This window comes from Gopherus evgoodei, chromosome 3 (assembly GCF_007399415.2).
Source record: "Gopherus evgoodei ecotype Sinaloan lineage chromosome 3, rGopEvg1_v1.p, whole genome shotgun sequence".
Classification (NCBI taxonomy): domain Eukaryota; kingdom Metazoa; phylum Chordata; order Testudines; family Testudinidae; genus Gopherus; species Gopherus evgoodei.
Window position 1 is genome coordinate 22,263,462 of NC_044324.1, and position 1,068,408 is coordinate 23,331,869.

Here is a 1,068,408-nt window from a genome sequence, read left to right on the forward strand (position 1 = left end):
ATTAGAAGATTCAAAACTTTTCCATTGAACTCTGATTTCAACAACAAAAATGGCAAATTCCATTTTTGGCAAAATTTTCCCCAAACCAACACTTTTACTAAGAACTGTTTTTGAAAATAGAAAATTTTAATGAAAAATTATTTTAAACTGAGAAACAGCTTCTCTGTTATTTCCTGGAAATTTCTATGAAATTGGGAGAGAAAAAAACAATCAAAAACAACCAACCCTCAATTAAAAATAAAATCCTTAAAATAAATAATAATTTAAAAATTGCATTTTTCTACCAGCTCTAATAAAAATATCAAATTGACCACAAACTGTGAGCTTCATTCAGAAAGATAACAGGCCAGATCATCAGGTTTCATTGTGGTTTTTAAGGTCAGGCTTTACAAAGCCCTGACTGGGATGATTTAGTTGGGGTTGGTCCTGCTCTGAGCAGGGGGTTGGACTAGATGCCCTCCTGAAGTCCCTTCTAACCCCGATATTCTATGATCAGCTGGTGTAAACTGGCATAGCTCTGCCAGAAGTGAAAGTAAGCCAGTACGGTGTACCAGCAAGAGCCAGTACACTATGCCAGACCGCACCGGCTTCCACCACAGCGAGCAGCCCAGAGCCCTTTGAATCCCTCCTGTGGCTCCTGAGGCTGGGATTTAAAGGTCTCAGAGCTCCCACAGCTGTGGGCAGCCCAGAGCCCTTTAAATCCCGCCCGTGACTCCGGCGGCCAGGTTGGGGCTGGGATTTAAAGCTCAGCCCCGGGGGCTCCCAGCCACCTCTGCAGCTGGGAGCCCCGGGTTGATTTAAAGGCCCTGGGGCTCCCAGCCACAGCCGGTGCCCCAGGGCCTTTAAATCTTGAGTGGCACCGCTTCTTCTGGATGAAGCCATGCCTCTTCTGGATGAGGCCATGCCCCCCTCAGGACTCCAGCAGTATTGGAAAGTCCTGTAAGTTACTTTCACCCCATAGCTCTGCTCAGTTCATTTGCACCAGCTGAGGATCTGACCGAGGACCAGTATCCTGCAGATATCTCCCCTCTGGGGGTGCCCAGAGCTAAGGCTCTTTCCACTTCCCACCCTCCCTTGTTAATATTTCATGTTGTCACAGTTGACAAACTCTCAGGACAGCATCCCCCTGCCCTCTTTCCCATAAGCATGTCACAGGTTTGAACCAGAGCACTGCAGATACCACTGCATGTGTTACTTTGTGGTTTGCCTTATCTGAGCTCAGCTGCTAAGAAGTTTAAAGTTTGATTAGTCTGTGGATGGGAGTTGTCCAGATTAAGTCAAGAATGCTGCCAGAAGTGTCTGTCTTCCTGCCCTATGAGCCAGAACTGACTGTGTTGGAGAGGAAGCTGTTGTTTGAGAAGGACTTGGCTTCAGTGTACTCATCACCACATGTGAAGCCAAAGTGCTCACAGAGAATTCAATCTGCTGTCAGTTTCATGAGAGAACATCTTTAGTTCTCTTAAGTTAAAGAGAAAAGGAAATATTCAAAAAATATTCTCCCTTCTCACATGTGTCTCTCTAGGGTTGTGCTAGCCCCAGTGAGGAGAACGGCCTTCTACTTTATCCAGAGCTATCAGAGTAACTCCTTTAGCTGCAGTTAGATGGGCTAGTACTTTTGAAGCTGAAGCCCCAAGGTTCAATCCCTACTGATCACCATGGCATTTAGGTGCATAAGGTCATGTGATTTCTGGTCTGGAGGAATTTAAATAATCCATTGTTATTGTGTTTTAATTGGTGAGTTTGAAGGTCCTGGTAATTAAAGTACCTCTTTAAAAAAAAACTTACTTTAGGAATAACATATCCATTAAGTCTGACATCCTCAGTAGTCTCATGAGGCAAGCTCATTGGCAGGATATTAGCAAACCTCTGAATTTCATGGATGACTGCGTCCGTATACGGCATTTGTGTCCAATGTTCATAACGAAGCTGGGCAGATCCTATAACTCTTTCGATCTCTTCATGCACTTTTTCTGAACAATTAAAAGAGAGTGAAAGCAGGTGCTCAGATACTATGGTGGTGGGAACTCCTATGAGAAACTAGACACAGAGAAGAAAACATACACCTGACACCTGCTAAACAATATAATCCAAACCCTTTAGGACACAAACATCTTGTTTCTAAAATGCTGCTGCTGACAACCTTAGTTACCAAGGCTGAAATGGAAGAAGGCTCAGACGGGTAATTTGGGAGCAGAGGTAAGCGTGCCTCTTCTAGTTGTGAATAGTAGTAACCTACTGAGTGCAGAGAAGGTACTGTCTCAGTGCAAAGGGTAGGGCCTTTGCTTTTAGGGATCGACCCTGTGAGGTGCTAAACATCCTCAGATTCTGCTGATTAATGAGAGTTGAGTGTGCTCCACATCTGCTTTGATCAGGCTCTTGAGGTTTACAATACACTGTGGTCCCTTCCATCCTTACTGCAGTCCAGGATTTAGGGAGACCCTGTGTGGGGACATGAGGCAGCAAAGAGTGATTTAGTCCGAGGGAAAACTGCAGGGCCCTCTCTGAGTCCAGCAGCCTCAATAAAAAATTCCCTTTACTTTCATGACAGCTGAGTCTGTTTTCTCCCTAGTGTGAGGGATGACATCATGCCAGAGGTCTTGTATTTGAACATGGGCGAGGACTGTGGTGTCTGTATGTGTGTGAATCATAGAAGCATAGAATATCAGGGTTGGAAGGGATCTCAGGAGGTCATCTAGTCCAACCCTCTGCTCAAAGCAGGACCAATTCCCTACTAAATCAACCCAGCCAGGGCTTTGTCAAGCCTGACCTTAAAAACCTCTAAGGAAGGAGATTCCATCACCTCCCTAGGTAACCCATTCCAGTGCTTCACCACCCTCCTAGTGAAAACATTTTTCCTAATATCCAACCTAAACCTCCTTCAACTTGAGACCATTACTCCTTGTTCTGTCATCTACTACCACAAAGAACAGTCTAGACCCATCCTCTTTGGAACCCCCTTTCAGGTAGTTGAAAGCAGCTATCAAATCCCCTTTCATTCTTCTCTTCTGCAGACTAAACAATTCCAGTTCCCTCAACCTTTCCTCATAAATCATGTGCTCCAGCCTCCTAATCATTTTTGTTGCCCTCCACTGGACTCTTTCCAATTTTTCCACCTCTTTCATGCAGTGTGGGGCCCAAAACTGGACACAGTACTCCAGATGAGGCCTCACCAATGTCGAATGATCATGTCCCTCGATATGCTGGCAATGCCCCTACTTATACAGCCCAAAATGCCATTAGCCTTCCTGGCAACAAGGGCTCACTGTCAACTCATATCCAGTTTCTCATCCACTGTAACCCCCAGGTCATTTTCTGCAGAACTGCTTCCTAGCTATTCAGTCCCTAGTCTGTAACAGTGAATGAGATTATTCCATCCTAAGTGCAGGACTCTGCACTTGTCCTTTTTTAACCTCATTAGGTTTCTTTTGGCCCAATCCTCTAATTTGTCTAGGTCCCTCTGTATCCTATCCCTACCCTCCAGCCTATCCACCACTCCTCCCAGTTTAGTGTCATCTGCAAACTTGCTGAGGGTGCAATTCACGCCATCCTGCAGATCATTAATGAAGATACTGAACAAAACCAGTCTCAGGACTGACCCTTGGGGCACTCTGCTTGAAACCAGCTGCCAACTAGACAAGGAGCCGTTGATCACTACCCGTTGAGCCTGACGATCGAGCCAGCTTTCTACCCACCTTATAGTCCATTCATCCAGCCCATACTTCTTTAACTTGCTGGCAAGACGTGGACATAGCTTGTCCAAAAGCACACTCAGTACATATAGAGTAGAGCAAAAGAAATGATGAGTAGTCAAAAGGTTCAGAAATCTTACTCTGAATGGCTGGATATTTCATCATAAGCAAAAGGCCCCAGCGGAGTGTGGTGGAAGTTGTTTCCATCCCAGCTGTGAACAGATTACTCACAAGGCTTTGCAAATTCTCATTTTTGAAATGAGTATTGGGATTAGATTTTTCCTGCAAGTACAAAACTCCCAGTGAATGTTTAAAGAATATTGGCAATCAGGGAAAATCTGCATTAGCCACACACACATACACACATTCCCCTCTTCCCTAGCCCATCGGTACCTCCTGCTGCCTGATGAGAAAGGCATCAATGAAACTTCTCTGGTCATTGGGATCTAATTGCTTCAGGTGTTCGATGAAAGTCTGCTGAGTAAAGGAGTACAGTTCTTCCAGATTCTTAAAGACTGTCTTGTGATTTCCTGGTAGGAACCCAAGGGCAGGAAACATATTGAACAGCTAAAGGAAGGGAATAGCACAGTTAGCCAAAGGGAATGCAGATTATAATGGTTAAGGAATCATTCATGATCAATATGTGGCTTTACAGTAACATATATTGAGATGATAAACATGGCCTTGTAAATAATAGAGCCCATTTCTATAAGCCTTCCACATGCAGAACTCCCACTGGGGTCAATGAAACAACTCTTGGAACTCTTCTTCTTCTTCATATGGCTGTTGAAGATGTAGGGCAACAACTATAATTTTACATTCAGATGGTTAAGCTAGCTAGACTGCTGGGGTGTGTCTATAACCTTTTTACTCTAACACTTTATGGTGTCGCTGCCACTGGTGCTGTTGTGCTGATGATAGCAATGGTCGAGAGCTTGTGTAGGCCAGTCACCGGCCTTTTAGCAGCTATGTCTCACACTTAGGGCACAAGCCAGTCAACTAACTGATGGTGGTGAGGATTATGGGCAGAATTTTCCATGGACAGGTTATTTGCTGTAGGCAGGTTATTCCACCATTGCTCGTCATAAGGGTTTCTTGCTTGTTCCTCTGGAGCATCTGGCGCTGCTTCCTTTAGAAACATTAAAGCTGCTCAGCAAGTTTTAGATGAAATGGTTTAATCAGAAAAATCCCAATTCACTGAAACTAGAATGTTTCAAAGATGCAGGTTCTTTTGATGACGTTTTCAACAGGAAAGGTTTCACAGCTCCAGGTTGGAATTTTTTGCCAAGTTTCAAGGGAATTGGGGGAGCGGGGATAAACAATTCCCCAGAATAGCCAATAGCCCGGTGTTTTGGGCATTCATGCAGGATATGAGAGAGACAGGTTCAAATGTCTGCTTTGCCTGAATCTCCCACACCCAAGTTGAGTGTTCTAATGAACGTGCTATTGGCTAATCTGTGATTAGGATCTTTCTTTTGGAAATATTTTGAAATCCCAAAAATGGACATGAAATAAAGCAGACTAACTAATATTACCGTAACCATGGGACTCCCAGAAAGCCGGACACTTTCATTAATTAAATGGATAAGCCTGAGAAATTTTGGATCCTCATAATCAAACCTGTGTCCGAGCATTATCGACACAATGACATTGGAAACGGCAGCATTCATCATTTTCATGGTGTCAAAGGAGCTTCCTGAAAAGCATTAAATGGCAACATTCATCATTTTGTTGGTATCCAACGGGTTTTGTACTGGAAACCATTGAAATAACAGACCTCCTCTTCCCCCTTTGGGATGACTTGCATGCCTTGGGGCAATAGGAAGGAGCAATCTCTGGGCTTCTTTAAGCAGAGGTCCTGCTGGTGGACAGAGAAGGAAAGCTCATTACACCTTTCCCTTATGTCAGATCCTCAGGTCAATCTTCCCTGAGAGTCAGTCTGAGATTTGCCTCAGTGAGGAACTGGCCCATTATTATTAGACTAATCCCCCCAGCACCTTCCCCTCCTGCCCCTTCACACAGCCACCAATGTGCTCCATTGGTTCAGGCTCCTCCCCTAAGTTCTGGTTAGTAAGAATAAAAGGCAAAAGAGCCATGACTGAGTTAATTTCCAAGTGAGATGACTCCATGAGGGTGGGAGAAAGGGGGCTTCACAGGTCCAGATGTGGTTAAGGACTTTGAACGATTACCAGTGTTACACTACGAAACTCAACACGTGCTTACCTTTGTGGGATTCAAAATCCTTTATCAGATAATCACATTCTTCCAGGATTTTGTTCTCAATGGTCCTCCTGCCCATACCAAAATCCCGTAAGGTTGTGAGAGTGAACCTTCTCATCACTTTCCAGTTTTCACCATGAGCAAAAATAATACCTGAAGTGCAAGAGAACCCCCCACAAAAGAAACAAAACAAACCTCCAAGTAAATGTATTTTAACAGGGACAATATCATTCCTTAGTTTGAATATGAGCAGCTAGCCTCAACTAAACATAAACTTCCATAACGCTCAGCCTCCCAAATGCCAAAGGTTACATTTTCAGAGCAGACCACAGCAAATAATTATTAATCATGCACAAAAAGTAACTTGATTATGCCCAAATACATTTGCTAGTCTCGAAGGTGCCACAAGGATAGCTCGTTGTTTTTACCTAATACTGAGTTACACATCTAAGCTGCCTGACTCCAGGAGAGGGGTTTCTGCTTGTGGATTGTTAGCAGAGCCACATGTCTCCCTGCCGCCCACACTTAGGACCCTATCTCAGTGAGGGGGCTGGGCTTAGAACGCACCCTTCACATCAGCATCTCCCATTGGCCTATTTAGGCAGTTCTCTCCCTAGCATGCTGGCTTTTGTGAATCAGTTGTTAGGTGCCTAGTTCTTCCCATTCATTGTATAGGGACCCGACATGCCTGACTCAGGCTTTGTGGATTGCAGTGCTGTTCTTGTGATTTTCTAGGTGACTAAGAGTTAGGTGTTGTTGCATTCTGTTTGCAACACCTAAGATGGTGGCAAGTGAGGATGGCAGCTGCAAGTAGGGAGCATTTGGGGCCACATAGGAAGAAGGGGGGAGTGAGGAGGGTACTCAGCCACCAAGGAAGATATTGGGTGAAGCTTAGAGGTGGCGTGATCAGTGCAAGGTTATCAGGGAAGCCTGGAGCAGGAGCTGGCCTGTTAAGAAGAGAAAGCAGGTTCTGGGAGGATGCTGGGAAAGCCAGGACAAAGGAGGTGAATTCAGAGAGGAAGTCTTGAATGGGGAGTTATCATAGGAGATTTACAGGCAGCAGCCTCAGCTGGTTAGTCAGAGAAAATTGCTGTGTTCTTGCAAACCTGTTGAGTCATGCAACTCTACAAAACTCAGGCACTCTGTTGCCTCCGGAGTTATTGAAAAAGAAAGTACGTTTGTTTAGCGTACACATTCTGCAGTGCTGGCAGGCAGTAGTGGGTACACCTAATTTCTTTTTCTTTGAGTTTTATTGGAACTGCTATAACTTGCCTGGGTTTTGTGCAGTGTTTCCACCTGATGTTTCCAAAGAGTATGAGATGTTTGCCGAGTCTTCCATCTCCTTTATATTCACCTCAGATTTGGTTTTGATACCTGACATTACATTGACTATGTCTCTATCTTTCACTCAAAGACAGGGAGGGACTTACTCCATGTATTTAATAATGCCCCTATGTCTATCTCCTGTAACATTTATGTATCGAGTCCCCAATGGTCTTATCTTTGGCAGCAACAAAACTGCCGCATGGAAGTATACAAATGATAATGTATGCTCTCCATACTATTCCGATTTCTCAGCCCTGCAGAACAGATCCCTGACAAAAGAAGAATATTTCCAATGGTCAGTTTTGTCATTTGGTCAGAGAGAAAAGAAATCTCACCATTTCCTCTTGCAATTTTTTCAAATATTGGGATTCTGGGCCTTTCTGCAAACGCATCTGCCTGGTTCACAAGAGCCTCCTTCACCATCTTGTATCCTGACAGCACCACCATATTCTTGGGTCCCATATGAATGCTGAAGACTGGGCCATATTTCTCAGAAAGCTTAAATATAGGGAGGGGCGAAAAAAGCATTATACGTTTCCATGCTACTGTTATAGCAAGTGTTGGGGTTCAATTTGATTTTAAAATATACAAGCTAGAGCTATGTCTTTTTCTTCTGCCTGCAAATATCACTGATTGAGCAAGTGCCAGTTCAGCATCAGGACAAGAGACAGTAAGACACACTGCTGCTCTCCTGCTGCTGTTTATTTTGTTTGGAAAAAGCATTGTAAGGGTTTCAGTTTTGCTACAATGTGGCCACAGAGCTTAAGAATGTTGAGTACATATAGTGTGTCCAATGCCCACTGAAACAATCTTTAATGTACCCTCACAGCCCCCTGTGAGGTAGGAAGGTGCTATCAGCCCATTTTACAGGCAGGGAACTGAGGTACCCTCAGTGTGACTTGCCCAAGGTCACACAGGAAGTCTTTGGCAGAGCAGGGAATTGAAGACAAGTCTCCAAGTCCTACTTATTGAAACATGGGACCAGGCTTTGCACTAATGTCTATGACAAACTGACTATGTAAATGCATTAGTTTTGTAACCCTGTTTAAAAAAAAAAAAGAACAGGCTCTACAAATGACACTGCTTGGCTCCTTTGGAATTCTGTAAAGGATTACCTATATCCACTTCTACCTGCATACAGCAATTACAGAAGAAATAATGGGCTACATAATATCAGTTAACAGAATATACTGAACGGTAGAGCTGAACAAGAACTTATTTCCTTTTCACACACACAAATTTGACAAAAATTATTTTTATTGACATTTTTCAGAATTTCATTAAACATTATTTTGTTTTTGTTTTGATCAAAGATTGAACAATAAATTATTTTAAGACCAACTTTACTGAGCATAGTTCTCACCTTGTAAATTTATTTCAAGGTCAAAGTGAATCAGTGTTTTTTCTGTAGATGGGCTTCTGACTGTTGACTTTATGAATAGCGCCAAATATATGCTCCGTGTTATGCAGACAAATAAGAATACACAGTGCTGTCCCCGAATAGCTGACAATCTATGGCTCCAATCTTGCTTTGAAAGCTACTTGGGCAGAGCCTTCTGTCTACATGGACTCTCATTATTATTATTTATCATCAGTGTTACCGTAGCATCTAGGAGCCCCAGTCAGGGACCAGGACTCCATTGTGCTAGATGTTGTACAAACACAGAACATAACAATAGACCTTGCTTCAAGGGCCATAAAATCTACGTACCATTGGCCTCTGCATGACTGCACAGGCATAGGGGTCTGTGCTAGCAGATCCTGCTGGAGGATAAGGCTCAAATAGACAATGAAGGATGGAGCATTGGATACAGCAAAAGGCAAGTGATGAGATGTGACCATATCAGTCTATCTAATATAAGCTCTTCAGCACAGGGGCGGTCTCTGAAGAATGGCCATACTGGGACAGACCAATGCTCCAGCTATCCCAATGTCCTGTCTTCTAACAGTGGGCAGTGCCAGATGCTTCAGAGGGAATGAACATTCCTGGGCTATTTTGAGTGATCCTGCCCTGGTCATCCAGTCCCATATTCTGACAGTTGGAGGTTTTGGAACACCCAGACCATAGGGTTGCATCCCTGACCATCTTGGCTAATAGTCACTGATGGACCTATCCTCCATGAACTTATCTAATTCTTTTTTGAAGCTGGTTATACTTTTGGTCTTCCAGCTACTGGATCTCATTATGCTTTTGTCGGCTAGCTTCAGGGACCCCCTATTGTCAGATACCTACCTCCTAAACTATCAAGTCACCTCTTAACTTTCCCTTGGTGAAACAGACCAACCTTCCTTGGTCTCACCTTTTATGATGTGTTTTCCAGACCTCTAGTCATTTCTGTTGCTCTTTATTGAACTCGGTTCCATTTGTCAGCAGGGAACCACAGTGGGTCGGATGTGGGCTAGAGGAAGCAGCAGGGGCATGGGATGATGGAGGGATGAATGCAGGGCCATGAAGGCAGTAGGGTAGGGGCGAGGAAGGTGAGTGGTGAACCCTGCAGCTGCATGGCTGCAGCAGAGTGGTCAGTGCCAGATGCTTCAGAGGGAATGAACACTGGCACCCGCTGCAATGCGGCATGGGGTCAGTGCCCGAGGAGAGAGCCCGGAGCAGGGGCAGGAGTTGCATGGCTAGGGCTGGGGCATTTCCTGGACCAGGGAGCAAAAACTGCACAGCCGGGCCCAGGGATCGGTGCTCATGGCCAGAACCAGGATCTTTGGCAAGAGCTGCACAGCTGGGGCCAGAGGCTGGAGTCTGAGGCCAGTGCCCACTGTGATGCAGCCAGATCCCAGACCTGGGTGCTGGAGCTGGGGGCCACATGGCCAGAGCTGGGGCTCAGTGCCCGCCACCACTATGCCAAAACCAGCACTCGCTGCCATGCAACTGGGGCTGAGGATTGTTGCCTAGGGCCAGCGTCTGCTGGAGCCCAGGGTCAGTGCTTGCTGACACACAGCCAGGGCCAGGAATCTGTGCCAGGGGTCAGAAGCCAGGGCTGGGGGTTGGAATGTGCATCTAGGGACTGGTGCCAAGGCCAGCAGCCACCACCACGGTTTGGGGTTGGAACCCAGGGCTGGAGTTGGTGCCAGCGGCCAGAGCCCAGAGATGGGAGCAGAAGCTGGGAGTTGGCACCTGAAGCACTATGGCTGGAGCCCCGCTTTGCACAGCCAGGCTCCCCAAGTCCTGCTGCTGGAGCTCACCTCCCAACCAGCCCAGGGCTAAAACCCCCATAGATAGAGAAGAGAACTCACCTTCCTCCTGCAGCGTTGTCCCCCTCCCACCACCATCTCCAGGGCTGTGCCAATGCTTTGCCATCTCCCACTCCCCCATCACCACCTAGGAGGCTGTCAAGGCCACAGGAAAACCTCCTCGTGGCTGCTTGAGAAACACTGGATTAGTCTTTACCCGCAGGGCATGGAGAGACTCTTCAGAGACCACTTCAGCTCAGTGTCTGAAAGTGCCCAAAAGCTATAGGGAACTTACACAGCACCTCTGCGTCAGGCAGGAGGACCCCAGAGGGGCTTATCCCCAGCCATGCCCCACACGCTCCTGCTGCAGGCAGGGGGTCCCATGGAGCAGGGCTCCATGGCAGGCAGGATAAATGCACCCTTGGCATAGTCCCTTCATGTCCACCACCACCCTCGGTTTGGCCTGTACTGCAAGTATTGTTAATTATCATCACTAATGAACGTTTCTGTCCCATTCTCTCAGTGATCTGTGACAGGCTTGGCAGTGCTGCTTTAAGATATGTTAAGTGAAGCCCAGCAGAGATCAAAGTTCTAGATAGGCCTGATAAACATACATACAAATCAAACATTGGATTAGTTTTCCCCCCTGGGCATTTACACAGCACCCCTGTGTGAGGCAGAACCCTTGGGGTGCTCATCCCCAGCCAGGCCAACCTGCTCTTGCTGCAGGTATGGGGCTTACATGGGGCAGGGCTCCATGGCAGGCAGGATAAGTGCACTCCCTGCATGGTTCCTTCATGTCCACCCCCACTCCTCAGCCCGGGTTCGGCCTGTACTACAAGTATTGTTAATTATTATCATTAATGAATGTTTCTGCCACATTCTCTCAGTGACCTGCGACAGGCTTGTGCAGCGCTGCTTTAAGATATGTGGAGCAAAGTCCAGCACAGATCAAAGTTCTAGATAAACATTCATACAATTCCAGACTGAAGGGCCCAATCCCAGATAGGCTGAAGTCAATGGTAAGTCAGTGATCAGTCCCTCACTGACTAGCTAACTCTTAAGCAGGGCCGGTGCAACCATTTAGGCAACCTAGGCGGTCACCTAGGGCACTAGGATTTGGGGGGCAGCATTTTCTTCGGTAACGACCGTGGTGGCCGGATCTTCGGCCACCCCGGTTGCCGCCAGCATTTAGGCGGAGGGAGCTGAGGCAGGGGAGAGTGGAGAGGGCTGCCTGCGTCAAGTGGGGGGGGGGGCGGCTCAGGGCAGAGGTGGAGCAGAGGTGAGCTGCTTCACTTCTCACACCTCCCAGGCTTGTGGCACCAATCAGCTTAGGCACCGCAAGCCTGGGAGGCAGAAGAAGTGAAGCAGTGATGGCGTGCTCGGGGTGGAGGAGGAGCAGGGGTGAGCTGGGGCGGGGGAGGTGCTTCAGGGCCGAGGGTGGGGGGTGGGGAAGCTGCTGTAGGTGGGTAGCCTCAGAGCAGAGGGGGGGAGCTGCCGTGGGAGGGGGGCTCAGGGTGGGGGCTCAGGGACAGGGGAGGGCACAAGGTGGAAGTTTCGCCTAGGGCGCGAAACATCCTTGCACCAGCCCTGCTCTTCAGATGAGCTACCCTCGCTTTGTCTGCATTAAGAGTTTCCCCTCGCAGTGCACACTGCTTCTAAAAATGGGGACTCCTGCATTTTACCTAGCTTGCATTGTTCCATCTGCCATTTACAACAATGAGATCAAGTACAACCTGCCCAGTCCATCGCATTTGAAAGTGTTACCTTAAGCAAAGTTCGGTAAGGTCTCTTCAGGTTTAGCTGGTGTAGATTTCCAAGGATGGGTAAAGGTCGTGGTCCTGGGGGGAAATTCAGGCAGGCTCTCTTATTCCAGCCCTTTTTCACAAATAGAATAGAAACAGAAGTTACCACAAATAGCAGCAGTATGACAATTGGATCTGCCAGTGCCATTTTTGAGGATTGATATTGAGCTAGGGAGAAATTTTCCAAACAAAATATATGGTAAACATGCAGCCTAATCCAGCTGTCTCCACAAACTGAGTGATCAGCTTTGTTTAAAATGTCTGTTCACAACATGTTATTTCCACTCCCTATCCCATGATGCCTAGTTTAACCCCATTGTTGCCAGTGAAAAATCATTCATTATGAAAACATTATCTACATCTATGAAAACATTATCTATCCTTTGAAAAGTACTGGGGATGGAATGGCTGGACATCCTGGTTTACTGGGGTTATCCTGGTTCTAGTGAAATTGGGGCTTGAGCAGAACACCAGGACATTTTTCATGGCATGTCTCATGCAAACCTGGTCATATGTCACCTCAGTTCCTGCTGGCTGCCACTTGACTATCATCCATGGCCACAGGAACTGTGCACACATCACCCTTGATGAAAGATAGTGACCATAGGGAGTGGCGAGATATGTGGGATGATGTTGTGACCACACTCTCAGTTTAGATGAGAAATGATACTTGCTCTAGAGTTGCCACCAGCTAAGGAAAAAACTTAAGGAACTTGTGTCCCACTAACGGTTTAAGAAAAATTGGCTAATTTGTGTATTGGAAAATAATTTGCATACAGTCAGAAACTTCAGCTTTAAAAGCATGTGGGTATGGATTTAATATTGGTGGAGGCATCAGCCTGTTTCATCCTTGTGGGGGTGAGCTGTGCTCTCTCACCCCGCTCTGCCCCTTCCTTTTCATCCTATTCACCCTTTTGTGGCCACTTCGCGTTCACCCCTGTGAGGTGGCCATAGTCGCTGAGCTGGAAAGCTGGGAGCAGCTGGGAGAAGAGAACAGAGAACATTTTTTAAAGGATGTTTCAAAATTGGAGAGGGCGCAAGAAGAAGCCACAAAATTTATTCAAGGGCTGGAGAAATGTTAATCGACACAAGAAAGGCATAATAAGTACCCCTGGCTGGAAGCCAGATCTAGACAAATTCAAATGAGAACTAATGGTGGTTCAAATAAACTAGAGGCTAAACCAAACCATGTAACTGTGACTCTTTGATAAGGATCCTATGCGTGACAAAATGGAAACTAACAGTGATTTAATTGTGAAATCCCTAAATAAGGCATATGGGCATGTGTAGTTGAGAATCTGTGGTCCTGTTTTACCTCAAATGCTTTGGTTGCTAAGTAACTCAAATTAACCAACTCAATTGTAAATGCTAATCTAGATACTGCACAAATGTTTATTCCAGCATACATGCGCTTGAGGTTTGGTCAAAGGCCCCATACAAAGTGGGAAGCATGGAAGAAGGCAACAAGGTGAGAAGTGGAGAAAAAACCAAATGGGAGAGCAACATGGCATTCTTGACAGATCAAAGATTCGAGATGCAACAACAAACAAGATGAAAACTAGGGTGGAGCCATGCAGGATGTTGAAGGATAATATCTGGGGTCAGACTCTCTGTTGGTGTATGTGGGCACAGCTCCATTGAAATAAATCGTTTGCACCAAAAGCGGATCACCCAAAAATGTGTGTGCTGGAATACAGCTATGTGGATCTGCTTAATGCACAACCTTACACTCATTTCACTAATGGTGTGATGTTGCACCGATTTAGCTAAACTAGTGCAACTTTCTGAATAGGCATTCTACATCAATTTAAACCAAGTTTACAAATAAATAATACAAATGGAGAGGGAGAATGGTTCAGTGGCTAGGGTGATAGCCGGAGGCCTGGGAGACCGCTCCACAACAAACTTCCTGTGTAATCTTGGGCACGTCCTGTAGCTTTTCTGTGGTTCAATTCCACATCTATAATATGGGGATAATAGCACTGCCCTACCTCACAGAGGGGTTGTGAAGATAAATACACTAAAAAGATTGCAAGGTACTCAGATACTAGAGTAATGGCCACATAAGTACCAGTGTGCGTGGGTGCAGGTGCCATGCCCCCTCCTAGATTGCTCGGTCACATGGTGCAGCCAGGCCCCCTCCCTTCAGAGTAGCTGAGCCAGGGAGCTGTGCCATGGAAGGAGAGGTAGAGGCAGGAGAAACAGCTGGGAGCTGCTCAAAGGGGCTGCTTTAACTCTGTGGAGAGACAAAGTAAGTTGGGAGCTGCACTGAGCAGCCACTGCTTTCTCATAGGAAGGATGGGGTCTGCTTTCCATAAGAGGGAGGGCTGCCTGGGGGGTGGGGAGGAGGCATGATATGAGCTGTTCCTGGGTTGTGCCCTCCCCCACTGCCAGCAGGCACAGTTCATCTATGCTTGCAGTGGTGTTAAGTGCTGATCATGAGTTGAATCAAACAAGCTGGTGTTGGTGTCACTAGGCATAACCCTAGGTAACTCGGGAGGGTGGAAGATCATTAAGTCCAGGAATTCCTGACTAGAAAGGACATTAAGATTTGACCCTGGTGAAGAAACAAAGAATAATACACTGGCGGGAGGACATTTGTGGGACCCATGCTTGGGAATGTGGTATTGATTGGATTTTGGGGTTTATTCTACAGGGCTGTGCCCTGTGTTCTGGATAAATCCCTCAGTATATATTGCTCTCTCTAACTGGATTTTAAATAACAAGTATCCGAAGAGTTTATTCTGCCACTAGAAATTTTACCCCTATTGAAAACCATTCCAGTGACTAGTAATGTAACCCCCTCCTATGCTTTTAATGTTAATGCCTTTTGAAAGTACCTGAAAATAGTTTAATAACAGATGTAATATAGTACTACACCAAGGAAAGATGGTATTGAATATAACTGAGGCTGGGAAGGCATTGTAGTGGGATCTAGTATGTTTAGGAATTTGGGATTTCCTGAATGACCAGCTGATGGCCATTTGGAGTGATCTTGAGTACCAGACTTGGCCCACTGCCCTTACAGATGCATCAGGAATACCATCTGATCTGTGATCATGGAGACATATGTGGACACTTCCTGGGTGGAAGTGTGGCTTCACAGGGCGGGGTGTGCGCCCTTATAGGGGATGAATGCTGTACTTATGTCCCAGAAAACCCACAGGATATTAACAAGCACATCCTGTCAGCCAAACAGGCTTTTGAACAGTGGAAGGCCTAAAAAGGAGAATCCACTATTTCTGATTCCCTCTGGGACTGGCTACCCAGCCTAGGGGGATTAGGGGGAGGCATTGTTCGCCTCCTGATCACTGGTGTGGTGTTGTGTATCATTACTCTCCTTTTGTTTGCTGGCTTAAAGCACTCCTACATAGAATTTGTACCTCCCGTTCCCCAGGAAATCCCGCTATACTCCCTCATTAATGACCCCAGCTCCCTAGAGCTTAATCGCTTTTTGTCCTCAAAGTATGAGAAAACTCAGCCAAAAGTTTGTTGAGTATCCTCAAAGCAGGGAGTTGTTGGTGTCACTAGGCATAACTCTAGGTAACTCGGGAGGGTGGAAGATCACGAGTGCCGATGAAGCCCTCCTGCTCAGGCCTCAATGAACCAATGTTCCTCCATGTTAAACACTTTGTGTAACCTAGTGTAACCTAATGTACTAATAGCTGCAAAAAACTGGGATATAAAAGGAGGAAACCGCTTGTGCTAGGTGTGCTTGATTTGAGGCGTCAGTCTCCCTGTACCGCTTTGAGATCTCAAATAAACTTGGTTTGCTTCTCCACCCTGGTGTGTTTATTGGCGCGGCACACCGGGCGACGGACCCACCCCCCTGCTGTTGCTTGGCCTCGGGCACTTTGTGCCGGCAACACTGGTGTCTACGCTGGCCAGTTGGGGACAGCAGACCTGGTATTCAGTGGCTAAGGAGCTGGACACCACAGAGAAACACGGCAAAGGACTGGGGTGCACCTACTGGTAACGTGCAAGGCAAAGTGAGGGCTGCATAGCCCAGCGGAGAGTGCTTAGGTAGCTAACAGAAAGAAGGGCTCAGGGAGCTGGCACCCAGTTAAGTACAGACAAGTCTCTTTCTCATGGGAGGTGGGGGCAGGGCCGTCCCTAGCCATAGGCAGAACAGGCAGCCGCCTGGGGCACCACTACGTCTGAGGGCACCACTCTGCTGGGAGCCTGGACAGATGGGAAGCAGTGGAGCATGTAAGAGCAGGGCTGCTCGGTCCTAGAGAGAACCAAATGCAGCACAGTCTGAGGGAGGGGATTGGCTGCTGGGGTCTCTGGGAAGGGATGGGGGAAAGAACTCACCTGTAGGGTGACCAGCTGTCCTGATTTTATAGGGACAGTCCCAATTTTTGGGTCTTTTTCTTATATAGGCTCCTATTCCCCCCACCCGTGCCCACTGGTGTGTGATCGGACCTGAGGGTTTGCTGCTGCTGTTGCCACTCTGCACCCCAAAAGGTGGATTTGGGGGTCCTGCAGTTTTCCACCAATCTCCTCCTGTACTGCAGCTGTTGGACCAGCAGGCTGGGGTATGAGCCAAGCATGAAAGCAGTGCTGTGCTACCATTTAGACTGTCATTTAACAAATTTGTATGCCAAAAATGCTTCCTAACAATCCTGAATTGAATTTCAATATATATATATTTTTAAATCAATATCTTGGCCAAAAAACAAACATTAAGTTGTTGACAATTATTAGTGACAAGTTTGGTATGGGGAAGGGAGTGGGCCCATTTACATCAGAGAAAAAAAATGTTGACAACTTTCCTATAGCCCTGTTACTGCTAAATAGAGCCCTCCAACAACTGTAATACGCTCATCTCCTTACTAGTGTATAGAGCAGGGGTCGGCAACCTAAGACACACGTACCTAGGGTGACCAGATGTCCCAATTTTACCGGGACTCTCCCGATATTTGCTTGTCCCACGTCCCGACCAATGTTACGTTGGGACACTGGACAAACATGCAAAGACTCCTGAGCCCAGAAGGGCTCGTGCCCGCCCCGACTCGCTCCCTCCTTCCCCCATTGGATCCCTCCCCAAATCCCCACCCCCTCACTGCCCCATTGGATCCCTCCCCAAATCCCCGCCCCCTCCGTCCCCCATTGGATCCCTCCCCAAATCCCAGCCTCTTGCCAAGCATGCCATGCGCAGGAGACGCAAGGGAGCGCGGAGCTGGGGTGAGTGTGAGTCCAGCCTGGCCCTGAGCAGGCAGGACTCGGGGGCGGTACCTGGAGGGAGAGTAGCTGGGCGGCCTGCAGGGCCAGGTGGCAGCTGTTCTCCCCACCTGGGCAGCGGGACTCGGGAGCAGCCGCTGCTGCAGCTCCCACTGCCGCGGGGGAGGAAGTGGCCAAGCACATGGCGCTTGGCGGCTTTGGCGCCTGGGACCGAACTCCCCGCACCCGGGCCTGCTGCGGGGACACAGCAGCGTGCACGCTGTGCCCAGCCGCTAGCCAGTCGCGGCTGGGCTGGCTGCCCAGCTGGTGCAATCACACGGCAGAGGCATCGGCAGCCCAGCCCCGTTTGTTCCCCTGTGGGACCTGAGCGGGATGAGGGGGCTGGGGCCTGCTGCCCCCAAGCCGGGGTCGCCCGCAGCAGGCCCAGAGTCGGGGTATTCGTGGGCACCAGAGCCACAGCCGCCGAGCTTGACCAGCAGCCGCTTCCTCCCCCCGCGGCAGTGGAAGCTGTAGCAGCGGTTGCTCCCGAGTCCTGCTGCCCAAGTGAGGAGAACAGCTGCCGCCTGGCCCCGCAGGCCGCCCCCTACTCTCCCTCCAGGTACCGCGCCCGAGTCCTGCCTGCTCGGGGCCAGGCAAGACTCACACTCACCCCGGCCTGCACGCTCCCGAGTCTCACGGGCCTACCTCCAGCGCTTGCGGAGGGAGGAGGAATCGGCCGTGGGGGATTTTTTTTTTTTTGTTGCTCTGCCACCATTTTTTTCCCCTCTGCCCCTGCCCCGCCTCACCCTCACGTCCCAATATTTGACCTGGGTGATCTGGTCACCCTACACGTGCCAAAGGTAGCACACAAGCTGATTTTTGATGGCACGCACCAGCAGGCTGAGCCGCTCAGCCCACCGCTGCTCTGGGGTTCCAGCTGGCCCATTGCCACCCAGGGTCTCGGCCACTGGCCCCACTCAGCTCTCGCTGCTGGCCTGGGGACCCCCCAAGGAAACCCAGGCTGGCAGCGGGCTGAGCGAGCTGGTGGCTGAGACCCCGGCTGAGCCACTCAACCCACTGTCGGCCTGGGGTTCCATTCACTCAGCTGGCAGGTGGGCTGAGCGGGACTAATTTCAACAAAATAGGAAAACAAGAGCAACTAATGACAGAGTGCAAGAACCTAGAGCAGTGGTACCCAACCTTTTTCATCTGGCAGGCACCAGACGAAGGACCATGGCAGTGGGACGAGCATTCGGCAGCATTTCAGTAGTGACGCCTCTGGATGATGCTGCTTATCGGCGGCAAGCGGTGTCATCCAGAGGCATTGCCACCAAAATGGTGCAGAATTTCAGTGGCATTTTGGTGGATGCTCGTCCGCCGGCCAGTACACAGGTGCACTGAAAGGCCCCTGTGGGCGCCATGGCACCCATAGGTACCGTGTTGGGGACCTCTGACCTAGAGAGTCTCCTGAAGCACGGTGATCATTTTGATTTAAATGGACTTGAACTATATGAAGAATTGAGTACACTGTCATCAATGTTGCCACTTACAAAATCAATGATGGACATTGTACAGTTTACTTATACCAGCAAACTGGTTGACATATATCCTAATGTGTACATTGCCAGTCATATTCTACTGACAATTCCTGTAACAGTGGCATCAGGAAAACGGAGTTTCTCAAAACTAAAGCTCATTAAAAACTATCTCCGCTCTACAATGAATCAGGAACACTTGATTGGTCTTGCTATTCTTGCGATCTAACAAGACACCACTTTGTCTTTGTCATACGATGACATTATTACTGATTTTGCAGCCCAAAAAGCCAGAAAGATTGCTTTTAATTAAAAACAAATCCTTGTTTCAATACCTCTTCATATAAATTTCCAATAAAATGTTGACAAAAAAAAAATCATTATTTGCATCATTCTGTCAAATCAGAATTTTTCTATAGTGCTACTTTAGTGCTAGTCCATCAGCATTACAGTGTGCTTAAGTAAGTTAAATTGATTTTAATAACATGCATGTGGCAAGTTTTCCAATAGTGTAAGCTTATGTTTGTGTTGCTAAGAGCAAGACAGGCACAGGGGCACCAGTTTAATAATCCACTCTAGGGCACCATAAATCCTAAGGACGGCCCTGGGGGGGGGAGGGTAATAAGATGACACACATTGCTGTGAACCCCACAAATCATCACAGGGGACATGGGGAACATGGAACCCCTGGCGAGAGGCGGATTAGGGAACCCTGGTAGGGAGGGAGGGGGTATGGGGAATATGGGTGGTAAACGGGGGAATCAGGGCACACACAGAGCCCTTGCCATGAGGGTGAAGAATGCGGGACCCTGGAATTGGGGAAGGGGGGCAAGCCCCTGGCATGAAGGGAAGGTGGGAATAGGGGGATTTGGGAATGGGGTACACAGTATTCATAGTATGGAGAAAGAAAGAATGGAAGGCGTAGATGAGAATGGGGGTGCACACAGACCCTTTGCCCTGGGGAGAGAGTGGAGTACTCTGGAAAGGGGGGAGTGGGGCATGGGGGGCACACAACCTCTCTTGTAGAGAGATTAAGAGAAGCTGGTTAGGTGAAGAGGGGCACACAGAGCCCTGGCCATGGAGGGGAATGGAGGGAATTAGGAGATGGGGTGCACACTGAGCCACTGTGGCAGGAGGAGAGAATGGGGTACCGTGGTATGGGAGGAGGGGGAACTGAGATATACAGAACCTCTAGCATGGGGAAGGTTGTGGGGAATTGCAGGCAGTCCCTGACAAAGAAGGGCATGGGTGGGTGCACAGAAGGAGATTGTGTGGGGGATGGAGAGATAGCAGGAGCCCCATCCATCGGCGGCCCTGCCGATCAGCTCCTTCCTCTCCCTCCCAGCTACTCCCGTCCACTGGTGATCAGCAGTTCAGCAGTGTGCAGGAGGCTCTTGGGGGAGGGGGTGGAGCAAGGGCGTGGCGTGCTTGGGGGAGAGTGCAGTATGGGGCAGGAAGAGGTGGGGCAGCAGCAGTAAGAGTCAGAGTGGGGGTGGAGTGTGGGGAAAGGCATGGAGTGGGGACAGGGCCTGGGACGGAGCATGGTTCAAGGACCCCAGAGAAAACAGAAAGTTGGCGCCTCTCTCAGGGGCAGCCCTGGAGTGCAGAGGTTCTTTTTGTTACTGAATGTCAGCACCTCACCTTCCTCCGGAGCAGGCTCCTCACTTCTCCTATGACCCTGCCACCGAGTTGGAAATCACCAATGCACGGGGTAATAACAGCTGAAGATGCAGGGTCAGAATCTGTGGAGATAGCAACATTCAGGGGATTTCGGTGCAGGGGACATTTGACCGTGTGTTCTGCAGCAGTCGATGCTGTTTCAGCTCCCTCTCCGGTGGACATTGCCTCTTCATTGCACAGCAATGTGTGATATTGCAAATGGCCAAGTTCTGGGTTAGGCACGGAGGCTCCTCTGAGGTTGTACAATGTAACAGACAATAAAAGACTCTAGTCCCAGTTACACCCGTGCAACCTTGCTAATGTCATTGGAGTCAATGGGGTTGCCCATTGGTGTAACTGCGGCTAGGATGGGGTCCTAAAAAATCATGGACCAAACCACAGGCAAAGGTCAGTGCACGGCAGCGTACCAGGGAGAGTCTGCAGAGGGAGGGTTGAAGATACACGAGTAAGGGTTAGTCTACACCACAACGGCTTTGCTGATACAGCTATACCGGTGTAACTATACCAGCAAAGCCCTGTAGTGGAGACACAGCATATGCTGGCAAAATTAGTGGCGGCCGAGCCGGGCGGTGGGAACTCGGAGGCACCCTTTAAATCCCGGCCCCGGCCTGCAGCTCCGGCGGCCGGGATGGGTTTGGTATTTAAAGGGCTCCTCCGAGCTCCCCACCACGACAGGGAGCCTGGAGGAGCCCTTTAAATCCCACCCGCAGCTTTGGCGAATGGGCTGGGGCCAGCATTTAACAGGACTGGAGCTCCAGATAAAAAGCCCAGTTCTGTTTTTCACGCTGCTGAAATTGCAGAAGAATTTTTGCAGAATCAAAGTGATGAAAGATATAAACCCCTGGGAAAGAATAATCACTATTCACTCCAGTTTAAAAGGAAGGAAGGGTTTAAAAATAAATCTAACCCCAACTCGGATGATAAAAAAAAAAAAAAAAAAGCTCATGGAAGCCCAGAATAGAAAAACTCATATTGTAAGGGAAGACAAGTGTACATCATTTGTGTGGTACACCTGGACACATCAAACTAGAGTGTCCAAATGTAAATAATAAACCAGCAAATCCAGTAAATGCTAATCCAGTTATGTCAAACACACAGGCAAACCAGAGCCCAGTGCTGCCACCTTATGTGCAAATGCTATTACTGTTGTCTCTGAAGGACTTAACCTTAAAACTCATATTAAAGCTAAATAGGAGGCCCCCGTGCAGAGCTGGGAGGACTGGGGGGTGGAGGAGATGCCAGGGCTCCTTTCCCGCCACCCTTTGGTGGTAGGGGGCACACGCAGGGTCATTTCCTGCTGGCTAAGGGCACTGTCTGTCTCAGCCTGGGCCTGGGCCTGGCCATGCAATGAATTTGGGGTGCTTGGCCCCGAAAGCTGGGGCGAGGTGTTCACCGCACACCCACCCCGTCCCCAAGGCAGGAGAGAATGAATGTCCCACCAGGCCTGGGAAGGGAGGCAGGAGCCTTGCGGTGGCTGCATGTGCCATCACTGAGTGCGCCTACTTGGTAGAGCAGAGCACTTGAGCAGGTTGGGGCAGCCCCTCAGTTGGGTGTGTTGGGGGGAAGGGGCCCCTTATCCCCCCTCCAGCAGTTAGTGGATCCAGTGCAGCAAATGGCATTTGGGAAGGTAGAGAGCCTAAAGCAATGGAAAAACCTCCGCCACCCCAGGGTGGTGCTGGCCTAGCCTAGCGTCTGTCCCAGCAAGATGCTTGGTCCTTAGAAAGAAAATATTTGCCAGAGAGCAGGTGAAAGGCAGGTTTTGAAAAGACTTTGGGGAAAGAAGAGCCCAAGAGGAAGAGATGAGGCTTAAAGGGATGTAGGCAGTGAAGAACACAGCGAGAGAGAACCACGGCTGTAGTGAGAGGAAAAGAGAGCACAGGAGCAAGCCCCCAAGGAAGTGTGAAAAGAAGGTGGCGACACAAAACAAGCCAAAAAGCCACAGCGAAAGGAGCAGCGAAGCCTAAAGCACAGTAGGTAAAGTACTACAAACGCCCCCCTCCAACACTGCCATATCTGTTATTGACCAATCGCCAGGGGAGAGCGTGAAGGCAGTTCCCCACTACCACAAATTATGAGGTTGAGTTTCCCACATTTGGGGAAATCACAGGGATCAGCACACCCACAGTGCAATGGATGAGCCTCATCTGGGGAAAACCACCTTCATGAACATGGTATCTCCCTACCAGGTATGTATGAGCTCCTACCACCCAGCCAACACCCACCCTCGCTTGCCCCACATTTTTAAACCACGGTGCGGCCCCCACTGCCAAGAGCTGCCCCACCACAGCCCCCGCAGGGCTGTCCTTAGGATTTGTGGTGCCCTAGGCGGGATTATTAAACTGGTGCTCCTGTGCCTGTCTTGCTCTTAGCAACACAAACATAAGCTTACACTATTGGAAAACTTGCCACATGCATGTTATTAAAATCAATTTAACTTACTTAAGCACACTGTAATGCTGATGGACTAGCACTAAAGTAGCACTATAGAAAAAAATCTGATTTGACAGAATGATGCAAATAATATGATTTTTTAAATTTGTCAACATTTTATTGGAAATTTATACAAAGAGGTATTGAAACAAGGATTTGTTTTTAATTAAAAGCAATCTTTCTGGCTTTTTGGGCTGCAAAATCAGTAATAATGTCATTGTATGACAAAGACAAAGTGATGTCTTGTATGATTGCAAGAATAGCAAGACCAATCAAGTGTTCCTGACTCATTGTAGAGCGGAGATAGTTGTTAATGAGCTTTAGTTTTGAGAAACTCTGTTCTCCTGATGCCACTGTTACAGGAATTGTCAGTAGAATACGAGTGGCAATGTACACATTAGGATATATGTCAATGTTTGCTGGTATGAGTAAACTGTACAATGTTCATCACTGATTTTGTAAGTGGCAACATTGATGACAGTGTACTAAATTCTTCATACAGTTCAAGTCCATTTAAATCAAAATGATCACCGTGCCTCAGGAGGCTCTCTAGGTCAGTGGTCCACAACGCGGTGCTGTGGGTGCCATGGCGCCCACAGGGGCCTCTCAGTGCACCTGCGTACTGGCCGGCAGACAAGCATCCGCAGAAACGCCACCGAAATTCGGCACCATTTCGGTGGCGACGCCTCTAGATGACACCGCTTGCCGCCGATAAGTGGCATCATCCAGAGGTGTCGCTGCTGAAATGCTGCCAAATGCTCGTCCACTGCCATGGCCCTTCGTCTGGCGCCCGCCAGACGAAAAAGGTTGGGTACCACTGCTCTAGGTTCTTGCACTCTGTCATTAGTTGCTCTTGCTATCCTATTTCGTTGAAATTAGTCCCGCTCAGCCCACCTGCCAGCTGAGTAAATGGAACCCCAGGCCGACAGTGGGTTGAGTGGCTCAGCCGAGGTCTCAGCCACCAGCTTGCTCAGCCCGCTGCCAGCCTGGGTTTCCTTGGGGGGTCCCCAGGCCAGCAGCGAGTACTGAGTGGGGCCAGCGGCCGAGACCCCAGGTGGCAATGGGGCAGCAGCCGGAACCCCAGAGCAGCGGTGGGCTGAGCGACTCAGCCTGCCGCTGCGTGCCATCAAAAATCAGCTCGTGTGCTACCTTTGGCACGTGTAGGGTGACCAGATCACCCAGGTCAAATATTGGGACGTGGGGGTGAGGTGGGGCAGGGGCAGAGGGGAAAATAATGGCGGCAGAGCAAAAAAAAAAAAAAAAAATCCCCCACCCCCGATTCCTCCTCCCTCCGCAAGCGCTGGAGGGAGGCCCGTGAGACTCGGGAGCGTGCAGGCCGGGGTGAGTGTGAGTCTGGCCTGGCCCCGAGCAGGCAGGACTCGGGCGCGGTACCTGGAGGGAGAGTAGGCGGCAGCCTGCGGGGCCAGGCGGCGGCTGTTCTCCTCACTTGGGCAGCAGGACTCGGGAGCAGCCGCTGCTACAGCTCCCACTGCCTCGGGGGGAGGAAGCGGCTGATGGTCAAGCTCGGCGGTTGCGGCTCTGGCGCCCACGAACCCCCCGACTCCGGGCCTGCTGCGCGCGCCAAGCCCCTGGCTAGTCGCGTCTGGGCTGGCTGCCCAGCTGGTGCAGTCCCGCGGGCGGCCGCGGGCGGCCCCGGCCCCCTCATCCCGCTCGGGTCCCGCTGGGGAACGAACGGGGCTGGGCTGCCGAATCCTCCGCCGCGGGATTGCACCAGCTGGGCAGCCAGCCCAGCCGCGACTGGCCAGGGGCTGGGGGCAGCGTGCGCGCTGCTAGGTCCCCGCAGCAGGCCCGGGTGCGGGGAGTTCGGTCCCAGGCGCCAAAGCCGCAGCCACTGAGCGCCACGTGCTTGGCCACTTCCTCCCCTCGCGGCAGTGGGAGCTGCAGCAGCGGCTGCTCCCGAGTCCCGATGCCCAATTGGGGAGAACAGCCGCCGCCTGGCCCCGCAGGCCACCCAGCTACTCTCCCTCCAGGTACAGCCCCCGAGTCCTGTCTGCTCGGGGCCAGGCTGGACTCACACTCACCCCGGCCCCGCGCTCCCCTACGTCGCCTGCGCATGGCATGCTTGGCAAGCGGCGGGGATTTGGGGAGGGATCCAATGGGGCAGTGAGGGGGCAGGGATTTGGGGAGGGATCCAATGGGGGAAGGAGGGGGCAGAGTCGGGATGGGGAAGGGCACGAGCCCTTCCGGGCTCAGGAGTTTTTGAATGTTTGTTCAGTGTCCCGATGTATCATTGGTTGGGACGCAGGACAAACAAGCAAATAGGGAGAGTCCCGATAAAACCAGGACGTCTGGTCACCCTAGGCATGTATGCTGTAGGTTGCCGACCCCTGCTCTATAGACTAGTAAGGAGATGAGCATATTAGAGTTGTTGGAGGGCTCTATTTAGCAGTAACAGGGCTATAGGAAAGTTAGTCAACAGTTTTTGTTTCTCTGATGTAAATGGGCCCACTCCCTTCCCCATACCAAACTTGTCACAAATAATTGCCAACAACTTAATTGGTTTTTGGCCAAGATATTGATTTTTAAAAAATATATATATATTGAAATGAATTCAGGATTGTTAGCAAGCATTTTTGGCAAACAAATTTGTTAAATGACAATCTAAATGGTAACACAGCACTGCTTTCATGCTTGGCTCATCCCCCAACCTGCTGGTCCAACAGCTGCAGTACAGGAGGAGATTGGTGGAAAACTGCAGGACCCCCAAATCCACCTTTTGGGGTGCAGAGTGGCAACAGCAGCAGCAAATCCTCAGGTCCGATCACACACCAATGGCACAGGGGTGGGGGGGAATAGGAGCCTATATAAGAAAAAGACCCAAAAATTGGGACTGTCCCTATAAAATCAGGACATCTGGTCACCCTACAGGTGAGTTCTTTCCCCCATCCCTTCTCAGAGACCCCAGCAGCCAATCCCCTCCCTCAGACTGTGCTGCATTTGGTTCTCTCTAGGACCCAGCTGCCCTGCTCCACTGCTTCCCATCTGTCCAGGCTCCCAGCAGAGTGGTGCCCCCAGACCTAGTGGTGCCCTAGGCAGCTGCCTGTTCTGCCTATGGCTAGGGACGGCCCTGGGCCCCCGCGTCCCCTCCTTTCTCCACGCCGAGCTCCTTCTGCCAAATTCGGGCCCTGCTGTGCAGCCTGCCTCTGCTCCCACAATGCTCTGCTCGCACACAGATCTGAATACGTGCTCACGGGGCTCCGCCCCTCCAGTCGGGCCCCACCCCCTGCGTGCCCGGACCAGGCGCTCTCCCCTGGCCAGGCCCAGCTCTTCAGCGCTATGGGGGACTTACCACGGGGGGTCGAGCCAGGGCAGCGGGGAGATCTCAGCGTGGCCGGGGACCCCTGCCCCCCTCTGGCAGTCATGAAGGGGCAGCTCCTCAGCCCCCAACAGCATTTGGGGGTCACCTGGGGGGCATGACCCGGACCCCAGTGCTGTCCCCACTACCCGCCCTACAGGAACGTGCCCCGCAGCCTGGGTGGGCCTGGCACCCAAAGGGTTACAGCTGCTGGGGGTGGCACAGGTTTGAATCCCCCCTCTCCCCAGGGGCAGCACCCATCACTCACTACCCTCCCGCATGAGGATAGGCTGGGAGAGGGTTACTCTCCAACTCAGCTCCCCCACCTCCCAGTACCCTCAGCCTGGGTATGTGGACAGCCCCCACCCCACCCCACCCCAGGCCTGAGCTGGCTCCAGGGGGCACGAGTGAGGGAAGGGGCTCCGAGCAGCAGCTGGCTCCTACCTGGTGCCAGGCGCGGCTAATCGCTGGCAGAGCAGCGGCTGGCTCCTCCTTGGGCCCAAGGAATCCCAGCTGGTGGGGGGTTGGGGTGGGAGGAGCTCCCTTTGTCCCCAGGCATCTTCCCACCCGGGCAGAGGGTTTGGGGGCAGGTGCCGGAGGCAGCAGGTTTCCCCGACCCTGCCCAGCTCTGCCTCAGGCTAGACCCAGCCCCAGCCTGGTTTCTATGATGCCATAAAGGGACTGGCGCCGGTTTCACCTCCCACACACACCCCAACCAGGCTAGGCAGTTTGTCTCCTGTCTCTGGCTCCTTCACCTTCTTCCCAAGGCCTCAGACCTGCAAATCCCAGCAGCCCTAGTCATAATACTAGTCTCTGGAGCCTTCTAGAAAGCTGGTTCGTCAGACTTCCTGCAGTAGAGTGACTGATTCTGGCCTGCAGCTTCTTTTTATATGGGCTGTCTGGGCCCTGATTGACTGGTCCAGCCACCACCCTAATTGGCTGTAGCCAGTGCCCTATTGACTGTTTCCTTGCAGCCCTCCAGTCTGTTGGGATCCTGGAGGTGGGCAGGAAGAAAGGACTACTACTAAAGGACCTCCCCCAGCCTAAGGAGAGGATCCACAAGGTCCGGGATCTCAATTAAGTATGGGGGATAACTAAAGATATAACAGGGATGGGAGTGAGGTCACAGGGCTAAACGAAGGGAACCGGACAGAGATACCGAGCAGAGAACCCCAGACAGCACCTACTGCTCCTCTAAGGCATCAAAGGAGCCAGCAGACACTGCCCAGAGGAACTCTACCCGGATGCATGAGACCAGGGAAGAGCGGAAGTAGGTCCCACAGTCACAGAGCACCCCCTCATCCACCATTCTCTTCCTACTGGTGTAAATGGCTACTTTGGCTAGTGCCAGGAGGTTGACAAGGAGGTCTCACGACTTAGTGGGGCCACAATAGGATATGCCAAGATGAACAAGTGTGGGGAGAAGTGCAGCCAAAACCTCAGCAGGAGGTTCTGGAGGAGCCAGAATAAGGGCTGCAACCTGGCGCACTCCAGGTATACGTGTGCCAGGGTCTCCTTCATGCCGCGAAGGGGCAGGTGTCAGGCATGGGGGTGAACCATGCCAAGAACGTGCCCATGCTCACAGCCCCACGAAGGAGCCACCAACTGATATGCCCGGCGGGCCTCGGGACCAGTGTGGAGCATAGGCTGGCCCACCGGGGTGCCTCACCCTCCAGAGGCATTGCAGCCCTCCAGGGTGAGTTTTAACCCCATCAGAGCCAGTGTAACGCAGACATCCGGTCACAGTGCTCATTTCTGCTGCTGACAAAACCTTCTGAAACAGATCAGTTTTTTAAAAAATCTTCTTAATTTGACCCACCCAGAGAAGAAAGTGTCTCCCCTACACTGGATTTCCGGGTCCCACACATAGAGCAACTCTATGCAGACTTTTAATCCCTCACGGCTCATAGATGCGAGTTAATTATCCCTATTTTCCTTATTAAAGAGACCAGTAGCCTGTAGACAGGTGGACAAGTGGTTCCAAAACAGTGTTCGGTATCAAGTGAACTCTGTCTTCCAGGTGCTAATTTAGTAGAAGCACTTTGTCATTGTGTCAAGTATCAGAGGGTAGCCGTGTTAGCCTGGATCTGTAAGAGCAGCAAAGAATCCTGTGGCACCTTATAGACTAACAGACTTTTTGGAGCATGAGCTTTCGTGGGTGAATACCCACTTCCTCAGATGCATGACATGCATCTGAGGAAGTGGGTATTCACCCATGAAAGCTCATGCTCCAAAACGTCTGTTAGTCTATAAGGTGCCACAGGATTCTTTGCTGCTTTGTCATTGTGATAAATTGGGGGGGGGGGGAACAGCTCCCTTTTATGGACACACAGCCAGTCAGTAGCTATAGAATTCTCCTTAGCAGCTATTAAGAGAAGCTTAACCTGAGTTGATACCTGACCAGGGGAACCAATAGGGAAATGGTACCCTTTCAAATTGGAAAAACTGCTAGATGTGGTGATTTTTTTTTGTCTCTCAGCTGGAGAGAGGGGAAGGCAGCAAGTTGTAATCTTTAAGCCAAGTATGGGAACTCATCAGCATCATACCTAGAAACTCCTCATTTGGAACCCCAGATATGTTAGTACAGGAAAAGTTAAGACAGATGCCATTAAGAACCTTTTTGGTTGTTTTGGTTTGTGGATTCCCCTGTGCTAACCCCAGGTGCTTTTGTTTTGCTTGTAACTTTTAAGATGAATCCCAAGAAAATTATTTTTGGTGTTTAATCCCTAAAGCCTGAGTTTTCAGATGTGTTTCTACCTTTTTAAATAAAATTTACTTTTTTTTTTTCTCTAAAGAATCCTTTGATTCTAAAATCCTTAAGACAAGGGGTTGGTCTGTGCTCCCATTGCTAAGGCAACTGGTTGGTATTTTATTCTCAAGCCTCCCCAGGAAAGGGGGTGAAGAGGCTTGGGGGGATATTTTGGAGGGATAGGGATTCCAAGTGACCCTCCCCTGAATATTTGTGAAAATCACTTGGTGGTGGCAGCAATATCTGTCCAAGGCAGAAGACTGTGCCTTGGAAGAGTTTTAACCTAAGCTTGTAGAAAATAAGCTTGAGGGTGGTCTTTCATGAGGGTCCCCATATTTCCAAAACGAAAGATTTCCTGGGAATTAATGAAATAAGAGGTGAGTGTAGAACTCTGAGATTTGCACCATAAGCTTTTCTTATCCCTGCCCATCTCCCAGCATAAACCTAACACACTACTGAACCAGATGCAAGTGCCTTTGTTATGCTGTGGACTAAGAGTGTAAGGCAGGCCTGCACAACATACGGCCTGCGGGCCGCATGCGGCCCGTGGAGGCTCACTGTGCGGCCCACGGGGAGATTCTAAATCCCGCACACACGGCGCTCTACAGGCAGTCCAGAGGCCTTTAAATCTCAGCTGTGGCCAGGAATCAAAGGGCTCTGGGCTGCCCGCAGCTACGCGGAGCCCAGAGCCCTTTAAATCCCAGCTGCGGACGGGATTCAAAGGGCTCTGGGCTGCCCGCAGCAGCGGGGAGCCCTGAGCCCTTTAAATCTCAGCCGTGGCCGCGATTCAAAGGGCTCTGGGCTGCCCGCAGAGATTCCCGGCCGCGGCTGAGATTTAAAGGGCTCAGGGCTCCCTGCCACCGCGGGCAGCCCAGAGCCCTTTGAATCCTGGCTGTGGCTGAGATTTACAGAGCTCAGGGCTCCCCGCCGCTGCAGGCAGCCCAGAGCCCTTTGAATCCTGGCCGTGGCTGAGATTTACAGGGTTCAGGGCTCCCCGCCACTGCAGGCAGCCCAGAGCCCTTTGAATCCCGGCCATGGCTGGGATTTAAAGGGCTCAGGGCTCCCCGCCGCTGCGGGCACCCCAGAGCCCTTTGAATCCCGGCTGCGGCTCCAGCGGATGGGCTGGGGCTGGGATTTAAAGGGCTCGGGCTCCCCTCAGCGGCAGGAGCTCTGGGCCCTTTAAATCCCTGCACCAGCCCCGCAAAGCTCTGGGTTCCCACAACCGCTGGAGCCCTGGGCCCTTTAATTTGCCCCTGAGGGCTCCCAGCCACCTCTTCAGCCTGGAGCCGCTGGTTGATTTAAAATCAAGTATCACCTTCCCACCCTCAACCTTCCTTTTTGGCCCACAGCTGTTTTGGTGGGGCGGCGCTGGGAAAGGAGGGTTTGTTTCTGCAGGGCTGGGCGGCGCTGGGGTGGAGTGTTTCCACGGGGCTGGGAGGTGCTGGGGGAGGTGTTTCTGCAGGGCCGGGGGGTTTCGGCCCTCAGCTGTTTTCTTTGGAATAATGTGGCCCTCGCCGCTTTATGAGTTGTGCAGGCCTGGTGTAAGGAATACTGTCCAGCTGATCAAATGAAATGTTGATCCTTTAACTTCAGGTTACCATATAGGTGTTTTGATTTATATTTAAAAATAGATCTAATTTTCTTGAAAAGGGGGTAGTTATTGTGGCTTAGCAACTATTCTTTAAATAAAATATCTATTACATCATTCAACTTCAAATAGGATTTCATTTTCTCTTTAGAGTGAATGTTGAGTCCATAAAGGGACTATAGTCATATCTCTGGCATGACAGGCCTAATATAATGAAACAATGCTAATTTTCCAAAAGAAAAGAAAAGAAATCCAGACCTTTCAATGCAATATTAGAGCTAGTGGAATCTGCTGCTTGTCACTCAGTTCTCTGAACCACAAATAAGTGTTTGAAAATGGAAAATAACAGCCATAATCCAGTTTATTAATAGATAATGTATACACTATTTAAAAGTGCTCCTTTTCTGGATGAGCTAGGTTTTATATGTCTGGTCTTTACACCAGTGAAAAAGCAGCATGTCACTAATGTCCCACTGGGCAACAATCAATATATTGTGCCAATATCTGGCTAATAAACGATTGACTAATAGACACTTGGTGATTGCAGAAGGCAAGTCTTTAGAAGCAAAAAATATTGTCACAGGATCAACACCTGCTGGACCATGAAATAAAGCCTGCCTCAGCATAACTTCGTGTACGGATTCCTCAAAGGGAGTCCACCTTCTCATAGGCCTGTTCAAGGAGGGTCAACATGTTCTTCATCTCAGCTGAGTGCTGGATGGTGCTTAGGTCCTTCAGAATACCTTTCTGGTCTTGGATTTTCAGAATCTCCTCCTGCAGATGGAAGAAAGGAAGGAAAATGGAGAATGGGTGATAGAAATACAAGACATATCCATTTCACTTAAGGCATGTCTACAGGGAGCAACACTGCGCACTACGGGAGCGCGTTTCAGACATTACCCCCCCTCTCCCAGTGCGCGTTGCTGCTATGTGTAGACAAGTCATTAAGAGTCCAGGAGAAATTCCATCCAATAAGACTTTATTTCCAGTGCAGTTCCAGCTGTCAACAAGGTGACATAAGGATAGTGATCCTTAACACTTGGATGGAAATATCTCACAAGGGACCATTTAATAAACTTCTCTCTGTGGTCAGGGATAGGCAAACAGTTCTTATTCAGAGTATTTTACAGACTGTTCAAACACAAACACATTGCTCTGCCCAGGAGAGGGGAAATGCAGACAGTTCCTGCTAGAAAGGGCAATGTGGTTTCTGTTGTCTCCTCCTAATTGTCTGGAAGGTCTCTGAAAACATGGTGCCCTGTCCCTGCTCACCTGCAGAATGGGTGCTGTCAGGCTGTGCTTTGGGAGTTCTGGAAGACTGAGGACTCCTGTATCATTTTTCTGGAACAGCTAGAGAAGCAACAAAAATGAAATGTGATCACAGGTGCAAACAGATTATTTACGGCCACCATCCTCCTAATTTCTTAGTCCTGAAAAACAGAAATCCTGATGTTTAGAAATCCTTGAAAATGCACACACCTAATGCCCGGTGTGTCTCTCCTACACAAGGCCCTCTGCTGAGAGATCATGTACTGGTTGGTTCCAGAAACATGCCCTCCTGGGATCAATGTAGCAAATCTTGTTATAAGATACCTTCTTAGCCTTGTTCTCAGCTTCCTCTAACCGGTTCCTGAGAGTCTGTATTTTGTCCTGCAGGCTCTGAATATTCTCGTCTGTGTTCTCAGCAGTTTGCACAACTGTGGTTATTTCTTCCTGGGTTAAAATGAAAAGAACAGAACAAATACATTTAAAAATGGTTTATATGCAAAACATTGTGGTAGAGTCCCACCCAAACTGTCCCATCTTTAACTTTCCTGACAAACACGGATGCTCAAGAAAGAACCAAAGAACAAGAAATCAATAGAATTAAAGGACTGAAGTCTCGTCTATCACCTGACAGCATTTGTATGAAGAAATGAAACAACTCATTTATGACATGGCCATTGATCTCTGTCTATGAACAAGAAGCTTGGTGTAATGAGGCCGTGTGTCCCCCCGCCACCCCAGAGAGGGACAAGCCCTTCCGGACACCGGAGTGGGTGGAGCTAGGAAGCTCTAAGCCTGCCCCTCAGAGGGTCAGGCGGTGCCCTGGAAGTACAAAGGATCGACCTCAGAACTCACTGGAGAGACAGGCACCAGGGAGGTCAGCTGCCTCGAGCCTGGCCCGTGACTGGGACGCCCCTGCAGTCCTAGGTGCACCCAAGGACTGGCCTGACCTGCCCCACGCCCGCTACCAGGAGGAGTTGCTGGATCTGCCTCTCACCAACTACCCCAAGGAACCCATGGCGCTGGACCCCCCAGGGGACACCACCGTGACCCAGGTACCACTGGTGGGGGGCTGGAAGTAGCCCAGGGGCAGCTGAGCCTAGTCTGGCTGCAACACTGCCAGAGCCCATGTCAGTGTGTTGTGATCAGGATCCCCACTGACACAGCACTGGGTCTTCTGCTGCTGCTAGGGCCCCGGGCTGGGACCCAGTGGAGTGGGAGGGTCTGTGTCCCCCCGCCATCCAACTTGCGGGTGGCAGTCTCTCCCTCTCCCAGATCCCTTGGAGGCCTGGGCTCATTGCTACTGTTTGCATTGCTACTGCTCAACCCTGCCTGAGAGCCTGACGCATTGTTGACCGGCCCTGACCGCTGGCTACTGTTTGCATTGCTATTACTCAGCCCCTGCCTGAGCGCCAGACTCATTGTTGCCCCATCCTGACCCAGGGCTTGGACTTATTGCTACTGTTTTTGTTACTATTGCTCAGCCCCTGCCTGAGGGCCTGAGCGTCTGACTCACTGTTGCCTTCCCTGACCCAGGGCCTGGACATATTGTACTTATTTCGGTTGCTGCAAGGGCCACCGAAGGAGACTCCCGTGGCCAGACTAATTCCCCCCAGGACATCAACAGCGTATAGTGAGGCGGTGTGGCTCCCCGCTGCCCCAGCGAGGCACGAGCCCCAGCTAACCTCTTTACACTTGGATTCAGTTCAGGCATGGAATTAAAACTCCAGTCCCGCCTTCTCTCAGTCCCACAGCTGCTCTTCTGTTAGCAACAGCTTGACTGGATGAGACAAATAAGCCAGATTAAGCTCCTGTTAAAATACCATGATGAAAGCATCTATGTGAACTCTTCCAGGGGAACCAGAGAGGAAGACAAATGCTCTGAGAAGTTGAAAATGATATTTTAAATAATATTTGTGTAATAGAATGTCAGGTTCTACGCAGAGATGTTGAGTTCTTTTGCTGACTCAATGACAGACAGACCAGGTGGCTCCTATTATCTCCAGTTCAGAAGGAGGTTATTTCTGCCTCAGAAAGAAACTCAAAGGGGGAAAATCCCTCTGAACAGCCAGTTCAGGGTTATGTTTTGATGTTGCCACTTGAGTAAATCACAAGAACAAAACCCTGGAAAGGGGAAGTTTGAAGCAGATAAAGTGTGAGAGGCAAAGGCACGGACTGGCACCTACTTACATTGTAATTTTTCTTCACTGTCCATTCTCTTGTCTTTGTCCTTCCCAGAACATGTCCTAGTGGATTTCTTCCACAAAATAAGAAAGGATGCCTCTTGTTCCCTGCTACCCGCAGGCAGGAACAGCAGAGGCAGAAATGTGGATAACAAAATATTGTTTCAGCATCTTCAGTACTTCCTTGTCTGCCAGCAAGTTTGGTGGGATTTTGTTTTAAAACTGAACACAATGATTCTTCATGGTAGGTGGCCTTAGACAGCACTTCCTGACTAACTTTCCATCAAGCACAGAGCCCTGCCTCCTTCCTGCTCTGTGGCAGATGGGCTAAAGATAGTGATTTGCTTATCTGTGGAAGTGTCCCATTAGATACAGATTTTTCCCTGGAACATTAGAATATGAAATGATAATTCATAGCTAAGAAACAAAGAGGAAGCAGGGGCAGATTTTAAGGTCACCAGTTTGAGAGTCATAGTGGTCACTACCACTATGGAGTTTCACGGGGAGAGGGGCAACACTATACAACACACTATAAATTCTGTCAACTCCTCATTACACCGTCCACTGCCTCTCAGTCTCCAGAGAAAAACAGCATGAAATCTCACTGTCTAATAGAACACTTGTGTGAAGACCTTGAAAAGATGAGGGATCTGGGTTACTGATCAGTAGATTAGCGATCACCACCACAGAATCCAATTATGTGCCAAATTCACCCCCACCCCAGCAAGAAACAGGCAATGTGGTGACTTGTATGTTTGTGTTATCCCAAACTACCATAATAAGGGGAACTGCACATCAGAGAGCTGCTCAAATATTAGTGGAGAACCACAGAAATGTAGAGCTGGAAGGGGGGTCATTCAGTCCATCCCCAGTGCTGAGGCAGAACCAAATACGCCTAGACCATCTCTGACAGGTTTCTTGTTCTTAAAAACCTCCAACAACGGAGATTCCAAAACTTCTCTTAGAAATCTATTCAAGTGCTTAACTACAATCATAGTTGGAAAATCTTTCTTAATAGCTAACTTAAATCTCCCTTGCTACAGATTAAACCAATTACTTCTTGTCCTGTCTTCAGTAGACATGGAGAACTGATCACTGTCCTCTTCAGAACAGCCATTAACATATTTGAAGACTTATCAAGTCCTCCTGTCAGTCTTATTTTCTGAAAACTAAACATATCCAGTTATTTTAACCTTTCCTCATATGTCAAGTATCAGGAGGTAGCTGTGCCACCAGACTCCTTGTTGTTCTCAATAGGTCAGGTTTTCTAAACCTGTTATCATCTTTGCTCTGAACTGTCTCCAATTTGTTCACATCTTTCCTGAAGTGTGGCACCCAGAACTGGACACAGTACTCCAGCTGAGCCCTCACCAGTGCTGAGTAGAGCAGGATAATTACCTCCCATGCCTTACAAACAACACTCTGTGATGGGGTATACCAGGCCCTTTGAGGCCCGCTGCTGAAGGTCTAATGATCCTAACCATACCCCACCACAGGAAAAGGTGCAGTGAAAGCCATGTTCTCCAGGCCTGCCTAGAAAAGCTGCACGGAAGCAGCCAATCAGAGTTCTGCAGGCTTAGTTAAAAGGAGTTACTGGGCCTGAGCAGGTCAGTTGCTGGCTGGAACCAGATGTGTGAAGGAGGACTGGAAGGCTGTGAAGTTCCACAGGTAAAGAGGCTTGAGAGAGACCCTGCATAAGCAGGGATAGGAGTGTGAAGCTCTCCATGCAGAAGCCTGGGAGAAAAAATCATGGCTAAACCGGGGCAGAGATTGTTACAAGCTCTCCAGGAAAAGAGGCCTGGGAGAAGACCATGAGAAATTAGGGCAGAGACTGAGAAATTTTGCAGGGAAGGAGGTCTGGAAGAAAAAGGGAAGAGAAAGGTGATGAGACCAGGTGGGAGGCAGCCCAGGAAATCCAGCAGCAATTATTAAAGGGATGCAGTACACAGCTCCAGCAGCAACTATTAAAAGGATGCAGTACACTCACCTTATAGTATTTTCATATAAACCACATTTCCCTAGTTTGCTTATGAGACTGTCATGTGGCATAGTGTTAAATTCCTTACTAAAATTAAGTTATCACATCTATAGCTTCCCCCTGTACCTCCATCCACTTGTAACCCTGTCAAAAACAGTTGGTTTAGCATGATTTATTCTTTACAAATCCATGCTGGCTATTCTTTATAACCATATTATTGTCTCGGTCAAGGGGCGGCAACCCTTCAGAAGCGGTGTGCAGAGTCTTCATTTATTCACTCTAATTTAAGGTTTCGTGTGCTGGTAATACATATTAATGTTTTTAGAAGGTCTCTTTCTATAAGTCTATATTAAATAACTAAACTATTGTTGTATGTAAACAAGGTTTTCAAAATGTTTAAGAAGCTTCATTTAAAATTTAAATTAAAATGCTGATCTTATGCCGCCAGCCTGCTCAGCTTGCTGCCAGCCTGGGGTTCTGTTTACCTAGGCCGGCAGCAGGCTGAGCGGGGCCTGCGGCCGGGACGCCACCTGGCAAGGGGCTGGCAGCTGGGACCCCAGGCCTGGTAGGGGTGGTTCAGGGGTCAGGGCAGAGGCCTAGAGGTGTGTTGGTGGGTTCAGGGCAGAAGGCTGGGTGTGTGGGGAGGGTTTAGGGGTCAGGGCTGGGGGATGTGGAGGTGCAGGGCAGAAGGCTGAGAGTGTACGGGGGTTCAGGGGTCAGGGTAGAGGGCTGGGCGTGTCGGGCAGAAGGCTGGGTGTGTGGGGGGGTTCAGGGGTCAGGGCAGAGAGCTGGGGTGTGTGTGGGGTGCAGGGCAGAAGGCTGTGGGGGGGTTCAGGGGTCAGGGAAGAGGGCTGGGGTGTGGGGGGATGCAGGGCAGAAGGCTGGGTGTGAGGGTCAAGGGTCAGGGCAGAGGGCTGAAGGTGTGTGGAGGTGAAGGCTGGGTGTGGGGGGGGGTTCAGGGGTCAAGGCAGGGGTGTGGGGGGGTGTAGGACAGGAGACTGCGTGTGTGGGGGGGATTCGGGGTCAGGCCAGAGGGCTGGGGGGGGTGCAGGGCAGAAGGCTTGGGGTTTGGGGGGTTGTTCAGGGGTCAGGGCAGAGGGCTGGGATGCTCCCAGCTCCCTGCCCTGAGCAGCTCATGATAGGGGGCTGGAAGGGATATGCTCTGTTCCACCAACTTCCCCAAGGCCCTGTCCCTACCTCTTCTCTGCCTCCTCTACAGAGCAGCGAGCATGCTGCCACTCTTCCCCTTCTTCCTTACAAGGGCTATCAGCTGATCGGCGCAGGGAAGGAGAGGAGGAGGGGCAGGAAAGCAGCACACTGGGGAAAGAAGGGGGGAAGCTTTGCTGCCGCAGGACCAAGCTTCTGCCTCCTGCCCCCGCAAGGGAGAGTGATGGGCTGGTGGGCTGAGTGGGGCTGAGGGCCAGGACCACGGCAGGCAGCAGTGTGCCACTCAAAATAGGCTTGTGTGCCGTGTTTGGCATGCATTCCGTAGGTTGCAGACCCCTGGTCTAGGTGCTACAAACTGATTCATTAATCATTTGTTTCAGTATCTTTGCAAGTACTGAAGTTATGCTGACTGGTCTATAATTCCCCGGATTGTCTTTGTTCCCCTTTGTACTGTGATGCACATCAGAATTTTTTTTTTTTTAATGAAGTGCCTGATAAAAGAGGTGAATAAGACCAGGATTGAGTGAACCTGGACTGAATTTCTTCCTCATCCCAGAAGACACTAGTCTCTCCAGTGCACAATTGGGATCCTTCGATGCAGCAGTGTGAATTGAAGCTCTGGAATGAGAGAACAGGAACACCTGAAGTTCCCCTCCCCTCCCCTCCCTTCTATTGAAAGGTTAGAATCTACTGGGGAGCAGAACAAGGATTTATACATATTCTCTATTCCTATCCCATACCCCCTTTGCCCCCATGTCTCCCTTACCTGCAGTAGTGCCATAGCCTCTTCATTGGATGAGAGATTCTGTTTCTCTGCCACCTTAAGACTCAGCACATTTTTCAGGTTGCTTAGCTTCCCAGTAGGCACCTTCAGGGTCTTGTAATGTCTCAGAAGCCTTGATTTTATTTAAAAAAACAAACAAACAAACAGCATCACATGTTTGTTCCTGAAAAAACAAGGTGACCCACTAAAGACCTGCTTAGGGAGAAGACATGTTCACCATATACTCCCAGAGCTGCTCTCACTGAGGTAAAGGGCCCAGAGTGTTAAAGCAAAAAGGGAGAGTGGGCTGAAATTCTCTTTCAAGAGTGGTGTGATTTAGATGCCTGAGCACAGAACTAGGAGCTAGCTACTCCAGAGGTCTTATCTTGGCTATGACCATGTTGTCTGCTATGGTCTCACTTAATCCCTCTGGCTAAATTTGGCAACTGTAAGGTTAAGTAGGTTAGTACTACTCTCAGGTCTTTGTTAAGATCAATTTTTGTGAAGTGCTGAGGAAGTGCTTAGTGTTATTATTTATAGAGCCCTGCAAATCCACAGATATCCACTTTATATCCGAGGATGCAGTTGTGGTGTTTACCATCTTTGCAGATCGGATGCGGATCAAGATTTTGTATCCATGCAGGGCTCTAACAGTGAGATAAGGTGCTGATGCGGATACATATAAAAGGTGGAGTGCAGATCGGATATAAATTAATTATTGCAGATGCTGATTGGATGCGGATGCAAATTTTTGTATCTGCGTAGGGCTCTAATTATTTAAACCACAGAAGATCAGTTATGACGCGTTATTTGATTTTTCGCTGAGGATTCTGATGCTTAAAACAAGTATTGGTAATGGTTCATCCTTTAGTTTTGCTAATGCTTTCTGTCTTTGTTCAGTCATCTTTTTACCATCTACTAAAGCCAAGGCTCTTTTCTGAGGGGAGAGAGGGGGAAGAGAGGAGAAGGAACTGGAATTGCTCATAAATGTCCTTATCTTTTTAAGACTGGATTATTACAAGTGTTTGCTGCAGTAATGTCTAATTATAAAAGTTCAGGATGGAACTCATACCCAGTGCTACAGCCCATATTCTTACAAGCACTGACCTATGTCAATAAATTATTTCCATCGTAAAATATTTACATTGGCTCTCAGTAAATACAACTTGAATGTGTTGTAGTATTTGCTTACATAAAAACAACTAAATAGCCTTGGATTTAAGACAAACATTATAACCCGTTAGTTACTGGAGGTCAGAATCAGTATCCTTTTTAATTGTTCTTGATATAATATAAAGGTACTATGAGCTAGGGCTATGTTGTGGCTACGCTCCTGGATATGAAACTTCTAAGTACTATCTGCGCTGTTCTGATCATTTCATCATTTAAAAATAAAACTAAGTGCTTATGTGCAGCACTTTCTGTTTCCCAATTTGGACCTTTTCATTGGAGTAACTTTATAGAGTGTCCTGTACCTTTGTTAAAAATATTATATAGATACATGTCGGAGCAAGAGCTTTATGGCTGTTTTCAAAAGTGGCCATTAATTTTGGAGATGCCTTGATTTTTGGATGTCCAGTGTGAAGTAACTTGGTCTGATGTTCAGAAATGCTGAGCTCCCACAACTCCCCCTGAAGTTAATCAGAGCTGCGTGCACTCAGCACCTCCAGAAATCAGGTCACGTTGTCTCAAGTTGGTATTGGCCTATGGCAGTAGCTTGTAATCGCCACTTCAAAGGAGGACAAAGTTTTCACAGTATAACTGGTTACCTGAGCAATGAAGTACAAAAAGGCTGCACCTTATGCCCAACACATGAGATTACCCTTCTCCATGCATGCTATTAATGGTCACAGCTCTTAAGAACCTGAGCTCATGTCACAAAATGATGGTGGCTCTAAATTGCCAAATTCAATATCTCACTTTCTAATACGATTCTAGAGCATACAGTTCATTCCAGCAGCTCTCAGGAATGCTGCCTGAGTGCCTGTTGCCTCTATAAGAGGTTAAAGGGAGGCTCTGCCATTTTGAACGAATCTTGATCATTCACTTCAGCAGATATGCTCTTGAGGTTTCCCTTTCTTGATCATTCAGCAGCTTCCCTCTGATTTCCTGAAGATGACAACTCCCAGAAGTGAAGGAACATTTCTAGAAATATATTACAAAGTCACTGAGAGCTCTTGGGTCTCTTCGCCATACCACTCATTACCTTTCCTTCAGAAGGTTCAGGTGCTTTTGAATGTCATCTTTTTCTTGTACTGATTTACTCAGAATGGATCTAGAAGAAGGAAAAAGCAAAGTGTTAATTTCTATCACAGAACCTATAAGTAGAAGGAACTTCCTGGAATGGGATTATATGATCAGCAATGTCACACAAGACATGACTGTCTGGCAGAGCTTCCATGAAATAATATTGCTGAACTGCAAACGCAGCTGGTTATGCTGTCATTTTCCCTGGGTATGACTTTATTTTTTCACTATCTATTAAATGTCAAGGCCTCTTTCTACCCTAGGCTGAGAACACCTTCCAAATCTCATCCCATGCTTTCCAAATGAAGAGTTCCAGTGCCAGATGGACCTGATGTCATGTGCTACAATGTTTAGAATTCTCAATAACTGATTAGTTGCTTGGACACTTTCAGAATGATATTTTTTTTAACTAGCTATTACATTAAGCATCCTAATTACTTGAGGAAACAGAATAAGATTCTTGGTCTTATGTGTCTGAAGCCTTAGCTGAGGTATGGGATGTGGTGGTGCTTGATACTTGCAATATTACTGAATCCATCACGCCTCCCAGGTGGTTGATGCTGCTGTCTGGGAGTAGCTGCCAGGCTGCTGTTTTGCCAGGGGACAACTTCACTTTTTTTGTGCTCCAAAAACCTGTTTTTGTTGGTACCAGAAAGAGACAGAGAAGGAGAAACAGTCAAGATGTGACCTATTGGACTTGGATAGAAAACTTTATGGTAGATCAGTTACTTCTCTGACCCCTCAAATGACTGAGCTCGAGAGCAGATTTTCTGCCCCAAAGAAACAGCATCTCAGACCTGTTCACACTGTCAGTAGTAGTTATTTGTAAAGCACTGACAGCATGTTTGGTGTAAAACACACACAAGATATGTGGTCCCTGCCCTAAGAAGCTGCCATTCTATTGTGGTTTCCTCCCAACATAATTGATAAAGCTGGTGAAAGGATTGAGAAGTAAGCCCATGAGTAGCCATTTTGGCTACTGGTCCATAAAACGTCCCCCTCCCCAGTGACACTTGAGCTAGTGACATTAGGCACTGCTATATGACTGACTCAAGTTCAATATCCAGCCCTGATTTCTAAACGGATGGATGCAGAAGCGGTTGGAAGTGCTGCAGAGATGGCATGTTCTATTCGAGAAGGGAATGTTTTCTGTCACCTAGCAGTGACTTCTGCAGACTGATTAAGGTGCAGTTTTAAAGGTTCTAAAGGGAATACTATCCCATTTAGATGGTAAACTCATGAGTAAGGCTACAATTTAGTCACGGGTATTTTTAGTAAAAGTCATGGACAAGTCACAGGAAATAAACAAAAATTCACAGCCCGTGATCTGTCCATGACTTATACTAAAAATACTAGTGATTAAATATGGGGGGGGAGGGGAAACACTGCTGGGGAGGTGCCTGGGGCCAGCAGCTCCAGCTGTTGGGGGCTACGGACTGTGGATGCTCCGGCTAGCCACCTGCCTGGGGGCTGTGGCTGCTCCAGCGTGGCCCCAGGGCCAGCCACACTGGCACCTGCAGAAGTCATGGAGGTCACAGAAAGTCACAGAATCAGTGACTTCTGTGACAGACATGGAGCCCTACTTTGGAGGGCAGGGACCATGTCTACTTATTTGTATATTAAGCACCATGTACACAATAATCCAGTAGCCATCAAGAGATCAGGAGCAAGTTAAAACGAGGACCCTTGTGGTTCTGATAGACACACACAGACCCCACCGCAAGCACTAAATAGAAAAGAAACATACTATTTGAAGGTAAAATCATATATTTTCATAAGACATAGAAATGTGTCTTGGCTAAGGTTATACAGAGGATAATTTATTTTTTGTCATGCACAGAAAAAAATTGAGGCCTATTTGCAATCATATTTTGATAAAACTTATGAGTTATTTCCTGTTCTCAGTGTTGCTTCAGAATATGGATTAATGGTGAAGCACTAAAATATTGATCAGATACAGACATGTGGAGAAAATACGGAAATTTGTACCTTCAAGGGACTGCTCCCCCTGTCGCTTCTCTCTCTTCTTGGCTGGCTGTGTGACCTGGTAAAAAGGAAAATTTACACCAGAGAAAGAAAGTTGAGGAATGCCTGTACACATTTATGACGTTTGACTTACGACGAATGGAACTTATGATGCTTCTGAATTGACATCCTGATTTGACTTACGACAATTAGTTTCGACTTTATAACACTTAGTCCCACAATGGAGTGGATTGCGATTCCGAGTTACGTTTCGACTTGCGATGCAATTTTCAGGAACCAATTGTGTCGTAAATCTGAGGACTGCCTGTAAATGTTTTCTGATGCATGGGACCATCCACTTGCTTCCAAGGACCCACTTTGTAATAAGGACTGAGAAACTATTTGAATACATGAAAACGGCCTTTTGCTATCGGTTGCCTCTCCTATAGTAAAGGCTTGTTTTCTGCCTTGTGCAGACATAGTCATCCAGCACACATTCTCAAATAAGAGCACATCTCACACAAGTTCTGCAGGCTTCTTTCAGTCTTAAAACAGGAGGAAACAACTCATAACCAGACCTCTTTAGCTCTCACATTACAGAAACAAGTCTGCGGATGGGAAAATGTATCGGTTTATTTCTCCTAATCTCTTTTCAACAACATGGGACCATGCTGCTCATAAGGCTGGTTGTGACAAGGAGCATCTTTCAGACAGAAAGCTGTCCGCGTCAATCTTGTGCCCTGCAGATCATGAGCCAGAAGTGATCCACCTTCTCCAAGGAATGACTGAGCTAAGATTTTATTGCTCTGATCGTGTAGTCACTAATTACTTCTATAATACATTCCTTTAATAGATGAATAGCCAGTTCTGTTTTGTTAAGCTATGGGACTACGCTGCCCCGTCCAGACCCATCACATAAAATTCAGATATCTATATCCTACAGGCCCTGAGGATTTTCTCATGTCCTTTCCAGTCAGTCTGTGTGCTGCTCAAGTTAACTAAATATTCAAAGAAAAGCTCTCCTCCCCACACACGTTAGTAGAAAGACGACATATTCTCTCTCCCCACTTCAGTAATTTTATTTCTTTGGGCTGATTAGTCTGAAATTTAATCACCTCTTTCTCTTGTCCCAGTTTTTGTCCTCCATCCGCTTTTTTGCTGGAAGGTTCTGGGTGCTGCTGTGACTTGCTCTTCTTTTGTGCAGCTCCTTCTCTGACAGACTTCCATGCCTTAGGGGGATGAGCCCGGTGATGTTTCATGACCTTTAAAGCAGTGGGGAGAGAAGTAGAATCAACAGAGATAGAGATGTATAATCCATAAAGAAGTGCAGAACTCATACAGCTATTGAACAGGAAGGCTGTGTTAAATACAGCATTACCTTTTGTGTATTTGAGTGCTTTGCTCCCTTGGTAAATGTCTCCACTTGCTGCCTGATAGACAAGCCATGGGATATTCTACATGCACCCACACACACCCTTGCCCCCGATTACTCCCCAGACCCATTTGTTTGTTATATGATCATAAACATCAATGTCATGCCTGCTATAGGGACTATTTACATTACATCCTCCTCACACCACTTCTCCTACGCAGCTCCTACTGTGACACAGGGGATGATGCAACTTTGCCATGGCTTCTGGCAGCAACTGTCATGACATAGGAGGCAATGTCATTATGCTGAGCCTTGTGGCAGTGATTGTCATGACATCATGGACAATTAGATCCTTGCAGGGGGGACTCTAATAACTTCACAGAGATCATGTCATTGCACTTTCTCGCAGCAGCTACTGTCATGACATATGGAAACGATGTTCTTACAGTGGTGATAGCCATGGCATGGGAGAAGATTGCTGTGCTGGGTTTCCTGCAGTGACTGTCATGACATAAGGGACTGTCGTGCTAGTAGGTAGGACTAATCCAGGGGTTCTCAAACTGGGGGTCGAGACCCCTCAAGGGCTCGTGAGGTTATTACATGGGGGGTCGCCAGGGCCGTCCTTAGCCATAGGCAAAACAGGCAGCCACCTAGGGCACCACTAGGTCTGGGGGCACCGCTCTGCTGGGAGTCTGGACAGAGGGAAAGCAGCGGAGCACGTAAGAGCAGGCTAGAACGAGATGAATGCAGCACAGTCTGAGGGACAGGACTGGCTGCTGGGGTCTCTGGGAAGGGGTGGGGGAAGGAACTCACCTGTAGGGTACCAGATGTCCCGATTTTATAGGGACAGTCCCAATTTTTGGGTCTTTTTCTTATATAGGCTCCTATTTCCCCCCCCAACCCCCATCCCGGTTTTTCACACTTGCTGTCAGGTCACCCTAGGTGGTAGTAATTGGTACCTATATAAGACAAAGCCCCAAATATTAGGACTAGCCCTATAAAATCAGGATATCTGGATCTGGTCACCCTAGCTGGGAAGCATGTCTCTCCCTCGGACTGGCAGTGATCCATCTCATCCGGGGGGAGCTGCATAGGGCAGGGGGAGCTGCTGTGGCTTCATGGGTGCCCCGTCCCTGAGATCAGATGCTGTGCTAACTTCATCATGGTCAGTTGGGCTGGCGGTGGTGCCCACTGGCATGTGATCAGACCTGAGGGTTTGCTGCTGCTGTTGCCACTCTGCACCCCAAGAGGTGGATTTTGGGGTCCTGCACTTTTCCACCTATCTCCTACTCTACTGCAGTTGTTGGACCAGCAGGCTGGGGGGTGAGCCAAGCATGAAAGCAGTACTGTGTTTCCATTCAGACTGTCATTTAACAAATTTGGTCCCCAAAAATGCTTGCTAACAATCCTGAATTCAATTTCAGTATCTTTTTTTAAAAAATCAATATCTTAGCCAAAAACAGAAAATTAAGTTGACAATTATTTGTGACAAGTTTGGTATGGGGAAGGGAGTGGGCCAGTTTTCATCAGACAAACAAAAAATGTTGACTGACTTTCCTATAGCCCTGTTACTGCTAAACAGAAACCTCCAAGAACTGTAATATGCTCATCTCCTTACTAATGTGTAGAGAAGGGGTCAGCAACCTACGGCACATGTGCCAAAGATGGCACGCAAGCTGATTTTTGATGGCACGCAGAGGCAGGCTGAACCCACCACTGCTCTGGGGTTCTGGCGGCTGCCCCATTGCCACCCAGGGTCCTGGCCACTGGCCCCACTCAGCCTCCACTACGGGCCTAGGGACACCCAAGGAACCCCAGGCTGGCAGCGGGCTGAGAAGGCCGGCGGCTGAGACCCTGGCTGAGCCACTCAACCTCCTGTCGGCCTGGGGTTCCATTCACTCAGCTGGTAGCGGGCTGAGCAGGACTAAATTCAAGGAAATAGGAAAACAAGAGCAACTAATGACAGAATGCAAGAACCTAGCGCAGTGGTCCCCAACCTTTTTCGTCTGGCGCCCACCAGACAAAGGACCGTGGCAGTGGATGAGCATCCGCCAAAATGCCGACGAAATTCGGCGGCATTTCAGCAGCGACACCTCTGGATGATGCTGCTTATCGGCAGCAAGCGGAGTCATCCAGAGGCATCGCCGCCGAAATGCCGCTGAATTTTGCTGGCATTTGAGCAGATGCTTGTTCGCCAGCCAGTACACAGGTGCACTGAGAGGCCCCTGCGGGCGCCATGGCACCCACGGGCACCGCGTTGGGGACCCCTGACCTAGAAAGCCTCCTGAAGCACGGCTATCATTTTGATTTAAATGGACTTGAACTGTTTGAAGAATTGAGTATACTGTCATCCGTGTTGCCACATGCAAAATCGATGATGGACATTATACAGTTTACTCATACCACCAAACTTGTTGACATATATCCTAATGTGTACATTGCCAGTCGTATTCTACTGACAATTCCTGTAACAGTGGCATCAGGAGAACGGAGTTTCTCAAAACTAAAGCTCATTAAAAACTATCTCCGCTCTAAGGAGTCAGGAACACTTAAATGGTCCTGCTATTCTTGCAATCGAACAAGACATCACTTTGTCTTTGTCATACAATGACATTATTACTGATTTTGCACCCAAAAAAGCCAGAAAGATTGCTTTTAATTAAAAACAAATCCTTGTTTCAATACCTCTTCATATAAATTTCCAACAAAATGTTGACAAATTAAAAAAATTATATTATTTGCATCATTCTGTCAAATCAGAATGTTTTCTATAGTGCTACTTCTTTAGTGCTAGTCCATCAGCATTACAGTGTGCTTAACTACGCTAAGCTGGTTTTAATAACATGCATGTGGCAAGTTTTCCAATAGTGTAAGCTTAGGTTTGTGTTGCTAAGAGCAAGACAGGCACAGGGGCACCAGTTTAATAATCTCGCCTAGGGCACCATAAATCCCAAGGATCGCCCTGGCGGTCGCGAGCTGTCAGCCTCCACCCCAAACCCTGCTTTGCCTCCAGCATTTATTACGATGTTAAATATATACAAAAGCGTTTTAATGTATAGGGGGGGTTGCACTCAGAGGCTTGCTATGTGAAAGGGGTCACCAGTTCTAAAGTCTGAGATCCCCTGGACTAATCTGAGTGACTGGGGCCTCCTTTGGGTGGGCTGATAGGCAGAGCCATACCCATACTATCTGTGACTGGAGGGACTCCCTAGTTATACGAGACCACATTTCCCAGCATGCATTGCCACCCTTGGTCATAGGACGCTAACAGAGGTGGGCACATTGCCTGCCGGGAGATGTAGTCTTAGCCACCTGAACGCCCCTTCTCGCCTCATAGCTACCTGATGCCGTCGCGTTGACCAACCCCCGCCCTTCCCCCGAAAAGTCCCATCGTGCGCCCCGTCTCAGCCCCTCCGCGACTCACCGGTCCTCCTCAACCGCCCCACCGCCAGCCCAGGTGCCCGGCGCGACGCCGGCGAGCCGCTAGAGACAACGTTCCCGCGCTGCTGCGCGCATGCGCACACCGACGCCAAGCCAGCGTCCCTCCCAGTGCACAGGCGCGCGCGCCTGCGTGCTCGCGTTTGTCTGGGACTGACTCGCACCAGGACCAGGAGTGGGGGGTAAGGGCCTGTCCACTGGGGAGCGGGCCCCGGCCGTGAAATCCCCTCCCCCATCTCTATTCCCTTCCGCGCCGCGCCTCAGGGGGTCCCCGGCCGAAGGCTGTTGTCGCCCCCACCCCCGGGACTGCCCGCGAGGCCAGACGCGCCCTTCGCCTTAACCGTCCCGCGCGGGGCAGGACCCCGGAGCCCCTCCCTAGCCTCGCCACGGCTCTCCGGGGCTGCGGCGCCCGTGCCAAGGCAGCGGACGCGCCCGCTAACCCACCCCAGCCCTTTCCGTGGGATCCGCCTCAGGCCTGGCACCGCCAGCGCCTTCGCCGCCGCCGCTCCCCGATCTTGGTGGTTCGGGCTGGAGATGGGGAACACCCAGGGGTGGAATTTGGGCAGCTGAGTCTTGGAGGAATAGAGCGCCCGGGTTACGTTTAACAGGCCAATTAAGTTTTCTTCGGGTTCCTATACCACCTTCATTGTATTCCCTTTATAGCGCTCTGAGGCGGAGTGTTTCTTTGCAAATGGTTAAAGCAGGGGAGTGGGTTCCATCCTTCATTGCTGGCCGTGACTTGCTGCTCTTGGAATTTAGGCAAACCACTTAACTGCAGTGTGACTCAGTTTCTCCATCTGAGCTCTTCCCGTGAAAGACAATATGGCACTGCAAAGTATTCATTTATATACTTTCAGTTTTTCAGCTCTTCTCACGCTGGTGACCCACACGGGAAGACATGTTGAGGGCCAAGGGTGGGCTTCTGCGCCTCTGGCCACACCACTCCAAGATCATGTGGCGCTCCCTGCACCGGCAGCCTCTGCATCCAGAGTGGGCTGCTATGGCTAAAAAGCAGCTGAAGGGCAAGAATCCAGAGGAATTGATCTGGCATACCCCAGAAGGAATTGCCATCAAGCCTTTGTACTCCAGAAGGGACACAGAAGGCATTGCTGAGGAGCTGCCAGGAGTGAAACCTTTCACTCGGGGACCCTATCCCACTATGTATACTTACAGGCCATGGACTATCCGCCAATATGCTGGTTTCAGTACAGTGGAGGAGAGCAACAAGTTCTACAAGGACAACATCAAGGGTAAAGCAAACATTTACCTTTCTGTCTCTGCCTGTGTAAAGGCAGCAACCTGGATGCATTTCAGGTTCAGCCTAGCAAGGATAGTGCAGATATTGTGGAACAATTTAGCCTCGTGTCATGTCCCTATAGGGGACAAATTTGCTGTGGAAAACCTGCTAGTTTTTTTGTCAGTTTTAGTTAAACTTTTAATACTAGTTCATCCTGGCACTCTAGATTTAAATATTATACTGTGCATTTAAAATATATTTACATTGGGGATGTCAATTCTGTTTTAAAAGTTAACTGTTTAAACTATTAATATTTCATTTAAATGGTTAACGGATCCAGCCAGTGGGGCTGGGGCTGATCCAGCCCGCCAGCCTGGGGGCTAACGGTTAAGACGGGTTAACCGGTAAGACTAATGCCAGTTAACCGGTTAACATTTTACATCCCTAATTTACATGTTAGGAATACTTGATGGCTTAGCTCAGAGCATAGTAGGCAAGCCAATTTCCCAGAGATGACATTTTCAGGTTTTTGAGAGCAGGTTTTCCAATATTTCGTCAGTGTTAAATTTCCTTACAAATCTCTTCTATACAACGAAATAATATACTATTATAACAATCTGGATGTCAGAAGTAATTCAGCCACTGCTGAAATGAGCTGCCTGGGGTCATTCCATCCCATCTGTTTTCTTGCCAGCAATACAACCCAAAACATTTATGAAGGGAAGGGCAGTATAATTTTATCAGTCAAAACAATAGTGAAAGCCCCATTAACTAAAAAGTTCCAAATACAGAGTATTTGTTTCACAAATTATTCTTCAGATAGGCTTTTTTGTGTAAATGTTGTCCTCAAACCATAGTTTTATCACAGAGCAAGAATGCTACAAATATATTTTTATACAAATGTTTAAGTGGGAGTCTGACCTAGTGATTGGCAAATGAATTTTTCAGTCAGGGTTTTTGGTATTCCTGGGTCTGCCATTGGCTTGCTGTGTGAGTTTGTCATGTCACATGTTTTCTTCATTGAATGGGTATATTAATACCTAACCAGAATGTTTAATCTTGCTAAATTATTTGGAAACACTTGGTGAAAAGCTCTGTATAATTGCACTGCATGGTGTTTGTCATGGTATAATCCCCCACTCTGAATCTTAGCGTCCAAAAGATGGGGTACCAGCATGAATTTCTCTAAGCTCAATTACCAGCTTAGTACTTGTAGTGCTGCCACCAACCAGGAATTCCAGTGCCTGGTACACTCTGGTCCCCACAAAACCTTGCCCGGGGACCCCCAAGACCCAGTCCCTCTGGATCTTAACACACAGAAAGTAAACCCTTTCCCTCACCGTTGCCTCTCCCGGGCTTCCCCTCCTTGGGTTACCCTGGAAGATTACTGTGATTCAAACTCCTTGAAACTTAAAACAGAGGAAAATTCACCTTCCCCCCTCCTTTTCTCTCCCCCTCCCAGACTCTCCCTGAGAGAGAAAGTAATCCTATCACAGAGAGAAAATTAACCTTTCTCTCCCCCTTCCCTCCTTTCTCCCCACCAATTCCCTGGGGGATCCAGACCCAGTCCCCTAGGGTCTCACCAGAACAAAAGAAAAATCAGGTTCTTAAACAAGAAAAGCTTTTAATTAAAGAAAGAAAAGACAGTAAAAATTATCTTTGTAAATTTAAGATGGAATATGTTACAGGGTCTTTCAGCTATAGACACTGGGAATACCCTCCCAGCCTAAGTATACAAGTACAAATTAAAATCCTTTCAGCCAAATACACATTTGAACTCTTCCCAGCCAAATACACATCTGCAAATAAAGAAAACAAACGTAAGCCCTAACTCACCTTATCTACCTAGTGCTCACTATTCTGAACTTATAAGAGCCTGTATCGCAGAGATCGGAGAGAAACCTGGTTGCACGTCTGGTCCCTCTGAGCCCTCAGAGTGAACAACAACCAAAATCTAACAGCACACACAAAAACTTACCTCCCTCAAGATTTGAAAGTATCCTGTCCCCTGATTGGTCCTCTGGTCAGGTGACAGCCAGGCTCACTGATCTTGTTAACCCTTTACAGGCAAAAGAGATATGAAGTACTTCTGTTCTATTAACTCTTACTTATCTGTTTATGACAGTGGTGGAATGATGATACTCTCAAACTAGCAACAATCCCGAAATTCTTGGATGTTTCTGCAAACATGATCAGCAGTGAAAGAAGTTTACATCAAATTTCTATCATTATGCTTCAGAAATAACATTCCCCTGAGATGAATTGAAGGCAGTTTATATGTCTCTGAAAACTAATGTTGAATCTCCTACACAAAGTGCAAATACAGGAGGAAAAGGAATCCTCCTTCAAACTTAGTGCTTTGACATGTAGAGGTTATATATCCACTTCACTGCCACTAGGAAGTTCATGGGTTTTAGTAGTAGCTGGTATGTGGAGAATGTAAGATTCTGGATCCAAATGGCAGTTTATATACTGGCCGCTCCATGATACTGCCTATGTAACACCATTTAATTCCCCATTCATAAATTCTACAGCCAGAAGAGACCACTGCGATTATCTAGGCTGACCTCCTACATAAGACACATGGCATGGTGCACCACTACAGAGCTTGTTTCTGCTCCCCAGTGGAACCATGGCAGCTCCACTGTGTTTCAGGCCTTTTATTCCCTATTTGGGAATAAAGCCCTGAAAGCTATGTTTTCATTCTCTGACCGCAGACTCAGAGCTGCATTGAAAACAAGATTATCTTTAGCATAGTAAGAGTTAGAAGCTTTTGAATGAAAGTTTAAATTCCACAGAAACTAATAGACCTCCAGAGAAGTTTGAAAATAGCCTGTGACACCACAGATTGGATCAGTTGGGACCCTAACTACGTAAAATAAAGTTAATTGCAATTCCTAAAGCAAACCTGTTTTACTGTTTGTTTTCATGAACCTAGCTGGCCAGCAAGGATTGTCAGTTGCCTTTGATCTGGCAACCCACCGTGGCTATGATTCAGACAATCCACGAGTCCGTGGTGATGTTGGAATGGCTGGAGTTGCCATTGATACGGTGGAAGACACCAAGATCCTTTTTGATGGAATTCCTTTAGAAAAAATGTCAGTTTCCATGACAATGAATGGTGCAGTAATTCCTATCTTGGCCACATTCATCGTAACTGGGGAAGAACAAGGGGTACCTCAAGCCAAGCTTACTGGGACAATCCAGAATGATATACTCAAGGAGTTCATGGTCCGAAATACATACATTTTCCCTCCAGAACCATCGATGAGGATCATTGCTGACATCTTCCAGTACACATCAAAGGTATTCTTTATTTTAATTCACTTCTGTTATATTATTTATGCAGTGCTCAAATGTGCACAAGACACTTTACAGAACAAAGAGCAAGATACCATGGCAGCTAGTAACAAACAATGCAGGATGGGAAGTACAAGGGTTACAATAATATCATATATCAATGGGTTATATATATCTTGATCATTTGGGGAAAATTATAGATTAATCACTATCTGTGGACAGCAAGGAAGAAGTGGGATTTTGGAAGGATGTGCATTGTGCACAGGAAAAACTTGACAAATAGGGAGGGATTGGGAGGCTGGTTTTTTTGCGTAGAGGTCAGCATGGAAGAAGACAAAGGTAGAAGACAAGGGAAGGCTGGGTCAGAGTGCTGCAGAATCTTGAATAGAAGGAAAGGTTTGATTTTTGAAATGCAGGACAAAGGGGAGCCAGTAGAGGGATTAAAGAGAGTGGTTTTAATGATGGCTGAAGAAGACTCTTTGGCTGTATCATTTTAGACAAATTTAAGGGGGACAGTGTGACCATCAAGGAGACCAGAGGATGAGGTTTTAGTAATTGTCGTGGGAGATAATTAAAGCTCAAACAACTAATTAGCCGTTAGGGCAGAAAAGTAGAAACAAACTGGCTACATTAAGGAGGAAAAGCAACAGAATATCAAGGTGATGAGTAGCCTATAAATGTCTAAGTAGAAGATATGGCCAGAAACAAGTTTGCTTTTGATTTGTAATTTACAATGAATGAGGTTGTCTTTAAGCGTTATGGGCTGGATTTATAAAAGGACTTAGACACCAGCCTGCCACTACAGCTACCTGAATCCCAGAATCAGTCCCTGCTGGGATTCACACAGGCCCTGCTCAGCTGTTCCTGAGCCCTGTAGGCACTTAAACTTGTGAAGCAGCTTAGTTTTGCAGTAAATGTTCCCTAGGTACCTGTTGTCTGCCAGTGCTGTTCCATGCCAGTGAGCTGGATTTGTAATCCCCAAAGTGATCATGAAGTAGGAGAACAAAGGCATTCCTCAACCTATTTTGCCTTCCGGCCTGATCCAGTAAGCATGCTCAGAATTCATTTACCAGATCGGTCCCCTACAGACAAGCTTACATAAAATGGCAATGGGGTGAGGGGGAGTGGGACCTCCCTCATAATGTTTAGCTCAGTCATTAGGGTACTCACCTGGGATGTGGCAGACCCCTGGTTCAAGTCCCTCCTCCACCTGGTTCAAGTGGGAAAATGAATTTGAACAGGATCTGCCGCCTTTCTGGTGAGTGCTTAGCCAAATGTTGGAGCTGTTCCACTGTGGCTCAATAATGAAAGAATGGTAGGGCCGAAGAGAGAGCAAGGATGGGAATGATTCTGTAGTATGGTGGTTAGAGCACTCAACATCATCGTGCCTACGTTTCTTTGTAAATCTAGCCCTAATAGCACAATTACATGATTTTGCCCTCCCGGCATTATTGCTTTTTTGTTTACACAGCATATGCCAAAATTTAATTCCATTTCAATCAGTGGATACCATATGCAGGAGGCAGGAGCTGATGCCATATTGGAATTAGCTTATACTGTAGCTGATGGATTGGAGTACTGCAGAACTGGAATCCAAGCTGGCCTTACCATTGATGAATTTGCACCAAGGTAAGTAAAACAAGCTCACAAGGACTTAGCTGACTTTTGGAAAATGAATAGAAACTTTAGGTTTTAATTTCATGCTTGGACTCTGACATTCCAAACTGTACTAGTAGCAAAGGTAATATCCATATCACAGGCTGATTTTTTAACTAGCATAAGATTGCAGTGGCAAGGAGTGAGATCTGGTACGACAGACACTTAGGTTTAATCAACAGGTATTGCAGCCTTCTGGTGTTTTTTCACATTGGAGTTTTATTTATGCCTCCTTATATTTAACCAACAAAACACTGTATGAAATGTTCTGAAAAATGCTGTTAATATCACAAGAGAATTCACATAACTGAAAACATGCCTAGGTATCAGTTTTCTTTAGTAGTAATAATTTGTATTGGCTCCAAGGATTTTGTTCAAATCTAGATGCTGTCGGATTGACAGCAGAATCACAAGTCCTGAACATAACTGCCAATTATGAGAAGTTACAAATAGAGATGGTGCTGTAGACCAACCAGTCTGTATCCTGACTGGTATCCAATATTAATATAACACTTGAGATTAAGCAAAAGGCCTAGAAGAAGCATATTCAATGTGTGCTTGTAACCATTAATTCTAGTGGGAGTTAAACTCTCACTGAATTGGGGAATGGACTCTGAAACCTTTGGATAGGAGACCCTGCATGATGAATGAACTCACAGATCAGGTCTCATGACATTTCAGCTCACTGTATCTTTTGTGTAAAATAAATTCCCCAGTCCTCACATTTATATATTTAGACGGGTTTTCTTTTTGTGTGAAAGTTGCCATATTGGTATCTCGTGAAAATTAACACCTTCATCCACTGACAGACACAGCAACTGTGTAAACTTCCCTTCGTTGCCCTGTCAGAGTGCCTCAAACCTGATTCAAAGAGAGCACTTTTAGGGTCGAGAGGGTAACTGTCTTTATGCCAGTTGCACAAAGTCATCCTTGATACTTGTGAAACTTTCATGACGGTGCATTGTATTTAAAGACTTTCTTTTCTCTAAAAATCCTTACAAGCATTAAGTCTCTGTGCCACCCTGTGAAGTAGCTAATTACTATTTATCTTGTTACACATGGGGAAACTGAGGCAGAGAGCTTTTCTCAAGGTCGCATAATGAGTAAGTGATAGAGAAATGGATTGAACCCTGGAGAGTGAATTCCTAGTCTCCTGCCTTAGCCACCAGATTGTAGGGGTAATTTATGGAATGGAGATTTGTCTAGTAGGCACCTGGACTGAGTCCACCATTTCATTTTACATAGGCTGTCCACTGGAAACAACTGCTCTCTATAGGTAGAGGTGGATTAGAATCTTCAACATATTGTGTAATTAAAAAGCTTTCTATCCCATTACCAGTCCATGAGTCAGCCAAGCCCCAATTCATCCAGTTTACTTTGGGGTAACAGTCTGTGTACCATGGAGCCTGCTGGAAGAATTATTGGTGAGGATATTGATAGGTATTCTAGAAACTTGGTAGAACGGTGATCATCAATGGGACACAGTAATGCCAGGGTACAAAATATGTAGGAGTGACATAGTAGGTTGTGCTCTTGGGGGAGTGGCACTACATGTGAGAGAGAGAAGAGTCAAATATAGCAAAAATCTTAAATGAAACAAACTAGACCTTAGAATCTCTGGAAAGAAATTCCATGCTTGAATAATAATATATCAGTAGGAATATATTACCGACCAATTGACTAGGATAGTGATAGTGACTGTGAAATGCTCAAGGAGATTAGGCTACAAAAATAGAAAACTCAGTAATAGTGGGGAATTTCAACTATTATCATATTGACTGAGAACTTGTCCCCTCCGGACAGGATGCAGAGAGAGAATTTCTGGACACCATAAATGACTGCTTCTTGGAGCAGCTACTCTTGGAACCCACCAGGGAAGAGGCAATTCTTGATTTAGTCGTAAGTGGTGCACATGATCTGGTCCAAGAAGTGAATATAGCTGAATTGCTTGGTAATAGCAACCATAATGTAATTAAATTTAACGACCTTGTGGGGAGGGAAATACCAAAGAAGCATCCACAATAACTTCAAAAAGGGGCACTACACACAAATGAGGAAGCTTGTTAAGTGGAATTAAAAGGAACAGTCCCAAGAGTGAAATGTCTGCAAACTGCTTGTAAATTGTTTAAAAACACCGTAAAAGAGGCTCAAATTAAATGTATAACCCAATTAAAAAAAAGACCAAAAAAAATGCCACCATGGCTAAATAGAGTAAAAGAGGTGGTTAGAGACAAAGACATCATTTAAAAATTAGAAGTCAGATCCTATTGAGGCAATTAGAAAGGAGCATAAACTCTGCCAAGTCAAATGTAAAAGTATAATTAGGCAACCCAAAAAAGAATTTGAAGAGCAACTGGCAAAAGACTCAAAAATTAATAGCAAAACAATTAAGTACATCAGAAGCAGCAAGCTTGCCAGATAATCAGTGGTGCTACTGGACGATTAGGGTGCTAAAGGAGCGTTAAGGAAGACAAGGCCATTATGAAAGAGCTAACGGAATATTTTTCATCGGTTTTCACTGCAGAGGATGCGAGGGTGATTCCCACACCTGATCCATTCTATTTAGGTGATAAATCTGAGCAACTGTGCCAAATGGAAGTGTCAATAAAGGAAATTTTGGAACAAATTGATAAATTAAACAGTAAATTAAACAGATGCTGGTCCTCGAGGCTGCTGGTCCTCCTTCATATAATGGAGAATTTTGGGAACTATATTGCTCATTATCCTATACAATTAAAGTCCTGGACATGTGCTCTTGTTGCAGACTGTCTTTCTTCTGGGGAATTGGTATGAACTTCTACATGGAAATAGCTAAGCTAAGAGCTGGTCGACGGCTTTGGGCACAATTAATAGAGAAAATGTTTCAGCCCAAGGACCCCAAATCTCTTCTTCTGAGAGCTCATTGTCAGACCTCAGGATGGTCCCTTACTGAGCAGGTTGGATTTTGAATTTTAAATGATTTTCTTCAAATATGATCTTCTTAGGAGTAAATCTGTTCTGCTGATTCATGCGTACTAATATAGTAAAAGCTTTTTTATTTGGCATGCTGGGGAAATAGGGGGTGCCAGAAAGTGAAAAATGTCAGTTAACTAAGAGGGAGGGAATTTGGGTGTGGGAGGTGGTGTGGGGTGCCGGATCCAGAAAGCGTTCATCTCAGGCTGCTCCCCAGAAACAGTGACCTGTCGCTGCTGTTCCTAGTTGGAGGCGCAGCAGGCAGCTGTGCCCGCTGCCTTGGCCCCCAGGTGCCGCCCCCACAGCTCCCATTGGCTGCAGTTCTCGGCCAATGGGAGCTGCGGAGCCAGCACTCGGGGCAGGGTGGGGGCAGTGCACAGAGCTGCCTAGCCATGTCTCTGCCTAGGAACAAAAGGGACAGGCCACTGCTTAGGGGGGCTGCCTGAGGTGAGTGCCTCCTCCCCCACAGGTCTGGCACCCTCTCCCATGCCCTAACCCCCTTCCCTGAGCCCCCTCCCACTCACAAGCTCCCTCCCAGAGTCCTCGCCGCATTCCCACACCACCTGCCACACTCTGAAGCCCTCGTGGCCATTACTTCCCCTAGGAGCAGCAGAGACATGCTGCTTCTGGGGAGCCACACGGAGCCGGATAGGGGGCCTGCCAGCCCCACACCAACCAAACTGTAAACTGAACTTTCTATGAAGATTAGAAATGCCGGTTTATAGAGCTTTCCAGTTCGTACAGGTCTGGATAACACAGCTTTTACAATATGCCTCCTGTCTGATGCTTTTTTGAGACAAGGAGATTAGCAAATCTAATAGCTTTGTGGCTCTATGATTTCCTCATTTACATGCTGCCCAGGATGCCTTTGTGACTAAGAAGAGATCAGAATAAAACATTTCTCATTTAAAAATCTGGATTTCTTTCATCTGGAAATGTTTTGTATCTAATATATTCATATCCATACTTTGCTTATCAGAAATTTAAGGGGCAGCTCAACAAAATATGCTGATTCAGCTGGTATATGATATGATATATACCTATCTCACAGAGCTGGAAAGGACCCTGAACGGTCATCAAATCCAGTCCCCTGCCTTCACTAGCAGGACGAAGTACTGATTTTGCCCCAGATCCTTAAGTGGCCCGCTCAAGGATTGAACTCACAACCCTGGGTTTTGTAGGACAACGCTCAAACCACTGAGCTATGATGAAGTCCTGCAAAAATATGAGACACCTCAAATGAATTCAGAACTTAATTCAGCTCCAGCCACAGGTTGGACTAGTAGCAAGTGCATACAGTGGTGACTGATGTACCCTACTGGTTAGATAGAATAGAAGCTATTGTTTGAACATTGGCCAAGTGTTACTAGAATGTAGATTTACAAACCCTTCCCACAGCCTGTTCTGCCCAGTAATATGCATGTTTGTGAATGGGCAGAATATAAGGGCTTTGTCTAAACAAAACTTGCACAAGTATATACTAGATAAACCAGTTCCCAGTTGACTTGAGCTAAACCAAAATAAGTAATTCATACACAACCTTTTTGCACTGGTTTAACTATATCTTTTTTTTTTTTAACTACTTAAACTTTCTTGTATGAATGAGCCTGAAGAGACGTTCAGCTGCCCTGAATATGGCCATGTATGTGTCACATTTGTTATGTAAGAGAAATGTACAGACTTCCTCCTGGGACAGATGATGTGTGAAAATAAGTGCCCTAATGAGCAAATAAATTAATCCTAATTTCACCCCTAAAGTGTACTTTTTTTTTTCTGGGCTTTGCATCTTGGCATCGTCCCTTAATTATTTGTTTAGTCTTTCCAGTCTCATATGCTAAAGAGAGGAAAATCCTTCTGTACAAAATTAGAATTCATTTTTTGTAGTTTTGTCTAAATCTAATCACTCTTACCAGACCCTCAGATAACCTCAGTATGTATATTATCTGTGGAGAAGTAGAGCTGTGCCCGATTTTTAAATGAATTCTGTATTTGGAGCTTGATAAACTATGAACTGAAAAATGTTATTTTTATTAATTCTATACTATTTATATAATGTTAATTTTTATTTGCATTCATCATACTAATATGATCATTCTATGGCAGATAATTCAACACAATCTTTTCAAAATCCTGTTGCTGTCACTTTTCCAAATGAAAAAGTAACGTAGCCTTTTTTGTGATATGCATAAATGTATTCTCCATCTAAATTATTGCTCTAAACAAAATGAAAAAGTGATATTTAGATTTAAAAACTTTCAACAGGTTCAAAAGCAATCAAAGAAAACAGTAAGGGGTAGTGTGTAGAGCAAAGAACTGGGGCAGGGGGTGGAATTCGTTAGATTCTTTTCCCAACTCTTGGTGTATGACCTTGGACAAATCATTTATTTTTCTGTAAAATAAGTATAATAGAGAGGCTTTATTAACTGACTTAAAGCAGTGGCTTTTTTAGGCCCTCTGATGAAAGCTGCTGTATAAATCCAAACAGTAAATCCACCTAGAAATGTGAAATCAGAAACAGGTTTGTCAGACAAATGATCAGACATAATGAGGTGCCATGAGGGATTAGAAGAATTTTGTTTTATTTACTTGGCCCGTTAAGTGGCTGATGCCTTTATAATTTGGTTATGTTTGTTTGTGGCTCCTCATCTTCATCTTTCAGTAGAAGGATCCTTATATGTACCAACTTGATTTCATTCATATTACTGCTCTTTTCTTTTTCTAACTTGGCTGGTTTTTGTATAATATAAATTTTTATGATCCAATTATAGCAAAAACCTAACACTTTTTTCAATGCATTTGTTTGAGGATGAAATAACCACCTCAGTTACATGGCAGCCACTTCATGCCTCAGAGATTTCCTTTTGCTTTTTAGGATCCCTACAACAATGTTATCCGTACTGCAATAGAAGCAATGGCAGCAGTGTTTGGAGGTACTCAGTCTTTGCATACAAATTCATTTGATGAAGCCTTGGGTTTGCCTACAGTGAAAAGTGCTCGCATTGCTCGGAATACCCAGATTATTATACAGGAGGAGTCTGGCATTCCTAAAGTGGCAGATCCATGGGGGGGTTCCTACTTGATGGAATCCCTTACCAACGATGTCTGTGAGGCCGCTTTAAAGGTCAGTTGTGCTGTGGGGGGGTTTAATTACAGGGGCACTGATTGTTTTAAGAAATGCCTTTTAAGTAGCTATTTGGTATGAGAGTAGATTCTTCAAAGGTAACAGTGTATTGCATTTATTTTTAAGTTCCCTACCATTAAAGTCCAAATCCAGCAAAGCACGTTACACATGAGTAGAGCTTTAAACATGAGTAGTCCCATTGAAGTCAATAGGACTACTCACTGCCTAAAGTTACAGATGTATTTAAGTGGTTTCATAGAATCACAGGACTGTGAGGGACATGTAGTCCAGTCCCCTGCATTCATGGCAGGGCTAAGTATTTTCATTCTAGATCATTCATGACAGGTGTTTGTCTAACCTGCTCTTAAAAATTTCCAAGGATGGTAATTCCACAACCTCCCTAGGCAATTTATTCCAGTGATTTACCACCCTGACAGGAAGTTTTTCCTGATGTCCAACCTAAACCTCTCTTGCTTCAATTTAAGCCCATTGCTTCTTGTCCTATCCTCCAAGGTTAAGAAGAACAATTCTTCTCCCTCCTCCTTGCAACAACCTTTTATGTACTTGAAAACTGCTATCACGTCCTCTCTTAGTCTTCTCTTTTCCAGACTAAACAAACCCAGTTTTTTCAATCTTCCCTCATGGGTCATGTTTTCTAGACCTTTAATCATTTTTGTCAGTCTTCTCTGGACTTTCTCTAATTTGTCCACATCTTTCCTGGAATGTGGTGCCCAGAACTGGACATAATACTCCAGTTAAGACCTAATCAGCACGGAGCAGAGCAGAAGAATTACTTCTCATGTCTTACTTATAACACTCCTGCTAAAATAGGATTTTGCTAAGTTAAGGCCTAGGAGAATACAGTACATATTTGCAATTAAACGCATTCTAAAGGAAAATATTTCCACACTGGACAAATGAACCAGACCTGTTAAGTCTGGAGACTTCTGATTTTTGGTGCCCTCTGATAGGATCGTGATTGGGTGCTGACATCTCCCAGGGAAACTCAATTGGAAATGGAGGTGAGATGTTCCACCCGTGTGCACATCTAAGCTTCTACATTCTCAACTAAGATGCTGCAATCTATAGATTACAGCAATCTACCTGAGACTGTAAGGATTAGAACGGTTTGTGATTATAGCATCTCTTTCCCCTCCCCACACACTTCCTGTCAAAAGACCTCAGGGGGGTGTATTGTGGAAGAGCGTCTTAAACACCCTGTGTGTAACAGGTGGGAGGTTTACAGAGTGGCTATGGGAAGAGGAGCAGCCAGGCACAGTCAGCAACAATAGCAGAGCAGGACTTGAAGATAGCATGATACAAATAACCATCATCCTAGCATGGACATGAGTAGCTTTACTTGCATAGGTAGTTCTGCTAATGTCATTGGGACTACTTACATGAATAAAGTTATATTTTAACCATTTGCAAGTTTGAGGCTTTAGGCCTTAATTCTGCAGCTGTCTCCATGAGTGGATCATGGGATCCGTACAGAGTCCTATTAAAGTTAGTATGACTCGGTGTAGGTGCGGATGTCTGCCCAAGAGGAGTTAATTGCAGGATGTGGGACTCGAATTGTATACCATTCAAGAGCGGAGGTGAAGGAGCAGGAAACCTGTTTCTTACTGACTTTGTAAAAGACCATGCATTAATACACTGTTTTTTCTTTCTGTGTGTAAAGTAAGAAAGCTAAATTATACAAATATAGGTAGATAGAAAATAGGTTTTTAATGTAAAGCATGAGACTTTTAGGTAATTGTACTAATAAGGATTTAGATAATACTGATAGTAAAAAGTGGGTTTCATGAATCTTGCTACTAACCATTCTCTTAATTTGTTCTGGTTACCTTTCTTAGCTTATTAATGAGATTGAAGAAATGGGTGGAATGGCCAAAGCTGTAGCTGAGGGAATTCCCAAACTCCGGATTGAAGAATGTGCTGCCCGAAGACAAGCCAGGATCGATTCTGGTAAGGGCAGGAAGTGGGGGAGAGAGAGAACTTAACTCCAGAGGTACACCATTTTAAAATGTTACATTTTTGTTTGGAGATCTGAGCTTTAAACAGGGTTTTAATTAATTTTCACTTCTTAGACTAGGCATAATGGTTAAATATCAGTGAAAACTTCCTGAGAAGGGTCTATTAGTCTGTGAAATAGTCTCCCACAGGAAGTGGTGGAAGCCAGATTGCTTGACATATTTAAAACTAGGTTATACAAAACTTTAGACTACATGGTGAAGGAATATCCTACAATGATTAGCAATGAACTTGCCTGAGTTCTGTAATAGTGTATCTTCAGATCATAGCTATTGAGTAAAAATATAACCATCAGCAGATGCCATTAATGAATGTGCTTGGCAAAATTTCTATCTGAGTCCTGAGCAACTCTTGTTCTCTTATAACAATGGCCAAGCTTCCATTGACTTGGGTTGAAGTAAGATCCAGCTCTTTGGTGTATGTCTAACCTCTTGATCTTATTTCAAATATATATATAAAAAAGAAAAGATACAGAAACTACCAAATAAAGGAGCTTTATTATATGACCGCTTGTATTTAGAAAGTACATTTAAAGGAGCTCTTTAATTCAAAGTAGTAAGGAACAACAAACAGGAGTTCTGTGTCTTTTTTTCCTCCCAAGGTGAATTTATTTTTAAATGGTGGTTATATTCCTTTAGTCAATGTGAGGCAGTTAATGTTAATAGACTTTGGAAACACAACCTGTTATAAAACTCCAGTCAGCTAAAAATAGAATGTTTAATTTAACGTTCTTTTAGAATGTTAAATTGTTTGGTCATACATTGTAGTTTTTGAGGAAACTGACTGAGAGTTAAAGGTTCTTCATATTATTTGTCAAGGACTAGGACTCTGATTTAGAGATGAAAGTTTCCACACCCATCATACTTAGCCATCCAGTGCTCCCATCCTTTTTCCGATTTTGAAAAATCATATGTGTCTATGTACTAAAATTGGTCAAAGTCTTCATAAGTGCACAAGTTTTGCAGGCAAAATCTAGCATCCTTCTATAGAGATTTTTAAGGTCAGGCTTGACAAAACCCTGGCTGGGATTATTTAGTTGGGGATTGGTCCTGCTTTGAGCAGGGGGTTGGGCTAGACCTCCTGGAGGTCCCTTCCAACCCTGATAGTCTTTGATTCTATGATCTTATGGACCCCAGAAAGTGTTCACATGCAGTGTGAGCTACAGTCTGAGAACTTCTGCTCAGTAGTAATTTAAGATGTATATAGAACAGGAGTGGCCAAAATGGCTCGCAAGCCACATGGCGGCTCTTTTACCATTAAAATGTGGCTTGCAGAGCCCCTCCTTCCCCTCCCCCCCATTCCACCTACCAGACTGGAGCAGGGGGGAGGGTGCCTCGGCTCTCGAACTTCTGAAGACTGTCCTGTGCGGCTTGGAGGGTCAGTAAGTTTGACCACCCCTGATATAGAAGTTGGCAACATCATCCGAAGGATGTGGTGAACTTGTGACCTTGCATTGCCACACATTACTTGCAAATACCAATTTAAATTAATAGCATCATAGAAATGTAGTGCTGGAAGGGACCTCAAGAGGTCATCTAGTGCATTTCCCCATATTGAGGCAGACCAAGACCATCTCCGACAGACAAATGTTTGTCTAGCCCAGGGGCGGGCAAACTTTTTGGCCCGAGGGCTACATCGGGGAATAGAAATTGAATGCTTACAAAACTGGGGTTGGGGTGAGGGATGGGGGTGAGGACTCGGGTGGGGCTGGGGATGAGGAGTTTGGGGTGTAGGAGAGTGCTCTGGGCTAGGACCAAGTGGTTCGGAGGGCGGGAGGGGGATCAGGACTGGGGCATGGGTGCGAGAAGGGTGCAGGTTCCAGCTAGGATGTGGGCTGTGGGGTGGGGCTGGGAATGAGAGGTTTGGGGTGCAGGAGGGAAACAGTGGCATGTCCCTTTTCCGGCTCCTATGTGAAGACGTGGCCAGGCAGCTCTGCACACTGCCTCTATCCACAGGCACGGCCCCTACAGCTCCCATTGGCGCATGTAGGAGCGGTCCCTGGCCGGTGCACCAGAGCAGGGCCAAGCTGCTTGATGCAGCCCCGACCCAGCACCCTGGCTGGAGTGCCAGAGTGGGATGTGGCTCGCAGGCTGGCTTAAAACTGCTCGTGGGCCGTAGTTTGCCCACCTCTGGTCTAATCTGTTCTTAAACACCTCCAATATCTCCACAAACCCAGCTAAGCTGCTCAGTGCTTAACTGTCCTTTATAGTTAGAAAGATTTTCCCAACAGCTAAATCCTAAATCTTGCTGCAAGCTAAGATTGCTTCTTGTCTTACTTCAGTGGACTTGAAGAAAAATGGATTACCGTCCTCTTTACAACAACCTTTACCTCTGAAGACTGTTACCAGATGCCCCTTCAATCTTCTCTTTTTTTAGATTAAACATGCCCAGTTCTTTCAATCTTTCCTCCTCATTTTTTGCTCTCCATTTTGTTGTTGAACTCTCTCCACTTTGTTCTAACCTTTTTTAAAGTGTGGTGCCCAAAACTGGACCTTGTACTCCAGCTAGGGTCTCACCAGTGTTGAGTAGAGTAAAACAGTTATCTCCCATGTCTTACATACGATCCCCTGTCATTAAAAATAGTTAGTGAAGCAAGTAGATATGATTTTGACTGCACATAGATTTAAGAAAGAACATGCCATTTTTACATGTCACTTTTCAGCATAAAAAACAAAGTCAAATATTCTTACATTTGATCATCTCTTCATAATAAAGTGTGACAAGTGTAAACTTAAAACTTTTCTTGAGAGAGAAGTTTTAAATGCTTTGGAAGGTGGGACTGCCTGAAAAACATAGTATTGCATTTAAAACAATCACTTATCTAACTATATAAAATACTGCAACCTTTCCAAAAGCTCAGCAGTTTTGAAAATAGTCTAAATTCTTGACCTTTGTATGGGAAATCAACAGGTTCTGAAGTAATTGTTGGAGTAAACAAGTACCAGTTAGAAAAAGAAGAGACGGTTGAAGTTTTGGCTATTGATAACAGTTCTGTCCGAGCCAAGCAGATTGAGAAGCTTGAAAAGGTAGGTGGTACTTTTTTGAAAATGCAAATTCTTGTTGTATTTTAAGTAGTTCTGTGTTAAATTTTCTTCATGAGTTTTCTATTTGCCAAAAAAAATGCATTTTTAAGAGCACCAGAACTGTTCTTGAATTCAGCAATTTAGAGACCGTCTGTAGCTCTTCAATTTCTCCCCTGAGGCTGATTCCTGAAATCTAGATTTTTTGCATTTTGCTTGTTGTTGTTGTTCTCATTTAGTTAGATTAAACAAAAATTAAACTGCATTTAAATTAAACCATGGCTCTTTCCAGCAAGAAGGAAACAATGTACAGTAATGGATTTTTGAGCCTTTTGCCATTGGATTCTTGGGTTCAAATCCTCCCTCAGGCACACAAAAATTAGTTTAGTCTGATCGTGATCTCTGCTGGATATTCGTCAAAATGACAAAAGAAAAAATTCAGCTTGGTATAATTAGTAGTCTCCGCACCGAGGAGTAGATGTTTTGCAGGTGACCAGTGAAGTGCATGGAGACTGAATTGTGGGAAAACCTACAAATAGTGCAAGCAGGTTATGTTTGTCCAGCTCCATTATTAATCAAGCATTTTAACAAAGCTTTACCTAGATTGTAAGCTCTCTGGGGAAGGGACCTACTTTTTGTGGTGTGTATACAGCACTTAGCACAATGGGGTTTTGAGACAATAGTTCAATACAAACACTAACAAAGGTTTAAGGAAAATGTGCTGGACCTCGTGAGAGTGTAAAGACCAAGTAAAATAAATTTAAAATAAATAACATGGGCCTGATCCAAACCCCATGGACGTCAGAGAAAAGTCTCCTATTTCTGAATATTTTTCTCCCCCTCACTTTTTGGGCTATTCAGCATATTATTCTAAAGGTAGTGATGCTTTCTTAATCTTGTTTCTTACTCTTATCTGTGGAACATTTTCAAAGTGTGCCAGCCTTAACTCTTTATAATTTTAACTTTCTGTTCCTTTTATTGTTTTACTTTAGACATTTAGAGCAAATTTTTCATTAAGCTTCCTTTGTATCAATCTTATCTAGTAGAGCATAAGTTTACACATACACACACCTGCGTAGTTATTCACATTGTAGTCAGACAAAGGTTCTGCCCATGGAAAACTTTTTGTAAGCGCTTCTAAGGAGATCCCCCTAAAAATGTGACTCTGAATATTTGGCCAAGATTTTCTTAAGTGAGTGCCTAATGTTAGGCTCCTAAGTCCGCAGAGAGGCATCTACAGATGTAGCCAGATTTTTCAGAAATGCTGAGAACCCAGGCAGGCTCCCTTTGTCTATATTTATATGTGCCTACATATGTACTTAGGAGCCTAGCTTGATGTACCTGATAATGCACATCTTTTGCCTTAACAGAATTTGTTTAATACTTACACATTACAAAATAACCCAAAACAGTAAATCTCTGACACCAACAGGAGAAAAATCTAGAAAATGTAGAACTACGTTTAACATAGCCTCAAAGTGGTATTGTGGCAAGGAGAGGAAGGGCAGGCAGAAAGCATAATTAATTATATTTTGTCCCCCTCTTCGAAATATCTGACTTCTGTTGATCTGTGCTGGGTAACCTTTATAGTTATTGCATAATAAGGGACTACTCAAAAGTGAGTGTACTATTGTTTCTCTTGGAAGTTTTCATGTTACAGCACCTATCAGGGGTTGAAAATTATGCTACTCTGAGATTTATCTATTGTATTCATGCCTGGAATAGTGCCAGAAACACCATTTTGCTTTTGTTGATGTAGGATCCAATATTTCATGGAATGCGGGGATCAGAAGCAAATGTTGTGATATATAACATGTATGTGAAAGCTGGAGTGTCAAGCTATAATACAGTTGTCATAAACAGATAGCTAAGGGTTAATGTCTCTTTCACCTGAAACACCTGACCAGAGAACCAATCAGGAAACCGGATTTTTTCAACTTTGGGTGGAGGGAATTGTGTGTCTGAGTCTTTTTGTTTCCGTCTGCCTGCTGTCTCTGAGCTTTAGAGAAGTAGTTCTATTTTCTAGTCTTCTGTTTCTAAGTGTAAGGACAAAGAGATCAGATAGTAAGTTCTATGGTTTCTTTTCTTTGGTATTTGCATGAATATAAGTGCTGGAGTGCTTTGATTTGTATTCTTTTTGAATAAGGCTGTTTATTCAATATTCTTTTAAGCAATTGACCCTGTGTTGTATCATCTTAATACAGAGAGAACATTTGTATTTTTTCTTTCTTTTTTATATAAAGCTTTCTTTTAAGACCTGTTGGAGTTTTTCTTTACTTCAGGGAAATTGAGTCTGTACTCACCAGGGAATTGGTGGGAGGAAGAAATCAGGGGGAAGAGCTGTGGGTCGGATTGCTAGCCTGATTTTGCATTCATTTCTGACTGAGATAATTAGGAAGACATTGGGTGTTTTTAAACCGTATTGTCAGTGCCTAAATACAAAAGTGATAGCACCTGGGAAATACCTGAGTCAGAGAGAGATGTTCTTACCATGTTGCCTTCCACTCACTTGCATTCCATCATTACTGTGGTATCTCTCCCTAACATTAGAGCTAGGAATCATTGCTTCGAATCATCTTGGGATCGCCGCTTTCAGATGACACCACTAAAAGCCTTATTCTCTAGCTGCTTTATAGTACAGTATATTTAAAATCACATTAAAAATACTGTTGCAAAGTTACTGAGTCGGCTTACTTGTATAAGTAAATACTTTCAGAACCAGAAGATGTTTCCAAGTACTGGTCTTGCAACCTTCAACATACTGACCTTCAACATAGTGATGATAGCTGTATTCGTATTTGATTCCAATACAGGCATCTTCGACCAGGGAACCTTACCAGGGTCATATTGGAATTCCTGATTGCCTTATAGTTGCTTACTTAAACTGAGGATTTTTCTCTCCTTCATCTAAGGTAAAAGCTAGCAGAAATGAAGCAGTAGCCCAGCAGTGTCTCACTGCTCTAACAGAATGTGCTGCCACAGGTCAAGGCAACCTATTGGCACTGGCAGTGGAAGCAGCACGTGCAAGGTAAGGTAATAAAAGTTGGAAAACGTAACTGATGTTAAAAGTTGACTGTTTCCCTTCATTTCTTTCAACTTTTCCAGTAATTCTTGGATACGTAGGTTGCCATATTTAATATGTCACAGATCGATACACCCTTTCAGCTTTTAAATAGGATACATATTTTTTTAATGCAAGAAAATATCCTTGACCATGAAGGCATGTGTTTCAGAGGTCCAGATGGGCATTACCCTTGATTGTGGTTTGGTGGTGTTAGCCAAATACAAATACTTTTTCAGTCTCTTAAAAATATATTTAATTTATTTTCAAGGACAATATTGGGAATAAAATTTGCCCTAAAATGTTGCTGTTCGCACAGATTCTGTTTACGGCACAAGCTCTTATCAGTTTCAGACTATGAATAGGTTTCTTTGATGTACTGCTCTGCTGCTTTACAGGTCAGCGAGCCTGAAAAGTGTCTGAGATGTGAAAAGGGATGGAGAAAAAAAAATCTTATCACGCTCTTTTTTTCCCTTCTTCCCTGCACCACAAATTGGTGTGAAAACATTTCTGACTAATGTAGAAAACTTGTATCTACTTCAATCAAAAGAACTCTCTGTCTTTGTCTCCAGTAGTAAAGCATCTCCCGTAGTCCTGAGACACAGTCACCATTATCATCTAAGCCACCTTAACAATAGTTCAGGCTTTGTCTACACTGCAATTAAAAACCCACCACACTGAGCCTCAGCCTGAGTCAGCTGACTGAAAATAACAGTGCACACATTCACGCTCGGGCTGGAGCCCAGGTTCTAAAACACTCCCCCCTCATGGGGTCTCAAAGCCCAGGCTTCAGCCCAAGCCTAAAGGTCTACACTGCAGTAGTATAGCCCAGCAGCCCAGGCATCTCATGAGCCCAGGGCTGTCGCTGCCGTGCTGCAAATCTTTTGTTACAGTGTAGACATACCATTAGTTGCTATTTCAAACTGAGTTTTGGTCTTTGACTGTCTCCCTTTTGTCCTCTGCATGTGCTTGTGGAGGTTTGTAATGCAGTCACAGTGCCAAAAAAACAACAAAATGAAAATGCCCCTTCATAATGTGGATGGGTCAAAAATAAGCAAACCAAACTTAATTGCCTATCTACATCCTTAGAGCAGATCTGTAGCCTTCCATCTTCACTCTGATTCTGCCACTACTTCATCTGCAACAACCACATGTGCAACAGATCTCCTTTCAAAAGAGGAGAGCTTGTCCCAACTCTCTCTGGAGCATGTCATCACCATTCTTGGAGTTGGAGACATCACTGGAAGGTAATATTGGCCCTCACAAGAGTTAATGTCGTCGTCGTCATAATAATTCCCCAATTAGTTCTCTGTATCTCTATTATGACCTACAGTTTTCTTGTCCTTAAGCACTGTGCTGTTGAACAGAACTGCACTGACTTGTATGGAATGTGGACAGATGTTTACTGGAAAGTAGGTTGATTATCGATCTCTTATTAATCTATGACTCTATTTAATGCCTGTGCAGAAGAATATTTTGGAATGTTACATCTGATAGATACTGCTAGTGAACATATCACTATAGAGCCTTACTTTTGGTTTAAAAACCTTGCATGTGTGGGTCCCCTGCCTTTTGAGAGGTTATGGAAAGGAACCCTTGAGCAATTAAGGATCATCTAGAGGCATTAGGTACACTGCAAGACCCTTCCAATAAACAGCAATCAGTGTCCAACAGAGTCACATCCTGCTCCTATTAACCAATGAGGCTCTGGACACAAGGGCCAGTTTAACGTTTAAACTAACAGAGCAATAGATTGTTGGAATGCAGAGGAAGTGAGAACCCAGCTACCTCCACTCCCAGGAGCAGCAGGGAAAGGATCACCCCTGCAGAGATGGGCAGAGGAGGAGGGAGGAAAATGCCAGCCCCTGACCCTGGCAGAAGCAGCAGATTAGATTCTAAACAGTTTGGAACCCGTTGAAATGAAACATGTTATAAATATAGGCCAGTACGATGCAAATATCAGTCGCAATCATTGTCAAAGAAACCTGAATTTCTAAAACAGAGTTTGAAATGACTTTGCTTCCCTCTTCCTCCATTTTGCTAATTTTCTAGTAGTTATTTGATATGAGTGTAGTGCAATAAATGGGGATGAATAATGCATATTGACATTTTCTTGTTGACCTTTATAAACATGGCATATTGATTCTGTGAAATGAACAAAATGATTTAAATAGTCAGTGACAGCTGATGGAAAATTATCTCTGGGATTTCAGTTCTTGGATGGGCTTTAGGTGAGCCTACATATTTGTCCAAATTACCTTTCAACATTCAGATTAAATTTGACAGAGATGTGGGATGATTTGACTCCTAGGGGAATTTAAAATTGTGAAGGTAGAAAATAAAATGAATATTGAATATTGCATTTAAATCGGAGTAATCAAAACTAAATGGATTTTAGTTACAAAGTAATGGAAAATTCTGTAAAAACTGAGATTTGTAGTGTGAAATTTAAAAATAGTTTGAAAATAACTAACTAGACCTACTAGGAATAGGTTTTGTTGCTCAAACCATAACACAACAGTAGTTTTTAATTCAACAGTGTAAGACTGAGTGGAGGTTCCACCTGCTTGACGGTAGGATTGGAACCCATGTTCGTTATAACAGTGTCTGGTGTTGTTCAGGTCATTTGATTCTCCCCACATTACGAATTGGGCCCTCACAATTGGAGGTTGATCACAACCTGCTCCGACTTTATAATGAGGACATTGGTTACTTCCATCTATCTTCTCTGAGATCAGATATAGTTTCTCTCAGAAGTATGTATTAGTAAATACACAGTTAGTAGAAGTCCAAAGTCAAGTAAAGATTTCTTAAGTATAATCAGATGTTATTGGTAAACTACAGTAACAGAGAAAAGAATAGTATAAAGGTAGTGACAAAAACTGCTTTAAACTATAGCTAAAGATATTGATATAGAAGCTATACCCATATGTTAGAGTATTGAAAATATTATCTATGGGTACGTATATACTATCTGCTGGATTGTCGGGTAGTGTTCAGTGTATCGGGGATCGATTTATCGCATCTCGTCTGGACACAATAAATTGATCCATGAATCGATGCCCGTACTCTACCTCGGCAGGAGGAGTAAGCGGCGTCGACGGGGGAGCCGCATTAGTCGACTTTCTGCTGTGAGGATGGCCAGGTAAGCCGAACTAAGATATTTTGACTTCAGCTACATGAATAGCATAGCTGAAGTTGCATATCTTAGTTCGAACCACACCGCTAGTGTAGCCCATGCCTATGGCTCTGCAAAAAAATTAATCTGTCTGCCCCACAGTTCAAAGGTTGGCTTAGTTCTGTATCCTAGAGAGGTGTGAAACATGTCCCAGAACAACGTGTTGATCATCCCCATTTAGTTTACAGGGCGTATACTTTTGTTCTCCTAAAGAACAGCTTTATATTTCAGGATCTGATGACAACACTTGATAAGACCAGTGTCAAATGATTACATTTCTCTTCCAACTCTGAAATGTACAAATGTGAGGCCATTGTCTCTTCATGTACCTCTTTAGTACGGAATTAATTATTCCCCATCTTCCTTCTTATCTTTGAAAAGGTTCTTTGTAAATGCTCATTCTTTCTTCCAGTCACTCTTGAATACACCAGCTTCTTACTTGCTGTGGGTTAATATTTTCTTTTCTGGAGCTAACAGATCTAAACTTATGCAGTACTTCATTATCATACAGAAGGAGAAAGACACTTTACATATGGTATGACTCAGGATATAGAAACTTACCAATTTAAATATTAAATCTACAAGACCAGTTATTTAAATGAACTGATATCAGACCAGCTAGATGTAGTCTATCACATGTCCTTAATCACACTTTCTCCAGATATAACAAATCTAGTTTACAATAATCTTGTTCCTTTGTGATTTCACCAATCTACTTCAGTTTTCCATGCATCTTACTCAGAAGCCATGACGCCCAGGTTTCTATCTGTTACACTCAGTTCTGCTTTAAGCCAATTATTCAGCTATTTAAGAATGACAGTCTAATGGTAAATTGTTCTGTTAGTGCATTCAGAAAGAAATCCTGATTAGCTGGTATCCTAGCTCTTCCTTTCATATTGAAATTTACTCCTACACTTACTTATTTTGAAAATTCAGCTGTTTAAAAACAATTCTGTTTATATCCATTGGCCTCACAGAGTTTGATCAGAAATGCACACCTAAATTTGAGGTGAATGGGCTTCCAAGCAATCACAAATACTTAATCTATAGTATCCATCAGCACATATGTGAAATTGACTTGGAGGTTCCATTGTGTTTTATGTTGTCTCTAATGCCTCAGAGAAAATAACTGCTCCTGATCAGACACAGGGACCTGTTCATTAATTTAATAGTAATTTTCAGTTTTATAGCACCTTTTAGGATTGCAAAATGCTATACAGGCATTAACAGCCTGATATATAGAGAGGTGCATACTGACTTCTCTCATTAATTTCAATAAGAACTGTTGGTGCTCAGGCCCTCTGAAAATCAAGCTGTCAGTTTTATTTCGCTGATGACGTAAAATAGATGTAATGTTTCTGAAAGGTAAACTGCATTATTGAAAAATTAAGTGACTTGTCCAAAGTTATGCGATGAGTCAGCAACCAATCCAAAAACAGAACTTAGATCTGTAGAGCCAGACATTGTCTCAGTAGATTTCAGGCTGACCTAAATGTATTTTAGAATACAAATTATCAATGTTTTCACTTCTCTTTAAAAGCACTCTCTTGGCCGATGGCTGATAGTGGCATAACACCTTTCTTTCCTCTCAAGAAAGCTGTGAGGTTAGAAGAAAATCCATTTAGTAACATTTATCTTCAGATTCCTGGCTCCATTTTACAGCAAGGTGCATCTTCCATGTAAGTGTGTGCTTGAATTATGTTTCTTGTTCTTTTGATTATAGAATCATAGGAATGGAAGGGACCTTGAGAGGTCATGTAGTCCAGTCCCCTGCACTCATGGCAGGACTAAGTATTATCTAGACCATCCCTGACGGTTTTATCTAACCTGCTCTTAAAAATCTCCAGTGATGGACAGTCGACAACCTCCCTAGGCAATTTATTCTAATGCTTAACCACCCTGACAATTAGGAAGTTTTTCCTAATGTCCAGCTTAAACCTCCCTTGCTTTAAGCCCATTGCTTCTTGTCCTATCCTCAGAGCTTAAGAAGAACAGTTCTTCTCCCTCCTCCGTGTTACAGCCTTTTATGTACTTGAAAACTGCTATCACATCCCCTCTTTGTCTTCTCTTTTTTGGACTAAACAAACCCAGTTTTTTCAATCTTCCCTCATAGGTCGTGGTTTCTAGACCTTTAATCATTTTTGTTGCTCTTCTATGGACTTTCTCCAATTTGTCCACATCTTTCCTTAAATGAGGTCTAATCAGTGTGGAGTAGAGCGAAAGAATTACTTCTCGTGTCTTGCTTACAACACTCCTGCTAATACAGCCCAGAATGATGTTCACTTCTTTTGCAACAGTGTTACACTCTTGACTTTCATTTAGCTTGTGGTCCACTATGAGCCCCAGAACCCTTTCCGCAGTACTCCTTCCTAGGCAGTCATTCCCCATTTTGTATGTGTGCAACTGATTGTTCTTTCCTAAATGGAGTTCTTTGCGTTTGTCCTTATTGAATTTCATCCTATTTACTTCAGACCATTTCTCCAGTTTGTACAGATCGTTTTGAATTTTAATCCTATCCTCCAAAGCACTTGCAACCCCTCCCAGGTTGGTATCATCCGCAGACTTTACAAGTGTACTCTCTATGCCATTATCTAAATCACTGATGAAGATATTGAACAGAACTGGACCCAGAACTGATCCCTGCAGGACCCCACTCATTATGTCCTTCCAGCATGATTGGGAACCACTGATAACTACTCTTTGGGAATGTTTTTTCAACCAGTTATGCACCCACTTTATAGTAGCTCCATCTAGGTTGCATTTCCCTAGTTTGTTTATGAGAAGGTAATGTGAGACAGTATCAAAAGCTTTACTAAAATCAAGATATACCACGTCTGCCGCTTCCTCCTGTTGGAGAAAAACTTAGTTCTCACTTATTTGTTTGGGTACAGCAAAGTCAGCTACTTTATTCTGTTTAGCAGCTACAGCAGGGAGAGTGTGCACTAGGACATAGGGTCTCCCCTTCCTAGACAGGTCTCTCAACAGGTAAACAATTACAGCAGCATTTATATTTTTGATACAGACAATAATAAGCAACAGCTGCGTTTTGTTTATACATAGGTCATCCTGATATCTTGTTTTTCTCACTTAAGAGACTCCAGTCTACATTTCGTATTATCTACACAAGGTTGAAACAAATTCTCACACAATCCTCACTTCTACAAATCTCGCATTATTAGGGTTACTGTTAGCCTAACTCTTGCTAACGGAGACTGTCATGCATTAAGATCCCCTACAAATCCCTGTCAGTTCTTTCTCTACTTCCACACCCCTTATCCACAAGGCTTGTTACCCTGTCAAAGAAAGCTATCAGGTTGAGGTTGGTTTGACACGATTTCTTCTTAACAAATCCATGCTGACTGTTACTTATCACCTCATTATGTTCAAGATGTTTGCAAATTGATTGCTTAATTATTTGCTCCATTATATTTCTGGTTACAGAAGTTAAGCTGATTGGTCTGTAATTCCCTGGATTCTCCTTATTTCCCTTTTTATAGATGGGCACTGTATTTTCCAGTCTTCTGGAATCTCTTCCGTCTTCCATGACTTTTCAAAGATAATTGTTAATGGCTCAGATATCTTCTCTATCAGCTCCTTGAGTATTCTAGGATGCATTTCATCAGGCCCGGTGACCTGAAGACCTCTAACTTGTCTAATTTTTAACTTGTTCTTTTCCTATTTTAGCCTCTGATCCTACCTCATTTTCACTGGCATTCACTGTGTTAGTTGTCCAATTGCCACCTACCTTCTTGATGAAAACCAAAACAAAGTAGTCATTAAACACCTCAGCCATTTCCACATTTTCTGTTATTCATCCCCCCTCCCCCCACCAAGTACAGGCATACCCTGTCCTTTGTCTTCCTCTTGCTTTTAATGTATTTCTAGAATGTTTTCTTGTTACTCTTTGTGTCTCTAGCTCAGGGATGGGCAAACCTTTTGGCCTGAGGGCCGCATCTGGGTATTGAAATTGTATGGTGGGCCATGAATGCCCAATGGGGTAGGGGGAGTCTATGGGATGTAGCATGGGGGGGTTGGGGTCTATAAGGGATGTTACCAAAGTGGGGGGGGGAAGGGATGCTGCAGGGGCAGTACCGGGGACTCCTAGGGGGCCTGTCAGCAGTGACAACAAGGTGGTTATACCAGGCACTACCGCAGCACCCTAGCTGAGATAGGTCCAGCCCTGGGTGATCTCGAGGATGGGGCCATAGGAAACTGGGAAGGGATTGGGTGCACTGCTGTATGGGGCAGGGGGGACTGGCACATAAGGGCGGGGTTTTGATCCTGGAAACAGCGCAGTGAAGTCGTGCCTGCGCCGTGTGGTTATGCATGCCTGAAGATGGTGCTCATCAAGGGAATTGTGAGTCGGGGGCTGGGAAGCGCCCCTGATCCAACTCCCCGGCGGGAGCTCAAGGGCCGGATGAAAATGTCTGATGGGCCGAAAGCGGCCCGTGGGCCATCTACTCTAGCTAGTTTGATCTCATTTTGTGCCTTGCCCTTTCTAATTTTGTCCAGACATACTTGTGTTGTTTGTTTATATTCATCCTTTGTAATTTGACCTAGTTTCCACTTTTTGTAAGATTCTTTTTTGAATTTTAGATCATTGAAAATCTCCTGGTTAAGTGAACCTATGGGTTATAACAGCACAAAGAGAAACAGTTTAGACAGTTTTGACTTTCTTACAGTGTATTTTAAAGTTTTAGGTGGGTTATAAATAGGCTATGTAATTCACAAAAATAAGAATAGCCTTGTTTTCAGAGTAAACATACTTTCAGAAGTCCCAATTAAGCCCTTGAAAAAATTGTCCAAAATGCATAAAGGTCCTGAGTCACTTAGGCCCTTTTGAAAGGTTTGCCTGCAGTATCCATAAGATAAAAGACGTGCACCTTGGCTAACATGAAAACGTATGCTTAACTGGGATTAGTTAGCTGCCTACTGAAGCCAGGCTTTTCCCATGACCAGCTGATAGTGCTGAATATGGTTTGTCACTCTTGATAATAACAGCAAAGTTGTGGCCAGTTCATGGTAAGTAAGGTTTTGTTCCAACTTGGTGTAATTTTCTAGTGAAGACAGGCCAATAAAGGGTGATAAAGCTCTGTCCAGAAGGGCAGCTCAGGTCCTACACAAGTCCTATTTATGTCCACAAAGTAGGACTTGTGACCGTTTATAGTAGAGTTGAATTTGGGCCTGTGGCATTCAGTAGTTACCATTTATAACCACATGGCTAAGTCTACCAAATATACAACAGATGAGTTAAAAGTAACGTGGGAAGGACGGAGCAAAAGATAGTCAAGGATTTGCTGGAGGCAAGAGGTCTACATGAGATTTACTGTAGGATTCCTGTGAATACACCAGAAAGTCATCTTCAGGACCTGTTGGATACCAGGCATAGGGCTGGGATTAAAGATAATACCCATTAGAGCTTTGGCCACCTCTGGCCATCTCTGCCTATCTCCTAGTAAAAGCATATGGAGAAATTACAGCTGTCTAAACTGCTATTAAGCAGTGATATCCAGATTGTCCTCTGACATTTTTTGTTTTAAGACTTCGAGGGTATTTACTCTTTAACTAGGTCACAAAAACAATTTTGAGTAAGAGCATTCCTCATTGCTAAATGTAATAGTACAAAAAGTGCAAGTTCCAAAGGATTAAATGTGATTAACTACAGCCAAATGGTATCTATGTATTGGTGAATTGAGAAAAGATTACAGCACAGATGGCAGAAAGAAAGTGTAATTGAATGGGGGATTGTCTTTATTTTTGCGTGTATAATTAATGTGCTTTGGAAACGTTCTTGATGTCTGTTTTGTACTTTGACTAAGTTTGCAACAAGTCATGTGCATTTCTTTGTGTGTGTGTGTCTTATTTCCCTCCATCTTTTATCATTTTCAGGGCATACTAATGTCTGCCACTGAATATATTATTGAAATACACAATTGTTAGCTTGCTCACTTGCCTACTTCACACCATTATGCAGTCCTGTGTTCAGTCTTTGTCCTAGCAGGGTCAGAAAGCATTGCTGAGGTAGTGGTTATAGCTAAGCTGTTTAACTTCTAAAGAGGAGCTTCTTTCTCTTGTTAATTAGCTTGTTTCCTTCTGTCAATCCCTTGCTATTGATTTCTGTGCCATGATAATTTGGGCACAGGATTGTCCTGTCACCACAGGTTCAGTACTATAAATTTGGGAAACTAATTTCTCACAGAAAGGTGGAATCCAATAGATACTAGATTGTAAGCCCTTGGGGCTAGAACTGTCCTTTATTATGTTTATACTGCACCTAGCACAATGGGACCCAGCTTTATTGTGGCTTTTAGATGCTGCAGCAAATATAAATGTTGCTGTCAATAATATAGAAAAACTAACAATAGCATTGCTCTGTACCAGCACTGTGTGTCTGAATTGTCCTCGTACAAAGCAAAGCAGCTGTTGACTGAGAAATCAGAAGATTTGGAAAAACAAGAAGGAAAGTATGATGGAAAAGATGCACAATTGTGGAGACTGAAGGAGAAACAGAGTAAAATAGAAAGCATCGGAGGGTTGCATGTTTGAACAGCTCTTCCTGTGGCTTACATCTCAATTGAGCAATATCTAGGAGAAAGTGTATAGGAGAGTAAAATATACAGCTGGTGAAAGTCAGAGTAGCCAAGTAAGATATAGTACAGGGAAAATATCAGAGCACATTAGGTGTAACATATTTTATTCAGACCTCAGAATGTTCTTTCCTCAGATGGACACTAGTGACTGACTGCAGTGAAGGCTTTTTTTTATTCCAGTCCACTTTTGTGTCTGTTCTTCAATATTTCTCATGCAGTTTATTTTAGGATTTGCGTCTGATGCTATTTTACAAGGAAGCCTCTTGGTGCTGGGTAGGACAAGAATTCCTGTACTAGCACAAATACATTAGTGATCGTATAAAAAGAAATCCCCACTCCATGCATTTGAGTTATCTCGATAAAGGGTTTTGATCTGTGACCATTCTAGTTGCATGTCACTGGGATGCACAGTTCTTAGTCAAGTCTTCTCATCAGTAGATCAGAAATTTATTTCCAAAGTACTACTGCATATTCTATTACTGTATGGTGCTAACGAAATGATAATTTCCAGAATTGGTAGAGTAAAAGGGAAAGAGTCGTTTGTTTTAATTTGCTCTTCTGACTAATCATCAGGCTGTTGCTGGGGATTTCTGCATTGTTTTGATTTCAGTCTCCTAATGATACTAGCCTTTTAACTCTGTGTATTTTAGATGTACAGTTGGAGAAATAACCGAGGCAATGAAGAAGGTGTTTGGGGAGCACAGAGCCAGTGACCGAATGGTGAGCGGAGCTTACCGCCAGGAGTTTGGGGAGAGTGATGAAATTCTTCATGCCATCAATAGGTGAGAGTTTGCTGCTGGCTCAGAAAGAGGGAATGGCCTCATAGTTAATGTTTGACATCTGTGTTGCATGTGTGATCCTCTGGAATCACTAGGTGGTGTGGGCTATGTAATGAGCAAGCATGTCGTGAAGGCTCCATAATAGTGGACTCTGAGCATATTTGCAGAACAATGCAGGAACTTCTATTTATGACTAAACATAAAAAACAGATTTTATAGGTTGTCCTTGCAGCTACATTCACTCTCAATAATGTCTATAATGTTATAGGACCAGATTCTGCCTTTGGATACTTTCATGCAACTTTAGTTGAACTCAGTGGGAGCTGCATATTCGTGTCACCAAGAGCAGAATTGCACGCGTTTTTGAGAAACAGATACCATTTGTCTCGTTTGCCAGTTTCTGACTTTGTTGCTGGCATCTTAGGTGAGGTGACTGAGGTGCTCGATTAGGTGTTTCGGTAATATGAATTGATGATCTTCACTCTTAACTGCTGTAGATCCGGCACTTTACCTTAAGAGTTGCGAGATTCCTAAAAAGGAAACTCCTGATTGAGTCATGCTGGTGATCTCCAGCATGACTTCAAAGTATTATCGCTGCTGGATGGAAGCATCTCTTTTTAAAGGCAAAAAAACAAAAAAAAGCACTAATTTACATGTAGTGTCGTGTTTTTCAATGAATGTTCTAAAGAAGATGTGGTTACACTTTTTCCATACCTTCTTATGTATCTTGCCTACTGCTCATCTTTTCTGTACATGAACAACATGAGTATTATACATCTGTCACAGTTACAGGCATAGGGGCACCTCTGTCCCGTTTATGGACTCTGAGTGCATGATACCTGTCCCGGGGTGGAATTTTACAATTCTCCCACTCTGAGAGCAAGCCCTGGACTACAGCACCCTGTGTATCCACCGTGCTTACCCTGCAGGTCTTAGTTCAAGCTCCTGAAGTTCTTCCCTGGGATATTCAGTGTCCAGGGACAAAGCAGCCTTCTTAAAACCAAAGTCATTGTTTTGCAGAAGGAACAGAGCATTAGCGAAGGCAGGATTTTAAAACAACAGGCAATCTACCCGCATGTCTATCTTACCTAAACTGTTACGAATCCCATGATGGTAACCGAGGCAGGCTTAACTTCTTCAGAAACCCCAGCGGGTGCCTGTGTCTCAGCCTGGTTCCCTTGAGCAAATACCCCCTTCTCTTGAGAGAGAGTATTCCTTTGGAAACCTGATTGAGTTTTTTTGCTCTCCTGTGTTCCTGGCCTTTTCCTGTTCTGTCATTGTCTCTTAACAACAGTCAAGTGATTGATGATGGATGTCTTATCTTGAACCATTCTTTCCCCCCTGCTTGTTTTTGTCCAAGGAGCCCGCACTTAAACTAAACCAATATATTCATGCAGTAAATAGCCTAAAAAACAGCCGTATTTGTAATTTTTTACAGAGCAGCTCTAAATCTGTCACACCATTATTAGTGGAAATAATATGATTCCCATTTAACATAATTGGAGCAGAGTAAAAGGATTAGCATCCTTAGGCTTTAGAGACTGCAGTGGTAATAGATGGACAAAGTCATGTTTATAGGCCACTTCACTTGTAATATCTAGGACTGAGGTCTATATTGTGTGTATGGTTCTCAGGCACTTTTGAAGTCAACGAAACTACTCGTGCTTAAACTTAGACATGCTTTATACATCAGTGCCCCAAATAGTACAAGATTTTTGCTTCATTAAGAGCAACAAAGCAGAGGTGGGAATGAAAAACAAATCTGCAAAGTAAGCAACATTTTATTACTCAAAGCACTTTATAAAGGGAACCTGTCATTGTCCATTCAAAGTGAAATACTAAAATGGTGAGCATGCTGCATGAACCAACCACGAGTTGGTTGCTAGTGTAGCTTATGGTGCAGAAGTTGCCACTAGTAGCGTGTCTTTTTCAGACTCTTAATGAATGACAGTGACTTAGAAGGATAAAATGTATTTTTTAAATAGAGTAAACAAGTTCTTGGAGCGTGAAGGGCGCAGACCTCGTCTTCTTGTTGCCAAGATGGGTCAAGATGGCCATGATAGAGGAGCTAAGGTTATCGCTACAGGATTTGCAGACATTGGCTTTGATGTGGACATAGGACCACTCTTCCAGGTATCATTTGATTGAACCTGTCCCTTAAAATGTATTTTGAATGCAGCTTTTGTCCCTGCAGTTCTTGTTCAGCGGTCACTTTAGCACTAATTGCTGCTTGCTGTTTAATTTCTCTCTTTAGACACCCCGTGAAGTGGCCCAGCAGGCTGTAGATGCTGATGTGCATTGTGTGGGTGTGAGCACATTAGCTGCAGGTCATAAAACTCTTGTTCCTGAGCTCATCAAAGAGCTGAACGCACTTGGCCGTCCTGACATTCTTGTCATGTGTGGAGGTGTCATCCCCCCTCAGGTATTGCTCAGTATCTGTTTCCAGAACAAATATACCTTACAGTTATAAGAACACTCAGTTTCAGCCTGCCCTGTTGTTTTGGCTATTTGCTATGCACTCTTAACATCATAGGGGAGTTACAATGCTGAAGCCTTTCCTACACAATAGTCAGTTAGGGTCAGTTTCAGGTTTCATGCTAGTCACAGAAAGAGGTTGCTGATGTCAATTTTCATGCACATTAAGCCCTGGGTTGTCATACATAACTGTTCTGGCTTAACTTGCAAAGCTTCTGTCAGGATAAAGCATTAAGCTGCTTTTGTTCAGAAAAAAACTAGCAGCATGAGGTTGTTCTCATATGGACTTTTCAATTGTTTCCCAATTTATAAAAATTATAATTATTCAGTTCAGCACTGAAAGCTGTTGCACTTTGTAAATCAGGCAACTCGGCTTACTGTATATTTGATATATTCTCTCAACTCAGTTCTGCTCAGAAAAAATAAAGGTTCACCACAATTACACATACCAAATACAGGTGTTAAATGAACTGTGTATGGTAGTTTCCATTTTCCATGATTGATTCATGTAGGAGCAGATGCTGCTGTACTGCCAAGTGCAAATGTTTCCACTAGATGGGTCTATTCTTTAGTTCTCCTAAGCAGCAGTACTTCACTCATATATAAGCCAGAAGCCATGGTGGAGGAGCAAGGGTCTCTTTCCAAAACTGTGTGTACTACAAGTAGAAGCAGGAATGATGTATTCAGCCTGTTACTTCAAGAGTAGAGGGGAATCTTCAGAGTAATAATAATATTATTTATAGTGCCTTTCTCCCCAAAGGATTGCAAAGCACTTTGCAGATTAAAGGCCAGATCCTGCCTTAGAATACGTTATTATTTGAATTGTGTGTAGCACCTAGGAACCCCAATCAGAGACCAGGACCCCATTGTGTGAGGCACTGAACTAACACAGATACACAGCCCATAGTCTTAGTGGCTCTCTCAACTTATCCTCTCTTGGGAGGGTTGGTGTTGGCCATCCCTCCACTCCACCAGTGCTCCCAAGCTTGTTCACCATTTTTCAGATTTCCACACAATCACTTCCATGCCTTCTGCCGCAAAGCCCTCTAATGCCTGGTATAACCTGCCTGAGCTCCTCTAAGCCCCTTTCCTGTTCTAAGGGCCTCTTCTGTGCTGCCTGGAATGAATCAAGTTGCCCAGTATATAAATTACATATTGTTGTTCTTTCCCCTGATTTCTCTCACTCCTTTGTTATTAGATTGTGAACTCGTTGGAGTGTAAGGACTGTGCTCAAGCATTTGGGAAACTCTGAACATAGATTGGGTGCTACCACAGAAGATTAATGATAATTATTTAATAATAATTAAATGCAGCCAGCTCTTGGGTGAAACATAGCTTCTGTTAACCTTACACAGCTACACCACACACCAGTTTAGATGGAAAAGTGAGAGAATATCAGAGCTGCTTTCTGTGTCCCCTTGAAAATGTCAGGGAATCTGACGTTAAATTGACAGAACCCTTACAGTGAAATTGTTCAGAATTTATTTTGTATGTTTGAGCTTTTATTCTGCTATTGCTTCCTGTTTCTGGGAACAGTTGCAAGCCTTCAATCTTAGTGCTCCTTAGAGAATTACTCATAGATGCTGCAAGGCAATGAGTCTCAAACTTTTGTACTGGCGACCCCTTTCACATAGAGAACCTCTGAGTGCAACCCCTCCTTATAAATTAAAAACCCTTTATATGTTTAACACCATTATAAATGCTGGAAGCAAAGTGTGGCTTGGGGTGGAGGCTGACAGCTCGTGACCCCCCATGTAAGAACCTAGTGACCCCCTGAGGGGTCCCAACCCCCACTTAGAGAACCCCTGCTGTAAGGGTATAGTTCATGTTCCAATATTTAACTATTTAAATCTCTCTCTGAACAGGATTATGATTTCCTCTATGACTCTGGTGTCTCCAGTGTTTTTGGTCCTGGGACTCGGATTCCAAAGGCAGCTGAACAGGTGCTTGACGATATTGAAAAGTGCCTGGATAAGAGGCAGCAATCTATGTAACACTTAAAAATCATGCCACAAAATCAGCCGTATAATAACCATGTACAGAACACGATCAGTCATCAGCTAGGAAGAGCCAGCCACGTAGCTTTGGTTACAATGCTTGGTGCCTTGTGTGCTTTCTAAGAAAGCTGTAATTTCTCAGTCATGTTCTATCTGTGAGGAATATTTCACCTGACTGTGTATATAAAAATTATCTCTAAAAGTACAAGGGAGTTCAGTAAAATTATTCAGATTGTTTCAAGAATTTAGTTAAATAAAATATCCATTCTAATATTTTGGATTGTGATTGGTTGATTTTACTACACCACCCTAATTGGTCTGTTTTACATGTATTGTTTTGTTTGTTTTTTTGTCATATATTTGGATGTTAATGCAGTAAAGTCTAAGGAGCAAATCTTTGTCTGATTTTCCTTTAGTTGGAACAGTATAAGAAAATAAACTGAAAACACAGGCACTGTAGTATGTGGCTGTGTCGTAAGGAGCAGATCCCACACTGCCTCCTTTAGGGGCATGGAAACACCTAAATGCAGCAGAGAACCAGTGCAGTCCCATGGTGCTTAGGGAGGCCAGAGTGGAGATGGGGTTGCACAGCTGTGCTCCAGCCTCCAGTTCCACCCTCCACTCCACAAACCGATGCCAACCTCAGTGTCCTTTCAGTTCTCCCATACATTTCTGGGTACTTTTTTTCAGTGTTGCCCTGCCTTCCCCATGCTATCCTGTGAAGTCACCACCCCCTTCTCCTCAGTCAGATCTCTCCTCAAACCTCACTTCTGTCTCCTCTGCAAGAAGGGAGTTAATTTGAGAATATTTTAAAAGTTTACAAATGAATGTTGACTTCATACAGCGTTAAAACTTCACTACGCAGAAGGAAAATGCTGCTTTTAAGCATCTTAATTTAAATGAAACAAGCGCAGAAACAGTTTCCTGACCTTGTCAAATCCTTTTTTAAAAGTTTCCCTTCATTTTGTGTTTTTTAGTCATTTACATCTAACACAGCACTATACTATGTTTGTTTTGGTTTTCTGTCTCTGCTGCTGCCTGATCACATACTTCTAATTTCAAATGAGGTGTGTGGTTGACGGGTCAGGTTCTAACTCTGGGTTCGTAACTAGTATTGTAAAATCATTGAAGATTAGAGTTGGAAGAGACCTCAGGAGGTCATTTAGTCCAACTCCCTGCTCAACGCAGGACCAACCCCAACTAAATCATCCCAGCTGGGGATTTGTCAAACCAGGTCTTAAAAACCTCTAAGGATGGAGAATCCACCACCTTCCTAGGTAACCCATTTCAGTGCTTCACCACCCTCCTAGTGAAATAGTGTTTCTTAATATCCAACCTAGACCTCGCTCCCTGTGACTAGAGACCATTGCTCCTTGTTCTGTCATCTGCCACCACTGAGAACAGCCTAGCTCTATCCTCTTTGGACCCCCCTTCAGGTAGCTGAAGGCTGCTATCAAATCCGCCCTCACTCTTCTTTTCCGCAGACTAAACAAGTCCAGTTCCCTCAGCTTCTTCTCATAAGTCATGTGCCCCAGCCCCCTAATAATTTTTGTTGCCCTCCACTGGACTCTCTCCACTTTGTCCTTTCTGTAGCGGGGAGCCCAAAACTGGACACAGCACTCCAGATGTGGCCTCACCAGTGCCGAATAGAGGGGAATAATCACTTCCCTTGATCTGCTGGCAATATTCCTACTAATGCAGCCCAATATGCTGTTAGCCTTCTTGCCAACAAGGTCACATTGTTGACTCAGCAAGCTTTTCATCCACTGTAATCCCCAGGTCCTTTCCTGCAGAACTGCTGCTTAGTCAGTTCCCAGCCTGTAGCAGTGCATGGGATTCTTCCATCCTAAGGGCAGGACACTGCATTTGTGCTTGTTGAACCTCATCAGATTTCTTTTGGCCCAATCCTCCAAATTTGTCTCGGTCACTCTGGGCCCTCTCCATATCCTCCAGCCTATCTACCTCCCCCTGAGCTTAGTGTCGTCTGCGAATTTGCTGAGGGTGCAATTGATCCCATCATCCACATAATGAAGATGTTGAACAAAACCAGCCCCCTAGACCGACCTCTAGGGCACTCCGCTTTATACCAGCTGCCAACTAGACATCAAGCCATTGTTCGCTACCCATTGAGCCCGATGATTTAGCCAGCTTTCTATCCACCTTACGGTCCATTCATTCAATCCATGCTTTTTTAACTTGCTGGCAAGAATACTGTGAGAGACTGTATCAAAAGCTTTTGATAAAGTTAAGGTATATCACGTCCATTGCTTTCCCAGTGTCCACAGAGCCAGTTATCTCATCAGGTTGGTCACGCATGACTTGCCCTTGGAAATCCATGTTGACTGTTCCTGATCACCTTCCTCTCCTCCAGGTGCTTCAAAATGGATTCCTTGAGGACCTGCTCCATGATTTTTCCAGTGACTGAGGTGACGCTGACTGGTCTGTAGTTCCCCAGATTCTCATTCTTCCCTTTTTTAAAGATGGGCACTATATTTGCCTTTTTCCAATCGTCTGAGACCCCCCAGTCGCCACAAGTTTTCAGTGATAATGGCCAGTGGCTCTGCAATCACATCAGCCAACTCCCTCAGCACCCCGGATGCGTTAGATCTAGCCCCATGAACTTGTGCATGTCCACCTTTTCTAAATAGTCCTTAACCTGTTCTTTCATTACAAAGGGCTGATCACCACTTCCCCATACTGTGCTGCCCAGTGCAGCAGTCTGGGAGCTGACCTTTGTGAAGACCAAGGCAAAAAAAGCATTGAGTACTTCAGCTCTTTCCACATCATCTGTGTCTAGGCTGTCTCCCCCATTCAGTAAGGGTTCCACACTCCCTGACCACCTTCTTGTTGCTAACATACTTGTAGAAACCCTTCTTGTAACCCTTCACATTCCTTGCTAGCTGCAACTCCAATTGTGCTTTGGCCTTCTTGGTTGCACCCCTGCATCCTCCAGCAATATCTTTATACTCCTCCCTCGTCCTTCTGTCCAAGTTTCCACTTCTTGTAAGCCTCCTTTTTGTGTTTAAGCTCACCGAAGATTTCTCTGTTAAGCCAAGCTGGTTGCCTGCCATATTTGCTATTCTTTCTGTACATCTGGATAGTTTGTTCCTTTGCCCACAATAAGGCTTCTTTAAAATACAGCCAGCTCTCCTGGACTCCTTTCCCCCTCACATTAGCCTCCCAGGGAATCCTACCCATCAGTTCCCTGAGGGACTCAAAGTCTGCTTTTCTGAAGTCCAGGGTCCATATTCTGCTGCTCTCCTTTCTTCCTTTTGTCAATATCCTGAACTCAACCATCTCATGGTCACTGCTGCCCGGGTACCACCCACTTCAACTTCCCCTACCACTTCTTCCCTATTTGTGAGCAGCAGGTCAAGAGGAGCAAGGCCCCTAGTTGGTTCCTCCAGCACTGTAACCAGGAAGTTGTCCCTAGTATTCTCCAAAAACTTCCTGGATTGTCTGTGTACTGCTGTATTGCTCTCCCGGCAGATGTCAGGGTGATTTGAAGTCCCCCATGAGGACCTGGTTCATCCTGGCCAGTGCCAAGGCTCCACCATGCCAAGCTGCTGTAGAATCTGTCTTGGCTTTGTCTCTTTGTCAGTCCCAAGTGAGAGCTGCTGTGTTTCAGGCCTGATCTACACTAGAGTTATGTAAATGTAAGGGGTGGCAGGGCTCCCAGGGAACTCCAACTGTCAGTGCCCCACAATTCCCCACCCCATGCCCTGTGCTTTGGGGGACCTCATGGGCGAGCAGGGTGAGGTGAATGGGGAGGGGAGTGGCAGATGGGGGTGCGAGGAGCCCCCCTACCAGAACCACGCTCTCCCCCCAGCCCCTGCCGATCAGTGCCTCTCCCTCCCTCCCAGTGCCTGCCATGCGTCAGGAAATGCTGTGGGTGATGGGAGAGGAGTGAGGGTGCAGTGCGCTCAAGGGAGGGGCGTGGAACTGGGCGGGGAAGAGGTGGGATGGGAGTAGGAAGAGGAGGAGGCGGGGCTGGGGTGGGGCCAGGGCAGGGGGAGCACCCCTTTGGCAAATAGATGCTGAGTTTCTGATGTTCTGGCCCCTCACCTCCCTAGGGATGGCCCTTCCCACACAGTTAAGTTGGTGGAGGCGCTCCTGGTAAGGATAGACACCGCCAACAGAGGGCATAGTGTGGATGTGGACCACTGCAGTAATTATTGCGTTGGCTGTACGTCAACAATTCAGTCATGTAGACTTGCCCTCTGTGATAAGAACTGGGCTCACAGCCTCCTGTCACGTTCTGGTCCATTTTCCTCCTGCTGAGTTCCCTTGTTCAGAGGGTCCCATTGTGTTAATTATGCAGCCATTGAGGGTCCCTTTGTCTTCAGGATTCTCCATTGATATGGGTGAGTTTCAGCCAGTCCTTAACAACTCATTCATATAATCCCAGACAGTTACATAACAAACCCTTTGGTCTCCTGCTCTACCCCAGGAGAGCAGCATTTTAACTCTTCTGCACCCACAGGGTAACCATGCCAAGGTGATGAGTACAGAGTCCTAAAGAAAGTTCCTAAAAATATCAGACAATTCCCACATTTATTGCAGAGATCCTACTGTTCTAACCCATGTCCAGCCTCACCCCATTTCATTGTGTTGTTTGACACCTGTACACACTGCGTCACATCTTACCAGGCGCTTACAAACTCTTTGGTACAAGAGCTAGTACCTTCTCTTTTTTTTTAATTATTCTGTGAGAGGCTTCACAGCACCGTCCTTTGTGTAAAGTGAAGTCTCCTGCACCTGGATGTACCTGCTGAATTTACAAATCCCATCAATAGCCTCTCCTGCTTGCTTTGAGGATTGAAATTGATGAAATCTTTAATTAGAATACGCTGTCTGATGGAGCGTGTGTACATACAATCTCACCACTGCTCAAAAAAACTGCTGCATTCTTTTCTTTATCTTCTTAAATAAAGTTAACGATACTGATCCCAATCAAAAACATTGCCTCTAGACCAGGGATCGGCAACCTTTGGCACATGGCCCACCAGGGTAAGCACCCTTCCAGGCTGGCTTGTTTATCTGCCGTGTCCGCAGGTTCAGCCAATTGTGGCTCCCACTGGCCACGGCTCACTGCTCCAGGCCAATGGGGACGGCAGGAAGCGGCAGGAAGCGGCAGCCAGCACATCCCTCGGCCCGCGCCGCTTCCCGGGTTCTGTGCCCAGGGTCCTGACGATCAGCGCATGTGTCAACCTGGTAACCCTTAGCTCTCTACTGCTGTATGTAAGCAACTCAGATTGTGAGCCACTTATTCAAGCCAATGAGCAGTTACTTGCAAGAGTAGACCTGTTAACATGTGAGAAATTGTTCACTAGTGTGAGTCAGAGTCTCATCATCTGACTCTTAGCCATTTAGCTTTTGAATTTTAATAGTGAAAATGTCCTAATTTAGAACCAGAAATAGGAAACTCAAAATGTCACTTACTTCTGACTTCCAGTTTGTTCCTTTAATATACAATTTTGGACTTCCTAAAATTGCAGAGCTTGGCTCTTAGTTGTAGAACCTTTCCATTATTTAAAAAGTGAGTATAGAATCATTTCATTCTTCGAGCAGATCCCAGCTAAAAGATGTTATGCTGGACACTGAAAAGTTACAAGCTGAATAGACCAGACAGCCAGCTGGAGAAAGGATGATTCCTGTTTTGCAGATGTGGAACGGAGGTACAGAGAGGTGAAGTGACTTGCCCAAGGTCACACAGGAAGTCTGTGACAGAACTAGGAACTGAGCCCAGAGCCTGCATCACATCCAACTCTAAAACCACATGCTCAACCTCTCTTCTGCTCCTGCGGCACTTTTCATTCATTATTTGTGCGTGAGACGCTCCCATGATGTGCTAGGCGCTGATGCCATGCAATCCCCCCCACACACACACACGCACGCGCACTGAGAATTCCAGGCTAAGAACATGACTTCTCACACTCAAAATGCTTTACAACCATTAATAATGGCACTTTATGCCTGTATGGAGTCTCAGTGCTTTGCAAAGTGGGGTGTTCATCAGCATCATTTCACAGGTGGTGGAGGGAGGGGGAAGAAGACAGTGAATTAGTAGGAGGGTGGGAAAAGGAATCCAGATTTTCTTAGCCCAGGCTCCTACTCTAACTACTCAACCACCTGGTTTCTCTTAAATAAATTGATGTGCCTCAGGGAGGTAAGGGAAGCAAGTATCATTCCTATTTTACAGAGGGGGAAACTGCACTAGAGAAGTAAAGGGTCAGATTTTTAAATGTACTTAGGTGCCTACCCATGCAGCGAGACAGATTTAATGAGACTGTCAACATTTCCTAAACAAGTTAGGAACCTAATGCCCATGGGTTTCAGTGGGATTTATGTACCTAACCTGCTTAGGTGCTACTGAAAATCTCACTGGATGCCTGCCTGCATCTATAGGTGCCTAAATACCTATAAAAATCTGGCCCTAAGTAGATTGTATAGGGCCGCAGACTTAATTGTTCTAGTTACTGCAAACAGAGTGGGCCAGATTCATCCCTGGTGTAACTCCACTGAAATCCCTTACACTGCAATGGTGGCTTAGCACACTCAAGGAGCAGTTTGTTGTTGGAGTGTTTAATGGGGGAGGGAGGAGAACACATCCACACTGCACAATCACCTTGGAAATAGGCCTTGAGCTTGTTCATCCATCCTTCATATGGTCTCCTGGGCAGAGAGTGCGTTTGACAGGAACCTCGGCTACAGGTATTGACAGGCTCTAACTACAGCTGTACAAATGATTGCCCTGAACCTATTTATGGCTCTCAAGAAGTTAGACCATCACAGCTTGATAATCTGCCCTTTACTTATCCCACAATATGGATCGTATTAACCACCCACGGCTACTGTGAATATTTTTTAACATTGATCATTCAAGCAAACTGTAACTTGCTCACTCATATGTGTGGCTGAGTGCTCTTCACCTTCCTGTTAGGGCAAAGGGTTCCCCTAGCCCCTTAAAAATAGAGGGTGGGATTTTCAAAAGCACCTATGTGATTTAGGAGCCCATGTCTTCCCAAGTCACTTAAGCCCTGGTCCTTATGCATACATTTACCATGACACACCCTGCGTAGACCTAAGGCTACAACTCAGCCAGAGCACTTTAACTGGGGACTATCTGCGCTTCCTCACTGCACATTGGCCAGTTTATGGGATTTTTCCCCCCCAGCATGCATTTCTTGGGCTGGCCCTTTAAATCTGGCAGAGAGCATCAGCTTAGCTTCTCAAGTGGCTGTTTGGTAACTCGCTGTTGCTTGCTTTATCCAATTTATTTGAACTAGTGGGATTGATTTCACCACACACACTACTCTTCAGTTCCCTGCTCCAGGCCTGCTTACATGGGCTTTGAGCAGGAAGGGCTGAATTTCACTCTAAAACCTAGCTCATTGCTTTCTTGGTCCATGTTCAGAGGTAATGATGTGTGCCACAGTTTCAGGGTAAGTACACCTGTATTCCCCCTTCATGGTCCACTAAAGGCACCCACTTTAGGCTTCTGGCTCCCAGCGATCACCTATGTTGAGTGGAGACCCAAGTGTCGTTCCCTCCTGTACAGTGATTTTAAGGCTGCACAACTCCCTGCTTTACATTGTGGTATCCCCAGCAAGCCAGACAGTCTAAACAGGCCAGCACCTCTGAAGGCTATGACCAGTGTATCACCTGCAGTTATAAATGACCACATCACTCTTTCTAAGCAAGCACATTTATTCTTAAGATAAAAGCATTACAGAGAAAACGTATTAAAAAAATAAAAGAGCCCACATGCATGCTAGAAAGCTTATCAGAAGTCTCACCCATTCCAGCTTAGGGCTCTGGAAGGTTTTAGTCCTTCGAATCCACAACTTGGTTTTCCTCATGGTTACAAGATCATCCGTATTAGCTCCAGAATGAGAATGCCCAGCTGGGCAGATCAGCCATTTCTTTATACGGCTCGGGCTTTTGAGCTTGGTATTCTGTTACAGGTAATCAGCAGGCAATGACCCCCTGCTCAGGGCATAGCTTTGAAAGGCTGGGATTTTGCATAACCAGGGGTGAGAACTTGCATTAACCTTGCCCTAGGGATTCCCCAGGAAATCCACTTAATACCCATTGGCCAAAAAGTCCATACTTGTCAGGCTCATTTTCAATAGAATCTTTTGAAGTCCTCAATCTTACATCTGTTACATCTCCACCCCTCGGGAGGTTACTTACAGTGTCAGCCTGCAATAATACATAAATTAATACAATAAAGGCTTTTAAAGGATATTACAGGAAATTGCCATAGCTGTCACAATAACTATCCTGCCTCCCTTCTCCTGCTCCTTAGCCCAACCAGTCTTCTTCCTTCACTCCCCAGTCCTTAGTGTATCCCCTACATGCACCTGTCCCCACATTTCCTCTGTTAAATTGCTGTGTAGACTTCTGGTATCAAGCTGGAGCCCAAGCGCTAGGATCCAAAAATCATTACAAAAAATGGATGCCCTCAATCAAAACATTTTATTTTGATAGAAAGTGAAAGAAAGCTTTCTTTTTTTTTGTAACTATTAAATTAACTGATATTTTGGAATGAAAAGTCATTTCAAACCAAAAACTGGAACTTTTCATTTAGAAAATGTTGAAGTGGGAGGTTTCAACAATTTCAAAACTTAGGGTGGGGTTTCAAGTTTTTTGGGTTTTTTGAACCAGGAAATTTGTCAAAACTGACCCTTTCCCACGAATGGGCTCAGTTTTGACAAATCAGCATTTTCCAACAAAGTGTTTGTAGCAGGGTGGTTACCCCGCTCCTGCCCTAAAGGGTTAAAAACGGCCCTGGGAGGGGGCTGTGGCTGGAGAAAGCAGCTTTTAGGCTCAACTGACTGGGAGAAGTGACTGCAGCTGGAGCCACTCTCCAAACAGACTCAGCTGGCCCTATAAAGGCAGAGAAGCCAGGGGCAGACAAACAGTCTCTCTCTGTAGAGGGAGATGGGCCTGGCTGCAGGGAGCTAGACATAGGGTACCTGACTGGAGCAGGGCTGAGGAAAGGCAGAGGAAGCTTCCTTATTCTACAAGATTATTTCACTGCTCACATCTTTTTACGTTCTGCAGCAGTAGACCCTTTCTCTAAGACTGCCTCAGTCCTTCTGAGCTGTCTCAGCACAGACCCGCCCTCTTATAGAATCCTTGCCCTGACATGCCTTTCTGGCATCTGGCCCTGTAAATTTGGGAGAGGCAAACGACTGTAGCCCTCAAATGGCCATTTTGCAAGTGGTTGCTGCATCTCGTAGCCCTGTCTCTTCCAGCTGGTGAGAGTTCTTGATTCTGCTATGTTTGTCCTTTCTTATTGCTGGGGAAGTGGCATATTCTCCTTCTTTGTGTAAAGGCATCTAATTCGAGGTGTGGGGTTCAACTTCCAGTATTATCAGTTGTTTTCTCTTGAGGCACAGTCATGAGATTCCAGCATAAAGTCAGAAGCATAAGGGAAAAAAAATAAAAACCAGTAAATCCTCTTTCAAGCATCATACTTATTCCTCCACAGTAGCTAAGCTAAAGCTGGTTTCGTTTGGTTTAGGGCAGAGGGGAATCCATCGATGTTTTAATTTTCATAAAGTGAAAGTCCTTCAAAACATCTGTTTCCTTGCTGCTTAACTTTTTTTAAAAAAAAAAAGCATGGTTCTTTACAACATTTCATTCAATTTACGACAGCAATTTATGATAACATACATCATGACAGCCCTCCTGGGCTCAGTCCCTACAAATACAGGATGAAGTAAGCTTTTCCGCTGTGTTTGTAAAGCCAGCTCTGCTGCTCATTGGGCTGAGGCCTCCCCATAGTTCAGCTTTGCAGTTGGACAAGCACGTATGTTTTCTCTACCCATCCACATCATCGACACGTGGTTTTCCATCGAGTTCTCTGTGTTAAAGTGAGGTAGCCAGCCACAGCAACACTTCATTTGCTTAATTTCACGCCGGAAAGTTTTGCTGAAGACGTAGTAGATGAAAGGGTTATAAGCTGTTGAAGACTTGGCGAACAGACACGGCAGTAGCGTAATGACAGGATGTAGAGAATTGCTGGAGTTAAAGACTGACCAGAAGCTGACGGCTGCGTAGGGTGTCCAGGCGCCAAGGAATCCGACGCTGACAAGAACGGCCATCTGAAAAAGGCACAGTGTGTTCAGTCTTCAGCTAACACTGCTTTTTTCCTTCTCTGGCTGTGATACGTCACAGGTGGTGGAGTATGGCCAGAGAGCCTGGACCATGGCGGCGAATGGACGTATAAGGTCCCTGAACTACACCTCTCGCGAGGCACTGCTGACTCAAAATATTTCTGCTTTCCGTACAGAGAAGAAGACACTTTTAATGAACAGCTTTGTTTAGTCTAAACCCCAATTTTTTATCCCTCCCAAAAAAAAGCTCTGATGGAAAATTTTTGACCGGCCTTACTCAGCATCGTCCAGTCTCTATGTCCGTTAAAAATATTGTAGGGCTACAAGACAGAACCCCACTCAAAATGATACCTTAACGTGTTTTACACCCATTTCAGCATGATTGGAGATACTTTTATACAAGCATAAATCAGGGGCACGGCTGTATAATGTAGGTCTAATGGGCAGCATAGTACATGAGGTATATAATTCATGGCAGTGTAGTCATGCTGTTGAAACCAGTGTGGATCCAAGTGCTCTCTGGATGTCTGTCCACAGTGGTAGTTACATGTATAGAACACGTTAATGAATCATGGCTCTGATCCTGAGGCAGGATACTTCCTGGTAATCACTGCACTTCTGTGAGAGGGTGTGTACACCACTCTGGCAAAGAGTGTGTTAGTGGCACCTGGCGGGTGGGCCAGGCCTAATTTAGGATTTGGCCCAGTTGGAAAGGAGCTGGGTGGCTAATAGAGAGGAAGGACTTCAGGGGAGTAAAAGAGACCGGCAGCCCTGAGGGGAGAAGGTTTGGAGGAATTCTGGCAAAAGGCCAGGAGAGATACTGAGCAGGATGGCACAAGGCCCAGTGGAGAGCCTTGATGGAAAGACAGGAAGTGGCCCTGCAGGGAGGAGTTGCTTGTTACAAGAGTCTGAACAGACTCTGAAGAGCTCAGAAGGGAGCGGGGGAAAGGGCTGAGGGACAGGGCAAGGCAGGAAATGGTACAGGGAAGCAGCAAGGAGCTTGAGGGAGCAAATCTTAGCAGCTTGCTACAGGGCCCCCGAACTGGAACCCAGAGGAGAGGGAGGGCCTCGGTTCCTCTTCTGGCCATCAAGAAGAATGGTGTGAAAGCCCCCGATACAAGATGTAAGGACTATTAAAAGCCCAGAGATAAGGGACGGAAGGTCCACTGAGCTCATAGTCAGGGGCTGAAGACCTGGCCTGAGGTCATCATCAACCATTGTTTGTGGGACTTTGTTCCCCTAGAAGGGGACTGAACTTGACCTGGCTGGAGTGCCAAGCCACAAGAAGCAGCAGATTTCTGCAAAGCCACATTGACTGTCAGCGGCAGGCACCAGAGGAACAGAGCCTGCCCTGCTGGGGTGGGAGAATGCACTGATCGGTGAGTCACACACAATGCATGAGTGTGTCTAACATGCACCATCTACTCCTAGGATGGGAGGCCAGCTGGGTCTTACCAGTGGTAGGGCATGATCAAAGCGTTGTCATTTATCAGAGCATAAATCAAACCCCTGTGACCTTAACTACTAGGTCTCCTTTCTGAATTGATGAATGCTGACAAGCATCCACAACAGAAAACCTAGCACTTTGGAAGGGCACTAATTGGTTTGCCTTGGTAGCCGTCTCAGCTGAGGCCAAGAAATGAATGCAGCTGGAGACTGAACAACCCTTGCTGTCCAATGGATGGGGAGAACAAATTATGAAATTTGTAGAACTATGGGGTGGAATCACGCAGTAATGACTTTCTCCGAAGAGTAATTATGCATCAATGCTTTTATCACTTCTTTCTAATACAATAATTACTATCTAGAAGACTGCCTCTCTCCCCAGGAGAGGCTGCCGCAGCTGCAGTCAGCAGAGGGTATGAGATATGCCTCATTATGGTCCTGAACCTTTAGAATTTGCTTTTCCCATTGCTCCATGTCCAGTTGTGCAACTAGACCCAGCTGTTTCCCTGGTCTCTAGGGACTTAGGAGATGGGTGAGGCTGAAGGATGGTGAGAAGGCGAGGCAGCTCTGGAGGTGATTTGGGTAGTGGTGTTTATTAAATTTGGACAAGATTTTAAATAAATAGGAATCTGATTTGTTGTTTTTTTAAGGCTCCTAATAAGTGGCTTGATTTTTCAAAAGTGATGAGCTCTCATCTGTGGCTGGCAATTGTAGGAGCCTAGAGTTTTCAAAATTCATGAGTCAGGCCCCTAAAATCAGTAGAACAGCTTTACAATCTTGAAAATTTAAAAAAAAAAAACAAAAAAAACCCCACACCATTCTGGGTTCTCAATTGGTCTTATAATGCTTAAGCCTTTATGGGTCACCTTTTCCAGCTTTTCTCTGCAACCATGAGGCTAGAAACTTTTCTTTTAAATAAAAGCTGAGTCTCAGGTAATCATGTGACTCCAGGAGCTGGGGCTTTAAGAAAAATACCAAATTCTGTGAGATTTGCAATTAAATTGCAAAAGTTGGCTACACTGACACTTCTAATCTTCTAGCTCTCTTAGGCCCAGATCCTCAAAGGTATTTAGGCACCTAACTCCCAATCAGTGGAAATTAGGTGCCTTTTAGGATCTGGGCCTTCAATTAACCTTGGCCATATGTTGCTTCTAGGGTAGTGTTATCCTAGGGTAATTGCTAGAGCCTCCTTATTTTATGATATGTAGTTTCTCAAAGGGTACCCAGAATCTGGGCTAGGGACTTCTGTTTACAGTAGCATAGAAGGGAGTAAAATAATGTCAAATTACACTATGCACCAGCAGATGGAAGTTGAGGAAATAAAAGTTCTTTGAACTGGAGAGTCCTTTATGTTGTTCATCAAGGAAAAATTAATGTTTTGTTCCCTATTCTTACAAAATAACATTCAGCCCTTCCATGCTAGGGTTCATCTGAGGTTTTCAAAGCACTTTCCAACATGAATGCATGGATTTCAGGGCCAGAAGGGGCCACTATGATCACCTAGTCTGACCTGCTGCACAGCACAAGCTAAAGTATTTCACCCAAATTCTGTATGCAACCCATATTTTCTATTTGAGACATGGCATAGCTACAGTAGTTAACCCACACCATATGCTTGTGTAGCAGGCAAAAATATCAATTTGCCCACCTTCCCTCTGGAGGGGAGCAGCTTTTTGACAGTATACATTAACCCGCAGCCCACTTCCTACAGCACTCTCCTGGCACGCGGGAGACCCAAGCACAAATCCTTTCTCCGTGTCAGACAGAGGTGAGAATTTAACCTGGATCTCCCACATCTCTAAGCGCTGGTTAAAAGGTATGAGCTGTGCACCTGTCAGCTTGTTTGGAGTTGATGGGGGAGGAGTCCTTAGGTGCTTGGAAAGTTGCACTCAATTCTTTCCAGTTTCTTAGGCCACAGAAAGGAATAATCAGCAGCTCTCAGATATTCTGAGTCACTTATAAAAACAGCATGGGTGACGAGTATAGTAGGTCAGGGGAGTCTGAACTTTCCCAAACAGCCAAGTTATGGGTCCGCCCTGAGGCCCCTATTCCACCACGTCCCAATCTTCTCCTGTGGTCCAGCCCATGCTGCTCCTCTTCCCATCCTCCCTCAGTCTCTCCCTTGAAGCAGGCAGGGCCTCAAGTGGGTGGGCTGAGATGGCTGGGGCTGGAGGGCTGGGACTTGGGGCAGAGCTTCTTTGGCTGCTGTGGGAGGCTTGGGATTCTGGCAGGAAAGGGAGGTGGAATGGGAGGGGCCTCAGGCAGAAGGGGCAGGGCTGGGAGCTAGCCTCCCCAAATGGGGGGTTCATGTGCCACCCATGTAAAACAGTCTGGCTGGATGAGATTGGAGAAATGGCACAGATCCTCAGATAGGTGCAAAATAAAGTGGGCAAGAGATTCCCACTCATTGAGTGTGAAGGGAGCTAGATGGGTTCCTGCAAGGGTCACATCACACAGGGCCCCTGCTTGCTTTGACCTGTTGTGGCTCTTCAGGTCACTCACCAGTGTCAGCCTCCTTTCCAGCTTAGCCGCATTAGGGATCCTGTCAAAGTTCTGTATCTCCTGATATGCTTTGTGAACCTTCCATGCTATCCCCAAGTAACAGGCGAGGATGGTCAGCGCAGGCAGGAGCGTGCACAGAATGAACATGCTCAGGATGAAAGAGAAGCCGTTGGCGGAGTTGTGGAATTCGCTCCACGCTATCGTGCAGGAGATGCCGAAGGGTTCAGGGCCATAATAACCCCAACCCAGCAAAGGCAGAATGGCCCAGAGCAGCGAGCACAGCCAGATGAATGCAATCGAAATGCGAACAGTGTTCTTGTTGATTGTATTGCCTGGAAGGAAAGGAACAGCAAGTCCATATGAATCTCACATTAACCCCATGATTTCAGGGCTAGTTGAAAGGAATAAAAGATTTGCCCCATGGGACCCACCAGCAGGGTGATCGCAATCTGCAGCAATTCAGCGGGAGGTTCTTTGCTCCGAGCGGGAGTGAGGGACCCTCCGCTGAATTGCCACTGAATACCTGAAAGTGCCACCCCACTCCAGAGTTGTCGCCTCAAGCACCTGCTTGATAAGCTGGTGCCTGGAGCCAGCCCTGCCCACCAGGCAGTGCCCTCTGATGTATCAATGTTGTTGTACCATGCCAACCACAGCTGAAGTCAAGGAGGTGCCCTGGATTTCACAGCCCTCTGTGCCAGGTCCTCAAACTGGCCTTTTCTCATCCAGTGCAGCCGGGGAATGGTGCTGCAAAGGTGGCTGAGCTATCACTGCAGCTCCCTGATCGTTGGGTCACTGCGGGGAAATTGATACTCTAATAAAATATTCGCAGCACCAAGTCTCTGAGACCAGGCTCAGGCCACAGAGCTAAACATTGCAATGTCATGGGGAGCGTCTCAGAGCCCAGGCTCCAGCCTGAGCCCAAATATCTCTGCTGTAATTTCAGAGCCCTGTGACCCCAAATCAGCTGAGCCGGGCCAGCTGCAGCAATGCCTCAGGTCTTTCATCACAGTGTAGACGTACTCTGAATGCCAATCTAGTCCCTGGAACAACTAAGAGCAGCTGCAAGGCTGCTACTCTAGAATTGTACCAGCCTACAGGGGGCCATGCCAGCAGGCGAGGATTGCCAGCCTGCAGCGGTCTGGTTAGGCTTCTTTCTCCCAGCCAGCTTCTTATAGGTAGGGGGTGCATGAGTCAGGAAGTGGATTCTGACCAGCCCAATTTTCCCGTAGCCAGGTAATCCAGGCCAATGCAAAGTAGCTTTTGCAATACCAGGAACTAGGCCTTTGTCTCTCATTGGTGCTTTGGTAATGTTACTTGTTAAGTGATGCCTTGTAGAACCAACTCATTCTAGTTAATAGGTCACATGTCATGGTGGACTCACTCTGCTTCCCCCAACCCCAGAGGCTATTGTCTGTCTCTTCTGTTCTGAAGCCAAATCTCCTCCTCTGCCATATGGTTTCTTTACTCATTTCCCCCTAAGAGCAACTGACAACACATTGAAGATAATGAAGTGCAGCCTATTTGGAAACAGCTGTCCGTAGCCTGCTGAAGAGGGGCTATCAAATTGCTTATAGCTCTGAGTGGCTTCTACTGCACTCTTCCTTCAGGGGACCTCAAAGATATCACTTTAATGAAATGCCCAGCTTCCCACACAAGGAGTGGGGATCCTAACAGGTCACCAAGGAACAGGGATAGACAAACCTTAAAAGATTCTGAGTTTCAGGACAGTTAAGCACCAAATTCTAGTCTGAAATCCATCATTGTGGCATTATGTGTACTACAGCAGCACCTAGAGGCCCCGTTGTGCTAGGTGCTGTACACGTATTTAGTGAGAGACACTGCCTTCCCTGAAATTACAGCCTAAATAGATGAGACAGAAAAAGGATGGGAGGAAGGAATCACTTGCATTGACATATACAGAATTGAGGAACAGAGACTTAGGGCCATATCCACAAAGGTACCGGGGTGCTGCAGTTCCTAGCTCCTATGTACCAAGCTGCCTAATGTAATCCACAATCCTGCGTTAGGGGCCTAAGGAAAGGATCCTCAGAAGCCAGCAAGATGAACTGGGAGCCACCTATGACCTGAAACTCGCTCTCTTAACATAACAGCCCAATGCTCTACTATTGTGGACCCCAGATGACTCATTGTCATGACCCAGGTCCACAGGAGCAGCCATACATCAGCCCTCCACTGGGCAGCCTGCTGACAACTGCTGACCCCAGGACTTATGAAGTCCAGCCACGGTTTAAAGCTCCGCTCTCAAGGTCCTATTGGAGAAGTCCCAAAGCAGCCAATTGGCCTGCCTGCCCGCCCTATTTAAGCCAGCAACAGGAACGGGAAGCTGTCTGAACAACCAGGATCCACCCTGTCCTGGACTGTGTACCTTATGCCTCCTCATCCTGCGTCTCCCCGAGCCTGAATGTCTGGCATCCTGACCTGGCTTGGCTCCTCACCTCTGATCTCCAGTTTGACTCCTGTCTCTGACCCCCTAGTATCCTGACCCGGCCTGACCCTGGTTACTGACTCATGGTTCTGATCCCAAGTTTGTCTCCTGCCTTTGATTTCCCAGTATCCTGATCCAGCTGACTCTCAACTCTTGATTGTGGACTCCAACTCTGACCACTAGGTCTGGCTGCCCACGACCCAGCCTTGACACTCTTCAGTGTTATATTTTATTACTTACTATTAGATGTGGATGAGTTGGTTACAAGGAACCGGATCACAGCCATCATACACAAGGTCATCATGCTGGAGACACCGAAGAGGAAACCCATCAGGGCATAATATATACAGGATGCATCTCCTCCCAGCCAGGCATGGTTCCATGCTGAGGCAATGGCCAGCGGGTACATGCTGATAGCCATTCCAAGATCCGTTACGGCTAAATTTATTATAAGCAGCTCGGGTGACTTGAGATGGGAAGAGCGCTTCACTGCAGTAGCAAGGACTGCTGAATTCCCCAGAATTGTCAGGATGCCTGAGAGGGGAGAAATAAGTGTAGATAATAATAATGATCGATGTGTTTGTTGACATGCCAGTGATGTGCTTGACGCTGTGAAAGACAACCAGTGCCAGTCACTGGCCTATCTATCTAAAAGATAGATATGTAGAGGTGCCATTTATAAGGAGGGCACTTGCCCTTCTCCAAAACCTTGGTTTGCTCCCCCCTGACTTTTCGTATTCTCCATTATGTCTTTCTGCTTTTCACCACTCCCTCCCCCACAGACTTTGCAGGATATGAAATAAACACGTGTAATGTTCTAGATGCTGACATGACTGTGCTTTCCCCACCTCCCCCACAAAAACTTTTCTGAAAGGACGTCCCTGCAGACACAGAGCTAACGTGCACTGGGACGCTCGGAGGCGTTTGGCTAACGATGTGGCTCTTTGGCTCCCTCTAGTGGCTAGACAACACAGAGGTTTGCATGTGCTGCTGTAAGCTGCCAGGCCTGGTCATCAAGTTTATGTGGTAGTAATAATAATAATAATAATACTTGGCTCTTACGTAGGGTTTTTCATCAAAGCCCTTCACAGTATTGAATGCATGTATCCTCACAACTGAGCAAGCAGTCCCTGGGTCAGTCCCTGCAGCTGACTTGAACAGACATTGTTAGTGACAGGATGCTGCAGAATGAATCACAGCATTCCTTGTTTTGCTGCAGCCAGGCACCGGACATTTTGTTTTGCCCCCTGTCCTTACTGGGACCTGCCTGCAGCTGCGTCTCTTCTTTAGGATAGTGTCAGTCTGTTGGAGTCAGTGGGGTCATACTAGTGTAAAAGCTGTGAGGGTGAGCTAAGAATCAAACCCAGACCTTCCTGTGGGACCTAGAAGCACTGTTTTAGCCTAGAGGATCTGTGCTGATCCATCTGTATATGATTTGTGTGAGATCTTAAAAACTAAAAAACTAGTGCACAGAAATGTGCCTGGCTTAAAATATACAGGGCCCAGATTCCCTGATATGGTCTGGCTTATTTACACAGCTCTTGCAATCCAAAGCAGCCATAAACCTGGCTTAACTGGTCCTTGCCAAGACATACCAATGAATTGGGCCTGTGAAGTTCAAAACACAATGATTTGGGGGGTCAGACCTTTGCTTTATTCTGTGACTTTACTGAGGAAAGAGCGGAATTTGACCCTTCACCTAATAAGACTCTTCAGTTTTTTAATGCTTCTTTTAGTGAAAATCTCTGCTGAATAAACTTCCTTTCTGAAGCTTTATTAGCTTTGCTGAATTCATCACAAAGTTCTGTCTCCCTGACCTCAGCACCCAACCTTCCCAGGCCTCTACATGCAGAGCTGCAGGATTGGACTCTGTGTTAAGGTTACCATACATCTCTTTTTTCAGCTTCCTTTCTCCAGTGGTATTTATAAAATAACAGGAAATGTCCCAAGTTTTTGCAGAGCAGACAATCTGCTCCAAAAAAGCCCTGATTGGTCCACTTCCCAATTGGTCCCTCCCCTGCATCTGCCCTCCTGTCCTCTGCCCTCCTCTCGCCTGATTGGTCCATTTCCCTGCAAGCCACAGCTGCCGGATCCTACCCACCCACCTAGTCGCTCTCAGTCCTCAGGAGTGGGTCCGCAGGAAGGAGCTGACTGATGGCTGTCATTGCATCCTTGGCTTGCACCTGCCACCTTGAAAGGAAGTGACACTACCCCTCACCCCCAGTGAGTACCCCCACCACAGGTACTTTCTTTAGCTCCTCTCCCTTCAGAAGTGTCCTCTTTTTGGGAACCTGAAATATGGTAACTCTAGCAGGTCTGATTGGTCATTATGCTAAGTGCCACCTGGATTTTTCAAAGTGCATTCAACATCCCCGGGGACTGGATGCTACTCAACACCTTGTAGCATGCTAGCCATTATGTCCACATGGCATGCTTCATACTTCTCCCAAGCCCCTAACAAATGGTTTAACATCAGAGTCTGTTCCTTTGCACGATGACTATGGCTAGACTAGGAGCTAAGGGTGCGGTGTTAGATGGTGTTAGTTAGCTAAATAACACTTAAACTCTAGCCAAGACAAAGTGATTGTACTTTAATACCAGAAACTTCTATGCTTAAACTCTGTACCATTCATTTTCTTTTTAATATCATCTTAATAAAATGCTTAAACCTGTGCTAAGCTGTTAGGGAAGCACAGGCTTTAACTGGATCAGCTTAGCACTTGCAAACTAACCTTGCTTTGACTGGAGTTTCACAAGGCTTTAGACTGAGCTAACTAACATTGTATTCAATCCTATATCGGTCCTTATACCACCCACATCAGTGTAGTATCTGAGCACCTCACTCAGTCAAATCCTAGGCTGAACTAAGAGTCGATTGTTAAGGGATAGGCTGTTTTAAATGATGAAAATAGGCACAAGGTGCAAATTCCTATAAAAGCAGGCTAGCTGATGTAAGAGGAGCACAGAAGTAACAAAATGTTGTCCCCTCTTTCTCGGAGGATGCTTTCACCTAGCAAACCACTACACTCTTTAGTAATATTTTGGCAAGAAAAATGACACTAGCTTGTCCAAAATACCCAGAGCAAACAATTGGGTCTGTTTTATTTTCAAGCAAGTACGGTTCTGCAGCAGCGAGATTGATCTAGAGTTTTACGGTGAACCTGCTCTCTACAGTTAGCAATGATTTACAGTGCCTTCCCTTAGCTGTAAAAGCAAGACTGTAGCAGTGTGTTCGTGAATAAGATGCAGCAGTGATGTATTTGTAGGGGAAGAAGTCAGAGAAATGTCCAACCTCTGAAAAATAAACAGTGTTCCTTGTTTTCCATAGATCCCTAGCCGGGGAACATATTTCCCCCTCCTCTATAACACTTCGCATCATCATTTCTGAAATACACCTTGACTAGCTAGTTCCCTCTCTCACCTATAGTGGGGCTAAGAATTTAGACTGGGATTTTCCAAGGAGCCTAATGGAGCTAAGCACTCAAATCCTATTGAAATGCAGTAACAGTTGGGTGCTTAACATCCTTAGGCTTTTTGGAAAATCCCAGCCTTAACAAAAAGATCACAATGCTATTCGGAAGCATGCAAGAAGCCTACAAGTAATAAGGATCCTGAGCTGAAGCCACACTCTGCGTGGTATATATGTACCCCTGTACTGTACTTCATTGTAAATCTACCTTCAAAAACACAAATAGCCAATATACAAATAGCCTATACAAAACTCACATGCTATTTGAAAAGCCTCTCGCCCTTTTGTACAAGCTTGTCCTATTAAAGCAGAGCTGTTCTTCAGAAGCAACTCTAGGATCAGACCAAAGATGCTGTCCTGTGCACACCCCCACAAAACTGCCTCTCTTTTTTTGATCGTCAAAGTGACCCATAGAACTCCAGCACCGGGATGCTGAAATGGAGGCAGGCGATTTACAGTCTTGGTTCTGCAGAGGAGAACGTCTGCTGGCAAAAGTTAATTCTCAAAATTATGGGCAACAGATTCTGGAAGGGATAGTAAACATTGTGCATCAGGGCTCAAGCCAATCTCTAACTATTAGAGACTAGGATGAGATCAGGGGTGGGAGACAGGGGCAGATTATCCCATCTGCCTATTCTTGCACCTTCCTCTGAAACTTCTGGTACTGGCGACTGTCAGAGACTGGACCAAATGGACCATGGGTCTGCTTCAATCTGGCAGTTCCTGTTTCCTAAACAAGCATCAGTGACTGAGGAGGGAGAACTCACCTATGATCAGAAGAAACACTCCTGCTCCGTAATCCACTGTGGGGTGGAGTTTGGAGAGATATTGCTGCTCCATGGCCCCTTGTGGAAGTGGGTAAAGATTTAAATCAAAGACAAAGCAATACTAGGAGGGTCGGTAAAGAGGCTCTTCCTCATGGTTTGTGTGGAGTTTGTCCGCAGGTGCAGGCAGAGAGGTGGGATGCAGTCAATTTAAGGGTCCCCCCTGTGCATTCTCATCTCTCCCTTTCCCTTGTGCTCCCTGGCAGGAGATGAGGAGAGTGGAGCTGGGGAAAGCACTCCTCCCTGGGGAGTGTCAGAGCTTGACACAGCCAGTGTTACACACTCACAGCCTGACTGGCTACCAGAGCCTCCCTCCACCCACTCCTGCTCTGCTCTCTGGCTTGTCAAGCAACCTCTCCGTGCAAATCCCCTCTCAGTGCACTGCAGTGGACAAAAAGCAATTGCAGCTCGTCCAACAGCATCTCTAGGGAAATAGATGCTATGGAGCAGGGAGCTTTTTATTGCTTTATTTCTGAGGCATGGAGATGAGAGGGCTGAGGAGGTTTCTTTTTGCTCTGCCTTGTTACAATTAGGATGACCAGATATCCCGATTTTATAGGGACAGTCCCAGTTTTGGGGTCTTTTTCTTAAATAGGCTCCTATTACCCCCTACTCCCGTCCCGATTTTTCACACTTGCTGTCTGGTCACCCTAGTTACAATAGGCAGGGTGTTTACGGCTGCAGCATATGGGGGTCGCAGTCCCACTCCAGCAGGCAGGGCTGCCGGGGGCTGGTTATAGAATGTGTGAGCACAGTTCAAGGATTGTGCAGTGCTTGTAGCTGCAGAGACCCAGGACAGACCTAACTGTTCTCAGTCACTCTGGATCAGTGTGTAATTACTAGGGATGGGCCCAAACTAAAATCCCAGATCCAAACCCCTCAGATTACAAGGGGTTTAGCATCAGCTCCAGATTGTGCAGCTGGCTCCTCTTTAGAATAGTCTGCACCTCGACTCTGGATTCCCAAATCAGAATAAATGTTGCGGAAGTTTGGCTCCAAATCCAAAACTTGTAGCGCAGATTCCTGCCTAGTAACTCATATATGAAGGTCCTTATTTTTCAGAAGCGCCCTCTGATTTTGTACATGCATTTTAAATATCAATCTGGCAGGTACATTTTACAGCACTTCTTATGTGTCTGACTACCAGATGTGTCAGAGTAGCCAGGTAAATGGACATCAAATAAGTGCTATAAAAGAGCCTGGGTATCTGTGGGTGTAAAATTGGAGAATCAGTTGAGGCACTTTTGATCATTAGAATGTGTAAAGATCCCTTCTGCTTGCAGATTTGGCCTCTGCCATGGACAGGGGAGGTTAGCCTAGCTCAGGGGTCCCCAAAGTGACCCCAGTTCTGCTCCGGTCCTGCCCCCAGCCGCATCCCCAGCTGCTGGCCCTGCATCTGGCTCCTGTCCCAGTAGGGCTGTCAGGCGTCTGGTTTTCAACTAGAATGCCTGGTCAAAAAGGAACCTTGGCAGCTCTGGTTGGCACTGCCAACTGGGCTGTTAAAAGTTTGGTTGGTGGCACAGCCTGGAGTCCCCTCCTGCACCCAAATTCCCACCTGTAGCCTACATCCTTCCCCCACCACAACATCCCAACTCCCTGCCCCAGCCCTGAGCCCCCTCCTGCACTTGGCCTCAGCCCAGCCCAGACCCCCTCCTGTACTCCAAACCCCTTATCCATGGCCCCACCCCAGAGCCTGCAGCCCCCAGCGGAGTCCTCACCCTCTGCACCCCAACCACCTGCCCCAGCCCAGATCCCTCTCCTGCATCCTGAACCCACCATTTCTGGCCCCACCTGGAGCCTGCACCCTCACCCCAGAGCCCATCTCCCCCTGCACTCCAACCCCCTGCCCCAACCCGGAGCCCTCTCCCACATTCCAGGCGCCTCATCCCCAGCCCCATCCAAGATCCTGCACCCCCAGCTGGAGCCCTCACCCCAACCCTGCGCCCAGTGAAAGTGAGGGAGAGTGAACAATGGGAGGAGGGAATGGAGTGAGTGGTGGGCGGGCCTTGAAGGGACAGGGACAGGCAGGAGGCAGGGAGGGGTGCTTGGTTTTCTGGGATTAGAAAGTTGGCAACCCTAGCTCCCAGCCCTGCTCCAGCCCCCATCCTTGGCCATGCTCCTGACTCCAGACCCACAGCCAGCTGCAGCCCCAGCCTCAGCCCCCACCCTTCCCAGCCACGTCGCTGCTCCTGGCTCTGGGGTGGGGCTGTGGAGGGCAACCTTCAAAAGTCTGAGGACCACTGTCCTAGCCCTGAAGGGACTCTACTAGATGCAAATCCAGCTATCCATGCATGAAGAGCAAGCAGGGGGGATGATAGGTATCTGTTCCTCCTCTCCCAAGGCTTATATGTGCAGAGTCCCACAGACATCCGTACTATCCCTTCTTCTCTTTAATATTCCCACAACACCGCTAGACAGAGGGAGTGAGATCACAGAATATCAGGGCTGGAAGGGACATCAGGAAGTCATCTAGTACACCCACCTGCTCAAAGCAGGACCAATCCTCAGATAGCTTTTTGCCCCAGATCCCTAAATGGCCCCCTCAAGGATTGTACTCACAACCCTGAATATAGGGGGGCTAATGCTCAAACCACTGAGCTATCCCTCCCCATGTAACCCTGAGATGCCATGGGCGTGGCTGCCTACAGTATTCTGGTGACACAATTATATCTCTCATTCTCAACTGACGCAAGCCTCACACCCTTTTTAAACAAAGTTGTCCTTTTAAAGCAGAGCTGTTGTCAAGGAACCCTAAAGCAACTCAAGGATTGGACCAAAGATGCTGTCCTGTACAGAATCTCACAAAACTGTGCTTCCCTTCTCTTGAAAGGCAAAGTGACCCATGGAGCTCCAGCACCGGGATGCTGAAAACCAAGGCAGAACGCCTACAGGAAATTAGCTCTTGGATGAAGAGCAGCTGGTTCACGCTTAGCCCAGGCCAGACCGAAGTGATGCCGGTAGCAAAGGGGAAGCAGTTTGAAGAGCTTATCAAGGCTTGTCTCTACCTTCCATGAAGGTATATAGCTACAACAAAGTGGTGCAAAGCCTCAGGTTCCTGTTTGACTCCCTGCTAAGCCTGTTTGACCAGGTAGCATCAGTTTCTAGAAATGCCTTCTTTCATCTCCGGCTTGCCAGGAAACTTCGTCCCTTCTTCCCAGATAAGGTGCTGACAACATGCATTTGTCACCCCCAGGCTGGGCTGTAATTGATTGTATCTGAAGCGAACGTGAAGACAATGCACAGGCTGCGACTGAACGTAGCTGTTTGCCTGCTCCATGGCTCTGGCTGCTGTGAGCACATCCGGGCTGTGCGCTCGTCCCTCCACAGGAACAGCCAGCTTCTGACCTCAGTTCAAGGCCTTGGTGCTAATCTGCAAAACAATTAACAGCTCAAGCCTCAGCTTCATCAAAGACTGAATTTTGACCTTGAACCTCCACGACAGCTGTGCTCCTCTAGCACAAGGCAGGCCACAAAGCACAGGATGAGGTTTCTGAGAACTGGGGATGAAGTATTCTCTGTCAAAGACATCTGGCTATGGAACTCACAGGGCGACACTGGCTCTTTAGGAAGGAAGAGCTCAGTGCACCTGTGACTGCCAATCACCTGGGTCATATAAATGGGGAGAGACTGAGCCAGTCAAGGGTCAGTCAGGAAAAGGGGCAGGTGAGAGCTGCCAGGGAATGAGCTGGGGGCAGGTGAGAGCTGCCAGAGACTGGAAAGCTGCAGAAAGTTCCTGAAGGAAGCCATAGTTGGTTCCTAGGGGAAGGCTGAAGAGTGGTTTCCCCTAGCTAAGGAGCCAGGGCCAGAGGGTGAAGGCCAGAGAGATGCAGCAGGAGCTGCCTGCTGATTTCAAAGCTGGAGAGTTGAAGCTGTGGGCCAGAGAGGGCTGAAGGCAGGTGTAACAGGTGTGGCAATTCCCTACAACATGGGGAGACTTTACTGCATTAAGTGTTGTATCCTTGTGGGCCAGGGATTGTGTGTAATTACATGGAGGAGGGTGTCCATAGCCTTCCAGGAACTATGAACTGTGGGGAGTGATTAGGCAAAGTCACCCTAGTTGTGTAACACCTCCAGAGAGGTACCACTGCTGGGAGATGCTCACTGAGACCAACAGACAAAAATGGGACTCTTGAATAAATAGCCTGAGTTTAAATTGACTCAGGGCCTTCTTTCTGATCCAGCAAACTAGCAGGACTGTCTGTCCATGGATGGGGGTGCAATCCTTAGGGAAAGTTTGGAAGGACTGATACCTGTGAGAGCCTGAGGTTGGAGTCAGGGTGATCTCAGGTAAGCTTTTGTAGGTTTTTATTATTTGAATGTTTTCTGTCATGCTTTTACCTGAAGAATAAGTGAGGTTGCTTAGGAAGGGCTATGTGGGAGCTCATAACTGTGGGCAATTATGCTGTTTATAGCCTCTGAGGAGAGGGGAAAAAGCAGACCTGCTTGGGCAGTCTGACTTGCTGGGGGACTTGCAGGGTAGGCAGGGAACTGTGCAGCCTGGAAAAACCCTGGTCAGGATGGAGACACAAGTCTCTGCCCAAGAGAGTTGATGGCTGGAGAGCCAGGATCTTAGAGTGGGTGGCCTCAAGGGGGAAATGCAAGTGCAGTTGCCCTGAAATGTGATAGCAGGGGAGCAGCTGAGGGGCTTATGCACTGATGCCTCCATGCTGGAGAGCTGGAGTGGGCTAAGGTTCGGGGGGTGGGGGGGGAATGGTGGATATTCCCCTAGTAGGATGAACATGCAGCAGAGAGGCTATGGGGCTTCCACTGGGAAGAGTGGGGTTGCACTCCAAGTGTAAAGGCTGGAGATCCTGGAAAAAGGACAGGAGAAAACCAAAGAAGTCACCAGAATTGAAGTTATATTCAAAATAGCCTGCACACTCATGTAGTCACATGAGTATTCAGAAGACTTTCATTTCTCCATGAACATTCCAGTGCACAGATAAATCCATTCAGCTAGATATCTGTGGAAAATGAATTTAAGAGGGTGGTAGCTACCATCAAAGTCAGTTTGTGTTTGTGCTCTAAATGAACGTTTGCAGATCCTTCTTGTGGTCTTCTATCTCCAGATGTTAACCACACACAGGAAAAATCTTAGCAGTAACAGATTTCTTAGGGTGACCAGATGTCCTGATTTTATAGGGACAGTCTTGATTTTTGGGTTTTTCTTATATAGGTTCCTATTACCCCGCCACCCCCTGTCCTGATTTTTCACACTTGCTGTATGGTCACCCTAAGATTTCTGCTTGCAACTGTACTCTTAGTCTGTCTACACTGTAATAAAATGCCTGTGGCTGGCCCAGGTTAGCTGACTGGGGCTCACGGGATGTGGGCTGAGGGGACTATAAAGCTGCAGTGTAGATGTTTGGGCTCAGGTTGGAATCTAGGCTCTGCAACCCCATGATGGGGGATATACCCTAGAAACTACTGCATCAGAGGACCAGTGGTTCATTTAGTCTGGTATCCTCTCTCTGACACAGTAGCTGCTACCACCATAAATTAGCATGGGTTGAAACTGTAGGATAGTGATTAGCATATCTAGTAGCACCCTGCCTTTCCCCATTATTAAGAAATGGATATAGAGTGCCTTTAAATTGCGCACACACAGCTAGCATGTGTTCATCTTGTTTACCCTGATCCTTCCCTCCATTACCCTCCCCTTGTAGTCATTTCTAGTCTGTTTTTTGTCTAGTCTAATTTTAGATTGTCCTTTAACCTCTAGTGGAGGTCATTGTAAGTACAAACACGAGAAGTTTGCAAACCCATCAGTTCCCTGGCTTTGGTCTTCTGGGCATTTTTATTTATTGCAATTATGTATTTATCATCCCAGAGAGACTTTCCACCAGAAATTCAACGCAGAGACCATATCCTCAGGGCACTAATTCTACCAGAGACTTAACAAGCTCAACCTATATAGATGTCAGTAATAAGAGAGGCTGGATGGCCTTGTGCTTAAGGTACTAACTTGCAACTTTAGTGATCTGGGTTTGATTCCTGGCTCTACTGGTTTTCCTCTGTAACCTTAGTCAAGTCACTTAATGTATCCATGCTTTGCTTACCCATTTTCTTTATTGACACTGTAAATTCCTCACAGGAGGGACTATCTGTTTGTATGGATGTATTCAATGCCCTTGCAAACAGGGTGCCTCTAGATGCTACTGTAATATAAATAACCTACCTTGGATACTTATATGCACCCATATACACTATCTGAGCACCTTGCAATTTATCCTCATAACTGTGAGGCAGGAAAGTGCTACTGAGGAAGCAGACGGATTAAATGATTTGGTCAACATCAGCCACGAGAGGCACCTGCCCTGTAGCAGAGTGGGGGAATTGAGCCTGGATCTCCTAAGCCACAAGTTACTCATCATCCTTCCTTTTGTACTAGGAACAGATGCCATAGTTATCACAGACATGACATCTGCCTTCAGCTTCTGAGATACCAGGTTTGGGGCAAGGTAAAAGCTACTATCAGAGGGTAAATGGCAGTTGGCTCAAGATTGTGAACTTTTGATAAGAAAAAGCACAGCAGACCCGTAGCACCTCGGAAAGATCAGAAGAGGCAACTATATTACCAGATGAGAAGCAAATTAGAAACGACAGCATACCAGAAGTAACACTTGTTACTAAGGAAATAATGAGAAACTAATCAGTGAATTGGACAAGTTACAAAAAAAGACAAACAATCTCACAACAGGTGACAGAACATCATGATGCTCGATTCCAAGCTTGGACAGGCAGAAACTGGCATTACGAGTGCTAATGTTTGCAGTAGGAATGTAAAGCAGAAAAACCCCTCCTACGTATCGACTCAAAGGGGCAAGTGTGATTGGCTTCATTTCTTTACAACATTTTGTTCATTGGTTTCTGTATCTACATATTTTACAGGAACATGACTCAATATTTTGGTCCTCAAGATGCCACCCAAAAAATGAGTGGGGGGACTTAATGACTAAATGTGTGTCTACACTGCAATCACTGGGTGTCTAAATGGAGAATGTGTAGATGTACCCTAGCTAGCTTTAATCTAGCTAGCAAGGATACTGATAACAGTGGAGACACAGCAGCATAGAATTCAGCATGGGCTAGCCACCCAACCCCAGTTGCAACATACCCTAGGAGGTTTACACTCACCACAAAGACTCTTTCCCCTTAGGCACTGGACTTGATGCTCAGGAAATGTGAGTGCTGGTTCTCCACCATGGGCTGCCTCTGTGTAAGTAGCTCAACTAATCTGTGCCTCAGTTTCCATATGTAAGATAGGAGTAATACTACCCTGTTATCTATTTGTATTAAGGTAGTGCCTAGAGGTCTCAGCTGAGCTTAGCACATCATTGAGCTAGGTCTTGTACAAACATGTAGTGAGAGACAATCCCTACCCTGAAATGTTCATCATCTAAATATACAAGGGAGGGGAATCAAAGACTCAGAGGTGAAGTGATTTGCCCAAGATTACATAGCAATGTCAGTGGCAGAGCTGGGAATAGCACCCTCCTATCCTGACTCCCAGTGCCCTAGCCCCTAGAGCACACTGCAAGGTCTCATCTCCCTCCCAACCACCAAGAAATGTGCCAGAGAATGAGTGTCCCATCAGGTGCCTTCTGTCGTGCAGATACCTGTACAACAAATGCTTAGACAGAGCTATTAAGCTGATAGTAGGCAAATCACTCAGTCGAAGTTAATATTCAATGTGCTATTCCATTCACAGGCATGTAGGTGAAGCCTTGTTTGCAAGCCATATCCAGCATGTGATGGATGACTAATTTCCTCAAAAGTCATTCTCATTCTGTGATTTCAGCAGCAGCCTGGGATGGGCCTGAAAGCTGGTGAGTAGCGAGGACTTCGTAGAAGAAATGGCTGTAGGGGACAACCTTGGTTCAAGTGATCATGAGCTAATTCCATTCAAACTAAATGGAAGGATAAACAAATAGATCTTACTAGGGTTTTTTATTTCAAAAGGGCTAATGTTAAAAAAATTAAGGAAATTAGGAAAGTGAACTGGATTGAAGAACCTGTGGATCTAAAGGGATGGAGGCCTGGATATACTTCAAGTTTACAGAAACTATCAGAAGCCTGCATCCCAAGAAAGGAGAAATTCATAGGTAGGAGTTGCAGACCAAGCTGGATGAGCAAACATCTCAGAGGTAATTAAGAAAAAGCAGAAACCCTACAAGGAGGGGAAGATGGGAGGGATCAGCAAGGAATGCTACCTTATTGAGGTCAGAACATGTAGGGATAAAGTGAGGCCAAAAGCCATGTAGAGTTGGACCTTGCAAAGGGAATTAAAACCAATAGTAAAAGGTTCTATAGCTATATAAATAAGAAAACAAAGAAGTGAACCGCTAAACACTGAGGATGGAGTGGAGGTTATGGATAATTTAGACATGGTTCAATATCTAAACAAATACTTTACCTCAGTCTTTAATGAGGAACTTAGGGATATTGGTAGGATGACAAATGGGAATGAGGGTATGGAGATAGAAGCCAAACTCTACCAGCTTAATAGGACTAACTCGGGGGGGGGGGGGCAGATAATCTTCATCCAAGAATATTAAAGGAACTGGCTCACGAAATTGAAAGCCCAATAGCAAGAATTAATGAATCTGTAAACTCAAGGGTTGCACTGTATGACTGGAGAATTGCTAACATAGTTCCTATTTTAAAGAAAAGAGAATCTGGGTAACTACAGGCCTGTTTGACATCTGTAGCATGCAAGGTCTTGGAAAAATTTTTGAAGGAGAAAGTAGTTAAGGACATTGAGGTCAATAGTAACTGGGACAAAATATAACATGGTTTTACAAAAGATCGTGCCAAACCAACCTGATCACCTTCTTTGAGAAGGTAACAGATTCCTTTTAGATAAAGGAAATGCAGTGGATTGCATTTCTCTATTTCAGTAAGGCATTTGATACAGTTCCACATGGGGAATTATTAGCTAAATTGGAAAAGATGGGGATCAATGTGAAAATTGAAGGTGGATAAGGAACTGGTTAAAGGGGAAACTAGAATGAGTCATACTGAAAGGTGAACTGTCAGGCTGGAGGGAGGTTATTAGAAGTAACAGAGGAGGAGAAGGACCTCGGAGTATTGATTCCTCACAGGATGACTGAGCCACCAATGTGATATGGCCATGAAAAAAGCTAATGCAGTCTTGGGATGCATCACGTGAGGTATTTCCAGTAGAGATAGAGATGTTAGTACTGTTATACAAGGCACTGGTGAGACCTCATCTGGAATGTGCAGTTCTGGTCTCCCATGTTTAAGAAGGATGAATTCAAACTAGAACAGATAGAGAAGGGCTACTAGGATGATCTGAGAAATGGAAAACCTGTCTTATGAAAGACTCAAAGAGCTTGGCTTGTTTAGCCTAACCAAAAGAAGGCTGAGGAGAGAGATGATTGCTCTCTACAAATATATCAGAGGGATAAATACCAGTGAGGGTGAAGAATTATTTAAGCTTAGTACCAACGTGGACACAAGAACAAATGGATATAAGCTGGCCATCTGGAAATTTAGACTTGAAATTAGACAAAGGTTTCTAACCATCAGAATAGTGAAGTTCTGGAGTAGCCTTCCAAGGGGAGCAGTGGAGGCAAAACACATCTGGCTTCAAGACTTAGCTTAAGTTTATGGAAAGGATGGTATGATAGTCTAATTTTGGCAATTAATTGATCTTTGACTATTAGCAGTAAATATGCCCAATGGCTTGTGATGGGATGTTAGATGGGGTGGGATCTGAGTTACTACAGAGAATTCTTTCCTGGGTATCTGGCTGGTGAGTCTTGCCCACATGCTCAGGGTTTAGCTGATTGCCATATTTGGGGTTGGGAAGGAATTTTTCTCCTGGGCAGATTGGCAGAGGCCCTGGGGGGGTTTCGCCTTCCTCTGCAGCATGGGGCACGGGTCACTTTCTGGAGGATTCTCTGCATCGTGAAGTCTTTAAACCACAAGTTGAGGACTTCAATAGCTCAGCCACAGGTCAGGGGGTTGTTACAGGAGTGGGTGGGTGAGATTCTGTGGCCTGCATTGTGCAGGAGGTCAGACTAGAAGATCCTAATGGTCTCTTCTGACCTTAAAGTCTTTATCATTAGACTCAAGACATGCATTTGAACTGATACTGCTCAAAAGTTCAACCAAAGTCACTTTCAATGGGTCAGAAGTTATAGCACCTGTAAACATATTCACTGCATGAATCCCATATGCAAATTAGGGCGCTGTTCTGCTAACAACCATGCTGATCAAGTACGTGCTGTACAGTAAGAGGATTTTTGGGCTATCCTTTTATAAGTGTGGGGGGAACTGAGGCTGAGTGGTGATATGATATTGTGACTAATGTTTTACACCCACTTTACACTCCCATTGCACTGGAAAGAATGGCAGTACAAGGTGCAAAGCAGCGAACAATCAGGCCAAATTCAAACCTGGTGTAAGCCAATGCAACACCACTGTCAGGTCTAAATTTGGTCTATTCTGTATGGAAAATAATCCCCTCAATACATGCAAATGAGATTTGCACATTTCAGATATGATGTGAAAGGCACTAATATTAATTGAAATATGTTAACAACCCAAAGCAGTACACATGAAGCAGGGTGGGAAAGATGGTAATGCGATATGAAAAGGTTAATTCACTATGCAAGTACAAAGCATATTATAGCTACTTATTTCAAGAGTGTAAAGACAGATGCTAATACTACAAGATGGGGGATGAACTGGTACATAAAGTTAACACTCAAAGATATTTGAGTCATTGTGATAGTTCTCTAACATCCACTCAATGTGCAGCAGCAGTTAAAAAAGCAAACAGAATGCTGGGAATAATTAAGAAAGGGATAGAAAATATCATGTTGCCTCTATATAAATCCATGGTATGCCCACATCTTAAATACTGTGTACAGATGGGGTCACCCCATCTCAAAAAGAGAGATATTGGAATTGGAAAAGGTTCAGAAAAGGGCAACAAAAATGACTAGGGAATGGCTTCCATGTGAGGAGAGAGTAATAGGACTGGAACTTTTCAGCTTGGAAAAGAGATGGCTAAGGGGAGATATGAATATCTATAATCATGACTGGTATAGAGAAAGTAGATAAGTGTTTACTACCTCTCATAACACAAGAACTAGGGGTCACCAAATAAAATTAATAGGCAGCAGGTTTAAAACAAAAGGCGTTGGTGAGACCCCATCTGGAATACTGTGTGCAGTTCTGGTGTCCCATGTTCAAGAAGGATGAATTCAAACTGGAACAGGTTCAGAGACGGGCTACAAGGATGATCCGAGGAATGGAAAAACTGCCTTATGAAAGGAGACTCAAAGAGCTTGGCTTGTTTAGCCTGGCCAAAAGAAGGCTGCGGGGGGATATGCTTGCTCTATATAAATATATCAGGGGGGTTAACGTTAGGGAGGGAGAGGAATTATTTAAGTTTAGTACTAATGTAGGCACGAGGACGAATGGGTATAAACTGGATATTAGGAAGTTTAGACTTGAAATTAGACGAAGGTTTCTAACCATTAGGGGAGTGAAGTTCTGGAACAGCCTTCCGAGGGAAGTAGTCGGGGCAAAAGACTTTCCTGGCTTTAAGACAAAGCTCGATAAGTATATGGAGGGGATGTTATGATAGGATTGTCAATTTGGGCAATTGATCTTGGATTACCACCAGATAGGTCTGCTCAATGATCTGCGGGGAGATGTTGGATGACATGGGAACTGAGTTACTGCAGAGTATTCCTTCTTGGGTGCTGGCTGGTGAGTCTTGCCCACATGCTCAGGGTTTAGCTGATCGCCATATTTGGGGTCGGGAAGGAATTTTCCTCCAGGGCGGATTGGCAGGGGCCCTGGAGGTTTTTCGCCTTCCCCTGCAGCATGGGGCACGGGTCACTTGCTGGTGGTTTCTCTGCAGCTTGAGGTCTTCAAACCAGTTTTGAAGATTTCAATAACTCGATCCTGGGATAGGGGTTGTTATAAAATTGGATGGGTGGGGTTCTGTGGCCTGCCTTGTGCAGGAGGTCAGACTAGATGATCAGATTGGTCCCTTCTGACCTATTAGTCTATGAGTCTGAGTCTATAATTATTTATTCACACAACGCACAGTCAACCTGTGGAACTCCCTGCCAGAGGATGTTGTGAAAGCCAAGACCATAACAGAGTTCAGAAAAGAACTAGATAAATTCATGGAGGATAGGTCCATCAATAGCTATTAGCCAGGATGGGCAGGAATAGTGTCCATAGCCTCTGTTTGCCAGAAGCTGGAAATGAGCAACAGAGGATGGATCACTTGATTATTCTCCTCTATTTGGCACTGGTGAGGCCACACCTGGAGTATTGCATCCAGTTTTGGTCCCCTCCCACTACAGAAGGGATGTAGACAAATTGGAGAGAGTCCAGTGGAGGGCAACAAAAATGATTAGGTGGCTGGGGCACGACTTATGAGGAGAGGTTGAGGGAACTGTGGTTATTTAGTCTGCAGAAGAGAAGAGTGAGGGGGGATTTGATAGGAGCCTTCAACTACATGAAGGGGGATTGCAAAGAGGATGGAACTTGGCTGTTCTCAGTGGTGGCAGATGACAGAACAAGCAGTGGTCTCAATTTGCTGTGGGGGAAGTCTAGGCTGGATATTAGGAAACACTTTCACTAGGAGGGTGGTGAATTGCAGGAATGGGTAACAGAGGAGGTGGTAGAATCTCCATCCTTAGAGGTTTTTTAAGGCCCAGCTTGACAAAGCCTTGGCTAGGATGATTTAGCTGGGGTTGGTCCTGCTTTGAGCAAGCGATTGGACTAGATGACCTCCTGAAGTCTCTTCCAACCCTAATATTCTGTGCTTACCTGTTCTGTTCATTCCCTCTGAGGCACCTGGCATTGGCCACTGTAGGAAGTCAGGATACTGGGCTAGATGGACCTTTGGTCTGACCCAGTATGGCCGTTCTTATGCTATCTCTTTTGTTACAGTGGCTTTCTGAGTGCAGTTCCCACCATTATAGATACATACTCTAGCATTCGGTTTCAAATAAGGTAGTTTATGTAAACATCTATCAATTATTTTGATGTTAACTTGACTAATACATATATCTATCCTTTTTCAACAAGGATAAGGAAACTAACAAGTAATCTGTTTCTAAGCTTTCTGCTTAACTGCAAGATGTAATGGTGATGTTCTATAACTTAGTGGCAAATATAAATCAGTATTTTCTTCAGCTTTTGTTAATGATCTTTACTCTTTGAACACCATTTTCAACTAGCCCATTAGATTGTGGGTAATTGGACTTGATCGCAATATGTTTGAAATCATATGCAATGGCAAAACCATCAAACTCCTGTAACAGAAATGTTCCTAGGCCTTATTTGGATGCCCCAGAAGCCAATTTTATAAGTCTGTTGCTATCAATTGTTTTAATATTAAAGCTGTTTTTTATTGACAGTTCTACTTCCATTTTTCTTCTACAAAGTAAAGCCCTTACATTTGTGTTTCTGCTAGGTTAGAGGTATTTTTCTACAAAATGCCACCCAAAAGTTTGTGTAATGGCTCCATTTTTAATCCTTGCCCTAAATTTCCTTTTAGTTTTAAGTTTCAAGGAAACAACTTCCCTTCCTCCCACTCCCAATGAGAATGTGTTAAAAGCTGCATGGGCCTGAAGGGCTCTAGAGGTTCTAACAGCATGACCCATCTACTACTTTAGAGACCCTTCCTTCCTCCAGTGACCATCAGTTTTACAAAAATGTGTTTGCTTTTTTTCACCCATTCAGGCATAACCTCTCAGGCTGGGGACATTACATCTGGGCAAATTAAAGGATCCAAGAATAATCCAACCCCAGAAAATGTTAGCTAGCTTTCCACTGGATCCTTGGTCCTTTCAGCCCATCTTGTCGTCTTCATTAGCCCAAAAATATACCAGGCAGCCTTTTTTCCTCACCAGATTGAGAAGCAGGAAAATGAGAAGGGAATTACAAAGCATTTCCTGCTGACTGTAAAACAGATAAAATAACCAGGTTGGATTTTTGTCCTGTGAGGAAATGGAGGAACAAAGCATGGAACAAACTTTAAATCTTTATATGATGCAAGTTCTGTTCATTTATTTTACAATTCTTAGTTGCATCTAGAAAGGGAAGAAGTCCACTGATCCAGAGACTGAATTTAAAAAAAAATATATAGGTCCAGATCTTGTTCCCTTGTTAAATCCAGTAGCTTAACTAGCTATATGGGAATTCCTCTAGAACAGTTTTTTCCCAAACTTGGGATGCCACTTGTGTACAGAAAGCCCCTGGTGGGCCAGACTTGTTTGTTTATGAGCCCTGTCTGCAGGTCCGGCCGATTGGGGCTCCCACTGGCCACAGTTCACTGCTCCAGGCCCATGGGAGCTGCTGGAAGCGGTGGCCAGTACGTCCCTCAGCCCTGCACAAGCGGCGTCCCAAGTTTGGGAAACACTGCTCTAGAAAGACCAACCCCCTCGCAGTCACCTGTATAGGAGGTATGTTTTGGTATGGTGGTACACTAGTTAGTTATCCCTGTCTTTCTCCCTGTACCCACCTTCCCTCCCACCGCAGCTCTAAATTATGTTAAAGTACTGTCAAACCTAATATTGGGTAGGTACTGGGTATTAAAGGTGATGTAAATTTGCCCTCCCACCTGTAGCTGCATTGAGCAATGCCCTGGCACAGCTAAGGAGCTAGCCCCTTTACATGGTAACTAAGCTAGTAAGCACACTGTGATGGTGTTGGGATTCACCATCACAGCACCTCCTTCTGTTCACTCCAGAAATTAGCTCTTAATAGTCCTGGAGCATCCTCTGCTGGTGGTGTGCCATCAGTCTCTTGTCCTGCTTTGGTATCCAGACCCACGTTGCTCCCTGCTCAGCAGCATCCTCTTCAGGAGATTGCCCTCCAGCAGTGCCCCTTAGTCCACCCTCGCCACCCTTGCATACCAACTTCCATCTTTTCATGTTCTCTCTATGTATAAATCTCCTGTCTGTGTTCCATTCTATGCATCAAAAAGTGATCTGTAGCTCACAAAAGCATATGCTGAAATAAATTTGTTAGTCTCTAAGGTGCCACAAGCATGCCTGTTCTTTTTGCGGATACAGACTAACACAGCCGTTACTCTGAAACCAGATATACACAGTCATCCCAGCTGGAATGTTTCATGCAGCAAGTGGCTTTCTCTGACAGAAACATTCATTAAAGAGCATGTTGGAGGTACATGCATGCCCCCAAAAGACAAGTTTGGATGCCAGGCACAGCAAGGGTTAAGAATACCTTAGAGCTAATCTGGAGGTGTACATGTGTCTTATAACAGAGCCAATTCTTGATTCCCCAGACACAGCAGGAGTAGGAAATTCTGAAGAAACACTGACCTCAATGGGAATGAGCATCTCTTGTCTCTGTCAACATATTGGACACACAAGGAAAAGGGAGGCTAGCTCTCAGCCTTTTAAAAGGACAACTATTAGACTCCCAGTTTTGTCACTCTTACCAATTTGAGTAGTTCTCCTGAAGTTAATGGGAGCAGTGAGTGCTCAGCAACTTTATATATCTATTCCTGTGCCTCTATTTTGAAAGATACACTCAGTCTGAATGTCACTGCCTAGCACCTGTACACCAAGTCTGTAAAGTGTTGCATTCAGATATAGTAGCATTTTATTCTCCCTTTGCACGGATGTAAATGATCTCAAGACATGAAAACAGGAGGATCAGACCCTCTGTCATCAGCAGAATTAATTTGCAACCAACTAGTATGTTCCACCATTCTTTTGTTCTTGGTTGGTGGGACTGGTAGGTTAATTTCAATATGTAACACATTTCTCTTGCATACAATAGCTTCTAATTCTTCCTTTATGTGTTCAGACAATGCTCAGATATTGTTTGCTAGTAGAGATCTATGTCTCTGTTGGCAACCCTAGGCTTTTTCCATAGAAAAGGACTTACTTAATGAGAAATATAAAAAGAATCATCTGGTTTAGAAATGTCAAGTGCAACTTTAGGCTATCACATTCTAGGTAGGTGTGCTTTTAGCTTAATAAAGGAAAAGATACAAATAATGCCTTCTAACTACTTAAACCTTCCCTAGGGTTTTAAATATTTCAGACTAGTCCTCAGGAGATCATTCAAAAAAACAAAACACACACACACCCCTTCTTCCCCTAGCCCCGCTCCACACAACAGCTTGTATATTATCTGCCTGTTTCAGTGAAGTAACAGCAGAATTTAGCTTAAGGAGAAGGATCTTATCTTGCTTAAAAGACTGAATCCTGAATCCCTTGTGCTGGCACAGACTTATTTTGTTACCTTGGGCAAGTTATTGAATCTCTCTGCCTCAATTTCCCTGGTTTCAGATGGGATGATGAGAATTTTCATCCACCCTACATCTGTCCTTAGCTACTTAGACAGTAAATTATTTGAAGAATGGGTTTTCTTACCAGCACAATAGGGCCCAGATCTTAGTTGGGGGCTCCAGGCTCCAACATAATACAAATTGGATCGCTACAACAATGTGAACTTAACCTCCTTTCACAGGGGGAGGATCTGTTCAGATAGGCGGGGGGGAAATCTAATTCTCATTTTAGAGAACAGCTTGAATGTCTGAACCCTAAAAGATCAAGATCCAGAAGGCAAAGAATCCCAAATGTATCAGATTTTCAAATCTCATGATTGTAAAGCTGATGCCATGAGATTTTCTTTTTTTTGTGAAGAAACTCACGATTTTGTGAATTCCTCATTAAAAGTGTAGCTGAATATACTAATCTGTCTTAGGCACTTATGTGGCCCCATTACCATAGTATCCAAGACCCTCAATTTTTAATGTGGATATTTTCACATCAACAGTGAAGGAGGGCACCATGTTGCAGATGAGTTTTAGCACAGATGTCAGGTGACTTGCCATAGGTCATATAGAAAGTATGTGGCAGAAAGGGAAGCTGAATCCAGCTCTCCCAAGTCTTAGGTTAGTGCTATAACCACTGAACCAGTTCTCTTTATGTTAAAACTAATAGCTTCTGTAGTAAGAGGAGGCCCTGAGATATAAACCTTGGTATCAGAGGCCTGAACTAAGGTAACGGTCAAGACTTTGCTAACATAAAGCAATGTTAAGCTGTGAGCCAGAGGCAGGCCCTGCTCACAGAAGCTGGCAAGGAAAGGGCTGATGCTGCAAAAAGAGACATACCTAAAAGGTACTGAACACCAGATATCAGAACATTCACATACTTGTACACTCCACACAGGTAACAAGGAACAGGTTGAGCCATCCCAATGACAGGGCCAAAAGGGAAATATGATGGATAGAGTTGTTTTGTTCGAACCAACATGTACAAGGTGAGAGGCGGCACCTTGCTACATAGAGGGGTTGCACCTCAATACGTCAGGAGTGATGTGTAACTTGTTTGTACCTGTGTATAAGAGTGCATCCCTGGCAGGGGCGGCCTTAGGATTTATGGTGCCCTAGGCAAGATTATTAAACTGGTGCCCCTGTGCCTGATCTGCTCTTAGCAACACAAACATAAGCTTATAGCATTGGAAAACTTGCCACATTCACATTATTAAAACCAGTTTAACTTAATTAAGCACACTGTAATGCTGATGGACTAGCACTAAAGAAGCAGCACTATAGAAAAATTCTGATATGACAGAATGATGCAAATAATATATTTTTTTTAATTTATCAAAATTTTATTGGAAATTTATATGAAGAGGTATTGAAACAAAGATTTGTTTTTAATTAAAAGCAATCTTTCTGGCTTTTTTGGCTGCAAAATCAGTAATAATGTCATCGTATGACAAAGACAAAGTCGTGTCTTGTTCGATCGCAAGAATAGCAAGACCAGTCAAGCGTTCCTGACTCATTGTAGAGCGGAGATAGTTTTTAATGAGCTTTAGTTTTGAGAAACTCCGTTGTCAGTAGAATACGAGTGGCAATGTACACATTAGGATATATGTCAACAAGTTTGCGGGTATGAATAAACTGTACAATGTCCATCACCGATTTTGCATGTGGCAACATTGATGACAGTGTACTCAATTCTTCATACAGTTCAAGTCCATTTAAATCAAAACTATCACCATGCTTCAGGAGGCTCTCTAGATTCTTGCACTTTGTCATTAGTTGCTCTTGTTTTCCTATTTTGTTGAATTTAGTTATGTCATACAAAAATCCAAACTGTTCATGGTGTACTTGCAAGGTATTAAACCTTTCATCAACAGCAGATACTGCTTTATCCATCACAACATCAAAAAATTCAACCTCAAATTTCTTTTCTGGATCGTCTATGGGCATGACCTGCTGTATAGATTCTTCACAAAGAAGTGTCCCTGGCCTTTTTAACTCATATGAACTATGTATTTACTTTATGAAAGTTGGAGAAAACATTGTGAAAACGTAAAACATTGGCTGCCCAACTTCTGGGCTGGCAAAAGTTATACTGACTCACAAGGAAAAAAAAAAGCAGGAGAATCTTAGTACAACATATGGTCACTCTATACCAGGGGTCGGCAACCTTTCAGAAGTGGTGTGCCAAGTTCACTGTAATTTAAGGTTTCTCGTGCCAGTGATACATTTTAATGTTTGTAGAAGGTTTCTCTCTATGTCTATATTATATAAATAAACTATTGTTATTATCTGAGGTCTTGGCCACCAGTCCTGCTCAGGCCACTGCCAGCTGAGTAAATGAAACCCCAAACCGGCAGCGGGCTGGTGGCTGGAACCCTAGACAAGGATCCCAGGCTCTGCTCAGCCCACTGCTGGTCTGGGGTTCTGACCACCAACTCCTGCCAGCCAGGATCCCGGCCGCCAACCCCCCCTCAGCCCGCTACCAGCCTGGGATTCTGCTCACCCAGGCTGGCAGGAGGCAGAGTGGGGCTGGCGGCTGAGCTCCTGACTGGCAAGGGGCCGGCAGCCGGAACCCCGGAGTAGCAGTAGGCTGAGTGCTGCTGGCACCCCAGATTGGCAGCAGACTGAGCCACTCAACCCCCCACCGGCCCTGCTCAGCCCACTCAGCCCGCCACCAGCCCACTCAGCCCGCTGCCGGCTGAGTGAATGGAACCCCAGGCTGATAGCAGGTTGAGTGGTTCAGCTGGCCTGCTCAGCCCACTGCCAGCCTGGGGTTCCTTGGGGGTCCCCAGGCCAGCAGCAGGTGCTGAGTGGGGCCGATGGCTGGTATTCCAGCTGGCAATAGAGCAGCAGCCGGAACCCCAGAGCAGTGATGGGCTGAGCCGCTCAGCCTGCTGCTGCATACCATCAAAAATCAGCTCACCTGCCACCTTTGACACATGTGCCGTAGGTTGCCGACCCCTGCTTTATACATTAGTAAGGAGATGAGCATATTACAGTTGTTGGAGGGCTCTTATCAGAAGTAACAGGCTATAGGAAAGTCAGTCAACATTTTTTATTTCTCTGATGAAAACTGGCCCACTCCCTGCCTCAAACCAAACCTGTCACTAATAATTGTCAACAACTTAATTTTCTGTTTTTGGCTAAGATATTGATTTAAAAAAATATATATATATTGAAATTGGATTCAGGATTGTTAGCCAGAATTTTTGGCAAACAAAGTTGTTAAATGACAATCTAAATGGCAATACAGTACTGCTTTCATGCTTGGCTCACCCCCAAAAGCTGCAGTAGAGGAGGAGATAGGTAGAAAACTGCAGGATCCCAAAATCCACCTCTTGGGCTGCAGAGTGGCAACAGCAGCAGCAAACCCTCAGGTCCAATCACACGCCAATGGGCATCACCACCAGCCTTATGGACCATGGTGAAGTTAGCACAGTATCTGATCTCAGGGACAGGGCACCCATGGAGCCACAGCAGCTCATTCTGCCCTGTGCAGCTCCCCCCGGATGAGATGGATCACTGGCAGCTGCCAGCCTGGGGGAGAGGCGCTCCCCAGCTAGGGTGGCCAGATCCAGATGTCCTGATTTTATAGGGCCAGTCCCGATATTTGGGGCTTTGTCTTTTGTAGGCACCAATTACCCCCACCTAGAGTGACCAGACAAAAAGTGTGTAAAATCAGGACAGGGATGGGTGGGGGTGGGGGGGTAAAAGGAGCCTATATCAGAAAAAGACCCCAAAATTGGGACTGTCCCTATAAAATAGGGATATCTGCTCACCCTACCCCTATCCTGATTTTTCACACATCTGGCTAACCCCAGCCAAACCCTGTGTGACATTCCAATTCTGGCTGCCTGCCCAGGAAGTGAGTTACTTTCACTTTCATTCCTCAGCAAGCAGCCAGCCTCCCTTCCCCCCCCCCCCAGCACTTCACCCAACCTAGCCCTGACAGAGGGGATGGAAGAGAGAGAGGGGGGTGCTCCTGGGGAGGAGGGAGAAAGGAGGGGTTGCTCCATGGGGCAGGGGGGAGAAGAATGGATGTTATGGGAGACAACAAAGGATACTGGTTCCAGAGCCACAGAGCCTGCCTCACCTCACCTGACCTCAGCCGGGGGGAAAGAGTCACACTCACAGGTGAGCTCCTTTCCCAACCCCCAACCCCTCCCCTTCCCAGAGACCCCAGCAGCCAATCCCATTCCTCAGACTGTGCTGCATTCGGCTCTCTCTAGGACCCAGCAGCCCTGCTTCTACACTGTCTGGGCTGCCTGCAACGTGGTGCCCCCAGGCAGAGTGAGGCCCTACGCGGCTGCCTATTCTGCCTATGCCTAAGGACGGCCCTGATCCCTAGGAAAGTGTCTTTGTCCAGCCTAGGGGGCAGTGGAAAGTCCCACCACTGACGGAGCTGAGTCCATTGCCAGGGAGCACATAAGTACTGGCTAGCTGCACCTTAGCAGCATCTTGGACTTCGTTTGCCAGGGAGCTGGAGACTGTGTTTCTCTTCGACAATAAATCTGGCCAACATGCCTTCGTACCTTACTAGAGTCTGTGGTCACTGGGGGTTCTCTTGGGGTCTGCTGTGTCAGCTATCTGTGCAGAACTGGGGCAGCACACAGAGGGAACACACGCATGCAGCCGATTGATATCAACATTGAACAGAGCAGAGCACCACACCGGTAGCATCTGACAACAGCTTCAACTGTCCAGAATTTGCAATGTCCAGTGCTGTTTAGAATTTCATCTACTTTAGCTACACAATCTTAAAAACAGAGGAACAGCTGCTTTTTTTTTTAACTGCCACTACACATTGAGCAAATGTTTTTCAGAGAACAATCCACAATTACACCAAAATCTTTCTTGAGTAGAAACAGCTAATTTAGACCCAATCATTTCATATGTGTAGTTCTTTTCTAATGTGCATTACTTTTCATTTATCAACACTGAATTACATCTATCATTTTGAGTTAGCACTGTAAAAACTGACCATTTGTTTCTACCCTTTGTTTCCTATCTTTTAACCAGTTACTGAGGCCTTGTCTACACTACAGGGGAAATTCAATCTAAGCTACACCATTTGAGTTATGTGAATAGTGTAACTCAGAGTGACATAGCTTAGATCTACTTATCGTAGGGTCCACACTACGCAATGTCGATGGGAGATGCTCTCCCATCGACTCCCCCTACTCTTTTTGATCCGGTGGAGTACAGGAGTCAAGAGGAGAGTGATCTGCAGTCTATTTAGTGGGAGTTTACTAGACCCGCTAAATCAACCACTGATGCATTGATCACCTCTCATCAATCCCTAAGTTAGTGTAGACAAGCCCTGACTCACGAGAGGACCTTCCCTCTTATCCCATGATTGCTTGCTTTGCTTCAGAGCCCTTGGGGAAGAGACCTTGTCAGAGGCTTGCTGACACCCTTAAAGAATTCTAATAGACAATTTTAAAGAAGAATTCTGTGATTGTAATAAGCATTTAAGGGTATATCTACAGTGCAGTGTGATTACTTGCAGGAGTAGACAGACTGGTGCTAGTTCAGCTTAAGCCAGTATACTACTAATGACACCCAGTAGGTTGAGCTAGCCTGCTACAACTGGCAGTGTGGACATTGCAGCACTGGGAGTGGTTCAGGCCAGCCACCCAAGCTTAGATTCAGGGGGGTCAGGCAGGCTTGGACTCTGATGGCTAGTGTGAGCTGCCAGCCAGTGCTGCAACATCCATGTGCTGCTGTTTTTAGCATGCTAACTCAAGCTGAGCTAGCACAAGTCTGCCTGCTCAGGCTGGGAATCACTCCTCCTAGCGGCAGTGTAGACATTCCCCAAATGGTTCAAATTGGGCTTTGAGGATCACATTACACTGAACAAAAGGGCAGGAAGAATGTGTGTATGAGCGTTCTTTGCCGGGTTGCATTAGCAGTGCAGAAGTACATTCCTCTGTTAATACCATGCATCTCTTCCAGTATCTCTGCAACTGAAAGGCAGAAACGATTAATTTTTTTGTAAGTTAAAGCTTGAATGATTCAAGATCACTTCCAATTCAACAAAAATGGTGGTAATCCTTTCCTTTTAGGCCTCTAGAATCTTCTCCTGTCCTTGAAGCTACGTCACCTTTTATGTTGGCTTGAGTTGCCTGTTTCAATCTGCCAAAGGGAGATTGTCCCAGGAGCATCTGGGGGAGATGATAGAAAAATAACTGTGGCTAAGGTTCTTTATCAGTAAGCACATGAACAGCACAGCAGCTTTTAGCACAAGTTTTTCTCTTCTCACTGTGGCCAACCTGAGAACTATAAGTGCTATTGGATCAGAATGGAAGCACTTCATTCTGCATTCACTGACCCCACAAGTTGACCATGCAGTGGGGAATCAGACCTTTGAACTTTAAACTTGGTCCAGAGTTTCTTCAAGCTCCCTCCAGACCAGGACCCACCAACTCAAGTCAGTACCAGACCCTACAGCCCAACAGATGCAAAATCTGCAGTCCTCCTGCTATAGTGATCAATACCTTTTAGGATTTCAAGGTCCTATATATGGTTACCACAACATGTGATGTACCTCCTGTAGTGCATCAACTGCCCATAACTTTCACCCACATAATCACTGCACTCAAACTCACCCAGAAAAATAAAAGATTAAAAACATCACATCACATAGGGCTGAACACCTTTCAAAAAGTGACCATTTCATATATTGAAAGACCAGATTTGTCCTTCAAGGAAACCTGTACAACCCTTGCACCATAAATTCATAACTCTGCTGTACACCAGAAACCATGGACTTAATAGAAACACTGGTTTTATGGCTCATTATATCCACTTATAACACACCACCCTGTCTGCTATCCTTAAGTACCAACTTTCAAACTCTTTATGCATGTAACCCTTCTGCCCCTCTAGTTGGCAGCAACAAGGGCCGGGTTCAGTATCCAGGGGTTCCGTTTCAGTAACACAATGCATAACCGGCTCGAGCCCCCACCCAGTGACCTGGGACACTTACATACCACACCCCCCTGGGCGCCTCTAGGAGGCAATACTTCCCCTCTCGCAAGCACGGAGTCTGAGTGTAGCAAAATCTTTTTAATAAAGGAAGGAATCAATGTGGCATCCCATTGGAGAAACACCACAAACAGGGTTATAACACAAACCATAAACAAAACCCCACCTCCAAGTATGTTTGGCACTGTCCTTTTTCCCCTTAGGGTTTTAAGTCCAATCACCCCAAAGTCCAACAACCCAAAAGTCTCTGGTCAATGCCACCCCAGAGTTCGAGAGTCTATCTGTAGAGGTCCCTCCCCCCCAGCCTGGGTAGAAAGGGGCACCTTACGTGGTCCGGGGCCAACTGCCCTGCCTCTCTGTTGGTTCTGCTTCTGCCTTCTCCACGAACTGCTCCGCTTTACCAGCTGCTCCACTCTGCTCCTCCAGCCATCCTCAGGAACTGCTCCGCTCCACCAGCTGCTCTGCTCCATGAGCTGCTCTGCAAAACTGCTCGGCTCTGCTCACTCTGTGGGCCGCGCCACCCGTCCCACAGCTACTCCGCTCTGCTGCCACCAGCCGTCCCCGCAACTGCTCCACTCCACCAGCTTCTCTGTCCACAGCATATCTTCAGGCTCCCCCACTAGTTAGCACAATGCTCAGTGCTCTCAGCTCAGTCATTTCAGCTTTTTTTGTGATTTCAACTCTTAGTGATCTCAGCTCTTAGTGGGGGAGCCCCAGTGCTAGTGCACCATTAGCCCAAAGGGCGTTCAGCTCAGTAACCTGTATTTAGATTCTTGAGAGAATAAAAAAAACCAACTCTGACATTCCACAGTGGAGAGAGGAGGGGGTGCAACTGGTGCTTCTAGCTCCACAAGGAGACTGCACCACCAGGCACAGATACCTGTCCCCAGCCTCTCTCAATTCTCTGGGTTTTGGAACCCATGTCCCATGTCTAGCCAGTACTACTCAACTGAGGGTGAGCAATTTGTCACCAAGCAATCCCACAGCTCAGCAGTCTGGGATAGGGTGGGCGTACCTATGCAAATACACTCTCTGAACTTCTTTCCACCAGATGTCAGGGTAGAGCTTATCCTGACTCTGCTTACATCCTCCCCCCAGCCAAGAATTTGTCGTCCCGACAAATCACATTCCCTACTATACCAACTTATTGGTCCCCTCCAAAAGGCATTAGATAGCCCACTTTAGCTTTCACAAACCTGTGTGCTAAATGTATAGGCTCCTCACTAATCACCCCAGGTGCATCGTAAGTTAACCGTTTCACTGGTCTTATTACCCTGTCTCGCCTATTGAGAATCTCTGTTGCTATGGTAGGGGGGACATCCTCTTGAGTGACGGATGGGGAAGTTTCCTGTGAGTTCCCCTCGGGTACTGGCATAGGCCCCTGCATTTCTAGTTCTAACAGTGGAGGGTCGCAGGTGCTCTGGACATCCTCCCTCTGTATGTCACCACTGTCCAATAGTCTGTGTAAGTCATTACACGGGGGTCCCACCAGTGGCTCAGGGATGTCAGGAATGGGCCTAAATACTTCTGCCATAGGGTTTAGGGCGGAAGAGGATGTGCTCTCTTCTGATTCAGCGGATCGAGACTGAAATCTTGTCTTCATCCCAGGATACACCATGGTTGTGTCTTCCTCCTCAGACTCACTCTCAGATGTGCTGAGTAGGGGTAGGTTAGCTGCAGGGAGCCGGCTGTCCACGTTGGAAGGCGGCTTTGGCACAGCACCTTTGTTCTGCCCAGTTGCCCGGTTGTGGCCAATCTCATAAGGGCTGCCTACCAATTCCCCCACAGGGAGCAAAAGGTTTCTGTGCACGGTCTTGGTCTGCCCTGTACCCTCTTCAGGTTTGATCTTGTAGACCGGCAGGTCTCCTAGCTTTTCCATCACTAAGTAAGGTATTGCCTTCCACCTGTCAGCTATCTTGTGCTTGCCAGCAATACCCAAATTTCGCAGCAGGACTCTGTCCCCTGGCTGGAGTTCTTGTAGACGCACCCTAGCATCATATCGATGTTTGTTGCGGCCTGCATTCTTCTGAGCTGCAGATGTAGCTAAGTGATAAGCATCCCGCAGCTTTTCTCGTAGACGGGATAGATATTGCTGGTGAGTTTCATAGCTATCTCCATCCTCGGATACACCAAAGCACAGGTCTATGGGTAATCTTGGTTCTCGCCCAAACATTAAGAGATATGGGGTGACTCCCGTAGCGTCGTTCTTTGTGGCGTTGTAGGCGTGCACTAGAAATGCGACATGTTGGCTCCAGGTTGCCTTCTGCTCTGGCCGCAAAGTCCCTAACATATCTAAAAGGGTTCGGTTGAACCTCTCTGGCTGAGGGTCACCCTGTGGGTGATAAGGCGTTGTCCTTGACTTTTTAATTCCTGCTATCCTCAGCACCTCCTTCAGAAGGTGACTCTCAAAGTCTCGTCCCTGATCCGAGTGTATCCGGGCTGGGAATCCATAAACTGAGAAATATTTTTCCCATAGTACTCGAGCGACGGTAGTGGCCTTCTGATCACGTGTGGGATATGCCTGTGCATATCGCGTGTAATGGTCGGTCACTACTAGGATGTTCCCAATATTCCTCTTGTCCACTTCTAAAGACAAGAAATCAATGCAAACCAGCTCCAGAGGTTTGTTGCTGGTGATGTTCTTCAGATATGCAGCCCTCGTGGGCAGAGTTTTCCTTTGCACACATCGCGCGCAGGTCTCACATTTCCGGCGAACATCTTCAGCCATCCGTGGCCAATAGAATCTACTGCGGATAAGTTCCAGGGTCCTCTCCATCCCTAAATGTCCAAAGTCATCATGCAGGGCCCTCATGGCCAGGGCTCTGTAATCTTTTGGCAGCACTAGTTGATTCCGTTGCTTTTGTAGAGGGTCTGTGGTCGTGCGGTGTAGCACTCCCTGAATCAGTTTTAGTTTGGTCCATTCTCTCAATAGTAGTTTGCCCTCTGGGGTAGGTGGGACAACCTCAGCTGGGCCTCGCCCCTCTCTTTTGGCAAGTAGTGTATCACGAATGTCAGCATCTTGTAGTTGGGCCTCTTGCCAGTCAGCCGTATTGAGCATGGGCAAGGGAGATTGGTCCAAAGCAATATAGTTCACTGAAGCAGAAGGCACGCCTTCAGGGGGTAGGCCCAAAGCTTCAGCAACACATCCATGAAGGCTCTCAGGGGACTCCGGCTCTCGGCGACTCACACTGCAAATAGCTCTCACGCCATCCGTGGGTATCACAGCGACATCAGGTGCCTGCGGACGTCTGGACAAGGCATCTGCATCTACATTGCTCCTCCCTGATCGGTATTGAATGCTGAACTCATAGCTAGCCAAGGCGGCCACCCATCTCTGGCCTGTAGCATCCAATTTAGCACTTGTTAACACATAGGTCAGTGGGTTGTTGTCTGTCCACACCTGGAACTGAGCACCGTACAAGTAGTCTCGGAATTTCTCAGTGATGGCCCATTTCAAGGCCAAGAACTCCAGCTTGTGGATGGGGTAGCGAGTTTCACTGTCAGACAGTCCTCGGCTGGCAAAGGCTACCGGTTTGCGTTTGCCTTCCACTTCCTGATACAGTACTGCTCCCAGACCCTCCAAACTGGCATCAGTATGCAGGATAAACGGTTTGCTCGGGTCAGCAAAGACTAGGACGGGAGCATGAGTTAAGCGAGTAATGATTTCCCGAAAAGCTCTCTCACATCTTTCATCCCACCGCGGCCCAAATGGTTCGAAGGGGCCATAGTGTCTCTGCAAAGGCGGCTTTGGAGGCCTCCGCTTATTCTGGGTCTTAGATTTGTTCTTGTTGGACTGGTATCCCCTGGTAAGATCATTCAGAGGTTTTACAATCGTAGCATAGTTCTTCACAAATCTGCGGTAGTAACCACTAAATCCAAGAAACGTCTTGAGTTCTCTGTAGTTAATGGGACGTGGCCAGGTAGTGAGTGCTTCTATTTTATCGGGGTCAGTACTCACACCCTCTTGGGACACAATGTGACCTACATACTTCACTGAGGTTTGGCAGAACTGGCATTTATCAATTGAAAGCTTCAAACCGTATGCCTCCAACCTGTCGAGCACTTTAAGAAGTCTTTCTTCATGTTCCTCCAGGGTTCTTCCAAACACAATCAGGTCATCCAAGTAAACTAACACCTGCAGTAAATTCATGTCTCCCACGACTTTTTCCATAAGACGTTGAAATGTGGCAGGTGCTCCAGAAATCCCTTGGGGCATGCGTTCGAACTGATAAAACCCTAATGGGCAGATGAAGGCTGTCTTCTCCTTATCTTCTTCACCTAGAGGGATCTGGTAGTATCCACTCCGAAGATCCAACACAGAGAACCACTGACTACCCAGCAAACAGTCCAAGGCATCTTGTACTCGAGGCATGGTGTACTGATCAACTGTAGTGCGCCTGTTTAGGGTGCGGTAGTCAATACACATCCGGATTTTTCCACTCTTCTTACGAACGACCACAATGGGTGAGGCATAGGGGCTTCGTGACTCTGTGATGATACCATTCGCGATCAGCTCTTGAAGATGATGGCGCACGTCTTCCATCTCAGAGAGGGCAATCCTTCTAGACCTCTCCCTGAAGGGTCGGGGATCTTGTAGCCTGATATGGTGTTCCACTCCCTTTGCACATCCCACGTCCCACTCATGTAGTGAGAACACTTTGGATCTCTCGCAAAGCTTCTTCCTCAGGCGATCCTTCCACTCCTCAGACAGCGGTGAGTCCCCGAAGTCAAACTTCGCAGGATCTATCATTGGAACTTCATCTTCACACTGGGGTCTCACAACGCTTTCAGGCTCAAAAATGTCTGCAATCTTCTGCCCTGGTTTTACAAACACATCACGGCGTGTTTCATTAGCAACCAGTATCGTCATCTCCTCCTGGGCTTCAGCAGGTAGGGTTATGACTCCGCTGAGAACCAGCACTCCTTCTGGGAGCCCTCCCTTGGTTGGCTGCTCTACCACAGCTAATGTTCCCTTACTGCCTTTTAGGCAGGTACTCCTGACAATCACCTCCTTTTCTGACATGGCAGGCACCACTAAAGGGACCGGGCCCTCATACCTCAGTGCTCCGACTGGCAAATCAGGCATCACTTTTCTCGTGTCCTCAATTTTTCTGTAAGCCTCGGCACAGTGTGTGTGTATCACCAAGGTATTCAGATATTGGTCTCCTGCTCGCTGTCTGCAGTAATCGGCCAGTATCCTAAAGAGGCTGGAGTTGGTCCCTATTAGCACAGACACATCAGAGGCTCCTTTGGGGTCAGGGCATATTAAAGCTGCAGTGTCCACCTCCTGTCTTACCCCAGCAATCTCTTCTGGGAATTCCAGGTGTACTATGACATAGCCCTGATAAGGGTATTCATCCATGCTGAGGCCACACAGACCAATGCCAGTCAGTGGCTGTATGGGCAGGTGCCTAAGCATCTGTTGGTAGAATGACTGAAATATAATAGTCACTTGAGATCCAGTGTCAAGCACGGCTTTACACTCCGCCCCTTCAATCCTCACCATGACCTCTGCTCGAGGCCCTATAAGTCCTGCAGGAATCCCAGCTGGTTGGTCTCTTCTGGGGGAATCTTCAAATCCTCTAGGCCTAGGTGGTCTCCGTCCCCGGACCTTCTGGCAGCTACTGGATCTCTCCCAACTGATCCTCAGCTTTTCATACACTAAGGAGGGGTTCTCTTCCTTATGGCAGTTAGCAGCACTGTGCCCATCCTGACCACACCGGTAGCAAAAGAAGTGTCCTTTCTCCATTCGGCGAGGTGGGACGGTGACTCTAGATACTGACTTCTCTATCATCACAGTCTGAGGCTCCTTATTCCTGGAAGTCTTAGCTTGGTCAATGATGCTTTGCAGCTCAGCTATCCGTTCTGTCAGGACCTGCATTTGTTGGGCAAGTTCCTCTGTGGTGCTCACCATCAGTACACTGGCCATTGGCGGTGGCGTCGTACTGGCTCGTTCCAATGTTTGGGCTTCCCAACACTCGCTGGCTGCCTGCCTTTCTTCTTCTTCCCTGACCTCCTTTATCAGCTGGGAGTAACTTGGGGGATGTTCCTGCCGTTCTCTTAGTCGGAGATGAAGTAGGATCGGGTTCCAATACTGAGTCCCTCTTACAACTTGAGCCAGTCTGGTCTGATCCATCTGCTCAGCAGTCACTGCTCCCCTCATAACAGCTCTCTGAAGTAGTCTCTCCAGCCTCTGTATATAGGCTGAAATTTTCTCACCCCTTTGCTGTCGGGAATTAATGAATTTACAGTAACTGTCCGCAGGGCCCTCTACGCTCCCAAAGGTATTATCAAGGGCCTCTAGGCAGTCCTTCACACTGACCTCAGGGTCAGTGAGCTTCAGGGTGCGAATTACATCTAATGCTGGGCCACTAAGGCTCTCTATTAGACATCGTCGCTTTTCTACATCGGGTACGGCCCACTCCCGCAGCATTTCAGTAGTATGCTCCGACCAGAGTTCAAACTCCTCTTCCCCATCAAATAACCTTAACTTACGACAAGAGTTAGACGTAGCATAGGCCAACACAATCTTTTCCAATATATGCCCCAGTGCTTTTGCCCAATCATAGGCTGAGTCTGCCGCCCCTGAGCTAGAGGCTGCAGGACTGGGGCCCACCAAACCCGACATATTAGCCATTATACAAACAGTAGTTTCCTCAAAATATAAACATAATTATTTCCCAATACAGTGGAACACTCAACAAGTGCTTGCGAGGGGTACTGACCCAGGGATCCCGGACGAGCCCCCAAAAATGTAACCCTTCTGCCCCTCTAGTTGGCAGCAACAAGGGCCGGGTTCAGTATCCAGGGGTTCCGTTTCAGTAACACAATGCATAACCGGCTCGAGCCCCCACCCAGTGACCTGGGACACTTACATACCACACCCCCCTGGGCGCCTCTAGGAGGCAATACTTCCCCTCTCGCAAGCACGGAGTCTGAGTGTAGCAAAATCTTTTTTAATAAAGGAAGGAATCAATGTGGCATCCCATTGGAGAAACACCACAAACAGGGTTATAACACAAACCATAAACAAAACCCCACCTCCAAGTATGTTTGGCACTGTCCTTTTTCCCCTTAGGGTTTTAAGTCCAATCACCCCAAAGTCCAACAACCCAAAAGTCTCTGGTCAATGCCACCCCAGAGTTCGAGAGTCTATCTGTAGAGGTCCCTCCCCCCCAGCCTGGGTAGAAAGGGGCACCTTACGTGGTCCGGGGCCAACTGCCCTGCCTCTCTGTTGGTTCTGCTTCTGCCTTCTCCACGAACTGCTCCGCTTTACCAGCTGCTCCACTCTGCTCCTCCAGCCATCCTCAGGAACTGCTCCGCTCCACCAGCTGCTCTGCTCCATGAGCTGCTCTGCAAAACTGCTCGGCTCTGCTCACTCTGTGGGCCGCGCCACCCGTCCCACAGCTACTCCGCTCTGCTGCCACCAGCCGTCCCCGCAACTGCTCCACTCCACCAGCTTCTCTGTCCACAGCATATCTTCAGGCTCCCCCACTAGTTAGCACAATGCTCAGTGCTCTCAGCTCAGTCATTTCAGCTTTTTTTGTGATTTCAACTCTTAGTGATCTCAGCTCTTAGTGGGGGAGCCCCAGTGCTAGTGCACCATTAGCCCAAAGGGCGTTCAGCTCAGTAACCTGTATTTAGATTCTTGAGAGAATAAAAAAAACCAACTCTGACATTCCACAGTGGAGAGAGGAGGGGGTGCAACTGGTGCTTCTAGCTCCACAAGGAGACTGCACCACCAGGCACAGATACCTGTCCCCAGCCTCTCTCAATTCTCTGGGTTTTGGAACCCATGTCCCATGTCTAGCCAGTACTACTCAACTGAGGGTGAGCAATTTGTCACCAAGCAATCCCACAGCTCAGCAGTCTGGGATAGGGTGGGCGTACCTATGCAAATACACTCTCTGAACTTCTTTCCACCAGATGTCAGGGTAGAGCTTATCCTGACTCTGCTTACATCCATAACAGTTTAAACCCCAATTGCCCACTTCATTTCAAGCCACCACCTCCAACATGCATTTCCCCCTTTTTGCTTAATCTGTCCCAACTTGTATTTAGCTCAGACACTCTGCTTCCTCCTCAGACCTGAAGAAGAGCTCTGTGTAGCTTGAAAGCTTGTATTTTCCACCAACAGAAGTGGGTCCAATAAAAGATATTACTTTACCCACTTTGTTGTTTTCATATCCCAGGACAAACACAACTAGACAACACTGCAAACTGTCTATGTGAATGTCTTTCCTCAAATCCTGCCATCTTTTGGCAAAGACCCTAGGCAGGCTGCCTTTTCCCAGTCACCTCTAACCTCCGGGTGTCTGTCTTTTCCTTAACCGTCTCTCTTCCTGCTAAAGGGAGTGTCCCTTAAGTCTAGTCAGGGTCTCTTTGTTCTCCTATGTTCAGTAGTTTAGGCACCCTCTTCACAAACTAGGCCAGCTCTACACTACAGAGTTAGGTCCTCACAAGGCAGCTTAAGTCAATCAACTCTGTAAGTGTCTACACTATAGCGTTGCTCCTGCCAATGTAAATCCCCCATTACACTGACCTAACAACTCCACCTGCACGAGAGGTGTAGCATTCAGGTCGATGTAGGTAGGGTGACAAGTGTCTGTGCAGACACTGCATTATTTACATCACCTGTCACTGCATGGAGCTCCCAGCTGGGGGCCCAGGCTGTCGGCCCGGCACCAGGAGCCTGAGCTGTCAGCCCTGCACACTGCCCAACTTAAATTGGTGCCAGTTTTCTTGGTGAGAATGTGCCCCTCCAACAGAAGGAAGATAGTGTGGACACGAAACCCCCCCACAGTAATTACTGCAGTGGCTGTTCATTGACCTAACATAGGTCACTTAATTGTGTAGCGTGGATAAGGCCCTTGTCCATTGAGCTCAGCTGGGGCTGGGAAGTGGAACAAAGGTAAATCCCTCTTAAGTCTTAATAGCAGGGTGGCTGGCTCGAGCTATTGTTCCACTTCCAACAGCGTTAAACTAAACCAACGTGTTCATACAGCAAATATCCCAATAACCAGGTCAACATACGGTATTCATAAATTATTCAGAGCTGATGCATGTCCATCACACCCATTGCCATATTATTTGAGAGAGTTCTTGTCGTTAAGGGGTTATCTTTGGATTCAGGAGACCAGGGTTCAATTTGCTGTTCTGCCACAGACTTCCTGGATGATCCTGGGCAAATTGCTTGGGATCAGGTTCTTCAGAACATGTTTAGGCACCTAAAGATGCAGATAGGTCTCCAGTGGAATTTTTCTGAAGTGTGAGAGTAGGTTAGGTGTCTAATTCCCATTGATTTCAATGAAAATTAGACTTCTAAACTACTTGGACACTTTTGAAAGTCCCACTAGTCACTATTTGCATCTGTAGGCACCTAAATACCTTTAAGGGGAGAGGGATAGCTCAGTGGTTTGAGCATTAGCCTGCTAAACCCTGGGTTGTGAGTTTAATCCTTATGGGGGCCATTTAGGGATCTGGGGCAAAAATCTGGGGATTGGTCCTGTTCTGAGCAGGGGGTTAGATTAGATGATCTCCTAAGGTCCCTTCCAAAGTAATATTCTATGAAGAATCTAGTCCTTGGTCTCCCTACACCTCAGTCCCTCAGCTGTAAAATGGAGCACTGATGTACTTTGCTAGTGGGCTACATAAGTAACTTCAGTAGAGCTCAAAGTGTGATCTGAGATCTTCAATGCCCAGCTCTCGTGCAGCTGGATATTCACCAGCTACTTGTTACCAGCATGAATCCATGTCCTTGGGAACACAGGGCTGTGAGACAACATACACTCTGTCTGGCTTCCTGAGCAAATGAAATATTAAGGCTGGGTGTATCTTTGCCTCTCTGTGAAACAGGATTCAGATGTGATGTGGCCAAAGGAAGATTCTATAAATTGTGATTTGGCCTGGGAGCAGGTTTATTGGAAAAGATAACAAAAACAAATGGGCCAATACTGGGCCTATCTGTCCAATCTCCTCACCCCTCTACTCCCCGCTCACAATCAATTTATTCTATATCTTCATAATTTTCCCTGTCTCTCTCTTTTAGTGGGATTGGTTTCTTTTTCAGAAACTTGGAAGGGCAACCAGGTTGAAAACAGGGCTCATAATCAGAAGCTAGGCTTCAACTCTTACCTACAGCCTGACCACGGCTGCTCCATAATCATTGCAAGAAAATCACTGCTGAAGAAAGTAGAAATAATGGAAAAGGGTAAAGCTAAAGCTCTGCAAGCAGGGAACCATTTACACCAAATAAACCCAAGATCTCCCCTATCCTTGTTTGTTTGCACATTTTCCTTCAACCTTAGATTATTCCATCCTAATTAGTACATGAGATTTATTTTTTTAAATACAAAAAAAATACATAAGGGACATTTGATTAGACATTACAGGGCTTTTTTTTTCTGAAATTAACAGGAAGCAAAAAAAAAAGACTGCTGTAAGCAGATTTCATTAATATAAGTGCAAAACATGTTTTCATCCATCATTTTTGCCTTGTGAAAATGACTGCTGGGTAGCACAATAGAAGTGATTGAAGCTTTCACTGAGTAGGAAGGACTTCATATTATATAGGACTATTAATGAAGTGACTTGTTCGATCAGAAGAAATTACATTTTCAAAGGCTACTTAGCAACAAAGCATAGATTAATGGTGGCTTTGCAGAAAATCAGCCACGCGAACATACATTGCCTTTTTAAAAAATGTCTTTCTCAATACTGCTGAATTGAAGGAGCTTGCTCAGAATAGGAGCTAGTAGGACATTTACGGTGCCTCTGTGGCCTTTGTCTGAACTGTCTCAAGCCATTATCTTGTGCTTCTTCCCAGGAGGACTGCCTGTCACATGCTCTGATGAGACACTGTTGCTTTTCCTCTAGCAGATGTAAACAGAGCTCAGGGGAACTCTGTAGAGTAACTTGTTTTGCACACATTTTTAGCACATATTTTAGAAACTGAAAAGTTCACACTGATGGATTTCTCTCTGGCTTCAGTTAGTGTGAAGCCTTCAGCCATTCCAGGTGAGACTATACTAATACATAGCTCTTATACTGATGAAAAATGTTATATATCTCAAAACACTTTACAAAGAACATAAGTATAATTTGTCCCATTTTTCAGATGGGGAAACTGAGGCAGCAAGCAGTAAAGTGACTTAACCAAGGTCACCCAGCAGGGCAATGGCAGATCTAGAAATAAACCCCGAGTCCCAGTCCAGTGCTCTAGCCATTGGGCCACTTCTGATTCTGTTGTTAGAGCCCCTGCATGGTGTTGGGTGCTGTGGTTCAGGAGGTGCTGCCTTTTGTATAACAAAACTGATTTCCTGATCTCTTTTGCTGATTAAAAATTTCACAGCACTCTAAGAGTGGGGTATTAATCCTGGAATACATTCCAGTTACTAAACATACTTTCTGCCTACCTGAAGTTCCCATTGTAGCTCAGTTTAGATAACATAATTTTAATTTTTTTTGCTGGAATTGCTGCATAGAGTTGCTACGTGCTGCTTACCCAGAGGTGGCTGTATTTCAGTGATGGATGACATCAGTCTTGTTTATATTCACAGTAGAGTTTGTGGAGTTTAAGTGCTTTAAGAGCTGAGTGGAGGTTATGTAAATGTCAATTGCTGTTCTCTTTGCAGCCTTTGATGAATCAAGGATATTTTGAGGTTGGGTGACCAGAGAGGGAATGGGGGATAATAGAAGCCTATATAAAAAAAAGACCCGAAATTCAGGACTGTCCCTATAAAATCAGGACATCTGATCACCCTATTTTGAGGACAAGCCCCAAGCTAGTCTGTACATGCTACTGAACAGCAATTTGGAAAATATGCAAGGACTATATTATATATCTTGTGTAAGCATGTTAAACACTTCATGTCTGTGTGCCTGGAGTCACCGCAGAGACACATCTGCTGTGTGCGGGCTAGAGAGATAACAAAGAAAGGCTGGCACTCAAATTTACACTGCATTTGTTGAGCCAATTTGCCAACATGTAGCACTTTTTCAGTCTTTACAAGGCTTTACAAATATCACCCAGTTGGGTCTCACTGGGAACAAGATTCATGTCGACTGCTTTAAAATCCTTTTTCTGTGGTGTTAGGCTTTGTGCCTATTAAGATTAAACAATACTTTGATCACCATATCCGGGAGACTGTGGCCAGTAGAGAAGGTAAGAACTGCATATACCTCACCTAGTTGAACCTGCTGGATATGACCTGTTGACAGACAGGGTACTGAAGCCCAGGGCCCAGTCTGAGAGTGGGAGAATCATGATTCCATCCCAGAAAAAGTAAAGGTACAAGGCCTAACACCTGAGGGATGCACTCAAGAGACCAGAGGGGGGTCGCCGTACAGCTAGCAACCTCGACAAAGGGCTATATAGAAGTGCTCGTTATAAGAACAATAAATTAAATATAGGGTCAGTATAGCAGGTTTTCATGTGACTGGTCTTTATTTATTAGCCCTATTAATTTCCCTCCCATCAGATATTAATCCTAAAATTCCTTATACGGTCAGCTTACTGTAAATGGAGTAAAAGCCACTTCTTGAGTTTCCCTGCACGGAAATAAGCAGCTTTATGCATTACCCATGCAGTCCAATACCAGGCTACACACCAGCATGTCGCATTAAGGCAGAATGTGTGTAAATTGGAGTCCATCATTCTGCTGTGTTAACCATGTTACAGAAATGAGTAAACAATTTCTGCCTTATTCATTTCTGAGAAGGAAACAATCTTGTGACATTTTTTAAAAATTAGCTTTAAGCAAGGAAACAAAAAGTTTCTTTGCTCTTTCCAGCTCACAGTCCATCTTCTTTCTCTCAACTACTGGGCATAGTAAACATACGGGTCTGTGTAGTGCTTTAATGCATTCAGCATAAAGAGTTACTTAGTGCAGCATAGTGCATTAAGGCCTGATCATGACTCAGCTGGCTTGCATAGACTGGGCCTGATTTCTCATTTACACTTAAGCCTCTTTTTACAGCACTTAACAGTGTAAAAGGACCTTAAAAGGGACATAAAAAGGCCCCTTTACACTACCAGAGCTGTGTAAGGGGCTTCAGTGTAAACGGAGCATCAGGTCCAACATGTTTTATTTCTCTATATGTTAGGGATAGCCAAATCCACTTGCGAATATGAAACTTTCCATTGCTGTTGGTTGTTGTATGCTGTATTGACAGCCATGTTGGTCCTGGGTTGTAGAGAGACAAGATGGGTGAGGTAACATCTTTTATTGGACCACCGTCTGTTGGTAAGAGAGACAAGCTTTTGAGCTTCTCTGTGTAAGCTCGAAAGCTTCTCTCTCACCAACTGCAATTGGTCCGATAAAAGATATTACCACTCCCACCATTTCTCTCAAACTTTTCACTCTGAGCAAGGGGCTTCTCCTTCAATTTCTGCTTAATATAACCTTTTTGTTCTGGTAAACTTTTTTTTTTATGAAGAAGCCCATCCATAACTGAACTAAATGTCAACCCGTGCAGTTTTGTCTTCTTGAGTCTGGAAACAGCCTAAAACAACAGAGGTGTGTTGCCGGCAGATAACTGCCTGAGGCCAAGCAACAGCGGGGGGGTCCGTGGCCTGGTGTGCCGCGCCAATAAACACACCAGGGTGGAGAAGCAAACCAAGTTTATTTGAGATCTCAAAGCGGTGCAGGGAGATTGACTCAGATCAAGCACACCTAAAACAAGCAGTCTGTTCCTTTATATCCATGAGAACTTTTCTCACTGACTAGCAATCCCCCGTTTCCCCTCCCTCCTCCTCCTTCCTCCCCCTGTAGCAATTACGTAAGCGCAGGTGCATTAAGTAATCTTGGCCGCGGCAGCTCGTTAGTAAGTTTTCCTTCTGCAAGTTATCTTGTCCTTCTGCTAAAGGTGCACAGGCCTCATTATTTCTGCTTTAGACCAGTTAGAACTGTTGCAACTGATAACGGCTGTTACACCTGGCCTTTTAGGTCGATTAAAGTTCAAACATGGAGGGACTCTTGTCTGCTGAGGCCTAAAACCAGGAAGGCTCCATACTCTTGTGGCCTTCCACGCTCCCGAGTTACGTAGGGTTATGCTTAGTGACACCAACAGGTGTGAACTGCCTAAGGCCTACACTCTGAGCACCTAGACTATACACTGCCAAGGAGTTCCTCTGGAGTTGGGGCAGAAGAAATCTCCTCCCGCCTCTCATATCTCTACAGCAGCAAAACTACTAGACTGGGTGAATGGCTAGTGCATGGCAGGAGGCTTCCATCATGGTGCTGGTCTATGTGGTGTGGAGGAGAGGCATATCTCCTATGTAGGCTCCCTAAATCGTGTCCATCCTTTGCATAGTGCTTTCTTGCCACAAAGGAGGGAGGCAGAATTGGCTCCCAAAATTGTGCTTTCTCCCGCCTCATACCTATAGGATGTTAACTCCCAATTCTGTCTCTAGGAATTGGCTTTACCCCTCCAAAATACTGTGTCTGGGACCTCCAGTAAGTTTCAACCATCCTCCGCTCACCCCTATTCCCCTCATATTTTGTATAATGTAAATACAAGTGTACATAGATCAGGCATCTGGCTGGATCATTTTAAGGGCTGATATATGCTGTTACAGTCTTGCTCTTATCATCTGTGATCCCTCGATTCAAGGATGATCTCAACCACAGATTTACATATGCGTCCTGAGATGATTCAGCAGTCCAATCCTGGAACCACAGATCCACCCACAGTATGTACAGACATTTCCTGGAGGGTGAGCTGTCTGCTGGGAGTAAGTTCTTTCTTTTTCCTTCCTTCTCTCCTTCTTTTCAACTTCAAGGGCAAGGCGCTTCTCCTTGAAGCGGGCCACTGCCTGATGGAGGATGTGTTGTTATTGGAGTTGGTTGGTGGCTTGCTCCTCCCAGCTTGTAATGTCCACATCAGTTTTCCCAAGATATGCTTTGTGTGTCTTTGTAGCATTTCCTTTGACCACCACGGGATCTCTGACCATGAGTGAGCTGAGAGTAGAAGACTTGTTTTGGGAGGTGAGAGTCTGGCCTCCGCACACAATGTCCAACCCAACGGAATTGGTGCATGTGGGTCATTTCTTCAATGCTGGTGACCTTGGCTTCAGTGAGGATGCTGGCGTTAGTACAACGATCTTCCCATGTGATGTGAAGGATCTTACGGAGGCATCGTTGGTGGTACCTCTCCAGACTCTTGAGGTGCTGTCAATAAGTCACCCAGGTTTCACATCCATGCATTTATATACAGGTGACCAAATGCAGGCCCAGCATAAGATGGTGTAGCTTCATTTACCCTAAATGGAGCTGCGTTGTCAGCACTGAATTGGACTGTATGTGCAATGTCTGTGCAGACACCTGACTTTTGTGCATTTAAATTTTCAGTATGATACTTCTTTAATATGCTCTTTTTGTACTGAATTTCCATGTGTGTTTAATTAAAAATAAGCTATAGTCAAGGGCTGAAATGTTTCTAAAATGCCTATTGCTAAAAAAGGCAGATTTACAGGATACAGGACTACATCTTAGACTCTAACAGACACTAATAACTGGGTGTTGGGATGGAAGACATAAGGTCAAATTTGTCCTTGCTGGTACCTCACTAGAGTTAAGCACCAAGCATGAATTTGGCCCACAACCCCTTGCTTCATCTTCTCTGTCCATGGTGGCTTTACACAAAAAAAGTGAATCTTTAATATATACATTAGCCTGAAGAAAGCTTCACACACATGGTGAGTAATTGAGATTTACATTTTAACAAACATTCTTTTTAATCTTGGGTTGCCTAGCAACTGACAGTTTGGCAGGGGTGACTTTTTCAAACCATTAACCTTTGTCACTCCACAGACAGCCATTCTTCCTAACATCTGCTACTGACCTCTTTCCACAATATGTTTGTGACAAGTGATCTTAGGCACCGACTCTGTGGGTGCTCCAGGGCTTGAGCAGCCACCGAAAACAGTAGGGGGTGCTCATCACCCACAGGGCCGGATTAATCTTTTGTGGGCTTTTGAGGGCCTGGACCACCATTCTGCCCCGAGGCCTCACCCGCTGCTCTGCCCTGAGACCCTGCCCCCACTCGGCCTCTTCCGTCCTAGGCTCCGCCTGCACTTGCATCGGTGGCAGGGAAGGAGCACCCACCAGCAAAAACAAAAGTCAGTGCCTGTGCAAGTAATTTGCTAATGACTCTCCATTAAACTGTAAATTCTGAAAATTAAAAAAAAAAACCCATCAGGTAGCACTGCCTATAATAACCTGTCGCCCTATTACATTTTCCATTGTAAGATCCTGTTTTCAGTGGCTTATAACTTCCAAATTTAAGCTGTTCACACTGAATTTCCCACGCTGGGTATCTGTCTCAGGCTTTAAAAACAACAACAACAACAACTTAAGTTTCAGCTACAATGGCTCAGTCCCTTCCAAGAATGAGGAAACTGTTTTGCTTGTATAGAAAATTCTTTCAACTCTTCTGCTGAAACACTCTAGTGCCTCCATGCTTCAGAATAGGGACCTAAAACTTATCAGGAGGCCCACCTCAGTGCCAGCACTATGTCTTTAATGTTCCCATTTAAAACTGCCCACATTTGGCTAAGTTATAAGCCACTGACAAATCTGTTTGCACATGCTTAGTAGAAGCTTAGACTTATTGGAGTTTGGTAGCTAAATTCTCTCACTTAGCATGTTCCACCGACTCATAGCTCCTATCTGCCACTAGACTAAGGGTATGTCTACACTACGGGATTGTTCCGATTTTACAGAAACCGTTTTTTTAAAACAGATTGTATAAAGTCGAGTGCATGCGGCCACACTAAGTACACTAATTCGGCGGTGTGCGTCCATGTACCGAGGCTAGCATCGATTTCCGGAGTGTTGCACTGTGGGAAGCTATCCCATAGCTATCCCATAGTTCCTGCAGTCTCCCCCGCCCATTGGAATTCTGGGTTGAGATCCCAATGCAAAAACAGTGTCGCGGGTGATTCTGGGTAAATGTCGTCACTCAATCCTTCCTCTGTGAAAGCAACAGCAGACAATCATTTCGCACCCTTTTTCCCTGTTCCCTGGATTGCCCTGGCAGATACCATAGCCTGGCAACCATAGAGCCCGTTTAGCCTTTTGTCACTGTCACCATATGTGTACTGGATGCTGCTGACAAAGGCGGTACTGCAGTGCTACACAGCAGCATTCATTTGCCTTTGCAAGGTTGCAGAGACGGTTACCAGCTATAGCACCATCTGCAATTGGAAATTGGTGATGAGATGACAGTTATCAGTCCTTTTGTACCATCTGCAATTAGAGATTGGCGATGATGGTTATCAGTCCTTTTGTACCGTCTGCTGCTGTCATGGATGCTCCTAGCTGGCCTCGCTGAGGTCAGCCGAGGGCACATGGACAAAAATGGAATGACTCCCCAGGTCATTCCCATCTTTATGTTTTGTCTAAAAATAGAGTCACTCCTGCCTAGAATATGGGATAAGTGTACTAGAGAACCAGAGGGCACAGCCGCTCTGGGTCAGAGCCCCAGAGATCCCGCAGAAATGATGAGCTGCATGCCATTCTAGGGGATGCCCCTGCAACAACCCCACCCGTTGCTTCCCTCCTCCCCCACCCCTCCTGGGCTACGGTGGCAGTGTCCCCTCATTTGTGTGATGAAGTAATAAAGAATGCAGGAATAAGAAACACTGACTTTTTAATGAGATAAAATAAGGGGGAGGCAGCCTCCCTCTGCTATGATATTCCAGGCAGTACAGAATTTTCATTAGACATGAAAGTGGGGGGAGCTGCAGGAGCTCAGCCTCCAGCTGCTATGATGAGGATAGATTTCAATCCGTTTGCACCATCTGCCAGGAATGACCAGGAGTCATTCCCATTTTTGCCCAGGCGCCCCTGGCCCACCTCACCGAGGCCAGCCAGGAGCACTCACGGGATGATGAGGATGGTTTTCAACCCTTTTTTACCGTTTGCCATCAGGAAAGGAGGGGAGGGTATGCTGCTGTTCAGTGCTGCAGCACCACGTCTACCAGCAGCATGCAGTAGACATAGGGTGACATTGAAAAAAGGCGAGAAACAATTTTTTCCCTTTTTCTTTCACGGGGGGAGGGAAGGGGGTAAATTGATGACCTATACCCTGAACCACCCGGAACAATGTTTTTGACTCTTCAGGCATTGGGAGCTCAGCCAAGAATGCAAATGCTTTTCGGAGACTGCGGGGACTGTGGGATAGCTGGAGTCGTCAGTCCCCCCTCCCTCCCTCTGTGAGCGTCCATTTGATTCTTTGGCTTTCCGTTACGCTTGTCACGCAGCACTGTGCTGAGTTCCTGCTGTGGCCTCTGTCTATCATAGCCTGGAGATTTTTTCAAATGCTTTGGCATTTCGTCTTCTGTAACGGAGCTCTGATAGAACAGATTTGTCTCCCCATACAGTGATCAGATCCAGTATCTCCTGTACGGTCCATGCTGGAGCTCTTTTTGGATTTGGGACTGCATGGCCACCCGTTCTGATCAGAGCTCCACGCTGGGCAAACAGGATATGAAATTCAGAAGTTCGCGAGGCTTTTCCTGTCTACCTGGCCAGTGCATCCGAGTTCAGATTGCTTTCCAGAGCAGTCACAATGGTGCACTGTGGGATAGCACCTGGAGGCCAATACCGTCGAATTGCGGCCACACTAACCCTAATCCGACATGGCAATACTGATTTCAGCGCTACTCCCCTCATTGGGGAGAAGTACAGAAATCGGTTTTAAGAGCCCTTTACATTGGTATAAAGGGCTTCGTTGTGTGGAAGGGTGCAGGGTTAACTCAGTATAACGCTGCTACATTTGGTATAAACGCGTAGTATAGACCATGCCTAAATGTATGCCATCCCCACAGAGACAAGACATCCTCCAGCCTGGGACTGCAGGGCCTGAGTAGGACTTTTCTAGAAATTGCTCCTCTAAGTTGTTGGGGAACAGCTGGGCATAGTAACTGAGAGCATAGTAACTGAGAGCGGGCAGACTCTCTCTCCTGTGCTCTCCGCATGCCCCCTGCAGACGTGCCAGCAGTGTGGGGAAGGAGAGTGCAGCCTAACTCATGTGCAGAGATGTGAGGGAAAAGATGCAAGGTGGAGGGTTGGGAGTTTGGAGGGGAGGAGAGCGGGAGGTAAGGACATGAACAGCAGAAGTCAGCGGGGAGGTGGGGCAGGAGCAGATGATGTAGGAGGCAGGAGCAGATGATGTAGGAGGGCTAGGAACAAGGGATGGAGGAGGATGGCAGTGGTGTGGTGGAGGAAATTAGCAGGAGCTGGGGACAGGAGCAGGACCAGAGGGCAAGGGAACGGGACAGGAGCTGGGGGGGAGTGAGGGATGGGCAGGGGCAGGAACAGAGTGGGGGTAGGCAAGTGGGGGCAGATGGGAGCAAAATAGGACAGGGAGGGCCTATAACCACTAGAGCACATTCCCCCTACAGAACCTGGAACTGATCCCTTTTTTTCCCTGAGTCTCAACTTTTCTTTGCCGTTTCGTCAACTAGCTGAGAAACCCACTGGCAAATTTTCTCCATTCCTTATTAGTGGCAGGCACACACAGAAAATAATAGCCTTCTACTGCTATCAGTTATTCCATTGGTGTAGGTGGTAGAGGACTGCTGTGAATCTCAAGACCAACCGTGTTGATGACTCTTGTGTATGGAGAGGTCCTCTGTGACTACATTTTTTGTTTTTTCAATTTTTAATTGTTTAAAAAATCTTAAGAAATTACATTAAAAATAACTACACTGAAAGAACAAAGAGATAGCAAAGTTATACACTGAAAGATTAGGAAATACCAAAATTAAGGTTGCTCGTGTAACCTTAATTTGGACATCTTGTGCATATATGTTATAAAAACAATGAGGAGTGTGGTGGCACCTGAAAGACTAACGGATTTATTTGGGCACAGAAGTGGAAATAAGAAGGGGAAGAAGTGGGTCTGCGTTATGCATCTGAAGAAGTGGGTTTTTTACCCACGAAAGCTTATGCCCAAATAGATCTGTTAACCTTTAAGGTGCCACTGGACTCCTTGCTGTTTTTGTGGCTACAGACTAACACAGACTCTCATATATGTTATGATACAGATCAATATGACCATATACTATTTTTCTACTTTTATTACTATATTACTACTAGATACCGAGCTAACAGTGGTGTTATGAAGCTTATTTCATTAGTGTTGTGAAGTACAATTTACAATCCTGTGTTTTAGTATATTTCTGTTTTCTCTTCACCTATCTGCCTGTGATGTAAAATTAGACAAAGTTGTTTGTACTTTTCTAAAAAGGAATCCCTAGATCTTGAAATTCCTTCTTTAAATAAGCCTTCCTCAAGTCTGCCTTCTGGCCGGCAGAGAGAGAGACTGCATGGCTGATGTCAGAAGGACACAGCACCATGCAGAATATGCACACAAGAACTGCCAGAAGATGAAGATTAAGTACAAATTCAGAAGACTGGATCCTGCTAATGTTACCACAAAAAGATCCCACATTTTCTCAGGTGTCAGTAAAGGTGTTCCCTAAGCTGCTGACTTTGATCATGGATTTTGCATAAAATGCTCATTGCTATGTATGGAACTGAAGCACCCCATGTTGTTGATTAATAATCACAAGCTTCACTGATGTAGTAATATTTTTGCCCTTCTATAGCAACTTCCATGCAAAGCTCTTAGAGTCAGGCCCACTGACAGCAATTCCGGGCCCCAGGGCAGAACCGTGAATGGGCTCCCATGCACGCACAAGTCGCACTGGCGCAGACATGGTCCGCCTGACATTTGGGCAGTGCTGCGCCTGTGCTGGCTGGTGCTCAGCGAGCTGCTCGCTGTCCTGCTGGGTGCTCTCTTCTGCCACTGCCAGGGCTTCCACGTGCCCACCCAGTAGGGTTTCCAACTGTCTTATTGTGCAAACCTAAAGACCCTTGCCCCGCCCCCTGCCCCTTCCCTGAGGCCAGGTCCTTGTCCCACCCCTTCTCTGAGGCCCCGCCCCCTGCTCATTCCATCTTCCTTCCCTCCATCACTCTGTCTCCCCCACCTTCACTCACTTTCACCAGGCTGGGATAGGGGGTTGGGGTGTGGGGTGCAGGAGGGGGTGCAGGGTGTGGGTCTGGGAGGGAGTTTGGGTGTGGGAGGGGGTGCAGGGTGCAGCCTCTGGGAGGGAATTTGGGTGTGGGGTGCGGGCTTTAGGCTGGGGCAGAGGATTGGGGTGCAGGAGAGGGTCAGGGGGTCGGCGTTTACCTCAGACGGCTCCTGAAAGCAACCGGCACACCCCTCTGGCAGCAGCTCCTAGGCAGGGGTGCCCAAGGGGACTCTGCGTGCCTCTACCTGCAGGCACCATTCCTGCAGCTCCCATTGGTTGCAGTTCCTGGCCAATGGTAGCTGTGGTGTTGGCGCTTGGGGATGAGGCAGTGCACAGAGACCCCCCTGCTCCTCCAGGGGCCGTAGGGCTGTTCTGGCTGCTTCTGGGAGCAGTGTGGAGTGAGGGTGGACAGGAAGCCTGCCTTAGCTCTGCTGTGCTGCCAGCGGTGGCGGTCAGAGGCTCCCGGGCCCTTTTAAAAGGCCCAGGTCCCAGGGCAATTGCCCCCTTTGCACCCCCTCTTCCCCCCCATTGGTGGTCCTGCTCATAGTGATTTGCAAACAGGAAAATCATTTACCCATTGTCAGACAGGAAGTTCACTAAAAAAATCAGAAACAGAAGCCAAATCTTCCAACTCTCAATTCTTGTCTTAATCACATGACCAACTTTCCTTCTTAGTCATATTAAATTAAGCTCGGACTTGTTATATAATGACAAATTGGATCAGTAAGTAATGAAAAAAAAGAAGACACAAGAATCTGCTGAAGATGTTGCTGCTATCCATAGCTGCTGCTTGCTATAACACTTAGCAGCTTCCTGCAAACAACACAAATCCACATCAGTGAGTTTTGGTGTCATAAAGCACTCAGTGTACATCTTGTCTTCCCTGTGGACTGGGGCTCTAGTGAGGTTTGGGAGAAGAAGAAAAGATCAGGGGCAGAGTGGAAAGAGAACCCCATACCAACAAGATTTAAAATGTGAAAAAGTAGCTTAATCAAGAAGTGTAGTGTGTTTAGTATAAAGTCCAAATGAGTACTATCTGAGGATTTCTTAAAGGGTTTCAGTCTTTGTCACTCTAAAAGCCCAGTGATATGCTCCTGAAAATATTAGGTTTAGGAAGACTCGCCCCCCCACTTCAATTTTCCATTTTACTCTAAGTAGAGCAAGTCATGATTTAATTAACAACTCATACAAACTATTTTTATACTATTCAAGTTACTGACAGTTTGAATTAGCACTCTGGACTTCCTAGATCATATTCTCTCTTGCTGTTCATACTGATCAAAATAACAGCTCTCTAACTCAGCATAGCCTAAAATTGGCTCAAGTTTCTGTTATTTAGGCTAACATTCTTTAAAAAAAAAAAGTCACTGGTTAGGGTGCCTCAGTTTTTGCCCAACATAAGTTGCTTTGGGTCTGATTTTTCAGAAAGTATTGAGCATCCAAAACTCGAGTAGAAGTTGATGGATGTTTGTCCAACCTGTTCTTAAAAACCTCCATTGACTGGGATTCCACAACCTCCCAAGGAAGTCTATTTTAGTACTTAACTACCCTTGTAGATAGAAAGTTTTTCCTAATATCTAACCTTGTCATAAACAGATAGCTAAGGGTTAATGTCTCTTTCACCTGAAGCACCTGACCAGAGGACCAATCAGGAAACCGGATTTTTTCAACTCTGTGTGGAGGGAAGTTTGTGTCTGAGTCTTTGTTTTTCTGTCTGCCTGCTTTCTCTGAGCTTTGGAGAAGTAGTTCTGTTTTCTAATCTTCTGTTTCTAAGTGTAAGGACAAAGAGATCAGATAGTAAGTTATATGGTTTCTTTTCTTTGGTATTTGCATGAATATAAGTGCTGGAGTGCTTTGATTTGTATTCTTTTTGAATAAGGCTGTTTATTCAATATTCTTTTAAGCAATTGACCCTGTATTGTGTCATCTTAATACAGAGAGACCATTTGTATGTATTTTTCTTTCTTTTTATATAAAGCTTTCTTTTAAGACCTGTTGAAGTTTTCTTTACTGGGAAATTTCAGGAAAATTGAATCTGTACTCACCAGGGAATTGGTGGGAGGAAGAGATCGGGGAAATCTGTGTGTGTTGGATTTGCTAGCCTGATTTTGCATTCCCTCTGGGGGAATAGGAAAGTCCTTTTTGTTCCAGGACTGGGAACGGAGAGGGGGAGTCACTCTGTTTGGATTCACAGAGCTTGTGTCTGTGTATCTCTCCAGGAGCACCTGGAGGGGGGAAGGGAAAAAGGATTATTTCCCTTTGTTGTGAGACTCAAGGGATTTGGGTCTTGGGGTCCCCAGGGAAGGTTTTTCAGGGGGACCAGAGTGCCCCAAAACACTCTAATTTTTTGGGTGGTGGCAGCAAGTACCAGGTCCAAGCTGGTAACTAAGCTTGGAGGTTTTCATGCTAACCCCCATAATTTGGACGCTAAGGTCCAAATCTGGGACTAAGGTTATGACAAACCTAAATCTCCCTTGCTGCAGATTAAGCCGTCCCTTCTCCTCCTACCTGCAGTGGACATGGAGAACAACTGATCACTGTCTTCTTTAGAACAGCCCTTAATGTATTTTCAAGATTTAGCAGATTCTACACACCCTCACCCCATCTTCTTTTCTCAAGACTAAACATGTCTAGTTGTTTTTTTTAACCTTTCCTCATAGGTCAGGTTTTATAAATCTTTTATCATGTTTTGTAGCACTTTTCTGGACTCTCTTCAATTTGTCCACATCTTTCTTAAGTGTGGTGCTCAGAACTGGACATAGTACTCCAGCTGAGGTCTTACCAGTGCCGAATAAAGTGGCGGGATATTACCTCCCATATCTTACAAATGACACTCCTGTTAATACACTCCAGAATGATATTAGCCTTTTTGGTAACTGCATCATATTGTTGACTCATATTCAATTAGAAATCCACTATATACTCCAGATCCCTTTCAGCGGTACTACCACCTACCCAGCGATTGCCCACTTTGTAGCTGTGCATTTGATTTTTCCTTCCTCAGGGCAAAGTACTAACACTTATTTTTATTGAATTTCATCTTGTTGATTTCAGACTAATTCTCCAATTTGTCAGTTTGTTTTGAATTTTAATCCTGTCCTCCAAAGTGCTTGCAACCCTTCACAGTTTGATGTCATCTTCAGATTTTATAAGCATATTCTCCACTCCACTATCCCATCATTAATAAAAATATTGAATAGTACTGGACTCAGGACTGGCTTCTGCAGGACCCCATTAGATACGGCTACCCAGTTTGAGAGTGAACCACTGATAAATTACTCCTCTGATTATGGTCTTTCAACCAGTTGTCCACCCCACCTTATAGTAATCACATGCCTTGCTAGGGAATGGTACATTATCTTTCCTAGACTCAGGATGATGGGCTGGAGCTATGCTGTCAACATTTGCAAAAGAGAAGTCCTTGATCTACCTGGGGTGTGTGGATTGGCAGTGCACACTGCAGTTCATAGTGGTGCAGCTTGAAGAGCATGAGGGGCAGTACTCCCCCTGTGTTATTTTATATCTATATTGCAACAACAGAGGCTCCAATCAGGATTGGGACCCATTGTGCTAGGTGCTGTACAAATACAGGGGAAGACATGATTTCTGTCCTAGAGATGCCATGAATCTGCACTCTGAATAGCCTCTTTTTTTTGACGAGAACTAGATGTCTCACACTGTAGAACCCCTTCTATATTGTTTTTCAAACCATATTAGCTTCCCTATTTATAAGATAAATGTTGAGTTATTAATGAGAGCAGACAACATTTCACTGTGAATTAATGTTTGGGTTTCTCCCCTCCCCCCTTCTTGCAGACAAGGTCTTATATAGTCTCTTCTGTATGTAAAGCTGTGGGTTGTTGGGTGGTTTTTTGTCAAAGCACATTTTTCAAAAATGAAATCTCTCATACTCTTTATTGCTTGTGTCATCATGGCTGTCTAGGAAATCAAGGGAGTGCTCACCCTCACACTCGCGTGACACACACAACCATATGTGGTGACTATTCCTACTTCAGTTGCTAGAAGAGTCCAAAAATTGCATTTTTCCCATATATGAATTATAGGTTATTTGGTTTGAAAGTGGAGCTATGAGAATTCAAGAGGGTCCTTCAGAAATCCTGGTGTTCTTGCTCCTTTCAATTCCACCATCCCATGATGTAGGCACTGGAGTAAGATGAGGCCCTGAAACATAAACTCTTGTGTCAGAGGCCTAGTCTGAGACCTGAAGCCTGAACCAAAGACTTCCAGGCATTGCTAAGCAAAAGCTGGGCTGTGAGCCAGAGGCAGGCCTCACTCACAGAAGTGGTGAGAAGAGGAACTTGTGCCAAGATGACATCAGGACACTCCATAGACATAACAAGGAACAGGCAGGTGCATCTTAAAGACAGGACAGCATGATGGATAGATCTGTTTGTCTGGAACAACATGATCAAAGGGTAGACAGCACCCGAATGAGCCAAGGGGCTGTACCTCAATACATCAGGAGGGATGAGTAATCTGTCCTGTAACTGTATAAAAGTAGGTCCCGGAGTGCGCATCTTTGTCCAGCCTAGGGGGCAGTAAAAAGTCCTGCCACTGAGCTGTGTCCATTGCCAGGGGGCACATATTCGTAGTATGTCCTGTAGAGTCTATAGGAAACTATTACTGAGCTTTGTTTGTCAATAAACCTGGCTCGGGTTCCTTCATACTGTTGCCGGCAGATAACTGCCTGAGGCCAAGCAACAGCGGGGAGGTCCGTCGCCTGGTGTGCCGCGCCAATAAACACACCAGGGTGGAGAAGCAAACCAAGTTTATTTGAGATCTCAAAGCGGTGCAGGGAGATTGACTCAGATCAAGCACACCTAAAACAAGCAGTCTGTTCCTTTATATCCATGAGAACTTTTCTCACTGACTAGCAATCCCCCGTTTCCCCTCCCTCCTCCTCCTTCCTCCCCCTGTAACAATTACGTAAGCGCAGGTGCATTAAGTAATCTTGGCCGCGGCAGCTCGTTAGTAAGTTTTCCTTCTGCAAGTTATCTTGTCCTTCTGCTAAAGGTGCACAGGCCTCATTATTTCTGCTTTAGACCAGTTAGAACTGTTGCAACTGATAACGGCTGTTACACCTGGCCTTTTAGGTCGATTAAAGTTCAAACATGGAGGGACTCTTGTCTGCTGAGGCCTAAAACCAGGAAGGCTCCATACTCTTGTGGCCTTCCACCCTCCCGAGTTACGTAGGGTTATGCTTAGTGACACCAACAGTACCTTACTAGAGTCTGTGGTCTTTGGGGGTTCTCTCGGGGTTTGCTGTGTCAGCTATCTGTGCAGAGCCGGGTCAGCACACAGAGGGAGCACACGCACACAGCTGATTGATATCAGCATTGAACAGAGCAGAGCACCATACCGGTAGCTACTGACAACAGGCACATCTACAGTTAATCTGATTTTCTCTGCTGAAGAGCAAGTTATAATTTTCATAACAGGGCAATTTGAGTAATGGGATAGTAAAGGCAACTCCATCACCAGCATCACCCTGGAATGCACCATTTGTTATGAAAACTGTGTTAGTACTTTAGGATTCTGATTCTGGAAGGAAGGAAGGAGGAGCCAGGATTTAAAGGCTGGAGAGATACACACTGCTGCTGTTGGAAGATCAGTGAAAATGGGCTTGACACGGTCAATACAACAAACTTTTCATATTTTAAATGTGTGTGTTTCATCCCTTGTACAGGATAAATTTGTGTATACAACTATATATATAAAGTACACCAGGCATTTTAAAAATAAACACCACAAGCCTGCAATATAATCTGCACAGGCAGAGCCAAGCCAGCAGCCCACTGAAACCAACAGCAGGCACTCCCTTTCCAGCATCACTGTACCTGACTAGCAGCCAACTGTACAGCTTAGAGGGAGAAATCTGCGCTAGTCATTCCTATGCTTCTTTTTATCAGCCCAGACCAACGTCTATTAACACTAGTGGGAATCTTTCCATTGACTTCAGCAGGATTTCACAGAGGATAATCCACACAGATTGGGTTTCAGGATCAGGTCCTAAGTGTGCACTGAATTAACATTCTGTCTAGTTGCAATGGGCTGGTTTACACTGGAGGGCGGGGATCGATATAAGATACGCAACTTCATCTACGTGAATAGCATAGCTGAAGTCGAAGTATCTTAGATCGATTTACCTCGAGTCCTCACGGCGCAGGATCAACAGCCGCAGCTCCCCCGTCAACTCCGCTACCACCTCTGGTGGAGTTCTGGAGTCGACGGGGAGTGAGTTCTGGGATCAATTTATTGCGTCTAGATGAGATGCAATAAATCGATCCCCAGTAGATCGATTACTACCCGCCAATCCGGCGGGTAGTGAAGATGCACTTAATGTTACAGTCCTGTTGCAAAATGGGGAAGAAAAATTCTGTTCTGATTTCACTTCAGCTTTTAATTTAAATGGCTTTGTAGACAAAACTAAACTTGAGTTTTCCACTAGAATCTTAGAATCACAGGACTGGAAGGGACCTCAAGAGGTCATCTAGTCCAGTTCCCCGCATGCATGGCAGGACTAAGTATTAACTAGATCAGAGTCGGCAACCTCTCAGAAGTGGTGTGCCGAGTCTTCATTTATTCACTCTCATTGAAGGTTTTGTGTGCCAGTAATACATTTTAACGTTTTTAGGTCTCATTTCTATAATTCTATAATATATAACTAAACTATTGTTGTACGTAAAGTAAATAAGGTTTTTAAAATGTTTAAGAAGCTTCATTTAAAATTAAATTAAAATGCAGAGCTCCCTGGACCGGTGACCAGGACCTGGGCAGTGTGAATGCCACTGAAAATCAGCTCTCGTGCTGTTTTTGGCGCACGTGCCATAGGTTGCCTACCCCTGATCTAGACCATCTCTGACAGGTGTTTGTCTAGCCTGTTCTTAAAAATCTCCAATGATGGAGATTCCACAACCTTCCTAGGCAATTTATTCCAGTGCTTAACCACCCTAACAGTTTTTTTCCCTAATATCCAACCTAAACCACCCTTGCTGCAATTTAAACCCTTTGCCTCTTGTCCTATCCTCAGAGGTTAAGGAGAATAATTTTGCTCCCTCCTTCTTGTAACAACCTTTTAAGTAATTAAAACTGTTATCATGTCCCCTTCCTTCTCCAGACTAAACAAACCCAGTTTTCTAATCTTCCCTCATAGGTCATGTTTTCTAGATCTTTAATCATTTTTGTTGCTGTCATAAACAGATAGTTAAGGGTTAATGTCTCTTTTACCTGTAAAGGGTTACAAACAGTGAACCTGGACCACCTGACCAGAGGACCAATCAGAAAACAAAATACTTTCAAACCTTGGTGGAGGCAAGTCTTTGTTTTGTGTTGTTTGTTTTGTCTGTTGTTCTCTCTGGGTTCTGAGAGTGACCAGACATACCTACAGGCTCTCTAATTTTCTATTCAAATAGTAAGTACCAGCAGAAGGCGGTTTAGTCTTTTTGATTGTTTTCTTTATTTGCAAATGTGTATTTTGCTGGAAGGATTTTAATTTGTATTTGTGCTGAGGGGAAGGCTTCTCTCTAGTGTCTATAAGCTGAAAGATCCTGTAACATTTACCATCTAAATTTCAGAGACAACTTTTACTTTTTTTCTTTCTTTTATTAAAAACTTTTCTTTTTTAAGACCTGATGGATTTTTTTCCCCTTGTTGAGGCTCAAGGGAATTGAGTCTGTACTCACCAGGGAATTGGTGGGAGACAGGGAGAGAGAAGGGAGGGGAAAAGGTGGAATTTCCTCTGTTTTAGATTCACGGAGCTTGAATCTGTATTACCTCTTGGGGAGGGGAAAAGAGGAGGGGGGAAGGTGCATTTCCCTTTGCTTTAAGATTCAAGGAGTTGAATCACAGTGATCTTCCAGGGTAACCCAGGGAGGGAAAGCCTGGGAGAGGCAATGGTGGGGGAAAGAGTTTACTTTCCTTGTGTTAAGATCCAGGGCGTCTGGGTCTTAGGGTCCCCAGGGAAGATTTTAGGGGAAGCAGAGTGTACCAGGCACTCCAAGTCCTGGTTGGTGGCAGCACTACAGGATCTAAGCTGGTAATTAAGCTTAGAGGAATTCATGCTGGTAGCCCATCTTTTGGACTCTAAGGTTCAGAGTGGGGATTTATACCATGACAGTTGTTCTTCTCTGGACTTTCTCCAATTAGTCCACATTTCAAATGTGGTGCCCAGAACTGGACATAATAGTCCAGTTGAGGCCAAATCAATGCAGAGTAGAACAGAATTAAAATTAAGCTGTTGGGTTTGGTTTCCTATCTGGGAAGAGATGGGTTTGGTTTGCTATTTGAGATGGGTTTGATTTGGGGTTGGGTTTTTGCTTTACCAATAATGGTAATAACCAGTACTTCCTGTAATGGTGTTCTTGGGTGCAACCTGGACGGTGGGACCACTGAGCCCTCCAAACCCACCAACCTGAGTTATCTCTCACACTGTGATGCTGATGTCAAGCAACAAGCCTCTGACAGGCACTGCGCTCACACAGATATCCAGAATCAGGGACACAACCAGCAGAGTTACAGGAATGCTCTCCCTGCCACTCATGAGCCGTTAATGGAAGGCTCCAGCTAATTCCCCCCAGCTCCCCAGTCTTGCACACCAGAACTGTACCATCTTGCACTGGTCAGAAGTCTAAGCTCATTGCCTAGTGCACCACTTCTTCATAGGAAAGTGGACATGCAACAGCCTTTGTAACCTGAGCAGATTTCCCAAGCACTTTAGACAATCTCTCTGATAAGGATAAAACATTAAAATAAGTTTATTAACTACAGATAGATAGATTTTAAGTTATTATAAGTGGTAGGCTAAAGATCAGAGATAGTTTGAAATAATTTAAGAAATAAAAATAGAAACATGCTTTCTAAATCCTAAACTTTTAGTATAACATCATGTCTACACTTCCAAAGTTACAGTGCCGCTCAAAGGGTGCCGAAGGAAAACCGCTGTTGTGTGTTCACACTGACAGCTGCCTGAGCAATAGCATGTTCACCCTTGTGGTGCTATTCAAAGCGGTGCGCTCTGTGCAGCTAACCCACAGAACACCTCTTCCTCTTTTGCCGTTAAGACTTGTGGGAAGGCAGAAGGGATTGCAGGGCATCCTGGGTTCTGTCCCAATGCCCAGTGATGCATTGCTTCACATCCCAGCAATCCTTGTGCTTCCGTCCACATTTGGCAATGATTTGTGTACTGTGCATCCTGCCCTGCCTCTTTCTGGCTGCAGGAATGGATCCTGAGTTGTTGACAAGAATGCTGTTCGCACTGACCAACACATCACGGGTGGCAGTGGAGTTATTCCTTAAACTACAAAGGCAAGAGGAGTGCGACATTGATCTCACCACTCGTAGTAGCAGAACTTTCGCATGAGGAAAGCCACATTCATGGGATGTGTGATGAGCTTGCACCAGCCCTGCAGCGCAAGGACACAAGAATAAGAGCTGCCCTGTCACTGGAGAATTGCATGGCTATTGCAAGTGGAAACTGGCTACTCTAGACTGCTACCAATTGGTCGCTAACCAGTTCAGAGTGGGAAAATCGACCGTTGGAGTTGTGTTGATGCAACAGTGCAGGGCCATTAATTGCATCCTGTTCCCCATGACTCTGGGGAACGTGCATGAGATTGTAGATGGCTTTGCACAAATGGGCTTTCCTAACTGTGGAGGGGTGATAGATGGCATGAACATTCCAATTCTGGTACCAGACCACCTAGCCACCGAGTACATTAATCACAGGAGGTATTTTTCAATGGTTCTCCAGGTGCTTGTGGATCACTGTGGGCGTTTCACAGACATTAATGCAGGCTGGTCTGGAAAGGTGCATGACACACGCATCGTTCAGAACACAGGCCTGTTCAGGAAACTGCAAGCAGGGACTTTCTTCCTGGACAGAAGATCACTGTAGGGAAAATTGAAATGCCCATTGTGATCCTGGGAGACCCTGCCTACTCCTTAATGCCATGGCTTATGAAGCCATACACAAAGCAACTTGGCAGCAGCAAGGAGCAGTTCAAAAACAGGCTGAGCAAGTGCAGAATGACTGTGGAGTGTGCATTTGACTGTTTAAAAGCCTGCTGGCGATACCTGTGTGGGAAGCTGGACATGGCCGATGACAATATTCCTATGCTTATAGCCGTGTGCTGTACGCTCCATAATATTTGTGAAGGGAAGGGTGAAAGCTTCACTCAGGGCTGGACCACAGATACTCAGCACCTGGAGGCTGAGTTTGAACAGCCGGAGACCAGGGCTATTAGAGGGGCACAGTGGAGGGCCATAAGGATCAAGGATGCTTTGAGGCAGCAATTTGAAGCTGAAAGCCACTAATATTTGTTGCTATGCTCGGGATTGCAGTGATTGTAATGCTAGCAGGTGATCGGTGCACGTGATGCAAGAAGGGGCCTTAACATAACTCTATGCTGCTTTGCAGTGCTCTTTTTGCTTTCACTGAATAGAATAAAGATTGCTTTCAAACAAGCACAATTCTTTTATTGAAAGACAACAACCAGAGGAGAGAGTTGAACGAAAAAAAATCATCAGCAGGGAAGGGGATGGGGGAATGGACGGTCTCAAGAGGAGGAGGGGTCCCAGGACGGCTACAGATTTGTGTACGTCCAGGGATCATACCCAACCTTCTCCTTTGGAGTACGATGCAGCAGGTGCTGTACTTCAGCGGGGCCAAACTGCAGAGGGAAGGGTGTTGAGTGCAGTGGGTATTGGGAGTCTGCAGTGCTGGACTGTGAGGAGGGAGGAGTGGAATGCTGCAGGTAGAGAGTGGAGCCAGGAGGTTGATGAGTGTATTGGGGGGGGGGGAAGAGGACGGGCGCATAAGGAAGAGTTTTGCGACAGTGGCTGCAGGGGAGGGTGGGCATGGAGCTGCTTGGTTTGAAGAGCTAGTATCGCCTTAAGCATGTCCACTTGGTGCTCCATAACTATTAAGAGCTGCTCCGTGACTTCTTTCTGGTATGCTGCATTCTCCTTTCGTTCCCTCTTCTAGCAGTCCCGCCACTCCTGTAAACCCAGGCTCTGAGACTTGCTGCCAGGTGTTTTAAAACAGTGTAGCCGTACCCTTTGAGACCTGGAAAATTTGTACCTGAATCAGGCTGTTTAAGGCATTGTTTTTAGTTGCCTCTCTGGTCAGAGGTTTACAGCAATGTTGCAAAATATTCAGCCTTAGCCGAACACTTATTAAACGTTGGCAAAAAGAAGAGGGATAGGAAAGAGGAAAAGCTCAGGTGGGGAAAGGAACAGACACAGAGTGGGGGGATGGGTGACAGCAGGAACCAAAGTCTGGAGCAGTGAAGGTGGCGATGTCCTCTGGATCCCTCTCTTTGGTCAGGACAGTGAAGGCCTAGTTGTGTTATGGTGCGTCCCAGGAGATGGGAGCAGGAGCCATGAGGGTGAAGCTCACCCCTTCCAGTCTACTATCTGTAAAAGCAGCAAAGAATCCTGTGGCACCTTATAGACGACCAGACATTTTGGAGCATGAGCTTTCGTGAGTGAATACCCACTTCATCAGATGCATGCATCTGACGAAGTGGGTATTCACCCATGAAAGCTCATGCTCCAAAACGTCTGTTAGTCTATAAGGTGCCACAGGATTCTTTGCTGCTTTTATAGATCCAGACTAACACGGCTACCCCTCTGATACTAGTCTACTATCTAGTTGTTTAGTTTTCACTTCTAAAATCTCCCTGCTCCCCTCCCTCCCACCCTCCTCTTTAAGGGCCTCAGAAAGGAGCAATAGGCATTGCTCATCCCTTGGTTATTTTGTTCTCCAATTATGCCTAATTTTGGTCCATTGATTTGTGGTCTTGTTTAATGGACATGATCTTAACTCAGTCCTTGAATTATATCAGTAGGCCTGTTTGGGTCAATTCAGTCTGCCTCTTATCCATATTCCTTCCATCAGCATCCCTCGTTATGGGTTACTGTAACATTTTACAAACTCTCATTCACTTTTTAAAAACTGAGCTTATAATTGCGTTAGGCCTAGCAGGCCCAGATTATTACCACGGTCCCTGACATAGCTGTTATAGTGTAGATGTGGCCTTAGTCTCTTCAGCACAGTAGAGACAACACCCTGTTATATTAATCACCTACAGGAGGTTGCAAAGATTGTTTTGACAGTTAATAAATGGACAATTATAGTTAAAAGATTAACAATTCTAAAACTACTAGGAACTAGCTCCACAGGCACCATGGTTGCCAACACTGTATTCATGTAACCTATTCCTTATCCTGTGTGTAGGTTAGGATCTCCAGCAATCCACGGGTGAAAATGGTGACAAAAAGAGAAGCAGGGCCCAATGAGGAGTTCTCACTACCTCAAAAAAGAGATCAGACATAGCCCATGTTAAGCAGGTTAGCACTCATCCCAACACGTAACTCTGGGTTGAGATCAGAGACCCTTCTCTCAGAAAGGGTTTCTGGGCCACTAATCCAGTGCAGGACTATGTTCAAGTTGCCCAAAAGCAATTTTTACCAGCTTATGAGGTGAAGTCTGAGGGGGAAAACTCATGAATGCCTGCAGGCCTCCTTTTCACAGACAGGTGAGGGAGCTGGGAAAAAGGCAGGGAGGTCTCATCCCCTCCCTGTGAGTAAATCTATTAGCTTGTTCCTTCACCAGAGATCACATTTATACAGTGAACCCGTGGCATATTCTCACCCATAATGTGTGATGGCTGTCTTGTTTGCAATTTAAATATTTGCCTTTGCTGTCATAATTACGATTAACAGGTTTTAAACTCATGCTCTCTGTGGCAGGGTAGGGGTGAAACCCCTTGAATGCTCTGCTAAAATGCTGGCTAAGCCCTGCTTTTGGGTAGAGAGGCCAGGGGCAGAGGTGCAAAGCAGCCAGCAGGGAGCCCAGCTGCAGGCCCTAGCAAGGGCTGGCTCACTGCAACAGACTGAGCTAAGCAGCGACAGCTGGGCTGAAGGCTGGGTGAGCTACAAAAGTCGGGAACAAAACTCAGTTAAGAAGCTAGCCTGGGAGGGGGCAGGACGCTACAGCTCTCTCTCCTCACCACAGGATGGGAGCCTCAAGGGCCAAGAGCCCCTGGAACGGGTTGGAAAGGGGATAACTGTTGGGGGATAAAGGGGACTGCACGGTGGCACAGTAAAATACAGCACAAGGCTGAAACTTCAGAAGAAAACATGAGAACTCTTATTTTACCAGCCTCAGCACAGGGCGAGAAGGCAGAAACCTGTGCGGACCCTGTGTCACTCTCCAAACCAAATATTGGTGCCGTGAATACAAAGTACTTTAGTCACAATACAGCAAGCACTCTATTTTCTTTAATGCTTGCAGCAAAAATAAAAATAAAAATAAAAGCCCCTTTTATTTCATTCATGAAATTTTCATGAGTTTTATTTGAAAAGCTTTTATACTCTAAAAGGTACATCAATATTATACCAAGTCCAATACCACAGATGGGGAGATACAGGACAATTTACAAAGATGCAGTAGATGGGGTGAGGTGTCAGCTTAAATACATGGTAAAAGTGAGGAGGATAACAGCAGGGCCGGCGCTACCATTTAGGCAGCCTAGGCAATTGCCTAGGGCGCCAGGATTATTGAGGGGGCGGCATTTTGCCAGGGGGGTGGCAGGCGGCTCCGGTTGACCTGCCGCAGGCATGCCTGCGGATGGTTGGATGCTCCCGCGGCTCCGGTGGACCTCTTGCAGGCATGCCTGTGGCACCTCCACCGGAGCCGCGGGATCAGCGCGGGGGGCGGCGAAATGGCCGTGCACCTAGGGTGCGAGAAACCCTGGTGCCTGTCCTGGATAACAGTGGTACAGTGCAGAGCCCAAGTAGCCTAATAGGAACTCCCTTCTGCAGCACAATGGCACAGCCCTGCTCCCAATTAAGGAAATGCTAAAACTTCTCTTCATTCCAATGAGAGAAGGCCCTAAATGGAGCCTAAATTCAGGACAGCCCTACAGATTATCCTTCCCAGATAGTGATAGAGACTGGGAATGTTGAGGTCATGGCTCTGCCTTTGAAGAATCACTGGGCTGCTTGCAGCTTCATTATTCACCACTTGTCTGGGTTTGCTCTTTATGCAGAGGATGCTATCACAAAATGGAGACTGCTCTCCTGGAATACAATAGGACTACTTGTGAATATGTCCTGCAGGTTCAGGGCCATGATGGACAAAAAGGTGGCTGGAGGGAGGATAGATGGGTGATGAACTCCAAAAGCAGACCTCTGCAATCAGTCTTCAACTCTAGGTGCTTAACATAATTAACAATATTTCCATACAAATTAAAACCGGGTAGTTACCAAAATCTCCATACATCATCATTTAACAATTTAAATGACCTGCCACAAAACAAGTCCATTACTTATTTATTATTTGTAATAGTAGCACCTGGTGGCCCCAGCTGGCACGGGGGCCTCATTGGTGGTAGGCACTGTATAGACATGAGGGACAGTCCAGCTCCCAGAAAGCTTACACTTTAAACAGACAAGACTGATAAAGGGTGGGAAGAGACACAGAGGCACAAAGAGGTGAAGTGACTTGCCTACGGTCACAGAGCAGGTAAGTGGCAGATCTGGGAACAGATTGCAGGAATCCTGAGTCCCAGTCCAGTGCTGTATCATTCGAGCATGCTACAGACAATCAAATGAGTAACTCCAAGTCAAATGCTTTATTACCCTATGTGACGGGATCCCTGGGGTACAACCTGGAACTGAGATGTCGGTGTGCCCCCTTAACTCTCCAGCCTGGGCTGTCTATCACAATGCTTTGCTAGTGACAAGCAGCAAACCCCTTCAGGTGCTGTTATCACTCAGCACAACAGCATGTGGAGCCCCACACCCAGCTAATTGCATGAATGCTCCCAAAGCCACTCACGAATCACATAGAGAAAGGCACCAGCAAATCTCCCAAGCCCTCAGCCTTGCACCCCCAGAATATACCATCTCGCCCTGGTAAAAAGCCTAACCAGTGTAAATTCATTACTCAGCCCACACCCTCCCCACCCCTGATGTGGAGAGGACACACACTAGCCTTTGTAAACTAAGCTGAGATTTCGCAAGCACTTCAACCAAAATACACTGTTTTAGGTAAAATATAAAACAGATTTATTAACTGATTAAAAAGATTGATTTTAAGTGATAGGCACAAAAGGTCAAATAGTTATCATAGAAAATAAAAGATAAGGGCACAGTCTAAATCTTAAACCTTATTAGACTAGGCAGAATATGGATCAAGCAGTTTTCTCATTCCACTAGCTGTTACAGTTCTTAATACACAGGCTTCCCATTTAAGCCCGGGACCAGTCTCCTCAGTTCAAGTCTGTGCCACCGCACTGTTGTAAGGTGCGTAGTGTAGCCGCTCTTTGTCGCCAGGAGAGAGCTCTCCCTGTGACAAAATAAAACCACCCTGAATGAGCAACGGTAGCTTCATCGCTGGGAGAGCGTCTCCGGCTGATGAAGCGCTGTCCACACTAGTGCTTTTTGTCATTCAAACTTTTGTCGTTCAGGGCTGTGGTTTTTTTCGCACCCCTGAGCAACAAAAATTTGAACGACGAAAGTGCAGCGTAGACACGGCCTTGCTCTTCCCAGTGTACTTGTTGCTTCCAGTGTAGGTGGGGGAGGAGAAAGGCAAAAGCATGATGCCACCGTCACCCATTATATGTCCTCAGTCCATGTGCCTGGAAAACACTAGCCCAGAGCCAGACATGTCCTGGCTGGGCTTTGCTGAGTCATAGAGTTGAGCAATCCCTGCCCATTGTGCGATGCTTGTGCAGCCCTCTTACAGTATTGTAAATCCTTTGTTTACAACTCCCCTGCTGATTAATCATCACTTAACACCCTCCAGGGCAGGGATCACCACCCTTGTTGTTACTGGGGGACTAGAAGTAGAGACTCTCAAACTAACAACATACTTCAGTAACAACCATACAGCAAAATTTCATAACTTCATACACACTAACGAGATACATATTTTGACAGAACAATGGGTTTCAGCAGATCATGACTTTTCATATGATATCTTACATGGCATGCTTTGTATGAAATATATCATAATTATATGATTGGGGTGAATATGGGGGTTCCAGGGTGCTGCTTTGAGGTACAGGATGCCACACCTATACACCACCTTTCCCAGATAGCTGGCTTATCAATCCTCACTCTCATGGGTCAAGGCACACTTAAAAGTTGAGGACCCCTCACAGAGTATGCCCTGACCGCAACCTTTAAAACCTATGATCCACAACAGCAACAGCAGGACATAAGCTGGCAGGCAGTGGGTTAGTTAACCAGGTCTCTTACGGTTTTTTAGATTCAAATCAATTCTTTGAAATTCACCTGGACAACGAATGTAGATGACAGACCATTGATGTAATGTAGGGAGTTGCATTCTGCACAAGCTTCAGTTTCTGTCTGGTCTCAGCGTGTATCCTGACATGGAGTATATCACAGCAGTCCAGCTACAAATATGTGATCCAGTAAAGTAGCCAATGTTCTAATATAGTAGGTTTTTTACTGAAACACTCTGCATTCTCTATTAAATGTAAAGTGTATATTTAGCAAGTTGTATGTATGTTCTGTTTGTACTGCTCATCCTAACCCAGGTTCACAAACTCCTTCTCAAGACAAGGAACTTCCATCCACATGAATAGGTAAGTTTATAAAGTCTTTCATACAGGATATGTCTTCCGCCACTAACAGTAATGCCTTACTAATTCACACCAACAGATGAGGGGCCCTTTGTGAATTAGGGAATAAGTTTGGGTCAATGAATGAAATGAAACATGATTCTCTTGAGTAACTAGCCAGGCAATTTGATGCACAATTACCCTGACCCAGAGACAGTATCTGAATCATTGCTTCCTGTTTACCATTCCGGAAGTAGACCACATCCTATTCACTTGTCTGTTTGAACAAATATAGAAGCTGGATTGAAATTTGGGTCAAATTGTTGTTAAAGATTTCACTGTTATGGAGGAGATTTAAATCTTTTGCTGGACTGTGATTGGTTTAAGCACCAACTGTAGAGATTGTGAAGTTTGTAACCTGTACAACCTGAATTGCTCTAGATACTTTTTTTTTCCTACGTCAACTCCATAAACAAATTTTGTGTTCTTGTTGAAAACACCCTAGGAAAAGAAATGCAGAAAACATTATTAATGCAGTGTCAGTATTGCAAAAAGGACTTGATCCTGCTCCCATTCAATTCAGGGATTTTGCCAGATCTCAGTGAATGAAGGATGAGGCCTAAAATCACCAGGAAACAATAAACAAATACCCTCTGAATTCTGCATTCAGAGTAACATTTGTATGGGGTGCAGCAACTGAAGTATAGGGCAACGCAATGAATGATGAGGAGAAAACAAAATACTGAATAACTGCTCATTCAGTAAACACTGTCCTGTCCGTGCCCTGAAGAAATCAGAAAGCTTGTAGAAAAAATAGTCCAAGACAATGTAATTAAACACTATCATAATGCACATGCATGAATAAACTTAATTCTGGAATTACCAGCTTTTCAGTACTTGGCACTGCAACCTTAATGATCTTTTAACATAGTGGGTTTTTTGGGGGTGGGGGTTGTATGTGATGTCCTAGATTTAAAAAAAAAGAAAATTGAAAATACCAGAAATTCCATCATGTGGAATCACATGGTTCATCAGCAGGGTTAGAACCTTTAGATTCACAGCATAAATCTCTGCCACTTGAGTGAACACACTAACTGATAGCAGTGAGCTGTAATCCTCTGTGGGCCAGCCCACTAGAAGGGAGATGAGACATCAGCTGTGAAACCCATTGACAAAGCAATCTGCTGCCAGCAAAGGAATGTTGAGATTCTGGAATCCAGGTGTTCCAGGTTTTCAGAGGGCCATGTTTAATTCTAGTGGTTACAGACCCTTCTGCCCTTGCTCCTCTAGACTGTCCTTGTCCCAGTATGTTTCCACCTCCTATCTCTTCTTGGCTCAATGCCTGTCTCAATCCCCCCGACTTTGGCTCCATGTCCTAGTTCCAGTCCCCATTTACTCCTTTTGGCTGTATGTCCAAATATCCACCCTTATCTTGGGCCTTGTCTACACTACACAATTTTGTTGTCCCTAGCCTCTGTTTGCCAGAAACTGAGAATGGGCAACAAGGAATGGATCACTTGATGGTTACCTGTTCTGTTCATTCCCTGTAGGGCACCTGGCATTAGCCACTGTCAGAAGACAGGATACTGGGCTAGATGGACCTTTGGTCTGACCCAGTATGGCCATTCTTATGTTCTTATTTAATATGCCAAGCCACTGTATCTGCCTGTAAGGTCATCAACAGGAGGCATCACTTTGAATCAAAGCACAGTAACTTCAACGCATTGCAGCCTGTCCTCCTGGCAGCACTTCAAGATATGACAAAATTGAAAATCTGAAGACTTTGTATCATACTTCAAATGTCATTCTCACAAGAACAGCGACTGTCCAGAAAAAAGTGACAGCTGCTTCTCTTCAGAAAATGTGGGCACTAGCAAAAAAGAAAAAGCCTTTCCTGGATGAAGAGCTTGTGAAGTAGTGCACATTCAAAATGCTGGACAAGCTTTTTGTCAGAGAGAAAAACAAAGATAAGATTGTGAATCAAGCTCCCCTGTCTGATTCCATGGCAGTGCGAAAATTGCAGGTAATTTACAAGGATTGTCTGTCTGCACTGTCTCCACAGTTGTGAGATTAATACTTGTTTAAAAAAAAGTGTTAATTGCACTGCGATAACTGCAATTAATTGACAGCTCTAATATAAAGCCAGAGACTTATATTGCTAATTTCACAAGACCAAAGACTATGGCACACTGTGCAAGCAGCTTCACAGGAAACACTGCAGTCCCTGTAATGTACCAAGCAATCAACAATGCAAATCACTTATCACTATCTGTCTACCATTTATTAGCTTTCTCATTTCCAGTGCAGTGAGGGAGGCAGCAGGATCAAGTGAGGCATGGTGGAGTTGGCAGGACTGCTTTTCTGGGCTTATCTGGGACCTGACCAGGGAACAGCTGAGTTGAACCATCCAGCAGGGTGGTGCAGAGCTCCGCTACACAGAATAAGAGTAGGGGTGCTGCATGATTCTCAGGTTTTGACCAGCTGCTTAAAGAGCATCCATAAAAAATATTCTGACTCTTTTCTGCAACTAATCAGATCCATATTAGACAGGTATCAGAGGGGTAGCCGTGTTAGTCTGGATCTGTAAAAGCAGCAAAGAGGCCTGTGGCACCTTATAGACTAACAGAAGTTTTGGAGCATGAGCTTTCGTAGGTGAATACCCACTTCGTCAGATGCATGTAGTGGAAATTTCCTGGTGCAGGTATATATATGCAAGCAAGAAGCAGGCTGGAGATAATGAGGTAGTTCAATCAGGGAGGAAGAGGCTCTCTTCTAGCAGTTGAGGTGTGAAAACCAAGGGAGGAGAAACTGGTTTTGTAGTTGGCAAGCCATTCACAGTCTTTGTTTAATCCTGAGCTGATGGTGTCAAATTAGCAGATGAACTGAAGCTCAGCAGTTTCTCTTTGATGTCTGGTCCTGAAGTTTTTTTGCTGCAGGATGCCCACCTTAAGATCTGCTATTGTCTGGCCAGGGAGGTTGAAGTGTTCTCCTACAGGTTTTTGTATATTGCCATTCCTAAGATCTGATTTGTGTCCATTTATCCTTTTCCGTAGAGACTGTCCAGTTTGGCCGATGTACATAGCAGAGGGGCATTGCTGGCATATGATGGCGTATATTACATTGGTGGACGTGCAGGTGAATGAACCGGTGATGATGTGGCAGATCTGGTTAGGTCCTGTGATGGTGTCGCTGGTGTAGATATGTGGGCAGAGTTGGCATCGAGGTTTGTTGCATGGATTGGTTCCTGAGTTTGAGTTACTATGGTGCGGTGTGCAGTTACTGGTGAGAATATGCTTCAGGTTGGCAGGTTGTCGGTGGGCGAGGACTGGCCTGCCACCCAAGGCCTGTGAAAGTGTGGGATCATTGTCCAGGATGGGTTGTAGATCCCTGATGATGCGTTGGAGGGGTTTTAGCTGGGGACTGTATGTGATGGCCAGTGGAGTCCTGTTGGTTTCTTTCTTGGGTTTGTCTTGCAGTAGGAGGCTTCTGCGTACACATCTGGCTCTGTTGATCTGTTTCCTTATTTCCTTGTGCGGGTATTGTAGTTTGAGAATGCTTGGTGGAGATTTTGTAGGTGTTGGTCTCTGTCTCAGGGGTTAGAGCAGATGCGGTTGTACCTCAGTGCTTGGCTGTAGACAATGGATCGTGTGGTGTGCCCGGGATAGAAGCTGGAGGCATGAAGGTAGGCATAGCGGTCGGTAGGTTTTCGGTATATGGTGGTGTTAATGTGACCATCACTTATTTGCACCATGGTGTCAAGGAAGTGGACCTCTCATGTAGATTGGTCCAGGCTGAGGTTGATGGTGGGGTGGAAGCTGTTGAAATCGTGGTGGAATTTTTCCAGAGACTCCTTCCCATGGGTCCAGATGAAGATGTCATCAATGTAGTGTAGGTAGAGAACGGGCGTGAGTGGATGAGCGCTGGGGAAGCGTTGTTCCAGGTCAGCCATAAAAATGTTGGCATATTGTGGGGCTATGCGGGTGCCCATAGCGGTGCCACTGATCTGGAGATATATATTGTCATCAAATTTGAAATAGTTGTGTGTGAGGATAAAGGCACAGAGCTCAGCAACCAGTTGTGCTGTGGCATCATCGGGGAAACTGTTCCTGACAGCTTGTATTCCATCTGTGTGTGGGATGTTCCTGTAGGGAGCCTCTACATCCATGGTGGCTAGGATGGTGTTTTCTGGAAGGTCACCAATGCATTGTAGTTTCCTCAGGAAATCAGTGGTGTCATGGAGAAAGCTGGGAGTGCTGGTGGCAGAGGGTCTGAGTAGAGAGTCCACATATCCAGACAGTCCTTCAGTGAGAGTGCCAATGCCCGAGATGATGGGGTGTCCAGGATTTCCAGGTTTGAAATTAGACAGAAACAGAACCCTTTATCCAAACTCAGTCCTGTTTCTTGTTTGATTCTTTTAATGGAATATCTCCTCGGTGCCTTAGAACATCCAGAGCGATACAGAAGGGAACTACCTACAAAACCAGGGATTCACATGCCAAGCACTTTGCACTTGACAGCAAAAGTTAGTTAAGTTCTGAACACTGCTGGCAGATGAGGTGTTCAACTCAGTGCAGGCCCTGGTCTCTGGAAAAGGATATCACTGAGATCGTTGTGTTATAAATACAAATAGATACATATAACCAAGGATTTCAACTGCATTCCGTAGAGGCTTCCTCTGAAGTCCAAAGTTTTCCACATTCATTTCTATCCCACATTCTTGGAGTTGAAGGCACTCACATTATGTGCAGTGCTGCTATTAATGTAGATGGAATATATAGACCCAAAGATTTAAAGGTGTTAACATGACGCTGTCACTGTCTGACAGTAAACAAGATTTGGGGTTTGGATATACAGAGATGTTGGTTTGTTATTTGCATGGCAAACACACTAAAAGTCATGCCACAATCACTTAGGAATGTATTATCTAAAATACGGGGCTGGGAGAGCTAAAACAAGTTATAAAGCTGTTTAAAATTGATAACGCTTTTTACAGTTGGAATTAAAAGATGATATGAGACAAACTTAACTAACACCCATCAAAGTCCCTTTTGAAGAAAGGATGTTAGTTTGAGTCCCTTATTTAGTTGGACAAGTCTTCTTAGTGGAGAGGAAAGGGTTCATTTCTGAGATGTGAAGGATGGTTACTTTTCCTGCTTTTGATAAACAGATAGACACGAGGGGGTGAAGAGACAGGTTAGTAAGGGTAGCGGGAAAACGGCTTTGTTGATGTTCTTGAGATTCTGGGCAGCAAATCAGTCATAGATAGATATTCTGCTATCATGGCTAACCTGCTCTGGGCCTGCAACATCATCTGATTGCCCTGGTCCCTCTCCTGTACCAGTTTTTCTCAGGCTGGGCAGAACTGTGTAGAGCTGATGGGCTTCCTTGTCTCACTGTGCTGATGCTGTGTGATATAGCTGACTCCAGGATCAGATTGGACAGAAAGCTGAGAGAAAGAGAAGGGAAAATAGTGGAGCAGAAAAGAGTACACAAGGGAAATGGAGACAAAGCAGGATCTCATGTGTCCCCAGCTGGAGTCTCTGCTGGTGTGTCAAGGTCTGGATTTCACGATGATGCTGTGACCTTTGAGATCCCCAAGCAAAGGATGAAGTTGCTGGACTGAGGCACAGGCTTGAAAACCTTTACTCTCTTCCAGGAATTCCTGCTGTCAATTCATCAGTCCTGCCCCCACCCCCGCAATCTCTTTTTAAGGGTCCCAACAGAGAGGTGATGGGTGGAATAATCCACCTTTTCATTATTTTTTTCACCTATTAGGCCTAATTTCTGACATGCCAATTCCACGCTTTTCTTATTTATAAAGCATGATTTTGAATACATTCCTTGAGTTATGTTGGTAAAAGCCCTTTTGTTGAGACTAACTCACTCTAGTTTTTCACTTTTACTGATTTTTATAAACAACCTTATATAACAGTCTGAGCTGGACGTTTGTGACTTTTCCCCCCATCAACATTTTCTGACATTTGTTATTACAGATGTTACAAACTTCCATCCACTTTCCCACAGTTAGGCTCAGAGTTAGGATCACAACTGACGTAGGCCCTCTAAGCCCAAATTATTACAACAGAACCCATGTGATATTTGTGAAGTTATTATGAACATTTTAATTTCATTTATCACATTTAGTTGTCATAAAACTGATTTGTAGAAAATGTACTTACGTAGAGTTTAAAACAATGGATTGTGTACTTTTCTGAAGGGAGGGGTTCATTTATAATTTGAGTAAAAAATATAATTGACATGATTTGAGCACAGCTGCTTATTTCTCCTGAATGGTTTGTTTAGTCTCCTGTTGGCTGCAACACTCTAGTCTAATTTTAGTTGTTGGGTTTAGTGTGAGGGTGCTGGGTGGCTTTGCTGGACTGTGACATACCAGAAGTTACAGGAGATGATTCAGTGGTCTCTTCTGGCCTTAAACGCTATTTGCTTTTTCATAGCATGATATTTCTCTCTCTCCTGGCCATAGGTATAATTCTTTTTATATTGATTGAATCTATCACACTATTTATTTTCATTTTCAGGCATTCATCCCATACCACGTCCACCTTCTGCTTCTTTAGCAACAGTAGTTGACCCAGAAACATCACGAGGTTTAGCTGATAGACATGATCAATCCCAGATCAGGGCAGGAAAACTTGTGCTGGACTTGTGATAACTAAAGGATTACATTCTGAATGGTTCCACGAAGATGATCTTACAGTTAAAGCAAATTCAGGGTTTTACTACCAGGGGCCTTGATTCAGGATAACTGGGTCCTATTTCTGCCTCTTGTAGACCTCCTCTGAGACCTTGGGCAAGTCACAATCTTTCTCTACCATAGTTTCGTCTTAGGTAAAATGGGAAGACTATCAGTGATCTCCAAGTATTATCATTATTAATTATTATTATAGCTTTCTTCCTGAACACAGAAAATCATATGAAAAACAGTTCTAAAACTATTCTCAGCGGTAGCTCAATGGCAGCAGCTCAAAGATGAAGTACTGTAATTCAGCCAGGCCAAATATGTAATTAGACACATCAGATGGCACTAAATTTCTATCAGTCAGTTTCTGCGTCTTGCTACTTTCAGTGGAAGATACCAAATGCTGTTTATATCTAGCGCCCACTTCCTAAAACTCTTCCAGTTTGCACTTCCTTCCAATTTTTAAGAACCAAAACATTCTGGAATAATAATACCTATAAAAGTCATCTTGATTTTTTTTTTAAAGCGGCAATCAAAAGCAGAAGATACCTGTAAAATACATGAGGCAGGTAGTGATATTTCCAGAGCAAGTCACAGGTGTACTGATTTCACCCCCAACTGAAGGACCTAATTATTTTTTAAGGCTTGTTGCATCTGCAGCCATACTGAATTTTCATTTTTCAAAAGAGAAATGTACTTTCTGTGAGTCTGAACATTTTGATGTGATTTCTATTTAAAATAAATTGTGGGAAATGTCAAGTCTTGTTACTTTTAGAATCCAAGAGCCCCAGCAACACAGTTACGTGGCTATTTCTGCATGCAAATACCCATTTGTAGGCATAATCACAGGAATAGTCAGATCCGGCTTTAGGTCAATTTCCCAGAATTGTGCCCTACACCTAAGAAGGTCTCGCACCTTAGGCATCTTTTTAATTTTTTAATTTTAATTGTTTTTTTACTCAGCTGGTGGTGGTGCGCGAGGGGGAAGTATTCAAATTGGGGTATTCAAATCGGGCCCCACCATTCATAAAGTTGGCCCTGGGAATAGTGCATGCAAATTAGGCCTACTCTTGCACTTGATTTTTGAAAACCAGACCCTAAGAGCCCCAATAACTACTTCCCAAGGGTCCAAGGCTGCAGCTCATTTGTATATGAATTTACAAATATTTCATCAATGCCAATAACTAATATTTGCTTATACTTTCCAGATAAATATACAAAAATTGCTTATGGCTGAGACTATCACCAAAACAAGCAAAAAATCCCCAAGGCATTCACAGATGTGCTAGACATAGCTTACTTAGATTCTAGCTGCTTAGAATCCTAAATCATGTAATAATTATTCTGTTGGTCAATGTCAGGTCTGCATATCTTATTTATATGGAGAAACAAGAGTTGAACACATTTTGGGCAACACTGTGCAAAATGATGGGATTAGTAATGTTTCACCAAAATAGTGAAGAAAAAGGCTTCCCTTTCCCCGGTCCTCCTATTCCCCACTGTGTCCAGTCCCCTTCTCCAGTGTCCTTCCCCAGCTGCCCATTTTCCCAGCCTTCTATCTGCTTCCTGTGTCCTAACCCCTCCCACCAATTTGTCCCCAACTGTGTCCCGAGCCCCACCCCATCTGTCCCATGTCCTGGTCTCTCCCAGTGGTGCTGGTGTACATGCCCACTGCATTGAGACTCCAGTCTCTCTGTATCAGTGCGGTAGCCATGTTAGTCTGTATCCACAAAAACAACAAGGAGTACGGTGGCACCTTAAAAACTAACAGATTTATTTGGGCATAAGCATTTGTGGGTAAAAAAGTGGGTTTTCTACCTACAAAAGCTTATGCCCAAATAAATCTGTTAGTCTTTAAGATGCCACCGGTCCCTCTGTGCTCTCTCTCCCTCTCCCTCACCCCCAGGCTGGGAAGTCACCTACCCTATTGCAGCTGGCCCTACATCTGAGTGCCTTTTAGATCATCACCCAGAGGGGTTTGCTCAGGATTGGGGGTAGAATTCAGCTGGGAGAGCATATATAGCCTGGGGCCCTGTGGCCCCGGCTGGAGCCTCAGCTGGAGCGCGGCAAGCCCCGCAGCCCCGCTCTCCTGGCTGGAGCCCCGGCCGGAGCGCAGCAAGCCCCGTGGCCCCGCTCTCCCAGCTGGAGCTCTGGCCGGAGCGCTGCAAGCCCCGCGGCCCCGCTCTCCTGGCTGGAGCCCCGGCCGGAGTGCGACAAGCCCTGTGGCCCTGCTCTCCTGGCTGGAGCTTCGGTCCTTTAAATAGCCTCCAGAGCCCTGGGGTAGTGATGGGCTCTGGGGGCTATTTAAAGGGCCAGGGCTCCAGCTGCCTGCCTCTGCCACCCCGGTCCTTTAAATAGCAGCCAGAGCCCCGCCACCCTCATGCATTCCCCAGGGCTCCCACAGCTATTTAAAAGGTCCAGGGCGGGGTGGAAGCTGGGGAGACCTGGGCCCTTTAAATAGCCCCCAAAGCCCTGCGATAGCAGGGAGCTTGGGGGCTATTTAAAGCGCTGGGGCTCCAACTGCCTCTGCTGCACCCCCTGCCCACACCAGCCCACTCCCCCTGCCTGCAGCCAGTTCTGCACCCTATGCCCATAGCCAGTCCCTGTCAAACCCCCTGCCATGTCTCTAATCAACCCCTGCCACACACCCCTGTGGCCCTGTCCAAAGCCAGCCAGCCCCCCACACACTGCTGCCCGCACCAGTCCTGCAATCCCTGCCGTCTCCAGCCAACCCCTGCTGCACCCCCCTGCCTGAAGCCAGCCAGTCTCACACTCCTCTGTCTCCAGCCCTGCCAACCACTGCTGCATCCCCTTGCGGCCCTGCCTGAAGCCAGCCAGCCCCACACACCCCGTCTCCAACCAGCCCCACACCCCTTGCCCTGCCTGCAGCCAGACCCTACCTCCAGTCAGCCCCTGCCCTGCCTCCAGCCAGCCCCATGTCCACTGGTGCCCTGCAGTTCCCAGGGCAGTAACCCTGCACACCTGCCTCATTGAGGGGGGCAGGGAGCAGCTGGGACCCACACCTGTGAAACGGCAGTCATTAATAACCAATCAACAGCATATATGATGCAATGTACATAATATATAATTTTATTATATATATAGTTATGGAAAGTAAATAACACATGAAAGAAATTAAAGGCTTTTTTTTCCACCTTTTTTTTTAAGTCATCCCTGCCAGTGCCCCGCCGAAAATGTTCGGATTAGGCCCCGCACTTCCTAAAGCCAGCCCTGGGCAAGGCTGCTAGCTCCTTGGGGCAGGGACCCCAACGGGAGATCCTTCCAGGAAAGTCTTGTTTATGGAGACTCTTGCTATTATATTTGCTGCTGTCTCACCCCAAAAGGGGAAACTTGTGTGGGAGGGGCCCACGGGGTCACCTTTGAAATGTGGCAGTGTTTTAAAGGAGTCACTTAGGTCATAAATCCTTTTACCAGATCCTGCATGGGGAGGGGACCTTACTCACCCAGGCAGGGCTGTAGCCAGGTTTAGCACCTGTTGGTGTGACTCTGGCATAACCCTAGGTAACTCGGAAAGGTGATAGACCACAAGTGTCAATGAAGCCCTCCTGTTGTAGGCCTCAATGAACCAGTGTTCCTCCATGTTAAACACTTTGTGTAACCTAATGTACTAATAGCTGCAAAAAATGTAGTATTAGCAGTTAGCTTTTGATTGTAATAGCCAGTTCTCTGCTGTAACACATTGAAGCTAGGCTAGAGCACGTTCAAGGTCGTTTTAAGATACTGTGTACATGGCTCAGCAGCGGAGAGGGGGAGGAAGAGGGAAGTCAAAAGATTGAATGAGAGAAGATACTGCAGCTGGATGGGAAAGGAGGGGCGAGTAAGAAATCAGCTAGTCAGCAAGAAAGTTTTGTAGTAAACAACTGGGATATAAAAGGAAGAAACTGCTTGTTTTAGGGGTGCAGGATCTGAGATTGTTATTTCTCCCTGGCACCTTATTTGAGCTCAAATAAATTTGGTTGTTTGCTTCTCCACCCTGGTGTGTTTATTGGCGCTGAAGCACTCTAGGCAAGGAACCGCTGTTGCTTGCCTCGGGCAGTGCTGTGTCTGCAACACACCCAGCTCCAGTCTGCCTGGACCAGCCTTTCCCTTGTGCCCTTATTTTTCACGTTTTCTCCTACTTGGCGGGTGCCTGGCCCTCCAGATCCCGGAGTACAGGGGCTCTGCCCCCGGGCTGGCCCCCACGTGGAGCCCCAGTGAGTGCACACATGGTGCACCGCCCAGGCTGGTGTCAGGCCGCAGGGCCCTGCCCCTTCCCGCGCACAGGCCCCTAGCCGCGGGCTGAGGCGGCGCGCCGATAAGGCGCATGCGCGGAAAGCTCGGCGCAGGCCTAGTGGCACGTTGCCAAGGTGTTGGGCGGTTGTTAGGTGCGCGGGCCGGCCCGGGCCATGTCGGCGGCGCTGCGGAGTCGGGAGCCGGCGGGGATGGGCGGTAGGTGCCCGGCGCCGGGGAGTCGCCGGTTTCCGGGCCTGATTTGGAAGCAGGAGGAGCCCGGCCGCCTCCACCTGGGGCCGGGGGCGTTGGGTCAGGGCCGCCGGGGCGGGCGAGGTGCCGGGGCGCCCCAACCCCCACGGGGACGAGCGGACCAAGGCGGGGGCCCTTTGGCTCGCCTGGGTGGAGGCACGTTCAGATCGAGGGTCCCCTCTGCTCGCCGGATAGTTCGCGGGGAACCAGAGCCCCCGGGAGCCTGCGCGCTCCGCTTGCCCGGCCGGGTGGGTGGCAGCGTGGCCACTAGGCTGCGGATGCGGTGGAGATGGTGCCTCTGGGCTCATGTGAGTCACAGGTGCCTGAGCGCCTTGGCGAAGCCAGCTCTGCTGATGGGACGCCGCTATCCGCCTCGATACCAACACTCCTTACGCGTGTAATCGGGAAACACGGTTTGCAACCTGGAAAAAAATCCAGAGTAGCAATTGTGTTACTTGGTTAATTTCACCGAAATTCCTACGTGATAAACCTAGGATGGTCTGTGCCAAACAGTAGGTGAGCTATGCCAAATGACTCACAAAGCCCTGCAGGGCTGACCCTGTGAACACTCAAGATGAAATTGTATGATGAGTTGGTCCTGCAAGTTTTTAACTGTTCTAAGGGATCCACTGAAATTTTCATAGTACTAATTACTATGTCCAGATATGTTTGTAGTAAGCAGTCCTAATACAGAACAAAGATTGTGTTGATAAGTACAAAGTAATGCACATTGGAAAACATTCCAACTATGTATACAGATTAATGGGGTCTAAATTAGCTGTTATCACTCAAGAAAGAAATTGTTGGGTCATTAAGAACATAAGAATGGCCATACTGGGTCAGACCAAAGGTCCATCCAGCCCAGTATCATGTCTACTGACAGTGGCCAATGCCAAGTGCCTCAGAGGGCACGAACCTAATAGTTAATGATCAAGTAGCATTGGCCTGCTAAACCCAGGGTTGTGAGTTCAGTCCTTCCGGGAGCCACTTAGGGATCTGGGGCAAAAATTGGTCCTGCTAGTGAAGGCAGGGGACTGGACTTGATGACCCTTTTGAGGTCCCTTCCAGTTCTAGGGCATTGGTATATCTCCTATTATTATTATTTATTAAAGTGATCTCTCTCCTGTTGGCCATCACCACCCTCCGACAAACAGAGGTTAGGGACACCATTCCTTAGCCATCCTGGCTAATAGCCATTACTGGATTTAACCTCCATGAATTTATCCAGTTCTCATTTAAACCCTGTAAAAGCAGCAAAGAATCCTGTGGCACCTTATAGACTAACAGACGTTTTGGAGCATGAGCTTTCGTGGATGAATACCCACTTCGTCAGATGCATCTGACGAAGTGGGTATTCACCCACGAAAGCTCATGCTCCAAAATGTCTGTTAGTCTATAAGGTGCCACAGGATTCTTTGCTGCTTTTACAGATCCAGACTAACACGGCTACCCCTCTGATACTTGACACCATTTAAACCCTGTTACAGTCCTAGCCTTCACAACCTCCTCAGGCAAGGAGTTCCACAAGTTGACTGTGCACTGTTTGAAGAACTTCCTTTTATTTGTTTTAAACCTTCTGCCCATTAATTTCATTTGGTGGCCCCTAGTTCTTATGTTATGGGAACAAGTAAATAACTTTTCCTTATGCACTTTCTCCACATCACTCGTGATTTTATATACCTCTATCATATCCCTCCTTAGTCTCGTCTTTTCCAAGCTGAAAAGTCCTAGCCTCTTTAATCTTTCCTCATGTGGGGTTATTTTTCTCAACGTGTATTACTTTACATTTATCCATCTTAAATTTCATTTGCCATTTGGTTGCCCAATCACTTAGTTTTGTGAGATCTTTTTGAAGTTCTTCACGGTTTGCTTTGGTTTTAACAATCTTGAGCAGTTTAGTATCATCTGCAAACTTTGCCACCTCACTGTTTACCCCTTTCTCCAGATCATTTATGAATACATTGAATAGGATTGGTCTAGGACTGACCCTTGATGAACACCACTAGTTACCCCTCTCCATTCTGAAAATTTAACATTTATTCCTACCCTTTGTTCCCTGTCTTTTAATCAGTTCTCAGTCCATGAAAGGATCTTCCTTCTTATCCCATGACAACTTAATTTATGTAAGAACTTTTGGTGATGGACCTTGTCAAAGGCTTTCTGGAAATCACTATTTCCACTGGATCCCCCTTGTCCACATGTTTGTTGACCCCTTCAAAGAACTCTAATAGATTAGTAAGACACGATTTCCCTTTACAGAAACCATGTTGACTTTTGCCCAACTATTTATGTTCTTCTATGTGTCTGACAATTTTATTCTTTACTGACGTTAGACTTAACAGTCTGTAATTGCCGGGATCACCTCTAGAGCCCCTTTTAAATATTGGTGTTACCTTAGCTATCTTCCACTCATTGGGTACAGAAGCCGATTTAAAGGACAGGTTGCAAACCATAGTAGTTCGGCAATTTCACATTTGAGTTCTTTTAGAACTCTTGGGTGAATGCCATCTGGTCCGGGTGGCTTGTTACTGTTAAGTTTATCAATTAATTCCAAAACCTCCTTTAGTGACACCTCAATCTGTGACAATTCCTCAGATTTGTCACCTACAAAGGACGGCTCAGGTTTGGCAATCTCCCTGACATCCTCAGCCATGAAGACTGAAGCAAAGAATTCATTTAGTTTCTCCGCAATGACTTTATCGTTTTTAAGTTCTCCTTTTGTATCTCGATCATCCAGGGGCCCAACTGGTTGTTTAGCAAGCTTCCTGCTTCTGATGTACTTAAAACACATTTTGTTATTACCTTTTGAGTTTTTGGCTAGCTTTCATCAAACTCCTTTTTGGCTTTTCTTATTACATTTTTACACTTAATTTGGCAGTGTTTATGCTCCTTTCTATTTACCTCACTAGGATTTGACTTCCACTTTTTAAGATGCTTTTTTATTTCCCACTGCTTCTTTTACATGGTTGTTAAGCCACGGTGGCTCTTTTTTAGTTCTTTTATTGTGTTTTTTAATTTGGGGTATACATTTAAGTTGGGCCTCTATTATGGTGTCTTTGAAAAGTGTCCATGCAGCTTGCAGGGATTTCACTCTAGTCACTGTACCTTTTAATTTCTGTTCTCTGAAAACATCCACTCAGTGTACAGCAGCAGTCAAAAAAAGCTAACAATGTTTGAAACCATTAGGAAAAGGATAAATAATAAGACAGAAGATGATATAATACTGCTATATAAATACATAGTATGCCCACACCTTGAATACTGCATGCAATTCTGGTCACCCCATCTCAAAAAAGATACATTAGAATTTGAAAAGATACAGAGAAGGTTAACAAAAATGATTAGGGGTATGGAACATCTTCCACAGGAGGAGAGATTAAAAGGATGGGGATTGTTCAGCATGGAAAAGACTAAGGGGGATATGATCGAGGTCTATAAAATCTTGAATGGTGTGGAGAAAGCGAATAGGGAAGTATTATTTACCCCTACACATAACATAAGTACCAGGGATCTTCTGATGAAATTAATGGGCTGCAGATTTAAAACAAACACAAGGAAGTACTTCTTCACAATATGCCAGGGAATGTGAAGGCCAAAAGTATAAAAGCATTAAAAAATAATTAGATAATTTCATGGAGGATAGGTCCATCAATGGCTATTAAGGACACTAGATGGGAACGGCTCTGAGTTACTAGAGAGAATTCTTTCCTAGGTGTCTGGGTGGTGGGTCTTGCCCATATGCTCAGAGTCTAACTGATTGCCATATTGAGGTCAGGAAAGAATTTTCCCTCGAGCCAGATTATCAGAGACCCTGGCTTTTTGCTTTTTTTTTTTTTTTTTTCCTTCCTCTGCAGAATGGGTCACTTGTAGGTTTAAACTAGTGTAAATAGTGGATTCTCTATAACCTGAAGTCTTTAAACCATGATTTGAGGACTTTAGTAACCACCAAGAGGTTAGGGGTCTATTACAGAAGTGGGTGAGGTTCTGTGGCCTCCAGTGTGCAGAAGGTCAGACTAGATGATCATGGTGGTCCCTTCCGACCTTACATTCTTCATCATCTCATAGACTTTAACCCCATGCTCTGGGTGTCCCATAGCCTCTGACTGCCAGATGCTAGGACTGAGCGACAGGAGATGGCTCACTAAATTAATTGCCCTTGTCTGTTCATTCCCTCTGAAGCATCTGCATTGGTCGCTGTCGGAAGACAGGATACTGGGCTAGATAGACCATTGGTTGGACCCAGTATGGTCATTCTTACATTGTGACAGTGCTGTAGCTGAGCATGGTGTTCTGCAGACAAATAAGAACACATAATCCCTACTCCCCGGAGAGTTAAGAATTTAAGTTACATGATAAGATGACCCCTGATCCCTCTTCTCACATTCCTGCCCCCATCACTGCTCCCCAAAAGTAAATTAAAAAAAAAAACTGTGAGGAAATAGAGAAGTGTGTAGGTGGGATTTTTTTAGATTATGTATTTTTATAAGAACATAGGACACAGAGCTCTCATTTGCTGCAGATGTTTAGAAATGAGGAAACTTTAATTTACAGGGGAAAAGAAAAATGTTTTTCTTTTGTTTTTATATTTATTAAAGCTTATATTTAGTAATAAACTTTATTTTTCATATTTTCTCCAGACTTTTCTCCAGTAGAGCCAAGACCAGTGAGAACCTTGGTGTCTTGAGGCAGTGTGGTCTAGTGGATAGGGCATTGGACTGGAAGTCAGGAAACTGGATTCAATTCCTGCCTATGACACTGCCCTCTTGTGTGACCTTGATCAAATCGCTTTTCCTCTCTGTGCCTGTTTCCCTTCCTACCCTTTGCCTGTGTTGTATATTTAGATTGTAAACTAACTTTGGGTCTGACATACGTAGTGTGTGTGCATACAAGCATGAAAGTGCAGTGCCTACCATAATGGGATCCTGATCTCAGTTGTGGGCTCTACGCTCTATTGTAATACAGATAATAGTAATAGTTCTCATGCCTGCTGATTGTGGAGACATAGCTGTAACACTGCACAATATGTAGATAACTGGTGTGGACTGCATTGACACAGCTACAGGCTGGGCTGAGATGTGCTCAGAGATTGTGTTTTCTGATGGTAGTTGCAATGCCTGTGAACCATGGCTGTGGAAACAAGGTGTCTTAGAAATGTTGTGCGCGGTATATCTTGGAACTGCCAAGTAGCAATGCAATTTTTGATTATGTAGATGGGCCTCTATCTTACTCTACATTGAAGAGAGTTAGGTGCCTTGGGTTTTTTTTGAAGGAGCGCTAATACTGTTTTTGTCTGTTTTCAGAGTCTGATGTCTTTGAAATTGACCTTCCCATCACTATCTTTGTGCTGAGTGATGATGATTTTCTAGAACGTGAAGATGAAGAGCAGGCAATCTTGAGTGATGATGATATTTTGAAGAGTGAAGAAGAAGAGGTGGTCACTTCCAATGATGGTGATCTAAAAAAAACCCAAGAGGAAAAGCGGGTGCCTTCAAGTGATGACGATCTAAGGAGTCAAGTGCAGCCCAGCTTGAATGAAGAAGTTGTTCTAAAATGTCCAGAGAGAGAGCAGGTTACTCTAAGTGTCTTTGAGAAATTAAATTCACCCCAACTTTCTATAAGTGATCAATATGCTCTGGGCAGTAGCAAACTCAGCCAAAATTATCTGTCATGTCCGTCAGCTCCCAGAATGGACCCTGGAGAGGTAAATGGATGTGTCGAAAGCAAAGAATTCAAGGATGACATCGATTGCCAAAAGGTTCCTGTTCCATTCTCATGTGGTGACAATAAGGATAGAGATGGTCTGACTACTGAGACAACTAGACAGTTGATTCCAAGAGCAATATTTAAAGATGGAAAGAAATGTGAGACTTCTGCAATCGGTTCCTCTGACAGCAATCAAGAGTGCCAGCCAGCACTCCATTGTAAAGAAGCGGAGAGATGTGTTGAGACTGAAGGTAAGAGAGGGAGAGAGAAAAGGACAAGGACATAGTCATGAGCTAAGACTAAAAAACAGAAGTATGGTATTGAGAGAGAGGTTTGGGGAAGAAGTGAGAAAAGAAAGAGGTACAAAACACAGGAGTGGGAAAGGGGGAAGAGAAAGGAAGTGCACTGAAAAGAGCTCAGGATAAAGTTACACCATATTGTATTATAGAAAAGAAAAAGATTAATAATGGTGGAATTTGATATACTCATACTTTTTTTTTTCTGCTATTTGACCACCCCTAGTAGAGGCATACGCAATACATTTATGAAATAGAAAGATGATTGCCAATGTTACAATGGTACACAGCTGTTCTGTTGCCTTAATTTGGAGTGGAGTGGCACCATGGTGGCACAGGCATTTTTCCATCCTGGCTAGTAAACCGAGTCATCAGACTAGCAGGCATTAGGTAAATTTTCAAGACCTGTCCACAGAAGTGTTCATTCAATGATTGTATGGAGAAATACGGTACATGATTTACTGGTGTGAATGAAAATGAACTTGGTCTCATTCTCATGCCCAGCACAAAATTTCTGCACAGATGTTGTCCAGCCAGCAGTTTGTGTTCACAAGTAGGCCAGGACCAAAATAACAGGTGTATTGCAGGTTAGGAATTCTGTCCATATTGTTGGGGGAAGCTTGCCCTGCACCGCTCCTACATTATTTATACCTCTAGTCAGTGGTTTCAGTCCCTAATTTAGCACTTTGCTCACCAATAAGGATGAGGTAAAGTTAAGGGCTATGAAGATATGGCTGTTGGTGAATACTCTTGGAGAACTAGTAGTTATGTTGTGAGGGCCACTTCTACTACAGCTGAGTGAACTTATATAAGGAAATCATTTTACCTTTTTTAGCATCAGTGAGTGGCATTCCCTACTCTGAATACAAACTCTGCTGGCAGTCAGTAATTCTCCACTTTTTATCACTAAGGCTAAATGGAGACAACAAAAGAGCCCATCATCACGTAGGCGGGAGTTACTGAGATCATGCCAGGCTGTAGAAGATTACTGGATGACATGTCACAGGTATTTTTCTTACATTTTTAGGTACTGTCCCTTTAGAGACAGCAAAGAATAAAACCGATGACAGAACAAGAATGAGAAATGGCTCTACAGATGAAACTCTGAATTGTGGGATGGATCGCAACTTTGCAGATCTGAATGCTGTAAAAGAAATAGAGCAAGTCCAAAGTATTTTTTTTACTTGTATTAATGGTGACTTTTCTACAGCAGGAGAGTTGCTAGAAGATGTAGGGGACTTGGCAATGAATGCTTGTGATAATCCTGGATTAAATATTTCTGAAGAGTTTATTCATCAGTCTGTAATTCATTCTCCCAGGGAGATGGATAAGCAAGAAGATTGTGATGTTTCTCATGTGATTATAAAACATCCGAATATAAAGCAGCAAGAAGAGACATTCCTACTAGGTAATGAGTGTAACAGCGAAACTCTTTCTACGGGATCTTGTTCTACGTGCAAGCATGAGAAGACACTGAATGTGAAATGCAAGTTTTGTAGCTCTGTGCGTACAAGTAAAAATATTCTAAAGAAACATATTCATTCAGTACATCAGGATAAAAAAATCCACAAATGCTGCATTTGCCAAAGAAGCTTTTTCTTTTCTGTCAACATTAAACGCCATCTTAAATTTCATAAGGAAATGACCAGGATGAAAAATACAAGAAAAAGTAGAAGTGTGAACACTGAAAAAGCCAGGAATGAGAACCCAGCAAAAACACAATCTGTGAATAAAAAAAAGGAAAGTAAGTATGAGAAATTCTTCATCAAAATTGAAAGTGACTGTAAAACTGCAGATGCACCCGTTCTTTTTTCTTGTAAAATTTGTCTCTTTGCTTCACCAGATCCTAAGCTCTTCGTTTATCATATGAAGGGACACAAAGGCAGACAGCCTTATCAGTGTCCTCAGTGTGACTATTCTTGTGTTAGCTTGTCCTATATGCTAAATCACATGTACTGGCATGCTGGCTATAGACTGTACAAATGCAGGTTCTGTACGTTTTTTTCTCTGTATTTTGCAAGCATGGTGAAACACAGTTACATTCATACAGGGGCTAAGCCATATTCCTGTGAATTCTGCCAGTCATCATTCACAAGCACAAGTGGCTTAAAGAGACACACAAATATACATGCTGGCAAAGAACTGTACCAAGGGCAGCAACACCTTGGCTTGCCTGTCGAGGGGAGAAGAACTAAAAGTCCTCCAAAGAGCTATACATGTGATCAATGTAACGTAGTATTTTACTCTAAAGGACTGCTCTGCTTTCATGAGAAATTTCATACCCAAGTTAAAGGCTGTGATGAGATGTTTGCAAATGATTATGCAAATGAGAGTAATGAATACAGTAAAAGCAAAGCATGTAAAGGTGACAATGATTACCAAAAGGATTGGGTTTCTTCTGGTTCTGACAGTAAATGGGATGATCACCTGCCTAATGAGACAGATGAAATGCTGGCTTCAGGAGCAGAACTTGAACAGGAGAATGAATTTGAGAGGGATATGAATCTATGCTGTGGCAAAAAAACGTGCCAGAGCACCCAGGGAACCGACAATTTGCCTGTTGTGAGGACTGGATCAGAAACTCTTTTCAGTATTTACAAGAGCGATCAGTGTGATTTAGTGTTTTGCAAAGAGAAGCATCTGTTTTTTCAGAAGGTCCCTCATTCACTAGTTCAAGAATGTAATGAGATAGTTACAAATCCTCCCAAGGCTGAGGAAAATGCTAAATGTTTTGATGTACAGCCGCCTATTGGGACTTCTCACAAACTGTTCAAGTGTCAACAATGTGATTATTCCACTTACATTTTTAGCAACCTTCAGCTGCATTTTAGAATACACACCGGCGAAAAACCATTTGAGTGTAAGGAGTGCAACAAGATGTTTCGCACCTCCAGCCATTTGCGGAGACATAGTCTTATGCACATAAAGAAAGGTCAAGAATGTGACCATTGCCATTATTTGGGCAGCACTTTGGACGATCTTAAACTGCACTGTGAAATACATAAGGGCACCTGCCCTAAAAGGGAAGATTTTATTTTGTCAAAAGACTTAAAGTGTGTCCGTTCCATATTCAGCTCAGAAGACCTACAGAAACAGATAGATGTTCGTGAGGGCAAAGAAAATGAACATGTTCTGCCATCACAAAGTCTTTCACAACTTTACAAGTGTGAACAGTGTAATTACATCACTTATGTTTTAAGCAACCTCAAGCTACACACAAGGATTCATACAGGTGAAAAACCCCACAGCTGTGACACTTGTCAGAAGAAGTTTCGTACTTCAGGTCACCTAAATCGACACAAGCTTGTGCATTTAAAGATGGAACGCCTCAAATGTCGGAACTGTGACTATTCAACAGACAAATGGCAATCCCTTAGGTGGCATTTGGCTTCACACTCAGATGAAAAAAACCTGGCTGGTAGCAAAGTCCAAGAGCAATCGCTGCTACCTGTCAAAATATACAAGTGTGAAGAGTGTGGCTATGCTACTGCCCATAGTGGAAACTTCAAGCAGCATTTGAGAATTCATACAGGTGAAAAGCCATACAAATGTGATCAGTGTGCTCTTGCTTTCCGCACTTCTAGCCACCGGAAGCGCCACTTACTAACTCATTTAAAGTTACGCTGCAACAAGCGTGAGTTTTCCACAATAGATAGATGTGCTCTGGAGAAACATGTAAAAACACACAAGGATAAAAAATGTACAAATGCCAAAAGTGCAATGTAACACTTTCCACCATATATCTCTTAGAGAGACAGAAGAAACAGCATTTATAAACTGGAAAATAAAACTGGGATTTGTTAAAATTCCTGAGTTACAAGCTTAGATCTAGAAAGTTTGCAGTAGTTTGAACTTGCACCTTGGGAGAAGAGCACAATTTCTTTGCCCTGTATCCCACCTATATGAAATGTCTTCAATTGGCAAGAGGTAAAATTGGCATGGTAATGATTATGGACCAGACTCCTGGGTATTCCCATGGCATATAGAGTGGAAGTCAGGGGATGGCGTGGAATGCTGACATAAAACACTGCCCTATTGCTATAAGCATTACTTCTACTGCTGTGTTAAAGAAGCCTCAGAGCTGTTTCTAAATTATACTGGCCTATAAAAGTCACAAGGGGCTGTTAAACTATCTCAGATTGGAACATTCAGACAAACTTCTGCTAATGGTCAACTATTCAGTAAGCGCACTTTATACCACTATCCTGTCAGCAAGGAAGAAGGTGTGATGTCAGCGCTCCTACATTGGCTGTACTCCACTGCTGGGTCACCCTTACACTAAGATCTTCCTGTCGCACTTACTTGGGTTTTACAACCAAAATATGCTGTCTTTCTGAAAAGAACTTAAATCAAATTCTTCTCTATCACAAATCAGTAACCTGCAGATCAAAAATCTAGTTACAAATTAGTCCTACCTATTGCCTACCACGTGCACTCACTGCTCTGAAGTCCCTCTGCAACTACTCATATTGCCGCAACTACCTAATACTGCAAGAGGACTGAATCAAGAGAGGGTGACTTACAAAACCACTAGTTACAATAATTGATTATAGAAATGCAAAGTGGGCATGTTTATATAAACACCCCAGAAAACAAGTTACTAATGTGGATTCAGCATTGGTGAATACTGCTGCATCAGTACTTTTGAGGTTTAACTCTTGATTTGGACTCTGAGTAGAAATGTCCTTAAAGTTTTGTATTGCTGTCCTTCAAAGGCCTAATCTTGTAAAATACTGTGCCCCCTCAAAGCACTTTTCAAGATAAGTTCCAAACTGTTTGCAAGAAATGAAGTAGGAAGCACAAGATACAAATAATGGATACCTCCACCCTAGCATCTGATGCCTGCTTTCCAAGTGTTCTGTGACATATCAGAAAATCTCCTTCATTAAGAGGATTTGATAGAAAAGCTGTGGATCTATTAAGAGTCCTACAATTTAAACTAATGTCTCCTTAAATGAGACTTTACTAGAGCTGCTTGTTTGCTCATGTTCTTTGTTGTTGATACAGGTCATTATCAATGAAGTGTTTATTCCAAATGTCTGTCTTTGATCGTGGGTCAAACTTTTTTCTTTATTTTAGATGAAGGAAATGACTCAGTTGATTTGAATACATTTGGCAAAACGCTGGTATATTTTTCAGAAACATTCAAATTTATGCTTTTCAGTGCTGCCTGTATCTTTTGAAGATTCCTCTGTTAGCCCTATACAAAGGACAAATAAGGGAAACATAGTATGTATATTTCAGCAATTTGTATTAAACAGTTTAGTTAATGTTTGTAAAATGTATTTATGGTTTTGACACATTTTCCTAACATTAGTCTCAAGTGCTAAAATAATTTCCCTTTTGCTGAAGGAGGGTAAAATTCAGTTTTTGCCATTTATTTAATTTTGCCCTTGTAGGGAGATATATTTGAATGAAACATAGTAATGTTAAGGAACACTGTGGTAATGTTAAAGATGTTAATGGAAAAATTGGTAAATCTTTTTCTAAACATTTTGATAGACTGCCTCAAAGCAATTTCATTAAATCACATTATACTGTCTCTTTAAAATTGCATGTGCAAGGTCCACTCAAGCAAAGAGCTAGCTCAAAAAGTATCCAGCTACACCTTAGTAAAAAATACAGCAAGTGGGAGAGCCAAGAATGGAATTGGGGTTTTTCTTTCATGCGGTAAGAGTAGGTGTTACTTGAGCATCTGCAATGTATGGTGCTAAGATTTCCACAGCATTACTTGCACCAGGGGATTTGTAATGGCAGAACTTTGTGCCCAGCATCTGTTACAATTACTGAAAAGGATTAAGAGGCTGGTAAATTAAAAGAAAAACTCTAGGGGATTCTTGGTATTCCCTTCTTTAATCTCCTATTTGATGCCACAAGACAGGAAAGTTGCACTGCAGAATAAGTAAAACTAGAAAACGAGAGCATGAAGTATGGGAATCTAAGGTAAGAACTGGGGACCAAATGTACCTTGCGGTCTTCCTTATTAATATGGAGGTGTAGCATAGAGACTACAGGTTTCCAGCACCAGCTGCTCTCTCAATCTGAGGAGAGGGTGGTGGTCTCTCGGCTGCATCTCCACATTACCAGAGTGTGGCTGCAGTATGCTTCATTTTATGGAATTAGGAGCAGCCCTCAGACTCCCATAAAACTATTTATATACCTCTGAATAGGGCATAGTTTGGCCTGAAAGATATTTTTAGTTCATTTTTTTTTGTTTAAAAAGTGTCTGGTTTTCTGTTGGTTTTTGTTGCCAATGCTTAATGCTGTAGTACTTTGGTTCTTACCAGGCTTTGAAAACTTCTGTTACGATGGTCCATCTCACATCTTTCCTGATATTTCATATAGCACAGAAGCGCCAGTTATGCTGTAGAGTCTACATTTGAAACATAAAAAGCTTTCTTAATATGATTTATAATTGAAACCACAAATTCTCAAGAACAGCAAAAATCAATTTAAAAGGGCAACTATGTACTATACCAGTGGGGCCACCTAGTGCTCTCTAGGTGTAACTGCACGTGCTCAATTGTTTTTGATCTCACCTATCTAAACATTGTAGAAACATCGGAAAACATTGCCAGTGGAAAAAGTGTGGTAATGACAGATGATTTCTGCACTTTAGTCCTGTTTTTGTATGCCATGCACCACAACTCTTATTACGTTGCAGTGTGCCTTTTCCAGAGTATAGAGTATTATAAAATTCTTCTTTGTGAAAAGTAAATGGGTGTAGGTGAATTACATCATTTCATGTAATAAGTTAGACCACTTCATTTATCTATTAATGGAGGCATTTGGGTTAAAAAAAAATAAAAAATGACAATAAGGTGAAGGCTGTTCCATGTTGTTTCTTGGTATCAGAGTTCAGTGTGCAAAAGGAATATTAATATACATTATATGGAAGTTTGGTGTGTGTTTTGTAGTAAGAGCAAGCAAAAGACTGAATTTATATAAAAATGATGGTCCTTTTGGAAATACAAGTACACTTGGAGGTCTCTGTGGAACAAATGAAGTACATTCCTTTACTTTTCTTGCATATAAAAGGCCTTCAGGATACATGAATATCAATATATGTGAAGAGAATGTTCCTGATCCATGTCATATGTTTCTTATCAATAAAGATGTTCTTTTGTAAACACAGCAAAGAATCCTGTGGCACCTTATAGACTAACAGACGTTTTGGAGCATGAGCTTTCGTGGGTGAATACCCACTTCCTCAGATGCATGTATGCATCTGAGGAAGTGGGTATTCACCCACGAAAGCTCATGCTCCAAAACGTCTGTTAGTCTATAAGGTGCCACAGGATTCTTTGCTGCTTTTACAGATCCAGACTAACACGGCTACCCTCTGACTTTTGTAAACAGTAATTAATCACCTGAACTTAAATTTTATGGTCTGCTTAGTAACTGATTCTAGAACAGGTTGTATTCAATTAGAGAAATATTTAGAGGATGAAATTTTTGTCTCATTCAGGTAAATAGTCCTGTTGATTTCACTGGATTACTGATGATTCAGACACACAAGGATTAGGTAAAAATACTGTGATCTGTCTAGTAGCAGAGATTTCTATTTTTTTTAATAATAAAACACATTGTCAAATAATGAAAGGATATTGCCTACTTTGCTGTGAAAATGAAAGAGGGTCTTTACAACTGCTTTCTTCACATTCACTTAATGACCATGTGGAAAGCAAATGGTAAGATCTATCTCTAAAGTTTAACTACAGTGAATGGTTGTATTTTTGGATAACTACTTAGCTTTCTTTAGCTAAAACTATGTGTAGTGTGAACACTGCAAAGGAGTGTAAATAAGGAAAACTAATTGTGTACAGCATTAAACACCCCAGCTTTTAAGAGAAGAGAGAGCTTTACCTAGAGTGCCTCACTGCAATTAAAGAGCCAGTGTTGCAATACAAAACCTTTTAGAAATTCCTACTAGCTCCATAACTATAAATGTATGTCAATGAGAGTTGCTAATTTCCTGATGTTTTTAGACTGAACCTCCCTAATGGGAAATCAAGTGAGAAAGGCAATACAGCTCCACCTTGGAATAACAGGCTGTCAGGCCTTCAGAATAGTCCTAGGGCTTTTGTACAGTATGTAGTACACAACTGCAAAGATCTTCATAAATGTAAGTTTGTCCTTTATGGACATCTTAAAATATAAGAGTAAATAGGACTCTAACAGTTCCTCATACTGCTACAAGCTGAATGGTTTGTAGCTTAGATCCAGTAGTTCCGCTCACATGTTGCTTTAAAGTAAATATGTGAAGAAAATAGTACTTTGCATTTACAGTGTCTTTCAAGGAATTTGCACTGCTCTACAAACATTAAACAAATGCCTATATGAAACGGTTATGGGATATTATGAGTGCCTAAACCGGCACCATAGGTAGACATGACTTATTCTGAAGTTCTTACAATCTCGGGGCCTGCTCTTGTGCCCACTGACTTGTGTGAGACTATAGGGTGCTCAGTAACTTGTAGCAGTATGCCCTCAGACAGACACACTTCAGACTGGAAAGGGAAAGTAGGGAGAGTTAGTGGGGAGAAGTGTATCTCATAATTCATTACAAACGGGCATTTATTCTGCCTATCATATACAGTAAGTAATTTGTATCTTTTTACTCATGGGGAAACCGAGGCAAAGTGATTGTGACCCACCAATGATAACAGGAAAGCAAGTATATCTGAAATCTGGGCTGCTTCCAACTGACTAGAACACTTTGGCTAGTTTGTAACCAGGTGAGCTTGAATGTTGCAGTGCAAAAATATCTTCTTATGCTCAAGCTGAACAATTCCTTCAGTAGAAGAGGAATTTCAGTTATATAAAGAAGGATACTTAAGCCAGCATCTGTTGTGCTAATTGTTTAACAATAAGAAAGTTTATCATATCCTGATGAAATTACAGAAGCAATCTGGGTAGGCCAAGTTTAATTACCAACATTTTTAATTTATCCAGGGTGTACCCCTATTCTTTCCAAAACTGTTTATGAGCCACTACTGTTCAGAACCTTGGTTTCATGTTTTAGTGGAAAGACAGCACCAGAGTGCCACCTATTACCATGCATGAATGTTGTTTTGATCATAATTGAGAAAAGAACAATACCTTTTTCACCAAAACTTTCTTCTGCACAAGCTGGGTGTTCCTTTGCTTCTTCAGTAAAAGTGATAACGTGTGAAAGTGCAGTCTGAGGAGAGGTTGCAGGGGCAGTTTACAGAGTTTTAAATACACCCTACTCAATTATTTATGGCAACACCTAGGGACCACACTAAGATTAGGATGCCACTGTGCTAGGCACTGTATACACAGAATAGGAGTCTGTCCCCGCTCCAAAAAATTTACAATCTAAATAAGCAAGACAGACAAAGGAGAACATCTAATCTGAATAAACAACGTGATGGTCAGCAGTAGGTATGTTAGCTACTTTATTTTTTTTAAATAGTTGGATGGGGTTGTGTTGAGAGCAGATTAGCTTAAAAAAAAAAATCTAACCATGGACTTTAAAAGGAGGGGAAAGAAAAATGGGAGCCCAGAAGGAAGGTGGCGTAATGGAGCAGGAGCCAATAGTCACTGATCAGAGAGGTGAGAACTCCAGTGTAAACAGTAAAAACCAGTGACAGGCTGCTGACATCATCAGACTCCAGGCCACTGCTGCAGCTGCTTTCCTCTGCTGTTGCTGGTTCAGTTTCTAGCTGGTTCCTGCTACCAGTTCCTTTTGTCCAGGAACAAACATGGCTCAGAAGCGTGGGACTGCATAAGCTCTGGAGCCCCCAGACAAGAGGTCTCCCCTGCACAATGCTGGGTCTGGAGATGCTGGAAGAGGGGAAGAAGAGCAACCTTAGCTGGATTTCAGTTCCCGCTTCCCTTAGTGGTACTGCTGTACCTGGTCAGCTAGCTGTTTTTCTCTACTGTTACTGGCTGAGTTGTGAAAAACAATTCTAGGTGTAGCCGCCTTAGTGATTAACCACTGTAATACATATAGCTGTGTGTTGTGATGAAAGGGCCAAGTTAATATTTTAAGGAGCGAGGAGAAGGTTTTAGGAAAAAATCCAGATGTTTAAAATGTAAAAATCTAAGTAAGTTTACCTTAAAACTGTCTTCAGGTGAACTTGGATGTTACTATATCACATTAACTCTACCATACACGTGTACTGTCAATTTAAAGAGGCACAATCAACTTAAAAATAGGGCTATCAAGTGATTAAAAAAATTAATTGTGATAATAATAGAATACACCTTTACCTCGATATAACGATGTCCTCAGGAGCCAAAAAATCTTACCGCGTTATACTGAACTTGCTCTGATCCACTGGAGTGCGCAGCCCCACCCCCTGGGGCACTGCTTTACCGCATTATATCCAAATTCGCATTATATCGGGTCATGTTATATTGAGGTAGAGGCGTACCACTTTTAAAAAAAATTTTCAATGTTTTCTACATTTTCAAATATATTTCAATTACACCACACAATACAAAGTGTGCAGTGCTAAGTTTATTTTTATTACAAATATTTGCACTGTAGAAAACCCCAGAAACAGTGTTTTCAATTCACTTAATACAAGTACTGGAGTGCAATCTCTTTATCATGAAAGTTGAACTTATAAATGTAGAATTATGTACAAAAAATAACTGCATTCAAAAACAAAATAATGTAAAACTTTAGGGCCTACAAGTCCACTCAATCCTACTTCTTGTTCAGCCAATTGCTCAGACAAACAAGTTTGTTTACATTTGCAGGATTCATGTTGCCCGCTGTTTATGATGTCACCTGAAAGTGATAACAGGTGTTCGCATGGCACTGCTGTAGCTGATGTTGCAAGATATTTACGTGCCAGATGCGCTGAAGATTCATATGTCCCTTCATGCTTCAACCGACATTCCAGAGAACATGCATCCATGCTGATGACAGGTTCTGCTCGATAAGAATCCAAAGCAGTGTGGACCAACACATGTTCATTTTCATCACCTGAGTCAGATGCCAACAGCAGAAAGTTGATTTTCCTTTTTGGTGGATTGGGTTCTGCAGATTCCACATTAGTGTGTTGCTCTTTTAAGACTTCTGAAAGCATGCTCACACCTCATCCCTCCCAGATTGTGGAAGGCACTTCAGATTCTTATACGTTGGGTTGAGTGCTGTAGCTATCTTTAGAAATCTCACATTGGTACTTTCTTTGCATTTTGTCAAAAATGCAGTGAAAGTGTTCTTAAAATGAACAACATGTGCTGGGTCATCATCTATAACATATAATATATGGCAGAATGTGGATAAAACAGAGCAGGAGAAATACAATTCTCCCCCAAGGAGTTCAGTCACAAATGTAATTAATACATTTTTTTAACAAGTGTCATCAGCATGGAAGCATGTCCTCTGGAATGGTGGCAGAAGCATGAAGGGGCATACAAATGTTTAGCATATCTGGCATGTAAATACCTTGCAATGTTGGCTACAAAAGTGCCATACAAACACCTGTTCTCACTTCCAAGTGACACTGTAAATAAGTGGGCAGCAGTATCTCCTGTAAATGTAAACAAACTTGCTTGTCTTAGTGACTGGCTGAAAAAGAAGTAGGACTGAGTGGACTTGTAGGCTCTGAAGTTTTACGTTGTTTTGTTTTTCAATGCAGCTTTTCAGTTTTTGTTTTGTTTTTCAGTGCAGTTATGTAACAAAAAAAATTACGCTAAAGGTTGCGCTATAGTACTTGTATGAGGTGAACTGAAAAATAGTATTTCTTTGGTTTTCTACAGTGCAAATATTTGTAACAAAAATAATATTCTGTATTCTGTGTTGTAATTGAAATCAATATATTTGAAAATGTAGAAAAACATCCAAAATTTTGAATAAATTTCTATTCATATTCTATTGTTTAACAGTGCGATTAAAACTGTGATTAATCACAATTTTTTAATCATGATTTATTTTTTGGAGTTAATCGCATGAGTTAACTGTGATTAATCCATAGCCATACTTAAAAATAATACTTTGTTAAACCTACTATTACAAATAACACAAGGTTAATTAATGTAAGTGAAAGAGAAAAACATATTTTCCTGTTTTTTCCTGTTTGTTTAATTGGTGATTTGACAGCACTTAGGTACAGCCAGTCTGTTTCCTGTGTTTGTGTAGTCTTTCATTCAGCAACAAGGGAAAAGAAAACATTTTTAAACCAGTAAAAATGTGCAGGAACCATTCCTGTCCTGAGTTGACTTAGACTGTGGTACGTCCCTTGGCTTTTTATACTGGCTGCTGAATGAGCTGCAGATACTGGAGAATGCAGCAGAGCCTGGGAGAAGAGGATCCAGATTTTGAATTCATTGAGTATCAGCTTCTCCCAGATGCCCTGTGAAACCCCCCAGAACATGGGGGTTCATATTTCTGATGTGGCTCTCCTCTATGGAAGTGGTTCTCAAAGGCTCCCTTTGTAAGGAAAAAGGTGGCTTCCCTGAATACCAGCCATGAAAATGTAATGTGGAATGGGAACACCAGCCCAGGGCAATCCCAGCAATGCACCCTTGCATCCCACCTCAACCCAAGGGACCTCACTTTCTTCACACACACTTTCCTCCACCCCCCATCCTAAAGCATTGCCTTACCTTCACAGACAGCTCCCCACCACCCCTTCCCAGGAACCACCCACTTTCACACGCAGATGGCCAGCTCCCCACCACCCATTCCCAAAATACACCCAACTGCACAGACAACTCCCCACAGCCATCTCAAGAGAGACACAACTGCATGCACAGCTCCCCACCACCCCATCTCAAGAGACGCTCGCCTGCACAGACAGCTCCCCACCACCCCGGCCCAAGAGACACTCCCCTGCACTGACAGACAGCTTCCCACCACCCCATCCCAAGAGACATGCACCTGCACAGACAGATGGACAGCTCCCCACCACCCCGGCCTAAGAGACACTCACTTGCAGACAGACAGACAGCTTCCCACCACTCCATCCCAAGAGACACTCCCCTGCACAGACAGACAGACAGACGGCTCCCCACCACCGCATCCCAAGAGACACTCCCCTGCACAGACAGACAGAGACAGCTCCCCACCACCCCGGCCTAAGAGACACTCCCCTGCACAGACAGACAGACAGACAGGCAGCTCCCCACCACCCCATCCCAAGAGACGCTCCCCTGCACAGCCAGACAGAGACAGGCAGCTCCCCACCACCCCGGCCTAAGAGACACTCCCCTGCACAGACAGACAGACAGGCAGCTCCCCACCACACCGGCCTAAGAGACACTCCCCTGCACAGACAGACAGATGGCTCCCCACCACCCCATCCCAAGAGACACTCCCCTGCACAGACAGACAGACAGACAGGCAGCTCCCCACCACCCCATCCCAAGAGACACTCCCCTGCACAGACAGATGGCTCCCCACCACCCCATCCCAAGAGACACTCCCCTGCACAGATAGATGGCTCCCCACCACCCCATCCCAAGAGACACTCCCCTGCACAGACAGACAGCTCCCCACCACCCCATCCCAAGAGACACTCCCCTGCACAGACAGACAGGCAGCTTCCCACCACCCCATCCCAAGAGACACTCCCCTGCACAGACAGACAGGCAGCTCCCCACCACCCCATCCCAAGAGACACTCCCCTGCACAGACAGACAGGCAGCTCCCCACCACCCCATCCCAAGAGACGCTCCCCTGCACAGACAGACAGACAGGCAGCTCCCCACCACCCCATCCCAAGAGACACTCCCCTGCACAGACAGACGGCTCCCCACCACCCCATCCCAAGAGACGCTCCCCTGCACAGACAGACAGACAGGCAGCTCCCCACCACCCCATCCCAAGAGACGCTCCCCTGCACAGACAGCTCCCCACCACCCCATCCCAAGAGACACTCCCCTGCACAGACAGACAGACAGGCAGCTCCCCACCACCCCATCCCAAGAGACACTCCCCTGCACAGACAGACAGCTCCCCACCACCCCATCCCAAGAGACACTCCCCTGCACAGACAGACAGACAGGCAGGCAGCTCCCCACCACCCCATCCCAAGAGACACTCCCCTGCACAGACAGACAGGCAGCTCCCCACCACCCCATCCCAAGAGACGCTCCCCTGCACAGACAGACAGACAGGCAGCTCCCCACCACCCCATCCCAAGAGACACTCCCCTGCACAGACAGACGGCTCCCCACCACCCCATCCCAAGAGACGCTCCCCTGCACAGACAGACAGACAGGCAGCTCCCCACCACCCCATCCCAAGAGACGCTCCCCTGCACAGACAGCTCCCCACCACCCCATCCCAAGAGACATGCACCTGCACAGACAGATGGACAGCTCCCCACCACCCCGGCCTAAGAGACACTCACTTGCAGACAGACAGACAGCTTCCCACCACTCCATCCCAAGAGACACTCCCCTGCACAGACAGACAGACAGACGGCTCCCCACCACCGCATCCCAAGAGACACTCCCCTGCACAGACAGACAGAGACAGCTCCCCACCACCCCGGCCTAAGAGACACTCCCCTGCACAGACAGACAGACAGACAGGCAGCTCCCCACCACCCCATCCCAAGAGACGCTCCCCTGCACAGCCAGACAGAGACAGGCAGCTCCCCACCACCCCGGCCTAAGAGACACTCCCCTGCACAGACAGACAGACAGGCAGCTCCCCACCACCCCATCCCAAGAGACACTCCCCTGCACAGACAGACAGCTCCCCACCACCCCATCCCAAGAGACACTCCCCTGCACAGACAGACAGACAGGCAGGCAGCTCCCCACCACCCCATCCCAAGAGACACTCCCCTGCACAGACAGACAGGCAGCTCCCCACCACCCCATCCCAAGAGACGCTCCCCTGCACAGCCAGCTCCCCCTAAGCAGGTCCCACCTTGGTTATAGACACACACGCACCCCGCCCTCCGGCGCTCCCCCCATCATACGAGGCTGTCTCACCTCCAGGGTCAGACCCAGAGCCCCGCTCCCTCCTCCCGCAGCCTCGCTCGGACTGGATCGGGTCCCGCAGGCTGCATCCAGCCAGCGGGGTTCTGTGCCCGCAGCACCGCCGGGCGCCAGATGGCGCTATGACAATGCTTCCCAGCCATGCCGGCTGCCCCTGAGCGGCCCCGCACACCGGCCCGGCTGGAAACTTCCGCTCGCTCCGCCTTCAGAGCTGCGCACGCGCAGCTTCTGTGCTCTCCCTGGCTGGAGACTGTTCTCTCTCAGTGCGCGTGCGTGCAACTACGATTCACAGCCTAACTGTGCGTCGGCTCGGAATTTTGACACATTCCCCGCGCCCTTGTCCCAACGGCGCCTGCGCAGAATCTCAACCGCCCGTAGCGTGGAGACACTAGTGGTGTCTCTCCTACGCCGCCATCGTCTCTTTTCTCCCGCAGCCCGCTCGCCTTCGCTGCCAAGATGCCGCGGATTATGATCAAAGGGGGCGTGTGGCGAAACACCGAGGTAGGGGCCGCTGCCACTCCTGGGGCCTAGCCGCAGGGTCGCCCGCTAAGCGTCTGCTCGGCAGCGAGAAGGGACAGCAAAGCGCATGCGCTGAAGCGGCGGCGGCGGGGTCTTGCGCATGCGCACAGGGTGTTTTCAGCGTGGACTCTGAGATACTTTTCTGTGCCTCGGGTTCTCCCCCCGTTTCCCCGCCCCCCCGCCTGCTTAATACTTGAGGGTCCCCAGTGTGCAGGGGGGGGCAGATCATCCTGGGCCCCGTGTGCTGGGAGCTGTCCCCTCTGCAGGCTGGGGTCCTTTGTGTGTAACATGGGCAGAGAGCCCAGATCCGCATGGGCCCTGTGTGCTGGGAGCTGTCCTCTTTGCATTCGGGGGTCCCTAGTGTGTAACGTGGGCAGGGAGCCCAGATTCACCTAGGCCCCGTGTGCTGGGAGCTGTCCCCTCTGCAGGCTGGGGTCCCTTTGTGTGTAGCGTGGGCAGAGAGCCCAGATCTGCCCAGGCCCTATGTGCTGGGAGCTGTCCCCTCTGCAGGCTGGGGTCCCTGTGTGTAGCGTGGGCAGAGAGCCCAGATCTGCCCAGGCCCTATGTGCTGGGAGCTGTCCCCTCTGCAGGCTGGGGTCCCTGTGTGTAGCGTGGGCAGAGAGCCCAGATCTGCCCAGGCCCTATGTGCTGGGAGCTGTCCCCTCTGCAGGCTGGGGTCCCTGTGTGTAGCGTGGGCAGAGAGCCCAGATCTGCCCGGGCCCTATGTGCTGGGAGCTGTCCCCTCTGCAGGCTGGGGTCCCTTGTGTGTAACATGGGCAGAGAGCCCAGATCTTCATGGGCCCTGTGTGCTGGGAACTGTCCCCTCTGCATTCCGGGGTCCCTAGTGTGTAGCGTGGGCAGGGAGCCCAGATCCACCTAGGCCCCGTGTGCTTGGAGCTGTTCCCTCTGCAGGCTGGGGTCCCTTGTGTATAGCATGGGCAAAGAGCGCAGATCCGCCCGGGCCCTATATGCTGGGAACTGTCCCCTCTGCAGGCTGGGGTCCCTTTTGTGTAACGTGGGCAGAGAGCCCAGATCTTCATGGGCCCTGTGTGCTGGGAACTGTCCCCTTTGCAGTCGGGGGTCCCTTTTGTGTAACATGGGCAGAGAGCCCAGATCCGCCTGGGCCCTGTGTGCTGGGATCTGTCCCCTCTGCAGTGTAGGGTACCTAGTGTGTAGAATGGGCGAGAGCCCAGATCCACCTGGGCCCTGTGTGCTGGGAGCTCACTCTGCTGCAGACTGGGGTTCTCAGTGTGCAGCATAACCGGGGGTTTCAGAACCCCGTGAACACCCGTGTTCTGGCAGTGGTCCCCAGTGTGCAGAAATGAGCAGGGGCCCCTTCTGCACTGAGTGCCGGTTCCTCTGCAGGCTTGGGTCCCCAGTGTGCACTATGAGCAGGAGACTCATATCCACATGAGCCCTGTATTCTGGGAGCTGTTCTATGTGCTGGGTTCAGAGAGTGCTGCATGGACAGGGGGTCAGAGCCGCATGGGTCCCTGTATGCTTCAAAGTGTTTCTTTCTGCAGAATGCTTTATCTCTCCCTATCAGGAACGGTGAGACTAAGTATAGGCTGCTCTCCTATGGTAAGAAGCATTTCTGACAAAGCAATTATGTGGTCCTTCAGTTAGCTAAAGTTTGGTCATATCCTAACATCATAACCACAAGCATTTCCCTCCATCTCACAAGCCCTGTGTTCTCCTACCTTCTCAGACTTTCAGAGAGATTCTTCTCTGAGGGCTCTACAGAACAAATCGTGTCAAACTAATCTGATAGCGTTCTTTGATAGGATAACGAGCCTTGTGGATAAGGGAGAAGCGGTGGACGTGATATACCTAGACTTTAGTAAGGCATTTGATACAGTTTCGCATTATATTCTTATAGATAAGCTAGGAAAGTACAATTTAGATGGGGCTACTATAAGGTGGGTGCATAACTGGCTGGATAACCGTACTCAGAGAGTAGTTGTTAATGGCTCCCAATCCTGCTGGAAAGGTATAACAAGTGGGGTTTCGCAGGGGTCTGTTTTGGGACCGGTTCTGTTCAATATCTTCATCAACGATTTAGATGTTGGCATAGAAAGTATGCTAATTAAGTTTGCGGACGATACCAAACTGGGAGGGATTGCAACTGCTCGGGAGGACAGGGTCAAAATTCAAAATGATCTGGACAAATTGGAGAAATGGTCTGAGGTAAACAGGATGAAGTTCAATAAAGATAAATGCAAAGTGCTGCACTTAGGAAGGAACAATCAGTTTCACACATACAGAATGGGAAGAGACTGTCTAGGAAGGAGTATGGCAGAAAGAGATCTAGGGGTCATAGTGGACCACAAGCTTAATATGAGTGAACAGTGTGATACTGTTGCAAAAAAAGCAAACATGATTCTGGGATGCATTAACAGGTGTGTTGTAAACAAGACATGAGAAGTCATTCTTCCGCTTTACTCTGCGCTGGTTAGGCCTCAACTGGAGTATTGTGTCCAGTTCTGGGCACCGCATTTCAAGAAAGATGTGGAGAAATTGGAGAGGGTCCAGAGAAGAGCAACGAGAATGATTAAAGGTCTTGAGAACATGACCTATGAAGGAAGGCTGAAGGAATTGGGTTTGTTTAGTTTGGAAAAGAGAAGACTGAGAGGGGACATGATAGCAGTTTTCAGGTATCTAAAAGGGTGTCATCAGGAGGAGGGAGAAAACTTGTTCACCTTAGCCTCCAATGATAGAACAAGAAGCAATGGACTTAAACTGCAGCAAGGGAGATTTAGGTTGGACATTAGGAAAAAGTTCCTAACTGTCAGGGTAGTTAAACACTGGAATAGATTGCCTAGGGAAGTTGTGGAATCTCCATCGCTGGAGATATTTAAGAGTAGGTTAGATACATGTCTATCAGGGATGGTCTAGACAGTATTTGGTCCTGCCATGAGGGCAGGGGACTGGACTCGATGACCTCTCGAGGTCCCTTCCAGTCCTAGAGTCTATGAGTCTATGAGTCCTACCAGGATGACACCAAAGCAAGTGTTTGTATTTGGTACCGTACTGTGGTGATTGGTTCACAATAAACATATGAGTAGCTAAATGATGGTCATGCAAAAAATTACCAGTGATTATTTGTACATCTTATCAATGGTATTACTGTGGTGCTAACTTGTAGCAAATGAAACCTTGCAGCAGAGATGGAAGTATGATATATATAGAGAGAAGAATTTTTCATTTCAATTATATTCCCCTGTAGTATCCCAAACCAAAACTCAGCAGCCTACGGTTGAAGCCAGATACACTCTGAAGGCTTGTGTACATGAGGAAAAACGACTTTGTGCAGTTGAACTGGCACTGAACATAGTTTAACTGCAAATTTCTATTGTTGGCAATGGATACTCTTCTTGTATAGACTAGGCCAGGGATAGGCAACCTCTGGCACCCGTGCCAAAGGCTGAACGTGAACTGATTTTCAGTGGCACTCACAGTGCCCAGGTCCTGGCCACTGGTCTGGGGGGGAGAGGGGGGTCCGGCATTTTAATTTAATTTTAAATGTAGCTTCTTAAACATTTTAAAAACCTTATTTTCTTGACATACAATAGCAGTTTAGTTATTACATTATAGACTTATAGAAAGAGACCTTCTAAAAACATTAAAATGTATTACTGGCATGTGAATCCTTAAATCAGAGTGAATAAATGAAGACTCAGCACACCACTTCTGAAAGGTTGCAGACTCCTGGACTAGGCTATAATGAGCATTTGTGGAGCACATAGTAGATCACTTATTTGATTATTTTGTGTGCTTTTTTCTATACAAAACAAGTCTTCTGTTTTCAGCTCAGTTAGGGTGAAAAGAACACCCCCATGAGCAACATAAGTTACATCGACTCAAAGCGATGTCTGCGCTGCGCTATGTCGGAGGGAGACACTCTCCTGCTGATATAGCTTCCAACTCTCTTGGAGGTGGAGTAATTATGCTGATGGGAGAGCGCTCTCATGTCACCATAACACATCTTCACCAGATGCACTACAGGGGCACATCTGTGCCAGGATAGTGCGGTAATGTAGACTTTCCCTTAGGAAAAGATGCCATCTGATCCCAGGAAAACTTCAAACGGTAACTGAGTTTTTCAGCTTTTGTTCACTCTCTGGCCACAGTTCCAGTGTATGCACTTTATGGTTTCCATGCTAGAATAGTCTGCAACAGGTCCATAACTTTCTTCCATAATCTCCTAAATTTTGGGGTTCTAACTTCTTATAATAAAAGTGAAAATTATGGCTTCTGTAGAAGAGGTGAAGTTTGGGCTTGGGGACATGAAGCTCTTTCTCCTTCATGGGACTGATGCTTCTATAACTTTGTTTTCTGAGACAAAGCTGTTCTGTCTCAACCCAGGTTTGAATTCCAGTGTCTTGAAGTTATCTTCACTATGTCACTTGCCATCAGGAAGTCATGGTTCACGCCTGCTCTTGTGATGTAGTGTCAGTCCTGATGTAGTGTAGTGATGTAGTGTCAGCCCTAATGGATACTTTATTGTGAGATAAACCTGTGAAAATTGGAGCTGATGTTTACTGAATTCTTGTAGTGAAGATTTCATGACACTTGAAGATCATATCCTCTTTTCTTTGTTTGAAGTCTTCTCAGGGTCTGCAGCTGTTCCAGTTGAAACACCTGCAAATGAGAGATTTCATAAATAGATTTCATATGCCATTGGTTGTTCAGGTTTGGTACAAGAACTTTTCGCACTCCTAAGTAATATATTGCCATTAAACTGTAAAATTAAGTGTGTCTACGGTTACCTTGTCACAAAACAAGTGTTCCTAACAACACTTTGTTCATACTACACATGTATATCATCATGTCTGCTATCTCCAAACAAAGCTGACAATAGGAAATGGCTGATAATCTGCCATGTATTGTATTAAATGAACTATGCAAGAACAGAAACATACTTAGGTTTAGGATGCAAATATCAAAAAATAAACAGTTCTAACTGTGACTGGATCTGCAACCAAGTGCTTGTCTTGATATTGATTTCTTCTATTCAGGACCTTCAAAGCTTGCTGGTTTTTAGGCGGTTGGCTCAATTTCCATTGCAAACTTGAAACTTCCAATTAAAGGGACATCACCAACTTGAAATCTACTCAATTTAAAAAAAGTTGAAAGTGGTTTTAGGTGTCACACATGCCCCAGTTTCCGTGCTTTTACCATGTCCTATTGTTAAAAATATTTTCTCACCATCCTTGTTGTGTGAAGGATCCACACAACCCTGGAAACTTACTGTACAGGAGAAACAATGAAACTGGCCATTCACCAAGTGCTATCAAATACCCAAATTAAATGGGAATAATTTTCTTTTGCTAACCTCTTTCAGCTATAGTAATTTTAAATGTTAGCGGTAAGATTAATGACATTGGTAAAACAGCCCTACATCTTCGTTCATCTTCGATGAGAGCAATATTTTGGGAAGAAGAGGGTTCCTTTGCCCTTCCTACCAGGCTACCATCCTTGTCAAACCCTCTCCTCCATCTCTCCTCACAGAGCTCAAAGCAAGCATTCATCTCTGATAAAGTTTTCTAATGACTCATCGTAATAAGAATTCTTTTTGTTTTAAGGATGAAATTCTTAAAGCAGCTGTGATGAAATATGGCAAAAACCAGTGGTCTCGTATTGCTTCCTTGTTGCACAGAAAATCAGCAAAACAATGCAAAGCCAGATGGTAAGTAGAGAACATAGTAGTGGGAAAGTGAGATCCATAGTTCATGTGAATTTAAAAGTTACTATAGAGTTTGTCAGTGGTTCAGGTCCAGGGGAGGGAGATAGAGCTTTGTGATTCTTACTTGATTTCATCTTCTGCAGCTATCATAAACTCATATTCCTTGAAAGCAACATGAGCAAAAATAGAAAGCCACTCACTTTACAGATGACATCAGTGATATCACATAAACTGAAGATACAGGATCATTATGAAAATTTAGTTCAAAATAACCACTTTGTAATGTGAATTACATATTTTAATGAGATGTTTGTCAGAAAGAAAATTCACTTTAAGTAAGCTCTTTGTATTAATGTAAAGAGGCTTTCAGACCATTAAGTTTAGCCTCCCTTTTTTTATTTTCCAGTACTAAATTTGAATGTGTACCAAAAAACTCCCCAACCCTTAAAATTAACACACATGTACTAACAAATCCATATGAGAATTAGGCCCCAGTCCTGCAGACACCGAAGTGCACATGCTAAACTTAATGGAAGCATAATCTAACGGAACTACTTGCACACTTAGTTAAGTGTGTGCTTAAGTATTTACAGTATCAGGGCCTTAATTGTTCTCCACCATTTCTTTTAACCATTTGAAAATGGCATGTAAAACCACATGACTAGTAAAGACTAGTTTTGTGAATCCTGTCTTTTGGCAAAAAAAATGTGAGGATGAGGAGAGATGGGAAGATCTGTATGACAAATGAGAACAAAACATAAAGCTTTATATGTATGAAAGTGCTACATATAATACACATTTTTATGTAGCTATAGATCATATATATCCAGGATGAGATTCTGAAATCCCATCATAATGGTGTGTGGAAGCAATATGACTTGCTCACAATTGAATTGGCATAAACTGTCCCAGAAATGTCCTCTTTTAATTTTACCGCTGTGTAACAGGTACGAGTGGTTGGACCCAAGTATCAAAAAGACAGAATGGTCACGGGAAGAAGAGGAGAAACTATTACACTTGGCCAAGCTAATGCCAACCCAGTGGAGGACCATTGCTCCAATCATTGGAAGAACAGCTGCGCAGTGCTTGGAGCACTATGAATTTCTTTTGTAAGTGACTCTGTTTTGCTGAAGATAAATAGCATGAAAATGTTTGTCGTTTGTTACATAGACATCAGGAGGTTGCTGGTTGTGTTGGAGGTATTCTCTTCCTCCTCATGGGTCCTGCAGCTGGAAGGGCTTCCAATGGCTTGGGCCTTCTGTAGACTGCTAGGTTGGGCTACCTAGCTTTATGGGAAAGGCTTCTGGTCCCTGGTGGCCTGGAGGGAGGCAGAGAGAGAAATGACTGGCCCATTTCCTATGCTGGCAAAGGTTTCTAGCAGGCCCAGTTCTTCCCTCTCCTTCAAGCTTCTGTTAGGGCTGTTGGTGGTTAGAAGTAACAAGTGAGATGTAGGGTGGTTTGTCTTGCAGCAGTTCTCTATTATCAGTATCTTTCCATGTACTGCTGTTGCCCACAAAAGGTGAATTATCTTCTGACACCCTCATTAGTGCTGACTTGTCCACTTTGCATGTTTCATTGCCTCTCTTTCAGTTTTTATTAATTTGTAATGCTTTTGTTTTAGTGGCTTAAATATTAGTGTTCAGTTATTCATAATTCTTCTCTGCAGTTAGTAAGTGTCTGTAACGTTTACTGTGAACTACTGGCTTGCATTTCTTGGGCAGTTTTGGGGGTTGGGATTTCAGGAGTTAGTTACACATTTTCCCCAGTTTCATAAAGTGGGTCATATCACCTGAATGTGCTGGTACATCTTTACAGGGATAAAGCTGCTCAGAGAGACAATGAGGAAGAAACTGCAGATGATCCTCGAAAACTGAAACCAGGTGAAATTGATCCAAATCCAGAAACAAAACCAGCCCGTCCAGATCCTATTGATATGGATGAAGGTAAATTAATAATGTGTTACATGTATCAGTATTTTTTAACAGTTCAGTCTCTTGCAGTTTCTTTGGCCTTTGTTTGCTTCATCCTGTCTCTTCTGTTTTCTCTGTGTTTTCAGGCTCCTATCTCTGTTCCTCCTACAGTCTTGATCTTGTATTCTGCCTCAGGTGCTCTGTTTCACTGTCATCTTTCAGGTTTCCTTTGTCTTTTCTTCAATTTCATATGGTCCCCTTCCTCCTTTGGATCTGCTCCCCTCCTTCTCTTCTGTCTCTTTGTCACCTCTGTTTTCTTGGATGGCTGGTTTTTTATTTCACTGCCTGGCTTTCTGCTATTTACTGCCCTTCCACTGGCGATTCTCCTCTCTGTGTCTTCACACCAGCTAATATCTCCTAGATGAATCATTACTGAAATATGCCAATACAAATTCTTCTGTATGTTACACCAATGATATTTGAGACAGGAGGGGTAGGAGTCCATGAAGGTGCCCAGGCTGAAGATTGAATAAGGACTGTTCTCAATTGTCATGTTCCTGTCGTCATAATAATAGGTCACTCATCATTATTGTGTGGGCCTAAATATAAATGAAATTGTTTTCTTTTATTGTGCTAGGTCTCCCTTTCACTAGGAATATTCTGATTTCAGTTTAAACAGCCTTGTACATCAGTAAAATATTGCCAGCATTATGAATGTTCTTGTGATCTGTTTGGTTCATCTGGTTGGTGGCTGGATCTCTTGTGTTCATCTGTTCGTGTGTGTTCATTGTAAAGAGAGAATGTAGAGGGCATGGGGAATCCATGCTGGCACACCGATCCTGGCATCTTTTTAAAGGTTTTCTTCTGATCTTAATATTAACTCCCAGCTCCCCAATATAACGTGAAAAATTGGTAACCTTCCTTCTCTATACTTTTTGCAGATGAACTTGAAATGCTATCTGAAGCTAGAGCGCGTCTGGCTAATACTCAGGGAAAGAAGGCCAAGAGAAAAGCAAGAGAGAAGCAGCTTGAAGAAGCTAGGTAGACATCCCTTCCACTTGTCTGCTCTGTTGTCTCTTGAGTTTTTAGTTTCTCCCTCTGCCCCTTTCACATGGAATCCCTTCCCCGAACTGATCTGTGAAGCCTCAGCTCTCTCCTCTTTGAGCTTCTCTTCACGACCCACCTCTGCTGAGATGCCAAAAATAAATGATCAAGTTGATGATGTGTGAAAGAAAGATGAGATTAGTTGTCACTTTGCTTTATCTAATTAGAATGATTATAAAAATGAATGTGCAAATGTGTCTATAACAGCAGTATATGGTGTCCCCCCTCCTGTCCTTCATATGCTGCTCGTCTTCTTGGGCCCCACTCCTGTAAAGACTTGTTTGTGCTTACACTGGTGCAATAGAAGTACTCACATTGACTTCACTGGGACTACATGCAATGTACAAAGTAAAGCACACTTAAGTCTTTGCAGGATCAGTGCTTTAGATTGTAAACTTTTCAGGGCAACGGGGGCTGGGTCATCGTATCTTTGGAATGTGTTTGCACAGCACCTAGCACAATGAGTCTGCAGCCTGACTGGGGCATCTGGGTGCTCCTGGAATATAAACATTTAATAATGTCAGTGCTATTATGGTCCATACATTTTATAAATAATATCTCATCCCTAAGTATGATCTGATGTTAGCAGGTGACTATTGTACAGGAGGCATTAACTTTGAATTAAGTAGCATTTACTGTGTTTCCTCAGACGTCTTGCTGCTCTCCAGAAGAGGAGGGAACTTAGAGCTGCGGGGATAGAGATCCAGAAGAAAAGGAAAAAGAAGAGAGGTGTGGATTACAATGCAGAAATCCCATTTGAAAAGAAGCCTGCTCCTGGCTTTTATGATACATTGGAGGAAAACTACCAGGCACTGGATGCAGACTTCAGGAAGCTACGTCAGCAAGACCTGGATGGAGAATTAAGATCGTAAGTTTGTTTTAAGTTTTATGAGTGAACTTTTAGTGCTCATGTAACATAGGCCTGGTCTGGGAAAGTATGTTCCTCACTGGGTATATGCCAGTGCACCTTGATTCTGACTTGCAGGCCCTTTCTCTTCAGTTCTAGGTCTCTTATGATTGCTTGTCTTGGTAAATTTTGTCAGTTTAATTATGTGGAAAAATGTCGACTGGACACAAGAATGAGGCTCCCAAACTCTTTTTTTTTAATTCCTTGGAACCTAAGAATTTAAAGGCTTTAAAGGATTTAAACCATTGCATCACCTCGCTCTGTCATATTTTTACATCAATAAGATAATTGCATTTTAGTTTTCATCAGAGAAATGACTGATTTTTCTTCCTACAAAACATGGCTTTATTAAATTGCTTGTAAGAGCAGCTTTGACATGTCACAGCAATACTGTGTTAGTTTGTTTTATTGCCATTGTGCCACATGTAATTATATTATTATTATTAGAATCTGCTCAAGTACTTTTTCTTTATTTAACAAAATTGTCTCTGCAAATGTGCGCTTGAGAAGTGACATGCATGTTGTCGAATGGAACAGCAGAGCTAGCCAGCATGATGTTGTTTGTACTTCCACAATTCACTTCCACTTACTTCTTCCAGCTGTTCTCTATTGCGTGGGCAGATCCAACAATCCATCCAACTTGATTTACTTGCTCTAATCTACTTAATTTTTTTTCATTAATTCCTAGTTGAGGCGATCTATTGTATACAGTAGAAATAGTAGACAGCTGTGAATTACGGAGCTGCGGTTCCAGCAAGAGGGTCATGTGATTTTGAATGATGAGAAGGAAGCTCGAGTGGCTTCACCAGAAACGCTTGTTGGAATCATAGCTCCAAATTCAAGTGTTGTGTAAAAAAGTGTGTGTAATGTACAGATTGAAACCTGGCTCCATGCCCTACTATCTCTTCCCCCAACTTCCCATGCAAGATTTCATGTGCTGCTTCTCTTACTATCCTCCAAGGGCAGAACCTTATTTCCTAAGCTCCCATGGCTCCCTAGCTTCCTCATACCACTTGTGAGAGGAAGGGCAGGTCCTGCTTGCTTACAGTGGGGTCTTCTTAGTATTTTTCAGTGCTCTTCCCTCTCCCTGCAGTCACTGGTGTGCTGTCTAGCACCAATGGATGTCCACTAACTGTTTCCTAAATGCTGTTGTTTACAGATGTGACATTCCTTTGCATGGTTTTCAATCCATATATTATCAATTGACTTCTGATTCACACCGCTGCTACCTCTTCCTGAAATATGATTTGTTACAGCGTATCCCACCTTCACCAGCTAGAGCAAAGGATTTTCTGTCTCTCTCTGAAATGCCAGTTTTCCTTTCCTGATCAGTTCTGAGTATTTTAAATGACTTTCTTGTCCACTGTGACAGGGAGAAGGAAGGAAGAGAGCGCAAAAAAGACAAACAGCATATGAAACGGAAGAAAGAATCTGATTTGCCTTCGGCTATTCTTCAGACCAGTGGGGTGTCAGAGTTTACTAAAAAAAGAAGCAAACTAGTGCTTCCAGCTCCTCAGGTATATTGTCGCTCAGATGCAAACTGTTACCAGCTGTCGGATATTTGGTGGCCTGTGTGAAATGAGTGTAATCATCACAGTTCTGTACCCAGCGCACCACAGTTGTCACAGAGACCGAGGTTCAAACAGGCATAGACGGAACTTTTTTCTCATCCATAGAGGTGCTTTTCCGTGGTTAGAACTGACATACGTTGGCAGGGCAGGGAAGCTTGCTCTGCCATTGCATGTACCGTACCTTTTGACCTCTCAATGTCGCACCTTTTTATGATCATACATGTCAGACAGGTTGTTTATTTTTGTTAATGCATAGAATAAGCAGCTAGCCAGTGCATTAAGTAGGAGTAGAGTATCTGCTTGAGCTGGGTGAGAGGAGAGTATTCTTAAAGTGCTACCTTTTTCCTTTGGTATGTAATTCTTGATACCTGCCGGTAAGAACTTTATTCTCCCAAATGTAACTCACTGTTTAATACTGGTTTCCTTTGAAAGATTTCAGATACAGAGCTCGAGGAAGTAGTGAAAGTAGGCCAGGCAAGCGAGATTGCACGTCAAACAGCTGAAGAGTCTGGAATTACAAACTCTGCTTCCAGCACCCTTTTGTCTGAATACAACGTCACCAACAACAGCATCGCCCTTAGAACGCCCAAAACTCCAGCAGCACAGGACAGGATCCTGCAGGTAAAATATAAATGTATGGAGCAAGCTCTGTGCTGTACTAGAGCAAGGGTACTCAGACTTTGTCCTAGCAAGCCTCCCTAAGCGAAGGAAAAGAAGTTATGCCACTCCATAGTTTAGTAAGACCACACAAAGGGATGAAAATCCTATAGTTTATAAGAACACAAGTAATCAAGTAGAAGGGCTTTGATCAATATAGTTATAACAAGAGTCCAAGTATCAAAAGTAGTAATTTGATTTCCTAGAGCACCTTTCCTGTTATCTCACAGTTCTGCTCAAAAAGAGTATAAATCATAGCAGCTAAAATAAAACTTGCAAAAATTTGAAGGAATTGTAACACCCATTGACACTGCAACACCCCCCACCATGATCTGAGGGGCCTTGGAATGAAGAGAGCAGGGCTCATAAGTGCTAGGATTGCAGGCAGGGAGAATGGGTACCTCTTTTAGTTTGGGTGGGGCAGCGTGGACTGTGGGTATGGGGGCAGAGCTTGGCACTCCCAGGTTCACCAGTACCATGAGCACTGTAGAGATATGCTGCTGCAGGAAGTCGGGGGTGCTGAGCCAGTAGCTGGGACTCAGGCCGGGGCCAAGGTGGTGCTGCTGTCAGCTGGGACCAGCAGGTTACTCTCCAGCTTCACCAGTGCTATGTGGGAGGCAGTATGTCAACCGAGGCAGGAACCCTGTGGGCCCCTGCTTCTCCCAGGAACTGACCCGACCAGCCATCCATTCCTGCAGCATCTCCCCACCAGGTGATTAGGTACTTTAGCGTGGGGGGGAAGTGCCATCTGCCTCAAACCTCACATCTAAGCCACTTTTGGAGGCAGGATACTAGAATAGAAGGCTCATGATTGTGTTGTACAGTTACAGTTCTTGTGTGAATCTGTTTAATCCACTGTGTTCACCTTTAGGGTTGTCTCATTTCTTTAAGACAAAAGGATAAAATCTTTGTGAGAAGAAAATGTTCTTGACTTATTTCAGGCATATACCAAGATTTTCAAAAGTGACTAAGGCCTGGTCTACCATACAAAGTTAAGTCAAACTAACTACAACACAGATTTCACCCCCTGTGCAACATAATTATGCTGAGCTAAGCCCTGGTGTAGACACTTCTAGGTCGATGGGAGAATTCTTCCTTCAACATAGCTACTGCCTCTTGGAGAAGTGTATTTATTATGTCTAGATATGGCCTTATGATCTTGATGACTTTTGGATGAACATAGAACACCTTAAAGGGCCCTGATTTTCAGAGGGTGGGAGAACAGCACTTTCTGAAAATCAGTGCCTTTAAAGTGTCTTTAATTGCATGTCAGAAATCACTGATCACTTTTGAAAATCTTAGCTGTGGTATCTACCTAGACTGAAGAAAACTGAAATATTAAGCAACTCTCTCACTGTAGCAACTAAGGAAGATTAAAATACTCAGCTGTGTTGTAAGACATGTAAGTAGCCAGTGTATTCTTCTTAAAATTAGGAAATTTTTAGCAATTTCAACAAAAGACTTTGACATTTAAATGACTATTCAGCATTCATACCTATTTTTTCACTCTAGGTCTATTAAACTTGCACAGCAGAGTTTGATTTTGGAAATCCTGGTAATGTGCTCTGTATATTGTCTGTCACACAGGAAGCCCAGAACTTGATGGCTCTGACGAACGTAGATACCCCCCTGAAAGGTGGTCTTAATACCCCCCTCCATGAGAGTGACTTCTCTGGAGTGACGCCCCAGAGACAAGTTGTTCAGACTCCAAATACAGTGCTTTCCACACCCTTCAGGTAAAGCAAACTATTCAGAGATGGTGGGATGGGTGGACGTTCTTAAAATATTTTAAATTACGGAATTTGATTATTGGTCCTACAAGAAATGCTAGCTTGATTTTTTTTTTTTTTAAAGCTCTCATTATACTACTTTCTTTTTCTTCTTATCATCTTTGTCAAGTTGAGAGCCTCACATCTTTTAGTACAGTGTCTACCACAATGGGGTACTGGTCCATGAGTAGGATTCCTGGCTGCTATAGCAATACAAACATGGTATATTTAAAATGGACAGTGGCATTCTCTGTAACATTTGATCCTAAAATTTCCAAAGTATCGCATCTGAGTTTCAGCTGTTAAGAGACACTTGATTAAAACTTCTGTGAACCTTTGAAAAGCTGAGGTGAATATTTTATAGGCCGCGTTTATGTGTATATAGAATATATATAATTCTTGTACAGCCAATCCAAACATTATGGAATTGTTAGTTTGACTCTTACAGTAGGTCCTGAATAAACATATCCCACAAATGCCATATTCCATAGAACTGGAAAATTCCGTAGACTCGGTATATTTTGTGGCTGAAGTTTTTCAACTCAAGTTTTAATTTTACTTCTGTTTGTTGTACTTGAGGAAGCAGAGGCAAATGAAGTAAATAGGTATTCTTGTGGCAACTTTTCAAAAATAACCTCAGTCTTTTCCCTAAAAATATTTATCCGGACGCTGCAATTGTATCCACTCAAGCAGGTCTTTATTTTATGCAGAGTTCTTTTGAAGTCAGCGCAGCTTAACACAAGTGCGAAGGTCAGCCTGTGCTGATCCAATTGCTGACGTGTGTGTGTGTGTGTAATCTGATTTTGCATTCAAGTTTTTCATTCACTAAAGATCAGATTTGCACATGCAAATAGGGTTGTTTTTCTAGACACCTAACTTTCATGCATTGTGGGTGTTCACGTCCAAAATCTTGAATGGAAAAATATGTGCTTGTTATGTTAGAAATGGTATTATACAACGTCCCTTTTATTTAAAGGAAGCAGTATAACAAAGCAGAACCTTCATGTTAACAGTTTTAAGATGGGTTAGATGTTTTTATTGTTTATTCTCTCAAGTTTAAACATCTAAGAGCCCTTTTAACTGAAATGTTTCCTGTACTTAAGTATTACTCTGTGGCAATCTGAAATTTGTAACATTTTGCTGTGACTAACCCATGCAGAATACATGGGGACTTTAGTTGTAACAACACTTCAGAAAAATCTAAGTTAAAAAATATGTTACTTTAATAAATTCAAGCCTGTAATAATTTTTTTGGCACCCGTGGAAAACTGTGTTTTTCATCTGTGCAACCAGAACAAAGCTTTCTCTGGGCTAAATAAAATCAATAGGCTAAGTTAAATGGGCTTTGCCATTCTGACATGTGAAGTGTTTTAAGAAGTCTCCATCCTTTCAAGCTAAAGAGAACTGCAGTATTTTTCTAAATACATTTATGCAAGGCTATAGCATTTTTAACTTCGCATCTTAAATACGGTGCTTTGAATCAGTAATAGATTCTCTCTGTGTGCGTGCGTGTTCTCCATTATTGTTTCTTCTATGAAAGAAACCACTTCTATTAAGCTATCATCACAGATTGCGATGTCTTACAAAAAGTTCTGAAAATTGGATCGATTTAGTTGCATCTTACTATATAAAAAAGCATTTTAATGCTTTCAGAGCTGATGCCCTTTGATTAAATGGTCAAATGTGCCTTTTCCTAACACTGTAGGACTCCATCTCATGGAGCAGAAGGTTTGACCCCTCGCGGTGGAATAACTCCTAAACCAGTGGTTGGAGCAACTCCAGGTAGGACTCCCCTGCGAGATAAATTGAACATCAATCCAGAAGAGGGAATGGCAGATTACAGTGATCCGTCTTATGCAAAACAACTGGTAAGTAGTACATGTGAGGAAGAGAAGAATGTTCTATTAACTTCCTGGGGTTTGAAATTCATTTTGATCTCCTGTACAGAACTTGTATTACCAGTTGCATATAAATATTCATTCACAACCTACTAAAATTACATCTTTGCATTTTCATCACATCAAGAATACACTTTAAAAGCAAAAATCTCACCACAATGAAAAAGAAAAACAGCTTTGAGTATGCCCAGTCAAAGAGCTTCAGCACTCTCCACCACATAAAGAAATTTGGCTGTAACTAGACCTCAGTCCCACTTGTGTCTTTGAAGTGGAACAGGAAATACTTAGTCCCAAGAAAAGATTCATTTATCCTGTAATCCCATTCCACCCTCAAATCCCTCATATTTTGGCCACCAATTCTAGATACAGGACTTTCTCATTAGTGTACCCTGTTGACAAAATTGAAGTAGAGTGGTATTCAGGTTTGCCCATTAGGAGCTCTGGCCCTTGAGATGCCCATTAATGTAGCAGTCTGGTCCAGATTCTTTCATCACCTTCTTTCATCATCAACAGACGTTTCCATTCCTGGATATTCTGCCAGATGAATTTCGCCAAATAGATGTGGTATAAGAGGGCACAGAACTATATAGAAATTGCCTTGGGAGCTCCTTTTATGTGGCAAATTCTGCAGCCTGTACTGTAGTTTTGGATATCTCCCACCAGAGGCATCGGTGTTTCTCTTTGGGCTTGCAAAGGATTTCCAGTCCAAAGTGCTTGGCACGTTCTTTTGAAGGAAATAGCTCTTTTAATCCAGAATCTGAAGTTTTCTCTTAACTTAAAGAAGCTTTCTCTAAGTCTGTTTGGAGGTCTTAGCAAGTGTCTCAGTGCCATCTCATCGTTTTCAAGGGTAAGCTTCGCTCTTGACTTTGGACATTCAACAAGAGACTTCAGCTTCCTAATGGTTTCCAGAGATGCTTGTGCTTTTGCCATTACCCTACTGGCATAATTGCCAGATCTGTAAGCCACTGCACTGAAATTCTAGAGTAGTGATATCTGAAGAGAAATGTTCCAGTTAGACAACTCTCCACAAATAGCCCTATATCATTCTATATGAGTAACTTCATAAAGTGCATATCATCTTGAACTTCTAGTGTCATGTTGAAACTGACAGTGAGAAAAGAGGAACCGCTCCTGTGCTATACTCCTACATTAAAATAGCTGCTTCTCTAGATGCGTTTCCTTGCACCTTTTACAAGCTGTTTTCAGGGAAGCTGCACATCTTCCTCCCACAGGCCTCAGGAGACTGTATTCATAGAGCATGAATTCTGGAAGCATTGTCTTTTGTATAATGTGGATTAATAACGTTTGTCTTTCATTCGTTAAACTTTTTAAAGTTTTTACTTACTTTTTCTGTTGACTGCATAGCTAGCTAAAATCATGAGGTGGCATCTGTACTTTTTCCTCTGTATTTACTGGTAACTTAGGACAACGGAAATCTACTAAATAATATAAACCTCTGTGCATTCAGAATGATTAAAACTTGATTAACTTTCAACAGGAAAGAGAGTCTCGTGAGCATCTGCGTCTAGGGCTTATGGGCCTTCCTGCCCCCAAGAATGACTTTGAGATTGTTTTACCGGAAAATGCGGAGAAGGAACTTGAGGAACATGAAACAGATGATACCTATATAGAAGATGCTGCTGATGTGGATGCTCGCAAACAGGTGGGAGTACATTGTGAAATTAGTAAAAGTTCTCTGCTCTGTATGTTATTTCCTGTAGCTCAAGATACATACTTAATGAAAGCAATAGGTTGTATGAGGAAAATTAGTAAAACATATATGTTACCTGCCTTAGGGTAATATTAGAATATTTAAAGGAACACACTCAAGTTAAAAATCACACTTCTGTTGAAATAATTTTTTTAATTTACTAGTATCGTAAATCACACCTAATCTTAACACAAGGAAAGAGATAATAAATATAAATTTTTCTGAAATATTATTTTTTACCCTTAGTCACAGTTTTTGGTCCTGATTCTGTAAAGGCTTAAACGTGCTTAACTTTATGCACATGAATTAAATTAAAAATTGTCTGTTCAGGTTTTCTTTCAGGAGCTAATATGATAACCACAAAATATTACATGTGAAATATAGTAAGGATGTGCGCCATTTATCAGGCACCTTGTTTTTATTTGTTGCTTTTTCTAAGTTCTTTGGGGCATTAATTTTGGGAACAGAATTAGAAATTTTCTTCCAGTGCATACCTTTAAAACAATATTTTAATAATTCTCTTTGCCCTTCACTATATGTTGGCAAGTAAACTAAAGATGGAAACGAAGCCTGAATCTTTATTCATGTATGACAAACATTTTCCATGGTTTGTTAATGCTAGTCTGTCCCATTGAAAGCAAGTGTATGTGGAATGGAATATGAATTGTAAAGTCCTATAGCCTATTAATATTACATGCTATGTACTCCTCGGTAATGTAGAAATGATCACAAGGAAATGAGGATCGCTATTCAAAATATAGTTGGGTGCAAAATTCCAACTTGCCTACTACTTTACAACTTCAAAGAGCTACACAAATAACAGTCACAACTCTCTGTGAGAAGCAGGTGTTCACATACAGCAGTGGTGAATGTGGTGTAAATGCCGGGATAAATAGTACTATGTTCATTTTGTAGGTGAGGAAAACAAGGTGCAGGGTCAGGTGCACTGTCCAAGGCCTGGTGCTTGGAGGCACTGTGCTTTTAAAGAAACAATACTTCTATTGGCACTGAAGAGAAGGGGCTCGGAGGTGGCAGCTCTTATGCTTTTGGAAAGGTGTAGCTAACGCTCCTCACCTGCGTGCATGCACACCTCTCCTCTGGCTAGTGTTTGGAGGAGAAGGAGACATTATTATTTAATAATAATGAATAAATGGCCATTGGTCCCTAAGGCAGCAGGCAAGGCCTGCTATCCTCCTCAACCTTTCCAGTGTCCTGCAGCCTCCTTTGCAAGTACATTGGGCAGAGTTACTTTATTGTCTTTTTCTTCTCTTGCACTCTCATGCAGGGCCAGCTGGTGTCCCGTTTTAAGAGGCAATGTAGTGGCAGAGCTAGGATTAAAGTTTTGGAGATCCTGGCTACACTCCTGAGCTTTCAGACAGTGCTGCCTCTCCATTTTATTTGTACCCTGAGTGTTGGAAAGTGTGAGAATCCTCCTATTATTTTCTTAAACTTCCATTATTGTAATTGTGGTGGCGGCTTAGTCCCCTGATTTCACAGAAGGGAGAAGTGGGAGCCCTCCAGCCGAATGCAAGGAAGTAGTAAGGAGCCTAGGCTGGATGAGCCAGCTCCACATGGGACTGTGGAGCAGGTGTCTCATGAGGCTGAAGCCAAAGGACAGGAGAAATTTCTAAAGAAGAAAGAATATGGTAAGGGATGACCCCATGGGAAAATATTACGATTGGGTGAAGGTTCATTAGGGGTATCTTCTCTAAGGGTATGTCTACACTACGAAATTAGGTCAATTTTATAGAAGTCGATTTTATACAGTCTATTGCGTATGTCCACAGTAAGCACATTAAGTTGGTGGAGTGCGTCCCCACTACCGTGGCTGGCATCGACTTACAGAGCGGTGCACTGTGGGTAGCTATCCTACAGTTCCCGCAGTCTCCGCTGCCCATTGGAATTCTAGGTTAAGCTCCCAGTGCCTGATGGGGCAAAAACTTTGTCACAGGTGGTTTTGGATACGTCATCAGACCCCCTCCCTCCCTTCTTCTGTGAAAGCAGCGGCAGACAATCGTTTCGTGCCTTTTTTCTGGAGTCCTGTCCACCAGGCCCACTCAGCCTGCTGCCTGCCTGCATGATTGGAACCCCAGGCAGGCAGCAGCCTGAGTGAGGCTGACGGACGGAGACCCAGACCCGTAGCGGGCTGAGCCACTCAGCCCATTGCCAGTCTGGGGCTCCATCTGCCAGCTTCCGCCAGCCGGGGTGCCGCTAAGCCCCGCTCAGCTGGCAGACCTCGGTGAGGTCAATCAGGAGTGCCTGGACAGACATGGCTATCCTCCTTTTAGAGCACCAAATGGGAGTGACTCTGAGTCATTCTCTTCTTTAAGTTTCGTCTCATGGAGATTCAGTCCTGCTTGGAATATCATGCGAGCTGGAGGCTTCTGTCTCAGGCTGCTCTCCCAGCTGACCTTACCATGCGATCGCACCTACCCCAGCCTGCCCCTTACTCCCATGGCTCATGAAGCCTGGACAGTAGTAAGGAGCAGTTCAACTTGTGGAATGACAAATCCAGAAGGAAGGATTGCACTCTGTGGGCCACATTAAGATTATTTCAGAGACCTAGATAGCATTTAGTCCCTATAAAAGTCTTCATGAAAATTTCCCCCCACCCCTAACAAAAATGTTAATTTATCAGAGCAGCTGAAAGAGTAAGGAACCCGGGACTATAAGTTAGAGAGAGCTTCCGTATTATTTAACTCATGATTGATATAATTCAAAGTAAAATTTCACAGCCTGGTCTATTCTAAGACAAAAAATGCAGGAGGGGAGTCAGAAAAAGAAACAATGACCTGTTTCCACCTGGTTTCAAACTGGGCACATTTTGCGTGTTAGGTGAATGTGATCACCACTATACTAAGGGGCTTTCACGTGTTAGGTTAATGTGCTAACCACTACACTACAGGGCTTTTCTTTTTTTTGCCACAGACTTTTTCAAATCCACAGAAGTGTTTTCTCTAGCTACAGATGCTACTTAATGCAATGTCTTTATCTTTGGCCTTCCTGGTCACAAAGCGGTCATGCCCCTGCCCAAGGCTGACACAGCGCAGAGTGCATGTGACACAGTGACCTGGCTTGGGTAGGATCGCTAGCGAGGCATGATACTTTTGCCATTAAGCAAACATAGCAGTTCTTTCCTGGCCTCTGCCACTGAATTCCTCCATGCATTATGCTGTGCCCTCTCAGTGCGGGAGGACTGCATGAGCTCGAAAAACATGTCATCGCGAGTGCATTTTTTTTCACCTTCTAATCTGTGATAACCTCAGGGACGGAGATGATAGCGGGAGCATAGAAAAACATTCAAGGGGGAACTGCATGGTCACCTGTGCTGCTGAGTTCGCCACGCTGGCCAAACAGGAAATTAAATTCAAAAGTTCCTGGGCCTTTTCCTGTATACCTGGCTAGTGCATCTGAGTTGAAAGTGCTGTCCAGAGCAGTCACAATGGAGCACTCTGGGATAGCTCCTGGAGGCCAATACCGTCGAATTGCGTCCACACTACCCCAAATTTGACCCAGTGATGTTGATTTCAGCGCTAATCCTGTCCTCGGGGAGGAGTACAGAAATTAGTTTTAAGAGCCCTTTAAGTCGACAAAAATGGCTTCGTCCTGTGGACGAGTGCAGGGTTAAATCGATGTAATGCTGCTAAATTCGACCTAAACTTGTAGTGTAGACCAGGGCTAAGGGCCTGATCCAAAGCCCAGGAAAGCCAATGAAAGTCTTTCCATTGAAATCTGAGCTTTGGCTGAGGCCCTAAGTTCTGTCTAGTACAGTGAATGGGAGGTAAGCTGTCAGTTGGTCATCATACGCTCTCCCCCATTCTCTTACGGTCTCCTGTGTAGCCTTTATTCTTACCAAAAAACCCCAAATAATAATAATATCACCTCTACTGCAGTAGTCTAGTGGCATTCATCTTTCTTGTATTACTGGGAATCAGACTGTATTGTGTGGTTGGACTAACATTTGAAATGTCTCTTTAGGCTATTCGAGATGCAGAGCGTGTAAAGGAGCTAAAGCGCATGCACAAAGCTGTTCAGAAGGATCTGCCAAGGCCCTCAGACGTGAGTAACAGAAGCTTCTTCATGATGGTGTAAGAGCAAAATGCTGTTTAAAGGAAAAAGAGGAATAAAGGAGACCTTGAGAATAGTTGTTTGGCTCTTTTTTAAACAATAGCCACTGTGAAGCATAATACAACTAAGCTGGATCATGAAAGAATATAATCATTCCTTCAGTATGCTAATTTCATCATCTTGTGGCCAATTTTTGCCTTCATGTGGATATAATCAGTGGGTGTTGCATACATATAACTGAAAACAAAATTTGTTTTTTAGATTATTGTGCTGGTACAAAGTTCTTTAATCATCTGTTACATACAGCTCAGTTTTAAATACCAGTATTCTAGTGTGTGCATTGCACAAGTATATTTTGGCTGACATGACGTTAATAATGCATAATGTTTTGAAACGTATGTTGTTTCTGGCTAGGTAAATGAAACGATTCTGAGACCTTTGAATGTGGAGCCTCCTCTAACAGACTTGCAGAAAAGTGAAGAGCTGATAAAAAAAGAGATGATCACCATGCTTCATTTTGATCTTCTGCATCACCCATATGGAGAGCAGCCTGGGAGTAAAAAGGGGAAAGGCCCAGGATTTGGAACGAACAGTGCGGAGCATATTACATACCTCGAACAAAATTCTTACGAGAAGCACTCCAAAGAGGAACTCAAGAAGGTAAGAACGATGTGTCACAGGATTACCGACATATGGGCTCCAAGTACTATGATCCTGTCATCTTGCAAGGAAAAAAAGCTCAAGCCTGGATGAAATTTAGTGGAAGACCTCCAAGCAACATGTAGGTGCTGCAGGAAGTGTTACTGAAGATGCAGCGGGTGGCACTCTCCCCTGGGGGTATAACTGAGCCAGTGCTCCAACATGGTGTTGGGAGGCACTGTGTGGTTGGAGGTGCTGTCCTTTGGGTGAAACGTAGAACTGTGGTCCTGATCACCTGTCTGTTAGTAAGAGTAGGAGCTCTATAGCCTCTCCGGTTGCCAAATTACATCTTGATAACAGTCCGTTCCATGAAATTAAATGACCGCAAAGTTTGAATTGGATCTGATATTATTAACTTCCCATCTTCTACTGGCTGTGTAGCATTCCTGTGCACTGTTAGATAACTGTGTGTTTCTTTTTGTCACTGCTGAGGTGGAAGCAAATCCATGCATTATAAAAATAATGATACATAACTCTTTGTATAACACTTCACATATTCAAAGCACTGTATAGGCGTGAGCTAAAGCTCACAAAATTCCTGAAAGTATTACCCATTTTGCACATGAGAAAACCTGAGACTGAATGATAAAGTGAATTTCCCAAGATGTGCAGTGAATCAATGGCAGTGCCAGGATTAGAATTTGGGGGCTTCTGACTCATGCAGACCTCACTGTCTTCCAGTATCCATTGCCTATGTCACAGGGTGTTTAGTTTGTTTTGTAACATTTGGAAAGCACTTTGAGATCTTTTTGAGATGCTATCGAAAGGTGAACTATAATATGGAAAATAATAATTAAGTATTTTCAGTCCCCTTTCCCATCTAATCACTAAGCTTCTAAATAGCCTCTAGCTATGTCCAGCTATAAGCCTACAGCATTTGATTTAGGCCATTGCCAAGGCTGCTGCTCTACATCAATATGATCCTCAGTTATAGCAACTGAACTTAAACCTTAGCTGGCTGGACATGGCTATGAAGGCAGAATTGGCTGCATGTGGAACAAAGCAGCAGGCCTCAGAGCTCCATTCTCACTTGCATTGTATGCCCAAAGTTATATAGCAAGATCTCTGGTTCTGGGAGTTCATTTATTAAGTAGCCTCAGATGTTTCACAGCCAAGTGACTGACTGGCAGGTCAGAAATAAAGCAATGGATTTGGCTCCTTGAGGGGTTCTCTACTGTGAATGTGTCAGTAACCTTTAACTAAGGTTATGTCTGCACTAGCACTTTTGTCGGTAAAACTTATGTCACTCAGGGCTGTGGAAAAAACACACCCCTGACCAACATAAGTTACACTGACAGAAGCACTGGTGTGGCCAGCACTGTGTTGGTGGGAGACACTCTTCAACGGACATAGCTGCTGCCACTCGTCGGGGGTGGTTTAATTATGCCGACGGGAGAGCTTTCTCCTGTCAGTATAGAGCAGCTACACGGAAGACCTTACAGCGGTGCCCCGTGTAGGTTCTCTAATGTAGATAGTGTAGACATAGCCTAAATGTTTATGGCAATCAAAATGGATGAAAAGGACAACCCCTGTACTACTGTGTATAAGCCTTTCTCATTGGTAGATTCTGTACAAAATCTGTCTAGATTCTTAGACTGTGCCCATCACTGTGGTATTTTAGCACCTACATCCCTGTTTACTTGGAAACATCTTAAAAGATGTATAAATGTGAAATATCTTTCCCTGCTCATATCTGACACATCATTCAAGAGCTATACTTCGTCCAATTCCAACAATGCTGAACAGAATGTACTTCCAATTTATCAAATTAAAAATTACACTGGAAGATTTCTTAGTAGTAGAATTAAGTAGATGGAAGATCTAGTTAGATCACGTAGTTTGCCACTCTGACAATATCAGTTTGTTTCCTAGACTACATTATTTTAGCACTTTGTCCGGTCTCTTTTGAAGTATAACAAGAGCTGGGTCTGCTATCACTTCCCTTAGAGAATATTCCACAATTCAGTAGAGCTCCTGGTCTGGAAATTTTCCATATATTCACTAGACATTTTCTTAACTTTAGACAGAAATTGTTTCCCATTCTGTCTGGCTTAATCTCTCTGTATGTGGGAGTAATATCCTCTGTACATCCAAACTGCACTTTCACATTGAGGTATGGTGGACAATAAGAATGGTCCCTTATGAAGTAGTGATCCTCAAGATCCTGCAATCTTCTCTGATTATTTTTTTCACTTCCTCCTCCAGAAGGTACTGCATTTCCTCAGTGATTGTGCTTCTCTGCAGGGCCAGCTCCAGGCACCAGCTCAACAAGCGTGTGCTTGAGGCAGCCAAGTGGAAGGTGCGGCACGTTGGGCTCTTCGGCGGCAATTTGGCAGCAAGTCCCTCGGTCCCTCTCGGAGGGAAGGACCTGCCGCCAAATTGCCAGCGAAGAAAGCGGTGCGGTGGAGCTGTTGCTGATCGTGGCTTTTTTTTTTTTTTTTTTTTTTTGCCTCTTGGGGTGGCAAAAACACTGGAGCCAGCCCTACTTCTCTGGAAAGTTCTACTAATGATACGCAACATGATACCTGAGTGGATAAAGCTGTGAAAGCTGTGTAGCTTTCACAACCACATAGTCTCATTCTTAAAGGGGTAAAAATTGATACTAGTAAAAACATTACCATTTGTGGGATTTTGCTGTATTAATAATACTACGGCGACTCCTTTTCTTTCTTTCTGAGCTACATGCTTGTGTGGTTAATTAGCTATTCCTTAGATTCACCAGATAAAATGATTTCAGAGATACCCAAGTAGCCTTCTTGATGGTGTGTTGCTATAAACTATAGTTGAAGTTCAGTAATTTATCTAGTGAATCACTACATTTGAAAACTCAGAGTTTGCCTTTTACGTCCATGTGTAATATTGTAAGAAAGAAGGTGTAGTTATGATTCTGTCAATAGTATATGTCACATGGCAGTTTTTGTTTCCCTTATGTGTTTGTTCTGTACAGTACATCAGACCTGATGCCATTGGCAGCAGTCGGTTTCACCGCTCCATTATACCAGATTTCTGTCAGTGTAACTACATTTGAAGTCAAAGGAGTTACACTGGTATAACAGAACAACTAATTGAGCTCCAGATCTTTGATACTCTTGGCGCCTTAGAGTTCTGTCTTTTATGCAGTGGGTTCCCGTCCCACAGTAAATGTCATCAGATTATGTCGAGTTATGTGTTGAGAACTTTTCCTGAAGCTGGAGTGCTGGAGCTCTGGATTTCTTACATTCTTGTAATGTTGTATTTTAATATTTAGTTAGAAATAGGCCAAGATTTTCAAAAATGACTGGTGAGTTTGGTACCTCAGTTTTGGCACGTCCAACTTGATATGCCTTTGTAAGATGTGTCAAGGTGCACACCCCAAAACTAAAACACTCCTGTTTACTAGTCACTCTTGAAAACCTTGGCAGTAATCTTTATTTCTTAAACTTCATTTTGTCGCAAGAACAGTTGCATCACTCTGTGGGTGTGAGAGGAGCTCTTGAAATCTACTTGTCAGTTTGATCTTAATGTCTAAATATCTCTTGTTAGTGTCAGACTGGGACTTGTGCTGTACGTCTCTTTTTGAGGCATATGCGCTCCAGATGGATTGTGTCATGCTTTTTGGTTGTGGGGGAGCATCATGAGTCCTTTCCTCTTCTCTGTTCCTTCCTCATTGTTAAGATGCTTCATAAGCTGATTTGGAAATGGTAGAACATTGAAGTCCTTATACAAGGTCAAGCTGTATTTTCTTCAGCTGTAATCAGAGTAGTCTTTCTTGCATTGTAGCCCATATTGCATGGAGCACAGATCATCCATTCCTGATAGAATAGATTTTCGAAGCTGTGCTAAGGAGAGCAAGCAAAAGAAAATAGAAAGTGATGGTGTTTTCCATTCCTCAGGCATGTGCTGATGCAGTTGTTCTTTCTCCCTCTCTTAAGATATTTACTTGTATCTCTTTTTCCCTGTTGCATCAGTGCTAGACACCTCAACCTGTATCTGTATTAGATACAGCAGATTGTTGGGATTGGTCAAACTGTGTGAAATGAGGAATAGCTGCAATGTAAGTAGCCCCATTGCCTAGGTTTCATTTATAATTTAACGCATTTGTGTTGAATTTCATATTTAGCTTAACCTGAAATGGGTTTTTTGTATGGAGAGAGAAATTACCCCTGAAAATTACACTCTACAGGGTTGAAAACAACAAGGGGAGTTTTCTGACCGTCTGTACTTTGTGACTGAAATTTCTCATCATTTCCAACAGGCCCAGGATCTACTGGCACAAGAGATGGAAGTGGTAAAGCAAGGAATGGGGCATGGAGAGCTTTCAAGTGAGGCTTATAACCAGGTGTGGGAAGAATGTTATAGCCAGGTGTTATACCTACCAGGACAGAACCGCTACACACGAGCTAACCTGGCCAGCAAAAAAGACAGGATAGAATCACTTGAAAAAAGGCTTGAGGTGAGTATCATTTTTCTGCTTTTTCACTTGATTTTTTTTTTTAATGCCAGCTTTCATTGTTTTGACTGATTTACAGATGACTAGATCATTGACATCTATCACAGATCGGATTGCAGAGAAAAGAGAGTCAAGGAGCTCTCCTGGAGCATCCAAAGACCCTCTGCTGTCCTCTTTTCTTCCCTAATAGTAGGGGATGGATTTATAAAACATCATACTTCAGGTTCCCTTCCACAAGTTTTTTAGCATTAACTATTATAACCCTGTATCAGAGGGGTAGCCGTGTTAGTCTGGATCTGCAAAAGCAGCAAAGAGTCCTCTGGCACCTTATAGACTAACAGACATTTTGGAGCATGAGCTTTCATGGGTGAATACCCACTTCGTCGGATGCATTATAACCCTGGGTATTCTTGTTATCCATATAAACATCCAATCCCTCTTTGAGGCCAAGTGCTTCACAAGATTCAGTGACAGCCTGGGGCAATGAGTTCCTGTGACCAGGAAAGGAGGGAAGAGAGTGGATCGCAATGACTCCAGTCCATTTAAAAAGGAAACTTCAAACTTCTTTATGTTAGGTTTTGTGTGTAAGTGTAAAATAAAAATGAAACACCTCTTCAAGTTCAGAATAGAAGACGGGAAAGAGAGAGAAAAACAGTTTAATGAAAATAATTTGATTGGAATTCAATATTTCATTGGGGTGTCTGCAGTCTGAATATCGCAGCTTTGTGCTAGGGTCTGGGAAGCAGAAAGTGAAACTACTCTTTCTGCCGTTGTCAGCTTTATGCAAAGTGGCTTCCCCGGTTGTCATCTCACTCACCTCAGGTACATACAAAATGCTGCAACCAAAGGTCCCAATCCAGCAAAACATGTCAGCTAAGACTCAAAGGTAAGCACATAGGGCCAAAATGTTCTGCATTGTCCTCCTGTTAGATTAGATTATCCCCCTCCTTGAATCCCTCCATTGGCTTACTCTTACATTCAGCATCAAATGCAAGCTTCTTATCCTCTGTTTCAAGGCTGTGCATAACTCCTCTCCCTTCCTCACCTATATCTATTCTCTGTTCTCAACTATTCCTATATCTGTCTCATTAGCCACTTGATTTTTTTTCTTTTGTCTTCATGCTCTCTTTCCTGCTATGTTCTCCTGCAGGTTCCTTCTTCCCTTATTATGCAAGGCTATAACCTTTCTTTCATTCCATCCCTCTTAATTGCTTTTTTCTATTTAGAGCCGTTAGACAATGACTGTTTCTTCATCTTTGTTGCTGTACAAACTGATGCATGCAAATAATAAATGCAGAAAGTACACGGCATTGATAGTGTAAAATAAGATTTGCTTCAGATTATTTCATTTGAAAGACTATGTAGTACCAGTAACACTCAAGGAAACCTGATTTAGTTCAAAATACAATACAATTACAATGTTAAACCTAAAGGTGTCCATATTTAAATAATGCAGGCACTATATTTTTCCATGATAAAAGGAAGATTTCTTTTTTATGTAAATTCTTTATCTGCACATCTATTGTTGCTGGTAGTGAATGCCCTCAAACTACCGCTACCAAGAAAGTAGCGTGCCAGGTAGGACAGAAGGCTGGATTTGTACTTTGCAAGGTTGACTCAGTGAATTTAAGTTAGTTTGCCTTGTGTCTGTGTGTAAGTGCAAACCAAGAAGCTAATCCCAAAGACAGTTTTGCTTCAGTAAGAGGTAGATGTTTGAGCCACAAATTGTTCAGCTCCAGATAACTCTATAACTACTTAGGCCTGGTCTCCCCTCATAACCTTAGGTCAACCCAGCTACATCACTCAGGGGTGTGAAAAATCCACGCTTCTGAGCAATGTAGTTAAGCCAGCCTAACCCCCAGTACAGTCAGCACTAGGTCAACCAAAGAATTTTTTTTTCAGCCTAGCTACCACCTCTTGGGGAGGTGGATTACCAATGCAGAATGGGAGAATCCCTTCCGTTGGCGTAGGTAGTGTCCACACTGAAACACTACAGCAGGACAGCTGAGTTGTGCTGCAGTAGTATTTCAAGTGTAGACAATCTTAGTTCCCTTCTAAGGCCACGTCCAGACTAGGGTATTAAAATCGATCTTAGATACGCAACTTCAGCTACGTGAATAACGTAGCTAAAGTCGAATTTCTAAAATCGAGGTATTCACCCGTCTGGACGGCGCGGCATCGGTGTCCGCTGCTCTCCGTGTCGATTCCGGAACTCCGTTCGGGTTGATGGAGTTCCGGAATCGATGTAAGCGCGCTCGGGGATCGATACATCGCGTCCAGACTAGACGCGATATATCGATCCCCGAGCAATCGATTTTAACCCCGCCGATGCCGCGGGTTAGTCTGGACGTGGGCTAAGGAACTTTGTTCCATTAATACATGAATGTTGGTTATGTTCAGTGTCTTCCAGCAGAGTGCACTGTTGCTCTGCATAATGCTTTATGCTGTGTTGCAATGACAGTAAACTCTGCTGTAAAGAATATAAAAGGTATATCTTAGTTTAGGAGCACCCAGCCTTTGTGGCGACAAGGGCTGGGTTGGCATCTTGCCTGGAGCCTGAGGACTGTATCTAATTTATGTATAAATACACATAATCTTTGGAATTAAAATTAAGTATTGCGCACACAAAACTACAACTTTAAGGTAGAGTCAAGCACTGAAAAGTTAGGAAGTGCTAGAATTAAGGATGCCTGTTCTAACTTAGTTCGGACGCCGGTGCCTATGCATGCATTACAATACTGTAATTACATGATTACTTATTTCTTTTCTGCATGCTCATCAGTGAACAGGATGGATGGTGTTCACTTAATGAGCAGCCGTTCAATATTTTTTCTCCTTATTCGTCAATGTGAGGCCTATGCTTTATTTACTACATGCTATTCAGACCCTGCTCTGAACACAGACTTACTGTTTTCATCATGGACTTTTCTGAGGTGCTATAGTATCTGAGTGCTATGTAAATATTTATTAACTTATGTTCACAACGCCCCTATGAGATGAGCTGTTATTATTATCCCCATTTTACGAATGGGGGACTGAAGTATAGAGATGAAGGTCAAAAGTATCCGCTAATTTTAGGGCCCAGTTTGAAATGACTAGGACCTGATTTTGATTTTTGAGTACTTAGCATTATATAGCACTTCACATATCCGGAGCACAGCTCTCTTTGTTTCAGTTGCAACAGTGAGGGTTCAGCACTTTGCCAATCAGTTGTAATGTAACAAATCTCAGTTATTCCTAGCTCTGTCTTCACTGCACAGAAATTACCAATTAGATTTATGGTGTGGATAAATAGTCATCTTCTTATAATCCGCCTGGTTCCACTGCCTGCCAGATTGAGTGATGAGTATTTTGACATGACATTTACCTCTGTGAAACTGATTGTGCAATTACCAACAGCAGATTGTGCCATTAGTAATTGAACTCTGCAGGAGGAGCAGGTTAATTATGGAAAGCCGCTTGCTTAGCCTGGATAAGGTATCTTGCTGTTCAGCAATAATGAGAAATAAGAAAAACTCCCTGATGATGATGGTAGTTTGAATGCTGGAATATTTGGTTCAATAATACTTTGCACTTCAATGATGTGAAATTTTAGTCTGGGGATTTTAGAGCAGTTGAGAAACATTAACGAATAAAGCCTCTTGACATTCCTTTGAGGTAAAGTAGTACTATTCTCAGGTTATAAATGGGGAAACCGAGACACACAGACATTACTAGACCAAGGTGTCACTTGAAGTCAGCAGCAGCACTTGAGGGTCCTGCTCTTTTTCACTACAAGGTTACCACCCTCCTTTCCTTCTTTCTAGAATATTGGTATATTTTTTTGACGTGCAGCTGTAAGGCTAGTGACACCAGGAATTGGAATTTTCTGATGTGACACTTATGTGACACTGGTATTCGGCAAGCAATGCAGCCAAAATAATACCACACCTTGTCCCCCTCCTTTTTCAAGCAGAATATTTTTGGACTTAATGCATCGATTGTGACTTTCTGGTGAAAAGTACACCACCTCAGATGCAATGAGAGATGGCAGGAGCATCTTCTTAAGTTAGTTTCTTTCCTTCTTAGTTCAGATTTCTGCCAGCATTACTTTGTCTTTGAAGAAAGAAGGTTCATAATGCTGGCTTGCAGCACATAAATATTTTATATCCATTGTGGTAGTTATGTCGTCATTTCAGTTAATTGCTAAATTATAAATGTTATTCAAAGTCTACAGGGTAGGAAACTCTTGTTACATTGTATCCACAAAACACAGTAAGTTATACTTTCCACACAGTCAGATTTGCAAATTTATCTTTTTGCTGAGTAAGCACAATGCACTGAGGCTACATTAGCTAGTGCTCTTTGTTGGTTGCTACTTTGAACTTGGTAGGAATGAGCAAGATGGTAACTTTCAGACCAGGTGGCCATTCTTGCTCCTCTACGCAGCCAGGTTTGACCGAATTCAGTTTCACTGGAAAACCCTAGTTTTATTCTATGGGTTACATGCTATGCTCTGTGCTAGTGGATGCTTCAATTACTCTTATTTTATTGGACATAACAAAATACTATCTCTGGTTTAAAACAACAAGGAGTCCTGTGGCACCTTAAAGAGTAACAGATTTATTTGGGCATAAGCTTTCGTGCATTAAAAAAGCTCACTTTTACCCATGAAAGCTTATACTCAGATAAATGTTAATCTTTAAGGTGCCACCGGACTTCTTGTTGTTTTTGTGGATACAGACTTACATGGCTACCCTGATACTATCTCTGGTTTGTCTTCTCTAAAACTTAAAACTTCAAGTGGGTTTTCAGATCTGATATTGTTCTGTTGGTTAGAGTAGAAAGGGAAAAAGGACACTTTTTAAATGGGAATGACCCTTCATTGTCCAAGAACAATTGGGGAAAAATTACAAGATCTTTCAGTCTCATCTGGTTTATCGGGTGGCTGAAATATGGTGATACCTGTGGGAGGAAAGGCTGAGAAATACTGGCAGTGTGGTAACAGATTTAAACGCTTGTACTCAAATTTCTGTCTTGGGTATCACAGCAACAGGTATAGAGTCGCCTAGGTGATGCAGAGTGTCTGCAGACTTGTAGAGAATAAAATCTACTGAGGTATAGTTTGGGGCAGAAAATCACACCTCTTTTCAGACCACATGTTCATTAAAGACCTGAGCCTCCAGATATCTTGTCTACACACCGAGCTAACTATCAGGCAAACTAGTAGAACTGGCACATTTTCCATGTTACCTGATGATGGTGATACATTGATAATAATATTTAACATGATAGCTGCTGAAGGCATATACCAATCATGGGTATCCCAAATGGTTAGACTAATCCCAGAGGTACCAGCTCTACCTGTAATATAAACACATTTTCAGGAAAAGGGAACCATAGCTGAATGGGCATACATCTTGTACTAAGAAATCTGAAATGTTTGCCATATAGGCTGGATAGGAACCTGGCCCCTCTTTCTCTTGCCCTTCCAGGAATGGAGCAAAGCAACCACCAGCAATGTAGGTGGAGGGGAGGCAGTAAAGGGGTCAGAAGAAGTGATAATGTTCCTTAGCAGCAGATACACCCACAATAAGAAGATACTTTCTCTTGGGAGGGAGGAGACTTATGGTTAGAGGCAGGAGTCCTGAGTTTTGGGCCCAGTGCTGCCAAAGATTCACTGCATGGCTTTGAGCAAGTCACTTAACTTCTCCATACCTCAGTTTTTCAGTCTTTAAAATGGGTATAACACCTACCTTGCAGGGGTATTGTGCAAAGTATGTTTGCAAAGTACTCACAGAGCTCTGGCTGGAAGTTGCTACAGAACTGCCAAGTTTTATTACACCTGTTTATAATACATTCATTGTAACATCCTTTTCATTAAGAATGTGAACATCTGAAACCTGGAGCACTGAGTAGTTATGAAACTCTGCTTCCTTTCATGCTACAAGCAAGGACGTTGGTAAATTGGAGAGGGTTGAGAGAAGAACCACAAGAATGATTAAAAGATTGGAAAATGTTCCTTCTCAAGGAGCACAAACTAGTTAGCTTAACAAAGAGAAGTTTAAGGAATGACTTGATCAGTCTGTAAGTATCTACATGGGAAACTCTTTAATGAGCTCTTTAATCTAGTTGACAAAAGTATAACACGAGCTAATGGCTAGACGTTGAAGACTTGAAATAAGGTGTACATTTTAACAGTGAGGATAACTAACCATTGGAACAGTGTTCCAAAGGTTGTGGTGGATTGTCCATCATTGGCAATTTTAAAATCAAGATTGGATGTTTTTCTAAAAGATCTGTTCTAGTTCACACATGAATTATTTCAGGGAAGTTCTGTGGTCTGTGTTATGCAGGAGGTCAGATTAGATGATCATAGTGGTCCCTTCTGGCCTTAGAATCTATCTGAGCTTTCCTGGGGGTTTAGAATAAAATCAGTTGCCCTCCACGTTCGGATGAAGTCCCAGATTTGAGACTTGGTTTTGTTTTTGCCATTCCCGTAGTTTCTGCCTTGCAGTCACAAGGTCCCCTCTGTTAGGATGTCTGTTACAGAACTGAACAACACTGGACCATGGAGTCTTCCTATAAGGGAGAAAGTACATTTTGTTTTGTTCAGAAGTGAGCAGTTCTCTAGGACTTTAAACTTCGGAACACTGGTGCTAGACAAATGAGTTGGTTGGAAACTAGCTATGAATATTGCCCCTTGAGGGAGAATGACTTACAATAGCACCTGCAAAGTGCTTTTACACATTCCATGCACTACATGAACTTTATTTAATCCTCAGCACCTTTGTGAGGAAGATACTACCTTATATATTATGAGGGGCAAATGAATTCACAGACAGGTGGTCTCGCGGGGATCACACAGTGGATTACTGGAGAGAAAGGAATGTAGATGTCCTGAATCTTCTAAATAGATCTCCTAAATAGTCCACTAGGCCATAGCCATACTGTCTCTCACTCATTTAAGGGTTAATATTCTAAGAGGCTATAATGAGTGAATGGTTTGAGAACTTCTCAATATTAAAATTTTATTAAAGCTAATGTTAAAAAATTGATATAATATATAGTTTGGGAAAGGAGTGTCTGTACATCTGGGTACAATGCTTAGATTTTCCACAAATATAAAGTTAGTTTTTAAAACTCATATGTTACATAGAGTACATAATCAGCAATAACCCAAATTTAGGTGAATAGATTTAACAATACAGTTTAGATATTAGAATCCGAATACTCGGATACATCACTCATGAAAAGTTATACAGAGATTTGGTTGTGGAAAGCAAAATATATCAGTGAGTGAAGATTGTCCCTCAATAATTGAGAATTAGATTGGTTGTCTATTTAGAAAATACAATCCATGAGGAAAGTATTTGTTACTTTCCTGACAGCGCTTCTCATCGGCATTCCAGCTCATCCCTCCTGGTATTGCCGATGTCCAGTGATGTGTTATGTAGATATCCCTTGACCACCTGATTGCATCCAACACCATGAGTTACGGCATCAGCCATGTGTAGCGTTGACCGATTCCGCATTCTCTCAGCACTCGCTTGTTACTGGGATCCCATGCGACTATGGCTCCAATGATCAGTGCGTGTGTCTGGACCTGGTAACCCTTAGCTCACAAGGTTACAGACAGAGGGGCATATTTCTCTATCTTTCACTTGGGCATCATAGAAGGCCGGGGTCCTGTTCTCGAGCAGCGCTGTGATGTCCACCATAACAATCTTTTTCTGATCTTCGGTGGTGGTGATGATGTCCAGTCGCAGTTGGCTGTCGGTTCTGGGGATGATGGAGTTTACGACAATCTTTGCCAACGGTGACAGGATGGCTCTGGATTGCACCAGACTTTTTACCCAGTTGGTGGACTCGTTTACGTCAGTGCTCAGCGGTGACATTGCTCATGAATCCTTTAAGACATTCCAATAATCCAAATAGAACTGGAAGTTGGCAGTCAAAAAAAAAATTAAAAATAAAAAAGGTGAGGTAAAATAGCTGGCAGTTACATGTTGCTTAATCAGCTACCATTAGTGAGGTGGGGACTCTTTACTAAAACCATTGCAGTTGGTATTGTTTTGGTAAACAAAGCTTACACATTTGAAAATGTGATTCATAATAGGAATCTGTGATTAGGAATTAAGATCATCCTTTTTAGCACTGACATAGCTCTCTATCATCAAAGGATTTCACAAACGCTAACCATTAAACATTAGTTTATTTTCTGGTCTGTCAAGAAGCAGAATGCTCAATGGTTTGAGGCCACCTGTTTGCCTATGAAGCTATTGCAAAATAATGGCTGTAGTGTAAAACACTATCAAAACTTACCTGATTGGCTCTAGGGTAGTCCATTATATAGGTTACGCAGCCAGGAGGCACGAATTGCTGCTGATGCAGTGATTTGCAGTTCTGTTGTGGTGCTCCAGCTAATTTGGTGATAGCCTTATGGGCCTGGGTACTAGCGTTTCCTGAAAGCTCCTAGGCTCTCAGTTACGTCATGTGATTAGTATTATATTGCGTACTAAGTAGCTAGATGGAGCACTTTGTTCTTCTAATTTACCGGGCAGCTTTTTTCTCTGCTTGAATTTCCACATGATTTTAGCATCCTTTATGTCAAAGACATAGAAATCAATATTTTACAATTGGAAAGAAAGGGAACCCAGCTTTCCAATTCCATTTTATTTAAAAAGGTAATTCTGTGGCATCCATCACCAGTAGTATCTGATTGTGCATTCCATAAATAAATATGGCTATACTATTAATCAAAGCTGTCATTTTGAGAGAATGGTTGCTATGATCATATTGTGAGTCTATGGGAGTTATCACAGTGACAAGGAGAATGATGTGATTTGTTTGTTTTTTTACGGGCAATATCTCTTGAGCCACTAGGAGTAGAAACACACATGCCACATAACAGGCTTGGCCAAACCACAGCTCGTCAGCTGCATGCAGCTCTTTTACAGTTAAAGAGCAGCTCATGGACCCCCTAATGCCCACCCCGTATTCCCCACCCACCATATTGCGGGATGGGGGAGCTTGGACCTTCTGTGCTGCAGAGAGGGGAGGTCTCCAGACTTTAGCCCTGTGCCCTGACAAGTGCCGCCCCGCAGTGCAGGTTGTGCATATCTTGCAGCTCTCGAATTTCTGAAGGGTCAGTAAATTTGGCCACCCCGCCATATAAGCTCAAATGCTGTTGGGACAAGTAACTTCGAAACACTAGTTATGCATCCATGTTCAGAAAGAATGTTTCGATTCCTGTTGTTTGTTTGGCAGACCAGTGTGCTATAGCATGTGTACTGTGTTCTGGCAGAGTGGTGGAATTTCTCTTTCTGGTCAGCGTTGTGCTGTTCTCTAGAAAACCATTGACTGTGAACTTGAATGCCAAAGCATGGAGCCCCCAGACACCTTTTGTTTGGCGCGAAAGGCTCGTAAACAGATGTTGCCTACAACAGGGATTCTCAACCTTTTTCTTTCTGAGGCCACCCTCAACATGGTAGAAAAACTCCAGGGCCCAGCCAGTGGGGGGTGAACTTGGGGCTCCAGACCAGGGGTGGGAACCCTTGGGCATAGGCATAGTTTGACTTCTATTTTTTGGAGAGGGGGAACAATGGCCAGCAAGGCTCTGGCCAGCTCTGCACAGCAGGGTCCAGGCAGAGAGCGCCATCTTGACCCCCGACTCACCTCAGCAGGCCACCCACCTGTCTGGGGCTGTGTGCCGATGGTTACTCCCTGAGGGCTCTCCTGGGCCTGGAGCCACCTCGACAACTCTGACCGGCTGCGTGAGCAGTCAAAGGGGCTGGGAGCTGAGGAGCAGCCACAACCCCAGGCACCAGCAGCAGATGGGGTGGGAAGCTTGGGGTTTCAGCCCTGCACCACTCCTGGCTTCAGCGGGGAAAGGAGGGGAGCTCGGAGTTTCATCCCCATGCTGCTCCCAGCTAAGGGGGTGGGGGTCAGAGAGGGGGAGCTTGGGGTTTCAGCCCTGTGCTGCTTCTGGCTGCATGGGGAAGCAGGAGAGCTCAGGGCTTCAGCCTTGCGCCACTCCCAGTGTTAGCCCAGTGAGGGGGCATGGAGGCTTGGGGGCACCAGGTTTCAGTGGCGAGGCTCCACGGACCCCCTGAAAGAACTCGCAGACCCCCAGGAGGCCACAGACCCTGTTTGAAAACCACTGGCCTGCAATATGGTATTGAGCTATGGGGAGAATGAGAGAATTTAAAAACGGAAGAGGGAAAAGACTTCAAGAAAGTTTAAAAAAGAGAGAGGGAGAGAATCAAAGGCAACAACTCTTTATTAAAATCACACTTCTCTAGGTTTATCTTTATTGGGATCAATCATTACGATGGGTCGGGTTATTCAGTGTACTGCAATTATAGTAGGTAATTTCCACATAGGGATGTTAAAAGAAGATCTGATCTAAATGAATCTAGTGTTTTTATATAAAGATTGCTAATGAAGTTAGTCAGATCTGGCTCCTACGAATTTTTTCTGTTTATAAAATAAATCCAATATTTAGCTAATTGGATCACCATTTTCTGAGAAAGCTATGAGCTTGTGTGTTGGTAAAAGCCAGGTGTGACAAAGTTCCTTCTTTACCTTGGTGGGTCCTACGCTTATTGGCGGATTTGCTCACCTCAGTGATCTTCCCCTCTGGCGGAACCCACAGTCTGGGTCAACTCCTTCTGTGTCTGATCAGGAGTTGCAAGGTTTTGGGGAAACCTGGCCCCGCCGTCTACTCCAGGTTTCAGCCCAGGGCCCTGTGGATTGCAGCTGTCTATAGTACCTCCTGTAACAGCTGCATGACAGCTACAACTCCCTGGGCTACTTCCCCATGGCCTCCTCCAAACACCTTCTTTATCCTGACCACAGGACCTTCCTCTTGTTGTCTGATAATGCTTGATTGTCTGATAATTCCTCAGTCCTCCAGCAGCACACCCTCTCAGTCTCAGCTCCTCACACATGCTTCCTCTCCTCTGGCTCCTTCCCGCCTGACTGGCGTGAGCTCCTTTTTTTAAACCCAGGTGCCCTGATTAGCCTGCCTTGATTGGCTGCAGATGTTCTAATCAATGTAGCTATCTCCACTGCCTTCTAGAAAGATCTTAATCGGCCCTAGGTGCCTTGATTAACGTGGAGCAACTGCCATTTGGTTACCATGGTACTAGGGATTTGTTTAGCCTGGGGCTAATATACCTGCTCCTCAGTACTTTACTGTAGCCTTCCGGCCTTGCCCCATCACACAGGGTACCATATTGTTAAGGGTGTAACATGATATAAATCTTGTATTGGCATTCTTAAAAAAAAATCTTAACCAAAGTGTATTATGAAACTTGAAAGAAGCTCATAACAATCCCCACTTCCAGCAACGTATTTCATTCATAGACTGCTGTTGAGTTATTAGTTGTGATCTTGGCCAAACTGTTCAGGAGACAGTCTTCCATAAGTGTTAATAAACAGTAGTGGCATGTACTAGATAATAAAGTGCCAAATAGTGGTTCACCCTTAGGCCTCCTGATTGTTGGATTAAATAGGAACATAAAATGTTAGCTGGCCTTTTCTCATTTGAGTTATGTCTGTTTTCAGTTACTGGGATATAATTATATAGAGTAATGACTCACTTCAGGGGATTTTTATTGAGTAATTTTTCGATGAAAAATCAAGATGCCAGAGTAAATCAGATTTAAATCTCACTTTGCATAATTTTTAAGATATGTCAAACTCAGTGGCCTTATGGAATACAGTACACAGGTAGTACTCTTATCCTTGCATCCAAGCTACATTAAGAAATGCTCCTCTTTAGTATAATAGTGAAGTGCTAAGTTTATAGCGTATTGAACCATATGGAGTGGTAGTGTTGATTAGCTGAGCTTGTGCTAAAGTTGACGTAATTAGTTAACTTTTGAAGATGGTAGCCTTTACTATCTGACCAGAAAGACTATTTAAAACCATTATTATTTTATTACAGTAGACCTGTTCCCAGCCAATGGGAGCTGCGGGAAGTGGTTGCCAGCCCGTGCTGCTTCCCGCAGCCCCCATTGGCCAGGAACTGCGAACTGCGGACACTGGGAGCTGCAGGCGGCCATGCCCGCGGACGGTCAATGTAAACAAACTGTCTCATGGCCTGCCAGCGGATTACCCTGGCGGGCCGCAGGTTGCCCACCCCGCTGCCCTAGAGTCTTCAGCTGCGATTAGGGCCCAATTATACTAGCAAGGTAGTGAGAGATGGGCCCTACCCCAAGTGCTTGCAATCTGAATAGGCAAAACAGACAAAAAGATGCTTGAAGAAAGATGATGAGGAACTGAGACCTGGAGCTATTGGTGAGTTGCTGAAGGTCACACACGGAGTGTGTGGAGGAGGTAAGAAATGAATCCAGAATTCCTGAGTCACAGTCCTGTACCTTAACCACAAGACTGTCCTTCCCCTCATCCTTGCACAGTGTACATCCAGTCAAGAAATCCTTGGACTCTGTTTTGTTTTGTTAAAGTGGGAATTGGCACAGAAACCTAAAGTTGCATAACCCCCACTCTTTCCCAATCACTCCTTGAAGTTTTCATCGGACTGAAACTTTCAATACTTGACCTTTGCTCAAAACTGGCAGAAAAAAATGGCAGTCATTTGTGAATATGAGCATGGAAGAAAAAACACTTTATTTTAAAAAATAAATTCTTGTGACCTTTTGTTTGGTCTACAGCCAAAACAGCTGACTGCTGACACTGGCATGGAAAGAGCTCCCAGTGCCAGAGGACCCTGGGGATCTTAGTCCACATGGGTCCGTTTGAAATATCGGTGTAATTTAACTCGTTTTCCAGTGTCACATGGTATGGGGGTATAAGCTGCTTCATACTGGTAGAGCTTTGTGGTGACACCCTGATTCTCTAGAGTTATCAAGCAAGTTGTCTCCATCACTGACAATTTTAAAATCAAGATTGAATGTTTTTCTAAAAGATCTGCTCTAGGAGTTATTTTGGGGAAGTTCTATGGCCTGTGATATACAGAAGGTTAAACTAGATGATCACAATGGCTCTTTCTGGCCCTGGAATCTATTAATCTTGGAATCTATGATTGCAGCCCTGTCTGAAGCACATAGCAATTTTCCCTCCTCCTACTTTACAGGAAATCTCCATTCCCTTAACTTCCCTAACACATACTAATTCTAGATACCTTCCCATTCCTTACTTTCATCCCACAGAACTGACGTCTGGTCTCTCCTTCCCCAGACCGTGGGCCAGGAGTTTGGGGTAGAGGGAAAGGTTACATGTTGATATTTAGTGATTGCAGCTGAAGGGCTCCCTGATAACTGCTTTTGTAGGTGGCTCCAGGTTTGCTCCCAAAAGATCCACTGCACATCTGTAGAGAGAAATATAGTACACAGGGCCTGGAAAGGGAAGGTTCCTGTGTCTTTTTGAGATATACAAAGGTTTTGTCCTGATCCAATGATATTGAATCACTTTGCCCATGTCTGTGCACATTGTTCTGTTCCAGGATAGTGGGTGCATCAGGCAGCATGACCAGAATTGGCCCAGAAGCAGTAGGAAATAAGTAACTCATCAGAGAAATCCTTCAGGCGTTTTTAATTTTCCTGTTATTTTCATGAGGAAAACAGTTGTCAGACTTTACTGAAATCCTTTTCTCAGTTTTAAGGAAACAATGCATTTAAACACACCTCTTCTTAACAGCTTTGTGTTTTAGACAGGTATCTGAGCCTTAATGTTTTATGAAGCTTGAACTAAAATTATATGCAGTTTTTGGCATTAATGCAGCAGTCGGCAATTTTTAATACTTAGAATTTGTTACAAAATGTTGAGACACACACACATCCCATCCTCCCCGACCTTTCCATGGGGTCCTTAAGTCTTCTAGTTTGGGTGGAAGAGGGAAAGGTGAAGAATGCTCCAGTTTCTTGGTTAAGGAAGGAATAGATGTTTTTTCTGGTTTTAAATATTTAGGAGGCACCAGATATTACAGGGGGCGGGGAGGGGCAGGGAGAGGTGTCTGTCATTACCGAGATAACCAGGAAGCAGTGCAGAAAAGCATGAGGTAAATGGCAGCTTGAGAATCTGTACATAGGTGAGAATGAGTATCTGTACCCAGAAGGAAGTGGACACTTTGAGCTCAGTTCAGACCTTCTGAAGATCTGAAAGTATTGGATTATGGGTGACTGAGATCCAACTTGTATTTTCAGTAAGAATCTCACTTGGATCCCTTTTTACTTTGTATCTTGGGCCTTTATCAACTTCAGCCTTTATCAAGTGTTAGGGCTTGGCTACACTTGAGAGTTACAGTGCATTGAAGGAGCCCCGGGCGCACTAGCTCACTCCCCGTCCACTTTGGCAAGGCACGTAGAGCTCTCTGACTCCACGGCTAGAGCGCTCCTAGTACTCTACCTCGGCAAATAGAATAACGTTTGATGTGCCCCCGCTGGAGCGCCCCAGCGTCAGTGTGAACGAGGTGTTGCATTACTGCGCTCTGATCAGCCTCCAGAAGTGTCCCATTGGTAAATATGTCCCATTGGTAAAGTGTCCCATTGGTAAATATCACATCTATCAAACACAAAGTCATTATTAACTGATTAACAAAAATGCAGAATACAGCATTGCTTTGTGCTAAGTCTACCCTCTGGTCTCCCAGTGCATGATGCATTTTATTGTGTATGAAGATTGTAAACACATTGGGCAAGGACCATTTTTCTAAGTGTTCTGTAGTGTGTCAAATATACTCATATAGACACCTACGTCCTCGCCAATCAATCACAACCATTATAGTCACATGATCCATGTTAGGACAAAGCAGATATTAATGCCAACTCCTTAACGAGTTTTACTCTAGAACTAAACGTGCGAATTAGAGCCTTTTACATACCAGTATTTTATTAGGCAAAATACAGAAGAACAAGGGGATTGTAAGGATGGAAACTATTAACGGGACAAGGAAGAGATTTGCGCTTCTGAGCTGCCTAGCTTGCTGTAGGGGTTAGACTGAACTGGACTGTGGCTCTTTTCAATGTATTTTCAGGGTATCTAGAGCAGCGGTTTTAAAACTTTTTCAGCTGAGCCCCGACTTTGAGTCACAATTTTTAGTTGCAACCCCCCCTCCCGTAAGCCAGACAAAAACAGACAATACCTGCCCCTCCTCTCTCGGACTTTCAGGGTGGGGGAAGGTATGTGTGATGGTCTCTGAGGGTGGAGTCAGTGCTGGGTGCGGAGGCTGCTGGGAGCAGAAATCAGCACAGCCACGCAGATGCTGACAGACCGACCCACAGGCCGGGTGACCAACTGAGGTGAGTAAGGGGGTAGAGGGCGAGCCACTTGGCATCGCCGGCCCGAGCTGCATGGCATTGCTACTTGGCCTCCTCCAAGGGGGATGCCCCACGGTTTGAAAACCTCTGATCGAGAGAGAGCGTATGAAGAGGTGCCCCTTAAGTCAAGTGGCCACTCTTGTCATTGTTTTGGATATGCCCTTTGAAAGCTCTATTTGACAGCCCTCTACTTATCTGCTCTAAGACAAAGCAACCATTACTGTGGAATGCTGTGTGTGAGAGAGAGAGAGAGAGGGCGGAGAGGGGGAGGTCTGCTGTCTGAATTTACAAGACAGCATGTGACATGCTCTCAGCCCCCCAAAAACCTAATCTCTGTCACCCCACATACACACAACACACTCCCTGTCACACTCCACCCCCGCCCCCATTTGAAAAGAACTTGTATGCTGGGATAGCTACCACAATGCACTGCTCTCTGTGGCCATTGCAAGAGCTGCTAATGTGGCCGTGCCAGTGCATTGTCAGCTGTCAGTGCGGACAGACTGCAGCACTTTCCCTGCTGCACTCTACGAAGGCTGGTTTAACTCAAAGCTCGCTACACCTGCAAGTGTAGCCATGCCCATAGAAATAGGAGTACTTGTTTGTGTGGGGCCAGCCTATGTCATTGCTGGAACTGTGGACTCCAGCATTTTAATGGGAAGTTATATAAAGCACAGATTACACACCTGGTTCTGCAATACAATCCTCCTCTCTTGTAATGAAGTCATTTCCAGCCTCCTCCCCTGAGCAGCTTCATTATAAATGGAGGTTGACTTTTGTGCACTGCAATACGATGAAACAATGTGGTACTCTCTACTCCTTTGCTATAGGTAGAGTTTTATTATATCAGAGTTCTTTACCTACCTATGAATATATCCATGCTGTGGCATCCAAGCATAAATTATTCCAAAGACTTGTTTTTTTAGTAGTAGTAATCAGAAAAATGGTCCATTTATTATGTTGCTGTGTTTGTTGACGAAGCAACGATACATTTAACCATCTGCACATTTAAAGTTTTCATAGTTTTTTAGTCATTAAGTAACCTCAGGTAGATTAGGGACTCATTTATTTATGTGATTTTTTTTCTTTAGATGTTTACAAATGTTGAGAAAGGGGCACCTCTTCATACGCTCTCGATCAGAGGTTTTCAAACCGTGGGGCATGCCCCCTTGGAGGAGGCCAAGTAGCAATGCCATGCAGCTCGGGCCGGCGATGCCAAGTGGCTCGCCCTCTACCCCCTTACTCACCTCAGTTGGTCACCCAGCCTTTGGGTCGGTCTGTCAGCATCTGCGTGGCTGTGCTGATTTCTGCTCCCAGCAGCCTCCGCACCCAGCACTGACTCCACCCTCAGAGACCATCGCACATACCTTCCCCCACCCTGAAAGTCCGAGAGAGGAGGGGCAAGTATTGTCTGTTTTTGTCTGGCTTGCGGGAGGGGGGGTTGCAACTAAAAATTGTGACTCAAAGTCGGGGCTCAGCTGAAAAAGTTTTAAAACCGCTGCTCTAGATACCCTGAAAATACATTGAAAAGAGCCACAGTCCAGTTCAGTCTAACCCCTACAGCAAGCCAGGCAGCTCGGAAGCGCAAATCTCTTCCTTGTCCCGTTAATAGTTTCCATCCTTACAATCCCCTTGTTCTTCTGTATTTTGCCTAATAAAATACTGGTATGTAAAAGGCTCTAATTCGCACGTTTAGTTCTAGAGTAAAACTTGTTAAGGAGTTGGCATTAATATCTGCTTTGTCCTAACATGGATCATGTGACTATAATGGTTGTGATTGATTGGCGTGGACGTAGGTGTCTATATGAGTATATTTGACACACTACAGAACACTTAGAAAAATGGTCCTTGCCCAATGTGTTTACAATCTTCATACACAATAAAATGCATCATGCACTGGGAGACCAGAGGGTAGACTTAGCACAAAGCAATGCTGTATTCTGCATTTTTGTTAATCAGTTAATAATGACTTTGTGTTTGATAGATGTGATATTTACCAATGCAGCACTTGATTTCTAAAAGAAAATAGACCCTACTGACTAGTGCTACTTGAGTTGGGAACTTGTAATTTAGCATTTACAGATTGTATTGCCAGTTTAAAAGAAGCATTTATTCCCATCTCCTGCCCTGTTTAATACACCGTTAGTACTGGGAAGCCGCATTTTGAGAAGATGGACTTTTACCCATTTTCAAATTTAGAATAGTTTGCACAATGCTTTCTGCGAAAAGACGTATTCCATGAAAATAGCCTAAAACAACAAGTAAATCCGTATGTCCATAAATAGAGATGTGAAATGCTGCATCTCTCCCAGACTCTGTTCAGTGATATTTCGTAGTGCTAGTGAATTGCTGATTCAACACAGAGCATTTCTTTGATACTATCAGTTGGAGCTGGACTAGGAGTGTAAGCGTTAACAATCCTTCAAAACTTTGATGGTCCAATTAATATTGCCCAGATAAGCAAGGTCTCTCTCTCTCTCTCTCGGCACTATCTGTGGCTGGCAGACATATATCTCACAGTACGTAACAGGTTATGATGCCTTTCATTTCCAATGGTAAAAATTGTCATTACTGTGCTTGCTCCTCTGCATATATAATGTCCTACGTGGCAGGTGTTTGGATTTCATCTTTTTCATTAGCATTTGTCATTTGAAAACCCTAATTCTGGACTGTGGCTACCATCCGAATAGTTTAGAGGCCTGGGCAGGACTCTCTTGGGCCAAGGTGTTACCATGAATCAGTGTAAAGTGCTCACTGCAAGACCCCAGGAATAAGAATCAAATTCTGGTAACTGGCAGGCCTCTACCATGGTGCAGATTCTTTTCTCTCATTTTAGTGTATCATGGAGCCACAACTGAAGCGAGGGGTGCAGTTGTGCATGCTGTTAGAATATGAAATTTCATATTCTAGCTTTAAAGTCCAATTTGGGCAGGGAATTAGGCAAGATATCTTTCCACTAAACCAGGGGTGACCAACCTGAGTCTGAGAAGAAGCCAGAATTTACCAATGTACTTTGCCAAAGAGCCACAGCAATACATCAGCAGCACCATATCACTCCCGCCCACCGGCGGGGTGGGGCCGGGAGCAGAGGGGAGTCGAGCACCCACAAGTGCCAGAAGTCGGTGCCTATGGTCTCATCTGTCTTGGATTGTTGAACTATAGAAAGTGCTTATCCTACAGTGCACTTGAGAAATAGAAAGATTTAGCATTGTTCTGCATCAGTAATACACACATTGGTTTCTTCTCTACAGATAAACAGAGGTCACATGACAACAGAAGCTAAGAGGGCTGCCAAGATGGAAAAGAAGATGAAGATTTTGCTTGGTGGTTACCAGTCTCGGGCAATGGGACTCATGAAACAGTTAAATGATTTGTGGGACCAGATTGAACAGGCTTACCTGGAGTTACGTACTTTTGAAGAGTTAAAGAAACATGAAGACGCTGCTATTCCCAGGAGACTGGAGGTAGGATTCCTGAACACCACTTCAGTGGATCGTGTAGCAGCACAGAAACAGAGAAGTGTTTGTTTAACAGTGTTAAATTTGCATGGGCTGATGCTGCTCCTTGGCTACATTAATTTTTTAATAATACGTTTTTTTAAAATTAATGTCAAGTTCTTTCTTCTGCATAATTATCCAGGTTCTTACACTGTTTCCCATCACTGTAGTATCTGAGATCCTGGATCAAGTTAAAGCTGAGGCTGATCTTTTTATTGCTGCGTCTTCTCCCACCCGTGTTTTTATTTTATTTTGTTTGGGGTTTTTAATCTCAGACTGTTTGATTTAGCAGAAGTTATATGTTACCTAGTTATTTTTAGTTTGCTATTATAATATATTGGGATAGATCCACCGCTGAAGTCAATGGAGCTATGACAGTTTACACTAGCTGTAGATAGGCCTGTTATCTCTTCATTTATTAGTCTTAACAAAGAGTAATAAGGTTATGGTTATGTTTAAATAAAAATTAAAAAGAAAAAGTGGTAGAGGAACCATAGCAGAATGGATATATTACTGTGTAGTATAACATCATGGGAAATTAAGTGCCTACATTCTTCATCTATTCCTACACAATGGAAAAGGTCCAGTTTGGATAAGATTGTTTTCATTGATAAGGATTTCTTATGCATATAACTGGAAAAATGGGAAATAGGGATAAGAAAATATCGGATTCATGTAGGATCTGAGCTGGTCAAGGTGACTGCAGAACAGCCACTGTATTCTCTTCTCCCTCTTGTATTTAAAAAAAGAAATTACAGCTAAGTTTAATTCCAAATGCGTATGGTAGGAGAAGATGTACGAAATGGGAAGAAGCTACTTTATTGTCAGATACCAAGCTGTGTGTGCAGTGTTGGCAATTAGAAAGATCTTGTTTTTATTTTACAACATAGCAAACTATCTGAAAGGCATTCAGGGGAAGGAAAGGTGGAACATCATCCATGCATCACTCTTCTGTGCAGTTACTTTTCTGTAGCATGCTTTAAAAACCTGGTGCTGATTGCTCACTAATTGTCCCAGTTTTGTGAAGTACCATCAGCAGTCTTACTTAAGGCAGTTTACGAGAACTGGATGTATTTCCATATCTAAATAGGGAATTTCATGTAAGAAACTGCAAACTCCCTGCACTTTTTCCCTTATTGTTTTATCCAAAATCTTTGGCGTACACTGCCTTGGAGTCCTAAATGCATCAGTGTTTTATTGAACAGTGTATGTCCTGTGGTTCAAAAGTATCACTTATTTTTCTGCTGCACTTAAATGGCCAGATTTTGATTTCTAAGAGAGACATTGTTACATATGTTAATAGGTCAGGTGACTAGTGCTCTATGTGCCCTCCTTGAATGAATCTGCTCTGAACCCAAAGCTGGTCATAGTCAATCAGTTGTGAACATTCTAGTCATGGGGTTCTCACAACAAAATTTTTGGTGGCTTCAGAGTCCAGCCACCAACTGGACTCTGAAGTCAAGAGGAGCCACCAGCAAAAGTTGGTGGCTCCTCTTGACAAACTCGTCTCTCTGTCCCTGCCTCCCGTGGCCCTTCATCAAGAGCCCTCCCCAGGGAAGGTGGGTCAGGAACTCAACGGCCATCTGTGGAGTCCCAGGCTCCACATGCTCCGTCGAGAGAACACTGCAGCCGTCTTCACTGACCAGATCCGTCTCCGGTGCCAAGCACATTGGCCCCTGTTCTTCAGAGGTGCTGCCCAAAGCGTCCAAAGAGGCTGCACAATACAGGGCGCTGATGATCCCTGCTGGTGGTGCCAGCATAAACACCAAGGCAGTGCATCTCACTGTCCTTGATAACAGCTGGGTGCTGCAGGGAGGGGCTGCTGCTTTGCCTCCCACTCCCAGTCTGTTCCCCTGCTTTAGAGGCTGTCATGGCCGCAAAAAACTCCGCTAGTGGCCACATGTTAAAAACGCTGCTAGTCAGTGTCATGTGCTGGAGTTTGGAGCAGCTCCACTCTCATTGTGGACTGCAGTGGACACAACCAAGTGGGAGATGGCAGGCATGAGAAGTTACAGTCAGGATCTTAATCAGGTAACCTGACGTAGTATGCCAATAGGTTGGGAGTCACTGGTATTAAATTATCCTTTGAGTTGGAAACTATAATTAATAGTGCACACAGGAAAATTGTGAAGAGTTTTGTTAATCAGAATAAGAATGGCTGGTCTTTAAAATTGTGTCATTAGGTTAATACAAGAACTAGTCAGTCAGGAATCTGCTATTTTGTCAAAGCCAAAATGTTTTTGTGGAGACGTATCGGTTTTGATGACGTTTTAGAGAGACAGAGACAATCTCTATCGCTTAGTGGTTCTGGCACAGGTCCAGGACGTGGGAGACCCTGCTGTGCCTGATTCAGAGCTGTTTTTTCACCCCAGGGCTGGTCTACACTGAAAATTTACATCAGCATTCTACGTCTCTCCGGTGTGTGAAAAAATCCACGCCCTGGAAAGATGTAGCTATGCTGATCTAACCCCCGGTATAGACAGTGCTAGGTCAACGGAAGAATTCTTCTGTCCACCTATCTACTGCCTCCTGGGGAGGAGTGCGACAGCGGTGTAGCATTCTAGGTGTACACATAGTCTGATCACTCTCAACTTGCTCCAGTGTGCATGAAAGCAAACCTTGTAACCTTGAAAGTTGCCACAAACAAAAATTGTCGTCATCCTCCAGTCGGCTCTAGTTGTAACTGGCAAAGGCAATAAAAGGAAATCCTTTTTCACACAATGTAATTGAAGTGCAGAACTCCTTTGGCACAAGATGTCATTGAGGCCAAAAACTTGGCAAGAGTTAAAAAGTTAAAATTAACGAATACAAACAGATTTTGGAAGAGACATTAAATCTCAGACATGGGATTTTAAACTAATTGAACCAGGGATTAGGAGACCTAATGTGGGGAGCACATCTTCCCATACATGCGTAAAGCTTCTTACACTTCCTCTGCAGCAGCTGGGGCTGGCTGCTCTGGGACAATACACTGGACTGGATGGACTACAGCTCTGATCCAGGATAGCAATTCCAGTGTTTCTAATAATCAAATAGCATATCTATCTCAGACAACACACTTTGGTCTCAAGGAAAAATACAACCCATGCTAATCGTGTAAATCGTGTGAGAATTTACCAGTTGTTACTTTTTGTTTTCCTATTAGTGTCTAAAAGACGACGTGCAGCGGCAGCAAGAGCGAGAGAAGGAGCTCCAGCAGCGATTTGCAGACTTTATGCTGGATAAGGAGACTTTTCAATCAAAATATTGAAGCACAAAATTACTTGGTGGTTCGATGTAACATTTTTCAAATGCACGGATACTTCTGCATCTTGCCATCCATATCTCAGAAATCAAGTGTAGGTAAATTTGCAACTCTTTGCATCTTGTGTTTTTTGTAAATGGACTGTCATTGTACCAAATGTTCTGGTGTGAACGGCTTGGTTCAATATTCGAGATTTGGATTTAAACGTCCAGGGCTTTGATATTAAAAGAAGAAATCACACTGGGATTTTTTTAGCCATGTTGTTGTTTGCTAGGGTTATTGCTGATTCATGCTCCTAGTGTCTTACCATTCCTAAAATCTACCAGACATATACCTGCAGTATATGTGCTTGTGAATAATGTCTCTTGAATAAACCTGGAATGTAAAGAAATATAGAAAAAGAAATGTTTGTCTCTCACTTGGAATGGAATCTTGAAAAAAAGAAAAGAAAAGAAAAAGAAATATCTATTTCATGCAAATGGGAAAGCCTTTCTTTTACTTTACTGTCAAATATCTAAAAGCTATATTATCAGTAAGGGCATATGTGTAGTATAAGTAGGGGACATACGCATAGGATTGGAGGGGACCTCCTGGGTTATCCAGTCCAATCCCCTGCTATTGCAGGCAAGCCAGCTAAAACTAAAGATTCTCCATTATTTTATGCATTTGTCACTCAATGTACTTTTTTAACATCTGGATACCCAATGATCATATCGATACATAAAAGGATTGAAGAAATAAGGTTAGCTTTACCTTTCCCACTGAGGAACAGGGTGATTTTTTTCCCAAAAGCACTCAGCATTGGCCTACCTGCTCCCATCAACATCAATGGAAATTTTACCTCTGAATTCAGGGGGAATGGAATTAAGCCAGCTCTGAGCACTGAAACTTTCACTGTAATAGTATCTCTCCTCTTGGTTTAGCTGACAATTAATTTATTGGATGAGACCCTAACCCACATTTTGGCCCCATAAACTTGGAGAAGAGGCCAGAGCAGCATTAAGGGGTCCAAAGGCACTCGATCCAGCTAAGGAAGAACCTGAGAAAGGCACCACAAGCTGCCTTGTAAGGACCCCCTCACAAACTCTGCTATAGATGGCATGTTGAGGGCAGGGGGGTATAACTGGGCTGTGGTCACAGCACACAGTGCTATGGAGATCCTGGATAGTACTACTGACCATAGGTAGCCAGGCTCAGGGCTAAGTAGTACTGAGAGTTGCTTCTCCCCCTAGAGCAGCCCAGAACTAGGAGGATGCAATGGTGGCCTGAAACCACCTTAGCTCCTCCTCCTGCACTGCGAGTTTTGTATTGGGCCTCTTAGAGGCTTAGCACAGAATCACACCCTCTGTTTTTGGACTACAGTAACTCCTCGTTTAACGTTCTAGTTATGTTCCTGAAAAATGCGACTTTAAGCGAAACAATGTTAATCGAATCCAATTTCCCCATAAGAATTAATGTAAATGGGGGAGGTTAGGTTCCGGGGAAATTTTTTTCACCAGACAGAAAAACTATATTATATAGATATACACACAGTTTATTACTGTTCACAGCTATGATGATTGTGAAGCTTGGTTGAGGTGGTGAAGTTAGAGGGTGGAAGAGGGAGGGATATTTCCCAGGGAATGCCTTGCTGCTAAATGATGAACTAGCACTCGGCTGAGCCCTCAAAGGTTAACACGTTGTTAATGCAGCCTCTCACGCAAGGCAGCACAAACAGGAGGGAGAGGAGACAGCATAGCAGACAGAGACAGACATGCACCTTGTGTGCGGGGGAGAGAGAGAGATGCACACTGCCCCCCTTTAAGTCAGCTGACCAGTCTTAAGTGCATTGTCTTTTTAAGGGGATCAGGACATTGAGACAGCAGCTGCTGCCCCAAGCTCTCTCTGTCTCTTTGTCCGTCCATGTCCCCTCCCTGCTTTATATGGAGAAGGGATAATCCGGGTGCAGGAGCAGGGGGGTGGGGTCTCCATGACATTAGCCTCCTCCCTTGCCCCCGCACAGCAGGCAGGAGTCTCTGGGAGCAGCTTCAAGGCAGAGGGCAGGAGCAGCACATGGCAGTGGGGGGAGGGACAGCTGAACTAGCTCGATAGCCTGCTGTGCGGCTGCAGCACGGGGAATTTAGGGGAACGGAGAGCTCGTGGGGGGCTGCTGGTCCACCCTGGTTACAAGCCCCCACCAGCTAGCTGCAATGGGCTGCTCTTCCTGCAAGCAGTGGACAAAGCAGGCAGCTGCCAAACAACATTAGAAGGGAGCATTGCACAACTTTCAACGAGCATGTTCCCATATTGATCAGCAATGTACCAACGAAACAACGTTAACTGGGACAGCTTTAAGTGAGGAGTTACTGTCCTAACCTTCTGACCTTAACACGCTCCCTCTAAATCATAAGGGTAGGACTTGTGTTCCTAACACCGAGGAATTTTTCAGAATCCCACCCCAAATCTTTTTCCTTTTGTTCTTCTGGCTAACCTAAGACAATAAAGATTTGGGTTTTACTGTTATGTATATGCCTGTGGGTTTTTAGCATTACTTTCATGTTGAGTTTTTGACATTTTTTAACTACATCCCTGGTTCCTTTTCCCTCTTTTTTTTTTTCTGGTTCAGGTAATCTCATCAAAAAAAGCTGTCTGGTTAGACTGGACCTATTTTTCATAAACCCAGGTTGATTGTCATTAATTATATTACCCTTCTTGAATTCTTTATTAATTTAATTCCTGTATAAGCTGCTCCGTTAGCTTGCCTGAGATCAGTATCAGAATGAGAGGCCTATAATTACACAGGTCCTCCTGTTTACCCTTTTTAAATATTGGCACAACATTACCTTTCTTTCCAACTTCTGGAACTTCCCTGGTGTTCCAAGACTTACTGAACATCAACATTAACAGTCCAGGGAGCTCCTCAGCCAGCTCTTGTAAAAGTCTTGGGTGCAAGTTATCTACACCACTGATTTAAAAACAGTTGTTTGCTCTTTTATTCATGTACTCCACAAACAGCTGCCTCTTTTAATTTAACTGATAGCACTGAAAAACCCCATCAGGCTGCTGTGTGATCATGCAGGGTCTCTGTGCTAATGCGTGTATAGTAGAACCTCAGAACTGCAAACACCTCGGGAATGGAGGTTGTTCATAACTCTGAAATATTTGTAACTCTGAACAAAACGTTATGGTTCTTTCAAAAGTTTACAACTGAACATTGACTTAATACAGCTTTGAAACTTTACTATGCAGAAGAAAAATGCTCCTTTTAACCATCCTAATTTAAATGAAACAAGCACAGAAATGGTTTCCTTTCTTTGCCAAATCTTTCTTTAAACTTTCCCTCCATTTTTTTAGTAGCTTACATTTAAGATAACGCTGTACTGTATGTGCTTTTTTGTTTTGTTTTGTCTCTGCTGCTGCTTGATTGCCTCCTTCTGTTTCCAAATGAGGTGTGTGGTTGACTGGTCAGTTTGTAATTCTGAAGTTCTACTGCAACTTGGTTTACTTGATTACAGCATACGCAGGCCTTATGGGTAGAACGTTGGAGAGCAGCATGAAGATCTTAGGTGTGCAAATTTCTGTTTAAAGCATCAGCAGTGGCCATCATTTTCATTGCTGTATTGAGCAATTTAGAAAGGTATTGATAGTCCGTGTCTGACTCCACTGACCATTGATGGGAGGATTAGCAGCCCTTCAGAATCTCTTTCTTCAATACAGATTCATTAGAGGGGGATCTCATCATAAGTATTAACACAGCTGAAATTATTGTCTTCACTTTTGCGTGTGTGTGTTTTGTTTTTAACTACATCAGAGAAAGTGTCTTTAAAGGATAAAGAAAATAAGGATCAATCTTGCATTTTGGTTATTTTAACTTTGGTGCATATATATAAAAGGAAAATCTTGTAATGTGTATCGGGTGTGTTATACAGCAGTTCTTGTGGTTGTGTAGTAGCTGGAGATTTTAACAAAACCCCTTTTAGGTTTACCACAACCACAGCTGGGATTCTTCCCTTTCTTGTTGAGGAAAGCAACAAAGTCTCTGAGGTTTTCTGCATTTCTTCTTGACAGTTCTGTGCCAAGTAGGTACTCAAACCTTCTGCCTCTGACCGTATGCTCTATGGTGGCAAGTTAAAGGACAGAGTCGTCATGAAAAGTCACATTTCTCTCTGAAATGTGTGTACCTGCTGTAGTTACTGATATCTGAGATTACTGCATTTGAAAGAAGTTTACAGAAATCTTACTCTGTGTTCTCAGTTGTTTGCATCCTGCCTTTGACAGCACTTTGCATATAGTCAGTTTCACTGTTTCCCCTGTCTTTGGTCAGTTTCTGCCTTATAGAAAAGATTCTTATTAAACAGCAATAAGGAAGCACAAAAACACTTTCCTGACTCCAGCTCTGGTCTCTTTACACTGCTCCAGCCCTTCTATCCAGTGCAGAGGGACCCCGAAAGCCACATATCTAGCCAGGGGAGGATTCCACTAGTACAGGCACTGCAAAAGATGCTTCCTGAGAACACCCTCACAAGACCTGTTGTAGGGCGTGTGCTGGAGGTGAGAGGGGAGTGTCTAGGGCAGGGCTCCTGCATGTAATGGGTGGAGATTCTGGGCAGTGCTGTGGCCCACGGGGCAGCCAGTGGAGGCTGCTGATATTTCGACCTTGTCTACAACAGGAGTTATTTTGGAATAGTTATTCCTCATTAACTATTCCTGATTAACTCCACTGTGTGAATGCTCTTACTCTGGAGCAGAATGCCTTGCTCTGAATTAGCAAATCTGGAATAAGAACGTCTGCACATGGAAATTAATCAGAAATGGTTTATTTGCTTTAAATTCACACTCTGCCTTCTTCCTGATTAATTTCTGTGTGCAGACAAGCCCTCAGTGTAGACAGGCCCCCAGGAGCCTTCCCAGCCCCCAGAGCAGCCCAGGATCAGGAGTGTTCAAAGGTATCTTAAAGTCACTGTAAGTCTGTGTCCTCCTGGGCTGAGTTATGGGCTGTGCATTCAAGAAAATCTCATTCTTAATTTTGTTTTGTCCTTAAAAGGAAGCTCAAACTGGAATTTAAAAAAAAAAGAGTTTTTAAAAAATGGAAGTTGTTAGCCGTCCTTGAAGAAGGTAGATAATGCACGAGTCACTGACAACCAGGGCTCTTACGCTGAAGTACTTGAGTTCTAGAGCGTCAAGTGTGAGCAGAGAACTGGGCCTAGATCCACAAAGAGACTTGGGTGTCACACCACTGCATGTTATGGCACTTAATGTTTGAGGTTCCTAGAAAATCAGAGAAACACAACTGTGATCCAGTAAGCCTGAGGTGGGTGTCTAGGCGCTGGATGGGGAGAGCTAGGTGCCTTAGACTGTGATCCACAAAGCCACCATGCTAGGCAGTGAGCTACTTAAGCTAGCCATTAGGAGGGATGTGTGCTAAGACCCTCTTCGTTCTCAGAATCACAGAACCACAGGGTTAGATGGGACCGCAAGGGTCATGTAGTCTAACCTGCTGCCAAGATGCAGGATTTGTTGTGTCTGAACCATCAAAGACTGATGGCCATCGAGCCTCTTTTTGAAATTCTCCAGCGAAGCAGATTCCATGACTTCTCTAGGCAGTTTGTTTCATTGTCCTACTGTTCTTACAGTTAGGAAGCGTTTCCTGAGATTTAAATGTGCTATGCTGTAGTTTGAATCCGTTGCCCCCTGTCCTGCCCTTTGTGACAAGCGAGAACAACTTTCTCCACCTTTTTTTATGGCAGCCTTTCAAGTACTTGAAGACTGCTATAAGGTCCCCTGCTCAATCTCTTTTCCAAATTAAACATACCCAGTTCCTTCAGCCTTTGCTCATATGGCTTGTATTCCATCTCTTTGATCATCTGTGTTGCTCGCCGCTGGATTTATTCCAGTTTCTCTACATCCTTTCTATACATTGGTGACCAGAACTGGACATAGTGCTCCAGCTGAGACCTAACCAGTGCCGAGTGAAGCGGTGCTGTCCCCTCCTGTGACTTGCATGCTGTGCCTCTGTTAACGCAACCTAAAATTGCATTTGTCTTTTTTTTTTTTTTTTGCACAACAGCATCGCATTGTTGACTCATGTTGAGGTTCACAGATCTCTCCCACAATTCCCAGATCTCTTTCAGCAGTGCTGCTGCCAAGCCAGTTATCCCTCATTCTGTATTTGTGCATTTGGTTTTTCTTCCCTAAGTGTAGCACCTTACATTTGTCTTTATTGAATTTCATTTGTTGTCTGTAGCCCAGTTCTCCAATTTATCAAGATCCCTCTGAATTTTAGCTCTGTCCTTCAAAGACTTTGCAACCCTCTGTAGCTTTGTATCACCTGCAAATTTGATCAGCATGCTTTCTATTCCTACATCCAGGTAATTAATAAAGATGTTAAATAATACCGGCCCCAGAGCAGATCCCTGCAGAATCCCTCTTGAGACCTCCCTCCGATCTGACGTTCCATTAATAGTTATTGTTTGCAGTTGTTTAGCCATTTATATATCTACTTAATTGTAGTTCTGCCAAGCCCGCATTTCTCCAGCTTACTTATCAGAATGTCATGTGGGACTGTGTCAAAAGCCTTGCTGAAGTCCAGGTATATGATGATCACCGATTTCCCCTATCCACCAAACCAGTTACCCTGTCAAAGAAGGAAATCAAGCTGGTTTGGCATGATTTGATCTTAGTAAATCCATGCTGACTGCTAGTGATCATAGAATCATAAAACTGGAAGGGACCTCGAGACGTCATCTAGTCCAGTCCCCTGCACACATGGCAGGACTAAGTATTATCTAGACTATCCCTGACAGGTGTTTGTCTAACCTGCTCTTAAAAACCTCCAGTGATGGAAATTCCACAACCTCCCTAGGCAATTTATTCCAGTGTTTAACTACCCTGACAGTTAGGAACTTTTTCCTAATGTTCAGCCTAAACTGCCCTTGCAATTTAAGCCCATTGTTTCTTGTGCTATCCTCAGAGGTTAAGAAGAACAATTTTTCTTCCTCCTCCTTGTAACAACCTTTTATGTACTTGAAAACTGTTATGTCCCCCCTGTCTTTTCTTCTCCCGACTAAACAAACCCAATGTTTTCAATCTTCCCTCATAGGTCATGTTTTCTAGAACTGTAATCATTTTTGCTGCTCTTCTCTAGAGTTTCTCGAATTTGTCCACATCTTTCCTGAAATATGGCACCTAGAACTGGACACAATACTTCAGTTGAGGCCTAATCAGCGCAGAGTAGAGCGGAATCTCTTCTCGTGTCTTACTTACAGCACTCCTGCTAATACAGCCCAGAATGTTTGCTTTTTTTTCAACAGCGTTACACTGTTAACTCATATTTAGCTTGTGATCCACTATGAGCCCCAGATCCCTTTCGGCAGTACTCCTTCCTGGATAGTCATTTCCCATTTTGTATGTGTGCAACTGATTGTTCCTTCCTAAGTGGAGTGCTTTGCATTTGTCCGTATTGAATTTCATCCTATTTACTTCAGACCATTTCTGCAATTTGTCCAGATCACCCCTGGAACTCCTGGTTCATATCCCCGCTCCTCCTGAGGGGCAGAAGGGATTGGACAAGGGATCTGTCCCTTCTCTGGTGAATGCTCTAATCACTAGGCTAATTAAACAATTTAATTGGACCAGTGAAATTGAAGTGGAACAATTTCAGTAGGAGAGAGTGAGGGAACTCCACATCAGAATGTTCAATGGTATAATGATTTTCTTTTCACCCGCAAAAATCAGTCCTCAGCTAAAGCCCATTGAAGTTTATTGAGAGACTGCCATCCACTTCACTGGGCTTTGGATCAGTCACCTGGTGAAGTAATTGGAGAACTGTGCTGACTTACACCAGCTGAGGATCAGGATCCTGCAGATGACACCATTAAACGTACTCCAGAAACAAGACGATGCGGGAGATTTTCCAAGGCACGAAGGGCAGTTAGCCTGCCACTGAAAATCAAAAGGGATCAAACCCTAACTCCCGTTGGTGCCTGGGAAAATCCGTCTTCTCCACAATGAATGTTGCATTTAGCCACACAGTTTCTATCATTTTGACATGTTACAAGTTACTAGCCAGTCTAGCAGCTGTAAGTGAAGCCTTGAACACGCAGGCCAAAATTTGTGTTCCTAATGCTTGGTACCATAATCAATATTTCATCACCAATTTGGCTGGATGGTGGGTGTGGGGGGAGTTCAGCACCTTTTGGAAATGTAGCCACTTTTCAAAGGTACCTTAAAATATGGCTTAAACATGGATTTTTATGCTTTATATTTAGAAACCCAAATCTGAACATCTTTGGCTACAAATCCTACAGCAATAACTTATTCTAGTGTGCAAATTTTGGCTTGATTTTACTCCCCAGGACAGCATGGTTGCTGGGGAGGATGGCATTATTACAGCCTGGACTTACTCTCCCTCCCACTCATCTCCAAAATCCAACAATTGGAGTTATCCCCCATGCTGAGAGTTCAAAGCAGCACCTGTATAGCAAGAAGGATTTAAAAGTGCAGTATCAAATAGCATTTTCCCCATTGTCTTAATTTTGTGAAATGCTGGCTGAAAAATAGCCAGGTATTAATTCTAAAAGCAAAAGCAGTTCCTGGTCCCTGTAAATGATTCCAGATTCCCCCCTTCCATCATTCTAATGCTGTGACTTGCAAAGCTATTTATTAGCAACTTTGGGACTGATCCTGCTCTCAGGGAAGTCAGTGGCACAGCTCAAATGGACTGTAAGGAGAGCATAAGATCCTGGTTTAAGAAAGCACTGAAGAATGTGCTTAATTTTGAGCACGAATAAATTAGTCCCTCTTCAGCAAAGGCCTGATTCAGTAACGCACTGAAGCCCTGCTTAAGTCCCTGGAAGTTGATGGGACAACTCCATGTGTTTAAAGTTAAGCGTGTGCTTAAGTGCTTTGCTGAACGGAGTCCTTAGTGATTTGAAAATATTCAATAAAATATGAGTAGCAGTGCATAGCCTCATGGCCTAATTTTGGGGCTGTGCACAGTCGTGTCACACTAATGCCAAGGTAGCCTTTCCTCTAGGCCCATATTCTTATAATTAATTTTGTAGATGAGGCACTGGTAAATATTATGAGTCATCCATGACAGTGAAATGCATAACAGGTGTGAGAAATGAATCACTTGACTCTCGAGCTTCATATTTGAACTCAAGGTTGCCTTTTGTCTTTCTTTCTTTCCTTTGTTTGGCTCAGGATTTGTTAGTGGCTGTTATTGGGCCAGGGTTGGGCTTCTCAAGAAATCTCCCTTTCAAGTTAAAGTCAAAGGTTTTCCACATCTCGGATGAGACCGGACTTGCCTCATTAGATCATTTTAACGTTTACAGGTTGTAACAGTGGTTCTGATGTATTCAAATTACTTAAAGATTTCTCAGAGGAAACTCAAGTACCTCTTTTAAGATCATTTATGTACATTGATAGCATTTATGAATTGTGATGCCTGGAAATGGAGACTATATTTCTTATTTAGTCAGTTCATGTGTCAGATCCCTTGCCAAGTATATGCTACAGGTGAATGTTGCTTGGGATCTGACAAAATGTGCTCTTTAAAAAAAACCAAACATGTGGGGTCCATTTTGTGTAATCATCATGCCAGTAACATTTTAAACCATTGTAACCATGGAAGCTTTGCCATTGATTTCAGTGGAGCTAAGAGTTCATCCTGTTTATATGATTAGTCTTTCTGTAAAGAGAGGGGAATGATAGATAGTCATTTATATTTAATAGTTTCATAAGCCAGGCCAACAGCTCACCAAATTAAAAGGAATTCTTTTAACTTGATCTCCTGCAAGATTTTGTGCCAGAACTAACTCCATTTAAGGGGAATAAATCTGCTCGCACATAAGATGCAAAAGCACCCACTGAATTGTTTCACTAAATATTTAGCTAACTCTTCCTCTGATGCACGGGGTCTTAATAAAACTCACCATTATAGTTTTGAACCACCATGCTAGCACTATACATGTAACCTGATTAGCATAGTGTAATTGTCACAGGATGTTGGCAAGACTTCCACCATAGCTATAACTTTAGAGAGACTAGATGAATATATGACCATCAATCACGTTTATAGCTATGTTAGTGAAGAGTGATTTAATACCAAAGGGCATATAAAGACTGCAGGCAAAGCCAGGAAGGTATCCCTGTCCAGCTTCCCTAAATCAAACACAGCCAAACCAACATATAATACAAAGACCAGGTGTGTACAGCCTTAGGGTACAGCTACATAGCAAAACAAAAACCCATGGTAGCAAATCTCAGAGCCTAGGTCAACTGAGTTGGGCTAAAAATAGCATTTTGTCTTGGGCTGGAGCCCGGGCTCCAAGATGCTTCCCCCATCACTGCGTTTCAGAGCCCAGACTTCACCCCAAACCCAAATGTCTACACTGCTATTTTTAGTTATGTAGCATGAGCCCAAATCAGTTGCCTTGGGCTCTAAGACTTGTTGCTGTGGGTTTGGGGTTTTTTCCTATGTAGACATACCCTAAGGCTGTCCGCACCTGATCTTTGTATTATATGTTGGTTTGGCTGTGTTTGATTTAGGGAAACATCTAAAGTCTAAACAACAAAGATTTTCCTTACCCTTTGCTTGGCATTTTAATAGTATTCTTAGCTGAAAAGAGAAAATTCCAGAGGTTAATTTATTTAAGTTGAGGAGGAAACTGAGACAAATTGGGAGCCATTTGCATGGTGGCGAAGGAGAGACATTAATATTACATGTCCCACAGCTCTACAAAATTGATCCTGCTGTGCTTCAGAATTCCTAACAGAACGAACCATCGGCGTGCAGCAGCCACCTAAATGTTCCGTGTGTCCTTTCATTGCTGCGATCACCAAGGGAGAGGAGAATTGTGGGGAGAGCCTGGCAGAGAGACTTGAGAGAGGAAAGAACAATGACAATTAATAAATATGCAGAGAATGATCCTGCAGCTTAAGAAAGGTCTCCCTTCCGCCTGCTTTGCAGTTAGGCCCAAATAAACACATGGGGCTGCATTGTCATCTGGTGTAAATCAGCATAGCTCCATTGACTCCAGTGGAGCTGGTCTGATTTACATAAGATTGTGCTGTGGCCCAGAGAGGGTAAGATTAGGTGAAGAGTGGATAGCCAACCACTGAGAATCACAGCAGCCGTTTATTGTCTGTGAAGCACTTAGCTTGCTGTTGAGCACTTGGTATAATTGCTTAGTTGGAGCATGTTTGCTCCAGAAATGGCACAACTATACCCGGATACTGTCCAACTCATTGAGGAAACTAAAGCCAACACCAGCCTGTTTTTGCTTGGGCTGTGCACACAAGCTTAGGAGAATGAGCTTACCTGAGCTGGAAAGCAGTTTTAAAAAAACCGGACTGCTAACATATGCACAGTGTTACCATATTGGTGCAGTAACATATATTGTCAACACTTCTAGCCCAATGCGCCTAGCACCTCTGCTGCGTAAGCTGATATAGTTTAAGTGGGGGAAGCCCTGGAGGATGATCATTCCATCTCCGTGGGATGCCTTCAGGTGAGTTGCTGAGGGGTAGTTTACTGCCTGTGTCTGTGTCATGTTGGCTCTTCCAACAGCAGCTTTCAGTCCCTCCTTTGCTGATATACGTGCATAAAGTGTAGCTAGTGCTTCTCCCCTTACTAGCTTGCTCCTTCCAAGCTGACTGAATGCTCAGCTCTCTGTGCTTTGTCTCAGTTCCAGGGCAGATGGGGCCTGCTTCACACTGCTCTTCTCTGTTACAGGCAGGATGGTCCAGTGCTTCAGTTGGCAGCCTGGAGCTCACGTGGCCCAGATTCAAATCCCCCCTTAGCCCGAGGTGCAATGTGTGAACTTACGTGAGTTGCTCAGAGCCAAATTCCCAACTTAGGAGCCTCAGTCCAGTGTGTAGCTGCCACTGATGTTCTCAAAACCACCACGCAGCTGCCACCTCACCCTTTTGATGCCTAAGTTCCTGCCAGTGGGCATGTGCAAACCTGCCTAAGTCCTGCTGCACCTCCTGGTGCTTGGACCCCTAGCCCAAGCCATGGCCCTGAAGTGGGATTCTCCGTGTCCCCCTGGGGCCATGCTCAGAGCAGACCTACAGGCAGGGCCCTGCAGAAGGGAGGGTGAGTATTTCCCAGAAGCCCACTGGTTAGGGCACTGAGATGGGAAACTCTGCTTTGAATCCCCCCTCCGCCTGATTCAGAGCAGGGAATTGGACCCACGTCTCCTACCTCTCAGTTGAATGCTGTAACTACCAGGCTAGTGGGGGTTTGGAGGCAGGTCTCCCCATTGGAACCATGCCACTTTATATAAATATTGAATCTGTATTGGTGTAAGGACCTGAGCCTGCCTTTCCCACATCCCAGGCTCTAGAGTCAAGCTCCCACTTTCACTGGACCAAAGAGCATTTATTTATAGGAAGTGGACCAACTTCAGGGGGAGAGATTAAGGGTGACCCATCACAGCACACTCCATACACTGACTGGTAGGGGGATAGCTGGAGGAGCTGGGTTCAAGGTTCTGCAAAGCAGGCAGAGCAAGGATTTGAATGTGGGTCTCCTACGTAACAGGTGAGTGCCCTAACCAGTGGGCTATTGGCTGTAATGAGGCGTGGGTCTCTCTGTCTCTGGTATATGAGGAGAAAGGGCTAAGCACCTGTAGGCACCCACCTCCAGCAGAGCTCTTCCACTTTGTTCACCAAAGTAAAGAGTCATTAGAGCCAGCGGACTAGACCCTGGGGCTTCCAACTCCCAGGTGAGTGCCCTCACCACCAGACTGTAGTGTAATTCTCTGGCCCTGTCACTCATTAATTATTTGTCTAGTGGGCAACAGCTTCAGTAGATGAGATTGAGGGAGTCCCACCTCTGAATATCTCCTAGCTCAGTGGTTAGCGCACTCCCTTCAGAGGTGGAAGACCCTTGTTCTAAATCCTTTCTTGCCATCAGGCAAAGTGGGGACTGAACGTGGGTCTCCCACATTCCAGGTGGGGGCTCTAACCCCTTGGCTGAAAGTTGTAAGGGGGGGTTGCTGCTCCGCCTCTGCCCGCCCATGCCTTGTTTCGTGCGGAACGAGACAGGAGCTTCATTCTCCCAGGAAACGTAGGTGCCTAAGCCACCCGATGCCAGGAGAGGGGGTCCTGACTCTACACCTCAGGCAGTAAAAGGCACCAAGAGAGGTGGCACTTAGGACACACTCCTTTCATCGGCAGCTATCATGGGCTAGTTTAGGCCGCTCCCCATCTAGCGTGCTGGCTTTTCGAGGATCCCAATAGTAGTGCCTCTCTCTCCCCATTCATTATATCGGGAGCCTACACGCCTCACCGAGGCGTTACAGATAATAATAAGATTTCAGTGACGTTCCAGTTATTTTCTTGGTGCTTAAATGTTAGGTGTGACAACTCTTGATTGCCACCCCTAAATCCCTTTGGGAATCTAGTCCCCAGCTCAAAATGGGCAATAACAACACTTTCCTATTTCGCAGGAGATTGGAAGAATCAATGCACAAACGTGGCAGGCCCTCAGATACCACCGTGACGGGATGAATAAGTACTGTAGACAGAGATGGTGTGTCCAGGTGTACTGCAGCTATTGAGTGTAACATAACGGTACCTACCTTTAAGATAGCACTTGCCCACCATAGCTCTCAAAATGCCTTACAAAGGATCAGTGTATCATCATTCCCATTTTACAGATGGGGAAATTGAGGCGCTGGACAATGAGGTGACTTGCCCAAGGTTACTCCACACACACACACACCCCAGCAGGCCAGTGGCAGAGCCAGGAATGGAATCCAGGGTTCCTGAGTCATACTTCACAGTTCTATGCAGCAGGGCCAGGAATGCTGAAAGGCTCACCACTGGGATGTCTTCATTAAGCAGATTTTACTATGTTACCCTGAGAACCAAGCAGAGGGCAGCCATGAAATCTGCAGTGGGTACAAAGTGTGCTGCCTTATGTTAAACTGTGCTAAGCTTATTAGCAGTTTAAAGGTGGGGGTGTGGATAGGGCCAGCCAGTCTGGTTTCCTATCAGGTCTAATTAGAAACAAAACCAAACCAACTTTACTGAGTTGGGTTTCATCCCTGTCTCTTCAGTGCACGGGCTTTTTGGTTAATAACAGGGATCTGTTTTGATTTTACAGTTACCCAGTCACCACAGGATACAGATTGTGCAATGAACAACTGTCTGCCTTCCCTTGATCAAACAATAGATTGCCCTACTGAGTGATCACAGGCCTGAAGTCAAGCCCATGGGGGCAAACAAGACGTGGTTGTGGCAGTAACTGAAGAAACTGTGGAATCAGCCAAAAGTTTGGTGGTTCATTGCGCACACTTGGTCAAGACAAACACAGACGTACACTGAAATATGAAATAAACGAGAAAAGCAGATGGAGGGTGAGACTTGTCAGTAACAGAACAAGAGATGCAGGAAGGTTGAGCCAGATGGCTGGAGGTATCAATCTACTCATACGGTCCCCTACATTGTAGTATTCTAAGGGCCAGATTTTCCAATATATTTCAGTGCCAAAAGATGCAGGGAGGCAAAAAAAAAACCACTAGGCACCTCTGCATCTTTAGGTTCTAAATACATTTGGAAATCTGGGTCAACGTGCCTCACAATAGATTTTTGCCTTTGCAGCACCCTTTGAGGTAGGAAATCTTTACCCCTATTTTATAGATGGGAAACTGAGGCATACGGTTGATGAGGTGATTTGCCCAAAGAAGAGGGAGGGAGCTGGTATCTCAAGTCCCAAGCTAGTACCTGGTCCACAAGACCATCCATCAGGCTTTTCCTCCATGGTTGGCCAGCCAGGGTGAAGTGACAGAAGGGGCAGTGCCAGACAAGGGGTGGATAGAGACACAACATTCATGAAGTCAGATGGAGCAAATCCAAAGAAGAGCTGCAAAAAAAATGAGGACAGTTTTGAACTGAAGCCCACAGAGCCTAATGCTGTTCTGGACAAGTTGGAGAAATGGTCTGAGGTAAACAGGATGAAGTTCAATAAAGATAAATGCAAAGTGCTCCACTTAGGAAGGAACAATCAGTTTCACACATACAGAATGGGAAGAGACTGTCTAGGAAGGAGTATGGCAGAAAGAGATCTAGGGGTCATAGTGGACCACAAGCTTAATATGAGTCAACAGTGTGATACTGTTGCAAAAAAAGCAAACATGATTCTGGGATGCATTAACAGGTGTGTTGTAAACAAGACACGAGAAGTCATTCTTCCGCTTTACTCTGCACTGGTTAGGCCTCAACTGGAGTATTGTGTCCAGTTCTGGGCACCGCATTTCAAGAAAGATGTGGAGAAATTGGAGAGGGTCCAGAGAAGAGCAACAAGAATGATTAAAGGTCTTGAGAACATGACCTATGAAGGAAGGTTGAAGGAATTGGGTTTGTTTAGTTTGGAAAAGAGAAGACTGAGAGGGGACCTGATAGCAGTTTTCAGGTATCTAAAAGGGTGTCATCAGGAGGAGGGAGAAAACTTGTTCACCTTAGCCTCCAATGATAGAACAAGAAGCAATGGGCTTAAACTGCAGCAAGGGAGATTTAGGTTGGACATTAGGAAAAAGTTCCTAACTGTCAGGGTAGTTAAACACTGGAATAGATTGCCTAGGGAAGTTGTGGAATCTCCATCGCTGGAGATATTTAAGAGTAGGTTAGATAAATGTCTATCAGGGACGGTCTAGACAGTATTTGGTCCTGCCATGAGGGCAGGGGACTGGACTCGATGACCTCTCGAGGTCCCTTCCAGTCCTAGAGTCTATGAGTCTATGAGACAGCCGATCAAACCTAGTCAGTAACAGGTCAGAACACTAGCTGAGTGGGAAAGAGACACACAAGTCCTGTTCCATGAGTTGGTGTAGAAAATGGAGGGCTGCTTCTGCCAGATTTGCTACAAGAGATGAAAATGGATTGCGTAGGCTGGGTGGTCTTTCTCCTATGTAGGTCAGCCACCCATGCGGCCAAGAGCTATTACACTATGTAGTGATGGTGTGAAAGACAGAGCCTGATCAGTTGCATTTGTCATTAACTCTTTTAACCTGTTGGCAGGGCCCTATGTACCCTGGCTGTTGCAGTTTGAGCATCACTGCAGGTTGCCGTGGGAAACAACGTCTGAGTATGGAAACCAGCCGTTTCTCCTCCTCCCGTTTCCTCCCATCCCTTGACTTTTCTATGGCTTTGGGAGCAAAATCCCCAAAAACTGCTCAGGCAGCTTGGAGGCTGTCACTATACACAGCTGGAAGCAGTTTGCTCTTGTATTCTGAGTGCAGCTTGGCACCATGCGCCTGAGTGTCTTAGGAGGATGTTCAAGGAAAGTACAGCTAAGCAGGTGCTGTAATGAAACACACGCACACGTAACTGTGAAAAAATAATCTGACACTGAGATGCAATCCAGCAAAAGGAAGGAAACTGTAACTTAAGGCTGCCACTAATCTACTTCAACCCTGATGTCACACGCAAGCAGCTTCATAGAGGCATCTTCTGTCTGCAACTGTCTTCTGTCTGAAACTGAAGTACTCGATGCTTTTTTTGCCTCGGTCTTCACAGACAAGGTCAGCTCTCAGACTGCTGCACTGGGCAGCACAATATGGGGAGGAGGTGAGCAGCCCTCAGCAGTGAAAAAACAGGTTAAGCACTATTTAGAAAAGCTGGACATGCACAAGTGCATGGGTTCAGATCTAATGCACCCGAGGGTACTGAGGGAGTTGGCTGAGGTGATTGCAAAGTCATTGGCTGTTATCTTTGAATACCTGTAGTGATCAGGGAAGGTCCCAGACAACTGGAAAAAGGCAAATATAGTGCCCATCTTTAAAAAGGAGAAGGAGAATCCGGGGAACTACAGACCAGTCAGCCTCACCTCAGTCCCTGGAAAAATCATGGAGCAGGTCCTCAAGGAATCCATTTTGAAGCACTTGGAGGAGAGGAAGGTGATCAGGAACAGTCAACATGGATTCATCAAGAGCACGTCATGCCTGACCAATGTATTTGCCTTCTATGATGAAATAACTGGCTCTGTGGATATGGGGAAAGTGGTGGACGTGATATAGCTTGACTTTAGCAAAGCTTTTGATACGGTGTCCCACAGTATTCTTGCCAGCAAGTTAAAAAAGTATGAATTGGATGAATGGACTATAAAGGTGGATAGAAAGCTGGCTAGATCGTCGGGCTCAATGAGTAGTGATCAACAGCTCAATGTCTAGTTGGCAGCTGGTATCAAGCAGAGTGCCCCAGGTCCTGGGGCCAGTTTTGTTCTACATCTTCATTAATGATCTGGATGATGGGATGGATTGCACCCTCAGCAAGTTTGCAGCTGACACTAAGCTGGGGGAAGAGGTAGATACGCTGGAGAGTAGGGATAGGGTCTGGAGTGACCAAGACAAATTTGAGGATTGGGCCAGAAGAAATCTGATGAGGTTCAACAAGAATAAGTGCAGGACTCTGCACTTAGAACAGAAGAATCCCATGCACTGCTACAGGCTGGGAACCGACTGCCTAAGCAAAAGTTCTGCAGAAAAGGACTTGGGGATTATAGTGGATGAAAAACTGGCTTTGAATCAACAGTGTGACCTTGTTGCCAAGAAGGCTAATGGCATATTGGGCTGCATTAGTAGGAGTATTGCCAGCAGATCGAAGGAAGTGATTATTCCCCTCTATTCGGCACTGGTGAGGCCACACCTGGAGTATTGCGTCCAATTTTGGATCCCCACTACAGAACGGATATGGACAAATTGGAGATAGTCCAGTGGAAGGCAACGAAAATAATTAGGGGGCTGGGGCACACAACTTACAAGGAGAGACTGAGGGAACTGGGCTTATTTAGTCTGCAGAAAAGAAGAGTGAGGGGGGATTTGATAGCAGCCTTCAACTACCTGAAGGGGGTTTCCAAAGAGGATGGAGCTTGGCTCTTCTCAGTGGTGGCAGATGACAGAACAAGAAGGAATGGTCTTAAGTTGCAGTGGGAGAGGTTTAGGTTGGATATTAGCAAAAATTATTTCACTAGAAGGGTGGTGAAGCACTGGACTGGGTTCCCTAGGGAGGTGGTGGAATCTCCTTCCTTAGAGGTTTTTAAGGCCCAGCTTGGCAAATCCCTGGCTGGGATGATTTAGTTGGGGTTGGTCCTGCTTTGAGCAGGGGGTTGGACTAGAGGACCTCCTGAGGTCTCTTCCAACTCTATGATTCTATGAATAGGTGATCAGAATCCATATGGGTGAAAAAGTCACCTGGCAATAGTGGCAAGAATCCCAGAGACACTGGGAAATCTGACAACCAATGACTAGAAGACAAAATAGGTCTTCTCCAGCTCGAGTGTTCTGGACAGAGCACTCAGTTTATTAAGTGTCCTAATACCAGTGATGCTACTGACAGCTGTGCCTACTTACCCGCTCGTCTTACTGAATTGCTCTCTCCCATCCTGCTTCACCCATGACTCTCGTCTCCTCTCATCCCACCTCCCCCCCCCCCTTTCCCATGCTGAGCCAGGAAGCCAGACCCACTCTGCATTCAAATCCCTCGGGAAGACCCACTTCTACCACAGAGCCTAGAAGAAATGTACCAACAAGAGCATTTTTGTCACTTAATTTTACTCCACTAGCCTTTGCTGAGTAATTGTGTGATCAGCAAATGCTCCTTAGCACTGGCGTGCCTCAACCAATCCCCACTCAATGGCTTTGTTAACTCCCACCCTTTCTGTTGCATCAGGCCTGATGTTTACACTGTAAATCCTTCAGGGCAGGGGCCACTTCTATTGGCAGCCAACATCATTTTTGCCCCTGTAAAATAATGTCAAGTTCTCCCTCAAGAGCAGACTAGAACATGTGCTAGACAACTGGTCCATCTAGTCCAGTAGCCTGGCTTCTGACAGCGGCCAATGCCAGGTGCTTCAGTGAGAATGAACAGAATAGGCAATTTTCGAGTGAGCCCTGTTGTCCATTCCCAGGTTCTGTCAATCAAAAGCTAGGGACACTCAGAGCAGGTGGTCGCATCCCTGACCATCTTGGCTAATAGCCATTGCTGAATATAAACTCCCTGAACTTATCTACTTATTTTTGACTACAGGATACAGTCTTCTGTTAGAGGGGCCCTCAATATTACGTCTACTACGCTTAAGCTTAGCTGAAAAGATCCCAAGGTGCTTTACTATCCACACAGCTATACAAAATACATGCCAGGATCAACTTTTCATCCACCCACAGTTGTTGGAGAATGCACAGCGACACGGGGCAACAGTTTACAACAAGAAGAAGACAATGGGAGCTGGTGTAAATTGGCATAACTCCATTAGCTTCAGTGGAAAGATGCCATTTTGCACCAGCTAATCTGGCCCTCTGGATCCAGATGGAACTACTAGGCAAGTTAGGTAGGCACACTGTAAAAAGCCTGCTTAGAATTTGGCCATGTTGTGGGGCAAATCACCCCTCACACACGTCAGTAACGTGGCTGGGACCTACGTTGTATGGCTCATCTGAAAAACTCCAGTAACACAGTGCATTGGTACAGAGAGGAGAGCGGCCCCTAGTGAGAAACTGACTGTAGTGCCTAACCAGGTTTTCCTTTGCGGTCTCCCATCAAAACATTGGCCAGGCTGGACCCTGTGAGATCTGAGAAGATCACAGTGGACAGTGGTATGGCCACAGTACAGTACGAGGATGTAGACTAGCATGATTAATTCATGATCCCTCTTCTCACAAAAGATGGTCTTTTACTGCAGCAAGGTGGGTAGAACTGTTGAACCAAAGCACTACAGTAATTTATTTTTATAACATGGTTTCAAGGTTTGAAACCATTTCAAACATGCCTACTTTGCATTTCAAATTTTAGTTTTGCTGCCAATGTTATCAGCATATTTGCTCTGCATATGCCTTACCTGAGCCTTTGATTGATTGGTCCCTAGAATCCTTGTTCATAAAATGTTCCAGGACTCGGAGTTGATTAAACAAAGTCATGCCAGCATGTGTGTGTGTGTGTGGTGGGTGGAGGGGTGTCACATTCATTCAATATTTTTCTGAGAGCCCAGTATTTGCAGAGTAATCCTGGCAGGCTGAGCTGCAATAATGCCAGTCCTTCATCCTTCCATTCTGTATCACTGTATAGCATCAGGGAGTAGCCGAGTTAGTCTGTATCCACAAAAACAACAAGGAGTCTGGTGGCACTTTAAAGACTAACAGATTTATTTGGGCATAAGCTTTTGTGGGTATCATAAGAAGCATAAAAAAAATAGTGCTATAGTACAGTACTTACACAGCTGCCATCTGTAGGGGGGTATTTCAGTGGTTTGAGCATTGGTCTGCTAAACCTAGGGTTGTGAGTTCAATCCTTGAGGGGGCCATTTAAGAATCTGGGGCAAAAATCAGTACTTGGTCCTGCTTGTGAGGGTAGGGGGGTGGACTTGATGATACTGTTTGCCACCTTTCAAGGTCCCTTCGAGTTCTAGGAGACTTGGTATATCTCCTATTATTATAGTATAAGAGCACACCACAATCTTTGTTGTAGCTGTGCAACACATCTGTAAGGTAGGGTGCAAATTTTTAACAGTGAGCATAATTCCCCATTACCAAGGATTGTGGTGGATGTGCCATCATTGGCAATTTTTAACTCAAGATTGGATGTTTTACTGAAGGACATGCTCCAGTCAAAAAATTCCTTGGGTGAAGTTCTATGGCCTGTGTTCTACAGGAGGTCAGACTAGATGATCACATGGTCCTTTCTGGCCTGGAAAACTATGAATCACCCCTATTGTACTATGAGATTAAGGCCTAGTTCCTGAAAGGTATTTAGGCACCTAACTCTAATCATTACTAGGTGCCTAAATATCTTTAGGTTCTGGACCTAACGGACGTGCCCAGGGTTACACAGGAAGTCTGTGGTAAAACAGGGAAGTGAACGTGGGTGTCCCAAGCTCCATATTAATGCCCTAACCACTAGACCAACCTTCTTCACCTCAAGGTAGTCAACACTTCCTAGGAGAGACACCTGGGTGTACTGAAGGACTACCAGCCCCTTTGCATCATCTAGCTGCGTTCCATTCACTAGTGTTGCAGCCTTCCTCTTTGTTTTTCTGACACTCAGAAAACTTAGCCAAGGAGTCTAGCATTCCCTGCTTCTGTGGGAAAATACCTTAAACTGCGCTTACAGAGAATGTGAAGGACTATGATGTGGTGCAATGCTGCAGTTGTGGGGGTCTTTTTCGAATGACGCCATGAAACATTTTGAAAACCTAGAAGAGTGGAAGACCAGGATGTTGAGAGGAAAAATGCTTCGATTCATGCCATTTAGCACAGAAAATGAGTGAGCTTTTCAACAGCACCTTTGTGACTGTGGAGCACAACTGCCATTCAGATTAGGGAGCTAGGGTGCCTAAATACCTTTGAAGATCTGTGCCTTAGGTGCTATTTAAATCCCACCCACTATGTTGAGATATACTTTAGAGCAGTGGTCCCCACACGTTTTTCATCTGGCGGGCGCCAGACAAAGGCCTTTGGTGGCGGACGAGCATCTGCCAAAATGACACCGAAATTCAGTGGCGATGCCTCTGGATGACGCTGCTCGTCGGCGGCAAGCAGCATCATCCAGAGGCTTCGCTGCCAAAATGCCACCAAATTTCAGTGGCATTTTGGCGGATGCTCGTCCGCCAGCCTGTACGTGGGTGCACTTTGGTGCCCGCGGGCACCACATTGGGGACTCCTGCTTTAGAGGTGCCAAGCGCTGATCTCTCTCTCTCTTTCAAACCAGTTCATGACACACAATACTTGGAAAGCCTCTATGCTGTATGGTGAACTATGCATGTGACTAAAAAGTGTCCTGCAAGGAATCTATTTTTCTCTGCCCACTGAAATTATGGGTGAGCTACATTATCTGGCCTACAAGTCAAAAGTGCAAACCCAACCCACGCAAAACAACAGCGGTCTGGCTGGCCCTTTGATGAACTGTGCTATCCAAGCTATGTCTACTAAACAGGACTGGGATGAACCTGGTACATCCCACTGGCCTATTAGTAAGGAAAAATGCAAGGCAGGGTACTTAGTTAGTGATGTAAGATAATGGCACACGTTGGGCACGTAGTTAGGAAAGCCCCAGAGTTCCCTAAAGCTTATGATGCAGCTACTGGCCATGCTGAAGCCTGAAGGACAGCCAGGGAGGGAGTCCTTGTGTTTAGAACATGCCCACACTGGAAGCAAAGTGGTGCTCAAGCTAATGATGTTTGTCATGGCTGTCGCTAGCGGCATCCTCGTTCACTTGGGAGAGGTGAGCGAGAGAGATTGTAACGTATAAAACCAGTTTCTATTGGGATGGTGGGGTCACCTGGTTCTCCACTGAGAAATGCCCTGTCAAGAAAGAATGCTGGCATCTCACAGGCAACAACCATGTTTAAACACTGTTACAGCATACAAGGCTCCTGCCCCAGCATAGTCAAGGCCTCACTGAAATGCCTCTGGGACACTGCGAGGGCTCTGTCTGCACTGCACCACAGTGTGGAGTATAGGGATGAGAGCACCCAAGTGTTGCAGTGTAATGGCCCCATGTGGCACGAACTCGAATCTAATTGACATTAACATAGTCCAATTTGAAAGAGGACTGCATTAACGTGAACTACATACCTGGCCATTCGGACCGGCAGTGCTTCGCATTTCACTCCCCCTTGCAGTACAATGTAAACAAGCCCTGAGCTGGTAGGGTTGACAGGTGTCTGGTTTTTGACTGGAACGCCCGGTCCAAAAGGAACACTGATGGCTCTGGTCAGCACTGCTGACCGGGCCATTAAAAGTCTGGTCAGTGGTGCAGCAGGCGCCAGGGCTAAGGCAGGCTCCCTACCTGTCCTGGCTCCGTGCAGTCACAGAAGCAGCAGCATGTCCCCACTCTGGCTCCTAGGCCTAGGGGCAACCACCCCACCCCAAATGCCAGCTCTGCAGCAGGGCCCCCTGGGGGGGAGAAGTGGGGCAATTTGCTCCAGGCCCCCACGAGAGTTTTTCGGGGGCCCTGGAGCGGGGTTCTTCACTCACTCCGGAGCCTCCAGAAAACTCTCACGGGGCCCAGGCCCCCGGAGCTTCTTCTGCTCCAGGTCTTTGGCGGCAATTCGGCGGCAGGGGAGGTCCTTCTGTTCTGGGACCTGTCGCTGAAGTGCCCCGAAGACCCATGGCGGGGGAGGGTCCTTCTGCCCTGGGACCCGCCCCCGAAAAGCTGGGTCTTCAGCAGCAATTCAGTGGCAGGGGCCCCCCCCACCGCAGGTCTTTGGGGCACTTTGGCAGCGAGTCTGGGAGCGAAAGGACCCCCCAGCTGCCAAATTACTGCCAAAACGGGGGGTCTCTGCGGCTGAGGCCCCCAGGCCCCCTGAATCCTCTGGGTGGCCCTGTTCTGCAGCTCCCATTGGCTGGGAGCCACAGCCAATGGGAGCTGCAGGGGCAGTGCCTGCAGATGAGGCAGCGCACAGAGCCACCTGGCTGAGCCTCTGCATAGGAGCCAGAAAGGGGATATGCTGCTGCTTCTGTGAACTCCTTGAGGTAAGCGCTGCCCAGAACCTGCACCCCAACCCTGAGCCCCCTCCTGCCCTCTGAATCCCTCAGTCCCAGTCAAGAGCACACTCCTACACCCCAAACCTCTCATCCCCAGCCCCCAACCCAGAGCCCACACCTCCAGCCAGAGCCCTCAACCCCCACCCTGCACTCCAACCCACTGCCTCAGCCCAGAGCCCCCTCCCGCACCCTGAACTAATTTCTAGCCCCACCCCGGAGCCCTCACCCCCTCTTGCACCACAACCTTCCAAGCCAGCCCAGTGAAAATGAGCAAGTGAGTGGGGGAGGGGAGTGAGCCACGGGAGCGGGTGGAATGAGTGAGTGGGCAGGGCCTCAGAGGAGGTGCAGGGAAGGGCAAGGGTGTTCAGTTTTGTGTGAGTAGAAAGTTGGCAACCCTATAGCTGTTGGCAGAAGAGGAGAGAAGAGAGGGAGTGTATATACCACATTAATAGGAAGTGTTCTGATACTGCTGTATGTTGCATGCAAACATTTTCCATAGGTGGAGGAGGAGGCAAGACAATTAACATCTCCAAAGTACAGAACCAGTCTATTGTACAGCAGATTCCATGAAGGGACTTGTCAGCGTGGTCAAAGTCCTGACTACAGAGTGAGCTAAAGTTGCAACTTCAGAGGTGGAGTGGGAAGATGGTTGACTACGCTGACAAGCCCCTTCATGGAATTTGCTGTACAATAGACTGGTTCTGTACTTTGGAGATATTAAATGTCTTCCCTCCTCCTCCACCTATGGAGGTCTGCAAACCCCCAGACTGCCTACCCCTGTGGGTCTCATACGGTTCACAGAACAATACCCAACAGAGATGCACCGTGGCTCCTAAAGAGCGAGGCTAGGCTAGGGTGCTAGCCTAGGACTGGGGAGGCCTGTGTTTAAGTCCCTGCTCTACCACAAACTTCCTGTGTGACCTTGGGCAGGATGCTTAGCCTTCGTGTGTCTCTGTTCTCCTTCTGTAAAAGGGATAATAGCACTGCCCAGCCTCAGCGGGGTGTTTTAAGGGTGAGCATGTTAAAGTTTATGAGGTGTTCAGAACTTCAGATGTGATGGGGGCCATCTGCTTCACAGTTAGGGAGGTAACTGTCTGTCGTGAAGTTTCTCTGTATGGTGATGAGCCTGGAACATAGGAGTTGCCACAGGGGATCAAAGTACTTGTCTGTCTAGCTCAGCATCCCCTCTCTCACAACAGCCAGCACAAGGGGAAACCATAAACTGCAGTGGGCAGTTACGGGATAACCTACCTCCAGAAATGTTTCAGCAACCAGAGACTGCCAGAAGCTAGAGGATGAATTCCTGGGGCCAGTAAAGACACAGGGAGATGCGAGTTCAAGGGGGCTAATATTTCACCCTGGGAGTTTATCATCCTTCCAAAACACTTGGACTGTTAAGTATTTGTAACCATAACTGTGGATATTCTTGTTATCCCATGTAAATGCTGACTGCTGGAAACCTCCAAGAAGAGAACAGGCCGTGCAGGACAGCTTCAGCTCTGGGAGGCAGAGCGAAATGCCTCAGAGTTTCTTTCAGCCCCTTGGGCTGCTGCTGCTGACACAAAGGACAGGAACCAAGGAACTCTGAGTAAGACTGAAGCAGTTTATGCAGCGGTAAGCAGAGTTAGAATGAGCTCTAGCCTGACATCTGATGGTGAATTATGGGGAGTGTGGAAAGAATTTCAGGCAGTGTGGAAAGGAATTTCAGGTGTTTGTATTTGTACACCCCCCCCCCCAGCATAGCCCACCATTGTTGTAATCTTGACCACGGCAGTCCTGAAGCTTTATTTTATTCTCATTCAGAATGTTCATCCACAGTTCTGTTAGGCCTTTTCCAGTAGAGTCATTCACAGTCCGGAAACAGATGAAGTGTTCCTTTACCATTATGTTCAGTGAACAACTTATCCGATGAGCCAAATTATTCTTTACAAGGAAAAGGGTAATTGTGATCAGACACTTAAGCACATTCTTCCAATGCTGGGTTTCTTCATTAATAATATGCTGGATTTCTGTGTCTATGCATTTAGTCAGCTGGAGCCTGGACTCGACCATTTGGTGCGTAGGCCGTAAAATAGCTACGTGACTGTTCATGTTGCTTCAGAGCATCAGGTAAATTATGCCAGTAATTGTACCTGAAAAGCACAGACAATGATTTGGCATTCTTGTCAAATATTTTGCCACAAAAACATAATGCTGTCCGTTGATTTTGAGTAACTAGCCAATGTCAATTCAGTTTTTCACCATTCTCAAGCACTCTTTCACAGTGTTACTTTGAGAAGTGTTGCTTCTACTCATTTACTGGAAAATTCATTGTGACGGGTTTCCCCTTGGGATGCCACTTGGAACTGGGGTACCACTGAGCCCACCTGACCCACCAGCCTGGGTTCCCTTTACTTGCTGAGGCAAGCCAGCCAAGCCCCCTCCCTCAGGCTTCAGACTGCACTTTACCAGCACACACAGGTAGGGACACACCCAGCAGCATCTTTTTACACACCGATGCTGAGATCAGCTCTGCATGGGAAGGCTCAGCTAAGAGAACTGTACAGCGTAAGCTCATGAAATTCACCCCCTCCCTCAATGTGGCGGAAGATATGTACAGCTCTTGCCCCCCAGTTATGAATTCCACAAACTGGTTTTAGAGAAAACAAAAACAAGTTTATTAACCACAAAGGATAGATTTTAAGTGATTATAAGGGATAGCAAACAGAGCAAAGCAGATTACCTAGCAAATAAAACAAATTTCAATCTAACTGGTTTCAAGTAGCAATTTCTCACCCTAAATGTTGTTTTAGGCAGATTGCAGTGACTCCTGAAAGCCAGCTGCACTTGCCTGTGGTTTAAAACTTCAGATATTTCATTCACAGGCCAGACAACCTTCCAGCCTGGGCTCAGTCCTTCTTCCCTCATTCTCTCTTTGTTTCTTAGATGTTTATAGCAGTCATCTTGGGCAGGGATTCAGTGAATAATGAGCCAAGATTATGTCACTCCCTTGCCTTAAATAGGTTTTACATATGGTGGGAATCCTTTGTCTTCCAGTGTGATTCCCACCCCCACCCCAATCAGTGGAAAAGTACTAGTATTATCATGGAGTCCAGCATCAGGTGACTTGATCACATGATCCTGCAGCCATATCTCAAAGGCTGTTTGCAGCATCCCCAGGAAGACTTTCTAGGAAAGCTCCCCAGTGCAAGAATAGCATCTTCTAAGACTTATTGTTCTTCCTAACAGCCCTTTTCAGCCAGCAATCTAGACTGATTGCATTCTATCTAGTGGGTGTTCCCCACAAATAAAAACATTTGTAATAGATGCATAGACAATATTCCTAACTTCCGATACAAAAATGATACATGCAGACAAATAGGATAATCATATTCAGTAAATTATAACCTTTCCAATGATCTCACATCTTATCTTGCACAAAATACATTGTAATTATGCCATACTCATATCATAATAATATTACTATGAAGAATATGGGACATAATGCCACAATCATATCCTTGATTTTGCCCAGATCGTTCACAAATTGTACAATCAATATTGGCAGAGTTTAGGATCGCCGACCATATCATCACTGTCCTTTATGCTGCCAGGAACACTGTCCGATTCGCCATGGCTTTCCTCATACTTCCATTTCTTATCTTCAGGTAATCTGCTAATTCCTTCAGTAATAGGACTTCCAGCATTTCCTCTTTGCTCAATTTCCTCTGTACTGGGACAATTGCTAAAGCCCAGTCTATGTTAATATTTTCCGATCAAATTTGCCCCTTGCTGGAAACGAGATTTCAATTTGCTTCCCATACTGAGTTCCTGAAGGCTTCTTTGAGGGCATCATTTATTTTCTATGGGGGAAAACAGACAGTATTAGGGAGAATAAAAGTCTATGGTCCGCAGTCTTAGAAAGTCATCAAACATTACATGTTAAGCATGGTAAAAGAAGTAAGTATTTCTTTTATATTGCTGTGTAGATAGGAATTTGATAGATATCTCTGGCATCTCATTAAATATGTCCTTTATTAGTCACTACTTACACTCTTCAAGTCTTAAAACACAAATACATTTTCACAATTAAACAATAAAACAAGGTTCACAAATCACAGCTGGGCTCTCACTTAATTTCACTTAGTTCTTATATTTCACTTACAGCGTTCTAGGTGGTTCGACGAAAATGTATGTAACACGGACAGACCCCAGTCGTCAGTGGGAGGGATCGAACCTAGGAACCTCTGGTATTAAATGCATGAGCCTCTACTGCATGAGCTAAAAGCCATTTGGCCCTTAGCTAAGGATGTAAAGCAGACTCATTAATCTCTCTCTAAGTGGTCTCAGTGCCACTAGATGGGACAGAACACCACACACAGGTGGTGTGTGGGTTACATGTAGTTCTCAGAAAGTCTGGAAGGTTCCACGAGATTCTACAAAGGTCCAGAACATTTTAGGAAGTTAGTGAAAAATGAATTCACATACGAAATACCTGAAACATTTTACTTCAAACATTCTATTTCCCCCTAAGCGGTTGCCTGGGTTGCTTGGCCCTAAATCCAGCCCTGGGTTTCCTGCAACATGTGTGAACCCCTTATGCCTAACAATCTGTTCCACCTTGTATTTAACGGTGACGCTTGGTTAACTTTTTCCAGACCTGAAGAAGAGCTCTGTTTAGCTCAAAAGTTCATCTCTTCAACCAATAGAAGTTGACCCAATAAAAGATATTACCCCACCCACCTTGTTTCACTCATATCCTGGGACCAAAATGACTCCAAAAACATGGCAAGCAATATATTTTGGTCAGGCATTTGGCAAAACCAAATAAGATTACCGTAATTATCACAGCCAGATGTTCTGTTATAAGGAAAGTAAAAATAACTCATGAATCATGACACCATTGATCATTGTGGGGCCATAGAGTGTATCCTGTTTGCCATTTTCTAACCACGACCGAGAATGAAAGATGTGATTTTGCAAAATTGTCTGCTGCTATCTTTAGTACCTTTGCTCTGTTTATACAGTAAGGAAAATAATTATCTGGCATTCCCTTTAATGACATATGGACGTGGTTCACATGAAGGATCTGAGATTTAAAGGCAAGGAAATGGAATGTTACTCAGTATGGCAGAGAGATAATGGAGGGAGGTTCTGTATACATTGTGGTCATATGACTTGGTTGCAACTACGTAACCCTTAAATATATCAGAACTCAAAACTAAGGGAAAACCTGTGGTTCTAATTGCGCAAAGCACTTGAGCACATCTTTGCTTTAAGTATGTGAATAGTCCGATTGACTTCATTGGGACCTTCAGCATGTGCTTAAGTGCTTTGCTGAATTGGGACCTAGCTGCTCCATAGGTTAGAAGTCTGCTTATTCCAGAAAAGGCGAGTGTCTGAGCCATTTTTCATATTAATTTTAACCTGTTGCTTTTTGTCTGAGAGGCAGCACAGTCTAGCGACTTGAGTATGGGGCCTCAATTCTAAGCCAGCCTCTGATGTTGACCTGCTGGGTGGCATTGAAAAAGCCACTTCACCTCTCTGTGACTCAGCTGCCTTAGCCACAAACTGAGGTTGCTAGTACTTACCTTCCCCCAGAGAGCTGTACTGAGGGTTAAAGGTCTGAAAAGCAGGTGCCTACAGTTAGGTGCCTAAATCAATATTTAGAGGGCTAAATCAGTGGCTTGATTTCTAAATGTATGGACAGCCCATCAGTGTGTGCCAGCTTCTACGGGAGCTGCTGGGTGCACAGTACTTTTGAAAATCAAACCACTTATTTTGGAGACTACCCACTTTGGAAAATCATGATATAAATTGTTTAGAGAAAGATTTGCAAAGTCATCCAAGGGATTTAGGCGCACACAATGGAACCAAACTCCTCAGTCCCTTAGAGGCTTTCAGAAAATCTCTTTCATGGTTGGAAACGGCTTGACCTAAAATGTTGGGGCTGGATTCTGATCTCAGTGACGGCTGAGGAAATCCAGAGTAATGCATGGGACAGTCTAGGGGTATGGCAATGTCCACTTAGGAATTCCATTTTGCTTTGCATGTCATTTAGGATGGTAATCTTTCCTGTGGATTAGAGCAGCGATTTTATAGCAAAGCCTTGACACCGAGGATGAGTCTATCCAGCAGCTGGTGAAGTAATTTCCAGTTCAGGCAGAGGTACACACACATTAGCTTTGCTTGAGCTAGCATGTTAAAAATAGCAGCATGGCCACTTCAGGGAGAGCAGCAGGAGGAGCTAGTCTCCTGAGGACAATGGCCACACTGCTAGTTTTAGTGTGTTAGTTTGAACAAAGCCAGCACAGGTGTGTTTACCCTATCCGGAAATTACACCTCCAGCTGAAGTGTGGATGTACCCACAGTGAGGCTGTGCGTGTGCGCACGTAACCTTTCAGCAAGTAATTTCTGTCTCATAGGGCAGAAGGAGAATATTAAACAGGTTCTTGATTTATATGTTGCTGGGTAACATTTCCAGCAAGATACACAATGTTTATACACATCGGCACATGCTTGCAGGTGACTGTGTGTTTTATGTCTCCAGTGCAGAGATTTTTGCCACTGGTACTGGTCTAAAATGTGCCAATTTATTTCCAGCCACATGCTGGCAAATTTGTTCTATTCTAAACACAGACCCCTTGTGCCAGACATGTCAAACTCGCGAAAAAAACACAGAAATTGGGCTTGTTTTTGGCTTAATTGGCTTGTGAGTTGCTTGTCGGCCAGTTTTTGGCTTCTTGCTTGTCGTAACTTGTTGGGGTTTTTTGTTTGTTTTTTGATTGGCTCCTGGCAAGCAGGGGCAAAGGGGGGAGGGAGTCAGGGGTGCACAGTGGGCCCACCACAGTCCCAGACTGCACGCTGGGGGGATCTAGTCACATAGAGTGTTGGGCTTTTAGGGATCAGCTTGTTTTGGCCTTGTTTTGAAATGGGATTAGCTCTAGTTTTGGTTTATTGTGAAAGTCAAGGGCGCTTATTTACCACAGCCGTGCCCTGTGCTGATGTAATTGCTTGAAGGATTTCGCTTTGCGTGGTGCTTTGGAACCACCAACGTGCTGTACTCTGTATACAAAATATACAAACTAGCTATGAAATAGGCTCAGAAAGGAAACAGGGTCTCTGAGTATAGCTAGGCTTTTTCAGAGAAGATTTGCCCCCCTCCAGACCAGCTAGCTGAACTCCTAGAAACAACTAAGTCTGTTCCAGGAAGTTTGGTTATCGATGGCAGCAGATGTGGATGCACTGTAAATAAAGAGAAACAATTCAACCCGGTGCAGTGGGACAGACCTATATGATTTGTTTCCTTTCATGTACTTTTAGTGTGTGCACATCTCAGGGGGGAGGACAGAGTGTGGAGGGATTTTTTAATTGTCTCCTGCTCGCAGAAGTAGGAAGGTACAGCGTGAAGGGTATAATACAGGGGTGGCCAAGCTGCATGCGGCTCTTTTACAGTTAAAGTGCAGCCTGTGGAACCTCTCATGCCCCCCCATTGTCCACCTACCAGACTGGGGGTAGGGAGGAGTTCAGGGTTTCTGCCCTGTGGTAGCATGGTGGGGCTAGAGGCTTCAGCCCTACAGGAGGCACCTGCCAGGCTTGGGGCTTCAGTCCTGCAGGGCATACCTGTTGGGGCTGGGGGCTTTAGCAGGAGCAGGGCTGAAGCCCCTAGCCCCAGCAAGTGCCCCCCACAGGGCTGAAGCCCCAAAACCCACCTCCCCACAGGACAGAAGACCCAAGCACCGCCACTCCACTGCAGAGCTGAAGCCCCAAGCCCCAGCAGGTGCGCCCAGGTCTCGAACTTCTGAAGATCATTGTATGCAGCTCAGAGGGTCTGTAAGTTTGGCCACTGCTGGTATAATCCCACCTAGCTCTTATACACGACTGTTCACCAGTAGCTCTAAAAGCACTGTATAAATGAGGTAAGTCTCATTAACCCCATTCTACAGATGGGGAAGCTGAGGCAAAGAAAGATTAAGTGGCTTTCTCAACATCATCCTGCAGGCCAGTGGCAGATCTAATAAATATAATAAATATATAAATAATAATAATAATTAATAATAAACTATTTGTATTAGTGTAGCACCTAGGAGCCCTAATCATTGACCAGGACCCCACTATGCTAGGTGTTCTACAAATCCAGAACAAAAAGATGGGCCTTGCCCCAAGTAGCTTTCAATCTAAGTATAAGACAAAAGGTGGCTATAGACAGCTGGAGTACAAGTGGACAATATTGGTCAGCAGGACGGGCAGTAGGCCCAGGCCAGTGCTGTATCTACTAGGCCACTGTGGAAGATTAGCTGATGAGTGACAGGTTCATGATTTCTAGTGATTATGCTAGCTGGGATATGCAATTCATAGATTTTAAGACCAGAGGGGACATTACAATTATCTAGTCTGACTTTCTACATAACACAGGCCATAGAATTTCACCCAGTGATTCCTGCAGTGTTGGTTATTATTTTTCCGGACTAGCTAAGTGAATAGTATCAAGTTCAATAACTTGTGGTTTAACTAGACCATATTTCAGAAAGCCATCCAGTCACAATGTACAGCCTCCACGTGAGGATGACTTTATTGCCTCCTTTGATAAACTGTTCCGGTGGATAAATAATTGGCCGCCTATTCCGTGTGTGAATAGATCTACTTTCCAGCTTCTAGCCACTGAATTTCACTCTGCTTCAGGGCATATTTCATATTTGAATGACATTATGACACTCCCACCTTGTAGCTTCCGCCAAAAGGTGTTTATTCCAGAGCTATAAGCCTTCCTATAGCTATGAGATCAGAAACAGAAACCAAAATCAAAGATGCATATGAGACAGGTTGAAATTTTACCCCGCTACACACACTTGCTATCTTCTTCTTTAGGAACGGGTTGCCATTGGTTCTCTCTTGCCTCCCCTACCCAGCCCCAGGAGGAACAACACTGGTTATGGTGCTAAAGGTGAACAGAGCAGTTCTCCTGTTACTAATTTACTGAGTATTTCAAATTCAGTGAGAACGATTCTGGTACATCGTCCATCACACATGCGCAAATGAACAGAAAAGTTTTTCTTTTGAAAAACCGTTAATCTGAGGATTCACATATAATCACATCATTTCAGTTTCTTCCCATAGTTTACACAAACTGTAGAATGGATAAAAGCCGTGTCTGAGTTTCAACCAAACCTGGACCAATATAGAGCTTCTGGAGGAAACCATGTCAGAATTAAGTGCTTTTGCTTGGTTTCCAGCCAAAACTAAACCAAACTTGGAGAATTGGAATGGGTTCCACTGGGAATTGTTCCTTTGTTTCACCCCTGAGGAGTAAAGTGAAACCGAGGAGGGTCAACTCATCACTGGATGAATCTGAAAAAGGATCTTCACAAGCCTCTATGAAAGAGATCTAGCCCCGTCTGAGCTAACTTGTTGTAGGGATTTGTACCCATCTCTCTTCCAGTCTGTAAATGAACAGGCTAAAGTGACAGCAACATTTGCACATAGTGACCTGCATGATTTCTAAGGTCTTGGCTTTGCTTAAGAGGCAACATACAATTCCATCAATCATTTGGGTGCTGCCCCTCATACCAAGGACTCCAGTGCGGTCCCATCTGCCTGGTATATTCCCTATTTAGTGCCAGAGTTCCATGGGTGCCTCACCATTAATGCTCCATGTACCTGACAACAAAGACAATGGGAGGACAAACAACTGGACCCCATGCGATACCTAGCACTGTAAATTGAAGTCAAAGTATTAACACCCCTTACCTATAGCTATCATAAGAGGGAAGTCACATGGCGATCAACCCCATGCCTGTTCATTTAGCTCTCTGCCTATCTATCCAACTGTCTATCGGTTTGACTATCTATCTGTCTACATCAGTGGTCCCCAAACTGTGGGGTATGTCCCCATAGTGGGGCAAGGAGGATTGTTCGGGGAGGAGGATACAGTGAGGCCAGGGACAACCCCCCCAGGGGGCAGAAAGAGAGTGCCACTCTTCCAACCCTGCTCCACCCCCAGATCAGCCCCACCCCATTCAGCACCCAATCCTGTTCCACCTCCAGGCCCAGCTCTGCCATCACTCCCTCTCCACCCCCAGATCAGCTCCGCCCCCAACCACAGCTCCACTCTGCTGCCTGCTCTGCCCCCAGCCTAGCTCTGCCCTCATTCCCTTGCCACCCCTGAGATCCTCTCTGCTTCCAGCCACAGCTCCACTCCGACCCCAGCTCCCCCTTCAGCCCAAGCTCCACTGCTGAGGAAGCCTTGGCTGTGAAGTAATGTGGGGGCGAGGGAGCCTGGCCAGATTCTGTTACTAATGGCGGGTGGCGGGAGAGTGGACTGAAAAAGTTTGAGCATCACTGATCTACATACTTATATTGTGCCCATCCGTATGGTACCTGGATGCATTTCTCCCACTAGCTTTGTATAGCTCATATTTTCTACCTCTTGTATTTTCATTTTCTCCTCCTTCCCCAAATACTTCCTGCCTTTCACGCCCCCCCCTCCTCCCCGCTTTGTGCAGTCAGGCTCCCTGGGGCCTAACAATCTTGGAGTTCCCCTATATATATCATTTTAGTTCACTTATTTTTAGAAGACAGTCTGACCACAAGGCAGCATTTTCCAAGCACCCACTGACAAAAGAGCAAAATGCAAGGAGACAAGATGATTCCCATACAACTGTTTATGGCAACAGAAAGCGCATTTTACTGCAGCGGCTGCACAGGCCTTTCTAGCTGTCATCTGATTAAACATTAGTTATACTGCATATTACATTGCCTAATGAGAAAATTATTCTAAATTGCCCCTAGGGATGGTTGTGATTAAACTATTTGCCTCCACTTCCTTTACTAAATTAAAATAAAAGAAAACAGAAAATCTGGAAAGCGGGCCTAATAATGGTTTCTGAATTCCTAGAGATTTTGCTTTTGCTTTTGCTGCTAAACCAGTTGATTGAACATGTTTTCATGCTGCAATTTGAAGCCAAATCTGGGATGAGATGGGGATGCTTTTTTAGGGGGATGTATCGAGCTGGAATTGCTGTGCTGTCAACCAGACCAAATTCCTGAGCCCCTTTAACTGAATGCATACCCCCGGGTGTCATGAAAGCTTCCCCATCCATTGATGAGCTTCGTCAAGGCATCAGCTGTCTGTTTCTTAAAAAGAGCTGCATTTCATAGACACAAATCTGTGGAGTTTCATTTATTTAAACTCTAATTCTTTTGAATTTTGTATGAATAAACAAGGCCAAGTCATTGAAATGCAATCCATTTTTACTGCTGACCATTTTCCAAAGTGAGAAAATGTCATTTATGCTTCTTTTGGACTTTTTTAATGTATCAAGGGTAAAACAGGGTTCCATTGAATTTGTGTGTGCATGCATTCCTGATTGTGTATGAATATAAACTGATCAGTGATGGTGAATAATATATGTGAATATGTGTTTATATGTGGGTGTCTACAGTTGTCTGAGTGAATGTATGCAAACTTTAGGGGGCCAGATCCTCCACTGGTGTAGTGGCATAGCTCAGTTTAAGTTAATTTAAATGATAGCAGAATGTTAATGTCCAGTGAGAGTTTACTTTATGCACGGAAATGCCAAAGTTAAAGTTGCATATGCAACCTTAATTCCGTTCCTTCTGGTGTGTAGGCTTCATGAGAGAGTTATTAATGACATGATACTAGACCTTAAATAGCACAATATAGTACAAAAATATTTCTGCACCTTTAGAGGTATGGCTGGGCAGTAGTGTTGTGTATTAACTACTATGTTTATGCCAGATAGACATGAAAGCCCATGAAAGACATTAATAACAACACACAGAATAAATTCATGATGTGCAGAGAGAGTCCATGAAAGTTGCTTATATTATGTAGAAGATGCCCAGTAAATGAGGCAAAGGATCGCTGAGCGCCATGCAATACCAATAATAAATGAAGCCGGGGCTTCTGTGGGTGTAGGATGCTCACCTTAAGAGATCTCCAGCTAACTGCACTCTCATGCATAATTTACCCTGACCTGCCTTCATCTCATTGCTTTAAAAGTGCTGCTGTTATTGTTAAAATTCACTGAGCATGTATAAAGGATGGTTTTCAAAGTCTCCCAAGCTAGACTAATCATAACATGCTTTTCACTGGAGCTTTCAAAAGCACTTCTTCTCAGCAAGGGCTATTTCTCGCTCAAACAACAGCTTCCTACACCCAGCCATTTCAGGTCTAAAGCTTTTCAAAATGTGAAGCAAGAATTTTTTCTTCTGTTTTTGAACATCGTGGCTTAGGTGTGGAACACCTCACCCCAGTAAGGGACATTTTTGGATAGTTCTAAGCAACTCAGAGCAGGGCTTTAGAACAGAATGCTTAGGCAACATTTAACTTTAGCTGTCACTAGCAATCAAGGTATAAAACAGTGGTTGCCATTGAAAAGTCAACATTCTAGTATCCGGCATTCTGTGCTATTTTTCTGTATTTAGAATAAGAAATGACTTAATAGTCTAGTTAATAGTTAGTTCTGCCTCAGTGCAAGGGACTGGACCAGGAATGGCAGAAGCTTCCTAAAAGTGAGGTGAGTCACCAGCACCCGAACCGTGGCTCCGTCCACATGCCGCCCTTCCCCCTGAGACCTCTCCCCCAAACCACCCTCCCCCCAAAGACCCCGCCCCACACACCACCCTCTCCCAAGACTCCACCCCACCCCTTCCCCCAAGGCCCTGCCCTCGTGCCACCCCATCTCCCAGAGCCTCTGCCTTCACGCCGCTCCTTCCCCCAAGACCCTGCTACAGTGCCATCTCTTACCCCCAAGACCCTGCCCCCCCACTCGATCTTCTCTGCCTCCTCCCCCTCCCCCCACTCACTTGCCCTTATGACCAGTAAAAAGGCACCCCTGGACTGGAGGAGGTGCCTTATTCCTACATTGCTATAATTCTACGACTTGTATCCATTCAATTGAAATCTTTCTTTTCTTATTATAATTTATATTGTGGTAGCACCTACAGGCCCCAGTGTTCTGACTCTATGCATTTTACAGCCATAACCAGAGCTGGTCAATAAATAGAAAAAACATTGTGAACATTTTCAGGGATTTTGCTGTCATTTTCATTCCATGGGTTCTAGTCACTCAAAACATTTGCAAATATTTTTTATCTCAAACTTTTTATAGAAATATTTTCATTTAAATGTTTTGTTTGCACAGTTTGGGCTTTTTCTGTTTTCCTCGGTCACGTCAACACTCCAAAATTTTGCTAGCATAGCTCTGTCAGTCAGGAGTGTGAAAAAACCCCACTCCTATGCCGGCAAAAATCCCAGTGTAGATGCAGCTATGCCGACAGAAGAGTGCTTCTGTCACCACACCTGATGGCATTCAGCATTACTATGCTGACAGTAAAACTCTTTCTGTCAATATATGCTGCATCTACACTAACAGGGCACTGCTGGTACAGCAATTTTGGTAAAGCTGTGTAGACAAGCTCCATTTCTCCCGTCTTTTTTTCCCATTCCCACTATCTCTTTTTTCCTCCTACTGTGCCACTTGGAAAAGGGGTAGGGGACCAAGAGAAAGAGGAGGGCGGAAGTGAAAAATGATAAACGTCAAAAGTGGAAAGTAAAAACAAAAAAAAAACATTTTTTTTGCTTTCTAGCTTCATTCAAAAATAAATAAACAAAATCAGAAAATGAAAAAACACCTTTTAAGAATATGTCTTATTAAAAAGGGCAATTTTTCAACAACAAAGCTATTATTTAAAAAGTTTCAACCAGCTCAACATAAGAAACAGTTTTTGCCACAAAGTAATCTGTGAGCTGGTAGGAAAAAAGTCCTGGCTTGCTGAGCACTGTGTCCCCCTCTTCCCCATGACACACTTGGTTAAAGTGAGGCGTGATCAAGCTCATACATTGCTTGTACATGCCAGACTGTCCCCTGGAGTAAATCAATATAGTTCTACTGACTCCCACCAGCTGAGGATTTGGCCTTGTGTGTTTATAAGTATAAGTGGGGCAAAAAAGAGAGAGACTGTTCTGTGTATATTTTACAGCTACAAAACTATCCTTTACATCTTCTGGCCCCTCAAGCAGAATTGTTCTGACCACAGTGGCAGGGCACAGGACTGCATTTTAAAATGACCCCCACTTTTAAGCCCTAAGGCAGTGTCTTCGTTTTCTTTTCTTCCCTCCTCTAACTGGAGGGTTATGTGTTTCTTAGCTACTGGTCAGACTGGTAGCGCCTGCCAAAAAGCTTTCAGGGAATTTCCTCACTGTGTAACATATTTATGAGTCATATGAAAAACTGGGAAATGATTCAACCAGCTGTCTTTCATTGACTCAGAGATTTTTACAACACCTTTGTGCCTCATCTTTGATTTGAGCTAGCAGAATGGTTTATTGTAACATCAAATAGTCTTATGTTCACTTGAAGGAAACTTCCTACTACAAAAAAAAGCTGTAAAACTTGTGAAAACAGTCCACCGCTAAAGGAACAATGCACAGAGCTACTGTATTTTTTCCACGATGAATTAATGAATTTAGCTGAATTTAACTTCCATCCATTAACACTACAGAACAGCTATTAATGCTACCAGTTGCTTGGTGACTTGAGTATATTTACCAAGTACGGCTAGGGTGACCAGACAGCAAGTGTGAAAAATCAGGACGGGGGTGGGGGATAATAGGAGCCTATATAAGAAAAAGACCCAAAATTTGGGACTGTCCCTATAAAATCAGGACATCTGGTCACCCTAAGTATGGCAGTGATCAAGCTAATGATTTTGTCAGGTTTCTGAGTATGCCCAATGTGAACTAGATAGTTCCAGGAACCTGAGCAGACTCTGACTGAGCTGAGTGCTCATGAAGTCAATTGAGTGTTGCCAATTCTCATGATTTTATCACAAGATTTCATGTGTTAAAGCTCCAGGTTCCTGGATTTGTGCTATTAGATGAGAATCTCAGGTTTCGTTTTAAATAAAAGAAGCTTCTAACCCTCATGCTTGCAGAGAAAAGTTTTAGAACATGACCCAAGTGTATCCTAAAGATTCAGAAACCAGAAGGCAAACAAAAGAACCTGAAATGTATTACTGTTAAAAAAAAACCCCTCATGTTTTTAAAGCCAATCTTTGCGGCCCGACTCATGATTTTTGAGTGTTTGGGGTTGGCAATACTACATGCAACCTGAATTCCCATGTGCTTACTAAACATTTATAGTGGCTAACTGGAAATTTTTAAGAAAAACAGAGGTGGTTCAAATGCAGCCCACAGAATCTAAAATGTTGCCTGCAGTCCCCAGTCATTTGCATTATAGGTGCAACCTTTTAGTCTGCAGAGCCTACAAGGCCCACCATCTAATGGTCCATCTTAAGCTGAGCGGCTTTCTGCTCATGTGAAGTACCATTGCATGATGGCACAGGAAGTCTCATCACCATTATTAAACCTGAGGGTGGCTACAGAAGTCTTCTCCATTTACTTGAAACACAATAGTCCTTTTGTCCTGGAAAGTTTTCACACCTCAGCCTTCTTCGAGCAGTTTGGGCACCATGCCCTAAAGAAAGTGAGAACATTGCAAGACAGGAAGGACAGAAGTGTTTCTCTCTGCTTCTTGATTAATCTCAATATCTTTTAAAAAAATGACTCAAAAACAAACATCATTTTCTTTCATTATAGCTGGTCAGCTGGACTGGACCAGTAATTGTGTTGCAGAACATTATACATGCTGCTGTCTTTCCTTCATCTTCTTTGCCCAGTAGAGTTCTAAAAGATGATGATGAGTTCCTCTAACACGTAATTTGGTAAATTTGGCCCCTATCTAATCAATTCTGTCCTGAAATATTGAAACATCTTAGCTTTATACAGATCTTTTTCATACCAAATGATCCCAAAGCACTTTACATACCAAGGGCCAAATACAGGTTCTTCCTCAGTTTTGACACAATCCCTGTTCACTCAAATACTTATTGATTTCAGAGGGAGTTTTGAACACAAGAACACTCACACTAGATCAGAACAGTAGGCCATTTAGCACAGTGTCCTTTTTTGATCATGGTGAATACCAGCTGATTCAGAGGGAGAAACCCTGCAGCGGGTAGCTAGGGCATAACATGAGCCCATGGAAAATTTCCTCTGACCACAAGAGTTGGAGGTTGGCTTCTGACCATAATCTTGAGGGTCTATAGTCCTTCCAAAACTCTTCTTTATTTTCTCATACTTAGTACTATAACTCTGGAGATTCTAATTATACTCTTCAACTATCCCTTGATGCAAGGATGATGTCTGCCAAGGGGGTTCACTGGTAGTAATTTTAGGTGGCTGAGGAGCCCAATTCGTGCCCTGCAGATTTTTCCACAGAAATGATATGTGTGATCTTGGAGGAGACATAGTTGTTGGCTGAAGTGTTGTGCCCTTTCTTTCCTCCTTTGTTGTTTCTCTGTCTCATGAGCACGTCTGTTCTTCTCAGAGTGGGCTGTGGCTCGGTGTACTGTGTGGTGCCACGGTGTTCTGTTCCGTGCCGAATCCTCCTAGTTTGTTGGGTTGATGCTTCCCTTTGTAAGATGTATTTTCAGTATGCCTTTTAATTTTTTCCGCTGCCCTCCACAAGCCCACCTTCCCTGACTTAACTGAGAGAAGAGTACTTGCTTTGGGAGGCGAAAATCAGGCATATGTGGCCAGCCGAGGGGAGATGGTATTTCATGACCTCCGCTTCTATACTCTTGATGCTGGCTGCAGAGAGAACACTGTTAGTGTGTCAGTCTTCCCAGCTGATCCTGAGAATCCTCCTGAGGCAGCACTACTGGAACCACTCCAGATGCTTGAGATGTCATCTGTAGGTTACCCAGGTCCCATAGAGAAGGGTGGGGATAACAACTGCCTTGTAAACCAAGATCTTGGTGCCTGTTTGCAGATCTCTATAACTGTAGTCTTCCAAAGGATGTGCTGTCACAGCAGACCCTGTATTTGATTTCTGTGTCAATGCTGGCTGTTTGAGAGAGGTGGCTGCCAAGGCATGGAAAATGATCCACATTTTCGAGGAGTTCTCTGCCAATGGTGATTTGTGGAGTATGAAGAAGTTTGTGCAGGTGAGGGCTGGGTAGAGTACCTTGGTTTTTCTGATGTTGAGAGAGAGACCCAGGCTGTGATAAGCATCTGCAAAAAGACTTAGGGTACTGTACTTTGCAGGTTGGCCTTTGTGTGTGCGATATTGACACAGTCGTCTGCATACTGAAATCAGTGATGCCAATTCTTGTTTGAAGATTTTGGAGATCGAGGAGTTGGCCATCCATATTATACTCAATCCCAATTTCATCAAGAAGACGATCATGAATGAGATCATGGCAAAGTAAATGAAGAACAGTGTTGGAGCAATGACACAGCCCTGCTTGACACCAGTGCGAATGATGAATGATTTGGTCTCTGAGCCATTGCACAAAATGGTTGCAGTCATCTCATCACAAAGTAGTCTGATGATGGAAATGAATTCCTGAGGACAGCCAAACCTACACAGCACCTTCCATAGGGCATCACAATTGATAGAGTCAAAGGCCTTGGTTAGGTCGATGAATGCCATGAGCAATTCCTGGTGTTGTTCTCTGCACTTCTTCTGAATCTGTCGTGCCACAAAAATCATGTTGGTTGTGCCTCGGGATGTCCTGAAGCCACACTGTGATTTGGAGAGGAGTTCCTCAGCAAAGGGCAGGGCCGGCTCCAGCTTTTTTGCCACCTCAAGAGGCAAAAAAAAAAAAAAAGATAAAGCCGCGATCGGCGTTACTGCCACACCGCTTCATTCTTCGACAGCAATTTGGCAGCCAATCCTTCCCTCCAAGAAGGACTGAGGGACCCACTGCCAAATTGCTGCCGAAGACCCGAACTTGCTGCCCCTTTCCATTGGCCGCCCCAAGCACCTGCCTCCTGCTCTGGTACCTGTAGCCAGCCCTGGTAAGGGGGAGGAGACAGTTTAGTAGGATCCAAGCAAGGATCTTCCCTGCAATAGAGAGGAGGGCAATACCTCTGTAGTTCCTGCACAAAGATTTGTCATCTTTCTTGAATATTGTAATAATGTTGGTGTACTTCAAGTCAGGTGGAGTTTCTTCGCAGGTCCAGATTTCATCATGGAGCTGGCAAAGTTTGTGCTGGAGCATTGTTCCACCAGCTTTAAAAACCTCACCTGGGATGCCATCTGGGTCTGGTGTCTTGTGATTTTTTGTCCAGGTGATGGCACACTGGACTTCCTCAGAAGATGGGGAATCAGCAAGGTATTCCATTGCTGGGTATTGTGAAATGAACTCAATGGTGTCTTTAGAAACTGTGGAGTCGTGGTTTAGTAGGCTCTCAAAGTGCTCCTTCCAGCGTCGTTTAATGGCTGCATTGTCCTTGAGGCAAGTGGTTGGGCCTTTGGAACTTGGCCCATATATAACTTTTGTTGCTTGAAAGAAGTTTCTCATGTCATCCTGGTCTATGAAACCCTGGATCTCAGAGGCCTTCTCTTGCCACCACTTGTTTTTGATGTCATGTAGCCTCCTTTGGACTTCAGTTTTGAGCAGATGATAGACCTTATGTTTTCATTGGTTAGAGGAATAATTTTGCCAGTTACAGAATGCATTTTTTTTCTGTTGAATTAATGCTAGGATTTCCTTCTTGTTTTTGTCAACCCAGTCTTGGTGCCAATGAGTGGAATATCCTGTGGTTTCAGCAGATGCACTGTGAATGGTGTCTTTAAGTTGACCCCAGTGCTCTTGAATGTCAATGATGTTGTCAGGAAGTTAGAGAGTTTCTCAGACAAGTGTTGCTGGAATATCTCACAGCTGGGTTGGTTTTGAAGGGCTTTGAGGTTGTATTGCTTTCGCTTAATCTTTGGGTTTTTGTGGTACGGTGGAGCGACCTGCAGATACATGATCGATCTTACTAATTGATGGTCTGTCCAACAGTGATCTGTACCTCTCATGGCTTGTGTTATACGGACATTGGTGTTATATCGGGCTCTGACTATAATATTAGACAAGGAGGTGCCGGTGTTTTGACCGAAGATGTTTCCAGGTGATCTTAAATTTATTGCTCTGCCTAAAGATGGTATTTGTGATGAGCAGGTCATGCTCCACACATTTGCTGAGGAGGAGAATACCATTTCCACCTCTTCTTTGCCTGTTGTGTCGCTACAGAGTTGGGAGTCCCAACCAACTCTGACATTGAAATCTCCCAGAAGGATGAGTTTGTCTGCCTTAGGTGTGGCTGTAAGGACTGCATCAACTGCACTATAAAACTGCTCCCTGTTGTCTTCCTCACAATCGAGAGTTGGGGCATGTGCACTGATGACCATGGAATATTGGTTGTTGCTGAGCTTAAGCTGAAGAGTCATGAGACGCTCTTTGATCCCCAGGGGAAGCTCCAAAAGCTGACTGGTGATCTTATTTTTGATGGCAAAGCCAATCTCATGAATGCGTCTCTCTTTAGGTGGCTTTCCTTTCCAAAAGAAGGTGAAGCCACCTCCATCCTCTTTTAATTGGCCCTCGGCCTGGTTGGTCTCACTAAGGGCTGCAATGTCGATGCTGAGTCTTGCCAATTCTCTGTCAATTATGGCTGTGCTTCTTTCTGAGCATTCACTGTGCTGAGACTCCATAGGAGTGCGGACATTCCAGGTGGCGAAATTCATTGCTTTATCACTCTTATTTGGCAGCAAAGTTGAGTGGTCCCACTGGATACAGCCATCCAGTAGGAAGAGTGTGAGACAGCCTGTTTGGGGCACCTTTCATAGTCCCCACCCTATTTGGGATGAGCAGAGGGGATCCTGAAAAGACCTTGTGCAGGAGGTCAGACTAGATGATCATATTGGTCCCTTCTGACCTATGAGTCTATGAGTCTATGAGAATATCCTTGGCAAGCAAACAAAATGGGTATGAACGCAGTCAAAACAAATTTGTTTACAATTTGAAGTATTCACTCAATTATATTAGTACATTACATTACTACTGTCTATCTCTATGAGAACAATAAGGAATCACATGTAGGAGACTCTGAAACCCAGGATACACACAAAATCCAAACCAATGAGGCTGTCTTTTTGTCACATTCTACCCCAGAATTTTTCTGTCCTCCTCCACCCAGTCTAGCAGGGCGCCCCAAGTGATTGCTTTCTGAGCTCAGCTGCCATTGTTTGTAACAAGGTGTAAAAGATATTTAACTTCATTGGAGATGGCAAATGTTCTAGGTCTTAACCTAACAGTGGATACAAATCATTTCTAACACAAAAAACAGGCTCTTGCTTGCTTGCCCTTTGGGGTTTTATTGCTTATCAGGATATGTGGAATCACATTAAGATGTGTTCCCTTGTTCACCATAAAATATTCATGAATTATAAAAATAGCTTGATAATAAACTTCAGAATACTACTTAAATATGCCCACGCAGACTGGGGGGGGGGGATCTATGGTTAGCGTTGTGAAGGATAGATGCTGGCAACTGATCAGAGCATCCTGCTAATAATGTTAATTAGATCCTGGAAGCATGCTCCATGCATTCTAAGGTTGGAGCATTACCGCCAGTGATGAAACTTGCAAGATGAACATCAGAAAACATCTTCTGTATGAGGCTTCTTAAAATTCCATAAATCACACAGAAGCAATTTGTTTCCTTCAGAATTACAAAAAGAAAATTGCAGCTGGAATGCCTTCCAGCTGAGGATTGCCAGTAGATAACAAATGTGCTTCCTAGAGCAATTATGGATGAATAATTAAATGCTGACAGGCAGTGTGGTCTAGTAGATAAGGAACTAGAGTGGAAATCATAAGACTGGGATTCTATTTCTGGTTCTGCTGCATGACCCTAGGTAGGCCATTCCACTTCTCTCTCTTGTCTTTCTAGAGATACGTTTTCTGGGGTAAAGACTGTCACTTACTATATGTTTGTACATCCCCTAGTGCAATGGTGACCCAGTCTTCATCGCAGCCTCCAGAAGCTACAAATAATAATAAAGTACAAATAAGCAGGGTAAAAGAAATAATGGACACAGCCATTTTTGAAATTGGTCGAGGCAAGGTCTTCTCATTGTGAGTTGGCATGTTCTGTGCTCTTCAGGTCACATTCAGGCTTACATCTCTTTTACTCGCAGTTGGCCTTGGTTTAAAGCTCACCAGGGAATTGCAAGTCTTTTTCTAATTAGCTTGACCCAATAAGACATAGACTGCATTTAGACCTTAAGAGAGGCCAGGAACCTATCAGAATCTCCATGGGCAGTTCCTTTTAAGACTCTATTGAAAATGTTAACTTATTAACTATTATTATTGTATTGTGGTAACACCAGGAGCCCCAGTGATGGACCCAGATCCTCTTGTGCTAGGAGCTGTACAAACACATAACAAAGCAATGGTCCTTGCCCCCAAAAGTTTACAATCTATGTGACATTCTCCTAGTTAACCATCTTGAAACCTGTTATGTTTGACAGCTGTAAATCAGGAGCTCTCCAACTCAGTTTTCTAAACATTTCTTAATGGTGAAATCTATTTTGGCTAAAAGTGAGCTCAGCTGTATTCTTAAACTGCATAATAATTTCCCTCAGGGAAGTGATGGAAGAGACATTTCTTGAGTCACTGGATGGACAGAGCTCTGGAGAACACACAGGCAGGAACAATACTTCACTGGTAGGTGGCTGGGCAAGCCAGATTTGAAGCCCTGTGAATCTCAGAAGTTTGAAGATGAGTTTTGCTGTGGAGCTGGATGGGGAAATATGTAACGTGAGGAGGACCCATGTGTTTCTGTTTATGCCCCTTACTGGATACCATGTAGAACTTGCTCATAGTGCATAGGTCACTCTCTGTTGGCTGGCTCACCGAAGATTTAATCCACAGTACTACTACAGCAAAAGATGATTCTTTAACTAAAGTTTAAGGGCATCTGCTTTTAGAGGGTAAGCTCCAGGGTTCTCTGTTGTTCTCTGCCGAGGACCAGGAATCCCACATAGGGATCAATCCTCGAATGTCTCCAACAGGAGGACATGATAAGTCTTTCCTACCTCTAAAATCAATGCAATCTAAGAATTTAGCTCAGGCACAGAAGAGCTGGGAGGAGGAATTTGAAGAGATTATGATGACAGATAAAGAGGATGCTTAGAAAATAAAACTGATTAGAAAAAGGAGAGAAAGAAGCGAGACTGCACAGAAATTTCCCAAGCTCAACACACCTTAGAAGCAGTAACAGGCTGTTTTAATATTCCCTGTACTCCCAGGAAGAATGAAATGGTGGAATAATATCATTTCTTTACTCAGGATCAAGCAGCTGGGGAGGGTATAGAGGAGTATGGCACCAAAATTTAAACATGCTAGCAGCCAGTTGCAATTTTGGAAATATTAAAGATTCATTGATAAAAGAGCAGATGGTGTTTGGGATCTGACAGTCACAAGTATGAGAGCGGCTGCTGAGGGAAGCTGACCTAACTTTGAGGAAAAGCTTGGAGAAATGAAGGGCTACAGACCTATTCAAAGAGAGGACTGGAGCCCTGGAAATGCAGTCAGGAGAAACTGTCCATGCAATACATAAGAAACAGAAATCAAAACCAGATACAACTTTAGTAGATGACAATGGTACAGAAACATGCAAGTACTATGGGAGAAAACATGTAAGACAGAAAAAGAGGTGTCTGGCTTATAGGGGAAAATGCCATATAGGTGACAAATTTAATCACCTTGCAGTCAAATGTTTGTCCAGAAAGAAGAAAAACAAATCCCAGGTATACACAGTAACTGAAGAGAGCAACAGAGCGTATGAGGACATTATGTGGGTGACCGAACAGTGGGTAAACACAGTGCAAGAAGACCCTAGTAGGCATCAGAAAGAGTTGCATGGAATCATGTTACTTGTGAAGAAAGCGATACAATTTCAGTTAGATGGTGGCAGAAGTTGTAATATTATCCCAGCCAGTCTGTTGAACCCAGAGATACAGTTAGAAGAGACTAGCCAGCTTTTACCTATGTACATTCATACCACATTGAAGCCCCTGGGGAAATGTACAATTATATTAAGAAATTCAAAGAACAAAAAGAAATACAGACTGGACTTTGTGGTCATAGATGATGAGATTGCAGTACCACTTCTGGGCAGCAAGGCCACCCAAGCCACCAACCTGATATAAGTATAATTCCAAAACATAATGCAAGTGGATAGCAGAGTGACTGAAGATTCCTTGGATGACATTACCTGGGATCAGGTGATGATACACAGGAAGTATAGGAATGTATTTCAGGGAGATGGATGACTGGACAGTGTTTATAAAATAGAGATTGACACCAGTTAAATTGCCAAAAAAGAAAAGTACCTATTGCCTTACTATAGCCACTGAAATACAAACTGCAGAGCCTAGACAATCATGGAATTATACAGCCTGTAGAGAGGAGCAGTCTTGGATAAGCAGTCGGATAGTGGTAAGAAAGCCATCCAGAAAACTAAGAATATGCATAGACCCAAAGACATTAAACAAAGTTTTGAAATAGGTAGCCATTTCCTTCAAGTAAGGACATATTACCAGTTTGGTCTAAAATGAGACTTTTTACAGTATGCAATGCAAAATGTGGATTCTGGCACATCAAACTGGATGAAGACTCCAATTATCTGAAGATTAAGGATGCCAATGGGAGTCAGTCCAGCACCAGAAAACTATTACAGAGCAGAGTGACCCAAGCATTGGAGGGCCTGACCAGGATCTGGACTATAGCAGATCATGTACTGATAGTGCGGGAAGATTACAATCCAGAAGAATCACAACGACATCATGACTACAAATTACTACAGCTTTTACAGAGATGAGAATATTAAACTGAACATAGACAAGCTCAGGTGGAGAGTAACCTAGGTGCCACATACTGGACATTTGTTGACTTCCAAAGGCCTGAAAGTGAGGGCAATTAGATAAATGCCAAGACCCAGCAACGTCAAAGGAGTCCAAAGATTCCTGAGACTAGTCAATTATTTAGCAAAGTTTTGCTAACATCTGTCTGAGATCTGCCAGACAGCTGCTGAGACAGCTAACACATTGAGACACCTGATAGCAGGGGTTCCCAAACTTAGTTCACGGCTTGTTCAGGGTAAGCCCCTGGCGGGCCGCGAGATGCTTTGTTTACCTGAGCGTCTCAGTGAGAGCTGTGAGCGGCCATACCTACAGACACTCAGGTAAACGAAGCACCTCACGGCCTGCCAGGGGCTTACCCGGAACAAGCCAAGTTTGGGAACCAAGTTTGGGAACCCCTGCCTTATAGGAATGGATGGACTGACAGGAGCAAGCATTCCGGAAGGTAAAAGAAATAATTGGGAAAGCTCCCATTTTGAAACATTACAGCACAGAGGAATCCCTGATGCTGCACTGTGATGCATCCGAGTCAGATCTAGGGGCTATCAGTCGGCAAGAGGAACAACTTGTCAAGTTTGCAAGCAGAGTATTGTCTGTGACAGAGGAGGGCTATGCTCAAATTGAAAAAAAGTTGTTAGCAATACTGTTTGGAATGGAAAAGTTTGACCAATACACTTACCGTTGCAAAGTGGAAATACAATCTGACAGTAAACCTCTCAAAAGAATGTAGAGAACGTCATCACTCAGCGCACCATAGCACTTACAGCAGATGATGATGATGCAATTGCAGAGGTATGATGTACAGATCAAGTATGGCCCAGGCAGAGACTTGATGTTGGCAGACACCATAAGCCATGCATATCTGCCACAACCCAGCAAAGAGGGATCCGTAGAGGCTGATGTGGAGACAATAAATATGATACAGTACTTATCTATCTCAGAAGAAAGGCTGAGAGAGATACAGAGCAAGACAGAATGCTGCAGACATTGAACCTCATGATCCTACAAGAATGGCCAGCCACAAAAGACCAGCTATCTAAAGAGGCACATTCTTTCAGATAAGGGATGAGTTATGTGTACAGAATGGCATTATATAGCCATGAAAAAAAGTAATTATTTCAGCATCTTTTAGAAATGAGATTATACAAAAGTTCATTCATCGACCTGGGAATTGAGTGTTACTTAAAGTGAGCCAAAAAGATTATATACTGGCCAGAAATGAAGGAATGATTATAGACATTCATGGAAAAGTGTGATATATGCATATCCTGGGAAGACCGTCAACTGAAAGAGACCCTGCGACAACATGAAGTTCCAGAAAAACCATGGGCGGAAGTGGGAAGTGGATTTTTTTACCATTCAAGGCAAAGGATACATGATTATTGTAGACTATTTTTCCAATTTCTGGGAGGTAGACAATTTACCAGACGCAGGATCCAGAACAGTCATATGGAAGATAAAAACACACTTTGCATGGATGGGATTCCAGATATCATGTGTTCTGACAATGGACCACAGAGTTTTTTTTCAGGAGAGTTATGGAAGTTCAATAAGGACTGCGATTTTGGTAACATCTTCACAGGAGTAGCCTCAAAACAATGGCAGAGTGGAACCAGCAGTAAAAACTGCAGAGGCTGATTCACACTCAGCACTACTAGATCACAGGAATACTCCTTCACAAGGCCTAAATTCTAGTCCGGCCCAACGATTGATGAGCCAGAGAATGAAGACACTCTTGTCAGGTTGTCAGAGCCTGTGTATTTGGGTGCTTCACTTGGTGAACTACAGAAAAAACAACAAAAAAGACAAGTGTTTTACTACAACAGATACATGAGAGATCTGCCCATTCTGGAGCCGAGCGACAAAGTGCATATACAACCATTAACAAAAATGGACAAGTTCTGGCAAAAAGCTACAGTGACGCAACCAGGAAACATATTAAGTGCAAATATCATCTATCAAGTGCAAATGGATATGGACAGATAGTGAGGCGAAACCATAGGCACCTCAGGAATATAAAGGAAACCTGTAAGGACAGTATGGACACACATCTTACTGTTCTACAGCAGGAGACTTCCAAGTCAGAGTTGTTAGATGTAGAAAATGTCAGAGGCATACCAGAGGATAGACAGGAGGAAGAGGGTGTTTCAACAGATATGCCAGCAACACCAAGCCTAGTAACTCTGGTGGTCCAGATTGGAGGAAGACAGCACCAGGGAGGCACCAGTGAACCATACTGTACTAAAGGATGGTGGATTATTAAAAGACCTGCTCATCTGAGGGATTTTGTGTGATGATCTTCCAAGTTGTATAGGTATATAGCTAGACAAACTGATATGGTGATAAACACAGTAACCACAAAACCGGTCAGCATCTGAAAGGAATACGTTAGATTATGTTATCAGTTATTGCTCGAGTGTTTGACAGTTTTCTGTAAAAGAGAAGGGATGTAACAATATGAAAGTGGTAGCAGACACTTTCAGGCAGCAGACTGTTTGGAAGCGACACTGTCTGGGAAACTGTCTGAGAAGCCATGAGCCTGAAGAAGCCATGTTGTGAGCAGCCACAATGAAGCTGGGGTTTGTTAATTAACCCTGTGTCAGAGTGAGATTGTATATGGCAGAAGATCCAGACACAATGGAGCATAAGACAACCATAATATCAAAGAAAATTCAAGTTCCTCTGCTCCCAAAGGACTAGACACATACCACAGGTAGTTCCTCCTTAAATCTTCCTCTTTTATCCAATAAGGCAATGGGGAGACCAACCCGGGAATAAATTTGTTTAGGTTTTATTAATTAAATGAAAATGAAGCAAAATGTATTTGTACAATGCTAAGAATTCTAAAGACACAGACAGACAAAGGCAAACTTAGGTTATTAGCTAATAACATTTCTGTTCAAAGTAACGAGACTTACAGATTCAGCTTCTGAGGCTTATCCCAGCTATGGCAGCTAGTTGTCCTTTACCTGGAGACAAAGTCCTTTCCTCTTAGGATCTGGTAGAAAAAAAGTTTCCTTCCGTTAGGCAGCTTTTATCCAAAAACGCTGCCGTGTGAGTGTTCTGACCCCACATCTTACAGATGCAAAAGGTGATTTGGTGGGGGAGGGGGGAGTCCGTGAGGTAATTCTTCAGTGAAGTCATCCTGTGTAACTCTTCCCTGGGTGGCAGTTTCCTCTTCTCCCCTGTCCTGTAAACAGGGTTCTACGTACTGTATTGAGAATCAAGGGGTTTCCTCTGGACATGTTGCTTTTTAATGGGTATCAACTGACCACTCTCCCTGCTCAGGGATGTAGCCATTTTTTATGGGAGAAACTCAGTAATGATTGATGGCTCTTGTTATCACGGGGTCTGGCCCAACCACGTGAGAGTTATGTTACACACATGTAAAGATATTATCCTAACATGAGAATTCAGAGATTAGCATATGCGTATTAGTCACCCACTCACCAGCATTTAAGAAAGTCCAAAAATTACATATATTACTGCAATTTTAACCACTTAATTTTAATAATGTTCCGCCAGCATTAAGCCTGACATATTGTCAGTTGATACTCAGACTTAGAGCTGGCCTAAGCTTTCAGCCCTTCTTCATAGAGGACTAGAAGAGCCCATATAAAACCCTTCTTTTAAGGAATTATAAATAAACGATATCAGAAACTACTACAAAATACAGATAATTTCAAAAAGATCAAATTCACAGTGTCCTTTTAAAAATAGTAGGGTGTCCTACTGCCACTACAGAACTCAGTCTATTATTTCCTAAATGCCTCTTGGAAATGTGTTTTAAGCAGAGACTGGGACAAGGAATGGCGGGTTGTTTGACACAAATTATTATTGTTACCGGAAGATGAATAATAAGAGAAAAGGGCCTTTGGGGAATAGAAACTGCTGGTGTGAAAAGATGCCAGTAACAAAAATCAACCAGGCTCTTTGATTAGGAGAAATTTTGGAACGGGTACCAAGCCGCAGGTCTGAGAGGAGTGATATGTTTCACACCACAGCAGGTAACTATGGGTGCCATTCAAGTTGGATATGGAATTAGAGGTACTGGAGTCTCCTAGGCTGTGGTTGACAAGAACTGCATCATTAAACCGTGAGGTTTAGACGAGTGTAGGAGAATATGTGCGTGAGGGAGGCACCAACAGGTTTCTGAAATGTAATATGGCTTTAAGGTACCTACCATATTTTTAGGTCATTCAAGATATAATGGAGATTTTATAGGACTGGAAGCTTCACCCTAAACTCAACTCTAACTCAACCTAAACATTATCTATTATATAGAAAAAGTTTGGATAACTTCCTCTTCCCACCCACCCCATTATAAATCAACGCGCATAGAGCATATGTTTGAACTTAAGCACTTGTTTAAGTATTTTGCTGAATCAGGACCATAATGAACAAGAATTTGACAAAGTTCCTCTGTTTATTAGCTTCCAGGAAATGCGCATTTGTTTTCAGTAGATGTCTAATGAAGATAGATTTGTTTAAGATGTCAGTTGATAGAGCCAGAAACCAAGACACATCAACAAAACAAAAGCCCGGGGTTCATTATCAACAACAAAAAACCCGATGCTGATTATACATCCAACAGTACTGGTGTAATGCTTTCAAACTTTCATTAACTTCACTCTCACATTAGAGGTGATTATTTCTCTAAATGTCTGATGCTGAATGATATATGTGCACTTGTGTGACAGCAGCTGGATAGCTATAATTTTACTGAGCTGGAAGAAACATGGAAAGTCACCTGTACTCTTAACTATTTTATTTCTTTTATGACTTCAGTATGAATCCCATTCCTTAAAAGCTACTGGTTAAGCTTACATTTGTCAGGGGAAATGTGGGTGTTTTATCATACCAGCTGTTAAAAGTCTCCTACAATTCTGCAAACTGTTTTAAGAGTCCTTGCTTTTATCACTGCTCAAACTTTCAAGCGGTCCCCAGAACAAAGGAAAGAACAGCTGGGAAGTTTTAAAAACAGCAACGTCTGCCGTTTCACCCAGGTTCACGCACAATAATTAATAAAGCTCTTTTTCCTCCTCCATTCAAAATTTAAATGCACAATCACTTTTGAGTAGATGAACATGACTTCTTTGTATTGTTGACATTGGCACTTCCCTTTGTATTCCAGGAACTGCATACCCCTGATCCAAAAATGCAATTAATTATTGTTATTATTAATAGAGGCGAACCTGGTAGAGGCCCCATTGAGTTAGGTGCTGTACTAGATAAAGAATATGGGAATCTGCCAATATCTTGCTCAGCTAAGAAAGAAAGAGTCACAAACCTATAAAAGAGTTAACATAAAAATAGCTACATACATGGAGAAATCAATGATCCATCCAGTCTAGTATCCTAACAGTGGCCAATTCCTGATGCTTGCAAGGAAGCCAAGCAGAAAAACAACCCCAAGCTCAATAGTGCCCTTAGTTTCACAATAATGCAGTGAGAGAAAATTGTTTCTTGTTCCCATCTATTATCAGTTTATTCTTTGAAGTATGAGGACTGGACTGATGATCTTTGTAATTTTATCATGATTAGTGTAATTAAAGATACTGGGGTAGGTTTTCACTGACACGAATGGCACAGAAAGCCAATGAGAGTTAGGAGCCATTTTCACTTTTGAAAATCTATCCTGCTGGCCTTCATCACATAAATGACTTTTCCACTTTCTTGAAAGTTACAAAGCTTTCTGCTTTAACAATATCCTGTGGCAGGGCATTCCATAGGTTATATATACACTGAGTTCAAAAGGACTAGTAAAACAGTGCTCTGGTGTGATACCAAAATGAGTACCTCATTCATGGCAAGTAAGTCTCTGAAATGGTATGACAGATACAAAGTAAGACACACAAGTATTCAGCAGTACCTTCAAGTAACTACTCTGTTCCAAACAGAGCTTCAAAATCTGATGGTATCTATATAATAGAAATGTAATTAACAATCTTTCACTGGCCATTGAGAGATAAACTCAGAATGTGGCCACCAACTCTTGTTGATGGCCGCTCTGACAAACCCATTTCTCTGTCCCTGCCTCCCACGCACGGCCCTTCAGCGAGAGCTTGTCCTGGGGAAGGTGGCTCGGGAACTCATCGGCCACATGGAGTGTCCCAGGCTCCCCGTATCCCAGACTGGCGGGAGCGGGGGAGCTGCCCAGAGGAGGGCCCTGGCAACCGAACACCACAGCTGCCTCCACAGACAAGAGTCGCCTCTGGCACCATGCAAACCAGCCCCATGTATCTCCAGATGCATTGCCCAGAGCCCCCAGAGAGACTGCGCAGTGCACAAACACCAAAGAGGCATGTCTCACTACCCTTGGTAACAGCTATTCAGCAGCAACAGCTGGGTGCTGCAGGGAGGGGGCTGCTGCTTATCCTCCCCCTCCCCAATCTCCACCCAAGCTTTGGAGGCTGTTGTAGCTGCCAAAAAATCTGCTGGTAGCCACATGAAGCCATGGTGGCCACATTTCAGAAATGCTGCACCAGATGACCTAATACGGGGGTAGGCAACCAAAGGTGGCAAGCGAGCTGATATTCAGTGGCACTTACACTCCCTAGGTCCTGGCCACCGGTATGGGGGGCTCTGCATTTTAATTTAATTTTAAATGAAGCTTCTTAAACATTTAAAAAAAACTTATTTACTTTACATAGTTTAGTTATATATTATAGACTTATAGAAACAGACCTCCTAAAAACGTTAAAATGTATGACTGGCACGCAAAACCTTAAATCAGAGTGAATAAATGAAGACTCAGCACACCACTTCTGAAAGGTTGCAGGCCCCTGATCTAATAGAACTTTACCATTACTTACCTCTGTAGCTGTAGGAATGTGATATATCAAGATTCCAATGGAAGATGAAGTTGGATTCTCCAAATGGATTCACAAGCTTGAAATGTTGCACGTATTCCAAATAAATTTCAGGTTCTAAGAAAATGGCAGCGTTTAAGTTACAATCTATTAGATACTTTAACAAATACTTACAGCAGGTAAAAAAATGGAAAGCACCTAAGTGACTTAGGGGATGTCTGCATTAGAGCTGGAGGTGTAATTTCCAGTCCGGGTAGACACAGCCACGCTAGCAGTGACTGAGCTAGTGTTCGGAAACAGAAGCGTAGCCATGGCGGCATGGATGACAAGAAGAGATAGCCCCCCGAGTACAGTTCTGTCTGAGACCTTACGTCTACACTCGAGGTGGCTTCTGCTGCCACTCACACTTCCATGGCTACACTTCTATTTTTAGCACACTCACGCGATCAGAGCTAGCACAGGTATGTCTACTCGAGCTGGGAATTACACCTCCAGCTCCGGTGTGGACATACCCATAGTGGCATAAATCCCACCAAACACTTTATACACACACACACACACACACACTTTCTCTCCTTGTCCCCCCCCATCACAAACATAGGGAGTGCATTAATGCTTTTTGCCATAGCTTGCCCTCATACCGCATGCACTGGGTAGCTACCTACCTGCCATAGTCCATCTCGAAGCGCAGTTATTAAAGTACTTTGGATTCCTTTGAATTCAAACACTATGGGCCAGGCTGGGTCCTTACTCACAGTCAGCAGCACCATTCTTCCCAGCTGCTCCAGTGGGGCTAGTCATGGTGTATGGTAAACAGGGGATCACAATTCTTTGAGGTAAGGATTAGGAAGCACCTTGAGACCTCCTGAGGAAAAGCACATACATAGGAGCCAGGTATTTTTATTATTCTGATCGGTGCTGAACACCTTAAAATGCTCAATACCTTGCAGCATTAAGCCTGTGGTGTCTCTGATGGTGGAGACAGGCCTCAGCTGTCGTCAATATAAAGGGGATTCTTTACTGAAGCTTCTGAGCACAGACAAGGAGCCTGTCATTCCCCCTGGCTCTCAGCTCAGACTGCTTAATATCAGTAGTGAGCGTCTCCCTGGCTCAGACAGTCATGGAATAGACTGCCAACTGCTACACACTCCGAGAAATATAAGCTAATACAATCACTTAAAAACTACCTCATTTGTTTCCAAAGCATATTGACAGGGCCTGATTCTGCTCTCCCTTGCACTGAGTTAATTCCATTAGCTTCAATGGTTATATTCCTGATTTATGTTCAAGCATTTTGGCTTTGAAACAGAGCCTCAGTCCCCCAAGTCATTAGTGGCTCGATAGACTAACAGTGTCACTGAAAGGAAAAAATAAGGAGCACGTGACCAACTCGGGTCCCAGACGGAGAATTTTCCAAGATGGTGAGAGTAGCACTTCCAAGAGGCAGCATTTAAAAATCATCATTAACAAAAACAAGCCCTTTACACAGTCACCCCCAGGCACTTGGGCCTACATTAAAATAGACTTAAAGAAACATTCATGGACTTAAAATAAAACTCATTTTTAGAATGCCAGCAAAATTGTCTCCAGCGTTCACTCTGGCTTTTCTAACAGTCTAGTTCTTAAATTACTCACCGGGAAAGGAAACAGGTTTTTTTTTTTTTAAGCTAAAAGAAGCCTGTGTATGAAACAAGGCTGGAAGAACTCGGCCAAAATGCAGCCTGCCGGAGGTGGGTGGCCTGCAGTTGATATGGTGTATATTCCATATTGTCATCATGATTACAGTAGCAGCTAGAGCAGGGATACTCAGACATCAACGGTTCAGGAGCCAAATTAGCAATCAACGTTATCCAAAAGAGCCACAGGAACGGGAATTCATTGTTTCATTTACTATAGTACTATATGTTCATATTTAAACAGTGTGACAAGGGAAATATTTTTATATATATAATTTTCACGGCTTGGTTAATAATGTTGATTGATTAATAATTAAACCACACAGTGCTTTAATATCCTGTGCTGCAAAGAGCCGCAGGAGACACTCCTGAGCCTCAGTCTGAGCATCACTGAGATAGAAGCTCCAACCAAGATCAAGGCTCCACTGTGCACGGTGCTGTGCACGGCCGGCCCCTGCCCCTGGAGAGTTTACAAATTAACTGGGCAAGACAAAGGGTGGGAGTGAGGGACATTACAGATGGGGAACTGACACACAGCAAGATCAAATGATTTGCCCAAGGTCACACAGGAAGTCAGTGGCAGAGCTGGACATTGCCCTCAGATCTCCTGAGTCCCAATCTAGTGCCTCAACGACAAGATCATTCTTCCTCTAACTAATGTAACTGTCCATCTTATTTCTAATGTGCCCACGTCCTTGGTATCTAAGCGCTTATCTCAAGAACCCTGTTTGAGTTTAAACGTCAAATGTTGCACTTCTGGAGTCCACTCTTTTCTTCTTGGTGCCAGTGAAACACCGGAACCTGGTGTCTCCAATACTTCTCATATCAACAAGAGAAGAATGGCTGAAGGAACGCATTAGCTGGTAAATTCCGCTTCGAGGCTCATATTGTTAACACACGGATCACAAATATTTGGTGGCAGATACGAATACTCATTGGGTATATGAATCCTTCCTGGCAATCAGCTCTGTGACACACCAGTATGTGCTGCATTCACAACAAAGAGCCAAATCCTGGTTCAGCTGAAGTGAATGAGAGTTTTGCCACTGACTTCAGTGGAATCAAGAGTTGGATTTGGCCCAGTCTGTTTCGTCCCCACATACAAAGTAACCCGCTAATGCACATTTGGAAAGCAAAAGTTTCATTAACCAGGCTGAGATCGGAAGAACGGGAAAGAGAAAGAGTTTGAGTGCTAATAGAAATTTAGGACTGAATTCTGCCCTGACTCTCTTGCTCTCTTCTATGGCTATGAGGATATTGGCTTTTAAAATACCACAGCCATGAGGCTCAGAGCCCATGTCTACAGCCTTGGGCTGGCAGGGTTTGTGCTATGGTGCTAAAAACAGCATTGTGGACACTGCAACTTGGGCTCTGAAACCTACCCAACCTCCTCCCTCACCCAGTTTCCTGGCCTCAGACCCTGAGCTCCAGCCCCAAACCGAACATCTACACAGCTGCTCTGAGTGCTGTGTCTACAGACTTGAGCTCTGGGAATCACTGCCAAGGGTTTAAAAATACAATGTAAACCAGAGGTGGGTAAACTACGGCCCGCAGGCCACATGCAGGCCGCGAGGCCCTTCTGCCCGGCCCCTGAGCTCCTGGTCCAGGAGGCTAGCCCCGGCCCCTCCCCTGCTGCTCCCCCTCCCCCGCAGCCTCAGCTCACTGCTGGCTGGTGCAATGCTCTGGGCGGTGGGGCTGCGACCTCCTGGGGCAGCGCAGCTGCAAAGCTCGGCCTGACCTGGTCTCTGTGCTGTGCGGTGGCATGGTTGGCTCCATCTGGGTGGTGTGGTTGTAGCGCCGCCAGCCACCAGTGCTCCAGGCAGCACAGTAAGGGGGCAGGGAGCAATTGAGGGTTGGATGGAAGGTAGGGGACTTTGGGGTGGTGGTCAGGGGGCGAGGGTGTGGATGGGGTTGGGATGATCAGAGGGCAAGGAACAGGGACTGAATAGGGGCAGGGGTCTCAGGCGGCAGTCAGGAAGTGGGGGGTTGGATGAGGCAGCAGGGGGCAGTCAGGGGCAGCGGTTCCGGGGGTAATCAGGGGACAGGGAGAAGGGGTGGTTGGATGGGGCAGGAGTCCCGGGGGGAAGTCAGGAATGAGAGGAGGGGTTGGATGGGGTGGGCAGGGGGTAGTCAGGGGTGGGGATTCCGGGGGCTGTCAGGGGACAGGGAACAAGGGGGGGTTGGATGGTACAGAAGTCCCGGGGGGGCCGTCAGGGGGTGAGAGGCAGGAAGGGTTGGATAGGGGCCAGGGCCGGGCCATGCCTGGCTGTTGGAGAGGCACAGCCTCCACTAACTGACTCTCCATACAATTTTGGAAATCCATTGCGGCCCTCAGGCCAAAAAGTTTGCCCGCCTCTGATGTAGACATTCTAAGGGGACTGCCATCTTGGTATGTTGCACTAGGTGAAAGCCAGCTCTGAACTTGGCCCCAGAAGCCAGTGGAGAGACTGGATGACTCGGGGGATTGGTAATACCACAGCTCATTTCACCCCAAGTCTACCAGTTCAAATCCGAGCCAAGTCAGTAATGACCAAAAGTTGTTCCTATCGAACGTTGGTATGAAATGAGGTGGTATTATCTGTCTGGCTCCCAAAGGACACTTGTCCAAACAACATAAAAATAACACAAAATCTAGCATCAATTGACAATATTGTAATTTGCAGAAGGGGACCTGGGGACAGGGACACTGAACTAAAGAAGGGTCTTTGGTTTCCCAGCTTCTCAGTCCATCACACACCATGGGCTTTGGCTGAGCCCTGAAGTAAATGTGCCAAAATAGTGTGAAAAATGTTCCGTGTTGCAGTATTTCTGACCAATCAGGAAGAAGAAGAAACCTTGCAAGACAGCTGTTCCAGGGAGATTTCCAGTATCATTCTGCAGGCCCACAACATTTGGATAAACATCCAGATCTGACCTATCTACCCACCTGCCACTCGATCCTCACTAGTATAACAAGTCATCTATACAGGGCACATGGCACATTAGGGTACTAACATTTGGCAGGGAGGGAATAAGAGCTTGAATGAGGATCCCAACTAACGAGTGAGGCTTCTGTTTGAGTTAAAGCGCTAACATGTGAACAGCTGGGCTTGGAAGTGCCTAACATACCCCAGGAGCTAGCGCATAACAGCGCCAGGAACGACACCATTCCCAGACACACCCGTGAAAGTGGAACACTCCCCTTTTATGTTGCTGTGCTTCTTGTCACCCTCTGACAGGTGCTGGGGCTGGTGCTGCTTCTGTTCCATGAAGCCATAGTGTGTGGAGCTGAGTCTAACACTCCGAGCACGACAGTGGGGATCATGACTCCAAGGATCCCCTCTTGACCTGGCTTAGGGTGAAATCCTGGCTCCACTGAAGCCAATGGCAAAACTCCCATTAAGTTCAATGGGGCCACGATGTCATGCTTGGGCAAGTCACGTGGTCCCTCTGTACCTCAGTTTCTCTTGTCAATTAAACAGTGTGCGCTCTCTCTCTCTCTCTCACACAAAGGGGTTTCTGAGGCTGTAATTAATTAACAATTATAAAAGGATGTTGAGATCCTCAGGTGTGGAGCACAGCACGGTATGATTATTACAAGTGACTTCACAACCCCGACAGACCCTGTAAGGAGGCACCCTGGCTCCCCGCCGCGCCTGAGAGGGACGAGCTAGAGCAGGTGCCTCAGTGGGCGAAGTCAGCAAGGCCTGTCCCCGCCTCCCGGAAGTCAAGGGGCGGGACAGGAAGTATAAAAGCCCGGCCCCAGCGCTCAGTTGGGCGCAGGCTGCCGGAGAGGACAGACGCTGGTGCCCGGGCTCCCACCAGGCCGGACCTGCCCCGCGCCCATTACCCGGAGGAGCGCTGCCCGGACCTGCCTCGCGCCCATTACCCGGAGGAGCTCTGCCCGGACCTGCCTCGCGCCCACTACCCGGAGGAGCGCTGCCCTGACCTGCCTCGCGCCCACTACCCGGAGGAGCGCTGCCCTGACCTGCCTCGCGCCCATTACCCGGAGGAGCGCTGCCCTGACCTGCCTCGCGCCCATTACCCGGAGGAGCGCTGCCCGGACCTGCCTCGCGCCCATTACCCGGAGGAGCGCTGCCCGGACCTGCCTCGCGCCCATTACCCGGAGGAGCGCTGCCCGGACCTGCCTCGCGCCCATTACCCGGAGGAGCGCTGCCCGGACCTGCCTCGCGCCCATTACCCGGAGGAGCTCTGCCCGGACCTGCCTCGCGCCCACTACCCGGAGGAGCGCTGCCCTGACCTGCCTCGCGCCCATTACCCGGAGGAGCGCTGCCCGGACCTGCCTCGCGCCCATTACCCGGAGGAGCGCTGCCCGGACCTGCCTCGCGCCCATTACCCGGAGGAGCGCTGCCCGGACCTGCCTCGCGCCCATTACCCGGAGGAGCGCTGCCCGGACCTTCCTCGCGCCCATTACCCGGAGGAGCTCTGCCCGGACCTGCCTCGCGCCCACTACCCGGAGGAGCTCTGCCCGGACCTGCCTCGCGCCCACTACCCGGAGGAGCGCTGCCCTGACCTGCCCCGCGCCCATTACCCGGAGGAGCGCTGCCCGACCTGCCCTGCGCCCACTACCCGGAGGAGCGCTGCCCGGACCTGCCTCGCGCCCACTACCCGGAGGAGCGCTGGCTGGACCTGCCCCGCGCCCACTACCCAGAGGAGCGCTGGCTGGACCTGCCCCGCGCCCACTACCCGGAGGAGCGCTGCCTGGACCTGCCTCGCGCCCATTACCCGGAGGAGCGCTGCCCTGACCTGCCTCGCGCCCATTACCCGGAGGAGCGCTGGCCGGACCTGCCCCGCGCCCACTACCCAGAGGAGCGCTGGTCGGACCTGCCCCGCGCCCACTACCCAGAGGAGCGCTGGTCGGACTTGCCTCAGACCCAGTACCCGGAGGAACGTCGGCCTGACCTGCCGTGTACCTGATACCCCGAGGAGTGGCCTGAGCTTCCCCACGACCGGGACCCGGAGGAGCCCATGGTCTGGGACCCACCAGACGATGCCGGCAAGGACCAGGTACCCAGAGAGGGGGAGGTCGGAAGTGGCCCGGGGATAGCCGACCCTGGTTTGGCTCCGGAAGAGCCCAAACCCATGTCAGTGTTGCAGCCAGGATACCCACTGACCGCAGCGGGTCTTGACCGCTGCTAGGGCCCGGGCTGGAACGCAGTGGAGTGGGAGGGCCTGCGTTCCCCCTGCCACCCGTAACCGGGTGGCAGACTCCCCCTCTTCCCGCCTATTGCCACTGCTCTGCCCTGACCCAAAGGGCCAGGGCGAATTAGACTTGTGTTTGGTGCCCCGCCCGAACCAAGGGCTGGGACCTTTGACTTTGCTACTGCTCTGCCCTGACCCAAAGGGCCAGAGCTAATTAGACTTGTGTTTGGTGCCCCGCCCGAGCCAAGGGCCCGGGCTGATACTGTGTTGGCTCAGCCCCTGCTAGAGGCCTGAGCCTGGACTATTACTGCCTGCCCTGTCCAAGGGCTGGGGCTTATCTACTTTGAGAGCCCCGACCCCGGCTAGAGGGCCGGGCCTCTACCTTGCTTACAGGCCTTGTACCCCGCTCAACACCGGCCGTGGGGCTAAGCCTACCCGGACTGCAGTGCGTAAGGAGGCGCCCTGGCTCCCCGCTGCGCCTGAGAGGGACGAGCCCCGACACGACCGGCTTACACGTGGAAACACCACTGGGAGGTGAACAGCGCCAGGATGCGGGCGTGGACCCTTAACGCCGGTGAACGGGGGGCCGCGGGAGAGGGAGCCCCCTCCCCCGAGATGGCTTACAGACCCTTAATTTTCCTCTCCTCCATTCTTCACCGCTGAGTGCTTCTTGTTCCAAGCACACAACTCCTTCCCCTGGCAGCGAGAGAGAAAGAGAGAGAGAGAGACAGCAATGTGGAAATCTCTGCCCTTGACTGATTATACAAGGCAGGTGCAATGCCAAGAACATCGTCACCAAAATGCTTGCCAAGTACCTAGCTGCGGCGAGGCTGATTACATCCTGCAGATAGCTCTGTCAGTTGATGAGCGCATTCCCCTCGGAGATAGGATGTCTGACCATGCAAGCTAATGTGCTCATGATTCTTTCCTGTGTGGAGCTGTAGCAGATGTTTAAAGATCATCCTCTGGCACCAGGAAAGTGTCTATGAAGCCCTGGCTGTGAGTTTTCTTGGCACGCTTGTGCTTCCGATGAACTGGGGTTTTTTTTTTTCCCCTGCAAGTGATTGTTTTCTGTCTGTCTGCAAGCACTTATGATGTGTGTCCATAGTTCATGTGTCATGGAGCTCTCCCTAGTGTACCAAGGGCCCTCACGTGCTGCTGAGACAAAGAGCACTCCCCTCTCCTGGGGGCCTGCGAAGACCTACACGGTGCCCAGCTCAGTGAGGTGTTAGTAATTTGTAAGCCAGCAGCACCTTCCACTTCAGCTCGCAAAGCACTTTACAAACATTAATGGATTGTACAGGAGGTCCACAAGCATCTCAGCTGACAATAATACTGATTTGCATATCATTTTATTCCCTGAATCTGTATCCTACAATAATAATGGTCCCAAACCCAGCAGACATGCCATTGTAAGCTGTCATGTTACAGACTGTCACTGCAATAACTAGGCCTTTGTGAACTCAGCATATACCAAGTCTGGCCTCACCCTGAGCGCATGGGGCTGGCTGAATGCTCAGTTTATTTTGGGATGCAGCGAGAGTAACCACAGAAAGATGAGGCAGAAGCAGAGGAAGGAGGATGGTCTGGTGACACTAAACTGGGACACAGGCACTCTGTTCAATTCCTGGTTCTGCCTTTGGCTTCAGAGATGACCTTAGTCAAGTCACAGGGCCAGAGTGGCAAAAGAACTCAGCACCCACCATTCACCCAGTGTACTCAGCTGAAAATACAGTGGCTTATTTTGGTACCTAAACAGGAGCTGAGCACTTTTGAAAATGTGGCCCTTAATCTCTCGCTGGCTCAGTTCCCCCATCTGGAAAATGGGGATAGTCCTTCCCACCACCTTTTTCTGACTGGTCTATTTTGAATGTAAGCTCTTTGGGACAAGGCATATCTATTACTACATGTATGATCAATACCTAACACATTGGGACCCCTAGGCTTCTGTGCATCACATAAAACATAATAAACAACTTCCCCTTAGAAGCCAAGTGTAGTAGTGACAGAAGCTCAGAGAAAGTAAAAGTTCTTGCCTGGAATTTTTTTTTAAATTGCTGATGAAGATGCATGAAAAATTCCTACGGAGATTAGCAGAAGGGCATAGCCCAGCTATGGAACCTATACAAAGTCTTTCACTTGCTAGTCAGTTCTACAGGACCTTAGAATATTCTATAGCATCTCATTACATTTCTGTAGAACCCAATTGCTTTCAGCAATGGGATTTTTTTTTAATAAGGCAGCCAAATCCCAGTCCCACTGATGTCAGCAGGTGTTTTTCCATTGACCTCAATGAGATCAGCATTTGGGCTTCGATTCAGCAAGGTACTCATGTATGTTGACTTTAAGAATGTGAGTCATCCTATTGCAAATAGGGGCCTTTGTCCTTGGGGTCTGATCCAAAGTCAACTGAAGGGGCTGGGTGGCTTTCAGTGCATGGAATAATCCCTATAGATCTCTTACTGTTATGTGCTCCTTGTGCATGGGAGGTTGCAGGGTGGCTGCTAGCAGATCAGGCTTCTGCACCAGGTTTGGACTGACCTGCTAGCTAGAGCTTCCATCATGGAGAGAGAGACAAGAGATGTGTTCTCTTTCAGATACTTGAATCCACTGCAAGGTATGTATGTCTGTTAGCAGCTCAGGTAAGAGCTGTTACACACATCACCACCTAGTGGCTGAACTTTATACTACAGTTTTAGCATTCCCATCGCACCTGAGGGGGTGTTGTGGTGAGCTTTAGTCAATGTTTGTCAAACACTTTGAGACTTTCAGATGGAAAAGCCTATGCAAGTTCAGATTATTAATGTAGGCTCCTAACTCCCTTTGATTTCACTGTTCTCTAAGGGCCTGATACAATGCTCACTGAAATCAATGGAAAGTGACTATCATTGAAGAGACTTAGGAGCCTAAAAAACCTTTAAAAATCTGATTTTTCAATTGATTTTTATGAGCTTTGGCTCAGGCCCTTAGTGACTTAGTATGGAGACATTTAACTCTCACTTTCTACACAGTTCTTTGCAGCTGGTGCAGGGATAAAAAAGGAAACAGCCCCAGATCAATGGCACATTTTAGGGCATGACAGAGAAGTGGTACCAGATAATGAAGAAATGAGGACATTCTACCAACAGAGAATGAAACATATCAGGGAGAACCCAACCATTCTCCCCAATTTACTGATTGTCCTCTCTGCATGCTGGCTTTTAATCAAAGCTCAAAGTGGGGGGCCCTATCCAGCTGCCGCTGAAGTCAATGCAAGTATTGCCATGGGAATCAACAGGAGCAAGATTGAGCTCAAAGTGGTTGAGTCCCAAAGGAGAAATATCTATTGTGACCTGTAAGCAGTTGTTTTCAGTTTGTGTCAGCAGACTTCAACATGCTATTGATCTCCCCAACTGCTCTGGATTTTGTTTTTAACAGTGGGGCTATAATACTTTATCTTTTTGTAGCCTGGGTATACTGGAGGTTTAATTCATGAATGTTTATAAAGTGCTTTAATATCTGCAGCTGGATAAGTGCTAAGTATTATTATTACTAAAATACAGATACGTTTGCTTATCTCTCATGTAAAGCAGCTTAAAATGGGACTCTGAAATTAACAACTCTGAGGTTAACAATAGGCCCAACCACACACTAAACGGCAGCACTTATCATATCACAACATTGCCCTTATTAATTACACGCCGAGCTGTAGTTTTTGGACTGAAATCAGCTACACTTAAGATACGGGCACCCGGTCAGCTCCAAGAAATGTTTGTAACTGTACAACACATATGTTAATCATGAAATTAAACAGATGGCCCATTCACTCATCAGTGAAAGTCCACCAGGGGCTGTAAGAAAGAAGGAGATTTCCTATGCAACATAACAATTTGGACATCAGAAGGTTTAGAGTTACAAGTTTTTCTTTATCCCCCCACCTGAAACTTTTAAGGGGTAACTTCAGGGAATTTCATCCGATCTTCAGATACTAATCTAGTTTTATGCTGGTTTGATCTGTCTGTTAGGAATTGGCAGCCAGCACTGTGCAATATATGTAAGTGTACACCGCATGGCAGATGGACGATCCGCGTTCAGTGATTTGGAGATGTTTGGCGCCCACAAATCTTCCGTGTTTAGAGAAATCTTTGCACATGACGAGCTCATAAAAAAGCTAAACTCTGCACTCAGTGTATTGTTCCACTGCAGGCTCTGGTTTGAAGTCTGGACTCATGGGTCAGATCCTTCACTGGTGTAAATTGGTGTAGCTCCACTAAAGTCAAAGCTTAAATTTGAATTCAATCTCATTGCAGGCCTCTGAATGTAAATCTCGTCTAGGACCTGATTCTGTCCCTTTTACTACCTTACTCCATAAGTAGTCTCCATTACTGTCAATGAGTGCTACTTAAAGTCAGCAAGTTAGGGAGGCACAAATTTGGCCAACACTTAAGATTAAACCAAACTTGTTTCTGAAATCTGTGTCCTTTCTCACAGGTACTCACAAAAGGAATCATCATCATTATGGTAGCCAAAGGCAGCTCTATGTATTTTGCTGCCCCAAGCACAGCAGTGAGGTGGCTTCGGTGGCATGCCTGCAGGAGATCCACTGGTAACACAGATTCAATGGTATGCCTGCAGGCGGTCTGTTCGTCCTGTGCCTTCAGTGTACCCACTGCCTAATTGCTGCTGAAACCTATCTATCTCATAGAACTGGAAGGGAACCCTAAGGGGTCATTGAGAGTCCAGCCCCCTGCTTTTACTAGCAGAACCAAGTACTGATTTTGCCCTAAATCCCTAAGTGGTCCCCTCAAGGACTGAGCTCATAACCCTGCGTTTAGCAGGCCAATGCTCAAATCACTGAGCTATCCCTCCCACCACAAGACCAGCAGACCTCCTTCAGGTGCGCTGTCGAAGGCAGCCTGACTGCCACCTTCACAGCGACTAGCAGGGCACCCCCCGCGGCTTGCCAACCCAGGCACGCACTTGGTGCGCTGGTGCCTGGAGCGGCCCCTGATGGTAGTACCTAGTGGTGTCAACTAAGATGATGGCCCCATTGTACAGACACACAGTAAAGAGGCGCCTGCACAGAATAACTTACAACTTAAAAAGGCCAAAAGAAAAAGGGTAGGGGAAAGGAAGGGTTATTATTAGAGCGGGTCAGAAATTCTCTGATGGAATGTCTCTCCTTCAGAATGCCGAGTCATTGAAATCACAGCATTTCGCACAATTGGCTGCACTTTCAATCGATCCCAGGCTGGGGGCTCGCTTCCCTTTGTGGGAGGTTCCTAGTGCTTTTTTGGGCTTAGGCGCTTTATAGCTTCCGGGGGATATTTTTCAATAGCCACAGACAGGAGTTAGGTGCCCAATGCAGATTAAATGTCAATAGGATTTGGGTACCTACTTGCCCTTTGTGCCTTTGAAAAGCTCCCACTTACACTATAACAACACCTAGTTACTAAGGTGAGGGAGAGATGCACCAACTATAATGGCATCACCCTTTAAGAAAATCAACCCTTTCCCTTCCGCGCCCCTCCTTTTGTCATTTTTCGGCTTGTAATATCCATAATGACCTTGGCACAGGGCATTGGTCCTGGTCTGAGCAGGCGGTTGAACTAGATGACCTCCTGAGGTCTCTTCCAACCCTGATATTCTATGATTCTATGATTTCCTGGAGATTAATGACCAGATGGGGTTAATTATCTTCAGCTGACGTCTGAGCCATCAGCTCCTCCCAGGTGGTCAGCCTCCATCCCTGCATCTCAGTTATTGCTGCTGAGCTCTTTAATGCAGTGCAAAGGTCTAAGTGCTAGGAACCCCTGAAAAAGCCATCAGACGCTTCCCTAGATGGACAAGCTCACATGCCCTGCAGGAAGAGTAATTGACAAAAAGAGATCCAGCAACAGAGTCAGGATGTATTCCCCTAGGTTGCGATAGGGGTGCTCATGGGAGTGTTCTGGGTATTCATTCTAATACATTACTACTGTGCTGTTAAGATTTGACTGCCTGAGTGACCCATTAACCAAGTGCTCAGATATTATGTTGATGGGCACCCTAAAATAAATACATAGAATGATTTCTTGTTGTTAGACCGAGCTTTGAATGATCACTACTGGCTGACCAGAGCAGATGTATGTTCAGTACTGTAGCAGCAAGTAACAAACCCATGTGCCTTTGTCAACATTATGAACTCTACGCTGTTTCTCAGAGCATGATAAAGGCACAACTTCCCCCGCTCCCACTTGTGCTAAAGCAGCAGTGCCATTGTTGTTAACTTGGAGTAACAATGACTCTCTCTCACCAGCGGCTCTGTATATGGCTGTGTGTGAATCCTTTTGGCTGCGTTCATAGCATTAATCTCAACTAGGTGGACGGATCCCTGCAGGCTATGCGTTTAATGTGACTCCAGTTGAATTTCTGACCCATCTGACTCCATCTGAATTTTTTTTTAATGAAACGAGAAGTAGGACAGGCCCAAACAACCATTTCCACACACTACTTCCCTTCAACAAAGTCCTTCCATTGAAGCCTTCCCACTAAGCAGCACCTTACCCTTCCATCTGGTATTGTGAGCTCAGCACCAGGGAGGAGGAGCTGAGGGAAAGGGCTGCATTTTCAGAAGGGGTCTGAAAAATCTGCAGGGCTCCAGTCAAGAACAGGGACCCAAAAAGCTGGAGGGAAAAAGAATTATGAATTACTTGAACCTTAGTGCAGCTGCCACAGAGGGATGAGTTTCAGCAGAAGTTGCTTCCCTTGCAGTCCCATGGGGCAGGGGGCCTCAGAGAAGGTCCCCCAACAGGAGCAGGTCTGCAGGGCAGATGAAGCACAGGACAGGGCCAAACAATAGGTTGATCAGATAGCAAGTGTGAAAAATCAGGACAGGGGGTGGGGAGTAAAAGGTGCCTATGTAAGAGAAAGCTCCAAAAATTGGGACTGTCCCAATAAAATCGGGACATCTGGTCACCCTACCAAGCAATCACAAGAGTTGCTTGTGCTTTAAACTAGCCATAGCCACAATCTGACCACCATAAAAGCACCAGCCACTTCTCCTGGGCGTATGGATTCAAAGAAAATGCTGGTGACTACTGCAGTGGCATAGCAGATGATAATGCCAAAGCTGCTGGACAATGGGAAGGGGAGATTTCATTCATCCTTAACGGTCTAGACTATAAACTTGTTAAGATTTATAATTCACACACAGATGGGCCTAAACCAAAGGTCAGGTCTGAGGAGAGTTTGGGCCTGGAGTTTCATTCTGGGCCCGTCTCTGTGCTTACAGCCATGAGGTTTCGACAGAGATGTGCCTCCACCAGAGAGCACTGCTGGAGCCAAGGCAGCACAGCTGCAAAGGGGAGGAATAAATGTGCAAGTCATAAAGTTGAAGGGGCTCTGCAAACCATTAGGTAATTAACTGGAGTGAAAAATCCGAGCACCCGGCTGCTGCTCCCAGTTGATGGCTGAGCTCCCTTTGGAGCCTGATTGGATAAAGTATTTTTATTAACTTCATATTTTGCCTCTAATTTTCCTCTCTTCCCTTTCATATCCCTAGGCCCGAGCTCCACCGCTCTTGTGGTGATGTTTATTGGCAGTGGCAGGTTGCAACACCCCTGCAGGCTTCCCACAGACAAACCCCAGAGTGCAGACCACGAACCCAAGCAACTTCAGACGCTGCCCTTGCTGTGAAATTGCTCAGGCACTTTCCTCCTGTTTTTCCTTTCAGCCTCCCTCCCCGTCCCCCCCTTCCCCACTCTAGGGGAAGAGGCAGCAGTCCCTGCACAGCAACTGCTTTTGCCAGGCATTGTCAAACCCAGCTACTTAACGCTCGCAGAGGTTGTGGTTCAGAATAGGAAACAAACCCCCTTGCACAGCAGTAGTTTCTGCACATTACAGGACTAGCACAGAACTAGAAGAGGGAGGGAGCATGGTTTAATGGTGAGAGCAAAGAGCTATGCGTCCTGTTCCAGGCTCTGCCACTGACTCACTGCATAGCCTTGGGAAGGTCACTTAGGCCAATGCTGTCAAAGTAGCAGCCTCATGCTAGGCACCTAGATCTGTAAGTAAGCATCCTGATTTCATACTGACTGTGATGTGATTTGTAGGTGTCATGACCTCTAAAAATCAGGCCACTAGTTCTAAATATTGATTTTGGTGCTTAACTTCAGGCATCTACCTTTGCAAACGTTGGCCTTTGACTGCTCTGGGCCTCAGTTTTTCCATCTTTAAACTGGGTATACTTCCTGTCTCACAAGCAAAGCCACTATGCTTTTTTAACTACAGGACAGATTCTGAGTTCCCTTCACTCCTTGCCCCAACTGCTACTGATGTCAGTCAGAGCTAGGGTCTGTTTGGAGCTTTGCTCCTCATCTTACAGGATGTGACTCCTGGTAGTTGTGAAATTCTTTGAGATCCTCCAATGAAAGGTGCTAGAAGAGCACCAACTGCCATTAGCATGTGATAGCCTTCAGATACCACGGTTCATAGGAGTATTATTACAACAATAGCTTGAGAGAGGCAAGATGGACTAGTGGTAAAGGCAGGGGCCAAAGTGTTAAAAAGATGCAGGCTCAGTCAGCGAGATGCTATGTGACCTTGAGCAAATCACTTAATTTTCCTATCCCCTGCCTGTAAAATAGGGATGATAATACTTCCTTTTCTATGGAGATTGTAAGCTTCTCGGGGCAGAGAGTATTTTACAATGTGCATCAGAACTGGACCCGGATCTTGGTTGGAGTAGACTGTAATATAAGAAATAATAAAACAAAAGAACTGCTCTGGGTATCTAGGATCAGCCACTGATCTGGGTTGACTGTAGGGAGGATCTTTAGGTGGAGATGTTCAAACGCATTAAATGGCAGTTGTTAGGCATCCAATTCTCATTAACTTTCAATGGGAATTAGGCACCTAATTTCATTTGTGCCTTTGAAATTGCTCCCCCTTAATCTCAAATGGGAAGTATTTAACCCTGTCTGGTTGCTTGTTCTGCCCTAAGGGACAATAAACTCAGTCTGGTTTCTAACCAGCTGAATTGACTAAATTGTCTTGTTGTTCACTATGCTCACATGCGTGGCCGGTAAATGACAATTGGCTACAACCCCAGCCTCCTTTTATAAAGCATTGGAGGGGGGCCATTGCTTGGGTCTCTGGATGCTAGAAGGAAAATAAAAAAGCAATGAAACCCAGGGTGCCATTGGAGAAGCAAATTAAAAAAAAAAGGAATGAGTCTGTTGCACTAGCATTCGTGACCATTTTTGGTGGCACTCCAGCTGTCTGTAATAAAAGAGGGGACTGGCTCGGTCACTGGAAGATTTATTTCAAGCCTCTGTTCTTATTGGAAGGAAGCACAAAAGATGCTTTGTTTCCTGGACAGGGAAGCAGGGCTCCTCAGGCTAGAGTCACTTCCAGCCTGCTGCCTGCCCGGGAAGCTTGAAGCACTTCCCCATGTGGGATCCATTTCAGTCTGCAAACTTTACACTAAGCGTCATAGCAACACCATGATTCCACTGTCTCTGCCCTACACTTCCTTGCTGGGTGGGCTAGCGCCATTGTCGACTTGCTGTCGGCCAGCATAGACCTAGCAATGCTCCGTGCCGCTCTGCTGACAACCACGAAGAGGCAGAGGCTGCTTGGGTTGTATTTCAGCTCTCAAAGCTGGGTGGCCTGGGTTTTGGACTATGTCCACCGCAGCACCAAGCCAATGATGTGCCAGCAGCAACAACTGCTTCAGCAGTGGTGGAGGAAGCGGGACAAGGATGAGGAAGGAGAGGATGACCTGAGCCACTGTAACTACAGGAGCTGTTCCTGGAGCAGCTTCACGCTGTGCAGTGCCCATGGTGGGCTTGGGAAACAAATGCTAATTGGTGGGAAAGAACTTCTCTGCAAACTTAGGATGCTCAGCGGTGGTGAGAGAATTTCAGGATGGTGAAGGCAACTCTTGGTGACATACGTGCTGAACTGGCCTCGGAGCTGCAGCAGTAGCAGCAGCAGGGTACCAACGTGTGTTGCCCGTAGCCATTGAGAAGCAGATCGCCCCTGCCATCTGGTAGCTGCTCACTCCCATAATTCAGCACAGGGAGATCAACCATTGGGGTCATTGTCATGCAGGTGTGTGATGCCATGTGTAAGGGGCTAGTATACCATGTTATAAAGCTTGGCGCTGCTCAAAAAATCAATGGCTTTGCATGCATGAGATCCCCAAGGTATATGGCAAAGGGGCATTGCTGGCTCATATCACATTGGTAGATGTACAGGTGAACAAGTGTCTGATGGTGTGGCTGATGTGGTTAGGTCCTATGATGGTGTCCCTTGAATAGATATGTGGACAGAGTTGGCAACGGGGTTTGTTGCAGGGATTGGTTCCTGGGTTAGTGTTTTGTTGTGTGGTGAGTAGTTGCTGGTGAGTATTTGCTTCAGGTTGGGTGGCTCTCTGTAACCGAGGACTGACCTGTCTCCCAGTCCTTGTTCTGGGCCCCATTATATCCTGCCATCATCCCCCTGGTCTTCCAAACACACACTTTGCCTCCCTTCAGTACATATAAAATGTAGCCACCACACTCACCTTCCTTGCCCATTGATTTGATCTTTGAATCCCACCCTGGGCTCCCAGTCTGCTATCCCACCAGATTTAAGCTCCTCCTCAGCATCTCCCTCCTTATCCTTCCTTGCCAAGCTTCATGTTTCTCCATCCCCTTCGTTCTGCCATCATTCCCAAACATATCCACCTATCCATCAGCATCTCACACAATCCCATCTGTCTTCTTCCACATAGTCCCCTCCACATGATACAACTTCCCTTAGCTCATTCATGTGCTCCAATCCATCCATATTTAAATCTCTCAAAAACCCACTCCTGCCAAGTTGCATACAGTGACTCGAGTGGACCTTTATTAAAAAAAAACAAAACCTTTTATACATTGGTCCTGTTCACCTAGCCTCTATATGTCATTAGATTGTAAGCTCCTTAGGTCAGAGACCATCCCTTCTTGAATATCTGGAAAGTACATAGTGCAATGTAGGCAGTACCATAAACGAATGAAGAATAATAATGTCCTGAGGAGCTTTGTATCTAGAATAGAAACCTCTCTGGGCTGCCCCTCACCCCCACTAAGCAAGACGCCCTTCCTCAGATTTAAAGGCCAGAAGGACCATGAGATCCTATCTATCTCATAGAACTGGAAGGGACCCTGAAAGGTCATTAAGTCCAGCCCTCTGCCTTCACTAGGAGGACCAAGTACTGATTTTGCCCCAAATCTCCCTTAAGGATTGAACTCACAACCCAGGGTTTAGCAAGTCCATGCTCAAACCACTGAGCTATCCCTCCCCTCCAGCTGATTTGACTTCAAAGGAGCAGAATGCAAACAAAGAGCAACAAATGTGCCCCATATATATTGTCAGAAAGCTGCCAAGGGCATGATTTGAACTTGGGATCAATGGCTACAGCATGTCACCTTGGGCACACAGTTCCAATTATGGGCAGACACTCATAAATTGGCCTCATAATTCTGGTCACCTGTTTTTCCAGTAGAATTACACAAAGCTGCAAGATACAAGTCAAGAGACTCCTGGTCTTTATGCTGCACAGGCTGTATATTTTTAATAATTCTCAGACAGGTCTCTGTGAAAATGAGCCATACTGCAGAAGAGCTAAGGCAGGCAGGATGCTGAGCCCAAAAGGAACTGGCAAAAATTAACTTCTGGTACAGATTTCCTATGGTCCCTTTCAGCTTCCTCACTGCACCATTTACAATACTTCACCGCCATCCGATAGCTGTATATTTAACATGTTGCCAGGATAAAATGTTTTGATCACTAGCTCCTTTTATCAGCAAGGCCCAAACTTTATTCCACCCTTTAAACCGAAGATGGATCCAAACCAAACAACACAGATCTGGATACTCCCTGAACACTGGGCAAATTCAGATCAGGGTCCTAACTTCATGTCTCTCCCTAATTTGTTAACATGCTTACACCTATATGCCAGACCTAAAAGCTTCCGAACTGTGGTAAAGTTCTCTTTTAAAAAAAATGAATCAGAGCCCCAGGTCCAAACAGACAATGACAAAATTCCCAACAATACTTCAGACCAAGATCAGACTCCATGTAAATTCACTGCTGCTGAGAGGTTCCAGATTGACAATGTTGAAGGCTCTGTACCTGATTCTTATCTTGCTTTCTCCAGTGTTACTCCCCTGGCTTTGCTAATTAAGGTCCTGATTCAGCAAATTACTTAATCTCATGAATAACTTTAGGCACCTAAAGTAGCCCAACCAGTCAGTGGACTACTGTTGTTCTTAAAGTTACACATGTGCTTAAGGGCTTTGATGGATCAAGGCCTAAAAGAGATCAGAAGCTGACTCTATAAAATCCTCCTTTTTCCCCCTGAACAGTTATCATACAGGCAGCTTGTAGTCTCCTGGAATCAGGCCTTATCTCCTGGAAGCTATTGAAGCCAAACCGGGAGATTTTAGGCATTGAAAATCTGGCAGCACAGCGGGGCTAAGGCAGGCTACCTGCCCGCCCTGGCCCTATGCTATTCCCAAATGCAGCTGGCATGTTCCTGGGACTCCTGGGGGGGGGGGGGGGGACAGATGGCTCCACGCACTACCCCCACCCCCAAATGCCCACTCCACAGCTCCCATTGGCAGGGAACTGTGGCAGTGATGTTGTGGGCATGGGCAGCGCATGGAGTTCCCTCTCCCCCCATCCAGGGGCTACAGGGTTGTGCCAGCTGGTTCTGGGAGTGGAGCAGCACAGGGCCAGGGCAGGCAGGGAGCCTGCTTCAGCCCCGCTGCACCGCCGCCCGGGAGCTGCCCGAGGTAAGCGCCTCCTGGCCGGAGCCTGCACTTTCTCCTGCACCCCAACCACTTACCCCAGCCCTGAGCCCCCTCCTGAACTCACACTCGCTCCCATAGCCTGCACCCTGCACCCCCTCCTGCACCCTAATCCAGCCCCTTCCTGCATGTAATCTCCCTCCCAGAGCCCACACGCTGCACCCCCTGTTGTACCCCAACCCCCTACCCAACCCAGAGCGCCTCCTACACCCAAACTCCCTCCCAGAGTATGCACCACACACCCCTTCTTGCACCCCAACCCCCTGCCTCAGGCTCATCCCAGAGCCCCCTCCCACACTCCAAACCCCTCGGACACAGCCCAGAGCCCGCATCCCCTCCCGCACCCCAACCTCCTGCCCCAGCCTGGTGAAAGTGAATGAGGGTGGGGGAGAGTGAGCAACGGAGGGAGGGGGGATGGAGTGAGCAGGCTGGGGCCTCGGGAAAGGGGCAGGGCCTTGGGAAAGGGGCAAAGCAGGGCAGGGCAAGGGTGTTTGGGTTTGTGTGATTAGATAGTTGGCAACCCAACTTGCCTACATCACCAAGCCAGTGCCACAACACTAACCAAGGTGCACTCTCAACAAGAAGAATAAAGCTCACCTCTGCAGAAGACAGAGCTTTCTCCGAGGGCAGTCCAAGACTGTGAAATAACTAAGGATCATCACAAACCTCGCTATCTTCTGTTCCAAGAGCAAGGCGCATTTCTTTGACCTTGCTTTCTCTAACACAAACACATAGCCGCAGAACAATGCTTACATGAACGAGGTACCTTCTAGTTCACATTTGCAGCATCCATACAGGATGGTTACAGTACAACACTTTAGTGCATGCTGCAATTCACACCCTTGTCTGTAGTGCAGGGCCGTGTAGACAAGCCCTTAGAGCCTTGGGAGCATGGAAGTGGAACCACGAATACCTTTTATCGGGGGGAAAGGGGAAAAAAGGCAAAAAATAAACAATCCCCACTGATATATTTACATACAACACAATGAGCAAAAACCCAACGAGGTGTGTCAAGACTCCCATCAACCCTGCAGCTCCAAAGCTGTAACTGACCAGCTGACTGAGATTCAGGATTCCTGCTCAAATACCAGTCCCCGCCCACCTGAAACTCCATTCACAGGTTCAGTCAGACTCCATCGTCATCCAGCCATCTGCTCCAGCCTAGAGGGGTGTCTGCACTACCCAGTCCCCCTCCAAGGCGCAGCTCAATTACATGCTATCAGCTCTGTCATTGCCAGTCCAGTCAGACCTCACTGCAGTCAGCTATGCACCACTGCCACTGATCCACTCATGCCCGCAATTTGCCCCAGTCCCTGGGCCCCACAGGGTCCCACACGAGAGTTTGTCGGGGCCTCTGGAGCGGGGTCCTTCACTCACTCCGGGGGCCCCAGAAAATTCTCGCAGGGCCCGGGCTCCCAGAGCGTCTTCCGCTCCGGGTCTTCGGCAGCAATTCAGCGGCAGGAGGTCCTTCCACTCCCCCTGCCACCGAATTACCACCGAAGTGGGACCCGCTGCTGAAGTGTTGGGTCTTCGGGGCACTTAGGTGGCGGGTCACAGAGAGGAAAGACACCTTGCCTCCAAATTACTGCCAAAGCGGGGACCCCCCTGATGCCAAAGACCCCAGGCCCCCTGAATCCTCTGGGCGACCCTGGACAGCTGTGTGTATCCAAGCCATGCCTATATTGTACAACAGCTCCCAAAGAACCATTTTGTCCACAGGGTTTTGTTATATGTGCTGTAGTAATTAACAAAGCGTTTGTATTTCAACAAATATACCTGTTTTTAGGGATGTTTCTTCTCACCGTAGAAACTAAATAAACCAGTTTTTAAAAAGAAAAGTGGAAAGACTAATTCTATCATGTGCAGCCCTAAAGACACTCCAATACAGATCATCAGCAAAGTCTGAGCCACAGACCTTTAAATCCCTACTACAGACCTCTACCACTTGCACTAAAGGAGTAATTATTAGCATCTCTGTGGGCCTCCCACTAGAAGGGGACATGGCACATACGGTTTGACTGTGGGTTACACAACTATTTGCTAGACAGCAGTAGACTGTTGGGACTCACAACACCTAGTTTTGTTGCTTGTTTCTGAGAGAATGACCTAGTGGTTAGAGAAGGGCTCGTTAGAGATGGTATAACCAGGAACATAAATATGGCACCTGCATTCCGAAAGGCAGGGTGACTAAAACTTGGGTTCTATTCACAGCTCTACTCAAAGTGACCTTGTAAAACCTCTCAATTTCCTTTCATCTGTAAAATGGTAGGGATGGCACAGGAGTGTTTTCTGTGGTCAGATGAGGCCCTGCTCAGTAATAAGGTTTGTAAAAGACACAGCAATATTAATAGCAGTCTGTGGAAGAGGTGATACTTGTCTCAATTTCCTGGCTCCCAGTTCAGTGCATTTCCCCCTGAGCGATAGATTATTTGAACAAGGAATCTCTTTCTCAACAGCACCAGGCTTGAGGGTGCAGTGAAGCAGGCAGCCTGAATCAGCTGAATGGCAGGACAGCCCACAAAATCCCTACACTCAAGAGCTCTGTCTGTGAGTAAAGCAGTCACATGTAAACATTTGCAGAAAAAGCCCTAATGCTGTCAAGACGTCTAAGCTGCAAGCCAGAGATTTTGAAAGGAAAAAAGCTGCCTGTTTTCTCAGCGTGTAAACTACTGTGTTCTAAGTCTCCTGCAAGTGATCAGAAAACCATCTGTGTCTCTTTTCTGTATTATGAGTCATTGTCAGTTTCCAAGAAGTTGTTTTTGTCAGCTTCCAAGAAGCTGTTGTTTTTTTAAAACATCTACAAAGGGCAGATTTCCAAGCAGGCTGCCCAAACTGAGCCTGCACAGCAGGGCCTTTTGCACCTGAGGGCTCACTGGCTTCAACCATGCGGGAAGACTCAGGACCCAGTTCTAAGCAGCGCTGAGCACTTGATGTGGGAATTGCTGAGGCTCACATCTTGTGAGCTCAGGCACTCACTTGGTGCACCTGTAGAGTTTGTAGCAAAACTTAAACACATCGATTTCAGAAATAGGACCTGAATATATTTTGTCAAATTCCCTACTCCCCTGGCTTCTCAACCTCAAAACTATTACCATGTAGAAAGAGAACAGACAAAAGTAGGAAAAAGAGCTTTCAAGTAAACCCCTCGAAAAACAGTGATGCTGTGCCAAATTTGTTCATGAAAAATCAAGACTAGGAGCTGAGCATTGGCCTGCTAAACCCAGGGTTGTCAGTTCAATCCTTGAGGGGGCCATTTAGGGATTTGGGGCAAAAATCTGTCTGGGGATTGGTCTTGCTTTGAGCAGAGGGTTGGACTAGATGATCTCTTGAGGTCCCTTTCAACTGTGATATTCTATGATCTTGGGGGCTCTGTGAAGTTGCAAGGCCTTGATGTATGGAGCTCATTGGAGGGACTGGGACCAAGAAGTTCTGTCTTTTACTCTGTTTCCCTCTTGTGCTATTTGGCTTTCATCTCTCTCCTTCTCTCTCTCTCCTGTATTGTCTAGCTTTGCATCTGGTTCCCCTTTGTCTCCTCTCCCCTTCCCTTTTGTTTACTTTTGTAAGCAGACTGTTGTTTTTAATTCAATTCCCTTTGGATTTTGTTTGGTTTTTCAGTTGCAATCTTCTCTCCAACTGTCCCATTCTTTCCTTTTACCTTCCACCCATTAATGATGTGACCTGCTTCCAATTTGATCTGTTTTGTCTTGTTTACTAGGCTTTCCCCCCCCCTCCTGTGTGCAGTATGGCAACCACTTTTTCAGCTGGTCAGAAGCCAGAAAGCTGCTTCTCTTCCATCTCTGTGGGTTTTATTCATTAACTTATTTATCTTCCCGACACACACCCCAAAATAACATTGATGGCTGTTTATGAGGGTTTAAAGAATGTTTACACTTGAATTGTAGCAATTGCTTTGGAAGTTACTTGAGTGTATTTTTAAAGGTAAAATTCAATAAACTTATTTGTTTTCATTTCAAACGACATCACAAAATATTGAACTTATCTGGCAAATACTTACTACTATGCTGTCTATTTATTGCTAGTCATCATGTTTATTACGACAGTGCTTAGATGCCAACCAAGAAGGGGATCCCTTAGTGTGAGGTCCTGTACTTACACACAGAGTAATAGATGGTCCCTGCATCAAAGATCTTACAATCTAAACAGACAAGACAGACATGGGATGCGGGAAAGGGACAGAACATACAAAGGAGAGAGCTTTCTATGAACAAAGCCATTGACATGAGTGGAACTATGTGAAATAGTAAGCACTAGACACACTGGCAGGTCTGGGATGAATAATACAGCCATATTTTTAAGATCAGATATTGACTTAGGATGCTTCAGGTTTGGGGTGCAGTGTCTCCAGCTGGGCGGATAAAGAACTGGGGACCCTAACTTGGCATTCACTTTTGAAGGTCTTGGCCACATGACTGCTGATTGCAGCAGGCAATAGGCATAGGACAGCACATGACTCTTTGCAGCAAAGTTAGGTTGAACCTTTGATTCCAGGAAGCCTAAAATATTTAGACCACCAAATTATCACTTACCAGACCCCAGTTGCACTGACTCTTATGCATGGGCATACATCTGCTCATGTTAGTAGTCCCATAATGGAACTAATCATGTGGGTAAAGCAAAGCATCTGCATAAGGACCAATTTTAGTCACATGGAACAACTCTTGAACTCAGTGGGAATCACATGTACCTAGATGTTACAGGATGAATCTGAAAGCTCGAGCTAGCTGGACAACAGACATTCTTCCTGTGCAAAATATCAAATGAAAACTCTTTGTTCAAAGTTTTCCAGTAGAAAACATTAGATTTTCCTTGCTAGTAGTTTTGAACTAAGATTTTTGTTTCTAAGTTAATATTTGGATTAAAATGTCATTTCAATTTTTTAAAAACGGGAAAAAAATCAACATTTGAAGATTAAAAAAAATGAGTTCCTTTTCAAAAAAATTGATTTGAGATGAAGATTTTTATTTTGAAATTTCCCACAGGAAACTGAAATTGTTCATCAGAAATGACTCAGACATTTCCCCCATGAAAAATGCTGGTTTTGCAAAAAAATCATATTTTTTTGCAGAAAACTTTCTACACCAAAAAATTGTCACTAGCTTTACCCATAGTGCTGTGCAGAGCAAGGTAAGTCCATTTCCCAAAGGATTTTGGTATTTTGAAATTTGGAACAAACCTCTAAAATTCTCCATGAAAGGGAATGGAGCTGTGGACCCTAGAATCCCTGAGGACGAGCAGGGCAGTCCTCATAGTGAGCTGAGGAACTGGGTGTGTGAACTGGCAGGAAACCAGTTGCAAGTTTGTCAAAACTGAACCATCTCCATGAAATATTTGTCCCATTTTGATGCATTTGTGTTCTCCAACAGAAGACAGTTCAGCTGGAGAATCTCCAACCAGTTCTAGTCAGTTTTACTTTCTGGTTCTCATGAACTACTATAATGCAGAGGGAACTGGGTACTGAACACTTCAGGGGCATGTTTACAACCCAACAGAACACTAATTTCACAAGTACTTTGAAAACTTATAGCTACATTTATAATAAGTTTTGTTATTTAAAATTTTTTTTAAACAAATCCTAAATTTGGGTTAGTTGAATGGTTTGGCCTGTTCCACTTTAACAGTGTATTTGCTATATTCTCGCAGCAGAATGCTATGGGCCCTATTCTGCTGCTGCTGTTGCTGAAGAAAATAGTCCTAATCAACATAAGCAACAGTTGCAAAACCGGACTCTGCACTAATAAGTTAGGGGAAAAATTCTCTCACCAACATTGTTTGAGAATTCCAGAAGTTATATAATGTCATAAATACTCAGCGCAGTAAGGCACTAAAGAAATCTGAACTAGCAGGGCTCAGTTTTGTTTCTTTGCATGCTTTGTTTGTCACTCTCCTCTACTATTTTTCATACTAGATTCTTATAAGCACAACCAAGAAGTGCTTATTTATGGGCTTGTATTCCCACTCTGGCTTCCACTCTGGAACTGCCTCTATGCGTGATCTTGGGCAAGTCACTTAGGGCCTGATTTTCAGCTTTCTGACTTCCATGCACAGCTGTGTCCTGCATGACATTCCCATGAATCCACATACAGCTAGGTTCCGCGTGCATGAATGAGATAAAGTGGATTCACTTAAGTGACAGACAGAGAATATGCATGTGTAATGAAACCATTTTTTAAAGGTGCATTTTAGAAAAGTCAAAAAAGACCAGCAAGGTTTATAATAGATAAACCACAAACATTTTTATATCAAATCAGAAACATAAATCAATATGTTTACATTTTAACAGGATAAATATAAAACAAAATATATTAGAAAATAATTCCCTCCTTCACTTACTTGCCAACTTCTTAATTCAAAGGCTGGCATTTCTCCTGCTATGGATGATAATATCAGAGTCATCAGAAAGGGAACTTGGAGTAGAGCTCAGAAGCAGTCCTGAAGGCATAAGTCCTACTGACATTCAGGAACAATGAGAATAGGACCTTCCAAAAAAAGGTTAATAAAAACATCATTTCAAAAATAATAAGCAGAGACATGTGAGTAGCCATCAAGATTGTAACAGTCTCATTGTCCTCTCAGGTGATAAGCGCCAAACCTCTGCAGAGAAGCAATCAATATATTTATTATACGCAGGCCACCAAAATATGGCTATGATGTAAAATATCCAAGAAGCAGCTGGTTTTGAGAGATGAGTAAAACGGTTAAGAAATGGCCTAATCCAAAGCAATGGAAAGGCAGCCAATGACATCACTGGACTTTGGATCAGGCCCTAAATGATTCTGTTCGTCACTTGCGCAGTCTTTACTCCCACATCGATGTCAATGAAACTATTATAAGTACGGGTTTCTTGCATGAATAAAAGTTTACGAGAGGGGGCCCTTAATTACTACAGATATTGCTACAAACAAGAGAATAATCTTATTTTATGGGCCTAACCCTCCTGTGACTTGACTGTGATGGTCAGAAGAAACTATTATGATCATTAAATCCAACTTCATGTATGACAAAAGCCAAACAATTTAATCCAGTAAAATTTGCATCAAAGTCTTAACTCCTGGTTGAGCTAGAACATAAAGATAAACACTCCCAGTATGACTGACTCTGCTGACTGTACTGGACATACTCCTGGTTTACATGAATGTAAGCGAAATGAGAATCAGGCCCTAAATCTGAAATGGCCCTTTTCATCTTAAAGACACCAAAAAGCAGGATATTTTGTTTGACATGTCTTCAGCTCCTGGAAAATACCACTAGCTGGGCTAGAGAACGCATTACAGCTTTCAGCTTTGGCTGAAGAGGATATTAGTGACAGTTGCTACTGAAAACATCCTGGAATGGATTTGTTGATAGAAGACGACTGCTGAAGCTTTCAGAGGGAAAATTAAAACTAAAAGACAAGTATATTTAAGCATAATTGCCTTAAAACCAGAATATACTGTAATATAATCTGCAGTTGATTGGGAAATGGAACAATCCAGAAGGCTGACTTCAACACTGTCTAGAAAAGAGCCTAGTTCTATTTAAGCACAATAGAGGGCTTATTTCTCTCTTGCTGTCTAGGTTTTAAATGTCTGCAGATCATAGGGCTGTAATTCAGATACTGCTGCAAATGATTTGGATAAGAAATTTATTAACATTACATTTATTAATTCAGACAGAGCTTTAGAAAAGGTTATTTTACCAATGAAGTAAATCCCATTGAAAAGTGGGCTGACAGCTCATTAAACAGGACACAGCTCCCTCTTGTGGCTGGGTAACATCAGTGCAAGTCCATTAACAAATATGATGTTTCTGCATAATTATCTTCTCCTTTTTAAGGCTATGTAAGTATTTTTGTTTTAGATATCTCCCAAACTTAAGATCTCCCTGGTGGGCTCTGAGAAACACACAACAATATTAGCATAACTAGCATTGTGCCATAGTAACTCTGCCCCATTGCTTTTATGCTCTTTAATGATTAGACAAGGGGAAAAATGGAACCTCTGACATCAACCATCTCAAATGCTGGAATCTAGATAGATATGATGTGGATATAAACCACATCCTAATTTTGATTTTAGACAACTGCAGCTGCCCCAGTTTGTATATGAAAGAAACAGGATCAAGCCATTTTATCCAGCTTTCCTCCAACCCATACTGAGCTCTGGATCAAATGGAAATGGATCTGAAATATCCTTGGTTTGATCCAATGAGCCCAAAATCAGACCAATGATTTTTCTGGGGGGTGTGGGGCCCTCAAACCCACTTCATAATTTTACCCATCTCTAATAATGATTCACATATTTTTGCCTTAGGTACCTCTTGTCAAAGGGGGCAGATTCCTGGGATTTATGACACCTCTTTGTGAACAATGGCATGGAAGGTCAGAATGAATGGTTATACTAGGCTGCAAAGTCAAGACTGAAGCACCTTTAGCAGCAGCCAAGCAGCATGAAACCCCATCGGGAATGAGCTGCAAGTCGTGTTACAGAGCTGAATGTTGGACAATGTTGACAGGTAAATAGGCATTTATTACAACAAGGGGAAGGATAGCTCAGTGGTTTGTGCATTGGCCTGCTCAAACCTAGGGTTGTAAGTGCAATCCTTGAGGGGGCCAGTTAGGGAATTGGGATTAAAAATCTGTTTGAGGATTAGTCCTGCTTTCAGCAGGGGGTTGGACTTGATGACCTCCTGAGGTCCCTTCCAACCCTGATAGTCTATGATTTTATGAGCTCCTGAACATTCATCCTTAATATAGTAGTAGAAAGCATGGGCTATGAAATCATTAGTAACATCACCATTCTCTGGGCTGTAATGGAGGAAATACTCCAGCAATCAACAGTTTGTGACTTTATCAGTACAATAACCTGGCTCAGGCATGCTGGAACAATTTGTATTGTGAGGGTGCAGAAAGCATGGAACCAAACTGCAAACCCCATATATAATGGAAACCTCTTCAAGCCAGTGGGTGTGACAGCACCACTAGTTCAAGCACCTATGCTCAGGCTTCATTATTATTCTTTTCTGGTCTGCAAGATCTAAAAAAGCTAAAAGGGGACTGACAGGACGCAGGGGGTGGGATCACAGCACCTTAGGCACCTAGAAAATCACAGGAAGAGCATTACGACCCACCAGGCCAAGTAAGGTGCCTAAGCTCCCTATACAATGCATGGGCAGACAAAGGTGCCGAAGAATGGGATCACCAAAATCCAGTGTACTAGGTGGGCAGCTACCTAAGATAGCCAATGGGAGATGTCAATGAGAGGGGTATGTGCTAAATCCCAACCCCACAGAGATAGGTACCTAAATCCAAACTGCAGGGATGAGAACTGCTGCCTGTTAAGGCCATTTGGGACTAATTTGATAAGCAGTCGATCTCAAACAATTATAGGCCATTTGAGGGAGATTTCCACAGATGTGCCAAGTTTTTGCTACACAGCTAATTAAATTGCATTTGGCCTCACTTACTGCTTATGGCCAGCTCTCACTGACCAAATCCAAATGGGCCCACTCTTTAGCTAAGAAACACGCATAATGTTTAATAGCCGTGTACAAGGGTTAGCCAGGGCCTGACCTTCTCCAGGGTGGCGGGGAGCCACACTAGCTCACTAACTGCAGTTGATGTTTGGGTGAATTAGTCTGTCCGCAGGGTCTGCCTCGGCAGCTCTTGCGGTAACTAAAATACGCACCATAAGCCCAGGCCCTGGGTCAGGGCAGGGCAACGAGTCAGGCGCTCAGGCCCTCAGGCAGAGCTGAGCAGCTGCAGTAGAGCCAAGCCTCCAAAAGGCCTGAGAGAGGGGGAAAAGGCCACCCATGAGTTGGGTGGCAGGGGAGACACAGACCCACCCCCTCCACTGCATCACAGCCCGGCGCCCTAGCAGCGGCAGAGGACCTGCTGCTGCGTCAGTGGGGATCCTGGCTGCAACACGCTACATGGGCTCTGGCAGTGCTGCAGCCAGACTAGGGTCGGCTGCCCCCGGGCTAATTCCAGACCCCCCTCGGGCAGTACCTGTGTCAGGGTGTTGGCCTCTGGGGGTCCAGCACAATAGGTTCCTCCAGGTAGCGAGCAAGTGGCAGGTCCGGCAGCTCCTCCGGGTAGCGGGCGCGGGGCAGGTCAGGCCAGTCCTGGCCTGCAGCTTGGGCCGCTGGGGTTTCCCAGTCACGGGCTAGACTGGAGTCATCTGGTCTCTCCGGCGGCTGGGAACTTACTGAACTCTAAGACCGGCCTTTATACTTCCGGGCTCAGAGCTCCCTAGCACCGCCCACTCCAGATGGGCTCGGCACCTCCGGGGTGGCGGGGAGCCATACAGCCTCACCAGAAGCCTTAAATACAGAATATCTCTAACCCAATAAAGAAAGAATAATCAACATTTCTAATAACACAGGCTGACCTCCTTCAGTTGTTTAGATGTCACCGTTTATTAATTCTCCACAGGAATAGCAAGCATTTGGTACTGTTTTATTTTGGTGTCAATTTACTTTTCCTACTGGATAAAATAAATGGGCTTGATATAGTGTCAATTAATACAATCCTTTGTTTAACTCCTCCAGAGCCATGCTGCTGAAATTAAAGCCACACTCTGCTCTCAGCTACACAAACGGAACTCACATTCATAGTTGGTTTTAGTTTCAAGATTTTAGTTTCAGCTCATCTCTAAAATACCTCAGCTCCCTCTTTACTTCCACACTCCAGTATGGGATTGGCCCATCTCTAGCTGGAAGGAGTTTAATGAGCATGTGAGAAAGAAATGAGCTACAGGTAAATGTACAACAAATCAAGGGAAATACTTCTTCATGAACATGCAGTCAGCCTGGGGAACTCACTGCCACAGGAAATCATAGAATCAAAGGGCCAAACCCTAGAACCTTTAATCAAACTAGACTCCCGCTGATGTGAATGGGAGCCTGCCAAAGAAGGTGGGCTGAGCATTTTACCCAAATACTGTACTATAGCTGAATTTATAAATGGGGCTGGATAATTTCATGTCCAGTAATAAAAGCTGTAGTTGCATATTCTAATCAAATCCCAGGATGGAGGGACTAGGTCAATATTGGCAGGTATCAGGAAGGAATTTCTCGCCCTATAAGTTATTCCATAGAAAATTAGGTGGAGTTTCTATCTTCTTCAGGTGCATCGGCTACTATCCACTGCACTGGAGACAGCACATTAGACCTGATGAAGCAATGGTGTTTTCATGTCCAGTGATCTGATCTGGTTGATTCTATAGTTCAGTGGTCCCCAACCTTTACATCTGGCGGGAGATGAAGGACCATAGCAGTGGTGGAGCATCCGCCAAAATGCCGCCGAATTCAGCAGCGATGCCTCTCAATGACGCCTCTAGATGATGTCTTTGGACCATCTTTGGCAGACACTTCTGTTTTGTATACACCGTACAGTGCATTTGAGTAGCTCTCTGTGTTGTTACTTCAGTCCCATTTTATACTACTCTCTCATCCCGTTTCTGTCTGATACTCCGTACAGATTCTATGCAATATTTAATCTCTATTTTCATACTGTTCGATTAGACTCTCTGCAAAATAAGAAACCTCTTATTCAGCGGCGACGCCTCTCGATGACATCACTTGTCGACGGCAAGCGGCATCATCAAGAAGCATCGCCGACGAAATGCCGCAGAAATTCTGGGGCGACGCCTCTCGATGATGATGCTTGTCAGTGGCAAGCGGTATCATCGAGAGGCATCGCCGCTGAAATGCCTGCTGAAATTCGGCAGCATTTCGGCGGATGCTCCACCGCCGGCCAGGACGCGGGCGCATTTAGATGCCCCCCTGGGCACCATGGCGCCCGCGGGCACCGTGTTGGGGACCCCTGCTGTAGTTCATTAATGTTTTCTTAACTGCTGGGCCAGCCACTTATCAGGTTTAATCACTGATTTTTTTCTGTTGATTCTCATCTTCTCAGGAGACCTCCCACCTTAAAGCCAGTGGCACAGAACCCAGAGAAGCTGGAGGGAATTTACCATGCTGCACTTCACGTTCTTTAAAGTCCTTTGCAAAGTCTTTGATGTTGGGAAGTTGTTTCAGTGTCAGATCAAGAAGATGAGACATTTCATGGCCTCTAGACTATGCTTTCAGATCAGCCCATGAGATATGCAGGGCTGCAGCCAGCTTACCCGTAAAAAGGATAGACTACATGAATTCCTGAAATGGAAGGTACCCATAGGAGAGTGGAGGAAGAGAAAGTAACGGATTGGCTCCAGTCCACTGAAGACTGATTGCCTCCATTGTGTGGGCTTGTTGGTGCTAAAAAGACTTTCTTTTCTTAAAACGTCCACTTTCACTACCGGTCTATATAAAGACAAATGACCAGCAACCTCCAGGTTTAGACCTGCTTAGATAATATGGTGGTTAAAATGCTGGCAGCCAGTCTACACTAGCACTCTGACCACTGCTCCCACCAGGGGAGATCCAACAGGGGTGGGAAGAAAATGAGAAAGTTAAGTGCAGGCACACTCTTAGCAACTTCAGCCCAGTGAACTACATAATCTACCTAAAACTGACTACCAATTCTGAGCGGGCCGCACTAACATAGAATGTGTATTATATATAACAAGGAAAGCACTTTCTCTGGTAGACTTATCTTTCCAGTTATTGGTTTTAATGCTTGCAAATACAGCTCTACCCCAATATAACGCTGTCCTCCGGAGCCAAAAAATCTTACCGTGTTATAGATGAAACCGCATTATATCAAACTTGCTTTGAGCCACCGGAATGCGCAGCACCGCACCCCCTGGAGCACTGCTTTACCACGTTATATCCAAATTCGTGTTATATCAGGTCGTGTTATATTGGGGTAGAGGTGTAGTACCAGACTGGGAAGTCCTCCATCTACCCACACAATGGGCCGTGCAATACCAGTGTAGTCTTCTGCACACAGCCTTTTGTATCTTATCCCTATTCTGGATAGGCCACCTCTCATAGCCCATTTGGACTTTGGCCTTCCCGTTTGGACTGAAAACATTGTAAGCTCTTTGGGAGCGGTGAGCGTGTTCTTGTTTTGTGATTGCACAGCACCTAGCACAGGGCTCTTAGGCACTATGAGAACAACAACAAAGGAAATTAGCAGAATCATAGGTGCTGACCCCGTGGGTGGTCCGGGATTCAAACATCCACGGAAAAAAAATAGGGGGTGCTCAGCACCCACAGATTGTGGCCCTGCCCACATTCCTCCCTGAGGCTCTGCCCCTGCTCAGCCTCTTCCTCCATGCCCTTGCCTATGCTGCACCTCTTCCCGAGTGCCCTGCTGCTCACTTCTCTCTGTCCTACTCCTCTGTCAGGCAGGATGGGGGAGAAAGGAGCAAGCAGCGGGTGGGAGGCGCTCAGGGGAGGGGGCAGAGAGGAGCAGGCGGGATGCACTCGGGGGAGGGCAGCAGGCAGGTGGGGGGGCTCAGAGGAGGGGGCAGAGAGGAGTGAGTGGTGGCATAGGTGCTGGAACTAGGTGTGATGCCGCATCCCTTGGCTTGAAGTGGTTTCCATCATATATAGAGTTTACAGTTTAGTTCAACAGCTCTCAGCACCCCACTATATAGATTGTCCTGGCACCTCTGAGCGGTCGGGGGAGAGAGGAAGAGGCCAAGCAGGAGTGGGGCCTCGGGGAAGAGCAGGGGCAGAGCACCCACCGGCAAAACCAAACGTCAGTGCCTGTGAGCAGAATTGAAAAGTAATGAAAGGTAGGGATTTGAGGAAAAAGTTCAGAGTAAAGTTCTTACCTCCAAACGTGTCCCCTTCGCCTCCCTCCCGCCCCTGATAGTTCTGAATGACAGTAATCTCTTCCGAGAGAACATTAGGAACAGTTCTCTGTTGAAAGTCTGATTTTGCTCCCACCCAGCGTCCCTAAAATGGTGGTTTCTAAATGCCTGCTGTGTGGCTAAAGGAGACATTTTCTTCAGTTCTGGAGCTGACTCAGACAAGCTGCTCCTGGGCTATTAGACTTCAAGCAAGTGTAAGTCACATGCTTAGACCATGTTAATTTGAGTAAGGGGCCTAGGTCAAAGATTTTAAAGCATGAATAGTGACCTTTAGGTCATCAGTTTGGGAGGGAGGGCCACTTGAACTAACTCTAAGGGGCCTGATTTCAGGAAGCAGGTGCTCAGCACCACCCTCACTCACTTTCACAGGGCTGGGGCAGTGGGGGCAAGAGGATGTTCGGGGTGCAGGCTCTGGGAGGAAGTTTGGGCTCAGAGCTGGGGCAGGGTGTTGGGTGTGGGAGGGGGTAAGGGGTGCAGGCTCTGTCTAGGTAGTGCTTACCTGGGGCTCTGCGAACTGTCCCTGCCTGCAGGCACCGCTCCCGCAGCTCCCATTGGCTGTGGTTCCTCACCAATGGGAGCTGCGGAGTTGGCACTCGGGACGGGTGCAGTGCACAGAGATGCCCTGGCCGCCCCTGCACCTAGGAGCCAGAGGGATGTACCAGTTGCTTCCAGGAGCCAGGGCAGTTAGGGAGCCTGCCTCAGCCCCGCTGCACCACTGACTGGACTTTTAGCAGCCTATTAAAATCTCCCAGATTGGTTTCAGTAGCCACTGGGAGATCAGTTCTGATTCTGGGAGACTACTGGCCAATCCAGGAGGGTTGACAACTCTACTTCCCAGCTGGGTCTGATAATCCTGTCTAATAGGTCCAAACTTCTGTTCTTAAAGGGGCTTTGCTAAAGTATAGAGCTGGCTGGCCACAGGGCCCCTGTTCCTTAAAGGGGAAGACTATTGTGTTACACTGTCACTATCCATTCTTCAAACACTAGATACAGCTGCTCAGTGTACACCTAGAGTTGCCAAAACATGTAACACACTGAGAACTAATGTGTTACATAAATGTTTAGTTTTTTTAAAACATAGTGATGGGATACAGGAGCAGAGTTGAGGTTGTTTGAGAAACTTTAGCTATGTAACTACTTATGTTCAAACAATCCTTTTTCCTGAAGTATAATCTTAATTTAGAATTTCCTTGATTTTTAATAGTTTTACAAAATTAAAAGTTATGTTCTAGTAAGCATTCCTGCCTCTCTACCCCTTATATTAGCAACAAGCACGTAACCTTAGCTCCATTGTAAAGCTACTGGTGACAATGCCATAGTTAAGAATGAGAAGTTTTGCATTAAAAGCAGGGATTCAACCCCTTTGCTATGTATGAATAACAGAGTATGACACCAGGAGGGAGGAAAAAAAGAAAAACGGCTACTGTGCCTTTAAAAATCAGTTTAATCTAATTGGACACAAGAAATGCTATTATGCATTAATTGTAATTATGCAGTCATTGCATGGTGTCAATATGGGGAAGAGTTAAGGTTGTTTGGTGTCTGAACTGTGCATTTCCATACTTCAACATGGTTGGATTTCTTTTATATTTAATATTAAAATTTTAATTTACTGGCTTTAGAATGCTTGTTTTGGGGATAATCCCTGTGGCAAAAGAGTGGAAAGATCCATAAGTAGCGGTGAAAAGCCTAACGAACTTGGTGATAGCTGGTTGCTCGATAAAAGAATATAAGTTCAACCTTAAACCTTCTACAAAACAACTTAAAGCAAAAAGAAAAGTTTAAGATTTATTCAATCGGGGTACAGCCCAATTGAAAGAGGATACAACCTAAAACGGAGGACAAAACATCAAAACATTTACTACCTGTTGGCCTTAAAGCAGCCACCACCAAAGAAAGTGTCAAAGCTCACTACAACTATCAAATAATAACATAAATTTTCTCCCCAAATAACATTGAGCTATTCTACCACAATAGAACTAATGCTAAAATGAGTAACAAGAAGATAAACTTCTCTAATGCACTAGCTTAAATCATAATAGATAAACTACTGATTATTAACAACCACACTATAAAACCAATAACACTTAATACACCCTATAAGACCAAACTGTTAACCCAACACAGGAGCGCATACAAGAAAGATTAAAATCTGTTAAAGGAACTAGGCAAATCAAATGAACCCGACTGTTTACCAAAAACATAGCCCCCAGCAAAACACAAGTATTAGGGGTAATGCCTGACCAGTGACTCTGTTAAACGGCCGCGGTATCCTAACCGTGCAAAGGTAGCGCAATCACTTGTCTTTTAAATAAAGACTAGAATGAATGGCCAAAGGAGGTTCTACCTGTCTCTTACAAATAATCAGTGAAATTGATCTTCCCGTGCAAAAGCGAGAATAACACTATAAGACGAGAAGACCCTGTGGAACTTCAAATACAAAATCAACTATCACCTAACATCAACCAACCAGGCCTATCAAAATAGCATCTGATTTCTATTTTCAGTTGGGGCGACCTCGGAGAAAAACAAAACCTCTGAAAAAAAAGAACTTTTCTTCAAACCTAGACTAACAACTCAAAGTGCTATCAGCATAAACAATCCAATATATTTGATCAACGGACCAAGCTACCCCAGGGATAACAGCGCAATCCCATCCTAGAGTCCTTATCGACGATGGGGTTTACGACCTCGATGTTGGATCAGGACATCCTGATGGTGTAACCGCTATCAAGGGTTCGTTTGTTCAACGATTAACAGTCCTACGTGATCTGAGTTCAGACCGGAGCAATTCAGGTCGGTTTCTGTCTATAAACTTGAGCCTTTTCTAGTACGAAAGGACCGAAAAGACAGGGCCCATATTATAAAACAAGCCTTACCTTACATTAGTGAAAACAACTTAACTAATAATAAGACAAAAACCCAAGCCCAAAAAAAGGGTCTAATTGGGGTGGCAGAGACAGGTATAAATGCAAAAGGCCTAAACCCTTTACCCAGGGGTTCAACTCCCCTTCCCAATTTATGAAAACATTACTATCTAACCTCATATCCCCACTAATATATATAATCCCAATCCTGATTGCCGTAGCCTTCTTCACCTTAATTGAACGCAAAGTACTAGGCTATATACAATTTCGAAAAGGCCCTAACATCGTAGGACCCTACGGATTACTACAACCAGCAGCAGATGGAGTAAAACTATTCATCAAAGAACCAATCTACCCATCAAATTCATCAATCACACTATAGCATAAGGATTTTTACGCTAAATTACTGATTTATAGTCTCAACTGTAACTCTATCTTAACACAGGTTTTGTCTGTGCCATTAACAATTTTTTAAAATTTGGAATCCTTGTAACTTTTGACCCAGCTTCTTAGCCAGTGTGAAGGTGCATATGATATTTAGTATTGTTCATATAAACACTGAAGCCTTTAAAAATATCTCCATGAACTCCTTAAACTCTTTGCCTCAATGATTTCCTGTGGCAGGGAATTCCTCAGGTTGATTATATGCTTTAAACTGAAGTATTTCCTTGTATCCATTTTAGATTTGCTGCCAGTCAAGTTGACTGAGCATCCCGCGTTAGTTCTTGCCTTCTGGGATTGGATGAAGTGGAGCGTCCGGATGGTTTTCTGCAAACCGGTCATTATTTTGTATTCCAGCATTATAACAAAACAAAACAAAACCCCACTTACATAAACAGAAAAATCTAAAAGGTTTTCCAGAATCTTAGTCAACATCAACAAAACAACCTTACAAAGTCAGCTGCACCCAGTGGAAACAGCAAATGGAAAAACTAAGATGGCCACTTCCTCCTCTTCTTGCCCTCAGAGTTAAAATAGATTCTGCTTGGAATCCATATCCTACAATAAGAGAATGGGCAGAAGACTTCTCTTTGTCTACCATTGGTCTGATCCAAAATCCCATTGAAGGCAATCCTAAAATTCCCATAAAGCCCAGGTGACACTAAATCTATCTAAAGTATGCCCCTCATTACATAGTGTCTGAGCGCCTCACAGTTCATAAAGTATTTATCTTCCCAACACCCATGTGAGGTAAGGAAGTGCTGTTATCCCCATTTACAAATTGGGAACTAAGGTTCAGGGAGAGTAAGTGACTTGTCAAAGGTCACACAGGAAGTCTGTGGCAGAGGATGGAATTCCACCTTGATCTCCCAGGCCCCAAACTAGTACCCTAATTACTGGCCTGTCCTTCCTCCATGCATAGTTTAAAGTACCTAGTCCTTTCAAATAAGAAAGGGTTTATCATCTAATAAGACAAGCAACATGCTGTAGGAATAGGGTGACCAGACAGCAAGTGTGAAAAATTGAGACAGGCGGTGGGGGATAATAGGCGCCTATATAAGACAAAAAGCCCAAATATAGGGACTGTCCCTATAAAATCAGGACATCTGGTCACCCTATGTAGGAAGGATAAGGGAGGGATGCAATCTAGCTATGTAGCTTTATATGTATTGTGAGGTTGGTTTTTCAAAAATAATAATCAATATCAGGTATCCCTGACTGTCCTGGTACTGAGCCATTAGTAGCTGACTAACATCTTGCAGGTGTCATGGTACAAGTGGGTCTTGAAAAGGGATTTGGGTCTAACATTCAGCTTCTGATCTGACTCGCTATGTTGCATAGCTTGTGAGATCTGATGGGACCAGAGTACAAACTGATACAGCTGCCAGCCCAAGTCCCTTTTCCATGAACTCCTCCCAAGCTGAGGAAAGGAGGATAGTCTGCCTGGAACCACATCTGTAGGGGACCCCGAAAGACATTGTTACGGTGTAGCTAAGGCCTGCACTTTCTCAAGGAGAGGTTATTAGCGGACAGAAGTTGCTAGCAGCTGCTGCTTCTAACCGGTTAGAACTGCCTTGTGTGGGAAGCCCCGGTGTTTTGGGGAACTGCAGAAAGTCCCTGGCCCAAGGCCGGGGAGGCGGCCATTGCGGATGGAAAGTCCCCCATTGCATATGTAAAGGCTGTTTTGCATGCTATTAGCATGATGCTATAATTGCTAAGGGTTAGAGCTTGCGCGCTGAACTTCACACCTGACCAAGCTGTTCAGACGTTGGACTCCCCAAGCCAGTGGCAGCAACGCGTGGAGTTCCCGTTGCGAGTGTGTCACTTAACCTTCATTAAAGCCAATTAATTCACCTGTGTGTGTGGGCCTCGTCCTTGCAGAGCATCCAGGCACGCAACGCCTTGTGCTTCAGGTAGCCGCCTCCAGCTCTGCAAAATGAGTGTAAAATGCTACTGAAATAGAATTGCACCCGTTAGCACAGATGAGAATGATGATACAGGTTGCAAGGCTGTGGAGAATCAGGACCATAAAACTGAGGCCCTGACTCTTGTGGTCATTAAGGATCCCATAACTGCAAGTTATGCTGGACATATCCAGGTTGAGATTTGTCCCTCTCAAGGACACCTCCACTTCTTCTTATTCTCTTCTCCTTGCTACCCATTGTGACGAAACAGGATCATATCCTGCTACTCCTCTTTTTATAGATGGGTAAACTGAGGCCTGGAGAGGTTAAGCAATTTGCCTTAGGTTATTCAAAGGTTGGTAGCACAGCCATGAGGATAATCTAAGACTCCCACTTCCTAATCTGCTTCCATAAACCCTGGTTTATTAATTGTATTAATATTTTTATAGGACCACACTCAGTCAAGTTGTTAAACAATAGGTAACGTGTGCCAAACAAATGTACCATTGTTAGGTTCCAGTCTAGACCATGCTACCTCCTTAAAAAATATTAATAACTATTGGGAAAGTGTGACATATAGGAGAGGGACATCTGATTCCCTAGTCAAGAAATGGTGGGTCAAAGACCTTCCTGGAGTAACTCCACCTGGAACTAATCTGGCCCACAGTGCCAAAGGAGAAAGGAAATGTGCTTGTATATTCTTAGCACTGGATTCAGATTGTCTGTTCCACAATAAAGGGCTTAAATCTCCAAAAAGTCACCTTCCTTGAAGGAAACCATCTATCATCCCAAAGCAGAGCCCTCGAAAGGCTTATATGACTGGGAAGTCTTTCTTTACACAATCTCTTCCAATCAAGCCCTTAAGATTTTGTGTTTAAAGTCCAGACCCCTTAGAAAAGTCAATATTTTTAGCCCCATTCAGGCTCTGAACCAAACAAGAAGCCCCAGTTCTCCAAAGACGCGGTTGAAGGATCAACGCTGTGTCACGTCCCCCCTCGGGACAGCCAAGCTCCTTGTGGGCCACCGTACCTTTTGATACTTGCCATCAGGATATGTGTGTTTAATCAGGCTCTTGACAGGTAAAGACTGTGAAAAAGAGGACAGTTTGTTCTCCCAAGCTGTTCAGTCTCTAAGCTCTCTGTTTATTTTGGAAGCGAATGAATAACATTGTGCTGGGAAAGGAAATTAAAAAAGCAGGGTTGTAATTTACAGTAGAGAAGAGAACAGATTTAGCCCTGCAACACACACACACACACACACAGACACACACACACACACACACTCTCTTCCCCCCCTCCCTCCTCTTTTCACTGCTCTGGTTCCAAACGTGCCACAGCTGAAAGAGAGAACCTCAAGCCTTCCTTATTACTGGCACCAACAAGTGAGCTACAATTGCCAGTCTCTGTACGCCTGCCAAGAGAACAAACTGCTTCAAGGCAAAGGGCGGGGTAGGGGGAAGGGGATTTATCAAAACCAAATGCCACTGGAAATCCTAATGCTGCAAAGCCGGGTTCAAGATGTACTTTGTAACATATCCCCAGCCATGTAAGGAAGGGGAGGAAAATGGATTCTTTAAAAGAATATTTAAAATAAAACAATTGCTCTGGAGTGAGGAATTCTCCTCTCTGGTTTTTATAAAAAGCTTTAATTTTTTTTTTTCATCTCCAAGTAAACTCCCAGCCATTTGCTTTGAAAACAGATACCAGGCTGGCACCTCTTTGCCAAAATGCTCCACATTGTTCTAATGAGATATGATAGGTGGTTTGGAGCAGGAGCTGGTCTAAGCAGTGGAGGTATCGCTTTATTGTGCTTGTTTTTCTTTCAGAATTCAGCAATCTAGCAACTCTTTTTTCTTTTGTATGCTTTTATCATTCCATTTTAACCTGTCCCCTTGAGCCAAATCAGATCCAGCCTTCGGCCCTTCCCAAGTGTTCATCATGATTCTCCAGAAAAGCAAAAGAAGAGACACTCATAGGTTTTTAAGGCCAGAAGAGACCATTATGGTCATCTAGTCTGACCTCCTGCATAACACCGGTCATAGAATTTCCCCCAAAGTTTTCTGCACCAAGGCTATATCTTGTGCTTGAGCTAGAAGACGCTTTTAGAAAGACATCTAGACTCGATTTGAAGACTTTAAGTGATGGAGAATCCATCACATCCCGAGATAAGCTGTCCAAGTGGATAAATAAGGCACAATTTTTAAGTCATGATATTTAGCTCAGAAGGTGTCTAGCTTCAATGTCCAGTCATTGTATCTTGTTATGCCTTTGTCTTGTAAATTAAAGAGTCCTCGTATATCAATTATCTTCTCCCTAGGCACATACGTATAGGCTGTGATTAAATCACTTCTTAACCTTCTCTTGGGTAAACTAAATAACTTCTAAGGCCTCCCAATAAAAGGCATGTTTTCCAGGCCTTGAATGCTTCAGAGAGCTCTTTTCTGACCCTGCTTCAATATTTCAACATCCTTTTTGAAGTGTGGACACCAGAAAGGGACACAATATTCCAGTAAAGGTCTCACTATGCTATTTACAGAGATAATAACACTTCCCTTCTCTGACTCGATATTCCCCTGGCTTATGGATCCAAGAATCACAATCACGCCCCAACCTGCAACACCTCGCTGGGAGCCCACGTTCAGCTGGCTATCTACCATGAGACCTAGTCCTTTCCACTGTCACTACATTCCACGATACTGTCTCCCATCTTCGCTGAAGAAAAGGAGGGAAAGACTGAAAATAAAAGTGGGGGAAGGAATTAGAATGTAAAGGGGGAAAAAGAAAGGAAAGGAAAAGATGAGAATAGAGACTTGGAGCCAAATTCCCATGAGAAACTCATATGACTAAGGGAGCAGCATATTGGCCCTTTATTGGAGATAGGTGTGGGGTGGAATGTAAAAGAAGACAAGGGACAATGCCGCTATGGCACAGGCATGAGAGAGAAGGGTTAGGCCTCCTGTAAGCAGGTGATATTCCCTCCCTGCTCCAAAGTCTCCACTATATATGGTCAGATTTTTGTCCTTCGTGGAAACTGTCTTCCTTAACAGAGGTAACTAAAAGGAGCACAATATACATTCTGGCCCAACCCTTCCCCCCTTCACCCCCAGATTTGGCTATTTCCAGAGTTCCTCTGATCAAACACTCATTCCCACTTACTTGTACCCAGAGCTTCACTGGCTACAATGAATCAATACCTCCCTGCAGGGTTCCAATAACTGCTGATAGAGCTAAGCCAACAGCAAAACCCTGCCGTAGACCCCCCCCAACAGTCCCATTACATAGGTTCCCCATCAGAGGGGCAGCCACCATCATGCTTGACTTCATTTCCCCAGTGCAACCTACTCCGGACCCAACTTTCAAACTCCTGTGCTTCTAGCACGTGCCCTTTGCTACATGTAATACTCCCTGTGTTCTGACTATTGTCAAAGGTTACAAGTGGACAGAAATGTTCGTCTCAAAGCACCTCTAGCATCACAATAATTCTCACCAGCACACTGGCTCGGGAAAAAGTGCCACCTACAGCATCATCAAACCCACATTCAATAGCACCTGCATTTTCCTTGCGGGGCTCCTATTCAAAACAGTCCCAAGCCTCTTTCAGAACTAAATACCACAGCTCGAGTTGGCATAGCTTGATAATGAGCTGGCATTGTGTTGGTTCGCGATACCAGCTATCTATATATTTTGAAGGTTTGAACCTAAATGTTCTGATCTCCACATCCTTAGAGTCTCATGCTGCTTTAGTCATCAAATCAGATATTTTGTGGTATCTCTATAACTGACGGCTTTTTGCCTGGCGTTGAAAGTTTATCTCCTTTACACCAACCATTAGTAAGTGGTTCTTCAGTGGGATCTCTGCAGATGTTCACCTCTCCAAAGTACAGTGCTACAAAACCTTTACAGCTATTCCCCACCTTGCCACCCATCCGCAGAGATACAGGGAACTGAATGCCTTTAAAATATGGAAAGGAGAGGACCATAGAAACAGGAAGTTCTGGGCACACTCTCAGGTCCTTGCAACTTAAACATGACTCCTGCATCTGGTTTTCTGAGTTAAGTGCTTTTGTAATTGTAACCCTGATAGTTATATTTTCACTTAGTAAATCTGTTTCACTTAATAAAATGTGCTATAAATTAATGCATCTGTTCTCTGCTACATATCAGCTTGATGATGTCACTGCATGGAACCCTTCCCAGTTCACCAGACTTCCTGTTCCATTATGTCAAATAAGAAAATGGTGAAATATTCCCTTGTTATCAACTGCTAATGGCATTTTCTTTTTACACACATTGCTCTGAACTCAAAATCAGAACTGCAGCACATGAGCAGCTGTTAACACTTCGCATTTTGCATGTACACTGGCCATGGCGTGCTTCTGCTCTACAGCTGAGCAGTTGAGTTCTGTTTCAAATGAAAGTTGCACGAAGCCTCAAAGTTTGGAGCCACAGCCAAACTTCCCCAAAGTGTGAGCTATTAGCCAGACCCTTTAGGGAGGCTGCGGTCAAAGTTCACATCCAGATATAACTTCCCAAAGAGGATGGTCAGATATCTAGGGCTTCGGTTAGAGCTAGGAGCCACTTGGAAGGCTTGCAGGGATTCAGATCTAGGGCTGTGGTTCTGGCCAATCTCTAGTTTAGATGCCATTTCTTCTGAGACACCACATGCACATTTCCACTCCTGCGGACCATATGTCTAAAGGGCAGACTTTGGGTTCTGCAAAGACACCTGGCTTGATCTATCATTGCAAATGCCTGTTAATGAGTTAGACTTTAAACTCCTTTGCCTAAGCCATTCCAATATGTCAGCTAGCATGGCACCACTCACTCCCAGGGTGGAGGAGAGTGACTAAAACGTGGCCACTATTTCCTTTGTCTCTTTGTTAGCCACACAGCGAAACCCGACTTCGTGGAGAGAATGTGGCAAACCACATGTTTTCAGTTACATGCAGAGGGAAATCAGTGAACTGCTGTTATATCGGAGCTACTGCATTCAGAGTAAAATCTATTCAGCACTTTAAAAGGATATTGGCCATGGAATTGCCGCTAATAAAACTACAATAACAAGCAAAAGAAAGTTCCCAGTCTTATCCTTCTGTAATCTGTAGGACCCCTGCCCCATTTGCTGCAGATGTTGGATGGTGAATAGTAAATGAGGCAGGTGGTTAAATGCTGCTCTGGAGAACTTGACTCGAGCCCTGCCTCTGCCACACAGTTTCTGTGTGATGCTAGTCAAGTTACTTAAAGCCAAACTTCTCAGAGATGTCACAAGTTGTGACTCATTTCCTGGGTGCCTGACTTGAGTCTGATTTGCAGAAGTGCTGAACTCAGACAGCTGCAACTGAAGTCAATGGGAGCTGTGCTTTGGACATATATGTGCTGTGTACTAACTACTCTGAAAAATCAGGTCCAAGTCATCTCAGATTGGGAGCCCAAAAATAATGGATAATTGTCGCTTTGTGCCTCAGCGCTCCATCAGCAAAATAGGCACAGTAATTGCCTCCCATCACACAAGGTTTTGTGAAAAGCAATTAATTAATAGTTGTGAAGCACTCAGATACTAGAGTGAAGAGCATCATGGAAAAGCCCGGGAGGAAATGAATAATTCTGTCTTCAGAACAGGGTTTGAATTGTGTGCCTCATGCCTCTGATTGAATTGCTGATGCTCATCACCTCTCCGGGTCAGATCCTAAAGGCTAGATCATAACCGGCACCTGAACAGGTACAGAAAGCTGGGTGCGAATATAAGGAAACACCCCCTTGTGCATCCTGGACCAGACACAGTCCCAATGTCTGTGCTATTGTCAGCAAAGATTCTGCAGGATCAGGGGGCTCAGTGCAAAATTCTTATGAGTACAGGTTGCAGGGTTTGGTGCCATACATTCATAAACAGCTGGAACTGCATGTCACACTGATAACCTGGAGCCAAACCCAGACATCCTCACTCAGTTCTAACTATGGACACATTCAGCAAGCCAAAATCCTGCAGTCTTTACATAAGAATGGCCATACTGGGTCATGTAACCCAGTATCTTGTCTTCTGACAGTGGCCAATGCCAGATGCTTTAGAGGGAATGAACAGAATAGGGCAATTATTGTGTGATCAGTCCCCTGTCATTCAGTCCCAGCTTCTGGCTTTACTTGGGCAAAGCTTCCCCTGAGATCAGCAGGTGTCTGCACTGCTCAGTATCTGGCCCATTTTATGATTGTTATATTTATATTACAGTAACACCTAGCGACTCAACATTGATCAGGGCCTTGTTGTGCGTTACATACAAACAGTAAGAGACAGTCCCTGCCCTGAAGAGCTTGCATGAAAAACAGACAAAAATGGCCAAAGGAGTATTATCCCCATTTTACAGATGGGACACTGAGGCATGGAGAGATTAAATGGCTTTCACAAGGTTACACAGCAGGTCTGTAGAAGAGCTTGGAGATGAACTCAAATCTCCCAAGTCCCAGTCTAGTGGTTTAACCACAAGACCATTCTTCCTCCCACATGTGTCATATTCAGCCTGATTCTGATTTGACTTATGCCAGCATAAAACAGGTACTATTCAAACAAAGTCAGTGTAGTTGCACCAATAGAAGATCAGAATCAGTTCCATTGAGCTCACTGTAATCCAAGTTTATGTACTTCATTATGAATATGGATTTTATCAAACAAAAGAGGAGGCCCCTTTGTCTTCAGCCACACCGTAGCTGAGACTTTTTTGTCAGCGCTAGGGACAATAGTCCTAGATTATGTGAAAAATGCCTTCCAAACAGATGGTGCCATAAGGAGCAGGAGTCCAGCACTCAGGCCTTGCTTTCTGTTTTCAGAAACCAATGGGCAAAAGGAGAAGATTCAGGGCTGCCAAGTATTTTATTTTATTGTCATTTAAGTTGGCTGTTATTGCACAAGTAGCTGGCATTGTCACCCGCGCAGGCCTTTCTTGCTGGAGTCTGGTAATAATAGCATTTCCATCATGTTCACCTCCAAGTCATGCTTTAGAGGAGAGGCTGCTAAGGAAACAGGACAAGGATGGTTTGTATTGGCTGATCCCTCCCGTTTTCTCGCCACATTGTGATTTACGGGACATTGAACTAGCAGCTCCATCTATCCACACTCCCCCTTCAGATTTTCCAGGCTGGCATCGTAGGAAATCAGGCTGGAATGTTATTGTGAAGCCCTGGTAAGTGGGCAGAACTGAAAAAGTTCCTTCATCTTGGAAATTCTTATGTCACTGTCGACCAGAAAACATCCCCCTACTTTGCAGAAGCCTTCCAGCAGCAGGGTTTGGATTTTTTCCAGAACAGCTTTCTCCAGGAAAGCTTCATAATTAGACTTGCCAGATGTCACCCCACTGAACTGAGGACACTTTTGTGCCTATCCTATAAATCATTTATCCCAGAGAAATGCAAAAAAAAGGGGGAGCTCTAGATCCATGTTAATGCAACACAGTTAAAATCACAAAAAGCCAGGAATTCAAAAGTTGATATTAATGTCCAACAACAACATTTAATTCAGCCAGCTCCTTTATATTTTATAGTATGCATTGTCATCTGAAGGAATGTGCACATGTTTGGGAATCAGCAGATCCTGAGAACTAATATTGGCCCTGCCAGTTATTTCATGTATCAGAGGGTAGCCGTGTTAGTCTGGATCTGTAAAAGCAGCAAAGAATCCTGTGGCACCTTATAGACTAACAGACGTTTTGGAGCATGAGCTTTCGTGGGTGAATACCCACTTCCTCAGATGCATGTAATGGAAATATCCAGGGGCAGGTATAAATGTGTGCTAGCAAGCAAGCTAGAGATAACGAGGTCAGTTCAATCAGGGAGGATGAGGCCCTGTTCTAGCAGTTGAGGTGTGAAAACCAAGAGAGGAGAAACTGGTTCTGTAATTGGCAAGCCATTCACAGTCTTTGTTCAATCCTGAGCTGATGGTGTCAAAAGGAATTTGTTCCACTTTCCTGTCTCAGTGTCCTCATCAGCAAACTGGGGATAACAATACATTCCCACTTACCTGCAAGGGGTATTGTGAGGATTAGTTAAATGTCAGTGCAGGGATTTGAATCACAGTGCTGTTACAGAATTATCCAGAAAAACAGGAGTTGGAAGTGTTGTGTACTTGCAACAATGGTGACTTCACAGTGCTAGTGGATCATCAGCTTTTACATTTCTTGACTTTTCTGTGATTTAAACTGTCATTATATGTTGCATTTCCTAGGTTTTTTAAAAAAGAAAAAAAAAGGGAGAAATTGCCTGTGTTTAATACCATTTAAATTAACACATACACAGAGTACTCTGTAAATACCCGCCTTGCTCAATTTCAGTGGTAACAATTAGCCTTTGAAGTTTACCCACTGCTGAAGAGAATGGGGTGGGGGAAGGGAAGAGTTCTCAAATCTGCTGTTGCTATTTTTGGGGGGGGGAGGGGGGGTTGTTAGAGACATTTTTCTATAAGTGAGGGTTGAAAGATGTGCTGCGACTCTGTTTACATGGTGATGCCTTTATCATCATCATAAAAAAGGGAGATAGAAATTTACATATTTTTAAAAGAAATCTTAGAATGTGCACATTTTTGCAGCATGAAGCTGAAATTGATCAGATCTCTGTAGCAGAACTTTCTCTAAAACAACAAGAACGAAGAATCAGAGTCTCCATGAAATAGGGTGACTAGATGTCCCATTTTTAAAGGGACGGTCCTGTTTTTTGGTACTTTTTCTTATGTAGGTACCTATTACCCCCCACCCCCTGTCCCATTTTTTCACAGTTGCTATCTGCTCACCCTACCATGAAGTCCATTAGGGGCCTCGCTATTGTCAATCTAGTTTACACAGAAGGAGCTAAGATTCTGCTGTGATGGGTGGCAGCACAAAATGTGAAATATTTCAATTTGGAAATACTGTTGTGTGCTTCATAGGAGTTGTAGTGTGACCAGGGATCCCAGCCTATCTAGGAGAATGGAAGTATGAAGCACCCAAACTACATCTCCCATGATGCTGCACCCCAGTCTTCCCTCTTGCTGAGGAGAGGCGATGCATCATGGGAGTCCCTTGGCCATGGTGCTTTGTAGGAGATGAAGTCCAACTGGCGACACCAGCCTATAGACAAGAATGGGGACATAAAGTAACCAAACCACAACTCTAAGGCACTGAAGCAACACAGTCAAACCAAAATATTTCATTTTGCAGACAAAGTATTTTGATTTTCAGTGGTTCCGTTTTCTGATGAAAAATCAAAATGTTCTGTGGCAAAACCTTCTTTTCATGAAGAATGAAGATTAGTCAACCCCCCAATTTTCTGTCATAAAACAGTTTTGATGGTAATTTTCAAGCAGCCCCATATAATACCTTTCATCTGAAGATCTGAGAGTGATTTTATAACATTAAGTAAGCCTGAGAGTTTGTCTAGCTTAGGAAAAGAGGTCAAGGTTAGATCAGGTTTCACCACCACACGGTAACAAACACTCACCAAACCATGACCTTTTCCCTCATGTAAATACAGATTAGCACCTTTGTCTTGGATTTAACTGTGAAAAGGATGATTCCAGGGAAGTCTGGGTTACAACATGACCATGATTTTAAAGGTGTAAAATCGTGTCTATGCTCAGTGCTACATGGAGGTTCAAAACTCATTAGTTAACTCAGTTTTACATTGCACCTTTTTTCCTAGGCTAAGCAAACCTCAATTAACAAATGGGTAAACTGTTCCAATGACTCAGGCTTTGTCTACATTAGCACTTTTGTCGGTCAAAGGTGTGAAAAAAACACCGCCACTCACTGGCGGTGGTTTAATTATGCCGGCAGGAGAGCTCTCTCCCTCTGGCATAGAACAGCTATACAGGAGACCTTACCGCAGTCCAGCTGCAGCGATACAGTTGTGCCTCTGTACGGTCTGTAGTGTAGTGTAGACAGAGCCTCACTGGGCTGATGTCTCTGTTGGTCTAAATGAGTGCTTCTCCATTGACTTCAATACAGCTGGTAGATTTTTTAAAAACTAGATTCTTCAAGAAAGATTCCAAATTTCTCAGTTAAATTGTGTACAAGCATGCTCATTGAATTATCAGCCTGGTTCCATAGTTGGGACAAAATTATATTTAAAAAATAATGTAAACAATCACAAAATTCAAATTTATATGCACAGTGCTAACCACACAGCGATAGTCAGCAGTAATAAAACTGGACGATTAGCCAGGCAATGATTTTCTCTCTTGGAGCTTTGATAGCAAGCTAGCTGCTGTGCAATGGCTGTGAAAGTCAGAGATGTGGCATGCTGCTTGTTTTCAGAAGTCACTGCCAATAGATGACACAGATGCTTTTTGGATTGGTACCCATTGAACTCTCTCTCTCTCTCTCTCTCTCTCTCTCTCTCTCTCTCTCACACACACACACACACACACACACACACACACACACACCAGTCAAGCGTTTATCCACAGATGTGTTAAGTGGCTATGTTGACACGGTCTCTGCTGGTTTTATTAAGACTGATGTATTATGCAGATGCAGCATCGTGTAGGCTGCTGAAGAGCTTCGAGATAGACAGTTTTCTCCTGCCGAGTTCTGTGTAAATCTGGTAAATCTCCCACGCACTGGACAATGAGGCAGTAATAACAGTGGCTAGTGCCAGACATAGCAAAGGCAGGCTATTCAGGCTTCCCTTTCTTCTTTCCCCAGACCTAGTTCTGCCAATGCACCCTTTATCTTATGCTGACAAAAGTCTTTTCTCCTCATTGATGGAGATCACATATCACAAACAAATACATCTTTAAATGGAAAATCATCTTCACCGAGAGAGAGGAAGGATAATCTTGTTAAGGCACCATACTAGGATACAGGAGATTTGGGTTCAGATCTGAGTCTACTTCAAATTTTCTCTGTGATCTTAAGCAAGTTGCCTGTGTGGTGTACTGAAAACAGTATGAAAATTACAAGCTGTCACTTTAAGTGGAAGGAGTTTCCTGGCCCTGCTTGCAGACTAAAGAGCACTGTAGGGAAGTATGTGATCAGAAAGAGCCAATCTGCCAAGAGCTATCCTAGAGCAAGGCGGGGTAAGCGATGCCTCTCTGCCACAGAGAGCAGCCTGCTTTCTTTCTCTCTGTATTTGGTGCTTGTGTGTTAGGATTCTGGATTTTAAGAAATAAAGCTAACATTGCAACCTTTCAGCAAGAGTATTTTATGTTTTTAGGTAACTTCTCTGTGCCTCAGTTCTTTATCTGTGTAACCCTCCTGCCAGGTGGAGCCAGCAGCAACCAGGGCTGGGTTCAATATCTAGGGGTTCCTTTCCATTGATACAACACAGAACCGGCTCGAGCCCCCACCCAGTAACCTGAGAAAATCACACACCGCCCATGGGCACCTCTGAGAGGCAATACTTCCCCACTCACAAGCACAGAGTCTGAGTGTAGAAAAGAAAATTTTAATAAATGGAGGGAAGTAACTCAGAGTTAATTTGGGAAAACACTGCAAACAATGTTCATAAACATAAACCATGAGTAAAAGACCCACCCCCATATAGGTTGGGCAGTGTCCTTTTCCCCTCAGGTTCTTAAGTCCAGCAACCCAAAAGTCCCTTTCATGTGCCCAACCCTTCTCTGCACCCCACTCACAGTTGCTGTCCTTGGTCAATGCAGACCCAGAATTCAGAGGTGCATCTGCAGAGTTCACCTCCCATCCTGGTTTGGGGGGAGTAAAGAGGCATCTTACTTGCTTACCACTGGCCACTCATGGGCCACCTGCTCACCGCTCTCATTGCACTCCTCCACCAGCAACCCAGCTGGCTGCTTATCCTGCCTCTCTGCTACCACCCATCACACCACTCTGCCGCCACCCTGCTGGCTGTGCTTCATGCCTCTCTGCCACCACCCTACTGGCCATGCATCACACCTCTCTGGCACCACCCTGCTGGCTGCTTATCACGCCTCTTCATCGCCACCCTGCTGGTCACAAATTCACCAGCTGACTGCCAGTCACCTTCTGCCTCTCTGCTGTGACCTCTGCACATCAGTGTCTCAGTGATTTTCAGCTCTTCTGCAGATATACCAATCTCCTAGAACTGGAAGGGACCCGCAAAGGTCATTGAATCCAGCCCCCTGCCTTCACTAGCAGGACTAAGTATTGATTTTTGCCCCAGATCCCTAAGTGGCCCCCTCAAAGATTGAACTCACAACTCTGGGTTTAGCAGGCCAATGCTCAAACCACTGAGCTATCCCCCCCAAGCAATTCAACTTTTCTGCAGACTGGGCAGAAACACCGCTCCATCTCAAGTGATCAGGCTGGGCAGAAACACAGTCCTACCACAACTGGTTTCAGCTCTGAGCAATTAAAATAACAAAAGAGGCACCTAATAAAGCCTATTTTGCTCTATTCTTTGAACAGTGGGGAAAAACAGGTTAAGCCCATATAGAGAGAACACCTAGAAAAGAGAGGAGGTTGTGCAGCCTCCTGACCAGGATTGCTGTCCCCAACCCTCTTACTTTTGCAGGGCTTTGGCAGTTAAACCCCTGGCTCAATGAGATCCTCTCCACTAAGGGTGATGCCCTCCCTCCACATTTGGGACAGGTTAAGCACAGTCCTGCTTTCCTACCTTCCCACAATAATCATAACATCGATAACATCATTTCGCTACCCCTGCATTCAGTACTAACATGATTTGTGACCCAGCACCAGCCAAGTTGATTACAATGAGCAAAACACCACTCCATCTGCTGAATATCTAAGCAAATCTAAACAAAGCAGGAGCAAACTGTATTTACATAACTACACCCAGAGTCTCTCCCCCTCCCAGCTAGCTGTCAGGGAAACACTCATTCAGACCCTGCTTACATCTGTAAAACAACAACAATAATAATTATAATAATACTTCTTTTTTCGGTATGGTCTATTTAGATTATAAGCTCTTTGGATCAGGGACTGTCTTTTTGTACTGTTTTTGTACAGCTCTTAGCACAATGAGGATGAGTCCATTACTAGGCCTCCTAGGTGTTATGATAATAATAATAAACCTTATTATATGTATGTACAGTGCCTAGCATAGCAGGTCTCAATCTCAGTAAGGGTTCCTAGGTGTTACTGTAATATAAGCAATAATATTAATAATCATTAGTTGTCTCTACTTGCACGTCCATTCCACGTAAGCATCAGGCATTTACTCCCAAATTGTCTCAAAATGTTATTGTATTGTAATACTTAAGAGGGAGGAGTGACTGACCTCCATAGAATGTTTAAAAGAAGTAAGGGCCTGATCCAGGGAGGACTGTGAGCATTCCCATCACCTTCATTATAGAAAGGAAGTGTTACTCCATCCTACAGATGGGCAACTGAGGCACAAGGAGGTAAAGTGACTTACCCTGAGTCGAACAAGAAGTCTGTGACTGAGCCAGGAAGTGAACCCCAGTCTTCTGAGAGCACTGCCTTAACCACAAGACCAGTTTTCTTCAGTTGCGAACTATAATTTCTATTAAGAGATTGGACTAGTGTGAGTATATATAAACAGGCAATATCTATGAACCGCAAATGTTTATCAAGCATGCTAAATATTTTAAAGGAGTAGAGGTGTAACACGCTTTCCAAAGATGTGAAACACCCAGAACAAAAGCACACATGAATCTTGTCTCTCTTTAGACTTATTCTGTATACTAATTTTCCTAATGGGGTATCACCTCTGTCAGGGTCACTGAAAGCATCTTTTAGTTTCCTTGGTTTTACTGTGCTCATTACTATAATATGGTCAGGCACTACACATTTTTGGGGGCATATTTGTATGCATATTTCATTGGGGAGATGAGAGTTAATTGATTTTTGGCAGACACATGCAAGGAGAGGACGAATGGGGTTCAGTGGAAGAGGGATTTTCATATAAGAAGTCAACCTCACTCCAACTTCACTTCAGCAGTGGCTCTTGGGAAGTATTTAAGAAGCACAGCTTAAATGGAGCTGCAAGTTAAGAGCAAGCTGTCTGGAACACCCAGAGGCAGATGCTCAACGTCAAATGCACAGAGCTGGTCATTTGGGAGCTGAAAGTATAAAGCCAGCTGCTGGAAAGAGCCAACTGTTTCAGCTGATCACTCTGGGATAGGCTGGTTCATGCTTTAAACTGGCTTCTTAGGGTGAACATTGGAGTTGATGGAGCAGAGGTAACTACTGTGGGCCAGCTGCAGAGAGGTTGTAGAAGTTCAGGGAGCAGAGAGCAAAATGTATGAAACCAGCTGCTTTGCAATCAAGATATAGTGCCACCGTTTCAGCGCTGGCCAGAAAGACCTAGCTCTCATGAAAGGAGAACACAGAGCTAGCTACCTGCTCAGGCACAAACGTAGTAATCCACCTATGTCTGCTGTCATCTTCTCATGATCAAAGCTATGGAGGGAGCTTCAAGAAACAGGCCCAGTGCAGAGAGCTAGCAGTTCAGAGTGGAGGATTCAAAGCCAATTACTTGGCATCAAATGCTCGCCAATAGCAGATGAAACTGAATGCACGGAGCCATAAAGCAAAGTCAGCTTTTCAGATCAAATGATAGAAGCCAAATGCTTGGAATTCAGCACACGGAGGTGATGCCCAAAATGTTCAGAGCCAAAGGCTAAACACAGAGAGAGAGAACTACTCATTGGACCACAAGTCTACAGGTATTCTCATGTTCAACTCCTTCTGAACCTCTATGGTGGGCCCTGTCCACTTCTCCTGAAAAATGCCCACTGTATCAGTAAAAGCAGGTGGGTAAATGCCTCACCCCTTAACCTTACCTACACTCCTCTGGCTGTTGGACATTTCTAGCCTCTTTGCTCACTGCTTGTTTCAGTTCTCTGATCGTCTCCAGTCCTGTCAGAGCTCTACCTTGCCTACTCCAGACCTACATCTTTTGCATCACCTCTGCTGACCTTCAGCTCCTATGGTTTATTTTGATCTCTTCCCCAGCACTTACATTCTTTAAATCGAAAGTCATCCAGGTAAGCTGTACCTCTTGGTCTCTGGCCCCAACCAAACCATTTTATAACTTGGTTTGACTAAAAGCAAGATTAAAAAAAAAACCTGTTATTAAACTCAGCTGTGTGGGTGGGCAACAGTCTTGTCAATTTTTATTAGAAAGTAGAAAGAAACTGGAATTTATGACTCACAATTACCACAAGGCCACACCAGGTGCAGATCAGCAACAAATTCTGCCTTTTTTAAGTTGTTTTTTCCACAAAGGCACATCCTGAAGATGGCTGAAGCCACCCTGCAATGTCTGAGGTGTCAAACTGTTAAAACTTGTCTAGTCCTCCACTAATGCTGCCACTTTATGTGCCTAAATCTAGCATTTAGGCATCAGCAAGACCCTCAAAACCCCCACTTAGCTGCTGTTGGCTCAGTAGGCCCCTAAATCCTTTTGTGGATCTGGTCCAAGACATTTAAAAGCCAGGGGCTGCAACACTGAGCACTGCAATATCTAAGTCCCCTTGTGGATCTAGCTTGTTGTGATTAAGTTCATTATGGAAAAGTCATATTGTGTCACTGCAGCGACCAAGCACAATGTTATTTCTACCAATAGATCTTAAAATGCAGACAGCCCGGGGCTCAAAAAACTATCTTTGCAGATGCAGCAACTAAAATAGGGCACTCTCCATTTCCTCCTCACTCAGTACTGAGGCAAAGTAGCTAATTATCAATTTGGATGCTGTTGTAATGGGCCAATTCTTATTCATCATCAAACCACTGTGCAGAGTCAAAGCATTCAAACCACACAAATGGTGACTGCTGTTGCAATCTGGTATCCACATGTTCCAGGGCAGCCTGAGGCATATTGGAAGTTTTGCCTCTAAAGACTCTAAAGTAAGTTTACTCCTTCAAGTTTGTCATCCCTGCAGTTTTGAACATACAGGCCATAGGATGAAGTTCCAGCATAGCCCTTTCTAGTATTTGGATTAGCTCAAACAACAAGAGACACTGTCTCTGAAAAGCAAGAGACATGAGTCACAACGATCAAGTTCATCATGAAATATAAACATCTGTGGGCCTCTCTTTTGAAAGAGACCCTAACTTGTATTAAACCAGCACCTGACTCAGTTTCTGCAATATGTTTCAAATAACGGACAGCAGCTAAATCATAACATTAATATATCCCCTTAGATACTCTGGCCTGACTAGCCATACATACAGGGCAGTTGAAACATCACTGAAATGTTCAGTTACCTGAGAGGTTGAAGGGATTTTTTTTTTTTTAATCAAGATCCAGAACAGGAAGCCTAAGTTTGTGGATAACACACAACATTACAATAAGAAGTTTGTGGGGAACACACAACAATAGGTCATTATCTAATCTTGTCCTGCACACCTTTTGAACAGACCATATTCTCTGCTGCACCATCAGAACTCAAGCCAAGCAGTTTTGCTTTGCGCTCTGCTGCCTTCATCCCCACAATTCCTAAAGATGTCTCCACTATAGTACAATACAGGCTGTGTTAGCAAAGAGAGTTTCTCGTCTGGCATGGGATGATTTAGTTGGCCCTGCTTTGAACAGGGGAATGGACTAGATCTCCTGAGGTCTCTTCCAACCCTAATCTTCTATGATTCCATAACCTAAACCACACACCAATTCTTCCTCAGCTACACGCCCATTAGTGTCAATCTATCAGCAACCTAGATTTTTCGCAGGCATTTTTGAGCCACTTCCCAAAGAGACTGTGCTATTCTCTCCACAAATCTTTCACTCTGTGGGCATTAATATAGCTTGGTCCAAGATTAAAACTATTTTTGGCTTGCACAGTGTAAAATATTCCAAAATCTCTGACACTGGTGTCACATTTAGTGATGGTGAAACTGATGTTAAACAAGGCAGCAAACTTTTGGGCCAAGTTTACCTGTATACTCTGGCTGTTTGGTTGGAGCAGCACCATGCAAAGCCTCTGTAAACTCAACCTACCGGCTGTTTACACCAGGTGTATGGCTGGCTTTGCATCACTGGAACAGCGCAAGCCTGCCGGAGCATGCTACTGAATCTGAACTACAGCATGTTCTTCAATGGGGCCAACTTTTCCAAAGACTTCAGGGCCAGATTTTCAAGTGCTCAGGATTCAAAATTGGGGACACATTTTCAAAAGAGCTCAACTCCCATTTAGGCACTTAAATAAGCATCTGATTTTCAAAAATATTCAGCATGCAGCAGCTGCCATTATGATGATCTCAGCCAGATTTTCAAAAGGGCCTAAGGGACAGTCTATATGCTCCTAACTCTCTTTTGAAACTTTTCCCCTACCAACTTATTTCAGGGCCTTAATGAAAGTTGTAAGCTCAGCAGAGCATGGACGTTGTCTTTTGGGGTGTGTTCTGTAAAGGGCCCAACACACTTTTGGATGTTAAGTGAGGAATTACTGTACAAAGCAATGGGAGTAAACTACGACTTCCAAAAAAATGAGCATACAAACCTGGTGGGGCACTGTTGGATGTATAGCAATTACTTCCACCCCGCCCCTTTGCTTTTTGTGATTTAGTCAAATCAGTTTCCCTGCAGAGGCTGGAGACAAGGAAGCATGCAGATAATTACAGTGATTCCTATGGGGCAAGGTCAAGCACTGGGAGGCAGAAATCAGCATCAGATAAAATCTTCTCTATTGCCTTTTGACTGCTCTCCAACCCATATGAATATGTGGTGAAAGTATTATTTAGACTGATAATTTGGTGGATATGTCTCAGTGCTTCCTGGAAGTAATCCAGCAAGTTGTTTGGCCAAGTGTTTTGTAGGATAGCTACGGTCTACAAAAAGCAAAGAGGAGAAAAGATTAGGAGTGAATCAGTTTTTCTTGCTATAAGTAGGACCTATATATGCTATGGCAAGCTGAACCTGGGTTCAAACACTAAATCATGAAGGTATGGGAGTGCAGAGTTCTATTCCTGGTTCTCCTGAGCCTTCCTACATAACCTTGGGCAAATCACTTAATTTCTCTGCTCTTTATCTGTAAAATGGGACTAAAATAGTTCCTTTTTTCCATCCAATGTCCGTCTTGTTTTTTAGACTGTTATCTCTTTAAAGCAAGGATTCTCTCTTCCTATATGTTCGAACAGTGCCTAGCACAATGGGGCTCCAAACTCAGTGAGGGCCTTTCTAGGCCCTACTTTAGTACAAATGATTAATTAAAGCCTCCTAATGTCAGCAGCAGACTGGAAATCTGGGGCAGCCTCCAGTAAATTTAAAATTAGAAGTTTTTTTTAAATGAAATACAAAAATAAATGATACCATCCTCACAGTACTCCTTGTGTTCTTAATTCTGAAGTGAAGGCAGTTGTATGTTGTTTCCGCATTTTCAGTTTGTGACATGCCACAGATTTCTGTATTGACAACAGACAAGTTATCATGAGAGAAGCTGCAGATTTTGGCAGACGGAGAGAGAACAACGGGGCCTTTCAGTAAAGAGAAAGGTACAGGAAACAGTTTTGTATTGGGGGTCAAGCACGTTGTTTGATGGCTTGGACAAAATGATCTACACTGGAATAGTTAACGGAGCATTTAAATTGCCATCATTTGGTTTCAGAGTTAAGATCAATGAGGTCAGCAGGGGAATTGACACCTTCCAGAGCTGTTATTTCATGTTAACATTCTGTCCAGGTTTGAAAGGTGTCCTTTGCAGCCATTAGGGCTAAAATTGTACATTTTCAAAAAAGGCTTTGGTTCTAGAGCATAGGCTCATAGACTCATAGATTTTAAGGTCAGAAGGGACCATTATGATCATTTAGTCTGACCTCCTCAGTGCCGGCGCTTCCATTAGGCGACCCTAGGCAGTCGCCTAGGGCACCAGGATTCGGGGGGTGGCATTTTGTGCTCTCCCCATGGGGCGCATGGGAGCTTCCAGTTCCACTCCTGTCATGCCGCCGAAGAAGGACCTTCTGCCAACGTGCCGCGGAAAACAGCAGCAGGCAGTTGAGCATCTCAGTGACTGCCGCTATCACCTGCGGCATTTCGGCAGAGGGTCCTTCTTCGGCGGCGCGATGGGAGTGGAACCGGAAGCTCCTGCGCGCCCTAAGGGGAGCGCACAAAATGCCACCCGCCGAATTCTGCCTAGGGCACCAGAAACCCTGGCGCCGCTCCTGGATCTCCTGCACAATGCAGGCCACAGAATCTCACCCATCCACTTCTATAACAAACCCCTAACCTATGTCCTCAAATTGTGGTTTAAAGACCTCAAGCTGCAGAGAATCCTCCAGCAAGTGACCCGTGCCCCACGCTGCAGAGGAAGGCGAAAAACCTCCAGGGCCTCTGCCAATCTGCCCTGGAGGAAAATTCCTACCTGACCCCAAATGTGACGATCAGTTAAACCCTGAGCATGTAGGCAAGACTCACCAGCCAGCACCCAGGAAAGAATTCTCTGTAGTAACTCAGATCCCAACCCATCTAACATCCCATCACAGACCATTGGGCATACTTACCTGCTGACATAATCAAAGATCAATTGCTAAATTAATTGCCAAAATTAGGCTATCCCATCACACCATCCCTTCCATAAACTTATCAAGCTCAGTCTTAAAGCCAGATATGTCTTTTGCCCCCACTACTCCCCTTGGAAGGCTGTTCCAGAACTTCACTCCTCTAATGGTTAGAAACCTTCGTCTAATTTCAAGTCTAAACTTCCTAGTGTCCAGTTTATATCCATGGGCCTTTGTTAAGGGGTGGATTCTGTGCTAAATTCTACAGAATATACAGGCCCCTGGGTATAAGTGGCCTCAGATGTGTACTCTGAGATTTTCCAGCCTTTAATTGAAGGGAAAGGGATCTTTAAATATTTTCCCGCAGATCTTCTCTATGCATCCTATGCAGCTAAGCTTTGCAAAAACAGCTTGCAGCATGGGGGCCAAAATGGATCAGAACAGAAGCTCTGGCCTAGATCCTCAAAGGTACTGAGAATCAATGGGAGTTAGGAGCCTAAATACCTTTGAGGATCTGTACTGGAGATTCTGTTCTGATACATTTAGGTCCTCGTCCTGCAGGCTGTTCCATATGAGCACACACCTGCACCCATACAATGCCCCATTGACTTCAGTCAGGCTTTGTACACAGCAGCATGTGACCTCAGGGCTTTAAGATTTCCATCACATTTTACAGTAGAAGTCTGTTTATAAAGGGTTGTTAAATGACTAATAGATGTTTTAATAAATGGTTAATGAATTGTTATAGAGTTCAGCCATCTATAACATTTTCTGCTGATGTGCTCATAATCATCCATGACACAAATATGTTACAGATGCGAACAGTATAACATCTATTGACTATTTATAAATGCAACTTTAATAGAAAGTGTGACTTTCTGTGATTTAAACTGTTTTACCAGGGAGTCACTGCTTAACCTCTCCTGGCTATGCCCCACTTTCCCACTCTGCAAAATGGGCATCATCATTTCAAATATTTAAACCAGCTCTAGTTATAATAATAAATATAATATATGGAGATATACCTATCTCAGAACTGGAAGGGACCCTGAAAGGTCATCGAACCCAGCCCCCCGCCTTGACTAGCAGGACCACTTATCATTAGTAGCTCTCAATTAACTAAATTAAACAATTAAAATGTGTTTAATTTCCCGATATTGTTACTCAGCACTTGCTTTTTGGCAGAAATTATTTTTTTCCCCGAAGTCACCAGCTTTTCCTTTGTGTTTCAGATGCTGGTGAAATAAATCAGCTGATCATAGTAAGGGCCAAATTGCTTGAAACTGCATCATTAGAAACACAGAAAATCATTAAAAATTTATTTTTAATACTTTGTCTCTCATTCATTTATCTTGTACAACTTGAGAGAATTATCTCAGGCCTAGGTGAATCTGCCAAATGTTCAAACAGATAGGGCCAGATCTACTTGTGTAAAGCCACACAGTTACACTCACTGCTGCGGATCTATGCTGATACCCATCAGCTGAGGATCTGGCCCCCTAATGTTAATACCCTGCACCTGAAGAAATAAAAAATTAGGACTCTGTTCTGCTGTCCAGACTCATGTAACTCCCACTAACATCATAGTGAGTTATATACAAGAATGTCTTGATGGCAGAATAGACCCTTATAGTCAGTTATTGGAGACTGATGAGTCAAATTCTGCATTCTTACACTCATCCAAAGCCATTATGCTCAATAACTGAGGGGGATAATTTGGCCTGGTATGTACACAGTATTATAAACAAAATTATTATATACAGAGTGCAGGTAGTATATAACTTTGTAGACAAGATATGCACACTAGTTCTTCCCCTGGCTTTTTTTGTATCAGGAATTAGTCTTTAATTACACAATCACATGCTATTTTCCCACAGGACCCCTGCCTCAATTAGTGCACAGGAAGGATGGTGCTCACTTAAGAAGAAACTATTCAATATTTTGTTTTATTCTCATTGTGCTGTGTCTGGCCCTGTACCTTATTTACTGCACACTAGTCAAATCCTGCTTGGAAAACAGAATTATTAATTTCCTCAGGGGCTTTTCTATGGCTCTCATCAATGCGGTACCTGAGTACTTGGAAAATATTAATACATTTAATCTTTAAACCACCAAGAGGTGTCTGGATGGTTTGTAAAAGTCACAAGCACCTTGAAAGCATTGAAATTCTGCCCACGTCAGGTTTTCCCTTTGACCAAGTTGTCTCCGAATTAAAGGACAAATTTATAGCCAGTCTGAATAGCACCACAGGATAGATGAGAAACTGCTTCAACATAAAAATAGGCAGGTCTCAGAATTATATTAAGTAAGATTTCCACTGAAAATTCCAGGTTCCTTAATCCTAAGTCTTCAGTGCTATCACTCCATTCACAAGTATTACATTTTTCACTTGAATATAAAAAATGATTAACATTGCAAACAGCCACGTTTTTACTATAACCTTACACTGGAGACCTTCAATGCACAGAGCCTACTTGCTGTTACTAATGTTCATATACCTTGGAAGCCATTAAAATCTGCAAAACATATCAAGTCATCTCAACTTCAGGGACGAGTACTGCAAGCAGGAGCTCAGAGAAAGAGCCCTGGTTGTTTCTTGGTTATTATTTATATTAAACCATAGTTGATAAAGTCTTTTCTGCTGTAAATTGAATCTTCTTCCTCTCCAGCCCCCCCCAAAAAGGGAATCTTCCCCACATCCAAAGAAGCAGATGAAATCGAACCATAAGAAATTGGATTCAGTTCAAGAATCACTGGCCAAGTTCTGGGTCTTATGCAGGGAGTCAGACTAGAAGGTCATAATGATCTCGTCTGACCATAAAATTAAATTTATGTTCTGTTATTCTCCAGGCTTGCAAAAAAAGATGAGGAGCCAAATAAGGATCAAATCAGGACACCCCTCCAACCCCCCAAAAGGAAATAACAAATACTGTATTTTTAGAACCAGATTCCCATCCAATATGTTGGTTTTATGGCAAGAGAACGGGGCATGGATCTGTTAAGATATAGGCCACAGCTACAAGTCCAGAACTGGTTTCTGATTCATATCCAAACATTGACCAACTGTGGGGGCTATTCAGAGACGGGTTTGACTTGGCCTGTTTATGGAGATAAGTTCAGTATCTCCTGAAATTGGGATGTGGATCAGGATCTGAATTATCTCAAAGGTCTTTGGATCAAGAGTTTTGGTTTGCTTCCATCTCATGCTCTGGTGTGTGCCAATAATTCCCCCCTCCCCCACCCTCTCAGACTCTGAAACTGGAAATACCAGAAGAAAAGTTGTTCTTGAAGCATTTCTAGGCAGGGGCCCAATTCACCTTCTTCAGTATCTGAGTGGTCTCTCTGTGGTTAATAATATACTACAGAGGGCACACGAGGGTCTTGGATAGGGTAAGCAGCAGAACTGACAGGTGTCCTGTCAGAAAGCTTATTATCACATAATTTTCTTCCCACTGTTGCAGAGCCCACGTTTTGATAGTTCAGGGTAGCATCCTCAGTAAATCCAAACCTCAGCATTAGACTTTTTGAAATACACCTACTACTCTGTTATGGAGAGATCGGCAATTATCACTATTTAGAGATGGACTAGAAACAGCATGGTTCACTCTACTGCAGCGGTCCCCAAACTTTTGAGAGTCACCCCCCCCATTACTCCTGTCCATGCCTCCCATGCCCACCCCGGGGCTGGGAGCAGGGCCACAGCCTGTGGGGGAGGAGAGGACATGGACAGAAGTAAGGGGGCCGAGACTGGGGCCAGGCAGGGTAGCAGGGTTGGGAGCAGAGCCACAACTGGGCTGCAGTGAGGACCAGTAACTGGGCCCATGGCCAGGTGAGGCTCCACTCCCAGCCTTGCCCCCAGCCCTGGCCCTGGCCCAGGAATGGAGCTGCTGCCAGCAGCTGTGGCTGGGGACTGGTACAGGACCGGAAGCAGAGCCATGCCAAGGTTGGGAACAGGGTCAGGAGCAGGGCCAGGAGCTGGGGACATGGCTCGGGGTGGGACGAGCAGAGCAAGGGGCAGGAAGGGGCTGATTGGCACTTCCTTCTGATCCCCACGAGGACTGGCCCAGGCCCTGCTGCACCCTCCGGATGTTCTTCCGTGCCTGCCTAAAAGAGAGTGGCCCACACTTTGGAGTTCTCTTCTCCCTTGTAAGAAGGTGTATGGGAGGGATTAATTGCCGGAAAATGTTGGGATTTGCTATGACAAGAATCTCTTATAGACTCATAGCTGTCCACACAGATACCAGACACTCAGACTCCTCAGCGATGAACACGGGGTAAATGTACTGTACCTATCTGGCTGCCACTGCACACACAAACACACTCATTACAAGCAAGAGTGGAATCTTCCACAGCACTCAGTACTATCAGGGCTAAAACCCCTATTTGCCTTCCATGAGAGTACAGTTAGGCCAATGCTGGGCACTTCTGAAAATCCCAACCCAAAGGAATATGATGTAATACAAGCATTTTTGGTCTGAGTACATGAATAGAAGCCAGGAACCTCTGAAGTCTAGTTGCAGATCTATTGTCTCATTCTGTGAGCATGGGCAGGTCACTTCACTGCTCTGTGCCTTAGTTTTCCTATCTGTAAAATGGAGCTAATGCTACTTAGCTACCTGGCAAGTGTTATGATTAATTAATTCACTAATGTGTATTAAGAACATTGAAGATAGAAAGCACTATGTGAATGCTACCAATTCTTATTTACATGTGGAGTTTTGCTTCAGCTAAATATAAGTAGGAAACAAATATAATTAGTAAAAATATATAGTTAGAAACATAATTCTCAGAAAAAGGGCAACTTGTCCAAATACACTCAAGCTCAGCAGAATATTAAAGAGCCTTGCAATGGTATAACTATGGAATAATTGTGATCTGATCTTCTGAAGTGTCATGCACCCTTAGCAGCCACTGAACTCAAAGGGAGTTAGGAGTACTCAACACCTCTGAAAAGCCTGGCCACTAGAAGTGTTAGTATGCAGAGATTATTCTAGCTTGGTGGTATGAAAGTGAGATTTTATTTGTGGTTTCTCCTCCTCACCCAAGATCCCCCTCTTTTTAAAAACCTTTTTATTGCTTGCTTTTACTCAAATCATATTTATTCGAACAGGATTGGAAGGATTAGATTTTTAATTGGTAAATGTCTATTTCATTGGCATAAGCAATCAATGAAAAAATATTTCCATTGATAATAATGCAAATTACATATAAACAAAGTAAGAACGTTACTTTACAATTTAAGAAAGCTTGATTTAAGGCTATTTACTTTGACATGTGATGTTGACAATTTGTACTTTAACAGTTCTAAAGCTTTAACTTTTTCAATGTCAGCATCTACTGTCATTAAATCATTATTTCTGACACTTCCTGCATGATTTCCCACAACTGGGAAAATTAGACTAGATTAAACATGGAAAAAATTCTTAAAATCCATAATTATGCACAACTATGAGCATTTACATCAGTACAAATTAAAAAATGCTTAAAAATCAACATTAATTTTTTTATAATTTTGATGGATAATATAAAAAATTGAGTTCTGCCAGGCCTATATATGAGTTGTAAATGAATCTTATATATTGTAAATAGAACTATTAACACCTTTTTCCTGTTGATATGTGAGTTCAGTTTTCTGAGTTCCTCCCACCACAGTTAGCTGACAATCAGTAATACTATTCCTTAATAAAACAATGAATAAGAAATAGCATAAGGATGCATTTCTATAGCATCTTGCTTTCTGAAGGATCCCAAACAAACATAACTAATTTTGCAAACCCTTCATAGATTTTTTTAAGGCCTGAAGAGACCACTGCGATCATCAGGTCTGATCTCCTATTAACAATGGCCATGGAATTGGACCCCAAACTCTCTTCAGACAGGCCACTGAGCAGCAATTAGCAGGGAATTATATATCCACTGCAGTCCTAGGAGAGGACACTACCCTAGAAGTTAAAGCGTCCTTGACCCATTTTCAGTTCCCTGAGCCAGACAGTCCCCCAGATGTCAGCCGTCACTGACAGGTACCCACCTCTGGTGGAAAACATAGTAGCAGTTTGAAAGTACACAAAAACACTACACAATGGTTTAGGACAGGAAATACAGTCTCCTGCTCAAAATGCAGAGGGGAAATTTTAGTAATCACTAAAGTAAAGTAAGCAGGAAGTAATCACTAAAGATGTAATATGGTCATAATCCAGATGAAGATCCAACTGTCGTCCAAGTTTGGAGATGGTTGCCCAATATTGGGGTAAATCCTGCCCTTTCAGTGCTCGAAGGCACTGCACAGGTCTGGAAGTTGAGCTGCCACTGGGGAAAAAGAGCTCTGGCCCACTATTGGGAGCTGAAGTGCTGGCTCAGAGCCCCTTTGGAGACTCACAGGAGGGAGCTGATCTGTCAAATTGGGCTTCAAAGAGCCACCTTTAAGAGGCACTGGGGCTTGTGCGGAGGAGAGAAAAGTGAGGAAGAATTGTGAGGGGGACAGAAAGGGAGAGAGAAGCCAAGGTGGTCTGAAGGGAGGGAAAGAAAGTTGTGTAGTTGGGCTGACTTCCAAGTTTTCTTTGCAAGGGACCACACAAAGAACAGTCATGCTCCTTTAGCTTGACAAGCCACCCATGCTGGCTCCAAGGGACTCACTGCTTAAGGACACCCCATATCTGAGCTAGAACAGGGACAGCCCCATTGAGTGAGGCCCCTTCTTCAGGCCCTGGAGAAACTCAGGAAAAGTGGGGAGGAGAGATGGAGGAATGAGGGGAGGTCAGGGACTGGGGAAAACCAGGAAAGCTTGGAGGGACAGAGTGGTAGGGGGCAACCAGAAAGACAGGAAGACCTGGGGGAAAAGGAGAGAAATAAGGATGGGCAAGAAAGTAATACAAGGGAGAAAAGAGAATGGCATGAAGATGGAAATAGAGAAAAGGAGAAAAGAAGTATACACATAAACATGGGTATGTGTGCGTGCACACACATACACACACAGGAACTTGAGTATTCCCTGATGGAAGTGGGGGATGCTTAACAGACACAATGAATCCACTTTAAGTATAGGGCAGGATTTGAACAAGAAGGTGTAAAAAAGAATGCCATGGAAGTTGTAGGTCAATTGTAGCCCAAGTTGGGGGTAGCATACAGTAAGAGAACTATATGTTCCTCACCATATCTCCCATAACCCCTCATTCCCACTGCCACATTGAATTCAAGCACTGACTCCAAATGGGTAGGACCTCAGACTCCAGTCTTCTCTGAATGGTGGTCCCTCCAGCAGCACCGTGCTCACCTAACTCCACACTGCAACACTACTAACTGAGTATTGATTCTATGGGGAAAAAGCCACCTTCTGAGACCCCAACAACATCTTCTCAGCATCTGGGTGTTTCTTGAAGATCTCCAGTCCAAGTACTTACTAGTTTGCCTTTAATATTTACAGCTGTTGTTCTACAAGGGTGGGAAAGGACCACTAGCTGGCAGAAGGGGGAAAGAAGCCCTAGCTGAATGGAGACTTGCATTCAGTATGAAAAGCCACCAAGTGGAGACTGGAAAGAAGGGTGTCAGGGTTTGCAGTTACAAGTGGGCTCTTCTCCACTCACCTGCAAGACCTGGAAAGCGGAAACTATGTGCTTTTTTTCACTGAGCAGATGCTGAGATGCAGTCCCCTTATTAGAGAGTGAAAGTTCCCTTTGAAATCTAAAAGGAAGACTTTAATTCCAATAAAGGTTTCAATTCTGGTGCGTTGCAGAAAATCAAAACACCTGTGAAAAGGAGCAGAGTGACAAGACTCCTTGGCTTGTAAGCTGAAAGCTTCAGAAATTTAGAAGGCTCTGCGGCCATTTATGATATTTGCTGTTGTTTTCCAGGAGTGGTTGGTTTGTTTTTCTTGCTTCCTGTAGAACTTGATACATGAAAGACTATTTCAGTGACAATACCCTTCCCCCACCCTGGGAACATGCAGTATCCATTCCATAGACTCACTGCTGCCAAACTCACATACCCACACTACCTGGCTGTATTTATCACAACAAACTTGAATCCAGTGTACAAACCAAAGCAGCTTCTATGGCGCCTTTGTTTTTTAATCATATACTTGCCATCTAGACTGAAACCAGGAAGTGCAGACACAAGAAAATAATTCAAGACCCATAATTTTATTTTGGATACACATACATGGCTCCCATGATCTCAAGTGGGATTTCTGCCTATGTATATCTGAAGTCAGAATACACTCCTTTAATTATTTTAAGTGATGGGCTTCACTTGGATCCAGAGTCAAATTCGGATCCAAACTGCTGGGTCATTTGGATCCATGGTTTTGTTTTGGCCCATTACAGAAACAGGAAGTTCCTGTAAAGTTCCCAAAGTTTGGGGTGTTCAGGTCTAGGGGTTGCTTGTTTCAGCTACCTGGAGAACACCATTTTTTGTATGCCTCTGCACTTCCTGTTTTCAGCTGGGACTGGAAGCAGAAATGCCATACCACAAAAAAGCTTTCCGAGTTCAATGGGACCCGTGTGCCTGTATCCAAAGGTGGAATTTGGCCCAAAGTAAACAATGAGAAAAGGTAACTAAACATTTTTAACACCCCCCTCCCACCCTTCGAGAGTTTCAGGTTCTGTTCAAGGTTTAGACAAAGAGTTTGGGTCACTTCTTTTATCCAAACCGATTTGCCCATCCCTAATTGCAACAGCACATCTGGAAATGCTACAGCCAAGGCCCTGCCAGCACTTTCTTTATAAACCCTCCTGTTTTCAGAGTTTTGTAACTTTTGCTGAAAAAATTGAATAGCATAAAGGCTGAAACTTGATATCAAGGTTCTCAGCTGGGGAGCAATTTTTTTCCCTCTGTGTTGCTATGTTTGAAGGAAATCAAATCAAACCAGTTTTAAAGATGAGAATAAAAACAAGGGTTGGGGGAGGGGTAGGATACAGGGTTAGGAAGCGGGGGAGGGGAGTTGTGCATGTGGTTTCTTAAGGTTTTTTTTGTTTACACCCCTTGGGGGAAAATATTGCAGATAATATCAATCTCCAACTCTGGCAAATGCTCAGATCTAAACCTTGATTGTTGCCTTTGGCAGAGCCGATCAAAGGAATGCAAGAACCCAAGCTGCAGGAGGTGCTCCCTTAGGGTGACCAGATGTCCTGATTTTATAGGGACAGTCCCGATAGTTAGAGCTTTGTCTTATATAGGTGCCTATTACCCCCACTTTCCTGTCCCGATTTTGCACACTTGCTGTCTGGTAACCCTATTCTCCCTTGGCCATGGCACCTTCTCTGAAGCTGAAGCATGGGGCTAGGAGGAGTAGCAACTGTCAGGACACTTCTCTTTTTTAATATAAAAAATAAATAGAAGGGTTGAGAATGGCTGGTGACTCTGGGACCGAGAGCGAACACTAGGAACCTCAAGTGGAAGGAAGAGGAAACTGGGAGATGATTCCTAGCAGGATGTTCAGACAAAGATGAGGCTCCCTGCTCCCCTGCCCCTTCCCCCCAAAAAAACACTTCCGAGGTTTTACACTAAAGCCAGTGCATGGGAGGGTCTTCCCCTCACTCCCTTTACAGCAGTATCTAGAGGCCCAGCTAAGTTAAGGGCCCTGTTGTGCAAGGCACTGTACACACACACAGTGAGAGAGAGTCCCTGCCTCTGAAAGCTTACAATTTAAATAGATTTCAGAGTAGCAACCGTGTTAGTCTGTATCTGCAAAAAGAACAGGAGTACTTGTGGCACCTTAGAGACTAACAAATTTATTTGAGCATAAGCTTTCATGGGCTACATCTGATGAAGTGGGCTGTAGCCCACGAAAGCTTATGCTCAAATAAATGTGTTAATTTAAATAAACAAGACAGACTATGGGAGGGGAATCACAAGCCTACAGCGTCGAAGCAATTTGCCCAAAGTCACAGTCATTCAGAGTCAGAGATGGAACCCAGCTTTCCTGAGCCTCAGTCTAGTGCTGCATCCACTAGACCATGGGGTCATCTGACTACTAACAGCGAGTGAAAATTACTCTTGTGCAGAGGGCCAGTGCAAGGCCTGAGTACCACTGAAGTGTCACTTACACCCTAAAATTAATTTCACTCACAGTGCAGCCAGGATCAATAAAGTTCTGCATTTATCCAGCATTTGGCTGATTTTCCGCTTTGCTGAGCTAGGGCAAAGTGCAAGAGATATTGGGGGACAGTGAGAGAATTAAAGAAAGTAACGCCTCCTACATTCCTCCCACACCTTCTAAAAATATGTTGGAAGACCTTTATTTTTAAAAAATCTTTCAAACCCAACCAATATTAATTTATTTTATATATGACCCTTAGCAAATATTCCAGATCCAACTCAACCCCAGGTCTTAGAAAGTTCAGATCCAGATCTGCATTCTTCCACTTGGGCCCATCTCTAGTACCTCAGCCAAAGATTATTTACACGACAGCAAGATCAAACTCAAAGAGCATTAAACAGAACTTAATGCAACTTGAGGGAGGCGAGAGAAAAAAGAATCTTGTCAACAATTCACTTTCATTAGTTTAAAAACCTATATCTGATCTAGATGGAACTGGGTATGGTGGGAACAAATCAGGAGTTGTTTTAATAAAAGATGGACAAATCCATTTGGAAAAATAAATACACTCTTGAATCTTCCCTATTCAGCTCTCAAATTGAACCAAACTAGAATCTCTCTAAGGACAGAGAAAGTTTAGAATATAATTTTCAAATGCCCCTTGCACTTCCTGCTTTTACACAACCCTGAAACTTGAAATGCTGTAATATTGCAACAAAGGCTGTCTTGTGTTATTTCCAGCATGACCAAACGTAGGCAGCGGTGGGAAATTCATGAGAAAAGATGGGTCCTGAGCCATTACCAACCTTTAAAGGATGCAGAAAAGTTAGGAAAAACATTCTAAACTGCTTGGATGCCATGGACTGAATGAAACTCAGCCCCTAGCCAATAAGAATGTTCTCAAGATTCTATGGTTAACCACTCAAATATTTAAGTTTTGATGTTCATTCAGTCCTCCTGATTATCTTCTTTAGACTGTGAGTGCGTAATTTATTTCTAAATACTGAATGCAGGGACCTGGTACAGCAAATAATAAACTGCTCAGACTCTAGCAGTCATTGTACTCCAAAATACAAAACTACATTTATGCCTTAGGTTGATGAAGTGGCTGTCCCAGGACAGACTTACAAGGAAATCATGATTACATCTGTTAGAAATGTTAAAGAAGTAGCCTGGATACTCAAAGGATTAACAATGCAAGTTGCAGTATCAAAGCCTAAATAGATATCTAGTGCTCCCTAGGCTTAGTCCATTAGCCCTACTACATTAATGTAAGTCAAGAATATGGACAGCAGAAGTAACATTGTTTAATTCACACACACGCATGATTAACAGCATCATTCCCCACACCAGCCCTGGTGGTACTTCATGCATCAAATCCCTCCCTCCACCTGTTCCCAGTTTGATCTGCTATTGATCACAGGGTAAGACCCTTATTCATTCAGTGAAGGTGTCCACACTGTACAGGGTTTGCCAAACACATAAATATACAGCCCCATCTACTGTCTAGTGGAGTGTTAAAGGCCTTTGTGAAACCCAAGGAGATTCCACTCACCATGTCACCCTTTGTCTGCTCTTTGTTTTACATTTTCAAAAAATTCCACCAGATTTGTCAGACAAGATTTTCCTTTCCAGAAACCATGCCGGCTATTTTCTATCAGCTCATATTTTTCCAGATGTTTTGTGATCTCATCCCTTACTAATGTCTCCAAGATCTTGTCTACTGTCAAAATGAAACTTTACTGCAAATCTGTAATTCTCTGACTTCACCTTAGTCCTCCTCTTATGGAATGGGGTTACATTTGCTTTGTTTCAGTCCCTTAGTACCTTTGGTATTTCCAAAAAGCTATTAAGACTTCTTTATTGGACCGGTATCCTTTTCTGTCATCTCTTCCATGAGACTGGGGTCTAACCAGTCAAGTGCTAAAACTGTCTCTCTCTTCAGTGATTTTTTTCGTCTGACCCCCAAATTGTTCTGGCTTTCAGTGTCCTTTGTTTTAATTTCTGGCATGTACTTAAGTTTTTTCTGAGTAGTTCCATAAGACCTACTTATCATGGGTGTTTGGATGAGAGTTAGACGGCTGAGACTCAGACCAGACAAGAGTGAGGTAATAGTGATAGATTGTCGAACATGACTCCTGAACATGGCAATGGTTTACAAAGCCCTTCGCTTGTAGACTAGCGGTTCACAACCAGACCGGGCTGCACTCGCTTCTTTGAAGTGAATTGGGGAGCTTGTTTCAGTGAACAGGTGTCCAAGTTATTAAAAAACCTCTTCACGAAAGACAGCTTCAGTAGAGAGTCCGTGCATTCAGCGGTCACGTTTACTGAGAAGGAATGCGATGCTTGGAAACAAGCTCATTCCACCCATTATGGAAATAGCTGATAGATTTTAATAGCAATGAAGCCAATGGAGTTCTATATAATCACCCTAGAAACCCATAGTATTTAACAGAGAATGAGATTCATTCTATGGTGTTTGTAAACCATCCTATAGAACTCTATGGCCAGGAAACAATTCTGTATTAAGTTCTACAGGGTGGTCGATAAATATATGTGTTACCTTTTCATATCAAATTCTTCCCTACAAGTCTTCTTCTTAAGGGGTTATTCTCAGCTTTGGAGTCAAAGGCTGGACATCAATTTGCATGGTGGGCTGAGACCTTCCTTAGTGTAATTTTGACTGGACTTTCTCTGCCCTGTGCTGATTGACTGCTTCCTCCAATCCTCCTGCTCCCTCAGTCTCTTCACCTCAGCCTCATGCCACACCAGCCCCTCGAAGGGAATGCCTACCCTAGAAAGCGTACAGTGGCACAGCTCTACCGATGCAGCTGGGCTGCTGTAAGGTCTCCCAGTGGGAGAGAGCTCTCCTGCTGGCATAATTAAACGGTCCCTAACAAGCAGCAGTAGCTATGTCAGCGGGATATGCTGTCCCGCCAACATAGCAGTGTCCACACTGCTGCTTTTGTTGGTATAACTGATGTCAGTCGGGGTGGGGGTGTTTTTTCACACCCCTGGGCAATATACATTACATCAACAAAAGTGCTAATGTAGACACAGCCTTACTCTCTTCTCCCTGGACTTGCCCCTCTCACCACCCTTCCTTTCCCTTTTCTTTCCAATTGACTTATCCCCTCTTAAGTAAACTCACCCCTCAAAATCATGGAACTAACATGATGTTTGTGCCATCATAGTGTTCACTCTGCTGTTGCGTTCTACCCCTTCCACCACCTGTATTTGTCTTGTCTATTTAGATTGTAAGCTCCTCATGACAGCGACCATCTACTGCTATGGAAGTGTACAGTGCCCAGCACAATGGGACCCCATTTGTGTTTGACCCTTAGGCATGATCTTAATAGACTCAATTTTAAGAATGACAGAAGATGTGAACATGACTGGAAGGGGAAGGGTGAAACAGATTCTCCTCTCACCCCAGTGCAAGTCCAGAGAAACTCTACTAACTCCAGTGGAGTTACACCAGTGTAAAGTTGGCATATGTGAGAAGAGATTCCAGTCCCCTATATGTTAAATGTTGGCAATATATTTGCATTTTCTTCCTCCTTTCTTTGCAGGATACTGAGGCAGCACTGGATCCACAGATGGTGTAGAATGAGCAAATGCTGAACACACTCGAACTATATCTGTGGTACATTTATGTCTGTTGCTGGGTTCTTTGGCAGTCTTCATTGCGAAGTCTTAGGCTACTGGTGCTTGTGGTTGGCAGTGCTGCAAATGCCTCAGGCTGGTTTCTTTACTGGTGAAGGAAAGAAGTAATCTGAGACTGTTCTTAGGTAAGCAGGATTGGCTGGGCCACCTCATCTTCATAAGAGAAGGAAGTACAGTCCACTGGTCAGAGCACTGGCCTGGGAGTTAGGAGAACCAGATTCAATTCTCTGCTCTGCCACTTCCCATGTGACCTTGGGCAATTCATTTAGTCTTTCTATGCCTCACTTCCCCATCTGTAAAAGGGGGATAATAGCACATCCCTCAGGGTCTTTGTGATATAAATACATTAAAGATTGTGAGGTGCTCAAATACCACAATAACAGGGTCCATATTAGTACCTTAGATGTTAATTAGTTATGATGAATTGCCAAGATCCGTGCACTCATTATTTTATTATTTCTCTAGTTGATAACCATGACAACTTTGGACCGTGTGCAGTTCTGTACAAATCCTTCCTGAGGATTTTTGTTCTATCACAATAGAAGCTTTTTAAAAGATTAAATAGGGATAACTTTAATTGTTAGCATCTATCACTTTTCTAACGTGACCACAAACATATCAGCAAGAGCAGATTCTGATAATGCTTGACTACAATGGCATTCCTAAGTATGCCGCATACATACCAGGCATATATACTCAAAATGAGTTGATCCCTAGTGAATATTGCTGAATAGGCAATCACAGGAAGATACAGGGTTACTATGATCTTCATCCCAAATAGCCTTTCCATTGCTCTCCTGTACTTTCCAACAAACAACAACCCAATTTCCCAGTGAAGCCACAGGCCTACATCTTGGCTGGTGTAAATTGATGGAACTTTACTGAAGTTGATGGATCTCCACCAGTTGGCACCATCAGAAAATGTGGCCCTCTGGGTTTAAACTTACTTTACATAGACCCCTCTACATGTACAATAATGGCTTTGTAAGATCTGCCATTTGGTTGCATCCTCTCTGTCAGCTCATGGGAGCCCAGCAAGTACAAAGGCATAGCCTATAAAAGAGCAGAGACCAAGAATCAACAGAGGCCAAACCTTCGTGGAAGGGCTCTTCCTACATGCTCTCCCCATTGCCCCATCCCCACAGCTCCAATAACATGACCAACTTGCTTGCTAATCTGCCAGAGGCCATCAGGCCACAGCTGCACTTCTAATAAGTAAACAAAGATTCTTTACTAGGGCTGGCAGAAAAGAAGGGATGAGGGTACAAAATCCTAGAAACAAAAGCAAGGTGGAGAATTTCTCAGCTACCTTCCCAGAGGCTGTCCAAAAGGAGGAGGTACATGGGTAAGCTCCCAGGGTTCCCTGGGTCTAGTACCCAAGTTGCCTCTTGAAGTTCATCCTTCTATGGGAGGGAGATACTGTCATTGGCCAAGAATTACAAAAATGGGTGCCTATGCTTAGGTGCCTAAACGGGGTGGCTCCAGGGTCCAGCACACCAAGCACGTGCTTGGAGCAGCAAGCCGTGGGAGGGCGCTCTGCTGGTGCCGTGAGGGCGGCAGGCAGGCTGCCTTCAGCGGCTTGCCTACAGAGGATCTGCTGGTCCCGCGGCTTCGGCAGACCTCCCACAGACCTCCTGCCTGCTGTGCTTGGGGTGGCAAAATGCCTAGAGCCACCCCTGTGCCTAAAGTGGATTTACAAGCATAAGTGGCTTGATTTTTAAAAAGGTTGAGCATCCAGCAGCTTCCATTCATGTTGAGTGTTAAACATTTTTGAAAATCATCAGGCCACGTATTCAGATGCCTAAATATGAATTATATGGTTGCCAATTTTGGCTGGACACATTCCTGGAGGTTTCATTACATGACATAATCTTTAATGAAAGATTAATCTTTAATTCCTGGAGACTCCAGAACAATCTTGGAGATCTGGCAACCCTAATGGGTTTAGACATCAAACTTTAGGCACCTTTTTTAAAATCTTGGCCTTGGGCGCTTGATCTCACAGGCATAGTTTTGCTCTACCTCCAGGTTCCTGGGTGACAGCAGTGCTCATGCTGCCCTTCACATAATCCCCTTGCTACCTTGCTGTGCCATTGGCCCACATCCTCTTCTACGTGTTAAAAGCTATCGTGAAAAGGAAGCCATTTGCAATGCACAGCAAGTTTTCTTGGTCCTACAAACCCCCAGAACTGTGCAGCGTATTCTTGAGCACTATCTACAGGCACCATATCTATTAACTACATATCTAAATAAAATATAGAGCACCCCTGTAAAACTAGGAGTCTCTCTCTCTCTAGTTGACAGATACAAGACTTCCCCATGCTCCCCAAAGTATTATGCAAGGCTCCTCCCACACCTTGTCACATCTTCCTTCTTTGCTGCTGCTGGCTCATCTCCTTGGGCCACTCTCAGGCTGCTCCTTCCCCAACACTAGTTATGCTTGTGTAACAATGCCCCTGGTTGGGTCATCTGTGGGGAAAGAACCCCGAATCCCTGAATCTAAAAGCACGAGCCTCCACTGGTTGAGCAGAAGGAGCAGGCTCCCTTAGCGTTGAGGTGGTAGCTGACTTGCGTGGTCTATTCAGTAGAGAGCACCAGAGCCACACTGGGTCCATCTCTGCTGCCAAAAAAAAAAAAAAAAAAAAAGAGAGAGAGAGACTGGTAGGACAGCTGCAGCTGGTCCAGATCCTGACTCAGGCTCATGGGCTCAAGCTGGAGAGTTAAAAAATTGCAGTTCAGACATTCGGGCTCGGGCTGGAGCCTGGGCTCTGAAACTCTGCGAGAAGTTGGATCTGGGAGACTGGGCTCCAGGCTGAGCCCAAGTATCTACTCTGCTATTTTTAGCCCCAAAGCCTGAGCACGAGCCAATTGAGCCTGGCTCTGAGACTCGGTGTTGCAAGTTTTGTATTGCAGTGTAAATGTACCCACTGTATCAGCATGAATTATGCTTGGTTCTCTTTGCCTGTTCCAGCCCCACCATGTGGCTGTGTAACCTGCGCTGCGGCCTTAGCTAACAGCCAGTTGGCTTTTCACTCATGCTGTAGAGGCTCGTGCACTACGCTCCAGAGGTCCCAGTTTGATCCCACCCGGTTGTCGGTGTTACAGCTGCACAGCCCTCTCCCTTTCTTAGCCCTGCTCCTGGCCAAACTCTTCCGTCAACTCTACAAGAGCTTCACCTCCTGGCCGGAGCTTTCCTGCACGCTCATGCATTCCATGAGCTCTTTTACCTGGCCTTCTCTCTGCAGTCAGCTGCCTCTCTAGTTTGCTATTCACACACATGCATCCTTAGACTCCCAGTTCATTCACTTCATCCCTTCTTTTCCCTAGAGATCACTTCCTTTCCCAGGTCATGCTGCAACACATGATACCCTTTACTGTCTAGATGCCAATCTAGGTCCTTTAAACCCCCTGGGGGATCTGTGTCTGAGTTTTCATTCTAAAAGCGAGGTGGAGGGTGAGACTCAGCAGGGTCATGATGAATAACACTGGCGGGCATTTGTATGTGTGAATGTTTCTTCTCTAAAGTCCAACTGAGTTCCCTGTTGGTAAGTGTGCTCCTTTCATCAGCTTTATAGAGCTGAGCTCTGAAGGGAGTAATTAGGTCACCTGTTGTGGTTACATGCAAAGGGCAATTAAGAGAGATTATGGTAAATTAACTCAGCTCAGGAAGAGCAAGCCCTATTAAACAATTAATCATGGCCCTTGGGGATTATTAATTAACTATTTACAGCTAATTGAATGGAGTGGGGATTTTGATGAGCTGCTGCATATTCATCAAGATCAATAGAAGAGCTCTGCATGGCTGGAACTGTGGGAAACTTTAAGTCCAAAATGGCTTTTCACAGGAAACGAAAAATTTCACAATTTATATTTCATTTTCTTCTAAATTTTTCAGTGCAAGGAATATTTAAGGAGCGATTCTCTCTCCCCACACTCACACAGTTCATGCCTCACATGCATTTAAAAAATTTAAAAAACCAAGTGAAAGTAAGTGCTCTCTTTGTGTTAGGGTTGAAATTAGCCCAATGAGCAACAGTGGCCAGAGATCATATGAATATTGTGCTGTGAATTCATTTAAGTCAATGCCAGCCCTTGAATAACAATGAGGGAGGAATGGTTTGGCAATGTATTCCCCAATTTTTTTTTAAATGAGAAAAAGGTTCACAAAACTCAAAATAAACCATATTGGGTGAGGGTGGGTCTCGGTCTCCCTCTAGTGGCTGGCTCACATAAGATAAGAGTCTACTATAGTTGCCAGCTAGTAGAGTTACTCCTTTAATGTAAAGAACTCCTTGCTGATGCCCATTCTAATATTAAAATGCTGTAAATAAATTTGCCCCCACTTACAGTAACTCATGATTTGCCCCCCTTTTTTTTGTTTTGTTTTTTTAAAGTAAATTTGATACTACTGCATTTTGCTATAGTGGAGGCAGAAGGAGACTAAATCTGAAATTTAGGGCTTGTCTACATGGCAAAGTTAGTGTGGAATAATTTAAGGTGAGAATGTAAAACACACTAGCTACTTTGCATTAACACTCCATTTGGACACTCTTACTCCTCACTAAGAATGGCTTTGGGTAGCTCAGCTTAATACACTTCCAAAGCACATTAAACTAAAGTGCATAATGGCATTCGGTGAAGAGTAAGAGTGTCCATACAGAGAGTTAATGCAACGGAGCTAGGGCACATTATCTACTCCAGGCTTTTTCCCCAATGAGGACAAGCCTTTAGCCATAAAACAGCAAAGCAGACCTTTTCACTGTCACCCCCTGCTAATTTGGAACACCTGGAAATGCAAAGGAACATCTCAGCTTTCATTAAAACAAGCCCTTCCCCTTGCAAAGCCAGTGCTGCTGCAGGATTAGTCCTTATGGATGCATGTGATTGATTTTCTATGTTTCACATTTTCTTTTTAAAGTACTGGTTTATCTAATCCAGACCCTTAGGCCTTGTCTACGCTAAAGGGAAAAGTCGACCTAAGCTGCGCAATTTGAGTTATGTGAATAGTGTAACTCAAATCAACATAGCTTAGATCTACTTACCGCAGGGTCCACACTATGCTATGTTGATGGGGGATGCTCTCCCATTGACTCCCCTTAGTTGTCTCGTTCCAGTGGAGTACAGAAGTCGATGGGAGAGCGATCAGTGGTCGATTTAGAGGGTCTTCATTGACCCACTAAATGGACCCACGATGCATCGATCGCCGCAGCATTGATCCTCCAGTAAGTGTAGACAAGCATCCTTAACTTTATAGTGAATAAAGCATTTTAGTCTGGTCATTATGATGTGCAACAAAGTACTGGTGTTCCACATTGTGTTCATTTATCACACATTTTTTGACCAGCTCTATTCAAGGCCCAGTGGAGGTCTTTAGACAGTTGAGAAAGGCTCTCATGATTTACAATGATAGCAGCAGAACATGTATTGTCAAAAGCCCTCAGTATGGTGTCTGATAGTCAAATGTTTCCTGAAATAAATCTAAAACTTTGAGTTGTTGCAAAGTGTACAGTAGATGTACAGATGAGATGCTGCTTTTGTTTGAAATTAAAAATTCTTTGCAAGAGCCGTTACTGTGTTGTTTATTCACAACAAAGCACAGCAGTGGATAGTCCATTGTACAAGATTTAGGTTTGTTTGGGGATTTTTTCTTTGGTTGGAGGAGTCAGTGCCAAGATGTTTTGCAGGCCTACCAAAAAAAGTGTTATAACATTTTTCCCAGATCTGGACCTTAGCATCCAAAATATGGATGTTAGCATGAAAACCTCCAAGCTTAGTTACCAGCTTGGACCTGGTAAAGCTGCCACCAGCCAGGAATCTATACAGTGCCTGGCGCACTGTGGTCTCCCCAAAACCTTCCCTGGGGGATCCCCAGACTCAGATTCCTTGAGTCTCACAACAAAGGGGAATAAACCATTTCCCTTCCCCCCTCCAGGTGTTCCCTCCCTGGGTTCCTGGAGAGATATACAGAAGCAAGCTCCGTGAACCTAAACAGAGGGACTCCACCCTCCCTGTTTCCAGTCCTGGAAACACAAGTACTTCCCCCCTCACCCAGAGGGTATGCAAAGTCAGGTTAGTAAATCTAACACAAAGAGATTTTCCCCCCTGACTTCTTCCTCCCACCAATTCCCTGGTGAGCTGCAGACTCAATTCCCTGGAGTCCCCACTAAAGAAAAAACTCCAACAAGTCTTAAAAAGAAAGCTTTATATAAAAAAGAAAGAAAAAGGACCTAAAAATGGTCTCTCTGTATTAAGGTGACAAATACAGGGTCAATTGCTTAAAAGAAAAATGAATAAACAGCCTTATTCAAAAAGAATACAATTTAAAACATTCCAGCAACTACACACATGTAAATACAAAAGAAAACAATATAAACCTTATTGTCTCACTATTTTTGTACTTACAACTTGGAAACAGAAGATTAGAAAGCCAGGAGACAGAAAGCTCACTCTCAGAGCCGAAAGGGTCAGACACAAGACAAAGGACAAAGAACTCACACCCAAAACTTCCCTCCACCCAGATTTGAAAAAGTCTTGTTTCCTGATTGGTCCTCTGGTCAGGTGTTTCAGGTTACTCCTTTCCAGGTGAAAGAGACTTTAACCCTTAGCTATCTGTTTATGACAGGCAGTCCTGAATGATGGTTACATGGAAGGAAGTAGAAGCACAAGCTTCCTCGTGTGGTCCTGACAAGAGGTCTCACCTGGGAGACTGCCACTAGAGAAAAATGCTAATTAACTCTGTATTCTTCTATGCACACTACTTATACATCACTATAGGGGAGGGATAGCTCAGTGGTTTGAGCATTGGCCTGCTAAACCCACGGTTGTGAGTTCAGTCCTTGAGGGGGCCATTTAGGGAACTAGGGTAAGAATCAGTCTGGGAAGTGGTCCTGCTTTGAGCAAGGGGTTGGACTAGATGAACTTCTGAGGTCCCTTCCAACCCTGATATTCTATGCAATGGATCTCTTACCTTTCTGATGTCAGGAGGTAGCTATGCCTCAGTTTCTCCCCAGGTCCACAGCCAGTGTAGTTTGTGTCTTAGTTTCACCTCTGGCTGGGTAGCCAGTTTGATGTGGTTCAGCCCTAAAGTCAGATCTCAGAGTCCTCCTCTTCCCTGGTAACAAAAACATCCAAGCAAGAAATATAACCCAATCCTTCACCCTTTCTAAGCTGGACAGTCCTCTGCCCATGGTCCTCCCTAGAGAAAAGTGCAGCAAATGGTGGGTCTTCCTCCCACCATCTCTGGAGGTCCCAGCCTTCATTCCTAAAAAGAAGTTGGTCCACACTTCTCTCATCCCAGCCTATTTCGTTCCTCTTTTCCCCTCACATACCTAAATCTTCACCCCTCAGCACAGGGGTCGTGACTAGTCTTTTCCTCCATGGAACAATTTTCATATCCCCCATCTCCTGCCTCTTCAGGTCTCAATCTCTTTACAGAAAGCCATACTTCAGATCTTACCCAGGCCTTGGTAGCTCTCTAAAGGTGGAAAAGAAGGCTGCCATTATGCCTTTCCAGCATTCCTTGCTATCCTCACCTCCATCTGAGTTGAAATCATGAACACATTGTGCTGGGCCTCTAGGCCAGCACACTGTTACAGAGTCCTTCGCTATTCGTTTGAGAAGACTGGAGCATCCACTGAGTATCAAAGATAGGCTCAGACCCAAACCCTGAATCTCAACTCTTAAAAAAAATTTTTTTGAAGGCGTGAATATCAGTAATTAAAATCAGAATCTGGCACCTATGTACTAGAATGATGTAGAAGTATTGACTAATTACACAGGCTGATTCCCCCAGCTCCAACCCTGCCCCCATGTTTTCACACTGGGTTAGATCCAAAAGGGGAAAGAGCTTACTTTCCAGTATCACTCAGATACAGGTGAAATCTCCTGAGCTTTCTATCATATCTTGCCAACACTTCACAAGAGCAGCTTTTGAGATTCTATGGCTGTTACATCCTAAGCCCAGGTACTTTTCAGCCCAAAGCCCAAACTTTGAACCTGATTCAGTTCCAAACAGCTCTGCAGTTCATCTCTACCATGAGCATAGTTTGGGGGGCAGGAGGAGGTATTACCCTCCGCAAACTGCAAGCCTCAGGCAGATGCAGAATTTGCCCTCCATGTCGCCTCATTGGCCTGGCTGCAGCCACATACACCCAATATAGAAGTCAAACTATGCCTATGATCTCTACTGATTAGCAATATATATACTCTCAGTAACTGAAAATGACACAACAGAGTGCTACAGATGGAGGGAGTGTGTCTCCTGGTTGGAGCAAAGGGTTGGGAGCCAGGACTCTGGAATTCTATTCCTTGTCCTGCCAGAACCTCAGAGTTTGATTTTTGGGCAAATCACTTAAACAGCTCTGTGCCTCAGTTTCCCTGCCTGTGGACCCTTAGTTCTTTTAAGGCCTGTTGGGAGGCTTAATTAATTACTGTTTGTAAAACACTGAGAGATCTGCAGATTTAAGGTGCAAAGAATTAGATTTTATTAGTATCTAATGCTGCTCTCCCCCTCACACAATAATTGAACTTTGGCAAAGGCTCCGCAAAACAGAAACCCTTCTTTGTGCTTGGTGCGGATGGATTATGATCATTTTAGGATTCTAGCTATGTTTGTTGGCATAAACTTAGAGAAGTTCCAAACAGCCAAATGAAAAATAAATCTTATTGTACATTTATACCAAGCTGGGTTCACAGTTTCCTCTTTATTTTTATTAGATTGCTATTTTGATTTTTTTAAAACAAACAGTGGAATATAGAGTTATTTTAACTTTGAAATTTATGGTCTTCCTTACAACAGGTAGTCACAGTTGCATTCTTGCAAAAGAAAACAAAATTAAAAATATAGACACAGGAAATAAAATTAATTTTAAAATATATGAAAACATTTATTCTGTGCATCAGCCCAAGTGAACAGACATGTCTCTGACTGATACCCACCACAGACTGCAGTTTCTTGAATTGATTGATTAATAAGACAGAAATGAGGAGGTGTGAATTTATTTTGGACTTGGCCAGGATTGAAAAAGGTTTGGCACAGTTCAACTGGGTTTAATCTGCATTTTAAAGTCTATGAACGATGACCACCTACTGGCACCTTCCCATGTGTTAGGGCCCACAGAAAGGAAACATTTTTCACTAGACTTTATTTCAGCGAATGTTCCTCGATTTATAAAGGTACTAAAAAGGCAACAGCAATCCGATTTCAGACTAACAAAATACCTATTTCCCCCGGAGGACTAAAACTTGACAGAAGAGTCAAGGACAGGGGGAGCGTGTGGAGAAAATGTCTCATTGTTTAGAGGTAGATTGTTCGTGAAGATGATGTTCCACTTAAGACAAAATTAAATTCCTCTGGGGTGCTTTCGACATTAAGCATGGTATTGAAAGGTAGTAAAGAAGCAATAAATAACAGTTCAAATGGGAAAAAGCTGCTCGGGGGCGGGGGGCAGGCTGAAATGCAGAGAATTTTATCTGAGCTGGAAAAAAAATCCTAAAAGCAGAAAGATCTCACTGTGCGCCATAGCAAGGATAATTAAAAACAAAGCCGTCTTTTAAGACACAGCAAAGCTCCCCACCATCTCCTTTTCCTGGCAAAGCCAGGAAACACCCTCAGAAATAAAATAACCTTAACAAGAAAAGACATCTTCTTGAAGAAATTTTGACTCATAGTTTACTGCTTTACAAGCATTTCAGTAGAAAGATGTCCCACACTCGGGCAACAAGTAAAGAATCCACATTTTTAATGTAGTTTAGTCTTCTCTGTGATTATTTTTACAACATCTGCAATTAAATACAGATTTTTCAACTCCCTGATTGTGACCGGATGGAAAGGGGTTTGGTGCAGAGAGAGAGAGAGAGAGAGAGAAAGAGGAAAAAAGCCATCTCTCACTGAAATGATCATTAAAAACAGCTCTGCTCTGCTTCTGTTTTATTTCATTTTGATGATTGAAATTTTCCTCATCTAATAGTAGATGGTATTTTTTCTTACACTTCAGTAATCCAAAGAAAATTTTCAAGGGGGTAGCAATTTGGGTCACCAAGGGATTGTCAGGTTTTTAAAGAAGGGCTCGGGTTGGGGGTGGAGGAGAGGAAAGACCGTAAAACTCAGAAATAGCAGATCCAAACCAAAGTACTTAACATATAGGCAGGCTGAGATTTTAAAATGCACCCGGCAGGCCCCCGTAAAACAGTATTTGGGGGTGCTAGAACTCATGTCTTGCTTTGCCTGATATTATAGTTCCCCTTACTACTCCCCATCATACCTGCTGGGGAATTACAAATAAATAACTTGTAAAAGCAGCAAAGAGTCCTGTGGCACCTTATAGACTAACAGATGTTTTGGAGCATATTTATCCACGAAAGCTCAAGCTCCAATACGTCTGTTAGTCTATAAGGTGGCACAGGACTATTTGCTGCTTTTACAGATCCAGACTAACACGGTTACCCCTCTGATAAGTAAATAACTTGCATCAAATCTCCACAGCACGAGTTTCATTTCAGGACTCTTCAACTCACAAGAAGTATTTTTACAGTAACCTGAAAATGTTGCTCACATAGTTTTCTCCAGTCTCCAGCGTGATTTAAAATGCAAGCATGTTACTGATTCATGAGGCTGACTGCAAAAGTTAATCATGCCCTTAGATACAGATGGCAGCAGAGTCAACAGGAGCTGCACCCACATAAGAAAATACAATTTGGGCCCATGTGTGAAGTGTAATAGAAAAAGTATGTGGGAAGGGGGGAGGGAAAAACTATGATTATTAGTAGATTAGAGCATTTTATAGCCACTGACATTTGTACTTGGTTTCAGTTAAAATGTGGCCTCACAATAAATTGTCATTATTAAAATATACTCCAGGTCTATTGAGTTCAGTGGAGTTACACCAAGGAAGAATTTGGCCCAAAGTGTTCCACAATAAGAGGACCTATAAAACTGATGTGGTACATGGAACGTGCAAGCTAAAGCACATTTTCCTTTCTAGACTAGTCTTACTTCATTCACTGGATATATTTATCCCAATGCTAAATGGGAATGGACTGAAGCCCAGCTTAGCCACTGCAGGAAACATTAGCAACATCATAGAGGTGTATGTCAGAGTAGCTGGTATACTGAGTGCTGGCCTTTTGAATAGGTACCTTCTGTACTCTTGCTCGGGGTGCAATATTACAAGAGGCACGACGACGGTTCATGCAGGAAGAAGGCAACTTGGTTCAAAACTCATAGACTCATAGACTCTAGGACTGGAAGGGACCTCGAGAGGTCATCGAGTCCAGTCCCCTGCCCTCATGGCAGGACCAAATACTGTCTAGACCATCCCTGATAGACATTTATCTAACCTACTCTTAAATATCTCCAGCGATGGAGATTCCACAACTTCCCTAAGCAATCTATTCCAGTGTTTAACTACCCTGACAGTTAGGAACTTTTTCCTAATGTCCAACCTAAATCTCCCTTGCTGCAGTTTAAGTCCATTGCTTCTTGTTCTACCATTGGAGGCCAAGGTGAACAAGTTTTCTCCCTCCTCCTGATGACACCCTTTTAGATACCTGAAAACTGCTATTAGGTCCCCTCTCAGTCTTCTCTTTTCCAAACTAAACAAACCCAATTCCTTCAGCCTTCCTTCATAGGTCATGTTCTCAAGACCTTTAATCATTCTTGTTGCTCTTCTCTGGACCCTCTCCAATTTCTCCACATCTTTCTTGAAATGCGGTGCCCAGAACTGGACACAATACTCCAGTTGAGGCCTAACCAGCGCAGAGTAAAGCGGAAGAATGACTTCTCGTGTCTTGTTTACAACACACCTGTTAATGCATCCCAGAATCATGTTTGCTTTTTTTGCAACAGTATCACACTGTTCACTCATATGGACTCTAATGGAAAACCCTGGGAGTCTGTAAAATGATCTTGATCACACTGCCATTGAAGTCAGTGAGGGTTTTATTATCTATCTCAGCTAGAACAGGGTTCCACCCAACGTTGGTGATGGAGAGAATATCCCAGAACTCTGCCTGTGGCTAAAACAACTCTCAAAACCTAACCCTCTGTACCTTGGGGCCCTGGTGAGAAAACTATTAGAGGTGTGTTCCTTAGACTTGGACAGCATTAGTACAACAAAGTCTGTTCTTCACCTTGGTCAGGTCTTGTTCCTCAGAGCATGTGTCACTTTCTAAAATATTTAAAGTGAGAGTGAGCATGTGTATGAGAGAGAGAGAGCAGTCATATATGCACACTGGTAATTATTTAAGCCTATAAACAAACACCTCACAGTCGACTACCTTGAGGAAGAAAATTCCTCTATAAGGGACAGAGTTAAAAAAAAAGAGGTAGTATTCATAGGCCAAGCACACAGTGGAGTAAACACTTTTTAAAATGAAAATATTGGTTATTCACGTCATATTATGGCAGTAACCGTTTACTCACTGAGGGCTAGCTCGTGCAGTTGCCACAGGTGGAAGCATCCAGTCCTGATCACTTATAAGTAACACTGGTAGAAAAATGAATGGTAGTTTCCACTAAACAACTCTAAAATCATTTTTGTTTTTGCAGGTTTTTTAAATAGATTTTTAAAATTGTGGAGTTTTTTAAATAAAAATGTTCATTTTTCTCCCCTCTTTTTTCTACCTTTTTTCCCTTTCTTCGTTTTGCTACTGAAAGAGGAAAAGAAAAAAAGGAAGAGAAAGGAAAAAAGAAAAGACTGAAAACGAAAAACCAGACAAAATCCTCACATCCATTTTTGGATTTTGTTGAAAACACAAACAAGAAATGGTTTTTTTTCATGAAAATTTCCATTTTGGATGGAAAAAACCCCTGTTTTTGTATGAAAAAGAAAATTCATACCAGATCCCTATATAAGTCTGTGCTCTTAGGTGTCTAGGTGCTCCCTGAGGATTTTTTTTTAAACAATAAGTGATAATAATTATGTTGCTCTGGTTTGTCATTCTAGGTTATAGGATCAGGATCTAATTATGTTCTCACTGCATCAAAAAAATCAGAAACAACTTGAGTAAAGTCAAAAGCATGAGACCAGTGTAAAGTCAGTGAGAGGGATCAGAATCGGAGTCCAAACGTTTTGGGTGGCATGTGCACTCACTTTCCCCCCATGCTGTAAAGCGTCTTCTGGGCATCTTTATTCTATCCCCATTGTGCAAATTATATTTTGATGTTATTAGAAAACAAGAGGACAAGTGTTATGTGGGACAGTGTGCATGATACAGCAGTTGTATTGTACATACCATTTTATTCCTTCCGTTGAATGCAATAAAAAAAACCTCCCACATCTAGAACTGAGCTGAAATGAAATACTGCAAATTCCAGGTCAAGCACTCAGTCCTTTTAAAAGCTGAAGTGATCATTTCCCTATGCCCAGCTTCAATTTCCCGAGAGGATATGTAATGCACTAAACTTTGGCCCATACATACTGTACATTGCCCACAAGGTTTTGAGGGTTGGGTTTTTTTTGTTTGGTTGGGGATTTTTTTTTGGACTCTCCTATATAAGCGTGGCTCAAGAAACAAGAAACAAAAATAATCTGCACTTAGTCAATGGGAGTTTTGCCTATGCAGGGGACTGCAGAATCCAAATACACAAAGTGTAGATTGGTCTGTCTTGTACTTTACATAAAGATAATCTGTACATGGGGGGCGGGCAGGAAAGAAGCGGGATTTACCGGGTATCTTCCCAATTACCAGCCCCTCAAGAAGAAAGATTAAATACAGGAGGGAAGAGAGATGGAAAATCAAATCAATAGTGAGTTTACTGTGTTCAAAGTGGTGAAAGTATTAAGATACAGGCTTTAAAATATTAATCACAAATTCTTTCCATAATGGCCATAAGTTCCTGGGGCTTGCTTTGTGTTGTCTGACATAAACACACAGTCATTTCTCATTATAGTTTGGTGCGAAGGATACAGGCTAAAGCCAACTTTAAAATGTAGCTTCATCAGCTCCTAAACCACAAGGTGGCAACATAGCTTCAGATCTAACTGCATAGTGCAAAAAGCCAGGCCAGTTAAGTTAAATACGTTGTACCTTTTAAGCTGTTTAAACAGGCTATTAAAAAACCCACTATTGTTCTTATTTTTTCTCGTTATGTTTTCTAAACATGATTTAAAAGAAAATTTGTTACTTTTTGCATATTTTATCTATATTACATATATAATCCCATTTGCTATAGCTTTTCCAAAGCATTTTTAACACACAGGATGATTGGTTTAATAATTGGTTTAACTGTTTTCCAGCTAGAGTTCCGAATCATACCCATAAATGGAGTGACTTTAAGAAGCAATGGGACCAAACAATAATCTTGAACTCTGAGGTAATCAAAATCCAGATCCGAATTCAGTTTTTGTCTAGTGCCCAACTTTATTTTTATCTAATTTTGTAGAAGCCAAACTATCTCCCTCACAGGAGATGCTTTAATACTGTATCTTCTTTATATTCTTTACTACTGTTTCCTGCCTTAAACTGTTGTACAGTATGACTCTGCTCTATTAAACAGCAGCTGTATTCTATCACAGAGGTGGCTGCTTTTCAAATGGGGAATAAAGTGATTTGTGTTTCCATTAATGTAACACTAAAATTACACATTTAAACACTGGAGAGACAAGGTGGGTGAGGTAACATCTTTTACTGGACCAGTTTCTGTTGGCGAGAGAAACAAGCTTTTCTCTTTTACCAACAGAAGTTGGTCCAGTGAAAGATGTTACCTCACCCACCTTGTCTCTCTAATATCTTGGGCCCAACATGGCCCACAATACCACCGCATACCTTTAAACACCGCGAAGTTAGGAAATGAGAAAGCAAAAGGGCTTCACAATGTTAATTCAACCACATTGCATAATATGGTCTCACTTTTGATCATTTATGCTCCTACCCTGCTAATGCTGCTGCATGTGACTAACTTTACACACACGAGTAGTCCCTCTGAATCAGAATGGCAGTGTTTTACAGCCACTTTGCACAGCCTTAAATGACTTCTCAAGAGACAAGGAAATAGAAAATCAGGTCCAAGGATCTTACAAGCTCTGGCAACTTCACTAGTTTATAAGCTCTCTGAACTTTGAACTTTAGCTCTATTGCACTAGTGGTGTTAGAGTAATACGCCTGCCGACTTCACCAGCAGATGGGTCTCATAGAAGGTGCTTTGGCCTCATCTTGTTTGTGTGGTGTCTCAGAATGAATGGTTCTTAAGACAGCCATTCCAAGTCACATGACCATTCCAGCATCAAAGGTCTTTTGGCAATATAAGGCCTGATTCTGGTCACATATAAACCCATTTTACATCAGTGTAACACCATTGACTTTGACAGAATCACTACTCATTTGCTCCAATATATGTGAGATCAGAATCAAGCCTACCATGTCATTCTTTAACCCTTCCATAATCACAAAGTCTCATGTCACTCAAACATTAATGGGAGTCTTTCCAGTGATTTCCAATAATGTTGGTATTTTTTTTAAAAACTGGCTGAGAAGCTTGAGGGCCTTGATAATGGGCACCTGATCCATTTTTATATCCAGAAATAAACAGAGAATGTGCTTCTGATTCTCCTTTCTGTAACCCTGTTACAGTCTTCTGACTGACGCTACTGAAGGAGAAAGAGGAGAATGATGCTGGCTGGGAGTGGGGATGACAAACCTACTCCCATGTAGGTAGCTGACCAGCCTTTCACTTTGTTTTTTAACACTGTAACTCAGAGTATATTTTTTCAAAGATATTCCTAAAATTACTATTACAGCATCACAATATTAGATCAATGAGGTGGTAACACAATCCAGATTGCTTTAACATTTGAGTCTTCATGCCTTCCATGCTGTCTTGTGGAATCTGGCCTAATACTGTGATTAACATGCAATTTCCATTTTTATGAAGCACAGCACTTGCTGCCATTACATAACATCTGCCTCGTCACCCATGACTATATCTGAGAGTCTAACAAAAAGGTTCTCCTTTCATTACAGAAAGGGAAGGGTCTTGCTAAAGCCTGTGATTAAACCAGGGACCTTTAGATGTTCAGCCTGATTCTTCTCTGGCTTACAGTAGTGGACATCAGGAATAACTCTAGTGGAGTTATACCTGTAGAAAATGGGTGTGAGTGAGATCACAAACAGGCTCCTTAAATTTAACACTTTCCCAGCTGAATTTTCTTTAGCTGCTTTACTGCATCTGCAGCTGAGTATAACAGCTCCTGCATTAACATAGCCCCTTACCACCTGAGAGTGTATTGCCCTTCAGAAAGTTTCTGTGGAGTGAAAAATCAGCCTTTCCTTCTCATTCGCAGCTAGCATACGAGTGCAAGATCAGATGAGAAAGGGGAAAGAGACTCAAGAGAATGAAAAACAGAAGGTACAAGGTAGTATGTTAGTAGTTTATCCTGCTGCTCTGCTGGCTAAACAGCATTTACAGAAAAAAAAATGAGAGAAATCGTCTGGGTTGCTACCAGATGGAATTATGGGACCAAAGGTGTGCTGGCCATTGGAAGTGGCAAGAGAGGAGCAAAAAACCACCTCCTGTTCTGAGCTCTGGAGTCCTGTTTTCCTCTTCCAATATGACTCAGTCATCCCCAAAGAACTCAGGAATGAAGGAATTCTGGCAGAGGGATGCAATGGTAGGAAGGCAACCACACATACCACCAGGCACATCAAGGCATCTCTCCAGAAGGCTGCCTGGGCTTTCAGCTGAAAGCTTTAATTCTAACACCCTACAGATCTGGCCAGAGGAACATGGGATCAGCAATTTGAAGGATTAACAAAACTTTTCTTTCATGGTGACCCAGTGACAGAGCTCAGCATTGTCATATGAGGGGACATCTACACAGCAAAGAAACCCCCCTGGCTGGCCCGTGCCAGCTGACTTGGGCTTGCAGGGTTGCAGGGTTGCAAGGGTTGCAAGGCTGTTTCGTTGCTTGGACTGGAGCCCAGGCCCTAGGACCTGTGGGATGAGAAGGTCCCAGAGCTCAGGCTCCAGCCCTAGCCCAGAAGTCTACATGGAAATGAAACAGCCCCACAGCCCAAGCCCCACGAACCTGAGTAGGCTGGTTTGCCAACCATGGGTGTTTTCTTTGCTATGTAGACATACAAGACCTGGATTCAGTTCCCATTTAGAAGCTCTGCCAACCAGAAATGACACAGGTGGGCTTTTGAAGGAGAATCCTATCCTGTTGCCATAAAATAGATGGATAGTCTCTACCAAGTGGGTCTGGATGGGAGAGGAGGAGTCAAATGAGAGACTCTTTGGTAGGCAGGGTTGTTTTGTTTTTAAGGATTTGGAAGATTCCTTCCAGGGGAAACAAAGAAAACAAACCCCATATTCCATTACAGAACATGATCTCAGATCACCACTACCAGGGGGTCTGACTACCACTCCATGAAGTGGGACAGTACCAGTCCAAACAATCCCTGATCCACCTCCTTGTTCAATTCAATTCAAAGCTAGAAATTCCTGAGGTTTTTCAAATTTGCTCCAATTTGCCCTTCTAATCACAGCTGGTCAACACTTCTTTGTCAATCCCTCCACCCCACCTCCCATTCCCCCAAAACCCAAAAAGTTGATAGTTTTCAGTTTAAAAAAATGTATTTTGATTTTCAAAAACTGAAAAAAATTGCTGAAAACCAAACCTTCAATGAGACTAACTCCTGGACTTGGATACTACTTAGTGATTATGGGTATCCAGGTCTGACCTTTGATAATTAACCATGCAAAACAAGTGAGCAGCTCTTGGCATCACTCACACAACACATGGAAGCATTTTGGCACACTAGAAGAAAAGAAGCAGAAAAAAGCCATATCCTGTGTAGTTAGTACATTTTAGCCTCATTTTACAGAGAAGAAAACTGAGGTCCAGAGAGATTAATGTTGTATCCACAGTCACACTGGAAGTACATGGCAGATCTAGGAGTCAAGCCCAGACCGCCACCCTCCCAATCCTGAGGCACAGCTACATAACCATTCTTCCTTGTGCAAAACAGTATTTCCATATTTAAAAAGAGACACCAGAAGCAAAATACAGCTGTTCAGACATGCCATTTCACCAGTAAAAGCAAGAGTAGAAAGACAGATTATTTCCCCCCCCCTTGCCCATTGCATTAACGTGGCGGTGTAGCTTTCAATACCTTACCACGTATTTATAGGAGATCGTCATTCTGTTTCTTTCTTTTATTCAAATAGCCTTTTGCTTACATATGGGCAATTCCAAGAACTTTTTATACGCAGTCTGCCTTTCTATTCTATATAGGTTTGTATACTGCTGTCATCACCGTAGTCTCTGCGTGCCTTCCAATAGTGCATTGAGTGACGTGACTAACATCTCTCATCTTCTCCCCAGCAGGAACAGCTACCTCTCACTTGAACAGCTGCAGTAGAAATATGAAGAAGAGGTGTCAGAATAATCAGCTACGTGGGGGACCTGACCTGACTTACTACATGGTTTTATGGGCTTTATACAGAGAGTTTCGCTGTAAGTAAAAGTTAATTCAGAGCCCAAATGCAACTTCTCAAGGAGGTGGAGTGACTCATGGCAGTGATGCTCCACTCTCTTGGCTAGCTCGCAGGATTGTGGTTTCCAGTGATAAATTCAGCCCCTGAGCAATTTACCGAGGAATTACACAGTGTGGTGTAGGCCCCCTTCCACGAGGCAGCAAGTATACAAGCCCCAGGACCTGATGAGGCTCAGCACAGAACATCCCACTTTGGTTTCTTTGTAATAACTCTTATTAAATGTGACCCACTTTAATAATCCCCAGGAGTTACTAAGAGCAGTTACTAAGTTTCATCTTCAAAGTGCTTTATGTGCACTAATTAATCCTCCCAACACTCCTATGACGGGATTATTATCCCCATGTTGCCAATAGGGAAACTGAAGCAAGAAGGTTAAGAAATTTGCCCACAGTTATAGAAGGAAATGGTGTCAAATCCGTAAGCAGAACTTGGAGTCCTCTGTAAAGCCAGACGCCTCCTTTGGCAGAGCTATGATCTGGGTTACAAAGCCCTGCACGTTCCAAACATGTATTTATTTTCTTTACATGAGCATGGTAGAGAGTGGTAAAAAGGACGGCTTGGGTTGTCTTCCCATTCAGTCTTTGGCCTCCCTATTAGGAACTGGGTGTGTGAACGATGCTGTATAAAAACTGGGATGACAGTACTCACATTAAAAATGCCAGTTGCGACTGTGATACCGAGCAGGTTTATACATAGCTTTTCGTCCTGCGGTCGCAAGGATTTCCCCAAAGGTGGGTAAGTATCAGTAGCCCCAGTTTTACAGATGAGAGATGAGAAGCAAAGCCAGGGGTTGTAACTGGCTCTGGGTCACATAGCAGGCCAGGAACAGACACCAGGACTCCTGAATAACAGTTCAGGGCCCTACACACTAGACTACTCTGCTTTCCCTGCATACAGACTTCCAGGAGCTGGAGAGCACCATTTAAACTAGGAGGATCCTGCCCCTGGGGTGAGATGTCCTGCAGGAGGGGAAAGGTCCTGCCCCGAACAATTGGAAGGATCTGGGGAGACAAGGTTAAAGAGCGAACCCAGCCTACAATCACTGCACAGCAGTCCATTCCTGCAGATCTGGACCAGCTCCCCATTCTGGCCCATTGGTTCCCACCACAGCATGCAGGCAGGGCCCTCCCCCTCATAACACCTCACCCCCACCCCACCCCCAGCCCTAGCATTGCCTTGCTGGGCACTGTGGCAGGCTAAAACATGGTCAGTCTGTGGTCAGTCTCCCTGGCTCCACATCATACGCAGACACCTATCCATTGTGTTAAGAAGCCTAACTCATTTCACGGGCTACCCCCCAGTATCAGTCTTGGTTTCCAAGGATTCTCTTCTTTTATCCCCAATGACTAGGAGTCGATGACCTCTTCCTCCTCCTCATCTCTAGCCATTCAAATAAACATTGAGCCGTATTTGTTTCTTTTAAAAATAAAAAGCAGGCTGGACTGACACAGAAGTAGGAATGTCCCTAGTTCTGTTTTTGGCTGATCTGCTGGTCATGGAAAATTGTACTACGTTTGTAAGGAGAAATAACTTATTACTGTTATAATAATAAACTCCTTCCTTTTATGCTTCAAATCAAAATGCAATCTGGTCTGTGGAGAACACATTTCTCACTCCTCCTCCTCCTTATTCTCCTCTTCCTCTACATTGGGCTTCAAACACAAGCTCCAGATGCAAGCTATTTTTCCCCAGCTAAGAGATCCAACTTCTTGGCAAGCTCCTGAAGCCGTTGGGTGGGTGGCTTAAAACTTCCCTCTGGCTCTGGCATGTGATTAAGGCTGTCTGGTTACTTCAAACTTCTGGACACCATTTTCTCTTGACTCACCTTTTATTCCAGTGGAAGTTAGTAATGACTGTGCTTAGCAAATAGGATTGTATGGAAATGCACTTTGTGGTCAGGAGCTTTCTACTTTTTAATTATTATCTCCTTTGGATATATTCACTAGATGTTGGTGTCACTCAGCAATCCCTACAAACAGCTGTCTATCTTTGCCTTAAGCCACTTTCTACTTAGTTTACAGACAGCTATTTAATAAAAAATCATGCACTGTCATGTGTTACTAGTTAAGCCAGCAGCAGAACCTATTAAGAATCTATCAGAAGTGCCTAATTCCAGCCTGCATTTTTCAGACTTCCATGGGACTGTTTAAATGACATGAAATCAGTATCTGCCATTGCCTCTCAAGCAGTGATGATATCACCAGCCTAGATTAAAGCACAGATGATATAGGCACAGACCTAGTTCCCTGGCTCCAGGATTTATGTTATAACATACGAAGCTCCCTTTTCATTGAAAGGAAAATGTTTTTAGCTCTTCTGGTTAAAAGAAGTTTGAAAACGAGCCTCGGGTGTGACTGAGACAGTGACGTCTACCTGAGTCTGCAGACAGCATGAAACAATAGTTTTGACACTTCTGAAATGAAAGAAGTTACGGGGGTTTTGAGGTTGAAACAACTGTTTGCTTTGAAATGTAAGTTAATTTACAGTTTTTTTAAAAAAAAGTTAAGTTGAAATCAAAACATTTTGAAGTTATCAAAACAAAAGGTTTTCCAGTTCAAGATGGGAAATTTTTTCCAAATCTTGAAAATTCTCACAGGGCGGGCAAACCATTTCCTGTCCAGCTCTAGTTCCCAGCTATGCCGTTGAGTTGCTGGATGCTCTTAGGCCAGTTGCTAAGATTAAAAAATTTCAAAAGTGGCACTTTAGTTTGGGGTGCCTCAAACTTTTTGAGTGCCCAGTTTGAGACCCTTTTAAAATTGAGGCACCCAAAGCTAGTGTTAATTTTTCTAACCTCTCTGCTTCGTTTCACTTGGGTAATAATACTCCTCTTTTTCACTGGGATAAAGTTGCTCATGTACCAGCAAAGGGTGGTGACGCCTAACTCAGCGCTGGGAGTTGTGGGTATGCCATGAATTATCATCCTTGCTGTAAATATCTCCCCTAGAACAGGCGGATTTCTCCAAGTTGACTGCAAATAGCTGTTCAGAAGCCTCTCCGGTTCCAAGTTAGAAAGAGTTATGTCTGGAAGGTTTCGTTTTGGCTTTGAGAGAATAATTTTGTGTATTCCTTCATGTGCGAGAGCCGGGATGAAAGGCAACAGCAGTTCAAACTGTTTATTCCTTTCTTAGCAATAATGTTTAGGTTCATGAAAACCTTCCAAGATATATAGAGTTCCTCATGCTGAGTCAGGGCTCCTTCACTTATTGCTGCTGCTGCGCACTATGGGCCTTTATTATTATGATACCTCCATCCCATTCATACCACTATAGTTAGGGGACTCAGTGCTGTCACTATAAGCTCCTTCTTTTTCAAGGCGTATAATTCCGCTGTAAAAAATGGCCCTGGGCTGAAACTTGGCACCTGAATACCAGAGAGGGGATTTTTGAGTTGGTTATTTTTTAAAGCAAGTTTTTAAAATATAATAATAATAATAAAATCAGTTCAGCCATATTATGTTGTAAAAATGCAGGGAAAAAATAGAAGTTTGTGGTTTCAGATGCCTTTTTCCAGGCTTCTCCTGTGTAACTCAAAGCCAGCTTTGTTTTTTAAACTAAAATTTTCCAGGCTATTAGTCCCTAACATGAACTTGTGCCTTTCAGCTTTTCTGTTTAAACACACGCAAAAGAAGAGCCGAGTTATTTCAGTTTGGAAAGTGGGTTGCTGTAATTTATTTTACATTAAGTTTTTCACAAGTTTTTTTTTAAAGGATCCTGAAATTGGTGAGTGTCTGTAACACCTGAATAATCTTTGGGGTGATCTCACCAGCCCCCTCCCCATCTTGATAGTGCTGGCTCTCTGCATGAGTCTGTAGTTGTTCACTGACTTATCGAACATGGGGTTGTTTAGCTGCTCTGCTTCACCATACAGAATAAATATTTAGTAGGCATTTCAGGTTCCGAGCCCAAAGGCAAAATTCCCAGTGGATTCCAAAGGGCAGCAAGCAGGTCCAAAACTTAGCTTATTCATAAATGCAAAACCAGGGATTTAAATCTCGTTTGGCCTCTGTTTCTGTTGTAGTTGAGTGGCTCACCATGTAGTTATCCTCAGAACATCCCTGTGAAATAGGGAAGCATTATTACCCTCATATTACAGATAGAGAACTGAAGCACAGAGGGATCAATTGACTTCCCAAGATTACACAGGAAATCTGTGGCAGAACCAGAAATGAGCCCAGGTCTTCTGGATCCTCGTCCAATGTCTTAACCACAGATTCGTCTTCCCTTCCCTGATGGGGATAGGCAATGAATAGGCTGGGTTCCTATTGGCCAAGTCCATGAATGATGTCAAGCACAGAGGAAGTTGAGGGTACTCAGAATTTCCAGGAACAATTTCAGCTTTGTGGGCATGACTTTAAATCTTGCCTTAAATTACAACTGAAAATGTGTTCAGTGGCTTCTGCCTACTCCCTAGTTTCTTCACATTCACAAATTCACAGCACAATGGCAGCTTCTTTAAGAGAGCTCCAGGGCTGGGCTAGAGGTGGGTAAGCACAGTGCATTGTCAGAGCTGTCTGGAGAAAGCTTTCACGACAGATTCCTGCTCTGTGCCTGGCTTACCAAATGCTATTAGACCCTCATTTTCAATAGAACTCAACTCCCTCAGAAATTTAATGAAGGAAAAATTGTTTCAAAGACGTACCAAAATAGAGCTGGTCAAAAACTGGTCTTTATTTTTTCCATGAAAATTATTTTTTAAATAAATCTAATTTTTCTTCAAATGTTTTAATTTTGCTTTGTTTTTTGATGAAAATTCTGAAACATTTTTTTTTAAATAATTGCTTTGGAAGGAGTGAAATCTAGCAAATAAAACAATGGGAGCGGGGATAATTTTCTCTTGTTTCCTCAATGGGGGGAAAAAGTCAGTGTTACTTTGTAACTTTTGCCATTTACAGAGAAGGTTAAAAATGAGTTACTTCTAAAAGTGAAGGTGTTTCTTTCTCTCACTTTTAAACTTACTTTTTCCTCATTTTTTTTTATGGAAAAAGTCAGGAAAAATTTAACAAACTGGAGACAAGATGGGCATTTTCCAACAATTTTGAAATGGAAAATATTGAAAACCTGTTGTTTTTCCTGAAATGTTTTATTTAGAATTAGTTAAACGTTTTTTTACAGACAATATATTTTGAATGAAAATTCATTTTTGTATGTGAAAGCTTTTTTTTTTTAACAAAAATAAAAATTCTATCTGCTCTAGTAGCGTTTACACAACATTACACAAAAGTAAAGATGCTAAATACACATGGTGTTACCATCCTTTTAACAAACACCTTTAGAGGGATGTGGGCTTCTGTTTGTTACAGCAAAGTATCCATTTATAGTGAAGCTTAGGCAGGTGTGGTCTGCTCCTGCCTGGTTCATAGAGGTCGATCAGCAGTCAGGTGGGTTCTCTCTAATAAGCACAGCCAAAATGGCTGCCTGAGCCAAAAGCCCAGTATATGAAACATGACAGCTGAGCTGTTAGGAACCCTCCCACTGCATGTCCTGTAAAAGTGGCTGCTGCCATATTAAAGAGGAAGGGAAGGTACCGAGAAGCTCCGCCATTGGGAATTGTATACAGCACCCCCTGCTAGAGAAAGTGAATGGACTTTGGAGGGGATAAGGGCTCTTGATGTGCTGATGCTTCTTCAGTTGCTCACCGGAACATTTTTCTAGCTTGGTTATACCAAGACACTGTGTTTATACTCAACAGGGAAAGGGATAGCTCAGTGGTTTGAGCATTGACCTGGTTAAACCCAGGGTTGTGAGTTCAATCCTTGAGGCAGCCATTGGGGGATTGGCCCTGCTTGAGCAGGGGGTTAGACTAGATGATCTCTTGAGGTCCCTTCCAACCCTAATGATCTATGATTTGCACCCGGTCTGGTCTGCACTACTACGGTAAATCAATCTAAGTGACACTACTTCAGTTATGAGAATAATGTAACTGAAGTTGACGTAGCTAGATCCACTTATCACTGTGACTACATCATGCCGTGTTGATGGGAGACGCTCTCCTATAGACTTACCTTATGTTTCTTGGGGAGGTGGAGTGTGGTAAATCAATGGCAGAACTTGGCAGAAAGAAACTTACCTTTCTTTTGTGTGTATGTGTATGTGTATGTGTATGTGTATGTTGGGGGGGGAAGGGATCTCCACAATTGCCTCTCATCCTACTGTGAACCCAACAGGATTGATTACGGCTCCCAAGAAAACCAATGAACAATATGTTATTGTAAAGTTAAGGTCTAAACATACAAGGGCTATGAAAGTCAGAGATGACTCTGAAGTTCGCTTAGCCCTGGGTGAGGCCGACAGTGAAATTACCCATGTGAATCAAATGAAGAAAAGGTTCCTAAATCCTTATTTTGTCTGCTTGTGCTTACAGTACATGTGGTTATATCTTGTCAGTTTTTAGTATTGGATGGTCTTAAATATCATGTGCCTGGACTCATCAAAACAGTGAATTTTAAGGGTGGAGTTTTGATGGGTTGAACTTCCTTGACTTTGGATTTACTGGCTTGTGTTTAAATCAATTAACATGGCTTCAGGCAGGTTTTTGTTCCAAGCCCGTTGGAGCCTTGAAAGCGTGGGCATGCTATGCTCAGGCATGGAATCCTTCTTACATTCCATGGTCCAGCCAGCTTTCCTTCAGGCAAGGAAGCCTGGATTCCCTTGAGAGCCGTCATTCTACTCCCTGAGTAGCTGGAAGGGTTCCTACAGAGCAGCGGGAAGTACTGCTCCTCCATGGATTCTCCTCTGTGGGCAAAGAGGAGGCTGCGGGGGTGGTTTTTGGTGTGTGACTATATTTAGGATTTAAACCGTAACAGCAGCAAAGAAACCAAAGGGTCTAATATTGGGTCAAGCCAACGTCTATAAATCAGTGTCTGTGAATGTATAAACGGTTCATGAAGGTAAGTGCTTTTTGGAGAGCTGTTTGTTATTATGTGAGGGCTGGGGGAGGGAGCGGGAAGTACTTATTCTTGTCTACTGTCTTCTGCTCCTGACTCATTCTTACATTGTTCAAGTGAGCAATAAAGAACAGAAAACATGAATCAGCAGATTCAAGTAAAACATCTGTGGGCTGATTGCTCCATTCTGCCCAAGAAGCCTTGGTACAACTTCTTATGTGTGGACGGGGGTGAGGGACTGCAAATGACCTTAAGCCTCCTGTATTCCAGGTCTGTTCAGTGACGTCCCCATTTGCCAGCAAACTCGAGCAGCTCCAATCTTGCTGTCGTGTCTTCATACTGCTTCCTGCCGCATCTGTGCGCATGGAACAGCCTGATCATTGCAACCCACTGGAGTCACTGGAAGAGCATTCGTGCTCAAGCAGCTGGCATCACAGGAGATGCTTCATATTTTGAGACTCTCTGGAGAAGTCACAGGTATTGAGGCCAATGATGTAGCCCCACTTGATCATTGCATCATGGCACCAGCCAGCTCCAGTGCAGAGTTGATTAAGGCAATGCCATATAGTCCAGGGCTGATCTGCAACAGGTGGTAGGTGCTCAAGTGGCAGGAACTGGAGCGTACAGACTGTGTGGTTGCTCTCTACTTTTGTTTGCCGAAACTGAACCGCCGTCTGTTTAGGTGACAATGTGAGAGGTCTAACGGGGGCAAGAAAACTTTGTTGTAACTTCTGTGAACTCAGTATTGGTGCTATATCATATAACAGATGTCTTGGATCTGTTCCTTGCCCTGTGTGCTCGACTCTACTAGCAACCTCCTGGTGTATATCAGGAAGAGCAATATCTGCCAAGTTGGAGAGGCTGTTGATATGGGTAGGCTTAAGGTATTGTGTAATATAGTGGCCGGTGGTGTTAAGTACAGGGTCTAGTTTCTTTGCATCAGGGGATCATGCCCATCCTGCACAGCATATTCAGCAGAGAAGTAGTAAAGTGCCAGTGCTGTTGATTGCAGAGTGGACGGGTCTGCGCCCCACTGTGATGTGATCAGTTTGCTGAGAATTCTGTTTTGCATGTTACCCTTGGCTTTAGTTTTCTTTATGTGGGCATTACAGGGGAGTGTATGGGTTGCAAGTAACACCACGGTATATGGGATTTATGAAATGAGTAAATTTCATCCTGAGCAGCTCCAAAGAAAAGCCAGGAAAGCATGGGTAACAGTACTCCAGCCAAAACCCCTTTCTTCACTAATGCACCCTTTACCCTGGGACTATGTGAAGAGTGGAATAGAGGCATCCTTGCAACTCTACATCCCCAGGACATGTGGTTATAGTCCCCAGGGATTATTTCTGCAGGGTTTACTGCCCCTTTTCAGCTCTGGAGCAGTGAAATGGAACATGGGTAAGGGGAAAATCAGGCCCAAAATTTGTGACTAGAAACAGGTAAACTTACCCTCTGCACCTCTGAAACCTTTCCTGAGGTTCAAGTGTATTTGGATAATTTTCATTCCTAACCCTATACATTGTTGTGCATTTCAGCCCCTCCTGGTATTGCAGCCAGGATAGGCAGTAAAAGAGCCACAAAGGGAGGCTTTTCCAGCCTGGGTAGAAACAGGAAGTAATGTAAGTCTTGTGAAGATGAAAAGTTTGGAAACTTTGTTCAGGAAATAATATATTGTTCTTGTATGGTGCATTCCATTGGAGGAGCTCAGAATGCTTTACAAGCATGTATGAATTAAGCATCTCAACATCCCTGTAAGAAAATATTATCCTCTATTATATAGATGTTGAAATTGAGGGAGAGGGCTCTGACCAAGATTTACAAAACTGAATTTCTAAAGTCAGGCTTCTAAATTGAAATTTAGCCACCTAAATAAGTGGCCTGATTTTCAAAAGTGCTGAGCATGGAGCAGTTCCCATTATTTCAATGTGAGCTGCTGGATCCTAAGCATTTTTTAAAAATCAAGTAATTTATTTAGGAGCCTAACTGTGCCCACTTAAGAATTGTGGCTTAAGTTACTTGACCAAGACCCCACAGCCAGTGTGCAGTAGATACTGAGTAGAGAACCCAGAGCTCGCAAAATTTCAGGTGCTTATTTCACTTTTATTCCATTTATCTGAGCCTCTTAGGACTGTGAAACTACCCTGGAAATCCATCTTGCTTCTGATCCTTCTAAAAATACCATCAGAAGAACTTTCTTCTAGGAGCCTGGAAGCTTAAAGGTGGCTGCAATGCAAATCAGTGTATTATATGGGGACAAAAGGAAATTAATCAAACATTTTGAAATCTCAAAAAAAAAATAGTGGTTCTGGCTGAGTAGTTTTGGTCAAAGATTTGGGTTAGTTCCTACTTCATATGACTCTTACCTGAGAATAAGATTTTCAGTTCTCCATTTCATCCCCTGGGTTGACCTTTCTCCACTTACAGTACATTTCAAAGTTTAACCTTTAGATTCATTTTTTGTTGATGCATGTTGTGGAATTGATATGCGAAGGCCAATTGGGTGGTGTTTACAACATTTCTCTTTGTTACAGTGTTTGTGTGACCTGACAGATGTGATTCCACATTTCCATAATGCATTTTGTAATTTGTGGGTCCCTTTCTCAAAGTCACCAATCCATATGCAAAAGACATCTTCTCTCAGTTCAATAAAGGTTTTATTAATGTCATCACAGGATTTATGGTGGCTGTTTCACCAGGTGCAGCCGTTATTAGGCAGTCTTGCCCTCACTGCATTTAAAAAGCATGAATTGATTTTAATCCAGTGCCGGGTATCTAGGTCTCAAAACAAGTGTTCACATCACAAGAACTACCACCACGACTGACTCTAACTGGAACCATAGTTGGCACTTGCACCAGAAGGACCAAGGACTTGAATGAGTATGTGGATGGACCCACTCTTTCACCCCAGAGGAGGTCTCTCCAGGCCAGGACGAAGGCATCTTGGTGAAACAGTGTGGGGAAAAGTTGTCCCAGCTGCATATATTCATATAATACAACCTCCAACTTTCATCTGTCTCTGTCCTGTAGATAAAGTGAGGACCTTGCTGCTCTGTAATGTTTGATTATTACATTATACACCAGGGCCGGCTTTAGGCCAATTCCCCCGATTCCCCCGAATTGGGCCCCACGCCTAAGAGGGCCCCGTACCCAGCCAGAGCATGACAAGCCTGTGGCCCCGCAACCCCAACTGGAGCTCCGGCCAGAGCCCTGCAACCCTGTGGCCCCGCTACCCCGGCTTGAGGCCAGCAACCCCATGACCTGCTTCCCCAGTGAAGTGTGGCAATCCCCATGGCCCTGCTCCCTGGCCGGAGACCGGCCTGAGCATGGCAAGTCCCACAGCCCCACTTCCCCAGCCGGAGCGCTGGCCCAAGCGCAGCAAGTCCCACAGCCCCGCTCCCCTGGCCGGAGCGTGGCAAGCCTCGAGGCCCTGCTCCCCTCACTAGCCCTGGTGACCCCATTAAAACAGGGTGGCAGCCCACTTTGGGGTCCCGGCCCACAGTTTGAGAACCGCTGGAATAGTCCAAATGAAAAAGGCCTACTGACATAGCTCATGGACTGTGTTGAAGTTGGACTTAATAAATAAGAAAATATGGGAATATGCTAAGTCTGGCCTTACAGAAATGAGTTTAATTGGTGGACAAAATAAGGAGGGGATGGGCTATTCCAGCCATCAGTCCCTTTGTGGGGCCCTAAAGGAAGAAACTTTCAAGGGAAAAGCCAGAAGCTACTGGGGCAAACTTTGCCAGAATTGGTGCCACCCCCACCATCCCAGGCTTTGTCCTGAACAGACCAGGCCAGAGAGAGGGACCCAGATGACCCCCATCCCTCAGCCAACAGCTCCAGCTGAATCCCAAATGCCACCTGAAATGAAATGGAAACGGACTTTAACAACAGCAGCAGCTACAATCCATCTCAACTAACTTATTCTCTTTTACCCAAAAGGACAAATATTACCATACTTGATACCATCTAAGAGACCAGCAAAGAGGGGATTTTTCCTTCTGAAACTCTCTCCAGGGAAAGGGAGCAGAGGATGTTGTTACAATGAAAGCCATATTTAATACTTTGCATATCAAATACTTTAACTATTTTTCATTCTTTTCTGTATCTTTAAAAAAGGTTAAAATGATGTTTAAGGATATGTTTGCCATGGTGTTAAGCAGGCTGAAGTCTCTGTATACCAAATCCTAGACCTTGTTAAATGCTGTTTCACATTGGACAGTGACTATGCTAACACCTTTGGCTCATTTATTCTATCTAGATTAGTACCATAGGCTCCATCCAGAGCAGTGGGTTTCCGGAGTTAAGTGGAGTCCTATTGAGATGAATGGGACAATTCACTCCCCTCAGAACTGGATGTTTCAAGAATTTTAAAACTTTTCAAATTTTTTTTTCTTTTGGAAACTGGAAATTTGTTCCAACTGACCCTTTCCTGTGAACAGTTTTGACAAACTGGCATTTTATGGAAAAACAATTAATTGAAAAATTCCTCAGCTGTTAAGTTCTGATACCAAGTGTCCTTGTTATAACAACTATACACAACACTGCCTCTTGCCTTTTCCTATTAAAAACAAGATTGTTGTTGGTGGGAACAACAGGGGCTGATTCCAGTTTTACACCGTTATTACACTGATGAAACTGCATCGGAATTAGACCTGATAGATAAGATCGATCAGTAGAAGTTCCTAAATGTCTATAAGCCAAGATATAAACATACTGATGTTTTCTACATTCCACTTTGATGACCAACAAGATCCCCATTTAAATCATGTGCACAGACGTACATAAATTACATTTAAAAAGAAAGATAAAAAATAGAAAGCAGCCTCCAGATCTTAAATTTAAACTGCTCAGCTAAAATCAGTTTCTTCATCTCTGTTTCTGGAGTAAGTGTCAAGTTTCTGGCAGTAAATCTGAAACAACAAACAAAAACCCCAGGTGAGAGATTTTTTATGTCCCCAAGCTGCATGAGTTATAAAGCTAATGTTATTAAGGAGAACTCCTGAGTATGTTTTTTTTCTCTCCTCATATCTGTGAAAGGACTAAAGTCTAATCAGAGAGTTTGTGCAAGGTTTGGACATGGAAATTAGTAAAAAATACATGTGTATAATCCTAAAAGTGATGTCTTTGCAGTGAAAGAGTAGCTACGTGTTTTAATCTTACTTTTTTTTATTTAATAGGACATCATCAATTTAAGAACTCACATATCCCTCTGACAGATTTTTTTCCACCTACTGTTGTTACTACTGACACCCAAGATTACTATAATGGAAAAAGACTGGAGAAAAATTAATTTCTTTGTGCCTAGTCACTTTCCTTCTTTACCATGTAATGTCAGTTTCTCTTGTTTGCATGGTTCTTTCTCACAGCAACAGGGAAAGAAAACTAGGAAAACGTGAGTAACAAAAGTTGTGTAATGATATTGGGCCAAATTCATCCCTGAGATAACTCTACCAATGTCACAAGAAACTCAAGGATGGTATTTGCCCGCTTTGTTTCATTTCATAGAAGGAAAATTCAGAGCTGTGGTTTCTGTGATATCATAATTCATCACAAAGGATGTAATTTTAACATCACTATTCACCACCATGGAAGTGATTGTGAAACCACTATTATGGCACTAAGGGTCCAGTCTTGCAAGGTGCTAGATAGAGCTAGTTGAGATTTTTCCTTCAAAAGATTTTTGTTTCTAATTAAAATGGCTTTTTCGTCAAAACAGAAATTACCACGGGGTTTCAACAATATTTTTCATGATTTTCATTTAGAAGCAACAAAAACCAAAAACAAAAAATTGAAAAAATGTCAGTAAAACCAAATAATGTTGCTTGACTGATCAAAATGTTTTCATTTGGGGTTTTTTTCTATTTTTTTAATTAAACCTGAAAAATTTTGCTGATTTTTTTTAGTCTAAAATTTTCATAGGAAATAAATGATTATTCCCCAACCAGCTCGAGTGGTGAGCACCCTCATCTCGAATGGACTTCAACAAGAGTTAGGGGAGCTCAGGACTGGGCCATAGGAGGCACCAGAAAAATGAGTAAGTGGATAAGAGGGAAATCAGCTTCTATTTGCAAAGGAATATCTTGGCTGTAAGCAACGACGGGAAAGAGACGACAGAAGAACAAGTAACATGACAATTTAATGCAGTGTTGCCAAAATACACTGGTCAAGATTTTCAAAAGTGACTAGTGACTTTTGGGTATCCAATTTCAAAGACTTTAAAGAGTCTCCAATTTTCAGAAAGTGCTGAGCATACACCTTTGAAAGTCAGGTCCCCCTCTTTAGGGCGTCTCAAATGGGGCACCCAGAATTCACTGGTTGCTTTTGAAAAACTCTTAGTCTCCATTTTGTTATTCTCACTAGAGTCTGACAGAGGTAGCTCACAACAGCTATCAGAGATTGCACACGCACTGGTATTTTTCACATGCTAGCCTTTGCTTACAGTCTTTGACTTATCTTTAGTCTTTGATTTGCTTTAGTCAAACACAAACTATTGTGCTCAATACAGGAATAACTGGGTGAAATTCAAGAGCCTGTGACATACAGGCATCAGACCAGAGGTTCCTTCTGTCCTTAACCTCTATGAATCTCCTTTCTTCTTCACCACGAGAAAAGTTATTTTCCTACTGATGCTGGCCGACAGATGACAAGTTGTCAGGACACACAGTACATGTTTTCTTTACATGAGGTTTTTGTTTATTTTAAGATTATTACCAGAAACTTGACACTTACTCCAGAAACACAGGTAATCGAGACCAGTTTTAGGAATGTAAACTATTCTTGGACTAATCAACCAGAGAAAAAACCTGCTGCACTAATTTCATAATTTGACATCATAAATCTTAACCAGTCACGTTGAAGGTGCTCTATATTAAGTATCTATTTTTACTCATAGCATTGCAAACCTGCTTATTTTGGGGGTAAACTGCTTGGGCTGCTTTTGCTGTGAGCTAACATTAATGAGACGAAGAGTTGTTTAACTAACCCATCGGAACAGAAAGACATCAGCAACAATGAGAGGGCTGTTCTCATTTAAATACACACGGCCTAGCTCACATTTGGCATAAGTGGACTCAACTCCATTTTATTCTGTTCTACATAGATTCTTATACCAGCCTCATCATCTCAGTATCTAAACAATTCCCACATTAAGTAACGTGACTAACATCAGTCACCTGTTTGGTTCTTGATTTCAGTGGAGTTGTCAACACTTGTGACACCAATGGAGTTGACCCATAGTCTCTATAATAAAAGATGGCAGTCTCCTTGCCCAGACAATGATCACAGAAGACCTGATCTTTCAGTCAAATTCATATAACCCCACTGATGATATATCTACACAGTGAGCGGCTGCCCACGGTAATGATTCTCAGAGCTCAGGTTGGGCTACAGCGCTAAAAAGGGCTGTGCAGACATTTTAGCTCTGGCTGGAGCTCAGCTCTGAAACCCACTCTGATCTCTAGGCTCCAGAGCCTGAGTTCCAGCCCAACCCGCAAGGTCTATTTTTAACAAGGTCATCCAAGCCCCATGAGACGGTGTTTGTCGACCTGGGCCCTGAGACTCGCTGTCATGGGCTGCTGCTGGCTGTGTAGATGTACTCTAAGAGATCAGAACCTTAAGATAAAAATGCCCATTTATACCATCAGTCTTGCTCTTTCAGTAGTTAACTTTGAGGGCAATCATTGTTTGCATTCCAGTAGCATTAGGGAGAACCAGCTGAGGTTGCAGTAGGTGCTATGCAAACACAATAAGAGACAATCACTTCCCTAAAGAGCTCACGATCTAAGAAGACAAGAGAGAATTATTATTATCCCTCTTTATATGATATACCGTATGCTGCCTCTATTTGAAAGACAGACAGACACGTGCCAAATTGCCATGTCTGTTTACTCATCTTGGAAGAGTGAGGAGCTAAGATGACACAGGCAGGATTTGAACCTTTGGCTCTAAAAATTCCAGGAATATAGCTCACTAAGGCCTTAAATTTTAAGGTCCTGATCCCTCATTGGAGTAATATGGATTGCCCTTAAATTTAGCAGCCATATAGAAGTGACCTGGCACCACCCTCCTGTTGAAGTCTTTAACTTCATAACTTCAGTGAGCATCTCTGAAAACCAGGCTATGTTGATTTGTGTGCCTATATATGGTTTAATTTGGAAAAATTTAGATTTTTCCTTACGGAAAAGTTCCATAGAATTTGATAAGGGGTTAATACAATAGAATTTGATTAAAATTACTCTGAAACACTATAACAATGAATAGTGAATGAGCTCCTTTCTAGAGGATTTTTCAACCAACCTATATAATTCTATAAGCAAGAGTATAAAACTACACAGCTTATCTTCAAAGGCACAATCTGGATATGTTGTCACAGGGTAGTTAGACTTGAGATGATCTGGAAAGATAGATGGCCCCTCAGCAGCGACAGTTCTAGGCACCAGCGCTCAAAGTGCGTGCCTGGGGTGTCAAGCCGTGGGGGGTGCCCTGCCAGTCCCTTCAAAGGCAGCAGTCAGGCAGCCTTCAGCGGCATGCCTGAGGGAGGTCCGCTGGTCCCGCAGATTCAGCAGCAATTCGGCGGTGGGTATGCCAAATCCGCGGGACCGGGGACCTCCCGCAGGCAAGACGCCGAAGGCAGCCTGCCTGCCGTGTGTGGGGCAGCAAAAAAGCTAGAGCCACCCCAGCCCCTCAGACCATTATAGTGCTAATAATAAAATGCTCTTCTTGCAAAATTCCAAAGCTTTGAACTCAAAGACAGGAGCATTTGGTGTTTAATCCTCATCCCGCTGAAATCAGTGAGAGCTGGCCCATTCACATGAACATACATATTATTTTCTGTGACAGAAAGAGGAACTAACTCTTTGCTGAGCCTCTCCTAAGAACTCGTTGACTTCCACCACAGCCCTGCTCAACCAAGTTAATGGGAGTTGAGGATGCTCAGCAGCCTTCAGGGTACAAGACCTAGGTATATGGTGAAAAGCCCAAAGTTCCCGGACTATGAAAAATCCATCAATGATTTACTTCGCTAGCTTTTCCAGCCACATAAGCAACTGAAGTGAGTGCCATAAACTGCACATTGATTTGGCATATCCTTTAAAATTGAATTTGTGCTATCCCCTTCCAACATGGTGAATTTTGTACATGACAAAGGCAAACTTGCCACAATGAGACAAACTCTGCCCTCTTCAACAATGGTGTAAATCTGAAGTAATTCCATTGAGGTCAAGAGATTCATTCCCCAGATTCACTGCCTTGTCACTGACAGCAGTATTTGGCCCATACATTGTTGATTTTAATGGTAAGCAACTCAAAAGTTGTGGAGTTTGATTGCAAGATAAGCAGCCAGCATTTGGGAGCAGTGGCAGATCTGTGCCAGCATTTTAGTTGGGGTTAGTGCAGTTGTCTCCAAACTCTGGGGAACACCTCCCTAAGGGGCCATGGAGGAATGTTGAGGGGGGCACGGCAAGGCCTGGGCCAACCCCCAGGGGGAGAGGGAGGAAGCACCACCCAGCCCCACTCTGCCCCTGTCATAAACAGATAGCTAAGGGTTAATGTCTCTTTCACCTGGAAAGAAGTAACCTGAAACACCTGACCAGAGGACCAATCAGGAAACAAGACTTTTTCAAATCTGGGTGGAGGGAAGTTTGTGTCTGAGTCCTTTGTTCTTTGGTCTTCTGCCTGTCTCTCTCTCCGCTATGAGAGGATTTCTGTTTCCTGCTTTCTAATCTTCTGTTTCCAAGTTGTGAGTACAGAGATCATAAAACATGGTGTAGTTGCTGGAATGTTTTAAATTGTATTCTTTTTGAATAAGGCTGTTTATTCATATTTCTTTTAAGCAATTGACCCTGTATTTGTCACCTTAATACAGAGAGACCATTTTTATGTTTTTTTTTTCTTTTTACATAAAGCTTTCTCTTTAAGACCCGTTGGCGTTTTTCTTTAGTGGGGAACTCCAGGGAATTGAGTCTGTGCTCACCAGGAAATTGGTGGGAGGAAAAAGTCAGGGGGAAATCTGTGTGTGTTAGATTTACTAGCCTGACTTTGCATACCCTCTGGGTGAAGAGGGAAGTACTTCTGTTTCCAGGACTGGAAATAGAGAGGGTAGAATTCCTCTGTTTAGATTCACGGAGCTTGCTTCTGTGTATCTCTCCAGGAACCCAGGGAGGAAACACCTGGAGGGGGGAAGGGAAATGGTTTATTTCCCTTTGTTGTGAGACTCAAGGGATTTGGGTCTTGGGGTCCCCAGGGAAGGTTTTTGGGGGAACCAGAGTGCCCCAAAACACTCTAATTTTTTTGGGTGGTGGCAGCTTTACCAGGTCCAAGCTGGTAACTAAGCTTGGAGGTTTTCATGCTAACCCCCATATTTTGGACGCTAAGGTCCAAATCTGGGACTAGGTTATGACAGCCCCCAGCTCTGCTATGGCCCCAGCTCAGCTCCCAGCATTACCTCTAGCCGTAGCTCCAGCTCCGACCCTGCCCCCCAGCTGCGGCTCTGGCCTTCTCCCTGGGGATCTCCTCTTGCTCCAGTCTCCTGGGTCATTGCCCTCTGACTGCACTCACAGCACTGCTAAAGGAGGCCTCTCTCTGATCCTCTGCAGTTGAGGTTTGTCATTATAATTAAGTCTCCATCATACTCAGCTAGGAGACCACTGTCTGGGCCCAGGCAAAGCTCAAACCAGCTTGCCTTGAAAGGCCAGACAGCCTGTGACACTCAGGACTGTGCTGTGGCAGCTCAGCTGTTCTAGAATAATGATAAAAATAACACACCACCTAGCTTTTACACGGCATTTTTCATCTGGTGATCTCAAAGGGTATTACAGAGGGTATGTCCACACAGCAGCTGGAAGCACTCTTCCCAATGTGGAAAGAGACATGAGCTAGCTCTGCTCAAGCTACAGTGCTAAAAATAACAGTGTGGCCACGGTGGCACGGATGGCAGGTTGGGCTAGCCACCTGAGTACAAAGCAGCCTGAGCCCTTTATGACCCTGGGTAGCTAGCCCAAGCTTCTGCACTGCTATTTTTGGTAAGGTAGCTTAAGCACAGCTAGCACACATCTGTCTACCCATGCTCGAAAGACTGCTCCCATCTGGTATGTAGACCTAGAACATTATCACCTGTTTACAGAGGGGGAAACTGAGGCTCAGAGGGGTGAAGTGACTTCCCAACGTCACACTAGTGCTGCTTTAGAGCCTCCCTACTGGAACTGCCACATGTGCATAACAGAACAGCTGCCCCAGACAGATGCTTTGATTTTAAAAGCAATTCTGTGAAACTAACAGGGATGGTCAAAAATATTCTTCTTAGGAAATTTTAAAAATATACTTTGTTTGTTTCATTGAAATGTCCCCTGAATTTTTAGTGTATTTTAATTAAAAATAAAAACATTTTCAATTTTTTAAAACCAAGTTCGGTTAACATTTTTGGTTTTCAGAAACTTTTTTGCTAAAAACATTCAGGTTTTTGGTAAAAATGTTCAGGTTTTGGCTTCTTCCACACAGCAGAAAATTTCATCGAGACTGAAGTTTTTCTGTGAAAATGTTCAGCTTTGACAAAAAGCCACATTTTATTATGTTTCAATGGAAAAATGTCAGCCAGCTCTGGAAACAAAAGCTGTGGACAGCAGGTAGGTTAGGATTCAGATGAAGCTAAATTCAATGGACTTATTTTTAGTTTCCTGTATTTCAAAGTGAGGCAGTGATCCAGGTGCCACGATGCCAGCAGAGCTGCAGGTCTGGAAGTTTATCAGTCTTGTTCCTTTTGGACCCCTCACAAGAACAGGCTCTTCTCTGCGAGAGACCAGAAACCCCACAAGAACAGCCTCTCTTGGGACATATGAGCATGAGCCCCAGATTAAACCACAAAGTGCAGAAGGATTTGAAAACTCAAGCATCCCCCTTCCACTCCCAAAAAAGTTTTTTTTCCCCAAAGTTCCAAGAAAGATTCCAGTGCAATTTTAGATCATTTAAAAAAAACAACCACCTTGTTTACTCATTACAATGAATCTAAAAGGGCAACCCCGCTCCCCATTCCTCAGCGCTATTCTTGGCTGCTTAGCACTATGAGCAGGGAGGGCAGTTTATCAGGGCAGATACAATTAATGTTCCCGCTTTTGCTGTATTTCTGGACTCAAGGGACAAACCAGGAAACTTTATGTCAGCAGGAATGCGAACAACAAAGGCAACGTTGGTCGCATGTTAGAAAACTGTTTTGCTCTCTTTTTATTTTTTTGTCCAGCAGTTTGATGTGTTAACAATTTTGGCGGTTTAACAGTTCACACTTCCAGCACGTTTAGCCATTGGCACATGGGGTTTTTTATGCCTTTAACTGTTTTCTTCATTAAAGTGGATTCCACGGTGTCTTAAAAATTGTTTTCCTTAGACTGCGTGTTTGTTATTTTATATGGTGCAGTCGAAAAGCAGCCCAACATCTCGGCCTTGGAAAATGCACACTGCAGAGATGAACCCAGAAAAGGCAGCAGGATTAGCAAAAAAACCAAACCCACATTCTGTTAAGAACTGCTAATTGCACTTTGAAGTTTTCTGTTCTAATTGCTAGGAGCTTCTTAATTCATTCTGAGCTTGGGAAAACTAACAGCAAAAATAAGTGCTGCAAGAGAAACCCCCTTTCTCCAAGATTTTTTGAAATGGCTTTCATCCCCCTCACAGTCCCCTAAAACTCCTTGAAATGAACAGTGCTGGCATTTTATTTTTGAGGAGATTGCAGGGGGTGGACACGGAAGGGAGAAGGGGGTAGTTATTTCTGTAGAATGGGGTCTGGTTCTTGTCGGCACAAGAGACACCCAGGTGTTTTTACAGCAACCCCAGCACAGGGACCTTTTGGAGCCGATCTCAATTCCTGTTTGCCAAACTACACTTTCAAGAGGTGTCAGGTATCGAGAACCTCTTCCAAATGCCAAGCCAAGCAATGAAGTAAAAAAAAAAGAAGAAGAAGTAGGGGGAGGGAAGGAAAAGAGGAGTTGGGGAAAATATTCCTTCGAGAAGAAAAAGGTAGTTGTTCCAACTTGGCTGGTTCTTTTTAAAATAATTAGTTAAGCAGTGTATAAAAACAGGTAAGTCTGTTCTGTATTGCTCAGGGACTTGGCAGGCCCCTTTCCTTCCCCACGTTAGTGGAATTTTTGTGAACCACTAGTTCACCGGACAAGTGAAGGGAATTGTATCACTATGACCTAAGGCAACCCAACTTGTAAGGTTAACCATAATTTTTTAAACTAACATGACCTCTGTTAACCCTTCCACTCCAATCTTTTTTTTTTTGAAGAGAGAAACATGTTTACAAAACCTCTAGAAAGAAAAAAAAAGCAACACAATCTGGTAGTCTTCCCCCCACACACTTCTTTTTCCTCTGTGTGTGCATCGATAACCAGTGTTTACGGGGTCTCGGTGCACTAGGTCTAAGGACTTGGCTTTCCAATGAGTCATGGAATCATAAAATTAAGCCATGCTGGGAAGCCAAAAGAATTCTGTTTAAAGTGTGCATTTGGAGGTTTACAGGAATTTTCACGTCTGGCTGTCTGAGTCGCATGTTCTCATAGTCAACATGATACATCCTTTTTTTAATGATATTGTTGGACTGCTTTATTTTATTTCACTTACTCATCCCTCTCTCCTTGTTCTGCAAAAGAACTCAGGCCATTTCCTTCAGCTGGGAAGCAAGGTTGAGCAGCCTTTAAGCCCCCCCACCCGGCCCATGACCATATCTGAAATCCAGCCACTGAAGTCAATACTAGCACTACCGTGGCCAGCTGGAAGCACGGAAGAGTCATGATATATGCAGTAGTCAGCTCCCCTGTCAAAGCTTAGATGAGGAATGCACCCTAACCAGAATGTGTCAAGCTCCGAGACACCTGAGTCTGCCTCAGAACTTAAGTAGCCATTTGTGATCTACACAAACCAACTGGATCAAAAACAGACAGCTGTCAGCCATTTAGCACAGCTTTCTCCTGATAGCCTATAACTGCCTATTTTCATTTGAGATTACTCTGGGACCTAATCTGGGTACTTTATGTGTATATGTATGAATAGTTGGACTTGAACTCATTTTGGATTGTGCCATTTGTCATGTGAAGAATTGTTGTCTAGTCTCTGGAAGCTATGCTGATCTAAGCCAGCTGAGGATCAGGATGCCTGAATTTATCTAGGACTTTAATGTCATAATAATTTGGCCATTCTTAATACACTCATTCCTTGAAAGGATACCTCCACTATATAGAAATTATTACATTAAAGAGGACTGAAGGTTAAAAAATAAAGTATTAAATGTAAAATCTGGGGGCCAAATCCTCAGCTGGTCCAAACTGGTGTAGCTTCCAGGCATTTTATTAGATATCTAGGCACTAATTACCTTTCAAGCAGGGGTGGCTCCAGGCACCAGCTAAAGAAGCAGGTGCTTGGGGTGGCCAAAACCAAGGGGTGGCCCTCTTGCCACTATTGGCGAGGCACATCTGGATCTTCGGCAGCAATTCGCCGGCGGGTCCCTCAGTCCCTCTCGGAGGGAAGGACCTGCTGCCAAACTGCCACCAAAGAGTGGAGCAGCACAATTGTGCTGCCTTGGCCTTTTTTTTTTTTTTTTTTTTTGACTGCTTGGGGCGGCAGAAAACCAGGAGCCGGCCCTGCTTTCAAGTGAAGTCAGCGTTCTAGTTTAGGATCAGTTCCAGTTCAACTATTTTTTTATATACAGTGACAAGGTGTACTGAGCCCCTGATTTTGGAAAACAAAACACCAGCTGATGAGCTTTGCCCATCTCCATGCAAACTATTTTTAATTGTTTAACATTAATATTGCAGTTGGGACTCCATTGTGCTAGGCACTGTACCATGGTCACATGAGAACCTCTGTTTAAGATGTGCATGTGACAGCGTGCAGGAGTACTGCCTAGCCCTGGTGAACAAAGAGTTAACTGCAGCTCAGCTTTCTCCTCCCTTTGCACAGGTGCTCAGGGGAAGTATTACAAGGCTTGCTGCTTGGGGGAAGCAATTATGGGGGAGAGTGTCTTTGGGCAGGTAGGACTCCAGGCCCAGACTTAGGAATATTATAAACACTTACCCAGAAGGAAGTGAACTTGCTGGCTACAATTATGCATTCTCTTCTCTGCTGAGCCATTCCACCATGTATCAGGAAGTTAATTTTAGGTGCCTGGGGTAGAACCTAGACCCTGGAGGAATGCAAAGAAATATGGAGCATTAACAATGGTGCAGAAGCAGGTAGTAGTAGGGTTGCCACCTTCCTAATGGTTGGTAAGTGGACCCACCAGGCCCTGCCCTCTTCTCTGCCTCTTCCCCCCCAAAGGTTGAGCAGCCTGACCCCTGCGATGGCGGCAGCGACTGCTGCTGGGCTGCCTCCTTCCTTGTGCTTAGGGTGCCACAGATCCAAAAAAATGGATCTGGGGCTTGTCAAATGGCACCCGGACACAAGCCGAAACCCAGACTGTCTCGGTGAAAACTGGATGGGTGGCAACCCTAAATAGTAGTAATATTATCATACTATTGGGGCCTTCTGGCCCACTGGCACTCGGCGTTCTACAAGCATATAGGGGAAGGCAACCCCTACCCCAAGATGTTTACAATCTCAACAGACAAGACAGACACATAGTGGGAGAAGAAACAGTGGCATGGCGAAGAGAACTGTCTTAAACAAAGCCATCCAGCGTAGCAGTGACAGAGCCAAGAAGAGAATCCCAGTCTCCTGAATCCCAGTCCAGTGCCCCATCCACTAGCCCATGCTGCCTCCCACTGCCTAACGACACACTAAAATCTCTGCCTAATTCACATTCTTGTCAATTCAGATCAGCCCCTGTCTAGGTTTTCTCAGCTGTAACAGAGAACTGCACATGTCAAATATTTATTTGGTCTTAAACTATTGCTTTAATGAAAAAAATCTCCTTTTCTCCACCTTGCCTGGACCACCTTGAAATGACATCAGAGTCATGAAGGATAGGAGAAAGGTCTGGAACATCTGCCCTATTTCTCTCTTCCTCCACCTTTTTTCAGAGAGTCAGATTTAGCTGATGCCTCCAGCGTGTGCTGGGATTCTCATCCTTACTCCTTCGACTCTAAAGTGAAAAGGGACAAGGGCTGGAATTTGTTCCAGGCCTCAATTTATATTGGTACAGCATGTGCACATTTGAAAATTTCCCTTGTTCACTGAAAAGGAACGATTCTAAACTTTGAGGCTGAGATTTTCAATGCTGCCTGAGGGATGTTGACACCCAGTTCCAATTTAAACTAGTCTCTCTATCTCTGAAATATCGGACCATAGATATCCCAGATTGGGCCCCAAGATTAGTGGATACTTTTGATTCCGTCTCTGTGCCTCAGTCTCCCATCTGTAAAATAGCGATAATATCACGCTCTCTTTCCCACAGAAGTGTTGTGAAGGCAAATCCATTAATGTTTGTGAAGTACTCAGATATAATAGTGAAGAGCACCACTGAATGGGCCCGAAGAAAATGAACCGTTCTGTATTCACAGTAGGGTTGGAATAGTGTACAGCAAGTGAAGCCTAGGGCCACACACTGCTCAGTGAAGAGAAAACAAAGTGATGCACACTAAGTGAGCATCATCCATTCTGTGCACTGAGTGATGCAGGGCATCTGCAGAGAAAATAGTATGTGACCATACAATTAAAGACTGTAGCTAAAGCATAAGCACAAGGGGAGCCAAATTAAAGTTGCACGGGCTGCCTTAATTCTGGTACTTCCTAACTTCCGAGTGCTTGACTGTGCAACCTGAATAATCTTTTAATGTAGTTTTTTGTATGTAATTTCCTAGGTTTTCAGCAAACAAACAAAACAAACAAACAGAGGAATGCAGGGTTCTAGTCCAGACTCTGAGGGGAGAGTTCTCTAATGGCTACAGATCCTTGAACCCATCCTTCCAAGACTGGCTCCTTCAACTCTGGCCTCTCCAGGCTGTCCCAGTATGTTTCCCCTCCTCAGCTCCATGTCCCAGTCCCTCACCTCCTCATCCCGATCCAAACCTTCCCAACCCCCTCACGTTTCTTGTCCTAGTCCCCTCTCCAGCTTCTCATCTCAGTCCTCCACACCTATCCAGGCTTTTTGTAACAACTCCCTCCCAACCCCTCAACCTTTTGTCTCAATCTCCTTCCTTACCACTACAGGCCAACTCCTCACCCATTTGCATTTGAGTCAGGCGGCCATCTCCTTCTCCTCCACACTGTCTGGGCAACCGGCAGAGCAGTATTAACAGCCCACAAGAGACTCATTTCCTGTGCTTATCATCACAGTGGGAGGACCAATGTCAGGGAAAACCTTGCTCATCCCCTGCAACCCTGAGCTAAAGCATGATCAGTGCAGATAGACTCTGGAAAATTCAGCTGCCAAGCCCCAATGTGTCTCTATTGAGCATGTGCACACAAAGATCTTTTTTTTTCAGTATCTGTTAACTTGGCAAGATTTGGATGGATTTTCACAGGGACGGTAAAGGGCACCAAGACAAATTGCCCTTCACTACCTCTCCCACCTCCACCAACTAGAATTGTCAACAAAAGTCATCTGAATTTTTTAACATGGGCAAAATGATATTGGTTCTCCACCCTCATTACTACTTTGTTCCGGGAAACGAATGATCCATTTTGACTGAAATTTTCAAACAAAATCCAGGCTCGAGCCAACACCCAAAATAGAAAAGGTCATGCCAAATGCTTAAAAAAAGTTATTAGCAACTGAAAAAACCCAATTGCTGCATTGTCCACTGCTGTGAGGTGATGACTTGCCTCCTGGCCAGAAAGGACAGAGCTAGGGTGATGAGCTGCTGGTCAGCTGGGGCTTAAAAGTAGACAGAGGGAGCTCAGTAGGGAGGAGACAGCAGAGAAGACAGGACTTTCCTACAGGAACAAACCCTCAGGAGAAGGACAAGTGCCTGTGAGAGGGACCCCTGAGCCAGGGCCTAGAAGGAGCAGGTAGATTCCTAGAGAAAGATGCTCAAATGCCTGGAGAAGGGAGGCAATGGGGGAAACCTGCTACACCAGAAGCAATAAAGAGGAACTCTTCAAGAGTGGGTTAGTTTCCTGGGCAGAACCTGAGGTAATGCCAGTAAGAGCACTTCAATGGAGCCTGAGTAGGGTGGAAGACTTATTGGCTTATTTGGACTTTCAGTTAGACCTTTTTGTTACCCCAGAAGGGGTTTTGAACTTTGTGTCTTGGCTAGAGGGCTGAGCCATGGAACACCCCTGAGAGGCAGATGGCCTACAGAAGGTGCTGGAGCAGAGAATACCAATGACATTACACCCTGATGTAAGGGGGTGATCTAGTGCTGAGTGCACTCTGTAACAATGGTCTTAATGTTGCTGGGCACATTCCATTTTATTAACAATAGTCATCCCGACTTGTGCTGTCTATAATGCCACTTCTCATTCAGTTTAATGAAGTCTTTCATCACAGAGATTGCCAGAGAATATTTATTAATTTCCAGTCGGATAGCTATCCACTGAAGCTACAAAGGTTGAGGTCAGCTAGGAAGGCCTTGTGGTTATGTATCAGAGGGGTAGCCATGTTAGTCTGGATCTGTAAAAGCAGCAAAGAATCCTGTGGCACCTTATAGACTAACAGATGTTTTGGAGCATGAGCTTTCGTGGCTGAATACCCACTTCTTCAGATGCATGTCATGTGTGGTTATGGCACTGGCCGAGGAGATCGGTGTTCAATTCCTAGTTCTGCTACAAAGTCCCTATGAGATCTTGTGAAAATCAATTAATCTCTGTGCCCCAGTTTTCCACCTGGAAATGGGGTTTAAAATGACTCCTTTTTTCCACTTTTTGTCTGTCTTGTCTATTTAGTTTGTAAGTTCTTTGCAGCAGAATTGATCTGTTACCACATGTGTACAGGGACTAGCACAAAAGGACTCTGATCTTGGCTGGGATCTCAAGATGCTGGTGTAATGCAAATAAAAATCCTCCCCCCACAGAAGTCAATGGCAGCAGTGGCCCATCATGAGGGCTAATAAAAATTAATTCCTGCTTCCTCAGAATGTAATGTCAATAATTTAAATCCATCCATGAAAGCACCAATGAGGAAATAAGGAAACAGATCAACAGAGCCAGACGTGTACCCAGAAGTCTCCTACTGCAAGACAAACCCAAGAAAGAAACCAACAGGACTCCACTGGCCATCACATACAGTCCCCAGCTAAAACCCCTCCAATGCATCATCAAGGATCTACAACCCATCCTGGACAATGATCCCACACTTTCACAAGCCTAGGGTGGCAAGCCAGTCCTCGCCCACAGACAGCCTGCCAACCTGAAACATCTTCTCACCAGTAACTGCACACTGCACCATAGTAACTCTAGCTCAGGAACCAATCCATGCAACGAACCTCGATGCCAACTCTGCCCACATATGTACACCAGCGACACCATCACAGGACCTAACCAGATCAGCCACACCATCACCGGTTCATTCACCTGCACGTTCACCAATGTAATACATGCCATCATATGCCAGCAATGCCCTTCTGCCATGTACATCGGCCAAACTGGACAGTCTCTACGGAAAAGGACAAATGGACACAAATCAGATATTAGGAATGGCAATATACAAAAACTTGTAGGAGAACACTTCAACCTCCCTGGCCACACTACAGCAGATCTTAAGGTGCCCATCCTGCAGCAAAAAAACTTCAGGACCAGATTTCAAAGATAAACTGCTGAGCTTCAGTTCATCTGCAAATTGACACCATCAGCTCAGGATTATACAAAGACTGTGAATGGCTTGCCAATTACAAAACCAGTTTCTCCTCCCTTGGTTTTCACACCTCAACTGCTAAAGCAGGGCCTCATCCTCCTTGATTGAACTAACCTCGTTATCTCTAGCTTGCTTGCATATATATAACTGCCCCTGGAAATTTCCACTACATGCATCTGATGAAGTGGGTATTCACCCATGAAAGCTCATGCTCTAAAACGTCTGTCAGTCTATAAGGCGCCACAGGATTCTTTGCTGCTTTTACAGATCCAGACTAACACGGCTACCCCTCTGATACCATCCATGAGAGGATCCTAAACACCACCAACAGTTAGCAAAATTGAACAGCCCCAGCTTGGAGTCGGGAGAAGCAGAGAAATAAATCTGCATACCAGCCAAAGTGATTTCTCTGAATGAACTTGAGTCCAACAGTAGCATATAGGCACAAGCATAAGACCAAAATCAGCATTGTCTTGGAATCCACAGCTCATCTGGACAGTATTAGAGAAACACTCACTGAATATTTTGTGAGTGACATGTTGGAAAAGAATTGAACAAATTTACAGCAGTATTGGAATGTCCCAAACACAGTAGCTCTGAAAACAATAGAATAAGAAGGAACACGTAGTCCATTGGGTCAAATCAAATACTACTGGCAGCAATACAAATGGCAGTAGTGACTGGGCCACTATCTCAGATATCTATACGGTATGTGAAAACCCATGGCTGGCCCTGAGCAGAGCTGTGAGTACTATGCAACTCCAAACCCAAATGATATTTCTCATCGATCTCACTATTTCAGGGGAGATTTTTCAGCTGTGGCTCTACCACATCTTTGGTCATCTCCAATCAGAACCCTGTATAACTCATTGAAAGGTGGGTGAGGTTTACATAGGAAAAATAAGACTTCTTCTGAATAGGATGTGTGAAGGAGAAAGGTAAGAGTTAACAATAAAAATATAGAAGGTAGCACATATCACCTATCAATGAAATAGGCACTCAGGTACCATGGTAATAGCCGGAGTATAAAAATCTAGATAGCCAGAAATATCCAGTGTCTATGACACATCAATGATATTTATGGCTCAGTTCTCATTTACTCTCTCTCTCTCTCTCTCACAATTAGTATCATAAAGACATACACCTCTACTTCAATATAATGTGACCCGATATAACACGTTTTCAGATATAACACGGTAAAGAAGCACTCCAGGGGGGGGGGCTGTGCACTCTGGTGGATCAAAGCAAGTTCGATATAACGCGGTTTCACTTATAATGCAGTAAGATTTTTTAGCTCCTGAGGACAGTGTTACATCGAGGTAGAGGTGTATAGACCAGATCCTAGTAACTTCACTGAAATGGGTGAAACAGTATTGATCTGCAGCAACTGAGGATCTCATCCATAGGCATTGATATAGATACAGGAGATACATCTCCATTGTTCCTTCAACAGCAACTGTAGCTTTAGGGGTGAGGTTTGGATAGCTGACTTCAGCACACACAGCATATTAATTCTCATTGTGCTTTACATTTTTAAAACACTCTACCAACATTAACTAATGAATTTCCACCACATCTTTGTGCGGAAGGTAGGTAAGAATTATTGTCCTCATTCTAGAGATGACAGTACAGATGCCAAACTAACGGTCTGTGTTAGTGGGTCTGACTCAACTGAAGTCAATAGCCACTCTGTTAACATGGTGATGAGCTTGGTATAAATACTCAGATTAGATAGATGAAGACATCTGTAGTAAATTCTGCTTATAGAGGTAAAAGGATCTTCACAAGGTCAAACAAGGAATTAGTGGCAGAGATGGGGTTTCAGGCCTCCAACTCTAGGCTCAGTCCAATAAAGTGTATTATTCCTCAGGTTAATTGGTAAGCACCCCCTTGATTTTTACAGAATAAAGCCAAATGAAGAGAGTCAAAGGCACCCTGCTATTTGCAAGGAGTATTTTCTTAGCAAGTTGCCTATGAGAAGCTCACAATGATCCAATAAACCTCTTATTCTGGGGGAAGTTTAGGTTAGATATTAGGAAAAACTTTTTCACTAGAAGGGTGGTGAAGCACTGGAATGAGTTACCTAGGGAGGTGGTGGAATCTCCTTCCTTACAAGTTTTTAAGGTCAGGCTTGACAAAGCCCTGGCTGGGATGATTTAGTTGGGAATTGGTCCTGCTTTGAGCAGGGGGTTTGACTAGTTGACCTCCTGAGGTCCCTTCCAATCTTGATATTCTATGATTCTCTCTCTCAGGATCTGATTTTTCTCTCGCTTATACCAGTCTGACTTCAACTGAATTACTCCTGGTTTTCACCAGAGTGAGAGACAGAATTTGGCCCTAACGAATACTATGTTGTTATTAAGCTTGTTTTGTTTAACCACCAGACAAAAGGATTTGGATATTAAGGCCAAGAGATTAACAGGATTTCTTTTTAAATGATTGGACAGTTAAATGGATAACAAAGAAATCCAGGGTTATTATACTAAAGATTAAAAGCAGGAGGGTTTTTTTTCAAAGGGATATAAATTTTCCTGCGTCAGCCCATAGCTCAATCTTTGACTAATGTAAATAACATCACAGGGGTCTGGAAGAAGTTTTCTTCCAGGGTAGGTTATACAGTAACTGCCTACTGCAGGTGTTTCACACCTTCCTTGGAAGCTCCTGAGAGCAGCTGCTGGCAGAGACAAGATACATAATGGACCATGAGGATCTGAGCTGGTACCTATGTTACTATGCCATGTTTTAGGACCAGGATCCCAAAGGGAGTCTTTTAGCCATTGGAAATTCCCAGCTCTGCAATGCAATGCACATTACTTGCCTCTAACCTAGAAAGTCACAAAATATCAGACTTTAATGTTGCAACATTTTTTACATGTAGAAAACCTATTTTAGCTTTATTTTTTAATGTATTAACTATTCCCCCCTCCCCTTCTCTGAGCTCTTTCCAATTGGACTAATGGAGGAACCAAGTCGTACAGGTGAAGGATTTTAAACTATAGTTCCCATGAGACTCTCACAGAGCTCAAAATGGATTTTCTCTTCAATATATACCAAATCTGTAAGACATCTTCAGTGGATACCTGGATGACTTTCTGAAAGATATGCTTTAATTATTGGGCTCAATACTGGAATTCTATGGCCTGTGTTATACAGGAGATCAGACAAGATGATCTAATGAGCCCTGCTGGCCCTAAAAATCCATGAATTATGTAAAACCTGATCTAAAGCCCAATGAAATTGATGGGAGAATTTTCATTGACTTTGACAGTCTTTGATCAGGCCCACTGAGAATACCTGTTCTGAGATGGGGAAAAAGAAGATTTTCCTGGGCTTGTTTGGGATAACCTGCCTAATTCTCTTGTGGCTTCACTGCAGCCCAGTAATTCAGACATTGCAAGCCCATGCCAATAAAATCATTACAAATGCTTCACAACATAATAGAGAGACAAGGAGGGTGAGGTAATACCTTTTATTGGACCAACTTCTATTATCTCACCCACCTTGTCTTTCTAATAAACTGAGACCAACCTGGCTGAAACAACACTGCAAAAAAATCACAATGGAATGTAATCGCTCTCTCCCTCACCTGGACAAGAAAGATACACCACAGAGAGGTACACTGAATCATTTCGCCCATCAGAGAAATGCAGCTATCTCTGGGCTTAACACTGAACAACAGCCAATTGCAGCTGGATGACATTTTTTCCAGATTTTGAAATTTCAATTCTTTTTTCACAAATATATTTTCAGCAAAAATATTATTTTCAAACCAACTCCATTTAGAACACAGAGTGGTAGAAAATACACCGTTCAACTGAAACAGCATGTGAACATGCCCAAAGATCTTCCATGACCACAAGTATACAAGATGTCAATTGGAAACACAGCACCGTGCTCCCATAATATTACTCTAGGGTATTGGCTCAAGCCCTGATTTGCAGGGAGGCGATTCAGTCTTTGTCTACACCAGCACTTATGTCAGTAAAATGTTTGTTGGTCAGTGGGTGAAAAAAACATCCCCCGACCAACAAGTTTCACCAACAAATGCGCTAGTGTAAACAGCACTACGTTGGCAGGAGATGCCTTCCTGTCGACATAGCTACTACCACTCATTAGGGGTGGTTTAATTATGCCAGCAGGAGACCTCTCTCATGCCAGCATAGAGCGGCTACACTGCTGCAGCTGTGCTGCTGTGAAGTCCATAGTGTAGATATAGCCTTCCTTACCAAATTATCAGCACAGCTTCTAACAGCACCTTGGATTTAACAGGGTTTCTGATTCAAGTAAGCCCTGGCTTAGCTTGTAGGAGGCAATCACAGTCTGGGGCAGGCAATCACAAGAGGCTTTTCATGAGTCTTCCTCTCTAAGATTCACATGAGCAATTATTTATTTTAAGGTGAATCATTTCAAGGTTTTATAGCGAATAACACTTAAAAATATTTTGTTTCCACTGAGCAGTGAAGTCAGCCACTTACCACTATTAAATGTCATGCTGCTTTATTCCCCTTTTTGGGTGATGATCTCAGTAAAGTCCACAGTGAATTCAGCTTTACATCCAATGATCTTAAATAGCTGCTGTTGGTGTCTCATATCTGCGAGATCCCTGATTACCAGCTGCAGTTTTAAGTTTGCGCTAGTTTGACTTGTCCTCTCTTGCCGATTCCAGCCTTGTGGTTTACGGGTTGCCTTTGTGGTTTACTAAAGGTCAGGCCCTGGATGACTCTAAATTTTCTTAAGTGGAATTCAAACACCACAGAAGAGTACATGTTCAAAGCCGTTGTCTGGGTGGTATGGATTCAGATTTGGTTATGTATCCTCAGGATAGTTGCTTCTCTTGTTCTTATGGGGCAATAACTAGACATAGGGGTGTGTGTGTGTCTCTCTCTCTCTCTGCAGTGGCCTCAAGAATGTTTTGTTTAGAGTCCAATAATGTGCCTTAAAATCTCAGGGTCATGTTAAACCTTGAACTGCCTTTTCAAGTAACCAGTGTCCCCTGAGGCTGATGCCAAGATGCTGATCCCTGCCTTTGGCTTTATTCAGTTCCTGTAATTTTCACCCTCTTTTTACTGGCTTGCCAGTAGAGACTTTGCCTTAGCCGTAATTCAAAATTGTGAACAGATGAGTAGATTACATACTTGAATGGCAGTCAATCATTACATCATCCTTGTACTGAAAATCGCAACGTTGGCTCTCCATATAACTTCGCATCCACTTTAGGGTTTGGCTGCAGAGCTACTGGACTTACTCACTTGCTCCATCCTACCTAAAGGGGCTGCTTGTGTCTCTTAGACATCCCATCCTCAGACTCTGAGATCAGCCATACCGATTTATTGATCATTCCGACATTCTGACTGAGAACAAAGGGTGTTGATGCTCTTGGCTCCTTCGACCCTATTTTGCAGAAATCCCTTCAGCCCTCATCCAAAGGACATCAGGGTGGAACATAAATCTGTTAACCTTTTCAAGCACAGATAGAAACATTTTCTTTAAAGTAACAGCAGCGTGGCCCCAACAAGGGGAGACTATCAGTTTTTCTCTTTCAGTTGTGGAGCTCTGTTGGGTGTAATCATTGTATAAATAAATAATTTTCCTGACAGGATAATCCATGTTGTGCCTGGCCAATTGGTTTCTGCAGGGTGTTAAGATACTATGGTGCTAGGCACCAATATAACAACCTAGGCCAGGGGTCGGCTACCTCTGGCACACTGCTCACCAGGATAAGCACCCTGACTGGCCAGGCCAGTTTGTTTACCTGCCACGTCAGCAGGTTCGGTGGACTGTGGCTCCCACTGGCCATGGCTTGCAGTTCCAGGCCAATCGGGGTGGTGGGAAGCCGCGGCCAGCACATCCCTCAGCCCGCGCCATTTCCTGCCACCCCATTGGCCTGAGACGGCGAACCACGGCCAGTGGGAACCACAGTTCACCGAACCTGCTGAAGTGGCAGGTAAACAAACTGGCCTGGCCCGCCAGGGTGCTTATCCTGGCGATCCGTGTGCCAGAGGTAGCTGACCCCTAACCTAGACAGAAAAAGCTGACCTACTCAATTAACTGTAGCTCCCATTGGAGTGGCTACCATTGCTCTTTGTTTATCCTGTACAGCCAGGAGTGGAATTTAGGTTCTTAGGTCCTCATTTATACCAAATTCTGACAACTTCAGGGTACCTTAAAGTGGAAGTAATTTACTGTGGTGTAAAGGGGCCTTAGTATAACTAATAATTCAGGCCTTGTCGTCTTTCCAAAGTTGGAGACTGCCATAAGAGATGACCTTCCCCACCCTTAACTAAGCCTATGTGGACTGCTGGAAGGACTCTTCATGTATCTTATGCTTCTGCAATGGCCATAGTTTTGGCCTGTTATTCTCTTGGGTCCTTTTTGCCCTGTGGATATTATTTGTTTGAGGCCTGATGTATGGTGAGCAACACATTTAGTTTCTATGATCACAAAGCTACTCAGAGCTCTCTCTCGAGCAAGGAAAAAATGACTTATTGGACTGGAAATGGGATACAGAGCCTTTCGCCTCAGTCACTGGTTCAGATCCAGCCCAGATGAAGAATGATGGAAAATTGTTGCCATTTTATAGCTGTTTGACTTGTGTGATACACAATGAGTTGGTGACCTCAGCTAAGTCCCAAAAGGAGAGGTTTCCACATCACAAAAGCCAGCATTCATGACTAATCAGCACTTTCATTGGCTGTCTCACCAGATAGATCAAGGCCTGACTAAGCAGCCATGACGACAGAGCTACCTTCTCTATTCTAGAAGGTGAGTCACGTTAGTTCAGGTCAGTCTCTCACTCCAGCTATTCACACAAGCACTCAACCCTAAAGCTAAAGGAAAGAAAACCAACCAAATAAAGAAGTTAATGCAGTGACAGAAAAGCGTCTCAGACCATCCCCCACCCTATGCCTTATAAGAGACACCTCTTTGGAGATAGTCTGTACTGCATGCGGGATTTTCTCTTAAGACAACAGGATGTAAAAATGTTCTTCCTCTTGCCTGAAAATTAGGGAAAAGACTTAATGTACCTGAGGGTTTGATTGCTGATAGCAAGTCAAGCCAAGAATGGAAAGTCTATTATGCAATTATCTGGTTGTAGTGGGGTGTGGTGTTTTTTTCATATGCCAGAGATAAAGGGAGGAGTCCAGGTGTGTGTAGCATATGGGAAGAGGATTATAGGGGTAGCAGCAACAATTATAATTGCTTTTGCTACCATGAGTCATTGCAGTTACCGTACTTTCACATCATCAGAGCTCATTTACTGGCTCCTCCCTTTTAAACAACAAAGTTTAAGTTTCTTGTCCTCACTTCTAAGTTCCTTCACAACTCTGTCTACCCCTACTTATACATACAGTAGGTCCCACTGTAAATACTTAAACAATATAATTATTAAAAATAAAACACACATACATTCAGGACTGGAAAAAGCTATGGCTTCCAATTTGGACTCTAGACATGTTTCGATACAAAGCTGTGCTTAATGCCACCCTGCCTTTCAATGGCAAAAGGAATTAGGCTGTCCCAGTTAATCCACAGAAAGGCCAGTTTCAAAATTAACTCCTCAGTGCCCCTTAAGGGTACTCAGTCTGAAGCTCAGCATGCCCAGATGTATCCCTATTTGTTCCTACTCCTCAGATGGCCAGAGAAATCTCTTCCTTGTCATGTGTAATGAAGGGCAGGCAGGAGACAGGATTTTTGACATGTTTACATATCATCCAAAACAAAGACATTCCCCAAAAGCTGAGGATGCATTTAAATGTATTAAAGCTGCCAGGAAAAACCCATATTTGTTACACTTCATTCCATTTCTTCTGCACAGGCATCTCTCCACAAAGCATGGCAATCCCAGTAGTTTGGTGTCCAGATGTTCCCATTCATGGATTCTGCACTGCATCATGGTTTATCCATGATCTGATTCCTCAAAAACAAATTAACTCAGATGATGGGATGACTCGAATACATTTTTCCAATATGAGGGGGCTATTAAAAAAACTGCTCTGGACCTGGCCAAAGTATCCTGAACCTTTTGTTTCTGCCTCAATCACCCTCTATTTTAAATGCTCCAGCTGTCTGGTAATCCAATGTCATCAACATCTCTTTTACTTATTATTCCCTAATCCACTCACATTATTCACATTTCAGTTTCTAAAATACAGATTTTAGAAGCGATTTGATGTGGCTTGAAATGGTGACATGCTTACATATTTATAAGAAATTTATTAAAACATGGAGGGTTGGAGAATATGCTATCCTTTTCTTCTTCTTTTTTCCCTTCCTTTTTCTTCACTTCCAGCATATGAAATGATTTGCTGGTCATGTCGGAACCACAATGGCAAAATGTAATTGCCACGTAGGGAGGAAAAAAAAGATAGTTCATTCTCAGACTCATAGGACTGGAAGGGACCTTGAGAGGTCATCTAGTCCAGTCTCTGTACTCATGGCAGGACTAAATATTATCTAGACCACCCCTGACAGGTGTTTGTCTAACCTGTTCTTAAAAATCTCCAGTGATGGAGATTCCACAACCTCCTGACGTAATTTATTCCAGTGCTTAACCAGCCTGACAGTTAGGAAGTTTTTCCTAATGTTCAACCTAAATCGCTCTTGATGCAGTTTAAGCCCATTGCTTCTTGTTCTAGCCTCAGAAGTTAAAGAGAACAATTTTTCTTTCTACTCCTTGTAGCAACCTTTTATGTACTTGAAAACTCTTATGTCCCCACTCTGTCGTCTCTTCTCCAGACTAAACAAATCCATTTTTTTCAATCTTCCTTCATAGATCATGTTTTCTAGACCTTTAATCATTTATATTGCTCTTCTCTGGACTTTCTCCAATTTGTCCACATCTTTCCTGAAATGTGGCACCCAGAACTGGACACAATACTCCAGTTGAGGCCTAATCAGCATGAAGTAGCATGGAAGAATTACTTCTTGTGTCTTGCTTACAGTACTCTTGCTAATACATCCTAGAATGATGTTTGCTTTTTTTGTAACTGTGTTACACTGTTGACTCACAATTAGCTTGTGATCCACTATGATCCCCAGATCCCTTTCCACAGTACTCCTTCCTAGGCAGTCGTTCCCCATTTTGTATATGTGCAACTGATTGTTCCTTCCTAAACAGAGTACTTTGCATTTGTCCTTATTGAATTTCATCCTATTTACTTCAGACTATTTCTCCAGCTGGTTCAGATCATTTTGAATTTTAATCCTATTCTCCAAAGCACTTGCAACTCCTCCTAGCTTTGTATCATCCTCAAACTTTATAAGTGTACTCTTTATCTAAATCATTGATGAAGCTATTGAATAGAACTGATGAGAGACCCCACTTGAGATGCCCTTTCGTCTTGACTGTGAACCACTGATAACTACTCTTTGGGAATGGTTTTCCAACCAGTTTTGCACCCACCTTATAGTAGCTCCATCTAGGCTGAATTTCCCTAGCTTATTTATGAGAAGGTCATGCAAGACAGTATCAAAAGCATAACTAAAGTCAAGATATACCACATCTACCACTCCCCTCCAACCCCCATCCACAAGGCTTATTTCCCTGTCAAAGAAAGCTATTTGGTTGGTTTGACTCAATTTGTTATTGACAAATCCATGCTGACTGTTACTTATCATCTTATTATCTTCTAGGTCAGTGTTTCTCAAGCATTTCTAGGTTCTTGGGCCCCACTGATCAACTCCTCTCCTCCCTCTATCTCCCAGAGTTTACTGAAGCCAAACCAGGAGATTTTAGGTGCTAAGAGTCCAGCGGCGTAGCCGGGCTAAGGCAGGCTCCACACCTGGCCCGTCTCCATGCTGCTCCTGGAAGATAATTGCTGCTTCTTCAAAGATAATCGCTAATGGCTCAGATACCTCCTCAATCAGGTCCTTGAGTATTCTAGGATGTACTTCATCAGGCCTTGGTGACTTGAAGACATCTAACTTGTCTAATTTTTAACTGGTTCTTTCCCTATTTTAGCCTCTGATCCTACCTCATTTTCACTGGCATTCACTATGTTAGACATCCAATCACTACTAACCTTCTTGGTGAAAACTGAAATGAAGTCATTTAGCACTTCTACCATTTCCACATTTTCTGTTATTGGTTCTCCCTCCTGAGTGAGTAATGGGCCTACTCTGTCCTTGGTCTTCCTCTTGCTTCTAATGTATTTGTAGAATGTTTTCTTGTTACTCATTATGTGTCTAGGTAGTTTAATCTCATTTTGTGCCTTGGTCTTTCTGATTTTGTCCCTACATACTTGTGTTATTTGTTTATATTCATACTTTGTAATTTGACCTAGTTTCCATTTTTTGTAGGACTCTCTTTTTTATCATTGAAGATCTCCTGGTTAAGCCAAGGGTGGGGGGGTCTCTTGCCATACTTCCTATCTTTCCTACGCAGTGGAATAGTTTGCTCTTGTGCCTTTAATGTCTCTCTGAAAAACTGGCACTTCTCTTGAACTGTTTTTCCCCTTTGACTTGCTTCCCATGGGATCTTATCTACTAACTCCCTGAATTTACTAAAGTCTGTCTTTTTGAAATCCATTATCTTTATTAGTATTTCTAGTACATGCATCCGATGAAGTGAATATTCACCCACGAAAGCTCATGCTCCAATACGTCTGTTAGTCTATAAGGTGCCATAGGACTCTTTGCTGCCTTATCTTTACTGTGCCGTTTTCCCTCCTAGAATCACAAACTCTACCATTTCATGATCACTCTCACCTCAGCTGCCTTCCACTTTCAAATTCTCAACCACTTCCTCTATTTGTCAGAAGCAAATCTATAACAGCCTCTCTCCTAGTAGCTTTCTCCACTTTCTGAAATAAAAAATTGTCTCCAATACATTCCAAGTATTGGATAATCTGTGCCATGCTGTGTTATTTTCCCAACAGATGTCTGGGTAGTTGAAGTCCCCCATCACCACCACGTCCTCTGCTGTGGATGATTTTGTTAGTTGTATAAAAAAAGTCCCATTCACCTCTTCTTCTGGGTTAGGTGCTCTGTAGTAGACACCTACCATGATATCAGCCTTGTTTTTTATCCCTTTTATCCTTATCCAGAGACTTTAAACAAGTCTGTCTCCTAGTTCCATCTCAATCTCAGTCCAAGTGTGTACATTTTTAATGCAACAAACCTCGATGCCAACTCTGCCCACATATCTACACCAGCGACACCATCACAGGACCTAAAGAGATCAGCCACACCATCACCAGTTCATTCACCTGCACGTCCACCAATGTAATATACGCCATCATATGCCAGCAATGCCCCCCTGCTATGTACATCGACCAAACTGGACAGTGTCTACGGAAAAGGATAAATGGACACAAATCAGATATTAGGAACGGCAATATACAAAAACCTGTAAGAGAACACTTCAACCTCCCTGGCCACACTATAGCAGACCTTAAGGTGGCCATCCTGCAGCAAAAAAACTTCAGGACCAGACTTCAAAGAGAAACTGCTGAGCTTCAGTTTATCAGCAAATTTGACACCATCAGCTCAGGATTAAACAAAGACTGTGAATGGCTTGCCAACTACAAAACCAGTTTCTCCTCCCTTGGTTTTCACACCTCAACTGCTAGAACAGGGCCTCATCCTCCCTGATTGAACTAACCTCGTTATCTCTAGCTTGCTTGCATATATATACCTGCCCCTGGAAATTTCCACTACATGCATCTGATGAAGTGGGTATTCACCCATAAAAGCTCATGCTCCAAAACGTCTGTTAGTCTATAAGGTGCCACAGGATTCTTTGCTGCTTTTACATTTTTAATATAAAAGATATATCCCTTTTTCCTGTGCCTGTCCTTCCTGAGCAAGCTGTATCCTTCTATACCAATATTCCAGTCATCCATATTATCCCACCAAGTCTCTGTGATGGCAGCTATGTCATAGTTTTTGCAGTCAATTGCTCAGAAGTTGTCTTGGCAAAGCCAAATGCTAAAATTGATCTGTGAGCTGCAGTGTTTAAAGATTGTGTTAATGGCCTCATTCACTGTTATTTATGAACACCTCTTCCCATAGCTTTGACACCTGCAAAATCAATAACAAAAGAGGACATTATACAAGTCCTTTGTTCCATTCCTGTGAAGCTTACAGTTAGCCCAGTCTCCAGGCCTATTCACTCTCTGGTGAGACTACTAGCAAGAATGCCAAGTTTTCCAACTGGAGTGGTAACTTCTGTTATGAGGACACTTACCGAAATGGAAGTACACTGAGACCTCTAATTTCTTTCATATAGATCACCAAAGAACCATGAGATGGTGATAACTTGTGGTCATGCCCAGCTGAGATAGTACTTAAATGGACAACCAAGAGGTTAAAGGAATCTTAATCCAATATCACTGAACCCTAAGGGTATGTCTACACTGCAATAAAACACCCACCCAAGACATATCCTGTGGCACCCAGATGTCAGTTCTTCTGAACTGCCTAAGTCTTTAGAATATTTTTGACAAACCTATAAATAATCAGCAGCAAAGCCAGCCCTGTGTACATTCAGAAGTACAGCAGAGTTTTGCAAAATTCAGCATTCTTGTTTCACAGCGTTCTGCATAATAATTTTCAGTATTTCATATTGTGCTTCTCCCACTACTTATCTCCCTGCCCCAACTTTTGCTTTATTTCCAAACTTGACAAAATTATTGTTTCCACATTTGCATATGTTTTTTGGAGCAAAAAACCATCTTATTTCAGGAACTTGCCCATTATTTTAGCTTAGAAAAAGGGCATGGCTTTGCTTCAACTAACAAATGAGTCCTTTTTGCTTAAAATATTTGTGCATCTGTTGCAAAACTCTCCACCAAACATGGGCCCATTTTCAATATTTATAATAAAATGCACATTCTAAGTATCTTATATTTCTGGCCTCCATTTACAAGTTTTTAACAACATGTCTTTTGTGCAAGCACTCAATACATAGCTAAGGGGAATTCCTCTTATTCTGCAGCTGTGGAAGAAGGACCCTAGAAATCAAGCAGCATTGGAGTCTTTTGACTGTTATTTGATATGAAAATCACTTTTTTTCCTGGCCACTTTCCCTTTTGAGGCAGAGAATCCTAATTTCCAGATTCGCTTTTTCAGACACATTTCTATCTGCCAAATGAATATTTATCATGGAGAACGTTTTATGTCTACTGGGAGATAATTGTAAGTCCTATGAGAGGTTCACGTTTGGTGGAGGAAATCCATAGATCTATCAAGGAGACACAATCCATAGCACAGATAATATAATCCCAGCTGCGATTCTGTCCACTGTTGTTCAGTTTCTTCTATTGAATTTTTTCCCTTCTTGCTATGGCAGGGGAGCTGGATAGCAATAAAGCAGAAATGCTCAATTCCGTCTCATTTTTGGTTACCAATCTGCCTAGACATCTTGAGCAGAAATCCATGGGTCACAGGTGTCAACTCCGTGGGTGCTCCAGGGCTGGAGCGGGGAGGCGGTGCGCTCGGGGGAGGGGCAGGACTGGATGGGAAGAGGTGGGGCAGAGGGTGGCGCAGGCCTCGGAAGAAGCCTTGGAGGAAGAGTTGGAGTGGAGGTGAGACCTGGGGCAGAGCCGGGGGTTGAGCACCCCCTGGCACTTTGGAAAGTCAGCACCTGTGCCATGGGTAGCTGGGATTTTGACTCTGACACCTCTTAAGTACGAATTTGATATATGCTCCAGTTCAACAAAGCAGTTAAGTACATGCTTACATTAGGCTAACCATGTTCAACAAAGCACAGGAGCGTGTGTTTAACTTCAATGGGCATTAAGCACATGCTTCAGTGTTTTGCTGAGCTGGGATGGACTGCTGATTTGAGGGCATACATAGCACAGCATGCCACAGACAGAAAATATTTTCTTCATCCCCCACTTATGTGGCAGACTATACCAGGTAAAATAAAGGCCTGAAAAATTACACTGGTTTGAGAACTGGAACTTCCCAGAGTCAGATCTGATATCTAGTGAGCTGTGTCTAAAACGTCATGAAAATGGAATGGGAAAAGCTACATTTAAGGAATATTAAGTTTGCAAATGTGAATATGAAATCTTAACATTTTTATTTAGAGACTAACTCCTTCCCATTGTGCTCTGCAATATGTATATAAGAGAAAGAGTGAGAATTCTCAATGACGGGGTTAAACTGAAATAGATAATTTAATATCTAGGCTGTGCAATGTGTCCAAGCTCATCTAAAATAGCAGAATCCATAAATCTCCAGATTCCTAGAGCTCTCTGTTTTAACCACTAGAGAGTACTGCCTTGTATTCAGCTGTGCTTTGTGGTTCTCTCATGCCTGCTGAAGAACATTCACAAGATGACACCACCAGCACCACCCCCCATATGATTTTAATCACATGGCTATGAAAAATGTGGAGCTGCTGATTTTTGTTTCAATTTAAAGTTCCTTTTGAGAGGGTTTTTTTTTAATCCACACGAAGATGGCTTTGAAGACAACATGAAAGCTGAACAGCAAACTCCAACTTTGATCCAAATAATACAATGAAGTAATAAGAATATAGACAGCGTCATACAGCAAGGGAGTGACACAGCTAGCTTCACGCACGAGGAAGCGTGTGCACTAAGTGACATTTTGGGCAGACGGGAATAATGAGTGAAAGATGAAAATAAAAAAGATTATCACTGGATTCTTATACTTGTTTTATGAACCCCCTGGTGAATGCAAACCGGGGCTAAAGAGACTTTGTTACATAAGTTGACAATTAAAGCTTTGGCAGGCCAAACAGTAGTTTCTAGTCTTTCACCAATAAAGTTTAAAGTTCAAAGCAGATTTTTTTTGCACTGTTTTGTCATGCTTCCTCCAGCTGGAAAACTTGGGTCGGGAACAATGCTCATGCACTGAGAGCTTGGAAGCAGAGGAGCATCTGACTGCAAAGCAACAAGTACTTTCTAAAATAAAGACTTTTCCAAAACCCATGCATGTTAAGAGCTTGATTAACATTATTTGACGTTACCTGTAAATACGCTGGCTCTGTCTCTGCAGTTAGTCAGAGGGTGAGCAACAAATAGGAACCACACCTCTTTCTTCATCAGTAATCGAGCGCTAGGTGGTGATTTGGTGAACTGGGACTGAGAGGTTCTCCTCCTCTCCCCCCCACTTTCCCCCTCTCCCAGCAAGAACAAACGGAGAAGGGAGTGGAGAAAGAACATGAACGAATGTCTAAGCTAAAATCACTGGTGGAACAGAGGGAGTGTGGTGATGTCATAAGGAACAAGGTAGAAGATGTAGCTTGGGTATGAATTGTGCGTCATCTTAAAGATAAGGAATAGAACAGGGCCAGGGCAAAACGGTGGATGTGCCAACACTAATGGAGAATCGGGAAAACAGATAAAGTTTAGGGAGAAAGAAGAAGTTCATCCTCTAGAAAGTCCAAGCTTGAATTGTGATGAACCATCTTGGGGAAATGTCAGAGACTAATTGAAGTGCTAGTGTAATGCTGACAGACCCCGCTCGCTGGCGGGCAGGATCAAACCTGGGACCTCTGGAGCTTAGTGAATCAGCCTCTACCACATGAGCTAAAAGCCAACAGGCTGTTAGCTAGGTCTGTAGAGCAAACTCATTAATCTCTCTCTCTCTCTATCTAAAAGTGGTCTTGGTGCCACTAGATGGGGCAGAACACCACACCCAGGAGGTGTGTGGATTATATACTTCCCCTAGCTGGGAAGCATGTCCTGGGCTTCAGAGACTTACCAGTTGAAATCCTGGACTAGCCTCCACTTATAACACCAACAGACTCTGGTCATCAATGAGCAGGATTGAAGCAGGGACCTCTACTGCATGAGCTAAAAGCCAACAGGCTGTTAAGCAGACTCATTAACTCTTTCCCTTTAAGCGGTCTCGGTGCCACTAGATGGGACAGAACACCACATCCCAAAGGTGTGTGGGCTACACTAGAAGACAACTGACACCCCACAATTTGTAGGGTTTCCCCTGTGGGTGAGGGAGGAGAATGCAGTCTGGGCTGTGCAGCCTTCTTTTCACTCCGGAAAGCTCTGGCCAGCACGCCATTTTAACAAGAGCACAGCAACGAGAGCACCAGCTCTGAGCTCTCCACGGCTAACAGTGAACATAGAGGGCCTGTGGGGGACAGGAAGAAATGATGTGCATCACGAACTACTGGAAGCTAGAGAGAAGATGATGAGGTGTTGGAAGAATGAAGTGTGGTCAGTTAGGGACTGGCCTTAAATTCAGCCAGAGCCATCCAAAGCAAAGCTCTGGTAAATAATTTCAAACCTACGGGAGCCTTGGTGCACCCTGTGGGGCTAAAGCCCAGAGCCCTGGTTCCTCCACACAGGACTAAAGCCCCAGGGCACTTCATGTGGGGGGATGAAGCCTATGAGACCCTCCTACCCTGCAGTTGAATCCCAGAGCCCCAAATGGGGAGGGCATGGGGGAGCACTCTGGGAAATAGTCTCTGACAATATAAGCCCTGGGTTGGGCGGAGAGGCTTCAACATGTGGATAAGCATCCTTATGTTTATAAAGATTTATCCTTTCAAACTAAACCAAACTTCCAGAACTAGGCAGAGTCTTGAGGGCAAAGCTCACACAGACTTGTGCTCACTCCCACAACAGAAAGCGCTATTTCCCACTCATCATTAATCATGGGATTTGAAGAAACTGCTATTTTCTGTTTCAGTTAAAAGACCTAATGAATCATCTAATGCTGAGTTACCAAAGCAGACTGGAAAAACATTGCCAGGACTTCTTAGCCCCAAGCAAGTGCAGAAGGGTGGGTGGGAAGAAACAAGCTACAAAATTCACAGAGAGCTTGTGTACCCACCATTTCATCATGTAATACTCAAATATTAACCAGGCACCAAAAAGCTGGTCACTTACTGCCTTTCCCTCCCACTATGATCTCTCCAAGAAACATTCAGTGAGGCTGAGCTAAACAGAACCCCTCATTCATTACAGCCCGGTAGGATGCAAACAAGTTCACAACTTGATAATCCCTTTCAGCCCTTATTAAATCAGTAGCGAACTGCAGGTGGGGAAGTCAAGCTGGAAAGGAGAGACAGCTCTTTGCACACTTTCAATAAAGTATGGTTTTAGTCACCAAAAAAAAATTTCAAGGGCTTTCCCGGCCTGCCTCTTCTCCCGGGAGGCAGATTCCCACCGTCCCGCAGCAGATTACAAGAGCATCATGTTTGCATTATGCGGTGGTGATGATGTGTTTGTTCTTGGCACAGAGGGGCTCTGACTCCGTGGAGCTCTAGCACCGACAGTGGAAATCTTTCAGCTGGATTTGCAGCTCCCCCTTTGCAATTCAGAGTGAGCGCTCGGCACACACAAGGCTCTTTTGTGGCAGTCGGTCTGGGATTTGTTTTCCATCAAATAATGGACTTGCAGCCCTCAGGAGACAACCCACTTTTCAAACAAGAGTCCCCAAACAGAATTTGGATGTTCACTGCAGAAGTTAGAACTATTCCATGCACCTCAGCCCGTTTTTTATGTCCACATTTGTGAGTCAGATATCTCATTAATGAGCCCAGCATATAGAGCTGTAGGAAACTATCAGCTTTCGGTTAGTTTTACTGATGGTGTGATTCCCCCTCCCCCTATATGTAGTCCGTTGCCACCCATAAAACTGCCTACATTTAGCCAGCTTGAGTAAAACTTTCAAAAGTATTCAGCAAGCTCAGTCAGGGCCAGGTGTTCAAAAGAGTTTAGCTTTAGAGCTGTTCAAAAAGTGTCAGTTATTTGTCACTGGAAATGTTTATGAAAATTATTTTTTCTTTGCTTATTAATTTTCAAAATTTCCTGGAACGATTTTCTGGTTTTACAACAAAAATATGTGAAGCCAAAACCAGAATTCTTTTCAAGTTTTGTTAAAAATTTCGGTGGGGGGGGGAGGAGAGTCATAGAAGTTTCAATCGTTTCAAAATGAAAACTTTCCACAAAATTTTGAAGAAAAAAAAGTCAGAAAGCCATTATTTGTCCAAAAAACAAAGTGTTTTGATGCAGAAATTTCAAGCAACTTTGCTCAGCTGCCTTTTACGCACCAAAATCAGTGGGCAAGAGCTAATCACATTTGGAAAAAATGGCCTTTATTAAGGTGCCTAAATGGGAAGTGAGCTCTAAAAAATCTGGTCCCCAAAAGCTTGAGATCCAGCTTGCATGAGGTTTGCACTTGCATAGGCAGTCAGCAACCTCATTGCCTGCTGCAGTGTCTTCAGCTTCCTCCTCATCTCTCGTCACCCCTTTCCCCTGTGTGTAGGTGCAAGTACCAGGGCTGGTGTTATGGGAGTAGAGTCACTGCTGCTTTGTACCATGAGACTTAGGCGCCGACTCTGTGGGTACTCCGGAGCTGGAGCGCCCATGGGGAAAAATTGGTGGATGCTCAGCACCCATCAGCAGCTCCTCATCGTCCCGCTCAGCTCACCTCTGCCTCCTCCCCTGAGCACGCCATGTGCCCACTTTTCCCCTCTAGCTCCCAGAGTTTGTGCTGCAAAACAGCTGCTTTGCGTGGCTGGGAGGGAGGGGGGAGGAGGGGGAACACTGTGCACTTAGGGAAGAGATGGGGTCGGGGCAGGGATTTGGGGAAAGGGTCCAATAGGGACAGGGAGGGGACGGAGTTGGGGCAGGGGCACACGGCACCAACCGGCACCAGGGAATGTTGGCACCTATGCCATGAGGCTAGATGCAACTCTCCTCTCTCCCTTCTCTGCTCATTCACTTCGGGTCTTATCCCACAAGAAGACACGTAGAATTGAGGCACACGCTGCAGGAAGCAGGGCCAGGGAAAGGAGAGAATCTTAGGGTACATCTACACTCCAATAGAAAACCTGCAGCACAGAGGTTCAGAGCCTGGGTCAATTGACTCAGGCTCATGGGGATCTGGCTGCAGGACTAAATCTTGCAGTGTAGATCTTCAGGCTCCGGGTGAAGCCCAGACTCTGGGACCACGTGAGTGTCTCCGAGCATATGTTCCAGTCTGAGCCCATACTACCTGCTAGCCCCACAACAACTCACACCCAGCAAGCCCAAGTCAGCTGACCTGGGCCTGTGCAGCCAAGACACAGGTCTTTTATTGTAGTGTAGATATACCCAGAGAATTATAGAAAGATAGGGCTGGAATGGACCTCAAGAAGTCATCACTGAGGCAGGACCAAGTAAACTTAGACCATTCCCGACAGGTGCTTGTACAAACTATTCTTAAAAACCTCCAATGATTGGGATTCCACAACCTCCCTTCGAAGTCTGTTCTAGGGTTTGCAGTGTGGTTGTAGTCCCAGGGCGTAACTATTTATAGTGAGAAAGTTTTTCCTAATATCTAACCTAAATCTCCCTTGCTGGAGATTAAGTCCATTACTTCCTGTCCTACCTCCAGTGGATATGCAGAACAATTGGTCCCTATCCTCTTTATAACAGCCCTTAACAAATTTGAAGATTCCCCCTCAGTCATCTCTCAAGACTAAACATGCCCAGTTTATCTAATGTTTCATCATAGGTCAGGTTTTTCTAAACCTCTTATCAATTTTGTTTCTGTCCTCTGGGCTTTCTTCATTTTGTCCACCTTTCCTAAAGTTTGACACCCAGACTAGGACATAGTACTCCAGGTGAGACCTCACCAGTGCCAGGTAGATTGGGACATTTACCTTTGAGTTTTACGTACAGCATTCCTGTTAATACACCCCACAATTATATTAGCCTTTTTAGCAACTGCATCCACATTGTTGAGTCATATTCAATTTGTGATCCACTATAACCCCCCGATTTTTTTCAGCAGTATTAGCCAGTTGTTCCCCATTTTGCAGTTGTGCATTTGATTTTTCATTCCTAAATGTGGCATTTTGCACTGCCTTTATTGAATTTAATCTTGTTGATATCACACCAATTCTCCAATTTTTCAGGGCTGCTTTGAATTCTAATCCTATCCTCCAAAGTGCTTGCAACCCCTCCAAGCTTGGCATCACCCGCAAATTTTATAAGCATACTCTGTAATCCAGTATCCAAGTCATTAATGAAAATATTGAATAGTACCAGACCAGAGGTGAAAGTAAGCTGGTCCGGTCTGGTACAGCATACCAGTAAGAGCCGGTAGACAGCCAACCATACCAGCATGGACCAAAAGGGGCAGCTTCCCTGGGACCCAGCAATTTAAAAAAGGGCCCAGGGCTCCTGGCAGCAGCTGGAACTCCTGACCCTTTAAATCACTGCCAGAGCCCCAGGGATCCCGGCTGCTGGTGCTGCTGCCGCTACCCTGGGGCTCCAGCATGGATTCAAAGGGCCTGGGGCTCCCAGCTACTGCACCAGCAGCTGAAGCAATGGGCCCTTTAAATTGCCACCAGAACCCTGGGGTAACAGCAGCAATTTAAAGGGTCTGGGGCTCTGGCCCTTTAAATCACTGCTGAGCCCCGGGGTAGCGCTAGCGGTGGTGGCGGCTGGGAGCCCTGGGCCCTTTAAATCGCCGCCGGAAACCCCAGCACTGTGGGCCGAGCAGTGCTGAAGGGCTGGCTGGGACAATCTGGCCCCAGCCCCACCCCGCCCCTTCCACCCAAGACCCCGCTCCTTCTGGGGGCCCAGAGCCGCCCCCCACCTTGCTGAGGACCCCGGTCACCGTAAGTCCTTTATTTTCAGCCCTGTACCAGACCCAGGAATGATCCCTGTGGTGCCCTACTAGGTACATCTTCCCAGTTTGAAAATCAACCATTAATAACTACTCTTTCAGTCATTTGCGCACCTACTTTATAATAATTTCATCTAGAACATTTTCCCTTAGTTTTCTTATGAAAAAATTCATGTGGGACTGTGGCAAAAGCCTTTAAAAAAATCAAACTATATCACACCTACTGCTTCTCCGCCATACACACACCATCCACCAAACCTGAAACCATGTCAAAGAATAAAATTAGTTTAATTTGGCATGATTTGTTCTTGGCAAATCCACGCCGGCTATTCATTATATCACTATTATCCTCTAGGTGCTTACAAACTGATTGTTTAAAAATTTGTTCCAGTATCTTTCCAGGTATCCAAGTTAGGCTGGCTGGTCTATCATTTCCTGGGTCCTCTTTGTTCCTCTTTTTAAAGATAGATACTCTGTTTGCCCTTCTCCAGACCTCTTGTACCTCACTTGTCTTCCATGTCTTCTTGAAGATAACTGCTAATGGTTCCCAGCTGGCGTCAGAGAAAAATCTCCTGCCTCTTTCAACCAGTACCCAAATGCTGAGGGAGGTGATAACTGTTTACAAGTTGGAGATTGGCCATCAAAGCTGGAGACAACAGCAGGGAGCCCCAGAAGCTGAAGAAAGGGGGGACAAGTTATGTTGCTTTATGCTGGTCCCTCACATCATTCAACCACCTGCCTCCATACATATGAGCAGCTCACTCAGATAAATAACTGTAGATAGGCACTGAGCTAACTCCCTCTCTTCAGGAGGATTTAAAAGAAGAGAGGGTAGCAGAAATGCTGCCTAGGGCATTCCATATAAACGAACTCTCGCTGAGGCTATGTACTCCTCTAGCTGTTTTTGATACGCTGCCCTTTCTAGAACAGACCTTCCCAGCCTATCACATACATCAGAGTAAAGCTGCTGGGGGATATAGCAGAATCGACTCCCAGTTCCAATCCCCCTGTGACTAATCAGGGTAGTAGGTACGACAGCCAAATCTTCCTCTGGTGCAACATCACTGGCTTTGGAAAGCACCTGCCTCTCGACTTTTAGGCTTCATTGTGTCTTTTGCTCTTTATACAACAACCACACAGTAACTCTGACTAGTTTCTGGCTTCTAAAACACAGACACAGTAAGTGCTGTTAGAGGGCTAACAAACTATTTAAAGGGATACTACCATATTCTTACACATTTATATTACCTTGGTTAGGTATGCCATTACATGCTGCAGAGTAAAAGGGCACTGGATGAAGGGGAGATAATTACACAAAAGAAATGGAATAGTTTCCTTGCCTTCAGCTGATATGAATCATGGTATTAAGCCATTCAGATACCAGGATGATGGGCTCAGAATAGGAATAAAATAGTGTTGATTCCTTATTCATATTGTTTACATTTTGTTGAGTTATCATGGGAACCGGTTTTATAAGTAACTAGCTTTGGTTGTTCTTTGCTCATTGTTCCCCTTCCATAGGATGTGTGCATCTGATGCTTCTCAATGCTTGAAAGTTTATGTACAATGTCTATCAAAAGCTATCATCTTTTGCTTTTCTTCTGTCTGTGAGGATAGAATCTGCATCAATATTCACAGGATTTTGAGAAAACCAGGGGGGGACTTGAGAAATGATTTCTGCTCATGAAACTTTCCTCAGGGGAGTCTAGGACATTTTTCCCCCTGAGGTTTGAACTTCTCTTGATGCTTTTGGGAGTCAACACAGAGGTTACTGCTTCTAGGCTTTTTGCTTCCTGCATCCCTGAGCCAATTTACTGGTGTAGGGAAAGCTGGCCCCTGGACTTTTGCTGAACTTTAGCTGAAGATGGGTTAACAATTTGAAACTTGATAATAAACACCTTCCATCCTGCCCCTCAGAACTAAGGATGGCTGACTTGCCATACCTGCATGATGGGATATATAGATAATAGCATGTTCTGTGCTAAACAGAAACAATAAAAAGAAAACAGAAATAAATATGGTCATTTTCATAGTCTTTTTGCTAGTTTTACCACATATGTAACACACTCAGCACATAATTTTTTAAACATATAGGAGGACTGTTAGCCCAGTATGGCACAGAACCTTATCTGGCAAAACTCCGCTGCGCAGATCCCCAGCTGGTGCAAATCAGCATAGCTCTGTTGAGGTCAGTGGAACTATGCCAGTTTACTCCACTCTATTGAAGTCAGTGAAGCAATGCCAATTTATATTAGGGGAGGATTTGGCCCTCCACATATGTGTCTGTCTTTTAATACACATTTTGCTGATCCGTGAATAAAATACAGTAATTTGAAAATGTGCTCAGAGTTGGAGCGAGAAAGAAAAACTTGGCAGTGGGGCCAGTGTAAAAGCATCAACCTGTGAAATTGGCAAAATGGGAATAATGGCCATTTAAAATATATATATATTCTCAGTGTGGCTTTCCACAGCATGCTCTCTGCTCACAGCAGAAAAAGTGAATTTATTGAGGTCTTTCATCCCCCAGAAACGTGGCTACTGTAATATATTTCACAAGTGAGAGATAAACAGACAGGGGAGACAGCATGCAAGAAGCCAGAGCACAGGGGGAGGAGATTTATACAAATTTATTGCTACCAGTGAGGATGTGGCTTCATAATTCACAGTCATGGTTTCTCTTTTAAGCATGGGGAAAGTCCTGTCCTGTGCAAACGTCCCACTTCAAATGCTAAACTCAGTTACACTGGTGTAAAACCCATGTAACTCGACTGAAGCTGATGCAATTACTCTGGACTTACACCTGTCTAATTGAGAGCAGAAGTTGGAACATTCCTATTTTTAGTGGCTACAGTCTACACAGGTCCTCTGCCAGCGAAACTTGGCGTAACTCCATTGAAGATTAGCATAGATACACTGATTTACACCATCTGAGGATCTGGCCTTCTGTCAATGGAATGACAATGATTTATGCCAGCTGAAGATCTGGCCCTGTAATAATGGAGTGACATTGATTTACATGAATTGGAGATTTAGCCCTAAATTTTTATAATCTTTATTTTTATACTTTAGAAGCAAGGTTTTCTTAAAGGTAAATATAGCTACATAGCTAATTCCTAAACTGCAGCCAGGGTGAAAGGCTTCAGTGAGAAAACTACAGCCACAGAAATTTAAAATGGCCCTTTTCTGTCCTAACAGGTCTTTGACTATCTGATTTTACCCAAATGAGCTTGAGACTCATTGGTACCATTGCCGCTCCTGCAAAGAGTCAGCAGTTGCCAAGGCTGGATGAGGGGAAGGATGGGGTATTTTCAGTATGTAGAGATCTCATAGCATCTAAGAGTCCTTTACAAACATCAGTTACAAAGTGGCAAAGAAACAATCTTTCGTTTTCCTAAAGTTGGAAAAGCTTCGAAGCGTTAGACTGGACAAAGGGAATAAAATAAAATCCCTCAGGCCCTAAACCCCATCCAGTCTGCGGTGTTGAGCAGGAAAAGTCAGGGAGAAAACACACATCTGAAATTCTGAAACATTTTCAATTTTCAGAAAAACAAACTGAACATGTTATTTTGAAATTTCTTATCCAAACATTTCTTTAAAAAGTCATCAAAAAGAACATTTTCCCATGAAACTTTTCATTTTCAACAAAACACTATTTTTTGGTTGAAAATTTTCTGCAAATGCTACCTGTGATACACATTATGCAGTAGGTCAGTCTGGATGAGCTAATGGTTCCTCCTGGCTTTAAAATCTGTTAGCGATTCTCAAACTGTGGGTTCTGACCCCACTTTAATAGAGTCACCAGGGCCAGCATTACATTTGCTGGGACCTGGGGCTGAGGTTGAAGCTCCTGCCCTGCTTCTTGGGGATGAAGCCAAAGCCCAAGGGCTTCAGACCGATGTGGCAGAGCTGGGGGCTCGGGCTCCTACCCCACCCCACCTGGAGTCATGTAATAATTTTTGTCAGAAAAGGTGCACATCCCTAGCATGGGTATACACAGCAGTGTAGAAAGTGAGGCATAGTGTAAGTGAGAAGAGTAAAGGCTCACCAGAGCTTAAGGGTGTGTACCCTCAGGGGCAGCTCTAGGCATTTTGCCACCCCAAGCACGGCAGGCAGGCTGCCTTTGATGACTTGCCTGCTGAGGGTCCGCTGGTCCAGCGGCTTTGGCGGACCAGTGGACCCTCCGCAGGCATGCCCTCACGGCGACCGGCAGAGAGCCCCCTGTGGCTTGCCACCCCAGGCACATGCTTGGCATGTGGGGCCTGGAGCTGCCCCTGTGTACCCTACCCAGCTCTCTACATGCCTAATAGGGCCTCCCATGTCTACATTGGAGCAGCATAGTGTCCTCTTGTCTCCCTGCTCCCACTGCCTCCCTCTGGCCACAGCCTTTCACTGCTATGTGTAGCTACATACCACAGTGTGGACGCAGGCTGCTTTTCACTGCTGTGTGTAGCCACATGTGCTATACACACCGCCCCCAGTGTGTAGACAAGACCTTAGTTTGGACACCATATGTGCATAGTAGTGTCTATTTATATCTATTCATAAGCTCACACTAATAAAATGGCAAGAGAGGTTTCTACCATCCCCTCTCACTGTATTTCAAGCCGATGCTCATTTCTATTCTCCCTTGTGTGCCCCTCCTGCTTTGCTGTCTGCCATGGTTTCATTAAGCAGTGAGTAATAAATTGCCAGACATCTTTATTTTAACAGGATGCTCCTGCTTTGGAAGAGGATTTCCCTTGCTCTTATGAGTGGGTGTAATTCTTCTGACACTCCTCGTTTCTCTTTGAAGCACGTGGGAGAGCAGCATCCTATTTTGCGGCATGGTTGTGTCAAAATATCAGCAAGTAAGAGAGCAGAGCTGAAGAGCTAGATGTTAATTAGGGATGCAGGCAGTTCTGTCAGTGTAAAGGAAACCAGACAGTGAGAGCCTTAATGGAAAAGGTTGCCCTAGGAACAAGGAAATGAGGCAATCTTGGGGTTAAGCCACATGACTGGGAATTGGAAGAACTGGCTGTGCTACAGATGCCAAATTGTGCTTTGATGCAGGAATTGTGTTTGTTGTTGGTCCTGGCATAGGGCATGCAAATGGAGGGAGGGTTCTTGGGCCCCTGCTGCATCTGCCGGTCACAAGTAGCCATAGGTAAGTCATTAAACCTCGATGCCTTAGTCCCCGCAGGTGTATTTAGAGTGCTAGCATGGTCCACAGGCATTGGATTGGGAAGCAGGAGGCCTGGGTTCTATTCCAGCCTCTGCTGCATGACCTCAAGCAAGACTCTTGACAGTTCTGTGCCTCAGTTTCCCCTTCGTCTGTCTTTCCTATTTAGATTGTAAGCACTTAACAGCAGGGAATGTCTCTCACTGTGTCCGTACAGCGCCAACCACAATGGGGACCCGATCCTCACTGGTGGGCTCGAGGTGTTGCTGTCAGACAAATAAATCATTATATTTTTATTTATTGCAATGCTGTGAGGCTTAATTCATTCATAAAATAAGACTGGATCCTAGAAATTATAGGGCATTTAGCCCCATTTCTGTGGCAGGAAACAATGCTCAATTGTCACTTTTAAAACAAACAGCAGAAGGAAGTTTGAGAGGAAAACTCTCCTTGGCAGAGTCACAGGGAATCTGTGGAACATTTTCCTCAGGTCCGTGGGGATTTCTGTGTCTCAATCTGTGGGATGGAAATGCTCTGAGGACCGTCTGTTGCCAGCTTCCTATGTATAATGTATAAATAGCCTCCTGGCCCACTATTTATTAGAGAGATCCGTCTGTGTAAAAATAAAATGGGAGCTGAGGAAACAACACAGATGGAAACCCAAGAATGATCATTTTCCTAATGCAAATAAGCAGACAGAGGAATTTGTCTAAGGAAACAAGTGAGTGGAGACAAAACCACAGAGAAGCAAATTAAGAAGCCACACTTGAGATTCAGGCACCCAGCCTATCTTCGGGACATTCCCATCCTTTAGAAACACTGAACATTTGTCTTCTGTTGGGCCTCACCTGGTACCGTTCACACCCAATTACAACAAACGGGACAGGGCATAATAAGCACAGACACAATCCTTATCTTCCTCTTTGGCATATGGCTGGAAAGTCTCCTCTTGACTCCACCAGGCTTGGGAGCAGGCCCTTAAACAGCCTTTCATCTGAGTGATGGAATGTACAGACATTAAGCAAGCCTGTAAAGAAGGTAAGTACAGGTAAGCTGATTCAGCAGTAAAAGACCCCTAGTTTGTGAATGTATTCATGAACAAACATGCAGGGTTTGGCTGAGGTTCACTCTTTTTCAGGGGAGAAAGGGAGTGTGGAGAGTGATCCCATTATTTGTTATTTAGGAGTATTTGAATGACCATTCTCTTACAAATTTCAGCCCATATTCATCTGAATATTCACACGCATTACTCTCCTGTTTAAAATGTTTAAGTCATCCAATCGTCTAAGTGAAAATAAAAGTACGTGACTCAAGTGGCTAATTGCACTACACAAAGAATGTACAAAGAAAGTAAACAGTTGCAAACGGCCCAGCCCCTGAATGTTATTTGTTGAGACTATTCAGCAAATGCCTATGTATAATGAATCCAATCAAAGAAAATCAGTATAAATTTGTGAACAATTCATTATGTTAAAAAGGGGCTGAATTCATAACAAATATTCTTTTAAACAAATAGTGCCATCTGATGGGATGGGACTGTCACTAGTTCTGTCTAATTTATTCAGAACCCTTTGCACCTTCATTCATGCTGGAGATATCAGAACATTGTTCAAACAGAGAAGGTATTGATTGATCTCTGCCTCAGGGAGATATACTAGAGGTAAAAAGGACCTAGTAGGTCTAAAAACAAGGAGATGGTTGGAGTAGGCAACACATTAAGCCTCCAGCTCTGCAGTTACGTACATGCTTAACTTTACAAACTAGAATAGCTCCACTGACAACTTTGGGGTTACCGTGCAAATATTTGCAGAACTGGGGCTTAAATGCCTACAATGTCCCATCAAGTTACTGTAAGATTATGTCTACATTGGAGCTGGAGGTGTAATTTTCAGCTTAGCTAGACATACCCAAGGACAATGAATTAATGTTTGGACTTTGAACTGCTGCTTCCCTAAATTAAACAATGAAACTCAGCTGAATGGCACAACTTTACTAATAAGGGTTCTCTTAAGTAAAAGGAGGAGAAGTTAAAATTATAAACATCAATAGAAGCATTTCCCACAGTGGTCATTACAGTAAGCAGCCGACAAACCCCTCCAGGACTGGCCAAAGCTGTTTGCACCAGCACACTTCATATGGTCGCTTGCGTTCCTTTTGCTTATTGAACCATGTAAAGGTATGAAGAAGAAGCTGGCCAACTTCCCACAGTAATCACCTGTGAAAGCATTTAGGAATTGCATTTATTAAGCATTAAAAAAGAAAAGGAGCCTAGAGGAAAAAAGATTTACAGCTCCTCAATATGAGACAGGGAGAGAGAATGAGCCAGAGAAATGTCACCTTGACATGAGTATATTCTGAGCACAGAACAGTCATCAAATTGCTCACTCACATCCTAGGTTTTCCTCTGCTCATATGGCGTGCACCTGCAGCTTGTTGGCAATGCATTTGGTTGCACATGGGAGATCCCCAGATTCAAAGCAAGCCTTGCAACTTTCAGTTCCTGTGTGTGAGAAGATTATTAATAAACCTCAGATTAAAATATCACCTCCCTGATATACTTCACATCCAAAAAAGAGACTGAATCACTACCTCAGATCCGACTCTCCCCTCACCCCAGAGCTTTTGGGGTTTTCACAGTACAAACCTACAGCCAGAAGTGAATGGTACAAATAGACCTTAGATTTGTAATGGGCAGAAGCAAAATTTCAGATCCCAAATATTAGGGAAGTTTGGAGCCATGTTCCTATCTGAACTACCATACAAGAGTTCGTTGATTTCTCCGCTAATGAGCCAAACTAAAGTTCCCAGAGCTGAACAATCCTGAAGTTTTGGAAAGTTTGGATCCAGAACCAAACTAGGTTGCTCTGACTCAAGTCACCTTTTAAATCTAGCTCTTAGGTCATTTCTCTAGGACCCAGCAAGCTTTCTTCACTTGTTTCTTTAGTACATGGTCCCTTCTGTCTGAGGCCTTTATCCTTTTCATCTCAGCTGTCCTTGGGTGTCGAACATCACAATACCATCTACTCTCCAGATGAGCATAGTACCTCAGTTCAAGAGCACCAAAAGTGCCAGCCCAAGACTCAGAGAACAGTATGTTCATCACCGACACACCGTGCTTTAGAGCCCAAGAGCAGCATCTAGTAGAGAGGAGAGCTACCAGGGGGCCTATGAACCTGGTTTATTTTACATAGCACCACAAATGTGCCACTGGGCTGCTGCAATTTTCTTCTGATAAGGAAAGTCAAGTGGTCACCTACAACATCACTAAGATTCCCAAAAGATAGGTGGGAATGTACAAAGTCTTATTAGCACTATAATTTTTTCATTCTCTGGACTTTTGAAAGGGTAGATTTAGTGACCATCATATCAGATTTTCCTATTTTTAAGAGAGATTTGTACATGAAGAAGGTGGAATATGGATGCTGTTTGATGAGTACATCTTCCATCATTTGACACTTCTGGGTACTACTAAGATCATCCTATCAGTGCTATCATAATAACGGCCATACTGGGTCAGACCAAAGGTCCATCTAGCCCAGTGTCTTGTCTCTGACAGTGGCCAATGCCAGGTGCCCAGAAAGAGTCAACAGAACAGGGCAATTCTGAGTGATCCACTTCTTGTCATCCAGTCCCAGCTTCTGGCATTCAGAGGTTTAGGGACACCTGGGGCACAGGGTTGCATCCCTGACCAACTTGGCTAGTAGCCATTGATGGACATATCCTCCATGAATTTATATAATTCTTTTTTTAACCTAGTTATAAGTTTGGCCTGCACATCCCCTGGCAACAAGTTCCACACATTGTCTGTGTATTGTGTGAGAAGTACTACCTCATGTCTGTTTTAAACCTACTGCCTATTAATTTCATGGGGGTGATCCCTGGTTCATGTGTTATGTGAAGAGGTAATTAACACTTCCTTATTCACTTTCTCCACACCATTCATGATTTTATAGGTCTCTGTTACAACCCCCCTTAGTTATCTCTTTTCTAAAATAAACAGATCCAGACTTTTTAATCTCACTTCGCCTGGAAGCTGTTCCATCCCCCTAATCATTTTTGCTGCCCTTCTCTGCATCTTTTCCATTTCTAATATATCTTTTTGAGATGAGGCAACCAGAATTGCACACAGTATTCAAAGCGAGGGCATATATGGATCAATATAGTGGCATTTTGATATTTTCTGTTTTATCCATCCCTTACCTAATTGTTCCTAACATTCTGTTCAGTGTGAATTATTTCAGCATATTTAGTGAAGCTTGTCAGGATTTTTTTGTCAGAATGTTTTAAATCAGAAAATGTTGATTTGTCAAAATGAAACTTTTCATGAGAAAGTCGGTTTTGATTAACTTCTTGACTTAAAAAAGTAATGAACTAAAAGTTTTAGAATTGTTGAAAAAACCCATTTTGACATTTTCCAAACAAAAAGTTCTATTGTTCCAGTTCAAAATGACCTTTTGTTTAGAAATACAATCTAATTATAGTGAAAAAAAATAACATTAGAATCAAAATGTGGTCAAACTGAAACAAAATATTTCAAAATTATTGAAATTAAATATTTCAATTGACCTGAACTGATTTCAGATTTCTGTTAGTTAAAATTTTGCAGATTTTGACGTTTCATCCTGATTTGGGCTGGGAATTTTTAAAAAATATTTTTTAAGCTTTACCAGGACGGGAAAACCGTTTCCTACCCAGTTCTAATACTTACCCACTTACAGCAGGGATGTTACCATTACTATCTAAAAGCACAGGCCTGGGGAATAAGCAGTGGCAGCTCAGTTGAAAAAAAGAATCTAGGTGAAATATAAAGCACAACTGTGCCATTTGGGAGCATGGCCATTATAGTTAGTGAGGCCTTGTGATGGGGTGACAGCTGCATCATTTCATGAAAATGCAAATGTCATGGCACAGTGACTCATGGGGCCTCATACTCATTCCTTGCAAGAAGGTCTATAACATTCTGAGACTAGCCAGCTACAACTTTTACTGGTGTCCATGTAATGTAGGAAAATACATCACACAGGAAAAAGCATGATCATCACAGACATGCATGGCCTACCGGTGCCTTTGATCTTCAACTTTTCTATCCATTTTGCTTTCTCTGTTTATTGGTCATAATGTGTTATGTCTGCTTACGTTATATCTTGTCCAAAGCTCTTTAACTGTCCAGCATATCATGGAAAGTTCCCAGGAAAGCTCCCTAGATGAAAAGTAACAACTCTGCAACATAACTCTCGCTGCCATGTGCAGTAATTTATCAATAGCACTTCTTCTGTGGAAGCCAATGGACAGATCAGTTACAAGTGCAGGGCTGTAATGTGACCTGCCAGATAGATGGAGTTCCCCGTGGAGAATTTGCTGACTGCACAACAGAGAATAAAAACTCCTATAATGTTACTGCAAAAAGGAAGAGCCCAACATTTAGATTCCAGTACAGCCTAAGTTTAACAGACTTTCCTCCCCACCAGTGTGCTTCATAATTAGAGTTCCTAGAAACAAATGAGAAGAAAAACCAAACAATCAAGTGCTTCCTTTTAGGAATTTCAATGACATTTTCAAAAAACTATAATCCAAGTATGCCTTCTCCATGCTTTGTCCGTCTGTCCAATCACTGGTGTTGACACCCTGATGAGAACGTTCTTTGTAACAAGAGAATCTAGCCAGGATAAAACCTTGTATGCAGAACATCTGTTCATAGATGTCTCTGAAATAATAGCCAGGCTCTGCCCGCCATTGTACTCTGTGTGAAACTAACACATGCAGTCCATTGAAAAATTGCACCTGTGCAACTAGGTAGCGCCTGTTTATATCGAGCGGCTTCCCTTCTCATATGGTGTGTTTACTCTAGGAAGAAATTATTTCTTCATAATTGTCATGGCCCACACTTCACCATGTTTAGGTAACGGCACTACATGGCTTCGCTATTTGAGAGCTCCTTCTTAAGAAGAGATATTGCCACAGCTCACAGAAAAGTCACATGTATGAAAAATAGGGCAGGGGAGATGGGAGCCCAAGATTTATTTAGCCCAAGATTTCTTCACATGTTTTTTCAAGATAGTTTTCATCATTTTTTAAAAACAATTTAAATGGAGAGATTTGGTATGAATTTACTAGTGAAAGGCACTGGATTCATAGCCATGAAGACTAGAGTCCCATCCTGCTATTACACAGGCATCAGCTGACCCTGCATTGGCCATTTTAAGATATCATAGGGTAGGTCACTCTTTTTGTTCATTTAATCATTGGCTTTTCTGATGAAACACCAAAAGGTCATTTTCAGTCATTACTGAGAATAATGCCCAGGAGCTCCAAGTGAGGGATCAGAGCCCCATTGTGTCAGGTGCTGCACACACAAAGTAAAAAGAGAGTCTCTGTCCCAAAGAGCTTAAAATCTTGGTTTATGACAAGATGCAACAGGTTGGTGAAGCAACCAAAAGGGAAGCAAAGGGGAAGGATAAAGTAGCAGTGGAATTAGTAAGGATTGCATGATAAGCTATGGTTACAGCTTGCCATCTGGACAACTTAAAAATAGGTCCTGGATTTAGTTCAACAACTCATTTCTAGAGTGGGTCAAAAAATGAAAATAAATGTTTGCCCAACATTTGCCCGGACAATTTTGATCACTTGGTTAAAAACAGAAAAAAAATTTAAATGATTTTTTTTTCCAAAAACAATGTTTGCAAAATATATTGTGGACATTTTGAAAAATTTTGACCAGCTCTACTTTTTGCAAAGGCCACTAAATAGAAATCCAATGGGACTCTGTTACTTTAATTTTAGAAATGGGTATTGGTGTGAATTTAGTGCTGGTATAAAGTAGGACCTTGACAGTCACATAGACTCATTGACTTTAATGTCAGAAGGGACCATCATGACCATCTAATCTGACCTCCTGCACATTGTAGGCCATAGAACTTCACCCACCCACTCCTAGGCAACACATAAGAGGGACATGCAGGGTCAAGTGCCCCCCCTCCACAGATTTCTACTTGGCCTACTGGGACGGGAGGGAGAAGGGCTTAGTCCTTCTCCCATTGGGCCTGACCCCTGGCACACTCAGCCCATGTCCCAGGCAGCAGAGCCAGGGCAGGGAGCAAAAGGAGCAGTACAAGCCACTTCTCATGCCAGCTGCTCAGGGTCGCTCCTCTGGGCAGTGTGGTGGCTGCTTAAGGGCGAGCCTGGGTGGGGTGACAGCGGCAGGCCGCCCCCCCACCGGGGCCCAGCTGCCAGGGACAGGGGCCTAGTGAGCCAGAGTCCCCTTTCCCCCTTGGCACATTTCTGGCTCATTTAGCCCCAATCCATGGAAGCTGGGCTGGGTGGGGAGCGGCCCCCCGCCGCCACTCCACCGCCCCAGCCACAGTCTGTCAGGCAGCTGCAGTGCTGCACAGAGTCAGCAACCCAGAGCGGATAGTATTGTGCTCTAGGGGATTGGTATGAGAATTAAGTGCTAGAAGGGCTTTTGTGATGAATGTAGGGTTGCCAGTCATCTGGTTTTCATTAAAAGTCTGGTCAGCCTCACAGCGGGTGCCCGGATTTAAGGCAGGCTCCCTGCCTCTCCTAGCTCCATGTGGCTGCCAGGTCCTTGTGGCCCCTAGGCACATGGGCAGCCAGGGAGGCTCTGCACGCAGCCCTTGCGCCTGAAGGTGCTGCCCCCACAGCTTCCACTGGTCACGGTTCCCAGCCAATGGGAGCTACAGGGGTGGTGCCTACAGGTGCAAAGGCAGGGCATGGAGCTTCCTTGGCCAACCATGCGCCTAGGGGCTGCAGGGCCCTGGCAGCCACTTCATGGGAGCCATGGTAAGCGCCACTGGGACCCCTCACCTCTCATCCCCTCCTGCACCCCAACCCCCTGCCCTCAATCAGAGTCCCCTCCTGCACTCAAACTCCCTCCTGGAGCCCGCACACACCCCCAACACCCTGCCCCAGCCCTGAGCGTCCTCCTGCAGCCCAAACTCCTCATCCCCAGGTCCACTCTAGAATCCACACCCCCAGCCAGAGCCCACATCCCCTGCCCAGTGAAAGTGAGAGAGGGTAGGGGAGAGGGAGTAATGGAGGGAGGGAGGATGGAGCAAACAGGGGCAGAGCCTTGGAGAAGGGGTGGGGCAGGGCCTCAGGGAAGGGGTGGAGAAGGGGTGATCAATTTTGTGCCATTAGAAAGTTGGCAACCCTAGATGAATGGCTCTGATAGGACATACAGAGTTAGCATGTTCTTTGCCACATAAAATTGTTATGATGCTATGTTAGAGAGAAACAGCACTATTTTTCTGTTCAGAAGGATTCTCTGGGTGGCAGCTGGAGAAAAGGTAAGTTCTAACATCTATCTATGGCCTACATCACCATAATGTCTGAGTGCCTCACAACCTTTTAATTGATTTATCCTCACAACGTTCCTGTGAGGTAGAGACGCATTTAGCCTGAGGAACAGACAGGCTAAGTGACTTGCCCAGGGTCAAACAGGCCTTTGTGGCAGAGCAGGGAATTCAATCTAGCTCTCCCACAATCTAGCCTAGCTTGTAACCATTGGCCCATCCTTCACCTCTTACCTGAATCTCCTACTAAGTATGGATTGGGATAATGACTAGAGAAGCAACACAGTTGGATAAGGCACTAGACTGGGACTCAGGAGATCAGGATTCTGTTCACAGCTATGCACTGGATTGTCTCTTACTATGTGTTTGTACAGATCACAGCAAAATGGGGGCCATAACATGCTGCAGCGATATAAGTACTTATATTATGGTTGATTTATACTATTGTTCTATAAGTATATCAAGGTGTTTCCCTTCCGTAATAAGCCTCCTATTGAGAGAGCAGAACATATGCACAGCCAGGTGCATGGTAAGGAGTATTTAGAAATATGATTTGTTAGCCAGAGTGCAGAGCTTTATAAAGGGGAAATGTGATTTTTAAAGAGGAAATGACTATTGGGGAGCACTCCTAAGAAATACATGGCAAAGAGAACTGGTGGCAATTTGCCGAGCATGAAAACTTCTGACAAAAAATTTCAACAAAAAATATTCACCATTTTCCCAGTTGCCCCATGGAAGCCAATTCACCCTCCACTTTGCCCCCAAAATAAAAGGCCCTAGATTTATCATCACTGGCAACTGTTGATCCAAACTAGATCATGGTATATGCATCAGAGGTCTAATCAGGTGCCCGATGAATCCACTTACGGCTGGCAAGTCCCATTCGAGAGCGACACAGCTTGTTTCAAGTTTCACAGATCCATGCATTGGCTGAGTTAAGAGTCCAAGATTACAACATTCTGCTTTCTTCTTGTTTGCTTTGCTTCCATCCTCTGGATCAAAGCAGCTTCATGTTGAGCTGCACCCAGTGCCAGATATTCTCCTCCAACTTGGACAGGATTCTGGATGCTCCTCCTAGCTTTCTACATTGATGTTGAACGACTTCATAACATTTTTGCACACTGCCATAAAGGGTGACCCTGCTTTCTAGAGCCTTCTCGCATCTCACTCTCCAAAATATTCTTGGGGATATGGTCTCCTCCCATTCTCTTGGCATGACCAAACCATCACAACCACCTCCTGATAGTGGTTTCTACATGTGTCCATTCCGCGTGCTCCAGCACCTCTGTGTTTGGTATTTTGTCTTCCCACTTTATAATAATAATCTTCAAAATTAGCACAGTCCTGCCACTAAACTCGATGGCCTGAATTTCATTTTCACCCAAACTCCTTACCATTAATGAGACTCAGGCCTGAAGCCTCTGAGGAAGTATTTCATGTACACTGTATAACAGGAGCATTTCTCTCAACTGTGTGGATCAGAAAGCCCCTCATGCCTAGACCAGGAAGACACTATACTGTGGAAGTTCTTATTGCCAATAACTTCCAGGCAGGATTTGCCACATTTCCAAAGATTTATGATAAATACCATCTGGACAGTGCTGGGATCCAGAAGCAAAGTAGTCTGCTAAACTAGGCACGTTTCTAAAACTCTTTAACCTCTGGACAGGGAAGAAAGAAGCCAACAAAACATGATGGTATTACACATACTGAGGAAGGTAAGAGGAATGTAAGGGACAGGGCAAGAGCAAAAGCAGCAATGGCCAACTGTCTGGAGTATCGCCAGGACCAGTGATAATTGCTGTAAGAGCATTTGTGATGAATGGCTCAGCCAGGACATGAGGAGCTGGCACTTCCTTTCTATTATTAGGCCAAGAAATTTGAAGAGGAAGGATGGTCCAGCGGTTCTGACACTCACTGGTGACTTGGGAAATTGAGGGTCAGTCCCCTGCTCTAGCCCAGACTACTTATGTGACCACAGACACTTAGGGCATGTACTGGTTGCTGCACCATAAGTGTGAATGCAGACATCAATGCACACTTGTGGAAATTTGAATCAACTGCAGCAGGGTCCACATGGACAGTTGGTGCACGGCATGCTGGATCGCGGAAGATTTGCACCCCAGCTCCGTACACAGCATGTGTTCAAGTGGACATACCCTCAGTCTCTCTCTTTGCTTCAGTTCCCCATCTGTAAAATGGAACAATAGCCCTTCCCCTAACTCACAGAGAGGTTGTGAGAATAAAGACCACAAGGTGCCCAGATACCATGGTCATGAGAGTCATGTAAGTACCTGAGATAGGAGTTTTATAATTTCACTTTAAGGACAAGTAGCATTTTCCCCCTGGCCAGGAAGACTCCCTAGATGGGAGGTAGAGAAAAGGGAAGTTCTAACATATCCTATCCACTGTGGATTGGGTAGTGATCTGAGAGGCAGCACAGCTCAGAGGCCAGGCACGGGACTGAGGACTCAGGAGATTTGGGCTGTATTCCCAGACGCTGCCACTGACCTGCTTCGTGACTCTGTCTCTCTTTCCACCCTTTCAAAGTCTCTTCCTTTTAGCCTGTTAGCTCCTTGAGGTAAAGACGGTCTCTTACCATCCGCCTGTACAGCGCCCAGCACACAGGGGTCGCGCTCTCGCTTGTGACTTCCAGGTGCTGCTGTCATATAAATAATCAGCTGCTGATCTGTTCTGATGTGGCAGCACACAGTCTGTGCTCACATTTCCAGAACAAATGAGGGGGCACTAGTTTCCCTTCAACAGTCAGACTTTGTGGGATTTTTATCTCTTCTGGGTAATTTTTCTCACCCCTTTCACTTCATCGCTGATCTCTCCATCCCTTGAGTCAGGTTTCTGGTTGAATCACGGAGCTCTGCAAAACAAATCAGGAATATGCAGATTAAGAGCAAGTGATACAGACGACATATGTCACCACTGACCCTCTCCTGTGGGAGGCACATGGCACACGTTGGAGAAGTAAGTAGCAGAGGGGTTGTTTTTGGTGAGAGCAATAGCAGCTTTTTGGCTTCTTGTATAGGGTCACCAGACTTTTGGGTTTTCCCGGACATGACCTCTTTTTGGTCCATCCACCTCCATCTAGGTGGATTTTTCAAATAAGAGGAAATGTTCGGGATTTTTCCTTGTGGAGCTGATGGTGCAGCTCAGAAAGAACTGTCTCCATGTCACAAATGGTCCTTCCTCTGCATCCGCAGCTGCTACATTCCACCCACCCCCTTCCCACCAGGTAAGCGGAGTCACCAAGCACCTCTCAGCTGGACCACCTCCCCCCCTGCAGGGCCTCAGAACCTAGATGGGAGGGGTGACAGGGCCAGGCCCCAGCTCCCCGCACTAGGGAGGGGGAAAGGCCAGCAGGGAGGTGCTGACTGATGGGCTGGCGCTGCTTCCTGGGCCTACACCAGCTACCCTGCTGCCATGACAGGGAACACAAGACTGCCCCCCACCTCGAGACTGAAGATGACGGTATCCGCTCAAGTACCCCCAAGTAACCCCTTTTCAGTCCCCCCCAATTCACTCCCATCCCAATACACACATACCCCTCCAGCACCCCCAACTACTCCCACCGAGAACACACACACCCCTCCAGCACCCCCAAATACTACCACCCAGTACACAAACACCCCTTGAGCATCCCCCCAACGCCCCCACCCAGTACACAAACACCCCTCCAGCACTCCCCCAAACACCCCCACCCAGCCCACACAGTTCCAGCACCCTTCAAATATCCCCACCCAGCGCACACACCCCTCCATCACCCCCCAAATACACCATCCCATCCCAGGACACACACACCCCTCCAGCACCTTCCCAACTATCCCTTCCCAGTACACACACTCCTCCAACATCCCCCAAATGCCCCCTTCCATCCAATACACGCACACCGCTCCACCACCACCCCAAACACCCACTTCCATCCCAGTACACACACCCCTCCAGCATCCCCCCAAATAGCAACTCTCATCCCAGTGTACACACACACACACCTACCTCTCCAGCACACCCTAACTGTATCCCCTTCCAGCTCACCCTTCCCTTCGCAGTGTCCTCTCTCTGGGAATTTGAAATATGGTAATCCTTGCCTTGTATAAATCCAAAAAATGCCCCACAATGAAACAAGTGAGCAATGCACAAGTCTCTGAGGCACCCCACATGCAAACAACACAAGGCATTGGGCCTGATTCCCATGTAAACTAAGACTGCCTCCCCCCACCGCCCCTTATGTCACTCTGGCAGCGTAAACAGGCCTTGAAGTGGGTACAGATTATGCCAAAGCAGCGTAAAGGGGCCTTAGTGTAAATGAGAACCAGGCCCACTGGTTTCTAGGTTATAATTAGAGAAAATATTCACATATGGTGAATTCTGCCTGACTTTGACAGGGGTGCATGGTCAGGGGGATGGGAGGGGGAAGGTTGGGGAAACAGTAAAGAGCATCATTCCCCATCGTGCAGCCCACATAATAACCTGGGAGAATTCGAGTGCCTGTGCTCAGGGGAATGGAGGGACTGACATGCTTATTAAAAAATCAGTACTATCCAATATCAAGAAAGCCCATGTTAAATGGACTGAGAACCGGCTAACTCACTAATCTCAAAAAGTCATTGCCAAGAGGGAATGGTGACATTTCTAGAGGGATTTGACATGACTCGGTACTAGGCCAATGCTACTCAACATTTTAATCAATGATCTTAAAGTGAATATAAAATCACTGCTGATAATATCTTGTGGATGATACAAAGACTGGCAGAGTAGTAAATAAAGATGAGGCAAAGGCCATGATATGGATCAAACTGGATTTCTAGGTAAACTGGGCCCATTCAAATAAAATATATTTTAACCCTGTCAAATGCAAAGTTATGCCTTTAGGAACAAAGAACGCAGGCCCAACCGAGAAAATGGGGAACTATATCCTGGAAAGTAGTGACCTGGACAAGGATTTAGGGGTCAGAGTGGACAAGCAATTCAACATGCATGCCTAGTGCGATGCTGTGGCAAAAAGGGTTAATGAAATCTTTGGATGTATAAAGGGGGAGGTAGTGGATAGGCGCAGGGAGGGGATTTTTACCTCTGTATAGGGCCCCACTGAGACTTGTACTGAAATACTCTGTCCCGTTCAGGTGGCCACATATGAAAAAGGATGTTGATAAACTGCAGAGAGTTCAGAGAAGAGCCAAGAGAATGATTAAAGGACAGTACAATATGCCTTTTTAGTGATAAGCTGAATAGACAAAGCTCTTTGAGTCTGTCAGAAAGAAGATGGAGAGGTAACATGATGGTTGTGTACAAGGGGAGAAAAGTACCAGATACCAAATGGTGCTTTAATTGGGGGGGAGAAAGGCATAACAAGAACTAATATCTGGAAGCTGAAGCCAAATTCAAATGCCAAAGAAGGAACACATTTTCAACAGGGAGGGTGATGAAACTTTGGAACAAACTACCAAGAGTAGTGATGGGTTTTCTATCAATGATGCCCTCAAGTCAAGACTGTGCCCTTCTGGAAGTTTGGATTTAGCCAAACACAAGTTATTGGGCTCACTACAAGGGTAGCTGGGTGAAATTTAATGGCTTGTTATATACAAGAGGTCAGACTAGCTACTCTAATCATTCCTATTGGCTTAAGTTCTATTAATTTATTTACTCTCCCAGGGGTGCGCTGTGTCCCAAAGGGAAAGAGATTAGGCAGAGTCCTGGCTTCAGTCCCTCCTCACGCTGGTAATCACCCACCAACAAGAGTTAAGATACAGTTAATGTTCCAATGATTTATCAATTAAATAATCATGATAAAAAATAAAACATCATGGTTAGAAAATTGCTTGATAAGGTAGATGGGCACAGTTACGGCCCTGCTAACAACATTCACTCTGAACCCATGTGGTGGGGTTAGTACCTCGACAGCCCCTTTAGTCAAGGGGGTGGAAGGTAACACAGCCTCTCTACACCAAAGTCCGTGTTCTAAACCCCTCTGTAGTTAGCACAGTGTGGCCCAAGGGCCAGATTCATCTACTTCCCCTTCTCTAGTGGGATAATGCAGCCTAGCAGCCAGAGCTTATACAATGCTCCCTTAGGGCAGTGCAGCCCAATGACCAGAGTCCATCTAATTCCCCGCCTCTGGTGGGGTAATGCAGCCTAGTGGCCTGAGTCCATACCATTGCCCTAGGGGTCAGGGCTATGTTGCCTAGTGGCCAGAGTCAAAGAAGTAGGCTGCCACCTAGGAGTGGGTGGCAGCAGAGGTGGTAGGGGAACCCAGCCCCTCCCTCTCCACTGGGTCCCAGCCCAGGGTCCTCTCAGTGGTGAGCGTGGTCACCACCCAGTCAGGGGGGATCCTTTCACAACACGCTGACCTGCATGTGCGAGGTACCATTCACTCCAGCTCCCTGGGCCACTTCCTACCATGTGTCCTGAAGCCAGGGTCCATTCGTCATCAGGGTTTTCACGCTCCTTGGCACAGGTGACTTGTTGGGACTCTGACTCCTGTTGACTAGCTGTGGGCCACCGGTCTCTGGTCTACGCCTCAGACTCTCTAGTTTCTGAAGTCAGGAGCTGAAGCGGCTCCTGGCCTGGAGCCTCCACTGAGTGTCCTTCTTCCCCAGCAATCCACCCTGACTGAGCACCTCTGCAGGCTTTTAAACCTGACTTCCAGTTGAAGCATGCCTAGCAGAGCCTCAGGGGAGGGGCTTCTTCTGCCAGGAGGGAAGGATTAAACCCTGCCATACCAGTGCAGGGCCAATCCACCCCCTTCACACCTCATCTATCCACCACTAGCCCCTTTACAACAAACCAGTGGACTGCAAAAAAATATTAATTGGCAGTAGGAAGGAAGAGAGACAAAGTGGATGAGGTAATATTTTTATTGGACCAACTAGTAGTGAAAGAGACAAGCTTCTGAGCTGCACAGAGCTCTTCTTCAGGAAGGGAAGCACTCAGACTGACCACATAGCAACACAAAACCATCTCCCACCTTTTGCACATAGTTCCACTATCCAATCCAAGGGCCTGCACAAACTCTTTGTGAAACAATATGCCTCCTTTGGGTCTCTTTGTGCATTAAACCTCACAGCCTTCACGCCAGCCTTTCCATAACCAACACAACATACATCTGCCACCTTGCAAACTGCAGCAGGGCAATAGCGCCCCACAGTAATTCTTGTATTCACTGCATGATAGGCTTTATACAAAACAATACAAGGGGCTTATGATTCAGGGTGTCCAGATGTCCTGATTTTATAGGGACAGTCCCGATTTTTGGGTCTTTTTCTTATATAGGCTCCTATTACCCCCCACCCCCATCCCGATTTTTCACATTTGCTGTCTGGTCACCTTATTATGATTACACTCATACAGCTCAAAGAACTAACACCCTCTGGGGATAACTATATCTATAGTAATGACCTGTGAAGAAATATCAGATACTTGTGTCTATAAGCAAATCATAGCTGTGCTTCAGAAGGGCATGGGGTCACGGTAATAGAAGCTTAAATATTTCAATACTTTCAAATGGTTAGGTTTTAAAACATTAACCTTAGCTTAAAATGTCTTGGGGTTCAAACGTTTGTTAAGGTTAGCTTTGCGTGGGTTTTTTGAAGAGGGTAATTAATTAACATCACTAAGCCTTAATCAGACATGGAACTATTATTATAGCCATTTCACAGCCCAGGGACAGGGAGGTTAAGCCATGACAAGAACCCACAATTCTGACTCCTAGTCACCTGCTCTAACCACTCTGATCTATAGAGGTAGAATGCTAATAAAAGAGTGCCCTATTCCAATTGTATTCTTCAGTCTGTGGTACATGGCCGGTTATACTAAATTATCTTAACAGTCCTGTCTGGCCTTAGAATCCATGAAACCTATTTTTGAACCGTAAGGCAGTTTTCAACAACATGCACTGACTTGGATTAACAATTCTGCAAGATTAAAAACAACACAAGCCTAACCAAGGGGCAGTATGTGCAAGAGACCCAGAGACGCAGAGCTGACAATGGCAAGGTTTGCTCTTCACGAAGGCTGGATGGTGCCTTGGCTCTGTAGTTCAGATAGACTCCTCCCACTGCCCCCTGCTTGGAACAGTCCATTGTGTCCAGAATAATTTGAGCTGGGATTTCCATTTAAAACCAGTGAGAGTTAGGCACCCATCTCCTTTTAAGCTCAGCTGCTACCTCTCATTTATATCTCAGATATTATCTAAGAGCCATTATCAAGAAGCCAGCTTTTGAAAACACAAAAACCAATGTAGGATAAGTGCCATAAAACAGCTCTGCTTTTTCTGGTATTGATTTTGCTTATTTTGAAGTTAAGCGTATCCATAAATACGTTCTATGCTCCCTTGAGGTAAGTCTCATAAGAGATATTAAAAAAAACACAACACAAGAATTCTTTGGCAGCAATTACCATCTCAGATAACCTGCCTGGGATTGGGAAAGCGTGCCAACAATCTGTGCAGAAATAGCTTTCATTTGGGCTGTTTATTTTCATATGCTTTGTCTGCCACTTTACTGCTGTGGTGGGGGTACTTAACTGTCAGCTTCCATTAAACACTTTGTCAGCTATTCCCACTTCAGGCAGAAACCAAAATTATTGTTCATCTCCCAATATTCATTCAAGTCGACCCACTGGCAGGAAGCAAGAGGGACAGCAAAGGAAAACATCCTTGGGCCAAATAATGAGCTTTGATTGGACTCCTTAGTTCCCACACTCATCCAGTCCCCGTTTCCCCTCCTCCCCACACACACCTGACATTAATTTCAAATGCACAGCAGCTTCAAGGCAGTCGCACTATTGTATAACAGAGTGTGCCTAAGTGAGCTACTTTGAGGCAGCTCGAAGTCTTCAAATGGCCTGGAAGAAAACAGTGTAAAGTATAGTGGTTTCACATTAGTTTCAAGCAATGAAGCTGCTTAATCATGAATGTGATCTGTCCCTTCCTGAACTAGGGCAATAATAATCAAAATATATTAAAGCTGCTAAATCATGGGCTTGGAATTAGTGAATTTTTTCAGATGAATAGTTTATTCAACAAAAAAAAATGCAGTTTTAGTTGACCTGAAACTATTCATAAATTTGACATGAATAATTTTAACCATTGACAAAATGGCTGAGGAAAGAGTGGGAGGGGCCAAGGGTGTCACTGCTAATAAACAATTGGAGATACACCTATCTCCTAGAACTGGAAGGGACCTTGAAAGGTCATTGAGTCCAGCCCCCTGGCTTCACTAGCAGGACCAAGTACTGATTTTTGCCACAGATCCCTAGGTTGCCCCCTCAAGGATTGAACTCACAACCCTGGGTTTAGCAGGCCAATGCTCAAACCACAGAGCTATCCCTCCCCCTTACTGCTACTGACCCCCCAACCTTTAGGCTGCTGCTTATGGCACTCATCTGGGATATGGGAGACACTCCCCCGCCTCCAGGTTCAAATCCAAGCTCTGGAAGAGATCCAGAAGGGACATTTTCGATTCACCAAAAGTTCCAACACATTTCAGATTTGGTGCAACTGACGCAGATTTTTTTTCCTATCTACCACCAAACCAAAACATCAGTCATTCACTCAGCTGTACTTGGAACTTATATTTTAGAAAATTCCCCCCCTCCTTTTAAAGAGTTATAGTAGGATTTCTTTTTTATAAACAGATGTGGGACTGTAAAGTCTTAGCCCCTAGATTGTAACGCTCTTGCCCGAAATGCAATGAAAGCCCTTAGGGACAAAAACAAACAATTCTATACAGCAGGATCTCTTATCCTCTATCATCGCTCTTCTTCCTAAAGACAAATCTTTCAGTCTCACTATATTTGCTCCCACTCATACTCGTACTCCTAGAGCTTTGAATTAAAGTTTTGAAGCCTTCCAAGTAGCTTGTAAGCCAGAGCCCAGTTTTGATTCAAGTTTGCCCTCCCATTCAGATTTTGGGAAGTGGAATGATTAATTGATTTCCATCATCGTTCTCCCCATAAGTCACAGGCTGAGCTGCTATTTCAAGTTTCCATGGACAAAGATTTCATTATACAAAGCCATAATTTTTAACCAGAGCTGTGCAATGATTTCAGTCTTCAACCTGAATTAGGCCCATATGTTTTAGTCAAATGTGGTGAGTGCAAGTTGGGGGGAAAGTTGTGGTGGGGGAACAGGTCTATCTCAGTGGCTGAATAAACTTCCACCCACATCAGAGCACAAAGGGGCTCTGACTTGGTCATCTGAACCCTTATCTAAACAAAATAAATCAAAAATACAATTTTCCACTTGACGCTGAAGGATTTGCTATCTCAGCCGAAAAGCAATTTTAAACACTCCCAAGGTGAGTGAGGCTGAACTCCTGCAAGAGGATTTGACTTCTGAGATGGTATCGCTGGGTCCCCAACCTCTCATGCCAAGTTGTCATGATGATTGCTGCTACAGTAGCACCTGCTAAAGGACCCAACCGAGATCGGAGGCTCTTTGTGCTCGGTGCTATACAAACACATAGGAAGAGACAGGTGCTTCTCCAAAGAGTTCACCATCTAAACAGAAAAAGCAGACAAATGAAGTACTACATTTTAGAGATGGGGCGCTCAGGTAGAGAGAGACTAAGTATTGACCAAGCTTATACACAGTCTGTGGTAGAACAGAGAATTGGAGCCATGTTTCCTGAAACTCACTACAGATCCTTAAGCACAAGATCAACTTTAGTCTGAAGACCATCCTCATCATTCTTTGTTCACACAATGAACACAAATTCCCATTGCTGCAGCTCAGAGTGTAAAATCTCCTCACGGCTCCCTCTTCCTCCCACAATATTTACACTTAAAGCATGGTGAAACTGTTAGTCTGTGCTCAAATTAGTATCTGATAGGACCAGATCCCCATTACCTCATGATGGAATTCCACTAGTCGGTACGAAAATGGAGCAATTGTTTAAATAGAGATATGAAGCTATTGTGCATTTGGGAGAGGAAGGGGAAGGCTATTAATACAGCTGAGCGACTAACTGATATTTGAGTTTGGTGGCCAAACCAAAAAATCCAGGGAGAAAAAAAAGGTTTATTTTGAACTGCAACTGATTTTTCCCCTCCAAACCAAAAAAAAAAAAATCATTGAGGTAAAATGAAACATTTCAAATATCATTTCAAAAATACAAGCCTTAACTGATGACCCAGACCAGAAGCGTGTGTGTGCGTGTGAAGGGGCAACTGGCTCCTGAAACGTGGCTCTGTCCCCGCACTGCCCTTCCCTAAGGCTCTAACCCCGCACTAGCTTTTCATCCTGATGCCTGGCCCAGCTTCTAGCTAACTTCACTTCAGTTATTGATACTGACATCAACTCCAGTGGCCCTGCGCCTTTCCCGGGCAAAGTCTGGTGAGACAGATGCCAGAGGGGACACGAGTTCTCAGTAGCTGGAGAATTTGGGGGAATCTCAGAAATTCAGAAATCTGGATGATGGGGAGATGACACCCTTCATAGATAGTTTCTGAAAATAAATTTCGGGCCTGTGCTTTCCTGGCTACAGAGCTCTTCATGGGTCTTAAAGTAAAGAAATTCAAGGGTGAAAGTCTTCTTCCTGCCTTGGAAGTTAGAGCTAGGCTCTAGATGCTAAGTTCATCTCCAGATTCGCACTTCAGGGATGTTCTGCTCTGGGGACTTGGTTCATTCCACTACAGAGATGGACCTGAGTTGCAGGGTTCAGATGTGGAGCTGCACTTCTTGAAAGTTCCTGGACATCTGGGCCTGGGGATTCTGATCAGACTCTACGGGAGACATTATTTTCTCCATATTCATTTCAGACCTTGCTTAATTCAGATGTGAACACTGAAGGAAATCCCCACACAGCCCTATAGGTCAGCAGCACCACCTGCTCAGATTTTGCAGCAAGGCCTGCTTCTACTTGTCTGTAAGTCCAAAGAGATGGACTCAGACAGCCCTTTCAGTTCAGGGGGATGACCTTGCAGGACTAATCTCAGCAGAGCCATATTTGCAGCTCTGGCACTGGTGCATAGAAGCATAATGTTGCCTATGCCCTTCACTGAGGGACTCTCTTCCACAAGCTCATTCCCACTTTAGCTGGAGAAGCTGGATTTGGCATTATTACCAATGAAATTACCAAAATGCAAAACATGGGAAAACATTCTGTAAATCACTTATTGGCAGGTCTCTCACCTCTTGACAAGTGCATGACTGGATACGTTCAAGCCATTTGGAATTTACAAATTAGAACCTGAAGATCTTCCCGAAGAAAGATATTTTCTGCTGGCACTAAAATAACTTTATCTGAGCTTAACATCGGTGTTAATGTTTCAGTCTTTATACTGCATGTTTGCAGTCTGCAAATCCAAATTTCATTTCACCTTCTAGCTGTACAGCAGTTCTATTGTTTTTAACAAAAGTCATTTTTCTTGTAAATGTCCCGCTTTGGCTTTTCAAAAAGAAAAATGCAAGGAGTGAGGGGATTGGCAACGGGAATGCAGAGCCTTTACCCTCTAACTGAAAGAGTTTGTACATTTAATGGAAGTGCATAGACCTAAACTGAGTAAACACATTAATATTACTATAGTCCCTTGCCCTTCATTCCCTCGTCAGTCCCCATTGTTCAGCTGGTTGGGAGAAAGGATGTTCTATTGAGAGGAAGGATGGTTTTGTGGTTAAGGCACTGAACTGGGATCCGGAGATCTGGGTTTAATTCCTGTGTGAGAGTCATTCAATCTCTCTCTGTGCCTCAGTTCCCCATCTGTGAATTGAAGATAATCACACTTTCCTTCTCCAATTCTTTCTCTCTCACGTCTAGTGACAATATAAACTCCTTAGGGTAAGAATTACCTTTCTCTCTCACGTCTAGTGACAATATAAACTCTTTGGAGGTAAGAACATATCGTCTGTATTTACATATTCTGTAAATTGGGGAGCAGCTTCTTTTGTTTCTGATGCTTTTCCTCACAATCATTGCATAATAAATATTAGACAATTTAATTACTAAATAATCATTTTAAAAAGGTCCCATCTAGGAGCGAAGCGAGTGTATTTGAATATCCAGGCCACCACAAAGGAAGAGAAAGGCATGACTGTCTGTTGAAAGTGGATAGAAAAGGCACATTTACTGTTTCAGAGTTTGCCCCTAACTGATTGGTGACAGCAGTGAAGGAAGAAGATTTAGATTTAGGCCCTGGCATTAAAGCAGAAATGAGTAACGGCAACAGCCTATCTACGTAGCATCTTTCATCCTGAAGGATTCCAAAGTGTTTTACAAACTTAGGCCTCAATCCTGCAATTAATTCTACATGTGAAGACTTCAACATATGGCTCCCCCTCGGTGCAGCAGCTCACCCACCCAGAACAAGTTGCATGATCAGGAACTTAAACTAATCCATAACTACAGCGACACATCAGTTCACCTACATGGGGTGCGGGTGGGCAGATCATGGCAGCTGTTGAAGAGCAGAGAGCGACAATGGTTTAAGGCAAGGAGTAAATGGGACACCAGGAAAAATTTTCTAATGGGCCTCTCAACTGCATGCCTGCTAGCACTGGCAATGCACACTTGTTAAGCATGGACACCTACACACCAAGCAGACACGCGAAAACTCCACTATGATCATTGCATGTAAATTCTGTCACAGGAACATGCATGTATTGGAATCTGTCTCCTAATCTACAGGTGAGTGTGCTGGAAGTGTTTGGCAGAAAGTAGCTCTTTGTATCCAACTGAAAATGCAATTGGGGACTTATGCTGGGAAATGTAATCACCCACATTTCAACTTGGTTGGGACACTGACCTGTCTGCTTTCATTTATTCTCCTTACTTTTGATCTGATAATTTCCAAGTTTGATGGAAGGCAGCATAGTACAGACTTGGGGCAAGGTCCTATTTTGTTATGTCTGCTGCTCTTTCTCCTAATTCATAGACTCACAGAAGATTAGGCTTGGAAGGGACCTCAGGAGGTCATCTAGTCCAAACCCCCTGCTCAAAGCAGGACCAATCCCCAGACAGATTTTCACCCCAGATCCCTAAATGGGCCAGCCCCCTCAAGGATTGAACTCACAACCCTGAGATTAGCAGGCCAATGCTCAAACCTCTGAGCTATCCTTTCCCCTCAATTAATTGGGTCTTAAAACTTAGCCATGAGCACAGTTTTCCCTAGGGCAGAATTAGTCCACATGGTAATTTGAGAGAATTGGATTGGACTGCAGAAATTACAGTGCCTGGAACCACCTACATAGTCATGGTACAATACATACTGTAACCCTCCGATCTAAATGCACCTAGTTGCTACTAACTCTCAATACCTGAGTGAGTTAGTTTATTTTCTTAAAGCCTAGGAAGATGGTTTAAAATTAAGGACACACATTAGTCAAACATCTACATAGAGCTAGATGTTTTCTTGCCATTGCTGTAAGCCAGTGGTCCCCAAACTGTGGAGTGCGCCCCCCCCAGGGGACACAGAGGAACATTCCAGCAGGACACATGAGTGCCCCCAGCTCCTCTCCAACTCTGCCCCTAGCCCCAGTCACAGCTCAGGCCCCAGCCATAGCCCCACTTCCAGGCCTGGCTCCACTCCCAGCAGCGACCCCAGCTGCAGCCCCAGCTCCAACTCCTGGTCTTGTCCTCGCTTCCCAGCCCTGGCTGTGGCTTCACTCCTGGCCATTGTCCCAGCCTCAGCTCCAATCCCAGCCTTGGTTCTTGGCTCCCGGCCCCAACCGCGGCCCCCAGCTCCCAGCCCTGAGTGTAGACCCCCGCCCGCAGCTCAGCTCCCAGCCCTGGCTCCTGAACGTGGCTCCCACCCTGCTCTCAGCCACAGCTTATGACCACGGTTCTTGGTGGGGGGAAAACAGGGAAAGCACGTACAGGTTCCATTATGGTTAAGAGGGGGGTACAACAGAAAAAGTTTGAGGACAACTGCTATAACCAGTTCTTTACTCCTTAGCCTAGAGGAAATGCCCTCTCCTTAAAACTGTTATATACTGGAGCCTCTAAATTAGCAAGTCTCTTTAGAGATTATACACAGTCAGTATCCCATAGCAGCTCCAAGTTCGTAGTGCTCATTTTGGAAAACATTGCATGTTAGTGCTGAACTTGGTTGATGATTCTGGAGATAAAATACAAATTTATCTATAAAGCCATCAAATCCTCCCCGGGATTTCAGAATAGTGTCCCTTGGCTGCCGCAGAAATTTATTAGCTTTACCAATATTTTCTTTCTTAGTTCTGCAAACTCAGCGAGCACTGGCTATGCAGAGCCTTGAAACCACATGTTTATTTTCCTAAGCTATAAAAAGTTTATAAGGGTAGCTGGTATCCTTATGGACCACTGTGCACTGACTTGCTACTGCATTCCACGCTGATACAGAAGAGCTCTGTGTTCTATACCAGAGGGAAATCCTTGTGATACAGCTGTCCACAAGCCAACAAGAATACAGACATCTTCGAAAATATATCGCCGATTAAAAAGCGGATCGCTGAAACTTCATAAAGCTTCACACATGGGAAAAATAAGCCTGGATAGCGCAATGACCTCGTTCATCCCAATGAGAGCAGTGTTTTAACCAGTCTCACAACAATGGTAACAAAGAAAACACCAGCTCAACCCTACACTTCTCTGCTTTTAAATCGTCACAATTTCTACTTGGCAATTCCATACGTATTAGGGCAACAATTAAGAGGATAGTAGATAAATGCTACTCCCTCCTTCTACTTCAAGGCTCTCAGCAGACCCTGAGCTAGTGTAAACTGATGAGGCTTCAACAGAGCTATGCCAATTTACATCAAAGGGTGCACCTGGCCCTTAGTTATTCATCTCTTAGAGGAGCAGATAGCTTCACAAGCTCACGAGGTTTGGCACAGTCAAACTACTGCTCTGGAACCAGTGATTCAAATCACATCAAGGTGGATGTGACGAGAGAGCTCGATAGCTGTATATAAGTAAATAGCTAGTTAATAAAGACAATGGCAGTAAGTGGTGGTAAAGAATACACAACATAGTTCCTGGGTTTGTAGACCAATGAAACTTGCTTTTGTGCACAGTAAATGGCTTCTTCTGGCCACTCTTTCCATCACTTCTTAACAGTGGAATCACCCCTTTATCCCTCTAAGGTAAATACACTCATCATCATGGACTTGCTCACACCAGGGAAGGGGGATTCGTTCACAAGATCTTAAAAGTCATGGTATGTTGAATGTATCCATCAAATGTCCCATGGTGCTTCATGTAAGTATAGGGATTTGTTCCAGTTTCCTTGGCTAGCTTTCCTCCAATCCCCTGCTGCTGGGCAGTGTGCCATGTCCCCACAGGGTTGCCGTCCTTCTCTTCATGGGTGGCAACAGCCCTGCGGTGCTGTTTATATATGATTTGTAAAGCACTTTGGAAACTTTTGGGCTGAAGGGAGCTGTCATCAGTGTAAATAGGACTTAGGTCCACGTTTTCTCAGCCGGCTTCTGAAACTGCGTTTCTAAGCGTTCAGCAGAGGCGTGCAACTGTTTACGTGCACAAAGCTCGCCATTGTGCATGTAGAGTCCTGGCCACAGGTACAAAAATTGCCTGCACGGTTTTGGAAGTTGTTTTGGAATATTGTGTTTTTAGATCTGAGGAACAGAAGAAAATTACACTCTGTTCCTATCTCCATAGTGCCATTACACTCTGACCTCCCTGACCAAGGGGGTAACACTTCCAACTATTAAAGCACCCCAATTCCCTGACCACCTCTGAGTTTTCCAACCTCTTCTGCCCTCCTCAGCAGTGAAAACCCACCCCAAACTTTTCACCTTGATTGTTGTGCCTGCCTGAGCGTCTTCCCAGCTGCTAGCTCTTGACACTATGGCTGAGTTGACAACTAGAGGATGAGTCAGTCAGCTGGGAGGCTGGGAAACATTTTAGTGGGAATTTCCAGGTCTAAACATACCTACACTAGGAGAGGATATCTAATAGTAGAGGATTCTTCAGTTCACTAGACAAAGGCCTAACAAGCTCTGATGGCTGGAAATTGACACTACATAAATTCAGACCAGTATATAAAGCCGAATTTTAAACAGTGAAGGTAACAAACCACTGGAACAAGTTCTCAAAGTGTGTTGTGGATTTTTTTCCACCAGAGATCTTTACATCAGGATGGTATGCCTGTCTAAATGATGTGCCCTCGCTCAGCCAGACATTGTGAGCTGATGCAGGAATCAACGGGTGAATTCTATATGGCCTGTGTTAGACAAGAAATCAGACTAGATGCTCTTATTGGTCCCTTCTAGCCTTAAACTCTATGAATCTCTGGAAAGCTGAGCAGTTTCAGGAGTACTTTTGTCTTCTCTCCCTCTGCCCTGCTTCCATTCTCTCTCCTCTAGTTTCATTCTACTGGTAGTGAACTTACTGTCATAGTTGTCTGAGTGTCTGACTCTGCACAGCTCTCAAAGGACACAACATTTAAAGACAAAGTAACCTTCCTCCAGAGACAGCAGCTTGACTAGGGTTACATTTCAACACATTGTCATCACTAATCCTTTTATCTTGTACTGGTATTTTCCCAGGATGTTATATGGTCAAGGAGAGAGATCAAAAGCAGAGAGAGGAAGGTTATTGGGTGAAGAGATATTCACAGAAAAAGGAAAATATAAAGATAAAAAAACTAAGGAGGAAATGGCTCAGGCAGAGAGACAATAAAGGAAAGAAAGAGGGGACAAGGTTGGGAAGAGAGTAGAAGACCCTGTGCTGCAATCACCTTGAAGTTAAGAGTTTTGTGATTAAAGCCCAGAACGGAGAATGAGGTTCTATTCTTGCTGGACCAGACTTCCTGTGGGGCCTTGGACAAGTCACTTCACCCCAGTGCCTTGATTTCAGCATTTGCTAAATAGGGACGACAATTGTTGCCTATCTCACAGAGTGTTGTGAGGCCTACAGTTTGCAAAAATGCTTTGAGAGCGTCAAAGAAAAGGTGCTAAAGGAGCACAGAGCATTATGGTGTAGTAGCATTTACGCATCGGAGGGCTCAGGTTGCCTGTGCCAAGCAGTGGTCATGCTCCCAATACAGTGTTAGACCCAAACCCTGAGTTTATCCTAGTTGCAATGCAATGTCTTCTCTTCAGGGCTGGTTTCAGAAGGCTTGTTCCATTTATTTCAGTTTAAGGTTCTTCTCTGTTGCGGTTAATATCAATGTCATCGCATTACCAGTTAAAAATAGCTCTCTGGCAGTAATAATAGGGGTACAGGTATAACGGGCTGTGAAAACCAACCTTCAAGTGGGCAGTTATGGGGTGAGATGGAACATAACCTGGCTTAACCCAAGGTAAAGCCACAAGGGGTGGCCAGATGCACAAATTAGGCCACAGGTGGCTCACCCCCCGGGCTCTATGGCGAAAAGAGTAGCAGACATTGATAGGGATGTTTGCTGTATATTTTTCAAGGAGACAGATGTTTGTTTCTGTTCTTCAGAAGCATGGGAAGAGTTTGATTTTTTTCCCCAATGACCTCTGTTTATCTGAGAACCCACACTGGTAGGTGAACATGGCAACAGTCAGAATGAAGTTGGCAAATACTTGTTTTATGCCTTTTTTTTTAAACCAGCACAGTAGCTCAAAATAAAGTTTAGCCAATAACATGTTTACTATAAATCTAGGCTACTTTAAAATAAGAAGGCAGCATAGACTAGCGGATAAGATACTGGACTGCAAACTGAAGGCAATTATGCCACCTATTAAGACTTAAGAAAAGTCTTTCTAAAAATGCATGAAACCTATTTTTTTAATCACATATAAACTTGAAATTTTATTTTGGTTTCAAACTCCGCTGTTTCTATTCTGAGACAAATGTGACCAGTGAGGTTTTAAAGTTCATCCCTTGTGAGAAATGCACACATGTACGATTTTAAACACTCCGTAAAAGTGACGTGGAAAATCTGGGCCCAGGTCTCCTCTCTGGAGCCAGTCCTGCACTTAGCTGCAGGGGGTCATTGCTGAGTGAGGTGAGATGCCTCCAGATCTCATTTGATTAAGCTGCCGGCACTGGGCTTGTTCTCCTTTCAACAATTCTATCCCTGCTGGTCTAAGCATTCAAGAAAAGAACTCTGATTCCCACCAGGCAACTTACTGCAGGATTACATGACCCCCTGCAGCCCAGCTCCCTTTGTAGGGAAAAGAAAAGCATGGGCCCAGGGCAAGTGATTCTGTTTCTCTCAGTAGCTGTGATGCACAACACCACAGCAGGGACAGCTAAACACAGAGTAGACACCATGCTGCTGAATTTTCTCTTTCATTAACAAACTCTTGCTCTTCTAACATATGCCTGAGGATCTTTACCAACACTTGAGAGAGTGGACAGCACTTTGGCTTGTAAGGTCTCATCTGAAACTTGTATGCGGTAAAGTATATGGTAAAGATAAAGGGATGGGTTATTCCTCCAAGGATGTGAATCTAGGACACCAGATAACAGAGCTATTCCAAAGCAGATGCTTAGAGCTTTAAGCTACACCTCTCGGGCCTGAAACCTTGGGGACTTAGGGCAGGTCTACGCTACGGCAGGGATCGACGCTCTGAGATTGATCCACCAGTGGTCGATTTAGTGGGTCTAGTGAAAACCCGCCAAATCGACTGCAGATCGCTCTCCAGTTGATCCATGTACTCTACCCCCAACTAGAAGAGTAAGGTAAGTTGATGGGAGATTTTCTCCTGTCGACCCTCTGTGGTGTAGACCCCTGCAGTAACTCGACCTAAGTACGTCGACTCTGCATAGGTTGACTTACTGCAGTAGTGTAGACTTAGCCTCAGTCCCTGCACATAGCCCCCATTGACTTTATGTGGCAAATTAAGGCATACTATGACTCCGATTGAGGGGAGGCATGAACTAGTGGTTTAGTTTCTCTTTTTGTCCACGGCAGGAGAAAGGAATTGGAAGATAAATGAAAAGGGTGTTGAGGCTGCAAGCCACACAGGCTTGTGATTTTATTTTCTTTGTTATGTTCAAGAACAATCAAATATTTTCCAACAGCTTTCCCAGAGCTAGGTTATATTGATTCATTATTTGAATCTGCTGGGAACTCACTGCACTTACCTGTGAAAGCGCCTACAAGCCTAGGGATTGTCCTTCAAAGTGGAGGATGAATGCTCAGTGAGTTAACCTGGACAAGAAAACATGGAGGGATTTCTATTTCAATACTTATTAGCAGATCAAAGGATATGGAATAAAATCAGCACAGCTAGACATACCAGCTTTCATACACCCACTATTGTCTCCTGGGACAGACTACTATTATTTCTCTATAAGTGTGCCAGGCACTTTATCGTACTGTCGCAAGGCAGCTGGCACCTGGGATTAAAATTGGTTCAGCGCCCCTGTGCCAGAACAGGTGCTCCCCGTGGAGCCAATTCAGGGGCTATGGCTGCACCTGGGCTATAAAGGGTCAAAGGGAGTTCACTGAGGGCAGAGCTAGATGGTGAACTGCAGAGTGAGGCTGCAGGGAAGGAGGATCTCCTGGAGTGGTCCCTGAAGAAGGGAGTGGGGGCTTGGTAAGAAGATCCAGCTGAAAGTTTTGTTCTTCCTTTGGTAGAAGCCAAAGAAGGCAGGTCAGTCCTTGCCTCCTCCCACTGCTCAGGCAGCAGGACGGGACAGGAACCTCAGGGAGGAGGGGCCGTGCCCAGCTTACAGCTGGGTGAAAGATTTGGTTTTGTGTTTGCTTTTGGGGACTTAGCGTCATTAAAGAAACAAGATCCCAAGAAGGGCTGTGGTTGGATGAGCAAGACTGTGTGGAGTTCACGTGCCCTGAAGAAGAAGAAAATAAGTGCAGGGCACTGCGGAGGCACCCTTGCCAAGAGAGGGCACTTGGGTGGTGGCCACCACATTACAAGTACAAGGAGATAGACATGGGCTGTGCCCCGGAGTTAACAGTCTAACTGTAGGTGCTATGAGTGGTGATTACAAGGCGGTACGGAGGGGATGGGGGTAGGTGTGGGAGGAGGTGTTACTGGTGAAAGAGCTAAAGAGATGATGAAGGTTAAAATGCAGGCAATATTGCCTAATGATTACAGCAGGAAACAGGGAATTTGACACTACAGTAATAAGCAAGGTATAAATGCTTAAGTAGGTAGAATGAGAGAAATCGGGATTCTTGGGATCTGGTCCCTGCTGTGTCAATGACTCTCATCAAGCCTCAGCACAGCATCAGAGCAGGGATCACAATGAAAAGGGCACTTTGGTTTTGGGTGCTCCTAGCTAGAGATACAATTTTCAGCACCTGAAAATTCTGGACACATCCCCAATGACCTGTCATCTGTGACACTCTAGAAATCTCAAATAAGCACTTGTGTGCTGAATACATGATTGTTCTCTGCAATACAGATGCAGTGGAGAATGGTTATACGAGCTACATTCTTTGCCTGGAAGCATAAATATGTGCTTAAGGGAGACAAGTCTGACAGCCTAGAGACCTAATCTTCCTATTAGCAGCTTTCTGTGTCTATTACGCTGTCTCACTACATTTCCTTTTGTGTCACAGCTCGGATGGCTTTTGCAACAGAATAAACAGACGTGACCTGAGATTTGCATAAAGATCATTCTTGATCTTAAAAAAATGTTTCAAGATGTCGCTGGCCCAGGGACGATTTGCTCATACATTAGGAATCCCAGTTATAACCAGCCCCTTCTCACAACCAATTGTTAAAAGCTTCTAGTCTTCCATTGTTTTACACATTGTCCAGCTCAGAGTGTTACATGAAGGAGCTGAATCACAGGTCAAGATTTATATTTAAGTGAACTATGCTCTCTGGAAAATCGAGAGCATCTCTGAGATCACAGGCCTGGAGCAAGAGGGAGCAGGGAAGCCATCAGTGGAGTCATGATGGTCCCTCACAAATGAAGTTGTAAGTAGACAAAGTGAATAATTTACCAATCCCATGTCTGGTCCTTAATCTCTTCTTCTTTTATGTATACAGGGCTGTATGTGTAAATGACACTTTATGAACACATGAATGACATTGCAAATAATTCACAGATGGCTTTGTGAGTGCAACTCTATGAAAAGCAATGGAGTTGCATTGTCAGGACCGAATCTGGCTCATTAACTTTGCCCTGAGAAGCCATTGTACACATTCATAAAGTGTGTGTTGTGTCTCTTTCTAGTGGCTGGTCCACTAGAGGACAATGACCTACTACTGCTACCATCTAATGGAGGTATACTTAACACAAGAGATTTGTGCTTTGGTGCTGAAGATCCCAAGTTGAAACCACTGGCAAACCACACATAGGATCATTACAACTACAATATATAATTCAGGCAGACAAATATGAGAAGCCAGAAGAGAGCACAGACAGAAGACGTCAAGGAAATAATGTTAATACTGGCTGCTTTTGCAAGAGATGCTTGTTTTAAAGGGGCAATTGCTAAGAAAAGGGGGATGCTTGGTAGGCAGGTTGCTGAAAGCACAGTGGGGCTGCACAAAAGCAGGCACAAAGCCAAAGAGTGGGAGAAGGAAATTGTTGAGAAGATACAGAGCAGAGTAAGAAGGAGGGAAGAGTAGGAGGAAATGGAAGCCATGGGAGGTTGGCACGCAGAAGTACTTCAGAACCAAGGTTCACAACAGTCTTTTCCATTGGAGAAGATCAGTGTCCTGCTAACCCAGGCCTTCCACTTACCACTTTGGTCCACATTGTTGTGATATAGGCAATTAACTTTTAAAAAAATAACTGTAGATGCAAATGTTTAGCAATGAGTGTGATTAACCATTGGACCTGATCACCGAGAGATGTGGTATATTCTCCATCACTTACAGTCTTTGTATCAAGACTGGATGTGTTTCTAAAAGATACGCTCTAGTTCAACAATTCGTTGTGGGGCTAGACGCAGGAATCACTGTGTGAAATTCTACAACCCTGGATTATGCAAGAGGGTAGACTAGATGATCAGAATAGACTTTTCTGGCCTTAAAAAAAACCCTTCCAATCTATTATCTTAATGGGAACATATTGTGGAACAGCAATCTTCCATTTGAAATATAGACTTACCTCCTTCACCACCAGGGATCGGTTCTCGGCTCTACACTACTTAACCTTTCTATCAGTGAAGTGGATGGAAGCATAAAATCGTCACTGATAAAGTTTTCAGATGACACAAAGATTGGGGGAGTGGTAAATAATGAGGAGGACAGGCCACTGGTACAAAGTGATCCAGATTGCTTTGTAAACTGGGTGCAAGCAAACAATATATGGCCAAATGTGAACTCATATCTGGGAACAAAGAACATGGGCCATATTTACACAATGGAGGAGACTATCCTGGGAAGCAATGACTCTGAAAAAGATTTTGGGGTCGTGGTGAATAATCAGCTGAATATGAGCTCCCAGTGCGATGCTCTGGCCAAAAAGGCGAATGTGATCTTTGGATGCATAAACAGAGGACTATAGAGTAGAAGTAGAGAGGTTATATTACATCCGTATTTAACACCGGTGTGACTGTTACTGGAATATTGTGTCCAGCCTTGGGGTGTACAATTCTAGGAGGATGTTGGTAAATTGAAGAGGGTTCAAGAAGAGCCAAGAGAATGATGGAAGGATTGAAAACTATGTCTTATAATGAAACTTTTAACAGTGAGGGTAACAAACCACTGGAACAATTTACCAATGGTTGTGGTGGATTCTCCATCACTGGCAATGTTTAAATAAAGACAGGATGTTTTCCTAAAAGATCTGCTCTAGTTCCAAGTGGAATTATTTTGGTGGAAGTTCTATAGACTGTGTCTTCCATGATGTCAGATTAGATTATCTGAATAGTCCCTTCTGGCCATGAAATCAGGCACCTCTCTTCTAAGTTCAACTGCCCAGACCCAGATCTGGCACAGCCTGGAGTAATCCAGACTGCCAATTGCAGAGAAAGTCCTGCTCAGTCTCAGATTGGAGCATGCTCAGTGAGAATGGAATTTTCAGGGAACGTAGCTGCTAAAATCTAAGTCTCTGAGTATGTGCAGACTGTGACTATGCTTGAAAAAAGATGGTTACTCACCTTTGTAACTGTTGTTCTTTGAGATGTTTTGCTCATATCCATTCCAGTTAGGTGTGCGCGCGCCGCGTGCACGTTCATTGGAGATTTTTTACCCTAGCAACACTCGATGGGCTGGCATGGAGCCCCCTGGAGTGGCACCGCTATGGTGCCGGATATATACCCCTGCCGGCCCCTCCGTTCCTCATTTCCTTCTTGCTGGCTACTCCGACAGTGGGGAAGGAGGGCGGGTTTGGAATGGATATGAGCAACACATCTCGAAGAACAACAGTTACAAAGGTGAGTAACCGTCTTTTCTTCTTCGATTGCTTGCTCATATCCATTCCAGTTAGGTGATTCCCAAGCCTTACCTAGGCGGAGGGGTCGGAGCAAGACATTGCGGAATGTAAGACCGCTGAGCCAAAGGCGGCATCGTCTCTGGACTGCTGGACCAATGCATAGTGTGATGCAAAGATGTGGATGGAAGACCAGGTAGCCACGCGACATATTTCCTGGATGGGAACATGGGCCAGGAAAGCGGCAGATGAGGCTTGAGCCCAAGTAGAGTGGGCGGTGAGATGGCCAGCCGGAATGTGGGCCAAGTCGCAGCATATCCGGATACAGGACGTCACCCAAGATGAGATCCGTTGGGAAGAGATTGGCATGCCCTTCATGCGCTCTGCAACCGCTACAAATAGCTGAGGCGAATGTCTGAAAGGTTTGGTCCTCTGGATGGAAAAGGCGAAGGCCTGGCGGACATCCAGGGTATGCAACTGTTGTTCTGTCGCGATGAGTGCGGCTTCGGGAAAAAGACTGGTAGAAAGATGTCTTGATTAATGTGGAAGGCACCTTAGGGAGGAATGCCGGGTGCAGTCGCAGCTGTACCTTGTCCTTGTGGAATACTGTATACGGAGGATATGCCATCAAAGCGTGAAGTTCCGATACTCGTCTAGCCAAGGTGATAGCGACGAGGAAGGCTGTCTTCCAGGACAGGTACAGCAGCGAGCATGTGGCTAAAGGCTCAAAGAGGGGGCCCATGAGCCTAGCTAATATGAGGTTGAGATCCCAGGTAGGGGATGGGTGCTTGACCTGAGGGTAGAGCCGCTCCAAGCCCTGGAGGAATCTGGAAACTATGGGATAAGAGAAGATCAAACTGCCAGTTTCCCCAGGATGAAAGGTGGAAATAGCTGCAAGATGCACCCTTATAGAAGAGATCGCCAGGCCCTGCTCGAGGGACCATAAGTAGTCCAAGATAATGGGGACCGATACACCTTCGGGAATAAAGTCATGCTGGGCGCACCAGTGGGAGAAGCGCTTCCACTTGGCGAGATACATTGCCCGTGTGGAAGGCTTTCTGCTTCCCAGTAGTACTTGTTGCACAGAGGTGGAACAACGCAATTCAGATTGGTTCAATCAGACAGCAGCCATGCTGTCAGATGGAGGGACTGCAGGTCCGGGTGGTGAAGCCTCCCGAAGTCCTGCGTTATGAGGTCCGGGCAGAGTGGCAGAAGTATCGGGTCTGCCAGAGAAAGGTTGAGCAGCAGGGTGTACCGGTGCTGTCTTGGCCATGCCGGAGGAATCAGTATTAGCTGGGCTCTGTCCCTGTGGAGTTTGAGTAGAACTCTGTGGACGAGGGGAAAAGGCGGGAAGGCATAAAATAGGTGACCTTTCCAGGGAATTAGGAACGTGTCCGAGAGGGAGCCTGGGGACCGACTCTGCAGGGAGCAGAACACCTGGCATTTCCTGTTCTCTCGGGAGGCAAAGAGGTCTATCTGGGGAAAGCCCCACTTCCGGAATACAGAATGGAGAATGTCCGGATGGATGGACCACTCGTGGGACAGGAAGGACCTGCTCAGGTGATCCAAGAGAGAGTTCCAGACTCGCGGAGAAAGGAGGCTACCAGGTCTATTGAGTGGGTTATGCAGAAGTCCCACAGTTGCTTTGCCTCTTGACAAAGGGGGGAAGATCGCATCCCTCCCTGCTTGTTTATGTAATACATGGCCGTTGTGTTGTCTGTGAACACTGCAACACAACGGCCCTGTAGATGATGCTGGAAGGTTTGGCACGACAGTTGGACCGCTCTCAGTTCGTGGACATTCATGTGAAGCGCCAATTCCCGAGAGGACCAAAGGCCTTGAGTGCGAAGGTGCCCTAGGTGAGCACCCCAGCCGAGAGATGAGGCGTCCGTTCTTAGGGATGCGGAGGGCTGCGGTGGATGGAACAGTTGATCCGTACACACCAGAGATGGCATCAGCCACCAGTCGAGGGAGCCCAGAATACTCGATGGAACTGTGAGTATCATGTCTATGGCGTCCCTGCGTGGACGATAGATTGAGGCGAGCCAAGTTTGAAGAGGATGCATGAGCAGTCTGGCGTGCTTTGTGACGAAAGTGTATGCAGCCATGTGATTGAGGAGGCCAAGGCAAGTGCGGGCAGAGGTTGTTGGGAAGCTTTGTAGTCTTTGTACAAGGGAGACTATAGACTGAAACCGAGGTGGAGGCAAGCTGGCCGTTGCAAGATTGGAGTCCAGCGTGGCCCCTATGAATTCTATTCTCTGCGTAGGCACCAAAGTGGATTTTTCCAACTTGATTATCAGGCCTAGATGGGTGAATAGGTCCTTGATGACGCTCACATGAGCGGTGACCTGTGCCTCGGATAAGCCAGTCGTTGAGGAAAGACATGTATTCAACGACGGCGGAGGGAGGCGGTGACTACCACCATACACTTTGTGAATACCCAACGGGTCGAGGAGAGGCCAAAGGGAAGGACCGTAAACTGGTAATGTTGACGATTCACCACAAAGCGTAGATACCGTCTGTGCGGGGGGTAAATAGCGATGTGGACATATGCGTCCTTCATGTCGAGAACAGCGTACCAACCTCTGGGATCCAGGGAAGGGATGATGGTTCCCAGGGATCCCATGCGGAACTTTAACTTTTTCATGAATTAGTTCAGTCCTTGCAGGTCCAGGATAGGCCGTAGGCCCCTCCTTTGCCTTCGGGATTAGGAAATATCTGGAATAGAACTCCTTGCCTCTTAACTCCTCCGGAACCTCCTCTATAGCTCCCATTGCAAGGAGCCTCCAAACCTCCTGCAAAAGGAGTTGCTCGTGAGAGGGGTCCCTGAAGAGGGATGAGGAGGGGGGTTGGTGGGGGGGTTGATATAAACTGAAGACAGTATCCAAACTCCACCGTGCGTAGGACCCAACTGTCCGAGGTTAGTTGGGACCATGCAGGGAGAAATGGGGCAAGGCGGTTGTAGAACTGAAAAGGATCCTGGGAGGCCATTCGTACACTGCTCTTGGGTGCACCCTCAAAAGTTTGGTTTTGGTCCCGCTGGTGGCTTAGTGGGACCGGAATTGTTACCCACTCGAGGCCCAGACTGACATCTGCGATTGGTATGACCTCGCCTTTTGGTGAAGTCTTGCCTTGGCCGAGGCGGGGGGTAGGAACGCTGAGGTTGCGGCCGGAAAGACTGTCTTTGAGTTTGTGGCGTATGCATTCCCAGCGAACGCATAATTACACGATTGTCTTTTAGACTCTGTAGCCTAGGGTCCGTCTTCTGCGAGAACAGGCCCTGGCCATCAAAAGGTAAGTCTTGTATAGTCTGCTGAAGTTCAGGTTGCAGGCCTGACACTTGCAGCCATGATATATGTCACATGGCGATTCCAGAGGCTACCGTTCTAGCTGCCGAATTGGCGGCATCCAGTGAGGCCTGGAGGGAGGTCCGCGCAACTTTCTTCCCTTCCTCCAGGAGTGCTGTGAATTTCTGGCGGGAGTCCTGTGGGACGAGCTCTGTAAACTTCCCTACCACCTCCCAGGTGTTATAGCTGTACCTACTCAGGAGGGCTTGTTGGTTCACCACCCTGAGTTAGAGGCCTCCCGTGGAATAGACTTTTCTTCCTAATAGATCTATTCGCCTGGCGTCCCTTGATTTAGGTGCAGGGGCTTGCTGGCCATGGCGCTCCCGTTCATTGACGGACTGTACAACCAATGAACAGGGAGGGGGGTGTACATAAAGGTACTCATACCCTCTGGAGGGCACCATGTATTTCCGTTCGACCTCTCTGGCTGTGGGCGGTATGGATGCTGGGGGATTGCCACATGGTATCCACTCTAGCCTGGATCGAACGAATGAAGGGGAGGGCCACCCTAGTTGGCGCCTCCGCCAACAGTATACTGATTACCGGGTCCTCCATATCAGGAACTTCCTCTACAGGTAAGTTGATATTAAGGGTGATACGCCGCAGAAGGTCCAGGTGTGACCTGAGGTCGATTGGAGGTGGTCCCGATGTTGACATCCCCGCCACCGCTTCATCCGGGGAGAAGGAGGATGAAACCCCAGGGACAAGAGGGTCCTGGACTGATTCCTGATCCTGAGGAATGTCCGGAGCCGGTAGATCTTGTGGGTCCGGTACGTGGCAGGAGATTCCTCTGTACCAGCCGGGGGAGATCTGCTAACGGTGGCCTCTGGCGCTTGATGTGCGGAAGGGCTGGAGCGTGATGGTATAGGGGGTTCACCCTGGGCTTGGTGATAAGCCCAAGGTGTTCAAAAGGACCACTGATGAGGTCCCTGGTCAGGGCCAAGGGTTCCTTGGGCAAACCTGTTGTGAGTATCCGAATCCCCATAGGATGCACTGTCTGCATGGGAGGAGGTAGACGGATGACGAGAAGGCCACGGAGGGGCGGAGACTGTTTGATGCGGGTCCCTGTGTCCACTCGATCTGCCCCCCCCCGCGGTGCCGGAGAATGGTACCGGGAGTCGTTTTGGTGCCGGGAATGAGACCGGGACCTGCAAGCGGCGCAGTGCCGGGAGGTCGACCGGTGCCTTGAATCGCCGTGCTGAGATCGGCTGCGAGAGGTACGATGCTGCGAGTGGTGTCGGGACCTAGAGCGGTGCCGAGAGTATCTGGTCGGCGACCAGGACCTCGAACGGTGCTGCGAGTACAACTGGTACCTCGATGGGGAGTGGTACCAGGACTGCGAGCGGCATTGGGACCAGGATTGATGACGGGACTGAGAGTGCCTGTGGGACCTAGATTGGGACCGGTGACGCTCAGTGGTACCGGGCGAAGATGGTCTCATGAGGGCCGGCTTGCCTATTGACTGAACAACCAGCACTGGCGGTGCCAGGGCTTGAGGCAGCTCAGGCTCCGTCAAGGCAATGAAGTCCCATGCCGTGGAGAACGTCTCCGGAGTGGAGGGCACAATAAGCTCAACCACGGCGCGTGCCGGGGAGCTGGTAGGCACTGGACTTGACGGCTCTTGCGAGGCCGGAATCAACGGTACAGAGGATGTCGGTGCCGTGGCAGTTGTCAGTGCTGGGAGGTCCAACTTAGCTAAGCGCTCAGACTGCGGCGGAGATACAGTAGCTGCAGGAGGCTTATGCTTCTTGCTCGTTGGTGTGAGAGAGCGGTGCCGGGCAGGAGCTTGGGCCGGTGATGGCTGATGTCGAGGAGCCTTCACTGTTGGCGCGCGCTCCGGTGCAGAAGAGGCATTTGTTCCCGGTGCCGCAGGCAGTGCCAAAGATGGAGGAGTCAGCGCTGCCTCCATCAAGAGTTGCTTCAGGCGAATGTCCAGCTCTTTTTTAGTCCGAGGCTTGAAAGCCTTACAGATGCGGGACTTGTCTGTGAGATGAGATTCACCCAAACACTTGAGACAGGAGTCGTGAGGGTCTACTGTGGGCATCGGCCTATGACAGGCTGAGCACGGTTTGAAGCCCAGTGAACCGGGCATGGGCCCCGGTACCGGGTGAGGGGAAGGGGCTAACCCCCGATCCCTCTTAACTATATACAATAACTACTACAGAACTAATAACTAACACTAACTATACTTGTAGGAAAACAAACTATATACACAATACAATAGAAACGAGTGAATTGCTAGGGAGGTGGAGGTCAGCTAAGCTGCGCTCCACTGTTCCAACAACCAACACGGGTGGTAAGAAGGAACTGAGGAGCGGAGGGGCCGGAAGGGGTATATATCCGGCACCATAGCGGCGCCACTCCAGGGGGCGCCCTGCCGGCCCACTGAGTGTTGCGAAAATCTCCGACGAACGTGCATGCGGCGCGCGCGCACCTAACCGGAATGGATATGAGCAAGCACTCGAAGAAGAATTTATAATTTGGCCTAATTCTGATGGATTTTCACTATCATGGCAAAAGACACATCCATGATACCAAGGGAACACCTTACCAAATGTCAAATCCCTGCTCTGAAGCAAGGGGGAGCTAGACTTGTTAATCTAAAAGATTGTTAGAATTTTTTTAATATGGAAAAACAATGTACTAAATCACTTGCCTCATTCTTGGAAATGGCTGAACTATTTTGGTGGAAAGCTTAACAACAGATTGGCCTAAGGCAAGCACTCACCATGGAAAATTCAGCCCAAATGGCTAGAGTTTGGCAAAGTTATAAGCAATTGAAAACAGGGTCTTCTAATGGGAAGCATCAGGCGACTTTATTAAGCAGCTTTCAGTCCTGGCTCCAGTGATGATGTTACCAGACTAGAAATCTCATACACTTTTCTTAATCCTCCCTCATGAAGAAGTGTAGTAGCAAAATCCATCTGGCATGTAAACCTAATGTAAGATTATGTTTTGTTTGAAGGCCTCTAACTATGCCAATGCACAATAGAGCTGAGTGAATAATTGAAAACAAAACAAAAACCCAAGTGTAATGATTTTTTCTGTTTCATTTTTAGGTGGTTTCCCTCCTGATTTGTTTTGTTAAAATAAATATAGTTAAATTTCTAAACAAAATATTTTGAAACACAAAGTTGAAACACTTGGTTTCAAAGTGGCCAATACATTTTTTAGCAAATGCTCCAGAAATGCATTTTTTTCAGCTAATTTATTTCCCCAAAATATGTCATTCAGCTCTACTACATAATGAGATGAGTTAAGAATAGGATTTACTGCAAATCTGATGAAAGGAGGAAGTGTAATTTGTTTGTCAGTAATTGACCTGACATCACATATTTCTTCACACTGTATGGTTCAACGATAAGTATTAGATATGGTGGCTTCCACATTATTCATTATTATTATTATTATTTATTTATTGCTGAGAGGACAATGCAATTTTTCCCCATTAAATTAATATTTTTTCACATTTATTTTTCAATGAATTGGCTTCAGCTGCCATTTGTACATTCCAGTGACTGGGACTCTCAGAAACAAGTGGACCAGGAAAGTGAATTTCAAGGGTGAATGGAAGAGTATTCACAGGAACAGAAGTTTAAATTCACGCCTACCGACATTTGTGCTAGAAGTGCTTGCTCTATTCTTTCAAGGAAGGTAACAGAAATAATGCCAAGTGACTATGTGACCAACACATTTACGTAACACTGCTCAACTGCTGTTCACAAACTATCAGGTGTCAAACAAAATTCGTATCTGTCGAAGAAAATCCACTGTAGTAAACTGCAATTGGCTCAAAGATATTCCTTGAGCAGGAAAAGAAATTTCACTTGAATAAATTATTTGTGGTGAATTATTCACTTAGCTGTAGCTATTATAATTAAATTATGGTTTCATATGTAACATTCATGAGAAATTGCTCCATTCTGTATTTACTCATCATTTCATTTATCATGACTGAAAGCACTGATTACATATATACATTAGCTGGATGTTTTCCACTGAGATGCTGCAAAAAAACAAAAAAGAAAAAAAATTTGCTGAGAGATTGAATCAGGAAACAGATACTTCCGAATTAACAAACAGGCAGAGTGGTTGGGATGGTGCATAAATCCAGAAGTATTTTAAGTAGTGACGAATTTTCACTGCCCTTCCAAGTGAACCATCTTATTTAGTGTCTTTTGATTTGTGACTTAGAAGTAAACAAGGGTGTTGTAAATAAATCCTTCTCTTGAGCAGCTGAATTTATGGGTTTTATGGTGTGGTCCTTGCTTGAGCATTCATATGAAAACACACCTTGGTTAACATCTCACAGAGTCAGAGTATGTGCGCTGACACAATGGTGACATGACGAAAATACCATATCACATGGCTACTGAGGCTCACTGTGCATGCAGTCAACTGTGGGAGCAGCAGAGCAATCGGGACAATGGCCATGGAAGATCAGAGCAATTGCATATGGAGGGACAGAGATGTGAGATGCAGGAAACTGGAGATCAAAATTTGATTACATCTCTGGAAAAAGGCTGTCAGGTCCTCCTGTCCCAGAGAAGGAAACCCTGGAGAAATGGGAACTCCTCACACACACATCAGAGAAAATCTCGGTTTCAGGACCATCAACTCTATGCCCAACCCTTAGCATCTGAGTGCTCAAGTCATTGCAAGGTGAGGAATGGCATAATTCATACAACTGTGCAGTTTCAGTTCACAAGAGCTCATGCAAATCTTTTCTTCTGCTTCGGTTTGTGTGGCCTTATCCCCCTCTGAGTTCTGGTTTCCTATGAACTCAATAACTCAAAGTGAAACCCAGTCAAAACCAATGTGTTTTGCCTGGTTTCAGGTTGAAATCACTGGGTTTCACAGGGTGTTCATTTGTAACCATAAACTGACCCAGGTGCACTCAAAGCTTTGCCCAAGAGTGTGAAAAACTAGCAAACTTTTCAGCATAACTGGTCCAAAACATTGGGATTGTCACAAAACCCCAAACCAGACATCAGTGGTTATACTTCAAAGATCTCTCGCAGCTCTCACCAAAGGAGGGCTATTCTAAAGGCCTCCTCTTACTTGTGCTCAGGGTGTCAGATGAGAAAATCTGGGAGGATTGCCAGGAGTTCAGCCCCACAAGATTCCCACAGTGGCCAGCACCAGCTGCTTCAGGGGAAGGTGCAAGAAACCTGGTAAATAGCCAGTTTGGGGATAACCTTCCACCCGTAGCATTTAGTTGGGTTATGCCCTGAAGCCAGATGGTTTATATCCCTTCCCAAACACTTTGTTTTTTTTTTAAAGTGCTTATTTGGGCATTCTTGTTCTCCCTATAAATGTCAAACCCTGCTAAGCTCTTGGCCTCACTGAAATTCTGTGCCAGTGAGTTGCAAAGGCTAACTGTGAACTGTGTGGAGGAAGAAAGTCCTTTGCTCAGGTTTGAGTTACAATGCTGACATTGCTTTTATAAAGGATTATTATTGCTTGGTCTCTCTTTAACGTTCTGCCCAATTATCACATTGCTGTACCAGGTCACAGCCATGGGGGGTGATGGTCCCTACACAAGTAGGATGTCTGGCAAGCCAAATACAGGTGTGCCCTGGAAAAGAGCTATCCCTGGTTTATGGACTGGAAGGAAAGAGTAAAGTGGTAACAATTACAGCTCCAGGACCGACTTCACCTCCCAAGGACTTTATTCACCAGCATTCTCTCTCTCTTTCTCTCTATTTTAAGTATGATTTTGGCTGTGATGTCCCTGAATGGAAACTCCTGCACATTACAGGGTTTTTCGCAGTTAAACGTGCTTCCCCTAGTGCTGGATGCCTTCTGAGCAGCCAGTTTCAGTGGGAGTTGAGGGCACTTAGCAACTCTCATGAGATGCTCAGGATCTTGCAATTTTAGGCCCAGCATTTGTCTTCACCTTTTCAGTCGACACACTATCAAATACACCAGGTTGTGCAGTTGGCTTCGTGAAAGGTCATTCCAGCCAGAAGCAGAGGGCCATGTATTACACAAGAATTTAGAGGTTCCTGAAGTTCAGCTAAGGTTAAGAGGTACATCTGAACTCCTGGATTTTTATCCAAATTACAGATCCCTGACTTTGGAAGAACCGTGCTGCAGGGGACTTGGAGTAGAGTTGTAGTGAGAGTTTTCTTAGAACACCCACAAGGGCTGAGACTATGATAGTTATATTGACTCCCTCTTAGCATAGCGTCTGAGTATTTCACAATCTTTCTATGTAATTTTCCCCTCACAACACTCCCATGAGGTAGGCAAGTGCTTCTATCTTCATTTTGCCAATGGGGAAATGCAGCACAGACAAGTGACTTGTCCAAGGTCACATAGGAAGACTGTGGCAGAACGGGGAACTGAACACAGGTTTCCCAAGTCCCAGGCTATCACCTACTCACTGTACTATCCTTATTCTCACTCCTTGTAGTAGGCTGGTAGAGGATGTGGACCAGAATCTGTGGAACGTTTTCAAAAAATAATTGCTTGTATATGTAACCTATACATGTGGGGATCTGTCCATTCATAGAGCTGGTCCACATAAGAGTCTACTATAGCCGGCAGATAATGGAGTTTCTCCTTTGGTTCAAATAGTTGAAATTAGTGTCTTTAGTGCTGTAGGTTCAAACAGCACCGATAGTTCAAGTGGGGTGGATTACACAGAAATTTGCAGTCATTTAGTTAATTTACTCTCTAGATTTATTGTCTCAGTGTGAGCATTTTATATCCCCAGCCATACATCAAAATGAGTTTACTACCCCAGACAATTACAGTAAAACTAGTAGCTGAAAGCCCAGGCTGTCACAAAGGTCTGGCAGTTGGGCCAAGTAATCCGCCATCTGTGCAGTCTCCCTTATACAAGCAATGAAACTGTTGCATGCAAATTAGCTGAAGAGTAAGAGTGGTGATTGGTTGACTTATCTCTGATCTCACAATGGGCTAGGACTCTTGGCATGGCATAGATACATGGCTTTCTGTAGCTGTACACTGCACAGTGTAATTCAGAAAGTCAAACGGCTGAGAGCCACTGGATGATAACAGACAATCCAGTGACAATTGAACCTGATGATATGCTAAACAGAAAGGGGTCTCGGTGATACTTGTAGCTGTTTCCATCCCTTCACACTGACTCAGCTGATATTTTAGGCTTCAGAATGACACCGAGACAAAGTGACAATCCTGAAATTTTATTCTAGCTATCCAAGCCTCTATGATGTTCTTCCCCTCCAAATCTGACATTTCCAACATAGTCTACTTATTTTATAATTTGAATTTTTATCCCTAATCACGGGATAAAACTATTACCACAATTATGTACATGGATTTTGGAGAGACTTGAGAATTCAGCTTTAATCCGAAATTCTGTTGAAATCTTAACTATGGAGCGACCACTGCTTACTGCATAATATCAGACTCCTACAGAGAAGCAGCTCTGCTGGGCAGCAGCGTTGCTACATGACACACTGTGAAGTGACTCGCATTAAAAGATGGCATGAAACCTATATTATAGGGAGGAGAAGGTGATGTTTAAACACTGAATTTTGATTCTATGACAATTAGTAATAATGCGTGTGCGCACACACACACACGAAAAGGAAAGCCAGAGATGCCTCTCACAGAAAGTTTAACCACACGTTTAGGATCCAAGATGAAGTACCGATCTTATTCTTCAGCTCTATGTGGTTGTAGATAATGCTCTTATTTCTGAAAGCTGACAGCCTGGGATCGATGACTGTTTAAACTGATTAGATATGCCCCCACCACAGACTATGCTACAAAAGATGAAAGCCCTTTTCAGATGCATGCCAGTGGTACCCAACTAAACGAATAAAAGCTGGCCTTAAAACAAACAACATATTCTTGGACATATATCTTAAGACTGCTTCAAAGTGAAAGGTCTTACAACTGCCACTTCTTGTTTTGTTGCTTAAAGAGTTTAAAGCAACATGTAACTTTAGCCCAGACCTTTATAACATTCTTATGACTTAAAAGAAAATCTTTTATGGCGAGCTAAAGGAGGGAAAGCGCTCTCGGGGAGGCCAGAAAAAGCGTTTCAAGAACTCCTTCAAGTTATCTTTGGGATATTGACCCAGAGTTTTAAGAAGATGTTGCTCATGATAATTCTACTTGGTGAAGCCTCATCCATACTGGAGCTGTAGTCTATGAGCAGAGGAGAACTACAGAGGCAGAACAGAAGCGCCAGCAGAGTAAATCTTGCAACAGCAACACGTCCATTGTTAATCAAGTAATCCATAGAGGCAACTCTTGGACAGTGCCCCACAGAGCTGAAAGCTCAAATTGGGCTGAAAAGCCACTTACGTGTTCACAGAAGCCAAATCAACCAGTGATGTCCTGGACGTTGTTCGAACTTGAGAGATAAACAACATGACTTTAAAAAAAAAAAACCCCAACAAATGTCGCAGTTAAGAATGTTATTTCCTGAACTCACATAAATGCACTGCAAGAGACCCCTACACCAAGTCAAACATACTGATCTGCGAGAAAAGTAGGAAGAGTGCATATGGTTGTACATGAAGCACACACAGGTATGAAGAGCCATATCATTTTCCTAAGTGAAAAATGAAGAATTCACAGTGAAACAGGACACGGCCCTTCTTTGCATTTCACACCTAGGCCTCCCATTCTGCTAATTTACTTTGAGACAAAGGAAGTACCGCCTTCCATTTGCATGCATTCCAGAAAGGCTGGGAACTAATGAGCTGCAGACGTCCCCACCAGATTTCTGACCAGGACTTTGGAATAGCCAAAGAAAGGAAAGACTCCTCCAACTCAGAGATCTCACCTTGGATGTGTAAAATACACCTATTGGGGAAATTCACCCCCTTGCCATACCAAAGGCCAGCACACGGCCTGTTCAACACACGTCCCAGTAAGTTCTTTGTTGATAAATTGTATATCAATTACTTGACACATGTTGGTTTGTTATGAAATATACTCAAGAGATCAAATAACCAATGTAATTCAGGTGTATTGTTATAAGCCAATAATACAGGAAGAGGTTCTATAAGATACCGATCTCTGAGAAGCCACCTCATGCAGCATTGTTACATTCTCCTTATGCAAAAGGTGTGCTCTCAAAGTTACAGCTCTAAAGCCACCCTTTTATACCCTACCTGTTTACAAGTAAAAGATACAGGGTATGTCATCTGAAACTAGATTTGACCAATCAGCTTTATAGCTTGTTTTTCTGGTACCACTATTTATTAGAAATGTTACTAACTTAACAGTGTTTTAATCACATGAACAATCATTTTTTTTACACAAGTATTTCCAATGATCGGAATAGTACATATACGTGTACATATGTGCATGTATATATCTCTGTGTGCCTGTGCATATAACATGTGTACAGGTGCTTGTGGATAGACGTGTGCAAATGCATATACTTGTAAATGTATGCACCTCTGTGTGCATGTACGCGTGTGAATACATAAACATACATGTACGCCTTGCTAAATGAAAGTCCTACATCTAAGAAACAAGACTGTAAGTCACATTTAGGGGATGGGGAACTATATTTTGGATTATAGTGCTAAGAAAAGGATTTAGGGGTCATGATGGAGAACCAGCTGAACAGGAGCTCCCAGTGTGATGCGGCAGCTAAACAAGCAAATGCAAGCCTTGACTGTATAAGCAGGGGAATATCTAGTACAAGAAATCTGAACTCAAAGTTCAGACAAGAAATAATGTGGACATTTTAAACAGTAATTAACCATTGGAACAACTTAGCTAGGAACCCTGGGGTCTCAAAATTCCTTGGAGTTCTTCAATCAAGATTGGGTGTCTCTTTCTAAAAGAGATGCACTAGCTCAACCAGAAGTTATGAACTTGACGCAGGAAACACTGGGTGAAATTCTATGGTCTGTTGTATGCAGGAGGTCAGATTAGATGATCATAATAGCTTCCGTTGGCCTTAAAATAAAATCTGTGAATGTGCACTAGGAAGATTTTATCAGCATGAGTTTGGGATGTTCACACTACGCTCATGAGTTCTTCCCACACTTACTACTTTGTCTTCTCTACTTACCAAAAGGCATTCTCTCTATCTCTCTCCTTCCTCCAATTCTGTCCATCCCCCCTTCCCTTTTTTCAATCCCTATGGTCTTTCTTCCTCCTTCCCCAAAATCCCTTCCAATCGCTACTCCTACCCAATCCACTCCTGTTTATTGCCCCCTCCACAGGGTTTACAAGGGAGACTCCTCTGGCTGTGGTAGTGTGCTACTCTTGGTGCACTCTCTCTTTACGAGTAAGTGGGCTCTGTTGTTCCTGGCCCTATTGGGTGTGATGCATCCCTCAACCCCGTGGCCTTACTGAATACACCATGAGGAGAGGGAGGAGGAGAGAGCTTTCATAGGGAGAGGGATAGCTCAGTGGTTTGAACATTGGCCTGCTAAACCCAACGTTGTGAGCTCAATCCTTGAGGGGGCCACTTAGGGATCTGGAGCAAAATCAGTACTCGGACCTGCTAGTCAAGGCAGGAGGCTGGACTCAATGACCTTTCAGGGTCCTTTCCAGTTCTACTGAATAGGTATATCTCCATATATTTATGTTTTATCTTCAACTGCTGTTTTGAAGGGAAGGAGGCTAAGAAAGCCAAAGGTTCAGGCCCATGATGCACAGCAATCACAAGGAGCTCATAGGGAGAGAAGAATTGGTGTTAAGGACCCGCTTCATCAAAGCACGTGCTTGATTTTATACAACATAAAACAGTATTTTTTAGTTTAGAAGGTAAAAGGGAGGAAAAGCTTTCTGAGCGATAAAGCACTGCAGAAAACAAATGTCAACACTGCAGGAATCAGCCTCTCAGAACTGGTCAGGCGTATGTTTATACACTATACCAGTGCTCATATACCCTCCCTCTCTGCCCGGAACAGACACATACTGACAATCCAGCAGCCCAAGATCAGTTCCTATTGCTATCTAAGACATACTGTTAAAGAGAGACCCTTCTGTTTCCTGTTTCTCATATAGCAATGACATCACTGGTTAATAACTCAAAGAACAGTAACCATACTTCAAAGCATCATTGGACGTTCTCATTAAGATTCTATAGGATTTGATTTTCCGCAACTCCAGCCCTGCCAAAGCCATGTTAAAAATAGGCTTGGTAATACTTTTCACATTTGTAGGCTGTCATGAACAGTTAACAGGAAACAAGTCATTCAAATGCACATAACTTTATAATTAAGGCAGTTCACTTTATAAGCCCCATTTTTCACAGAAACAGTGACTTTTAATAAAGCTAAGTAGAGCTGTGGGGGGAACTCTGTGGTTTCTGCCAGCAGGCTTTGTGTGAACATTTTCATTCCTGATCCCTCAGCACATACAGACCACGGTCATCACTCAGAATATTTATTTCCTCCTTAAGAGGCAGGCTGGTCCAGAGATTGGGACACTGGGCAATGAGTCAGGAAACCTGGTTCTAGTCCTGGCTTTTCTTTGCTGTGCCAGTTTGCCCATCCCAACTCAGTTCAATTCCCAACTCTGCCCCAGACTCCCTGTGCGACCTTGGGTAAGTCACCTAGTTTCCATGTCGCAGTTCCTCGTCTGTAACACAGGAACAGTAGAACCTCCCTACCTCACAGGGGCCATTAAAAATTGTGAGGCACTCAGACTCTACAGTCATGAGGGTCATAGATTTAGTTATGCACAGCACCTAGCACAATGGGGCCCCATGTTTGATTGTTGGCCTACTCGTAATGACATAGATTAACTAATACAATAGGTTATGAAACCTCCCCACATATGCACTGGGGTGCTGAACTAAGAGTTGTATTAAAAACAGCGTGTGAGAAATCACACAAGAGGAACGCAAAATATTGAAAAGCCAAACAGCAGGAAAGGATGCTATGGAAGTGACTGATTACAGCTGACTTGACTCTCCGGATCCCCCCTTTCAGCCTGCTGTGTTTATTCTTTTAAGTGCGGGAGATGAGCTGAAGTGGATTCCCTCAGGAGAGTGATGTCCACACCCTCCAGGCTGCACAGCAAAACTTGGTCACCGGCTTACTGAAGGCCATGTCCAAAGACCACTGTCGTCAGCAACGATGGACTGCGGAATGGCATGATAGCAGAACACCTAAAAAGAGCAGAGATACTTGGTGGGCTCTGAGTACTGTATGAGCTTTAAATGAAACCAGGACTCTGGGCTTTGCAAGTCATTGGGGCCAGATTAAAGTTGATTCACCACCTTGCAGACAAAAAGCATAAAGAACTCAGGGCAGGTGCAATACATTTTTGGTTGCTCAGGCCACGGAGGAGGCAGGACTCCTGAATTCTGCACAAGCAGCAAGTGATGGGGAACCTATTAAAAAGTAACTAAAAAGTCAGGCTTTTTGCTTACAGGAGCATATATGGATTTGGGATAAACATGGGAGAAGGTTGAGCAAACTGTGCGGCAGATGGAAATGTTTTTGTATGTTTCACACAGCTAAACGCTGAATAGAGTGATGATCTGGAATCTGACAGCCCAGTGTACTAGGTGTAAGGTTTGATCCACACCCCCTCAAAGTCAGTGGGAGTTCTATGCACTGCAATAGACAAAGACTCTAATACTCTAGGAATGACCAGCCCACAGAGAGGGACTGACCAATACTAGTGACAGGAGTCAGACATCACATTAAGGTCATGATTCACTCAAAAAATGTAATTTCATTAGTCATTGCCTCTGATTACATTATAATGTAGTAACCACCACCTTTGGGATGAATGGCCAGCTGAGGTTAACAGCTCACAGCTGCACTACAATAATCCACTCCTCCCACAAGGTCATTAATTCGGAGGACATATCCTTCACCTTCATGGTTATTGCTTAGCTAGAGGAAGACAGATTTAAATTGGCATGTACCACACAGAGAGCAGTAGCAAACCTAAGAATTAATATAATTGTTTTTACTATGGATGTAGAGGACACCTAGGTATGCCAATAGAAGAAATCATGTTCTCAACATCTGGAGTTTACACTATCCAGTCTGTAATAATGTATTAATGCATAGCATGTGTACGTCTCATTGCAGAGCAATACTAAAATGTTGTGGAAAGAGGAATAGTTCTAGCTAGCTAGCTAGCTTCATCTAGGTTGGAAGACCGCCACTCATCTGAATATCTCCAAAATCACAACAGACCATTGGTTAATTACCCTCCCTACTTCCCCCAAGGCTATGCTTTTCTTTTCTTTTTAATATACTTCTTTTCTCTAGTTGCTCACTCAGGCTCAGATTTAGAAAACATCCCTATTCAGGAGATTGAGAAAAATGGGACAATTCACCCCTCTCAGAGGTACTGTTTCAAGCTGTCTGCAGACTCAGCCAGACTCTGCATCGGTTACACTTGGTTCACATTTTAAAGTTTTTTTTGAGGGGGGGAGGGGGGCGCAACCGTTTGCAAAAAACTTAACTTTTTGTTAAATGAAATCTGAGATTAGATGTAACCATCTGATTCCAGGAGCTGGTGCTCAAAAACCTATAGTGCCTATGCTTTAATCCGGCCTTATTAAAATCAGTGGGGCCTTAAGCACATATTTAAAGTGTTTAAAGCAAGCGATTAAGTTCTCTCCTGAATCTGGCCCTTAAAATCAATCTGATAAATGCTGGTTCCTTGGAGTGTGCACACACTACCACCTCATGTTAAGACCAGAGTACTCATTTTCTACTGATTTTAACAGGAATAGAGGGTATTCAGGACTTCATATGATCAGACTCTGAGGACACAGTCAACGAGTCTGATTCTGATTCTGTGCATCACCGATGTAATTCCTTTGATTCTAATAGAGTTTCTCTTGATTTATGCCAGCATGATCAGAGAATCAGGCACACAGACTAATGTGGGCTGGAGTCTGGTAAAATCAGAGTTCAGTGTGTTAGTCAAACATGTGGATGGGTAAAACCAAAGCTATTGTGGTCTCACATAAACCAGTCACAGCTTCCACATTTCAGTTTTTGCTTTTATTGTACAGAAGAGAAATAATCATTAAACATTTGCAGAAGCTCTCAAGCTCTGTAGAGAGAATTGTGAACAAGTAGCTCCACTCATTAGAATATCGTTTCCTCCTGAGTGACTGAAATACCCATGTTCCTTTACATCAAAGGAAACACATGCAGCATGTGATGCAGCAGCTGTTCTGGTGCTGTTATTCCCTATCTTTGTAGCAAGAGCAACGGAAGCAGTTTTGCAAAACTTTGCTAGATTATTGCTCTATCAGTTATTTTTAGCCTTCAAACTGCTGTGACTTACACATCATTGCCTTTCATTTGATTTTTTTTCCCTGCAGGCTTTTAAAAAAATTATTATTCTATAACTTATAAAAGCCTGGTGTCCACAATCTCTCTCTCTCTCCACCATCCTACACTGCCATTCAGCCCATCACTTAAATATTAAAAGCAGCTGATTAGATTTATTCAGCTTTGGGTTTGGATTTCAAACCTGCCAGAGTTCAGGAGAGAGCACACCTGAGTAAGAAACAGTTCCTGCTCCAAAAAGCTTATAGTCCTACTAAACCAAGGGCGGGAGAAAGGAAGTATGATATCCCCATTTTACAGATGGAGAATTGAGGCACAGAGAGATTAAGGACCAGATTTTAAAAGGCACTTAGGTGTCTAGTGGGATCTTTCATTGATTGCAATGGGTGATAGGTGCCTAGATGCTTTTGAAAATGCCACAAAGTGCTAAAATACCTTTAAAAAGCTGGGCGTAAGTGACTTCCCCAAGGTCAAACACAAACCTCCTGAGCCCCATCCACTGCCTTAACCTTAAAGACTTTATTTAAAAAACAAACAAACCACCACTTTGTTGCCAAAACTTTAAAAAGTCAAGAGCTCCTGTTAGTGCATTACCCTGAAACACACAAGTAATGCAGAGGCAGCCATTCAGCAGAACAAAGCTTATTTCTACAGCTGGAATGATACCATAGATGACACTTCTGACAAGGAAGTAAACAGGAAAAGCTGAGTTGGCTTAAGCTCCATAAGAAACAGGGAGGGGAAAAAATTGTTTACTAAATGGAAAAGGACAAAGCAGGTACAGAACTGAATGTTATTTTCAACCCTTGCAAAAGGGAATAAGACAGAATGGAGAGGAAAGACACAACACTTAAAAACCACTTTCAAGAAACACTTAGTGTCTCTTCTAAAATGGAAGTACAGTCTTATCCTGCCGTTCACACCAGTCGTGGAGAGGAAGCAGGGCTGGATTCATAAATGTTTCTTTGGTTTGAAATTTTTTAAAAGCTCTTGATAGTTTTTCTAGGCCTGAACCAACCCAAAGCTTCCCTCCACTCAGAGGATGTTTAGATTCACCTCTCCAGCTGAACATTGCAGCTCTGGCTCATGCTTCATTTTACTGACTGTCTCTGTTAGCTCAGATATCTAGCGTGAATTAAAGCAGGAGCTGACACAGAGATGGAGGAGATTTATTAGGTAATCTAGGGTCTACAACCCTTATCAACGTGCATGGTAATTACTGACCCGAGCAAATCTATGGATTTCAGTAGGGTCTATTCATTGGAGCAATGGTGGCAGGATTCTTTCCCCTTTCAATTCAACACTAGGGGTATGTCTACACAGCTAGTCTACCCAAGCTAGCTGGAATCCAGTTGGTGCAGATAACAGTACATGCTGGACTTGTATTACCCACACTGAAACCTGCACTGCATTGTCATTGCTTCTGTTTTTACCTGTGCTAACTGGATGGAAGCTAGCTCAGGTAAGCAGCCTGCACAGAGGTTTTGCTATGTAGATGTACCCTCAATGAACTAGTGCTTTTTGAACGGAGCCCAAGCCTCTTCTTCTAAAACCATAATCATATCTGTTCACCGGCAGAAGCTTAATCTTTATTATTTTAACTACAGATTCCACATTACATTTTTCCCCTTCTTGTTACAGCAGAACTGAGGCAGAAAGATGCAGTGACCCTTCAGACTGGCTCATCTATTGTGAGCATCACAAAACTAGGGCTCTGTTCAACAAGGAGCAAGCTGCCTCCAACCAAAAAGTGAGCTGATTATAAAATGCACCCTCATATTCTATCCAGAGTTCACACATGGGATGAAAAGTCTTGCACCATGATAATGTCAGATCATTATCACATTGTTTTGACTTAGTAGAAAAATATTAATTAATGCTCTTTATAACTGGCCACCCCAAACTCATCTGAAATCACAGGCCCTGCACCCGCATGTTACAGCAAATGCAGAAGAGCTCCCATTGATGTGAGTGGAGCAGAACTTACGATGCCCATTTAAAAAAAAAGAAATCTTCTACTTCAATTTAACTTGGTACTGCTTTGTGAGTTGATATAGAAGAGATTATTTTAACTGTTTTTTCCTAAACCGCATGCAAATGGAGGAGGAGGGGACTATCTCTGACCTTTCAAGGGAAGTTTAATAGTAATGTTTTTAGTCTCCATAAATTTTTGGGTGTCATTTGCTAGGAAAAACCAGGGGAAATAGTCTATCCATATGAAAACAATAATCTTGTAATATTTATTGTCTGGGATTGAAATGTTTCAAATATTCAAAGCAATAAAACGTCAGGAAAAGCTAGACTTCCTGATGTAAAAAAGGCCATAAATTTCTCCTTTCATAAGACACAAGAAGGGGGAAAAAATCAATGTGATATTTTATGTGAAAGCAAGAAAGAAAAAACTTAAATCTCAGTTAAAGCAGTATAAAGCCCCCAGAGGGCACAATCGACTTACCTTTGGGAGTCTGAAGGAAGCAAATGGCAGCCAAGTGCACAATTCTTGTATAATAAAATATAAGGAAATTTCAAATACAATATCAGTAAGCAATGAGGTATTTCTATAGTGTCCAAATCTGACAACTCTTTTAGAAATACGGGTATTGTAAAAATATCTACTTCAATGCAGAAACCGGGAACTTATTCCCAGCCGTTTGATATCTTTGCTATTCAAACAACATTTTATTAGTTTCTTTAAAAATAAATAAGTCAATATTTCACTGACAAATTTAACTCTGCAAATACAGGTCAAATTAAATATATTCCATGTATTGCAGAGACGGGATAAATCAAAATGGTTGCCAAAACTGGGTAGTTTTGTTTTGTTTTTGCAAAATCAGGGCTAGTTTGTGTGTTTTGGTTTCAGTCTTCTAGCAAGATGGAGTATTTCTTTCTAATTTTCTAAGTCTCTGCTGCTTACTTGTGAATCAAATAGCAACCATATTCTTCTTTACTCTTCGAGCTATTCTTGCCTTGCCTCTAGGATTACCAGAAAAATACAGTAAGATCAACAAAACGCAGACACCACCATACCAGAGCCCGCACAAAACAAACCTCAGCAATGTACCAATTGCAATAATATCATGCACAAACCCGATCTCAACTGGGTAAAATGCACATACAAATTGCAATGGCAAAAACTGAAAAGGTTTGGAATTTGGACTAGTATCCAAAAGTTTGGCAGTTTACCCAAATTCTATTCTGCCGTAACATTTGGAGGATTACAACCTGCTCTCTCACCTTTAATCTCCAGAGATCCTCGTTCCACCATTATGAACAGCCAATTCCTTCCTCCCTCTTACTTAGCATTTGCATTATGGTAGTACACATCGGTCAGATCAGGGGCATATTAAGGCAGGCACTGTGCATACACATAGTAAATGAGAGTCGCCCTGCTCCATAAAACTTACAATTTGAATACTCAAGGAAGTATTGTCATCCCATTTTACCGATGGTGAATTGAAGCACAGAGAGAGTAAATGATTTTCCCAAGGTTACACAGGAAGTCTGTGGCAGAGCTGGGAACTGACTCGAGTCTCAGGTCAGAGTCTTGACCACAGACCTTACACATAGCTCCCTCTTTCTTACCAATAGTTCTTTTCAGGAGATGGTTGGCAAGCCCATTCTTCCTTGGATGTCTTTGGAGGAAGGGAGTGATAAGAATAAAACAGGCCTATTTCTCCTTTTATGATCTCTGTGGAGCACCTATACCCATTCTTCTCTAGAGGAAGAGGACACCTCTCCACTTGCTCCCCCTGAGCATCCAGAGGGCCTCTGCCTTCTTCCTGTTCCTAGGTGGGTTTGACACACGGAAGGTTCATGGTGGTTTTGTTCAGGACATGGCAGCTCAGCAGGTCTGACAAGGTTAGATCACTGCTCCTGCTCCACTATGCAATGAAATGTGGAATCTGCTGCAGACTCTAAGTGTTCTTTTAAGATGAAATAAATTCATAACCCCTAGAGCTGCAGACGATAGTTGTTATCCACAGTATGGGGAAAAAGTACCAGATGTTGCCAAGCAGGTTGTGGGGCAACTGTCAAGAGTTGCACAGGTGGGAAACTAAGGGGAGTTAAGTTCAACAGAAGCATTAAGTCACATCCACCAGTGCACTGAAGGGAACAGGTAAAGAAGAGAAGCACCCTTCTCCCTTGTGCCAAAAGGCATCAGCATCCTCAATGGTGCCCAAAACCTAAACCAACTTCTGTCCCTTCCTGGATGCCCAAAGCATCTCGTGAAAACTGGTGCAATGCTTTTGTGTGTTGTCCAGACAAAAATACGTGGCATACTGAACATTTAGGAGCAACATAACATTAAAAACATTCCAAAACTGAGATTTGTATTGAGTTTAATATTCAAATACAAGTAGGGTGACCCAAAGAACACTAGACTGATCATGCCTAATTCTATAAAACCTCTATTCATTTGAAGCTGCAGCAAGAACGGTCCAAGTGGCACTGAATTCAGCCTTTCTGACCTGCAGCAACCAGGGTGTCTTGTCACACATTCATTAGGTCCCTACTAATGGAATTCATGCTCTCTGTGGGCCTTGTTTCTGATGTATATGTGGTAGCCTCAGGGTTGCTGTTTGTCCTGCAGAGCAGTTTTATATTTTTACTCACCTGTGTTTAAGACACAGTTGCCATCATTTGATTCAGGGTTTTGAAGAAATCATATCAGTACATGAAATGTAACAGTCTCGATGGGATTTTATTTTGCAGATTAATTAAATACTTATGGAAACGAGGATTAATAATGAACTTGGATAATTATACACTCCATCCCTATATCTCTCCCATCACTCAGTTGTCTTTCATTTCCTGCCCTGATGTGCTGGGTGCTGCTGTGTGTGGTGAACAGCAACCACATTTCACCTCAGAGATGGCTGCGTTTCATAAGCACTTGAAGTGAGTCCTGTATAAAGTTCATGTTAATCTAAGTTTGCAAAGTGATTTAGAATTCTTTGAGAATATACTTCTGTTATTAAAGTTCGGCTTGTGCTTCACTGCTTTTGCTGAATTGGAGCTTTAGTCCTGATTTGCAACACCATTGTTGTTACAGTAACAGGGTTCTCTCTAGCAAAAATTGTCAAATTCAGTTGAACTACACAAAGCTATATGGACATTCTGCAATGTGAACATAGGAATAGGGTGAAACCACCACACACATTTATATTTGTAAACTAATCTGCCTGTGGACTCACCCAGGTTTTCATTTCTTGTAGACCTATTAGCCCATTTTCTGCCCTATCCAGAACACAATAGGTTTTTAAAATTGTACTTGTAATATTCTTGCCTGCAGTCCGACCCTTGCCAGATCTCATAGGCAGGTTGTGTTCATATTTGGATGAGCAATCTTGGGGATAACACTCAGGTATTGCTGGAAGTGATGTTGATTAAATCGTTTGCAATCTTCCCTCAGAGATGGTACAGAGCCAACACCCCAGCATGATTTTAAGGGAGAGAGTACTGCAGGAGCTGCCATCTTTTGGATGATGTATAATACCTCTGTCTTTACAAGATGTGATTATTACAGAGCCCATGGCATTTATCAGGAGAGTAAGGCTTTTACCTACTGTGTCTTGGATAATTTCCAAACTGAGTAATTACATTCCTCCTACCCAATTCCCCTTGAAGTTCCAGCTGGATACTGTATTTGCCACCTCCTGTCCTAAACCATTGGGTTGAGTTGTGCACTGTTAGACGGTTGTAGTATTTCAACTACGTGGACAGGAAGGTTGACCCTGAGGTCAGGGCTCTAGCCTGGGACGTAGAAGATTCAGGTTCAGTTCACTGTTTCACCCCAGACTTCCTCTGTCATCTTGGGAAGTAACATAGGGCCAGATTTTTACATTTATTTCATTGCCTAAAGATGCAGATAGACATCTAGTGGGATTTTCAAAAATGCCTGGGTGCTTAACTCCCCTTGATTTCAGTGGAGAAAGGCTCCGGTAGTTGGGAGCTGCAAGAGCCTTTCCTCACTGCAGGGAAAGGCTCTGGTAGCAAGGAGTTCCTATGTGCAGAGAGTCTTTTCCTGCTACCCCACCCCCCCGAGCCTTTCACTGCCACATGCAGCTACACACAGCTTTTCACTGAAATGTACTCTACATTCCACTATCAGTGTGGACAAGGCCTACGATTGCCAGAACACATTTCCATACAGTCAGTGAGAAAGTCTGGAAGAGCATCTGGATGAAAAGTGTGATAGATATGCAAGATTATCATCAGTATAAAGGTTTTCTGCCAGTATTTCTGTCCAATAGGAATTAAGATGAATTATCAATATATACAGACAAACGCTATGAAATGAAAATTAAAACTGTATTATTATAATCTGAGCTCTTGATTTTCCCTATTTATCTTTCTGGTCTTGTTCACCTACTAATCCATTTTGTTTAGTAAAAATGGTGAATAAATGTCTGGGGCTTGATTACTGAGAAAGGCTATTACTGTATTGGCTCTGAGTGCTCTTCAGGGAGTTAAAATGGTTCCTAACAATCAAGTATGAAGGTTTCTTTCAAATTTGCAGTCATCTGCCTTTATAAAGTTTGTCTCACTTGCCAACATTTCAATTATTTATGAAAAAGTTTAAGTATCTTATTCTTGCTCCTCCACAATGGGATTTTTTTTAAAACAATGTCACTATCTTGGGCACAATAAATACAGAGTTGCATTAGAAGATTCAGCTTTTAAAATAATAGTATCTTTTTTTTAAGTGGCATCTGGCCTCATTTAAACCATCACATTTACATTCAATTCCTTCAGGGATGGTTTCATTGCTTAATGCTGGCTTGGTGCCCTTTGAATAAAGCCCAAGATTTAATGCGTGCCACCACGTTTCACTAGCTGTGTTGCTGTTCAGTACAGATGTACAGCAGAGGTATAAAAAAGCCTAAACCGTGGACTCCAAAACAAGAAGATTCACTTATGCAACTGTAATAGAATAGGCTTCAACTAGGGGGTAGACCCGTGACATATGTCATTCTCTATTTATTCTTTATTTGTAGAAGTGTTTATGAAATATTCTGTGAGAGCTAGACAGGAAGTTATAAAATATTTTATGAGATCTGCACATGACTGATGGCAGAATGTCAGTACAACAGTAAGGTCCCATTTAAATTCAAAGAGTGCTGGAAAATAATTCTTTGCAGAGTGATCTTCGTTTGATCAGTGGTGCCGTATTTGAAAGGCATTACTTGTGTCTGATCCTGCAAAGTGCTAAGCATCTCCTGAGAAGTTCGGAGCATCATCTGTCAGCTCACACTGACTTCCGTGGGAGCTACGGAAAGAAGAGTGACAACTGACAATTCATACTGTATGTGGAGACCAGGTGATCGCTAATCAGAAATGCACTTTGTATTTAAATAGCTTTTTCCATCTAAAGATTTCAAACTGATTTACAAATATGGCCATAACTTTTCCTGTTTCACAGGTAGGTAGATGGAGGTATGGAAAGATTAGGTGACTCAGCCACATTGAAAGCCAGAAATCGAGTGGTGAATAAAACCACTGTTTCCTTACTCCCAACCCTGTTCTCTTCTCATGAGATACACTGGGTATAATCCTGGCTCTAGGAAGTCAGTGGCAAAACTCCCATAGACAGGCTTTCACCCACTGTCTCCCCCTTGTTCGGGTAATTTATAGCATGACGACTGACCTACAGATACTGATTCTAATATAACAAAATCTGTTATGAGAATCAACATTATTTACCAATTAAAATGATGTAAAACAAAGCTGTTAGTATATGGCATTTAAGTTGATCCTAGGCTAGCAATTTTCATAAGCGATACAAAAGCATACCATATATTACCTTCTTAATTTTTGTTTAATGTTCATCTTTTTTCCATGTGGCAGATTAGGGTGCTGTTACAGAAAATTGCATCAGTGACACTCACTAACACTGCCCTCATTTACGTTACGGAAGGAATCAGAGAAAGGACTGTGTAGTGACAAGCAAAAAAAAAAGAATATTCCCCAATTATGTGACTATCGCCTAATCCAAGATAGGGAAACATAACCTACCTTGTTTTATTCTAAATTCAGCTCGCTTGCTTCTGGAGAGAAGTGAAAGGTTATTATATGGGTTAACTGGGAAAAACCAGATTTTATAAATAATTGCCTGTCAAACTGTTCAAGATAGACAAACATACAGCAGACCAACAAAAACATGATCTGTCATATTTCTGAGAGAAATGTATGTTGAGTCTTCATTCTCTAGGACTTTAAGTAGACCAGTAAAAACTAAGCGCCAGTATTTTTTCTTCTTATGGATATTTTAAAATGTAAAATGTGGGAGAGAGACAGCTAAGGAAGGAATCTGGATTCCAGTACCCAGCGCCTGAAATGGTTTCTTCTGTCTATATGCCTGAAGATCGAAACCAAATACAATAAATGCTGGTGTCCTTCTAAAAAGTCTGGATGTTTACAGCAAGCATATAATTTTCCATGATTAGGGACGCCAAGAAAAATAAGAATGATGATAAAAAGAAAAGTTTAATCATACATTTCAACAAGCACAGATGGAACATCAGAAAACTTTTCTTTTTTAATACACTGTATTGTACACATTATTTTTAGTCCTTTACATACAGATTAATTCCAGAAGGACTGGCATGCAGCAGGTAAAAAAGGAGGGAGTTTATGGATGGCAGAAATATTGGATGCACTATGATTACATTTACAATGCTTCACAATTTCTTGATCACAAGGAAGAGACACATGTTTTCAGTTTAATTTTTTTTTTTCGCAAGTGGGTCCAGGTACCGTCCAATGAAAACATTTATAAAGTATAAGACTGTATCAGAGAAGTGGCAGGAGTTGAAACCTCACATACTAAGCACAAAGGAGGAGACTGCTTACACTATATAGAAGTAATGCAGACAGCTGATCTCCCAGGTCTCCTGAGTGTTCTGTCTTTCTTAAAGGTTTAAGGCCCTGACTCTGCTTTGGGATACACTAGCACTGACTTCTGTACCAATGGGATGCCATAGGGGCACAGTAGCAGATTCTGATGCAGAATCTGGGCCTAAGCCTTTTTATCTCCTCAAGCGTGACCTTGGTTACTTCTATATATGTACACTTTCCATGGGAAGAAATGAATGTGCTTGTGAAGATATCAAAGACTGGAAGAGCAGAGAAGGGAAGAGGGCTAAAGGGAGAGTCAGAGTTTGAAGAAACAAAACAAAACCCCAAATCAAACCAAAAGAAAAAAATCAAAGCAGAGCAACAGAAATTAAAAATAAATAAGGGCCTGGATTTTCTCCCATTAACATTAACAGGATCAGGTCCGTACAGCAGAGCACTTAAGCAGGGCTGTAACTTTAGGTACTTGAGTAGTCCCATTGAAGTCAACAGAAACTATGCTTAAAGTTATACATGTTTAAGTACCTTGTGAACGGGGGCCAAAAGGACAGATCAAATGATCATTAAAATCAAAAGAAATACTCTGCTGATTGAGACTCTAAAAATGCTAATATTTAACTGAAACAAGAAGACCTGAAGTCATTTACTTGAAGTCTTCCTATCTGTAAAGGCTTCTTATCTGAACTTAGCTCATCTCCCCTCCTATGCATCATCCTCACTGAAAAACGCCTTGTTTGGCTAGACAGGGTATTATTCTTTAGCATTGTCTAAAAAATTGATTTGAGAGGAATTACATGCAAAACAATGCAGTTTTACTTTTGAAAAAACAAGGCAAGTATAAATCATCATCCACATCCTTGGCCTCTTTTTGCCTCAAACCTGCTTTACAAAACAACACATCTATTAAAACATACAGACTTCAAAAATAAAAAATGACACTGCACTTTAGATATGGGGGCTGACAGAAGTAAGCCCATTGCAAATTTCCAAATTGTGTGATCTGCATTCTTGTCCACCTACACACTATCCCAAACATCCTGCCATTAATTAGCTTAGCATTCCAGCTAGTAAACAAGAATAATGATTGAGGGGGCTGGAAAAAGAGACGGAGTCAGCCAGTAGATAGTCACAACAAACCAGCCCACTCACTGGTACACAGACACATTAGAGCTTGTATTTTTTTTCTTCCATGGAGGGGAAAAGAAAATCACCTTAATATAACACTGCCTTTCCTGTCACTGCAGCCACATCCATACTAACAGGCTAGAAAAGTCATCCCATTTCTGCGGTAGGCACTCTGTCAAAGAAAGAGAAAATCTGTAATGAATTATCACATCAACACAAACAAGGGAAGGAGGCAGAGCAAGGCAAGGCTTTCTTCCTGTTTTGTAGACTATTCTGGCTGCAATCTAATAGTGTGCTTAATCTGAACATTTCTGGTCGGGAAGCAATGAGCAACCACTTTGTCTATTAAAAAATCAGTGTGGTTAACAAGTGGTTAGTGATTCTATTTCAAGAGAGCAACAGATATGCAAAAAGATGACATATTATTTTGTTAATTGCCTACAAAATATGCAGGGACAAAAAATATACTATTATGCTGAATCTGTTTGTCTTTTATAACCATGTGTTCTCTATTCACATCGCTCAAGAATCACTTCTAACCTAAAAATCTTAATAGTCTATAAATTACTGACTCATTACAGCTTTTCCAGATTTAATTTATAGTCTAGGCCAAAAGCTATATAAACAGCCACTAGTATATCCTCCCAAAACCAAATTAAACTTAAAGGAGTTCTGTGCAGTACAGAAAACTTTGATCTCCCATATAGTGTAGCCTAGGATCAAGTCTTTCCACTGATAACGAAATGGGAGGGTTAAACAGTAGTTGAGAAAGAGAATTTTAATAAGATGTAATGCTATATCTTACTAATATATCTTCTGTATACTTTAAACATCTTCTGAATTAATGAAGGAAGTTATGCCTCCTTTACACAAAAACTGGACACCACAAGTTTTAAGGGGATATTGTCAAGTTAAAATGCATATTGTTGAAAAATATTTCTTTATTTGTCATACTAATAACATCTTCAGAATGAAAGGATTTTAAATGACTTTCCCCATGCATACTGTTGATTTACTTTCTGTTTGTCACTCAGCTTGGAAAATGAAAATAGATGATTCTGTTTCACTCTGCTTATACTCTAGTTCTTAGTCAGGTTCACTTTCTGCCTCTTATGTAAAGCCATATAGGAACTGTCATATATGATCAGACCGTTTAGTGCAACATCCTATCTCTGGAAGTGGTTATTATCAGCTGCCTCACAAGAAAAGCTAAAATGACCATAGTGGATAATTATGCATAAGAAGCATAATGCTCCAATGTGTGTGAGGAGTCTGAGCAGACACTGTTGAGGAATATATTTATCTCCATATAGAACTTTTTTCTCCACTGATGTTTTTGAAAAGTGGTAGAAACATTTTTATTTTACTTAGTTGTGGAAAACTTGGGACAGATTCTAATCTCAGTTCAAAAAACCTAAATATGGTGCCTATCATTGTAAATAGATGTCTCTTTAGTAGTATCCATCCATTACCACCTTTGTGTTTCTCTGAGTGTTTATATATAAACTCTGAATTTATTTCCTAACTAATATGAGCATAATCAATTTTCCTCTTTGGAACTGGATACTGAATAATGGTGTTAAATGAGTCCAAGGATTAGTCTTATGTAGCTTTTTGATGTAAATGATATATATATTTACACTGAATTTTAAGTGAATAGACTTAACACCACTAATCAATTTCTACAGAGACACATTTTCAGGCATACTGAATATGCAAAGAGAAAACATACCAGCTATTTACTGTAGCACCCTCTATCATATAAGTCATACTACATTATATACACTGAACAGTATTAAAATAAAAAAAGAACATTAGTCAAAAGGATACACAGCCAGGCATCAGACAAGACAATACCACCACAAAACAAAAGACAATCAAAAAACCCAATACCCAAACATGAAATATACAAAAATAGGCCAGACAATAACTTTAATAAAAGGATACAATATATTCCCACAACCACAAGCATAAACTCCCAGGGAGTTTGGATCCACAGCTTGCCCAAACCATTATGGCTGGCATTTTGAAGTCCATGCAAAAATAATGCTTTAGTTCCTTGACCTCAATATTTTACAGAGTTTATAACCACAGCGACAACCTTTAACACATAAATATAATATTTAGGGCTACTGTACAGTTTACATTGAGATAAATGAACCTGAGACTAATGTTGGATTCACATTAAAGATAAATGGTTATATTCTGTCCTGTTGGGGAAAGGATTTTTGGCTGAAAGGCAGAGTCAGGGCTTGGCTGTGCTCACCTGGGAAATAATTAAGCTTACAATTTTCCAACATAGGCAACATTATATGGTTCCCTATACCCCCAAAGAGGTCATTTTAGAAGCAAGTTTCAGAGCAGGGAAGACAACATCTTCACAAAGCAGGACACTCCACTAGCCTATATTTAGCAATATATTATAGTTAGTGTCTGCTATAGTTAGGGCTGCATATAAGTTTCCTACTTAACTCCCTGTTTTCACTCATCCATCCTTAGCCTGAAATTTTCCATTCTTTAATCTCTGCCTGAAGCTGAATTTTTCTGGAACAAAATCCCTTCGGCTGTTTTGGAGTTCAGAGAAAATGAAAACAAAATACTTCTCCCTTCCAGTGCCTGCCAAAGTGATTTGTATCTATGCACATTTTACTGAATAACTTACTTATAAATGAGTGCCACTCATTTGCAGTGGTCTCAAAAAAATTTACCTAAGTATAGGCTGTACCTCCAACTTTATCCCAAAGGGAATGTTTCCGGAATGGGCCCTTTATAGCAGCTGGGAGCTTGAATCACCCGGTTCCAGAGGAAGACAGCACTTCTACCTAGTTCTGATATATCAGGACATCAGACCTTAACATCTAAACACCGTTATGCATAGGAAAGCTATTTTATAGGTATCTAGAATTTATTAGTCAGAATATTTATCTCTAAGGTCTAGGACAGTTGGATTCATGGTATTGAAAGCCATGAGTCTCCAGACCAAGACACGTGAAAAACAATGTCAACAGGTGTTTTATAAATTTTTTATACAATTCTAAAAACATTTTCTTTTTTCAAACAGGAGCTCAACTATGGTGTGGCATAAAATAAAGGGTTTGGCCAGATTCTTATGTACACCAAGGCTACCTTATATCACTCTGGCAGCATTCAGCGGTCTTGGTGTAAACGAAGACCTGGCTCTTTTTCTTTACTTGTCTGAGATGACTTGTAGAGCCAACCCCTGTCTTCCCACTTCTACGTAACATGGCAATCCCAAACGCATGCCAATAAAACCTTTACACCACACTGTAGTCGCATGTATCCTCTGTATGTATATCTTTCTTTCTTTCTTTCTTTAAAAGAGTCACATCATCAATCTCTCAGGAACAGTTACAGCCCTTAATTTATTTAAGCAGATTTATACTTGTTGATAGCAAGAATGTCCTTCTTTAGAACTCCTACCGTTACTCAATAAATGCAAGTCATCTAGCAAATTGAGTTTTTAGAAACAGTATGAAGTCACTGGCATTATTTCTATGTGTTGTCAGGAGGAGAAAGGGAAGATCACTGTTGTGCTATCTCTCAGTCACGTGCAAGCAACTCCATTCCTTTACCTTTGTTTGGATGAGAGAGGGCAGAACTGTTTATCTAGCTACAATATGGAAGCTGCAGACAATTATGATGCAGATTTAGAAACCAGGCCTGAGAAATAGGTATTGTGTCAGGGACAGTACTTGGTCCTGCTGTGAAGGCAAGGGACTGGATTCGATGACCTTTCAAGGTCCCTTCCAGTTCTATGAGATAGGTATATCTCCATATAACAGGTATTCACCAAATGACTCCTTGAATGCTACAAAAAGGGGCTCTAAACTTTTTGCCCTACACCTTTTTCTTACTCACATTAGCAAGAGATGTGCAAAGGGAAGAACACCACTCCTATCCCATAATAAGTGCCCAGGGTCATTCAGAATGGAACACAACTTACTGTACATCTAACGGCCATCGCGATGTCACTTTATTGAATAGGCATCACTGGGTTTTTCAACACAGACATATTGAAGCAGTGAGTCACAGAGGTGAGCCTGAAGCAAACCCAAGAATTTGAATACTCCTGAATTTGTAAGAACTCCAGATTAGAATCCTAACACTGCTGGACAGACCAAGCTTTAGTTAAGTTCTTTTATTGCATGAATTATTTCACTGTGGTAACATGATGCGAGAGAGACTGATACTGGGCTGAGAAAGAAACAGATGTGCCATGATTTTTGAATTGGTTGGCTTGGGTTAAATCTTTCACTGGGTAAAAACTGAAACTTTCCTGAGTAGCACATTCTGAGTAGTACATTCCAAGTGCTAAAGTATATTGGGCCAAATTCTCGACTGGTGTAACTCTGCAGTTCCATTCACTTCTGTGGAGATGCCCAATTTACACCCACAGAGAACTTGGTGCATTGTGTCACTGAAAAATTGTCTCTCTCTGAATTAAGGGCCCTTTCTGTCCAAGTTGGGCATTAGCTTTTTCAAAACTAGGCAGCTTGCTTTCTTGTTGTCCTTGTGTATGTGGGTGGGCAAGTGATTTGATTACAAAGCGAATGGCAGATTGAGAAATCAAAATCAAAGCAAAGCAAAAGCCTTGGCTGAACTTCATCAGCAAGCATAAATACAAATAGGCTCCACATCTTGTTTGTGATATACCGTGGGGCTTTCCTCCTTTTAATAATTTTGCTCTTACCTCTGATATTTGCATACATGTAAATTGAACCATATGAGTTTAATTTGTCTCTGATATGGGACTTGTATGGAACACTTTTTAATTAAATATTTCTCCTCCTGCATTTTTACAATTTTACTGTGAAAATCAGGGAGGATTATCTCTCAGACAGGGGAAGCCTCTATTTGAGAACAGTGGAGGGAGCCCTGTCCTCTAAGTAAGAGACATTCTTGGATCAGATACTGGCTGGCAGGATGGAAAAAAGGATGTATCATTAACTTTCATTCCATTCCAAATAACCTGGAACCCATAAAACACAAAGATACTCTAATTTTAAATATGCTCTTTCCCCCCATTTCTTCTTTCCATTTCCTTTGTGGAATGTTAACTTTGAAACTTCATAAGCCCCCAAATATCAAACAAGTCATTTTGGACAGATTCAGAACTCTTTGAACACAGAAATGTCTACATTAAAAAACCCAGTGATTAAAAGGTTACTCTTCTAATTTCTCCAGTCTGCTTCATTAAACCACATGCAAAGAAGTGTCAGATTATTTAGAGATTACAATAAAAATTAACGTAAGGGGCTAAGTATAAACAGCATTGTAGAAAAAAGAAAATCCATATGTCATTTAGAATTAGTTGCTTCTGTTTAGGTCCAACTTAACCTATGCGGATATGAACTATCCTTACGAAAAATACATATAGATACAAAAGAAGTATAATACTGTATTCCTCTTCTTTAATTTATGACAATAGCAATTAAAGCTCTACTTCAACTACCCCATATTAAATCAGTAGTCATAGCACAGATGTTTGATACTATTCCAACTGTGTGCATTATTTATATAAGTGCCTAGTATATACTGTTGGCATTATACAAAAAATGAATAATAAATACCACATATGTATCCATGTGTGGCAATGCTGAGCCATCCAAATTCTGCTCTCTGCTGCATTCATGCATCCTTACTGATTTAATTTATGTTAGCACTGGATCAACAGTGCTGGAAAGTGTAGCATCTATCCATAAAATAGTGAGCTCACCAGGAGTGACCCACCTATATGCTTCAACCTAGTCCTAGCCACATCTAGGGGTAGGCAAAAACTAATTTTTCTTTGACTCTTGAGACTGCTAATAAGGGTCAATTTACAACAATGGCTTCTGTGATGTGGACATTTGCCCGCTAGAAACTGGACCAAAAACACCAGCACATTTTATGAAGGCAATCACAAGCAGCCACTGATAAAAGTGCAGCCTCGAAAAACCACCCTTCAACAATCTGCAACAAAATGCTTTTCACTGAAGTCAGTTCTGGGATTCCGCTGACTGTCTATCTGCCAATGGTGTCCACTTTTTAATAACCACACAGAACAGGGCTGCTGTATCAAGATGCACATGCACCCTACCCAAGTCTGTTAAAGAAAACTGCTTACATCCCAAATTCAAAGTAACTTAAAAAATCCTTGTTTTCTGTTACTGAGAACAACAATTATAAAAGCATTTTATTTTATTTTATTTTTAAACAAGAGGTGTGGCAGTAAAATAAAGGGTTTGGCCAGATTCTTATTTACACCAGGGCTACTTGTTTACACCAACGCTGTTGCAGAGAATAACAAAAAATCCCTAATAACAGTCTCTGTTCATATATAGGATCTATGAAAAACAAAGACCAAATTCTGATCTCAGTTACCCATTGACGCTGCACAGGGGAAACAGTTGACTTTGGCTTGTGTACTATCATTCTGCTAATTTTACCAGCTTGGAACACTGCAAGTAACTAACAAAAGCTGTTTTCAGGGCTGTGTTGATATCCTCATAATGAAGGAAATTAAAGCAAAGGTATGATGGGCTTCTGCTGTAGTAAAAACTGGGGTATCAATGGGAGTAGGGTATCAATGTTTGCAAAAAGAAAAAACAAGATTGGTAGGGAGAGAAACATCATTTTAAGTTTCTCAGAGGGTACTTTAAACAATGGAGAGTGAAGGAAAAAATTGAACTATAAAGCAAAACTTGGCAGCATAGTAAACTGCAAAACAAACATACTTTTCCAAAGTCCTTTTCATCATTGCCACCAACTTTAATAGACTTATTTGTCTGAGAAAGAGAAATTCTTTTGCATTGTTAAAGAAAATGAGACATTGTTTAGTATACTGAAAAAAAAAATCCTGCTCTGACTCATTTCATGTAGCCCAAAAACTTTTCCCCAGTACACAGTCTTCTTCAGGGGTCTCTGCTTCTCCACCCAAATCAGTAGAGCAGCAGATCCAAAAGGCCCACCCACTGACCCAAAGTCTCTGTCCACAATAGCACACAAGGATCCCTCCCATGCAGCTTCACCGCACTGTATAAGAACATAAGAAATGGCCATGGTGGGTCAGACCAATGGTCCATCTAACCCAGTATCATGTCTTCTGACAGTGGCCAGTGCCAGGTGCTTCAGAGGGAATGAACAGAACAGGCAATCATTGAGTGATCCATCCCCTGTTGTCCACTCCCAGCCTCTGGTATAAAAGTAGTATGCACTCCTGAGTGGGCTATCAAAAGCTTGGCCTGTCCAACACGGTAGAATTGCGACAGGGACACTCTCTATCCACAAGGGTGTGGGGCAGAATTTTGCCCCTTAACAATTTTACTTATTTACATCAAACTGGGTTGATAAAGACTGCTGGAGTGATATGCTGAAGGGTCCTCTTTTGGTATTTCTCAACTTGTTGGATTTAATTGTACTGCAACCACAAAATATGTATGGAAAGTTTATTAGATCTGAGAATGAGGTTAAAGTTTTGAGACACCTGGGGAGGAGAACTTTAATATATGGTTGGATTCTGAAAACTACTGTTTATAACTCAGAGCACTGTGTAGAGACTTAGTCACAGAACTCCCATGTGAAAATGTACTGCAAATGTTTGGACCTCCTTGGACTTGTGACACACATTAATTCTACATGAAATGGCCTGACTGGACTCCTCTCCAAGGGCAGATACTTTTGGCCTTGCAAGGTTTCATTTTAGTTGCTGATGGGGCTCAGGCTGTTACTTTGGCCAGCACAGAAAAGAGTTTAATTTCTCTAACTGTCATTATGCCTCACAATCCCTGCTTGTGTACTGAAAACAATTTTCTTGGTAGCGAGAGAGTGTGGTCCCGTGACTTGAACACAGAGGTACAAGCCAGGAAGAGTTGGGCTCCAATCCCAGCTCTGACACTGACTTGTTGTGTGGCCTCAGACAAACCACTTAACTCTTCTTTGTTTCTATTCCCCCCATCTTTGAAATGGGAATACTACCACTCACCAAGCCCAGTTCTGAGGACTGATTATTACAGAGCTAAAGTTTGCACAGCACTGAAAATACAGCATTCTATATAATTATTATTTTTATTAGATTATTTCTTCCCACCAGTTCTTATGTCTAAAATACTACATTTATGGAGGCAGATGTTGAAATCAGCAGCTACTAAATTAGAGGAATAGACCTTTGTTTGAAATGAATTAACTAGTTTAGGAAAAACAATAGCTTATAAAAGTCCTTTACCTTTACTCAATCATTTCTTGGGATTTGATTAACTCCTTTTTAAATGTTAAACTGAAACACAGTTTCCACAGAAATCTTGCAATTTATTCCCCCACTCCCCCAAATGTATTCTATGCATGGTGCATTCAATATATGTAATCCGGTGAATCATTTTAGCTGGGAAAATAAGATCCTGTCCAATAGCAGAGTGCAGAAAGTTGTTCTGCAAACAGAGAAATTTTCTCAGGCTCCAAGGCCATTGCTGGTAGAAGCATTTGGGTGCAGCCAGTTCTATTACTGGTCAGCACTCATTACTGACTGATGCATTCTGTTTCCAGTGGGGTTCTTGCTCACCATAGCAGTGGGAGGTAAGAGGAGTTAAGGTAATGCATCAGTGGTTGCCAGTGGAGGAGATGGGAAGAAAAAAAGCAAAAGAAATATACTATTTCAATCAAAGTCAGAAATTTGTAGAAGTGGTTTTGGTCTCAAATATAGAAAAAATATTTATCCAAGAAACTCCTACTCGGGTGCGAACATCCTACTTCGAGTGGGATTTTATTTGGCAAAGTGCTGTGAAAGAGTGGAAGCTAATACAGAGCATGTCTATAAACAAATATATTTATTTAGTACAGATTGACACATTCACTAGAGTATTTCAATGATTACACGTGTAAAACTATTTCCTATAGTGGTTTCCTTTTGTGATTCTGCTAATTTATTCAATTCCACCCAATTTTCATGCATTGAATGTTATGAGCTATTTCAGCCACCCAGACTGAAATGTGAATTTGGAGACTACATGCCTGTTTTTACATTTAATCATCTACACATAATTATTTGGTAATATTAGGATTTGAACTCAAATGGAAGCCAACCAACATTTTAGTAGCTTAAAAAAATCATACAGAATGAATTCTGCCCTGAGGAGAAGAATTAAGAGCCAAATCCTAAGAATCTTTACTCAGGTTTTATTCACCCCTCTCAGGCAAAACTTGCAGAGACTGCAGTTAGCCTGATTAAAAACAGAGGAACATACATTCTGCAATCCTTACTCAGGAAAAACTCCCTTTGACATTAACAGGAAGGAATTTTACCAGCATAAAGACTGTGGTATTTGGTCCTGAGTAAGATTTCAGGATTAGTTTCTAAAATGGAACCAAATCTATCTTTCATAAGTATTTCTATACCACCCATTGCTGTAGACTAAGAACTGATGTAATTTATCCTGTAATACTAATCTTTTACCAGAAGTATACATTACTTTGTGACATTTGGAACATTTTAATTTGAGATGGACTGAAACCTAAACAGGACACCTGACTCTCCCTGAACTTTGGGAGAATTTGGATCCGGTTCTGAACTTACTTTGTCGCTGCTATGCAATGGGCCAGAACTGGAACACCACATTCAAATATCTGCAGCCTTTAAGGCTAAGGCCCATTTCTGAATTAAACTCTAACCAGACTATATTCTATTAGAATTATTTGATCTTCAATTATACTTGGCACTTCTAATTAAGTGTTGAGGGTTACTTTTTATGTGTTGTATGCACAGTACTTTACCTACTGTGTGCACAATGTAATATACCAATTAAAAATGTGAAGGATGACAATTAAACACTGGTGGGACATCACCTCATCTATTCTGCAAGTTTTGCTTTTGATCATTGACAACCATAACAAAATCTCTCTTCCTTAAACAATCACCCAAATTAATTTAGCCTTGCTCAAGTATCTTTTCTGTTGACACACCATACTAAAGAGTATTACATGTCAAAGTAATGAAAAGTACATAGTTGTGCAAACACAATATCTAAGCAGTGGATCATGGGATGAAAACAGTCTAAAATATAGATAAATTAGCATAATGCAAAATGTATGTGCAGAGAAGACCACTTCAATAATAAAAATGATCAGCTTGTCCACAGACACTGGCTGATCCACTGACTGGGCCTTTGTGATAATGTCTCATGCTTTTCACCATCTCCTACTCGTATACAAAACTAAGATCTCAATACCAAGATATGCTCAAGAAACACCTGCATCTATTTTGTTAAGGACCAGATTTTGGATTGCTCTTTTCCAGATGTGCAAGTCAGGGAGGGCAAAAAGCGTATTTTCCCATTTCCACAACTCACGCTGTGGATCGCCGTTACAATCTCTATGCTCCCTGAAGTACAGTGACTGTCCCCTGCTATTCCCCTTGGTCTGCAAGCCATTCCCAAAGGGGAAGTGTCATGGCTCCTCCCTCTACCCAACACTAGCAAGTGGAGCTGGCCAGCTGCAGAGAGGAGTGCCTGCTTCACTCCTTTAAGTGGTGGCACTGCAGGAGTACTCCTCAGTGTGTACTTGGGAGCTGAAAACATGAAAGGTTGCTGCACAAGGCAGAATCAACAGAACCACACAGAGATACAAAAGAATCTTTGTTGTATCCAATCCAAAGAGGAAGACCAAAAAAAAAAAAAGGAAAAAAAAGAGACACTGAAAACTTCTCAGGTATAACTACACCTCTCAGAATCCAGGATAGTAAGTCACTCGTGGATGAAAGGGAAGAACGGTGATGGGCTCTCATGTGAGGAAGGCTAGGATCCTTCTGTCTTCACGAGGGACCATCCCCATTCATAAACTGGTGAAGTTGCCCGAGAAGATGGGGGGAACATGCCATCCCACTCCCTCTGATCTGGTTCAAGTTATCCATAAAAACTTTCCAAGTGTTTGCCTGTTTTTCTACCATTTTTAATTTGTCCATCATTTTCATAACATATCTAAGCTATTCTGCTGAGCTAATGACCCACAATTCACTTCAACATCCTTCTCCCATTTATTGTATTTGCTATGCTAGTCATCACTTAACTGCACTTTCTTTTGAAGTGTCTGGGACTGGCCAATGTCAGAGACAGGGTAGTGGACTAGATGGACCCATTAGTTTGATCCATCATGGCAAAATCTATGCTCTAAAACAAAACTAGCCATTTAATATTTCCTTTGTATACAGTATTACAGCAGAAATGCGTAAGTTTAAATCTACAACTAGTATTTGTCTAGCAACAAACTGGCTGGGCTGTGAGATTCCCCTGGCTGACTGCCATTGTTCAATCATTTAAATATAGGTTTATGAATGGGGAGAGATGGATTACCCGCTCATAACTCCATCAAGGGCTTGCAGTGATATCACAACCCATTTTTTAAAATCATATATTGCAAAATATTTAAGTCCCGTAGGAAAGATTTCTTTTAAATAAGTACTTCTTTGATGTAAGAACATTTTGATTTGTGTGCATGCTGACACCAGAACAGCTCCATTACTGTGTGTATTCATTTATCATGAGTGCAAAACTGATCTCATTAGGATGTGGGATTATTGCAGCAAGTATCTTTCACATACACTAATTACACTGACAGCAATTACTTCATTTCAGATATTGGGTAAGTAAAAACAGTAAGCAAGCACTGTAAGTATGATGACTTATTTTCTCAATAAAGAACACTTAATTAAGTTGAATCCCAAAAGGTAAGTTTTGTTTAATTAAAAAAAAAGAGGCGGGGGGAGAGAACCATTTCTTGAGCCACATTGAACTTTCTACTTTCACAGTAAAGCATACAGGGATCTTGTGGATCCAGGCTTGGGGCAGAGAAAGGGTGTGGTGCTTATGCTGCATTATTCCCCATGATGCTGGCTCCCTTTTCCCTTGCTTTCTTTCGCTGCACAATGGCTTGTGGTAAGGCTGGAGTGTCAAGTCCAGGCTTTCAGCCCTACAGTAGCTCTGGATTTCCTGGCTTTTGTGGGTTTAAATCAGACCCTTAACATTACTTATATGCATTTGTTTTGGGTAATTGACATTAATTTTCAGGTTGCATCACTGGCATCAATCAGCAAGCTTCCCCAAGGACTGGAGTTAAGGGGCCACAATAAAGGGTAAGACATTGTTTCTTTTGTTTTATTTTTGGAAACATTTAAACTACCATATACTTTTCCTGTTATATTCATTTTGCATAATGCAGGATAAAACGTTAGCGTCTGTCTTGCTGAAAAGATGATTTTGGCATTTCTGCAAACGACCTGGATCTGGAGAGTGTGATAATCAACATCTCTGCAAAGTCAGGTTGATACACTGGACCTACATAACGCTAAAACGGCAGAACCTTGCTTTTCAGGAAGATACATTGCCAGCTACAGATGTTTTCCATATGGAACATGGAAAGTCACAGACCCCCATGCATCAGTAGTCTCACATCGTAGAACATATCCACAGACAACACTGCTATAAGTGACATTCAGCAGCAGCCTCCATTACCATATAGTGCAGAGAAACAAGTAGATTTTCATTGCACACGGTAGGAAAATGGACTAGTGCAGTCTGTGTATTGTGACAAATCTGACATTTTCAACCTCCTGTTTTGCTCGTGTTCTGCATACTTATTCAGGTTATGGGTCAAGAGAGGCCAACGTGACCTTCTGAGGCTAAAATGACAAAATCATCTTACTCTGAAGATGGGTCAACTATTGCAGGAGATCACTTCAAGTTTTCAATGCTGCAAATCAGCAGCTGGTGTTCAACAAGAGCCCTACAAAAATTCCTCATGAAAATGGAGCAGAAACCTGTGCTGTATGAATTACTGAGTCTGCAGTGAGGAGGACCTAAGCGAATTCAATAAGGCTAGTTCTATTTTGCCAGCAAAATAGTGCAAAGTCAGATGTGAAAGTCTACCTGAGGTCCTTCATAACACACACATTTTGGGGTAAGGAGAAGTCCATGGTTACACCCACACTTCATGTCAACAGGGCCAATGCATATTGCATATACAATTAAAATGTACTTCAATACAGAGCCATATCTTCAAAAGAGCACAGAGTTATATTTTCAGGTGCTCAATATTGAGAACTGGGGCAAGATTTTCAAAAGAGCTCAGCTCCCACTTAGGCCCCAAAATAAGAACCAGATTTTCAAAACCACTCAGTACCATGTGATACGCGTGGCCAGATTTACAAAAGAGCACAGTGTCCAGTGTGCACCCAATGTGCTGCATTCTTCTGCAAATCCGGCCACTTATTTTAGTGCCTAAACGGGAGCTGAGTTCTTCTGAAAATCTGGCCTTGAATGTGGATGCTGAATGCTTTTGAAAATTCTGCCTATTGCATATCCATTTTGGGTCTGTACGTCCACAACTACACAAAAATATACAATTGGCTTGGCTCACAGGAAGGAAAAATTAAACACTACCAAAAATGCTTCAGGTAAAAACAGTTTATTGACAGAAGCCTTCTGCTTCCGTCAATACTGCAGAATCTGAGAAACTATTTTTAGCTATTGTACTATTAGTGTCCTCCAGGCTAGGCAATAATTGTAAAGTCATACATATTTAATAATGTACATATGTTAACATATAATAATTGGCACCATTTCTATAAAATGTAAAACTATGCTGGAGAGTCTCATAGCAGACTAGAGGTTTTGACCATGCTACTCTCAAATGGGAACTGCGTGGTTAAATCCCCTACGTCGGCTTTGAAATTCTCAAACAATATCTCTTTTGAATTTTATTCTGCCTTCTTTCCCTTTTCTTTTCACTGTTTTCTTCTAGATCTTGCTGCACTTTTTCACCAGTCTGTCATTTCATCTCTGTTTGCCCCCTCAGACTAATTGTCTAGACTATATAAAGCATCCAACTTAACCGAAATCTTCTCTAACTCATCTTTCTTCAGGATATTCTCTTTTCTTAGGCAGCTCTTTTTCCTGTTTTCCCCTCTATGCCTCTAATGTTACTTTTAAAATCCTTTATCCCGATGTGCCTCTCCCTCACCTTAGTTAAACCTTTCCCTCTATTTGCGTGTCTGTCCTTTCACATCACTTCAGTCAACCCAACCCTGCTTACAAGTCTCCATGTCTCAATCTCTCCTTCCCTTTCCGCCTCCACCATTATTATTGTTATTGTGTCTCAGTGACTCTTGTGTCAACACACTCTCCTGCTTCTCCCATATTCTCTTTCCACTTCTTCCAGGACTCTTCTCCTGTAGTCCCTGGATCTTACTGGCACCATCCAAGAGTGAGGTCGCACTGTGACTGGATCCTAGACAACACCTGCTTTATCCTCTCCTGCAGGCAGGTCTAGTTCTACTGTAGAGCCATATTGCTAGATCTGCAGAAAATTGGACTTACTGCTTATCATGTGGAGCAGGAGGGCTGTGGCAGCAGAAAAAGGAGCACTGAAAATGGAGGAGGGTTTAACCATCTAGTAAAGGGTCAGGATGATTATAAAAGGAACATTTTTGGAGGGGGCGGCTAGGTATCTTTCATGGGGAAACCGGAGACAGTTTGAAAGCAGAGGAGTAGGGGCACTTCTGATGGGAATTTTGTGAGTTTTGCAACCTGGAGCAGGTCACATTGCTTGTGGAGAGCCAGCAGCCGGGAAGGGTATTTGGTAGCTGGGGTAGGTGGGGTGCAATATTTTCTAGTATCAGAGGGTAGCCGTGTTAGTCTGGATCTGTAAAAGCAGCAAAGAATCCTGTGGCACCTTATAGACTAACAGACGTTTTGGAGCATGAGCTTTCGTGGGTGAATACCCACTTCCTCAGATGCATGAGGAATGCATCTGAGGAAGTGGGTATTCACCCACGAAAGCTCATGCTCCAAAACGTCTGTTAGTCTATAAGGTGCCACAGGATTCTTTGCTGCTTTTAATATTTTCTAGGGTTGCTGACACATAGAAGCAGCCAGTCCTCCCCTTCTCCCTGTGCTCTGAGGATGGGGGGCTCTGGGACACTTGAGGTTGGCTCATTCGTTTTCTCTTTCTTGTGTTACAGGGATGGGGTTCCATAGCAGAGAGCCCTCAAAGCACAAGAAGGAAGTTGCACACTCCCCACATATGTAGGTTCAGCCTTAGAGCCCAAACATCAGTGGAGAATTCAGTTTTCTTTTTACTGGGCCCTTTGCTTAAGGAGAAAAAATAGTGGAAAAAAAGACATGTACACCTGATGCCCAAGGAAAGCATGTTTGTGCTTAGTCCACTGCAAAAACTGGTCAAGAACAGCTCATATTCCTGAAAATAGCCCCCATAAATGCTTCTGATGTCAGTGAAAAATTGGAGCTTCCACCACAGAACTGCTGGCCTCATAGCTTGGCCCTGCTCTGGAACTAGACTAATTCACAAACTGCACTTTATAGCAAGTTTCTATTTGTTTTTCATGAATCAGTGTTACTTGGTTGTCTGCACCATTTCCCTTTTCCTTTGTCTTCAGCTCTCATGGGTATGAGTCAATGAGAACTGTGTAATTAAATCTTATGGAACTCTTTGAAAATGCAAAGATGTCACATACCAGGGTATTCTCTGGGTGAAATTCACCCCTCCAAATAGAGTTTAGATGGTGCAAACCCTTCTACTCGCTCTCTGCCCAGGGGTGAATTTCACCCCCCCGGGCAATCAGTTCTAAGTGGCTCCTCAGCCACACCATTTTATTTAGTGCTCACAGGAGGTATCAGACTGACAGAGAACTGAATCCTTTTTTCATCCACAAGACAATCAGTACAATCTTCCCCATGCTGACCCAATGAAGTGTGTCAGTCTCAATGGAGAAGGAGGAGAAAGTATTCCAGTCTCCATTACTGAATGAGTCCTTGGCCTCTGTGCTGAAACTACCTACCAGGGTGCCAAATGGGGTGTTGGTTTTGTGTGGTGGATATTTTTCAGCAAAGCATTAGACTGAGATAACCAACTCATTCCTCACAGGCCACTCTTCAATCTCTACTGACTTAGGCTGGATTTGAACAGGCAACAGATGAGAAAGCCTCCATTGTCCATTACGCAATCCAGCTCTGAGATGTTGTTTCCCAGACACTATGTAACTTGCTCAGAACAGGTTTGTCAAGTAACATTCACTATAAACAAATTATATCAATATTCCTTACAATATGCCACATATTCATTTTTTTCCCCAAAGTGCCACATAATGATTTCCTTAACAGGGCCCTCAGTTAAAGCATATCAGATTTTATAGATATGAGAGAGAGAGAGAGAGAGATTGGTTGCAAAGTCAACCAATAATTGAATAAAATACCCAGTAAAAGACATATTATTTACTATAAACAGAAATAATTAGATACTCAGATACAATCTATTGCTATAATAGCCTAAATTAGTAAACCACTTTAAGCAATCATCTTCTAGATGAAAGGAGTATGCGTAGTACCCAACTTTGTGCAAAATAGGTGTTTAAGTACTGTACAATTAATTCATGGCTTTCTAAAAGGTTCAGATAGTTCAGTACAAATCCAAATGTTCCTTAGTAAAAGTTGCACTTTTTTTTTTGGTTTTGTTTTGTTTGTTTTCCCACTGTACACGAAAAAAGTCTAAGCCGGATGCTCCAACTAAATATATGGAAATACAATTTTGTATAACCAGAAGGCTTCACTCACTCTTGTTTTACACCTGGGTAACCCCATAACTGACATGGAACCACTTCTGATTTACTTGTGGAAATGTGGGGATGACCATGGCTTCAAATTCAAACACCGACAGAATGCATTTACAACATGGAGATGTTCTAAAAATTGCAAGTTGAATAGTCTTTCATAGTAAACTTTCCTTCCTGGGTGCATGAACATTAGGTATTTTAGGTCAAGATCATACTATAATTTAAGTATGCTTTGAACCATGGTATAAAAAAATATACTTTTCATGTGGTGACCATCTTTAGCAAGCAACCTTTATCTTTCCAGATCTCATGTATGTTCCACACATCTACTACCAAGATTAGAGCTGCATGAAGTTTTTCCAATTTCCAAGGAATTGTTGTTGTTGTTGAAAATCTGACTAAAATCATCCTCCCAATTCTGGGGGGGTTGAGCAGCTGTAACAAAGATATTGCAGTGAGTGAGTTTCCACGATTTGGTGAGAATACTGAATTATCAATACTCATGCTGAAAATTTTAAAGAACTGACAAATGAACTAGATTCAAGGGCTATGTTGGTGGAAAATAACTGCAACTTCCCTTTCACTGGACGTGGCCAGCCCAGTTCAAGCCCAAAAGGGAATAGGGCAGCCAGCAGATCTTCTCATTCAGTGCATTCCCAAAGCAGTTTCTGTTGGTGAGCTTTTACAGAATCCCACATGTAACAGAACTGCACTCCTGCCTCATCCTTCACTTTCTGGCAAAAAACCAGCAAGGGTGGGCTTTGGGGTAGCCCCATTTGCTTTCCCTCAGGGTGAATCCAGAAGAGGGAAGAGCCAGGCTATATCATACCTCCCTGCTCTGTATGTTCATGATCACACTATCTGAAAACAGGGCTAAGTGAACTATTAAGGAAGGTGTTACTACAGAAGATCTGCTGCATCTATTAAACCCAGCCATGCTATACGCTGGCTCACGATGCACGTATGCGCTTCCCTGTTATTTAATGCAAAAAGCCGTCAATGACCCATAAAGCCTGACACCGAAATACTGAAACAAAGTCCAACTTAGGCTGTGATTTTGAACTTGGGCTGCGATACTAAAAACTAAACTGAAGTCTGCAACAAGTCATTGGTTCACTATTACTCTAAATCACTTTGTGATGTCATTTTCTGTTTATTCAGGGTTATCAGGGTTTTGCATTATAAACCAGGGTCTAGAAATGCTGTTTACATACATTATATGAAACTTAAAAAATATTTTAGGAAGCTGTCTTGATTGCTGAGCAGCACTGTTCTATATTGGTCTCGATCCTGCAGTTCTTACTGAATTGTGTAGTCTCTTTGTATCACTGGGAGTACTCTCATTCATACACTCAGATTTTAAGGCCAGAAGAAACATTAGAACATCTAGTCTGACTTCCTGTATAAAACAGCCCATAAAATTTTACTCAGTTACTCCTGCATTGAGCCCAATAACCTGGGTTTGGCTAAAGCAGATCTTTCAGAAAGGCATCCTGTCTTGATTTGAAGACATCAAGAGAGGAAGACTCCATCACTTTCCTTGTGAGTTTATTCTAGTCTTAATCATTTTCACTGCTAAAAATTTGTCTTATTTGTAATTTGAATTTCTCTGGATTTTATTTCCATACAAGTAACAGCTGTAGGAATAGCGCTTGTGAGTGTTTCTATGCTAGCTTTTTTGATTAAACTGTTGGCCCTTTGCTGACACTATAAGGCTGGTAGCAATAGTGCGAATAGAACAAATGTAGATGTCATGGTGGTTAAAAACACCTTGGGCCAAATTTACAAGCCATTTATGTGCCTTAAGATGCAGGGAGGCATTAAGTCAGATTCACAAAAGCACCTAAGCGAGTTAGGAACCTAACTCCATTGATTTTCAAGAACCAGTTCTGCAGGCTGTGTACCAGCAGCGACTCAGAACACTGCTGAAGATGTGCACTGCCTTCCTGTGATGTAATCCTGAGCACAGGATGTGCTCTCACTTCCTACAAGAACCTGGTTGGAAGACAAAGAGATGGAAGAATGATCTCTGGGAGCAAGTGAAGATGAGTGGGAGAAAATATTGGGAAAACCAAGTTGACATGAGAGAAGACATCACAAGATGATACATTTATACAGAAGCTGATTCACAGTGTTAGTGATTTGCTCATCTCTGGGAAGTGACACACACTGTACATCTAATATAAGACTCCACTCCACTTCATCTGCTGAGTGCCAGAAATTTAAAGAGAATCACAGATCCCATTTCCTACTCAGAAGTGAAAGGTTGATGTGATTGCTGCTAGTAAAAGATAAAGGAAAGGACTGATAGGAGAGAAAGACAAATATCTGGTCTTATTCTAAACAATGTCATTCTGCACCAGAAAAACATACAGGAAGCAGGATCACTGCACTACAAAACAGGATAATGGGTCAAATTCATTATTGGTTTCCTGCCAATGCCTTTTCAATATGTTGTAGAAGCTGAGGAAGAGCAAAGCCGTATCTTCAGAACTGGTGTTCATTTATGCAGCATTCAGTGATATTCATACCCTTGACGTTTCCTTAAAACAATGGTAAATGGAGTGTTTCATTCACAGAAGTTAAAATGGAAGGTATAATACCAAATTGGACCACTGAATGGAGCTGTTCATTGTGGCTCTCATCTCTAGCAGATCAGCTGCACCACTCTAGGAAGCAGAAGAGTGGCTGGGAGCACAAAAGCTGAAGGAGAAAGGAATTAACACTGAGGGAAGTGATGAGAAAGGGACTGAAGATGTGGGCAGATTAATGGGCCCTTCAGACTGGGGTACTTTCTCCCTTTATAGGGCAAACTGTTGGACAGTCAGAGAAGCTCAGTCCATAGCGTTTTCAGGGCAAAAAAAGGTTCAGAAGAGCTCTGTAACAAAAGGAAAGACCTGCCATGGGAGCAGCTACCATTCGAAGCTACCATTCAATTGTTTCAATCTTATTGAGTAAAATTCTGTTCAGCCTCTCATGAGTGTTTTTCTGGTAGACTATTCCTCCCAACTCTCCCTTCCATTTAGAGTGCAACAAAAAAACCCATCAAAAATCATTCACAAAGGGAGAGAAAAATTGCCCTACAGGTATGTCCACCCAACTCCTCAGCTTCTTTCTTATCCTGTCAGATCAACACCTCCTTTAGCCTTTCCATTTGTTACACTATTGGTTCCCCCTTCTTGAACTTTCACTTGAAAAAAGATCTCCAAATCTTATCAAATTCTGTCAACCTCCCACCTCTGATCCAAACTCTTTTGAACTTTGAAAAGGTGTAGTTACTTTTTTCCATTAATTTTCATTTGTGTGCATGTCTGCCTGGGAGCAAGAGTAAAAATGCTGAAATATTAGGAGAAAGGCTATTCTCAGGGAATTTTTGCCCTATCAGAAGCAAATCCCATCACAAATACACAAATTTGTTCTCAAAGGATACACAGCTCAATTCTGCAGATCCAAAAGTTTCAGGTAAGCTCCAGTGATAGGGAGCTTGTCCAGATCAAACTGATGAACCTTTTGGGGTTGCCCATCAGTAGACTAGGAGCAAGCTTGGAAATGAAACTTGAAACAAGATACATTTAATCCTATTTTGGGTTTTGGACCCAGGGCAAAATCAACTGATATATGAATTAACCTTTTGACAAATGTACTTGCTGTCATTAGGTTTGTGACACAACTAAGAGGGAGCTAAATTCTAAATGAAATGGGAAATCTGCAATTTTGAAGAGCTCGCATGACTATCTAAAGGCAGTTGGCCTTTGAAATATCAGCAAAGTGTTGCTGCTGGAACTATTCTGCAGGTGCTAGCTTTCAGTTCCAGACGTTCATAGACCTGCAGTAGCATAGGTGGGTGCCTAGAGAACTCATTTTTACCATATTTCTCTGCTCTCCTTTTTAAATTTAATGTTGTACCGCCACTCACTTGCGTGAGTACAGAATTAAAATAAATAGAATTATAACTTTACCAAAGAACCTATAATTGAGAAAGTCTCTATCTTTTTAGCCAAAAGAAACATTAGGAAAGGAGGGAGGGGAGAGAAAATAATCTTTCTGGATTCTGGACAAAAGATGTGACATGTAAAGGAAGGTAAACATGCAGGGTGATATAGTAACAGTAGAAGAATTGGTGCCCAGAAGAAAAAGGTGATATATTTTAATTGCACAAATCAGAGTAGCTACCAACTACTTTTCTTAAGGTCTATGGTGCATGACCACTGCCCACGGATTAAGGTCCTTACAATTGCAGTTAGCCTTTCACCAACACATCTGCATATGCCCTCATGGGCTGGTGCATATACGCCAAAATGCAAAATGGAATTTAATTGTACTCTTTGCCCCAGTGAAGGCCTCACCACCTTCCCATCCCTGCTGGTGTAGCCATTTAGGCCTGGAAAGATACCAATTGTGATCATTGGTTCCATATTTAATTGTCAATGCTGGGAATCAAACCTCAGTCATAATAATACCAAGAGTTAACACACCCCAGAGCAGCTGTGCCAACTCAAACCAGTTATTTTTTTCTGGCTCTGTGGTGGTTTAAATTTTCTTCCCCTCCCCCGATCAGGGACACGGCTGCCCAAAAGCAGCAAAGCATTTCTACCAAAATTACTTTCCTTTAGTAACAAGACCGCAAAAGACTGAAACACACATCACTGTCTGCCACCTCCCTATTCTACTTGATTGTCTTTTAATAGCTACAATAAAGTTGTGCAAGGAAATAATATTCCACATCCCTGACTCTCCAGGGCAGAATATGGACAATCCCAAAGGAAAGTGGGTCTTAGCTGAATCTGCTACTTTATGACTAAAACAGGAAGTTCAGTCCCCTTTTATTGTACCTTTCTTTTTTTTCTTTTGGAAAGGCTGCCCAAACAGTTCCAAGCTGGGTTGAGGCAAAGTTATTGATGTCAAGGAGCCAAGATCTTTCGCTATGGTTTGCTGCATGAGGAAGGAAGAAAACTGTTTGTGCTCAGCTGTCCTTTACTTCTCCAGCCAAAGAAGCAGGAAGAGAAGAAAGATGAATAAGTGAAAAGGGATAATGTTTATCTTTTAACAAAATCATAATGTTCTGCTCTCAACCCTCGCAGCCAAAACTTGCTATTGCCTTTTTAAGACAGATAGTCTCTTCTCTGAGAGACGACAGGCTAATTATAGTGCTTCTGCCAGAGGGAACTCACACATGCAAACCATTATGTAAAATATCATTTTTTTCTTTAAGAATGCTCAAGATCATTAGACATGGTTTTTTCAATGCTAGAAAATCAAGCCAAAAATGAAAATAAACAGTTTCAAGTATTTGCAACATAATTCCCTCATGCATTTATGGAAATATAGTAAAAAGTGCCCTAAAAATGTGGTTTGACATTTCATGCTGTTCTGTTTTGCTATTTTTCCAGTTCTCAACATTTGCCCTCTTGTCCTGTATCATTTCAGTTTCACTGTAGTTTGGAGCTGAGGATGGTGGTAGCCATGCACATTCACTCCACAACATTTCAGCCTTGATTCAGCTAATGAGGGACAGGAAACAGCACAAGAAATTGTAAATTAAACTACCTCTTTATAAATTAAATGTAGTATGGCATGAATGTAAATGTGAGGCATACAAAATGACAAACTCTTCACTAAGATAATTAGGTGTACAGCACTGCTTTCCCTAACCATGTACTATGCTAATTTAAGGCTAAAGCGATTATCTAGTTCATTTAACAGTTAAGCATGTAACCTCTTATAAAGTCTGCAATAACTTATGGGAGATCTATTACTTATACTGCTATTTATATGAACTTCTTGTTGCTACAAGGAAAAAGTCTTTTGGTTCCCTACATCCTGAAGCCAAAGAAAAATATTTTAGTAGGGATATCATAACCTAGTCCCAGATTTGGACCTTAGCGTCCAAAATATGGGGGTTAGCATGAAAACCTCCAAGCTTAGTTACCAGCTTGGACCTGGTAAAGCTGCCAACACCCAAAAAATTAGAGTGTTTTGGGGCACTCTGGTCCCCCTAAAAACCTTCCCTGGGGACCCCAAGACCCAAATCCCTTGAGTCTCACAACAAAGGGAAATAAACCTTTTCCCTTCCCCCCCACCCCCAGGTGTTCCTGGAGAGATGCACAGAAGCAAGCTCCGAGAATCTAAACAGAGGGATTCCACCCTCCCCATTTCCAGCCTTGGAAAACAGAAGTACCGAGAGCTAATCTCTCTTCCCCCCTCAACCAGAGGGAATGCAAAGTCAGGCTAGTAAATCTAACACGCACAGATTTCCCCCTGACTTCTTCCTCCCACCAATTCCCTGGTGAGCACAGACTCAATTCCCTGGAGTTCCCCACTAAATAAAAACTCCAACAGGTCTTAAAAAGAAAGCTTTATATAAAAAGAAAGAAAAATACATAAAAATGGTCTCTCTGAATTAAGGTGACAAATATAGGGTCAATTGCTTAAAGGAAATATGAATAAACAGCCTTATTCAAAAAGAATACAATTCAGAACACTCCAGCAACTACACACATGTAAAATACAAAAAAAAACATATAAATCACTATCTGATCTTTTGTACTTACAACTGGGAAACAGAAGATTAGAAAGCAAGAGACAGAAATCCTCCCATAGCCAAGAGAGAGACAGGCAGAAGACCAAGAACAAAGGACTCACACACAAACTTCCCTCCACCCAGATTTGAAAAAGTCTTGTTTCCTGATTGGTCCTCTGGTCAGGTGTTTCAGATTACTTCTTTCCAGGTGAAAGAGACGTTAACCCTTAGCTATCTGTTTATGACAAGGGAATATAAAAATCTTAGTATGAAGAAATGGGACGATCCCTTTACTCTATAAGCTCATCAGGATATAAGTATGCAGATTGCTGTTTTTCCTGGTTTTATACATTGTGCTTTATCTTTCTTCATACTATATCATTGTCCTTGCCTATTTAGCGCTGGTGTTCAGGCCATATGGATAACACTGCTACTAGCAAGCAAGCCTCCAGCCATTATTGCCAAAACATTATTCATCAAACTATATGAACGGCATGCCAGCCACTCAGACACTTTTGGGGAGAGAAGCCATTCCAAAAGGAAATAACATTGTCCTTTCCAAATTTGCTTCAGTCCAGTAGAGTGGGTTTAATACACCGTTATGCTCTATAGCATTTGTTAGTTTAATATGAAAGAGGAAAACATTCATCAGCAAGTTTGATTTACTGTGATGATATTAGATCTAAAATGGACTCAGTTTTGTCTTAATGAGGAGGAAAACAAAAATACCCACCCCCCCGCTATCTAACCTTTCTCTATCCAAACAAATAGTTCCTTCCAACTTTTATTTGACTTATAAAACAAAGGAGTATTCAAGCTTGCAGGTAAGATGCAGCATGGTCTAGTGGATTAAGAAAACAACTGGGTCATGAATTCCTCAGGTCTAACCCTGACTCTTCCACAGCCCACTTTCATCCTTTGCAACATGGAGATAATACCTGTTATCACTTCACAAAGGTGGTGTGAGAATGTATAGCTCTTAACAAACACAAAGTTCAAAGTACGTCCCTGCCTTTTATTTAAGCAAATTGCTTCCTGGAATTTCCACTCTGTGACAATGGCCCCATTCCACAGAGCACCTATCTGTCCTCGTCTTTATCCTCCTCTCAGAGTACCCACCAGTTTCGGCCATTTAGTTTGGTCTTGTGTTGGTGCGTTCAGGATTCTGAGTATCATGTTGATTGATTTGCTTCTCTCTTTATTGATCCATGTAATGTTTCTCTAGGTCGCCCTCTTTTCACTTTCCAGGTGGTGTCTATATTATCACCTGCCGTAAAAGTCATGTTGGTGGTATCCTTAAATCTTGTCCTAGATACTTATCACATTCGATGCTTTAGATTGCTTTGCTCTGCTCAGAATTTCTGATGGTGCAAGAAACGGTTTCCAATGGATTCTGAAGATGTTCTGCAGGCATTCTGCATGTACTTACTTGTTTTTCCGGTTTGGGTCTTAAGTGTAATTTTTGCTGTAAACATAACATACATGTAAGACTATTTCCATGCCAAAACATTAATATAGGATGGACAGGTATTAAAGACTATTTGGCTGAGTAACTGATTATTGTTATTTTCATGTCACAACTATAACACACTGAATATTTTGGTATGTAAGTTATTTGTATAAATTTGTATTTGGAGCCTAAATGTACAAATAGCTCAACTTGAAAACCAAAAATGGCAAAGCTCATAAAATCAGTTTAACATGTTTCAGCAAACTATATATTTTTTATTACTGGTGCCTAGACATATGACATTTGGCATTCCATAAATCCCTAACATAGATGTTTTTACAAGTTGTATTTTATTAAATAGGCAAAATGTACCTTTCCATATATCCTACATGCTGGACAATTCCACAAGGAATGCCTACATAGCTTGTCTTTAGAGAACAGCCACACATAAAAGACAAAAGATACTTGACCAAGGCAGGAGGCAAAAAGAGGTTAAATCAGTTAGAAACAGGTTTTTCCTTGGTTTTAATTCATATGTGATGACATAAAACCCAGAAAAAATAGCTCTGAGTCGAAAATTATTTAAATTTGCCAGCTCCAACCTTTTCTGGAAGTTTGCCAAGCTTAATTTGGATTTGGGCACAAAGTTTGCACAGCTCTAACTTTAAGCTGCTGCAGCCTAAAAAGTGGACTAGGTAACAGACACAAAAATATTCCACATAATTCAACACAACTGACAGTCTGTTCTCAAAGTACCCAGCATGGACTCAGAACGTTTTAGTTGTTTCATTCCAGAAGAGGGTGATACTGTGTCTCTATTAGTAAGGGTATCCATGACAGAAATGCCTTACCTACCAATGTAGTGTTGCACAAGGATAATGCTCACAAGGGGGAATAGGACTTGTTTTCTAGGAGGGAACATTTTCAGAGATGTGCTTTTTATTTTTATTTGAAAATCTCCAAATTCAACAGTTTTTCAGCCTCTATAAACTTTCAGATGGAAAGATCCAGTATTTGGAATAAATAATGTCTAAGCTTCACCTTCATTACTGGGCATTTTCTGTCAGAAGAGTGCTATATCCAGACTACTAAAATACACAGAACGGTTTTATAATAAAGATATCTCACTATACCATTCAAAATGTGTAGGTAATGAGCTTAGCACTTAACAGAACCATAGAAGGACTTAGGGGAAGGGAAAGAAATAAAGAAAGAAAAAGAAAGAATTCTGACAAATGTGTTGGTTGGAAATGCCAATAGCTTCCTTAGAGTCTTGTTTGAAATTCAAGATTGTTTTTCTTTAATACGTAATTGTACTTGGTGAAAAATCATAATACTGAAACATAAGTACATTTATCTTTTCACTATTTTCCTGACTTCTTCCAAAATTAAGCTAGTTATTAAAACACAAATGTAAATAAAAATGTTCTGCATTAAAACTTACCTCTTCTTTTTCCTCTAAATCATTATTTGCTCACACACATTCTCATAGCAATAGACTTTGATGTCACAAACCAAGTGCTATGACTTCATTTGATGCATACAGTAGCAAAATACAAAATGAGTTACGCGAAAATGTTATTGAGCCTATAAAATATCTCTCTATAGGCAAATAGAAGTTTTGGATAATGTCTTAATTATGATGAGCATAAGGCAAGGAAACAGATCACACTAAAGCAGGGATCGGCAACCTTTGGCCCTGCGGCCACCAGGATAAGCCCCCCTGGTGGACTGGGACAGATTGTTTCCTTGCCACATCTGCAGGTTCGGCCAATCATGGCTCTCACTGGCCATGGTTCACTGTCCCAAGCCAAGAGGGGTAATTGGGGGTGGCGGCTCGCACATCCCTTGGCCCATGCCGCTTCCTGCAGATCTTATTGGCCTGGGATCAGCCGAACCTGCGGACGCAGAAAGTAAACAAACTGGCCCGGCCAGCCAGGGCACTTACCCTGGTGAACCGCATGCTTTTCATTAAAGGATCTCAAAGCAAATTTTAAACATCAATCCTTCCAATGTCCTTTGAAGAAGATAAATAATATTCCCATCATACAGACAGATGAAAAAGGGATGTAACCTGGACAAGGTCATATGACAAGCCAGTAGTAGTGGAGAAACCAGAAGTTCTGACTGATGGACCCATCTTAACCACTAGAAAAAATTGCAGCAAGCAATACGACATGGCAATGGGGAAACTGAATGAAATTAATTCAGACCTACTGTGGTATTAAACGCACAGCTGAAGGTCTAATGTTCTCAAAGTCACTGTTTGTGAATTAGTGAGACACAACCTTCACAATGAGAGTGCTTTATGGCAATTATTAAATGTTATTTGGATGGTTCTAGGGCAGGGGTGGGAAAACTTCTTGGCCTGAGGCCCACATCTGCGTATGGAAATTGTATGGTGGGCCATGAATGCTCATGAAATTGGAGGGTTGGGATGCAGGCTCTGGCTGGGGATACGGGCTTTGGGGTGCAGGAGGGTGCTCCAGGCTGGGACTGAGGGGTTAGGAAGGCAGGAAGGAGGATCAGGGCTAGGGCAGGGGGTTGGGTTGCAGGAGAAGGTCAGGAGTTTCAGGCTATTGAAATGCTAAGAGAGAGATAATGATCTGATGAACGGAATGCTAATAGCTCCATCTCTAGCCAGAGGTAGTTGAGAAGGAACTAGGGGGGGAAGGTTCACCCCTGTGTGCTGGTTAGCCTCATGGCAGAGCATGAAGGGGGACTGTCATGGTATAATTCCCCACTTTGAACCTTAGCGTCCAAAAGATAGGGTACCAGCATGAATTCCTCTAAGCTCAGTTACCAGTTTAGTACTTGTAGCGCTGCCACCAACGAGGAATTCCAGTGCCTGGTACACTCTGGTCCCCCCACAACCTTGCCGGGGACCCCCAAGACCCAGTCCCTCTGGATCTTAACACAAGGAAAGTAAACCCTTTCCCTCACTGTTGCCTCTCTCAGGCTTCCCCTCCCTGGGTTACCCTGGAAGATCACTGTGATTCAAACTCCTTGAAACTTAAAACAGAGAGGAAAATTCACCTTCCCCCCTCCTTCTCTCTCCCCCTCCCAGACTCTCCTTGAGAGAGAAAGTAATCTTAACACAGAGAGAAATTAACCTCTCTCTCCCCCTTCCCTCCTTTCTCCCCACCAATTCCCTGGTGAATCCAGACCCAGTCCCCTGGGGTCTCACCAGAATAAAAAAAATAATCAGGTTCTTAAACAAGAAAAGCTTTTAATTAAAGAAAGAAAAAATAGTAAAAATTATCTTTGTAAATTTAAGATGGAATATGTTACAGGGTCTTTCAGCTATAGACACTGGAAATACCCTCCCAGCCTAAGTATACAAGTACAAAGTAAAATCCTTCCAGCCAAATACACATTTGCAAATAAAGAAAACAAACATAAGCCTAACTCGCTTTATCTACCTAGTACTTCCTATTCTGGATCTATAAGAACCTGTATCAGGGAGATTGGAGAGAAACCTGGTTGCACGTCTGGTCCCTCTGAGCCCCAGAGTGAACAACCACCAAAAACTAACAGCACACACACAAACTTCCCTCCCTCAAGATTTGAAAGTATCCTGTCCCCTGATTGGTCCTCTGGTCAGGTGACAGCCTGGCTCACTGATCTTGTTAACCCTTTGCAGGCAAAAGAGATATGAAGTACTTCTGTTCCATTAACTCTTAACTATTCGTTTATGACAGGGACAGCACATATGTGGGCAGAGCAGACATTGCTACCAAAGATCTCCGATCAGCTGCGCAGGGATGCAAGCGCACTTACAATGGAGCATCCAAAAGGACACTACTCAAAGAAGTTGTCAAAGGTTTTGCATTTAAAATTGTGCCAACTCCTCATGTTTTAGAGCTTTACTGATTTTAATGCCAAGTAAGGCTGTTTTAATAAGTAAAATATCAATCTGCTCTAGACACTAATGGAAGTGAACATCATACAACTCCCTCAGACTCACTTTACTATTTCAATATGGCAAAGAGATGTTAGCTAATATTGTAAAAATAGGCCTATCTGTAAAACAGGATAATAATTCTTGCCATTACCTTCCACATTTGGAATAACTGGTTAATGTTCGAAGCGACAAAGTGCTACACACATCAACATGCTAAGTATTATTATTACTTGGAGGGTTCTCACCAAAAGTCTGTGCAGTCGTGTATTTTAAAGATAAATTTCAGCATGTAGATGGAATTCCAAGTACAGCGTTAACATGGAAGAAGGCATAAAGATGAGAGTGGGAGACGAGTGAGCTCTAAGATCATTTAAAGTAATAACGTACCCATACAGCTTCATTTGTTTTCAGAAAAAGGTGGCAGATGATGGTCTGGCCTCAGTTATTCACACCTTCATCACTTCTCAGCTGGACTACAGTAGGGTGATATAACTGGCATGAAGCCCTCAGCTCTTATCCAACTAGTGCAGAACGCTGCTGCATGTCTCCTTAGCAACATGGGCTACAATGAACAAATCAGGTCGGTCCCTCACTTCCTACTCTGGCTTCCCAAAGGATTTTGAATCAAGTTCAGGGATTCAGTCCTTATCTTCAAGGTATTCCAAGGGTAGGACCCAAGATAAGCAGAAGATCACAAAAGCTCTGAGACGAAGACTGTGGTTGAAAACTACACTCCTCTGACACAGTGGAACTCTCCACAATAAGAGTAAAACTCATCTGTGAAGGGGACAGAGTTTCCTTTGTGGCCAGTATGAGACTATGGAATGGTATCTCCCAGGAACCTAAGGTCCATCACAAACTTCATCACTCTCCACTCCAAGTGCAAAGGAGTATTTCTTTGACCTTGCCTTCTCTAACAGAAATACATTACAAACTACATATTTATATATATATAAAAAAATCCTACCAAAACAAACCACTCCACTGCACACTCTTCTATCCTGGGGAGAGGAAGGAGAAAACACGATATGACAAATGTGTAGTCGTGTTGCTCAATGCACTAACGGAAGGCGCTCAGATACCATGGGGAGAAGCACAGCATAAGAACCTACATAGAACAGAAAAGAATCCTTCTTGTCACAGAAAAGCATTTCCTTTCCATGCAGGCTTCAATGTAGTATCATATTGTAACACAACTCAGTTAAACATTAAGGTACCTGACTGTCAGAAGCTCAGTGGTTTGAGCATTGGCCTGCTAAACCCAAGGTTGTGAGTTCAATCCTTGAGAGGGCCACTTAGGGAACTGGGGCAAAAATCTGTCTGTGGATTGGTCTTGCTTTGAGCAGGGGGTTGGACTAAATGACCTCCTGAGGTCCCTTCCAAGCCAGATATTCTATGATTCTATAACTCCATATGAACATAAGGGGAGCTGCAGGTGCTCAGCAGCTCTGAAAATCCCAGTCTTGGAGGCTGATTTTCAAAGGATTCAAAGAGAATTAGGTGTCCAAACCCCATAGGCTCCTGTAGCAGGATGGTCATCTGCTCCTACTCTGAAGGGCTTGAAATCAGCCCTGGGAGAGGACTGCTGCTAGGAAAGCAGCAAGCCTAGGCTGATTGGGGAAAGCAACCTCAGCTGGGGGCCACGCCCCAATCAGGCCAAAGTTGGCTCAATCTGGGCCTAGCAGGCCCTTATAAGAGGGCAGGGGGCCAGAAGCACAGACAGTCTCTCTCTGAAGGCAGGGGTCTGGCTGCTGGGAAGCTCAGGGTGCCTAGAGTGAGGCAGGGCTGGGGAAAGGCCAGAGGGGCTCGGGAGCTCCAGGCTGGCAACTCCCCAGGCTGCAGGGCCTTGTCCAAGGCCCTATAGAGGCACTAGGTTGCAGAGCGAGGCAGCAGGTCCAGACCCAACCTTGCCTATGAGGAGTGGCTGACACTGCAGTCTGCCCCAGGGCACAGGGGCTAGTTGGTGACTGGCAGTAACATATGACTGCGGCAAAGTGGGGATAGTGGGTGGGGGTTCCCTGGGGAGGGGAGACCCTGAGACTGAGTGGTGTACTGCTGGGGGCAGCACCCCAGATAACAGGGCACCAGAGTCCGGGGAGGGACACGGGGGCCAAGCGGCAGTGGGATACCGGCCTGCAGAGGGGCTCCAAGGCTGGCAGAGCTAATTCCCAGAAGAGACCAGCAGGAGGTGCCGCTGGGTGAGTCTATGCACCGTTACAGCTCCTTTGAAAAATCTCAGCCCAAATAACTGGAAAAAGAATTTCCTACTTGAATGGCTTATTTAATTTGGAAAATAACTGCAGTCAAAATGTGTACACTATTTGCCAAGGCAGTCAATTATCATTCTGTCCACATGTGAACTTTTTCTTTATTGGTGGAGTGGGATAAGAGGCAAACCAGGTATCCATGCGATGCTGGTAAGGCTGTGTTTATGTGCTGATAAGGTCCTGCTCCACTAAAGAGGAGAAAAGGCCTTCAATTCCTGAAAACCTAACTATTTTCTCTGACGCAAACCCTTAGAAAAGCAATGAAACATTAAACTCTGCCTCCCGTCCTTGTGTATCAGAATGGCCCGACTGCTATTTTGAGCCAAATTGCCTACAGGGACGCAGACATAATATTGAATTTAATATCTGGAACTGTTCTAATTTGTTTTTTGTTTATGAATCAAACTGATGAAAACAAGCAGGTGGAAAGATTTAAAAACACATACACTCGTGTCCGTCACTTGACTAAATAACCATTTCATGCCTGGAATACTTTGTTCAGTTAGATCACGATCAAAAATAATATAGCAGAAATAGAAGGTGTTAAGGAAAGGAAGAGAGGCCTTGGGTGACTTCCCTGTGGAGAGAGAAAAGATCAGGACTGTTTAGTGTGGAGAAGAAATGAATAATAGGGAGAAAAAGGACAGTCAATGAAATTGAAGGGCAACACATTTAAACTGGTAAAAGGAAACTTTTTAATTTAATCCATAATTAGCCTGGGGAACTCATTGCTACTGGAGATTATTGAGGCCAAAAGCTTAACAAGATTAAAAAATATTAGCCATTTATATGGCTAACGAGACTATCTTCAGTTTCATTAGACAGGCTACTCTTTTTTTTCTTGAAGGACTTAATTGACAAATATTTGGCCATGGCAACTAATTTGCTGGATTTTGTTTCATCGTTTCTTCTCCCTCCTCACTTTCCTCTGGTCAAAGAGTGACCTTGCTCATCATGCTCCATTCACTATTCTAATTATTTATTATCTCTGAATTCTCAAAAGTGCATGAGACTCTTCAAAGAAACAAGTTATCTGCTTCCTATCCCAAATAACTCAGTGTGTAAAGTCAGATGTGACTGAACCACCAAGGGACATAAACAGCCAAAAATGAGGGGGAAGGGAGAAGAAAGACCAGGTAATAATAATAAGACCATACAATTAGTAGATGACAACCTGCAACTGAATCAAATATGGGAACATCCTATTATTTTGTTGCCCCATAGCCCTCCACCCTCACTTAGTTTATTTCACCCACCCATCATGTCTTGCCTGCAAGGTCTTTGAGGAGGCCGAAACAGCAGCCAAGTGGACTTTGATCGACGACAAGGACAACCCCGGAACTTGACATGCAGAAGATAGTCGAGGATAGCCCGCAGCAATGTCTGCTCAGCCCGGACACCACAGTCCAAGGCCCAGCCCATGAATGTCTTCCACTTGGCCAGATAGATTGCTCTGGTGGAGGGCTTTCTGCTTCCCAAAAAGAATTGTTGGACCCGGGCCAAGCATTCCCGTTCTTCCATATTTAACCATGCAGAAGCCATGCTGTCAAGTGCAGTGCCACCAGATTGGGATGCAGAAGACTGCTGTGGTTTTTGGACAGCAGGTCCAGCCAGACAGGGTAGCTACCAAAAATTCCATCAGCATGCCGAACCAGTGCTGCTGAGGCCACACAGGAGCTATCAGGATTACATTTGCCTTGTCTTATTTGGTCTTCATAAGGACTTGTGGATTAGTGGCAATGGTGGGAAGATGTATATCAGAGCCCCCAATCACCGGTGCAGAAGGCGTCTGACAGGGAGCCTCTGTCTAATTCCCAGAACTAGCAGAACATGTGGCATTTCCTCGCTGGACGGGATGTGAACAGGTCCACCTGTGAAGTCCTTCACCTCCAGAAGATCACACTGACCACCTCTGGGTGGAGCGACCACTCGTAGCAAGACAAGAAGGTCCTGATGAGGCAATCTGCTACCACGTTCTTGGCCCCGGGCAGATTCGTGGCAACCAGATGGACGGCATGCCACACAGAAACTCCAAAGGTGGAGAGCTTCTTGGCAAAGGGCCAATGACCTGACCCCGCTCTGTCTGTTGATGTAATACATCACTACGGCATTGTCTTTCAGGACCTGCACCGCTCTACTCTTCATGTGAGGCAGGAAAGCCTAGCAGGCCAGGTGAACCGCTTGAGCTCCCTGATGTTTATATGGAGGGACAGATTGTAACACGACCAGCGGCCTTGCATGCTGAGCTTGATCAGGTGGGCTCCCCAGCTCTGGTCTGAGGCATCAGAAACCAGGATCAGCAACGGGGCCGTGGCTGCAAAGGGAACTCCCTCCAACACCAATTTGGGGCTCAGCCAGCAATCCAGGGATGACTGGATGTGAACCAGCACCCTGATATCTAGTCTAGATTGTATCTGTTGGGGATGTAGACTGACACCAACCACACTTGCAGTGGCTGGACATGATGCCAGGCATGCTGGACCACGTACATTCATGTGACCATGTGGCCTAACAACTGCAAACAGATGTGAGCAGTGGTGAGTGGATAGTTTTTCACATGGGAGATCAGGTCCGACATGGCCTGGAAACGCGTCTCCGAAAGGAAGGCTCTGGCTCATGTGGAGTTGGGAACCGCCCCAATGAACTCTATTTGTTGCACCGGCCTTAAGGTTGATTTCTTTTCATTTATCAACAGGCTCAGGTCACGGCAGGAGGAATGAACCAGATTGAGGCTCCTTTGCACCTGATCCCAAGATCTGCCCTTGATGAGCCAAGCATCGAGATATGGTTAGACCTGAACCCCTCTACGCCTGAGGTAAGCAGCCACTTGTGCCATACAGTTTGTAAACTCCCTCGGGGCAGACAAAAGACCCAAGGGGAGTGCCATGAACTGGAAATGGTGACTGCCCACCACAAAATGGAGGAATTGTCTCTGATCTTGGAAGATGGAGATATGGGAATAAGTGTCCTTCAGATCGAGGGCATTGTACCAATTACCCGGATCCAGGGAGAGGATGATTGAGGTCAGGGAGACCATGCGGAACTTCAACTTTGAGAGATTTGTTGAGGCACCACAGGTCCAGAATGGGTTTTAGACTCCCTTTCCCTTTTGGGATAGGAAATAATGAGACTAGAACCCTTTTCCCCTCATGTCCCAGGGGACATCATTCACTGCCCCCAGCTGCATGAGGTTCTTGACCTCCTGAATAAGAAGTTGCTCGTGAGAAAGATCCCTGAAGAGGGACAGGGAAGGGGGGGATAGAGGGGAAGCAACTGAGAATTGCAGGGTGTAGCTCTGAGATACAATCTCTAGCACCCAGTATTCCAAGGTGACCTGTAACCAGTCTGAAAGGTAGGGATGGTTGAGGAAAGAATGAGGCGAATCTGGGGAATTGACTGGGATGTCACTCGAGTGCACCCTCAAAGCGAGCGCTTTGGGCCCCCATGAGGCTTTGGCGGGGCAGGTTGTGCAGGGGAGTGGGAGGAGGAAGGGCAGCGACAACTAAAACTTGTGTCTCCATCCCTTTATCTTGCATGCCACCATCAAGGCTGCCAAGGCTTGGCAGCAAGGGTGGCCAGAACTGCTTCCTCACCAACTGCGGCGTATGCAGAACCAACAAGCAAAGGGTGACCCAACTGTCCTTCAGTCCGTGCAGCCTCACATCAATATGTTCTGCAAAGAGACCATTCCCATCAAAGGGAAGATCCTGGATCGAGGCCTGCACCTCCTGGAACAGGCCAGTGGTCTGAAACCAGGAGCTGCGCCTCATGACCACCACCGTGACCACCCTAGCTGCTAAATTGGCCGCAACCTATGCCATCTGGAAGGAGGACTTAACAGCCGTCAGACCCACCTCCACCAGTGCCCCGAATTCCAGGGCCAAGTCCTGGTACAGTGAGTCCTTGAACTTACGGAGGGAGTTCCATAAGTTGAAGTTGTACCTCCCCAAGAAGGCATGGTGATTGGCCATCTGGAACTAAAGGCTGGCCGTCGAATAAATCTTTTTCTCCAAAAGGTCCAGCCTCATGGCCTTATTATCCTTGGGGGTCACACTGGTTTGCCATTGTCTGTACTTCTCATTGGCCAACAAGACAACCAGCAAGCTCAGAGGAAGGTGAGTATACAGATATTTGAACCCTTTGATCAGGATGAAATACTTTTTTCGGCCCTCTTGCTTGCAGGAGGAATGAAAGAAGGAGTTTGCCAAAGGGATTTTGCTGTTTTTAGGACCTCATTGTGTACTGGTAGCGGCTAAGAGCACATTGAACAGAGTGTTCGCCTGTTCAGCCATCTCCTCAACTTTCAAGCCCAAGTTTGAAGCCACCTTCCGAATCAGGGCCCCATGTTCTTTAAAATCATCCATCAGAATGGAGCGGGAGGGGCCCACCACCACCTCATCTGGGGATGAGGATGAAAACTGAGCCACCAGGGGAGGCCCCGAATGATCATTCCCCATGGGGAAAGAGGGTTTCGGGGTGGGCATTTGCTCCTCTATCCCTGCCTCTGAGTGTGCCAGGCGCACTGAGCTTGCTGCCACCGGAGCCATTGGTTGCTGCTCTGAGGCGGCGGCTGAGGAATGGACTGACTGAGGCATGGGCATCACAGACATGCCCCACACACTCCAGTAGGGCAATGTGCCAGCCACTGGCCTTACTGCCATGACAGCATTGCTGAGATTGACACAACCTCAGATGCCCATTTACCCTAGTGAAGGGTTGAATTCCCTTTCCGAACCGGAGGAAATACCTTCCAGTGACCATGGAGGGACCGTCAAAGCTGTGTTTCATGGCTAACCATTGCCACAGGAGACCGGTGCCTCGAGTAGGAGGATCAGTGCCGGGGGGATTGGTACCGTGACAGAGACTGCTCCTACCATGGGGATCTGTGCCGAGGAGACAGCCAGCGGAAGGATGATTGGTGCCGGTGGTACGGTGACCAGTACCTTCCTCTAGGAGACCTGTGTCGAGAATGCAGAGACCGTGAGCATGGTGCCAGCGATATAGGACGTCCCGCAGAGACCTGTGGTGTGGAGATGGGGATCACTGTGTTATCTCCGGAGACCAGCATCACTTGCCACCCTCTGGAGGGTCTTTACAGCTGGCTTGCCCTCACTGGGAGCCTTTTCTGTGACCTGTGGTACATGCGCTGCACTGGTAGAGGCCTCTGCTCTCTGGGCATCGGGAGAGCCTGGGAAGGCATCAGCATTGTCATCAGTCTGGGTCCCCTAGCGCTCTCTGGAGTGGGGGGGTGGATCTTTCAAGAGGCTAGGGGGCAGCATTCGGGGTGCGTTCTCCATGTAGCTCCAGTGTGGACTGGAGTCCTTTGCCCTTCTTGCTTGGTGCCAGGGAGTCACTCTTCTTCGACCTCTTCTTAGACACTGATGATGGAGAGCGGTGCTGTGCAGAGCCCGGTGCCGGGTCTGTGCTGTGCACTGAGGCTGTGGTGCTTGGGGCAGAGTCTGGCCAGGAAGCCTGAGATGCTGGGTGAAGGGCAGCCTCCATAAGGAAGGCCCTCAAATGGATGTCTTGCTTTTTCTGAGTTCTGGGATGAAAGTTCTTACAGATGCGACACTTCTTCACACCTGATTCCCCCAAGCATGTGAGGCAGCTACTATGGGGGTCACTAACAAGTATAGGTCTGTTACAGTCAGAGCAGGGCTTAAAACCCAGAGACTGGGGCATGCCTTGCGTGGGGCGAAGTCCCCGCTGGGGACTATACTAGCTAAACCGCTAGTCCTTGCAAGGCAAGGGAAAGGCGCTCTGACTAACCACCATGGGCGGTAAGAAGGAACTAAGAGGGTATAAGGCTGGTGGTGCCTATTATACCGATGAATGGGCATGGCACTCAAAAGGGTGCTACAGCCGACCCTATGGATACTGCTAAGACAAAAACCTCTGATGGCCGCACAAGTGGGCGCATGCACACCTAGAGTGGAACTGACATGAGCAAGCACTCGAAGAAAAACTTTAAAGGTTAAAACCATTTTTTAAACATGCTAAGTGTCTTTTCATAAATACAAATTCCATTAACAATTAAATGTATTACATTTCAGTATCTGAGAGATCCCAAGAGCTCTCTCTAGAGCTAAGCTGGGCAGCCAGGTAAATTCTCCCTTAGGCTTCTGTGAGTATATAGTGAACAGTTTCATATTTAGTGATTTTGTTTTTTTTTTTAAACAGACATACCAATTTCACAATAAGCTTAATCTGGCTAAAACAGCTCCCAAACTTTCCTCCCAAACCCAACCAGAGAGCAGTGTTACTATTGACAAGACTACCATCCAGACTGTTACCAGGCCTGCATATTACATGGCATCTTTGACTTCTCCCTCTCTCCTGCCCTGTCCAAATATTGCCAGACCTTCCCCTAAAAAAATTCTAAAATCCAGTCTTTTCTCTGTCCATACTGCTGAAACCCTAACCCAACATCTCCAGCATGAGCATCCCACCATCCACCTAATCCATTCCAAAAAATGAAGCTGTTGGGATTGTTTCCTTTGCCTGTCATTCTGGCCCTGTCACAATGTCTCCCCATCCTTTGAAACTCTCAGTGGTTTCCCTTTTCCCCAGCGCATCAAATCCAAGCTTCTTCCCCTCATTGATTATGGCCCTCCATGTCTCTGCTGCTCCCTACTTATCTACCCCTATATCTGAATATATTTCTCCCTGATCCCTTTCATTTCATTTGATCACTTTGCACCTTCCTCCATCTTATCCCTCACACTCTCAGATTAGTCCGTGAAGGCACTATTTGGCCCTCAAATCTTTCTTCAATACCCTCTTCTACCACTAGGAAACTGCCAGCTGTGAATGGGTAGGTATCAGGGCAGTGAAAATTCATATAATTTAACTATTTGGAATCATAAAGTTACACAAGCAGCTAGCCTGTGTCACTGTATGATCTTACCAACTATTCTCATTTTCCACTTGTCTTTTCTTTTCCTTTCCTCTTCATTACATCGTATATTAAATTATACCGTAAACTCTTCAAGGTAGGGATCTTCTCATTATGGGCTTGAGTCAAGGCCCACTGAAGAAAGGCTTTGGAAGAGGCCCTGTGTGTTGATACATTGCCTAGCTCAGCATTTCCCAAACTTGGGACGCTGCTTGTTTAGGGAAAGCCCTTGGCAGGCTGGGCCGGTTTGTTTACTTTCCACGTCCACAGGTCCGGCTGATCGCGGCTCTCATTGGCCGCAGTTCGCTGCTCCAGGTCAATGGGAGCTGCTGGAAGAGGCGGCCAGTACGTCCCTCGGCCCGCACCGCTTCCCACAGCTCCCATTGGCCTGGAGCAGCGAACTGCAGCCAGTGGGAGCCATGATCAGCTGGACCTGTGGACGGGGCTGCTAAACAAACCGTCCCGGCCAGCCAGGGACCTTCCGTACACAAGCGGCGTCCCAAGTTTGGGAAATTCTGTCCTAGCTTAATGGGGTTCTAGTCCTGACTGGGACCTTTGGATACTTTTACAATAGAAATTATAAAAATAAAATCAGAAATCTTCAGTTGTGCCCAGAATTCTGAAGCCATTTCCTGGTGCCCATTATTCACCTGGCAGACCACACTGCTATTCTTCTCTATATAAATCTATATTTGCATGCATGTTTCTCAAGTAAATACATACTGAGGCTTGTGTAAATTTGTATTTAGGCCTTTGTTTTTATAACAAATCATTTTTAACCCTGTTACATATGTATTTTAGTGCACTAATGGTATGCAGTTTTTAGCAGCTAAATAGTTTAAAATCCATTTTAAAATGCATATTATTTGTTCAGAAAAATATAATATGCATTCTATCCACAATTTTCCAAATATTTATGTATATGACAGACAAAAATCAATTTAAAAATTAGGCTTCTAGATTAAAAACCTTTTACCGCCTATTGTTATAAGTGGCCACCTAAAATAACTGCAGTTTAAAGTTAGAGGAAAAATATTTATCTTCCCTCCCCCCCAATTGCATACTTTGTCATTTGACAGAATTTTTTATACAGTAAAGTTCACTTTTTCCCCTGCACAGTGAGTTTCCTCTTTGTGCAAGTCTTTCATATGCAAAAGGGAAAAGAAACATTTCTGGAAAATAGGACTGCAAAACTGACAGAGGGACTCAGTGGCACGTTACTACATTTTTTTAAACCTGCTAGATTTCAAGGTGATGATGTCTCTTTAACAGGCACTCAGATGCCACAGTACAAGAACCTGAACACAACACGCCAATGATGGTGATTACACGCATTATTAGTATTGTCATTAAATATGAAAAGATATATACAATACCTTACATACTGGAGCCAGGTCTATGTCATCACAGTGATATAATATATATCATCCTATTCTTAGGTTAGAAAATAACAAACCCTTAGATACTGTTGTTTGGTCACTTCTTCATTTTATTGACTGTATCATAATACCTTCTAGTGTAAATGCACGAACTAGTACTTTCTGAAAAACTGTGGTTAATTACCTAAATCCCCTCCAGACTGATTAGTGACCTCCCTTGATTATCAATCCAGTTGTCAAACAAGTCAGCCTGTGGGGGAGGGATAGCTCAGTGGTTTGAGTATTGGCCTGCTAAACCCAGGGTTGAGAATTCAATCCTTGAGGGGGCCACTTAGGGATCTGTGGCAAAAATCACTACTTGGTCCTGCTAGTGAAGGCAGCGGGCTGGATTCAATGACCTTTCAAGGTCCCTTCCAGTTCTAGGAGATAGGTATATCCCCAATTATTAAAAATAATAATTATTAAAATAACTGCCCTAAAATGTTTTTTAAACCATTTCAAATGTGGAATATACCTTTGTAAATAGAATAACTTTGTCATACAACCCCTCTCCACAATACTGTACTTAAAAGACAAGAGTTCACATTACTGAATAAGGGGACGATAAATCTCTGAAAACAGAAGAAAGTAAGTTCCTGAACTATAACCCAAATGCTCTTATATACCATATAAAATGGAAAACACATTGTTCAAAAAAAATGTTTAAGAACAGTTATGGACTTTGTAGAGTGACAAAAGACTTGGCAGTACACTGAGAATGCTGCTGATTAAAGGTCTGGTCTACTGCTGCCCGGCAGCAATATATTCGGACCTACGCACCAGGGACTGCCTCAATTTTCTCTTAAGCATTCTCCTCTGGCAGTCCCAAGAGTGTCAGTCCCAGGTGCCAGAAGGAGCCACAACTAGCTCTTTTTTGCTGCAGGGGTTGCCCATAGCAAAGGGTGCAGTGGGACCACTGACAGATTTGGAAATATTCCTTCTATCTTCATCAGGGAGGAAAAAGTCAATCTGCCAAATTTAGGCCTAGAAAAATATCCACAGCTGAAGTGTTAATGCCTGAAAGTCAATGCTTAGATGAAAGAGAAGCAAAATGAACATAACAAGCAATTTGGATTTGAAGAATTCGTCATAAGAAGCTATCTGAAAAAATGACCTTGGAGCCATAAAAAACCTGTTTACCGAGTTTCACTCTGCTTACGTTTTGTTATGGATATTTTAACGGTAAGCTAAATTAAGAAATGAGCCTCAACAAGGGGTGGGCCATAAGATAACTTATCAGGCTGCAGTGAAGCAACAGGCACATCCACCCACTGAAAGCAACAGTTTGTTATGAAACTCCCTCAGAAAAACACTGGAGAGGCTTTCAACTGATCTGAGTTTTACACAATATTGATCTTTTCAGATACACAAATTCTTGATTTGAGCATTGTTTGACACTCACAATTGACTGCTGATCTTTGGAGCTGAAGCCACTTCACAGCATATTTTATGCTGTCTTCATAGAATCTGATTAGTTTGAGTGAGGCCCAGTGACTCACAATTTACTAAGCATTTGTATAATGTGATAGCCAGAAAAAGCATGACCTTTAAATGGCAGATCCACCAAAGATTAAGTTCACAGGCAATATAGCTTATTTTTATAACATTTTTATCTTAACTGTATACTGAGATCAAATGATGATGGATTGAGATTCCTGACAAAAGCCCTACCTACCTCAGGTGGTAGACAACACAGCTGCTATGACCAACTAGGGACTGGTCTACACTACAGGGGAAAATCGATCTCAGATACGCAACTTCAGCTACGTGAATAACATAGCTGAAGTCAAAGTATCTAAGATCGAATTACTCACCGTCCTCACGGTGTGGGATTGATGTCTGCAGCTCCCCATGTCGACTCCGCAACTCCGTTCGGGTTGGTGGGGTTCCGGAATCGATATAAGCGTTTTTTGGGATCGATATATCGCGTCTAGATGAGACGCGATATATCGATCCCTGAGCAATCAATTGCTACCCACCAATACGGCGGGTAGTGAAGACGTAGCCTAAGTTAATTAAACCATGCTAGACTAGCTTAATGTGTAGTCTCTGGCATGCTTGTCAGGAAAAAAGCAGAACAAAAAACTGTTCACACTGATCAAGAAAAATGCACTAGACCATGGTTTCGACCATAACCATATTGTGGACAGGGTCAGTCTTGCTAGGATTGTACGAGAAGGGTAGGAAGAGTAGAAAGCCATCCAATCCTCCCGATGAGTATACCAAAAGCAAATGAAGATTGAAATGAAAGACCATTATGGAGATTTAGGCCCATGCTATTTAATTCAAGACTTTCATCAAACAGTCCCAAAAGCTTAGCGATACCTGGACCAGGGTTCTGCTGCATTTTTGCAAACTTCTTAACTGGAACATAACACCCCAGCACCCCAAAATTCAATGCAAATTTGGTTATGGATGTGAAAACCCAACTTTAAAACACATCAAAACATGGTGAAACACTGGATCCAAACTTGGCAACTCAGATCTATTTCTAAACTTAAATAACTTAAAGGCTAAATTGAAGGTGACTCTGTGGATACGGAGAAAACTCTGGGGCTAGAAATGGATGTGTGTGGATACAGCTCCCTTTGATGTAAAGAAACCTTCCATAGCATTTTATTGTCTCAAAAGAACATTCAGACCAGTTAACTTTTGGGTTTAAGTGTCTCAAACTGCTTGAATGCATTTAACATTTGAAATAATAAATCCCACAAAACCTATATTTATTTATCTGAAATCAACAGAAGTATCTCCTGAAACATGAAGTGAAATCACTGACATTACATTAATGTCATAAGAAGCCCACTAATAGATCAATGGAAGATTTTAAGAATTACTGATTTCCCCCTCTCATTTTTATCACTCTTTCTCTTCCATCACAAACACGGGTATCAAATCAGCTCCAATGTCATTACAAATGCCGTTAGTTTGTTCATGATATTTTAACAATTCACACTCTATATAAACATAGCTAACTACATCTTTCCTCCAAATAAGCCATTGTGGATGCTTATTGATATATGCACTGAGACTGCCTATATGGAGGAAATGTTACAATTGTATTTATTTTTTTATTTTTTTTGAGATCCTATCTTGTTAACATCTAGGTGCTATTTACAAAAAATAAAATCACATGAAATTATATACAGTCTACCTAAAAAAGACATAAGCCCAGTTGACAGTAAACTCGTTGGGACAGAGACCTCATCTTTTTATGTGTTTCTGTAAAGCACCTCACACACTTTTGGGCAATAAATTGCCACAGGCAGGAAAGTTTCTGCAGCCAGATTAAGATCATATTGTCAGACTATGTGGAGAAAGAAACGTAATCAGCATACTAATAATTAACTAAGTACCACAGCAAACATCCCAAAGATTGCTTTATATAGGCTCTGATTCTGGAAGCTCATATAGGCAGACGTACCCATGAGCCCACATGGAGCATCAATACAAATCAATTAAAAAAAATCAATCAACAGGGGTTTCTCTGCACCCACCAGGATCAGGGCCATATTCATTACATACTGATCCTGACAAGATGTGCTTGTGATGAACTGAAAATTTTGACGCTGAATTTTCTTGCTTTTGTTGGTTTAAGATAGATTCTTTATATTACTTTATTTTTAAAAGAGTATATCTACAACATTTTCGACAAAACAAGGAAACTCCATGTGTTGTAATGGACAGGATTTCCTACCAGTGTGGAACTGATCTTCTGTTTCCCCACTACGAATAAAAATCTTTAGTCCTTTACCTAAACATATAAATTGGGAAGATTACCATAGAGTTTTAAAGGACTATGCTGTAATAATGGACGACATGTCTGACATTAGTCACAGTGAAAAGATGTTATTTACAGTAAGTTTTTTTGATGATGATAATGGCTCTATCCAAGTAAAGGAACACTATCTGTTTCTGGTCTGTGGATGACTCAACCGGAAAAGGCCTAACAGAACTGCGTATGAACATTTTGAATGAAAATAAAATAAGGTTTCAGGATTGCCGTGGCCAAGCGACAATGTCACAAACATGAAGGGAAAAAACAGTGGCATCCAGGATCCTTGCGCTGAATCCAAGAGATTTCTTCATGCCTTCTGGCTGCCATTCCCTCAACCTGGCTGTGCCAGACGGAGCGTCATCTTCTTTAGATTCAGTATCTCTCTTTGGAGTACTGCAAAGGATATAGGTCCTGTTTTCAGCATCAACTATCAGGTGGAAAATCCTCATGGACAATGTGACAGATCTGACTGTGAAGCCACTAAGTGACACTCGCTGGGAGAGCCGCATTGACAGCATAAGGCCAGAGAGGTACCAAATGTCTGAGGTTTAAAATGCCCTGATGGAACTAGAGCAGTGGAGTAAAGCCGAAGCTGGAGTCCGACATGAGGCACAAAGCCTGGCAAACCAGATCACTGACTTCAATTTGGCATGATATGCTGTTTCCAGTAAACATTGTAAGCAAGGCATTACAAACTCAGTGGATGGACATTATGACCACTATTACTTTGATGAATAGAATACTATTGGCTTGATTTTGTTGTGACCTATAGAAACAATGGATTTGAAGATGCCCATCACTGTTGTCAAAGAAATGGTGGAAAATGTAGGACTTGAGCCTGTCCTCAAGGAAACTTGTATTTATCAGAAGAAAAAACTGTTTGGTTATGAGGGCAGAGATGAGGTGATGGGGAAACTCGGTAGAAAAATTCAAGGAGGAGGATTTTTTGCTCAGTTGTTGGCACTGCTCGAGTGTCCATCGTAAAAAAGTCTGGACAAATGCAGCACCATGAAAAGACCTGTTTTTTTTTCCAGTATGACCTTAGTAAGCCGCTGGCAAACAGGAAAACATTCTTGAACAACTGTACAGACCTTCACTGGATGCTGACACATGGGGACTGTTCGGATGTTAATTATAAAGACCTTTCTGTCAAATTGGACAACATCCATCACGTTTTGCAGCATGGGTATTCTTCGCTCCAAGTTCTCCAATTCACTCATGATGCAGAGCTGAAGTGCACTTTTTCTAAGGTGTGGATAGCTTTGAAGAGTCTGCTCACGCTGATAGTTACAGTCATGAGCGGTCAGCGCAGCTTTTCAAAGCTCAGGCTCATTAAAACATGTCTTTGATCAATGATGGCCATAGGAGACTGACATTGTTTGCTATTTTATTGCTTGAAAATGCCATTGGCCAGTCTCTGGATCTTTCTGACACTGTGCTTCAGTTTACAAGGGCAAAGGTGAGAAAAGGGATTTTTGGACTACAGGATTAGGGTTAACATACTAAAGCTGTCACCTATTGTAACACTATTTAATACTGGTTCGCCCAATACTGGCACATAGTTCAATTTCTTGATGTTAGTACACCTTAGTTATTCTTAAAATTAAAAAGTTTCTATAAAAACTTAGATTAAATGAATTTTTTATTTGCTTATATATGGCATGAATAAATACAGATTTAGAGATGCTAGCATGCAAATTTATTGTCTTATGACATGGATAAACCACGCATGCAAATCGTGCATCAAAGTAATGAAATGGGCTACACATGCAATAAAAAATAAGGTATTCAAAAGTTTAACAAATGGTGGGGAAGGCATCGAAGACGCTCCTCGCCTGAGGTGTCGTATGGTCTAGGGCCAGCCCTGACTGGATGCATGCAGTTTATAAATCAGGCTACAATGTTTAGCTGTATATTCAATCTTTTGTAAATACACATTTTTTAAAAAATTAAGCCATGTTATTCCAAAGTAATATTGGACAAGTGTACATTAGTCATCTAAATGCAGAAATCGTGTGTGTGTGTGTGTGTATAAAGACTGTATATATACACAAAGACACTAACTGATTTAATTATGCAATATGTTTGTTATACTGAAGCCAGACTTCGTAACAGCTGCATATTTTAATATATATAATCCCACACTTGAAAAATAATAAAATGTATTAGTTTTCCAAATTAGGCATTTATGACCTAATTTAGGAGAGTATTACATCTTTATAACTTTTAAAAGAGCCATTTTGATAAAACATCCCCGTAAATAGACTGAGAAAAATCAGGGTAACTAGCATATGTTGCTGATTGTTTTTTTAACAGGCTAATAACATAAAGACACATTTTTATAACATTTCACAACAATATAAAGTGTTAAAATCAAAACAGATATTGAAAAAATGTTCTCATGATCTCTTTTTATTTTATTTTTCCACTAGGTAAAGTTATGGTACTTACCAGATTAATATTAATAAATCTTAATTATGTTGACAAAATGGAAATGTGCCAATGACATCCAAAGAATAGAAATAACTTGTTATTTCCACTACTGCAATTAAGGTGGTGTTTTAACAGGTTTTGTTCTCAATGTGCGAGACGTGTACAGAGCAGATATATTGAACACTGCACTACATGGAAACAATGGACCACATCTTCAGCTAGTATAAATTGGCACAGTTCCATCAACTTGAAGGAATTACACTGATTTACACCAACTGTGCATTTGGCCCAAAATCTAATTTATTAGTATTTAGTCACTGTACATGGACAATTGTGGATCTTCTGAGAGTAACACAAAATCAGAAGTAAGCAAGATCAGAATCTGCCACATAAGTCAGCATGAATAAACAAACAATGAACCTTATTATTCCCAAACTAACTCCCCAAAATGTATTATTGCACATTTTGTAAATTATGTTACATGAAAGCCATACACCAGGACCTCTCAAATTCACATTTGGTAAGCCATCTGCTCTGTATGTGGACATGCAGACTGACCATTTATGGAACACAGAGCAGTGAAAGTTCTACTGCATTACTTCATATACTATAACTCAAAGTTTCCTATGAATTTTAAGGCCAGAAGGGACAATCTAGACGATCATCTAGTCTGACCTCCTGCATAACAGAGACCATAGGATGCTCATGTCCAATAGCTGTGGTTGAACTTGAGCATATCCTTTAAAAAGGATGCAATCTCGATTTAAAAATTGTCAGTGACTGAGAATCTACCACTATCCCAAGCATGCTGTTCCCATGGTTAATTTACCCTTACTATTAGAAAACTGCATCTCATTTCTAATTTACATTTGTCTAGCTTCAAATTCCAGGCATTAGATTTTGTTATACCTTTGTCTGCTATTTTGAAGAGCACATTATGAAATTTTTGTTCCCTATGTAGGTACCTATAGACTGTAAGCAAATCACCCCTTAACCTTCTCTTTGTTAAGCTAAATAGATTGAGCTCCTTGAGTCTATCACTATAAGTCATGCGTTCCAATCCTTTAATTGTTGTCATGGCTCTTCTCGGAACCCTCTCCAAGTTATCAAAATCCTTCTTGAATTGTGGACACCAGAACTGGACACTACACTCCAGCAGTGGCTAGACCAGTGCCAAACACAGAGGTAATACGATCTCCCTACTCCTGCTTGAGATTCCCCTGTTTATGCATCCATTAATTGTATTAGCCCTTTTGGCCAGAGTGTTGTTCTGGGCGTTCATGTTCAGCTGATTATCAACCATGACCCCCCACAAGTCTTTTTTTTTAGGATCCCTGCCTCCCAGGATACAATTCTGTATATATGGCCCACATTCTTTATTCCAAGATATAGGACCTTACATTTGGTTGTACTGAAACATATACTTGCTTGCGCCCAGCCTACCAAGTGGTCCAGGTCGCTTTTTATTAGTGACCCGTCCTCTTCATCATTTTCCAATCCCTAATTAACTTTCTTTAATAAAAATATTTAAGAGGGCACAAAGTTATCACTAAAGTAAGGTTCTGCAACTTGAAAGGTGAAGAGTTATAAAAACGTAAAGGCTCTGACCTTGCAATGAGTTCTGCGTCAGAGCTCATTGCAAGATATGGGCCAAAGTGATCTTATATATTTGCAAAAAAATAAAAAAATAATTCAGTGTCTTTTTAACTTGCTAAAACGTGTGTCCAAGAAACTGCTTTGATCTCTATTACAATGACAGAGTCTCAGCTTTGATGATATAAGTCAGAATTTTGCAAGAGCCAATTTTATTCTTGGTATACATTTCAAAACTGCTGAAGCGAAGAGTTTAATACTGACCACAGAGGTTTGTGTGCTGCTCCACTACTCTGAAGCTAAAATATTTTTTTGAAAATATGTTTAAAATCTCAATTTTGATTTTTTTAAAATAAAAATTTATAATATTCGGAACAATTTTTTTAAATGAGAAATAATAACTATAGAGGTTCAGTTCAGCCAGCAAAAGGAAATTGTGCACTGAGGATTTAGATAAGTGGGTAGTAAACTGTGGGAATCAAATAATACGGTATACTGCAACCTTTGCTCCCATACATAGCGATAAATGTTGCCTGCAAGCTATAATAGAACTGATAAAGTTCCTTGCCTGAACGAACACGAACAGGAGAGAATATTTCCCTTTTACACTATGAGTACCCTACTATGAATAACCTCTGTTTTTGGGTGCTCAACTTGAGATACTTGAAACACGCCTTATTTTCAGAAAGTTCTGAGAACCCATCCTCTGAAAAGCAGGCCTCTTTCAGGTGGCTCAAGCTGGGTACCCAAAATTGGACACACTCAAATCACTAGTCATTTTTTGATAATTTAGGCCTGTGTGGGAATTTAGTGCTGGTGAGAGGTACAGAATAAGTGCACCACAACTGTATGGGGTGGGTCCAGGTCTGGCTGGCTAGAAGAAAAGGGTTTGTTGCCACTTTAAGGGCTCCCGCCACCCTTACAGCTAGTAGCAGAGGTAGAGGAAGACGGAGGAGAGGGGAAGAGCTGGAAACAGATGGCAAGACCTTTGGGGAGGCTGCGATTTGCCCAGTCAAAGCAGCACAGACTTGCTTCATGTAGGTGCCACTTTTTCCTCATGGGAAAGGGATTTACTGTGGAGAAGAAAATTTCAGTTCATGGCAATGCCAAAGAATATGTATTGTTGAGATTCCCCTGGTGACTCAGTTCAGGAATGCATTGTTACACCCACTGCACAACGAATGAGAGCCCAGTAAATCAAGATGATCAGTGGTGGCATTCAACACACACAATTTTGGAGCTCCCTGTTAAGGAGGAAGCAAAGAGTCCTGTGGCACTTTATAGACTAACAGACGTATTGGAGCATGAGCTTTCGTGGGTGAATACCCACTTCGTCGGATGCATGAATTATCCTGTTAAGGAGGATAATTCAGTGGCTTATGTGCTGAACTCTTTGCATTTAATTCCTTCTTTCAGGATCACATGAACAAGCACAGAATTGGTGACTGGATGTATGGGCACAGAATTGTGCATTTGGCCCTCAGGTTCACAGGTGGGCTCAGCAGTGAGGCAGCTCTGAGTTGGCATGGCTGGAGGAGCGCTCTAAAGGGAACAAGGGACTGGTTCAAGGAGAGGGATGCTCTGAGACCAGCTGATGCCACTTGTACACTCTTTGGCAGCCCAGGAGCAGGCACTGGCTATGATTCTTTTTCACGTTGGCAAAAACAATGTAGGCAAAAATGATGTACGAGTTGACTTGATGACCAAGGCTAAGAGGGGTTTGATGTAGATCTAGGATTTTTACCAGTGGCGATAATTATTTAAGCTAAACAGAGTTTGCAATAGAGGGTATGACGGGGAGTAATGAAGTCTCTTCAGGTGGATAAGGCTCAGGGTATATGAAGAGGGAGGTGGCCAAATCCATAGGTGACCAAGAGGATTTGTAATTATTCCCCTGGACATATCTTACTGGGACCCAAGGTATTTAGGGAGGAATGGGGTTCACTTATCTGACTGGGGAGCAGATATATTTTTGTCTGATATTAAGGAAGGAATATCTGGGAACCTGATAGGTGGTGGGGAGGAGGCAGACAATCTAAATTGCTTGCACCTCCTTGTGACAGATGTCCACTGCAGGTGCTCGTTATGGAAGTTATATGGTTATAGGATACAATGAACTGGAAAAGGTTTTAAAGGAAAACATTCCTTACAGGACCTGAGCTATGGGTGTTCAGCGCTCGTACATCTTGTACAGCGAGGAGCCAAACCCCTCCTTTTCTAGCCCCCTTAACCCTCATACAGGATGGCTGTGAGCAGGCTGGGGATTATGCAGAAAGAGTTTAAAGGAAAGCATCCTTTAAGGGAGCGGAGGAAGAGAGGTTAGAGGATCCTATGCCTGGTATAGCAGGGAGCCAACCACCCTCCTTCTTTAGCCATGTTAACTCTCTTATGAGGGGAGGATGGCAGAGGCCCAGCAATAGGATAGTTGGGATCAGGTTGGAGATTATGTGGAAATGATTAAGGAAATGATGATGCACTGCACGAGGTACTGCAGGGTACTTCCAGATCTTTTAAGTGAATAAAGTTGGGGCCTAATTAAATCACATCCATTGCCTCCTGTCTTTCTTCTGGGGTGGCCCGACAATTGAAAGTCCCAGGAAAATTAAGCTTTGTGTCGCTGTAGAAAATTTAGCATTCACTTCCAAAGTGGGAGGATTTGGATAAGTGGACTACAAGTACAGGTATCAGAGGGGTAGCCGTGTTAGTCTGGATCTGTAAAAGCAGCAAAGAATCCTGTGGCACCTTATAGACTAACAGATGTTTTGGAGCATGAGCTTTCATGGGTGAATACCCACTTCCTCAGATGCATGTAGTGGAAATATCCAGGGGCAGGTATATATATGCTAGCAAGCAAGCTAGAGATAACAAGGTCAGTTCAATCAGGGAGGATGAGGCCCTATTCTAGCAGTTGAGGTGTGAAGACCAAGAGAGGAGAAACTGGTGCTGTAGTTGGCAAGCCATTCACAGTCTTTGTTCAATCCTGAGCTGATGGTGTCAAATTTGCAGATGAACTGAAGCTCAGCAGTTTCTCTTTGAAGTCTGGTCCTGAAGTTTTTTTGCTGCAGGATGGCCACCTTAAGGTCTGCTATAGTGTGGCCAGGGAGGTTGAAGTGCTCTCCTACAGGTTTTTGTATATTGCCATTCCTAATGTTTGACACATCACACGATCCATTGTCTACAGCCAAGCACTGAGGTACAACCGCATCTGCTCTAACCTCTCAGACAGAGACCAACACCTACAAAATCTCCACCAAGCATTCTCAAAACTATAATACCCGCACGAGGAAATAAGGAAACAGATCAACAGAGCCAGACGTGTACCCAGAAGCCTCCTACTGCAAGACAAACCCAAGAAAGAAACCAACAGGACTCCACTGGCCATCACATACAGCCCCCAGCTAAAACCCCTCCAACGCATCATCAAGGATCTACAACCCATCCTGGACAATGATCCCACACTTTCACAGGCCTTGGGTGGCAGGCCAGTCCTTGCCCACAGACAACCTGCCAACCTGAAACATATTCGCACCAGTAACTGCACACCGCACCATAATAACTCTAGCTCAGGAACCAGTCCATGCAACAAACCTCGATGCCAACTCTGCCCACATATCTACACCAGCGACACCATCACAGGACCTAACCAGATCAGCCACACCATCACTGGTTCATTCACCTGCACATCCACCAATGTAATATATGCCAGCAATGCCTGTCTGCTATGTACATCGGCCAAACTGGACAGTCTCTACGGAAAAGGATAAATGGACACAAATCAGACATTATATCCCATAACCATATAACTTCCATAACGAGCACCTGCAGTGGACATCTGTCACAAGGAGGTGCAAGCAATTTAGATTGTCTGCCTCCTCCCCACCACCTATCAGGTTCCCAGATATTCCTTCCTTAATATCAGACAAAAATATATCTGCTCCCCAGTCAGATAAGTGAACCCCATTCCTCCCTAAATACCTTGGGTCCCAGTAAGATATGTCCAGGGGAATAATTACAAATCCTCTTGGTCACCTATGGATTTGGCCACCTCCCTCTTCATATACCCTGAGCCTTATCCACCTGAAGAGACTTCATTACTCCCCGTCATACCCTCTATTGCAAACTCTGTTTAGCTTAAATAATTATCGCCACTGGTAAAAATCCTAGATCTACATCAAACCCCTCTTAGCCTTGGTCATCAAGTCAACTCGTACATCATTTTTGCCTACATTGTTTTTGCCAACGTGAAAAAGAATCATAGCCAGTGCCTGCTCCTGGGCTGCCAAAGAGTGTACAAGTGGCATCAGCTGGTCTCAGAGCATCCCTCTCCTTGAACCAGTCCCTTGTTCCCTTTAGAGCGCTCCTCCAGCCATGCCAACTCAGAGCTGCCTCACTGCTGAGCCCACCTGTGAACCTGAGGGCCAAATGCACAATTCTGTGCCCATACATCCAGTCACCAATTCTGTGCTTGTTCATGTGATCCTGAAAGAAGGAATTAAATGCAAAGAGTTCAGCACATAAGCCACTGAATTATCCTCCTTAACAGGATAATTCATGCATCCGACGAAGTGGGTATTCACCCACGAAAGCTCATGCTCCAATACGTCTGTTAGTCTATAAAGTGCCACAGGACTCTTTGCTTCCTCCTTAACAGGGAGCTCCAAAATTGTGTGTGTTGAATGCCACCACTGATCATCTTGATTTACTGGGCTCTCATTCGTTGTGCAGTGGGTGTAACAATGCATTCCTGAACTGAGTCACCAGGGGAATCTCAACAATACATAGTCTTTGGCATTGCCATGAACTGAAATTTTCTTCTCCACAGTAAATCCCTTTCCCATGAGGAAAAAGTGGCACCTACATGAAGCAAGTCTGTGCTGCTTTGACTGGGCAAATCGCAGCCTCCCCAAAGGTCTTGCCATCTGTTTCCAGCTCTTCCCCTCTCCTCCGTCTTCCTCTACCTCTGCTACTAGCTGTAAGGGTGGCGGGAGCCCTTAAAGTGGCAACAAACCCTTTTCTTCTAGCCAGCCAGACCTGGACCCACCCCATACAGTTGTGGTGCACTTATTCTGTACCTCTCACCAGCACTAAATTCCCACACAGGCCTAAATTATCAAAAAATGACTAGTGATTTTGAGTGTGTCCAATTTTGGGTACCCAGCTTGAGCCACCTGAAAGAGGCCTGCTTTTCAGAGGATGGGTTCTCAGAACTTTCTGAAAATAAGGCGTGTTTCAAGTATCTCAAGTTGAGCACCCAAAAAACAGAGGTTATTCATAGTAGGGTACTCATAGTGTAAAAGGGAAATATTCTCTCCTGTTCGTGTTCGTTCAGGCAAGGAACTTTATCAGTTCTATTATAGCTTGCAGGCAACATTTATCGCTATGTATGGGAGCAAAGGTTGCAGTATACCGTATTATTTGATTCCCACAGTTTACTACCCACTTATCTAAATCCTCAGTGCACAATTTCCTTTGCTGGCTGAACTGAACCTCTATAGTTATTATTTCTCATTTAAAAAATTGTTCCGAATATTATAAATTTTATTTTAAAAAAATCAAAATTGAGATTTTAAACATATTTTCAAAAAAATATTTTAGCTTCAGAGTAGTGGAGCAGCACACAAACCTCTGTGGTCCAGTATTAAACTCTTCGCTTCAGCAGTTTTGAAATGTATACCAAGAATAAAATTGGCTCTTGCAAAATTCTGACTTATATCATCAAAGCTGAGACTCTGTCATTGTAATAGAGATCAAAGCAGTTTCTTGGACACACGTTTTAGCAAGTTAAAAGACACTGAATTATTTTTTTATTTTTTTGCAAATATATAAGATCACTTTGGCCCATATCTTGCAATGAGCTCTGACGCAGAACTCATTGCAAGGTCAGAGCCTTTACGTTTTTATAACTCTTCACCTTTCAAGTTGCAGAACCTTACTTTAGTGATAACTTTGTGCCTCTTAAATATTTTTATTAAAGAAAGTTAATTAGGGATTGGAAATGATGAAGAGGACGGGTCACTAATAAAAAGCGACCTGGACCACTTGGTAGGCTGGGCGCAAGCAAGTATATGTTTCAGTACAACCAAATGTAAGGTCCTATATCTTGGAATAAAGAATGTGGGCCATATATACAGAATTGTATCCTGGGAGGCAGGGATCCTAAAAAAAAGACTTGTGGGGGGTCATGGTTGATAATCAGCTGAACATGAACGCCCAGAACAACACTCTGGCCAAAAGGGCTAATACAATTAATGGATGCATAAACAGGGGAATCTCAAGCAGGAGTAGGGAGATCGTATTACCTCTGTGTTTGGCACTGGTCTAGCCACTGCTGGAGTGTAGTGTCCAGTTCTGGTGTCCACAATTCAAGAAGGATTTTGATAACTTGGAGATGGGTTCCGAGAAGAGCCATGACAACAATTAAAGGATTGGAACGCATGACTTATAGTGATAGACTCAAGGAGCTCAATCTATTTAGCTTAACAAAGAGAAGGTTAAGGGGTGATTTGCTTACAGTCTATAGGTACCTACATAGGGAACAAAAATTTCATAATGTGCTCTTCAAAATAGCAGACAAAGGTATAACAAAATCTAATGCCTGGAATTTGAAGCTAGACAAATGTAAATTAGAAATGAGATGCAGTTTTCTAATAGTAAGGGTAAATTAACCATGGGAACAGCATGCTTGGGATAGTGGTAGATTCTCAGTCACTGACAATTTTTAAATCGAGATTGCATCCTTTTTAAAGGATATGCTCAAGTTCAACCACAGCTATTGGACATGAGCATCCTATGGTCTCTGTTATGCAGGAGGTCAGACTAGATGATCGTCTAGATTGTCCCTTCTGGCCTTAAAATTCATAGGAAACTTTGAGTTATAGTATATGAAGTAATGCAGTAGAACTTTCACTGCTCTGTGTTCCATAAATGGTCAGTCTGCATGTCCACATACAGAGCAGATGGCTTACCAAATGTGAATTTGAGAGGTCCTGGTGTATGGCTTTCATGTAACATAATTTACAAAATGTGCAATAATACATTTTGGGGAGTTAGTTTGGGAATAATAAGGTTCATTGTTTGTTTATTCATGCTGACTTATGTGGCAGATTCTGATCTTGCTTACTTCTGATTTTGTGTTACTCTCAGAAGATCCACAATTGTCCATGTGCCACAGGATTCTTTGCTGCTTTTACAAGTACAGGGATTCATAGTTCATTACCAATCTGTTACGACATCCAGTTTCTCTGTTCTGTTCCCACAGTGATCATTGCAGCAGATCTAGTCACTTATAGTTGGACAGAGAAATTACTTCCTAGAAAGAGCTTATTGTGTTAATACTTGTAAACACCTAAATACTACGGTGGTAAAACCTGAACAAATGCCTATGTACAGGTGGATCTTTTCCTCAATAATCTAGTAAACTTCCAAGTGGGAAACTTCTTAAAGTGGCAGCAAGCATTATCTTTCCACGACATTTATATTTTGCTATATGTCCAACAGCAAGAGTATTCAAACTTCCTTACCAACACAGCCACTTTGAGAATAGAGTATTGAATTTATGACTACATACTTTTTCTCAGAAGCTTGTACCCTACTTCCATACTAATCTTGTCTGCTCCTTGTGCCAACTTATGAAACATTCCTAAGGACTAGTCAGTGTTAAATATTTTTCTTGCACCCAAAATATTTAGAATGGGGTTCTTTCTACTGGGGCAAAATAAAAAGCTAGCAAGTTCTACCCAATTCATTTCCAGGCTACTCATACTGTAATAATTCCACATGGATATTGCTTGCTTCTGGCAGTTTTATCACATTCTCTTATATAACACACACATATAGATCCCTGGAGGCTTTATTATTCTGTTGTCCAAATCCGTTATTATCATAATAGCAATCCTGTCAAGACGTCACCACCTTCAGCACACTACCAGCCTGTGTCAGCACTCTACTTTATATAGATTATATTTGCTATAATATGGCTTCTTCCAGCAAGTTACAGGTATCTTCCTCTTTTAGCTGTAGAGGTGTTAGTAACCTGGTAGAAGCAGTTGTATATAGACTTCTAATGTGCAATAATTTCTTTTGTGTCTTAACTGTGCCAAAAGTTAAATTCAACACATCACCCCTCATTACTGATCCATCCATTTCTGTGGCACCAAAACTTGAATTCTGAAGTTGGAGGCAGGAAGGTGCTCGACAAAAGGCCCTTAACTATGGAAGCCGTTTTCTATTGGTACAAGAGAACACAAGTTTTCTAATTACCAAGACCACTTTCAGGAGTCTTAAGCTGGGCAACCAAAACCAGACACACTCAAAATCACTGGTCACTTTTGAAAATGTAGTCCTATTTGTGAACTTAGTGCTGGGGAGCTGGGTGTTTACGGACCATTCTAAGTTGGGCAGAATCTCTTAATTCAGGATTCTGCCTAAAGCAGGTTGTGTGTGTGTGAAATTTCTTCTATGCTTTGAAGAGTTTCTGAGTCTTCCTGAGTAAACAGTAAGTTATGTTTTAATTTGTGGTTGTTAACTGATGTAAATATTTGCATCTCACAAACTGAAAAACAAACAAACATTCTCTCTTGTGTGATTAAGTGACAACTAAATAAGGGAGGGTCCCATTGAAGTCAATACATATCTGAAGAGTGTAAACACTAAGGAAGGAGAGATTCAGAAAGTATAACTAGGAGTAATGGGATGAAATTAATGAAGGGAAACTTTAGGTTTTGTATTTTCCTGACAGTGAAATATATTGGGGTGTGGAACAGTCTCTAAGGAGTGTACTGGAAACTCCTTCATTTTAGACTTCTAACACTAGACTGGATGTAACATTAGTAAATATATAATATGGAACAATGCAGCACCAGCAATGAGATGGAGTAGGTAATCTGATACCACTTTTAGTTTCTGCATTCTGTTATTCCTGGCAGGGGCTCTGCCTCCATTTCAGATAATGACCAACATTGTCTAAGCCCCCTGGCAATGCACTATTGTTCCCTACAATACATGATCAAGTGCTCCGTCCTATCTAGCTTTAAATGTCTAAGCTTCTAAAGCAGCCAGAAGGATTTCCAAAATGTCTCTTTGGAAAACTATTTCAATGTCTTATAGACTGCAGAGTCAGGAAATGTGCCTTTCTTGATTTCATCCCATTTTAAATTCCTCATTTCAACTGTGTGTGTCACCTTAAATAGTTCCTTTTACTCTTATGTTCTTATGTTATGTGATGCATACTTTGGTTTTTAATACTTTACTATCAGAAATGGAGGAATGCGAGATGGAAAAATTCTTGAACCCAATTGAGCTGTCCTATTTGCATCCCTACTCACTCCTTCTTTACACTTATGCTTGTTCCCCTTAAGATATTTCTGAAAGTTTTTCCTTTTCTCATACAGTATGAATGTTAGTATCCTTCTGCTCCAACCCAACCCACTACTGTGCCTTTAACGCTTTCATTAATTACATAAGGAGAACAGAAATCCTTCTAAGCTGAAAGATCTACTGTTAACTAAATATAAGAAGTGTTACATCCATAACCATTTTCTTAATGGCTCAGAAAATTCACTTTCTGTTTCCGCATATCACAAACAGAAATCAAGATGCCAGCAAGGGTCACTACATACCAAAATATTAATTTTTAACTCTTTTGACTTCTTGTGTGTTCATAATTTCAATGTTAAACTTAAAAAAAAATGGGGCCACAAGGGAATTCTAAATCTACTTTATATAAACAAGGCCCTTTTACTATACTTGATTCATGCATTAAACTTCTACTGACATCAAAAGGAGTTCCACCATGCAGCCAGGGCAGAGTCTGGCCCACTGCTATTTCCACTCATTCGCAGAGATCTAGCTGTAAAATCTAGCTATTATTGACAATGACACTATTGATGATCAAGGTTGAAGCAGTGGATGGAATTATAATGTTGATTTATTTTAAGTTTACTCTTCCCAGTTTTTGTTGTTTTTTAAATGTTAATTTCACTTTATTAGTCCATAAACAAAACTGTCACTTTAGTTTTCTGCATGACACACTAGTCAAACAGTTATGTAAACTATTCATATTCAGCTATATAATAGCTGCCTAAAGCAAGTATTTTCGCAACTGTATGTATGAGAAATATAAACAAAGAAGTGCTGCAAATATCTTATATTGGCTTTAAAAAAAAAACATCCCAGGAGGCACAGTATCTTAACTGCAATGACACCTTTGTTACAGAAACCAAGAAATCACCTCTCGAAGTTGTAATGCTAAATTCTTGTCAAACTCCAATGCCAAAGACTCTATAATCACATAAAGGCCAAATATATTTCATGTCGATATATCTTGGGGATATAGGGAGAAAATATTAACACATTAGAGTATGGACCTGGAGTAAATAATTAAAGGGCACAATGTATAACTACTTCCTAGTGGGGCAGTGAAATAAAAAAAAATAATTTTCAAAAAAACTTTGAGATTCTTTCAAAATATTGATGCTCTGAAGAAGTGGGTTTTTTACCCATGAAAGCTTATGCCAAATAAATTTGATAGTCTTTAAGATGCCATCAGACTCTCTGTTGTTTTTCAAGATATTCTAACTTTAATAATCTCTAAGGCTTCAGCACGTGCCTAAGTCCCATGAAAATTAGGCACAGCCACAGGCTTAAAGCTAAATGTGTTCTAATAGATTTGTTGAATGAGAACCTAACTAAGTAAAAAGCCCATCAGCCCATCTGGCTCTTCAATTTAATTTCACAAAGGTAGACCAAGTCACTGGCTTCCCAAGAAAGCATCAAAGAGTCCTGTGGCACCTTATAGACTAACAGATGTATTGGTGCATGAGCTTTCGTGGTGAATACCCACTTCGTCAGATGCATGTAGTGGAAATTTCCAGAGGCAGGTATATATATGCAAGCAAGAATCAGGCTAGAGATAACGAGGTTATTTCAATCAGGGGGATGAGGCCCTCTTCTAGCAGTTGAGGTGTGAAAACCAAGGGAGGAGAAACTGCTTTTGTAGTTGGCTAGCCATTCACAGTCTTTGTTTATCCTGAGCTGATGGTGTCAAATTTGCAAATGAACTGAGCTCAGCAGTTTCTCTTTGAAGTTTGGTCCTGAAGTTTTTTTTTGCTGCAGGATGGCTACCTTTAGATCTGCTATTGTGTGTCCAGGGAGATTGAAGTATTCTCCTACAGGTTTTTGTATATTGACATTCCTAATATCTGATTTGTGCCCAAACTTAGGTATTCAAGCTCAACACAAAAGTCCATGTCTTTCTAGTCCTAGATGATCTAAAACCAAATTCCTAACTACTTGTAGAAACTAAAGGTTCCATGGGAATTTTCTTAAAACAGGGACATTAATTCCAACACAGGCAATTATATTCTAGCTTTCTGTAATTCCCTGCCTGTTTCAACTAGATTGTTCACTTCCTGTCCTAAACAGCTCTGTGGCATTTATGTGTACCATTGCACAGCTGCAACATTTCACCTTAGACCTGGCTCAGTCTCAGCGATGGATGAACTGACTGCTGTGTGTAACTTAAATTTGTAAAGTGCTTTGGGATCTTTCAAGAAGAAAGACAAATATATAAATGAATAATCATTATATCAAGGAGAAGCTGAGGGAAGTTTACAGACTTGCGACTATATCAATCTACATTATATTGCATAATTGTCCGTAAGAACATAAGAATGGCCATACTGTGTCGACCATGATCCGTCTAGCCCAACATCCCGTCTTCCGATAGTAGCTGGTGCCAGATGCTTTAAATGCAATGAACAGAAGAGGACAATTATCTAGTGATCCATCCTCCATCATCCAGTCCTATATTCCGGCAGTCAGAGGTTTAGGAACACCCAAACTATGGGGCTGTGTCCCTGTCACTTTGGCTAAGAGCCATTGATGTCCAAATACATAATGTTTTTATCCTAAGACTAATAGGCATAAAAAACCCACCAAAACACAAAAATGTCAGGGAATCTAGACTATTTTCCTAACTAATGGCAAGAAAGGAATGATTTTCATTCTTCATAAGAATCTCTCTCAAATTGCTTAGCAGTTATTCACTAATATTTATTTATTGTTCTGACAGTGCATATCCAGAACGTACACATTGTGTGGATGTAAGTTACAATCTACACATAGCATGTGCATGTTTCTGTACCTAACTTTGATATAACTTCCTGAAATTTCTAACAGATATAACCGAGTTACTCTATCATTTAGACATCTGACTGTATTTGCATTATGGCAATAGCCATAAAGTGTGCATCTGTGTTGCTGCAGTGTATTCTGGGCTAGTACCACAGAAACCTTGAGGCCAGATTCTCATGTAAACTACTCCCTTTACATCACTCTGGCAGCGTAAAGGAACTTAAAGATAGAGTAAGTGTAACTTACTCCCACATTAAGGTCCTTCTACACTACCGAAGGAGCCTTTGGTGATAATGAAAATCTGGCTATATATATATTTATACATATTTAAACAAAGCCATGCTGAACATTTAAAGGTTATAAATGGTTTACCACATTCAGAGCTGCATTGTTTCCTAGGAGTGTTACAGCTAACGTGCACTTTATAGCTATCTTGTCTGTGCTTCCTTTTTTCCTAACCGATTTAGTAAAATTTCTCAAGTGGCAAAACCAGAAGTTCTTTTACTGTGAAATGTGACTCTAAAGAAATAAACAATTAGATACATCTGTGAAAGAGCAAGCGCACACGTGTAACTAAACAAGCACTTGCACAGCCAGCACTAAGTGTGTGAAAAGCTGTTACAGTAGTTGTCTTTTGCAGTCCTGGAGTGAAAACTTCTTGTGCAGAGTCACTTTATGCCAACATCTCCTGTCCGAACAGGACCATGTCTATACTGCCTAGAAGTCTTGTATGCTGCTTGCAACAATTCATGTACTGTGTTGTGTGTTAAGACACTGATGTATGTGCAATCCAAGAATTTTAAATGTCCCCACAGGATATCAAATGCTATCCAGATCATTTGTAAATACTTTCCCAGTGCTCCAGAGAAAATGAGCCAGTTCTTTTCATATGTAGTTAAAAGACATTTTTGTGTTATCTAAAAATCTATGTTCCTGTTTAATAAAATTATCTAGGCAACTTACTGTTTCATCAGCACTGTGTGCGGCAAACAACATGTTTAATGGCCACTGAACTCCTGGAAACTTAGTCCAGAATGATACATCATTGTGTCAGATACTCTTAAGCAATAGCTGTTTGGTCTCTCTCTTTAGAAATATGAAACCTCCTTGAACCACTACCACAAATAGTGAAACTTTTAAATTACTGCCAAGCCACCTGCTTTTCTCCAGGAAACTTCAAAAAACCCTCCAAATTAGTAATGTCATTAAGTAAAGCTTACAAAACCTTTGTCATCCTGAAAATGTTTAGCTGTTGAACTTGAAGAGGGCAATGGAGCTTCCAAAAATCAAAAACATTGTCATGCATAGTAAATAGACCTTTAAATGCTTCCCAAATTAAATGCTGTAAGATAGTTTTAAATCCTGGGTAGGCAGTTCTTCTGAATATTAACGCTAAGGGCCAATCATATAGATTTTATTCTCAGAGAGGAGTCCTGGAAAAGGCATCTCCACTGTTTATTTATCCCAATAAAATACTGCACAAACCTGTAGTATTTTGCACAGTATTTTAAAGAACGGTTATAACAAACAGTAGTGGATAGCTGGAGTTTCCCTTGTCCAATACTCCTTCCTAAATGGTTCTACAGAAAGTGTGTAAGGATGGATTATAAAACTGTATTCTGTCCATAAAGCACCCAAAAATGTACCATCTAATCTTGGAGTAATTTATCCAATAAGATGATTTAGAGGACAGATCAGTGGCACCATTTTTGGAAGGCAAAAGCAGAGGAGAAGGAATATAAATCAAAGGTGACTGGCAGGTAAAGGATATATGCAGCAATCAGCCAAACCATGTGCACGCTGGCAGAAATTCAACAAGATCATTTATAAAAATTTTAAGTCAGGAGTACACAAAAGGGGGTCTGGTGCTAACTAAATCCACAGATAGATTACACGCCACTGAAATAAACACTTCCAGATGCTGGCATACAAAAACCTTTTACAGAAAGAAATGTTTTCTTTCATAAATCTGAAAGGAGGAACTTTGGGGTGAGGGGAAGGGAACAAGATTTTCAAACTGAGATCTGACTTCCTAGTGTTTTTATAGAATAATAATTCATATTTTCCAAATACAATGTGTTTATATTATAGAATAACAAGTATTAGACAATACCCTGAAATACATTGGAAGGAAAGTAACTATAAGTGTTTAACACACAAGAGTAATATTCATATTTTAAAAGTGAAAAAGAAGAACCAAAACCAAAATTGTTTAATTAGATTTTTTTTTCTGTGTAATTAAAACATACATTAAATCATGTGTAACTGATGATAAACACCTTGGGTAACATTTTCAAAAGCACCTAAAAGACTTAGGAGCCTAAATTTAATTTTGAAAAGTAACTTCTGCACTAAGGGTGAAATCCTGGCCAAAATGAATTCAATGACAAAATCACATTTATTTCTCTGGGTCCAGGATTTCATTCACATTTTCAATGAGTCTTTGTCTCTCTAGTGTCTAATCTCTTTAAAAAATGCAATTAAGCTTCTAAGTTACTGAGGTGCTTTTGAAATTTTTACCTGTAATGTATGCAAATTACGTATCTGGAAACAAATTTTGTAGCATTTACTCCCAAACTGCTTACTAATATAGACTCATCTACTGTTTTGGGCTGCAGCATACAGAAAATGTTGACAATAATCAAGATTGAACTATCAGGTACCTTCCCAGTTAAGAAACATGGCTTGCAGAGCAAATGCAAAGAAAAATCTTTACACATTTGATATGGGTGCCTGAAGCACCCTTGCTTTTCTATATTTCCTGTACAATTTATCTTACTGATCTCTTATAGAGTGTGTACCAGTTCATCTTTCCTTTATGGGGACACTGTTGAATCATATTAATTTATTCATGATCCCAACAATGTGTACTACCTTAGTATTTTAAAAAGTTTAATCTCTCTTTGCCACCAAAAAATAAATCTACTTGCCACTGTTCTAGTGTTTTAGTCTCAACCAACAGCTAAGCATTGGCACGCCAGTAAAGTTTCATAAATGTTGTTTTCTTTTTCATCAGTGGTCAATGGAAACCAGTAAGCTCTGGTACCAGCTTTATCAAAGCTTTAAAAAGATGTGGCTATGTGCTTCAGTGCTTTGCTGAATGGGATGGATTTAAGCATCTCCTTAAGTGGTTTGCTGAATTGGTGTCATTAATGGTGATGATCTTATATGTTTGTAGCATCTTTAATTCAAAATGAAATGGAAGTTCTTTAAAAACATTACTATTTGATTGTACTATATATTTCACATGCATACACACACAAACACGCTTGCATGCACAGTAGGTACCTTTAAAAACTACTTGGAGTGATTCAATGTACTTTTTGTTATCTACATACAACATGATCAGCACAGTACAAGGCACAAATAAATCAGTCCCTGTCCCAAATGTTTTGTGGCACTCTCTATGAAGGGAAATTAGTATTCAGTTCTGTTAGTTAAAAAATATTTATAATTAGAGATATTGATCAACAAAAACGTCTTTAACTGCAAAGAAATTGTACTAAGCTCTTTGAATGATCTTTTATTGGTTCTTAGTTTTAACACTTTGAGCCACAGCGTAAATCCTTTTACAGACATATTTACACTGGGGCCTATAAGCTGCGATTGTCTGAAACGAAGTCTTTCTGAAACGCCTAGTATGATATGTCACACTCACTTATTTCAGTACAAATCTGACTAATGCAGACAGTAATAAATAATATAGGCATGGAAGTACTACCCAAGAGTATGGAGTGGTGTGCAGAACAGCCAAAGCAAGAGGATTGTCAGTATACTGATATTTCTCTAATCAGGAAATTCTAAAACTCAGCACCCTGATTTTTAAGAAGTCTATTATAAACATATAAAGGCATAGGCTGAAGGAATATGAAAATGTTTCCAAAACAGATTTCCAGACCCCTCCAATACATAATTCTGGACTGAATTATTACAGATCAAAGAAAAGCTAAGCTTTTTCTAGTGGAGGAGAAATTGAGTTCATAAGATAAGATGTATTACTGTTCAGACACTTGGAGAGAAGGTGTGCATTAGTAAACAGCATAGACACAGAGTCTTGTATAAGGTAGATAAGAGTGGTGTGTGTGTGTGTGTTTTCAGGGCAATACTCCTGGCCCAAAGTAATTTCAGTTACATACAGTATCCTTCACTTTGTGTCCTAAACTATCTTTTATTAGCATCATTGTACACTATTAAACACTTGCTGTATTTCAGTTCCAATCAGACTGCACTTCAGGACTGGACATAACTACGGCTAAGATTTTGTCACTGAGGTCACGGAAACTGTGACTTCCAGAGACCTCCATTACATTTTCCGCTTCAGCTCCCGGGCAGCGTGGCTGGGGATATCAGCTGGTGGGGACCCAGCAGCTCTCAGTTGCTGGGCAGTTTAGGGACCCCACTGCTCCCAGCTGCTGCGGGTGGTGACTCCTCCACAGCTCCCAGCTGCTGCATGTGGTAGGGAGACCTTGCAGCTCCCAGCCACCATGAGTGGCGTGGGGGCTCCCCCATAGCTCTCAGCTGCCACAGGCGGCAGGGAGACCCCCAGCTCCAAGCCACCGCAGGTGACGGGAGCTTCCTGCAGCTCCGAGCCGCTGTGGGCGCAGGGGCAACCCTGGAACTCTGAGCCACCGTAGGCACAGTGGGGACTCTGGAGCTCCCAGCTGGCAGTGGCGGCAGGGGAGACCACAGAGCCCCAGCAGCCCTGGGTGCTGGTCCCTCCCTCCATTCCCAGTGAGTTAAAGTCAGGAACAGAACACAGGCTTCTGTGAATTTTTGGTTATTGCCCATGACCTGTCCCTGACTTTCACTAAAAATAACCGTAACAAAATCTTAGCCTTAGACATAACTCTGCTATTCCATGGGCATCATTAAACAATGAACATTTACCAACCCATTCTGTTTATTAAGGTAGCACCTAAAGGCTCCAATCAACATCAGGGCCCCATCCCATTACATGAAGTACAAATAAAGCTCTCCGACGTTCTAAACATCTAATTAAAATGAGACACATGCAAGTGCAATAAACAGATGGAAGAACCTAGGGTTTTGTCATCCTAAACTTTCCCAAAGTGCTTCATGAACAACATGCATGCAGCATCACTCAAGTGCTGGAATAGCAGCACAGTGCTGCAGCACATTCTGTGTAACAGATTGCAGGGAGGAGGGAGATAAAGGGAAACTTTGGCCAAAGACAAGGGGGAAATCCATACTCTTATGGACAGCAGACAGAAACTCAGTTTTTAAGGTCACATTGGAAACATTTAACACTGGCTAAATTAATGGCCATATCAGATTATATTAGAATGGCTCACCATTGGGATCTGCACTCCAAACTGAAATGCTAAACTTAAGTAATGCACAAAATGCCCTAGACAGTTTCTGGTTTTAAATAGTTATCATTTGAATGCATTATTTCTGGTCATATTTGGATATTCTAGTCTATAAATTATCAACTCTAGTTTTGCAATATTCTTTGAATGCAGCTCCTTTGAAAAACAAATTATATGTCAAGGGCTCATTACAATGGACACCAAAGCTGAAGACTCTATATTAACCAATCATTGACAGTTTTGTACCTTACAATAATGAAGAGTTTATATGGATGTTATAAGGCTTAATTAATTAGTGTTTGCGAAATGCCTGCAGATTCTTCAAATTAACATAAACACCATATTTACTACAGTTTCTGGATTCATTTTCATATCTACGAAGACACTGGACTAAAGCTGATCTCACTTTCACTCAAATAAATCAGGAAAAATGACACTGAATCAGTGGTATTACCCTGGTGTAAAATATAAGCTAGTCTATAATCAGGCCTTATGGTGAAGCATACACCGAACAGACTACTAACTAATGCAGTTTGCTCTCTTTCAAAAAGACCTTCCAGTGATTTCTGATTTAACCCAAAAGGTAAGACATTATTATTATTTAGGGCACGCACTCTTTACCGTAGCTATGATTTAGAGTTTCTCATCAAATGAATGAATAAGTGACCTAACTATGTGAGTTGTGGCCTGTAACCACCAAACTCGTTCTAATTCGAGCCCTGAGTTGGACTGAACAGGAGTTTAAGAAGTTGGGATTCAAGCTTTTTCTCTCTTTCCAGCCCTTAAACATGTTCAGTAAAAAATGTGGAAAAAGTGTCATTTCATTTAATAGTTCATAACAGCATTACCTTAATTTTCTGCTCAAATATAAATTCACATCTCAGTGTAAGAAATTCTGTTAATCCTACTCTGGCAAAACTCCCATTGATTTTTGCCTGAATAAGGAAGTAGGATTTAGCCCAAAAACGAAATAATGAAGAAATGTCTTACTGTTTTAGCTAATTTGCATGTGGCACAGAAAAAATGGATTCAATTACAATATATGGAATTACATCATCCCACATGATGAAGAGTTACATATTTCCCATTCCTGTCTTGCAAAATTATATGGCACTATGTTTTAAATCAGTCATTTACATCGTTGCTGGTTGAGAGTCGGGATCATGCTTTAAACTAGGTAATAGAGGGCACCACCCATAAGCTGTCAATACAGAATACATGGATAAAATATATGTCTAGACTATCTTAGACATGATAGAGTGCAGAAGAATCTAGCATACACTTGCCGGCTTTCCATTATGGCTTATGCTCTGAGGCAAAAACCAAAATGCTCTAATTATATTAGTCATTTTGACATAACTATTAAGGTTAGAATAAATGCAAACGGATCATTTTCACTACTTTAATGTTAGCACTCTGTTACCATAAGATTATGAACTTTTAAAGTCCTCTTCAGGTCCAAACCACATCTATCAATACTGCAAGAGAATAATTACACAAGTCACTCTTTCTCCAAAACTGCCTTATTAACAGCACACATCACAATCATCAGATGAAGGAGATGGGAAAAATGATGAAATAAAAAGGAGAAAAGATCAGATGACAGAGAATATTTCCATATTAATAAATCTCATGATGGTAGTGCCAAGTACATTGTTATAATGCTTAACAAATATAGCCATGCTGGAAAGCATATTCCCATTGGAACTTACATTGCTTGACAAAATAAGTTTAGTTTCCTATGTTTGCTCAGTTTTCTTTTAAACAGAAGTAGAATCAAATATCACAGTCAGCTTTTGTGATTCAAAGTTACATACTACTAGGCAAGGGATAGCAGTCAGGACTAGTGTAGGGGTCAGAACGATGTTACAACAAAGATGCCCTTTTCCACAAACCGGTATCACCCTAGCTGTGCCCCAATGCTGGAGAGCTCTAGTCAATTTCACTTTTGCCTAGTGAAATTGACAAAAGCTTTCCCAAGGGCTGCAGAGGCCAAGTGGCTCTGGCCTCCCACTTCCTCATTAGCCAGAGGACAGAGGCACAGAGCCATAGTACTTAGCGTTCCCCGCCCCCATCTGCTGTGAACTAGAGAGCTCCCTGGTCCTAGTCCCTGTTTCAAAGCAATCTGGATTGTTTAGTAAAGCAGGTGCAAATAAACAATAGCTTTTAATACAGCTAAATAAACTTAGAGCCAGGAACAAAGATATGGCCATGCTTACAGGATAGAATACTCTAACTGGGAAGCAATGACTCTGCAGATGATTTGGGAGTTTTGGCAAATTCAGCGACATGAGCTCCTAGTGTGATGCTTTGGCCAAAAGGCCTAATGCAATCCTGGGATGCATAAACAGGAAAACTTTCTAGAATAGAGAGGTTAAGGGATCACATTATATGGTTATATAAACCCTATCTGGACCAAATCATTTAATAATGGCTCTTCAATATAGCAGAGAATATATGGTTGTTGGTGGTTACTTGCTGTTGCTGAGCTTGTTTGTCAGTCTGTTTGGTTTGTTTGAGGACGTGTGCTGTAGCTGGCAGTTGGAGGCGGAGCTCCAAGGAAGCTAGAAGCTAGAAGCTCTGGTAATTTGCTGAGCCTTAACAGTGGGGGGGCATTCACTCAGGCCAGGCTGTATAAGCTTCGCACAATCGAGGACCGGAGCTTAGTGACAGGAGCTGCTAACAGGGAGTTTCGCAAGGGAGTTTGGAAGGGAGGATGAGGGAGTGGGGGTCCTTGTCGGTCTCATCTGTGACCCATTGGTCCTCTGAACCTATAAACCAAGCCCATCCTAATCTTTCTGTTTAAAGCAGAGCAAGCGGACCGGGAGCTGCAGATGGGAATTTGAGAGAGGAGGCTTGCAATGGGTGAGGAGGACCCGCAAACCTGTGCCAGCACTGCTTCTGTCTCCTCCACCTGCGCCTGTAGCAGACAGAGCACCAAAGCACGGATGCTTTTACCCAGATTCTGGTGTGGGCTTGCCAAGACCTGTAATTTGCCAATTTTCCACTTATTGATATCCAGGCTGGGGGTGGTATCCAATGTGAAAGGTGCCCTACTGGTGGAATCTCTCAGGCAGCAGGTGGGAAAGCTACAGGAGGAGGTGGCTAGGCTGAGGAACATCCTTATCATGAGCAATTCCTGGACAGTATCCATGTGGAGACAGCTGACGTAGCTGTCCCAGATCACAGGACTACTGACACATCAGTGGAGGAGGAGATGGCTCAGGGTGTATCTGACACACCAGTGGAGGAGGAGATGGCTCAGGGTGGGCACAGCCAGCTGGTTACTTCTGGCAGCAGGCAGTGCTCCACCCCTGCTGCAAACCCTCCTGCTGTGGTAATAGATAACCGTTATGCTCTTCTTGATACAGGAGAGAAGGTATCACCCCCAACAGTGAAGGAGGCAAAGCCTCGTACCCCTAAGGCTGGGAGGTCTGCTGCCACCACTGATAATAAGAACGTAGGGTAGTGGTGATTGGAGACTCTCTGCTGAGGGGGACGAGACACCCATCTGTCGCCCTGACCGTTCATCCCGGGAGGTATGCTGCCTGCCAGGGGCCCGTATCCGAGATGTTACAGAGGCATTGTCGAAGATTATCTGGCCTTCTGACTACTACCCCATGCTACTCATCCATGTGGGCACAAATGATACTGCGAGGTGTGACACTGAGCAGATCAAGAGTGACTACAGGGCTCTGGGAGTACGGGTTAAGGAGTCTGGAGCGCAGGTGGTATTCTCTTCGATTCTTCTTGTCGAAGGTAGGGGCCCGGGCAGAGACAGATGCATAGTGGAGGTGAATGCCTGGCTGCGAAGATGGTGTGCCTAGGAGGGCTTTGGCTTCCTCGACCACGGATGCTATTCGAGGAAGGACTGCTAGGCACAGATGGTGTTCACCTTTCGAGGAGGGGAAAGGCCTTATTTGCGCACAGACTGGCTAACCTAGTAAGGAGGGCTTTAAACTAGGTTAGACGGGGAAGGTGAGCAAAGCCCACAGGTAAGTGGGGAACAAGACCTGGGAGATGGGTTGGAAACAGGAGGGAGCACGGGCTATAATGGCAGAGAGAAAGGAGGGTCAGGCAAAGCTGGGAGGCAAGATCAAACCAGTATCTTAGATGCCTATATACAAATGCAAGAAGTATGGGTATAAGCAGGAAGAACTGGAAGTGCTAATAAATAAATACAACTATGACACTGTTGGCATTACTGAAACTTGGTGGGATAATACACACGACTGGAATGTTGGTGTGGATGGGTATAGTTTGCTCAGGAAGGATAGACAGGGGAAAAAGGGAGGAGGTGTTGCCTTATATATTAAAAATGTACACACTTGGACTGAGGTAGAGATGGACATAGGAGATGGGAGTGTTGAGAGTCTCTGGGTTAGGCTAAAAGGAGTAAAAAAGCACGGGTGATGTCGTGCTGGGAGTCTACTACAGGCCACCTAATCAGGTGGAAGAGGTGGATGAGGCTTTTTTCAAACAACTAACAAAATCATCCAAAGCCCAAGATTTGGTGGTGATGGGGGACTTCAACTATCCAGATATATGTTGGGAAAATAACACTGCGAGGCACAGACTATCCAATAAGTTCCTGGACTGCATTGCAGACAACTTTTTATTTCAGAAGGTTGAAAAAGCTACTAGGGGGAAAGCTGTTCTAGACTTGATTTTAACAAATAGGGAAGAACTCGTTGAGAATTTGAAAGCAGAAGGAAGCTTGGGTGAAAGTGATCATGAAATAATAGAGTTTGAAATTCTAAGGAAGGGTAGAAGGGAGTACAGCAAAATAGAGACAATGGATTTCAGGAAGGCGGATTTTGGTAAGCTCAGAGAGCTGATAGGTAAGGTCCCATGGGAATCAAGACTGAGGGGAAAAACAACTGAGGAGAATTGGCAGTTTTTCAAAGGGACGCTATTAAGGGCCCAAAAGCAAGCTATTCCGATGGTTAGGAAAGATAGAAAATGTGGCAAAAGACCACCTTGGCTTAACCACGAGATCTTGCGTGACCTACAAAATAAAAAGGCGTCATATAAAAAATGGAAACTAGGTCAGATTACAAAGGATGAATATAGGCAAATAACACAGGAATGCAGAGGCAAGATTAGAAAGGCAAAGGCACAAAATGAGCTCAAACTAGCTATGGGAATAAAGGGAAACAAGAAGACTTTTTATCAATACATTAGAAGCAAGAGGAAGACCAAGGACAGGGTAGGCCCACTGCTCAGTGAGGAGGGGGAAACAGTAACAGGAGACTTGGAAATGGAAGAGATGCTTAATGACTTCTTTGTTTCAGTCTTCACTGAGAAGTCTGAAGGAATGTCTAATATAGTGAATGCTTACGGGAAGAGGGTAGGTTTAGAAGATAAAATTAAAAAAGAGCAAGTAAAAAATCACTTAGAAAAGTTAGATGCCTGCAAGTCACTAGGGCCTGATGAAATGCATCCTAGAATACTCAAAGAGTTAATAGAGGAGGTATCTGAGCCTCTAGCTATTATCTTTGGGAAATCATGGGAGACGGGGGAGATTCCAGAAGACTGGAAGGGGGCAAATATAGTGCCCATCTATAAAAAGGGAAATAAAAACAACCCAGGAAACTACAGACCAGTTAGTTTAACTTCTGTGCCAGGGAAGATAATGAAGCAGATAATTAAAGAAATCATCTGCAAACACTTGGAAGGTGGTAAGGTGATAGGGAATAGCCAGCATGGATTTGTAAAGAACAAATCGTGTCAAACTAATCTGATAGCATTCTTGATAGGATAACGAGCCTTGTGGATAAGGGAGAAGCGGTGGATGTGATATACCTAGACTTTAGTAAGGCATTTGATACGGTCTCGCATGATAGTTCTTATAGATAAACTAGGAAGTACAATTAGATGGGGCTACTATAAGGTGGGTGCATAACTGGCTGGATAACCGTACTCAGAGAGTAGTTGTTAATGGCTCCCAATCCTGCTGGAAAGGTATAACAAGTGGGGTTCCGCAGGGGTCTGTTTTGGGACCGGCTCTGTTCAATATCTTCATCAACGATTTAGATGTTGGCATAGAAAGTATGCTTATTAAGTTTGCGGACGATACCAAACTGGGAGGGATTGCAACTGCTTTGGAGGACAGGGTCAAAATTCAAAATGATCTGGACAAATTGGAGAAATGGTCTGAGGTAAACAGGATGAAGTTCAATAAAGATAAATGCAAAGTTTATCCACTTAGGAGGGAACAATCAGTTTCACACATACAGAATGGGAGGAGACTGTCTAGGAAGGAGTATGGCAGAAAGAGATCTAGGGGTCATAGTGGACCACAAGCTTAATATGAGTCAACAGTGTGATACTGTTGCAAAAAAAGCAATGTGATTCTGGGATGCATTAACAGGTGTGTTGTAAACAAGACACGAGAAGTCATTCTTCCGCTTTACTCTGCGCTGGTTAGGCCTCAACTGGAGTATTGTGTCCAGTTCTGGGCACCGCATTTCAAGAAAGATGTGAGAAACTGGAGAGGGTCCAGAGAAGAGCAACAAGAATGAGTAAAGGTCTTGAGAACATGACCTATGAAGGAAGGCTGAAGGAATTGGGTTTGTTTAGTTTAGAAAAGAGAAGACTGAGAGGGGACATGATAGCAGTTTTCAGGTATCTAAAAGGGTGTCATCAGGAGGAGGGAGAAAACTTGTTCACCTTAGCCTCCAATGATAGAACAAGAAGCAATGGGCTTAAACTGCAGCAAGGGAGATTTAGGTTGGACATTAGGAAAAAGTTCCTAACTGTCAGGATAGTTAAACACTGGAATAGATTGCCTAGGGAAGTTGTGGAATCTCCATCTCTGGAGATATTTAAGAGTAGGTTAGATAAATGTCTATTAGGGATGGTCTAGACAGTATTTGGTCCTGCCATGAGGGCAGAGGACTGGACTCGATGACCTCTCAAGGTCCCTTCCAGTCCTTGAGTCTATGATCCAATGGCTGGAAGCTGAAGCTAGACAAATTTAGACTGGAAATGAGGACACTTTTATTAATCATTGGAACAATTTACCAAGAGGCATGGTGGATTCTCCATCTTAAATTGAGATTGGATTTTCTCTAAAAGATATGCTTTAGGAAGTATTGTTGGGAAGTTCTATGGGTCTGTGTTAGACAGGAAGCCAGACTAGATAATCACTATGGTCCCTTACACATTAGAATTTATGAATCTATGTATCTGCTTGCCCATAGCTGACTGAGGTAGAGCTGTTGGCATAGCACTGGAATTAGATGATCTCGTACACTGAGACCTATTGCTCTGCTTTGAAAACTGTCTGCCTTGATGGGTAAAACAGCTGCCTATAATACTGCCATTGCTGTTGTTGAAGCCTATATTCATGTCTCCTGGGAGCTGTGGTATACACTTGTAAGGAGCCAAGAGTTGCTTGAGATTCCTTAAATGAGCGTAAGGCTTTACCCACTTTTTCAGAAATAGGGAGAGACCATCAAAAGGAAGGTCTTCAATAGTTTGAAAAACTGTCCGCAGCTATAACTGAGTTTTGCAACCAGGATGCTCTCCTCATTCTTGGCAGATGCCATCACTTTGGAAGAAGAGTTTCTTCCATCAAGAGCACTCGAGAGAGATCTTGGCCATCGCACACTCATAGCAAGATAGAGCTGAAAGAGATGTCAAGAGGTCATCTAGTCCAGCCCCCTGTGCTGAGCAGGACAAAATATATCTAGACCATCCGTTTGTCTAGCCTGTTCTCAAAAAAACTCCAATGACTGGGTTTCCACAATACCTCTTGAAAGCATATTCCAGGGATCAACTATTCTTATAGTTAGAAAGCTTTTCTTAATATCTAATCTAAATCTCCCTTGCTGCATAGTAAACTTCACTAATGTCCCAGTTTAAAGACATCATGTTTCACTGTAGTTTTCTGGACGAAACTGTCAGCAATCTTATTTACTTTTAGTTCCCTGGTATTGTTTTGATGCATGTTAAGGACAGCTACATTATTCAGTTGTGTCTGTCTCATTGATAACTGGAGATAATTTTTTAAGTTTTCTGAAGCTGGAGAATGAGTTCAGGATGATATAGGCACAAAGAGAAGGATTCTTATAAATTTGCAGTACTCTGGAAATGTAGTGCTTCCAGAGTACTGCAAAGGACCAAGATCTCTTTCTTGATGGGTAACAGCTAATTTAGGCACCATCATTTTGTATTTATAGTTGGGATTATATTTTGCCATGTGCATTACTTTGCATTTAACATTGAATTTCATCTGCCATTTTATTGCCAAGTCTCCCAGTTTTGTGAGATCCCTTTGTAACTCTTTGCAATCTGTTTTGGATTTAACTATCTTGAGTACTTTTGTAACTTTGCAACCTCACTGTTTACCCCTTTTTGCAGATCATTTATGAATAGGTTGAACAGCACTGGTCCCAGTACAAGCCCTTGGGGGACACCATTATTTACTTCACTCCATTCTGAGAATGGACCATTTATTCCTACTCTTTGTTTCCTATCTTTTAACTAGAGTGCCTGGGACTGTTCTCAGGATCATTAACAATCCTTAATTTAATGACAAGCCTCTTATTATCTTAATCACCCTGCCCCTGTTTACAAACAAAGTCCAACAGTATGTTGGCTTCAATGGTGTCACATCGTTTTTGGCTGATGTATCAGAGTGGAGAATTATGTTTCTAAATATACTATATTCTAACCCTTCTACTTGACTGAACTGAGCTGGTATATAACTGGTGGTAAAGATCAGCAATTCTTCCACTGCTCAGTGCTGGCTCTTTTCCTTGATTTACTGCGGGTTTGGTAGCATGAATGGCAAGTTGCCACCAGGGAAACTGGTGGGAAATGGCAGGACGCAGAGAAAATCCTTCCCCTTCCGGCTCACAGCAAACTATGTGAGAGGGCCTATTAATTACAAAACAAAATACTTGTGGAAGACTGGGGAGCAGCTTAAAGAGGAGTTGACCTGCAGGTAAACAAATGTATTGATAAACTTATTTATAACTTCATTGTGTCTGTCTAACCCAGCTCTTTGTATATCACTTGTATTTTAGGCTAACTTTTTGTGGAGAGAGACCATGGCTAAAATCCTGGCTTCATGGCGTCAATGGCCTTCAGGAGGGGCCAGGATTTCACCCCAAGTCTTCGAATGCATTTGTACAACGCTGAGCATAATGAGGTCCTGATAGTGCCTCTGCATACTGCACTAATACAAAACAACAACTACAACGCAGAATTCCAGGTTGCTAAAAAAATGGTTTTAATTTAATCCTGTTATTTAATTAATTTATTCTATATCTATATTCCATTTTTATTTTTTTTAAAGTTGTTAAAAGAATATTGTTAAAGTTGCAAAGCCCAGCACTCAAAAGTTAGGCATCACCAGAATTAAGATTGCCTATGCAACCTTAATTTGCCCCCTAGAGTATATGCCTTACAATACAATCTTTAATTACATCACTTTCTGTCTTTTCCACAAGTTTGCTGGTCATGCAGTGTACCAGACAGATGGCACTCAGTGAGGGCTAGATTGCGATACCATTTCTCATTCTTGGTAGCAAGCCGCTCCTCAAGCGGTCTCATTGAAATCAGTGGCACTGCTCAAGGAGTAAGATCCCAAAATCTGGCCCAGACTCAGGCAGCTGTCCGATATTTCTTTTTATCCACATCATTCAATGTACAGCCTCAAGTCTTATTTACTGCACACCATGCAAATGCTGCACCAACAACAGAATTGGTTTTAATTTTCTCAAGGGATTTTCTGTTGGGTTCATCAGCACAGTATCTGAGCCTCTCACAGACACTAATGGATTTATATTCTCAACACCTCTGTGACGCAGAGGACTATATTTATCCCCATAAGCAGATAGGTCATAGAGCTTGTCTACATTACCCACAGGATCAACAGGCAGCGATTGATCCAGTGGGGGTCAATTTATCGCATCTAGTCTAGACGCGATAAATTGACCTCCGCGTGCCCTTCCGTCGATTCCGGTACTCCACCGGAGTGAGAGGCACAGGCAGAGTCGATGGGGGAGCATCAGCTGTCGACTCACTACAGTGAAGACACCGTGGTGAGTAGATCTAAGTATGTCGACTTCAGCTACGTTATTCACGCAGCTGAAGTTTCGTAATTTAGATTGACACCCCCACCCCCAGTGTAGACCAGGCCATAGAGTCAGAGTTTAAGGCCAGAAGGAACCACCAGATCATCTAGTCTCCTGTATATCACAGGCCACCAACATACCCAGCATCCCTACACTAGACCCAACAACCAAAATTAGACCAAAATATTACAGCCCACAAGAGACTTGATGAACTGAGACAAAAGATACTAGCCAAAATTTCCAATGTTGGGTGCTGAACTTGGGACAGCTAAAGTCTAATTTTTCAGAGGCACTGAACACCTACCTGCAGCATCTACTGACAACAATCTGCCAATGTTAAAGTAGCACTTTTGAAACTCAGGGCTGGGATGCTCAAAACTTGGGTGCTTTCCTCATTTTTGGGCACAATTAGTGCCGTACTCAGATCATTTTGATCTAAGCGACTTGGTTAATGCCACACAGGAAATCTGTGACAGAGTCTGGGATAAAATCTCATTCTCTTGATTCCCTGTGTATTGCCTTATCCATGAAGTCCTGATCATTCTTACTGCAGCCTCCTGACACATTTTCTACACACTTTCCAATTTCTGTGATGAATGAGGCAGGGAAAAAAAGAGAGACCGACACCAAGGCATCACCAGAGCCAACCTCTCTCAACCCTGAGGAGCTGTTCACAGAAGGTAGTCTTGGTGTGTATGTTGACTTGGATGGGCTTCCTCTCCTTACTCTTTTATCTCCAGCTAGGGAGCAAGGAATCACCCCAGAGAGCTGTGTCCCAGACAGTGGCTGCAATGGCTCAGGCACAACATGGCTACGGACTCTATACAATACTTATATAGGGGAGAAAAAGAACAGGAATGATAAGGGAAACATCACATGCCTTTTGTGATCACTGTACTTTTGCAGCATAAAGGAAATGAAGGGCAGTTTGGGAAACTCCCCCTTTTATACCGTTGGAACTGTGTGTGACTGGAGAAGGGTGAGTGGTCCAAATACGTACACATATCCCAAGAGGGAACATTCTTGAAGCAGAATAAAGATAGATTGGTTTAAAATACATGTACTCTAATACCTTTGACACAAGATCTTCCTCATCTTTATCATTATAAGGGTAAATGTAGGATCTGCTCTACAGCAACCTAATCTATCTAGTAGATGGCCTAAGATTCCCTGTTTCTTGGCCTGTTTGGAGGGACCAGTGGCCTTTTATCTCATCAAGCACCAGCCATAGAAGCTAATACCAAGAATATATGATGGCCAGTGATGCACAGCTTTGGTTATTCATGAGATATTAGGCTATTTAAAAAAAAATCACATTATTCACATAGTATTCTGCATGCCCACTCTGCCCTGTGGGTACAGAACAACATCCTGCCTGGTGACACAGATAGTCTACTCCTGAATTTCAAACCTCTACCTATAAATTAGTTGCTTTTTGGAAAAACAAAGTTGCTTCACTATAATTGGGTGCAAGCTGCCTTTTCCTTCTTTACAATGTACTTCATTACATACTCTGTTTCCAGGGGCTATATAGCTGAATATCACCTAACCTATTATTAAAGAAAGTGCACCACTCTGGAATGTAACTTCTGTGCTAAATTGTTACATAATATTAAACTAATAGTTGTGGGTGGCAAATGATACAGTTGAGATTATATACAGAGATTCATTAAAAATGTATCTACAGCTATCATGAATAAAATATATATGTAATACCACATAGGCCTACATATAAAAGCACCAGGCACACCTCTGGCATTATGAAAATAATAATTTATCTTACTTTTCTTAATTTTATCCCATTACTCCTAGTTATAATTTCTTGGGATCCCCAAAACAAACCTCCTTCCTTGACGCTGGCAATTTTCAGATACTTGTAGATGGCTCTCTTATGTAGAAGCATATTGCATGTGGTTATCCTTTCTATTTGTTTTAATTTTTCCTTATAAGCAATTTCCTCTAACCCCATTATCATTTTGAATATTCTTTTCTCAGATCCCTTGAAGTCGTCAACTTCTTTCTGGATATTAGGTATTCAGATCTGAACACAGCATTACTTCTGAGTTGTACTGACTCAGACGTTTATGTGAGATGCACTCGCTTCTAAATTGTGAGACATTATGAAGCAAGCAGAGATATAGGCCACACACAGTAGCCAGTCGTAAGGAGATGCTCCTTATTTATGATATCTGACACACCTGGCAGCTTTGAAGTTTACTCAGCTGAAATTTAAATAAATAATATTAATTTAAATTTAATTAAAAATAATAAATGTAAATAAATAATAGTAATATTTAAATAAATAAATATTTGGGGCTGCTTTGAATAATGGATTTTCAATTTGTGTAGAAAATCTGATGGGAAAACCTCACAATCTATCAACATTTTACTGGAAGCTCAATTCTATTACATTTCAGTGGAGGCTCAAAATTGTTTAAAGAAACCAATCTGTTTTTTCTCCAACCCTAAATGTATCACTTGAGATTTGAACTTCCAATAGGAGCAGTATCTGACATGTAACTAATTTTAGAATACAAAATGCTCCTCAACATATTGCAATACCTATAATTTAAAATAACAGTAAACCTAAATTTTGCAAAAACAGAAAATTTGAGTGCTAACAAAAAGCATAATTTATAATTGAAAGAAAATAATATTTAAAATAAAAAACTTTTTTGTCCTTCCAAAAAGAGACAGAAATTACTAAGTTTTATTTCCCAAGAGAATTATGCCACTTTTGTAAAGAAAATTACAGTCACCACAAATTGCTCTCAACAATTTCAAGGCTTCTTCATTTGACCACTTGAAAATCAAAGTTCTTTAAGATTATAAATATAACTTTTTATAACTCTGTTATTACGTACTGTGAATGGGGAAAGGGGGCCAATCTTGTGGCTGTAGCGCCGAATGGCCTCTCTGATGTGGCAGGGCTGGATGGCATCGCTTTGAGCCTCTATACCACAAGCTGCAGTGCTCTGCAACAGAAAAACACATAAATTGTTGCTAAATCAAAAACACACAACAGACCCGCAGTGCATAAAATATGAAAATAAACCTTTATAAAATGGACTGATTTTTTTTTCCTGAGGATACACATTATTGTTGCCACACACTACATCTTAAAAATCTATTAAGAAATCAAAGAGGACTTTTACATGAACTCTGTTTAACAGACTCAGAGAACAATATGTTTGTGCTCTTAAATCTTTTACCCGGTGCTGATGTATGCAGCAATGGAAAAGAGTAGCAAATGCTCAAATTAAAATGAAAGGATCATGTAAGTCATGCTGCAATAACCACTGAAAGCTATTTCTGAAACATTTCAAGCTTTCCTTATAATATTAAGGGGCAGCAAAAAAATTGTGGTAAGTATTTCTAAGTATTTCAAAGCAGACACCAAGATCACAATTGTCTGATGTCAAATTTAAATTTGAAAATGAAACCTGTAATATAATTATAAAGTCACAAAGATAAAGAAATATTTTAATAGATTCAAACTGGAAAATTTTCAGAATTTATATAGATTTTTGAACTAAGGATCCTGTGCAAGAAATAGCAGATTCATGCATGCTGGTCCATGGATACTACAAAGGTCTTCTTGGCTATGCAGGAACAGAAGCTGTATTGTAATTTTAGTAGGTAAACTGTAATGTTGGTGTAGGTCTCTCTGGCTACCCAAGACAGCTGCTTGCAAAAATTCACAGATTTCATCCAGGTGACTGCCACGTGATAAGATCAGGGGAATGCCACTGGTGAATCCATTAAGCATGACCAATATATAATGGATACCACATATACAGGATGTACACAAACATACTATTAACATATACCATGGGCCAAAATTTTCAGACTTGGATGTCTAAAGCTAAGTATGTAAATAAAGTGACTGATTTTCAAAAGTGCTGACCACCAACAGATCCCAGTTGGTATCAATGAATGGAAACCACATGCTACATAATGTGTTGGTGAGTCCTCTCTAAATGACATTCATAAAGGGAATGTGAAACCCATAGCTTTGTGTTGGTCTGGGCCTCGATGTAGTATGAATAGCATTCTTCGCTAAACAGCTGGTCTATCACAACACCTTAGCTATGCCTAGTAGACTCCTGTCAAAACTGGATATGTCGTTTCAGTAAATTGTACAGTAGTTTATAAATATCACATTTTTTAAAATGACATTGAAGTAAGGTTATGAGCTTATATTAAACAAAATTGTACCTAAAATTGCATACTTAGTTAATATTTTGTGCCTGTGAACTGCAGTGCAAATCACTCATATGAACCTCACCAACCCAATGTAAAAAGGAAGGGGGAAAAGTAACATTCAGAACTCCTAAGCCAATATTCTTACAGATCATCAATAAGTTCCTCACTGGTATGGTATGTAACAAAGCCAATGCTGACAGTTAATTTATTAGTGAGGGAAAGCTGAGCTATATGGGGAGTGTCTATCCCTCTTATGATTCTATGAGAAGCATATAAATACCTTGTTTATTGTTTGATAATGTTAATGTAACAATTACTAGTGAAATGTGCATATTTGTTGGCAAGAAAATAACATACATGAAAGCAACACTAGTGCTTCAATTCATACTCTTGACCTTGAGTTATAGTAACATTTTTTCCCAAGATTTCCCAAAATATCTGAAAAATATAGCAAATGATATATAACCTCTTCGTTTATTCAGTTTTCCCCCACTTCGGTTTTGATATGATCATCCCTCCCACTTAGAACACCTGGGATTACAGTGAAAACTAGGAACGGTAATACAAACATTGGATATCTTGAATGTGAGATAAAAGATACCCATATTTCATTCAAAGCATGTAAGCTGAACTTACTGAGATAAAAATAAGGATAGTGAAGGTCTTAAGCCTTTTCAGCAATTCTGATCTTTAAACTGTGTGCCATATTTTACAATTCAGTTTTCCAAACCAAGATTTCAAGCCCAAGAAAAAGATCAAGATCTTCAGCAGATATTTTGAGTGCCTGTCTACGACAGCCTCATCCACACCAACCTTTTTTCTTTTTCTTTGTTTGACTTTGGTGGAGTCTTGTCCAATGCCCCCATTCCCCAGGGCTCCGGACAGGGTTTTCCCAAGGTGTTGTGGTCCTGCTGATGCTGGCGGAGTGGGCGTAGGAGGTGGTGTGTTTTCGGGGGAGTCAAGATTACTCTTCATATTTGTGGTCTGGCCTAAGAGATGTGGCTATCAAAACAAAAAGTCAAGCAGTTATTGTAAAATGAAATTTTTAAGAACAATTTCATTGGTTTCCTGGACTTACTGTAACAGGAAGTATAATACATTTGGGAAGTTACTATGATTGCTGATCCAGGTAATTACAGCAACTATTGTATCTGCTATTGCCGATATGTATGCATATTAATTTCTAATGCTGGAGTAAAGGTCCTCATACAAGAACTAGCTCAGGGCTGGTAGTGGGAATTTCTATACAAGTAGAAAAAAAAATTCATTTTAAAATGTAAAGCTGTTGTCAATTTTCAAGTCTTTAATATGTACATTTAAAAGTTTTTTTTTAATAGTTATAAACATACAGTGATTTTGCCCATCCCAGAATCAGCACATCAACAGCTGTCCATATTTGTATCTGACTACAAGGAACTCAATGATTCCAAAAAAAATGCATGCACTAATAAAATAAGTACCACCCTACCTATATTTATTTCTACTCTTATGAAATGATGGCTATACTGACAATATTAAATAAAAACAAGTATTTACCTCAGCAGAACTGGGATACTGTATAAAAGTAGCAGATATTGCATGACTGAATGGATCACCTGCTTTGGGAGCCATATCCTGTTTGACCAAAAGAGCCAAGTCCACCAACTAGAAGAGCAACAAAAGCAATAATTAAAGACCAGGTTCACTGAGATGGAATGAACTTGTTATGAACTGGTGACAGGTTTCAGAGTGGTAGTCGTGTTAGTTTGTATCAGCAAAAACAACGAGGAGTACTTGTGGCACCTTAGACACTAACAATTCATTGGTATAAGCTTTCATGGGCAAAAATCCACTTCATCAGTCCATGCATCTGCTGAAGTGGGTTTTAGCCCACAAATGCTTATACCCAAATACATTTCTTAGTCTCTAAGGTGCCACAAGTACTCCTCGTTTTTTTTTATGAACTGCATCTCAAAAGTGAAGGAAGACACTGTATGTGTAGACACAAATGATCCTAATTCTAATCCTAACTAGACAAATTCAGCCTTGAAATAAGATGCAATTTCCGAGCAGTAATTAAATGCTGGAACAAGATGGATTCATCATTGATTGAAGTCTCTAAAGCGAGATTAGATATCTTTCTAAAACATAAGCTTTAATCAGCCTGTAGGAGATATTCTGAAGTCCGTGTGCGTGAGGTGTCAGTCCCTTCTGGCCTTGGAGTCTGTGAATGTATGAATCTCCCTATTTATTTTGTTCCTTCATGTGCTATGGAAAAAACAGGAAATTCTGTATTTCTCCCCATATGCTCAAAACCACCCAGATGTTTATCCAACTCTGCTTGCACCTCAGTCTGCAGCAATCAGGAGGGATTTTTTCCCCTTTAAGTACAATTGGACAGATGTATTCTGTGTTTTTTCCCCTCCATCTTCCTCTGAAGCAGAGCTAGAGATGAGACACCAGATGGGGTGGACCAGTGCTCTGAGGTAGCAGAGAGAATCCTCTCTCTCAGATGCCTGGCTGGTGTGTCTTGTTCACATGCTCAGGGTCATACTGATCACCAGATCTGGAGTTAGGAAGGAATTTTACTTCAGGTCAGATTGACAGGGATCGTGAGGTTTTTTTTCACCTCCCTCTGCAGTATGAAGCATGGATCACCACTAAGATCATTAGGCATATCACTCCAGATCAATTTCCTGACATTGCAGTGGCCTCAACTCTCCTGTTCTCTGCATGTGCTACACAATATAGTTTAGCCTTCTGAAAAGTGAAATGCTTTGGTCTATCCCAAGTTATTGCGCTCAATATAGGGGTAACTGGATAAAATGTAATGGTTTGTGTTATAAAGGAGGCCAGACTAGATGATCTAATGGCCTCTTCTGGCCTGAAACTCTATGAAACTATAAATGCCCCTTTAATAGAGTTTGAACTGCAATGAGTTACTTTAACTTAAAGAACTGGAAGTGACCTATCTGTAACAGGAAGCTCTTCGAGATGTGTGGTCCCTATCTGTATTCCACATGTAAGGGGACTGTTGCCCCCTTACTAACATTCAGTGGGGGTGTTTTCGTTGGCTAGCTCCCAGCACTAAAAGGGGAAGGGGTCGATGGGAAATCAGGAGCCTGAGACTGACAGTCCCCAGGAACAATGGGGAGAGGCCAATGATCCAGATCAGCCTGATTGACAGGGCGGGCAGGCTAATCAGGGAGTCAGGAGGCCAGGGGGGTCCCGTCCTCCGTGTGAGCTGGAATTGCCCGAGTCAGACAGAGTGAGGCCAAGCTAAGGAGAGAGCAGGGGCCCAAGCTGAGCTGCTGGAAGCAGAGCTGCAGCAACCAGAGCCAGAGGGGCCAGACAAGCAGCCCAGAAGCAGGTCAGAGCTGGGAGCAGAGTCACAGAAGCAGCCTGCAGAGCAGACCTGCCCTGGGAGCAGAGCTGTAGCAACCGGAGCCAGAGAAGCAGCCCAGGGAGCTGAAGGCTGAGCAGCAGCAGCGCTGAGGCAGTGTGGAGCTGGAGCTGGGGCTGGAGCAGTCCGGAGCCGGGTGTGGTGAGCACCTGGGAAGAGCGATGGGGACCCTGGGCAGTGGGCCCAGCACAGGGAGACGCCTCAAACAAGAGGCTCTGCAGGCCAGACTTGGGGGGGATTGTGACCCTGACAGGGTGGGAGCGACGCTGGGAAGAAGGGTCCTGCCACCTAGAGCCTGAGAGAGTGTGGCCACTGCCAGAGCAAATGTCCAACCCACAGCATCCCTGCAGCACAGCCAGAGCCTGAGAAGGAGGCCTAGGACCTACAAGGAACAGACTGTGAACTGCCCTGATGTCCAGAGACATTGTTTGTGATTTTCCCTGCCACAGAGCGGGGTGATGTGTTTTCCTTTAACCTTTCCCATTTTTCCTTACTCTTTTTTTAAATTAATTGAGCCCCCCAGGAATCCTGGGCCCAGCCTTGTTGGGGTTACGAGGACTCTGCCAGATAGGAGAGTGCAAGGGGAATCCTCAAGGGCAGGGAGGCCTCTGGGTAAAGAAAGTGGGAGTGAGGACTCAGATCCTTTCTATAGCCCACTTCACCAGGGCAGTGCAGAAGCCAGGAAAGTTCCCCACAATAGCGGGACCATTCCCCAGCTTACAGACACATGGATACACATGTGCGCCATGCAACTGAGTCCACAGATTATGAGCAAGAGCTGTCCATTGGCCTGCACACACACAGTTGCTCTCCTCATGCTCCAGACCAAAAGCATAAGAGGCAGTGCTGGCTGCTGCCACTCTCACCATGAATCCAGAAGGATCTGAAGCAGAGTGTATGGAGGGCAGATAGTGGAATATGGATAGGTACCTCTCAAAGAACGTACAGTTACAAGTAAGTAAACTCCATTTCTTCATGTGCTGGTCCCTATATGTATTCCATACATGGTTGACTGACAAGCAGTGTTCAGACCAGAGGTTGGTGGTAGGATGTCACAGTAAGATTGCTTGAAGAACTGTAGTCCCCACAGCTGCATCTGCAGCAAAGGACTGAACTAATAATATGTAATGTTTTGTGAACATGTGACTGGGACTCTGGGTAGCTCTCATGGAGTGTCCTTACCCCATTGGGAGGAGGGAAATGCGCTAATTTGTAGTATGTGATGATGCAACCAAAATCAATTTATTGATCTTCTGAGGAGATATTTCTTGTCCTCGTGAACTTTCTGCTGTAGTGAGCAATAGTCTTGGTGATTTTCTGATTGGTTTGGTCCTTGACAGGTTGAATTCCAGGGCACATCTGACATCCAGGGAACAAAATCTTTTCTTGTCATGGAATCATTGGGTTTTGTGAAGGAATGGAAAAGTGGATAGGTTGGTTGATATGGATTTCAGAAATTACTTTAGGGAGCAATTTAGGATGAAGATGAAGAGACCTTCTCCTCGTGGAAAGGGCATATGGTGGATCAGTCACGAGTGCTCCCATTGTGCTCATTCTTCTGGACAAAGTAATAGCAACTAAAAATGTGACCTTCATGGAAAGGTGGGACATAAAGATCTGGCCAAAAGTTAAAATAGTGATCTGGTGAGTACTGACAGGACGAGATTGAGATCCCATTGAGGTGTAGGCTTGACAACTGGTGGAAATGTCCTGGTTGTATCTATCTAGTTGCAGATAGCTACCTCAATTTGTGTTTGCAAGTTTGTTCTGAGGTGGTTCCTGTAACTTTGAGTCCAGGAACTACAATTCCAGGATGCACAGGAGGAGGAGAGAGACAAGAAAGAGGAAAGAAAGAATGTGAGCTCTTTGAAAAAGTGAATGGAATAAATCTTACCTTTGCTGTTATCAAGCTTCCTGCGTCTTTCTCGAAGGGGTACAGGTACAAAAGTCCTGACTAGGCCCTTCAGGAATCTGTTGGGTGAGTAAAAATGGAATGCTCATCTACTGGAGGAAGGACTGCACTGATCACTGCAAGATGGACCCAACAATGAGCTAAGGAAAAGACCCAAGTTCTTCACTGATAGTAGATAATCTAAAATGACTGGCATATCCACAGAGTCTGAGGAAAACTGATTGCGCTGTGCCCAGGTGTAGAAACATCTCCATTTAGATAGATAGATAGCTCCTAGCTGAATCTTTAATACTCTGAGTAAGAATGGCTTGGCAGCTTCTGAACAGGAGTATGTTCTGAAGCCCATCCACAAACCAGTCTGTGAGGTGAAGAGGGTCTGTGTGGGAGTGTGTGATTTGGCAGTCTTCCTGAGTTAGAAGATCTGGCAAGGGATGGCTCCTGATCAGAGGACAGGCTGACATTCTCAGAAGTTCAGGGAACCAAGTGTCTGGACTAGTTGGATGTTACGAGAATGACTCTGGCCCTGTCATGACAGATCTTTCTCAAGACTTGCGGTAGCAGAGAAACGGGCCAAAAGGCATATCTGAGTTGGTCTGACCATGATAACAGGAAAGTATTGTCCTGGGAATCATGGCCCATACCTGCAATACAAGGGAAGTTTCCTGTTCGTCTGGGACATGAAGAGATCCCATTGAGGTGTTCCACTTGAATGAATCTCTCAGAGCTGTATATTTCCCATTCATGGTCTGCAGAGAAATACCTGGTAGGTCCGTGGCTTGGATAGTGATGCAGTTTCTGAACATTCCAATGCCTGACTGCTTCCAGGAAGAGGGGCAGGGGTCTTCCTCAACCCCACAATGATACTATCCAACATTATTTGGATATGGAGCGAATACATGATGAACCAGTCTCAGTTCCAGCAGGCTGATGTGCAGTTTGGTGTAAATGCCCTGTACAGTGTGGTCATTCAGGTGAGTGTCCCATCCCAGAAAGGATGTATTTGTTATGATGGTGGCACTGGGGCTGGCAGCGTTGGAGGGGACTCCCACTTGCACTTGTTCCAGGTTCATGTGAGAAAGGCAATGACCTTGGTGGGAACAGTCACACTGGTGTTCACGTAGTCCTTGTCTGGTAAGTAGAGAGACCAGAGACAGGCCTATAGGTAGCGCAAAAAAATCTGGTGAATGGTATCACATAAGCACATGAGACCACGTGGCCTAGTAGGGAAAGACATACTTTGACTGTAGTTTTTTTTGTTTGCAAGTAACGTGCTATCAGATTGCTCACTGATTAAAATCTTTCTGAAGGGAGTAAAGATCCTTCTGAAATTGGAGTCCAGTGTCACTCCGATGTTTATTGTCCTTGTGAGGGTCAAAATGGACTTTTCTTTGTTCATGCAGAAACACCAGTATTGCTAGAAGATGAAGAAGGAACAAAGTTGCTAACCTGACCTGATGGTAGGAGTGATCTGTTAGGTGCCAGTCAACCAAGAATGGGAAGGCTGTGCAGCATTACATCTAATTTGGGGTGCCACTACAAAAAAACCTTTGTGAATACTCTGGGTGCTGTTGCTAGTACAAGGGAAGGACACTATATGAAACCAGGTGTCCTCTATATTGAGAGCCATGAACCACATTCCCTCCTGTACAAAGGGGATTACTGATGCTAGTGTAGCCATCCTGAATTCTGACTTTTGAATAAAGATGTTCAGTTGTCAAAGATCTGGAATGGGTCTCCACCCCTCATCTCTTTTGGGGACTAAAAAATATGGGGAATAGAACCCTCTCCCTTTGTACTGAGATTGCACTTGTTCTATTGGCCACTGTTGAAGAAGAGAATCTGCCTCCTGGGAAAGAATCTCCTCGTGAGAGTGGTCCTTGAAGAAGAACCAGGAATGGAGTTTGTGGGAGGAAAGGGAGATAAATTTGATGGAGTAATCATAGTGGATGATTTCTAAAACCCACTTGTGTGTCATGAGAGAGTCCAAATTGTGAGCAAAAAGTAAGAGAAGGTCCCCAAATCAAGGGACAGAATAGAAGTGGTTGGCATCCATAAAGGCAGGTAATTCTCAACTGAGGCATCAAAAGTAGTCCTGAGTGGGTGGGTGGCAGGCAATGGGTGGAGATTGTGGATGTAGAGGGAGCTGAAAATCAAGGTCTCTAAACTCTCTGTTGCTTGCATGGAGGCTCAGCTGAATGCTGATGGTAGAATGTTTGTGGAGGGGGTGGTCTTGGCCTATACACTTGCCTGGCATGTTTTCTCTTCAGGGCCAAAATGCAAATTCCCAGGGAGCAGAGGGTCAATCAAAAATCTTTAAATGAGTGTAGAGACTCATCAGTTTTCTTGTCAAATGGTAAGCCCTCTATGAAGTTCCACACTTCTGCATGGAACCACGAAGAGTGAAGCCAAAACTCACACCTCATAAACAGAATAGTGGCTAGCCCTCTAGATGCCATGTAGGAATGTTTTTCCCACTAGTCTGCCTTCCTCAAAGAAGGCTTGATTTTGGGCTCTGTCCTCATGGGGAAATTTGTCCTTAAAGTCTGCCAGTGTAGAGCAGTTGTTAAAATCATATTTCACTACAAAGCCTGATAGTTAAGGCTACGTTATGTTACGGATGTTGAGAAAGTCACGGAATCCATGAGTCAAGTGCACCTCTCAGCTCTTTTATTTGTGGGGGTGCAGAGGGGACCCTATGGGTGGCTCCATGATGGCCTCATTTACCAGGAGTGCCACTTTGCTTGCAGACTGTCAAGGAGCCAGTGCTGGGAATCCTGGCTCTCCTCCATAGGGATCTGAAGATCATTTGCTTTCCTCTACAGTCGTTCCTGGTACTGCTTATGGTTGTCTGGCAGAGATGGTGAAGACAGAATAATTGCTTTGTGCAGAAATGAGGATGAGATTCCTGTCAGTACCTGCAGATGTGGCTCAATTTCAGCCTCCGGGAGATGCTGTATGGGAGAGGTGCATAGGACTCATGGCAGATCCTGGGTGCCTGCCATATGGGTCCCATGAACCCTAGGAAGGCCAAAAGGAGGGGTTAATCAGTTGAGAGGAACCTTATGGCACTGGTTTGCAGTGGTTCTTCGAAAAGTCAAAACTGGGAGGAGGGCATCCAGTTCTTCTCAACTCCCTGTCAGGACTCATCTCTCTGCAAGGAGATGAATGGCTGGTCAAAGCATCTGACTCATCCAAATCAGAGACCTGATCTGGCTCTACTGATGGGGTCGTTGGTATGGAAGGTGAACACTCCTGAGTCAGGGCTGGATCAGGGAGGATTCTTGAGTTACTGAAGTAGATTCATCTTCTGGTGTGGCAATATCTCTCAGGGGACGGGTCTGAGAGGAGAGGGGATGAGACATGAGTGTTCACATGTCCCAGGGTTCAGGGTGTACGGGCGGTCAGGACTGATGATTCTGACGCATCCCAAGAGGGTGCAGGTGGCTGATCCTTAGAAGAATGGGCTGGGACTGCCATAGAGTCAGGTCCTGCATGCTTAGATGAGCCAATGGATGCCAGTCTTTATGTTTAGGAGTCAGAGCCACCAAGAGAATCTATGGATCCTTTTTCTTCTGTGTTTTAATGGCCTGCCTGGGGCCTTCAGCAGTTCTGAGCCATTAGGATGTGTGTGTGAAGGTTTGCACAACTTGGATGGGGTTAGGGAGGGATCTCTTCTCTCAGGAACAGACCTGAATGGGGATCTGTCCTTGCATCCATGAGAGTGCCTCTTACTCTTACAGAAGCCCTGAATGATGAGTCCTTGGGTTTAGCAGCTTTAGGCTCTGCTCCCAAATTCATGCTTGAAGAGCAATTGCACATATGTGGGCCAACAGACACTGCTTTTCATGAACCTCTGGACTCGGGCACGTGTGGAATACACATCAGAATCAGCACTCAAAGAATCACCTCTCTCATCACCTTTTATAAATTTACTGAGTAATTTGTCTACCCTAAAGCGGCTTGGCCCCTACCTTTTATTTACAGTTGGGATGACTGAACTGCCAGAACTCACATAGAAAAGTGAGTGGTTTCAGTGGCCTCCTAGCTGCCGATCTTTTGCTATAACCATTAGGCAAAAGGGTCACTTACACACCAGAGCAATGAGCACGCTACAGTACAAAAGCTCAGATACAGCAGATTACATGAAAGTTAGAAAGGAATACAGAGATAGTCCCTTAAAAGGTCAAATACACTTTGAAGAAATGTTAACACACAGCCTGAAGTGTCTGCTGAGATTAGCTAAAAGATGTTTAAGATTACTAGTTATATTTGTTCTGCTGTATCACAGTAAGTATAGCACATTCCCTTACCTGTGCCACAGTCTCATATGCTAAATATGCCAAAATCTCCATAGCAACTGCATTTGGTTTTATTTCCATGCTGCTGCAGTCCAGCCAATCACGAAACTTGGAAGCTTTCTTGGCTGTCAGTTCAAAACAAAGTGAACAGAAGTTAATGTTAACAATAGATCTACACTCTTATTTGCTTAATTCTACATCTGACAGGGTAAAAGTCAAACAGTAAAACTGAACTTGATGGGAAGGGCAAGAAGGAGGGATTCAAAGAGGGGGTTAAAATGAGACAGTGAGATTAATGGGTAAAGGTGCTAATTTCACAGGCAGCATTTTCGGTAGCCTATAAGGGAAGGCTATGACCATTATGAAGGAAAGAAGGAGAAAAAGATGCAGTAATCAAGGCAGGAGATTACAGTATGGACAAACATTTAACTGTAGGGACAGACAGAAAGGGCTGGAGTTACAATATATTATGGTAGAAGAAAAAACAGGCTTGTATCACCCCTTGGATAAATGGTGATAAAGATAGGAGGAATCCAAGATGGCTCTGAGGCTGCAAACCTGAGTGAGGAGGATAGGGATGTTATCAACAGCAATGATGAAAGGTGGAAGTGATTTAGAAGGAAAATTAAGGAGCTCAGTTTTAACTATGTTAGGGTCTTGGAGGATGACAAGCTATCCAGCATGATTTGCTGGGTATGTCTGAAATGCAGTATTAGGCAGAGGGAAATAAAAAGTGCAGCCATGTAGATCTGTAAATCATCAACACAGAAATAGTGCTTTGATCTCACACACTCTCAGGATACCTCAGGAATAAGGCAGAGAGAAAAAAAGAAGAGATGAGCAGAGACAGAGAGCCATGGGGGCTTGCACAAAGAAGGGACGAGGTGGGAAGGCCAAAGTGACACTGATGGAATGGCAGAAAAATTAAGAGGGGAACCAGGAAAGGCCAAAGGGAGGATAAAATGTTGTCAAGGAGAGAGTGAACAATGGTATTAATGACTAGATAAAGATGGAAGAAACTTGACCAGGAGGAAGTCCTTCATGCTTTTGGTGAGAGCTGTTTGTGAAGAGGGCAGAAATCAACTGGAGGGAATCTGGGGTGGGTGAGTAATTTGATATAGAGTTGTAAACAGCCTCTTCAGTCAGCCTGGAGGTAAAGGGGAGAAGAGAGATTGGGTGTTGGTTGGAAAGGCAGCTGTTATCATCATATTTTAGGACAGGGAAACAATAATATACTGGTTGGTTGAGGAAAAGAAGCCAAGTAGGAGAATTTGAGGATGAGTAAAAGAGAGGTGGCAGGATCAGAAGCACTGGCTCGAATATTTATTTACACGTCATCTTAGACTGTTTGGTATTTGGGGCAGGGAGCTTTTCTTCCATCAGTTTTTAAAATGCCATACAGATTTACAATGTTATATAACTAAGTAATTATAATACTACTGTAACATTGGGTGACTCTTCAGGAGCTAATACATGGGTTTATCTTACAGTAATATGGGTTTATTATTTTAAACACACTGCAGTTTTTAAATTCAATTTCTACTACAACTAAGGGAAACATGGAAAATAATCTTTTGTCTTAATTTTTAATAAAAGACCATCTGCCATTTAGCACATTACTGTATTATCTGATTTGTTTTTGCTAGGTAATGAAATTGTGAGTATGATTCTCCTCACTGGTTTTACACCAGTAAAACCCCATTGATATCAACTAACAACTTGATTTAAATTAAATGTGAGGAGAAAATGAGGCCATGGTTATGCAAAAATGTAGCAAAATTATCCATCAGATCATTTAAAAAAATAATCACGATCTCCAGTTCATCAGTATTCAATGTTATTTTGTAAACTGAATATTTATATTTGTGCTGAGCAGGGCCAGCTTTATGACCCACGGGGCCCGATTGGAATACTTGGCGGGGGTCCGCGGCTTTGGCGGCATTTTGGCAGTGGGAGGTCCGCTCCGGGGGTTTCGCGGCAGTGAAGGACCCCCCCACCCCCCTGCCACCAAAATGCCGAAGTTCCCCGGAGCGGACCTCCCGCCCGCCACTGAAATGCCGCCGAAGACCCCCAGAGTGGGGCCCCCTTAGGCATGGGGCCCTCTTCAGCACGGGGCCTGATTCCGGGGAATAGGTGGAATCGGCATAAAGCCGGCCCTGGTGCTGAGTTATGATTATAATTTTTAGGTTTAAAAATGGCATTATCACTAACCTCTCATTAGCTGAAATCACCCCAATCTGAAGTACCATTTACCTAATGGTTCACAGATGTGTGATTCCAAATTACAACTGAACTTTCAAAACATATTGAATTAGGAAAAGAATAAATGCTTACAAAACATGTTTTCCTACATTTGCTGACATTTAGACAGGGCGCTATTTTGGATGTGTCATTTATTTGCACTTTATGATATATAAATGAATCACTCATGCACCCAATTCAAATGCCTTGTTATAAAGAACAAGATAAGCATCTCTCATTTAAAGACACCATTGTGTTCAATTTGTATTGTAGAGTCATGTGCTATTTTGTCATGCTTTTCACTAGCTCTTTCACCTCACTTTCTCTTTGACCTTTAACCTGAAGTTTTAGTCATCACTTAACCGCTTCTGTAATGATGTTTTGCTACATGATCAAACCCATTAATTTACAACCCATTATAGTTGTGGCCCACAAGCATTTCTAGTAAGCTGGCTTTCAGTGCTAGTAAAGCCCTAATTCTGTCATCATGTTATTAGTGTTGGAATGGCGTGTACTGATGAATTTGGCTAATGTTGAATAAATTCCACAGCAGGAGGTTATGGCTTAAAATAGAAAAGACTCTTTATTAAGTTCTTTGTATGGTCTATGGATGCAGATATAAAAAGGAAAACTTACTATCATTAGTTAATTTTAGATACCTTCAGAAGTAATCACAACCTTGAAGGTGCACTTCATTAATCAGCTGTGTATAACAATATCAAAGTCAGCTGCATACAAACACGGTTGTTTTAACACAGAAACTGGTTAAAAGTTTTAACTATCTATTTATGGATTTTATACTAGCACTCAGCATCAGAGTATTTGCGTTATATGAAATCTGGGAAATATAAAAATAAATAAAAGTCTGCCTGATCTCAATACAGTGTAATAAATTAGCATCACTTAGCAGTTCTGAGGACAGAGAATCTAATATACTCTTTCATGCATTAAATAAATACGTTTCCAAAAAATGTATCAATTAGGTTCTACATTGTACATAAAGTAACTACAAATCTAAATACTATGCACGAGTTATGTGATAGTACTTACAAAAGCTTAACTGACGACTTTCACAAAATTCTGCGTACTGGGCTGAGTCCATCATTCGTGTTTGTCTTTCTGCTCTCTGAAAAACAATGGGTAGATTTCAATAATGCACCTTTTTCAAACAAGAACCACATACTGCAAAATAAATGCCACCCACAAAACTCTTGCAGCCATAACTCTGAAGTTAACCCAAAAATTAAATGTTGTTTTAACAGGAATAAGATGCGCAAAAATAACACACGATTGGGTTATTTCTCATGGGTAATATTTGCCAACGGTAAGATTCAGAATTTTGATTCCAGAAGTTTGCTTATATATGTTTCTTATGCAGCACAACAGTTAGGGCTCAAGCCTGCAAGATGCCGAGTACTCCCACCCTGATTCAGGAAAACACTTAAATACACATTTAAATTTAAGTCAGTGAGTAGTCCCATTGCGTGCTTAATGTTAAGCACATACTTGTGTTTTCCTGAGTCAAGGCCAAAGGGCTCAGCATCTTGTATAACTGAGGCTATGGCTACACTAGAGAGGTTACAGCAGCCAGTTGCACTGATGCAACTACGCTGCTGTAACTTCTCAGTATAGCTACTCTAAGCCAATGGGAAAGAACTCTCCTGTCAACTTAATTAATCCATCCCCAGTGAGCGGCAGTAGCTATGTTGGTGGGAGAAGTTTTCCATTGACACAGCACTGTCCACACCAGCGCTTAGGTCAATGTAACTTATGTCACTTGGGGGGTGGCTTATTCGCATGCCTGAGTGACATAAGTTATACCAACATAAGTGATAGTGTAGACATAGCCTGAGCCCTAAATCCTTTTGAAATAGACACTAATGAAATTGTAGCGAATGGAAGACTGACACCACCGTGGGGATGCACCAGGTCAGAAGGGGAGCAATAGAGGTGAGCTCTGCTCCATACCAAATTGGTACATACAGCAGCACTGGGATGGTGATTGTTGGCATTTTAACTAGTAATGTGTGCCTTCATTTTTATTCTTCAGAAAGCAAAGGCAGCTAGGAGAGGAAGAAAGTGAAAATTAAACAGGATAATTAAATCCCATTTGAGAAAAAAAACATTCTATAGGATAGTTTTAATTGTATTTCATACAGATATAGTTAAATGTGAAATAAATTCTTATGTAATACAGTGCCTCAAAACAGTCAGAGTATTCAAACCGAACATGTTTATACATAGTATCCCCTCCAAATATCTGCAACACCGTATTTAGGCCAAGATTCAACCAAGCATTTATGTTTATATTTAATTTTAAGCACATGCTTGAGTCCCATTGACTTCAATTGAGCAATGCTTATTTACATTAGCTGAGAATCTATCCCATATAGACTTAACACCCTCTGTGACAGTCTATACTGTTATAGTCACCACTTTTACAAGACTATGATAAAATCTGAACAAGTATGCCTTGTGAGGTATCATTTGAAAAGTCATAATCTGCTGAATATCATTATGTTGGAATTTGTGTAGCTATACTATATGTGAAGCTTTGAGATTCTACTGTATGATTGTTACTTTAATCTTAGAGAAGGGAGTGTACCACCTTTCAAACTGTAACTTAACAAATAAAGGAAAACCATTCAAACTAACAAAGGCAAAATGTTGGCAGCAATAGTACAATCTTGGAATAGGAGTAGCCAATTGCACCACAATCCACAAATTTACACTCACTGCATATAGCCAGAGTTAACATATCAAAATTACAAACTAAGAAGCGATAAATGTGGTATATCTTGACTTTAATAAGTTTTTTTATATGGTCTTGCATGACCTTCTCAAACAAATTAGGGAAATATAGTCTACATGGAGCTACTATAAGGTGAGTGCATAACTGGTTGGAAAACTGTTCCCAGAGAATAGTTATCAATGGTTCACAGTCAAGCTGGAAGGGCACAACGAGTGGGGTCCTGCAGGGACCAGTCTGGGTCAAGTTCAGTTCAATATCTTAATAAATGATTTAGATAATGGTATAGAGAGTACATTTATGAAGTTTGCAGACAGTATCAAGGTTGGAGGGGTTGAAAGTGCTTTGGAGGATAGGATTAAAATGTAAAATGATCCGGACAATCTGGAGAAATGGTCTGAAGTAAATAGGATGAAATTCACTAAGGACAAATGCAAAGTACTCCATTTAGGAAGGAACAATTGCACACATATAAAACGGGAAATGACTGCCTACGAAGGAGTACTGCGGAAAGGAACCCAGTGGGGTATAGTGAATCACAAGCTAAATATGATTCAACATCAAGAAACAGTTGCAAAAAAACAAACAAAAAAACCCAACACAGTTCTGAGATGTATTAGCAGTAATGTAGTAAGCGAGACACGAGAAGTCATTCTTCCTCTCTACTCCACACTGATAAGGACTCGACTGGAGTACTGTGGGGAGGGATAGCTCAGTGGTTTGAGCTCTGGCCTGCTAAACCCAGGGTATTGAGCTTAATCCTGGAGAGGGCCATTTGGGGATCTGGGGCAAAAATCTATCTGGGGATTGGTCCTGCTTTGAGCAGGGAGTTGGACTAGATGACCTCCCGAGGTCACTTCCAACCCTGATATTCTATGATTCTACTGTTTCCAGGTCAGGTGCCACATTTCAGGAAAAATGTGGACAAATTGGAAAAGGTCCACAGGACAGCAACAAAAAAAGATTAAATTTCTAGAAAACATGACCTAGAGGAAAAAAATAAAAAAATGGGTTTGTTTAGTCTGGAGAGGAGAAGACTGAGGGGAGACATGATAACAATTTTCAAGCACATAAAAGATTGTTACAAGGAGAAGGACAGAGGATAGGAGGAGAAGCAATGGGCTTAAATTGCAGCAAGGGAGGTTTAGGTTGGACATTAGAAAAAACGTCCTGTCAGGGAAGTGAAGCACTGGAACAAATTGCCTAGGGAAATTGTGGAATCTGTCTTTGGAGGTTTTTTAGAATGGTTTACATCAGCAGTTCTCAAACAGTGGGTCATGAGTTCATTTTAATGGGATTGCCAGGGCTGACATTAGACTCGGTGAGGCCCAGGGCGGAAAGCTGAAGCCTGAACTCAGCCCCACCTATGTGTGCTGAACCCAAAGCTTGAGCAATTTAGCTTTGCGGGGCCCCCTGTGGCGTGGGGACCTGGGCAAACGCCGGCTCTGTGCGCTACTTCTTTTTGCAGACACATGCCTATCAGAACTGTCTGAAATAGTTACTGAGCAACTGACTGAGCATGTTGTGGTTGAAGCCAGTTTGAAAAGTTGCTGTAGAAATAATTTTAGCAATGGACCGTTTTCTCAAGAAAATTGGAGGAAAGTGGGGTGGATGAAGGGGAGTTGATTGCCACTTGCAGCAAAAGAAGGCTTGACAGCAACGATCCTAAGAGCAGTAAAAATCCAAGAAGCCACAAATATGATCTGAAACATTTGGAATCTAGATTTACATGGACTGATTTTGAGGACTCATGGCCACAGCGTTTGGTGCGTAGTGAAGTTCCGGCAAAGTATAGCTTAAGACCTTCGAAAATGTTGCAGCACTTACAGACACGGTACAGTTCTCTTCAAACAAAACCACTTGATATTTTTCAGGAAAAGCTGAGAGTGCTACAGGGCCAGAAAACAGTACTGAGAACAGCAGCTACAGCAAATGAGAAAACCCTTGAGGAATCTTTTGATGTGTCATATTGGATAACTAAAACTAGGAAACCGCACACTATTGGAGAAAGTTTTTTCTGCCACATGCCAAGAAAATGGTTTTGATTATGTTGGGGCAAGGTGCAGTGACTCAACTTGATTCGATTCCCCATCTAACGACAATATTGCCAGGCGTATTCACAATATGGCAAATGACATGACTGAACAAGTGATTGCCAAAATCAAGTGAAGTCCTTTTGTTTCACGTTCTATTTGATAAAACAATGGCTGTCTTTAGGTGTTGCTCAGATGCTGTCATACATAAAATTTGAGAATGACAAAAAACTCCAAGAGAAATTTCTGTTCTGTCGGTCATAACCACAGTATGCTACAGAGGAACAGCTCTTTGCACTTTTGGATATTTTTGTCTCTGATTCTGGCTTGGAATGGCAGCGCTGTGTAAGAATTTGCAGTGATGGTGCTCGTGCAATGACTGTAAAAAACAGAGGGCTTTCACCTAAGTGCAGGCTGTTGCACCACAAGGATATTAGATTCACTGTATTATACACAGACAAGTCCTAGTTGCAAAAAATACACCTGTTCTAAAACAAATTCTCAATGAAGCTGTTTGCACAGTCAACTTCTTCCAGAGTAGCTCAACAAGTGTACGCCTGTATAGAGTTTTTTGGATAAGCTCAACATTAGCCATTAAATTTAATATTGTAGTCACCTAAATGTTTAGAAAAATATCCAGGTGTTCTCCCCCCTCTTCAGTCACTCTGACTTGTAGTGAAGCTTTAGTGTTAACATCTAATGCCTCATATTTATTCTCTTTTGTGAGACCTAACTGCAAGGACAGATGTTGTATTTCATTATTTTATGTTCTCAGTTCCTTTTCTGTGTACCATACATTCCTCCACCTCCTCTGTTCTGCTTGCCTGGATTTACATTCTGTAGCAACTGCTGTTTGAGATGTCAAATTTTTCATTGAACTTTTTCCATTATGGTATATGATACATCTTTGCCAGAAAGGATTGCAGGCAATGGAAAGATTCTTTTCTACTGTCTCCTCTGAAGACAACAGAACTTTTGTTACAGATTTTAAATTAACAGAAAACTGTTGGGATGATCATATTTACCTTTGGTCTTCAACATCTTGATAAACAGTAAAGCTTTACACATTATATATTAATTTAGTCCAGGATGGAGAGCTGCAGACTTTGCTACAAAATTTCTTTCCAGTTCTGCTCCTTTTCCCCACCAATGCATAAGCACGATTGTAGCATTATTTCTTATGCTCTAAAGATTTTTTTTTATCTTAACATGTGCCCCAGCTCCATATCTCTTCTAGTGACACTGTAACAGTGATCTGTTCTGGAGGCCACCTTGCCACTTAGATGTTGAGTCATACGTTTTGAGGTCAGAAGGGACCATTATGATAATCTGGTCTGAGCTGCGTAACATAGGCCACAAAATTTCATCAAGTGATTCTAGCATCAATCCCATAACTTCTGGTTGAGTGACATTTTTTTTAGAAAAACATCTAATCTTCCTTTAAAGATTCTAGTTATGGAGAATCTGTCACATCCTAATTAATTAATTAACCTATTTTTAAAAAAAATCACCTTTTATCTAGTCTGAATGAGTCTAGCTTCAGCTCCCTGCTACTGGATCCTGTTATGCCTTGTTTTGCCACAGTAACAAGCTGTCTCCTATCAGACATCTTCCTATGTAACCTCTTAACCATTTTAAACAGATTGAGCTTCTTTAGGTTCCTGCTGTAAGGCAGGTTTTTCCAGACCTCAGTTCATAGATATTATATGCTATAGAAGGGACTCCATCTTCTTGAAATATCAGCCTAAATAGGAGTTTGTGTATCAGAAGTACACCCAAGGACTGCATGTACAATATTTAGGGGTAGATTTTCAAAAGGGCCTAAGGTTTTTCAGTGGCACTCATGCTCCTAAATGGGATCTATGCTCCTAAATCCATTAGACAATTTTGAAAATCTCTTGTGCCGAAATAAACAGTAATTTCTTCTGAAAATTTTATATCTCTTAATGTGAACTAACACTCATTCTCCATTAGCTTCTGTATACCTAATGGTTCAAATGGTTTCAGACTTTATTTACTTTTGTTTGATCTATTTATGGGTGATGCAGGTCAAATCATGTACCAAGGCCATGCACTCTTTCAATACAGGACAGTTATAGGGAATGGACAACCCTCGCAATGTTGTCCAGAGTAAGGATGGCAACAAAGAACTGTTATTCAGGTACCAAGAGGTAAATTATTATCTTCATATGACTAACCATTGAGAGCATCCTTGTGTACAGAGGGAAATAACTAGATAAGGGAAAACAGATTTATATGAGAGGTTACAATTGTTGGGGAAAAAATTCCTGTACCCACAAAGAAAAAGGAAATCTAACATAATCCCATCCCCCTGGGGGTATACAACAGTGACACTAACACACAATCACAGGTCTTATGTCCAATAGCATCTAGCATCCCATAGTTCCTGTAACACAGGGCATCGTAACCACAAGCACTGTACCAGCCTCACAAACTAAACCTCAGAGCAGTTACGTTAAATTAAATGGGACAGCAATGACCAACGGTAATCAAACTACAGACAAATTGTTGATACATCATGATCTATGCACTGACTCCAGAATTTTCTAACTAAAGAATACAGTGCACCAGAGGGGAAGTCTCTCTCACTGTCTTCCAAGGGACAGGTAGCAAGTAACTCCAACAAAACTAAAGATATCTTCTTGCTCCAGTATAAAACTTAGGGATGTTAAGCGACTAAAAAAATTAATTGAGTTAAGTGCACCATTAAAAATAATATAATGCCATTTATTTAAATATTTTGGATGTTTTCCACATTTTCAAACATGCTGATTTGAATTACAACACAGAATACAAATCATTTAATATTTATTTTTTATTAAAAGTATTTGCACTGTAAAAAAAAATAAAAGAAATAGTATTTTTCAGTTCACTTAATCCAAGTACTATAGTGCAATCTCTTTATCATGAAAGTTGAAATTATAAATATAGAACTATGCACAAAAAAACTTGCACTCAAAAATAAAACAATGTAAAATTTTAGAGCCTGCAAGTCCACTCAGTCCTATTTCTTGTTCAGCCAATCGCTCAGACAAACAAGTTTGTTCAAATTTACAGGAGATAATGCTACCCACTTCTTGTTTACAATGTCACCGAGAAGTGAGAACAGGTGTTCTCATGCTACTGTTGTAGCCAGCATCACAAGATATTTACGTGCCAGATGTGCTAAAGATTCATATGTCCTTTCATGCTTCAACCACCATTCCAGAAGATGTGTGCCCATGCTGATGACGGGTTCTGCTTGATGATAATCCAAAGCAGTGTGGACCAACGCATGTTCGTTTTTATTATCTGAGTCAGATGCAACCAGCAGAAGTTTGATTTTCTTTTTTGGTGGTTCAGGTTCTGTAGTTTCCACATCAGAGTGTTGCTCTTTTAAGACTTCTGAAAGCTCCACACCTCGACCCTCTCAGATTTTGGAAGGCACTTCAGATTCTTAAACCGTGGGTCGAGTGCTGTAGCTATCTTTAGAAATCTCACATCGGTACCTTCTTTGCGTTTTGTGAAATCTGCAGTGAAAGTGTTCTTAAAATGAACAACATGTGCTGGGTCATCCTCCAAGACTGCTATAACAAGAAATATACGGCAGAAGGCGGATAAAACAAAGCAGGGGACATACAATTCTCCCCCAAGCCATTCAGTCAGAAATTTAATTAATGCTTATTTTTTTAATGAGCATCATCAGCATGGAAGCATGTCCTCTAGAATGGTGGCCAAAGCATGAAGGGACATACAAATGTTTAGCATATCTGGCACGTAAATACCTTGCAATGCCGGCTACAAAAGTGCCATGCAAATACCTGTTCTCACTTTCTGTTGACATTGTAAATAAGAAGAGGGCAGCATTATCTCCCTTAAATGTAAACAAACTTGTTTATCTTAGTGATTCGCTGAAAAAGAAGTAGCACTGTGTGAACTTGCAGGCTCTCAAATTTTACATTATTTTGTATTTGAGTGCAGTTAATGTAACAAAAAAAAATCTACATATGTAAGTTGCACTTTCTCAACAAAGAGATTGCACTACAGCACTTGTATGAGGTGTATTGAAAAATACTTTCTTTTATCATTTTTACAGTGCAAATATTTGTAAGCAACAATAATATGCACTTTGATTTCAATTGCAACACAGAATACAATATATATGAAAATGTAGAAAAAAATCAAAAATATTTAATACATTTCAATTGATATTCTATTATTTAACAGTGCAATTAAAACTGTGATTATTTTTTTTAAATTAATCACGTGAGTTAACTGCAATTGACAACCCTAATAAAAATATATTTGCTTCTTAGGGGACTTACCTAAAGAGTGAAAGCTATGAAACCCTAGGGATATGCCAGCTACAATTGCAGGTTGATGCATTTTGTTTCCTCCTGGAACCCAGGTACAACAAATGACACAAGTGACACTTTCCTAATGGTTTATCTGAAGGAAAAAAAACCTTCTTAATACAGTGCCAGTCCCCTTTGCAGTGGGTTATTAGTCATTCTAAGCAGTTAAGAAGCTGAATTGTGTGGCATACAGCACAGTTAAAACATTGGTGCATGCTTCCCTTGGAACATGCTGAAGGATGCAGCAGATAGGTGCTGGCACTGTAAATGTATGCTTATCTTACTTTCAGCATGAAGGACTAAAAAGGAAGACCAGAAAAAAAAAGGAGGAAAAAAAAAAAAAGGAAAAAGTAAAGCATTACCTGTTGTCTCTCACCATCTAGGATGAAAAATAATTTTATTTTTATTTCATTTGAAAGTTTTCACATTTGACACATACAGCTTTTTGGGTGTGAAGACAAAAGGCCAAATGTTAACTTACTTACTGACTATTTAGTGTTTGGAGGAAACGTATCAAGAAGCTGCTATAGTGGAAAATCTGAAAATGTACATACCGTGACTGCCCCCACCCACCCACAATGTTTGGCAACAATCATGATGAAATTGTTGGCTTCACAAACTACTTGCATATTCATATTGTGCCAGGAGTTCCTGTTTCTAAACACCTCTTCATTGTGTAGCTTTCATAGCTTCAAGGGAGCTAGGAGTGTACTCAGGAGAAACAAGCATTGCTCTGCATTGGCTGGAATTGCTATGAAGTAAAAGGAGAAAATGGGCATTTAGTTTAAAAGAACAAATGCGTCATGGCCTCAGACACTGGTGTCTGGAAATATGTACCATTTCCCAGTAATGTTCTATATGCCTGAGAGAGTGGTTTTCCTTTATGGTACTAGAACAGTGCAGTGACATCTACTGTACTTGTCAGCTCCCAGGTAACAGATCTGAATGGCTCAGCTTTGAATTTAAAAAAATGGTGTTCACTAGAAAAAAAGAGATTTTGTAAGGTAGCTCAATAGCATAGAGTCAACAGAAATATGTTGAAAATACATTTTAAATCCTGTATGTCTTGAAACTGTTAGCTGAGGATTTTCATTATTTAAATGTCAAAGAAAAACATGGACTTGCTCTTCTTAAAACCACTTTTAATGTAAGCGGTAAGCAAAGAAAAAGGGGTATTAAGGAGTAAGCCTTCTTAAAGATTAAACACTCAGGCTTTTATATGGAAAATAACAATCTCACTTTAGGATAGATTGATGGATGTTGTGATAAAATTTACTGTAGGTTTGGCCATAAAGTACAAAATACACAGGCAATTCTTTGTTATCTTTCTTACTCTTGCTTTATAAAACATACTGTACATTCTGTGCTATCCATTAGTTTGAGTAAGTCCATACAACAAACTTGAGACCTTTGATGTCATGTAGTTTCGGTGCAGCTTAATTGTAGGGTTAGCTTACATATGCGTTTTGCCTAATATCTTCACTTATTAGAGTAACATCTAGCCTGAGGCACTTTCTGGTATACTGAAACAATCCCAATTTTAATGAATTTGTACAGTCAATCTAATCAAACTTTGCTTTTCAGTTTACAAACTTGAATTTTCAAGAAAATTAAACTGATTTACAGAATTTAAATTTTTAAGAACTGATTTTCAGAGGAGTTGAAAGGAAAAATTAGATCCTTAAAATGCATATATTATTGTGAAGACCAGAAATCCTCACAATATAGAGCATGAGATTTTATATCAAGAAAGAGACTATTATGTAGAATACTGTGACAACTAAGCATGTGGACTCTGAGCAACATCAAGAAGACAGATTGAAAAGGGCAGGTTTTTGTCTTGTTCCAAATTGTAGAATTGGTTGTGGAAGCCTGGGTATTTGGAGTCTGAAGTTCCTTAAGAAAGAAGTTGCTGTGTGTGTGAATGCCATGATGTGTGTGTCCCTAAACTTTATCTTATATGAGTCATGACTGAGTGCCGAATCTATAACTCTTTGTGAGTTACCACAGGATAGTTTGAGTACAGTATCTGCATTTTCTTTAGAGAGAGAGACTTCTGTAGAAAACAAAGTAAAAAGATTAGGGCTATTCAGTGTAACGAAAAGTGATTAAGGGGGGTATATGAGAGAGGTTTATAAATCACGAATGGTGTGGCAAAAGTGAATTGTGAAGTGTTAGTTACCATTTCCCACAATACAAAACCCAGAGGTCACCCAATGAAATTAACAGGCAGCAGATTTAATATATAAATGAGGAAGTAATTTTTCACACAACATACAATTAGCGTGTGGAACTCACTGCCACGGGATGTTGTCCCTTCTTCCCCACTCCAAAGCACCAATCAGTGTAGCTAAGTTAATATGGAAATCACCTGCATCACTTCCCTTTGGGACAAAGTGGAAGCAGGGATCCAAGGGGTGACTCTCTGAGAAGCAATTTAGTTTTTGCTCTGCTCTTGTAACAGCCAACTGTGCTGTCCCATAGTCAGGGTTTGAAGTAACTCCACGATCTAGCTCAAGATGTTAAAAATGTATTCTAACTAGAGTTCTCCAACTGACAGATTTTTGGTTCACTGGCAATTCTGAAAAAAAATTTTTAAAATGTTTTGGGTTGAATAGAAAATGAAATGTTTTGAAATTTTCAGGAAATTTAAAAGTAAAAAAAACAAAGATAGCAGTCAAGCAAAAGGTTTTCTTTTGAGTATTTTTAAAAGTTAAAAAAATTAAGAAAATTCCTAAATAAACTGAATTGAAAAAAATCAAAACATTTCATATTGAAAACACCGAAACAAAATATTCTGATTTTTTTCAGAATTTTTTTAAATTTTAGTTTGTTTTTCCTACCAAACCAATCTGGCAAAATCAACATGAATTTCTGAAATGTTTCTGTGTCACCAAATCTGCACTTTTACTGAAAAATAGTTTCAGTTAAAAATTGTCAACCAGCTTTAATTTTAACAACGTTTACGGAGGAAGGTATATTGCCAAGAAAATTCAGATAACGTGAAAAGTTTTGAGGGGATTTTAAAGTAATAAAGAAAATCATAATATAGAAACAATCCTGTAAGTAACAAAAAGTACTTCCCCTGCAAGTATAATCTCACTGTTCAAAGAATATACTGCTCTTATGTTACATGCTCATTGTTCCTTCAGTACTGGGTTTTCCTTGTATACATATATAATCTCTAAATACTGAATTTATTTCAACATAGGTTCATATCAGATTCAAATGTCCTTGAATTTATTACTGCTGGTGTGAAACACGGAGCTGGAACCTGTAAATGAAACATTTCTTGTTCATGGGATACCTTTGATTTCCCTAGGAAAATATTTTTCTCTGTTCCTAAATATATCTCAACGTGTGTTGTAAATCATGTGTTAAATTTATGACTAATTTCTACCAGTGTTTTCCAAAAGCTGTTAAATATTGGATAAACCTTGCTAGCAAACATAAAAAATTATGTGGGGCTTATTACCAGACTAATACATTATGAAGACCTACCTTCTTTTACTTTTCTGATTGAGGATGCTGTAACCTTTTTCTGTGGTTTCCAATTGGCCGTACATCAAAAACTCTACATACCAGGTTAATATGCAAGAGACCTTTATGTTGCTGAGAAGAATTCTTCTTAAAACAACTTCTAGTTTTACATCAATTTCCAGATCGGATGAACATAAACAACTTTAAAATCTCACCCGTAAAAGTATGGCTACAGTTAAATCTTTTGGTCATTTAGGGTAAACTTCAAAGAATTGCCTGGGAGAGGCACACAGCACACAAAAGCTCTTTTCCGCATAATGGGATTTTCCATATTATCTTCCACTAGGGGCTAAAACTGTCCCTTGTACTCTTGCTGTTTAACATTAATACGACAACTGCAGAGATAGACTAAGAAATTGAACTGAAAACCTGATTAAACTTGGAGACATTTAACATACATTTCTTTTGACTGCACAATGAAAGATGTATCTAAAATAATATCATTTAAGGGCTGAAGTTTAATAACCCATGCCATATTGCATTTTGCTCATGAGAACCTGAGTCTATGCAAAAATGTAATGTAAATTACGTTGCGTGATACCAAGGAGCTCTTTCTGGAATCCTCCAACTTCTCTCAATATTATTTTTTTTCCTTCGATCATTTGCAGAAGTTTTGTTTTAGATCCAAATTTTGGGTAGAATCCCTTGCTTCCAGGAGAAATAATTTAGCACTCTAGAGAGCAGGCAGATATTTGAAGACCTGCCTTAAACAAAACAGTAACTCCAAAAAATAATGGCAAAATATGTGTGTTCAAAGTCAAGGAATTCAAATCACACAAATCTATAAAAGTGACTGAGTATTATGCCAATAATAGTGCAATTTTAGAGGATAATTTTTAAAAGGTTTAGTTTGGGAATTTTTTTTTCCATCTAAATGAAGTGAGGTTAAAGTCACAATAGTAACTAATACTGACAACTGCTATCAAACTTATTTGCTCACAATGAGCCACATTCAAACCAGTGTAATCGAGTGCAATTCCACTGATTTAATGAATCTTAAGTCTGAATTGGGTTGTATGATTAGGGTGAAATCCTGGTTTCACTAAAGCCAGTAGCAAAACTTGCATTAACTTATCTAAATACAGTATTTCATACAGTATTTCATTTTGTGTGTCTTACACATTTTTAATTTGGTGAAAGAAAGAAATAAGATTTTTAAAAAAATATATGTTCCAGCACTGCAGATCCAAGCTAGCTTCAGAACAAGAATTTGCATTCTATTCTGCCTCATGCATTATTAACACAAATGTCACCTAGTTTCAGGATTTGTGTTTACTAGATGAAGTCATGTGTAGTGCAGGAAGAAAGAATCATGAGTTTTGGATACCCATCTGAATGTACAGTTCTCACAGACAGAGAAATCCCTTTCTAAAAACATGATAGGAGAGTCACCAGAATATTAAACTCAATGAGGCCACTTTTACAGAACATAACCACACTAAGTTTCTAGCACCAACACTAATATCTTAGGAACAAATTCTGTCCGTAGATGCATGCACTTGGCATGTGTAGTCACCAGGAGCTGTGCACATGCATCTAGTACAATTTAACTAAAACAAGCTGCCTGCTGTTTTTACTTTAACATCTGAGATAAGTCAAGCTGTTTTTCCATATAAAGGCACAGTGAAGAATTTGAAGACTTATTATTCATGAACAAATCTGCATTCAAAATTAGCACAATGAAACAGTCAACAAATTCTGAAAGAAGAATAGTTTTCTTTTCAAACACAAGATGTAACACAAAATATATTCAAAGAGATAGGTTTGATGAAAATATGAATAATATTATAGGAGCACTGTAAGTATCCATGGCAACAACATGTCAGAGTATATGGAAGTTTTGAAAGATTATATTATAGGAAAAATCTCTTGCAATTGGGTGTCATCTGATTTAAGATTATAAAATACTCTTTCTTAAGGTTGTCGTCTCAAGTGAATGTTCCTAATCATTTTAAAAGATGGAGGTTTTTTTATTAAGATTGTGATGAATTGTTTTCATGTGTCACAAGCATGTTCATCAACAGAAATCTGCCACACAAGCAGATCTAGCTAAAGTCTTAGTTAACAACAACAACAACAAAAAACATAATAAAATGTATCTCTAGCTATGCCAAGTTTCACTCTGTAATGAACAAAAATCAGAGAAACAAGGTGAAAGGTTACAAAGCAATTTCAGCCAGCCATTTTTCAGGAAGGACCCAAACTAAGTATCTCTTTAAGCGGCGGCCAGCACAACCCTCAGCCCATGCCGCTTCCCACAGCCCCCCATTGGCCTGGAATGGCAAACTGCGGCCAGTGGGAGCTGTGATCGGCCGAACCTGTGGACGCTGCAGGTAAACAAACCATCCCGGCATGCCAGAGGATTTCCCTGTCGGGCTGTGTGCCAAAGGTTGCCGATCCCTGATCTAGCATATACATTTGTATAAGATGACATTTTATATAGAGGTGTTGTAGATTTGTTTTCTCTCTTCTGTGGCATATGGATGGACATTTTGGATATTAAGAAGCACCAGCCCAAAAAAGTCTTGAAGTCACTGTTTCTGTAGGAACCAGCAGTGATGGAAAAAGAATATGCAGTGGTATCCAAGAATGCATTCTTGCTATTTTGATACAGAAAGTGTGTGTATGAATATTTTTGTTAGGATTCAATTTATGGAACTGAGGCCACTGAGTCAAATACCGTGGTTAGACTTTTTAAACCATTACCTGCTAAGATTCAGAAGGCAAGATAAAGATAATCAAATCACATGCTTCAGGGAGCAAGCTAATCACCTGAAGCATTAGAAGGAAAACTAAACATTTAGAACACCAATTGGTTGTGCTTTGCATGTATGTGTATACAGAGGTATCTTAATTACAAAGCATCAGGTATATAGAGACAGAGACCTATGGTCTCATCAGGTGTTGCAATTCATAGGTTTACTCAAAATGTAAAATAAAACTGGGTTTACAAAAACTGTTAATTACTTACAAATAATAATAGTAATATTGTAAATGAATAAATAAGGCAAATAACATCATACTTTAGATGTAATCATATAGCAATCAAAGGGTATATGTCTAGACCAGGGGTCGGCAACCTTTCAGAAGTGGTGTGCCAAGTCTTCATTTATTCACTCTAATTTAAGGTTTTGTGTGCCGGTAATACATTTTAATGGTTTTTAGAAGGTCTCTCTCTATAAGTCTATTTATTATATAACTAAACTAGTGTTATATTGTAAAATAAACAAGGTTTTCAAAATGTTTAAGAAGCTTCATTTAAAATAAAATTAAAATGTTGATCTTATGCTGCCAGCCCGCTGCTGGTCTGGGGTTCTGTTCATCTAGGCCGGCAGTGGGCTGAGTGGGGCCTGCGGGTGCTACAGGGCTCACGGCAGGGGTCTGAGGTGTGTGGGGGGGCAGGGCTCAGGGCAGAGGGTGTGTGTGTGTGGGTGTGTGGGTGTGTGGGTGGGTGGTCAGGGCAGACGGCTGGGTGACTGCCCCCCCCCAAACCTCCAACCCCCCCGCTCCTTGTCCTGACTACCCCCTCCTGGGACCCCACCCCCTATCTAAGCCTCCCTGCCCCTTGTCCCCTGACTCCCCCCCTAGGACCCTACCCCCTACCTGTCCCCTGACTGCCTCAACCCTTATCCATACCCAGACAGAACCCCCTGGATTCCCATGCCTATCTAACTGCTCCCCACCCCCTGACAGGACTCCCAGAACTCTGGCTCCATACAATGCCCCCCTGGTCCCTGTCTGCCCCAAACCCCTCTCCACACCCCTATCTCCTGACATCCCCCCTCAGAACTCCCAACTCATCCAACCCCCTCAGCTCCTTGTCCCCTGACCACCCCCTCCAGAGACACCCCCACCCTAACTGCCCCCCAGGAGCCTCCTTGCTCCCTGTCCCCTGACTGCCCTGACTCCTATCCACCCCTACCCCCTTACAGACTCCAGGACTCCCATGCCCCATCCAACCCTCCCTGCTCCCTGACTGCCCTCTCCAGAGACCTCCAACCCTAACCACTCCCTCCCAGAATCCCACCCTCTGCATCCAATCCCCCCTGCTCCCTGTTCCCTGACTGCCTCCACCCCTTATCCAACCCCCCCTTGGACCCTTACCATGAGGCTCCCCGCTCATCCAGAGCCCTGCTCCGCCCCGCCCCTCAGAGCGCTGAGCGCAGGGCAGCAGGGCTCCGGATGAGCAGGGAGCGTCTTTCCCTCCTCATGGAGCCAAACGCTGCCCCGCAGGAGCGTGCGTCGGCAGGGTTCCGGGGGAAGGCGGGGGAGGGGTTGGCAGCTTGCTGCACTTGACCTGGCGCTCCCGCCCAGGAGCACAGACCCTGTGGCTTGCCGCGTCGATAGGATTTTTAATGGCACGCTGGAGTCCAGGCAGGCCCCAGCGTGCCATTAAAAATTGGCACACGTGCCATAGGTTGTTGACCCCTGGTCTAGACTGCAATCACAAAAGGTGACTGAAGCTTGGATAGCTTTAATCTAGCTATTTCGGGTCCTGGAGCAGTGAAGTCACAGCAAGTGTGGGTTTCAGCATGGGCTAGCCTCCCAAGTAATCATCCAGGGTCCTGGGTGGCTTGAACAACCCAAACTGATACCCTCTCTGCCACAGCTTCCACTGCTCAGGCACCCAAGCTAACTAGATTTAAGCTAGCTGGGGTATGTTTATGATGTGTGGCAATCATACCCCATGATGATCAAGGATAAATATGTTGCGTTAAAGCAAGATCATTTGGTATAGAAAAATATTACTTTAAAATATTTATGAAGATTTTACTGTAAAGCTAAATTATTTGTATTAGTGCATATGATGTTGAATTTGTTAATATAAGAATGGCCACACTGGGTCAGACCAATGGTCCATCAAGCTCAGTATCCTGTCTTCCAGCAGTTTTACAAGGAATGGACAGAACAGGGCAATTATTGAATGATCCATTCTCTGCTGTCCAGTCCCAGCTTCTGGCAGTCAGAGGTTTAGGGACACCAACTTCTCACGATAAAGAAATTGCACTACAGTACTTGTATGAGGTGACCTGAAAAATACTATTTCTTTTATCTTTTTTACAATGCAAATATTTGTAATAAAAAATAACAAACATGAAGTGAGCTCTGTACACTTTGTATTCTGTGTCGCAACTGAAATCAATATATTTGAAAATGTAAAAATAACCCCAAAATATAATAATTTTCAATTGGTATTCTATTATTGTTTAATAGTGTGATTAAAGCTGTGATTAATTTTTAAAATCTAGTTCATTTGTTTTGCATTAAGCGCTGGCGTTAATTGCAATTAACTGACAGCACTACCTTGTAATAAATTGGTGAGGCATGATTTTCCTTTGCAAAAGCTGTGTTGACTCTTCCTCAACTTCATCTACATATCTTATAGTTCTGTTCTTTACTACAGTTTCAACCCATTTGCCTGGTACTAAAGTTACAGATATTTACTGCACATAGAACCTACATTAACAAGCATTCAGTAAAGCATGATTAAAAGGAATTGTTCAATATACATGGACTAGCACATAAGCACTGTAGGCCAGACCTTGCTCCCACTGAAACTAATTGTAAAACTAGCACCAAATTCAGTGAAGTCAATTGTATGTGATCATCATGCTACAAAATGATGTGCAAATACTCTTTGGGAAATTGCAGCATGAAGTCAGTGCACAAGTGACACAGGCTCATGTGTCTGAGAGTGTTGTCCAGCTGTTAGAACAAGGAACTGGGCACCAGCAATGCTAGGTCCCATTTGTGGTGCTGCCACCAAATTGCTATGCGACTTTAGAGAAGACAGTGAGTGAGGCTGGTTTAAGCAAGTGTTTATTAGGCATTTGCAGATCCCTGAATGGTTATTACAGACTTTTAAAGCAAGGCAACTGTTAAGGCTTGATTCTCAGTTACTCCGAACCTTCTGTAGTCATTGACAGAGCAAAGTGAGTGCAGAGAGGTGTGTATAATACTCCCAAGCCAGAATGACAGCAGTTTACACCCAGTGTACACTAGGGTAAAAAGCTATACAAGGTGTAGGGCAATGGAGAATCAGACCCTCAGCCTCAAAACTAAAGACTGATTGAAGAAGAATAAAAAAAGAGATACTAGGACAAATGTTGCTCTCATTAGGGATGCACATATGTAATTGAGAGCAGGATTTGGCCTATTGTGTATTCATCCATGAATCTAATGCTAATCTGTGTGATCTTTTATTGTTTATTTATTTAATTGTGTAGGATTTTCCATGATACTCATCACCACGGTATCTGAACAGCTCACAGACTTTAAGGAATTTACCATTACAGATCCCTTGATGTAGGGATTATCCCCATTATAAAAATGGGGAGCAGAGACACAGAGACACTGTAACTTGCCCAAAGTGCAGTGCTTTAAACATAAAACTATTCTCTCTCTTCTCCAATGGTTACAAAAAGGATGGAGGCAAGCCACTGGAATGAACTGACCTTGCCTCAGTAAACACAAATGCAAAATTATGCAAATCTGGGCCATCATTCTCAGTTTAATTTGTCTTATTTCTTGTGCCCAAGAATAAGTGCCCCACAAAATTACAAAGGGTTCATATAAAACCAAAAACCAGATGCTGGTTGACATTAATTAAAATACTACAACAAACCAAAAATACTATGGGACTGTTTCTGTAAAGAAAAAATAAAAAAAATACCCAAAGGATTTTCCCCTGCAAAATCCCACACAAAACATTTTTGAGTTGTGCAAAATTTCATAACAAAACCCCAAACCAATGAGTTCTGAGGGTTTGTTCACACCTGAAAGTCAAAATGAAACACAATGAGATGTAAACCCATGCAAACCAAAAAAAAAACAAAGAAAAAGTTTGCAAAACCCCTATACATGGAAATTGGTATATTTCGCACAGTTCCATTTAATGTCCAAAATGTGGATGTTCCACACTGCAGAAAACAGATTTACCTAAAAATGCACCTCCAGTAAATCAGGTCTTAAATAATTTCTACCATTTCATGGTACGTAGAATATTTAGATTTTTGGAGAGTGGTGTAGAGCATCTATAACTTCCATTGACTTCAATGGAAGGAGCAAGGCCTACACACTTCTCAGAACTGGGTCCTTACTTTGTGATGCTATAAATAACCATACTAATACTTATGCTTTATGTATTTATAAAAATAAAATACTAGTACAATAGTTTTGAAGGGTATATTTCCTGGGATGGGGGGAAGGGAGAGCAAAGAGCATCTACTGTATTTGGATTCATTAGCATAAGCTTTACTGATAGTTTATCCTGTTTCCTAATGAAAGCAAAAAAACCACCATGTCTCTATTAAAAAGCAATCAGATTTGCTATGCTGGTGACACTTTAAAGAGCACATTATGTGGGAAAACAAAATAAACATTTACCCTGGCAAATGCAAGTGGATTTGGGGTTTTGACATACTTGGCAGGCAGGTAGAATTACATTCATGTCAAGTATGCAGAAAAGCTAATATAATATTTAAATATTTGTTTAAGTATAGTATTTAAAGCAACACATTAGAAAAAACATTTTTATTAAAATAGTTTAAAGGGTTTTTTTTTAATTAAAGGACACTACATAGAAGTAATGTTTAGCTGAAATCAGTACTTTTACTCCCTTTGTTATAATTCCATTTATTTCCCCCATGGTCAGTATCTTCATCCTCTTTAACTGTCAAGTCTTTGTTTATATTTCCAAAACAAAGGCAGTTTTATAGTGATGATTTAAACTGATAACGAATATGTGCAACTTTCCAAGGATCCAGCCCTTGAGAATCATAATGTTACAAATGTCTGGCCATGCACCCAGCTAAGTTTTACAGATGTCATGTGGCTTTAGATGTTTAACATACACACTTACTTTAAGGCTTTCTAATTCTGAATCAAAATGTAAATATTATATATAAATATTATATATATATATGGACTGAGATTTTCAAAGTCGCCTACAGATCTCACCCATACTACATACCATGGACCTAATTTATAAATAGTGCTATTTCAACAAGACACCCCAAATCTGCATATTTTGCACACTTAAGTGGGCTCTTAGTCACCAAGGCATGGGTTTGAGTGTCCAAAAGCAGGCTCTGGATATTCTGTTTCCATGTTTGAAAATTCAGCTTCCCAATGTGTATAGGAAGCTGACACCCTGTATACACACACACGGCCATTCATCCATGCTAGCAGAAGCTGTAAGGATGAAGTTCAATGTCCATTATTAGCCTCCATTAGTCTCAATTACTCATAATTTTCTGAAACAATTTCATTTGCATAAGAGATTTTTCCACGCTTTTTCTCAGCTCCTAGGAGAAGTTTGGGAAAATATGTAACAAAATTTGTGCACCCATTTCTGAACTCTGTGTGTATAAAACTAAAATAATATTAAAAATAACACTTTTGCCATACATTTTGGACATATATAATTTTAAAACATACTTAGAAAGAATTTGTTCAAACATCTGCAAATCTTATTGAGATGTAAATATTACACAAATTCTAATGATAATGTGTCAGATCTTCAGCTGGAGTAAATCAGCAGAGCTCCACAGACTTTATCACTGAGGAAACTACAGCTCTATTGACACTAGCAATTTAAAACAATGTACAAAGAGATGATATTTCAAGGCATAAATATAAAGGGACAGTTTTGAAAGTTTCAGTTTCACCAATCAATTCCTTCCTTTCTATAGCTTGATATTTTCAACCTTTATGTTGCACTAACAGTTGCTGGATTCCAGATACTTTAGGGTGATTAAACTACATATGCCACATCTCCAGACATGTACCATATGCATAAAACATTAATAAAGTGTGAGTGTGTGCATGCTATATGTATATTCTCTTTGTGGACAGATTAAAAAAACCCTATAGAATCTATCAAAATGCTCAGGATATTTTCCTGTGCTTTCAATATAGGTGAATTTGAAATTCAGAATCCTGGGCATATTGTATTTAGCCCGTACAGAACAACAACTTTAATGATAATATTTTGAGCCTTGGTTGCAAGGAACTAATAATCTTATAGTAGTCACCATTCAAAGTGAATGGCCACAGTTACCACGTTATGTTATCTGAACAATTGCAATATCTTATATGATATACTATTGTAACTGTTAGTAAATATTGACTCTGCAGTGATGACTGCTACTGCATGCTTAGGGTTTTGAGTTTTTCATGACTCTCTGAAGGTCATATTTGGAGATGTCAATCAAAAGTGTACCTCATTAACTTAACAAAAACAAAATTAAAGATATCAAGATTATCAAGTCGATTGTTATATCATCTCCCTGAGAACTTTACTTCAGTTCAGTAACTGGAAAATAGCTCTCCAGTCTTAGTATGCACAGGGAAAGATTTTGCAACTAACACTTTCATTTTGTATGTGTGTGGTTACATGTAAGGCAAACTGCCTGATTTCAGTATATCTGACGATACTATTACAATTATCAGATATAAAACAATTAGCTTCTGATATGAGTTGACAGCTAAAACATCTCTGATATACATTTTTTTAATGATATACTTTTTTCCAAGCGGATGTAGTGTGTGTGTGTCCCTTTTTCTAAATCGTTTGATTTGGTCTTCCTGAGGAGATGGGACCTAACACCAGATGCTGTGTGTAGTACAATTTTTTCCGGCAGATGTCTGCAGCCTGAGAGAATCAACAGGGCTTTGAATAAGATCTCCAGCATAAGAGCCTTCTTGTCACAGTTGCTGTATGTTATAGGATATGAATCCCACACAAGTGGATGAACCGGTTTTAAATAATACCATCTGACAATGGCAGAAAAAAATTGTTAGAAGGTCTGACAAAGTCCTGGAGATGGCTGTTAGCCTTGGGAAATAAAATCCAGTCCACTGACAAAATCTACTCATCCTTCTTTTGTTTGATCAGACGAACATCCACATTTAATGATTCCTTTCTAAGATCCAGAGGCAATGTTTCAACAGCATTTAACTGAACTGCCAAGGAGCTTTCATTTCTGCCCTTTAAATATGCCATTCAAAAGAATATTTTAGAAAGATGCTAACTTTAAGAACTGTTAGAATATACTACAGCATGCATCTTCATGTGTTTTTGATATTAACATGATTTCACATTCACAATTCATGTCATAGCTTGTAATGAAATCATTTTTAGAATTAAAAAGAATAACTAGCTACGACTCAAATGTGGTACCGACCATATTGATTCCAGACTGCAAGAAAATTATAAGAGCAAGAAACAATCTATATAGAAGGGGTCAACATCATATTCCTCAAGTCAATAATTTCACAGGTTGGAGTTAGAGGCTCTTTTCTAGAAGTAAAAATAAACCCGGGCCCCCCATTTTTTAGACTGAAAACTATCTCCTGAGTTCATAGCAAATTATTTCTAATGGTGATAGCACAGGACCGGGGCTATGTCTTCACTGCAAACACAAGTGTGTTTTCACTTGGAGACAGTTAACCCAAGATAGCTATTTTGATGTAAAATCCTAGTGGAGCTAAGGTACTGTAGTCATTACCTTGATATAGCTAGTTGAGGTAAATCCCAAATTGGGGGAGGCGGTTATAGTGTTGACCTGACTACCTGCAATGAGGTTAAAAACAACCTGTATCTTGTTTCCACTAGGATTTTATACTGAGACAACTAGCTCAAGTAGACAATCTGAATGTAAAAACATACCGTATGTAGCAGCAAAGACATAGCTTGGGAGTCAGTACTCATGGATTCTACTCCCAGCTCCTTGAGCAAGTGATTTAGCCTCTTTGTGGCTCAGTTTACTCAAATGTAAAACACGTTAAGCAATAATTATCTACATTAAAAGGCTAATTACTTAATATTTGTAAAGTGTTGCGTGATTCTTGGTTTAAAAGAAACTCAAATAAGTACTGGTTTCAGAGGGGTAGCCATGTTAGTCTGTATTAGCAAAAACAACAAGGAGTCCTTGTGGCACCTCAGAGACTAACAAATATATGCCCAAATAAATTTGTTAGTCTCTAAGGTGCCACAAGGACTCCTTGTTGTTTTTTCAAATAAGTACAGTTTCATTATTGTTAATGACCACTAAATCTAAAAATCTATTGCGATGAGAAATGTGCATGGTTATTGCCTAAATTCCTTAAAAAGAAACCATGCCGTTTATCATATCATCTGATCTCACTATCTGAGCAGCGTCTGTATAAATCAGAACTTGAATGGGACCTCCAAGGAATCCCTATGTCCTGGAGATACAGTACTGGTGATTAAATATATAGCACTCCTTCTTCTGAGTTAGCCCTGATTCAGTGCCCCAGCATAGCGTAAAAGGGCTTTGTGCTGCTGAAGACATACAAAACTTAGGTCCTGGTAACCCTGTGATAATTAAATATCCAATGAGACTTTTCAGAAGAATGAGAAAATTATCCCAAGTATCCTGGCCAAATTCCAGCATGAGTTAGTTACAATCTGCCTATCTTACTTCCTTTTTAGTATCAAAGGTACACATAAGTCTTCTTTACTTCCTATCCCAGAAGTCTGAGCAGTGTTTTCTCAGATCACAAACTACCTGCAATCCACATAATTTTAAACATATAGTACAGGGCTGGAAATGTATACAAATCAACCCATATTCAGTGTACACATGTCAATGCCCATATCAGCTATGAACGTTTGCCAGTACTCGCTAGATATGAAAATAAGAAATAGTGAGGATACCACTGACCAATTTAAAGACCATTTTTGTTGGTTGTAAGACATCCTGCTGAGTGCATCTATATGTCCTCCTCTCAGATTGACTAATTCTAGCAGGTGAATGTGATGGTGAGTATACCAGAGCCACCATTTGCCTGCTGCTATGGAGAGGGCCTGGGAGCGTGCTTCCCACTGTTTGTTAATATAGTATATGGCCATGGTATTGTCTATGAGCACCTGTACTACACAGTGTTGTATGGACAGGTAGAAGGCCTTTGGAACACATCTTACAGACCCAAGTTCCAGAACACTGATGTGGAGCTGGAATTCCAGGTGTTCCAGAGGTCATGCACACAGAGGTCCTGACAATGAGAACCCCAACCGAGGCATCTGTGATGGGTTTAACAGTAGGGGATGCAGGAATGAATGACACCCCTTGCAGTATGTTGTCTCTGATCTCCCTCCAGCAAAGTTGTTGAAGCAGTTTGGGGGATATGATTAGCTTCCTTTTCAGATTGTGTACGTAGACATTACTCAGGCCATGGCTACACTAGAGAGTTGCAGCGCTGGTGAGGGGGTTACAGCGCTGCAACTTAGGATATGTCCACACTTGCAAAGCACGGCCAGCGCTGCAACTCCCTGGTTGCAGCGCTGGCTGTACACCCGGTCGAGCCTCGGGTGTAGGGATTCCAGCGCTGGTGATCCAGCACTGGTCAGCAAGTGTGGACGCCCACCAGCGCTTTTATTGACCTCCGGGGTATAAGGAGGTATCCCAGCATACCTTAGAAGCCTCTCTGGTAATCATGCACACTCCACTGCCCTGGGCTCAGCTGACCCCACCTTTAAATGCCCCGGGAATTTTAAAAATCCCCTTCCTGTTTGCTCAGACAGGTGTGGAGTGCAATCAATCATTCAATCAATCAGCGACCATGCCTCCATGCCCCAGACGAGCCCCAGCATGGAACAATTCCGAGCTGCAGGACCTCATCAGTGTTTGGGGTGAGGAAGCTGTGCAAGCACAGCTGCGCTCCAGCTGGAGAAATTATGATAGCTATGGGCAGATATCACAGTCCTTGCTGAGAAGGGGCCATGAACGGGACGCATTGCAGTGCAGGGTCAAAATAAAAGAGCTGAGGAGTGCTTACTGCAAAGCCCGTGAGGGAAATCGCCGCTCAGGAGCTGCCCCCACAACCTGCCATTTTTACAAGGAGCTGGATGCCATACTTGGGTGTGACCCCACTGCCAATCCTAGGAGCACGATGGAGAGTTCAGAGCAGGGAGAAGTGGGGGAGGGTGTAGAGGAAGCCGAGAGTCAGGCTACTGGGGTGGAAGGAGACACCCCGGAGTCCCAGGAGGCATGCAGCCAGGAGCTCTTCTCAAGCCAGGAGGAGGCTAGCCAGTCGCAGCAGCTGGAAGTTGCTGGTGAGGAAGAAACTGAGGATCATGCTCGGGGTAAGCAGATTTTTATGTTTTGGGAGAGGACGGTTGGGGTTATGGCTGCTTGCATGCATGCCTAAACATGGAACAGCCCATTGATTTGCTCTATCACGTCTCTGCAATCTGCCTCAGTAATCTCTTGAAAAGTTGCAGCCAGAGCGTGGGCAATGTGCTTTCGCAAGTTTATAGGGAGAGCCACCGTGGTCCTTGTCCCGGTCAGGCTAACTCGTCCGATCCACTGTGCAGCGAGTGGGGGGACCATGGCTGCACACAGGCAAGCTGCATAGGGGCCAGGGCGGAATCCACATTGCTGTAGAAGACCCTCCCTCTCTTCCCAGGTAACACGCAGCAGTGATATATCTGGCAGTAGGAAACCCTGTTGAGAATTTAGGGATACTTGAGTGCAGGGCGCCAGGTTCGCGGTCCCCCCCCAGCCCCGCGGTGCGTTCCGGTCTCCCCACCCCCTTCCAGTACGTAGCCAGCCCCACGGCGTGCTCCTGTCTCCACCCCCCCTTTCCAGCAGGCAGCCAGCCCCGCGGTGAGCTACGGTCTCCACCCCCCCTTTCCAGCAGGCAGCCAGCCCCGCGGCGCGCTCCAGTCTCCACCCCCCCTTTCCAGCAGGCAGCCAGCCCCGCGGTGAGCTACGGTTTCCCCCTCTCCTTTCCAGCAGGCAGCCAGCCCCGCGGTGCGTTCCCCCCTCCCCACCAGCAGGCCGGCATTTACGCGACCGCCCCCCCTGCCAGCAGCTCACCACCTTCCTGTTCACTACTGTCCCCTGTGCAGGACACCAGCTACCTCCTGTACCTAGTGCAGATAAATCCCAGTGACCCATCGGTCAATTCCCCCTCCCAGGTGCAGTCGGGGCAGAAACACTCACCCCATTGCTCGCCATGCCTTCGCTTCCCTGGCCTCTCTGTGTTATGTTAGGTATGTGGGAAGGATGCTACAAAAAGTCTAAAAACTCCTTCACTGTGTGATAATAAACAATGTAGCCTCTGTGTATTACATGTTTCTATCTATGTTTTTTTTAGTGACCTTGACTAATGCAGCCGGATCACCGGCCTCACGTTGCTTACAAAACTTGAGAAAAAATCCGCGAAAATCAAAAGAAGAATTGATCAAAGCAGTTATGATTCACTACAACAGAGAAAGTAGGAAGACGCAGGAATGGAGAGAGAAAATGTATGAGTGGAGGCAAACAGAAAGCAGGAGAAAGGAATTGGCTACCAAAAAAACCTCAAAGCACCTGATAAGCCTCCTGGCTCGCCAAACTGACTCTTTCGAGTCTCTCGTAGCCATGCAGGCAGATCTGTACCGTGCTAACCCACACCCCGCCCAAAGCTCTCTTTCTTGTTCCCCAGTATTTGCACAAAACACCTTTCTCCAGCAGCCAGTTTCTTATTACCCCCAGCTGCCCCCAACACCTGTACCATCACCTACCAGCCCTGATAACTACAATTCTTACCCTGTGCACTCCACCCCCATTACTCTGCAGCATAGTAATTCTGAAGTGCAGCAGACATTGAACAGTAATCCAAACAGGACATATTCAAACTCTGAATGTACAGTCCACCACCATAACCCCCCTGGCCTTTTATGTACTGTACTTTGAATAAAGGATTTTATGGCTTTTACAATACATTTTATTATTGCAGGAAGTGGTAAATATTGTACCCCAAGGTAGAAAGGAGCACAGCAAAGGCACCAAACATTACTGTTGGCTCTCAGCATCAAATTGCTCCCTTAAGGCATCCCTAATCCTTGAAGCCCTTTCCTGGGCCTCTCTAGTAGCCCTGCTCTCTGGCTGTGCAAATTCATCCTCTAGGCGTCGAACCTCGGAGGTCCATTCCTCACTGAATCTTTCACCCTTCCCTTCACAAATATTATGGAGGGTACAGCACGCGGATATAATAGCGGAGATGCTGCTTTCCCCCAAATCTAGCTTCCCATAAAGACACCTCCAGTGCCCTTTCAAACGGCCAAAAGCACACTCCACAGTCATTCTGCACCGGCTCAGCCTGTAGTTGAACCGGTCCTTGCCCCTGTCAAGCTTCCCTGTATACGGTTTCATGAGCCATGGCATTAAGGGGTAAGCGGGGTCTCCAAGGATCACAGTGGGCATTTCGACGTCCCCTACTGTGATCTTGCGGTCTGGGGAAAAAGTCCCGGCCCTCAGCTTCCTGAATAGGGCACCGTTCCGAAAGATGCGTGCATCATGCACCTTTCCAGGCCATCCTGAGTAAATGTCAGTGAAACGCCCCTGGTGATCCACAAGTGCTTGCAGAACCACGGAGAAATACCCCTTGCGATTAACATACTCTGATGCGAGGTGGGGTAGGGACAGAATAGGAATATGCGCCCCATCTATTGCCCCTCCACAGTTAGGGAAACCCATCTGTGCAAAGCCATCCACAATGTCCTGCACGTTCCCCAGACTCACAGTTCTTCTTAGCAGGGTGTGATTAATGGCTGTGCAAACTTGCATCAGCACCATTCCAACAGTGGACTTTCCCACTCCAAACTGGTTCGCCACCGATCGGTAGCTGTCTGGAGTTGCCAGCTTCCAGATTGCAATAGCCACCTGCTTCTCCACTGGCAGGGCAGCTATCAATCTCGTGTCCCTGCGCCGCAGGGTAGGGGCGAGCTCAGCACACAGTCCCATGAAAGTGGCTTTTCTCATCCGAAAGTTCTGCAGCCACTGCTCGTCATCCCATGCTTGCAGGACGATGTGATCCCACCACTGAGTGCTGGTTTCCCGAGCCCAAAGGCGCCGTTCCACAGTGCTAAGCACGTCTGTTACTGCCACAAGCAATTGAGTGTCTTGAGCGTCAGGCATTTCAATATCATCGTCTGACTCCTCACTGTCACTTTGCAGCTGAAGGAATAGCTCCACTGCCATGCGTGATGTGCTGGCAACATTCATCAGCAAGGTCCTCAGCAGCTCAGGCTCCATTTGTAACAAAAATCGCATAAATCGTGCTGCAGACTCACAATGCCGCCAAACTGCTCGGAATGTGTAGCAAAGCACCACGGGGTGTTGGAACAGGAAGCGGAAAGACCCGCACACTTCCTTCCCCTTCCCACAAGCCACAGCGCCAAAATGGGACGAGGTGCTCTGTGGGATAGCTGCCCACAATGCACCACTCCCAACAGCGCTGCAAGTGCTGCAAATGTGGCCACACTGCAGCGCTGGTAGCTGTCAGTGTGGCCACACTGCAGCGCTGGCCCTACACAGCTGTACGAACACAGCTGTAACTACCAGTGCTGCAAAACTGTAAGTGTAGACATGACCTCAGTGTTGTAGAGGCCTCATCATTTGCAGATGAGCAAAAGGTATAACATCGGTAGAAGAGGCCATAAAACTTTGGAATCATAGGAAGAATTGTTGTCTGCATTGGTTGATCCTTGAGAGTTATCAGGGGGTCTCTTATCTTTAGGAATCTCTCTTCTGGCTTGAGTGGAGTCTAAGGACAACTCTGATAAAGGTGATCCTTTGAGTGAGCTGTAAGGAGTTCTCCCAGTTGATCAGCAACCCAAGTGACTGCAGGAAGTCACATATGTATTGAACTTTGGAGGAGAGATCCTGTTGAGAGCTGGCCCTTAGGAGTCAGTCACCTAAATAGGGATAAACGCATATATCCTTGTGTCTGAGATATGAGATGTGCTGAGACTACCAAGAATCATTTTGTGAAGACCCTTGGTGCAGTGGACAGACTGAAATTGAGGAAATTATTTGTTCCCCCATAAAACCAAAGATACTTGAGGTGGATGTGATTATACACTCTTTAGATTGACACCTGCACTCCTTTTACCTTGGACAGGGACAGGATATCATCCCCTAGTGTTAGCATCATGAACTTGAAAGTATTTGTTCATGTGTTGAGGTGTCTGGGGTTCAGGATGGGTATAAGACCTTTAGACTTCCTGAGTATTGGGAACTATCTTGAGTAAAATCCTGTTACTTGGTATCATAGAGGAACTTTTTGTAGGAGAGAACTTCTTCCTCTCACAGAAGTTTCTCACAAGAGGGATCCCTGAAGAGAATGTGAAGACAGAAGTGAAAGGTCCCAGTGTGAAATTAAATTGAGTAGCCGTTTCTCAGGTGTCCAAAAGTATCCAAGCTGGAGTGGCAGTGTGCATCTCAGATCACTTTACAGAAGCCAGACCTTGAAACTTTTGAAGGAGCACTAAGATGGTCTACTTGGAGGCTCAAGGAAGTCAAACGTGCCTCCAAGCTTAGCTGTCTGTCCTTTCTCATATGAGGGGTGAAAGCATAGCAAATTGTTCTCTAGGACATATGTGAACCTCTCCCAGGCACACTAGGCACCGAACATGCAGCAGTCTATAGAAAGAGGGCTGAGCAGGACTCAAACCTTTTGAATTCTGTACGGGGTTTGGGATCTGACAGAGCCTTTTGGATAATCTGAAGCAAGCAGCTCCAGCTACTCTAACTAAATTAAGAGTACACCTAAAAAACTAATTATAAGAAGAGAGGCTAACTAGATTGCAGACAGAGATAGTTCTCTTTAACTCTCACACTATCCACCTGTCTTCTTCTCTCCCTTGGAGTCCTTTGAACTTCAAGGCTGTGTGTGTGGGCTACGGAGAAGGAACTGAGGATATTGAGTTAGTGCTCTCCCTTATATAAATGTAGTCAATGATGTCATCCTAATACGACAGCACTCTTGCCCCTCACCCGCAGCAACACCGAACAGTATTCTAGGATCTCATGCCCTCTATGACAGGTATATGATTTAGTTAGGGATTGGTCCTGCTTTGAGCAGAGGATTGGAGTAAATGACCTGCTGAGGTCCCTTTCAAACCTAATATTCTATAATTCTATGATTTACCATATCCCATGCAATTTATGACCAAAGTCATCATGATGGGCACACGCTGGCTCTGAGTTTTGAGATGGAATTAGAAATAGGACTGTTAAAAAATATACCACTGTTGAAATGTTATCTCCTCTGGACTTTGATCCTAGTCCCTGTCAGGGTGATAGACTGGTGTGCCCTTGGAGACTGATTGTCAAAATGATTTAATTATGTTTATTTATTTATTCAAATTTACACAAAAAAAAATAAGACCGAAAAGATGCACACAAAAATTACACCTATGGCAGGTACCTCTAACATTCTTACACCCGGAGCTGCAATCACTCCTGTACCAGGTCTGCTCAGTTTCTGACTGCCACTGCTCCAGCCACTAGGCATGACTGCCCACACTGATCCATGACAGGTAATGCCCGTAAGACCGCTACACCAATGATCAAGCAAAACTAATTTTCCATCATAGTCTCAGGCAGAAGGGGTGGGCTGGGCTGGAGGGTGGCTTTCCTGAGCCTCAGTTCACATGCTGCCCATGCTAAGAGTAAACTCCCATGGTTTTGCCATAAGGATAAGTTTTTATCTACACTTTCTTTTTGGATCAGTTTTCTTTCCTGTATCAAGAGAAGAACACACTGTGGGCACTGTCCCATATATTTAGGTTGCTCGGTACTTTCCATTCTAAAGGATTCTTTGGCCTTTAATTCGAGAAGCATTAACATTCCCATTGTTTGCAGCAGGCCTTTGCTATTCAGGAGGAAGACACCTCTCAGGGAACAAAAGTGCTTTTACTCTCTTCTGTGAAATTCCATGCACATCTTTGTATCTGAAGTTATGAATATTGGCTATGTACTTGTATTTTAAAAAACTGTGTTGTACTCTTGGATGACATTCATCAGATAGATTTACATCAGGGCTAGACAGCCATGTATTGATGGCCTATCAATAACACTCAATTCCCACAATGGGCCATAGAAGAAACTCATCCCACCCAGTAAGTCTCCCTGTGGATGCCTCAGACAGCCACGTGCCAGTGGCCATCCCCTGTGATTCAGCAAACATGTGACCTGCTCATGTGACCCTAGATACCATTTGGGGACATTAACTTTTCACAAACAGGGGCTGTGGGTTTTGTTTGGGACAGTAATTTTCCATGCACATGGCAGAGAATATAAAAAGACATCTCCATGTTGCCTCTTTTCCTGCTTTAATTCTCTGGATTGTGGATTTACACCTAAAAGGAGCATCTTGAACTACAGACTGAGGCCCTTCCAATCTCTTGGAAGTTACCAGAGAGATGTTACAAGTCAGCAGTCATTTCCATCACTGCTACAAACCTGATAAGGACTTTGCAGTCATTTGTATGTATATGATCTATTAACCATTTATGACTCTCCTTTTCTTTTATTAATAAATCTTTAGTTAGCTTACTGAGCATTGGCTGACAGTGTGATATTTGGGTGAGATCTGAAATATATATTGACCTGAGAGTGTCTCTGATCCTCTGGGATTAGTAAGAGCTTCACACACGGTGAATTAGGTTTTCAATAATCTCTCACCATATCAGAACTATTTATCTGGATCAGAGCCGAGGGCTGGAATGTCTAAGCAGGACTATGTTTGGCTTCTGGTTAACCAGTATTGCACTGCAGAAGCTATTTTGCTACTGGCTTAGTGAATCTATTTATAGAGTAAACCACCAGTTTTGGGGATTGCCTGCCCTATTTCTTGCAGTCTGGTATTTTCACTGAGGACCATCACAGCCACCCAGTCACAATCCTCATTTTATAGATAGGGAACTGAGGCACAGAGAGATTAAGGTCAAAAGTAGCTACAGTTTGAGACATCTCCAACCTGATTTTTGGGAGTACTCAGCATTACATAGCATTTGATATGCTCAAAGCACAGTTCCCACTGACTTTAGTTGCAACTCAGAGTGCAAATAGGACCCAAAGGTCTCAAATCAGACACCCAGAAAACGAGGAACACAGAAAAAGTGACCACATGCATCAATTTTTGGTTTAAGAGACTTGCCAAGCATCACACAGTAACTCTGTGGCAAAAGTGGGGATAGAATACCATTCGCCAGCATGGCATTTGAACACCTTAACCATGAGACCATCCCGTCTCTTCTTGCAATCCCTGTGCCTCATTCACTATGCACCTTCCAACTTCCATAACAAATCAAGCAGGGGCCTACAGGCAACAGTCAAAATAGCACCATAATGCACATGCAAAAGAAGGCTGTTTAAGGAACCTTAATACTGATATTTCCTAACTCTTGAGTGCTTGACTTTGCAACCTTAACAATGTTCATTTTGGGGCGTAATTTTCTAGGTTTTAAGAAAATATAAACTGGAAAACAATTCCATCAAGTGGCATCATATTGACACCCGCATGGGCAGTCAGTAACATTGCAACCTTTATATTCACCACATAGACCTTAGCTAGCAAGAAACTGATAGTAGGAGCAGGTTGAATTTTGTATGTGAACCAGCATTAGAAGGGGATGAAAAACTTTGCCAAGGGGTTCACAGATATTTGCGGACAGCAGAGGAGCAGCGAGACTCAGGAATCCCGGTTTCCATTCCAGGCTCTGGATGGGAGTGTGCGCTGGTGGAAACAAACTCTTTTGCCACATCCCTGTTCCACCCTGTCTCTTTGCATGCCTGGTTCCGTGTCCCAGCACCATTCTCCTTTCCCAGCCAGTCCTAGTCTCTCCCTCCAGTCTCTCCTCCTCCCAACATCCAGTCCCTGTCTTCTTGCTGAGCCAGTTCCTCCCCTCCTGGCTCCTTGTCCAATCCATCTCTCCTTTTCCACCCCACCAGCTTTCAGTTCCAGGCTCCGTCCCCAAGCTCCTCATCCAATTTCAGTCTCCCCCAACACCCTCTCTCTGGCTCCTGGTCCCAATCTCTTTTCCCTGCAAGTCCCAGTTCTCCCGTGCACTCCAGCTCCTTGTCAGATCTCTCTCTCCTCTTGCTGCCCCACCTAGTGGTTCCTAATCCCAGTCTTTGTTCATCCAGTCTCTGTCTTGCTCCCTTCTCCCCAGCTCCCCGCAAATCACCTTGCTCTCCACCTCCCCACCCCCCGTTTCCTTCACTGGCTCCCAATGCCACACTCCGCACACCAGCTCCCAGTCTTCTTGTCCAGCCAATCCCTCTCATTCCCACAGTTCTCAGGCTGTCTCCTTGCCTAATCTGTTCTAGTCTTGCCCCTCCAGCTCCCAGTAGCAGTTTCCATCCCTTCCTCCAGTCCCAGTCTCACTAGACTACTTATCCCAATCTACTCCTCTCTGGCCCTCCTGGTCAGGTTGTTCCCTCTGCATTTTAACCAGATGGCTTCATCCTCCAGGGGGGAGTCATTGAGAGCACAGAAGAGACAGGCTGTCTGCTCTCACTTCCAGTGCCCAGCCCCCAACCTGGTGCACCTCAGCTAGGGGCAGCAATTTGTGCTGGTTCTTTACATTAGTATCATGAACAAGGCATTTGGACACCACTACACCTTTCTGAAACGCCACACTCACTGTTTCTACAGAACACACAAGAAATGAACAAGTCCTATACGTTCCACATACAACCCTCTTCCTGCTGGGAGATTAAAGAAGAATTCCTTGCAGCTTACTCTATTTTGCAAAAGAGTGAGTGAAACCAGTTTCTTTTCCGTGAACTATGCACGGCTCACTATAGGCTTTTCAGTCAATGCAAGTATTTCCATTAGCTCCATTGGGAGTGTATAGGGAGAATCAGGTCTAAACTGAATATGAATCTAGGGATCTTAGAACAGGTGGTATATTGGCCTACTTCATTTTTAAATATGTCTCGTGTGTAATTTTATAGGACAATATCTTCTAACAAGCCACACATTTTGCCTACCCTTTTCCAAATGTAACCAAGCTTTAACTTTTTCTTGGCTTCAAGCCTACTTTCTAAAGGTACTGTATTCTTCTATTGAAGTTATTTTCCCTCCACTGTTTATTCAAAAATGCAATGTACTATGAAAGCATTATGGTGGCTATTCCTGCTGAATTATTGCTATATAAAATCTGAGTGTTGGAAATATATCCCTAAACTAGCAGACAGAGTGACAGATGAATGGTGTTCCTTTTAATCCTAAGGGAACAACAACTGAAATACAGCATTCACAGTGTGATGCTGTTTGCATTCCTTTGCATGTCAGTTCAGCTTTCTGATGGGAAGGCTTTTTCCCTGTGGGGGAGATAGCACCATTATAAAACAAATGATGGCAAATGACTTTTTTAGAAAGGAAAAGAAACCTTCTACACTAAAGTACATTTAAAACAAGTCTTTTTTGCAATTACTTTAGCTGAAAATAAACAAGAGTTCTGACTTAAAATATTTGTTTCTGATTTTTATCAGCATAGAGCAGTAATTTTGACAAATTTTTATGTGAAAAAACATTGGGAGAACTTTGCGCGGGTATTCTCAAAAGCAGCTAAGGGACTTTAGAGCACAAGTCCCACTGACTTTCAATGGGTCTTGTGCTCCTAAACCCTTTAGACACTATTGAAAATGTCCTGTATTTGCACAATTAAGCATTCAGAAGTCAGAAAGGACCACCTGCATCCTTACTTCACATTGTGATGCAGAATACAGTTTTTGTAGCCAGATACTTATTTAGCATTTTGTAAGTGCTGTGGTTTACGCCGTGTGTGTCAGATAAACAAAGTACATATAAAGACTATGGAGTAAACTGTATTTATGCACTATGTACTAAGATTGGAAACCAGATTCTCTTCACTGATCCAGGCTATTTCCACCACTGAGGAGGTGCAGAGGGCCCACATATAAACCATTATCTACCCAGCTGTGAATTCCCCTGGCATGGGGGAAGCCTCAGCAGACATAAAGCCAGCATAGGTTGCTTCTTTGCCACCACACCTTTTGGTCAGAAATAAAGGCTGGGCCACAAGGGGCATGACTGGAGTTCAGCAGTGCTCATTAGTGGATGGTCTCTTGGGGACTGTTACCAGCTGGAACAGGCTGGTTGTTCTAACTCATGGTGGGGCTGAGATTGTGCAGGGCAGCAAACCAGATCATTGTAGTTTACCTGAGCTTAGAAAGGAGTCTGCCCCAAATATAAGAGCAAATCTACTTTCACTCTGTATTTCGCGACAGTAGAGTGTTCCTTTTCTTAACCTTAACAGTGCATTTCCTGACCTTTGAGAGCTTGATTTTGTAATCTTAAAGTGGCACTGCTGCTAGGTTGTTTTTTTAAAGGGTCCAACTCGCAGGAATTAATATCTTCTTATATATTATGTGGCATATGCTGGCACCAACGAGAGAGAGAGAGTTAGTTCTTGCCTCTACAAGGCATGTAATCGAAGACCACAACCACAGCAGCCGAAGCTCCTCCAGGACATCTCAAAATCTGAAAGGCTGTCATCCATAAGAGAGTGAAGTAAGTGGCCAATCTAATATTTATGAAAACAGACCACTTGAAAAGTTCAAAGTACCAACACATTCACATGCACACACTCCGATCAGTAAATTAGAAGACAAATGCAAAGAACTTAGACCAGCACATGCCAGCTTACCCTTTTGGCCAAGCCAGGTCATACACTAATTCTAATTCTAACTAGTTTTCTCTTTTCAAGCACAACTTTTAAGACACAGAGGAAAGCAAACTTGCAATCTATTTGTAATGTTTCATTGTGCTCATGGATTCTATGGTACACTAGAGGCAGCACAAGGAAAATTCAATCAAAGAGTGATGCCAATGCTGATTATTCTATTGCACTTTAAAGGCAGGAGGCTGCAATCCATAAATCAAACATGGCTTCCCAACAGACTACCACAGTTGTAGTTTACTCTTGAGAAACTGTAACCTATCAAATCAGAAACAGGCAATTTCTATGCTCCTGACAGTTCCATTTTCTACTGTCTATAGTCAAGTTATATCTATGAGGTGGAATATTTTATCCCATCTACAGTTTTGTTACTCTGGGTAGCATAACATGGATTGTTTACTGTTAGCTTGGGAGACTGAGGTTTAATGATTCAATGATACAGAATCTCTAACCCAGCTTTTATTGACAAGGCAGTTGACTACTGTTGCAACTATTTATTGCTGGTTTTGATACTTTCTTATACTGATACACTGATTGCAATATATAACACAATTGCAATATAACCATGTACTTAACTGAACCAAGAATGATTTTTCTACTCTCAATTACTTTTAAGCCCTGAATTTTAAGATTATTCAGCTTTCACTTGCACTTTTTTGATTCCTATCATTGCTAGAGGTAGTATGCTTGTGTCAGATTAACGATATAGTAAAATGTCTCTAGCTGCAAGATATTCTGATCATAGAATGCCTCTTCTATGTAATCAACAGAGTTAGCTGATATTTTTCAATCAATGTTGAAAAGATACTTGTTCTACTTCATTCGTGTTTGAAAGTGGGTTGGAGCTTTCCTTAATCTTTAGTGATGGAAATATGTGATGGACATCGTAGAAGAGGAATACATGTAGTTTCAGCTATAATTTTATCAAATGTTTTTTAAAGAAATAAAGCATAGACAATATTTGCTTTCGGTATCATAAGTGAAACCATACCACTAAACAATCATATCCTGTTTAGCCCATAATGACATCAGAAATATATGTTTATCATCTGCTCTGGACAACTTAGCATGTTTTTGGCCCTGGGCAAAGTGGAACTGAAACCATTTGCAGTTGTCCAAACCAAGATAACCACACATTTCTGAGGTAATTGATACCTAAAAGGAACACTGCCTTTAGATCACAGTTCACGATTTAAGTACACTAATTCCTTAAAGAAGGTTGTTAAAGTTTTGAAAGTATGTATATCTATTGGACTGCCTCCAAAATTTAGCATGGGTTAATCATAATCTACTGCACACAGAAAATGTGATACACTAGACTACTTAACATACTAACAACTCTTCTTTTTAGGAATGGAATACATTTCCTGCAATTGCTTATTTCTCCCTATCCACTCCAAAAAATAAAATTAAAAAATAGTGTGGAGGGGGGCAAAATTTTGAGCGCTTTGAAGTAACATGCATCACAAACTAGATTTCTGGTTCTATTACCAACTGTACAGGATATTTAAACACTGACTACACATTTCATGGTGTTTCAATCACTGTGAATGTACTGTAAAAGTTATAGGGCATGGTGGCTCTATTCTCACACTGCTGCAAATCATGAGTAAATTCATTGAAATTAATGGAAGTAGACCACTGTAAAACCAGCATCAGAGGAGAATCAATCCTATTATGAATTTAATTGCAATCCCTATGATTCATGAACTGAACTTTTATGAGGGCAGAAAACGGGTAAATGAAGTCACGCTAAAGCTTAGCCTATGGCATGTGAGCAGATTCCCCAGCAGGCTGATAGAAAAGAATTATCTAGAAAGTCAGAGGATAAGTGTCTTCACACTTCTCAAGCAACTTCTACAGTTTAGCTGACTAAAAAGTTGGTTGTACTGGCACAAGTAAATGTAAAGCAGCAAACAGTTGTGGGCCAAGGCCCAGAACAGTTGCTCTCTATTTAATATAGTATTACTACTTACCACTTGTATACTGAGCCAAATGCACGCATGGTGCTGTACAGAACCAACCAAAGGAAATGTCCTTCCTCCAAGGAACTTAAAATGCAGGTCTGAGTGGTGGGGAGGGAAGATTCTAAATGACTTGTCTGAATTGCCATTCCTGCGCTACAGAGGCTGGAAACCATTGCTCTATGGCATGGTTTCTCAAGCTAGGGATTAAAACCACCCAGCCCTCCCCATATTACTAAATGGGGGGAGATCCTGGCAAGATTCTGCCTAACTGGAATGGGAGGTCCCAGTATAAGAAAGACTGAAAACCACTATTCTAGCACAGGATGAAAGTCACATTATTTTTTATCCAGGCTTCTTAGGAAATCCACCAGCAGATAGAAGAACCAAGAAGGCATAGTCGTCAAATATGGCTAAATATGTGAGACAGCTCACCACAAAGAAGATAACAACAACAAAAAAAACCCTACCACCTCTCTACCACTGAAAATATGTAACTTTTTTAAAAGCAAACGATGCGTTAGAGATCTTATAAATAATACAAAGGAAAGACATTCAGAGCAGAGTTCTGAAATAATAATGAAGATAGACTTTAAATGTATATGTAGAAAAGGAAGCAGATTTTAAAGAGAGAAGGGTAAGCTCAAGACTGTGTGGTGTGGGAGCAGAACATTTTCCACTGTATTTCTAAGCTACGCTAACATGGAAAAAGGAAGCTGATTATATATTATATGGGAAAATGTTTTTAAAGAAAAGGAGTAATCAGAAAGACTTCCTCACAACTGGAACTATTCTAATCGCAATATTTTGGAATAGAATTTGCTGTCTATCCAAGGGAAAAAGCTGAGATGGATTGAAAGATCTATGACTACATCTAGTCCATTCCCTTACCTCTCAGCATGAATAGGTAGGATAACAAGAAACATTTCCTTCTTGGAAGAAATATGGAAATAAGATTCTATTTACACCATCTACCTAGAAAGGTATCAATGATTTGAAAAGTGGCAAGAAAAAAAAATATCAGAACAACATGATGTATGAAATCTATTGCACATTTCCTTTCTATTCTGGATTTCGATGTGAGTGGGGAATAGGGTGACCACACAGCAAATGTGAAAAATCAGAACGGGCACTGGGGGGTAATAGGAGCCTATATAAGAAAAAGATCCCAAAATTGGGACTGTCCCTATAAAATTGGGACATCTGGTCACCCTAGTAGGGAAAAGGACAAAAATTACCTCCATCCGCTCTTGTTTAACATCATCAATCTCATCATCTTCAAACATAGCCAAGAGCTCCCCAGTCTGATCAATAGAGTTGAGAAAGTCTTGAGCCAGCTTCTGACGTTTGTTGACACTGCTACTGTTGAATTTGTCTATAGAAAGGTGAACAAAATTAAAAACAAGTCTGTTATTTTGGTTCATCTGTGACTCTTTACATCTGTGACTCTTTACATCTGCAAGGCCTACTTCAATAAAAACATTAAAAGAGAGGACCTGTTTGAACAACATAGTGCTTCCCATTCTGATGACAAATATATTCTAAATGTTCTAGTCATTAAGTTCAAACCCTCTTTTGGAAAAGAATATTTTTGTTCATGGGAGGCTCTGTATCTGTGCACAGTTGTGAGGGCCTGCTTTTACTTATATCCTCACACCATCTTTAGCTCCTGCTGACTCCAAACACACCAGAGTTTGGAAAATGAGGCCTTGATAACGACTTACCAACTGCAACGTTAATGACTAACATCACAGCCTTTCATAACCAGAGTGCAATATGAAAGTAAACTATATCAAATAAGGCACTACCAGTTAATCACCCGAGCCAAAATTGCCCTAGGCCCAACCATAACTGATATGCCCCCTGCCCTGCCACTCGTAAGCAAACACTTGCAAACCCTTTCTTGTTACCAACTGATCTGCACAGACTCTTCCAGGGGAGGTGACTCATGTGCATGCACACACTCAGCCAATGAAACATAGGGGAGAAAATTCCTTCCCAAACCCATACATGGCAGTCAGTCAATCTTAATGACCTTATGTCCTAAAAGCAATCATCACACAAACCTAAAAATGCAACTTTGCTGCTAAGACAGGAGATAAGACAGGTCTCCCCTCAGCCAAACTCCAGAAGACCATAGGGAAAAGAGTTAACTAAACTGTTGGCATTAGAGCAGGAGTGGCTCCACAGACAGCCTGTTTCATCCCACTGTCAATTAGGGAGATAGTTGGAGACACAGCCTATTTACCAAGAGTAAAGAAACAAACAAGAAAAAGGGGAAGGAAGACAACAAGCCAGTTCCTAAGTAACCCATGAAGAAATCCTGGCACAGGATGTCCTATCTATATGAAGGCTGGGAACCTCATTTTGATATAAACTGAAAATTCAGCAAGTTCAGTAGATGAGACCACAAAAAAGGAGGGTCAAATTTTCAAATGGGGCTTCTATAGTTCCAGCACTATATTTGCATGTGCAAATATAGTGTGCTTAGAATTCATGGCTGCAACTGTAAAACCACATTTGACATTTTGACTCTTAATTTTCAGAGGAATACTTACTTTTTAGTGGCATTTTCAAAAGCTTCTGACTTAGAGAAGATTTAGATATGAAAACTGTAATTTACTACTTAATTCAAATCAATTTAGTTCAACTTAGTGAGACTTTATTGGCATGATAAGTTACAAAAGTTTTGCCAAAGTGTAAAACAGAAAGAAACTCCTTCAAGTATCTGTTCAAAGCAAGAAAGATTTACCTCTCATAGGGTCTAACCTTACTGTCTGCAAATGAGAGGTCAGCTCTTCAGCTAGTGTAAATCAGCATAGTTTCCCTGACTTCAGTGGAGTTAAATGGATATTTACTAACTGAAGATTCGGCCCAAGATAAAAACAAAATCTACTTAGATTAAAAGTTATGCCCATTTATTATAAATTCTGTGACTTGCTTATGAAATGGAGAAGGAAAAGTGTTTCCAATTCTTTAAACTATACATTGGTTCCTTAAAACATCAAACAACACAGGAAGAAAGTTCTGGTCATATATCAGTATTAAGTGACTTTAGATTATGGTTGCTTCATAAAATATGTCAAAACTCCTTGATAATAAATTAACAAATGTCCACTCAAATGAATTTCAAAGACATGTACCTCTCTCTTGCACACTGTAGCTGCCACATTTAAGTTACACATACTGAAATCAATTAGCCTTTTAATCAGCACCAGTTTCTTAGTTCAACACAGTTCTGACATTAAACAGTCCTACTTATCATTTGGATGGTGAATGGAAATACTGAACTTTTATGAAGTATCTGAATGGAAAAGCAAAAGGTTAAATGGACTTGCCAAATAAGCCAATATTTTGAGTGTCAAAAACTATTTAGATGGGGGTATATAATTTTCTGTTGGGATACACAGTGCACAATGTGATTATTTCCTTAAAAGGCAAAATTATCTCCAAGTTTTTCTACCTTCAAGGAGATCGTCTTCTTCAATGCCTTTGACAATTTTAGATTTGTAGTCTCGGAAGAACATATATTTGAGCAGCCTTCTAAGCTTTTTCTAAGGGAGGAAAAAAGTACATTAACAATGATTAAAATGTATACAAAATGTTGCTTTACAGAATAGGGATCATTATAGAACATACACTGTGTGTACGCAGAGACAAAGTACATATATTATTACTTAATATGTAAGATTTACTAAATATATCCAGAATCTTTGATTTCGCAGCAGCTCAATGCATGGAAAATCCCATTGACTTTAAGGAATCATCAACGTGAGCAGCTGCTAATTTGGGCCCTCTACAGATTTATTATAGTGCAGTGATAAAAATTCTATTGACGCTGGCCTAAATTTTCAAAAGTGACAGGTGATTTTTGGTGCCAAATCAGTAAAGGGTCTGATTTTCAGAAAGCGGATGCTCGACACTTTCAGAAAATCAGGCTGCTTAAGGTATCTCACGTTGGGCACCCAAAATCATTCTTTACTTTTGAAAATTTAGACTTATAAACACACAGTTCCAGGAGCTCTGAGTGCACACTAGCCATCCTCCTCAAACACCCTCTTGGAAGCCTAACAGCTACTGTGTGCATGTCATGCTTTGTGATTAGAGATGAAAATTTTCAAGTGATGTGTCAAAAATAGGCCATTTTTCAAAATGAAAAATTATCAAGAATTTGTGTTTTGACAAAATCAGAAAACACAAACTGTAGCTGTTTCTCAGCTTTTCAGGTTTCTTTAGTTTATTGTTTTTCCTTTCTCTCTCCTTTCTTACCCTATTTGGAGACAACAGAAAAAAAAAGGGTAGTGATTAAGGAAAGAAAAAGTGAGACAAAGAAAAAAGAGGAAAAAAGGAAAAGGTGGAAAAAATTAAAAATATTTTTAAAAATCAAAGAAAATTTTGATTTTTGAAAACTTGTTCTTTTTGCAAATCTGGGGAATGAAAACAATTGCAACATTTTTAGTCCACATTCTTTCATTTGTTGACTGTCGAGCCGGCAAACAAGCAGTTGGCACCTGCTTGGGTTGCTTCTTCTGGCCCGGAGACTAGGACCGGCGCCGTGGTGGAGGTGCCGGCGAGATCTGGCGCTGCGAGACTTTAGCAGAGTCCGAACCAATGCAGGGCTAGTCGGTGCCGCAGAGGCACTCTGCACCGAAGACAACGGTGCTGAGTTCCGGTGATCAGAAGAAGGAACCAGGCTAAGTGCCGTCTCCACAAGGAGCTGCTTCAGTCTAATGTCCCACTCCTTCTTAGTCATCGGCTTGAAGGATTTACAAATGCGGCACTTGTCCACTTCTTGGGATTCCCCCAGACATTTTAGGCAAAAGTCATGGGGGTCTCCTGTTGGCATCGGCTTCAGACAGGCCAAGCAGGGTTGGAAGCCCGGACACCCAGGCATGTTCCAGGGTACCGGGATAGGGGAGAAGACCCTCTTCCACCCCTCTCAGTAAACTCATTCTAACTATCCTAAGTAACTAGTAACAACTATCAACAGGTACTAAGCAAATGCTAGGGAGAGTGGAGATCAGCGAAGCTGTGCTCCACAGTTCCAATGACTGTCACGGGTGGTAAGAAGGAAATGAGGGGGCGCTGGGTCAGCTGGGGCATATATCCGGCGCCATGAAGGTGCCACTTGAGGGGGCACCTCAGCTGACCCACCGAGTGTTGCTAGGGTAAAAAACTTCCAACAATCGTGCATGCAGCACGCATACACCTAATTGGAATCGATATAAGCAAGCACTCAAAGAAGAAATTATATTAAAAAACCCCCCTACATTAAAATAACATTATTTAAGTTGAAATATCAAGCACTTGAAAGTTAGGAAATGCATATTTACAGTTGCCCATTTTGACCCTGAGGTGTATGGATCTTTAATTACATGACCACATACTATTTCTTCCACAAGACACCTGCGTCATTCACTGCACAGGATGGACAAAGTTTACTTCATCAGCAGCTACTCAATATTTTGTTTTCTCCTCATTGTTCAGTTTCCTTACTTTTGAGTGCTTGACTTTGCAACCTTAATAATGTTCTTTTAGCACAGTTTTTGCGTGTAACTTTCTAATTTATTAAAAAGCAAACTAAAAAAAACAGAAAATACATCATGTGGCATTACGCTGACATCACATGGATCATCAGCAGGGTTGGAATCTGCAGATCCACCACACAGACCTCTGCCATTTGAGCCAACGGAGTAACTGACAGCAGTAGTAATTAGCCATCCTCTGCTAGAGAGGAACGAGACACTTTGCCAGTGGGTTTCATAAATATTTGCTGACAGTAGAGGAATGGTGAGACTCAGGAATCTTGGGTTCCATTTCAGGCTCGTGCTTTACCATTTCTTTGCCAAACTGTCACTCCAACTTTTGCTCTCAGTCTTGGTCTTTTTGCCTAGGCATTCCAGTTCCTTCCCACCCCATCAGCTCGTCTTCAGTCTCTTTGATCAGTCAGTTCCAGTTCCCCCATGCTGGCTGAAACGCCAATGTGTTTTTCTCCCTTCCCTCCATCTCCAGATGCCTCCCTCCTCACCTAAGTTATTCCCTTCCCTGTCTCGTTCCCAGCCTTCTCATCCAAGCTCCTCTTTCCACCCAGATCTTTCTCCTATTCTCTTTGCCCAGCCAGTCCTAGCTGTCCCCCTGCATCCTAGCTCCTCAGCAGATCTGTCTCCCCACCCCACCCCACCTCCTTCTCACTGTCACACTGCTTCCCATTTCCTGTCTTCTTGCCCAGCCAATTTTAGTCTCTACCCCCTGTTCCCAATACAAGTCTCCTTGCCCGGTCAGTCCCAGTTCCCCCCCATCTTCCAGTCCTAATCATGGGTTCCCCCAAGCTCCTTATACCAATTTCTCTCTCCCTCCGGCCCCACCAGTGTTGGCTCTTGTCCCCTCTGTATTTATATTGGGCAGCTTCTTCCTCCATGCTGCACATCAGCAGGTGGGGCATTGCGAGCACAGGAGAGAAGTTTCCTGGTCTCAATTCTTGTACCCAGCCCAACATGGCCTGCACCAGCCTAGAGCTGCCAGGGCACAGAAAGTCATGCTCAGTCACGTCATCTGGAGCATGCCCATTAGAGATGGAATCCTTAGAATTTTTATCTGTTAAGCTCTAGGAGGTCTCTACTGAGCATGTGCAAACTATTTTTCAAAGGCTTATACCTTGACTTAATTTGGGTGCATTTTCATGGGGATGGCAAAAAGCATTCTTGACACACAGGCCACACTTTTGCCGAATTTCAAGTTCATATTCCACAGAATGGAGGGAGTAGAGCTTCTCAAAGCAGAGGTCACCAGAATTTTTTTAACATGGCCAAAACAGTGTATTTGTCCCTAGCTTAGTTCTTAGAAAAGTCTACACCATTTTAGTTGAAATTTTCCACAACATTTCAGCCTGAGGCAGACGCTTGGCAAGAAAAATTTCAGTCCAAATGGTTAAAGTTTGACGAAGTTATAAGCAACTGAAAATGAGGTCTTATAAAAGGCAACCTTAACAACAAAGTTGCTGGTAGCCCCTGGAATAATAATGAAATGATGGTCCATGTTGCAAAGAGCTTACAATCTAAGTAGACAATGAGGAAAAAAAGGTAATATATACATCTTGTTAGTTCCTGCCCTTAAAATACTTTAGGATGAATGCTGAATTGCCGACGAGTCTATCAGATATTGTAGTTTATTTTTATAAGATAACATGTTCTTATTTTGAGGAAATCAAGGGTAAGAGAGAGGAAGTGGAGGTCAGCAGTGGAAGACGAAGCAGGAGAGGGATTTGAAGGAGAAGTGTCAAGCAGGATTAGAGAAGGTATTTCATGTTTGGTGACAGTGCAGACAACAGCTGGTTGTTGAAGATGGACACCAAAATACAATAAGACATGTTGATTGATGAAAATGTCAAATTTGATGTAGAAGGAGATCAGAGGCCTGCAGAAGGATTCAGATAAGGAGGAAACATTCGTAATAATGAAAGTTCAAGATGATTTTATTTGCAGCATTCAGGATTAACTGGAGTTTTCAGTTTGAGGGTGGCAGTACTCAAAATGAGAGAGGAATGGGACATCAACCAGGGTTTTAGAAGCTTGTTTGGGAGGGAGGGAGAAGGAAGAGAGATGATTTGGGAAATTAAAAAACCAGACATGATTTATTGACATTCTAGATGTAGAGAGGGGAAAGGATAGAGCTGTGCCAAGTGTCACATCAGGATCCAGAGTTCAGGTAAGTGGAAGGATGTTATAATGATTGATGATGATATAAGTGGAAGGGAGAGAGAGGCTAAGGCTTATCATAGTCTAAATTATTATTTGAGATGAAACCAACCTAGTAGGTCAATTTGCCATCACTCTGCCAGTGCAGGTGAAAACAAGTGAAAAATCTAATCGATAAATTGAAGCTATTCCAGAAACTAAAACAAAACTAATTATAATGATATTGTTCTTTTACAAATTGCTATTCATAAGGGATGCCACCCTTGGTTTAAACTAAGTAAACACATTAAGCTAACATCCACACTGTCAGACTTACAATTCATAATACAAATTGACTAGCTTATTACTGTACCTTATCTTTGCGCATCAAAAACAGAAGATCTTCAGCAGAGATGACCCGAGCTCCTCTCAGCTGAGAAACTTCAGCTGCTTGCTGCAACTAATAAAAACAAAGAAATGTAAAACTACTGCTCCTGTAATATATGTTGTGTTTACTAGGTTTCAAAATAAGTTCAGATAAATACACTGTGTGGTGACATGCTGGAAAATATATATCATCTTAAAAATATAGGCTGGGACTTTCAAAAGTGCCTAAGGGAGTCAGTCATCCAACTCCCATTAACCAAAATTCCAGCCATAAATTATATAAAGACTGGAAAACTTTTGGCGTATCTCAATAAGCATAATGCTGCACTTAAAAGTAAAACCTCTTGTTTCTCGGCATACACAATTGTAATTTCTACCCTGTTTCTTTTCTTCAACTAATTTTCTAGTGCAGTCTAGAGAACAGATGTGAGTCCTCTAAATGCAGACAAGTAAAAAGCAAAGCTCTTCCTATAAAGGGGCAGACTAGCTGGCTGATCCTGCTGAGAATTTCCGGGCAATAGCAAACATTAATTCTATAAATATACATGAAGACATTTTTAGGGAAAAGACCTTCACTTTCAACAGTACCAATCTTATCCATATGCTAGGAATGTTCTTTTTCACTCAGACTTGAAGGACACAAAGAAAGAATTGAGCAATTTCATAGGCTTAGATTATGGCTGCCATGGGAGTGCAAAGGGAAAGAACTGCCTTCATCTACATTGTAATCATTGTGGCCTAAAGGCTGTGCCTCTACAGGCCACCAAGACTTCCAAGTCCACTGAGTCTTCTGTCCATGGATCAAAGAACTCCTGAGAAGAGCTTTTAGCACAACATATAATAAATAACCCCCTTTACACCAACGGCAAAGTGGGTGGCTTCAAGAAAATTGGGCTAAGAATCCACCTCCATTTCTGAAAAGGGTCCATTTTAAAGACAGCATAACACGAGCTGACACCAAACCTATGGCAAACTGATAAATAACAAGTTGCTGGGCTAATGAGGCCTAATCCAAAACCTGATTAAGTCACTGAGATTCCTTCCACTGAATCCAATGGGGTTGGAATCAGACTGGCGGTCACTTTGAATACCAGGTGGGGGGGACATAGAGTTCTCATTGGACTAGTTGCTTCCCTACCCCAAGCTTGGGAAACATTTTTCCAGTAAGGAGAATTTCTTCACAAGATGTTTGCTTTCATCCCTGTTTTTCCTCAGCTTGTGAGAGGAATACAATTACATTAAAACTCATGTGTACACCTGCAACATGATACAAAAAATATAAATCTCATTTCTTTTCATGCAAAAATGCCTCCATACTCCACTTTCAGAAATACATTAAAGCACCTGAAAATAATTTGAAGAAATTCTATCCTTCGTACTCATGCTAGCAATGGTTTCACTCAGCATCACTGGCTGAATAAGTATATTATTAATCTGAGCTCCCATGCTGCTATGTCTTGAAATAGACCTATTCAGAAGTTAAAAAGATCAACAAAAACAGTAGCTGTTTCTAATATCCAAAGGAGGAAAAAAAAAGATTTTCGTTTTGGCAAGTGTTCAGTGGGCAAAGGATTCAGTCCATAAATCATAATACTGGACTGCATTATTTTTTTTCCACACTAATCACATGCACACAAAACGTTAACTGTATCTGGTATGCACAACACAAAACATACTGCATGAAAAGCTTCAGATTTTTCCTTGAAATGCTCACTTGGGCCTTTACAGCTACAGAGACCAGAGAGTTTTCAGGAATTCAGAAGTCACAGTAACATAATCTTACTTGAAACTGAACTGGAAAATGTAAGAATGTGAAAAATGATCATTCTATTTTTTGGCAAAAGCAAAACTGCTTCTTATTCTGATTAGTCTGAGGGCACACAAGGTATTTATATTTCCAGCATAAAATATAAAGAGGCTGGGTAAAAAAATAAAAAGAATGGGTTGCATTTATCCCTGGTGTAACTCAAGTCAAGTCAATAGAGTTACCCTGTGTGTGAATTTGGGCCAGTACATTTATAAGTTTTTGAAAAACTGACCTTGGCATGGACAATAACGCAACACAGCTTTTTCAAATATCATATGAAATTGGAGAACTACTGAAACCGAAAAGATATCTTAGTGTAACTCTTCTCTGTGCAGAAAATACCATAGTTTAAAACACTTGCATTATCCTTACAACACTCTTCTAATCACACAAAAATGACATCTTAATTTATGTAAACTACAAACAAATCATCTTTCAAATGATAATGGAGATACGAATGTGACAAAAATAATTTAAAATGAGGCTTCTACTTCCTTCCCAATGAAATAATGGTGTAAACGAAGCACACTTGGCCAGACTCAGGTCTCATTTACACCCAAGGAAATCCAGACTAACTCCACTGATTTCAACAGAATTATTCTGGGTTTACACTGGTGCAAGCAAGATCAGAATCTGGCTTAATGTCCTTAGTTCATACCAACACAATAGGAGCTGTATCATTGAATTTTTTCGGTTTTGTTGGTTGGTGCAGCTCCTTAATTTAGTGAAAACACAACGAAGCTTTGTATTTTAAATTTCCTCAGTTTAAAAAAAAGGCAAAACAGGAGAATAATTCTTTCATGCAAAGTTATAAAATATGATTTATTTATTCGAAGAGACCATAACTACTTCTGAACTGGTACACACGTTTACCTGAGTAACAGGAATTCAGGTAAATATGGATTGTATTTAGGCAATTTTTTCAAAGTGTACACCACATAGTCCAGGTTGAGGCAAAATATGTATTTATAGTGTTAACCTTCATATAATTGATTCATACAACCATAATATCTGAGTGCAAAGCTATAATTGTATTGTAATGAACTGTCCTATGTGACTGTCAGAGTTACTATTTATATACAACATGTTTCAATTCCTTCCCTTCCTAGACACTGAGGGCCCTGGCTTCAGTGGAATTCCTATGATCAAGTTGCCTGGAGAAGGGGGATTTCAGGAAATTGCCCAGAGGATATATACTTCAAGCTCTGCATAGCTCAGCTTCCTAGGAATGTCAGGTTCAGCGATGCATCATTGCAGTCTATAGGAGTTTTGCCACTGGCTTCAATGGGAGCAAAGTCAGCCTCAAGTGCAGTGGCTTTTTAGGGTGGAACAGCCAGTGATGGGGCAAATGGATCTATTGCCACTGACCCAACATGGTGTTGAGGGGGTAGCGTAGGGGCTATGAAGACTACTCCCATTCTGAGGCTGCATAACAAGTTGGAGTGGTATCAGTGCTGCCCTGACCCCGGTGAAGATGTAGGATTGTTTCCCACCATTGTCCCATGCAGTTCCTAGTCCCTACTCTAATTAGAGCACTCAGGTTGGGCACTAGGAACAGAACTTGCTGTAGTTTGAGTGCAAAGTTACTGTATATTAATAATTTTTTATCTTTAAATTATTAAAAATGCTTAGTCAATATTTGAAAAAAAGCGGTTACTCATTTTTTAGTAACTGTTGTTCTTCGAGATGTGTTGTTCATGTCCATTCAAAGTAGGTGTGCGCGCGCTGCGTGCACGCCAACTGGAAGATTTTCCCCTAGCAGCGTCCGTAGGGTCGTCCTGGGCGCCCCCTGGGGTGGTGCCACCACAGCACCCTATAAAGGGGCCCGCTGACCCTCCATCCCCTCAGTTCCTTCTTGCTGGCACTCCAACAGAGGGGCAGGAGGGTGGATGTTGTAATGGACATGAACAACACATCTCGAAGAACAACAGTTACTAAAAAATGAGTAACCATTTTTTCTTCTTTGAGTGGTTGTTCACGTCCATTCAAAGTAGGTGACTCACAAGCCTAACCTTAGGAGGTGGGGTCGGAGATCACTGCTGACTGGAGTACTGCGTGACCAAAGGCTGCATCATCCCTAGCCTGGTGCGTGATGGCATAGTGAGATGAGAACGTGTGGATGGAGGACCATGTGGCTGCTCTACAAATCTCCTGAGTCGGAACCTGAGCCAGGAACACTGCAGAGGAGGCCTGTGCCCTAGTGGAGTGGGCCGTGACCGGAGGGACGGGGGTCTTATCTGTACGGTAGCATTCCCGGATGCAAGTCGCGATCCATGAAGAGATTTGCTGAAACGAGACCGGAAGCCCCTTCATCCTTTCTGCCACTGTGACAAAGAGCTGGGTTGAGCATCTGAACGGCTTGGTATGCTCTATGTAAAAGGCCAAGGCCCTGCGGACATCCAGGGAGTGTAGCCTCTGCTCTGCGCTGGAGGTGCGTGGTTTCGGATAAAACACCAAGAGAGAGATATCCTGGCTCATCTGGAACTGTGAAACGACCTTGGGTAGGAAAGCCGGATGAGGTCTAAGTTGGACCTTGTCCTTATAGAAGACTGTGTACAGGGCTCAGATGTTAACGCTCGAAGCTCTGACACTTGTTGGGCTGAGGTTATCGCCACCAGGAAGGCGGTCTTGTACGACAGGTATAGCACGGAGCACGAAGCCAGAGGCTTGAAGGGAGGCCCTGAGAGGACAGGGAGGACCAGATTCAGGTCCCAAGCAAGGGTCAGCTGATGCACATGTGGGAAGAGCCTGTCCATACCATTGAGGAAACGCCCAACCAGCGGGTTCGCAAACACCGAGGCACCCTCCTCTCCGGGATGAAAAGCGGATATGGCCGCCAAGTGAACGCGAATGGAGGAAAGAGAGAGGCCCACTTGTCTTAGGTGAAGCAAATAGTCAAGGACAGCTGGAATTGGTACCCCCAGTGGGTCGAGACCCCGCTGACCCGACCATATGGAGAAGCGCTTCCGTTTAGCCAGGTAGGTGGCCCTAGCTGATGGCTTCCTGCTACCCAGCAGCACCTGCCTGACCTGCTGGGAGCATTGCAATTCCACCGGGTTCAGCCATGGAGCATCCAGGCTGTATGAAGGGATTCGAGGTTCGGATAGTGGAGGGAGCCCCGGTCCTGCGTGATCAGGTCCGGGAGGAGGGGCAGCATCAGGGGCGCCTGAATGGACATGTGCAGGAGTGACGTGTACCAATGCTGGTGCGGCCACGCCGGAGCTATCAGGATTACCCTGGCGTGATCCCTGCGAACCTTTAAAAGCACCCTGTGTATCAGGGGGATCGGAGGGAAGGCGTAGAGCAGACCATCCTCCCATGGCTGAAAGAAGGCGTCCGACAGAGACCCTGGACTGCGGCCCAGGAGGGAGCAAAACCATCGGCACTTCCTGTTTTCCCTTGAAGCAAACAGGTCTAACCGGGGAAAGCCCCAGCGCCGGAAAATTGAGCGCACCGCATCCCATTGGAGGGACCACTCATGATCCTGGAATGAGCAGCTGAGGGGTCCGCCAAACCATTCTGCTGCCTCGGAAGATAGAACGCTGTCAGGTGAGTGGCATTGTGAACGCAGAAATCCCACAGCACGAGAGCTTCCCTGCAGAGGGGAGAGGAGTGTGCACCCCCGTTTGTTGATATAAAAGACTGCCGCCGTGTTGTCTGAAAAGACTGAAACACACCTGCTGGCCAGGTGAGACCGGAAGGTCAAACACGCCAGGGGGACTGCTCTCAGCTCCCTGACACTGATATGCAACTCGAGGTCCTCTGGCAACCACAAGCCCTGCGTCCTGAGGCATCCCAGGTGCGCTCCCCAACCTCGATCCGAGGCGTCTGTCTAGGGAGAGGGAGGGCTGCGGGGCAGCAAAGGCGACACCCATGCAGACTTCCCACGGGTCGAGTCACCACCGTAGCGAGCTCAGCACCGAGCGGGGAACAGACACCACTGAGTCCAGGGGGTCCCTGCCCGGGCGATAAACTGTCGCCAACCAAGACTGCAACGGGCGAAGCCAGAGTCTGGCATGGACCACCACATAGGTGCACACCGCCATGTGGCCCAGCAGCCGAAGGCAAATTTGCGCCGTGGTGACCGGGGCGTGGTTCAGTCCGAGGATGAGCTCAGAAATTGCCCAGAACCTGGACTCCGGCAGATATGCTTTGGTGTGTGTGGAGTCCAGAACCGCTCCTATGAATTCTATCCGTTGCGTTGGAGACAGGGTGGATTTGGCTTCATTCAAGAGGAGGCCAAGATCGAGAAAGGTCCGCCTGATGAAGCACACCTGGGTCTCTACCTGCTCCTTGGAGCGGCCCTTTATGAGCCAGTCGTCCAGGTGGGGGAATACCTGGATGCCCTGCCTGTGCAGGAAGGCCGCCATGACCATCATGCACTTCGTGAAGACCCTGGAAGCAGCTAACAGGCCGAACAGGAGCACTGTGAACTGCTGATGGATGTCGACCACGATGAACCTGAGGTACCGACAGTGCCATGGAATTATGGCAATGTGGAAATAGGCGTCCTTTAAGTCGAGGGTGGCGTACCGATCTCCTGGATCCAGGGAGGGGATAATCGAGGACAGGGAGACCATGTGGAACTGGAGTTTGTGAGGAAACTTGTTCAGCCGCCGCAAGTCTAGGATGGGTCTCAGGCCCTCTTTTGCCTTCAGTATGAGAAAATACCGGGAGTAGAAGCCTTTGCCCCTGAGCTCCCGTGGGACTTCCTCCACCGCCCCTGCCTCCGTGAGGGACTTCACTTCTTGAATTAGAAGTTGCTCATGAGACGGGTCCTTGAAGAGGGACGGGGAGGGAGGTTGGTGGGGCAGAAGGGAGGAGAACTGGATAGAATATCCTCTCTCTTCCGTGCAGTGCACCCATTTGTCCGACGTAATTCGGGACCAGGCACGGTAGAAGTGGGACAGACGGGACCCAAAGGTAGGGGTGGAAGGATCCAGTGTCTCAATTGGTAGGTCGCCCTCAACCGTACCATCAAATAGGGGGTCTAGGCCCAGATGGTGGTCTCGATTGGCCAGACGCCTGGCCGGAGGAGTGGTGCTGGTGACGCCTCCTGCCATTTCTGCCCAGCCTGCGCCCCAGCTCCTGGCAAGTCTGTGGCTGGTATGGGCGAGGGGCCACCTGCAGCCTAAATTGTCTGAGCTGGGTCATGGGGGTATGCAAGCCCAGTGAGCAAAGTGTGGCCCTCGAGTCCTTCAAGCTATGGAGACGTTTGTCCATTTTCTCCAAAAACAGCATCTGCCCTTCGAAGGGGAGGTCTTGAATTGTCTGATGGACCTCACAGGGCAGGCCCGAGACCTGGAGCCAGGCTCCCCGCCGCATGACCAGGCCTGTGGCCAGGGTGCGTGAGGCTGAGTCTGCCGCACCTAAGGCGGCCTGGAGGGAGGCTCGAGAGATCAGTTTGCCCTCCTCCACTAGGGCTGAAACTCTGATCTTGAGTCCTGGGGAAGAAGTTCTGCAAACTTCGACGTGGCTGAACACGTGTTATGGCCACATCGGTTTACTATTGTCTGTTGATTGGCAATGCGGAGTTGGAGTTCCCCCATGAAGCACATCTTTTTACCAAAGAGCTCAAGTCTTTTTGCGTTCCTACTCTTCGGTGTTGATCCCTGAAACCGTTGATGCTCCCACTGGTTAGCCGCATCTACTACCAGGGAGTCCGGGGAAGGGTGGGCGTACAGGTGTTCATGTGCTTTAGAGGGGATGAAGTAGCGCCGCTCCGTCCTTTTGGCGGTAGGGGCCAGTGAGGCTGGTGTTTGCCATAGAGTGCGGGACATATCAGCTATAGTCCTTATCAGTGGGAGGGCCACCCTGGATGGCCTGAGGGGGCCAGAATGTCCATTACAGGGTCCGCGTCCACCTCGATCTCCTCCGCTTGGACTGCGAGGCTTTGAGCTGCTCGCCGAAGCAATTGTTGGAGGATTCGAGTGTCCTCTAGAGCCGGTGCCGCAGCTGTGCCCGAGACCGCCTCATCGGGGGAGGAGGACGAGGAGATTACATGGAGCGGCCCTTCCTCCGGTGCATGCGGCCCCCTGGGGTCCTGTGGCACACGGTATTGAGGTTGTGGTGCTGGTTCCGAGTCTAAATGCGGCACTGCGGCCGGTACCGGGGTGGCCAGTGAGAGACTTGGCGTATCATGCGGTGCCAGCGGAGCCTGAATGAAAGCCGTTGCCGGTGCTGCTGCCCGGTTAGGGGGTGCTGAACTTGATGATGGCACACCCCTGCCCGGCGACGGTGCCAGTGGGGGAGTTAGCTGTGCCGGGGCCACTGACGTCAAGGACACCAAAGCCGACCGTGACCGAGGGCCAAACACCTGGCATACTGACTGATGGTAGGCCCAGGGAGTCCACAACAGCCACTGCGAGGGTGGCTGCCATTGTTGCTGCCACTGTGGGTAACGCTGGTGGCTCACCCCCGACACCGATCTCCTGCTCTGCGACCAGCTGGAGCGATAGGAGTCTGCCTCTGAGTCTGAGGTCTCTGAGTATGAGGACCTGGGGGGAGCAGCGCCCAGTGCCGAAGGAGAGTGGTGCCGAGGCGGCGGGGAGCCTCTCATCTGGTCCTGTGCCGCCTTCACAGCACGGTGCGGGAGGGAGGCGACAGCATGGCTGGCTTGCCTCTAGATTGCACTGGTGGATGGGCCACAATAGGCAACTCCCTACGATGCGGGGAGGCCGGTGCCGGGAGACACATTAGGCCTGAGGCCGCCTCGATGCCTCCGGCGTCGACGGTGGGCGTATGTCTCCGCTGAGGTTTGGGGAATTAGGCTGGTCTGGACTTGACCGCCCTCTCTGCAGTGCGGGAGTCAACGGAACCGCCGAGGGCTGCAGCCCAGCTTGTCCGCTTACACCTGCGGACAGTGTCGTCCTCGGATCCTGGTGGGGTGACCGATCCCTCACCAGCTTTCTTCTCTTGGCGGGCACTGGCGAAGGTGAGCAGTGCTGCACTGAGGCCGACTTCCTATGACCCGACTCCGTCCGGTGCCGGGTTTTCGACGACTTGGGCTGGGCCTTAAGTCCTGATGCCTGATGCACTCCGCACCGAGGACAACGTGCTGGGTCCCGCCTCGGCCAGTTCTGGGTCTGAGGGTGGTCGTAGGGCCGCCTCCATCAGGAGGATTCTAAGTCTTTGAGCCCTGTCCTTAAGAGTTCGTGGGCGGAAGCCTCTACAGATAGAGCACCAGTCCTTTTGGTGGCTCTCTCCGAGGCACCTCAAACACGCAGAGTGTGGGTCACTCTTGGGCATGAATTTCCCACAGTTCTCACAGAGTTTGAACCCGCAGGACCCGGCCATGCCCCAGCGAGCGATGAAGACTCGGGGGGGGGAACCCCCCAACTACAAAAACTATATAAAAAGATCTAACTAACTATAAAATAACTGAATACACGGACTAAATGGTAAGGATAGGACACTGCCAAAATGCTACGCAAGAGAAGTTCCAGCTAGCCGTCACGAGTGGTAAGAAGGAACTGAGGGCGTGGAGGGTCGGCGGGCCCCTTTATAGGGCACCATGGTGGCGCCATTCCAGGGGGCGCCCGGGCCCACCCTACGGACGCTGCTAGGGGAAAATTTTCCGGCTGGCGTGCACGCAGCGCGTACACACCTACTTTGAATGGACATGAACAACCACTCAAAGAAGAATATTTTATGTTGAGCTATTTTAATGCACAGGAAGCACCCAAACATATTTAGCCTTTTAGGGGAAAAAAAGGCAAGCCCAATTTTCTCAAAATTAGAAAAAAATTGAGACCTCAGAGTCTGATTATATTTTTATTACAGTCAAATTATGACTCCCTGAAAATGGAAGTGTTGAAATAACCCTAATTATAGCAGTGAAAATGAGTTCATGAAAACTAAGTGTGTTTTACAATTTTGCACATTAGAAAGTAGTATATATTTTTTCTATATTTTAAAATCTGAGAAGAAATACTGGGGAATAATATTTTAAAACTTAATCACTTGTTTAATGGCCTAACTAGATTATGTTAATAGTCACCTTAGGGCTAGTTATTTCTCTCTCTCTTTTTGTAACTTCTGCACATTATAAATTTGATTAAAGGAGTACTCACTCTGCTGTGACAGTAACAGTTACCTCAATCAATACTGCCTGGATTTTCACAATGAATTTTTCCACAACGAACAATTGCGGCAAACATTTTAAAGAAAATATTTTAATAAAATAGATAAAAGGCTGGAAACCAACCAGGCTGTATTTGTGAAACAAGCATTACAGTTCTTAAACTACATTAAAGAAGGGTGCTAAGAAAGGCTAAATGCGAACGTTTGCATTCCTTTAAAGTGGTCAGAGCCAAAAATAATGCTTTAGGAAACTATGTTTTTGCTTTCATTATGCGCAGGTAAATTAGATCATAGTTCATCTTGTTACAGTTTGGGGTTTTTTATGCATGTATCAAAAATAATAATTCTCTTCATCTTCCGCTGTGCCAAAAAGATGCAACAATAGCTTACTATGAACTTGGATTGAGTGCTATAAGTAGCTTTTAGTATATTCTGTACATAGTACACCAGTATACTTTGAAGGCACGTTAAGTGTTAGACGTAAACACAGTTTTTAATTTTAGGCTTTTTCATATACCATTTTTATGGGCAAATAAAGCTTTCTCCAGAAATTCTAGTTTTAATGTACTAGGGTAAGATATTAAAAAGTGTTTTTACAAGTCAGCACTGTATGGGCTTTAAAGAGACACAGTGCACTGAGCACACGACTACCTTATGTGGTCTATTATCATAGCACACTAGCATGTGAAGGTTTAGTAGGGGCACAGTGTTTTAAATGCAGGACAAAATCCCTGCACTGTGCGCTGAAAAAGCAAGCTTCATTTTGCAGGCTGACAGATTTCAATTAATTTTTCAGTTATTAGGAAGCCATTATCAAGGCTAATACATTTTCTTGAAGTGTATTTAATGGTGCAACAGGTGCCCGGGTGCCAAACTTGGACAATAAAGCCCTGTGTTCTATTCTGAGATCTTTAGTGGTGCACAGACTTTTGCTAGCCCTCCTCAGAGGGTGAATTTCAGCAGTCTAATTAGATGTAGTGACATGATTCTCAACCCCAATCTGGACTAAGGGAGTTTAATTCAGCCTCCATGACAAATCAGTCCCTGGACACACTGGTGAGACACTGCTTTCAAGAGTATCATTTGTGATGTTTTTAAAAATACGGATATTTGTTCACTAGTAGCTAGACAGAAATCACCAAGTTATTTCACTATTCCTTCATAGCAGCCATCAGATGATAACTTTCAGATGTTGCAATTTGGGCCATATTCAGAGAAGTGATATCGAACATAAAAGAGCAGCAGCAATTACCAATTCTTTGAGCCTTCAAGCTTCCTTTTTATCTTTCTACACGTTTCAGGATCTACCTCTCTGTTCTGTGCTAAAAATCAGCAGTCAGTTTAAGGTGTAAAGAGGACAGTAAGAAAATAGAAAGCTGTTTGGTGGTATGATTAACACAAAGGACTAGGAATCTGAACAGATTTTGGGCTTTAAATCTTAGTGAGCCACTCACTCAGGAACTTTGGCAAGTCACTTGACTTCCTTATTATTCGCCTTGTTTCTTTTATAGTAACTCCCAGAGGTCCCCGTCATGAATTACCAAACTACCACCAATGGAAGAAACCAAAGTGTCCTAGAAGTGGCCTTGAAAATACCTTAATACAGACAAGTATTTGTAAGAATACAAAAAACAAAACTAATTTTTCAGTTATTCTAGTGAAAGAGAAGCCATCAACTTGAAAATCACTAGTTTGATCCTCTTGTTTCATCAGCCCTATCGGGCTCCAGGGGAATCATGCCAAAGGGTGGTGTGGAGATGTCACAGAGCAGTCTTTAGATTATTCTAATGTACGATGGGGATAACCAGCCCTGCACACAGTGGCCTTCAGACTGCAGTGTGCCTGGAGGAACCTTTGTACCCCTCTCTTCTAAACTGCACAGTGAACACATTAGCTGGAATCCAGAAACTATCCTCACATTTCCATCTGTTATTAAAAATAAATCCTAAAGATTACTGCAACTGAGACAGAATAGTGGCAAATTGTGCAGGTCTGTTTGTCTGGTGCGCTTGACAAAATGTTGGACATAGTCAACTTCACTGTTTTGTTGACTGTACACATACTTTCTCAGATGTTGTAAGAGGGTGTTTACCAGTAACATCAGCGGACCTGAAACGGAAAAGTCAGCAAGCATATGTTTACAGGGAAAAAAAGGGGCAGAGGAGAAATGGCCTTCAGCATGTTTGGTGGTGGTGTTCTTCATCTCTTGCAAAAGACCTCTCTGAACATAAACAGAGCAGAAAAATCCAGTCAGCCATTTTTTTAACTAGATGGATCAAGTGGAGTAGTAACTTACCCATTGTGTGGAGTGACTTTCATGCCAATGGACATCCCTGCACAAAGCCAGAGTATTATTCTAGGGCTGAGATGGGCATAGGGTGAATTTTATCCATGGAGAATGTTAAAAAAGAGGAAACAAAGAAAATGAAGAGACATAATTGAATGCTACTTTGGATTTGGTATATTTACACCGAGGCATGATGAATATTACAATCCACATCTAACTCAAAGTGCTGCATTAGCATCTTGCAATCCAGCCCAAACCTTGCTACCCCAGGAACAGAACCATGGACAAAACTGGGGCTGAGAATCTCACTTCACTCCCTGTGTTACCCTTGCTCCATGGGGAAATAAATAGTGCCAACCTTTTCTTGGTGCAGATTACTTCTCCCTCTACCAGCTCGGGCTGTTTGGTATTCAGGGCTCTCCTTGCTTCTCTGTCCACTTGAGTAGGAGGAGGGAGTGGTCGCTGCTCTCCACTGCCATGCAGGGTCTAGGGACGCTGATAGCCTATTGCGGAGAGTGAGGGGGTTCCTTATAGCCACCTTTTCCTCCCCATTTTAGATGTATCAAACAAATTACGTTAAACTACAATCACTCACACCAAATGAGGGAGGAAGGAGTGAATGTCCATTTCCTAAGCCTTTCCATACTATCAAACCTACTTGTTGATAGATGCAAATAAGTGATTTATTATTACATTAAACAAATTAAGTAATGGAAGCACATATACACTACTTTATTAAAATTACTTCCATCATTCCTGTACACATATTGCTGTTTCAATAAAAGTCAAGCCTTAAGTCAAAGGGTCTGCTGTGATATTTCATAAGTCTGTTTTATATTACTATTTTAACTGCATCCTGCTACAATTTTCAAATATTAAAACACACAGAAGAACTTTAAGGATAGTATGAACAATTCTCAAATTTTAAATTAAACTTCAGCAAGTTAAATTGTAATTTCCCTTCTTTATTTTTTCCATTTAAATTCTGGAATTGAAGCTGGAGGTTCAATATTTTCAAGTCCATAATCTTTGCAATCTACATGGAAAGAAAGTATTGCATTGTTGGTATTGTCTAAAAGCCAATATGGATCAAAAATTGAAGCTTTCATTATATTAAAAACAAAAACAAGCTGCAGTTCTTACAGTTGTGAAGTAAAGTTTGAAAAACGTGAACTGAATGTAAATGATGCAGTGATGTCTGCATGGGTCTGCAGACAGCTTGAAATACTGGTTCAGAAAGATGTTAACTCCAAAATCAACTGCCATCACCACCACCTCCGGCAGGGAACTTTGTGGTAGGAGGGGAAAACTGCTGGGTTCAGAGCACCTGTCCCACCCACTACATACATTCTAGATCCTGGGATACGTACTGGGGTCCCACTGAAAGACAACGGGAGTTGGGTGCCTAGGTCCCTTCAGCTCCTCTGAAAATCCCAGCCTAAATAAGTACTGAAAATATTAAAAGAAATAATACTGAAACCACCTACTCTTGGACTTCCCACTTGCATAAGTAATTCTGTCATTTTTGCATCAGTATGTACGCAGCTAGTTCCAAGTTGTGTATTTAAGGGACACATTGCATCTAGCTAAATGTGTCTGACTGCCCTTCATGATTCCTAATGCTGCTTTTCCTTACGAATTAATTTATAAAATTATTAGAAATAAAAAAGTTAACCATTCTTGTAGAATTTTTTAAAATAATCATTTAGCTCTCTTAAGCACTGACTAAATTATATGTTTTCTGATATTTGAGCTATTAGTTTAAATATATTTCTTCTGCACTAATTATTTCTATTCTTTCCACAGTGTTTATTATGGTATGCCCACCAACACGTGAGGTTTACATTATATCAGTTTCCTCTCCTATGGTTTCAAACACACCTGACAGCCAAAGCCAGGCACCATTTAGGATTATTTTGATGTGATTACTACTTTTGCAAAGCAGAAAAAAATGTTCTTTGTTGTCTTACATTCTATCCTAATGTTCTAATTACATGCAGCATTGTGGGCATACGAATATGTTTCCTCCCGTATCATTAAATTGATTATACAGGAAAATAATATTTACTCCATATTTGTTTCATTAAATTAGATGCAAGATACTAAATAAATACTATTCTCTTTTATGCTGGTGCTAGCCAGTGGTCTTCAGCAGGGTTACTGTGGGGAGGATTTAGCCCATATAAAACTGTAGCTTGAGTAAACTTTACAGGTATATAAAGCAGAGCTACGTGAAAATGTTTGCAATGTAACACAAAACTAAGCAACACTTGTCTGGTTTCCTTTTTTGTCATAAGCCAGAGAATTAATACACATTCACCTATTAGAAAATGAAGATTAAACACATTATTGCTATGCCTGAGGCAGACAAAAGATTACCAGAGAGGAAAAAAAAATGTTTCAAATGAAAATTAAAACAGCATTCAGCTACTTTCTTGTGGAATGTGATGAAAGGAGAACTGACATGGACTGTACTCTTCTGGCTTAGCAGATATCAAAACCAAAAAAACACTTTTCCAGAGAGCTGCAAAAAGAAGACCAAATACTTCAGATAAAATTGAAGTAATGTGAAGAAAAAATGGTTACCTACCTCTTATAACTGTTGTTCTTTGAGATGTGCTGCTCATGTCCATTCCAATTAGTTGTGTGCGTGCCGTGTGCACAGTCGCTGGAAGGTTTTCCCCTAGCAGTACATGTTGGATCAGCCCAGACGCCCTGTGGAGTCGCATCTTCATGGCATCGCATATAGTGCCTTGCCGACCCACCGTCTCTCCAGTTCCTTTTTGCCGGCGTATTCCAGTAAAGAGGAAGGCAGGGTGGGTTTGGAATGGACATGAGCAACAAGTCTCAAAGAACAGTTACGAGAGGTAGGTGACCGTTTTTTCTTCTTCCCGTGCTTACTCCTGTCAATTCCAATTAGATGACTCCCAAGCCTTACATTGGATGCAGAGTAGGAGTTCATGGGATCACTGATTGAAGCACCGCTCTGCCGAATGCTGCATCATTCCTAGCATGCTGAGTAATAGCATAATAGGAAGTGAAGGTGTGGACCGAGGACCACGTTGCCAATCTACAGATCTCCTGGATTGGGATCTGGGCCAAAAGGCCACCAAGGAAGCCTGTGCTATAATGGAATGCACAGTCAGCATGGGAGCAGGGACCTTCGCTGTGTCATAGCATACCCGGATACAGGACATGATCCACGATGATATCCTTTGGGAGGACCCCAGGAGACCTTTCATCCTGTTGGCCACCACGACAAGCAGCTGGTTCGACTTGTGAAACAGCTTTGTTCGTACAATATAAAAAGCCAGTTCTCGCCGAATGTCCAGGGATTGGAGCCTTTACTCCTGGCTGTTAGCATGAGGCTTCAGAAAAAAGGCTGGGAGAAAACTGTCCTGGTTAGCGCCAAAGTGAGAGACTACCTTTGGGAGAAACGCCGGATGCAGCTGAAGCTGCACCTTGTCCTTGTAAAAGATGGTATAAGGAGGGTCAGACGTAAGGGCCTTGAGCTCAGACACCTTTCTAGCTGAAGTTATTGTGACCAGGAATGCCACTTTACAGGACAAATAGAGCAGTAAGCAGTTAGCAGTTAGTCCAAGATAAAGGGTATTGAAGATTGCATCGGAGAGATATGGCTCTGCGAGCACCAAATCAAGAATCCCTTCCACTTGGCTAAGTAGGTAACCCTGGTTTTCTACTGCCAAAAAGAACCTCTATACTGAGGTCCGAGCATGTGCGCTCTACCAGATTCAACCATAGTTTCCAAGCTGTGAGGTGGAGTGACTCGAGATTGGAATGCTGGAGCCGGCCAAGATGCTGAGTGATCAGGTCTGGAATCAATGGCAGGGTGATTGGGGTGTCCACTGATAACTCCAGCAGCATGGTGTACCAATGTTGTCTTGGCCAGACTAGTGCCACCAGAATTACCAAGGTTCCATCCCTCCAGAGCTTGAGGAGGACCTTCTGAACAAGCGGAACAGGAGGAAATATGTAGAAGAGGTGAACCTTCCAGGGAAGGAAAAATGCATCTGCCAACAAGCCCAGGCTTGACTCAAGAAAGAGCAGAATTGTAGGCACTTCCTGTTGCTCCTTGTGGCAAACAAGTCTATCTGGGGAACTCCTCACCACTGGAAGATATTGTTTACCACTTCTGGGTGAATAACCACTCCTGATTGTGAAAAGATCTGCTGAGATGGTCCGTTAGCTCATTCTGAGATCCAGTGAGGTAGGAAGCCTCCAGGAGTATCGAGTGGGCTATGCAGAAATCCCAGAGCTTGAGGGCTTCCTGACATAGGGAAGAGGAGCATGCTCCACCCTATCTGTTTATATAAATTAAAACATCACTGTTGTGTTGTCCATCAGGACTGATAAACATCTGCCGTCCAAATAAGGCTGCAAGGTCTGACATGCCAGACAAACTGCTCTCAGCTCCCTGACGTTGATGTGAAGTAGCGGACTGAGTTCTGTGCTCTCTGAGATATGCTCCCTCAACCCCATTGCCAACACATCGGTGACCAGACACAACAAGGGGCACAGTCTGGAGAAGGCAACCTTTGTGCACGCCACTTGGGGATCAAGCCACCAGTGAAGAGACTCGAGGACTCGCGTTGGGAGTGTGATCATGGTGTCCAGACTGTCTCTGCTCGGTTGATACGCCAATGCTATCCAGGCCTGGAGAGGTCTGAGTCTGAGCCTCATGTGTTGCACTACATATGTGCAAGATGCCATATGCCCAAGGAAGTTTAAGCTATTCCTTAGCATAGTCGTGGGATACCATATGAGGTCTTGTATAACGAGAAAGCCTGAAAGCGAGACTGAGGTAGGATGGCTTGTCATGAGTCCAACATTGCTCCTATGAACTCTGTTCTCTGAGTGGGGGCTAGGGTCGATTTTTGTGCATTGTGCAGCAGGAGAACCAGTATGTTAAACATGGACATTATCAGACTGACCTGTTATTCCATTTGTATTCTGGTATGGCCTCTGACTAACCAGCTGTCGAGGCATGGGAATACTTGAACTTGCCTCTTCCTCAGGAAGGCGGCTACGAATGACATGCATTTGGTGAATACCCGAGTAGCTGATGATAGGACAAAAGGAAGAACTGTAAACTGATAGTGAGTGCACCCCACTACAAATTTTAGGAAACGCCTGTGGGGTGGGATTATGGAAGTGTGGAAACATGTGTCCTTCAAGTCAAGGGTGGCATACCAATCTCTTCGATCCAGGGATGGGATAATGGTGGCCAAAGAGACCATACGAAACTTTAGTTTCTTCATGAACCTGTTGAGGTTGTGCAGATCCAAAATGGGTCTGAGGCCCCCCTTTGGCTTTCAGTATTAGCAAATACCATGAGTAAAATCCCTTAGTTCCAACGAAATCTCCTCCACTGCTCCTGCCAACAGGTTTCATGCTGAAGAGGGACGGGGAATGGGTGTGTGTGGGCAGGTTGAATTGAATTGGAGGGAATATCCCTGTTCTACCATGTGAAGGACCCAACAGTCCAAGGCAATCTGGGGCAATGCACGGTAGAAATGGGACAGATGGGCAGAAAAGGATAAAGAAAGATCCAGGCTTTGGGTTGGTATGTTAGTATGCTGGCCACCGTTGGAAGACAGGATACTGGGCAAGGTGGACCTTTGGCCTGACCCAGTACGTCCATTCTTATGTTCTTAAAATTGTACCAGGTAAGAATAGCCTGCTGGTTTGCAATGCGAAGCTGAAGCCATCTGGAGGTATATATCTTCCTCCCGAAGAGATCCAGCTTCTTTACATCCTTAGGCCAGATAGTGGGCCCCTGCTGCCCTTGCCTCACCTGCTCGTTGACCGCTGCCACCACCACCGACTCCGGTGGGGAGTGTGTGAATAGATATCCATAACCCTTGAAAGGCACAAAATATTTCCCCATGACCCCTTTTGCTGGGGGGGATCAGAGAGGCCAGTGTTTGCCACAGGATCTTAGTAGTCTCCTGAATGGTCTTAATCAGGGAAGTGCCAGCCTGGGAGGGCCTGTTGGGGATAAGATGTCCATGATAGGATCCGACACCTCAGTGACTTCATCCATCTGGATACCCAGATTCTGTACCACCCATCTCAGGAGTTTCAGGTGGGCTCTGCTATCTGGAGGGGGAGGCCCCGAAAAGGTTCCCGCCACTGCCTTATTGGGTGAAAATGATGAGGAGGTCTGTGCCAGACCAGGTCCTTTCTGCCCATCTGGCTCATCGAAACAGTCTCGGTTGTCTGCTGCTGCACCAGACTCTGTCCCGACTGTGGTGTTGACTGCAGTGCTGGCTGCGGTGCTGGCCATGGTGGCGGTGCTACACAAAAGATCCTTGGTCCTGGACGCAGCCCAACCATCGGATGTGACCGAGACAGATTGCCTGGAGATGGACCTCTAGGATTGATGGTATGCCCACAGGGTCCAGAAGGGCCACTGCACTGGCATTTGTGCTGGCATCTGCCACTGCACTGGCCACGGCACAGGTTAAAAGGTCTACACCATTTCTAGTCTCTGAGTGTGTTGCTGCTACCAGTGCCTGCTCCTCTGGGACACACAGGAGTCAGTCTCAGAGTCAGACACTGAGGTGTGCAAGCATGGCGACCAAGGTGGTGCAGTGCCCAGCGGTGCCGGGCAGTGTTGCTGGGGAGAGGACGATCGGTGCAGTGTTATCACTGGTTTATCCCTGGATGGCACTGGTGGTCTCTGCGGTGCCAGAGGCTTTGAGGCTGATGATCTCTCATGCTGGTCGGGAGAGTGCGGATCCATCAGGGCTATGAGATCCCCGGCTGCCTCGAAGGTCTCCGGAGTGGAGGGAAGGTCTAAGTCTTCCACTTGGCGCCAGAGGCGATGGACCTCTCTGTGGGCCCAGAGTCAACAGTGCCAGCTACTGAACAGATGGGGAGGAGTGGCCTGGCACAGGTCGCATTCCTTTAGTGGGCTCGCAGTTGAGCATCCCATCAGTCTTCCTGTGTGGCAAAGGTGACAGAGTGGTGCCAAGCCTCTGCCCACGAGACAACCTTTGGTGCTGGAGAAGGTGTGTGGCGAAGGTCTCTGACCCCAGAGAAGCAAGACTTCAGAACTTTCAGATGATCTTCCAAGTGAAGAACTGAATTTGTAAGGATTCACACTGCACTGCAGTTTTCAGAGTGAAAGGCCAATTTCTGATTCTTGCCAAAGAAAGGAATCTCTCCATCAAGAAGATTGGGAGATACAAAAATCAAAGAGGTCATCAGTAAGACACTGAAAATTCCTTGGTGATGAACTTCAAGATTACACCAAAACAATGTATCACCATAAATAAATACAGCAAACTTGGATTTTGAAGCAAAATGGACATTCTAGGTCCTTGGCCAAAAAGTGCAACAGTTAAGAATTAGTTATGGTCCTTAGCACACCATCATATAACCAAGTAACTAGTGAAGTAGATACTAATATTTCTGTAATACTCCAGAATTAAAAGGTCCAAGAGAATGAAATTTAAACAAAATATAAATGAGATAATTAATTAAAATATCACTTTTGAGAAGAAATGCCATTAAGGCCTGCTCCAACCCTCACCCCCAAAAGCTTGAAGCTCTCCCTTTGGAGTCTCTACTCAGACACACAAAATTACTCTCCTCCCCCTCTAATCACCTAATTTCATGGCTGAGAGTCAGAATGATTGGAAACTACTACTGCACAAAGGGGGTCTTCTTTCAGCCTATCACATGGAGAGTATGGATTTTCAAAACTTCATTTGCAATATGAAGGTACATAAAGGAGAGGAAACAGGACATCAGGCAAGCTATCTGCTCCTGAGGCCCCAAGCCTGGAGTAGCAAGAACTGGGCCAATGACTTAGTAGCCTGATCTAACCTAAGGGGCACAAAGGCTCACCCAGATCCAGAATCAAAAGAAAACTATTTTTTATTCCTGGAAAGAAAGAGCTTTAATTTCTAATTTGGTATAAGAATCTAATTAGAACTGAATAGAGAAAGGTGGGCTGCAGGACTGAATGATGACTTTTGTGGCATTTAAAAAGAATTGTGCCCTATGATCATGATAAATATGCCAAGATTTGAAGATTCTTTATGTTATCCGTCACCCAGAACTGGAGTTCTGAGGGCTCCTTCTCTTCCATATGTTTTTTATTATTATTGTTCTCTTCTTTAATAGGGAAGATAAAAAATGAAGAGATGGAAAGGCAGGGTTTGAGTTTCAATGGAACTTACTCCCTTAAGTGACTTAGGTGCTTTTGAAAATCTTATCCAACAGCCAAAAGAAAACTAAACATTAATATCACATATTCTGAGTGAAAATTCACACCCTCTTTTACACCCACACACACAAATCCAGCTTTCTTGATAATTATTTCCAAATTGAATTTATCTAAAACATATTCTATATGAAACTAGCATAAAAAATCTTTGTCTCTGGGTACACTAATTGGCTCCTTGACCAGGTTAATTATTCAAACAAAAAGAAATAGTCTTTTTTTAGCAATATCATCTGTTTCAGTAGGATAAGTTTCAACTGTCTAATTTTCTATTTGCGTTCTCAAATTACACCATATCCGTTAAAGATTGTTCACACCAGGAAACAGGAGGAATCCAAGTTTTTGAGCACACCTCATTTGTGTAGCTGAGTACTATAGGGTTCTTTACATAACACCAGCGAACTATAAAACAGAAATAAAAGCAAACAACTGGTTAGCTAAATTGATATAAGTATCTGTTCCGTACCAAAATCTGATTCAAATTTATTGTGGCAATACTAAGTGGAGCAAATGTAAATTCTACAGTGTTTGACAATCATACAAATACTGAAGTTCACCAACTGCTCAATACTTTTGGAGATTTTTTTTAAAATTGCATTACAGAGTATTGTGTAATAACTACAGTAACTAATACAAATTAACAATATTTTTTCATGGTAAATATAGTTACAAAAGACACAAAAAATGATCCATTAGAAAATCAATATAAACAGCATGCAAATAAAGTTAGAATAAGGAATGCATAAAACATTTAGTCCGGGCATTCTGTTTTTACCAACAGAACATATAGTTAAACTAATATATGATTTGGTAGTCGTAGTCACCCAAAAAAACCCTTCAATCTGCCATTCAATCTTTATACATATTACTATGGGAAACTATTTCTCAATTTGTAAAGAAGACATGATCAGAATACGTACAGCATACAAATAAGATTTAGGGAAAATAGATTCCTCCCCACTGGAAATATTTAAAGACATCTTCTCCTAAGTCACAACATCTCCTGTTAATTTCAGCATGAGTAATATTTAACAAATAAAAGCTGAATTGTGAGCAATAGCAACACTGTTGATTGTGACTATTTATTCTCCGGGGCAGGCAGGAACAGTTTTATTACTTATGTATATAATATCTCTCACAACAGGGCCCTGTATTTCAGTGGGGCCTACATGTACTACTGTAAAAAACAATCATGAATATAAATTTAATATTTTGGATATTTAAGATAAAAAAACTCTTCAAAAACATAAGTCAACAAGATTCCTCAAGTACCTAAATATCTTATCAATTAACTCAGATGGAGAGACAACTGTCAAGATACATCGGTGAGTGCCCATATAAGTGTAATGTGGAGTAGGGAAAATGTTGGCCAGATATTTTCCATCCAAGTAAAATTTTGATGAAAATCAGAAAAATAAACAGATGAAAATTTGTGGAAAATATTTCCATTTTCCTACTAGTCCCAGAATTTTTTTTTAAATGCAAACTGGGAAATTTGTGCAAGAACATTTGTTTTGTTTCCCAACCACCTGACCAACACCCATGCAGGCATCTTATTGAAGTGATTCTTTTTTTAAATGTTCATCAAAGAACAGTGTTGTGAGTAGTATAAGAGTATGAAAGAAAACGTGAAGGTCTGAATAGGATTTTTAATGAGTGAATGAAGAAGAGTAAAGCAGAAGATAGGAGAGAAATGCAGGTCCAATGAAGAGGGTAGAAAGAAATGCAAAGTAGCATAAACATGAACTTTGAAAACCACATATTTGTACATGAAAAATGGCACAGAATCCCAAGTCTTATTTAATGTGCATTCTTCAATTAGCATTCATTTCCCAAGGACATTGATTTGAATGGGCTGTTTCACATCACCTTAGCACAGAGAAAAAGGATCACTTTTAAGCTGTGAAAAGGCACAGAAAAAAAATAAACAAGCCTGCTGAACATAATTTCCTCTTTATTACTACTGCAAAGTTATGAAATGAAATCTATTATTTAATTACATTGGATCAAGCCACAGGAAAAGAAGGGAGTGTTCAAGTCACAACACCCCTAAAAGAATAAATTACTACACTTTCTTTTGAGTAGAAGACAGTTTAAATGTATGGATTCTAATTATCCAAACAGTTCAAATCAAACTACTAAGGAGGTGAGGGGACCTCTTTTTGGAGGCATGCAAGACTGCAAAATGCACTCTAAAAATGTAAACCAAAGTATCTGTTGAAAGTGGAAAATAAAAACCAGCATTTCTGCCAGAAGACTCTTTCAATGTTTGGAAAAAACTACCTTCACTCAATATTCTCCTACAACTTCAAGAGCGCCTCACAACTGTACAACAGTTTCTAATATTAGTTGCCTTTTCAATTTTCTGTGTGAAGACAGTTTCAGTTTGTATACTATGAAACCTCCAAAATTTGACTGGCTATTACAACCAAAATTTTATTAGCCTTACAGGATTTGCCTTAACTATGCTTGAGTAACTTTACTAGATCTTCCAAATTTAATACAAATGTTAGGAAATAAATGGCTTTAACTTTCTCTCTCATTGGATTATATTCTTGGCAGAAGGAAAATATGGAATTTTGAAACAATAATGGAAAGATAAGTGGCATTCTATGTTACTGCCATCGATCACTTTGCATCTGGCATAGACCTCACAACTGAGAGAGCACCTGACAAATTCTATGGTCCCTTATATCATACTCCCATTGACTTGAGTGTAGTTTCTCCAGAATATGAGCACAGAATTTCCCACTAAAATCTTTTTTGCTCTTTAAATACACCATGTAGTATTTAGTTTTTAAAAACATTTCATCTCCTAAAAGGATAAAACTTTGCTTCTAAGGGATTCCTATAATAAGAAATAAATAATACTCCATATCATGGTTGCACTTAAAAAGTTGCTTATGTTTTGAAAGATTTTACCAGTTTGAGAGGCATCCCCTATATTGGAAAGGAGGAATACTGCTGGACTGCTAATATTTCTCAAAACTGAAAAATATATTAAAGTGTAATTGCACTTCATATATAATCTTCCTTTAAGTAAAACATAATAATGAATTACTTAAAAACAACTGCATGTAAGTTTCAAGTCGCTGTGTGATAATATCCATACTATTATAATAGCCATACTTTGCACTCGTATCTTTCACCTGAGGATTTCAAAACATTGAAACTATAGCATCCTCACGGCCAAGATGGAGACAACTCCAGGAGGCAGCTCCAGCCAAGAAAAGGCACACAGGAACACAGCATGGAAAGTCTTTTCCACCCCAGGGGCACCTGTTCCAAACGGCCCGAGATTGCGCGCGCGCACACACACGAACAGTACAACGAATATAAGAAAGGGAAATATTTATTTACAGAGGGGTGAATGGAGAAAAAAAACAAGGGGAAAAGATGGAGAGGAGTAAAACGTGATGATCCAACATGAGGACCTACAGGCTCAGTGGTACCACAATATAAAAGGATAGGTGCTGAGAATGCCTCTAGACTCAGAGTTCAGGAATCCTGGGCAGAGTTCCAGTCTGGAAGTGAGTCTTTGGAGCTCCTGGTTGTCTTCAGCACCATGAAACTTTCCCCAACAAAAACTCTCCTGATGTCCTCTTCTGCCCCTTTCCACAAACCAACACTGAGTAACAACCTCCCCACTTAACTAGCTACAGCCTTCCGCCTTCTTCCCAATGCAGTCAAAACCCTCAGTACTCACAGCCCTACACAGTTCTGGGCTCCAGTGATACTGGGGCTGGTTCTGGTTTGTCTTTCTTACAGGATTCCTTCTTGGCACAGTATTCCTCCTTGCTCCTGACCTGGGACATCCCTGTCTGGCTGCTCTGTTCCTACAGGGCTTTGGGCTCGTTCCTGGCTGCTTTGCTACATGAGGCCTTCTTGTCTGGAGCTACAGGCACTGACCTGTCCCTGTCCCTCTCTCTCTCTCTCTCGACCCCCCTACTGTGGACCAACCAGCACTTTCTCTCCTTCAGGATGAAGTTTTAAAGGGGTCGTGCTCCCTAAACCACAAGGGATTACAACATTTTACACATTATAATGAATCTTGTAAAAAAGGAGTTAGCCATAATCTGTTTAAGTATTTATATCCTGTGCATCACCATAGGGTCTGCGTGCCTCGCAAATTAAATTTATATCCCACCAACACCCCTCATGCACAGTGTTGTGGGGTTTAAGGTAAATTTGAGTTTTAGGGTTTTTTTAAGATTCATTTATTTATTGTGGAAAAGCTAAAGTCCAGTAGTTGAGATTTGCTGTACATCCATTTTACAGAAGGGCAAAATGAGGAAGAGATTTATAAATTATAAACAGCAGGCCATTACCAAAACCAAGAATGGAATCAAAGAATCCAAACTCCCACTCCTGTGTTTCAACCACTTGACATCTCTCCCTCACTACTAGCAACTCTTCTTTAAGCCAATAAGAGAGAGATACAGGATAATGCAGAACTAAGAAAAACAAGTACCACTTCTGAGCTTTGCCTCAGCCTTCAGTATCTAAAAATTATGTACTCTTGATTAAAGATCATAAGTATTTTCCAGTGCCTAGAATTACAAAACATGATGGTGATTTACAAGATGGTAAACATGATGGTGATCTATAAAAACTGTGCCCGATGTATTTCTCTTCTAATTTAGGAGGCTGGCCCGCTTACTGTATAATATACCACCACATATTTCCCGGTAACTCAAACTAAAAACCAACAGCAGCCTTCAAACCTCCACAAAGTGCTACAAATAATACCGGTCATTCTAATACAAGACTAAGAGGTTATAAAGTAAACAATATCAACACAGTCACTAGTTGGCAGCTTCAGATCTGGCCCTGGAAAGAGATTTGCACACGCAGACCCTTATACGCACAAGGAAGCGCTTTTAATTCAGTGGGACGCTGAGTGGGCGTAGGGGGCTACCTGCCCAGACAGATACTTTGGGTCTTTAATTTGTGAGTTGCAGTCTCACATATTCATAACAAAAACTTGAAAATACTGTGAAGGTTAACTGAATATTTACATGTTATTCCTATCATTTTATTAAATCAATCACAACCATGCCCCTGCCCATGTATGTCTCTTATCACATCACTCTGCCGCTTCTCCAAAACCACCACCACCAGCCATGACCACCCACTTATCTGTTCCTTCCACAAATGTCTTCGAGCTTTCTTCTATGCTAACTCTTATGCCCAAACTGCCCTTTCTGAACTGATGTTTGTTAAGGCTACTAACCTGTCCTCCTTCAAATGCACTCTGGAGAGCCACTTGCAACCGTAAGAAATTAACCAAAGTATTGTGGTCAGGGTCAGGGGCAAATGGGCAAAGCTGATATTTATTTATACAATTACAAAACAAAAAATTAGAATATGACAAATGTACATAAAAATTATTATTTATAAGGGATCCACTAGTGCAAACTTAATTCCAAATGCTTGACTTAATAAACTTATATTCTTTATATAGGTTTAGTTATCTTATTTTTAGAAGGAATTCCTAGATTCTTAGATTTTAAGGCAAAGAAGGACCAAGAATTATTCTTCTTAACCTCCGGATGTCATAAACAGATAGTTAAGGGTTAATGCCTCTTTTACCTGTAAAGGGTTAAGAAGTTCACCTAGCCTAGCTGACACCTGACCAGAGGAACCAATGGGGGAATAAAACGTTTCAAAAGGAAGGAGGGAAGTTTTCCTTTGTTTAGAGTCTCAGTTTCAGCCGGAGTGAAAAAGATCAAGGAACCAGCCTCTTATCAGAGTAGTAAGTTTTAGAAAGGGATAAATAGGTTTATGTTTATTTTCTTTGTAACTTGTCTTGGTATCATTAAGGGAATTATCAAATTTTGGTATTCTTGTGTGTATTATAGTTTTTGCCCAGGGGAACATCCTCTGTGTTTTGAATCTGTTGTCTGTGAGAGTAGCTGGTATGCTAATCTCTCCCAGAGGGTTTTTTTTAACCTTTTTTTTCTTTAATTAAAAGCCTTCTTTTTAAATACCTGATTGATTTTTTCCTTGTTTTTAGATCCAAGGGGGTTGGATCTGGATCCTCCAGGAGTTGGTGGGAGAAAGGAGGAGGGATGGTTAATTTCTCCTTGTTTTAAGATCCAAGGGGTTTGGATCTAGGTTCACCAGGAAATTGGTGAAGTCTCTCAAGACTACCCAGGGAAGAAAAGTAGTGCTTGGGGGTGGTGGCAGCAATACCAGATCTAAGTTGGTAATTAAGCTTAGAAGTGTAGGCCCCCACATCTGTACTCTAAAGTTCAGAGTGGTGAAGGAACCTTGACACCGGTGATAGGACAAGAAGCAATGGGCTTTAATTGCAGCCAGGGAAGTTTAGGTTGGTGGTAAGGAAAAACTTCCTGTCAGGGTGGTTAAGCACTGGAATAAACTGCGTAAGGCTGTTGTAGAATATCCATCATTGGAGATTTTTAAGAGCAGGTTAGACTAACATCTGTCAGGAATGGTCTAGATAATACTTAGTACTGCCATGAGTGCAGGGGACTCAAATAGATGACCTATCAAGGTCCCTTCCAGCCATATGATTCTGTGATCAGATCATCTAGTCTGACCTCCTGTGAAACACAGGCTATAGAATGTCACCCACTACCCTTGCACTGAGCCAAAAAAACTTGTGTTTGACTAAAGTGTATCTTCCAGAAAGGTATCCAGTCTTGATTTGAAGACATCAAAAGACAGAGAATCCACCACCTCCCTTCGTACTTGGTTCCAATGTCAATTACCCTCCCTGTTAAAAATGTGTTCCTCACTTCTAATTTGAATATGTCTGGTTTTAAGTTCCAGCCGTTGCTTCTTGTTAAGACATAGGAGATAATTGCCCCATTCTACTCAGCACTGGTCACACCTCAGACATATTGTGTCCAGTTCTGGACATCAGAGGAGAGCAACAAAAATGATAGAAGGTTTAATAAAACCTGACCTATGAGGAAAGATTAAAAAAAACCTGGTTGTGTTTAGTCTTGAAAAAACAAGAATGAAGGGGAAACTGGTAACAGTCTTCAAAGATGTTAAGGGCTGTTCTAAAAAAGACAGTGACCAGTTGTTCTCCCTGTTCACCAAAGGTAAAACAAGAAGGGAGATTTAGATAAGATATTACGAAAAAACTTTCTAAATATAAGGATAGCTAAGTTCTGGAACAGGTTATCAAGGTTGGTTGTGGAACACTTGCCACTGGAGGTTTTTAAGAACAGGTTTCACAGATATCTGTCACAGATGGTGTAGGTATACTTGGTCCTGTCTCAGTACAGAGAGATGGATCAGAGGACCTCTTGAGGTTCCTTCCAGCCCTATGTTTCTATAATTCTATGGTTAGCAACAGGCAGTGGGGATCCAAAACATTCCCAACTCTAGTAACCTTAAAACCAACAGTGAGCAGAGTCTGTCAATCAAAGGCAGATAAACCTCACCACATTTTGGGGTTATTGCCCCAAACTACCTTCATCACCTCAATTAGCCTGCTCTATTCCATGCCGTAGTCTCTATCAATCACTGTGCGCAGCATGCAACACCATAGCATACGATGGATGAGTTAAAACTACTGCTCTAAACCTTTTTTCATTTGCAGACCCCTAAAAAATTTCAAATAGAGGTGTGGACCCCTCTGGAAATCTTAGACATAGTCTTTGGATCCCCAGGGGTCCACACACCACAGGCTGAAAAACACTGAGATAGAGAAACAGACTCCATACCGTCTTACTAACCCTCCCAACGGTCCCACATGTACACTAAACAAGGACGACGACAAGATGGAATTTGCTTACTCCTTCAATAAATAATAACTGGTTCATTTGCAGCAAGTAATCCAGGTTGATGAATGGCAGTTGTGTGTAAAATGAGTTGAGCAGGGTTATTGGGATTGGGGTTTCTTCTGAAAGAACTTGAATGAAAATCAGCCTTCTATGAGGGTGTAAGTATTCCCAGAATAGAGTCCTTAATTATTTGCAGTCTTGGTTCATTCAGATAAATAGGCTGCACTAATATATGTTTGAGCTTCATTGGGGGGGGGGGGAGAACTTATTCATTACAGATGTGAGCATCTCTGCTTTGATACTTAGTCGCATGCTGCAGCAAAGTGGTTCAGCTTCTAGCTCGCTGCTAATTTTATATTTTTCAGCAAGTTCACTTTTCCTCCTTAAAACTCGATAGGCTATATCCTAAAGGCCTAACTGGAGTTTTATGCAGCATGACCTGAAGAAGACCTCTGTGTGGCTTGAAAGTTTGTCTCTCTCACCAACAGAAATTGGTCCAATAAAAGATATTATCTCACCCAACTTGTCTCTCTAGAATAACTGGAGTTTTGACAGAGTAAGGATGTCAGAATGTAGGCCTTCTAAACTGAACAGTGTAAACATTTTTTTTTCCTCAGACCAGAGGTCATTTTATACATCTACTGAGCTAAAACAGGATCTAGGATTTTTAGAATCTATTTTGAAATAAGTTGTTACATAATTCTTACTATACCAGTATATGAAAAAAGAACATTTTTATCTCATGAGAAAGTAGCAATGTAGGCAGTATTTCTGCCCCTCCCCCCTTTTGCATGCTATTTATTAGAAAAACCCTGGATAGTAAAGATTTGAAGTTGGATTAATAGCAGAGGCTGATGAGACTGAGGCTTCAGGTCACTAACTCCCAAGAAATCTCAATTTCTATGGACAATGATGAATAATAATAATACTCTCATATATTTCTTTTTATCAGTAGATCTCAAACATTTTACAAAGGCGGTTAGTATCATTATGTCCATTTTAGAGATGAGAAAACCAAGGCACAGATCAATGAAATAACTTGCCTAAAATCATGCAGCCAATGGGCAGCGGAGCAAGGAATAGAAACCAGGTCCCAGTCCAGTGCACTAGCCACTCAGCCACATTGCTCAACAGAATGTCAGATTCAACAATACCTCCCGAAGTTTAGTGAATCCATGCTTTTAATGCTGTAAGAATATAAGTACCAAGGGAAGGGGCAGAGTCTCTAATCTCGATGTTTTTAATAAAGACTGGATGATTTTCTGGAAGATATGCTTTAGTTACTGGGATAACAGGGTGAAAACTTTGGATGTGTTATACAAGAGGTCAGACTAAGTGAGCTAATGCAATGAGTGACAGATATGGAAACTTCCTACAGTACCCCTGAAAAACTACTGATTTTAAATAACTTTGGAGTCCACTGTCTTAAATACAAAGGTCATAAATTAGCGTAGGCCTGGCTGATCAATGACTCTATTGAACAGTGTGGAAAAATGATCTTTTAGGACAATATCCATGAAGTGAAATTACTGGGAGATACCTAGGGGGAGATACCCTCCTCTGGTTATTAAAAAATCCAAGCTTTTGAAGTTACGCCCTGAGGAGAGAACCATGGTCTGCCGATTACCATTCCTGAAGGTTGGAAATCAAAGCCCAAGCTGTATATAGAAACAGGCTCATCTGTGCAGTCAGTGCGCTTGTTCTGAGCTGACGCTGTTATGAACTTGTAACCACAGAAGAAAACTGTAGGTGGGGTTTGAAGGACTGACTCCTACCAGAGCACTGCTGGAGCGTGATGGTCTCTGGAAGCTTATTGGCATCCATGTAGATTCTTTTATTGTTTTACTACAGTGCTTTCACCATGAGAATAAATATGCTTGCTTAGAAAGAGCTGTGTGGTAACTTATAATGGTGGGTAATTACATTGTCCATAACCTTCAAAGCATAGATGCTGGCCTGGATAGGCAGTGTGGCCTGCTGGGGATATCGCAGTGTAAGCAGGGAATAGTGCAGCCTCAAAAAAAAAAAAAACCAGTCAGGAGGTAGAGAGACGCGGGTTTCCACACAAGAAGTGATAGCTGAGGAATTGGAAGTCTAGACTTGGTGTCCTTGCTGGACCACTGTGGGGAAGCATAGGTGCCCTGAGCTGTGACACAGTGTTTCCAAACTAGGGAAGAAAGGGTTCAGAGTAAGAGAGCTTACCCCACACTCTCCCCACAGTGGCAGCTCCTGTCCTATTGGGCTGGGCCTGGCCTCCACTCAGATATTGCAACCTGGCGTACAAGGTCATCTTACCATTCAGGTTTGGCCTGCTCACCCCTTTATCAGTCAGAATGCTATTCACTCAAATTTGGCCCGGCCACCCCTCTGTCACATTGGAGAAGTGATTGAGACAAACCTGAGTGGTGTTGCGACACTGTGCACTAAGTCACAGTGCCCAGTGTGGGGAGCCAGACTTAGTCCTGCAGAACAAGAGCCTCCGCTATGGGGTGAGTGCAGGGCAGGTCTGCTTTTATGATCACCTGCTCATCTCCCTCCACACCAGGCTGGGATTATAATTGCAGTGTGGGGCGGAGGAGGCACTGGCAATGGAGGATGACGACAACACTGGCCTATGATTTTGCCTCCTCAGCCCTCCTGAATTTGAACCATGGGCGAGTCACAAAAAAAAGGCAAAACGTAGTTGGTGGGCTGCCTTACTAGAAACCACTGATCTAATGGTCCCTTCTGGCATTAAAATGTATGAATTAATTTTGCCTTCAATGGATTTGTGCCCTTCAAGGACCTATGTACCACCCTGAATATACCTATTGCCATCATTTTCAATGGTTTTTCCTATAAAGTGAAAATGATGGTGTACTGCAGGGACTACAGACTAGTGCTTAAATTAATCATTACAGTCATAACTGTTTACATTATAATTAGAAATTTAGTACCAAATTCTGCCATCAAATATGCTTGTACAACTTCTACTGGTATCCTTGAGTGTCAGTTCGTGAAAAAAGTGACATTGCTGACTTCAGTATAGCTCTGCTTGTGTACACGAGGGCAAGAATTTAGCCTTAGCAGAGATACAGGCAGTCCTCCGACTTACGACACTACTGGTTCGTTACAATTGTGTCGTAAGTCAGAACATCGGAACTTGGAACCACAATCTACTCCATTGCGGGACTGAGTGTCAGAAACTCGAAACCTATAGTCGTAAGTCGAATTAGAGTGTCAATGCAGAAACATTGTAAGTGCCGTTCACTGTAACTCGAACGCCGTAAAGTCAAGGACTGCCTGTAGATATTTATTGATTTTCATTGTTCCCTTTACCCTGCACAGGATAGAGTAACTACAGGATACTATAAGACGACTGTATGTTCTATCATTTTTAGGTACTGCTCTTTTTTCCAAGGTTTTTAGAGTCATGTCATAAAGGACTAAGGGCTGAATCTACCAAAGTACTTCAGCACATGGGCAGTCCCTTTGGTTTCAAAAGAACTACCCCTGTGCTTATAGCTAAGCACGTGCTGAAGTGCTTTGTTGGAATGGGACCCAAGATTCCCATTTGATATAGGTAATCTTGGTGGTATTACATTTTCACTAGAAACAACAGCCACATGCAGTATTTTGTTTTATTCCAAGAACAATTTTTGTACTCCTGGTGTCACAAAGTGTTTGAAAACCTGCTCTATATTTTAATTACATTCCCTCATTTTAATGAAAACTATGCTAATACCAGGTGCATGTACTTAACCGATCTAAGCAAGGCCTGCGATGTTTTATACAGTTTAGAGAGGTTTATCTGAAGAGAGAGAGAAGCAAACTTATGTTTACTTTAATGGGAAGGTATTCAAACAAAATACTCATATTTCAAACTATTTTTATGATCTACTTCAGCATCTATTCTCAGCCATGTTCTAACCTCCTGCACCAGTAGCTGTTCAAACTATGAGAAAGATTAAGGCCACTCTTACTAGCACACTTCACATTCACCTCAGTGCCCACAACGCTAATCTAATCTGAAGTACGAAACTAAATCAATTTCTGATGTTTAGCTGCCATCCGCATCACAAACCCCTTCCCCATATATAATTCACTGCAATTTGACATCATTGGCAGCCTGGCTCAGGAAAAGACTAGTACAGCTTTAATTATCTCTAAAATCCAAGCCAAGGTTGAGGTCACTGGCGAGGCAGGGGGGGAAAATTTATATTTTAGCCAACTGCACTTGTACCTTACCTTGGATAAATATAGTTCAATTTTCTAGTATAGCTACTCTTTCTTTTCTTATGAACACAGATATTCGATCTCAAAAGTGTTTTACACGCCTTACAATTTTACAACAAAGTTTACACAATATAATCTTTGACACTGGTATAAACATTGGTTAGTAAAACAAGAAACATGTTCACAATCATCCCAAACCCATGGTTTAAAAAACAAAACAACAACAAAACCAATATTTGACAGGGTTCATATGGCAATTTAGTTTAGATGCCCTTGCCAGAGAGTTACTAGAAACATTTGCTTTATGTGTATGTATCAATCAATTCTAAAATAGCTTGTTTACCTTTTGAAATAGATTACTGTGAATGCTGTAGAGAAGTTTTTAAGCAACTTTCATTATAAAGCCTGTTTTCACTTGCTTATAACTTTCTGAAAAAAATAATATTGTGTACTGAAATATTGTATGCCTGCACTAGAAAAGATGGATTTGGTTTTTGAAAAGTTAAGGAAAATTCACTCAGCCACTTTCAAGTTATCCTAGATGGAAAGAAAAATATTTTTCACATTTTAAAAATACATTTAAGAATGTTTGATGTACTGACTCAATGTTTGATACTGAAATTCTAACCTTGTTTATCTCTAGTTCTCAGTAAGGAGTCATCAGATAAGTTTGAAAAAATGTTAAATTTAGTATGTTACTAGCGACTAAACTAAAGGCTTCATTCATGCACTTTAAAATGTTTCTTCCAAATTTTCATTTTTATCTATTTCATCATTTTCTTTAGAACTAGAAAGTTAAATGCAAAAAGTTAACTTAACACAATATTAAGTCTGCAAATATAAAGCCACAAAAGTCAGGAAATGAAAAATTTAAGATATCATTGCAATTTTCACTGTCTTGTTGTACTTATTAAAAATAAAGGCAATTATTTAACAGCCAATGTGTTAAATTCTGATACACCTACTCATATCGAGTAGTACCGTACCCCATAAATGGTTCCATAGAAGAGCGCAAAACTCACCTTAGATGGCCAAGGATGAAAAGGTTCCATTAATCAAGATGGGAGCCTGGATGAGAATTTTGGCAGCAGGACAGACTGTCTCTGAAGTGTTATGTAGGAAACATTGGCAATATTTTGGCCTGGCCTAGAAAAAAAGTCTAGAGAAGGGGCCACCCAGATTAAGGGCATGAGTAGCTGAGAGGATGGTGGTATCATCCAGTGCTGACAGAGAAGAGAAGGAAGATGAGGATCTTGGTTTTGGCATTGTTGAGCTTAAGCAGGAACGGCCAGAGAGAAACAGGTAAGGAGTGGAGACGTGTATAGGAGTCACTGGAACCGAGATAGTACTTGAGGTGGTGTGAGCTGATGAAGACACTCAGGGAATGGACCACCAAGGGAGAAGAGGAATGGGTAAGAACAGAGCTTTACGGGATGTCCACAGAAAGTGAAAGGTGGAGTGAAGGCTCCACTGAAAGAGATCTTGCAGGCGTGACCAAACAGGCCAGAAAAGAAACAGGATATAGCATTTCCTCTGAGGAAAAAAAAAGCATTGAAGGAAAAACAAAAACAAAACAAAACAAAAAACTGACCATACTTCATAAGAGGTTTTAGAAGTGACAGGGCTTCTGGATATGAGAAGAGTATCAAGCACTTTATAACAGAACTAAAAGTTATTCCGGAGGTGAGTAGCTCTTCCCTTCAAATGAACCTCACAAACTTGAGAAGGGAAAGAGTCAAAAAGTTCTGTTTGTAAAGCATATTAGATGGAATAGATGCAGTGAAACCTGTGTGTCACAGTCTTCTCTGCCTGCCAATTTAGGGACAAACAATAACAGTATTAGTTCAGATTTGTACCTCTGATAAGCACAATGCACTCAATCTCCCCCTTACAGCACTGCAAAGGTCTCAACGGCAGGGTGCTGCTCAAAAAATTGTTCTTTTACATTGAGAGTGGACTTCTACGTTGCCTTTTTCTCCTCTGTGAGCTGCTACAGAGGCGTGCTGTTTTGCACCTGTAGCTTTTATAAGGTCTGATCAGGATTTTAAAGAAACTGCTAGTTACTGCATGCTATGTTACTGTAATAGCCAGCATGTGGTCCTACATACATATACTTGCTTAACAACTCATTATCAGCCGAATTAAACTTCTGTGTGAAACTTGGCACATTGAAAAATTACCTGTTTTGGATTATATATCCCACTTTTGGCCCATTTATGGCAGGGACAAAGGAAAGAGCATAGAGTTGTGCTGTTTTGAGTTTTCAAAAACATTCACTATAGTTTGAGTTTTTCAATAAATGAATATGCAGAGTGCCACATACAAATGGGTGCCATCAGAGAAACCTCACTACCTCAATTAGCTAGACTGAAGAAAACAACAATCCAGCAAATGGTTTTATACATGCAGTGAGCAAACTGTACCCACAGCTCTGCGTTTCTATACATCTTAACCTCAGACTCTTTCAGACCCTTATCCAATACTGGTCTGGAGAGTCTTCTACAGTTCTGGGACGTTGTGGATTCTCCTCTCTATTGACTACTTTCAATCTGCAATTTTCTCCTATTTTTCTATAAAGAAAAGTCTTCACTGCATGTGCACGAGAAGGGATATAAAGCTAAATGCAAGCCTGTTGGGAAACCATGTACGCAAACAATGAGATGGCTACTGATATGTGGTTATCCTTATAAAGAGATCAGTAGAAGTTTGTATCACATTTATTTTCAGTTGTACACACGTAAAGTGTTAGGTGCCGTACAAACACAAAAGACAGCACACTTCATCTCCCAAAGAGTTCACATTCGACAAATAGAGGGAGCAGACTGTCTGAGAGATGAATGGTTGTGGGAGAAAGAAAACAAGTAAGTTATTTAAGAGATAAGTATACAATCATTGTATTACAATTATTTAGATATAGATAGGAGCAATATTGCCTATGATCTATTTAGCCATCACACAAGCACCCATCACACTGATACTCTCTAGGACTTGCTATAAGAACATTTAGTTAGCTACAATCTGGGGTTTAAGCCTACACTGCACTAGCGTGTCATGCACTAAGGGCTTGTCTACACTTATAGTGAGGAAGCAGCACAGATCCACCAATATAGCGCTTAGCGAAGACACTACCTACACAGACAGGACAGCTTCACCCATTGGCATAGGTACTCCACCTCCCACAGAGGCAGTAGCTACGTCGACAAGAGAAGCCCTTCTGCGAACATAGTGCTGTCTATACAGGGGTTTAGGTTGATATAACTATGTTGCTCCAGGGACTAGATTTTCCACACTCCTGAGCAGCACAGTTACACCAACGTAAGTTGCTAGCGTAGGCCAAGCCTAAGTGTCTGTGTGGACTCTGTTGCCAGGTGCAAGAAGTTTCTTAGTGCACTTTGATCTGCCCTGCTTTGAAACAAGAGTCAATTAAAGCACAGGAGGGAACTTTTGCTCCTCAGCCACAGGGTCCATATGAACACTTAGTACACAACAGGCTAGTGCCGGGTAAATTACTCCCACCTTGCCATAAACTGCCCTAGGTGAAGTGCTTAAAGAGCCAAGGGCAGTAGGACATGAACAATGGAATTTATGCTGCTAACTCAGAGAGGTACGTATGTGTAATCACACTTGATGTCCTCCCACATTACCTGCTGCACACTCTCAGTGATCAATCAGAAGCTCTGCAACGTTGCTCCCAACACTAGTAGTGCACATGGGCTCCCCAATCCCTGTCTCCACTAACATGAACTGGAGAAGTTTTCTCAATGCCTTTTCTGTGCCCTTTACCACCTTTGGCTTTTGAAACCTTGTTTTCCTCTGAGTCTCTATCACCTCTAGCAATAGATCATATTAAAATCATCATCTCACTAGAGGATCCTTTTGTATTAAACAGCCCAGATGGGATCATCTACCATGACCTAAAATTGTAGGTGGCATAGTTAGGGATGGCAACAATTAAGGTTTTTGGGAGCTTTTATTTTGACAAAGTGTATATGTTTGGGATGACATTTTCCAAATTTCGGTAAAAATTGTCAAGCTATTTTTCATGACAAGGTCTGGGTGGGGGAGGAATTTGTTATTTACCCATAGTAAAAAATGTTTTACAATTGTTTCATTGAAAAACTCTAGTATATGCTTACTAGAAGGTATCTGATTTAAGGGGTTTTGCCATCCAAGTGGAAATCTGCCAAAATGTGGCTAAATTACAAGCTTCTGGAATATTACGGTTTGTGTGTGCTCATTAGAGACTTGTTATGAATTTGGCAGCCAAATTCTCTACAGATTCCATTTGTGACTGAGCACGTGTCAGCCCCTGGCTGCAGGAGATGAGCAGCACTCCCCCTGCAATTGCTTCTCGTGAAGCCAGGGCTGTTAGATTGTTGGGCACAGAACCAGAGAGCAGGGAGACTGACTTTCCTATGCTCTCAGTGTTCCTCTTGCTGGTATCCAAGCAGCGTGGAGAAGAATAAGGAAACCACCTAATTGAAATGCAGAAGGATGAGGAGCCATGCCTAAGGAGGCCTGCCAGAGGGGAAGACTGGGATAAGGCGCGACAGATATTGCAATTTCCTGCAATATCCTGGACTAACCTTCGAATTAAGAAAAGTATCTTAGGAGTTCATTGTATTAAAAATATAAATGTTTATATATTATTGTGGAATGTTATGTAATGTTTCCAAGGAGGACACCTGACTAATGTAAACCTTGGGAAGCATTACAAGCAAAGGACTCTTTGAAACAATATGCAAGACAAACAAAGTTAAGCGGGATTCCTATGAAATACTTGGAAGGAGGGGTAGGCAATGTCTCACCTGTGGACCTATCTTTTTGAAGCTGGATCCTGAGGAGAAAGCCATTGTCTGATGATCTCCTGTTACAAGAGGAACAGACCACGGGCCCAAACTTGATAAAAGAGTGACTTTCAGATTCAGGGCGGTGCTTTTGTGCTTCTGTGTGAAGGACTGTTCACCAGCCAAAGCCCTGCTGGACTCAGAGGTGATTTCTGGAAAGCTTATTAGCATGTGTGTAGGTTCTTTTATTGTTTTTAATATGTTTTCTCTGTAATGCTTTCACCTTGAGAATGCATGCACTTGCTTAGAGAGAGCTATGTGGGAACATGATCGCACCAATTACTGTTTACAGTTTCTAAAGAGAAGGCAAAGCAGTCCTGCTTAGGCAGTCTATCTTTACTGGGGAATTCACAGTGTAGTCAGGGAACCGTGCACCTTAGAAATACTCTGGTCAGAAGGAAGACACATGCGGTTAACCACCCAAGAAAGGTGATGGCTAGGAAGTCAGAAGCCTGTGAGACAGGGTCCTTGCTGCACCATAGAAGGGGAATACAAGGGCAGTTGCCCTGAACTGTGACATAAGGGTTCCAGAAGAGGAGGAGAGGGAGATTGGAATGATTAGCTGGGAGAGGGGTGGGATGGGGGACTGGGCCATGAGGATGGAGGACTGAGACTAGGACGTGGAGCAAAGGTCCACAAACTCTGGAGCATGGCCCTGTAGGGGACACAAAGGACCATCCAGGGCAGGGATGTGTGTGCATCTGGGGCTTGGGTCAGCTCTGCTCCAGCCCCACACCTGGCCCCATCCCCAGCCTCGGCATGGCTGTACTCCTGGTCCCGCCCCCAGCCTCGGCTCCACTCTTGGTCCCAGACCCACTCCCAACTGTGGCCCCAGCCTCGGTCCCTTTACCCTGGTCTGCATCCCCCTCATCCCCAAGCCTGGCTGCACTCCCAGTCCCACCTGCAGCCTCGGCCCCTGGCCACGGCTCCAGTCCCACTCTCAGCCCCAGCTCCACTCTTGGCTGCAGCCCCAGCCTCTGTCTCTTTATGCTTGTCCATGTCCCCACTCCCCCAAGCCACAACCCCACTCCTAGATCTGGCTCCAGGGGGACAGGGGACATGGATGGGGCAAGGGGGGTGCGACCCTCAAAAGTTTAGGGACCACTGATGTGAGGGAGGTTGGCAGTGTGGAACAGGGACTGTGATTTGTTGCTGAGAGAGGGGCTAGGATGGGGAACAGATCAAAGTGAATGGCACAAGAACAGGTTGGAAGGTCCAGAAGGCTTTGGGATGGGCAGGGGTAAAGAGTCTGTGCACATTAGAGCACACACTTCTGCAGAATCTGAAATGGAAGCCAAGAGTCCACATGATAGAATTTGTCTTTTCAGTTTGCTTCTTTAACAACCTAGGAAATTACATGCAAAAATTACCTTTAAAGGAACGTTAACGCTTAACGTTCATGCCTCTTTGAAATCACAGACTTTTGTCCTATTTGATTTACTTGAACAAGAATAAAAATTAATAGTTAACATTTACATAGTACTTTTTATTCACACCTCTTAAAGCTGTAAGTATCCTTATTCCCATTTTACAGACAGGGAATGTGAGGCACACAAGGCCTCGGTGATTTGCATGACTTCATACCATCAGTCAATAGCAAAGCCCAGCACGGAATCCAGGTCGTGTCACTGGCTGTAAGCAGGGGCTCAATCTGTATGAGACTTGTATAGCATAGCCTTGTCTGTACTGTTATTGAAAAATGGGTACTGAGTTTCCTAGTGTAGAAACACCTGCGACTTGCCATGCTCATGCTGAACGACTGGCAGTCTGGCAGAATACACAGTATTTTATTTGCTACCAAAATATGCTTCATGAAACATCATGCACATGCTGATGGTTTATCAGAGCACTGCAGAAGACAGAGTACAGGTTGTTCTTCAGGATCACTGCTGATTAATAAAGAATTGATCAGCAGCCAGGGGAGAGGAGTCTGTTGTCATTTCATTATGAAGGAGACACTCTAATCAACGGGCAAATTTCTCTCACCTAAATGGTCTATCAGACAATTTTTCTAGTATTTCTGTTATTAAAATTAGATTCCGAGAGGCAGACATGCTGTAATGCCAACTAAAATGACAGGTCTTTGCCCTGAAGAATTTAGAATCTCAGTGTCCGATCTTGTAAGATTCCAAGTACTTTAAGATAAGGAACTGAGAACCCTAAATTCCCATTGGCCTTCATCAAGTGGGTTTCACTCAGCACCTTGAAGGATCAGGTCCTAAATTAGATAATTATACTCAAAAGAGGGTATGGCCAAAACTGATAAGGGAAGCATGTATGGGCTGGGAGTGCAATGGGCAGGGTTGAGAGGAGATACAGGAGGATAAGGATTTCATCAGTGAAAAATCATGAGATGTCCTTAATATTATCTACACAGCTTGTTAGCTCCTGTATGGATTTTATTTAAATTTATTCACTGAATTTAATATATTATTTTTGCATATGAGATCTGGATTGAAGGTCATGATGGGCATCATTGCTAGATTTCTTGGACCAATTTATCTGGAATGTAGCCAACATACATTTCAGAAAAACAATCTGATTGAAATACCTCTCAAAGAATTCAGCAAAGAAGGGAAACTTGATCATCGTATGAAGAAATGTATTAAATCCATTTATGTGTATGTTATACATACATATATAATGAAAACAATGTTAAACCATGATAACTATCCTAGTTATTTTACACTGCATCAAGTATTTATCAAATCCAACTTTACTAATTCTGGGCTAATCTGTTCAGCTGAATTCACCTTTAATGAGTTTATAACCATAGCATCTTTGAAAAAACATCTATTGTCCTGATTTGTTAAATTCCAAGTTATCAATTGTCCCTCAACTAGCTTTCTATCAGCTAAGCATTTTGTTTGGCAAGGACTCAACTTCAAATGAAGGGGATTTATTTGGGCAATAATTTGCTGTATGTGCACCTATAGGGTTGTTAAAATAGAGGTGCTGTGCCATATGCAGGTGTTTCAACTTTCTTAAACAAACAGCTTTGCCACTATGCCCAATACACTTGCAATTACAAAGTAAGCAAGCTAAGTAACAGTAATTTCTCATCTAGCATTTAGCTTGGAGCCTAGTCTGGCAAACAGCAGATATTCCTGTTCTAAAGCACATCACTTCTGTTCACATGATCATAATGTGCTGAAAGAAGCAGTATTAAACTCTGGATCAAGCAAGTTGCTCTTATTTCAAATTGTCAAGTAAGCTTTGCAGCTTTGCACTTCATATGGTACACTCTGCAATACAGCAAAGTTCACAAAGCAGCCACAACTTGCAGTTTTTGACCATAAAAAGATCTCAGTTCTTGTGATCATTTATTTTAGTATTTGATAAGTGATCACTATTAGTGGAGTGGTATTGTTGGCAGATCCACACAGTTGCAAATGCATTGATAAGTCTCTTCGCTGAGTCAGCTTGCTCACCCCTTCCCCCAGGCTCCCTATCTCTAAGCCTTTCTGGGTCAGGTTTGACTTTTGGGCAAATTTTTACTCTCAGACCTGTAGAACAGATCTTGGTTTTGAAACACAGTTTTATAGAACTCCCACTAACATCGATGGGAAATCAACACACATATTGCAAGAGTAATTAAAAAGTCAATATTTGTCAATTGTTACCACCGTTAGATTTTTACTGTGATTAGAGCAGAAGTTATGGGACTCTTAGATACCACAGAATGGTTTATAGCAGGGGTTCCCAACGCAGCACCCGTGGGGGCATCTAAATGTACCCACGTCCTGGACGGCGGTCGAGCACCCACCAAAATGCGGCCGAATTTCAGCGGCGATGCCTCTCGATGACGCCGCTTGCTGCCGACAAGCGATGTCATCAAGAGGCGTTGCCGCCAAAATTCAGCAACATTTCGGCGGATGCTCGACCGCCGCCACGGTCCTTCATCTGGCAGGCACCAGACGAAAAGGTTGGGGACCACTGGTTTATAGATTCATAGATACCAACGTCAGAAGGGACCATCTAATCTGATCTTCTGTATAGCACAGGCTATAGAATTTCCCAAAAATAACTTCTGCTTGAACTAGAGTACATTTTTTAAAACAACATCCAATCTTGATTTAACAATTAACAATGACAGAGAACCACCACAACCTTGGGTAAATTCTTTCAGTGGTTAATGACCTTTACTGTAAAAATTTACACCTTATTTCCAGTCCAAATTTGTCTAGTTTCAACTTCCAGTCACTGAATCCTCTTATACCTTTGTCCACTAGCTTGACAAGAACATTATTCCCCATGTAGGTATGTATAGACTATAATTCAAGTCACTCTTTAACTTTCTCTTCGTTAAAATAAATAGACTTAACTCCCTGAATATCACTATAAGATACATTTTCCAATCCCTTAATCATTCTCATGGCTCTTCTGCTATTTATTAGCTTCCTTCTTGAATTATGGACACCAGAATGAGACACAGTATTTCAGCAGCTGTTGCACTAGTGCCAAATACAGAGGTATGACACCACTATATTCTTACTCAAGATTCCCTAGTTTATGCATCTAAGGATTGCATTAGCCCTGTTAACGAGCCAGTTTTTTATCCATTTAATGGGTAACATTAATTTTGTATTATTCTAGCTTCTTAATCAAAATGTTGTGCGGTACTTAATTGCATGCCATACAGAAGTCTGTCACATTAATACTATTACCGTTATCAACCAAATAAAGGTTATTGTTGGCAAATGCAGATTTTAGTGGCAGTTGTTATAGGGCAGAATTTCAGACTCAAGATCTACAATATGGATGTGATGAGAATTTTGCCATTTATGTATGTATAAGTAATATTATTTGCTCAGTTTTATTAATCTTTCATTTTGGAGCTTCCAGGCATTCAAATTTTTCACCTGTTCAAAAATTCAATTTAATACAGTAACATACCATCATAGAGGCACCAGTGTTGAAGTACTCCTCATCAGTGACCAAAAGAAAATGTACACTTAAGTTTGTTTTGAGCTAGAATGTTAGAAAGAAGCATTGTTGTGTACTTCATGTAACTCAACCACTTAATGAGCTTGATTATCAGTGCTGAAACATACAGTCCCAAGGAGTATAGCAAGATAAACTTTGTAAATCTCACTCGCATGGTACGAAATGTCTTAATTTTCAAATGATAAAACAGCTCATTGCCTTTTCAGCATGTCAGTAAGATACCAGATATCTCTCTGAGTGGAACAGGCTACTAATTGGGTGAAATGAAAACTCCTCGTTGTTCTACTGTTTTGAAAATTATTTTTACTCTGATCCACACTCTTCTAATGAAAATAATAACTGTGTACACATACCAGATGATTTGTTTCACTTGCTGTTTTTACAAAATGCTGAGGGAAAAAAATAATAAAGCCAAGCACTTACAGTGGATACAACTGCTTTGGATAGACATGCTAAATACCAAAGATGAGACGTGCCCTTGGCCTGTGTGGTATTTATGAGCAACACTTCGTTTTCACCAGCTGAGAACATTTAAAATAAACAACAATGCTAATCATTCTCAAAACACTTGTTGAATTACAAATATTTTCTCACAGAATAATGTTTGCTACTTTCTGTTCTGATGTGTGTGTGTTTTTGAGTCGTTATTTGTAGCTTTAGAAAGGTATGAAGTTCCTGCTTAGGATACTAAGTGGTAAATCTTGAGTGTTAGTGTCTTAGGTCTTTAAATAATATTTACTATTGTAAATACATATGTCTTTATAGGTTATTTTAGAAAATAATTTAGAATCACAATGGTAATAACAATTCTGCAAGGTCCCCAATGGAGGAAACTATATCACTCTAGTCAACTCACAGCAGTAGAATTACAACTGCATTCTTACTGTGAATACATAAATAACACCTTTCTCTGTCAGAACTGGGATACACAAATCCTTCCTTTCTATGAAATTTATCAGGCCATTTTCCCCTCATACTAATAAATACCGACCTAGAATCAGCAATTTTGGTATTTACTAGGGACTCAAACTTTATTCATAACTCAACCTAATACCTAAGTGGGCAGTACTACAATCATTTTATACAGCTATTTCACATCATATATTTAATTGTCAGTAACATTACACATTTAGCTGGCAAGTCTCTCTTTTTTGCATTTAATAAATGTCACACTTTTAAATCAGAAATTGTATTTCAATCTAATGTTTACATTTTGACTGTGCCTAAAATGTCCTTATTGTAGCACACTGCATCAATAAATGAACAATTATTTCTCAGTGGTATGTAAAATACATAGTGATGTCAGCCGCATTAAATTCTAGTGCCAAGTAGGGAAACAGTTAAACTTAGTTTTACTATAAAATCAATATTATACTAATTTTAATAAAAGGAAAAGATTTACCTTGTTTCTTGTTCAGACATGAAGTCATGAGCAAGGTAATTCAATACCCACTGTATAAAATATGAACTATGAAAATGTTTTACAGCTGGTTTTGATCAGCTTCCTTTGTTTAACATTAGGAGCTAACCTCCAGAAGATGCATACAAGCTGCACATCCTACAGGTAATGGTATCCAGATGGGATACTCTCCCTGAACATCATGCTTGGGAACATGAACAATATGCTGTGAAAAAAGCACCTTGGCATAAATTTTGATGTCATCTTGTTTTCGGTGGCATCATAGCTCTTTCCCAATTGGCATATACAATTCTGGATAACTTCCAAAAATCCACAGCACAAAAATGCCCTGAACTCAGACAAAGCTTTAAGCTGATTGCTCGGCTGTAGCAGCAACTAAATAGAGAAGTGATACCTTTAATTATTAATGCCTTACTCTGGTGAAATTTCAGAGTAGCCGCCATGTTAGTCTGTATCCGCAAAAAGAACAAGAGTACCTGTGGCACTTTAGAGATTAACTAATTTATTTGAGCATAAGCTTTTGTGGGCTAAAACCCACTTCATTGGATGCATGCAGTGGAAAATACAGTAGGAAGATATATACAAGAACATAAGAGTGCGTGTGTATATATATGCACACACACATACACACACAGAGAACATGAAACAATGGGTGTTACCATACATACTATAACGAGAGTGATCAGTTAAGGTAAGCTAGTACCACAGGAGAGAAGAAAAACTTTTTGTAGTGATAATCAAAATGGCCCATTTCCAGCAGTTGACAAGAAGGTGTGAGAAACCATAAGCGGGAAAATAAACATGGGAAAATCATTTTACTTTGTGTAATGACCCATTCACTCCCAGTCCTTACTCAAGCCTAATTTAATGGTGTCCAATTTGCAAATTAATTCCAAATTGTTTTGGTGACTATCCTTGTCTGGATGCCCAGGTCACTGAGCCATTGCCCCAGCAGGAGCTAAGAAAAAGAGGGAAATACAGCCTGCTCCTCAAACCATGCCCAGCCAACTCCACATGCAAAATGACACAACCTGTGCAAAAGGGCACCCTTCCTTCCCTCTCTTTGTCATCAGCTCTTGGGCAGAGTGCAAGGACGATGGGACAAAAAAAGTGCCCCTTGAGTCCGTCTACCCTCATGCAGGATCAGTGAAAATCTGGTCCCTAGATTATAATTCATTCACGACAGAGACTGTTCACATGTTTGCCCATAAAGGCGCTAGCACACATCCAGGGCTGGCTCCAGTTTCTTTGCCACCCCAAGCGGCAAAGAGAAGGCGGGGGGGAGCCACGTTCGGCGTCACTTTGGCAGCTGCTCTATCGTGCCGTTTCATTCTTCGGCGGCAATTCGGCAGCCGGTCCTTCCCTTCAAGAGGGACCTGCCGTCGAATTGCTGCCAAAGACCCGGACGTAACATCCCTTTCCATTGGTGGCCCTAAGCACCTGCTTCCTGCGCTAGTGCCTGGAGCCGGCCCTGCACACATCACTATAAGGTAGAACCTCAGAGTTATGAACAGTTAGGGAATGGAGATTGTTCGCAACTCTGAATAAAGCATTATGGTTATTCTTTCAAAAGTTTACAACTAAACATTGATTTAATACAGCTTTGAAACTTTACTATGCGGACAAAAAATGCTGTTTTTAACCAACTTAATTTAAATGAGAAGCACAGAGTTTCCTTACCTTGTCATTTTTTTTAAAACTTCCCCTTTTTTTAAAGTTGTTTACATTAACACAATACTGTACTGTATTTGCCTTTTTTTGTCTATGTTGTTTCTGCCTGATTGCATACTTCCAGTTCCAAATCAGATGTGTGCTTGACCGGTCTGCTCATAACTCTGAGGTTCTACTGCATATATAATTAAATAAGGAAAGATGCCGACGAGCGCATGACTCAAGGGAAGATAGTCACAAGTTCAGTAGTGCGTTGCCATTTCAAAGTCAAATTGCCCTAGTCAAGATGGCTGTCATTTCCCATTTATACCTCCTCCGCTAATTATAAAATTTCTGTAGTTTTTATTACAAACAAAAACTATTTTTTAAAAAGGATTAAGGTAGATTGAGTGACATCTTGACCATACAAGACTAGCTGCACTGAAGCCATAGGTTGCCATCAGGGAAGATGACCAGTATTTCACTAAAATCAGCACCTGATTTCTCAAGCTCGAAACTTGCCAATGTGTGACACAAGCAATAAAGGTGTATGGGAAATGGTGAAAACATGGAACACTTGTGTTTTGCTGCCTGTCTTGCAATACCTTAGATTTCAAAATGATTTCTAATTATAAAACCAGCTTAACTATAAAAAAAAACCCTGTGTATTAAATCTTTTTTTTTTTAAATCAGGAGAAACAAATTCCATCACGTCCACACATAAGGGCCCATCCACTGGGATTGCCAGGAGGTCTTGTAAGTGAATCCTGGATCTTCAGCACTGCTGCATAGACCTTGAGCAAAAGGAGCAACAGTGTTTTGAACAAGCCATTAGAGGGGGTTGTGCCATACTTTGTAAGGAATTACAAAACTATTTACTAGACAACAGTAGAATGCAGGGGGAATGGGATTACTGATCTCTGCTTGTGGTTCTAAGAGGGTAGTGTTGACTAGTAGTGAGAATAGTGGTTACAGAGATCATAGATAAGATCATAGATTTGACCTATTCAGTCTGAGAGGAAGTGTGGTGGGGAGTACAAGACTTGGATGTGATATATTCGAGATCCTAGTTGTATTCCAACCACTGACAGAAGTAACATTGCGCAATCTCTAAAGTAACTTACTTGTAAAATGAAGGAATGATATTTGACTGCCTCGTAAGGTTGAATTATAAGGCCTTATTCAATAATGACAGCAGTGACATGCTCAGGAATATTACGAACAGTGAACGTAAGAGATGAGATTTGACTTTCCAACTCAATGCATTCTCCCATAGACCAAAGAATATTTGATAGGAAGGTCTCTCGGTCATGAACTCCAGCACAGTCAAAAGAAGCATGTGCTGCTCTGTCAAATAAACATTTGAAGTGGCTTGTGCTACTCAGAATCCACACTGTTCCCCACCCAAGCTAGGCAGGTTGTGATCCTGAGACACAGGCTTTGGGCAGAAAGAAAAGCTAAAAAGTCACAGGGCAGATCTCTGGCGCAAGGATGCCCTGATAAATTAAATGTGGGTACAAAGAAGCATCCTTTCCAGAGGGAGGGGAGGTTTTAATGGAACAGCAGAAACTGGAGCAGACCATACTTCTTGCCAGAGGGCTAAATAAAGTGGTATGAAGCGATTGAGTCAGGCAGTGTCATAGGGACTGGGGAGGGGCGGAATGGATCAGTGTTCGTATCACGTTCCCCATCAGTACCAGGCCCAGCCCAGGAAAGCTAATGACCAAATAGCAAACCAAATTCGGTGATGAATCCTGGTCAGGTGCCACCCGAGGCATGTTGCGCATATGCTAAGAAGATAAGCACCTGGAAAGAATATAGTGCGAGGAACAAAAAACTGCAGCAGAGTAAATTTCATATCTGGACACCTAATCAAGCAGAGGTGGAGCAACCTGCTAGCGGGAGCCATGCAGGAACTTCAGTATGTGTGCAGAAATGCAACATACAAAGGCACTCAACAAGACTCATAATGGCATTGAACCATAAACAAGTTATCCACTTCATTTGAACAGTGCCATTAAATGTTATTGGGACCCACCAGGTGCTACAGTCAACAGAACTCAGCTGCTAATGCACTTTCAATGTTTGCCTTTTAGTTATGGTACACCTGGTACATTTCTGAGCACCAGAAGAGATTTTGTATACCGCACTTCAGCAACTCTTTTGGTTAATGATATTTATACTTCCTACACTGATTGTAATAAAAACTACAGAAATTTTGTAAACAAAATCTTATTTTAAAAAAAGGATTAAGGAAGATTGAGTGACATCTTTACCACACAACACCTTATAAACAAGAAAATGGCACGTTATGGGCCATCTCTCAAACTGATGCCCACATAGCAAGTTTCCACTGAAAATGACAGAAATGCATCTTCACGCAAACTCCTACTGACTCCAACAGATAACGAAACACACTGCATACAACACATGAATCTCCCACACAGTATGAAACAAAACCTTAATTTCAACCTCGCACCTCCTTCAGAAACACAACAGAGACTATCTGTGCACATACATTAATACTGAGTACTTGTTAATTTCATTGCTGAAGGTTGTAACTGCTCAGAAGACAGGTAGATAGCCCTCCAATGAAGACCTATGGCATGAAACTGCAAATGGACCTACAATATCTCTTAAAGTAATGACCCATTCCCAGTCTCACATATACATACACAAGTGTCTTTATAACGTGTGTGTGTATATGTGTACGCTCCTCCCCACGCATACACACACAATGAGATAGATAGATAGATACACACACACACACACACACACCCCTCTACCCTGATATAACGCTGTCCTCGAGAGCCAAAAAATCTTACCATGTTATAGGTGAAACCACATTATATCATACTTGCTTTGATCCACCGGAGCACATAGCCCCCGCCCCCGCACAACGCTGCTTTACCGCATTATATCCGAATTTGTGTTATATCAGGTCGCGTTATACTGGGGTAGAGGTGTATATATATATAATATATACACACACACACATATATACACACACACACAGAGCAGTTAATATGTAATGTATATATAGCACTTGGCACGAAAGTTTTATCACTATGAATTTGGACAGATGCATTACTCATGCACTGAGCTGGGTGAAACATTTTTGGCAAATGGTAAATTTCCCAAAAAATGCATTTTCACGGCACCAAAACCATTTACAAATTCATGTCAAATTTGGTGAATAATTTAGGCCAAAATTTTTTGGAAATGTCAACACATTGACTTTTCAATTCAAAATGATGTTTAATTTTGAAATTTAGCTAACTAATAAAAAGGGTAGAACACACCCCCAAATGACCCAATCAAAACAAAAAAACAAACGAAAATCAGTTTCTGTTTGAAATGAACCCTTTTTCCCCAGTTCACTCCCAAATCAAAAAGTCCTCCATTCACTCATCTCTGCTCATGCATAACATGCATGGCAAGGCAACAAAATGATTTATGTGGGTCACCTTTACACCACATCATAAAATATTTGGCCAGGTCACCATGACAAGGGCAGAGTTAAGGTAATTTTGCTACGTTAACTGTGAATTCTCATACTTTTAAAGGTGTGGGTTCCTTGTGTGTTTAACTTTAAATCTGAAATTTGCTTGATTTTTTTAAATTTTTGTTCTTCTATTTCTTTTATTAATATTTGTATTGTGGTAGAGCCTATCACAGTCCTAAAGTGTTAGGCTCTGCACAATCAAACAACAGAGATGGTCTCTACCTTGAAGAGCTTACTGACTAAATTTTTACACGTTCTTGTAAGGGTTTTTACCTTTAAATTATTATCTACTCTCAGCTTTAAATTCACCTAAATGAATTTTTTTGTCTGGGAAAGTCTTTAGTTTTTAAAATATCCCTAACATGGGACTACAGACAGCAATATGGGAAAAGAATACATTCTCATTCTAATGCACTGAAATGTTCTCTTAAAAATCTCCCATTGTTGCTGTAGTATAAATGCAACTATACTGATATTAGCTACAACAGGAGTACTAGAGCAGATTGGCCACAGGAATTATTAGTGTGTCGTCTAACCATACTGAAAGACAATGATGTGCTGAACTTGCATCTAATTAAAGTAAATGTTTATCTAAAACATTCCTAAATTCGGTACATATTTATCAAATAGTCTGCAATAGGTCTGGACCAACTTATGGTCTATCAGGTAAATAAGTACTTTAAAAAATTAGAATTCATTCAACTCCCACTATAAATGGGAACAGCTCTAATAGTGTTCAAAATGTTGTGAGTTTTTCAGCTATTTTCTTTGTATTCAAAGAAAAAAGTTTTGAAAAATTAGTTTGAGTTCCTGAACTTTATGCAATTATATTAGCTACCATTTTGTGTTAAATATATGTATCAAAAATTTTAACTACAGGCTAGTTACAGGGAATTGTAAGTCAGATGCACAATTTTTGAATTGGATTCTAAATTTTGAAATCGCAGTGTTTCAGTTGTTTCAAAATTATGCCTCAGTTGAATCAATCCTAATGTTAATATAATATAGATGCCATCACTATATATGCAGCACCTCTCAGACAAAGATCGCAAAGAGCTTTACAAACGACATATATAAATATTAGAGAAGTATCAAAAAGAACCCACAAAGAATTCAAATGCTGAACATTATGCTGAAACAATGTTAAGGGCGTGCATTAAACTCATGAAAAGAAGGAAGGAAATTCACAGTTTATGCTGAAACTCCAGCCTTCACAAAAAGAGAAAAGACGACAGACTTGGGCAAACTATGCAAATCAAGACAATGGTGGATTTCCAGTTTTAACAGATTAGAGGCATGCCAGAACCAGGGTCAGTGCCGACTCCATCAGAATAGCCCGGAACCTAATGTCCCTTTCTCTCTTGGTCCGAGACTTAAACAACTTGCAAATCTTGCAGTGAGCGCTGAGATGGGTTTCCCCCAAACAGTGAAGACGGTCCATGTGCAGATCACTCAGTGGCACAGGTAGCCTACAAGTGTCACATGACTTAAAACCCGAGGCACGGGGCATGCCCCGGCCCGGGCGCTCTAGCTAAACTAAACAACTACTACGGGTACCATACACTGAACAAACAAGCAGTTTTGGGGACGAGTTACAGCAAAGCTGGAGCAGAGCAGTTCCAAAGCACCTTCACCGGAAGCAAGAAAGAACTGAGGGTGGTGAGAGCACGCTGTGACCCTTATACCATGTCATGGAGGCGCCACTCCGGGGATGGCTGGGGCGCTCCTCTATGGGTACTGCTAGGGGAAAAACTTCTGGCATCGGTGCATGTGGTGAGCATGCTCACCTATTGTGGAATACATGTGAGCAATCATTCAAAGAAGAATGTATTTAATAAAATGAAAACATACTGAAAATGTGATATATGGAAAACCCAAAAAGCCTAGAGGAAAATCACTTGAGTGCTACACTTCTGCAGTTTATGTCGTCATGAAACCACCAACCTCCCACTTTGGTAAAATTACATTGCAGAGAACAATTTTTCATTCAAAATGTAAGGCTCTCTGCATTATTTAGGGATGGAAAAATTGGACTAGATTGAGTCCATCCCCCTGACATGGCACATTATAGGGCCCTTTTCTTCCCAGTAAATACACACATACTCCATCATTTATAAATGGGGACATATATAATCACATGTATTCCCTCAAGATTTCAAGAACTTTTAAAACTATGCAGAGAATATAAGCATACTAAACAAAGAAATGAGATATAATTTTAAAATATTTTATATTTACATATATTGCTCTCCACAAATCCTGCGAAACCCTTAAGTTACTGTTATTGTACATCTAATGTTTGTACTGTGCCATTTTAATTAGTTAAATCATTCAGAGTTCTACCTTAAAAAGTAGCTTTGTGAAACTGCAGTAGTTGCAGAATATTTTACTCCTGGGCTTGATAAAATACTAAACCAGAAACTGCTTTAAAATAACTGCCTGCCACAGGAGTTTTAGCCAACTTTTGCACCTGGTGCTGAGAGAAAAAGCCAAGTGAACTTTCACTCGTTGCATGTCAGCTTCAATGTGATGTCTTTCTTCTGTTGTGTTTGGGTTTCTAACTGGAAGAGACAACTAAACTAAACTAGCAGCCAATCAATTCATAAATTCTAAGAATGCAATAAAATTTGATACCAATAAATCTTTTCTTTTAACAGCCAGAAGAGATTAACAAAGTTATTTGAAATTTTATCCTCCTCTGTTCTTTCAATAGGACGATCACCTGACAATCCAGTTGAACCAATTGGCAAAATTAAAAGGGACACAATTAAGCTTATATATACATAGGAACAGGATACACATTTATGCATCTCCCTAATAGGTCCTCCACCATTTATTACTCCTGGTGTATTTTTTCTTCCTCTCACTATAAAAGTTATTACACCTTTGGATTGTCAAATAAAAACCCAAACGACTGAGACACAGCCCATCAATATTAAAAAGCTTTGCACTGTTTCCCTGTCAACTACAGCCGGTCAACTGTTTTCGGCTCTGCTACAAACTCTCTGTGTGACCTTGGGAAAATTTACTACTACTTCTCTTTGCCTCAGCTTCCCTAACTGTAAAATGACCTGGCTTTTTTAAAAATTGGGATAGTGATGGCATAATGTTTACAGTGGTAAGCATTTGTAACTCTGACAGAAGTAGGTTTTCAGAAACTATACGGATGAAATGAGGGACACAGTATTATATAAGGACATATTCCATAATTAAAATTAAGAAAAAATATACTTATTGGACATATATCCAAGATGATTGCTAGCAGCTGAGTGGCTAACTTGACACTGAATGAAAAAATGTGTATTTTAGCATAAGTCTATATCATTATCAAGCTGTTTTCTTCTAATAATTTCATCTCAAAATATTGTATATTTATTTATATGTGATTGTGTATATACACACACATATGTATGGTGGTAATATCCATCATGTGACATTTATCACATGATTCCCCCCCTCCTTTTTTTTTAAATAATGCATCTTTTTATTTTAAGTACGCAATCTCCCTTTTCCAGTCAACCTCTTATTCTAATTCCTGGTGATTTCAATTTCCATATAAATGTCTAATTTGACTCAGTAACTTCCTGCCTTATGGGCTCTCACTTCTGACCATCATCTAAACTCTTTCAACACAACAAACTTACCGACTGCTAGTCACTTCTCCACCCAGGTCTTCTGCAACCTCCAGTCCATCAGCATCCACGACTTCTCTGCCAAATCTCAGCATCCTCCCTCCAGCTCTCTCATTATTCATTTTAGCAGATACGCTTGTTTATTCCCTCCACTCAACTCACTCATTCACCCTTAATTCCCATGCCCCTCTCTTTCACCAAAATGGGCACCCACTAACACAACTTTGGAGCAGACTCAGCCTCCACTTCCATCACTCCTGTTCTCCTGCTGCTGAACGCTTCTGGAAAAAGTCTCATGACTTCCCTACCTCCCTCCACTTCAAGTTTGTTCTCTCCTCCTTCAATTCTGCCATCTCTCTGGCCAAACGAAACTTTATTGAATTTGATTCCCAATGTTCCTATTGCTTATCTTCAATCTTTGACTCCTTCATTATCCTGTCTCCCTTTCATTCTCTCTGCACAGGATCTTATGTGTTCAAAGATAAAAAGTACAAAATTCACAAAAGCTTTCTCCCAGTTTTCTTCTCTCAATACTATCTCCTGTCACTGATCCTGAGGTCTCTAGCCTTCTCTTCACCTCTAACCCTACTTGACTCAATGTTTCCATTCTTTCTTACCTACTTAACTTTCAACGTCTCATTGGCCTCTGGCTCCTTCTCCTCAGAATGTAAGGATACCCCAAGTCTCCCCTCTCCTCAAAAAGCATCTTTCAACCCTACCTGCCTTTCCAAATATCTTCCTTCACCTCTAAAAGCCCCAAACATGAAGTCTTCCAACTAATGCACTGACATTTCCTCTAACTCCATCTGGGATGTAGTCCAATCTGGCTTTTGACAACTCCATTCCACTAAAACTGTTCATCTCAGTGTCCATAATGATTTTTTTTGTGGTCAAATCTCTGGGCTTCTACTCCAACTTCATCCTCTTCAACCTCTGCTGCTTTTGGCAGTCAGTTATCCTTTCCTTCTTGACATCATATCCTCACTTCTGAGATACTATTCACTCCTGGCTCTCTTTCCACTTCTCTGACCATTCCTTCAATGTCTCTTTTGGTCAGTTCTCCTCCTCCTCTGCCTTACTGTCTGTGGTGCTATCCTTCACCCTCTGCTTTTCATACTTTACACTGTCTCTCCATGGGAGATCTCTTCAGCTCACATGGTAGTTATGGTTTCTATGAGGAAAACACTGAAATCTATTTCTTCAACATTTACTTGTCTTCTACCATTCTGTCCTATATTTTAGCCTGCCTCTATTAAGTCTACTCTTGGATGTCCTGTAATCATTTAAAACTTAACAGGGCCAAAACAGAACTCTGTTGCTCCTCTCAAACCTTCTTCATTTCCCTCCTTTTCCATTATGGTTAACATCATCATCCTCTATATTGCCCAGGTCCAGGCTAAAGTTACTTTTTGTATCCTTCTCTTCCCCTTGTCCTACACATCCAGGCTGTGTCCAAACCCTGCTGCTTCTTCCTCCTCAATATCTCCACCATCGATTGTTTTCTCTTCATTCACACAGACAAATCTCTTGTACAGATCTTCATTACATATCCTGGTTCAATAACTGCAACATTCTCTTCTTTGGACTTCCAAACACACACATTCCTCAATTTCAATCCATACAAAATGTAGCCACTAAACTCAACTTCCTTGATTGATCTGACTGTGCCAGTCCCTTCTTTGAATCCCTCTGATTCCCAGTCTGCTATTGCATCAGATTTAAGCTCCTTATCACCACCTTCAAAGCACTGCATAACTCTACCCCTCTGTACTTTCCTCCCTTGTCAAGTTTCATGTTGCACTCCATCCCCTTCATTCTGCCAATGTTTTTAGCCTTGTCTACCCATCTGTCAGCTTCTCATACAATCACTGCTTTGCCTTCTTATATGCAACCTCCTTTGCATGATACATAGCTATCGATGGGATGCCTAGAAACTGGTGGATGAGGCAAGGGAGGTTGTAACTCCCGCAAATCCACTTCTGCCACACTGCTCTCAGTGATTTGAATTAATGTATATACAGTTTGCATACAAGTTGCCTGTTCTTGTTCCCCTTCTCCTAATTACCATCAACTTGTCTGTCTTTACACCGTAGACTCCTCAAGCAGAGACCATCCTTCTTACATGCTTTGAAAAAAATGTCCAGTACCATAAACAAACAAGAGCAGCTCACTGGCACTTTACCCACTAATCCATTTTCACCGTGACTACTTTCAACATTCTTAACTTCTAAGCAGTTTCAAATAGCTGCCATTTTATTTTTCAGAACTTGTCTAAGAAATTTTTCTTTCTGTCCCCCACAAATGCAGAATCTCATATAAATAACTGAAATGCATATGTCCAATTCCCCACTATCACACTCAATCACCCAACTTGAAGTTGGATCTCAGCTAAGTCAAGATAAACTGCCTGTAGAGAAACATGTAGTAAAATGTGATTTGCCGATAAATAAGTCAGAGTCCAGGGTGAGAGAAAAAGGACGATGTACCATGGCTGATTATGTTTTGGAACTGAAAAGGAGTTTGTTGTAGAGAACCGTCATCTGTGAGTATATACAGGAGATAAGGTATATCAGCTGACACTGGCACATGGATCTGAACATGGGTGTAATTGGTGTATTCCTGGAAATTTAGTGATTGTGTTGATAGGAAAATAAATTAGGCAAGATTAACTGTAAATTATGTATTTTTTAATCTGGGGAATTTTCTAGGTAACAAATAACTATATATCAATGTAGGTAGATAATCACATTTGTATCTGTTATTCCTATAGCTTCCTGCATAGCCTTCTTCCTGCAGCCCTGCTCACCCAGACAGCATGGACTGCCCCCACCTCCTCTGAATAGTCTGATACTGCACCCATATCTTCCAGTCTCTATTTAACTCCCCTTTTAAACAATGATAAATACCAACATTTTAAAAATTAAGTAGGAAAGAGTCTAGAGTGAGAAGGGACTGAGCAGGGGGAAGTCCCCAGGGGTAGGAGTGGAATATGAGGACATTGGAGAAGTATATCTTCAGTTGGAGGGCTGGAGAAGTGAAGTAGCACCTCTCTGATGAGCTTCCAAACTTTGACCAAACACAGGGTATGTCCGGCCCCATTCTCCCCTCTGAGGTCTGTGGGTTCTGGGGTGTGGGGGAGGATGGGTTATAAACTGGGAGCCTGGATGGGGTGAGAGGAGGGGTCCTGGGAAAGAGACTTATCTGTGAAGCAAAACACTGAAGCTTCAAGGGTTTCCCACAGAACTGCTGCCTGGTTTGCTGTGAAGCCAAGGCAGTAGTGCTGTGGGAAGGGCTGAAACACCAATGCCTTTGTGCAGACACGCCACTCCTTTGGTGCACCTGGCTACAGCACAGTGAAGAGCCAAAGGGGAGGTCGATCAAACCAAGGACTTAAGACTTCAGTAACAAAAACAAAATGCGCCTTTACCTACAGCCAGAAAATGCTATGTGAACAAAACAGATTGCCATGCCATGCACAAATCAAATGCTTTTCTGATATAAGCTTACAGTCTGTTCAAAGATCACGTACAAATATAGGTAACGTTTTCTATGTACCTGCACATTTTTTGCTCATTTTTGATCCTTCTGTAAAACCTAGCGGTCCCCAAAATCAGTGATATTTTAAGATAAACCCACATGCAATTCCTAAAGTAACATTACCTTATAATTAATAGTTTAGTAGTACTAAGTGAACCTCAGTGAATGTATGGGAAGGGGATAGTGTAAACTGCGGCCTTTTCTATATCAAATTACCATCCTTGTCAGAAACTATAAGCAATTCACAGTCTGAGTGTTGTCTTATTTCTGCCCCTTTTTTAAGCAAAGGTTGTTTTGTGCTGGATTTTGTAACTTAGTTATCTTCTGTCTTCTCAAGGACTCTGCTAACATCAACAGTCCCATCGGGTGGGACTTGTGACTTGAAGATAAAGAAATAACAAATAAAAAGCATGAGATTTTCCACACAATGAAACAAACACTGATATATCTAAGACTTCATTGGGTTTTTTGTCGTGGGCACAAATTAGTTATATTTGCCAAAACCAAGCAATTTCAATATTTAGAAAACATACATTATGATAGTTTTGAGAGGTACAGTACTTTAGCAATATTTTCCAATAGTGCTGTTATAATAAGATTTTGCAAACTATGGTATTGTGTGGGGCTGAAAATACTGGGGATTTTTTTTGAGAAGGGGGGAAATGGCAAAGGTGTATAATCTTAGCCTTTCCAGCTATTTATTAGCAACAAAGTGCAGTATTAGAAAACTCAAGAACAGTGAACACTAGGTGTCAGTGTAAGAAATGGAAAAATATAAAAAAACTGTTGTTTTCAATCAGGTGGATTAGCTAAGAAACCAGAACCAGCTGTGACCACATTTACTTGTAACTGCATAATACTGTTAACAAGCCAATCTTCCTAAAAAAATTATTCCCAAACCATCAGGTTTGTTTGAAATCAGATAAAATGGCTGAAAGGACAATGAATTCACTCTATAAAATATACAAAGATGACCTTAAAAGTTTGTAAGTACATTTAAATAGCTTGCAATATTACGTATTAATCTGATCAGTCATGGATATCCATAAATTAGTTCAAGTCATCCATGATCGCACAATTAAAAAATAACACAGTAGAAGATAAAGCAGTTCCAAAACCTGAAGGTGTGTGGACAAAAGCAGAGGGAAGACTGTATGTTACCATTTATCCATCACTGACAGTCAATGTGTTTGTTATTCTTGGAAATACAGCAGATAAGAAGGGTACCAACCTCAAAGTGCCTAGTCATTTACATGCTTTCAAAAATTTTATCTGAAGTTGTCAACTCAGATACCCGAATCAGATGGTATTTTGATGTCAGTCTCAAAAAAGTTGAGGCATATAGTACTTACAAGAATGACAATCAAATGGAATTGTATGTCATATTTGAACACATTAGATGGATTGTGATTGCTCCCAGCTAAAGAAAGATTTTTAATTCCAAGCCATTTTAAAAATAATAAAGCAGTTAGGAACATGGGATTTGCTCTAGCGCATCATTCCACTGATCCATCTCGTTTAGTATCCTGACTCTGATAGTGGCTAGTCAACAATTTCAAAAGAAGATAAAAATTCCCCCAAGAGCATGTGTATATAGACAGAGAAAGAAATTGATCCTGAACTCCCCAGATTATTGCTTAAGCTCCTGAAGCTTGAGATATTATCTTTTACAGATATTACAAATTAGTGATCATAAAATTATACATCTCCTTTTCAAATCCAGCCAAAGTTAAATAAAAAAGTAAAAAGGTTTTGATGTCAGTATTTTTAAATTGTAGCAAAAATGAGCTGGACGAGTTTATGAATTAATAACACTAGTTTTAAATAAAGGGACACTATGAAGTAGAACCACATGCAAAAGGTTGATTTAGTTTAATCATATGTATAACATATATATTACATGTAATATAATGTAGTATATGCAATGTTGTTGTTGCTGTGTCAGACCCAGGATTTCAGAGAGACGGTGGGTGAGGTAATAATCTTGCCACCATGGACGTCACCTCCCTATATACCAACATCCCTCAACAGAAGTTGGTCCAATGAAAGATATTATTACCTCACCCATAATATTATAATATATGTAACATCATAGCATAGATTACTCCCTATCTCATATGCATCACATTTTCAAAGGCAGTCTTCTAGTATTCCAGAACAGTCCAGGAAAACTGATAGCTTCCGAGGCCAAAAGAGACCATTGTGATCACCCAGTCTTACCTCCTTTAAAACACAGGCCACAGAACTTCCCCCAAATAATTTGTAAAGCAGGAGTGGGCAAACTACAGCTTGCCAGCCATTTTAATCTGGCCCTCGAGCTCCTGCTGGGGAGCGGGGTCTGGGGCTTGCCCCGCCCTGGCATTCTAGCCAGATAGCAAGGTCAGAGGCTATTCCACAGGGCTAACAGAAGCAGCAGCATGTTCCCCATCAGGCTCCTATGCTCCGCTCCGCATGCTGCCCCCAACCCAAGTGCCACCCCCACAGCTACAATTGGCCAGGAACTGCAGCCAATGGGAGCTGCAGGGGCAGCGCCTGCAAATGGAGGAGACTGCAGCAGAGCCACCTGGCCATGCCTCCATGTAGGAGCCAGAGGACGGACATGCCGCTGCTTCTGGGAGCTGCTTGAGGTAAGCACTGCCCAAAGCCTGCACTCCTGAGCCACTCACCCATGTCCCAACCCCTGCCCCAACTCTGATCCCCCTCCCAACCTCTGAACCCCTCAATCCCAGCCCAGAACACCCTCTTGCACCCCAAATCCTCCATCCCCATTCCCACCCCATAGCCTGCACCCCAGCCAGAGCCTGCACCTCTGTCCCCTGTGCCCCAACCTTCTGCTCCAGCTCTGATCCCCCTCCCATTCTCTGAACCCCTCGGTCCCAGTCCAGAGCACACTCCTACACCCCAGAGTCTGCACCCCCAACCGGAGCCCTCACCCCCCACACCACACTCCACCCCAAGCCTGGGGCCACCTCCTGCACCTTGAACTCATTTCTGGCCCCACCCCAGAGCCCACACCCCCAGCCAGAGCCCTCATTCCAACCCCAATTTCATGAGCATTCATGGCCCGCCATACAATTTCTATACCCAGATGCAGCCCTTGGGCAAAAAAGTTTGCCCACCCCTGTCCTAGAGCATATCTTTTTAAAAGAACATCCAATCTTGATAGTGTAGCCTCCCTGCCAGGAAATCAAACCCTGGTCTCCCACATGACATAAAGAGATTCTCATCACTATACTAATAAGGAAGGAGCTAATAATGAGGAAGGATTGGATTATTAGTGTGAAAGCATTACTTGTATCAATATAATTTATCAAAGCAATTTGAACACTAAGCAACTGGATCTCACAGCTGATCATAATTTAGCCAAGATTTAATAACTATTAGTCTACTTTACAACTACCAAAGTATATATTAAAAATCAAATAAAAGGTGTTTTAAAAATATTTATACACCTCTACCCCGCTATAATGTGACCCGATATAACACAAATTTGGACATAATGCAGTAAAGCAGTGCTCCAGGGAGGTGGGGTTGCGCATTCCGGTGGATCAAAGCAAGTTCGATATAACGCAGTTTCACCTATATCGTGGTAAAAATTTTTGGCTCCCGAGGACAGTGTTATATCGGGGTAGAGGTGTATTTATAAAATCCAATCAGGACTCCATTAAATCCTCAAGGTACTTAAATACATGTGCAGCTTTACACACATTCCCACTGACTTCATTGTTTGAAGTTACATACGTACTACTTTATTCCTTTGTTAAACTGCAGCCTAAGCACATTAAAAGAACATTATTACGGTTGCAAAGTCAAGCAGTTAGGAAATTCCAGAACGAAGGCTGCCTGTGCACCCTAATTCAGCCTCTTTGTGGGTATGCATGATGACAGTCTTTAATGACACATTTTTCTACAAGATTTCCCCTATCTCATATAATGCACAGGATGGATGGGTGCTCACTTAATGAACATCTATTAAATATTTTGATTTCTCCTAATTGTTCAATGGCTGGCCACACACCTCCTTTACTGCACACTATTCAAACCCTGCACTGAAGATAGATTAATTTCCTTATCAGCTTTTGTATGCCACTCATCGCTACAGAGTCTGAGTGCTTCTCAAACATTAGTTAATTTACTTTAAAACACCCCTGTGAAATAAAGGGCTGCTATTATCCCCATTGCACAGACAGGGAGCAAGATACAGAGAGATCCAGGTAAAAAAAACTTCCACAAATTTTGAGTCCAAATAAATTGGAGACACCTATGACTTGATTAGTTCAGAGTATTTAGCATTATATAGCACTTCATATGTTTAAAGCACAGGTCCTACTGATTCAGCTGGAGCTGTAAGTGCTTGGTATTTCTGCAAATCAGACTTCAACACTTCTCTTCCTTCAGCCTCTGCCTCATTCACTACACCTTGTATCTTCCGCAACAAATGAAGCCGCTCACATTACACAGCTCTGACTTATCCCCAGAGCAGGTCCATCTTGTGCATTAAATGAGACAAAAGATATCAATAAAGCACACAATAAATGGATTAGGAACGGGCTTGCTGGCAGAGATAAAAATATAGCTGACAACAGGGAATCATCGAATGAGTGTATTTCTAGCAGGGTTACACAGGGATTGGTACTAGATCGAACGCTATTTTCATCAATGATCTGGAAGGAATATAAAACCACTAGTAATAAAATTTGTGGACAGGACAAAGATTGGCAGAATGGTAAAAAATGAGGGCAGGGCACTCAAGAGCATCAGGATTGCTTGGTAATCTGGGCCCATTCAAACAAAATGTGTTTTAATACAGGCAACTGCTAAGTTATACTTCTAGGAACAAGGAATGCAGGACATAGCTATAGAATGGGGAACTAAATCCTGGAAACCAGTGACTTTGAAAAGGACTTAGCGGTTGTAGTGGACAAGCAACTCAACATGATCTCCCAATGTAATACTGTGACAAGAAAGGGCTAACACGATCCTTTGAGGTATAAACAGAGGAATAGAGAGTAGGAGCAAAGAGATGAATTTACCTCTGTATATTGTATTGTTGTAATATTGAAATACTGAGTACAGCGCTGGTGTCCACATTTTTAAAAGGATGTTGAAAAGTTGGAGAGGGTGCAGAAAAGAGCCACAAAAATGATTAGAGTTCTGTAGAAAATGCTTAAGAGTGAGCAAAAAAGAGCTCAATCTGTTTAGTTTATCCAAAAGAAGACTGAAAGGTGACTTGAGTTGCAGCATATACATACAGAAAACACTGGGTACTCAAGGGCTCTTTAATCCAGCAGAGAAAGGCACAACAAGAACCAGTGACTGGAAGCTAGAGCCAGACAAATTCAAATGAGAAATATGCACAAATTTGTAACAGTTAGGACGATTAACCATTGGAATAAATTTCCAAAAGAAGTGGTAGATTCTCCACCTCTTGATGTCTTCAGATCAGGACTAGATGCTCTTCTGGCAGATATGTTTCAGCCAATTCCAAGTTATTGTGCTCAGTACAGGAGTAACTCGGTAACATTTAATGGCTTGTTATATACAGGAGGTCAGACTAGATGATCTAATAATCCCTTCTCGCCTTAAACTTTATGAATATAGGATACAATGCAGAAAAGGTAAAAAAACAAAATCTTAATTACAGCTATCCTAGCTGCAGAAATCCATATACTAATTAAGCAGCAGAAGTTTTAAGTGTCAGGATACCCTCTACTGGGGCCTAGTCGTCATGGGAGTAATAATACCTGGCCTCCAGGAGGACAAGGAGAGAGCTGAAGCTATTCTGGTTAATCTTCTATAAACTGGGTACCTTCCTTCAGTCTAGGAAAAACATCCTGCTTTTATAACGTTTCTGCTTACTTATAACCAATGACTGAAATTGATTTTCAAATTTTTGAAACAAAAGAAATACCAGGAAATACTCCAAAACCATGTTGGAACACCAAGGTAGAGAGACCACAGCAAGTTATTTCAACCAAGTTGTAATTTCCTTAAGTAAAGAAAAAAGTGAACAGCTTTATCGCTAGTAGTGCAAGTAACACAAAACAAATGATGACCACAGCTTATTAAAGTGCACTCCTAGCAAATGAAGATACATGTGATCGATTATCAGACAATCATGACTGCCTTTCAGAGGCAGCTTCCCCTCTCTCTCTTCACACAAGTGAAATACCAACAGAATGCATATTATTGATACTCAAGGAAATATTTGTACCAGAGGATTATTTTCTACTTTGTTTTACTCCAAGGCAGATGTGTCACGAGTCTGCTGTAATTGCATATATGTTGTTTAATTTATTCTACAGTATGAACAGACTGAATACTTGAGGATTTTTCCCAGATGTTTTTTGTGAACTCCTTTCTCCTATTCATGTAAACACACAGTGTGTTCCGGTTTGCTGAGTTGTATATACACTCAATGACTTACTACAAAGTCTGAATGTTTAGTTAGCCAGAAGATTGTTTCCATCCTGTGATTCATTAGGTCCCTCTGGTACCTCTACTTCCTTTATTTTATACAATCACAAATTATATTAGTTTGTCTTATTTTGATAACCCCTCTAATTAATGTTCTGCACAGGAAACTTTATTACTGTTTTAAAACAGTCTCATAAAACAAGGACTTTCCCCGTTACTGGGGTGGCATAAGTGACATTTTCAAAGAACTCAGTGATGAAGACTGAACAGTGCTTTCCACTGATTTAAATCCCCTCTTTTTTTTACAAATGTCAGACATTCTCAAATTAAGTGTCTAACATTAAAAATGCAATAAGATGAGCTTTAGAATATAATTTTGATTTGTTTAACAGAGCACCACATAGATTATAATAGGACTAATACAGTTTGTGAATGAGGAATTAGTGTAATTTGGTTTCAGAAAAATCATAAGAATACATGATAAAACAGCACAACTCCTGCCTATGTCTCAGTTCTCATTTTCTCTTACTTCCCTACCAATTCCACTACTGTCTTTGCTACAGCTATGCTTCTCTTTTGTGGGTACACATGGGTTTCTTCCTCTCCTGACCTTGTGCCTTCTTTCATTCTGCTCTGAAATGTTTAGAAAGTACAGGAGTCAAGTCTGGAAGAGAAGGCACTGCATTTTTAATAACTTCACTCAGACCTGTCAGAAACTGTTCAAACTTTTGAAAACAACAAGTCACACTGGGCATATTTTGGGATTTAACTGTTCAAACTTTTGAAAACAACAAGTCACACTGGGCATATTTTGGGATTTAACATATCAGACCAGTGTCCTTATGCAACTCTATATTTAACATTCCCTCATCTCTCCTATTTCCAGGTGTGTTAAGCAACTATCTCATTCTTCATTAACATTTTCCCTTTCAATCAAACCTTATTCCACAAGGCCTTTCACTGTTAATCCTCCACAGAAAAAATATGAAACTGAATCATACTACTTTGAAGAGTGAACCATTTTCTGATAATTCATAGATTTTAAGGATATAAGAGATCATTTATGATAATCTATTTTGACTTTCAGCACAACACAAACCACAGAATTCCATCCAGTAAATTCCTCCATCAAGCTCCTAACTTTGGGGAGACAGCCAAAATGGCTTGGTCCTATTAAAGCAGTGGTTCTCAAACTTTTGTACTGGTGACCCCTTTTACATAGCAAGCCTCTGAGTGCAACCCCCCTTCTAAATTAAAAACACTTTTTTGTATATTTAAGATCATTATAAATGCTAGGGGCAAAGCGGGGTTTAGGGTAGAGGCTGACAGCTCGCGACCTCCCCCCCATGTAATAACCTCACAACCCCCTGAGGGGTCCCGACCCCAAGTTTGAGAACCCCTGTGTAATACAGTAACACACTGGATACATCCAGGGTGAATAGTTTCTTCTCTTCCAACATCAAGCGCAGATTCAGAAAGATGACTGGAAAGGTAACCAATTGGTTCCGGTGAAAATTTGAGACCACCTTAGGGACAAACTTGAAGTGTGGTCGTAGCATTACTTCGTCCTTATGGAAGGATGTGTTGGGTAGTCCAACCGTAAAAGCTTAAGTTCATTGACTCTTTGAGCTGAGGTGATGGTCACCAGAAAGACTGTCTTGATGGTAAAGTGGTGTACAGAGCATTCTGACAACGATTCAAAGAAAGGCTTCACGAGCTTCAGGAGAATGACACTGAAGTCCCACCACAATGGAGCTGATCTCTAACTGGAGGCGGAATATGAAGGAGGCTCATAAGGAATTTCAATACTGCCAGGTGTGAGAAGATCAAATACGACTATATCAGAGCATGACATGCCAATATGGCTCCCAGGTGGACCCTGAGATAACTGAATGCCAGTCCCACATGTTTCAAGAGCAGAATATAGTCTTCAATATATTTGATACAAGTGCTTCATCTGGATCTATATTATTGTGAGCTGCCCATAATGAATTTTTTTTTTTAGGAGTAAGTCTTCCTGGTAGAGGACTTTCTACATTGTACGTGAATTTGTTGAACCTGAAGAAAGCGATCTCCGTGAAAGGTGCTCAACCTGCAACCATCCAAGCCATCTGGGTGCATGATCTGACCATGGTTCTGAGATAGTATGCCCTGACAGGTTGGAAGGAGCATGAGAGGTCACATGGACGTTTGCAGCAAGTCCAACAGCCAAAACGGTCTTGGCTATCAGGATTACCATAGCCTTGTCCCTCTTGATCTTACACTATCCTGGAGATGGGGGGGAATCGGTGGAAAACCACAGAGGATCCAGCAACATAGAGGATCCAACAACAATTCCAGATTCACACACCTCTGGAGCAGAAATTCAAGCACTTGGGGAAAGTTGTTATAGTTCTCTATTTCTCATTTCAGAATGAAGCGAGGGGTGGGGCAAAAGAAACGACCACCACCAGAGTGTATTGATCCAATCCTTCAATCTTTTCCCACAAATTTAAGCTCCCTAAAACTTTTTATAAGTAATTCCACTTCACTCAGTGAAAACCCTTTTCTGCATATAAGGATAAAAAAATAGAAAAGCAGCTCAACAGCAAGAAATGATTTCTCTCAAAGGTTTGAAGGGAGCAACTGTGCAAGCAGTTTGCACCAAATTAAAGTGCCACAGAACCAATATGAGTTGAGGGACAGAAGCTCAGAGTCTTCAGTTTATCAGTTGGTTCTAAAAAAAAAATGCTGAAGGAGACATACCTATGCCAGCTCTGTAGCTTCTGCATCACAAACAGCTGGAGGTGTTAGCTGCCCCAAGTGCATGCCCATCAGAGACACTAGGAACATTCTTGGGGTGGCTAGCCCCTCCTTCCTCCATTGTGGGTACAGTCTATTTTTAGTGTGCTAGCTCAATCACAGCTAGCACAGACACATGTCCTCTACATCCCCAGCTCCAAGTATGTACACACTAGCTCGAGTTAAGTGGTGCTTTAAGCCTGAGCTACTTAGTACATCAGTGTGGGTGGGTTGAAACTTGAGTGCTGCTGAAACTCTTGCTAATATTCTATCACACAATAGTGTCACGGTATCTTGTGTGTTCTCCTGTGGCTGCATAGTCTGATCTGTAACAAGCAAGGTCAAAACCAGATGTCACATAGAAATTTGTAGGATCCCACTGAAAACTTGGCATGATGCTGGTCCCTTTTTCAATCAGTTTTTTGGATTTTTCTTTTCCAAAGTGTTTACAAACTTTATTGATAGTTGTTTTCCATTCAGGTCTGTCTTAGGCTGTGTTTTCAGAGCTACCAATATTTATGCCACTAGTTGAGATTCTGCGAAGGATACCTGTGAAGCATTTACATTGACTGCCCTTCCTGCACTTTGGCTTTCAGCTCACCATAAAGAACTTTTTTCGGAGTCTATCACCTCCCATTCTGATTACATGACCTTTCCATCTAAGCTTAGCTTTGATCATCATTTCCTTGATGCTAGTTGTTTTTGCTCTTTGTTGTTTGACACTTTGCTTTGCCAGTGGACCTTTAGAATAAAGTGAAGACAGCACATGGGAAATTTTTCAAGGTGTTTGATGTCTCTGCGGTAAACTGGCCATTTTTACATCCATATAAAAGGGATGCTATTACTGCTGTACTGTAGATTTTTTTTCTTTTGGCAGTTTGATGGCATGCTGGTTGAGTATCCTATAGCAAAGTCTTCTGAAAGCCTGGCTTGTCTTTCATATTTTGTTTGATACTTCTTGATCCAAGGAAACGTCACTTGAGATAGTGTTGCCAAGGTATGTAAAGTGATTGACATTATGTAGTTTTGTACCATCAATGGTGATGTTTGTCTCAGTGGTTGTGGTTGATGGGGGGCTAATTGGAAGTGAACTTCAGTTTTTTCCAGGCTGATGGTGAATCCCAACTGTTAGCTGCCTCTGAGAACCTGCCAAGGATAAGCTGTAGGTTACTTTCACCATGACTAAGTAGAGCACAAACATCTTCAAAAGAGCTTCGTATATAAGTTCAAGGACTTTTGCCTTTGCAGTAAGCCTTCGGAGATTGAAGAGTTTTCCATCAGTTCTGTACCTTATGTAGATACCATTTTGAAGGTTGTCAGTATGCCATTCAGAACGGCTGCAAAGGAGAGACCAAAGAGGACTAGTGCCAGCATGCATCACTGTTTTACCCCATTAGATCTAGGGATCGGTTTAGAGAGGCCACTGTCTGAGAGTATTTCACCAGTCACATCTTCATGGAATTGATGTATGACAACAAATTTGGTGAGGCAGCAAAACATTCTTCCAGAATTTACCAGAGGCTATTTCTGTTCACAGTGTCAAACACATTTTTAGATCAATGAAGATAGCATATAGTCCTGTGTTTTGTTCAACGCATTTTTTCTGAGTATGCCTCACAACAAAAATAACAACTCACACAGGAAAATGACAAGACAAAAACACCGTATCACCTATGCGTGAACACTTTTCACAAAATGACTACTCTATATCTGCCCTATCAGTTCTCACCCACAAAAGAAACCTGCACAACACTTTCAAAAGACTAGCCTGGGAACTTAAAGGTCAAGGCACAAAACAAGATTAAATTAGCTAGAGACATAAAAGATAACAAGAAAACATTCTACAAATACATTAGAAGCAAGAGGAAGACCAAGGACTGGGTAGGTCCATTGCTCAATGAGGGGAAAAAACAACAGAAAAAGTGGAAATGGCAGAGCAGCTTAATGACTTCTTTGTTTCGGTTTTCAACAAGAAGGTTAGTGGTGATTGGACATCTCACATAGTGAATGCCAATGAAAATGAGGAAGACTCAGAAGAGGCTAAAATACGGAAAGAATAAGTTAAAAATTACTTAGACAAATTAAATGTCTTCAAGTCACCAGGGCCTGATGAAATGCATCCTAGAATACTCAAGGAGCTGACTGAGAAGATATCTGAGCCATTAACAGTTATTTTTCAAAAGTTGTGGAAGATGGGAGAGTTTCCAGAAGACTGGAAAAGGGCAAACATGGTACCAATCTAAAAAAATGGAAAAAAGGACAACTTGAGGAATTACAGACCAGTCAGCTTAACTTCTGAACCCGGAAAGACAAGGGAAAAAATAATTAAGCAATTGATTTGCAAACATCTAGAAGATAATAAGGTGATAAGTAACAATCAGGAACAAATCAACCTGATAGCTTTCTTTGACAGGATAACAAGCCTTGTAGAGAGGGAGGGGGGCATAGATGATGTTTATCTCGACTTTAGGAAAGCTTCTAACTATTTTACAGTCTACCTCATCATTAATATACAAAGTTACTCCACCACTTTTGCCTTTGTCTTCCCTGAACATCACCTACCCTTCAACACCTGTATTCCACTCATGACTACTATGTTCCTGTTACCCCTATAATAGCTGGTTTCACTTCCTGCACCACTAGTTCTAGTTCCTCCATTTTGTTACCCAGGCTCCTTGTTGTACACAAATATCTTAATTGTTGCTGCTTGGCTTTGCCAACATTCCTTGCCTGATTGGGTATGGTCAATCTACTGCCAGTATTGCCTGACTGGTATCAGAATTATCCTCTTTCTTAATGTGCATTCTCTTACCTAGTGCTGTTCCTTTCTCCAAGGCAGTATCCTTTCTTACTTGATTTTCCTCCCTCTCAACATTAAAAACAGGCATGGAGATTACATGAGCATCTCCCAATCAGCTCCCTCAAGTTCTTAGTTTCTAGCTCTTTTAATGAGTTGTGCCAACCTCTATACCAGAAGTCTATTTCCCTCCCTACTCAGGTCAAGTTCACCACATAAGAACTATCCTCTGTCCATGAATGCACCCCAGTGCAAACATCCTAAAGCCCTCTTTATACCACCACTGCCTGAGCCATCTGTTGATCATCATAATTTTGTCTCGCCTTCATTCTCATCCCCTAGAGACAGCCAGAATCCCACTGAAGATCACCTGAGCCTCCATTTCCTTAAGCATCTTCCCCAACCTGGCATAGTCTCCCTTTATATGTTCTAGTGAGAATCTAGCTGTGTCATTTGTTCCCACATGAAGGATAATCAGTGGATTCTTTCCTGCTATCCTTATGATCCTCTTCAAACTCAGACGTGCCAAATCTTAGCCCCCAGCAGACAGAACACCCTTGTTCTCTGGACCAACTCTGGTAACAAGCCTGTCTGTTCTTTTTAGCAGGAAGTCCCCAATCACATGTGTGTGTCTTTTCCAGGTGATGGTATGATTCTTTGACCTTCCTGCTGTTCTTTCTGGCTGCAAGTCCTCTTGTCTTTTATTCTCCCTTGAAATCTTCTGCAAATCATCCTGTATCGTCTGGGTGCTCTGAACTCTGGGTATCCCCTTTGGCTCTTCCTCTCTTCTTACAGTACTAGCTGCTCCTCTCTTCTTCCATGCCCTCTCTTCTTCTGTTACAGTCTGCTGTGCCACTTCTTCATTTTCCAACTGAGCAAACCTATTCTTGAGCTCTATTTCTCCTTCACTAGCCGGTCTTTTCCTCTGCCTTGTTCTCAGTCATATGCTTCTGCTGACCACCTTCCTCACCCAACACTCTCCCTATAGAGTCCAGCTTCCATCTGCAAATCTTGACTTTTCCCTTCGGCCTCCTCTTGCCTTTGCTCCATCATCTGCTCGAACCCCTTTCAAAACTCAACATGGAGATGCAGGTGGAAACTAAGTCTCGGATCTCTTCTTCCATCAGCTCTATCAGGTGGCACTTCATACAAATAAAGCTGTTTTCAGGTACCTGCACTAGAATCAAGTGCATCCTGCAGCTTCCACATCCGGTCATCTTCATTGTCTCTTCCATTGCGTGAGTCATTACCACTGCTGCCTCTGCATCTGCCATAGCCTTCCTGTCTAAACTCCTGCCAAGAAAAAAGGAAAAAACACAAAAACAAATCCAGACCACCACATACCTCTTCCCCATTCCCCTCTGCAAAAAAACAAAATCAAAAACAAAAAAAAACCACACACCTTTGACTTCAACTCCTCTGTTTACAGTTCTGTTCACTGGTTCCTGTGCTGCTGCTTCTGTGCCGTTGGCTGACTGTTTTGCTGCATTTATCGGCCCCTTAACCAGAGAAGCCCCACCCCTTAATCAGGATTCTACTTCTCTCACAGCACACTGCCATCTACCAGCCTCTACAAACTGAATAAAGGAAAAAAACCCACACAGAAAACAGAAAAAAACATACAACACCCACAAAAAAAACTCATGCGTTGCCCCTAAGATCAGGGGCTTGTCTCCTCCCTTCTCGTCCAACAGAACTCCAGCTCTAACTCCTCGTTGGCTACCCGTCCCTTATCTCCCATAGCACACTGCCCCCTAGCAAGCTCCATGAACTAAGCAAAAAAACCCAGAAAAAAACATACAACACCCATATAAATTCACTCACTGCCTCAAATGACAATGGCTTTCCTCCTACCATCCTCTCCAACAGAAGTTCCCCTCTGTAATACTCACTCCAATATCCTGGAACGGACACTGCTACAACGCAGCATACAACGAAAATAACAACTGTGGCGTTCTGACCTGATCTAAATCCACACTAGGCCTCTGGTAGAAGCGTCTCGCATACTGTTTCAACAAGATGATTGAACAAAATACAAGCAGCTTTCAGAGTAGCAGCCGTGTTAATCTGTATCTGCAAAAAGAACAGCAGTACTTGTGCTCTTGTTAGTCTCTAAGGTGCCACAAGTACTCCTGTTCTTTTTGAAATACAAGCAAGAATCTTACCATCTACAGAGGTAGTAACACAGTGAGGGATGCAACAGCGTGAGTTACAATCAGGCATTAGCAGCTAATGCTATCACTCTGTGCTGCGAATCAAATCTGTCTGTGTAACTCGAGTGTTGTTTTGAAGTGTGGTCACTTCATTTTAAGGTAGGCTAACTTGAGATAGTTCTGCTGTGAAGACAAACCCTCAGAAAGCTGATGCCCAGGCCTTCACATAGCCAAGAATACTAAGAATCTCACATTCAAATACGATTTAACTTTCTATCCTTGCGCCAGGCTCTGAAGGTGCACCAAACTGTGTAACAGTGAAATATTTAGACCTTTTATTCATCTGTAGCTCTGGGGAAATCACCTGTTCTGGAATGATCCTATGAGTCATTTTGACAAGAGTTCCCTTTGAGAGAGTTTCTGTTACTCCAACAGCTTCTGCTCCTGTAATAGGAATGACACACTGACAATCTCTTGGGCTCAGAATGTGTGTACAAGAAGCGCAGGATGAAACAATAATGGCCAGAGACTTGGTGTTGCACTGTTGAGTAAGAGGAGACATTGTTCACTCCAGGAGCTGTAGTTTCAGTCTCCTGTCCACGTAAGAGAAAGCCGTATTTACTACAATCAGATGGCTGCATTCTCACAGGGTGATTTCTCCAGGCAGAGGAAGCAAGATACATTGCAGGCCATGGAGTGCTCCAGAGAGTATCAGAAGAACTGAAAGTAATACTTTACACTATAAAACATTGTGTCTTAATCTGAAAAAAGAAAAGGGGATCAGCAAAAATAAAAAGCATCAAAGGCGAATGTTAAGTCTAGCCAGTCAAACTTACCCAACCCTACCTGCTTCAGACAATAAGCCCCATGAGTAGGTTTAACCAGCCCCTTTTAAAGGGAAGAATGACATCGTGAAAGAGGAGCTTACTCACCTGTGCAGTGGCTGAGGTTCTTCGAGATGAGTGTCCCTGTGGGTGCTCCACTCCAGGCGTTGGTGTGTCCCTGTGCCTTTGCTTGGAGATTTTTACAGCAGTACGCATATTGGTCGTACATGCACAGAGCCGGTTCCCGCCTGCTCTGAGTGTACCTTAATAGTGCGTGTGCACAACCGGTCTCCTCAGTTCCTTCTCTACAATGGAGGCTACCCCAACTCTGAAGCAGAGAGGAGAAGGGTAGGTAGTGGAGCACCCACAGGGACACTCATCTCAAAGAACATCAGTTACTGCACAGGGTGAGTAACCTCCTCTTCGAGAGAGAGATGTCCCTGTGGGTGCTCCACTCCAGGTGACTTAAAGCAGTGTATCTCAAGGAGGTAGGGACTTTGGATTTGGTAGGAATGCAGTAGATAATACAGCTCTGCCTAATCATGTATCAGAAAGAGGCCTTGAGCAGGGCATAGTGCTTAACAAATGTGTGTTCAGAAGACCAAGTGGCCGCTTTACAGATATCCACCAGGGGAACTTGGCATGGAAAAGCCACGGAGGTAGCCACAGATCTAGTGGAGTGAGTTCTGATGCTGGCTGAAGGTGTAACTTTATCTGATAGCACAGTTGGATACACTCAGAAATTCAGTTTGAAAATCTCTGGGTTGAAATAGGTGTCCCTTTGAAACGCTCTATGATGGAGACAAAGAGTCTAGAGGAGTTCCTAATGGGCTTGGTTCTATCCAAGTAGAAGGACAAAGCCCTGCGTACGTCTAACTCATGCATTGTGGATTCAAAAGAGTTTGCATGTGGTTTAGGAAAGAAGGTTGGTAGATGTATCGGCTCATTGATGTGGAATGACGAATGCACCTTTGGAAGAAATTTGGGGTGTAATTGAAGGGTAACCTTGTCTTTAAAAAATAGTGTATAGGGTGGGTCTGCCCTGAGTGCTGCTATTTCTCAGGCCCATCTGGCAGAGGTGATTGCCACTAAGAATGTTATCATCATAGAGAGGTGTAAAAGGGAGCAAGTGGCTAGGGGCTCAAATGGTTGTTCAGTTACACAGGATAATACTAAGTGAAGGTCCCACAGAGGGGTAGGCGGCTTAATGTCTGGGTATAGGGATTGGAGTCCTTTGAGAAAACAGAGATATCATCGATCTTGTCATGAAAAGTTGTAATAGCAGCTAAGTGGAATTTGATGGAGCTGAACGAAAGGCCAGATTGCTTACGGTCTAATAGGTAGTCAGGTATGAGCGGAAGAGATGTAGAAGTAGGCGGAAGTTGTTTAGTTGAGCACTATTGTATGAATCGCTTCCACGTTCAGAGATAGGTGATGCAAGTAGATTGTGTTCTGCTATGTAGGAGCACTCTCTGAACCTGCTCAGAGCATGCTAGTATGTTTCAGGAGAACCATGTAGGAACCAAGCTTTGAGGTGAGGCATGGACAGGCTGGGGTGAAGAAATTGGCCGTATTGCTGTGACAAGAGGTTTGGAGTAAGGGGCAATGAAATTGGTTGGCAAACTGACATTCTGGTAAGGAACGGAAACCACGGTTGTCTGGGCCATGAAGGAGCAATCAAAATCACTGTGGCACGATCTGTTCGTATCTTTGTCAGAACTCTGTGAAAAACCAGTATTGGGGGAAAAGCATAGAGTAAGTCTTTGTGCCATCGGATCATAGACGCATCTTCCAGGGAATGTTTGCCCAGTCCTGCTCTAGAGCAAAATATGAGACATTTTGCGTTTTTCGCAGTTGCAAAAAGGTCTATGGTTGGGTAGCCCCAAATGTGGAATATGTTGCGGATGATCATCTTGTTTATCTCCCATTCATAATCCCAGGGAAACCGTCTGCTTAAATTGTCCGCTGTGGTATTCACAGCTCTGGGAAGATTGGTGCCTTGCAAACAGCATGCGGTATCAGCTACCTATTCCAGAACTTCATAGCTTCTGTACAAAGTGAGTGAGAGGGAACTCCTCCCTGCCTGTTTACATAGAACATGCAGGTGATGTTGTCTGTCATTATCCATACACATTGGTTGCAGATTAATGGGAGGAAGTGACGGCAGGTGTTGCATATGGCTTGAAGTTCTAGGACGTTTATCTGCACGGAGGTTTCGGTTGAAGACCATAGCCCCTAGGCTGTGTGGTGGAACATGTGCACACCTCTCACCCTGTGAGGGATGCATTGGTAGTCATTATGAGGGATAAAGCATCCTGGAGAAAGGTGATTCCTGAGCAGAGGTTGGAGGGAACTGTCCACCATAGGAGAGAGTCTTTGACTCTGAAAGGTATGGATAGAGGCTTGTTTAGAGTGTGCACATTTGGTCTGTAAACCATGGCCAATCAAGCTTGGAAGCACCTCATGTATAGTCGTGCATTCTGGACCACAAAAGATAGAAAATTAGTAAGTACTACTGGTAACAAACTAACTAACTAGGAAGGAATTCAAACTAAGTGAGAGAAAAAGTCTAACAAGTCTGCGGAGCTCCACCTCAGGCCGGGAATGGTAGAGAAGGAACTGAGGAGACTGGTAACGTATGCATACTTTAGGGTACACTCAGAGCTGGGCGGGGGGCAGGCTCTGCATGTGCGCAACCAGTAAGAGTACTGCTGTAAAAATCTCTGAGCGAAGGTGCAGGGACTCACTGACACATGTAGTGGAGCACCCACAGGGACATCTCTCTATCAGATGGCAAGAGAACTTACACCCCCTGGATCATAGACTCATAGAATATCAGGGTTGGAAGGGACCTCAGGTGGTCATCTAGTCCAACCTCTTGCTCAAAGCAGGACCAATCCCCAACTAAATCATCCCAGTCAGGGCTTTGTCAAGCCAGGCCTTAAAAACCTTGAAGGAAGGAGATTCCACCAGCTCCCTAGGTAAACCATTCCAGTGCTTCACCACCCTCCTAGTGAAAAAGTTTTTCCTAATATCCAACCTAAACCTCCCCCACTGCAACTTGATGAAATTATGCTCCCACTAAAGTCAACAGCTTAACTCCCACTCACTTTTAGGGGGCGGGGTCAGGATTTCACCCACTGTTTGAACTAGCAAAAATGGACTTACAGATTGGGGTCTTCCCTTAAGTGAAACGAGAAGAGATCTTTGTGCCTCAAAAATGGAAGCCAAGACCTTCAGATTGTTTGCTGGTTGGAAAGGGAGACTGACAACCACTTCTGTACATATGCTATCTTTAATTGCTATGTCTTAGGTGTCTCTGATGTACAAGAACACTAAACAATAATATTTAGCTCAGACATTAACCTTTGTATTACAGATTGGGAAATGTGGGCAGGTAAATTGTAAAATTACTTGCTCAAATTCAGAGGAAGACAGCCTCAGAGCTGAGATTTCGGCCTTGCAGTCTTATGCGCAGACCAGGCTTCTCATGAAATAAAATTTTACATCTCTTTACTAAAGATTTCAAAAGTCTAGTCAATATATAGAAACTAATACAAATAAAATAGAATTTATGGATAAATTCTGTCTTGAGACGTCATGGGAGGCACTTGTGCATAGTTGAGGACAGAATGGAGCCATTAAGCATAGGGAAACACCACACATTGCACAGAAATTGGTGAATTAACTGGCAGAAGTATGTCATTCAGACTGAACAAGATGGTGGACAATATTTAACAGCACAATGCTTTCAGTTCTTCTGTTCTTATTACTTCTGCATTTTAACTGCTTCTAGTTCTTTATATGAACTTTACCCAGCATTTCCTGTTTTGTTTCCCAAAATCTGCTGCTGTAACTGATACACTGGTAAGTATTACATTTAGTACCATAATTCTTTGCAACAAGCTGTAAACAGATCATTTATAATGCCCCTTCTACTATGCATCTAGAGCAGGGGTTCTCAAACTTCATTGAACCGCAACTCCCTTCTGACAATAAAAACTACTATATGACCCCAGAATGGGGGACTGAAGCTTGAGCCCGCCCAAGCCCCACTGCCCTTGGCAGGGGGGGGCCAAAGCTGAAGCCCATGGGCTTCGGCCCCAGGCAAGGGGCCTGTAACCTGAGCCCATGGCTGAAGCCCTTGTGCTTCAGATTCAGCCCCAGGCAGTGGGACTTGGGTTTCAAGGCTCAGGTCCCAGCAAGTCTAAGCCAGCCCTGGTGACCCCATTAAAATGGAGTGGCGACCCACTTTGGGGTCCCAACCCACCATTTGAGAACTGCTGATCTAGCGTATACACAACAGGCAACCAGGATATGCAGTGTTCTCCTTCAGCCCCCACCCCCAAGCCCTTTTCTATTTACTGCTCTCTAATCCAGTAAAGCACAGACTCTACAATATTGTGTTAAGTTAATTAACTATAGATATTAAATTCAATTTGTTTCTCTCTGCTTCCAAATTTTCCATTTAATGCAGATTTTTTAATTGTAATATCTAACCACACTACAGATGTCAGAGGGAAAAATGAGTTTTGGCAGTGTCAGAGACAACTGGGGCATTCTACACCCAGGAAGGAGCCCAGTGAGATAATTTCTGTTATTGGCATCCAAGAAATTGTTGAGCTTTTTTGCTACTTGGCAAAGAATACATCTCCTTTTTCCTCCTCCTTTTTGGGCTTTAAATTTGAAGGGATGAGATTTGAATTCCTCTTTTCCCACTGCTGTAACCAGTATCAATAACTATTTGCCTCACTGCACCTGCCCCAGAATCTAGCACTACACGCAACAACAGTGAATATGCACATTATCTTCATGTCCCTGCTAAAATTATCAGAGGTGAAATAGCATCAGTGCTAATGTCTGAATTCCTGATCCTGCAAGTTGCTCCACGCTGACTCTCGGGTTCACCCACATGGAGTAACTTTCACGAATGGGGCCTATGTATCATTACATTTTGGATTCAACATCCCAGTGAAATGAATAAGGCAGTTTACACTTTCTTCAAAGTTATTGTTTCAGGCTATCTGCAGAGTCAAGCAGACAGAATTGCATCAGTTTAAACATGATTCAAATTATTAAAGTTATTTTTGCAATTATACGGGCCAGAGACTTTTTCATACAAAGGTTTATATCGTGGAGCACGTCTGTGCATCTACTGAAAAGCAAAAAGAGGGAATAATGTTGCCATTTATACAGTCACATAACTGCATTGTAGCCAGTAGCCATGGCATGGATAACACCACATCAAGACAGAAAAGGTGTGATGTAGTGTTCTGAAAATGGGAGAGAGCGTCAGGAACCCTCCAGTTCTAGTGTTTGCTCTGATGGAAGCCTTCTATGCCTGTGGAAACGTTAAAACCTTTTCCCTATCTATAAAGCAGAATAAGAACATTACAGCAGTCTTCTAAAAATTAATTCATCACTTAATGTTTGTGAAGAGCTTTGCAAATTATCATCATCAATAGTCTTTCTTCACTGGGGAACGGATAGCTCAGTGGTTTGAGCACTGGCCTGCTAAACCCAGGGTTGTGAGTCAATCCTTGAGGGGGCCATTTGGGGACTGGTCCTGCTTTGAGCAGGGGGTTGGACTAGATGATCTTCTGAGGTCTCTTCCAACCCTAATGATTCTATGATTATTAACTTTTCTATTGTCTTTTGTAAGATATTTGACCTCCTTTTTAGTACAGTAGTTACTACTGAAAACATCTGTTTTATTTCTGTGCAACAACCTTTCCAGGCGCAACCAATTTCCTTTAGCTTAGATTTTAAGTTCTTTGGAGCAATGGCTTCTATTCGTGTGCGTACAACACCCAGTACAACGGAGCCTTGAATGGAGCATCTAAGTGCTACTGCAATACAAATAAATAAATAAAATCTAACAATTATTATTAAATCATTTATAAATAAATACAAATCAGTTTTTAAATATTTGAACAAAAACTTTCATTCAGCAAGGTTTGTCTCTGGAAATGTACTCCAGATCCCTGGTTCAACTTGATTTTGGAATAAAAGCTTTGCTACTGTGCTCTGTGGGAGGGAAAATGTAATTAATTATTTTGAACTTTAAAATATTTATTTCATATAATTATTTTGATATATTGAGAATATGCCTAGGCAAAGTTCCACATGTCTATTTTCATTCTATCCTTGCTTATTGTTTTTGCTTTCTATTGAGTGTTCTGCAAATATCCAAAAATGTATCATAATTAAAATATAGAAATATATTTAAACATTATTAGTATGGTTAATTTTCTAGTGTTGTTATAGTAATGTACACAGTTTTCATTTACTGTACTATTATACTGATCTGATATTTTTCTGCCTAGTATAGCTTAGCACCTGCTTGAATTATATAATAGTGGTGAAAAACTGGCCATTCCTATTTGGAGTGCATTATTCAGTACACCAAAAAGATTATTTCTGGTAGCAACCATGATGCATTAATCTCAAAGCAGTGTGCTTTCCAAGGATTTGTCTTGTTTTGTGTTGTCTTTCCCCAGGGCAGCCAGACTTCATGAAGTATATAATGGTTCAAAGTAGCTACCATATAAATCTGTCCAAACTGGCCCCTTCTTTAATAGGGTTCGGATAAGTTTAAAAAATAGGAAGTCAGAACTATAAATTTCAGAGATATCAAAAGTAAACCCATCAGTGCTAATCAAGATGGCAACTTATTTTGGAAGCACAGATCTGGATTTAATCAAGTATTCTCTCTTCCTAGAAACGCCTACTAAGAAAGATGTATACAACAACATGCTGACCTTGCATCACTACACAAACAACTTCTCAAATGAAATAGTAGACAAATGTGTCAAAAATATATCTCAGTTTTCAGGACGAAAATAATCAATTGCATAATGTAGCACAGTGTTTTGAGCAACATGATTGGAATATAGGCACTGTGCACTCAAGTTTACAACAAGCATTTATTACAAAGTTTTTGTGTGTTTTTAATCCTCTCATATATGTATAGTTATCTAAAAATGAGAAGACAGTATGAATATTTAATAACAGCTCAGTAAGAATGTGAATTATTATAGGATAACGAATGTGCAAAAATCATTTCCAGAAGCCCACCCTGGCATATATAAAAGGCCGTGATTTAAGAGTTCCGTCCTGGAGGTGTCAAAGGTCAAAACAATGAGCTATTAAAGATACTTTCACTTCCCTTGAAATAAAGTGCTGTCTTGGGCCAAAAGGTGAGAGGTTAGAAAAACAGTTTGTCTGCTGGTCTATTCCCATTCCTCCTCCTGACAGGAAATCATACATGCTCCTAGACACCATTCAGGGTTAACCCAGGGTCATGGCCATCAACTAAGTACCCAGCTAAAGGAATGCATTATTTATTTATTCAAAAGAAAAGATGGCAAGGCCACAGGTTACATTTTTGTCAAACACAAATTTTACACAAAGTTCAGCTAAGCATTAATTGTGCAATAAAATAAATAATCCTCATTCCATTGCCCCTAAAGGAAGAGTAAAGCTGTGGCCATAATTACGTATGATTAAGGAGACAACTGTAAAAAAAAAAAAAATCTTATGATTATGTACATGGTGGTTAGGTCAAGAAGACAAAACTGATTTTTCTTAGTAGATATAAGACTGAAATTGGAAATTTCATCTTATCCTTTACGATGCGGTTCAGACGAAATCCTGTAATTCCAATATTGAAGTTTTTTAAATGAACTATAAAAAGCATAAATTATTAATTTATAGTGAGGTTCACTATTGTTCAGGTGCACGTTCACACATCTAAAAAATGTCCTGCTATGCTTACACAATTTTGGGAGATACACTGTAGAATAATATACCTAAATGTTTTGTAAAAATGTAAACTAGATAGTATTTTAAAATTGTCATTTGGATGGTCTTATGGAGTTGCATTAATACCAAGTGTCAAAATACAGGGAACAAGAGGTTCTCTTCCTGGTTTGAGACAATAATTTCTCAATATAAAGTCTTCAGTAAATATGGTTGATTTTATTTTTTATTAACAAACAAAAATCAAAATTTCAAAGCTGCTTGAATTTCATAGCGTTCAAAACAGGCCCATTTTGGTTTTACACAACTTTTTGGTCACCATTTTTAATAAAGTCAGGTTTGTTTGTTTTTTTTTAATCGAAAATATTATAAATTTTTTATTAAGTATTCACTAAGCAAAAAAGTCAAAATATTTTGATGTTTTTGATAATTGTTTTAAAACATCACGCAAAAATGAAAATGTCAATAGTCTGAGAAATCTTTTTACTTTTGAAACGGAAAAGGCTATTTTTCAATTGAAAATTTGTTCTTTGAAAATTTCAACCAGTTTTACCCCCAGTTTAGCTGGGTCTGGAATTACACACATATAGTTACATAGCACCATAGAACCAGAAACAAACCATATGTCCTGTGTGATGAACTAGGGCTATGTCTCTGCAATTTATGAGACTGATATTATAAAACTGTATTATGAGAAAGTGTTGTATCATAAATGCCTATATGTACATGGATCCATCACTGCTGACAAGCGCCTTAGCACATATACCCCAGACAAATACAATGGGAACTAAAGGTTAATCATGGTACTTAAGCCTGACAAAAAATTATGCTAAAAAGTAGCTCAAGCCTTGAAAATCCACTTTAGCTGAAGGGAGGGGAAAGGCGGGAACAATGGAAAGTTACTCAGAAGACAGAAGAAAGCCACACAGGAACAGGAGAACTAGACAGGAAATGGGGCAGGAGAAAGCAAGTTCACGGATGTGGGTAAGGGGCTCCAGAAGGAGAGGTCAACAAGCAAGTAGCAGCCTTATGAGGTGGTGGGCCCTACACACTTTCCTGAGCCCAGATGGTCTCAAGGACTCTGGATCACTCAACAGACTCAGACCCAGCCCAAAGAATGCCCTCGAGTGGTGAGGAAACTGAGGCAAGGACATACATCTAGTGTTTGTTGTTTTGTATGAACTGTACTCTCCTGTACTTTACATGATTAAGGATAAAAGAGCATTAATGTGTTAAACAATGTACAAAATGTATGTGTGTATATGCATCACAACTACTACATGCACCTGAAAAAGATAAACTGTAAACCAGAAGTTTCATAATTTTGGGGTGGAGTTCTGGGAAAGGGGTGTGCACTGTGCCTAGAGGGACTAGGAGGCTGGACAGCAGGTTCCAACACTGGGAGGGGGTGCCAGATAGTAGGTCTGCACCCTGAGACTGTGCTGAGAGACCCAAGATTGGGGCAGTGGTTAGACGCTGTTCAGGCTCCAGAAGCTTAAAGCTCCCCAGGGGATCCAGAGCACAGAGGCTTGGATTCCCTTCACAGCAGTCCTACTGGGTGGGTGGAAAGGGGTTCTCACTTGGATCTCACATCCTTCATATCTGGAAGTTTAATGATGAACATGTGGACAAAGGTAGTGCCTTTGCGATTCTCAGCAGTGATTTCTCTAGACCAGAAGTGGTGTGCCGAGTCTTCATTTATTCACTCTAATATAAGGTTTTGCCTGCCAGTAATTCATTTTAACGTTTTTAGAAGGTCTCTTTCTATAAGTCTATAATATATAACTAAACTATTGTTGTATGAAAAGTAAATAAGGTTTATAAAACATTTAAGAAGCGTCATTTAAAATTAAATTAAAACACAGAGCCCCCTAGACCAGCAGCCAGGACCCAGGCAGTGTGAGTGCCACTGAAAATCAGCTCATGTGCCACCTTCGGCACGCGTGCCATAGGTTGCCTACCCCTGCTCTAGACTATCATGGATGGAATGTTGTTTACGTATTCTAAAGGGAGTGGTCCTTTTCTCTAAGTATAGTCACTACATGATAACATATAGCCTGAAGAATAAGAGGTAAAACATTCTCAATATTCTTACAGAAAAGATTGTGTTGTACCCAGACATTGTAATCAAAAGACTAAAGATATTCTTACCAAATTAATCAGCTGCCTGTGGATGATATCTTCCACTAATACTGCTGTTTCATGAAGGGGTCTGCGAACATCCCCTAAGGAAAACCTGGAAAAAAAATGTTTCACATAAGGCTACCAAATTGGAAAAAGAAAAATGAAAACAAAAACCTTACAGGAAACCAAACAAAAAGGAAAAAATCACCCATATTTAAACCTCAGGTGAATTGAAGATGAATTGATTAAATTAAGGAAGAGAGCACAGAGGATGAATATCAGAAGAACAAATCCTAACACAGTGAGATAATATTAGAGAGTGGAATGGCCACTGAAGAGCAGACGTGAAAGCCCAACTACTAGGGACAAAACTACAGTAGCCCAAGTTGTAGTAAATGTACTGTAGAGATCAATCCTATGTTAGAAAGGGTGTTAATTGAATAGGTCTTAGTCACTTTTAATTTCTATGAAGCAGCTACAGCCACATCATCGTATGGTGTCTAACAGTCAGGATATGATTTCCCCTTCTGTTTACAAATTGACATACACCCTTTTAAGTTTTTACTCATCAAAATATTTACATTAAATGTTTATGTTAGTGTCTTCTTTTTCCAAAGCAAAATGCTAAGTAACACATGCTTTCAGAAGGAAGTGTTAAGGATTAAAAGAAAGGATTTTTTAGGAATTATTACAGATGCCTTGTCAAGTAATTTTCTTCTATGACCTTTATAATTCAGCCCTAAAATGCCCTGTTCATAACCCTACCTCAAAATGCACAGTATTGACGAGACCAGGAATAGTTACAGAAGCAGTTGTGGTGGAAGGTTTGAAAAGAAAAAGACACACAAATAGGAAATCAAAGATTCAGGTGAAATATTGGTAAAACCGAAGAGATCGTTACAGCACAAATGTATTTGTTGTCAGCCTAACTTTGATTCAACAGAACTTCTTGGTAAAGAAAGTAAATTGTTCACAGCACTCGTGATTAAACTGCTTCAAGGGAACAACCTCAATGTATTGGAAGAACTGAAGTAAGGTGCAGCATCCCCTATCCTATCTCTAATGTGATCTGGCATAAAATAAGAGTATCCAGTTACTAGGATGAGTCCAAATCTCTCTCTGAATCAAGTATCTGTAATAAATGCCAGTTCAGGGCCAAACATTGTAGATCTCCTCAGTCTAATACCAAACTAAGCTTATTCTTAATAGCATCATCTGCAAATCACAGGCTAGACCACCAGCAGCCTTCTTAATCCTGAGAATGCTACTGATTCAAAGAAAAAACAGGGGAAATCAGAGAACATGTGAACTAAAAGGGGGGAAATGGATCATAAAGCTAGCCAATTTTTACTCGATTATGTAAGGTAAGTAGGATCCTATTTATTTTTAAAAAGTGACTAACATCTCTTCTGTTCTCCCAACACCCTGAGGTTGGAAGTCCAAGCCACGCTCAGGCAGAACTTAAGCATCCAGGATTCTGATCATGGGACTCTGCTTACCATTTCATGCTTATATTAACACTGCAACAAAACTTCCCACACAAAACAGCAGCTTCACTGCATGACTACATGATACACACATAAGTTAGAAACAATTTTTTAACACATCAGCCACATTACATGATGAAATGTGCAGCTATAAAATAAGCAGCAATACTCAGCCCTTGCCTACTTTACATACAGATCCCATAGGTTTAAGAGCTGAAGAGTGAGAAGGAACTTATTAAAGAACTTTTCCCTGGCCTCAACTCCTCCTTCCACATAAAAATAAGACATGGAAATTTCTTCCCTGGCATGAAGTGCAATACCATAGCCTACTACTACCTGGCAACAGAATCTCTGCATCTACAAGAAAACTTTATTAAGTACTTCTTGGTTCAAACAAAACAGAGTAGTTGTAACATCTGACAAGCACACTACAAGCATCCAAAATAATCATGAGAACTTGTAAAGAACAATGATTTTAGCACCAGGATTCTCAGGAAAACCCAGAAGTCATGGGCACTCATCATTCTGAAAGTCTTGTTGGTTATCTCAGCCTTTACTTTTGGCTCCCTCTCTATCCAACCTTTGATTAGATTATTTTAGAAAGTTAAATCTTTTCATCCCAATGTGCTTTCAACAGGGTGGTGGTTGCTTGGATCAGTCAAAACTTCATCATACCAAATGTATGTCAAAACAAAGAAGCCATTTCAATAATATATCATTGCAGATATGAAAGAAGACTTGGCCCATTTTCTAATCTCCCTCAAATAGCCCTATTGCAGAAACTCAGTGTGAGCAAGGGAGGCAGAATTTGGTACATAAGAAACAATGTAAAGGGAGATACTATTCACTGTGAGGAGAGTCAAAGTGGTAGAAGAGGAAGTTACTCATCTTGTGCAGTAACGATAGTTCTTCGAGATGTGTGTCCCTATGTGTGCTTCACTGTAGGTGTATGTGGATCCCTGCACTTCAGATAGATCTTGATAGCAGTGTCCATTCAACCCTACCATGCCCTCTCCCCGCCTCATGCTCTGTCTCGAGGCTAAATAGCATTGCATGTGCGAACCACTCTCAGTTCCTTCTCTACCTCAGAGTTCCTATCAAAAACTCCAAAGTAGAGGGAAGTAGGGCAGGTTGTGGAGCACCTCTCAAAAAACCATCATTACTGCACAAGGTGAGTAACTTCCTCTTCTTCTTTGAATAGTGTCCCTATGGGTGCTCCACTGTAGGAAACTCCCGAGCAGTATCCCTAATGAGAGGTTGGGGCTTCAGAGTTGAGATTTTTATGGATAATACTGCGTCTATTACAATTGATTTAGGCGGAGGGTGCAAAAAAAGAAATTCCGCATTCTTAGGAGATGCATAATATTTTTTTATTAGCCTGTTTGCATGTTGGTGTGGCCAATGCTGGTGTTGGCCATATTAACTTAGCTGGATCCAAAAGCGCCTTGTTGATGAGGAGGGCTATCCTGGAGGAGGAGGAGGATGTATGTAGGATATCCAGAAGCATATGGTGAGTGTCTTAACATTCTCAAGAGATACTTATAAGGTATCAGCCATCCTTAGTCAGGTCTCAGAAGATTTTAAAATCATCTGCCATAGACTGTGGAGGGGGCATTACTGCCTTATCTGAAGAGGAAGAAGAGATGTTAGTAAGTGGTGTAATCCTTTCTTCTAGTCTGACCTCCTGGCTCCTCCAAGATCTCCTCAGGAGGTTCTTAGGCTCCAGAGATGGTGGCTGAGGGAGAATGCCTCACAGTCTATGAGTGGGTCACACTAGATGCCCAGGAGGCATGGTACCTACAGGCTGCCCACGGATCCCAATAGGACCAGTGGGCAATGGAAAAAGCATGGGTGGTTGATCCCCTGACTGGTCATACCACTGAGGTTGTCCAGAACGAGGGTATGACTGGGCAGTCCTGGATTGATAGCAAGAGGAAGCACGATGAGAGTAATGTAAGAGGACCCCTTCCTGGTCGCTATCTGACTCTCCATTGGAAAATGGTGGAGCCAGTACAGAGAGCAGAGGTTCAAGGCTCGGTGCTGGTGGTGATTCTTGGGCTTAAGATGTGTCTGGTACCAAGACGCCAGTACTGATTAGAAGAGGCTCTGGTACCTCAGACACCATGAGAATCTAAATTCCTGTGGTGTCGCAATAGACGGTATCCTCAGAGATTGCCAATATTGAGTTAGCGGTACCAAGGGAGCTGGAGACTTTGGCTTCACAGAGCGGTCCACTGATGGTTGTTCACAGTCATTAGTGATGAGAATGTCTGTACTGATGCTATCTGCCTTGAGGAGATCTGGTCTCCACTTCTGTCCCTGACCAGTGGTATTGCTGCTTCAGTGCCTATGCCCATAGGGTCATTAGGCCTACCAGCAGTATCTGTCGCATCAGACCCACGCAGTCTGTGCCTACCATGCTTAGGCACCTTCAGTGCCATAGGGAGACTGAATATGCCAGAAATTTCCTCTGGCTAGTTTGGGGCTGACAGCTCTCTTTTTGGTCTTATGTGGAGAATCCGAGGATTTCTATCTCAGTTCACCAGCCTTGGAGTAGAAGGCTGCAGAGAAGACTGATGTCGCCTGGGAGACTCTGGGCATGGGTCAGTCACAGGCTGAAGAGCTCCCTCCATGAGGTCAAGTATCAGAGGGGTAGCCGTGTTAGTCTGGATCTGTAAAAGCAGCAAAGAATCCTGTGGCACCTTATAGACTAACAGACGTTTTGGAGCATGAGCTTTCGTGGGTGAATACCCACTTCTTCAGATGCACGTGGTGGAAATTTCCAGGGGCAGGTATATATATGCTAGCAAGCAAGCTAGAGATAACGAGGTCAGTTCAATCAGGGAGGATGAAGCCCTGTTCTAGCAGTTGAGGTGTGAAAACCAAGAGAGGAGAAACTGGTTCTGTAGTTGGCAAGCCATTCACAGTCTTTGTTCAATCCTGAGCTGATGGTGTCAAATTTGCAGATGAACTGAAGCTCAACAGTTTCTCTTTGAAGTCTGGTCCTGAAGTTTTTTTGCTGCAGGATGGCCACCTTAAGGTCTGCAATAGTGTGGCCAGGGAGGTTGAAGTGCTCTCCTACAGGTTTTTGTATATTGCCATTCCTAATGTCTGATTTGTGTCCATTTATCCTTTTCCGTAGAGATTGTCCAGTTTGGCCGATGTACATAGCAGAGGGGCATTGCTGGCATATATTACATTGGTGGATGTGCAGGTGAATGAACCAGTGATGGTGTGGCTGATCTGGTTAGGTCCTGTGATGGTGTCGCTGGTGTAGATATGTGGGCAGAGTTGGCATCGAGGTTTGTTGCATGGATTGGTTCCTGAGCTAGAGTTATTATGGTGCGGTGTGCAGTTACTGGTGAGAATATGTTTCAGGTTGGCAGGTTGTCTGTGGGCAAGGACTGGCCTGCCACCCAAGGCCTGTGAAAGTGTGGGATCATTGTCCAGGATGGATTGTAGATCCTTGATGATGCGTTGGAGGGGTTTTAGCTGGGGGCTGTATGTGATGGCCAGTGGAGTCCTGTTGGTTTCTTTCTTGGGTTTGTCTTGCAGTAGGAGGCTTCTGGGTACACGTCTGGCTCTGTTGATCTGTTTCCTTATTTCCTCGTGCGGGTATTGTAGTTTTGAGAATGCTTGGTGGAGATTTTGTAGGTGTTGGTCTCTGTCTGAGGGGTTAGAGCAGATGCGGTTGTACCTCAGTGCTTGGCTGTAGACAATGGATCGTGTGATGTGTCCGGAGGCACTCTCATATGGACTCTCTACTCAGACCCTATGCCACCAGCACTCCCAGCTATCTCTGTGACACCACTGATTTCCTGAGGAAACTACAATGCATTGGTCACCTCCCAGAAAACACCATCCTAACCACCATGGATGTAGAGGCTCTCTACACAAACATCCCACACACAGATGGAATACAAGCTGTCAGGAACACTATCCCCTGACGATGCCACAGCACAACTGGCTGCTGAGCTCTGTGCCTTTATACTTACACACAACTATTTCAAATTTGATGACAATATATATCTCCAGATCAGTGACACTGCTATGGGCACCCGCATGGCCCCACAATATGCCAATATCTTTATGGCCGACCTGGAACAACGCTTCCTCAGCTCTCGTCCACTCACGCCCCTTCTCTACCTACGCTACATTGATGACATCTTCATCATCTGGACCCATGGGAAGGAGACTCTGGAAAAATTCCACCACGATTTCAACAGCTTCCACCCCACCATCACCCTCAGCCTGGATCAATCTACACGGGAGGTCCATTTTCTTGACACCACGGTGCAAATAAGTGATGGTCACATTAACACCACCCTATATCGAAAACCTACTGACCACTATGCCTACCTTCATGCCTCCAGCTTCCATCCCGGACACATCACACGATCCATTGTCTACAGCCAAGCACTGAGGTACAACCGCATCTGGTCTAACCCCTCAGACAGAGACCAACACCTACAAAATCTCCACCAAGCATTCTCAAAACTACAATACCCGCACGAGGAAATAAGGAAACAGATCAACAGAGCCAGACGTGTACCCAGAAGCCTCCTACTGCAAGACAAACCCAAGAAAGAAACCAACAGGACTCCACTGGCCATCACATACAGCCCCCAGCTAAAACCCCTCCAACGCATCATCAAGGATCTACAATCCATCCTGGACAATGATCCCACACTTTCACAGGCCTTGGGTGGCAGGCCAGTCCTTGCCCACAGACAACCTGCCAACCTGAAACATATTCTCACCAGTAACTGCACACCGCACCATAATAACTCTAGCTCAGGAACCAATCCATGCAACAAACCTCGATGCCAACTCTGCCCACATATCTACACCAGCGACACCATCACAGGACCTAACCAGATCAGCCACACCATCACTGGTTCATTCACCTGCACATCCACCAATGTAATATATGCCAGCAATGCCCCTCTGCTATGTACATCGGCCAAACTGGACAATCTCTATGGAAAAGGATAAATGGACACAAATCAGACATTAGGAATGGCAATATACAAAAACCTGTAGGAGAGCACTTCAACCTCCCTGGCCACACTATTGCAGACCTTAAGGTGGCCATCCTGCAGCAAAAAAACTTCAGGACCAGACTTCAAAGAGAAACTGTTGAGCTTCAGTTCATCTGCAAATTTGACACCATCAGCTCAGGATTGAACAAAGACTGTGAATGGCTTGCCAACTACAGAACCAGTTTCTCCTCTCTTGGTTTTCACACCTCAACTGCTAGAACAGGGCCTCATCCTCCCTGATTGAACTGACCTCGTTATCTCTAGCTTGCTTGCTAGCATATATATACCTGCCCCTGGAAATTTCCACCACATGCATCTGAAAAAGTGGGTATTCACCCACGAAAGCTCATGCTCCAAAACGTCTGTTAGTCTATAAGGTGCCACAGGATTCTTTGCTGCCCTCCATGAGGAGCAGCTTTACTTTCAATTCCCATTTTTTTCAGGATCTGGTTTTCAGCTGCTGACTGGTGTTCGAGATGTGTTGCTCATGTCTGTTCCACAGTAGATGTGCGTGCTTACCACATGCAACAGTGACGGAAGTTTTTCCCTCAGCACCACCCGTAGAGGGAGCGCTGACGTGACCCCTGGAGTGGTGCCGCTATGGCGCAGTATAAGGGGAGCTGTGTGCTCCCGCTACCCTCAGTTCCTTTTGCCAGACCAACCCCGAGAGTGGGGAAGGAGGATGGGATGTGGAATAGACATGAGCAAACATCTCGAAGAATGCCAGTTATGGAACAGGTTACTGTCCTGTTTAATGTTTAATTTAAATATAAGTATTTGGATACCGTGTAGACACTGTATATAAAAATAAATCACTGATGTTCATATTGTTCTCTGGCATGACACACAGTAAGTAATCCACAAACCTAAATCTATTTACTTATACATATTAGGATTAATAAATGATTCAGTAATTCTATTAATGTTTTTATTAAAATGATTAAATACAGTATGTAACAAACATGTACACACATCATAGAATATCAGGGTTGGAAGGGACCTCAGAAGGTCATCTGGCCAACCCTCTGCTCATAGCAGGGCCAATCCTCAGACAGATTTTTGCCCCAGATCTCTAAATGACCCCCTTGAGAACTGAACTCACCACCTTGGGTTTAGCAGGCCCACGCTCAAACCACTGAGCTATTCGCCCTGCAAGCACAAAAGCATAAATTCTTCACAAATATCCAAATCTTTTACATAGGCCCTAACTGGCCTATGCTGTATCTAAACTAAAAGGATTCAGCACCATCATGACCAGAACACACTGATGATTATTTTATACTGGTATTTTAAAATTATTTGCCTTTGTTCCTAAGACTTAAAAGATGTAAAACCAAATTTGGAACAGTGCAAGTAAATGGCTGGCTACTAACATATTAAAAATTTGGATGCAACAAACCATGGTCTATATTAATATTAAACAATGAATATATGATATAAATATATTAATAAATAGACAATTTTTCTGAAAACAAAAAACTGAGGGCAAAATTCTGCTCTCTGATTAGGGCATTGGCTCTCCAGTGAGATACTGTGCTATCCTGCATGCATAGATCTCCCTCTGATGTAACTGACAGCTCCACACATATGCAGAGTGAAGAAATAGCAGAGAAGTTCCAGTACACAGATCTAAGAGGTGAATTTTGCCCCAAATCTTTTTTCCTCCATTCAGATTTCCAAAAGAATACATCAAATTTGATGGCTAGAATTCCATATTTGACCATTAACTAGATTTATGTAAAAGTAGATTTACCATTGTACACACAAACTCTCTTGCTCTCTTTTTCTTTTAATCTTTGAAAGTTATTTGTATCTCAGTTTCTATTCAGTTTTTCCCACGCTACTGTTGCCAACTTCTTTCCCCACACACAGAAAGCTAGATATTGGCATGATGGTTTCTGCAAAAAGAAGTAAAAACCACCATATTTACCCACAGTCGCTTCCTCTTTCTCTGAAATGTACAGTGGATTTTCAAGCTACGAAAAAAACACATGAAACCTGAATAAATGCTCATGATATTTTATATAGTGTATATAGTTTGTCCTTTATATAGTTATAGTTATATAGTTATATAGTTTGTCCTTTACCCTATTATCCTCTTGATTCTGTTTGATTAATAACAATCTTTTCTATGTCAAACAGGAATGCGCCTTCCTTTTTCCTGGGGTAATGTTATGCTTCTGACATTAAACTGACAAATACATGAACACTGAGAAATTAAGGCTTTGATTCCTTTCTTCATTTATGCTGTTGTATTTGAACAAACAGTAAACTAAAACCTGAAAGGGGGGAGGGTTCACCAAACTACAGGCTAGCTGATGGGTAGAAAATAACTCTGTCATTGCTTCTGGGGTTGAAATCAGACTTTGTTTAATATCACTTTGTGTGTTTCATTTCCTATGGGCTATTTTTTTTTTAAATGGTGCAGTAGACAGCACTTACAAAAACACTCTACCTGGTTAAAGAATAAACCATTTTCGGAGAGAGAGTCCGTGGAAGGGACTGGATCACAGCGGCTCTGGTCAGCACTGCCGACCAGTCCGTTCAAATTCCCATCAGCGGTGATGCCCAGCTAAGGCAGGCTAGTCCCTACCTGTTCCAACACCATGCTGCACCCCGGAAGCAGCCAGCAGCAAGTCCAGCTCCTAAGCGGGGTCGCCATGGGGCTCCACATGCTGCCCCCACCCCAAGCACTGGCTCCACACTCCCACTGGCCGGGAGTTGGGGCAGCAGTGCCTGCAGGCAAGAGCCGCGCAGAGCTGCTTGCATGTCTCCTCATAGGAGCGCCTGCTGCTGGCCGCGTCCGGGGCGTAGCACAGTACGTGGTGCCAGGACAGGCAGGAAGCCTATCTCTGCACCCCCACTACGCTGCTGACCGGGAGCTGACCGAGGTAAGCCTGTGCCTCAACCCTGTGCCCCAATCCCCTGCCCTAGCCCTGAGCCCCCCAAAACCCAGAGCCCCCTCCTGCATCCCAAACCTCTCATCCCTGGCCCCATCACAGAGCCTGCATCACCAGCCCAGAGCCATGATCCCCTCCTGCATGCCAACTCCATCACAGCCCTAAGCCCACCCCAAAGCCTCATCCCTGGCCCCACCCCAAAGCCTGCACCCAGAGTCCTGGGCTTCTCCCACACCCCAACCCCCTGCCCCACACAATGCACAGACAACCTGTGGAATTCCTTGCCAGAGGATGTTGTGAAGGCCAAGACTATAACAGGGTTCAAAAAAGAACTAGATAAATTCATGAAGGATAGGTCTCAATGGCTATTAGCCAGGATGGGCAGGGATGGTGTCCCTAGCCTCTGTCTGCCAGAAGCTGGGAATGGGCAACAGGGAATGGATCACTTGATTATCTGTTCTGTTCATTCCCTCTGGGGCATCTGGCATTGGCCACTATTGGAAGACAGGACACTGGGCTAGATGGACCTTTGGTCTGACCCAGTATGGCCGTTCTTATGTTCATATGGTCCTTTGTTACTGACAAAAAACAGATAAGGAGAGGGAGCAGATGCAAAGAGTACATTTGGCACGGGAAAGAGTCTGCATGTGCTGACATTCTGTTCAGCATGTAGCAAGTCAGAAAGGGAAAACCATCAACTAGTTTGGATACATGGAAAACAACTGGTGTGCAGGCAAGCAAAATCACAAAGTAGCCTTACACAGAGCGAAAAGAAAAAAAACACATTTGGGTACTACTTTTTATAGATGCCAGAGAAGATTTACAGAGGGGAGTAGGCTGAAATAGTGTTGCTGCTACATAGATGAATAGTTAATGAGCTACAGAAATGTCTCTGAATTTCAAAAAGGGAAATTGGGCATTATAGCATGGCACATACTCTAGACAACTGATCAACCACCTTCGGAACCAACCTGAATAGAGTATAATCAAGTTCAAATAAACTAAAGATGAAGCACTCACTACGAAGAGGTTAATTTACGATTATAAGGAAGACTTCAGGCTGAGAATAGCCAAAGATGCTATGTAATAAGACAGAAAAATCTAATACTAAATTATAGTTAGTATGGACTATGCCATTTCACCCTATATTACAGCAATACATGGTAAATGACCTGTCTATTCTCTGGCAGCTGTTTGGTACCAGTGTATGTGGAAAGCTCAGCACACTAATTCTCAAAACTTGAACGTTGTGACATATGTGTAAATTTCACCCAAAATGAACCAAGCATTAGAGCCGGGCCGGTTTGTTTATCTGCCGCATTCACGGGTTCAGCTGACTGTGGCTCCCACTGGCTGCGGTTTGCCCTTCCAGGCGGGAATAGGCGGCTAGCACATTCCTTGGCCCGCGTCACTTCCCGCCACCCCCATTGGCCTGGGACGGTGAACCGCAGCCAGTGCTTACCCTGGTGGGCCACATGCCAAAGGTTGTCGATCCCTGCATTAGAGCCTTAAGGTACTCTCCTGCAACAAGGAGATTCGCTTTTAAGCACTCTGCCCAGGAAAATCCATAATGTTTTCTGGAACTTAGCACTGCAAGTCCCAAAACTCCAGCAGTACAGAATCAGCAACCAGCTAAAGAAAAAGATAAAAGCTTCTACACATCTAACTGAACAATATTATGAAGTAATTTAGTTTCATGGTTTATGGGAGGCAGGGAGAGATCTAAAGAGCCGTGAAAATTTATTCCCCTCTGCCCCTCAATTTTACTTACCACATGGTGCATGAGAAGTTGGAAAACCTCAGGTTTCTTCCTGGACTGTAATGGAAGTGTCTGCTGTTGTCCTGGCTACAGCAGTGATCAGAGCAGTGAAGAGTGTTACTGTCCCAAAGTCTCAGACACTAAAACCAAAAGTATTCTCTTCGTTTTCTCTGTTTTGCATTTGCAAGTAAAAAAAGAGAGACCAGCTGGCAAGCTTGAAAAAGCCCTCCCCACCACCTTCCTGCTCCAAGGAAGAGACGGTGTGGCAAGCATGCATGCACTACATATGTTGTTGTTTGCTGTGGTGTGTGTGCGTGTGTAGGTGAGGTGATGGGGAGAAATGATTAGAGCTGCACAGAAGGGAAGGAAAGAAGAGTTGGGACTCAGCTCTGAATTCACTGGGGAAACTGTACCCCTCAGTTTACCCCCTCTGGTGCTGCAGTAATGCAGAGAGAGAGATTGGACCCAAACTTGTGGGGAAAATTGATAGGGCAAAGAAAAAGAGTGAGAGATGGTGACAGATGGAGATTAAGGGAGACACACACAGGAAAAGAGATGGTGTATCGGGAAATCTATGCACCATCAACAGAAGAAGAGAGAGACAGAAAAAAGAATAAATAAAAGAAAGTGCCAACGAGATGACACACATGGATTTAGAGGAAGAGAAGGGTTGAGAGAGATGGTCAGATCAGTTATTCTCCTTTCAACGAACTGGGAAAGGGGAAAGGAAAAGGCACACAACTTTTAGGTTAAGGAATTTTATTTATTTATGCACCCACATATAACTGTATTTTCCAGACAGACATCACACTGTCTCATAAAGAGGAAATGGATATGTCAAGAGTGTTGTTGCTGTAGGCATTCATAGTATGATTGTTGGATGTTTTACTCAGTAAAGGGGGAATGCATTTCAAAATAAATGCTGGCTTTCTGAATTTTCAATTCTTTAGTTTGAGACAAAGGGACAGTTTCAATATACTCTCTCTCTCTCTCTGTGTTAACTTTAAGTTATGGTAACAAACCTGCATATTCCACCAATGTTAACTAGAAAAAAAAACAAGGACTATCCCGTCAGGTTAGTCAGTAGATAGCAACACTTTACTTATCAGGTCATTTCCACCACTCACAAGCCATGTATCTTCCCCTTCATCCTGAACACTCAACCTGCTCCATGAATCTTGGTTATGTGTTCTGTTGATCAGCATAGGGTTGACACAGCTTTCAAAAGTTACACTGCACATGGTACTGTATATAGAGATGGTGAAAGTAAGTGAGACACAGTGTCAGATTACAAAGGGTGGTTATGAGGAACATGTTTCTGTTGTGTTTAAGAAATGTGCATAATCCATGTGTGACAAATTGCTAGCACTACTATGATGGGTCTTGCACTTTCTCTTCTCGGGGGGAGGTCACGGTGCCGTTTCTTACCCCTGAACTGGGATATTAACTGCCCCACTAGTGTCCTAGAGGAAGGGAGTGGAGAGGGAGGGACCTGGGTCCTCCCTCTACTCCGGGTCCCAGCCCAGGGGCCCTAGGGATAGCAGTAAACCACTTGAACTAGTAGTTCCTTCCCCTGCGCTATTTCCCTCTCCTGCCCTTCAGCTTGTGGAGGCTTCCTGCCCTCCCTCTGCACAAGCCAGGAGTTCCTTTACCTAGAGTCTTGGTGGTCTTAGCCCACTGCAGCAGTTCTCCAAACTTTCCTCTGCTTCCCTCCAAACTGTTCTCTGCTCCAATACCAATCCACTCTGCTCCAGCTCCTCCAAACTGCTCTCTGCTCCAATACCTCCACTTGTCTGATTGAACCAGGAGGTTTTTAATCAGGTGACTGGCTTCAGGTGCTCTAATTGGCTTCAGGTGCTTTAATTAATCTATAGCATACTTTCTTCCCTCTACAGGGAATAAGGCTCCCTTCTAACCCTCTCCTGCTGCCCTCTGGCCATGCCGTATCACACATGTTAAAAGTAACTATTCAAAATCTATAGAGATTTTAACGTAGGAGTTACAGAGTTGAAAACTGCATTGATAAAATGGTACACTATAGATATAGTTGGAGATAAAACCGCATGCTGGCTTTTCAGACTATGCAGTCTAGCCGCTTTAATTCAAAGTTAAAGTTTTGTGTAGGAATTTCCCAAGTTTTAGTTAGTACACCTCTACCTCAATATAACGCGACCCAATTTAACATGAATACAGATATAATGCGGTAAAACAGCACTCCAGGGGGGCAGGGCTGCTCACTCCGGCGGATTACAGCAAATTCGATATAATGCGGTTTCACCTATAATGCGGTAGGATATTTTGGCTCCTGAGGACAGTGTTATATCGGGGTAGAGGTGTATATATCAATGGTTATATTTATTCATATGGAGAGACATCGGTGTTAATGTACTTTTTCCTTGATATGCCAATCTTCAGAGCCCCATCTCCCTTGACACCCCAAAAACCCCTACGTCCACAGCTGATCCCAGTACAGAGCTGCACTTAATATTCTCCCCAACCTCTATAGACCTATCCCTGCCCATGTTTTCCTTATATATATCTGCTTCCCACCACAACATTTTCCACCCCTCAAGTTCTCCCTGAATACCATCCTCCTCTATTTATGATATAATAAAATATAATATATGAGATATACCTATCTCCTAGACCTGGAAGGGACTCGCAAAGGTCACTGAGTCCAGCCTCCTGCCTTCACTAGCAGGACCAAGTACTGATTTTGCCCCAGATCCCTAAGTGGCCCCCGCAAGGACTGAATTCACAACCCTGGGTTTAGCAGGCCAATGTCCAAACCACTGAGCTATCACTTCCTTCCTCTCCCTACTACATTCATTTTTAATATCAACACTACCAAAGTTAGTCAATACTTAATGAAATATTAAACAGAAAACTGTCCTGTAAAACATTATCGTGACAAATTTGGGCTTCCATCCTATGCTTTGCATCTGCACAGAGTACCAATGAAGACCAGGACGAGGAAATAAAATTCAAACAAGTGTGAAACAAAGCAATTTTAATCTTGCTTTAAGTGCAAATCGTAGTTCAGCTATACCTGTAAATTTGCTACCAATATGTCCGTAACATATACTACGTATATATATATATATATATATATATATATATATATTTTACACACACACACACACACACACACACACACACACACACACACACACACACACACACACACACACACACACACACACACACACACACACACACACACCAATTATAGCAGAGCTGGTGTTCCATTTTGAGCCCATTTGCAATTGCTTATAGCTTGCTAAACTTTAACTGTTCAGGTTAAAATTTTCCATGCCTCTGACTTAATATTTTTGGAACTTTTCAGGAAAAACAGTTTGGCTATTTCCAAGAATGATTTTTGGGAAAAATATGTAGTTTTGCCAATATTAAAAAAAAAATGTTCCAATAATTTCTTTCCAGAGCTCTGGTGTCTGCAAAGCTTGCAGACGCAAACTGATATTTGGCAAGAGGATATTCCTTGGGGTCAGTGAGGTGTCCTTTCGCTGTCCTCATGAAAATCCGCCCAGATCTGGCTGTGTTATAAGACTCAAAATCACCAGGAGCACATGCTCAGTAGGGCTTTTGAAAGCTTGTTGCTACAGTCTGCAGACATTCCACCTACACTGAACATACTTGAGTCCCCAGACCTTCCTGCATACCACACTGAATATTCTACAGCCCCAAAGAGCTCCACAACAGATCAACTACACTAGGATCCTAGGTTTCAGAGTAGCAGGCGTGTTAGTCTGTATCAGCAAAAAGAACAGGCGTACTTGTGGCATCTTAGAGGCTAACAAATTTATTTCAGCATAAGTTTTTGTGGGCTACAGCTCACTTCTTCGGATGCATAGAATGGAACACACAGACAGGAAATATTTATACATACAGAGAACAGGAAAAGGTGGAAGTACGCATGCCAACTGGAAGAGTCCAATCAATTGAGATGAGCTATCATCAGCAGGAGAAAAAAAAACCTTTGAAGTGATAATCAAGATGACCCATAGAAGGTGTGAGGAGAATTTAACATAGGGAAATAGATTCAATTAGTGTAATGACCCAACCATTCCCAGTCTCTGTTTAAACCTAAGTTAATTGCATCTAATTAGCATATTAGATCCTAGGCACAGAGTTAGAGCTCCAAACAGGAATGATGCAGCACGGTGACAGCAGCGGCCACCATCTCTTGGTTAGAGGAAGGCCGGGTTGTTATAACAGAAAGTGACAGGTGTGAGCTCAGTTCCCCTTCTTCTTCTCGGCTTTTGATATATGTGATGAAAGTGTTTCTCCATCCTGTTTCAATCTACTTTAAGTGTTAAAGGAATGTGTGCCATATGCCAGGAAGACACCATGAGTTCTGGTGTCTGAGCTCTTTTTGTGTAATTCACAGCCCTTACTACTGGAGTGAGGTCTCATGCCCCTATAGTGGGAGGGAAGATAGTATAATTCCTCCCCCATTTACAGATGGGATAACTCGAGACTTTGCACTAGGTGAGTTATGGAAGAACTGGGTATAGAATTCAGAAGCCAAATTCTGTGGAGCAACAGAAGGTGCACAGCAGAAGCCTCCCAGATTCTGGAAGCTGCGCTAATATTCAATGCAAGTCAGAGCAGCCCAGAGGCAGCTTATAGGTTTCTCCATATTCCAATCTGTGATACACCCCCTCCTTACTCTACATTAGGGACTTTGAGGAGAAATACTATAGGGTCTTGCATACTGGCCCCATCTTGCCCCTGCACAAACAGAATTCTTCTGGGCCTGCTCTGCCTTTGTTAGGACCCATGTACACTGCTGGAGCAGCAAAAAGAAGTCATTGCTGGGAGGCACTCTGGCGCCCTGAATCTCTGCTACAGCAGACCTAAGTATCATTCAGTTAGTCATACTGCCTTTCAGAATTAATGTGCCAAATATATGTGCTTAGTTGTGCTGTTTGCAACTACTAGATGATACTCTCCTCCAGAGCCAAGAATAGAACCAAAGAGTCGCAATTCATAACATTCTTCCAGGAGTCACTAACAGGATTGGAACCCTGGATCTTTAGGTATCCAGCACCGTCCTATACCACTTGAACTAAAGGAGAAACGTGGTAGCAGAGACAAGCTGTTATCCTGTATGTGGACTAGTCATTGGAGGGAGGTGCACCACACACTTCACTTTATTGAGCTGTTTACTATGACACTCTTTAATGACGATTACATATGGCAGGGGCTGGTAGTACCGGAAGAGAGAGTAAATCTCTCGCAGCCTCAAAAGCTCCTGGTGTACATGGTATTGCCAGGGCAGTGGAGTTCCGATGACTCTTGCGTGGTGGTGAATCCACTGGTACCAGACTCAATAGTGCCTGTTCTGCAGCCAGAGTCAACAGCTCTGGATGAGTCACAGGGGTCTCAGAGTGGCCTGGTGTGGGTCACACTCTGCTAGTGTCTCTTTGCCCCATCTGTCTTCTTCTGCTTCTTTCTCAGCACTTGTGATGAAGAGCGATGCCAAGAGGCACTTGCTGGAGTGATCATCTTCAGCACCAGGGATGACAGACAGTGCTAGGAGTCCAGAGAAGCAGAAGCAGCATCCTTTTTTGGCACCGATGATGTGGAACAGCATTGAGTCTCCCTAATAGAAGCCAGAGTGCTTCTTATTGAGGCTGAAATACTTGGTGCCAAGTTGAAGAGACTCAGCTCTGAGGGAGGGCAAAGTGCTGCCTTCATGAGGAAGAACCTAAGCCTGGTGTCCCTGTCTTTTTTGGTGGAGGCCTGAAGTCTCTGCAGATTTTGCAGCGGTCCCACACGTGAACCTTCCCCAGGCATTTAAGGCAAACAAATCAATTTCTTTTGTGTCTTTTCATTTGGGACTGCTGTCCCTGCTATTCCCTTTCATTGGCAGCTGACACAATCAGAGCTCCTGCGGGAAGGGGAGGAATGGAGTAGAGAAATTCAAATCCCTGTGTGTGAACAGAGTATTTATGTTCAGTCCTTCCTGCAGAGGGAGGAAGGGATGAAGTAATCTGCCATAAGAACACAGTAGGCTCTAAAACTGCCTCATTGATAGGTAAGACCACCAGCAATGGCCTGGTGGTAGCCAAAATGACTACCCAAGGACACAGGCAGGAACATCTCATGTAGGACCCAGAAACTGGGAGGAAACCCCAGAGATTCCAAAGGAATCACCAGACAGGTGGAGGACCCCAATGATCTTCCAGCCACATGTCTGATCCCATTCCACAAGGATCTCAAAACACCTCCAGGTACAACTGCCTAGGCAGGGAATATCATGTCGCCCTCCATATTCAGGAAACATAGAAGCCAACCTCTGATTCCGAATCATCCTCTGCAAGCCTAGTGGGGGCCTCTCCCAATGCAGAGACGTCTAGATGCTGCCTGAGCAGAGGAATGCTTGGACTTTGCACTCTACTCTTATCCACGTGCTTAACAGATATTGGTACCGATGAGCTTCCCCTCTCGACATTTTGACTAGAGGTCCTATGTCTCTTCGTAGGCATCAGAGAGGGAGGAGGTGCCAGATCTCAGGTAAAATAGGAGGCACACTCCTAACAAGCCGAAGCACTCGGTGCCGAGCCAGAGCAGCTAACTAGTCTCAATCAGCAGAAACTACAGCCTGGCTTCTCTATCCTTTTTAGTCCTCTGAAGTCTTTGCAAACCTGGCAGCTATCCCAAATATGTGATTCCCCCAAACACTTCAAGCAGCTTGATCAAAGGTCACTCACAGGCATCAGCATTGAACAACTAAAGCAAGGCTTAAAGCCCAGTGATGGAGACATTCCTCTGTACTGAGAAATGGAACCCCAAACCAGGGAACTGAAAAAAAAAACCTGATTCTGTTTACAACACTTACCTAATGACTTAACTATAAAAACGAGGCAACTGTTTATAAGAATTTACCAGTAAACACAGCAAGCACTTGCTAAGGCAAACCTAGCAATTCCATCAATCACAGTTGGTTAAGAAGGAATGAAGGAGAATCGGGGACAGCTCTGCCCTTTATATTGATGCATAGTGCTGCACAGAAACAGAGGGCAGTGATGCCTCCCTGACAGGTACCACTGAGGGAAAAGTTTCCAATGACTGTGCATGGGCGTGCTCTCACCAAGAGTGGAATGAACATGTACAATCACTCAAAGACAAAAAATGAGATTCTGGAATAGGAGGGAGAAGAGAACAAGATATTGCTGGCATAAACAGTCATAAGCCACAGGCATTCCTATAGCAAAACTTCTGCTGCCACTGCTTCCAGAACTCCTAAAAGGAAAAGACTTCATTCCTCAGGAAATATTATTTTATCTTCCTGTAGCGAGAGCTACTGGAGTGCATATTACAGTAAAATCTTCAGCTTCCTTAGACAACTTAGAAGTTAGTACTGAAGTTTATTTTCATGAAGAATTCAATTCAATTGCACATAAATACACCAAAATGAACCACAAACAAAAATGCAATTTCAAAAAATTTCAATTTTTATAAACTTCCTGTGTAAACTAATGTTATTTCTTTACAACATTTTTACATATTTCTCCATGCTCAGTATGCTCTGTGTATTATTGTGTAGAAAAAGGCCAATCATTTCATAGACTCATAGACTCTAGGACTGGAAGGGACCTCGAGAGGTCATCGAGTCCAGTCCCCTGCCCTCATGGCAGGACCAAATACTGTCTAGACCATCCCCGATAGACATTTATCTAACCTACTCTTAAATATCTCCAGCGATGGAGATTCCACAACTTCCCTAGGCAATCTATTCCAGTGTTTGACTACCCTGACAGTTAGGAACTTTTTCCTAATGTCCAGCCTAAATCTCCCTTGCTGCAGTTTAAGCCCATTGCTTCTTGTTCTATCATTGGAGGCTAAGGTGAACAAGTTTTCTCCCTCTTCCTGATGACACCCTTTTAGATACCTGAAAACTGCTATCATGTCCCCTCTCAGTCTTCTCTTTTCCAAACTAAACAAACCCAATTCCTTCAGCCTTCCTTCATAGGTCATGTTCTCAAGACCTTTAATCATTCTTGTTGCTCTTCTCTGGACCCTCTCCAATTTCTCCACATCTTTCTTGAAATGCGGTGCCCAGAACTGGACACAATACTCCAGTTGAGGCCTAACCAGCGCAGAGTAAAGCGGAAGAATGACTTCTCGTGTCTTGTTTACAACACACCTGTTAATGCATCCCAGAATCATGTTTGCTTTTTTTGCAACAGTATCACACTGTTCACTCATATTAAGCTTGTGGTCCACTATGACCCCTAGATCTCTTTCTGCCATACTCCTTCCTAGACAGTCTATTCCCATTCTGTATGTGTGAAACTGATTGTTCCTTCCTAAGTGGAGCACTTTGCATTTGTCTTTATTGAACTTCATCCTGTTTACCTCAGACCATTTCTCCAATTTGTCCAGATCGTTTTGAATTTTGACCCTGTCTTCCAGAGCAGTTGCAATCCCTCCCAGTTTGGTATCGTCCGCAAACTTAATAAGCGTACTTTCTATGCCAACATCTAAATCGTTGATGAAGATATTGAACAGAACTGGTCCCAAAACAGACCCCTGCGGAACCCCACTTGTTATACCTTTCCAGCAGGATTGGGAGCCATTAACAACTACTCTCTGAGTAAGGTTATCCAGCCAGTTATGCACCCACCTTATAGTAGCCCCATCTAAATTGTACTTTCCTAGCTTATCTATAAGAATATCATGCGAAACTGTATCAAATGCCTTACTAAAGTCTAGGTATATCACATCCACCGCTTCTCCCTTATCCACAAGGCTCGTTATCTTATCAAAGAACGCTATCAGATTAGTTTGACATGATTTGTTCTTTACAAATCCATGCTGGCTATTCCCTATCATTTCCACACAAAATATTACAGGGCCGCCGGGGGGGGGGGAGCAAGTGGGGCAATTTGCCCCAGGCCCTGCAGAAGCCCTCATGAGAGTTTTTTGGGGCCCCTGGAGCGGGGTCCTTCACTCGCTCCGAGAGCCCCGGAAAACTCTTGCGGGCCCCGGGCCCCTGGAGCTTCTTCTGCTCCAGGTCTTCGGTGGCAATTCGGCGGCGGCGGGTCCTTCCACTCCAGGACCCGCTGCTGAAGTGCCCCGAAGACCCACAGCAGGGGGTCCTTCTGCCCGGGGACCCGCCGCCAAAGTGCTGGGTCTTCGGCAGTGGGGGCCCCCCACCGCCGAAGACCCCAGACCCCTCAATCCTCTGGGCAGCCCTGAAATACTAAGACATAATTAAGTCCCTATCTGGCAAATCAGAGTGAGTGAGTGTGTAAGTAAATAAATACTGAGGGGAACTTGGCACACAAGTCCCATTGGAAGTAAATTCTTGAAGCCTCTAAATTCTTTAGGTGCTTTTAAAACCTCCCCCAAATAATCCTTGTGGCAAGTAGTCCCACTGAACTCTGTTGGGTTACTAATGTAAGGATTTGAATGTTTACAACCTTTACCGGCTGATAATGGGTGTGATTGCGTAAAGTACCTGAGTCTTGAGACCTGTGCTCCTAAGTGAGTTAGGTACCTTAGAAAACCTCACCCTCCAAAGATACAGTGGATTTGATCCTAGCTTTACTTATATCAATGTAAATAAGGCATTATTACTGAAAATCAATAGATTTATACCAATCATAGAAATGTAGGACTGGAAAGGACCCTCAGTAGGTCATCTAGTCTACTCCCCTGCACTCATGGCAGGACTAAGTATTATCTAAACCATCCCTGACAGGTGCTTGTCTAATCTGTTCTTAAAAACTGTCAAAGATGCAGATTCCACAGCATCCCTAGGTAATTTTTTCTAGTGTTTAACTACTCTTACAGTTGGGAAGTTTTTCCTAATGTCTCACCTAAATCATCTTTGCTGCAATACAAGCCCAGTACTTCTTGTCCTGTCCTCAGTCGATAAGGAAAACAATTTAATCATTCTCCTCTACAGAACCAACTTTTATGTACCATGTCCCCTTCAGTCTTCTCCAGACTAAACAAACATTTTTTTTCAATCTTTCCTCATAGGTCCTGTTTTCTAGACCTTGAATCATTTTCATTGCTCTCCTCTGGACTTTCTCCAAATTGTCACATCTTTCTCGAAGTGTGGTGCTCAGAACTGGACACACTACTCCAGTCGAGTGCTGAGTAGAATGGAAGAATTACTTCTTATGACTTGCTGACAACAATCCTGCTAATCCATACCAGAATGTTAGCTTTTTTGGTGGCATAAGAACAGCCATACTAGGTCAAACCAATAGTCCATCTACCCCAGTGTCCTGTCTTCCGACAGAGGCCAATGCCAGATGCTGCAGAGGGAATGAACAGAACAGGCAATCATCAAGTGATACATCCCTTGTCATCCACTCCCAGCTTCTGGCGAATATAGGATAGGGTCACTCAGAGCACAGGATTATATCCATGAAAATCTTGACTAAGCCACTGATGGACCAATCCTCAATGACAATATTATACTGTTGACCCATATGTAGTTTGTGATTCACTAGAGCCACCAGATCTCTTTCTGCATTTCTTCCTAGGCAGTCATTTTTCATTTTGTATTTGTTCAACTGGTTGTCCCTTCTTAAATGTAGTACATTGCATTTGTCCTTACTGAATTTCATCCTATTTATTTCCAGTTTGTCAAGATCATTTTGAATTCTAAACCTGTCTTCCAAAGTGCTTGCAACCATTCCCAGCTTGGTATCACCTACAAACTTTGTAAGTTGTATCCTCTATGCCAGCAGTTCTCAAATTTTAGCAACACAAGGACCCAAAATTTGGTTTAAAATTTTTTCATGGATTCCCAAGCCCCCTCACTCAGCACTAGGCCCCACTCCATTTCCACCCCACCCCTGCCCTTCCTCTTACCCGCCCCCTCCTCCTGCCTGTTGCTGAACAGCTGTTCCACGGCATGCAGGAGACACTGGGAGGGGAGGGAGGGTGGGGGAGTAGAGGAAGGAGATGATTGGGGGGATTGCGGACCCCCTGGAGTACCCTCACTGACCCCCAGGAATCCACGTACCCAGTCTGAGAAACGCTGCTCTATTCAAATCATTATCCAAATCATTTATAAAGATATTAAATAGAATCTGATCCAGAACAGATGCCTGTGGGACCCCACTCAAGATGCTCTTCCAGCTTGACTGTGAACCACTGATAAATACTCTGAGTACTCTTTTCCCACCAGTTGTGCATCCACATTATAGTAGGTTCGCCTAGGCTGTATTTCCCTAGTTTGCTTATGAGAAGGTTATGTGAGATGGTATCAAAATCCTTATTAAAGTTGAGATATGTAACATTTACTGCTACACAAATGTGAAGCTGGGCTAAGTGAGATTAGAATCAGAATCTTGGTATATAAAATTGTTACATTTCCAGTTAAGCATTTGAAACATAGATTAATTGTATAAATCCTTATGACTGCCAAAAGAAAAAATATATAATTTACTCCAGTTGTAGAGAATAATATGTTCCATTTGCTCATTCACAAAGGGCTTCAGTTTGGATCAGGAAATAAATGAGACAATTGTCTTTCTACAGTACGCAGACTGGATTGTGATCAGTTATTTTTCTTCTCTGTAAAGTAAGGAAAAAGTTCATCTCCAGTCTCAACAATATCTCCAAATACAAAGGGAATTTAACAAGGCCAAAAGAGATTAATTTTCAGTTTGCCCTCAAGAGAATAGGATAAAAAGTGATGAGGAAAGGAGGAAGTAAAAACATAATTCCACTATATTTTTTTTATATATATATATATATAAAAACAAAAACATGCACACACACATACACACACTGTAGGTGTTAATTGACTGTGGAAATCCCTAGTTATTTTCAATCTAAATTTAAAAAAAAAGACAATTACAAAATACAAGCTAGTCTAAATGTTTTATGCAAATCTTGAATTTATTACTTTTAAATTATTTGAAATATTCTGTTCGTAGTTGTGTAAGAGAATTCTTCTATGTTCATTTCTTAAAGTCAGTTACAGAATTATATGACAGATTAAGCACACTTTATGCTAGGCTAAACTCTTTACAGAAAAAAACTGAGCTTCTGATTTTAAAAATTCCTAATCATAATTACCACCTAGTGGCAAAAAAATGAAAATAAAAAAATACATGACTACAGGTAGGCTTCTAAGTCCATCTTCAAGCACCTAACTAAAAGGCATGATTTTTTAAACATGCTGAACACTCCGCAGTTCCCAAAGATGTCAATGGGAACTTCAAGGTGCTAAGCACTTTTAAAATGCATGCCAGGCATGTAGATAGCAGTTATTTTCATTTATTAATCCTTGCAATAGCTCTCATAGATAGTTATTTCCCCGTAACTAAAATTAATAAGGTAACAGACACAGAGAGGTTAAATAATGTGCTAAAGGTTAACATAGCAAGTTACTGGCGGAGCTGTGAATCAGACTCTCCTCAGTTAATTAGACCACACAGCCTCCTAAATAAAATAATGAAGTAGGCTTCAAGATTAATCACCAATTACTCCATGACACCATTACTTTTCTGTGTGAGTAAAAGAACTATTCACAAGCAGACACATATAAAATAAATCAATCAGTCCAAACTGCAGGAACATATCCAAATATAGCATATTTGCTTAGGACAGCACCTGAAAAGATGGGAGTTGCCTTACCAAGTGGGGTGGTCAGTGCTAACGAGGCCAATTCAATTAAGGTGGAAGTGGCAGGTGGAAGTGGCAACCACTTCCACCTTAATTGAATTGGCCTCATTAGCACTGACCCCCCCCCCACTAAGTAAGGCAACTCCCATCTTTTCAGGTGCTGTTATATATATACTCTGCTTACTGTATTTTTTACTCCACACATCTGATGGAGTGGGTTTTGCCCATGAAAGCTTATGCCCAAATAAATGTGCTAGTCTCTAAGATGCCACAAGGATGCCTTGTTGTTTTTGCTTAGGATAATTACCTTTAACTTCAGACTGCACTTATACAATAGCTACTAATTTCTGAGGGCCAAATTCTGCACTGTGATGTACCATTTCCCAGTATCATAAGTATGTAATAAATGCAAAAATAAAGCTTTTAAAAATATATTTTATTAATGCAATCTATGCAACATGCTCCCCCTAGAGTAAAAAACTAGAAATCCTGTGATAATATCTTTTCAGGAAAGCCAGCATACTGTCATATCAATGCTGTGCTCTTTTCCCTGCTTTCAAACAGAATACTTAAATGTTTAAAAATGTTATAACCCACAATAATCTGTTCCAGGCACCAATGAGAAGGAAGAAAAAAATTACAGAAGTCAAGATGTCGCCTGGAAGCACTTTATGGCAAACATTATAAAGATAACACAGAACAGAAAAGCCCTAGTTCAATCCATTATAAATACCCCATTCTTCTTAAAATCACAAAAATGTATTTATACTTAAGAACTCTTACATGCTTTTTCCTTAAAAGACTTCATTTAAGTACAGTTTGGCAGGATTTTTGGAACTAGAAAAGAAGAATTTTATAAAATATTGATGTTTTAAAGTCACCCTAGTTTTGATCTATTTACTATGAAAACAAAAGCAGGGAGTTTGGAAGATGATCATATCCGTGTTCATTAATTATAATTTGGTTTCTGACTTTATCCCAAAAAGTGTTCCAGCAGCTATATTCAGCTTTAACACTGTATTATCATGAAGACAATTAAATCCTCTTGAAAAATAAAGGATTATTTTCTACAATTTACTAATGAATGTATATTGTAATGTTTAAGAGAGGGAAACAAACAATAATTTTATTAAGCATAAAAATCTAGGTCTAAGGCAATATTAAGGTTGCAAAACCAAACACCTGAAAACTAGACAATTCCCAAAGTTAATGTTCATCCAGTAACACTAATAGAAGCACATTGCAGAGTTGGTTGAAATTGGAGTTTACCTTCCATGGGAAATTCTTGACATTAAAAAATTTCCTTTTGCCACAAATCAGAACAAAAAGCCAAAATTCCAGAAAGTCTCCAACGCAGCTAAATTTATTTTCTTTCAGAATATCAAAGTGACCTTATCAAAGCTTGATTCTGACTTAATTGCTTCATGTTTTCTTAATATAATAATCAAAATGATAAAGTTGAAATAAACTGCTTTAACCTTACTGAAACAAAATATGCTGATCATTATCAGCTTTGTATATTTCATGGTATACAATAATATCAAAATAATATGCTAGTTTCCATTTAAAAATGGAATGAAGAGTAGAAAATGCTACATATGCACAATATATCTAAGAATCTTTAATTTTTGTAATTTCCTAATATCTCCATGCTTTATACTGTAGCCACACCAATAGAACAGCAGTAGTTCTTTGTATTTAATTTCCTGTTTTGTTCTACAGGATAAAACCAAAAAGTGACAAAGACGACAGTTGTCATTGCCCACACAAAGCCCAGCTGGAGTCAATAGGGAGCTGTGCAAATGCAACAATTTGCTCATGTGCTGTCAATTGCAGAACTGAGGCCCACAATAGCTCCCCCCATCAATCTCATGAAGAGTATTCTGATCCCCCCGTAACCAGCTGTCTCCATACTTTCTACAACAACAAAATGCTCATGAGAGCTTTGCAGAGAATTCAGCCCAAAAATTCATAACAATTTCAACTCAAAGAAATAAAAACAGACTCTCTTGAACCAATCTGCCATGCATTTTGGTAAGTGGATTTAGTATAATATCAGCATTTAAATTGCATTTAATGAATATTTGAATTTGGACTTGTGATTTCAGCTTACAAATTTTCAGTTGTACAAGCTTTGGCTGACATCAATGCATCAAATGTTTGCTTTTAGGGTGTTTATTTTTTCACAGAGAGTTCATTTTGCATTGCTGTCTGAATCTTATTGAGCAGTGCAACAAAATCATGTGTATGTTACTTTTCAGGGAACACATGAGCTCTGTTTTCATAGCTATGGTATGTCTACAATACGTGATGTGAAGCAATATCTCTGGAAAGTCTTAATTCCTCTAGCTATTCTAGCATCGAGTTTAAACAAAATAATGTTCTGAAGGCTCAAAAATTAAATGTATATAAAAATATATACCTAAGCAAACACATATACAACAAGTTTTTTTGCCAGCTGTGAAGTGCATTACGGAGCACATGGCTTAGGATCAAGTATCTGCTGCAGTTAAGTATTTTCTCTCAACAATTCCACGCACTGTAGTCTCTTTTATATATTGGAGTAAATAAACCATCCCCCGAAGTTTTAATTTAATCTTTATTACTGTTATTATTAAAATCAATATTTCTGTGGTCACAGCAGAAAGATGACATATACACAATTTGTCAAGAATTTGCCTACCTGTGCTGCAGCCAGACCATTATCAACACATACCCAGTAGAAAGTAGTCTTGCAAGTTATTGCACTGTTGAGCTAAGACCCACATAAACTCTGCTAATCCGTGGTCCTGTCCCAAAACACAGGCCAGCCCACCAATGACCACTCGCTCTAAAGGCCTAAATATAGCTATGGACAGTATCCCCACAACACACCCCACTGCCAATCTCGCATAGAGTATTCTGGTCCTCCTGTATCCAACTATTAGGCTCTAATGGTCAGCTTTTTTATAATTCAGGGGAGCAATAACTCACATCCTCCAAAACGCACACGGTTTGAGAGGACGCTGAGTGGTGTTTAACTGCCTCCTTGGCAAGGACTAACTTGCCAGACCATGCAGAGGTTGTGAGGATGTAATCTCAGAAAGAATAAAAGACTAGAATTCATGAACAGAATACAAAAAAACCAAACATGACTGAGCATACACAGAACACAATCACAGAAGCCAGAGTGCCATACATGGAAAAGCTGACAACCAACCAGCATGGGCAAGAGGCAGGACCATAGCCTCAAACCTGACCTTATGGAAATCAGGAAGCCTTCATATCTCCTCACTATAGAAGACTTCCAATCAAGGGGCATTAACCAGTGTCATCGCCACCATGGCCAAGTTCATCAGACAGAATTCCCCATCAAAGTGTGAAAAGAAAGCCATTGGTCTGCATGTTAGTCCTCCTGATGAGGACTAATCAAGGCAGCACAGCCAACAAATACAGTACCAAACCACCCATTGTCTCAAGTCAGGGAGGTAGGAGAGAAGGACCATTAAGGAATTTTTTCTCCCTCTCTCCATCCTCTCGTTGGCCCAGACAAGTAATGCCTGGCTTCATGGGCTGAGCTGAAATACCCCAAGAAAAGTGATTTTTCCATTCAGTGAAGCAATCCTATGGTAAATATGCAAAATAAAAATGATTGCTGAATCAGAGTGATTTGTTGTATAAAGTAATTATTAGAGGGGTAGCCGTGTTAGTCTGGATCCGTAAAAGCAGCAAAGAATCCTGTGGCACCTTATAGACTAACAGACGTTTTGGAGCATGAGCTTTTGTGGGTGAATACCACGAAAGCTCATGCTCCAAAATGTCTGTTAGTCTACAAGGTGCCGCAGGATTCTTTGCTGCTTTTAAAGTAATTATTGTTTCCAATCCTGCTACAGCCATTGGAATGTCATGTACTTTTTCTTTCCACTTCTGCATCAGAAGCCACAGGTGCTTTGTTGTGGAGGCAACACAGAGGCATTCTTCATTTCTCCTGTTGCCACTGAGCTTGTCAGATAACGGCTTTGGGAAGTAGCGTAGTAGTGAGTTTAGTTTAAAAAAACAACAAAAAAAAGGCTGTCTCCATTTGTCTGTCCTGTCACAGTCATTATTTCTTAGAACTCCAACCTGGCATCAATAATACACAGGCAATGGTTTCATGACTGAGTGATTTGTGTGGTCTGCTTAAGTTCTGCTTCCTTGAAAATGTGTGGCATCATACCAGAGTTTATTTAGACATAATTCTCTTGGGTATAACATGTAAATTTATTGTTTATGATTTGCTTGGATAGCCTTCTGGGGTAAAGGTAAAAGCAAGTGGGTGACAATTTACAACATATTCCAAGGCAGGTAATAAGACATGTGGTTGGATGGTTGCAAATACAAAATCCCCTAGTGCAGTAGTTCATGGACACCAGTGGTTTCTGGAGCATGTTGCTGGTAGTCCATTGAGAGATGGATGGTAACATGGTGCTAGCTCTCCTTGTTTCCAGCTGATAAATCATATGCAATATATTTTAGCTTTACTTAATATTTTCCTATTATTACTTTTCCATGTAGGCAATTACTGTGCTTGCTCCAAGGAGGTTATTCAGTTCCCAAGGGCAGGGGAAGTGGTCCTTATAACTGTGAATGGGAAAAGAGACTCCACAAGACAACCTCCTTATTATGATGTAATTCATACATAAAAAAGTTTGAGAACCCTTGTTTTAGCACTTGTATTTATTCCCCCTTCAATGTAATTATGTTCTTTGTTTTTTCATTGAAAGATCTGCTGACATGTTGACCATCATTACAGAACACAAAGGAAAATGTAATAAAATAAATGAGACTTAAGAATTACATTTCTTGACCTACTGCCATAACATACAAGGGGGAAAAAGTTCCAAGTCATATGCTTTCCTAGCTAGGTCTATGTTAGTAGCTGGACACAAAAGAGAGATGCATATTAATTGAGATCAAATATGTGTGGGTGATATTGGCTCAGTAGTTTTCTAGGTTTGTAAAATATTAGTACGGTGGCTCTCAAACTTTTGTACTGGTGACCCCTTTCACATAGCAAGGCTCTGAGTGCAACCCCCTCTCCCCCTGCCTTATCAATTAAAAACACTTTTTGTATATTTAACAGCATTATAAATGTTGGAGGCAAAGCGAAGCTTAGGGTGGAGGCTGACAGATCACGACACCTCCCCCCATGTAAATAACCTCACAACCTCTTAAGGGGTTGAAACCCCCAGGCTGAGAACCCCTGTATTAGTAGTTCACAGCTTTACAAGTGAAACTCAAGATCACTAATGATAAAACAAACAGAAGGACACAGCTGACACCTGCACAGCTGGAACACCAATCTAAGGAAAGGAACTAGAATCAGTCATTCAACAACAGAGTTAAGCTGTATTTCTTAAAGGATTGAATGTTATACTGCAATTTTATAACAATAGCATCTAGAAAATTGTCACAACTCACAATATGCTTGCTACTTGAGCATTTCTTTTAGGCTCCAATTCAATAGTTTCTAAGATCCAAATTCTCATAACATACACATAGAGTTTGTCCAGAACTTGGATAATGGAATGGAGAGTATGCTTATCAAATCTGTGTATGACACCACACTGGGAGGGCTGCAAGCACTTTGGAGGACAGGATTAGACTTCAAAATGACCTTGGTCTGAAATCAGGAAGGTGAAATTCACTCAAGCCAAGTGCAAAGTGCTACACTTATGAAGGAAAAAATCGAATTCTCAGCTACAATATGGGGAAGAACCAGCTAAGTAATAGTACTGCTGAAAAGGATCTGAGGACTATAGTGGATCACAAACTGAATATGAGTCAACAATGTAATGCATTTGCAAAAAAAGGTAATATTGTTCTGGGGTGTATTAACAGGATTGTCACATAAGAATCAGGAGGTAACTGTCCCGCTCTACTCAGCAGTGGTGAGGCCTCACCTGGAGTACTATGACCACTACTGGGCACCACACTTGAGAAAAGATGTGGACAAACTGAAGAGAGTCCAAAGGAGAGCAACAAAAATGACAGTTTAGAAAACCTGACCTATGAGGAAAGATTTAAAAAACTGAGCATGTTTAGTCTTGAGAAAAGACTACTATGGGGGGAAACTAATAACAGTTTTCAAATATGTTAAGGCCTGCTATAAAGAGGAGTGATATAAATTGTTCTCCATGTCCACTGAAGATCGGAGACAGTGGCATGAGCTTACTCTGCAGCAAAGGAAATTTAAGTTAGATAATAGAAAGTTTTTCCAGCTATAATGGTAGTTAAGCTCTGGAATAAGCTTCAAAGGGAGGTCGTGGAACCCGCTTCACTGGAGGTTTTTAAGAATAGATTGGACAAACATTTGTCAGGTTTACTTGGTCCTGCCTCAGTGATTCTATATCCACTTACAGCATATTATCCTGCCTTCATGTTGCCTAAAAGGAATCTGAGGAGGTACATCAAGTTAACTGAAGGCAAGTAGCAGAAATGGAGTGGGAGCCTATAGAAACATTTGCAATACAAAAACAGGTTCACTGTTCCGTTGCCAAACTATCTGAGCTCATACTACCAAATTCTGCACTTATTGAAACTACACTGAATTAAGCATGGTTGCAAAGCGTAATCAAGGGAAGAATTCTGCCCATGAGGCTCACACATGTACGCTCTATATGTTACACATTAAAAGCAGAGTAAAACAATATTGAGGCTGCAATCAAGCACGCAAAAGATAGGAAATGGCAGAATTAAGGCTGCCTATGCAAACTTAGTTCAGCTTCCTGCATTTTGATGCATTCTTTATTTCCATGATCACATATTATTTTTTTCCATGGGATCCCTTGCCTCATTCAGGGGACAGAATGGACTTTGCTCACTTAATGAGCAGTAACTCAAAATTATCTTTTCTTCAGTTGTTCTATGTGTGGATCCAAGTCTTAATTGGTGGACACTACTCAAATCCTGCTCTGAAGAAATAATTTTTTTTTCATGGGTGTTTCTATGGCACTCATTACCATTTCCCTCATTTTACAGATTGAGAACTAAGGCCAGAGATTAATGGAGATTTTGAATTCAAGTTTTGATGCCCAATTTGAGACACCTGGGACCTGATTTTTTCAGATCAGTTGGCATTATATAGCATTTTACATATTCAAAGCACAGCTTCCACTGACTTAAGCTGCAGCCATTAACTGCTTAGCATTTCTGCAAATCAGACCCCTCAAGTCTCAAGAAAGGCACCCCAGGAAAAAAAAGGAACACACGACTAGTGATACCTCTAAAAAGTTTAGTTTAAATGACTTGCCCAGCATCACACAAGACCTCTGGTGCAGAGGCATGGACAGAATCTAATTCTGTAGGGCAGCATTCAACTGCCTTAACCATGAGATCATGCTTTCTCTTCCTACAATTCCCTGTCTCATTCACTACTCACCTTCCAGCTTCTACAACAAATGAGGCAAGGGTCCACAGGTTCTTTTACTACACAACCTTGATTCATTGCCAGAGCAGGTCCACCCTGGGCAATGAATGAGGCAGGGGTTCCATGGAAAGATAGTATGTAACCCTGTAATTAAAGACTGTATCATAATGCATATGCATGAAGGGGACAAATTAAGGTTGCACACTTCTGATTGCTTGACTTTGCAACCTTAATATTCTTTTAAAGTAGTTTGTGTGTGTGACTGTAGTTTTTTTTGAAAAGCAAACTAAAAAAACCACAACAAATTGCAGCATGTGACATCATAACAGGCAACCAGCAGGGTTGGAACCTTTGGGTCCACTTGATACAACAAGTAACTGATTGCAATATGAGGTTGTCACCCTCTATGTGGACCAACATAGAGGAATGGGGGCACTTTGCCAGAGGGTTTCAGAGATATCAGCTGACATCAGAGGAATGGTGAAGCTCGGGAATCTTGGGATTCATTCCAAACTCTGGAGGGGTGTGTGCTCTAGTTAGCCTATTCACGTCAAACTTGTACTTTTCTGCCCTATCTCCTCCACACTGCCCCTGCCCCATCTCCCTGCCCCAGTCCCATTCTCCTCACTTAATCAAGTCTCAGTCTCCACTCCTCAGGCTTCTCATCGCAGTCCGTCTCCTTGTCAAAGTTCTAACATCCTCTTCAGACTCCCATCCTAATCCCTGCTCCCAAGCTCTTGGCCCAGCCAGCCCCAGTCCCACACAACATATTTTTCCTCAGCCTTATTTTGGTAAATAGCTGAACCATTTTGTCTGAATTTTTCCTTAAAAATTCAGGCTGAGATTGACACCCAAACATGGCAAATTTCAGCCAAAACACATACATTTGGCAAAGTTATAAGCAATTGAAAACTGAATTTGATAATGGGAAGTGTTAGGAAACCTTACTAGGCAGTGGTGCTACCAGCCCTGCTTATAAATCCCTTTAGAGTCCAGTCCCTATACAGTAGTTAAAGAGAGCTGGAATGTATTTGTTCTCAGATCCTAGGGTCAGTTTAGACAGTGCAGGAAGCAAGAATCTTTCAAGTAAGAAAAGTCAATTGTTGGCTACATGTAGGGCATATCCTAAGGCTCATTTCTTTCCCAGCCTATCCTTTAACTTATTTGGAGGATCTCTTTTCCCTTCATATGTGCCTCTTCCTATCCATTCATCCATAGTTCAGAGTTAAGTAAGGAATTAATCTTTTTGGTAATGGGGTGATTTGTACCTTATGGAAAATCTAGCAGGAGAACTGTTTCTAGTGGTAGAGCTGGATCAAGTGCCAGGACAGTATGTTGCATCTTCCTAAGGCACTAAAGGCTGGGTTGGGGTGTGTTCTCCCACATCCTCTCTCTAACTAGAAGGTAGGAACAGACTCAGTGAACTGATCTTTTCCAGAAGCCTCTCAGAGACAGAGTAAGGCTAGGTCTATACTTGTTTTCCTCTCTTTCCCACTTCTCCAAGACTAGGAGCTCCAGAGAACGAGTCCTTGAGGGGATCCACAGATGTGAGGACTGTCGTGCCTGTGCATTGGAGGAGTGGCGCTCAAAGAGAGAGGGCATGTCTTCTGGATCATTTCTGGGATGGTCCCATCAAGACAATCGTGTTTGCCTTATACCTTGATCCACTGAGGACAGGCCCTGTTTCATGGTCTCTTCTGGCAGTCGTAGGAACTTCTCCCTAGTTCATTTAGAAGAGTCCTGAGGAGTTCGGCCACTTGGAGCTTGGTAGGACAAACACCCTTTTCTCTTGACCTTGGAACCACTGTTGGGATCAGCCATGCTACAATAAAGATCCATATGCCCCAGTGCATCACGTGCAGCTGTAGAGGCAGCTGCATAAAACTAAGTGAAAGACTCTCTTCTAGGACTCAGGGACCTGCTGCTCTTTCTGTAAGGCTCAGTCAACCTGCAAGAGTTACTGTTCCTCCACCTGCTGGCAAATGACTGAAGGGACAGCTAGACCATAGTATACAATGGGAGACATTAAAGTAAAATAATAATAATAGTAATAAAAGAATGACCCATCTCTATCTGCTGATTGGGAGAAACTGTAACTCAGGTGTCATGACGAGTATGGAAGATGATAAACAGATTAAGACCATGTCTATACTACAAGTGCTATAGCTGCATAGCTACGATGCTGTAGCTATGCCTGCATAACCCCATAGTGTAGATGCAGCGTACAGTGATGGAAGGGGTTTTCCCATCATTGTAGGAACTCCACCTCCCCGAGAGACTGTAGCTAGGTCCAAGCATTCTTCCATCAACCTAGCAGCATCTACAATGGGGGTTAGGTCGGCCTAGCTCTAGTACTCAGGAGTGTGGACTTTTCTTACCACTGAGTGCTGTAGCTTTGTTGACCTATGTTTTAAGTGAAGACCAGGCCTAAGTGTATTCTCGGAACTACTATTAAACTGATATGTTTTCTTCCTTTTTTTTTTTTTTTCCCTTTTTCCTTCCACCTACACTTATTATTTGGTCCAAAAAGGGAGGCATAGTAATAGAATTCTAGTGGAATCCCTACTACCTCAGATAGATGGTAATATAAACCATGGGGTGATTATACTGTGGAATCATGAGCCTGCTTTGTATGCTCAGGAAATTCTCATGAGTTTTCTTAATGAAAAAGTTGCTAAAAAAAGATTTGCTGTAAATATCTTCTGAGCCATGACAAAGTACCTTATAAAATATAACCATTCATAAACAGTCAAGCCTCTGGAATTAAAACACTGACACTTTCTATTAAAAAGTGCTTAGTCACAGTTCACTAAATATTTACAACGAATCATTTATTCTGTAATTTCATTGACTTTACCGTAGCTAGCAAAACTCAAGAAAATTTCCTGCATGTGCCTGAATGACTTGTGTATGCAAACCACAGCTTGCAAAGTCAATTTTTATGGGGCACAAAGATTTTCACAGAAGACCAGTAGGTGCTCCTTTTCATCAGCCATCTATGGGCAATTTTGCTTGGGCTTTCACTGAATACAAAGACTTTCAGACTAACTTTATTTTGTCATAAGTTTTAGAAAAAAAGGTAAAATCATCAAATTCACCATACCTCAAAGTTTCACAAAAACATTCAGAGACAGATCCTGGGATCCTTATTTATTTTTTACTCAGCCAAACGCTCACATAATTCAGTAAGAGTTTGCATGTGCAGGGGCTGAATACCTCTTTGCTTTTATCAAACCAAGTACTTCTATAGCCCTTCACCTCTGTGTAATCTGAGAAAAACACACAGGATTTGACCCATAGACATTTACAGCTATTTCACCACATTAATACATAATTTTTTTATTAAAGTATTCTGATGGAGCAGGAGTCTAAGTATGCACTGAAGCTCTCCAACACAATATATATTCTTTTCACTTTTAAGGTAATTAGGTACTTATGAAAATAAACAGGTCTCTGTCAAAGATGCTGACTTAATATTATCAGAAAACAGGGGAGCTCCCACACTCAGCTCTGCCAACAACATACTTTTGTACGTGCTTCTCCTAAACAGAGGTTACTAGTTGGGTGAAATGTGGTGGTTTTGTGATGAAGGAATGCCTATCCACTAAGGATTAGACTGAAACCACCAAATTTATTTATATTACAACTTAAATCCGATTTGAACCTAACTCTCCAGATGTGAAAGTACTCTGCATTTACTCTTTCCAGCACAGTTTATACTTTTTTGGAATATATTTGTAGAGTAGAATTTGTTATAGATTTAATGAGGAAGAAAGTCACAGATCCTAATATTTAGGATTTGTCAACCCTACAACCTATAATCCTAAAGCAACATTCAAATGCAATTGAGAGTTGGACAAAAAAATAGAGAAGGTATTACTTGCAACAGATTCCATTAGTGGACAATTAAATCATAGCAAGAGGTAAACACTGTTTACACACAGATTACCAGTCTTGGAGACAATCCGAGTAAACAATATTAGAAGGTTAATATTGTTTGTAATAATTAGGGTTGCCAAGTGTCCTGTTTTTGACCAGAATATCCAGTCTAAAAGGGACCCTGGTGGCCCTGGTCAGCATTGCTGATCTGGCCATTAAAGGTCCAGTTGGCAGCACAGGCAGGCTCCCTACCCGGCTCTGCATGACTCCCAGAAAGCTGCCAGCATCTCCCTCTTGCTCCTAGGTGGAGGGACAGCCACAGTGGCTCTGTGCACTGCCCCTGCTCCCAACGCTAGTTCAGCTGCTCCCATGGGCCAAGAATTGCAGCCAATGGGAGCTGAGGGGGTGGTGCCTGCAGGTGCGGGCAGCACGCAGAGCCACGTGGTCATACCTCCGCTTAGGAGATGGAGAAAGATGCCAGCAGCTTCCCAGGAGCTGCCTGAGGTAAGCGCCACCCAGAGCCTGCACCCCCTCCTGACACCCCAAGCCTCTGCCCCAACACAGAGCCCCCACTTGCACCCCAAACCCCTTATCTCTGGCCCCACCCCAAAGCCTGCACCCCCAGCTGGAGCCCTCACTCCCCCATACCTCCAACCTCCTGCCACATTTCAGATCCCCCTCCTGCTCCCTCAACCCCTCATTTCTGGCCCTACCCCAGAGCCCATACCCCCCCGCCTCAGCCCAGAGCCACCTCCCACACCCCAACCCCCGGCCCCAGCCTGGAGCCCTCTCCTGCATCCCAAACCCCTCATCTCCTGCCCCACCCCAGAGCTCATACCCACAGCTGGAGCCCTCACTGCCATTTCTCCCCCTCTTGCACCAGCCCAGTGAAAATGAGCAAGTGAGGGAGGATGGGGGACAGCGAGCAACAAAGGGAGGTGGATGGAGTGGGCAGCATGACCTCAGAAAAAGGGCAGGGCAGAGGGCAGGGCAAAGGTTCAGTTTTCTGCATATAGAAAGTTGGCAACCCTAATGAATATCAGAGTTGGACCTGTTAAACAAACAGAGAAATCTAGTGACAGTTTTGTTGAAGGAACTAAACAGATATATATGGTAGCATCCTGAAAGATATTTCTTTCTCAGAGAACTATTATTATTTATTTGAGTAGTGCCAACACTGCCAGCAATGTCATGAAAGTGTTAGATGTCAGGGCTATTTTGGCAACTGTGTCAATTCTGACTTCTGGTTACCACAACTGCTGCTTTCAACTCCTCTGGTATGTCTGGTGCACTTTAAAGGCCCAAAAACATGAATTATCCATGCACGTCAAGAAGAACTCATGTCAGCTACATAAAAAGAGTTGAGAATAAACAACAACTGAGGCTGGCCCGGGGCTCTGAAAAGGATTGTACTGTATTTTCATCTGTATCAATGGTTCCCTAGTCATAGTCCTGTAGAAGACTTGCTGACAGGCCATTTATGGAGATCTCGTAAGAAAGAAAAAGGTGGACCACTGATGTATATGTTTCAAATTTCTAGAGTGGATGTTTTCTACTTGATTCTTTAATTTGTTTCCTGTTAGAATTTAAAATTTTACATTTTTTATTGGAAGTTTCACACTTAAAATGTTAATCTATGCTGAAAAAGACAAGCCTTATTAACAGCCATACAGTGAGAACAACAAACCCAAACACTAAGTAAATAAGCCTTTGCTATATTTTCAACCAAAACCACCTTTCAGTACCGAACTTCCATAAGCAAAGAAAGCTGACGTGTCAACCAGGATATACTCCTCCATCAGAGTGTGCAGTTCTAAGTCAAAGGGACCTAGACACAGATTTTAAGGCCATAATAGATACAGTATAATTATCTAGTCTGACTTCTGACATAATATAGGCCAGACAATTTCACCTAGTAATTTCTACATCAAGACCACAACTTCTGCTTCAACTGTATCTTGAAAATATTCAGTCTTGATTTAAAGACATCAAGTGATGGAGAATTTACCACATCCCTACCTACATAAATTATCTCCAAGGCTAATTACCCTCTAAAAATGTGTGCCCTAATTCTAATCTGAATTTGTCTCACTTCATCTTCCAGCCACTGGATCTCATTATGCCTTTTTTTACTAGATTAAATAACTTATCTTCCAGGTAGTAACAGACTGTGACCAAGCCATCTCTTAGCTTTCTCTTACATTAACAGATTGAACTCCTTAGTATATCACTATGAGGCATGTTTTTCACATATTGATTCTTTCTTGCAACTTTTTTCTGAACCCTTTCCAATATTTCAACATCCTTTCTGCAGAGTAGAAACCAAAACTGGGCACAGTATTCCAGCAGTGGTCTGACTAATGCCATATACAGAGGCAAATCCACCTCTCCACTCCTACTTGATAGTCCCCTTGTTATACCAATTATATTAGACCAGTAAAAACCAGCAGGATCTTATTAAAGGGGACAAGGCAAAGATGCCACATTTATTATGATAACAATTTATGACTAATAACTAATATCTTAATTCTTATACACACACATTATACCTATTACCTATACACACACACACACACACACACACACACATTCACATTATACCTAATACCTATACACACACACATACACACATTCACACACACACACACACATTCATCAGGTGTTCTGCAGCTGCTGCATAGTTACTAGTCCTGAAGATAGCTTAAGTTCATGGCTTGATTTTGCAGCTTGGGTTCATAGCTTGTGGCAGCTAACTGGCCAGGAAAGCTGGGCACAAGGCTGAGCTGGATCTCTGTTGGGCAGGCACCGATGTTCTTCCATGTTGGCAGCAGAATGTTACCCAAAGTCTCTCATCTCACCCTTCTTTTTTATAGGCTTTTAGTTTGGATTCAAAGTCTATAGGTCTTGCTGTGTAACGCTGCCTCTGGGTTTAGATTGATCACCCATCAATTGCAGGCGTGACTTTCAGCCTTGGAGCTGCTTTGATCCTCCTTCTGTTGTTCTGTTGTCCTTTTCTTTTTAGGGTGGATGCTTCTTACTTTGTTTAGGGCTGTTGTCTAGGTCTTCAGCCGTTGGTATTTGAACTTTATCTCATCAGGACAGGCTGGGGCTGGAGGTTGATTCCATCATTCATACATACCTCATTCACACATCTAAACTAAACTAATAAGATTACAGCAGGGTTTGCAAAAACGAAGGTTGGAGGAAGCTTTTACAAAATGGAGTGAGTGTTTTAAAATGGGGTTTGAATTACAATATGGAACAGAAGTTACAGTATAGGCAAGTGTAGTGAATGGTAAACAGAAGTTACATTAATAAAGTGAACAATTGAAAACAATTTCATTTATCAGTTCTACACCCTGGCTATACATCCAATGATCATGTTCACCGTCTTAGGAGGAACATCACATTAGAAGGTCATTTCAACTGGGTAGCTGCTGCAGCATTTCTCAGCCTTTTCAGATTAGTGACCATTGTCTGAAGACAAATATTTTCACAAGCCCTTTACATTTACTATAAACATTAAAAAAATCAATAACAATAAGCCTATATTATTTGTTTTGAGAGAATGACATGGCCTTGAAAGGGTAAAAGGGTGTGTAGGGAATGGGAGAGTTAAATGTTCTTGGTTTTAGATTATAATAAAATTTGGGATCCCCCCAGAGGTTGTGACCTAAGGGTTGAAAAACACTGATTTACCATTGCACCCGATGTTGTATTGAGTGCTGCTACAGTCCAAGAAACAGATCTCCTTCTTGTAAGTGTGGCCCGCACTCTTTGTTCCTGGACATCTGACCTTGCATTTGACTGTATTTAAATATATGTTGTTAAATGTTAAATGGACAGCTGACCTGTCGCCATCTCTACTCAACACTCCGCCATCTCTACTCAACACTCCGCCAACTTGTGTCATCTGCAAATTTTACCAGTGATAGTTTTTCATTTTCTTATAGATCATTGATAAAGTTACTGAATAGCACTGATACAAGAACAGTTGCCTCCACGATCCTCTCCTAGAAACACTATTATGGGATGATGATTTCCCATAGGCAATTACTTTTTGCAATACATCAGTTAACCATATTTTAAACTATTAAATATGAACTAAATTGATTTTGTAACTTTCTTTTTTTAATCAGAATATCATGCCGAACTAAGTCAAATGCCTTACAGAAGTCTAAACGTTATATCAAGACAGTAACCTTTATCAACAAAATCTGTGTTTTCATAAAAAAAATAGTTTATTCAACAAGACCTATTTTCCATACAACTACATTGGCTGGCATTAATATGCTACTATTCACTGGTTACATTTCATTTCAAACTTGCTATGGTTTTACCAAGGTTCAGTGTCAAGCTAACCACCCTAAGACTACATTGGTCACCCTGTTTACCCTTTAAAAATATTGACATGACATTAGCCTTTTTTCCCCAGTCAAAATGCAACATTGTTGTCATGTTCTTCTGTACCAGATACAGGCTTGTCAAAGAGATTACACACAGCAGATGAGTTCATTGTAAAATCCTTTACTGCTCCGCCAGATATGGCTCAGGTTAGCTTAAATATGGTATTTGCACACAGTGCCAACTAGTGGCAGAACTCCTTTAAAAACTCTATGTTCCTACCATTTACAGTATTTACACTATCATACTGACTTTGATGTTCAGTCTGTAACAGTCTGTTGAATGCCTCTGAAACCTACTAGTTTTTAATTACATAACTCAAACACATAGCAACTTGGTCATCAATTGCAATGACTCGCTATGGTTGGTGTGGAATCCCTGAGTTGTCTTCTTGTTCTACATCTGCCATCTATAGAATTTACTCTGTTGCTCAGAAGGAACAATAAAAAGAGTAAATGTTGATGGTTTCTGTTTAACTCTCAGGAAATTTGGGAGCTGAATTCTCTCTTTACAACAGCTGGAGTTGTTCATTCTTTTCCTCCATCCAATTTGGCACGAACATGGGTCACCACATTCTGGACGAGGAAGTTACTCACCTTGTGCAGTAGCAATGGTTCTCTGAGATGTGGGTCCCTATGGGTGCTCCACTGTAGATGTATCTGCACCCCTGCACCTTTAATTGGAGATTTTTGGTAGCAGTGTCCTTGAACCCGCACATGCACTCTCCCTCCCTCATGGTCTGCCTCGAGGCTATCTAGCACTGTGCAGCTGAACCAGCCCCCATCCCAGTTCCTTCTCTACCACAAAGCCCTTATGGAGAACTCCAAAGTAGAGGGGAGGATGGCGAGCACCCATCGGGGACACATCTAGAAAAACCATCATTACTGTACAAGATGAGTAGCTTTCTCTTCTTCCACAGGTAGTGTCACTATGGTGCTCCACTGTAGGTGACTGCTGAGCAGTACCCACCACTGGAGGATGGGACTTGAGTGGAATCTGCTACTACAAAGATACTGTGGAGTCGAAAATGGCATTAGAAGCTGAATGTCCAGAGATCACATAATGTTCTGCGAAAGTGTGGGTAGAGGCCCAAGTTGCTGCTCTGCAGAATTCCAACATAGGGACATCTTTAAGGAATGTGATTGAGGTAGAAATTGATCTTGTGGAGTCCGTACGGATTCTGGATGGAGGCAGCAGGTTGTGCCCTTAATAACAGTGATTAATGCTACCAGAGACCCATTTGGATGGTCTCTGAGCCGATATTTGGATCTTTCCGCGAGTGAAAGAATGAGTTTAGAGGACTTCTGGAGGTCCTTAGTCCTGTTAATGTTGAATGCTAGTGCTCTAACATCTAGCATATGCAGATCCCCTCCCTGATATGTCAATGTGGTTTTGGGACAAAAACAGGAAGATGGATCTGTTGATTCATATGGAAAGCGGGAAGCAACTTGAGGGAGAAACTTGGGATGAAGCCTCAGAACTACTTTGTCTTTTAAAAAAAACCATGCACGGTGGGTGTGAAATCAGGGTTGCTATATCTCCTATGTGGCTAGCTGAGGTGATGACAATTAGAAATGCTATCTTCACAGACAGATGTAAGAGAGAACAAGTGGTCATAGACTCAAAGGGAGGTCCAGTCAAAACTCTGAGAACTAGGTTAAGATCCCAGGCTGGAGCGAGTGGTCTCACATGGGAAAAGAGATTCCCAATGCCATTAAGGAATCTACATGTCAGTGGATGAGTGAATACTGAGAATCCATCTACCTGGCGGTGGAAAGCCATTTTCATCACAAGATAGTTCTTAAGGGAGTTGGGTAAGAGTTTTGATCTCAAGATCTAAAACGTAGTTTAAAATCAGGGAGGAAAGATGAGGTTGGGTCTATGTGCTTAGAATGACAACAAACTTGGAGTCGTTTCCATATTGTAGGTAAGTATGTCGAGTGGTCAACTTTCAGCTGTGTAGCAACATGTTTTTCTCCTTACCAGAGTACTCTGCCTCTAAGCTTTTGAACCAAGAAGCAGCCAAGGCTTCCCCTTCAAGCCCTTCCTTCTGTTCTGAAAAAGCTTTCTCCTCCCTGGGCTCAGGAGCTCTGGACAGTCAGACAATAGGAGACCATGTGGTGGACTCTCTCTGAGACACACTGAACGGCTGCAACATATGGGATGTGTATGCCATCCAAAGATCGCAATACGCTCATTGGGGTGGGAGGGAATGGGGGGGCATGGACGGCGAGTTTACCTCAGGAAGCCATATCACAATTGTGGGTCAGCTCGATGGAATTGATGAGCACCCTTATACTGTGACAGCGGGCCACAATGAGAGGCCAGGGAATGACCTCCTCCTGGCTGCTGTCAGGTCATTGGATAAGGGTGGCACTAACTGGGGTATTGGTGGAACATGGCCCAGTATTGAGAGCGATTCTGGATGCTGGAATGTGCTTGGTACTGGGGCCCCGGTACTGTGTAATGGGAATTGCAGTTCTTCCCCAACTCTCAAGTCTACAGGGTACCGGAGCTCATGCAGTACCATGGGCTCACTCAGTACTGCAGAGGAGTGTTCAAGGTACGTTGTCAGTACCAATGATTGGGAAGGTCCAGAGCACCCTAAATGGAAGTTTTATCGCACCCGATACTGAAAGTTTTCTCTGTGCTGCTCTTATAGAGATAGTATGGTAATTGCCTTTCTCCTTATGTATTACTAGTTGGGACTATATTCTTTTGCATTTGTACTCTACCATCACTTAGACACTAAAAGTATGGGCTTATTTCTTAAAATTCTGGCTCTGTGCATATAAGAAACTCTACACCAATTGTGGTAATGTGTTGAAAGTCTAAATAACATTGTAAATGCTAAAGCAACGTTGTTGTTCTTAAATGAAAATATTTTATGCCATTAAAAAGGGTTTTAAAATAAAAATAGTTTTAGCCCTAATGTTGCAAACATTTAGGCACATGCTTAACTTAAGAATATGAGGCGTCCCAATGAAGTCAATGCAAATATTCATGTAAGTAAAGTTACATGCTTACTTAAGGATTTGCAGATTCAGGGCCTTAATTTTTAATAATTTGTTTGGTTTTTAATCTATTGCAGTTTTGTAAAATTCAAATAAGATACTCTACCAGAAGTGGCATTATATATATTATCAGAGCCGTCCCTTGGGTAGGGTGAATCAGGGCAACCACTCCAGGCCCCGCACTTTGGGGAGCCCCGCGGACCAGTGTGATTGGCCAGTACAATTGGTCCCGGAAGACATAGGCATGGGAACTAGGCCACCTGCGCACCATTAAGGGGGGCTGATTTTTCCCGGGCCCCAGATCCCTTAGGGATGGCCCTGTATATTATATATAATATAATTTAATTCATTATAAAATTTTAACCTCAACTTGCACTAACTAAAATTTTCAACTTTGTTTTACAAAACCTCCACTTGATTTAAATCATTTATTTAAAATGAATCACTCTATCATGCACCATAGGAAAAATATTACTTTTTACTTGTCAGAAGGGTAGAAAATTAATCAGTGAACAGAGGGCCAGCACAAACCCTATGCTCAACTTAAGTTCCATTAGAACTTTCTTTTGAGGATACACGTGGTGCATAGTCCTTAAGTTGGTCCTGTTGACATGGGTGCATTTCACCCTAACTGCAGTCACACAATACATACATAAACATTTGCACCCACACAATACATACACACACATAAAATATTTGTTTAAAAATTTTGTATATATCTATTCCCCTAAAATCCTGAGTTTTGAACCAGTGTCAACTGGCTCAAAATATTAAAATATAATCGAACAAGAAAGACGCTTAGAAATTGTAAAGATCACACATTTGTCATTTTCATTTCAACACAAATTAGTCTCTCTATATAAATATGCATGCGCGCACAAACACACTAATTTTAAACAAATATTCTAAAGGGAGGATTTGTTAAGATTGATTAAACCAAGTTTCTATAAGCCTCTTTCAAAACTTTTTATATAATATATAAGATATAAAAGGTATTCTGAACAAATAGTAGTATAGTAAGCAACTCTTCCAAAACATCAAATAATTTGTAAATTTTTTGTCTATTAGTAATACTTGTCTGACCAACATCACATATGCTAACCATATAAAAATGCCAAAAAGGAATAGTATCTGACGACATTAAACTCTTGAAATGTATCTCAAATAATGTGACTTGACAAAGCTATGGATTAATATCTGGCCATCACAATGTACTCCAATTCAGAACAAATTACATAAACATTACATAATGTGTGACAAACACATAAGAAATAAACCAGATGATGTTGTTTATAGTAATATCATGCATGTTAATGGAATTACAATATACCAAGTAACTCTCTACGGTGCTATTCCGACATTACCTTGATGTCACTTGTGGTTGTTTGGGAGATTACAAACTGGCTTAGGCTATCGTTTTCACTTAATAAAAGAGTAAAATATCACCAACTGCACATACAACTAAGACAAACTGTTTCTGAAATAACAGACAACACTGTCCCTAAAATCCTGAGTTTTGAACCAGTGTCAACTGGCTCAAAATACTGGAATATAATGAAACAACAAGAAAGATTTTTATAAACTGTAAAATATAAAGAACATCACGCATTTGTCATTTTCATTTCAACACAAATTAGTCAAGTTTAAAAGAAGAGAAAACACTGGCCACTGTAAACAGAGCTACACTGCAGGAAAAATAGATACAGCCATTGAAATTCCTGTATTTGGGTGAACAGTCATAAGTACCACTAAGGCAACTATCCTAAGGGAAATGCTGGTGTTGTGTATTTAGTTGTCATGGTAATGGAATATTGTGTTGCTATGGCAACTGAGTCAGATTATTAGGGGATAGCCCAGCCTGTTTGGCTGGCTATTGGTTAGTTCTGTGTGTAGCAATAAATGGCTGCTCCAAGGTTTACAGCTCTCTGTGTCTCCGGTGATTTCTTCCTAAAGCTGTTGCCCCCAAGGATATAACAGCTGGGATGACAGCAAACTTGGGACTCCAGTTTCTCAGAGGACATTACATATGTGACAGACATTTCAAATAGTGGCATATCTATTTCTATATATTTAGGATAGTGGGATGACACACCTGGAAAGAGGTCTGAAGGCCAACACAGAAGATTTGTATTAATTACTTTGATCTCATGGGTCCTCCCTCAGACCACTAGAGTACAGTATCAGTTGCAGCACAATTTTTTAAATGACCAGAAAAATTTATTACCAATAATTAAAGGAAGCTGGTTGGTGTGGCATTTAGATATCACTGTGATAGATTAGACAGATAGATAGGACAGACAGACGCCTAAAATCAGCTATTAGAGAGACGAGGCGGGTGAGGTAATATCTTTTATTTGACCAACTTCTGTTGGTGAGAGAGACAGAAGCTTTTGAGTTCACACAAACTCATGTCTGTCTCTCACCAACATAAGTTGGCCCGATAAAAGATACTACTTAACTCCCCCTTGCCTCTAATACCCTGGGTCCAACATGGCTGCAATAACAGTGCATAAAATTAGATATAGCGATGGTCTTCCATTTTTTCAATATTGTGACTAAAAGCTACAATAGAAATTTTTTCAGAACCTTCTTTCCTAACTAGACAAAAAGAAAGGGAGTTAGTTATGCCCCAGTCCCCCATCTTGGACCTCTTTCCAGCCTCTAAGTTGAGTATCCATGACAGAAATCAATCACCTCTTCACTCTCCAGTAGCAAGTACAGTGTGTGTAGTAGATGTGTAAGGAGAGGTTTTTTATTCCTCTAAACAATCAGGTGTTGGCTACTACCAGGTGTAAAGATTTCAGATTTGATGGAGTAATGTTATGAACCACTGTGGCAAATCCTATTTTTCTGCATTTTAGAGGTTTTTTTTATAGTTTATTGGCCAGATGAAGAACTGCCTTTGTGTTCTGTATTCAGATTTGACTCATACTTAGGTATGAATATAAATTGGGGTAGAAAGAAAAATGCATTGCTTACCCACAGATCTGCTAATTCTTACAAGTGAATTATATCTCCACAGGCAGCAACGAAGACCATTTACAGAGGTACTAACCATGGGCACTAATACAAAACTGTCTCTGCTTCTCTCCCCAGACAAGTCTGTCCAAAAGTGGTGAAGCTGAATACTCTTAAAACATTTAAACATTTCAAGAGCTAAAGGATCCTCAAACTACAAACTTCCTGACCGAAGGGTGAAATTGATAATTAGATGCACAGTGCAGACAGGCAAGAGCTAATGTTTAACATGGTTGGGCACACCTATATTACACAACTGTTTTTAAACATTAGTGTGGTATTTTTCATCTTAAAGATGGGTTTTTCCATCCTTAGAAAATAAATCACATTAGAAAGCACATTAACTCACATGTTTTAGCTAATATGATTTCAAATATGATTTTGTGACTAGCATAGATGGGGCAAGATATATTTAAAACCAGGTTAACTGATTGTGGAGAACTGGAGGGGTTCGATATTTATACAGCGTAGAGAAACTACTCAGAAGACTGAACTAAGAGTCCAGAATTACCCAACTGTTTTAGAACTGGAGGAGTCATAGGTAGAAGAGGAATTGTTTTGTTAAAAGACCAGCCCTAATTAAATACAAGCTACCAAACAGGGCAGAGGAAGGGTGAAAGAATTAACGTTGGCTGGTAGAACACGTGAAGTTTTACAATTATTTTAAGTATAGATGGCTTCTCGGGCTTAACAGGAGTGGAGCAGGCATCATCCAAATGATCTCTAAGCACTACAAAGGCCTACACTAGTGGGGAAAAGAAATCAGAGTGAAAGAGGGGAGAGAGAGAAGAGTCACTCTGCCTAAATGTTAACCCTAACTTGACCTTCATGTAGTCTCCCTATTCCAAAGATCCTTAGTGCACTGAAGTCTGCACCTCTCAGTCTAGTAAACAAGTCTGCAGAGCTGCTGGGTGTTTAGGATACCTGAGAGGCCATCACGTGTAACAACTGAGAAGCCTAGCATGAGAGATTTTGAAGCCCTATTCAAGGAAGGTTGTGCCGTTTTGCCACAAGAGGAAAATGTGTTTGTTTTCCTCTGATATTCATTATAATTCATGAGAGCCTCAATACAGTGTGTCTGACAATGTACAGTATTTAAAAAAAGACTTAACTTGTTGATCAAAGTTAGCATTGAAAGACACACACACTATAAACAATATTTTGTCCACATTATAAACTCCCTTTCCCCTTAAGCAAAGCCCTGACAGTCAACAGATCTGCACTCAGGTGGATTACTGAGGAGAAGCAAGCACCAGAGCTAAGTCTTGGTTGAGAACACACATCCTCCAGATAGTAAATCTATAGAGTGCCAGCCAAAATGCCCCATTTGATGTCCTTTACGTGGTAATCTCTTCACCTTCTCCAGTTTAATCAGCTATTCTTAATATCTATTAATCAGGCTGCCTCTAACTGAAGATGGAATTCATCTAGCGAGGCACATGTTTAGGGCCTAATGGAATTTACATTCTGTAAAGGCACAAGAAAAAAAATGAGGAAACGAAGAAGAGACGCTCTAGATGGGAACCGCTAAGTATTGAGGATAGGGTGGAGATTAAAGATAATCTAGGCACGGCCCAACACCTAAAGAAATATTATGCCTCAGTTTTTAATAAGGCTAATGGAGAGCTTGGGGTAGTGGCAGGGTGGCTAATGGCAATGAGGATATGGAGGTAGAAATTACCACATCCAAGGTGGAAATCAAACTCAAACAGCTTAATGGGACTAAATCTGGGGCCTGGATAATTTCCATCCAAGAATATTAAAAAACTGGCATGTAGGGACTTATCCTCCCTACTCTGGTCGGGTGCGGCGCTGGACCGGGGTTGTGTCCGGGCTCTTCACGTAGAGCCGCCGCCTCCTCGCTGCCTCCTTGCTTCCCCCCGGGCCGGTCTCTCTGCTGCCGCCGTCCGGGAGAGGAGGCGAGCGGCTCGGGCCGCGGCCCCCGCTCCTCGCTCCCTCTCTTGCGCTCGGACGCCGGGCGCTGCTGGGGCCCCGGCCGGGCAGCGCGGGGAGCCCAGGCGGCTGGGCTCGGCGCCGCTCCTGCTCTGATGTCGGGTAGGTGTGGGTCCCTGCGCAGGGCGCTCCGCGGGCAGAGGTGGGCGGCAGCTGTCACACGTGGGTGTCCGTTGCCTCCTCAGCTGGAGTCCTGTGGCTGTGGCTGGGGGGGCTGGTCCGAGCCGCTTGTTCTCTGTGTTCCACACGGAGCGATTGGTTCAGGAGAGGAGAGGGGAGGAGGCTGTAGATCCTTCTTTGTATGGTCGGGGATTGCGTTGTTGCGGTTGGCCAATCGCGTGATTAGAGGCATGGTAAGCGCGTGATTTTTCTTCTTGTCCAATTAGATTGCTAGCATGTATGATGTTAGCCCACATGATTGGTTCTTATGTAACCAGACTTAACTATATAAGGAGGTGGTGGAAGAGAATAAAGGTGATTCCTGACTTGTTTGCAGCTGTGTTGACTGTGTGAATTTTCTTCGCTCCGCATGAGATACCACACTGGCATATGAAATTGCAAGCTCAATAGCAAGGATTTTTAATGAATCTGCAAATTTGCGGGCTGTACCCTATGACTGGAGAATTGCTAATATAGCTCCTACTTTTAAGAAAGGAAAAAAATGTTCTGGGAAACTACAGGCCTGATAGTTTGACCTCATAGAATAAATTTTGAAAGAGAAAGTAGTTAAGGGCATGGAGGTTGACGGTAATTGGGATAACATACAACATGGTTTTACAAAAGGTAGATCATGCCAGACCAACCTTACTTCCTTCTTTGAGAAGATAATTGATTTTTTAGATAAAGGAAATGTAGTAGATCTAATTTACCTGGATTTCAGTAAGGCATTTGATACAGTCCCACATGGGAAATTATTAGTTAAATTGGAGAAGATGGGGATTAATATGAGAAGTGAAAGGTGAATAAGGAACTGGTTAAAGGGGAAACTACAATGAGTCATGCTGACAGGTGAACTGTAAGCCTGGAGGAAGGTTACTAGTGGAAGTCCTCAAGGATGCATCTTGGCAACAATCTTATTTAACATTTTTATTTCTAACGTTGGCAAAAAAAGTGGGAGTGTCCTAATAAAATCTGTGGATGACACAAATTGGGAGGTATTGCCAATGTGGAGGAGGACTGGAATATCATACAAGAAGATCTGGATGACCTTGTAAACCGGAGTAATAGAAATGGAATGAAATTTAATAGTGCAAGGAGCAAGGTCATGAACTGAGGGATTAACAACAATTTTTTTTGCTATAAACTGTGGATGTATTAGTTGGACGCAACAGAAGAGGAGAAAGAGCTGGTTGTATTGGTTGATTACAGGATGACTATGGGCTTTTAATGTGACGCAGCCATGAAAAAGCCTAATGCAGATCTAGAATGTGAGGTATTTCCAGTAGAGACAGGGAAGTGTTAGTACCATTATACAAGACACTGGTGAGATCTCATCTGGAATAGTGCACACAATTCTGGCCTGGGGGGTTTTGCCTTTCTCTGCAGCATGGGTAACTTGCAGCTTGAAACTAGCGTAAAAGGGTGGAGTCTCTGTAACTTGAAGTCTTCAAATCACGATTTGAGGATTTCAGTAACTCAGCCAGAGGTTAGGGTCTATTACAGTAGTGGATGAGTGAGTTCCTTTTGGCCAGCAATGTGCAGGAGGTCAGACTAGATGATCACGACAGTCTCTTCTGACCTTAAAATCTATAACTCTATGAGTTTAGATCAATCACTTGGTTTGTTGCCCAATACAATTATCTTCAATTTCACTCATTTATCATACCTCCTGAAGTGCAGTGGAAGCAAAATACTAATCAGGTTATAGACCGAGTTTCTGTATTTGCTGTAATGTTTTGTTAAAACACAAGTTTGTGCAGAAGAAAGCAAAACAGTATTATCTGGAAAAATGTTTTTCAAACAAATAGGGAAGTGAAAATGCAAAAAAGGAGCTAGTACTGTCAGACACTATAATTTAAACGAAGTCTATTCTGTACTGATAATAACAAACCAATTACTTCACATAGAGAACAAAAGACTGATGTCCTTCCTCTATTCATTCTTTCCCACAATGTACAACTACCAGACATCTGTCATGAGTCACATACCTCAAAACCTCAGTCGTCAATGTTAATGGCTGCTCTCTCTTCATTTTCCTATGAAGATACATACACACACACACACACACACACACAGTTTCACTCCAGTGTTCAATTATCAGGTCTTAAAAATCAAATGCAAAGATCATGGGTAAGTAGAAATCTTTTCCACACAAGCACCATCCACTTGGGCAAAATTTAAACTTTAAAGAACAAAAAAGGTAAAAATGCCTAACCTTAAGATGGCAAAAATAATCCACCAATTGTGTTCTGAGTATCTGAAATGATACTTTCTTAACTCTGCAGACAACACCAGATTCACTGCTACTATTTGTCGTATGTCACTAACAAATATTTGACCAGCCCTAGTAGTAAGATAGCTTTTAAAAACTTTATAAAGTAGAAAATTCTCAACGTGCTATCAAAAAATACAGTGTTTAAATATGAAATAGGAGTTTTATGCTCTTAAATTCCAGGGCATGCAGTCCCCCACCCCACCATGACTAGTAAGGATCATGAAGTTTTTTATAAAAGAGAGTGTGTGTTTGTATGCGTATTATACATTTTATATCAATAAGCGGATAGGTAGAAACACACAAATCCATCTAAGTATACCATATATGTTATATCTTATATGTAATTACCTAGAAGTGCTGAAAATTATGAGCGGTTATCAGTTAAAGGAATTTTAAAAAAAAAAGTAATTTTTGGTTAATATTTTGCAATGTAAATAACACAGAAGTTGTTACAGGTGATGGTTTAACATATCTCAAAACTCACAAAATAATGCTGATTACTACTGTATGAAGTATGAATGGTATAGATTAATATAAATAAAACAACAATAGAGCAAGGGTTCGCAAACATTTTTGGCCAAGTGAAGCCACTCCATTTGATGGAAATTTTCCATGTGTCTGTTTGGATGTAATGTAATAACTTTTGAACACCAAAACCAATCACTTGCAAAATTTCAGGGAATGTTTTAGGCATCACTGGGCAGAAACCTATGATCTTTGGGAAAACTGGGAAACAGGAAGGAGTGAAACGGGGGACACATGGAGACTCCAGCTTCTAGTTTGCAGATCCAATATCTTCAACAACCTCTAACTTTCTACAGATCAAAGAACTAGATGATGACAGTCATTAACACTACAGAGCATACCACCACCCACCACCAATCATATTTCTGCCCATCCTCCTGATAGATCTTAACATGTTGACACCCGAAATGATTCATTTCTCAGTCAACAGAAAAATAATGAGGGGAGATGGAAGAATGGGGCACATGGGGGAAAGGAGGACACAGATTCCCTGTAATGGAGGACATGAAAGGAAGGGGGTTGCAGACAGAGCCCCTAAAGAGAGAATGAGGAATGAGAGTACAGAATCCTGGTAGGGGGAGATTGTGAAATCCTGGTATGGGGGACACACAGAGAACCCCAGACATGGAGGGGACACACAACCCCTGGCAGAGGGAAAGGGGGGCATGGTGAGGAAAGGGGAGAACAAGGGTCACAAAGGGCCCTGGCATGGGTGGAGGGGAAAGAATGGCAACTCACAGCACTCCTGGCACAAAGGAGGGAGTAGGAGGATTGCAGAGTCCCTGAAATAAAGGATGATGGGAAAGCGGCAGGGGGACGGGGCATAGAGAAACGCAGAGAGCCCTTACTGGTGTGTGCAATAGCCATCCACACACACACAGATTATATTAAAGACACATTAGATTCCTTTCATATTTTGTTTTCTCTTCATAGCATCATAATAGTCTAAAGGCAAGATTATTTTGTGAAAAGAATGAAACACTGGCAATGCAATAAATACCCTATGAATCCACTTCAGTTTGCATATAGACCTTTTTGAGGATGCTTGTCATTGTCAGCTGAATATACTTTAATATGATCCTTAACTAACAATCCAGAGGAAAAAGGCATTGGAGAGCCAAGGATGAGATTCGGTGGTGTACCTCCAAGAACTATAGCACAGAATTCACAGCTCCTGGGGGAGGAATGAAGGTAACAAAGGTAAATTTAAGCCACTTTTGTGCCCAGCACAAAATGCCACACTGCTATTTGTTGCACCTTCTATTTTAACAGATAATCTATTTATTTGAATTTTTAAGCAAAGTACATTTTAATAAATACACTGCCGTTTTAATCAAGTGCAAGAGCTAACACTGAATTTATGTCTAATGTAACTATATCGAGTAGAGAGACATCAGTGGCTAACTGTCTTGTGCCTCAGACAGTATATAAGGCACTCAGCCAGTAATCAGACATTCTCACTCATATGATAAAAATAAAAAATAAAGCATTACCCCTTTTCTCACCAGCTAAAGGGTTCACTCTTGGTCATTAACGTCATCAACCTAGACACCGGAAAGTAGTTTGGGTTGTGCTGTCACGAAAATGCAAGCCATTGAAGTCACATGTCTAGAACGTATGAGAGATCAGAGCGTAACTATGGAGAGATGAGAAATATCACTTGTTTTGCATACTCTACTTGCTTCCCCTGTGTCTGGAACTAGCAGGACCAAAGAAACCCACATCCTAAGCCACAGACTGTAGGCACCTGGGCTTGCTCTTCACACAGGATGACAAAGTGCTTTCAATTCACTAATGTCATGTAGACATCCTCAACATTTGTATAGTGTTTTTAACTAACAAAATTGTTACATCCTTCCTGTGCTCTATTGTCAGGAGCTAAATGCAAAAATTGAATGGTTCTTTTGATAACTTCTACTTTAATTAAAGGGGAACTGTCAAGGTTGGCAGGCCCCAAAATGTAACTACAGTTTTTCTTTATACTTTTTTATCTGAGTTTTCAATATAAATGCATAAAGTGATTTTTCTTCTTTAAAAGAATCCATGACACCCATCCATTATTCCCTAATAATCACCCAATAACAATCTGTCTATGAGTTCACATTTAAAATAGTGTGTGTTGAAGGTCGGGGGGAAAAGAAGAGGGAACACTAATGAACCTTACTTCAATTTGCAGGTCCCAAGAATGATTACATATTCCTTACATTTGTTTATAGTTTGAAAAACACTGTGAAATTGTCCTTTGTACACAGCAGTTTTGAAATGTGATCAGAAGTGTTTTGTTGTTCATCATATTAATTAATTTTTGAAGTGTATTGTTCAACTTCTAAAGACTTATTTCTTGGCAAATGATATAAATACCTAGCAATTCCATGTTTTACAATAATTGAGATGAAGAAGCACGTAACATTATGATTTTATTATAATTCTGGTCTCAAATGTTTAAGAAAGATTAATTCAACTGGAATAGGTGCAGGGAAGTGCTATTAGGATGATCTGTAGGGTTGCCAATTTTGGTTGGACGTATTCCCGGAGGTTTCAAAATCTTTAATTAAAGATGAATCTTTCATTCCTGGGGACTCCAGGACAATCCTGGAGGGTTGGCAATCCTAATGATCCAAGGAATGGAAAACCTGCCTTATGAGAAAAGACTCAAAGAGACTGTAAAAGGAACAAAGAATTCTGTGGCACCTTATAGATTAACAGACATTTTGGAGCATGAGCTTTCGTGGGTGAATACCACTTCATCAGATGCATGTAGTGGAAATTTCCAGGGGCAGATATATATATGCATGCAAGCTAGAGATAATGAGGTAGTTCAATCAGGGAGGATGAGGCCCTGTTCTAGCAGGCCCCATCATCTCGGGCATTGGCACTCTCACTGAAGGACTGTCTGGATATGTGGACTCTCTACTCAGACCCTATGTCACCAGCACTCCCAGCTATCTCCGTGACACCACTGATTTCCTGAGGAAACTACAATGCATTGGTGACCTTCCAGAAAACATCATCCTAGCCACAATGGATGTAGAGGCTCTCTACAGGAACATCTCACACACAGATGGAATACAAGCTGTCAGGAACAGTATCCCTGATGATGCCACAGCACAACTGGCTGCTGAGCTCTGTGCCTTTATCCTCACACACAACTATTTCAAATTTGATGACAATATATACCTCCAGATCAGTGGCACCGCTATGGGCACGCACATGGTCCCACAATATGCCAATATCTTTATGGCCGACCTGGAACAACGCTTCCTCAGCTCTCGTCCACTCACGCCCCTTCTCTTCCTACACTACATTCATGACATCTTCATCATCTGGACCTATGGGAAGGAGACTCTGGAAAAATTTCACCACGATTTCAACAGTTTCCACCCCACCATCAACCTCAGCCTGGACCAATCGACACGGGAGGTCCACTTCCTAGACACCACGGTGCAAATAAGTGATGGTCACATTAACACCACCCTATACCAAAAACCTATCGACCGCTATGCCTACCTTCATGCCTCCAGTTTCCATCCCAGGCACATCACATGATCCATTATCTACAGCCAAGTACTGAGGTACAACCGCATCTGCTCTAACCTCTCAGACAGAGACCAACATCTATAAAATCTCCACCAAGCATTCTCAAAACTACAATACCCGCACAAGGAAATAAGGAAACAGATCAACAGAGCCAGACGTGTACCCAGAAGCATCCTACTGCAAGACAAACCCAAGAAAGAAACCAACAGGACTCCACTGGCCATCACATACAGTCCACAGCTAAAACCTCTCCAACGCATCATCAGGGATCTACAACCCATTCTGGACAATGATCCCACACTTTCACAGGTCTTGGGTGGCAGGCCAGTCCTCGCTCACAGGCAACCTGCCAACCTGAAACACATTCTCACCAGTAACTGCACACCGCCCCATAGGAACTCTAGCTCAGGAACCAATCCATGCAACAAACCTCGATGCCAACTCTGCCCACATATCTACACCAGCGACACCATCATAGGACCTAAACAGGTCAGCCACACCATCACCGGTTCATTCACCTGCACGTCCACCAATGTAATATACGCCATCATATGCCAGCAATGCCCCTCTGCTATGTACATTGGCCAAACTGGACAGTCGCTACGGAAAAGGATAAACGGACACAAATCAGATATTAGGAATGGCAATATACAAAAACCTGTAGGAGAACACTTCAACCTCCCTGGCCACACTATAGCAGACCTTAAGGTGGCCATCCTGCAGCAAAAAAACTTCAGGACCAGACTTCAAAGAGAAACTGCTGAGCTTCAGTTCATCTGCAAATTTGACACCATCAGCTCAGGATTAAACAAAGACTGTGAATGGCTTGCCAATTACAGAACCAGTTTCTCTCCCCTTGGTTTTCACACCTCTACTGCTAGAACAGGGCCTCATCCTCCCTGATTGAACTACCTCATTATCTCTAGTTTGCCTGCATATATATACCTGCCCCTGGAAATTTCCACTACACGCATCTGACGAAGTGGGTATTCACCCACGAAAGCTCATGCTCCAAAATGTCTGTTAATCTATAAGGTGCCACAGGATTCTTTGCTGCTTTTACAGATCCAGACTAACATGGCTACCCCTCTGATACTCAAAGAGATTGGCTTGTTAAACATAACCAAAAGAAGGCTGACGGGAGATATGATTGCTCTCTATAAATGCAACAGAGGGGTAAATACCAGAGAGGGAGGGAGAGTTATTTCAGTTAAGCTCCAAATGTGGGCACAAGAACAAATGGCTATAAACTGGCCACCAACAAGTTTAGGCTCAAAATCAGATGAAAGTTTCTAACTATCAGAGGAGTGAAATCCTGGAACAGCCTTTCAAGAGGAACAGTGGAAGCCAAAAACCAAACTTAATTCAACACTGAGCTTGAGAAGTTTATGGAGGGGATGGTATGAGAGGACTGCCTATGATTGCATGTGGTCCATCAGCAACTGCCAGTAGAAAAAATCCCCAACAGCTGGAGACGAGACACTACATGGGGAGGGCTGTGAGTTACTACAGAGAATTCTTTCCCAGTTATCTGCCTGGTGGGTCTTGTCTCCCAGATCAGATTGGCTGAGAACCTGGGGTATTTTTGTCTTCCTCCGCAGCATGGGACAAAGGTCATTTGCAGGTTTAAACTAGTGTAAATGGTGAATTCTCTAACTTGAAGTCTTTAAATTTCAGTAACTCAGCAAGAGGTTAGGGCTCTCTTTCAGGAGGGGGTGAGGTTCTGTGGCCAGCAACATCACAATAGTCATTTCTGACCTTAGAGTCTATGAACCAAAAATGCATGCATACAAAATTTAAGACTATTTGATTTTTAATTCATTTGATTGCAGAACTTTACTAAATAAAAAGAATGAAGTTTTTGTTAACTTCTACTATTAAAACATACACAGACGTAGACTTCTAAGTAAGGTACATTCAGTCAATCCTCTTACATCCTACTACACCTCTACCCCGACATAATGTGGTCCAATATAAAGTGAATTCAGATATAACACGGTAAAGCATCGCTCCGGGGGATGGGGCTGCTTTACCGCATTATATCCGAATTTGTGTTACCGCAAGCGGTTCCTCTGCACCCGCCCATTACTTGATGCGGCCCTCCCCAGGTGCTCCCCGCCCCAGCTCACCTCCACTCCACCTCCGCCCATGAGCACACCGCAGCTCCGCTTCTCCTCCCTCCCAGACTTGCCGTGCCAAACAGCTGATTAACACGGCAAGCCTGGGAGGGAAGAGAAGACGAGATGCGGCGCGCTCATGGGAGGTGGCGGAGGGGAGGTGAGCTGGGGCAGGGGGCCACAGCAAGTAAGGGAGGGGCACAGAGGAATCGCTCTCCACCTCAGAACACCTCCGCTCCACCTCCTCCTCCCATGAGCACTCTGCTCAGCTCCGCTTCTCCTCCCTCCCAGGCTTGCCGTGCCAAACAGCTGATTGGGCGGCAAGCCTGGGAGGGAGTAGAGGGGAGAGAAACGGAGCTGCAACGTGCTCTTGGGAGGCGGCGGATTGGCCCCAGGGAGGGCAGCAGCAACTAACAGGAGGGTGCAGAAGAACCGCTCCAGCTCATCTCTGCCTCCTCCTCTGCCGCCACCACTCTGCTTCTCCTTCCCCTTCCATGCTTGCCAGGCCAAACAGCTCATTGGCGTGGCAAGCCTGGAAGGGAGGGAGGGAGGGAGAAGCGGAGTGGCCACAGCACGCTCAGGGAGGAGGCGGAGGCAGAGTAGAGGTGAGCTGGGGCAGGAAGCAGTTCCTCTCCCTACCCCAATAAAATGCGGTCTCACCTATAACGTGATGAATTTTTTTGGCTCCTGAGGACCACATTATATCGGGGTAGAGGTGTATTAAATTCATGGTGTTCTTCCATTACATTTCTTGCAAAAATAAAGGCAAGATGGGGCCTTTTATGTCTTGTTATGCACTTACAGGCAAAGGATCTCTTCCAAATCCCATGGAAGTCAATGGGAGTCTTGATTTCAGTGCCTTCAGTTTGTTGCAGAGTTAATCTGCAGTGTGACCCGAAGCCCACTGATTTTTCAACATTTATGACTGAATCTTCTACTTCCCCCCGTTGGGTCTGTAATCTTCATATTTGTCCTAAGGCACACTTTGCAAAATTTAAAGCATGAGGTCTCTGCTCACTGAGAACACATATTATTGATTTATGGTTTTTCATTTCAAGGACTGATTTCGTATATCACTCTTTTGGATTTTTCAAGCTTGAGCCATTAAGAGATTGCAGTTCATACAAAAGGCTGTCATGATATTTCTCAAAGAAACAAGATTTTTGAGCATAATTGTTTTTAATCCACTGATTACTGGCACAACACTCAATATTAATTAAATTATTTGAATAATTGCACATTTTGTCAAATAATTTGTCTGAAAAACAAACAATGAACTGAACTCAAGTTACAGGTGACATTTTATATTTCAGTAACAATACAGGCAAGATGTATAAATCTGAGTTGGTACTAATTTGCTATGCATTCTTGGGTTAATTCTGTGTTTTCCAGACTTTTAGAAGTTCAGCCCTCTTTCAGCAAAATGAAACCAATCACGTGTCCATTGCATATGTTATTAAAGACATACCCTTTTAAATTTATGGCACCTTCTGATCCCTCTTGGTGAGGCCTTTGCACATACCCTGAAGGGGTACCCTCCACATTTTGAGAAATGCTGGTGTACATCTTAAGAACACATTACTACTTTTCCTTTTTTACATGCTTGGATGAGCAAAGGAATAGTTAATATTGCTGACATTTAAAATATCATAATTGACATCTAAGTGAGTGCCCGCTGAAATCACTAGGACCGTTCTCGCCTCTAAACCACTGTTTCAAGCTCTTCACAAATTCAAATGTCTCTCTGTATTGGTTACACCTAACCTCCAGAACATGCAGTTTCTTCACAACCAAAACATCTAGAGACTTTTCATCCCTCAGTGCAGCAGTCATCATACTTTGGGGAAAACAAAACTAGTCAATCAACTTCTTCATGTCTAAGTTTCCACGTTTCTAAAATAGCACTAATCTTTACCATACCTACCAAGCTGGGATATTGTGAAGCTTAATCTACTACTAGTGCTTGTAGATGCTTCAAAGGAAGGCGCTATAAAAGAACTAAGTAATATTTTTTTTTCCTCAAAGACCCAAAGTGCTGTCTCATTTTGTGTTCCTCAGTTTTTGGTTGCACAGATTTAGATGTGTGGGGTCTGATTTTCAGAGGTACTGAACACTTACCCAAAACTCCAGTGGCCTGACCTTGTTTACTTCAATGAACTTTAGATCAGGCTCCAATTGAAGTCAAGGCCCTAAATATCTAAAGTTGGGGGTCTAAAATTTGAGGCACATAAAATGAAAAGTAAAATTTAAAATGACCTATAGCCATTATATTAGAACTAAATCCATTATTTTTTTGAGGAAAAGTGTTATGAGGTCCACTCACCACTGGCATCAACCTCCTCCTGGCCATCCTGGGGATTAGCTCTGCCAGGTGCTGCCCTCTTCTGGTGGTTCCCTACCAGCTGTGCTTTCTCACCCTACAGGTACCCCACGCTCCAGGAAATACAGACTCTTCGCTGCTTAATTGATCCATTGGGCCCACCTGGCCCAATTCAACCCTCTCAGGACCAGTATGGGGAATATGCCACATAATACACCCTCTCCCTTAAGCCTGTAACCCTTGAGGGTAGGGCTGCCGTTTAGCCTGCATCTGCCAAAGCTGGGCTCGCAGATCATCCGTCTCTTCTTCCATTTCACCCACCAGGAGATGTAGATTACCCTGGTTCTCCACAGCGTCTCTAAACTTTTTACTCTGGAACTTCATGTCCGCTTCAGCTATTCACAGGGCCTGCTCTAGCTCCCCTGGAGCTCCCTCACTTGCTCCACAGATGACTCCAATACTGTTTACTTCAAGGTCTGAGTCCCCACTCAGCAGTAGCCTCCTGCACCTCTGTGGTTTCCCCTCTGTCTATCTGGGCCTTCTCTGTACCTATCATTTTATCCTTCTTTTCTTTCCCACCACTCATCGGGTGCATAGGTTGTATACCCATAATTCCTCCCAACTCTACCACCATTTCTGTACTTTCACCAGGGTCTGCAGTTCCTCCTTTTTCAGAATCCTTCTCAGGGCTGCTCTTCCTCCTCCTGTGAGTGCAGTGCCTGTTTATACATCTCTGAGTATCCCTAGCCTCTGTTTGCTAGAAGCTGGGAGCAGATGACAGGGGAGGGATCACTTGATGATTGCCTATTCTATTAATTCCTTCTGAAGTTCCTGGTATTGGCCACAGTCAAAATACTGGGCTAGATGGACCACTGGTCTGTCCTAGTATGACCACTTACCCCAACTCCCCACATGAAAAACAAGCCCTTCCTCTAGCTACCCTCCTAGGAGGTGGGACTCTTTTGGGTCTCCTTTCAGCTCTCAATTCCTGGTAAATTTATTTTCCACAAAGCCCATAAGAGCATTCCCTTTTCAGGTATCCCCTCTGTCAAGAGACATAACATTGTCTTGGCCAGGCCTCTGGCCTCCAGGCCCTGGAATGTCTTTCCTGTTCCCAGTCACTACAACCTCTCTTATTCTCCTTTCTCAGGCACCTAAATAAGTACTGCTGCTGCTCCACCATCTTCAGCAAGTACTCCTGCAGATATAAGTGGGCCTGCCACTGTCTTTGCTGGTTTTCAAGGACCTACTTTTAAGGTTGTGGATCTGCCCTTGCTGTTTGCCAGTCCCCTTCGATGGGAGTGGTAACTCAGGGGTCTAATCTGTGAGGGTATAGCTGCCCTTTGCAAAGAGGGTTTCTGCACAAGGCAACTCCATAGTGTCTTCCTTCATTTTAAAGTATTCCTGCTAGCACAGCCCTTCAGCCTCCCCTTCTATCAGGGGCTATCACGTTAGTCTTTCCTTATCCCCCCACCCTGGGATTCATCTCCACCACAGTCTCTCAAACTCCTCTTGTATCGGTGCCACCCTGTCTCCACATTCTTCACCTATGTCATGGGGTCCACTCACCTCTAGTAGCACCTCCTCCTGGCCATTCAGGGGATTTGCTGCCCTCCTCTCGTGGTCTCTCTGTCATGCTTTCTCAACCCGCACATCCCTCTCACGCCAAGAACCACAGCCTCCTCTTCATGATTTGCTGCATAACCAGTTGATTGGGTCCACTCAGCCTAATTCAACCCTCTTAGGGCCAGTATGGGGAACATACCCCATCACAGGGGAGAAGGATAGGAGGGAGCATTACGTGGCACACACCATGCTTTGCCCGAACAGTTTCTTGTTGATAATCAAAAGACCAAATCTACTTTTAAATTGAAGATGAGAAAAGTTAATTTTTGATGCTCTTTTTATTATTTCTTGAATTGTAACGTGCCCTGAAACCATTTTTGTGAAGGGCAATATATTAAGGTTTGATGTTATCATAGATCAACCTGTTTGGCTAAAGATTGGTACCTTCAGCATTCAGTCATTAAGATATCAGTGCACAGTATCTGTTCTTGACTGAGTAGCTGCGTCAGTTGGCTCAGTCAAGTTGGAGACATAGCATCATCACCAGCATACCCAAGACACCACAAACATTATCGCCTAACCAGCCCCCTAATAAGGGAACAAGATGGAATGCTGACACCCCACATGAGAGCACACACAGGATCAATTAGCAATTTCAGTTAGGAAACAATGGGGGAAACTCAAGGGAAATCATATCTATATCTTCACACATACAGACAAATCAGCATTTCTTCAATAGAATCAAAAACAGATCTTCATCTAATCATGTTAGCACACCGCAGAAATCTGATTATCTAAATGTAGGAAGAGATCATTGACTAATACAATTAGTGAGGTTTCTCTATAATCTAAATCTATCTATCTATATATAAAACCAAAAGAAAGGTGAAAAATCTTGCAAGTTCCCAGCACAACAAAATCTATTGCTACACAGTGCAACTGTGGGTATGTCTACACTACGGGATTATTTCGATTTTACATAAACCGGTTTTGTAAAACAGACTGTATAAAGTCGAGTGCATGCAGCCACACTAAGCACATTAATTCGGTGGTGTGCGTCCATGTACCAAAAGTAGCGTCGATTTCTGGAGCGTTGCACTGTGGGTAGCGATCCCATAGCTATTCCATAGTTCCTGCAGTCTCCCCCGCCCATTGGAATTCTGGGTTAAGATCCCAATGCATGATGGTGCAAAAACAGTGTCGCGGGTGATTCTGGGTAAATGTCGTCACTGAATCCTTCTTCCGTGAAAGCAACGGCCGACAATCATTTTGCGCCTTTTTTCCCTGGATTGTCCTGGCAGACGACATAGCATGGCAACCATGGAGCCTGTTTTGCCTTTTGTCACTCTCACCGTATGTGTACTGGATGCTGCTGACAGAGGCAGTACTGCAGTGCTACACAGCAGCATTCATTTGCCTTTGCAAGGTAGCAGAGATGGTAACCATCTCTATTGCACCGTCTGCCATTGTAAATTGGCGATGAGATGACGGTTATCAATCATTTTGTACCATCTGCTGCTGTTATGGGTGCTCCTGGCTGGCCTCGTTGAGGTCAGCCGGGGGCACATGGACAAAAATGGGAATGACTTCCCGGGTCATTCCCTTCTTTATGTTTTGTCTAAAAATAGAGTCAGTCCTGCCTAGAATATGGGGCAAGTCTACTAGAGAGCCAGCGAGCACAGCCGCTCCGGGTCAGAGCCCCAGAGATCCCGCAGAAATGATGAGCTGCATGCCATTGTAGAGGGTGCCCCTGCAACAACCCCACCCATTGCTTCCCTCCTCCCACACCCCTCCTGGGCTGCCATGGCAGTGTCCCCCCTATTTGTGTGATGAAGTAATAAAGAATGCAGGAATAAGAAATACTGACTTTTTAGCAAGATAAAATGAGGGGGAGGCAGCCTCCAGCTGCTATGATAGTCCAGGCAGGACAATAAAGGGTGAGGGGGAGAGGAGCGCAGTCTCCCGCTGCTATGATAGTCCAGGGAGTACAGAGTCTTTTCTTTAGACATGAAAGGGGGGTGGAGGGGCTGATGGAGCTCAGGCTCCAGCTGCTATGATGAGGACGGTTACCCAGCCAGGAATGAAAGAGAGTCATTCCCATTTTTACCCAGGTGCCCCTGGCCGACCTCACCTGAGGCCAGCCAGGAGCACTCACGGGCTGATGACAGTTTTCCACCATTTTGTACTGTCTGCCATTAGGAAAGAAAGGGAAGGGGATGCTGCTGTTCAGCACTGCAGCACCGTGTCTACCAGCAGCATGCAGTAGACATACGATGACATTGAAAAATGGCAAGAAACGATTGTTTTCCCTTTTCTTTCGGGGGGGGGAGGGGGTAAATTGATGAGATATACCCTGAACCACCCCAGAGAATCTTTTTGATCCTTCAGGCATTGGGAGCTCAGCCAAGAATGCAAATGCTTTTCGGAGACTGCGGGGACTGTGGGATAGCTAGAGTCCTCAGTCCCCCCTCCCTTCCTCCATGAGTGTCCATTTGATTCTTTGACTTTCTGTTATGCTTGTCATGCAGCACTGTGCTGAGTCCCTGCTGTGGCCTCTGTCTATCATAGCCTGGAGATTTTTTCAAATGCTTTGGCATTTCGTCTTCTGTAACGGAGCTCTGATAGAACAGATTTGCCTCCCCGTACAGCGATCAGATCCAGTATCTCCCGTATGGTCCATGCTGGAGCTCTTTTTTTATTTGGGACTGCATCGCCACCCGTGCTGATCAGAGCTCCACGCTGGGCAAACAGGAAATGCAATTCAAAAGTTCGCGGGGCTTTTCCTGTCTACTTGGCCAGTGCATCCGAGTTCAGATTGCTTTCCAGAGCGGTCACAATGGTGCACTGTGGGATACCGCCCAGAGGCCAATACCGTTGATTTGCGGCCACACTAACCCTAATCCGACATGGCAACACCGATTTCAGTGCTACTCCTCTCGTCGGGGAGGAGTACAGAAACCGGTTTAAAGAGCCTTTTATATAGATATAAAGGGCCTCGTTTGTGGATGGGTGCAGGGTTAAATCGGTTTAACGCTGCTAAATTCGGTTTAAATGTGTAGTGTAGACCAGGCCTGTAATATCTACGTCTTTTGAGGGACAACAGTACAGTAAAAGTCTCTGTACTTGAAACTCCCTAGCTACTACAGACATCTTCCCTTTTGCAAACATGTGGAAAATATCCAGGTATTATGGTCTCTCCATTTAAGGGATTGGATTTTTTCCCCCAATGATACCTGGCACAAATTTCCTATGGAGTAACTTATCCAACATCTTTGGTTGTTCATCACCCATTTTCACAAGGAACATGAAAGTATATGACCGCAATAGGTAAATCTTCAAATAAATATTCAGCTAGCCTCATGAAGGCCTGCTTATTCTGAGAGCATTTTTTTTCTAACTCAATGATTTACAGTTATATAATTTTATTCAGAGAAATGAGGAATAGTACTGCAAATAGCAGATGTATTCAGGTTTAAATGACTGACTTGAGATTAAAGGTATACATTTTCTATGTTGGTTTTATTTTGAATACTCTTTCAGGTTAAGGTGTAGCACCTTAGATTCCTATTTATTACCCTGGTTACAATGTGTTAGTATCTGCTCAGGTTATTCTGCTTTTAATAACACCTATTTTTCAATAGTTTTAGCTCAGTTATTTCCATCATAAACATTTTATTTACATTTGTTTACCAATAAACTGTACTTAATGTTCCAGTGCTACTATTTTGCTACCATGTACAGAATTAACTTCAGTTATTAAATATGAAATCTCCATATTTCAAAGAGTTTTTATGCTAATATGGGTAAGTGGAGCCAAGAGTGTTGTTTCCTCCTTGAAATGGGTCCATTATACTTGCACATAACATTAAATAATTTGGGATTTTAAAAAATACCTAATAGTTCTGTCTTTTGAACAGTATGAAACATCTGTGTTTAAATCACCCTTCTAACATCTAAGAAACATCTTCAGATTCTTGTCCCCATTATCGAAGCCTACCACTAAGAAGACGATCCATACTTTAGAAATGTACCCTAGACTACATATTTTAGTGCTGTATTGTATAGCATAACATTACAGTTTGCACTGAGTGCTGAGGCTACGATTCTTACCTGGGATTAGTATTTTCTACGTATTTTAAAAACAAAAATAACACACAAAAAACCTACATGCATAAAACATTACGGTTACAATTATTCATAAAGAAGAGTCATGAAATTCAAGGTTACAGTCCCCAACACAACCATAATTTGCATGCAACATAGCTCTATTATTAAATGTAATAATTTGTACTTATATGGAGATTTTCATCTAAGAATCTCAGAGCACTATACAAAAGTTTTTGTTTTGTTTTGTTTTTCTGACCTGGGACTACATCGACGCAAACTAGCAACCTTTTCATTCAGGGTCCACGTGGGGTAGTTAGAGTGTAACATCTTAGAGTACTCTACAATTCACAGCCTTGCAGAGAGCACTGCAGCACAGTGTAGACAAGTCCAAAGACTAGATCAGATCCAGGTTATACAAAACTGAAAATAGGTTATATAATGGAAAAGCCATATCAACCTTAACTGAAGTATTCCTAAAAAGATACTCTGCTAATCAGGAAATTGGGTAAGCATCTGAACTACATTTTGTATTATGTTGTAAATTAATATGTAGTATATTTGTAGCCATTTCTATGGAGTTTCTCAGTATGAACACCTATGTGACACTGTACTATACCAACATGGCATAGCCTGATCCAAAATCTTCTTACACCCCTTTTTTCAAAGATGTATAATAAAGTCAAAGTTGTTTCCAAAATGGATTGTGATGTTAGCATAATTTCTGCTGGCATCAAAACCAATGTGCTACCTGTATACTGGCAATCAGTGTGGACAAAAGAACTTGCACTATACCTACAATTTGTACAGAACTAATATTTGTTGTATCTGGAATCTCGACCACTGTGATGAGTGACTCAAAATATAGAAACGCATTCTCTGAAATTAAGAAAATTTTTGTTACATAATTATCTCTGCAACCAAGATAAATGTTGAACCAATTGTGTTGTCACACTTTCGGAACAAAAGACCAAGATTACCACTAGAGATGGACCTAAGATGGACCTAAATTCAATCACCTGTCATCTCTGAATTTTTTGGGAAGTTTGAATACAGACCTGAATCCAGTTCCAAAGTTCATAACTTGAAACCATCTCTCACATCCATTTTTATAATTCTCTAAACCCTATTCTATTACCCTGTTAATATAAACCAATGTAATCTATTTGAAAACAATATTATCATTTATGAGGTGACTTATCAAACTATTTTTCGCACTTTACATTAATCAAGTCATCATTACCTGCATATTTACTCATAGATTTTAAGGTCAGAAGGGACCATCACGATCGTCTAGTCTGATCTGCTGCACATTGCAGGTCACATAACCTCGCCCACCCACTGCTGTAGCAGACCCATAAACTGACTGAGTTACAGAAGTCCTCAAATCATGATTTAAAGACTTCAAGTTACACCGTATGACCACTTACACTAGTTTAAATATGGAAGGGACCCACGACACAGAGGAAGGCAAAATGCCCCCATCTGACTTGGGGGGGGAATTCCTTCCAGACCCCAAATATGGCGATCAGTTAGACCCTGAGCATGTGGGCAAGACCCAGTAGTCAGACACCTGGAAAAGAATTCTCTGTAGTAACTCAGAGCCCTCTCTGTCCAGTGTCCCATCACTGGCCACTGAAGATATTTGCTACTAGCAGTTGCAGATTGGATACATACCATTGTAGGCAGTCTCATCATACCATATCTCCATAAACTTATCAAGCTCAGTCTTGGTATTAAGTTAATGTGAACATTAAATCAAAAACAGAATATCATTCTGTCAATCAGATGTAAATGCTAGAAGCATTCTCTCTCACCAAAACAGCAACCCTTTTAGCACGAACTGACTTCTGGATATACCTAACCTATACTGGATCCATGGGGTCTTCTGGCACAAGACAAAGAAATTTTACCAAATATCTATTTTTAATTTTTATCTAAAATCAAATTAATAAGAAAACGAAAGTCTAGATGCAAAAAATTTCCATAAAAGGAATGAGAACATTGGTAGGTTTGCTAGCATAGCAGAACTGGAAACCAAAAATATTGTTTTAGCTAGTGAAAACAAATCTTTTTGCATATGTAAGTGAATTATGGTGGGTTTTCCTGTTGCCTATAATATTTTTTTAAGGGAGTGAAGTTTTTTATTTTTAAAGGCAACAGAAGTAGTAGTACTATGGAAGATAAAATGTGTATAGCTAGGAAATAAGAACAAAATCAGGAAATCAAACAACGGCTGTGAAAATGCTGGTGGGTGTCGAAAACACAGTCTTTGAGAAAAATAAGTATTGGGGGAAACTATCTGTTTTTTAATTCATAGTTTTTAATTGTTTTAAATTTCTAATTTATTACAGGCTGCAATGGTGGCACCACCAACAATTAAGGTTGCCTTACACTTTCCATTACAAAACCCTGTTTTGAGTTGCTTATAACTTTACCAAACTTCAACCATTCCAGCTCAAATTTTACATACTGGGTATCTGCCACCGACTGATTTTTTTTTTCCTTCCAAGTTTCAGCAAAAACAGTTCAGTGGTTTTCTAAACAGTGGTTAGGAAATAATATGTTTTGCCCATGTTAAAAAAATGGTTGTCAATGATGTGACTTGGCATCACATGAAAATCTTCCCAAATTTGGCCAAGTTAGAAGACTCCGAAATATTACAGTTTACATATGTTCAGTAGAGGCTTGTTAGAGTAGCATTAGCTTTTCAATATTCTGTATGTACTGACCGCGCTCCTACATGAAGATAAAACTACACATGAAACATTCCTGAGTGATCACTATGCTCCGCCCATAAAAATGTAGGGTCTGAGGAGGACAGGACCCAAAGGTGAACAGGAATAAAAGGATCTGTAACCACTAAAAGGATACTCCTCCCTCAGGAATGTAAAACTGAACCGTGAGTCTCACCATTTTATTGTTGTGTAGCAAACAGCTATGAATCCCACTGGTAAAAATATGTTTCTCTTCTAGTGGCTGCTCAACTGCGAATGACACCACTTTCTCAGTTAGCTCAAATAGTGGAGGCCTGTGCTATTGATCTACAGATTCCAGTCTTTTTGGTGACCCATTTGGGAATCTACATGGTTCCATCTGAGAGCATATGTTTTGTTTTTATTTTTGCTTTTTAAAAAGCATGGGAAATTACATTTAAAAGTTATATTAAAAGAACATTATTAAGGTTGCAAATTAAAATGCTCAAAAGTTAGGAAACGCCAGACTTAAGACTGCCTGTACAGACTTAATTTGGCCCGCTTGTATGCATGCATTATGATTAAGGCTATGATTATGTCACGGGATCTGTGACTTCGACTGACCTCCGTGACATTTTCTGCCCCGGGGTTGGAGCTCACAGCAAGCCCTTCCCTCGCAGCTCCCTGCCCCCAACCTGGTGGGGGGACCCTGCAGCTGCCCAGCAGTTACGGGGTGGGCTGGGGGGAGGGAGGCAGCAGAACTGCACCTGCCCAGCCACAGTGAGGGGCCAGCAGGTTCCTGCACAGCTGTTCAGCCACGGCAGGGGACCAGAAGGACCCTGTGCAGTTGCCCGGGGTGGCGGGCAGCCAGTGGGACCCCGTGCAGCTGCTCAGCCACAGTGGGCAGCAGGGACTCCCCCCCGCAGCTGCACAGCTGCAGCCATAGCCACACCCTGCAGCAGCCACACCCCAGTGGTAGGAGGACCCTGAAGCTCCCACGCACCACATCAGTGGTGGACCCGGGAGCCCCAGCAGCCGTGGGTGCTGAACCCACCTACCCCTTTTGTCAGAGATATTTTTAGGGAAAGTCAGGGACAGATCAGAATTTTTGTTTATTTCCTGTGACCTATCCATGACTTTTACTAAAAATATCCGTGACAAAAATTTAGACTGAATTATGATCTCTCTAAATACAAGCTCACATGATAGTTTTTCCAAAGGACCAGTGTCTTGTTCAGTTCACAGGACAGAAGGTGCTCAGGGAATGAATGAGGGGTATGCAGTAAATCAGGCTGTTGTCTGTAGGACATGCCCACTGATTTTCATCCCTCTGCTGCAGTGGCTCAGGTAAGATGACCATCAGTGTCAAATGTCATGGCCATTTTTGCGATTTAGGTCCACCAGGAATAGGAATAAGAACAACTCATTTCAGCCAAATTACATAAAAGCCTTGAGATAAAAATATTTGAATTTGAAGAGATCTGAATAATTACTATTTGCATATTTTAGGACAATAGCAGAAGTAATTTTTCATTTTCTTTATTAAAAAGCAAACATTTTAACTGAGTAATGTGTGCTCATGTGCAGCTATACTAATAGCAGACACCATTTAGTTGCCTAGAATGCAAATCGTGTCAGGAACCAAGTTTAAAAAAATCAGGTTGTTTATATTCATCCTACAGTTTTTTAAACCACAAGTTGCAGTGCGGATTCTATGATCAATTAATTAAAAAAGCCCCAAACTATGTTTAGTGAAATAAAGTACAGACTTGACCCTCTCACCATCTTCATCGCACAGACTGTGCATCCCCTTCTAAAATTGCATAAAATATTTTGCTTCATTCTTTTTTATCATAGGAAGTAATAATGATAGTATCTAACATTTATATATCTTTTTATATGTAGACTTAAAACTGCACAAAGATGCTTATCATTATCCCTATTTTAAAATGGTTAAGAAAAGGGCAAAGTAGTTCAATGAATTGCCTAAGGTCACTCAACAAGTTAAATAAGGAAAACAGAAAAGAAAGTTGAGTTAAAAACACTACCAGTTTTCTAAAATAAAGTATTCCTTTGCAAGACTGTAAATTATGCTGAAATAAGTATGACTTATTGTAAGCTGTTTCTTTAAGGGCTCTCTTTTGGCACTTCTTACTCAAGCAAAACTCCCAGTGAAAATAATGGGAGTTCTGCTTAAGCAGAAAATCTTACATAGAACCATAAAAAAGGCATTCTGGGAGGACAGAAAGCACAATATGGTTTTAATGGACTGCCCTTTCACTTCTGGAGACTTAGGTGGGTCTACAGTAACACAGAACTCAGTGATCAAATCCAGGTTACTTGTAGACACCTATCCATATCATGCACTGCCACACGGTACTATACAAATGTCTGTCTTTGCTCAACAGATGCCCACTATTGGAACAGCACAGGTTTGACTAGTCACTTACGAGTAAGGCTAAGATTTTGTCAGGGATATTTTTAGTGAAAGTCAGGGACCGGTCATGGGCAATAAACAAAAATTCATGGAGACCCATTACCGGTCTCTGACTTTTATTAAAAATATCCCAGACAAAATAGAGAAGGAGGCGGATTCAGAACCCACCCCTGCTGGGGTGCCAGGATACCCCACCGCTGCAGTGAGAGGGAGCTCCGGGGTCACCCTCACATAGTGTCTGAATAGCTCTGGGGGCTCGCTGTTTGTGGTGGCAGGGAACTCGGGGGGGGTTCCCGCCACCTGTGGCAAGTGGGAGCTCCAAGGTCCCTCACTGACTGCCATGGCTGAGCAGCTCCACGGGGTCCTCCCCCTCCAGGGCAGGAGCTGGGAGCTCCGGAGCTGGAGGGGGTGGCTGGAAGCTCCAGCCCTGGGGCAGAAAATGTCATGGAGGTCTCTAGAAGTCAAAGATTCCATTACTTCCATGACATAATCGTAGCCTTACGCATGAGGTGTATTAGCAAACCCTGCACAGAAGCGTGCACAACACTATACTTTGCAATACATGCTTCTAATTCTAACTGAATCTCACATTCATGAGCTCAATATTCTCTCACAATGAAAACACAAGTACCTCAAAAGCGAACATTATGCAAGGCCTGAAAGAATAGGGAATGGTGAAAACTCACTAAAATGTCACGTTACTGTTACTCAGAGTATATTTTTAGACCATTTTTTTCAGCTGTCTCTTCCATTTAATTATAGGAAAATGTGTATGAGCAAGAGAGAGAGAGAGAGAGAGAGCGGACTGTAAATAACGGGTTTAGCTGACTGTGACCCCTCTTTTGGAATTCCGCATCCCTGGAAAGAAAAGCTGAGACATGTGAGCAGCAGGAAAAAGGCTTAATGAATCTCAGAATTTCATTTCCCTTGCAGATGAAAATGTTCCTTTACTACACACATAAAGCTATTACATTTCTATAAAGGAACGTACAGCTAGGATACATATTGGTAAACAGATGAAAGAAAAACAAACATTAACTGTTAGCAACAATGTTCAGAATGCGTATTTGGGGCTTTGATTTACTACAGCCTCTGTCTCAAGTATACTATGTATCCTTTTATTTAGACTCAGTCTAGTTATTTTTAATAAAAAAATCATACAGTCCTAGTGACTGCCTGATCCGTAGATGGATCTATCATGTTGTTTCTCATAACCTGAAGACACAACAGGACAGGTTACGATTTGTCCAAGTTTTTTGTTTTGTTGTCTGAGCAAACTGCCCTAAAGAGTAACTAAATCAGTTCCCTAAGAAAACCTACACTTAGAGTAGAAGTGCTGTTTATACTCTTGATGGTAGAATGGTTATCTGAAAATGAATCTGTTTTTCCAGAATAGGATGACAGTTCCAAATTTTCAAGTGGCCATGTTTATAGGACTAAAGTTTATCGGGGCAACAAAATCCTTATAATCCCAGACTGTTAACTATCCACATAGTTTTGAGCTAATTGCTAAGTTTTCCTGCCACACGTTAAGGTGACAGCTTCTAAGGTCTCTAGTTCAGTGGCTCTCAAACTTTTCAGATTACTATACCTCTTCTGGGAGTCTGATTTGTCTTGTGTATACCCAAGTTTCATCTCTCAAAAATTTACTTGCTTACAAAATCAGACAAAAAAATTTACAAGTGTCACAGCACACTGTTACTGAAAAATTGCTTACTTTCTCATTTTTACCATATAATTAAAAAATAAATCAATTGGAATATAAATATTGAACTTACGTTTCAGTGTATAGTATATAAAGCAATATAAACAAGTCGTTGTCAGTATGAAATTTTAATTTGCACTGACTTCACTAGTGCTTTTTATGTAGCCTATTGCAAAACTAGGCAAATATCTAGATGAACTCCGCTGGAAGGCCTCTGTGTACCCCGGGGAAGAATCATTGTTCTACTTGCCCTAGTACTGGAAACCTTAGTTCAGTGGCCCTCACAATGTTTCCTTTTTTTATTTTTTAAATGTGTTGAGGGTATCCTCCTGGAGAACCAAAACCTCACCACCTATTCAGCAGCACTGGATACAGGACAGAAAATTTCAATTGCTTTTTGAAAGTAGAGGTATACCAGAACAGTTTTTTCCCTTGAGTAGAAAATATGTTTAAAATGTGTTTATCCTGCTGGATAACCCATGTTTTTATAAATAAACATTTCTAAAACTTGGTCATCCCCATTTTCACCCTTATTGATTTAGACTGCTTTGAGCCACAGGGTGGATGACTTACAGAATATCAGAGCTCAAAACAGAACCAATCCCCAACTAAATCAACCCAGCCAGGGCTCTGACCACTTTGGTGTAGGCCTGATGTACTGGCTTTTCTTTTTTAAATTTAGCACAGCTGATTCAGTGAGTTCCTAGGTCTGCAGGAAATAACTTGCATAAAAGTAGAACTAATATGGAGCAATGACCATACCAGGGATTGAAACAGTGGCATACTGGGAACCAAAGCAGCAGTCATAATGAAAGTGCTAATGAGCTGTAACAGGCCCGGAATCACACAGTCAGTATAGGTTTCAGAAAGGTAGCTGTGTTAGTCTGTATCAGCAAAAACAATGAGGAGTCCTTGTGGCATCTTAGAGACTAACAAATTTATTTGGGCATAAGCTTTCGTGGGCTAAAACCCACTTCATCGGATACATAGAGTGAAAAATACAGTAAGCAGAAAATATAAATATAAATATATATATATTTTATAGCACATGAAAAGATGGGAGTTGCCTTACAAAGGGGTCGGGGGGGGGGGTTCAGTGCTAACAAGGCCAATTCAATTAAGGTTGAAGTGGCCTATTCTCAATAGCTGACAAGAAGGGGTGAATACCCCATGGCAGGGAAAATTACTTTTGTGGTGCTAACGAGGTCAATGCAATCAAGGTGGCCCATTTCAAACAGTTGACAAGAATGAGCGAGTATCAGAAGACAGAAAATTACTTTTTGGAGTGATCCATCCACTTCCAGTTTTTATTCAGGCCAAATCTGATGGTGTGAAGTTTGCAAATTAATTCCAGTTCTGCAGTTTCTCACTGGAGTTTGTTTTTAAAGTTTTTTTTTGTCAAAGAATTGCAGCTACCATGGGACTAAGCCTTCAAAGCTGCTGAGTAACATCACCTCCAGTTGACTTCAGCAGAAGTTGGACGATCAGACCCATAATTTTGAGGAATCTGTTCATGACCATCTGTGAACACAATGTCCTGATTAAAAACTAGAGGGCAAATTATGTAATAAGCTTCATCAAAATTTAGGCAACTAGAAGGGATAAGGCACATCATGGCATCAAAATCTGCATGCCACTCGGAAGCAGAGTCACCCCCGAGTGACTAAAACAAGCTGACTACTAGAAAAGAATGGCAGTTTGATTGCAGGAGGGCCCATACTCTCAGCATGACATCTGCACCACCCATACAAATGCATCAGTGAATAATCTCTTCACCTTTTGGATGCCTCAGTTACAGGAGCTAGGGCAGGACATGAGGTCTCTTGATAACAGGTTAGGATAAAGAGAAAGTATAAATTCATCCCCCCACATTTTCAACGATGTCTTAGGCCCAACTAGCTATTTTAACCCAACGTTGGAAATTAGGTTATAAATAAACTAGATTATTAGTTATTGTGTCTAACTATTATGACTGTAGACTAATAAAACAGAACACGGTCCAGGTCAGCATCTAAGGTCACTGTTAAGTGGGCCAGTCTTACCTCAGTGTTAGCTCAGCCGTTCATCACCCTTCCTCTCCAATTAATTAGTATGATGAAAATGTATTGGTTAAATTAAATCACTGGCATGAGGAGACTGTAAGCATGCTCACATTGACAGATTACTTGGCCCTCAAATGTCACTGAAGTGGCACTATCACTGTTAGTAAATGTTCTAGAACTGCAAGCACTGAAATTAAGGACAGGATTCACTAGTATTCTCTGGCTGGTTTGTGCTGCTCTAGAGTAGTGCAAATTAGCCAGTGTGCACAGGTAAATCTGGCCTTAAAGGTTTTGGTTTGGGGCTGTTTGTTTGGTTTTTTTTGCAATGATTAACTGCATAACTTCAATTCATTGGAGTCATCATAGGGTCACAGTTTCTTCAATGTTTATGTATAATATTTTAAATAACTAAAAAAGGAAATTCCTAGACTGAAAAAATCCTATATTAAACTGAGTTAAGATTGAGTGTACATTTTACGAATTTAAGGGTAAAATTTCTCCCAAGAATCTTGCAATTATTCCAGTGTCTCAGCCCAAAGGCCTCTGTTCCAACATGGTGTCTGTATGGCCAATTGTCAGTCATCTAGAGGTCACACTGGTACCGTGTGCAACACCGTGGTGCTGTGTGCAATCTTAAGGTGCAGTGTGCAACATTACAGTGCCGTGTGCAGTTTCCCGCTCTTTTTGCCTAGTCACCCAGGGGTCAGGTTAGTGCTGTGTGCATAACACCAGCGTGCCATGAGCAGAGGCGCCCAATCTGACCAATCGTAATTCAGTTCAAACGGTCAGATTAGGGTCGTGTGCAAAACCATGCTAGTGTGCTGGGTGCAGCTTCTAGTAGCTTCTAGTGTGCCGTGCGCAAATTCTATCTACGTAGAGGGCGCCAGCTCGGAGCCTGGAGGGTGAAGGAGCTAGGGACCAATCAGATTTTGACAAGTGTAAAAGAGCCTTTGAATAAAACCATTCCTCGTGCCAGAATCTGCAGGAGTATCCACATACTGACTGAAGGACCTGATCGACCCTTCAGCCAGGGGTCTCCTCCGGATACAGCCGGCTCTGGACGTGACATTTATTTTTCAAAGTTCTCTTCTACGGATTACGGATTCGGAATGCTTCTGGTGTCTGTACTGCTGGTCAGCTGTGCCTGGAACACGGTACTTGCTTTCTAATTTTTTCTGTGAATACTCTGTGTTTTGCTTAGCCTCCTCTCTTTTTCCCTCCCTTATTTGGTACAGAACTGTATATTGTTGTTATTCGGTATAAAGTGTGTGTATACAACATATAAAAGGTTGAATTGTTGTATTAATAGCTATTGTTGGTGTATTTTATGATATTTGGTTAATGTGCGCACAGTTTGTTTAGTTTGGTGTATTTACCTTCATTTTTTAAAGAGCAGTTAATTTTAAAGTATTTGGTTCCCTGTTAATGGATGTAAAAAGATTGCTTCAAGTTGTGTGAATGTTCTTGTTCTATTCGTATTGCTAGTTGGTAGAAGTGCTCCTCCCCAGCCCAAGTTGTGATTTTCTCCCTGTTAATAAACGGCCACGTGGTGTTTTGAAGTTTCAATGTGTCTGGTTTTAATTTTCCTCTCTCAGTTAAAAAATTGACCAAACCTGCATTAGGGATGGACATCCAGAAGTAAGCACTGCAAACCCAAGAACTGGACACCATGCAATTACAGTATATAAATATATTTATGATTAAGGTATTTTAGTGTTTGTGGTCCCAGATTTAAAATAAAAATGCACTGATTTTGAAACTTAATTTTAGCTTTCTTTTTTCCTCTGCATGATACCACTACAGGGCACTGCTAATGTTGTTTGGGTGCTTTAGCTGTGCATTGTCCTATCTTAAAATAATTCAATTTCTTTTAAATTTAAGCTTAACTCTGAATTTCCTAGGCTTGTAATACATGCAGTTGGGATAATTACAAAATTATTTTAATGTGTTTTAATACTTAAATTACTGTCTTGAAGTACAAGGCCTACATCACCCAAAGGCCTCGCCAAGGTTTGCTGCCTCATGTAGGCTGTTGGGTAAGAAAATTCTAAACTTCCCAAGCTGAGCCTGGGTATCTGCAAATCCAACTGCCTTAAGCACAAAAGATGTGTTGATACTTACTCAAAAGCAATTTCTGTCAATTTTGGAGTACCAACAGTCACACTTGAGTAACTTTTATCCCTTCAAGGGGAGTCTAACCCTGCTGCCAGGATACTACACTAAGTGGGTTTGTGGAAAAAACAAACAAGTTATACATTAATTTAACTACCACACTCAGCTGGGTATGTTGAGTAGTTGGTGATGATGAAATTATTTCCAAATCCAGTTTGTCCCTGGTATAACCTGACAAGGCTCAAAAACCGTGCAGTTACCTGATATCTCCTGAACACACTAACATTACACTAACCATTAGCCTATAAGGGAGGTAGGATGAGATACTTGTGAGGGCAGGGCAAAGAGATGCTTCTTTTTACTGAGCAGTGCCATGTCACTCAGTGCCTAATCCCAGCACCTCTTTCAGATGTTAGGAATTGGTAAATAGCAGCCCTCCTAACAAAAGATGGCTGTCATTAAGGGCATGTGCAACTGAATCATTCTAGATGTTTTACCCACCCTTGTGTCTCTTCTTCTCTTCCTCTAATGCAAGATAATTAAATAACAAATGTTCTTAGATTAAAACCTATATCCCAAATATTCCTTTTAATACAATAAAATATCTTGACTTGACCTGTTAATTGGCTGAGCCTTAATCAGCGGGTGAGGTTATTAAGAAGGCCAAGGCTTTATAAAGCAGTGCGCATGTGACCAGGGCTGCTAACAGCGAATTTCACAAGGGAGTTAGGAAGGGGAGTGGGTACGGGGCAAGGTCCACTTACTGTTCTTCAAAACTTGTAAACTAAACTACATTCAAAACTTCTTGATTTAAACAAAACCCTTCCATTAACTAGGTAGCTGCAGGAGACAATGCAGGCAGAAGCCCAGCAGCAGAGTGGGGGCTATCCAGTTTATTGTGCTGAGTGCAGCATGTATGATTACCTGCCCTGCGGGTGGGTGGCATATGTGTGCATTCAGTGCAAGGAGCTCCTGGCCCTCAGAGACCACGTACGGGCTTTGGAGGCCAGGGTGGCGGAACTGGAGGAGCTAAGGGAGGCAGAGAGGTATGTTGATGAGGCTTTCCAGGACACTGTAGAGTTGTCCCACCTCCGGTCAGACAGCCCCTGCACTGTTGAGGAGGATGAAAGGCCCAGGGAAGCAGAACAGTCAATGGGAGAGAGCGAAACCTTCCCATAGTTGGGACCCTCCTTCCAAATGGTGTTAGGTTACCTCTCCGGGGGAGGGAACTCCCGTCACTAGGAAAATGCAGGTGTTAGTAATGGGAGATTCGATCATTAGAAACATAGATAGCTGGGTTTGTGATGACCGGAAGACCTGTATGGTGACTTGCCTGCCTGGTGCAAAGGTTGCAGATCTCTCGAGGCATCTGGATAGACTTATGTGTAGTGCTGGAGAGGAGCCCATGGTCGTGTTACATGTAGGTACCAATGACATAGGGAAGGGTAAGAGAAACGTCCTGGAGGTCAAATTTAGGCTGCAAGGGAAGAGACTGAAATCCAGGACATCTATGGTGGATTTCTGAGAAATGCTCCCAGTTTCACACGCAGGGTCAGGTAGGCAGGCAGAGCTTCAGAGTCTCAATGCATGGATGACACGATGGTGTAGAGAGGAGGGGTTTAGATTCATTAGGAACTGGGGAAACTTTTGGGATGAGGGGAGATACGCTCCACCTAAACCAAAGTGGAACCAGACTGCTGGCACTTAATATTAAAAAGGTTGCAGAGCAGTTTTTAAACTAGGAGATGGGGGAAAACCGAGCAGAGGAGCAAACGAATTGGACAGAGACTTCTCTTAGAGGAGAGTCTATTGACAGAGCTTCTCTAGGTTATAGTCAGGACCAGAGGATGGAAGAGGATAATGTAAGGGCCAGATCAGACAAGAAATATTCACATAAAGAATCGGACACATCAGAAAAGGGCAGACAAACAGTGACAAGTTTTTAAAGTGCTTGTACACAAATGCTAGAAGTCTAAACAATAAGATGGATGAACTAGAGTGCCTCGTGATAAATAAGGATATTGATATAATAAGCATCACAGAAACCTGGTGGACTAAGGACAATCAATGAGACACAATCATTCCGGGGTACAAAACATATCAGCAGGACAGAACAGGTTGGGGGGGTGGGAGGAGTGGCACTATATGTGAAAGAAAATGTAGAGCCAAATGAAGTAAAAATCTTAAGTGAATCCATATGTTCCATAGAATCTCTATGGATAGTAATTTCATGCTCTAATAAGAATATAACATTAGGGATCTACTATCGACCAGGACAATGACAGAGATGATGAACTGCTAAGGGAAATTAGAAAGGCTATCAAAATTAAGAACTCAATAAGAGTGGGGGATTTCAATTATCCTCATATTAACTGGGAACATGTCAACTCAGGATGAAATGCAGAGACAAAATTTCTCGATACTTTAAATAACTGCTTCTCGGAGAAGCTGGTAAGGGGAACCACAAGGGAAGAGGAAATCTCAATTTAGTCCTGAGTGGAGGGCAGGAGCTGGTCCAAGAGGTAACTATAACAGGACCGCTTGGAAATAGTGACCATAATATAGTAACATTTAACATCCCTTTGGTGGGAAGAACATCACAACAGCCTAGCATTGTGGCATTTAACTTAAAAAAGGAGAACTATGCAAAAATGAAGGGGGTTGTTAAACAGAAATTAAAATGTACAGTGACTAAAGTGAAATCCCTGCAAGCTGCATGGATGCTTTTTAAAGACACCATAATAGAGGCCCAACTTAAATGTATACCCCAGATTAAGAAACATAGTAAAAGAACTAAAAAAGAGCCGCCATGGCTTAACAACCATGTAAAAGAAGCAGTGAAAGATAAAAAGCATCTTTTAAAAAATGGAAGTCAAATCCTAGTGAGGTAAATAGAAAGGAGCATAAACACTGCCAAATTAAGTGTAAAAATGTCATAAGAAAAGCCAAAGAGAAGTTTGAAGAACGGCTGGGCAAAACCTCAAAAGATAATAACAAAATGTTTTTTAAGTACATTAGAAGCAGGAAGTCTGCTAAACAACCAGTGGGGTCGCTGGACAATTAAGATACAAAAGGAGCGCTTAAAGACAAAGTCATTGTGGAGAAACTAAATAGATTCTTTGCTTCAGTCTTCACCGCTGAGGATGTTAGGGAGATTCCCAAACCTGAGCCAGCTTTTGTAAGTGACAAATCTAAGAAACTGTCACAGATTGAAGTAAAAGCAGCAAAGAGTCCTGTGGCACCTTATAGACTAACAGACGTATTGGAGCATGAGCTTTCGTGGGTGAATACCCACTTTGTCGGATGCATGTAGTGGAAATTTCCAGGGGCAGGTATATATATGCAAGCAAGAAGCAGGCTAGAGATAATGAGGTTTGAAGTGTTACTAGAGGTGGTTTTGGAATTAATTGATAAATTTAACATTAACAAGTCACCAGGACCAGATGGCATTCACCCAAGAGTCCTGAAAGAACTCAAATGTGAAATTGCGGAACTATTAACTATGGCTGTAATCTGTCCTTTAAATCGGCTTCTGTACCCAACGACTGGAAGATAGCTAATGTAACACCAATATTTTAAAAGAGCTCTAGAGGTGAATCCAGCAATTACAGAACGGTAAGTCTAACATCAGTACCAGGCAAATTAGTTGAAACACTAGTAAAGAATAAAATTGTCAGACACATAGAAGAACATAAATTGTTGGGCAAAAGTCAACATGGTTTCTGTAAAGGGAAATTGTGTCTTACTAACCTATTAGAGTTCTTTGAAGAGGTCAACAAACATGTGGACAAGGGGGATCCAGTGGATACAGTATACTTAGATTTCCAGAAAGCCTTTGACAAGGTCCCTCACCAAAGGCTCTTACGTAAATTAAGTTGTCATGGGATAAAAAGGAAGGTCCTTTCATAGATTAAGAACTGGTTAAAAGACAGGGAACAAAGGGTAGGAATAAAGGTACATTCTCAGAATGGAGAAAGGTAACTAGTGGTGTTCCCCAAGGGTCAGTCCTAGGACTAATCCTATTCAACTTATTCATAAATGATCTGAAGAAAGGGGTAAAAAGTGAGGTGGCAAAAGTTTGCAGATGATACTAAAATGCTCAAGATAGTTAAGACCAAAGCAGACTGTGAAGAACTTCAGAAAGATCTCACAAAACTAAGTGATTGGGCAACAAAATGGTAAATGAAATTTAATGTGGATAAATGTAAAGTAATGCACATTGGAAAAAATAACCCCAACTATACATACAATATGATGGGGGCTAATATAGCTACAACTAATCAGGAAAGAGATCAGTGTGCAGCGGCAGACAAAAAAGCAAACAGGATGTTAGGAATCATTAAAAAGGGGATAGAGAATATCTTATTGCCCTTATATAAATTCATGGTTTGCCCACATCTTGAATACTGCATACAGATATGGTTTGGAATAGGTTCCATATGAGGAGAGATTAAAGAGGTAGGACTTTTCTGCTTGGAAAAGAGGAGACTAAGGGAGGATATGATAGAGGTATATAAAATCATGAGTGGTGTGGAGAAAGTGAATAAGGAAAAGTTATATACTTGTTCCCATAATATAAGAACTAGGGGCCACCAAATTAAACTAATGGGCAGCTGGTTTAAAACCAATAAAAGGAAGTAGTTCTTCACACAGTGCACTGTCAACCTGTGGAACTCCTTGCCTGAGGAGGTTGTGTGGGCTAGGACTGTAACAGTGTCAGAAGGTGGTGATGCATGGAAGGAAAGAGATCAGTTGATCATTACCAGTTAGGTTCACTCTCTCTGGGGCACCTGGCATTGGCCACTGTCGGTAGACAGGATACTGGGCTAGATGGACCTTTGATCTGACCCAGTATGGTCATTCTTATGATCTGTTACTTTATAATTACACATGGTTGTTTTAGATTTAATTTTATCCAAAAATTCTATCTATAGCAATATCTAGAAAATTTACCTTTACCTTTAAATTTCAAATTGGATTATGTGTTTGTATCCCAAAAATTAATTTTGATCATTTAATTTTTTAATCTTTATTTTTCAGAGATCAAACCCTACAAATTTTACTTTTTGTTTTTGTTCAGATTCTTTTGGTGCAGTCTGCAATTGTGCCACACTGCACACAAAATATACAATTTAATTAATTGTTTTCTTTTCCATGCCTACATACTACTCAAATGCATTTATGAAACTGACCTTCCAAGACTACAGCCTAGATTAAAATTGAGGATTATAATTTCACCATCTTTAAAACTTCACTGTTGGCAAAAAATAAAAACATTTTCCGAAGCAGACAAAAATGAGCACATCACATAGGGACCATGCAATTCACCGAGACTACTGATGTACTACTATATTGTTGTTTCTATACTGAAAACACTGATATTTTAAAACATCTCTTCATTACACCATTAAAAAATAAAATACAAAACTATACAGTAATTATGAACATTTAAAAAATACAAGTCAGAACCTAGTCAGTAATGAAGATTAAAATAATAAAACTTTATAATTATACTTTGCACTTTAATAATAATAATAATAATAAACAACCCTAGCCTTTTCTATAGTATCATAGAAACATACAGTTGGAAGAGACCCCGAGAGGCCATCTAATCCATCTCCCTGCACTGAGGCAAAACCAAGTATACCTGGACCACCCCTGACAGGTATTTGTCTAATTTGTTCTTTAAAATCTCCAGTGATGGGGATTCCACAACATCTCTTGGAAACATACTTCAATACTTAACTATCCTTATAGTTAGAAAGAATTTTCGTAATACTTAAATATCTCCTCTTCTGTAGATTAAGACCATTACTTCATGTTCCACCTTGAGTGAACATGGAGAACAATTGATCACAGTCCTCTTTACAACAGCTCTTACCATATCTGAAGCCTATTATCAGGCCCCACCTCAGTATTCTTTTCTCAAGAATAAACATGCCAATTTTTTAACTCTTTCTCATAGATCATGTTTTCTAAACCTTTTATCATTAATTATGTATATTTTGTGCATCGTATATATTTTGTGCGTTGATCACAAAGCTATTTTATAGACAGGGTAAACTTGGCAAAAAGAGTTAAGCGATTTACCCAAGATCACAAAGCACCTCAATGGCAGAATTCAAAGCACCTCAATGGCAAAAATCAGGCCTCCTGGATCCAAGGTTAGTACCCTATCCATTCTTCATAGGATTACAGAATCATAAAAGATTAGAGTTGGACTGGATGACCTCCTGAGATCTCTTTCAATCCCCTGCTCAAAGCAGGACCAACACCAACTAAATCATCCCAGCCACGGCTTTGTCATGCCAGGCCTTAAAAACCTCTAAGGAAGGAGATTCCACCACCTCCCTAGGTAGCCCAGTCCAGTGCTTCAACACCCTCTTAGTGAAATGGTTTTTCCTAATATCTTACAGAGACCTCCCCCACTGCAACTTGAGACCATTGGTCCTTGTCCCGTCATCTGCCACCAGTGAAAACAGCCTAGCTCCCTCCTCTTTGGAACCTCCCTTCAGGTAGTTCAAGGCTGCTATCAAATCCCTCCTCACTCTTTTCTGCAGACTGAATAAGACCAGCTCCCTCAGCCTCTTCTTATAAGTCATGTGCCCCAGCCCCCTAATCATTTTCATTGCCCTCCACTGGACTCTCTCCAATTAGTCCACATCCTTCTTGTGGTGAGAGGCCCAAAACTGGACACAATACTCCAGATGTGGCCTCATCAGTGCCGAACAGAAAGGAATAATCACTTTCCTCAATTTGCTGGCAATGCTCCTAGTAATGCAGCCTAATATGCCATTAGCCTTCTTGGCAACATATCTAGCTTCACCCACTGCTCCTCACCCAGACATTTCTGGCTCACTCAGGAAGCTAGGCCCAGGCTGGGAGTAGGACAAAGACCCTTCTCACACCATCTTAGGGTGGCTGCTCCAGATTGCTGCCTCTGTGCAGCACGGCAACTGCCTGAGAGACAGCCCAGCTAGGGAGGCAAAGGCGGCCCAAGCCTTCCACTCCCTGCCCTGGCCTGGCTGCTGGGGACAGGGAATGGGTGGCTGGAAATGTGCTGGGAGGCTCCACCTTGCTCAGCCCCATCCCCAGCAGATGGGCCTCCCCAGACAGGTGCTCACAGGCAGCCGCCGTGCTGCACAGAGCAGTGACGCGGATTGGTCACCCTCATACAGTGTGAGAAGTGGTTCCATCCCGTTCTTTCTGCTCTCTGCTCAGGTCTGGCTGCTAGGGGCAGGGTCCAAACATGCCAGGGCAGGCACAGCAGGGGAAGGACAGAGACCCTTTCCCTCCACCCAGGCAGGCTGAGCAGAAATCTGGCGGGGGGGAGCCTTGACCCCATATGTCCCGCCATTCGCATCACCTATGAAGCTCAGTCTTAAAACAATTTAACTTTTTGCCACCACTGTTCCCCTTGGAAGGTTGTTCCAGAACTTTGCTGCTCTGATGGTTAGAAACCTTCATCTTATTGATGGCCAGTTTAAATCCATTTGTTCTTGTGCCAACATTAGCCCCTGATAACTTTTCCCCTCTGTGGCGCTTATCCCTCTGGTGTATTTATAGAAAGCAATCATCTCTCTCCTGAGTCTTCATTTTGTTTGGCTCAACAAGCCAAGCTTCTGAAGTGTCTTCTCATAAGGTAGGTTCTCCATTTTCTGGAGTATTCTAGAAGCCCTTCTCTGCACCTGTTTCAGTTTGAATTCATCTTTCTTAAACTTGGGAGACCAGAACTGCACCCAGTATTCCAGATGAGGTTTCACCAGTGCCTTGTATAATGGTAAATAATGCTTCCCTGTCTCTACTGAAAATACTTCACCTGATGCATCCTGAGATCGCAATAGCCTTTTTATGGCCGCATTACCTTGGCAGCTCACAGTCATCCTATGATCCACCAATACACCTAGGTCTTTCTCTTCCTCTATTGCTTCCAACTAATACATCCCCAGCAAATAGCAAAAATTATTCTTGTTAGAGCCTAAGTGCATGTTCTTGTATTTTGCACTATTAAACTTCATCCCATTTCTATTACTCCAGTTTTCAAGATCATTCAAATTTTCTTCTATGATATTCTAGTCCTCCTCCATATTGGCAATACCTCCCAATTTATGACATCTGCAAATTTTATTACCACACTCCCATTTTTTGCACCAAGCTCAGTTATGAAAATGTTGAACAAGACTGGTCCCCAGACGCATCCTTGAACAACTCCAATAGTAGCCTCCTTCCAGCCTGACAGTTCACCTTTCAGCATAACCCATTGTAGTCTCCCCTTTGATTAATTCCTTACCCACCTTTCAAGTCTCATATTAATCCCCATCTTCTCTAATTCAACTAGTAATTTCCAGTGTGGAATTGTATCAAATGTTTTACTGAGATCCAGGTAGATTAGCTATACTGCATTTCTTTTGCCCAGAACAGAGGTTAGCAAACTTTGGTCCACAGACCACGAGTGGTCCAGGAGCTCTATTCAGGTAGTCTGCGGATAGTTCCCTCCAAGGTGTGCGCCTGGGCAGCCACAAAACAGAACGAAGAGCCACCCACCTAATTCGTGGAGCCGCAGAACTAGGTGCCTGGACCCTGGAGAAGACGCATATCTAATACGAGGTGGTGGCCTTGGGGGGAAAAGGGGGTAGATGGGAGAGGGTAGTGGGATGAGAAGACGGGGTTGGGGAATTTGGGATGTGCAGGGCTGTTGTGACCAAAAAAGAAGCGACTTTCCCCAGCTCCAGGGCTGTGGCTGCCGGGGGAAAAGACAGCCCTCCTTCCCAGCCTCAGCTCTGGGGCTGTCACAACGGGGGAGAGGAGAGATCCCCCTTCTTCCCAGCCCCAGCTCATGGGTTGCCACAGCGGGGAAAAAAAAACCCTCTTCCTAGCCCCAGCTCAAGGGCTGCTGTGGCAGGGGAAAGAGGGCACATCCATCGCATTAGAAAGGTAAAACTACTGATATTAAAATATGAGTTGTGTGCTTTTATTTGTAGGACAAAAAAAATTAAGGTTTATCTATTACTTTTATCCAAAGCGCTTTACAACAGTTAGCTAACGTTACAAACAACATTTGGAAAGATCATTAAGTGGTCCGCCGAGACCCTCAGCAATTTTCAAGTGGCCCGTGGAAAAAAAGATTGAGAACCACTGGCCTAGAAAATTGATTATCTTCTCAGAGAAGAAGATCACATTGTCTGGAACAATTTAGCTTTTGTAAAACCGTGTTGTATTTTATCCCAATTATCATTTACATCTATGTCCTTAACTAATCTCTTTCAAAAACTGTTCTAAGAACCAGCATACAATTGCAAATGAACAGGCCTCTAGTTTGTCATTCTTCCCCACTCCCCTTCTTAAATATAGGTAGTATATTAGCAATTCTCCCATCAAAGGTAGGGCCCTACCAAATTCATGGTTCATTTTGGTCAATTTCATGGTCATAGAATTTTTAAAATTGTAAATTTCATAAGTTCAGCTATTTAAATCTGAAATTTCAAGGTGTTGTAATTGTAGGGGTCCTGACCCAAAAGGTAGTTGTGGGGGGGATTGCAAGGTTATTGTAAGGGGGTCACGGTACTACTTCCCTTACTTCTGTGCTGCTGCTGGTAGTGGTGCTGCCTTCAGATCTGGGCAGCTGGAGAGCAGAGGCTGCTGGCCAGGAGCCCAGGTCTACAGGCAGAGTTGCAGCCAGCAGCAGTGCAGAAGTAAGGATGGCATGGTATAGTGTTGCCAACCTTGCTACTTTGCTGCTGCCTGCAGAACTGGGTCCTCAGGCAGCAGCCACCATTCTCTGGCCTCCCAGCTCTGAAGGCAGTGTATAAGAAAGGGTGGCAATACTGCAACACCCCCTGCAACTCCCTTTTGGGTCAGGACCCCCAATTTGATCAACTCTGGTTTGAGCACTGGCCTGCAAAACCCAGCGTTGTGAGTTCAATCCTTGAGGGTGCCATTTAGGGATCTGGGGCAAAAATCTGTCAGGGACAGTACTTGGTCCTGCTTTGAAGGCAGAGGACTGGACTCAATGACCTTTCGAGGTCCCTTCCAGTTCTATGAGATAGGTATATCTCCATATACTATCCTTATTAATAACTTAGGTGTTGGGCCATACCTAGATTATCTTTAATCTTCACCCCATCCTCAGTGCTTAGCAGTCCCACTTCTTTCCTCGTTTTACTTATATGGCTAAAGAACCTATTACTATTGGTTTTATTTTCCTGTGCAAGGTCCCACTGTGATTGGCTTTTGGCAGTTCTCACTTTTTCCCTACACTTTCTGAGTTCCAAGAGGTAGCTTTGTTTGCTGATCCATCCCTTGTTCCATTCCCTGTAGGTTTCCTGCCTTCTCTTAATAACCTGTTTGGACACTTGTTCATCCGGTTTCATAAATCCAATTCTATAAGCTATTGAAAATCATAATTTGACTTCAAGGCAATAACTCCTGTGTTTGCAGAAAAATCTGTTGTAAGGCAGATCTTACAATACACTTATAATAAAATTATCAAAGGACCTCTGTCTTTTGAACAATGTGTCATTTTGAGGATATCATCAAGCTAAGTGTTAATTTAAGAAAAAGATTTAGTATGAACAGCCCTTTTTAAAAGTGATCTTCAAACCCAGAACCATGACCCAATCCAAGCATCTGGCTAACTCTTAGAAGAAAACCAAAAAGATGGTATTTGAAAAAGGAAGTTCGCAGTTGCTATTTCTCCGGAAAAAGTAGGGGCAAGGTCCCTTTTTCAAGCCCTCAGGCCACAGACCACACAACATTTTAAATGGTCAAAGCTCAGAAATTCAAAGAGGAAGTCCTCTGGACCAAAGAAAAAGCACCTTGTCCAGAAAAAACTATTTATGGGGCAAATTTAGCTAAGGTCCTTAGAACTGAGACTGTTCTAAAAGAGAACAGTCTAAATTAATTAACTTAGTGCGTAATTCCTTCAGAGAAATGGCTTCACTACCTTTTCAAATTCAGAGGTAAAAAATCATTAGCATCCTAGAACACCTACAAGGTGGTAAATAGGGATCAAGATACTATAATCCCTTTTAAGAAACTGGAAATTACGGTTAACTGACCTACAAATTATCATGCATTTGACAGTGGCCAAGTTAAACAGATGTAAGAACCTTACCTGTTTGATATATGAAGAAAGAAAATCTATAAATCACGGGAACATATGCACAAACAAGATCCACTTTGAATCCAAAATGATTTATAGTGTTTGCTGGTGTTAGATTTATAAGACTCCCTCAAATGAGAAGCAACTAACTAAAAGTCCTAGGACATAGAAGAAACCTGAAAAATCTTCCATTCCAACATTTAAAGAGAGCTAATCACCACTAGGAAGGGTAGAGTTAGTTGTCACTGCAACAACAACCTACATCTGCACTAAGAAAAGAAATTAAATCACTAATTAAAGCAGTAGTATAGTGGCTGAGCACAGGGTTTGGAATTTCTTTTTATCCTGACTAGAAATTCAGATAGACTCTATTAGAAACCTACCGAGACAACTGAAAGGATTAAAGTGATCCCAGCAGCTCTGGGACTTTTAGTTAGTTCCTTCTCTTCTAAGCTACCCCTCTCATACTCTCTTCTAAGAGAGTCTTATAAATCTCACGCCACCACTCCCTAAAAATCATTTTGGTGTCAGAGCGCATCTGAATGAAAATGGAGAGTAAATGTTTTATCAACACTAGTTTACTTCTGAACGCCTCTAGAGCTAGTGTACCAATTACATCTCATGGCAAGTTTTCAATTATTTAATTGATCTCTGTTAGACAAAAGGGAAATATGAAACAGTCAGAACTTACGTAATTTTAATTAAATATTTATACTACCCTTTAACAGTTAACAAAACTCTCCCCTTTATGTTTTATTTCAAATACTTTATCAAGTTGCATTACCACATTTTAACTGTTCACATTAACTTTACAATTTGTCTTCATAAATACATCACATTATTTCTATATTTTCCCTGGTCCCTTTTTCAATTATTTTAATGTTCTGCTAATTATAATAAACTCACATCTTATGTTTGAATAAGTTGACTTTTTGAGGTATTTGAATGCGAGGAGGATAGTGCTTAGTGAAATGAGATTGGGGGGTTACACCACATAGGAAGCAGCATACAAAATGAATTATTAACTTTCACAATTCTTGTTAGTCATGCTTTTTTTAATTTTCTGTTCTGTCTTTTTTTTAGTTGCAAGATTCAGAGAATTCTAAGTGCTCCCTTTTCATGGCTGTACCTAAGGGATATTACTGCTCAGGCCCAACTGAAATTGGTCTTCTTTACAACACTGTGACTTCATAGCTAACTCCGTACACAGCTATGTATTCCAATTATTGGTACTCTTTTATAGTCAAATACTGTTTTCATACTGGTGATTACAATTATTTCTTCCCAAATGCACTTCCTGACAATTTTCTAAACACAATTTATATCAGAATTTCTCTAGGCTTACTAGACCCTGCTATACTTCCCTCCCACTGTGTGTTTGAAATACCTCTTAGTTCAGAACTAACTGCAAATATGATAAACATACAATATATTTCTTCCTAAAGATCATCTACCGTTTACTCACAAGGTTTACTTTTAGTAATAAATATTTTTCCTTAACTCTGAAATTCACAAGGGCATATAACAAGTAACAAAATAAGCAAAATAGTTTACAATATTTAGCACCATCAGGCTAATTCACTGAACTCAAAATATAATTATTGACAGTGAAACATCAAAAGAGTATAGATCTTTCTACTGGTGCCCTGCAGAAATCGATTCTCAGAGCAGAAGTATTCGATATTTTTATACATTATCTTAAAGAAAATATGAGAATACTGTTGATAAAGTTCACAGATGACAACTTGGTGAAACAGTACATAAATACAGGTCAGCAGTACAGAGAGATCTGGATCATCTGTAAGTTGAATGCAATCAAACAAATGCTCCCAAATGGAAGGATACACATCTAGGAACAAAGAACTTAGGCTATGGATGGAATGGAGGACTGTGTTCTGGTAAGATGTAACTCTCTAAAGAACTTGGGATAATAACAGACATATAAAAAGGAAATCCCTGAAGTGACATTTCTATGGGTGATTCTCACCTCAGGTGGAAAGACACGCTAACTTTGTTCAAGTCAGTGTGCCAAAAATAGCAATGAGGCCAAAGGGTAGCAGCAGGTTTGTTCTCGGGCGGCAAGCCCAAGCTGACCCCAGCTACACTACTCAAGCACAGCCAGCAGGTGTCTGTCTGAGCTAGAAAGCACTCTCCCAGTTGCAGTGTAGATGTACCCTAACTGGCATTGTTGAGACAGGTGTCCACATGTTAAAAAAATATGTTGAAAAATTGGGAAGGATTCAGAGAATAGCTGCATTAATGTTTTGAGGTTTGGAAAACGTCTTACAATAGGGACTTAAACAGTTCAATCTATTTAGATTAATACAAAAAGGGTTAAGAGATAAATGGATTGCAAAATATATGCATCTACACAGGGAGACAATATCTGATATTTCAGGTCTGCAAACTAGAAATCTGGAAAGAAGGGATGTGCATGCATACACACAAACACACACAGTCTCTCTCTCTCTCTCTGTCTCTCTCATAACAATTTACTATTGGACAAGTTTACCAAGGGTTGGTAAACTGAGATTTTTAATTTAAGACTGATTGCCTTCCTAAGAGACATGATCTAGTTCAACAAGTTATTGGGATCAACATAAGAATTACTGGGTAAAATGCAATTGCCTGTGTTATGCAGGAGATCAAATTAAAAGTTCATAATGATCCCGTTCTGCCCTTAAATGTATGATCATATGAATAGTTGTAACATTCATCTAACAATCTGGGCCCAATAAAAATAGATTTAAACAGGTTGGGCAGGGCGGGGGTTAGGTTCATATATTCATGACCTAGAGAATCATTTTCAAGGGTCTTATACTTTCTACAGTATATTGCAAAAGTCTGGAAATAAGCATGTTGAAATATGCTAACAGAAGACAAGCACAAATCCAAGATCACTGTATGTTGTCGTCATCTGTGGCCGTATTACCAAGTATCCGTTAAGAGACATAGGAAGTAGCAATTGATATTGTGTCTCAATATTTTATAAGTCCTATATTAGTGTATCCTGAGAAATAGTGAGATCAATAGGAATGAGCATTAGATGTCAAACAAGATGGTTCAGAATCCTTATCCTGGATTTACCACTAACTCACTGCATGGCCTTGGGCAAATCTCTTCATCTCTTTGCCTCAGTTATCCCATCTGTAAGTAGTCCATATGTACTTACCTATACCAGAAGAGCACTGGAAGCAGTAGCTAGCTAAAATGCTACGAATATGTAAAGCTCTATATGAAAATAAATAGCAGCCTTGTTTTAACTAGTTCAAATATCTAAATGGACAGCCTGAAAAGATTTGGCACAATGGTATTCATATGACTGGCTTTAGTTACCAACAAAAAAATAAAAAGAATTTGTCTAATGTTAGTTAAACTATTCCAGAATAAAACGAATAAAGGTGTAATCACAATAGAGTTCTGATTTTTTTTTAATTTGTAGTATTCCTTCTACAGAAAGACACAGTTACAACTCTGTCTTTAGATGGACTTCTACCATTCTAAAAATACTGTCCCACAGCTGTTTAAAATTTATTTTTTTAGACCATAGCACCACTGTTTGGTTGTTTCCAATTTCTAAAACCACAAATAGTAAAAGTGTACTCAGTCTACTGCAAACATAAATAGCAAATGCACGCTTCAGCACTTCTAAAAGGATATGGAAATTGGCAACAAAAATGCAGTTCATGTTGAAAATTTACGAGGGCTCTGCCATATTTCTTCAGAAATACAATCAGGTAAAAATTAGGAAGATCTCTACCAGCTGGGTGGCATTTTTGTGTGTGTTTTTTTTCTCTACTTTTTTTCCCCCCCAAAATGAAAGACTTTCGTTATGCAACTTCTGGCACTTGATAAAATAAAGCAATGGTACCTTTGCTAAAACCACAGTTTCTTTGGTTATGTTTAGCATTACACAAACATCTTTCACCTTAGATATCCTCTTGCATTACTGTGTTTAATTCAAAATATTCTGAGGAACATTATTTTTTGCAAAATTATTATTACATATTCCTTAATGAAAATACAAATTATTTTAGAGTTCTCTAACTTCACAGACACTTATCCAAATAGATAATATATGCATTTTAAAATATTTAAAGTTTTACAGTAATATTTTCATTAAAAATTATACTAGTCCAATAATTAAGTGTATTTTTGAATGGGATCTCTTTACTGAAAAAGAGGAGAGCTGAATATACACTGTATATATAGCAATGCGAGAATATATTACACCCTCCATGGTCACCACTCAGGTAGTAATAGCTAAAAGTCCCTTTCATTTAAACAGGTTTTTGCATTTCTTTAATTAAATTTCTGATAGAGCAATACTATTATGAATTCCAATTTTCTAAACAATTATTTCTAAAAAAAATTACCGTAGGCCAAAATGTGTCATATCTGATTCACACCCAATGCAGCACGAGATTTTTTTCTTTTAAAATCTGAATGTTTTCAGTGGAGGGGAAGGATACAAGCTTGACAGTTTTAGATGTTTTGCTGCTGTCATATAAAAATAAAAAAGGCCTTTGATATAAAAAATAAAACTTGACAAGCAATTAGTCCATAATATAGTCTAACAACTCTAGAGGGGAAAATGACAACTGCCAAGATAGTATTTTTTTCTTAAAAGCAACAACTGTAGAGTTACTAATTTTTACAAGTTTTACTATGCATACCAAACATATCTTTGGTTAACATGCTGATTTAAAAAAAAATTGTTTCTTTTTGCATATGTGGAAACTAGACAGAGTGATTCTGAGAAGGTACAACACAATACTCTTGCACTGTATTTTTCTGTCTCTTGACTCAGAGATCAAGTCATGTTCTGGGCATTGGTCACCTTACTTAATATCTGTATATGCATGCTGAGGTTTACTTGTGGCACTTTCAAATTGTTCATCTACGGTATATAAAAAAGTCAATAAAAAATCACAAATGGGCATTTATCTGCTGTTCCCCTCCCTCCTCCCCTCAACACACACCCTTGCTAAAGTGTCTTTATAAGCTACTGGAGACGTTTTTAGAGAATGTCATGTTATGTAAAACTGCTATGAAAATTTAAGCATAAAATTAATGTTATAGTAATTGTACAAGTAGACATGTTAGGAAAAGTGAAGTGAAAACTCTCAGATTTTTAATTAACTAAGGCTATAGTTCTATGGCTTTCCTTTAAATAATTTTGAAATGCATTAATACAGGATTATTATAACACTGAATTTCCTTGCTGCTTGGTTTGCCTCACAACCTTAACACTATATGCAGATAGTTTTCATTTGCCATTATGCTTTGTGATGGAAAACCTTTTCCAAATGCTCATTAGAAGCAAAATATTAGTTTTAAATTGTAACTGTTTGCTAAGTATAATTTTAAGTAGAAAAAAATCTGGTTATAAATATAGAACTGAAGCTCTGTGATGTGGTTAACTGCACCTGTCACCCAACAGGATTCGCAGTAATATGGACAGACCTTAAAAAAAGAAAAAATACTTGACATAAGCAAAAATACTATAAATTTATTTAATGGCATCATTTTTCTTCCCTTTTTTAAAAAAAGAAAATCCTATTTACATTTATAAAATTTTAAGTACACACTTTTGTATTAGTATAATAGTTAATATTAAATACACAATTTTTAGGTCAGTCATCCTCAGGACTAAAAACATCCAAAAAATGAAAGGAATTTCATATCAATCCTTTTTTCCTTGAAAAGTATGTATTTAAAGGAAAAGCTGAAGGAGTGAACACCTGATTCAGACAATCAAAGTGTCTCTCTCATTCCTCAAAAACAAATACTAGAAACAGGGGACCAACCCCCAGGGTCAGAAACAAGAAACTGTTACAGTACGATTTTCTTTGGTGCTCATCGCCTGGTATATTTGTACATACGTTGACCAGGGCCGGCTCTACTGTTTTTGCTGCCCCAAGCAGCGCGCCAAATTGCCACTGCAGACAGCAGAGGCAGTCCATGTGCTGTCAGGGCAGCACATGCATTTCCGCGGCGGTAGCAATTCGGTGGCAGTTTCTATGTTCAGCTGCCCGCAGTGGCAATTCGGCAGCTTTTGTCTTCCAGCTGAAGACAAGCTGTCACCGAATTGCCGCCACCGTGGAAATGTGCGGGCTACCCTAACAGCACACGGACTGCCTCTGCCGTTCACGGCGGCAATTCGGCGCACTGCTTAGGGTGGCAAAAACACACAGACTGCCGCCCCTTGCAGATTGCCACCCCAAGCACCTGCTTGGAATGCTGGTTCCTGGAGCCGGCCCTGACATTGACACATTTATTCTCAGTCATTCCCGTTAGGTATTATCTCCATTCTATAAATGGGGCATGGAGGAGCAGAGTGATTAAGTGACTTCTCAGACAGCACAGAGCAGAGCTGGAAAACAGAAATCAGATCTCCCAAGTCCCTGTTCCCTGCCTTAATCACAAACCACTCAACAATAACACAAGATGGTACCAGCCTTGAAAGTTCAGGCAGACACAGAACCATAGAGCAGCTACATGACATGTTATTAGGTGCAAAAATATCCATTGGATTACCGTTAGTAACATAATTAGAAAAAAGTGGTTGTGTCAAGGCTGCTTTATCTCTCCTGGGGAAGTACAGATAAAGGTAGAGCCATTAGCAGCATAGCTCTTGAATGAACCATAACGCCAGGGAAAGTGGCAGAGACACAGAGCAACACAGAGAGATGGGGTGACCAGACGTCCCGATTTTATAGGGAGAGTCCTGATTTTGGGGTATTTCTCTTATACAGACTCCTATTACCCCCCACCTCCATCCCAATTTTTCACATTTGCTGTGAGGACAGACAGCATAATGCCCTGGGAACAGTGGGGTTGGAGGCGGTGTTCTCCAGAGGACCTTGGCCTGCACCGAGTCTCATGGACTTGCTCGTAGCCCTTCTGCGCAGCTATACACTCTCCAATGACAGCAAAAGGGGTCAGCAACTTCACAAGTGTAAACTTGTTGAGTTTTTGAGGCATTATTTTTGCTGTGGGTTTTCCACAGGAGGAGACAATTTAACCCAATGACTCTCCTCAACACATCCTGAATGTAAGAAACACTCTGGCAATTCTTTACTCATAACTGAATAATCAGATATGTATTTAATAATTAGCTATCTAAATTAAATGTGCATATTGGAAAGTAATACTTATGCGATATATAATGAATAATCATCTCTCAGCAACTTTAAAATAATAAATTACATATTATCCCATTTATCCGTCCATGTTATGTCAGAATCTAGAGATGCTGCAGCAAACCTAATAACATGAATTAGATTTATAAATAGTGTTGATGTGAAATTTTAAAGGACTGAATTATTTGCATAATTTTTAAAGGGCAAATTCTGCTCCCAGTTATACCCATATATATCAACTATCTCCACTGGAATTGCTCTGAATTTACACCTGTGTAATTGGGTGCAATTTCATTCTAAATTTATAGAAATTCAAAATGAGAGAACAATTAAATTATTGGAAGGACTATATTTGAGATCAGGAAAACTATGACGACTCTTGACATTTGAATTATTTATTATATATGCATTTGGTATTTTTAAGAAAGGTACTATACTGAAGCTGCTTTAAATATATGGTAAATAAAGGTCTTATTTTCTAGAAAAAAGCCTGGAGTAGAAGGATGCACATTATAGCTCCAGCCCTGCAAAGATATTTGCTTAACTTTACATACAATGAGAGGTCCTACTCATTTATCTGAGGTTAATCCAAGTGTATAAATTTAAGCACGTACCTGGGGTAAGGTCTACACTACAGACATATATTGGTATAACTATGTCGCTCAGTGGTGTGGATCAATCAAGTTATACCGACTTAACCCCCTCTTCTCCCATGTACACAGTGTTATATCAAAGGGAGAGATTCTCCAGTCGATATAGCTACTACCTCTCAGGAAGGTGGATTAACTACACCAATGAGAGAAGCTTTCCAATCAGCATGTCAGTGTCTTCACTAAAATGCTACAGCTGCACCAGTATACATGAAGACAAGCCCTAAATCTTTATAGGATCAGTGCCTAAATACTGCTAACTGATTGTGTATTCGGTTTTTTTCTGGGTGCACAGCTGAGACCCCAGGGTTTGATTTCAAGAAGTTCTGAGAACAAGAACAGCTGCCCCTGAAATCAACAGAAGTTATTTTTTTAAACATATATGAAGTGTAATACAATGTGACATACTCCCAAAAATCAGATCCTGGGTGTTTCAAATTGGGCACGCAAAATTAGTAGATACTTTTGACCAGTCACTCTGTGCTTCAGGTCCCCATCTGTAAAATGAGGATACAACCATCACACCCCTAATTTCACTGGGGTGTTGTGACAATTACATCATCAATACTTATCATTGAATATCAAGGTTGGAAGGGACCTCAGGAGGTTATCTAGTCCAACCCCCTGCTCAAAGCAGGACCAATCCCCAGATAGATTTTTGCCCCAAATCCCTAAATGGCCCTCTCCAGGATTGAATTTACAATCCTAGGTTTAGCAGGCCAATGCTCAAACCACTGAGCTATCCCTCCCCCTGGAAATAACTATAGTGGAGAGCACCACAGAAAGGCCCAGAAGGAAATTAATTATTCTGTCTTCAAAGCAGAATTTGAATGTGGAAAAAACTAGTATTTGCTTAAGAAAATAAAGACTGTATCATAATGCACATGTAAACCCCCGTTACATATGCACAAGGGGGCCAAATTCAGTTCACACAGGCAACTTTATTTCTGGCATTTCCTAACTTTTCTGTACTTGACTCTGTGGGCTTTATAATGTTCCTTTAAGGTTGGGGGTGGAGGTGTTTTTTGTTTTGTTTTGTTTGCATGTAGTTTCCTAATTTAAAAAAAACTGAAAAAAAACAATTTCGATTATGTGACATCGTACTGAAACCCACATGATTCATCAACAGGGTTGCAACCGTCAGATCCACCATAAAGATCTCTGCCAATAACATAGTAACTGACTGCAATAGCAAGTTGTTATCCTCTGTGTGGACAAGTATGAGGGAGAGGATGTGACACTGCCAGTGAGTTTCACAGATACGGCTGACAGCAAAGGAATAGTGAGACTTAGGAATGTTGGGTTCCATTCCATGGTCTAGAGGGAAGTGTACTCTAGTGGGCACAGACTCTTCTACCCACTTTCCCCAACCATGACTCCTTCTGCCCCACTTCCTCTAACTTGTCCTTATCCCTATATCCTGGCTCTTCCCCACCTCTATTTCTCACCTAGCCTGTCCCCATCTCCACTCCTTACACTTCTCATCTGCATCCCAGTCTCCTTGCTCAGTTAGTCCTCACTTCTCCCCTCCTGACTCCTAGTCCCAAGTCTTTACCCCCACTGCCAGTGGGTTTTCACAGATAGTTGCTGACAGAAGAGGGATGATGGTACTCAGGAATCCTGGGTTCTATTCCAGGTTACAGAGGGGAGCATGTCTTAGTGATAACAACCCTTTATGCCCCACCTCATGCCTGTACTCCTTTGCAGCCACATCTTATTTCCCCTCTCTGCCCCGTCCCCCATTTCAGCAGCCTGTCTGTCCCCTTTCCTCCCACTTTCCCCACACCAGGTCTCTGCCACTTCTCTCTACTTCTCGGTCCTCTGAATTTCAGGCAAGCAGATTCATCCTTCTCCTCCTTGTTGCCTGGGCACCAGGAACATGGAGAGCACAGAAGAGGCATATGTTAACTGCCATGTTCAAAGACATAACTCAGGTAAACCTGGTTGATTTTCATGTGGAGAGCAAAAGGCAGAAGCCACATACTAATGTGACTCTTGCTGTCAAATGTTAAGTATTTTTTCCTAGCCTTGTTCTTAGAAATGGATGAACCATTTGGCAGAACTTCTCCAAAAAAATCAGCCTGAGACACATACTCAGCATGGAAAATTTCAGTTCAAATGTTAAAGTTGGGCAAAGTTACAAATAACTGAAATAGCCATAGAATGGGAAATGTTTGGCATCCTTAATAACAGACAGTTCTACTAGCCACTTGTATAATAAGGATATTGCTATGCCATTTAAATTAAGAAAAAGACTAAGAAATTTTTATTTTGCTGAGGGTTATATTACCTTGACATGAATGCCAAATAAATATAAATATGTAAGATTACTTATTCTGATATTTCAATGAATTAGAAAAACTGCCTAACAGGGTGAAGCAAAAAACAGTATTTTGCTCATTTTGTCAAAATGTAATCTACCGCATAGTTTCTTACCATACAGGGCAACCACGAAAACATGAGCCCTGTACATTTGTGTAATATCAAAATTAATAAAACAATCAAAAATTTTATAATTTTAGCAGGCTGTGTTTGTTTTGGCTTTCCTGAGACTGCCTAGAAGTTATAAAGCATATTGTGTAATATACTGAGACATATAGATCAATTGCAAGTAAGTGAAAGTCTGCATAGGACATATTTTGCCATAACATCCCTTATTCAAACTGTTTTTGTTTATAAACTACATGAAGTTCATTTAATTGAATTTGTATTTATTTCCAAGAAGGAAAGGTGTAGATAAAGCATGCACAGTGTTTAATATGGTTTCACAAAATATAATCCTTTTTTTCTTTTTTTTTGACGTTGTGGTTACATAAGACGAGCAGCCAAATATTAGAGATCCATATCTTTAAATATCACTATATAGTCACATCTGTGGTTTACTCTGTTTAGATTGTATATTTTTTTTACTCTAACTGTGAAACTTGTAGCCCTTCTTCCACTTGCCTTTGCCTATTTCTCCTATTTTAACCCCATAGCAAAATAATTTTTCTGTCTGTTATATACAAACATAATTAAGAAAAAACATTTGCAACGTGAAACTTTAGAAATCATTTTCAAAGATCAGCTGAAAAACACGTTGCTTTAAGATGAGAGCCTTATTTGTATGAGTTTGTGGCTTAACTAAGGAGTATTCTTCTGCAACAAGCAAGGGCCGAGTTTGTATCTTAAATACCGTAATCCAGTTTTCAACCCATGAAGACATCTGGAAAGCAACCAGTGAGTAAACTACATTATATTATAGCCTTCTGACAGTCCAAAACCAATCTATAAGATTCATTACTTGTATCAAACACAAAAGAAAAATATGGGAGCAGGGTGGAGGGTCAGAAATATTTGCAATTTGCAAGACAGATTAAGAAAAGTAAATAGACTTCTATTTTTAAAAAAATAACTAGCAGCTATTTCTTGGTTAAATATGAAGGTGGCATATAAGGAACAGACTGCTACATTTTTATGTGAGGCCATGGACTAACTGCTTCTGGTTTACAAGCTGCTAGGAGTACGACCTCTAATTTGCTGGGAGACATGAAAACGGCACCTAGAAAATTTTATTTTTCAGTTTATTTGAAGACTTGCTCCCTGCACTTCTCTGACATAAGTTTGTGTGGTAGCTATTCATAAGAGCTTTTCTGATTCTGATATAGTGGCCCCTCTCATATAATAAACTTCACTGCTCTAGAAGCCAAGATGTGTAGATAATCATGATTAAACCTGTGATTTAGTCGTTTTAAACAGAAGTAACATCTTAGTAGGAAATACCTTTGCTTGAAATAGAACTTAGAATAACGTTAAATGGCCCTGTTTTCAATCTCCTTATGTTTTAGATCACCTTGCTCCCCTCATTTCCCCCTCCCCACTGAAACAACTGGAACTACTACACGGAAACTAGACTGAACATTTATCTAAACAGCTCGATTTGAACGCAATTTAATTAAGAATCTCCTTGGTGAAAGAATTATCAGTGACTATACGGCACTATTATTTTAGCACCAGTTTATTCTGAGACTCATCCTTTTAATATTACTGGACTAGTCTAAGTTTTCTGTAGGTAGAAAATTATTCTTTATCCCATATCATATGCAGTAACTTCTCTCACACATTCTGGGATTGAGAAAGAAGGGATAAAGCAGTGTATTGGGTTTCCATCTAAAATAGTTTTCCACTTCCACATGAAAGCTTTAACATATTCTATGAAATAAGAACTATCAAATGAGAAACTAAACTTTATTCAGCTTTAAACTGAATACATCTTAATTTAATTATTTAGTTTAGAACTAAATTTCTATATTAGAAGAAAGTTCATCACGTGACATTTTAACAAATGCTCATTATTAAAAATTTAGAAATAAGGCTCTCTAGTTCAAGGTTATAGTTTCCCTTCAAAATTCACACATAGCTACCATTCATTTTAATCTTGTATATGCACTGATGGTAGTAATGCCCCTTTTTGTTTTGATTAAAACTGGATAGTGAAAGTATTGGTGTAACTTCATAGCTAAAAATTCTTTTAAATATATTGCATGTGCTGTAGCAACTTCAGCAGTTAAGTTCAAAATGATTTCTAAAATATACACGTTTGATTTTTCTAATAAAACAGAAGAAACATCTTTATAAACTTAACTACAACTGTAAAAATATTTTAAGTTGATGCATAAGAGAACATGTGTTTTTTCCTTACTCTTGTATTATGGGAAGGTTAAATACAGATTATCTCATTCAGTAACTCCCCACTTTACAGTAGTAGCAATTCAGTCTAATTGCTTGGGTGGCAAACTCAGGAAAAAGTATTTTTCCTTTTCAGTGAATAATGTTTCATGTTAGGTTAAATGCAGGAAGTTACATGACCATTGGAATGTGATTGTCTGTAACTACAGTTAGTGCTTATTTATATGCATGTGTTTTGCAAAATATTATAATGTTAGCAACTCAGCATTACATTTTGAAAATCATTTTACATATAGCTAGCTAAAACTGGAAATATTTGCAGTATAATCAGTGTAATTTTAAACCATGAATAATAATTTTTCACATAATTTTTATTACCCAGTATGGAGCGGATTATAGTAAATGTAATTCACACATGCTGTTTCTTATTCAGAGGGAAACACAGAATAGGATGTGGAGAATTTCTAGCCAAATCTTCATTCAGATCCAAGATCCATGGACGCCACTGTAATTGAGAGACATTCACAACCAGATAGTTGTAGACTTCATTTTTGTTTAAAATAATACCTCTTTTACATCAGTTCCAACTAAAACATTAAAGTTCTTAAACTTTTAGCAAACTGCCTTGAGCTGAATTTCCAGCAGATTAAAGTTTCTTGTTTTAATTTAGCAGCATTTTGTTCATAAAAGGACATTGCTCAAAGCTGCATTTCACATCTACAAAAAATAAAGTGCTTGCTCCTTTCAAAGTTGCATAAAATTATATATAACTAATTACATTGTACTTTCAGAACTTCATTAGTTTGTTCAACTGTCTAGCATTTGATAATGGAAAACTAATTGTACATCGCATATATTAATATGCAGAGTTTACTATATAAGCCATCTGAGTTTATTATGGCACAGCCCTATGATTCCAATGATGCTTGTTCATAAATTCCAGGATCTCAGATGTCTGAAATGGTGAATTAGTAGTTTGAAAAACAGTTTTACTGATTTCAGATATAAAACAAGGTATGATTTAGTTCTAACAGGCTACATGTCCTGCATGTTTGGTTTATAAAGCATCATCATCATACATACTCATTTTTAAAAAATATAACAAGTTTATGGACCAGATTCAGAATCAGGGTCTGTATTATGACCTCATCATGAGAGGACATAAGCATCCATAACTCCAACTGAAATCACTTTAGTCTCTTGATTTGTGATCTTAAAAACCCTGCAGAAAGGTTCAGTCAGGACAATTGTTTTCAACGGCCTTTTGTCAGCTTTGAATGCGAAACTGTGATTTGAAGATGCTTAAAGCAGATTCATATTTTTGAAATCAATTTTCTCTAGCTTGCTGATCTCAAGGGAATTTGGGATTATGTCTGTAAGCATCAAGGTTTATACTGTTTCCATTTTTTGTTTATAAAACAGTGTACTATGTCACTTTTGACATGACAGTTTTTTTTCATAAAGTAAGTTTGAAGCAATATTTTGTCAGGTACTAAAAGAAAGTTGTCCAGCACTGAATATCCGATTCACCCGGCTACAGAGTGCCTTCATAGTTACTGACGTCAAAAATGGGAGTTGAAAATGATCAGCACCTCGCAAGATCAGGCCAACGTGTATCATTCTATAGTAATATAGTCTAGTAATCAGACACAGAATAGTTGTGAATAATTGACACTACATATTTTTGAAGAAACAAAACATTAATTTTACTCATTCAAAAATGTACAAAAGTAAATAACTTTGGTCACATATAGCATATAAATGTTAGGAATTAAATTTAAACGTTTAGCAGAATTAATTTAGTAATAAATAGGGAAAGCGATATCTATCTTCATGAATTGGAGGCCTGATAACTAATGACTGGTGCAGAGTTCACAAAGTGTCTCCTTAGGATAAAAGCCCTACAGAAGACTTAACAGATTGTTTCTTATGTATTATTTTCTTCCAAATATTTTGCTTTACTTTGTTAAAAAAAAAATGTATAGAATTCATGCTTTTAGAATATTTCTCTAATGTTAAATATATTCAGCAGTAGCCATTACTATGTTCTGATCTTTGCAGCTATGATCCAAGCACATTAGAATTCAATTTACTAGTTCAACTATTTAGGATACACACTTTAGATGAGTGAAATGTAGGCAACTCACCATAAACCTTAGTAGGGAATTTCCAAAGCAGTGAAGATGGAGTAAATTATGAACAAAAAACAACCACAACAAAAAATACAAAAAATACAGCACAGAATCTGTAGGCAACTGTGGTGTAATTTCTTCATGATATTTAAGAGACCCAGGCAAAATAAGCATGCTTCCATTTCTGGAGCACAAATGGCGCTCTAAAATGAAGCATTACTGAAAAATGTGCATTTAGAACATTTTCAATGAAGACAAAATATTTTCACAAAGTTTTAAGTTTCAGCTATCTTTCCTGAATTTTCTAAAGTATTACATATATTTACAAAAATGCTAAAACAACCAACGGTCATATTCACAGCTGAATACATTAAAAAAAGAGTAGGTCTTCAATTATAGTTTTATTAGAGTAAAAAACTGTTGCTAACAGTAACATTAAATAATTTTTCATTTTTCCCTTACTGAACTAATACCAAGACAGATTTGCAGTTGATATATGGCCAAAATTTACTACTGGTATTTGGATCTAATTCCTAAAATATCTTTGATATCTGTAGTAGTTATGCTCCAATCATGAAATATTGTTTTAGGACAAAGTCTATATTAAACCCATTTTGAATAAAATATGCAAAAACTAAATAGCATTTCTGAACAAAATATACGTATTCACACTTTGCTAAATAAATAGAAGCAAAGCATAAAACATTCTTTTAAAAATAGAAATGTTTTCTCTCACACCTTTACAAGAGACAAGCTATATGTATTTACAGATATATTAAAATAGCTAAAATATATTTAAAGTTATTTTCATCTTTGATCAGCAATCTTACAAGACAGACTAAATGACAGCATCACACGACAAGCAACTTCAATATTGATTTGAAATAGCCATTTTCAAGGAACAGTTGAAATAACAAGTATGTACTACTAGAAATGGCAAAAAAAAGTGTCAATGGAAATTCAGTCACCACACAGACTCCTCATTTTCCAAAATCAATATACTAAAGAGAAGGTCTCACCTTAAATACTCACATTCAAAATTTATGTTAACAGCAAAGAAATCTATCCATATTAAATTTCTGTATTTGTTAAATATGTTTTGCTTTCTTGGCACTATGTTGCCCAGGCAGGAAAATTATAATGGTGATCTCCCAGTATTTTAATTTATGATACCACAGTTCAATTCATAGCAAATAAGATTCCACATACACAGCACTAAATCAAAACCCATACATGCTATGTTTAAAAAAAAATTCCAAGATCACTAAAAAAAAAACAATTAAAAGAAAAAGAAACATTTGCACAAGAAACTAAAAAATCATATGCGAAAAATGCACAGTATAAAAATGTATGCTGACAAATTAATTAAGGCATCCTGAACTATGACGCAGGATACCTGGATGATTTTAAATTTTAACTTCTTAGAGCAGGGCTGAGTTAAAGAATAACATGACAACCTTTGAGAGAGGCCATTACATTACAGTTCCTAAAATATTGTACTTAAACATTTGTTTATTCTGCATGTATTCTTCATAGACTCCTGTGCCATATTTGCTCACTAAATGTTATCAGTCCTTGTCTATATAATCTGTTCTGCACTGATAATTTGATACTGTATTAAAGTCAGACTGTACAGGATTTGATAGTACACATCTCTTAGGGCCATTAGTGCAGATTCTGTGAAATCACAAGCAATACCTGTGTCAACAGACTGCAGACTTGGGACACTGGACGTTCTTGTTTTGCTCTCATAGCAGATAAGTACTGAGAATCACTATTTATCTAAAATGTTTTTGGACAGATTTTTTAGCTGTAAACTCAATTGTCTCCTATCTTCCCTAGTCTGAAAGTCCTCCTTTGGGAGATGGACTGGATGACTTTTTTTAATTATTATTATTTTATTGTAGTAACACTTGGGCCTCATTGCGCTAGGCACTGTATGGACATATCAGAACAAAGAATCACTCCCACCCCTTAAAAAAAGTTTACAATTTAAATATATTAGAGGCAACCGTGGACAAAAAATGGGGAACCCTAGGTAGCGGTGAGACTTTTACAGTTAATATAATAAGCGATGATCATCATACACCCATTGCCTAGCCACTGTCAAGTGTTTTGTAGGTATAACAAATGTTCATTTTAGGTCTTTGCTATCTCAAGCTTCTGTGGTTCTTTATATTAGAAGTTTCTCTTTTTAAAATGTGAGTATCAATTGTCTGCCCTCCAAATCTCTGGAAATTACATATTTAAAAATACTACACAATTGGTGATCAGTTTCAACAGCGGAAAATGCTCATCTTCACCTTAACTGTATTTTGATGATATAGTGGAGAAGAATGCTATAAAGAATAAACAATCTGGTATAATTAATTTATCCTAACTGCTCTCCATAAAACTGAAAACAAGAGACAAGAAAATTAAAGATAAAAATAAACATACTGTGCCAGACGCAGCTTTTACCATAATTTGTTATTTAATATATCTCATTTTCTAGTTTTTAGAAACTCTGGCCAGGATAGAATCCTGATCAAACTGTACCTCACACAGGGAAAAAGGCTAATTACAAAGGCCTCTCAAACCAGGATTTCAGCCAACTGTTTCATTTCTACATTTCAAGGCTTATCCTGGGTTCTCTTCATTGCACAGTTTAAAGGGAATTTAACAAAAAATCTCTCTGATGCACACAATACCAAATTCTACATTTTTCACTTCACCATTGTATATAATTAGGACTTTATAGCACAGAATAACCATGCTTTCACATGTTCCAAAGCATATAGATGGCCATGATCCATCACATAGACCCATGTTTAACGACATGGCAGTCTCATGTTCCTCCAATGCCAGCACACCATGGGAACTGCCAGATAGAAAATATTTCTCTCTCATTATCGTACAGTTACTCCGTATTCTTGTATTAAGTAAGAAAGTGAAAACATCAGCTCAACCTTAAACACATTTAGATTAATAGATTTTATGGACAGAAGGAACCATTACGATAATCTAGTCTGACCTCCTGCCCAATACAGGCCATAACATTTCCCACACTGAGCCTAAGAATTCCTGGCTGAATTTGTGTTCTAAAAACCAAACTCCTAATTTTTCCCTCTAAGCCCTGATTTTGGCATCAGTTCTCCACCTGTCTTGTAAAGTCCACTATGGTTCCCATTACTCAGATCTGTCTGTATGTCTCTCTCAGGAACTCCTAATGTGTTTATCACAATGAAATCTAAGGTCTATAGCCTCTGGACCATTTTTGATTCCTCTTTCCCCGTTACCTTCCAACAGGAAATGGCAAGAAGCTGGACATCAGTTGCTTTTCAAAAATCTATCTGTTTTTCTCTATCCCTCCTGCCAAAATCCTGGATCATTCATCTTCCACTTTAACAATCATAAACTCCCTTTCCCCTGTGAGCCTGTTTCTCACCTCAAACTCTTCCAGACCTATGAAACATTCTCCTCTTATACCCATCTTCATATCCCATCACTCCATGTGTCAACCCATCTACGGACCTCTTCACTGGCTTCCCCTCACCTTCGAAGTCAAATTTGAATAGTTTGTATTTATCTTCAAGATTCTGCATAACTCTGCTTCTACTTAAATTTATATTCTCATTTCCTCCTATTCTCCACTTTCTGCTTTCCCTCTGCACAAGCCGCTCCCATAAGCACTCCCTTTTGTATCTTTCTCCCATTCTTATCTTGCCACTTTCTTTTATGAAACCTCTTACATTTAGAAAAAAATCTTTGCTGGCTCCAGTTGACCACTTCTCCTTTAATAATAATTCTTTTGTGAGATCTTTCACAGATGATCCAGCAATATTACTATTTAAATATATTAAAATCTATCACAATATACACAAGCTGTTCTTCATGGAAAAACGGTACTCTCCATGAGCAGTATCATCATCTCTCTGCTACTTCCTCTACTAGTTGGTTATTTTGTTGTCTAACTGATTTAATTTAGATGGTAAGCACCTCAAAACAGGGGCCATCTCTTGCACTCTTCTGTAAATGCCATGCACACCAATGGTACAATACAAAAAGTACACTGAAATCATTGGTTCTCTGTGGCTCATCACAATAGGGAATGTAAGTGAGAACTGAGAACCCAGTTTTGACTGCAGTCACTGAACTGGCAAGCAGGGTTCTGCTTTTAATAAACAGAACAATAACAATCTTAACTTTTCACAACACTTGCGGATTAAATTTTTGCCTGCAAGAAACCCAGTGGTCCACCCTCACTCATCTATATGGCATTCTTTCATGATGGAAATTCACACACCAATTTTAAGTTCAATGTAAATTAAAATAGACTATTTATAAAAATCACAAAAAAATAAATTAAATTAAAAATAGAAATGCTATGAGTAAGGGCCTACCAAATTCATGGTTGTGAAAAATATGTCACAGACCATGAAATCAGATCTTCCCCATGATATCTAGCTGTTGCATGGGGTGGGGGGCAGGGTTGGAGGTGCCCCAGCCAGGGGCTCTTACCATGCATCAGGCTCCAGCTGCTAGTCCCAGCGGGTCTGGGGAGGGATAGGACTTCCCCTTTCCCTGCACAGCTGCTCTCAGGGTAGAGAGATCAGACCCACCTCCAGGTATCATCCCCAGCTGCAGCAAGCTCCTTAGCTGCTGTCTTCAGAAGCTCTGAAGGTAGTGCAGAAGCAAAGGTAGTAATCTCATGACCCCCTACAACATTTTTGTAACCCTCCATGTCACCCCACACACGACAGCTCTGCAACACCCCACTCCCCAACCGCCTTTTGGGTCACGATCCCCAGGTTTATGCCACCATGAAATTTCAGGTGTAAACACCTGAAACCATGAAATAAATAAAATCTCACAACTCTGAAATTGACCATAATGGACCCTGAATTTGGCAGGTCCCTGGGTATAAGATAAGATGGCTCAGTGGAGTGGTGATGGGATACTTGGCCTTTCACCTTCTGGTTTCTATTTCAAATCAACCCTTGGTTGATAATGACTTAGGAGGTGCATATATCAGAACAATCCCCCAAACTGGCACTGACAAGGATAGTCCTCTCAGAAGCCAAATAATTATACTTTGTTCCTACATAGGACTTTCATCCACAGATCTTATGTGCTTTTCAAGTAAAGTATTCTCATCATTTTACAGATGCAGAAACAGAGTCATAGTGCAAAAATGTGACTTGCACGAAGTCAGGGGCAGTGCCAGGAACAGAAATAGAGATCTCCTGACTTCTATCCAATGGATTACCCTGCTGCAAGTGCTGCTCCGCTTCATGCACAGAAGCAGATCAGGAATGAGGCACATTAGCAAGGTAGCAGTTGAAAAGCTTTCTCCACCATTGTTTCATTCTCCAGGGCTTTCAGCCTAGTTATCTTTTACCATTAGTAAATTAAAGAGACTTAAAAAATATAAAGGATAAAGACACTACCCTGAACTTACAACACTAGTGAGTGCCTGTCCAATTTTTCATTGGACCTACATTTTGAAAACAGAAGGGAAAAAAATAGCTAAGCTAGAGATTCTGCAGAAGAGAGAGAGAAATGGGCAAGATTCTGAAATATGGTGTTAGAAACAATAGTTATTCCAAAATATCTAACATTTATTTAAATTAACAATTTGTTAAATCTTGCTGCCTACATAATAAAATCTAGCAAGGACTGTCAACTGCACACGGTCAGAGAACTTTATAAACCTGAAAAATGTCAATATAATGAGAGCAATTAACGGCAGGAAGAGATTTTAAACAATAAAGCTATGTATAAATGAGCAAGCATGGCTCACTACTACAGTATCAAGCTATTCAATGACCACCCAAGTACAGAGAAATTTAAAAGCAAGTAATGTGTTTCCTACAACAATCTCAAAAAACTGTCTGACCACACACAGGCTGTGTGGCAAAGAGAAAATATTAAGAAAAATAGCCTAACAATTTCAAGAGCAGTATATAAATGTGAGTGTTTTGAAAAAGAACCATTTCCTGACCAATAACATTCAGGAAGGTTTTATTTTAAAAGTTTCAGGCACAAAGATTGGTAGAATGACAGTTACATGGAGAAAATCCACCTCTCTCTGTTTTAAGAACAATTCACAAAAATAAATTAATTTTGATCATTAAAATCATTTACATTCTCAATCCCAATAATTCACCTATACATACATAAAATACTCCCCATGTAAGCATTAGAGCCAAATGTCATACAAATTAGAACAAAAGTTTCCTGCAATAATTCTGTCATACCTGGAAAAAGGCATTATTTTACAGTATTTTACAAAATGTATTTATTGAAACCAAAGGGAAGTTGGCTTTCCTCAAAGTAGCATCTAAAATATTTATTATTCACATTACAGTAACACTTAGAGCCCTAATGAAAATAAAGGCCCCGTTCTGCTACGTAATATAGAATCAAGACAAAACAAATCTATATAGCGCTTACCCTTGACAGTTCATAATCTAGGTTTAAGACAAGACATAATAGACACAGACAAAGAAGCAGCAAAGGGATAGGAGATAAGGTAACAAAGCGTGTATTTTTTGAATGAGCAGGAGTGACAGCTCACAACCTGCCTAAGCCATTGCCAGCTAGCAGTGTTCTGTAGACATCACAGCAAAGATGAGTATTAAGAAGGGATATCAAAGAATATAAGAATTCTGCTTATAAATATCCTCTTCATTGCTTTTCTGCTGCTTTCTTCCACTCTCAACCCTGTTTTTTTCTATTATACTGCATCCTTTCTACTTCACCACATACTCTTGCTCTCTTCCTACTAGATTTCCTATATTGGCATCCTCAAACAATCTTTCTACCCTCTGTTTTAGTTTTCTCTTCTATGTGTTGGACAACCATCTCTTAATGGAAAGGAATGGGATTATCCTTTGATTCTAAATCATTTTTTACAGTTAGAGTGCTATGTATGTTTTTTTTTTTATAATATCCATATAGAAAGAACTAGAGTAATTGTCAATATGAAGAAGTATGTTGCATATATCTAGCACAGATACACAAAATCTGTACATACATTCACAACTGTTGGTAGTGTGTATACACACACGCACACCACACACGCTTTGATGACATTAAATCCACTATGGTGGCTCTTCCTTATTTAGAAACTAAACACTTCCATAATGTCGTAAATGCTCATGGGACTTTTCTATTACACATATACAGGCATGCACACACACGCAGAACAGTATTTATTTCCATAAGTACCATCTGGCTACATACACTTACTGTAATAACCTTGTATTAACTATACTAAAATATGGTTTGTGGAAACTTTTTTAAACTTTGAAAAAGCATGTGAAAGTAAAATGATTTTTAAAAATTGAGATTTCTAGTTTATATTTTCTCTATTCTCCTGAAAAGCATCATACAGAAAAGAATGCCATTAACACCAGTAGTAAAATTCTACCACAGTCCCTTATACTCCATTTCCTGGGTTATGCTATAGTTCACAGAGGCCATGCAAAGATGCTCCCTTTCTTTCCAAGAGTGCTCTATGTTTATAGGCATTAAAAGAGAGTTAGTCAAGTTGCAGTGAAATGGCCCTTAATTTATGGTAGGGGAAAATGCCATTAATACATAAATCAAACTTTGGAAATTTGACAATCGAGAAAAAAGTTCCCAAATCTTGCAGAAGTAGTTAAAACACTTAATGTGTAAGTACAGAATACTGTGTGTACCCCAACTCCAATTTCCCTCATAACAATGTCTGACACAAAAACGAATGCTTCAGAATTCATCCCTCTGCTTATAATAATCTCTAATCCATCTGAACTAAAGTTGGCTTCATTGGCTACAGGCAGCTGTCTCTCAAGACAAGTCAGCACTAGTTTTCACACAAACCTATTGCCATACACATTACCATACACACACATTTCCAGATGAAAATTTAAAAAAAATAAAACAGCCCTGTTTCTGAGCAGATGAACAAGAATCGTATGTTTTTTTAAAAAAAATTCTGAAGTAAAAATATGAAAATATATTTTTAAGTGGTATAGAATTATGGTACGTAGCTCATTACTATTCCTACATTAGATCATTGAAATGTGATACTTGCTTAATTATATATCTAAGAAGAAAATTTCTCTTTCTGAATTGGCCAATGAAATTTTTCCTCTTATAAAATCTTCTCGATGTCACATACTTTTTCTATTAGATAAAATTGCATGTTCAAGAAACCAACAGTAACACAGAAATAATTTAAAAGAATGTTCCATGCCTTAAGGAGACATCTTCATGTTTAAGCAAAATCTCACATTTCAAATTTATTGAAATTCATCACATACAGTATTTGATCATAGACACTAATTTCCATTAATGATTGACCAGTGTTGTCAACTCTTAACATCTAAGGGGGAAAAAAAACCCTATGATTTACTATTATCCACTTAAAATAAATTCCAACTTTGAAACATGAAACAGAATCATAACAACAAACATAGCAATCTTTATAATCTCACTTTAGAGAAAAGAGCACAACACTCAAAAGATCTTACAGGGTGGTTTTCATATATCCTGATGGAGATTATTTTCATGTTAGTTAAAACTTTATTTAATGCCAAACTTACAAGAAAAGGGAAAATGTAAATAATTAAAACTTAGCAAGCATTCAGAATAATGATGTGAGAGTGGAAATTCCAGATAAATCTATAAATACCAGCAAGCCGATATGTATAAAAAATAATGGTCTCTAACAGCCAATACCAAAAGAATGGAAAAATTTAATCAAGCAATGCAAAATACAGCATCCTGAGTTAACAAAACAGATTTTACATACCTTTCACAAGAAAACACATTCAAAATAATGAATTCAGATTTTTAAAAACTATCAATTAAAAAAATGGTTAAGTATATTTTTTAACTTGGTGTATTTTTAAAAGTTCCATGTATAATAAATTTATGTTTCCCAATTATGTGTTTTAGTACATTTTTATTTTCCTTCTACCACAAATGTAAACAAGTATTGAAATATTAATGTTCAGAATATAAACCATTTACCTAAGAACCACATCTCCAAAGAAGGGAATCTTTTTCTATCTAATGTATTATAGAGATTATTTAACCTCCCTCTGAAATGCTGGCAGCCTTCTATGAAAGATAATGATTAGATAGATAACTGGAGCACAAGAGTATGGAGAAGAGGGAGTGAAGATTTTCACCACGAACACCAAGACAAACCTCAAGTATTACAAAAAGTGCCACAGGAACTTTAATACCTACACAGATCAGACAGGGCCTTGGTTTTCACAGAAGATTCCAAAATTCCTTAAGACTTTTGGGAAAAAGCTTGAAACTTAATATTGGACCGACTGAAGGTCTGAGCTGACCCTACCAATATATAAATCAGTATTTCAAATCCATTACATCAAGACCTAGAAGGATTAGATTTTTAACTGATAAAAGTTGGTAAACATCAATTGCACCACACACACAGAAACAAAAAAAAAAAAACAAGTTCATTGATAATCAAAGTTTACAGATAGGCAAAGTAAGAAAAATGCTGCTTGAGACTTTTGAATTAGGCTACTTACAAATGGACTAGCAAACGAATAGTATAATCAGGTATGGTTTGTTTTTAGGGATATTTACTTTGGATATTTTGGCATGTGATGTGGACAATTACAAAGCATTAACTTTTTGAATCTCAGCATCCACTGAATAATTGTCTGAGCCCACTCGATTTCCCACAACAGTAAAAATTTAAATTGATAAAAAATGCTTAAAAATCAACAAAGACATTATCAGTCAAATTATAAAAAATATAAAATTTGAATTCTGCCAGCCCTAATTATACCTTTTATCACTGTGGACCGAATCCTACAAGGCGCTGAATACCTCCTGTAAACTGATGACAGCCCTCAGTTCCCTCTGCAGTCAAGGTGCTAAACACCTTCAGCTTTCCCTGCATGAGCAGGTCTAAGACATCCTTGTTTAGCTATCAGATAGTTTGGTGCTTTTCCATGGAAGTATTAAATGGAAACTATTTCCATCTGTAGAGTTAATATACAGATTATTGCTTTATCCCTTACAGAGTTGTTTTCGGTGGTTATTTTTTCCAGCACTCAAAGGGTAGGAAGTCATGGTCTATTGTCATGAAAAGTGCAGAATCCAACTGCAGATATGATGCCACAAAGTTAATAGAACTGAAAGGAGGTCTAGTGATGGTAAAAGGACAAGTTACAGAAATATGATTATGGAGTTACTCAAATACTTGCACACAGCACAGAGTAGCTAATAATAGCTAATATTTTTAGAATAATAAATAGTCTTCTGGGGTCTTTTTTTAAAATAGGTATAGCAGTATAAGTGAGTCTTACAATGTTTATATATAAAGATATACTCTATTTCATTCATATACATTTATACTACATCCAAAAACACTACGTTAACCAATAATGCAATTAAAGTTTGTATCATAATGCGTATGCACAAGATAGTTGAATTAAGGTTGCACATGTAACCTTAATTCTGGCATTCTTAAATTCTGCTTGACTTTGCGATGTTAAAATTTTTTAGAGAGACTTTTTTTAATGTAGTTTTCCACTTTTTAAAAAAATGCAAAAAGAAATGGTTACTCACCCTGTGCCGTAACTGTAGTTCTTAGAGATGTGTCCCCCTACGGGTGCTTCATTCTAGGTGCGCTTGTGCTCTCTGCACCTTCAACTGGAGACTTCTCAGAGCAGTATGTACATGCATGTTGCTCAGTCTCGTGTCCTGTGCCATTGTTGTATAGCACTGCGTGGATGAACTGCCCTCAGTTCCTTCTTAATAATGAGCCCCATAGCAGATAACTTCAAAGCAGAAGGGAAGGAAGGTGGTTATTGGAGGAACCATAAGGACCACAGCTCAAGGAGCTACACTTACTGCACAGGGTGAGTAACCATTTCTTCTTCAAGTAGTGTCCCTACAGGTGCTTCACTCTAGGTTACTATTGAGCAATTCCCTTGGAGGAGGAGGGGGCTTTGGACTCTAGTCCAAAAAGGAAGAAAGTACAGCAGAGCCAAACATGGTATCTGAAACAAAGTCATGAGTTATTGCATACTGCTCAGCAAATGTAAGCATAGAAGCCCAAGTTGCAGTTTTACATACTTCAAAAATGGAAACGTTTATGAGAAAGGCTGCAGAGGTATAAATGGACCTCAGCGTGAGTATGTATGTCTGAAGGTGCTTGAATATTACAAGATTCAGAACAAGAACTAATGCAGTTGCATATCTGCTTGAAAGTCTTTGCATACAAATTGCAGATCCTTTTGTTCTATCAGCAAGCAATACAAATAATTTAGGAAACTTTCTGAAGACCTTATTCCTACCAAAATAGAACGTCAAGGATCTCCTGACACCAAGGGTTTGCCTAGGTGAGGTTTAGGGTAGAAGATACACAAGTGAATGGGTTAGTTAATATGGAACTTCCCAAACTTTTACCAAAATTTTCATCCGTGTGGTCATAACATGACCATATGCCTGAAAATATTCTGAAAAAGGGGTATGGCATAAGGACCTCTATTTTCCCAACACACTGCATTGATGTGATGGCTATCAGCAATACTGTTTCCACCGATAAATGGAGGAATGCGCAGGTAGCCATCAATTCCAACAGTGATCTTGTACGGCACTTAAGACCCAGACTGAGGTCTCAAACCGGAGCAGACTGCTTGATGGATGGAAAGATTTCTGAGCTCCCTAAGAAACGTCATGGTTGCTAGATGTGCAAAAATGGAATAATCTTCTATCAGAGAACAGAAAGCTGCAATGGCTGGTAAGTGGAATCTAATGGAGATCAGCAACAGCCCTGAGTTTTTTAGTGTTAGAATATTGTCCAGTATATTTGGCAGCAATGAGGTTGCCAGTGGCAAGTGTTTGAGGTTATACTAGCAGACAAATCTTGTCCATTTTTAAGAGTACATGTAATGTGTAGACTGTTTTCTGTTGTGTAATAGTACTCTTTTTACTTCCTCTGACCAGATTGTTTCTAATCCTGTCAGCTATGGACAAGCCATGCTTTGAAACAAAGAACTTGGAGATTAGGGTGAAAGATCTTCCCACCTACCCGGCAGAAGAGCTGAGGAGTGGCTTAGAGAGTGATTGATGAACAAACAGCTAGCTGTGTCAGGTAAGGAAACCATGTTTGTCTGGGCCAGGTAAGAACTATTAGAATGACTCTGACTTTGTCCTTCCTTATTTTGAGTAGAACTTTGGATATCAGAAGTCAGGGAAAATGCATATAGATTGGTGGCCCAGCCCACCTCTAGAACAGAAATGGGCGCATTTCTTCTTTATCATCATGGCAAACAAGTCTATCTCCCACTCACGGTCTTGAGCGAAGCATGTCTGCGGTTACATTCTGAACTCCTAGAAGGTAAGCTGCTAGGATGACAATCTGATTGTGTATGCCCCAATTATAAAGCTTCACAGCCTTGGTGCAGAGGGGGAACCCTGGTCAGCTGGTATACAACATGCATGACATGTTGACCAGCATGTGTTTGGCCCTGATTAGTGGTGGAAACAGAAGATAAGAGTATCTGACTACCTGAGTTCCAGAAAGTTGATGTGCAGTGCGGTCTCAAGACATACATGGTCCAAGGCAAGTGGGAGTGTCCTTATGTGCTTCTCGCCCAGCAGGGATGCATCTGCCATTATGACAATTGTTGTGGAAGGATATGCAAAGGAGGCTCCTGCACAAACATTGAGGCCAGCTGCCTTGTGCCCCAAAAGCTGAACAAAGTTCTTGACCGTGGTTTGAGGGAAGAGCTAGATTGCGTTGACTGTGTTGACGCTAGATTGCGTTGACCTGTGCAATGGGAGGTAGGCTGCTACTGAATGGAGATGCGCTCCTCTGAATTCTAATTTTGTACAGGGGTCAAAGTGGATTTTTGCATGTTAAACTGTAGGCCCAATTTGAGGAACAGATTTGTGGCTTTGGACGGTACCCGCAAAGTTAGTTCCAAGGTACAACCTTTCAGAAGCTAATTGTCCTTTGGAGTTGTGCCGCTACTTCTGACATGACCTTTGAAAAGATCCTTGGGCAGGGGAAAAGCCAAAAGGGAGCATCCTGTACTAAAAATCGTCCTGGCCAATAGTAAAACATAAGCATCATTTGGGATTGCAATGTGAAAATATTCTTTCTGAAGGTCAAGGGCTGAGAACCAATCCTCTTGATGCAGTGACATAATTATCGCTGCAAGTGTCGGCATTTTTAATTTTTGTGCCTTCACAGAAATGTTGAATAGCCCTAAATCTAGGATGGGTCTCCAACTGCCATTCCTTTTTTGGTACCAGGAAACAATTGGAATAAAATTCTTTCCCTCTGTGCTACATATTTCCTGATACAAGTGCTAGGGGAACCAACTAGAGGCAGACCTTTTCTAGACCTACTGCTCACAAACAGAGAATAATTAGTAGGGGAAGCAAAAGTGGATGGGAACCTGGGAGACAGTGACCATGAGGTGGTCGAGTTCAAGATCCAAAGAGGATAGATCTAAAAACTGTTCTCGATGGTAGCAGAAGACAGAACAAGGAGTAATGGTCTCAAGTTGCAGTGGGGGACGTTTAGATTGGATATTAGGAAACACTTTTTCACTAGGAGGGTGGTGAAGCACTGGAATGGGTTACTTAGGGAGGTAGAGAAATTTCCTTCCTTAGAGGTTTTTTAAGGTTAGGCTTCACAAAGCCCTGGCTGGGATGATTTAGCTGGGGATTGGTCCTGCTTTGAGCAGGGGGTTAGACTAGATGACCTCCTGAACTCCCTTCCAACCCTGATAATCCATGATATATAGGAATTAGATCTATAACACCCAAAAGCAGGGGAGAGTCTATTTCTTGACAAAGCAAGTTCTCGTGAGAAGGGCCCCTGAAGAGGAACAGGGAAGGGGACTGGTTGGTGGAAGAGAAGTAAAGTGGATGGAATTCCTGGTGGAGATGATCTCTAAAACCCACTTGTTTGTAGTGACAGACTCCCAAGCCTGCCTGAAGTGGTAAAGGTGGTTGCTGAAGGGAGGAAGGCAGCTGTATCGGTTTAGCTGGTAAGGATGGAGATGGTAACTCGGGGCCTTAACCACTCTGTCAAAATTAGTGCTTGGAGGTAGAAGGCTGTGAGGTCGAAGGCTGCAAGGTGGGTGGTTTTTTTCTCTGGAACCTCTACCTTTTATGTTGAAGTTCATACAACCACTGGGAAGTTGGGAAATGGGCAGGATGGGATCTATAAGCCAAGCGGGATTTGCTAAAATTTCTCTTGTAGGGAAGGTGTATAAAAAGAATGCAAAGTAGCCCAGGAGTCCTTTAAAGTGCACAGAGATTCACCTGTAGTGTCAACAAAAAGCTTGGAACCATCAAAAGGAAGGTTTCTAGGGTGCAAGACTCTACCCACCGTGTAGTTCATTAAGCTCTCACCACAGGAAAGGTCAAGTGGCTCCAGCACCACTCTGACATTCCAGCAGAATCCTGTTCACTAACCCTAAAGAGAGTGGGCAAGATTTCTGATGTTGACCAGAAGCCAACACTGCTAAACAGCAGTTGCTGTTGGCAGTAAGAGAGAGAATGCCCAGGGAACAGGACTATTCTTTTGTTAATTACCTCGTAATAAGCCTAATTTAAAAGTCTAAATCAGTGGATTTTGACTCTAAAAAGTTCCCAACCAGCATTTTTCTTACTTTGCTTATCTGCAAATTTTTACAGATATTGTGTGACAGGGTTCCTGGGGTGCAACCTGAACTGTGGGACTCCTGAGTGCTCCATTCCACCAATCTAAGGTAACCCTCACACTGTGATGCTGTTGGCAAGCTACGACCTCTGACAGGTAGTATACTTACACAGACATCCATAAGCAGGGACACACTCAACTGAGTTATATAAATGCTTCTCCCAGCCACTCATGAACTAATAATAGCGAGGCTCCAGCCAATTCTCCCCAGCCTTGCACCCTAGAATTGTACCATCTTCCTCTGGTCAGAAGCCTGACCAGTGTAAATTCATTATTCAGTCCATTCCTCCCTCTGTGTGGAGAAGACACACAGTAGCCTTTGTAAACTGAGCTGAGATTTCCCAAACACTTCAACCAAAACACAGTTTTAGGTAAAATATAGAACAGATTTATTAACTAGAGATAGATTTTAAGTGATTACAAGGAGCAAGCGTAAAGATCAAAGTTAGTTACCTAAGAAATAAAATAAATTCATAGTCTAAGTTCTATAAATTAAACACGATTTGAATCAGAGTCTCATCTCAATATAAAGACAGCAACTCTCCTTCAGCCAGGTACCATCCTCCCCTGGTTCCAAGTGTTTGTTCTCCAAACACGCTTCCAGGTATTGAGTTGGAGGAGTGAGGCCAAGTGATGATGTCACTTTCCCTTCTTTACTGGTTTCTTCCAGCTTGCTGGAAAGATCTTTTGCTATCTCAATCGTCTAGGTGAAGTTTCCATTGTATATAGTTCCTGGGGTAGTGAATTCTCTTTAAAGGACCATCAGCATGTCTGGCTATTCCATTGTTGTACCTGAAAGCCTGGTTGCGGGTGTTTCTAACTTCACAACAAACTCAGTAATGCACACATAGCAAACTTCATAAGTCTACGTCCAATAACAACATACACAATCCAACAGGATATTAATGTTCAACAGATTAAGACTTTGAAAATGATACCTCAGAAGGCATCTTTTGTACAAAAAAATCATAATTATATGGCAGTGGTGAATATGGGGGTTCCAGGGTGCTGCTTTGAGATACCAAATGTCACAGATTGATAAACAAAAATTTGTCGGTTTCTGGGGGAATTGTGGAAATTGATCTTTGCCAACACTTATCAATAAAAAGATTACCTCCCACACCATATTCCAAAGCACTGAACCACTAAAGCGTCTCAACAAAACTGGTAAGAATTTTTTTTTTTTTAACACGAGCAAAATGTATTTTCCTCTAACCTAGTTCTCTAAAGCAACTGAATTGTTTTAGCTGAAACTTTTCTAGGCAGATATGGGAGATGTTCAGAACGTTTCTGGCCTGACAATGAAAAAAACATAATTCACATTCAACTGTATATTTATTTTTCAATATAATCCTTGATATCAATGCACTTGGTCAAGCGCAGCTGCAGCTTGGCTATTCCCATCTTGTAGAAGTCTTTGTCCTGCATGTCCAGAAACTGCTCAACTGCTGCAATCACCTCATCATCATCATTGAAACTCTTCCCACAAAGGTCTTCCTTCAACTTGGGGAACAAGTAGAACCCCAAATCTGTTGAACCAGGCAGATGAGGAATCAGTTGAAAGCTATATTTGGCCACTGTGTCACTACAACCTGGGATGATGCATTGTCCTGGAGAAACCAAAAGTTTCGAAATTTCCCTGGAATGCCAAGTCATGCTCTCTTCTGATCAGCGGTCAACATTCTGGGCACTCATCCTGCTGGCACCTTTTTCATGCCCAAATCCTCATTGCAGATGGTATGACCTGACCCTGTAATGATGACAACTATCTCAGATATATGCCTGACTGCTGATCTACTTGTGACGGGATTCCTGGGGTTCAACCGCTGCGCCCCCTTAACTCTCTCCAGCCTGGGTTGTCCCTCACAATGCCTTGCCGCTTCAGGTACTTTTATCACTCAGCACAACCTCATGTGGAGCCCCACACCCAGCTAGATTGCATGAATGCTCCGGGAGCCACTCATGAATCTCACAGAGTAAGGCACCAGCCATAACCCCTCAGCTCCCAGCCTTGTACCTCGGGAATATAGAATCTTGCATGGCTCAAGACAAGCCATGCAGATTTATTAATCGGTTCACCACTTCATCAATGGAAAGTGGATATACACTAGCCTTTGTAAACCTGAGCAAGCACCCGTACCAAACACTTCAGGCAAACTCACTGGTAAAGATAAACAGTTAAACAAGTGTATTGGCTACAAAAAATAGATTTTAAGTGATAGGCAAAAAGTCAGAGTTAGTTACCAAAAGAAAATACAAGCACGCAGTCTCAACTCTCAACCCTATTACACTGGGAAACATCTAGATGAAACAGTTTTTCTCACCCCACTGGATACTGCAGTTCATAGTACACAATTTCACCTTTGAAACCTGGCCCAGTCTCCCCTGTTGGAGTCTTAAGTCTTCTCACTGTCCTTGTTGCTTGCAGCACAGGTGGGGGCAGGAGAAAGTCCAAACATGGGCTCCCTGTGCTCTGTCTTATACCCTCAGTCCCATGTGCTAGGAGAACACAAGTCCAGGCATGTCTGGTAGGCATCGCTGAGTCTCCAAGCAAGGTTGAGCAATTCCCCTAGTGTGGCCTCATGCAGATGAGTCACTGAATTGTAGCTCCCTTGCTGGTTGTTTGACACCCCGCCTGGGCATTAGTTATTTTCCTTCCTGTTGTCTCTGGGCAGCTAATATCTGGCTGATTCTCCAATTTACAGTATATGTTTTACTGACAACCATACAACACAATCTCATAATTTCATATGCGCTAACGATATATGTAGTTAGACAGAACAGTGACTTTCCCCGATACCTTACATGTAAGGCTGTCGACTGATAACCTGCTGGTGAGACACACAGGACCAGTGCCACCTCAGGTGGTTTAGGTTTCTCAATTTTTGTGTGAGAGGCGCAGAGCCGCCCCAGGTGGTTTAGGTTTCTCAATTTTTGAGTGAGAGGTGCAGAGCTTAGAAGAAGCTAGAGCTAAGAGCTATCAAAACTAACTTAGAGTTTACTTAACTAACTTAAACTTAAAACCTAACAAACACCCCTAAGAATAACATTTTAGGGAAACCAAGCTTAGACCAGTCCCCTTGGAACTTAGAAAGTTTAAGAAAAACAAGTATAGCCTACTAGTCATCTTGTCTACTAGTCCAGTCTAACAAGGTGGATTACCTTTTTTTATAGGGCACAGGTGCCTGAAATCCTTCCTCCTATGCCCAAACTTCATTCCTCACCCACAAAAATGTTAGGGTACACTTACTCCATAGGCTAGTATGTTTGTATATATTGATGACATGTACATATATATTAATGACTTAGATCATGCACATGTTATTTTTGTTCTCCTGGTTATTTCGGTTCTTTCCTTGTGGTGTACCTGTTAACTCTGTGGGTACAGACTTGGAAATCCCCTATGCCATTTATCTATCTAGGTGAGAAGTCTTAGATGTTGTGTGGGTGCTGACTTGCTATATGGGTGAAAGGTCCCAGACATAGATATGCTAACTTTGCCTTAGCTCAACATATAGGATGTGGCCTGTAGGTCCCTTGCATTACAGCCAAACTTACTTGAATATAAATCTATAAACCTATTACAATAAGCTAAATACTTAAACTATATATATGCAAGCAAGCAGGCTAATCCTATAGGCTACAACATGCATCAGTCCATACTGCTTTGGATGGTTATTGAGCAGAACCTGTCATCAGCATAGATGCATGTCCTCTGGAATGGTGGGTGAAGCATGAAGGGACATATGAATCTTTAGCACAGCTGGCACGTAAATATGTTGTGATGTCAGCTCCAACAGTATCATGCAAATTCCTGTTCTCACTTTCAAGTGACAATGTAAACAAGAGGCAGGCAGCATTATCGTCTGCAAATGTAAACAAACTTGTTTGACTGAGCGATTAGCGGAACGAGATGTAGGACTGAGTGGACTTGTAGACTCAAGTTTTACATTGTTTTGTTTTTGAGTGCAGTTATGTAACAAAAATTTACATATGTAAAAAAATCCTTACATATGTAAGTTGCACTTTCATGATAAAGAGATCACACTACAGTACTTATATGAAGAGAACTGAAAAATACTATTTATTTTTTACAGTGCAAACATTTGAAAAAATTATAAAATGAACACTGTACACTTTATATTTGGACTTCTAACTGACCGATATATTTGACAATGTAGAAAAATATCCAAAAATATTTAATAAATTTCAATTGGTATTGTTGTTTAACAGTACAATTAAAACTGTGATTAAATACAATTTTTTTGAATTAATCACATGAGTTAACTGCGATTAAATCAATAGCCCTAAAAGAATCATCAAAATATCAGTACTTTGATCTGTGAAATCTGTTGGGCCCCAGCATATTATTAAATAGATCAAGCTAGACACTTTCTGAACAAACTTCATACCTAGCAATGGTAATTTCAGGCATGACAGTTTACTTCTGGCAAAGGTTTAGGCAACTGAAAACACGGAAAGTGTCAGGCAAACTTAATTACAGACATTACTACTTGTGCCGCCAATAGTGACAATCTATATTGCATTATTATAGGTGAAGCAGCGTGAGAGTATTAATTCTACATCTTTATGGTTTTTGGAATTTGCTGGAGCAATTGATTTTCAAATAAGTAGACCTGAGTTCAAATTCTGACAGAGTTCACAATTGAAAATGAGTTCACTGGTCCCATTCTATTTCCCTTTTCCAGATTTTAATCCACCTTAAGTATGAGAAATGAAATGAGCATGTGTTCTGCTCACAGAAGACTACAGCTGGAAGAGTAGGTTGACTGGAAACAGTACTAGAGTGTATTGTCAGGACTATGTCAAGAGGCTGGTCATACCAATGGTAGCCAGCCAGTGCTCTCAGCCTCTTACCTTCTGATGCACTAGAGTTGATTACATTTAAAAAAAAACAAGTCCATTGAACAGTGAAGCAAACACAGGTATATAAGAAACAAAATTACTAGATAGTGAAATTCCTAAGAGCTTTTACAATGAATAGCTGCTGTTTTCTAATCATAATCAACTAGAAAAGTGCGTCATAAATACTGATTTCCCTTATTTGTGAGTAGAGTTGAAAGAAAATTCTATAGCATGCTATGCTCCAAGGAGATCTAGGAACAATGTCCGAAGGGACTGGATGGCTCATGGGAATGGGAATGGTAATGAAATAGGCTTGGCAGAACTCAGTTATTGTTTTATAATTTTGACTGATATCTATTTTAAAGCATTTTTTTCTATTTTTATCCATTTATATTTTCACAGTTGTGGGAAATTATGAGTGCGGCCAGAATTATTTAACGACAGTAGACACAGATTCAAAAAGTTGAAGCTTTATAAACTGTTAAAAAGCAAAGTGCCAACATCCCATGTCAAAATATATGAAGTAAATATCCTTAAAACAAACGAAGTATACTTGTTTTTACTATTCATTTGATAATCCATTTGTAACAAGACTAATTCAAAAGTCTAAATCAGTGGATTTTGACTGTAAGAAGTTCTCAAGCAGCATTTTTCTTACTTCACCTATCTATAAATTTAGACTATTACTGATGGAATATTTTTGTCCGTTTGTGTGTGTATATGATAGAAATTGACTTTTACCAATACTTGCCAATAAAAATGTAACCTTCCAAACCTGGTAATGAGATACAACCTTTAACCTCTAAGACACTGGTTCAAATTAAACAAGTTAGTAATGATTTTTAAAATGTTACCATCTGACTGCTAAATGCTGTCCTATGACAAGTAAATTGATAGTCTTTTGCCCAACAGGTGTTTATATCTCAAAATCAAGCATCACTAATTGCCACTAAATAGCAATATTGGTGCCAGACACAGGTAATTTAACAGGAATGGAGGATGGGAAATCGTGATAGAGGTACACTGCTGAGGAAGCTTATGCTTCTATTTATGGTGTGATCCTGCAGAGATATTTCCCACATGGAATCCCAGAAAGTCAATGGAGCTCTGCATTATGACTACCCCTTTCTGAGCACTCCAGCTATTTCACACTCAAAATGCTATGGTTATACAAATAAATACATATATACATAAATACATACATAATAATACAAGCAGACAAATGATTAAAAACCAAAAGTCAAAACAAGGAACATCATCTAAAAGAAAATACTATTGCACACACAGACACCTATGAAGAAAAAGCACATCAACTTCCACCTGCTACGTTCCACTTGCTACGAACCAGAAGATTTCACCCCATCCTATCAGACAAGGGACTTCGCTATGGTGATCCATGTATCTATTTCCTCTAAGCTTGATTTTGAAACCCATATCTAAGAATGAAACCACACCCTGAGAAAGCACCAACTGGTACAACACACAGCACGCATGTGATTAGCAACACATCGTCCTTGTGGTCCACTTTTTGTATGGACATAACATAGCAGCCATGCTATGTTCTGGTTCATGCTATGCAGGTATGGTCTGCAAGGACTTAATATTTAACTATCATAGAGGACTTTTCAGCTATAGATGTCAAAGCATATTACAAAATAAAATATCATATTACAAAAGAAAGTATCATTGTCTCCATTTTACAGATGGGGAAACTGAGGCACAGAGTGGTGACATGACATGTCCAAGATTCCAAAGTAAGTCAATTACAGAACCAAGAATAGAATCCAGATCACATGATTCCCAGTCTAGAATCCCAGCTTCTCATATTCAATGTGCATAAAATGGAGCAATTTTTCTCCTTAACTGCTGCCTGAAAGGTTAATCAATAATCAAAATAATAATAGGTACTCCTCATGCACTTTTCATCCAAGGATCTAGACATTTTACACATTTATTAAGCCTCACACCACATTTGTGAGATGTTAATCTAATTTTGTAAATAGAGAAAGGTAGAGTGACTTTTTCACCAAGCAAGTTCCTGTAAAAGCCAGGAACAGTACATCATCACTCAATTATATGCTGTATGTTTGAATCAGCGCAGATTAGCAGTGACTGATCATTACCATTTTTTGGTATTTTACTGGTCTATCTGAAAAGTGGTCTTAGGTCTTCATTTTTAATTAAACTTAGTACATCTGTACTCAAATGTGGGTTTGTTTTTTTATTATTTCTGTGTTTAATTTAGTGTAAGGGTAAAAAAAACAAAAAACAAAGGAGAGTATGAATTTGGGCTGAGCTTCAAATCTGGATTTTAAACCATTCCCCAAAGTTTGAGGAACTTGAATTCACGATTTTAGAGAAAGGGAGAAGTTGTGAAGTTGAAATCTAGGTCCAAGTTTGGATTCTGACCTCCTTCCCAACAATTTTTGTGGCTCTTTGGATCTAACGTCTTGCACTAGCCCATTACACAGATAAAGCACAGCAATAATTTCTTATGCAAGTTGTTCCCCTCTGAATTTCATCAAAATTTGGGAGAGTTCCTGTCAGCAATACTTATTCAAACCAAACTATCAGAAACCTTAACCTTCTGAATTTCTTAACTGTGTGATTGATTTTCTCACATTCCTGGTTACTTAACATTTGTTGCACTTCTCTCTCTCTAGATTTTTGTTGTTTTTAAAAAATAAAATGCTAACAGACTAGGGGGAGCTAATAGTGGCATTTAAACATTAGAAGTTCAACGTCTTTTAATTTCTGAAGCAATTTTTGACAATGTATGCAATTCAAATATGGCTTTACTTTAATTCAGCTCAAAAGATTCCAGAAAAATTCACTCATAGTGAAGTTAAGCACTGAAAATTTCATCCCAAAACAAAAAATATTTGAGGAAGTTATGAACAAGTGGGAAAAAAGAGTTAGAACGAAAATTGAACTCATACTTTCTTTCCCATACGTAGGACTTAGTAAGCAGTATGGCCTCCTTCGCTCATTAAGTGTTATGTTACAAAGTGACGTGATTACACACCCCAAAGCATTTATGTTGTTCCCCCCTTACCACTGAAACATGTTACTTACCTGGCAATTAAAAAAAATCTCAGTAACTGTTTTTCATATTGAACACACAGTTTCCTCAAGATTTTAGGAAACAGCGGTAATATAAACGGGAGATAAACATCAAACTATTTCAGCATGTGTTTTAAAAGGGATGGAGAGTTTGGAAATTAAAAAGGAAGCTTACTTTAGCATTAAAATAGTTTAAATTATTTCCCTGGTCTCCCTTTTTCTGGAGAGGGACAGAAAAATCCTTTTATAATAGCAGGAATGAGCTGATGAAATCCACTTAGCCTACTGCATGCACGGACATGAGTCAGCAGAATCAAAGAATATCAGGGTTGGAAGGGACCTCAGGAGGTCATCTAGCCCTGTCTTTTCCAGCATGATCCCAGCATCTGATCCCCTTGCATACTATCTTCAATTTATTTTTAAAGAGAACAAAAAAAATGTATTTCAGAGAGATCAAAAATATCAGATCATTAAAAATAAGGAGCCCTTAACAGAAACCATCGTAATGATACCTACGCCAGTGACAAGAAAACACCACCTATGCAAAGAGAAATAGTCTAAACTTAAGCTCAAAATTTAAGTGACATCATTATTAACTGATGGAGTACATCGAAGTACAGTACACATATATATTCAAATGATTTGGCACTCTGTTGCAGAAAAATAAAAGAAACAAAGCCAGTCTTCTGCAAGAAGAATGTAAAAATAAGGCATCAGTTCAGATGTCAGTTCTAAAGCAGCAAATATATATACAATAATGCCAGAGATGTTCACAGTCCTGCTATCATGAATGATACTGAACAAAAAACAAAAATCCATGTTATTATTGCATTTTTATTTTCACAGGAACATGATTATCACATTTTGGGCTGAAATTTTTATTTTTGGTAGCTCCCTGATGAACTTTTTTGGCAAATTATACCTCCTCCTCCTCAGTTTACCCCAGAAATTAGGCTAATTATACTTACCTACCTGGCAGGTGTATTGTGAAGATTAGAAACTTATATTATAGTGGTATCTTTGGTCTATGTACTCGACAAGCATATCAAAAAGGAGTCTCTTCCCCAAAGAGCAACAGTGTGAAAAGGGTGACGAAAGTTGGTATATTTTCCTTCCTGCCTTTGCCTTTTTGTCTGTATAATTGTAAACTCTTTGGGTTAGGAACTCTTTCTCACAATTGGGCACCAATTTCAGTCAGAGTCTTACACAGTATTGTAACAGCAGCAGCAACCACACACACATGAAATGGTAGAAGTGATGACAGACAACCTGATTTTTTTTTGAAGTTGTGCTTTACACTTAACTCAGGAATTCAGCATCTGTTATGTATGAAAAATACTGCATATACTCCCCAACATTGCAACACTGAACACAGAATGACTTTTCTGAGAATTTACAGGTGATCCAGGTAATTATTTTTCTGAGTTCAATTAATTTTAACATTCTTTAAATGATTCATCACTCTGGCTCAGCCTATTTATTCTTTTTTAATCATCGCAATGGTGGAATAATGCAAAATCTGAAAGCTTCCCAATATACTGAAATCTAATATATTGGCAACATTTGTAAGGTTTTGCTATTCTTCAGAATTTATTCATCAGCAGAGGCTGACTAAAAATGTTCCCCTCTACAGAATTCCACAAAGAACTTCCCCCTCCTATTGTTTTCAATGGGAATGAGGCCACAAGTATTCCTAGAAGAAAAAAGACGGTTACTCAGCTTTGTAACTGTTGTTCTTCAAGATGTGTTGCTCATATCCATTCCAATTAGGTGTGCGCGTGCCACGTGCACAATCGTCAGAAGATTTTTACTCTAGCAACACTCGGTGAGTCAGCTGAGGCACCCCCTGGAGTGCCGCTCTTATAGCACCGGATATATGCTCCAGCCGACCCAGCACCCCCTCACTTCCTTTTTGCCGGCTACTCCGACAGTGGGGAAGGAGGGCGGGTTTGGAATGGATATGAGCAACATCTCGAAGAACAACAGTTACAAAGGTGAGTAACCGTCTTTTCTTCTTCGAGTGCTTGCTCCTATCGATTCCAATTAGGTGACTCCCAAGCCTTACCTAGGCAGTGGGGTCAGAGTGAGATGTCGTGGAGTGAAGGACCGCTGGACCAAATGTAGCATCACCCCTGGACTGCTGCACTATCGCATAGTGAGAAGCGAAGGTATGTACTGATGACCAAGTTTCTGCCCTACAGATCTCCTGTGTGGGCACATGAGCCAGGAAGGTGGAGGACGAAGCTTGAGTCCTAGTAGAGTGGACAGTAAGATGCGTAGCTGGGACACCAGCCAAGTCATAGCACGCACGGATGCATGATGTAATCCAGGACGAGATGCACTGCGTGAAGACCGGGAGGCCCTTCATCTGGTCTGCCACCGCTATGAACAGCTAGGTCGGCCGCATAAAGGGTTTCGTTCATTCGACGTAAAAGGTGAGGGCCTTGCGAACATCTAGGGAATGTAGCTGCTGCTGTGGTCGAGAAGCGTGCCACTTTGGGTAGAAGACTGGAAAGGAGATGTCTTGATTGACATGAAAGGCAGACACTACTTTAGGAAGGAAGGCAGGGTGTGTTCGCAGCTGTACTTTGTATACGGTGGGTCCGATGTGAGGGCTCAAAGTTCTGATACACATCTCGCCGAGGTGATAGCGACGAGGAAAGCTGTTTTCCAGGAAAAGTACAGAAGCGAGCAAGTGGCCATCAGCTCAAACAGGGCACCCATGAGCTTGGCTAGGACCAGGTTGAGGTCCCATGTAGGGGCCAGATGCCGGATTTGCGGGGTATAGACATTCCAATCCCTTGAGGAACCTGCTGACCATGGGATTGGAGAAAACCGAGCGCTCATTTTCGCCCGGGTGGAAGGCTGAAATCGCTGCTAGGTGAACTTTGATGGATGAAATCACCAGGCCTTGCTGTTTCAAGGACAAGAGGTAGTCTAAGATGGTAGGTACTGGCACCTCCAGAGGAGCAGTATTGCTCCAGGCACACCAGCAGGAGAAACACTTCCACTTGGCCAGATATGTGGACCTAGTAGAGGGCTTTCTGCTAACCAAGAGAACATGCTGCACCGAGTGGGAGCAATGTAGCTCAGATTAAGTTAGCCATGCAGCATCCGTGCCGTGAGATGGAGGGATTGCAGGTCCGGATGACACAGTTGGACATGCTCCTGAGTGATCAGGTCCACCCAAAATGGGAGTGGAATTGGTGTGGTTACCGACAGATCGAGGGCAGTGGGGTACGCTGAGGCGACCAAAATTAAGCGGACCTTGTCCCTTCACAAGTTGAGAAGGACCTTGTGGACCAACGAGAATGGAGGAAAGGCGTAGAGCAGATGGTCTTTTCACGGTATCAGGAGCGCCCCTGGAGAGAGCAGAATACGTGGCATTTCCGATTCTTGTGAGAGACAAAAAGGTCTATATGGGGAAACCCCCACTTCCAGAAAACAGAATGGATAACATCCAGGCGAATCAACCACTCGTGAGCCAGAAAGGATCTGCTGAGGTGATCTGCCAAGGCATTTTGGACTCTCAGGAGAAACAACACCACCAGGTTGATCGAGTGAGCTATGCAGAATTCTCACAGGTGAATGGCTTCCTGACAGAGGAGGGATGATTGCACGCCCTCTTGCTTGTTGATGTAAAACATGGCCATTGTGTGGTCTGTGACGACTGTGACACAATGGCCTTGAAGGTGTTCGCGGAACACCTGACATGCCAGACGTACTGTTCTCAGCTCCTGTATGTTGATGTGTAGAGTTCTCTCTTGTGTGGACCAAAGGCCTTGTGTGCGAAGGTCCGGAAGGTGAGCACCCCAGCCCAGAGATGATGCGTCCGTGGTTAGGACTAGGGAGGGCAGTAGGGCATGGAATGGCATCCCCCTGGATGCAAAGTTGGGGTTCAGACACCAAGCCAGGGAGGCTAAGACTTCCAGCGGTACCATGAGCATCATGTCTAGATTGTCTTGACCTGGACGGTAGACTGATGAGAGCAAGACTTGAGGTGGACGGAGGCATAGTCTGGCATGTCTGGTCACAAAAGTGAAAGATGCCACGTGTCCCAGTAGACCGAGGCATGTGCGTGCTGTCGAGGTTGAGACGCTTCGGAGGCCATGAATGATGCTCATCATGGACTGAAAGCGAGTCTGCGGTAGGAACTCCCTGGCGAGATTTGAATCCAGGACTGCTCCGATGAAGTCTATTCTCTGGGTTGGCTGCAAAGTGGACTTTTCGACATTGAGCAGCAGGCCCAGCTGTCTGAACAAGTTCACGGTGAACCGGACATGGGATTGCACCTGGAGCTCAGATCGACCTCAAATGAGCCAGTCATCAAGGTACGGAAATACTTGGATCCGATGAGGATGGAGTGAGGCAGCAACGACAGCCATATACTTTATAAATACCCTTTGTGCCGTGGATAAGCTGAAAGGGAGGACAGTAAATTGCAAATGTCGTTGACCGACCACAAAGAGAAGGAAGCGCCTGTGCAGAGGTTCGATCGCTTTGTGGAAGTATGTGTCCCTCATCCTGAGGGCAGCGTGCCAATCTCCAGGATACTGGAAAGGGATAATGGTCCCCAGGGAAACCATACGGAACTTCAACTTCACCATAAATTTGTTGAGTCTGCGCAGGTCCAGAATGGGCCGTAGCCCCCCCTTTTCCTTGGGGATTAGGAAATAGTGAGAGTAAAACCCCCTGCCCCTCAGATCTCTTGGAACCTCCTCTACAGCTATGATAGCCAGGAGCGTCTGCACCTCCTATAGAAGGAGTTGCTCGTGAGAAGAGTCCCTGAAGAGGGACGGAGGGAAGGGGGGAAACAAAACAAATTGAAGGCGGTATCCACTTTCCACCACGCGTAGCACCCAGCAGTCTGACGTTATGCAGGACCACACAGGGAGGAAATAAGAGAGGCAGTTGGAGAAAGGTGGAGAACGATCCTGTAAGGAGACTGATGCTCCGCCCTCAAGCACACCTTCAAAAGCTTTGTTTGGGCCCCACCGATGGTTTGGGGGGACCCTCATTCTGGCCCGAGGACCAAATTGCCTCCTCCTACCACTGCGGCCGCGCCTCCTAGGAAAGTCCTGATTCGGCCGGGGGTTAGGGTAGGTGCGCAATGGTTGGGGTCAGAAGGGCCTACATTGCGTCACCGGGGTATGCATGCCCAATGAGCGCATGATGGCCCGGTTATCCTTCAGACTCTGGAGTCAGTTTTGTCTGAAAATAACCCCTGGCCATCAAAGGTCAGGTCCGGAATTGTTTGTTGCAGCACTGGTGGAAGACTGGACACTTGCAGCCATGAGATATGGCGGATAGCTACATCCAAGGCTAGAGTCCTAGCCGCAGAGTCTACCGCATGTATTGAAGCCTGCAAGGATGTCCGGGCTACTTTCTTGCCCTCCTCTACCCAGGCCCCGAACTCCTTCCTGGACTCCTGAGGAACCAGCTTTGAACTTTCCCATCGAGTTCCAGGTATTATAGTTATAACGGCTTAAGAGAGCCTGCTGGTTAACCACTCTAAGTTCTAGGCCACCAGTCAAATAGATCTTGCGCCTGAATAAATCCAGGCATCAAGCATCCTTGGATTTAGGAACAGGAGCTTGTTGACCTTGTATGTCCCTCTCATTAACAGACTGTACAACGAGGGAGCACAGTTGGGAGTGAATGTACAAGTACTCAGTCTTTGGAGGGGACCAACTACTTCCTCTCAATCCCTTTGGCAGTGGGAGGAATGGATGCTGGAGACTGCCAGACTGTATTGGCATTAGCCTGGCTGGTCCTGTGGGGATATCAGCAGATAAGATGTCCACCACTGGGTCCTCGACCTCCACCACCTCGAGGTCCATATTTTGTGCCACCCTACAAAGCAAGTCTTGGTGCACACGGAAGTCTATAGGTGGTGGGCCAGAGGAGGACGTGCCCGCCATGCCTCATCAGGGGAGGACAAGGAGGATACGCCCAGGACTAAAGGGTCCTGGTGTAAGTCCTGCTGGGGGGCGGGGCAGGGTCTGGCTGCCCTAGGTCCTCCATGCTAGGGGCATGGACCTGAGCTGAAGGTAGGGATGTCGCCTCCGAGTCCCCTGTGGGGGAGAAGGAGCGCAACTGACAGTGGCATCTGGGACCTGATGTGCCGAGTGGGCAGAAAGAGAAGCTCCCAATGGGACACCTTGGGCCTGATGGTATGCCCAAGGGGGTCCAAAAAGACCATTGTGGGGGTCCTTGAGCAGAATCCTGCCCCTCGTGCCATTGGCTAGTGGCGTTCGCATCTTGGTCATGGATGCGGTAGGCACCCTCCGCTTGGGACGACCTCAAGTTGGGGCGAGAAGGCCAAGGTGGAGCCGATAGCTCATGCTGGGTTGCACTGTCATACGTTGTTGGCCCACGCCAGGAAGACAGAGATCGGCGTCATGGTATCGAGCGGTACCACAACCTGGACTGGGACCAACGAGCATATCGGTGTCGGGATGCAGATCTGGACCTGGATGAAGATCTACGGATGGAGCAGAGCCAGGAACAACTCCGAGGCGACCAGTACCAGGATTGGTGCCGGGAGCTGGACCAGTACCAATCATATCAGGAAAGAGATCTTCTTGAGGTGGAGCGGCGGCGCAAGTACGACCGGCACCGAGATGGTGATCAGTGCCGGGACAGCGAGCAGTGCCGTGGAGGAGACCAACGCCTGGATCAGGCAACATGACCTGAACTGGGACCAAGATCAGTGCCAACCTTTCTCGCTCTATGATGGAGGGCGTATCATGGAGGCCTTCCCTATCGATGGAACAGCCCACTCTGGTGGTACTCAAGTTTGTGACGGTCCCAGGTCGGTGAGAGCAATCAGGTGTCAAGCAGTGGAGAAAGTCCCCGGTGTGGAAGGCAGGCTGAGCTCAACCACGGTGTGCACCGGGGAGCTTATGTCCACCAGACTCAACGGCTCTTGCGGCACCGGAATCGACGGGAGCACAGGCAGTGCCGGCAACTGTACAGGAGCAGCAGGTTGTTTGTGCTGCTTCCTGGCTCCCAGAAACAGTGAACAGTGCCACACTGGTAACGGTGCCGGAGACATCCAGTGTCGGGAGTGTTTGGCAGTGCCCGGTCGATCTGGTGCCAGAGGCGCGCTTCGGACTGATGGCGCCGGGCTGTGCTAAGTGCCGCCTCTATGAGGAGCTGCTTCAAACTTAAGTCCCACTCCTTTTTTGTCCAAGGCTTAAATGTCTTACAAATGTGGCACTTATTTGGCCGACGGGATTCCCCCAGGCACTTCAGACAGGAGTAGTGGGGGTCTCCTGTAGGCATCGGCTTGAGGCAGGCCGAGCAAGGTTTGAAGCCCGGAGACCTAGGCACGGGCCTGGTACCTCCAATCACTATATACACTAGGCATAAGCCCCTTACCTCCAAATCACTATATACACCAACTACAAAAACTATTATTAACTACAATTAGAAACTACTACTAAGTACACTATAACAACTATCTACAGGTAAAACAAGCAAAGAGCTAGGGAAGTGGAAATCAGCTATGCCGCACTCCACAGTTCCGACGACAGTCACAGGGAGTAAGAAGGAACTGAGGGGGCGTTGGGTTGGCCGGGGCATATATCCTGCACCATAAGGGCGCCACTCCAGGGCACGCCTCAGCCATCCCACCGAGTGTTGCTAGGGTAAAAATCTTCCAACAATCGTGCACGCAGCGCACACACACCTAATTGGAATCGATATGAGCAAACGTTCGAAGAACCACCTCTTTCAAAATGGCCTCCACCTCCAGTCAGAGTGAGGAGCTGCACTCTGGGAAGATAATACTGTTAGGGGTCACTAAGGCCCTTACCTGTGCATTTCCATACCTGAACACTTTCTTTTCAATTTAATCTTAACTCTGGATTTCCTGGATTTGTAATGTTTGTTGTTTTGGGATTAACAACAGTACTCCTGTATGTTTTTATCCTTAAATTACTGACATATACTGAATGTTAACTCCAATTTAACCTGTGGTTTTTCTGGAAATATATATTTGTCCCCAACTGACTTCCTATCTAGTTAGTTGTGTAATTTCTTGTAAATATCACAAGCGCATCTTGATGGGTCTTGAAATGGGTTTACTTGATATTTAATAGTGAAAATCGCTGTATTTAAGCATAGACATCTCACCAATGAGGTACAGATACCACTGCTGATTACTTTCAAATTTCAAATATTTTTCTGGGGCTTCCTAGTACTAACATCCCAGAAAACACATTGCTCCTGGGAAGCCTCAGAATATATCAGGTTTAAAAAACCTCAGACATCCTGCATACCCTGGTATCTCAGTACCAGAGAAATACCACACAGTAGTAGCAGCAGTAAATCAATATCCTGCAACCAAATATTAAAAGGGGTGTGAAGAAAAGGGGCAGCAAAAACTTACGCATACATATCAAAAAGCTTGAAAATTTGGTCCAGTTTGAGGGAAGAGCAAAGGGCTTGGTCACTTCTTATTTTAATTCTCCTTGGGTACCCATCCACCTGGGCAGCACTGCCACACATTCAATGTTACACTATATAACATAAAAAGATTAACACTTGTATCAAGTTTATTCAATAGCCAGTTCTACTAAACAATGGCTCTTTGACTAGAACTATTTTCCAAGGCATATACTGTGTACATTATTTGCTCTCTCTATAAATGAATTAACGTTTCTAGACAGGGTGGGAAAGAATCACTTTTAAATTAACAATAAAATTGTGTACTACCTTCTGCAAATTATCTTTTTCCAGTAACTGGGAAAAACTTCAAGAGTTTTAACCATAAGAGGATTTACTATCAATTAAGTCTCATCATACATGCACATCCATAGAAAAACCTCTCAGAAGCAACAACTTAGTGTTTCAGCAACTTCTCTCTAATTTTTGTTTTTTGGTTGCTTTTCATTTTAACTGCTTCGTATCTAGGTACGAGACACTGCCCAACCACAAACCAGCCAAGTGATGCAATATTCAGACTACTGTTAATAATCAGTCTGCACAGTTACTGCATAAACCTGGAATTACATAGGCAGGCTATCCCCAAGGCTTGGGAAACAGCATTAGTTTTACAATATGAATTTAACAAGCTGAAACTTATATATGATTGAAAAATCTTTTCAAGGAAAGTGTAAACTGTGCCAATTATAACTGGAAAACTAAAATTCTGTTGGAAAATTATTATATAAATTGCCAGCAGTGCACAAAAATAACTTTTTTCAGGGGTGAAGAGCCCAAGGCTTCTCAATCTTATTCAACAACACAGTGAAAAAAGTCTTTGTGTGAGTTAAAATTCCAACAATTCAAGTGGACAAACTGAAAAAAGTATTTGAATTTTTAATTTTACTTCAATATATTTGACATACGCAATATAATCTTAGAACTACTATAATTGTTGACTTATTGATCAAAGTTGTCACAAATTATAGCATGTAAAAAGCAATATAATTTTTAATATCCTAATTAAAATCAGTTGACATGATCAACAAAATAGAACACAACTTAGTTAAGTTCAAAGCAGCTTGTGAAGAGTTATAAAGGGATCCCACAAAACTGGGTGACTGACCAACAAAATGGTAGACAAAATTCAATAATGATAAGTGGAAAGTAATGCACATTGGAAAAAACAATCCTAACAAATTATATGTACAAAATGATAGGGTCTAAATTAACTGTTACTCCACTCATGAAATATGGAGTCATCATAGATAGTTCCCTGAGAACATCTGCTCAGTGTGCAGCAGCAGTAAAAAAATAGCTAACAATCTTAGGAACCATTAAAAAAAGGATAGATAATAAGACAGAAAATATCATAATGCCTCTATATAAATCAATAGTATGCTCATACCTTGAATATGGCATGCAGTTCTGATCACCTCATGTCAAAAGATATATTAGAACTGAAAAAGGTGCAGAGAAGAGCAAACATTATTGGCAGATGGAACCCCCTTACGAGCTTCCATACAAGGAGAGGTTAAAAAACTGGGACTATTCAGCTTAGAAGAAAGACAACTAAGAGGGGGTATGATAAATGTCTATAAAGTCATGAATAGTATGGAGAAAGTGAAGACGGAAAAGACGGTTACTCACCTTTGTAACTGTTGTTCTTCGAGATGTGTTGCTCACATCCATTCCAGTTAGGTGTGCACGCGCTGCGTGCACGTTCGTCAGAGATTTTTTACCCTAGCAACACTCGGTGGGCTGGCAGGGCGCCCCCTGGAGTGGTGCCGCTATGGTGCCGGATATATAACCCTGCCGGCCCCTCCGCTCCTCAGTTCCTTCTTGCCGGCTACTCTGACAGTGGGGAAGGAGGGCGGGTGCGGAATGGATATGAGCAACACATCTCGAAGAACAACAGTTACAAAGGTGAGTAACAGTCTTTTCTTCTTCGAGTGCTTGCTCATATCCATTCCAGTTAGGTGATTCCCAAGCCTTACCTAGGCGGTGGGGTCGCGCGGAATGTAAGATCGCTGAGCCAAAGGCGGCATCGTCTCTAGACTGCTCGACCAGTGCATAGTGGGATGCAAAAGTATGGACGGAAGACCAGGTAGCAGCGCGACATATTTCCTGGATGGGAACATGGGCCAGGAAAGCGGCGGACGAGTCATGAGCCCGAGTAGAATGGGCAGTGAGATGGCCAATCGGGACACGGGCCAAGTTGTAGCACGTCCGGATACAGGATGTCACCCATGATGATAGCCTCTGGGAAGAGATAGGCATGCCTTTCATACGCTCCGTGACCGCTATAAATAGCTGAGGTGAACGTCTGAACGGTTTGGTCCTCTGAATGTAAAAAGCAAGAGCCTGGCGGACATCCAGGGTATGTAGCTGTTGTTCCCGGCGTGATGCATGCGGCTTCGGGAAGAAGACCGGTAGAAAAATGTCTTGATTAATGTGGAAGGCAGAGACCACCTTGGGGAGGAAAGCCGGGTGCGGTCGCAGCTGTACCTTGTCCTTGTGGAAGATCGTATACGGGGGGTCCACCATCAAAGCACAAAGCTCCGATACTCGTCTGGCCAAGGTGATAGCGACGAGGACGGCTGTCTTCCAGGACAGGTACAGCAGCGAACAAGTGGCGAACGGTTCAAAGGGGGGGGGGCCGTGAGCCTAGCTAAAACAAGGTTGAGATCCCAGGTAGGGGAAGGGCGCTTAACCGGAGGGTAGAGCCGCTCCAAACCCTTAAGGAATCTGGAAGCTACAGGGTGAGAGAAGATTGAACTGCCGAATTCCCCAGGATGGAAGGTGGAAATCGTGGCCAGATGCACCCTTATCGAAGAGAGCGCCAGGCCTTGCTCCTTGAGATACCATAAGTAGTCTAAGATAATGGGGACCGATACGCCTGCGGGAGTAAGGTTACGTTGGGCGCACCAATGGGAGAAGCGCTTCCACTTGGTGAGATATGTCGCATGCGTGGAAGGCTTTCTGCTTCCAAGGTGGACCTGTTGCACCAGGGTAGAACAGCGCAATTCGGATTGGTTCAGCCAGACAGCAGCCATGCTGTCAGGTGGAGGAACTGCAGGTCCGGGTGGTGAAGTCAAAGAAGTCCTGCGTTATCAGGTCCGGGTAGAGTGGCAGAGGTATCGGGTTCGCCAGAGATAGGTTGAGCAGCATGGTGTACCAGTGCTGCCTCGGCCACGCCGGAGCAATCAGGATTAGCCTGGACCTGTCCCTATGGAGCTTGAGCAGGACTCTGTGAACAAGGGGAAAGGGCGGAAAGGCATAAAGTAGATGACCTTCCCAGGGAATTAGGAAGGCGTCCGAGAGGGAACCTGGGGAGCGACCCTGCAGAGAGCATTTCCTGGTCTCCCTGGAGGCAAAAAGGTTTATCTGGGGAAAGCCCCACTTCCGGAATACTGAAAGGAGGACGTCCGGACGGATGGACTATTCGTGGGACAGGAAGGACCTGCTCAGGTGATCCGCGAGAGAGTTCCGGACTCCCGGGAGAAAGGAGGCTACCAGTTCTATCGAGTGGGTTATACAGAAGTCCCACAGTCACATTGCCTCTAGACAAAGGGGGGAAGACCGTGTCCCTCCTTGCTTGTTTATGTAATACATGGCCGTTGTGTTGTCTGTGAAAACTACAACACAACGGCCCTGTAGGTGTTGCCGGAAGGTCTGGCACACCAGTCGGACCACTCTCAGCTCTCGGACATTGATGTGAAGCCCCAGTTCTTGATAGGACCAAAAGCCCTGGGTATGAAGGTGCCCTAAGTGTGCACCCCAGACGAGAGAGGAAGCGTCTGTTGTCAGAGACACCGAGGGCTGTCCCGGGTGGAACGGACGACCGGCACACACCAGGGCGGGCGTCATCCACCAGTTGAGGGAGCCCAGAGCACTTGGTGGAACCATAATTATCATGTCTAGGGCATCTCTGTGAGGACGATAGGCTGAGGCGAGCCAAGTCTGAAGGGGACGCATGCGCAGTCTTGCGTGCTTCATAACGAAAGTGCATGCAGCCATGTGCCCGAGGAGGGCGAGACAGGTGCGGACAGAGGTTGTTGGGAAACTTTGTAGTTGCTGTATGAGGGAGACTATAGCCTGAAACCACTGTGGGGGCAAGCTGGCTGTTGCAAGATTGGAGTCCAGCAAGGACCCTATGAATTCTATCCTCTGCGTAGGAAGCAGAATGGATTTGTCCAGATTGATAATCAGGCCTAGATGGGTGAATAGGTCCTTGATGACGTTCACATGAGCGGTGACCTCAGCCTCGGAGGTCCCTCGAATGAGCCAGTCGTCAAGGTATGGGAAGACATGTACTCGATGACAGCGGAGGGAGGCGGTGACTACCGCCATACATTTCGTGAACACCCGAGGGGCCGAGGAGAGGCCAAAGGGAAGGACCGCAAATTGATAATGTTGACGATTCACCACAAAGCGTAGGTACCTTCTGTGCGGAGGGTAAATCGCGATGTGGAAATATGCATCTCTCATGTCGAGAGCAGTGTTCCAATCTCTGGGATCCAGGGAAGGGATGATGGCTCCCAGGGACACCATGCGGAACTTGAACTTTCTCATGAATTTGTTCAGTCCTCGCAGGTCCAGGATAGGCCAGAGGCCCCCTTTCGACTTGGGAAATATGAAATATCTGGAATAGAACCCCTTGCCCCTTAACTCCTCTGGAACCTCCTCTATAGCTCCCATGGCAAGGAGCCTCAACACTTCTTGCCGAAGGAGTTGCTCGTGAGAGGGGTCCCTGAAGAGGGATGAGGAGGGAGGGTGGGAAGGAGGGGTTGAAATAAACTGAAGACGGTAGCCATACTCCACCGTGCGGAGGACTCAACAGTCTGAAGTCAGCTGGGACCATGCAGGGAGGAATGCGGCAAGGCGGTTGGCGAACTGAAAAGGATCCTGGGAGGTAATTGGTACGGTGCTCTCGGGCGCACCCTCAAAAGTTTGGCTTCGGTCCCTCCGGTGACTTGGTAGGACCGGAGTTGTTACCCCCCTGAGGACCAGACTGTCGTCTGCGAGAGGTACGACCTCGCCTTCTGGTGAAGTCCTGCCTTGGTCGAGGTGGGGGGTAGGGGCGCTGAGGTTGCGACCGGAAAGATCGTCTCTGAGTCTGTGGCGTATGCATTCCCAGCGAACGCATAATTACGCGATTGTCCTTCAGACTCTGGAGGTGAGGGTCCATCTTCTGGGAGAAGAGGCCCTGGCCATCAAAGAGTAGGTCCTATATGGTATACTGAAGTTCAGGTGGCAGGCCTGACGCCTGCAGCCATGATATACGCCGCATGGCAATCCCAGAGGCGACGGTTCTAGCTGCCATCGTCAGATACAGGATATTGGGTTAGATGGATCATTGATCTGATCAGGTATAGCCATTCTTATGTTCTTATACATTGAGCACAATTAGCAAGCATCGTCCTGCAGAAAGAAACAAAGGAAAATGCTATTGCATCCTTCAAATTTTGTTTGACCCTGAAAACACAGTTTAAACTATACAATACACCAAATGAATACTCAGTCTCATATCAGCATAGATATATTGCTAGAAAAAGTACAGTTTGAAATGTTTTATGGAAGAAGCATGCTTTAAAAGGAGAGCTAAAAGAAGAAATAGAGGTCATTTGACTCAAAAGGAGATGGAGGAAGCCTCAAGTACAAAGGGAGAATCAGAAAATGGCACAAAAATGAGAACTCAAGAACAGTGCAGAAGGGTTGACAGGGAACAAGACAAGAAGCAGGCAGCAGCAGTGGCTATTTAGGGGCTAATAGGTCTAAGACACACCAACTAAATCTCTTGTTTCTTTTAAAGTAAAAAAAAATACTTCTGCTAAATACCGTCACTGCCAGTACAGTTTTGTGTTTTTGTTTTTTGGGGGAGGCAGGGAGAGAGAGGTGAAAAGTAAGGGAACCATGGACTAGTGTGGCAGACAGTGCAGGCTGGAATGGGTTGGCAACATCTAGTCAAGTGAATGTAGATGCAGCACAATGGACTGCAGGCCAGAAAGGGAAGAACTGGTAATTTCCAATGCCTAAAAAGAGCTCCTCTCTGCTCAAAAAATGAGGCAGGGCTGAGATCAGAGTTTGATCCTAGATAGCGTTCTAACTCTTCTTGGTGAGAAGTAAAATTTGCCTCCAAGAGCCTGAGCAGCTTCAGTACACAGCTCTACCTCTAGAAGTGTGCAAGAAATCTGAATTGGAGACAATGAGGTAGAAGAACTTGCTATCACCAGCCTTCAAATTTGAAGAACAGATGCAGCAAGTAAGCCTGTTGAGAAGAAAGGGCTCTACTGTCTGGCATGGGAGGGGAAGCTCTGGATGCTCTGCAGCCAGACAGGGTGCTATGCAGTGATTTACCATACTGGTTGGTTGTGGGGGGCAGGCCTGAGCAGCTCTGTTGTCCAGCAGCAAAGAACTCTGCTGTCTGGTGGAGGAGCCTCTTGGCTGATAGGGAGGGAGAGCTCTGCCTACAGAAAGGTATTCTGGATAGTTCTGCTGACCAACAGAGAGACCTTATACCCAGCAAGCGGACAGCAGCCCAATGACGGAGCCTTTCTTCCACCAGAGAGGGTTAACCTCCCTCCCCATTTAGGGTGGGCATCAGCTGTCACTGTAAATAGGAAAAAATGTGAGCAGAGACTTAGGCTGATGAATATCCTTTCAAAGTGTTTTCCTTATGATAATATTTTCTTTAGAAAAAGTTCATTTTTACATAACTTATTCCAACACTTGATCTAACCCAATATAACAAATATTAAGTTTCTAGAGTATTTTAATTAGTTAGGTTTATTGGTGGCATTTATGGCCAACAAGCTAATGTCTGGCCTTATGGGGGGGGGGGAAGGAGGGAGAGAGAGAGAGAGAGAGAGAGAGAGAGAGCAACCAAAGTTTAAATAAAGTGAATATAAACAGACAATGAAATGAGAGGACGACTCCCCTAAGCATATCCATTTAAATCCGAGTTTCCTCTTTTTGATTATAGTATAACTAAAAACTTTATTTTCTAAGCTGGGCTTAAAAATGTACTTGTCACCTAACAGCCCAAAGACTAAACCTACCAGCCAAGCCCTCTGTTGCCACACTCCAAAGCAACACCCAACCAAGTACTCATTTCCACACCTTAACATGCTTGGATTGATCCCTGATCAATCAGCTGCAATATAATTCCATAAATTGGCAGTTAGATATTGTGAACAAAACTAACAAATAAAACAGAAGATCAACAAATGTTTTGAGTTAACCTGCTGTTATGAAAAAGAATGAGATGTGACATATTTAAAATACAGAATTCACTTCAAGATGAAGAGGACAGAAAGATGGGCTGAGAGGCAATTCCTTGTTTAAACAAAATCTTCAATAATTAAATACAATAACAAAAAATTATTAAGAACAAACTAAATGTGTTAAAGCAGAAAAGAGTCCTGTGGCACCTTATAGACTAACAGAAGTACTGGAGCATGAGCTTTCGTGGGTGAATACCCACTTCGTCGGATGCATGGCATAAATGCGTTAAGTGTTGCTTAAGAATATTTCCTTACATGAAAGCTGGCCTTTAAGCTCCATTTCATTCTCCTTCAAATAATTCTCACCAAAACCTGCAACATCTAAGTATGCCACAAATTCATAAAAGCTAATAAATGCATGATTATGACTGAAGCTTATCATATATATACCAATTTCTAAGTTCCACGGACTACCATAACAAAGTTAAGGTTACACTACCATATGTAGTATGAACATTGATTTTAGACTTATACCATGAGATGTTTAAAAAAAAAATCCCATGTTCCTAATCCTTTTCCAGCCTGATATACCAATAGTAACAGCAGTTTTAGTATGTCTCGGTGAAAGGAAAAACAATACAATCCTTGACCAAAAGCACACTAGTTTTTCAAGCCTAAATGACACCCCAGAAATGTTTACATGCCAATATCCAGAATTGTGTTCCAGCTTGAAGCTATTTTATAGCACGGCAACCTTTCAGATTTTGGAACAAACCATATGGTTTGGGCATTGGTGTCACAGACCTCAAACCCTATTCAGGGTTTCCCCTAACAGAGCCTGAAACCTTTGATACTTAGATTTACACAAAAAGATTGCTAACTTCCTTGGTTAACCTTGAATTTACACGGAGATTTCCTTGGTGCAGGGAGTCCAGATTAAAAAAACTCCTCTGCTGATTTTAACTATATGAGCAGAGAATTAGACAACAACATATAAAAAGGTGCACCAAGAGTCAAATCCCTTGAAACACAGTGAAGTGTTCTACATACAGTATTATACAGCAGATTTAGCATTTATTTTGCACAATATATAACACACTAAGGCTAAGATTAGTAATAGGAGCAGAAAATGTATATTAAAAAGGAAAGTAAATTAGGGTTAACAAAACTAGTTTATTTACTTTTCAAAAATCAATATGTAAACCCATGGATGGTTTCTGTCCAGTGTGGGTTTCTACCCACTGGAACATGAGTATGAAAGCTTGGGAGAAGGAGCTTTTGTCTCAGCTACATTTTCTCTTTTTAAAACTAGCCTCCCCTGCTCTTTTTTCTGGCAATTTCCTGTCCATTCAGGTAACACCAGTGTTTAAACAAGATATGTTCTCATGTAATGGAACTGGAGGCATTTTTCAGTACTGTTGGAAATTAAGCACACAAAACTTCCCTTCTCTTTAACTATACCATGAGACAATTCACACAAGAAAATTAATAACCCACCTTACCATCACTTGTATTAAAAATGGCAGGTATGCAATATTCCTTTGGATCATTGCAGCATAATTTTTTTCTACTTTAGAAGAAAAAAATACAACTAACATTATAGAAGATAAAAAACAAAACAGTCATATGATCACTAGTTAATTGTGCAGTGAGTTTTTGAAAGCTAGAATTATCTCAGGCTTTGGTGTCTTTGCTCCTATTCTAGGTATGGGAGTTGACAGAAATCCTTAACATGGCCCATTCTAATTTTATTATAATTTCAATAATATTGTAGCACCTACTCTAGGCAGCATGAAAATATAATCCACTTCTCAAGAACACCCAGAAGCTAAATACACTGTTTAAATTTGTCTGCACACCACTTGAGTACCAGCAACTGATCTCATAAGACACAGCAAAATGCTACTAACATAGTGTAAACTGGATACACAAATGCACTAATAGACGTTTAAGTGTTAAATATTGCGTGTAATAATTTTTATAGCAAAATCTCAAAAAGTTTTATGAACACATATGACGAACTGTCTAAGCCAATCTATAAAGAAGGTTCAAAAAAGTTTCCATTTTGAATTAATGGTACTTAATGTAACAATTTATGTCAAACTTTTCAAAACTGGGTGCCTATACACCTAAATCTACACTTATGTAACTAAACAATAAACAGATTTGATTTTCAGAGATGCTGAACATCCACAGCTTCCAATGAAGTCAATTTTTATTTAGGAGGTTCAGTAAGAATATGGGCACCAAAGGCGTCACACCCAAAAGTTTGGAAAATTCCGTCTTAGTCACTTCAGTGTCTAACACTGGTCACATCTTTCAATTTTTTCTTAGTATACTTAGAGTACTTAACAATACTATTAGGTACCTCTGATTCAAAGGAACTATAGGCCAAATAAATAACCCCTTCTCACAACTGAGCAAAAATAAATAAATAATCTCACTTGTGCTTTGGGCTTGTGGAGAGGGCTTCTCAACATCAATTTAAGAAGTTCTAAGAGCTCTATTAAATATTCCCAAATAATTCATAGATTTCAAGACCAGAAACAACAATTGAGATCATCGAGTCTGACCTCCTATATAAGATATCCTATCCAACTTCCCCAAAATAATTCCTAGAGCATGTATTTTAGAAAAACATCCAATGATATTGGGATAGAGATGAGGACTAGATACAGGATGCTCAACCCACACAGGAATAAGGCTAAATTAGTAGGTTGTGGGAAGGAAATGTAATAAAATTAAGGGCTTGTCTTCACACACAATGCTACAACTGCTTTGCTGTAGCGCTTTAGTGAAGATGCTCCTAGGCCAACAGGAGAGTTTCTCCCATCAGTGTAGTTATTCTCCCCGAGAAGCGGTAGCTATGTCAGTGGCCAAAGCTCTCCCGCTGACATAAAGCTCTCTAACTGGGTGGTTTAGGTCAGTATAAAGTCATCACTCTGGGTTGGGGATTTTTCATATCCCTGGAGCAACACAGTTATGCCAATTTAGGTCTGTAGCGTAGAAGAGAGGGAATTTGTGGTTTGATGGAAGATGGAGTGAAGCATGGAAACATGGAGCCCCCACTTGTAATTTGCATAGAATAATCTGCTGAACATGTTCACTATGGAGTTGCTGGTGCCTGGAAGATGCATGGTATGCAGCATGACCCTGCCGACCTGGTGCCGCCTTCCTTGTTAATAAACACAACTGCCGTCATGTTGGCTGATAGCAGTTGAATGTACCATGATATTATGAGGGGGAGGAACGCCCAACAGGCAAGGCGGGCAGCTTATAGTTTGAGGATGTTGACGTGCATCCTTGCCTCTTTGTGTCCAGAGGCCTTGGGCCATGTGACCATCCAGATGGGTGTTCCATCCAGTGAGGGAGGCGTCCATGGTGACAGTGGTGTGGAGAATGGGAAGGGTCAATGGGGTACCGATCATGGCTTTTGACAGATTGGTCCACCATGGGAAGGAAACCAGGACAAAGTTGGGGAGCAAGACCAGCTTGTCCAACCAGTCACTCTGAGATTTGTAGATCAACCAGAGCCATAGCTCACGGCAGTGCATATGAAGCTAGGCATGGGATGTTATGGAGGTGCAGGCCGCTATGTGTCCAAGGAGAAAAAGGCATTGGTGGATAAGCATGCATGGAGTTGTCATAAACAGATAGCTAAGGGTTAATGTCTCTTTCACCTGAAGCACCTGACCAGAGGACCAATCAGGAAACCGGATTTTTTCAACTTTGGGTGGAGGGAATTTTGTGTCTGAGGTCTTTGTTTTCTGTCTGCCTGCTTTCTCTGAGCTTTGGAGAAGTAGTTTCTACTTTCTAGTCTTCTGTTTCTAAGTGTAAGGACAAAGAGATCAGATAGTAAGTTATATGGTTTCTTTTCTTTGGTATTTGCATGAATATAAGTGCTGGAGTGCTTTGATTTGTATTCTTTTTGAATAAGGCTGTTTATTCAATATTCTTTTAAGCAATCGACCCTGTGTTGTGTCACCTTAATACAGAGAGACCATTTGTATGTATTTTTTCTTTCTTTTTATATAAAGCTTTCTTTTAAGACCTGTTGGAGTTTTTCTTTACTTCAGGGAAATTGAGTCTGTACTCACTAGGGAATTGGTGGGAGGAAGAAATCAGGGGAAATCTGTGTGCGTTGGATTTGCTAGCCTGATTTTGCATTCCCTCTGGGTGAATAGGAAAGTACTTTTTGTTTCCAGGACTGGGAACAGAGAGGGGGAGTCACTCTGTGTAGTTTCACAGAGCTTGTGTCTGTGTATCTCTCCAGGAGCACCTGGAGGGGGGAAGGGAAAAAGGATTATTTCCCTTTGTTGTGAGACTCAATGGATTTGGGTCTTGGGGTCCCCAGGGAAGGTTTTTCAGGGGGACCAGAGTGCCCCAAAACACTCTAAATTTTTTGGGTGGTGGCAGCAAGTACCACGTCCAAGCTGGTAGCTAAGCTTAGAGGTTTTCATGCTAACCCCCATATTTTGGACGCTAAGGTCCAAATCTGGGACTAAGGTTAAGACAGGAGTGTGACATAGCTGTGTGATGAGAGAAGTGGGGGCAGTAAAGTCATCCATTGGGAGGAAAGCTTGGCTCACAATAGAGTTCAGGCACACCCCAATAAACGCGATCTCTTGGGTGGGGATAAGGACTGACTTTTCCCGATTGATACAGATACCCAGACTGACGAGGAGATTGCAAACGGTCTGGATAGCGGAAAGGAGGCTGTTGTGCAATGTCACAACAAGGAGGAGCCAATCATCCAGGCAGAGAAACACAGAGTGGCCAAAACATTGCATGTGTGTTGCGACAATGGAAAAAAACTTTTGTGAATGGGCGGGAAGCAATGGCGATATCCAAGGGGAAAACCTGGAACTGATAATGGGAGTGTCCTGTGGTAAAATGGAGAAATTTCCGATGAGCTGGGGTGATGCTGATGTAGAAATAGGTATCTTTCATATCGAGAGCTGTGAACCAGGAGCTCTGGGGGAGCGATGGACTACTGAAAGGAAGCATGAAAGTCCAGAATCAGAATTTCCATATGAAATTCTTGAGGTTCAGAATGGGGACCTTTTTTGGAATAAGAAAATAAGGGGAATAGAACCCTCAGCCCTGGTAACAGCTGAGGATGTGCTCTCTGGCACCTTCCAGAGGAAGGCATTTGCTTCCTCCCAGAGGAGAACGCAATGGGAAGGATTTCCAAGTCCACCATGGGTGGGCGACGTGGGGAACAAGGAACTCTTATCAAGTACACCAGTGAATGATGTCCAGCACCCAGCCATCAGTGCTGATCTTGCCCCATTTGTGGGCAAACAAGGCAAGACGGACCCCAAAGACAACCTGGGGCACCCTGGGTAGGGGTGGGAAGAGGTTCGTGAGTCTCAATGAAAGAGTCAAAGCAGCTGTTTGAATTGATATTGCAGGAGATTCAAGGGAGCAGAGGTGCTGGTGGCAGAAAAATGGGGTTGTTGGATGTATGGACGTTGGTGAGACAGCTCCTGCGGTCACTGAACAAAGGTACATGGCGCAGAGGCAGGGGTGAAAGGATGACCTTTGCTGCCTGCAGGTTAGGGCCGGGGTGTAGATACCAAGCAACTGCAGAGTGGTGCAGGAATCCTTGAAGCAATGTAGGGATTAATCTGTCTTGTCGCTGAAGATTTTTTGATTGTCAAATTTGATTGATCTGGAAAGAAGGGTAAACAGTGAGGTAGTAAAATTTGCAGATGATACAAAACTACTCAAGATAGCTAAGTCCAAAGCAGACTGTGAAGAGTTAGAAAGCGATCTCACCTGTTCTGTTCATTCCCTTTGAAGCACTTGGCTTTGGCCACTGTCAGAAGACAGGATACTGGGCTAGACAGACCTTTGGTCTGACCCAGTATGGCCATTCTTATGTAATGGAAGGTCTTCGAGACTGGTCTGGGTCTCTTAAGGAAATCAGAAGGATTGGAGCCTGGAGCCTTGGTGGAGTACTACATCGGATGCCAGAGGGTAGGATGCAGCATCAGCAGAATCAACCACTGTCTGGAGCGTCACCTTGGTTACCAGTGTGCCCTTATCCAGCAACACCTGGAAATCCTGCTGAATTTGTCTGCAGGAGAAAGGTATGAAAGTCTGTGAGCTTCAAATGTCAGGAAATCGTACTTTGCCAAAAGGGCCTGGTAATTAGCGATACAGAATGGAAGTCCAACAGATGAATAAACCTTTCACCCTAAAAGGGTCTAGCTTCTTTGCTGCCTTGACTGGGGAGTTGGGGGTGGACTAAAAGTGCTGCTGTCAAACATGTTCAGTTGCCATATGAACCATCAGGGAGTCGAGGGGAGTAAACAGGAAGTCCATACCTTGAGATAGGATGAAGTATCATCACTCTGGACACTAGTAAGTAGGGACACAGGAGGCCAGCATGTACCAGATCGACTGTGTCAGTTGTAGGAAGGCGATGTGGATAGGCAAGGCAGTCCATGAAGGCCTGGGTGGTTGAAGAATATCCAGGAGTTGGTTTTGCGGGTCCTGGACGACTTCTCCATGAGGTCAAGCGCCTCCGCCAAGCACCAAAACAAGTCATAGTACTGTCTGGGTCATCTTTAGAGAAGAGGGAACGCAGAATTAATACCTCATATAGGGATGCCAAGGCTCTGGTGTGACCAGCGGTACCGGCAGTGTTGGCCACACAATGACATCTTCCAGTTCATTATACCCAGAGAGGGGCACAGTGCAGGCAGAGGACGGCCAGTAAGATGTCAGGAGCGGCATCCCACGGTCCCAGTAGGGATCCCAAGGAGTCCAGGAGAGCAAGCATATGGGTTACCAGGCATCCGCGGGCCTCTGTGGTAATGGAACCACGGCTCGGTGAAAGGGTCACAACCGGGTGGATAGGATGGTTGTTGCCTGGGATCCAGACCGCAAGAGCATGCAGATGGGGAGGAGGTGTCCAGTTCGGAAAACTAGACAGACTCCAGGGACAGGCTTGATAACGGTGGAGCCATTGGTGCAAGGTAGATGGAAGAAGCGCACTGCTCCAGGAGGAACAGAAGAGGTTTATCAACCAGAGAGGGAAGCAACGAGGTGTCTGGGGGGGGGGGGGCTAGAGCACAGCAGGGAACCGGCATACAGGAGCATGAGCTCAGCCATGGGTGTCAGCAGTATCACGTGACCTGGCATGCAGGGAACAAGAAGTGTCAATGGTGCTGTTGGTGAATATGGTGATGGACTGGGAACTGTAGCAGGAGATGGCATCTGCAGCTCATGTGGTGTTTTACTATAAGATCCACCCGAGGCTTCTAGGGAGCTGGAGCAGAAGGGCTGATGTGCAACTTCACACCCGACCTGTCTTGGGGAGGCAATGCTGCATTTAGGGGTAGTCCCGGTCAGGGAGCTGCTCTTATGCCCATGTCCGTGCTTCTTATACTCATGGGTGAAGCTTGGGCGGATGCAGCGGTACTGAGGGTCCTGGTACTCAGGAGGAAGATGGAGGGGTACTCATCAGCAGTAATGGGCACCATTCGGGAGGATCCGCCAGTCACAGATCTGAGTGTGCATGTGGGTACATAGCCTCCTCCATAAGAAACTTGGATGCAGCTAAGTTCTCTAGTTTACTAAGTTTGAGGCAGAAATGAGTGGCAGATGGAGCAGCAAGCGATGAGATGGGCTTCACCGAGACAGTAGAGACACTGTTGGTGCTCATCGCTTACAGAAAAGGAGAGCAGGCAGGAAGCACAGCTTTTGAAGCCAGTTTGCCAAGGAAAGGATCCCTGGAAAGGTGGTGGGGATCCCCCCCACCAGGGGAAGAAGTCCAACGGGGTAGCCTAACTAAGAACTTTACAAAGATTACTATAAACAACTGTAAATACTCGAACAACTAAATATACACTAAGTAGAAACAGACAGAGTTCTCTCAGAAGAACTACAAGCACCCAGGAATAGGGGTACTGACTGGCCATGCAGCGTAAGAGGGAACTGGAGTAGCATTGACCCACATGGCTTCGTATCACCTCAGAGACAGATGACGCACATGTGGGCCAACAAACACTACTACAAAATAGTTCTGGCTCCGGTGCACGGCACGCATGTGCACCCACTTCTGGAATCCATGTAGGGACCATCATTCGAAGAACCACCAATTTTATTACACTTACACTTATACACACACTCTATGAGTGGCTGCAGAGTGCTCCAAATAGCAGCTTTGCAGACTGGCTGTTGCTGCAGCTATGGTACAATGGCTTTTTATGGAACTGGGCACTGCCCAATTCCATAAAAACCTAGAAATAGTGGTTTAGTAGACATAAAGCCCTTCTTATTAAGATGGAAATAGCCAAACAGAGAAGGCGTCTTGCAAAACTCTGTCCTAAACTCCAGAAAGTGAAAATTCCTCTCTTGGGAATTTTTAAGATTTGGGCAAAAGGATATAGAAATACTTTATGATTTAAAAAAAAATAATCTAAAGAAGAAAACTCAGGGCAGATTTGAGAACACCAACGACTTTAAATAAAACTTAAAATAAGGTGCTGATCCACACCTTTTAAATAGCTAGTAAAATGTTAACTTTAACCATTAAAAAGTAGAAGGAAAAGAAACCCAAGATTTCAAAGTAGATTTTCAGAAGGCCTTAAGGTCAATATTGAGTTTTTATGGGACCACCAAGCTCTGCCTGTGTGTGGGGTGGGAGGTGGGGAGAAGAGAAGAGAATCTGTGAAACTAAATGGCCTGAAGACACCTTGTAAATTCTTATTTACAATTTCCAGCTTCTAAAAAGTTGAGATTGTTGATACAGACAGGGAAAAATGCTGGCTTCTGCAATGGAGCGGTATGGAGCTATGATCAAAAGATCTTGAGGATAAATATAAATATTATATACCACCTTCCTTAAATTAGCAACCACTACCACCATAAACTCTCTGAAAGTCTTGGAGCCATAGTCAACCAAAAAAGTTCCAGCTTCGAACTGTAAATTGAGAGAACCAATAATAAAATATGTCAGTTAAAAGAGTATCTGATTGGGGGCAGGCAGCATGTAAAGATATCCTCGCTTTAAAGGGAAAACTCCACACATTTCATTCAGCCTAGCAGGTTGAAAATGACAGAGGTAAAAAGTATTTCTCACCACGTACAAAATGGTTTGATGATTTTAAAAGGATATTTTAAGTTATAACTGGTATTTTTAGATTAATACCAGTGGTGGTCATTTTACTCAAAGGAAAAAAAAAAGATAACAGGAAAGAAGTGGAATGCAAGATTTTCATTGAAAGAAAAGGTAACATAGTGCCAATATTTAAGAAGGGCAAATGGGACAACCCAGATAATTATAGGTCTATCACTCTTCTGGAACAGCTGATATGGAACTCTGTTAATAAAGTATTAAAGGAGGGAATTACAATTAATACCAATCAACATGGATTAATAGAAAATAGATCCTACAAAACTAACTAGGTATCTTTTTTTTTTTTAAAGTGAGAGTACAAGTTTGCTGGATAAAGATAATTAGTGTTGATACTTAAAACTCCTTGGTATTTGACTTGGCATTGAATAACATTTTGATTAAACACCAGAAAGATTAATATGCCACACATTAAATGGATTAAAAGCCGGCACTGATAGGTCTCAAAATAAAATTGTAAACAGAGAATCATCATCAAATGGGTGTTTCTAGTGGGGTCCTTGGGGATCAGTTCTTGGCTCTACACTATTTCAGTAATGGCCTGGAAGAAAACATAAAAATAATCATTGCTATAGTTTGCAGATGAACGAAAAACTGGGGGAGTATAAACAACAAAGAGCACGAGTCACTGAGTGAGAGCAATCTATTATTTGGTAAACTGGATGCGAACAAACTATGCATTTAATTTGGCTAAATATAAATGTATATACAAATACATCTATAAAGACTCCTACTCAAGATTCCCATTTATGCATCAAGCACCCCACCAGTTCTTTTGGCCACAGCGTCACATTAGGAGGCCATGTTCAGCTGATTACCCACACTCCCATCCCACCCACAACCTTTTTCAGAGTCACTGCTTTCCAGGATAGACTACTCATCCTGTAAGTATGGCCTACATTCTTTGTCACTAGAAGTATATATTTATATTTATCCATATTAAAACACACATTGGTTGCACTCAGTTTACCAAGCGATCCAAATTGCTCTGAATTAGCAACCTGTCATCTCCATTATTTACCACTCTCCAAGTTTTTCTGTTGTCTTCAAACTTTATTAGTGATGATTTATGTTTTCTTCCAGGTCACTGATAAAAAAAAAAATGTTAAATAGAGTAGGGCCAATAGCCAATCCCTGCGAGATTCCACTGGGAAAACACCCTCTAGATGATTCCCCATTTACAATTACATTTTGAGACCTATCAGTTAGCTCACCCATAAGCTATTTAATGTACACTGTTACTTGATATCTTTCTAAGTTTTTTTTAATCAAAATATCCTATAGTACAAGTCAAATACCTTACAGAAGTGTAAGTATACACACCTCTACCCCGTGTCAGAGAAGCATGTTAAGGGTGTTGGGCCAGGCTGGGGCCGAGGGGTTCGATAAGGGGCAGAGGGTCTCAGGGGCAGTTAGGGCCCCCCCGCCTCCAGGGTCTGGGCGGCAGGAGCTGTAGGAGGGCACTTTTGAGGGCCCCGCAGTTCCAGAGTCGCCCAGGAGATTAGCGGGGGGCCGGCAGCAGCCCGCTCTGCTTCCCTCGCCCCAGCCGAGTCGCATGGTGGAGGGGGCTTAGGGGAAGGGATTCCCCCCCCAAACTTATCAGCAGCGACTGAGGCAAAGGAGCCCAGCCCCAGCCCACTCCACTCCACCAGCTCCCAGTCACAGCACTCCGCTTCCTGCCGCAGGTGAGTACGGGCGGGGGGGGAGGAGGGAGGTCGTTTCCCCAACCTCCCTGCACACACATGTGGCAGGAAGCGGAGCAGCCCAGCCCCAGCCAGCTCCACTCCACCAGCTCCCAGCCATGGCACTTCACTTCCCGCCGCACGTGAGCGCAGGACCTTTCCCCAGCCACCCCCCAGCGACATAGCTGGGGCCGGGGCAAGGAAAGCAGAGTAGGCTGGGGCCACGTCGCTCCGCTTCCTGCCACAGGTGAGGGCGGGGGGGTATCCTTTCCTCCCTGCACTCACCGATGGTGGAAATCGGAGCGCCGCAGCTGGGAGCTGGTAGAGTGGAGCAGATTGGGGCCGGGCGGTGAGATTTTTGTCGTCTCCCAAGGACCACGTTATATCGGGGTAGAGGTGTATTATGTCAATGCTATTACCTTTATCAACGAAATGTTTCTCATTAAATGTAGTCTCATTAAAAAAAAAAGCTATCAAATTATTTTGACAGGATCTATTTTCCATAAACCATGTTGATTTGCATTAATTACATTACTCTCCTTTAATTCTTTATTAATCAAGTCCCATATCAGCTGCTCCATTATCTTGCCCAGGATCAAAGTCAGGCTGAAAAGCCTATAATTACCCAGGTCATCCCATTTACTCTTTTTAAAAATTGACACACTAGCTTTCTTCCAGTCTTCCAGAATTTCCATAGAGACTTATTGAAAATCAGCATTTACAATCCAGCAAGTTCTTCAGACAGTACTTTTAAAACTCTTGGATGCAAGCTATCTGGACATAATTATTTTAAAATGTCTAACTTTAGCAGCTTCTACTTAAACATCCTCCTGAGATACTAGTGGAATAGAAACAGTGTTATCAACACAATATGATGAGACTATATCATCTGTTTTCCCCCAAATACAGAACAGAAATATTTATTGAACACTTCTCCCTTTTCAGCAATTATTGATATAATTTCACCATTTCTAGCTAGTAATGAACCAATAATATTGTCAGGATTAATTTTGCTCCTAATATATTAAAAATCTCCTTCTTATTATCCTGCCCCATCCACCCCTACATGCCCCTTTACCACACTGCCTGGGGCACTGGTGGCTGGCGGCGCTACAGCCACGCCGCCCAGAGCACCAGCACAGGCAGCTGTGCTTCCCAGACAGAGCCAGCCACACCACCGTGCAGCACAGAGCACTGGGTCAGGCCGGGCTCTGCAGCTGCGCTGCAAGGCAAGAGCGCGCAGCCCCACTCCCCAGAGCATTGCACCAGCAGCGCAGTGAGCTAAGGCTGTGGGGGAGGGACAGAGGCTTGCCTCCTGGGCCAGGAGGGTCCTGCAGGCCGGATGTGGTCTGCAGGCCGTAGTTTGCCCACCTCTGGTATAGATGGATGGTTTTCTCCCAAGCCACCTAGCACAACCTGCCCTCTCCTCCACTTATGGACCTCAAGCAAGTCCATACTTCCAGTGCCACCAGCTTGAAATAATATTAACTCAGTCACTAGTACTGTTCTGCTGTCATAGGACTGTCATGCCACACATTCAAACTTCACAGACCCCCTTTTTTAAAATATAAAACAATTGCTATTGTCCTAATGGGAGAAACCCTGGAACGAAGTAGCTTCAAACCAGAGAAATGCAGAGATTGAGAAGAATGAATGCCAAGGAGATAAATATTGCAACTTTTCAGTTGCTGACACACAGAAAGTTAAAAGGGGGAAACTTTTCATTTTTCTTCCTTAGACAGAAAAATGATGTACTTTACTGTTACATTGCCTCACAGTGCCATCTGCTCTAGTGCAGACAAGGCACCCACCTCGGTCATCAGTGGCAATCAGCACCAGTGTCCAGAACCTCCAAAATAGAAGGAAGAGAACAAGGGATGACCAGCTGATGGAGATACTTTGATGGAGCTAATGGAGCAGACTTTGGCAGGAGGTCGGACTGCCTCTTTGCTCTGTAGAAGCAGATGCAGTTGCAGGGCCAGCAAAACCACATTGCATCTGAGAGAACACTAGAGAGTGAGGAAAGGATGGTTCTGGATTATGTCACTCATGACCATCTCATGAACAGGCAGGACTACCGGAAGCAGCAGAAAAAGTACTAGCAGAGGGACCTGTTTGTGTGCATGTTGGGACTGAGAGACCCAAAACAGCTTGACTGGCCCTGCCCAGAGCACAGTTGCAGTACAGGTCTAGCCTCCCACTATGGCTGCCCCTCCACAATACCATGTCCTGCAGGTTGAGGACACCTAGGTGAAGGGTTAGCTAGTCCATGGATAGAACTCATGGCCAGCAGTACCCTATGCACTCCACCCCACATACACGCCTAGAAGAGGGACAACAAGTACTCTGATCATGTGCACTTCCATTATACGTGACATAACACTGCACCTCTTGTGCATTTAACTATCCTGAGGCAGCTACACCTCCAGTTTCAGTCATTGTCATTAAAATAATTTGCAGTTCAATCTCCTAGTGTGAGAGTTCCTTAGGAACTTCAAAACTTAAATATTTTAATACTATAAGACTGACAATACACACATCATTATTTCACATAGGTTCACTGACACAAAGCATAACTGTATTACTCAGATCTCATTTTCCCCTTTAAGCCAAGGATATAGGAACACTGGTATCCCTTACTTCCCTAGTTCTCCTGGTCCCAGACAGTGTATATTCTGGCTGTCTACACTGGCTCTGTAAAGCAGCACAATCACCACCCCAATCCTGCCCAAAGTATTCCCCATTATCATCATACGTTTACAGTGCACACGATGCCTCAGCAAAATGAATGGCATTATACAGGCTGCAGAGCAAACAATTTTGTAGGCAGCAGCATCTGGCCTTCAGTCAGCCACACACACGTTCCACCACTATCCTGTATTTTTTCAGTGTGTAATTAAACCTTCTGCCAGCAACTCTCACATCAGAGTAGGGCTTTATGAGATAGGAGAGGAGAGGATATTCTGGGTCTGCCAAAATAACAGTGGGAACAGATATCCTATTGATATCCATGTTGCTGGGTGGGAATAAAATCTGAGTTTATCCAAATTCAAAAAGACCAGATCTCCAGAATAACCCAGAATCATGCACTTTGCCCATGCAACCCACAAAAGCACCCGTGAACCTCCCTTTGTGGTCAGCCAAGGCCTACAGAACGAGAGGGTAGCATTGTGAACCTATGGATTCTCAACCACAATCATTGGCAGACAATCATTAATGTACTAATACTTATAAAACAAGTGCACCACTATTTTAGTTTATCACCACCTACATCCAAAGGCACTTAGTCCCATTTTCCCACAGTATTCTTATCTTTATGCCTAGTCCACAGTTTCCAGAGAAGGCAGGCCCCAGCCTGTGCCTAACTCTCCCCATATTCAGTGTTTTATTTCCCAGCAGGTATTTGTCTCTTGTCCTGTCCCTTTCTGGAGTTGTGTTTTGTTGCTACTATTATTTTGTTTTCCGTATGCACTTCTAGGTATTGCTTCAGCCCCACAATCTTCCAGAGTGCTGCCTCATCCTTCTCTCTCTCTTAGAATGACCTGGGTGTGGCTTATGTAGTCCCAGGTCCCTCCCACCCCCAGCAGCCCTTGAGAGAACTACTTAATAGGATTCAGCGGCTTGTTTTCAGGGTTTGTGGTTTTTTCCTCTCCCTGCCCCCACGTGACAGTAAACTTTGTCACAAATATCCTTTCCAGTTTACAAAATCATTTACACTTTGGGGATGAGGCAGATAATGCACATGTGTTCAGATGATGGTCCTAGCATGGTAGAGGAACCATTTGCTCAAAAGCCACTATTTCAGTGAAAATTCCAATCGTAACACATGTACATATACACCCAAGTGAACCAAAACTATAATTGCTTTGCAAACCTCTATCACCACACCACCAAAATTTGACTTCCCAAACTGATTAGGCACTGACCTTTAATTGCCTGGGATTGCCAGCTTCCAGAGAGCAATAACAACCCACTTCTGGATTGGTATGGGCTGTCTCATCTGCATATCAGGGCACTAAAATACCAGGGCAAGTTCCTCCCACAGCTCCAAAAAGGTAGGCTTCCTCATGTAAAATTCTGGGCCCACTGTTGGTCATCCCAGGTCATCATGACAATGTAGTCCCATCACTCAATGGTTGTGGTCCTGCTCCAGAACTGCCAATTAGCAAAGGACAATATATATATAGCTATATATATCTAATCTCATTAACAAAGCACATCATTGCTGTCTGAGGGTGAAAATCTACTTCCAAAAGACACTCCATAACATCTCATGCCCTGCACCTTCCTTCTGCTCCCAAAATAAGAATTCTATTAATGCTAACATTTGGTGCAGGACATTGTTCTGAGTCAGAGAAATGCCTTCACACTGAATGCAGGTTGTGAACACAAAACCAGAAGTGGCGTACTATAATGAATTGCTGGGTAAACACCACTTCTGACAATGTACCCAGAGAAGATGAAAAACATTTCCCGCAATACCCCATAAAAGATTTCAAAGAGTAGCTCACACTATTGCATCTCTAAGAACCAAAGGTTATGTGCCCAGAAGGCCCAGAGCCTCACTTGGTTCAATACAGTGCCAGTATGGATACGTTAACTTGAGAACGGCTCAAGTTACCCTTTGCAGTGTAGATTCTCTCACTTGCGCTAGCCTAGCTTAAACACAAAAACTAACGTATAACAACTAGTTAATTCTGCAGTAAAGATGTACCTTTAATGTTAGTTACATCCACACTGAGAAAAATATTTACTCATATGAACAAAAAGGAAAAAGAGTTATTGGACACCAACCAGCAAGCAGAAATCAGTACGTTTTGTTCTGGAGGAAATGTTCATGCCAGAACTAACCCAAGACATTAATGAATGCAATGATGATCAAAACTGCAAGTTTCGTGGAAAGATAGGAGACTTTAGCATGGACTTCACAGTGAAGTTTTCTAAATACTTAACTTTTTTTTTTTTTTGCATTCCACAGTAGGGTCCTGGCTTAGAACATGTGATGATCATCACTTAAATAAAATGGATCCAGAAAATGTAAACATAGTTCCTTTTACTGTAATCAAAATTTGATTCCAATGATTCAGGGGCTATATCTTTGCGCACCCATCAGAATAATTTATTTTGCCTTTGGAGTCCAGGTAGTACCCTTATACTATAGGCCTCTAATACAGTTTTTGCTGCTGAGACAGTTTAAAACAATGGAACACAAAAAATCACTGCTCGTTAGTATCCAGAGAAAAAGCTGTTATTGTCTTCCGGCTTTTTCCTAACATAGCTTATCACTAAATGGTACAGGTAAGTTTACATGTAAAGGCTCAGTTAGGCACAGTTTCTATAAAATAGCACAAATATGTGCATGCATGCAGCTAGTTTTCAGGATAATCAGTATGCTCAGAGTCCAGAAGGTTAGGTTAGCTCTTGACTAGCTTGAGAAAGTAGACATTTCATTAAAGTATCCACGGTGGGGCTTCTCTGCTCACAGATGCCATAATGTGCAGGAGACCGCTCCTTGAGAGAAATCAGATCATTTGAGGAGAATGGCACTTGGTGTGCAGTGAAATCTGGGGAACCTCCTTAGCTGGATACATTGTGAATGTAAATCCCAATGCAGCTATAATACAGAATCAGAGCAGGTTTTAACCTTGATGGTCCCTGGAACCGGACACATCATCCTGCAAACTATGAATACACCATGGGATGGAGGAGAAGAAAGGCATCTGTTGTGGAACGGATAACTGCTAAAGGGCACTTAAAGATGCACCATAAGAGAGGGCGGCTGAAAAGGCGATATCAGAGGAAGTAATCTAGGTCTCATTGAGAGCCATGAGATGAAATGGTGATAGATATAAATGATTTTTTTCCCTTAAGATGGACTGGAAAGGGAGCAGAAAAGAAGGAAAGATGTGGGGGAGCGGAGAACAAGTGTGAGGACAGAGAGACAGATGACTGAGGGGGTGCAATTTCCATTCCTGGCTCTCCCCACAGTTCTCTTCACTATCTTCTTTATTTTCCGCTCCTTCCGTCCTCTCCTCTTTCTATCGATATCTTCACCCTTTCTGTATCCTCGACTGCTCTTGCCAGTTCTGTCTTTCACTTCTACAGTCCAATAGCCTCTTCCACCCCCTAGCCCCATGTACACAAGTCCACATACTGCCTCTCGCCACCTCCTCTTCTTTAGTGATACCTGCTTCTAACTCTGGCCTTCCCTCCACTGCCACCCTCCTCTCAGCATAGCAGAAGGCATGTGTCAGAGGCAATGATGGGGCACGGCTGGAGCATGTTGAATTCTGGCTAGCTCCAACTGACGAATATTCCCTTTGGAACCATCGTATGCTGGTATTAATTACAGTATATTGGAGAGTGCTCTAACCTACACTGGCACTGGGCTGGGCCCCAGCCAGGCAAAAGAATCAGAGAGCAATAACCGAGTCTCTTATGGATCTCCCCCCATCTGCTACCTATGTGGATCTTTGCCAAGTACAAGAATCTGGCCCATTTCTTTTCCTTCAGCTTTTAAAAACGCTTTCTATAAGTTACAAACCTATCATGCAATTACCAAAACATTTTAGAGTCTATTTTATTTTTCATTATCTACTTTTTTTGCATTATATGTAGCCCAGACAGCAAAAACAACCTAGTTAGTTTCACTTTTGTTTTTACTCAATTTCATTTTTGTGTTCTCATGGCCTAGCAACATGCCCTGATCAATATTTGCTTTGCTAACACTGCAGAGGAATGCATTTTCAAAAATCCTATTAAAATTAAAAAGTGCTTCATGGAAACATTTCCACTGACCACAGGCATCGAAAGAAATTGTTTTGATTAAACCAGAGTGTTGGCATAAATGTGACTTAAGGTGCTACGTAATTAAAAACATCAAGAAAACAATACACTATATGTCAGAATCTTTAACTCAGGTCACGAATATATTTATGGGGGGGTGTTTGTTGAGGGCATTCCTATGTTCATTTTTACTAGAGCTGTCGATTAATCACAGTTAACCTACGCATAACTCAAAAAAAATAATCATGATTAATCTCAGTTTTAATTGCACTGTTAAGCGAGAGACTACTAATTGAAATTTGTTAAATATTTTGGATGTTTTTTCTACATTTCCAAATATATTGATTTCAGTTATAACACAGAATGCAAAGTGTGCATGTCCCTGCAGCCCGCTGCTTCCCACAGCTCCCATTGTGCTGAGAACCGCAAACTGCGGCCACTGGGAGCTGAGGGGAGGCCGTGCCTGCAGACAGTCAATGTCAGCAAAATATCTTGCAGCCTGCAATCAGATTACCCTGATGGGCTGCATGTAGCCTGCAGGCCACAGGTTGTTCATCACTGCTTTAGAGACTGCAAGTTCACTCAGTCTTTCTTTTTATTCAGCCAATCATGAAGACAAATAAGTCTGTTCACATTTACAGGACATAATGCTATGAACTTCTTAGTTACAATGTCACCTGAAAGAAAGAACAGGTGTTTAAATGGCATTTTTGTAACTGGCACTGCACATGCCAGATATACTAAACATTTGTATGCCCCTTCATGGTTCGGCTACCATTCCAGAGGATATGCTTCCATGCTGATGATGCTAGTTTAAAAAAAATGTTAATTAAATTTATGATTGAACTCCTTGGGGGAGAATTGTATGTCTCCTGCTCTGCTTTACCTGCATTATGCCATATATTTCATGTTATAGAAGTCTCAGATGATGACCCAGAACACGTTCGTTTTAAAAACACTTTCACTGAAGATTTGACAAAAACAAAGAAGGTGCCAAAGTGAGATTTCTAAAGACACCTACAGCACTTGACCCAAGATTTAAGAATTTGAAGTGTCTTCCAAAATCTGAGAGGGATGAGATGTGAAGTATGCTTCCAGAAGTCTTAAAAGAGCAACACTCTGATGCGGAAACTACAGAACTCAAATCACCAAAAAAGAAAATCAACCTTCTGCTGGTGGCATCTGACTAAGATGATGAAAATGAACATGCATAGGTCTGCACGGCTTTGGATCGCTATTGAGTAGAACCAGTCATCAGCATGGGCATGTCCTCTGGAATGGTGGTTGAAGAATTAAGGGATATATGAATCTTTAGGGCATTTGGCACGTAAATATCTTGTGATGCCGGCTACAACAGTGCCATGTGAATGCCTGTTCTTACTTTCAGGTGACATTTGTAAACAAGAAATGGGCAGCACTATCCCCTGCAAAATGTAAACAAACGTGTTTGTCTGAGCGATTGGCTTAATAAGAAATAGGACTGAGTGGACTTGTAGGCTCTAAAGTTTTACAAGGTTTTATTTTTGAATGCAGGTTTTTTTTCTTTTTTTTTAAACATAATTCTTCATTTGTAAATTCAACTTTCCTGATGAAGAGATTGCACTACAGTACTTGCAATGGTGGAACTGAAAAATACTATTTCTTTTGTTTTTTACAGTGAAAATATTTGTAATAAAAATAAATATAAACTGAGCACTGTACACTTTGTATTCTGTGTTGTAACTGAAATCAATATTTTTGAAAATGTAGAAAACATCCAAATATATCTAAATAAATGGTATTCTATTATTAATGGTGTGATTAATCACTTGACAGCCCTAATTTTTACTAAGCTACTCATGTTGGTTTAGTTCCAAACTTCTCTAATCTGTTTGCAATTCAAAACTGAAAAACACAAAACTACGTATTTGCAGGAGGAACCAGGCCATTGCATGGATTCATTGGAGCAAGCTCATCAGTTTGCTTGAGCAAAGAACAAGCATCATTCAAGAAATAGCTCTTCACACAATCAGTACTTCCATTGGGACCTCAGAACAGAGTGGAAGGATCAGAGGATGAAGCTATTGCCAGAAACAGGCAGGAAAAGGGTGAAAGAATACATTGCCATATACTTCACAGCTGGTAGCAAGCCAGCCCACTATTTCCCTGAGCCTACCACTCCCATAAGGATGATTGTTTGCTGGCACTGAAGTCTCCAAAGAGTTTAATTGATAGGTCTCAAGAAGTAGTTGTCAATGCGAAATCATCATTTTCTTTTCTAATGCACTTCAGCAGGATTGGTTCTAGACTTGACTACTTTCAACATTTTTATCAATCACATGGAATTAAAATTTGTGAACACAGACTGGTGAAATAGTAAATAATGAGAAGAACTGGCCAGTCATACAGAGCAATCTGGACCAATGGGTAACCTGGGCCCATTCAATCAAAACAAATTTAACACAGACAAATAAGAGGTCATACATCTAGGGACAAAGAATGCAGGCCACACCTATAGGATGGGGGGACAGTATCCTAGAAAGCGGTAATTCTGAAAAAGATTTAGGGGAAATAATAGACAAACAACTCAACATGAGCTTCCCAGAGCAATGCTGTGGCTAAAAGGGTAATGGGATCCTTACATTCATAACAGGGAAGCAGTGAGTGGGAGCAGGGAGGTGATTTTACCACTGTTAATGGCTTTGGTGAGTGACAACAACACTGTGACCAGTTCTGGTAGTCTCATCTTAAAAAGTGTTGAAAAATTGGAGAGGATGGACAGAAAGGACCCAGAAATTATTCAAGGGCTGGGAAAAGTAACTACAATGTGAGACTTAGAGACCTCAATTTGTTTATAATATCAAAAAGAAAACAGAGATTGATGACCTGATTACAGTGTACAAGGGAGAAAAGATCACTAACGGGATTTTTAAACTAGTGGAGAAAGGCGTAACAAGTATCAGTGGTTGCAACTTCGTAACATAAGTGCTGGAACTAGAAGTGCTGGGGTGTCTAAAGTGGTTTCCATCAGATACTGGATTTACAGTTTGGTTCAATGGCTCTCAGTACCCACACTACACAAATTGTTCCAGCATCCCTGCTTCCTGATAGACTGCAGAAGTTCAATCTGTTTAGCTTCACCAAGAAAAGGTTAAGGGGTGACTTTAATAACAATCTATAAAGTATCTTCATAAGAAGCAAAACTTCCACAGTGTGTTCTTCAATCTAGCAGGTCTAACAAAAGATTCAATAGCCAGTAGTGCAAGCTAGACAATTTCAAACTAGAGATAAGGCACAAACTTTTAAAAGAAAGGGTTAACCACTGGAACAACTTATAAGACCATAAGAACGGCCATACCAGGTCAGATCAAAGGTCCTTCTAGCCTAGTATCTGTCTATCAACAGTGGCCAATGCCAGATGCCCCAGAGGGAGTGAAGCTAACAGGCAATGATCAAGTGATCTCTCTCCTGCCATCCATCTCCATCCTCTGATAAACTGAGACTAGGGACACCATTTTTTAACCCATCCTGGCTAACAGCTATTTATGGACTTAGCCACTATGAATTTATCCAGTTCCCTTTTAAACATTGTTATAGTCCCAGCCTTCACAACCTCCTCAGGTAAGGAGTTCCACAAGTAGACTGTGCGCTGTGTGAAGAACTTCCTTTTATTTGTTTTAAACCTGCCACCTATTAATTTCATTTGGTGACCCCTAGTTCTTATATTATGGGAATAAATAAATAACTTTTCCTTATCCACTTTCTCAACATCACTCATGATTTTATATACCTCTATCATATCCTCCCTTACTCTCCTCTTTTCCAAGCTGAAGAGGCCTAGCCTCTTTAATCTTTCCTCGTATGGGACCCTCTCCAAACCCCTAATCATTTTAGTTGCCCTTTTCTGAACCTTTTCTAGGGCTAGAGAATCTTTTTTGAGGAGACCACATCTGTACACAGTATTCGAGATGTGGGCGTACCATGGATTTATATAAGGGCAATAATATATTCTCAGTCTTATTTTCTATCCCCTTTTTAATGATTCCTAACATCCTGTTTGCTTTTTTGACCGCCTCTGCACACTGCATGGACATCTTCAGAGAACTATCTATGATGACGCCAAGATATTTTGCTTGACTCGTTGTAGCTAAATTAGCCCCCATCATATTGTATGTATAGTTGGTGTTATTTTTTCCAATGTGCATTACTTTACATTTTTCCACATGAAATTTCATTTGCCATTTTGCTTATGAAGGATTGTGGTGGAGTCTCCATTACTGACAATTTCTAAACAAAATTGGAAGAGTGAGGGTGATTAACTACTGGAAAAAACCACCAAGGGAAGTTGTGGATTCTCCATTTCTCCATCTCTTGGGATTCTTCAAATCCAGACAAGACTAATAAACGCAAGGAAGTCACAGATCTGAGGATTTATTAGAACATGTTTGGATGGAAAACTGAAACTAAAATGGAATAGATATGGTATTTCTTGGGGAAACTGGGTTGTAGAAAGGGAATAAGAAGGATGAACTAAGTAGGGGGTTTCCTAGGAGAAAATGTGAAGTGCACTGAGAGTTGCTGGGAACAACTTCGTAAACAAAAGTAACTGACCGACAGGAAAGGAGTAGGTTGATGATGGGTAAGAGATATGAAAACAGATACAAAAAAATCAGTAATAAAACAGGAGGAAACATTCAAACATAATCCCTTCATTAATGCTCACATAACATATTCATAACACTAAATATAATTATTACAATAATCTCAAGAAATAGCAATAGAATAGAATAGAATAGCAATAGAAATAGCAATTATCAATGTTAATGTTCCTTTAATGAATACAGGTAAGAGCACAAAGCGGTTTCATTGTGCAAGTACATACAAACCACTGGGTAAACAATCTATTTTCAGTGTCTAGCAAAATAAATAGTAAGTTGTGTAAGGAGAGAAAGACAAATTCAGTTTGAAAACATGGCATTAGTAATAAGAGTATGATCCAATGCCCAGTTAATTCAGTGTAAACTTTCCCCTCTATATTCAGTGACCACTGGATGAGATCCAAAGCTAAATAAAATAAGGTTAAAAGATAAATATGATTTTTAAGATTGACAGTCTCCCTTTAAATTAAAATCAACAAGTTTCATTATAAAAATACTTACTTTCCTTATTTAAAGTCTAGCATGTTCATGCATGTATTTTAAAAAGTATTTTACAAGTTTACATAATTTTCAAATGTAGGTGCCTAAAACTAGAAATCAAATCTATATTTAGGCACCTTAATAAAAGAGAACCAATTCTCAAGGAGCTGAGCACTCAATTCCTACTCAATGGAAGCTGCAAGTGATCAGTTGCTGAAACTCAGTCCACTTTTACTTAGGCGCATAAATACAGATTTGTGTATCCAATCTTGAGCATTCACCATTGAAAAAATGTGGTCTTAGGTTATATTCTATCCATTATTACATTTTTTTTGTTTGTTTTTACTGCTCTGATAGTACAGTTATTCAAGGATCTGTTAGATGCTGTGCTATCCTAGGATAATCACTAGATTAAATAATGGACCAAATTGTTTGTATTCTTTTGCAACATTTCTTTCTCATTTTAATAGTTTTTATAATAAATTGCTCCCCTTTAACTGATATCACAGATTTATCAATTGCTTCTTTATTAGAGATGAAAGGAAGATCAATACCACAGACTATTCAGACATGTATGGGAACATTTTCCAACTATACTACTTGAACCCCAGAAGTTAAATAATTATAAACCAGATCTGTTTTCACACAGGAGTTTTATCATATAATTGTCATGCTGATCATTTAAAAGTATCCAAACCGTCTTCAGCATTTTTAAAGAGCTAAGCAAAGTTATTTTTAAAAATCAAACATATGTGCTTTTTTCTGTTTATGTCTTCGGAAAGAACATTCTGTATAATGAAAAACACTACCAAATTTTTCACAGTACATCACTATAAAACCCTGTAATTGACTTTTTGGGTTGGTTTACTCTATATCTATTTTTGTCCATGTAGAAAACAGCAATGATGTGGTAAAAATACCAAAATTTAGGTCCCATTGCAGGATAAGGCTCCATCCTGATTAGTGAAGTAGTATCATGTTTTCTCTGGGAAATATGCCCATTTTGTAAGAGGGAATTCAGTCCACATGAACCGCCTCTTTTTAAAAAATCAATGCTTGTACGCTGCAGAGACTCTAGTGACTGCTCCCAGCTTTAGCTGGAACAAGAATGATTGAATCAAGCTTTTTCACTAAATAGAATGTAACTCAGTTCATGCATTTTATTGTAAATTTAATTGATATATGAATTTCCAGCTATTCATCAATTTTCTTTCAAGTTGCAAGCCAGAATGAGCTGATGTTCTTTATTATTTTAGTGTAACCTGAAATGACCTAATGTTTAACATTTAGTATTTCCTTTGTTACTGCTGATGAAATAAAACTTTCTGTGTTCCAATGAAACTTTTGGATGGAGAGGCTACAAGAAATGTATGATTTCTTGTTTCTAATTCATACTACGAAGGTTTATTCTCTTGATGTATATGAACCTCTACTTCATTAAGAAAAAAAATCAACAATTATACTAACTCACTCCAAGCGCCACAATGAAAGCTAGCTTTGTGGTTTTCTTTTCACTTACTATCAGCCTATCAGGTTTTAAAAAGTAACTAGTTATCTACTATCTATCAGATTATTCAAAAGGTGTCTAAGCGCCACTCAGATACGATTAGTATACAAAAATAAGATGTATAAATAATAACCTAATGTCACAGTAATAAAACTAGATGCTCCAATCAAGACTGAAGCCCAACTGTGCTGCCCCAATGTTTACATTCTATTGTAATATATGTAACAAGTTCAGTTTGAAATTTTGGTAGCACTAGTAGATTAGTTTCAAATGACTGGATACAATATTGTTACACAGTACAATTTACCAAAAAAAAAAAAAAAGTCATTTTGAAAGGAGAGGGTAACTTAAGAGGATACCTATGTTGCAAGGTTGAGGAACAGGGAATATGGTGGTTGCATCAACAGTCAGAAAGAGAAGGGAAGGGATTTAGGAATTAAAAATGGTTACTTGCCTTTCATAACAGTTACCTTTACACTACAGGTGTGTGCATTATATTTCAGTGTATCAGTATACAGAGCAGCCTAAACAAGTCATTGTCTATTTGAAATTTTAGTTTGTACTGACTTTTGCTAGTGCTTTTTATGTAGCCTGTTGTAAAACTAGGCAACTATCTAGATGAGTTGATGTGCACCCTTGAAGACCTCTGCATAACCCCAGGGGTACACATATCCCTGGTTGAGAACCACAGACTAATGAATTCATCCAAAAAAACAATTATGATAGGTAAGTAACCATGTTCCCCGAGTGCTTGCATACGTCCATTATACGGTAAGTGACTCTCAAGCTGTTACCCCACGCAGTAGGGCTCAGAGTTTTATTGAAAAAGGGACTGCATAACTGCTTTGCTAAGATTTGCTTCCTCTCTTGTTTGTGTGATAGTGTGAAAGGTCTGGCAAAAGTATGGATCAAGGACGAGGCCGCTGCCATTCAGATACCTATAACTGCACTACAAACACTGCCAAGGCCAAGTAAGCTCTGGTCGAGTGCACTGTAAGCTTGTCAAGAGACGATACACCTTTTGCCACATAGTGATGCAGCCCATCATCCATTTTGAGAGTCTGGGTAGTGACTGGAAGACTTCTCGTACATTTTGCATGAGACAAAACACTGGGATTAAATTCGAAAGAGCTTCCTCCTATCCAAGTAAAAGGCTAAAACTTGAACATACAAGGTGTGGAGTCTCTGCTCAACTCTATGTGAATGCAGTTGCAGGAAGAATATTGGTAAGTAGATAGATTGATCTTTCACTTTTAGATCAGAATCCACTTTCTAAAGGAACCTGCAGTGTTGTCTCAGCTATTTGTGCTTGCAGAAAACGGTGTATGGTCAGTAACCAATGCTTTCACTTCACCTACCTTCACGGCAGAGGTAATGGCCACCACGAATGTCACACTTTCCCTAACAGGTGCGAAAATGAGCATGTCGTCAGTGACTCAAAGGCAGGGTCCACAAATGCAGACACCACCAAATTCAGGCCCCAGGAATGTGTTTGGTTTCTGATGGGCAAAACCTGTCTACCTAGAAGACCCTTTAGGAATCTTTTCAGGATACTATGAGAGAGAAGAGTCCTAACCATCTATGTGAGGATGAAAAGCTGAGATGGCCACCAGGAGCACCCTGATGGAGCTTAAGTACTAAACCTCACTCTTTGAGGTTCAAGAGCTAGTCTAGTACCGTTTGAATTTTAGTTTGCATCTGGAAGACATTATGGGAGTCTGGCGAGAGAGAGAAACATTGTAAGTAGCTGTCAAGAAAGGTTCCCTGCTGTTAAGAAGCGCATTACAGGCTGTCACTGAGCAGTGCACATTCAACCACAAAGGTAACCGTAACCATGAGACAGAGCACTTGTGGAGTCAGGTGCAACATTTGGATTTGGTTCTGTGTCAGCAAGCTTCTGACTACTGGCAGTGGTAGGAATTCTTGAGCGGACTGTCAGTGGAGATCTGAATACCATGTCATTTTTGGCTAGGCTGTAGCTATGAGGATCATCCTCCCATGATCTTGCTTGAGCTTAAGGATGACCTTGGGAATAATGAGTTTTGTAAGATAGTCATACAGGAGTTCCTTGTCCCATGGAAACAGGAAGGCATCAGATATTGATTCCAGCCTGTGACCTGAAAAAACAAAAACAGGGATGCTTCCTGTTGTGATGGGTTGCAAACAGACCCATGGACAGAAAAAGCCCCTATCATGAAACATGCTATGACACCCAGGCCACAATCTTCATACTGAGGCGCAATTTGTGGTCCAGAGTGAATGATCTGCTCAGACAATGTGCTGAGCTGTTTTGGAACCCCAGCAGGCGAGAAGCTTTGAATGTGACCAAGTTCAGAATAAAGTAGTTCCACAGCCTTGTGGCAGAGGCTGTCCAATATGGTTCCTCTCTTTTTCATGCAAATGACTGCTGTACTGTTGTCAGTAAACACCTAGAAACTATCTCCTTTTGAATGTGCCGGCATGCCTAGAAAATTGCACATAATTTGAGAACATATATGTGCAATCTGCCCTCACTGACCGTCCACAAGGTCTAAGCTCGAATGTTGCCCAGATGCACTCCCCATCCCACGGCTGATGCATCTATTACCACAGTCATAGTAGAGATGAGAGGGGAGACAGGGACCCCCATGCACACGTTGTCCTGAATCATCCACCAGGTCTGGGATGATAGCAACCTCATTAGGACGTGCAGTCAATCATCTTCATATTCATCATCTAGACCAGAGGTTCTCAAACTGTGGTCCATGAACCACCAGTGGACCATGAGCTCCATTCATGTGGTCTGCAGATAGTTCCCTCCAAGGTGTGCACCTAGGCAGCTGCACACAAGAGAATGAAGAGCCACCCACCTGATTAGTCGAGCCGCACAGGTGTGGCTCCACTAATTAGGTGCCTGGACCCTGGAGAAGATGCACATGTAAAGTGAGGTGGTGGCCTTGGGGGGAATAGGATAGTGTGGTGAGAAGGGAGGGTGGGGTAAATTTGGGACATGCTGGGCTAAGGCAGCTAGAGAAAGAGGCGACTTTTCCCAGCTCCAGGGATGCAGCGGAGAGATGGCCCTCCTTCCCAGCCTCAGCTCTATGGTTGCTGTGGTGGGGGAGAGACCCCCTTCCTTCCCAACCCAGCTCGGTGACTGCCATGGCAGGGGAGAGAGGGCATATCCATCACATTGAAAAGGTAAGACTACTGATGTTAAAATGTAAGTTGTGTACTTTTATTTTTAGAACGAAAAAATGTTAAGGTTTTTTTTTATATATAGCGCTTTTATCCAAAGCGCTTTACAATAGTTAGCTAATGGTACAAATAACATTTGGAAAGATCAGTAAGGGGTCCGCTGAGACCCTCAGCAATTATCAAGTGGACTTTGCAGGGAAAGTCCTGCTCAGCTCCCACAGCCTTGGGTTGGAGCAGGCCCAATAGAGACAAAAATCTTTAGATTATTTAGCTGCCAAACTAGCAATCCTCTACTGAGTATGTATGAATGACAATTTTCACAGACTTATAACTTGGGCAAATTTGGATAGCTTTTCATGGCAAAAAAGACATATATCCCTCACACTAGAATGACCCCCTGCCAGATTTCAAGTTCCTGCACCAATGGAGGCACTAAATTTCTCCAATGAAATGGCTGAGAACATGGGCAAAACAGCATATTTTCCCCTAAATTTGTTGGGTGTTTGAAGGGTCAGCAAAAATGAATCTGCTGTTTCCTAGAACAAACAAAAAATCAGCCTGAGGCAGAAACACAACATGGAAAATTTTAACTCAAATGGTTGACAAAGTCAAACTGAAATCAGGATGTCATCATGAAGTGTTGGCAACCTTACTATAGACCGCACTGCCAGTTCTACCTATAGTAAGGAATTATATAGAGAAGGTAGGATCAAGAGCTTCCATTCTTCCTATCTCATAAGACAAAAACAATTGGACATTCAACTAATGTTTTGAAAATCCAAAACAAATAAAAGGAAATACCTTTTCACACAACACACGCTTGGACCGTGGAACTCATTCCACCAGATGTCATTGAGGCCAAGGAGTTAGCAAGACTGAGGACTGGAGGTTTATATAGATAACAAGAATATCCAGAGTTATAATAGTTAATTCTAACAAAAATTTTGAAAGCAATATAAACCATCACGGTTTGAGGTTTAAAACAATCTCTATTAGGAATTAAGAAGAGACTGTCACAGAGAGTGTGTTATCCCACATTTGCTCACAACAAGATCTTTTACCTTCCTCTAAAGTTTCTGGTGCTTACCATAGTGAGACACACAATATCACAAGTCAGATCCAGTATCGTAACTCCTATGTGCCTATTACACATTGTTAAGAAATAGACTCATGTTTCACAGCATGAAACTACCATAACGGATGGTGATTGAGATGAGATTTCCCCAATGAGTAGACTACTACACAACTGTCCTCTATTGAATTTTTTTGCAACTTCCTTCGAAGCACCTGATACTGGTCACTATCAGGGACAGAATACTGGAATACATGGACAACAGATTTGACCCACTATAACAATTACATTCTCACATTAACCCGTAACTATGTTTAGATTCATACTAATTATTTACTCTCTCTCCACTCAAACTTTAGCAACACTAAAATATTTTCTCATCATATTTGTGTAAAGTTGATTAGTTTTATTTGTCGAGAACCAGTTTTTGTTGCACACTGCCAATAATGGTATACATATCCCTATTTTATGTGTCATCTTTCCTGTTTCAATCTATATTTGAGGCCAGTGGCAGGGTTAGTGTGGATACAAGGGCTTCCATGTATTCATTTTTCTGACAAATTATTTCTATTCTTGCAGCACATCTGAACCAGCTGGAGCAATTAAACTTATAAATGAACTTGGTACATAGAAAATAGTTTTATTTAGATTTATTGCTTCTACCAGAAAACTCTAGGCACTTATAAAAATGCCTGAAAATATGTACATTAAAACAAATATGTCAAAAAGAATTTAAAAGGCTTTTACCCTCATCCTAACACTGAACAGTCATCCTTCCATTCAGCTTGGAAAAGAGACAACTAAGGGGAGGATATGATAGAGGTTTATAAAATCATGACTGGTGTGGAGAAAGTAAATAAGGATGTGTTATTTACTCCTTCTCATAACACAAGAACTAGGGGTCTCCAAATGAAATTAATAGGCAGCAGGGTTAAAATAAACAAAAGGAAGTATTTTTTCACACAACAGTGTCAACCTGTGGAATTCCTTGCCAGAGGATGTTCTGAAGGCCAATACTATAACAAGGTTAAAAAAAGAACTAGATAAATTCAAGGAGGATAAGTCTATCAATGGCTATTAGCCAGGACAGGCAGGGATGGTGATCCTAGCCTCTGTTTGCCAGAAGTTGGGAATGGGCAACACCGGATCGATCACTTGATGATTACCTGTTCTATCCATTCCCTCTGGGGCAACCGGCATTGGCCACTGTCAGAAGACAAGATACTGGGCTAGATGGACCTTTGGTTTTATATCATATGGCTATTCTTATGCTGTAACCATACACAGCCCTCACAGTATAAAACACATCTAAACTATCCCTCAAAATCTCCCTCCGGCCATAAAACTTAAATTCCTTCCTATCCACCCCAACTCCATTCCTAGAAAAAAAAATTTGAACAGCTGACCCTGGCAGCATATTCTGAAAGTCACCAAATCTGAGCTCTGGAAAACACAGAAGGGAAACGAGTTCCATAGCTGAAGAAGCCAAACCGTAAATGCCGAGCACTACCACTCTCCATTTTAAACCAGAGAAAGGTGGGTGGGAGATGCAGCTCTAGATCTTCACATACTCTCAACTGCCATACCACATGGATAAAGGTGCAGTGATCTCAGACAATCATGTGACAATGTGCAAATCTACAACTAGACCACAAGAGAGGCACCCCAGAAAACTCTTATGGAGGAATGGGAAGTTAGGCATTTTTATCTCATGCCTCTGGAAATAATCAGTATTCAGAAAAATAGTATTGAGTTTTACGCAGCCATGAAAGAACCACATACAATTTGTGTGGTCCTTCAGTAATCCAAAAAACGATATCAATGCTTTGAATAGGGTTCTCAAAGTACTATGGATGTGATTAGATACATTTGCAGCAATCAATCTTTCTAAAGGAAGTTCTGATTTACTATTCTACTGTGTTGAAATGTTTGAAAAAGAAAACACTAAATGTTTGAATATAATCATCATAAATCTGTGACGATACGCGGATAAATCAGTCCAGATGGAAATGTGATAACATTTTGTGTTTCTAATCTATAAAGAGATATATTAACTTCGTCCTCAGGCGTGTGTTGAAGTGTGGTTGAAATATAAGATGATGCAAGTTTAAAGCCCAAAATGTAGGAAGAAATCAAAAACTATGTGCTGCAACTTTAACAGTGGTATATACACATGAAGGTTTCAAACTGTATTGTTTGCCCATCCTATAAACAAATTTTAATTAATAATTATTCCCTACCAAAATATTAAAAGCTGTCCTTTTTGCTGCATCATTCATTCCTAAATACATACTTTAATGGCCAGCTCTTGGTCCCACGAAAGTCAATGGAGCTAGGATTTGGTCCCAACAGATTTTATTACAGCACATGTTTAGGAATTAAAGTTATACAGTAGGAAATGTCTGGAAATATTTTTTAAAAAATTAGATACTCCTGGCCCAAATGCTGCTCATTTTATTCATGGGAGTAGTCCCACAAATGGGATCCTAGTTGTTTTATTCTCATGGGTAGTCATGTTGCTTTCAATAGAGCAAGATTAGAAACGGCTTTCTTATTTTAAAGAATTGTACTAAAATAACATTTGGAACAAATAAATATAAACCTGTGGTAAGCAAAAATCTGTTTACACATTTTTTTAAAAGTTAGAAGGTACTACTCCATTCTAAAGGAAAGTTTTAATAGTCCATATAAAACAAAACTGATTCATATGTTAGTGAGAGAGAGAGAAAGAAAGAGATTTCCAGTTTCATTAGCTAACGAATTTATAATAAATATTTATACTTTATTATAAAAAACCTGTCATAACATGACTATTTGTTTTTTTATCTTTAATACAATATTTTAGCGTTTAAAGTATTTCACCTTAAAAATGTAGAGGAATCAAACAATGAATTACAACAGAAACGCTGTACTTGAGACATGTACCCTATAGATCAACCAATATGTTTTTAAAGAACAGTCTGATGACACTCATCTTCCTTTTACTTAATCGTCATTTAAAAAAATGAAGGAAAAACTTTGTTAGTTACCTCTCCAGAATTCAATTCAACCACAATTAATTTCTATAGTCTACTATGCAAAGGCCACAAACTCAGTTTTTACTGTAAAATTATTTGTAATGAATTGTTAAAGATTTACAAAGAAACATTAAGTTTCATGGTTAAAATACTGAGAAGGCAGGTTTACCAAGCCTTAATATTTCAATTGGTACACAATAAAGTGGTTACAGGAAGAAAGCAAAAACAGTAACATGAACAATATTTTTTTGTAAAACAAATCCAAATGAAAACTGAAGTGTAATACCAATAAATACTGTGAATGTATGTATGTTTTAAAACACTAAAGTAGAATTATGGTTTAGTCATACTTTTTAACTACTCCACACACACTACACATAACTAAAGCACTTTAACTTGTCCATCTTCATCTTCTTCAATTTTTGCTTGTATTTACTGCAGTATCATCTTTTAGTATGCAGTGATATTTTACCCAGCAATACTACAATTTTTAAACAGTATGTGGTTCTATAACGTGGCACTATAGCTATCTATGGTACTTATTACTCCTGGGAACTCTGTGTCATTGTGTGTGCATAAAATTCATGTCCTCCGCATATTTATTTCCTTCCCTGCAGAAAAATTAACTCTGATAGGGAAGCAAAGGGAAGCTGCAAGAGTAGTCATGCGCCCTTCTCTGTCAGCACAAGGTCATCGGTTTGGGCTCCTGGAGCAGCCGGTAGAGATGGGGGGGGGGGGGCTTGGCAGTCCCTCTCACCTGCTATTGCAGCATACTCAGCATAGATGGCCAGGGTGTCGGGGTATTTCTGAGGAGGTAGGCCTGGGGCAGGCTTTGTCCTCTCAGGCAGAGCAGAATGTAACAGCCTGCCTGTTTAGTGAATCATTTCCCATTGTCTTGGTGAATTTCCCCAGCAGTATAAAACAGGTGTAAAAGTTTTAAGGCTCCTTTACATTGCCTGAGTGGTTTAAAGGACAGCATGGACTTATAAATGCTTATGATGTTTTAGTAATTAGAACCGAACTAAATTTTTGAACTGAAAAAATTCCCCATCAAAATGTGCTCCATGAACTGTTTGCTACTGACCTATCTGGAGATAAATTGTGAGTTTGATTCCCTACCCTCACTTGCGCTTCAGTAGCCTCTGCTGTAGCTCTGAGCGTATGGCTGCATATATTTGTTGACTAATAACTAGAAATAAAGAGTCAAGCCTAGCTATGTTACTATTAGGCAAGGGGGGTTGAATATTTTCTCCAGTGCTCCCCAACTCCCATTCTCCATCCAGTATATTGTAGTTTAAATAATTACCAAAATAATTGAAACCAACGTGATTATATTGTGCTATTTTGACAAATAAAATATGCAGAATTTTAAAATATTGTGCACAGAATTTTTCATTTTTTGGCGCAGAATTCCCCCAGAAGTATACTTATGAAGCTCTCATTACTGTGGTATATGAACATCTCACAATCTTTTATATATTTCTCCTCAAAACACCTCTCTGAGGAAGGGAAGTGTAGATAGGGAATAAAGGGACAGAAACACTAAAGGCATGTCTACACTGCAACTGGAATCAAGACTCCAAACGCAGGCAGACAGATTCACCCTAGTGGCTCAAGCTAATGCACAACAAATAGCACTATGGGTGTTGCTGCATGGGCAAAAAGGCTCAGTCTAGCCACCCATGCTTAGACCAGGCCAAACCCCCTGGGTCCATCCTAAGGTGGCTAGCCCAAGCTTCTGCTGGTACAGAATGTACATCCACACTACTATTTTTAATGATAGCTCAAGACCGCCTACCTGCAGTGTAGATATATCCTTTGTGACTTGACAGAGATCACAGAAGTCTATAGTAAAGACTTCAACCTAGGTCTCCTAAGTCCTTGGCTAGACTCAAACCACTGGAACATGTTTTACACTTATAAACACTTATGTGTACACACACACACACACACACACACACACACACACACACACACACACACACACACACATACACACACACACACACACACACACACAGAGTAACTGCAGTTTCATAGATTCTTTTGAGATAGGAAAGTCTGCAAAACTGTTTTAAAATTTCCATTAAGAAGAGTGCACAGTACTATAAGTCAGTTTCTAACCACATATATTTCCTTATCTTTTTCATTTTCTATGAAAAAATAAGTTTTCTTTTTAAAGTGATGGCTAAAGCACGATGGAATAATAAATGGATCTATATGGCACTTGGAAAGTGCAGGCATATAATGATTACCAAGCCTAAACTGTGGACTTGTATGCAGTAAGAATGATTTAGGTAGCAATAATTTAAAATAATTGTTAAAAGTTTCTGTTCTCCAGAAGTCTTTCTACCCAGTGCATACAAAACAGATATACACATCATGAATTGAAGATACAAAAAAAGATTAATCACCTTTCAACAGACCAATACAGTTTTGTCTTCACCCATGAATGGTCTAAAATTAGATTACATAAACAGAAAACGAATGTCATTGGCATATAGCCTTTCTTGCAATGTTTAATTTGACAATCATTGGTAAAAGAAAAGACCCTTCTCTTTGACAAAGAGCTACATGGGACATGACATCAACTTCTTTTGGCAAATGAGCTCAGCGTGCCAGCTAGCTGACAAATTAGCTTCTAAAAACCACTAACAGTAGCTTACAAAGTCACAGCTGTTATCCTATTTCTAACAACAAAATGTTGATCTCAGTTGAAATGTCGTTTTTCAGAAGATTTTTAAGTGCTCTTCAAAGCACTGCCTTTTACAGAGTAAAAAGCTAAACTGATTGTATCACAAAGAAATAGTCTGACTATACTACGATGGCTCTGTGGGTCCTGTGTAACAAACAGGATTAAGTAAAATGCTTTTATTTTATATTAATCTTTTAGTTTAAAGAAGTCTGTGGGACTAGAGGCTCAGTAGCAACATAGCACCAAGAACATGGAAGTAGCATAGTCGCTAACAATATTCCATTGGCTGACTCAAGTAATGACCAGGGGATTAGCTTAGATGCAGGGCCTTTGATAGTGGAAGGAAAAATCACAGAAAAATGGGGATTTCTTCTGGGTTTCCAGAGGGGAACCAGAACATATTCCCTCTGGGAAAAAAAGGGATTAAATTCTGAAATTTAGAGACTTACCTTTTGTACACTATTTAACTAAATACTTTGTGGATTTAGTTACAAATATTAACAACTGGTACTTCAACTGGTTGAGCATTATACATCTTCTAAGAGTTTTATAATACAAATATTAGCCAATGCTCACTATAGTACTTTCAATTAGATAAGAACTAATGGCTCCATTAAACACACATGGGGGTTGATTCAGTCTGTGTGTAGGCAATTATATGGCTTTCACCACAGTTGTATCATAGCACCTCAGAATCTTCAATACGGAAGATTGAGTGACTTGCCGTATGTCATCTGCAGCTGAGTCTGTAACTGAACCCAGATTGCAAGTCCCAGTCCAGTGCTCTATCCACTAAACCATCCTTCCTGCTCTTCTCACAGCTGTTTCTTCACAATGAAACTGCATTTACTTCAACTGAGTTACTCCTGAATTACATCAGGGTAGAGTGAAAGGAAAATAAGGCCTAGAGGAATGCACACAAAGGCTAAGTGACTATATGAAAGCCAACAATTCACTGGTCAAACTATGTTCCCAATTCCAGGTCCTGTACAGATATAGAACTTCTTACATTTTAATACTGAACTAGGGCTATTTTTAAATAATCTCAGTTCTAATGAACATATTTAATATTCCTCATGAATTTCCATTAAGTTCTCTGAAACCAAAGACATTGTGATATATAGCATTAGATATGGTCCTAGGTATCATGAGAGCTGGATTCTAATCCTGTTTTAAATTCTAATTCACTATGTGACCTCTGACAAGTCACTAAGGGTCTGTTTTTCAGAAGTGCTAGGGACACACAGCTCACACTTTTAAGTGCAATTTAAGTACAGGTGCTTAGAAACTCTGAAAACCAGACCTTATAGCCTCTCAGTTATGTCATCTGTAAAAACAGAGATACCTGCTTATTTTCTAAACAGTTAATATTTGAATGTGTTAAGCACTCTGAGTACCATTACTGGATGTCCTGTTTAGCTGAATGAAGCAAAGAGCAGCAATGCAGAAAGAAGAAACATTTGCTTCCTTTATCCTACCTCTACTACCTTCCACACTAATCTGAGAAGAATACATAAGAAGAGAAAGACTGAGATGGTTGAGACAGGGGAAATGTTTGGCAGAAGCATTTTCTGTAGATAAAGGAACAAAAGATAGAGAAGGTACACATTGTTGCTATTAAATTTTACATTTCTGCTGGAAGGAATAGCTTGGTGCTTTACCTATCTAATTATCTTAGGTACTTATATCCCCCCCATTACTATAGTTTCTGAGCACCTCACAATCTTTAATGCATTTATTCTCACAACACATCTATGAGGTAGGGAAGTACTGGTATCCCCATTTTACAGATTGGGAACTCAGGCCTCAAAAAAACAAGTGACTTGTTTATGGTCACACTATTTTGGCAGAACAAGGAATTGAATCCAGGTTAGCAAGGTAACCAGTCACCCGTACCTTCCTTTATATAGCATGTTCAAAATATTTAGTCTTCTTGAAGCCACAGATTCAAATCTAGGCATGGTTACCTCAGCTCTTGATCCTAAAAACAGATACACTGATTTCCAAGTTGTTAACCATGTCCATTTTTCAAATCAAACTAAGTTTTGCTCTGTGTAACAACACAGAATAGCCATACCAGTAGTCCATTTAGTCCACTATCCAGTCTCAAAGTGCCTAGCACCAGATGCTTCAGAAGACATGAAAAAACACATGGTAGACCACTATGAAATAACCTGCCAGTAAAGAAGTTTCTTCCTACTCATATCAGATAGAGACTGGTTTATACCGTTTTTACGCATGAAGGTTAAGAATGTCCTTCTAAAAAAAAATATTCATAGATTCCAAGGCCAAACGTATCCAAGGCCAAACGTGATCTTCTATTGTCACCTGTATAACACAGGCCAGAGAATTTCCCCAAAATAATTACTAGAGCATGTCTTTTAGAAAAACATCCAAACTTGATATAAAAGTTGTCAGTGATGGATAATCCACTACAACCTTTGTAAATTGTTTAAATGGTTAATTATACTGTTACAAATGTACATTTTTTTTCCAGTCTGAATTTGTCTTGCTTCAACTTTCACCCAATGGATCATGCTATACCCTTGTACACTGAAGAGTTAATTATTAAATATTTGTTCCTCATGTAGGTACTTACTGTCTGTAATCAAATCACCCTTAAACTTCTCTTTGTTAAACTACATAGATTGAGCTCCTTGAATCTATCACTGAAAGGCAGGTTTTCTAACCCTCTCCAATTTATCAACATCTTTCTTAAACTGTGGACAACAGAACTGGACATGGTATCTCAAGATGGAATCACTGCCTCTTTCTTAATCACTCTTATATCACAATGAATGTTACAGAAAAGCCCAAGAGAAAATTAAAAATTCTGTCTTCATAGAAAAGTTTGACTAATGTGCTGTAAATAAGACATGTGGCCACACACTGAACAAATGAAGATAAAACAAAGTATTAAATAGTACTTCATACACTGAGCATCATCCACGCTGTGCACTGAATGAGGTAGAGGTCCTGTGGAAAAAATAATACATGATCATGTAATTGAAAAGCCTATTACAATGCATACACACAAGGGGGCTGATTTAAAGATGCATAGGCAACCTTAATTATTGCACTTCTTAACTGCTGAATGCTTGACTTCACAACCTTAATATTCATTTACTGTAGGTTTTGTCCATAATACAGATGGAAAGATGCTTGTGGTAACAGTTCATCTTCTGTCTACCAACTGTTCAGACTGTTAGTTAATTAACACGTGTATTTAGCAGAAAGTAAGACAGGCCTCTCATGTAACTCTGCTACTTTGGGTTGCATAGTTCCCTTTCATCTAATCTAGAGAAAGTTACTAGTGCACCTTTGTGAAAAGAAAAGCATTTCATGAAATACAAAAGCAGAATTTTTTCTAGAAAAAAGATGCATAATTCTAAGCATAGTTAAGAGAATAACAATGTTATGTATATGGATGTCCAATCTGATCCAATTACCTGGAAGGAAAAATAGTTTAAATTACTGTAGCTCCCACATACAGAAGTCAACAGATAACCTTCTGTCCACACCAGAAAACATAGGGATTCAATTTTATGCAGCAACCAATTGGATTTGTTCTCCAGTTAAAAAAGAAAAATAAATTACACCAACTCTTAATGGTAAGACAGCAGCTATTTCACTAACGTTTGTCTGAAAGACAACCAAATGTTATTTTTTAGCTCTTTGATTATTCTGTTTAACTTGTAAAGATGCCACTTCTTATTGCAAATATTCCATTTCTCAGAAGACTGGTATCATTTTTCCTGAAACTAAAATATAAACAAACTGCTGCAGAGCTGTTTCAAGGCAAACCTGGACCTCACAAAGTAAGAAAATCACATCTAGTTTTTTCTTAAAAAGTAAAAGTTTGCATATGCCAATAAGAAAAATAAATTTCATAGAAAATTCAAGATAAAAATGGCAAAATGGAATTTGACGATGACAAGGCTAGAGCCTGTTACTGTATTAACACCACATAATATACTTTGACCTATGACAATTAAAATGTACTCTTTCTGGAAGTGAAAAGACTTGCTTATAATAGCTGCAATGAAATAGGATGTGAAGGACAGGATTAGGTTTTTGTTTGCTTCCGGTGTTTCAATGAGCATAGTCACTCCCCAAGGTCCCAGTCTTACAATTTATTTCAGGACTCGTGCTCATGCAGAACCCACTTCCTTCAGCACAGGGGTAGACACAAAAAAAGAGTTCTAACTGCACAGACTAAAAGCTTCAAGGCCCTGATCCTGCAACAGAATCCACTAGCACAGATCTTACACCCGCAAAGAGTACCTCTGAAGTGGTACCCCATGGCATGTTGTTGTCATAGTAGGAACCAGATCCTGGTGTATGATCAGAACCTCCGATATATGAAGAAGATGACAACATGAAAAGTGTATAAATGTTACAACCAGTCCCATCTAGTGGCTGTGTAAGTTATCTGTTATAACATAAATGTGTTTAATGTACATCTAAATATCAAATCCATCATTCCCTCAAATTAAAATATTATGTATATTTTTTCTGAGTTTTTTTTAATACTAATAAAGAAAAAGTACATTTAATTTCAGCTACTCTGGTCATAAAACAATAAAAGATAAACCATAAAAAATGAACTATTCCATAAAAATATTAGTTTAGATTATATTAAAAAAACCCAACAGTTTGATCATTTAAGTTAAATATGCAAAAGATATTTCTTTGTTGGTTCTCTAATTTATTTATTGTTAGCTGAAGTGCTGGACTTGAACTCGAAGTTCTCCTAATGCACAGAATAGGTACAACAGCATCAGGGAAGGTCTGTCACTTTCCTGCCGAAAATGCTTCAAACCATGACCTAAAGGAACCCTAGAAGTGGTCAAGAATGTGGTTTATTCTCCATGCCAGTTCAATATTTGACCACACTGCTGAGACTGGCAACCAAGGTGCCTTTTAGTACACTCCTATAGGTAAACACTACATCTATGGCTTGAGTTTGGAAACTTTGGTATTGTTGGGATCTTTTTTCTTTCTTACATAGTCTGGTCAATCAGGCTTTTCCTTATTCCTTTCAAGTTGGTGGATCTGTTTTCATGGTCAGAGTGGGTTTCATAATTCTCAGAAAGTAATTCTTCCTAGTCAATGAATTAGATTGTTCATGACCTGGTGGGACATTACACCCAACTTTGGTTTACAACCACTGATGATCCATTTTTATTTCTAATCTCTGTATGTTATATCCATCTATATGGACATCCCAGTTATGATAAGTATCCCAACTCAATTTTCCACTATGCCCATAAGATAGTTTCCTTCATTTCATATAATTTGTGTTATTCTTGCTTGTTTCTCATATTCCTTGCATTTATATGAAAGTTAATGTTGTTCTTATTCTTCATCTTATGTTTCAGAACAGCTCCATCTTTTACACAGACGTCTAATATACAAAGTAGAGCAGATCACATGAGTTAAGTGAAAGCTTTGCCTTTGATAAGAATGGCCCTACTGGGTCAGACCAAAGATTTAGTCCAGTATCCTGTCTTCCGACAGTGGCCAGTGCCAGGTGCCCCAGAGGGGATGAACAGAACAAGTAATCATCAAGTGATTCATCCCGTCACTCATTCCAAACTTCTGGGAAATAGAGGTTAGGGACACCATTACCGCCCATCCTGGCTAATACCTAATTTAAAGTTCTCCAGCTGGTTTTGAACCAAGAGGTCTTTACCCCATACAACCTACTTTCTGCTACTTTCTGCTTTAGGATTGGTGCCTACTTAACCAATCACAAAAAGCATCCAAGTGCCCTGTACCCTTTCAGCAAGGTTTATGCATTTCTGGTATCCAGGACCCTTATTATTTCTTCATTTGCATTTGGCTTCAGAGGGACTTTCTTGCAAGACAACTTGAATCATAAGTTCTCTTCCAAGCTTCTTCTTGTCATTTGTGATAACAAATCCTAATTCATTGGTGTAGTTTGATCTCACATGAATTGTAATCAGTAGGAAATATCCAAAATTCTTTAGGATACCTAGCTCCCTTGTCATACCATCATCTTTGGTACCCAGAAGACTCATAGACTCATAGACTCATAGGTCAGAAGGGACCAATCTGATCATCTAGTCTGACCTCCTGCACAAGGCAGGCCACAGAACCCCACCCATCCAATTTTATAACAACCCCTATCCCAGGACCGAGTTATTGAAATCCTCAAAATTGGTTTGAAGACCTCAAGCTGCAGAGAAATCACCAGCAAGCGACCCGTGCCCCACGCTGCAGGGGAAGGCGAAAAACCTCCAGGGTCCCTGCCAATCCGCCCTGGAGGAAAATTCCTTCCCGACCCCAAATATGGCGATCAGCTAAACCCTGAGCATGTGGGCAAAAGTCACCAGCCAGCACCCAAGAAGGAATTCTCTGCAGTAACTCAGTTCCCATTCCATCCAACATCTCCCCACAGACCATTGAGCAGACCTATCTGGTGGTAATCCAAGATCAATTGCCCAAATCTGTTTCCAGCACCATCAAAAAGCAGTGAGTTCTGCCTAACATGTCCATGTAGTCTTAGTTTTTACTCCTATCTTTCAAGGTTTATCCAAGAGTTAAAGGGCCCATCCCATCATAGCAGTCTCATATTTTAGCTTCTCACAGCCTCTCAGCAAGAACCTGCTCCCCACCCCCACAATTCAGTCCAAACTAGAGGAAACAACTCAACTGCATTATTTTTGTAACTTCCAGATTTCTTCCACTTGTAGAAATCTTCCAGATTTCTTCTTGGACCCAGTAGGCCATTTGTCATATTGACTGCAGCCTTCCTCTGGAACCAAACTCAAACAAACACACACACACACCTTAGGCCAAATTAATCTCTAAAATAAATGGAGCTAAACCAAGGCTGAAGTTGGCCTATGTCTTTACTTTGTCACTATTTGCTTGGTTCTGAATTAACCTTAATTATTTAAATCTCTCGTCTACTTTTAATTTAGTGTTTTAATAGGCTGGTGGGCAAGAGCACACTGCTTTTCAGTTCCTGCAAGCCTTTGCTCACTGCTGTCGCTGAGATATGAGATACTCGCAGGAGATACTCAACAGCGGAGCAGTTCATAATTTGTTAGATCATCAGAAGATGAGATAGCAAGAAGGGTTAACAAAATATTGGGCTATTGGCTTAGCACCTTATTTCAGATTCAGTTACGCCGCTGCGCTGGGAAGCAGGATGAAAACAGAATTGTTTGTATTCCACCGCAGCCCCAAGATGGCTTTCCGGCTGATGCAACGTTTAACCCTTTTTATTCCAGACTTTATTCTCTCAGGACAGTTTTTTACAGCTTTTTCTCGCTCGCACACAGCCAGCTTCAAGTTACTGTTGATGTTTGTAAAGGACCTTGTGAATCAAACGCTCTTTTCAAGGAGCAGGCTGGTCCTGACTTTTGTATGCTAGAACAACGCTGGATTTGATGGGCTGGTCAGCTGCGGATTCATCACGCTGCTGCAATGGACAGACGTTGGGCCAAAGGCACCAAAACTATTCTGTTTTATCAGGCCAATCAGCCCATGGTCCTCACTAAAGTCTCACTGATTACAATTATGTGCTTTCCCTTCTTTGCTGCTGGTTCCATTTAACTACCTTCTTCTGGATCACTGACTGGTATTGTGTCTGTTTGTGTCTTTTACCAGCCCTCTCCACAAATAAAGAATATTTGCTGTTGCTATCTAGAGTGGAAGGTTCCTGTCACAGTTCCAGGGTAAGCTGTACCATTGATGCCTCACTCAGTCTTTCAATGACACCTTTTCCGAGTGATAGGCCCAGCACTTTCACTTCTCTCAGAGTGGAATCCTGTGATTCATCCCTACCAACTGGGTCTCCAGATTACAGCCTTTCTGTTTACCAATGTTTCCTCAGCAGGTCCAATTGGGTTCATTCCCTATTATAGGCTTCCCTTCTTAAGCTATGAACAGTAGGCAGACACAGTGACCAGTTTCTTCAAAACTAAATATTATTTATCCATGGAAATATAGTAATCAGAGATATAAGGTTAAAATAACAAAAGGTCTACATGTATATTGTCTTACCTAGGCTTCGAATTTCCATCGAGATTTAGATAGACCCAACTTTGCCCCGGGATCCCAGCTCTTCCGAGGACCAAATCATAGTCTCTTTCTTTGTAGATTCTGCCTCTTCCCACTCAGCTTCAGAGCTATCGTTGTTAACAGTTTCCAAGTTTTTTCTTTATTGATTCCCTGCTTCGATTCCTCCTCCTTACTCCCATTTATCAACCAGGCTATTGTTCAAACTGTGGACTTAAATATTCAAAGGAATTGATATCTGTAGCGTTTATTAATTAATAATGATTGGGCTATCTGCAACCATTGTCTGCCTTGCTGCAGATGCATAAAACCGTCCAGGACTGAGTTAGCACTTTACAGCCATGTAACTGATCCCATAATAGTAATCTGAGGGCTAAGCTACATGGTCCTACAGTTTAGACTACGGGATTTGAACTGCAGCGCACTATAATTCCCCAGTGTGGATGCTCCAGCAAAATCTGAAGAGTAACCAGTTTGCATTAGTCCTCTTTAAAGAGGACTAAGTTAACATGAACTAGGTACCTTTTAGTTCACATCCGTAGCATGCACACAGAGAAGTTACCGCACAGCATGCTAATGCTTTCTGCAATTCACATTCTCATAGTCCAACTTGAGGAGCCGTGTAGACAGCCTAAAAGAAAGAGGAACAGTGCACACACAGGTAATCTGACAGAGGCATACATCACGCTCAAAAAAAGACAAAAAAACAAAAAAACAAGCATCTCATGTTCTTCACAGCGCCACTGATGTTTGTCCTCAGTTCTACCTTTTATATTTGCCACAATCTTCCATCTACTTTCTTGGTCTTTTACAAGAATCTTAACTATTGTGTCAACTTGTAAGCGGTCTGTGGCAGTTCATTTCTTTGCTCAATTTTGGTTCCTTGGTTTCTCCTACTGTCTTAGCCACCCCCAACTCCTCCCCCCCGAAAAACCTGCCATATTGCTGAAAAACGAACTCTCTAAAGAATTTAAAAAATCCTCTCTCTCCAATTTTACTCCTTCTATTCCCAGTATCATCTCCTTTCCAGGGCACATTTCCCTCCTTAGAAGCCTACAATGCTATTCTCCACATACCTGCAATAAATGTTTTGAACTATAGGGGAGTGGCTAGGATTTTCACCAGATATGGAATTGTGCAATAGAAGTAAATTCTGGGAACAAAAACCTTGCTGATCTATTGGGAGGAATCCAGAGAGAGAAATGGGAAGAAGGATTGAAAGAAAGGCAATAATTACATTATTTTTTAAAATATGTTTTCCCTTTTAGTTTGACAGTTTCATTTTCACTGCTTTTTCATAGTTTTTCCTTCTCTGATAAAAATTTTAGTTTTCTGCATCCAATGAAGGATCTGAAAATCTGATGCAACATCTTTGGCGCTATCAAACAGCTTGAAAAATCTGAATAGCACCAATGTATTACAAGGAACCAGAATGCAGAGTTATGTATATTCACAGAAATATTGAGAAACCAGTCGCTGAAAGCATTGACTGTTGGGCCAAGTAATCCACTATCTGTGCAGTCTCCCCCAATACAACCAATGAAATTGTAGGTCACTTTGTGTGGTGACCGGCTGAGTTAACTCTACTATCACAATGTTCTAGGAGGACTCTTGGTTAGACATAGATACATGCTTTCCTGTCATATGGGTGTAATCTGTAAAGTTAAAATGGCTGAGAACTTAAAAATTAGATGGTTACAGACCACGAGTCCCAGTGACAACTGAACCTTGTGATAGTCTAAACAAAAAGAGCTCTCAGCTATGCTTATAGCTGTTTCCACTGCTCACAGTGACTCTCATATTCTGGGCTTTAAAGTGATAATCCTAGAATTTTAGTGTCACACACAGATTATTGACCGCCTGGCACTCTGATTGGATCACCAACACCCAATCAGAATACAAGGATTCATTTATAATGAAGGCCTACAAATTACATTTTTTCCCCATGCCCTAAAGAAAGCTAATGCACACGCGCGCACACACTTTTTTTATATTAGATTTTTATAATCTCCAGCAAGTGGAACCATAAAGTACGTAGTGACTGTCCCTAATTGCTCTAATCACTTGCTTTTTATTACATACTATCTTGCCCTCATTTCCATTTTTGTTTTAGTCTTTTGTTTCATGGTGGTAGGTTTTTATTGCAAGCTCCTGTGGGCACTGATTTGCTGTCTTATTTGTTTGTAAAATCACCTGGAACAATAGTGATATGCAAAATTAACTAATAAAAAATTAATAACGTGTGGCTGAGAACTAGCTACTCACGGATTATGCCTGTTACTCTGGGAACTGCAGAACTAGAATAAACTGTACAAGTACATATACACAACTATAAAGCATCCCTGCACTCTGAATAGTTTGTTATTCCATCTCAGTTATATATTTAAATTTCTCTGGGGTATTTTAAAAACATCTATTCTGAAAGATACCATATAAATACTGTTTACTGAAAAATCCTACAGGGTGCAACCCTTGTAGACTGTCAATTCTAAATATGTATTATCCACCCAATTGTCTTGGTAGATATTTAGAATATTTAATACTTTATATATAAAAAAGAGTGTAGAGTAGTTAGTGTATAAATCAAATGGCAATTTTAACTTCAATGTTTAGTATCCTAGCCATTTAAAAAAGTATTTAACTTTCATTAGGCTCACTGAACAAATTTCATGTCTCAAATATTCATCCTTTCAGACTTATACAAGCACAGAAGCATCTGAAACTGGTATAATTTTAAATCCAGAAGCAACATTTTCTCTTTGAACTATGCCCCAGAAAACAGTGGCTTAACATGAAAACAGGGACACCAACTCTAAGCAGTATGAATGCTCCGCTATAATGTTTTTTAAAAACTTGTCTTCTAATCTTGATTGAGGTTTGAAAGGAGAAAGCCTGTCATTTTCTAGTGTAAATGTTGTGCAAAAGCTTTACAAATACAGATTTAAATCTGCTATTGCCATTACTAAAATAAATGAAAAAATCTATAAGCAGCAATGAAACTGGCATGCAAATAAAGGAACTGTCAAGACATATATTGCCTAAAAATAAGCTTACAATAACTATTTTAAAGGCTGTGTGTGGTCTTACCCATATATTTTGGCAAGATGCACTTTCTGCAACCACAGCTAGATTCATCCAAAAGCAGTGGCACTGGAGAGTCTCTGTCTCACCTGTCAAAGTTGAAGAACGTTGTTCAGCAGACCACCATGAGTCCATGGATAGGATCCATAGCACTACAGCAGCTGTTCTTGATAAGTGTTTAACTATAGGGGAAAATACTTTAAAAAAAAAAAAAAAAGTCTTCCATAAGAAGATCACCCTTAGTACACATGCATTTAAAAACAATGAGAAACAAGGACTCTGTCATTTCTAAAATAAAACTCTCTGGACATTCATGCCATTTCAGCATGAATGTTCTAACAGGTATTACTATCCATTTAAAAAACCTGTTTTAATAAATAATGATTAGAAATATTACATGTGCACAGTAAGTATACAATATTGTATTTACCTCATAAACTAGCCAAAGCATACTAAATGTCTATTAGATCTTACCAAAATTGTCTGCAGTCAAATAAAACCTCATTAAGTTAGTCTGTCTTCAGACATGTAAAATAAAATAAATAAATAAATAAGTGTTTTCTTGTTCTTAAACAACCTCTTCCTGTCAAACCACAAACAGGTTAAGTATTTAGCCTCATCTCTTCTTTTGGGAGGGAGAAGGTGTAGGTTGCTTGGGTATGGTAAAAGGTAGGTAAACTCAAGGTACAAGTAAGACCAACAAGAAAAAAAATATATAAAGAAGTTGCCAATCTCATACCATATGAGAATATAGAACGAATAGCCCCAAAAGCTAGCAAAAAGAACCTATCAAAATTATGCATATAAAAATAGTAACTTCAACACCAATTAGCAGCATGCAAGCATTAAATTTCCAGAGAGGTGAATATTTTCTAAAAATAGTCACTGCTTTAACTACTGAGATCTCCAATGGTTTGATTAGTGGTAGTACTGTATCCTATAAGCAAAAAAGGCTTTAGACAGATTACTTTCACTTTTCCCTAGATATATTTAGTGGACTAACTAGCATAGTTAGGATATTATTTTTCTTTGGTTTTGTCAGTAGCATGTTTGAAATAAATTTTATTAAGTGGTAGTGTATGTAACATTGCATTGTGGGTAGCAGTTTCCTGCCTTAACCTAGCCACATCCTCAGCTGTTATATGAGACAAGTTTCCCATATTTTCTGCAAGTTGACTTTTTTTTTTTTTAAACAGACTGGAGAAAATACAAAACAATTATGTTTTTAAACAGTAACTATTGGCTGCTTACTGGACTATATTTAACTAGAATGCCATTCTTACTTGCTGTACAGACTAAGAAATAAATGTATGGAGAACAAAAAAGAACACCAATGATAATCAGAAAAATAATTGAGCAATAATGTACAAAAGCAGCAGTCAATAAGATATATCTGGCTTCTAAGATGCAGAAGCTTGTTTAAGGCCTGGACAGAGAGCAGAGTTTTTCCATTATTGTTGCTGAAATGGGCATTATGTGACTTTTTTCTGCATAATGACAAATGAGGGGTAATAATCCAAGGCAATATGAAGAAACAATTATGTTAATTACTAGTAAATTAATCATTGATCAACAGAGAATTACTCTCATCTCAATCTATAGCAAGGATTTCTGCTTTAGGTTTAAACAGACCTTTAATAGTAAGAGTCCAAAGAGAAGAAATCAGACAACCAGTATTTGCTTACAACAGAAGAAAAGATACAATTTTTCACACAGAACCACAGACAATCAGCTTCATACCATTTATAGTTAAAATAATACTCAGGAGAAAATGGGGAGATGGACAATGTATATACAGAAAAGAAATCATAAAAAAATTAACCATTTATTTGTTCAATACCCCAACAACATCTATGAAAAGAAATATAAATTGGCATAAAGAAGTATTTTTATTTAATATCATTCTTCTGCTAAATAGAAGCCAAGGTCTGTTATAATAGGTTAACATAACGTTATACTGAATCTACTTCTGGCAACTGGAACAATGTTGGAAGTTTAAAATCCAAGTACACACTAGTCTATACAATGACATTTTTACAAAATGTGTAAATACTGTAATTACACACCTACATAGGAATAAAACACTAAATAAAGTAAAATGCAGCACCACTGAGAAAGCTATAATCAAAATGAGAACGACTTCTCTATGGATTTGTGAAATGCAGATCCCAAGCAGAGTGGCTTATGCCGTCAGAAACAGGAAAATGCAGCACTGTTTGAGACAGACCTAAAGCAGCAATATCTGTGGGTTTGACGCATCTGAAGAAGTAGCATAAGGATATGCGACATTATAGAAGTCTGTTTTATACTTCTGGGAGACACAAAAGATAAGGAATAAGCTATTCCTTTAAAAAAAGATAGGTTGGAGATTCTTCTCTCCTAGCAAGTTGGCCATAACATAAAAACAAACTTTTAAAGTACAAATATACTCTCTACATTGTATCCTATAGTTTATATGCTGTATAAAGTATGAGTGACAAAAAGCAAAATGTTTGAAAATATAAAGCAAGGCTTACAGGTTTTCAAAACAAATTTCCTAAAAGATAGAGGATATGGTGGCATAAGTTTTGTGTTGAAATTGATTTTAATTTCAAAATGAGACTTAATTTGTCATCAAAGTCCATAATTTACAGAGCAAATTCTTTAGCCTGATACTTAAGTGTAATTATATCCGTGGCTTGAAGTAACCCCTATAGAATTTTTAAGTTAACTTTGCTTTCTATAATTCTGTCTTTTAAACAAAAGTCTTAAGTCTGCAATCAAGAGACTTGTTTACACAGTGACTTTTCAGAATTAATATATTTTCTTCATCACATTAAAAGTCTAAGCTATTTTTGAAGAAACAAGTTGGTAGGTATTATCTCTGTACATTTTTTTTCTTCAGAAAATCTCTCAATTAAAAAGATTACTAAAATAACAAGGAAACATTTCTAACAGAGAGAAAACAAATTTAAATTCTAAATGAATATAGAAAATGTCTAAAACTACACTTCAATCCCACTTTGGTATCAATGTGTTTCTAAGTTCGACAATCTTCACCCTGCCAAATGGAGAATTTATTGTAGTGATCTTAACCCTGATATCAGAGATTAATAAAGTAGCCTATCCCTCCTCAAAAGACCATCTCATTTACGTACGTACTGAAAGGGAAAGTTGGTGAAATATATTGAAGCAATGCAAGTCAAGGCAATTAAGAAAATCCATGTTGGATCAGTTGTATTTCAATGTACCGAGTTCAGAGATCTAGTTCTCTGTGGTGAGTATAATTTTCAGTTATTAAAGAAATGAATAGTAATGAATGTTGGAGCTTCCGTCTTTTAGAATTATAAAGATTGGGCTTAAATATGGGACAATATAAGATTTTGCCTCCAACAGTAAAGTTATCTATAAGAACTGAATATACTTACCATAATACAATATCTGAAATTTTTTCAATGATGTAAACGTATTTGCAGAGATGTTTGTACTTACAATTTGAAATTCCACAAATTATAGGGCAAAAACCTCCAAATGCTTTTATCACACTAAAAATTAATTAGACTTCTAATTCACATGTGTGCTTTATTTATATAACAGAATTAGTGCTCTATTTCATCATTTTTATGCCTTTAACTGCGTTCTCACTGATGGCACTATCATATAATGAAAATATATATTTAGGAATACAAGAAGCCCACCTTAAAAGGAACAGGTGGGTTTTTTGTTTGGTTGGGATGGTTTTGTTGTATTTTTTTTTTTAAAGTTCTACATATATCAGTTTATTCACTGATTTTCTCATTTTAAGGAACAGTCCTAGAAATTTGGTAACCTCTATAGAACAGGAAAAGTGTTAAATTGAAGACAATATAGTTTACATTCCAATACTCATTATGCTGAGATGTTCAGAAACAGGACTGGTTTTATATTTCTCTGATAAGTATCTGCCAAAGAAAAGTTTTACTGGAATACTCTTTTCCCATCTCCTCTCTCCCCACTCCATCGAACCACACAAAATAGGGAGAACCTGATCTCCACCCATCCTTCAACCAATTAGTTTCACACCACTTCTAGTCAATTGCTTATTGCAGAAGCAGGGGAGGAGATAAAGGGGAAAAGGAATGAGGGAAGCCAACTGCCAGAAACATGCTTATGAGGAGTTTGACAAATAAATGATGAAAAATGCTTTGAAAATTTTAGGTCTGTATTTCTTTTCTGCCATTCTTCTGTCTCCTCCAACCAAAAAAAAATGGAATTATAAAATACAGTGCTTATATTATACAATCATGCTAACAAGAAAATGAGTTCTACACAAATACATGTCCAGAGGGGGCAAAAATAAGATAGTTTCTTAAAGATGTTTCCAATTTTCTTCTGAATCTGAGTGAGCAAATCAAGACTACTGAACACATTATTCTCTACTACACACAGCATTTTGCAATTTATTTCAAAGCCTCTATTATAAACAAAAAATACTGCTTTTGTTAACACACAGTGCCCTGATATAGTAAAAGCTTTTATTACACAAAGTTAAAGTTATTGTCTGTTAAGTATATAAAAAGAGATTATATATGCACATGTTAAATGTTTAAGCCTTACATACGCATCAAAATTATGTTTCATTTTCAAAAGTAAGCACTAACATTAACCGCTGAATAAAACTATTAACAGTATCCCTCAAAAAGTCTAAGACAATACCGTTTCTCCGAAACACTAGAATTACAATAAGCAATTAATGTTAGCAATCAAAATTCCACAACCAGTACAATTCATACTGTTCGGTAACTTCTATAGTAAATTGTTGAAGTATTTTTATTCAAAAAGCATAATTTATAATACAGTACTCAAAGTAGTTACAATATACAAACAACAGATTCGGCAAAAAAGCCAAGACAAATATAATTGCACTTAATTTTCATTATATAAACTGGCAGCTAATCTTGAAGGTTCCTAAGTAAGACAGACATGATTTAAGATTTGTAAAGGAATCCCCAGACTAACGCTTCTATGACAGCCAATTACAGTACAAAACACAGCCCCAACAAGCAGTCTGCTACCAGACCTTAGGAAAGGTAAAGTTTCTTACAATGAGTTACAGATTCACAAGTATAGGAAGACAAGAAGAAAAAGAAAAACAGAAGGAATCCAGCCACCCAGCAAATATGAAGCAGACCCAAGACTGTGATACAATCCAAAGACGTAAATTATTGTAAATCATCACTGTTGTTCAGAATTTCACACAGCCACTTGCGCCAATTTTGCTTACTTTTCCACAGACACAATAACGAACAAGAGAAAGAAAGAAAGAGGGTGAAAAAAAAAAAGGGGGGGAGCCTGCACTGAGAGTACAAATAAAGTTCTGCTGTCCATATGCTTTAACTGTACACGAGTTTGGGCTCTTTCAGCATTTTGTACTCTCTCCAAATCCTCATGAGTCACAAAAATTAAAAAGCTATATCCTTCTGGATGCCAGGAAGGGCCTTGCCACAGGCCTTTTGTCAAAATAAAGTTTAAAAAAAAAAAAAGAAAGAAAGAAAAGCCACAGTGGTAGGCAGTCCCACTTTACTTTGAGGACTGTGATGTCACAAACCACATGATTCTGTCTCTCCAGTAACAGTGCTTGCAAAAAAAAAAGGAGTTTTAAAGCTTTTGCTTTTTTGGATTATGTGAATGCTTCATTCGCCTCACAAACAACCACAGAACCACAAGTGCGGTGCAAACTTTCTCCAGGAGGATAGCAAGAAGCCTCTGGTTTTTAAATGGTTAATCTCCGCAGGTCACTACCAGCCACTGAGACCAACAAAGTCAGTAAGTGCTCTCTAACCACAGTCTATGCAGTAATAGTAGGTCCTTCAAATATTTGCTCATTCTCTTTTTGTTTTGCTTCCTTGCTTTTCACATTATCGGTGCTACACAATTTTTTGATAGAAAAAAACAAATACAGAATTTATGCACTCCAGGCACACTATAATACTAAAACTAGGTTTGGGTATGGTTTGTATTTTCAGTTTAAGGCTTCAAGCAGTATTTGCACCAGAAGATACAAATTGTGTGTGAAAACAGAGAAGGACTATGGCATCAAACAGTCTGTTCAGCTCAGTGACTCCATGTCAGCAAAACTTCTTTTGGGGTAAGTATTACGTTTGTTTAATTCTATGAATGATCATTGATTGTCATCAAAACAAAAACCTGTTAAATAGTATTTTTTGTGTTTAAAATTCAATACTTGGGTATAGTCATGAAAAAAAGAGGTTCCCATAAATAACGTATGCAGATTTAAGAACTAACTTGTTAACTGACAAACTAGGCAAAGTGAAGTCGCTATACTACACTCCAGTGTTTGACAGCAGGTGTGCTGTCACCTAGGTGAGTCAATGTTTCCAGTTACATACATTTAGCAAAGTAAGATACTGCTCTGAAAAAGCTAAAAAGCTTATTAAAATTAAAGTATTAAATGAATACAATCAACAATATCACAGAAGACCGCCAGGTGAAGAACCTGGGAAGAAAATGTGACATTGTATAGGGCTCCAGCATCTTTGCAATAGTGACTTAACACTGCTAGTTCTCTGTATGTGAAGAAAAATAATAAAATGTAGGACTTAGCAACCTTTCCGACATAATTGCCCTACCACTGTCTGAGATGTTTTATAAACTAAGAAAATTTATTTAGTATATATAAAGTATTCAGTGCTAATCCACAGCTAACCCCAAAATCTGTTCATTTGTTTCCACACTTTCACAGCAAAGCATGCATTACAATGCATCAGCTCTTTAAAAAAAGAGTTTTTCTAACTACATTTGAGTCATGAATTAGCTGAGATCGTTTTTCCATAAAAACTATTCATCTGTGAAAATAAAGCAAAATGTGGCTGAAATTCAATTTGATATGTAATAGCATTTTTATAGCAGCTCTGTATAATGGAAAGTTGCCAAATATCGGCTTGGATATTCAGAACTGTAAATAGGTTTTTAAATGTCTTCATGAAATCACAGAATTAATTATATATGTGTATATTTACATACATGTCCATACAGAGAGTAAACATACACCGCAAAGCAATATTGCCAACATCTCTAATTTTAAACCTTCCTGCCTTGCCTGCTTTTAAAATCAATATAAATACATTTTAATCCTTTATTAATTACCATTAAATAAAACTGAATGAGACTGAATACCTTTTTCTGATTTCTATAAAATTCAGAATGCAGCTGAGCTTTAGTTGAAAGAATGACAGTAAAATGCCAAACAGTGTTAACATTTGATCAGTGGTCAGATATTTTTTCACTGAAACATTTATTAAGACAGGTCAATAAAACTATCTGAATTATCGGAAAGAACACCACAAGAAAAGCATATGAAAACTTACAAGATTTTCTTAATGCTGTCCATCATGCTGAAACTATGTTGGGGCTGTAGATAACCCTTTACCTCCCCTCCCCCCCGCACTTTAAAGAAAAAAAAAGATGCTAGAAATGCTTTCAGCACATACAATATAAGCTTAATCTAGGTGTAACTAGCTGATGGTTGGAGTTCCCTTTACCCCTCCTACTTCACACGTTTCAACTGGCTAGTAGTTAAGCACATGAATGTACTGTAAGTCTGTGAGCACAGACATGAAGAAAGTTCATACTTAAGGAATAGAGTGACTGTTTTTTTCATTTATGGTATACAAAGGCATTGATAATACTACATAGTGCTACTTCTCTGTACTAGCTGTCTGAACGTTATCACCCTGACGTATACTTCACATAGTACTGAGGTAAAACATGGACACAAAAAATAGGCATCATTTCTACTAAAACTGCTGTCTTAAAGAAGCACAGCCAGACCACATTATCCCAGTGTTTACAACAGGAAATACAGTTTACATGTATAGGGACTTTCTTTTGCTTTTACTTCCAAAAGAGATTAGGAGAAATTTTGTTGGCTAAAATTATCATAACATGCAGTAGTGACTGCTTAATTCATCTACTGTTGGTCATTCTTTAAGCTACTGAATAATGTTGCAACATGCTTCCAAATTCTGCATGTGTATGTAAGGTTGGACAAGTACGTGTCCTTTGACGCAAACTACAATGAATTTCTAAAGTAAAAGTAGAATGTCTCTAACTTTATATTTAACTTTAGAAAATAAGAATAAAAGCTACAAGATCCAAGTTACTCATCTATTGTTTCCAAACTAACAAAATGGTACGGCTGTGTAGCAGAATGCATAGTCCAACTATTATCTCCATTAGAGTCAGGTCCTGCATTTAGTCTCCTCCCATTCTGTTTTACATTTTATTCCTAATGGGCCTGTTAAATTTGATGAGGTTTTTCTTAACTGACTTGTGAAACTAATGATGACTGATGGTAGGGTCAGGAAAGTGGAGTGCATCACACTTCTGATCCGTTTATCAATAAAGTTTAGCAGTATCTCTGCAAATTTTTATTTCACCTGATGCAGGGGATCTTCTGTAACTTCAAAAGGCATATGTTCCTACTTAATCTAATAAATTCTGAATTATCCAGAAACTGTGTTCTAGGCTCATACTACTTTTCTACAGCACAGGTACACTGAGAGCTAAATCCAAGTTTGGACTGCGTTCTGCCTGCGTATACTTGTACTCTGAATCTTTTACATTTAAACCTATTAATTTTGAGTTTGCGAAGACAGTTATATTTTTGTACCTATGTTTAAACTACAGCAACAATAAATTGCTCAGAACAACCAACAAACAAACATCAAATTGTTGAAAAACATCCAGTAGACATGATTTACGCACAATCTTCTAGATCACGTAGTACGTCTGGTACTACGTATGGTATGATACATACCATATCAGTTATAAATAACAGGAACCACATTCTGCACTGATATATGTTCTGTGCATCCTTTTGGGCTTCAGTGAAGTTGTCTAGAGTGTAAATCAGACAAAAAATTGGCCAATACGTTAATCTAACTTTTTGTAATTGACTATGGTAGATGGATGTAGTAAGTGAATATGAAATTTATCAATTTTATAACAAAAAGTTTATCACTTATATCAAGATGCTACTCAATGACGTATACTATTTTTAAAAAAAATACTTTCAAGAACTGATTATGAGCTGCTCTAACACTTTGTAACAAATTTAATTTTGCATTTATATCAAAGTAGCCAATTTAGAAGAGGATCCAAAATATAGAAATTCAGAAATCAGAAAGCTGTATATTTCTGTTGACTAAAAGAAGAAAGCATTTATAAATTCCACTTCTAGATTTCATAATCATAAAAATATTAACAACCAATTTTAATCACCACTTTTCTTTGTATTAAAATATAAAACAAAGTGCTCATAATGTAAAGTATAATATGAAACACCATGAAGAGATGACTATTCTCATTCACATTAAGAAGAATTGATACCTGCCACTACAGCTTGTAAGGTTATGAAATACATGAAATATACATGACTACACTATATTTTTAATGGTTTGCAAGGAACAAAATATATTTATTCATTTAATCACCTCCTTTGAACTAACCACTGATCATTTGGATTGTTCAATCAGCATTGCTGATGTAAAATTCATCACTAAGATAGAAGTGTTCCAGTTTGTTAACAGAACACTGAATTATGTGATGGTTAAATAAACTAGGAGGAAAAAAAACACCCTAACTCATTAGAGGCACTAAGATTTTATCAAGCATACAGGATTAATCTTTATTGAATAGAACCATTCACAAATCAAACCTTACTCTACTTCAATACTTTCATAGAGCGCTAATCAATTACAAACCTTTTCTAGTGATTCAAAATCCATGTGCTTTTAATTTTATACACTGGTGGTCTAAAATATAGTACTGAGGCCTAGCTAAGTCATTCTGTATTGCAACTTCGCTTTTTTCAATAAATATTCATCTAGAGGTTTTCTTAGAGAGAACTGCTCATATGAAGACTGTGGTAATATTTTTATACTGTACCTCCTTGTTGAAGCAGAAGGTTAGGGGTTACCTAAATACCTCAACTGTATATACAAAAAAAGGAAAAGGTAAGTATTCACATGAAAAATCCAAAGGGACTATATTATTTATTTTTGCATTTCCTATGATTAATGATGCACCAGTGCATACTTGAAAACTCAAGTCAAAATAGGGTAACACCTCAAATTCTTTTACAAACTGTACAAATATCAAACTTCCATGCTGTATTAACTACTCTACCAGAAATATTTAAAGACTTTACCACCCCCACATTAATAGTATAACAATAATACTGCAAGTCCTCCCAAACTGTGTAACTTCTTGGTGGTGATCTGACTAATCTTAACCTTAAAATGTATTTAAGAGTATAAAAATACCATTCCTTATTTTTTATTTATTTTTCTGTCTGATTAGCTTTTAGAACATCATCCAGTTTAGTACTTTTTATGGCTACTATATGTTCAAAACAGTCTAAACCAGTAATGGAGACAAACATCATTTATGCTTTCAGGTATACATGGAAACAAAATCAATATGCAAAATATTCTTGCAAAGAGGGCTGAAACTATACACTGCAGCTGGTTCCTACCTTAACGTAAAAGCTATATTATAAATGTGCTTAATGACCTGTCATACATTATGTAATACCCCCATGTCCAACAGACTTCAGTGGAAGTTAAAGAATACAAGGAAGGGCAGAAGTAGGCCATACTGGTTGGATTACAGCAGTACAGAGCACCCCCAGTTCTCAGCTTTAGCTACCATGAAAGTAAACAGGCACTGGGGGTGCTCAGTATCTCTGAAAATCAGGCCATATGTATGTTTTACTCTATGTACCTATTAAAATTTAACACTATGTATTGTAGATGATGGAGTTGTCAGTTAATAAGTGTTACAATAAACTGCCACATTTAGTATTCCCTGGACCACAAAATATTTTAATTAAGGAGGGGCCTCAAGATAAACAGCAAAAACCTGAATCAAATTTGCCCATAGTTTAACTGCAGTATTCAATTGTAATTTAAAAAAAAAAAAGATTAATTTAGATTACTCGAGGAATAAACATCAAGCAGACTCATATTATGTTGATAAATGTATTTCAACCTCAAAAAAATAAATTAAGAAACCTTACACTATCTTCAAAGGGGTTTTCCTTGTAAATTTTGCCAGGCTTAAGAGTTGACCACAAGTTTTTGTGCATGTGCAGTAGACATCCACAAAATACACCAGACATCAACCCTCTCCACCATAGAATCCCAGCAAGAAACTACTGTTATCAACAAACGAATTGCATTTTGCTTATATTATTTACAATAACATCAGTGTTTATCTCTCTCTCTCTCTCTCTTTCAAACTCCTCTCTGCAGGCTTATGGGGAATGGAATTGGGAAGGGGGGTGTCTTTTGCTCTCAGGTGTTTGTTTGTAAGTTAATAAAATTTAAATCTAAGAGCATGTTTCCTTTCATAAACAGGCTCTCCTCTACAAATAAATAGAAGACTTACCACTTATTATGTTGAAAAACACACCCTAAAGAGAATATTTTAAAGATGAGCACAGGGACAAAATATCACTTTAAACTTGAGTTACTGTATCATAAAACAGTTCAACACTTTCAATAAAAAAGTCCATTATTCATGCATCTGTTTCCTGTATTTTTTTATTGCTTGTTAGCATGCAGTGTACTGATCTAGCCTTCCTCATATAGCTATAAGTTTCCTATTTAATGTATAAACTTATTTCCAGGCGGGGAAAAAGGATTTAATATTGATTCACTGACTACTAAAATCATTTAAAATTGATCCAATTAAATTGCTAAGTGACTTATTCAATATTTCTTTAAAATATTCTAATTTACTAAAAATATTTTTTTAATTTTATTACTGTAAAGCAGCAAGTCTAAGTACATTGTTCTCTTTTCTTTACATAAGTACGTTAGAAATTCAGACATTTACTGTATTCTCAGCAGTTTATTTCAGGAGTATTTTCTCATCTCTTTTAATAAAATAACCTTTATTATAACAGTCAAGGTTAAACCATTATTTCCTCTGCTGTCTGGTTTTCAAGAAATGTTACATTCATTAAAGTCAGGCAGTCCCGGAATTAACAATAAGTTTTAACTTTTAACATGTTATAGCTAAAAACCCTGTGGCAAAGAACTTTTGGCAGGTAGTCAATTCAACAGGGTTTGTTACAGTATTTCTCTGATAGACAGTGATTTTTTTATTAACATACTATATATCATTGGAATTGTTAATTTCTGAGAATAAATTATAATTTAATATTAATTTTCTTAACAAAAAAAGTTTAAAAAAGTCAAGTACCTTATATATATTTATCCCCCTTGAATTTATGTGAACTATAAGTGTGCCAAACCATTGTTTAACTTTTGGTCAGATATCTTGCATCTAAATCTACTTTGTGATTTAGTAAAAGAGAAAGACAGAGGCTGCCAGTTTCATAATATTTTATTGTTCAGAATAAAAAAACCTAACCCAGATCACACTGAAAAATCAATCAATGGCAACATTAACAATCTGCATGAGCATATATACTCGTGCGCACACCCCACCCACAAGCGCTGTTCTTTCTGAAACTGGAGTTATTGTATAAAATGTTGTGTTTTACATTTATTACCTCCAGTTATTATAGCAGGTGAATTAATTTTTTGCCCAATGAACTCAATTAACATGATCACAACAATTTAACAAAAGATAGAGGCTTTTTATGAGAAACAATATACAGATATATCTGTATTTATATCCATGTACATACACGTATCCATTTATTTCTGAATGCTATATATTTTTTCAAAGTATCTATGTATCATTTAAATAAGGATCAGAAAACACAGTTAAAAGAAACAGTATTTTAATTTGTCTGTGTGGTATTAGAAAGGGTAATATTTCTTTTGAAAAATGTTAATGTATCACCCATGTATATGCAAACGTCCATGCACACGTGCACACATAAATACAGTTGATACATTTACATTTTTAAACTGAAAGATTACCATCTAGTACCACACAGGCAAATTTAAATACTCTGATTGCTTATTTTAATTCTATACTTTCCCAGCTCTACTTCTAAATATCTGTATTTCTCTAAGCAAAATATCTAATAATTTAAGTTAGCATCCAGTAACTTACCACTATAACTATACAGGGGTGTGATGTACTATCACATTCTAGTTTGTTAATATTCTGAATTTCATAACGTTTACAAATCTTTGCAATGCACGGCTTATTCTTCTAACATATTAGGACATATTTCAAGTTAAGTTTTTTGGGGCAGGGATCCTGTCTTTATATTTGTAAAGTGCAATGCCTACTGATAGCACAATATAAATAATAGTGACAGTATCATAGTGAGTGATGGTTCAAATACCACATTTTAAAAAATTTTTGGCAATAGCTCTGGGAAAAGGTATACGTAAGGAAATAGGTGTATTATGATACCTTCACCTTTTCTAATACATACTCAACAGAAATTACATTTCTGGATATCACGGCTGAGTTCACCTTGGCCAACTAAGAGTTAAAAATAGAGACCACTTTTTTTAACCAAGATTGTCTTCTTTCCTTTATAGCTGCTGTTTATGACAAAGTGAGATATACTATTTCTACAAGTGATGAAACAAATTCATCACACTGTATTTAGTTTTTAAAAGAATTCTATTATGATACATAATACTCTCTTCAGCCATTAAAACATGACTTCCCTAAATCAGTATTTTTATTAATGTCAGTATCAGCCTTATTGCAGAAAATGCACAAGTCAGCTTTGACAGAGAAGAAAATAGCTGTAGCTGCACAGAAGTTTAGATGTAAACTGGCTCAAAGTTAAGAGCCTTTTCTGTGACATGACCCACTAAAATTGTTTATTCTGAGAATAGTGAAATAGGCTACATCTATATTTTAATGGTAATTACCCTCTGTAAATACCACATTTTACTTAATTCTTAAATAGAAAACAAACAAGTCCTGGTCACTGTGGGCTATCAAAGCATTTGTACAATATAGCATGGGAAGGCTTTATTAAAGAGAATTTATGAGGGCTAAAGTTATTAACTGAAGTACAATACCCATGTACAGAAACAGCTTTGTAATGGGAACACTTTAATAAGTTAGCACTATACGTGTGTTCTAATATAATCTGTGCAGCTTGCTTCCCATAGGTAATGGCAACCAATATAAATTTACAACTGAATTTATCTTTAGTTTTCTGATCAAAAGTATCAACGTTTAACTCAACTGTTCTTTTAAAACGTGAATTAACTAAGCTATAACAATGAATGGCTTATTTAAAATTGACAGAACCAGAAAACAGTGACTATTTACATAAGCAGTGTACCTTAGTATACACTAGTAAAAATGTTCTCTTTTCCCAAAAGGATTTTATGCATAAAGGGCATTCACTTCACTTCCTTTCCACCACCATCTCATCCAACTTTCTACATTCAAGACTATGTACTGTATTTTTTGTTGTTATTCAGTACACCTCTTCATCTGCTTAAGAAGCATAAATTGAAAATCTACAGAAATATTAAAAATTCAAAAACACAAGCTGATATTTTTACTGAAGTTTTATTACAGGAAACCAACATCATTCAAAGAAAATCCAGTCACATATAGACAATAAAATAATTCACACAGTCTAGTTATCATCAAAGATTTTAATTTAGCACCAAACACAAGCCTGTGTATTTTTCTCATTTAACAGACAATTTCAGAGTGTAGCAAGAATAAACAGAATTTCAATGTAACAATGTGGCTACAAATACATATGCAAGATCCGGAATATTTTTTTAATTTTACAATACATGAGAAAGAAGATTTTAAGTCCACAGTCTGATATTATTCTATATGCTTATTAACTCAATCAGGCCTTTCCTGTTATGAACTAAAATTTTCATCTACACACACACAGTTTAAAATACAAAAATCCTGTGCAAATCTTAAAAAATTCTGTATTAAACAACTTGTCTAGATACAGAGAAATCTGTTCTGTATGTTCAGTACTACATAATACATTATATCTCTATAAAAATATCATGTAGGTACAATATGCAGGACTGAAAGTAAAATAGCCTTATTTTGCTATGCACTCCAAGGGATAATATTCATTTACTAAGTAATTTTAAGGCACATGTGCAATGCACATGTACAGAATTTTACGTGATGTGACTAACATATATACATACACATGAAATGGAACGTTCCAATTCTGATAAAAATATGCATAGCAAGATATGGGATAATTCACTGACCAAATTTTCACTATTGAAAAACCTTTTAATGATAAAAATCCAGTTATTGGTAGTGTGCGCTTTTTACCGTACACTGAGAATGATTTTCCCCATAGTTACTTTTAAGATGCTTCTAAAAATTTAAGACACTCATCTCGCACTCTTAAAAAAGAAATGAGTTTGCATCTAAAGCATTCTTAAAGTATGAGGAGAGCAAATCTGAAATATGCATAAAATCTGAGCACTCATCCCATTGACATGATCTTGAAATCATTTGATATTCATCACATTTATATTAGAAGTGTCAATAGGGTCGCAGCATAACAGATACACAGAATCAGGCATAGCTCTCCTTTGCAATACTGAAATAGAGTAGCTCTTCAGTGAGAAGGCTTTTAAAATATGAAATCTATCAAAATACACTGCTGTAAAAATGCAAGATTGCCTACTAAACTGCTCAGATGTATTGAAAAAACAGCATTTAATGGCTGCAGCATTTTATCAGATATGCATAAAAATAGAAGAATTCAAATTATAAATTAATTGTTGGACACCTTAAGAATCTCATTTGTCTCAAAATTGTTTTAAAGATTTCTCTAGCATTTTGTGCTGCATTTTGTCCTTACATACCTGGTTCTTATCAATTACTGAAGTATCTTCATCCTTCTTGTTGAAAAAGAGTCCTTTAAAACTTAGAGCACAGAGTACAATATTTGAGACATACATACATAAAGACTTTGAAAGCAGCAAAGAATCCTGTGGCACCTTATAGACTAACAGATGTTTTGGAGCATGAGCTTTTGTGGGTGAATACCCACTTCATCGGATGCATCCGACAGGATTCTTTGCTGCTTTTACAGATCCAGACTAACACGGCTACCCCTCTGATAAAGACTTTGAAAATACTCTTACTCAGTAGCTCAGAAAATATTTTTTAGGCTGATAATATCTTCTAGAAGAAACACAGAAGTCTGCATACAGTAAGAAACCTTTAGAGTAAGCCCTTTTTGCTGTACCGTAATGATCTGATCCAGAAATTCAAGGGTACCTTAAACAACGGGCTACCTGTTCTAGCCATGCTTAGGAATGTGGCCAAATCATTTTTATTGATTTAACCTTTATAGGAATGCTACAGATCCTCAGAGCAAAACATTTCTAATGCATTTATAATATGATACACCTCTGAGAAGTTATGAAAAAAATTAAGACAGATAATAATAATAGGGAGGGAATTAGTCTATTTTTCTTCCAATCTGTTTATCAACAAGCATTTAAAAGTTAAATTATTTTGTCAGTTTGAATTTTCCTAGATTGGTGGGATAAAGTAGGAGTTAAAATGCTTTACAAAATTAAAAACATCTAGCCTATCTTTGTTTAAGAAATAAAAACTTTTGAACTGATACCAGTTAGCCAAGATTCTAAATACTCCTTTCATATTAAAATTACACATCAGTCATGTTACCTGCAAACATATCACCTTAAATCTTTCAGAATTTACAGTCCTTGTTGAACAAACTAAGTTGCATGCTAGTCATATACAGAGCCTTACAGAGAGAGAGGTTTGTATCTCTCTCAAGAATTCCAAGAGGTGCAATTCTGAAATTCCTTCAGCAAAGATTCATTTTACTTACATTTCAAAACAATAACTTCGTAATACAATGGTTCATCATTAATTGATTTGGAACTCAGCTTTGAAGAGGTTATACTTTTGTATTTATTCTCCTCTTCAATAGTACGAACCACACTTCATCATTCCCACGTATGACTTGTTTTTCAGAAAATAAACTACTCTCACCTCGCTGTTTATCATTTAACACAATAAAACAAGTGTGAAAATAATGCCTAGAACAATTGTCTAAGAAAGGTAAACAAAATAGTAACATTGTTCAAATGAATGGAGAAATGTGGCCACTAAAGTGATACTTGTTTCAAGTAATTACTAACAGAGAGAACTGCATAGTATATTCTTCCATACTGCAGAGAAGGGTATACTGAAAACATTTTAGAGGGGCACTATAATATACAATAGAGCAGCCTGTTTATCTTTTATTTTCACTAAACATTTGTTTTCTCTTTTTCCTGAAGATAACTGACTACAAAGCACTGATATTAAGCAGCTTTTCTTCTAGATACAAACACATACGCAAAATTAAATATTTCAACACATTTGGATAAATGTCTACAAATGTAATACAACATAGTTAAGCCTATTTTTGAGACAATGAACTCTAATGTTAATTTGAGTGACACCTGAATATCAAAAGGATAATTTTATAATCCTATATGCAATTGCTCTACGTCTGCATTTTTTTTTTTTTACTTTTCGGAATTAAGCATATAATTTATTTTTTAGAATACATGTGCCTAAACCAAAATCCATTACCTCAATACTGTCATACTTTCAAAAGACTCAGATCAGGACCTAAAATTTGTGATTTATTGCTATTTCTATAATTATTCAAACAAACCCCAAATCTGATGTGCACCAATTAACTTTTGAAGAGAGCTCAATTCTGCCATATTTGGTCATGCTGTGCAATAAGATTTCAGTGGGACTTACTGCAGGTACTACTCCAAGTAATTATGGCACAATCAGGTCCAAAATCTGCATCCCAAGCCCATATAAAGGATAGCTAATCTATCTGGTTCAGTTTTCTTATCATCAATATAGCATTCCCCCCTCCTCACTTTCAGTGCTAAATTAAGTTGATTTCTGAATAACCTCACAATATACAAGATATTGGGATACATCATACAGTACCCTCCATTGTACTGCCTGAACAGTGCCATGTGTCAAGAGTGATGGTATCACTGAGATCTAGCTGTTGTTTTCATCGCCATTTGTGGAAAGGTGCAAAGGGTGGGGAGGGACCCCAAGGCAGAATCAAATCCAAGTATGTAGGCATCTAGGTAGTAACTAGAATTTATGAACTTGAGAAAAGAGTAAATTGTGAACTAGTCACCTTGCAGGAGAAAACCCTTTGACTGACATCTTTTCAAGAATCTCCAGGATAATATATTTACTGGTGGTTAGGGCTCACTGACTTTGCCAGACTAATAGACAAAGCATCCAATGTGCCATCCCTGGTTTAGAAGAGGAAGTACCATATTCCTTGTGGAACAGTACCTTGCTTGCATCTCAGTGTCTCGATCTAAGTTTAGTTTTGTTTTCAGCCCCTTCTCATCCAAGGCTACTATTATGCGTCTGACAAAGTGGGTATTCACCCACGAAAGCTTATGCTCCAATAGGTCCGTTGATCTATAAGGTGCCACAGGACTCTGTCACTTTTTACAGATCCAGACTAACATGGCTACCCCTCTGATACCTGACATTAAAGTACAGAATACCTGTTGTCACTGTCCATATCTGGTACATTGTAAACTTGGGGGTTCACTATGCTTAAAAGTTTTACCAACACTGATAAGTCAGTGGGAGGTGCAATTTTTTACAAACATAGTTACAAAAGTATAGTTGTGCTTACATTGATATAAATTCTTTTATATATGACTATAACTGTATCCAAGCTAGATTATTTTGACAGAATAACTATGCCAGCAAAACCCTCTTAGTGTAGACAGGGCCTAATTCCACAGCATTTTGAAGCGATCTTATAGTGAACCACTTAGATTTCCAACCCCAAAAGAAAGAAAACTCCATTAGAACTCAGTCAGAAGGTGTCTACTAGGGATTTGCCACTGAAAAAGTTGCCTCCATGTTTTCATGCCAGGGAGGATTTCTGTAAATTACCCCAGAAATGAAAGTGTCAATATCCTTGACTATGAAGATTTCACCCTATCAGAAAACATTTATGGGAAATATGTTGGAAACCCTTGACATTTCTAACTTAAATTTCATTGACCGAGAACAGAAACATGAGGACATACAAACCTCTAGAAATGTGTATTTTACTAGGGCATTTGGAAACTAATTGCCTACAGTACAAGTAGCCAAAAAAGAAAGAGGACACACTTATTTTTCCTTCCTTTGGGGAATCTTGAACCAGCAAATTCACCTTGTATGCTTGAGATGTTACAGTAGTATTTGTAATTATCCATATCTTGGGCAAGTGCAATCATGCTTCCGGATGAACTAGGAAGATTAAGGAATTCTCAGTAGACCTGCTCCAGCTGTATGGGCATGAATATCTGTGAGCCCTCTACTGGACGTTCAGTTATTTAAAAGAAAAAAGGAGAAATTTTTGTCATTAAGAGGAATTCACAGCCACCCCATGAATTATGACTTCTGTTTGGAGCACTGAATCCAAAGTAGGAGAAAAGAAAGAAGGCCAAAGGCTTAAAGCATGTGACAAAGTCAGGAGAAGTGTGTTCTATTCACTGATCCATGAATGACTTTACCCAAGCCATAAACTCTATCTCAGTTTTCCCGGCGCTAAAATAGGGATAATACTTGTCTCTCAGAGGATTCTGAGACAATTTGCAAAGCAATGTGAGTATTTGCTAGAAATTCCTAATGAAATATTTATTATGACGATACAGTATACCTGTCTCAGATTTTCAGTTGTGGGTCAATCAGCTCAATTAACTATTATCAACATTGACCATCAACTCCTCGAGAGGGCTAGTGCACTTTGCCTCACTGTCACATCCTGGTTGTTTGTGTCCAGAAACTACCACAGTTTAACCACAGCCTGTTAGAAATGAAGGTAGTCAGGTGCAGATTAAGAGTATACAGCTATAGGGGGTACATAGGATATGATAGTTATACAGCTGAATATAAGGCCTCTGATGTAACACCAAAAGATCTCACACTTGTCCTTGATAATGGATACTGGGAGGAAATATGCAGCCGGGGGGGCGAGGGGGTTAAGTGTACATTCTGAATAATCCAGATTGCCTTCCCTGGTTAATATTTCCTCATCACTCTGACATGTTTACAGCATTTCCTTAGGACCTAAGACTGATTAGTTTAATGATGCTGCCACTAGTCTTTTAACTGTGGAAGCCATAGGCTCAATGGCTGCTTCCTCCTTACAGGATTAGATATGGCTACCAGCAAAGCAGTCTCCCAGTGTTGCCCCATTTCCATCTTGGTTCCTCTAAATAAGTGATGTGACTCTGGTTTCATTTTTAACACCTCACTGCATGGAGCATTAAATGCCAACCAATCTTCAGTTTGGCTCGCCTCCGGAAAACATTTCTAGATCCTGTAATAATAGAGTTACCATCCAGTTTCTTCTCTCTTTTGGTGAAGTTTTCAAGAAAATGGCAATCAATCAATTTCAAGTGAACTTGGAACCCACTATCATCTCATGTTGGCTCCAGCTTTCCTTTGAAGTTGAGGTCACGAATCATTCCTGCTGGTTTTAAACTAGAGTCAGGTAGCCATTTTGGTCTTGCCGCACACAGATGAACACAATTTGTTGGGGAAGAGTCAACACTGCTTTTTTAAAGGGACATCGAGCCTCAGCAATCTATTAGAATTCTTTGGTGGGGGGGTCAGCAAGGGTGGACAAGGGTGATCCAGTGGATACAGCATACTTGGACTTTTCTCAAAGCCTTTGACAAGGTCTCTCACCAAAGGCTCTTTAACAAAATTAGCAGTCATGGAATAAGAGGGAAGGTCTTCTCATGGACAAGTAACTGGTTAAAGACAGGAGACAAGTGGCAGGAATAAATAGTCTGTTTTCACAGTAGAGGAAGATAAACAGCGGGGTCTCCCCAGAGATCTGTACTGGGACCAGTGCTGTTCAACATATTCATAAATGATCTAAAAAAAGAGGTCAACAGTGAGATGGAAAAGTTTGCAGATGATACAAAATTACTCAAGATGTTTAAGTCCAAAGCAGACTGCCAAGAGTTATAAAGGGATCTCACAAAACTTGGTGACTGGCAACAAAACTGCAGATGAAATTCAATATTAATAAATGCAAAGTAATGCACATTGGAAAGCATAATACCAACTATGCATACAAAATGATGGGGTCTAAATTAGCTGTTACCACTCAAGAAAGATCTTGGAGTCATCGTGGATATTTCTCTGAAAACATCTGGTCAATGTGCAGCAGTAGTCGAAAAAGCTAACAGAATGTTAGGAATCATTAGGAAAGGAATAGATAAAAAGACAGAAACTATCATGCCACTATATAAAGCCACGGTAAACCCACTCCGTGAATACTGCATGCAGTTCTGGTCGCCCCATCTCCAAAAAGGTATACTAGAACTGAAAAAGGTACATTGAAGGGCAACAAAATGATTAGGGGCATGGAAGAGATTCTATATGAGAGATTAAAAAGATGGACTGAAAAAGAGACAACTAAGAGGGGGGATATGATAGAGGTCTATAAAATAATGAATGGTGCAGATAAACTGAAAGTCTTATTTATCCCTTCCCATAACACAAAAATCAAAGGTCACCCCATGAAACTAACAAGCACCAGGTTTATATAAACAAAATGAAGTACTTCTTCACACGACACATAGTCAACCTGTGGAACTTATTGCCAGAAGATGTGGTGAAGATTAAAGGTATAACAAGATTCAAAAAAATAACTCCATAATTTCTTGGAGGATATGTGGTGGTGAAGGATGCAACCCATACTCTGGTTGCCCCTAAACCTCTGACTGCCTGATGCTGGAACTAGATGAGAGGGGATGGATCACTCAATTTCTGTTCATTCCCTTTGAAACATATGGCATTGTCACTGTCGGAAGACAAGACACTGGGCTAGATGGACCATTAGTCTGACCCACTATGGCTATTTGTATGTTGTTGCTGTGACATGAAATCATTGCTGCTTGATGTACCCTTCAGTGGTTTCATTCTTACCTAGAAGACAGTCAACTGGTGGTCCTGGACAAATGTAATAATAATAATACTTTTAATTTCTATTGCACCTTAAATTAGAGGTACTTAGAGCACTTTGTAAACCTTGATAAACAAAGCCCCACAATACCACTAGGTGCATCATCATCTAGGGGTTTAATATGCAGCATCTCTCAAGGCTCTTATTTCCAATTCTGTTTTATGTACATTTTAAAAGACTATTTCTAAACACAGGGTACATATCAGTATGCTGAGGATACACAACTCAAGGACTTTGCAATTTGTCTCTGCTCTGGAAGAATACCTAAAAAATATATGCTCAACCCCTCAAAAAAACAAAAAAGTGTTCCTAATGGGACAAGAGCAGTGTTCTAACCTCCTTCAGGCCTCTGCTTCTTGAGGGGATATATTTGAAAATAGCAAGGTTAAGAATCTTGAAATGATTTTCTACCCTCCTCCCTGCCCTTTTCCTTATTTTGATGCAGTATTAAATGTTTTTTCCAGTCTACAGTTTACATAGACTGCAGGTAAAATTTCCTAAAGCACCTAAGTCACTTAGATGCTTTTGAAAATTTTACCAGGTGGACTTATCCTGTCCCAGCAGCAATCTTTGACATTGTGACCACAAGGCTTGATTAGAATCTTCTCTTCTCATCAGGGTTTCAACCAGCTGCTTCTCAAAGGTTAGCTGCTTATTTAGAATATAACCACGTTTGATCGCTATTTTGCAAAACCATAATCACATTCAGCTGCCTATAAAGTAAGAAATTGATTTTAAGTTGCCATTGCTGTTTCTAAACCCCAAATACTGTATATGTCCAGGCTAGATGCAATATCTCCTCATGGAATTTCATCTTGATTCATCAGTGTCTTTCAGTGATTCCACCATTGCATCAGAGACCAGTAAGCAAATAAGCACTGGCTGTTATTTACACAAATGCCCCTTTCTGTAGTGCTCTGTCAGTATCAAGAGGCTTTAAGATGGGCGTAAAGGTAATCCATTCACTGTGAGAAGTGAAAAGGGACCTTAGAGAACATGAAAATCAGGTCCTTATAAGGTGCTGGCTTGACCCAGCCAAAGGAGGACACAATGTCACAGTCAGTCTCTCTTTCAAGGTAGTTTATTTTTCAAACATAGGCAGAAACCAACCAACAGTTCCTCAGCCCAACCTGGGCTATAGTTTCAACAGGATTTTCCCCTTTGCCTCTCTCAGTTACTCTTGTTCCAGGAATTATGGAAGGATTCTCCCATGCTCAGTTAACTGAGCACTGCCTCCCAGAGCTGTTTCCCAAGATACCCTTCCCCCCACCCCCAGCAGGTACCCTTTTCAGGGACTCTGGCAGGGAACTTCCTGCTGCTCCTGCTCCCACTACCCAGGCCGCCTGGCTTCTGACCTGTCTTCCTGTTCCCAAGGAGCAGGATTTGAAATCTGGGTCCAAATTCACTGGTATGTTCCAGTTGTTTTGCACTATTCGAGTGACACTAAGCAGCTGAAAATTCAGCTTCACTGAATGGTTAAGCCATGTTCACAGGTGCGGCTAGACTATACCAGTGAACCTGACACTGGGCTTTACATTAGAATTGTTTAGAAATTCTACAACCAGGGCATTGTTAGTTTTTCAAAGGCCCAATACATGTTAAAATTAATGTCGGGGAAGGGATGGGACTTGCAAGAATTTGTGGGGTTTGATAGCTCAGGGGATAAATTATGGCAGAGTTTTTCAGCTTTAAGTCACCAGTTCAAATACACCCCAAGTCATGACATAATTCTTACTGCTTCAAGGTGGCTAGCCTATCCATAACAGTTTGGTGATACGAATCTAGTTCCTAGTCCACAACTGATAATATTAAGCACGACTATTAGCACTATCAGCCCAAAGGCCAAGGACTGAACAGGTGTGAAGACTCAACTATCTATCCCCCTTTCCAGATGTCCCAGCAGGAGATAGTTGAGGTATATTAAAAAGGCAGTATAGGAAACTGGTACTACTGCTCTCCAGTCCATGGTTCATACAAAACTTGACAACAGTTATGCTGCTGATGTGCCAAGACTACTGACTACCATGCTAACTTATCTTGTCTCGTTTCTTCCTTGTACTCTCCCATCTGTCTGTAGACATCTCTTGTCTTATACTTGAATTGTAAGTTCTTTGGAACAGGGACCATCTTCTATTCTGTGTTTGTTCAGCTCCTATTACGATGGGGTCATTGTCCCTGATTGGGGCTCCTAAGTGCTACCGCACTATCTGTTCCTTATCTATTCTTTGGAAAATATACAATACTTGGACTGTGAATATGGTACCAAAATAAGCATGCACAAGATGTAAAGGATGTTCCAGACTGCAGAAATACTTTTATTACACGCAGTGAGGCACCAACTTTAGGTAAATATACAAAAACAGTTTTAGCAGTCAAAGCATAAAAAAGTATTTACTGTAAAATATATGAAGACTCAACTTTAGGGGTTTAAAACGTATATAAAGAATGACTCATGGCCCATCTTCAGTACTAGAATCATTTTCCATTGGTCTTGTTTCGTATTTTTTAAGTTAAAATCCACCAATAAATATTTTTCGCAGCTCTGGCTGTAATAAATGGAGTTCTTTGTGAACATTTTAACCCCAAGAGGACTATCTGCACTTCTGATTCACAACAAGGTAGTCCCAGTATCTCAAACTTTTCCTTTACAACAACCAAAGGAACTATAAGTTGTTCGCCCCACACACACTCAGAAAGCCATGGATATTTTCCCTTGCACAGTTCATGAGAGTAGCAAGCGTTCTTGATACCTGTCAGTTTACATTTATATAAAAAGATTACCAAAGGAGAAACAAGAGATATATGGCAATGCATTTGGTGTTAGTAGGCATGAGATTTTCTGTAAAATAAAATCAAAAACAAAAGAACAAGTTTGATAGCACACTGATATCTTAATTTAACTGCAAGTCAGAGACTTATAGAAATCTATAGCTAGCAGAGTTAAGGAAAGTAAGGAGGATTTTTAAGAACAAAACAGAATCCTAATAATAGTATTAATCCATTCCTGGAATGGAAAGGGTAGAATTATCAATAATATGCAGAAAAGGCAGAAATGTTTGATGAATATTTGATGTTCTGTATTTGGGGAAACAAACAGATGCTATAGCCATATCTTTCTATTTCACTAGTATCTCAGGAGAATGTTAAACAGTAGCTACTCAAATTGGACATTTTAAAATCATCAAGTCCGGATAACTTGCATTCAGTAGTTTTAAAAGAGCTGGCTAAGGAGTTTGCTGGATCAGTAATAGAGATTTTCTATTTTGGAACATAAGAGACATTCCAGATGATTGAAAGAAAGCGAATGTTGTGCCAATATTTAAAAAGAGTAAATGGAATGACAAGGTAATTATAGTCCTTTCACTCTGACATCAATCTCATGCAAGATGAAGCAGGTGAAACAGAATTGATTGCAGAGGGCACTTAAAAGACACAGTAGATGTGTTAGAGATGTTGCCTGTGTAAATTCCAAAAACGTCCGAGGTTGATTGAATAAATTTATCTTTCCAGAAAGCAAGCCTCATTCTCAAAGATGCAGCATTAGCATTTACTGAGGAACTAGATACCTCAGGACACTGGTTATAAGCTACAGAGCCTTTCACCTGTAGGTCACCAGTTTGAATCTATCCCAGTTAAGCAGGGATTGAAAGCCTGCCCTATTCAATAGAGATTTGGTGGGCCTGTGTGTTTCAATTCCAAGTTTGCCTACATCACAAACTCACTAATTGGCAGATTCAGCAGAGAGGCCTACAAATGCTTGGGCCATGGACTCTTAACCGCCTCTGTAACCCTTGGATGAAATCACCCTCTAGTCCTTTTGATCAGAGGAAGAACAAGCTGGCAGGACAGTCTGTGCGGGAAGTCTGCCCTGCAGATATAGAGAGGAGTTAATTTACTGGGGCTCTCAAGATGACACTTTCCACTACCAATAAATCAATGGGTTTTTTTAAGAAAATGAAGTGTATGAGTGTAAGCAAATTAGCTTATTAAACCATTTATATTAAATATCTTATGGAGTTACACAAAACTTGGCAGCTATGATTGAGGTTTCAAACATGAACAGTAGAGCTAGAGTTGTTTGGGATATCATCAGAAACCTGGAAAATGTTACAGCTTTAGTTATTTTATAAATTGTATTTTTGGGCATAACAAATACACCACATTAAATTTTTGACTCTCACCAAGGAAAAAACTTAGAATTCATTATCATGACATAACTAGTGGGTCAGAGATAACTGAGCTGTGAAATGGCACACAGATTTCTAATGACACCAGTGGTCTGTGTTGCAATGTTATCCGAAGCTTGAGATATGTATAGAACTATACCCAGCTTTTTCTAGTGTTCTCACATGCTGAATCACACATTTATTTGCAAGGAAAATGTTTTAAGATAATATATAACATGCTCTTCTAATATCCATTACTGATTTTTTCGGATGCTTATTTTTCACCTATAAAGTTTTTAACTGAGTATTTTGTGGTGGGAATGGGGGTGTGAAAGTTTAATTTCAAGACAGTTATGGAATGCTTCACTTTTCATTATTGTGATTGTAGGCCTAGAGATGCTTTTAGCTGCACTGCTACTGATCAAAAATGGGAATTATTAAAAGGAGGAATTTTACTATTTGAAGAGGGATCTTTCTATCATGGAGTCTAGTATAGGTATAAGGCAGTGTTCCCCAACCTTTCTGTTGCTATAGCATATTCACGTTCTCAGAAGACTGTGGCGGGCGCTGGATGACCAGCTGCCAAAATCCCACCGAGAAGTGGCATCATCAAGAAGCGTCGCAGCCAAAATGCCGCCGAGAAGCGTTGGGGACCACTGGTATAAGGCTTCACACGCAGCTAATCGTTAAAAAAAAACAAAACAGTAACATTTAGAGAAGACAAAATAGCTACACTTTTCAGCTGCACAAACACATGGGAAATAAAGGACCCAGACAGCTACTCATCTATGATTCCCTCACCTTGTGCCAACAGATTATACACGCTGTATTTTAGAAATTACATGGTCACAGGGTGACATCATCCTGGATGATATTGCAATATTAAATTTTGGTCCCCAACTTTCCTCCCACATAGCTGATCCAGTAGAGGCACAAACACAAGTATAATATTAGTGGCTGAAAAGTCACTCAGATGTTTGCTGTGAGGTAAATTGTCTTTCCCACACACTTCCCCATGTCAGTATCTGAGTAAACGTCAATAAATGAAGTTTTGCATTAAGCAAGAGGGGGTACCTTTGCGAGATAGGCGAGTATTATCACCACTTTACAGATGAGGAAACAGACACAAAAGGATTAAGTGATTTGTCAGGGGGACAACGTGATCTAATGAATTCAGCATGATCCTGACACATACGAGATTCTGACATCAACTTTCCCTATTACTTTAGGCAAGTCACTCAGTTGCTCCAAAACCCTAGTTTGCACATGTGTACAATGGATATAAACTATAGTATTTTACTTCTTAAGGGAGTTGTGAAGTCTAATTAATGTTTGTTAAGTGCTTTATAAGTTTGGAGTACTGTCTAGACCAGTGAGTTAAGGGCAGACATTAGTAGATCCTGTGCTCATTCCTCAATGCCACCTAAACTCAAACATTCAAGAGGCATACAACAGGAGGAGGAGAAAGGCGGGCAAGGAATTCTACTTTTAAGAATCCTTGAATGTACAGATCAGATGACTAGCCATTTTAACAGGCAATTAAGCATGCATTGCCATCGCATTTAAGAGGAACACTTAAAAATCAACTATGTTTTCAACTGCATGTGTGCAAGCAAATATATTCAAACTCCCTAAAGCAAGTATGTATGTATAGGTGTAAAATATCAAGTTGAAAAACTCCTTACACTTTTGAATTTTTCCCCTTAAAAAGTATTCTATATAATTTTTAAAAGGGAACAATATTTTTCATCCTTCATAATTCAATTGGCTAAAGAGATTTAGCACAGATTTTCCACCACAAAAATGTGCTCAGATACCAGCCATGGCAAATTTCAGTTTTAAATGGTCAATATTTCTGAGAGTTAGGAATTCATGAAAACAAAGAGTTAACAGGAAATTGGTCAGCAGCCTTAACATTGGTGTTGCAGTGTATAAGAATGAGGCCAATCAAATATTACCTGTGATAGTTTTAATGTGTAAACTCTGCATACATTCGAGTCAGATAATGAAAAGTGTATTTTTTACTATGCAATTTTTTTTTATGGTAACATCTGATGTCTACAGTTTAAAATATAGATTTGCAATAGTTTCGTGGTCTAGCAGAAAAAGAAGTTATAGGTTAGGGGGCCACATAGCTAACCACTCTGATACATACCTTCCGCAGGAACTACATGTTTCCTCCTCTCTTAGCTTGGCTAATGACAAGGAATTTCCATAGAAGAAAATTAAATATTCTTTAGTAATTTTAGATGGAAACTAGTTACTAAGGCTAGTCTAAACTTGAGTTTTGCCAGTGCAGCTATATCAGTATAACTACACTAGCAAAATCCTCCTAATGTAAATGCAGCTTCTATCAGCAAAAATGTGCATTTGCCAACATAACTTGTCCTGGTACAGTGAGCAAAAAAACAAACAAAACTATCAAAAGCACTTTTATGCAGGTGTAACTGTGTCTACATTAGGGATTCTGCTGGTACAGAAATATTATAAGTAGCACACCCCTGACCTTGCTACACTGGCAAAAGTTTTTAATGTAGACTTGCCCTCAGATTATTGGCCCCTTAGAAAATACCTTAAACAGATTGTCATAACATTTCTTCCCAGATCTGGATCTTCGAGTCCAAAATATGGGTGTCAGCATGAATCTCAGACAGTTTCTTGCTGAGAAACATGACAGGATGGAAGTTGTGATCCGTTGCTTCCTGCATGAGAACTGCTCCTATACCACGCTCAGATGCCTTGAGTCTTACAACAAAGGGAAATAACCCCCTCCCCTTGTTTCCTTGTTACTTCCTCCCAGGCTCCCCTGCCTGGACGACCCTAGGAGATTTCCTGCTTCAAGTCCTTGAAACACAAATACTGAGAGATCAAATCTCGCTCTCCCCTCACCCACAGGGTATGCAAAGTCAGGCTTAGTGAATCTAACACAGAGATTTTCCCCCGACTTCTTCCTCCCACCAATTCCCTGGTGAGCTGCAGACTCAATTCCCTGGAGTCCCCACTAAAGAAAACTCCAACAGGTCTTAAAAAGAAAGCTTTATATAAAAAGAAAGAAAAAGGACATAAAATGGTCTCTGTATTAAGGTGACAATATACAGGGTCAATTGCTTAAAGGAAAAAATGAATAAACAGCCTTATCCAAAAAGAATACAATTTAACACATTCCAGAAACTACACACATGTAAATACAAAAAAACCAATATAAACCTATTGTCTTACTATCCTTGTACTTACAACTTGGAAACAGAAGATTAGAAAGCCTGGAGATAGAAAAATCACTCTCAGAGCCGAGAGGGTCACCGAACCAAGACAAAGAACAAAGAACTCACACCCAAAACTTCCCTCCACCCAGATTTGAAAAAGTCTTGTTTCCTGATTGGTCCTCTGGTCAGGTGTTTGGTTCCCTGTGTTAACCCTTTACAGGTAAAAGAACATTAACCCTTAGCTATCTGTTTATGACACAGATCCCTTAGCTAATTAGATGAATAGATTAGAGAGTTAGTTTGACAGTTTCTATTAGTTAGTTAGTTAGTTTTTTGGACAGTTACAAATAAGGACCACATTTTATACAGAAGGAGTTTATTTGTAATAGCAATACTGAATAAATTATTTGCCATTAAACCTATTACTGTGTTTCCTGTGTACCAACGTTTACTTTAATGGCCAACAGGAATGTAAAGTTTTAATCAGAATTTTGTAGAATAATAATTCAGTGCTACATTGCACTTTTTTTCAATTGTCATTGCACGAGACCCTGACGTTTAAGTCATCTTGCTGTCTTTACAAATATTCAGGATCCTAGTAGACATGTTTCAGGCTCAATATGCAAAACAAGACGATAAATACAGACTGATTCATAGCTAAGTATAACCATAGTTTCATATTTAGCACTCAAGCTTTGTTTCAGTACTAAAAAGTACAGCACTTCAAAATATTTTATCCAAATGACTCTGAATCATAGTCAGAGGAAACAACGGGACATCTGTTAACAATACAAGAATGGCTCAACAGAATGAATGATTATTTAACATACTGTCCCCTCCACAGACACCACATAATCTGTTAAGGGTCTTCAATGTTTTCCTCTTATTGGGACTTTTTTTTTTTCTTAAGTAAGTGAGCCAGTGATTCTTCAGAAATACTCATTCAGACTAGAAAACTGAGTAGTTGTGGTTTTGAATCATCTTCCATTTCTAAAGATTGTACAAATCGTGTTACGGGGTGGGAGGGGGGAAGGCAGGAGAGAAAAAACAATCTGAACTAAAAATAAATTACAAAGAAACATTATCACTCAGAGAAGGGTACATTAGGTCAGGAGCTACTGCTGCTTAACACCATAAACTTCTGCTTGAAAAAAAATCTAACCAAGAAAAAGTCACAACCACCACCACTAAATCAGGAGAGCAAACAAGTTGTTTGTTCAGTATGTTTTGAAAGAAAAAATATACCTTTAAACATAGAGTATATATTTCAGGTTCTTGGTTTTTAGCTACGAAAGCACATCACTGCTAACGCATTAAATATAAAATAAGAAATGCTGCCAGTATTACTTTGTAGAATAAACAGACAATGTGTCATTAGACGTGCTAATTCCTGTTCCTTTTTGGGGGCAAACCAAGTAGAGGGGGAAAAGATTAAATAAATGAAAGGCTTGGTGACATCACAGCAAATGAGATGTTGATTCAAGCAGCAGACCCAGGGTCAAATTCTGAAGTCAGTCTCCAAGAGCCAGCAAAGGTGTGGGAAAACTAAAATTGATGTTTCCTGCTCTTGGGCAGAGTAGGCTTTCGTGAGCTTTCTGACATTCAGCAGCAGCCCAACTGCTAGCTGATTATTAACCACTTTAGTGGCCAGCTAAAGGGAGTAGCATTCAGTCCTCCCAGCTGTATGGTAGTTTGTATTGTGGTAGAGCCCAGACCAGAGCCTCGTTGTTTTAGGTGCTGTATAAATATACAGAAGACAGAGTTCCTAAAGAAATTATAATCTAACCTGATACAAGACTCAAGTATGTATAAGGGTACCGGTATGTCTACATTGCAGCTGGAGATGTGATTCCCAGCGTAGGCAGATATACACATTCGTTTGGCTCAACATTAGTGTATTAAAAATAGCAATGTAGCTGCAGTGGTACAGTACTCCTGGGGGCATTCTCCACCAAAATATTAAAAATTCTGTGTACATTTAAAAATTCTGCAAAATTCTGTAAATTTTATTGTCAAAATAACACTACATAATCACACCAGTTTCCAGTATTTTGGTAATTTTGGTAAATTGGTCAGCAAGTATGTCTATAACAATACAGACACACACAGAAATTCCCCCAGGAGTAGAGTTAAAGAAACCCCTATGAAAACCCAGTTCCTGTTTCTATGCCCTCTTCCTCCCCCCAGAGCGCAGCCGGGGGGGTCAGACACCCAACCCCCTCCTCCACAAAGGCCAGCCACAGTGCCCCCCCAGCTAATACTCCCAAACACCCTCCCCCCCCACAGAGCCCGGTGTGGTCCCCCAACTCCCTGCCCTCCAGCCCAGACACCTGCCCCCTGACACCCTCCCCCACAAGAAATCCAGAGGGAGAAAGCCTGATGCTTGGTCCTGCGCATCGCCTCCTTCCCTCAGAGCGTGCTGGGAACTGCAGCTGCCAAGAACCCTCTAGCTCCCTCCCCCTCCCTCTCCCCCTAGCAGAGTCTTCTATGTGCAAGATGAGCTCTGCCAGGTCCAGCGACCCCTAGTGTCAGCCAGTAGTACTGCCGCCCATTTCTGTGGGGGAAAGTAAATTCTGCGCACACATTAATTTCTGCAAAATTCTGCACTGTACAGTGGTGCAGAATTCCCCCAGCATAGTATAGGCAATGGCTCAAATTAGCCACTCAAGTACATACCTAGCATCTCAGACAGAGTTGGGCTCTGGCAGCTAGCCCAAGTTACCACCTCTACTGCCGCAGCCACATGGCTATTTTTAGCACATGAGCTCAAGTAGCGCTAATGCATATATGACTACCTGAGCTAGGAATCAGACCTCCCAGCTGCAGCCTAAAATACTGTATGAGAGAAGCAATGGGGGGGTGGGGATGAGGCGGGCAGGCAAGGGGAGAGTGGAGTACTAAGGAAATGACTTTAGGATCACACATTAATATAGTTAGCCATGTGAAAAACTCGATAGTTCCTAGTAATTTTAGAGTACCGGGAATGGGGGGAAGAGGAGGAGGAGGAGGAGGAGGAGTGGTGGTAAATAAATAATACCAGCTACCTAAGATGTTTAACCTAGCCATCTAATGATGGCTAAGTTCTTGTAGGTGTCTCAGCAGCAGGAGGCACTGAGGAGAAAGCATCAACCTTATGGACGGACTCAGGGAGGATGCTATAGTCTAAATTACTATATTGTCATAGTCATAAAAATGTTTTGCTCTATAAATGCTCTCATGTGTCACGTGAGTAAAACCTCTGGGAAACACCATGGAGTACTGCCTCTTCTTCCCTGTGCCTGTTCAGAACAGTTGACTAGAGTGGGTGCAAACACCTCCCTGAACCCTTTAGAGTACCTGCCTAGACTGATCCAATCCTTGCACTCAGGGAAATACAAATACTCCAAATCTGCACTATCTAGGGTTGCCAACTTTCTAATTGCACAAAACCAAACACACTTGCCCTGCCCCTGTCGCCACCCCGCACTTTCTCGGAGGCCCCACCCCCACTCACTCCATCCCCCCCATCTCCATTGCTTGCTATCCCCCACCCTCCCTCACTCCCACTGGGCTGGGACAGGGGTTGGGATACGGGAAGGGGTGAGGGCTCAGGCAGAGGGTGCAGGCTCCAGGGTAGGGCCAGAAATGAAAGGTTCAGGGTGCAGAAGGGGGCTCCGGGCTGGGGCAGGGGATTTGGCTGTGGGAGGGAGTGTGCGGTGCGGGCTTCAGGAGGATGTTTGAGTGCAGGACTGGGGGAAGGGAAGGGGAACTGGTGTAGGAGAGGGGCTATGGGGTGTAGGCTCTGGCAGGGAGTTTGGGTGTGGAATGGGATTTCGACCCGGTGCAGGAGTTTGGGATGCAGGAGGAGGTTCAGGGTGCAGGCTCTGGCCGGGCAGCTCTAACCTCAAGCAGCTCCCGGAAGCAGCTGCTTCTGACAGGTCTGGCTCCTAGACAGAGGGGCTCTGCACACTGCCCACAGGCGCCATCCCCACAGCTCCCATTGACTGCGGTTCCCAGCCAATGGAAGGTGCAGAGCCGGAGCTCGGGATGGGGCCTAGGAGCCTGACGTGCTGGCTGCTTCTGGGAACTGCACCGAGCCAGGGCAGGCAGGGAGCCTGCCTAAGCCACATCCACCGCTGATTGGACTTATAACCGGGCATTCCAGTTGATAACCAGATGCCAGGCAACCCTAGCCCTATCACTATTTACAGGCACAAATGTGATCAAAGAAGGATATTCCTTGTGCTTCTCCCAGCCTGCTCACCTACATATGGGCAGATCACAATCTAGCCCTGATTTTCCAAAGCTGTCATCAAATTTAATTGGAAATAATTCCAGCGTATAATGCATTGGGGTACATAAAAGCAAGCACTGGCTAATTACAATATTGTCTCTACTGTCAAATCATACATTACTAAAATGACCAGAATGAGATAACAGTGATGCAAGCAGATGCAGCTTAAAGATTTAAGCAATACAGAAGTATGCAAATCCACCACTCATGGTCACAGCTCTAATTAAGTTGGATTTCCAGATTCACTCTACTGGTACTAACTTATGGCAACATATTGCAGTGGAAAAAGGTTGCATATTTTATAGACATATAATTAACTTAATAGTCTGTGGTTTAATTTGAAGAAAGACCTGTTTCAAATAACAATTTGTGCACATTTTCACTTAAACAGAAAATATATTTGCAATATTCAGAATCTTTTGCCTGACAAACTTTTGCACAATACATTAAACAGTTCTTCTAAAAGAGCCTAAATTAAATGCTATTATCAAGACAGAAATTTGTACTATATATATATATATATATATATACACACACACACACACTATATTTTCTGTAGTTTTCATGTACTTATTTTTAGCATATTTTTCAGAAAAATACTAGACAAGGATCCAGATTTTAAAACGGTATTTAGGTGTCTCAATACCTTTAAAAATCTGGCCCAAGCTCTGCAACTAAGTACATCGGCATTTGTAGACTGATCTATAACTGATTAACTTACCCACTCTTTTTTTTTGTCCTTCTCAGGTTTATTTTAAAAGAATTACACCCTGTTACTTAAGAACACAATCACTGAACAGAATTGTGTTTATTTTAACCAATCTTAAAATAAATGTTTCTGTACGCAAATGGATTAATTTAACCCATTAACTCCAAAAGCCATACTGGGACTTGAACCATGAGGAGGAACAATGAACATCAGAAAAGCACAGCCATTAGGGTACACATCCCAACCATTAGTTGTTCTTTTCCTCTGTCAATGCCAGATGAAAGAATTAACTACAATTCTGAATTTATTTTACAAAAGCAGGATTCATAGCCAGTGTTTGACAAATCCACTCACCTATGGCAAGAGAGGGCCTTAATTAGCTATCAGTTTCCTGGGAATCCATGTTTGTTTGAAGATCTTTTAAACATACACTTGCTAGTCCTATGCAAGGGGAGGGGGGAGAAGGGGGGAAGTAACCTTCCAAACGCGAAGGCAATGTTTACTGATGCGATTTTGACCCAGACAGCCTGAAACACACTGTTATACCGTTACAAGGCTCATGCAACCTCAGCAGCCAGGATAAGTACTAAGGAGTTCCCTGAAATTTCAGAGGTATCAACCCTTCATAGTTGTGACTGTTAATTCCATAGTCTGTGTTGGTTTTAGTTTTACCCCACAAAACAGTTAAATGTCTGGAACTTAGAGTCGGGGAAATTTCAACCATCCTCCTCTCCACCTAATTTGAGCACTGGAAGCAAACAGGATAGGGAACAGTTCTTATGTCCATTACAATATCCAGCATACTACATTGTGAGTACATCAATCATCTACATATTTTTAATTAAATGTTAATGATTCACAGACAAAATGACAATTTTAACAAGTATCCAAAAGAGTAAAGCATCATATAAACAGTAAAAAGACTTGAGAAGAGGATATGGCACAGCAGCATCACAAACACTAAATATACGGAACCTACCTTTTAGTTTTCTCTCTCCCCTCAATACTTTTTCCCTGGGAGACAGACATTCTTGTACGTATACAAATCATGTGTCTTTACAACTCTAAAGAATGTTTTCCTCATATTAACCCTCACAGCTCCCAACACAAAATCATCTTTCAGAATATATTCTGAAAGATCTCAAAAGATATACACAAGTGTAATTTCAAAGTGAACTATATAGGAAAATTCCCACATCAGTTTGGTCAGACTCAGCAATTTATTTTTTGTTGTATCTACAAGAGTGTTCCGGTATAGCCTCTGTATCTAATTACAATCTTCCACCTCCTTTCCCCATCTCTCCTGGCATGAGCAACCACTGAGTCAGACACAGGTGATTTAAACATAGATCTTCAGAGAGGCAGAAGAAAACTGCCCTGTGTCCAAAGGTACACAAAAAAGAAAGTACATTTTCTATCCAATAAAGGCCCATGTTCTCACATTTTCTTACTGGGAAAGATCACTGAAGAGTCAAAATGAGATCACTCAACAATATTAAAAATGGCAGATCTGAAAGAACCACAATGAAGTAATTAAATAGTTATAAAATTACCTTGGACTAAAATGTTTTAATTTGCAGACAGTTTCCCCACAATATTTTGCTAGATCCAGCAATAAACATCATGGAATGCAATAAGATAATTTCTCTCTCTCTATGCTCCCTATCCTCCTCAACAATATCCTGTCTATTGGATGCCACCCACTGAAGTGGAATTCATATTGCCCTTTGTATGCAGTGTTGTTTCTTAATTCTATCCTACACCTATAATTTTAATGATTTATAGGGCAAATTAGCCACTGAAAACAAAGTGTAAATTAGCATCAAATCTGTTTGTCAGTTGCCTCAACTATCCCCTTTTGCTTTTAAAAACATTGTGCGTGAAACCAAGATTTCAGTTCAATTAGTTAAACTGGTTATTTTTATACAATGCAGTCTCAGCAAAATTCTGGATTTGAGTATAATAAACAAGTACAGAATGGAATAGAGAAATTCTTTACAACCTCAAATTACAGTTTGGTTAACCAGCACACTTTAGGCCAGATCATAACTGCTGTTTCCTTCCAATATCATCCCAAATGACCTCTCCAAACTAGAGATGATTTTACTGATGGGCTTCAAAACAAAATATAAGCAAATCTCATGAATATGACTGAAATTTTAGGAACATAACTATAAGAGCAAACACAGAATTATTAATATTCAGCAAACTAAAGTGATGCCATTTCTTATTTGTTATATATAAGAATTATCTAAATCCTGCACCACTCTTAAATCCATCCTTCTATCTGTCTGCCTATCCAGCAGAATTTCTCAGTTCCTGCAGTTGTTCACTTGTTTCAGTGGAAGGGAGTCCTCAAAAAGCTCTGGACTCTGCATTCCCCAAAGCCAATACTCTCAAAATGGTCCTTTTGTTAGCTGAAGAACTTAGCCTGTGCACGGCAGCGTGAGGGAAAAACAAGGCCCTAAATCCATACATAAAATTTGCCTAGCTTGTTTCACACATTCACACCCGACCCTCTTAATGGATCTTTGTATAACAGGGAAATACACTAACAACCACTGGAATGGACTCTCAAGGCCGCCAAGTCACAACAAAGAACTAAACTCATTATCAACAACATGGACCATATCATGGAAAAGACAAATCCCATAGCAGTGCTGATAACAGAGCTATCAAAACCAGTTTGTGTGTTCTAAATAGCAAGGATTACAAATGTTTCACAGAAACCGAGTACCTAGAAAAGAGACTGAATGTAGCAGTGGTGCAGAGTGACATTAATAATATGCAATTACAGATCAGCAAAAGAAAACATAAAAACACTTTTTTTAAACAGTGTTGTCTGTGTCCTAAAAATGTAAATTTTCTATAATTAAATAATTTTTCAAGGCAGAACAGAATGTATACTGGATGTTTTTGTAATTAGAATGAGATATAAACAATTCAGGGATTGATTAATTATATTAGCCAGCTTTAAGTGGGCATCTAAACAGCCCATTATATTGTTAAATTAACACACAAAAACAACCCAGCCTGGTATTGTACAATTGTCCATGTCACAGAAACTGCACGTTCAATGTATATGGATTACATTTCTTCAACACTGTGAGCTCCAGATTGCTTGAACTTCCTAACTTTGATTCCAACAATGCTACTCTAATAATGCCAATTAAGCTGAAAAACAACAAAATTTTATATCAACACACATTCAACGCCTGATTTTCAAAAGGTGCTGAGGACCCATAGTGTCTATGATTTTAATGGGAGTAGCAAGTGCTCAGCAGTGATGAAAATCAGATTCCAAAGATGGTAAGAGTGAGATTTTCACAAGTATTCAGCGTTGACTGAACTCTGCTCCCACTGAAGTCGATGGGAGTTGAAAACTTCTAAATTAGTAATTTAGGACTCAGTCCTTCAAGATGCTGAGTATCCCCTGAAAAGAGATGAGTGCCCTCAACTCCTAGTTAAACCAGATTCTGTTCCACTGGCAGTTATGTCATAATAAAACTAAATATTAACAAGAAAAACAGATTTTAACTAACTAAATTATGTAAAGGAAAAAACTAAACTTGACATCTTAATTTAAACAGCAAACAACAAAAAAATCTCATTCCAAAAAAAAAAAAAAAAAGTTCAGAATGCTTTAAACTTTTCACCACACTCTTAAAATAGCAGAATACACTGAATAGGAATTTTAAAAGATAGCAAGAGTTAAACCACTAAAAAGCCACTGCAGGCAGCAGGTAGTCTCGAAAAAGAGTATTTAACAGAAAACAGGAATTTCCTAATACCATTCAAGAGCAAAAAAAAAGCTATTAGTTGACAATGAGCCTTCATTCTTATTTACCTTGAAACCCAACTTATATTTCTTCAGTTTATTTGGAGTCATGGATTGGATAATACAATACTCACTCCCATGTTTTTTGCATAGTTTGGCATTCAAAACTGTTCTAACAGTTGATAATATTTCCTCTTTTAGGATTCTATTACCTCTTTTGAATTACTCAACCAGCAAAAGCTACTGAAACCGAAGAAGCTCATTTTGGAAGTCCCATCTGTGTACTTTTTGACAGAACAAACAACTTCTTTGGCTAGCAATCTCTACTTATGTAAATATATTACATGAGGACTTTTTTTAAAATCTGAAAACAAGCTACAGTTCCAAATAATTTAGAAATATTAATTCTATACAGGTTCTAAAATTTAAGTCTCTGCCATGTCCAGCTCTTTAATTACTGTTGATTTACAGTATCTACTTCATAGTTTTGTAATGACAATAAAATGCAAGACCTTACATCTGGAACTCCAGTCTTTTTACGATAATACAAACCAAAAATAATGATTTTATTTATAGTATACAATCTCTATTATTCTCAAGTAAAACAGTTCAAAACATAACAGTTCTGTATGCCTAGACATTCAGTAAAAAGTTATTTATTGGCCAAAGTTTTTATCCTGCAAACCCTACTGGGCACAGTAAAGTGGGATTGTGCATGATAGGTGCTTGCATGATAAAGTCACAAAAAGGCATGAGATTATTTGCAGTTTATTCAATATAAAACACTGGAGATTTGCAATATGGGAATTATTCTTTGAGATGTTTCTAGTTCACATTTCCTGCAGTATTTTGATGCAGAAATTTAAAAAGTCAGAAATCATATATATATTTATAAAGAACTTTTTTCAATCAGTTAATTTGCTTCAGCAAGCTCTACCAGGCCTCCAGGTTGAACTTCTCTACTATCATAGTTCGCAGGCTCCAATTGGTCATTTCTTTGGGGGTACTTCTTTAAATTCAAGCCATGTTTTAACCTACCCAAATTCTCTCCCATTTGGTCATTACATGAAATCAACTCAAGGGAGTTACCTACTTTTTTAAAAATGAACAATTTTATTTAGTTCAATTAAAACATTGTCTTATGCTGTACTTGGACACTACTGATTTTTTTCCATCTCCTTGCTGCACAGCTCATGAAAGCATCAAGTTCACTCACCCATAAACAACAATTAGCCTTGATAGAACAAAACTAGGCAAACTTGGGTAGGCTCATTTTTTTTCCTCTTCTCACAAAAATTTTATAATGGACTAAAAATAGATGGCAGCCAGTTAATACTGTTTAGAACTTTTTCCACTATTCTACAAACTTGAGAACTGCACTTTAACATAGGAATATTATTTATCAACATAAACTGAGATAAACTGGCAGAATTTCATTTGGGACAATGGAATAGAAATTGTTTGCATTCCTCTTTTCACAATGCAATACATTACGAACAAACTTTTAAAAATCCTGTTTGTACCGCATTACCTAACAAATAACAAGATATTGGCATTATTAAAGTTGAAAGCTCAAGCTCAGAACTTTTCTGTGCCTTTTAGCTACTGCCCTGAGACTGGAGTAATGTAGAGGCAAATTTGTCCAGTGAGAGCTCCCAGACTTATTATGCCTCAGGTAGACACGGACTCCTGGAGATCCAAGGGAGTATAACCTCTGTGCTACCTTTTCAGTGTGTGATGTGTATTCACATATTAACCCTGGTGGCTAGTGACGGCACAAAGACAAGGCTCATGACTTCACTATCTCTGTATTTCCCTTTTGGTGCAAGGAGACATTTTCTGCATCCCCAAGAGAAGGGGTACAACATATTCTAGACATTAATTTTGGAAATTTCCTGCCTTTAAGTTGTTGATTTCTCAGCTTTATTACTGCACAGCTGCTAGTTTTTTGCATGGGATTTACTAACTTCTATTAAAGAGGTTGGGGGAAAGATGAAAAAAGAGGGAAAAAAATTCTATGCTGTACAGCTTTTGTGCCTGAGAATATCTATTTGCGGGGCCTTGTAGAACTTGTAAAACTGAATTTGCACAGTTCTGTTCTATCATGAATTAACATGAGCAATATAATGTAAAGTAGCAGGCCTCCATGTTGGAGGCTTTGATTAAGGACTGCTTTCAGATGGCATCAAGTGGAACAGCTTCCATATCATATAAAACACTCCTTTACTCTGAGCCTTCTTAACTGAGGGTTGCTACCTTAAATGGAATTACTCATGTTCATTTATAGTAGAATATATTTGCATACATTGAGTTTTTCTAAACATAATTCCTATTTAATTAACAGTAATGATCAATTATTTATTACCAAGGAGTGCTGTTAATCTCTAGTGCTACTTAGTACAGTCAGCCAGCTTTATAACTCTACCTTCCAACTTCAGATCAGTTTACCTTTAAAAAAGTTACAGCACAAATTTTCTCAAAATTTAACTCAAATCTAAGGAATAATATAGGACATAGATTAGGGAAGCTGCACTGTTATAACTAAAGATCAACCTACTTATTCCAGTTTAAATCCTTCATAAACATGCCCTTAAATGGGTTTTAAGTAATGTTACATTAGAAGTTGCCCCAGTGTAATAAAATCAATTTTAAACCTATTTAGTTACATCAGGGCAACTTTTCACAGCGTTTTAGAGTTTAAGGCAACAAGAGACTATAGATCATCTAGTCTGACCTCCACCAACACCAACCTGTCCCCACACACTAAACCCAAAAACTGAAATTGGGCCTAAAGTATTACAGGACCCTAGTCTATTGTGTGCTACAGGGATAGAATAAGCGAGATCAAGGTGCAACAATGCCCAAGGCTCCTGCAATGGCTGTGAAATGATTTAGTGAGATATATCCAGATAATCCTAGCAAGTGACCTGCACACTGACACTGGAGAGGAAGATGAAAAAACTCCAAGGTCATTGCTAAACTGACCTGGAGGAAATTCCTTCCTGACCCCACATATGGCAAGTCAGCTAGACCCTGAGCATGTGAGCAAGAACAAGCCAGCCAAGCACCTGAGAGAGAGAGAAAGCTCAGTGCCACCTCAGAGCACTGGCCCAGCCAGTCCAGTATCCCACCTCCACCTCTGATGCTTCAGAGGAAGACGACAAAAACAAAATACACACACAATCCAAAAGCCTTATATCATAAGAAGATCTACAAAACAAGTTTGAGGTTTCTACCTTTAACTACTTCTCAATTATTTCAGCACACTTTTCTAAGCAGAACATGCAAGAAAAAAGTTTTTTTCATGCTCTGATAACTCAAAAATAGTAGAAACAATTTTGCTCAAATGAAAGTTGGAAAAAAGAGTTTGAGCCAGTACCATTAAGAAATCACTTCTGCCCCAAAGACATTTGCCAGAAAAAGTTATAAGCAACTGAAAGAGTTGGTTAGACAGGAAATTTAAAGTAAATCTTAACTATTGCATGTTTTGCTTATCCATGCTATTTTATATAGCAGTCAACCTAAGACATTTCTGTAGTCCCATTGCCATAGTAGTTTATCATGCACACACAAATATAGACTAAAAATACCACAGATTCTCTTAATCTGTTTTAGAGTCATATAATTATGGATACACAAACACTTTTTCTCTTCTTGTGTGTATATTTAAAACATGGTGCAGGACTTTGCTCCAAGGTTAGGAATTCCAGGCTTAAGTTTTTCATTTCTTATTTGTCAAATCTCTATTCTACCATGCCCTAAATGTGAACATCCTGACTACTGTCTGTCCATTCCAATCAGTCAACATTCTCCATCATTCCTAGTAGGCAGTGGTTTCATTATAACTTTTTACCTTATTCACAATTAATCCAAGAATTCTACAGACTGAAACAGTGACTGTTCAGCAAAACTCATTTCCCTTTTTTTTTTTAAACCTTTTCCTAAATAAATTCTCATACACCACAAAGTGTGTTGAGAGGTGAGAATGGGGAGGGGAGAGATAGATGGACATGACACCCTATAAACTAATCTATTTTCTCCTACAAGCTTTGAAGGAAAGAGAAAAGTGTTATTTCTACTTTTAAATACTGGAGAAGTTCTCAGTTACTTCAGAAATAGGAGCCTGTATAAATACCTTTAGAACACAGCTTCTGTTCTATGAGTCTCACTTGTAATTAAATATGGGTTCACAATTAATCCCATTTCAGACTAACAGTTCCCCCAGAAAATTTTCTGGAAGTGAGGAACAAGTAGAAGCTAAACCACCAAATGATTTCAATGTGTTCTCCAAAAGTAGAAGAAATGTGAACATTTAAATAGTAAATTCCACTGGCGCAATCTTAAACTAAGGGCTTATCTACACTACACAGTTTTGTCAGAAAAAGGCAGCTTTTGTCAACAAAACAGTGGAGTTGCACACACTACAATGCTCCTCCTGCCAACAAAACACTCCTGTCTTGCCCACAAAGTAAAATCACCTCAGCAAGAGGCACAGAGCTTTTTGCAGCCAAGTTACATTGACAAAGCATCAGTGTAGACACAGCATTCGTTACGTCATTGTAACTGGCCTCCAATAGGTATCGCACAATGCCCACCATGACCGCTCTGCTCTCCATTTTGAACTCTGCTGCTCTGCATCCAGCTATGCAGGCATCTTGCTCCTCCCCTTTCAAAGCCCCACGAAGTTTTGAAATTGCTCAGTGTGGAGAGCTCAAATAGCTACTGCCCAGCTGAGCATGCCAGCTCCCAGCAGCAAATGCACTCTTGCCTGGACTACAGGGGAGAGGGTGGATCTCCTTGGGCTGTGGGGAGAGAAAGCTGTGGGAGAACTCTGAGGAAATCACAGAATCAAAACATTAACACAGAATCCTGCTCTCCCTGGCACTAGGATCACAGTAGCAGGCAGACTGCTGCTGTGGGAAATGAGGGTAGAAACTCTAGATGTGCTCTACAGAGCCAGGGAAGGTGGTGGGGGCTAATGTTGAGGTGTCCCCCCCCCCGCCAGTGTACCAGTGTCCGCTGAGCTGGGATGGGATGGGGGTGGACAGGGGGACACCAACTATCTGTACACCAGCTTCTGCCTCAGGTTGGTTGCTTACGGCTGCTCTCTGAACTTAACGAGACAGCACGCTGACACACTCACTCTCCCCCTCCAACCCCACACACACACACACTCCTTGTCACACTCCTCCCCACCACACACACCCTTCTGTGGGTTTCTTGTGTTAGTATTCAGCAGTGTCAGTTTGGTCATATTACTGAGTGCGACTTTAAAAAGTGATTTAAAATGTGTTACCTTTCAGGCACAGACAGTAATCATTACTATGTTCATTGCACGGTGTAAACAAACTATGTCAACACACATTATTGTAGCTCAGTGTTAAAATGCTCCTTCAAGGCATCCCCCAGCCAAATAGCCCCCCACTGGGCTACCCTTATAGCCTTGTGTTCACAATGCACAGCACAATATTGAACAGCAATGAAGGATCCATGCTTTCCAACAGAGATGGGTGGGTTGCAGGTTATAAGGGCAGCTGAAAAGTGGCTTGCAATCTATTAGGATGCCCATGGAACGATGGGATTGAGAAACCTTCATCATGTGACACTCTAACTGCCCCGATGAGGCATTGCAAACCCTTCCCCAAGCATTCTGGGGCCAGTTGCATGGTGAGATTGATACCCACAGTGCACTGCTCTGTGGGTCAATGCAACAGATGCTATTGTGGATGCACTCCACTGACACAGAGCATAATGTGGACATGCAACAGTGGCTTAATTACAGTGGCAGCTGTACACTGATGTCTACACTACCGAGTTTTGTCGACACAAGTTACAAGGCCTAAGTTAGAGATGAATATAACCTTTTATGGAAAGAAACATGGGAGTAGTTGAAAATAAGAACTATTTCTTATATTACACTTTCACACTTTGAGGAATAGTTTCTACGGGGTAATAATTCTAAATTCAGTATCAAGTCAATGAATATTATTTTGTCAGCAACTACGGAAAGTAAAATGAATAAGAAAATTGTAGATAAAATATCAGAATGTTATGTTCTCTTATATGATTATATTAATTCAAGGTTTACCATTAATAGGCGTATGAAGCCATTCTTAGATTATATTAGTTGCAGATTGTTCTATTTCTTGAATTTAAATCAGTTGAAAATAAGGAAACCTGTAATGAACTGATTTAGAGACAATACATCATACAAGCTATAAATAGCGAACGTAAGGACTAATATACATCCAATTACATATATTTAAGCAATAGTTTCATAAAGAGTTTCTGATATCATAGACCACAGGAGTATAGCCCAAGCTATATGTTCATGTCACCAGAAACCTAAGATGGAATTACCACCACAATTTATGTATATTTTAAAATTGTACTTAATGAACAGAGAAACTATTTTAAGTGCTCACCCTCTATACAAAAGTCAAAATCTGGTCATTTTTTAATAGTTTTCACTGTGATTAACGGAATCATAAAAAAATAAATGGAAAAGCCATATCAGATCATCCAAGCCATCGCCTTATCTACAAGGGATTGTTATCTATAGCTGAGTTCCTAGTATTTAGTTAGAAATGCTATAAAATTCCTAGGGGCCCCAGTAGCTCTTTGAAGTTGCTAGAATGCTGCTGTGCCACTGAAACCTTCTAGATGTATTTAAAACCGTTTCTTGCAAGTTGTCTTCTCCTTTTCCTCAATAATTTCTATTATATACTTTTAGGAAAGTTTTAATCTCATTGTGCACTTTGCAGTCTTACTTCATAATCTTTTAACATCAGAAACATACTGCATTAGAAGTAATATTTAAGGCCTTGGTCCTGCAAGTGACTCCATGCAGATGGATCTCTGTACCTGCTCAGAGTCCCTCTGACTTCAAAGCAGCTCTTCATGAATACAGGTTGCCTCCACATGGTGCTCTTTGCAGAATAGGAGCTGAAACCTGAGGCAAGCCAGAAGTGCATCAATTGCTCATGTAGTTCCTCCAAAATAAAGGTAAATGACTACACAAGCAAGGAGGAGCAGGAGTTGTGGTTTAATCCAAAACTGCATTCAGAACTTCCCCAGCAGGACAATGAGGAGTCAAACAATACAAAACAAGAAAAACAGCTTTAAATCAAACAGGTTTTACCCAAAACATATATTGAGGGCAGTTCAGTGTTACCCAACAGCTACTGGAAGCAGCTAGTCTTCAAAGTCAACTCACATGCAGATGTCACTTGCAGAGTTGGTCAAAAAAAATCATTTTAAATGAAAAACTACGTTTTTCTTTTCAAGAGACTTTTCCAAGAGGAGTGTCCATTTTCAACTACATATTTGGGTTTTTGTTATAAAAAACAAAGGTGTTGTGGTTTTTGGCAATTGAAAATAAAAAAAAAGGTTTTCAGCCAAACATATTTGATTTTCACATTTGTGACAAAAAAAAACACACCACACACTTTTGGGGAAAAATATTAAAGAAAATCATTTTGGGGGGGTCAAAAATTTTCATCAAACCAAAACACGCCCAAACCAACTCTAGTCACCACCCATATTACCATTTCCTATCAATATGCAAGTAGGGGTGCATGATTGCAAATTATTAATCTTTTAGGTAGATTTGGGCTTGCTTACAAACAAAATTTAATTAATCAAGACCGTTCACTGAAAAAAAAAAAACCTCTAATGTCCTATACTTGTTCAACATTTAAAATATTACGACAGGTTCCAGAAAGTCATACTACATGCAACTTATTTTATGTCATAGATGACAGGCCAATTAAATGTGGAATAGGAATTTTATCTGCTAGGTGAAAACATCCATAATGGCTGTCTCTCTCTGGGGCTAAACAGATCTTGGGGCTTTAACAGTTAGTTTGGAAACAGGATTTAGATCAACTAAATGAAATGATATAAGACAAACATAAGCACATATCACTGGATCTGCTGAAACCTTTCTACTATTTTTAACACCTATTACTGTACTAAAAACTCTAAAGTCACATACCAGATATAAATAAAAGAAATTTGGGTCAAAGCAAGATCTATATAGCATTAAGTTATTTTAAATGTTTACAAGATCAAATACCCAATAATTGTAAACCCCTCAGATTAAAAGCTAAATTTATCAATATCAAGTTACAGTGCAATATTTTTTACTCACTGCACTACTTTTATTTACCTCCATCTGCCTCCAACAGCCAAATATCAGTTCAGTTTAGTGTTACCACTAACTATACCTGAAAATCATTTACAAAGATATAACAATTCACATACTGAACAGAATTAGTTTCAATTGATATTAAAAATTTGCTTATCTGAGGAGAAATTGTAAGTTGTACTAAACAGCAATAGAAAAACTGAAAAACATTTTACCACTTTAAGCTCTCTCATGTTCTATGGTAAGATTCATATCCAGAGAAGCAGTACTTCTATGTCCCTATTTTTGTGTGTGTGTTCTTTGAGAATTAAAGTCAAACCCTAGGAAGGGATGGGATTCTCCCTCTTTGGCTAGAAAGGGAACTAACTCCTCAGTGACCCCTATGGATTGCCCAACAGAGGTGGTGATCCTGCAAATTAATATACGTTACTCTGGGCTTGTCTACACATCAAACTACTGACTGGCAAGACAGGGTGTGAATCTACAGTGCACCAGTTTGCCACGCAATAACTTCCCATTGGGACACTGTTACAGCTATCTTATCGGTTGCGGGTTTTTGTATTTTAAAAAGTTTCCTTGTTTTACACATTGTATTCCTTCCATCTCCCACAGTTCCCAAGATCTCAAGAAGCCCATGTGATTCCGTTACAAATTCCTTAATGGAAGAATCTGTAACTACCTAAATCATGTAATTTATGAAAAATGTCAAATTTTGTCAGAGTCCAGAAAGGTTCTTTTAAAGTGGTAACTTCATCATAATGTACAGGCCAAGAGAAACAGCTGTAATTGTTTCTGTCCACGGTCCATCTCTGGCAAAACTTTAGCCAAAAAAAATATTTTAATATGAAAACAATAAAATGTAATTTTAATAAACAGATTATATTGGAAGGGTTCCTTTGATTCCTACCATGTCAGTGAAACAGTTTATGAAAAATCTCAGAACACAGACGACTTGTTGGTATAAATTCTAAAGTAGCAACTGAACAAGCTCTGAAACAGAAGAAAAACGTCTGTTTCTTCCACTTATATGGCCAACAGTAACTTCTACGTTCTGAATGAAATCGTGTGTATGCTAGCAAGCAGGGGAATTTCAAAAGCACTTAATCAGGAAGTGACCAATAAATAAAATATAGGCTCCTCAGACACTGACCTAAAGAAGCTGAACAGATTCTTTGGCTCCTTAGACTCATGGCCTGCCCTTGATTCTGGAGCCCAAAAGATGATCAGTTATGTTTGTTCTTTGCATGGGGAGAAAACATGCATTTTCAGTGCAGATAACAGTTATTTTAGGTTTAAGAAAAACATTTTATTAATATAGATATATCTCCATGAAAGAGAGAATACGCTGAGTCACCAACATCCTACATCACTAGAGATGCACAAAACAGCAGATGCCTCATAATTGAGCTAGCTAGCACTCAGGATTCCTCTAGCTCAAAAGGTGCCGCACATGGAAAATAGAACATCTCATTTCAATCATATACTGAAATACACCACAGTCTACCTACCTACCTAAAAGATTCTAATACTTCCATCCTCATTGCATCTAACTGAAAACAGAATTAGACCTTCCACTTTTTGGCAGTTACTTCTAAATATACTCTAAAGCAGTGGCTCTTAACCCTTTCAGGAATCTGATTTGTTCTTGCATATGCCCAAGTTTTACCTCACTTAAAAACTACTTGCTTACAAAATCAGACATAAAAATCTGCACACTATTACTGAAAAATTACTTACTTCCTCATTTTACCATATAATTATAAAATAAATCAACTGGAATATAAATATTGTACTTATACTTCAGTGTATAATATATAGAGAAGGATAAACAAGTCATTATCTGTATGAAATTTTAGTTTATACTGACTTCGCTAGTGCTTTTTATGTAGCCTGTGGTAAAACTAGGCAACTATCTAGATGAGTTGATGTACCCCCTGGAAAACCTGTGTACCCCCAGAGGTACATATACATCTCATTGAAAACCACTGTTCTGAAGAGCTGAGTAACTCCTCCCACCAAAATTGCCAAATACAGAAAATAGACTTAAGGGAATGGCTTATTACTAAGGGTACATCCAGACTACCCGCCGGATTGGCAGGTAGCAATCAATTTATCAGGGATCGATATATCGCGTCTCTCTAGACATGATATATCGATCCCCAAATGCGCTCCCGTCGACTCCAGAACTCCACCACGGCAAGCAGCAGTAGCGGAGTCGATGGGGGAGCCACAGCCGTCGATCCCACACCACGAGGGCAGGAAGTAAGTTGAAATAAGATACGCAACTTTAGCTCCGAGAATAGCATAGCTGAAGTCGACGTATCTTACATCGACCCCACCCAGTGTAGACCAGGCCTCAGTATTGTTGGGGAGTCCTGTCAGGCCCCTATCTGGGAACATGCTCTTCTCCAATAAAATGCAAACACAGCTAAATGGTCAGTCAGGCTATCTTTTAGAGTTAGACTTGTCCCAAAATAAGTTTTTAAAGCCTAATAGAGCCCATCAGTTAACAGATGAAACAGGCGGAAGGTGAAAACTAAAAGCAGGAGATTGGTGGTTTTCTTCTAATGTGGTACATTACTAGTAAGATCTGATAAATTTCTGTAACATTAAGAAGCCAAGTGTAATGTTTACCCAGAGGAGCAACATTCAGCTTTGGAGGCTTTGAGATACACAACATATTCTACAGAGGACATTACAGAAATAATGCAAGTTAGAGTTTCAACAGTTTTTTATGAATCTGATCCTCAGTACCTACTGTACAGTAGAGAAGAACAAGATACAGAAGGTCTAAGTTACCAAGATCTAAACCTTTATAAGCCTAGAGAGAGAGAGAGATTGTGAAGTGATAGGTGAGCTTTTCAGCTATCATTCTTTTTGACTGAAATCAGACATACAAAATCTGTATATGTATATGAAACCACATAGTAAAAAGAAGTTTTCAAGTCCCCTCTACTTCAGAGTTTAAGGATCCTGCCAACATAAAAATCAATAGTCCAAAATGTATTCCCTGTTAAATCCAACCTACTTCGCCTAATCTTATTTTCTACTGAAGTGTTAAAACTATTTTGCAGAGCTGAGACTTTAATTTCAGCAATTTTAACTAGTGAAGACAGGCAAAAACAGCTAATGTTTTCTTTTAATGTAACAGGTTTACTTATTAACACTCCGGTGCTAACTTTCCAAGAACTGAAAATCTAGCAGAGAAATCAGTGGGAGAAAAAAATCCTTCTAAGTACTCCAACAAGATTTCATATAGCACTGCTCCCCTTTAAGTACAGCTGAACTGAGCAATGCATACACGTACACCCTAATTTCCACCGCCTACTCTACACACATACACACGCTGGATAGGACATATTCATAAGAATATATAAAAGAATGCACATAATTTGGCATTGGGCTACCAGCCCAGTTCTCTATCTGCAGATTTTAAGGAGATATACTCCAGACTTGGCCTGAAATTTCTTTAAACTGCCTGGTATATCAGGAATAATGATCCATAGGGAAAGAAGAGCTTATTAGCCTGAGTTCTCCTCCTCTGTACAGATCAATGTGTCCTGGACCCATATAAAAGGGAAAAAATGGCAGCGCTGGCAGATCAAGCTCTCTGATGGATAGGTTGCCTTTTACCAAATCAAGATTTGCAACCTGGCCCAGTGTAATAGGCCACTAATCAAGTAGAACAGAGCCTTAGGTAAGGAAATCTTCTTGATTATGCAGTGTCTTAAAGATTGAGTGAATGGCTATTTAAATGTCTTGCGAGATTTTAGAAGTTCTGAGCTACAAACCCTTCTAATATCACAGCTTACAACTCTGATTAAGCAGGTTTCTAAGATTCCAGTGGCATTTCAGAATAATAAATCATTTCTCTTTATAAAAATTTTGCTCACCACCAAGACTAAAATGTAATCAGTTCCAACTGGTCCACACATGTTAATTCCATAATAAATAGCATCATCTCACCAGTTAACATATCTTACTGTATTAACACCAAAAGCTATGGTAAAACTATAATGAAAAGTTACTTTTAAAATAATTTTATGTCAATATTATCTCATTTGGTGACGAATTAAGAAATATAGGTCTCAACTTATTTTCATATAAAATACATAAAATATATCCATTATTTAGCAGAATTATTCAATCTGTTTTTAGAGTAACAAAAGTGGGTAATATTTTATTTACCTAGAGTGTCTTAAAAATATAAACAATGGAATAGCCATCATACGTATCTGTTCTTCTTCTGTCCTATTCTTAGAGAATGACAAAAAACACACATTGAAAACACAAACAGTCCAAGATATTTGGATAGCTTACTTACATCATACTTTGCAGTTCAGGAGTAAAGCTTGTTGATTTCCCTGTCCCTCTTCCGCTGCTTGAAGAGGCAACATTTGACATCGGGCTAGCTGCAATATTGCTCATCTGAGTAAACAAAAAGAAACAATAGAGTTTTCAAATGTACTTAATTTAATAAACAGAGAATCTTGGAAATGGCAGCAACTATAAACCACTTCACAAAGTATATGTGATTTAAAATATCCAGCCTACCACACTATGTTTCATGTTGAATTTAATGTCTTTCATTCACCACTGCAAGAAAATTATTTTCTCCTCTATTACACGACCAACTGAGAAAACCACACTGTTCATTTTAGTAAATAAATATATAAGAGGAATCAATAATAATTGTAATAGTTTCACCTTAGTGACTGCTATGTATGCTTGCTTTGCATTACGGATTCAAAAGGGAAAAAGCAATTCAGGCAAGACCTGAATGAAAATACAATACATATAAAAATCTTTTCAATGTAGAACAGAAGCCTATTTGAGTTGTCACCTGTATTATCCATAAAATATAAACCATGGTCTGCAACCACTGCAACTAACCATCATTGAAAGTGTGTGTTGGGTACGTATTTGTGTTCACACTTCTTCACTGGCTTATTTTTTTTTAAATAATCTCAGGGAGCCATTCAAAAAGCATCAATGCAAGCTTATCTCAGTATCTATTCAAGAGCTCACATTATTATGGGCCATATATGTGGCTTTCACAGGCCCAGTCTTCCAACAGAGGCACATGACCTTCGGCTCATGAAGCAACCAAATCCCATAGGGACCGTATTCATATAGGGTTTGTCTACATGGAGAGAGAAGATGAATTAAATATAGCTGTGAAGCTAATGTACATAACAAGTTAAAGTGCATTAAACCTAGCTTTCATTCAGAAGGAAAGTGGCCTTAGTTCACTGTATCTCAGTGGTGCCCAAACTTGTTCCGCCGCTTGTGCAGGGAAAGCCCCTGGAAGGCCACGCCGGGCCGGTTTGTTTACCTGTCGCGTCCACAGGTTTTGCCAATCGCAGCTCCCAGTGGCTGCAGTTTGCTGCTCCAGGCCAATGGGAGCTGCTAGAAGCAGCAGACAGTATGTCCCTCAGCCCACGCCTCTTCCAGCAGCTCCTATTGGCCTGGAGCAGCAAACAACAGCTACTGGGAGCTGCGATCGGCCAAACCTGTGGACACGTCAGGTAAACAAACCGGCCCAGCCCGCCAGGAGCTTTCCCTGCACAAGCGGCGGAACAAGATTGGGAACAACTGCTGTAGCTTAATCCTCATTGGAGTGACTAAGGTCTTTGCAGTATTGAAACCAAATACTGAATCCTAAAAAATAAGCCAGTAAGAAATCTGAATGAACTCAGTGAGATATTCAACTTTAAATTGAATTTACCCACTTTGCACTATTTTCAGCATTATGTATGGTCCAGTATCTGTAAAAAGTCTTTTGAATATGAAAGATATTTTCCATGGTAATGTTATAATTATGGTTAATTTTAAAAGGTTAAGGATACATAGCACAGAGATGCATCAAAGAGAAACTTGTAATATACACCTGTATCTAAAACACTAGAGTAAACTGTTTTATATTAAATGCTTTCACGTATAGTTTAAGAGACTTCCACTTACTTTCCAAAACATTGTAATTTAGCTTCTTACACTACAAACACAAGCACATGTGTAACTCTACTCACATATTTAGTTACAGTGAAGTCTGACTTTAGTCATATGAGTAAGCACACACACAATTTTAAGTGTTCTCAGGACCAAGGCCTTAGTCAGCAGTTACCATTAGTCTCAAACCTAAACAGTGAAATTAGTGAGTTTAAAAAAATACAATAAACTTATCTATAAGTGTAAAGAAAGATTATGTGTTACTTCCAGCATATTGCTTCTAAACACTGGAGGTGCAACAGGATTATGTACCAAAGACCCACAGACTTGGAAGTTTAAATCAAGAGTCTATTTACTATTGCTTTTGTTGCACACATTTTGCTTATTACTCTTTATTTTATGATTTATATAACAGTTATGTCTAATTTTTAATAACTCAAAGTATGTATACACACTTATGGTAATGTCAAAATTCTTAAATCAAAAGGTCATAGGGAAGTAGAACTACAATTCAGCAAAGCTGTGCAAAGCATTAACACTAGTTTTTGGCTAGAATTTTCTTGCCCTTAAAAATTTTAAAAGAAAATATTATCAAAGTTAATGATTAATAAGATAAGGCCCCAATCCTGAAAACATGCATGCTTAATTGTAAGCACAGTCTCATTAACTTCATTGAATCACTTGCACGAGTGAAGTTATACATGCATGTAAGTGTCTGCAGGACTAGGACTGTAACAATATTTGGGCTGGTCAAAAAAAATTAAGTGCATGGCATTTAGTCTTGTGTCCCTCCCACGCACTGAGTAAGGGCCAAACAGGTATCCCTTGTTCACATTAATAATTGTTACAGACATGGGTATCCCTTACCAGCATTGCCAACTCTCATGATATTTGCTGCTTTACTTAAAGCTCTCCACCCTGGAGACAAGGGATTATGTGATAATCTCACCTTTTAAGAAAAAAAATTCTAGCCCTTATGGCTGAAGAGAAAAGCTTGAAAGTGAAACTCACTAAACCTCAGAAACTAAAAAGCAAACAGACTCAAATAAAAGTTACATCTTATGAGTTTTGAGCTAATGATTTTTGAACATTTGAGTATGGCAATACTGCCTTGCACACAAGTAAGCCTACTGACTTTACCTATCTCTCTCACAGAACTGGAAGGGACCCTGAAAAGGTCATTGAGTCCAGCCCCCTGTCTTCACTAGCAGGATCAAGTACTGATTTTGCCTAAATGGCCCCCTCAAGGATTGAACTCACAACCCTGGGTTTAGCAGGCCAATGTTCAAACCACTGAGCTATCCCTCCTCGCTTTAGTCTCATCCAAAAATAATTCTGCACATAGGCCACAATCCTGCAAAGAGTTCCACTCAGAAGTGTAACTTTCAGGGTGTCATTTATGCCCACATTTTGTGTCAACACAATTACTTTCTAAGGCTCCAGTCCTGCAAACACTTACACATAAGCAGTCCCATTAAATCAAATGGGACTACCTACCTGCATAAATCTTTGCAGGATCAGGGACTAGGACCAGCTCTACACATTCATTAAACCACTGTCTTCCTACTAAAACCAAAAGATTTAACTTTCAAATCAAGCAGGTGTACAGTATTTTCTTGACATCATGAACCAACAGCTCATCATGCCCTGTCATAGCCTTTAAAATAATTACTTCCCCAGCCCATATTTTGTTTGATGGTTTAGATAATTAACTTCTTTACACATCAAAGTCCCATCATCCGCATGTTCTATTTCCTTTCTTCCGGACATTAAAAACAAAGTCAAAAGCAGAAGCACTCAAATCAATTTTCTCCAATAAATACAGCTAACATGGAACTGAAAACCTACTGTAATCTTCAACGGGTCAATGTACTACAGTTGTTTTAGCTTTGAATTGAAATACAGCTGTTTGCCATATTGCACAAAGTGAATTCAGATGTTCAGATCGGGTCACAGATTATTTCAACATGTCATAGTTTAATCATGAACTCTAGCAAGGAGAATATAACATTTGATTAACTATTTAAAACTAGTAATTATAAGGTGCTAATCTAAATCTACGTCATACTTACAAATTATGTTCTTATGTTCTTAAATTAGTTTTCTCTACAAAAATATCTTGCAATTTTATAATTAAAAAGGAAAGAATTTACATAAATAATTGTATCAATGAAAACACACAAAAATACCTATCCTGATCACTCAACACCTCTGAGATAAATTAAGTATACAGTCACATAAGAAACAAGTAACTCCCTCACACCTCCAAACAATCTTGAGTGGAAAAATGCTAAGCCTCCTCTGGTTGAGTTCAGGCCAGTGATTCTCACTAATGTATGTTAGGAACCTACTGTTCCATAACCTGTCCATTGAGTCTGTGTCCTTCCTGTGTAATTCCCACATGATATGACACACCTGTGATTGACTAATCTTTAAGGTAGAGTGTACAGTCCATCTATTTACTTAAGCTTTTGGTAAGGGCACATAAGGGATGGCATTTTGCACTTCCCATAAGCTTGCATAAATAAATGAACTATGCATGGTGCCCTGAATATCAACAAATTTGGGCTATTTCAGATAAAGGGTGGAAAGGGACTATGTTTCAAAGTCATGGGGTCCTCACAGAGAACATCTTCCTGTCTTTTACAGAGAGGTATTCAAATGTCTCCATCAACCACTGTTCTTGCAGCATCACATGAGGGTTTCAGAGACAAAGGATAGGTTACAGAACAAAAGGCGCCCAAAACCTCCATTAACTCAATTAAAAGTTACTGACTTAAACACCACCAGAGAAGACTTAACATTCATCTACTCCAGAACTCACTCTGCAACTACAGAAACGGAGAGTGAGGTCTGAATTTATTCAGCTTTATCTAAAAAGTCTCTTCACAACGGGAGGAACCTGAATCAGAAAAAGTTTTATATATAAAAATAAACAAAACACACACAATACATAATGAAGGGTTAAAAAAAAATCTTCCACTGAACTAAGCAGAACATTCAGTTGTATTTTCTAACACAGAGATGACTTCAACTGGGTTGTTCTGTCCTAGGGGCCTGACTCTTCTCCCATTTACACTAGGCTTATACCTACAAAACCCCTCTGAACTCCAGTGTCATTAATTATGATTTACTATAAATCATATAAGCAATAGGAGAACCAGGTTATGTACTTCTAATAAAAGTAAAGAGGCAAATCGTATAAAACTTTACAAGGTTCCAAGAAAGTTAGAAGTTAATTACATGTTTCCATTCAGCAGGAAATAAGGAAGGTATATATGGTACCTTTCTTACTCTAGGTGCAAAAATTAATTACTGCTACAATAAATTATTTCTGCAGACTTGCATCTAATTTTTGTACAGCAGCAGGCCCTCATTTCACTTCTTTCATAACTACATTTTGCATATGATATGAAATAATGCAAAATGGGATACATTTTTACTTACATAAAACTCATACAAAACAGGAAGGAAGGAAACCACTGAATGCTAAGATGCATTGAGCAAATATTGTATTAAAATTAGCGTTTTTGTTTTAAATATTCTAGTCTTAACTGCAACTTATACTTAAGCCAAAATCAGAAATGTCAGTATCAAGTATTGTATTTGTGCAAATGCTCAGTACTGTGCAAGATGTAGTACAAGAAACAGTCCCTGCTCCTTTGACGTTTAGGACGTAAAGGTTTTAATTAACTATGTGTATTCAGGTCTTTGGTTTTATCTTATCATGCAACAGAAATGTTAATTCATCTTCACAACGATATGCTGGCATGTGACTAGGGCTTTAGGGTGCTATGAAAACACAAACAATAAAACAAGCAAAATAAAAATAAACATACGAGAAAGTACATGTCTGAAACTAGTCTATCTAGCTTCTAAAAAAGTATTAAAGAGAATGAACAATGAAGAGAATTGTATACTGGATTATGCACAGTGTTACACTGACCCTCTATTTCAGTGGTTCTCAACCTATTTATCACGTGAGCCGCATAAAGCATTTCGTGTGTTATATGGGCCACACCCACACTATATATATATATATATATATATATATATATACTACCTGTATTGCCCTGAGGATGTCACAAGGGCTGCAGTAGTGTGCTGATTAGGCCGCATGCAGCCTGCGAGCCACAGGTTGAAAACCATTGCTCTATTTCGTCCAGGAAATGAGTCTGAGACTTGAAAGTCTAGATACTGACAATTAAGCCTTTACGGTTATTCTCCTGGAATTCCTCTAGCAGATTTGAACTAATAGGCTATCTAAAGTGAACTGGCCTAGCTATTCACAATGAAAGTATTACCCAAATTATAAAATTACAAGTTTTGATACATTTATAGTGTAGAAGGTCAAACTATGCAACACTCAATCACCAGTATTTAGGTGTAAATTGCCCCAGTCACACACATGAAGATAAATGAACTATTTCTGTACTACATGAAAAATGTAACAGCATGTAGGATGTGAGAGTTATAGCAATACCCCTAACTTCTCTAGAATGCAATGAGCCAGGGAGATAATGCAAGAAGATCAGTGTTCAAGATGCACTAGACCTTGACAGAGAGGATTTGGGATTAGAAGCAGGCTGCATCAGATCTTCATACAATCATGTTGTTCAAATCAGGAGATGGTATCAAAGTAATCTGAGCTTCTGCTTTTTGAAAAATCTATGAAACAATATCAAGTTAAATGCAAATGCAGGTGTTAAAATTCTTGCTAGCAAACTATTATGTCTACTGTTATTGCTGCTTCCTCTGATGCACTAAATTCTTAATTTACCATTTTCTTTAAAGTGGAAAAAATAAATTTCATTTATTAGCAGTGTACCACCCCCATCCAACTCCACACCCACAACCCTGGATGTATTAGTGTCCTAGTCTTCAACCACAACATTTTGCCTTGGGATAGGACATGTCTGAATAGCCCAAATTCGACTCAGCTTTGTGACATAAGAACAGCCATGTTGGTTCAGACCAATGGTCTATCTACCCTGTCTTCCAACAGTGGTCGGTACCAGGTGCTTCAGAGGGAATGAACAGAACAGGGCAATTTGTTGAGTGATCCATCCCCAGCTTCTGGCAGTCAGAGGTTTAGGGACAACCAGAGCACGAGGTTGCATCCCAGACCATTTAGGCTCATAGCCATTAATGGACCTACCCTCCATGAAGGTATTGTTTTTCTCCACCCAGTTATACTCCTGACCTTTACAGCACCCCTGACAATGAGTTCCACAGGCTGACTGTGTGTTGTGTGAAGAAGTACTTCCTTTTGTTTGTTTTAAACCTGCTGCCTATTAATTTCATTTAATGACCCCTGGGTTTTGTGTTATGTGAAGGAGCAAATAACATTTCCTTATTCACTTTCTCCATGCCATTCTTCATTTTATAGACCTTTATCATATCCCCCTTAGTAGCCCATTTTCTAAGATGAACAGTCCCAGTCTTTTTAATCTCTAGTCATATGGAATCTGTTCCATACCCTAATCATTTTTGTTGCTCTTCTCTGTCCTTTTTCCAATTTTAGTATCTTTTTTTATATGGGGTGACCAGAACTGCATACAGTATTCAAGGTGTGGACATATCAAGGATTTATATAGTGACATTTGATATTTTCTGTATTATCTATCCCTTTCCTAATGGTTTCTAACATTGTTAGCTTTTTTGATTTTTGCTGCACACTGAGCATGTGTGTTCAGAGAACTATCCACAATGACTAGAAGTTCTCTTTCGTGAGTCATAACAGCTAATGTAGACCCCATCATTTTGTATGTACAGTTGAAATTATGTTTTCCAATATGCATTATTTTGCATTTATCAATACTGAATTTACTGTGTCTCATTATCATCGTTCCACCAAGTTTCTGTGTTGTCTATTACATCAATATCCTCATTATATACCAGTCACTCAAGTTCACCCATCTTAATATTTAGACTTCTTGCATTTGTATATAAGCACTTATAAAATTTGTCAATATTTAGTTGTTGGCCCTTTATGTTATGTAACTGAATGGGACGCTTTTGTTTGACAGTTTCTTTTCAGTTCCAACCTGTACTTCATTAACTTCTGTCCTCTCCTCTTTACTACAGTTATCCCCTTAATAAATCATCCCTTAAGGGATGTCTGTCTAAATCACATACCCCTTTGTACCTGCTGGCTTTTCCCCAGCCCTTAGTCCAAGAACGCCTCTTCTACTACCTTTATAATTTTACAAGCCAGCAATTTGGTTCCTTTTTGGTTTAGATGGAACCCATCCTTCCTGTACAGGCTTCTCATTTCCCAAAAGGTTCCCCAGTTCCTAATAAACCTAAATCCCTGCTATGAATATCACAGTCTCATCCACTTATTGAGAATCTGCAGTTCTACCTGTCTAACTGGCCCTGCAAGCATAACAGGGAACATTTCAGAGAATGCTACCATGGAGATCCTGAACCTCAATTTTTTACCTACCAGCCTAAATTTGGCCTTCAACATCTCTCTTCTACCTTTCCCTGTATCACTGGCACCTACATGTACCATGATCACCAGCTGCTCCCCAGCACTGCACATAAGTCTGTCTAAATGTCTTGAGAGATCAAACTTCACACCCGGCAGGCAATTCACCAAGCAGTTCTCTGGGCCATCACAAACTCAACTATATATTTTTCTAATAATCATATCCTCCATTACTATTACCTGTCTTCCTAATAATATGGGTCCCTCATCTCGGAGAGGTATCCTCAGCGTAAGAGAATAACATGACATATTTTGGAAGGAGGATCCCAACCATGGGATTGTTTTCTTCTACTTCTGCTTGATGCTCTCCTTCTCCAAGATATTCATCTTCTTCATCACAGAGGTTGTCAGATGGGGAGAAGGGCTCAACACAGAACAGGAGTGGGAATACTCCATTATATCCCCAAAAGCCTCAGCTATGTACCGGTCTCCCTTAGCTTTTCCAGTTTAGCCACTCTGGTCTCAAGAACCCCTACCCTGTCTCTGAGGGCCAAGAACTGCTTTCACTGAATGCACACAAATGCCACCTGCCCACAAGGCAGGTAATCATACATGCTGCATTCCTGCAATAAAATGGATAGCCCTCACTCTGCGGCTGGACTTCTGACTGCATTATTTTTTTACTCTTGCTGAGGGCTTTTTGGTTGGTTGTTCTTTATTGGGAAGGAACTTGGGGGGCGGGAGGGAAATCAGCCGGTGGGCAGGATTATTGGCCTAATTTTAGAGAATGTTTATTAGGTGTATCTGGCTCTCATGCTCCTTCTCTAAACTTCCTTGCAAAACTCCTGTTTGCTAGCTCCTTTGGTCTCTTACAAACTGGCTTTTTAAGTCCTGTTCTCCATGAGTTAGCCCTAACCCCCCCTTGTCAAGGGATCCTAAGGAATTAGGGATCAAAGGATGGCAGGCTAGAGAGCTTTGTTATGAAGCTCTCAGCTTTGTCTAGCAAACCGCTGGGCTCAGCACATGGCCCCCCCAAACAGACCACACTATAAACTTCAATTAATCAGGCACACTGCAAGCAAGCAAGCACACAAGACACACAAACAACAAACTCACCCCAACGGTAACTGTCAGTCCTCCTTCACCTGGAGAACTCCCTCGCAAAACTCCTGTTTGCTGCTCCTGTTCACTAGCTAGACATGCGGAACATCGATTCTATAACAGTTATCTTCCTTCTTTCCACTTGATGAGATAAACCATGACAACCCCATCATCTGTTCTCAATAATGCACACTGAATCTAGAATTCCTGTCTGAAAACCAGGAGAGCATAACAAAACTTTTTTCAACTCTACACCATCAACTATGTATAGACACTGGACAAAATTCTGTCCTCAGATGTGGTTCTCATAAACTTCAATGGGAGCAATGCATGTGCATGCAAGAATAAAATGAAGCCCCCTAACTTTTTGTTCACAACTCCTCTCCATCTCAGAAGAGATAAGCAGTCTCAAAGGTTCACATCTGTAGCTGACAGGAATGCCTCTTTGCACATATTAATTTGTTTTCCTTCAAAAAGCACATCTAAAAACCTATAAATAAGCAAAGATTTCCTTCTTAAGTTTTGACCAGTTGTACTAGACAAAAATAATTCTGCTTGAATTGACCAAGCTTATACAGTAAACCGCTCATGCTGTTACAAACCATATAATACTAGGGACTTGTCAACACTTGAAACGCTACATCTGTGCCCCTATTGCACTTCAGCGTAGACACTACCTACACTGACGGGAGGGGTTGCTATCAGTAATCCACCTCCCTGAGAGGTGGTAGTTAGAGCAACAAAAGAATTATTCTTTCAACCTAGCACTGCCTACAACAGGAGTTAAGTTGGCTTACCTATGCCACTCAGGGGAGTGGATTTTTCACAACCCTGAGTGACAGTCGACCTACTTTTCTAGTGTAGACCAAGTCTAGGTGTCCAACTTTTTACTCAAAATGCAACATCTATAGCCTTCCTCTCATATTCCTTTTTGATAACTACAATTTGTCCAAACATGAATGTAATGAGGGTTCTTTAAACTACCTTTGGCAGAAATTTTGGAAATATTGTGGGCTCAGCCACTGAAAGACAGACTGATGATTAATTGGATTGATTTACCAGATACAGAGACCTCCAGCTGAAAAACCATGCTATGGATGCAGGATTCTGTAGTGTGAGGCACTGAAAGTCGCAGGTATTTCTTATTTTGAATTCAATTGGAAACTCTATAGTGGGAGGTCTCTTTCTCCCTGGAGCTACTCACGCTCAGAGAAGGCAGAAGCTAATCTCAGACTCTTGCTCATCTCTCTTCACAGAATGTACTGTGCTTTTTGCAGACAAACTTGCCATACCAAGCTGCCATGCTTCGCAGTAAAGGCTAAACATTTGGTAAAGAACCCAAGTCACAAAACTGCAAAATTCCTGTAAAGTAATTTGCTGCATCTAACAGAGATGTAAAGCCTCGGTTTTGGATTGGTGAATATAAAAATAAAATTGATGAAAAAAAAATCCTTGTAATGGTTGTGCAGGAGGGTTGTGGCACAGAAAAAGTAAATCAACTAACCAACTTCTCTGAATTAAAAATACTCAGTATTTGCAGAACACAGATTCTGTCAAAGTTTTTCAAAGCTTTGATTATCCTAGTGTCCTTATAAGTCTATCTTAACAATTACTTTATGGATGTACATACACAACCTCAGAGCCATTTTTTCCACTCAGATAACCACAGGTAGTCTCCAGTTAAGTGATGGCTGTGAATGCCAGTCTCAGAATAGAAATTGGCCCCAAATCTTCTGGCATTCATACTTAAGACTCTGGCAGGTAAAGACTGATCAAATCTAGACTTATGTAACTGGTGTGGTATTTTACCTTTCTGACTAGTAAAAGTGCACTCTTTCTGCTTAGACCTACATAACAGGGCTTTAGCTCAAAGCACGGCTTGAGTACTCAAACCAATACCATCACTGGATTGTAGGGCATCACCAAACTTGATCTTTGTATGGTATGAGAATAAACGTCATTTCATAGCACCCTAGCATGAAATATATTAGGGGGGGGATTTAGGCAAGGTTCACTTCTATTTAATATTTTACATAACAGACATTTTGGTAGACTTTTAAAATTATATTTTACGCTGTTATTTGCAGTATGGTCTTGGAGACCTAAACGTACAACTTCTTCTACCACCAATTTACAGATACTCTGTTTAGGAAGCATTGACATACTTTGTTTTGATTTAAGCCCAAGCTAACAACTAAGTTTTGTTTGCTTCTCTGGACATTTTATTTCAGCTTTTTTTTTGTTCAGATTAGGTGACTATAATGAACACAATATTCAGGTGGGAAAATACCACAGAATTATATGATGGCACAATATTTTAGTGTTAATTTCTATGCCATTCTTCATGCACCCTAACATTTGTTTTGACTGTCATTGTGCACTGCACAGGTGTTTTTACGTAAGTGTCCAAAACTACACCTTGATCTTTTTGCTGGCACTTTAAATTAGTTTAGAGTCCAGCAATGAGAATACGTACTTCTAGTTATTCTTACTAATTTGTTACCTTCATTTGTCAACAATGAATTTAATCAGCCACCAGGCTCCTCATTCATTTAACTCTGTTAAATCCCTCTAGAATTCCTCAGTCTTCTCTACTTTTGACTAACCTAATTTTGTGTTTTCTGCAAATTCTGCAACCTCACTGTTCACCCTTACACCTTTAGCTTTCCACGAGTCTAAGCTTTTTAAAAAGAGTCAGTTTCTCTCTTTTGGACCTCAACTGCAGCATCTTTGCTGTTCTCAACTCCTTTCCAAACATAGCTGCTAAGACCAGCTTCCTGGCTCTCACTCTGACCACACCATTCTCTTCTCTGTGTACCTCCCATGGTTCCCATTTATCCATTACATGAAACACAAGCTTGTCTTTGTCTCTAAGGCCCCTCATAATTTAGTCCCACCATGACTATCAACTCCCAGCTTCGCTCTGCAAATAATGTCATTTGCCTACTTCTTCCAAAAGACTTCCCAACCATTACTTTACTACAAATAGGTAAGATCTCATGGGAACAAAATCTAATGGAAAAAGAAATTCAGGAGAGCTGTTTCTCAAAGAGACGATATTAAAAGCACAACAGCAAACTATCCCAATGCAAAAGAAAAATAGGAAGAATAGTAAGAGGCCCATATTGCTCAATCAGGAGCTCTTCAGTGACCTAAAAATCAAAAGGGAATCCTACAAAAAGTGGAAACATGGACAAATTGCCAAGGATGAGTAAAAATTAAAAGCAAACATGCAGGGACAAAATGAGAAAGGCAAAGGCACAAAATTAGTCATCCCTAGCAAGGGACATAAGAGGCAACAAGAGATTCTATAAAAACCATTAAGAGAAAGAGAAAGATGAAGGAAAGTGTGGGTCCTCTGCTTAGTGGAGAAGGAGAGCTAAGAACAGATCACATCAAGAAAGCTAAGGTGTTTAACGCCCATTTTAGTTCAGTTTCTGGTTAATTAATATTAACAACAAGGAGGAAGCAATGCAAGCCAAATTAAGATAAGAATGGGTTAAGGAATATTTATGTTAGATGAATTCAGGAAAGTATGAGATGCACTTCACCCTAGGGTATTTAAGGAACTAATTGAAGCAATTTTGGAACCATTAGTGATTATCTTCAAGAACTCCTGGAGGACTGGAGAAGGGCAAACATACCATCTATCTCTAAAAGGGAACAAAGAGGATCCAGGAGACTATAGACCAGTCAGCCTAACTTCAATACCTGGAAAGATACGAGAACAAATTATTAAACAATTAATGTGTAAGCACCTAGATTATAATAAAGTTAAAAGTAATAGCCATCATGGATTTGTCAAGAACAAATCATGCTTAACCACGCTAATTTCCTTCTTTAACAAGAGTATTGGTCTGGTGGATGGGAGGAAGCTGTAGATATGATATATCTTGATTTTAAAAAAGCTGTTGATGCAGTCCCAATTGACATGCTCATAAGCAAACTAAGGAAACATATTCTAGATGAGGTTACTGTAAGGTGGATGCACAACTGTTTGGAAGCTAATACTCAAAGAGTAGTTATTAATGGTTTGCTATCAAATTGGGAGGACATATCAAGAGGGGTCCTGCAGGGTCTGATACTATTTATAAGGCCCTACCTGAATTGCAGGATGATTGTCAAATAAATGATGCCGAGTTGCAAAGAAGACATGGAAAATCATGGAAAAGTAATAACTGACCTTTATTAATTGCCATAATTTGGAAAAACCAAAGACGACCTTTTTGTTTAAGAAAAATTTGCTGGAACAATATAAACACACAAGTATTATGTTATGACTGCCTTTTTTTTTTTTGTAAATAACCAGACATTTTGCTGCAACAATATCATTAATGCAGAGGGCTGAAAGCTGCTATCATCTTGGATAAATGGGGTTCTACTGTACTAATGGGGAAAAAAGCATGTTGCAAACCACAAAACGTATGTAAAACTGGGGACTGTGCAAAGTAAGCTAATTAAAATCAAAACTGCAGTGGAAGCCTAATATTGCAGGAACCACAATTTCCACAATATTGCAAATTAAGTAGGGCCTTACCTATTTAATATTTTCATTAATGACATGGAAATGGAATGGAGAGTAAACTTATAAAATTTGTGAATGATGCTGAACAGGGAGAGTTTGCAAGCGCTTTGGTCAACAAGATAAGAATTCAAAACAACCTTGACAAAATTGTAGAACTAGTCTAAAATCAACAAAATGAAATTCAGTAAAGACAAGCACAAAGTTCTACACTTAGGAAGGAAACAAAATCAAATATACAACTAAACAAAGTGGAGAATAACTGGCTAGGCAGTAATACTGCTGAAAAGAATCTGGGGGTTACAGTCGATCATAATCTGAAGGAATCACTCTGGGGTGTATTAACAGAGGTGTTGTAGGTGCCCTCTACTCAGCATTGCAAGGCCTCAGTTGGAGTACTGTGTCCAGTTTGGGGCACTGCACTTTAAGAAAGCAGTGGACAAATTGGAGATAGTTCAGAGGAGAACAACAAAAATTATAAATAGTTTAGAAAACTTGATCTATGAGGAAAGGTTTAAAAAACCTGGACATGTTTAATTTTGAGAAAACACTGAGGGGGGAAACCTATAAAAAAGTCTTCAAATACGCTTAGGGCTCATAAAAGAGCATGGTGATCAATTGCTCTCCATGTCCACTGACGGGGACAAGAAGTCCCTTAATCGTCAGCAAGGAAGATTTCAGTTAGAGATCAGGAAACACTTTCTAACTAACTATCAGAATAGCTAAGTTCTAGAACAGGCTTCCAAGGGAGGCTATGGAATCCCCATCCTTGGAGGTTATTAATAACAGCTTAAACACCTCTTACGGATGCTCTAGGAGGTATACTTGGTGCTGCCTCAGTGCAGGGGGCTGGACTAGATGACCTCTCAAGGTCCCCTCTGGGCCTACATTTCTATGATTCCATAATAATAAAGAGTAATTAAAAAGTTAAATTTAGTCATACTTTACTGGTATAGTTAGTTTTAATCCCCTTTTAGGGATCCCACCATAACACATGAAGCCTGTGAGCCACCCGGTCTTTGCAGCAGCATATCCTAACACATATTTGTTCTGTTTTGACATCTGTTTCAGTGTCTGACAATGGGAGCAAACATCCTTTTGTTCACTTTTAAACATTTAGAGTGAGACTTTCAAGAGCTCTCTGAGTTGGGCTAACAGCTCCCACTCAAGTCATTGAGAGTTTTACTATCAACTTCATAGAAGCAGCATTAAGCAAACACTCGGTGCTTTTGAAAATATCCACCTTTTTCCCCTCTCCACCCCCCACCCCGGATTAACCTCTTGGTTTTTTACCTTCCATTATTCATTTTTCTGTTGAAAGTTATACAGTGTTTTGATTACAAATATTTTGCTAGCTTTGAGAACATTTTAATTGTATTTTGGAGTACCCCAAGCATGTATGTTTAATAGTAGCATGGAAACTAATCATCATTTTTAGCATTGCTGCTGATCTTTTTATGAAATACAAAATGTAAATTGGTCTAGCAAAATATAGTTTCCCACAAAGGCATCAACTTAAGTTTCAGTACTTTGGAGAGACAGGTTTCTGACTAGTTACCGAGGATCTCATAACCCAGGGTTTCTCAATCTTTTTCTTTCTGAGGCACCTCCAACATGCTATAAAAATTCTGTGGCCCACCTGTGCCACAACAACAGTTTTTCTGCATATCCAGTAGATTAGAAGACAGAGCTGGTGTTAGGGGGTAACAAGCAGGGCAACTGCCTGGGGCCCCAAGCCACAGTGGACCCCATGAAACTAAGTTGCTTGAGCTTCAGCCCCGCACGGCGGGCTCGCGCTTCAACTTTCTGCCCTGGTCCCCAGCAAGTCTAATGCCAGCCTTGCTTTCTGGTTTATTTTGGAGGACCACCTAAAACCTGCTTGTGGCACCCTAGGGGCCTCCGGACTGCTGGTTGAGAAACTCTTGTCATAACCAACTAAATCATGCCCAGAACAGAAAAATCACATGGCTAACTGGCTTCCCCATTTTCTTTGTACATTTCATGATAGCAACAGTCCGCACAATTTCTGTGGGATTATCACACTTCTTGGGTTTGGCCTGCTGCCTTACCACACCCCTGGAGGCACACTATCATCACCCAGAAATGCAGAATCTAGCATGCCTTATTTCTTAAGAGTATCATGTAGGGATGGTATTAACCAAGAAAGGTGCTCAACACTGCATAAAATGATTATGCAAATGTAATTCCTACCACATGTAGTTTATTATAGTTTGCTTATGCTGACAAGTTACTAATTGACTAATCACGTTTTAGACAGTCACATTTTGTGTTATTCAAAATTATGTCCATAAGAGCAACGTAGTTGGTTGTGACACTGTTTGGCTTAGCAAATAAGCCTGTATATTGAAGAGCTAGGTGAATTCTATTAAACTTTGAGTGTAATTGTCAACTCTATTGTTCCAAAAACATGAGTCAGACCCCCAAAATAAAAAAAAAATTGACAGGTTCTTTTTATTTGTCTTCTAGTTTTCAAGTTTTTAGAACATACTCTGGTCATCTGTTCAAGCTTCCGAAATCACTTTTTTTTTAAACTAAAGCTAAGATTATCATGTATTCACATGACTCCAGGAGCTGGGGCTTTAAGAAAACTACCAAATATCTCAGGAGCTGGCAAAACTACTTATGACACCACTCTCACTACTAATGCGGCAACAACCAACAAGATGAAAAGTTATCATAAGAGACAGGTTTCCAATCTACAAACATGAGGTCTGAGCAAAGCCCATTGAAGTCAATGGGAATATTTCCATTGGCTACAATGGTAAAGAATAATAAACTTAAAACAGTAAAGGAAGGGGAAGGGAGAGAGGTGTAGTTTCCAAAAATGTCTTCTGTGGGGAGAAAGCATAAAAGGAGAAGACTCATAGCAGGCAGAAGAACATAGGAGTTTAGCTGAATATTTCAAAAGGAAGGCATTCTCTAAATACCTCATTAACAGAATTTGTTTCTAATTTCCATTTGGTTCAAATTATAACCCTTCAAGTAAACTCAGCTCTACAAAAATCTTCTGAAGTACCTCACAACACACCCTTAATGTTGCTACAGGACGTCCTGGTCTACACTGGGAATTTACATTGGTATAGCTACATCGCTCAAGGATGTGAAAAATCCAAAGCCCCAAGAGAGGTAACTATACTGACTTAACCTCGTTGTAGACAGCGCTATGTCAACAGAAGAATTCTTCTGTGGACCTAACTACCGTCTCTCAGGGAGCTGGACTGCCCACGCCAATAGGAGACCGCTCCTGTTGGCATAGGTGGCATCTACACTTAAGCACTGCAGCTGCCTGCTGTAGCATTTTAAGTGTAGATATACCCTGAAGCTAAGTATATTGCCCCAAAGATCATTTTTCCTGGAATGCATATCTAATAAATACTTTGCATGTATATAGTTCTTTTCAATCATAGGTCAAAGTGTTTCAGTCATTTATTTGTGTAATTTCTATAGCGGAAGTTGCTTACCAAAATATAAAGCATATTTTAATACACCTCTACCTCAATATAAAACAACCCAATATAACACACGTTCGGATATAATGCGGTAAAGCAGTGCTCGGGGCGGGGGGGTGAGGGGGACGCTGCACACTCTGGTGGATCAAAGCAAGTTCAATATAATGCAGTTTCACCTATAACGCGGTAAGATTTTTTGGCTCCTGAGGACAGCATTATATTGAGGTAGAGGTGTATATTTAGTAAATGATAATGAAAACCACTGCACATTTATAAGAGTTCAACAGAAAAAAATTTATTCTCTTGGACTTGAGAATGTATTAAATACTCAGAATCTGGGAACAGGTAGTTTTTTATTTATTGCAAAGTCTATGCCCTTCACATATAAAAACACCACACATGCTTGTTCTGCTATCTAAATAAAATCCATCAATCCCTCTACCTCCACCAAAAAAAATGTTGGCAAGAAAAACCACCAAACTCTCAGAACTGCAAAGCTAGACCACCATCACAAAACAACACTCAACAGTACCTGGCACACTTTTGGTGTAACCGGACATCAGCAACTTGTTCTATATAAATTATAAAAACATTTTCAAAGTTGTTTACAAACATGAAAATGAATAGGACATAGTGAAACATTTAGTAAGCAATAGTGTAAACCCAAGAGAAATTGATAAGAGGAGAGAAACAGGATGCAGATCACCAGGCTAAGGAGTTATTTGTACCCATACTCCCCAAAGTGGTCACCTGTTCTGGGTGCCTCTGTTACTAGAGTGCTTTGAACCTGAATTTCAGATTTGTTAAGAATCTACAGCTACCACTGAGGTAAAGTGGAGTTGTGGGTGCTCAACACCTCTGAAATTCAGACCCAAAGCATCAGATTGGATACCCCAAACACGCAGGCACCTGCAACAGGTGTCCAATTCTGAGAGGGGGAGGGGGAGCTTGGTTTTAGCATCTGGTACCAGGGAACAGATATGGTTACAAGGAAAGGAGCTGCAGAGGCTTTCCCCAGACCTGGGGTGCAAGTGGCATGGCACTGGGAGGAATCTAGCCCAGGCGCTGGGAGGCGTATTACCATGGTAACAGAGGCCAAGGCACATTAGCAGACATTCCTGCAAGAGGGTGCAAGACTCAGGGGAACACACATAATCCTCCCCTTCTCTCCCCCTCCCCCCCGCCCCAAAAAAAGATTACTAGGCAGCCAGGCAATGCATCCCTTGGGTCAATACCTCCACGGCCCCATGAACTCCCTGCTAAGTTAGGCAGGCAATAGCAACACGCTGTTCACTTCCCCGTGCTGGTGACTCACTCAAAGGCTCAGACACACGGGGCTGGACGCGGAGGTGTGCAAGGAAGGAAGGCGCAGCGTGCCCTGGTGGTGGCCAATTAACCCCAGTGGGCTGATGTCCAGAGACAGGGGGGCGGTTGGACAGGGGGAGCAGGGAACTGCGCCGTCCCCCTTCCCCCACCACCAGACACGCAGAGAGATACCGAGGCCTCTCAGCAGCCGCTCGACTCTAGCTGACTAACCGAAAGGGGGAAAATGGCGCCGCCCGCCGGGGGAGGGGCCGGTTCCGCCACACATCGGCTGCGGCGCACCAGCGCCTCCATCTTCTGTGTGGCGGCTCGCGCCGCTTCTCCCTGGGCGGCCGGCGGCGCTTGGAGCCCTGCGTGCGGAGGGAGGGAGGGAGAGCAGGGGCGGGCCGCGCCATGCCCAGAGCTGGCTCAGCCGTCGATCCCCTCACAGAGGGGTTCCCCGGCGTGGGTGGCGCGGTGGAGCAGCTCGTAGGGGGAGGGGAGCTGGGTAATCCCCCAGGGGAGGGCCCTGCTTGTGGAGGTGCTCGGATATCCACCCCCCCCCCCCGAATTTCAGAAGAGACCCTGGAGCCATCAGGAGGTGCTGCTGCAGGCATCTCTACGGCCCCCTCTCGGTACCTGGTTAGGAGGTTCCATATGTTGTATTTACATTATAAATTAAAAGGGGCACCGATCTAACAGGCTATGCTGCTTGCCATAAATTCAGATGCTAATCAGATTTCTCCCACTCCCCGCCCCGCAGTAGAAGGGGGGGGCCCTATAGAAGCCAGGCACTGCTGCAGATCATGTGTCTGAGGCTTAGACCCCATAGTGATTTTCCACCTGGGTGGGGGTGTCTAACAGGGAGCTCTAAAAGGTTGTTACCATCGAATAGTGGTTTTCAGTTTGTGATTGGTGGACCCCTGCAGGGCCGCAGACTGTCTAAGATTTCCAGTAGGGTCTGCACTTCCACTGGAAATTTGTTAGAAGTTCACAAATTAAAAAAAGGTTAAAACCCACTGCGCTATAGCAACCAGGCACTACTGCGGGTCATGTATCTGAGGCCTAGACCCTATAGTAGCTAGGCTCTACTACAGGTGGTGTATCTGGGGCTTAGACCCTAGAGAAACCAGGCTGTACTGAAGTTAGTATATGTCGGGCTTTAAGGAAGGGTCCCAGTGGTTATGAGACAAAAAATAATGTGAAAATGATGAGCACCTAGGAGTGTGCAAGGGGTTGCCAAAGACACATAGCTCCATCTTAAAGTGATGCTTCACCTATGAGGTTTGATGCAAGTTTAAATGTCCCAAAAAGTAGATTTTCTGATGAGTCTCACAGGAAAACTGTTCCACAGCTTAATAGCTGTCGCCATCAGGAAGGTTTTGGGAGATATTCAACTAAGATCTGGTTTACGTGTGGATTTTGTACCAGTATAACTATTTTGGTTGGAGGTATGATACACCAGTAAAATATAAAACCCCTACTTTGGACACTTATTCTGACATAAAGATGTCATACTGACATACCTTATTCCCCTTCCTGTGTGGGAATAAGCTATAGTGGTATAAGCCCACTTATACTGGTATAAACACAACCATACTATGGAATTGTACTTTTTAAACTAATACAGTTGAAGCAGGACAACTTCTGCGTCCAGCCAAGTCCTAAATCAGGCGTCGGCAACCTTTCAGAAGTGGTATGCCGAGTCTTCATTTATTCACTCTGATTTAAGGTTTCGCGTGCCAGTAATACATTTTAAAGTTTTTAGAAGGTCTCTAATATATATAAAGTCTATAATATATAGCTGAACTATTGTATGTAAAATAAATAAAGTTTTTAAAATGATTAAGAAGCTTCATTTAAAATTAAATTAAAATGCAGAGCCCCCCTCAGACCGGTGTCCAGGACGCAGGCAGTGTGAATGCCACTGAAAATCAGCTCGCATGCCACCTTTGGCACGCATGCCAGAGGTTGTCTACCCCTAGCCTAAATTTTCCCTCCAATTTAATCCCATGACTCCTAATTATACACTCTTATTAAACCCTAAACTCTGTCCTTGACATCTGCCTGTTTCAAATACTTGCATATTGCATCATGACCATTGCCTCTCCCAGGTGTCAATTAGGAAGATATACATATTTAGCTCCTTTAACCTTTCCTCATAATTCCATTCATTTGTCCTCTTCTCTGCACCTCCAAATAATTTCTGTTGCTTTTCTGTGAATTCCCTCCAGTGTCTCAACAACTTTCTAGCACAGGGAACAGGTTCCTAAAAGGGAAGCTTATTTTGTTACAGTTTACTAGAATCAGAGTTACTTGGAAGCTGCCTACCTACTATCCCAAATAATATGTGATTTGTGACACTGCTACTGACATGGCTAAGTGGCTAGATGCACAGGGTTATTCCTGTCACTCCACAATCCTATGCAGAGTCTGTAAAATAGAATGAACAAAGATAACCAGAAAATATAAAATAAGAAAGTACATTATGTTTTATTATTATTTTTTTTAGGATGTGTAAAAAAGTAATGAAATGTTTTTTAAAGGCTTGTTTGGGATTGTGACTTCACAAGATTGTTAATCAAACAGTCTTTCTCTATAGATATAATTTTTCTTTTGTCATCACCTATTTAACTAAAACTCTTGTACAGTTGGCAGTCATGTAAAAATTTTACCAGGAACAATTGTCCTCAGAAACCAGTCTGGTGGCTGCACAACTGTATGTGCATTATAGTAAATTTTAGGTTATTATTTTCTTTGAAGGGGGTGGGGCTAGCATTCAACAAATTAATCCTTAAAGGGCTGCCTGAATCCTGATTTAGAAATTAATCTTGAAGAAACGTTTCATCTTTTTTTCCGTAGCTCCCTCATGTTCCCCCCATCCTGTTCCCTTCTGCCACCAATGGCATGCCCCAAAGGCACCCTCTCTTCCTGCTCCCTCCTATCAATACCTTATCAGCCCCTTCTGTTTGCCTCCTTCCTATGTCTTTCCCTCCTTCTGTCCCATTTCTACCTCCTTCTCACACATCTTGGGGAGACTGTAAGATGTTACCACTCACAGCTAGCTAGCCAGCTGAGTGATCTCAACATCTCTTCCTTCCTGCTGGTGCCTACAATTGTATAGAAAGAGTTGAGAGCAGCCCAAGCACTGACAGTACCACAGTTGCAAAAGGCCAGCATTGCTGGTGGTGATCGTTTTTAGAGCAAAAGAGTTACAGCAGAGAAGCTGAGATACTGACTGGGACTGTTCCCTCCCACGATAGATTTACAAATACCTAAACACTCCTGCCAAATCAGGCATTTTTGTCAAGTATTCTCCTGAAAAAGAAAAAAAAATCTGTGAAGTTGAAAAAGATTTAGCAGTCTTCCCCAATCCTTGCCTTCCACCGGAAGCTTTTACTTCAGTTCTGTAGTCCTCAGTTGAGTACTGTGGGAAATATACAGGAAAGGCAAGGATTAATATTCCTGATAATTCTAATATATAAATCAAGCAAAATATATTGGAATGAATGAGCATACCCATTGGCAACTACATGTTTCCAGAAGCCTGAGCAGTCTCAGTGTCACTTGAGTGCTTGTCCAATTAAAAGTACTATGCTTGCTGTTGGACAAGTCTCTTGAGTTCTTACTAAACTTCATAGGGACTTAAAATAATTCCAGGCTTTCTTTATGCATCACAAAGAACCAAAAAAGGGCACAAACATAGTTTCCCTTGGCAAGTCACCTTTAAGATACATAAGTCATTATGAAATGTCTCGTTGCTTTCGCAAACTGGAGTCTGCTGAAACCATAACACATACAACGTTTTACTTTTGAATAAGCCTGATTTTCTCTGTCATTTGTTTTCACTTTTATTGGTCTGCAGAACATAAAAAGTAAGAAAAAGATTTTATTTTTCCCTACATAGCATATAATTTACATCAGTCATCCCAGAAGGTCAGTACCACTGGGGTGTCATTTAAGCACAATGAATATAAAGTAATGAAGTTCTTGCCAGAGTAGATTGACATAACTTCTTAGAGAAAGAGAGAGTTTCCAAAGCATGTGGGGAAAACACAACGGGAGACCGAGTGAATTCATCACACCACAAAAATGTCTCCATCCTGTCGACAAAGTCATTAAAGGAAAATGAACCATTGTTGCTCTAGACGTTTGCATTCCTTTGGCACAGTAATTTCAGTACAGAAGCACTGCACACATTAGAGAAAAAAATCTTTTAAAAAAGATAGTGTTCAGAATATGTAATAAAAGAAATCATCCATGTTTCAAAGAGGAGCCAGAGTCTCTACAGAACCCACAACTAATAAGGAACCATCTGCAGTAGGACAGAGTGGTCTCTTTTCCTCCTGCTAACAAGTCTAACTGAATAGCAACATGGACAATTCTTTTTGAATGACCTACAAATGATGTCCTCCTTTAATTATACCAACATTTCTACCTTTTGCTGAACCATGATGGCCCTCATTTTAAAGGTGCCTTATTGAGAGATTTCCCCCCCCCCACTCCTTTTTTGTAACTTACTTTGTTTGCTTTCACTGATGCTTTACAGTCTCCGTAGAAACAATCTGGGAGGAATGTTGGGATTAGAGAGGTTTGCTGTATTCAATTTTATTTAATTTTCTGGCAAAGGGTGTCCAAATTATAGAAAAATGTCACATGTGTTTGTAGTCAGTTGTAACGTATATCAGTTTCAGGTGCTAGGTTTTACTTCTAAATACAGATTTTTCTCATCATAGGAACACTAAAGTAAGAACGGCCAACATGCAGTGTATAATATCAAAGGTAGTTCTAGAAAGCTGCAGCAGAATTGTTCATGTATGTGTCCCTTTATACATGAGCAGTTCCACAGTAAGGTAGAGTCCTCTGAATTGACAGACTGGTGGAAAGAGAAACATGCAAACTAAAAATATCTTATTGCCCTTATATAAATCCATGGTATGCCCACATCTTGAATACTGCGTACAGATGTGGTCTTCCCATCTCAAAAAAGATATACTGGCATTAGAAAAGGTTCAGAGAAGGGCAACTAAAATGATTAGGGGTTTGGAATGGGTCCCATATGAGGAGAGATTAAAGAGGCTAGGACTTTTCAGCTTGGAAAAAAAGAGACTAATGGGGGATATGATAGTGGGATATAAAATCATGAGTGGTGAGGAGGAGACGTGAATAAGGAAAAGTTATTTACTTGTTCCCATAATATTGTATAAGAACTAGGGATCACCAAATGAAATGGGCAGCAAGTTTAAAACAAATAAAAAGAAGTTCTTCTTCACACAGAGCACTGTCAACCTGTGGAACTCCTTGCCTGAGGAGGTTGTGAAGGCTAGAACTATAACAGGGTTTAAAAGAGAACTAGATAAATTCATGGAGGTTAAGTCCATTAATGACTATTAGCCAAGATAGGTGAAGAATGGTGTCTCTAGCCTTATTTGTCAGAGGGTGGGGATGGATGGCAGGAGAGAGATCACTTGATCATTACCTGTTAGGTTCACTCCCTCTGGAACACCTAGCATTGGTCACTGTCGGTAGACAGGATACTGGGCTAGATGGACCTTTGGTCTGACCCAGTATGGCCATTCTTTTGTTCTTAAGCCATCATCTTGATTATCAAAGCCTCATAGGAATGTAAAAAGAACGAGGCATACTTGTGGCACTTTAGAGCCTGGCAAATTTATTTGGACATAAGCTTTCATTGGCTAAAACCACTGCATGCATCTGATAAAGTGGGTTTTAGACCACAAAAGCTTGTGCCACAAGTACTCATTCTTTTTGCTGATACGGACTAACATGGCTACCACTCTGAAATCTGTCATAGCAATGTGTTACAGTGGAAGCCACTTCTTTTTCACCAGTTGCTTTGAAAAGAATAAGAGACAAATCATTAAACCATTTTTAAACAGCTTCAGTAAGAAAAAGTTACCTTTAAAAGATACATCAGAGCAGAGAATTTACATAAACTGAACAGTGCGGGGAGTTGGGAGTGGGGGAACCATACGCCAGCAAACACCACTTCACACCTGCTAACTACTACAAATAAATTTGCAGACAACAGCAAGCATGCTGCTTATCCATCATTTACAGTCACTGAAGTGCAGTGAGCTAAATCCGCTCACTCCCTGGCAATTGTCCCCATTAACTGGGCGTGCTGTTTATTAGGGTGCTGATTAAAGTGTGCTCTATAATATAATAGGTGTAGTTGCCAACTTTTATTTGCTTCTGGTTCATATGGATAAAATCATGAGAGCAGACCAGAACGATGTGAAAATGATGGTGTATTTTGTGCCAAAAGGGAATAAAGAATGGAAACTAAAGATCTGGAGCATTTTGGAGGAAACTAAAGATTTGCAGATGCAGCATTAGATAGCACAACATGTTGTTATGACAGATCGGTTGTGTTGTGTAATCCAGATATGGCCTAGAGCAGTGGTTCTCAAACTAGGACCGCCGCTTGTGCAGAGAAAGCCCCTGGTGGACCAGGCCTGTTTGTTTACCTGCCCCGTCTGCAGGTTCTGCCAATTGCAGCTCCCACTGGCTGCGATTCGCCGCTCCAGGCCAATGGGGGCTGCAGGAAGCGGTATGGGCAGAGGGACATGCTGGCTGCTGCTTCCCACAGCCTCATTGGCTTGGAGTGGTGAACGGCGGCCACTGGGAGCTGTGATCTGCTGAACCTGCAGACGCGGCAGGTAAACAAAGTGGCCCGGCCCGCCAGGGGCTTTCCCTGAACAAGCAGTGGCCCTAGTTTGAGAACCACTGGCCTAGAGCCTCAATTTGTAATTATTATGTTACATACATACACCCTCCCTGCTATCAGCCCACATGCCAAACACATACACAATAAGCAACATACTACTGCAGTGAAAGCAAATAGCAAAAGCTAAAGTTGCAGCTGTAGTCCAGACTGACTTTGTTGATCTCAGGGAATCCATTGGAGACAAGGGCATTCAGAGACCTAATGCTTATGCACTGCCACCTGCTCCTTTCCCCTACCTAGCTCCCTGCCACTCCTCAGCTTGCACAAGATGTATCCTGCACAAGATGTACTGCCATGGTCTCCACATAAAGTTCAATGTGGGGAACTTAGAGAGATGCTGGAACAATTTTTATAGTGGGGGTGCTGATGAAGGAAACCAGGTATTTGGTGTTTGTTATTACTACTTTAAGACAAGGGATGTGGTAGCACCCATAATTCCAGTACCACTGGGAACCTGTGTACATTACTGTATAGTTAATCTGAAGAAAGGACTTGTCTACAACTTGGAGTTAGACACAATTCAGTTAACAGTGGCCAACAACCAATATTGCTGCACCAGTGAAAACAAATATCATGATTTGCCCTAACTGAGTATACAGTGATCGAAGCAAACATAGCTTTCCGTGTTTGCACTGGTGCAGTTGTACCAGCAGCTGACTCCCAAGTACAGACAAAGCCTAACTTACTCCAGTTTGCCCCAAAGATTTACAAATCTGCTCAACCTCCTGATTTTAGCTGCTTCCTGAACTGGTCTCACCAAGGTGTAGCAATTTCCTGATTTGGAATGCAAAGAAGATGCTCTAGATTTTATCTCTAGGGATAGAACTACTCTAGAGAGATCTCTAGGATTAAAAAGCCCCAACCAGGAACGCTCAAATGTTGAAGAATAAAGCCTGGTGCATAGTCCCCCTACTTGCCCATACATCTGGAGCTATGACTAAAGCAAAAGTGGAATGCTGTAGCTAAACTGTGGGCAGTAATCAGGCAGCACCACCCAGGGCTCCCTAGCTAGGGAGGAGCAAACATAGCTAGCCAGAGTTCCTTCCAACCACAGAGCATGGAGCAGCCCAAGCTAGGAGCCCAGCTAGGAGATGTGCCAAAGTCAGCCAGAAGCATAGCAATTATTATAATAACAATTTAAGTTCTGGTAATCAGGGCATTTGCTGGCTTTTATGTAAGTGAAGTAAAAGATATTAATCAAATATACACTTTAGAATATAATGTAGGTTGAACAAAACTTTCAGATTTCAGAATCTTCAGCCTTAAAAAATAGGGATTTGGAGACAGACTTTGCCCCAGAGAGCAGCTGGACTCTGAGCCCTTGTCATTCCCAACTCATGCATCTGGCTTGCTATAGACCCTGGCTGTGGGCCTGTGATGGATACGGAGAATAAGCCAAAGGACTCAGCTCCCCCCTGCTCACAGAAGCAGAGTCACATAAAGCCCTATTACTTCTTTCTGGCTCGTGTTTAGTATAATGAAAATTTCCAGAATTAAGCACATTCAAAACAGTAATTTTTGGAAGCACAGGAACAGTGCCGAGAAGTTGCATCAAATTACTCCTGGGTTTCAGAGTAAATAACATCAGCCACAAAGTTGCTAAGGATTTAATTTCCTCAGCGTCCTGAAACAAATTAATGTTACTTGACCATGCAGAGTAGACAGAACGCTGAGTCTACAGTCTCATCTTCCCAAAATATTTATTTCTTTAATTCTGATGTCAGATGGTGTTCTGTGTCCATTATATTTCAGATAAAAATGCGTTGATTAGCTTTGATGGAGAGAAGCAATTTTTTTCCTTGATAAATGTTGAAATTTTTAGGGCCAAATTGCACCATTAAACATAAGACTACAGCTCTCCTTGACTTCACAAAGAGTTGTGCGTGTGTATCTAAGGGAATAACTTGTCCCTTATGTTTTAGATTTCAGCACTAAGATTCCAGTGTAAAGTACCCTGTGGACTATAATGCACAGCATACTATTATAGATTTCTGCCTTTCTTTTGGATATAAATCACTGCCTTTAACAAAGCTCCTGAGAATATTCTTCCGGCTTTTCTAAACAGTCCTTTTGTTTACAAGGTGCTCCTCACGTATAGCGCTTTGAGCATTTAGGTAACTGGGAAACAGAATAGGATACATTTTATTTTTGTGCTACTCCACCCCCATTTCTATTCTGCCAGTTTCAATTCAGCGCCATGGTACAATGATAACAGGCACTTTAGAAATGCTGTTGAACAGATTAGATCAAGGGTTGGCAACCTTTCAGAAGTGCTGTGCCGAATCTTCATTTATTCACTCTAATTTAAGGTTTCGCGTGCCAGTAATACATTGTAACATTTTTAGAAGGTCTCATTCTACTAGTCTATAATATATAACTAAACTATCGTTGTATGTAAAGTAAATAAGGTTTTTAAAATGTTTAAGAAGCTTCATTTAAAATTAAATTAAAATGCAGAGCCCCCGCCCTCTCCAGACCGGTGGCCAGGACCCAGGCAGGGTGAGTGCCACTGAAAATCAGCTCATGTGCCGGCTTTGGCACGCGTGCCGTAGATTACCTACCCCTGGATTAGATGAACAGATTAAATTAGAAAAAGTATAATTTTAAAATTGTGAACAGGTCAAAGTGTTGCTTTAAATCTATCAAAACCTGCTTTGTTTGGGACTGACTACATGAGATGCCCCATCTCCTTTCTCATAAACCAGTGTAATAGCTGAGATCAGTTGAGGCATTTTTATTGACAGTCTCCAGGACTTGAGGCAGGGCATAGCCAGTCGAGAATGCTGGATTCTGGAATATTTTCTCCTCTGGTCTTCCATCTGCTCTATATTATCAAGGAATTTACGCCATATTTGTCACAGATTAGCTGAGGGCCTATGGTTCCTCAGAGACCAATTCTTTTGGTCTTCAGGGCATGATGTAAGACTCATCTATTCACTCAGGCATTTGGGGCTAAGGAAGTGAAGAATGAGTACAAGAAGTTTATGGGGCTGTGTTGTGTAAATACTGTGGTCCATATAGTGGGTTGTCCTGTCTCTGACAGAGGCAGCTATCAGCTGCTACAGAGGAAGGTGGAAAAAATCCCATAGAGGATAATTCTGCAATAAACTGCTGCACTGGATATTTCTTCCTAATCTTCATAAATTGGTGGCTGACATGCTGTGAAGCATAAAGGTTTATATATCCTTTAAAATATTTTAGTCTTATTCGATGTAATTGTGGATATTCTCATTATCTTAAATATTGACTTTCAGGGCATGCTGCAGCTTAGTAGAGATTTGAAAGTATGTGGGTCTTGATGGTGACTAAAGTTAGTGGGAAGATTTGGAGGGATTGTTCATGAGGCTAGCTGGCTTGTTCTAGATATTTCCTGATTTATTTCTGGTCGTAATTTGTGTGAAAACTATCTAGACTGCTAAATAGATGCCTTGTATATGTTTAGACTTCTACAGATGGAATTTTCAGAGGGAGTTGGGGCTCCTAACTCCCTTACCTTTCTTTAAAAATCCCAGCCTAAATAATTATGTAAGTAAAATATAAATGTCTAATCTGTTTTTAAATCTTACTCAGCTCCTGGCCTCAAGGATATTTGATGTCAGTGAGTTCAACGGGTTGATTATGTGTTATGTACAAAAGAAAAAAAATCTTGTATCAGTTTTTAAAGCATTGCCTTTCAATTTCATTGACTGTCACCTTGTAACCCAGGGTTCCTTCAACCCAAAGCTCTTGGTAACTTTTACTCTATGCGAGGTGGTGTCAGGAAATAAGTCAGGGGAGACACGGCCATCCGACCAACAGGTGGCTGGCACAAACAGGACAACACAAGAGTGCTTTCACTTAAAGCTAAACTTTACTTAGTCTCAAGCATTTATACACATCTGCAACAGATGAGTAAAACACCCCCAACCCTTGATAATTACCAAAGCTGAGTGTGGCTCTCAAGTGACACAACGGCAGGCTTTCAGTGGCCAAATCTTCCGTCTGCTGGTGGGGACTGCAAGATGTATCCAGAGCGAGAGTCCAAACAAGTCCCAAAAGAGTTCAACTACCTCAAACTTTTCCCCCTTATTTATACATTAGCAATAGAATGACATATCCCTTACAGAAAACTTGTTAAGTAAGCAGTTTCAATGGTCAAACAAGAGGTTCCTTCTGATTATTGATTAACCAGGGGTGGGTTTTTCCAGAGTTTGCAGCCTTGAGGCCCCAGTAGACATTCCTGGGGCACATCCTTCTCTTCTAAAATGCATGTATCAGCAACTTCAACACAATTCTTATCAGGAAGGTTGCGGGGTCAAGCTGCCCTTTCTGTGACACCCAACCCCGCCCCCACCCACCTTGGTTAACCTGAGATTGCTGACTAGGCTGTTTTTAGCAATAAGCCATGGTGGTTTCAGGCACTTGACTGGTTTGCCAAAATCTCCCCGTACACCCTTGTTCTTGTGTTAGCTTAGCTTTGCCACAATAGCAACACTAAATGCAAAAAGGAAAACTCTCATCATGACCCACTTCTTCCATGATGCTTTCAAGAAATTGGCCAACTAATAATGAAGAGGCTGAGGGGTAGTAGGGTCTAGTAGATATGAATTTAATAAAAACAAAACCCAATCCCAGTATATATACAAAACTGTATATGATATGTATCAAAACTGTACCTACTGAGTTTGTATCCTGCTATCCCACACTGTATATATTGCCTGCCTTAAATCAAAAGCTCCTTGGGGCTGGAACTGTCTTCCATGTGTGAGTATACACCACCTAGTACATTGTGGCCTATGTGTGTGTGAACTTTACCTAGCACATTGTGGCCACTACTGGAATCCAAATAATAAATAATATCCAAGAACCAGGTGTGGGGGAAGAGGCAGGACATAGAAAGAGCAGAAGCGAGAAACAGAAAGAAAAGGAAGAAACACTAGTGGGAAGATGAAGGGGAAAAACATCTGACAGGCTGTTGACACAGTGAAATAAAACTATGCTAGACTTTGAAATAGCCACTTTGTATTCTTTGGTTCTCAGTGGCGGGAGCTCAAGCGACTACAGTTATGAGTGCAAGTACAAAAACCTAGATGAATAGTGTGGTGATCAAGGAATTATGGAGAAGATAAATGGGTCAATGGAAGAGATCAGTGGTCTTATCTGATATGGCAAATCATCTACTCCTTCAGCATTTTTACACAGAGAATTCCCAGGACTTTCAGTGGGAGTTAAAACGTGAAATACAAAAGGTTGAAATTGGCTGAAATACAATAGGGTGAGGTAAGGATAGAGGATCATCACCCAACATTCTCTTGTTTTACATTCAAAACCCCTGACTCTCAAGTAGATTTTTCTGGTTAACTGAATTTCATGTAGTATAATGACAATATGAAGAAAATGTACATCAGAACATCCATACTGAATCAGATCAATGGCCCATCTAAACCAGTATCCTGTCTTCTAACAGTAACCGGAGCCAGACGCTTCAGTGGGAATGAGCAGAACAGGGCAATTTATCAAGTGATCCATCCCCTGTTGTCCATTCCCAGCTTCTAGCAGTCAGAGGTTTAGATAAATCACACTTGGCAGCCGATAAACCCTCCACATTGAGTTGTAACATGCATAGAGCTGGACCAACAACATAGAAGTCACCAAGAGGCATGTTGGGGTTGTCAGTGATGACAAGGCTGGGGTTCATTGGGCTGGTGCTTGTGGAATTCGGTTTGCTGGTTGGATCATTAGCTTCCCTGACTGCTGTCAGGCACTGGCAGGTGGCGCAACAAGGACCCTGATCCATTGCCCCCAAACCACCAGCTGCACATTTGCCATCACCTTGCCCATTATGGTCTCATCCAATCACTGGGGCCTTCGTGATAGCCCTTTGTGCATCTGTGGCGCAACAGAGATGATGACGCACATTGTCAATGAATGCCTGCTGACTAGGTTCAGCAGTGGCCTAGAAGAACTGCATCACGCCACTGAAGATGTCATTGCTTGGCTACACGACTATGCACATGCTAAATAAGAGGTTTAGCGACACCAAGATTATGGGTTTGCATCCCTGACCATCTTGGCTTAAAGCCATTGATTGATCTATCCTCCATGAACTTCTCTTATTCTTTTTAGAACCCAGTTATACTTTTGGCATTTACAGCATCCCCTGGCAATGAGTTCCACAGGTTGACTGTGCATCATGTGAAGAAGTACTTCCTTATGTTAGTTTTAAACTGCCAACATATATTATATGAGAAAGACTTCATAGAAGGGAAGTCAACAGAATTATCCTGGTGTAAAATAGGTGTAAGTCAGGAGAACTGCTATCCTTAATAGTTCTGAAAAGTCTGTCATGGAAATACCTATTAAAATAACTAATATGAGAATTATTTAATCACTTGATTTCAATGACTGTTTTGAGCAATTACATCTCATTGTATCCGTATAATAAAATTCAGGCGGGAGAATGCTGAATGAGAAGAACACGAGTCTAGGAACTAGGAGAACAGAAAATCGTCCCCAGATCTAACTAACTCACTGTGACCATGAGCGAGCAACTTAACTTCTTTATCTATCAGTTTCCCCATATTTAATTGGTGTTGATAATATTTACCTACCTGACAAGCGTGTTTTGAGGCTTAATTAATTTTTGTTATGAGACCTGTCTATTTAGCTATCTCAGATATATAAAAGGCCTTAATCACTGTAGCATCTGAAGAAGTGATGTTTTTTACCCACGAAAACTTATGCCCAAATAAATGTGTTAGTCTTTAAGGTGCCACCGACCTCCTTGTTGTTTTTGTAGCATTAAGCTGTGACTAGCACTCAGGTTTTTATATGAAGACAACATATTACTGAAAAGAATTAGTATTGCATCTATCTGGTTAGCCATTGACCATCTTTTTTCCCCTCTCTGAATAAGTATCGATGTGTCATAACCCATCAACAAGCTCATGATAAATAGATGTCAAAAATGGCTTTGTTTTTTCAGATCTGTCAACTGTCTATCTAGCAGGCTTTTACACTACCATCCATTGCTGCAGTATCTAAATGTCTTCCACATAAAATCAATAGCAATAGTAAAACCCCTAGTGGACTTCAGCTAGTGACCAAACAAGCATGACTCAAAGAGCATATGGATTTCTTCTCAGGAAGGGAGTTTGTTTACTTCCTGCAGCTCACACAAATTTATTTGGCAAAAATATAGGTGGTGATATGCATGTGGTATTTAGCAAATAGAGTTTTTTATTGTCTTTTCCTTCAATTGTCAAAAAGAGTTGAAACACAATTTTCTCACAATTAATATGACCCAAAAATTACAGTTTTTTAAATCAGAGCAAATATGTACATCAGCAAAACCACACAAACACTCTGCAACAATCTAGATACAGAAATGCGGAAATATGAGTGTATGTGGAGAATAACCGCAAGTGGTAAATGCTTAAAGGCTTGACTGTCACTCTTACACTGAGTGGTACACTAGTCTGTCAAAATTCCTAGCTAAAGCAATGGGACTACTCACAGAGTAAGGTATTAAACCATATGAATAAAGGTGGTAGACTCTGACCATTACTGATTAAACTCTATAGTGTAATAGACCTTATCTATACTGATATATATTCTGATATTTTAAAATGTGAATTATATTAAAATCAGTGCATTATATTAGCTCTTTGGGAAAGGATACCTTGGCCTGAATTTTCTAAACAAATCTTTCAAATTGCACCTGCAGTTTTTTGTGTGACAAATTTTTGCACATGCAGAAATTAAGATTTGTTTGGGAAATTGAAGTTGCCAAACAACTGCTGGTTGTAGGGCACAAAAACATAGATACAAAACACTGTGCGCCAAACATGTAGTTATGAACAATTTGGGTGCAGTTTTACAGTGCACTGATGCTACTTTGAAATACAGAGACTTAGAGGCCAACTGTTTAACACTTAGATTGGTGAGCACTTATTCACACAAATAGACTCATTGAAATCAACCAACCTGCTCTCATAAATAAGCACTCATCAGCATGAATAAGGGTTGTCATTAGTATTTTGTAGGATGTATAATATATCCTTTACTCAACCAAAGCTCCCAGTAGAGCAAATCATGCCAACCCCAAACTGCTGAGGGAAGGGAATAGGGAACAGTTTGAGGGTACTCCAGGGACAGAGCAGGGGCAAGGTTGCTAGATATCCTCCATCACAAGGGGAAGCATAATAGCAATGAGGACTACCATGGTCCTATAAGAGCAGCTGAAAGCGGCCTTTCTGCTTCACAACCTAGGAGTCATCTTTCACTGCTCTCTTGTTCCTCATAGACATCCCCACTGTGTAGCTCTTTTACTCATGCTGCTCTATAGTAGAACCAATATTTGGCCTATTGACTACAATGTGGGTGATGCCAAAGTAAGGACTGAAGGATTTGGCCCATGGTCTTTTAAAAAACATATATTTAGATAATGCATTAAATCCAAATGCATTTACTAGACCCTAATGCCTGTTTTTATTCATATTATTTCATGCACACCCCCTACTATTATTAATTGTTATTTCACATCAGTCCCATAGAAGTAGAATCCCCTTTGCATCTGTCTTTCAAGTGTTAATGACTTTGGGGGTTTAAATACTTGAGTTTCATTGGAGGGCCTGATCTACATCTGAAGCAGACAGCTTGCAAATTATCTTTTTGAAAAATACATTACTGAGTTACGAAAGTGCTAAATGAGTAAAGTGTCCCAAATTAGTAAAACTATTTTTTCTTCTAGTTCTGTAACTTAAAAACAGCTCACTTAAAAAAAAACCTGTATAAAATTTGACTTCTGGACTGAGACATCATATGCTGGATTTCAGTCTGAAAGGAATTTTTATGGCTGAGTTATAAACTTCTGAAACAAGGTTGAAAACTGAACTGCTGACAGTCATTCTGATAATATTTTTCAAACTATTAGGAATTAGGATGAGACCTTCCTGGAGGGATAAATTATCCCACATCAGCCTGCTGAGGGGTTTCTTGGACCTTATTCTGAAGCATCTGGTGCTGACCACTGTTGGAGACAGAATATTGGACTAGACCTCCCATAGGTCTGATATAGCCTAACAATTCCTATGAAATCTTTGTATAATTGAGTTGTCAGTCACTAAGTCTCAACTGGTATGTGCAAAAAATGATTTTCAGAAGCTTGTAATTAAGCCAAACTTGAGTAGATTCTCACAGGGATATCAAAAGCCACTTCACTGACTGCAGGGTGAACCCCAGCAAAATTTCAAATTCCTTCTCCAAAATATGGGTGTGTTAGAGCTCCTCACTATGATGGTTGGGAGAATTTTTTGATGATTGCAAAACAATGTGTTGCCTCCTAACATAATTCTTGGAAATGGCTGAACTGTTCTCGCAGAAACTTTCCCAAAAATTCTGCCCGTGGCACATGCCCAGCATGGAAAATTTCAGCCCAAATGAACTTTAAAATTTGGCAAAGTTATAGGCAACTGAAAACAGGTCTTGTAATGGAGAAAGTTAGGCGATCTTTATTATAGGTTGTGCTGCCAGCTTCATTTATAATATTTTCTTTATTTTTTGCTCTTTATTACAAGGGACATTCACATGGGAACAGAATCTCTTACGCTGTTGTCACTGGTCTTTTGGCTTCTTTCTGTGTTGACATTGATATCCTCTAGACATCATCTCCGCAATGATCCACAAAGGGCTTGAACCTGAAAGATGCTGAGCATTCTGGCCTCCATCCAGCAAAGCACTTAAGCACATGCTTAATTTTGAGCACACAGGTGCTTTCCAAAACTCAGACCAGTGTTCAGCATTTTGGAGGATCAAGACATGCTGTGTGATGTCATAAACAAAATTACAGTCTGGTTTCTCAGGTTTGGCCTGGCTGTGCTCACTGCATCATTGGGGAGAAGTTTGAGTGGGGAGATCAGAGGTAGTTTGCAGTTCCCTAGCAATGAGCTTGTTTAGTATATACCATGTATGCACTTTATCCCACACTTTCATTACCACGAGCTTTATTTTCATATTTCATCTGTGCACTGTACCACCCAATAGGAATCAGTGTTGCCAAGTCTTGCAATTTTTATCACAAGTCTCACATTATTTGGTGTTTTTCCTAAAGCCCCAGCTGCTGGAATCATATTATTATCTCAGAATTTCAGTTTTAATTTTTCTCCCCTAAAAGTACATTTCCAGCCCTCCTGGTGGTGGAGAAAAGTTTTAAAGCAGTAATCCTAAAGTTTTAAAACAGTAAAATTCTCCAACATAACAGGACAAATAAAAAGACTCCAAAGTTTATTATTTTGAAATCTCATGGTTTTTAGGAAATCTCATAATTTTGGGGGGTCTGACTCATGGTTTTTTAATGCTTGTGGTTGCAATACTGAAAACAATCCCCCCCCCCCCATCTAAATAACTTTAGTCTCACAGTATCTCCTGTGTGAACTTTATGGAGCTTGTATCTGACTGGAGTGGACTTCATTAGACTTTTAAAAACCAGCATGCAAAATTTAGGAACTCTGAAAGATTCCCAATGTATACACATTAAATCCCTTTTAATTACTAACAATTACACCTCCAACTCTCCCCGCAATTAGTCTGAGGCACTAGTCCTCACTGTGGTCAAATTGTGAAGTTTCTATTTCAATCTGTTTTTTTTTTTAAACACATGATGAACAAAAAAAAGTTAGGAGAATGTGAACCCTAATTTTGTTTAACCCTCATAGCTCTAAAATAATTTGTCCAATTTGTCTGAAGCTTTCCAGAAAAGTTCTACCTTGGCAATAAAATCAGGATGTAGAATTTCAGATGGATTTATTTAATCACAGAGAACTTGTGAGAAGGATCAATGTGGGGGAGAGATAGCAAAATTGTCCTTGTTATGGAAAGCCAGTTTTATCCTTAACTCTCCATAATTGTATGGGGAGAGGGGCATTGTTTGTTTTGGACCAAGCAAAGCAATGGTATGATTTACCTGACACAGAGTGACCAAAATAGAAATGTCTGTAATCAAAATCCAGAGCTCAGACTTTGTCCTCCAGACAGAAAACACAGTCCACACTTGATCTTTGATATGTCATTATAGGGTAATAGTTAGGGCCACAATCCTCCACTAGAATCTACTAATGTGACTGTTTAACCTTTTATCCTCATTGAAAAAAAAGGAAACTCTGGGAGGGCACCTAGTGGATCCTGAAGGGGGTTTGAGACCTAAGTTTGCAACAATCCTTTACTGGACAAGCAGAAACAAACTGGGGTAGGGGTGGGGGATCCAGTCTTTGACAATTATCTATATTTTTTTTCAGTTTATGTGCATTTTAGAGCATGCTGTTGAGAAACCAACATCTATTTTGTTCAAACTTTCAGGGAGCAACTGAGCCTAATAAAATCAGTAGGAGTAAGATCACAATATTTTTCATTATTGATGCGGCTGGTTTATTATTATGAACGAAGAAAACTTATTAATAATACTTTGCACTAACATAGCCCCCCTTTCATCTTTGGATTTCAAATGACTTTATGACAATCATGACACACTAATGACCATAATTATTTAAATCTCACGACACACAAGTGAGGTAACTATTGTTATCCCCATTCTACGCACGGGTAAACTGAAGCACAGAGGTGTTAAGTGACTTGCCAGTTACTAAGGTCACACAGTGAGTAAATGGCAATCCCTGCATAGAACCCAAGAATCCCAACTAACAGTCATCTCTTCTTACCAATAGAAAATAATGTGTGAAACAATAATGTTATAGATGTCAATCAATTATTGTTTTATGTAGTCATTTTCTACTCTGTCTTTCAGACTTGACTGTCTACGGTACTGCCAGAAACTGTAAACACTATACAAACAGTGTACGGTGCTGAGATATAACATGCTTACAGCATATTTCAGGATACCATAGAATTTTCTTGTGTTTCAGTCATAAATCAATGGGTCAGGGACATGATAGCTAAAATAAAGAGACTGAAGGAGTCTATGTACTCTTGTAATACTGTGTTTGTACTTCTGAAATCTGTGCTCCTTAGCACAGTAAACAATGAATCAACTAAATCTATCAAACAGAAGTCTGTAAATTCTGAGCCACTCTACCTGACATACTTTTAAGTGCAAAGAATAGCTGGACAAGTAGTCAATTTGTAACCAAAATGAAAGCGAAGTGTTGCCATGAGACATTGGATCTCATCGTGCTCCCACTGAAGTCTGTAGAAGTTTGGGCATGGACATCAGTGGGATCAGAACTACCCTAATGTCACACCACATTTCAGCCTGATTTGTATTTTCATGAGTGAGTTAGAAACTCCTGGAAGGTGGAATTTGGAAAGAAAATACTGGCAAGTACTTAACTATAGCAGTAATTGCTGACATTGCTATAATGTCTCACAAAATATCTGATACAATAATAAACCTGTTAAACATATTAATTTATTCTATTTTCCATCAAGCCTATGCACTTATATAGAGAAGGTTATAAGAGGTTCAATATGTATCATGATTACAGCACATTCCAGTCAAGCAAACTAGCATCAAAACAAATATTTTTATGAAACATCATTCAGTATAGAAACATTCAACATTTATCAATTATTTTCTATTATTGATCAGATAACGTTTAGACCAGGAGATTATTGATAGGTCCAGAGATTACTGGGTCCAAATTTTACCAATTTAAAATTAAATAGATACTAAGCCATTTAAAATATATGTTTTTCTAGCAAAATGTTTCCATATAGTACAGCTGTATTTGTAACACAGTTAAAGGTAAAAAAGCTAAAATACCATCAAAGTTGCTTTTGCAGCAATCACAGATGCACTCATTAAAATCTTGTTTTATAAAATGGGTCTGAAGGTTTAATGCATAATCTTTAAAAAAAAAAATTTCTCTAAACTCCTAAGGCTCTCTAACTTCTCAAAATGTGATCCACTTTTCAGCCTATGCTAAAATTATGAATGCTTCTGAAGTGAAAGCGGAAGAAAGCTGGAGGGTAGAGTTGCTTCAAGTGCAGGGGTTCTCAAACTAGGGGTTGTGACCCCTCAGGGGGGTCACGAGGTTATTACATGAGGGGTCGCAAGCTGTCATCCTCCACCCCCAAACCCCTTTCACCTCCAGCATTTATAATAGCATTAAATATTTTAAAATGTGTTTTTAATTTCTAAGGGGGGGGCACACTCAGAGACTTGCTGTGTGAAAGGGGTCACCAATACAAAAGTTTGAGAACCACTGCCCAAGTGTCTTTCAGCCAAATCCAAGCCAAAATTTCATATAATTCAGAACATAGCATAAAGCACATATAAAATGAATCCCAGACAGCCTTTATGCTGGTCCATAAACATTATGGGTAGTTTTATTAAGGTGTCCATAACAATTTCAATAAAATTCTAGTGCTCTGAGTTGTGATCTCTTCCAGGCTTTAGCAAGTTCCAGTTAAATGTGTAAAAGTTAAGCAGAAAGAAATTTTTGCAAGGAGACTAAAAATCAGCTGTGCCAGGTACCTGAAACTTTGTTAGGGTGGTCAGTGAAAAAATTATAAATAACTATCGACTATTTTAAGTGACCTTACACTGGTTACTTCCTATAACTTCTTTTGATTTATCCTAATTAAAATTGTAAATTTTAATATGGAGGGAGGCAACGGCAAATATACTGATGTGACTAATTAAAAGAGGAAATTATCTTCTTATTTTTTAAAAATACTGAAATAACTACTGTCAAATTAATTCTGTACTTGGAAACATATGGTTCCTGTTAACTTTTTCTTTTCTGCCCAACACCTGTACCCTCTACCTAATGGAAAATGTTATCCCCCATCTAAAAGGAAGGTGTTAAAAAGCACAATAATAAACATAGTAGCAAAAACAATTTTTTAAAAAATATTTTACTGTACTGCAACACTATTTGAGCTCTGAAAACCTTTAAATTACTCAGCTCCTTGCAGAGTAAATTCCCCGTTTCGGGGCACTGTGCACACTTCTCCTTTTGGACAGGATCTTGCCGGTTTTGTTGGTAAGTATGGGAGCAATTATTCATCATCCTTATATGTCCAGGTAGGAATAGTAAACTCCCCATCACCATCACCCCCTATTTGACAAGTACACTGAGAAAAAACCCTCAGATAGCTGGCAGGTGATCAGGGGTTACTATCAAACATATTAACCATGTAAAAAAAGAGGTAGAATGAAAATAATAAGCAAATATATGTCATCCGCTGCATTTCCTTCAAGGACGTGTGCTATTGCAGACAAGAGCACAGAGTTGCCAACTACAGTTAGCGGTATACAGAGCGAGAGCTCTCCCATGTGACCGAAAAAAAGATCCTTTTGAACATTTTAATTGCAAGGAAGTAAATAACTAAAGACCAAAGCTCCGGACGTTTCACCGTTTTTAATGTTTGTCAGATAACAGGCGACGGTGGTTGTAGTAGGGAATAACTCAATCCTGTGTTACTCGTCAGAGAGGATCATGTTATGTATGCGCTGTGTGTAGCATTGCGGGCTGGTTTCGAAAGTTGCCACAGACCCTATTGTGAAAACAAGCCGGCGGCAGAACCTGCAGCTGAAATAAAGCGCAGAGAGGAGAGTGCTGGCTACGTTGGGGTCCGGGTCCCTAGGACCTCAGTCGAGGCACGTGTGCTTTCGGATCATTTATGTGGGGACACGCAGGTTTTTTTCATGGGGAAGGGGGTAAAGCGCCGGGGGAAGGCCAAAGTCTTCTTGTATGGTGCTGAAAATGCTCCCAGAATTGTGTGCGAAAAAGCTGCATAAAGGCACCATAAGCGGAGCCCCCCTCCCTTCACCCCAAACCACACCGGCACTTTGAGCAGCTAACCCCCCCCACACACACACCGCGCTTACTTTGCGCAAGAAAGTGGAAGTGGCACGTCGAAGTAAGTTAAAGGGAGAGTTTTGATAGGTCGTTATCTGCTCTGGGAGGCGTTGACACTTTTTTACTATTGGGTATGTAAATTGTTTTTAATAAGATCTGCCTTTTTTTTTTAAGGGCGAAAACAAACCAGACTCTCTTTACCTTAATAATCTGAAGGGCGCGGATTCTAGCTTTCATTTATTCAAGGAAATGTTTTAGGCTTTAGGCTGACAGGGTCTTAGCAAAAAATAAACACCACAAACCTTTGGCACCAAATTATTAAGTATTATTAGTTGGCAAACAAAATAGTCCAGGCTTTTTTCAAAACAAACAACAAAATGTGTTCATGGAAAAACCCGGAGAGACGTACAGATCGGAGACAGTCCTGTCATTCCCCCTAGTCCTGTCCCTGGGTGGGGGAGATCGTCTGAAAGCAAAGATCCTTCTTCTGTGGGGGACGTACATTGTTGTACTTATTCTGAAGGCTGCAGAAGTATGAGGACAGGGTTGAGACACCACGTGCTGCTGACTGTCATCGGCATAACGATCGCCGTAGCCAGAGAGTCCTGTATATATAAACCACAAAAACCTAATCATTAGAAATCCCGGCCTCCAAAAAACCACATTTAGGACCAAAAAAAAAAAAAGGAGGCATTTTTTTTCCCGCTTCTTCATCCTTCCCGACCTCAACTTTTGGGACCCAAAAGAAGTTTTTTAAAACCAGTTTTTCAGAAAAAAATAATAATTTTGTTGTTGTTGTTGTTATTAATCAAGGGAAGAAAAATATAGATTTTTTTTGGTCTATTCGACTGAGCGGGGACTAGGACATAGCCGCGACTTAATTAAAAGGAACTGGAGTGCACCAAAGCTCCCTTTTCCAACAAGTTACTTGAGCATATTTTAGAAAACAGCCTGACAATTGTTTCTGTCTATTCTCCCCTCTTATTTGTCCGGGAGTCAGAACTCTGAACTTTTTAAAAAAGCCCTGCTCCTCCTTACGCAGCCTCCTAATGTTTCTCTTTTAATTATTAGTATTTTGACTACGGTTTGTTGCTTTTTTTTTCTGGCTAAAAACCCAAGAACTTTCTTGTTTGTGCTGAAGTAGCTTTGGGGGAAGGGAAACAGCTTTGCAGAGACACTTTTCAAAACTTTGTACCCCCCAACCCAGCCCCCTCTCCCTCCTGAAGCAAAAACTAATAATCGGAAAAGCTGAGAAGTCACTTGGCATCTAAACTTTCTCCGATCAAGATTTTTTTGTGGAGGGGGAAGACTTCCTTGGAGGAAAACGGGACATTCCCCTTAGCACCCCCTCTCAGTAGCTGAAACCCACCCTCCTCTTCTCGCTGCTGCTTCTCCTGCAAACAGCAGCAACCCAGGAAGCTGAAATCAGCAGCTGCTTTACCTCTCCCAGGCAACCTTTAAAAATCCAAAAGGAGAAGAGGGAAGACAAAAGGAAAGACAGAAAAGAAGGAAACCCCGAGCACTTGAGGGAAGACGCGGTGGCTGGAAGGAGGGAAGGGAAAAGTCAGAGCAAGAGGCTGAACAAGAAGGAAGGAAGCAGGAGAAGCTCTGTTTGCAGCACCCGGGACCATGCAGTTTCCAGCTGGGCTTTGCTAAGAGGGGGGCAGCCCTAGGATCCCACCGCCAGACACTGTGTCCCCCATTCCTCCAGGCTGCAGACTCGCCCCAAAATCAGCCACATCACCCCTCTTTTTTTTAGCTGTGATTCCCTCCCCCCCCCCGCATTTAACCCGCTCCTGCTCTTTCCTCCCCTGTCCTCTCCCCTCCACTTCTCCATTCACCCCTTTTTTCACCCCCCCACTACACGCCTCCTCGAGTGACCCCCCCACCGCCCCCTCAGCTAGCTAACTTGTGGCTGTTGTGATGCGTATTCCCGTAGATCCCAGCACCAGCCGGAGGTTCAGCCCCCCCTCCAGCAGCCTGCAGCCCGGCAAGATGAGCGAAGTGAGCCCGGTAGTAGCAGCCCAGCAGCAGCAGCAGCAGCAAGAGGCGGCGGCGGCGGCCGTGCCCAGACTGCGGCCCCACGATAACCGCACCATGGTGGAGATCATCGCCGACCACCCCGCCGAGCTGGTCCGGACCGACAGCCCGAACTTCCTGTGCTCCGTGCTGCCCTCGCACTGGCGCTGCAACAAGACCCTCCCGGTGGCATTCAAGGTAAGACCCCCCCGCCCGCCTGCCCCCCAGGCTCGGTGTGCCCTGCAGCCTCCTCCGCTAGCTGCCAGGGCCAGGCGAGCCTGCCGCTCCCCCCTCCCGGGAACTGTTATACACCCCCCGCAGCAAGGGCTGTGTGGCCTCTCTCGGCCCCCGTTAACACCCATGTACCCCCACAACGACCGTGCACCCCTTAGGAGTCCCTCACAACCAACCAGGGCAATGGGCAGTGCATAGACCCCTGACTGAGCCGCAGGGCCATCTCCCTTCGAGCAGCCCCCCCTTGCTAGCAGTACACCCCTAGCCACAAGGGAAAAGGAGCCCTTCATTCTCATTTAACAACCACACACGCCCTCGCCACAAGGCAGTGCAGCAGCTAACTACCCACCCCCTATAACGACCGGGAACCCCCAAGCACCAGGCAGTGCATAGGCTGACGCCTCCCATTAGCAAGCTCAACACTCTCAACCACCGCAGGCACCATCTAACTACCCTCCATTCATACCCCCATCTCCTAACCACCACCAATGCCTCCCCGTTAACGCCCCCCACAACAGTCATGCGCTCCTTAGCACCCACTGAACCCGCTTCACCGTTGACATCTCAGACACCCCAAAACTACCAGAGCAAGGCAGCTAACGCCTCACTCCACCGCATACTGCCAACCAGAAGAACAATGCACCTTCTAACTCCGTGCACCCCCTAACCACATGAGCAGTGCAACCTCTGAGTAACAGGGGGACTGGATGCAGAATATTTTTCAAGTAGGTGGGGGGATTTACCCATCCCCAAAGCAATGTATAGGGTCATAAGAACGGGGAGAGGAGAAGGGGTGGCTTTGAGCTTCCTCCAAATGTTCCCTCTCCTCTGTTTCAGCACCAAAGATCTGCCCCTTTCCTTTCACGGTTTCTAAAGGCATGTTAATTGATGTATTCACGGGTATGAAGCAGGGTTTGATGGTGTTGTGTGCGTGCCCTGCTGTTGATTTAGGAAGGACACCAGGAGAAGGACCCACGTTCCTGATGGAACTTTTTTTTCCCATTTTCACTTGGGTGTGTCTCTCTAGGTGTCAGGTTGAACTTACTTTTTGCGAAGCGTCAAGCTATTTGTATTTCATTGTGTGAGGAAGTAGGAGGAGGTGTTGCTGCCTCCCGGAGTTACACTGTTTTACAGCTGCTTCTGGAGAACAGATCCTCCTAAGCTAGGGGTAGAAAAATTATCCAGATTTTAAAATGGGATCTACAAAGGGGCTAAGAGTGGGGAGAGAGGACAGAGCTCTTGCTCTCCCAATGGGAGATGATGCCCCTTCACTTCTCCTGCTGGAGAAGTTAGGAAGTGTCTGTCCAGAAGACGCTCTTTTGGCGGAGACAGTGCATAAGTTATCAGAAACTTCATACACTATTTAGATAATAAATACCACCCAGATCTAAATCGGGAACGTTGCTTTTCATTTTCAGTCGACATCCGCACACTCTGCTAATGTTAAGAAAGGATTATTTTGTGGTTGTTTGTGTGCTTGCTTTTAGGCAAGCCTTTACCCTCCCACTAAACTTTCCGCTGCAGATTTCTTTCAATTCCTTCAGTGGTGAAATGAGTAGTAAGTCGGGTGTCCCAAGGCACCTGTGCCTGTCCATTAGCACCTGAGTCAGTCCAAAACCCAGCACCGGAATGAGCAGATCTAAACTTTGCACATTTGGATTTTACTGCCAGTGTAAAATCGAAACCCCTCCGACCTCCTGCTATTGCAGCATACCTGGCAAATTAAAGTTACCATGCCTGAAAATCATTGAGAAGCAGAAGAGTTTGAAATCAGTATCTTCTAGAACAAAGTATAACTATCTAAGAGTGTTGTAGTTCCTGACCGATAGAGATGTAATCGTTTCTAAGTGAAAAATCAATAGCATCAGTAAAGGAAAGCGACGTTAAAATAAGTGTATGTAAAGCTGACATGGAGACTGAATGGCTTGCTTTAATATCAGACTGAGAAACAGACTACATTTGTCTGAAGCTCACATATATGACAGGGAAAGGTCGTGGAAGAACCCCGTCTGCCTCAGAGTTAGATGATTAGTAGTCTTTGTGGGCCCCACTTGTTAGAGATAGCAGAGAACAGGCTAAACAGAGCCAGTAAAAATCTTCTATTTCTGTAACTTTGCCAAGAATTAAAGGGCCATGAAAAATATCAGGTGTAGATCACGTCTCCTGAGCAAGTCTTGTTCAGAGGGCACTGATGCTTGGGGGGAAGGAGGAGGAGATTTCAGGTAACTTTGATTGTAATTTTGATCATATTTAGATTAAATTAGTTTTAAAATTATAGTTCACAGAAGTAAATATTACACATTGCAGTTATATCTGTCTCTGGCTTCTTTTGAAATGTCTGGCACCATCTTCTACTTTTTCTTATTTACTTATCTTTAAAGGATACTATTACATCTGCTGGATGAAAAAGTTTAGGAGAAAGATATGAACCTAATATGACACAAGATATGGTTACAAAAAAGCACATTTAAACCTGATAAAAGGACAGATGTCTTCAGAGCATTTCCCAATTCCTCTCTGTCTATATATATTTATGCAACGCTAGCTAAATTGGATGAAGTATTCAGTATTCGCAATATTAAAATACTACAGTAATAAAGGCCATACAAGTCCCTATTGACAGACCCACATAGATTTATCCAGTTTATTGAGGTGTCAGGGATATTAAATTGACTATGAGCCAGTTCTTTGACCACTTACACCACCACTCAGCTATAAAGCATGTGCACATTTACATACATCTGTATTTTTACACAGAGAATGTATGTGCATGCATTATGTAGACATTCTGTATGTATTACCTTTATTTACTACAGAAAAACTGTAGTGTAAATCCTAATTACACTTACTTAACAATGATCTCAAACACATATTTTATCAGTTTTCTTTTCACTGTATAAATTGAAATGATATGTAACTCTGCACAATTTCAAGCTGAAATAATCCAAATGCATATATAACAAAAAAAATCACTATAATTTAATGTAACACAGTAGCAGTTACCTTTAATAAAAAAAAAGGGAAAAAAAAAAGAAAAGACCGATCTGGGATGTACCGTAACTAGTTTACATACAGCATGTTTTTTAAAAATTGGCAACTGAAGTTTTATTGGCAATAAATAATATGTTGATGATAATATTTTGAATGATATGTTAAGTATATCATAATTTTGTTATAGGATTCTCTAGTTAAAAAGTGCTTTGGACATACCACAGTTTTAATTTAAAAAAAGCAGATGTAAATCAATTGTAGGAAAGGAAGTATGTTATAAACAGTGATAGTTTTGATTATAATTTTTTAAAATCATGTTGGCTAGTAGGACACTTGAATTGGAGTATTAATATTTACATGAGCTGTGAAGGGAGTTCTTGTTTAATATACTGAATAGTATGACTAAGTTAGTGCAAACTATTTTTATAGTGAAGAATGTTAACAATGCGCTTATTAACATAGCTTTGTAGCTGTTAATAATGTTCAGGTGGCTAAGATATAAAGGAAAGTGGGACAATGGGACTAGGGCCAAATCATGTTCACGTTATTCACAAGTAGTTCCATAGTAGTCAGTGGAGTAGGGATAACAGGATTTGTCCATCAGTTGAGAATTCTTTCAGGAGCATCTTACTGAGATGTGTAAAGACAGAGTTATTACACCAGACTTGTATGTTCTTGTTGTCCTGCAAGAAGCTGATAGTTGCAAAAAACATTAGTTGACATAAGATAACAACAATCAAGAAAAAATCAATGTACAGTATTCAAGCTATATCCAGTAGCACCAGTAGTTAAGGGTCTGTCAGCGTTTCACTCTAACGCCCAGTTTCCAGAGTTTATAACTCAGCTGTTTTAAATAGCTTCAAGCTGAACTTGGTGTATAAATTGTCAGTCCAGATGTATTTTTTTAAACAAAAAGTAGTGCAAATCAGTTATTCTGTTTTAAGTTATAGACCATTAAAATATTTTTAATAGCTTCAGATGCTCTTTTGGCAAACTCTAGGTAAGAAAAGACATTATTTGTAATATAGGAGGTTTTACATTCAGGGAGCCCTTTATGCAAATAATGCCTTTTAGTATTTTTACAAGCAAAGGTATTGAAATGGTAGAGATAGTAGTGTTTGAAAACAGCTAATATCATGTACACGAGCTCTTTCTGGAAACAATCTTTTTACTATGTAAAGAGCCTTACTACATAATATTATTGTGTAGTATTTTTGCCTCACATTTATGTCAGTCTTCAGTGTATATATCTTGGCCATTTCAAATCCCATGGGACTGAAACTGGGCAAACAGGTTGCCAGACCAGACATGAATTGTTATTCGAAAAAGTGCATGCATTGATAAAGTCATTTTCAAATTCTAAGATTTGTGTTTTGTGGCTCCACGTGCCTTTTTGCTGAGACCTAGCTAAAAAAACTCCCAAATACTTAATTTTTAGTCATCAGAATTTATAGGTATTTTAGTATGGATTGGTGCCTTTTGGAAAATAAATATTTTGAAATGGTTGAGATATTAATCTTTGAAAAAAAGCTAAACAGCCCACAGAGTAGCTACTCTTAGATATTTATGTTTAATGATTAGTACTACTGGCTTTTTTTTTTTGCAATGCATTATAATCCTTGATTTTCTGTCTAAGATATTTTAAATCATTTAGGTTGATACATGGCATAAAAACTGTCAACTCAAGTTCACTTCTGTACAGAAAAAGTCTTTCAATACATAAAGTTATTCTTAATTTAAACAGTGGATAAATAATAGGTATTTTTCTAACTTTCTGACTTTTTTGTAAAGCTATGGGCCAGAACAGGGACATTACATATGCGCATAGCCTATTAATATTTCATTACAAAAAATGTAAAATGGCAGTGGTAAATGTATTATTCTTACTCAGTATTAGAGAAATATTTTGTGCAGTTTGATTGAACTTTGTTTTATTAGACAAAGTTTCATGTTTGCACCCAGTTCTCCATGTGTCTGCTCTCAGTAAGAATAATATTCAGTGACATTACATAACAGTGTGTCAAAGGATGCTGTATATTAAGAATAATGTCGGTGCGTATTAGGTATGAGCAGCATGCTAGCACTATGACTCAAGAAGTGTGGTATACAAATTGTACTGCTGTTTATAATGACAAATTGAACTTAAATAGACAACATTAAAAAAAAACCCACTTACGGATCAGAGCGAAACCCACTGAAAATGAAGACGTTGAGGGTTCAAGATAGAAGGCCCTTCGAAGAGTATTTTATCTTACTCATGCTCACTTCATTGTGTACAGATAGCAATCTATATTATTCATTATTACAAGGGTTCAAGACAGATTGTGATCAATCTTACCCAATATTTGATCTGCTGCATAATACGTAGACACAAGGAGGTGAGTTAAGGACAGAGTAATTTCACTCCCTATTCTTGAGGCCCCTTGACAGACTGCACTTCCTTCTCTGCTCTGAGTTTCTTTTGCTTTTCTGGATGTAATGTGTTGAAGTTTTTTGTAACTCATATTGGACATGTATATGGATAACAAGAATATCCAGAGTTTTAATAGTAAAAACTCAAAACTTAATTTTTTTTTAGAAGTGATATAAAACCTCATGCTTCAGGGTTTAAACCAAACTCTTACTAGTAGAGGGTAGGTGGGCAAATTATCCCACATCTGGCTATTGTGGGGTTTCTAGCACCTTGCTCTGAAGTATCTGGTTCTGGCAGCTGTCAAAGACAGGATATTGGGCTAGATCAGGGGTTCTCAAATTGGGGATTGGGACCCCTCAGGAGTCACGAGACTATTTACATGGGGGGTCACGAGCTGTCAGCCTCCATCCGAAATCCCGCTTTGCCTCCAGCATTTATAATGGTGTTAAATACATTAAAAAGTGTTTTTCATTGATGGGGGGAGGGGAAAGGTCACATTCAGGGGCTTACTATGTGACAGGGGGCACCAGTACAAAAGTTTGAGAACCTCTGGGCTAGATGGACCATGGGCCTTTTTCAATATGTCAGTTCCTATGTTCTTGTAGCCATTAAAATCACTTTACAGTAATTTTTGGTGTGAAATCCTGCTTCACCGAAGTTAGTGGCAACACTCCCTTTGTGTGTTAGGTGGTCTTTGGAAAATTATACAAGCATCAAGTTAATCCATAATATGCAGTGCATCAGCTTTGCTACATGGTTGCTCGGATTCAGATCATCAGAGCAATAATTTTTAGTAATGGAATCTATCAATTAATGAATATTTCAGATTTGGTATACATTTGACACTATTTTTGTTGCTGTTCAGCACACAGGGTTATATTATGCCGTCCATATTTATTCAGAGCTCTTAATTATTTCTACTTAATTGATGGTATGATTTGAACTGAACTTAGTTTCAGACATGATCATATTTGGGAAAGACATTTAAAGTCAAATTGATTACAAAATATCACAGAGTATATTTCAGAAAAAAAGAGTTGATCATCACCTGGTTTTGTAGTATGAATAATAAAAAAAAAATCTGACCATCAAATGGTACTAATTGTAAAGGGACAGGGTTCAGTAGAATCATAAGCTAGAATGTCTCAGGCCAAGTAGTTTTATAAAAAGTTTTAAAACTCTCACGCGCAAAATTTTTGACTATTTGTTACACATTTATATTTGGTATTAGTAATGTTACAGTAAACGGCATAGGGAAATTATTTGCTGTTGTGGAGAATCATTGCATCCTATCTGAAGTAATGTTGAAATAAACTTTCATAGTGAATCAGTGCTTATGTTCTAATTTAAATATAAAAATACTATTTTATATCCCAAAGCATTTTCAAAACAGAATATAATAATCTGTTCTCATGTCTGGCTGCACTGAAATGCAGTATCTGTTTAATAGCCCATTCCAGCAGTACACAATCTGTACGACAAGAAGTGAGAATATCATATATATATGAAATACAAGGTCAAAGTATGTTGGTATAGTGTTGTCACCCAAGTTAGAATTAGAACAATACACCAGAGTTATCCACACCTTCCTCTTGAGACAAGTACTACAAGATCTTTAACTGCTACAAGTGGATAGGCTCTTGGTTTTATGTTGTATCTGAAAGATGTCAGTTCCAGCATCACAACGCCTCAAACAGAATGTTGGAGAATGCTTCCGAAGGAGGTGTGCCATTGAAGCCCCAGCACCACTCCCCATTGCAGCTAGATGTTATTTAGAAGTATCCCCTCCAACTCTTTAGGCCTCACTCAGTTTCTCTGGTGAAATTTGACATGATCAGGTGCTCAGATACTACTGTGGTGGGAGCCAGTCTAAGAGTTTAAATAGAACAGAATTGCAGAGTGAAATGGCTGCTGATAATAATATCCAACTTTCCATTTCAAACGCATTCTCATGTATGATTTATGGATATGAGCCATATTTCATGTTTTCCCACTGCACACAGGCTGCAAAGAACAAAGTTGGCGTAGAGGATTTTTTAAACCATATACTGCCCATAAAGATACTGAACATTTCTGAAGAGGTAAAACAAAGAAGGACCCTCTATTAGACTATGAGAAAGTGAGACATTATGTGATGTTTCTCTGTTTGATGTAACAATTTATTCCTTACTCAGCTGGCTCATGACTGTTGACCACAGCTGACAGCAACAACCACTGCAGTGCTTAATACCGAAGGTGCAGACATGTAAAGTGCAACAAAGACAAATATTTTCAAACCTAATTTCAAGAATTATTGCTGTCTCCCCATTGTCACAGGTGGTGGCTTTAGGAGAAGTACCTGATGGGACCGTGGTCACCGTCATGGCTGGAAATGATGAAAACTATTCTGCAGAGCTGAGGAATGCCTCTGCTGTGATGAAGAACCAAGTAGCCAGGTTTAATGACCTAAGATTTGTGGGCAGGAGTGGAAGAGGTACGCTGTTACATTTAATATTTTTATAATGAATAACAAATGCAGTCAAGAAGTCAAACTGATTCCACAACGAAATACTGATTAGTCTGTAAATAAATCCCCATCAGCCTTTCATTTACAAGGATAAATGCAGGTTTTGTTCGCAAATTTCAACATTTGTCCAAACTGAGTTTGTTGCCTTTGCACCTTGCCAGGTTTTTCTGACTCCTGACATTTTTTGCTTGTTTTTATGACATCTGAATTTTAAAAAAAAAATATTTACTGACCTGGTTCTATATTTTACTCATATTGGGAGGGGAGAATGAAGTGAAGAGGTTTGTGTTCTGAGTTACATGAAGTCACACAACAGATTTCAGGCCATCATAATGAGAGAAGAAAAATGCATGTACTCCTGTAGCAGTAAGGCTGCCTCTTAACTGGTAGCAGGAAGAGCTAACATTATGTTCTTTGCATCTCACATATGCTATCGGTATTGGCCCTACCAAATTCACAGTCCATTTTGGTCAATTTCATGGTCATAGGATTTAAAAAATCATAAATTTCATGATTCCAGCTATTTAAATCTGAAATGTCAGATGCTGTAATTGTAGAGGTTCTGACCCAAAAAGGAGTTGTGTGTATGGGGGGCTCACAAGGTTATTGTGTGTGGGGGGGTTGTGGTACTGCTGTCCTTACTTCTGTGCTGCTACTGGCGGCGCCACTGCCTTCAGAGCTGGGCAGCTGGAGAGTGGCAGCTGCTGGCCAGGAATCAATTTCTAAAGGCAGAGCTGCTGTCCGCAGCAGCGCAGAAGTAGGGATGGCATAGTATGGTATTGCCACCCTTACTTCTGCACTCTGTCTGCAGAGCTGGGCCCTCAGTCAGCAGCTATTGCTCTCTGGCCACCCAGCGCTGAAGGCAGCACACAAGGAAGGGTAGCAATTCTATGCCCCCCTGCAAAAATAGCCTTGTGACCCCCCTGCAACTCCCTTTTGGGTCAGGACTCTCAATTTGAGAAACACTAATTTCTGCCATGAAATCTGTATAGGGTAAAAGCACACAAAAGAGCAAATTTCACAGGGGGAGACCAGATTTCACAGTCTGTGACGCGTTTTTCATGGCTGTGAATTTGGTAGGGCCCTAGTTATAGGCAATACACTTTATGGGCCTAATCCCATAGGGCCTTCCATTGACTTCAGAATGCTTTGTATCAGGCTCCACATGTGTTGCAACATGCAATCTTATGTTCCCTGTCAGTAGCTTGCTTAACTTTATAAACCTTGGTTGTAGGCTTTTGATTTGAATGAAATTTAACCTCTAATACACATTGCTTACATCAGAATGGCAGAGATTATAACTTTCTAGTTTCCTAAAGATTTAGAGCCCTGAAGTTGTCTCTTTGCTGCTTAAGAGCTTCCTCTAATCTGAAATCTGTACTCCAGTCATAAGAAGCTTTTATAACCAAGGCAAGATTGAAAAGAATTTCCTTTTAAAATTCTTGCAGCTGCTTTAAAATTTGAGTTAATGACTCAAAGGATGCCTTGAAGGAAACTGACTTGTCAGTTTTTACTGAAGGAATCCTCAGAGGGGTTTGCTTATCAGGCCACTGATTCAGCCTAAATATTTTTGTATATTTAATTTAATATTTAGTTTTTAAAAAGTCATCCAGGGAAAAAAAGGTTACACACTCTGTTGCAAAATTAACAAAAATGCTAATTTTATAATAACACACTACACAGAGGATTTGCAATCCAGCTTTGACAGAGCGATCGTTTGTCAGAGAAAGTCAAACCTCTGACAACTGCCTCTGTAGTTCAAATCAGATGGCACATTGTTACAATTATAAGTGTTTGATAAAAATGATTCAATATGGACTGTTTCCAGTGAGTAGATTTTATTTTAGGAATGTGGCCAATAATGTGTACTTTTTAGCTTTTAAGTTTTTAAAAATTATGTATAATAAAGGACCACTCTACTGCAAAGGTAATATGATATAAAAATGGAGTTCACTACCCTCTAGGATAAGGTGTTCTTCTTCTCTTCCATTTATCTTACTTTCTTTTAAAAAAAGAAAAGTTACTGTCTGCTTTTGTCTTTCCATTGATGGATTAAATTTGAAGGTTCTCTGGCTCCACCATCAGTGCAGCCTTACAATAAAAGTACAGTAGTTATATCCCATAACAAGTGTTGAAAAAGAACTGACATATGATGTACTACCTGTGCACTCTGAAACTCATTTGAAACCTATGAAATATGCTTTTTTATTAAAACATAGGAAATGAAGTAGAGTATCTAAAAAGGATCTGGCACTCTATGCATATGCACACATATTTTAATTTTAATTTTATATATATATATCTACACACACACACACACACACACACACACGCACACACTTACTTTTCAAATTTGGCCAAAGTAGTTTCATTTATCTTTTGTGTTCTTCAGTCTTTGGTTAAGAAGTTTTCTCTGATCAATCTGGGTAAAATCTATGGAAAAGTGATAGTGTACTTTACAAACTCTCAACATATTTATTTAAGAAACTTCAAAGAAAAACAAAGGGTGTGCACTGTTTTACTATATTGGCTTTCTGAGTTTTGGCTAGTTTCCCAAATAGCAATTTTTATATTTAAAAAAAAAGAAAGAAAAAAGACAGACTTAACTGCTTGCAGACTTTTCACGCATGGAAGATGAAGAAAGCTTCTTTTGATGAAGTGTAATTATGTCCAAACAGAGCTGACCCCCTCCCCCTATATTTCTTATGATCTTAACGGAAGAAAGTAGGGATTTTCCTTTGAAGCAGCCGGGACTTGGTGGAAGATCTGAAATGCCACATTCTGCTGCCAGAGGCAGGATGGAGAAATTGGTCCAGACTTGTCTTCCAGACTTAGACAGAACAGAGAGAGAGAGTTATCATTAATGATAGATTTTTATAACACCACTCAAAATAGCAGAAAAGCAAACAGTAGTAGCAAACAGACGTGCGAAAGCTACACATAGAGCAGAGAGGAATATTGGTGGCTGCATGAAGTTGGATAGGAAAAATAAAATAGTAAAGAGGTCATTTTTCAGAGGCAAGAAACTAATCCACACCTGTTTCTGACTTTAAGTTTACATTTTTCAAAATAGCTCCCCCTTTGATCTCTGTATCTCTAAATTTAATTGTCAAATGTGAATCATCAACCTACCTCTTTTCCTTCTCTCCGTTTCCCTTCTTTCCCATGACCCATGCGGATGCTCTGATGTTTGCACATTTGAATATTATCCAACAAAAGAAATTACCTGCAACTTCACTGTTTTGTTTATTTATTTTCTATCCCATGGCAACACAAACACTTTTTTGGATGGGGAAATACAAGTACCTTAACATTGGGTCCTAAATGTGTATGCAGAAGTCCCATTAGTCTCAATGAAAGTCGCTTATGCGAGGTTGTAGGGCAGTAACTTATCCTTAGGGGCCTGATTCAAAGTCCATTGGAGTCAATGGAATGACTCCCATCTTCAATGGGTTTTGGATCAGGCCCTTCATTTTTTTGTGTCTTGATATTTTGAATTAATCACATTAGCATCTGGATGAAAAAAATATGCAACACATCCACAGGTCGCCAAGTCTGCTTCCAAGCTAATTTCTCTTCTTAGCTTTAGGCTCCAACATATGTCAGTCTTGCCCATTACTATGTCAGTTGCACTCACATGTGTTAATGACAAAGAATGCAAAGTTTGGGGACACACTCAAGCAAGAGTGCCAAATAATTTCTTACCCTGTGAGGCTCATTAAAGAGTACTATAATTATTCATTAGCTACCAGAAGTAAATAGTTTATGTTTTTAAGGGCACAGAGAAAGCTATTAAAAAAAAGTACATAGAAAGATTTTGCAGCTGATAAAAGATATACAGAAAATCAACTAAATCTAACTGTGGAAAGCGTAAGTGTTCACACAAAAACATAATCCTGTGAAATGTACTTTGGGCCCAATCATATAATGTGTAGAGCACCTCTTGAAAAGGTGCTGAATGCCTTCAATCCCCTTAGGCTTCACTGGATGTAGAGGGTGCTCAGCACCTTGAGGATTGGGCCCTTGTCCTAGCAAAAGCAGTGAAATGGTTAGTTAGAGGGCTGAGACTTCCTGAATGCTGATACGTTATTGCATCTGTGTAGCTAAGAATATCAAGTAGGGAAAAGAAAACTCGCCCCCTTTCAAATTAGATGTGCTCAACTTCCTGTAGTTAGGCTTTGGCAGAATGATAATTTAGACATGCGCACAGGCCTTGGCAGAAGGCAAAATATAGCCCTTTATATGAAGTGTGTGTTTTTTGGCCATTGTATTGTGCAGAGATATTTTTGGAATAGAAAATCTTGCAGTACTTGTCTAGTTGTAGAATGAATTTTCAAGCTGTCACAAGCAGTGTGCTTTATCGTATTGTTTTTTTTTTAATCTAGACAGGCTTTTACGGCCATTTGACATATTAATAAAACCATAATATGGTAGGACCAAATTCTGTCTGCAGAGGCACTTGGAAACACCCATAGATGTCTGCAGTAGCCGCCCCTGTACAAATGGGTGAATTTTTGTGTAAGCAATAGGTTAAATTCCTACTATTCCTCTATAGTTACTCTTCTCTGCAATTTCAGTTTTGAGAGACCTGCAGAAGGTTCTGTCTCTACCTTTTTCTAGGGTAGCGAGGAAGAGGGCAGCCAACTGCTTCCACATGCTCCCATTGCTGCCTGCTACCAGAATTTAACCTTTTTGGTTTTCCGTTCCCTCTGCCAGAGCCTGGAACTCACAGACTTCACTCTCACTAGTGTCTGTTAGAGAAATGGGCGCAACTAGAGCACAATTCCACCTGGAAAGTTATTTTACTCTACATGAAAGTTTTATTCTCTTGAAACAGTCTCTGTAGCTTGCTCTTAGGAAAATATGGCCGAGACCGTCTGAAGTCGTACGCTTGATAGTAAATGATGCGTGTCTCAGATAGGTTTTGAAAGTATATGACTTGGCTTGAAAAGAAAGATCAATTACTAAATTTGACAGCCAAAGACCTGTTCTTTATTAGGCTTTGAAATGATTGCATTAAGTTTTGCGCTCTTACATATTGTTTAAGATTTGTGTTTTGATTGACTGCCTTCAGAGTCAACGAGAGGGGGAAAAAGTCACTGGCCAAAAAAAAAAAGTTTTAAGATTCTGGTAAAGTAGCAGCTTAAATGAGCAGTAAGGCCTGAGATTGCTGACTGTTTTATTGAGTCACTGTTGTACGCCCACCTTTTCCTGTCTTGAAAGAGTTTGCAGTTTTGACTATCTGACGTGACTAACCGTTGCATATCTAACTGATTACAACTGTCAGTGAGTCTGCAGAACAGAGGCCAGTGTCTTGGGAGAATGTATGCTGAGATCTAGTCTTTTGGTTTATTTATTTAGTTCTTCATTTTGCCAAAGGCTGCAGATCATCGTGTACAATGTCTATGTGAAATGGAACACTGAAAAGTTAAAATGCAGATTTGTATAGAAAATATTTTATACATACAAAAACAATTTCTCACAGGCAGTGGATAGATATTTACAGATTTAATAGATGGAGTATATGTAAGGAAAAATTTCTGCTCCAGTAACAAAGATAGCATCATATCATGACAGGCAGATTAAGGATGGACACGCAAAATGTTAAATGGTACCCACGAGGAATATATATTTTTTCCTCAAGTCAAATAAATAAAATGACAAAACAATCTGAAGTAAATAACATTAGGAACAAATTCTGCTGTCTGTCACCCCACAGTAAAACGTAAATAACTCTGTTGAGCTGAGTTGCTTTGGATTTACAGTGACGTAATTGAAAGCCAAATTTGGCTTATCCTCAGCAGTGAATTACTCTTGTTCTATCACTGTGTCACAATCTAATATTAAATAAGAAATCTTAAATTGTCAACACTTGGATGGTATTACTGATATTAGAGTATAACTGAAGGGGAAGAAAACTCCTATGATTAGTTTGTGTTTTTAATTTTCATGACTGTGGAAATGGCTGGGAAGAATTGTAAACGCCTTTTATTCTTTGCTGCCCATGCATATGTCTGTTTTCATGTTATGGTCATTCCTCATTTATTATTTTTGTTCTCTCTGTAGGGAAGAGTTTTACCTTAACAATAACTGTCCTTACGAACCCCCCGCAAGTCGCTACATACCACAGAGCTATAAAGGTTACAGTGGATGGACCAAGAGAGCCAAGGAGTAAGTACTGGGTTCTTCTTTATGCTCTAATATCTGCTGATGGGAGTCTGTAAAAGTAAAATGTTAATTTTGTTTAATAGAGTGTTATAGCTGAATTACATTTCTTTGTGAAATATAGATCCCCATTCGGAAAAATACTTAAGCACATGCTTAACTTTTAAGTATGTGAGCAGTTCCATTGAACTCAGTGGGACTACTCATATGGTTGAAATTAAGCATGTGCTTAAATTCTTCTGAATTAGGGCAACACTGAGCCTTATTTTCATGTACACTAAGGCCCCTTTACACCACTCTGGCGTTATAAGGGAACTTTGGAAATAGTGGGCCTGATTCTTATTTATGCTAAGGGCCCATTATACTGCCAGAATGGTGTAAATGGGCCTTGGTGTAAATGAGAATCAGGCCCACTGTTTCCATGTATCATTTAATTTTCGGGACAGTAGACCCAATCCAGCAAGGTGCTGAGTGCCCTCAAATTCCATTGACTTCAAACTGAGGAGACTCAGAAGTTAGCAGATGCTCAGTGCCATGCAAGATCAGTCCCAATTGATGGGGGTGGGAAATGCTTCTTTGCTCAGGATTTCTTTTGCTATCACACACTTAATGCATCTGGCCCAATGGCCAGTGGTTAATCATGTCACAGCTGAAATTGGATTTTCCTAGCACAACGTCCCTTTCCAACTGTGTACTTACCACAGATCCTGGGAGCTAAGGAGCGAAATAAGTAACCATAAAAGCCCTAGCATGTTGACAGCGCTGTCTTTGTGTATTTCCCAAGCACAGAGAATGTGTTTAATTAAAAAAAACCGGACTTTCACTCACCTTTTATAACATGCACATGCCTTAATTATCAAAAATCTATTTGAAATAATTGCTGGCTTTCTTGTTATGACATTTGTGTTTGGTCATGTTCCAGTAATTGTTATAGATAGCTCCTACTAATAGATACAGTCAGACCTGGTTAATCTATCTTGGTTCATCTGTCTGGCTGGCAGATTTAACTGGTAATCAATCTTGTATCGTGCAGGTACCACTGAGGACCCAGTCCTAGATTTTTTCTTAATCTAGCTAGAAACTGTGTTTCCAAATTGATTGGAATTAACCAGGTCTAGTTGTATTTAAAGTATGTGTAGAGATTAAGGATTATTTGATGAATAGCCACATTAAAAATATCTCCTAATGGAAACATCTCAATTCATTGTTTTGTCTTTGATCAGCAAATTCAGACTAGACCTTTTAGGGTTTATAGGGAGTTTACTTAAAATACTGCAAGGTACAGGTAGGTAGAGTTTGTAACACAAGTGAAGTGGCTCTCAGGCCAGTACAGCTGAATTTGCAGGTCCTTCCCCTAAGATTGGGAGAAGTGGTTTAAAATGTCTTCTGCCTTACATAAGACCTGCCCTGTCTGCATAATTTTCCCCTTGATCAGTAAGTGAGAACAGTCAAGTGACTCTTGCTCTTATGGATGCATTTCATTCCATAGATGCCTCTGGTGCTGCCTGCTCTTGTTGGAGGTTTTCTGCTTTCAGGTTACATTGCAGAGAGTGTTTTGTCTTGTCTTACTCTCTTTTGGTAATTTTTCTGTTCTTGCTAAAGATGCCGTGTTCACCTGTGACTGCTGGCCCTGTCTAACCTGCCTGGAGACTTCGGGCTAAATGTGTTCCTGGTGTAATGCCAAAGGAGTTAGTTACATCAGGAATGAATTTGGCTAATCCATTTAGGGGCTGCTTCCATGTGTTGATGCATCCATGAAATTGGATATCTCCAGGCAGAGGAGACAGTGTGGGCTTGGGGGTGGAGGGTGAAGAATGTTATAGAGAGTAGCATCTGAATAGACGGGGATGGCACACACTGTGGGAGGAATAATTTAATTAGCTGGGACCTGCACCATCACAGTAAGCAATTAAAAAAAACCTCAGGCTAAGTTCATGTATCTTAGAAATCCTATTTTTAAAACTACTTGATTTTTTACTCTAGTCTCTTTGGGACAGATCTTCAGCTGTGATGTGCATCTACTATTCTTAAGTGTGGATGCTCGATAACTGAAAATCAGTTCCTGTAGTTTCGATGGAGTCCACTTGTATGTAGCTTCCCAGTCAGTCAGACGTGGCCAAGAAGGGCCAATTCAAGTTTAGAATGTTGTTTGGCTGGTTTATGATGCTCATTTCCAGAGTTGGTTGCTTTGGTGCAAGCTCTGTTGTTTTGGACTGATGCCAAGATATGGGATCATAATAGCTAGAGACTCACTAGTTCTTTGAATGGGAGTCATTGATGTGAATTTTAGTGAGGAGAGCAGCTTTGGAAAATGGACTCTTCTGTAGAAGCTTCACTGACGTGTTTTTCTTCTGAGAATTCCTGCATTAATTTCTGCTCTTTAGTAATTGCATTAATCAGTGTAATAAATTTTGGCACCTGCCTTGCATGAGGAAAGCTAGGTGGTTGGGGGCAATAATGACTTCTATTCAACAAGTGGCTCTAATAGCGATGTGTTTTTCTTAATGATTATATATCAGCAAACAATGCCCCTCTTTGCCAGGACCTGCATTTCACACAAATGTCTGAAGCATGTTATTCTATTTTCCTCTCTCTGGCGGCTAAACCAGGGCTGTCACATCACAAACAACTTCTTTTCTTAATATACACATCTGGCGTTGGCAGTTGGACCAACTTCATAAGAGCACATGATCATCATTCATTACAAGATTAAAAAGTACCCCATGGCATCATTGATGTTTTTTAACTTTGATCTTTTGCAGTTGTGATTCATCTCAGTTATAAAACTTCCCTTTAAAGGAACACAACTGATGACTTATTAGAACCTTCATCCTAAGTAGCGTAAACATAAAATTATGCACATCTTTACAGAATGTCATTTACTTGGGTTGCCAGCTTATCATTTTAAGACATGACTTCAAGCTTTAGATCCTGAATTTGTAAGGCGTGTTTATAGGCAAGGCACTTTGACCTTCTGTTGGCAAGTTGATTCGAGAGAACAAACACTATATGTTTTCCAGCAGCAGCAGCAGCAATAATACCATGACAGATATTGCAATCATGACCTGAGGAGGTGCGGAACACTCATGGCACCCAGTGACTTCAGTTGGAGCTTTGGAAACTCAGCAGTTTGGAAAATCAAGCTCTTAATATTAACTCGGTTTAGTCGTATTAAACATCTGCTTGTAGAAGCTTGCTGCTCTCACCTCACTCGGTTTGTTGTATTTTAAAATTTTTCAAGATGATGGCGTCAGGTTGCCTTAGTAGATTGAGTCTAGAAAGTGAACTGGTAAAAGCTGCCCTTTTTACATGGGGGAAAGGTGAACCTTTTCCTGTGTCTCTTTGTAGGAAAGAGGTTTTTTTTGACTAGTTAAGTCTCAGTGTTAGCCAGAATGCAGTTCAGGGAGTTCCACACTGCTGCACTACACAGTCTTTGTGTTGGATTAGGACAGAGCATGGCATGCCAGGTAATGGAATCTGGAGAGTGGATGGGGTAGGGATCTTGGGGACAAATTTGTGCCTTCTCAAATACCTGACATATCCTGTTATGTAACCGCCCCTGTCTTTAATGTACCGGACTTATAAAATGTAGTCTCCAAACTGATAGACTACATTTTGTAATCCACTCAAATGGAAGTGAAATTTTGAGCTTTCAGCCAGGGACAGGGTTAGACTTGCGGGGGCCCAGGGCAGAAACTAAGGAGCAGGCTCCCACCCTGTCTCTCTTACCTGCTCACACATTGGATTTCTGTAACCTTTCTGAAGCTGAAGCCCGAACCCTGCCATGGGAGGATGAAGCCAAAGCCTGAGCCCTGCCACGTGTGGCCCCCTGTAGCATGGAGCCCTGAGCAATTACCCTTCTTGCTACCCCCTAACATCACCCCTGTTTTCAGCATATATTAATTGGTAGGGGAAAAAAACTCTGCTTTCATTAGACTTGTAGAATATTATCTGCAGCCAAAGCCTGTGAGGTACACACGTGATGAAAGGTATGAGCAAACATTGTCTTTTTGTCTGTGTGCTCTACAAAAGACAAGCAAAAGCTAGCAAGAGGAGCTGGTCAGTCTGGGTATTAACTGTTTGGCCGACTGGCTTATAAAATGCAGAGCAGTGACTGAGATTTTTGAGATTCTTAGACTTAGAACCATAACAGCTTTTAGGAAGTTCTCTCTCCTTTCTTCCAAGGGGTGGGGGTGGAGGGGTAAGTCTGAGGTTGGTGGAATGTGCTTTAGAGTAGAACAGCTTTAAATCTCTTTCAGTTTTTTTATTTTTTTATTTATTTTTGACTGACTGTCAGGAGCTGGGCTGGTGGCCAAGCAGGAAATGACACATCGAGAGGCATTTGTGTTGTGCAACATTTTGTGGAACTGATGCAAGGCTACATTGCCTGTTTACACATTCCTTCACTAACAGACTGCATGGCAGTAATTTTATTCAGCGATACATGGCATGCTACGGCAAGGAGCTGGATCCTTCACATCTTTTTATGCAGAATTATCACAGCAGTTAAAACATGCAGTGTGTCCCCTGTTTAGAATATTCTCTGGCTTGCTTTCAAAGACTGCTTCAGCAACCCCTTCTTAACCCAATATTTACTGATTTGAATATGTTTTTCCACTGCGGTAAGTTTGTGTCGTGCCAGGAGATGTGTAGTTTTCAGAACAAGAGCACATTTTACATATGCACAAATTCCACTTTATACTCGTAGTTTATATTAAACATTGCTTAAAAAATGTTTTAAGCTATATGTATTCCAGAAACTGAACACAGGTTAAATATGAATGTGGTAATATGTTGGCGTAGTCAGGAAATTTTCATTTTAAATTAACATTGAGGTCCTTGAGCTATTATAAAAAGGCTGCTGGATTCTCATCCAAGTAGAGGTTAGAAAGATGGAGCCTGATTCCAATCTCTTTTACTCTGTTGAAATCAGATTATTCTGGCTTTCTACCAGTGTAAATGAGAACAAAATAAGGACCAGCAGGGGCATGGTTTGAAAGTTGCTGTTACTGCCACTGATGGGTCTTGACCTCTGTGTTACGAGCAGCTCCGTTCTGTAAGATGTGAGCTGGAATGTGATCATATGGCCTTAGGAATGTTCAGCACTGCTGTGCTATGCTGTTCAAGTTCGTACACCACGACTATGTGCCATGTAACATAATCTACTAAGGGTCTGATCCTGAAAGTGCAAAGCACCGACACCACTCATTATTTGCTCTGGGATTTGCAGGTGCTCAGAACCTCTCCTGGGCAGGCCCAGGGTTTCTTAAGCCAGTAGTTCCCAACATTTTTCTTTCTAAGCTCACAGCTCCCTCCTTCCCCCCCCCCCACACTATAAAAACTCCATGGCTCACCTGTTCCACAACAACTGTTTTCTACATATAAAAGCCAAGGCTGGCGTTAAGGGGTAGCAAGCAGCACAACTGCCCAGGGCCCCACACCACAGGGCACCCCACGAAGCAGAAGCCGCAGCTGCACAAACTTGACCAGTGTTGCCCACGTGCTTGCCTCTTCCCCTGAAGATATTTTTACAGATGAAAGGGTAGCTCAGTGTTCATAACCATTCAGTTCCTATCCTTACTATTGGGGCGGCTAGTGAGGATGATGATTATTGACAGCTGTCATTAATGAGATGGACACTAGTTTACCAGGAACTGCACTGAGACCACCAACTTCATTTCATGGAGGTCACCAACCAGTTTTCAGCTGATCATACCTTTTGATCCTTGGCTGGATAGCTGAGGAGAAAGACTGAGCCATGCAGTTCACCCATAACCTCAATTTTGTACAGTGCAGTTGTTTTGAAATCTACATGATCCATATGGTTTTTGTCAACCTGCTCTTCAGGAGCACACCGCTGCCCAGAGATGTCTGGGAGGGGTGCTGGCTGACCATGTATTTAACTACAGAGGGAAAATCCTGCAGAAGACTATATAAAAAAAAGCAAATGGATAAGTCTGAACAGAAAATTGCTTAAAACACCATCTCATTTGGTGTATAAGATGATACCACAATATCCTCCAATGTTGCAATTATTTTATTTGTATTACAGAAGCCCTTTCAGGCCCCAACTGAAATCAGGACCCCATTGTGTTCAATGCTGTACACATTCACAATAGGAGGTGGTCCAGCCCCAAACAGCTTACAACATACACTGAATAGATGGGGGGAGAAAGGGATGCAACTAAATAATTCTAGGCAATAGCAGAAGTGAGGGCATTCTATATCTTCACATGGCGCAACGTGAGGGGGAGGACAGCAAGAAAGCAACTGTGATCTGCAAAAGACAGTTCTGACAGTTAAAAAACATTACTAGTAGTTTTGTTATACCGGCCTTGCAGCAGGATCCTACAAAAAGGCATTAAAAAATATATATCTTACCTTTATATAGTTTATTTCCTTTTCAGATCCATTCTAAATTTCTTTACAAGCTTTAGATATGGAAATCACTTTGTTCCCCCTTGAAATGCAGTCATCCCAGAAGTGGAACATGGGAGCTGTTTGACAGTACGCAACCATAAGAAAAAGAAACTTTTTTGAGGAAGTGAAAAAGAATATATCTAACTTAAAATTCGTATGTGTCTGGCAGTCTTAGTAATGATCCCATATTTGAATTTGCCCAGAACACGAGAACAAAACCCCCTAAGCCTATGAAAAGTGCTGGAATCTCTAATGAGTACAAATATTCAGCTCCTCTGTTCTGTGTCTCATCTAACATAAGCCATCTCAAGCAGTACAGTGTCTCCACTACTATCAGAGAGTTAAATGAATCACAAATACCACTTCTTGAAGGTCTATCGTCCAAGTCAAGATCAAAACCTGAGGTGGCTTAGCTGCAAGCCTGGTGTTTCACAACGTCTCCACCTCACTAAAACATTGTAGCAATACATAAGCAGCCGAAAGTACGGAAAGATGATAATACTCTGTGTGATTGTTATAGACAATATGGCTTGAAGAGCAAGTGGAGAGGGGAGGGTTCCGTATTGTGCCAATGTCCCCACTTTCTTTTCCAACCATAATATAAAAATGAGGACATTTCTGTTTTCTGTCCCCAACTCAGCTGCTTATGTGCATGTGAGACGCCAAATACGTATGATGAGTGGGATTTTCCCTTTTGTTAGTAGTGTGGATATTCGTCCAAGCAAGGAAGAACGAAATCTAGCAATAAAAAAGGCTTACATGCCTTTTGCTTAAAAAAGAAAAAAGAAAAAAAAGCTGGTTGTGCCTACAGCAGCTGCAAGATCAGAAAAGAGTATCAGTCTTCATTGTATTGATGCCAGCTGCATATGGTAGGCTTGCTTTAGGGTCTACCGCTAGTACCGAGCTTTTCAAAATGCTTGCCAGGTTTGTGGTGTTGTCCTGCATCAGCATATTTTACCTCTTTCTTCCTTAGTCAAACTTTTATACTAACCCCTCGCCTTGCCTCGGCCATGCAACTTGTTTCACAGCACCATGTACACCCTTCTCACTGAATATCACCAGCTCAAGTGGTTTTGCTGCCTCCAGGCCTCCTGTCACGCAGTGCCAGATTCTGCCAACTTTACTCTCGAGTCGCCTTATTTTTCGCATCGCCCCATTCATTTCATGGGGACTCTTCAGTATGAATAAAGCTGTCAAATCACAACCACAATCAACCGGTACTAATTAGTTTGCTACATTTTTTTTAATCTTGGTGCCCTATCCAACTTCTTATATCCCCAGTGTAGTGGAAATGATCCTGAATACCACCACCAGTGAGAGTTCAGAGGCTAGTAACATTGTCTTTCTGAGCTAAACAGGACAATAACCATCTAAATAAAATAGTATAGTTGGATTTAAGAAAGGGCTAGATAAATCTCATAGTGACATTTGTAACTTAAGGTGCTAAAATACAGGAGTAACCCAGACCCATGTTGCCGGGTCAGGAAGAAATTATTTCTCTATGAACAACATTGTATACCCAGCGGAGGTTTCTTGGGAAGCACCATGCATAGGATAGGCCATTGCCAGAGGTAGTGTGAAGTGTACAGTACAAAACCTGATGGGCAAAATGTCTGCTCCAATACGGTATAATTTATGGCCTAATTTTTCAAAAGCAGGCTGATTTTTCTGAAAGTGTAGACTCTCTAAAATCTTCAGTAAATTGTAAATTGGGCAAAAAGAAAAACATGTACTCAAAATAGTCTTTTTTTGAAAATTCAGCCCTATATTTTTAAGTGACTCAAAAGTAACTAAAAAACGGAGCGCTGGAGATAAAATACACCCCCACTCTTGCTAGGATGTACAATTAATGAGGTGTGTAGAGGGAAAAGGAAGTGCTTCTCATGGCAAAGACTGTATCTACTTTTGTGTTTGTTCAGCACCCAGTAATAGTGAGGACCAGATTTTGATAGGGGCTTGGTGGCAATAGCGTCTTACAAATAAATAAGAAGTTTAAATAAATGAAAAAGTATATTTTAGGCAAAAAAACATAGGCAGGAGTTGTAGACCAAGCTGGATGGGCAAGCATCTCAGAGAGGTGATTAAGAAAAAGCAGAAAGCCTACAAGGAGCGGAAGATGGGTGGGATTAACAAGGAGAGTTACCTTAGTGAGGTCAGAACATGTAGGGATAAAGTGAGAAAGGCTAAAAGCCAAGTAGAGTTGGACCTTGCAAAGGGAATTAAAACCAGTAGTAAAAGGTTCTATAGCCATATAAATAAGAAAAGAAAGAAAGAAGTGGGACCGCTAAACACTGAGGATGGAATGGAGGTTAAGGATAATCTAGGCATGGCCCAATATCTAATAAATACTTTGCCTCAGTCTTTAATAAGGCTAATGAGGAGCTTAGGGATAATGGAAGGATGACAAATGGGAATGAGGATATGGCGGTAGATATTACCACATCCGAGGTAGAAGCCAAACTCGAACAGCTTACTGGGACAAAATCGGAGGGCCCAAATAATCTTCATCCAAGAATATTAAAGGAACTGGCACATGAAATTGTAAGCCCATTAGCAAGAATTTTTAATGAGTCAGTAAACTCAGGGGTTGTACGGTATGACTGGAGAATTGCTAACATAGTTCCTATTTTTAAGAAAGGGAAAAAAAGTGATCCGAGCAACTATAGGCCTGTTAGTTTGACATCTGTAGTATATAAGGTCTTGGAAAAAATTTTGAAGGAGAAAGTAGTTAAGGACATTGAGGTCAATGGTAATTGGGACAAAATACAACATGGTTTTACAAAAGGTAGATCGTGCCAAACCAACCTGATCTCCTTCTTTGAGAAGGTAATAGATTTTTTAGACAAAGGAAATGCAGTGGATCTAATTTACCTTGATTTCAGTAAGGCATTTGACACAGTTCCACATGGGAAATTATTAGTTAAACTGGAAAAGATGGAGATCAATATGAAAATTGAAAGGTGGATAAGGAACTGGTTAAAGGGGAGACTACAACGGGTTGTACTGAAAGGTGAACTGTCAGGCTGGAAGGAGGTTACTAGTGGAGTTCCTCAGGGATCAGTTTTGGGACCAATCTTATTTAACCTTTTTATTACTGATCTTGGCATTAAAAGCGGGAATGTGCTAATAAAGTTTGCGGATGACACAAAGCTGGGCGGTATTGCTAACACAAAGAAGGACCGGGATATCATACAGGAAGATCTGGATGACCTTGTAAACTGGAGTAATAGTAATAGGATGAAATTGAATAGTGAAAAGTGCAAGGTCATGCATTTAGGGATTAATAACAAGAATTTTAGTTATAAATTGGGGACACATCAGTTGGAAGTAACAGAGAAGGAGAAGGACCTCGGAGTATTGGTTGATCACAGGATGACTATGAGCCGCCAATGTGATATGGCCGTTAAAAAAGCTAATGCGTTTTTAGGATGCGTCAGGCGAGGTATTTCCAGCAAAGATAAGGAGGTGTTAATACCGTTATACAAGGCACTGGTGAGACCTCATCTGGAATACTGTGTGCAGTTCTGGTCTCCTATGTTTAAGAAGGATGAGTTCAAACTGGAACAGGTTCAGAAATGGGCTACTAGGATGATCCGAGGAATGGAAAACCTGTCTTATGAAAGGAGAGAGATTGGCTTGTTTAGCCTACCCAAAAGAAGATTGAGGGGGGATATGATTGCTCTTTAAAATATATCAGCGGGATTAATATCAGGGAGGGAGAGGAATTATTTAAGCTTAGTACCAATGTGGACACAAGAACAAATGGATATAAACTGGACACTAGGAAGTTTAGACTTGAAATTGGACAAAGGTTTCTAACCATTAGAGGAGTGAAGTTCTGGAACAGCCTTCCAAGGGGAGTAGTGGGGACAAAAGACATATCTGGCTTTAAGACTAAGCTTGATAAGTTTATGAAGGGGATGGTATGATAGGATAGCCTAATTTTGGCAATTAATTTAGCAACTGAGCTTTGATTATCAGCAGGTAAGTGTGCTCAGTGGTCTGTGATGGGATGTTAGATGGGTTGGGATCTGAGTTACTGCAGAGAATTCTTTCCTGGGTGCTGGCTGGTGAGTCTTGCCCACATGCTCAGGGTTTAACTGATCGCTGTATTTGGGGTCAGGAAGGAATTTTCCTCCAAGGCAGATTGGCAGAGGCCCTGGAGGTTTTTCGCCTTCCTCTCCAGCATGGGGCACGGGTCACTTGCTGGAGGATTCTCTGCAGCTTGAGGTCTTCAAACCACAATTTGAGGACTTCAATAACTCGGACATAGGTTAGGGGTTTGTTATAGAAGTGGATGGGTGAGATTCTATGGCCTGCATTGTGCAAGAGGTCAGACTAGATGATCATAATGGTCCCTTCTGACCTTAAAGTCTATGAGTCATTTGAAATCCAAAAGTTTATCATTGCTTCACTGTTGAAATTCCTAGGATATCAAGCAAACTCTCCCTTATCAATTAAAATAATTTTCATTCCTCGGTGTAAAAGTTGACTATATGGAATGTACTTTCTGCTTTCACACTCATTGCTTTAGACAGACTCTCATATGTCTGCTCTGTGGGTTATGTTCAGGAGAGTGCTTGCTTTTGTACATCTGTGTGTGTGTGTGTGTGTGTGTGTTATCAAACACTTGTTTGTAAAACGAGCATCGTAATGAAATTGGCACCTTTCCATGTGAATGTTTTGGACACACAGGAGGACTGAAAGACAGACCCATGAACGTGAAGTTACGCTGTGTTTCAACTCTTGAGTTCGGCAATCAAAATGAGAGTCATTTGAAAAAGACAAGGATAACATTTTCAAAAGTACCACAATGAAAATGAGACTTAGGCTTCTAAGTCACTTATTGAAAATGTTACCCTTAATATAGCTTTGCACTGAGGTTTTTCGTCACACCAGATTAAGATTAAGAATTTCTTCCATATAGCTCACACTCATTAAATCGTGTGTTCCACCATTCCATAAGTACTTGGTTGAACCAGTTAGTCCAGGGATCAGCAACCTCTGGCATGTGGCTTGCCAGGGTAAGCACCCTGGCGGGCTGGGCCAGTTTGTTTACCTGCTCCATCCGCAGGTTCTACTGATTGTGGCTCCCACTGGCCACGGTTCACCACTCGAGGCCGATGGGGGCTGTGGGAAGTGGCGCGTGTCATAACTCTCCTACTCAGATCTGAACCTTAGAGTTCAGAACATGAGAAGTTAGCATGAAACCTCCAAACTTAATTACCAGCTTGGATCTGATAGCGCTGTCACCAGCCAGAAATTTTAGTGTCTAGCTCACTCTGGTCTCCCCAAAACCTTCCCTGGGGGACCCCAAGACTCAGATGCCCTGAGTCTCACTACAAAGGGAAATAACCCACTTCCCTTTCCCCTCTTTACCTCCTTCCAGATTTCCCTGCCCTGGGGACCCTAGGATACTTCCTGCTTCAAGTCCTTGAAACACAAGTACTGAGAGATCAAATCTCTCTCTTCCCTCACCCAGAGGATATGCAAAGTCAGGTTTAGTAAATCTAACACAAAGAGATTTTTCCCCCTGACTTCTTCCTCCCACCAATCCCCTGGTGAGCTGCAGACTCAATTCCCTGGAGTCCCCACTAAAGAAAAAACTCCAACAGGTCTTAAAAAGAAAGCTTTATATATAAAAAAAAAAAAAAAAACATTAAAAATAGTCTCTGTATTAAGGTGACAATATACAGGGTCAATTGCTTAAAGGAAAAAAATGACTAAACAGCCTTATTAAAAAAGAATACAATTTAACACATTCCAGCAACTACACACATGTAAATACAAAAAAAACAATATAAACCTATTGTCTTACTATCCTTGTACTTACAACTTGGAAACAGAAGATTAGAAAGCCTGGAGATAGAGAGATCACTCTCAGAGCCGAGAGGGCCACCGAACCAAGACAAAGAACACACACCCAAAACTTCCCTCCCTTGACATTTGAAAAATCTTGTTTTCTGATTGGTCCTCTGGTCAGATGTTTCAGGTTACTGTTTGTTAACCCTTTTGTAGGTGAAAGAGACATTAACCCTTAGCTATCTGTTTATGACACCCCCCCCAAATTGCAGACAGTGGGGAACCTCACTGGCAGCGATTTTTTCCTAGAACGTTAAAATAAACAGATTAATACAACACATGCACCTTTACATATACCACTAAGTATATAACTAACAGGCTTTTACATTTTAAGAACACTTTTTAACTACTGGATTCTGGGAAACTCTCACAGGAGAGAGCATCAGCTACTTTGTTAGAAGCTCTTGAAATGTGCTGAATTTCAAAATCAAAATCTTGGAGAGCTAAACTCCAATGAAGAAGTTTGTTGTTGTCCCCTTGGCAGTATGAAGCCACTTTAGCGCAGCATGGTCAGTTTGTAGCTGGAACTGCCGTCCCCAAACATATGGGTGTAGTTTTTCCAGGGTGTACACAATAGCGTAGCATTCCTTTTCAATGACTGACCAGTGACTTTCCCTCTCAGACAGTTTCTTGCTGAGAAACACGACAGGATGGAAGTTGTGATCCGTTGCATCCTGCATGAGAACTGCTCCTATACCATGCTCAGATGCATGCGTGGTTACTAGGAATGGCTTGTCAAAGTCCGGGGCCATTAGCACAGGGTCAGACATGAGCGTTGCCTTAAGTTGGGTAAAGGCCTTTTGACACTCATCAGCTTCCTGCCGCCCCCATTGGCCTGGGAGCGGCAAACCGCGGCCAGTGGGAGCCGCAACCGCGGCCAGTGGGAGCCGTGATTGGCTGAACCCTGCGGACACAGCGGGTAAACAGACTGGCCCGGCTGGTGAGCCACGGGCCAGAGGTTGCCACACCTGAGTTAGTCTCTCCTTTTGGAAGGTTGAGACATCTAAGAGAAAGATATTGCTGAGTAAGTGGACAGATTTCTTAGCTTTAACGTACACTTTAAATATATATTACACACAAAAAGCTATTTAAAAGAACGTTATTCAGGTTGCGAAGTCAAGCACTCAGAAGTGAGGAAATGCCAGAATTAAGGTTGCCTGTGCAGCTTCAGTATTGCCTGCTTGTGCATATGCATTATGATACAGTCTTTAATTACATGATCACATACTACTTTTTCCATAGGACCCCTCCCTCATTAAGTAAACAGAATGACTGATGCTTACTTAATGAGCAGCTATTCAATATCATGTTTTATCTTCATAGAACAAAGTGTGGCCCCTGCCTTATTTACTGCATACTATTTAAATCCTACTCTGGAGACAGAATTATTCCTTTCCCTCTGGGCTTTCTCTGGCACTCATCACTATAACGATCTGAGTGCATCACAAATATTAATAAATTAATTTTCACAAAACCCTTCTGAGATGAGGGGATATTATTATCCTCATTTTACAGATGGGGAACTGAGACAACGGTCAAAAATATCCATAATTTTGGGTGCCCCATTTGAGATGTCTAGGACCTGATTTTTGAGAGTACTTAACATTATATAGCACTTTATATGTTCAAAGCACAGCTGCCATTGACTTCAGCTGCAGCTGTGATTGCTCAGCACTTTTGCAAATCAGAGTCTAGGGTCTCAAGTTACCTACGCAGAAAATGAGGAACAGTTAGTGGCCACCTGTGAAAAGTTTGGTTTAAGCAGCTTGACTAACATCCCACAGAAACTTTGTGGCCAGTAATAAAGTGGAATCCAATTATCGAGGGCAATGTTCTACTGTCTTAACAATGAAACCTCATCCTGCAATCCCCTGCCACATTCGCGGTACACCTTCCAGCTTCTGCAGCAAATGAAGCAGAGGTCTTACAGACATCAGTCTCCTTTACTGTACAACCCTGATTCGACACAATCTCCAAAGCAGATCCATCCTGTGCATTGAAAGGGGCAAAGGTCTGTTAGAAAAATAGTGTGTTGATCATGTCACTAAAGTTTGTCTCATAATGCATAGCACATACGGGGCAAGTTTAAGTTGCAAATGCAATCTTAATTATGGTATTTCCTAACTTGTGAGTTCTTGACTTTGCTACTTTAATATTATTTTAACATAGTTTGTGTTTGTGTGCAATTGCCTAGGTTTTTTAAAAAGGCAAACTGAAAAAAAAATAGAAATTCCATCATGTGGCATCATATTTACATCCATATAGACCAGGGATCGACAATCTTTGGCACACAGCTCATCAGGGAAATCTGCTGGTAGGCCAGGACGGTTTGTTTACCTGCAGTGTCTGCAGGTTTGGCTGATCGCAGTTCCCACTGGCCACGGTTTGCTGTTCCAGGCCAACGGGGGCCTGCGGGAAATGGCGTGGGTTGAGGGATGTGCTGGGCTGCCACTTCCTGCAGCCCCCATTGGCCTGGAATGGTGAACCGCGGCCAGTGGGAGCTGTGATCGGCCGAACCTGCGGACACTGCAGGTAAACAAACCATCGCAGCCCGCTAACGCATTTCCCTGATGGGCCGTGTGCCAAAGGTTGACGATTCCTGACATAGGCCATCAGTAGGGTTGGCACCTTTAGCTCCATTACATCAGACCAAGTGATGTGGGCCCTGCAGCAGGGTGGCAGGGGGAGGTTAGAGGAGTGTCCATTGAGAGCACAGGAGAGACAGTCATCTTGCTCTGAGTTCAGGTGTCCGGAGCTCGAACCAGCCCTGCCCGCAGCAGCCCAGAGCAGGAATTGCAGGGAGAGTCCTGCTCAGCCTGGACTACAACATGCTCAGTGAGGATGGAATCTTCAGATATTTTAGCTGCTAAAATCTAAGGAGTCTCCACTGAGCATGTGCAAATGGCAGTTTTTCAGAGGCTTGTAACTTGGCCAAGTTTTGTGGATTTACATGGGGACAGCAAAAGCAACATATCTGATACTAAGGTCACCACCTGCCAATTTCAAATCCCTGCTCCAGAGCATGGGGATGCTAGAGCTGTTCAACAAAATCACCAGGATTTTAACCTGGGAAAAACCACATTTTCCTCCTAGCCTTGTTCTCAGAATGGCTGTACCATTCTGGCTGAAATTAAAGTAAACTAATATATAAATAATGCAGCCTGAGGCAGACACCCAGCATAGAAAATTTGAGTCCAAATGGTTGTGGTTTGGCAAAGTTATAAGCAACTGAAAACAAAGTTTTCTAATGCAAAGTGTCTGACAACCTTAATGATAGGCAGTGCTACCACTGCTGCTGGTAATATATTTTACTTACCTTGTCATCGATTTGCACTTAAAATACTCCATTGACCTCAGTGGGAATTCTGCATAGGAATGGTGTCAGGAGCAGGCTTGCTCCCTGGATAGTCTGTGGGATTTCTGCCATTGACTTCATTGGGGACAGGATCGGGCTTCTGCTTTGTAACTGAATGGTATGCTGAGAAACCCCTTCTCCCCATGCACCCCACAGGAGGGTAGCTGTACACCAGGGTGGGCAGAGGACATGGCTGCAACCTTCATAAGAGATGAAACAAGGGCCATGGCACCCTGCAGGGCGTCTGCAGGCATTACAATTTAGACAGGTATAATGCCTCCAGGCACTACCATTTAGCAGGGCTCCACCCTCCCTCCCTCAGCCTCTTGAGAGGTGTAATTTGGTGTGCGTGTGCTTAAGTTGCATTGGCACGATCCACACAGACATTTGCACACCATAATATATGCAGGGCGTGAGCCAAGAAAGATTTGTGTAACAGACCATAACAGTTCCAAAGCTCCCATTATGCGGAGCGTGGGGTCAGTCATTCACACTCCTAGCAGACCTGGATACATGGTTCACTGCTGTGGCTCTGGAAGGGCCAGTGTGCACAGTGGTATCAGTTTTTGTGCACTTCTGAACAGGGATTTAAAAAAAATGCTTAGGTTTAGAAACAACAACACAGACACTGAAGAAGAAATCTGTGCCGAGTAACATTCAGCATTGGGTATGAACTGACATATGTGGGGCAGCTCAGTCTCAGATGACATAGAGTCAGCATCCTGGATCCAAAGAGCCCACCCCAAACTCTGGGGTGGGCAAACTCTGGATTCAAGTTTGGTGTCCTAGGGACCCACACTTCTCTCCCTGCTTCAGTGGGGCAGTAATTCACTGCTGGTCTTAGCTAAGCAGCAAATTACTCCTCTTCTACAGGTCAGCACTGATGGCTGGTAGCCAGGCTGCCCATCTGCTTGGGGATGGAGGGGTGTAAACTTGCATACAGCACCCATTACCTAGCCATGCATGCTCAGACTCTGTGTGTGTGTGTGTGTGTGTGTGTGTGTGTGTGTGAGAGAGAGAGAGAGAGAGAGAGAGAGAGAGAGATGGGTCCCCTTACGTTAGTTAGAGGAGGAGATGAGGAATCCTCACAGGAACGGGCTTAAACCAGTTCATGGTGCAACATTGCACAGTGCAAGTTTATAATTTACAAAAATACTGGTCATTTTCTACTTATAACAAACCAACCATCTGAAGAGGAGAACCAAGTTAGAGCTGATCCAAAGGCACCTATTGAGATGGTTTTATTCTCCTCACTCCTACAGTTTTAAAAGCCCTTCCCCATTCCTCTTCTTTCCCCTCATTGTGTTACTATTTTAGGGAGCCAGGGAGTTTGAGAGGTTAAAAAAGTGTTGTCATGAGAGTGATTATAATAGGGATTAATGTAGCTGGGAGCCAAGGTTCAGTAACCTCTCTGTGCCTCTGAGCTAGTGTTATGTCAGACACAGTAGCTTTACCAAGAGAGTGTAGAGTGTGTATTTTTATTGTCTTTCGTTGCCAAAAACGGCTGACCCAGAGAAGCCTCACTGTATAAGCAGTGGAAGGCAACATATTCTGAAATCATTTCTATTCTCTCTAATTTGTCACTCACTGGTACTATTTTTTTTTACATTTACATTTTAAAATTAGTTCATTGTCTCCTGAACCATTATCCCAAAATCCAAATTGAAAAACTTCCAAACTATAGGATTTATTAAAAACAAAATGCAAAACACTTGCAAAATTTAAGCTCATTGTGCAGAATAATTTAAAATTATTAGAGGCCTTCATATTTTTAAAAGTACTTGAATTTAAGGAGTGATTAGATTATAGGTATGTATGCAGTATGGAATAATTTTACAGCTACTGTTTTTCTCTTAAATGGGGTACTGTCAAGTGAAATTTGGTCCAAAATGTAGGTTTTGATAAAGACAAGCTTTGACATAAAAACCTATCAGGTCAAAATAAGATAATTTTTCCTCTATAAATGTAATTAAAAGAAAAGTCAGACCCTTCAAGTGTAGCCCAGCAAATGTTTGAGATTTCCCCATATGGACTGAAAAAGAACTCAGCACAGTTTTTTGGAGTGTGTTTCTGAGACTGCTTCTGTTTTGGAATTCTACTCAGGCCTTTTTTGAATGACATTTTTCCCTTTATGTAGTAAAAAGCAAAGTTAGCATCATGTAACATTATAGCAGAGCTGTCTGACTAAGTGTTTCTTTTTAAAGGGAAGAAAACACTTCGAGTTTTGTTGCTGTTGTTTATTTGTTGTTTTTTTAACTTATTCACATTTCAGGAATTTAAGGTGAAGGGAGTCTTGCCCCAAAGTCCATGGCACTACTCTGGGACTTGAATGTGGGTCTCTCAAGTCTGTACTCTGCCACAGGCTTCCTGTAGGACCTTGGACAAGTCACTTATAGTAAGATTTTCAAAAGCATCTAAGCAGGTTAGCTGCCTAAGAGCAGAGTTGTGCCTTGGGTAGGGTGAATCGGGGTGACCGCCCAGGCCCCGTGCTTTCGAGGACCCCGTGGGCCCATGCAATTGGCCGACATGATCGGTCCTGGAAGAGACGAATCCGTCACTTCCACCTCGGACCCCCCTGCTGCAGGCCCTGTGCTTTGGGGGACCCCGTGGGCTGGTGCGATTGGCCAATGCAGTCGGTCCTAGAAGAGACGAATCCGTCACTTCCACCCTGAGCCCCGCACCCTGCTAGGGAGGGCCCTGCCTAAGTGCTTCTGTAAATCCCACTGTTAGTATCTCTGTACCTCAATTCCCCACCTGTTGTGAGGGAAACTATACTGAAGATTGTGAGGTACTCAGATACTGCAGTAATTATCTACCATAACCTTATAAGTACTGAAGACTGACAATGGTGGAAGTTAAAATGCCTGGAGAAGTTAAAATGGGTGGAGCACTAAGACAGCCTTCGTGTTTAAAGAATATGAGAGACCAGCACCCACCTTCATCCTTCAAGAGGGAAGAAATGAGCTGCTTTTTTCTTGTCCCTCAGTTCTGAGTTCCCACGGAAGAGAGAGGCCACAGCTGGGTCCTACTGCCAGTTTTCACAATCATGGTATTTGTTTAGGGCCCAAATTGCAAGGCAGGGAGGAGTGGGGAGCTGAGCAACCTCAACTCTCACTGAAGTCTGGATAGGAGGTACAGGAAACTTGCAGGAGGTGAATATCTCAGATTGGGCCTTGCTTAGCAAACAGGCATGAAGGACTCTACTAACTTCAGTCCAACTTTCAAGAAAACTGAAAGCTGCCAAGTCTGTTAAGCCATATTTAAAAATATAATTTGCGCTATCTATTGTGGGCAGCAGTGGGAAAGGTTGCTTTAAAAAATGGCAAAATAGACTGGGGGAAGTGGAATTAACATATACTGCTTGATTTTCTTCCCACACCAATTTTATACTAGTGTAACTCCTCTGAGTTCAGAGGAGTTACTCCTGATATACTGTGTAAGTGTGAGCAGAATCAGGCACATATATTTATGCATCTAAAATTGATTCTGAATTGTCTAATGTTGGGGGGGGGCGGGGAGGGAGGAGAAATGGCCTCATCAGCCACCTTTGGTTCAGAAAGCTTTTAGTTTGAGGAGAGAAAGCTGTATAATCAGCTCATTTGTAGGTCAGCACATCGTTTGAATCTGCAACAAAGCAAGAAAGCAGGACGAGTGTCTTGCCTCTGTGTGAGAGAAAAAGCGAGGGCATCCTTAAACAAACATTCACAACCCTCCATTTTAGCTAGAATAGGAAAACCAGCTTGACAAGAATAAGGCTATGTAGCCAAGTGACTTTCAGTTGGTGGGATTTTAAACAAATCTCCTTATGCAAGCCTGAAAACAAGCTATTTAGTGCTCATTAATGGCTCGGGTTAAACTCTTGAATAATTTGTCATGATTAGGCTTTTTTGGTTTCAATGGTGTTTTTCTAGTGACTAATGAAATGACAACTACACATAGTCCTTGGTATGCCACTGTTCACAATAGGGTTTAAAACTGTGTATTTGTTATTGATGTCATTAAAGTGATGGATTTGAGCTTGGTTTCTGAGGCAGACGACGGGGTGGTTAAGACTAATTTCTAGCAATGGTTTTGGAGGTTGAAACCAAAGTGTGTATAAAAGGAAATGTTTCTCCTTTTAAGCAAATAGTTTGAACCCAGATGAGTGAAATTTAAGCAAGTGGGCATCAACTGCAAGTTAATTTTGTCTGGAAATCATCACCAATTAAAATATTTTTATGCACTCGAGTAGAGTATTGTCTTTCGGTGCTTATGTATGAAAGGAACAAAACTGCTTGTTTAACCCGAGACTTGAGACAACTGGCTAGAATGTATGACTGAAGTCATAACCATCTGGAACTTCATTAAGGATATGGTCCTTGGCAAGTATAGCTTTTCAGAGGCGAGACAGCTTCTGTATCTTAACTAAAGGAGAGGGAAGCCAGAGCAAGTCCCTTTTACCAATCAGGATTTACAATTCATTTGAAAAAACAACAGTCTAACCAAAAATTAAAAATCAATGTTTTCCAACAGATATAGCAATATAATGGAAAGATACGGGTCCCGTGAGGAAGCATTTATATTGCGATCCTTTACTCTTTACACATGCAAAACTTCCATTGAAGTCAATGCAAGATTTAGAGGTGCAAGGAATTCCGGATCAGGCCTAAAGTCCATAAACTTTAGTACATAATAAAAATGTGGCCCTAGGAGTTCCTTTAATTGGCCTCCTTTTTGTGCTCTTGCAGAGTAGATTCCTAGACAGACAGTTACCTAGTTTGTGCACACACCGTTTACACCTGAAAATAAAGGAAGGCCTTCAAACAATCCTCCCCCCCAAGGGTTGGAAGAATCAACAAAAGCAAAGAAATGCAGAATTAAGGGGATACACTCAATGTCAAAGTGCTTTTATTGCTTTTTTGGATTCTCCATACTTTTTAGTATTAAAATAAAATTAAGAATTAATATGTGAATGAGGCAGGAGGTTCTTTCCCTTGTGAGTTTGTTGTTTTCCATTAGGAGAGGATTTATTTGTTGTTTTTATGTTGCAAAGAAAGTTGAAATGTTGATAGTGTCAACAGTAATGTCCTTATCTGCTACCAATCACACCTTCATTTCTTCAATGGAAAGAACTTTAAAAATCTAGCTTTCATCTGCCTTTGTTTAGTTTTTGCATTTTGGTCCCATTAGATAACAGAACTCAGCCCATCACGTGGTTGGTTTTTCAGTCATTCTCATGTTCTGTTTCTTGTACGGTAGCATGATTCTGTTATTTGGGCTCAAAACATTGCAGGCAAATGTTTAAATCTTCAAACGCAAACAAAACGCTTTGCATTTTAACTTACAGAAATCATTAAAACATTGGTATATATGTATGGCTTTCACCCCTGTGCAGAGAACCAGAACAAGACCTATGCACTGTTTAAATTCCACATGGACTGCATGCTGCACTGGGAAGTAAGAACTCTCTTTACATGGGCTACTTGGAATTTGAGTCCAGGTACACAGGAGTGAGTGGGCAGGAAACGGGTGGAGCTACTCACTAGCTCTCAGAGCTGAGCTAGTCTCTGCCAAGGGGGAGGGGGAAAAGTGTGAACAGTACTACTCCTCAGGAGAAGGAGGGAATTGTGGCTCCTTGGTACCTTCACTGCAATACTTTTGGAGTGGCATCAATAGTCTGTGTCCTTGTGACAGTCTAGCTCAAAGTGGTTTTCTGTGGATCTTCCATAACATTGTTGGATTCCTTTGTGTACATGGGAGTCCTCATTCTGCAGACTGACAGTGAATTCTAGTAGTGCCATATCAGTATGTCCATAAGGAAGCCCGTCCATCATTTCCTTTGGGATTCATGCAAGGAGGGGACTTTCCAGATGTAAAATCATCCCCTGCCTACAGGGAAGGGGATGGGAAAGAGAGGAAGGTAGACAGTCCATTCCTTAACACTATCCCCCGGGTCCACAGAGCCAGTGGAGAGCAAGGGTCCACAATGGGTGGTAGGCAGCTGGGTTTGGGGAAAAGCAGGCTGTGAGGAAAGTGCCATGTGTGCATTGACCCTACCCAAACCCAACGGGAGCTAAGGAAGTGTCACTGCAGTAAGTTGTGTGCACCACCCAGCACTGTGAAATTGGCTTTAAAGGGGGTAGTGTCAGGCGGAGGAGCTGTCTAACAGCATCCACTGCAATTCCCATTGAAGAGGCAGAAGGTCTCAGGAGGGAGAGGGCTTCTGGCACACGTGCTTTTGACCTTCTGCAGATCTCTGTGGCACTAGGGAGGTCTATGCATTCTCAGCACCAGTCCCACCCCTAGTCCATTCCAGGGGGTATAAACCCTCCCAATCAAGTTAACATTCAGGAGGGTACAATATGGCCTGGAGAGTCTTGTTGTGGCATTTTACTTGATGACCTTGCACACTGACCATCCTTCCAAAGCTGTTGCTGAAGCACAGTTAGTGCAAAAGGAGCAGTAACCAGGCTTCAAAGTTAAATGTCAGGGTGAGAGGGGTGGGTTTTTTTTGTTTTTTTTTTTAATTGGAACAGTAAGAAAGAACCAAAAAAGTCAGTTCCCATTAATGACTGAGCGCCTGGGAAGGATTTTTTTTTTTTTAAGAAGCTTTTAAAAATTTATAGCAGTGTAAAGAGTCTGTTAAACAAAGAAGGTTTCAGCCTGAGTGAGCTTTTTACGGCTGAATTATAAAGCTCTGAAAATGAGACTGATAATGGAAACGATGACAGAATGTTAGCCAGACCAGTGCAAGCAGCTCTCCTGCAATAAGACCTGGTTGGTTAGTCCCCCGCCCCTCCCCAAAATGAAAAACAAAAACAAAACAAAAACCTGAAGAGTCTGATATTCAGAAAGGGGGAAAAACAAACAAATGACCCTTTTTTCACATGGAATTCTGCAGCCTGATGTTAGTGACAAACAGATGTTTTTGCCAGTATATCTACTTGGGTTCCATTAATTTCTATGCTGTAAATCAGTAGGAATTACTAGTGGGTTGTGAAATGTTTGTGCTTTGATATGTTCACAAGTATAGGATGCCAAACTAAAGGTTAAAGCAGCATCTTGAAACAAGAGGCTTCATGATTATCTAGCTAAGGTATTGATATGGCTCCCACTGCAGTATCTGAGCACCTCACAATCTCCCAACATCCCTGTGAGCTGGGGAATGATGGTACAGAAGGTATATATATTCTTTTAATATTGGAGATATACCCATCTCCTAGAACTGGAAGAGACCCCAAAGGGTCATTGAGTCCAGCCCCCTGCCTTCACTAGCAGGACCAAGTACTGATTTTGCTCCAGATCCCTAAGTGGCCCCCTCATGGGCTGAACTCACAACCCTAGGTTTAGCAGGCCAATGCTCAAACCACTGAGCTATCCCTCCCCCCATGAAGTCTGAGCTCCAGTGTAAGCCTCAGATTCCAGGTGCTGCCTACACAGCTATTTTCACAGTGCTAGCACAAGGCCTAGTCTGTCGACACAGGCTGGGAAGCTTGCTGCAGCAGGGCATATAGATCACTATGTGACTTGCCTACAGTAACACAGAAAGGTTATGGCCAAACAGGAATCTGAAGCCAGGACTCTCAAGTCCCAGGCTAGCACCTATCCACTGGACTATCCTTTCTCACTACCTACTTCTGCTCACTATAATTACTTCAAAATTATCAGTTTTTAGTCATCTATAATTAATAACTTGCTTCTCTGTTTCTTCACATTATCCCTCAAATATCTTTGAAAAGCCTGTGCCATATGCTCACATATTATAATTTCTGGGTCTTGTCAACCTGTTTCTTACAGTTCAGGGCATTCTGCACCAAGTGGGCTGCTTGATGAACTCTTTTGCATATGAATACTCAGAATGCCTTTCCAGTTCACACTAGTGCAGGTGTCAGAGCTTGGGTAACAAAGTGCAAGGCTGAATGTGGTTTTGGAAGTGTTGTATCCTCTTCTAAGTTAATTGCAACAGGCCATCTCAGCCTGGAGTTATGATAGAGGGTATGGCTACACTTGAAACTTCAAAGTGCTGCCGGTGCGAGTGTGGTCGCAGCGCCAGCGTTGGGAGAGAGCTCTCCCAGCGCTGCACGTACTCCACATCCTGATGGGGTTTAGCTTGCAGCGCTGGGAGCAGCTGTATCTTGCAGCGCTCAGGGGGGTGTTTTTTTCACACCCCTGAGCGAGAAAGTTGCAGCGCTGTAAAGCACCAGTGTAGCCAAGGCCAGAGTCACACCTCCATAGCTAAATGGAAGCAGTACATGGATGGCTAACTTTCTAATGCCGAGGAGCCACAGAGAGGGCCGGGGGGCAACATGAATAGGCTAAGCAAGTGACTGGAAACAAGGGGATTTTCCTTGTGTTTTAATTTTGTTATAGTCTCAACTACACCCCAGGAGATGTCATGTAAAACCTTGCTCCCTTTATATACCCATCTGTAAAGTGGGGACAGTACTTCTGCACTTTAGAGGAGTGTGGGGCAGATTATACGTATTAATCTATTCATAAAGAGTTATTTAAGTTTTAATTATTTTAGGTAGGATCATAGAAAGTGAGTGAACAGAGGGAGGAACAGAGGGATGACAAAAATGAGTGCTCAGGGAATGATGGGAATCAGGAAGGGGAGCAAGGGGTAGGATAATAGAAAATGGTGTGAATAGGAAAATGGAAAGGAAATTCTTTTCAGAGACAGGGGAGAGATAAGAAGGGGAAAACCAGAAGAACTGATAAGGATCAGAGAAGTCAAACATAGAAGAAGGGAGAGAAAAACAAATAACATTCACACATCTAACTTTCTTGTTTGTGCTGCTTGATTTTATTTCTTTCCCTGGTAGCTGTCTTACTGAAAGCCATAAGGGTCAATATTTTTGAGCAATTGTATTATTACCATCTACTTCCGATTCAATAGTTAAATATATGGAGGAACAGAGAACACATAGCCTACAGTTGGTGAGAATGCATGTAGTGACCAGTGACCAATGCAGATGGGGTGAGAGGCATGTCTAGCAACCCAATAGCTTTCAGCTTATTTGGTGAAGTGACTTGTGGAAAACTTTTTTCAGTGTTAGCAGCTACGTGTGGATCCCAGCAGAAAGCAACTGGACTCCATCTCTGGAGAAATGGAGGTTGATGGCACCCCAAAAGCATTGTCACATGAGTTTGTAAAGTTTGATTATTCCCATTAATAATTTAGTTAACGGTCTTCTTCCCAAGCACGACACTGAAGCGTAAGGTCAATCATGCGTATAGTAGTATGATCGTGGTGAACATAAGTCAAAGTTGACCAGGTCTGGAAAAAATGTTTTATAGGCTCGCTTTAAAGTGCTAAGGCCCACCCTGATGGGGATTCCCCATAGTCAGCACGCTGAACTAATGCTGCAGGGGAGAGCTACGGAGCTGCTGCTTTGCCAGAAGTGTTTCCTTTCAGGGGTGATGTAAAACTGAGGCCCACACTATTTATGGCCAAAGGTCACCTATCATTTTTCACAAGGATAGTAATGTTGGCCCTAGAGTGCTGGCCAATTGCAAAGTTGGGATACCTAACCTGTCCACCTCCATTTCCTCTGCAGTTTCAGATAGCTACTGCATTCTTCATAACATCTCATCCTAAATTCCTGGGTGCATCAGCCTCAAAGCCCTTGTCATTCACTTAGTGGGTAAAACAAGTCCTATTCATCATTTGTGAAGCACTTCTGGATGAGAGGCAGTAGGGAGACATAAATTCTCTCCATGTGCTACCCATCCTCCACGATTCATTTCAACCAACAGATATTACAGAATGCAAATAAAATGAGGATCATATTATAACCAATGGGATACATTATGTAAATGAATGGAGGAGGAGGGAAAGGTTGAAGAGATGAGTCCCACCTACTTCAGGGGTCAAAATGCCACCAACCCAATAACAGCTTGCTCACAGGCAACAGCACAGGAAGGAGAAAGGAATGATACAATTCATGAGTTGCTCTTGGGTACCAACACGTTTTTAATTTGCACCACGTTTCATTTCCTTCAAAATAAACTTGTGTTAGCAATGCTTATAAATAGCATGCATTTAAAAAATGCCACACATCTAGCATGACTTTAGCTTCACTGCTATATGTCTCGCAAATAAGAGCCAGTTAAACAGTCTAGGAAATGTTTACAGAGATGCATAGGAAATCAGGCACATAAACCTTGTTTGTACTAACAAGTTACATATTCAGTCTGTCACCTAAAGCACAGTCTGTTCTGGGGGAGTGTCAGAAAATGATTTTGGGAGGTTCCATGCGTATTGTGTCATAGTGATTTTCTCCTTTCACAAGTAAAAAAATGTGTATTTTTTAATAATTACCAATCAGGAAAACTCAGCCTGGAATCTGAAAGCTGGGTTCTTTGCTCCTCATCCAGTCACCTGTAATAAAGACTGCTCAGACAAATGTCTGCCCAGTTACACCCCTGAAACCCAGTTTTCTACAGTGAGTTTGCACACAACTGGGGACAAAGCTTGGACCTGCGTAGCAGCTGCACGGCTTCTGCCATCTGAACAGGACTAAGAATTAGTGGAAGTTTATTTTTTTCACTGCAGTTAGCAGACAGGACTGTGTATACATGCAGGAAGGGAGCAGATCTATTGAGCTAGAAGGTGTCATTTTGACAATGTTTTGTCAGCTTATAACTGCTCTGATTTTTTGTCTTGCATTTCAATCACTTAATAAAAAGACGCTACGGTTGCCACTTTGGCCTTTCAGTTCAACAGTCAAGAAGTTAAATCAATTTATAGAGTGAATCAGTGTTCATATGCAATTTCCTTGTCTCTCCCCCCCTCCTTCTTATTCAAAACCTCAAAACCACTATGGGTAATTTCCCCAAGATCCACTTTAGACATTTGCGGCATTCAGCGTCAAAAGTAAATGCAAGCTGGCCAAAACCAGATATTCTTACCCTTTGGAGCATTTTCTTCCTGCTTCAGGGAACAGAGTAAGACAAGCCACTGCCCTCTTCCCCACAAAGCGAAATACTAACTGGAAATAGAAAGATTGGCACTGGTCCTGATTCCATTGAAATAAATGGGAGCTTTGCCAGTGACTTCAGAAGGTAACAAAGTAGTCATGCATGTTTGTATTTGTAACATCCCCTTAACTTACGCCATCATCTCACTACACCTCACTTCTTAGGAAATGTACAGGCACCAGAATGAGAGATCTTTATCAGACAGGCACAATACATACATGCTCCTTACCACAGCTATCACCACTAGAAGTGTTGGTTCAACATGTAGGTTTTGTTAAAAACAGGGAGGGGGACAGAAGGTTGTTAAACTCCTATGAAGAAATATATTTTCAGAGCTTTTTAAGAATGTCATAGAAATAGGGAGTATTTGGAGCTTTAAACATTCCTGTGAAGCAGCGAAAGCCCAAAACAACAACGTTTTGCTAGTGCATGAGAACCAGAAAGTGAAACTGGCAATAAATGGTATTGACAGCCTAGTTGTACTGGCAGGGCAATGTAAACAAACACATCAGGGATAAAAATTAAATTCGCTTTCTACAGTTTATTTCGGTTTTATAATTATTTGTATTACAGTAGCTCCTAGAAGCCAGAGTTGAGATTGGGGTCCCATTGTGCTCAGCACTGTACAAACACTAATTAGAGACACTTCTAAAGAGGTTACAGTCTAAATAGACAAGCATGGGAGAAGAAACAGAGAGAGAGGGGAAGTCACTTGCCCAAGGTCAGGCAGAACCAAAAGTAGAACCCAAGTCTTCTAACTCCCAGTGCAGTGTCCTAGCCAGGACCAACTCCCGGCACCAGCAAAGCAAGCACGTGCTTGGGGCGGCACATTTCAAGGGGTGCCATTCTGCCCATCCTTTTTTGGGGGGGGGCAGTTGTGCTCTCGGAGCTGTGCCACTTAGATGGGGCGAGGGCGCTGTGCCCCCGGCCGCAGAGGGAAGGGGAAGCCCCAACCCCGGGATGCTGAGCTGCCAGCGCCCAGCCAGTACCTGTGGAGAAGAGTGCAAGTCCTGCCTGGGAGCCGGGGCTGCACCGCTTCATCTGTGCACTAGCTGCTGTGCTGCCTTGTGCCACCTCTTATATCGGAGCTTCTCTGCATGGCCGGGGGGGGGGGTGCGGGTAAAGCCCCTGCAGGTGCTGGGAGAAGGTGACATCATTTCCTCTGCTTCTAGTGCTGCCTGCGAGCTTAAGCCCCACCTGAGCTTGGCCTTAGTCCTAGCCACTAGACTAGCTTGCCTCAAAAACCTAGGCTATTATTAGTAGCAGAGCTATAGAATTTAAGGGATGGATTTTATTGTTTGCATTGCTGTTATCTGTCTGTAGCATAGTTTTAAAATTGCCACTAGAAAATATTAGAAGCACTATTCCTCTAGGTTTCTTTGATCCTCAGGCCACACACAAGGGCACAGTTTACCATCATGGTGCACAGATGCCCAGCTGTGGAACATATTCATTCAGTAGCATCAGTTGGTGCCTTGGCAAGATTCTCAAGCTGTCATGAAGACAGCCCTGGAGCACCCTTCTGGTCTGTCATGTGGTTATGCTATTGCTGCAAGTACATATCTGGTTTCTCATCTGACCTCAGGCTCCAGGACAGTGTTTTTATTTAATATACCATTTTGATCTGGAGAAATTTGTGTTTTAATTTGAATTCAACAAAGCCCTGTGAAAATTCTCTGAACCTTTGACAGCCTTTCCCGCCCCCTGCTTACAGGGGGGAAACCTTTACAATAACATAGGTAAATTGGCACAATACATAAATATTTGTATGCTTTCTTCTTATTTAATTAGTTTTGCCAGTCTGAAATGTAGCCTGTTTGCTAATTTCATAAACTAGCTACCTTAACTAAATCAGACACAGCGGTGCAAAAAACAGTGCCAGATTGCATATTATTCCAAAAGGGATATTTTCATGCTTAAAGGGTGGTCTTTCTTTAAAGTATTCTTTAATCATTGTGTTTCTTGGTTTAAATTCCTGTTTTTACAGTATTCCTGTTGTTTAGATTCAGAGATGAAGAGAGGATTTTTTTCTTTTGATTGTTACAAGGTCAGAAGTTGAATGTTGCCTGGATTTTTCCCCTTTGTGGGTGGAATGATCCAAAGTTTCACAGTCAGAATGTGAATCTCGTTTAGAGAGAGCAGCAGCAACTCAAGGGTAAAATTCCTATCAGTGCAGTTCTGCACAAGGTGGTAGGTACTGCATAAATCTCCGTGTTGTGCCCATTACATGATGTATAGGGACCTCATTCAGCAATGGACGTAAGCACACGCTTAAAGTTAAGATTGTACCTAAGTTCCATTGATTTCAGCACAAGTGATCTTAAGTGCTTTGCTTAATTGAGACCTAAGTGGGGTAAAGTGACTTTGCATGAATCATCGGCAGTCGGATAAATTTCACCCTCTATATATAGAAATCCTGTTAACCCTAGCTGAAGCTTAGCCATTTCCAATTCTGAAGGCCTCAGTCTTAGATTTTGCTGTGTACTTGTTGAGAGAGTTAATGCAGCAATTGAAGGCATGCCTTATGCAATGCGACAGGTGCTAATCTTCCAGGAAATTCATCCTACATCTCACCCATTAAGGGCATTTTATATAAAAATGGCTTAATGTCTCCTTAAAGGTGTCAGCGAGCATGCGAGGACCAGACAGCTTTGGTTCCACTGAAAGTAATAGAGTGAAATTGTCTGTATAATTATTTTAGTTGGATTGAGAATCTGCAGTTCTCCCTGGCTTCAGGAAATAAATCTCTGTTAAAACCATATGGCACTATTCTCCAAAGAGATGCGATTACAGAGGCACTTCCCTTTCAGATATCAAGGCAAAATTACAGAAAGAAGTCTCGTTGTGCATAATAAATACAACTGTTTCTCTTTGTGAGCAAATATGAAAGTGTCATTTTGGCTTTGATGTGTGTGTGTGTGTGTATATATACTTGCTTAATTTATGCATTGCAATAAATGATACAGTGATTGTAAAATGTTAGAGACCCATAGGGCATGTATTGTTATGTGTACATAGCAAAAATATATAGTAAAAAAGTCTGTCAGGTTGAGTTAGGCCTCAAGTTTAGGTTCTGTAAAATCGTTAAAAAAACCCCATAATTAAGAGAAAGGATCCACCCTCCCCCACTCTTTAAAGTTCCTATTAAAAGGGAAGGGTGTTTAAATGTTCAGGGAGAAGTAAACATAGTAGGTAAAAATGTTACACATCATACAAGTGACCCCAAGATTACTGTAACTTTAAGAGAACAAAGATTTGACAGCAGTTTGTATATAGTCTATTTCCCTGTTTCTTGTAATTAGCTAAGCCCCAGTTTTGCACCTGAATCCAGGCAGCCAGACCTCTGATCCCACTCAGACACACTTGAGTCCTGCACAAAGCTTCTTCCGGTATCAGAGCCTGAGGGAGCAATCCCACAAACCCTTCCCCATATAACTGTACACATACAAGTAGCCCCATTGATATCAATTGGACAACTCCCATAAGTAAAGTTACCTCTGTGCATGAGTATTTCCAGGATCAGGCCCTTAGCTAGTCAGTTTCCCATGTTGTTAATGTGAGAAATGTCCAAAGTGAGATAGGAAAGTGTGAAAACCACAAAACTTGGTAGAGCAGATGTAACTGTCTAACCATTATTTGAATATGACTTGACTGCCTCTTTAAGTTCAGTGGGCCCCATTCTCCACTCACATCAGTTTTACACAAGTAGATTTCCATTGAATTCAATGGAGATTTACACCAGAATAAGTAAGGCGATAATCAGACTTCTTGTGCACCAGAAAGTAAAACTGCCTCAAACAAAAGCAAAAGTAGTTAAAACTGTTCTCATCGTCAAAGCTGAGTGAAGTGCAGAAAATAAACAATCTGCATAAAGGGAAAAGCAAATGTCCTGTTAATATTTATTCAGTTCTAATAACCTAAGGTGTTGGCAATGACGGACATGGAAAACATTATTTTTATTATAATTCAGTTTTTAAACCAGTCTCTCTTTAGTCTTATCTACCTGGGTTTTTAAACCAGTGAGATTTGTACATGTAGCTACAACTATTTTAAAAGAACCACATAGTGATTTATCTATATCTACTGTAGGAACATAAAATAATTACATCCACACTCTGTACACAGGAGCAGATTCACTTGTGTCTTATTTGCTTAGTGTTTTCCCTGGAGCTGGACCCTGATAGAGACCTCACTCATGAGCACATTATAAAAATCTGCATAGACTCACATGACCATCTTGCAGGTCATACCAGTTTTACACATATAGAGCCCAATTTTACCCTCCAATACACAAGTGCAACTCCTGTTACATAGGAATTCAGAGTGTAGAGTTGGCCCCACAGTTTCATTGCTCATGAACTCTTCTTAGAAACTATATCCAGGTTGTAGTGATTATACCACACTGAAATTCATACCTTAAAAATTTCACACATGTCCACTGCTGCATCTCAGATATATTTCATGGTACTTATCTCCCTTATCTCCCTTTATCAAAACCCTTTAGGTCTTGACTTGCTGCATAGCTGCAGGTAAATGCATTGGTACTGTATATGTACGCTATCACAGATGATAGTGCCTGGTCTTTGTGGAGCAGGTAGACCCAGCCTAGAAGAAAAGTATTGGTCACATAGATCTGAGTTTAGGCTTGAGCTCAGTCCCAAACTCTAATCCAGTCTCTTAGGTGAGCAGGGGCTGGGAGCCTACACAGGCCCTCAATGAAGGAGGAAGTACCTTGTCTGGCTTTCTGGCAACCCTTCTGGTCATTGCAAGGAGCAGTAATGATGGGCCCAGCCTTCCTCCTTCAGAAGATCACCAGATGATGGAGTGAAAAGGGAAGGATGCAAAAAGAGCTCAGATGATCCTCTGATTGTGAAGAAGCTAGAGAGAACAAGCAGTTTCTTTTCTTTTCATTGGGGAGTGCTGAGAGTACTCCAGCTCCTAGCAGAAGCAGGCTGTCATTGGAGAAGGTCACCCTGTCATTTTAAAATTTTACTCCTCTCTTTTTTTCAGAAGTTCTCTGAAGCTGGAAAATATGTTCTGTGGCCTCCTTTTCCATTTGGATTTATTTTATTAAATCAGTTAACGCAGCAATTTTCAAGGTTATGCACCACCACAACATTTCCACTCTTCAACATCATCAATGGTGTTACCAGAGCTCTCTGATTAATGTTTTTCAACTTAGTCTCTGATGGAAAAATGGGACAAAACTTCAGGATCCATTTTCCATGAACTCTAGGGTGGAAGTTAATTGTATTCATGCCTGAGGAGAAGAAAGTGCTCTCTGTTGTGTTTATGTAGGTCCTATAAAATTGTGCTCATTGTTTAAAATGCAGAGGAATTTCCCTATCACTCCATTTTTTTAAAGGAGATAAAATTTTGGCCCTACAGACCTTTAAGTGTAATTGTAGAATGTAAGCAGGCATCATATTCCTGGAATAAGTCAGAGAAGCAAGTCATGAATAAGATGCAGGGGATTGGACTAGATGACCTCCTGAGGTCTCTTCCAACCCCAATATTCTATCGTTCTATGATTCTATGCAGATTTTCAAAAAGACGGAAAGACTTTGGGCCCAATGTTGCTTCAGTGAAGTCAGTGGCCAAACCCCTATTCATTTCAATGGTAGTTGGATCAGCCCCGATATAAATTCTCTTTTTTTTGTTCTGGGATCACACGTTTTGTTTTGTAAATAAAATAGGACCTGCTACCAAAAAAACCCAAAACCCCAGGAGAGAAACTTGCTTTAAGCAGAATGAGCTATTTAGAATGATATTAATGGTGCAGAGATGACTAGCATTTCCAGCATTTAAGTACATTAATGCTACCCCCCTTCCCCTGGTTCAGGAGACAGACATAATGCCACTGCAGCATTGCAGAAATGTTTTCCACTGGTGCACTTTAGTGGACATCCAAACCTAGTGCCTCGTTAGAAAGAAAAAAAAAGACTATCCCAAACCTGCCAGTGATGATCCAATGCATTCTAAGATCTTTGCAAATGTTAAACACGTATGCACACACATTATATCTATCTATATCTATCTATCTAGAGATATATACAGACACACACACATACACACACACATGAGCGGGGTATATTTGTATGCATATACATCTTTGAACACCATTAATTTCACAGCTGCACTTTTGAAAAGCTTTTGATTTTTATAAGTGGACATTTACAGCTTTTGGGTTTTTTGTTGTATTTTCTTTTTTCCAAAGGATTGCACCTACAGTATAATGCACAAATGGTTTTCTTTTTAACAGGGAATTATGGCACTAGCCATAGCATGGTCAAAGCAAAGTGGGTGTGCTAGAGTCTACAGGGAGGGGGCTTTGTGAAGGATTGCATTGTTAAGTGAATTGGTCCTGAGACAGAGACTTTCATTTCTAGGTTGCTAGATCCATTCCAGCCCAGGCTGGTAGTCACCAAAAGTTAATACCATCATAGCTTATGATAATTTATGTAAAATGAGTTGGTTGTCCCAGTCCTGGTCTTAGACTGCAAGTGTCTAATTTCACAACACTGCCACTGTAACAGCACCCTTGTTAACAAGCTGACGTTGGAATGAGCATAGAGACAACTATCCCCTCCCACCTTAAAGTTAGTCCCACAAGTCAAGGCTGGGGCATAATAAAGAATCTTGTGCCCAGGCTATATCTGCAGAGAAACTGTGACTCTAGGGCTGTCAGTCCACAAGCACAAAAGTCACCAGAGAGTTATTATGAATATTCTGGTAGTACTTGGCATGTGTTAGGCACTTTCCATATAATGAGACAGCCCTTGCATGCAGGAGCTTGTAGTCTAAGGCCTTGAAACAGGGTTACACACAGGCAGAACCCATTGCAAGATTGGAGTCTAAGAAGACTAACAACATATAAAGGATGGAAGAGAAGGATAATTCATGCAGGCAAAATAGATCCAATTTATACAGTGCATACTTAAAAAAAGGAATTGAACTGGCCTCCAGGGCCCCGGTATATTGGCATTATTAGTAGGCTGATTTCTTGTAGGTGTCATGGGAAAAGGTACTTTAATGTTTATTGTATTATCATCATCACTGTCTGAGCTGGAGAATGCCAAGCAGACCTGTCATGTTGTACAAGTACCTTCTTTGCGGAAGAGGGAGAAAGGGAAATTCTATGAAGAATCTCCCCCTGCAGTAGCCCAGATGCTGTTCAAAAGCCTTCACCGTGTGTTTATCATTTCAGTGAGCAATGCTGTAAATGACATCACACACTGCTTGCATTGAACTCACTCCAGCTCCCCCTCATCCCAACTGATCCTCTTCCTACTCCCCTTCCCCCTGCACACATTCTTTGGGATTTGCTGTCTACTGGTAGCCAAGCATACAGAGAACTGAGGGGGGCGGGCAGGGAGATTTATTCAGTATGAATCTGTTTTCCTATTGTTTTTAAATTCATGGGTGGCTCCCTGTTACTAAACAAACTTTACAACTGAAGGCAAAGGTGGGCGGGGGCGGGGGGTAGCCTCCTGCTAGAGCTTCTGTAAAGAAGATATTCCATTGTGGCCAAACATAGCTCATTAATTACCTAGCTATCCCTCTGACCTCCCTCCTAAACTCCTGCGTGATATTGACATTAGACCTAATCTTTCAATCTAATGAGCAGGTTAAATATTTTAACATTGGCTTAGGCCCTGATTTCGCAAGGACCCACTCCATTATTACCTGTTCAACAAAGCTCTTAAGCATGCGTTTAACTTTAGCTATATACTTATTTCTCATTAAGTCATAGGCTTTAAATGCTTTGCTGAACTGGGGCCGTAACATAATCCCATTATTAATACAACTGACCTGTGGCAGGTGAGGTCAGCCCTACAGGCTTGGGGCCAGATTCTGCCTCCAGATGCACATCTAAACCTGGAATCACGCAACTGAAGTCAATGGATTTGCATTCATGTAGCTCAGAGCAGAATCTGTCCTTCTCGGTTTAAGACTCTCAAAGAGTGAATGATCCCTTCTGAGATCCTTCTGAATGATGTGTTCTCAGGAGCAGCAGCCCTTCTCTATTACATACAAATAACCATGCTGTCCTGTTGTACTCACCCAGAATTTTAAAGCCTTTCACTGCATTGGCAAGATTTCTCTGCAAACTGTGATTAGCAAAAAAAAACAAAAACAAAAAACAAAACTGTATTCATGGTCTTGTATTTTTAAAAATATTTCCCTTCTGGAGCCTTAGAGTTTGACAATTTGCTACATTGTTTTCAAATATAATCTTGTGCCTTAACTCAGTGAATTTATCTTGATTTATCTTGTGTACCCCAAGTTTCACCTCACTTTAAAACGACTTGCTTGCAAAATCAGACATAAAAATACAAAAGTGTCACAGCACACTGTTACTGAAAAAATTGCTTATTTTCTCAGTTTTACCATATAATTATAAAATAAATCATTGGAATATAAATATTATACTTACATTACAGTGTATAGTATATAAAGCTGCATAAACAAGTCATTATCTGTATGAAATTTTAGTTTGTACTGACTTTGCTAGTGCTTTTCATGTAGCCTGTTGTAAAACAAGGCAAATATCTAGATGAGTTGATGTACCTTCTGTACCCCTGGTTGAGAATCACTGCCTTAACTAAGCTGGTGGTTTGTGGTAGCAGAAATGATCCATTATCTCTTGTTCATGGATAGCAATAGCTGCTCAACACATAGAATCAGCTCCTGTCAGGGTAGCTGCACCTGTATTTCCCTCCATCATCCAGGCAAGGGCACCAACTCTCAGGCTTCCAGTTCCCCAGCTGTTGCCAGAGACCCACGCCTCTGTCCCCTCTCCCTTCTGCGCAGTTCCCTGTCTTCACTGTTATTCCTGGCAGAAGCAAGCTGCCCAAGCATACCTGCTTGCCTTCTCTTCAGAGATAAATAACAAAAATTGTCAACAGTTATAAGTTACCACACAGTTCTTTCTGTGCAAGCCTAGTATACTCTACAGAGAAAAGCTATTAAAAACTATAAAAGATAGATACTAATAAACCTACTAGAGATCACTTCAACTCTAACATGGGCTGTGGCTGGAACAGTCTTTCCAAACACAACCCAAGGGGTTTCTTGTGTGATCACAAATTCATCACGGCCTCACCTCAGAGCAAGCACATAGACTTAAGGGGCCTCTGTAGACCCAGTTTTAAACTAGGCTGTTTATCCAAAAATCCTTTGTCTATGGTCCCTGGAGAATCCAGTTTGAAATAGTATATCCACACCTCTCCATGGGGTGGCATCCAATGGCTGATAACGGAGGAAATACATAAGCATCCCCATCCTCCTAGAGAAAGTACATACAATGCCCACAACAGCACATATACAACTGCATTTTTAATACAATGAGACCCCAACGTATTAAACCTAATTCAATAAGGTTTAACTTAATTCAGTAAAGTTTATCATAATTCCATAAGGTTTGTCCAGGATATTGTGAGTCTGTCACAAGAATAATAAACACAACAAAACAACAATAATTAGTTAATAATATTCATAATCCTTTGCACTTTCAGAGTATGCTTCATCCAGAGATATTGGAGCTCGTAAAGGTTGAGTCTGACTTAGTATTGTGTTACTTTTGTTTTAGCCCAGTGTAACTTCATTGAAACCTACTGGAGTCTACTCGCACTCAGACCTGCTAAAACCAAAATAGTAACACAGTGGTGAATCAGGCTCACTAATTCATCTAGCCTAGTAATGCCCCCTGGGAGTCAGGGAGGCAGATAAATATTTTTATAGATGGAGAACACTGTGGCTTTTTCAAGTTTTAGTTACTTAAGTCCCCATTTAGGCACCCAAGAAGCAGCCTAATTTTAGCTATTGACTTCAGCGAAAGCTGTGGCTCCTCAGTACCACTAAGAACATCAGACCCAAGCTAGTTTAAGAGTCTACCTCGAGGCACTTAAATTTAAAAATGTTGCCTGAGTGACTTGCTCAAGATTATACAGCGAGTCAGTGGGAAACCCCAGAAGTCTCAACCCCTCTCCACTCCTTTCAACTCTGTTCTGTAGCCACCAGACAGTGCTTTCTCCCTTAAGGTTTTGACACAAGAAGTCACTCCACCCCATCTGCCACCTGGAACCAGACTGCCACTAGTGAGATCACCAGAAAGGGGACAGAGCATAACAAAGAGAAGGAATGAAAATGGTGGCTGACTGAAATGAGAACTGGGGGGAATCTTCAGGAAACCATCTCAACTAGCATCAGTTAGGGCATCGGTTATGCATCTGTAAGACTTAAGTGTTGCATAGGCTTGTGCTGGCACTCTGCCCAGAGGTGAATTTCACCCAGACAACTGAATGGATTCTGTCACATCTCCACTGCCGCATTAAAACCATATATTACCGGCAGCACAAGACTTTCATCATATTCTGGCCTTTTAACTAGGTTTTAGATTGTAAAAGCAGGAGCAGAGAAGAAGGGTGTTAAGCATAATTTTTACTGGGGAAACCACCAATTCTTTACACCTTTCGAAAGGAAGAAAGAGAGACATCCATCAAACTGTCATTGCAGATTAGATGCCACAAATCTAAGTCCGTGGAGTAGCCAGGAATCTGTAAACCTTTTAAAAGCTAAGCCTGTTTTTGATTTTTTTTTAAAAAAACCTTTATAGATTTTTGTGGAAAACATTAATGGGCCAAGGGATGTTTCATGTTTCTCTAAGGTCTGACAGACTCTACACAAACTAGATAGAAGTCCAGTCTTATGGTTCAGGTTAATTACCGGTAGTTTCTGTGTTATGACCAAGAACAAATAATACTGTCTGTCTGATTAAGGCAAGTGTGAAAAGCTGTGTTTGATTTAAAAAAAAAGCAAAAAGACTGCCGCATCCTGGCTTCTGTCTACATTTAACCCGATTTGAGGTGCCCTTTATATAACAATAATTTGATATACTACTCACAATACTTGGCACCCCAAGCACTAGAGTGGAATGTAACAAGAACAGTTTAGCAGGTCTGAGTGTGTGTAAACTCCAGTAGTGCTGGAATGAAAGGGTAGGGCATTCAGAGTATGTCTCTCCCTTGCTTGGCATTCACAGACAATAAGAACTGAGGATTAACATGCTAGACTCCGTTTATTACACATGGGTGGATAAAGCAATTACCTGTCTATCACGGCTATAGTAAATTGTGCAATAGCATTAACATGTGTGAATATGTGGATAAATGCTATTCTGCCACAGAGGGTGCTGATACAAAAGATAATCCTTCAAGTCTAACTAGTAAAGACTGTTTTCCTTTGGAGTTTATATCATGTTTCCCTTGCAAGCATAGACTGAAACGGCGTCCGTTTATTTTCAATCGCATTGTCAGCTCCATTTAGCCATCTGAATTTTATTAGTGAGGTTATTTTAGAAACATCCCTTCTTTAATTACATTTAAACAATCTGCTTAAAACCTGTTGCACAGATAGAAACACAATAGTCTTTTAATGCAGCAAAACAGTCTTTGAAAGACAGTGAATACACACACACACCTATCTCTCCCTTGTTGCTGGACTGTTGTATTATCCATGCCTGAACTCCCATTCTAACCACAATATTCAGCCTGTAATATGCCCTTGGTTTTGGAGAGGAAAAGAACACAAAGGAAACTGCACCCTATTGATGTCTAGAGAGCAGAGGATTGCAAAACAGCACACAATTGGAGCGGTTTTAGACTAGATTAAAACTAAGTACCTTAAATCTGTTTTAATGATTATGTTTACATCTCCCCCTCTTCGGTCCTTTAAAGTAATCAGGTTTCGCAAGCGTTAAGAAAACCAACCCCTCCTGCCTGTTGGAGAGAAGCCAGTTCAAAGCAAGAGATTTTTTCACTCTCCCGTCACCCTCCTTCTTTTTCTATGATCTTTACTGCTCTTCACTGTAGCAAGACCAGGCTAAGGACCTACTTCATAGAGTAGTTTTCCCTTTAAAAAAAAAAGTTTCTTCCCATTCTTTACAGAGATTGTTTGATAAGAATGAGGATGATAAAGTCAGGATGAGGAGCTCTTGCTCTTTTGAAATGCGGCTTCCTTTAAAAATTTTTTTCCTTTGCTCAAAAAAAAAAAAAGAAGAAAAAAAGGCAGCAATAAATAGACCAAAACCAAACAAAAACAAAACAAAACATAAAATAAATAAAAGGAAAAAGAGTGCAGCAGATACTAGCATGCAGAGGGAATGAAGCCAGGGACTGGGAATTGCCCACGAAAGCTTATGCTTAAATAAATATGTTAGTCTCTAAGGTGCCACAAGTATGCCTGTTCTTTTTGCGGATACAGACTAACACGGCTGCTACTCTGAAACTCTCTTTGTACCATTTGTCTTTACAAAACAAATTGAAACAAATTTGCCAACCATGGCTAGCTTTGTTGCTGGCACATACACTGGTGCATTTTGTTCTTTAATGAGGTTTAAAGGTGAACAAGAGTTGTGCTGAGATGCCGGGGGCTCCAACACGCTCTCTGTCTTTCCCGTGTGTTTGTAGCGGTAGGTTTTGTTTTTTAAAAATAGCCATTGAATTGTGTGAATTTTAAGGCTTGGAGGGAATGGTGAATCACATGGCTGGGCTGGGGAAGATCCCCCAGCGGGAGATGGGAACTCCTTTAATGCAGAGTTCTGAGCTGCAGAACAGAGGGGAATGGGTTTGGGGTGGAAGAGTAGATGCCAAAGCACTGAGCACCTGTAGTGCTGCAGTAAGTCTGAAGTGAAGTTTGGATCTCTCTGGGTGGGGGCAGGAGGGAAGGAGGAGACACTTGTTATGCCACAGTGCAGTGTGGTTTTGAGCAGAGCACAGAGGAGATGGGAAAGTGGGGGAATCATGAACTGCGGCAGCCTCAAGCTAGGCTGAGGAGCACGGCAGAAGGGCAGAGTAAAGGTGATCACGGGGAAGCAGTTCCAGTCAGGGCCATGAGGGAAACCCTTCTTTCATTTCTACACTGCTCTTTTCTTGGGGCTCCTGTTCTCTTTCATAGCTCCAGGTTTGTTCTAGAAGCGAAACACGTGCAAGGCAAATGTAGTGGCAGCACTGAGGTTCTGCACACAGGACCCATAGGGCCCAGTGGAGGGAATAACAGCTCCCCCGCTTCACCACCACCACTGCCTCTCTGATCTCAGTGGGCACAGGGTTGGGGCTGTTGAAACACTGCCCCTGCAGGAACTGGTGAGGTACAACAGCCAATTTTCACATTCTCAGATAATATTCTGGGGGAGGGAGAGTCATATCTCAACTGTTGTGATTTGCTGAAAAACCTGACCCTAAAGCATCCTCCTAGCTGTGCATATGTGTGTGTGTGTATGTGCTTGCTTTTCATAGGCCATGACTTTGTTAAAAAGAAATAGAAATCTTAGCACTTTATATTTTCAAAGGTTTTACAAGCCCTGGTCTTGGTTCATTCTCATGGGCACAGAGGGATGCAGTTTGCCCCACAGTGGAATTACCCCTCAATCTGCAGGAAACTTTAAACTTCAGATGGGGCTTTGCGGAAGTCCCATCTAGGCAGGCTAGCTGAGTGACAAGCTGCACTGAAGCTTCCTCTTGCTCCCCAGTGGGAAAATTCCCACTGAACTGGGAGATGAACTGAGGGCCAGATCTTGCACCATTTAAGTGCCAAGACTCAAATCCCATCCCTGGCTGACCCTACTCACTTTGGGACTGACCTAAAGCCCATTGAAATCAATGAAAAGACTGACTTCCATGGGATCTGGATCAGCTCTTTGTTGGCAGTGCTGGCCTGCTTTGAACCTATCCAAGATCTTTGTATCACTGGGGTGAGGGAATTGGAAAGAGGTGGTCAGCTAGAATTCCACCAGTGGACTGAATCAGGCCCTAAGAATAAGAAATCAAGTCAGCTAAGCCTGTTGGCTGTGTTTGTTTTCAGGTAATTTATTTATTTATTGGTCAGTTTCAGGTGTATTTTTGACCTGCTTTTTGTAAAAATGTCTGCGCTTTAAAAACAAAAACTTTTTTGGGGGGAGGTCTTGATTTCTGTCCAGGTGCATGTGTAACACTCGTTAATGCTAATGGGCGTCCTGTGTGCATGGTTGGGAGAGAAAGCCCTTTAGTCTTTAATGTAAACTTGTGCCTTTAGCTATTTAAAAAACAAACATCTTTTTCCCTCCACTGACTGAATTAAAACCAGTTATTGCGCCTATGTAGCGCCTTGTTTTATGAATTATAAGAACTTTTCCTATGTAGAACCTATGGCCTAATTATGTAATTATGTCTCTTGGGTAGATATTTTTCTTCTCATAATTATGTCTTTACCCAAGAGACTGGAAGGGCTCCAAGCTTTCTGCTTTCATGGGTAGAAATTGTTTGGCTCTCATTTTCATTCTTGTTGATGAATTTTGAGTTGTATGGCTTAGCGAGGGGGACTGTGTAGGGAAAGCAACAAGGAGCACAAGAGTTTGTCACAAACAAATATTTACAGGAATATGGATTTAGTAAACAGGAGCTTTTTTTGTCTCAGTTGAGGGACCTTGCTTGTGAAGAGTTAACGGGATCCTTCTGGACAGAGGTTGATTTATGGCACTCTTGCATTACCTCTAGAAACCAGATAGACAGTTGCTTTGGAGCTGTACCTTGTTAACATGATGTATTGTCTGAACTTTATAAGAAAGATGAATATCCCTGCGTGAATCAACAATGTCATTCACTGCCCGCACAACAAACTATCTAGAAGTCCTTGGGCTCGATTCTGAGCTGTTTCACCAGGGTAAATGCAGAGTAGATTCTTTGACTTCAGATTTAGGCCAGTATAACTGAGATCAGAATCAGGCCCATAGAGCAGGGCCGGTGCAACCATTTAGGCAAACTAGGTGGCCGCCTAGGGCGCCTAGTGATTGGGGGCGCCTAAAAGTCCCCTCAGGCGAGGAGGTGGAGTGGAGGTGAGCTGGGTGGGGGTGCGTGTGGGGAGGGGTGCTCGGGGAGGGCTGCCTGCAATAATGAGGGGGGGGACGCACAGGGGAACCGCTCCCTGCCCCAGCTCACCTCCACTCTGCCTCCTCCGCTGAGCACACAGCCCAGCTCTAAGTCTCCTCCAATCGGCGCCGCACGCCTGGGTGGGGAGGAGAATTAGAGCAGCACCGAGGTGCTCAGTGGAGGAGGCGGAGCCGAAGTGAGCTGGATGGGGGAAAACCCAGGCAGGGTTAGCTTCCGCAGGGGAGGTCTCCCCAGGAAGGGTTACCTGCCACGGGGGGATGGGGGAGAGTCTCCTCGGGTGGGGTTAGCTGCTGTGGGGGCACAGGGGGAGTCTGCCCAGGTGGGGTTAGTTGCTGTGGGGGGGTGGGGTGGAGAGGGGTTATCTGTCATGGTGGTGGTGGGGTAGTTGCTGCAGGGGAGGGCTCCCCAGGTTCAGGGCTGAGTTAGCTGCCATGGAGGGGCGGGGTTAGCTGGGTGGGGGGTGCAAGGTGGAAGTTTCGCCTAGGGCACGAAACTTCCTTGCATCAGCCCTGCCATAGAGACATATCAGGCTGTAAGTTCACACGTGCAATCCCTATTGATATTAATGGGATCAAGGGCAGTAAGATGTCCAGAGACAATGGGGCTTGAAAGAAACTGCTGAGACATGTAATTCATCCCCTTCACTAATGTAGCAATGTTGTCTACAATGCACCCCAAAGTATCTCGAAGTGTACTAGTATAGTCACCTCCTGGTAGATCATTACATCGGCCAATCAGTTCCAGTATAGGGATTGTCTTTCCCTATTATCTAACTTAACTTTTCCTTTTTCAAGTTTCCTACCATTAGTGGAGAGAGGGAATAACCGGAGATTCCACCCTTAGGCCCTAAACCTGCTCCCATTGAAGTCAATGGAAAAAAACTTCAGTGGGCTACAATCTAATTCTTCTCTCACTAATCCTTACACTGCCTCCTTCCTGGAGCTCCTATATATGTTACTATAGACTGCCGCCTCCTTTTGGTTCACATCTCTCCTTTAAACACACATCTTCTGCCAAGCATAGTCTGATGTCACACAACTGGGAAACATATAGAAAACCTGAACACCCCTTTGGCCACAAAGAGCAATCTGGATGTGTTGCTTTGTCTACCTTTCAGACTGTAAGTGGCATGGACGGTAACCATCACTTCCTCTGGGTTTATACAGTGCTGAGCCCATCTGTTGGCATATAACAACAAATAACAGCTGTGCCTAGATACTGAGGCAAATAGTGCATGTCAGAGCCTTGGGATCACCCACCAAATCTATGCACAACAGGTGGGTGTGTAGGCTCTTAATTTCAGCTTCATTTATGAATTTCTTATGGTAGGCTTTCATACAAAGATCATTTGCTGTTTTTGTTGTGACAAAAGCATAGCCAAGTGAAAGAGGTGCAAGGTGAAAGAGTGAAGACTGAAAATACCCAGCCCACTCAGGGATAATAAAAACATCTGTGGACAATCTGGTAACCAGAGCTCCCTGGTGCTCTAAAAATTAGTGGGTGGTTTGCTTGGTGCTTACAAGAGAGTTTTACATTGTCCCTGCATTTGGCTAGACCAAGTATAAGCTGATTAATTTTCATCCCCACACCCAATAACTGCAGAATGAAAAAAAAGGTTAAAAATCTTGGAGCATCATATTTACATTAGGATTCTCCAGGATGACCTCTCAAATGTTCATTTGAAGTGGCCAGAGGGTGTCAACTAAACGGATAGTAAGAGCCCAGTGCTAGAAGACATGGACAGCATTTCTGTGATCCTGGAAACCAGGAAGCAGTCAGATCCATCTAGAGTCAAAGCTATAGCTTGTTTTCTGCCCTGGAAGGAATGGGTCATGTATGACGGCCCTTAGGTGCCATGTGTAACATTTTCCTGACTGAAGCTTTCCTGCTTTGTTTGGCAAGTTTGAGTAGCATGCGAAGTTATGGTATGCATGCCTAGCCAGGGTTTTGGTTTGTTTTATTACATTGATTGTGTTAGATCTATTTTCACACTCTAAATTGGTGCTGCAACTCCTGCAGCAGGTTAACCGCAGTACAATCTGCTTCCAGAACCTTTGATATACAAGTATCAGAGGGTAGCCGTGTTAGTCTGGATCTGTAAAAGCAGCAAAGAATCCTGTGGCACCTTATAGACTAACAGAGGTTTTGGAGCATGAGCTTTCGTGGGTGAATACCCACTTCCTCAGATGCATGTAATGGAAATATCCAGGGGCAGGTATATATATGTGTGCTAGCAAGCAAGCTAGAGATAACGAGGTCAGTTCAATCAGGGAGGATGAGGCCCTGTTCTAGCAGTTGAGGTGTGAAAACCAAGAGAGGAGAAACTGGTTCTGTAATTGGCAAGCCATTCACAGTCTTTGTTCAATCCTGAGCTGATGGTGTCAAATTTGCAGATGAACTGGAGCTCAGCAGTTTCTCTTTGAAGTCTGGTCCTGAAGTTTTTTTGCTGACTTCAAAGAGAAACTGCTGAGCTCCAGTTCATCTGCAAATTTGACACCATCAGCTCAGGATTGAACAAAGACTGTGAATGGCTTGCCAATTACAGAACCAGTTTCTCCTCTCTTGGTTTTCACACCTCAACTGCTAGAACAGGGCCTCATCCTCCCTGATTGAACTGACCTCGTTATCTCTAGCTTGCTTGCTAGCACACATATATATACCTGCCCCTGGATATTTCCATTACATGCATCTGAGGAAGTGGGTATTCACCCACGAAAGCTCATGCTCCAAAACCTCTGTTAGTCTATAAGGTGCCACAGGATTCTTTGCTGCTTTTGATATACAAGGTTTGGTTAAAAGAGCTGGGTAGGATTGATAGACTAGGATATTGCTTATTGCAATGATGTGGTAGATTGACAAGAATCGGCTCCTAAGTCTGGGTTTAGGCTCCTATGTCCTAGTTTAAGCTCCACTGTGAATCACAAAACTTTGAATCCTGTAAGCGCCTGAACGCACGTGGGTTTGTTAGTTTTTGCAATCAGAAGGTCGCTAGGAGTGTTTCCACTTCTGGGCATGCACACAGCTGCCTCACTATAAACATCTGTCTCCCACCTCAATCTCAGAGCAACACACAACCCGGGGGAAGACAGGTGTTTGGCCACCTCATTCATTTGTGGGGCCCCACCCGGTAGGTGTGCTCAGAGGCTGCCCACCAGATCAGGCCCTGCATGTGACTTCACACAAAGCAGCCGAGAGAGAGAGAGAAGAGGAGGAGCTCCCTCATAACTTTTAATTCAGTGGTTTGGGTACTCACCTGGCATGTGGGATTACCCCTCCCTCCCGCCCAGTTCAGTTCCCCCCTCTGTGTGATGAAAAGAGATATGAATAGAGACCTGCCACATTGTAGGTGAGTGCCCAAACCACTAGTCTATGGGATATTCTGATGTGGGGCTCCCTCAGTCTCTCCTGTTGAAGTTGCTCCACTGTGGATAAATACTTAAGAGTCATTGGAGCAGAGGGAGTGGACCCTGGGTCTCCCACATCCTGGATGTGTGCTCTGCGCAGAAGGCCACTGAGTCATTCTCATAGTTGCACTCTCTCTCTCTTTCTCTCGCACATGCGCTCTCTCTGGTCCAAATGACTGAGTATTTGGCCACAGTGGAACAGCTTCAGCAGGAGAGACTGAGGGACTTCACTCCCATCAGACTATCCCATAGGCCCCTGGCACTCTCCTGAGCTGTGGCAAACCCCTGTTCAAATCCTTTCTCCTGGTGGGGGGTGGGAAGAACTGAACTTGGAGTCTCCTACTTGAGTACTCTAACCACTAGGCTAAAAATTATGAGGGAGATCCTCCTTCCCCTGCTGCCCCTCTCCTCCAGTTTCTTGCAAAAATTGCTTTGGCTCCTAACTCCAAAGAGGAGTGAGAATGGCTAGTAGAGACAAGTGCTTCCCTGCAGCTTGGACTTAGGCACCTATCTCTGAGAGAGAGGAGGGATGTAGGACCCACCCCTCTCACTGGTATCTCCCATTGGCTAGCTTAAGTGGCTCCCAGCCTAGCTTGCTGGCTTTTGTGAATCAGGCTCAGGTGCCTATTTCTCCCCATTCATTGAATAGGTGCCTAACTCAGGCTTTGTGAGTCACAGTGTGTTCCTGTGATTGTTACAGTGCCTAAGTATCTTTATAAATCTGGCCTTATGTGGGTAGAAAAAGCTGTCGGGACTTGAGGATAAGAATTCCTGGATGCTACTCTAGGCTCTGACTCTGTGTTAATGGACTCTTAGAACAGATACACTGGAGTACTTTGTTTAACTTCTTCCTATGTAACCCTTCTGACAGTTGGAGTTGGTAGCAACCGGATCAGTTTCAATATTTAGGGGTTCCTTTTGAACAATACAACACGAAACCGGCTCAAACCCTCACCCAGTAACCTGGCACAATTACATACCACGCCTTGGGTGCCTCTAAGAGGCAATATTTCCCCTCTTGCAAGCACAGAGTCTGAGTGTAGAAAAGAAACTTTTAATAGAAGGAGGGAAGTAACCTGGCATTCATTTGGGAAAACGCCACAAGCAAGCAGGATTCATAAAACCATTCATAAAACCATGAGCAAAAGCTCCACCTCAGAATACATTGGGCAGTGTCCTTTTCCCTCAGGTTCTTAAGTCCAGCAGCCAGAAGTTCCTTTAACATACTCCTCCCTTCTCCCTCCACCACACCCCACTCACAGTTGTTGTCCTTGGTCAGTGTAGACCCAGAGTTCAGAGGTGCATCTGCAGAGTTCACCTCCCACCCAGGCTGGGGAGGGAGGGGGCAGGGGGCACAAGAAGGCACCTTGCTCCCTCCACTGTCCGGGCACTCGTTCACTACTCCTCTCCCCTGGCCACTCACTATGATGTCTTCAGGTCTCACCACTTAACTCAGCTCTCTGTGATTGCAGCTATTAGTGCAGGAGTCTCACTGCTAATACACACTGGGTAGTCTCTTGTATCAGAGACACTGTCCCAAAGCATATCTAATGTTTAGACTTGGTTATCAGTAATCACAACTCTGTAGTGCATAACAAGACTCTCAATTGAGTTTTAATTAGCTCTGTTATCACACATTGAAAAAAGGAAGGGTCAACTGGTATCTAGAACCCCCCAGGGAAGACCTACATCACCAACTACATAATCCCTGTTCTTACTCTTTCTCAATTCACTGGGCTTTGGCACCCATGTCCCCTGCCTAGTGAGTGCAATTTAGCTGAGGGTGAGTCCATCAATCAGGGTATACCAAGCACAGTTCTGCTGCCCTTGATTCACACAACAAGGCTAATAACCCTTTAATACCCCTGCCCCAATAACAGAGAGACTTGTGATCCAACACCAGCCGAAAATGATTGTTTGGGCAAAGCAGTCCCATCATGTCGAGCACCTCAGCAGGGGGATATGCCCATGCAACCCAGGTCAGCTCCTGAAGTCCTCTTTCCCAGCTCATCACTAGATGTCACAGGAGAGCTCATTCAGACCCTGCTTTCACCTCTATTGTGTCCTCTCTTTTTGGCATCAGTCTTTTCATTGATTTCAGTGGGCTTTGGATGACACCCTGATTCAGTACCTGACTAAACAGACCCAGTTTTTTCAATATCATTTCAAATCAGAGACTTACTATGTTCCTAACCACCTTTGTAACCTACTTCTGAACCTGCTATGTTTCTGCTATAACTTCTTTGAGGGAGGGTGACCAGAATTGAACATAGTATTCTGGGTGAGGCCATCTCATTGAGCTGTATAACGCTGTGAGCATATTTCCAATATTATTTATTCTCATTCTTTATACAGCCTAACTTTGCTTTTTTATGTTTAAATCACTGTTGCACATGGATCAGAGGTTTTCATTGAGCTGTCTACAGTGACACCCAGGTCTTTTTTCTGAAATAAATTATGCCCCACACTCGAGACAGAGAAATACATCTTTTCTTAGTGTGCTCCCTGGGGATCAGGAATTTCTCTGTCAACGGATGCATATATCACTACAGAGATGAAAAGCAGCCTTTGTGCAGTGAACTTCACATGTATAGCATGTATTTCATTATTCCTGCTCACATGCTGTTTGGAAAGTATTTTTCTAGGGCGTTTCACTGTATGGCATAGCTCTTCCACAGTCACTAGGGGTTCGCAGGTCCATAGGTATGTAAGGCATTTAGGGTGGACATCACACAGGTTACATAATTTTGTGAATTGCACCCTAACTCCTGTGGGTTGTAAGCACCTTCTGAATGTATCATTTTCAGGTCTTGTTCTCCAAGGACAGCCTGGTGGCCTGTGATTTAAAAACACTGCAAGAGTCACAGCTCAGCAGCACACAGGTGTCATTACAGTGGAGGTTTGGGTTGAATGGTTTTATTTGTCATTAAAGATAGGTAAGGGACTTACTCAACCATGGCTTTTATTATAATACAACAATCACACAAACTTGAGAAGACAGTACTTAATAAAACCTCTCTAGGGGACCTCACTATGTAAGCTGGGTGCTGTCTGGCATCCAGAGACCCTTTTGTCCCACTGTTCCTTTGTGTCTTCTTTGTGGCCCTAAAATAAAAATATTGACAAGGGGAGGGTCAAGCCAAGATTGTCTATGGCTCCTATTTGGCTTCTAGAGCTTCATAGGGTCTGTCTAACTGCAATTAGATACCTGCGGTGGGCCCATGCTAGCTGAGTTCGGCTCGCAGTGCTTTGGCTAAGGGGTTGTTTAATTGCAGTGTAGACATTTGGGCTTGGGCTGCAGCCCAAACTCCTTGACCTTCCCACCTTGCAGGGTCCTAGAGCCCAGGCTGCAGCCTGAACTGGAACTTCTACAACACAATTAAACAGCCCCTTAGCCCAAGTCAGCTGGCACGGGCCAGCTGCGAGTTTTTAACTGCAGTGTAGTAATTTTCTTGATGCTTTGGGTCTTCCAGACCTGGGGAACCTGACCTCCTGGGCCTTTAAAAAAATTTACTGTAGACTCCTCCAGTTTGAACCACCTACCGAGTTCTTTCTTCTTCACTTCCTATCCTAAACTATTGCGTGCAGTTATTTTCCACAGTTGCTGGGTTCTGCCTCAGAAGTGACTGCATTTCAGTGTTGGATTAAGTTTGGAGTAAATAATGTATGTAGTTAAATATAACCTTTGTTTTTACAGAGCTATGCACTGAAGAATAAAGCATGGTCAAAAGGAAGTTGAAGGGCATCACATGCATACTTTTACAGACCTGGGCAGCAGTGATGACTTACAAATAACCACAGCTATAGTTAACACATTATCTAGTTCAAGTTTGTGTATCAGTCTGTTAGGAAAGTGCTTTGGGATCTCTGAGGAGGAAGGGCACTACTTAAATGTACAATAGAATTTTTGTCTGAAAAATCAAAGCAAAAGCCGATTTTGGGGTTGATTCATTTTCAGATAAACTCAGCCCTGGTGAGAGAGATTAGGGATAGGCTAACTCCGTTTGTGTAATTTTGAACTCACCGAAAAGAGATTATATTCTGATTAGGAACAAATGTGAACAAAGGAGAAAGGGGGAAAAATCCACTGGAAAAAACATGGTGGAAAATGGCACAGGCAGAAGGAAAAACAAACACGGAGCTTGTAAAAAAAGGAGGGAGGTTGAGAAGGAGAACTTCTATGGAAAGGTACTTTATGTGTGAAAGTTACTTCTTCAGATTTATCAACACCTAACTTGTACCACAGTGCTTTTCATAGATTCAAGAGACAATGCTAAACACAGCCAGTTACGGTATTATCATATTAATTAAACTGCAATTATAACATTACCACGAACCAGCCAAAAAAGCATTCTGTATCTATGCTCATCAACAGCACTCCTATATATATAGGGCACCCACTTGTGCCAGCCTAATTTTGGGTGGGTTGTTCTAATGTGTAGCACCTGTTTCCCTTTAACTAGCAGAAAGAAACATGTTTGTAGGTTGGGGGGGGCGGAACATGCTTTAAAATGACAGGAAAATGAGTCAACAAATTAGTTTCAAGAACCTTAAAAATTGTTTGAGACTCTTCTAATGAGATCCATTTCTCTTCACATGCCCATTCCAGCCTCTCAATTTTCTGTATAGAAATAGGATTTCTCTGAGTTTTGTACTAGTACCTGTACCAAAATTTCTTGCCTGCTTCAACCACCTGTTCTCAGGGTTCCAATTAGATAATGTGTGTTATATGCCAGGCACTCGGGTACTGTACTAGGATGATGGATGCTATAAAAAAATGCCTGTTTCTAGAGATGAAGAATGATTACAGCACAGGACTGGGAGTCATAGAATCTGGGTTCTAGCTTCTGAGTTCACTATCTATTACCTTAGATAAGTAATTTCACCTCTCTGTGATTCAGCTTCCCCATCTGTAAAATGGGGGGAAATAAATTCTATCTGTCTCCTATTCTAAAGATTAATTCATTAAACTTAGTGAAGTTCTCTGGTAATGAGCATTGTGAAAATGCCTTAAAATGAAAAAAGTCTTTGAATACAAGTATGATGATGGATGATGCATAATTTCTATGCTAGACTGGCAGATCTTAAGTAAAAGTACTTATAGGATCAGCATATTGGAGTGGGCTTTCTTATTTTTGATTAATGTAATTTTCCCCTTTAAATTCTAACAACTGCACAACATTAAAGAGCATTCCTGGTTAATCCATGCAGCATTCGTCCAGCTGAGCAGGTAGCGGGAGCTGGAGAGGGAGCAATGATGAGGGGTAGCCCATTAAGTGAAGGGAAGTATGGGACCCAGCAGGACTGGTTTCATCAGATGCAGCTTTGCCATTTTTTCCTTGTTACACCACTCTTTTGGCTTCTTAAAGGAGACTGGCTATTTAATTCTGATTTATGAATACGCTCCAAGGTTACAGAACAATAAATGAACCATACAGACTAATTGTAACAGAGTAATACAAAACAAAAAAAGGCAGATTTTCTTAGCTATCTGAAAATCTCCATAATAAATGGAACCAATCCCGGAACAATTTCTCACTCACACACATATATGGATAGGAGGTTTATCTATATTAGAAACTTTTGCCACTTTAATTATCCCACTATAATTAAAGCAGTAAAAAATCACTAGTCTGAACACAGTTTACCAGTATAAAAGTGCTTATACTAGTATAGCCCAGTCTATACTATTTTTGGGAAGTGAATGTGGTATACATAAGGCTTCTGATTTTAGGTTTTTAACCAAACACCAGTACAACACCCCCAAAGCAAAAAATAAAAAAATTAAAAAATGAAATCAGTATTTATCCAATAAACACTGGAAAAATACCAGAAACGGTTACTCAGTTCATATTGACTTCCATTTCCCATTACAGATTTTTTATATAGGTGATGTCCCTGTTCCCTTGCTTGTATCTAATGGCTTGTCTACTTCGAGCAATAATGTGGACTACAAGGATGTGATTTTTAAAGCACATTAATGTGTTGCGTATTAGTTGGTCTGTGTAAACCTTTTCAAGTGCACACTAAAAGTTCCCTAGTGCTCTTTATCATAGTGCTGTGTGAAACAGCCCTGTGTGTATATGTAAAGAGAAAGCCCCATAAAACACTATTTTTGGGCATCCACATACAAATCAAAAAGTGTAAAATATAAATACCAGAAAATAAAATAAATAAACCCAGAAAAACAGAAGCCCTATGTACATGCTTACAGTGGTATAGCTGCATCCACACTAGGATGTTGACTGGTATAACAGTCACAAATAAATTACACCTCTAACCAATAGACTAGACCATGCAATGTACATGCTGCTCTTTCATTCTGTAGGACTCACAGTAGGGCAGAGCCTCAGCTAGTCTGAATTGTCCTAAGTCCATTGCAGTCAGTGGAGCTATAACAGTTTAGACCAGCTGAGGATCTCCCCCACAGTTTTTAATACCCAGGTGCACCACTGTCTGGTAGGTACAGAAGACTCTATGGCATATGCCCTCACTCCCTGCCACCGTTCTTTCACCAGCTTTGGTTTCTGTCTCTAGCCAGAATGCCTGGAGAACCCACAAACAGTTAATAGGTCTTTACAGATAAATTGGGGAATTTTCTTTGTATGGTAAATTGTTCAGTCGTGTTAATAACCCTTTTATTTTATGATTTGCTGTTTCCAGGGCACAGACAGAAGCTTGATGACTCTAAACCTAGTTTGTTCTCTGAACGCCTCAGTGATTTAGGGCGCATTCCTCATCCCAGTATGAGAGTAGGGGTCCCGACTCAGAGCCCACGGCCCTCCCTGAACTCTGCACCAAGTCCTTTTAATCCACAAGGACAGAGTCAGATTACAGGTAAGAGACAGAACCATAGGTTTGACTTGCACAGGCAATGGTAGTAATTGGTTGTGGATATTTTTGTGTCAACTGTAGAGAAGTGAGGCTGTTACAAAGTGAGAGATGTGCACCAATCAAAGCTAGCTGGGGAGCAGATTTTATTCTGTAGCATTTAAAGGTGAAAATGTCTTTCTTTTCTTAAATTAATTTTTTTTTAAAGACCAAAATGACAAAATCCAGCAAATAGGTGAGGAATCTGGTGAAATCCAAGCACCACGATGCTCTGCAATAACTCACGTATGTGCAGTGGTGCAATACATAGAGATATTTTACCTGAACATATTTACGCAGCCGTGCTGTTTACTTTGCTGGCAAGAAAAGTGGCCAACATTGTACTGGTGTTATGAGGATACCAATGCAACCTTTTCACATTGTGGCTTCTCTCTAGTGCCAGTTTATATCACTTTCACAATCAACGAATTGGAGTGTATGAAATTCTCCCAAGGCTCCTAATGAGGATTGTATATAGCAGTTCTGACATTTGATTTCACTGTGCTGAGAGAGAAATAATAAATTACTGTGTGTAACAAATTATAAAAGTGAAATGAGATTTTTAACTATAATTGTGTCAATGATTTGCCCCAAAATCCAAAAAATCCACAAGCAAAATTCACGGGGGTATTTTGTTAAAAACATGAAGACTTAGTAGGTTTTGCAAACTTTTTCCAGACAACCTGTGCCCGATTGTGAGTCAACCTGGGAAGATTTATGGTTTCATGTTTCAAGTGGTTTTGACATGATACCAGCTGAAACTCAGTGGTTTAGATGAAATGTTGTGGCTTTGTTTTAAAAAAAAAAAAAAAGTTCAAACCAGTTAATTAATTTGCAGTAAAAAATAAGTGGGTTTTTGTTTGAACCCAGAACTCAGTGTGAAACCCCATGAGAATCGAAACTGAAAAATAATTGTTCTCATGAACCTTGGTGAATGGAAACTGCCAAGTTTCCCACAGCTCTAGAGCTCTCGCTTTAACTCTTGTGAAATATGAATATAATATATATAAATATCATGGGACCTGCTATCCGCTGATATCTCATAACAGGTTCATTTGCCAGGCTTCCCTTTTATTAGCTAGGCATCTGAAATCTGGATTTTGCTGCATATAGTGCTGTAGTTAAGAAGTGCCAAACCAACAGACCAATGGTCTCTTTAGTCTAGTATCCTGTCTCTGACAGCAAATGAGGACCCTACTCAACTTCTAGAAAATAAGTGGAAATGGACAGGCTTCCCACTTCAGAGCAGCTGGATCAGGCCCTTAAAGGCATAACCAAAACACTCCTCTTCCTTCTGCCATCTCTATAGTTTACCTCTTGTGCAACACTGTTAATGAAGGGGGGTGGGGTGGAATTCTTCCTGACCCACATCTGGTGATCAGCTTATGGCCTGAAGCAGAAGGACTGAGAGCCCCTTGTAACTTTAATCTTAGCTAAGTGTAACTTCATATGCTGTTCTCATTCTCATAAAAGCCTCCTGCAGAAATTGTGCTTCTGGGTTTGATTAATAATATACTTCTTTGCCTCATTATGAATCAGCAGCAGCACTTACAAATCCTGGAGGTGATAACTTCAGTTGTTTAGATGGCTGCAGACAAAGCCTTGGTCTTTGCTACTCAAGGCGCAGAGTCAGCAGTTACACGCGACGGAGACTGTGCTGACTGAGGCTATGTCTACACTACAGCTGCATTTCTGTAAGGTCTCCCATGTAGCCGCTTTAAGCTAGGGTGACCAGATGTCCCAATTTTATAGGGACAGTCCTGATATTTAGGGCTTTGTCTTATATAGATGCCTATTACCCCCCCATCCCCGTCCCAATTTTTCACACTTGCTATCTGGTCACCCTACTCTATGCTGATGGGAGAGAGCTCTCCTGGCAGCATAATTAAACCACCCCACAATGAGCAGCGGTAGCTATGTTGCCAGGAGAGCGTCTCCTGCTGACTTAGCACTGTCTACATCAGCGCTTTTGTTGGTACAACATATGCTTTTTCACGCCCCTGACTGACAAAAGTTTTACTGTCAAAAATGCTAATATAGACATAGCCTGAGACTCAGGATGGTGCAGCTGGGGCAGAGGGAAGTGAATTGGGAAGGGGTGACTTCTCTATCGAGCCATAACGTACGTCCTCTCCATGCCAAAGAGGTTCACAGTCTTTGGGTACTGCTGAATCCCTGACGGCTGTCATTTTCCCAAGTAGCAGCAATGACTCCTGCTACTTAAAACTTTGCAGCTAGTTAAGGGGCTGCAGACTCTCCCTACTGACACAGCCCTTGCCACAGTCCTCCATGCTTTGTCTGCCCCTGGTTGTATGAATGCAATGCATGCAGCCATTGAAGACCACTTGCTAGCATTATGGTAGCCCACTTGCTTAACAGAGCAGTCAGTGAGAGCCTAGTACACCTGTGCTTCATGAATGCACTGTCATCCCTATCTGGTTTTGGGTGCTAGTCGATGTGTTGATTCTAATCTATGTAACCCTATATACTTTGAACCGTGGCTGCCTTAGGGAACACTTCTCTCCCCATGTTCTATCATAGTGGTGGTGGTGCTTTTGCTGACACTTTTGGGGATTGCAAGTACTACAGTTAGTGGAGTCCCTTGCTGAGGAACGTAGGCCTGAGAAAGACAAGGTTTACAGCTCAGAGAGCTGAGTGAGGCACACCTCTTTGATCAGTCAATATCCTGACCATGGGAGATTGCATTGTGCTTATTTGGGAGTAGTACAGCCTGGTTAAGGAGCTGCTTGTGCTTTCCTATGGTGCTGTATTTTCTCCAGGTAACATGGATGCTATGCAATAGGTGCACACCCACAAAAACGAATCAATAACAACGTAGCCTTTTCTATCCAGTGCTCTCTTGGTACGGTCATTTGAGTGTGTAGGATTTTGCTGTGTAATAAAAAGTGACCTTTGTACAGAAAGAAAGGCTTTTTATTACATTTGATAAAATTAACCAGGTGCTGCTTTGCAAATGCCTTAGTTTGGTAATTTTTTACCCTGTAATTAAGATAAAAGAAAACCATTAGTTCCTACTAACTGCAGCAGTATACAATTGTTTCCTTATTATGAAAGCCAGTATGTAACACAGTTAAGCACAGTTAAACTTCTTTTGTTTAATTCCAATTTAGGTTTTGCATAATTATTGCATGATCAAACATAAATAGTAGTTAGAGCCTGGCCATCTCCCATCTGAGTAATAAAGAATGCAGAGTGTGCCCTAATACGTCTGCTGGTTTGCTGTCACATTTCTTTTTCTGGGTTGTGTTTGTTTTCCTGTAGTAGCTGAATACTGTTGTTTTTTTAAAATACACCATGCTCTTGAACCTGCTGAAGGACCAGTTTGTTGCAGTACAAGCATAGTTTAGCTTAGCACAGCCTTGTCCTTATTCAACATGGCATTTTAACTATTATTCTGCAAAAGCAACATCGAAGGGTCATTAAAAAACAAATCATCCAATAAGCAGATACCTTTGCTGAGGTAGTGCAGATCCAATTTGAACCCTGTATATTGCTCATAAATCAAGACTCCTGTCTACTCACATTCGGATCCTGGTATATTTGCTACTTTTTTTTGTATTTTAAAGTGGAACTCGAACAACTTGCTCGCGTATCAAATTACCCTCCCATTCAGACAGCAAACTGTTGCATCAATTCTTAAACATGAAACAAGAAAACCTGTTGTTTTTCTAAAATACAACCAGTGAGGATTAGCTTCTATCAGACGGGAAGAGCCACAGGCGTAATGGCAAGAATGTGGTCAGTGTGAGTAGCGGAATCTCAGCTGTAAAAAAGAAACTGTAAAGTGGGAGTTAAGTGAGGTTTCATGCTTCATCACCACTATGGCACCATCTGATCTATAGGCAAACTGTGACTTTAGTAACTGAAATAACAGCACTCAAAGGCAGGTTGTGTGAAACATGCTTCTCCCCCCTCCCTTCCCTCTGCCCAGCGGCATTTAACTTCATTTTTCAGACTGGGGAAAGATGGCATAATCTCTATCATTAACTCAGGGCATTTATTACATGTAGGGTGGCAGGAGGCAGAGTTAATTCAGTTAGGGCTGGATCCTAGCAGCCTTACTTATAGTGCAGTCAGTGGGAGAACTCATCTGCTCTGTCAGGCCAAAAAGGCTCTTTGTTCGAATGTTCTTAGAAGGCAAACAGACTAACAGGAGTATGAGCAGAGAGCAAAATCCGTCCCTGTGCATAGGGTCAGCACAAAGCTTCTGCACCAGTGAAGTCCCCCTTACCACCAATGTTGAGATGTTAAATATTGATAGGCCTTATACTGACCATCTGCACAGCGATGAATTCCACCTGGAGAAAGAAAGAGGACCTTCTTTTCTGGGCAGGATGCTTGTCTAGAACCAGCATCGGTGTTTTATAGGAATTTGTTGTAGGTTGTCATGAATTTGATGGAATGAAGTGAGTTGCATTTACTACAAAAAATATGTAAAGGGTTGTGGACTAGCTTGTTGAGAACACTGCTTCCATTAACTCCTTAGCAGCAGTTCTGGTTTTTCATCAAATTTGGGAGATTAGCCCTAGAACAAGGCCTTCTGTGTCATTTAAATCCAACATTGGGCCCTCGTACTGGATTGAATTTTACCCATAAAGAAAGTTTGTCCAAACTTTAGTCCAGAGAAACAAGTTTTGGTTGCATTTTACTTTAATACAGAGATGTGGCCCATTGAAACTACAGGACCAAGCGTGCTTGGATGTATGTATCAACATAGAGTAGTGGGAGTTGTAAGCTGCAGCTCTGCATTGTGGACATGGGTGACTGCAGTCTGTTGCATGTTATGCTATTTCATTCCATCCTTCAAGCTACTGGCAATTTGTCATAGTGACCCTCCATCAGGTAAAGTTTGGGCACACTGTCTAGTTGCACTGTCTAGTTAGCAAGAATAATTTTTTTTTTTTCTTTAGGAAATGTGACTCTTGAGGGATTGGTGGTGGTGGTGGGGTGATTTTAGAGACTGAAAGCCAAAATCTGGTCTCACTTATACCAGTGTCAGTCAAGGAGTAACGCCTTTAGACTTGACTTCAATGGAATTACTCCTGATTGACCATGGAGATTCGGATCTGGCCCAGAGTTTTTAAGAGTCCATGAGAAGCTCAGAGAAGAGAGTTTTCTACAATAGCCCATTTACTCATGCAGAGAGTAGCCTTTGCTTTGTTAGGACCATAATTGAGGATATCTTACTTTAAATATTTACAAAAGATAACTCCAGACTGCTTATTTTTCAGCATGAGCAGTAGCATTAATATAGTCAGCAACAAACGTGGCACCAGAGTTGAATGGGAGACAGGGACTCAACTGAGAATGATTGTGTAAAGCATGCACGCATGTGTTTTTTTAGATTTTAGACTCAGCAGCAGTGGACTCCAAACATTTTATGTCACATCTCCCCCTTACCTATAATGTAATCTGTCCGCGCTCAGCTGGGGCCGGGAGTGAGGCCGGGGCCAGGAGCTGAGATTGGGACTGGAGCCAGAGCCATGGCCAGGACTGGAGCCGTGGCCGCAGTCAGGGCCGGAGTTGCAGCTTGGAGCAGTGCCAGGACTGGAAGCTGAGAGCCAGGCTGCGGTCAGGGGCCGCGGCTGGGGTCAGAGGAGGGAGCTGAAGCTGAGGCCTCGCCCAGGGCTGGAGCCAGAGCAGAACTGGGGCAGAGCAGGGCTGGGTGGTGCTGCCTCCCTACCCCTCAGAGGGGCTGGCCTGGGCCCTGGCACACACCCTAAATGTTCCTTTGCATCCCTGTACAGTTGGGGACCATTGCTCTACAGTGAGAAATGGTCACCCTGTGTGTCTGGAGGTCATATTCTTCAGCACTCTTTCAGTTTGGGGAATGGAAAATTGATTTCTCTACACTCTAGATCTCTTATAACCTATTGCCAAAGAATTGCAAAAGGCTACTTAACTGGGAAAGCCTGTGTAGT

At 42.5% G+C, this 1,068,408-nt stretch overlaps 8 protein-coding genes, 6 long non-coding RNA genes and 1 other non-coding gene across 33 annotated transcripts in view; 5 read left to right on the forward strand and 10 right to left on the reverse strand.

The window, feature by feature from the left end:
- The window catches only part of LOC115648100 (cytochrome P450 2K1-like), a 13,534-nt gene extending 1,166 nt beyond the window's left edge, over window positions 1–12,368 (reverse strand). Inside the window, exons 1-7 of the mRNA XM_030555238.1 lie at window positions 12,183–12,368; window positions 7,571–7,733; window positions 5,913–6,062; window positions 5,225–5,385; window positions 4,083–4,256; window positions 3,830–3,971; window positions 1,786–1,970 (exon numbers count right to left, since the gene is read on the reverse strand). Coding sequence (XP_030411098.1) covers window positions 1,786–1,970; window positions 3,830–3,971; window positions 4,083–4,256; window positions 5,225–5,385; window positions 5,913–6,062; window positions 7,571–7,733; window positions 12,183–12,368 — 1,161 coding nt within the window. The remainder of the gene's footprint in view (window positions 1–1,785; window positions 1,971–3,829; window positions 3,972–4,082; window positions 4,257–5,224; window positions 5,386–5,912; window positions 6,063–7,570; window positions 7,734–12,182) is intronic.
- Window positions 12,369–22,629: 10,261 nt separating this feature from the next.
- LOC115649567 lies at window positions 22,630–22,792 on the reverse strand. Its single transcript, XR_003999879.1, has one exon. It is a non-coding gene; the product is annotated as a U1 spliceosomal RNA (small nuclear RNA).
- Window positions 22,793–31,024: 8,232 nt separating this feature from the next.
- Window positions 31,025–47,141, reverse strand: CENPQ (centromere protein Q). Of its 2 annotated transcripts, none has more exons than XM_030555240.1 (9): window positions 47,047–47,141; window positions 43,366–43,512; window positions 42,275–42,329; window positions 40,807–40,918; window positions 40,245–40,313; window positions 38,042–38,171; window positions 32,275–32,394; window positions 31,954–32,031; window positions 31,025–31,455 (listed from the first exon to the last, which is right to left on the reverse strand). In XM_030555240.1, the coding sequence occupies exons 2-9, from the start codon at window positions 43,507–43,509 to the stop codon at window positions 31,327–31,329; spliced, it is 837 nt and encodes a 278-aa protein (XP_030411100.1). In that variant the 5' UTR covers window positions 43,510–43,512; window positions 47,047–47,141; the 3' UTR covers window positions 31,025–31,326. The 2 variants fall into 2 exon arrangements, with proteins under 2 accessions (XP_030411100.1, XP_030411101.1); XM_030555241.1 differs by having other exon boundaries at window positions 46,964–47,060.
- Window positions 47,142–47,155: 14 nt separating this feature from the next.
- Window positions 47,156–82,733, forward strand: MMUT (methylmalonyl-CoA mutase). Its single transcript, XM_030555239.1, has 13 exons — window positions 47,156–47,242; window positions 47,918–48,310; window positions 51,236–51,603; window positions 53,069–53,226; window positions 56,018–56,189; window positions 59,078–59,326; window positions 61,183–61,294; window positions 64,271–64,386; window positions 67,293–67,408; window positions 77,860–77,991; window positions 79,974–80,121; window positions 80,243–80,410; window positions 82,329–82,733. The coding sequence occupies exons 2-13, from the start codon at window positions 47,959–47,961 to the stop codon at window positions 82,455–82,457; spliced, it is 2,220 nt and encodes a 739-aa protein (XP_030411099.1). The 5' UTR covers window positions 47,156–47,242; window positions 47,918–47,958; the 3' UTR covers window positions 82,458–82,733.
- Window positions 82,734–91,397: 8,664 nt separating this feature from the next.
- Window positions 91,398–103,305, reverse strand: LOC115648103 (opsin-5-like). Its single transcript, XM_030555242.1, has 4 exons — window positions 103,218–103,305; window positions 99,222–99,515; window positions 96,536–96,867; window positions 91,398–92,575 (listed from the first exon to the last, which is right to left on the reverse strand). The coding sequence occupies exons 1-4, from the start codon at window positions 103,288–103,290 to the stop codon at window positions 92,231–92,233; spliced, it is 1,044 nt and encodes a 347-aa protein (XP_030411102.1). The 5' UTR covers window positions 103,291–103,305; the 3' UTR covers window positions 91,398–92,230.
- Window positions 103,306–138,461: 35,156 nt separating this feature from the next.
- On the forward strand, window positions 138,462–171,688 carry LOC115648104. Its single transcript, XR_003999462.1, has 4 exons — window positions 138,462–138,736; window positions 141,187–141,307; window positions 159,873–159,985; window positions 170,769–171,688. It is a non-coding gene; the product is annotated as an uncharacterized LOC115648104 (long non-coding RNA).
- Window positions 171,689–174,892: 3,204 nt separating this feature from the next.
- LOC115648105 (zinc finger protein 845-like) lies at window positions 174,893–188,542 on the forward strand. Of its 2 annotated transcripts, none has more exons than XM_030555243.1 (3): window positions 174,893–175,378; window positions 180,712–181,365; window positions 182,438–188,542. In XM_030555243.1, the coding sequence occupies exons 1-3, from the start codon at window positions 175,336–175,338 to the stop codon at window positions 185,134–185,136; spliced, it is 3,396 nt and encodes a 1,131-aa protein (XP_030411103.1). In that variant the 5' UTR covers window positions 174,893–175,335; the 3' UTR covers window positions 185,137–188,542. The 2 variants fall into 2 exon arrangements, with proteins under 2 accessions (XP_030411103.1, XP_030411104.1); XM_030555244.1 differs by lacking the exon at window positions 182,438–188,542 and adding an exon at window positions 182,322–182,409.
- LOC115648108 lies at window positions 187,699–196,482 on the reverse strand. Its single transcript, XR_003999463.1, has 3 exons — window positions 196,339–196,482; window positions 190,513–191,220; window positions 187,699–187,783 (listed from the first exon to the last, which is right to left on the reverse strand). It is a non-coding gene; the product is annotated as an uncharacterized LOC115648108 (long non-coding RNA).
- A 186-nt stretch (window positions 196,483–196,668) lies between these two features.
- Window positions 196,669–245,522, forward strand: CDC5L (cell division cycle 5 like). Its single transcript, XM_030555245.1, has 16 exons — window positions 196,669–196,845; window positions 202,449–202,552; window positions 203,497–203,658; window positions 204,365–204,492; window positions 205,401–205,500; window positions 206,213–206,431; window positions 207,843–207,987; window positions 208,474–208,662; window positions 210,286–210,434; window positions 212,173–212,335; window positions 213,864–214,028; window positions 218,055–218,135; window positions 218,559–218,804; window positions 223,078–223,275; window positions 241,787–241,999; window positions 245,178–245,522. Exons 1-16 carry the CDS (start codon window positions 196,801–196,803, stop codon window positions 245,280–245,282), a joined length of 2,412 nt encoding a protein of 803 aa, XP_030411105.1. The 5' UTR covers window positions 196,669–196,800; the 3' UTR covers window positions 245,283–245,522.
- Window positions 245,523–272,066: 26,544 nt separating this feature from the next.
- LOC115649493 lies at window positions 272,067–300,623 on the reverse strand. Its single transcript, XR_003999834.1, has 4 exons — window positions 300,500–300,623; window positions 299,978–300,177; window positions 299,316–299,429; window positions 272,067–272,583 (listed from the first exon to the last, which is right to left on the reverse strand). It is a non-coding gene; the product is annotated as an uncharacterized LOC115649493 (long non-coding RNA).
- A 108,015-nt stretch (window positions 300,624–408,638) lies between these two features.
- Window positions 408,639–420,612, reverse strand: LOC115648114. Its single transcript, XR_003999468.1, has 3 exons — window positions 420,545–420,612; window positions 411,413–411,521; window positions 408,639–408,798 (listed from the first exon to the last, which is right to left on the reverse strand). It is a non-coding gene; the product is annotated as an uncharacterized LOC115648114 (long non-coding RNA).
- Window positions 420,613–452,874: 32,262 nt separating this feature from the next.
- Window positions 452,875–973,045, reverse strand: SUPT3H (SPT3 homolog, SAGA and STAGA complex component). 14 transcript variants are annotated; one of them, XM_030555259.1, is made up of 14 exons: window positions 972,803–973,003; window positions 972,020–972,059; window positions 955,041–955,155; window positions 954,337–954,440; window positions 719,390–719,474; window positions 638,549–638,635; window positions 633,966–634,056; window positions 631,741–631,877; window positions 593,400–593,475; window positions 590,121–590,233; window positions 582,053–582,160; window positions 581,330–581,518; window positions 579,175–579,285; window positions 525,214–526,487 (listed from the first exon to the last, which is right to left on the reverse strand). In XM_030555259.1, the coding sequence occupies exons 3-14, from the start codon at window positions 955,095–955,097 to the stop codon at window positions 526,356–526,358; spliced, it is 1,290 nt and encodes a 429-aa protein (XP_030411119.1). In that variant the 5' UTR covers window positions 955,098–955,155; window positions 972,020–972,059; window positions 972,803–973,003; the 3' UTR covers window positions 525,214–526,355. The 14 variants fall into 14 exon arrangements, with proteins under 14 accessions (XP_030411117.1, XP_030411109.1, XP_030411110.1 ...); XM_030555263.1 differs by lacking the exon at window positions 972,803–973,003 and adding an exon at window positions 972,723–972,764; XM_030555250.1 differs by lacking the exons at window positions 972,020–972,059; window positions 972,803–973,003 and adding an exon at window positions 500,378–502,062 and having other exon boundaries at window positions 526,452–526,487; window positions 955,041–955,126.
- Window positions 973,046–994,562: 21,517 nt separating this feature from the next.
- On the reverse strand, window positions 994,563–996,522 carry LOC115648113. Its single transcript, XR_003999467.1, has 2 exons — window positions 996,435–996,522; window positions 994,563–994,943 (listed from the first exon to the last, which is right to left on the reverse strand). It is a non-coding gene; the product is annotated as an uncharacterized LOC115648113 (long non-coding RNA).
- The window catches only part of RUNX2 (RUNX family transcription factor 2), a 113,577-nt gene continuing 41,417 nt past the window's right edge, over window positions 996,249–1,068,408 (forward strand). The window contains exons 1-4 of one of the 2 annotated variants that reach the window (XM_030555247.1): window positions 996,249–996,555; window positions 1,004,312–1,004,468; window positions 1,010,568–1,010,672; window positions 1,062,260–1,062,433. In XM_030555247.1, the coding sequence (XP_030411107.1) occupies window positions 996,262–996,555; window positions 1,004,312–1,004,468; window positions 1,010,568–1,010,672; window positions 1,062,260–1,062,433 (730 nt within the window). In that variant the 5' untranslated portion in view covers window positions 996,249–996,261. The remainder of the gene's footprint in view (window positions 996,556–1,004,311; window positions 1,004,469–1,010,567; window positions 1,010,673–1,062,259; window positions 1,062,434–1,068,408) is intronic. The other variant, XM_030555248.1, reaches the window with a different exon arrangement.
- Window positions 998,522–1,037,267, reverse strand: LOC115648112. Of its 3 annotated transcripts, none has more exons than XR_003999464.1 (7): window positions 1,037,197–1,037,267; window positions 1,017,048–1,017,163; window positions 1,010,627–1,010,719; window positions 1,007,109–1,007,331; window positions 1,006,846–1,006,934; window positions 1,004,334–1,004,440; window positions 998,522–1,000,275 (listed from the first exon to the last, which is right to left on the reverse strand). It is a non-coding gene; the product is annotated as an uncharacterized LOC115648112 (long non-coding RNA). The 3 variants fall into 3 exon arrangements; XR_003999466.1 differs by lacking the exon at window positions 1,037,197–1,037,267 and adding an exon at window positions 1,036,607–1,036,667; XR_003999465.1 differs by lacking the exon at window positions 1,010,627–1,010,719.

Coding starts and splice junctions, on each gene's coding strand:
- CENPQ (XM_030555240.1), bottom strand. CDS start 43,509: ATGAAACATCACCGGGCTCATCCCCCTAAGGCATGGAAGTCTGTCAGA. Junction 42,330..43,365: donor AACTGGGACAAGAGAAAGAG/GTGATTAAATTT, acceptor CCTTTTTACCAG/GTCACACAGCCAGCCAAGAA. Junction 40,919..42,274: donor GGGGGAGCAGTCCCTTGAAG/GTACAAATTTCC, acceptor CAACAAAAACAG/GTTTTTGGAGCACAAAAAAA.
- MMUT (XM_030555239.1), top strand. CDS start 47,959: ATGTTGAGGGCCAAGGGTGGGCTTCTGCGCCTCTGGCCACACCACTCC. Junction 56,190..59,077: donor GATGGTCCCTTACTGAGCAG/GTTGGATTTTGA, acceptor TTTGCTTTTTAG/GATCCCTACAACAATGTTAT. Junction 59,327..61,182: donor TCTGTGAGGCCGCTTTAAAG/GTCAGTTGTGCT, acceptor TACCTTTCTTAG/CTTATTAATGAGATTGAAGA.
- LOC115648103 (XM_030555242.1), bottom strand. CDS start 103,290: ATGGAGCAGCAATATCTCTCCAAACTCCACCCCACAGTGGATTACGGA. Junction 96,868..99,221: donor CAACTCATCCACATCTAATA/GTAAGTAATAAA, acceptor CTTTCCTTCCAG/GCAATACAATCAACAAGAAC. Junction 92,576..96,535: donor TGGAAAGGAGGCTGACACTG/GTGAGTGACCTG, acceptor TGCCTTTTTCAG/ATGGCCGTTCTTGTCAGCGT.
- LOC115648105 (XM_030555243.1), top strand. CDS start 175,336: ATGTCGGCGGCGCTGCGGAGTCGGGAGCCGGCGGGGATGGGCG. Junction 175,379..180,711: donor GGAGCCGGCGGGGATGGGCG/GTAGGTGCCCGG, acceptor GTCTGTTTTCAG/AGTCTGATGTCTTTGAAATT. Junction 181,366..182,437: donor GAGATGTGTTGAGACTGAAG/GTAAGAGAGGGA, acceptor TTACATTTTTAG/GTACTGTCCCTTTAGAGACA.
- CDC5L (XM_030555245.1), top strand. CDS start 196,801: ATGCCGCGGATTATGATCAAAGGGGGCGTGTGGCGAAACACCGAG. Junction 204,493..205,400: donor TCCTATTGATATGGATGAAG/GTAAATTAATAA, acceptor TACTTTTTGCAG/ATGAACTTGAAATGCTATCT. Junction 206,432..207,842: donor CTGGATGGAGAATTAAGATC/GTAAGTTTGTTT, acceptor CCACTGTGACAG/GGAGAAGGAAGGAAGAGAGC.
- SUPT3H (XM_030555259.1), bottom strand. CDS start 955,097: ATGTGCCTCTGTTGGAAGACTGGGCCTGTGAAAGCCACATATATGGCC. Junction 719,475..954,336: donor CCTGAACTGCAAAGTATGAT/GTAAGTAAGCTA, acceptor TTTTTTTTCCAG/GTTTTCCTTAGGGGATGTTC. Junction 634,057..638,548: donor TTTTGATGCGCAAAGATAAG/GTACAGTAATAA, acceptor TTCCTCCCTTAG/AAAAAGCTTAGAAGGCTGCT.